This window comes from Ischnura elegans, chromosome 1 (genome assembly GCF_921293095.1).
Source record: "Ischnura elegans chromosome 1, ioIscEleg1.1, whole genome shotgun sequence".
NCBI classification, from domain to species: Eukaryota; Metazoa; Arthropoda; class Insecta; order Odonata; family Coenagrionidae; genus Ischnura; species Ischnura elegans.
The window spans coordinates 47,650,150-48,787,830 of NC_060246.1; the positions used below are offsets into that span (position 1 = coordinate 47,650,150).

At 39.5% G+C, this 1,137,681-nt stretch overlaps 2 protein-coding genes and 1 long non-coding RNA gene across 5 annotated transcripts; 1 reads left to right on the forward strand and 2 right to left on the reverse strand.

Moving 5' to 3' along the window:
* Positions 1-231: 231 nt before the first annotated feature.
* On the reverse strand, positions 232-562,432 carry LOC124159516 (discoidin domain-containing receptor 2-like). Of its 3 annotated transcripts, none has more exons than XM_046535396.1 (17): positions 562,365-562,432; positions 388,078-388,708; positions 302,394-302,499; positions 153,755-153,986; positions 133,834-133,981; positions 71,266-71,448; positions 69,175-69,308; positions 53,655-53,862; positions 44,559-44,678; positions 42,714-43,409; positions 38,296-38,576; positions 28,208-28,360; positions 10,977-11,083; positions 10,221-10,436; positions 7,819-7,911; positions 5,833-5,974; positions 232-4,764 (listed from the first exon to the last, which is right to left on the reverse strand). In XM_046535396.1, the coding sequence occupies exons 2-17, from the start codon at positions 388,211-388,213 to the stop codon at positions 4,462-4,464; spliced, it is 3,258 nt and encodes a 1,085-aa protein (XP_046391352.1). In that variant the 5' UTR covers positions 388,214-388,708; positions 562,365-562,432; the 3' UTR covers positions 232-4,461. The 3 variants fall into 3 exon arrangements, with proteins under 3 accessions (XP_046391352.1, XP_046391336.1, XP_046391343.1); XM_046535380.1 differs by having other exon boundaries at positions 42,564-43,409; XM_046535387.1 differs by lacking the exon at positions 562,365-562,432 and adding an exon at positions 450,467-450,535 and having other exon boundaries at positions 42,564-43,409.
* A 518,111-nt stretch (positions 562,433-1,080,543) lies between these two features.
* On the reverse strand, positions 1,080,544-1,085,239 carry LOC124159533. The gene is made up of 7 exons (XR_006864971.1): positions 1,085,001-1,085,239; positions 1,084,796-1,084,900; positions 1,082,668-1,083,023; positions 1,081,713-1,081,808; positions 1,081,372-1,081,426; positions 1,081,147-1,081,284; positions 1,080,544-1,081,017 (listed from the first exon to the last, which is right to left on the reverse strand). It is a non-coding gene; the product is annotated as an uncharacterized LOC124159533 (long non-coding RNA).
* A 96-nt stretch (positions 1,085,240-1,085,335) lies between these two features.
* On the forward strand, positions 1,085,336-1,098,840 carry LOC124159529 (ribosome-recycling factor, mitochondrial). Its single transcript, XM_046535410.1, has 5 exons — positions 1,085,336-1,085,726; positions 1,085,834-1,085,971; positions 1,094,710-1,094,920; positions 1,097,126-1,097,282; positions 1,098,471-1,098,840. The coding sequence occupies exons 1-5, from the start codon at positions 1,085,471-1,085,473 to the stop codon at positions 1,098,552-1,098,554; spliced, it is 846 nt and encodes a 281-aa protein (XP_046391366.1). The 5' UTR covers positions 1,085,336-1,085,470; the 3' UTR covers positions 1,098,555-1,098,840.
* Positions 1,098,841-1,137,681: the final 38,841 nt, after the last annotated feature.

The window sequence follows — 1,137,681 nt, forward strand, 5'->3', positions numbered from 1 at the left end:
AATAAAAAAAATCTCTCACCAAAATTTGTTTTGTCCCCAAAAGTCTCGGTAAATAAGAATATTGTAAAGTGAACCCCAAAGTGGCAATGTACCAAAGTATAAGTGTTGTAAGAGATGTTGACTATTCATGAGAAGATCCGGGATTATATTTGCCATGGAAAATAAAAAGGTTGAATTAGCCATTGAAATTATAATCATCATCCATAAAACCGTGAGAATAAAAGCCAAAACTCAGAAGCCAACACATTTATTATCGACATTAAGGAATACAAAAAGCATTCATTACTCAACTGTAGTATTTTTACAGTCTTATTACTGGGAGCTACCTAAATTAATAAATGTAAACTTGATATGTCTATAGGATAATTTTTCAAATCTATGTACCTTTTTAACTGTTAACATTCTCCCGAAAGTGCTGTCCATTTACTCCGGTATTATTCACCACACGATTGATATAAATAAGGAAAGACTGGAAACTGCCATTATCACTGTGTGAACACCTCTGCTTATGTGTAAACTAAGCATTTTGAAAACAACTTTCACACTTCCCTTGATTGGTGAATTGGATGACATAAAAGTGTGCACATATCAACGAAATATTCAGTAGAAGTACACGAATGAGCATGATTTCGGCTACTTGCGTAGCTTTTGTAGTGAGAATAGATTTACTCTCCATCCCATTTTCAGAATGTTCTTGCTTTTTACATAGACAATAGTTATTAACTCTTATTTACAGTAAAATACCTTTCGATTAAGATATTTATTTTTTTAATCGGACTTTTTATGAATTTTAGAAACTTTTCGCCATTTAAAAATCAGTTTATATCAAAGAAAGGAAAGAAAAATATAAGTTATACATCTATCTACACCAATTAGGTATGGAAAAAGTGTATTCGTCAAACAATTTTTTACTTTCCAACTCCAGTATTATATAGAGTTCTCGCGTTTGAAATAAAACGTTGATATATTTCAAACATATAGATATGAATAAACACTGCTCCCTCGTCAGACGTTATAAGTGATCTCTCTCAAAAAAGTTTAGTCGAAATGAAAGGACCTCCCTCGGTGGAATGCCATTCATGTAATTTTTACAGTGCCGACTTCACTATATTATGTGCTTTTAAGATCTCGTTTCACGTATACCAGCAAGATCTCCGAGTCCAAGTAGCGTTCTTTGCAGTCTATGGGTCGCGGATGCGCCGATAGGGAAAGAAAAATTCGCGCTAGCCCCATTCGTATGTTTGGCACCACTGATGAACAACAAAGATAGTTCTCAACATTTCCCATCTTCTGCGTCTCGGAGATACATCAGACTTTAGGAATGGAAGAGGAATTCATTACATGATTATTTATATGCATATATTTATGTTTAATATCATAAGGAATCAAAAAATTCACAACTGGATTTTCTCGCTCGAAATGGATATAGGTCGCACTTACTTCTGAAAGAATGCAACGACTATTCCCTCGGCCCGGAGACCGTTATTTTTCGAATTTTCACTGCTCTTGATTGTCTTACGGCAATGTGAGAGTCTAGCTTCCGACAGCGCTCTCTCTTATCTTCTACAACACTTAGCTACGTGAGTACAATAATTGTCATTAAAGAAAAATGTGAGACTCAACCAACAGTTTTGGATGCCTTCAACAAAGAAGCGATTGAAGATAAAATACTCCCTCGATCGCCTTTTTTTTAAATTTACCTCTGGGACTTCTGAAAGAAATTCTAATAAAGCAGACAGATTCATTAGCCTTCCCCCTATAAAACCTACAATCTTTTACAAAGCTTTCTCTGGGTGAAGATGAAAATTTTGCAAGGAAATGAAAATATTTTTTGATTTACACAGCTAAAGAAGAACTACTTGAAGTGATTCTCATAAATACTTTAATTCGAATTCACTCTCCTTTACTTAATACGCGCCATTGCTTCCAAAACCGATTATGCTTACACACAGATGAAAACAGAACGCATTTCAAAGGAAAAAACTTTGAGACGTTTGATTCATCAACGATTTACAACTCACTAACTACTACCCTTGTAATGTCCGAGCTTCTCAAGAAATAACGGGATATCATGGAATCGATCACCCTCAGTTTTCCACCCAATTTTTCCTAAACATCTTGCTTCGGTGGGTGCAATTCTTCCCGTGTAAATATGACAGATCATGGGAAGCGATTCGAAGTTTTCTCAATAATTTCATACAGATCAAGAGAATGCGAGCTCGTCATACACTCTACCTCGTATTGCTCCAGCTTCTTCACTTTCAATGACTTAATTATTTTTGAGAGGATTCATACCATTTTTTAGGAAGCCCAACAATGATAAAACACTATAAGGAAATAATAACAATTTCACAGAATTCCCTCATTACCAAGTACTAAAATGTTACATGTCTAACCCTGCGATCGATCTTTTTAATTTTTTTAATGCGGCTGAACATGATTTTTTATCCTTTATGTGGGTACATCCCAACCTTTAAAAATCTCTTCGCTGTACAATTCAAAAAAGCATTACCTTCTTTCGCATTCTAGTGAGCATTTTAGGTGTTTATCGCTCATCAACACTTCAAGTGGGTGCAAAGGTCTAGAGATCATGTAGTTCGTACTGGTTGAAATGTTCTCTCAAGAAAACACCGCGAATTTACGGTGGGAAAACGTCCGTGATACCGTGGCACACGCTCCTGATCAACAGAAGCCTCACGAGCGGTAACACTGAAATTCTAGTGATCCTCGCAGTTCACATGTTACAAGACATATTACCAAGAAATATATCTGTAAAAATCACCAAGATATGATGCAAGATCAATCCCTCGTACACTTAAATGTATCACCGGGGATCTCACAAAAAAAAACTCAATCACACGGTTTTTTTAGCCTCAGTTTCACAAAAAGAATATATATACGTACCAATGGCCAAACATCAACACGTGTTCAGAACTTCATTTTTGACTCGCGCCAATCACGCAGCAATAATATTTCAAAAACACAGATGCACGCAATCAGAATAGGCCTTTCACACACAAACACCACTCACTTTTTTATCACGTCATCGAAATTTCTCGAAGAACTGAGCGTATGAAAATAGGGAGAGAAGATAAAAAAGAGATTTTTTTAAAAGAATATAGACAGTTGAGACATACTTCGAGATTTTTTCTATCCACATGCCTTTTACATCTGAGCTTTTTTAATTGATTAATATTATTTTTAGATCTAGCATCATGAGCCAGCGATTCGTAGTTACCCATTCACACAAATATTCTTTGATGGACTCACTGGATTTATACTAGGTCTATCTCATAAGTTATCTTACACGAATCGCAGGCACCGAAGAGATAAAGAGAACCACACTTTTTTCCCTGACGACCATCGGAAGACACTAGAGTGAACGAAAGAAGTCAATACAATATGGCACGATCAGGAAATACTCGTTTTTACAGCAATTCAAAGAGATTCCGCACATAAACATCCCCATTTTTTTCAAGAAAAGAATCATATACTCTCGGAAGATCACTGCTTCGATTCACATTGAAATATATCAAGAGTTGGTTACCACGTGATGAAGACATGAATCAAAAATATTACATTTGGTAATGGAGTCACCTTTTTTTGGCTCCCAGTTATTCTTATCCTCTTCAGGTGAGCCATTAAATTTTGTTTAATACCTTAAAAACACATGGATAACTTCTATTTTAAGGTAACCGCTGGTTTTTCAATTCCGGCAAAATAAACTTCCATTTATCCAAAAGAATCCCACGAAAATCCTCTCGGAAATCTTTCACAGACGTTAGTATCAACTGCATTCTCGTTCCTTCACGAAAAAACATTCTTATCCGAGCTATCAGTCTTATTCCACCAGAACAACTTCTAACCATTATCTTCACCCAAACGAAAACAAAATCTTGTACCCCATTCTTAAAAATATATGTACAGTAAATGGTGAGCAATGTTGATCCGACACTCCTCCCTCCATAATCTCATCTTATCCTTATGATATATTGCTCCGAAATTAATTCCTTTCCTGGAAAAATATAAACCACCGTATGCCGGCAATTCGAGAACTGAAAAAGGGGCCTTTAGCACCTCGACGATCAGATGATCGAAATCGACAGTTTTCATTATTTCATCTCCCCAAATCAGTGTCGGGGAGAAGGAGAGGAAACGATCTTTTATTTGCAAACAGTTTTGTTTCCTTATTGTTTTATAAGCATATCTGACTCGCTTGACCCAGGGTCAAATACGGATCGCATATCCTCATTCCATCACAGCACTCGAATTGTTTTCTTCTGGCTCCTCAACATCCACTCTAGGAGATTTCTTCTCCTTCGGCTGAAGCTTCTCCACTGACGGGTCCCTCTCGACGCTGCCCGCCATGTTCTTCTTCGTGGAGTCGATCGTCGCGCCGCCACCGGCGTCCACGCGCTTCAGCCGCCTTCGCCTCGAGGTCTGCGATCCGTGGGGCCATTCTCACACGGTCGCTGGCACGTAGCCCAGGTTCTTCCTCTGAAGGAACAGGTGGATCTCGCCGAATCGCGGCCGGTCCACCTCATGCCTCTTCCAGCACTCGCCCATCAAATCGTAGATCTCGCGCGGGCATGCGGGTGGCTTCGTGAGGTAGCGCTGCATCCCGTCGTTCTGGTACCAGTGGTTCGAGTTCTCCACGACTTGCTCATTCGTCAGCTCGGAGAAGGGAGTCTGCGCGCAGAGCATCAGGATTTCCCATAGCGTCACCGCGAACGACCACACGTCGCTTTTGCTGCTGTGCAACCCCTGAAATGGAATGAAGATACGGTTATCACAAAAATTGGATTGCAAACTTCTGCCGCCCTCAGTGGCGGTGGGGTAAAGTCCTCGCATGCCAATCCGTAGGTCGCGGGTTCGAATCACGCCTAGGTAGGTGATCCCTAACCAGGGAATGGATTTTTGTGTTGTGCGTTGTTGATGTTGAAAAACCGGTTGTAAAGGCCGCAATGTGCTGTTTATGGGGAAATGGGAAATAAATATATAAATAAAATAAAATATAAACATGGGTGAAGTGGAGGTTCAAATATTTCGAAGTGTAACAAAATCAATACTTATTTTATTTTATTCTCAAACGCCCGGATACAGCTCTTCTAGGCCATTTTAAACCGGGGTGTTCAACAAATGTAACAAGCAAGCTTACACTAACGACCATGCCCTGGACCAGGGAAACCTACCCAGGCGGGACTCGAACCCGCGGCCTCTTGTTTGGCAGGCGAGAACGTTACCCCGCCGCCACCGAGGCCGACTACCTATACCACCTATGAATGAGTTTTTAGCATTTTCCGCATTATTTTCACAACAGCCTGGATTACATTCAGTAACCTCTACACACCAGAAATATGGTTAAAATGAACACATAGGTCAAAAACGAGGGATAACATAATTATGTACCTCGGAGGTAAAGGGCACTATGTCCGTTGTCTTATTTTTCAGGAGAGCTGTTTTAAGATTTAAAAAAATTAAACTAGCATTTGCTGGAAGGTTAGGTTTACAATGACATAGTTATATGTAAATGTTGTAAACTTGTTCCCTAACTTTCCAGTACTTACAGGTTAAATTAAAAAAAAAACTTAAAACTGCTCTTCTGCAAAATTAGGGCTAAATTAGGGAAAAATCTTCACACTAAACCATTCTTGAGTTAGAGAAAACTATTAATGTATTACAAGCTATAAAAATACTGAATTAGGGAGCCTCAATTCTGGTTAGCTAGTTACTCTTCAAATGAATTGCTAACATTCCTAATTTATTTTATGAGAGTGGCATTCGTGAAATGAGCACTATACACGAAAAATAAAGTTTCATTGCGATACTTACGAGTAACAGGCTTTCCCAGGCCATCCACCTGATTGGCAACCTTGCTTTGGTATCGCTTACGTAGTAATCATTCTCGAATCTACTCCAGTACATTGCATGGTCCGTTATTTTTAGAGAATACCCTTTCCCGACGACGCAATTTCTAGAAGAGAGAAAAAAATAATGGCATTAACATCATTATAGTATCAAAAGCTCTTATATACTATCTGTACAAAATATTCATTTGAAATTCATGGTAAGAAAATTACTTTTATCCGCTGTTTGGCTCAGCTGTCATACGAAGTAAAAGTAAATTAACCGTGAAGTGGAATATTCTAATAGTTAGAGGATTACATATTATTGAAAATTTATAACACTCAATTTTCTAAATTTCTACATATAACTCCTGATATTTCTCATGTATTTGGAAAATAAGGTACTTCATATTACATTAGGTATAGAGTTGAGAACTCACAATTAAAAGCCTCAATGGAGTCATCATAATTCCATACCAATATATACCTTTTTTGCCGTCTTGACAAAAGAATCAACGTGTTGATGAGCATTTTCAACCAACGTCACAGAGCTAAAACTAAATACTACTTTATTGAAAAAAGAACATGAAAACAGTTTCACTGACTTAGTGTTAAGGAAAGCTCTTGCAGCATATTGCACTGCCAAAAATCGGGACGAAATGTGTCCCATTTGCCAAAACTAGCAAGCAAATAATTATCATGCGATTTTATGAGTAACTGTCAGCCGTTATTTTTTTTCCCTTCACCGAGCATCAGGTGGCCTCTTAAAGCTGAGAAGGCAGTTTGGAAATTGGGCGGGGCCAAGACAAAAAAGGCCCATAAGCTGATGGCTACATAAAACAAGCCTATAAAAATTGCGGCTTGCAAAAAAGGTGATTTCATAAGTAAGCATACGGGCAAAAAATGACTGTGCGTATATCCCTCTCGCCAGATCCTACGGACCAAGGAAAAGCTCCGAGCCGTTGGTTGCTGGCGCGAGATTTATCGCTCTCCGCTACGCATCTGTTTTCCGTTTCGCTAAATATACACCCCCTCCATTTCTTCCACTCACATTTCACACCGTCTCTCCAGTAATTTAGCCCTTTTTCAATATTTCCCATCCCATTCCATCCCAGGGTACATTACTTTCCTGAAAAGGTTCCATCTCTTTCGGTGCTCGTATGTATTATACGGTTGAATTGATAACTTCATGTGGGAAATATATACATTATGGGATGTATTATACATTTAAACCATTCATCAATACGCCTACAGTTGAATTGGCAGATGTGTGAACTTGAAAACTTAATTTTACGGGATAGGTGGAACATATGATTCATAGAATACAAATGAGAATTATACACAGTAGAAAGGGGAGGTATACAGATTGGATAGTAAATACTAATAAAATCATTATAGTAATAAAAAAGGTTCCAGAATACATCTCTAGACCTGTTTATATACGCGAGAATTAAAAGGGGTAGGTGTAATTAATGTTTAAAAAATGGAGACTTCGTGAATCGTCTCTCTCTGATGAGTTCAAATAGTGCTTAAATAGTCTAAATAATTAATTGAGGATATTTAATGTGCAACAACTTTGTATGTATGGACTACGTGCTATCACAAAAGTAGCCTTTAAAATCTTTATTTACACTGAAACGTTAAAAGTGGTTCCCTGACATTCACTGGTTAGGGACGAATTGGAATCTACACAGATTTAACGCTGCCAGGCATTACGACCTTATTCCACCCTCTAATTCTTAAAAACCTAAGATTATAAAACGCTAGAATCTCAGACAAAGTTAAAATAAACAATGTTCTTCTACATCATTAAAATAACAAGTAATTTTCAGCCTAACTAAACCTAAATCAACATAAAATAAAATATACTGAAGTAAAGGAAGGTATATAGCTAATAGTTAATTATTAATTTGATAATTGGTGTCTCTGTTATTAATCAAAGTTTGATCTGAGGCCAAAAAAAATCTCTTACCGAGCTGCAAGATCCCGATGAACTAGATCTCTTGATTCCAGGTACTTCATTCCTGAAGCAATCTGTGTCGCCAAATAGATGAGAGAGCCGTAGCTGGAAAGGAGAGAATTTAGAAGATTAGTTACTAGCCTCGTCCTCACTTTAATTTTAGTTTCTTTGGATCTGATGGTGGGTCCTCAACGCTGTCTCATAAGCGCACCATAAATCCACCTATTGTCTCTATCATCATCAAACTATCTAATATTATTAATACACTCATAATTAATAGTAGTAGGCGTAACTTTGCGGAAATCCTTTATTGCAGGAATAGAAGAAATAAAAACTTGGCTATTTCCACATGGTGATTTATTGTGACTGACCATAGTTTCATTACAGCGTAACATTATCAAGGTGAGAAGTTATAGGTAAATTGACTTTTATATTTATCATAAAACGCTATTGCAAAAGAATATTTAATTTCATTCTCAAGCATGATGAAATCATATTGAAAATAACAAATAATTTTAAAAGTAAACAATTAAGTTCCTTACCCTTTCAAAAACCGGCAGGGAAATTTTTGAATATTTTAAACACTTATGGACACAATACTCGACAACACGTGACACAACAATGTTCCCACCCTCCTTATTACCCGCCTGAAGAATTCAAGCACCCAATCGACTCGTTTATCATAAAACGCTATTGCAAAAGAATATTTAATTTCATTCTCAAGCATGATCAGCATGATTATTCCAGACAAGGGGAAATGAGCTACGTATGTTTTTCATTCATAAGCAGAATTTTCCATTAAGTTTATATTTTTGCGAACATATTGAATGGATAATAACATTTTAACATACCAATATATTGAGTAAACTGCATAATCATTTCGTCAATATGACAATTTTAACGGATGTATCAATGATAAACTCTGCATTGGAATAGCTTTTGAGTGACAAATACACTCACCAAAGAATACCCAAATGATCTGAAATATATTCTAACCGAGTAAAATATGACGCTTAGCCAGAAAAATACGGGCTGCTAATCCAAATTGGTTGATCCGACGGAATAAAAACGGAGACGTAAATCGGGCGCGCTTGGTACAGGCAATTCGTTGAAAACCCACGCCAGTATGTTGGGAGGAAATTTCAGAATATGAGACAAAGGTAGACTGTAAACAAATGGCAGAGGGATCTTCAGGCTGAAATCAGCCTTCTGAAAGCCTCTGAAATTGCAAGAGGTGTTTGGAAAAGGGATTAATGATAATTGCCCTCGCTGTCGAAGGTACCTGCAGAGGCAGAATTTTAAGGGGAGGTTTCCACTAGGCTTAGCAAACATGAAAATAATTGCAAGAAATGCATTATGAAATCAACGTAGAGTTGAAATGAATACATTATTGGTGCCTGGATGCTATAGCAAAGGGTGTCAACATACAAGGTCAACGGAAATGGAAGATCTTCTGAATTAATTTGCAAGTAATAAAGTAGTTTATACCAAACTAGTAATTTTGCGTTGCTTTTACGAAATTAAAATTAAAATGGAGATTAAATTCTTTGCTGCAGGTCAAATCTGATATAATTGTATAGCATCAAAAACGTTAGTTAAATTAAAATAGGTTAGATTCGATTACTACCAGTGCATTTAATGCGATAAAAATCTATTCTCAATCTAAAATGTCGTAAGTGGGCTAGATCAGCTTATTTTCCAGGGTAGTAGGTATATTCCAAATGGGAAGCTCCATTTTCAACGCATAAAAAGCTGACTATATCAATTTTAGTTCGGTTGGTCCATGCTGCGTGCTTCTAAAGCCAGTTTTTCATAACAACATAAAAGTCACTCTAGAGCGACAAACTCTTCCGGATGGTCGAAGCGGAGCGACGAAATAAATGGCGGTGAGGAAATAGAAATATTGTAAGTTTCATCCGTTTTGTCGGAATATATCTTTAAATAATTTAATTTTGGCGACTAATTATTCCATAATATTTAATAAACTGGAAAATAGCCAACCGTAGTTGCATTATTTCATTATCATTGGTTTGAAACTAAATTCTCCTGTCAGCTAATATTTTCATACAGACGTATTTCTTAAATTTCACATCCTTTTATACATGCTCCATATATTTTACTCGAGGCCTTCCTATTCAGCTCTTGCTACCTACCTATCCCTCGACGATTTTTGTCCACTTAGCTTAATCAGCGTTACCGCACGCGATATTTTAATAACCATGCAAACATTCCGCGTTTAAAGTGGAGCTGCTTCAACCACGCAAACAGATCCAATCAAATGAATTCTCGTCTTCAATCGATTCGCACTCTTTTCTCTGGACTGTCAACACGTGCTATTCAAGTGAAATAGCTAAAAGTAGTCAACTTCTACATCAGTGCGGCGTGTGAAGCCAGCTGTAGTGGGTGCATCTCACCTCAGTGGTCCCGTGCCGTTGGTGATGGAGTTGGTGTCTGCGCCGCCCGCGGCCGCTAACCTCGCCTGCTGCTGAAGGAAACGCGGCAGGTCCCCGAATTCGGCGTGCTCCACGATGACGCAAAAGGGCTCGTCGGACGTGCACACGCCCAGCACCCGGGCCACGTTCACGTCCCTCACACTGGCGAGCCAGCTCGTCTCACGCAGGAACTCTTGCCTGCAGAAAATACAACCAGCAAGTCAAAAAGAGTTCTACAATACAGCTACACACTAATCTTTCTCATATCCGCCATATGCTAGTGATTAAGAATAAGAAGAGCTTTTCATATTAGTCTCTTTTCTCATTTAAGAATTACATGCCCAATAAATGCATGGCCACTAAAGTCTTACTTTTATTAATAAAAAATATCAGGGAATTGACCACATGAAATATTTTCTACGTGTAGGAACATGTCGCATGCGGATTCTGTGAATCATTGACAATTTAAGCTCATTTCACATCGTCTTCAGTACTCTTAAACGAAACTAAATTTTAAATTCTCATAGAAATCTTTTATCAATTGATTGCTCAGCATTAATGCTAAAATAACCGAGGACGAATTTTCCTTAAAATTTATTATTCTTTCGAAAATTTAAGCTAAAAGACAGATAAATGGTACTGAATTCCAAGAGAATTACATCAGAGTGAGATTAATGGCAGGTATTGACGATGCATGCAAGATAAACCTTAAAAATCACGATAACACATAAAACGTACTTGTTTGCGTCGTTACAGCCTCTCCAAAGAGATTTTACAATCACAAGTTTCTTGTGGAAAGTAGAGGTGCCGTAATCAGGAATAGCCTCAGCCTCACACAAATGTACCTGCAAACGAGGAAAGAAAATATTAATCCACAATTGTAAATATCAAATGACGTGATTGAAAATTGAAATACAATTTCTAATTTTACCCCTAAAAATATATTTCAATGGAGATGATTTTTATAGACAATTTTGAGTTCAAATCGACCAATCAGAGTAATTAATATATTGATTACAAAACCGGATAAATGTCTAAAATTGGTAAAATTTCATGCACTAATATTTTAGTACTACTATGACAAGATTTTATAAAAATATCTCTTCTCGATATATAAGGTACTTTTTTCCTAAAATGGGGCAATTACGTTACGTATTCTATTCTTAAAAGATGCGCACTTCCTAGATGAAGTACGGATGAAGGAGTACAAATTTGTGCAGTTTTTTCCTTGAGACCTAGTATTGATAATTATAGCTACCTATAGCAAGTCTTACTGTAAATTTTAAAAATTATTATGGTTTCATATTATGCAAGAATCTCCAAACAAAAAACTAGTACAACTACGGCTCAAGATTCATAACGTAGAATGTTCGTGACTGAATACAACGTATCTAAAATTAAGTGATAGGGGGCTACAATATGGGCTTTCATATCAATGTCTTATCTTTCATACGCATATCCCAATACGCACTCCGATGAGTTATATTGCAGGATGAGTTACGTTTCCTTCATAGGGCTAATGCAGACACTCCAAAAAAAGCTAAAACGCTCACTACAAGAAATGTGGATGAAGTTGCAAAGCGGTAAGAATATTAAAAAAAAATATCATCCTTAACTTTAGGAATAATATCGAATTATAAGTGCCCATTTCTACTCTAAGGCCGATAAAACAAGACAGAACTCGCAAAAAAATTACTTCAACTCAATGAAATGTCAGTGTTCAGGTCAAGCTTTAGGGAGTCCCTGCATTGATTATGCTATACTGAAAGACAGCTTAGGAATGGGAATCGTATAAAATAAAATGGCTTCATTTTGGATATTTCAACGGAAATCTTAGTTCAAATAGAGCATGGATAATGCAAAACTGGAGAAGTTATGAATTATGTTTTATCCACAAGGATTCTTACGTCATGTGGTCAAAAAATGGTATAAATAAATTATTATTACTTATTCGCCCCTCCTACCCTCTTGAAGTGTATCGAAAGATAAGGAGCCCAGCCCTGGCAAGGCCAATCAAAACAAGCCGACACTTGCGATAAAAAAAAGTTTTTCTCGCACTCCCCGGAATACGGATGATGTGGTAGTAAAGTTGGCAGAGGAGTCGAAAAAGCGAACGACACTGCGGGGTGAAATGTTGGCTAACCATAGAGACGTCAATATTGACGGTCTGGAAGGAAGTGCGGCGAAGAGATAGGGCGGGAGCCAAAGGGGGAATAGCGGGGCTTGAGGCGTGTGGCGGGGAGGGATCGAAGATGGGATCTCATGGTGTCGATGAGCGAGGAGGTGGGGTAGACACGATCCTGTTTGGTAAACGTTGCCGAGCGGTTGCAAAGATTACGGAAGCCGTCAGGGAGGAGAGGGGGGTGGGTGGGTTCGGGGTTCCGTTGCGCGAATATGTGTACGCGTTCCTTCGACCAGAGCTAATATGTTTTCGACACTGATTGGTCAGAGACGGATTTGAGCGCGGTTTTACGGCAAATTTCTGAAATTGGGCAACGATTCGGTCGACTTAGTTAACTGATTAAAAGGCAGGAGTTGCGAGAGCGCCGGTATCAAGAGCGCCGCTTCAAGTCAACCGGCCGGATGGTTGATCAAAGCCCAAATTTTATATCGCTCGGATAAAAAAAGCACGATTTTTTGGCGTGCTTTCACAAAAATGGGATATTAAATTTCTGGTTGGCAATCAACTCCGTCACGGATGATACCCAATTGTGGCTTTCATGATTTTCAACGGCGTAATACCCATTTGTTAGGATATTTATGCATCTATTAAAGTACTTTACCATTACTTTATTAATTATTATCAATTGAGAATACTTAGATAATTTTATGGTGCACACGTCACGAACACCTTGATATTTATAATTTGTCCCAATCGAGATGAAGAAGACTAGGCTAGTTGTTATGGTAACGTGGGTGTAGTAGCAATAAAGTTACCTACAAGTAATGTGTTCCGTGAGTCAATGGTAAAATGCAATTATAAAGCTGCTGAAAACCGCTAGGGTTATCTAATTTTTCTCGATATCTATTAACACTATGAAACTACCAGCCGGAGATCATAGTGACCCGCAAATGACTTGAGCAAATCCAAATCCTATGACGAGATTACTGACTGCCCATACATATCTTAAATGTACTTTCAAGACAAGTGAAACTGAGAGGAGGAAATCCTCTCAGACATATAACCCCTTGTCTATCCATTAACAAATATCATTATTAAAATGTTTTTTTTTAAGATCACCATGCTGAAACAAACATAGAAAAAGTTTTCAAAAAAGTTATCAATAAATTCAAATGCATTGAAAACGGCTAATCAAAAATATAAAGAATGAAACCATTATTTAAAATAATCCCATAAAACTCTTTTTGAAGCATAGTAAATATGTAGACCAAACCAAAATGGTAGAAGCAAAGAACGATCGAGTGAAGGCAAAAAATCAATGGACTGTACGGTGGAGGAGGTCTGGAGGAAAAGGTTATTTGGCGGATGCTGGGTGGAAGGCAGACAGTTGGAGGAGGAAGACGGATGGAGGAGGTGCGTTGACAGAGTGCAAGCAAGGCGACCGCTCCTTTGGCAAGGATTCCCCATCTTCGCCATGACATGTGTCTTGCACGTCCCGTAAGGCGTCGCGGAGGTAATAAATCCACACGACCGGGCGTTCGGTAATGGATTTGTACCCTACCCAACCGCCCACCAGACTCTCACCACCTCCCTTCAGCTACTGTGGCTTATTTTTCCCATTCCTTTCAATATACTCACCCACTTCCTCTGCCTCGACTCAAGATTTCCAAACGGAAAAAGAATGTAGGAGGCTTGGGGATAAATCAATTAGCCAAAAAGAATAGTAGGCAGAGTGAGGTAGGAGATAAGCGCAAGGGAATCAATCCGAAAATGACGCCAATGTATACATTTCATTTTCTAACTAGTCTCTCATGGGAGTAGTGGGTTGAGCGAGGGGCAAATGACAGAAATATTTTTTTGGCTTTAACCACCGATGAATCCTTTAAACTCCAACACAAAAATGTTCGTAATGAAAGGTGGTCCAGCGGAAAGAACTGGCCCCACCGATATGTGAAATTCAAACTCTTGTGGCTTTGCATGGGGATAACTATAATCCCCGCTATCGGAAGCAACCTTCGCCTTATAATACTGAGTGAGCACCACATCGCTCTCCATCCCCGTTTTTTACCCCACTAACCTTTTTTTAAGCAAGCGAATTGCTCATCTCTTTCGCACAAAGCGAATCGTCATGATGCAAAACCCAACCCACTCGGATAAAAGTGATTTGAACCTCGCTATGCTTATTATGATCCGGGGTATTCGCGTTTTTTTTTCAGTTTCTCAGCACGAGCCTGCATGTTCTTATATGCTTAAGTAACAGCTCTGCACCACTCAAAGAGAATTTCTCCGTAACCGCCGATATTAATCTTGTTCAGTGCCTGATACATCAATCAGGGTAACGTCATTTCGAGAATTATCGCCGAATTTTTTTTCAGTAACGGTTTTAAGTTAAGTTTCATACATACATTTATCATAATAGATCACTTAAAAGTAAAGTCAAACACGTAAAACGTAAAAATCAAGCGATGTGTACCACAAGAAGCAAATAAGTCTCAACCCCCGTAAAAGAAAATTATATTTATCACACTGAGGATTGAAAATCGAATAAAAAATGAGAAAATATCGAGGAATCTAATTCAAATAACATTGTAACAGTTACCACTGGACATTTATAACATTAGATAAATAAATAAAATTTAAGAGACATGATTATATACCTAATCAAATGCATTTATTTACTCTTTAAACCCTCTCTGTCTAATTACAGGCCTATATATTCAATTAAGGATGGATATAATCCCAGTATTTTCACACGATATGGCCCGAAATCGAGGTTGATCTTGATATATCTGAGTTAGACGATCGCATACGAATGAGACTTTTCATCCACTTAACAGTAGCAAACATTTGCTAATTACGCATTGAATCCACTCACAATAGGCAGGAGGGGAGGAATACGTGAGGGACCACGGAACGTGGGCTTCATTATTCACCGATCCCGAGTGTGCTCCCGCTACTAATTCCACGTGAAAGCAATCCATTTCTACTTAGCCAGATCGCGAACCTAACGCTGGTAGAAGGACGATTGAAACGATTATACGGGAGGGAAATGGCGCGAGGAAAATTTAAAACAAAAAAGTGGTTAATTAATTGGAGTTGATGTAGCACATAACTATAATGATGTTTATTATTTGATAACAACATGGATATGTATTGGCAACATAAAGTATTGAAAATTTGATATAGGGTCAACTCTGCCCTATAGCTAAAGCTTTGCCATCAAAAAAGCAAAAAAATAAATTTAATGCCAAATCTTATCATAGGATCATATGGCCGTTTAAAAGTCAGCCACTTGGTTAAAACCCGCATGCCGGTTGAATGAATTGGAGTGGAAGAATAAGGTACCTCTTCCGAAATAAAGGTGAATGCACATTTGGTGATTACGTGTTAAATTTCCAGCGATAATATTGAGAAAACGAGATTTTTTAAAATATATTTTTGCAAAATTCATGGAACAAAGAAAGGAGGATCACTCCGTGCTCTCATCTACCAAAGTAACATCTACAATGGTGTTTGTCGTTATTATATAGATTTGAACACACAAAACACATAATTTTGATGCTTACGATGCTTGATGTAACCAATACGACACATAACTCGAAAGAAAACGGGAACAGAATGGACAAAGTACTTCGTGGAGACGTTTATCGTGTGAAAAATTCCCGAGTAACATCTCAGACATAAATGTAGTTATTCCAACTGTTATCCTGACTCCCTTTTGTCATTCCTTATTCTCTTTATTAAATCTTTTCTTTACGAGTGTCACGCAAAGTGCCACTAACATACGCTTTTGCAGCGGCAGCAGTTTGTATGGTGGCTGTGGAATATAAATGCAGATACGACTGAAGCAGTTCGACGACCGGGAACGGCGGGGTAATTGAAAGACGGCGACGGAGAAGATAGGGGAAGAATGAGACGGTCTTCGGGAGGGAGATCGAGAGATGAAGCATGGATGCATTCACCCTCCTGCACCACTTTCATTCCAAACCCGAGTCTCGGAAATATCCGCCCCCTTCGTCAACCCCCGCCTCCCCCACAACTCTCCTTCCCCAACCCATTGCAGTCTGCCACCTCCTAGCCTTCGAACTCCTCCGTAAGGTACACAAGGCGGTTCGCCATGGGGTTGCAGAGGCGAGGTGGGGTCTCGGTGAAAAGGAGGCAAAATGCGTCTGCTTTTCTCTCTCTCTCTCTCGCTCTCTCTTGGATATAAACGTCAGTTGACGCCTCCGCGTCTCCCTGCAGGTGTGACTTTTATTGGAGTTCGTAATTCCCCGAAACCTCCGCGGCCCCCTCCCCATGAACTCACTCTGCCCTCTGCTCCTAGCCCAAACCAGTATTTAGTGCCCTCTCACTCCTTCCTCGGTGCCATTCCCTTCAAACGATACCCTGGCACCCTCCGCAATCCTAATACCCCTTCTCGTCTTTCTTGGTGCCTACCGCCAATATCCCCAACCCGCTCGCATTCCAGACTTCCCCACTTCCATTGAAACCGCGCCCAGAACATGCACACCTCTGTGACTGCTCTCCTCCGAACTTACCCTTCGGTTTCTCTGCTTTGGACGGATGTGCTAAAACATTATTGCTTCTCAACCGATAGGCCGCGAAAGGGCTGGTAGGGAGCAAAGAAAAGTGAACTGCCGAGCCTTGGATATGGCGCTAAATACTGAGAGAATTATAGGGTGAGAAATTTTGATCTTGTGCTTCTGTGTCATTATCATATTTTCATAAAAATAGGTGTTTATTGCACTTAGCTGTAGTTACATCGAGTCTTACCTAAAAATTTACCGCACGTATGCGACCTAAGATACCAAATTCCATTCATATGCATAACATTTGGAAATTTTATTTTGCAAGAGTCAACTTACAATCATTCCATTTGTCCTATTCATTAAGACTACGAAATTAAAATATTGTGAAACCGATCTGAAATATTTAATCATTAAAAAATATATTCATTACTTAGGCGATACTAAACTAGTTCTTAGGAAATATTTGCCACACATTGCCAGTGTAGTCTGCGTCAACTCAATACAAAAAAGAGTATTTTCAACTAATATGCTTTCGACTCTAGCCTATTATCTTCAAATTTGATACATTTTATGCCTCTAGTATATAGTGAAAAAAATTAAATTGGAGAGGTGTTACAACGGTAATTTAAAGAAGATTTTCATCACAAAAGTCGGGAATATTATAAAATTTGGGCGTGTCTTATTGTAAATAAACGGCTACTAAACTCTAAAAATAATACGGATATACCATTTGAACGCCTAAAATTTTAAAAATAAATAACTAGAACTAGAATATGGGCAGTATAGCTTTTTATGGCACATTTACAAACCAATGATTATTGCCTTTAAATTTTGCTGTTCAAGAGTCAGGATACCTTCGCAAATTTATGACAAAAACTAATCATCCAGTCAAATCCATAGCCCTAAGTAATACGTAAAAGTAAAATATATTACTAAAACCTCATAAAATATCCAAATTTTGGATTGATATAACTTGTTAATTGAAACTTGTTCTTGTGAAATTCTGCTAATAGTTATTTTTCCACTTCTTCCTTGAAGCTATAGATATTTAAAATTTTAAAGTAGCTGGGGTAGTAAATTTGAAAAAAAATTTCGTAATTAGTTAACGTGTTACACGTATGAGGTATACCATGATGTGACGCCTGAAATAACTACCGAAATATTCATTCCTCTATGGGTTTAGTAGAATTTCTCGCCAGCAGCGCAGCGGGCCCGGCGTGGAGCAGAACGCGCCGCACCACGAAATCCATTTCATACACGACCCATAGAAGGGCCTTTCATTGAGCATATCGGAAAGGGGCCGACAGAAATCTTACGCTAAAACCACATTTCCTAAATGACGACCCCGCCTCTTCGGTACAACCTACCATACCGTCTTCCATGACTGCAAGATCCTGCGAAACTGCCAGACGTCGTATCGCTTCATAATCCTCCTTCCTTCACCTTCCCGAGAACGGAAATTACCCTTTGAGTCTAAGGCATTCTCTTTCAAGGTGTCCTGGTTCGGTCGTTATTAGTCGGAATCCAGCAGCCGTCGGTGTCATAATATGGACGGGGAGAGAAGTCAGGCGACCTTTCGCAGGCGTTTGGAACATGCGGCACATGTTCACGTGCTATGCAGTGAGAATCTGTTCTAGGCTTCTTTAGCGTACATATGCGCTAAAGTTTAAGGGACACATGTGGATTGGATAAATAAAAATTTAGCTGTTTTTATGGTAACAAAATTTAAGCAAATACCTCCCTCCTGCGTTGTACTATGTTCAGGTCTCCTTAAGGGTAAGGGCTTCCATCCTTATCACCTTCCCCTACGCTTTGGAGTGCAAAGGTTTATTTTCATCTCTCAAGACAGGGAGAATTTTCTCGCACCTTGAACCCTATAATGCTTTGAATTAGACAGAAATATATCTCTGAATATGATCAATTTCACTTATTCCTATTCAAATGCTGTTACATTGGTCATACTCTGTGATAAAATAGAGTAAGTAATATAGTATTGTATAGTTATAATTTTGACAGATAATCCTGGCAAAATTCCGTGATCACGTATGTTAGGGTTTGAAAATTATCCAGAGTCATACATTCGCAACAAGTATTCGAATCGCAAAAAGCAACAAAAAAAGTTAAGACCAAAATTTTACGATTTTTTTTCAATAAATATCAAAATTTTACGACAAATATTCGATTATCACCCTAAAGTTGGATAAGCATAAAAGATAAATACGTCGTTTATGTGATCCAAGAGATATTCCGAGTCTGTATGCCCTTAAGCAGCTTAAAACGTTTGAGTATGCTTTCCTTTAGTAGAAACAAAGAGCAACTCATTACTCGTGCTAATTGGTTTTAGTACTTATTTAAAACCTTGGAAGTAGGTCACATGTATGGGCTTAATGAATATTTTGATGAATCAGAGCAGCATAGAGGAACAAAGAATCATGTTTGAAACTAGATAATGCCCCAGGATAACAGGATTAACAAAGCAATCAGCTCTGCAAATGAATGCATCATATGATTTGCTGCATCTTACAATGAAGATTAATGGGATAAAGGAATTTCCATAGGGGAGCAGCTAGTCAAAATAGATTAGCACGAGAATGAACGCGGTAGAAAAGGAGGGAGTGAACAAAGAAATAGCGGTAAGCGAGAGAATGAAGCAGGGGTGAAGCTTGGATGGGGTGAGGGCCTGAGTTTACGGGTTTTAATATCTACGACCCAGGGCAAGCTTTTACCCTTGCCGGTGGGAGGTAAAGAAAAGGGACAATATTAAAAGACGAAACGGAGTAAAGGGAAGAATAGCACCCAATCTGTGTATAAGGGATAGTCCACTGTGACGGTAGAAGAGGAACGAGGTTTGCAATCAAGCTATGACCCTCCACGGAATTGTAGAAAGAAGGAGTAATCATGATGGCCAGGTATATACCTATCAGATGGAAACCTATAAAATGGTTTCAGGCTTGACTTGGTGGAAGTTCGATACACCTATCCATGATAAAATCCATAATGGTAACGTCCACACTCAAACACAAAACTCAACTACCGACCATGGTTTCAGCATATTATGTCATTTTCAAGGTTATGTTATGCCCTTGTAAATGGCATAATATGTTTAAACCATGGTCGGTAGATGAGTTTCGAACTAAAGTGAGGAAATAACCATTTACAGTTTTTATCATGGATATATTAGACGGGACATCCACAATTGGGAGTTTACCTGAATCTTATCCATGGCCCGCGAAAATGCTTAACAAATGGTTTAAATTTTATTTAAGGTTCAACTAGTGCATTTATCGGGCTTAATAGGTTAGCCGAGTGCAGAATAGCAATGCAGCAAGGGTGGGCAGCTGGGAGTGTGTCGGTTCGCCAGCAATAGTGAGCTGGCGGCGGCGACTGAGGTGTGATTGTGTACCGGTGTCGGTGGAGAGAAGGACTGAAATTAAGCCACTGACTTCGTTCAAAACGTTTTTCCGACTATTTTAAAAAAAGATCCTTCATTCCTAATATCCTCCTCTCTGAAAATCCATAATTATCAATGCCTTCCAAAAGTTATTTCATCGCCGGAGTTTGTGCATTTAAAAAAATTATTTCACTACGGGTTCGAATTGGAAATCAAAATTTATCGAGTATTCATGAATTTAAGAAAATTACCCGTGTAACAACCTCGATATTTTAACATGAGTTCGGAAAGTATGTGACAAGGGTTTGGAAAGGGTGAGTACTGGAGAGAGGGTTGATTTTTTTCCGACCCCGAGTACAGCAAGGGAGGGCAGTCGGCAGTGGGTTGGTTCGCCAGCCAGAGGGGCTTGGCGTCGGCGAGTGAAATGTGGTTGTATACCGGTGGCAGGAGAAGGCAGGAGTTAGGAGAGGGTGATGGAGAGGGGCGACGGTGGCGGCGCGACGCGGGAGTAAAAGGGACCAGCAGCAGGTGAGCGTAAAATTAATCCCCATGTTGATTAAATCGGAAGCGGAAGAAATATAGATCTGGGGATATTTCGTGCGAGAGGGAGGGAAATAATTATATCGGGAAAGAAGATGGAGGAGAGAAAACCCCGTTCCGCGGGCAGGAATAAGGGGGAGCTAACTTCCCCCATAAAATAGAATCACGGTTTTCGGAAGGTGTGCTCTTGTCTGCAAGGAAGTGGCGGGGTGCCGTTTTTATTGCAGGGAAAGACGCCGGGGTGGGAGAAAGGGTAGGCAAAGGATAGATGCGGGATTGGGGACCCCTTCGGCAAGTACAGGGAAGGGGGCTTTGGGTGTGGTCGTAGCCAGGGGGGGTTATGGAGACAGGGACATAGTCTCCTCCTATGTGGGAGACGGCGAAGACGAAGTGGATAGATTTTATTAATGGCTCCCGTAGCTTGCCTTGCAGCTGGACCCTGTGCATTCAAGACCGACGGAATTATGTATCAAAAGAAGCAAGCAAGCGAGCGGGCGAGCAAGAGGGAGGTAGGGAGATGTAAAGGGGGGTTTTTAGGCCAAGAAAAAGTCGGGGATGAGCGACTTCAAAGTGCTGCTCAGAGGCTTACTTTGTGCCCCGGCTCACCTGAGAAGTTAATGCCCGTTCAAAGGGGCCACGGTTTATGCTCTTTATGGAGGAAGGAGGCGTTCTCCATTTGTTCCCCCATTCCGAGTAATATTTCATCTAGCTTAATAATTGGTCCTAATTGAAATTTGTTTCGTTCAATAATTCAAATTTACAAGTACGGCACTTTAGGAGGCCAAATATTAACGTAAGAGTTATTAAATATCGAGCTGTAAGGGTAATTACTAGCTTAAATTGTGAAAAGGCAAATTATTAATGCAAAGGGTATGTGTACATTACAATATAAAGACCTGCTACTAATAGCACTAAGGACGAAACAATCAGTCTGACTCAATGAATTTTCATCATGGAGTTACAAGCACAATCTGTCTGCCACAAAACTAGAAAAACCTGCAATACGAAGACAAGGCTGTTTATAACATAACTTTCACTCAAATATCATCCACCAATTTGATTTTCTCCCAAACTTCCGACAAACGGTGTAGTGACACGCGGTGGAGCAGAGTCCAAAAATTATTCTACGAACCTCACTTAAAAATCCAAATACTCTTCATTAGGCCGGCCCTTATTTTTCAGAATTGCGAAAAGTTATGTTTTCCTGGTCTCAAAATGATCCAAATGAGGTTTATTTTCACGTGTTAAAATTTGGTTACTTTAAAATAACGGCAACCCGTGCCCCAAGGGCCCTAAGTACTAAGGACCCTCAATTGAGTGTTTTGGGGTCGAAAAAGTTATACTCCTATGTAAAACGTAAAAGTAAAGCCCTTTAGGGCCAATTTTCTGTTTGTTTTTGACCTATCTCTAAGCGTTTAGGAGATATCGTCCGACGTAATGCAATCCCCCCCCAGGGCGCCACCCCGCACCGCGGCGCCGCTGAGGTACGGCCCGCACCACTTACAAGAACCTTCCCCTCCACCCCCTCTCCTCCCTCTACAAAGTCTTTGCTCCCACTGGCAAGATCTAGTCTCTGAAGAAATGTGCTTACGTTATAAAGAATTTAATTGCCATAACAATACTTCCAATCCAAGAGTTCAATTTATTTTCACTCTGTCCATGAATTTCGGTACATTAACCAAAATAAAATACATTTTCATTGTATTTCTAATTTTTCACTGACATCTCATATTTGGCAATTAAAGTGCTTTCCGTACGTAAGGGTTGTATTGCGATGAAAAGTCACACTTGGTAATAAATTTTGAAAGCCCTCTTCCTTCAACGCGACTGCCTAAAAATCTTGAATTTGTTTCACCCCTCCCTCTGCACTATCATTTCCCACTTGATGACCCCGAATAATTTGCAAATCGTTCTTGTATGTTCATCCCATTCAGGAATGTGGACATCAAAGAATGCAATGAATATTTACAATGCATTAAATAGCTTTTTCGAATTAGTAGTGACAAAATTTGGCATAGATACCTTAGTCATGTCTTTATGTATATAGAATGCCTTCTTCGATGGATCATATTTTCCTTCAAATGACCACATACGGCGTATCACGTTTTTCTTTTCACACCTAGAAATGAATCCTTCAAAGAATGACAGCCTACCAACTCCTCACTCATGTACCACAAGTGGTTTGAAAACCTCTTTTGTGCTGCTTTCGCTATGTCCAGGCTAACACTTTCGTAATTAACAAGTCTTTTTAGGAACTGCGGTTCACTGTTGGAAGCTAATGCAGCACAAGGAGTGGAGAACCACATCTTTTCCTTTCTTCTTGAATAAATTGAATCCTATTCCACCAATAACTGAATTTCGTTCTCCTCTTTATTTATGGAAGAACTTTATTTCTTCAGCCCAAGCACATTTATCCCAGAGATTACCTACACTTTCCTCCTCGTGCGTCAAAATTTCAATGGTACCGCTCCTCGCAATGTCAAACAAATCATCAAGTTTTGTTACAAAAGATTCTCTTCATCTCCACTGTAATTCGCGCTCTCTTTATGTCGCTGCACGTTCATCTATTCTTTGCGTCATTTTTCTAGCTTTTCAATCGCCTTATTTTCCGTAATAAGAGGAATTCTAGTTTTGTACCATGGATTAGACGCATTTCTCACGGTTTTTTTCGCACTAAGTCTTACAAATTTCGAACCTATTAGGTCATAGAGAAAACACACAGTACTTCTCTCACTGTAGGTAAATTTGAGCCGAGTATATTTTCACTTTCTTTTCCAACCAGTTCAACGCCTGGATTTAGTCTTGATTACATGCCTTTCCTTGTTGGTCTAGTCTTTAAATGAACTTCAAGTGCATGATAAAGTATTTATTTCACCACTTTTCTCCTTACATCCTACAAAAATTAGCACCATCTATCCTTTGCATGCTATGCACAAGAACTATCTCTCCACAGTGATCTACATCCGTGAACTGACTACCTCGTTTCTTCTTTCTTGATATATTTTGATCTACTGTTGGAGTCCTGGAAGCGCTGCTCATTCCCTTCATTCCTTTATAAGTCACAGTCACAATTGTATCACATGCTTATAACATATTGTACATAAAGAGCACTTTGGAACAAAGCCTGCTGGATTGATTCGCTGCCATATGGCGGCAAAAATTCAAGGTTTAAGGGGTCGGTACCAAGTACATAGGACGGCGTTGACATTATAGGCTTAAACAACATTAATCATGACACAAGAGGAACAATCTATTCAATACAGTACCACTAGCATGTAAATCTTGTCACCAGGAGCATAGTCTTTGCCGAGGGAGGGGAGGGGGTTGAGGGGAAGTCTGTAGTAAGTGGTACGGGCCATACCTCAGCGGTGCCGCGGTGCGGGGTGGCGCCCTGGGGGGGGGGGGGGGGATTGCATTACGACGGACGATATCTCCTAAACGCTTAGAGATAGGTCAAAAACAAACAGAAAATTGGACCTAAAGGGCTTTACTTTTACGTTTTACATAGAAGTATAACTTTTTTGACCCCAAAACACTCAATTGAGGGTCCTTAGTACTTAGGGCCCTTGGGGCACGGGTTGCCGTTATTTTAAGGCAACAAAATTTTAACACGTGAATATAAACCTCATTTGGATCATTTTGAGACCAGGAAAACATAACTTTTCGTAATTCTGAAAAATAAGGGCCGGCCTACTCTTCATGCACAGCAAAAATTAGAAGAAAAAATAGTTTTAAAATAGGGTAAAATAAAATAGGTCATTAATTTACCATATTCAATAAAAGACACTTTTTAATAATATTTTGTGCAGTAGTTGTGAGTCTGTCAGTGATAATTCACCGATTATTGAATATGACATGTTTCTAAATAATTTACGCATTACAATATATACGCTTGGTAATTATATTATCACTATTTACGAAACAGAAATGCAGCAAAAATTTAATTTGATAGAAAACTATAAATATTGACTGCCACAATACAGCCATTTATAATGTGCAAAATAAGGACTCGTAAGTTAATAATTGAACGCATCAAAATTTTATTTGTAAAACGCAAACCCTTTTAAATTAACATGATTTGAAGAGACGATTAATAATTTATGTAGGCTGAAAAATTATGCTAATTACTAATTCCGTTGAACCACATGAATAATGCATGACATCTTGCTTGCAAATGTAGGCCATTTATTCCATCATGGACACGTGAACGACAAAATATATCGCATTCGCAGGAATATCATCCCCTTTAAAAGCATGCAATACGCAGCTAACTCGCCTTTAACGAAATCAAATTTCAATAATCCTCTCATCTAATTTCACGTTAAACATAGGCTACTTTTTTTTCTTTTCTGGTGAATATTAAATTTTGTAACTGCACAGGTATCCTTTGAACATTATCCTTTCTCAAAAATTCACGCAAGAAACAATATGTTTTATTGAGAAGGGATGCGCAATTAAATTTTTCATTATATACCACCCGTGTAATTGTGATTGTTGACTGTAAACTTACCAAAGGAAGATATTTCAGAATTCTGTTGGTGAGATTCACTGGATATTTATACAGACATAATGAACGCTTTGACAAAGATTTCCATAGCTTACAAAATGAAAGGTTACGTATCTATCCACACTTGACTAACTAGCCAACTCATTGCTAAAAAAAGAGAGTTGTATTCCAGTCCTACAGTGTGAGCGGCGCGGCGGTCAAATTAACATCACTTGCCGTAGGAAGAAAACCCTGTATCGGAATAAATAGCATACAGCGAAGTATTTTGACTAAAAGATGAGATAGGAAATTTTTCTAAGCAATTTATAAAAATACGCTTTGAAAATTTCTAAAGAGTAGGATAAATTTCGACCAAGTTTGAAAAAAGACAAATTACGACCTAAAAATAATGCATAAGCTGCTTTGGACCAATCTTGACACATAGATGTTTATTGCCAAGAGGTACATTTATCCATATCTATTCAAATTTTTAAGGACACCTGCTCGGATTTGAAAATCAGGATAACGACCGTGAAAGGTACTTTTCACTGTACATGAGTTCACTTTCAGAAGTCGGTCCCCACGGCCAGCGCGAGCAACTACGTTTTCCGCTGAGCTCGAATTTTCCGTATTGCCTATGCCTTCTGTGCCTTGAAAGGGCCAGTTTGACTTACTCTCACCGTCCGCGGAAGTCTTACCGAAGCAGGGTTTTTTTTCTACGGCAGGGGATGTTAATTTGACCGCTGTTCACGTTGTAGGCCTGGAATACAACTCTCTTATTCTCTATTCCAAAATATTCCCCGTCTCCCCGTCTTCAGTGCCAGAAAAAGTTCTCAGTCACGCGCTTTTATCCCTGATTCTGAGATAGATAGTCTGAGTAGTCTGTCTTGTACTAAATAATACCGAAACGTATCTGCGTCGCAACCCACGTAAAAAGAAGAAAAGAAAATCCGAATTTACGTCTGAAAGTGTATTCAAAAATCTGCTTACAAAATAATTTTCATTTTCATCGAAAGTTCGAGTGCCTTAATAATTATCATAATTTTTTTAAATAATTAAAAAACCATCGGAAGAATTAATTGAACGATTTGTTTGCGTATTTATTACCATTTTAAGACACATTTAGTGTATATCTTATCTTTTCCCCTTTCATTGAGAGGTCAAACTAAGTCTCCCCAGTAGCGTTTCTTTTTTCTGCTAGAATCAGTCGTAATTGATACCTGGTGATATCATGCATGTAAATATGCTCCACATGATTATATAAAAGTGGTTTCACTGCAATAATAGAACTTACACTCACGTAACGAATATCTTGAGTCAGTCTTACCAGTGAGAAAATACTGATCATATTCCTACTAATATAAAATTACGCACGCATAATTTTCATCCGATAAAAATATACCGTTTTGGGTACGTGATGACTATTTCTGCGCAATTAATAAAAACTATATTCATTAGCTACCAAATATACTTCATGGTATGTAGTGCTTTACAGTGCGGAAACTTAGACGACGACGTAAGAAAGACAAGAAAATAATGAAGGCATCCGAGATGTAAGTATAAAAAATGGCGGAAAAGGTGACATGGACGGAGAGGAATAGAAATGAGGAAGTGCTACCAATACTGGAGAGATTTGATGTAAGGGGGTAGGAGAAGGATGAAAGTAAGGATACGGATGCAATAAAAGGGCATAATGCCAATGGGCGTTACCATGTATTAATGTGGTAAGTTCAAGTTGGGAGGGGCAGAGGCGCGGTGATTCGTAAAATATTTCACGTAATCCAACGCTATCATCACGCCTTAAATCATAGTCGAATATACTCCTTTTTTTCATTTCAGAAGGACAGGTAAATTATATTTTCCATGACCATCAAAAATGGTTGACTCACAATCATAATGCCACGCTGACGTCGCTTGCACTATTTTCATAAAAAAACACATTGAACAATACTAATGCACGAGTATTCCCCATAAAGAAATGGACGGAACTTCCTACGACGGATTGTGGTCTAAAAGCCTGCCATTTTACTCAATCCCCATAAATATCTCGCCACTTTTTTCAGTGAAAAATAATATTTATCTTCAAAGCAATTAAAGGCAATCCAATTGCTCGTATAAAAAATATAATGCATCTTTAACATTATCTTCTCTCATTAAAAAACAATTTCCTTACCGCTTATTTTGCCCGGTAAAAAATTAAAATACTTCTTATTTTCTATTTACAGGAGGGGAATAAGTTGCTGTATAAAAATCTAGACAAAACTTGTATACCGAATAAACTTAAACTGGGGGAGTAACTGCTGTTTCACTTTACACAATGAAAAATGACTGAATATCCTTCGCCGCCGACTCAGGTGAACACGATCTTTTTTTCACAGGGCGCTATGGAGAAAAAATATTGGAGTATTATGCTCCGAAAGTTTTATTTGAACTGTGTGTGCAGTATAAGTTTGTCTGATGTTCCTCGCGCGATGGGTTACTCGTTGGAAAAACCCTTAAATTTTTCTCCCTTTTCTTCGATGGTGGTATTGTTTGGCTGTGGGGGGAGGGGTTTTGTACCTCTGAAATAGTGCTTGAGGCTCTTGGCGAGGGTTTAAGATATTTAAGTTGCACCATTTGCACAACCCGATCAGGTCAAATCAATCCCCAGTAGACAAGAAACGCATAAGCAATACGTGAAGGTGGACTTAGGAGAATAACGGAGACGGCTGGGCAGGGTATGTGAACCGACTTTTGACAGTTACTGTACATAATCTTGCTACTAAAATCCTACCGTTAACAAGAAAAACACCGAAATTGAGGGATCATGGGGAACCCCTACTATCTACTTCCTCTGCGGAAGTGGAAGAATTTTCTTCCATTCGCATTTGCAATTGAAGTCTAAGTTTCTTGTGTACTCACCATGCCGAAACTTCCCTCGCCCAGCTTCTCGACCAGCCTGAGACGGTGTCTGGGGAATTCGAAGAGCGGGTTGTCTCCATCCAGAGGCTCGCCATCCGGCACTTTGAGAGGCGTGAACTTCCCCGGCGTGAAGTGCTGCTCTCGCCGTTCCGTCTGCGGGAGATAAGAAAAGTCACAGTTAGGTCCATGAAAATGGCGAATGAGGAAAATCTTAGCGTAGCAACACAGAAAATATAAATTTACTTTTTTTCCTTACAAGTTCGCCGATTTAACAAAATCCAAGGCTGAATGAATGAACGGTGTAAACGGAATAAAAATTTTCACTGAACTATCAACAAAAAAATCCTAGTAAATCATTCACAGCCCTGAGGACGATGACCGAGTCGGACATCGAAACGTTGGCAGATATGGAGTTCCTGACCCGGTGGCGATCCCGAGAACTCTTTACCAAGTCCATTCGCCGGGAAAGCACGAAATCTTTCTTCAAAAAAATCCTAATTATAAAAACGGCACTAGCTCGATTATTAACCGGTAGAACTCTTTTGCAAGAGAGTCATTCATTTCCCTGTTTAATTCTGTTATTGAAAAATGAATTAAAACATGGAAAATACGTGATAGCTAATCTATTGTTTTTACATCGGGCCTTCATAAAATTTCAAAATCATAACGCACAAGATTGTCCATACCCTGGATAGGGACAACTTACACCAGACGGGACTCAAACCCATGGCATTCGGATTCGCAGGCTAGGACTTTATCCCGCCGCCACCGAAGCCGGAAATAGTCAATAGTCTCATCCTAACCTATATATTTCAAAAGGAAGCCATGACAATTGAATAGGAAATCACTAATAAATATTTGATCTATTATCCCTATTTAGTTAGATTTTCTACATATTATGAAGCTATTCACTCAGTTGTTTCCCGCCGTTGATCACGAAGATTAAAATCATAATTATTTCCAATCAATTTGAGAGAATCTCAACAATTTTACAAAAATGAGCAAATTAAGACATGAATTAATTTAACACACATTTTTTTAAGAAGTAACTCGTAAAAAAGCTCTTGGGCTTTCTTTGAGTTGTCTCGGTGTTTAGCTATCATTATTTTTTTATGTGAAATTGTTAAAACAGGCAAAAAATAATTTAATTTTCAACCTATCTTTTTCCTTGTTACATTGACGCAGAAGGACCAAGACAAAACGGTATGCACACATTTTGCATGAAAATGAAAAGTGGCTGATATATATATGGTAATATTTGCACCAGAAACTGCCTTTGCATCACCAATCTTCAGCGTTTCCTGCATCACGCAGTAAATATTGGCTGAGAACAAATGAAAGCCTAAAATGGCACAAAAATAAAGGACGCGGCATGCAGCCACCGTCCTTTTTGCGTCCTACTTCATCATCCGAAGCCACCCAGCTATTCAATGCAACAGCTCGTGACGAAAAAATATGAAAAAAACTCTGATATAAACTCAGCCGGAAAATAGAGAGAGAGAGAAAAAAAAGCCAGCCCCAAAAGAGAGATATGTAGCTTCAAAACTACTAAATCCTGCTCCCTTATATTCCATTCACGGACCCGGTGGTTGATCTCACTTCTCGCCGAGCAACAAGTTGTCCTCTCCCGGGAGACCATCGGCGGCCGCCCGCAACCGAACCCGCTCCTCCCCCGCACCCTTCCACACACCGCATCCACCCCGCAGCTCATCCCGAGCCACTCGATATACTCTTCCGCACTCCAGTGGAAGATCGCGCTGCGCCCGACGGAGCGCCATATACCGTCACGGAGGCAGCTCGCCCGCGGGTCGGTGGACGGCTTCGTCGGCGCAGAAGGGCCGATCGGGGAAAGCACGGACGGGCGATCGGTACGAGGCTGTTATCACTGTAATCCATCCGGACAACGCTCTACCAAAGGGCGTCGAAAATACAAAAAAAATGAAAGGCTTAGTGGGGAACGATGCCGCAAAATCCCCATAGGTGGTACTACAGGTTAGATGTATGATCATGTGCGTACCTATCACTTCCTTTCTAGAAGGCCCTAAGGCTTGATAGAAGAGCAAACCACACAATGAATGCGCTGAGCCGAGGGTAAGCCATAAACACGATCTACCTCTCACACACAATTGCGCTCTAGGGCAATTTCGCGCATCATGGGGTAAATCTAGGGTACATATGCACAATTGATATTCGATGATATGCAGAGGGATTGTTGGAAAATGGCGTTTACCGTATAAACGTCAGAACTTCATGCATCTATTGAACTGGAGCGTAAAGTTAATAATCAAAATTAACCAAATTTTCAAACATTAAACAAGGAGTTTAATCCAAGATAGTAAGAAATCTGTCCCACATTTTGGCCGATTGATAAAAGTGAATTGAAAAAATTAAATTTTTACATGAAAAGTATATATGATACTGAATAGATATGAGCAGTGAAATGAGATGATGAGTTTACAAAGCGGAAGAGTGGATAAGATATAATGCTAAAATATGAAATATGATTTGAAAAAATATAAATCTGCATTGTAAAATATTTTTGGTTATCGATCAACGCGGAATGGTATAAAAGACTCTTTTTATCGCCATCCTTTACGACAGACTAAGCACGACGGAAAACGTCAATTAGAGAAGATTTTAAATACAGAGGTGTGGAGTAAAACTTACTCCACTAAATTATGATGACAAATCACTAGGTGATGAGACGCAGTCAGCCAAATTCATTTCCCATATATTTACTCTCAAAATATAATTTTACACATTCATGAGACAACAAAAACGTACCTATATTAAACATAAGTAAACTTAACGACATTAGAAACAAGCAGGATGAATATAAAAATTTCTCGGACAAACGGCTATAAGTAAATTACCGCATATAAAGAACATATTTTAAATTTCCTTGTCGTTACTATGCATGGATGAATTTCAGTCCTGTGCAGTTTTCATACGTCCTCGGGGTATCCGTATAGATATGAAGGAGAATACCATTCCTGTAGAGGATGTTTGCACAAAATTGGAGGTACGCTTTTCAAAATTACGAGGCGTGCACATTGCTAGCACCAGCATCTCGATAAAATGCGTTTTCTAGAAAGGACAAACGACATAGCAAACAAACAATACATTTTTCCGAAACGATCTGGAGAGAGGGAGTCCAAAACAAATCACTCTGGGAGGTTACAGCGATTGAAAAACAAAAGCGCTTCGGGAGAGGGAGAGAACCGTAAAAAATCTGGGATGGCATGAGAGAAAAGGGGAGGGGAGGTTAAAAAATAGAATATATGGCATAAGAGAAAGGGGTGGGGGACTAGGGAAAGGGTAGGGAAACTTGGGAAGGGGGAGAATATACATGTGGTGGGTAGAAGGAGGAATTATTTGAAAGAGGATGGGTCGAGGGAGGGTACAGAGGTAGGCTGGATGGGGAAGGCGGTGCTTAAGAGTTTGTTCTACCTTCTCCGGCTCCCTACTAAGCTTGTTTGTGTGCTCTACGCGAGCAAGGGAGCCGACGTCTTGGAGATGGATCTCCGATAGGAAGGGGTATGAGGGTGTTGGGAAAAGAACAACGCCGGTAGAGGGCCGCGTGTGAGGTGGGAGGGTGAACAGGTGGATGACGGGAAGAGTACGGAGTGGGATGAGGAGGTCTCCGTGCACGCAAGAGACAACGTACACAGGAACACAACTCTGGGGAAACTGCTAGAGTGAGACCGAGAGGGAGAGGGAAGAGATCGGGGTGAGGTGAGGGGAGGATAGGAAGAGGGTAGGTATCTCTCGCAGCTGCGCCCGCTGTCCTGAAAATGCAGCGCCGTAAGCCGACAGAGGATCACGGGCAAATCCTGGCTCCGGAGTATAGCACCTGCTGCTCCCGTAAGGGAGGCCGGCGCGGGGAGGGAGGAGGGAGCGGTACGCTAGGAGGCTTATACACACCCCTCCCCGTGTAAGGGGAGCGGGAAATGTTATGTTGCCGGTGTACGGGGGGTGGTGCGAGAAGGTCTACCGCCCGCACCCCCGCCTCACGATGTCGGAGGGTGATCGGTAAGCGGGTATGGGAGGTGCAGCGTGGTGTGGAGGAATGCCGGGAACGTTAGGCTAATAGGGGAGGGCGGGGAGGAAGAAAGTTGAAGGCGGGGGTTGGGTAGGTGTATGGATAGGGAATAGGTCGCGGAGATGGGGGAGTATACTTTCCCAGTAATGGGAAATGATTCCCATGAGACTCGAAGAAAACTCCCGCGTACGCACACACTGGCATTCATAAGAGGCGGAAATTTTAATGGCCCTACCTTATGGAAGGTATAGGAGAGTTGGATCGTTTCGGGGAAAAGCTATCTCTGTTAAAATATTCGTAGAGTACGTACGAGGAAAGCAATATTTCCGGTATTCGCATCACAATCGAGGAATGTCTATAAAAACCGAATAAATATTTTTTTCCTCCCCCTGCTTCAATCCACTTACTGCTCCGATGGGCAAAGGAAGTTTCTCCGTTGATTTTTTTTTGCGGGAAAGGAAGTTTATGCCCCGTCTTTAATGTACTAGTAACTATCTACTTATGTCAGCCGTTCAACCGTGGGCTATATTTCCTGTCTGGCGCTGTAAACTCCATACGACCCGGAAAATGACATATATTCCGGCTGTTTTCAAGCCACTGCATTAAGCTATTAAATTGAAGGGCTAATAGCAAAATGCCAAGTGTTGTTCATCATTGACAAAACGACACGCACTCTACGTTTAAGTACCGACGCAAGGGCTTTATTCACATACATTTCCTATAAGCTTAAAAAGGATGATTGAAAAACGTCCAGTGAATAATGAAAAGGATGAAAACGAAATGCTATAAATCTTTGGGATTTTGGTAGGTACTCTATTTTATGATTTATCAATAAAATTCAACAAACTATTAAACAGTACGATTAATGTGTAAAATATGAAATAAGGGTCGAGAAGAGGCATTTCTATTCATACATTCCAATGTGGGAGAATATCTGTGCTGAAAAAATCGCTTGATATTTACCTGCTGATTATGCAAAATACTACCAATATGCCTAAACAATAAAAACACACAATTTTTATTCTCAAATGCTTGAAGTATGCATATATACTGTCTTTGTATAAAATATTTTATTTGAATGAATACACATTTCACTTTCTCTATTATTTTCAGTCTGATATTTTTTTATTACTGGAAGGATTTCTATCTCCTTTTACCTCCTTACTATATAAAGAATTATTGTCGATACTCTATCTAAGCTTTGCTATCATTCGTTTTTGTTTCGAGAAGTTTTCTATAATTACATCTACCTTGCATGTTTTGTTACTGGGAAAAGTTTTCTGATTTTTAGGTCATCCTAAACTCCACGCCTCTAGTCAAGTTTCTTTCGATCAACAACAGTAACAATATTTCGTGGCATGACGTTCAGATTCAATTCTTTTATACTGGACTCCAAGTGAAATCTTTTCTTTCATACGAAGAATCAAAAACATCTTTGTCTCCAGGAGAAATGCATTAACTACTATGAAATCATGTATGTGACTTCTCGACAGAACTGGTAATTCGTTTTTACGCGAAGAGGTTTATGCGTCCTCGAATCTATGACTACAGCTCATATCGTAGGATTGAAATTTATACTAATGCTTTCACACACCCTCATTCTTTAGATAATAATCAACTTAAAAGCAATGCAATCCTTAAATGGACGAAATCAAAATTGTAATTACTCTTTTAATGATAAACCTTTGATTTATATTGATTTTTAATTATAGCTCATTCTGTTGGTAAAACCAGCCTGACACCATTGCAACCATTAATTGGATGAAATTTAAATTAAAATTACTCGGTGCATACTCAAAGCTTTAAAGCGTTTTAAAAAAGGTCTCGATCAAAGGAGGTAGATACAAATCCAAAGACGCGTCGGTTCAGAGACAGATCCAGGCACAAGTACACTTACGCCACGGACCCAGAGACCCAGACCACGGCCATCTACAGAGGAGACAAGAGTCGACGGACGCAACGAGGATAACGCACGGGAAGCCTCGACTGCAGGTCGTAGGGGGATAGAACGCGACGATTTTCCATTTCCTGCGCGACACCTATGGACTAAACCTTTAAGTTGGGCGCAACTCTCGCGGACACACACAAACATTCGCGGAGGCAAGGGAACTAACCTCCTCGGGGAAATAAAAAAAAAATACGGCGAAGAGATACACCTAGGATAGTGGATGCGCGGAAAAATGAACTTCCCTCGTATCCACTCCTCTCTCTCTCCATCCCCATCATCCAATCCGCGTCGAACCTTCCGCCCGCACCCACTCGGGCCCGTCTCTAAACCGCCCGAGTTGATCCATCTTCCTCACGAGGACTCCGAGGGGATATGGGGGAAAACAGATGGAGAGAGATGGGAAATGTATACATAGCGAGAGGGAAGTAGAATGGTAATAAAAAAAGAAGGAGAGGTAGGCGCACGCTCTCCCTCTCTCTTCAGTACTCGCACGCGGAAATCTCCCGTGGCCCTCTGGAGGCACGGCTCCGAAAACAGTTGGCGGAGGATTCGAGGCTGGGTGTGGAGGAAATAAGGCGGAGATATCGAGATTACTCCCTTATACACATGAAAGACGCTCGAAAAAGTATTGATATTTCATAGATTGATGTGAAAAACCGATTATTTTAAGATCTGGCTCGGCAGAACCAATGAAAACTTAAGAATTACCGTAATTGATAAAAAAATATTCACGACCGGGATTCCATAAAATTAAAGAAAGTACTTGCTCAACAAGGAGTACAGGATGTCATTTTCTGCATCATTTTCATTCCAATTCCATTGAAAATTATGTCCACGATACGGTAATGTTACCACTGCATAGCCTTCAAAGCTTTAACTTCGGATTAGAAAAATTATTTCACCAATAATTTTCGTTAAATTAACATTTAAGTGGAATTTTTTAGGGAGCTATTAGGCGGGGACATCAACAGAACTCCTCCATTTTCATGGGAGGAACTTAAATGTATCGATAGTATGTCATTATATACCTACCAAAAATCATTTTAATCATAATTTAGCATCAGTACAAGTACTCAGTATTTAATATTGGTACTGCAGTAAAAACGACAAAACGGCTGTATATCAGCGTTAGTGATTTTGAATATATACATACAATTTTTAAAACTTTATAAGAATAATTTGAAAGAAAAATTGGATCTTGAGTTACTGGATTTTCGAGCCAATGCGAAAAAAAACATGTCAATGTATTCGTACTCTATTAGAGTTCTTGTGCAAGGTGAGATAGTATTTAAAAAGTACATTCCTATAGGAAGGAAGAAATGGAGCGATACACTAGGGATATATTTTAATACAAAATAAATAAAACTAGTATGGACCATAGGAACAAGAGGAGAAGAAGTTATTACGGATCTAGGAAATAAATCAGATATTGCAAGAATGTACAGCTGCAGGACAGACACATAGGAAGTGTCAATGATACTAGCAGTGCAAAAGGCGGCTTGTTGAGGTATAATATGTATTTAAAACAACAAGCGGTAATGAAAATGTGAAGCTGAATAACAGGTGAAAAGTCTCATACATGAAATCCACCCACTTCCAAAGCAAGATTAGCGATGAATCTCAAAATAAATTTGACAATAAGGACGGCTTTGACAAGAATATTATCTTCCCGCATCGCCTCCATTTTTATACATATACTTAGTAATTTTCTAGCATATATAACTATAATCATTGTATCTGACAAAGTTTATAGATTATTCACGAATATTCAAGCCGATTAAAGGTGAAATTTTCTTTGGGGAAGAATGAAACATGCATAATTTATACAGACGAGAAGGATATAAACTTCCACATAAGGAATGCTGTGCGATAATTTGAAATGAATTAAACTTTTAAATATGACTCCAAAAATGTTGGCAAAGTAACTGATAGAAAACAGTGTTTTTATTCAAGAAATCTTAATCCCAATCTACCTTAAATTGTTAATTACCCATGCCGCTTAAGAATGAAAATGATAATCAACTCAAAATGAAAATCATAAAACGTCAAAATCAGATTTCTTATTTTCCTTTCAAAATAAGAAACCGGGTGAACACGTGGATAATGTCCCGAATCGGTCAAAAGCAACAAATACAAATGAAACCATTGACAGAAAAAATCCTCCCGGGAGATCTTTTTCATCCACCTTTAGTTTTTCTCGCCTCCTGTACCTTCAACAACAGCCGAGACATACACTCTCCCCTTAAATGCCAAGCGTTGGTACAAAATAAAAAATAACTATGGTTCCTAAAGGGAAAAATGGAAATGTTACGATCCAAGGGGGCAACACGCACATGAATAAAAGCACATTTATACATTTATGGATATGTATTTCTCCTTCGGGAGAATGCTTCCTCTTCCTTTTTTCCCCGACAGATGGCATTGGAGATGGCCTATCCGTCGCCTCCTTAAAGCCTTTCGCATATTTCTTTTACCTTCCGCGTCTTCCACTTCCATCCACCGTACCCCGAGCTCGACAATCCCAATGCTTGTATTTCTCTTCCTCTTAATGCTGAGATGTCTACCTCATTCGACGTCTCCCACAACCCCAGCCCTCCTTCCTGCGCGAGAACTCTTCAAACAGGTATTGAGATGTACTGTGGAGGATTCGGCACACGGGAATACCTCCCCGATCATAGATCACGGATCTTCCCACGCTGGGATTTGAAATTCGTTGAAGACTCTCTCCAGGGGAGGTGAGAATATGGATCCGTAAACAAAGGGACGGAACTATTGAACTCGGTGAGTTCATAGGCGGAGGACAGCGAAAGATATTTTTTCAAGGCGATCTAGATCCTTGGTGTATTTTAGGTTGCACCCGTGCGCGTGACTGCGTACAAAGTCACTTGTTTCATGCAGTGCAGTGATAAAACACGCAAACAAATGGAAATGGTTCGTAATACGAATAGAAAATAGAGGTGTGACATTAGATCTTTGAAATGCAGGAGGATGGACAAAAACCAGATTTTTGTTCGAATGTCTTCATTAATTATCCGTCCATTGAATGCCCGTCATATCTCAAATGTTACACATTTAATATTTTACAGAAGATGATTTTCCTTCAGAAATACCTCCGTGAACTTCATGAGAACGGAAAACATAGTCCTCTCCTTCTATTGCTAAGGTGTTTATAGAATGCTACAGAAGAATATTTGAAATTTTCACTTGATGCATTTTTAGAATATGAATGAGTGCTTCGCATTGAAAATTTGAGCTATTTTTCTTCAATACAGTTTATAAAAGCTCAATTTTATGTAAAGTATTCTAGATACTGTAATTCACTTAACAAACCAGTGCAGAAACATTGAACACGATTTTCAATAGAGCTACAGAAAGACTATTCACAAGCTTTAATATGACAACATCGCTCAGCCTTATTTCCACAAACTTTCATTTCGACTGAAGTAGGTTTCAGCAAATAATGACATTTTCAAGGTCACCTTCAAAATTTAATCATTTAGCACTTCATTCCATTTTCACCCTGAAAATGGCATTCTCCTGCATGGAAACTGTATACTTTGTCCATCCTTGACCGGCCCCAATGCATAGTCTAGTCAATTATTTTTCGCCGGCAGCACTATGAGACTATAGGTTCGGGGCTTAATTGGCAGCTCAATTTTTTTAGAACGCTTCAGATATTTTTTAAAAACTATATGCCTGCACAGAAACTGACAAATGGTTACACTTCTTACCTCAAATAAACGAAAAAACTAGTTTTCCTTCGATGAAATTAGATGGATTATGCACTTAAGGAGGGCATTACAAATTTATTTTATTTATAGATATTTCCAGTAGAATGACGCCATTTAAAGCACATGGAAACTCCAATTCGCTCACAAAATATCTTTAAAAGCGTCATTTATAGGTTCCTTCTGCATCAACGCCAGTCCTCTAGATTGCCTATGATTACATGACGCTACGACATTAGGCAAGGGCTGCCACAATCGGCTGTTGTCCAAGTACACAACACCATTACTCGCCGTGGCAGGGGTTTGCATAATGTTATGCAGATGCTTCTGTTGGTGATTAGGCTCTAGACAGGAGAAGAAAGGCACCCACCTTTACGATGTCAGTGGCGGCGTAGTAGTTTTCCAGGGGCCCGTTGGTGGTGCTGGCGTTGGATGCGGCGGGTGCGGTCGTAGCTGCGGTGGCGGGTGCCCCATTGGACACAACCGCGGGCGTGGACGGCGCCGCGCCCTTGCCCCCGGTAGTGGCCGTGTAGTTGGCCTGCACCTCGTATGGCGGGGGGCGGGAGGTTGGGGGCGGCGGGGGCGTCAGGTTGTAGAACGACGGAGAGGTGAACTTGACATCATCTTGAAAACTGTTAACGCTGGTGAAATCTGCCGGTTCGAAAACGATTGCTTTAGCCAAATACCAACGAGCACACACATGCTAGCTAGTTACACAATGAAAGCGGAGGGAGAAGCTTGCAAATAATTAAAGCTACACACAAAGACCCCAAATAAGCACATACACACAAATACTGAACAAAATTATGGCTTAAGTAGAAAAGTAATACATCCAATAGTCGACATGAAATGGTAACGAATATGAGCGTCAAAAGCATAACCCGGAACTTCATATCTTCCTTTCTTTTAACATAATGACTCGTATTTTGCACCAAATAGATAAACTAAGATCCAGAAGTCTATAGCAAACCAACAGCCGTTATATATATATATATATATAGGAAATCTTAATAAAGTCACTAAAAGGTAAATTCAATTGGGGTATCTTGTTTTTATCACAATATAAGCTATTAAAAATTTAACGCGTACACTTTAATTTTTTCATGTTTTTCATGTATGTATCTTTAAAAGATAAAGCTTTGGATTCGTGTTCCTCAAATATCTGTAAAAATTTTGAGCCATTAATAACTAATTTAGCGGTGAAAGACAGCATGCTAAACTTCCCCAATAAAAAATTAAGAGGGACGAGAGTTAAATATTTTTCTTTGACCGCGACGGGAGGAAAACCACTTAAATATTTCACACGCGTCGAAGAGAGAGGAAAAAGACTCAAAGAGGAAAGAGGAAGCCTTTACGCGACACGTATTAAATTAATTCATCGCCAAGGGACCCCAGAAAGGAGTAGTCTCGAGGAAACGGCCCCATCCTTCCGGAAGAGAAAAAAAAGCCTAACACAAACAAGAGAGCAATTTCACCCCCTTTTGCATCGAGGCCCGACGTTTTCGAGTTTGCACCGGAAAAATTCGAGCCAGGGGAGTCAACACCTGAGAAACAGTTGACCGTCGCAGAGCGCAAGAGGAAAGAGCAACAGCGACCAAGGTGGGAGAGGGTGGAACTAGAGTCGGGTCGGGGGGTCACAAGGGCAGGGGAATTGGGGAGAGGCTGGAGGAAAAAAGCAATATTTCAAAAGGGGCTTGCGAAGGGAATTCTCTCGCTCAAAAACGTGTACTCTGAGGCGTGAAGTAGATCTCGATTTTCCAGGACGCTTGTTAGCTAACACACACATACACTGCGATCCCCATCTCTTCGAGACCTCTTTCCAATCATCCCCCGTATCCAGTCAGCTAGCTCTTTCCTTACCCCCGCTGGAGCCATTCCTCAAGTCTCATCTCGCTCTTACTTCACCCGGAAAGTAGGAGAGAGCTCCTGTCCCCGTTCCAAACTACCTTCCCTTCCCCTGTTGCTACTACTACATACACTCTGTCGCAAATGTCGCGATTTTTACTGCCTCTCTCTCACTGCTTTCGCAAACAAAATCAAGAACACGCCCTCGTCAACCCCTTTCCCTGCCCTCGCGGCAAAGCATGCGAGCGAGCCCAGCCCCGCCCGCATCCACTGCGAAGTCCGGGGGCGGTGTAAACACCCTAACTCGCTGCCGTCTCCTCCGCCTCAGCCCCCGCCCTTGATTCCGACTTCAATTAGGCCCCTTCTGCTCCCACACCAGGTCACAAGCCCCACCCCACCCTCACCCCAAGCAGGTTCAAGCAGTTTTCTTATCTTCGGATCACGCTACTACAATCAAAGCTTCTGGAAATACGTGCTTGAACTATATTAGGTAATTTTTAAGCCTTCATATTCATGATTAATCATTGAGAGAATTAAAGTTTACTTTTAGTATTTACATAAAATACTACCAGTAACCAAATCGATTGTCTTACACATAATCAACTTCCTAGTCATTCCCGTCACACCTCCAAATCGCACCTCATTCTGCTAACTGCGTTAAACGGAACCGTCCATTTTCATTGCACCTCTATCAAGCGATTGGCTTCGATTATCTAAACCACCATCACAATGCAAGCTTCATGAAACCTAAGTAAATCCTCGACCTTTCGGCTGACTGTCCCCATATGTTCCTTGAACCCGAAGACGACTAATTCTGTTCAATGCCAGCAGTTGCATCTTAAATTAGGGTGGATTAAGATATAAAAATCGTTTTTATTTCCATTTATGGTGCTCTCCTTTTTCCTAACCTTAATTATATACAATTAGATATGATGAGATCAATAGAATACATCGTAAGCATATAAAAAGTTTAACATTCAACCAACTGTTAAAATTAAATCAAGTGAACATAAAGGGCACAATGAGCTGGTACAAACATGAAATACAAACGCCGCAAACTATAACACGCATGGATGAAGGCTTTATATGCTCACCACCGCTACAAACTCTTTCATATCCATTGTGTTATTTTAACTCAATGATTACTCCACGATGCTTAGCTCTTGATCCTCAGCGGTCTGAATCAATAATAGGTGGACCTTTTCACGAGGTAATTGATGGGCGAAAAACGTCTCGCTTGACCTATCGTCCACTAACAACGATTGATTCAGTTTCATTTGAGTGGCTCCATTTTTCTTTTTTTTCTCAAAATATTTTTTACACTTCTGATTCGTTTTAGACTCAATGCTCCAGTACACCCTTCAGCCACCGTGTTTTGTTTCCGTTCGAAATTTGTCGGTGGATGGAGGTAGCATCAGTAATGTGATTTGCAACTTTAAAGCTGTCGCATTGAGAGTTATTGGAGCGTCACTTCTACGGAGCCGTGGAGCTCTTTATCGGGTTAAAGATAAGCACTTCGCGGAAGCACGGAATGATTTCATTTCATGCTTCATGCTTAATCTCCGCCGTCAAAGGAGAAATACCACCGGAATCTAGAGTCAGATGAAGGATTTTGGCGTCATGCATTAAAACATTCTGTTGGACGAGAAATATGTAAATATTTCTACGCGGTAGCTCACATGGAAACCCAAATAAAATACTATGGAACAGCACACCAAGGCACTAAATGTATCCTAAGGTTCACACTAATTGGAAAAAATCTGCATTGTATACCACTATGAAATAAAAACTTACTGTCCTATAAAAGATCTTTTGTGACACGTGTGTTCATAATCAAAACACATATAATATTTTGAGTGCATATAAATTGTTTCATGTGAATATATTATATATTAGGCAGTGAATAAGATGAGACAAATGATTTCAAGGATAATATACTGCCCATATAAAACATAAAAATTAAATCAGTTGCGAAAAAGCTAATCAATGTTTACGATTTTTCTTTGTAAGAAATTTTTAAATATAATGGTAGTAATAGCAGTAACTAAGCTCCAAACAAGCTAACACGAAAGCGATAACGTATAGCAAAAGCAATGACAAACAGAGACTACATTTATTCACAACAAATAATCTAAGCCCTAGCATGCATTAGAAACCATCATGGTTGCTTAGGCTGACAAAAGAGCACATCGATCAGACTAAAGGCCAACCCATCAATGACGCCACAATGGCAATGAAGTGTACCGACATCCTTCGGTAGGCCTAAAATTCAATTTTTTATAAAAAGATCCTCTTTTGAAATATAGCTGTAACATGTCACACAATTCCTTACAAGTTTTTGTTACGTTTAGTTTAGAAGTCAATGAACTGTCAGAAAAATACCAACATTAAACCATTACAATGACATACGGAATGCTACAAAAAAAATCATTTTAATCATACATAAAAACTGAATTTATAATCATAATTAGTTATAAACAAAACTGATGTAGAATTTTAATCATAAAAGTTATATCAATAAATATTGGTATGTATCGTATATATATGGCTATGGGCGCTACACACAAATCATTTCCTCCAGCTGATCTCATTATATCGCTTCTTCCTTTCTTTCATTGGTATAGATATCTTTCCCTAGTCTCTGTGTCACACAGTGCTTTTTAAATTCTGTTACTGCTTGATGTATTCAGTTTTGACAGGAATTATAGCGAACCAAAATTTTCAGTCGTAAAAGCACAAATTCCCATAGTTAAAAATACGCTGTTAGTGAATGAGCAGTAGAATGACTTGTACCTTTACAAAATGGATCCCTGGAGTCTCGCCGGCCAAACCCGTCTCCCTTCTTTTTCCCCAGTCGCGCGACGTCATTTCTGGGCGAACCCCTAACAGGAAAGGACAACATCGAGACGAGGAATTTAAATTGAGACTCGCCAGGGATCTCACCCGTGTACTCTCCACTCTTGCTCGACGAGATGTCCTTCTTGAGCAAGCAGCCGTATTCCTGCTTCCCCGCCGGCACCTTGTACGGCTCGTGGTACACCGACGAGTTCTCGCTGTCCGACTCCTCACCAACGGCCACGTGGCCGTAAACACCTCCTCCGCCGCCCCCACCACCCCCGCCTCCACCCCCTTTGCCCCCGGCCCCCTTCCCTTTCGCCTTGATGGACCTCGTGAGCCCGTTCCCGATGGGCGTGCCCATAAGGTTCATGTTCATCTTGAGGTCCCTCATGTTGATCGTCACCCCTCCCACGCTGCCCGTGCGACCGATCGTACCGGGCGCAACGGTCGCGCCGCTCGGTGCCCGCCCCGACCGCTTGTTGGTGCCAGCGCCCGCGATGCCGCAGACGCCGCTGCCGCCGTAGGCGAAGCCGCCGATGACGCCGAGGCCGTCGCTGGTGAGGCCGGTGCCGGAGCCCAGGCCGACGCCTCCGCCGCCCACGCCGGTGCCCGAAGAAGTGGAGGAGCAGAGCGGGCCGTGGGCGCCCTTGAGCGCCGTGTGCTTGTGCAGTGCGTCGCCCTTCTTGCGGCTCCGGCGAACCATGAGCACGGCCGTGGAGACGAGCAGCAGCGCAACGACGGCAAGCACGCCCGTGATGAGGCCAATGTACGCCTGGTGGTTGCTGCTGCTTGCGCTCGTGGCTGCGGGGGGAAGAGAAAGTTTCATATAGAACAGGACATTAGTGCTCTGTAGCATGTTTCGTGCGCTACTGAGTGAACTAGATGGCTGGCGTAGCATTGAAGGCCTCAATTCTTTTAACTTACAGTAACAATTTCACCTTAATTTGTCACCTGAATTTCACCACAATTTTTACACCAAAGCTTCTAGTTCAAAATCCTTTGACATTACTGAAACTAATTTTAATGCCAAATATTTATGAACTACATTAATGGCCTTTGCCTAGGAATGGACCAGTCTCTCTTATTGTCAGGGAAATTACCACGAAACTTTGTTTGCAACTAAGCTGCTCCTGAACAAATTATCACTCCATGAGTGATGCAGCCATTGCCATTTGCCATTAATGACGACAACTATTCTCTTGCTTAATAATCACGAAATACAAACAAATAAATTAATTAATGATTGACTGAGCACATATTTAAAGGCAATATTATCTATCGCGTCATACTAGCATAAGAGCTTATTGAGAGCCCGAGTGGTGTAAAGGTTTCTCGACGAACATACACCACGCTCATATTTATTTTCCTAGTAAAAGATCACTTTGAGCTTCGTGACCCTAGCCAACGACAATAAAAATGGCCCTGACAGCAATCGTCATTCAGGATGATGAAATTACACTGACACCGGGCTCAGGCAGATTTTTCCCTCGTGGAAATTTACAATTCCCCTTTTATCACAGAAATCAAAATTAGGAGACATTTCTTAATGATTAATTATTTTAAAATTCAACAAAAATACCTACAGTAGTACATCACTATTTACAAAATATTAAAAGCATTCATATGCCATGAAATAAGAATTTAATTATATCCTAATCAAAGTTATTTTTAATAAGGATAAGGATCACATGAATCAAAATTAGGAGACATTTCTTAATGATTCATTATTTTAAAATTCAAGGAAAATACCTACAGTAGTACATTACTATTTACAAACTATTAAAAGCATTCAGATTGTGTGAAATAAGAATTTAATTTAAATGCGTACGCGTATAATGACATGCTAATGCGGATCATCTATTAAATCCTGCATGATACCTGGTTGATTTTTCTGAATTAATTATAGGAAACAAGAGGCGTGCATCAACTGAGCGAGAGGTTTCCACTCACCAGGTGTAATTTCCTTTCTGGCGTGAGTTGTTTCACCCCCAGTCCGTGGCTCTTCAGGGCTGTCTTGCTGCAAGTAATACTGCTTCAGCAAATCCTCAGATACGTTGCCTTGTATGGGCACTGAAAAGAAAGTTTTGAAATAATTTTACAATTCAGAAACAAGCCATTGAATTTTGACCCCCGTTATTTCATTACAAAAACTTTAATTAGAGTACACCTAATTTCAGTTTAAAAACTGACATTGAATAAGTATACGGACAAAAGTTATACGGGATGACTACACAAATATCGTACAATGTGGTGGTTGAAGACCGCCGCCGTCTGATGAAAAAATCTTCGACTGTTTGAATATTCAGGAAATTAATTCGAACAATCGTTTAATACGATATTGAAATTTAAAATATTACCGACTCATGATTTTGTTGGATTTCCTAGTCTTTTAATTCTTTCTGTAAATTCACAGTCATTTAATCCAGCCTTCTCGCTTATGTTTACGCTTACTGAATTTATTCATCAAAATATTATTCCCAGCAGCGATTAGCGATTAGCACATAGCTACATAATGAATGATACCATATATTTTGAAAGGAAATTTTATAGCTTCGAGGAAACTTCTATCAGGCAGGTAATGGAGGTAACGATTTTTCTTTATTGTTACCAGTATATTTTATGAATAATGTCCGTCAATTTTATATAACCCTTGAAATACTTTTGAAAATAATGGCATATAAAATTGTGAGATTATGAATATCATTTGTCAAATTTTAGCCATGTTATTATTTGATATGAAGACAGCATTTGCATAAAATAAATATATAAGCATATATCTCATGCAAACGAGGTTCTGACATTTTATTTAACACGGATAATAACACTTCTCATCCATTGCATTTTGAAAGGAATCTTGATTAACTGACGAACATGATTTGCCTGAAATTTACTAATTAAACATTTTTGAGGGAAGCTTTATCTCCAAAACACATTCCGAATATTACACAAATCAGTTTTTGCTTTAGATTGTGAAAATATAAACTACTGATATTTTGATTCTGTAGTTCCTGAAATATAAATTTCAAAGCTTTATGAAGGTATTCATTTGCTCGGACAGTGTACACTGAGATTTTCATCAGATAAATGTTTTAAATACAAAAAATATTCAACAAAAAAAACGATACAGGTAAGCATAGATTGCACTTATAAGCTATGTAAGGTGATTACCTCAAACTCATGAAACATTCAGATTCATTCGGACCTGATTGGATGTGAATATTTATTTTAGGGAAAATTAGCTCACACATATTAGCACTTGGAAAAATTAACTCATGTCCACATTATAAACGAGATACCAGAGGCACGGTGAAAGCCACTCTTGCTAATGAACTGATAATTGTAAAAATAAAATAAATCTTTATCTTTAAATTTGCAGAGAACAAAATATCATGCTTTCATTTCTCGAAAATATGAAAATATCATTGGAACTTTCAAAAATGCATGGACAGGTTTTTCAATCAGAAAGAGGGACATTAGCTCTTCAATGTATACAAAACGTCAAGAGCTACAATCATACTTACTCCTCTTTCATTTTGTGACTATTTGAAAATTAATTGCTTTAAATTTTGGCGACCATGAACGTCTGCTTCATCGGATAACATGAGTCGGATGTGATTGGATATTGATTGAAAATCCCCGTTGATGCGAAGGCATTCGGTCGATTCTCTCATTTCGTGGAAAACACGGGACGCAGCAGAATGGGAACAAGTGGTGGAGAGGATATGGGAAATGAAACGAATTCATCCTGCCACTAAATTGAGCGGTGATTGGTTGGTCGCGTGATGTTGAAAACAGACGGTTTCATAAAAAAGGCGATCCCGTAAAACAAACACACTCGATGAAAAAATTGCGTGCTCCCAATGAATCTGTGAGTTTTGCTTCCATTTTTGGACGCGTTGCTAGGAAGGAATAGGTTTTTCTTCACATTTGATAGAGATTTACTGATGGGAGGTAGCATGTATTAGGATAAATTTGATAGTAGATTCACATTTTGAGAGTAGATAGTAGAGGGTCATTGCATAAAAACGCTGTGAAATAGTAGCCGAGCTAGTAGTAAATATTTTCCATAAAGGCGTATAAAAAGTTTTCTTCCACCGAACCCCGAAATTATTACTTAATTGCCGACAAAAACTAAGGAATTTCTTTCTTTCCTCCAAATTGGGCTTTTATTTCAATTTCTCTCGCATTTCTCAATGAAGCCGAGGTAGCGTTACGACGTTTATATTCTGCTTCTAAGCCAGCCACTATCCACGGAAACTACGTCTGTCACGTCTCCTCTGGAAGTTTAATCTTGTTCGCTCGGATCACGAACGGTCTTTTTGGACTGCAAGAGACACTCTCAGAATTAGTCTTCCAAATGCGCTCTACCATCTCCAAACTTTATTTTTTGGGGAAGCCAGGTCGCTTTTCGGTTTCACCTCAAGAGATAAATGGATCTTGAAATCCAAGTGTCTGTTTTACCTACCTGGCCGACCACAGTGGCGCACTTGGAGAAATTGACCCGTCTGCCAGGTACTAAAATATTGAATTTGAATTTCAACTATTTAGCTCATTTTCGTCGGCCTGTATTAAGTAAAGTAAGATATACCTTTGTATGACCACGATAAAAAAGAGCATAAATATTTGTGCAAGAGGATTTATAAGGTTATTTATCAAAATGCCCAACTTCGTGTGCATATCTATTGTATTTGTACACATTTTTCTTCCATCTGACTAAAACTTTAACTCATTCGCGACCACTTTGTGAACAATTACGTTTCAATATTGAAAATAAATTTTAAAACATCTTTCCGCTCTGCTATAGCAGGAACAAACATGTCGTCCATTTATGGCATGAGGCATTTTTTTAAATTAAGCAGGGACGGACGCATTTAATTTTCAACGTTTAAGTGAACAAAGAACAGTGCTACAATGCTCTAAAGTAAGGACACATGCAACACAACGAAATACTCAGCCACGAAATTCTTCCACATTTGAGCTGTGCTAACTTTTTTAATCAAAGATGCCATTTATTATTTACAGTAAAATGTTACCAACAGAAAGACTTGCTGCCACAAATATATCGTATTTTTTGATTTTAATGGAGCCAAAAATATTAAATACAATTTCTATAGACTTATTACTGCAGATACTTATTAGACATTGCTGCCGGTATCATGAAGTCAACATATTGAAAACGTTGCGACTGATAAAATGAGGCATTAGCATTTCATGGACGTGATTTCAAAAATATTTGCATGCTCACTCGATGACCCACAATTACCGCACCTGTTATCTTCGAACAGCAAAAATCCCATCGCGTTACGTCAAAAATTAAGTGCGATGAAGCATAAACGAACACACCCTGAAACGTGCGCACGGGCGATCAAACCCTTTTGACGCCGGCGGTGTATTTTCCATTCCATCCCACACTGGGCTTTCCTTCCGACTGAGCTGCGAGCACCTCGTATCTCATTACACGGCTAATTAAAGGAGAGCAATTGAAAACAAAAGCAGCCTCAACAGAATTAAATCGGGTTAATCTCATCTCTTTGGCGGCGATGGGAGAGGGATCAGAGGGGGGTGGAGGAGGGTTGGGGGCATGAAACAACCTGGATTTGGAAGGAGTGGACGTACGTGGGGAGGGGGTGGGGTGAGAGAGGGGAGGCAGTGGGACCGAGCTGGCAGCGAGGGGAAGTGGGGAAGGGGGAGGATTTGAAGCCTAACGCACACATGCATATGCCCTCCTCATTCACCCCGTGACGTATTGATGGGTGCGGCTGCCGCCATAATGGAGGGAGAGACACGGAAGGGGTGGGGGAGATTATACAGAGAGGGCATGCGCGATTTGAACATCTATACATCCCCGCTTCACGAACGCTACTCATCCGAGTCAGGCCACTCATGGCGATCAGGCGTATGCACGCCGGTGAACTAGGCACCTCGGAGGCAAAGGGAAAGAGATACGGACACAGAGATAGAGCCCCACATAGACACATACACATATAGCGCTGTGAACATATATATTGACCATGGAGAGATGGAGAGGTTGAGATGGCGGTATTAGGGACACTGGCGGTGCAAGTCGCAGGATATGGAATGCCTAGTCGGCCGTTAATTACCCCGGCCGACACATATTGGGATTTCGCGAGAGAGGCAGGGGCCGAGGGGACGCCGGGCAAATCATTCTCGGATCACACCTGCGACCGGAGGCCGTAGGAGAGGGTGAGGGAGGGGGGTCCAGAGAGGCGGAGAGGGGCGGGAGGGGTGGTCGGCCCCGCTCAGGTAATGCCCCGAGCTTCAAAGCGCACGGGAGTTTGTTTCGCGGACGCCAATTAGCCGTGTGAGCCTAGAGACGAGACGCTCTCAAAAGGCCTAGTTTGCGAGCTGGTCGGTACATCGTTTTCATATCACTCCGTCAGTGCTCACTCAATTGCCCTATTTCACAGGGTATTTTGCCCCTACTCGTCCATTGAAGCAAGCATTTTTTTTCTGCGCTGAGTAATCCTAAAAATAGAAACCTCATTATCCTCAGCGTAGAAATAAAAGATGGCTATATTGTATAAAAGTACAAGCAGACTTGGCTGGAGCCATAATTGGGGTTTTCATTAGATGTGGGAACCATAAAAGGCTATTATTTGAAGGATGCACGATGATCCATGGAAAATTAAACTGCTAAAATTATTAACCTTCACTGATGAAAAAGATTTTTGTGCTGGATCAATACCATCCTAGTTATCAACTATGGAAATTTCAATTTTTTCGATTTACGTTTTAATAGTACTTAAAAACACAGATTTCCACATCACCATACCTACTAGCAAGGTTATTTTTAAGACGAAAGTACAGGCAAAGAAATACAGAATAGAAATTAAGAGCAATGCTAATATTCAGCCCACTCCTGGAGAAGAATACCAAAGTCAAATTCTTCTCAGTGACATGATTTTCATCACTAAACTCATTTTTAAATCCCAAAATCATTTAGAGGACCACAAAATGAATGATTTCATGGATAGCATTCATCTCTAGCAATGTCAATGGAATATAATTTTCTCTTAGGAGACAAGGGTTCGGGGATTCTTTCGTCATAGTTCAACCAATGGTACAGAATTTGGTCTGCAGATTGAATTGCAGAAATAAGAGTTTGAGGCAACACTAGCTGCAAGGCAAGCGTTAACAAGAACGTAAAATTAGCGAAATTCAAAGAAACGCGATTAATACAGATTTAGTCTACCATTCCATTGGCGATGCCGGATGGAGCCTTGATTTGAAACTGTAACAAAAACTCGTCATGCAATAAAAATTGAAATTTTGAATTGCCCAAAAAAGACCAAAACACACGTCCTGATTGGGAGTAACATTTTCGCAGATGTGGCTTGAACATTGAGCCATAAATTTCAAATATTGAATCAATCAATCAGCGAAATGGATATTTACCCAGATATTTGATTGCTCTTCGTAAGTTTCCATCGCTATTCCGATATTGGCTCCCTACTTTCCGGGGAAAGACGTTAAAAGTGCTCGAATAGGAATGACAGAGGCGAGTGGAGGAGAGGACTTTGGACCAGCACACCAACTGTGGCGCGCGTAGCATGGACGGAGAAAGAGAGAGAGAGAGGAGTTGAGGGCCCGCGTTCGCTATTGTACGAGAGAGGCGTGGGATAGGGGGAATAAGTGCGTGCCCTCGCTGTTTGATGTCCGATGCCCTCTCGTCCATGCATCCCATACCCCTCTTGCTCTCCGCGATATGGAAACCTATGCGATGGCCCTCTTGGGAGAAGCAGCGGAACATGGGCGAGGGTAGAGGGCGGTGCAAGAAAGAGAGACTGGGCAGGGCGGAGATGTTTCGGCATCTAACGCAAGAACCGCGGAATGTGGAAATGAAACCGTAGGATGGATGGATGGATGCGTATACATGTTCGCGTTATATGGTGCTGGGGGTGGAGGGTTGGCAGTACGCACTTCATGTGGGCGTGGAAAGTGCTCTGCCCCGGGCGAGGTGCAGAGTAAAATTTCTCGGAAACACGGCGGGTGGAGCCCCTACCCCCTCTTGCCCCTTCCTCTCCCCCCACCAACACAACCTCCCGCACCACTTTTGACCCCCCCCCCCTGACAACCTCGTGACGGACTTCGGTCCGCCGTTATTAAAAAGTTAGCCTCACTTCTGATGCACAACGCATGCGATCGCAAGTTGAGCTCTTGCGAAAGCCTCGCAACGCAGTAATAAACGTTCACAATGATGCCCAATTAAAATGGGGCGGATAAATGGGCAGCCAGGTGAAATCAAAGGCACTTTTCCTTTATTTTTTTATCTTCCGTACAATAGTCGGAAAAGGTTGAAATTAATAACTGGAAGAGGATGAAAAAAGAGGCTTCTACGCACTATTAGTATTTACAGCACGTACAAGTGGACCTGTTGTTAACTTATTAATTAAATGATAACAATGGTAATACCATTATTTAAATTAATTAAACCAAAATATCAGCTATTTTTATTCAAAATTTATTTAAATGAAGAGGTTTCTTACAAAAGAGAGAACGTATTTCCCAATGGATTCTCTTGCATACTGCATAGAGTCAAATTATTTCATATATGGCATGAATTGAAATTATTTTTTTTAATTCATGGCGAAGGTTAAAAAATATCAACTTTGACTACCAAGAAGTGATAGGTACACATAATGAAAAAGACTCCAAAATATACCCACAAAAAACAATAACCGCAGCTAAAATGTCCTACTTCATTTTTATACATTTTCTCCAAAAGAAGTAATCAATTGCCAGTCAGAGCCAAAATCATTGGCTTTATCGGTGTCTCACATGAACTGACATTCTTTTCGTTTTGGTCTGCCACTGCTCCATTGTAGGGTAAACCATTATTAAATGTCACAAAATTAATTCCCTATCTTTTTCATATGTGTAACCTGCCATTATTTATTTGTGAATATCAACGGAAAATAATTATTTTTCCGCTCAAAATCTTGCTTGCGTTAAAAAGAATTTAATTTCATAGAAATAATAACAAAAAATTGAGTTAGTTCTTGGAATAAAAAGATGAATGGAAATACCTATTGCTTATTCGACAAAGACAAACTATAATTAATAATAATGATTACGGAATAAATGAATGAGTATTCCATTCACAGTCTAAAACAAAGAGTTATAGACATTTGCTGGTGAAGCATCTTTAGAAAATATTGAGAAATAAAAAAATGAATTCTTATCGGGTTTCCCACGGTTAAGAAAAAGAACTGAAACCCAAATCAGGGAATGTTCGAGGTTGGAAGATATAACAATTTTAAATGTTAAGGTACATTATGCAACAGGAGTGGAGTGGAGAGCGAATAAATGTATGTGGACATAGGAATACGATAGGCACGTATTACACATTGTCTGATACATATATTTTAAAACTATGTATCTAGTGGTTAGTAGTGGATATAGAAAAAATTCAAGGGGGGGCCGAAAATTTTTCTTGAGCTACCTTTACTTTTATCGGAATGAAAGATAAGCCGATTGTAAATTTTGAGAAAGTTTCATTTAAATTGATTTTACACATATACAAGATAATGCTATCTTATGATGTAAAAAAGTTGCAATTGTAGTTCTGCAATGTTAGGTAAGACAGGTGGCTCCGCAAGGGTGGGGCGCCCCCTGTGACCTTCATATGTATCCGCCTAGTACATGTTAGCGGAAACTCACACGTCTCCAAATGGAATAGAGGTGAAATTTATATATGATCGTGGGCATATTAAATTGCATGAAAATGTTTTCTGAAGATTTTTTTCTACAAGTTTTCTGCAAGTTTTTTTCTAAAAATGCTTTCCTTGAAAAATGTCTAAATTGCGACGCTATTTCAATGAGTGCAATATTCCTCCAATGACAGAATAAAATGAAAAATGGGTGTTCATCCAAAGTGAAAAGAAGTAGAGTAAAGAATTTCATCCCTCGCAGACAAATTTCATTTCGTCTCGAACAAATATCTACGACCCTGTAAACGTTTTACTTCTTTCAACACATTTCGACTTCGTTTTACGCTCCGTCCGTCACCGTACTGTGGTGGCATACATACGACGTCTTTTTCCGCATCGAATCTTCGGCATTGGTAAACGCACTCACCCAGTACTCTCATATAAAAAAATCCTCCACGCGGAGGCCAACTGGAACCTTGCCCAGAGAATTGAAAAATGTCTATCCCTCACGTTCTATTTGCTTTCCCTCCTTCCAATCCTAGTGGAAGTTCCTTATGAAATATTCTCATTTGGTTTATTGAAAGAGTGAACTCTTACTATCTAAATGTACAATGTGCACAATTCATTACGGAAAGCTGCGCAGTTCCTCGTGTCTAGCGCTGCCTGAATTTCACAGAAAAATGCCTACTGCTACAATTTTTTTTCATGCATTGGTAACAATATTATGAAAAATACTCCCTTGGACTTATAAATATAAAGCAACCCCTTTCATGACACAAAGAACTAAAAACTTTCTTTAATTAAATTTATTCATGTACATAAAGGAAGTTTTCTACGAATCTACTGTTTAAAATGCCTACCTACCATATCCCTAGATCTTCAGTCAGACCAAGAAAAACCTTCACAAAAACCCTTCTAAGGATTTAATAGGTAAAAGACATCATTTGACCTCAATTCCATTCATTAACAGTTTTCAACTGTGTTCCGCAAAGCAGCATTAAGCAGCATGTTAAGTCATGAAATAAAATAAGAAAACTGTACTATTATCTTTCTTCGCCTATATGTAAAACATATCCCACGTGGTATTCTTCTTAACATCTTTCCTTACAACGAAGCCAGATCAGAGAGATAACTTTCTTACTCACATGATTAATTACCGTTAGAAAATGGTTCATCAGTAGCTGTACATATTTAAGCGAGTTCTGTAGAAATTTTGCCTTTTTCTTGCCGTTCGTGGAGAGGAAATGAAGCTACTAAGCAGATTTGGAAACAAGGAATTATCATAATTTTTGCGCAAATTTGGCCATTTAGCCAAGAAAAATTGTTTTGCGATACGTTTGAACTGTACTTAACTAAAAAAACGTTTGGCACTTACCAGAGTCAAACGTGACTTCGCTAAGGAGAATCCATCGGGCAGCGAAGAAAAGCTGAAGTCGGATGTGTTTGCCAACTCGGCCCCTCAGTGGGATGGAGATGTTACGAGCACTTTCAGAGCTTCGATCCTGCTGAGGCTCATATTTTAGAGGGCTTGGGTGGTAGCGGTCGCCCTCAAGGCTGAAGAACACGTGGGCCTGGGAAAACACCTGAAAAAAATAGAACGGAATCCTTAGAATATTTTACCCAGGAGTCAAATGAATTGAGACAATATTATCCGTAAAAAAAATACGTTGAGACATCGATACAAGATCGTCAATTTCATATGGGGAAAGCATCATTCAAATATTATTTTCGGATAATGGTATGCATCATAAGGCAAGGAAAGAGAATAATATTAATAAATTGATTGTAAAACAGTTCATAGCAACGATAAGAAGGAAAGATGGACTATTAGTGAAACGTAATTTTTTTAACGCTTTTACTCCTCCCCGAGGGAATACTTCCATTCTTCATCTTCCATTCAAACTTAAACTCTGCCATATGTATTTTACCGCAGCATTGTAATAAATCCTCATATCTTTAAAAACTATGCATTTATTATTATAAATGGTAGAATCACCTTTTCGTTTGCTATTTCACTTTTTATTTCATCGCACCGAACAAAATTCAATACCTGCATTTCATCCATTTATTTATTAGATCATAATTATTTTATTACAATTTATGACATTCGTTTTCACGTTGAATGATAACATCCTGGATCCTCTCAGATGTACGAGAAATGCTTCAGCAAAATAACTAAGCATTTCAAACTGAACAATCATAAAATCTACCTTCTTAAATTATTCTTTAACTGTAAAAGTATTTTTTTCAGTTTTGATAAAGATTTGGTTTATAAAAAATGTCATCTAATCCATCTCCTAAGGGCTGTTTAATGAAGGGTGCGGTTCTTACTCCGTCCTGAATGGTTAATTTCTTTTATTCTCTCGAGCATTTCCCCTTAGATCCTTGTTACTGCATCTCAGAGATTTTCTCAACTACCTTCCTCCCCAAAACGAATCCCGTCTGTCGGAATTCAATGCGTGAATCACTTCCCATTGGTAAAAACCGAAGTCCGAGTCTCCTCTCACCCGTTCGCTTCCATGTCACGAGCGCTCCGATCGGGGACACTCGACGAGATCTTGTCTTTCAACGGGCGAGCGGGGAGGACGGGGCCGCAAAATGGGTTTTCGGTGTGGATCGAAATGCGCGTCGACGGACGTGGATCTTGCTGCTGTTCCCTAGCCCCGCGGCAGTTGTAGCCTTAGGGATTCTAAGGAGGGAAGGGGAGTAAGAAACCGGCCCTAGGGCGATGGCATTTTTTTCTGCGGTGGACGCTGTGTGCTAGGGATGGAAAGAGATTAAGGAAGCGGAGAGAGAGATATAACGAGACGGGGCTTGAGGAGGAGCGAACAGCTTGGGAGATCCCTGGACTCTCCGCCGTGGATGTCTCCGTCCAGAGTGTGTGTGCGTGGATATGAGGATTACTGCTTTTCGGATCGACGTATCTATAAGTACAGCCTTAAGGCTCCCTTCCGAACCCATTCCCAGGGCTGCCTAGCATTTCCAGCCTCCGGGAGCTATCTACTCCCGGGGTTCCCACTCCTTCCAACAGCGGTTTACTCACTTCCCTGCATCCCCAGACTCTTGTCTCCTCCCCTTTCATCCCACCTCCCACCCCACTGGAGTTCCTCTTTGGATTGAAGGAAACACCTGCCATTAGGAAAGTGGCGCGGTAACTCCGTAAGACCTTTAGAAGGAAAGCCTTTTAATTCCCCTCTTTTCTGTCTTTTTCTTTCTCCCTCGGCCGCTTTCATTCGGCTGGACGTGAGAGTGGCACTGGCCACTGCCTGCCGGCGCGCCGCCAGGCGAGCCAGAGGTCTATTGCGGCCAGGGATCGGAGTGGAGAGCAAATGGGCTTTATTGCTTTGTTCCTCCTTTTTTTCCATTTTATCTTTTTTTATTTTCAAGCATTCCATTAGTTCCTTCCGAATATCATGTTGGAAGTTGCGTTTCTTTGGAATCAAAAACAGTTTTTCTTCTAAGGCCGGCCTCACAAGGAAACGCTTGCTTCATTACCGTGGAGTCAGGAGAAGTTTTTTTGTCTCTAAAGAGGAAATACTTGCTCTTATTTACAGCGTACCAGTGGAACTAAGGTCTAGCAAATGTTTTATTTCGTCAAGAGGCGTGATCATTAAAAGAGGTGCTATTCGGAGCCATTTCAGCAGGTTTCCGCACATTAGATGGAGTTATGGTTCAACTCGTTATCACTTGAGCATTTATGTTCTATTTTATTAAATTTGTATTTCAGGTACTAAAATATTTAATCACTATTTAATAAACCATTTGATAGAATTAATAAACAAATCTAATTTACCGTCTCTGAGGTCATTGATGGGTTCGGCTTCTTTTACTCGCACGGTTCTGTTCATAAAAATTTAAATTTAATTTTAATGAAATTAATGGTAGTGTGTCATCTTTTGATACCGGTAGTGGCTTTTTAACTGAGCGTTTTGAAGGCTATTAGGGTCTTGACAGGATTACTCTCTCTGATCTTGTTCACATATTATTACAGAAATAGTAGAGGTATCTGAGGATTGGAGAATGATCATAAATGGAGGCAGAATAGTCCATAAGGTTTACCATGCGAGAAATTTATCATTGTCCCAATAAGAACTAAAACTTAATGTTGAAAATTCATTACATTTTACTCTTTTGCAATTTCTGTCCGATATTTTTATAAATTATCGAGTTAAACCGATGACAAAAGTTGGTCAAATTTTGAAAATAAGAGTATTTGGAAGAGTGATGTCATGCTAGAGGTATTTAATAATATTGTTGAAAGGGAATGGAAATAATTTGGGCTTCTGCCATAGCCACAGTCTGCACTAATTTTCACAGAAAATTTAAATAATCGTTGGAATTGTGCACTATGTAATTCTACTAAAAAACACTATTCCTATAAAATTTTCCTCCACGACATGACAGTAATTCCTTCAATATAAATACGCCCATACAATAATATCTCTCAATTCGTGATTGAGCCCAGGAGTCCATATGTTTTTGTTTAATAGACTATGAACGTGGACAAACTTAAAGCTTACATGCCGTACCTTAAAAAACCGGGAAGGGAGAAATTTTACTTGAATTATATCAACAAATTACGACTGAAAATCCTCTTTATATATGATAAATCACTATCATAAGCCTCCGAGTGTCCCATTCAATGACTTATTGGTACTGTAAAGATATGAAAGTTACGGGATTCTTAAGGAGTGGTTTCTTTGCAGTTCATCGGAAAAGGAAGGGAATGAGTACAAAACGTCGTTGCTATCAACTTTAATCTTTCACTACGGCGAGACTGATTTTTGCAGCGTCTTCAGAGACTGTGTATAGCATAAGTAAATTTGGTTTTCTAAAGTGATTACTTTTTCTCGTGATATTTCAGTGCTTCCATCAAATTCATTTTCGACCTGCCTGATTCATTTCAGCAAATCGCTTGTGTCCCTTGCGAGGCACAGGGTCCTTCACCTTGAGTGGACATAGCTCGTGGGAGTGTCACTAATGGAATTGGAATGAAGAAAAAGGAAAAACTATAACGCTGTTTCAAAAGTTTCTTGTGGATTTTATTATCTGAATGGGGGGCACGTTGAGCAAATAAGGCGGTTCAAAAAATGCCTTAATTTCCAAGTGACGTTTATTTCAACAGGCAAATAACCTGGTAGCTAATAAATGTGGTATCTGGCAGCTAAATAAAAAAATCTTTCATTTCATCTATTATCCATCAAGCAAATGATATGAAGAAAATGTTTCCATCAGATAATCAACACATATTTGTAATTAGTTAAAAATCAAATACCTATAAACGCACTGCGAGTTCTTACACCTCTCTAGAATATTTCTTGGTCAAAAATAGGCAAGCTACGATATATTCCATAAAGGAGGACCTTAATGAATATTTATCAATATTTAATTATCATAAAAGTCAAAATGAAAGACCTCTAGCCATCCTTAATTAGCCCTAAAACCCTAATGGTGAATCGATACTTCCTCATACCATTTGTTGCTGCTTTCGCCATATTTTCCTTTTTCACGAACAATTTGTGAAAGAAAAATGTATTGGGCAATCTTACTTCACGATTAACCAAAGAAAAATAACAGCAAATATTTAAAAAATTAAAATATCAAGGGCGCCTAAGCTTAAAAAGGAGATAAGGGCATTATATTTATTTTTAAATGCCTTCGTAAATCCTTCTTCGACCGACTCCCATCAGAAATCTGGTCATTACCCGTTGGAGCAGTCGATTTTTAATGGAAGTGATTCCCAATGAATAAACGCGCGGGAACCAAGCGCGGCGCACGAAATGAAAAGATCGAAGAGGAGTTCAGAGGGACAAAGGGGAGTCCAAAGCGCCGGAAGACTTGCGGAGGAGGGGTGGAGGGAGGGAGGCGACAGCCTTTTGTCTCGCAGAGAAGGTTCCGCCAAGCTCGCTCCGGGTTTTTCATAGACTCCTGGAAATAATTGAAAGGGACCGAGTCACGCGAGGGAAATAAAGAGATTGAAAAAATCGCGATGGAGGAGAAATAAGAAGCTACAGAAGATGGAGTAAGAGGGGATGTGAGAGGAAATAAACAGGAGAAAATCGTGGGGTGGGTGATTTAAATGAAGAGAGGAGCGATAAAAATAAATATAAATATGAGAAAGAGATGGCTAAGAGCTGGAAGGATTCGACTCTCAAATATATTTATGGTTTAAATGGGCTGTTTCTTATATGGGTCCTCAATATAATGACAAAGAAGAACTATCCAACATATATTCGATGATGAGATAAGCTTTATGTGCTTTTCAAAGGATTTTCAGCATTTCATCATTCTCATTACTTGATATTTAGGCTATCGAGGATTTCCAGCTTGAGTTTCTTCGCAAGAAATCTATCTATATATATAAAAGAAAGTCGAAAATCGTGTTAGTTAGAACACTTATAACTCGAGAACGGCTGCACCGATTTCAATGAGATTTGGTTCTTTGGATTCGTCTCAGGTGGGGTTAACATATAGGCTATTAAAAAAAGGATAATTTCACAAAAAAAATTCATCTCTTTCCTATGGACATGCTTTTAGGAGTTATAGTAACACAACAATTGATAAGTCGGTCAAAACTACAAATTAAATAATTTGTTTTGTTTTTACCACTTTAATAACTGAATTTAGTAATAATATAACATTTTAATTACTAAATATATTTAAAATATTAATTAAATTGAAATTACATTTAAAAAATTTAATTCGAGCTAAGCCCAGCCGTGGCCCAGCTCGAGTTGACACTTCACTACCGTGTTTGTAAACAAATCTCCAAGCAATTGTTGACAAACGGTAATGTCCGTGTTCCTGTCGAGGAATTGAGTAGTTTTAACTCATTTCCTTGGAATGATTTCAAATTAGTTTCAGTGAGCTCATCAACAAAGAGTTCCAGAATATGATTGATCTCCAAGAGAATCAAAGATGGTTGATTTAGCGAGCAAGAACTAAGATGCGGATGACTAAAACGAGGTAAATTCAAATAGTTCGTACTCTGCATGAATTCGAATCTTTTAAATGTGTAACAAACGAAGAAGAAATCACCAACTATCTATCTGAATATATTAAGTCCTTGGACATACCTGGCTTACCAATGCACGATTTACAGAAAAATGTAGTTTCTGTGTTCATGATCTTTCGAAGCCTAAACCAACCATAACTATCCAACGGAACGTGTTTGGTGATTAAAATAATTGGTAATGAATGTGATTCACGCTCTTCACTTCTTCACTCAAAGGAAAATTCAAAGGTGAGGAAGTCCTCATTCCGTAGATTCCATCATCTCAACTCATATGCCCTTTTGAGCTTTAACTTATTCAATTTCCAATTCGTGTTGCATTCGTGATAACGATTAAAAAAATCGCATGGTCAGTCTTTCAGTTTTTGTGTTGTTTGTGCTCATGTGCCAATGAAAACCCATGATTTTCTCATGGTCAATTTAACGTGCTATGTTCACGAGTCGATAAACCATCCTCTGTATTTCTTCCTTCGCTTCAATTGCGTAGCTAGGATAGGGGGTTTTGGGCGCAGCTAATACCACGGGTCTGTAGGGTATAGAAAACTCGCTAAGGTAAGCGGGAAGTGTGGGGGCACTTCCCTCAGACATTTTACAAAATAGATAAACAGTTCAAAATAGTGGGTTTTGCGGCTGTGTGAATAGTTAAATATGTTTTGTTTGTTAGTCATCCGTCCCCCTAATATTAATAACAAAATCTTTCATAAAAAAATTCTCTAAGCTCTTGGGGGGGGGGGGGGTTATTCCCCAAAACCTCCCCTCGCTGCGTCACTGCTTTGCTTCGCTATATTTATTTAGCTTCATCTGCTTCATCTGCTTCATCTTGCGCCTGATAACAAAACAAAAACTGTTGTTTATCAGAAGGTGCTTGACACAAGACATTAAACCCGAATGTGTAGGGCTCACCGTGGTGCGTTTACGCATGCAGTACGTTTACGCAGTGCATTTTTACCAAACAGAGATACTAAAACTGGCGCGCCTTAAGTCATTTAACGCAAATGCTGCCTCATATGGGCTTTTCTTGCACGATTTTGAGCATCAGTCAAGCGTCGGTCTGGGGTTGTGTCAACCTCCCCCCTGAATGGGCCAAGTGTATGCAACGGACTTGGACCTAAAAAAATTTTTTTACAGCTAATAACGCAAATAGCCAACCACTGAATTCGTATAATTTTTATTTCATGAACTACTTTATTAAACCACAATGCCCAAAATTTCTTAAGCTAAAACGTAAGAAAATTTGTTGAAAAAAATCCGCGTAAACGTGCTCCGATCCAACCTATGTAGATTCAATAAAGAAAATGTCTTTCTGACAAGCAATTTTGGCACTCATTTACGTAGTTTTATTGAATTTGTATCCTTATTTCATTATAATAAATTAAAAATGATTAAAAACGATACAGCCGCTCTTGATTTATAAATGGTGTAAGTAAACTGTAAGTTCATTGATTGTTAGGCGATACGAAGTTCGCCGGGTTTGTGATGTTTGTTCTCATGTGTCAGTGAAAACCCATGATTTTCTCATGATAAATAATATGTGGTATGCTTACGAGTTGGTAAACCATCCGCTGTATTTCTTCCTTCGCTTCAAGGGCGCAGCTAGGAATTAAGGATAGGCGCAGCTAATACTGGCGGGTCTGTAGGGTATAGAAAACTCGCCAAGGTAAGCGAGAGGTGTGGTGGCCCTCCCCAGACATTTTTTAGGATAAAAGGTTCAAAATGGTAGGTTTTGCGGCTGTGTGAACAGTTAAATATTTTGTGACTCATCCGTCCCCCTAATATTAATAACCAAATGTTTTATAAAAAGATTCTCTGAGCTTTTGGTGGGGTTTTAATCCCCAAAAACCCCCCTCGCTGCGTCCCTGCTTCGCTTCGCTATTTTTATTTAGCTTCATTTGCTTTATCTTGCGCCTGATAACAAAACAAAAACTGTTGTTTATCAGAAGGCGCTTGACGCAAGACATGAAACCCGAATTTTTAGGGCACACCGCATGCAGCACGTTTACGCAGTGCATTTTTTCCAAACAGAGATACTGTAGCTGGCGCGCCTAAAGTCATTTGATACGAATAGTGCTTCATAGGGACTTTTCTTACACTATTTTGAGCATCAGTCAAGCGTCGGCCTAGCGTTGCGTTAACCTGCCCCGTGAACGAGCCAAGTTTACGCTACGGACTTAGACCTAAAACCATTTTTTTACGGTTAATAACACAAACAGCCAACAACTGAATGCGTATAATTTTTATTTCATCAATAATTTTTTTATTTTTATCTCTCATTTAATTTATAATAAATCACATATGATTAAAACGATACAGCCGCTCTTTATTTATAAATGGTGCAACTAAACTATATGCTCATTGAATGTTAGGCGGTACGAAGTTCGCCGGGTCAGCTAGTAGAATTATAAAAAAGGGTCTGAATACTGTGAATTTTATGACGTAGAATTAGGGAAAAAGATTCAACTACTTATATATTAAATACTATTTTCTTTAAACGATAAAATGCAACTTGATGCACCTCAAGCATTAAAGATCAGGAGTTCTGTCACTTATAGTGGCTCTATGGAAAACATTTTGCTCCTTGCTCCCTCATATGCCAAGTATTAAAGCCATGACGATGCAAAATATGACTCTTTTGGTGGTGATTTAGAATAGTTTCGATTATTCGATAGAATATCGACAACATCGGAATAGCTATGAAATAACGACAATCCCTTACATCTGTGGTAGTCGCATTTGGAATAACTCACCTACAGCCAAACACCCGAAAATTAGGTAGCGTCGAAAAATGAACCTATAAATTTGCTTTCAAGAGGATAAATACTCGCTTAGCCTGTGCCTCCCTTAAAATTTGGTAAACTGAACCACACTGAACTGAGTTGCTGAGTATATCTACGAGAACGTGGGCTTGAAAAACAAACATTAGGCTGTGCAGACTATGCATTTATTCAATTATTATTATTTTATCAATACGGGTCGTGTTAAGGTCAGTGAATCAATTAAGAAAGCTAGAGAACGCTCAAAGAGGAGGTTTCTGGGGTTTCTCTGCCTTTAGGTACATACATCAAGTAGACAACAGTTTCTCCACACTCGGTGCTAGCGTTTCCAGGTTCACGCTCTTCTGAGACGCTCAATACGTTTAAGGTTTACTGGTAAAAGTTTTGTCTCCTTATTACACCCGAACGCAAAGGAACTCTCAAAAAATATATATGCAATGAATAAAAGCTGGGAAAATCATTTTCTTGATATTAAGATTTGCAATATCAATTCCCGGCCTAGTATTATTACGGGGCTACACAAATAAATTCGACCTTCAATTCTGCGATAATTTCATGATCTACGCTACCTTTATATTCTACATCTTTGTACCCACTCAAAAATCTTCATTAAAATAATATAATTATTCCGGTATACGTTTAAACATTCATTATTCATTCTTTAATGACTCACGATTATTTAATATATATTTCTCGCAATGCGTACAAGTATGTGAGCACTGGGCTCAGTTCGATTCGCAACGAGGAGAATTTCTGAAGAAACATAAGTGGAGGTGAAGTAGATGATTTCCATGGACTGATCTGTATATACTGAGCAAATTAGTTCGGGAGAACCCTTCGGCGGCGACGAAAAGGTTTGGTGTTTCTGATGTGGAGTTTTGGTGAGAAAAATCGGAGCCAGAGGAGAGAGAGAGCAGGACTTCGGAGACCAAGTGAAAGGAGGGAGGAGGGAAAGGGTGCGAAGGTTGGAGGGGGACGGGTTCGGGGAAGTGGGGTGGGAGATTTACTTTGCTTTGCGCGTACGCCTGGTGCACTGCGGTGGATCGTTAACCCAACTTTACGATCCCGTAGGACTGTGCAACTTTATGAGAGAAGGAGGAGAGGAAGAAAAAACGGGGGAGGGAGAGACAGGAAAAAAATCTAATAGCGGAGAGATATAAGGGGGGACGAGGGACGGACTTATGGGAGGAAGGGAGGGATATTTGGAGGGAGGGTTGGAGGTCGCTAATGGCAGGAGAGGGGGGGGGGGGAATGAATGCGGGGGGCGGGGACGAGGAAAGAGGCGAGGGATATTAGCGAGAAAGGGGAGCGGGGTCCGCGGAAGAAAGCCGCAAAAGAAAAGGAGAAAGCGAGGCCTAAGTTGGGTGCCATCAATTTCACCAAGGGGCACGTGAGGAAAGAAAGAGAGTGAGAGAGAGAGAGGGAAGACTCGTGAGAGTAGTGTAATGGTTAGCAACCTTATGAAAGAGATGGGGAAAATAAGGAGAACATATTACAGTGCTGTTGATGAACTCACTCTACTTGGCATCAGTTGTGCACGCTACTTGCTAACTTCATTTGCCATGACAACCACCTGGCCGAAAGATAAATCACTTTCTCAGTGATTCAACTCAAATGCTGGTTTGTATACGTGAGGGTACAGCCCACCCAACATTATGCCACTCGCGCGTGACACCGGTAGGGTAGGGGGCTAGTATCCTCCCTGTGACACGTCGTACCTGAAAGGGAGATACATGAGGGGCGAGTGTATATAATATAAAGGAATTTTAACACGCGAGAATAGAAACATGAAAGTGTGAGGTTGATTAAATTTTTATATTACTGATGGGGGAAGAGTTTACGATCAAAGAAACACAATCGATGAGAAGTTTATTTGTTTTTAATGCGAGATTGAGAAAAGCATACTTAAATAACAGATAACTAGATTAAAACTATAATTTTATTCATTTAGTTCTATTTATAACCTGTGATTGGGTTCAATGTTGGGTTCTTTGGAGAATAAAAAATGAATAAAATAGTTGCTAGATATCATGATTTTCATTCAATTGGAGTTTCAAAATGAAAATGGCAAAAGTTTACCCCGTGTAGTTACAAATACCAGATTGTACTGCTGTGGAAAAGCGGATTCACAGTTCATACACTGGTATAAGTGCGCCTCAGAAAATAGTGTGCAAAACCCAAAAAAAGGGATACGCCATAATCTATGGCCACTCGGGAGATAGCGAGAGAAGCATTATAATCTTATGGTATAATATGTTATTGCATTTAGAAGAAGCGACCTAAAATTGAGGCTATTTACCCCATGAGGGAACTGCAAAGGCCGTTTTACACGGTACACGGAATTGCGCAATCTGACGTACGTGCGAAGGCGCAATCAAAATTGCGTCGTGTAAAGCGGTGAATTGCTAGAACACATGCGAGAATGCGTGGATGCGAGACGGCAGAATAGCCCCTGTTCTAATATCGTTCATGCATTCGCGCAATTCCACGCCATTTTAGAAATTAATGCAGCTCCAACCTGCGCAATTCCGTGCCCCGTGTAAAACGGCCTTAAGGAACGGTACAGAGAGACCTGGCGCAGGCATTAGCCTACCCTTCACGATAGGCACCAAGGGTGATACATCTTAACTTCCTATACGAAGGACGGAGTGCTATTTAATTGAAGTTCAAACCTTTAGCTAGGATTGAGCAATCTCTGAGAATTCTTTTCACTGACGGGATTTGAACTCGGAACCACTGGGCGAGAAGTCATCGCTCTAGCTACCCTACCAACCCGTTCCCTCAATACTCTTCTCTTCATGATGTGACTACAGAGCTGATTCTTCGATTCGATACTTTTATTCTGTTGGGACCTCGCTGTAATAGCTTTTTAGATGGAAAGTGTGAAAATACTATTAGCTAGCCCAGGTTGACCTGAAAAAAAGGGATCGTCGCATCGCAAAAAAAGAAAAAATAATAGGCTCAGAAAAGATGATCTTTGCGCCTCGAGCACTTTAAAAGGTCGCTTCAAGAGCGAGTCAGCAAATGTCCTCACTTTTTATGCCTTAATTATCGGAGAGACTACTTACTGCACGGTAGCTAATTAAGAGTTGAGGATAATTTTATAAAAGTTAAAAAAGCACTAGAGAAATGAAATTAATTTCTATGTAATTATTTAAGAGGTGGGAAAAGTACCCCACTGTTGTTCTTAACACTTAATATATAACGTTAGCTTAAAATAAAAAAAGTTATTCCATCAACATTGGCACATTTTTGACCGTTAAAAACTCATTCACTATCAGTCAGAAGAGAAATGACATTTATTAAGACATCATATTTAATCCACGAAATGTGCGAATATTGTTCAATTCGTTTGAAATGAAATTCAAGAGAGTGAAACTAGGTGAAGTTTTTTTTTCTAAGAACATTTTAATCTAACGGCTGCCAATAAGTTCTTAGGCAAAAAAAATCTTCATAATGACTTGGCAAGTGGTATAAAATAATGTCATACGTGCGTCAACCACAGCTGTTTAATTCAATTACATAAAGCGACTAGATAACGCTAAGTTTCTGGTGAGTCCTTTACCATTTTATTTCGAAAAATGTTGGAAAAACTATGTACATGCGTTTTCTTTTGTGTCATCAGAAAGTTTTCTGAATTCCATTCTGATTATTTGACTAAAAGGAATATATGAAAAAATATACGGAAATACTATACACCATGCAGTGGGACATATTAAAATATATAAAAATTAGCCTCATTACGTGCTCACGTACTATATGATATAAATACAAGCCTGAAAGATAAAAATACAGTTTTTCTTTAATTGAATGAAACCCATATTTTACCATTGACCTCTCAAATCCTCCTTCATTTGATTTCAGCAGTTGAAAGTGACAAATAAAATCCACAAAATGAGACTGAGATCTCATTTTTTTAGACCATCGTGTGATCTCATCTTCTTTAGAAAGAAGACGATGAAATCACCTTGACCCTGAGTTAAAGGTGAGCACTGAAAGATTCAACAAAAATCCGAACAAGAAGTAAAGCGAAGGTGGACCGAGTGGACTCATCAAATAATATTCCAATGAAGAATCAACTCGAATTCCAAGCTTGTAAACGTGCTTACTTATATGTGCATTAAAACCAAAAATTCTCCCTCCCCTTGTCAAACTCAAGCTCTTCCCTACTTTTCTCCCACGACCCATCGGGTCCACCCACTTCCCTCCGCCTCTCTCGTTCCGCTTTCCCTTTGCGCGTTCTGCTTCGCCGCAATCTTCTTCGGAAGAGTCCTCGAATGCCATGCGGGAAGGAAAGCTCTTTCCGCCCGCTTTTCTTGCGGTTCGGCCGAGGAGGAGAGCTCCCCGAGAGAAGTTGGAAAAACCCGAAAACATGCAGCCGAGAGATCAAAAGGGAGTGAGGTTAGAGGAGCTTGCGGCCTCAAGGGCGGCAAACGAAGGATTCCAGGTTTTAAGTGGGAGTGCGCGGCAGCCAGGGGGTCCAAGAGCCGCAAGGAGATGGAAATTCTTTCATATCCGAGGAATACTTTGAGCGCTCCATGCGGTGGATTAGAAAAAAATGTACACGGCGTTAGACTCGGTAAGAAGTCTGTAAGAGGATTTCTGGGTTTGCAATTCGGGGAGAAATCGTGAGAAAAATGCTCCTTGTACCTGTCGACGGAAGAATTGGAGGTGGAAATAGGATGGTGCTACGTAGAAGGTAAGAAATGAGACATAGCAAAAAATAATAATCTGTATTATGGAATGATTACAACTCTCTCTCCATCCGAGGAATGCTGCATAACGGCCATGACATCACTCAAGTTTATTTTTTGGATAGTATAAAATGAACGAAAAATATTTTAAGCACAGTCAGCAAAACTTTCAGATCCCTTCCATCACTGCATTTTATTCAGGATTTTCACGATAAGTGCTAAGTGCATCCAACAAAATGTTTGCGTGACCAAGGCTCAGTAACTGAGGTGTTGTGACCCCATGTTTATAGGACGAAAAATGCTTAAAATAGTCCTAATAAGTGCTTAAAATAATTGCTTAAAATAGTAAAACAAGTGCTTAAAAAAGTAGACTGATTCCTCCTTTAACACCTTGTATGTAACTTCAGCCAAAAAAATTCAATTTGACTGCGAATTTTAGCGATTTATCTGTCCAATGTACTCAATCATCATAAGTTTCCTCCATCGGGAGAATCCTACATGTCATTATTCACAATTTAATCACTGGCAAGGTGGTCTTCCACGTCATTCATTCACCGAAGGCTTTCAATGGGAAACAGTCGAACATTTACAACGTTACCTGATTTGAGGTTTTGCTGAAAGTAGAGTGTGAGCAATTTTCACCATTCCTGCGGCAAAGAAAACATCGTATCTTCTGAGAATTTAATATTACACTTAATGAAGCGTGAATGACAAATACGTTCCGTCATTAAAAATATTACTCACAAGTCATTGTTAAATAAAGTTTTCTAATCTAACATGCAAGGTCAATAACCTTTGGAATACAACAAGGCCAGAACTTTACTACACTGAAGGGATCGGCTGGAGGTAAGAGTAATAAAGGGATCAACAAAATTCACTGGCAAGCTTGCTGAAAGAAATACATGGGCGTAAGTGGCAGATCAATGAAAATGCGCTAAGAGGAACTTGTAAGAGCAATTTAACTGAGATAAACAATTAAACCTACTGCAGCTGAAGTAACAGATTTGGGTGATGAAATTTAATTTGAAAACACCATTGGTGATTGGGTAGAGGATGTTTATCAAATTTAGACTTTAGAAAATTGATACAAATTGAGGCGAAAATCAATTTAAAAAAGGACATTGGATACAAAAATGCGTGGCATGCACTAATTCGAAAAAACGGCCAACCGCACTAACCATTTCTAGTTAAGTACTCCTCTCCTCTTTTCCTGTCGCATTAAGTATTAAATGAGAATTATTGACACCATTTCAAGCCGTAATTTAAACGTCCAGCACCTACCGTAACACGTAATGACCATCAAAGCATGTTCACACGGTGATGAAGTATGCCCTTAAGTATATTTATAAAAATTTACGTCCTCGTGTGAAAATACTTATCTAACTTTAAAGAATGAGGGAAGGTGATATTGATAAGGCAAACTATTTACTTCTAGTCGCATATCAAAAAAATAATGCATCGAAAACGCTGTTACATATATTGAAGTAGAATAGAACCAACGGGGAAAAATACTGCAAGTTACCTGACAATGAGCGTTCAAATTCAATGTTTTTATAAATGAATTATTTTAAAACATTCCTACCATGTTTACCACAGTTAGAGGTTATTATTTAATACGACATAAAGGGTGTATATTAATCTTGCGATACAGTATTCCCTCGCAATGCCAGCGGTTCCTTTCCAGAGCCCTCAACAAAAATTTAGAACACCAATATAATGAGGAAATAACATTTATTTAGCTGAAATATAATGGAGCCTTCGAAAGAGCAGGAAACTGAAATTGAAAATATTTTCATGCTCATTTCATGTCAGTAGGCTTTAAACGCTTACGAAATTGTACCAGAAATTGGCCGATTACATGGGAGTAAAATGCAATCATGCGCAAATATAATCTTGAAAGCAAACTGACGAATTTATTAAATTAATTCAACGGAGTGAGACTATTCTGCTTTGGCTAATTCAGGTCTTAACAAATAAATGTCTTCCGGCATAATTAAATTATCCGATACTCAAATGATACAATGAACATAAACATTTACGCCGCTAAATCAGAATTATACATTTTCGGTAAAGGTATAAGAATTTTTTTAATCGCAAAAGCATCCAAATATCATGTTGCATACTAATAAAATCGTTTTGAAAGGTTCACACGAGGTCTATATGATGATCTCCAGTGTAATAAAATGATGCATAAAGGAATGAAGTTTGCCGATCTCATAAATGATTACATGGAGTGGACAACTACTATCTAAAATTAAGCCAGAGTGGAATTTCTGAGGTCAATACGGTGGGAGGAAACATTTGGGCTGAGAGCGACGATTCAGGAGGAATGAGTCACGAATCAGACATTCGTCGAAGAACGCGTTTTCCTGAGATGACACTGGCGATGCCGTCCTACGGCTACGCCGCGGCCCTTACCTGAACGCCTCTGGTGTACATGTTGTTGGCGTGCAGATGCAACGTGGAGAACTCTCGCGTCACGTCGAACTCGAATGTGACCTCAAGCGGCTGCCCCGGACGTGACTCGTTCAGCCAACCGACCCAGCGGTTTCCTGGAGATGAAGAAAACGGAAATTAGACGAGGAGAAACAAGGCGGAGTGGACAATTGTAATGTCAACAAACATGCCCAATAGGAAAGATAGTGAAGCGCACCATGAAAATATTAAGTCGACAAGATAAGGTTATAAATAGTAATTACCTTAAAAGCATCCATCCTGATCCTAAAAAAGCCTCAATCCATAGGCTGGGCAAAAACCCATTTTTATTTATTTTTTTATTTTATCAGCTTTATTACGAGAATGAATCCGAAATGTAAAATTTTTCCACAATTGCCATATAAGATTTACTTTTAAATTATATTTCAAAATATTTCTTCACACACTTAACAGTTTTAATTTGATGACGCGGATACTTCTACATAAAAATGATGCCAAATGGGCGAGTGGGTATTTGAAAATCAATCTTTTAACGTACATTAGTCGCTACCTCCAACGCATTACATATTCCGCAGTTAAATTGGAGTTAAGTTTATTCAATGACCGAAAATGGAATCAAAATGTTGTCTATGGAAATTATACCGTAGATTTTCAAGTCAACAAAAGTGAAGCTAAAAACTAAATTCTGGAATGTATATGCACGATTTGAGAATCCGCACGAGTGCTCGCAAAGCTTTAAGTCCTGATGTCATATTTCAGATGTAGAATGTAACAATAGCGCTTGCCTATTCGATCATATGTATCGAATATTTATAAAGAATGCTGTTAATGGAGTAAATTTCAATGATATTTAAATGTACATGTGTGTGGGCATTTAACACCAATAGTGTAATAGGGAAGAGAGAAGATGAAAGCACTAGGCAGTAATTTATCTTACCCATGAATATTACGCATTACGATTTTTATAATGGCAACACGGCTTAAAACGAGATACGCAGTTTTTAGGAAATACTATTGTAAAGGTTTTTCTCGTAGTGAGCTGCTTCGTGCGTATGCGTGAACGCGGGCGACCGTCGAAGACTTAAAAAACACCCGCTCATCTCACTCGGTGTCGGCGTCCTGCGCCTCTCGCGAAATGTCCAATTTTCCTAAGTGAGTAGGCAGTCTCACAAGATGGATGCCCTCCTCCCTCCGTTAGAAGAATGCCGACCGTACCGTGGAATTGGACAGGAGGAAAAGAGTGTTTGGACTTCGTGAGTCGCGGTGGTACGGAGAATCAAGTCGAGTGAGTCGAAAAAAAGTGACTCCATTGCTAATTAGATAGACTCCCTTAAATTTCCGTATTTTTTTTCTTTTTCTTAGCAGATGAAACGATTGTACAAAATATTTATTTTCTTAAGATGCTGAAACGGTGTTCCGTAGAAAGCGGCCTTTAATAAGCTTCGTTATTAATACTTTCAAAAAAGTATTCATAATACTGGCTTTGAATAGGATATTCATGACATCAGAAAGTATGCAGAACGATATTTTGAGAATTTCATTTAAAATATTTCTTTCTCCTTTCGTCTTTCTCATCTCTTAGATCAATGAAGACTACAACATTCTCTGTCCGTCATAACGACGACGCTGTGAGATATAATACAGCCCAAACAAAGGTTTACGCCCTAAGTATGACTATGTTTCGCCCAAAAATCAACAGTTAGACTAAAGGTTGATTGATAAGCTAGGGAACATCAGCAGTTAACAACAATCTGCACTCATTATTTGAAGTTATTTCGTAGGAATCACGAGAGTGTGTACGTTTAAACTTTTTCAGTGTTCGGAAGAAATTTCTTTTCAGATTGTAGTAACAGTATAACCCATTTTGCATTTGAAATGTGAGACTATATTAAGTGTTTGTTTTGGTGTGTGGGAGCGCAAAATATATTTTAAAATATCGTAGCCCGTGATATTATTAAATTCGCAATTAGGAGGCAAGAACTATTCTCAGCAAGAGTGACTTATCACTTAGCTATATAATTGAACTGCTGAATAAGTAGCGCTTTGAGGAAAGGTAATGTGAATTCAACTCACCTTGAGCCCCTTGGCCCTTGAGATCCGGCGTGAAGTGGTCGGCGCCGAATAGGCCGTCGGTCAACTGCCCCAGTCCTCCGGTCATCATCGCCTTGTCAACCACGCCATCGTAGCTCAAGTCCTCAAGACCAGCCTCTGGACTTCTGGCGTCTCCACGGGGCGCCGCGTACGAAATGATTCCCTCTGCAAAGAGACAGATACCTATGTTTAATTTTGAACAACAGACAGGGTTAGGAAGGAAATACTAAAAGTACTAATTCTCATTCAGAAGACACAATAATATAATTATTATGGAGAAAAAAATTCTCGTATTTTTCATAATGAGCCGCGCATATTTTAGAGAACCTCGAATATAAAATAAAACTTACACACAAAGGCATATATGAAGTAAAAATAAGTTTTCGCAATGATTTTATATCACAGTTATTGTGCATTTAAAGTGCAGAATTGCTATTGCTATTGTAAATATCAATACTTCAGACAAATATTATTAATCTCGCAACAAGTTTATAAGATAGATCTAGGTTTTTCAAATCATTGGCATAAACACTAAGAGGCAAGGTATTTAGAATGTCAGTGGAACTTTTATTATAACAAGAAAACTGGGGAATTGGGGGAAAGAGTTTTATTGGGGAAATTAAAAGTTGTTATTTGATAATGCTAGTAATACGCTTCCAACATCTATCGCCTGGTAGTTAAAAAATTGTAATTTTTAAAGACCTTGTAGCCTAATACGACTAGCAGAATACTGATTGCAGAAACATTTAGGAAGGCATGTCAATATCAATTTTCAGGAAAAGAGAGAAAGCATTTATTGGCTTAATTTGGTTAGAGAAATGGTGATTGTTAAACCTATGCGAATAAAACGTATTTACGGAAAAAGTAAAGGGCGCAAAAATATTCGGCTTAATTCTATGAATAACTTTCAATTCTCTCTCATTGTGCATCGTAAATTTACGCTTCGGGGAATAAACATGAAAAATTATCGCGGAAACCCGAGGAAAATGCCGAAGAGTAAAACATTCGGGCTGGATTATCAACCTGCGCCTATATAAGACCTAGGAAGATGACTTATAAATTATGCAAACCCCTACACCCCGGAGAGGATCTATGTCAGAGATACGACAAACACGGCGCCCAAATTTCTAGCCCTAGAGGAACTCCTCCTTTTCTTCTTAGCTCTGAATAAAATGGGCAGGGAAAGAAGATACCATTCACTGCGGAACGATACAAAAGAAGGGGATATAAAGCACCACCATCATCCTTTTCATCCCGGCTCCTGAATAGAAAATTAGTCTGAGGAAGCTTAAAGCGGAATAAAAATTCCTTCATCAAGCACCTAATAAGGGAACACGGACCGGAATTTACGCGGATTAAAATTTTTAACGGAAACATTCCCCCAGCCAGATACAACGACCGGGTCACGTCGACCTCGGCCATATTCATGTCGTCTTGGCTCGTGTAGGGCGGGCGAAATGATGGAGGGAGAAAGAGGAGGAGAAGGAGAATGGGGAGTCGAAGGGGAAAGAGAGAAGGAAAGTGGGAGTGATGAAGGAATGGAAGGGGAAAGGAAAATGAGTGGAAACGTTGAGCCGGAGGATAGAGCGAGGGGTGGAGCTCAAAGGCGTTATTGCGCCCGTTAAACTTTTGCACCAGAGCACTTCTCGGATGATCTGCGAAATTTCTCTACTCTAGACCCAGCTCAATTCCTATAGAGGATCATCCACAATTGGTACGGAGCTCATAACGCACGTTTCTATATTCATAATGCACCCACGAGCGGGGCAAGGAGCCCTCGGCGCGAGACTAGGTTATGAGATCGGGGAAGGAGGGTTGGAGCAGTCTTCTCTACAGAGGGAATATGCATGTTTTCAGACGAGTATTCTCTCTTCCGGACGTCGAGCGGCTCTCGGGGAGGGTGGCTACAAACCCTGGTCTATCTAGCAAGAGGAAGGGCGGGGGAGGGAAGGAAGAGAAATGGGATTTACAGAGGAAATGGAGTGATAGGAACGAGGCACAGTGTTGTGTGTGCAGGGTTTAGCGAGGGCGCGGTATACGTAACGTTGGACGGCAATTTTGAGATTCCGCACGCACTCAGATGGGTGAAGAGGGGAGAGGTAACGAGAGGAAAGAGAAGAGGGTGCGAATAGGGAGTGAAAGAGGAAAGCAATGTAATAATTCCAAGACCTCGCACGAAATCGCTCGTATTATCGAGTGGGGTGAGGCAACAACATGCAGTTTGAGCCTAGGAGAGGTTTACCGTTCCCCCAATAGATCGAAAATCTCGTCCTGCTTCACGGGAAAACGGCTTGGATGTACCTGTTAGGCTGTAGACTCATGGAAAACACTTGTGACACAATTCTCAAAAATATTAAAAGGGGATTTTTTTATTTTTTCAAGTTTCAAAATTAATTATTCAAATCCACTCCATCTTACAGACCAGAATGAATTCAATCCTAAATCCTTCTTCACCCCTCTATCGCCATGATCTTGGTAAATGATATTTAGCATTCAGTATTCATGGAACGGCTTCCACGGAACGATCTTAAAGAATGCTTAGCTTCGGTCATTCTATCGGGTTGATCGAATACCAGGCGACTGTGCCGCAATAAGTTACTTCAGTGACAATTAGAGCTCGACCTAGTAGTGGTCACAGAAAGGAGAGGGGCAGAGAGAAAGTTAGAGGGAAAAGAGAAGAGAAAGAGAAACAGGGAGATAGATAGAGAGAGAAAGGGAGAAATGGAGAAAGGAGGAGAGATAGAGAGAGCGAAACAGTCAGAGAGAGAGAGAGAGCACTTCGGAAAAGCGGTTATACTCAGCCTCCGCTGTTCCCTCCCGGGCAAAGCCGCTTGTTTCCCTCGCTCACATTCCCCACGGGAAATTAAGAACGGAGGCGGGAAGGGGATGGGGGTATTGGGGGTGGCGGAGTGGTGGGACGTAGTGTTGGCGATGGGGTGAGAGATGTATAAACGTATACTGTACCGTGAGAGGAGGAGGGAAGGACATTGTGTTCAGCCCGTAAGGGTGGGGGTGCACGGGAGGGAAGGGAGGGAGGGAGGAGAGGGGGTGGCTTGATAAAAGGGGTGAGGGGAGGCTATAGCGAGGGGAGGGGGAGGAGGTATGGAGGAATGGGGTAGTGGTGGGGGGAGGTTAGGACCACGAATTGGCGGAGGCGAGAGTTTGATCGTATGGCTATAAGGATAACAGGGTTAGTTTTGTTATCTTTCTCTCTCTCTCTCTGTTCCCGTCCTCCTCGAATGAGGGACTCCTCCTCCATTCCTCCCTCACAGGTGACCATCTTCACCGCCGTCGTTTGACACAATCGCCGCGACCCGACGGCGAGAAGCGGCCGCATAATTATTTTAGCCGTCAGTGAGGAGCATTGAGAGCAATTTGGGCGGTCTTTTGAATTTAGACTGGTCTATTCATTTGGGGAAAACTTAATTTCCCAGTCGCTAAGCCGTGAAATTAAAAGCGCACTTGAACTTTAATTTGGGTCAGCCATTTTTACTGTACTACTGCAATTACAAAAGGGACTACGATTCGGCAACAAAATGATTCAAATGATGAAGGTCAAAAATCAAATCTAAGACGAAAACGGGTCAGGATTATTTCCATTGCGAATCTTTCTCATTCTTTCGAGATTAATATTAAACGGAATTCAGACAATTTTATAAAAAAAGCTGAAGGGAGAAATACCTAAATATTGAAACTTTCAAAAAAAGCTATTTTAGAGTATTTATCTTATCAGAGAATTGAAATTACTTTTTAAAGTACTATGATTAATTTTTGCACTTACATATCAATACCTGATAATTATATTCGACATTTAATTGTCCTTTCATTGATAGTCCTCACTTTAATGATTCCACTCAATTTGAAATTGCAATACCCTCTGTGATTATACAAAACATACGAGCAATGTATTAAGATATTTACCGTCTTAGTCATTGCATCTTTCATTTTTTATTACGTTCATTATAACTTTTCTAGATACCTCGGACCAGGTGCCGTTTTTTGCAACTCTAAGGCAAGAAGGTACAATAATAGTGTCTGCCACTTCATAAGAGTACAGGATTCAAGGGTACTCGCCCGAATACTAGGTATCAAATAAAAATCATCTTGAAAATCAGCCAGAGCTACAGGTCCTTTGAACATGTAACAAAATTTGATTTCAAGATAAAACCTTCAGAATCTTTTTCACAAAGCGCATTTAATTACCTTTAAATTGTCAACAATTTCGTAAAAAATATCAATTCAATTGCAGGTTTCTTAGAAAGGACCCTAAATGGAAAAAGACTTTCCCCCTAAGAATCAAACTCGGCCAACTGAAGTAGTCCCACCTCTTCGGGAATTTCACGACCAGAAACGATTTTTTTAGAATGTTTAATCCTTTCTTCGTACACAATTTCTCATTTCCTAGCCCATTCCAACCATTTTAGGGGCGTCGACTTGTAGGCCCCACCGTGACGACATTGGCGTTGAGAAACCCAGACGATTACCCTTTTGCCGCCGCGAAACCTCAACCGTCCCCCGTGCCGGCCGACGCAACTCAGCACATCCCCACGCCACGGGTGGAAGACGAACGCGGCGGCCCAACACCCCCGAGCACCGTATTCCCACTGCCCAACCCTTATGCCAATCTACCCCCCCTCGCAACCCCTTCGCCATGCGACCGGAGTACTTTCAATGCATGTCCAGGGACCGGGGAGGGGGGGAAGGCACAGAGGGGGTTGGCGGAGGCGTGGAGAGAGAAGAGAGGGTAGTCCAGGCCGTTCGTTTCAATTAGAGGAGCAACGAGCCAAAGTCACAAGGGAGATGGAGGTGGGTGGGAGTGCTGGTCTTGGGGATGGAGGGTGGGGAGAGTAGGCCGTGGGGAGGCAAGGTAGGGGGGGGAAGAGTGTTATGTGGAGGGGTGATGGCCGAGAGGGAGTAGCCGTCCGACGCCTGAGTTACGGGGTGAGGAGTTCCTGAGAAGATGGGCGGAGGAGGATTGGTCGCACATGGGAGAAGTGTTTTGCCATTGGATCAAGAACACGAGAGTATCTAGAAAAAAAAGGGGTGAATAAAAGGACACATCACTCCTTCTTGACTGGTCGTATCAGGTCTTCATTTCCTGAAGTATTACTATCAAGGTTTTAAGGTTTCGAAATGTGACGGGAAAAAATTCCGTGAAAAGGAATGATGAAAGTAAAATGAAAAGGTGGGTTGAGCAATTCAGAAGTTCTAAGAAGAGTAGGAGAAAATAGAAGACTAATGAAATCCTTAGGTAGAAGACGGAACATTATAATCGAGTACATCATGGTATACGATGGTCAAATACAGATTGTATTAGAAGAATAGGTAAAAGGATAGGCATTGATGGGCCACGAATGAGATTCGTAGAGGTGATGATGGATGTAAAGCAGAATTATGTAAGTGTTAAAAAATTAGCCGATAGGAGGATTGAGCGGAGAGCTGCATCATTCTATTTACGATTGATTGCTGCTGATGATGCTGATTGTACTTTTAACACTAATTCTATCTTCTAGAAATTTTTAGAGCACTTAGCTGAACAAATACCTACCCCCATTTTCATAATAGCCGGGCTATCAACTGTGGAAATTGTGTACAAATACCTCAGTCACTCAATCACTGTCTCAACCTGAAGGTTGTTAGGCATCGTTGAGGGGAGAGGTTATTCAATACCAACTGTGAGACACAGAAGTGCAAATTATGCTCAGCATGTCTGGCTAATTCCTTACCTGAGGCTACTTTACGTGGCGATGAATAACTCTACACTTATTATGAGGTACAATATTCATATTTTACAAATTTCCAGAGCAAAGTACAGGTATTAACTATTATCCACCAAACCTGATAGGTCTGACTGAACGTAAAATTAGTCTAATATCCTCTCACAAATGACAGAGAAGCGGATGTTTAATGGCAAGAATATGCGTTTCTTGGCACCTTTTGAGTGAATATAATGTGTGCATGTTTGAGGTAATACTTGAAAACCCATAGCATCTTACTCTGGTGCAAAAGAAAATAAATTTACAGACAATAGAACGTAATCACTATTTGCGCGCAGGCTCAAAATATCCCAAGAAATACACACCAAAATATACGTGAGCCATATGCAATGCCTTTGAGTTGAACGATAAATCATCGATTCATATTTGAAAGCAGTGAAACGGACCCAAAAAACAACTACTATTCCACAAACTATTGCACGTCAAGCAAATATAAGCCGATTTAAAAAAATCCCAGAGCTGATAGAAGCATTAAAGTGATGAAAATTGGTAAAGCGGATTTCAAGCCTTCTGTGTTCGTTTCGAAAGGCAAAAAAATGAGCATCTCTCTGATAAATTCCGGAATGAATGTTCATTTGCAAAAAGTATTAAATTAAAGCAAAAACTGTTTATCCAAAAATCTGCCTGAGATGCTTGAATGCACGGGCGTATAAAAAAAATCGTTAAAATTGCATGATTAAAAGCAAACGTCAATAATGTTAATCTTTCTGCATGATGGCAATGATCGGATTTCGGCCGTTTGTCTTTCAACGCATTGTTTTGAATAATCAAAATGCTTGGTTATTCAACGTAAAATATATAAATACATAAATGTGACAAATGACAAAAACACATTCAGGGATTTTAAACATTTTTTGCTTTAGACAAGTGCCATAAATAGAGTCCTTTAATCTAGGATATGCACTGGAGGGCAGTCGTCTATTTAAAAACCCGAGTCATCCACTAAATGAGTGGACTATGGCGCTGGCTGTCCTCGGAAAGGGAGAGTCACGGCATAAGTTCCAGTTCCTTCAAAAAATGAAAAAGTAAACTCCACATTGCGACACGATATTCCGGGAGCTGAAACTTGCCGGGTGAAGTTTTAAATGGATGAGATATGAGTCCTTAATATCAAACAAGTGAGCGGAAACATGAAATCCCTTTCAGCTTATGATATGAAATATTTCCAACTAAAAGAAAAAAAATCAGTTGGTGGCTATTTCCGCCTAAAAAGTCAGCTAAAAGAAAACGGCGGGAACAAAGGTAAAATATTTTGCTCTGTGTTCAACTTCTATTTTTATGACATGGAAATGGAAATGTCAAGGCTTAAAAATGGATAAAAAAAGAAAGTTTTATTTGCTTTTTACGGCACTTTATAAGCTAACCTAAGCTAATTTTATTGCCTATAAAGCCTAATAATCGTGTAAACCGAGGATAAACTGAAAATAGCTGGTATATACCATTAGCATTAGTACAAAAAATAGCTGGTACAATAACCATTAAACCACAAAATGAATACAGTTTCTCCTATTTACACTACAAAACATAATAAACTATTTCATCACTGATTGTGATCATTCAGCCCGTAAAAACCCGTATAAACGATGCAGAAACTGGCAGTTGACATTGCTGATAAAATTTAAGAAATTTGAATGGGCATATTTGCAATCGCTATTCTAATAAGTTACCATAGTGTATTTACTTTATCATTAACGGAGTCAACAAACTCGATCTTCCTTCTTAAAAGATTTCCTGAAAAGACGATTTAATGATGAAATAGATTTTTAAAAAGCAAAAATTCCATTCGTATAATATATGCAGGCCACAATCATTTTTCTGTTAAATTTTAATCGATCAATGGAGTGATATCACAATTGTGCTTAAAATTTCACTTTGGGATATGTGGAAATATTGCTCAAATAACCAGAGTTAGAGCGAAAAGTTACACCATTCGTTTATTCGAAGTAATTTGTGAGGATTTCGCTCATTTTAAAAGCAAGGCAAAACTTTCGATACGCATCAGATTTTTCTTGTTTCTAAGATGCACAGATTAACATATTTTGGTCATTCTCCAATCAATAAGTTCTCTTTTCACTCCTTTACTTGCAGTGAACTCGACAGGTGAAAAGAATACACAAATGGAAAAGTAAGTAGGCTTCAGTAAAATACTTGTCTCGACCTTATCTCGTATCATTTCCATGCTTAACGGGCAAAATAATTTACGACAGTACCGCAATGAATCCGTTGGAATCCTCGAATTCAACCCTATCTATAGCGGATGCCGAGCCGTTAAATTTTCAGCGCCACCCGCGACCATAAACTCCTGTACTGCAGCCCAGTGGCTTTCTCAGACGAAAATATTTCTTTCCGCTCTCCTCAGGCACCACAAAACTCCCAGTATCTCTCTGCCCATCACCACAAAAACCAATGATTTCTGCCGCGAAACAGTCCAGAGCCACTGTTCATTCAATCCTACGGGAGCCCGCCTGTAACGGGAACAAAAATGAGGAAGATGGAACGGAATTTTTTTTTTGCGACGCACCCACGGCATTTATATACGTGATTCACAGTCCGTCATTCGCGGTTCCTCGCGGATGTCCTAATGGAGATTTACGACTCGCATGCCGAAGCGATGCATGGAGGGATGAGAGCGGTTCTACACCCCACAGACACACTCGTGCTGCCTCGTTACCACCGAAAACCCTCGCGTTCGCCTCGTGCAGCGTCCTCTCTCCCCCTCAAAGAGCTATCGTATGACCATTGCCAGCCCATCGTCGAGGAGTTAACCCGCGTGCGGCCATTGTCTCCTCGTTAGCGCCGGATAGAAAGAAGGGCCGTAAAGAATTGAGTGCCCCACACCGTCGTGTGCCCATGTCATCACACCGTTCCCAGACACGTAACAAGCCCGATCCTCCTTGAGTCCAAAGACTTTTATTGCTACAGCAAATTTTATTCATCTCAAAGGGGTAAGATAAAAATAGTCATTTGACGAGTAATAAATTGTGAATAAAATGATGCATTTCATTCTCATAGATCGGGCTGTTAGTATTTTTCATTATATCTTAACTGGGATCGTTTATTTTGATCTAATATTTAAATATATGCTATGACGTTGATACAAGTACGAGGAAAAGGATTCTGAAATAATTATAAAGAATATATCTCATTATTTTAGTACATCAATGCTATTTAAAATATGAAATAGCTATTAGCCTCAGTAATGATTGTTTTAGCATATTGATAAATTAAATATCGATGGTAGGCTTTAATAATTTCTGGTATGGGATGCTTGTTACTTGTTTCAAGTAAATGAATGCATTTCGTCGTAAGAATAAATCCGGTAACATATCTCTTTTGTACTTTTAGGATCAAATAATTGAAATAATCGTATCGAATACTTCACTGGGTATCGTTTTATCTCCATACATATTCGATCATTTAAAACTACATACTATCGCACAGACTATCGCAATAGAATCATTACATTCCAATGCAAGAGTACTGTTCAGAAATGCAGCCTGCTCTAAATAATCATATTTTCCATCAGTGCACACTAAATGGGTCAATTATTAACCAATAATTACAACGAACAGTGTGATACAGTGTAATGAACGATAATAACAGAATAATTATTTATACACTTTGGCATGTCATGGCGGGAATAAATATTTCAATACATTCCCTACATATAAAGGTTAGAAAGAAGAGGTATTTTAAAAGCCAGTTTCACACCAATAATAATTGAAAATCGAATCACTCACAATCCAAAAAAATCATGATCCGAATTAAACGCCACTTTATCCGAGAGAATTATAAGCCGCGGTCAATGGATACTATGAAAATACTTGGGAATGCAAACCACTCATCCAGACTAGACTGAGCTAGCGTCCCTTGTACGCTTCATTTATGAGCTATTAATGGCATCATATACCGCATTTTAACCGAAGCGTCCTTCTGTGATACGCTTAGTCCCACAATTTTGTAGTGCCATTGCAATGCGGTCGCCATATCATGTGTTTTATTGACTTGATGGAGATGAGTCTCCATGCTAAAGTTTGAATATACCGAAATAAAGGGAATTGAGCGGAACATCGAAACCGCCTTCGACGGTCATTCAGATAAAAACCGCTCTCTGAGGGTAGCAGATGTTCGAGGAAGCTCGGGTGGAGTAAAACGAAGCGATATGCTCGCGAGCAGTATAAATTTTTATGACCCCCACCTCACAGGATCCCATCCAAATTCTCAGTGCCCTTTATTTTGATTTCATGTATTGCCAATGGAAGTACTTCATACGAGCCCATTAATCGCATAGTGCTCGAATACAGTCACACCCGGAGAATATGTACCAATTTTTCTGATGCGTCTCGATTAAGACGCGTTTTACAACTCACTGAGTTACGCGTCTCCCACAAGCCTGTACTTTTAGCTTTACCGGTGGGTGTATAAAACCGATTCGCGTCACACACGGTACGACAGGGTTTGTTATTTATTCGAGCGTCGCCAGCAGTGAGGTCTATTTTGGTTCAAATTCTTTTAGGGCTTTTATGCGATCAAATTACGTGATTCTGAGTTGCGTGGTGTGCATGTCTCTAGATGACGTATTAGGGTGTGGTCAAGCCATAAGATTGGCCCTCAGGACAGTGAAAATATAATTGCGGATATGCATCTGCCAATGAAAAATACGTCTGAACACAATCATCCTTGGATGAATCATGACTAAAGACTAAACAAGTGCCAAATATCTCCAAGGATATTCTGATTTCTTTACCGTTGGAATATGTGCAATAAGCACCGGTAGAATATGACTTGCTGGCTCTGAGGTAATTATGACATCTACCATGGTATGAGAGGTATAGTAAAAGCTTGGACTTCAGCAAGTATAATGAGTAGTGTTACGTAGGCATGGATAGAGGCCTAAGAAAACCAACCAGGTCCCAGCACCAGATTTAACCTTCGAGGGCTGCAATTCAAAGAGTTTTATATCCACCAATAAAAAATAGGAGAAGAAAATAAACTTTTGAATTTCCCATTACGGATGAACACGTAACGTACGGTGCTATATCCTTCGAGGGCATAATGCAGTGAGCTGGGCGGCACGATCGTATAAATACGGGTTTTGTACTCTCCCATAATTCTCTCAGGAAGCGAGTAGGACATGGGTTACATATTCATGAAAATGCAGTTTACTTCGTAATATATAAACCAAATAATGACACTATCGCAGAGAAATTCATCACCAAAATATCATTCAGAATTGTATGATACAAAACTTGGATAGTCATTAATAAATTTGAAGATTATAGTAAATACAGTAGACGGTGAATACTAATTATTGAAAAAAATTAAAACTATATCGACTAAGTGCAAGCTGGAAGTTTATTAGCAGCATCTGAAAATAAAAAGGGATTCTGAGATAGAATCGAATATAAACTTCAGCATTATATTTTTCTTCTGCGAAACTAGTGTGTGCGAAATGAAAATGCAATTAGAATTTAAATTACTGAAGAGGGTAATTCCAGTTTGTTAAGGTTAATGAATGAAATAAATCCCAATATTTCGAACCAGGTTTGTGTAAATGATCCGGCTCAAATGTGACCTCGGTAAGTATCCGGCAGGCAAATAATCCATAAATTAATAACGCTATAAAAATAAGTTTATCGACACATTTAAGGGAACAAAAATATTTTTATCCTACTCTGCGATTTGAAATTTCTTTCCGACTCAAAAAGCTTGAAAGATATATGAATGCAGCGAGATTGTAACAAACATTCCATGGTAGAGAAACATAAAAATTATGGGCTCTTGATAAATAAAAACGAGTTATTTAAATGATATACTAAATTCGGTCAGAAAAATGCATGGCAAGAGAATATGCAGTCCTTTTTGTCAAGAGCTGCCTACAATAATCTAATTCGTTCGAATAGTTAGAGAAATGTTGAAAGTGGTGAATTACTAGATTCATTCGCGGGATTTAACCAAAATTTAATTTAATAGAAAAGTAATGACAAATACTCATCATTATTCCTCTTATGTACCTCTCCAATCATATTATGATGGGAGAGGTACATAATATTATGCTGAAAATTAAAGTTTGTAAAATATCCTGCTACAAAAATGTTCATAATAAACAGAAATTGAACTTCAAACTATGATTTACTTACATGAAGGATAATCTAAATGTGAATATCGAACGTTCATAGGTCAATTTACTCCATCAAAATTTCTCTCTCTACTGACGTCGAAATTCTGACTTGAGCCCATCTAGACTAAATAATCGATCTTTAATATGGAATTAAAGTCCAACGAGAGATTTGAACATGCGCTAAAGCATCTGTGGGAGGACTTAAAGAGTATTTTGGAGCGCTTATTCTGACATCCGTAAATCGCTTCTCATCTCCTTAGGCACGATAATGCCTAGCGTGGGGCGGCTAAGGATGATGGGTCGCAAGTGAAGACGCCAAAGTCGAGGAAAGGACAGGACACAAAAATAAGGATGGAGTGGGCGGACGGAAAGAAAGGGAGGCAAGTTCGCCGAAAAGGGTGATCCTAGCAAATTGGACCGAGCGGTAGTGATCTCTTAAACTCATTATGAACGCCTCAGATGACGTTGGGAGTAGGTAGGTGCTGCAATCACGTAATGGCACTGCCCATATTAGTCGTTTGGTTTCCACCGCCTTTAACTTTAGCTACCTCATCATCCTGCCCCCTCTCCTCCACCCCATCAAGTGGGGGTGTGGCGAGAAGGAGGGTGGAGAAGGTTGGGGGCGCGTTGCGAAGGTTTGCCCCCACTTCCACACCGCCCCCGACCGACCAGCTCCTCCTCGCCCTCTCCCTGGACATACCCCGCCGCTCCTCCAGCTCTCCCGACCGCCTAAAACCCCGCAGTCCGCCCCTGCCGCCCTCCCGAAGCCCCCCAAAGAGAACTTGCCTAATGAAAGGCGCGGAGTGCGGCAGGGCCGTGGGGTGGGCGATGGGAGAGGTGGTGGCACCAAAACTTCGTGGAGTTACAACTCGATGGGCGACTCATTCGTCGACATTACTAATACTCGCCCCCATCCTCCTAGCCCCGAAGTCGTCGGCCTTGCGCCCTCTTCATCCTTTCCAGCTCCTCACCCGCCTCTCCTCTGCCCCACTCCGCCCTTCTAGCTTGCTCCTGGCTTCACTGAGGGTGCGGGGGAAAAGGGGGGGGGGCAGAGGAGCCAAAGTCCCTCATCAGAGTCTCACATACCTTAATATATGAAATGGCTTCCGAAAAGTATACTTACGTTTTTGACGGTAGCAGACTTTTAAAGTTCATTTAATTCGGGTACAAATTGTTTTTTTTTTTTTACAAAAAGGCGAGCTGCGCCCATATTAAAGTTAATGGGGACTTTCATGATGTTTTATTACATCCTATATTATCATCCTATAGAGGGCCTTTGAAACCCTCATGTTTCGTAAACAACTCATTTGAGTCTCGAAGACCTGCCTGCCGAAGATGTGAAAGTCTAGAGTTAGGAGCTATATACAAATTAAGGCAAATCAAAAGACATGGCGAGCACTAATAGTTCACTATTTTGGCGACAATTTTCTTTCGTTTTGTCACTTACAGAGTAAATACAGCTTAATATAATATAATAATAATAATAATAATTTTATTACTCCACACACAAATTACATGACAATAACAAATTTGAGTAATTTTAGGTAGCCGCGAAGGATAACCTGTTTGAGGCTACCATCCAAAATAATAATATTTATGCTTTACATATAGTGTTCATTTTGTGCTACCTTGATAATCTATGCAACCAAAGTTTAAGTGCGTACATGAAAAAAAACAACTAAAGTACTATTTATAATTCATTTACAACAATATTTGTTCTACACTTTCTTTAGTGAGAAGCCAAGAATGTACATTTTGAAAAAACTTTTTTAAAGACTTTGAAATAAAACATGACTGTGGTAACAAATTAAAAACCTTTGGTCCTACGTACAAAAAACATCTTTTAAACAAAGTCAAATTTGGCTTACCTGGATTAATAGCAGCAACGAGTGGAATAGCAACACGATCAATGAGGGAGTTTTATATTTCAATAGATAAACGGTTACCTTCAAAGTATATATTACGGCCATTACACTGTGCAACCATAGCATTGGATAATTAATATCATAAACAATTTAAAAATATGTGGAAGTTCGTCATGTAGGGGTCGTTGCGATAATGAATAAAGTGACCTCAGGGAAAAAGAGAACGTATTTTGCAAGCGAGAAATTAATACATTATTAATTATTAACCATATTGGATAACTGGAGTTTAATTACAAACCTAATTGGCTCATTAGGCACAAAATATCTGTGTAAAATCAACTGAAGGCCTACTAATTAATCTAGCTGCGTAAACAGTAAATAAAATGTGGTAATATTTCTCTCCTCTCCCTTGAGAACTCCCCTCACCTAAGTAATATCTACTGGTAGGACCCTCCCCATAACTAATCTTTTACCAACTCTGCGTCTCTTCTTGACCTCCCTTAGCCTTCTCCTTGACAAGTTCCAGGAGCCAAGTCCCAGTGGAGAGGTGAGCAAGATTGGGAGTGCGGTGGAAAACTCTGGATGGCAAATGTGGCCGTGGACCTTCGCAACTCCCTCTCCCAACTGCTCCTCCTTCAAATCCCGCTCCTCCCCCTTTCCACTCCCGCACTTGTCCTTCCGCACACCCTCGACTTCTTCCTCCAAACTCCTTAGCTTTTGAGTCGGATCGGAGCGACGCCAGTAATGAAAGGATTAATCTTCGAATCAGTAACTTCCCTCGCGTGCCGCCAAAGTTGATGGCCTGCCTCACGCTCAACAGTATTCTCACGGTTCTCGGCGAGTTACGGACGAGAAACCGGCCTGGTTGGGTTATCTTTACATCCTTAATGCAATTATTTGACCTTGACTGAATTCGTCCCCTAAATTCCGGAGGACGGCTTGAGAGCTCCGGAGATTTTATCAAGGATTGTAAAAGATATTGTGAGATTGTTATATGAAATTTAGCCTAATTTGTAGAAATTCCTTTAAGAATTTAAATTTATTTAACGTTTTACACGACTTTTAAATATATATTTAAACCCACTGGCCCTTAGAAGATCTTTTTTTATTATCTACCAAAATTATCCCGCGCGGCGAGAGAAACATCCGTCACGAAATATATTTGGCAGCAAATTATAAAAAAAAATGTTCAGCCCACCCACTAGCACCGAGCATATTAACTCCATACATATCAAATAAATCAAATAAAAACGACGTTGGATCAATTTTCAACCCGAAGTGCAGTATTCAAGAATTAAATTCTTGAATTCAAGTTATTCAAGATTTTTGAATCTTAACTCAAAATGACTTTGTGGGCATGGGAAAATCATGCTATTACCACGTGCATACGTGACTGGATCTGGTTTATCTTTTATTGTCCATAAAAAAGAAATGAAATCAAATCAGTATGAATTTTGTTTTCCAGTGTGATTTAACCTACTCTTTGAAAATTATTTACTTTGCAACTGTCAAGAGAGAATTAGGCTTAGCTATTTCCACAATAATTTATTCACTTGCGACCGGTTTTAATACATTTGAATAAATTATTGTGGAACAACCTTAAGCCTTATTCTTTCTTGACAGTCATGAAGGAGTTCCATCAAGTAACGCCCTAAACCATTGCATTGATATACTTTGAAGGATAGTGAGGGATGTAATGATTTCCTCGAGTACGATGCTGATGAAATTCGGTTTCCAAGAGTTTCCAACCGTGTCATAGTTTTGCTAGGGAGCGTCAGCTGTAACAGGTTGGAAACCCGAATTTTAATGAGCAGGCAAACTTCCAAGTACTTTATTGACTTCAATATATTCAATATTGAATTTTCGGTAGTTAATTATTAATTCTGGAAACACCCACACTCTATTCATCACCTGTACCTACCGGAATTAACACGACACATATCATTATTTTAGGGTATCAGTATATCCAGAATAATGAACTCCTACACATTTCCATGCCTAAGCAAACGTGTTACTATACACTCTACAAAACTCACCCAACAATCTAACGCAGGTCCTTTTCTTTCATACATTATCATTTCTAATCTTCCGTTTTCACGCTGAACTTTGTTTACCGTCATGGTTTCTATTCGTAGTAATCCTAAATTTGTGCGTCAAATAGTAAAAATCATAACTTCTCTCGCTGTCTTCATTACGAGAGAATGTATTCCAAAAACTTTTAGCGTCGTAAATTATTGCGTCGCAGGGTATACTTTCACGCTAATTACTCTTTAATTTTCTACGGTACACGTTTAATTAATTAGTGAAATTAACATGTGATTATGGGCCATATAAAACGATACGAAACTGAGTTTGTTTTGTTTTTGATCCAACAGCATATTAAAAATAGCAGAGTGCCATAAAAAATGGTGCTACATTACCGTAATCCTGCATAAAGATTTTGAGAGTCCTCATTCATCTATCTTCTTTGGAAGAGTTGGGAAACAGATATTTCTTGTTTTAATTATTTTACACCACCTTGGCACTACCCCAAAAATAATGCACAGAGAAAATAAAACGACGGCGAGGCTCTCCATATGCAATTTCATAACTCCCTAAATGTGTAAAATTCAGTTTCTCCCTCGAAGTACATTTCTCGACAACCGATGTCGGCAAAAAAAAATACCGGGCCGGCATCAAAAGAATATTTTCACTCGAGGAACGATCCGAGCGAAAACGTGAGCTCGAGCATCGCCACTCAACCCGCTTATGAGCGGACTAACGTCACCAATCTGTACCGCCGAGGGACACAGAAACGCTACTCGTCATAAATGAGAAATGCTCATGGTTCAATCATCCCGTTTCGCGGACCGAACAAAAGGCGATTTGTATGGAAGAGCGGAATGAAAAGAGAGAGCGTGGGAGGGGTGAAATGGCTATGAAGCCGGACAGTGTCCGACCCAAAAATATGTCCGAGGCCTCGGGGTACGGAGAGGATGGGAACGAGAGAGAGAGAGGCTAGTTGTGCGACAAGGCGCAAGCGGCGCTAATGTCGCTCCGCTGAAAAACGCCAGCGCGTGGGCGAACAGCCGAAATATGCGAACGCACATCCGCGTTAGATGCAAACACTGTTACACAGCGTCCTGACATCCTTGTTGTCTCCGCGTTATCCAATCGCTCGGGCGTTCTCTGTGCGTGCACTTTGGTCCTACTAGCGCAGCCGACCGACGGGGCTCATCTACGTGTACTTATTAGCCCACTGAACAATGAAGGCCTTCGATCTACGATTGTTTTCCGGCAGAAAGACAGCCATAGGGTTTGACCTTCTGTAATGAAACGTATGGCCAGAATGGGTTTCGTGCCCGCGGGACATGAAACATTTTAACAGCAAAAAAATCACGCAGTTTGCGGGACGCAAATATGATCGTGAATTCAATAAAAGGACGATATTTCCTCTTTTTTCATTTTTCTCTTATTTTTCAATACTCGGTGGATTTAAGCGTTAGTATTGGCAAATTCTTCCGCAGGGATTGCATCGGTGGTCGGAAGCTAAAACTCATCATGGACGTGTTATTAAAAATCAATTAAAAACTGATTTCAATTCCAGATAAGATAATCTTGTATTTTATGGACTCTTTCAAACCCTAATTGAGAATGAAAAATCATATGAACAACGAAACAGCTATTATAAAAGGTAAACTGCTACTCACCTGAGAATAACATAGTGCAACAGAAATCTACCATACTTACTTCATGCGCTCACTCCATATAAGGGAGAAGATTATTATTATTACTGGTACTTTACTTATCACTCGTGCTTATTCCTCTTTTTATAGAGATCTATTAAAATGAATTAACACTAGGTAAGTAACGATAATTAAGATTATTATGATATATTTGAAGCGTATTAGAAAATTTTATAATATAATATTTCCTTTATTTTCACCATAACCGCTTATTAGTCATTATCCTTGTGATGGGTCCATATGTTTGGTGCCAATACTATGCATTGTAGGCAGATTCTAAAGAATGAAGTGAAAATTTAATATTTAGTGATACATTCTCGTTACATGCGAGAAATTAAGGCTATGTAGCAGTAATATCATACGGGTGCCAACTGGGCTGAGTCATATTTAGTTAATTTTTATCGAAGTGGTGCTACCTTTCGTTCGCCAATGGATAATTAATCATGCCGTAATATTGAAAAGTCTTTGATACTTTTTTTAATGCGCTGCAGTCATTGATGCTAAAAAATAGTGCCCGCATTCGGTAGGTAGGTAATTACACCCATTTTGATTCCTATGGATAAAAACATACAGGAAAACATTTCCCATTGTTCATTTTTGTGTTTCCCAGAATGGACTCGAATAAAACATTAACAGCTGGAATAGGAATAAATAAATGAATTTCCATGAGGCTCGTATTGGTAAAATGTTATGTTACACCATGAATAGACTTAAATTACGATGCCTCATGGAGTGAGTGCAATGATGTGCTGAGATTTTTCCACTGGTTTTTAAAACTGATTTTTATAGCACCAAAATTTCAATGCAGACGGTATTTTAGTTAGTCTAAAGCCGTCACAGGCATTCTTCATTATCATTCAAATAAACTACTTCCACAGGTTATCATGGAATATCATGATGTAAATAGTATACACGAAACAGCGTACTAAAATCAGGTTCCACGAAAATAATCCTTATGTTCCAGTAGTAATAATTTGATACATCATGTACCGAGTATATCTTGGACCAAAGTAAGAGCCATAAGAGAATATAAAACGATGGAAATATATGAAACTTCTCTAATACAGATGAGTTACAGTAATACCCAAATTTTAAAGCAAAAATCCATTGCTGCAATTTCTACGTATTCAAACCACTGATAAATTCAATCCTGTAAATATGGGCGGAGAAAAAGCATAAAGTGACGCTCAATTGGACGATTTTGGATCTAGTTAAATAAAACTTCTAAAATATCGTTGCTCTACGTTAATGGGTAGCACCGGTTTATGCGATTTTCGCTACCAACAATAAGTTTTGTCATCAATCTTAAATGAATTTGAAAGCCCCAGCTTTTGGCCGCGGTGAGTTATGGAAAGGACGTCGTCCCTTCATTGACATCATTGAGGATGGAGAGCATGGATGGATCGGCTATGCATTTTTCCAGTGGTGAGATGAATTTCCATTGGATCAGAATCAAATTTCTTCGCTACTTCGTTGGCAATTCTACCTGCTATTTATTCAATTTCCTCTCCATTCTTATCTTCTTGCTCACGTTTCTCATCCCCTGTTTCGCGCATCTAGAGAACGTAAGATTTGCGATGACTGTACGTACATAATGAACAGGGTAGTTTTTTTTCTTGTGATTTGCCAGGAAACAGAATTGTTCTACTAAAATGTTGACCTCTCTGCGAGTGACGTAGCTAGCTCACAACCTTACCAGGGACGGGGCAGAGGAAAGGGATGAGCAAGGTGAGGGTGGGAGTTAAAAGATCCAAGAGGAAGGGGAGAAGAGAGGATTGAGGTAAAAATAGCGAGACAAGGCAGCCATCTCCAGGCTACAGTTTCCACGAATCTCCCACGAACTGCTGCTGCAGACTTGCAGTCATTCTCCCTTAGGACTTTCTAGAAACCTCGCGGAAGCCCTCTTCGCTCTTGCTACCCTCATGGTTCGCTTTCCCTAATTCCTCCCTTAACCATCATGTCAAGTGCAACTACCCTTCATGTAAGGGAGATGGCGTTCATCCCGGGAATGGAGAGTGAAGACCCGGGGCTATTAGTTCCCATTTTCACTATTAAACAGTTAATATATCAGCTGAGAGTACGTGAGGAAAACCCTGGCGAGGTTTATTTACCATCCTACATTATGCATCTATGCATTAAAGTTGTCATCTGGCTAAGCCTAATAAAGGAGGGAAAGCAAATTTATTGACCACGAAATCGATTTTTATTCATTACAATCAGTTTGGCCGTCATGGCCCCGGTCTCGGTAAGAGCACAATTCAATAAACATCTCGTAGATCGTAGGGAAAGATAAGATAGGCGAAAAAAATTGTCTCATCCAGCCATTCTCTCGCATGTTTAAAATAAAAAATATTAAAGTATTCACCAAATACTCTTGAGTTAGTGTCGTCATTTGATCACCGGTTAATTAAATCATTAAGGAGATCCGCTCATACAGGAAAGTTGTCGCTTTCAGGAGTGAAAAAAACTGCGAACTCAGGGAAACCAACGTGCCAGCCCAAGGAGTAGCGGAGAAGCGGTGATCCGCTCTGAGGGATTTCGTGACGTAATCGACTCACCAGCGGAAGGGCATAGTCCATAATTTTTTCGCAACGAATAATTTAAAATTTAACCATAGGAATAAAAATAAAACAAAAAATACGATTATCTTAACTTATAAACCCCAAATAAATAGAGAATTTAAACTAAAATGGCGAACGAGCCCTTTACGAACTACGCCGAGGAATACTAGAAAATCAAGGTTCTTAAAGTAAAGGTTGCCTCATTCGCGACTCGGGCTCCCATTGGCTTGACGTCACGGTAGACCCAACTTCCAGCGCCATTTCAAATTCTAGCCTTTCCGCGGGCCTAACTGCTTACCGCGGCGAGTTCTTGAATTTACCCTCTATCGAACACTATAAGCCGAATTTTAAATTGAAGGCCGATTTATGAAAATAATGATGATAAGATTTAAAAAAAGATAAATTCGTGTATTCAGACGCCATAATTTCCTGATGAAGTGATGAAATGGGAAGGTGTGCGAGTTGATTCCGTGTCCACACTTCCTTCCTGTAACTCTCAAAACACTGTTTTCCTTGCTACTTCCGCAATATAATTTAAACTTAGATTAATATGGCTGGGAGGAAAATACGCAAAAACCAAATTAGTTGCTTCAAAAAATTACAGTTCTGCAACTTTTTAAATAGAAATTATGCTCGTTTTCATTCTTCGCCGGGCTTTGAAAATACAGACTGTCCCAAGGGTCGTGTGTCATTTTTGACCTGTAAATTTAGTAACTTTGCATGGAGCAATGTTCATTAAAATTAGCATATGTACTTATGGGAAAAGGTCCTAAGTTTTGTTGAGTGTAAAAATTTTTTTACAATTTTGACCTTTTGACCTCACAATGTGGGTCCAAACCAAAATTTGCCTTAATTTCAATGTTTAAAAAATCGAGATAGAAAAAAGTCTGAATTTCATTGACCAAGATGACTATTCTTAGGTTTTCGGACACGAGAAACCCGAAAATAATACTTTTATTCACGAAAATTCAACTGTTGACCCAGTAAGGTCACCGTCAAGGTCATAAAGGTGGCAAAAAGAATAGTATACCAACAAAGGTGTCGATCCATGGGTTTTATAGAGTGCCCAAGTCATTGGTAAAGTCCAAAAACCCTTATTATTCACTAATTGACCTCCGAGGGTCACAATGGGGGTCAAAGGTCATAGAGTTAAACGTCGGGCCATCATGACAACCAACGTGTCAAACCATGGGTTTTGAAGGGTGCCAAAGTCGGTTAGGCAGTTCATAGATCCGTAGTGTGGATTTTTTGACCTCTGAGGGTCAGAATGGGGGTCAAAGGTCATCGGGTTAAACGTCCGGAAATCATGATAACCAGCGTGTCAAACCATAGGTTTTGAAGGGTGCCAAAGTCGGTTAAGCAGTTCATAGATCCGTAGTGTTGATTTTTAGACCTCCGAGGGTCACAATGGGGGTCAAAGGTCATAGGGTTAAACCTCGGGCAATCATGACAACCAACGTGTCAAGCGATAGGTTTTGGAGGGTGCCAAAGTCGGTTAGGCAGTTCATAGATCCGTATTGTTGATTTTTGACCTCCGAAATTCATAATGGGGTCAAAGGTCATAGGGTTAAACCTCGGGCAATCATGACAACCAACGTGTCAAACGATAGGTTTTGGAGGGTGCCAAAGTCGGTTAGGCAGTTCATAGATCCGCTCATAGACTTTTGCTGTTGAGGTTCACAATGGGGGTCAAAGGTCATAGAGTTAAACCTCGGGCCAATATGACAGCAAAAGTGTGGAACCATGGGTTTTAAAGTGTGCCCAAGTCAGTTTTGCTGTTCGTAGATCCATATTGTCGATTTTTTTACCACCGAGGGTCATAATGGGGGTCAAAGGTCATATAGGTATGTTTTGAAGTAATAGGAAAACTAATGTCCCCAGCCAAAGGTTTAGAAGGGTGACCAAGTGAGTGCTAGTAGTACACATATCCACTGTCTTTTCCGACAAGCCTCCCCCGCCCTCTTAGTTTCGTGCCGTTGTTGATTATTTATTTCCCTAGACATCCTTTTTCCCGACTCTGTGTCCGCGCACTATTGTCCGCGCAGCGTGTACTAGAAAATTCCAGGTGTGCGTTATAACGAATTTAAAAATTCTAAACTGGAAGACCTAGAAAGTGTAATGTTGCAGGAGCTTCAAAAGAAGAAGAGCATGGCAATCGAAACCATATCTGCAATTGGATGGTTGACTAGCACAATGAAAACTCTATGTTCACATTTCAGTTTATTATCCTATTAATATTGTCGTTTTATGATATTTCTCTTAAATCGTCAAATTTTTATCACATTGCTTGATACAATCAAAATAAAAGCTGGATTCATCCATTGCTTTTATTTTTTACCTTAAGGTTTTGAACATAGCCAATATCTTTTTAAACGGAGTTTTGTCTTACACTTTGGGCGACAAATCAAAAGAATATTTAGAGAAATAAATAATCAACTGCGGCGTTAAAGTAAGAGAGCACGGGGGGCCTGTAGGAAAAGACTGCGAGGAAATGGAAAAATTTCGGAAGGAAGGGATGGTAAGCGCGTTGCATACTTTCTTACTCTATGGTTTAACTCTATGACCTTTGACCCCATTACGAATTTCGGAGGTCAAAAATCAACAATACGGATCTATGAACTGCCTAACCGACTTTGGCACCCTCCAAAACCTATCGCTTGACACGTTGGTTGTCATGATTGCCCGAGGTTTAACCCTATGACCTTTGACCCCATTATGAATTTCGGAGGTCAAAAATCAACAATACGGATCTATGAACTGCCTAACCGACTTTGGCACCCTCCAAAACCTATCGCTTGACACGTTGGTTGTCATGATTGCCCGAGGTTTAACCCTATGACCTTTGACCCCCATTGTGACCCTCGGAGGTCTAAAAATCAACACTACGGATCTATGAACTGCTTAACCGACTTTGGCACCCTTCAAAACCTATGGTTTGACACGCTGGTTATCATGATTTCCGGACGTTTAACCCGATGACCTTTGACCCCCATTCTGACCCTCAGAGGTCAAAAAATCCACACTACGGATCTATGAACTGCCTAACCGACTTTGGCACCCTTCAAAACCCATGGTTTGACACGTTGGTTGTCATGATGGCCCGACGTTTAACTCTATGACCTTTGACCCCCATTGTGACCCTCGGAGGTCAATTAGTGAATAATAAGGGTTTTTGGACTTTACCAATGACTTGGGCACTCTATAAAACCCATGGATCGACACCTTTGTTGGTATACTATTCTTTTTGCCACCTTTATGACCTTGACGGTGACCTTACTGGGTCAACAGTTGAATTTTCGTGAATAAAAGTATTATTTTCGGGTTTCTCGTGTCCGAAAACCTAAGAATAGTCATCTTGGTCAATGAAATTCAGACTTTTTTCTATCTCGATTTTTTAAACATTGAAATTAAGGCAAATTTTGGTTTGGACCCACATTGTGAGGTCAAAAGGTCAAAATTGTAAAAAAATTTTTACACTCAACAAAACTTAGGACCTTTTCCCATAAGTACATATGCTAATTTTAATGAACATTGCTCCATGCAAAGTTACTAAATTTACAGGTCAAAAATGACACACGACCCTTGGGACAGTCTGTATTTTCAAAGCCCGGCGAAGAATGAAAACGAGCATAATTTCTATTTAAAAAGTTGCAGAACTGTAATTTTTTGAAGCAACTAATTTGGTTTTTGCGTTTTTTCCTCCCAGCCATATTAATCTAAGTTTAAATTATATTGCGGAAGTAGCAAGGAAAACAGTGTTTTGAGAGTTACAGGAAGGAAGTGTGGACACGGAATCAACTCGCACACCTTCCCATTTCATCACTTCATCAGGAAATTATGGCGTCTGAATACACGAATTTATCTTTTTTTAAATCTTATCATCATTATTTTCATAAATCGGCCTTCAATTTAAAATTCGGCTTATAGTGTTCGATAGAGGGTAAATTCAAGAACTCGCCGCGGTAAGCAGTTAGGCCCGCGGAAAGGCTAGAATTTGAAATGGCGCTGGAAGTTGGGTCTACCGTGACGTAACGGGACTTCTGCTGGCGCATGCGCAGTTACGAATGAGGCAACCTTACCGTCTAAGAACCTTGCTAGAAAATGTCGATTCTTACATTAAAGGGTACAATTTTTTACAGGAAAAGGGTACATTATTTCGCAATGTTTTGTCTAGTAGTAAAAGAGTTATTCAAATTCCTGCCCCTGCTCTACAAATTTTATCAGCCATCTCCAGCCATCTCCATCGGCCATACCCGAAAAAAAAACCTTCCAAGTCGTCCCTGGGCGCATCCCACTAGGGCCAGTCCATTCGCTCGCCTACTTATTTCCCCTCACGGCCGCCGCAGAGGGCAGCAGCACTCACCACCTCATCGGACATGTCTCGACTAGGAGCGGACATCACGAGTGCAGAGCAAACCCTCTCGAGCATCGGAGCTGAAGACATCGGAAATGGAAGGAGGCGGCGGCCTGGCCTTCCTCCGTGCCGTGTTTACTCTTTTTTTAATTAGAAGCAAGGGAGGGGAGGGAACGGTTCCGCGTTACGGAGTAAAAAACGGAAGGGATGAAAAGGAAGCAGGCGAACGGAAGATAAATATGGAGGATGGGCTGCAAAATCAGAATGGATATTGACATGATGCTATAGAGAAACTTTTTTAGTCTTTCAGCTTTGATGAAAAAGATGCAGGAAGCAATTATTCTTATAATGACACATGGTTCCTTAATTTTTTGATACAACTAACTTTATGAATTATCCAATTTGAAATCTAAGATTACTTTTATTTTTCTTAAGGTTTGACTATTGATTTTGTCCAAAAGTTCAGTAAATATTTACGACCATTATCTTCAGATCTTATACCACAGTTAGGAATCTATAAAATAACGTATAAATCACGATTCATAGCTGAAGAAAGCGAAAAATTGTAATCGATATTTGAAGCAACTATGGCTCACGTTAGGTTTGCATGGCTGCTGGTGCATTTAACTACGCTATACTAAGGGGTTTTCATGTCACAGAAAAATAATGCATGCCATTACATGGTATGAAAGCATTCATTTAGCAAGCAATAAGAGCAAGAAGCAACTAGCATTACAATCATAATTTAATTAAATGAATTTTGTGACCCAATGCAATTTAAATAGGAGAGAATTCAGGAATTTAATCTGCCAGGAAAATATGGGTATAACCCAAGTCATAATAATGACAGAGATAATAAACGGGTGATACTGTAGGGGTCAAGTGAAGAGAGACAAAGGTCCTGCACTCTAGGTTTGACATTTAACGAGCAAATATTGATTTTTCCCATTGAAATCGACATAACCACAAGAAATACTGGATGATAAGAGTCAGCTTCAGTTTAAGTGCTCAAGTGGACTGCAAATTATACGCTCAGATTCCAGTCGTCAATCAATGAAATTGTCAAATCCATCAGTTATTCAGAAAGACATGTTTGGCGGCATATTTAACACATAAACGAAGGCGTCGGCAAAGTTTTCCATACAAGGTTGTAATGTGCAAACAGTTACAATAAATGTATCCAAAACCAATAAATGTATAATCTATTTCCTCAAAAATGTCTGATGCGGTCAACTACGTCAGTTTAAAAAATGATCAACCACTTACTTTCCTTAAAATTACCATACAAAACAAGACAATCTGGCATATAATAATAAAGCATTCATCAAAAGGGCTTAAAAGAAGAAATTCAATTGATTTAGGCGTTAAATATAGGAAGTTCGATATATTGAAATAAAAGGTAGTTGCACTTTCCCATGCAATTCTTTAATTTTTCCGAAACACGTCGTACGAATTTAACTATTGTGCAAAAGTGCAAATACCTTTAATTTCAATATTTGAAAGAAAAAACTAAAGGAACGAAAATTTCTAAATAAAATTACGCATACTTTTATGCGCTGGATAACTATACTTAAGATAAACTTTCATGAAAATAGTCTCAAATGTAAATACTTCTTGATAAACGGCATCACCACCACGTCATTTTGCATTGAATAAATCAAAATTTCAATTCCCCTCACCAACACAGAAATAATTTATAAAACTATTGGGATCACAGCAAACAATTCAGATCCACCGATAACTAACTCAGCAAAGTTACAATAATCCTTGTTTTGAGCCTAACTGGTTATTGGTTCACAATAACTCCGCCAAAGTATTCATCGAATCCAAGTTCCGGATGCAAAATTAAATTCCTTTTACAAGGCATTGCTTACAAAAAAAAAGGCGACCCATCCCTCAAATTTCCCGCCAAAGATTAGTCAAAAATGGGTGCATCCAGGGGGAGCTCCGCTCACTGAGCGGAAGGTGAGCGAACCACCGCTCTCCCCCTGGATGCGACCGCTCACCATCCGATCACTAGTGAGCGGCCGCCATGTTTGTGAGCGTACTCCCGGGTATGATCACTGATCACCGATCAGTGAGCGGCGGCGCGAGTTCAAAATGGTGCTGAAGAACTGTCGAGTCGAGCAGCCGTATTAATTATACATTGTAGCGTATCGAACGCTGGATGACTTATACGTAATGTAGGCATGTGAAATGCGATTGGCGGAAGCCCTTTTGTTAGGTATTTATTCACTAAATTAGGTAGCCAAAACATTATTCTGCGGTGGAATTTTATCGTAAGCCAGGTAAAGTTCAGATGTAGTCTTCGCTGAAAAATGGATTTTCGAGTTGATATGTGTTTTTAATTCTTTATAAATATTTCATATGCTTCAGATAAATTGAAATACATCTATATACGTAAATCGCGGGGTATTACTTGTACGGTTAGTCAAAAAATAAGGCGTGAGTATAATTTTTCTCCCGGGTTAACTATAAGTAATTGCTTCAACATTGCCTTCATGCCGTTTTACACGGGGGACGTCATTGCGCAATAGCTGAAGTATGTATGAAGTTAAAATCAAAATTGCGTCGTGTAAAGCGGTGAATTTCTATAACACACGCGAGATAATGATCGTACATAAGGTACATTTATAAATATTGGTCTTCTGGTAGAGAAACATATTACAGTGATATCATGCTTAAGAGTAAAACCTTTCATGTGACCTTTGACAAAGTGAGTGGCATACATAAAGTAGACAGAACTAGAAATATTGAAGGTTAGAGGCTAAATCTATTATGTCAATAAAAAGTTGGCATCAAGCAAGTTGTTCAGCGATTTTAAAAACCCTTAAAACTACTCGTTGGCGAACGACAAGAAGAGATAACAAAAATTTGTTAGTCATCAGCAGGAACATTAACATTAACCCGAGCACATTCAAAGTCCATTCCTCAATTAGAAGCTCATGTGGCACATAGCTCACTTCAAAAGTAATGTCAGATTTGGTTAGTACGATATCACCAGCATTTTTTTAATTTGACCTGTTTACCAGCACTTCCTCAAAACATCCGCAACACTACGTCCCGTAATGCTGAGATATAACTTAATCATTAGTCACCCAATTTTCACAGTTTATTGTGATAATAATAACGTCTACTGACGTCCTCGATCAATTATTAAATCTCATTCAAGTAACTATAAGACGAAGCGGATTTCACGGTATTAGCACATGTGAAAGTATTTCTTTCTAAACATGGAAAATACGTCCATTTTAGTTCAACGACTTCTTTATTCAAGACTTCAATGTCAGCCACCAGATTCCCAACGAAATGTTTGGACGATTGACACTAAAGGCATTTCCAATAAATATCACGCGACTCGTAAAGAACTGTTAGCGATACATCCTTAAGGCCCGTACATTAAGAGTGATATATATTCGGGACAGAGTCACAAGATATGAACTTATCACAGGAATTAAAGGATATTTCGCAGCCGCTACACGAAAGTAAACACAAGCGCTGGGCGCCATATTGAATGTTTTGCATTTCAAGCTCCCCACCAAAGCGCTCACTGAGCATTCACCATCCAGGGAGGGATGTGATCGCTCAGTGAGCGCTGACGTCACAGTCCGCTCACTGATCAAGGAGCGATCACTCCCCCTGAATGCACCCAATGGAACCGAAAATGGCGGGAATAAGAAGACAATGGAATGAGGCGCGGAAGGTGAAGAATACTGCATGAGGAGAAAGGAAAAACAGAGACGGAATCCGCGATGAGATATGCGGGTTGGGGGGGGAATTAAAGGAAGGGAAAGAGAGTAGTCGAGGTGGCGGAGAAGGACAGTTAAGCTGAGAGTGGGGAGGGGAATGGAGGGGTATTGTGACGTAAACGGGAGGAGTGTGGGTCAGACACGCGAGCGAGGTGACTTTACCGCGCTGACGTTGGGTGCAAAAGGGGACGGCCGAGTTTTCGGACCGAGTGATGGGAAGATGCGCCCCCTTTCAGGCAAATTAGGGAGCCACGTCCGTCCCAACGCCATCTCCAGCCCCGTCTCTGGTAGATTCTATGATCGCCCTGCCACCTGCTCCATCTCCTCTTAACCTCCCTAACCCTTTCATCATTTCCAGTCCAAACTGCCTATCCATCTATCTTTCTATTTATCTTTCATTTGGCAATAATAGTCCGGATCATCCTTCACTCCGTTGCTCGTTCGATTGCGAAATGGTCCTTAATTAGTGTTCGAGCGTGCTTTTGGAAAAGGCCATTGCCAGGAGGGGGTAGAAGTTCTATTCCGACAATTTTCTCATCTAAAAAATTTTTGTATTTTACATGCAAAAAATATACGGATATATATTCTACACTTCATAATGTTTGATACTATATTAAATATATACCCCCCGGAGACCACATAACCATATTAAATGACGTTTCATTCATAAAAATTATTAAAAACTGCTAATATCTTCTTTTGTACTTTATCGGCATTGTTAGGGTCTACATTTGAGAAAAAACATCGTCAATTCGTAGTAACGAAATGCTGAATTAACGAAATTATCAAAGGATAAAGTCCTAAGAGAATAATACTCACAGATTCACAAATCACCACAGGAAAGGTATTAGCAGCCTGGCATATGAATATTTTCCTGAAGGGTAAGTAAAAGTATACCGCTCTTGCCATTATGTATACATGCTTACTAAGAAGCAAATGGGTAGAATTTTTTAAATTGGAAATAAATACGATACAATTGTTTAGTTCTCACGACCGTTTCTTTAAGCTCTGCTCATATTAAAGGCAAATTATGCATTTATTTTTAAACGCGTACACTTATTTTGAAACGACAAACGCAGGCTTTAATAAAAGGCTAATTTCCTACAGTGGGAAATTTCAATTATCATTCTTTAAGTAAAGGAAGATAAATTGAAAAAAGCAAACAGAAAAATCCGGTAAATATTGAAGAGAAAATCTCAACGGTAAATTAAACTAATTTTTCTAAATATTATAGCCTGGTATAATTGAATTTATAATCAGTAAGCAGTCATTTCCTAGAAGATGTAAGTAATATTACCAGAGACTTCTCCACCAATTCCGATTAATTCCATTTCTATATCCGTATCTTTAAAAAGTTGAAAAAAAAGGAATGCAGTCATAATTGATTAAATCTCTGCATTAAGTTACATGCTTAAATTTTCTTCCGTATACATATACACTTATTCAAATCATGAAATGAAATACTCATTAATTACGAATGTTTGAACTAGTAAAAATATTGATATTTTCTCCCTGACCAAATGAAAATTTGCAGAAAGGAATAAAATCTACCTTACAATAATATTCCATCACCTGAAATTGGCTCTAATCCCATTTAAACATCCTCCGACAATCTAGCAAAATGTTATCTGACGTCCGTGCACTCGCAAAAGCTAATGAAAAAGGGCCACCTACCTGGTACCGAAAGCACTACTATCCTAATAAGAAAAACATACAATATCTCTTGCCGTAAGCTCGGCCTAATATTTGTAAAAAAAAAAGAAACGGGACGTGCCTTTGTGAATTCAAACTGAATCATCTCCCTTTATTGCACCCCCGGAGTTATTCCCCACTTAAGTTGATTAAGGCACTCAAATTTGAAGGAAGGATGGATTAAAAGCCCCGTTCCCGACCGAGTGCTTATGCAGTTAAAATGTTATTTTTCATGCCCAAACAAGCGTGAAACAAATGAGAGGGATTCGATGGAGGAAATGTTTGAGATCGAGCGAGGAGAAGGAGAGGGGTTATGGGGGGGAGAGAGAGAACCAGATGTAGGAGGGGGAAAGGGTAACTGAGGGCCGGACGGTTCTGCCGTACATTTCGGACGAGGGGTAACCAAACTTCAGAGAGATGGAGGGACTAAAAATTAATACGGTGTTCACCGAGACACGAAATTGAAATTCATTTAACAATTCGGTAGATGGAAGTGAATGATATGACGCGACGATCTCCCTCATTCAGCCACTCTTTCGTAACAGGTAATATAATCGTAGACAAACTAATATTGTATATTCGAAAAAAAATTTCAATGGTCTGACCATTCTTTTCATTCCATCAAATATGTTATTCTTATAGGACATAGTTTAAAGTGTCGAAGTCTGGTCCAATTAATTTAAATTTGTGGAACATACAATGGTATTGTATCTTTGATTTTGTTTCCTGTTGAACAGTTCCATGAAATATCGCCAACCACCCTTAAATTGGACTCATTGTATGTTAAAAATAAATAAATGCGAAAGTTATCGCTTACTTTTCTGGAGTTGGCAACGTTATTAGCGTAACGGTTCATTCAAACATGCTAGAATGACCACTCATTGAAAGGAGAAATGGCTGTCAACAGTGTAAACAACAACGAAGCGCGCGAAGCCAAAGGTCAGCTGGGACACGGGGACCTGCTCGGTAGAAAGGAGTGTCGCCACGACGCGACGCGCCGTGCCGTCGACTTACCAGTGAGAGGGATAAGGATTTATCGCCGCGATAAGCATGACAAGTAGGCGAGTGAGCAAAAAACGTCTCTCCACTTTTCGAACTCTACCACGATTGACGATGAAAGGAAATAGGTGAACAGGCCGATTCGAATCAAATTTTGCGCAGTTGGATACCTTGACCTTGTTCCGCTCTATTGATGGAAAATCTATGGAGATCTATTCGGGCAAAAGGATGCGTTTGCGAGGTGGGTACTCGCGCGTGGGCAAGGTGACCGTGGTAAAAACATTTCCTTCATCCTACTTCGTCCCACCCGGATCTTCCCAACCCATCTTGAAGCCATCTCATCTCTTTCAATTCACTCCCTCGCGAAATATCCTTTACCCACCCTTCTCATCCCTGACCGATCTGGAGCCGTTTTAAGTGCTTGAGGTCCCATGGAATCGATTCCATATTTTCCAGCAACGACGTTTCAATTCTCAGAAATAGAAAAATTAATAACCTACCCGACCACCCTCGTTGCGATTCTCGTATTTTTTTAGCCGCCTACCACCATCCCGACCGCGAATCCGCAGCCTCCTTCAACTCCCCCAACTCCCAGCATCATATTACCCACCCCTTTAAAACTACGGCCATCTCTCTCAACCAACTCGATGCTCTTGCGACCGTGTCGTAGTCCTCCACCCCAAACTAGTCATTATCCCTCCCCATTACTTTTCCCGCGAGCACAGGCGGAAGGTCGCTCTGCAAACGCTATTTCACTGATGAGTGTTTTCGACGGCAGGGGAGGATTTGGCCGTAGACTGCGAAACTGGAAGGGATGGGGATCTGTTGTCCTAGAGGAGAGTGGGAGGATCGAGAGGAGGATGAGGAGGAATATTGCTATTGCTTTATAGGTTTCGGGATTTTATCATGCTTATTATCGATTCCCGGAAAGAGAGAGAGGGAGAGAGATGAGCAGGACTGAGAGAGGAGGGCTCATTTTGATACGAAATAAAACGAACCTCGAGTACGTTATCGGATCATGGCTAAGTAATGGGATACGGGGTAGCAATCGTTCTGTCATCAAAGGATTTCCACAGAGGTCTCCGTTTTTTGTTGTTGAGCGATTCAGTCACGACAGTGACTTCCTCTTGTTTGATGACGGCTCGTCCAACTCAGTTATCGTGAAATGCTGGGATACAGGATCATCTTTGATACTCGGAGTCAATTAATGTAATTTTTCATGACTTTTTGTGATGTAGTCCATTCAGTGGGTCTCTCTTCGCGTTGTGGAAATCAAGAGCAATATCTATGACCCAAGTTATAGGATCACAAGGAGAATATGCAGGTAGTAATACGAAGAAAAAAATGTAAATTTTCGTGGTCATGTCTTTATTCTAGCTATAACATTCTAAATAATAAATGAGTAGATGCACATAGAATTTCTTGTTCTACACTTTTTCATGATATCCATGCACATACGAAGAGATATGCTGGTTGTTAGTTGGCTATTTTACCATGTTGTATGATAATAGTTTTCGCGAAATAAACCCATTTGTGCCTATCATTGCCATTGACTTTGGAATGGTAATCGTTGATTCATATATAAATATCTGAAGTTATAGTTGGATGAAAAATTTACTAGAATTTCATTTTTTTAAATTAAATTGGACTGCGACTGGATATATTCATCACAATACACCTAAAACATCAGGAGAAATTACCGAAATAAAAATCGATAAATCTTAGATGTTACTACTACCTGAAAGACTCCTTTCACCTCTCTTCCGATGAAAAAATATCATTTAAACAGTCGATTATATTGGTGCTATTCCAACATGAAGATATAAGCAATTATACGAAAATTTTAGACGCATGAAATAAAATGTGCTTGCCATGCGACCAGTGAGCGTTCAATTTCTTTCGTCACAATTAATTCCTTAATTTCCGATGTCCTTTCTTGACCTGTGTCGGCCCCTTCAGTTAGCACCTTATCCATCTCATTCTCCTCCCACCTCATGCCCTTTCCCTACAATTTTTCCCCTCCCCTCCTCAGCACCACATTACCCACCACCACGGAATTTCCTTCCTCCCATTCTTTTCTCCCACTCCCAGACTCGCAGTCGTTTCATTAACCTCCACATCACCCTCTTATGAATACCACCCTCCGCACTCCGTCTCCACTTCCTCCTTCGCGGCTAGCCTCTCCCAAATATCCCTCCTCTGCAGTCCACCCTCCGCTATGATGCCCCCACCACTCCAAAAACACTATAGACTTCACTTGTGCCTCTTTTCTCCCATTCTTCCTCTCCAACGATCCACCCCTTGAAGCCCCTCCATCAAAAATCTCTTCCCCACTTCCGCGACCACCTCCTCACCACTGACACCACCCACCTCTCATTTTCCCTCCCTCCAGGGTGCTCCCGAACCATTCTCCCACCTAACTCCCGCCCGGACACCAACTACCCTTTCCTACCTCATCCGAGGGGCAAAAAGCCTTAACCACACCCAGACCTGCACCCATCCAACCCTGGGCACACTCCTCACGACCCCCACTAGAGCGCGAGACGAGTTCTTCATAACCCACCCCACCCTGGTCTCCGTCGCGTTCCCCGGTCGCACTTTACCCGACAGAAGGCTTCCTCATGATGATGGTGGCTCTTCAGTGTGATTACACACTTCAAAAAGTCCCGGAGAGGAAGGTGGGAGACAGGGGTGGGTGGGGCGGAGGAATGGGGACAAGAGAAGGGCGGATGCTCGCGGTTGGTAACAAGTAAGTCAACGAGGAAGTGGTTCCTCCGTGGAATGGAATTGAAAGTGCCGACTGGGAAGTTTTTGAAGAAGTTGGGGGAGGGCAGGAGTGCGGGTAAACCTCGGGATGCACGGAAGGAAACCATATCCTTTATGGAGTTCAAACATAACCTCCGACGCGTACAAACTCCTTCCTAAGGATGAGATATTTGGAGGTCCAAATGTGAGCGACCCGTCCCTCATCGCTTCAGAGAGTTCCCGCCGCGACGCAAATAAACCGTTCCACCGATTTCAAAGACTGCTGAGTTCAAGGGAGGAAAAAACATTGGCCATTAAAATGTGCGTGAGTGCAGTGAGGGAAGTAATCATCTTAAAGCTTTCTCGCTACAGATCGTCGCATCTCTAACACACTGCTATCAATTGAAACGTACTTCATAATAATACGAATCCATTAATAGCGATCACTCTGAAAATTGATTTTCTGAAGTATTTTTCTTCTACTCTTCATCTAGAGTTTCAAAATTTCCCTTTTATTTCCACTGTCCTATTTGAATTCTTCTCCGCACTTATTTTTTTAATCGTAGTTTAAAGCAAAAATATCAGATTTTTGTATCAATACAATTTACATCAAGTGACATTGGCCCAACAATCCTTTTCACGTACGTGTTGCAGAAAAAAAATGTTTCACTAACTCGTAACACATGGTGAGCAAGTTGCTATCCACACTTTTATGCAACAGCAACATAGCTGCAATGCTTTGAGACCAGAACTAATGATGGCACAAAGCAAATATAAATATGGCCATTTTTTATCCAAATGCGTGGAAAACATACAAACTCCTATCGGAAGAAAGCTTATAAACTTTTATCAGGTGAAGAGAGAGGTTTTGGTTGAAATAATTATCATCTATATATGTGATGACGTCTTTAACTGGTGGAGAGCCCTTCCTTTTTTCCTGGAATTAAAGCGTAATACTTGAATTTATCCCTCTAGAATAGTCATTACAAAGAAATGTGAACGTATAAATCCGTCAAAAAATATTCCTCTCTAGATTATAAATTTGATCCTTTCTTCGAAAAGAGCCAATTTAAATTTTAGCAACGATGAGTTCAAGAGAGCTGACTTATCTTGTTAACAACGAAATATAGAAAAAACTAGGAAACATTCCTCACGCATACAAAATGGACACTTTTTCAGAGTTTCCCATGGTGTAACCGTTTTTTCATTCCAGACAAAGGGTTTACCCAAGGGTTTACGATAACTTGGCCTGAAAATACAAACAGAAGAAGACGGAAGACGGGCTCTGACGTGATTATCCACTCCTGCACCATCTCCCTTATGACCTCTTTTCCCATCGGACAAAGATCCCGACGTCAAAAGATTCCGAGAAGTAGACCACAAAATAAAATACTGACTCCCAGATGTCACTAGTGTCCGCTTTCGTGCTTACATATTATGTATTTATTTACCCTGAAACGACTCCCTCTTTTGATCCCTTCCTGGGTCCCTATTCTTTGTAATCCTTGTCCGACCGTTCACCTCCTCCTTGTCCACACACAAAAAACACCTCCCCCAAAACACTGCCAACATCTCTGCCGCCCACGGGGTCCCCTGTCTCCTCCTGGCAGCGGGTCCATCTGGAGTCGGCACTGGGACAAAGGGATGATGCGCCCGCTTGAAGAGCTGTCGTAGGAGGAGACGGTGCGACAAGAGGTTTGAGCAGAGGGTTGCGTTTGTTGGTTGGGGTGCGTGTGGATGCCGCGGGAGGGAGTGTGCCATCCCCTAAAACCCGCGTGGGAGTGGGACACGCGGGGATGTGATGGGAGGAAGGAATAGGGGTTAAGGCACTTGGCATGCCCATCATAAGGGTTACGTGGCGCGCAATGCTTCCGCTCTCCTCTAGTATGGAGGGAGGGGTCTTAGCGTTTGTTTGGGACGGCCAGGAGGAAAGAGAGTAAACTGTGGTGGAACTGTCGGCTGGATGCTGGAGACGAGGAAGACGCATTGTCACATTTTGACCGGAACGCTCACTTGGACGGGGAACAGCGGGGGAGGGCGGAAAGGGAGAAGGCTATGGGGGATGCGGTATAAACAGGATGGAAACGGTGTAAATCGACGCTGTCCCGGCCACGAATATTGGAAGCGCTGGTAATCGGCCCCAAAAGAAGGCCTGAATAGACAAAGAAATTTACGTGATGATGACGCAAAGCAATGAAAATATGACCATTTTTTATCCAAATTAGTGGAAAACATATGATCTCCTATTGGAAATGAGCTCATAAAATTGAATCAGGTGAAGTGAGAGGTTTTGATAGAAATAATTACCACCTAAATAGCTAATGACGTATTTAACTGGTAGAGAGCCCTGCGTTTTTCTCTTTAATGCGGTTTCAGCAACTTCAAATGAATTCTAGAAATGAGATTCATGAAAGTTGCAGTTAGAGCTGTTCAAAGAAACGTTGATTTCTAGTGTGATTTGTATCCACAATATGCCTATGATCTATCCCGTGTAACCATAAGATAAGTCTTACTTCACTGTTAAAATTACACTAAAAGTGCTCGTATTAAAGCTATAGAATATTGTATACCAACAACTTTGGCCACTTTTTAACGGATTCTAGCAATCAATGTCATTCAGAAATGCATTTTCTCTTATTCAAATGAGATCACGAAAAAGTTGTAAAATCAGAAAATTAAAATAAATCACTTTAAAATTATACACATTTACTAATTGAAAAATATTTTTTTTCTAGCATCGTTCATCACTGGTTCTAAAATTTACGAAACCAATAGAATTAGCCAAATATTAAAAACGATCTGAGTTTCCTATAAATGAAATAAAAAATAAATATTCTGGATGGCGAATATATTTCATTTTTTACGCAATGAAGTTATAGCATTTGTCAAATATGATAAATTTTACGTACGGTAACAAATTAGCCGTGAGTTGCGGTAACGTGAGTATCAGATGATCTGATCAGTATCAAAGCAGTTCAAGGCCAATATAGGTTTCAGCATACAACTCAGAATCCATAATTCTTGGCGATAATGGATAACAAATCTAAATATGCGATGAAAATTGGTGCAAGTTGCTAAAAGGTTTTTAATATTTCCGAAATTTATATTAAATTCTTTATTTTTTACAACTGTACCTCTTTACATATATTTTTCTTGCGTTAAGAGATAATTGACACGTACAGAAAATATCTAGAAACAGAAAAGAAAATGAGAGGCCTAAAGTGGCACTGAATCTTAAGTTCACAGATTGAGAAAACAGCTTTCACCATTAGGGTGACATAATGACATAAAGACAATTTTTTTTAGAAATATTGTGGAGCAGTTAGCAACCAACTAGAAAAAAGAAGAGTAATGACAAAAAAGGGACTAAATCACCATAACTCAAGAAAAATCTGAAAGAAAAATAGAAATAGAGGAAAACTAGAAATAACAGGTCATTCTAGCCTTGTATAATTAGTAAAATACTTAAGCATTACGCAATTGTCACAGATAAACATATCTTGGCAGGTTATTCATACGTGCATAATATAAATACATGAAAATATGTGCATAGAGCATTCAATTACACGCGTGAACTTAGGAAAGAATGGTAAAAGCTGAATTCGTCCACAGAATTACTAGGTCAATATGTGTGCTCATAACATAGAGGAGACGGAGCAGTTTTTTCTCTAGTTTCTAGCTATAGATTAGACTTATCACGGATGCATTTCCCTCCCGTTTACATAAAGTGATCGTCCCTTGGCGCAGGTTTCAGCTACAAATGTGAGTCGGAAAACCCATAGCAGAAAAAAATAAAATCCATCGACTTTTTATTGTGGACCATATCTGGATAAGCTTGCGCGGCTTTATTTGAGTTAATGTTTGCAAAAGTAAGCTAAGGCTTGGGAAAGCATCTTATGTCAATATAGTGACTCCGCCCGCGCTATGATCCTAAAACCACGCCACATGCTCCTCATTTCACGATGCCTGCGAAGCTAAAAAGGGAACTGCAAGAAAGCAAATGCAACTCTGCAGCGAGGAGGGGGAGCAAAACATCGCCAATCCCGGTCGGCATCTGCAGCATCTGCGGTCCTGGCGTATTCCCCTTCCTCCCGACCAATGCAACGTCGGCGCTGCTTGCGACTGTATCCCTAGGTCTAAACGGACGTTATCTAACGGGAGGCAACATTTGAGTCTTATCGATAGTTTCTGTTATTCCCGAGACTGAGATTGGCCCAAAATTCGTTACTGTCGCGAGATGACACCAAAGGGAGCAGGATGGAGGGAAGTTGATGGAGGAGGGATCTTGGACTGGCAAGAGGAAGGAAATGAGGACTTGGAGCTATACTACAAGGCATAGCCTTGATGGCACTGATTCGAAAGCAGCGACTGGGATTTAAAGGCGTAAGTATCGTGGCCCGAATGCTGAGTGCTTGAATTTCGTAGCAGCACCGCATTCTGAGGCAACAAGTGACGTATTCAGTTCACATAGGGAGTGGGTATGACCTTGGAAGGATGCACTGCAGGCATGAAGATGAGGCAATGACACAAAGATAAAAAGAGGGGTACATTCGTAGAAAGGGAAGCATTTTCGCTTCTTTCTCATACCTACGAAATAAAATATTGACAGTATCAACTATGAGGTTTCAGTCAAATTAGAAGTATAACTCCATATTACTCGTAATTGCTACCTTCCTCTCTAACAATTTAATCTGTAATTACATAATACTCCAAAGACAGCAAAGCTGCGAGAGTTAGCCATTTAAATTTACCAAAATGGCAATGAAACCGGTCAAGACGAAAAGAAAAAGTGTCGAAGAGTAAAGAGCCAATCTTCTCTGGAAGTAAAGAGCAATCCTTTTATGTGCTTCACAAGAAGTTAAATAGTTCACTAAGCTCGAAGGACCGAGAAGTAAGTGTTTTAGTAATGTTATGAACCAAGATTTAATTGATCCCCTGCACAAGCTAAGTTAAATCTCTGCTTCAATTTCATTGGCTGTTTATATGGGAAGATACCGACATCTATGATAAAAGCGTGGTCATATCAGCTATCGGACTTATTAAAACGTGGCTTTTTATTGGAGTGGATAACATGTAGAGAAATAGGTGGCGTAGGAATAAACATTTCAAGCCCCCATAAATAATGTTGCATTGGAATCTACTTTCTTAAGGAGAGAATAAAGCAGAGCATCGCTCAATTTTCCCAAATTCTCCTTAAAACAATTGTTTTCATAATAGACTGCCGGCGTACATTTTTGCACTTGTAGGCAACAATATTCAATTCATTCGTGTGATTTCAAGTTAGAAAAAATAATATTCCAATTTGATCAATAAATGCATGCTGTAATCCCCGGCATAGAACAATTTCGAAATGGACACATCTGGTGCTGCATTTTGAACATAATACCTAACTAATTCTGGGTAGAAATTGATACAGTTAGAGAGTTAAATACTCTAAAATATGACCTTCCAAAAAAGCGTACTTTGAGTATTTGAAAAATTGACCCCATAAAATCTTACATTATTCGATAAATGGGTTTCCCGCACCATCAACCTAAAGCACAACAACAAACAACAACATCCACAAGCAACAAGGCTCATAAGTATTTTTATTTTTCTGATTGCACCTACCCTACAGCTTCCGATCAAAAACATGATCAACAAGGCGAATTAATCTACTGACGACAAATCCAGCGCCAAAGTTAAAATGAGATAACGAACTCCACGAGGCCTCGATTTATGTGATACACATTCATTTAGATACCTCGAACGCGCGTTATTTCGCGACCACAAGCATGGAAAGAGAGAGAGAAAGATGCTCTCTCTCTCACACACGCGGTGGTCCTCAATTAGTCGATCGCACCACAATTAGCCGAACGAAACAAAGGAGTGTTTGATCCCCGCGAAGATAGTAATTATGAAAAGCACTTAACGTGGCTTGGGAGCAAATGCGGCGGAGATGGGGGCGGAGAAAGAAAGGGAAATGTGGAGACCACCACGGGCAGCCATCCTCGGAACTCGGCGCATCGTGAACGTCAGCGGGAATGATTAATATTAATTATGCACTTGAGCTTCTCGGTGCGCTAATAACAACACGGGAGGCGGCGTCGGCGGGAGGGGCACTGGTGGAGGGGGAGGGAGCACGCGGGCACGTGTGTGTGCTTGTGTTTGCAAGGGAGTGGAAATGGCGAAGAACGTCATGAAAAATTAGGCGGGAGGAGAACAAACAAAACGGTCGGGAATGGAAAGAAAAGGACTCCTGGAATGGGATGGAATGTGAGAGAGAGAGACACACACAAGAGTCCGGAAAATAGCGGGAGGGAAATGAAACAAGCCACGTATGGTGCGAGGGAAGGTATGAGAAAGGTCGTGCGGGCATTAGGAGTGCGATTGCAGGGAAAGAGAGAAAGAGGGAGAGAGAGAGAGAGAGGGAGAGAGAGAGAGAAAGGTGCAAAGTTGAAAGGAGTAGAGCAGGGGGAGATAACGCGAAAACAGGCCAAAATGGTTTAGCGGGCTACCGCGCGGGCAGTTCGGGAAATGTTGGGACGCGGAGAGCTGGGATCGTCCGAGGGGAGCCTTCGTGACAGGCGCTTAGCCTGGCTTACTGTGCCGACTAGCCGGGACCTCCCCTCCACCCTTTTATACACACATACACACGAGAGTGCCAACTATCGAGGATGGATAGGGATGGAGGGATAGAGTGGGTTTTGGACAGGGTTTTCAACACGATGGGGAGGCTTGGGTAGAATATTGGCGGGAGGTTAAGTTTTCGACCACATAGGTACTTAGGGAGAAAAGACACATATACACTCCGTAGCGCATGAGTGGATGATTGTGCGAGTGAGTAAATACGTGCATTTACTCCATTGTGCGGCTCGTGTCATCACCCGCCAATCACGGACTTTAACGGTCCTTTTCCCTCTCTCTCTCTCTCTCTCTCTCTCTCCTAAGAGCCGAGGACGGTGGTGCGGTGATCTGGCGTTGGTGCTGGGGCGCGGGAAACGCATGAGGTAGCGGAACGCGGATGGAGAGAACAAGCATCGACTGTGACGCAAGCGGCGTCGAGATCGGGCGAAGTTTAAGCAAAAAAATCACATGGGCATGCATGTACGTACATGAATAAATACATACGCGTGCAAGGTATAAAAAAAATTGCCTAGCAGAATTTTTTTCCTTTGCGCTTTTTCTGCCTCTCTATGGGCTACCGCGAAAATTGTTTTTTTTTTCCTTTCCCTTCCGTCACCCGCAAGAGAGAAAGGCCGCTTTTGCAAGCAATATTTTTATTCGTCCGCGTTGTAATTTTTTTTATTCCGTGCGGTCCTACCGAACGGAATGCAAATCACGCAAAGCTTACGCTGCGAGGGTATTTATGGGACGCGGTTAATTTGGGAGCGGAGAGCGAAGGGGAGGCTTCCGGTTTTATTGGCAAGGGCCGCGGGTGCAGGCGCGTATGTCGCGAGAATTTCAGCGAGCCTTCCGACTCGACCGCCCGCCCTCTTCCGCCGCTCCGACCGACCGACAGCACTAACGAGTGGCCAAGAGTTTCTTGTCAAACCGGCGCACGACGCGAATTTTCATTCCACGGGATCAATCCAGCAATTATGCGACGGCACCAACGGCTCTCCTCCCCGAGGTTTTTCCTTGAAGTGGGGCAAAATGAGCAACGCCTGCACGTTGCATGTGCATACGTTGCGATTCACACGTCGAGGTCGTCCTCGCCAGTAACGCCGCGGTGTGATTTTTTTATGGACGAGTAAAATTATTCATACGACACACTATTCAATCTCCAAAACCTTCTTTTCGTCCATGGAAAGGATTAAACTTGCCATCAAAACTCTACCAGCCTCATCATTTGGGTGGATTCGATCGAGACGGTAAGCGTAAGCCAAGCAACGCATTGCAGCAACATGAGTACCCAAGGACAATTCAGGTCATTTTTGAATCATATTATACTTGAAAATAAAATTATATCAGAAAAAATATCATTAAACACTGTTTTTAAATAATTTTTTGCAAGTTTCAGCAAACTTTATTAAAATTTTCTGTTGCATCAGGAGCAAAAAACTACGCTTTGCTCCAAAATATAACATGAGTACCTTAGACCAATTCAGGTGATTTTTGAACTATATTATAATACTATAGGAAATTGAAATTTTCTATTATAATTACCTTACATTACTTCTTACTTCGGCTATATATCTCCAACTAAAATTTTGATTTGCCTAAAAAATTGAGTCTTTAGTTTGAAGTGCATCATTTTGTTTAACTATCTACGAAAAGGACTCTTAAATCTAGAACTACATTTTTTCAGACACATGATAACCCGCATTGCATACACTTGAATAATCTTTTTTCATTAGATACACTCATCTGAAATTCAGGGTCAAGCAAATATAAATATCAGTCATTCTCAAGCAGTTGAGTTCAAAGGAATATTTTCCAATGGAGGTCTGAATCTTCTTTCCTGTTCAAATGTCCCATATCCTCTCATACAGAGACACGTTTTATTCAGTTTCGCCAAATATTAAATTGTTGCTTTCCATGGAATCCTTTTTTCCTGGACCTATGCTATGCATGACGTCTATCAAACATATTCTATGATATTATTCCCTTGTCTAAGATAACGGCTATTTCTGCAATTATGGAACATAAATATTAAGAGTACAAAGCTTTCTTTCACCGTAATCAACAAAATACTAAAGTTGTTGTAAATATTGGAACTTATGAGACACAATCAGCTGTTTTCAAATTTACTGAAAACAGAAATTTTCAAGAGTAAGTAAAATTTTCTCTCATACTCCGTCGATGATTTATTTTTCCGATTAGTACTTACACATAAGAATGCCATCAAATTTCCCTATGCATAAAATTTAGATTTCTAATCTAAATTCGGATTCTAAGATTTTTCTAAACGAAGGTAAGGAAGATATTCATGATAAGCATGGAGCAAGCACTTGAAGAATGGTTGCAAGCTTTCCCGGCGTACAGAATGATGGAAGGTTACTCGGGATTTCTACCGGGTCAGGTCCTTCATCAAGGCCGACGTTGCGATGCAAGAATTGTCCATCGTCATCAGTGGAACCGGTGGAAATTCCGAGTAATCATCCACAGCAAGCAGTTGATCTGATCTAAGCGTCATCTAAAGATTTGATCGTTGGATTATTCTTCCTCATAGGATAATCCTCCAAAATTGTTAGAATAGCAATGGCTGATGCCTGGTTTCGCTGATGGTAGGACCCGCCCGCCTTTGTGACGCAGCGGGATTCCTCGTCCCTTCCCTTCCTTCCCTATCCCGTCCCAGGAGGCGTCGTCGGGCTCCTATCGCGGCGGCGCCTCCTTCCTTTCTCCTTCCTGTCCTCCCCCTTCTGGGTGCATAGGTGAAAAGCTCACGCTTACAGACCCTGCCCCCGAGAGTGTATCCTCGCGAGCCCGCCCTAGGAGTCTCGTTCCAGCTGACCTAAGCGGTGCCGAGATTGGGCGTTGTCATATAAATAATTCGGGCATGTATGTATGTACATAAATTAATAATTGTGCTAAGTGCTAGTAGTATAGATAGATATAAGATGGAGTGTATAGTCTATGCAAATATAGGCTCACTTGATTCAAAAGTCACTTATATTGGCTTGGGTAAAATATACCCCTTTTATTTTTCAAACTCTAGCAAGGCAATTAATTAGTAAAGCGACCTAGAATATAATTTTTTTCAATTGTATGCCATTAAGAAAGAATTTCTCTGATGTCTTTAAGCTCTTATAATTTTCATTCCTTTAGCGCCTTTCCAGTCGTTAGCATTTACAGAATGATAACTTTTTAAAAAAAAAAATTACTTTAACTTTAGCCACTTTAACCCTGAATCAAAATACACCGGAATTCAATGACTATTGTATATATTCCGGTTGTCAGCATAAAAAGTCTCATTTTCATCAGAAAATCTGGATTATTGGTTACAGCAATAGCAATCATGTAATACTTTCCACACTGTTGATAATTTAAAATTTTTACACCTTAATTGAATTCAAACAGAAAATGTTTATCCTTATTTTTGACCTCGAAAATATTTTGAAACCATCGAATTCAACTTTGATGAATGTATTCCGTGCATCTATTGAATAGGTTAAAATTTAATTTATTCATTTTCTCACAAAATTACACTAGCTTTGAGCTTTCGTCAAAGGCGGGCTTCAGCGGCAATACGTTATATCTATTCCTAGCAATTATGACCTTTAGCCATAGATACCCTTTCCAATTTAATTGTAGCGTTGAGTGTTCTTATGCTCTTGGTATGGTAAAGAAAAAAACCAGAATATGGTATACTTCTTTTTACTCATATCGTCTTCTGGAAGCTTAAAATAGAGTGAAAAACGCGAATAATCTTTATTATCTAATAAACTCGCATTTAATAAAATAAAATTAAAATCGCAATTATTCCTAAAACTTGCATGCTAAAATAATAGTAATTTTAAAGTAAAAAAATAGTAATTTTAAAGTAAAAAAAAAGTAAAAAACCGGTACAATTTAAAATTTACATCGTATGTTCATGAGTTTTTTTTAATTCTTATTCAAAAGATAAAGATATTCATAAGCCTTGATTTTATTAATTTATTGTGAAACGTACCGAGTAAGTGCCATCAACGCTCTGATCATCATTACTGCTAATGACGATGACCGATAGTACGAAGATTTCGGAGAAAACACAAATAATATACCAACTGCACCCCATTCATTGTTAAGTGGTCCTCTCGTCCGATAGCTTGTCGTGAGTACATGTGAGGGGGATGAAGGCATGGCGGCTATTAGCCTGGATATCGGGCTTCACTGCCATCTGCTTCTCCGTTCTAATCCGGCTTAAAGCTGTGCATCCTTGAGCTCATTTCTTCCACTGTTGACGACGAAGCGCACCCTAATGAAAATCAATCCCCCTAGCGAAAATCCGGGCCAACCAACGATTGGGCGCTAGACTTTCTGAGATCACTATCTCATCCACAAAGAAGAGAAGGTTCCATTAGTACCCATATCAGTCACTCTAGCGTGAGTGGCGATGTAGAGATGTACACAAAATAACTACGTGGGAAGAGTAGAATTGGCAGTTCAACAAATGTAAGTGTGGTTGTGATTAATTCCATAGTTAACAAGTGCACATAATGCTATTTTTTTAAAGATGATTAGTGCTGTTGACTATAGTTCCTGTCTTGTTGCCGATACACGATTGCAGTCGAAAGATTTCTAAACAAACCTTGCATAAAAGACAGGTGGGTAAAAATGATTTCATTTTCATTGATCGTGATAGCGATAACGCTTTATTTTTTATTTTCTTTATTCCGTTAACATCCTTTTTAATGTGCAATGTTATCTTGTCATATTCTACTCACCAGAAGATTTCATTGCGCATTATATTGGATATTAAAGCTCTGTTTGGAGATGTTTGTGTATCCCGAGTCACTAAAACTTTAAAGAGAGGTATACCAGAAGTGGTATCATAAGCGATCATGATGATCATATTTCATAAAATAAAATAATTTAGCTGTACCTTTATTAAGATAAAACATCTATAGCCTAAATATTAATTTGAGAGATAAAGATGACATTTTCATGTAAATTCCCTAATATATAATTTAACCAACTGGAAAAAACGATTATCAAGTAATAAAATGGCAGACAAAAAGTATATGACCTTACATAGTGAACATAAGAGGCCATAGGCCTTTTTAGGGGGGATCTGTGGGGGCAGAGCCCCCCCTAGCAAAGGCGAGTCAATTAATATGCTCCTCGTGAGTGTTTGCAGTAGTGTAAAAGATAATTTATCGTAGAAATTTCAATCGAAAGATTTATTTACTGGTAGCTGCTTTCACAGAATTTGATAAAAAATTCTAAAGCGTCCCAGAGAAAAAAAGGCAAGCGAATAAAACACGCTCCTATACCAATCTACATGTTTAAAAATGAAATTCGCAGGAAATTTTGAACGCACATTACACTCAAAAATACTAACTATTATGCACCATGTTTGGCCGCAAACTTTGCAATTTAGAGATACATATGTAATTCTTACATAGCTTTAGAGCTCTATGTTCCATTTAGGCACATATTATGATGGGTTATGCATTCACGCAGATCATTAATATTAACGTAGAATTTGTGATCCCCATTTCCTAATTTTCAATACTTCAATACATCGTGAAGCTGCTCGGTCCAATATTATCTCTTTTCATCTTTCCTTGTCCCACTCTCATTGGTTCTGTCAGATAATGGCAATTTTCTCTCACCCTCGCCGGCAACGTCATCTTCCTGCCAACTCCCGCACTTCTCATCTTCTCCTCCACCGCACCAGGGCAGTGCGGTCTCTTTTGTGCCACATGACCACGTTTCTCGTCATTTCCTAAATGGCTCTCCTTAATCCTTTCAGTGCCTGCTTCTCTCTCTCTCTTGATCCCTAAGCAGACTGATACACACTCCGTCAAACAAATGAAGCGCTATCTGAGCAAAGGGATGAGAGGCACACACTTGAAACTAGGCAGCTCGGGCGATGCGAGTGGCTGGTGGAATAGGCGGCCGAGGGAGTGAGAAGGCGAGCGGTTGGGCCAAGTTCGCCAAGAAGACTCAAGAGAGGAGATGAGTGTGAGAGGAGGACGAAAATGATAGGGATTAAATTAATTGTCACTCGATGAGATTTGGCTTCAAGTTCGCCTAGGGCTAGGCATATATCAAAGTTACGTGCCTCCAGGTATATGGGGACCTCAGGCTCGTGCGAATATTTTTTCATCGTCTGTACATATATAACTGCTGCTTACACTCAAAGCAAATAGTTGACGGCCCTTAACCAACGCAAAGTTACAAAGGGGCGAAAGTTTTCCACAAGCAACAAAGAACCATAACTTTTCCTTACATGAAAAAAGTAGTTTACTGCGAGAAAGTATCGAAATATGCTATTTAACCCTTTTTAAATCGGGGCTGCTCCCGGAAGATATTAAATTTCAAGGCTTCTCATTTGAAAATGCAAACATTTTCTACTCAATTAAAATTATTGGTGCGGCTGCATATTTCACCATTAAACTTTAAAGCACAAAAGAACACAAGGTCTAAATTTTTCCTGAATAGAGCTGAAAATGTTTACATTTTTGATGTTACTTATAGGCAACATTGGGTTATGATGTGTTAATGTGATAAATGACCCAGGTTATCACTATGTGAGTATACTAAGGTACACTCAGGGTACATTCAAGGGTAACAGTACGTTGCAGTAGTAGCACACCGTGGTTGGAGTCCTAGGGCGGTGGACATTGACGTAGCTAACCATTTCAATTTCCGTAGGTGAGATGTGTCCGGACGGTGCCGAGCGGGTCAGTTAAATCTATTCATTAATCATATACTGAATCACGCTATAAACGATGTGTTGAAAGTGAAAACAATGCACGTAGAAGAACTTGACTTTATGACTTATTTGACTTTTTCAATCCATCGTATGAATTCAGGATCCCGGTTATTTAAACAAAGTTAATCTTAGAGGGTGTTATATTTATCAGACGGCCATAATTTTTTATATAGGTATATAAATGGAATCGAGATTGAATTATCACTATCACAACTTAGAGAAGTTGAAACTGAATTACCTGTATGAATGAATGAGACGCATAGCTGGCGCCTATATTAAAGGATTCAGGCGAAATTTCCATGGAAAAATTCTTAAGGAAGGAGAATCAGTGCGCACTGCAATATTTACCTGGTGGATTGCCAAATTTTTATAATCCGTAAGGAAATGAACGAAATTCTCAAGATAGGTTATGATATTTTCCCAAGGCGAGGTAATTCCGCTGATGTAAAATCCCAAAATCATGGAAGCTCCTGCTGCCATATGGCACTAACAAGTGAATTGAACATTGTAAATGGAGGCTATTTTCGGTTCACCGACCTTACTAGTATTATTCCTCACATCTCCCACACGGATTCAACGAAGTCCTCCTCCAACAACTCATTACTGGAAATTAATTAAGAGCCGAAAACCCGTCCGAATCCACGTGCTCAAATCGCACGTCGGGGTCAGAACCAATAATCTTATCTCAACACCTGGTCGAGGGCGCGGGACCTGATTGCTGCGAAGAGGTCCGAAAACAACGTAGAGTCTCTGCGAGAGCGTACGAACGCCACCTCATCAGCGGACGGGTTGAAAAGTTAAAGGTCGGCCGATGGGATGGAACATTGACTGACAGCGCTCGGTGGAGGCAAATGAAAACCAAACCATCCCCTCTCGTCCGTTGATCATCTACTCCGGCCTCGCTCCGTCCACCCCTCCGTACACCTCGTCCCGACTTCACTGGGCTTTGGCCTCTCCATCTCCCGGTAACCGCGTCCCGTCCATCGTGCGAAATCCTTTCCTTTCAGTCCCTCCAGCCTGCCTTCATTCCATCCATCAACATCCATTCACCACTGTCCTCCACCCTCTTCAGTCTCCTCTTCATCTTCTCTCTCACTTACATTGAGCCCTCATCCTCCTTCCCGCTCCAGTTACCTCAGTCCCCCACTCTCCTCTCTCCCTCCTCGCCAAATGAGGGAGGGAGTTCCCAACACACTTGTCATTAGCGTGGATGGATCGGCTAAACGGGGAACCGCAAAGAGAAACACAGAGTGAGGCGGGGAAGTGGGAGGTGAGGGGTATTGAAACCGACTACTACCTGCTCGAGAAAATAAACTATTTATTTTGGAGGAAGAGGATGATGAGGAGGTGGAATTGGGTGTGACGGAGAATGCCGAGGGCAACAACGGAAATTGGGGAGAAGGGCTCGAGTTTCAGCATTTAATCCTGCGAATGTTCAAAGATTTTTGTGGAGATGTAGCATAATTCTGTTAATATCTGTTTTAATATTCTTTTTCTGCGGCATAATTAAAAGTCTAAAAATGACCTTACAAAGTCGAAACACGTAGCAGAAAAATTGAAAACTGAGTAATTATTGAAATGTTATCAATAAGTCATGACAGCAAAAGAAATAACGGCCATTCAGTCCTCGCAAAAATTAACTAACGCCATCATTACAAAGTTTAATCATCCCAAGGGTAACTGCTGACAACATCAATTACCCTTAAGAATCACACTACAGACGTTACTTTTAATCAAAATGATCATTTAAAGCAACATTATACTCCAACAAACTTTATAGAAAATAATATTCTAACAAACTATTCCGACCCTTCATAAGGCCCTAATTAGTGACTTCGTTCATGCCGAGATATCGTATAGGATTAAATGTGCATTTGATTTTTTACATATAACCAATCAAACAGCTCTGCATAGAATAGCTTCTTTAAGTCGAATGTAGAGTGAGAGTGGATACAATAAAGGATATTGGAAGCAAAGCATGGTGTGCGAGATCACAGTGCAATGGCAGAAGAGGCAAATGGGTCATTTGCTTCGGGGGAAGAAGAATGGATAGGATTAGAGACAATCGCAGACTTTTCTGGGATGGTGGGCGAAATGCGGAGGAGGGAAGGCTCTAATCACCTCTTTCGTGCTCTTCATTTCAATCCACTCCATCCAGACCACGCCTCCGACTAATTTCTATAATCCTTCTCCTTTACGGCCTCCCTTATTTCCTCCTCCTCGCCAACCTCTTTCCTCCTATCTCAACGCCGCCTTCCATTCCATCTTACTCTTCACAGGGTCCGCCCACCAAATAAAAACTAAGTACCCCTCCAAGTATTCCTCTGTCTTCCACCCCTTCACCATTGCAGAATGATTCAGCAAGGCAGAGCATTATCCCAGTCTAAGTTTGGTATATACAAACACAACCATAAATACCTGGCGAGAGGAATCTTATGAACAAATTAGACCTTAACTTTTTGGAATCCTTTCCTTTTCCTTGTGAAAATATGATCCAAAAGTGAACTTCAGGACACCACTATTTTAGCATAAAAGCCTCATTTTTTCTCATCATTGGATGTATTTAGCTTCATAATTAAGCGAAAAACAAGTATCAAAATTTTTTGTCGCATTTTGAGGACAAGTGGGCAGCTGACCAGGAAAAATAGAGGATTTTGCGTGCTAGCATTTACTTTTCTTATCGACTATCATTAATAAACCACTGAAATAGACTTAGATGAGCTGCGAACTCAAACATTTAGTGACAGCTTAATTCCAATTGTCCAGAACATTTTTTTTACTCATTTTATTTAATTAGAGCGAGAAGATGAGATAGTTATCAGAATTTATGAGCGGAGAAGAAAGGTTAAAAAGTTTTACTTATATATAGTATATTGATACAGTTGTGCATAAGATATAATCATACAATATTTATCTTTCGCAAAAGATTAAAATATATATTATCAGTGCATTAATATTGATTTTTTGTAGGGGATCGGGTTGGTGTGGTAGCTAAAGTGTTGGCTTCCCACCTGGCGGGCTTGGGTTCAAATCCCGGCAGCGGCAGAGAATTTTCAGAGACTTCCCGATCCCTACTTCAGTGTTCTGTCGAGGACATTTCAAGCGCAACACTCGTCCGTCCGTCGGATGGGACGCTAGGCCGTGGCCCCCTTGGCGCCTTTCGTTAAGATCAGGATAATGCCGACGCCGGGTTTCTCTCCTCCCTTTCATCCACACCCTTCCCTCATTGCGCGAATGATCTCAGCTGTCGGTCGCCTCCTTCAAATATCATACCATACCACGGATTGTTTGTTGGTATTTGTTTTTAAACTCATGTTATACTCAAATTCCCGTCGTAAAATATTTATTCGAATAAATGGTGACCAATGTGTGCCAATAATCTTTATGATTAAGAATTCCTTACTAGATTAGGCAAAATAGAACCCCACACCGTACTCGACTGACAGAAAGAAATATATATTTCAGACGAATGCTCCATAACAAATGATAAAGTGTCTGTGACTTAATTTTTAACTCAAATTATAGGAATCTGCCAAAATGTTTCTCATCAGAAATTGATGAGGATCAGCCTCGGTGCAACGATAGCCATCAAAGAAGGAGAATCTTTCAGATGAAAAGTCGGAGAGATACTCAAACAGAAGGTTTTAAAGTGACTATCTTTCCCTTGATGAGATACTAAGATCCATGATCTCTCAACTTTAAGGTCCAATTTAGGAAGCGAGCTTTGACGAGTAAGACGGGTATTACGTCCCCCCCAATCTGAGCCTTTCATTCTCATCAAAATCACGCGACCTGCTACCGGCTTCTGCAGACACACGTTGACATACGGTCGCGGATGAATGAAATAGTTGCTAGGTTGCATCTGACGCTGGCTCGAGGGAGCATCACTAATTCGCGTGCGAGGGACCCCGTTATTCGTTCCCTCGGTGTAGGTAGGATTTTGCTACCCTCGACCGCTTCTATTGGACTTCTCCAAAGCGCTCCCTCCCACACGCGCCCATATAATACCGATCCCTCCTGATATAAGCTTTCTAATTTGGCTTTTGCCCCGCGAAACCGCCACTCGCTCCCACGTATACCACTCACCTGACTGTCAATCTCAATACTTTGCCCTATCCGATTGCCGGCCAGGTTGCTGGTGAAAGAGAAAAACCCCTCCTCCCCCCTGCGACGCAACTAGTAAACATAGTGCCTAAAAAGGCAGGGTGGCAAAAAGGGAAAGAGCAAAGGGTGCCGACAATATACGACGAAGGGAAATAGGGTTCAACCGACGTCTACCACAGACGCTATACATCTGATTCTTCCCCGCAGATACGAGTTCGGATTGAAGGGAACGGCCCCCAAGCAGAATAGTTGTGATTGATCCCAAATGGCTCGAATTAATCGCAAAAAGTACACAGAACTTTAATGTCTCAGTGATGTTTAAGTTAGGTGGAATATGCACTGATAACATATTTCTCATTTTCTGCGCGTTATGATTGCTTTCCATCCTAATAAGCTTTTATTCACTCTCATTACTTATGTTTTAAATTGAGAAATAATAAAAAATATTGACATGGATTAAAATTTTACGAATAAATTACTAGCTGAGGAAACTTCTTTTCGTGATAAAATTTTACAACTTCCAAATATTTTTTAACTACCAACACATGATGAATGACATTGCTTATAATGATGTTTTTAATGCATAACATGCATAATAAAAAAACCACCCTGACATTTTAGACCCATCTTTTATGTAATAAGATCAAATGGTCAACATCAATATCAATGGTCAATGGTCAACAAGATCAAATGAAGATATTAAATACTGTTAGGAAGGTAATTTGGACATTTACACGGTGGAATCGCAATATCGTGCAACTAGGCTATAGCGGCTGAATTCCAATAAAAGATGTGTGCGGTTAATAAAGTAATGACGGCGGTTAAAATGCCATTATTTTAGGTCGCGAGACTTATATAAAATAGATAAAAATAATATTGAGCCCCAATATATAATATTTCAAACCAAAGTTCGATAGCGCCACAGATTAGCTCGTATAAATATTACAAATATACAACAAAGCCTAGGTACACGCTTCTATTTGTGAAAATGTTTTATAGTGCATATGGTAACTTTTGCACAAAATGTAGATCAATAGCTAATCATATTTCCAGCTCAGGGCCACTTTTTATGTAATTACTCTTCTCTTCCAAAACCTCATCTTTATATTACAACAGGATAGTGAAAGAAAGGTCTGTGCAACTATCATAAATTTACCGGTTACATGTTTTTCATTGGGCATTGATGCACCCCTAATATTAACATTCATTTGCTTGTATATGGTATTGCATACGTGAAAGATGCAGGGAATGGCATCGTGTGATGTGGCATAGGGACCGCGGGGGTTGGGCGAGAGAGGTCATGATGGGGTCGGATGATTCGTGGAGTGAATGGTGAGGGTGGTGGGGGATGCTAGCGTCGGAGGCGGCGAACCGCCCGTGCATGCATGCACGCCTTGGCGAGGCGCTTTGGTTACGCCGAGCCTCATTAGTTTGGAGAGGCTCCCTCGACCGCCGATACACCCACGGCCGAATCCTCCTGCTATGCCTCACTCTGCCATCTTTGTCACTCGACATGCTCCTCCCGCAGTCACCTCATCCTAGAGCATCCACCGCCGTCGCCGGTAATAAATGCGCCGGGAGGACACGGCTACGGAGGGGAAGGGGTTATAAATGGTGCAAGTTTGAGGTTTCCTTGGAGGAAATGGGAGGAGAGAGGGAGAAAGGAGGAGGAGTAGGATGGAATAGCTGGCTGAATGAGCGTTATTGTAAACGCCGCTGGGCGGTTCACCCGAGGCCAGATGTTATCGCGTCGGTATTCCGGGGGTGGGGGAAAATGAACTGAAACCTGGCGCCGACATTAATTCACTCACGAGGAAGAACTCCGATACTTTTGAATGCCACGGGCAATTTGCGCAGGAGTAAGCCACGTTCAAAGCGTGCGGTACATCGGAAGACCAGAATGAATGCTTATTCAAGGCGGTATTGCCACGAAAATAGGGGCGCAAGGTTCAATTATGACTGCGAACTGTATGAAGGTGATGCCCTCTTTACGTTTATCTCTGGCTGAAATCCACGAGACGAGAATTTAAAAGGCCCAGTGCCATATTTTTTTCTGAGATCGTTTCGCGATTTCAAGGAGACGTTTTCTGGGAAGTTAATTGGACATGTCACATCTGAAACCTTGTTGCCTCAAATTATGTGACTTAATTGGCTGGATAATAATCGGCATCGCTCAAAGCTCTTTTTCTTCCGTCAGAGAAAACATTGTGAAGAAAACTACTTCAAGGGAGACAGATCTTGACACGAAATATTAAGTTTTCACAAAGCAATGTTTTGTCCTCCGGTAAATGCTCGAAGTCACTGAGTAAAAATCACTCCGTTACGTTAATGGTATTAGTGTTTTATCAATATAGTGGCAATTTATTTGTTTCCATCAAAGCTTAATTAAATTTTTATATGTAAAATTCAAGTCAACCTGTTCCCTGGGTGCATTAACAGAAACTTTCCCCGTTCTTATCCACACTCGAGAGTGAACTGTGGATCTATATGTACGAAATTACTAAACAAACATCAATTAATGCCTTATGTTATTGAAATCTTAGTTTAATCATGTAATTTTTAACGCAAATAAATGGGCAACAAAAGAACGTATATTTTTCTTACTTTCTAAAAGCATAAAAAAACACGAGATTATTCAGCAGCAACTTTCAAACAGGACCGTCAAACACTTCCTCTTCACTTATTACAGATGAGTAGTTTTATTTTTGTAGGTCCATTACTGGCTTAATGTAAACTGACGTGTACATTAAGTCTGGATCTACAGAAACCTGACATTAAAAGAGCTACGCGGATTATCAACCGAAAATGAAATTCGATCTTCTGGACCACCAACTATTAATACTTAAAGCCGTTTTATATGCATATTTTTGAGAATTGAAAATTAAATGGATATTCAATACAGATTCAACCAGAAAAGGTGCCTATGGAATATTTACGGCGGAAATGGGATGCATACAACAATGATGACAACTCTTAAATAATTTTCCAACCTAGTATCACAAAACTAATGGATGGTTACTTTATGTTGGAAATTCGCATTGCAATGAATATGGAGCAAAAAGAAAGGCTTGGATAGAACGAATTCGATTTTTGTACTCGATGTTTTCGAAATGATTCAAGTACCACATAATATCCTCAGCTCCGTTATATCCAAAATAGGCCGAACAGACACATCTTTTACCAATCGCAGCTTATTAATATGCTGATAAAGCTAAGCAAATGTGCGCATATAACATTCATTAGTAATAGGCATTGAAATAATTTATGCCATTCGTGGGACCAATGAGTTAAATTGTTAAGCTAAAGATCACATGGTCTTCGGTTTATATCCAGATAATTTTCGGTACATTGCCAGATAAAAATATTAGCTGATGAAATATTGTCTCTGACAAAAATCACTCTACACCAAAGGAATTATAAATATCCCATTCACGGACAATAAACAACGTATTAAAACGTAAGCGGCTAAGCTCGGGGTAAATAACGTCACTTCTACAAACTTTAAAATGAAGCATTGAATGGATATATTAGGATTTAAAACGGCTAATTAACCCTGAGTAAATTAAATGAGACTATGTTACGAATAAAAGAGTTACGTTAATGTTAAGTCTTAACCTCAAACTCAAAAGTCACGCCTAATCAAAAATGCAAAATACTATAAAATCAGAGTAAGAGCGGCTTCAGAAAACAGGATAACGTGAAAGCCTAAAATGTTGACTCTATTTATTTCAACGTTAAAACCCTGATAACTTTGTCACCACCCAATAAAAAATTAAATTTACGTCAAGAGTAAGCATTGTGATAACTCAAATTTTATGGATATTCCTCAGGCTCAACATAACCTATAAACTCCTGAAAAAGTTTAAACAAGCGGAATAAAAGAGAAGCGACCCACTGGCTCTTCCTAAAATATATTCTCAAACCAACCCTTTTCCTTAGAGTTACCGAAGATGTGTTATTTGTGTTATTACACCATGAGAGATATTACACCAATGTAACATATTTTTAAGAACCAGTCTGCATCATCAAAGGAAGCTTTCGCTATCCAATCATCTTTTCTAAAATATTTGCATTTTTACATCCCCACACATATACCACAGTGGAGCCTCGAGGAGTATAATGTAAATTCGTAAGGAGAAGGACGAGAGAGGCTTTCCTTCCTCACCATCCCCACAGAAAACCTCCCAACCTCTTCAAAAAAAAGAAAAGCAAGAGACGCGAAGATGAAGAGTAGGGATGAAGAGGGAAAGAGGTAGAATGTGGCACTCCACAAGGTGCGCGCAGGGCACACCAAGTGCCTTTAAGTCCGCGGCACGGACGAGGACATAATTAATGAGGCGTCACGACGACGGAGGTGCGGGGCCTCCCGATGCATAGAAACCATGGGGGTGCGGGGCGGAGGGAAGAGAAGGATGGAATCAGCGGTGGTGGTGATGGTGGAGCAGGAGAAGGCTTTTGGGTTGGGGTAGCGTGTCACCGCGAATGGCGGGGGAGAGGAGGAAATGTCTGAGGCCGCGGTGCACAGAATGGGGCGAGGGGGTTCCCGCTTCATCTCCCGCTCCCCGCCCGCCCGCCCTCCCGCTTCGCCCCCGCGGCAGGCGGTGATGCCGGAGCGCGACGGTCACAAGAAGGGAAAGGAACCAGAGTCGAGAGGGGAGCAAATTAGCGCCTTAAAAATAGGATGCCGTGTGGACTAACAAGGTCGCTCGCAGGGGATATGAGATTGCGGTGGGGCCCTTGTGACTTGCAACCTCACCACGACGGCGAATCCCCCACCCAACCCTCCTCTCTCAGCCACCACCGAGGGGTTTGAGGGGGTGATGGGGAGGCTTTCAGAGGAGAGAAGGAGAGGGAGAAACGAAGGGAGGTGGTGGAGGAAGATGGAAATGGAAGTGGCGGTGGCCAGAGATTGAGGATGAGGAGGGAAAATTGGGAGCATTCCGCGGGAAGGAGAGACGAGCCAACTACTTCATTAAGGCAAGTAAACATTAGATAAGGTGAAGATAATGATATTTTTTCATCAGAGCCAACGTATTACAGAGCGAGCCACGTCGGAGGTGACTGTGTGGGGTGTAGCAGAGGGTAGAAGTCTTCGTGGACGAAGATGAAGAGGGAATAGAAATTGTTCATGAAAGATGTACCACTGTGGTTTGCTATCATATCAATCGTTTTAGGATATTTAAAGATTTTTCTGTGGGAATCAATAAGATGAAACCCAAAATAGAAAGGAACCCAAGGGTGCTAAAAATATAATTTCGAATGAAAAGGAAAAATAGGAATTTTTCCAAAAGTGGATTGTATAATTGCCTTCCAATTTTCAAGAAATACTTAATTATTTGTAAGAAACGAAAGAAACGCATTATAACCATAGGCTGCTAAACTTAATAAATTTCAGGCAAAAATGTTAATTTCACCTGATCTTTACTACATTCTTCAAAACTACATTCAGAGTCACCTTCATCAATGGTAATATTTAAAGAGTATAAATAAAAAACAATGATCCCATTAGCATTTTTCACGGTAGAATTTCACAAAACAACGCCTGAGATTATGAGTTCTTTTCAGTATCGTAGAGAGAATCAAGAGAATAAAAACATGAGCTGGTGACCTAACCGAGTAGTTAGTGAAAAACTTTTTTCGTCACTAAGTACCATTGTTATGAATGGGAATAAAATTTGGTAAATTTATGCTCGGGTAACTTCACTGATGAAAGTCGCAGTTGCTAGTTACTACAAAAACGCGCTTTTATAATTTATTTTTGTAATATAACCGAAATAGAAGACTGAGCTACATTAAAATTTGAATGAAGAATTTTGAGCTGAAGCGATGAATAAATAATGTAACCATGGAAACGCAGTCAGGGATTTAGTCTACGAAGCGTGTGCGAGGCGAGCATAATGTACGAAGTGGGAAGTGACGGAGATGAAGAAGACGTAAGGGAACTTTAATGAGTTGCGGAGGAAATGAGAGTGGATTAGGTACCGGGAGCAGGAAGGTGGCTTTGGATGGCTGTGGATCCAGGGTTAAAGAGAAAAAATAGCCGTTATTTAGAGTTTTAATCACGATGCAAGAAAATTAGGATTAATAATTCAGGGGCGCAAGGAGAGAGAGAGTTAAGGATAAAAAGAGATTGAGGGAGGAAGCGAGCGAGAGGAAGGAATTTCCGGTCGTGCACATGAAGAATGCATGAGTAATCTTCGCATGGAGGATACTGAGGCGGCCAAAAGAGGGCAGCGGCGATGGCACGGCGGAATTCTCAAAATAAAAGCACAGGTGAGAGAGAAGCAGATTTTTTAAATTCAAAAATCTGGTGGCAAATTTAGGAATGCTTTTAGATAGAAAAATAAGCTTATTAGCTCAAAAAGTATTGGATTAAATTCACTCGATTGTAACTAAGGGCGAAATAGCCGTCAGTGACACTTAATCTGTATTTGAACGATTTGGTGGTCAATTTAGGAAGTATATATAAAGAAAAATAAGCTCAAGGTTTAATAAGAACTGGATAAGTTTATTCGTAAATCCCATGATTGTTTAAATAATTACGGAATCATAGACTCTGTGTAGAAATGTGCTTAAATATCATGGGCGTCCCCAGCGAGGGGCAGGGGGGAGCAGCTGCCCCCCCCTCTAGAATCAAAAATCGCTATAGTCTTTAAGCAAAATCAGCACTGAATTGAATAAAAAGTATTTTTTTTTAATTCTTTAAACCCACGAAAAACAATATATATCAGTATAAGATATGTAACTAAAATAAAACTATTTTTTTAAGGGAATATTCTCATAAATTCCATAGCTTGCCCCCCCCCCCCCCCCTAGACCATGGCTTGCCTCCCCCTAAACCATAGCTTGGCCTCACCTAGTTATAATCCTGGGTACGCCCTTGTTGAGCATAGGGATCGTTTAGAAGATAGACAATCCCATTTCACCTAATCTTGAATCAGAAGGCAACAATTATGCCATTGTCAGAAGATCCTGATTCGACTCCAAGAAATGAGTACTTTTTTAACATCTGTGAAATTAACTGATACATCGTTACCTTCAATTACTAGTCCTTATGCTATTTAATTCACCCTCATCCCCTCAACCATAAGCAGTACGAAATATCTTCAAGAGGACTATTCTTATGGCTGCAAGCTTTCAATATTTGATTAAAAAAAACAGCAATCAAAAGATAATGTACTCTTGACAGGTGTGACACTATTTAAATTCAGAAACATTACGTAGAAAAGGATGAAAAATAAAATAAAAAGATAACTATTTGGGTTATTGCTCTCTTAAATTCCTTTCCATCTCTCCCTTCCAAAATTACGTGAGGTTTCCAATTCCTTAGCACCCTTATAATGTGCATTCTTTCATCGACAAGCAGGGAAGACTCTCGATGAGACTACGAAGGATACACAAAGCAATCGATTCAGATTTAAAAGGCATATTCGCAGAAAACTCGTACAATTTCGAGGAAAAAAAGTTTGAATGAGTTCCGGGAATTCACGAGTTTGGTTTCCCATCATCAACAATAGCAAACAACGTCTCAGAAAGGAAAAAAAACATCCCGTATTTGAATAGACGGAAGAACTTCATGCGAGCAGAGTTCATGCGCGGGCAATAATGGTGAATAATCTTGCGTTAGCGTCTGTACTAATTGTGGAAAAAAGTAACCATGAAAGTCTCGGCGTTTTTTAGAGGAGACACGACACTGCATAAAGAAATTATGTGGACCATTTCCCCGGAGGTAAAAAAAAAACCTCTCGCGATTTGCTTTTTCTCAGGTGAACTTCCCGAGAGTTCGAGAAAGTAATTATGCCCCTCCACTCCAAAGCCACTATTTACGAATGCAACATCCTTGTCTCGGCCTGTTTTATTTCACCCCGCAATACCTACCATCGCATGTATCGCACCATTTTCTAGAAATTTCAATGCTATTTTTCAGCCTATGCGGACGAATAGATTTTCACCCCACCTGCTCAAAAAGTTTCCCCTCGACTCTATTTAGCAGACTTGCCATTAAAAGCAGCGGCTCCGTGGCTCACTTCAAGCTAGGCCTCGCTCATAGACCCGGCGCGGTTGAATGGTAGTCTATGCCACACACCCACATCTCAGAGGTAACGAATGCACGGGCGGAGGGGGGGGGGGCGAAAGAAAGGCGTCCTCCTTCTCTCTATTGGCAGCGTGCGGAGAAAGGGGGAGACTTTAGTCCCTTTGGCTCAAACAAGGGGGCGCATAATGAGACAGCAACGGTGCTGAATAAATGGCGCCTGGATGTGGCTGCGCGGAGAGCAAATAATTATGGTTATTCAGGCGTGGCCTCTTCTTCCCTCTGTCTAATTTCTTTCATTCCTCCCTCTACCTCCTCGATCCACCGGGGAAAAAATAAGGAAAAGTTCCTCAGAAGGAAAGAAGGCGTCGGGGGTGAAGGGAAAAATAAGGAATGAATATAAAATAAGAACTGGGTTAAAGCTGGGCTTTTAGAAGTGATATTTGCCTCATTATATAGCCATCTTAAGGAAGGAAAAGTAATAAAAACAGGTTTTGACTTGTTAACCCTTTTTCCTCGCCTGAAACTTTGAAGCCGATTTCCTTCTCAAAAGCAAGATTCGTCAACACACGCCGAAACGAAGTGAAATTCCATACACAAGAGGAATGCGAATGAACTGGTTTTTTCCCATCAATCTTTATAAATTAATCATACCTTCAAATGATAGAAACGGTGCTTTGCGTAATTAAAGAAAAATGAAGGAAGATACATAGTCATTTGTATTTTTTTAAATGTTCTATTTCTCCACCAAAATTTGCGTAATCACTGCATTAACTCGATATAAATTTTTAATTAGACTAGATAGCTCTAATTATAAATTCAACTACACACCTTGATAAAGCGAATTGAGTAATTATCTGTGATTATTCTAAGGCTATAACGCGTTGATCTGTTTATTTAGGTCACCATATGGCCTTCAACACTTCATGTTATCCAAGAACCTTATTTTACTCCCTTTTCTTCCCACACCAATGCTTGATTAGTCGCAAAGATCTTTGCAATATTAAGTCCAAAGATTTCCTATAGTTAAACTACGAAGCTATCTGAGCCCCTCAGAATTACCTGAGCCAAAACAAGCTAAAAATGGAATATAAGGAATTTTTTAAAGGAATCCGAATCAAAGGCGTCTCTCTAGAGTCTATCGATTTTATTCAGTATTTATTTTTTCAGTATTATTTCAAACTGACAATTAGCTCAGCTTTTTAGCCCTTTAAGCTCCTTTGCTGTTGCGAGCAGTAAATAAAACAATTTTCTACAGTGGATCCATGGGATTTCTCTTCAGAACCGGCTTTCAATCCCAGCCAATACAACTGTATTTTCCATTCTTTCCTCCCGTTTCATTTCCCATTCCACGATTTGGAGTGGGAAAAAACAAACTCAGAGCTGCAACGAAAAGCATCCAATACCGAAAAGGTTTCCTTTTTTTTGATTGCCACTTCTAAATGGCCAAGCCGTCCGAGATACAGACAGATGTGCGATGACGGGAGCTCGATGGAAAAAATATGAACAACGGGAAGGAGATTGCGATTAAAAGAGGCGAGTGGCGCAGCAGAGACGGAAAAGAAGACTAACTATTCATTGATAATGCAGTAGTGAGCAAACGGCTGACGGGGATGGGTCTTTCAAAATCATTGAGAGTATATTTGCTATGATGGCTTATTCACTGCCAAAAGAGAACAACTTTTCTTTAGATCTAATTATTTATTTTGAATTAATACAATTTAGCTAACTCAGAATTGAGAAATAAAGTGTTAAACATGGATAAATATTGCTAAGACGTAGAATTGAATATTTTGTGATTAATAGATACTTGAACGGATTCCGCCCCAGAGCTCTACCTATCGAGCATAAATTCAGTCAACTTTACCACTCTAATATACTAATATAATATACCACCGGGAAAGGATAGATCTTTGTGCATGTTTTTGTGGTAGTTTAAGAATACATGATTGACTTAAAAGTTATTTTTTCACTCAAATACTTTCAAGATTATTTTAACAGAATGGGGAGTGAGCTTCAGGTTTTAGTACTTGAGAGAGTACTTTTAGGACGTCAGAGTCCACTGTCCACAACGCCAAAATGACATCATAAACAAGAACCACCTTAAAATTTTTATTTTATAGAATATCTTATGCATGTAATTTTTATCAAAAGGCTAAAAACAACTTAGGAAAATAGTTTATAATTTATTACCATAGAAAAACGTTATCGCTATTAAAACCATGCAAAACCTCTTGAATTGGAAGGTCACAGGAGATAGATCACGAAACAGGAAATGTAGTACCTCCAAAAGCGAAAAAATGAGTACCTGCGGTGAATGGATTAAATTAATTTCAATTACTAATATATATACTGCAAAGCAATTAAATTCTATTTTTTAATTAAAAAGGTTGAGTCGGCTAATTTTTAATAAAAACGGAGTACATATTTCCTACCTTACTTCTAAAAACTATTCTTCATTTTCCTAATCCACTCACAGGTGTGATACCCATAACTTGGCCACCAGAGAAGGACATATACCTTAGAATACCTTTGGTAGATGATAGGGAACCAATTAGCACTCATATTCTGAGATCACGTGGCTACAGCTTTATGGACAACGACATAGGATACAAGCAGCGAGGGGCCCCCCGGAATAGGGACAATTCCGATATCCCAAAGGCGAGAGGCGCCGATGAACTATTTTCGCGTCCCGGAGTGGAATCGATCTGGCGCTATAGCCGGGGCAAGAGAGAGAAAAAGGAAGGGAGAGTTTCGTCCGCCTCTTTTATTTTCCTCGCTGCTGATGAGCAACGGGGACGGCCAATTTAAAGCGAAAAGATGTGTTGCGCTGCCAGCGTGACGACACCACTCCTCGGCGACGGACTTGGCTTAACGAGGTCCAAAAAATGATAAAGAGCCGAGTTCGACTCGAAAAGACTTAATAAACACGTGTAAATAAGTAGCCAAGGTCATTATTTTTCCAGCTCTCATTCTCGTCCCTCTGATTGTGGCTTAGAGCACACATATTCTGTCTGGCACAGACCCAAGGCGGGCAATCATAATTTTTCAGAGGATATAGGAATCAGACTGAGGATGAAGAATAGTATTTGAGCGAGCGGAATAATATATTTAGTGATCTTTGGAAATTATCGGAATATTATAATGTATTCGGAATATTTTAACGCAATAAATTTTAGATAATAATCAATATGTTGCGGTTTCATTTTTCATTTAGCAGAATTTAAAAATTCAGAATTTCTACCTACGTTGCAAAAAAGTATCCCCTCTTGATGTTCGAATTGAGAAATTTTTTAACAATATAATATTTTTTTAAATCATGCTGAGGCGGATTTTGAGAGAATTGTTTGCAGAGTTATGAGAAAGTTCGCCATTCCATTCAAAATCCTTGCGATGCAAATTTTCTTCTGAGATATGAAAAGGTGCCATAATTACGAACTGTCAAGAAAAATATCAACAACTACATCAGAAGAGTACTTACGGTCCCACATGCATCCGTAGATTTCCACCCTCATGCAAACGGTCCTTGGATGGACGCTGTAAGGTATAAACCGAACTCTGCTGGCAACAAACGGCAGCTCCAATTCCTGACGTACAACGAGGTATGTGTTACTATTTCCGGTCAGCTCCTGAAAGAAAGTTAATCTATTTATTGCTGCATAGGGGTATTTCACTGCGTCACACTAGTACTCAGTCAAAGTACTGTACTCAGTACTGAGTTACATCAGTAAATAGCACAAAACATTACACATTCGAAAAGTATTAAAACCAATGCAATCAATAGCTATGAGGTAAACTAGGTACAACATATCAATCCTAAATCCCATGGCCTGAAAAAATATATAGTGCCTTTTACTGTTATAGGAAAAAACTGCGAAAACGAATAGAAAATTCCAGAATCAATTCAATAATACATTTTTTCTCATATACTTACAATTTCATTTGATTAATTCGCTGATGTAGAATAATATAACTCTAATAATTAGAAAAATATCATCGGAAAAAAGTACCAAAAAATCACGGAATTTACTCAAAATTTAGGATAGGAATTCATAGATAAAGGTAATGCTAGTAAAAATACAAAAAGCTCATTGATTAACATTGGTTCACAAAATTGCCTAAAATATTAAGAAAGAAGTTAGTTCCTAATGTATTCGCGGATAATGAGTAGAGATGCTGTAATAGTTATCATTATAAAATTATAAATCTAAAAATAATTTGGTTGAAAAATTATGAAATATGAATGCAAATAAATTCTCGGCGTTCATTCAAATCACAATACCCCTAGTTGCTTTCACGCGATAAATATCCCATGCGAAGGTGTTTACTTAAATGAGGCATAAATGATAGATGTGGCTATGAAGGCTTTTAATGCCTCACATTCCAAATCCATCTAGGTTTTTTAAGCACTGAATTCAATTGAAAATTAGAGCCGGAAACTATTCATTTGAGAAGAGAAATCTAGGGTTTCACAGATTTCCTACACTGATTGATGAGTTTACCAGCATACTTGATGAGGCTATAAATCAAGAAGAAAAAGGATTACTGACGGGACTAAAAGCATTAAAAATGACTTGCCATTAGAAATGTCTAACAAGAGCTATGCTTAAGAGCTCTGGGGTAACGGATAACTTCCTAACAGAGGGAATTTGGCATGATATATCATTCACTCCACTCATGAACATAAATTCAACGCTCTGTATCTAAAAATAGCAATTTTCGATGGTTGTATACCTCCAACAATAGAATTGGAGTAGGTAAGAGGAATGGAATTATATTATAACCATTAGTACATCTCTGTAAGAGTAAGTCCCTTTAGCTTATTATGAAACATTATACCAACAAAATACATGTCTCAAAGGATATAGATTAAATTATTCATTTTATTCAAAACAATAATACGGTTGCATCTGACAGGAAGCAGATGATCATTTCGTTCGTTTTCATTAACATGACGTACTTAGCAGTACTCTTGACAGCTTTGCTGTATATTCCCCAAGTTCCATCCTTAGTTAAATTTTTAAAACACTCTGACATTCTTTTATGCAATGCAGAGTGCTGTAAAATGTCTTAAAATACCCTAAACTCTAAAATAGATTAACCAGTTGAATGCATTTTAGTTGACCATCGCCCTATAAAATGGTTTAAAAAATCAACCTCCACCAGAAAGGAAGACGAAGACAGCTAATACAGATAAGATTGTCTCCATCAACAGCAATTCCAGCAAAATAGGTGGCTTCTAATGGGCACTATCACGGTCAGGCAGGATGTAGGCACTTTGAAGTCACACCCAATACGTATACTGAGCTTTTATCACTGGCAATCACAAAAACGTCGACTTGCTACAATATGGCTTTCCATGTACACACCATTCCTCTTATTTCAAATAGATGGTTATAAATGAGTCAACGCCCGCACAACATCCAAGCCTACGTCAAGAGTACACGTTATCCTATCATCATCACTGAGTATATTTTCCTCCGCCTTATCCCAAGAACTGTTCCTCTTCCCTAAAAAAATCGTATTATGCTCTTTTTAACGCTTCCTTTTTATACTCAAGCATTCCCTCACAAGTGATACGGTCTTTTCATCTCTGCCGGTTTCTGACTCCACCCATACTCTTTCTCACTCGGGCTTATTCAATTTGAAGACGACGCACCAGACTACATACCACGACGAGTCCTTTAGAAGGTGACCAAAACGACCTCGTCCCAACACCTCAAAAGTTTCTCCTCGATTAGGTTAGAGGGCCTTAGACCGTGGCGAGGGATACGTAATCCAAGCTTTCGTCTCGTTTTATTTCTACTTCCGCCGTCCATTCTCGAAAATGGTGATAGATGAAACGGCAACTATCGTCCGTCGCCTCATCTCATGTCGTGAGTGGCCCATTCAGTTACATTTTATTTTATGACTTGGTTTGTATACTACCCATTTGAAAGAAAAGACAAACAGCTACGGACATATGCGTCAAGGAAAAGGGGAAAAGAAGGATGGAAAGGATGGTGTTGTCGTTAGCAAGAGACTGGAACAATCACTCCATCTCGATCGTTCGAGATTTTCTGACGTTTTGCTTTGCTTTGTTTAACCTGGCCCAGGTGAGGCCACAAACCGGCCCCCTTTTCCCTGGGCCACGGGAAATTTATGGAGGGAAAATATTTTGTAAAGTAATAGTGATATTAAAATTCACTAAAAATCAAAGAAATGCACGATTTTATGGACCATTTATTAGATAACTAACTCCTTGCCAATTTTTCCTGGAAGTATTTGTTTTTCTGCGAAAATTTAAGGCGATTGAAGCGGAAATTGCTTTTCTTTGAGAGTTGACATCCATGACTGCAGCAATAAAATACTCGGTTCATGCTACGCATACGGACAGATAAGTAGATTAAGAACTTGTTGACCTCATTGCAATAATTTCCACAATTTCCATAATTTAACTTCATTTTTTGAAAATGATTTAACCTACAATTAGTACTGGTCCGTTACGCAACAAAAAATTATTACCAAACATTTCATCAGTAAATTTAAACGGTGAGAAACTTTGTTTTTCCATAGGAACCTCTTTAATATAATTATAATTTGTAAAAACTTTGAGGTAACAATTTGTTACAAAATGATAACTTTAATTACAATAAAAACCTTAGAAGTAGATCTGTACGTTCACAATAGGGTAGTTTCCTTCATCAAAGAAACCGAAAGGCATTGATTGCGATTTGTTACCCACCATTACTGTATTCATAATATACAATTTTTTCGTTTTAGAAATACCGGTCTAGACGAATGGCAATGGTCCATTTTTATCCTCATTTGAAAAGGGCCAGATTGGCGCCCATGCGTTGCCACTCCACGTGACGTCACAGGGACCTAGTTTCTATAGGAGAAGATAGGAGTTATACATCGTCTGAGATTACCAATGCATGCATGAGGCGCAGAGCTCAGGGAAACATGTCTTAATAATCACCTATTAAAACTAGCTAAGGTCGGAAAGTTTTCTTCGTTTGATAAGGTATTAATAAACCTTTTTTAAGCCAAGCGCTACCAGACAGCAAGGTACTCAGCTAGCATCCTGCGTCCTATCAGCGCTAAGAGCCTCGATCAAGGTCACCTCATAAGGCGGGAGGGGGAACCAGAAATACGTCACACGGAGAGATTTCCTTACCCGTCGCGTTTTCGCGCGCTTGAAAATTTTCACTTTTCATTTAATCGCAAAAAATAGATATCGTCATTTAAAAATCTAAAAGCGTCAAATAGGCACTCCAGGAGTAATAATCTTTCGATTTAGGCAATAAAAAAATAATAGGAAACCACCCTATTGTTTTATATCACACTATGATGAAGACTATGAGACTTTATGTTGGAATTTTATTGAATATCTATTAAAATAACTCGGCAGAGTATGACTTTTACCCTTACAGAATTAAATTTCAGTGAATTAATCCCTTAGCAAGGTTTGAAACAAGTTTTTACATACTATATTACGAAAGGTCTTAGCCACCATGCATAGGGCAAAATTGTTTCATGCAGTGCTTCATGAACAGGGTCATTCAGTTAGTCCACAAATCGAGCAATCTAACGGTTGATCACGGAGCCCAGAATAAGCGGATGCTAAAGGCGGGCGTAAATACTGAGTACGGAGTAGGATGCGTGTGGGTGAAGTTGAATCGAGATGGGAACGGTAGCGGACAGCTTGGCCTGGAGCATCCACTGTCCACGGGAAAGTTACGACAACTAACATGCCAGAGACCTACTAAGCCTCTCCTGTGCACGAAGATAAGAAGGGTTCCCCACTGACAAGCAATGCTGTGGCGAGATCGAAATTTGTTCCACAAAATTTGTTGGTGAATTCTTATAGACAGAGATTCCGTATTATTGAAATAAAAAGCTGTTGAAACTCTTCATTCCATGTTGCTAAAATGAAAATTTGGAATGCAGCCATTTTGTGTAAATGAGGCTCACGCGTTTTCTTGGCGCACCCATTTATAAGCATATAAAATACAGATGCATGAACGAATGGACGAAAAGAGAGACAGATACGATTGCAATAAAAAATGACATGAAGACAGAAATTAAGTATCAACACAATAACCAGGCCATTGAAGACGAAAGAAATAAAAGTTACAGGTAAGTAACACGCACAAAGAATATTATCAGAATCAAAAAAGGATATTATAGACTGAATTTTAAGCAGAAATATAGGCTTATGAAAACTAAGGCAAAACCCAAGTTGAAAATCATGTCTTTTAACGAGTTAGACTAAAATTATAATGTACAATTAAAAGTAGACAAGATATAAGGAAAAGTAGACACGATATAAGAAAATCCTAAAATACGATATAATGAATCCCATGCAATGGAAATGATAGAATCATTCAATAAATATGAAATTGTTAATCATACAGAAAAGAAGGGATATTTTGGATGGAAAAGATATCAAACCGTATCATGAATTTTGAGGAGTATTAGGAGCGACGTTGAGGTAAAATTTCACTTTTTTGTGCGGTAATTAGAAACCTTTAAGTAAGCAAACACACTGGAAGGAGAAATGTGATAGCAAAAGAGGTTTGGGTTAATGGATCGATGACGGGAGCCTTGGAAAGCACTTAAGATAAACGACTGACAATGAGTTTCCATGAAGTTTGGCATTGTACGGAGAGGAATGAAAGATTAGAATAGGCTGCAGGTGTTCGAGTCGTCACCGTGGAGAACAACAAAGAGATACGGACGGAATAAAAACGGAATACGTCGTCTCATTGAGTGACGTGAAGGTTTTCCGAAGAAGATAAGCACAAAGAGCAGGTTATTGGTCCAGGTAATTAACAGATGATGAGGGCCACGACAAATGGAAGGTGAGTAAACAAGAAGATTTGAGGATAAAAAGATACTGTACGGATACAAATAAAGGATAAACATCTGAATTACGTTCTTGAAATGAGTCCTATATGGCACAAATCCTTCAGTCGAACACTGGTAATGCTACCGCTGAGATATATAAATATTGACTATCAAAAGCCATTATCAAAGATGAAACGCTGGGTTGAATACTAATAATTGATAACCAACTGATCATACCTCTAAAGAAACAGGTAGAGGCTTGAAATGTAAAAAACCTACTTTCAGTTTGAGTAAAAACCAGAGAATTTTTCAGGGTCATCCTTCATTCAAGAGGGTTTGACATGCATGCATAAAATAGTGTTGGTTGCCAAAATAAAAAAGTATAATGCGCTTGGTCCGGAAAATTTTTGTCTTACATTGTTAAAATTCAATTATCTAAAACTTATTATAATGGTAGTAATTAAATACAATAGACAAAATAGTAAAGAGCACTCCTTTAAGAGGCAATGAAAAAAATGAAATTAAAGAAGAAAAAAGAAAACTTTATGTCAGCTGCTCAGGTATAGGAAGAGACACTGAAAAGTCAAAACCCATTGTTGATGCGAATAAAAATTCTGGAAATACAGAGAAGGAAGTCGTTAACAATTCATCTTTCTTCGCAAAGAACTTTGGGGTCCCAATATAAACTTCTAGGTTCCCGGAATTACGAATGAGTGTTATCAAAAACTGCTTATATAAATGAAATTAATAATCAGCTTAGTTGTCCCAAATTGGAGCTCTTTAATAATTGGTATCACTAACAATGCAGGTGAAGGAAGTGACTCTCAAGTTTCTTTTCACGTCAAAACCTTTCATTGTCAGGAAAAACTAGCTACAAGTATGGACTAGACTAGAGGGGAAACGGAGAGAAAAGGTTGAATAAGCAAACTCCATGACAATAGGAGTAGCTGATAGACTTTCTTCTGAATAGAAGCCAACCGATTTCTTATTAAGCTTATTACGCCAGTAGAAAAAATCAGGCATTTCATCAAAAATGGAAAATTGGGACATAATGGTATTGAAATAGAGTAAAATGCATAAAAATAATTTTTTTTAGCATGCAATTAGCAATAATATCACGGCTAGACAGCTAAAATGCAGAATTTCTTCATTTCCACATAAGAGAAGTAAATTATAAGATGAAATAAAGTTTTATATGCGCATGTCATACGAATTTATCGATGTTGTAAAAATTATTTTGTATAGTATAAATAAATAATGCAATACTGCATACTGCTAATGCAGTGAGTAATGTTAACACTTTTGTGTAAGGAAGAAGCAAAACTATGATAAAGCTGCTTACATTAGTTGAAAATTACCGACCCAATAGCCTTCTCTGCCCTTCTCTTCATCTTTCGCTCTCCTATTTCAATTTTGAGAGGGTTATCGTTATTGGGGTTACTCAACCATCTAATATCGCCCTTATGCTCCTTTAAATGATCCAGCATGTCCGTCTCTGACAGAATTACCCACAAGATTGGGTGGGGAAACCCATGCGGTCGCTTTCCGGCGAACAACTGCTTATCTGCATAGAGGATAGTTAATTCGGTGTGAGCGTGGTCGAGTCTGACGTTCGGCTTCCTGAGGCACGGTAGGACTTCCCTTCGGCCACTCTCGGTTACCCTGTCCCTAACTTTCACTCCAGCATCTCTCCCCTTTCCCTCATCGCTTCGTTTTCCCTTCGAGTAGAGGCCATGATCACGTCGGCGACTGCTTCATGTCCACTCTAGCGCAGCGCCCCACGTCAAGGCGGAGAGATGAGGGTTTGGGGTATCTTGAGGGCTGGGGTTTCGGGTAGACCAGGAAAGTGGGAAAGGGCGTGTGATGATGCCGATGGCTAAGGGTGGTCGAAGACCCTTCACCGATGACCAAACGGCTTGGATGACCGGGAAGCAAGTTGGGGCCGGCAAAAGGGTTCGGAAAGTGCAGAGAGGATAGCGATATCGGGAAAACAGGGAAAGGACAGAAACTCAGCAAGGTCGCTATTGAATTACTCACCAACTAGCCTAAAAACCTGAGCTAAATAAAGGTAGTATCCGCCAGTGGATACCGTTGTGATCACATGGTATCCATTTATCCATTATTTTAGTATGAGGTATTATCCGCGTGTGATTATTATTATTAGCTATTATCATCATTAGTTCTACCGAAGGATTATTTTAAGGACGTAATTCTTTGACCTAGCTAAACTAGAAAATGTGGCATTACTGATGTTATTCAGTAATGAGATACCGTAAATACATTTTATTTATTTAATTGATGAGAAAAATTAGCCTCATCGTCAACGAAAATGCGAAAATTATATTTGATAGCATTCTCTTTGCATAGTTTTCCTGCCTTCGAGAGCTTAATAAATACTATAAAGTAGCACGCACATGCTTCCAGATATTTGCTATGCTGCTTATATTTTATTAAATTATTTCCATTTCCATGGTAATAACGAAGGCAGCAAGTATGATGCTGTAAATTTTTTTCAACGCGTATTTAAATATTAATTTAAATCCCAAGAACATAAAAATAGCCGAACATCTTTTTTACGTTATTGTTGATTACACACGATCACAAATGCTACACAAATAGGATAAAAATTAACTCGACACCAATGTTAGCCCACATAAATATCGACAATGGGTCATGATACGCCTACGATTCCCTGTATGAAGCCTGGTTGATGCCTCATCACCCCACATGACCTCAAAAGGAAGCGCTACCGGCATGGTGTTGTGACACTCAGAGGTGCTAACGGAGGCGTTTTTCCACAAACCGATGCATCGAGCGAGGATATACATTGCACTCTACCGGAGCGAACCTCACGCCAGATCACGAGAGCTCGTCCCCAATCCTTCTGGGAACCAGGAGTCAAATTAGCACGATCCCGACCTCCTCTTCCGCCTCCTTAGCGAAGTGCCGCCAGCCCTCATTCCCCTCCTGCCCGCCTCTATTACCACAGACGCGCGCCCCCGCACCGTCCCCACGCGATGTGCCGGTGACGAGTTGGAAGGAGCTTAACGCATCCCCGGTCCCATAAGATTTTCCCATCCCCGCGAAGGCCGATGCCTCCTCCTCTGGCCTGTCTGCACGCTTGCATCGACGATGGCGGGGAAGCAATCGTACAAGTGTGAGAAGGATCACGATGCTAATGCGTTCGACACGGTTCCCGTGGAACAGTTGACCTGGCAGAGACGGGGGAGATGCATACATTCAAATGCGTCGAAGTTGCGCTCACTGTTTCCGGCTTCCCGGCGAGCGTCATTGGGAGCCTCGAGGGAGGAAACTCGAGCTGATGCGCTGAACTCAATTCTTTCCCGTAGGGAAATGAGTGTGTTGGTGTAATTACGATATAGACTCCAATCTCTACAACGATCAGGCACGAGCAAAAACTGTGCAGAAACGCGGGTGTTTTTGAAACACCCACGTAAAACTACGATTTATAAAAGGAAAGAATACGGATGGACTTCAGCTAAATCATATAGCACTTTTTTATCGTGATAAAAATGTGATGAAGAGAATTGGAAACCATTTTCCTAAAAGGAAACACCAAAATGCAAAAATATGTAAGTAGGAAGCAAAAATATATAAATAGCCCTATTGATTAATTAAGCGGTACAACAAGAGATTTGTATAAATCTTGTGATAGTAAATCCCAAAATCGATGCAGTATTCAGAATTTTACTGAACCATGTATTCATCTCCTGTAACTAATGACACCAATCCAAGCAGTAATTTGAAAATCATTAGATTTTTGCCTTAACTCACTATTTGCATTGCGACTTGACGTTGCACAGACAAAAAAAAGGTGCCACATTGTGTACTATTTTTTCCAACTTTTTTACATTGTTCCGTCAAACTCTTACTGCTATAGAATTTCATCGCGATCGGCTCGATTACATAATCAGAATACCATGTATTCCAAATGGCTGCCGTGATCCTCCCCCAGCTAAAGAATGGTACTTTTAGAATGCACGTAATAAATGGATCCTGAGCGAAAAATGACGGGTGCCATTGACCGCAAAGGCATAGGTGCGTGTCGTTAACTATGTTTTCACAGTACATGTGGCATGTTCGCCAAAAAGAAAGAAAAAGTCAGTTTGATTTCTCCCTGGGTCCCTGAAGAGATATATGCCCCCCACGGATATGTTCTCCTTCCTGCCTACCTGATTGCCATGATGTATACATTTACTTCCGACGAGATGCAAACCTGCGATGCGTCCCCACGTATTACGTAGATAGAATTCCATTTCGGCTCCCTCACATTCAGAGAGCAAAAATTGTCTAAAAAATTGACTAAATACAATTTTTCATTTAGAAAACGCTCTTCTGCACATACTTTGGGATCCAATAAAATTTCATAGAGGCTCTGAACTTCACCTAATCCATCATTATCTCAAAAAACATAAAGCTTCTCACTTGAAACTCGACTTGGTATTCTTCTACACCTGCATGTTTTTTTCATATAAAATCTATATTCCATGCGATATTTAATGAATTGCGTGCATAACGAATCATGTAGTTATAAAAGCAATAACGATTAGAAATTTGGCAAATAAATTTGGATGCATAAAGAATTTCTTCTCGATCTTAAACAGCAAACTTTTCCACAAGGTTTTCTTCCGTTTTAAGAATTTCAGCTGTTAGATATTCTTTCCGTCATACAGCAAAATATACCCCCTAATTCAAAATCGTTCAGAACAAATCAATCAAATCATAGATGACTTCATTTGTTTTACAAAACGAAAGGCTTAAACGGATTGTAGCAATATTTATCTATAACAAATCATGAATAAATTTTTTCACTACATTTTCTCGTTTAAAAACCTGTGAATATTTCATTGGCATTTGCTTTTATTCTAGGAATATTATGGTCACAAATGTTGGCCAAAAGATTCATTCATTTTATCTTTTGTCAAACAAACCGGAAATAATATAGGAGAATGCTTGATTTTTACCACATGAGCAATGATAGGTACGGACGATGAATTAATGCACACTTTTAGCCATTCGAGGTCACGAATAATCAGGAAATATGGTCGAAGTAGAGCAGCTCATATAATAGAATACCTGAGCAAGGTAAAAAGCGGTTGCTTCGCGAGAGGTGGGAGGATAGTAATGGGGAGGGGGAAGTGGAAGGGAAAGGAAGGGTGGAAGAGAGTGCTGTGGGAGGATATTGCGAGGAGTATCTCCACCCAACCCCCCTCTCATCCCCTCCCACCCATCCTGAGGGAAATGCTGGAATTCAGAAATTCCATTCCATTGTCTGCTCCCACATTTTTTTATCTTCTGCTCCAACTTCACGGATATTCATCTCACTTTACGAATTGGCCCATGTCAACTTTCCGCTACTCCCCATTCCCCATTTCTTACCCCATCCCTCCCTCTCCTCCGTGGTACACCCTGCAGCCAGCCCAGGACGGGAATAATTGAAACACATATTGCGGTCTCCGAAGCTGAATTTCCACCTTAATTTTTCTCCGTTCCGTAAAACCCCTTCCAAAAACGTCCTTCCTATTTTATACATCCATATTTATCTTCTAGAAAAAAGGAAAATGAATTAATTCCCACCCTTTACAAGGCCATGCACCCGAAAATATATAAGTCTCAGCCCAGAGACTTTGTCGAGACACCGAGTAAAACGCATGTCCGAGGTGGCATGACGTGCTTCCGATATGGAGTGGGGCCTTCCGATCCAGCCACCATTCTCTCTTATTAAGAGAGAAAGAAATGTACCATACATGAATTACCATAATATGTACCCATTTTATGGTTCACTAACGCTTGGTGTTAAGTGTAAAGCGTTCCATTTCTTACATTGGAATGAATGTGTCCACTAAAATGTAAGATTGTGCTGCAGTTTAATACTTTACTCATAATTAAACCAATTGCGATACTAGAAGATAAAGAAAATGGTAAGGAAAAAAATACTAAAAAGGCAATTAATCGCCTTTTTAATTGGTAAAAAATTAAGTTGTGCATAAACAATCATAAAATACGTTGCATAATAATATATATTGTGATAATAGTCCATATTTACTACTCCGAGTCTTAAGTCAGCTGCATTTTATGCAAGATGCCTACTAAAATTAAATTGCTATAGTGGTTTCGTCCCAAAGGCAATGTTAGGCTGTTAATAACAGTTACAATCAAGTTTACTGACATCATAAAAAGCAAAAGGTTAATCGCAAGCATTTCAATGTCGTATATTAATATACATACAATACAGTCTACCTTTTTCTGAAATCCCACAAACTTAAAGTTAGCTATAATTATTAGAGACATGTATAAGATCTGTACGTTTCATATTCTGATTTCACATTCTGTTTCACATACATGGTAATACCTAGTAAAACTACAATTTAATACAGTTCTTTCAAATTAGATTTTAGGCATTTCAACTAACATTTCAAAAAGCCATGTCAATTACGTAGCCAATAGGATTTTCCTCAGAAATAATGAGGTGATAAATAATATCAACTCTACGGAATAAAAGGAAAAAAATAGGGATAGTTAATTCTCTCTTTTATTAAAATTGTTCTTATGAAAATTCAACAAAGCAAATTATTCGACATCTATGTTATGACATCAATTAAAGAATAAATAGTGGTACTATTAAGAACTTCAATGGAATTCCAGGCCGATAAAATGCGGAAAGAAAATGGCCATCAATACTTTTCATCCTTGAGCTGCCAAAATATAAGAGTCGATGAGGAAAGAAAAATGTTCAACTCAGACATGAAGCAGCTGAGACGATACGGCGAAACTGTATCATACGACCCGTAGTGTTGGAAGTTGAAGGCAGCGTGGTGATTAAATTTATGCGTAAAGAGATATAACCACTTTCCCGAGGTACACCTGCTCATTTCCCTTCCTCCCACGTCACAGGGAACAGCATCAAGCCACTGCCTCAAAACTACCGTATCTCCCCCATCTAATACCCCCCGCTCCCTTCCTTTGGCAGACCCGGCTCCTTACCAGAGCTGGTGGACGCGGCAGTGGCAGCCCTGCGCCGAGTTGGGCGAAATGGAAGAGAAGACGGAGGAGAAGGATGGGAGGAGGAGAGAAGGATGATGGGAGGATGAGGGGGATGGGAGGCGTGCCCACCAACAAGGCGCCCGCCCGCCACACGCTCCTGTCAACCTCCGCCTTTCACCCAGAAGAGACAGATGACTGGAGTCTCAGTGGCCAAGGAGGGAGCTTCTCTCTCTCTCCAGGGACTCCCTCATCTTGTTCAGTGAAAGGCAGGCCTCGCGAAACGGGCAGGAAACAGGAAGAGGACGAGAGAATACGGAAAGGAAACGAAAAGTTCCCTGTAAGTAGGGAAAGTGCTCAAATAAGGCTTCTTCAAAGTGTGCCGCAAAGAGGTGTGCTTCAAAAGCAGGCGCAGTCGTGTTATTAGGAACTCCATATTGAACTTGATTGACAACATTGACACAATCGAGAACGCGTCTGCTGAATGTTGCCCACAAGACGACTGATTTAAAAAGTAGTGAACAGAAGACTTATGGTCTACTCTGGATTTTTCCACTATAGGTGAAAAGCCATAAAGATTTTGCGTTTCTTTCCTATTTGTAGAGCAATACAGGGATAACGTTACACTGCGGCCATGATTGTGTACGTTTGACAACCACTGGTGTACAGATTTCACTCGCACAATACACATGTATTATATCGACTTGGCTTTAATTTTTTGAACTTCACTCTAACGCATGCATGCCCTTTCAAAACGCGGAATTGGTAGTGGTATTCATAAAAGGAATGGATAGAAAATCAAGGAAAAGCATTAGCCTGCTCTTAGAAGTAGACGCCAGTTGGGGTCCGGTCACTTTATGCGAAGTCATATGACTAAATTTGCTCTCCACAAAGCACCAGAATGGATCGGTAAAAGCTATTCAACCGCACTGTGAATGCCATGATCAAGTGTTTAAACTGATTTAAGTGTACCCTTCACCGGGGATGCAATCGGCGGAGCCGGGTTTAAACCGCACAATCAGTATTTTGACTTGTACTAATTATTGCCATTTACATTGTCTTGTTAACAATTTTTAATAAAAAATTGAAATTCACTATTAATATCAAGCTCATAAAATTATAATATTCAATATAATACGTCTGTTAAACGCCCTCGCGGATGTGTTTAGACTCCTCGCACTACTTGACATGAAAGACACATTCTGGTTCACCTACGACTAAACTTTGAGGCACAAAATGATATCGCTGTTGAAGTTACACTGATTACATAATTAACAAACGATATATCATGAGCTCGTACAGCAGACAAGGTAGCTCAAAAAGAGCGGTGCAAGCTACGTAATCGCGCCCGCTACATCGCCCCCATCGACCCATAAAGAAACGATGCTTGAAGAAGTGAAATGAGTGCAAGTGCGAACATTCAGCATGACAAGTATCCAAATTATTATCGCGGATAGGGACCCATATTCTCCCGCTCGCCTAATTCATCAGTCTTTGCATTCCACAAGATTTCAAATGGCGCATCACTCCTCCGCTCAAATTGCCGACGCGGACGATTCGGGAGGCAAGTGATGGCAAAACAAACGGATCCCGAGGGAGATAAATGCCATTCAGACGATGGGGAAAGGTTCTCCAAGCGAACAAGATGTCACGCCGCATGGTAGGGGCATGAATGAGATGAGAAAGGTCGGATGGAACACTTAAAAGATAGGCGCGACAAAGGAAGACGTGAGTGAGAGGGAAGAACGGTACGAAAAAAAATGCAAGGCACCGCGGGGTGGCAGAACTAAAGGGATGAGCTGGGTGTTGGGCGGAAAAAAATGGAAATAAAATAATAAGAGGGTGGTAAATGGAGGACGAGATATAAAGCGAGATGGGTTGATGGATCGGGAGATTAACGCTGACACGCTGCCCCTCCCCGCGCTTCGAAAAAAAGTGTTTTATCTCTCGTGTACAGAGGCGGCCGAAGGAAGGAGGACAAGAAAAGAGACAAGGGAAAGGCGGGAGGGAATAAGGAAAGGAGAATGCGAGGAGCAAAAGCAGAAACGAAGAGAGGGTGGGAGAAAAATGACTGAAACGAGAAAGGGATTAATGTTGCGCGGGGATAATACGCTGGGAACTACGCCAAAAAATTAAAGGTTTATGAATTCGTCGTTTCGGGCTTCATTGGAGCAGACAAGGGAGCTGTCAAGGAAGCTGGATGAGGAAAAACTGTGAGCCCCGCCGAGAGATCTCGCTCTGCATTTTTGTCAGTGCATGAGCAACAAGTGACACTTAATTGGATTAGAGTTATCGGAATTTTTTACGCTCAGCGTGTCTTTTTGTGCCCATCACACTTTCAAGGTGGAGATGAGGAGCACCGAAAATGGATGCGATGGGTAAATTCCAAACCATGGAACAGAAAACTACGGAAAACATTACCCTAAGAGCATTTTTCAACCTGAGATAAGCTAAGCAAATGATATCAGAACGAGCAAAGTGTCTTAAATGAGTTACTCCCTCGTATCATAAAAGTTACAGTTTATTTTCAGACACATGACATTTTTTCTGGGACTTTAACAATTCTCTACGAAGAAAACAGTTTTTTCCATCGTCTAACAGTTTAACGGCCCTAAGTGCTTAAAAAACATTCTTTAGATGACATTATAACATTCTGAACAAATCGAGTATCCTTTAGGCTGGGAAAATTTAGTTAAAAGGTTTAAAGAGCACGGAAATCGGAGCATTAATAAAATTAAAGATAACTGCATAGTGGTAAAGTTATTTTTTTGAAAAAAAGGAAAGCAATAGGCAGTATATTATTTTTAGTACATAAAACCTGAAAAATAAAATATTTATAAATCTTTAACGGCATTAAATCCCTGTGTGGGCCAAACGGAGCTTCGGAAGTAAAAGTAATTTCCAGACTTGAATATTTATTGTATTTAATTGATTTAGAAAACACGAAACTTATGAAGAGACCTACTGAACTATGTCTAAGTACCAGGAAAACTACTGTCAAAACTGAGTGCTTTTTATCTGTTATGATAGAACACCAGGAAACATAGCCTGGCAGACTTAACAGCAGGAAGTCTCTGAAATATACGGCGATGACTATCTCTGAATGGAAAAACTTATCGCTCACTTAACCCAACAAATAAGGATGATTTGGAGAAGGTGAACGCTCAAGATTTTTTGTAAAGGCAAGCAAGCATAAAAAGTTCAAAAAGGAAATGATAGATATGTCTAGGTAAAGAGGAAGGAGTTACGCTTGACGCTACGAGTAAGAAGGAAGATGTTTAACATTCATGACTGCAATAGAAGGAAACGCGCCGTACATCTAAATTTATAAGAAATGCTAAATCACTCTAAAAATCGGCACAAAGAATCAAAAAAGGGGAGCCTCAAAACATTTTTCCATGGAAAAGCAAATTAAACCGCCTAAAATTCCTTTTTTGAAGTGAAATCCAACTACTTTGGCTTCGAACTTAACACAAAACTCTATCTACAAATAAAAAAAAATTACACACCACTGAGAACGAGAATCTATTCACATTTTCACTTAAGCATTATGGGTAGCAGAGCGAAGACAAGAAAAAAGTGCTATAGTAGACATCATTCAATGACGGTCAAGCATTTCATGTATTCGATCATATATATTACAGACATAATAAACCCCTAAAAATGTTGCAAATTTCCTGAAAAAGTTGAAATCTTTCCTATTCAGCCAATACTTATCGAATTCGTCTAGGAATCATCGTATGAAGGAGTGCATCGTGAAGGGAGAATAGAGCAAAAGACATAGGGGGCTTTCCGAGAAAGAATAGGGACCGATAAGGTGGAAAAGGGACTTCCCAGGGCAAGAAGATAGATGGCGACACGCTAAGGACTTCCATAGATGTGGAACACCGCCGAAACAGTCGTACTCCGTCGCTGGGAGAGGGGGTGGGTGGGTTGGGAAGGATGTTGGATGGAGACGGAGAGCAAGGATTTCCTGATGCGAATGTAGTAAGAGGCTGTCGGAACAAGGGAGGAGGTTACCACCGTGGTAACGGTCACGAAACACAGGGAACATCGGCAGAAACCAAAGAGCCCCCACTAATCTTTCGGCGTCCCCGACCCGGACCGGCTCCAATACATGTCCTCGCTCACACACGCAGGCCACGACAACCCAGGACCCATCTCAAGCTTTCTTCTCCCCTCTCCGTCCCTCCTTTCCTTAATTCATCTTCACCAACTTCAGCGAGCTGCAGCCTGCTCGCCACCCTTTTGTTCTTCAAGGACTCTTATTTTTTTGCCTTCACGAGGGTACCGAATCATTCCAATCAGAGCCAATGTGATCGAGATACTATGCCTTTACCTATTTCTCGTGCTTCTGATTGCACTCCTACGTCACTACTTCACTCTATTTCGTTCCATGAGGAATGAAATGTATGAAATTGTGGATGAGGATTTTGAAAATGGCCATCGAAAGTATTTATTTCAATGAAGGAATGGATCTTGAAAGTAAATGAATGAATTGCATTAACTACATTTCAAGGATAATTTAATATATTAACGAATTTCCAACTATTGATTAAAATGCATAAACAACGGATTTTACGCAAGCATTTCTTGAAATGTACCAAGAGTAAAGAATGAAGACATTGAGGGGGTTGAGGAAAAATAGTGTTAATATAAATACACAATTTGAGCATATATTATTTGAGAATATAAGTTGAGGAAAAATAGAAATAATATCATTTTCATCAAATAAAACCGATGATGTTATGTTAGAGGAAAATGAGTAATGTTTCGTACCGTATATAAAATGGATTTAGTCCAAGTTTAAAAGATGCATATCTCTAGGTCTAAAATGAAAATTAGACACAATCTTCCCCAACTTTTTTAAACCCCAATAATATTGACCTCTACCTGTAATATTCACACACACAAGTTTCAAAAATAAAATTTTTTTTACATCTAATAGAGAACCATTCAGAACGTAATTAAGGTGACTACAAATTAACACAGGATAGGAAATTAAAACTCACTTTGAATATTTCACCATCAGGTTTTCAATAAATCTCTTTATTCTACTTAATATTATGAAAACATCAAGGCAATAGAGCCTTGACAATATCATGGTGTAGCCGAAACCAAGGTCTACATTAAATTTTCCAATGAAATGTAGAAAAAGTTAAGTTTAAGTTTCCTATTTTGTGGTTAAGAAAAGCAGCAACGTGAAAAATTATATTGGTATAATTACTCTAGACATTTATTACACCATAAGTACCGGTAATAATAGCTTTCATAGGGGAGAAGGAACCCTAACAGATCACTATCTCAGTGCTAGCCTCTGGAGCGTCCCCTATCCAGTCTTCTTATTCCTCGCTTCGTACCTTACCGTCACCTGCTGCGTCATACTTGTGACCCGCACTAACCAAGGCCGTCCCTTTCATCTTTTCTTTGCACTACTCTTCGATTCAGGATAGCTCGCTGTGGATGGATCCCCCTCAGTACACGAGGACATGGTCGTGTTCGGTCACTAGGTATAAAAAGTGCACCACCATCTCACTCCCTTATGTCCCCCACCAGTCACTCCGACCCCCCCACCTCTGGAAAAGACTGGGCCATGAGAGAGACAAATTACTCCCCGAACGAGAAGAGAAGAGGAAGAATAGACGAAAAAAATGTTTATGGGACCCCTACTATCTTTCCGAGACCTGTCTTTTTTTTCACCACCCCTATAAGATACTTGCAGGTTACGAAAGAAACCCCTCATAGGTGCGTGTAAAGGTCTGTTCTTTCTCATTTCCTCTCCAACGGGTGGGCAAAAACTACCAGCACTAGGTTGCATCGAGTGAACATTATTTCTCAATTTGGTTGAAACACCAGTCATTGAAATCGCGGCTGTCGGAAACAGGGGCAACCTACATAGGAAATACTTTGTTTTGAAGTCCCCCTTTACGTTTCATGTGTATACGATATAAAGAAAAGTTTTTGGGTGTTGATAATTTTTTATAATTCGCTGTCACTTTGTTATTACATTCCAAACATTAAACTGATTGTTACTTGGCCTTCGTCACTAAATAAAAGTCATGACAATAAAACGAGACCATAGTGACGCACTAGTAATCAGCTTCTAATAGCATTATCCTCCGACCTGCAGAGAAATACCTATGCTGATAAATTGTTTTAGAAATAACGGTGGTTTTTATAGAAATACCGGAACGCATGAATAGTACTATAATATAGTAGGTATATTAATCATATATAAGTGCAGTCTCATACTTTTTTCACAAAATACCAGCAAATATTGGGCACGCATTTAATATGCAGAATTATGACTGTTCTGGTGTAAGAGCAAAAACAAAATAAGTATTACAGATCTAACTGCTCACGTGTAAACATTAGGACACTCTAGAGAATTACACGCGTCTACTCTCTACCTTCTGCTGTTTTTTCAGTCGAATAATTAAGCCTTTGTTCTATTCTCTCTGTTTATGTCTTTTCGGACAGCGCTTCGGCATACTGGGAGAATTCAGATGAAAGACGAAGATAAGGAAGGAAGAGGTCGACCAAAGAGACGGAGCAGGCCGGAGGAAGAGAAGAAGTAGTGAGAGCCGGGGGTGGGCTCCCTGGAAAACGAGAAAAAAATCCACCCCCTTAATGAATGGAAGTGATTAATGCAGACCCGCGCACTCTTTTCACGAGACAAGGACTCTATCTAAAGTCGTATTTCATGTCCTCCATCGCAGAGCAGTGGGCATTTTCCACAGACGTTAGAGTTCCGTTATTTTACAATAAGACGTCACCTCAAACGCACAAGTTTTCGGAGACTTTAAAGTTGACATTCGCATTTAGAGATGGAGTAATCCTCCTAAAACTTTACGGCATAAATTTTTGCGGACTGAATAGAGCGGCAAAAGAAACGTTCTTTCGAATTCATGGTTTTTGCAGAAGAATAGGTGTTCATTAAAGGCGGATGATTTTTTTCCCCAAACAGTTCAATATTAATTGCATTCTAAAGGCATCAGTGAGTACATGGCACCTTCATTAAACTGAAATACTAACCATGCAAGTGATGTTAACAACCTTTTGTACGCTTATGCACCCACTAAATTTCAATTTATATACATCAGTAAGCAACACGCTATTTATGAAAATGGAATAATTTATTAAATACGAAAGCAATAATCATATTAAATAAAAGTAAAATATTTTACTACAGATCTCTCTTTAATAAAACAGAATTTTCAAAAATTTAGACTATAAAAGTATTTCTAAGCAAGAATGGAGAAGACAGCGATACGAAATTTAGTACCTGAAGCATCCACGCCTATATTCGTCAAAAATGACCTGCATTATCTAAAAACAAGTTGAGTGAACATTTTCATAAAAAATTAAACTTATAACACATTGTTACTTTAAAAGTTGTGAACAGGACCTAGGAAATGAACAGGAAAGGAAATGGTGCCTACCAAGGGATATTTTTAAATGGCATCACTTTTTTATAGTATTGAAATTTATAGGAGATGTTTTTAAAATATCTAACGCACTTCGGATGAGCGCTATCGGTATCATATGGTAATTAGCCGTTTTCTTACCTTTTCGCCCCTCGAGTCCTTGTAGACAACCCACTGATCAAGGGAGTCTCGCCAGTATTCAACCAAGAAAGCCTCTGCATACTCTTGACCTTGGCCATTGCCAAAGCGACCCTGTGTCTCGGTCCACGTGATCAAGTGGTCACCAGTCAGGTCAACCTCCAGATACTCCCGGACTTCGCTGCTGATAACGGCCCTTGGGCACCACGCACCACCGTTCTTCTCTTGCCGGATTCTGGAAATAAAGATTACAGAATTATGAGCTAGGGGAAAGCCTGCTTAGCCATAATGCACAGTAAGATGATAGCAAGTTAACCACAAGTAATATAGTGCTAGTGATAAGAGTATTGAGGAAAACAGGAATCCATATAAATGGTGAAGTAAAAAAAATCGGTATACTACGCTTTTATATGAATTCTCTGCATTAACGAAGATAACGGAGGAAGCAAGCGCTCTATTGTAGACAGTGCTGAACAAATCGCAAAGAGACCTTTAAAGTGTACCTCAAACGCATGATAAATTCACCGCAAACTTCATCTATGTAATTCATTTTCTTACTAAAAAGGGCTCTGCTATTCTATCCTGAAGCTAAACTTGATAATTATAACGAAGAAATTTGTGTCAAGGCAAAAATTATAATTTAAAAATCAAAGTGACTCCATTCCACACACAATAAGAAGTCTATGATGAGACTGAAAATTGGACACATCATCCTGAAATTCGTTTTTGGAAACGCTTTCTTGTTCAGGGAACAAACGCACTCAATCAAAAACTCCTCCATCAAATGGCAATGGGAAACCTCCAAAGTCATCTTCCATTGCGTCGCCAACGCTAAATGGAGGATGTTATTTGCCCTCTCTCTTCAGATGTAATAATTTAATTGTTCCAAAGAAACGATCGTTCCGTCAAACCAAGCGAGGATATAATGACTTTTCCGGAGGTCTTCTTTCCATTCTCCAGTTTATAATAACAAAAAAAGGACAATGGAGAAAGATAAGAATGGAGAACGCACAGGGAAGAGGTCGAGACAACGAGGAAGAAGAGAAACGCGTGAAACTCACTCGAGTACGGAATACGATGTTTCCGCGATGAAAGGACCGTTTAACTCTGAAACTAGAAAGAACGACTGGAAAGGGGTTCTTTTTGTCCCCGTAATCACAGCGACGGCTTCAGTGACCCAAGGAAATGGGGGAGGAGTGGTGGCTTGTCGTGACAATTGTGCCCCAAGGAGAAAAGTATGGAAAAGGGATTTTTTGAAAGGGTTAATTAGGAATGAATTTCCATCGACGATTCTTAACCGTTCTTTTTCTAACAGTTTTAACTCTCATATCTCTGAGATCAGTGCTGCAAGGATGAGTTCAACAATATTTTTTCGAGGTTTTGGGGACTATGGTGTCTCAAGAATATAAAAATCGGTCGCGAATAGAAGAGTCCAACCTATTGGGAATACGATGAAGCATGGGACATACTTTTGACAATCTTAGAGGGACACGTTGATGGAAAAAGGCCCAGAGGAAGACCATGCATCTAGATTATGGACCAAATAATGAAGGATGCGGGATGTAAAAGCCACGAGGAAATGCAGAGGAAGGCGGAGAGACGAAAATAATGGAGTGTGCCAACCATTCAAGCTGCTGCCAGCCAATCTAAGGATTGAATATCAGAGGAGGAGGAGGAGGTGTCTCAGAAAGAGAGCAAAATATAAAGTTCTGACCCGAATATGGCTTCTATTAAACCCAACAACCCAACTCTTGGTCATCTAACGTAACACGGTGGTATAGGACGGCTACCGTTGGGTGATTCGAAGTAATTTAGCTATTGAATACGGATACGTAGCCAAATTTACATTTTGGCAGGGACTAACGATAAGTCGACTATAGTTTCTTACACCTTGTGCCGTGGTGGATGTCAAAAATTACTATAGCAAACAAAAATAAAAAAAATTGGCATTAAGAGGGCGAATTTGAAAACATTTCCTATCCCTAGCAATTAGATGAATACTCGCACTCGATCTCATTAATTGTCTTATTGGATATGAAAAAAACTGTGAACACTTTTTTTTTTAATCAATTTTAAAAGATAAAAGATTTTTTCAACACGAGAGAGAAGCGGGAAAACTTTTGTACATCATTTTAGTTTCTAAAATTATTTCATTTTTTGTTTAGCTAAGTATTTAGAGGCATTAAAAATATGTTAGTTAAATCGCCTAAAATCGAAAATTTAAACGATTGTTTTCAGCTTTATAATTAGCCAACAATCCAAATATTGATTAATACAGCTCTCCACTCTTCTGTTATTATTTGCATCACTTTTTCTGAAGTTTTGGCAGCTTCTCGAGATCTAAATGAGTGCCGAATATCTGGTTTAAGGTTATGTTTGACCCAATTTAGTGCAGTAGTGCCAATTTTCTAACTATTTTATTTTTATTGAAAATCGTAATTGATGTCAGCTACGGGAATTCTCTATTACATGGATAGAATTTCTAAACTCCCACTGCGAGTAAATTCTTTAGGTCAAATAATATTTCCATCTACCAATGCAACGCATATCAGCACGGTTCTCCTCGATGGGAAAGTTGCTCCCTCCGACCTCATTTCCATTTTACAGGTACAATTGAATGTACATACTTCTCTATTAAAATGAAATTCTGCCTTCATAACTTCTCTAACTATACTTTAATGGCTTTGAGGGAGCGTAATAAAGCTTTTGGAAGGAGATGATAAGCTAACTAATCGAGAAAGCGAAGGGAGAATGTCATTGACGTCTAATTTGAGTAAGGATGGAGACAGTGTATTCGAGAGTTGACGATTTTGTCTCACAAAGGGGAGTTACTTGGATTCCTCGACAACAATAGAGAGTCCAATGAATTCATCCCCTCGTAATGGTACTTGATAACATGCTAAACTTATATCAGTTCGTAAATGCAAAATCTATGACCAAATATTAAAAAAATATGGCATTAGTCATAAATACGTAGGTCAGGTAGCCTGTATTAGGTATCATTGACATCGATATTCTCCTTGACGCATTCATCACCAAAATATCGGAGGAATAAGGATATGATAATGGTTACCAAAGATTAAGAACTAAGGTATCCTAATAAAAATAAAAACTGGCTTATTGTACACAACCCTTATAAGAGATGTACATCTCACATAAGGGTTGTGTACAATAAACCAGTTTTTATTTTTCTTAGGATATCTTAGTTCTTAATCTTTGGTAACCATTATCATATCCTTATTCCAAAAATTTTATTAAATATATTCCCTCTCCCTACTTTCCTCTCATCCCCCAAATTATTTTTGCTGATAAAGGGCTAATACCAAAGTAAAAAATACCTGCTCATCAGACCTGTATGTTCTCTTTGCCAATAACTCTTTATGTACAATGTGCGCGGTTAAGAAGTGAAGCTAATTAAAATATAATATTGTTCCGGCTACTCAGGGACGCCGACTTGCAAAAAAATATTGGGGGGGCCAAAACCGGGGATCTTGCCCAGAGAAATGTTATGAGTAGTGAGTTATAAGTTTTATAAGCATTTTAGAAGATTCATAAGATCAACATTAGAATCCTGATAACTGGAATCTCGATATCTGGACACTCCGCGGAAAATCGGCAAGCCTGACACAATTGTTCTTCACACCCATAACGAATTTTTGAGGGGGCTCGGGCCCACTCAGGCCCCATGGATTCGGCGCCACTGCGGCTACTAAAATCTTTCATTTTCGTGTTCTTTAATAAACATGGGTCCACAATTAATTCTCTATAAGGAATTATTTATCTAGCAGTGTTAAAGATAAGAGCCCCAGAATTTCCGTTGCATAAGTTTGGGAAAATAAATGTTGTAATAAAATATCAGACGCTGAACCTATTCCGCCAAGTATAGCATCGTCTTGGAGGGAGCACAGAAACCATTCAATACAAACCCTCCGGCAACACACGTCTTGGAAAATTTCTCATTCTGAGCTCGCTAACTAGGTGAAGTTGAAATCGTCTTAGCCGCCAAAGTAGCGAAATGATGCGCAAGACTGGCTGGATGGATGTATGAGATGGGAGATGAGAGGAAGCAGAAACGTAAGAGACGTCGTCATCAGTTTTCCCCGCCTGGCAAGGATGAGTTCGGCCTCGGGGCAAAGAGGCTCATTCTGCCGCGGCAATCTCCAGATTACGCCTTCCTCAAATTTCTGTGACAGCTATCTCACCTCGATCAAAGGAATGCTCCACATCACGACTGTCTCACATCAGGGCTGAGACTGACTGAGTGCGGGCCTAGTGCCGAGAAATGATGAGTCCTGAGATATTATGGGAGTGTCACAATAAGATAACGTAGGATAAGGGAAACAAATTGCAGTACATGGTGTTTTATGGTATGAAATATCTTAATGTCCTGTTGAAACAACAAACACTAAATGAGAGTCATCTATTTGCAGCGGCAGGCTGGGTACCCTAAATACCCGAAGACAGAAAAAAGTTTTACGACCGATAAACGAATGAATATTTGCCTTCACACAAATTATTAAATTTTAAAGATTTCTTTGCTCAAACTAGCCAGTTTTTTGAAGATATTACTACGCTAAAAATACTTTATGACTATCAAATACTATTCGCTCTAATTATAAAAAAAATCCCGATGGATTAATTCGAAAGAATAATCTGGTATGATGATGTTAAATGTACCACTATTTTATTGATTTATTACATTTTCAAGAAGCTCGACAATGATGCGAAGAAAAATAGAAAAAAAAAGCTTTACAAATAATTCTCACTTTAGTCCAGGATACATAGCTACCCACCATCTTGAGATATATATAACATGATTTCCTTTCTTTTGGTGAAGTGGTAAACTAATTAGTGCAGGATAAAAACATTCGTGGTAAACGTATCGATGAGAAGCAGTTAATAGGATAATTAACAGAAAAATTAGACTTTTTAGTATGAGCTATCAAAAATAATCTTTTGTTGTGCACTGTGAAATTTAGCGAGCAAAAAAAATGGTGAATCCATTAAATTACCATTAATGATGCCATAGTGCTTTAAATTTACACTTAGTAAATACAATAAAACTCAAAAATGAGAACAAATTTTTATATAAAACTCTTCCATTAACAAATTAGGCAGGAAATATTAAATTAAAAATAACTGGGATGTAAAGAGCTGAGAAATAAATCAAAAAAACAGACGATAAAAGTGTTTAATTGCTTCAATAATTACTGCTACGATGCCCTTCATGTCCTTAATATGCCGTCCAATTTTTACTGTTTTTCTTAGTAATGGTAGCATAGGGAGGTTTTCTCTTTCTCACAGGATCCACTCATAAATCAACAACCATTCCTCTCCCGAAAGAAAACAAATAAAAAAGATCTGTACAAATATTGATGAACCTCTCGTTAAACGGTATCGTAATCACTAAACCTCTTTTCACTCTATTTACTCTGTTCATCAATCTTCCTGTACCAGCCTGTAACTACTATCTATACATGATCGTTTGAGTTTTCAAGCATTCAAGAGAAATTTCAAGGCTTGTAGTTGAGTATTATAATAGCATGTAAAATCCACTGATTACGACTTTAAGAAAACTAAATTTTAATAATATAAGATAATTTTAGTTTCATTCCTTTTTACTTGAATAATTTAAAATCTCTAGAAAATAATATATATAAGCATTTAAAGTTTATCTCCTCTATGTGATCAGTTATTTATTCTCGTGTAAATTGAGTTAGAAACACTCATAGACTTGATCATTTAATTAATAAAAATTTAGTATAGGTCTGTAAGCACCAGATATGCTTTTAAAGTACATTGAAGAAATTAAAAGCGAATACCACAAGTTACTGTCTCCTGGCAAAAATAAATCATAAGTATTCAACTGAGTATGCCATTTTCTCTGCGAATTGATAAGGAAAATATTAATTTAATTATCGGAGCATGAGAGCATTAAATCTAAACACAATTGGATACACGCGAAATGAATCTGTAAATAATTCATTCAAAACAAAGGTGAACAAGTAATTACTTAGTGTAGCATTGTATCACAATCACACCCGCCACCATTGGAGATAAATGTTTCAAATGCGCAGAATATATCAACGTGAATTTATCAGGGATAACCAAATGACCTACGGTTATTCGGCAATCCGAGTAAAAACCCCTAAAATACGCACATTAATTCATGAAGATATATGCGTAATCACCTGGTTCTACTTGAAACTCTGAACACCTGAAAAATGCGACACCTTTATTTTCTATGTAGGTACGGGCATTGTTTTCGCTGATACAGCTCTAGCTCCGTAGCCGTTATAAGAGCAAAAACTCGAGCATCAAAAATGAAAACGGTTCCTTCTCTCTCAAATTGCATCCAAGAAGTTGATCAACACAAAATTTTCAACTAATTCTCTCCCATAAAGAAATTCATCACTTAATAAGCTAGATTACGGCAAGATTCTACTAATCACTTAAACCATTACAGCTACATTTTCTCTGACGCCTTTGCCTTATCTTCTACCCTGTGAATACAACAAGGAATGACTTATAATGAGCAAATGTTCCTCTTCCTCCGATATTCCTCACTTGCCTCCTTTTTACAGCCTTCCATACCAAAAAAGGACACATAGTCTCCTTGTGATGATGACCGCATTTGATTTAAAAAATTAAGATTTAAAAATGTTTTTCAGTAGAGCGCTCATACTCTACCCTACTATAGTTGCCTTCAAAATTTTCTAACCTACACACGATATTCAAAGCGCATTGATAAATGTAAGTCTATGCTTACACGAGGGTCGAATGCCCATTTCCTCCCAAGCAGCAGTGACTGGGCACGTGAATGGACAAAGAATTCCAATATTCAACTTAATGGCACAATTGAAAATAGAGTTCAAATAATGAATAGCAAAACTCTTGGGAGATAATTTAAAATTGTAAACATGAAGAACGAAAGTTTTGATCGCGTAGTTCATAGTTCAATCCAAGCCTCACGCTGGGCGAAACACGAGTTTCACTTACGGGAGGACCGTTTAATTTGTATAATAGTAACAACTTCTTTTTCACGGTTTTATTTATCTCGTTTTATGATACTTTAATATAGTACCAGAAAAATGAGGCCCATCATGAGGCTATTTCAAGTGTTATTCCTGCCTGGCCCCAACAAAGCTTAAGTTTAATTCTCTCCGAGGATTAATAATAAAACCAAGGTGTTAAAAATAGACTTGGGATGGCTCAAACGACTCGCACTCAATTCTCTTTGAGCTTAACTCCTACCCAGCACGATAGGAGAGAGCGCAGGACGGAAAAAAACGGAGTACAATCACTACTTTGCTCTTTTTATGATTTCTCAACTCTATTCCCTTCTTTGTCTATCTCACAACGCTAAGCAAAGAGACATCATCAAGTAATCCCATAGGGAGAGATAGAGTGAGAGAGACAGAGAGCCGATGACCGCCCTTTCGAGACCTTTTGTGAGCGCGGTGGAGTGCGCTTGAGGACGCAGCCAGTCAGCCGTCCTCTCCACGGAGGAATTCCACGGAGACCCCTTGAGTAACACACGGAATGCACAAAGGGGCGGCGAGGTGCGGCAAGGAGTGGGAGGCGCGGTTTCACGGCGCGCCCCTTTCCGCACCACACGCTTTGTCTTCTTTATCCACCTGCCTTTTGTCCTCGTCTCTCTCCGCACAAAGAAAAGTTGAAACGAATGACCGAGCACGGTCAACATATACACATTGATATGGACGGCTGGCGAGGGGAAAGATTTTCGAGAGGGAAGAATTTCCGCATTCAAAAGGAGTCACGGAACCTCCCAAGGTTCTTCTCCCGGTGGATCAATTAGGTACACAAATATTAAATCCTTTTCTACCTGTTGTCGTCAGATAGACAGGTTTATTTATATTCTTCGATACTTATCCTCAGCTAATGAGACAGGGAGTAGCCCCTTGCGAAGTCAGCATAGATTTATTGTGACCCATTAAATATGACTATTGAATTCTTGTATCGAATACTGACGATACAGCCATTCACGGAGCAGCAGCAAGGAATAAAGAATGACACAATGCAGTCTCTAAATTGGCAAATAAAAATCAAGCATGAGAGCTCCTATATGCAAAAAATGGGGAATTAGGAACATGTAATTGGTATGCAACGAGTTTATTTCTGATATGACTTATAATCATAATCACTGGCACAGAACCATCTCACTAATTATATACCCACGTCCATTTTTTAACACAACGCGGCAGAATAGTGGATGGCTGAAGTAAAATTCAGATGCTCGATTCAAGAGATGAAATTTGCGATGAGCTATCAAAAATACGAAAGACTCAATTCTTTCAAAACCACATTTGAAAAATCAGGAAACACTCGTTAATAAAATTTATTCTTATGAACTTTGGAAGCTGAGATAAAGTCTCTTCGCCATTGTTGCTATCATATATTTTAGTTTAAAAAGATGATGGGAAAAGTAAAACCTTGGGGCAACTGTTTACACTCAACTTATCCAATGAAAACAACAGCTCTCGAAGCATAAATTATCTAACTGCAAAAAAATTAAACTGAGAAAAATATAAGGGGACACAAGAGGAGACTAAAAGGCCCTAGAATTGCGTGACTACGGGACCGGGCTAAGTTTCTCAATCGCATCTCCGTTCAGCCCTTCACAACTATTCTCGCAATTCACAGCCTGGAAAAGGGCGAAGAATGGAGCGAAAGAGGAAACCAAAGCGTCTCCACTTTGGTTTTCGACCCCGCGAGGAAGGAGCGTGGGTGGTGGGGCGTCTCAAATCCCGTCTTCGGCATCCCACCCGCCAAGAAGAGCCGAAAAACTCACCCGCTCTGCCGCCCTTCTATTCTCCCAGCCCAACCGCCGCTAACCCTCTCACGCACGCCATCATCCCTCTACGCTCTCCTTCTCCATTTCCATCCCTCAATCCCCTCTCTAGCCGCACCACCCATGCATATAAACTCTTTCGCCATCTATACCCCTGCCATCCCTCGCTCTTCAGCAAAATTTCTCTGTCCTCCTCGCATCCTACCTTACCGCATCTTACAATAACTCTGTATGCATAAATGTTGGAATTTGTATAGCATAAAATTCTAAATCATTCCCGAGGTGATTTAACCCAAGGGTTGGCTTGGCTAGGTAAGGGTAGAGCTCAACACATGCTAGATTTTAATCAAGTTCAGGGTATGGGGACCCTGAGCCACCTTCCATTCAGAGGACTTTTGTTTCGGGGAGTCAAAAAGTTTTACTTGGGGTTCGAACCCGGAACTGTTGATGCGACGATCCAATATTATCCCATATCCATTGCAATAAAGCTAGCTTAATGCCTATGGATGCCTAAATGATACGTCTTCTTTATTTTGCATTCATTTTCTCATTAAAAAACATAATTTCATGGCAAAGCAGGATTATAATATTTTTTCAATCGACTGATAGATGTAACCTTATATTTTCAAAGAATACGACCAAAACATCTGAAAAAATCTGTCGTCAAAATTATTACTACTCCATTCAACGCCTGATGCAATGACGTTGGCAGACATTTTATTCCCAATGGGACAAACTAACGAACTCCCATTAACCTAAAGCGCACAGCATGACCCTTCTACAATATCTTTCAATCCCTCAATCCTCAGGCCGCATCACTCATGCATATAAACTCTACCATCTGCAAGCCCAAATAAATTCCACCCTTTCCCTACACACCTCTTTTTCCAACCCCTACCTTCCTCAAAATCCACCAAAACCACCACTGTTTATAACATCTAAAACCTTATTCATCTCAAATCCTATTCCATTTTCTTTAACCCATCATTCACACATAGGATCCGTTGAAACCTATATCTACTCTTTCTATACCATATAATTATATTTAATGCGCAGTAGGATCCGTTAATGCAATTATCCCCTCTTTCTATGTCATGTAATTATTTTTACAGGACAGCAGCAAGGATGGAAATCATATGCAAAATAATGAAAACTCTAGAAAATAATGCAACCAGGTTTGGCAACAATTGTCAGGCTTCCTTGTTTCATAGTAGGTAATATCGGTGCGGTGATAGATAACAGCTGGGGTTACAGAAGCCCATGAGGCAAGTGATGCACTTGTACACATTTTGGCATATTTATAGCATTAATGCGGCTGTCGTATTTAAAATATTCATAATTTAATCAAATTTATAAACGGGAAGACCACTCAACTGTCCATTTTTCTGGACTAAGTAGAGATAAAGAATCCCCTAACCGCATCACCCATGTATATATACTCAATACGAAACCATCTCCACTCTCGCTCACACCCCCAGCTCCATATCTCCTCCTCACAATCCGCCAAACCCGCCGAGACGCCAGCGAAAACACCACCACCGGCCGGGAACCGTATTCCATTTCCTTTAAATCCCCATTTGCACACGGAACCCTTCTTCCCCGCGAATACCCCGCACCCGCGCTGGCCTGCTCTCTTCTTTGATGGAGCGCGATTCGTGGAAGGCGCTTTCAAAGACTCGAAACACAATGGAGGATGTGACTGCGTTATGCTTCTCCAAACGTGAGAAGGGACACACGAAGACCGGGGAGATCGAAGAGGCGGCGGACAAAAGGAGGTTGAGGAGGAGATAGTGAAGAGGGTGGAGGGAGGGAGGGGGAGAAGAAAAGCAATAAAGGGGGAGGTAAGTGTGTAGGAGGGGAGGTTAGGAAGCCCTCAAGAAGGTGGAAGGGGTACGGGGAGAGGGAAGAGTGAGCAATATCGGAAGGAAGGATATTTGGACGGCGGGCGAGAAGGGTGATAATAGCACGTGGAGGACACACTCGAGGGAGGAAAATATTATCGTAAGGCAAAAGGCCATTAGACTGACGAACAACCAAAAATGGAACTTGTGTTTAGGCGTTTACTTAAAAATCCGTTAAGCAGAAATCACAAAGGATTATGGATGGAGCACTTTAAGGGGAAAAGTTATCATGAAAACAATCGCCGAGAGAAGAGAGACAATAGGGTAGTTTCCTTCATCAAAGAAAACGATAGGCATTGACTGCGATTCGTTACCCACCATTAGTGCATTCATAATATACACATTATTTGGTTTTAGAATTCCCAGTTTAGACGAATGGCAATGGCCAATTTTAACTGTATTTGAAAAAGGCCAGATTGGCGCCCATGCGATGTCGCTCCACGTGACGTCACATGGACCTAGTTTCCGACCAGGGACCGAGTAGATAGGAGTGTTACATCGTCTGAGATTATCAATGCATGCATGAGGCACACACTTCAGGGAAACATCTCTTAATAATCACCTATTAAAACTACCTAAAGTCGGAACGTTTCCTTCGTTTGATAAGGTATTAATAATCCTTATTTAAGTCAAGCGCTACCTGCTAACAGGGTACTCTGCTACCTGCTAGCAGCCAGCATCGCAGCGGCGTACAATATCCTCGCCCCAAGGTCACCTCACACGGCGCAAGCGGGAACCAGAATGACGTCACACGTGGTATTTCCAGCATTCATACTTAGCCGTCGCGTTTTCGCGTGATTGACAATTTTCACTTTTCATTTTATCGCGAAAAATAGATATCGTCATTTAAAAATCTAAAAGCGTGAAATGCGTACTCCAGGAATAATAATCTTTTGATCGAGGCAATAAAATATAAATGGAAACCACCCTGTTCTGATAAATATCAGAGATAAAATATATCGAACATTGAGATGAAAAATTAAACATTTGAGGGGAAAATTTATCCCTTCATCCTCAGAAAATTGAAACTATTTTGAAGAGCACTCAAATGATTTAATCAAATTCTTTCATTGAAGTTCATTGCGATGAGTGCGTGATATATTTTATATAATGCATTTGAACGTAATAGCATAACTTTCTTTTTTTTAATTTGTATCCAACTGAATGATCCTAAATAAAGGTTTTTTCAAGTTGATCTGAAAATCTAGATCCGCCTTTTAATCATTTGTCAGAAACTTACTCACCTAACAATAGCAGTTATAGCTATACTTACTGTCTAGTTTCCGAATACGTAATTTGTTAGCACTGGAGATCAAAGACGAACGAAGCAAAGGATGCATAAGTATAAATCAAAGACTTTATCAGAGGATTTAGTGTTATCAATAAGAAATTTTGTTATATGATTTCTAAGGATTTCAAATAAGGGTAAAATGTTCCGATAATTTGGTACATTCTCTCATGGAAATGGAGATAACAAAGAAAAATTGGCCAATATATCACATTATATTTTTCAATGAAAAACATTTAAACTACCATTATCAATACTAAGGGTTCAATACTATTTTTATAGTAAATTAATTAAAATAAGGCTCGCAAACCAAAAGTTTTAATATAATAAATATGAAAGGCCGGAGATGGGTTCCTAGTAGCCAAAAGAACTACGGGAGAGAATAAGGCAGAGGGAGGAGGATGTGGCTGGGTGGAAAGTAATTTCGGTGGAGCATCTATCACAGTGGATTGGGGTGGGGGTGAAAGGGGGAGGAGATGCTGGGGGAAGATGGCGAGAAGGAAAAGGGAAAAATAAATAAAAACACATCAACGCCCGGACGCGCGAAAGAAAGAGGGCGAGAAGGGAGAAAATACCACAAAGCGACGGAAGGAGAGGCGAAAAAAATAAAGGACGAAGTGGTAGAACGAGGATGTGGGAATGAGGAAGAACGGAACGAGAATGAGAATTAAAAAGAAATAAAACCGAAAGGTGAATGGAAAAAAGTGGAGAAGAGGACTCGAGGGAATAAAATGAGATAAAGAAAGAGCGGTGAAAGCAAAACAAAGAGAGAGAGCAAGAGAGTCGGGAAAACGGTGCATGGGAGGAACGGGGACTGGAAACGAGAAGAAAGAAAGAAAGAAATGGTGAGGTGGTGTGAGAGGTTAGGTCCGAGGGTGGTAAAAGTGGGGTGAGGGGAGGGTTCGGTCGCAGCGGCAGACAATGGAGGACCAATTTACGACAGAGGGCGCCTAGTGGATGAGAGGCTCCATCTCTCCCACTTTCCCCCTCTCCTCGACAACTCCCTCACCTCAACACTGCCGAAAGGAGAAGAGCGAAAAAAAAGCGGAAGGAATAGTGAGAGAGGTATTCGATGGCGAAGAACAAGACGTCATTTCTTTGTGCATGCAAGGAAACGGGGGATGGGACATAATGGAAAGAAATAAAAAAGAACTTAATATAGTGCTTGGCTGTGTTCGCTCCTTCGAGATGAAAGGCTAAAAAACCTCCTCCACCTTCTTTGAGAATACCTATACTCGTTGTTTATTCGCCGAGCAAGCCAGCCGATTCGACATTACGCCCGACAATTTATCGACGATTAAAAACCTCCCGAGAGGCAGGTTCGCTCAAAAGGAGGCACCCTTTTGTCTCGCCAATGAAAAGATTCGACGCTTTAGTTTTTCGTCGTCTTCGAGGAGAGATTAGAGGTACAGGTGGTTCGACATAATTTGCAAAATTAACCTTTTCAGTGGTATACTCCCGAGGACTATGGGATTAAAACGAGAAATCTTTCAAAACATGAGTGGCTTCCCATGTACTCCGGGGTAAACTATTGATAAGAACGTCAAATTGCAAAGTAATGAGTACATTTTTGTGAGATTTTTCATGCGTTTCTGCTAATTTTCTTGACGAATCCATTAGGGAGACTAAATTTTAGGCTCTAATTCAGTGACTTTATTCACTCTCACTAAATAAAAATTTGATTTTTATGGCTTGATTTGATATTTATGCTTTCAGAAATGTAATGTTTTTTTACTTAAGGTTATTCATTTTCTGTAAAATTTCAAAATTCTACAAAAATTGAAACTGAAGTCATAGATTTCCATTTCGTTACTACCGCTAATTATTGAAGACTGTGAGTGACTGAATCCCACGAATAAAAATATCCTTTTGCAGATAAAATAATCTATTTAAAACAGGTAATCAGCATATGAGTGTTGCCAAAACAATAACCCAGCAGTTAGCACGCCGTAAGTAATGCATTATACATGAAATGCTTCAAATGCATTAGCTTTTCCTTTGAATTCACCTCAATTTTCTTCGTTTCTACATTATCACAAAAGTGTTGTGCTCATACACGATTAGGATATTTTCTTGAAGAGTTGTACGGATTGAAAGAATAGGTGTCACTCTAATTACCTCCAAAATGTGAATTGATACAGATAATAAACTTCCTTGGGAACGCCGAATTTCATTGGTGTTGTGAATTACAGAAAGTATGGAGTCTTGCAAGTCACCATACATTAATATCTTATATACATATATATGGAATTATATCAATTCTTCAAATAGCTTCACCAAATGAATCTTGAATTCAAAAGAAAACGGTAAATTTTAACTTATAATGTGATTTACTTCAATAAAATTATTGCCTTGTCATGAATTGCCCAGGGTGCTTCAATGAAAAATAAATAAATACTCTCCGCAGGGTCTCTATTTTCAAAGGCATATAAATGCATAAAAACAATTAATATCAAGTCTAACTATCGTTTGAATCTACGTGCAAAAGCCATTCAGGTTATAAAATACAGAGCATAATTTCCCTTAAATCTATAAGCATTTTCATTTTCCAATAATTTCTGTTCTTACCAAGCACTACATAAATTATTGCAAATGAAGTCTCTTTCAAAATGATATAATTTTAATGGTCAGAATGAGGCTTTAATGGTTCCAAACCCTCAGAAATTTTTTAGGGACATACATTCATTTATGTACCCCCAAATAATGAATTCCTGTTCAAAAGTAAAGACTTTCAAAATGTATTTCTTCCAGCCGCAGAGAGAAAATTATGTTTTGCTCAACGCTAAACCTCTCGTTAAAAAATCAACGATGCGAAACTATTTGACTCATCACGGTCATTCATATAATTATGGGAGCTTAGGGGAAAAGAGTGCCAAGTTAACCTATTTCTAAAAAAAATATTTCAATAAGAATATGCATAAAATTTTCATTTGTATATACAACGGTCATTTCCTACTTCCCTAAAAAAGGATGACCATTTTGGGGATACAACTACCTTCATTAGTAAGAGAAGTGTAAGGAGTGAGGCAGGGAGGCAGATAAGAGGTAAGAAATCAGTATAGGAAAGGCAGGCAAATGGGAAAGAAAAATTAAATTATCCAAAAATAATAATGGCCCCGTAAACTAGTGGTTATTTGTGAATATTTCGTAAACTTAACTATATCCTTCAAACGATTAAATCAAACATTAAACGATTAAATATCAATATTTAAACAGCTAGCAAGAGTAATTTAATTAAAAATCTTAACCAGCTATTACTAATTTTTTCTCATGACCAGCTATTGGATAATTAATAAAACGGGACAATACAAGAGATGGTGTAAGTAAAATCCCATCATACGTATTTCGTCGCAACAACATTTTCAGCAACAAAATAATTAAAAATATATTTCAGAAATGGAATATTAAAAAAACAAAAATATTTTTAAAATAAAATGTGTAAAATAAATGGAATTTTTTAAATACCTTTTCCCCTTTTTTCTTTTTAAAGTATTTTTTTAATAAAACAACATTCAGCCCTGAGAATGAGCCCTGAGTTGGAGCTTGAAACGTTGGCAATTATGGAAAAAATAACCCGGTGGGAATCCCGAGAAGAGTTTAACCACATCATTCGCCGGGAAAGCATCAAATCATTTTTTAACATTTCCAGCTGCTTCAAATCACGAGCATGCAAGAAAGCACCTAAAGTGTAAATGTCCTTCATTTTTATCATTCACACCAACTGAATAGGTATGTTTTACTATCATTAAATTTCTATATAACTTCATTTGAGGCACCTATGACTTCTACAGTAGCAGCGACAACACTTTTCGTATCCATCTACACTACCGGTTCATTGATGTAATCCCAGACTCAGGAATGCATCCGTGAATCAAATTTTATTGATTCTACAGGCAATAAATCCTTGCGTCTAGAGAATCAAAATTCCTTTCATGAAGGACGCTGCTCGCAAACACGAAATTCTGCAATATTTCCTGGAACGTATTTATTCAAAGAAAACACCTTTTGATGCCTTGCTATTGGCTTTAATTTCATGTTATTGAATTTTCACCGGTGATTTCCAATTAATCTGCTGTGCAACAGCATTAAACATCACTACTATTGTATGAGAAATTGCAGGACTATTCAGTCAGTATGCTCAAAGGGAAAATATGCTAGTCAACTAGGCACTAGATAGCTCATTTGCGTAATAATTTCATCTCAGGAAACCATTTACGAGTGGTTATTTTTCGGAGGTATCAATTTCGGTTGATATAAATTCCTTCCAAAAATTTATACCTTTATTAATCATTTATAAAAATAAATAAAAAAACATTCCACAGTACACGTAGGTGAAATACTATAACAAGATTCTTACAAATCAAAACAAAAATATATCCATAAAAAGTACAAGGCTCATGACCAATTCCTCCGTATCACTCGGATATATGTCATTGGTTTAAAAATATTTCTGTTGCTAAGCGATGCTTTTACAGAAATACGACTAATAGTGCTGGTGCTGTGTTGAAGTTTTCTCAATAGATATGTATTGATACACAGCATATGTTTCCGCCTTGTTCGGAATACGTCCACATCAATTGCTGGGAAACTTTCCAATTACTGGTGAAAATAATATTACTTTGCCTCCACCGAAACTTTTGGACAACATAGATCGACATCAAGAAGTGGGAACTGAGAAATAGAAATATTTCATTTTATTAAAAAAAATACATAATTAAGAAAAATGCTTAATGGTCGCTTATCGACCAGTTAGTGATAAATACCGATGTTTGACCATTTCTCATTAAATATTCAGCGCCATGTGACCAATTTACTTAGCCGTTAAAGATTTTCTATTATCTATTAATATGGATCAAAATTTCATTGAATTTTGAAATGCAAAAATGCGTGAAAATTTTCTCCTGTGATAAATTTGAAAAATAACAAACCTATTTGGGGATACGTCAATATAAATACTCATAACATCATCAGCTTCTATAAGCCGTTTTTCTTGAAATACATTCGTTTCTCTTAGGCCCATCTACATCCACATCCATTCACTTCACACTCCTCTTTCCCTCTCTCCCTCGAACAGAATTTCACCTTTTTCTAAAAGCATCATAAGGATCTTCATCATTACTCTAATACTCCACACTAATCCAACTACCTCATTTCCTCTCTCGCTAATTAGTCCCATCCTCCTCCCCCCCCCCCCCACTCTCTTTTGTGCGCCCGCTGTCGACTCCTCCCATTTTCTTTCATCACTCTGCCTACATCCCCGCCACAAGCCTCCCCTCACTCCCTCGCCAAAGGCAAAGCCCTTCCATACACACACACGACCATTCCTCCCTGCCCGAGAATTGCACCCCCGCCCCCGCCGCCATAACTTCCTCGTACGATCCCCTTGCGTGCCGCCGCTGCCCCCCTCTTCCCATCATAGTTGCCATGGAGACACGGCAGGTGGAACTCCGCAGCCTCCCTCTCCGTGCCCTAAAACTTTTTCCTCCCTCTGCCACGAGAAGAAAAAAAGGGAACTCTCCCCTTTTCATCGCGTCTTCAACTCTCGAGGCCGCGATACACCCCCTCCCGCATTCTTCACTACATCTCGCTCGTCCACTCTCATTCACCGTCCTTCCTCAATTCTTCCGAGAAGGTAAAGGCTTAGGCGTCAATGCAGAGGCGGATAGGCCAAAGCTTCGGGATGTTTGTTGGCAGAGAGGCTAAAATAGGTTGAAGAGGTGAAAATGAAAAAGAATATTCGAGGATGCCCGTAAAAATTTATGAGGATAAAGCGTAAGTAATACCAAATTATGATGTTCAGTGCGTTGAAAATATTACATAAGATTCTCTATGTGACAATCTCTAGATGTTCATCACTCAAGGAAATCGAAATTGATCATCTCCCTAATACCAAAAAATAATTGAAAGAAGAGGAACAGACAAGTACGCTGCATATCCACTCGCCTCTTGGTTGAAGTATTAGAAACGATGACTTAAAAATCTTATGCACACCACGCTCTCATTACTGCACTCCCTTAACTAAATACTTGGTCTTTTTTGAGTTAAATCATTTAATACAACACTTCCGAATCACTAAGCCTTGGATGATTGAACTGCTGCTCAATCAGCTTTTCAAATAGTCCCCAGCCAATCACGGCCTACACCCGATAGGAATTCCTCATCAAAACAATTCCCCTTTTGAATTCCTTCCATCCATTTTATTGCCAATGTAGAAGTGCTTGCTAACTGTATTGAAAATTTATCCCCAGTAAATTCAACTAATTAAGTTCAAATCGGTAATTACGAGTTCGCGCGTTCATTTAAACTTGATTCACTTGCACAGTTTCATCTATCTACTCCCGACTGCCCATGCTGGGCTCTCATTCAACATCACCCTGGTCTCTTGCGCGGGATAAAAGAATAAGAACTCAGACGATCCTTTCCCCGTTCCCGTATTTCGCAAGCAGGGGTCCTCCGAGGGGGCCTCCAAATTGCTTGGGCAGCCCGAGTCGTGACGGAGAGCAATAGCCTGGGTAATTACGTGAGGGCCAGTCAACAATGGCGATGACAAAAGGGAGATTGTTTGCCAAGGGGAGGGAGGGATGTATAGGAGGAGAATGGTGGGAGTGAATCAAGGGAGTGGTCCATACGGCGAAGGAGGAGGTGTCTTAGGATGTGTAAGAGGGGAGAGAAACAGACTTATTATTAAAAAAAAGGAGAGGCAAGAAAAATACCACAAGAGCAATCCTCATTGTGAAATTTTACTTTCCTTTTTTTCCATTAAATTCAACTTGTTATCTCGAAAATCGTTTCTCGCTTTTTCTTTTCCGTCCAAATTCCTCCCCTGTCTTCAACAAGGGACTTTGAATTCGGAGTTTCTCTCAAGTGAGAACGTGCCCAGATGGTATAGGCGTTTTTCTGCGGAAATTTCAGTCCCCCTCTTGAAACGGAGAGGAGAAGGTAGGAAAAGAGGGGTTTTGAAGGAGAGAGAGAGATTTATTAGAGTGGTTGTGTCTGTGCGTGTGGGAGGGGAATGAGGGCGGGGAAGTGGTTAAGGGCGCGTGTTTAAGTGCGCGGACAAATATCGCTCAAAGCAGATGAAAGGGAATGAGGGAGGTATACGAATTATTGCGAGGCATCAGATGCCCAAATAGTGCACCTTGTGAGAAGGAATGGATTTTGCACGCATGATATCGTGGTAATATAAAAATAACTTTTGCATCCTATTGTACAATATGTCCATCAAGAATGTCATATGCTCATAAAAGAATGAGTGTAGCTATATAGCATATGCTAAATATTTAAATTTCGACGACGTTTTGGTGATATAATGGCACTAATTTATGCAGTGCAGTAGGATCCGCGAGTGAGCAGAATCTGACATAATACTAATTGTGCATGGACTGGTAAGTGTCTGGCAACCACTAAACTTCTAGAAAATGTTAAGATGAAGACCTTTTTCAAGAAAAAAATTCAAAGTACACACTTTTATTATAAATATTTTCCTTGAGGAATTTAGAAAAAATCCTTTCCGGAATGATTTTGCATCGTACAGGCTTTAAGATAATTTCTATAGTCTCTGGCTCAACTTTGTGAACGTTCGTTCTAACAAATGAAGAGAAAACTATTTACTTACCCACAAATTTCTCGCAGTACCACAAGCAATAATTTAGCAAAATAACAATAATTCCATGGTGTAACACTGTCTGAGAGAACTGTTCCTCAAAGTTAAAAGTCAGCCCAATGAATTGGAAGCAGCACCGGAAACACCGCAATCGCAGTATGCGCCCCTGTTTTGTTTGCGATGCGACCGATTTATTAGAATTCTTAAGTGGGGCTGCAATACTTAGACCTTTTCACGCGCAGTGGAGCAAACATGGACGTAAAATCTCCACCTGGTTTATTGTAAGGTATCGCGAGAATAAATTGGTGGATAAGTACATAGTTTTCTTTTCATCTGTTAGGCTTTAAGATAATTATGGCAGATGTTCTTAGGTATACAATAAAACAAGCGTAACGTACTTCTTGTATGCAAAAGCAGGAAACGGAGAACACTACGCAGGGCGGAATACAAACGATTAAACGGAAAAAGAAGAAAGAAAAAGTTCAAGTGGGGTCATTTTACTCTGAGTCAATGCCCCATACACTCCCAGAGGTCATTCTCTTTCTTCGAGCAACACAGTGCGAGTGGCAGGTAATTCAATTTTTTTATTATTTCCTTTACGCTCTTTTCCCCGAAACACCGAAGGTAATAAATATGGAAAGAAAACAGTCGGAAATTACGGGCTATCATACGAAAAAAATTCCATGTAACGCTGGTATTCGTGAGAGAATCACATGAAAAACGACCTTTATAGAGAGCCGAAGCGTCTCTCCGGGTAGGTGCATTAAAATCTCAGGCAATAAATTAAAATAAAGTCATTGTAATATTTTATAAGGGGATTGTTTGCCTACTCACTTCGGCACAAATGCCCTTCCTGAGGAATGCTTATGAAATACTATCCTTCTTTTTTCATGATGATATCAAATTTGTATTTAGTATATAACTATATTGGCGATGAAAAGTTTACAAAGGCTTTGAGAGAAAAAATATGCAACACAAAGGTTTGGGTGGTCTTCATAAGAGGTGGTTTATCATCACAAGGCTGATTATGAATAATATACAAAACAGTGAAATAAGCTGTTCTTGAGGCATTGCATATCTCAGAAACTCGTGCATCCATTTTTAGTTCGTGTAAAGAAATTTAATTGCGTGACAATTAAATGCACTGATTGATACATTGAATAGTATCAATTGTATACACGCTACTCTGGGCAGCAATTCTTCGTGTGTATTTTGCAAGAACATCTTTCTGCCATGATGTTTAAAATAGAATCTATTTTTGTACCACCCTCTAGTGGGTTAGCGTATTTTGCCATCACAAAAATTTGAAGTATTAAGCAATATATTTCCTACACATTACCTCATAAACTTCCTTGAAGAGTATTCTGTGAGCAAAATATACGCAGCACTGGTTGAAAAAATAGCTCACCTTTTTATCTTGGAAAAAATTTCATCTTCACCTATGAATCAACCACATTTTTCAAGAATCGGCTCTACTCGAAACACTGTGGGAACCACGAAATTATTCCATTGTGTGAAACCGTCTGAGTGAAACGTTCCTCAAAGTTAATCGTCAACCCAATGAATTGAAAGCAGCACCGGAAACACCGCAATCGCAGTATGCGCCCCTGTTTTGTTAGCGATTCAACCGATTTATTAGTAATCTTGAGTGAGGCTGCAATATTTCGGCCTTTACACCCGCAGCGGAGCAAACCTGAATCTAAAATCTCCACCTGGCTTATTGCACAATATGATTCATGCACAGGAATGGCCCTTCCACCACTGCTTCCCCAAATGCCATTTTGCCCAGTTCCGAAACCCAACCCTCTACTATTGTGACAGATCTCGTCCACCCCTAACGTGAATTCTGAGTGATAACACCACACAGCCCTCTTCCGTGATGCTATGGCAACTCTCCTCCAACGTAATATGCCATTCAACACAGTAAAACCAGTGTTTTTGAGGCTAATGCTCTAAATATTAAAATATATTACAGGATACAGAGTATTGAAAACTCAATTGTACGCATACTCTTTACATGTGTATAACCAGTACAAAAATTACTCGGGCATAAATCACTTAATCTTGGAAGAGAAATATGCAATGTGGAGCTGTGGTACTAGGAGATTTTCAGATACACGAGTTTCTTTTGCAATAACTTACGAAAAAATTCCTCAATAAGGCAGCCTTATCCTTTTTCAAGTCCGTTAGTAGCAAACGTATCGAAATATCCGAAAAAAATCTGCTTAGCCTTTTAGATCGAAAAGTTAAACAAATATTCTCATCATATGAATTATTTTCTCCTGTTCGATAAATACAAGGCAAAAACCCACTTTTGTCCATTTTCACAGTGTTTACTCATCCCGCATTGATACATGACCCTCTAAATTTTGATTCCTCAACCCACCTCCAGCCTGATTGGTTGTTCACCACGTCGATATCGGTCTTGTCGACACTGAAATGCATTACCCATACGCTTGCAAATAAATGTGCACGGCAGTACATGTGGAATCACACATAAACAGTTTCTCATGCAGACGCAAACGCACCTGTGGCCATTACTATATCATCAACAGTTTGCACAGCGGCATCCTCCTGGCCAGATTTCTAACTGCGCTTCCCTCGAACGAGAGATGGAAACAAACAATTCTAGTAACCATTGTAAACGATACATACGAATCGATTCATGCATACATTAAAACAATCCCATCTGCATTGAAAAAAGCGGGGCAAGGATTGTTTTTCCGTCCCTTAATTTTGCACTCAGGGCTTATTATCGAAATTCTTTGCTGTTCATGGCATAATGTGCAAGGAGCATTAGCATGTATACCAAAATAATCATCTATATGCTTCATTAAAAATGGACTCGAGCTGATACTAAGGCTGGCGAGGAAATGATTGATAAATTTTAGCAGACCGCGATTCAATAGATATCCTGCTTTTTAATGGCTCACCAAATAAATACGCACAAAATTGAGATAAATAAAATGCCTGGCAAACGGATTCAAGATCCTCAAAAAATATATGAACATCATTTATCAAAGACTCTCATATTTATCCTTTACTTTGCCAAAAAAAGCATTTCATCACTTAATATGCCGTTTGGTTACTGGGCGCATCTCAGAGTTTTGCATGAGGATATCGATTATTTATTTTTCCCATTTCCTTACCATCTATTTCAGACAGACGTATGAATCCAAGAAAAAATCGGATCTCTATATAAATTTAGTACTTTGCCTACTAAATGACTAATTGTATATAGCTTCTGTATCTATGAACAGCATACGAGCTTCCTTAAAAAGGTATTATAAAATAATTTGAGAATTTTCCGGTAGCAGCAAGGCTTACGTCTGAATCCAAGAGTGCGAAGAAAGTTTTGCAGGATTTACATAAATAGCAATAGAAGTTGAATGAATGGAAAATAATAGCATATTATGCATAAAATTCATAACTAATAGAAACACTATTTCCTAAATTGACGTATCCATATGTTTGGAGGTAGTCTTCGGAGAATATAACAATATTTGGCTCCAATGGAGAAGGGCACTTGTGCAAAATTTAAAAACAACTCTTAATCACATAGGTAACAACCTATAATATTAAAAATAAAGATAATGAGTGGAAGAGATCATTTCCCAAACTAACAGATCCGTATATCTTGGGGTTGACACGAGAGATGCACACGATTTTGTCGGTGGGGGGTCGGTCGGCGTGGGAAACATCTACGAGAGTTGGAGCGGAGGCCAACAAAATAAACAAGTGGGAGGAGGGGTCAGCAAGGGGTCAACGTATGGACCGAGGGGGGGGAGGACAGGTGCATCGTCCAGGGAGAGAGAGAGAGAGGGGCGAGGGCGACGGGACTGATCGGCTGAATTGGGAGCCTCGGCTTCAGGAGAAGACGAGGCTGGATAATAACAGAGGGCTGCGGGGAAAGAGAGTGAGCTAGCGCGGGGGCAGGGAAGAGAGGAGAGACGGGAGGGGGTGCAACGTGATTCTTGAGGGCTCAATCGGGTATTTGCCACCATGGCAACGCCCACAGCATCCGCGGAGGATGATTTACGGAGGAGTGCAACTGGGGAGGAGGTGGAGTAGGGTATCTAGGAGGGGTGGGATTGAGAGTGGGGGAAGTCACTCAGGAGCCGTGGTCTCCATGCACCTGTGGAGGGGGGTCAGAGGGGTAAGTTTTTGTGATTTCGGTGGGAGAGAATGGGAGGGAGATTGGTTTGCCTTGGTGACGATGTAAGGGAACAAGAAGCAAGTGAGGGTATTATGAGAGAAGGAAGGGATGGGAGGCGGGGAAGGGACTTGCATCGTACGGTGAAGGAGGATTGTATCGATAGGCAATTTTGTTTCCATCCGTGATCCTATGTGAAGTAAATGATGGACGCCGATATCTATTAAAAAATCAGATGCATAAACGATTCATATGTATACATTACAATCTATAACGAAATATGATTGGTGGCAATGATCAACAAGTTGATAAAACTGCATTTATGCTCCTTCATTAAAGAATTAAGGCAGTTAGTTACACGCATGAAACATTTAAGAAAAGTGAAACAGTTAAAGTAAAAAATTCAATTCTTTTAGACTTGCTCAAGGTGAAAAACAGGCTTAGTGTCTTGATAGGCAGGTAGTGTCTTGATAAAGATTATCTGATAATGCTATTTGCTTCCGATTTCCAATTAAAGGCAGCAAGGTTTTATCCATCAATTCATTCCAAGCGTTTTATCACCATTGACAATTGACAAAAGTATCGCAATGAACATCGAAAATTAAAGTCCTAAATGTCTAATAGTCGATACGAAGGTAGTCGCAGCTTAGATGGCGGGAACTATCGAGACTAGTATCGATTAATTGAACTGTAGTCGCCTAGGTGGGGTTAATAACCGTTGAGAGGGCAAAGGTTGAATATACAAACACTCACGCCCGCAGAGCTCTCAGGCACACGTGGGGATGGGGTGAGGGGAGCTTGGGAGATGGAGTATCGTGGCCTGAGTGGGGGCGCTTGGAATTGCCGGCAGTCGCGGGGTCCAAATGACGAGGGCTATCATTAATACGTCCCACCGACCCACGGTTTCGGTCGTAGGCGCATGATAAATGCAACCTCTCTATTCCACTCCCTCCCGTCCGTGGAATAGCCTAACTTTCAACCGCAGGGCGCAGCTCACCGCCACTCTCGCGTTCCACGTGGCCCTTGTATTTGCTGTAGTGACCGCACGTATCCCACACTCTTAGATTATACCGTTTTTTCATGACTTATCAATCAGTCACCGTGCCATTAGGCCAATGACTGCGAAAGTACTCTTTACGAGGTGAAGTACTTTTTTTACATTTTCGACGGATTAATACCACAGGTACCCCTCTCCCGTGAAAAATGCACCATCCACGAAAGGGTTTAAACGAATGATTACATTTCTGATATTTGTGGAAGTAAAGTTTTCTGCCAGGAATTACGGGGCTTTAACATAACATAGATTATAAATCGCAATTGGATATTTAAATCTGTTTTTGTTTATGCATTTTATCGTATGTTCTTGAACTTATAATTGACAAATTCTATATGGTATGAGCCTTTTTAAGCGAGCACATATATGATGTAGGCAAACCAAATTATCCAATTTTAGGCATGAAGCATAGGTAAAAATTGAACATTTACCAAATTTATCAACTTACAATCAAATCCAAAACTTATGCCACATTAAGAAGCATATATAAACCAAAGTAATTATAATTATTAGTTTGCGTAAAAATCATGGTAAAACTATACAAAATTCCTCATTCAGGTGGAGAATCTCAAAAATATATTAATAACGTCTTAAAATTGTTGTTCATAAGTGCGCGCGCGTTTTTGAGCAAAAAGACATTTTTCTTAAGGGTAGTTAGGTATGTATTTACCAGCATGATTTCTATGTCTTCTCAAAGGAATGCATTGCATTTACTAAGAGGGTGAATTTCTATGATAATTTCATAAAAATTGGCGTTATGTGATGCCCCGCAAACCTAACGTTACAGCTATCACCATGAAAGAAGACCATGCACCGTGAATACCGTGTTAATAAGCTACAAATCATACTGGTGCCCGATTCGTCAAAAACTGCTTCGGGCGAACATAGAGCGTTACCCAGATGTTAAGAATATTAGGCTGGGAGCCGCTAGAGACTCGAAGCCTGCGAGCTAGGCTTAGATTGCTTGAGCAACTGAGAATATGTATCTTTAGGAGTGACATGGAAAACATCATCTTAGAGCCTCACAATATTTCCAGGTCCAACATAAGTGATAATATACGAGAGATATTCTGCCGAACGGATAGATCTGCGAATTCGTTATTTCTCCGAACCATAAAGGACTTTAATGAATGGTAGTCGTGATTTTGTTTGAGCATTTCCTTTCTATCGGTAGACGGCTGTTGTCCTAACACCACCTGCCAAACGCCTTTTTAGGCGGCTTGCGGGGTAGTAGGTGGACGTACACCATTAAAATTTAAATATTCCACATAGTCATGGTGACGAAATGCTCTAGTGAGAGATTAGAGTGACCTCCCAGAAGGATAAATGGAGATATGGGAGAGGAAGGAGAAACGTTAGCGTGGAATTAAAAACGGATGAACGAAAGGCTGAGATATAGAGATGAAAGAGATTTGGGAGCCTAGAAAGGGGGATGGAATCCAGCGGACATAAATATGCAAACATAGCACTCAGGGAATTAAAGGCATGGCTCTTAAAAGCAAAACCTCTTTTCATAGCCAGCACAGCCGTCCGAACATCTATATTTGCTGTTTAGCAAAACTCGCAATGCATCACCATAGCATCAATGCCACTCGAAGAAGGAAGGTAAAAAAAATCGAGGGATGAAGAGTGGATGTATTTTACGAAATGTGAGGAGTAATATAAAACAACACAACAGATTTGATAGTAAAACGAATAGGTGAAGCCATGATCAAAAGTTGTACAGGAAAACGTTTCGCGGAGGTTCCAATGAGAGCAGTAACAACACTCACAGCTGAAAAAAATTCCAGAGATACCTTTCCAAACTTCCTGGGATGGTTTAATGGCTTTTGAACAGTCGTGGAATTCTTTGTTACGCTTTATTTGAATAAAATGAGGGAAGAATGAGCTTCATTACCATTATGGCAATGATTGCCCATCCGCAGCGGAAATGCGTCCTTGATCCAAAACTGCTGACATAGAGACCAATTATAAGGAGTTTTATTAAATGAAAATGAAGTAAGCAAAGGTACTTGATTTAGAATGATATTTGAAGCTACGTATGAAGTAGATAAACGGCTGATAAACATATGAAGTGGATAAATGGCATCTCGTGTAAATTGCTGCAGAAAGTATATTAAAACCGGGATGACGAATATCTTAATTTAATGTAAATTGCTAAATTCCACCATAAAAACTGTAATATTTGTATGCTGGATATGAGAAATGAAAGAGAAGTTTAATAAAAACATTTTGAAAAGAATTCACCAGCAAAAAAGGAAATTCAATCCTGTCACTCTAATCACACTGGTTACGGGGCTCAGTTAACGGAAAAGAATTCTAAACGTAGCTATTCAAGTTAATTTCAACTCCAAATATTTAACTTTCAGGCTTTGAAAAGAACCTATTTCGTAAAAAACATAGAAAATGGTCTCAAAAAATAAAATAAAATGTTCGCAATAAGCGTAAGATAACGAAACAAAAGTAGGTAGGTAACTCAAAAATATAGCAAACGATGAGTAGTTGAATCATTTTTTAATCTTAATGACAGATGTTTTCTTTTACAGACATAGAAAGTACGATATTCATCTCGACATAATCAACAAGGACACTGAAAACCTTGCAAGGTAGTGGGGAACCATTTAGGAATGTGTTGAAGCAAAGTTGTAAACAAACGCAACAAACTTTGAAATGTTTTTCCAATGGAACACCACAAAAGGAAATATATTTTAAGGAACTTTTTTCCGAGGTATCGTGGCAGATGACTTGATCGAATGGCTCAAGAAAATGAGCAGCGTAAGGTGAAAGAAGGGTATTAGGGGAGGAAGAAAAAAGGCAGAAGGAGAAAAAGAAAGCGCTTTTTTAGTTGCGCACGGCGTGAGAGGGTGCAAATCAAGACGAATTCAATTTGAATGTTAAACTGGGTAGTCCAAATTTCATTCCGTGCCAGCGACGGGGCGGAAGGCTGGGGCGTGGCCGAGGCGGGAGACGGAAAGGGTGAGGAAAGATGATTAGGAAGAGGACGGCTATGTACTTGGTGTAATATGGAAAGGGATAGGCACCTATGAAGGAACGGAGCTGAGCCGCGAGGAAGTTGGAGGCATGAGGAATGACAATGAAAAAAAAATGCTGTTGAATGAGACTCAAGTTAGAGGGATCGAAGCATTTGAAAGAGATGCTCAGTAAACGAAAATACATTGAATTTTAGCTTTGAAGGTAAGCAATTTTTAAGATATAGAAGGTAGTACCTCATTTTGTATAACTAAAATTAGTTATTTTAATATAATGATTCCAGAATTTCATTTTTTGCGCGGTATACAATTGCAATTTTTTATTTTTTATTTTTTTTTATTTTATTATCAAACCACCGGATACAGCTCTTATTGGCCATTTTACACCGGGGTGTTCAACAAATGTAACAAGTAAACGTACACAAACGACCATGTCCTGGACCGGGGAAACCTACCCAGGCGGGACTCGAACTCGCGACCTCTTGTTTGGCAGGCGGGAACGTTACCCCGCCGCCACTGTTGTTTTTGCATGGAATTTATTATAGCCAACCCATAAGGTTCTCATGCCACAGAGGTAAAGGTACCGCGGGTCCTCGCAAAGTCCAATGGGTCACTCATGTCTTTCTTAAAATTAAGTCTCGCCATATATACCCCAAATGACTCAGATTATTAATAAAATTTAATTCCCCCGAGTTTAAGAATAAATTTCATAACCTTTTTACGCAAGTTTTAGCGTTCAGTTCGTATTTTCCAGACAAAATAATTTATTGCCTTTACTTGTATCAAACAAAAAGTTAAGGAAAATCCCCAAATTCTTTCAAAACATGAAATATAGTGAGCAGTAAAACATTTTAGTGGGGTAATAGAATGTTTGAACCATTTATGACGAATTAAATATATTTAGTGAAAACTTGGCATAATTTTATTTCTTGGCACACCATAAATAAAATAAGAAAAAAAGAGTTTTCCGCGTGGACAGTATTTTCTAGCTCAGCAAGGATTCCCTCTGACTCATTCCTCTATGGAATAAGGCAATATGGCATAGAAGAGTACACAGAGGGAGAATCGCTTAACTTAGGGACAACATCATTTTCATCCCTCTCTTGTTTCCAACCTCTTTTGACCCTGACCCCCAGTCCTTCACCTCTTCCCCCGCCCACGTCCCATAAACCCCTTCCGTGCATCGCTACCTTTTCCCCTCGGCAGCCGGCCACCCACGCCCGAGGACCCTTGAATTTTCCAGCCGCCATACCTTCATCTGCATACTCGCTCAGTGGCCGATTATGAAATCAAGAGGCTTGATTCTCCAATTTCTAACGTGCTTAGCGCCTCTACCCCAGACCGGCCCCTCTCTTTCCAGTATACATTTCCATTTCAGTATACTGCAATCATTTTCACCTCGACCCTTATAAGGAGATACATGTTAAATTCAGTTCTCTACTAATTAATAATATTAAAAAATGAGTTACAAGTGGATTAATTAACCACTCATCAACATATAAAACTATAACTATGCACGCGATCGATTTAACAATAATACTCGGGAATACTTAAGACAAAAAGGTTATTTTTTTAATAAAAATGATTTTTACAATTCAAGTTGTCATGTCCCGCAAACTTGCGATGGTAAGTTACCCGCTATTCAATTAATAGCACTAAAGGAGCAACAAATTGAAAATGACTTCTCATGGTAAGTAATGCATGCTTTTCTCTCCAAATTTAAGTACCAAAAATGTAAAACGAAAACTTAAACAAGGTGCTAACGTTACGATTCGAAATAGTACCAATTTATTACACTTAACCAGAGTTAGTCAAAAGTAAAGGGAATTAAATTTAGTCCGATGAAACAGCTGCTAAAGTAATGAATCCGTATTATAGCATTAATTGAATTACTTTTCGTGATAATAAAAATATTAATAGAAGACAACTATGGGATGAGAAATTGAAGCCACATTTAAAAGAATAAATATACATAGGAATGTGATGAGCGGAAAAATTAGGAGGAAACCTGATAAACAGCTGAGTTTTCATGTTAAATAAATCCCCACTTCATTATCACTGACGCACATTGCTATAGCTAACATCAATTACTGAGGCTTTTAAAAAGAGCCAATGGCCATAAAATACAACTACAGCTTAAGGGCTTAAAATTACAGGATTACTTTCTTCATGTTGGCCATAAACTTACGTTTTAAGTATGCTCCATTATGAATCACGCGTGGCTCATGATTATTCACATGACCCAGGAAAATGAACATCGATCCGCGGACGTCAATAACGAAGTAATTATATGCGTACGAGCCTGAGCACTATCCAAACAATAAGATTAGTCATCTCATAACTCCTCCCGCCTCCATCCGGATTTTCATCACGTAAAGCGAAGACTTAATATCAGCGTACCTGTTGTCAATTCATTTCCATTATGGCCATAAAGATAACTATTTAATGCTCTGCCTCCATTTGGCCATCTCTTGAGGAACCGTTATATCTTTCCCTTCCTCATCCCAGTCCCTCCCTTCCCGCCAGCATACACATCTCCCCCTTCCCCTAAACATTTTCCCACTTCCACCTACGACTATGATTCCCAAATACAAAGCCCAAACTCCTATTTTCCTTCCCCTCTCCTACTCCCACCCACTCTCGCCTAATACTAGAGAATTTCTCGCCTCACTTCTTTCCAAGTTCACGTTACTCCCTTCCTGCTTCAACAATCCGTCCCCCTCCTCTCCTCTAGGCCTCTCCCCTCCATCTTCGGCCTCCGTCCCATGGGTCGGATTATGCAAAACCACGCTGATGGTGGCCATTAAGATTGTGGGAAATGTTTATGTGCACCTTGCACCAGATGGCACGCAACTGTTTTACCTAATCCATATTTACATGGACCTCCCACCACCTTCTTTCCCCTGGCCTTTTTCGTTGGACTGTCTTTCTCCATCCTCCATTTTTTGGACCTGTTTGACAGGGTCATCCAACAATTGTCCGACCGATTAATGCTTCAAACTTCACCTTCCAACTCTTACATTTTGTTCCAGATTATATTTTTACCCTCAAGGCAATAAAAAGGGATTTCACATGTCTATTTGCATTCATTAATAATTTGACCGTTTCCCAAAGAAATTGCATTTTCGATGAGTAAACACCATTCGCTAAGTGCTTGCTATTAGACGATGAGAATAAAACCGAAATAAATGGTCACCTAAACGAATCGTTGAGGATTTTGAAGGCGATTAATGAGCACAAAGGGAAATAAAGTGATCAATGACCAGCACAAAAAACCATGACAAACTGCGTTACTCATGCTAATCTACAACATCTTTGACGATCAGGAGATCTTTTTGCCATGTAATCATTCGAAGATTAGCAATTGTTTTTATTCCCCTGAAGCTCGCTGAATCAAAAAAATATGTTGACATAGAATCAGGATGTCAAACCGCCAATGGATGTAGTTCGTCTGCAAGGAAGAGAAATTTTCTCTTCCTGCGAACAATAGAAAACTATTACTCACAAACCATGAATGCTAGAACAGGAGGTCTTGGTAGTCTTGCCTGTGAAGCGTGAACTACCATTCACGGGCGTCTTTAGGAGGATGTTAAGGGTGGTCAAATCACGAGTGAAAACGCACTTCAAAGATCCTTGAAGTGAGACGTGACCCTGGGAGGAGAACTTACCCCCCGAATGTGCTGATTATCACAAGTCTATGAGAAGGTCCACTCACACCTTTCAAAACCGACATTGGAATAAAATAAAAGGCTGAGACGGATGAACACATATAACGAAGACCGTTCGCGAGGCACTGTGAATGGAAACACAATGCCATAATCGAATAAAACAAAAATATCTCATTTTTTAAGTTAACCAAGTGTTCTATTAGCCAAAAAATTTGTAAAAAAAAGCCTCACATTTCCAGCATCTCATTTTTCCCTAGAAATCTTCGACTGTGCCTCTGATTCTATTCCCGTTTGTGTACATCGATAGAGGTCCTCGAGGTGCTAATGGTTACAGTGAGTGATTGAAGATTTCCTTCTGCCAACGAATAAAATAGCAACAAATCGGATTACTTATTACTTAAATGTTACTTATTATGAGGGAGGAGATTGTAAGGCAGTGGGGGATAATACAAGGGGTGGTAAAGGGGGTTTGAGTTGAAGGGGTGACAACGAAGAGAGAAGGAGAGGGGAAGAATAGTGGGTGGGGGATGGGGAGGAGTGAAGGGTGGAGTGTAGTCCGAGGGGAGGGAGAGGGGTGGAGGAGCGAGCGAATCGGGGGAGAGACAAAGTTTGCACGTTAGGGAAATAAAGCCACCCGTTTTTACTGTCATCCCTTTCATCTCGAAGCGTAAAAACTTTTTGCATTTTGTGTTTCCGTTTTTAATATTGGTCCCTGCAGATGCTTTTGGGGGAAACCGCGTCTGGCCCCTTTTCCTACCCTCAGTTCCCATCACCTACCTAACTCCCGGCCCCCTTTCGCCATTACACCCTCTCCCTTGCCCTTCTAACCTCCGAGCACCAACGCACCCACACATCAGCAAACTTCCCCTCATTCCGTCTACCTCCTCTCAACCCGTTACCCACCTCCGTCCGTCCACCGCTCCCCGCAACTCCGCTGCCATTCTCCGCGACCCGCTCGACCCTCGCGGCGGCTCTCTCGAGGGGATATAAATTTCGGCGCCCGCTCCTATTGGGTCGGGCATCGATTTCGAGGAACAGTTATGTACAACCATACACACATCCACACATAACTACATACATACGCAATAGGGACGACACATAAAAGAGGAAGGCTTTAAGCTTTAAAGGTGCGCGGCGCGGGTCGGTTTAAGGGCATGGGGTTGAGGAGGGAGGTTTTATTGAAGGGAGGGAGAGGGGTGATTGAGAGTGATTGGGTGAGGTATGGAGCCCACAAAAAAGCCAAAGAAGTTCACGTGCGATATATTGGGAGAGTGCGAGAGGATATGAATTAACGCACCTACTCGCCATTCACATTTAGCGTCGGAATATAAGTTCAATGCTAAATAATTATACAATGGACAGCCGTGAGCGATAGTCTAACATCATCATCATCATTAGCCAACAATCCTAAGATTAGTTTGACGCAACTCTCCACTTCTCTCTCCTATCCGCTTACCTTTTACAGCGACGTATTTCTTCTCATTTAATTCCTTTAAAACCTTCCCTATCTAACTCATTAGGGGCCGCCCCGTGCCCTTCTTCCCTTCCGCCTGTCCTCCTACGATAGTCTTCATCAGGCCGTCATGCCTCAAAATGTGGCCAACTAAGTTGTCCCGTCTTCTGCTTAAGGTTTTTACGAGGCTTCTCTTTTCTCCCACTCTTCTCAGCACTTCCTCGTTACTTACACGGTCAATCCATTTTATCTTCATCATCCTTCGGTAGCACCACATATCGAATGCTTCCACTCTTGACTTCTCTGCTGCTGTCAACGTACAAGCCTCGCTTCCTTAGAGAGACATAATCCATATGTAGCATCTCATGAATTGTTTCCTTACTTCTATGCTTGTATTCTCAACTGTAAGAAGATTCTTCTTTTTATAGAACGCCCTTTTCGCCTGCGCTATTCTACTGACTATTTCTTTCTTGCTTCGTCCATCGCTGGTAATTCGACTTCCCAAGTAATAAAACTCTTTCACCTCTTCAAGCTTATGCTTTCCTACGTTAATCTTTGTCTTAGCCTCCTCTCTTTTGGTGCAAACTAATATCGTAGTCTTCTTGATTTTCAGCTGATGTCTGGCCATTGCCCTTTCCATATTTGTCAAAGTCTACTTCAAATCCTTCTCTGACTCTACTATGTCGTCAGCAAATCGCAGCATACTATTTTTTCTCCGTGGATGTTGACACCCGAAGCTTTCCCCCGACATTTCATTGATGGCTTTCTCTATATAAACATAAAAGATTAAGGGGGAAAGTGCACACCCTTGTCTCACCCCTTTTCTTATCCTTGCTTCTGTACCGTTGGGTCCACATTTGATCACAGCTACTTGGTTTTTATACAATCTATGAACAATTCTACGACCATTATAGAGCACTCCGATTTCTTTCAGAATTCTAAGCATTGAATTCCATTCCACGTTATCAAACGCTTTCTCTAAATTGACAAATACTATGAAAGTCAATTTGTTTATCTCCATTCTCTTCTTTATGAGCAGCTTAAAATCCAAAATTGCTTCTCTTGTGCCCTTGCTTTTCCTAAATCCGAATTGGCCCTCATCCAGGATTTCTTTTGCTCTTTGTTCTATTCTCCCGTAAAAGATTCTTCTCAAAATCTTCGACGCATGTGTCGTCAAGCTTATTATTTTTAAGCAAATGATTGTGAGAGAGACGAACAAATTTTTGAAAACTCCTTTTCACACTACTTTCCTGTAAGTTGGCCAAACATATTGAAGAACTCCTCATTTGAAGCCATCAAGTCTAAAATTCTAAACAGCAAAAATCATCTTTGTAGTTATAGCATACAGTGCATGAAGTATTATAAGTAATAAAAACTGGGCTTCAAATGAATTACGGACATTATAACTGGTCATCTACTCCTTAACTTTCCAGGCTAAAAGCATGTAAAAAATAAATTAATAAGAAATATAAATATTAGAGGAACATACATTAGATTTTATTAATGGATTATAAAATATATTTACTCAGTAAGACTGGACAATCATTCAGGATGAATTTTACTTGATTTTTACATTAAAATCCGATTACTACTGAGCAGGCATTTTTAAAGGCCCTCTAACGTCAATTTCACCGTAATTCACGATTATTGCTTCATTTCTCCATAATAAAAATTCCAGATTATTGCCCGATGACTTTTAGGTTCTAAAAGCTTCTGAGGGTCCTCTCGGTTTCACATCGAGACCCAAGCAATAAATCATTCGTGCCAACCATTGCATTCCAAAAGATCACGTAGCTGTTTTAATTAAACAATCTCCTTTTCAATTAAAAGTTGCCTACCTGCAGGGCATCAGCATTTCAAAAGCTTCACCCTCCACCATTTTTTTGCCCATTCATTTCCCGTGGTACCTGGTAAACTCCCCAACTTGCAGTCGCTGAGAGTATTTTTCTCCAGGGTAAAACCGAGAAACAAGGCGATCAAATTTAATCAAACCCGTGCGCAATCAACGGAGTAAAACTCATAACTGACCCTCACCTCTGAGAGGAGTGGTGCGTTGAGTTCCCAAGTTTCCAGCGAGGCAATTCGGCGTTCCAGGAGACGGGTGTTGAGAGAATTACGGCCGTGGGTTAGAGTAGGGGGTGGAAGTGTGGGAGGCTGGGTTGCTGCGAAAGATTGAAAGGAGTACAGGACAGGGTGCGGGAGGGAGAAAGCGGAGATGCATGGATTACTGGAGTGGAAGGAACATGCATTAAAAGCACTGCTACTCAGTGGACTAGAGGTGAACATGGTCGTTGCCTTAAGAGGAATATTTAATTAAATGCCCGACCCGTTGCTAACTGTTTGAAATACTATCCCTAAGCAAAAAAAATCACGATGAAAAACACGAAAAAGTAAAGAGAGAAAAATGAAACTCTTAGGGCAGACGGAAGTAAAATTATCTCATGATTAAAAAAGATAAACTGTAATATCTACCAAAAATATGTTTAAAAAGTTATGTTTTTTTGTTCTAAATACAAGCTCTATGCATATAGATTTTGCAGAGAAGATTCTAAGCATCGGAAAACATATTTAGCGTAATCATTAAAAACGGCGGACACTATTTAAAAAATAAATAAGTTCACAGAAAAAAGAAGTCAATAACAATGCATAGTTTTGAATAATATTTCAGGCGTTTCGAATTGTTTGGTTTACTTTTTATTTCCAGTTTGATTATTGAACAAAATAATTAAAGACTACAATACATTCGAGTAATTTCTTCTCTCACCACTAGTCTATGAAAAATCCAACTACACCAGCTGCCAGATCGAACACACCAAATCCATGTAAACGTTCCAATATCATCTAAAATGTATCCAGTAACAATGCATTTGCAGATTAATAGTTGTGTGATGCATTACCCATGCATTCCCTTAAAAATATTCGATATTCGCACAGTGTGGATAAAAATAAGCCCTTAGTATTAATTAATAGAGTGATGTAATCCCCATAGTGTTTTTCTACGAAATATCTTAGTTCTACTAAGAACAGAATAATCAAAGGAAATAAATACAGTTGTTAAGAACTATTGAAAAACATCAGCGTGCAATTCTCGATTACCAGAAATTGGATGGCAGTTGCCATAGAACATTCTAGCAGCTTGAATTTTTTTGAAAATTTCCGTTTCTTACCAGCTCGTGATGGTAGTTGAGTTTGCTCTATGAATTCCGCAAAAAATATACATATTAGAATTTGTCCATCCAATTTATGAGTACAATTGCGATTTTATGTCACAGTATATTATTCCGCGAGGGTAAAACAGGAAAGCCTTTTATGGCCAGGTGAACGTGAAAGGACGCTGTCTTGGCATTAAGCGGGGAAAGTGATTCTCTCAGAGGAAGGCGTTCAGAGTGGCCAAGGGATTAGGCGGGAGAATGGCGCGAAACAAGGGCGAGGCGGATCAGCAGAGGAGGAGGGTGGGACTAATTTTAAGCTTCTGTCCCGCTTTCACATATCGGCCGTCTCCGCTTTCCTCGTGGGAGGGTGAAAAGGAGGTGGCTGGACAGAACGCTCCCTTCCTCACCACTCCTCACCCACGCGCTCACCCTCCCAATTCGGTTCAACACACTACCCTCCCGCAGTACGACCGTGTTTTCGCGGAACCTAACATCCAAAGGTCAGACAGACGAGATCAAGGGAAGAGGATCCACAAGAGGAAAGAAGTAGGAAGAAAAAAAAGAGACAGGGTATCCGTGATTCAGCAAGATTTCTGTGTTAGCTTCCTTAAATTATAAAGAATCCATCAAATTAATCAGGAAAATTTACGGAAAATCTACAAGTACAACGCGAACGTGTATATAGGAGTGCCGACGGAAGAATGAGGGCACTAGCTGAGTGATTTCGTGTTTACAGGATGAATGTATCCACGCAGCTCAGCTAATGAACAAAAGATATTAGAAACAAGAGCGCCAGAAAAAGGGACAATATCTGAATACGTGCGCGTAAATCATCACCAATTAGGGAGTGGATGATGATTATGATTGAATTTCGATAACGTTCACGGGGATACCTATTGTGTTACGGCTGGTGTGAGGGAAGAGAATGAGAAGGGATTTAAGCATATTGGAGCATTATAGTGAATTTAAAATGTAACTATAGTATTTTAGCATTTTATCTATACTGTTATTGCACACACCAAATTACAACGCTATTATCAGACCAAGGGAGTGCGGTGTTAAAACTAAATTTTGTGCGTAAAATTGAAAAGTATCTGTAATGGATTGCTAAAATAATCTTAGTGTCTTTGATAGCCTATGAATCTTAACGTCTACTTATGCATACACTATTGATTCCGTGAAACATACAGGTTGCTCCAATAATTTTTCAATACGCGCAGATGAATCCGTGAAATTTATCTGTTATTAATTCAAAGATATCAACTCAAAATACATGGCACTTCATCATCGAAGTACACCTTACCTTGAATTAAAATGTTATACAAAAGTACGAAATGATCGCTCAAATAAATATTGAACAGGCAAAATAATATTGAGAAAACTCAGCTAAGGATATTAATGTCCATTCACTAAAATGATTACACCACGATTCACAAAGCCAATGTCAAAGTAAATCCTCACATGTTTTCCTACTGAGACATGCTTTCTTAAGAAATTTTATCCCTGAGGCCGGGATATCGAATTCTGAGGATGGTAAAGCTGAAGGTGTGCATTGAGGAGCCAGTATCCGTGGGATTGTATCACCGGCGGCGGCAGGCAAAGGGGAGGGGATGTGGGGGTCAGTCCACCCTGGCTCGTCCCGTTCTCATGTCATGGGTGCCCTTAGGTGGCGGAGGATTTCCGGATTAATTAGGTTCGCAGGTCGAAACGGCCGGACGGACACCGTCCCACCTCCCAAACCACCTCACTATACGGGACACGCCCTCTCTCCTCACCCACGCCATCACCTCTCGGGAGAGCCCAGAATTTGTCCCCGGACTCCCCCATATCCTACCTCCATAAACCCAGAGTCGAAGCCCTAGGCCCGTACAGCACCCCCCAAAATTCCCTCAGATTAGAAGAGAGCCCCTCTCCCGCGGCGGAATTTCGCACAGGTTCACACGTGGGTCCAATGCTCGGGTGGGCGAGTACGCTGAAACGTTTCGTGGGAGTGAACGCGGCCGTCACGCCAACACTCCGTTCGACCGTATTGGACTAGTTCCCTGTTCGTCCCGCAAGGGGCCAACGCAGGGGTACACTTATGCGTGGCGTCAAACTAGCTCTCAAAAGTTCCAATTCATACCGTTATCTTCCTGAGGTTTCCCTCTCAATCTTGTGTCTAGGCTGATCATCCTCCTTCCCCAGTCATCCTGCATAGGAAACATAATTCGGCCGTTCAATCACATTGAGTCAAAGTTTTCGATGGCGAGTGTAAGAATGGTATCGATTCCCCTTTTCTCATTCAAATTTCTATTCACATGGGAATTCATAACCTGCCTTAGAGAGAGCAGGCGCATATTCTTACTGCTTAAGGATATTTTAATTGACGACATGATTTAATAGAAGATGTCTGCACTATTACCGTGGGTCTGAATAAAATATCATACACTACACAAAAATTAAAGCCTCTTTTAAGTTCATGATTAGTAATGAAGCATAAAATTTTCGTTTACAGTAAAAAAAACGATTTTGAACGTTGAAACTATGATTGTATTAATCATTTGTTACTACAAATTCGTATTCTAAAAACCAAACAAAGACTGTGAAAAACATACGTTTTACACCCCTGTTAATTTCAAAATCCCTTTTCCAAACTTCGTTTTTTTATCAAAAATACCCAGAAATTTAGTACCAATACATTTTATGCTAATGCTTGTACATTTTAAATAACATACAATGAGTACTGCGAATTAATGGCCATGATTTTTCCAAATAGATGGAAATAAGTCCTTCATGAGGAGTAAATCTTCCCTCAGGTTAGTTTGGTGATACATAGTGACCTGCCCAAGTGCACTTACATTCCCACCCTTACCGTTGGTTCCTATTCCACCTCTAACTCAGACCTAAGGGCAGGAGAAAATCTCCTCGAGCGTATTTGCCTTCCCTTCGCCTGTAGCCCATTACCGTTCACGATCACCCCGCCGAGAATCGCACGCATTCCACGCCACAACACGGCGACAGGCTCACTCATTCGCAGGGAAAACTATCCTGCAGTATGTCCCCAGCCAGCGAAGACAGGAACATCCGAACCTAGGAGTGGGCGGTAGAGACACAGAGCCATTCGTTTATGACCGTGTGACACACCTCAATCCCCACATTTTACAGCCAAGTTCCCGGCGAACAGCCCGACCAGTCAACTTTCGTACTCCGGGTCGGACCACGTGAAAGCCCTCAAGACACTGGCTGTTATGACGACTGCAATGTGTCCCCGGCCTGGTCATTCCGCACCACAGTGCCATGCTGGTGGAACATCTATGCTCTCTATGATACCGATGCGAGATGAGACACCCACAGGACGATTTGACTCTGCAAAAAGAATACTTGCCTCCAAAAAGCAATTTTTTTTACTGTGCCAATGAAACCCTTTGCGAAAAAAACTTGCATTTCCTCACAAAAATAAAAAGTTCATAATTATATTTGTGACAACTGTAATACAAAATATTAGAAAAACGAATTAAAGAAAGAAGAAGCTCGCTGAAGGAAAATCGTGATATATACTACTCTTATACCGAATTTTATTTCACTATGTTGCTTATTTGAATCAAAATAAATTTTTTGACAAATATTTTGCTCTACAAACACATTTAAATCTTTATTGTTGTACGCTGATTAAGCAAATGAGATCACTGATTTTGACGCCATTTTAGTGGATGTGAAATTATAATTAACATAATGCGATTAAGTGGACAGAAAATAGGATTAAAAATACATATAGATAAAAATAAGTATGGTACATTGAAAACTTGGATGAAAATCACGAGGGATAAAATATATATATATATATAAAATAATTTCCCTCCCTCGGCGTTAATAATCGAAAAAATTCCTCAAATACAGCCCATTGAAATAACGAAGTTAAGCCTTTGATATGAGGGTTTTCGGCTCGCATTGACGTCATTTATGAGCGAACGAGCGAAAAATTAAAAATTGTCGCGTATGGTAATAAAACAATCGCTTCGATTCATAATGCGTTCGGGACAGATGTCTGATCGGGGAGGGAGACGGGAGGCAAGAGGGCATAATTATTTTCATCAGATTCATTCATTACTTGCGTTAGCTTTTAAGCTGATGTTCATTAATCCCCTTTAGATTAATGATTTCATCAGTCAATGCTCGGTACCCACAGTCGTCCCCTTCCCTTCCTCACCCCAACCCCCTTTCGCGAATATTCCTACATCTTCCCCCGTCCTCCTAACTAGGGTTTCCCACTCCACGCTTTACCGCAGCGTAATCCTTTAGTTAGTCCAATATAATCACTGCATCCCTACCCTCCGTTTAAACCAATCCGTTTTACTCCCATTGCGCTAATATCTTCCATATGGCTTTCACCTCTACCATCGGACCCTTCTGTCGTTTCTAATTCTCCCTTTCGCTGAGCATGCTCGGTGAAAATAATTGCTCTCATTATTTTCCGGGAAACCGCGCTAATCCCAACAAAAAAAGATAGACGACAGCGATGAATTCATACCTTAGATAACCTTGCAAGAAAATTTCAATTGTTCTATCTTAGTATAATGGAAATAACGGTTTTTTTGGGCGTATTATAATTGTTGCTTTGGAATGTATTTAGTCCAAGGGGGAGACACGGTATAAAATTTAGTGAGCCCGTACCTAAGCCCTTTCTTTTGAGATTTATTATGATCCAATCGCAGTAAAGGAGCCTACATATATTTCAAATGTATTTGCTCATTAAAGAGTTTGCTTGACTGGGAAATGAAAATAAAATGCCCTGAATAAGCATAACATAAATAAGAACGAAAAATAAACCTCAAAGTAGAAAGATGTACTTTACCCTGAGGATCTCTTCACAAAACTGCATTACAGAGTCCTTAGTCGTAATATTATTTTAATGGGAGATTCATTTTGGCTTCATTGAGATGTAAAATTAATAGAAGTGAATTGTTATCTAGAAAATGGCATCAGCGATATTACATGATTTAAAAAATACAGCTATCATCAGCATGTGGTTACAAATCAATTTCCACTCTTTCTATCTATGCTGCAGCTAAATTTGGTACCAAAAGGCAATAATTAGGTAAATCTACCGAGAAAACGATAATAAAATTCGGTTTAACTGTCTCATCGCATATGAAAAAATGCAACGCTATTCGTGACATATTACATTCATTCAGCAATCCTGTTCCGTTGAAAATTCACATTCTATCGTTTTTATAGGTACTTTTTTTTATAGGTAGGTACTAACCTTTGGAAAGAAATCAGCCAAAGTGTCAGAACAGAAAAATCGACTTTCGGAAAACTATGTTTCCCTAATCTTTAGATTTGTTTTTCTTAATGCAGAAACCATTCTTTATGCTAAAAATACTTGAAACTCCCTAATTAAAAAGAAAATTCGTTTTAAAATATCACAAAGCATACCATATATTAACCTCTCATCAGGGTTCATGCGTACACTAATGAGTCGGATGAAAACATCATGATTTAGGAGGAGTGAAATAGGAGATCTACGAGGCATATAAATTCCTATTTACGCCAGATTAAGCATTAACACTAATGTCTCTCCAGTTTTTGTTTCTTTCTTTTAGCTTGAGCAGAAGTTTGAAATGCGACCGGGGACATTATCCCCACGAAGGATTATCTGTTAATCTGCCCGCTCCGCAAAATTCCGTGCCATTTTCTTTATCCTGACCCGAACCCTGCTGGGCTGACCGTTGCCCCTTGTCCTATTCTGCAGACACCCAATTAATCATCTTTGTCCACCGCACCCATTAATCCCTTACCAACGCTTGGTTTTTGTCCTTCTGTTGCTGGTCAAGCATCCACGGTTCCACCACGTCAACATTGTTGGGAGAGGTAGCACGTACCTATTTGCGGACTCAACGGTGAATGGTTGTCAGAGAATACGATGGAAAGAACACGGGTTAGGAACTAATTAAAGATAATTTGAGACAAATTATTTTTTGCGTGGAAGAGCTGTAACCAGAAGAAACGAGTCCATAGCTGATTTCTTTGTAGCATAGGAGCATAAACAAAATTTATAAGTATTCCTTAGAGCTGCTAAATTTGGCTATCATGGTAATTTAACCAGTGAATGGAATTATTGGAATCATCATTCCACGGTATATTTTTGTATCTTTTCATACTGTGAGGCAGTAATTTTTATTACTTAAGGCACATGAGATCTAGGTAAATGTTTTGACCTCCAAGGGTACTCCCAGAGCATGAACAAATGTAGATTCTATTCTACTGACCAAAAGCCTCGCATTTACTCCCAATACAAAAAATAACGATTATTTGTCAGTGATTAATGGTCAATAACAACCATAAATACAATCATTTTTTCTCTCCGCCTACACTGAACAAAAAATATGAAATGAGATCTAATGGCAGACTTATAGGACTGTGGAATAATTTCCGAAGCATTGAGTCAGAACATTCTCCTCGGTGCTGTGTTTCCATGATAACAAAGACTGCCGTTCTCAATGCCTCATAGTTATTTTTTGTAGCCATATAAATCGCTGGGGCCAAGGCTATGACCAACAAGGCTATAGTTCGTGGCGATAAAAGTGTAGGATGGACTAAGTTTCAATAAAGCGGGTCAAGGAAGCACTGGTAAGTTCTAATTGCTCCATATGAAGTGGCTCTAGACATAATCACGCGTTTGGTGCAGAGGAAAGAGACAGAGAAGTATGGGGGCTGAGAAAATCTCAACGGACATAATCTCATCTGATCGCTCATACGTATCGGCAAACGTAAATACGTATACATGCATATAGGGTGACCTGCGTGGGGTTTTGTCGGTTTCTCTCACGTCTCGGAGAATGCAAAGCCACGAAGCTATCGCGAAGGAAAAGAGATCCCACATAATTAATATCTCCCAGCTACACACTCACTGGAAACATCATCAAAAAATTAAGAAAACTTCTGGGACGGAATACTTCCTGTTTCAAAGTAATTGCTGTGAAATTGAGTGATTCCCAATTGGTCTTAATTCGTATGTTCAGCCAAGAAAATGATGTTCCTTATAATTCCAATTAATTTTTATGGGACCGAAAATGTATTTTGGGCAATATTTATACGAATTCAGACCTGTTACCATTGATGTAATTGCATTCCAGTAAGTTTTTCGGAATGGGTTGGAAGATGTAACAAAATAGGTCAGACACAATCCTAAGATGATATAAAATAAATTGCCTTCGAGCAAACTTTCTACCTGTATAAAAGTAAAGCACAAACAAAACTCGCTTTAAAGCATTTGATTTCCCTTAACCTCTTCCCATGCCTTCGATCTATTTTCATTTCCCTCTTGTTTTCTTAACTGCTGTCTGACCATGCTTATCGGGCAGAGACGAAAAAACATTTTAAAATCATATAAATAAGTTTTTCGAGAAACAAATGGAAATGGCAAAATATAAATGAAAATGTAGGTTTCCTTTAATACAGTACATCTTGGAAAGCAAGGATACGGCCAAATTCATAGTTACCAGTGCAATCGAGACAGTGAATACATGTCACTAATTGCGAATATTTTCGTTTATGGTAGGTATTGATTATATTTCCTTTCACGATAATCTCTTTTCCTCACCATTTACACTATTACCCCAGAATTTTTATTCCTTTTGGTTATAACTATTTTTAGACCGTTTTTTAACATTATTCACGAGAAAAGAATTTCTCACTACTTCAGGCAGGCAAATCACGGCATGTTGTAACTACCTAATTTCAAAACCCTTCAGCCTTTCTTTGGAATCTAATCCTACCCAATTTCCCACTTAACTTCTCTTATTCACAACCTACTATTCCCTGCACTCTCCCTTATTTCGTGGTACCTCAAGTAATGACCACGCCCATAATTTTTACCATACGCCAACTCCCCTTCATGCTCAATCCTCGACACCTCATCCTACCCAGATATCAACCCCAAAGGAGCCGCACACACCCGCGGAGATGATTATGACTTCCTACTAATCCTCAGACGAACCCCTTGCACCGATTCACACACCACCCGCGCAGACTTGGCATCCATTAACGCGATTAAATCCGTGAGCAAGCCAAAACTCTTTGCACAGGTTCTTTCCCTCACTTAGAATGTCTAGAAAAAATAATGCCCCCGTCAGTGAGAGGCGAGGATGGCAACCTTCTGACGTATTCACCCACGCAGTTCTCTCACCCCGAACGGTTAGTTACCGGTACCCCCTTCCACACCTACACGTCCCTTCTTTTTCCCCTCCTCAACACTCTAGATGGACCCTGCCGCATCAGGCCAATTTAATTTTCACCCAGGCGTCGTAAAATGGGGAAGCTTCCGAGATGGCGAGAGATATTGGTTTTTTTAGGAAGTGAGGAGTCGAGATAGAGGTACGCCGATACTCTTGCATTTTCTCGCGGCCGCAATCTCCCCTTCTTTTTTTTCTCCTGCCCGCCGCATTTCCCGGGGGGCGCCTTATTTCGGTCGGTTCCCGCACCGGAACCACCTTTGGGCGCGAACCTCTCTAACACTCGCGTAAGTGGTGATCGAATAGATACGGGATCAATTCCATTCGCATCTTGATATCGGAAGTTTATTATGGTTTTTAGCGTAAAAGGCTCGCTGCTACGGAAGATAAAAGTTTTTTTTTCTTTATGCTGACGCTCGAGGCAACGGCCGACAACTCGCAGTAAGGCAGTGCCGTAAGAAACATCGTAAAAACCTTCAAGATCTCATTATTTTACATTGCAAATTGAATTCTGTTCCCGAAAAGACATTAATGCAGGCCTATTTATAGACCCTGCTGGAAAGTAAAAACATGAAGCCGTAATGAAAACGCGTAGAGTAAAAAAAATGGGTACCGTAATTTTTATCGCTCAGCAGTAGCTACTTACTGATATTAATGGCGATTGATTTGTCATGAATATACAATGCCAAATAATTTATGATAAAAATAATAATTTGGTTTGTTAAAACTTAAAATATATTTTGCCGAATAATCACCCATTAACATTAAGATATGGAGAGTGATAGACTTGGCTGACAAAAACCTTCCACGGGAGAATGGGAGAAACGCTTGGTCTAAAAAAATATGAAATACCTGTTTTCCATTTAATTAATTTAAGCTCTTTAACAGGTTTATAAGTTTAAGAAATTAACGGCCTTTTGTATTTGCCTGCTCTGTCTTTTTCCCTCCAAATTCGTAACTGCGGAGTGCCTTTTTTTTTGGTTAACTGCGTATCTCAAGCTATCTCAATATTCCTCTTTAGTGCCATTGTTAAAGAAACGGCCGGGAGAATTAAGCTATCAGTGATTTTTGGGGTATTTTATTATTTTTTGATCATATATTCTGGCAATTAAATCGAGAATCAAAGGTTTTGTACGAAAAAAAACTTCAAGGGATCATTGGGGGGAGTCAGCCACAGTATTATCGCAATAGGAGCACGTAAGTTGAAGTCTTGAAGGAGTGCTGGAGACATCTTGCAAAGGAAAGAACGTAAAGGATGAAATAGGACCTGTTGAATGTATGTTAAGTATGGTTACAATCATAGCTTAGCTAGTTATCTTAAAATATTTACTAAAAAAGTAACATTTCTTTCGTTCCAATTTTGCGATGCTAAATAACATAAAGGTATAAAAAGTGAAGTTTTTATAACGTTTTCTATGCTCGAATATTGTTTTCATATCTGCATTATTATGATTATCAGGCAAATTTTACGATTCATATAGATTAAAATAAAAATCGAAGAGCTTTTCCGGACTAATATTTTCAAAGAATTATTTGGAATAATTTGCCTATGATGCCTAATTTTTCCATCAGGAGAAACGTGGACATTCCTTCCGGCCACAAATGTTACGCGCGTCATGAGTAGCGCTTCGCATGCGCAACCTAATCCAACTAGCAGTAAACCATGTCATGATTGGGTTTCTAAGGTGAAAATTTAAACATAGCTACATCAAGAGATTGAGTTCCGGGGTAATGTTGGGACAAACTGCATCAACAGTAAAGTGTATCAATGGGCTTACCTTTCTACGTATTATCGATGGATATTGGACAGTGATGATTAGGCTGGGCAGAGTTGAAAACTAGGCAACTACTAATTTTTTTAATCAATTAAATCTTTTACATAAAAAAGTTCATAAATTTTCAACAAGTGGCCAATTTTCATGAAATAAATGGCACAGAGCTCTTGGTTCTTAAATAATTTATAATTGATAGACTTATTTTATTCGTTTTTATTTTTTTTCCGTGTCTCACAATTAGAACATGTCATTATTTTGAGACGCTTGACAGTAAGCCAAGGACATAAAAATACTGTAAAATATAAATTACGGCTTTAATAGGGAATAGCTATACTGCAAGTAATGATATATAAAAATCATACTCTCTGGAAAAATTATGTCTCCAAGCAAAGGCTCAGAATGTATAGGTTTTTTTTGTAATCTATATCATGCTGTTAAAGGACTACTGAGAGATATTAAATTACCTTTTTTGAGTCTAGTCTCATATGTTTCTCGTTCCCTTTCAGGCAAATTAAAAAAGTTCTAGGAGTGGAAGAGGATTACTCAGTCTCCTCAATTCTTATTCCATTTAAAATCCGCTCTCATAATGGTGGAGGCAACGACAGCGTATTACTTAGAATCGAAACACTATCGAGTCAGAGCAGCCGCATTTTAAATAAAAATCCATTCCATTCATCAACGTCCCAACCTGAAAATTAGAAAATGCCGAGGGCGTGTCATGATTTACTACCATTATTTTGGAATTTCATACGCGTAATTTTCCGAGATGGCCCTTACTCTCGGCAAAAACGGCTGAATCTACGATAAATAAGCACGAGCCTTTCCATCCCTCCCAACGAAGAATATTTACCCTTCTATCATACCAATTTGCCTCCGAAAAAAAAGGAACACTCCAAGCGCTTCAGAGGGAGAGCAAGGATAAGGCATTGAAGCCGGACAATACCTGGATACAAGGGGGGAACAAAAACTTGGGCACACAAAAAAAGAGGTCGGATGACGGATTTTGGCCGTTTTCCTGCAAAACGCTTCCCAATACCCGCCCCATGCAGCGACAACCACCCCGCAGAGCAGATCGGTAACCTTCGGGCAAACTTTTTGTTACCTCGCATCCATGGCCGCTGGCCCCTTGCGAACTGCCGCACACCCCATCCCAACCCTGTGCAGACCATGTCGCGGTGTTCCCCGACCAGCCTTCCCCCAAACCTCGAGGCTCCTTTCTCGTCTACGTAATGTGACAGCCCCAGGTGGTGGTCAAAGGGCCTGCCTTGACTGATGAGGGATGCAAAGGTAGAGGAGGGGTCGGTGTTGGTTGGGGGGATATTCTGGGGTAGGAGAGAGAATTGGGAGGGTGGTTTGGGTGGTTCCACATGGTTTGGACTGGACCCGGGGCTGAATTGATGCCAATAGCGGGAAATAGGTTCTCTCCTGGATGGAATGAAAGAGACTTCAGCGTGGAGAGGGATTTCGTGGGCAATGGAAGGGGATGTCTGGGAGGGGAAAGAAGTTGGGGTGTGGGTGGGTATAGGAGGTTAAGCGGACCACGTATTACGGTTGCGAGATGGAAAAATAAAGATATTACCGGTGATGGATCGATTGGTACTGGCCGGCAAATAAAAGGTTTCCCAACGAACGGCACCGGAAGCCATCATCAAGAGGGCGAAAGTTTTAATGACGAATAAAAAAGAAAATCGAAATTCTTTGTAGGTGGGAATGAGGAAGGAAATGAAAGAGACCCATTTTTCAATCGATCTATACTCGGCTACTGACCATGGCATTCACGTGAATGAGCTGGGTAAAGTAGCAATATACTGCGATAGCAATAAATGGAGCTGATAAATTCACAAATGGGGGACATTCCTTAATCACCTACTCGCATAGGTGACATATTGTAAAATTTAGGACTAACATGCTTTTTAACGGAAAATTAAATTTTGTTTGGGTGGAAGAACCCAAGAATATTTGTTCTCGAATGATTCATTTCCGTACACATGCAAGCATGAAAAACAGTGCAAATAATAATGTAAAAACTCACGTGACCATATGGAAATGAAATTTTTATAACTATTCACTCTTGAACTATAATTTTTCATGACTGCTACACTTGAAAACTTAGCTCAATGAAAGCTCGAAGAAAGAAATGAAGAGGACTTAAATGTAAATGTTGGGCAATGAAATTGAGAAGAGAGCAGGAGAATGGACACCATTCTAAGGTCATAAAAAATAGACTATACGATATATAGATTTAAAGGTGGTCATGGACAAGCAGTCGTATTTATTCGGAATAAGCAAGGGAATGAATTGGAAGTCTCCAAGCATTAAACCTTGACCGCACTATTTGGCATCTGGGCATTTAAACTTGCGATCAAGAACGACCCATAAAATGCTTGCATTTTTTCTTTGCTGGTGACCTACGTCTAGACGAGAATCTCAGTTTAGTATGGGTAATACTCATAGTGATTTTAATAAGTCATAATATTTTTCATCATACTTACCATTATAATACGCATTTAAGTCAAGCAAAATTAGGTACACGGGTAAGCTGCACGACGAAAAAGTTTCTGTTCTGGCTTGTTCTAAACGTAAATAAGTCACGCTCAAAATAAGATTCATGGCTAGTTTGATGGCAAGTTACTCCGGCAAATAATTTATAAGAAAATATAAATATAATCCAAGTGTTCGTAATAATTTAAAATTATATCCTCTGCGAAATTATGCATGCTTCGTTAAACATCTCTTTTATCACATATTTTAATCGTTCTTCAAGGCCAGCGTAAGCCGGATTGGTAGATAAAAATTTTAACAAGAATTTGCAAGAAGGGATTCAGCTTATTTATTTTAAATTAAAACCATTAATTTCGCAACTTAAGTGCGAAAAAATGGATACAGAAGACTAATTACTTAAATTATTACCATATAGCTGCCAATATGGTTCGTCCATACATTAATATTTGACTCAGTTACTAATCGTAAGTTTGCGTCAGTTTTTCATAGTGGGTTACTTTTAGCTCTCATGAGTAGCCTCATATTATTCATTTGAACTTAGGATTAAAGTGAATACCGCCAAGTTTCTTGTTTACACAAATTATTTAATGGTGCTTTTATGAACTCCGTAAGTAATGGAGGCTGTTTTTTTAAACTAATTCCTTCCTCTAGCTTCACACAGCCATTAACATTATTGCACGCTAAGGTGACATAAATACGGAAAGTTGCTTTTCAATACAGAAATAAAAAATTCCATATTTTACGGAACTTGATTGTTTATTTCAATCAAGTTAGCGAAACTATGTCGAAACCATCACCTAATGTAAAAAATATGCCATATTTGCTTCACGACGGTACCTCATCCAACCCCGCCCAACCGGCATCAAAATCTTTCATTTATTGGTTGACTGTTTAACGGCTAAGTGCCAAATAAGGACGGTCTTACTATAACAGGAGATGAAGTGGAACCGCTTCCGGATATCGATGTCATGGCAGAGAGAGAGAGAGAGAGGGAATCGAAAGAAGGAAGGACTGAACAAATAATAAATGCATACCAGATGTCCCCGCTCCTATTCACCACGCCAATCACTTATATCACTCCACATCACTCGTTCCAAGCAGAAAAAGATGGAGGCTTAACCCCACGGGAGTGGCCTGCAGCCCAGACACCCTTCACATTTTAGGGCTGCCCTATGCCAAAAATCCAGCCGGAGCAATAGCAAGCAAACTTCTACGGGACACTGAGAAGACAAAGGAATCGGATTGGAGCTGAAGAACGAGGGTTGGACCAAGCCACGAGCATAAAGTGACGGATAGAGGAACGAGCGGGGCTTGCAAGAATGAGGAGAACCCTCGCGGTGACGCATTTCCGCTACTGCAGCGTCACCGCCACCAATCCGTCAACGCCGAACCCCGCGGTCGCGTCGTCTCGCTTCGCCCACAAGGGCTGATCACTGGACCGGCAAACTGTTTGCACACTCGTGACCAGCCACTGCGATGAATTTTGCGTCCAACTGCTCTGTCCATTCCTTCCCCCTGTTCCAAGTTTGGCTCCCATCCTCTCCCAATCGTGTGCCGGCGATGATACCCGTCTCTTCAAAAAAAAAAACTCTTCTACAGCCACCGAGCCTTCTTCTCCATATCATACCTCGAAGTCTGACTTCATGGTCATATAGAAAGGTCGATCATCAACAACTAGCGATTCAAACGCTGCAACGTGGAATGAGGCGGAACCATATTTTTTATTTCAGCTATTTCTTTTCTTTATTCAAGCTCGAAACAATTCTGCTCTCTCGGTACATCCGAAGAAAAATGGAGGGGATAAATTTGATTATGAACTGAAAATTACAATCAATCAGTCATTTACTTCACCAGCAGAGCCAAATAGAGCTACTCAGTATTTTAAATAAATAAAACTGTACATTAATACGCTTGCTATAAATTATATCCTTAACCATAAAATTAACTTCTCCGGTATATAAAAATAGTGTACACGAATTTTACCTCTTGCCATATACGATAAGTGGCTCACAGGATACCATGTTTATTAGCAAAAATGTAGCATACCAACAAAAAGTTTCGACTAGAATAAGGCTTTTACATAAATGCTGTCGTCTCCCTTCTCATAGCAGCACGGGGTCGAAATTGCAACAGCGGTTTAAAGAAAAACGCTGCTAAGTATTGGGATCAGGTTTGGAACCCTTTACAACGGACTGACGACCCTCTTGTGCATAATACATACTCTAATGAGCAGGCAACTAACTACCTACTAACTTAAACCACTTGAGAGCACGGTTGCGAACTGAACTGAAGAGGAGTAGCCCAAAGACACAGGTATTCGCGATATCTCTTCCTATCTACTCCCCATCCTCTTAACAAAATTCCTACCGTGAGGCCGCGTCCACTTCGTATCCGAAAACCCTTTTGATGCCCGCCATTCTCCGACCCCCTTGACACGGCACTTCCTCCAAGCACGTGAATTGGTGGATGATGTAGACCAGACAATGGCCAATAGCGGGGATTCAGTTTCCTCCGCGTGGGTATCAATTTCCAACATCGACCGCTTAGTTTCCCTGACGCCCGAGCATGTGGCTTGAACGGCCAGAGGACGGTTTCAAGGGTCCTCAACGGCTATTGATGCTCATAGTGCACGCGAACGTTGTACGGTATAGGATGAGGGAGGCCCATCGACAGGTAAAGCACTCATCCCAGCCAATTGATATGGAGAATACATATATGCCTTTGGCTCGTATGTGACAATAGGGGAATAAAAACTTAACGCGATTTGAACGAAATTATGAAATAAAAGTGAAGCATAAACATGGATGATCAATCAAGTCGACGGGATAATTTTAGCACCAGTTCGTATCTATCACTGCTTATTTGCAACCGCGAAGAACGCAAAAAAAGCAAAACCATTTTTTTTACAGAAAAATTTCATCTCACATTTTTCCTACATTTAGAGTTACTGTTTGAATTTATTAAGATAGAGTAAGAGCATATTTGAAAAACGTTAATGAATAGATAATATTTCGATAAGGACGCAGAAAAATGAGAAATTTCAGTACCGTATAACCGCATAATTGTATAAATACCAGAATACTGAATTGTTATTCCATGCTGGCAAATGCATGATGCACAATCTGACTCAGTTTCGCCAATTTCACAAGATTTGTTCATTTGGCAATGGTAGATTAAAATTTTACGACCCTAGGCAAATTTCAATACTGAGTAGCTGTGGAGTACACTCAGACAGTTGGTTCATTACGGCTGAATGCGCAGGTGAGTATAAATCACCGAAAAGCAAGTACATTCCTATGAAGTTTGCTCCGTCATAGCCTGAGGGTAGGGTTTAACGATCGAAACAGGGGCGGTCGTAAATTCTATACGATCCACCGTCTGTTGCGGAATGGTTTCGCTGGATGGATGAAACGGCATTCACTTAGTTTATGCCCTCATGCATTCTAATATAACTTCATGATAAGAAAGTATCTCGAAATCAAGAGTGGCCAAAAACGTACACAGGAAAAGAATTCACTTTCATACTCCACTCGTCATTATTACGTTATTAATTTACGCGAAAAAACTTGAAAAAAAAAGCATAAATAAGTTTTTTGAAGTAAAAATGACACGGTAACACAGAATTTGAAGCCCATAAAGCCATTATATTTCATTATGGAAGTAAAAAAATGTAATCAAAGAGCATATCAGTAGCCACTTTTGCGGCACCACAATGTAAATGGTTATTAAAAATTTGATTTCGAATGATGAATGAAAAAAGTATTTCAAGCAGTGAGCATGACCACTTGCATATATAGTGAGTTGACCATTTCCATTTTCAAGTCCAAAATAAACTCGATAGCATGCGACTAAAAGATTTCTCTTCTTAGATGTTTTGCTAATTTTCCTTCCTAAAAACGAATACATAAATTTCCGTCAGTATGGAACTTACGTAAATAAATAGTGAAGTATTTAATTTCTGTATGGCTAATTATTTACAGGTAAAAATAAGTATTTTTTGACATGATTTTACAGTTTTCAAGCTGTGTCACCGTGTAGGTTAAAGGTTATAGTTCTTATGAGGTCGACGGTCCGGCAACGTAAAAAAATTGTGTTCGATCCACAAAACCTTGCAAAGGCATTAATGTTCCTACTTTACCATCATGTTTTAAATATAAAAAAAAATTTATACCGCAAGATACTCGTCAATATTTCTGTCAAAGCCTGAGTAACGTTCGTATGTTTGTAATATAAGCTTTTTCTAGAAGGGCATATTGGCTTAAGCGTAAAGTATGATATATCTTTTTCTTACCTCGGGATCGGATATTACACTTCAACCACGAATGGTTTGCACACACAAAAATATATTGAAAATTTTACTTTAGAATAATTCTTGAACTAGGAAGCCAAGCATATCAACATGTCAGTACGTGTAATAGAACGGGTCAGCAGTTAAACATCGGGAAATCTAATAGAATTCATTATTAGAGAGCAAATGGCATGAACTTTCAATGCCAATCGAAAAAATGCACCCCACAGGATCGCTAGGAATACGTCGTGTGAAATAAAACAAGATGCAACACATGTTAAATATAATTATTGCTATGCTCATTTAAAATCAAATTTGACTCACCTCAGGGAATATAACAAAATGTTGGAAATATGAAAGAAGTAATAAGAGAATGAAACCTAGTGATTTTTAAATCATATATGGCAGTCATTTATTATGAAAAAAATTGGGAATGAAGTTAAATAGATGGGTTTCATGTGTATGATGGGTACCCGACCCTTTAATGCAACAGGGAAATAAAATTAAGTAAATAGTGCGAATATTTCAACTGGATATGATTTAAGAAACCTCTATGAAAGTTGAGAACAACACTCATTGAACGAGGTACAATACAAAGATAACTTTTAGATTCTAAATGAAAGCAAAGGATATGATATAATGGAGCAAAGGATAATAAATCATGCGATAAAGAAATGCCGGCAATAGTTACTGGTGACGTTAACCCGATGAAAAGAGAAATAGAACATGAAGATTAAGAAGTTACGCATTCACTCGCAGAAAAATGAAGAGATTTCAACAGCTGAGAAATGTCACATTTATCACGGAATAGATACGATAGAAGTTAAAAGAAGCAACACGTGGTGTCTAGCCCTATCCAAGAATGCACCTTTAATGAAACGAAGATTCGACCGTTACTTCCTATACGCAAAACGTTATATGTTTTATTTAAAGATGCCGGATTTATAGTAAACTAGATATTCAACACGTAATTTGCAGTACTTGTTACGCCCTAATGTCCCACTCTGTCTAAAAAGCAACATTATAAATACGATGGACATTTATTTTTCTTATAAATATTTAGATATTTTCAACTTCAACACATTCTGTACTTGTCCCTAATACCCCATAGCAGTAGGTACGTAGGGATCATAGTGAAAGCAACGGTCACAGTTAGAACGTCTTGGCTTTTTATTCTTATGAAGAATTAGAAGAATTCCATGGAATTAAGGAAAGACCATTCATTGGTCCGGCATAAAAATGTAGTGGACACTGCACACATTAATGATAATTGTCAGGCCAATAATTCTCAGTGCACAGCTAATGGAAAGAAAAATTCTGAAAAAAATTAATCACATGTAGAAGAGGTGATGAGCGAAGATCACCATAGTTTCCAATTAGGCTTCCGCGGAGATTATGATGATATCTGGTGATTTTTCAGGGTAATCTTCCTGGTAATCTTCCGGGTATATAAAATGGATAAACGCGGAAGAATAACCGGAAAAATCACCAGATATCACGAAGATCACCATACTTTCCCCTTTGGCAGGAACACAGTGACACCTACAGTTTTTAGAAGTAATTTATGGAAATTAGTTCGGTAAATGATAATATAATAGCATCATTTCAAGACAAAAAACGATAGCGGCTCTGGACAGATATTTGGAAAATCATAGTGAACGTTTTTCTCGTATACGGCATAAACTGGATTAAACAACGTGTATAGCTAATAAAGACCGAGTAAAAACCAGCCTGGTGAATACCTAATAATTACCGAGTATTAAGCATGCTTATGCTTAGAAAACGTATTTCATACTTAACCACACTATTTCTGCTCATTTTTGTAGCCCATTTGCGATTACATATGCATCCTGCGCTTAAAAAAAAGCCACTTGCCTCAAATGACGCGAGGTCGCGCACAGTGCTTCCCTCCCCCCATCCCTCATTCACTGTATCCTTCTCTGACATGTCCATCGTCCGCTTCTCGTCTGACGCGCTGTCAGCCTCGTTCGCACCGCCCCCACCCGGCCTGATTGATTGACACCCTATGCGCCGTCAAATCCCCCGCGCTCAGCACAGCCTCAAACGCAGGCCCCCTCCCATCCCGCGTGCTTGCAAAAGCGCCGATGTTCCCGAGGGTGGAGGACGTGCGATCCCCGCGGGAAGGCGAGGCGGCGCGACGGTGGCGGTTGAATGCTTAAAAAGAAAAGCACTCAAGGTTACGTCTGCTTCTTTGTCCGAAATATCAGTCTCGCGTGCCATAAGTCTGCGAGGAACACGAGCACACACGCTCACTAAAGCGTCTTTGAAATTGTGTGAACATCATCTACGAATGATTTACTCCTTCTATAACAGCTTAAACTGGACAATAATTGCCTAATCGAATTTAGTAGGCCCGCGATTGTGTCTCTAGGTAGACAAAAACTATCCTCTTGATTCTCGTTTAATTCGAGATGACATTGACCAAGAAAACTGGATAAAAATGGCAGCAAGGTCCAGAAGAAACATTTGCCAGCATTTCTAAAATGGAACAACTGTGCGAATGTGATATGCACTCCGTCTAGTAATTGAATCAAACTCGTCATAATTCAGAGTCATTCAATATAAAATTATCAGTTCCAAATTTGAATTTCGTTTCAACACATTGAAAAAGGTAGAGTTGGGAGGGAAAGTTGTATTGATTTTTTTTAACCGATTCACTTAACATCAATATCAAATCAAATACTCAATTTTAAGAAAGCTTGCGTTTAAGGTGTATAAGGAGACCACGTCGTTTATAATTTGTAGATATATGTAACTCGGCATTGAAGGCGATTAGCAACTCTGGGTTCGGGGTTTTAGTCTCCTCTGGGTTTTGATGACACTAACAAGAATTCGTTTGCTTAAAAAAATGCTCCATTGCCATTTTTGAGCAGTGCTTATGAGAGATATGGACGAAGTACGGAGAGTTTTAAAAATTAATTTTCTCGATATAGAAGGTAGACCATTAGGCGTCTATAATCTTCCAACTCATCAGAGGATCACTAACTTAGGACTGATCAATGTCCCAACCACTCTTGTCTTCTAAGTACCGCACCCACAATAACAACTGAAGTGCAGCAGCTTTTCAAAAAGTTTAGCCGAATTTCGTCATGACAGCTTACATATCGTTTGAATGTGGGCCAAAAACCATGCCCACCATTCTAACATGGATTACGTCTCCACGAGGCAAAGAAATAACAAAGTGCATAAATTACTTCCCCGACAATAGGCAGACAAAGTACACGTTTTGACTTGAAGTCTGCCGTTATTGCATTTCTGAGAAAAATCTGACGTGAAAAGATCTCTGCCGATAAATGACAGGCAGCCGAGGCCCATGGAAGAGGAAAACAAACAACCGAGGCACGGGCATGCGTTCTGTGATCAATTTGCTCCTCCCGTCTGTCTTCCCCTGGTCCCTCCCCATCCGCGCTGCTGTTCCATGCTTTCTCTCCCAAATACACCGTGCCATTTGTTTGAGGGAACATAGGCCAAGAGTGTTTACTGATCTGTGAGCCATCACCCTTCCCCGCACAATTGTCTACGAAGACCTCTGCCGGCCTATTCATGGAGCCGTTCTGTTCACTCAGATTCGTTCCGCCAGCACAAGAGGTAAGCATAAGCCCCTTTACAGTGCACATTTTGCCTTTAAAAAATGGATAAATACCTTATGTTGCTGCAAATTGCGTATTTTTCATATCTCTGTTTCCCCTTTTTTTCATTTCATCCATTTTCCACTTCTCCACTGACAAGCACATTGAAAGACATGGATGAAAAATACACTCATAAGTCTTACTGTCAACTGAAAATACATATCAGGCAGCGTTTATTAAAATGAAGGAAATATTCACCAGAACAACAGACACACAATATTCCAACGTTTTTTGAAACCTTACAGATGACTCCCAGATACTCAATGCAACAACTAACTACATTTCAACAAGCTTACTTCGGATGTAAGTTCATAGGTAATAAATTCAATATCTTTGTAGTTCTTTTTTCAGATGTAAAAAGAACTAATTAAAACACTAGGTAAGTTGGTTTAAAATATGGAAATATCTACGTAGGTATGAGAAATTAAGTAATCATTTATCTGCACAGATAATTTTTTTCTACTTGCTCTGCATTCGTCACCATTAAACACGTCAATTTGATCGCAATTTTTAACCGCAAAGCACAAAACTAATCCTAGATTACAAATGCAATACAAATATTCTATTTGGCATTTGAAAGGACTGTCTACAAAAAAAGTTAAAAAATGAGAATTATACTGAGTTATCAGATATCACTACAAGGAAATAAATACAGGAGTCAGACAATGATTGCGAAAGGAAGGAATTAAGTAGAATTACACAGAAATTATCTATATAAACAGTCAATTTTATTTATAACAACAATAAATAATTCAATGTGGAGGCAATATCCGCTTAAATACAGTATAATATCGATTACACCATGTGAAATAAAATGATTCTGAGCCTATCAGGCGCTATCACGTACTCACAGGAGTGAGAAAATGCGAGATAATATATACATCTGTTTGCATGAAAAAAAAACCGTTGCTGGCGAGCTTTTATCAATTATCTTCTAAATTAAGAAGTTTTTTTATAGTAAAACGAGTGCTTTTCATCAAGCAAAGTTTTAGAAACAATATTTCCCAACAAATAAATGCCGATTCAGAGTGCAGAGAGAAACCGTCAGAGTTTAGCGTTCCATCAAAGGGTATCTATTATTTAATAAAAACATTAGTATTGTGGTCCCAACTCCCTCAGCGTTGGAAGGACGTCACTGCTATTTTATTGTCCCTTTACCATGCACCCGCCCACCTCTTTTAAATGCATTTCCCGTCAGGAAGTGAAGGCAAGAGAGAAACGGGAATTGAGTTTAGCACTCCAAACTGCGGAATAATGTCGGCGGAAAAAATTACCTACCCGGAGCGCAATAAAAACATTGCTTAAATCGTCTGAGGAAATGCAACCCGACTCCATTTTCCTCCTGGAAGACGCCTGCTCCTGTAACGAGGGCAGAGAGAATTAAATGAAGAAATAGAAAAAAAGAAAGAGGCTCGGAGAATTTGGCGAGCAAATTCATTGCTGCGGGTGCATCCCTCTTTCCCCGTGAATACAAACTGCGGAATTAAAAGTAAAATCCGGTGATAAGTTATGCGAGTGAAAAAGGAGAGAATAGAAAGTAGAGGAAAAATTCAGGGCTTTTTTTTTAGAGTGAAAGACATAGGAATAAAGAGAGAGAAAACAGGGGAAGTACGAAGTGGGAGGGAGAATGGATGACGAAGATGGATGCCTTAGCAAACGGGGATTAAATATGACGTCGGGAAACGACGGTAGAGGCACTCGCGTCGGTTCCGGCCACGGCAGAGGTGCACGTTACCTAACGTGATTTACTCCTCGGAGCCGCCGTCGCTAATGTATATGCAACAGGGAGAAGGATTCGTCTCCGCAGGCCAAGGACGCGCGGTGCGGAAGAGAGCATACTTTTTCGCGCGGAAATCAATCGTGTTCCTGTCGATCGTACCTATACGCACTCTTAATAGTATAAAATCACCTCACTTCGACCGGGGAAATATGGCGGAGCGGCGTGTTTGAATTCGCCAATTAAGTGTCTCTTTTTCTCCTCTTGAAAATAGGACGGCATCCTAGCGGCTCTTTGAATTCATGAGGCATCGGATTTACCATCTGTTTTAGTGATTCATTTAATCCAAAAGTTACTCAAGACGCTGAAAATTTAGGTCATTAACTGCGCAAGTCTTTCATGGTCGCAAGAAGTGAATAATAGGGGGAAAACATATGCTAACATCTAGGAAACGTTCTGGGTTTGTGATCGGGGAAAAGGTATTATGCCTCTCAGAATAAGTAAATGCGCTAGGTACAAATAAGTTGGGTAATTTGTATAAACTGTCAGCGTAATAAAAAAATCTAATCTACAGAAAAGGATCATTGATTTTACACCCGAATACGTCTCATTCAAGGAACATCCCGAAATGGAAATAAAACTCCTTTATATTGTACTTTCGTAAGGATTGACTAGATACCTCAAACACATCACTTTCTTCAGTACTGGCAATGGACAGTAAGCGACCGATGGAAATTAATATAGAAAGAGCTTACAGATCCAAATTGACATTCCTAGTGAAAGGAGCATGGATATACTCATGGACTGCAGAAGTGATAAAACAACGATACTTATGAAATCATTAGCTTTCAACCTAATACAAAATTTTCAATGTTGCAAAGATACCAAAAATTCTTAGGTAAAGGTTATAAATTTTCTTAAAAAGGAGCATTATTTCCACATTTTAAACATTATAATACACTCGCAATGGTATCCAACAAATCCCATCGATTCAAAGTGATTTTCTTATCTTCCGCCATCACAATAAAAAGGCTTGTCCATTCTAGGTCATGCTTACCGCGTAAGTCATGAATTCCCGAGTATTTATATATAAAGGTAGGTATTTGCTGTCGATGTTGGAGAGAAACTCAGCATCTGCGTTACCTGCTCCTAACGTAAGGCGCCATGGGAAACAAGGCTGAAGGTCTCATCCGACGTAAAAAGTGCTACACTCTCATACCCTTAACAGGGCACTCAAGCACGAATTGGGCAGCATGAATAAAACCTCAGCCACCAAAAGATTGGAACCTGGTCTGTGAAGTGGGAGGCAACACGCTAGCAGTACACCAAACCGAGTGTCCCGGGTACTTATGAATTTAGAATATGACTATCTCCATCCATATCTGGAATCGCATGATTTTTTGGAACCTTTTGTTCCTAAAACTTGACTCAATGAAAAAACATGGCGATCACAATTTATTCATAGAGTGAACTCTCGCGGCACAAATTTTTGTGGCTCGATAGTACTCGATACACGATCCGTTTAGCCGTACCTTTGGCACCCTTGTAAATTTAGGACATAAAATCCGTGAGAGTTTACCATAACTGTCAATCTTATTAACACTAGAAGGACGGCAGGGGTCATTTGACCCATTTTCAGAATTCAAATTTATTTTTCTCTTATTAAAATATTTTTTTAAATTTTGAAACTTTTTGACTTTGTTAATTTTGGTCTATATTTTGATAATTTAGTGAAAATTTAACAATAATGTTTTGTTTTAAATTTTTATGACGTGTTATACCTAGAAGGACGGCTAGGGGTCATTTGACCCACAACTGGTTTTCGCGCTATTTTCTTGCCCGTGTGCACTTTAGTGCCATGTATATCATATAATCAGCAAGAGGCTAGAGTGGTAGATGATTTGCTTCATTTTGAATCTGGAAGTACCCGGTTCAATGCCAGTTTCGTCCCAAGGGCCCCTATCTGTATTCAAAAACCTAGGCATAGCGACTTGTTGTGCACAATCTTTCGATATTTTTTGGGCAGCAAAGGGAAATAAAACCTTTTCAATCCTTGATTTGCGTAAATTCATGTAATTATGGTATTTTAATTTTGTTTTATTTATTGTTATATGATTATTGTATTACCCACGCCGGAAAATCGTCACGTATCCCCAGAATTGTTTTCCGTCGTCCAAGATTCAGAGCTCTTGGAGACATTATTTTCAATATCGACTCATCAGGTTTAGGAATAACTTTCATTTTTCTGGCCTTACGGCACTGTCACTTGACCTAGCCCCTTTGCCGTGTGTCCAGCATTAGTGCCGCCTTACCCCGTCGGGGTTTGGGGCGGGTTGACTGCACGCTGCGCCCTGTGGAAAAATCCTGTCTGTTTTTGGGAGAGCGGAGAAATTGGGTGGACTGTAAAATTCTGCTGTAAATCCTACCCTTGGAATCCGCACGTAGGTCGGAGAAGAAGCATTACTGCAAGTTCCTGGAAGATACAAATCAGGATACGGTTGGCGGTTGAGTCCCTGCCTTTCGAACGGCAATTAGCGTTACTTCTGAAAATTTTGTCCTTTTGTATGAATTTCTAATGCTCTCCAGCTCTCTATACCTTCAATGCAACTAGAGAAGATTCTACCATAATGCGCTTTCGTTTGTAGATTGTTTTGCACGCATATCAGTAGCGAGTTGAGGAAAAAAGTAAGAAGTCGAGAAATATATCAAGAGAAGAGAATCGTCGCAATTCAAATAGCTGCAGGGAATATTGAAGATCAGTCTGGAAGTAAATCGTAAACATCAGTTCAAGAACATTCTGACCAATTTATCAACACCTGCGTGTGATGGAAGCGACGAAGTCCAAGATAGTGAATCCGATGGCGACTTTGGCATGATAGCGAATGCACAGCTCTATCAAAAAAAATGCAGCTGTCCTTTTATGAGGTAAATTCCAAATAAACCAGACAAATTTGGAATCGAGTACTGGGTTTTGACAGATGTGAAATGAAAATACAGCCTAAATGAATATCCATATTGTGGCAAAGATGATGGTTGGCCATCAAATCAAGCGTTGGGGAAATAAATAGTTACTAAAGTGACCGTAGCATACAAGAATTCAGGAATAAATGTAACTTGTAACAATTATTTTCCATCCATCCAGCGGGCAGGAAGTCATAAACAATGGAAAACTTCTCTTGCATGGACGATCTGAAAAAACAGGCGTGATGCACAAATATCCATGACCCCTAAAATAGCCATGTAATCCATTCAACGGAGTGTTCAAAAATACCTTAGGCCATACTCTTACGTAGAATCAGGCGAACTAGAACAGTAATGTACTTTCACTCAGCAGCATGATCTCAGACGACACTATTTCCGAAACGAATAAAAGAATACCAGAGACCATCCTATTTCATAATAAAAACAAAGCGGGAGTAGATATGATGGATAGCATGTCTCAATTTATTTACACGTCTCCAAATCCAACAGCCATATCTCCACGGGCACAAAAAAGAAAAAGGTGCCAAATACCATCAAATTGAATCATTGCACCAATTTCCTTTCCATTTTCCAAATTCCTTTTCATGTACAAATGGCTGGTGTCCTAACACCCCTGCCACACGCTTTTAAGCGGCTTGCGGGTTAGTGTGTAGATTTAGATGAATAAATCGTCCAATGAACGCATTCAGCGCAAAAAAATATTTTGTGGAAACAGCGCTGAAAAAATACTGTCTGTCTGAGATTTACAACAAAGTAATAAGTTTTAAAAATTTTAATGCAAATTTTATAAACCCAGTACCCCTATTGTTTAAACATGTAACGCAACTTTTGTATTGAGTGTATGTATTCTCATTATTTGATTTGCAATCTACTACTACACACGGTTTAATTCATGATTCTTTAAAATAATTGTTATTAACTTTGGCGATGGAAATAATATTTAATAATGTTAAATAGTGTTTTTAATGAACTGATTCAACAATTAATACGATTAAATTGAATATTGGTTGAAAATTAGACGTTTTATTCCAAAATACATTTTAGGGGTCAAATGACCCCTAGCCGTCCTTCTAGGTAGTGCGAAACTCCCGTCCTCCTAGTGTTAATTCACATAGGCCCTTTACATTCCTCCGGCAAAGGAAATTTTTCTGACACCCCAGATAAAAACCACAGAGACCGAGAAACAAAAGAGAAATAAAATTCGCGTGATTGGGTGCGAGAGAGAGGGAAGAAAGGAATCGGCTGAAGGATGACATGGTAGCGTGCGCATGCAAGCGTGGGACACAAAAGGAGAAAGACACAAGAGATACCCGATTATCCTTGTAGTATGTGTTTGAGCGAACGGGTTGCGTGTGCGCAGGCGCGCGATCCCGCTCGCTACGGCAACAATAACAGGGATACTCTCCGGGACCGGGTCGGGCCGAGAGGCAGAGCCGAAACATGCCATGAATACCTAACGTCCGTTATCTCCTGGACTCCGCCTCTGCCTCCAACCCTTGCACCGTCTCTCCTTACTCCATTTCCATTATCGTCCCATCTCCCTTGGCCCTTCGCGTCCGTCGATTCCACCTGCACGGATTCCACGTCCCCTCCACGCTGCACCCACCAAACAACAACCTCCACTTCCCACGGCAAGCATCGCTACGGGGCGGGCGGGGGGCGAGGCCCGATTCCCCGGATCCCGTTCCGCCCCCGCGCGGCCCTTAACAAGGATTCGGCGATGGGGTACCCGAGGATATCCACCCGAACACCGATACCCTCGCCCCCCGACCCCGCTCCGCCCTCTCTCAAGCACATTCTTTGCGCACCACGTAATCTTGGATCTCGAGATGCCTCCGCATTAGCTTAGGCCCCTTGGTGCCTCGAGACACGATGTATCGACTGCAGCTTCTCAAACGAAGGGTGACGAGAGTTAGCCTATAATGTGTTAACTTTAAAATTGATTCCGCTCCCATAATTTAGCATTGAAAGTCAAATCTTTGAATCGACGAGGATATATCTCTATATTTCCCTTTGGATTTAGTAGAGGTCGAAGAGTAAATAATTATTTTATCTCGAACAACATCATACTATTACAAATAAATTCATATCAAGTTGAAGAATATCCACTAGAAAACTGTAAATTAACCATTCGTCAGGCGCAATATTGGAATTGCCGAGTTCAGGCGCAATACTTACATGATAACTTTCGTGCTATGCAAAGACCCTTTACATTCCGTCATATGACCCCGGACCGATTCAGCTAAGTGTGATTTATCGTGCTTTTTAGGCTATCAAGTATTATATAGGTATGTAATGTATTTTATGCATTTTTTAATCTACCTTATTCATCTAATAATGCTTTTATTTTGCATTATTATGCCAATATGTTAGTTATGTTGAATCCGCGGCATAAATCTAAAAAATGAAAAGCTGCATAGAGCGTGTCAAAACAAAAAGCTACCGTAAGCTCCAAGGGTCTATGCCACCTAGTGGCACTCAGAAATGAAAAAAAAAAACTTGCGCTGTGCCTGTCAGATCCATAGTGCCCGACGGAAGGTTAATACTTACAAATTGCTAGCAATATGTATTTTCATCAATGACGACTACGAACGAGGGGAATACTTGAGTGCTGCACCCCGCTTGGAAAAATGGACACTTGACAGTCTTCCTATTCTTCTATTGGTGTATATTAGCTAATTACTGTAGGTGGAGCCTCCGTTTTCGTCTATTTTACATTGCATTAATATATTTCATCATCGAGGAAATCAGCCTGAAAACCTAACGCATTCGTAAATAACTCCATTATCTCAGCTTTTGATAAAATCAAAGTTACCTCTATTCCTTATAAATTTACTTATTAATAGTAAATCAGTTACGCTTTGGTAATCCCTATACTGAATCGGAATCGACGACTGCATACCATGAAAACACAACAGCTGAACGAACTTTTATTAAAATAATATAGGTCAAATAATTAATATTTGTGGAAACTTTAACTAAATTGCATAATTTAACGGAAACATATCTCACAAAAATGAACTTTCCGAGAAACTTCAACATTTATTCATGAGAAATAGCCAGCTGCTTGGATAAAAAATGAATAAAACACTAAAATGTATATATATTTAAAACCAAATTTAGAGATTAATTTTGTCCTTTTGTGATAATTTGCGATGATTATCACTGATTCATCTTAAATATTCAAGCCATTATCATTCACCAGTAGTAGAAGCGACCATATGGGAATAGATGTTTTTCTTAAAGAGAAAGAATAAACAGACCATTACTGTAAAAAATATAAAAATCCTATCCATAAATTACATTTATTTAAAATCACTTGGCAATTCATCCTGCAAAGCTATTTGCAATTTTACTACATGATTCCTTTATAAGGTACGTAATTATATTTGAAGATGTAGAAAGCTGCTGATTCAACGTATTTGAATGCAATTATTCTAAAGAGCACGAAGACGGATCACCTTCCATTGCAACTTAAAAATTCAAACAACGCACGCGAAGAGCTTCCTACGATTAATCTCCATTCATTTAAAAGTGGTATTTTAAATTTTCCCTGCATTACATCTAAAAACTTCGGCGTAATTAAATTATGATTTTATGAAAAAATAATTCCCTTCATAAGCAAAACGGAATATTAAATTTTAAAAAACCTACTAGCAGAGTAGATGGGTATATAGAAAAATAAAATGAAAACAACATGGTTCGGGATCGATATTAAGCTCCAACCCCTCTCGATGATTCTCCTGGGAGAGGGGGGGGAGAGAGGGAGGTTGAAAAAGTGCTTCATTTGAGACACGATTTCTAGTGGAAAACAAACATCCTCGGTTTCGCAAATCCATTTTGTGGCAACGCAAGAGAGAAACAGAAGGCTGCGGGTGTGGGGGGAAGGGATGGAGCCGTGGGGAAGGATAGCGACTATGAGGCCCCTTTCCCTCTTTTCGGGAAGATACTCCGCCTCGATAAACAGGGATGACATGAAAGAGAGTTGACGGGTTAAGGGAAAGTTTCGAGAGCTTTGGCAGAGGAAGAGGAGGGTGTTACGCACGGTGGGAGCGAGCAGAAAGAGTGAGAGAGGGAAAGAGAAGAGAAGTGGGGTTGAAATGGGTTTGGAAAGACAGTAAGGGGTGAGAGGTGTAAATGTAATGGTCGAGGATTTAATGGGGGAAGGAAAATCTTGAGCGGGGAGAGGAATAGACGTTAGGGAGAGAGGATTGCCGCGATCATGAAGGAAAGGAAAAATTGGGAGAGGATGGAAGGGGGAAATGGATCGCTGCTCCCAAGGTAAAAGAAGGAGGAATCAGAAAGGAGAATGCAGCGGATGAGACAGCTGGAGTGGGAGAGCAAAATAAGATTTAGGAAGGGAAGGAAATGAAGAGCGGCAAAAATAAAGACGAAGTTGAAACATAAAAGGGTGAGAATTACTTAAGAGGGGAAGGCGTTGTGGCTAATTATAGTTAGAAAATAATTTCACAGAGCGAATGGAAATACCTGGAAATCGAATTAACAAAGAGAAATAACGGGAAGTGATACTTCGTGGTACGCAATGAAGTGGTACTAATTGGAAAACGGATGAACTTCCCAGAGGCAGAAAAGTCACAGTGATTCAAAATATTGAAGTAATAATAACCAATATGAGCACCACACTATTGTGTTATTGTTTTTATGAGCTAATGACGCAATAAAGGTGAATTGTTTGGATTTTTGAAAGTTGGAATTTTTGGCTACTCAGCACGCTAGTTAAAAATTGCCCAGACCGGATACTCTTAATAAATATATATGCTGAACGAACGCATGACGATGAAAACAGATTACCAAAGACTGAGTAAGCTGAAGTTTTATATTTAGGAAAGAATAAACTCACGGAATGACGGATTCTGGCGTACATAGGGATGGTTTAAAGAGGTTTTTATCTAAAATTGCAAATATCTCATGGAAACTTATATTCTGACGTTTCAATAGGAGGTAATTGTTGTGTGATTGCAAATATTTCGCTGCGTGGGGACGTGGTGATCTGTATACAGCGATCTCTGTGACGTTAGTTGGTCATAAAATATTTCACCTCAAGGTGACCAACAAGACAATTTTCAAGGTAGGACAAATTTAAGAAAACCGAGTTTAGTTGAGCCTAAGACTCCCAAAATGAAATATTTTGGGTATAACAAACATATATATATATTTATATCATTTTAAACTATCCAGCGTTGATAAAAACATATTTATAAATTAATGTTTTGTGCTATCTTTGATATCTACCATAAAAATATCTGTAACCTGATCGACTATCTCACAAGTTTCAGGAATATATTGCATTATAAAAAGTGATCTTCTCGAAGATGCCTGTTACGCACATGTGAAAATAAACCATAAAGGAGGTAAGAAGTGACAGCATGTGATAACACGTGACGTGCAATTTATTTCAACATGAGACCACCAGAGAGAGGTTTTCTAATTTCTCACAGATCCACGCGTTTTAAAACTGTTTTACCTTGCTTTTTCTACAATGCACCCCCGCGTCTTACTTTGGTGGGCTCTTATCTCTCACTACACCAAACCACCTTCCCATCAGACACGTAAAAGCGGCCCTTCCTCGTCCATCACAGTGTGAAGTATTTTTTTATTTTGTCAATTAAAGAAAAAAAGCCAATTTAAAAATTTAGGCAGATAAATCTCAATAATCAAGCCATCAAACCAGTTTGACAGATCATCAATAATTCTATTGATACTGACTGATAGAAGGGCGGCTGCAACAAGTGAGGATTAGCATAATCGATGGTTACTCCGAAATGTTTCCAAGCATAGAACACTTACAGGGAAGCTATTGTGGCAGTATGTTGGGAAATGAATAAAGATAAGATCGCCGAGTCATTGGAGGATGAGAGGCGAAGATAAACGTGGAGATGGGCGAGCGAGTGGAAGGAAAAGTGGACCAGAGGATAAAAGGAAGGCATGAGGGCAAGGAAGTTCTGCTTTATCGTCGCTGGTGGGAAGGTGGTCGGGCACAGTGAGTGATAAGGGCAGTCTCTCCCAACTAAAGTAAGAGGCGGGGGTGAGCTGCAGACAAAGGGATGAGAATAACTCAAACAAGCCAATTAAGAGGGGGCAATGCTTGCCGTACCACCGAAATACGGGTTAGCAGGAGAGGAAAGGAATGGGTAACGAGGGGAAGGGGGAAAGCTTTGCACTGGGGTAACGACACACGGGCGTGGAGGTATGGGTGAGACGGCAAGGTGGTTAGCGCGACCAGGGGGGAGGGGGCGAGTTTCCGAGCAGGTAGGTCAGGCCACGTATCAGTTAATTGCATCGTAGGCGAGGCGGATAATTGTCAGTTTATCTCGTTACCGCGGTTGTCAATGTCACGGGCTTGAAAGGAGTTTAAATGTGGGCGGGTTTAAACTGGAAAGCGTGGCGGAGGCGTATGGTGGTGGGGGGGGGGGGCGAACGTTTTGAATCGCAGTTCGGGGAATAGCGTGAGGGGTAAAGCCGGAAGGTAAAGGTTAGCTCGTTAAGGGAAGTAAAGAAAACTGCGACAAGTCTTCTTACCTTCATTTTTAAGGGATCCCACAACGCGCTCGAAGAGGGCATCGGAAAATCAGAAAGAGTAAAACATTTTTATAAAAATACCGTGCTACTCTCGTTATACTCAGATTTTACGATATTAGAATAAAAAACAACGGAGAATAGCGAAGGAGGCCAAAGGATAGCGAAAATACAACAAAGAAGCATTCAAAAGAGTAAACTTAATAAAATGATGAAAATGTGTTTTATTGTCGCTATCCTCGTTGCCTCCATTCGTTATTCTCTGTATACCTAGCAATGAAACTCATAGGAATGTAATGAATGGAGTACACAATAGAGTTCCTTTTGATGACGTGATGAAAATTTTATCATAGCTAGGTGGTAGTTTTACCATAGAAGACTTATCATAACTTTGTGGTGGAAAAACGAAATCAAGTGCTCGGACCCACGATAAAAAATCTTCTACAAGTCAAATTGAAAACGTCAAAACGAAAGAAGAAAAAATACTTGCGCAAGTTCATTTTGTATTCTTCAGAAAAATATTATATTGCAATGACCCAGCCAAATCCGGCTTAGCAGGAGAATCTCTCAACGCAAGCTAATGTTTTATATATTTTACGATGTCCAGCCTCTAAGTAATTTCGGTTGAATAATGATAGAATTTGTAAATTATCGTAATTGCACGTTTGAACATGAAAATGACTAAATTTGGTGCCTTAGTAGATAAGGTACTACAAACGACAGTTAGAACATAAACATGGATTGTGGACAGCAAAATCCTCCAAATGCGTACTTATTGTACACACTAATCATACCATTGATATAAGCACAATTAGCAAAAATTTGTTGAGTAACGAGAGAATGTAAACTGAATAATTATTTTCGTTTCTCATGCTGCAAAAGTACGCCCAGGAAACCGCACGTGGTGTAGATAGAAAAATAAAGAGAATTTTTTCCTCATACTGTTCTTTTGATGTAGAATAGGTAAACTATCCTCCATTCTATATGCCATTGCTTATCGTAGAAGATACGGGGAATCAGACGGTGTCTATTAAATTTTCAAACAGCTGGTCTGGGGAGCTGTTTTTTCCGGACAAAAGTCTACTGTCTCAAGACAAGTGTATACACCATACCGTATATGTGTTGTTTAACTACTTGACGGATTCTTGTTATATTTAACTTACGTATTTAATCAGACCAGCATATTTTAGTGTATTCCCGAATATTTAAACTTGAGAACGCTTCTTTAGAAAATAGGTCGACAGATCCACTTCTCATAGAATGAACGAGAGGAATAGCTTTCTCGAGGAATAACTTTTTCATCACTTCATTAAAAAGAACTCTTTTGAATAATCCTTTAGCTAAGAGATATTATATTATATTTTATAATAGAAGGCGAATTTTACTATTATTATTTTATTGAATAACTAAATTACTAATCAGTGATGTTACTAAATATCTGAGAGAAATAAATCACTTACTTACCCATTAAGTATTGCACTTCAACTTATAGTACTTGCACTAAATAAATTACAGAAACAAGCCGGTTATGAAATTTTGACTTCATATCATCTTCCACTACGTCACTCCATATGACCAACGTGTAACTTCTTCTCGCTGATTTTTTCAATCACACAATTACATGCTAGGTGAAGAAGGAATTTCTATCGTTGACTGCCCTCAAACTTCCACATCATGCCACTTCCAGTTCTATAAAGACAAGCGTATACACCATACAAGCATCATAATCATAAGTAAACTATCTCACAATCCATTCGTTATGTGACAAGTGCGCGTAGAATCAAAGCACCTCAGTTAACCCACTCATTGCAAACGCCTCTCAATCTTCCACCTCTGCCCATTCAAACACATTCACGCTCTCACTAAAACACACACTCCTCCGCCAAACCCTCCTCCCAAAACTTCTCCATCTTCATTGATTCTCTTACCAAATTCCAGCGACGCGCTAAGCCCTTCTTCCTTTCACCGCGACTCCTGCAACTCTCGCATCCTCCCCATTCGCTCCTCTTAAAACCGGAAGCCTTCCCACAGCCTCCACTCTCCACAAAATCCTCCTCGACCAACACTAACAGATTCCCCTAACTCCTCCCTATCTCCCGTCTCGAATAACTGCTCTCTCTTCCTCTTCCCTGTCATTGCCTTTTCCTACCTTCTTATAAGACCAGCTCTCTGCAGAGATGAGCTAAGTAAAAAGTTGGTGCTTGGTGTTCTTAATATTTCCTTTTTAAAATTTTCACTCATTTACGGTAACCAATTTCATTTGAATAAGAAACTATGCATAGATAATTTTGAAGTTAAAGTCTTATGTTTGTTTTTTTTTAATGACTTAAAGAGTTTGATTCATAAGAGAATTTATTACGTGTTGCTTCTTAGGCTAAGTTTTAACACTCTTCATGCATTAATAAACGATGAGAGGAATTCACCTAAAATTCTTCGGCATTGTAATATAATAAAAATATTATAATAAATACAAAATAAAATAAAATAATAGGAAAAAAACCATGGATAACCATGCGTGAATCTAAAATGACGTTCTTGACTTTGGAAAGATGGTTCAGTTTCATTAAGCAACCAACAATATCTTGCCAAAAACTATGCATAAATTACGGCTCATAGGTTCATCTTTGAAAATGCAACAATTGAAAGTAAAATCGCCAAAATTATAATTTTTAACTGAAACTCTGATACCTCTTTCCAGCTACACCAACGTCTCGGTACTAGTCCTTCCTCTCTTCACACCATTCGCAGTGTTGATTTTTAAAGTACACAACACTAATAGATCCCCCAAGCTACTCCCTATCTTCCTCTTTTGAATAACTCCTGATGGTATATGCATAAAATGAAGCAGCCCTCTCTTCTCCCCACTCTTCCTACTTCCCTCTCTCTTACTCCCCCGTGCTCCTCCTGCGGGGGATTTTCCCCCGTGACGGCCTTAGACGCTGCGAAGCAAACATGAGTTCTCCATCAAGGATTTATACAGAGGATGCAGAAGAAGAGGCTCGGCAAAAATCAACGACGACGGAGGCTGAGGTTTTGGCGTAAAAAGGAGCACCTCAGCAGCGGGGAGAGATTACAGCACTTCTGTCGGGGATGGGGAGTGCGCAGGCATTATCGTTCGTTTCGCCATGACTACAGCGTTGAATTACTGGACAAAACAAAGGCCTAAGGAGGACTATAAATTCATTTAAATAAATTAAAAATTGGCGATGAAAGAAAAAAATGTTTAATAATATACGATACGGAGAAAATAGATTAGTACACATCTCAGAGGGGAAATTGGTAACACAAGATAAAGAAGTACTTTGCAATTCTTGCTGAAATTTTTATCAAATCTTACTATCGCTGGCTAATGGTATCTCATCTATAGTGACGAAATAATCAGAATAAACACATTAAAGAGAGAGAGAGAGCAAAACATTTTTATATTCTCATATCCTTTTATATAAGTACGTGACCGCAAATACTTGAACGGAGACAAGGCTACTATTTCCTCATACATTATCGGCATCAAATGATCCTGATTCCTGATCAAAACGTCAAGCAGCTTCCATTGATTCATAAAAGTCGTTGGTGCTACATAATGCACTCGAAAAGATAAAATAACAGCTGAGCGAGAAAAAAAGCGTACTTAAATATTCTCATTCGGGAAACCAAGGAGTTTTTAATGTTGCTCCAATATTTCCCATCAGCGACAAATTATATCATAAGAATCATCTAGGGGAAATGAACTGTACATGAAAGAGGAAGTATAAGACCAACAACTAATCCCTATATGTCGATGCTTCCATCTCACATGAAGAATAACCCCATATAAAAAGTCAAACTGTAACGCACCACTAAATACCTTGCTTTAGATGCCGTAAAATTGTAGTATCGTGGTTTGAAAAATGGCCAAATGTCCCGTAAGTGCTCAGGGGGAAGAAGCCAGCGAGAACAGGAGAGAACGGTTATCCGAAAATAGGGGAGATGGCGCAAGTGAGCCGGAGGTTGGAGATGAGCTGGGTGATGGGGGAGGGGAGTCAAATACTGGAAGGGGAATCGTTCCATTAAGCTCCTATTTGCATTCAAAACCCGTGAAAGTGGAAAAGTAAGTGTGGTTGGAAATTAATGGCCAGAGTGGAATTTTAAGGAAGGCGAGTCCCGTTTAAAGGAACAGGCGGAATAAAAAAGGCGAGAGTAATGAATTAAGTCATGCTAGGAGTATGGTTTCCCATCGCATTCCAATTAAAATATAAGCACCTATTTCCTACGAAGAGTTTTTGCAGAATAATAAAAGCAGAAAATATAGAATACGTTTTGTCAAATTGGGGAAAAATGTGCACCCAAGCAATCCGGTTCAACAATGTTATAATAGGGGTAAATAACTTTCTTCTAAAGAAGCTGAAGAATTAAGCGATGAAAGTATCAAAACTTAAATGTATAATTATAAAAGAGAGTGGACTAATTAGTACATATTTTAATTAAAGTGAACCCAGGATATTCACGGCTCATGGATGGCGTTTTAATGCAGTTCAAAGAAACTTATTTTTCACGCAAGCTGGCAGTGTTGCGAGAAAATTCAATACGAGAGGAATTCCAGGAGTTTGTGTTCATTGGTCACTCATACAATGTAAACAAATGCTAGTTACGACCAGTACCTACCAGTGCTTTCCCAATCTGGAAAAAGAAGAACAGTATATTAAATGCGCTCAAACCTTTCTCAGCGTCAAAACTATTCTTCGTTGATGCCGTTTTCCATCAATCTCAAACTATTCATGAATGAAATTTTGAACATTAGTTCAACAATTAATTCCAATTTTTTTATTGCAGTGAAAATACCCCCCGCTTCAAATTTAGCAATATTCCTCTACAATTAAAAATAATAATAAAATCTATTGCTTTGAGAGACCAGTCTGGCCTCGGTGACATTGTCATGCATTTCGAGATGAATGAGTGTAACAACTACCACCAGACGACGCAATTCACGCTGCCTACCCATTATGCTTTCAAAACGAGTTATGTACGCATTTCATTGCAAATGTGTTCGATGTATGATGAATGGAAAGGCATATACTCTGAAACCCAACGTTCTCTCCCTCCAGGCGACGGATACTTTCTCCAGAGCGTTTACATGCATTTTTAAAAGCTCCTGATGGTGGTCGGTAAAGGTGCCCTTACCGAACCATTGATGCCCTCGGGGTCCAACTTGTTATCCGCTCCCTGCCACGTTCCCTTTTTATTTTCCACTGCCCCATGCTTCCTCTTAGCTCTCCTCCCCCACACCTAACACGAATGCTCGCATGTTCTTATCACTCCTCAGGCAACACTCGCCTGCCTCACGGCACGACCTTCCTCCCGATGGCCAATTCCTAGCAGGGGGCAGTCGCTTGCCTCAACGGGATGTGCGCAGGCGCAACAAAGAGTTCTTCCCCCCTTCCTATACATTCCCCCACCTACACCACACGTCCGCATTCCCACCCCTTCCCTCCTCATGGCGTAGATGGGAATTCCGAAATAGTGCCTGGATGAAGACTCGGTTGCATCAAGTGTAATCATTAGATACTCTCGGTTCATTAGGGAAAAGATAGGGACGGATTTCAATTAATTAAACGGGAGATCGCTATCTCGTACCATCTCCTAATTTAGATTGAGTATAATAATTGGGATCTTTTACGTTTCATTAGAGAAAATACCACGAAATGAGATCACTCCGGTCAGCAAAAATGAATCCTTAAGGTTCGAGGGATTAGTATCTGAGAAATGCATTTTTTTGCATGAGGTGTTATCTCATTAAAGAGGACACACTATTTTTCGATACAGATATATGATACAGTTTTGCTTAAGCATTACTTATACCACAAGTACTGTTCTAACATTAAATACTTGCTGGTTTACAGCTTGGGGACTAAAACGAAAGAGATTTAATTAATTAGTAACTCATTATATGCTACGTACACAATACCAATAAAGGCATGGGCTTTAATGGCTAGAAGGAAATAAAAAGTAAACTTTCAAAAATCTTTGAATTAACTATGCTTAGATCACAAACAACATTTGGTAAATAATGGATCATATGCATGAAAAATTCCATTGAAACTTTGCAGTTCATTGAGAGAAAAATGGAAAAGCATAGTTTACAAATTGAAATGAGAGTTAAGTGTGACGAAGTTTCCCAGGATCGAACTAATGAAACGAAATTTCTAAAATTCTACTTATCTATTCCTCTGGATTAATATGGGAAGAGTAAGCAGTCAAGGTAATGCTGAAGTATTAAAAAAGTTAGTGAAGCAATGACCAACATAAAATTTAAATCCCTAAACGCGGACAGTATATGACTCCTCGGAAACATTTGCGAATAAAAACTGGACCTTTCAGGTTGGGAACAGAAGATGGTGACACGGCAAGGAAATTTATTAACCCCAGAACCTCGGTAATCCAGACGTCCAGAGAGAGAGTATCACCATCTTAAGCACTGTCTTCGCGCGACTACTGCGGCGGACTAAATCACGGCACATTTGGACGGCGCGGGCGTGAGATACGAGCGGCCGAGGGGAGAGGAAAAGAAACGAGGTGGACGAGCGAGAAAAATCCTTCGCACATCAATAAAGGCGGCCATGCGGGAGGCATGGAGGAGACTAAAGCGGAGTTGAGAGAGGGCGTAAGACATATATAGATAGAGTGACTGGGAGGAAGGGATTTGGAAACCGGCGGAGAAAACCCGGTTTGACGAGGATGCGTGGCCGGATAGGATGAGGCGATAGGATTGTGGAATGAGGACGAGATATGGGGAGTAAGGATGGGAAGAAAGAGTGGAAGAGGAGGTGGAAATGGATGAGAGATATCTCCCGCTGAGAAAAGGGACCTGCGCCTCCCTCGCCTTTGTTGTTTGGGAGTGTGTCGACGTGGGAATCGGCCCCGAAATATGAGAGATGGAAAAGTTGGAGATTAGGAGGGTAAAGATTGGGGTTAAGGGAGAGAATGGAATAGGAGTGGAAAGGGGTTTTTCCGAGGCAATTCGGGAGATGAACGACAGTCCTCGAACGTAATAGGCGGAATTGCCCTTCGGAAGGGGCAAAATGGGAACGAATAACCATGGTGGGAAGCAGGTTGAGCGGGTGAGGAGGCAAAGAAAGGGAAACGATTGTGACAGGACGTGATAAATAGAAAAATTCAGAGAGAGGAGTTCACCACCTTTTCCCAAAATATATCCTCAAGCTATTGCTTATTCCGCACAAGGAATTTATTTGATAGACTCTTGATCCGTACTATAAGATACGGTTTTAAATGGAGAGGGTTTTAACGGCTACTTAATGTGGCTCACAGGAGACAAAATATTTCCCTTGCCGATAATTTTGCATTGGATTGAAAACATAATTCAGAGTAATTTGGAAATTTTTATACAGAAACTAATAATACTTACATGATTTAACGCTAGGCGAGGTTTTATTTGAAGATAAATGATTATTATTCGTATTGCTATAGAGAGATCCACGAAAGGTACTAACTCAATCACTCAGTTATCTATGTTTTGGCATTAATTGAGTATCGGCGCTGTTTTGATGTGAAGATTTCAACCTATACAGTGAAATTGCATTTTCAATTGTTTGCACTAAAGAGGCGTTAGCAAAATATAGTAAAGGGACCAATGTAACGTTCCCAGGGAACGAAACATAGACTTACTAATCGTTTAAAGCAAATTTAAATACGAATAACATAAACCTACTTTAATTTATTTTAAAATTAAAACTAATACTACATTGTAAAAAGAAAATTTGTTGGGAAAGGTATGTAAATAATTTTATCGCGTGAATAATTTGCTGAATTATTAATTTCAAGTTGAGAAAAATAATTTCGATGCTAGTTTTCCTAAAAATTATTAATATGAGTCATTTTCAATTGATAATAAATGCAAATCATAATAACTTTATCTCGGTACACTTGGAAGCAAGTAATCATTACTGCATGGCTAAAGAAAGAATATTTTCACAATCTGGAGTGAATATCAAATTCCTTCGGTCATGAAACGGATTTATTAGAAAGAATATGAAACATACTAATGCATAAAATGAGGTATACATTTCAAAATGCCAGATATGAGGTGTATGGTTGTCCAATATATATGTACATTCCTTGGCGTTAACATATTTGCTTCATCCCTTAAAATGCGGAAAACCCTCACGTTATATTTTATGATTCATGAAAATTTGACCTGAGAGCGCTTTAGTGAAGGCTTTGATTACTGGAGCAGCTTCCTAAGTTACCTCATTTTATCAAGATTTTTAAATTAAAAACCAAGCCCGAAAAAAAGGGTTATGGAGAGAATAAATAAATCCACAACTGTCAGACATATATAGCACAGGAGCATGGGGGCAACATCAAAACCAAAGAGTACGGATCGTTTAACGAGTTATCGCTCCATATTCATCTCTTTACACCGAACATTCCCACCACCCACGCTACCCCACCTCTCATACCGCATCACCCGTCAACCATATACAGCGCGCTCGCTGCTCCGAATCTCGGTCGTAAGCCCTCATTCTTTATTCGCAAAAACATAATGCCGAAACCTTTTTAGAAAAAAAATAACTCACATGTGGGAGAGCACCACACTCTGCCTGCGGGGGCGTAACCCACCCCTCACCTCCCCTTACAATGTCAATATACACACGGCGTACCCCGTGAACCTTTTCCCCTTATATTTCCAACGTTCTTCACCCGTCGAAACATTTTTTTTTTTTGAAGGGAGGACGAAAATGTGAGAATTAAAAACGAAAATAATAATGGTAAAAAAAATGGGAGATGTATTGGACTCTTTCCCTCTCACACCACCATGACAACGTAACACGTCCCGAATCCTTTCTCATCCACGAGTGCACGCCACACGCAACTTCCCTTCACAGCGCGCGCGACCCACAGACCCGACCGATTCGCCAAAGGAAATCGATCCCTGTGGACAACATTGTATGTGCAACACACGCGTCGGGTGGGGTGACACCCCCCTCCGGTTACCCCAACGGGAGCGAAAAGGGACACCACCACGGGGAGAAGGGGGTTTGCGCGAAATGGGGGTGTACAATAGCCAGTTGACCCCCCCCTCCCCTGGTCCCCATCTCCATTTTGCTGAAGGGAGAGAGATACTGTACCGAGGCGCCCTGTGCGCACTTTCACCGCTACATGCTATGACTCCTAATCACTAAATTCTTAGTTAGGATAGGTGAGGGCAGAGGTTTCCTCCTGCTGTGCCACAGGCGTAGGGCTTTCATCCTTCGGAGAAGAGGGCAGCAACCTTACCTGGAGAACCTTGTACACCGTGGATTTTAGGCTGGGGTGAGGAAAGATTTCACCCGGGATTTGATCCTGGGACCACTGTGTCAGAAGCTACGCTGTCTGCTATCAGACTCCCCCATTGTTACTCCGAAGACCATCTGCATCCTAGTCGATATTTGGTATTATTATCTAAGCTTCTCTATTAGGTTCGGCCCTATGTCCCCGCCTTCCTCAGCAAAAGGCACATTTTACGTTTCCTTCCCTCCTACCCTTGGAAAATATTCATCATCCATCATATTTTCCAGAATTCAGTTTCCCTTATCGTATACGAATGACAGGAAGGAGTGACAGTGTGAAAGGGTGGAGGGTTATGGCAACTGAAGTACAAAGATAGATAAATAAGTATTTCACAGCATCATTTTATTTAATCCACTGCTTCCGACGAATCCCATATTTTTTTATTTAAAAGGCATCTGAGCGCTGAACTACAGGAAGACGGAATGGTAATTCACAATGGATGATTGTAGAAATAAAAAACTGGAATTTGTTAGTTTTCGGTGTAATTGAATCCACGTTGATAAATTATGAAAACTTTTTGGTGCCACAAGGTTATGAGAGTATTTCAAAACATGAATTGTATCATAGGAGTTCAAGTCGTCTCCTGCTAAAACAAAGGTCGCGGGTATTAAATTAAACCAAAATTCCCATCTAAGTAGGTTGCTCCTATCCTAAGCATGGGCGTTTTTTATTGTTCTGCGTCTCTGTTCGTTAGATTCCCCCACCGTTAAGGCCTTAAATGAGTTGTTTTTGGGGTGGTGAAGGTAAAGAAAAATATATCTATCGGAGGAAACTGGAATATGGCATGACACAAGTCGAAACTGGTGGATTAAATAAATATTGTGTAAAATAGCAGACTTGTCTGTCATTTTATTAAGACGAATATCCAATAATTGAACTCGGTCACCATTTACCTGGTATGACCAATTCCCCTCCCCCCGCCTGACCTCCCATCCTGTTTGCTGACCGGCGAGAGAAGCTGTACCGGAGCATCCTCTCCGGAGCTGTAGCCGCTGCGCAGCGCTCCCAATATCCATAAACCCGGCAAACAGCGCACGGGACGGCGGATAAAAGGTTCCTCCCCCGGCCTAAACCCGGCATGGGATGGCGTCGCATACCACATATTTCCCTCGGACCCGCTCGACTCTCCGCCCATGCCGTTGTCACGGAGGGAAATTGAGGTGGGCGGCAAAGGGCTGGAGAGACAGACAGCCCGCCACAGTATACACATCCCCCGCCCGACCGAAGCTATCGCAAAAAAACCACCTACCCGAGAGCCCTTGCGGGTGATACTGGGTTGGGTTCGGTGAAGGGTATGTCGGTGGGGATGCAATGGGTTGAAATGGGAGGGGAACTGGGGGGTGGGGTGGCTTATTTCTTTTTGTTTTCGGGGCGCATTGTGATATCCAGTAAAACGTGCCAACCCGTATCGATAACACCGAAACAATTTGTCCCACCGATTCCCGCAAGTTTTTTTAAAAATTAAGAGTTTTTATTTTTTTCTTATTCCGAGTGACTATATTTTAGGTTAAGATATCATCAAAAACGAACGGTAATATTAAAATCTCATTATAGTAAATTTTTTTCAATTTCATATTGATTTGATCACTTAATTCAGTGTCGTCCTATGACGCATACAGCGGTGGAGGGAAATCCGCAAGAGAGTTGCTCTCCCTATTTCTGCAGCAATTTACCTGGTGCCATGGCATCGAATTTTCTAGATTAGTCCAAGAGGTGGGGATGACGTTAGAATATGCCAGAGCTGGCTTCAAAATTAATGAAAAAGAAGACTGTGAAAATTGGCAAATCACCACTTATGGCTTATCCTGTAGCTTCCCCCATAATAAACCTTTCTTGATATATTTACGCCATTATACGCACGGAATCGTCTGGAAATCACGTACATCTTGTTATTTACCGCAGACATATGGAGAGAGAAAAAAAGCGAATCGGTGTCGCGAGTTGCATACTACCTACATAGATTGGGGGATTTAAATCCATGGAAAATGAACGAATAGCTGGCATATGGAGGTTTTATCACCTATATCCGTTAAAATGCCACTGCACTGAGTAACACTAATACTTCGACAGAAAAAAACAGAAACGTTTGCTATTTTTTGTTAAAACTTCGAAACATTGACGCAAAAATTCTGGTGAGCCTGTTTGATTAAAATTGAGCACGTAATAATGGTATGTATTAATACCGTACCAGAAATAACAAATTGATCCAAGGAAAAAAAGAGGCAAACCGTGGCAACGAAGTGTAGATGGGTTGGATGGCGTGGCTGAAAATGAAAAGTAAGCGAGGGAGACGGCTGGAAGAGGGTACGGCAGGTTGCAGCGAGAAGAGGATTTAGGGTGTAAAACAAATGAATATGGATGCACGAAACGGATCGAGTGTGAAAAGGCCCGGGAGTGGATGGGTTTCGATTGAGATAAAAGAGATGATGGGGTGGAGAGAATACAAAAAAATAAAAAGAGGACGGCACCAGCATGAAAGCAAAGGTGCAAAGGGAATTAAATGTGACAAAAGGAAAACAAGTGAATGATGGAAGGAAACATCCGTAAATGCAAAAAAAAACATATTAAAGGAAAAGGGTCAGAAATACATCTCGCATTTATTGACGGGTTGGAAAAAAAATGGCGAGCAGCGGTGAGGGATACGACTGCACGATCCGGAAACTGGAAAGCGCTATAGCCGATAAGTTAAATTTGAAATTACTAAAGAGGACGAGATTAATAACTAAACCACATCGAAAAATAATAATAAAATAACTAACTACTCAATTCATAGGCAAAGCTTTTGAGGATGAAAAGGAAACACAAAAAAAACTACCTTTATTGATTTTGATGAAGCTTCGGGAACTCAAAATAAATACTGCAAGATCGGTTTTAAAAATACCAAAGCAGTGAAGAGACGGGTTTTAATAAATTTAATTAATCACCTAAAAAAGTCCAATTTTCATTAAAAAGGCACTCAAAGGATAGAGAGAGAGAGACATGAAGCGGATGATGAGGCCAATAACGAGAAGGGGGAGAGGACGATACCGGGGAACGAAAAGGGTTAACGGGGAACCACGTCCCCCGTCCCCCAGCCTCCACACCCCGGGGACGAAAAAAAAATCCCACAAGATTGCTCCCTCATCGAAGGCAGAGGGCCGATATTGGGCATCGTGGTGAGGTGAAGCCGGGATAGTTAAATAAATTGCACGGCGTCGTATGAGCGTACCCTATACACCTCTTACCGGTGGTCTCCAAATATCAATCGATAACGAGAGAGAGAGAGAGAGGGAGAGGGGGGAACTGGGTCGAAAAGGGATGCGCACGTGTAAAACATGGTCCATGCAATAAAGTGCCGGTCGATCTAAAAGGACGCCAAAGCCGGCTACCCGCTATATCAACTGCACGATATTGCATTAGGACTATTCCAAAATTCGAATGTGAGCGAAATGCCCCATTTCATTATTTATTTATTTCCAATTTCCCCGTAAACAGCACATTGTGGCCTTTACAACGGGTTTTCAACATTAACAAAGCACAACGCAAGCATCCATGCCCTAGTTAGGGATCACCTACCCAGGCGGGATGCGAACCCACGACCTACGGATTGGCAGGCGAGGACTTTACCCCACCGCCACCGAGGACGGCAATAAAGGGATGAAAATATTTTATATTATATTATATAAAATAATAAAATTAATGATTTTGAAAACTTTAGAGGTGTAGGTTGATTGCATACATTCCCATTCATTGAGGTAAATATTCCAGATCGAACCACAAGTTCATGATAGTATATGGGTTATCTCTTTTGAATCGCTTCTTTGTGCCCCAAAATGTATGCATGGTCACAAAGTCCAGTTTTAAAGGTAAAGTTTTCAGTAAAATTGATAAATAAATGAGAAGAATTGCACTTTACCTATAAAGCGACAGAAAGTAATATGCTCGTAATGGATCATGTATTATCAAGTTTACCCTACATAATAATATTTACTCACAGTTTATCTTGCAAAGTAGCAATTAGGAGACCGCAACAGTCCTCAATCAGGATCGCCTTACCTGAAAGTGGGAAAAAAATTGTGAAATTATTTTTCAAAAATTGAAGACAGTAACCTCGTAAATGCTTTGGATTTTTTGTAATCTTACGAATGAATACAGATGGATAGCGGACTACTAAATGATAGTTTCTTGAAGTGACTGAAAGTATCGAGGCAAGCGTCGTCACGATTTGGACTTCTGACCAAAATGTTATTTCAAATAATTTTTCACTAATGGGTAACGATTGCATTCCCTAATGGTAATTTTCAAACCTCAAAACGCAAATTCGGTAGGATTTATTCTAGTACTTCAACACCATTTTAACCATTCACTTTAATTTTTGGTCATTAAGCTATAATTACCTATTACAATACATTGAAAACCAAAACTGATAAATTGAAATTTCCCTGAAAGAATTTCTACCTTCTGATGATTATGAACACGCCTACACCGAGCAAAACGATTGAGATTCTATCTTGTAAAAACATTGTTGTCTCAAATAATCCAATTATAGCTAAAACCTTATCAAACTTACGGGGATGAAATACAGCATTAATTTAAATGAAATATAACATACCGGTTATTTTATTTAATAACAGGACTTTTTAATTTGAAAGTTTATCAAAAATAAATAAATATTTTTTACTGAATTTCACATGATTGCCATCCTCATTCAAAGCTGTAACTGAATTCTCAATTAAATTATATCAATGCGGGAAAATTTTATTCCACATTTTATGACAAATTCTGACTAACTGCGAGATAAACAGGTTCTAGATTCTCAAGCAAATGCGTGAAATATGAATCATTATCGCATCAATTAAAAACCTTTCCCATGCAAAAAATAAATCAATTACTTATACACGAAGATAATTATTTCCAGGTATGACCGATATATTTCCTGGGCACGAAGCCATTCAATCTATTTCATTGAGGGACATATTCAATCGCTTTACGCTCTAATTACTCGCGGCATGTTTGAAAGGTTTTCCCGGCAATATTTACTGGCATGTTATTCCATATTTATAAAGGACGTGCACCTGCCACAAAGCTGAGTATATTCATACAGCTGGAATAACCTCAGAGAATTTAAAGTGAACTACTTTGCGTCTGCTGAGCACAAATCAATTATCACAGAGAAGTCATGCAATTACATTAACCTCGATTTCAGCGATAAGAGAAGTGGAAGTAATCTTTATCGAAAATTGAGAAATATTTCAGCATGAAAAATATTTTTATATCATTTGATATGCAAATAAGTAGATAGAGATTCATTATATTTACATTGATAGGACGAAAAAGCGTAAATAGTTCGCCTTAAGCATATTTATAAACGTTGAATCTCCTTTTGAAATATAAAAGAGAAAATACAGACACATTCTCGTTGGTTCACGAGTTTCCTATACCTGCATATATATAGCTAGTTTACTAGAAAACCCGTTTTAATTTATTTGCAATTCTATTGATATGAAAGTCCAGCCGAGAAAAGTGTACTTGCGTACCTGAACTGTTGTATACTCATTGACTTGCCTATATACACTGAGGAACGTAGGCGTTAAAATTTAGAAAAAAGACGTAGTCATCGATATTTTCATAGTACTTGATCAGTAGAGAAAAACAAAAAGCAGGATTAAAGTACACCGCTGAATTGCAAAGTTTGAAAATAAATATTACTTTAGTAGATAAGATGTGTATGTAAGAAGCAGTTCTTTCTCCTAATCTCATTAATGTGTAATTTTTCCATCCTCCTGCGTTAAGGCATTCGACGCAAAGGTAAGTTTGGATGAGTGAGAATAAGGATGACTACGAAGTAAACCAAATGTGCGCTATGTTTTGTAAATCAGAAAGAAAACATACTCTCATTGTTTCAATATTTTTTTCGTCCTCCATCATATTCCAGTTATTCCACACATAAACTTGAGTTCCATGCAAAAGGCACAATGTTTTCTTTACCTTGAGTCACAATAACTCCTCGTATCATAGCCAAAACTTGCTCGCAAATGGAAGGGGGAAATTTTATTTTATCTTCTCGTTGGTTTCTCCGTGATTTGCCACACCGCAATCTTCCGCTTACTTTCACTAGAAATGTGAAGAGGCAAACTCCTGCCTGATTCTAATTTATATAAAGGGCCACCAGCATTTTCTGGAACCCATTGTTGACCATTGAGGTATACTCGGGAAAGGGATAATGAGATATTGGCTCGAATGGATAGAAACTTCTTCCTTTCATAGTATTTCGAGGGTCAAGTAACGAGGAAATTCAAACAACAAAAGGTGCGACTGAGGATTGGAGACATGACACGAAGGAGGAAGTTGTGTCCAGGGATTCTTAATACCTTCTTTCCTGAGGCAGCCAACTTGGAAAACCCGATGCGAACGGGAGATACGAAAGCTGATATGGTATTTACCGCTCAAGTTTTCCTTAACAAGCTGTATTAGAGAGTCGTTCATTATAAATGGTTAATTTCCTTATATCCTCATTAAGAGTAAATGAAAATATTTCCCGAATTTATTTTTTGCATCAATGTCAATCAATATTGAAATTAGTTGCCATATTGGCCGAAATGTGGATACATTATACTTATTTTGCAGCCTTAAAGACCGATTGAAAACTCATCCACGAGGCAAAAATGGATTATGAAATGAGAAAACCGTAAATAAGAAGTAATGCGAAAGGGTGCCAAAATTCTACTCTCCTGAGCATAAAAAAGCTAATACTCTCGAGAAAATTTTGTGGAAATGGGATGGAAAATGGATCGATCAATTTTGGCAGTTCTATCCAATTTCGAAAACCAAGGCGATGCCCTCATTCCTTGTCCCTCGCCCCTTCTGGGAAGCAGCAGATCGGTGACTTCGACCCACCAACCGCCCTTTCCCTCTTCCATCCCTCACCAAGATCCGAAGCACCTTCGCCTCCCGGGTCTTTCATTTGCGCTGGCATTGTGAAGAGACATCCCTCGCTCCTTCTTTTCACAACACGATTGAATACATTTATATTTTACGGACTCTCATTTTATATTCCCCACTCTTGCCATTTTTTTTATCCTCTTCTTCAGGAATCACTTAAACGAACATCCCTCTTCGACCTAAAAGGTCGACCTACCCCACGCTCACTATTACCTCCAAGGGAAAAAGAGAACATATTCCTCTGCACGACACAATAGCGGCTTAAAAAATAGGGGAGAATGGAGATGAGGGAGAGGAGTAGTGAAAGGTTGAGAAGAGAAGTGGAAAATGTGAAGGATGAATACGGGAAGAGGGAAGATGAGCGAATACTCGGAAAGCAAATAGAATTTTATACGTATTTCAACTCAAAAGGTAATTAGAAAGAATGAATAATAACATAAAATTAGGACTTTTTTTCCAAACCCAGCTTCGGGCGTTAACCATTGTGAGCGAAGTTTATGCTTTAAATGAATCAATCGAGAAAATTTACATTCAATGATCATTACTAATGTGAACTATAATTAAAAATTTCGTGACTATGATTTTGCACTTAAAAAATGGTCCGAGATTTATTCCTAGCATTACTGCTAGACCATAAGTCTGGTATTCCGAAATCATTGATAATTTTTTGCAGGTACTTATAAGATTAATGAACTAATTTAATAATTTTATTTAAGTAATTTTTCACACACAGCCGTGACACTAATTTACAGTGAATATTTTTAACAATAACATGAATTAGGCTCAATACGACAACAATATCAACAAAGAGTTAACCAGTAGGTAAAGGAAAAAATGTAATTGGCAGACAGATGGGACAGAGCTTGTGAGTGAATTTCTTTCATAACAGCTAAGAAGGATCGATGGAAGGAGGGAGTGAATTAAGAAGGGAGGAGAGGCGGGTATATGAAGGTGAGCGCTTGGTCAGGAGATTCTGGGAATAGGCAAATGGAGTAGGGAGAGCGAGCGGGTGGAACGATCGGTATTCTAAATTTCAACAGAATACCGACTCGTTCCACCCGCATGTTGATAATTGATTCAATTTTGTTCCTGATTGTAACATTTGAAGATGTTTAGTTAATCGTTAAGACATTAGATTCCTCTCCATTAGAAAAAAAATAACAAAGAAACGCGATTCGGTTCGATTCGAAATAAGAAACCCTTATTGAGGGTTCACTAGTAAAGAGCTTCTGGTAGAGAGAGGTTGCAGCGAGTAAAACTGGGAAGAGGAGACTGAAAATACGGGGACATGGCAGATGATGGTGGTTTGGACGGCTGGCATGGAGGGAGAGTGGCGAGCAGGGTGGAAAGGTGGTCCGGACTGAAAGAACACACTCTCCCACCCTTCTCATGGGGGAGGAAATAGGAATTCGACTTCCGCCGCGAAGAAGAGCCCTCGACGGGAAATTGAGGAGGGTGCGAGGCAGAGTAGGGCGATGGCCGGTGATGGTACCGTGCGGGAGGAATGGGGAGTGCTGTGAGGGAATATGCGGACATGGGAAGCACGGAGAGCGGATGGGATGGAAGCACATGTAGTATGGGCAAGTCCCAGTTTTACGTCCTTCATGCTTTCCCTCATCTCACCAATTTATCGGGTGTCATTTAACTCTTCAAATACATTTGGCGGCGCATTTTGTTAATGTAAAATCAAAGCTAAATAGGCATATTTACGTGTTTGAATGCGTTTAACCCATTTTCACCAACTGTTGCTTCTAAGTAGCATCAAAAACGTACACATTTCCAGCTCTATTCTGGAAATATTTAAACTATGTGTTCTTTTGTTCTGTAAAGTTTGATGGCTAAATGTGTGGCTACCGTAGTAATTATGAATGAGTACAAAATTTACGCATTTTTAAAATGAGAAGTCTTGAAATTTAATTTCCCCCAGAAGCACCTATGGTTTAGAGAAGGTTAAATAAGAATTAAACAATAACAAAAAAGAAAATACAAATAATTGCAGAAATAGCCCTCAACTTACTTGCTGAAGTATTGCACACATAGATACGCTTTTTTGAGCAACTCAACGCAAATAGCCCTCGAAATAGCGAATGCTACCGGTAAGAGATGGAAGAATCGGACATAAAAGGCAAAAGAGGAAAGGGATTTCGGGAGGATAGAATCGGGAACAGCTAACTACGACAAAATTCAAGTGAAGCGTAATGGCATGGAAAACAGGCTTTGGTGGGTATAGACAAGACAATCACATGTTTAGTTCATCTCGGAGAACCGTTAAAACTGTACTCCACACCCAAACATACTTTTCCATCAGATACGTTTACTTTGAATGATGGTGAAGAGCATGAGACAGTATGACTTTATTTATTATCGTTTTTACCATAAAGAGTAGAAAAATTTTGGCGATTGATTTGCACATGGAAAGAAATTCTATGGAAAATGTAATGATTAATCAAATAGTGTAAGGATGAATGAATCCAAATGAAATAAAATATTCAAGCAATTTCGCGAAATATTACGCAAACAAGAAAAATATTGAAAAACATTATCATAAAAATAAACTTTTTGCACTGTCCCTATTTCAAACATTTGAAAAATAAATAAAATCATTAGCAGTTCAAGAGGGGTTATAACGGCTGTCTTTAGAAAGAGAGTTCGATCATAAAAAGGTTGAAAAAAGGTAGATTTATACTACTCCGTCGAGAAGAATAGGGAAGAAAAATAAAAGGGACAGGCAAGGGACACAAGAGAGGGGGAAGTGAAGAGAGATTATATGTGAGGAAGAATATGAGGAGCAGACGGCAAGGAAGAGAGCGAGATGTGGGAAAGAGGTAAGAGTAATTGAAGAGGGAATATGAATGAGAGGGAGGAAGAGGAACGGGAGAAGACCCAATGGACATCACAAAGATATTACAACTCCTGCTTGGGGAAGATGACAAATTGGCCGGCAGCGTAATTTTTATGAGAATGAACGAGGAATTCGAGCAGATGAAGTAGTGATGGGGTGGATGCGAGTGGTAATGAACGAAAGTAGAAGCCTAAGTGCTGAGCCAACAGTTGACGTGGGGAGGACAGGTTTAGACTAGTATGTCTCATCATATTGGCAAGACTAAGGTAGGGAGATGAAACAGAACAGTTCAGTCATTATTGGAACGGGACCACGATGATGAAGGTAGACATTAGATGATGAGCACCTGGACACACCGAGTACACACAAGTATAAGAAACCATGAAATCGATTGATTCGACTTTTACTTTGTGAAAATTCATGCTGAATGAATAAAAACTACCTTTTTATATTTCTGTGAAAATGAATAAAAAATAAAATGAATGAATAAAACTCCCTATGTAGTTTTCGTAGAAATTTACAACGGTTGTTTTTAGTCATTCATGTGAACCCATTGGTAAATGGGAAAACATCTACTGATGAGTGGTATTTAGAAGCTTCAGTAGAGGAATATCTAAACAAGACAATGATTATAATTATAAGCCCACCGGTTAGATGTTATAATGTGACATTAAACTTAATCGTAGGCGTGGAGATACATTGAACATACACGAACTTGGTGTAATTCACATACATGACAATCGGAAAATAATTCTCCAACCGGAAATCGATCCATGGGCCTTGAGCTTTCGGGTCCACTGTACGTACCGAATGGCGAGCAAAGCTATAGGTCCAGCGGGTTATCTCCCATTGAAGTTAATGACGAATGTAACCCATTTCACGTGGTCGTAATGTTATTTATTGTAAGAACTTTTTTGAGGTTAGACTTTTCACTCCACAATCCTCATCTACCTCAATTCAGTTTCATAACTGGGCCAGCAGAACATAACTAACTCTTAAATGTAGAATGCAAACCCTTAGGAGGTATTGATAGTTAGCATAATTTGTCCACCATTCAGTTTAAGTAAAAGTCAATACAAATTGGAACTTTATTTTCCTGGCTAGTCCTATGAATATGATACAGTGTATCGAAACTAGTCAGGAAAATAAAGTTCCAAATTGTAGAAACAGCAAAGTTTTTCATTCATAAATCAGTAAGATGGATTTCTACAACGTGTAGGCCTCTACTATTTAGTGCATCAAAGTCACTTGAACGATATAAAACCTAAATTATTCTACCGCACATGATATAAGATAGTAAAACAATTTAGCAAGCGGATAGATAATTGCCTCCTTCGAAAAACTAAAGGGACAGAGAACAGGCCGGAGAAAAAGAAAGGGAGGAAATAGGATGGAAAGGAGGGAAATATATGAGAAGAATGCGAAAATAGGTAGGATGATGTGGCAAGGAAAGAACGTGGGAAAGTGAGGGGAAAGAAAGAGAGGGGATGCATTGTGGCAAAGTTGGCGTAGGAGAGAGGAAGAGCAGTTGGGGGACGGGGTGGGGGCGGAAGGGAGGCTTGATGAGACCGTGGAAGGACAATTCGGACGTCGTCAGCGTGAGGGGGAGGGGCCGGATGGCTGTTCCACGGGAGAGGGGTGCGCCAAGATGAGTTTCGGAGTGGATGTGGAGGGAAGTGGATTGGGGCTTGAGGACGTACGAGGCAGGGAAATACATTGCTGGCATAGGTGGAAGGATGGCTTGGGGATGACGTTGAGGGCCAATGCAGGCGATGCTGGGAGGCAATGGGGAAATGGACGACTCTAGGCAGAAAAGTGGGACTCGACTGGTAAAAGTGTGAGGTAATTGATTCCAGTATGGCTTTAAAAAAATTTTTTCTAAGGAGTAATGAGCACCGACTGAAATAGGTCAAGGCATCTAGTGCCGTCGTGTAGGCACACACTGCCACGTTTGCCTCCACCCGCTGAGAACGACAATTTTACATGGTATCATTAAAAAAAACATTGACAATGATGGACTACTAAAACATGAGCTACAACTTGAGCTTTGAGCAAAATAACTATGTGAGCTTTCTTCCTGCTCCATAATGTCATATAAACAAATAATGGATCATAAAAATGAACTCCCCTCCATGAAATACAAAAACTCAATGACAATCAATGTGGTGAGTATGAAGTTAAGTACAAGTACAATGGCCGTTTGTGGATGAAAAGAGGTCCAAAGCCATCGATTATCTCCATCAAAATGTTTCCCGTAATCGCATTTGCATCATACAGATAGCATAAAATTTTCAATTAAGATAATAAAACGCATAATAAATCCGCTTATGAGTTTAGATGAGTATGTAACAATAATAAAGGCCAAAGCAGCATCTTAAGTACAAAACTAATGCATAGAAAAATGTTTGATCCATGTCCATTCATTTTTGTACTGCAAATTCAGCCTAATCCCGAATTTTAATATACTTTCGTTAAATGTGAACAATATTGGTTGCCATGGATAAAAAATACTTACATATTAAACACTATTTCAGCCAGAGAAATATGTCATTCTTCGGACGCATTTGCAATCGAGCTATACAATTACAGAAATCGTTGCAAAAAAAGTTGGAAAATTGTGCATTTTCGTGCATTGTAACTTTAATATACACTTGAATTGTGCATAAAAATACGTGGCCTGCAAAAACTCTAAATCTTAAAGGCTGGTATTCATATCTTTTGTAACTAGCACAAAAATATTAAATCCAGGCGCAATAATCCTTACTTCAGCACGCTATTTTCAAGTTTTAAGGTTGATCTTGAATGGATAAAGTCCTTCTCGATATACTGCATGCCATATTTTCGCTTTCGAAGTAATTTCGCAATAGGTTTCTTCCAGAGACATTTCTACGTGACCCAATGGGGCCGTTTACGCGCTATGAATCCAAAATCGTAGCATAAGCAAAGATTTCTTCCCGTACGAGAATCGCATCGCAAAAATATACTGTCCCGACGCCAATGGAAATAATATTTTATTCGGCAAATGTTTTTTCTATCCATCGGAGTAGGGCAAGTACTGTGAAGGGAAACTACCCATTTGCTAAAAAATACTGGAATATTTAAGAGTGCTCGCAATAGACGAAATTAGAATATAAATGCTATGAAATGAAGTCGTTTCTTTTCCTTTATGTTTTGTTCCTTTATGGTTAGCAGGCAAATGAATCTCTTCTAGAGTAACGGGATTTATTTTTCTGCTTATCGTTCAAAATATAATAAGGTATACTGCATGTAAAACGTTTTAAATTCTTGTTTAGATAATTATTTACTGCAAGTAAATGAAGGAAAAGCAGGAAGTGGCTGTGTGTTTAGAAAAAAATTATGGACTAAAATATTTAAGTTTTATCTATTATACACGAGATATCTATTTATTTCATTTTCTTTTACTGGTGCTCAATCTCTGAAATGGTTAAATTTTGAAGGCATATATCAATTACTGAGCAGTATAGTAAATTTCGTTTCCCCTTATCATTTGCGTAGCTATCATTCGCTTAAGGACATTAATAAAACTTTCGAACTCCTCGCTGTGGAAGAGTGCCTAAATCTTTTAAGGTGGCATCATTCCTACCCTCGACCTGTCACCTTTTTGAGCTACAAATAGGTCATTGAAGTCATGTTGACCAAAATCCGAGTGCAAGTGACAATTTAAGCACAAAACCTCTCTTGAATTTTCCATCGCTGTGGTTCTCGTTACTTTTGGCCTTATTTAATGGTCATAATAATCTTTCTCTTTTCGCTAGACGCTAGCTTGGTCTGATTTTGTCAGAATCCTTCATAAAGAATCCTTCATTTTTTATCCTTCCCATGCAACTTGCAACCCTAATTCCAGGGGAAATAATGCCGAACTCTTCACTTTGTTCAAGGATTGCGTTCCATTGCATGACGAGATAATGTACATACACCCCCATTCCTAGGGTTACCATTTCTATCTGGCATCTTCAACATATACCGCACAGAAGTTGATATGGTACGTACACATGCGCAGGTGTGTACCACATCGCCAGACGCTGAGAACTTCTAGCCCCTCCATCCGAGAGAGGAATGCACTGCCGGGAGGGTGCCCACGCCCCCTCCTAGCGCCACCTCTTACCAGGCCCATTACGAAGACCGATGCTCTCCTGCGAGAGGGTAGGTACCATCTCCTTCGGAATGGGAGCATGAGATGCCTATTTTGCTTCTTGGCAGGCGGAAGATGGGATGTAAAGAGAGGGGGAGGTGTGATCGTGGAAGATTGGCGGGCTTCTCCATGAGTAGGGTCGGGGTAGGAGCATAGGGGGGAGGGGAGGGAGCATAGTGGTAGGTGGGATGGGAAGGGTAAGAGCCGTGCGCCGCTGGACCCCTGTTATCAAATGGCCATGCCACATTCCGCGGAATGGTTCAGGCTACGGGAAGGGTATGGGGTGGAGAATGAAATTCGCCACTCGACGACTGCTATGCTAAGCGAGGGAGCTATTCTCGCCGCTTGTCTATAGTAAATAGCTCGATGCTGGTTCACACCAGGCGTTGAGCTATGTACACAACGCGAACTTCCCGAGAGATACGTCAATTTCAGCAGCTTGACCGACAAATTTCTCTTCGTGCGAGCGTAATTACAATTTTTGCCGTCTCTAGGGAAAATGTGCGCAGTTCAAGAAGGCAGACGTCTAAATCTTTCGGTGTGATTCAAGGGCGTACTCAGAATCAAAACTATAGAGGGGCAAGCCGAGGCCGTTCAGGTTGTAACACAGAAAACGTTGTGGAACCCAACATTTCATTAAAAAAATATAACAGCGCTTTATTAGATTTTATAATTATTTGCTCAGAAAATTTATTTTTTTATTTTTATTACATATTTTATACTAATATCACTTTTCTTGGATTTAATGAAAAAAAATCAAAACTTTCTTTGGACTACATTTAATTTTGCTTCTAGGGGGCAGCTGCCGCCCATCCTGCCCCCCGCTGAGTACTCCCATGGTGTGATTCATTCTCCGCATACCAGTTCCCCATAAGATGTAGAAAAATAAAGGAATCTTTCATATACTCTGTGCTAAATTTATTTTTATATTTGCCTTCATCTAAAAAATGGATCGGTAAATACACTCGGACTCAAGCGAGTGAAGAATTTATTTTCGAAAATGTAAAGATTTCATCCCTCGCCAGGGAAAACTACTGGTCGCAGCAAAAAATAACATATCTCATGAGAAGCCTTCAAGAGTATACCATTTACCACTAGCGTCAAATGTGCTCCATTATTCGCGCTGAGGTCCAGAGAGGGCTCAGGTGGATACATAAACAGTGCAACGTCAGTGGTCCACGTTGATGTGACATAAAGGCGCATTTATGTTTACGCACAAAATGGAGAGAATTCATTCATCTCTACCCTAAGCATAGCTTCTGATGGTATCGCACGCGTAGCAGACCTCTGAGAAAGGGCAGACCTTATCTTCGCATCACATCGGAAGTGTGGCCACCTTGAAAGTGTGAGAGAAATAGGTGGCTGGAAGAGTTTTGGAGGGTTTTAAGGGAAGGGTATGAGGACGAGAGCTGTTGGTGGAGTAATGGGACCTTGAAGAGGAGGGTAAGAGGGGTTTGATGGCACAGAGACATGGCGAAGGACTGGAGGAAAGGCATTCATTCACCTCGGAGGCTGCCCCCTAAATAGTGTGCATTAGATGCGTCGACTTTCAGAGTATGAGTGAGGGGCCTGAGGAATGAAACAGGGGTGGAGAGGCGGTGGAGGAATTTCACGGCGAATGGCGCTGCGACGAGGGGTTATTCTCGGGTCAAATGGGGAGGGTGAGAGACATAGGGTCTTTTGAAGCGAGGGCCTGCTGGAATATGCAGGAAAATTGCGTGGGTCAGGTTATACCCCTGAAGGACCCGAATGTTAGTTGTGGGGCATAAAGACATGTGGCAGTAAAATCGGAAGGGAATAAAAATAATAGTGCTTGCTTCGGACAAACCGCCCCCAGGCTGATGGACTTCTGGAGACGAGCAACCTTTCGATAACCTGGCTGCGGAACACACACAATTCCCTTGAAATAAGTACAATTTGAACATTTATAGGTCTGAAAACACATAACTTACTTGTGAAAAGAAAAATCAATTTCCCGGGCACCGTAAAAACAAAATAAGTTCACCGTTTGGCGATTTTATGGCAGAAAGGAAAAAATGTTCATAAAAAGTTTCATATGGGCGTACATATTTCAAATTCAATATAAAAATGAACTAAATTACATCGCATTATCTAAATTGATATCGTGTTAAACTTAAGTAAAGAGCAAAAAGTGAATTCTAAAAAAAGGAAGGAAAAAATTTTTATAAGGAAGAGATAGACTAGAAGGAAGAGATTGTACTTGCAGAGAGGGCAACGAAAGGAATACAAAGAGTCAGTGAAAAATGAAACCTTTGAGCTTCCCAAAGGCTTACACTAAAGACTTACAAAAAGGACGTAAATAAAAAAATAAAAGATTCAGTATTTCACATGGAAAGAGGAATATTTCAAATTTTAGAAGGCAGTACTTCAAATTAGGTTGTAAAAGAACTAAGCAATTCTGTCATTTACAATATATGTTAAAATATGACGACTAACCCTCATCGGTAGTCGTTCAAAACAATGAATCAAACTGCTTTGCGTTGATAAAAACTTTATCAAATGTTCATACAATTACAAAACTAAGACTGGTACACTACGAGCCTCGATTTCTCCATTTCCCAAGCTATTTCCTTCCTCCAATTCTCTGGTACTCAATTTCCTTGTGCCATTCTTTATCTTTCCCAAGTTGCTGTCCTCAGGTCTCCCTATCGGGACTTTTACTTCAATTTTTCAAATGATTACATTCCTCACGTAACTGCTATATCAAAAGACTTGTCCCATAATAAATATATAATAAAGAGCCAAAATCTAATGATGATTTATAAACGCAAATTATTCTTTACATGATAAGTGATCTCTTTGTGCGTAACTTCAAGATATTCATACTCAGAAATAAAATTCCCATTTTTGTTTATGCAAAGCAAAATTTTCGTTTTATTAAAAGTGTGTACCCAGAATGTGACATATAATAGTAAAAATGGTGGGTACAATTCCGCGATGAAGTACGATTCCAACAGCACACAAACAACCACATGTTCCTTTTTGGAAACTTCAAAAGCGTCTAGCTTTCCATCGGCCTATTTTCCAACAGAAAAGATTCTTTTTATTTTACGCAAACTAGTCGGATAGACGCGTTAGTCGCCGCCGTCAGCGATGTTCTAAAAACCATGTCCCGTGCAGCATTCGTTTAAAATGTTTTCACCCGTCGGCGACCAACCCACCTTCCCCGACAGGTACGAAAACAGAGAAAACAATTCCAAAAACGAAAAACAGCGGGTCGCGCGTGAGGAAGTAGGGGATATTGTCATGTGCGCTTGTCATGGGCGACACACTGTTACGGGCCAGTTCAATCAACACGTCAAAACAATACCTGGGCAAGGAAACAAGGAAACATGGCTGTCGAACCGCGGTGAGTATTCACGCGGTGAGGGAAAACAGTTGAACCACGGGAATTCTAATTGAAAAAGAAGAGTGGAGTGCTGGCAAAGAGAACCGTCAAGGAAAAATGTTGCCGAAAAAAATGAAGCAGAGAAGGGAAAAACTCAATTCTTGTCGGTTAAAAAGCTGTTAATTCTTCTTTAATGTATGGAAGCAGTTAAAATAAAAATTATGTTTATCTATAAATGATTATAAATTATTAGTTGCTTGTGCTACGAACTTGTAGATAACCTATAATTTAACATTCTAACGGCTTTATTACATAATCGCTAATCAAGAACAATCACATGAATATCCTTAATTACTATACCGCTGTAACATTTATCATCTTAGCTGATCGTATTTTGATGATGTTTCATTGCAACTGTAAAATTATTGAAATTAAAGATACGAAACCGCGGTATTTTGACTACTTAGTAAATGAGAGAAGAAAAAGCACTTGGTCATAGGGTAAAATACCTTCAGGAATTCCATCGATACTTATTGGATTATCTAAGGTCATTCTGCAGCCATGCTCAGTGGAATGATGAAATGACCTATTATTACCGTGTTGCAATTTATAATACATGAGAGAATTTCATTTTATGTCCTACGAAAACAAAGAGAAATGCTAATTGGCTAAAATATAAAATTTTCAACCCAATGGAGATTATTCGCAAAACTTACTGATTTTTTTCTCGGTAAGAAAAGACGTATGACAGTATTGAATTACTTGCAGAGAACGGGATATGAAAGGTTGAAAAAATTATAGACAAAAAAGTCGATTACGATGACTTTATTTCAAATACGGCCGATAATTTTTATCTCAATTATCCAATATACATTCGTAATAAATACTTGATGATCCCCATTCGGCAAGGACTGCATGTGGGCCTTAATAATATAAGGTGTACCGTACTGCATACCATCCTTTTCATCCCAAGGAAATGCCTTCGAACACGGTTCTGAAAAGCCATCACCAGTAATGTGACAGCCAATATTCATGGAATACTCAAATGGGGATTCTCCATAAAATGTGGGATCTATTCTTTTTTCACAAAAATTCGATGCTCTAAACTTCCCCGGGCAAAAAATCCGCGGTCCCCTCACTAACTTACAAGGGGTTTTTAAGGGAAAGGAATTTGTAAATATTGATACAACTATTGCTTTCCATTGATCTCAACTGGAAGCCGTCGTATTTCAAATTTTGGGGTGGTAGGTGCCGCCAAATACCCACAATTTTGGCCCTAAAATGGTCGATATTACGATAAAGATAATGAAAAGAAGGTTTGGAAAAAGTTATGTGAGAAATAAGGTGGAAAAAATGGAAAAACTTGAATGTGCTGAGAGTGAAAAAACATGAAAACCATTGGTATCTGAAAATACATCAGCGCTATTACTTTCCGGCACAGAGGAAGACTAGAATGAATAAATAAAAGACATTTGTAAATTTTTGCAAGGAGAAAGTGGACAAGAAATGTCAGCAAAGTACTGATGAAGAGGAATAGGTAGTGAAAATGAAATATGTTCAATTAATAGTGCCATTTGGTTTATGAAGATTATGAGTAAACAAAAGCAGATCTGGAAAAACGTCTCTTCGTCTTTTACTTTCTGAGGACAAATGATTTATTACCAAACATAACATATTATTGATAATTTTAAGAATAAATATGAAGGTTATTTGTTAAATCATGTAAAATTGCCAAGCATGAAAAAATATTATTCACATATCAGTAATTTTTTCATTATAAAATCTGACTACTGCGAGGGCTAAATGGAGATTTCTCACGTACTCTTTGCAGTTATACATTAGGAAAAGGAGAAGCCAGTTGTTTGTAAGTTCTCTTTTTAAACAATAAAAGAACCACTATGAAAAATTATAGATAAAAATTTAATTACAGTCAATTTACGATAAATTCGGCCCCTATTTTATTTCAATACTTCAATGCACATCCGTGATAATATACTTTATTATCCCAATTGGTAAGGATTAGTATTAGTTATTGTTGACTATCTCACTACGGTACGCATTTGTAAGGAGCTTTCGGGGGTTAAACATGGAAAAAATGCTTTTATAACAAAAAATGGCATTTTATTTGTTAATAAACGTAGTAAATAGAATAAAATAACAACTGCAAAGCTAAAAACTATATCACCACAAATATAGAAAAGCTATACCAGAGCAATTACAAAACAATTGCTTCCGATTGATTTGAAAATTACTCGGAAATGCTTGATGTATCAGTACCATAAAGTTTCATGCCGCAAATGGAGATGTGTTTGCCAAAAAATACACCATACCCTATGATAAAATGATCACCTTACTGATTTCAGCAATGAAGAGCTAAGCATATAACAAAAACATATTGAAAAATACATACTTCAGAACCGATTTTCTGGTTCATTGCATAACGAGAGCAATCATGGACCAAGTAAGAACGCAGGGAGTAAAAAGAGACCAGGATGGCCAGACCAGCTTGTTCGCCAGCATTGAGGATTCTGGTAGCCTTACGCCTCGCTTCGTAAGGCACAATAGGGCGGTTTGAAAGGCTCGCAAGTAATTAGTCATGTTAGGAACTGAGATTAAGGATCCTGGGAGCAAGATTGAAGGCTTGAGAGCCAGAGGGTCGGGGGACTGGACGGATAGTATTGGCTACTGGGACTGCGGGGGCAGGAGAAAGAATTTTTTTAAGGAAAGCTGCAGGAAGGGTTGGTAGCGCGAGGAATCTCGCACAATGGACCCATGAGGCAATTGGCTTTTGACTGGAACAGGAAGCTGAACGGGGGAGGGTTCCTCTTCGAAAAGAAGAAGATTGCACGGATAAGAACGAGCGAGTCGGAGTGTAAGGGATAATGGAAGAGGCTCTTTAGGGGATGGAGAAGGCCTGAGTTAGTGAATGAAGGGTGGTCAGTTCGAGAAATGAGAACGACAAGGATCATGGTGTAGGGGATGATCCGAGGGTAGAAAATGAGGCCTCCATTATATATTTTTAGAAAAATTAGAGGCTATGACTGCAGGATCTTTATAGTCATCCAAACATGTCTATGTGAGCCTCAATTCAATGGTCAGCATGACCGTACGGTAATTATCCACTGCTCTCTCTCTCTCTCCCGTAACTTATATTTAGAATAGTAAGTACATAAAAATGATACGGCTAAAACGTAATTATAAAAGATATAACTCGAAATTGAAGTACGACGACAAAATTTTGTAGCCGAAGACTTGAGCTTGAGACACTTGAAGAGCACTAGCAAACAATTCGTTCACTAAGCGCATGCATATACAATCATCACAGTGTATAATCGCAATATAATTATTATATCGAACAAAACAATCAATAGGTACGGCAAATTAGATAGAAAACCAGAGTAAATGGCAAATAGCTAAGCTTCACATTTCGCTCCAAATACCAGCTTAGGAGGATAAAAACAAAGATATTATCATTTTCATCGTTCATCTCGGTTTAATTCCAAGGGTTGGTTACTCAAATTAGCCTTTGGTTATCTTTGTATCTCCCCAAGAGATAAACACATCCAACGGAACAAAGACATTGCCGATCGATTCACACCAAACTTATGGAATAAAAAACTAAAAAAGTAATTCACGGCTCAAAATATTTGATAATGAGATAAAAACTTCACTTCAAGTTAATCTATTGCGCTAAGGAAAAAATTCATTAGGGTAAATTTTTATTTAATTAGCCATAAAAATTTCATCAAAATGGCGATGAGTACACACGCTAAGAATATAGTGCCGTACCACAAGTCGGGTAACCTATTGCTAACACCCTGTCTAAAAATCAATGGGTGGTAACAAAAGCTTTTGATCTGTCAACCAACGCCCATGGGGTTAAACATAACACACGCTTTCAATGAATCAACAAACAGAAATGCGTGGGTTGGCGCAGCACAAGGTAAACGAATTTATTATCCTGTTTATCTGCGTGGTTATTTTGAGACCGCAAGAATTTCACGGCATTTTCATCGATCCTGGTTCGTATGACTGTTATCAAGTTATGGACGCAGGAAAAATGTGATACACTATGAATAATTAATTCTCATCTAAAATTCAAATCGAAATTTGTCACACATTATTAACGATTCACAATCAAACATTTAAGCCAACCACTTTCGTAACATAATTAATAAATACACGGTGTTTATTATATGCACATAATTATTTCCCTTTGTTAACTTACAGACGTATGATTCTTATCAAAATGTTATCACTGACGCAAGTTTTTTCCCACAATTCGCTTAATGACTATGCTATGATATTGTTCACTAAAAAAACTACACTTTCAATTTTTGAAAACTAAAACGATAAGATTAATAATGACAATGTTTTGAAAGAACTAAAAGGATTTGATGAAATCAAATTAACCGCATTTATCAACCGAATTAAAGTTAGGTGATGTCTGAAAAGATTCTAAGATCATGCGAAAAAATTAGATTTGCCATGAAAATATCTTCTGTCTTTTAAAGATTATCAACCTAGACTTCTCACTACTGATCCATGATCCAAGATCTAAATCCCCAAGTCATCACCTTCTCTGAAAATTGCAAAAGAAGTTTACCGGACAAGGGGTTTGATGACAGGTGATGGAATATTGTGGAATGTTTTACGGGGATTAGCGCCATTGAGTCACTGTCCAAAGGAATGGTCTAAATTTAGTAGTTCATCAATGTCAAGTATAATACATATTTTTAAAGACAGCATATCTCTAAATGAATCCTTAAGGAAAAAATATTAAGTCAACTGGAGTTTGCCATTGCCTAAGTTCCATCCGACGTAGTCAACAATTTTATTCCTTTCGCCGACCTTCGCACATAGTCTGGGTTATGCGGGAAAGAGTGAAAATAATTTATTAAATGCAATTCATAAGAAGTACTTAACGAATATCCAATAGATTCACAATAAAAGACATATGCTCAATTCCAGGTGGGAAGACAAAGTTTCTAAGTGGAGCCAAACTTCGCGACATATCATATCTGAGTGAGAAGTTGAATTAGTAGGCACTCCAGAGGGCAGCCACGCATGCAAAGGGCAAAAAGTTCCAGACCATTTCCTCTCTCATGGACCTAGAGAGACAAAGGCACGTCACCGGCGATATAGGAGGACGAACTCCAGGTTACTTTTGCGCGGACACGAGCGAGTTTGAAGGAGATAAGGGGGCCGGACAGAAGGAGAAATTTTGCGGAGCTTATATGGAGGGGGAGGAGGTTGAAAATCTTGCCCAGATCCGGAAAACTAATGTGAGCAGCGGAGGCATAATGGAGGCCTCGGATAAGAGTGTCGACGCGCGGGAGAGGTCAAAAGAGTTTTTAAGTAGTGCGGTGCTCGACCGACGCAGTGTCCCACCACACCCCGGCCAAAGGACCTCCCTCTTCCCGGCAGCCGAGTCGGGCTTATGAGGACAAGGGAAACGCATATCTCTGCGACAACCCCTGCGAGTTTAAATGGCATTAATTCATCGTTAGCGAACGTGACGGAGGTTTCCCCTACGCCACTAGCGCCCTCGGAAAAAAAAGAAACCTGCATGCAGGCCGGAAATTTTCCGCCGTCTGAGCACGGCTCGCTCGATGCTCACGCACGGTGGTGGCCACGTGACAGCGACCACATTTCACGCCAACTCAAGTCCTATTTTCACTCTCTCTCTCTTGCAGTGTCGCGAGCAGCAGCAATAGTAAGAGTAACCAAAACATTTGCAACAGGGACCATTTACAGTTACTACCCTAAATTTATAATATTGAAAATTATCAAATATATTCCAGTACCTAAATTTTATGAGGTAAAATGACTTTAGAGGGCAATTTTAAGTAGACAGCATACTTTCCTTACGTAAGTGACACTAGACTGAATTTTTGCTTTTTGAGAACAGGTGGTATTTTCCCGACGATGTACTCAAACCTGCAATTAAATTTTTCATGTAGTCAAGAGAAACAATTTGGCCTTACTCGGTGGAATTTTTCCATCATGGGGAAGGAGCAAATGATATTACAGATACAGATAATAATCATTGTAATACCATATCAATACAACTTTCGTTGTTTCATGTAATTCAATATTTAAAAAATTTATTTTAATATATGAACGTCGATCATCAAATTCATATAAATAGTTTTTATAAATAAATTTGGTAATTTTCTTCTAAAAGTGACATATTTAAGATGTATATGCTTATTTTACCGACTTTATTATAAAAATATGACCATAAATCAGCACTAAAAATAAAAGTCGAGTGATGGAAGCACAAGTTTTGAATAGATTTAGCAAAATAAGCATATTTATCTTCATTATCACGTCAAAAATCCACAGGAATTATGAAAGGTACCAAATTAACGTGCCCATGCTAATAGAAAACTATTCATACAATTTTTAGGTTTCTTTTGATGAAATATTAAAAATCTTCCACTTAGTTATGTGCAATATTATCATTCAATACTAAATTTGCGCATTCATGAAGACGGATAACACTTATTTTATTTGTGTGAACGGTTAAGCTTTTAAATGTGACAAGATAATTTTCATAAAGAAGGCCTCACATGGAAAGTTAGTGAACCACCCCGAAATTACAGTGTCATAATAAAATATTGCCTCTAATAGGTAATTGCAGTGGCATATTTTAACATCTAAATTTATAAAAAGGCACGTTATCTATAATGGTTTCAGATAAAGCTACCTTTAGAAATATAATACTATAAAAAATTCATATTAATGCAGCAAACATTATTTCAATCATTCATTCAAATACAGCAAAATATTCTTTTCTAAAGCATCCATAATAAAATGCAATAAATATGCAGCCCTTTGTTATCGTAAGAGTAGGAAGTTTAACTGCTGCTTCCTGGAACAATGTCATAAGCTTAGCGATGATCTATTTACTTATTTTAGCACGAATAAAAATTTGATCCAATCCAATAATAATTGCGCCATTCTGTATTTATTGCCAATGATTATCTTTTACTCATTTCTACACACCTAATTCTGGCCTAAATAATAATAAATTAGACTTTTAGGTAATCTTTTAAGAGCAGATGGCATTTTCATTAAATTAGATTTCCTCTGTCATAACTAGGAGGGTACTTAGACATTTATCCTTTGAGGAAAGACGAAAATATCTACATGCTGAGAGGTACGTAGCAAATCAGAAGATCGTCAATGCAACATATGACGTTAAAAATAATCTTTAGGATTGGGGAATAGCGGCTGAGGGTCCTGATAATCTGTTAAAAGGGTATAATAGATGGCAATATCGTTAAACTTAACGAATCTCTTCCATAAACTTTACTCAAAAGACACCCAGCCATCTCCCAGCGGAAATATTATCCCGCCTTTTCCATAATGTGATTCAACACTAGAGTGACAAAAAAAACACATTATATCCTCTTCCCATCAGGAAGTTTCCCCAAAAATATCGAAACTGAGGGCGCAGATGCGCCAATAGAGAAGGGAGCTCGGACCCTTGCCTTCCACGGCAAAAGGTCAGCCGTGATCTGGCTGCATGAGATCCGTGGTCAACAGATGCCGCATCGTGGACGCAACGGAGAAGTGGGGAGGCAGGGAAGGGATTTGGCTTCGCAACTGCCAAAGGGGGAGGGAAGCAAAATGCTACGTCATCGATGGCATTGGAGAAGTGAGTGATGGGGTGGGAAGGGAGCAACTGAGCGTAGAGGGGGACTTAGAACAGACAAATGAGCGCGGAATAGATCACAGAGATTTGTTCAGCAGAAAAAAAGGATGCAGAAATGAAAATGGGCCGGATCAAACAAGAAATGGATGGTATCAGAGGAATAAAAATTTCTGATCTCAGAGAACAGGAGATTTTGTGTAGTACCCTTTGACGGAGTCCATTTTCTTATTATTCTTATTCACGAGCAATCGAATGACAGCGTCATTGCTACATGGTCATAGCAACAGCAACATGCGTGAAGCCTTGATGAGAAATCTCTTTCTTTGAAAATAATTATTTTAAACGACAAAAAAGAATTAAATTAAGTCATAAAGCATAGATGAAGACGCTACGATCAAATTCTCGTTAAAAGTATAGCCATTGGACGATGGGTCTGATAGATTAACCAAACGAAACGAGTAAAAGGAAATAGATTGAAGGGTAAATGGTAGGGAAAACAAAAATTAATAATTTTATGAAAACGTATATATGCTCACTTATGCATCCCCATACTGCTTATCTGTATACCCCTTTAAAGTACGATATAGGTTTTATAAGAGTTTTAATTCACAAGAAAAAATATATTTTTCTACTCTTAAATCAGTTATTGTTCCCGCAAAAACATTTACTCTAGGCTATAATCGTTAAAGTAAACACGACAGCCTGCTTTGAAGGCGAGGAAAACTGTTTGATTCTCAACGGTCAAATTTGGTACCAGCCAGTCCTGCGATAAATGCGATACAGCTGTAACACTATATAAAAGGGCTGAAATATTCATACCGTGCAAAAAGAGCTTGGCTCTAAAGGATGTCGGGGTATAAATGGGTGAGAGAAAACGGCACAGATAGCGGGAAATCGGCCTCCAGCCTAAGCACCCTCTATCACACAATTGGCTCCTCCGCACTGTATCCATATTCAATTGGCTGAGCTGAAAAAAAGCGCCACGAGAAGTTGTCGTGGGTTGTTTGCAGAGAGCGGCGTCACGAGGACAAATGGGCGGGCATTCTGTCCGCTTTCGGTGCTCGTTCGCGATAAGCGTCGGGGCAAACAGGCAATTAATCAGGCTCACCATCGGCGAATCTGTCAGGGCCCGCGCAAAAAGCCAGGCTTAGCGTTCTCTATTTTTATCCACATGACCGGCCCTCATGACTCTAATGCCTAGGAGTTAATCCGATGAAAAACCTTTGGGCCGGATGCCCACTCTCCTCTCCGGTAATGTGGGGTTTGCTTAGCTGACATCATTGGGGACGATCTGGCTGACACACCGCGCGCACGCAGGAAACATGTACCGTGCAGCGTTTGCGGAATTGCAATAAGGGAGCGAGCGTGGGAGGGGGTGAAATATAAAATAGGAGCTGGATTGGAAATGCATGCGGATGGAGATCGAGAGATTTTACCGACTAACATCCCGTGAATTGGGATTTGACGAAAAATGGAGTACCAGAAGCGGACGTGGGTAACGGTCATTTGACTCAAATACATCGTCGATGTAGCACACCGTTTCGTCCACCATTTCCACTCGACCTTCGAGAGGAAATAAAATGGCATGGTTATAAAGTAAATGTAATTTTTACCAAGTTTTGTGACCCATTTTTATTGAGAAGGAATGAAAAATTTATCAAGCAACATGGCCGTAATGTATATTTTTTATTGTAACCAACAAAAAATCAGGAAACTTTGATCTATGTGCCTTAAATAAATCCTGATGCCTGATTCTGGGTATTAGTTTGTGAAATAATAGTCGTTTGCTCATAAATCCTATTTTGGGCACAGTTATTCAGCAATCGCCACACTATGCATTGGACATAATTTGGAATTGCATTTTAAGTTCATGACCACCGCATATATTACAATATAATTAAAGCAAAATATTTTAGTGAAGTGTTGCAAATATTCTGAATAGCTAAGGAATTTTAAACGCAGCTTTATGAATTTCCTAAAATAAGGAAGGAATGTGGCTAGTTAATTAACATTCGACACGGAAAATATTAATCACGACTGACCTTCCGGTCCCCCTTCCAATGGCATTAAAGCACGTGATCATACTCATTAACTGATTTCGAACGGAAATGAGTTTCCATCGGTCTCCATAATTAAAAATGACAAGCTAAAATAAAATGGACACGAGGAAAGTGGCCATAATTTAGAAAAAAAACACAATAATGATATTTCTCTCAGTTTCGGAGATGGCAAGCTGGTCAGATGATCTGACCTCCTAAAAATGCCCATTGATCAATGCAGCATTGGTTCATTTCGCGGATACTAAATTATTAAAATTTACCAATGGAAAAGGGTATGGAAAAAAGCTGCCTGAGGAAATTAGGGACGTGAAACAAAGTTAGCGAAGCAGGCGGTAAATTAGATGGAAATGGGTTCAGCCTGTGGGAGGAGATGGAGAGGAAGGGGTGAGGAGAGTAGGGGAAGGCAAAACGTGAATGATTGACTAAGGGATTGGTCACTGGAATACCTCGAAGAGGTGATATACGATTTAAAATGACAAGCTATCGGACTGTTTCAGTGAGTAGAAGTCTGATTCCACATGCAAAGAAGGAATGGATGAAAAACCCGACAATTACTAATATTTTTCACCCATACGTGCTGATTGATTTCATTTTGAATCGACCACGACAAAGCTGGTGGCGTTATTTTCAAATGATTATAGGAATATTTACCAAGCATCTATGGCTATTTTGAGGAAATTTCATCCTCTTTCAATTCAAAATTTCATGCATACTGCATGCAACTGGTATAAAAGATATGAGTTGAATTCTTAAAAAAATGTCATGAAGATAGAATTATTTCCAGCCTTTACCGTAGACCTCAGTTGGTGTAAACATTTTATATGTATCGCATAAGCCATGTCATCATGAATATTTTTCGTGACTCTGAGAAAACTTTCTAAGAATAGGAATTGCAATAAACTCATAACACCCAAATAATTCTTTTTTTGCTTTCATAACGGTATATTTCTGAACACCCTTTCCAAAAAATCCCCTCTGCATTCAAATTTTCATATGAACATCATGCGCGCGCGAAATTTGAGTTACTGCATATTTATACGAAAAAAATGTATTTGAAAAATTCGTATGAAAAATGGATACCTAAATTACTTAGGTACAGGTTTTATGTTCTTAATTCAGCGTTTTCAGAGGAGTTTTATTCGGATAAAAGAATAGACATACTTTATTTTAGCATTTTTCCACAAATAGTGAATAGAATTTAGCTTGAGTAGAATAAAAGGCCATTTACAGTGGGAGAAAAAGATTTTTCCCCGCAGCATCGAGGACATAATTTGCAAACCATGCAAACCAGAATTTTCCTGGGCCAGAATTTTACTGCGTGGAACATTCCACGACTAGGAAGGGACGCAGGCATGAAAATCTTTTGCACTCACGAACACGCGCGACACATGACTCAGTCGTTCAACTTGTGGCGCAGGTGGTGCTCTGGTACAGCTAGATGAAAAATTTAAGGCTGCTTGAAGGGCAAGAACGGGAAAAGACTGTTAACAGCTCATAAAAATTGCCGTGTAACAAATTTGTAGGAATGAAGTTAAGATGATAAATTCTATTGTGTTTAAAATTATGCAGGTCTAGATCAATATTAAATGGAATCGCCTATATTTGAACATAAAGGTGAATATTACTGAGTTAACCGCAGTCAATAGTTGTATTAAGAAAAATTAAGAATTCATGATGAATATTTTTGTTTAAAAAAGTCTGAAGAGGGGGCGAGAAAGTTATTCGTGATTTAAAAATGAAATCACTTGAAATGACTTCCATTACTTTTAGACTATCTCGTAAACCTATCATCAATGGATTAATTAATATATTAGTATAAAATATATGTGACTGTGAGATATTTATGCATAAATTAATGCGTAATGAACGGTATTACTAATTACCGATACGGTAACGAACGGTATTACTAACTACCGATAACAGTGAACATAGTGCGATTGCATAAAATACAGAGTACATATAAAAACCCGCCCGTACAACCTCCAACAGATAATCTTCTCGTTTCCACAAAGCATTTTAATACTTTTTCACATCAATCGATGAGCATGTTTTATATAGGTGCACATATATTCACCTTATCTCACAATTAAGAAATTTTCAATTCAAGTGAAACACCTTAAGTCTCCATTACTCGCGCGTCTATTAAACAAAAATAGTTGAGCTATGAAAAATTGACACCAAGAAAAACATGAAACTATGAGACAGATATAGGGAGTAGTATTATAGATAATAGCTGAATAGCACGTTCCTGCGGCTGCATTCTCGAGATGCAACTGCACCGCCTACTCCTCGGCAGATAAAGATAATCTCGGTTGAATTCCGGCACTTCACCGACCCGATTCTCTTCCCTGGGACATTCTTACGCTGTTGCTCCCCCGCAAACCTCTGCCACCCTTCCCCACTGAAAATACCCCTTCCCTCATGCTCCTTTGAGGACCAAACTCAGCCTCTTCTCCTCACTGAGCCTCTGTAACATCTGCAGTGGTTCAATATCTTTCCGAAGCGAGAGCATTTATGGAATCTGAGAGGAGATGACCGCTACCCCACAGGATTATTCTCCCATCTCCCTCTGCGCTCTCCCGGTCTCATCATTGGGTGAATCCTGTTCTCATCTTAAGCCACCGTGCTCCAGCCTCCACGCTGCTGTCGCGGTCGCCTTCCTCCTTGCTTCACCCCGAATCTCATCTTATGCTCCACCGTCTTCATTTACAGACGTAGACCCCGACCGGTGACCTCCTTTACCACTTTTCATCCCACTCCCCTTCCACTAGGAATTGACGATTTTCCTCCTCTCATTAGCCATGCTACTGATATCTCCAATGTTTTATATATTGCAAATATGCCTTTAGTAAATCTAAATCTAACCTAAAAATGCCTAGCATCAGGTATGATCCCGCTGTTTACGACTTAGACCCGGCAGCTTTTTTTTTCTACTTCCAGACAACAATTTTCCGCCAGAGGTTGTGGACTCAACACTCATGTTAAAGTTGGGCAATGCTCTCCCTAGCTCTGTATTAGACCCAAAAAGACTCAAGATTTTATCTCTCCGAGTGCCCGCAGTGCGCAAAAGCAAAGCACAAATAAGAGTGACTTGAGGGTGAAATAAATTCGAAAAATACTGAATATCACTGTGACTACGAAATCACTACGTAATTTATTTATACATTTTATTTTTGCTATAATTTCAACCTTCATTGCAAAATTAGCAGGATAAATATAATCCATTCAGTAAGATTTATGGCATCCTATATATATATGGAAGATAGACTCCTAGGATTTATGTGAAAATCTGGATTCATTGAAGTTACATTAAATATTGGCCTAAGAATTATGTAGACCAATATGTATAAAAAAGGTTGCTGTTTCCTCTTGCTCTGATATCACAGAATTTTGGATATTTTGAATTTATATAAAGATTGATATTGCGCATCATAAAAGTGGACATTAGCACTGATACAACAAAGCAATAACCTATTTTCTGATAGGATAATGGCAATTTACTGCACTCCTATACCCAAGCAAAATTCTCGTACATTTGAAGGAGCTTGATGAATAAATAGGGACGTAAAATGGTTTATGAGACTTATCTTTAAGCTTTTGCAGAGTTTCATTGATCATTACAGCCAATCAATCCAGATGTTTGAGTTCATTACCCTTTCTCCCTCTGAATCCCTCGGTCGGATGCCAATTAATTAACAAACGAAGCTAATTGCACTGCCCACAAGGGACTTGATCAATTTTGACAGTTGCTCAGTTAATTTTTGCGAAATCCGTCAATGAAAAATTCAATGTGTGCTCACGTGCGCATCACTCAATTATCACGGCAAAAACTAATTGCATAAAGCACATTGTAAGCCAATCATATTTGTGAAATAGGAATGCCTTCACCAATAGCATAATGATTAGAAATTCATCATCAACTAACAGCAATTACAGTAGGTACGCAATTATAATTAAAGCTAAAAGACGAGAAATGAACTTGTAGCTATTTTGAGCTATAAAAAGCAATTCAAGTGTTTCACTGTAAATCATACGAATCGTAGATATGAGACGCCGTAACTAATTCAAGTACTTCACCTATGTGACAGTTCAATTTTCTGCAATTATGAATTTTAAAATACAGAAATTTACATTCAGATTAGTTAATATGATTTGCATGCATAAGATTGGAATTCAAATTTCCCTTATTCAGCCAACACCGCAATCAAATTCCAACAATTTCGCACTGATTAACTTTTGTTGTTCTAAGATTTTGACAGATAATTCAATCGCTTCTGTGCAATAAAAATACAAAAACACCTGATCTGATATATCGCCACTTTTTTTACATTTCAAAGAGTGCTTAATGAAATACTACATCCAATCTCATTCAAATTAGCTAAGGCAGAGGGAATTGGGCAATGTGATCAAGTGAGAGAGTCAAAATGTTACTAAAACGGTTATATACAATCAAAGATGCACAATTTTAAACTATGAAAAACGTTATACATAGTTTTGGAAACTACAGCTAAGCCTGTGTATAGTCATCATTACAGTACAGAGTCATAAATTTGCCTATACGATGATATCATGAATAATTTGAGTGGTGAAAGTAAACATGACGTATGAATGCATAAAATAAAGAAGAGTTAAAAATAACCTCTGATTATTTCCTAAGTTTAGACGTAAAATAATTATATGCTCTTATTGAAAATGCACCTATTTTTTATAAGCGATATATTTGATGAATGTAAAGAGTAGGTAAGAATGTAGGAAGAGAGTTCAAATTTTTTTTTCGGGCAATATCTGAGTCAAATTCCCACTATGGCCACCTGATTAACTCTCAAATAGATACATTAGGGACTGTGAAAAAAATACGCAGCAAACGGCGAACACAATACCCAAATGGTAATTGTGATGTGAAAAAGAATAGTTAATAGTGAAGATCGTCAATATAAACTCATTAAATTTGTGTCAAATCGAAACTGAATTATATTACATTAAAATGGAAAAATGGACATAAACACTTGGAATTAAATATTCAAAGTCGGCAAAGGTGGATAAATGTATAACATACATATGAAGGTTTAAAATTAATTTTCCTACCCGCCTTATTCCATCAGAGCGTGTAATACGCTCCCTTCTCTTCCTTTCTCACTTCCCAGCATTCACCTCCACCACAGGATTCCTTCTGCCAGCCCCTAAACCAACATTTCTCACGCTGGGATCACTTGACAGCAAGAAGAGGGGAAACATATATAAAACGGGGGCGAAAAAAGTAACACTCGAGGAAGTTTTTCCTTTCTCATTTTCTCGCCTCCCTTTTCCGAATCATCCCGCCCTGACCACCCACTCCACAACGTGGACCACCCCCTGCCAGCCTCCCTCCGTCTCCCTGCATTTTTCATACACATAAATATCATCCCCCTCCAACCGTCACGCCTCCTCTCCCCTCCTTACTCACTTCCTTCGTCTCCCTACCTCCTGTGCGAGGCGCGAATCTTTAAAAATGGGGCCCCAAGAATACAGTAAGCATTAGAAGGGGTCACAGCATGGTTAGATCCTCATTTCCGACTATACAGCAACGTGGAAAATAGTCTGCTAAACGAAATTTTCGATTTTTCCCTGTTCATGCGACAACATTTTCTCATTTTTCCAGGTCATTCAGCGAAATTTTTCAGACAAACGATTACAAAAAATTTGACGCAATACTTTATGAGAAAATTCACAATACCAATCGCGGTATACAACCATGTCGAACATTTAGAAACGTCTGATTAACGACCGTTAACAACCATCTATATGCATGGAATTTTGACGTATTTAAAAATTAGCCAACATATATCCATGCGCCATCTGTTATTAAAAACATTATAGGGCTATTTATATCAGTTGACCTAAGAATTGATTAGATTACAATGATTTTATTACCCCGAGGTGGACACATTAACTTAATAAAACAGCATGTAAATCAAGAAATGTCCTTTTGAACGGCCGGCAGTACAGTTCCAGGAAGTCTCACATCGCATATAGCAAAACTTCAAGCTGGACCCGAACGAAATCAGAACTTCTGATAGCCCATTGATGGTATTTCTGAGCTTATGAAGGAATATGGACGGTAATCCCAAATTTTTCCAGTTCCCCCGAATCTATCGTAGTAAAGACCACCCTGCCATACTTTAGCAGAAAGAAAAGGCTCCTTATTAAGGATGTAGCCCCACTATTCAAGTGAGCGCAAGGTAGAATATCGCGTGCCATATTCTCAAGTGGCCACGCACATAGCTCATCACGGGGTTTGCACGAAGAGCGCGAGGGAAAGAGGGGTATAGCTCATTTTTTCACTGTTTTCCAGCTGAAAGAGCAGGGTAGGGAGAGGTAGCAAGAAAAAGAAGGACTAAGACGGACGGGTGGGAGGTAGGCAGGCGGGAGGCACCGGGGTACTCGCCGGCTGTGATGGCGCACGCGAGGCGCTAACCGGTTCTCATGGGGAGTGATGGGAGTCCGGTGAGAAACAAGCCCCTGGATCGCCACTTGCGCCCGCCAACTCCCTTATCAATTCCCTCTTCCCTCCAACCCTCAGTCTCCAGTTCCTTCAAACGCTTCCCACCTTCCATATTTTTCAAAGACCACATCATCCCCTCCGCGTTCGTCCCCTACATGATCTCTTCATCGCAGAACACGCAAAGTTGCTCCTTTGTCTAGCGAGTGCCTCAATTCCTTTCTCCCATTTTTCATTCTTCATCACACCTTCAAAACGAATGTTCCCTCCTTCGAGGCGTCAACTATCTCTATCTGCCGTCTTCCTTCTTTCCTCTCCTCATCAAAATTCTCCTCAAAATGTCGACTTACTACTCATCGCCGAGTACGCCAATCTCCTCCCTTGTTACACTATTTTGCCACTATAATCCTACTCCATCAACTTCTCTTTGATGACCGGTATGATCGGATGGTACTTCATTAAGATTATAATTAGATATTCCCAGCTTTTTACGGAGTATATCTTGCTATTTATAGAGTATCATCTACTTTCCTAATAGTATCTCAAACTCAATTACTTTTCTGTCCAGGAGACTAAGAGCTTTCAAAGATTGAATATTTGATCAAAAAATTAATCCGAAGTGCTGCATTACGTGGTGATTCATAAACTATAATGTACCTTTTCAAGTATAGGGAAACCTGTGAACAAAGTACATGATGCACTACGCAAGATTAAGAATTATTCCTTATAACTCAATACCATCATAGCTCGGACCGTAAATTTGACCCGTGTCAAAAATGAGAACTTAAATTTTACCGTAACTGCACTTATCTAAAAATGATATTCCCCAAACGGAATTTGAATTTATAAAAATAAATGTCCCAAAATTTCATGGAATAGGTATTGCTTAATCAAAAATACGATACTCGTAGGATACTATCAACGGTGTTGCCGTATTAAAGATTCGGAGGAATAGAATTGCTTGAACTCACTGGTGGTTGCGATTTTCCAAATTCCTTTGGAGGCTAATAACACAAACATAGGATCCAAAAATATGAAGAAGAGGTAATCTCATTAGATAAGAACTTAGAGACAAACTTAGTTTCCCTCAATGGGTAATAAGAATCATTCATTATCCATAATAGATAAGTATTTGCATTCCTGGCATTTAATACTGGCTCTCACATTTTCTAAAGAAGAGGAGTGATGAACTCCAGCGATCAATATTGTATTCAATTAATATTTATGCCTTTATCATTTCCTGAAAATATTTGTTGCCAGAAAGAACCGTAAAAACAAATTTCTGAAATATTGATTATCCACGGAATGGACGAAAAATATCCTCCTCTCTCGGTAGGCGAAATTTGATAAATAACGATTTTCACTTTTTTTAATCTATCTCTGACGAAATTCGTCAATACGGTAGCATTTAACATTTACATTTTAGTTACAGTATCGTTCAACTATAATCAAACTCATAATATATTTATCGCTAATATTCATTCATAATTCACCTCAGCCAAATTTCGCATTATGTATCATAAAATCGTAGAAGTGTCTTTAATATCACCCTTACCTCTGAGTTTCTCATTTAATCGAGGCCATTCCGCAAATACCTCTCTCTCTCTCTCTCTCTCGCTCACTCGGAGTAACTGCGAGCATCGTCCTTTTTGCTGGAAGGACTCCATTTTACTCCGTCTAGGGAACACTCCCAGTGACTCATTAATTCCCGATTTTAGCGTCCTTTCCCCATTGTCTCTCGCCAATTCTAATTCCGCGACCTTAATCCACACGCCTTCCGGCCTAATTTCACACCCTCACCAATCGAACCAATGCTCACGGCGAGGAATTTTGTTCTTTTCCCCACATTCCTGTCACATAACATTTCTCGAGTCCCAAACCCTTCCAATCTCACGCCTCCCTCTCTACCCCGCCCACTTTATCGCACCATAGCCTTTTCTACTGCTCGCTGTCCTCCCAGAGGTGGTCCAATTACTACCCAGGAGGACGGGCACTACCCTTATTTAACCCTCATTGTAGCGAAGAGAGAGAGAGAGACGGAGAGGGATGAAAGCTTCATTGAAATAAGGGTAAAGTGGCGGGTTGAAGGTTTATAATGTCCGCTATGAACGCGAGGAAACTGGCAACGAAGTGGGAGAGGTCACTCCTTCAAGACCCTAGTCGTAACTTCCTCTTTCATATGGCTCCACCCCAATCTGGCGAATTCCAAATTAATCTATGCTTTACATAAGACATAGGTTACTGCTGTCATGGATAGAATAATATTAAAAGTAAAAATTCAAGTACCTAACATTTACATACTTCAATGACTATTCATTTCAGGTAAACCAATTTTACGGAGCGAAATAGACTGCCTTGCTCATTAACCTATTATTTTTTTCATATATTTTTGCACAAAATGGTAAGTATGCTTAAAAGTAGCGCCATGAGGTAGCTACAAATCATTTTGTACTTAAAATTCTGCGTTTCGATTCCAATATGTCAATTTTAAGTTAAAAGGGCATTCTCATTATTACTGTGATCAATATTATTTCATTAGCAGATGCGTACCATAAAATAATTATTGGGACATTAATCGAGTAGGATCCCAAATATTGAAGCGTAGGCGCTCAATTTACGTTTCCACGAAAATTTCGTATTTTTGCAATTAATTGGAGGAATTCTCTTTCTTTATACTCCCTCTCCACCCATTCACATGCGATAGTCTCGTATTTCAGACATGGATATTCGTCCTTGATAATTTGGCAACAGACTTAGTCCCCTCGCCGTGGACCTCACGTTGGAGTTGAACATCTAAGCTGACCACGAGGCCAGCCAACACTTCCTCAGAACGTCCAGAGGTGGGAATACTGAGACGGAACGTACCGTCATAGTATATGCTTCCAAGGGGCAGGTGGAGTGGGGAAGAGAGCAAGTAAGGGAGGGCATAAAGAATGTCACAAGGAGAGATAATTGGATGCCCTAAAGGCAGGGATGACGACGTGGAAGAGTAAATTGACCCTTGTTGTTTAATGGGGCGAGAGGTGAAAAAAATAACAACGCAGGTAAATTTATTGGTAAGCGTGCACATAAATTTAATGACCGCCCGCCAAGCGAACCATATTTCGTGAGAAAAACTGAAAAATCTTTTATGTCAACATTAATAACTACCTCTATGCGCCTGAAAAGAAGCGGGTGGAAATTATTTCACCTCTTTTGAGCTGAGCAGTAGCACCACACGGGTGATGATTTTATCAGCCCTTGATTTATCAAAAATTATAACTGAAAAATATGCTCATGACAAATTATATAAAATAAAGTAGATGCCCGTTTTACCATCTTTTGGGTTTCGTCACCATGTATTTCAATGGAAATAAATCACTTCCTCTGTTTATTGATTAATAGATATCAATCTCGTTGTAAACGATTTTAAAACGTCGACTCCACCACCCACACCTGCTTTATTTTAATAATTTCGCTTTCGATTAAAAAACCCTTTGATTATAGCTAATAAGTATAGCCGGAGATGACAGATAAACAGAATAAATTAAGGCAATACTTCCCATTAAAGGAGAAATTTCGCAGATCCAACCAAGCCACCGTGACCACGAGAGAAAACTGGGGTAATTTTCTTAATGCTTCAGGTGCTCAGAATTCTAAGCCTAAGAGGGTTTTCATTGCCATTATTACAATACCATTCTAAGATAGACCGTTAAAATTTTCCTCGGCAAAAAATGGTGACAAATCTCTCTTACATCGCGTAAGGGAGAGGAAACTTAGGTTCTTGCGGAGACTGGAATAAAGAACTGGAGCAGAGACGCTTCACGTAAAAATATCACCCAGCTGGATTAACCATTATTTACTAGGAGTGTATTCCTTTTGTCCGACATGACCAAGGCGGCAGCGAGTAAGATCAGCGGTGCACACAAACCCAGCCCACCGCGCTGCTGAGGTGCCGGAATTACGGCCAGAACAATGTATCACTTAGCTCCGCCGCAGTGGAAGCTATTTTAACACCAAACACGTACTACATGCGGATGCACTAGTCGTGCTCCTCGTGCCCACCACGTCGCAAATGGGACGGAGCATTGCAATGGGCGAGGAGGGAGAAGCAGGAGAGGAAATATATGTTTACAGGTGAGTCCTTCACACCGAGGAGCTTTGAATGCAAACATCAAAAACAATTAAATCTCAGAATAACGGCAATATAGTTCATGCAACACTTTTCATTTGTGAAATATTTCAAAATAGAATAATTGGGTGTAAAAACAAGCCTGAAAGATTTTTATCCACTTTGAATTTACTGAAGCATTTTGCCATTAACGATAATAATGGATGCTAAATTGCATATGATCGCTTAAATATGTATTCATCATATGTATACATGCATATGACATACAATAAATGAGCTTGATTTTACCTGTATTTCTATGATGATACAAATTGCCATTCCCGAATGATAAGTTATTTTCTGGTAGACTCGCGGGCTGCAACATATTGAAATATTTTCTGTTTTGGAAAATTTTCAAAACTTTGATTAGAGTTAAGTTCCGCAGCTAATGAAAATAATCTGAAATATCAGATTTATAATGATAAACCATATAGTCGTGAATTCCTCAGTACCATATCGTCCCTGAAGATTGATATGAAATCGGCCGCCGAAACGTTGATAAAAATACAGTTCCTTACGGGTCAAAATACGCAAACAGCCTTTACTCCATAGCATGTAAACGTTCAGGCCAGTTACGTGAGGTAATAAGCAAGTGGACGGTGGTATAAATCCGCTGGGAGAACATTTTACTCGCCAAGCATGGCACTCACTGCTTGGCGGCCTCACAGCTCGATCCATTTGTCTCGTTTCTTTCCGAGAAATGGGACCGAGGTTTGGTGATATAGTGGAGAGTGAAGATCGTGCGGAGGGAAGAAGCACAGTCAGGAGGATGCGGCAGTGAGATAGTGACAAGTGGAGTGACCGGGGGCGGCGGGGGGGGGGGGGATGGCGGGCGACAAGGAGGCGTGAAAAAGAAGAGACAAGAGTGTGCGAGTATAAGGAGACGGTCTCCCGCAGATTGAGAGGCTGCGACGTGAAAGATGCGGGCGAGAGGCGAAATAGAAATCAGAGTGGAGAGTGGGTGGGAGTACCTAAAAGGGGGAGGGGTTGGCTGGCGAGAGAAAATGAGACAGGACGGGAGAGACATCTAGCGTGGAAGATTCGGAAACGGAGATGGGAAAAGTAGCCCGGAGAAAATAAACAACTCGGCGAGGAAAAGGAAATACAGGCACGTACCTCCCGACGATTTGGAGCACGTTGCGCCTTCAAGAAAAGAGGAGAATTTACCTTCAATCGTGGAAATAAATATAACGCTGCACGAGTTTTGCATTCGCTACGCTGTTGGGTACTTTAATTTCACTAAACGTCTCGCAGTTTATTGAGTAAGAGACTGTCCGAAACACGCTTTACGTCCAGACGTTTTTTTATAGCTTACTCATTGCAAGAGCTAGATAAGTGAAATAATTCGACATATATGCATTACGGTAAAGAAGTAATAAGCCTATTTTACATCATAATAAATATAAGTTTAATACAAACCAGTGACAAAATGGTTATACTTCAGCATGATAACAATATTTTCCTGTAGTGGTAAGATTGAAATAATGTTAACGAGGCTTTCTGAGCATATATTTCTTGGATTATGAGATCGAAAAAAAAGAATAAAATATTGTTTTCAAGGCCAAAATACTCGTAAAAATATGTTTACAAAACGAATGTTTTTTTAAATCACTAACAAGGTTTATTTAGATCAGGTTCTACAATATACATTATCACGGAACACTTACTATAAATCACGAAGTTCTAATATTTCATCCGAAATGACAACGGAACTCGTATGCGTAAATATCTTAACCGCGAAGTCGCATAAGGTTGAGTATAGCTATTTTAGCGAGGTAACGAGAAGGACAGATAGGTAAGCACCTACACAGATACTGGGGAAATGAGATAATAAGACGAAATATTAGAACGCTCGAGGGTTAACAAGAGAAGAAGCGAGAGAAGAGACTGGGAAGTGAGACAAGCAGGATTGGTTGAAGATAAACGGAGCCGAGGGCGCTGAAACCTTTTAACCCTCAGCAGAGGAAGGGTAGAGATGAAAAACTTGAGAAAAATAAAACGATGAAACGGCGGTTTTTGCCGCGTCACAGAGCGGCTTTGCGCGCCGGCGGCCGCGTCATGCACATGAAAAAAAACTGTTAAAAATTTGGATGGGATTGGGGAAAAAAGGAAAAAGCGCCGCATAGAGAGCGGAAAAAATAGGAATATACATTAAAACAAATGATGGATTTAATAAAATAAGACACGCAAAAAAAAATCTTGGCGCCAACGAGGATGCGGTTGGATTCGCGACTGCCAACCTGAAACGAAAGAAACAAGTCTCCCCTCCCTCTTTATGAGATTCTACTCTTTTTTCTCTCTCTCTGTCTTTCTCTCATCCTCCTCTTATCCTTTAGTTTCCTCCCTAACTTTCTCACTCCTCGCTTCCTTGAGCACCGTCTCGTCTCTTCATCCTTTATTCAGGCCCACCGTCACGGCTTAGTGCGCTCAAAGCAAATGCCATCTAGCACCTTACCGCGACCGCGGAAGAAAACCGCTGCAAAAGACTTCATTCGACTCTCCTCACATTTTCCACCTTCCCGATACCTTTCTCCCCAGCTACACCCGCTACTCATCTTCCCCTTTACTTCCTTGCCACCGGTACTAGAGAGGATCTTCATTTCTTTCCTCTCCACCGTGGCCATGAGTGAACGTCTTGCCCCCAACTATTAAGAACTCCTGTTGAGACTCCTGGCAGCATTACCCTACTCCGCTTGTTCACCTCTCCATTCCCGACCAATTATATCCTCCGCGACTCAAGAAATGTTATCCACCGCGATGAGCATAATGCCGTGGTGTCCTCTTACTTGAGGGTTCGCATCATTGAAATTGACGTGATCCGACGGAACGGCAAGAGGCCTTGGTTTCAATTCCCGGAAGTGGGAGTAATTACACTTGCCATCCTCGCCTCCTCTGTATCGGGTGACTGTCGCGATAGAGTGGGTTCTAAAGGAACGTTTGTCAGTTCCAGAGAATCGTGAATATTGTAGGTTTATTTTGCCGCTGATGGGGATAAGTTCTCAAGTTTCATTCGCCCCAGTTCCACGATAATAGAACACGAATGCGAGGAAATAGGATAGTGTAGTGCGCTATCAATTCCATACTAAAAGCTCATTTTTTTCCTGGAATAAAATACGTTTAGTTCCCCAAAATATGTCATTCAATTATTATAATGTTCAGATTGTTGTCAACGCACAGTTCACGCAAGACATACCAACCCTCTCTTGTAACATCAAAAGCTGCTATACACTTCAGAATACCACAAGCGATCAAAAAATCTGCTAAAAATTAATGATATTAGGTAATTTAAATTTAAGATATTTAAGTATCAACAAAAATTTGCCATGATATACGTTTTTGGCTGAATTTGGATTTTAAAAATTGCAATTGTGAGTAAAAATATGTCACGGTGAGCGTAAAATATACACATTTCATGGAATTTATTTGCAATCTTATGCACCGTATTGACGAAATCTCTTGCTTTAAATGCCGTCACAAATCGAGAACAGAGAAGGAAGTGCATAAAATAAATCTATTCTTTAACATTTCGGACGGCACTACGCTCGGTGAAATTGGGCTCCAAATGCAGACGTCGCTTCTGCTAACAATTCAAGCCCCCAGGGCCCTCCTCCTTCCTGCCCGTCTTCAATCCTTCCGAACAACTCAAGTCACTTGACTGCCCATTCCTACTCGGAACTAGACATTCAATTCACTCGCTTTCGGACGCGCTTGTGTAAGGGATTACCCACGCACCCCTTCCGTACCCGTCCCAGTGATTGAGTGAGTGAGAGATACAGGAGAATGGAAGGATCAGAGAGCAAAGCGGGTCCGAGAACTTGGTGGAAGAGGGTTTAAGAGAAGGTAGCAGCTGAACCCTAGGCACCCACATTTCCACTACTGTACAACGTGCGAAAGCTATTTCGTCAATCAGAAATTGAGTGGATTAAATTTCAGACTGCCCCCCAACGATTGCAAACGAATACACCAATGACTGCCATAGTCAATAACAAATTTTTTACCCTTACTTCACAAGTGATTTGATTCACATTCAATTAAACACTTCATACCTACCCTTCGAAAACCCGATACCTATTTCTAAAATTTGAGCCTCGAGTTTTCAACTCAGAGAATGTTTTAGAGAATGAATCAATTTTTACGCCACCCAGGTGATTTTTCCTTCTCGGATTACATTATTTAAGGATCCAATTAAGATATCACTTCGGCCGTTTACGAAATTATGAGAGACTACGAGACAGTTTTTCACAGAGATACCTCCGATAAATGCACTGTTTTCATTACTATCATCACCTTAATGACGCATATATCGGCGTCTTATATATACACCTAGAGCTTAAGTAGACAAATCACTGTTTTTTAAATGTTAAGGACAGGCAATTCAGGATTTATTTGCATATTTAACCGTGCTGATAGCTCTGGGTATTTCGAATAGCCTTATTGCTGCACGTGATAATGAAGTAGCGTCGCTGAAAACAAGTTGCTACGTTAGCAATCTCCATCAATCCTAAGTGACTGAACACGGACAATACAAATTTTTTAAAGTCGTAACTTACGTTGCCACCCATATGGTAGTTAATGTTGATATAGCCCACCACCATTGCTTTAGGTGTGAAAAGCGCCATCAAGGTCAATGATGTTCACTTCCTTTGAGCCATGCCTAATTTTCGATAATGCCCTCTGAAATTTTCTGGGACAAGTTTAACAATCCGGTTTTTTTATACTCCTATTTCCAAGACAAAAAATATTATCCATCTTTGATATTCATTTCGGGACCGAAAAAAGTGGGATATCAGTGTAGAAGCCAAAAGAGGAATTAGAACGACAGAGGATAAGAAGAAGCAAGTGATGGATGTAAGGGACTGAAAAAAGCTCCGAATGGTAAAATTGGAAAAATTAAAGGAGGAAGGGACTGAGGGAAAATATTTACGCCAACAGTCAGAAAAAGGGATCTATCCATCGACGTTCGATCAAGACCTCACGGAAGGAATATGGCGTGATCCAGATTCCAGGTTGTGAGGTGAATTAAATGAAACGCAAGGATTAGGGAATTCAAGTGCCGCAGTAAATAGCTATGCACTAATCCTAAGGAAACATCACAAATTAAAGAATTTGGTGTGGCCCAGATTCCAGGTTGTGAGGTGAATTAAAGGAAACGCAAGGGTTATGGAATTCAAGTGCTACTGCAAAGAGCTATGCACTAATCCTAAGGAAACATCACAAATTAAAGAATTTGGTGTGGGTTTACTTCAATAAAGTTTTATTTACACGTAAAAACTAATACTTTCACATCAAATTTTTACCAATTAGCGGTGTATCCTATTTACTGAAACATAATAACCCACCGAGAAATGATGTGAGCGAATTAATTTTTTTCAACAAATTTTACAGTATTCACAAAATCGCATTGAAAATGGCTAAAAAACATTTTGGAATACCGACGAAAAATATCTCACAGATCTGTTCAACTTAATTTTTTTACGTTGGCCTTTGGTCAAGCAATCAAAAAACAAGGCATTATGCAAGAGAGTAAACATCTCTTATTTAAAAGAGCTAACTTACGATGAATAGTTCTTCAAAGAATCATTTTTGGCGGAAATCATGAAAATCAAACTAATTTGTCTTCTGAGAAATCATTCATAACATGCATTTCCATACGACTCCAAACATTACAACCAAAGTTAGAAAGTAGGCGCATTTCATGCTCTTAAAGCCCGTTATGCTACTTCTGATTGCGTCCGACGCGTCCTTCACGTCGTTTTCTCATTACCGTTTGTTACTTCACGTCATACAACTTCTGTGGTTGGACATCCTGCCGCGTAGGAACACTTCTTGACACACGCAAAGAGAAAACATAACTCAGATGTTTCTATACTTAACTTTTGGCTCAAACTTTTTTCCTGTGGAACACGTTCACATGATGTTTTTGGTCTGCGCACGTACGGACAAATATAATGGTCAATGTTGTGGAACTGGATATAAGCCAATCCTATGCGAGACATACGGAAATCATTCTTTCCATTGTTTGCTGTTACAAATGTATACCATCATCACACCTTCTTTGTTCCTTTGCCTAAAATTTTTGCCATGTGATTATGAATTCCAAGTTTCAGTTTTCTCCCCAATAAATACCGCGTGGCCTGCTAGAAAAAGATAATCGCGCGACTTAAAATTAAGTCTATGTTGAAGTCTTTAAATTGCGTCGACATGTTGAAGCGATCGAGCTGTTTGATTTCACGTGTTGGATAGATGACAAGTTGTGGTTATATGAATGCAAAAACTAAACTGTCGTTCATGGAATAAAAGTTCCACGAATGAGCATGTGACAGCAGAAGGAAACAAAATGAGCAAAGTCGGCTGAGCGAGAGGGAGGAGATGCAATAAAGGAAACGGAAGGCTCAAGCGAGAGGGAACGAGAACGTCAGCCGAAGGAGTTCGCTATTGGAAATCCAGCGGAGCGGTCCCTTTAACCGCGTGACTGATCCGATGGGAAGAGCCCAGCGGATTCATAAACAAGCTACACGATTGGGAAGAATGGGGAAACGTTTGAAAAGTAGTCCCCGCTGACTGCATGGTAAGTTCTTTGATGTCTCTAGGGGATTATCCACCGTCTTCCCGAAGGACCACTTACCGCATTTTTTCCAAGGATTCCATCTCCCTTCCACGATGCTGTCCTCTTTCAAAATTGCGCCAAATTTTATGTTGGCATCCTACTAGCGGCATTAGATACTGCAGCATTACCTCCAAATATTGGATTTGATACCAACCATAGATGACGGTGAGTAGAATCCTCATGAAGGGAGGTCATTTGTAAAGACTTCTCTCCATGAATTTCGACAATTTTCAAGTTTTTTAACTTTCATTCTTACATTGATCTATAGAAAAAATGTAAATAGTTCATTGTAAGACAACGTACGGGGAAAGTAAAAAATACGAGCAATAACTTGCATAAAAATGACTCCTGTAAAATTAAATGCGGTAAAGAGGATGCAAGAACGATAACTACTACGTTTTTCACTTAAAGTACACTAGTCACATGAAATCTAATTACAGACTCATTGAAATCACCTATACACCCTTAATATTTATCAGTGACTGCAGCATTTGAGACCTTATTCCGTGTGGAAAAATTTTTGGAGAAAATCGTAGACCTAACGATAAATGTTAAAAAATATAGGGAGAATTTGGATCTGATTTCTCATGGCTTGTCAACCTCGGGAAGAAATGAATTTTTTTTGCCGATAACCATGTAATGTTAATTAATAAGAAATCCAATGTCTCATGAAATGACAAGCAAAGATAAATAATCCTGATATGGTGTAGGTCTCAATCTTGGTATAAAATTCTCAGATGGTGGAAATTCACTCCTGAAAACGTCTCAAGGAGAGATTGAAGACGAGATTTCGTCGTTCTCCCGAGAAATTATCTAGATTGCATCAATTTCCGCAGATCTGCGGTATGTGAACATCACCTTTTGCCTCATGCGGAGACCAAGCTCTGCTGACAAATTTTTTCACCTCACCGCAACGGTACCGGGCTCCTACCTCGACAATTCCAACAAACTTATTCCAGATCCTCAATAAAATGGTAACCCATTTACTCGTCTGGATTCCATAAACTCCTTACACAATCAGAGCTACCCTTTATGGAAGTTCCAAAGTTATAACTGGGTCTGCTGATTCACTGGGTTTCCCGGAGCTCCCGCAGGAATTGCAGGGAGATAGAGCGTGAGACTTGAGAGAATTCAATTCAGCTATCCTAGTTTTGATTAGGGTTTATGCAATTTCAGGGTGGCGTGTGCACGGAATCTTGAGGGTGATCGACTATTACGATCCAAATGCTGTGGCGTAGAAAAGTAAGGAAATGAGATGACTCCCATTTATGCTCGTCTTGCGAGAGAAATTTCTGGAACAATAATCCGGGTTCAACGTCCATGCGATGCGTGTTTACTCACTACCGTGGTGCACTGCAAAAAGCGATTTTCTCCGAAGTCCGCAGTGGTACGTACAAAAAATATTTATAATTTCGCACTCCTTACCCGTTCAATTAAAATCTTACATCCAAAACAAATTCAACAAATTATATAGTGATTTAAGCTTGATAGCTAAATTTTCACAGAAAACATAATGATCTATCTCTGAAGCTTATTCCAGACGTTCAAACTGCAACAACTACAATCGTAGATGTTTAGGCAAGAATAAAAATGAACTAGTTACATTTAGCCAACTCCGAGTACTCGGCTTTTTAAAGTCAATCCACTGCTGATACAAATGTGTATTCCCGTGACTCAATGTTTATTAGTGAGTAAAAATCTTATTCCTGAAGAAGTACTCAAGTTAATGTAAATATAGCATAATACGTTATAATTAATCAGTTTTTAGTTACTTAGTAGGAGTATTTTGTAAATTTATTTAATAGCGATTAAAATATTATAGAAAAATAATAAATAAGATAAAAAGTATTATGCAGAAGAAAAGTGCATATTTACAGTCCAAGGGTGGTTTTATTCAATGCCATATCCATGTATTTAAAAATAGAGCAAAAAACATGGAGAGAATGCTAGAGCCTGGCCAAAAATTATGAAGAATATGTCATAAGAAAGTGATAACGCATGCGACAAAGGATTTTGAAAACGTTTCTCAATATTATTCACCTTCGGGGATGATGATTGATAAAACAGACAATATATAACGATGCAATGTACCATCTAATTTTCAATGAAAAATATCAATCAGAATTCAAATCCGACCTATGAAAATAACACGTTACAAGTCTCAAGGTGTATCTCCCGTCTTGTACTTCGCTGCGCCGTCACTCGATAGACGCATCTTATCTCACACCAGCTCCGGTGCTTTCCCTACCTCTCAACTCTGCGGGGCGTTAATGATACACTAACCCGAGAGACGAAGGTGGTGAATGAGCGAAACTGAGGGTGCGGTGCCAGTAATTTCATTACGGCCGCGTTTAAGTTTATGGTGCGTCGATTGCGAGTTTGGCCCTTCAGCACGTAACTATTGCACGCGCGGCTTTCATAATGATCTCCGTTTCGAGGAAAGGTGAGGGAGTGAGACGGGAAAGCAGATAAGGCTCAACACTGGGGGAGATCGCAAACTTCAGCATTTTTACCATCGCCAGCGTTGGAAAGGAGGCACCACGTGGAAAAGGATATGGGGTCTCTTGATTTTTTAAAATTAACAATATTCGCCACTGTACGCGAAGATAAACGTGTTTATGAATAGTTGCAAAGGTTTCATCACTTAAAAGTTCAACGAATATGCTTTTAAGAATAGAATAATGTCAAATCAACACTTCATTACAAATATGGACATAAAAATTACCCTTCAAAAAGCAGTAACCATGCGTCTTATGATAGATTTAACTAGAAAACCTTGTCAGCAGCTTAATTAACTTGAATCATGACTTGGTCGCTTTTATGATGCTCTGATGTGTATTAAGCACCTGATGCTTTCTCGAATATTGACAGGTTTCGTATTTCTATTACCCTGGACCCAATTAAATCTATTTTAGGTATTCTTGATGACCTCTAATACTATCGTATCGGTGAATAAAATTCGAAAATATTCCAGGCCGCGCAGGAAAAGTTTTGCCGTAAGTTAGGAATAATAATTTATTATTTCCGAGTTCACTTCAGAAAAGTTGGCGAATTTTGGTAGGCGGGAAAAAAATGTTTTCATTAATTTTAGATAGCATTTTTAGGGCCTATTTCTTTCTGGTCAATCTTTTATGATTCGTTCATTTTTAGCTTCCGTTAAATTTCATTTCAATTTAGTTCATACGGGTGTATTGATAAAACTCAAGGAAGAGAAAAGGTTTCCTTCTCCAATCGCTAAACAAAAAAAGTTACCAATACGATGAAACCATGTGAGAATAAGTTTAAGAGTTTTTATAGGACTTGATTTTAAATAAACGCATGTTAAAATAATTATGCTGAAAAATGGAGATTAAGATCCTATTGGTTCCTACTTCCAAATCAAGCTAAAAAAACTAGAAATCGTCGATTCCCTAGATGCTCATGAATATAATAGTAATTTCCATATTGCTTTGACACAATGTGGGGAATAGTAATTGTTTGATATGGGTGAAGGACGCAATTCCCAGCAGCCTTAAGTGGGAGCCGCGGTAGAGAAAGAAAGAGTAGCTAAAGTCACATTGGGAAAGCGACATTCAGTGGCCTAATCTCTATACAGATTCGTTTAAAAGCACTCATTTCCACTCCAGAAGGTTTAATATCCATCTCGTATCCAAATAGTTAGACACACACTTCTATTCATGATTAACCGCTCGAAATTCATCGCATCTTAACACCGTGGACCACACACTGCAATGTGGTGATGATTGCAGTGACAACCAATAAATATTTCAATTGGAATGTAGGAAGCAATTCCACATATCTTTGAGTGAAAGACTGGGAGTCGGGGTCGAGAGAGCAGGCCGGGTAGAAGTCTTCGTGGGAAATGCGGTTGGCTGAGAATGAGACGGCGAACGACTTATTATAAAATAAATACATTCATTCATAAATTTTTTGCTTCCTTAAAACGGGAGTTTAACATTCAACTGCTTCCAGAATAATAACCTGTAAACACCTTCATCCACAACTAACCACTTGAATCTCAAACAAAAATGTATCCTCTAAGAAACCAATTACACACAAGGTGTAATTGTACTTGGAGTGATACGTAGTAAATTTTGATGAAGATTTTGGCAGCAAATCCACAAAGCTTTGAGTGGGAGTCAGAGTAGAGGGAGAAGGACGGGTGGAAGTCACGGGGGGACATGTGGTCCAATGCGTTGGGGTGGGAATGATACAGTGAAAGACTTATTCTCAAATAAACAAATTCATTCATAAAGTATTCGTTTTCTCACTGCGGGGGCTTAACATTTAACTGCTTCCAGGATAATAACCTATTAACACATTCATCCACGTTTAGCCAACCGAATCTCAAACATAAAATTATCATCTAACACCCATACCCACATCAAGTATACCCTTTACACACAATGTGTAACAATGCTTGGAGTGATACGTAGTAGATTTTGAATGCGGATTTCGGAAGCAAATCCATAGAGCTTAGTCTTAGAGTCAGCCTAGAGAGAGAGGAGAATGGGTGGAAGTCACCTGGGATATGCGGTCCAATGCGGTGGGGAGAGGAAGAGACGGGTAGAGACGCAGAGAGAGAGGGATAGAGAGAGTGAGAGGGAGAGTGGGGTCCTACCACATCCGGATTTGGCGTGAGTCGTGCGTTGACTCCCGAGGACCGCATTCCATACCACCTCGCCACTAGAACGCCACACACGGTGACGAGGAGAAGCACCGCTCCACTCCGCATCTCCACCCCCGCGCCAACCGACACTAACCCCAACCTCCTGCACCCCGACGACCCCCTTGCATCCAGCTTCCCGATCTCACGGACGTCGTAGACACACGAGCCTGCCGGAGGACACGGTCGGCGGGCGCGGAGCGGGAGGTGCAGGGCGGGTGCGGAAGGGTTGAGTGGTACGGTGCACGTGCCTCCTCACATCGCCGTCTCATTCCGGGGGGGCGTCTGAAATACCCCCCCCCACATCCTCCTCCCCAGCCAGAGCGCTTTAGGTAGGAACGGAGAGACTGCCTCGGCAAGCAGGAATCAGGGAGTTTTCCCTCATCGCACGCACACAAACTAACGCACGCACTGCACCTCAAGCTCTCGGGAGGCTATCCCATGTAGCAAGAATACCACCCTCAAACACCTCCTGCCCAGCACCTAACTACAACCACCTCAGCATTATTCTTCTCTCTTGGTTATCAAATCTAGGTGGGGCTCAACCATTGCGATAACATTGCGATAGCATTACAATACCTAAACCAAGTGAGAGCAAGGAATAATATTAATTTTATAACATACAATTCAAATAATACTTGATGTATGCACCAAAAGTTTTCAATCAGATAACCATTGAGACTTCCACTACGCTTCAGGGTAGCCGACTCACTAATTTACATATGAATTCTAAATTGATAATATTTACTTATTATATTGGCAATAAATGCAAGGTAATATTTCAATGGCGGAAATGTAAGTTGAAATAGCTTAGGTTCAAAGCGAGCAGAAACGTCAAACAGTTACAAAGCTAAAAATAAAATTAATATTATTGAAATGAAGAAAATTTACATATATAATGATTTGATGTTTTCCTAGCCTACGACTGTTTTTAACTTTTCCATGGCTTTATTATGCCAATGCATGTGTCCAAGGTGACTGATATATTTCTGAGAAAATATCCTTCGAAAAATCAGATGCAGTGAATAATATTGACTACCGCGCAGTGTAACAAAAATATTAATGTTTCCCTCCTGATAATATGCATTCATTTTCATTAACGCTGAAGAAGTTCTTGTAAATTTCCATAAAAAATGTCACCTCATCGTATGAAATACTAACAGCCGTTGGCGTCCTAGCCTTACACATGAACTGCTGTTCGAGCTATGACAATTGATTTCAATAAACGTTTGGAATGCATTCTAAGTGTTGTTTCACAGGGAAAGAAACAAGCCTATCTTGAATGTGTAAAACTAACGCCTGCTCAAGCTCAAGTCTGGGGTGAGCTATGCCCTCACCTTACAAGGAAACCTTCGGGTTGAGTTACTAAGTGAAGGGTGCAACTATTTTAATAATTAAGAATCTCCGTCAAGGTAGTACTCCGTATTGACCCAGTTAGGCAAAGATGTGCAGGCTCCCCTGAATGAATGCCTTTGCAAAGGAATTTTATCATCTTTTTGAAGCAGGGGCTCATTCGAAAAGGATTGGTATCGATGTCACACCCAAACGATTCCAAATACCACCGAGATAAAAAAAATCCGCTTCATGTTAGGTAACCAGTAACCTCACCAAAGCTTTACGAAGTATATTTCAACTCTTTTTACTTTGATCCTCGCTTGATGCCATCAGCCCTCACACTTCAATCTACCTTTTATATGAGGCTGATTGAGGCGGAAGGTGGAAAGGAAACAGCATTGATACGCAATAGTTTGTGAAGATGGGGTTGACTGAATTGAGAACTTCTCTGATCACTCTCCGTCAGCCTGATATTTGATGTTTTTATACGGATAAATATTCGGCAGAGCATTTTTAAATAACTCTTCGGGTAACGTATTTACAACTCATGGCCGAAGGCTCTCACTCATCACTTTCAAAGATAAAGAAAGAGTGTATTGAGGGAAATAGTAATTTATGAAGTGACTGTAGAATTTAAAATAATATCTATCACCATAATGACCTCTGAATTTACTGTTTCCAACAAAATGCAATATGTGGTAGCTACCTGAATGTTTTTATACATCGCATATTGTTATGCAGCGCAATATTTCCGGTTATAATGTATTTGCAGCAAAGATGAATATACGCCATAATTTAAACATTTGAAAACCAACTTTTACCTGGCAAGAGTTCTAAACAAATTAATATAGGTTCAATATTCATTGTAAAAGATACCACATAGTGTTAAAGCTCATTGAATCATTACCACCGACTCGTGAATCAAGTATTTATTCTCTTTGGCCATGGTAATCAACTGAATTATGGTGAATTTGATGAATAACCAAAAATGAATATTTTTCCGCCCACATCACTCGACCAATACTAAATTTGGCTAGTACATGCCTAAAAACTACGTGTTAAATTGATTGAGAGTTTTTTCAGCGGTCACAACCTTAAAAGTGGCTACTTGGCATCATATTCCTATTTTTAAGCGCATGATAATACTTTACAGCCTTAAATTTCACCTTTATACACTTTATAATATTCTGTACAGTTTAAGGAATTTAAAACATACCCAGAATACATTTATTATGTTCTTTCAATTGTGCAAATTCGAGAAATTTAAAATTGACATCTATTCCCTACTTAAAGCGAATGATTTTTCAAATACTAGTAACTTCTTGAAAGAGTTGGAAAAATGAAAATAAAAGAATAAAATAAATGGAAATTATAACCACACAGAATAATTTTGCATTGATTATTGGAGGTAACTCGAACTTTTGACTGGGCTGTACGTGATTTGATATGGATGGAGCCAGGTATGAATCGTGTCAATGACATATTCCACCACCTCAGACCTTACCATACTTCTTCCCTTCGTAACAGAGAAGAAAGAACCCCGCGGCGATTGCGAATATCTCCCCCTTGCACCTTCCTCTTCGTTCTTCCCGCTCCTCGAGTATCTCCACCCTCTCCTCCATCCGTTTCCCTCGCTGCGTGGCAACCAGCCACTTCGGAGACGACCCCCTCCCTCTCGTTTTGCTTCGTTAAGAAAGTTGCAAACCTTCTTCCCCCACCTAACGCACCTCCCGCTTGCCTGCATTCACTTTTTTTATCTCGCTGGCGAGGAGTGGCAACGTTTTTATTCATCACCTTATAAACTTTATTTTAACCTTAACCTTTTCCTCACTTTCGTGACCCTTTTCATAACCCTTTTCCTTAAACTACGTCCACACAAGGCGATAATCGCCGGGAACATGTTGCCAGGTGATATGCCGTGGAGTGTCTGGATAAAAGAAAAATTTCATGTTACCCGGCGATTAATTTCAACGGAGTGTTGATGTTGCCGCAGCCATGAATGCAAGTGATGCTATATGCTTTCAATTACACATGCTTTTTGATTATAATTTTTCCAACTTCCTTTTCTGTAGTTTCTAAGGTTAGACACATTAAAAGATGGACTCTTATGGAGATTATTTTTTCTAGTTATTCTCCAAGAGCCGTGTAATCCACTGCCACCACATCATTGAACGAAAAAATGTTTTCTATGACATAAATGCTAATCAATATTATAAAAAATATTTAAAATTTTCCTGAAATCAAAGCGACTCTTGATTTTATCTTCTTCACTCGATTTTCGGCAAACGGTTTTCTACCCTTGCTTGAAACTTACACAGAAAGTCTCTCAAATCCTGTTTTGCATTAAAAAGTACTTTAATAATAATATAAAAAATATAAATAATAAAATATTGCTATGCGTAAATGAATTACTTTATATTTAATGATCCCTGTTTCATTCAGTATATCAAAATTATTTTAAACTCCTCCGTATGCCTATGGCGTACAAACTATGGCAACCTCGTCGTAAAAAATTAAGTCACTAGGTATTTAGAATTCGATTGGAATATAGTTAATTTCTTAAGTGGGCACACGAAGCTACCATTATACCAATTCATATGAAGAAGGTAAAACGATTACACAAACAAAGAAATCGGATTTCGAAAAATTGCAAACATACTGACGGCTGTGTGGGCGCGCAAAATCGCAGGATACATATATGCAGATATAAAGCGGTGCATGCATAAGCGACACAGTCAATGCTGCTTAAATTGAAAATGGCGATGCGCGTCTTACGAGCTTTCTATCGCGCTTTCCCCCGCGAAAGAGTTCTCAGTTCTCTGTTAACGAAATATAATACAAAATAACTTCCGTTTTTTCTTTTCAACAAAAATATCAACGCAAACTAGAAAAAAGTTACTAGTTATCAGGTTTTACTGCCGAAATTTAAAAAATCACTAGTCGTAGAATTCATAATTTAGACTTGAAACTCCAATCTGATAAACATCGGCTAGCAAAAAAGTCTCTTTCCAACCAGAAAATTGAATTTAAAATCTTAGAGCGTAAGAACTCCTATAGTTCCTGAAAATACGAGAAAAAATAAGGGAGATATTTTATGGAATAGCTACGTTCAAATAATCGATAATTTAATCTCATAAACGGTAAATCAAGTACCCATTTAGGTACAACATATTCGAGGTGTCAGTGAAGAAGAAAAAAGTAAACAAGCAGTATTCAGGAAAGCATATAATTATATAACGTTTTATTATGGGAACAAGGGACTTCATCACTACAAGGACTAACTTAATAGTAATTTCAATGAGTACTTGGTCTCACTGCATGAAAAGTACTTCGGCACTTGATTAGACCATTTGAAAAGCAACAGATGTTTTTATTAATTTGGCAGTTAAATTTCAAGCATAACTTATTTACCTTCATCCAACGAAAATTTTAGAGGAGAAAATTTAAAACATGAGAGTCACATTTAAAGCGCAAGAGTTACACCGATTTTATAATTTAATGCACATGAATTTAAATTTGCATTTCAACATTTTCCATGGCAAGACAGATCATATTGGAACATAGTTTATCCATTTACCCTTCCAGAAAAAGCCAGTCAGAGATTTTGATGAATTAAAACTTAAATCTGAGGATATTTATGGTGACTTGATTTTTGATGGATACCTCACTATAGAGTAAAACGGTGATAACAATATGATTCCTAAGAGAAGGCTTACGTTCAATAAAAAATGTCATCCCTCATATTTTCGCCCATCAACCGTAGGGAAAAACGGAACTAAAAAATTATTTTGGATGAATATCCTTCATGCGAGAGAAATGGAGATGATGTTTTCACCAACTTATAGGTGATCTACACCTACACCATTTTGATTTTTATCTTAAGCAATGTTTTTTATTTCCCTTATCAAGAAATATTTAATGAATGTTCTTGCAGTTCAAAGAAATACCCTAAATATGGCGGATTTGTGGGATGCGCTCCAATAATTAGAACTTATTTGATTTTTGCTCTTAGTTGAATAATGATAATCAAAGGAAACATTTTCAGTCACATTCTATTTAAAACATGAGAAATTAAAAAAATAATTTCTTGTATTAAAAGGTACAAATCATGGAAAGAGTATATTGATAAACACGTCTTAAATCAAGGTTGAATCACAGAATGTGGTCGATAAATGCAACGATAGGGCTGAAAAAAGGATTTTACATGTATATAAAAATGAGATATCAGAGAATGAGTTAGTTCGTAAAGGATATAAGTCATTAAGCATGCAAACAATCAAATATACTGCTCAAGTTTCCAAAAAATGAAAAGAAATATATAAATATGTGAACCATTCAAAGGGATTACACCCTGAAATCAGTTCATCTCACTCGTAAAAACTCTAATTTACACGACGCTATCTGCTCAAAATTGGGATATTCCGTCTCAGTAACGCTTCCCTCTTTTAACTCGCCGGATAAAAAAAGTCTGACGAAAAGAACTCCACGAGCTCCAGCCGTTTCACTCCTTGCTCCACGCCGAATTGAGCCGGAGAGAGACCACCCCCGCGACACGGAGAAGCTCAAATCCTCCCCAAGACACCCCATGCAGGCCGACGCCATTCCTCTAAACCTTCTCTCCCGCCCCAAGACCCTCTTTCTCCCTCTGTACCACTAAACCGAGAGAACTCTGTCCGCGTCACCAGCCGCTCTGCTACATCCCTCACCTTCCCACGCCATTACCCAATGCCATTCGGACTTAACCCCTTTTCCTCATCCCACGCTATCCGGGGCCTTACTTCATTCCCATATACCACCTCTCTCCTCAACTCTCCAGGAGTTTCCTTCGCCCCACTGATCCTAAACCAACTCCACGTCCCTCTCCGCTTCTCTCCCACCCGTCCCCCTTCCTCAAACCGCCCCTCCTCCCTCTCTAGAGCCGACTTCGCCACGCTCCGAGCCTTTCATCTCTCGAGTCACCTCGATAATTACGCTGTCAGGTCGGAAATTCAAGGTAATATGTTCCATGTCCGCGACAAGGACTCGGTTGGATAATAGAATTTCAAGAGTGAGCGGGGGAGGGAAAAAAAATGGGGAGGCTGGTCCGAGTGTGTTTTTATTTCATCCCCTTGGCTGCTCTTTACTTTTCTTTCGACCCGTTCCTCTCCTTTCCATCGTTCTCTTTATTTCTGGGTAGAAATGACTGGGAGGGAATACAGCAGGGTGTGTAGGAGCAGAACGAGATTTGCTGTGTGTATGAAGAAGCATTTTAAAACAACAAAAATATTTAGACCTAATACGAGGACCAAATCATTTAAAATTATTGAAATTACACATCACGGCAGGCTTTCTTTAAGAGTATGGATCTTAGGATATAAATATTGTTTTGATTTCCTAAAATAATTAACAAGAAATTTCAAACCTCAAATGATTTACAAAAATATTTTAAGAAAGATCAACTATGAACCTTAATCTCAAATTCGAACCTGAATACGATACGCCAGTTCACGATACTCCAGCAACAACACAAGAGCTGTACTCCTTTCAGATTCCCTCCGAGTGCTTTTCTCACCAAAGGAGAAAGATTATAATTTTAATGTTCTTCAAACCCGACCTTTAAAATTCCTAAATCTTGGGAACATATCATTACGATATTAGATATACGAACTATAATTGACTAAAGATTTTTTAAAAATTATTATAATTGAGCAAATGATAATTCAACATCAACTAAAAGGATATAAATAATATTAATAAGATATGAGAAACGAATGTCCAAACATAATCGATTTACACAATCGATCCACCAGGATTCAGTATAGTCATTGCGGGTGAACGATCAAAACATTTTTTTTTAATTCAATTTGTAAGTAATAGATGAATTTCGGGCATTTGATGATTCGTAATTCTTAAATATGGAAAATATTGAGGATATAAAAAAAATATTTTTCAAGGAATTAAGGAAGTCAATTAATTTCTGCGTGGTGACTCATAAAAATGTGAAATTAACTTCAACCACTCCCCACCGTAATTCGAATTTCTTATAAGGCCAACCCGAAACATATTGCTTCTCTAATTAAATAATAATATTGTACGTTGGGAACCTGGCGGAATATCTTGGAGAATTAAAAATGTGCTTCAAAACTCACGTAACTCTCCATAATATACATTTAAATTCCATGCTATCCATATAAGCAATTAAAAAAGATAAAATTACAGATTTTATCTGAATTAAATACCTAATACGAAAAAAACTTTGGCATTGGCTCCACTTTGCAATAAATTAGATATAAATTTTATGTGTCACAAGTGATTCTTAGACTCATTTTGAATTTCCGCAGGCAATTCAATTTAAATAGCCCTGCATATTGGAAGCGAACGCTGGGTAATTTCAAATTCAGGGTTAGAGAGATAGATGCGTTTTTATTCATAATACGAAGTGTCTTTTTTTTACTAACGAGAGAGGTTTGTAGCAAGTTATACAAAACACACATTCTCATCAATGAAAAAGAATTTATTAATTTTTAAAGTCTTCCAGCTTGTTTAAGTTCGTGCCGGCCAATCTTATACAAACAATTTTTTGTTGACAAAAATCAAGGAGAGTACTTCAGGCACACTCACGGGTGGGTAGAAAAATTGAGGTCACCGATTGTAAACTTTGTCCCAGGCGATAAAAACCTAAATGAAGCAGAGACATAAGGAAGTTAAAAATACACCTTTAGAAATACGGCCGGATAGAATCGTAGCACGTTTCAATCCAACAATTTTTCCTCCCTGAATCCTAATCGAAAAAAATTTTTTCAGTCTCCCCGCCGGCGTTGAATGTTTATTTTATTTCTACATCCCATCTACTCGAATAAAAAAGCTTTTCCACCATACCCATTTTATTAATCTTTTCCGCAGGTAAAGGTTCGAAAATTTCATCAGAACAAAATTGACTGCACAAAAAAACAAGCTGGCAGGCTGAAGTGGAAGAGAAAAGCAAAAGAAAATCCGCAGAGGGCAAGGTACGGGAAAGAGAGGGTGAAATGATCAAAAAGCAAGTGCTTGAAGCTATAGCGCAGTGGTAACGCACTAGTTTTTTTAGATGAAAATGGTTTGAATTGGTACTATGACGAGAAAAATCAAAAAACCAGAGCGTGAAGTAGTCACATTTAAAAGTTAGGTCAAAAGAACCAAGTCAATATGCCCAGTGGAGCGAGGCTGTATGGGCAAGGAAATACGAATTCATCCCAAAACTAGGGTAGAGTTGTAATAACTCAACTTTCATTGAATTATAAGTCTGGATTTCTCGGATTTAATTCATTAGTAATTTAAAAATTGAAACGATAAATGATTTCAACACGCAGTCTCTACGGAACTTTAGTTTGACCGAGGAAAAGCATTCCTACCTGAATGACCTACCTACCTAGTCTGACTTTGGCTTTTCAAAGGGCAGGTAATATCATAAATTGGCAAAAAAGCATAATTTATATTCCTCCATATGTCAATGCAGGTCAATCACTATGTTGAGTAGTGGTAAAAAATAAAATGTTTTCCATTCTAATAGGCATTAAAATAGGCCCAATATACCTCGATTGGTTTGACGTAGCTCTCCACTCAATTCTTGTAACAGCAAATTATTTTTTTAATACTTTGGCCAGCTTTTTTTTTGGCCATATTTTCAATCATTTACGAGAAACTGGCTGTTCTTATATTTCAGCCTTTCATTGCCATTCCTACCATTCTCCTGTTATTACTCAACCGTTTTCCAGAAATTATTTACAACCACCCCATTGAAAATCTAACGTGCATCCTGCCAGATGTACTTCAGAATGGCCATCAACAAAAATTATTTCAGCATACCTTATTACAATCACACTGTCATCAATAAATCCTGCTCATGATCGTAGTTCATTAAAACTCCATGAAAATGAATTTTTGAATTCATAAGTATGAACACCAATTTAAGGGTTAGTACATTATGTACTGAATTCAGCTCCTCGACATTTACACTGTCGAATTCATTCATTTTTTTATCCAGTGTATTTATTTGGCCGTAGAGATCATTATTACTCATAAACTTCCGAAAAATATTCTCATGTTTCATAGACTGAGTGAGACCAAAGAAAATCATTTCTTTCCTTGAGCATAAAGAGAGAAAATTCCTTGGGAGCGAGGCAAGAGATAGAGAAACAGCAAGAACTTCCTTTACAGGATTCGAGAGAGAGAGAGAGAGAGAAATAAAGCGTGCCAACCTTTTTTTTCTCTCTCTCCACCACTTATTCACTTCTCTCGTTCCCTCTCTCTCTCTCTCTCTCTCCACTTCCACTCACTCCTTCCAAGCTTTATTCCACAACGACGGCCTCCACCTTCCTCCCTCCCCCTTTCAGCCCACAAAGTACCCTTGCACCCTCTCCCCCTCGAGGCCTAAAAGAAATAAGGCTCTCGACGACCTCCAACGATGTTCTCCACTCTCGTCTCCCCCCCTCCTCTCCACCGCCCCTCCCTCCATCCCCGCACACAATCTCCTTCAAAGGCCCATCTTCCATCCATTCGCTCCCTCCCTCCACTTCACACTATCCTCCTTCACGATTCTCTCCAGCCATTTCTTCATCTTCACTCAAACTCTCGCGTCGCCTCCTTCCCGCGTTTCCCCTTACGCGTATTCACTCCCCCGAGGCTTTGCCATTCTAAAGTTTACCCTTAAAAATCTCTTCACCAACGAAGTATCACGAATATCCTGTGAAATAGGCTCATTTAAGTTCATGAACGCACGTTGGTCCTACAATTTGTTAATTCTAATAACGGGTATCATAGTGCAGGGACGCAGGTAGGAATTAAGGCTAGGAGGGGTTTTGGGCGCAGCTAATACTGGGGTGTCTGGGGTATGGAACACCCGCCAGGGTAAGCGGGCGGTGTGGGGGCCCTCCCCAGAAAATAATTTAGGTTAAACAGTGAGTTTTACGGCTTTCTGAGGGATATTTTATAAATCCTTACACTATACTATAAGTAATATTAATGAAATTGAGCAAAATGGACTTAACTTAAAAATTTCTCTGAGCTCCGTGTGGGGTTTATGCCCTAAAACCCCCCTCGCTGCGCCACAGTCATAGCGAAACTATAGATGGCTAATAAATGATAGGAAACATAACTAAATAGAGAATTATCATAATTATTCAACTTTGTACAATTTTTTTAGCAAAATGGCGAGAAACATAAGGTGAGAATATAGCGCTCACTCTTCGTGGGTACGTGACCCTATGTTATCATGTGAATCATCAAACCGTTCATGTTCCTCTCTTTCTACTCCAAAGTTTAGGCACTAAAAATTTTAAAGAGCGGGTTTCTCTCGGTTAGAAACACGCGTGATAATTCCTTTGCTCACTCTTTTCCTTCACACCCGACTACACCATCGGCTTCTTCAGATCTTTCTGTGTTTACGCGTCCCTCTCAACCGCCTTCTCGTTTCTCGGTAACAACTTTCCTTTTCCCACGTTTTCCCTGAGCCGCCTACTTCTCCGCGTGCAGCCTCCTCTCTTTCAGTCCTTGAGACAGTGCTCCTTCCTCGGAGACGAAATTCTAAATCCTATATGTGCTCAGCCATGAACAGCCATTTCGCTCTTTCCTCAAGAACTCTGTGAGCATGAAGTTTTTTGCACGGCTCTTTGGAAAAAAGCTCATTTAATTTACGGAATTCTTTGTTCCTTTGACTCAAAGTCATTCTTAATAAATTACCTTTAATTAGGCTTGCATTACCACAACTTCGAAAATTCTTCCATCGTGCTTGCTCAAAACAATACATGTACGCGGTTTTTAACACACTAAAAACGCTGGAATAAATATACATTGAAATTTATATACAGTCAAAGAAGCTTTCATTTTCCACTTCAAATATCAAAGCTATGATCTCATTACACCGTGTGTTTTAAACCAGCAAGGATGCTGCAAGATTTAATTTGGTAATAAAAGAAACAAGTTTTACATATAAAGCATGTTTAGTACGTACAGAAAACAGGAGTAAAGGTCTTCCTTCAATTACTTATATCAGAGGAGATGTCTATTTATCCTACCGCCTCTCACTCCGAAACTTAATTTTAGAATGCGATATAGCTCATGAGTGTGGGTATAAATGATGCATTATTGTTTTACCCACCCATCCATTTTTTCACCTCCATTTTCATTGCAAGAAGCATGTAATATATATTTTACTGACCCATTATGCAAAGAATTAGCTCCCAAAATTTCATCCCTGCTTACACTATTGGCGTTAAGATTACGAGATGAATTAGAGAACCGCATTCTTGCACAATAAACTCTCATCAAACAAGTAAAATGGAAACACTGCAGGAACAAGTGACTTTGTATGCAGTCACACGCACGGGTGCAGAGTTAAATACAACAACGGATGAAGTTCGCCATGAAAAAATATATTTGACTTAGCCGGAATTCGAACCCGGATCTCCCGATTGCCGATCAGGTGTGTTAGCCAGTAACCACCAAGCCAACCCCGACAGTAGCTTAGTAAGCACGACCCTCGCCGCATGTGCCACATGGGGACTTGTGACGTCAACATCTTGTTCGGTAAAACCCATCACGAAGTTCGCTATGAGAAAATGGCTGGGTGGAGTAACCGGCTAACACCCCTGACCGGCAATCGGGATATCAGAGTTCGAATACCTCCAAAGTCAAATCTTTTTTCATATTGAACTTCATCCGCTGGTGTATGTAAGTAAAATGGAGCAATCAGGCTAAAAGCAAAAAAATAAGCATTGCTACAATAGGACGAGATGTAACATGAGAAGGAGTGCGACAAAACTAAGTTCATCCCCTTAAATACAATGTTTCTACTGAACTTCAGTCTGCGGATGCCACATGCGATCCTCATCAACCTAAAATTGGATTACTCAGAGAACAAGCGGAGACACGAAGAAAAGAAGAGGATTCTACAAGAACGTGCTACAGATAGCAAGGTTAAGCATTGTTCGGCATTATTTCCTCCGTTGGGAAAATTTAGCAGAAAGTAACAATAAAAGAAATTTAGTAATTAAAGCATCTTATAACAAGAAAATTTTAAAAAAATTACAGTTAGTCACTTACGTTGAGGGTGACCATTATTAACCATAGCGTAGGAATTTCAGTAAAATAAATTATGACTGTACTGCGGCAGGTATCCTATGCATTTGAAATTGGTGGAAGTATTACACACCACAAATGGAATAACAATGAATCGCTCGAGAAAGCTACAATGAATAAATAACATATAAACCAGCGTAATAACGTATTTTTCGGTTAGTATATAATTTCGCCGCCTGAAATTCCGCCTTACCTTTGTTTGGTAAAATAGATGCGAGTAATGGTACCTCTGCGATAATGCGCACGAAGGAATGAATAATTTGCGAACTCACCAAGTTCCGTGGCATTTAGGCCACAAAAGAGCACCTTTACGACTTCACACGCCGCGGCAGCAGCTGAGATGAGAGTGAGCAACGGAAGGAAGAAAGCCCGTAAAAATGCAAGGGAAAGTAAGACGTCTGCCGGCCGGCCATTCTACAGCGCTGTGAAGTAGAAGACTCAAGTGGTGCGGCGGAGAGAGGAGGTCTCCAGGAAAAAAAAGAAGACGGACGGGATGCGTTCGCTAAGGCTCCTCTTTCTCACTCGAGGGCTCTTTTGAGACGGCAGAGGAAGGGATCATGCGCTCACGTCGAGCGAGTTGCATCGGCAAGGAGACGAGTGCGAAGCGATGCATAGATGCCAGGATATAGACCACTTTAAAGCTCGCCGCGCAGCAAGGGCTGCCAGTCCCGCGTGAATTTAGCATATATATGGACAGGGTTCCCGGATTCTCTCCTCCACTCTCTTTTGAGGTATTCGTCGCCGCTGCCGGCGAGGTGAATTCTAAGGCTTGAGGACAATTCTTCCTCACATCCTCACATAATTAACCTCCTTGCCTCATTCACCTGAAGAACATCTAATGCAGGAATTATTGAGCCAAATGGGCGATTAAAAATGGAAATAGCTTAAAAAATACATAAAAATAATAGTAATATTACAATAACGTCAAAACTACGCCAAAAATATAAAATCCACAATTAGTAGCAAGGAGTAAGTGAATTATTGCAAACCATTGATCGTCATAAATAAAATATGAGCATTTATATTTATTTCTTTCAATATTGTTTAATCCTTCAATAACTTATTCATTTTTTTAGAGATATAAAATAACCGTGGTTACAAGTTAGTACTTTAATAGGACAAGTCAATACTTGGTACTGTTATTCAACTGGATTTACGTGCCATAACGATTTCAACGCGAAGAGGACCATGACAAGAGACGAAGCGCATTTTTTTCAAACGAGTTGGGAAAATAAATCTATTTCTTTAATATTACAATTTTTTATTCGCAAGACATGGAATCCCACCAAGTATCTATTGATTAAATAAATTCGCTACGATCCGATGCATGTAAGTGTGATTTAATTAAAAATAGAATGCGTGACAATAAAGCTCAATGTACCTATCTGTTTTGTTATGCTTGGCACAGGCTTTGCACAAAGGACAGTTATCGATTTCAGGCAATGATTATCGGACGAATGAAATAAATATTCCACTAAAGCTCCATGCGCAATTTTATGGCGTTTAATTAATAACCTCAATGAAAAAAATACTAATTAAATATTGGAAAAGTAGATGGAGTTTATCGGTTTAACCGGACTTCGTCATGGCATATGACTTGTTTCAAATATTAATTTGGAAGCGTTCTGTTATGGTGGTCGTACCAATGCTTTATTACCGGTAGTATTTGTATGAAACAAATAAAATGTTAGCATTAAACAGGGTAATTATTCATATTTTTTGGAGAAATAAAAATATTTATGTCATCAAATACGATGTAGGCGATATCTAATTTTTCCACTTTTCATGAATATTAACGAATTAAGGTAATATTTTCCCGAGAATTACAGCCAAAGAAATGGTTGAACATTTAATAAATATTATTATATAGTTAGTTTTCAAAATTGTCAACAGTTGTAACATAGCAATTCGTTTACCTGTCTTTCTTGGCTCAGAAGATGGCACGAGAATGGGCAAAGCTTTTCTTTAGCAGTCAGTTACATCTACAATTATTGTTTGTAAAGCTTATTTCCTCCAGCTAATTTGACCAACCTACTGCCATCTTTATTTGCATTTCTTCCCGGCACAAAAGTATCGTTCAGTCTTAAGCCCTTTCTTAACACCTCAGACGGCAGCCTTCTTTCTCAGTCGTATTTCCTTCCAGACCCACAACTTCTTCATCACCATAGCATTTAGAAGCTGCACTTTACGCTCCAGGAACGCCTCTAAAAACCTCCGACAATGACTGCTGATTCCCACAAGACAAGATTCTCCACCGTATCTGACGCTCCGAGCAGGAATTTTATAATACGAGATTTAACGGCGAAAGGGGTTGGAGGCTTAAAGTTGTTGCGGTGTAAATTCGTCCGCTATCGCTGTTAATAATCACATCTTCGCTCAGAGGCAGTTGAGATGATTCTGAGCGGGATTTCTAAAGGGTGTATACCTTTGGAGCGAAAAACGAACACAAAACTGGGACGTCAGCGAAAGGATTTAAGAGAGCGAGAGGAATATATCTCATTCCGAGTCAAATGAGGCATCGTTTTCGAATGAGTGAGCACAAAATTTAAAGGAATCAGATTGACAAGAAGGTAGAAGGCATTAGACATATATCCACAGGTATATAAACACAAGTTAGGACCAACGTAAATAGAAATAGGAAGGAGTCACAGCAATAATTTCATGGATTGTACCATGCATAAAGGGTCGATGCATATTAGCATGCCACGAATTAAATTCGAAATAAAATTGATTGAGTATAGGAAATATTAGAAAAAACATGAGGTGCAGTCAAAACCTAGAAATCGAGAACATAATTATGATAGGAGCTTATATGAAAATTGCACATATTTTCTGCTGTAAGTCCACTCAAAGCAACAAGTTCTCCGATTTTAAAGCCACACCTACAGCTTAACCATTGCATTTTTACAAGCATCACGAATCAAAGAGTTTGTAATTTTATATCTTGGTGTAGAAAATCCCAATTATACTGAAATGACGACACCAATACTCTTACATTCCACAGCCCTTCACCCCTTAGTTTTATCATACCAAGAGTAAATCTCGAGGCTGAAGAAATCAGCAATTTTTTGTTTCTCCAATTCCGTTACCTCGCGGCGGTAACTTCAACCCTCATTGCCTACAACCTTGTTATACCTCCCGCCACCCTCTTTGCCAAGTTTCTTTCTCCCCGAGTCCCACAAGACGCGGAACACGTTTTCATCTCCCCCATGCGCTACGCTCTCGTCCCTCTTTGCCCAGCCTCCCATTACTCCTGCACAATCCCCTCTAGAGTTTCATTTTCCCCTCGCTCAGTCTTATTTTTTCACTTCTACCAAGATAATTGACACTAATGCCCCGTTTCTACTCTCCCTAGAAACAAAACAACCCCTGATTCACCCTAAAACAAAACTGGCATCCCAGATTTAATCTGATATTTTTCATTACCTCGCAATCACTTTTGCTTGTGAGTTATATCTCCTAGGATTTCGAATACTTTTAGAGGTTATAGATGGCTCCAAGCATGTACCAAAAGGTGGCAATGTCACGATTGCCATATTTTAACAGTTATATCGTCAAAAAAGAGTTCAAAGGGGGCTAAAAGCAGCTAATTGTAGTCTTTATTATTATCTATCTCAACATTATGAAATACAAATAACATCGCTGGGAATCAAGTCAAAAGTTCGAAGTCACGCAAACGTGACAAGAATTTTAAGAAGCACATCAATGGATAATACAAACGCATTGTAGCCCATATTACGCAATAATCTTAGAAAAGTGTTACAGTGCCATTGGGAGAAAACTGTATGACACAGTATATGTGAACTTCTTTCAAATTGAAAATGCTCGCTAGCTCAAAGGAATTGAAAAGATATGCCATAAATATCTAAGGTGAAACATAAATTCAACCGACTGACGGAAGTAAAACGTCAAAATCAGATTGATATAGGTAACTTTGATGTATGTGTATTTATGACTGAAATCACTTTTGTATATGATTAGTTTGTTTTCTTTTCTTGAGTTCATTTGTTCTTTGTTTTATTTGCCTGTGAGCATTTTTGTTTTTATTTTGATTTCTTTTTGCTGATTTGATGGTGGTGGTGTCTATGGTGATGAGAGATAAATAAGGGATGGTTAGTCAGAAAGCCATCTTGAAGTGAATGTATATTAAGATTAAGATGAAAATACAGTGTGTCAAGTGATATTTTCCTTGTGTTAAATCACTTTGATACGTTAACTTAATACGATAAAGAGTAAGTTATCAAAATACGAAATATATAGAAAGAGTTTCATTTGTACAGCAGTAAAATACACTAAGAAAGAATGAAAATAGGGGTGAGTTATATTTTACTTAAAGATATAAATAGTAAAATTAATAATCTCGAAACGATGCAACTTTAAACCACGAACCACAAACTCACGATAAGTAGGGTCCAAATTATCACGAAGGAAAGAAGAGGACTGGATGTATTTCTTCACAGCAAAGCAGCCAATAACTATCTCCCTAGTTCGTAATATTGATCTAACCGGGGACTTTATTGAAGCCTTCGACATGTTTTCTTGGAGCGTGTGCTCTCTCTCAAGCAGGATTTCTTTTCTTCCGCGGCACAACAAGGGTATCATCTTCCATCCTCCAGACGCACACACGCATATGCATAAATATACATAACTCCATCATACTTCTCCCCCTCAAGAAAATTCCCCCATTCTTCTCCCTCGCGGTTTATCACTCCCGCCCCTTACCATTGTGTACCCCACCGCATAAGCCCGCCTCCCCCATCCCCACCGCCCGAGGTTCTTCCCGACCCTCGGCCTCCGCCTGGCAGCCAGAAAACCACTCCCCGCACCTCGGAGGAAAATATCCTCATCCTCGTTCTGGTCTCCCGTGCCGCATCACACGCCTTCTTCCTATCGTTCAAAAAATCCACCCCCTCGCCCCGCAGCAGGAAACGATTTGCGGCGTCAGCTGCGGCCCCCGGCTGTGGGAGGCGAGGGTCAGGAGGGAAAGGCAGTGGGGAGTAAGAGGAGTCGGTGCCGCATCCAGATCCTGACACCAACCACACTTTAAGGAAAGGAAGCCTCAGTATGAAGAAGCATTTGTTTGTCACATATAGTTTCATTATGCATCAAAATTACCAGGTATTTTCGATAAAATGATGAAATCTTTAAAAACTATTTATTGAAGAAGTAAAAGGTCACAATCATATTCTTGTCTCCCATTTTTTCCCACAGTCAAATTTTATAATACTTTCATCAACTTCTTGACAGTAAAATTCACGTGTGATAAACAATTGCCACATAAATCTTGAGAAATATAACATTATCATACGTATTCTCTGTAAAAATGTCCAAAATCTATCACCAAAGGCATTAAATCAATATTTTTAATCAAAACCAGATCATTCGTTGCAGATGGTTATTGAAAAAATGTATTCCCAATGATAATTTTAGCTGGAATTTGAACCATACATTGCAAATACGACAGGATGTAAGCAAAAAGAAAATAATGTTAGATGGCGGAATTTATTGAGGACAAATTGTAGGAATCAAGTAAAAGATATCACCATTAGCACTAGATAATCTCTGATAAAAAGGACCAAAAGATGCAAAAATTTATTTTCCACAAAGTCATATGTTAGATACCATGCTTTGCAAAAAGTTTTTATATAAATTCTAAGTTAAATTGGTACGTCAATGGTTAGCAAATAACCCTGATCATCAATTTTTCGTAAATGAGAAACTTTGCCCACTTTTTTCTTCAAGTGGTGCAAATTCGTTCCATTCCTCACGCCTCTACGCGGCAAGAATCCGTCGCGTCTTGCGGAGAAAGCGCCTCCTCCTGCCGAGGTGGCAAAGGGGCGGCGAGGGAGAGTCGTGAGGCGACGATGGCTGGTCGCACCGAGTGAAATACGAGTTTTAAAGGGGACGGCGGAGAGCGGATAATGCACGTGGGCAGATATGACCGCTTCCCCCGATAAGGTAGACGCATGGCGGAGGCGCTGCTTCAAGCGACAGAAAGACACCACCGTGGGCTCGGAAGAATTTCATTTTCAACGGTGTTTTTCTAGGAAGAAATTCAAAAAGTCAGAAGAATTTTCCAAAAGCAAACTTTCCTGCTGATTCTTGACGCCATCATTCGAATAAGGAACTACCTATATGATTACTGATTTCTTGCTCCATAGATGGCTGTCCGAATGGCTGTCTACACGAATATAAGTCCCTCATACATTAAATACTAGAAATGTTAACAATTCCAAGACATTTTTGCGATGACTTTCGGAAATGTGAGCTATCATATTAGGTTAAAGGTAAAGTTTTAAACATCGGGAAAGATAAATACTTCAGGGTCACAAATGACACTAATTTGTTACTTGAAGTTCTCAGCCCCATTTGCAATATTATTTGGGTAGAAATACAAATAGAAGATTTAACCATTCAAAGTGGCTCTTCAGAATAATATTCCAAGAAAACCGATACTTCACTAAACCAATTCCTTAAAATGATAAATGCCATCAACATCAGTGTTCATGAATTTTCGTCGGAGAAATACGATTCTCCAAACTTACTCTAGTGTGAATCAAAGGAGAAGTAATACATATTGAATAACTCATAGTTCTAAAAATACTGGCTTCAATTTATTTTTCCAGATAATTTAACCATATAAAATTAATAACTAACAAAATCAATCCATATGAATCACTTAAGAAAATAGGAGATTTTTTGGAATTTTCGAAAATGTAAGCAAGATAAGATGAATTACTTAAAAATGACAAGAAATATTATGCATTTCTACATTGTAATGCCACGTGAAACGAACTAAAATAGGTATATTTCGGGAGAAGGCAGCCTCGAGTGGTAATCAAAATGCATTTACGATTGCAAAAAGTAATTTTCACCCTCGTGATTTTACATTATGTCATAGGTGTTTTCAAATAATTCCACTGCCTGCATGGAATTAGGTTGGATAAAATATTCAAGCCCATTGAAGCACACTGAGTGAGAAATATAGCAAATAGACATGGAAAAAAGCATGTAGATTCGCGCACGAATCAACGGGAGTAATTGGGGAAAATAATGCGGGCCGAGAGCGTGAAAGGCGACACTTGTTCCCTCCGTGCGATAAACGAGTGCGCGCAATTAAACGAAGTGCACCCTCCGAGTGTGTTCCTGCCTAAGTGCATGGGAATGCAAAAGTTCGCGCAGCTGCAGAATTGGACGTAATGCTCGAGAATAAAATAGAGAGAGGGAGAGAGAGAAAAATCAACCGCGAGCCATACACCGGGGGGAAGGCGGGAGAATTTTTAAGGAGCCCGAACGAGGCGAGTGACAAACGAGACGCGTAAGCCTAACCGTGCCCCGCGCGACTAATGCACAAGTCGCTCCCATCTTTTATTCCCACTTCCTTGAAGCTTTGAAAGCCACCTTGCAGAAAACATACGAGCGCGCACAAGGACAGAGACACTGAGCTTCTTGCCCACCCTTTCCCGCTACACGCCTTCTACCAGCATCTCTCTCCTCTCTCCTGCGTACCCCTTTCTTCCCCTCCTGTCCCCAAATGCGGAATTTTCCTCGTTCCTGGCTGGTTTTTGAGACCGCGTGAGGAAAGAAAAGCTCCTCGTTTTACTCTCACGGAGTTCTCCTCTTAACGACGGAGCACGACTCCTACCTCTTAGCCCTTATACATATATAAAACATTTTTGAAGATGCGGGGAGTACACGCATGTTTATTCTGTGTTTCTATCCATTCATTTTCGAAAAAACGTCGCATTTAGCAATGAAGGACTTTCTTTTAGCACCCCCGATTCCAGTTACGTTTTAGAGCTAGCTTTTTATGTAACACGGTAAACGGGTTCTATGAGAGGACTATAATTTGAAACGAATATTCACTCACAGTTAGTCTGAGCCTTGACCAACTGTGAGTGATACTATTGGTTTTCTAATATTTATAATTATAGAAAATAAGTCATTAAGAAATTTAATAACCAACCAAGAACTAACCCATAGTAAAATTATAATTATTATAGATACCTGATATGACTTTAATGACGTCATAACATGGATATGGTCATTACAATTATTATTACCAACTCATATAACAGAATTTTAACGAAGCATCTCTACTATGTTTCGCTTGTTTCTAGCCTCGATTAAACTTGAGATGATTGAACATTGGAATTTAATAGATATCTTTGGTTATCTACTTTCTTAGATATTAAAATAGTTTTTCGTAGACGGAGTTATCTCAGATAAAAAGAAAAAGTAAATAGAAGGATACAGCATTAATAGAATGATTAGGATCGAGGTTGCCCACGAGTACAGTCAGAATAAATAGCAAATAGGTCGTGACGATTCATTATAAGGGGCAACATTTGTACATTTTGGCTTATTTATCAAAGAATATATTTTTGTTTACGTTTGCGAGATTTGTAAAGCTGAAACAGTAAGAAAATTCTAAATAAAATTATAACAAGAAAGACTGGAAAACAATGAAGAATGAAAAGCTTGAAGAAATTATAATGAGCGTGTGACCGGGTGAGAGAACCGTGGGAACGAATACGCGCGTTGCCCTAAAGAGTTAAATAAGAGAGACTCTCTCTTTTATTCTCCCAAACATTCTCCCTCTCTACCGCAGCCACCCTTCAATTTCTTTTATATTTTCCCTTCGTCATTTACTCTCCTTTCCTCCTCCTTTGTAATATATTCCATACAGTCACTTCTATCCAAAGTTGCCCTTGAAAAAAGGTTACATGTATGAACTCAGGCGAATAAAAATAAGTCAACCTTGTTCTCCATCACAGAGCCGGCCTTCGTGCGTATCTTTCTTCAATTAATCTTTAGAATTCATTAGCGTTGGCGAATATCAAAAGAGATAACACTTTGCTTTACTTCCTTACCTTTCCGACTCGTTCTCTGTTTTCATTAAAGTCCATGCTTGTGCTTGTCGTTCCACAAACGCACGTATCATGTAGGAGGTAATCGGCATCATCATATATTTTTGTTAAGAGATAACTTCCTATTTCTATCCTAAAACATAACCATGTTGCTAAATGAGAAAAGTCAATTGCCTCAAATAGATGCATTTGAGGACTCAAATTTCGCTAAATAATTTTTTTTGGGCATATTAAGTTGGCTACTGTGTGTATAATATGCTACCTCCCGTGAGAGTTTGGCGATACGTTACAGTAGATGTATTTACCACCGCATCAATTTTTCCATATTAATAGTTAAGAACGAATAGTAATTAGCTAAAACTGCAAGAAATTATTTTAATCAGGTTATTTCCCAAGAAATAGAGCGGAAAATGTTCCTGCGACGATCTGATTAAACCAGCGAAATTCACATAACCATGGCCCAACTGTACTCTAAGCAATAAATTATGAGGAGTGATATAACAAGTTAACTTGCAGCTGAAGATATTCTGATCCCTCCAAAAGCTATTTCCAAAATAAATGCCGTATAGATGATGTTTTTTCTGTAATGTTACGTTTACTTATGCGTTTCTTTTTCCCTTCAGAAGGAAATATTTTTAGTTGCTCCATTCAGGGTGTGTTATTTTTTTTTATTCCAAAATAAAATCACTGATGCATTTTGTTTGATTAAGATGCGGAAGCGGTTCAATACCTATTGAATAACGTCGGTGAAAGATGTATATTCTCAGTACTTGATAAAAAGCCTCCAAAATGATAGAATTATTCACTTAACTTGAAATTTAAAGGAAGACTTAACTTGAAAGGAAGGTGTGTTTAAAAGTCACATTGATATTTTAATGGGACGAATCATTCCCGATCAATTTGTTTTTCTTTGTGTTTTTTTGGCATATTCTTTGTTTAGCACTGATACCATTAACGTAAAATTATCAGTGTTAATTGAGCACACCGATGCCAAAATTTTCTTGCATGTGAATAATAAAAAGCTTGCTTATGTAGAATACTGAGATAAAATTTTATTATTTAAGATAAGAGCAAACTTCGAAAGGAGTCTAACCTCGCCTCGGTAATTTTAAGATGGTTACGTAAGTTATAAGCAAATCAAACTTCATGAAAAACAACCAGCCTTGCGTTCCGCGATCAAAGTGGACAGCTTTTATCTCGAAATACAGGAGACGATTTTGGTGATAAATTAATTTAGCCTGAATGAACAAGAACCATCCTGAGGGATAAGAGACAAAGTTACCGATAGGAAACAGAAAAATGTTAGAAAGGAAAAGGATTGGACTGGAAAAGGAATGGAGACGGAAAGGTAGAACAACGCGGGCAATTTTACCCAATCTTGAGTTTGTTTACCTTGCATTCTGCGGGCCCACCGATTTGGCGTCAAAGGAGGAACTCGCCGTGATGGCCTCGTCCGGGATTCGCCCTTCCTCCATGCCTAGCGCCGCCCTGCATTCCCCTGTTGAAGAGAAAGGCCAAAGGTCAGTCGACAGTTTTCCCCGAGTGTGCTGCTCTCCGCCGCCGCGCCACGCCCAGCCGGCAAACGGCGGAGGGGAAGGGAAACAGACATGGGGGCAACGAACATACCACAGAAACACAAGGGCCGTTGGTGGGGAGGAAAAATTGTCGTTCGGCCGTGTGTGCACTCCTAGCGGCGGAGGTCACGGCACTTTAACGCCCAAAAAATAAACCCGGGGCCGCGGTCACTCTTGATCTAACGGCCGATCCGGTTCCATCCCCCAATATACATAGCACGCCGTGGTGGGCTTACGCTCACTGGATAGGAACACAAAAGTGTTATGCTTATAAACACAAGCAAGAACCTTTTGCGGGACCCAGTAACCAATTTTTTTTCCACCTTCCAACGATTTAATCTCACATTTATTTAGTTTACTGAAGGTGTGGTGCTTAACATATATTTCCACCGATTTAGTTTTCAATCTCTGCCTTCTGCTCGCCATGAATGACATGCTTTGAAAGAAAGCATCGATACCTTGGCCAATTTTGGGCGACCAATATCTGTATAATTAATCTGGTCAAATCAACATTGTTTTGAGGATCATATTCCACCACTGTCTCGAAGATTAATTCTTGCATGCATATTTTACATGCGATTAAAAAATATTTTCAGTGCCATGCATTCCATTATTTATTTCATTTTAGGTGTCAATATCGTTGATTGATATGTATCCCAATGGATAAATAAACAACTTTGCTCGAGCAAAACACACCTTTTCAGTGTTCTTGAGGTTCTTTTGAGATAGAGATGGAAAAAGGCAAATTATTATTAAATCACACGAGCGAGAATAAATCAAATGAGAGCAAACATGATAATAAGGTTAAGATGTGTTTTTCCCTCAATTGACCTCGGAAAGCAGCCGCGTTTCTTAAAGTCCATTAAACACACTAAATGGGCATTCAGCTAACCCTGAATGTAAAACATTAACTCATGTGAACAACTCTTTTGGGAATAAACTCAGATAACTTTGATTTAACAATAAAACTTGATAAAGAGACGATTACTTGATACATCGAAAACGATACCCGAGCAATGGATTAATTTTTAACACCAAAACACCTGAAAACTACGCTTTCATGCATGACCAATCGAAATAAGTATAAATGTAGTTTTCGTCATGGTTTGTTAAATTATGATTGCTTGAATTCTTTAAATATTTAATCAAGCATTCAATGATCATGAATGTGCGGCAATAAAATATTGAAAATAAAAACCATTGCGAACATCTTCTTTAGTTTTTCGTATTCACTATCAAATTTGCAGTGTCTCTAAGAGGAATAAAGAGGAATAGTGAAGGGCCTTCTTCCCTTCGTTGAAAACCTGAACACTAAATAAACTAAAAATCATAAAAAAACGTATCGCTGAGAACATAAAAATTAAAAATCAGATATCATTTAAATAATTGTTATTTTTCGAAGAAACATCAATTTTTCCTACCAAATCACTATTAAAAATAGAAAATATTTTGATTGATACATTTATTATACCCGGCACTTGCTTCCCCCAGAGTTACCCATTTCCAAAAAGGGGAAGCAGAGTATAATTTCACTCATATTTATTTATTCATCCGAGAGCGTAGTCTCACATATATTCATTTTACTCAAAAAAAGTGGTAATAACATGTTTGGATACGATTTATTCCGTTCCTCCACTTTATTCTTGTCTTTGATTGGATAACACACGGAAGGTTTCATAGGTAAGTCTCATGCACATCATTTCATCACTAATTTCGTTGGCGGAAGAAAAGCCCATGTACTCATAGGCAAATAATTTGAAATGGTAAAAAATAATTAAATCCCTGCCTCTAAAAACTCATTTTAAGCATGAATATACAATGGAAATTACCTTTTTGCTGTACAACCAATATTTCGAACGAGAAAGAGTCCACAAAGGTAATATGGTAATACTTCAACTACTTCATTGAAAAGCCAATCTATTGTAAGTATGCAAAGGGCACACTCATATCGACGGCATGACCATATTTTGGCATTTAGGTGTCGCAACAAATATAGATTTTGGTGGCGTGTTAGAAATGAATTTAATAATTGAGTTCGATGTAGATGCGGATAGTGCTCTTTCGGAGGCAATTACAATTTATCAATATAATTCCTCTTTTATGATTAATGAGTAAAATTCTTGGAATTTAGGATTAAAGGCACATCTGAGATATTTCCACAGCATCGATTTCAAATAGGGATGTATGCAGATAATCGTACCGGTAACAGAAGAGATTATCAGAAGTTGACCAAAGGTTTTGCAGCAATGCCGATACGATCAAAGAGAGCGTAAGAGAGTCTGCTTGGTTTAATGAAATTTCCTCGAATTAACAAGCATCCCCGTGACATGCGATAATCCAATTAATTTTGCACACCAATATGCAATCGATGGGTCCATTTCAATTAATTCATAAATGCATCCGGAATAATAAACTGAATTGGTTTCCAGTTCATGAATCTTTAATGATCAAAATGAGAGCAGACTTGCAATAATTAACGATATTGAATAACGAATTAGTGTTAAAAGATACTTTTACACGAACTCAAAGAGGCATTTCTTTTCGTCCGTTTCATCAAGATCTAATTTTTTGGTTCAATTTCATGGATGAAAAACGAAGTGCATGAGCAGTTTTCATTTTTTCATATTTAAAGTGCGACTACTTGACGAAAAGATAGCGCAATAGGCAAATAAGTATTCTTGCATGTCAATATAATGTCTTGAGATCTCTACTGCACGTTCGGCTATATTTTTATCTTTCATTAGTCGATCAGTGCTCCAAAATAGAGGATTAAGGGTATAAACCCATATCTTACAGAGGTAAATCATCTGAATTGCCCATAATACAGACACAGAAATTGGCAAACTTTATTAGCAAGGCATCATAGGACTTTGATTTCGCACCATAAAGTATATTATGGAAAATTAAAAATAGGAATAGCGTTATTTCCTTAAAAAAAAACTTAAAATATTGCGATATATGATTAGTTGAAAATAAATGGACTAGAGTATATAAAGTAGTGCGTTACCGCATGAGATTTGGTTTGAATTTAGTGAACAAAGCGTAGTAGGTTCGCTGGTATTTATTACCTCAATCGACTTAAAATAATGTTACATAATACCGTTATGGGATTCTATGACTAGTTTCCCTCATATTGAACATTGTATAACATCAAATAATTTGTGAAAATATCAGCATTATTGGACTACGCATTTGAGTTACTTGCAGTACCTTCTGCGAAAACTGTTACTCCAGTAATAACCTTGATTCTGAATCTGAACTAAATCGGTCAAAAGAATCAAATCACAAATACCTGCGGATCAGTCGTAACGTAGGCGCCTTGGGCCTTAACTTGATTTGAGGGTTTCCAGGATCTCAGGAGGTGGCTTCGTCTCCGATTCAATGGGTACCAACCCCCTCGGCGGCGTCCCTTTTCCTCTCGCCTAAGCACCAGTTTCCGTCCCACCCACACTCGCGTGTACACGCTACCGCTCTCGAGCGAACACATCGGCTCAGTCGCCTCGAAAATCCCAGCCGTCAAAAGGGATGTCTCTCTCTCTCTCTCTGTCTTAGCCGTCTCCTCCTCCAATACCGACGACGCACGGAACAGGCGTCTGAGGTGAAGTGTGAGACGACGACCAAGGGCACGTCACGAGGGAGAGTGGGCTTCAAGTTCGCGGGCGGTGCTCGTGGTACCTCGCATGGGAAGCACAGTCGAACCTCAGATTTCCCACAAAAGAGTGGTTGTCAAAAAGCAATGGTTCTACTCTACAGGTGAATACGAGTTATAGCGATACTCAAGATGAAAATCATCTATTCTAATGGTAATGGGAAGACACCAAGGAGATGCAAAAAAAAGAGTAAATTCAATGTGCAACTGGCCACTGTTTAGCTATTTGAAGCCGCAGACGTAGCTTGAGAAAATATATTTTAAAGAGCGACAATGAACGTTTCAAGAATAATTTCAATAATTTACGTAATGGGATGCAAGAAACGCTAAATTGGGTATTTTCAAACCATACTGCGTGGTTCTCATTGATTAAGGATAGAAAATTACGAGAATTAATTTTAACCAAATATGAACACAAATAAGTTTGAAAGTGATAAGTAGGGTAAAAATTCCGGAAAAATCCGAGAGGCGAAGGCTTTAAAGAGTAACAAATGCCAGTTTTGATGCTGACTAAAATAACATTCATAAAATTATTAAGTATCATGACAATGGTTCGGTGAATTTGAAGTTTTCCTTTGAAGCAACTTATGTTTACCAATAAAACTTCAAACAGGTCAAGTGAAAAATAGTAAAAATACTAAACAATGTATATATAAAATAAAATTCCCTCCGTAGATAAATAAACTGCGGTAATGTGTTAATAGCATGCTCGTTAAGGGCAAAGTGTAATCCCATCGAGACGGCATAGAATACTTTCTTGGAAGAAAATACTTAGCTTGTGGATATTATAGATGGATGGTCGATAGCGCAAGTATCATAAAGCGAATGCATAAAATAACCAATTCCAAAGGCCTAAGTAAGTGAAGACTTAGGTTGACTATCAATAAGTTCGCAATTCTTATTTATTTATTTCTGAATATTCTTCATGTTCCCGTGGTTATTAAAATACCATCTCTCCTAATTTCACAAGAAAATTAATTCGGAAATGGAAACACATCTATTCATCTGATGTTTTAATGAATGACTATTTCCTATTTTCAATAAAAGTTAGAGCAACAGTTTTCACTATGATAATACGAGCACAAAAATCTCGTCAGGAGATGGTAGAAATTAGATAATGAAACTCTTCTTCCGAAATCAGTTAATTTGAAACGCTATTTAATCTCTCCTATGGTGAACCTATCTCTGACGACCTCGAGAGATTCAGCAAATAGGAAAGGGAGGGGGAGGACTAAGCGGGGACGAGCCGCAGTTGAGGGGAGCTGGGAATTATAAAACAAACTGAATAAGGACCCATCCTCTGTCGTCCATGAAATTCGAGCACAAAGATTTTCAAATCATTTTAATTCCGGCAGAGGGACAGAGGGAAGTGGAAAAGGAGGGAGCAGAGACGAAGCTTAATTTCACACTTCTCCCTCCTCGAGTCTCCCCACCACTCTTCCTTCCCTTATTTTAACGAAAATTGTCTTATCAAAAAGGGAAGGCATTCCTCATAATCTATATTTATCTCATAAAGAGAAGGAATCTCACGGAATAAAAGCAAGTTGCCAAATCGTTTCGAGAGGCAATCACTTTAATGAACGCAAGATGAAGACGACAGTAATCTCAGCATTCCCCTTCCACCCCCCTCCTTTCCTTCATCTTTCCCCCTCCCCCACTTCCTCCCTGCATAAAGCTCTCGCAGACCAACCGTCGCCCTCCTCCCCCTCCCGTCTCAATTAATCTCCGCCACGCCCACAGCGCTGCCTACCAGCGCAATGAGGAAGGAGGTTTTCCAGAAACAATCAGCTGCTAGAGACTGCCGCTATCGTGCCATATGCAAAGATATTAGACTCGACCGTAAAATTATGCGACGTAGTGCTCTTCTTGAGAGCAACAAGTACGATTTCATTTGTTTTTCTATTTTTGGCAAAGAGTTAATGACAGTTAGCTTGCATTTCTACAGTAACTTCCCACTTCTTCTTTCCTTTTTTTCAAACATGTCTTTTCGTAAAAACAATTACCGAGAACAACAGTAAACAAATATATTAAAGTCACTAATTCAACAGATTTATTTTAAAATGTTTGCCTTAGTGTTTAAACGAATAGGCTGAGTTGAAAAATATAACATGCAACCCAACTTAAATACCATAAATATAAGGATCCTTTCAGGTTTCAGTAATCATTGCGTTGTCTCCGATTCTCGTTGATGAAATATTTATTTTCAAGCGCCGGGTAAGATATCTGCTGGATTGTTATTGAGTCGCTGCATGCTCTATTGAAGATTGAAGCTCATCGCTCTATAAATTTCTCAAGGATGAAGGACGATTAAAATTGGACCTATTCTTATTTCCAGCCGTCTATGGGCTTTGTATATAGGGATTTTTTTTATTTTACCCACTATCCATATCATATCATGCACAATTTTTAATACGTACATGCCTAGGTTTAAAATATATACAGGCATAATGGGAATACATTTTTTGGACCAATAACAGCCGTGAGCATCACCTCTGTCCTCGCTATGCGAATCTATGCTTAAGCTTTCAGTGCTACACCCTTAGGATTTTATGTTCAGTTGAAGCATTTATTCATATAAAGAAAATCTATTATCCGAAATAAAGGAAAATTTCCAACAGGATAGGAGTATGACTTAATATTATAGCACAATCCAAAATAATTTCCGTGAAATTAGTCTCCAAATCTCGAATTCTTGCAAAAAATAATCAATAAATGTGTCTCAGAACTCATATGCGAAAATCTCAGTCGTAAATTTGAAAGAGAATGCATTCTTTTGAAGGAAGCCGTGCCCTAGGGATAGCATCAATCCTTCATCCCCCCTCTCATCTTGAAGAATGGAACAAGCTCTAAAATACAATTTTCGCTTCGGTTACCCCATGGTCCCCCTCTCGGCAAACCTCGAGCCCAAAACGCCCCCGTACACATCTCCTGCCCTGATACCCTGTCCCTCCCCTCATCCCCAAAAACGCACACCCTCATCGTCCCGTCTTATTTCTCTTTATTAGGACGAGTAAGTTTTTCCCTCCTTTATGGGGGAGCTTTCTCAACGCTGGCGGAGGGGGGAAAGAGGAAACAGAATTGGATAATGAGAAAGCTGGAAGGAGAGGAGAGAACACAGTTGGTGCCGCAGCTGTCGGAGGAGGGATGGGCAGGCGTGGTTTTCCCGGCGAGGTCGTGAGAGGTCCCCGATACCTATCCCCAATCCAACGCAGCCTTCCGCCTCCTACAACGCGCTAAAGTGGATACATTTCTATCACTCATTCTGCTCCAATACGGAGGGAAAGCTGGGTATATGTTGGTGCGTGTGTGTGAGGGAAAAAAAGGGATATCTATATTGATTGATTGATCGATTGAGCGAGAGGTGGAAAGGTGAAGAAATTGATGAATGGCCATACGATGGACACATGGTGATTTTTGTCGGTGCCGAGCGCGATTGCGAAAATCCGAGAGAAGGGAAATAAATGACAAAAGTAAACAAGGAGGAACGGAAAGATTTGTGCTCTGAAGTAAGACGGAGAGGGAGCTCCAGCGCGGAGGACAAGTTGAGTCAAGGGGAGGCGAGGCAGAAGTAAGGGAAGGTGGAATCCGTAGTAGCGTGGAAATTGCTCCTTGGGAAATTGTCTTATTGGATTTTAGATTAGAGAAGCTGGCAGAAAAGGAGAGGGATTGGAGGCGAGGGAAAGCAACGGAGAGACGCAGACCGGATTGTGAGGAATAAGGGGTAAAGTAGAAGAGGCATGAAAATAGAAGAGCGGCGACGAATTAAGAGTCGAAAAATATATATTTATGACAAACGGGGTAAGGATAAAAATCATGACTTTTGTTCTCGTAGCAAACCTTTTACTTGCATCATAACATAAATTATATTGAATGAAACACAAAAAATATTAACATTAAGTAAATGAAGTTTATATTTGTAGAGCTGGATTAAAGAAGTAGGCAAAAATTGAAAAAGAAATATGGCACCAGCGTGTTTCAAATACTCGTAGTTCCATATAAATCGATTCCGAAAGTTATTTTACCTGGCATCGAGAATTGAGCGGAGACAAACATGAATAGCTCATTGTCAAAAACAAAAAAATGGCTTCCTTCTTGAACCTTTCTTTTTCTTAAATTGGGAGCTTAAAACACTACAATTTACGCACCAGGGTTAGAAAGAGAAGAAAAAAGACTTTTATAATCTTAGAAGATTAACGAATGAGGAACAAAAACTTTTAGATGAAGCATTACAATAGAATAATATCCTTTGAGAACAACATAATAATTAAGCTTCACTTAATAAAAAAAGATTCCACATGCATAATTATCCCAGGAGAAAGAGAAAGGTAAAGGCGGAAAGGTAAGAAGGAGAAAGGTAAAAGTCAAGGGCGGAGAAAAGTGCTTAAGAGTTTTGCGAAACCGCCTTGAGAGCAGACGGCGTGAGTCGAGATAGAGGAGGAGAATGACTGAGGAGTAGTTTGAGAAGCAGAGGGAAGAGAGTACGTGTGTGGTTGAGGCTGATCAGACGTGAATGCCGGTGAAAGAGGAGGCGATGAAAGGGAGGGAAGCAGAGTGGAGAGGTTATGCTCTTTCTCTCCCTTGAGAGAGGAAGCCGGCAGGCGAACCTTCGAGGCAACGCCGTGAGACAGGAATTCAGAGAAAGAGTATGTGCTAAGGGACGGATTAGTGGTGGGAAGAAAAAGGATATGAGAAGTTTTTCCCCCGATCCCACACCTACTCAACTCCCACACAGTTCCAGAAGATGTTTCCCGGGAGGGTGAGCGAACGGTATCGGATAAGAAATGGAACGAGGGCGGGTATATCTATATGGTGAATGACCGATCGGCGTAAAGGGTCCCTATAGAGGTTGCTCTCATTGGCTCCTAATTAATTGACGGGCCGATAGGCAAGTCTCTCCCAGTGATGGAGAGAAGTGAAAGGATCTTTTTATATCGGAGAGAAATGGATTGGGATGGAGTGGGAGAGCAACACTGATTTCGTTGAAGAACAGCGTGGGGAACTATACGTTGTTCCTCACTTTATTTCGTAAAAGTCGCATTAAAGTTATTATTCCCCATACCCCCTCTAATTTATTCGTGTTCCATAACTTTTTGTGGTAATCTTCCATCCAGGCTGATTATATGGCATCATGACGTGGTTAGTGTGAACAGCATAAAAGAATAATCGAAATGGTAATACAATTTTGAAATAAAAGTTATCATGTAGGATATTCCTTCAATTTTAGATAGTTTCAGTTCATTATAAACAATGGAAGTAAATGTTACAATTCATTCTTCAATTCTGAGAGTGAGACTACAATTAATTAAATATATACTCCGGCTAATTTTACCATTTAACTTAGAAACTCTCCCGATTTAATTCTTCGGTAAATCCATAACTCCTGCCTTCCTTCATACAAATAAGACTTTTTCTTTCATTCTACATTCATTCCATGCCAGGTCATTTCATTATATTATTTCAGCTACCATTCTTCTTATTCCTAGTGCAAGTTTTCTCTACTCTCCAAACATTTTCAAGACCTATTATTTTGGGTATCTCTCTTTAAAATTCCCCTTTTTTTGTCCTCCACCCTTGCATATTCTTTCCTTTAATACTAATACTTATTAATACTAATTCCCGATTCCGTCAATGCTATTAGCCCATTATGTTTCTAAAAAGTTATCTCCATGCGCATATTTATGCGTTAAATTCAGAATCACTTTTTGACCATCAACTAGTAATATACCAGCATGAAGGCACTATAACATAATCCATATTTCAGGCAATATCTGAAATTACTTGGTGATACTAAGGTTACCACGATTCTATAAGTCATATTTTCAAAGATATTTTCACTAACGGACTTGCGGGTTTTGGTCATCTCGTTCCTGCTTACCTATGTTGGCATAACTTGCCTCCACTCAGTCCATTTTCGCGTTTACCAGAGGACCGCAAGGATCGAGATGGACAGGAGATAGAGCACGCAGGTCTACCTTTCACTGTAGCTTCCCTTGTTTACCTGGCACGAACGGAAGAAGCACTCGACGATTCTCTGTTTCCCTCTGCAAACGTGACGAGGATTGAGCCCCATCGGTGAACTTGATCCTCGATGGTAAGTTCTTACGAGACGGAAATGTGAGGTAACTGCTTTTGGGGTAGAGGGAGGGCGTGATTTCAGTCTGGCGCAGCCTTTTACCTCGTCCTTTCTCCGGAGCACAACTTTTATCTCGATCACAGAATGTCAAAACAGCAAAACCGTCCTCCTGCCATTGCTGAAATCAGCAAACACTAGTGTACAGTTCCTAAGCTTGGATGGCTATCGAAGGGCCTAAAAGTACATTTTCAATACATTAAAGAACTATTATTTCTAACATGGAGAAGGAAAAGTTAAAGAATAAATAAGAAAAAGTGAAGTTTTGAAAATAATGAAATGAAAAAAAGAGCTAGAATGTAACTTATATGTGTATAAAAATCGCCATTAAACAATTATGAACTTGCTTTAAACTGAAATCAATTCAGTACAAGGACTTCATTATAAAATGGCATGATATTGTAAATATATGAAAAATAAAATGCCTCAGGCTTCCATACTTTTGAGAGTCAGGATATGGTCACATTCCAATGCCATTCTAATGATAAAGCGGGTAATGCCAAACGCAAAACAAGCATAAATAATTTATTGGGTCACAAGAGCTTTTGCACGCCATAAGTATAATATTATAATCTGCTCCCATCAAAAGGCTTCCAATAGTCATTTCTATACAGTGAAATTATTTTGAAAATTAATAAAATAATACAGGAACGCCACTTTTTCTGATTTAAATCCTAATAACTGAAAGGCTGTCGTCAGTTTACCTCAGTCATATGGTGAAAATGCCCTTCACTTTGATTTTCTAAAAAATCTATTCGCAAACCGGACATGATAGTTTTTTAAAGCTCATGATATCTAGCTTGTATAAATTGATCACAATTAAAAATTTCAGCTAAAATTTTAAGATACCGGTTTTTTAGAAAATAAATATTTAAAAAATAAGCAAACTGATGGGACCTAAAAATGTCGTAAGAACCTTCCAGCCGGCAAGTTAAACCGAGGATTTCACACCAGCAAGAATAAAAGAACCCTTTTGAACGAATGAGTATAAAAAAAGTTAATCCATGAATTTATCAATAAAATTATATTTAAATCATGATAACAGCAAACATTTTGTAACTGCTTTCCCACGAAAGGTTTGGTTCACTACAGCGGGCCGTGGATGAGATGATCTGAATGATTGCAAATAAATTAAGCCGGTGATATTTGAGCAAAACACATGAAGCCACGCTTGAATGAGTGTATAGCTCTAGGGGAGACGAGGTGAAATTATTGGCTGCGACAGAGGAAAGCGATTTTCAAAACGCGTGAACAGGGAGAATGGGGAAGGGGGGAGGAAGGCGAGCAATGATGGATGGGAACAAACATACGCGGAGACGCATATTCGCGTTCAAATGCCGTGTGTTTGCCTACAGGGGATCAACATCGAGTAATGAGTTTGTCCTCCCCGTGGTCGCTGGGGAGAGGGGAGGAAGGTGGGACGCTGTAGGTGCGTTCATCGGAGGTGAGAAGGATGGTGCAAGTAGCAACCAGGGCGGGGCTGGTAGCGAGGTGAATAAACACTTATGAGGGTGGCAGCTAAATTTAGGGATTGACTCATGTCGTGGATAGGTCTCCAGACGGCCCCGACAAAGATTCTATCTCGAATTGAGCAAGAATACGCAAGCAGGGGGGCAAAAAATTATAATCAATGGTAGGCGTGTTAAAGTGAAGGAATCCCAACATCCAACGTATAAAACACTTTTTTATTATTCAGCGTAAAAATGATCATATGTATATTATAGCGCATAAGGTTTTACTTTGCTACATCCAAGCCAAGTAAAACCATGCGCACTATATTTGAGAAAAATCAAAACGCCCACTTCTCGACTTAAACGGAACGCATTAGTTGGAAATTCTGACCTTAAAACTTCTTGTCCCAAAATCTATCTTTGATGGCTTTATTCAGTCTTTAAAAATTTAATATTTGTCACTAAATCTGACCAGCTTAAAATATTCCTAACTCTTTGATTTACGGAAAAAGAATTTCTTGACGTCTAAAAATCTAGCAACCAGATATCTACATCTACATAATACCCCGCAAGCCGCCTAAAAGGCGTGTGGTAGGGGGTGTTAGGACACCAGCCGTTTACAGCTATTTAAAAAAAAAAAAGAAGTTCTCTAACGACGTTGGGACAAGCGTTCATTAAAGTCCTTTATTGTTCGGGGGAATAACGAATTCTGATATCTATCCGTTCGGCAAAAAATCTCTCTTAATTTATCGCTTCTGTCGGACCTGGAAATATAGTGTGGCTCTAAGATTATGTTCTCTGTGTTCCTCTTAAAGATATCCATTCTTAATTGTTCAAGCAATCTAAGCCTAGCGCGCAGCCTCCGAGTCTCCAACGGCTCCCAGCCTAATTCGCTTAACATCTGGGTAACACTGTCTGTACGCCCGTAGCGGTTTTTGACGAAACGCGCAGCCTTCCTTTGTATCTTATTCAGCTCGCGGATTAAGTCTTTCTGCACTGGATCCCATACACTCGCTGCATATTCAAGGTGCGGTCGGACGAGAGCGAAATAGCACCTTTCTTTTACTTTCTCATCCGAAAATCTTCCCACAATACGCTTGACGAATCCTAATTTCTTCAGGGCTATGCCGCAAATATTCTTTACATGTGTTCCCCACGTGAGGTTCGAGGTTATCGTAACTCCCAGGTACTTCACTTCGTCTGTTGCCTTTATGTTAATGCCATCCACTGCATAAACATTGTTAGTGTTGGACGAATTCCGCAAAAAATGTACCGCCATGCATTTGCTCAGATTAAGTTCGAGTCCCCACTCTTGACTCCACAAATGAACGTTGTTTAAGTCCGATGATAGATTTCCATAGTCAGAGTGGTCACTAATTTCGCGATAGATGACAGCGTCGTCAGCAAATAAACGCATTTTACTGCTAATGCGGGAGCAGAGATCGTTAATGTATATAATGAACAACAGGGGGCCGATTACGCTTCCTTGTGGAACACCTGATGTAACTTTTACAACATCAGAGCTAATTCCGTCAAGAACTACTTTTTGTTTACGATCTCTGAGGAAGTCGCGTATCCAGTTTACAACTGTTTCGTTTAATCCGCATGACTGTAATTTGTATAAAAGTTTGTTGTGAGGTACAGTGTCGAAAGCTTTCTCAAAATCTAGAAATAGTGCGTCAACTTGTCTTTTCGATTCACCAGATTTTATAACGTCGTGAAGAAAGAGCGCGAGCTGTGTTTCGCAGGATCTATTTTTTCGGAATCCGCACATGGAGCACAGCAAACCAGTATACGCCTTAGAAGATGCAACTCGTAGTACTTTTCAATTCTACGATCAATAATATAGCTTGCCTTTTTCCAAAAAGCAGTCGATTCGTAAGCTATGCTTGAATTCATTTTTTACGACATCGACGCGTATTACACCCGGGAAATGGATAAAAGTATAGAGCTTCGATCGGAAGGAATGACGGCATATCAAATATCTGATAGCTCAATGAAAATATATGGACGTCGTAATGCGGGAAGTCGGTAATGAGGAAGTGGAGAGGTGACGAGGGCATCCCGCCGATAATTCAGGGGTGGAAAAGGAGGAGGGGGGCGGGGGTCCCTCGAAGGGTCGAATGGTGCGGGCTCTCGAGTTTTCAATGAAGAGATCAAGGGAGAGTGCGCACTACGGATTTAAAAAGGAAAAACAAGTACAGCATAAGTGCAAGGAACTTAATCCAGTTGGAAAGAGACGGAATCAATTACTATGAAAATGCAGCTGCATTAAATGCAATGGAAATTATATCGTTGGCAGGAAGTAGTTGGAGGAATTCCAAATGCCAATAGGTGATTGCTGACGTGACAACTTGGCAATATTAAATATATGAATTTTGAATTCTAATGCATCCCGAAAGGTATACGAGGATTGACCAATTTGAGCACTACATATGGACTAAATATGGAGATATTACCAACGTTTCACAGGTAGTGGAACATGACTCGAATTCAAAAGGTAAAGTCGGTACCGAAGTAACTTGGATCCAGAAAAAGTGAAATATTTCTTCAAAGTAGAATTATGAGTGGCCATGACGTATTAAAAAGAAACATCAAAGATATAACGACTGATTGTGAATAAGTCAATGGAAATGTAACGGAGTCTTTTCTAAAGAATCATACTTACACTCATTATATGGTATTAGTTCGAGGTAATAGGGCAATTTGTAGTTCCTCCTAATATATGGATAAGTGGTAATAGTTTAAAGGAAAGGGAAAAAAGACTACTCACAGCATCACACTTTAAATGATTTTTTAGCGTACTCAATAACTATATTTAGGTAGCCATACGAATCTAGTACTTTACTCAATATCGCTAAAAAGAATACGTAGTTTACCAAACTTTATATAAATAAGCCTTTTAAACTTTTATGTGCTATACTTAGAGAAATATTTGCCCGCATGAATCAAGTTAATTAGTTTGAATTCCGCAAAAACGAATCCAGATGTGGTCAGCGCTGAGCTCCGATGACAATAAAGAGACATTTCATTCACAAAGATAATATGCAAGCGGTAAATGGTAAGTCATACATGGCATCAGTCAAAGAGGTTGCCTCTCAATATTTCTCCTGTTTATCGCATGCGGTCTTCCGACTTGGCAGCTTCCCCACCTTGCCTTCAGCTCCCAAACGTCACAGTGAAGGGGACGCAGAGCAGGCGCTTCACGTTCCTTCCTTCACCACGCACGTAACACACGTTTTGAGGTTCGTCCTCTTGGAAAATTCCCAATTCAGCAAAACGCGCCCACACCATCGAAGGAGAGGAGGACTAGATAAAGAAAGAGAGCGAGGTAAACGAGCGCTTTTGCATGGCTTGCATTTGAGGGACTGAAGGGCCGTATATTTTCCTCGTGCGGCAGTTTACATCAAAACTCGCCTCTAGTTTCTCAAGTGAATTTATGACAGAACATTCCCGCAGGGCATATACTTCAGGAATTCTGGCACTCTACGGTGATGAAGTTTACAAGCGCGGGGCATGATAGCCATAAACATCGTCCAATATCACTTGCATGCCACCACCCGCTGAGAGACACATTATTGCCACAAAAAAAGAAAATTTCAACGCGTACACGCCATGCAATGAATTTAACTAATAATGTAAGACTGATATATAAGCACTTAGCTTCATTGATAATTTGTGACACAAATTGTACGCTTTCAAGTGGAAATGGTGTTAGTAATCGATTGGATTCTTTGGCGCACATCGATGACCACTGGGTACATGATAATGGCCTTTTCAAAAACTATTATTTCCCTTTCCATTATTATATTTATCATACGATGCACCTGATGTAATTCGTAAATTGGTCTGATCTTACAGCTGCAATGATGTAAGCAGGCATGAGGTCAAACTGATATTCACAATCAACTGGATTTCCACACAAAATATAATACAAGTAATCTAATAATTTTTTGAGCTAAGGTACGCAAAAAAGGGAGATTCCCTCACCTGCCATCAATGAAAATATCGGCAGAAGCTACTGCATCCATCCCTTATTTAATATAAAAATGAATAAATACTTGAAACAATAGTAGAGTAGATAACAGTAATTGATCAAATTATTTTATATTTTACAAATCCGTTTTCCATTGGTTTATAACAAGGTATTTATAGCTAGGTAGGTATTTATAGTTATATCTAACATGTAAAGTAAACTATCGCTTTATGGCGAATAAAAATGACATTGTGAAAGGAGGTTTTCCGAAACTACCGCATCTTGGAAAAAATCTGGGCAATATAGTTGGACGGTCAAAAAAGAAAATCGTAGTGTGGTCCATCGAACAACCGTTAAGAGGAAGATTAAAATTAGTTAAACAGTAATCAATCTCTAAGAACAGTTGCAACTATAAAGAACCCAACATTACAGTCCGTAAAGAAAAGAGTGAGAAGGAGCTAAGGAACAATTACTTTTAGTATTTATCACTTTTCATATCACTTTTATGTTGGCTAAAGTGGAATTTGGTTTTAAAGATTAAAAAAACCTTTACAGGGCATAAAAGATTTTTGGTAAAATAAAAATGATTTTTTTAGCAATCAAAATTTCACGTTTTTCTGTTCGCATGTAAAGCTTTATCAAGTTTATAATGTAAAATTAAATTAAATACATGATTTAGCCAGTTGGGAGATTAAGAGAAAATCGCAGATCGTTCGTTCAAACGCGGTTTACTGACTAGTTAAAAGATATAACGGATATGAACTATTTATACAGTAAACAAGAACCAGGACCGTTGAAAATAGTATCCACTTGGATACCGTAAGAAAGGACAGCCAGAGGGAAAAAACCAATGATTCATTTTCACATTTCATATTATACGTGTCTCTTTTTTACTGGCTAGTGCTAAGGAATTTGGCTTTAAATATGAAGATCAGCCTTTGCAAAAATTAATTACATGCCGTTAAATATAACTGCATTTTCGAAAACAATAAAGTTTTTCCTCTTGTATACCAAGATTAATTATGAACACTTCATAAAGACATGATTGACACAGTTGGAAGATCAGAGAAGCAAAGCACAGCGTGCTCTGTTGCGGGTGGATTAATGACTGCTTAAAAGATTGAAAGGGACAATAATACATTTCACGGTGATCAAGTACCAGGAACTGTTCCAACTACGGAGCACCCTAGGGTATTGTTGGTGAAAAAAAATTCAGAAGGTGCAGAGCGGATACCCTTCACGCGGAGCCAGTCAGGCATTCCCTCTTCTAACTTTATCGCGCGATAGACACCTGTACTGCGGCATGCACAGCACCACTTTAGCGGTACTACTAACTGAATGTATGCACCACCTCCCATTCATGGGAGACTCCCCCACTGATCACGGGAGAGGAAAGTTTTTTTTTTAATTCTTCGAGCCTCATCTAGGCTCCCATGCGGACGACACTGCTGTCTATCTTTTCTCCCTATTCCTCACCTCCCGTTTACGCTGAAAACTCGTCCGTTCCCCAAATCAACCCTTTTTCCTCCGCTTCTAGAGCCAATTCACTCGAGCAACCCTTCCGCGCTCGGACGCTATAAAGCGCGAAGCCGACGAAAGGTTATATTGCGAGCGCGCTCCCCAGTGCCCGCCGCGCCGCACCGCGATACCGGTGGGGTTAAGGTCGGGCGGCGGGCGCGGTGTTGGCTCAGGGGAAACGAACGGACGATAGGAGGGGGGAGGAGGAAGGAGAAGGGGGCGTCGGTGACCTAACCCTGGGAATCGAGGTCATTAATTAGTGCAGCTTCCAGCGGAAGAGAGAGAGAGAGAGAGAGAGAGGAATAGGGATGATGAGAGAGAGGAAACAGTGAGGGAAATCGAGGGAACGCAAAGCGTGGAGGAATATAACGCAGGCTGGGGGAGGTGGGGGGTTGGGGGTGGGTAAAGCGAAGGGAGGTGGGGGTTAAATTGCGGTGTCAAAAGCGAGGGAAAAATCGTAGCTTTGTTTGCTGTGACATCTGTCAAAAGCGTCATTGAATTGTGATTATCATTTAAGTCCCATCACGTCGCAATTAGTCCTCGGGCCGTTCCGATCGGGTGAAATATGGCCACGTTATTTATATTTCACGGATGAAAAATGAAACAATTCAAAGTTAATCTGGAACGTTTTCGCGTTTTATACAATTCTCTTTGGAATTGTATGACTAATGAAGAGTGAACTGCACGCTCGCATAGAAGAAACTTCATTTTGATTCACGCAGAGCAGACACTCGGCTAGCACAAACCACTATATTATGTAGGAATGCCCCTGAAACCATGGAGAACGGAGGAATTTTTCGATGAGTTCAGCGAAATATTGTAATAATTTATTCTACCATTATTAGCATCTATATTTTGATATTGACCTCATTATTCTCGAAAAATATACGTGGTTGTATCATGATATTAGAAACTCTTGATGATGCAAATAAAGCTAAATTAATTTTAGTAACATCCTTATTCAAAAGCAACTTCAGCAGGAGCATTTAATCGAATAACAACGGCCTTGGCTCACTCAAAATCAAATATTTTCGTCGTATTATCATTAGATTTGTAAAATGCTTAGAAGTGTCATGCTTTGAGTAATAAAACCAAACCAATTGTAATGTTGATGGTTTAACTTAATTATGCACATTGTACAATTACCGTAAGATAGGACGATTAATGGACATTTAGGCAAAATTAGCTTCGTATAATTTTAAAACAAAACCTAAATACGAAGATAATTAAAGAGAAAAATACGATGGCAGCGAAAAGATGAATGGTCCTCATAACTGAAAGATTATAAAGGAGAAAAAATGGATATGTAGTAATTGGAATATCAATGAGTATAGCAAGTAATTGAGGCCTTGATGACACAATATTGTGATTATGTTTTCCGTAATCTATCGCTTACACCGGAAAAATACGCTTAATGAATTTCTCTAAGTTTAATTGTACGAATTGAATTAGGAAAACATCAAAAGATTTTATTGAGGCTATGAGAGAGATATTTGTTAGAGGTTTATTCACAAATACATGGAGGCAGAATTTAATTAACAGGGTAAAGGTAACATTGAACCTCCATTAAATCTAATTCCAATTGATAGGCATTCTGAAATTGCAACTGCATAACTAAAATAATGTTATTTATAGTCTCACTCGATTTATTTGCTAGGTACCACTTCCTTTGATCATACTTTTTTGCACAGTGCGAAATAGAGACTTTTAAAAAATTATAAATTTCATTTTGTACCTGAAATATGAGATATATTTAGGCCCAACAGTTTATGCAGTAATTTTTACTCGTTCCGCCGGCCTCGGCGGCGTTGGGGTAAAGTCCTCGCCTGCCAAACCGTAGGTCGCGGGTTCGAATCCGCCAGGGTAGGTGGTCCCTATCCAGGGCATGGATGTTTATGCTGTGCTTCGTCAATCCTTCGTAGTGAAGGCCTCTATGTGCTGTTTACGGGGAAGTTGATGAATAAATAAATAAAATAGTCAGAATTGATCAAAGATAACTTAATTCCACGTTCTCGAAGTTTTCCATCAATGTAAGCATTTTCCATTTCATGTTAATAAAATAGATGTACGCCCCTTACGGACTAAATTATTTCAAATTTAATCATGCCGAGTAAAATTCTATGAAATCAACATGACCGAAGATGGAGAGCTCTAGGGATTTCATTGATGGAAGTAGCAATAAAATTAAATATCAAAATAAAACCCAACTTAATACTTACCCTGACGGGTTCAACAGTACTAAGTAAATCATTAATAGTATTTTAAAATGCGAATAAACAAATGAAAAGCACATAAGGGTGACGGCAAGTAAATTGCATATGTTTTTTTCCAGGAAAAAGGACTTCCTGCCTGTGCAAAACTGTCTTCTCAAAGGGATGATTTGGCGACAAGAAACATGATAGACAAAGGAAATGGGACAATCCTCGGGAAACAGGGCCTAATGATAGAGCTGGGTCGAGCAGGAGTCCGCTGTCCGACAGTGGAGTTAAAATAGAAGTCTGGAAAGAGAGACAAGTGAGGGGGGGGGGGGAGAGCTGAAAGAGGCAAAAAAAAGAAAACCAAGCCGGCAATCTTCGTCTTTGCACTCCCTCAAATTTACTATTTGCGAACGAAAAAAAGAAGCACTGTGTATGGAAGAGAGGGAGAGAGGTTGGAGGGAAATGCTGAAGAAAGAGTAGAGTCCGAAACGGAGGGCTTTCAACCACACGAAGCTCCACCTTCGCCTCTCATCCACGCAGAAAAGCCCCCGGTAACGCATTAAGTCTCTACTAATTAAGTCTTTTGTTGGATCACCGGCGTCCGGGTATGCGGGATACCTTGCAGGAATGAATGCTCGAAGAAAAGTAAGATGAAAAAGCCCATGAGGGATTGAAGCGTGCGCATAAAACAAGCTGGATAAAGAAAATGAGAAATGTTTTTCGTTCCACCTATAAAGTAGATAGAAGAGAAATAAAAAAAGAGACGGAGCCTCATTATTTAAGTACCCTCTTGTTCAAAAGATAAAAGCATTTGAGGGAATGCAAACAAAAAAATTCTGATTGGCCTAATGAAAGATTTTTCGATGAGGATTTGCTCGAAACTTGATCCGGTACCTGTTTCCTGTTGGCAAGTGCTTAGAAACTAGCAGCCCATTAGCTCTTTAAATTTTAAATACATAAAACTATGGGATAATGACGGCATCTCTACCAAATTCTGAATAAAATGCTCGTTTCTTCCCAATGAGTATACATTTTTTAACTTAAGGATTGGAGAAAGGCAATTTTCAGTTGCATCTTTTTGTTTTACCCAAATGGGCCTTATTATTTTAGCCCAAATTGATTTGTATCGAAATTTTATATCGAAATACATTTTTAAATATCAAAGTGAACAAATATTGACATATGTTTCAGCTAATTAACGCTCAAGCGAAAAAATATTTTGGATTGTATAAAGAAATTTTGAAATCGGGAAAATAAAAATAGAATGATTACTTCAAATAAACATTTCGAAATTATTTTTTAGCTATAAAGTTCTCAGTAGCAGGCCCAGTATCAATGTAACTGAAACGTAAACCTTTAGAAACGTATTAGAGTACAGATGTGATATAATCAAGCTGTAATATCTCAATTATCCGTTTAAAATACATTGAAAAGAAATACACCATTTCTATTCGATGACAGACTGCTATGAATTCCACGTTTTGAGGATTTACATTAATTAATTTATATTAAATATTACATATGGTATCAAAACTAATATGCTTATTAACTACACAACCTACTATTAAGGTTTTTCTAATTGGTAATGACCGTAATCACAACCCACGATCCGCGCTGTTGCTCGAGTGTTATCCTTTCCTTTTCCTACAGCCTCCAACTTTTAACTTAAAGGAGCTTTGCGTGGGAATCGCAGACAAGGAAGAAGCCTAATCCTTAAAAACAATTTTCTTTGCCCTTTCGAAGCTTCAAGTAACCCTCAACGGTCTAGTGGCAGGGTGGGGCTGCTATTATCCCGCTAAGAGGGAAGAACGACGGCATAGAGAGAGAGAAAGAAAACCCAATGATAAGCCAATTATGATAGTGACACACACGAGGACGACGTGCTGAAGGGGATAAACAGGCAGTGAACTGGGATTAGGGGAAGAATAAGATCCTGAAACGGGATAATAAGGCCCGGTGAAATTCGAAGCCGACCCGGACAAATCCCCTCAGACATATTCTTAACCGAGGCTGAGGGGGCGGCCTACTCCAAGCTTTCTAACATGCCTTCCTTCCCATCCTTCCTTGGGCCCGAAGCTCACCTTCCCAGCCGCCCCTCTGCGACACGACACCGGGTAGCACGGAAACGTTCAAACCACCCACTGCTATCTGCGAATCTTTGTAACTGTGGTTTGAAAGAGTCGGGTAGCCCCCAAAATTGGCGCGGCCACACCTGAGTTGAATACGGAGATATTTTGGATACTACCTATATATAAAAACCTAATCGATTGTTCGTTTCTAACGATTAAAATAATAAGAATGCAGGAGCTCATGACATACACTTATCTGAAAACGGGATAAGATTGACCTCTCAGAATATTTTAGCGTCACTTCACACTTGAATTATGACAAAAACAATCTAGAACCTATATTCATCTTATCTCAATCCAAAAATTAGAAGCCAATGAAATGACGAAAGCTCTATCCTTTCCAGAACTAGCAATGGTGAAAGCTCAGTTCTTGCCCAGAAGGAATGGACTCTCAAACAACTATAGCATTAAATCTTGTTAAGTATTTGGTAAACAGTTGATATTTTAAAAATACATAACTATATGAGTGATAATTTATTTTCGTTGATACCACTATGATCAGTTGATAATCAGTCTACCAAAAATTCCTTTTTTCACACTTAGGTATTGAAGCTAGAACGTTTTCCAATAGAGTAGAATCAATGAATTAAAATGAAGTCAACGTTTTAAAATGAACTCCTAAAAAGCAACTTACATTTTTTCTTTCGAAAAACGTGATTATCAGGCCAAAGAGTGTTCAATATAGCATCATTTTTGAGCGTGTCACCAAAGGAACAAAATCCCTCCCTTCTATGGTGATTTTACTTTTTGCATAAATTTTAGAGCCAAGAGAAGATTGTATAAAGAAATATACAATTTGAACACTGAATGACCATTCAATGTGAGTTTCAAGGGCTGGGGGAGAAAAATCTCCGAAAATTGACTAATGAAAAACCAAAGGAATCCGCTTATCAGTCACAAACACAAACTTCTCCGTAATCCCTGCATATATTTCGTGGATTAGCACCCAGAGATTTAAGGCTAACTTTCTCAAAGAATTCCCATCCAAGAATCAGTCGTCACCCCTTACTCTATCGATCGGTCTCGGCAACCTTGGGTAGGCGGAGCACTTATTTTCTTTCCCGTTTCACGAATGCAATTCGGGAAGAAATCTGCATAGCGAATAGAAGCAGGGGATTCGTAGGTTGGTGGTGGTGCAGGAGGCGTGGGAGCGGATGCGGCCCGAGTGCAGGATAGACGACCGAAGAGGAGCCGAGTGCGGTTGGAGGGAACGGGTCGCGGGAAGCGGGGAGGGATGGGGATTCAAATTTCTGCATTTGCATCGCCGCAGATGATACCCTTAATCAGACCTAAATCTCGCCAGTATCTTCCCCATCTTACTCCCTTTTTAACTCTTTTCGGCGCCCCCTCCCCCAAACTCCTTCAGCCTCTTAAAGGCTGCTGACTCTCCCTTCCTTTTTACCCTGCAGTCCATTTCTTCCGCCCGAAACCCGGAATACATTACTAAATCCCGAGCATCAGCGATGCTAATTTTTTCGCCCGTCTTTCTCTCTCTCGGCGGCGGTGGGAGATTTGTGGGTAACGAGATTTCTATCTCACTCTTGCGATTATATCCCCTCTCCTCTCTTCTTCTCTCTCTCTCTCTCTCTCTCCCCTTGAAGCTTCTTTACTTTTGTCGTCAGATCGTTTGCCCTCTCTTAGAATTTCTCCCGCTAAGTTCGCTTCTTCCCTCTTCCGCGGCCGCAAGCTCGTGGACCTCACCGAAAGAAACCCAGAACGCTATTTATGCCCTCGTCTCCTTAGCCCTCTGCTAATCCAGGTCTTTTAAATAAAACTTAACTTTTCACTCGGTCTTCCCCCGATGATCGCCTACAGAACTTGCTCTTGTGGTGGTCTCAGAAAATCAAACTCATAAAAAGCACATAAATTCTGGGATGGCGACTTTTAAAAGGAAAAAATAGGATTAAGGACACGAAAAAGAGAGAATCCAAAATATTTCAAACTTAAAAAAAACTGAGCTTGGATTAACAGCACCCTACTCTCTCACAATAACCATCTCGTAGATATACCAAAATGCATAAATGATAGTTAATAATAATATCCATTTTCCGGTGTTTCATAAGCATTTTAACTTGATTCTTCTTAAATAGAGCATACATCAGCAAGATATTAAGCAGATTCCCTTCGCTACATCAGAAAAATATTTGAGCAACATAAATAATTAAAATATACAAGTTATAAACCTTATGGATGTAAAATTCCAGATTTAATTTGCATAAAAAATAAATTGCACCCTAATAATAACGCTCACCGTAAGAATCGAAACGATGCCTATGTTTTTTACCTACACATTATTGCTTTATTGATCAAGTATAAACACATTATTTACAAAACATGGCAAGTTATTGCTGGGAGAGTCATTAACTACTATGGTTCGTCATCATTCAGCCAGAATGCGGAGTCACAGCAGTTTTGCCGTCACACCCCATTTGCATGGCCAAATCTGAGCAAGAAGGCGTGCGTTGCGGCATGTCTCCATTCAGTTTACGATGGCCTTCTTAGTTCGTCGATCCGCATCTTTCCCTGCAACCCTAATTACAGCTAACGGGCTTCTTCCTCTTCACTCCTTCCGCTTCACTTAAAACTTTGCGCATTCATTCCAACAACCCCTCCCGCACTCCGATACACCCGCTCGCCACTGTCATAAAACTCAACGACGCCCCGTCGTATCGTTCCATACTACTTCACCATCCCTCTCCACCCAACCCCAATGCTCACTACAAGCTCAGCCTTCGCTCCGTTACGACGCTTGTCTTTACTCATCCATTCCATGCCGCTGCCCTTCTCAGTGTCGCCCTCTCTGCTATCTTTTCCGATAGCCACGTGGGCCAGCCTTCAAGTGACTTGAGTTTGTATCTTTGTTTCTCGGGCCTTCCACTGCCTCACGACAGGGAAGAAACAAGGTTTTCGCAAAAATCCTGTTCCCACGCTTTTTCTCGAAACCAGACCGAGAATAGGAAGGATACGCTGGCATAGAATAAGCCAAGGTCAAAATCAAGAAGCCAAGTCCCTTAAAGACTCGGACAAAATTCCCGAATGAAAAATAAATCAACACAAACCATGCATTGTGAGATATCGATGATCTCGAAAAATAAACGCAAAAGCAAAACCAATAAAATTTTTCAAGCGATGCTATAGGTGAATTTACCAATATACGTGATTCATAGCGTAGTGATTAAAGACGATAAATAACATTTTTTGAGTATTGAGGGGAGAAATTTTTGTAAAGATATGTCAAAAAAATATGTATGCGTTTCGAAGTACATAAACAAGCATATTTTCGAACATACAAATAGCTTAGACTCTAATACAGCAAATTTGAATTTGACATTTATCAGGGAGACATGACGATTTCATGGTGCCATGCTAGAAAATGTTTTCGATGGGATGATAAAAATGCTTCCTACAGAGTAAGTACTTGAAGTGCTACTACTCTCAGCCTGCATGGGATAGTAAGATTTAAAATAATATATACGAAAATTGCTTTGGAAAACGCCTGTTTTACATTTAATCCTACCTTTCAATTTAATACTTCCTTTTACTGGATTTGTACCTTAAAAACTACATTTGAACTATTAGCAAAGACCTTAGGTAAAGAATAAAGCGTCCTGAATATTGGCTGTCAGCAGAAAATGTGGTGTTCGTATCGGAAGTTCCGCAGATATCACGGTGAGGGAATGGATGAGAGATCATTAGCAGCCTTAAGGGACGGATCCAGGATTTCTTTCCGAGGGGGGAGCACAAGCAAGGCTGTAGAAAGGATTTTGTACTGGCGGGCACAAGGATACCCCGTAATACAAAACGAACGCAGTGATAACGGGACCGTATTAAAAATCTTGCATATTTTTAAGGGTCTGGGGCATATGCCCCCGTTCCCCCCTCTTGATCAGCCTACGGCAGCCTTGTTGGCAGCCTTTGTGACGGGTTCTTAGGTATGAGGGAAAGGATGGACTGTGAGAAGAATAGTTGAGAATAGATCTTCCCACTGAGAGCGGAAGTACCTATGCATGAGGAGACGATAAAAAGAGGACAGTGGGAGAAATGGAAACGAGACGGAAACTTTGGCAAAGAGTGACGACAGAATAGTCTGCAAGCCAGGAGTGTCACACAGGTGGAGCGTTTTCGCCGCCGTGAATCACGTTACACTTAGTATAGGCTCCCAAAAAATACATATTAATAAAAAATACCAAAATATAGGAAATAATACTGAAAAATCTTTCAACGAAATATTCTTAACTGAAATTGAGACAGAAAATAAATTTAATTAACTTATTTCTAAATTCACTCTCGTGTGAGTAGAACTAAAAAGGAACTTGAGGCAAAAAGCTGGACATGAGAAACGATTTTGGAGAAGCTGATAACCGTAGACGGGTGGAAAATTAAAACAAGGAATAAATGCATGTTAAAAGAATGGGAGGACATTTCTGAAGATATAAACAAGTAAAGGAAGAAATTTGGAAGGGGATTCCAATAGGCAGACGATTAAAAGGGATGTCGCTGGTCTTCAAGAATAATGAGAGCGTTGGTTCAAAGGGGTCGGTGGGGTACGAATGCGTGGCATTCCGTGATATACGGGCGCAAATGCCCCACATAGCCAGCTAAGGAAGATATGGGGGGTCACGATGGTGGCGCAGCGGGGAATTAAAGAACCTCGCCGCGCGCACTTGGAAATGTTAATTTTTTCCGGAAACTACGCTTTTTTTTTACATCCTCCACTTTGTATATGCACGTATGTATCTGCGGGAGCTGTATTTTCTCCTTAATTCATTATCTATTCGTTTCTACGACGATCACGCTAGAAGAGAGGAATCCTTCCGCAGTCACGGAGAGCCAATAAAAAGTAAATTATAAAATGCGTTCCACTTGGAACTCGTCCAGAGTCACTGAAGCGGAGGGCTGAACATTTAATGGAGCGGTCAACAGACGCATCTCGCAAAGCGCCACAATGCTTGGGCAAAATGAAGAAAATTAACCAAAATGTTTCCCGTGACATGCATGCATGATATTAACGTTTCTTGAGAGTGAATTTTTGGGCAAAATGATGAGCCAGAAAAGAAAAACAAACTGCGATCTCCAAAAATAATTTCAAGAGACATATCTTTTCATGAGCCCCCTGCCGCGGCCACTGACCAACAGATTGGAATGCTAAAGCACCTCATTACCTCCTACATTCAGTACGCTGGTTTTTACCAGCATTATTTTAAGTTTCATGAGTGGTGCAAATTATTCTTTCATTTCTCTTTCGGAGTAGCTTCGAAATATCTCTAAACCGTGCGTTCCACTTTCATGGACGACTTACATTATACATTTTCGTCTTTAAAGGCATCTAGTGTGTAATTTCTAGCACGCCTACGGGACTACAGCACGGTTGCATCTCCATTAACAATTACCAGAGAGAAATAAAGGCTTTTATCGGCCACAAATTCACCCTAGAAAACCACTCGTGCACACGGAGGAGAGCGCATTTAAGGAATTAGCAACGAGCAATAAGAAGGAGCTTATCTACGACACGGAGGCATGATTTGATATCCCACCTTGAGCGCTCTCCACAATTTAAGGAGACCCTTGTCCACCTCCGCGGCAACCCCTTGAGGGCATCCGTGCGTGGAGCAAAACATCCCTCCTTTCGCGCGGGGGCATTTATTTCCATTAGCAGACGCAAACTGAGACGGGGATCGCTTCCGAATGAGCAACCTCACACGGATGGTCAGTCTAATCTTGTCCGACTTAGCCTGCACCCACACATACAAGCAGAGAGGCGGCCGAAGCATGCATACGATTCTCATCTCACGCATTTCCCGAGATGCCGGGCAGCGTCTTAATTAGAACGCTTGTCTCAGGATGGGCAAGGAAAGGGTGGAAGGGTGGACCGGGGCTGTGTGGGAGTCGGCGTCGGAATGAAATTGAAAGGGATGGAGAGGGAGGAATGAAAACAGGCAGCTGGGGCGGAGTCGGGGGGTGCCGGGGAGAATATCGTTGGGTGGCGGGGGCGGGTCCCCCGGGGAGAATCGTGCCTTTAGGCCCAGCGTAGGTCTCCCCACGGCGGCGGCGCGGACCTTTATTTTTCGATGAAAACACTCGCAATGTGGAAGGGAGGCTAATTAGAGATTGGAGGTGGAGAGTCGACGATCCAATGCACACCGCCGAGTCCGAGAGCCGCGTAGGTGAAATTATTCAGTGGTCCTAAAAACGTCTGCTCGAAATACCTGAGTTAAACATCGAAAGAGCCGGGAGGGAATAAAAACAGTCACGGTGCCATACCGCTTGCGATATCCGGTTAATTAAGTGCAGACGTCTTTGGAAACGCCGTTCTGGTACATTTACTTAATTGCCACAATGTGCCCACTCGTTGAGAGTGCATGAGCTTTCTTCTGCCTGCTCTAAATTCAGCAAATAACAATGGATTACGACGATAATTCATGCGGATTAGCTTTTTTATTCGTTGATAATTAATCACAAAACAAAAAAGTAAGTGTGAAAAAGAAAATGCCCTAACTTCCAAAACTATTTATAGTTTCTTTTTTTGTGGACTGAGTGGACCAAAAATCACACTGCAGCGTAGCGGAGTAAAAAGTATTTCTTATTGCCAAAAATATAAGCTAAGGGAACTGTTGAATAAATTTTTATGCTACTTTTTTAAATAATTTTTTGATTAAATTTATGACTCATTACTTAATATGTATTATACATTTTGGAAACGGTTTTGGGGAACCTAAAGTAAATAACCTGCTAAGAACTAGACAGTGTTTTAGATCACAACTAATTTAATGAGCAAGGTAACTTATACCCGATTTCTACTGCAGTTTTACCGTGGGGTTATTCTGGGGGAGCTTGTCAATTAAAAATATTTTTTTTCACAAACACTTCTCATTTGATGAAGCTAATATAATCATAGTTATTGGAGAAGAACTGCTAGGGCCATTGCCTATTCAGGTAAGTTGCAGTTAGGAAAAGAAAGGAAAATAAAGGAAATGAGAAATGCATATCGAAATATTTTATGATTTTAATATAGTCAGTAACTGAGTTTCTTATAGCACCGATCGTGATAAAAACTTTCATTTGATTGATTACGCATCCAGCAACTATATCTTGTACTTAATTTTACTTTTAAACCCTATAGCGGCCATAAATAGCACACGTGTTATAGCGCAATAACACAAATTCTGTCATGGTATGTGTACATTTTTACAACTAAAATGAGACAAGCTTGAAAGTAGGTTTTAATGTGAGTGACAGATAATATAGTGACAAATACAGAAAAAAAAAATCCATGGCAAGAGATTACTCTATTAAAATTTTCTAAACTTTTTCTACTGCGAGATACTTCGTTCAATTTTAGAATGAAATTTCCGGAAAAATCGTTTTCCTTCCCTTACCAACTTCCGGATTCGTGCTTTTTATCTCCAACCTATATTTTCTTTATATATATACATTTCTATATATATATACACTTTATTCTCAAAATCCGACAAAATATTCACAAAAGGAGATACCTTTGGATTTCAACTGGTTCGAAAATTAGGTCCAAATTAGAAAACTTTTCTCCAAACCCTGATTAAGGCGAGTCATTTTTCAAGGGCCTTTGGACTTCTCTTATTGACCCTTAATTATCCCGCGGTATTTGACTCAAACTTGTGCTTTTGATGCTATTAGACTATACAGCTAGTTACAATTTCTTACTCCTTCCTGCCCTGAGAGGTGTTAACCGTCACGAAAATTAAAATTTAATGCGCTAATTTACATCAATTCATAATTATCTAAAATAAATAAATATTATTCTTACAGAAGGTTTTACGACGAAACAGCGGAAAGAACTGTAATCGTATGAATGCCAATTATGGAAATGGATTATACATAGCAACACTATACGGAGTATAAAATGATGAATAAGGATTATCCAGGAAAAATAATTATAAATATGCGGAATTGTCTTAAAGTTATTGGAGAAGCTTATACTTTGATGTGTTTAATGAAGGTTCAAGCCTTACATATTTGGGTACATTTTTTCATAAGTTAGATGCCACAACTGCCATTAATCTTTGTTTTGTAGAGAATAAGATAAGAGGTTCATGGATATATTATGGGTTAATACTGAAAGAAAAAACATATTTTGAAAACAAGAAACACATAGAGTGTTGGAAGGAGAGAGGGAAGCGAAAGAGTGAGGATGTGGAGGGTGGGGGGAACATTAAGAGGTGTTGGTACGCTTGGTGCGTAATAGTCCGGTCGGTGCGATTTCGATGAGCAGACCAGGCACGCAGTGAGGGAGTGGAGGGGGAGATCGGGTTGCGTGCCGAAGGAAGGATCGAATGCGGGGGGATGGAGAAAGGGAGCGGGGTTGACCGTGGGCGGCACGTCCCGGGTTGCGCGTGATGGGAATGCATTGCTGGGCTTTGCCGCCGCGCCGCTTGTGCCTGGCAGACCGGCAAACAGTGCGATTCCAGCTACCATCTCCCCAGCGGCGACCAAGGGGAGCGATTCCCACTAGCCTCATGTACGGACGCCGAATCCGCAGTCGACTCTTGGCGATGAGAGAAGTTGGGGTTCTCGAGAATATCGTGGCTGGCGATCGGCGTGAGGCGGCGGAGAAAAGATTGGTTCCAGCAGCCATGTATCTGGATGTGCCAGCAGTATTTACAAACCGGGAGGATAGATTTTTAATGTGGCTGCAGTGGACGCTAGAGGATTGCGCGAAAATTTTACGCATGACTGCCAACTCAGGCATCACCATGTCGTTACGCCGTGCCGACAATGTGGTGCTATAAAGTTTTTTTTCCGTCACGTATTACTTGTTCAACGATTTGGCTATCATCTCCAAGGTTTCACGGTAAAGAATCTAAACTATCATCAATATCAGCCAGTAATATATGGATGAAAATGTTACCATTCTATTCTTAAATAGGTTAATATTTTGTGTTTCATATATTTCAAATGCCAAGAAGGGTTCACTTTAAATACGCTGAAATATTTTCGATGAAAGTGCGAGTTATAAATGTATAATACATCTCGTAAAAGGCAAAAATGTCCGGTAGAGTGGAAGCTGGAGTGAATTCGTAACGAATGGCAGTGATTTATTCGAAGCAGGCACCTTACAGTCGTTTACCTTAGTTTTAGGGAATAGGTTCCCAATCCTAAATTTCTGCAGAGGGTTCCACCATCACTTTGAATTCGATCGTATGATTTCGCATTATTTAGGCCACATTCACGTTGCCCGCATTAATTTTCGCTCTAAATAGTTCCCTAGTTTTACCATTTAGAAGAGCAGATTTATCATTTTTGCCACCATGAAGGACAATTCTCAATATTTATAAAAAATCGGAGGAGAAAAGGTTTCAATTACGAAGTAAGAGCCCAAATATCCAAAGGATCCAAATATCTTGGATTTCAATATAGTTTTTAAACAAGTTTATAGTTGTGCTACAATGCCCATCACTAGCATTGAATAAAAGGGTCGGAATTGATCGGCCAAAATTTTCAAGGTTCCGTAAACCGAGGAGTATCCATAGATCCCTACTTACCCTGGAAACATGTAATCATGTAATTAGCATAATCCGCAACTAAGTAAAAAAACTAATGATTGCGTCGCAAAATAAAGTTATTCTCAAAAATGAGCGGGTAAATTGGAAGTTGAAACACGTCCTTCTCTCGGGTAGCGTTCAATAAACTGGAATTAAATGTTGGGCACTACCAAGGTTAAAAAAACCACTGGAAGTACCTACCTCTGATATCGATTGCAAAAATAAACCTACTTAGACCTCCATTTTACCTGCATGATCTATCTATTCCAAATAGATAAAATAAAGAAAGTAAAAGCTAAAAGAAAGTACTTTCCATCCTTAAACATGAAGCACCAGACGTGAATATTTTAAATTGTATTCAAAGGATCGTTTTTATGCCTCCCGAAGCGATCATATTTAAGAGGCCCAGGTAATAAAAAACAATGAACATCCAAGCCGATGCTCGAGTCCATTTACTCAACTTCCATCACTGCATTGGAACCACTACAACCCCCTCATTCGGTCCATTCCCTTTCAAAAACACATAAACCTCCCCAAGCCTGCAATTCGACCACCACAAATCCAAACGATATAGATCCCAATAAAAAGAAAGGTGTCCTTAAGGGAGTCTCTTTCTCCCGTTTCCTTTCTTTAAGGTTGGACTCTTAAAAATGGACCCCGGGTGGAAGAGGAAGAATACGAGGGCGAACTGGGAGCTGGACGGTTGACAGGAGAAGAGAGGTAGTCGATGACTACTTGGAGATAATGCTTTCGGTTTTTCCATCGTCCGGCCTCTCACAACGTCCCTCCCCTTTGCATTTCACCGAACCCTGTCCACCCTGAAAACCCCTCAACATCCCCTGGCTCCCGGGACGTTGCCTCAGAGGGATTTCATGGAACTGCCTTATAATGGGGAGGAAAATAAGCATTTGAGCTGGAGAGTAAGGCCACGGGGGACTGAAAAGAAGGGGCTTATCAAGGAAAGGGGCCACAAAATGGCTCCGATGGGCGGTTCAAAGTGCGGGCCAGTGTCGAGGGGATTAAAAGTAATGACGTAACGACATGAAAATACTGGTAGTTTTCCCACAGTCCGCATAAATATGACCGTGACGACGATGGTCATTTTTTATTATAACCGCAAGGATAAAAGGGGTCTAGCATCAACTTTTTTGTTCGTTAAAAAAATAAAAAAAATTGATAACAAACGGTAAGCCTTGGGATTAGTTTTACCACAGTGGAGAAGGGCTAGTTCATTAACGATGCTTATTGGAGGCCCTCAAAGCTTTTCAATCGTGGCATAGAAGTGACTACATGCTGCTTGTTGACCTTTGACCTTTAATATTCTGAGAAATAGCAACAAGTAGGGATTACCAGGGGTGAGCCTACAAGTGGCTAGAAATTTTGCTATCAGATAAACTGAAAAATTGTGGATATGTACATAGAGGCAGAATAGCATGGCATAGTTTACGCTGAAGTTAAGTAAAAATTATTTTACGGTTTTTACTTAATACAAGAATCATGTGTCTAGAAATTATTTTATTTAGTTTTCCAGCGTTCAGATAACTTGTTGTCAGATTCAAATTGCAATGGAAGTAATAACACGCGAGGTTAATTAGCTTTGAGATGATTTTAAAGGTGACAGGGAAGGCTTCCGAAGATTATCTCCCAGGAATTATCAGAGCCACAGAATGTCAATCTGAGATGACAGAAATAATTGTGTAACTCGTAACACAAAACTCAGTCGCTTTTTATATGTTTTTTTAGGGTATTAAGTCAGTGCATTTTAAGGTAATTCGGAATCCTACTTGGAATTTAATATTTCACTCAGCACACTATATTTTAGATGATAAAAGCATACACGCCCCTCCTGGCCAAATAAACGGAACCTAATGTGGACATAATAACGATTTCTGTGATAGTACACTGAATAAATGAATCCTCACGAAAACTTGTGGCCGTGCAAGGTAATCAATTAAGGAATTAAAGAGTGCTGATTTAAAATTTATATTTTTCTGCAGAAAGAAATGTATGTATACTAGATGAGGAGGAGATGCATATGCAAACTACGATTATTAACTAAATTTCCATTTCGCGTCTATCGTCCGGGATGGCAGTGCGAGATACCGAGCGACCCTTCTCCTATTGGTCCGCCACCAAACCTAAGAAGGGAAGGGGACCGTTGCTTATCCTGAAGAACGCTTTGGCTTAACGTTCGCCGTCACGGACTTAGCTTTGGGTGGTAACCAAGCGGGTACTTAGAACTCAGGGTAAATATCATAGTCATTCCCCTCGGAAATAATAGGAAATTTAATATATCTGGTGCTGAGATCGCAGTTTATGCTTTAACTGTTTATACAAATAGAATTTTCATTGGTGTTGTTTTGGCCTCGGAGTTACTTGACTAAATAAAATGGAAAGCTCAACACTTGAATCGGTTGAAAGTTCTTTGTGATCCGGAAATCCACAAAATCTACATCTAGGTAGGGATGATGGTCAAAATAACCGTAGCGGTTAAAGCTCGCAAATATTGCGGAAATAAGACAAACATTGCCGGTTGTAATATTGAGATTTTTGGGAAAGGTATCATTAATTTTTTTTACTTTTAGACTGGTAAAAATATTTTCGAATGCACTCTTTCCACTGTATTGAGAGCGTTATTGATAACTAAGGGGAACGTGGAGACCCAATGAATAGAGTAGAGATTGTCCAATAGAAAGGATATTCATCTAAAGGTCCTGGGTTTATGACTTGGATGAAGCCTTCGGACACCTCCTAAGAAAACCCTTCTTATTGGGTGGCCACGGAAAGAGACTTGCCACCCCTCACCCTCATTTTAGGAATTTCCCACGCATGTGTCTCAGTTCCTTGACCCTCAGCGACCCAAACCAACCTCAGAATTGAATCATTAAATGAATCATTTATGCCTATATCGCGTACTACTTGGTTAAAAAGCTCAAAAACACACATAGTAGCCAAAAATGGGGCATTTTCACAAAATACGTGGATTCAATATCTGAATGTATCTGAGAAAAATATCCCCTTTACAATGTCTAATTATAACGTCAATTCTTTGCGAGTTAGCTCTTTGTAACCTGCTCTTAGATGAATAGGTATAACAATAATTTTGCCCATTCAACACAAGGCATCCTTGACCTACTAGGTATTTTCTCTCGATAATGACACGGGGGTGTTAAAACCGGTCGAGGCTGTACGGAATAAAGCTGAGTGGAATGGAGAAAGTCACCATTCATTATGTTCATTTAGCTATTCCTACTCGCAGGGTACTATGCTCCTGATTCGAATTGCGTTCATGTAACTTTTCCACGATGACCACTCAAGACAGTAGTAACGCGGAGGACAGCGGAAGCACTGGAACTCATTGATGCGGGACTGACCATAACCGCGGCTAATGGGGACCGGAGCACTTTGGCGTCGGGGAAAGAGGAGTGGATGGGTGGTGTAACATTAGAAGAATGGGAGGAGAGTATTTGGGAAGGGAGGGCGGGGGATGATCGGAGGAAAAAGGGAAAGATTATTGGATTACCATTAGCGATCGAATGAGACTGGGGGCCGTTGAGAATGGCTGCTTCCGCCGAATTGACGGAGGAGGGAGAGAAGAAGTTGGGGAAGGGGGGGGGAGAGCGTTTTGATAGCCTCACTCCCGACCCATTTGAGAGCACTTTTACGAACGCTACCTGCTCGCTCCCCCCTCTCCCACGTGTCCTCCTTCCCTAATGATAGTAAAAAAAAACATGTAAACAAACATTCTCCAACTGCCGCGAACGTATTAAAAAATTCCGGTTAAGGGTTTCCTTTAATCCGTTGATTTTCATGAATGTATTTTTAAAATTTAAAAGCATTATTGGTCCTTATGCTTTAAGGTAGATTTAATTGGCGATAAAATCGCTTTATAATAAAGCTAAATCACTTGTTGTCCTTATTTTCTTCTAAACCCTCTCTTCCCTAATTACATGTTACCGATTCAAATAGTATACACTAATACACCTGAGTAGCACTAACGGAGTACACACAAAAGTAGAGCTCTGGGTCACGTACAAGTTTCTGGGAAAAAATATTGAGACAACTAATGGAAAGGTATTGTGTCAGTGAAAATATGATGATAAATAATATATCCTAACTTACCAAGAGGTAATTTAACATCAATGGACCTTAGGAATATTCTCCGAAGGTAAATTATTGTACGCGTATATTTTGAACTTCACATTCTTTGATTATTTTCATTACTTATCCATTTGAAGAAACTCCCATGCTCAGTCAAGGATAATTTCCGGATACCATTAGTTTAATGAGAACCTTAAAATATTTATTTTAGAGTCAGGTTTTAAATAATTGATGCCCTCGTATGTAACGGAAAAGCTAACTTTCTTTTCACGCGTAGAAAGAACCAAATAATCTTTAAGTAACCCCATTAGTCGAATGAATAGTAGACGTAAAATTTATTCCGGCAACGACGCGTGATCACGATAAAAATAAGGAAAATTTCCTCGAAACGCCCCCTCTATCGTTCCCGAATGGTTTTCTAACGGCATTCCCTATCCTCACACACGACCCGACTACACTCGGTATTACACGACCCATTAAGCAACCCTCCTTCTCTTTCTTTCTTTTCCTCTCTTTTTATTCCTTTTCAATCACATAATGTTTTTAATTCCACTTCCCCCATTTTCCCTCGCGAGAACACACCCACACCGTCACACGCTCCCCGCCAACGCCACTCCCTTTTTCTCGCCTTTCCTTTTACACGAGCCTTCCTCTCCTTCTTTTTTCTATTACACGGGAATCCTCCCACAAATGTCTTTCTTCCTCTCTTTTCCATCCCTTTTTCCTCTTTCCTCCCTCCTTCTTTTCTGCCGATTCCGACGTTTCCCTCCCCACGCGAAAGGCCTTTTTCTCTTCTCCTAACGATCCAGGGCCTGCTAATTACGGGAGGGCGCGCCCCGGGTGGAGGAGGAGTTGGAGCCGCGGCGAAGCGGACCTATTGCCCGAGGGTCTCGCTCTGCCTTTCACGACCCTCCTCCCTCGATGGCCGCCAGCACATGCCGAAAGTGCGGGACGAACCCCTTCCGCAGCGGCGGCATCAAACCTCGCTCACCCACAGCGACCTCTACCCCCTGCGCCACGCTTCCTCCCACGATTTTATATTCCTTCTGTTCTCCCGCCCGACTCCCGAATGGGTGAAGACGTGCCATAGACATGGGTGACAAAAAGTAGTCGCGATCGGTGTTTAAATGAGTAGGCACCAATATATTTCGAATAATGTCAAGGATTATTGAGTGGCTTGTCCACAGATAGGAGGATCAAGAGATCCCGAGTGAAGTCTTTGAATAACTCCAAAAATAATTCTATGAACTGCCTCGAGGTGGCCCAAGAAAAAGAACTGGCTCCTTTCCTCCAAAGAGTGAACTCCATCCATCTGTGCATTTGCGTTATACGAGAACTACTCTCACCTATCCAAACCTACGTTCGTGTTGAATAATTGAGTGGCACCAATGATTTTGCGACTTCTTCTAAACATATGGGATACTAAATAATTACCTACCGGTCATAAGGGAATGATTGTTGAATAGCACCAACAGTACCGAGTCCAATACTACCTGTACCTTCTGCTCTTGAAAGAGTCAGTGCTAAAAATGCATTGGACTTATAGCAATAAAATTAAAACAGAATATTGAATTAACTGTTTAGTATCACCGGGTGGTCATAGATGGTGCTTAAATAATACCGAATATTGTATCAATTAGTGACGATTGGAAATTAAAAAGTACAACCGGCTCGGTAACACTGTCAAAGCCAGGGGTCAAAACAAGGGAGCTGTGATTCGCTGATGTGTCATATCAGTCAATAAGAGCCTGGTTACGGAAATATTTATGAAATTGAGGCAATTGCTAGTCGAGCAATTTAATGATTTTTTATCGCACTCATCACAATTGGCTTCATGAATATCAAGTACTTCTTTAAATTCTCACCATAATTGTGGTATTAACTAAAATTAAATGATTTTATTAGCTAAATAAACTAAATTAATAATAACTAAATTAAATGATTTTATTATTATTATTTATTTATGCTAGGAACATAGATAAATAGTATCATTTAATAGCATTTAGAATGATCATAACTTATACGTATGATATATGTATATATAAGACAAAACAACTGTAAGATGCCAATTCAGTTTGATATAATTCTGTATATAAATAATTATTTAAGTTTTTTTACGATAACAAACTACGATATCAACTGTCGAAAGTGTGATAATATATCCATTACTTATAGGGCTTTCAACTAATAGTTCATCACAATAGCATGTACTCCAACCAAGTCTTTTAAATGCATTACGGTATGCTCGAACCGAAAGAATAACTGCATAGTGGCAAAAGAAACACAGTATTTCTAGCGATGGTAATTTTTGTCTCTTCCAGTTTTCATGACTGCCTAGTAAAATCATACTAAAAACAACACAGTACGGGGTACTTCTATTACCAGGAGCATTTTCCCCCCTCACACCATTCACTACTCTGTACCCGTACTCGCTAGTTCTTCTCCATCTCCCATTACGCTCAATGCAACACGCCGAAATGGATTTTCTCTTTCAGAATAAAAAGAGAGACCGCGAAACTCCTCTCACCGTGCTTGCATTTTTCACCCTTTTCAACGCACTTTCCTTTTTATAGCGCGCGCCGCCTCTGCTTCTCGCATTTCCCACTCTGTCCTTCTCTTCCTCTCAGTCCGCATCGTTGGCGAACTTTTTTTCTTCAATACGTATAGCACGAATGGCTATATACATAACTCCCTACGCGACCATAATAATATAATCTTTTTCAGTGCATCCCAAAACTTTCGTGGGTCGTTCAGCAGCAGAAAATAGCTCATAAAAAGTCACTAAAGCAATTGAATTTTCTTGATAATATACTATTACATTTCTACAATTTTAAATACGTTTAAATGGGGAAAGTTTTATTTTGAGTGACATTAATGAAATAGTCATTCATACCAATCAAGGTTTTGAGAGAATTCAACCTGCTTTTCGCAAATAAATATCAAAGATGTTTCACATTCGATATATAAATACCAATGAGTAAGCACACCCTTTATCTTAACCATATTCAACCCATATTCCAACCCAATGAACTCTTTTATAGCTAAAATCATAGTCTTTCCCCTTTTCTTCTTACTATTTAATAGGTTCTCTCATTTTCAATGGATTTAGAGCTCTACTAATAACCTACGACCGGGATCGGACTGACACGTGTCGTGGGACTGGAGGAAGCGTCGAGGGTGCAGATGCTAGATGAGGAAGGCATTTCAATTATTCCCTAGTAAGGAAAAGAGAAAAGAAAGCTATTTGAGAGGGTCACAAGCTCCAAATTGAAGCGTTACTGTATCCAATGCTAAGCTATTTAGTACTTTCTGATATTCCAGAAGCTACTTTTATATAAATACGCAATGCATGGGAATAACTCTCACTGAAAAAGAAAGCACCGTTCCCAAGTCAGTTTTCAAATATAACCACATAATCAAAATAAATAAACTAAAATCCAATGGTAAAAGCTAAGCAATCAAAGTAAAAAATGGAAATGTTGCAGACCAAAAAACATCAAACACACATTTTTGGCCAACAATATATTATTACGCTCATTTTGTACTTAATTCTGCGGACTTCTTCCGAAGAAAGAACACGAGAACTTTCTTGGGCTAGATCAATTTTAAACGAAATAACTTCCAAAATTTTGATTCACCACAAAATAAAAGTGTCGGGAAATAAATACTTTGTAGAACATTATGATATTCACACCTACGTAGTGAGTATTTAGACCACATGACAAATTAAGCACGAAAAATCGTGGGTCTGTTCATTAGCGGATTAGAACACCTTGGCGCTTAGCAGCAGGAAATATGATATTTATCTCCATAACCGAGAGCAAAATGAGATGTTAGCACGAGGAAGCTTCTATGTCTTCCACCCTCCGTCCACCAATCTCATTTTCCATCTCCATCATCATTCCTAGCTGGTCTTCTTTCCTCCATTTGGGCAAGGAAAGTATATGGAGACACAGGACCCTCTCCAAGACTCTGGCGAAGAGAGCAGTGACACAGCAAAGCCTCTTTTTCATAATAAAATTTCCATCGAGCTGAGAGTACTGGGAAACGGTTTGAAGACGGAAATAAATCACGACGACTTCACGATTTCTATAGCATGATGTAAACCGTAGGAGACGCCAGGGCCGAGATGATGATAATATCGAGAAAAAAATGGAAGAGAAGAGGAGGAGGAGGAAACAGGAGGAGATGGGCTTCCCCCACAGAAAGGGGGAGGAGAGGGCGCTGTGAAAAGACCGGCGGCCGGACCTCCATTTCATCCCCCGTCACCGAAGCCACCTCACCCACGGGCCCAACTCAAGGCTTCCTTCCCAATGCCCCACAACGTTCGTCATCCCCCTATAACGCCCGCTGCCCCGAGTCCTCCCTTCCTTCCCCACCCCGAACCTCCTCTCTCTTTCGCGTTCTTTCAGCCAAACTCCCGGCGAAATGATTTAGTTCATCGACCGAGGTATTTAATTAAGGTCTGCTCTTTGACTGAGGGAAAAGAGTGCGTAGGTAGGGAGAGCGGGGAAGGGAGTGGGGCGTGTTTTTTTCTTCGGGGATGGCGGGAGCGCTGTGGAATGGCTTTAAGGGTTGAGGGCGGATCGAGGAAGAACGAAGAGGAAAGGGAGAAGAAAAGGGAAGTTGGAAAAATATGAGAGGACGGTGGGGTATGGAGCTCGCGAGAGTATGATTAGTGCTTCCGGGTAGCCGGAGGGGTGTGGAGAGGTGAGGGGAAGGGTCTCTTATTGCGTGTTAAGATGTAGGAGAATGGGGGAGGACATAGTGCGAGGGGCACCCAAAAGGGAGGATATTTTGGAGGAAGAACAACGTCTTTATCGGGTGAGGGTGAGGGAGGTGTTCGGAAGATGTACGGTTTTGAAAGGAAGGGGCCGATTGAAAACCATGAGGGGTTGCGCAAACATGGCTAGAGCAATGAATTTGGGGGTAGGTATCGACATTCCTGCTAACCGCATTGAGAGCATAGAAGAGTGGAAGCCTTAGTACGAAGAGATTTTTTTAATACTAAGTCATTAGAGCTGAATGTATAATTTAAATTCACCTTAACACATACGCTTCCCACTGTTTATTTTATTTCCATCTATTACTCGTAAGAAGAATACTAACCATTCAAGTTTTGATGCAAATCATCTCTCTTCATTCATATAACTAACAATAAGTTATACCATTTCATAAAATGCTGTGCATTTTATAGAATGGTATAACTTATTTTGTTTAATTTTGATTTAAAATAAACCCTAATCAGAGCGATCTACTTGGCATAAGAAATGAACATCGAGCGTGGTATGAATTAGTTTTAAGCGCTTGTGAGAGTATTCCTTCAAGTGGTTGGTCACTTAGCTCACGCCAGGTGGAGTTTCATCGGCTCCGAGAAAAACCTTGAACCTTAGAAAAGAACTTCACTAAACGGGGTTATAGGAACTAAGGCGGTAGGTGTGGAGAGGGCATAAGGTTTTGAAAGCATAGGATGAGAATGCAGACATGCCGGCTTCGCTGGCGTCGGTGTAATTTCTTCGCCTACCAAAATTGAGATCGCGGGTTCAAGTTCCACCTAGGTAGGATGCCCCTACGTAGGGCATGGGTGTTAGTGTACGTTCAATCGTTATATTGTTGAAAAACCCCGATTTACAAGGACAAAACAGTGCTGTTTTCGGTGGTATGGCAAAAAAAAAACAGACCTCAAAAGTGTGCCTACTAAGGCTTTCACAGTGTACATCGGCATGAATACTTATAAATACCCTGGAATTATTATTATTATTAAAGTATTCTACCGATTAAGGTAGGTTTGCATGGAGTACTAAAGAAGTGATCTGGGAGCCTTCCTTTCCTTCCATTACCGCCTACTTCAATTCACTATAAGGCCTACTCCCCTTCAATCTATCCAAAAATCCTACTCTTTTCCTTCCTTTCCCTCGTTTCCCTAACATTCTACCCTCTAAAGGCCGTTTTACACGGTACACGGAATTGCGCAGGTTAGAGCTGCATTAATTTCTAAAATGGCGTGGAATTGCGCGAATGCATGAACGAAATTAGAACAGGGGCTATTTTGCCGTCTCGCATCCACGCATTCTCGCATGTGTTCTAGCAATTCACCGCTTTACACGACGCAATTTTGATTGCGCCTTCACACGTACGTCAGACTGCGCAATTCCGTGTGCCGTGTAAAACGGCCTTAACACCTTTTTCAACATCCCCTCCCCACTGAGTACTCCCTCCATCCATACCTTCTGTCTCCTCCGTATCTCATCCAAAAGCTGCCTCTCCTCACCCACCATATCCAGCACTTCGTCGTTCCTTTTCCTCTCCGTCCATTTTACCCTCTCCAATCTTCTCCATACCCACATCTCGAATGCCTCCAATCTTCTCTCACCTTCTTTCCTCGGTGTCCATGTTTCGGCACCATAGAGAGCTACACTCCAAATCAAACTCTTCACTAACCTTTTCTTTAAACTCTTACATAACGATCCTCTAAGAAGCTCCTTCCTGTTCATGAACGCCTCCTTTGCTAATGCAATTCGCTTCCTGATGTCTTTGCTACTGTGTCCGTTTGCCTCTAATGTGCTGCCCAAATAGTTAAACTGCTCTACCTGTTCAAGTTTTTCCCCACCTACTTTGATCTTGAGTCTCACATTCCTCGCCCGCGATACTTTACAAAACCGCATTACCTTAGTCTTCTTGTGATTAATCCTCATCCCATACTCCTCGCACCGCTCGTATAACGCATCCACTAGAGCCTGTAATCCCCTCGCTGACTGGCTAATCAGCGCCTGATCATCCGCGAACCTTACCGATTTCAACATCATTCCCTGGAATAGCGACAAAATTACGAAATAGGAATAGGTGTTTAAATAGACTCTACAGAAGGAAAAGAAGAGAAAATTTGAACTTTTTCGCAGGTAACTCTGACGAACAGAGAAAGTGACAAATCTCTTATAAGGACAAAATGGAGAAGACCTTGGAGGCTATATTCTCAAAAGCTTGACATTCTACATCTATTTCAAGTGAAGTAATTTAATGCACGATCAAATCAAAGATTACAGCTTGGAATATTCCATGCTCTCCAGGTGTTTAAGTGTCTTTTCTCTTTTGTTTTTTCATTCGACAGAGGAGAAGATACCTAATATAACTTACTCCCAATCAATGAATTCTTTAAAAAAATCATTTAATATCTCTCAGTAAGTAACGAGTTTCTTAAAACTCTGTCCTTTGGTTACTCCAAAATTTAAAATATCTTACTTATCGTCAAGATAATTAATTCCTAGTCCCTTGTTCCTATCCAATTAGACCTTCCAAGAATTCAACCAACCTCTCACCCATTAATTTTTGAGAATCATATTTTGAAACTAGACTCTTGGCTTTCATTTTTTTGCATTTCTTGTTTTATTTTTCAGAATTCAGATGCTCTCTCTTGATGATATAGAACTAGACTTTCTTCAGCTAAAGAAGCGAATGAATGGGTTGGTAGGCGGAAGGGATAGAACTAGAGGCACCCTGGGATGAAGCAGCTTAATGCGATGAGAAGAGTGAAGAATCCAGGGTGTAGAGGAAAATTTTGTATGAGCCCGTACTGCGAGGGGGAATTAAAAAGAGTCCATTCATTTTTTTATATCTCCCAACCCCATGATGAGATATAATCTTCTGGCGGGCGAGGAAGCGAGTGAGTTGGGAAGACTGAATGTAAGCGAGGAATGGACGATGTAATGAATCAGGGAGAGGGAGGAATGAAAATGAGGTTTTATAGAAAATGAATTTGAAAAGATTGGATATCTTGTTATGAGAAATTTCGAGTACGCCGAGATAATTACATGATTTTTTCCCCTTCACTCTATCTCATTCATATGATGTATCATAATCCCTTTTTTGGACATTCCTCTCCCATGCTTCACAGTGGAAGGTGATACCAAAAGATTAAATCAATTAGAGGCATGAATGAGATTCTACCCTGACGCGGCGTTGGGGTGCGCCAGATTCTCATATCATCATCTCACACTGACAATGATGATTCATGGAAGGGAAATGGATCTAAATGATCAACGCTGATCTCAGAAACGATGATGGGGCATATGATTATAGCTATATCGATTATTACAAGCATCATATCCCCTAATCAGTATATTATATTTTATGGAAAGACACTTTAGCTATCACGGCTAATTTCTTTATTTTAACATGTTAGATTCAGAGAATGGGCTTGAATTATTTCAAAAATTAAAATGATTAAAGACAATATTTCTTATTCTATAGTTAAAGCGACTCAGATTCAGAACTGCCGTTACCACAACATATATACAAGAAAATATTTTTTTTTAAGTAATATTAATTATTCCTCGAACCATGTGCTTCCGCATAAGCTGGAATTCAATGTTTTAATGCACAATTTATTATTTTCAATTTTTTGTTCATATTAATAACATTTTAGAAAACATTTTAGAACAATCTGTTAACACTACATTTCTTTTGAGGAAATTCCTCACAGCAAATCAGAATTATTCAAATAAAACTTCTCCTAAGTGATTGGAAGCCAGCTCATTAACAGTAATCAATGCTAAACATGGAAAGCCTTTCATAAATCAAATTTAAAAATAAACTGCTTGTTCTCGGACGCCCTGATTCATCATTTCTTTGATGAGCAAAATCTGGCCATCGTGAAAAAGAACATACACCTGGTCATGGCCCACTGCATAGTTATCCGTGATGTAAGGAACCGCTTCGGTACGAGATAGGATTTTGCTTCGATTAAAGCTTCCATAATTAGATGGGATACGCGAGAAAGGACTGAAGAATTTTTTTTTTTTAACCTGGCGTTTTAAACTTTCTCTTTCATCCATGAAAACGTGCCTGCACCTCCTTCATCCTTTCCCTTAATCGTCCAATCTAGGAACCCTTTCATCTCGCACGCCCACCCCTCACCACCTATAGCTTCCTTACCTTCCTCACCACCTTTCTTTTCCTCTCCACCCACCAACCACGCATACTCTTCGAATCTCCTTCGCCCTTTAAAATTTCTCCTTACGTCCTAATCCCCGGCTCACACCCCGCCTTTACTCTTAATCTTTCATTTCAGCCTCCTTCGCTTCCTTCCTCCACGCCACTACCGGCCGCCACTGCCTATCTTATCTCCTTCACGTTCATTTTAAAAACGTCTCACAAAGTCTCGCTGGCATCTTTAAACCCCTTCGCGTCCTGGCTCACTCATAGCCCTCCGTTTACCAAAATCCCTATCTCCTTGCATGTCCGCTTGCTTGCCTTATTATTCACTACGCCTCCATTTCCATCCCTCTCTCAAAGTCTTATCCTCACCTCAATCTCGTGAAAAGACCGGCCTTGTTCATCTTCATCCCTCAGTTTATACATAGGTGGGTTCTGCTTTAAGATGTTCCATTCTTACCACTGCCTTATATTCCTTATTTTTTAATGGGTAATTCCTAGTTTTTAATAGCACTTTATCCTAAAATGATGCGGTTCTCATCATGATTTTTATTTTCGCATTTAATTTGAACACTGGATAAGGTTTTTAATATGACATATAATTGCTTTCATCGCCATTTCCATTGAATTTTTAAATTATTAGTGGCTAATATTAACACCTTCTTATTTGATATCATCATAGCGTTACATGCTTTAAGACCATTCGTTAATAAAATAGATGCAATTTTAATCACAGTTGAAGACTAAATTTTCTTATAGCTCCTAGAGCTTTACAGAGGACAAAGGTCTATTCACAACGCCAGTGTAATTCACATTCTATTTATATAATACATAAAGTCTAATATTCATTTACTTGAGCTAAAACCAGAGACGCATAAGATACAGAAAAATAGACGACTAAGAGCGTCATTAAATGCAACTAAATTCCGAAGTTCAACTATGACAACCATGACGCCTTGGAATCAAAAACTGAGTAAACTTAATTTCTTCTCCTACTTATTTACTTATCAACTCTAAAAAATTGCTCTTTATCATAAATTGATTGAACTAGGGGTGAATATCAAAGATAATATGTCCACTTATTTGTGATTTAAATAAATCAAAGCAATCTTGGAAAAAGGCAAGGCAGTCGGGTAAATACAAGGAAGCAAAAAGATATGCACCTGCGGAGTTCTCAATTTTTAAGATAATTTTGTACAGGATAACTTAGAAATGTAACATCGGTAACCATAAATTAAATTACAAAACGGAGATTTATTTACATGCTTCATATGAAAATAATGCTGCGGAAAATAACGTGGCCGTCATCTAAATACAAAAGATATTTTCAATTTATTTCGCAGAAATAAAGGTAATTCATGCAATGTAGATAACAGGTATGCAATACAGACTAATATTATTGACAAAATATTAATAGTATAAGAATAAGTACTAAGACGAATCATATCATGTAGCCACGCTAGGTTAAAAAATAGTGATGGATATACAGATGGGAACATAGGTCAAATATTTTAAATAATCTCAGTAATGAGCTATCATTTTAATAAATACTAAAATTTTAAAAAATTACGCTGAAAAGTATGCCGAGGCGATCGGATCTTCTGAAAAAATCAAAATATACCGATACTCATTGTACAGAGGATCAGTGGAAATTATGATGTGAAGTAACCAAGTGAAAGCGGATCCACCTCATAGACCAAAATTGTAATGTGTCCACTCCACAAAAAAGAAACTACGAGAGGAAAACCTAGACCATCTAGGCGAAGGAAAACGACCTCCAACTCAATAATATCGAATCTTCATCTCGCTCCTTTTCCAGCCTCTCTATTTCTCATTCCCACGCGGATTTACACCGCCCCTCCACCCCGGCCCATTCCCATTTCAACCCTTCCCTCCATCCAAGCCTTTCCACACTACGCGCGTAATTCTGTGAGAAGATTACGGAGTCGAGTTAACGGCCGAAAGGTGTCGTAGTTAACTCTTCACTCCCATTCCCCTCTCTCTCCGTGAGAGCCCCCTAACGAAGAACCGTCCAACTACCCAGCCCAACGCGAATGTGAAAGAGTTAGAGACTAGGCTAGTTGGAGACTATACACAGGAATAGGAGAAGGTTAAAGAGGAACAGAAGAGGAAAGAGACAATAGCTGAAGAATCAAGGGGAAGGAAATGAGATCATGGTTAGAGGGGAAATTAGGAAGACAGGCAAAGTAGACGAACGAGGGTGAAAATGGGAGATCTAAAAGAGAGGGATGAAGAAACCTTTGCTTCCTCGAGCTCTTCTTACGAGAGCAGATTAATCTCGGATAAGTGGGGGCTTAAACCTTTTAAAGGTATTCTAATCGCCCCCGATTTGGAAGTGGAAATGTTGTAATAACTCGTTCACAATGCCTGGCTTGGATTAGGAGCAGTCCGTCTCTCAAGAATCCAGGATTCTATGTCACTTAGTTTTTAATTGCACTCACTAGTTGCTACTGACAGCGGAATATCTTATAAATGATATGGCAATGCTGAAAATTAAAAATAAAAAAATCATCGGCCCACGATTCTTTAATTTAGTGGCCGATTTGAGCATTAAAAGTAGCTACTCTTAATCATGAAGTGATGAAAACAACATGCGCTTAAATTGATAGATATGAAGAGATTTATGTCTTGTTAACGGTGAGTTTGATTAATGACTACATTCATACTGTATATGAGTTAGTATCGACACTGGTTTTTTAAATAAAAATAATTAAAATCTTAAACTATTTTTGCCTTAAAGTTCACCAAAAAATTTTTATGAGCTTAAGACGCAATATTAAACAGAAAAGAGTCTTTCTAAATCGTTTAAGTAAAAAATACTGCTTTTTATGTAACGAAGAGAACAATACAACAATACAATATTCGGGAAGAAAAACTGTCAGAAATTGTTTTGATATTTAACTATAGCACTATACCAAAACGTGGTTGATAATAATATTTAGCTTGTATTTACGGAGGCTGTTTTCCACGAGCTATTTAATTGATGCGACCCAGCCACTGGGACTGTCATGGATCAATCACTACAAATGATAGTTTAAATGATAATTGGAGATTAAATTCGATGGGGTTGAAACAACTTTACATGAGAGGAATACAACATTTTAAGATAGATTTAGGATGTCATTTTTCCACGATCGATAAGAGACAGCATGGTTAGGACTTATTTATAGGTTAATTGACTTGCAGTATAACCTACTATGTTATGCATTCCTTAATGCAAGTTTCTGAATTTTCCTGATATTTATAACAGCATGTTTTGCATGTTCCAGCTTCATAGGCAGATTGGCTATTATGATTAGTGGCAAGCTTTTCGCCATGAATGTGGAAGAATAAATTTTGAGTATTAGTAACAGTTTTATGACCGTGCGGTCTGCATGTGGGAATCCTCTTGCATGCTGCAAGATAGTGATTGATCATCCCCTGCCAAACACCCTAGTGGTGGCTCGCAGGGTATTATGTAGATACAGATGTAGAATTTAGATAAACAGCAATGAGATTTTTATCAGATATTACCCTTATGAACAATGAACGAATCCGCTGAAATTGACACCAATAGCGAAAGGCTCGACATCCCCTTTAGAATACGTCCTTGAGACGATATCAGCTTTAGGGCGAAACATCATGCCCGCGGCACTCTCCGCGCCTCGGCACTCATTCTCTAGCTTCTTAATTATCACCGCGTTCTCGCATTCGAAACCCTCTTCTCCTACTTCTGCCTCCCATCCAACTGCATCCGACAAAACAGCGCCCTACATGTATCGACCTTTTCCGCTTCCAAGGACCATGGGCTTCGTTCCTCGCGCGACCTCACTTCCGGAAACTCAAAACACCACTCCGCCAGATGGCGAGGCGGAACGATCGGCTCCTCTATCCCCCTATCCGCCAACCTATCAACTCCGCTGTTTCAATTTTCCCATTTCGCACATATGCATATTCACAAAACTTTCTCCCTTGAGTTGAAGCTAAACATGCTTCCGGGTGGGTCCCCATTGTTCCCTGACTGGTGCATTCCACAGCACCCCGTCTCTAATGCTCTCCTTATCCTTTTTCCGGCCATTCTGTATTTCAGCTACGTTACCGCAAGAGTCGTAAGGGGAAACTCTAAGCAGTCAAAAGGTCTGCATACCCGCTTCAGTCTCTCATCTACGCCCGAAATCTTTCGAAATGCCACCCGGGGACGGGTTGTTCCACTGCCTCCATTCCATCCATGAAAGGATGGGATAGAATTGTACGTAATGCAGTTCATGTAGCGAAATAATAGGAAAATAACGACATTGTACAGTTTATTCTTAGTTCAGAAGATAAGCATTCCCCGCAATTTGATTGATTTAAAAGCAATTCCAGTCACTAAATCGAAATCAAGAAACTGGGTACAAAATATTGGTTGATAACGTTAGCACATGGTTGTCTATAAACGCTATTGTAAAGGGAAAGATAGTTCATTCTATAGGAATTCGAAAGTGAAGTGTATTTAGCATTTTTTTAAATACCTACCATCTACATTAGCTGTGGCAACTTCCAATAAGTTTTTCAGCAAAGAAAAGTCATTATAACAATAAACAGGGGCCTTGAAAACCAATAAACAAGGAGGTCACTCACTCTATTAGATTATAAGCTTTTAAAGCATAAATCTAGCAAAAACTCGACGCCATGAGCTTCAAACCAATATGAACAGGAGATCCAGGACTCCAAATAACTCTCAGTGATGGATAAAGTTGAGGGATAAGGGTAACAAAGTTTGCACTTTCACTTGAACTTCTATTTTAAGACCCGGGTTATAGCAAATCTTAAAATTGGCAAAGCTGTGGAAGCCCGAGTCATGAAATAAAACCCACTGAGTGTGGAAAGTTTCCTTTCTTTAGAGATGAAGTTTTCAGGCAGTGATTCTTCTTTGTCTTCTCTACTACAGATAAATGTATCAGTGAGCTGTTACGAAGAAAATACTGTGGAAAAATAAGAGAGACATAAAAAAAACTTCTCGTCGATTCACTTTAATCGCAAGATATCTGATAATGGATGCAAGTTTCCGTATAAATCACTGCGACAAATAAATAAAACTATGAATTAAAATATTGAAAGGTAACTGAGGAGGCTGATGGATCTAAGCACGAACACAAAAGATTGTTGAAACTATCAGAGGCGTTAACAGAAAGTGGAGATGCGAGCCTTTGGCACGGCGATTAAACTGAGGAAGGGATATAAGGAAGTTCAGAAGGTGGTGAGAGGAAAGAGATAAGGGCCTTTCCTCTTCCGAAGAAAAGGTATGCGAGAGGGAAGGGCGAGGGACGTGAAACGCCGGCTTTGCTCTAAGGAGGAGAAGGGCGAGAGATAATGCTGTCCAAATGGCTGCGACAATGGTGCCTTGAGATGGAAAAGGAGAGAGTTGAAGCGATCGAGAAATCTTCGGGAGAGAGAGAACTTCTCCTCGGATGGGCCAGTCGTCTCTCATCCATACTAACAAACCCCACTCGCCCATTCCAAACAACCCCCTTTTATCGCCCGCCTTACCCCCTAAAACCGTATCCTCCGCCACTTTACCCCATTATGACATTCCTCGCCACTCCTGACCCTTTGACCTCCCACACCACCGCGCGCCACCTCACCCCTTAAGAACGTTCAACCTCAAAAACCCTCCCTATCTTCCTCTCTTCCCCCGCTTCGCTTCTTACCCATTACCCCGGCATGGCATAAGGACCGTGCCTTCTCACTTCCACACACGGAGCTCTCGCACTTCCCAAGGCGAATAAGTCTCCCTCTCCTCCTTGGCGTGGGGCATATTCTGGGCCCTTTCCTTCTCTCCCTCCCCCCTTTCGGGTCCTTCCGTCGGAAGTTGGCCGGGTGAGGGCACGGCGGATACGGAAAGGGGTGGGAGAGAGAGAGGACACAAAGGAGGAGAGATAGGGCTTGGAAGGGCGGGAGACGGAAGATGGTGCGGGAGGAAGGGGCGACTTTATGTCGAGCAACTCGGGATCCTGTTTCAAGGGGCTTCCCAAGAGTGGAGGGACTTAACGGGATAGGGTTAGGGGAAGGGGTGGCGGAGTGGCGAGATGCAAAGGAAGGAATGGTGATGAAGAGCGGGCCACGTGGACGAGAAGAAACAAAGGAGGATTTTCAGTGATATAATGAATTAGTTCCGGTGATGTGTATTGGAAGACATAAACATTCCGCCACGGAAACTTGGTGAGTCTTCCACTCAAGTACGTGGACTCGTGATAAATTCACTTGGGTCAAGAAAAAGGTGATAATGTAGGGTAAAGGTAATTTTTCATGGGGATCAACTATTGATTCATAAAAATAAAATTCAAATATAGTGCTTCATAGAAATATTGAACGAAATAGATAGAAGTGAAATTAAATCAACCTAAGTAAAAAATATATGCCATAAAATCCAAAAATATGTCGATTAGCTGAATAAATAGCTTGAATAGCTTGAATAATATGCTTAGGCTCATCAACAATTAAATGGTATTTTAAAGCATGGAAAATAATGTGTAAATAATACAAGTTGCTATCAGCATTGAATACACTGGAGATAGAAAGCAAATTAACTGGGCATCGACCACAGATTGTAATATCTGCTATTGTAAAATACGTTCATTTATTTTGAAAAAAATACTGCTCAAATTTGAAGTATAGTAATTTTTCCTAATATGTATAAAAATAATAATTATGGTGACATATATAAAAAGAGAAACCATGCTAATCGAGATCAGGGCGTAAATTATTAGATAACTCATAGGTAATAATTCCATCAACCTCCCAACGAATTAGTTACTACCAATTCAAAAAGAAAGTGGAAAAATATTTTTTTCTGTAAGCTTTAAAAATAATTCTGGAAAGCCTTCAGTATTTATTGCGTAATATTACAGGAGCAGAATAGGTGATTTATTTCAGAATAGGTGGAAAACATATATTGAGCACTGAATGACGGTAAATAGACGCGCAGAGAAAATACAAGAGAAAAATAAATATCTATAATGGCCGCAACGTAGTTAGCCTTATCAATCGGGTGGAAAATGGAAAAATCCAGATACCGTGGGAGAGAGGGGAAAAGTTTCCATTTTATGAAAGTCATACTTAAAGAAAATATCTCGATAATACCGTTTAGCTGAAAAAATGGCTGATGAGCATTTAGAGGTTCCCATAAGGACTGAAGTTAATTTTCTGTGGCAATATTGGCTCTCGGGCACAATATCGTTAATGAAGCATCATCGATTGATTGGAATGGAAAAGGTATCTTAATAAAATACCACCCTAAAGCAAACGGGCCTTTAATGATTAAATATACCAAATGCCCACAGGCTCCTGGGTAATTGGTTTACACCTTTATCTCCAGCAAACAAAAGTTTTTGCTGCCATGGACAGATATTTAGCGGTAGCCCCTACTACAGCTCCAAAAGCTCCGTCAGGTGCAGGAAGTTCCCAAAACTGCCAGCAAAAAATAAGCATACAAGCCTTTGACCTCATGGTTTTTGGGAGCGACAAAGATTAAAGGAACATCCAACAAATAAATTCCAAGTGTTATTTTATAGTGCTCAAGTAAGCTTCTTATCTGTAAAAGAAAACTCTCGTGGCATCTCACGACCGAAGAATTTTTATCCAACAAATATATTAAAAACTTTCCTAACTAAGGCTAATTTATTGCATAAATAAAAGTCATTCTCCTTTTATACCGCATCTTGAAGGTTGCAAAATTCTTTTACTGAATTAATCAAAAAAATTAGTCCAAATGGAGTGAATTTACAAAATGCCGCAGTGAAGTGTCCATGAAGTACATTTGAACGCCAAAAGTATACCCGCTTTTTACTTTCCATCAAGCCTTGCTTTGTCTGTAAATAGGACCTTGGCATCCATAAAATACGCGACTACACACATATAACATAAAATTATAACCATTTGTGTTACGCAACAAATATAGATTCTCTGACATATCTCAGTTGCAGCAAAGCAATAGAAAAAATAGGTTTCAAATCGAGGGAAAAGATGATTGGTAATGAGTTACCCTTTGTTTGTGATGAGATCCGTGTAAATACAAGTGGTGGGTAAAGAAAATGAATGGCTATCTGGTGGTGTTTTCGCTTCAGAATGTTGAGGTGGGAGTTTCAAAAATAGATTTTCCAGTTTTTTCAGTAAAAAAGGATCATTAATAACCACTACTCTCAAATTTCCCACGTAGTAGCCTGTAATGCATTAATGCATTACCTCTCGCAGCCACTTTCGCGGGGTACATGTTTCCAATATGGTAAGTGCATTACGGGTATCGTGAATTTCCTAAATACTTCGGCATGAATTCGGCAGTTATATAGTTATAGTTAATCAAGGCAGGAACATCTATGCATGTAAGATAAAATTCGGGAAAAATGAAAAAAAAAATCATACATGTGGAATTAAAGCCACATCGAAATAGAACACTGAACGTTTCCTAGGCTACGATCATGTTAAAAATCTTCACCAACGTTTCGTTAAGTACGTTTCTCAACATCTTCAGGGTATTCTGATGTAGGAATCATAAAGCCGGGCCGGGCTTATGTACGATTTTCCATGGCCTTTTTGAGGCTGGTTGTTTCATACCAGCATAAAACTGCCCTTAGGGCGCTAAGCAACGCGCTCTTTGGAAAGTTAGTGAGATGGAGTTTTTAACCCGAACGGAGCCCTGAAAACATTCAGTGCTCCCATGTGCTGAGGAAGAGTCTTCGCATGCATCAAACTAAAAATTGCACCCTGTAGTGGACCAATTTTGAAAAATAATAGAAACATTGTGATACGAGAAACATTACATCCACTCAAGGTCGTTCGTTATGTCTGAGTCGAAAAAATTTACAAAATTCTGATCGACCCGTCCCAGAGTTTTAGTGGAGGGGAAAGGGTAGCACTTACTTCCTCGATTAGTGCATGAAAAATGGGTCTGGCGAAAAATGGGTGGGGAGGGTGGCGGGAGGTCATACACACACCCTCCCTCGGCCTATTGTGCGTCTTGGGCGGTTGTGTGGCGGGGGTGCGCGCGTCTCTCTCGCCGTCGGGGTCAGGGTCCTCGAGTCTGGAATCCTTGTCGCGAAGCTCGGCGGTACATCGCACGGCGATCACCTTCCCCCCTTCTTCATCCCAAGTCCCACTCACCCAAGTATAACTTATAAATATCCTCACTATTTCACAGTGCTATAGCTCTTATACTCTACCACCATTCTATACCCCACCGAACCGACTCCGCTAATACATTCACAGTTATTAAGTTGGCAGCATCTGAATAGCTAGCAGTATTTTCAAATCCATTCCCTTTGGTTCAAAAAATCGTCAAAGCCATACCAGAAAAAACTGGGGGTTGGAGAGACAGGCAACGTTCATTACTACTGAAATATAATGTTTTCTCACGATCACTGCAGACAAATGGAACTCAATTCAAAGCTCTGTTAAATGTTTAATATGAATCAGAGATCAATACCCACAGATAGGACGTCCACTTTTTTTTCGAAAAACTAGTTTTAAACACAGTTTGGCTTTCGATGAGGGAGATGGAACAACCAAAACCTGCAATGGCTAAGTTACAGTTAAAGGAAATTATAATTCAAGAATACAGTATAAAATGTATGAAGAAAAACAAAATCTCGTAATGTTCTCTTTTGAACCATATTTTTAAATGTTTCCATCCTTTTCCATATTGTCCCGTTTGTCTCGTTGGCTCCATTCCAGATGCGGATGAATGTTTTGAGTTAGTTCATAGAATGCCCAAAATTTGTATTTCATCCTCCAAAATGCTTATGTTTCGTCCAGCAATCCATATCAAAAGGAGATGGAAGGAGGAGGTGATTACATCTTCCATGCTACATGAACTACGCAGTCACCAAAGAAGCAAATTGCGAACTTGGTCTCAATGTATGTTAGGTTGAAATCGTATGAAGGGCAAAGGCGATAAATTAAAGAAATAATCAATGGTGGTTAGACAGAGATGGAAGTAAAAATTAGGAATAGAATCCTTGGTTAAAAAAAATTATCCCACAAAAACGAATTCAATGATTGCAAGTTATCCCGGCAAAATTTTTTTCCACGAGGACATTCAAAGATTCGCACGTTCGGGATATTGGCCGGGTGTTATAGTGCCAGAAATGATCTCCTATATTTAAACCAGCTATACAATGCCGATAAATACTAAACGACGCAATTAAAAGAGTGCCTACAACAGGTATCATAAACATTATCAATAACTTGTTCGAGAAGTGAGATGTACATTAAAAATGAAATAGTTTATTCTCAAAAGCAAAGATCTTTCCACAGTGATCTATTGCCGATAAATATTGGGTGCCCGAAGGAAAGAATAGGATTTATAGAGATAATTGGAGTCGGCACAAATGTGAATTGGAGAGAGAAGTTCAGTGTGGGAACCGCGAAAGGCCGGGGTAACACATAGAATGCTCGGTGGATCGAAATCTAAATTAAAAATTATAATGCATTAATGATTACAAGTGATACTCTGAAGAAATATAATTAAATAACTCACTCCCGTCATACAGCTTGCTAAAATATATATTTAGTGGTGTAAATGCATCAACTGAACATAAAACTGTCTCCGTGAAAGATTTTTTAATAACTCTTCCATGAGCCACAGAAATAATTTATACTCTTATGCACGCATAAAAAAACAAGTGTGTAATCTGGTGTAGCAAAACTTAGTATCGAGCTGTAGATACACAGTCAACAGCTTGTATTGAGCATTTAAACGACACGCTTGTCTTCTATGTGAATTTTCAAGGACTCCACAACTGTTCTTTTTCGTTATAAAGAGAACAAGAGCACTTACTAAGGAATGCTGAGGAAAGGGCAAATAGATGAACATGCAACTTTGGCCTTGCTATCTCGCTCCCAGCAGGGAATTCTTCCTCCTCCAATGGGAAGCTTCCTGCTCGTTCCCTTTGGCTAATTAACGACGTGGCTGACTTTAAGCGTTATCCGATTTGCCCATTGCACCTCTTGTGTTATTTTGGTGCCCATTCTCCTATTAATGTTCTTCGTATCCAGACACCGTTTGCCTTTCCTTACTGAATCAGTCTCCGTAGAAAGGACATCTCGAAAACAGAAGACTTTGAAAGATATAATCGTCAGCAATCATGTCAGAAGTATCCTCTGCTCTCAAAATAAAAGAGCAACGGTTACACGGTTGTTCAAAGAGAACTCAAATTTTTAATGAAGTCCGTCGTGCAGTCAAAATTCACTCAAATTCCATTTAGGTCAAAAATCGTTCATTGAAGTCAAAATGGAAGATTATATCACAAGAAAATAAAGGAGATCAAGGATGCAAGAGCAGAAACGGATAAAAATGTTTATAAGTAAATATCTAAGCAAATAAACATTAATATACACTATTTTTGGGGGATTATTTAAGAAAATAGATGTTTCGCCCGCATAACGCTGGTTTCCTAAGGTTTCTTCTTCAAGAAATCGTCACCTTATAAATACGAAATTACAGTTTTTTGGAGAAAGAATGGCAATGGAAAATAGTAACTCATTTTCCTGCACCCTTCCAATGAAGGAATAGGGAGCAAATGAAGAATAATTTCGCCGAAGAAATCGTTCCGGGAAGTCATGGAGTATTCAGGTACAAATTGATATTATCTCTAGATTCAAGCGCAAGAGACGAATCATAAATCCATGGCTCGGTAATTCCTAAAATATGATGATTTCTAACTAATTACCAATATGGCCATCGTAATGTCTATGTACAACGATAAAATCTCAGTTTATTTCTTCTTTTAATAATATCCTTTGTCTGAGCTTCTGCCTCCATGCTGCTTCGAAAGTTCTCCCCTTGTACAAATCCTCTTGCCCTTCCGCTGCTCGCCTTTGGGTGAACGGAGCGGACCAAAAATATACGTCACTGGCAGGCGCAGGTATATAAGGGCGCCCGCCACCCATCCACTCAGCCCCTAACCCCAATTCCCTTCTATTTTTCCTTGATGGTCGTTTGCGCTTCGGCGCACCCGTCCGACTCCTTCGCCATTCCTCTCTCCTCTCCCGCCATGTAACCACCTCCCGAGGCCCATCCCCAACGTCCAATTTTCCTTCACCCGATTCCTACCCTCTTCAACCCGCCCACATCGCATCTTCGGCCCATGAACCTTCTTGTGTCACTCTGTCAATGACCTCGCTTGCTCCCCAACACCACATCTACCCATCATCTCACCCTTTCTTGTTTCCCCTTCACTCATTTCCAAATCTTGACTGACGCCCTTCTCTCCTTATCAAACCTTCCCGATAACCTTCGAACCTCGGCTTCGTTAATAACGAGATCACTTCCACATCTTGAATCAAAGTGTTTGTTTCGTTTCCACTCGAGATGTTGCTAAGCCTTTCAGGACGGCTCATTATTATGAAATTGATTGAGAGCATAAATGTCTCTTCCAGACGATTGGCGGATCGATGTTAACAGTTTTTCATTAAGCCATCATTAGCTGCGGTTTATATATAATCCGGCAGCCACAAGTGTTGAAACCATCAAAGTGAGAGAAGGATTATCTCAACTCAGATCACCCCTGATGAACCATGAAAAATTTAATAAAAAATGATAATTTATGCGTACAACATTCTGTTCTATGGGTAGGAAGCATCATGCAAGAAAATTTTTGAATTTATTTTTTATTTTTTTATTTTGTCAATTTTAAGTAAGGTAAGGTGGGGTAAGTGCGACCCCTAAATAGCATACATCAACTTTAACTAGCTTAGGAAAATTTTCTAGGCTAGCTAAAAACAGGAGATTCAATGTCTAATATGTATATGAATCACTGAAAATAATAATTAGATTAAAAATCCTCTCTCTGTAAAGTGGTAATTTTTATAAATTTTTACTTACAATCTTGTAGAGGGATCGCACTTACCCCGTACATGGGGCAAGTGCGTCCCACGGCTGAAGTGCAATATATTTATACATTACGCGGCACATGGGGTAAGTGCGATTTGCCCAGAAATTCAGCTGTACATTGCTTTTTAAAGTACCAAATTATGTTTAACCATTCTTGAGAAATCAACTTTTATCTTAGGTAATGTAAGTAGATTTTTTTTTCGCGTTTTTTGGTTAATTATGGCACAGTAAGGAATTGTTGTTCAATGTGTTTTTTTAATGATAGTAACAGTATTCAACTGTTAAACATTAATTCAAAAGTGTATTTAAAATATCTAGTGTGCATAAAAGCTGAATATAATAAAAAATAAAAAAATTAGAAATCTTGCACATGACAACAAATCTGAATCCAAACTAGATTGTAATGAACAAACAATTTCTTCTCTAATGTAATTTACGTTATTAATATAAAAAAGCAAAATGAAGAAAAACTCATGGTCTTCAACCAATTGAACATTGAATATTTATTTGTTTATTTTAAGTTTTACCCCGAGAAAGATAGGCAAAACGTTAACTTTCCTCGACGGCCGACAGAGGGCTTCGGTAATATTTTCACAACATCTTCCCTGTGTCTGTGCCCATCTGGAAGGGTAAAGGCGACGTCGCAGAATGCTTCAACTACCGCCCGATCCGGCTTTTATGCCACGCCATGAAAATATTCGAAAGAGTGATTGATGCTAGGCTCAGACACATTGTTCACATCATACCCAACCAGTGTGGATTTGTATAGGAGAGTGGCTCAACAGACGCAATACACGCAGCTAGGCTGATCTTGGAGAGGCACCGAGAGAAGAACAAGCCATTGCATATGTCTTTCCTTGATCTGGAGAAGGCCTTCGATCGCGTGCCACACGACCTTATCTGGCATGCCCTCAGATCTCACGACGTCCCTGAAGTCTCTGTGTCATGGGTGAAGCTTCTCTACACCAACGTCACCAGCTCCGTCCGTTGCCCATCAGGAATATCACCGCCTTTCCCAATCACTGTTGGCGTCCACCAAGGATCGGCCCTCTCTCCGCTCCTTTTCATCCTGTGCATGGACTTACTTACGGCCTGTCTCCAAGAATCATATCCTTGGTCACTACTGTTCGCCGATGATGTCTTCCTTGCCAGCACCACCAGACCCGAATTACAGCAGCGAACTCAACTATGGAAGGTACGACTCGACAACTATGGGTTGCGATTAAACACCAAGAAGACTGAGTACATGGAGTGTGGACCTCAAACCGATGGCACGATAAGCATCGACGGCGACGACATTGAAAAGGTCGAGAAGTTTAAATATTTGGGCTCTGTCATCAGCAACGATGGAAGCACAACTGCCAACACACGAGCTCGAATTAATGCAACATGGCTGAAATGGCGCCAAGTGACTGGCGTATTGTGCGACCGTCGAATGCCATAACGATTCAGGGCCAAAGTATACAAGACCGTTGTCCGCCCAGTGGCCCTATATGGAGCAGAATGTAGGCCAGCCAAAGCAAATCAAGAACAGGCCATGCATGTCATGGAAATGAGGATGCTGCGATGGATCCTAGGCATCTCCTGCCTGGATCACATCAGGAATGAAGACATTCGGAAAAGAATGGGAGTTGCACCGATCACAGACAAGATGCGGGAGGCTCGATTACGGTGGTGTGGGCATGTGGTGCGTAGTGATGAGAACCCCGTGGCCAAAACAGCAATGTGGCTGAGTACTGAAGGACGCCGACCACGAGGACGACCAAAGATGCGCTGGCTCGACAAAATTAAGGCGGACATGAAGACCATCAACGCCACGCCAGTAGAAGCCCTGGATCGAGCCAAGTGGAGAAGACTTTGCAGAACAGCGGACCCTGCAATAGCGCGGGACAAACACTAGGAAGAAGAATAAAAAGATATCTTCCCTAGGTATTTCGCTGGAATCCTCATTCCGTGGACAGGTGAAACTTAATTCAGTTCCAAAAAATATCCTCAAAAAGAAAACCACGGCATCACCTTATTCATTAATCTCCAGAATTTTCCCTACATAGTGAGCAACTGACTTTTTGCTGCTGAATCTAGCCAGAATCCAATCTTCACTGTGAATGTTAGTCACCGAATTTGTTGAGCTTTTTCGACTCATGCTATCTTGTTTCAGGCATTAATACCATGTCGTCTACATCCTCCTCGTCAGAAGACATGATATCCAATGCCCTATCATAATAAATCAACAAACTGAAGTAAGCTATCTTTATCAGATAAACCTTCAAAATAAGAGTTAATGAGAGGACTAATTATAAAAGACCTAGTTTTATAAACTTCGATGTTTTGCAACATTTATTTAAGAAAGTTTAACGCAAGAACTGTTAGTCAGAAACTAAAAATTCAATCCATACTTCAACCTCGTAGCCTGGGGTAAGTGCGACAGGGGGTCGCACTTACCCCAGGCAACGGGGTCGCACTTGCCCCGGAAGGTAGGAATGGATGGTTACGACGGGGAAAGTGCGACCCCCCATCTAAACTAAATATAATGACCCGAGTTCCAAAATTTAAAGTAAAGCAAGGAAAACCAATCCATGAAGAAGAGAAAACAAGATATAGTTCTTACCTAACACCTCCGATGCATTGATTCAGAGGGAACTACGGTATAGCGTCCCCTCACCACCAACTAAGACTACGAGATGAACGGACGGGTATATTTCCTAAGCATGTGGAACGAGAAATTAAGGGATAAGTATCACAAAGTCGTTGGCTCTGGTTTCATTACTATGTGTAGAATATGTTGCACGACCGCCACCTGCTTCGAGAACGGAAATACGATTTTCCTGAAGGGGGGTCGCACTTACCCCGCAGTCGCACTTACCCCACCTCACCTTACACAAATATGTGACACAATGCGGAAAAAAATTCTAAGACATAACTAAATTAACCTCTATTCCACTGACTGTATTTTCATGAGGATGACCAGGAAAATTATAGTCCTTCAAGTAGCATTGCGTTACTCTGCCCCAGCTCGTGTTTTTTTTATCTCCACGTCCATAGTGCCTATGCGAACGCGAATCAATTTACATAACCAACCACGGGTACTGAAAGCACCACGTAATAGCCACGCAGATTGCGGCGGTAAATTCAGGAAAAAATGTGGAGGACACGGAATCGGAGAGAAGGGTTCGGCGGATTCATAGCTAATCGTGGAAAAGGGTGAGCGGCGCGGAGTGACGCTCGTCGCCTGCACAGCCGGCTCGCAGGTAAATTTGCAGGCCTAAGTGAGAGGCCAGGCGTGTTTCATTACGAGATTGGAGGGGCATCCTTGCATTCTTTACTAGGTACTCGGGCGGGACGCGCTAGTTTGCGGAATAAAGGTTGCCCAGGGTGAGTAAGGTATGAAACGGGATGAGTGGTTATTTACCCCTTGCAACGTTTTCATACTGCTATCATATGAAAATTGCCAGTTTTCCATCACGTACTTACACACTACGCCGCCATTACCTTTCAGCAAACTCCCATTAACGAGCAAAATATGTTTCAGAATTTTATTTACCACCCCCTTCTTCCTATTGTAAACATTTTTCCCCTGGTTGGAGAAAAAATATTTCATACTAAATTAGAAAATTTTTATTGCACCTATACTTACAATCTTAATTACAGAATCTAGATCAAGATACATACATAGCTCATCGTATCAGTTCCAGCAAACCATGTTTCGAATTTTTTTTATCTCCCACTTGGAAAAAAGCCTTTATATTTTCGGCATAATTTCATATTTTGAGGTACTCAGCTAAAAATATTTTGGCACAATTCATTAAAGAATTACTTATTTCTACCGTTATTGAAGGAGACTTTCGATATATCCCGTGGCGAGTGCTGTAACACCTTTGTTAAGTGACCACAGAACGAGTTGAAGGAAATTGCCCAATCGAGGAGTTGAACGCTGTTTAAGGGTAAGAGAAGTTAGGTTTTCAGGAGTGAGTCGTAATTAAAAGGGTCATTACTTAATTTATCTACCTAAATTGGAGCACTAATCCGCTTACAGTTTTAAAATAAAAGCTTTGTCATTATAAATGAAAGAATATTAGTTGTTGCCACGGAGAGCTGCTGGTTTTCTTTTTGAATTTGAGCTCTTCAGTACGATCCTTAGAACATAATTTCTAAACTGTAGAGATCAATTCCCGAACAATATCCCAAAGTAATTTATGGAAGTAAAGACCGAAAAATAAATGGAAGTTGGCCATTGAAAGAATTGTCAGCCCGAAAAGTATGAAATTTAGATTGCTACGCGGAGAACACGTTAAGATGTCGGAAATAGCGACCGCTCATTGTTGTGATTATAGATTAAGGACGGTCATTTGTAAAAATTCTTCACCAATTCTTCACAAATTTTGCACCACGCATCCAAAAAAATATGCCTCATGAATTGTTTGTTTCGCTATGTCGACCTTTTGCCGTAATCGTAATCAATCTAAATTTTTCGAATTGGAGGTTATGTTCCATCCAAAATTCACCACCGATTCTACCCCCCTGGATCATTTTCAATTCAGAACCAGTGATCAGTAAGAGTCAAAGGAATACGCGAGACAGACGAGAGAGTTCGGAAGGCAGTGAGAAATAGAGAGAACGAGGGTGAAAGAGAGGAGTAGAGCCCTGTTCAAATTCTGAGCCTTTGCGTCCTAAATTTGTAACGCCCTCCACACTCTAAATATTCCCAAAAGACTCGTCCTCTCATTATGCCTCTCCCGCTTGGCCTCTCAGTCGAGTGAGAGGGGACGCTGCGAGCAGGGAGGGGCCCATGGGATGTGGGTGAATGCCTTCGGACGTTGTCGTCCCCGCCAACGCTTTCGGCCTGCCCTTCTCCCAGGAGTCCAAATCCCACGCGCCTCTCCCTGAGTCACCCGCCTGGCATCGTTAAAGTAACGAAAGGCTCACGTCCCAGCTACATTTGAACGGGCATTTGCTAAGATATCTTTTATTAGAATAAAATGTAGCGGAACTCACAGCCACTATCTCAATGCCAAATATGAACTCTTTTTGCTCATAAAATAATGTTAGAGCTATATGAAATAAATGGAAGCGAGAGGAATCATGGAAATATCAATAGTCTACTTAAAATCTGATATCTCTTCTACTTCCACGTGACATGGGACTCAATGTTCTCGAAGTGGTAGCTAACATTAAATAGCACAGAAGTGGTGGAGGATTATTTATATTTAATGACTCATTCATTGGGTCATTACAAGCATTTATTCATATTTTGCTCCATAACGGTGGAAACGGCATTAATTGATGACTCGCCATAGACTGTTTACTGCCGACATTTCTTCGTCATAGTTTTATGTCTTTCTAAATTTCCTAGAAAATTTTTTTAGCGCGGCTTCCAAGGTCAATAACTTCTAAATTGACTGCTTATATATATTTGCCATCCTTAGAATCAAAACCATTTGAGCTTAAAATCCACTTTTCGATAAAATATTTAAATTATCGTGTCATAAATCCTCGAGATATCCTCTGTGTCATACATTTCATTGAAAGAGTATTTATATTTGATAGCCATAATGTAATACTTCGCTTGAATCAAAATAATAACTCAATTTTACTCTGAAGAGAAACAAAAAATGGATCCTTTGATTGCTTTAATAGTGTGAATAAGCTGTCTTAACAATTTCATATACTACTCTAAATTTACGGGCGGGAGGATTTTCTTGCTAAATTTTTATACCTATGTTAAGAATGGTTATTCCTTATTTTCAATATTTTTAATGCACGTATCTTGGGTAACACGCTCAAAAGCCTACAAAATCATATGATTTCGGTTCAATAAACGACACCTCTATGGTGAATCAATATTACAAAATAAAAGGAATTCCCAAAAAAATAAGCATTCCTTAGATGCAAAAGATATTTGGAGAAAAAATCTCTGGTTGCTACGGCTTATCATAAAAAGAATCTTTTCCAATAGGGAACAGGTAAATATAGTAAGCAAGCTCCTCTATAGCTCAGAGCGGAATTCACGTATTTCAATGCATAAACTCCCTATCTCCAAGTATGCCATAAGAATAAGACAGCTGAGTGGACAGACAACCAACGACGAAAAAGGTTTAGTAGAGGAAAAAATCATGAAGTCATTGGATAGTTAAGTTATTAATAGCAGAGTCGAGCACCTATTGTAAACATTTTCGCAAAAAATAATGAAAAAACGCGCTAATGAATGGTAATAAGTCTTTTCTCATTTTTGAGAGTACTTTCAAATAGTAAAAATATAAGTTCCTTTATAAAGGCGGAGATAGAAAGCTAAGCAGCATATAACTCGGTGAGCTGCTACGGAAAATTAATTTGAGATTTTCGCCGTGGTTTTCATTTTATAAAATACACGATTAAAGGACCAGCTCCACGATGGCCTCTTCGAGAGATGGTCCAGCATTGTTTTGCTATGGATTTGAGAGGAGAAGGGTAGGGAAGGGCGGGGAGAAAAGGATTTAGAGAGAAAGAAAATAAAATGAAGCGTTTTTATCAATAAAGAGATTTGGGGAGAAAAGAGGGTTGAGGAGACAGATCGCCCTACTTTGACCCACCGATGCCCATTTTTAATCATTTTGCTTCATAAATCAAACTTTTAGGCTCCTAAATATGCATGGTATTACCTGCGTCCTTGCCCTCCCGAATTTATTTGCCACCCTCTCAAGTCTATATGAGGCATGTCGTCATTTACTGGCCTCTCGCTTACTCAGTGCATCAACACGAGGCTTGTTTTCATAGGAACGCTAAGGCTACGACTGAGCACACTTCTAACATTCAGCGCTCTTTGTTTCTTCTCTGGGCTTCGTTGCTCTGCAAGGATTCTTTTGAAGTGTCACAAGCTCATTATTATCCTAATGAACATTACATTCCATACAGAGTCATTCAAATTATCTATAAGCTCATATTTTGTGAAGGGTATGCTAAAAATTTCATCTTAATTAACGGAAAATTATTTTTTTATCTCTCATATTCTCAAAGTAAGGTTGGCGCGGAAAGCGAGGCAATCCCACAAAATTGAAAACATATATAGGAATAACTCCATTTAGAAGTTCTCAGAATAGGAAAGAATAAACTCTACGATTCTCTCTTCATCGGATACCGTTACGTATAACCTTAATACCTCAGGCTTGATTTGTCATCCGCCAGCCAAGTCACCTGATTCCTTACAGAAGAGTCACACACATAAACCACTACCTATCGTCCCACTACCTGCTCAAGCTTCTTAAAAGCACTCCTGGCTGTGCGTCCTCGCACGCAGAGCCATTTATGGCTTCTGCAAGTTCCTACCAATTTTGTAATGAGTATGGAAAAATGCGCTGTCATTTCCGTGGCTAAGGATTAAATTCTCCCTTAAATGTTTGCTAAAATATAGGGTTATTAAAACAAAGATCGACTTATGCTTTCCCAAATTATTTCAAATGTTATTCGTATAGGTACGTATGCATGTAATAATTTAATAATAATGTGAGACAAGACAACTCCTGGCTTATGTACTCACCACTGGACATTAGTAGTTTCTTATTCACCCAAAGAGAAATCATTCCATTTTTAAGTATTTACATAATTAGTTAAAAATTTAGGCAGCGTTGATAATTTACTTTTGGCTTTCAATATTTATCCACCTCCGAGTGCATATCGTTGGTGACTTTATTTATTCAATAGCTCACGAAGCTTTCGCTCACACTTTCCAGGGATCGTCCCGCAATCATAGATGTGCATACTATACGACTACATCGGCTGTTTACTTGCCCCACTCACTTAAACCTTACGTTTCAACAAGAATATGTAATCGCAGCCACAGTTTTTGCCTTAAAACTCCAATATGATGGAAGATTTGGTCCCGGAGGGGCCGCCACTGCATGCCGGGGCTAGAAATTCCCCCCCTCCCCACAAACCTTCGCGGCCACCCCTTCGTGAAGGAAATGTCCCCGGCAACGAAAGTCTCCGCCGCTCCTGAGAAAAAGTGAAACCCTGGGAGGGAAGGAGAGGCAGTGGCCGGTCATGGCTGAAGGCCCGTCCACGGCCCTGCGGGTGTTTTTTCCTCATTTAAGCGCATGTGTCTTTGGGAGGCTGGGGTTTTTTTCCCTTGGTTCTCCGCTCCACCTGCTCCCCACTACCACCCGACCGAACTCACCCCGAACCGCACCCAACCTCCTCACTCCAATATTTCTTGTCCTCACACCCTCCAAAGTCTTTCGTACCTCCATCCACCCAACTCCTTCAAACTTAAGTCGTTTTTTACGTGAGCCTAACCCTTTTCCCGTCTCCCGAAAAAGAGTTTTTTTAAAGGGGGATCGCGTACGAGAAGTCCGCTGAGTGTTTTCCTCCACTTCTCCTGGGAGCTCAACTTTTGGTCGCGCGAAAGGGAGAACCACTCCAGCGTTGTTCCGCGAAAACTTGTAATATCACGCGACTGCGTATATTTTATTTTACAAACTGAAGTGGTTTTCGTAATGGGGGAACGTTATTTCACTCAAGGACAGGGGAGTCAAAATAAAGGAAAGAGCGTTCAGCACAAGAGATCTAGTGGTGCGTTTCAGAAAAGAGTTCTGAGGTAAAATTCGTGGAATTAATGACGGCTCTTGTACCGACGAGGTGACTAAAAATAGTTTTTGAAAACTTTGCTTGGAGGCAAAATTTATACATTTTCATCAAAAGGACAAGTATCACATTCTTTTAAAATTAACTCAACATCCTTAAACCTGCGATAGTTATTTAGGTACACCATTCTCAACAAGCTAATTTAATTTTTTTAATCTCTCCATAAAACTTGCATCATGGTGATTGCATGACGAAATGTTCGAAAGATAAACAGAGAAATATTAATTCCTAACAGTAGCATGAAGTTAGCGTCGTAACATTATTAAAGAAATACTTGATCTTACATTAGTTAATCAAAGTTTTAAGGAATTTGGAAACAAATTGGATTCAGAGAATTGAATTTGATTTTTCAAAAAGCATCAACATAAAACAATAAAGAATTACGCTGATATCAATAAATAAAGTTACTACGCTGTTAGCAATAAATAAAATCTGAGATCATAGAAGGCTCTAGTTAAAACCTCTGCTTAGTTCAAACTCCATTAAAAGGGTGACCACGGTCTTTTCCGTTTAAGATACCCCTGTGCCGTCTAGTGCGTAATCATGCGACAAGAGCTAATATTCCAATGAACTTGAAAATAAGAGCGACAGGCAAAATTTAGTCCCAACATTGGGGGGGCAAAACGATTACTAAAAAGCTGCAAAAATTTTACCATTACCATTTCCCAAAAGTATTCAAGTAAATATATAAAGAGTGCAGTATTGATTATATTTGATATGGCGATGCTTAAATTCAATAAATCACAAATTTTTCTATTTTCAATAGTAAGATTATTTAAATGCAGGCCATTAAAAACTTTTTATTGAAAAACTTTTTTAAGTTCCCTTCTACATGAAGAGATTTTGTAAGAATGTTTTTGACAGTGCAGAGTATGTATATATTTACTAACCATTATTTTTAATAATTCAATCAAAAATCTTCTATCAGATGAACAAATAAGTTCACCATGTAACGCTTCCTCTTTAAACCGTGGGTGGTACTGGGTAATTCAACTATACCGCAAAATAGCCTAAAAACCTTCTCCTATATATAAAAAAAATTTAAATATGCTAATAGTCATCGCATTCTTACGCTACATTTTTCCTTTACGATTGATGCTTAATTAGATTTTTTTAAACCGTTTCAACAAAGGCATATTTGAGACCGAAAAAAATTGCAGCGTAAAAAGTTAAAAATACATAAGAAGAGGAACTTATAAATACAAAAAGAGTTCTTTCCTGGCGGTAATGCGTAAACCTCTACCAGTAGCAATGAACAGTTGCGAAGAAAATAATTGCGTATTCTGTTTACCATGAATATATCCACATATCGCAGAGTCACGGCAAGACCACAAAATGACCAACACGAGAGATAAGAGCGGCGACTGAAGAGCGTTAATCTAACAGCGAAGAGAAGGAAGCTCAAAGCCATGCGGCGCGACGAAACTGTTAGTCAAGGAGCAAGGGAAGACCGGGTGGTCTGGGGATGGGCAGAAATGTTGCCGAGGTTAAGACAATGGGCGAAGGGGTGTGCAAAGGAGGGGAGGCGGTGGATGGGGAAGATGAAGAAAGGATGCGGAGGCCAATGGTCGAGTAAAACGGCCAGTTGCGGTTTCGAGCGGAGGGAGTGAGTGAAGGCGAGGACTGAAGCAGAGGTCACTAAAGGAGCCCTGTGAAATAGGTTTGCTCAGATAAGTGATCGCCGGGAATGCATTAGATCTCTCGCTTGGTGGAGTAATTCCAACTATGCCACAGTGGGGGCATTCACGGAGCTGGTAGGGATGTGTGAGGGGGAACAAGGAGCAGGAAGAAGCTTTAACCCATCCCGTTTGATGGCTACCAAAACTCAACACTCTGCCGGCCACTATCGCTGCTTGACCGACGACACGCCCGCCCCCGGAACCAGAAGAATATCCTCCCCCACCCTTCTCCCCCAGGTCTTCCTCCGCTGTATCTTTGGCCACAAGTTAAGGGACGCCGCAAGGAGCAAAGGGAATGGGTCCCGGGCGCCAAAACTCCGAAACAGTCCACGTCTTCGACCCCCCTCCTTCCTTCCCACAATTCTTCTTCGCCTTCCTCCCAGCGCAGCATCCGTCTCCTCCCTTCGCCCTCCATCCAGTGTTTCTCTCGGGCACATTTTTTGAACGCCTCGACCCTCCCCCACCCTGTTCCCTCCTAATATCCCGTCCAACGGTCCAGCATCGCAACAAAATTGGCCTCGAAAATTCTTCATTCTTCCCTAACCTGTCTTTTTCACTCCTGAGATCACAAAAGAGAAAAAACCAGTCCACAAAATCGTATTAAACCTCACAATTTTTAGGCTTCATACCGATTCAAAACATTCGTGGTGATTCATGCGTGAAAGAAAGTCCTGAAAATTGTCAAAATTCTTCTGCAAAAAAGGCAGTGGTTCAACGGCGAGAAAATTTGTGAATAATCTTTTAAGGTTAAATTAGAAAAAAGGAAAAATAGGCAATTATGGTAACCTTAGGATTAATAACTACCAGAAATATAAATGTGTAACATATAGTATCAGATCGAATAATAATAGTATGTAATATCCTGTAGAATTGTAGAGTTATTTTTTATTTAGCTAAATGTATGCTAAAAAGGAAAATATAAGCGTAAGAAAGTTTAATTGCTTATACCGCAGAATTGACGGAAGTTAGGATTACCAGGATATATTTTGTATAGTTGTACTCGAGGGAATATATAATGAATATCAGTTCCATGAAGTAATCTTCACTGCAAATATCGATCACCCAAATAAAAACCTAAGAAATTCCATCAGGGAAGTGTCAATGTTTTCTTTCCCCGCACTGTAAACCTCACCTATCTTCCCTCAAACTCATCTAAGCCTCCTGTCTCGCTCCACTCAACATCAGCTACTCTTTCTCGTCCCACAAAACCCCTATAACCCTCGACCACACCCCACTCCCGCTTAATCCTTTACCCAGCCCCTCTCTCCGTAACACCCTCTTCGCCCCTCAACTTAAAACTTTCACTCCACTTTCACGATGCTCCTCCAACCCGGAGAGGAGGCAACATATGCCATCCACAAACCATTCCGACCGTTTCCCCCCATCTCTTCCGCGTGAGCTCAACCTCCCACGGAGACAACTCTTACCCATACTCCGGGATACATGCAAACCCATGTTCCCGCCTCCACTTCCCCCATCATGTACCTACTCCCTGGCCCTTTCCTCGCACCATTCCCGGCCTCTTGAAGTGCCCTCCCGCCTCTCCTCTCCATCTGCTCTCCCATATACACACTCCTCTTCGCCCTACAACGCCTCCAGGAAAAAAAGGCAACCTTTCGCCCATGCCCAGCCGCAAAACCCCCTTCCAAATTCAGTGCATGTTTCAGTGCCGCTCTCACCCGAGCTGAGAGGAAGGAGAGAGATGGAGGAGGGATAGGGAAGAAGGAGGATGGCTAGGAATTCCGGGCGTTCCTTCCCAGACCGACACCTCTTTCTGCTCATCTCCTCACTCTCTCCTTGTCTCAGACGGAAGTACATTCCGGTTGAGGAGAGTTGGAGGAGCGGCCGCGGTACAACCATCTACAACGTCGACACCCGCTCCATGACCCACCTCTCCACCACCGCCTACTCCACTCTCTTTAGTGCTTAAAGAATCCGAATGCGACATTCTCTTTCCTCGAGTCACTATTTTATTACCCTCTTTCCGCACCCAATACATCTTGAATCCTCGTGTGCCTTCTAACTCCCCACGGTCCCGGGCTAAACTTGAGAATTCTGTAGAGATCCCAACGTGTCCTCCAAAACTAACCGAACTTAAACGAGATACTGCAAGAAATCCGAGGTAACAGCAACACGCAAACAAAAAGATCAATATCTGTTACTCGAGAAGCCTTCGATAATAAGTCTAATCGAATAAAAACTCTTTAAAGGAATCTAAAGCAATATTCATCGATTAAGTGATTCATATGACCAACGCTTTTGACTCTGCCTGTTTCCACAAAGTAAGTTAGGCTTATTTAGAGAAGGCTTTTTGAAACACAGCAATGCAAAAAATATCCAAATGGGATTTTTGAAAAAATAATGACTGATTGCGTAAAAACCCATGCTTTTTATATTTGTTTAATTCGTTTTGCGGCAAAATAAAATCTCAGTCCATTTTGAAAAAAATTATTCAAAAATTTAAAGACATATTTTCAAGAAATATCCACCGCCAGCAGCTCTACTTTTTTACATACTTTTAACTCCGATTTGATAATACGACCCCACGAATACGACATTCCCTTTCACCGGGTCACTACTTTTTAACCCTGTTCTGTTAATTGCAACGAGAGAGATCATCCGAATATTGGCCTCCGAGTAAATACTTAAAAGTGCCGTGCAAATTCTGTACCCATTAAGAATCAAATTAATTAACGCGGAACGATTAAAGAAAGAAATAGTAAAAACAACTCTTGGAAGATACTCCAACCAATTTAATTTTTTCTCCCAGTTTAAAGTCGCCCACTCCATTAGGCGCAAAGTCTTTCAGAAAGGGGCGCATGAGAGCAGGGGGGTGCAACAGGGGGGGGGGGGGGCATAAACTGTGCAATCAAATCGCTCGACGCGGAAAGTACGTACATCCCTTCACGCGGTACTTCCCAACCTCTCCCCCGCCGACTCCCTCCCGACCCCTTTAGGGCGCGATAGAACAGATATTTCCAGGAATTTTCCCCCGTCGCCTGATGGAGTGTTTCACTCCGGCAGCTCAGCTGAGCTATTCACGTAAAGGACGATCCGCGCGGAGCGGAAATCATCAACCCATCCCTTGTCCCCCGCTCACCCACAGTCCCCTCTCCCCCCCTCCCACGATCAGCGACCCCTCCGGCCACCCCCCAACCGTCGAGTCGACGGATTTCATTCCACCGTGAGTTGCTCCATCGTCCCACCCACCCAAGGCTCCACTTCATTCCCATTGAAAGGTCGCAAACCCCTGCTCCCTTCTCCTCCTGCCACTTCCGCACCCGGCCTCACCTCGTCCCGACACCCTTAAAAACCCTCTCTCTCTCTCCTCCCCGCGCTTCACACCCCTAAGCGCGCTACAACCCTGTTAGATCTCGCCGTGGTCTGTGGAGTGTAGCGAAATGGGAAGTTGCAGCGAGCAAACGCAAGCTCTTTCCTTCACACCCAAGACACTATCTCTACTTCTCTCTTCCTCTACCTATCTCTCTTCGTATCTCTGTTTATCTCCCCATTTTCTTCTCCCTCCGTTCCCGTAGTCTCTTTCTACATAGTTTCGTCGTCATTGTATCTCTCTTCCACATTCTTCCATCCCCCCCGTTCCTCCATTACTGTATTCCAATTTGTCTCCGCGCCATATCTTTCTTCGATTATCATTTTCTCTGCCTCCGACTTCCTTTTCTTCCCTTTCGATTTTCAAATTGCATTCGCAGCCTTAGTAATCAATTCCAACATTTATTTTATTATTCATATGTACTTATGTATCATCATCATTAGTCAACTATCCTAAGATTGGTTTGACGCAGCTCTCCATTTCTCTCTCCTATCCGCTAATCTCTTCATAGCTACATATTTATTCTCTTTTACATCCTTTATAACCTGTCCGATATGACTCATTCGGGGCCGTCCCTTGCCCTTTTTCCCTTCCACTTGTCCTTCAACGATTGTCTTCATCAGACCATCGTGCCTCCAAATATGGCCAACTAAGCTGTCCCTTCTTCTGCTTAATGTTTTTAGGAGGCTTCTCTTTTCTCCTACTCTCCTTAGCACTTCATGGTTACTCACACGGTCAATCCATTTTATAACATTTCTTAATCTTTCCCCTTGCCTTTCCTCTCAGTCCGTTTTCACTTGGTCCCTTGTCAATCTTCAATCTTATTTATACATGCCTCTCACTTTTCTTTTTTTCCTTTTCTATCCTTGCTTCCAACCACACCAACCCAATCTACTCTCTCTTTCTCAAGATTTTTAAAAATCCCCTCTGTGGATCATTCCTATCACTTTAGTTTAACACTTCATTGGCACGCTTGATTATGGTATGTATCAACTCAATTCCAAAAAAGCAATTCCTGTCCAATAATAATTCCATGTAATTTGGTATAAAGAGTAGGTGATTGAATTTAAGTTAACGCATGAGCAACGTGAAATAGAATAGCTATGGAAGGAAAACATTTTTAGCTGATCACAATTCCAGTTCGAAAACGCCGTATTTATGTATATTAAATGCTCTATGGGCAATTCTTAATGGCATAGCAAAACAATGCTCTGCATGGAAAATTTGAGGTTTTTCTTCTTTCGAGTATAAAATAATTCTAATTCCACGAAAGTAACAGAACGCAACCAATTTAGTGAATATTACCATATTGCTTCGTAACATAAAAATGTTTTCGGTGCCATGGAACTATATCAATTGAAATTACATATAAATATACAAATCCATCTTTGCAAATACACCACAAAATGGATCTTCACTGCGTGAAAAACCAGAATCTAAGATTAATTTAATGCATCAACTACCATCAATAGCTCGCCAATGATCAATGCTCAACCATCATGTTTTATTTGCAAAGAAAGAAATCGCTCGGGTAAATTTAGTTGAAGGTCATGCGCTATACGTGTTGACTCAGAATAATTCGATTATTTAGGCACAAATATCAATTTTATCAAATGTACGGAAAAATATTTAGTTAGTTATTTCTACTTCCTCAACGCTTCACCACTGCAACCCAGCGAAAAAATATTTTAAAAACAAAGATGAATGCTTAAAGAAAACAATGTATTTTGAATAGAGTTGATAATGACGATGATAAAAAATAGATGTGAAATAAATATAGCGAAGTGAAAAAAGAAAAAAATTCTGAATAAATTCGGACTGTTTCACCGTAATTCAATTAGCCACATTACTGAATCGCGAGGTATTTTATTCCCAAAAATAGAGACCACTAACAAGAATCACCAGACATGCATTCCAGCTGATAGAATTTGCCACATGAGTAGTTGACATTAACCAGAGTAAACACTATTTGAAATGCTACACTGGTTTATTTATGTAGCATAACCGTATTGCAGTACACGCATCACATTTCAACCAATTAATTAAGCCTAGCTGTATTGGGAGATCTGTACTTCTAGCTTTATAACTTACAGTATTCTACGATGGAGATGATTTTTTTTAACTATTTGTGGGGTTTCATAAAAATGAAAACTTACATTCTCTTTTGATTTCATTTTTTCAACTACACTATTACAGTGAGAACGTTATGACTATAAAATAGGGAATTTTCTACCCAACCCCAGGTACTATAGCGGTGGCCGATCTAAAAGTAGTTTTATATTCTATCTAATATCATCGTACAAATAAATAGGCATTTGAAATAAAATAATTAATTTCATATTGCAATAAAGGTGTGGACAGTAATTAAGACAAGCATGCATAAAGGTGCAGCAAAGAATGTCACGAAGCAAAATTTCAATGTTTCATAAAGAGATTAGATACAATGAAGGAAGTGTTGAACGGAAATGAAATGAGCAACACGAAAAATTGCCCAAGGAGGTGAATGCGTAAGTGTTTTGTTAAAAAATGGATGGCCTTCGACATCTCTCGAGCACTGCTTCACCATTTTTAAAGATATGTCTGACTCCCAGAGACAGCATTCAGAGGTGCTGCGTCGACGGAGATGTGATGCGCAGAAGTAGTTAAAGATAAGGCTGAAGTTAGGGAGAGAGCGAAAGAGAACTTTTCAGAGGGATAAGAAGTAATGATAGACGTGGCAGAATTGGATAGCCCCCTGAGGGAGGCGATGGTTCATGGCAAATGAGGAGCGAGCAGATATTAAGGCGCTAGAATGAATGCCAAGATATAAAAGAGGAAATAGAGGTAACATTGGCGGAGGTATATGGCTCGCGGATCCTTGATAAATTATTGATAATACCAAAAAAAATGTAGAGGAAATTACAATGCCCCGATCAATTAAAAAGCTTGAAGTAAGGTTAATGCTTACATTTAAACGGTTAATAGAAAAAACTTCTATAAGTCGACGGAGAATAGTTTAAAATTAAATGGATATTTTCATTTTTGAATGGACATTTAAAATTTTTCATTTAACTTTTTAAAATTTAATAATATTAAGTTGAGGCTCTTAAATTATGAAGACCTAATTTTTTTCCATTTCTACGATCATAGGCTATGGATTCTGTTAATATTTGATGGGTTTTCAATGGTATTAATCTGAATTGGCATATATTTCATGGACACAAATAGGATAAAAGCTATAATTCAGGTACTTATAACATGTAGTATGAAAATTGTCTGCTTAGAGAGACTAATCTTGGGTTGGTACACGACCAAATTTTTCCGAAAAATAAGGCTTATTTCCTCAACGGGTCAATGAAAGTAGCATGGCGTAAGTGCTGGTATATTATTGGATCATGTATGAGGTAGCCAGCAGGGTCATCCCAATTTTCAGAGACTGGAATTGCCATTCTCACAGGTGACAGAGAGCGTTGGACATGGTGACTGTGAAGAGTGCGTGAGAAAGTGAAAGGAGGAAGTGGCGAAAGTGGAGGGTAGAAGTGAGTGAGATGAAAAAGTGAAAGCGACTCGCCGAGTGAATGCAGTCCATTGAAATGGGACGAAGAGATCGAAAGGGGAAAGGAATACGACGCCGGCAGAGAGATGTGTGTACACACAATCGAAGAGGTGAGACCTGGATTCTATTTGTTAGATTTGCATATGAAAGGCCTTTCGAGGGTATAGTGGGGTCGGCCCGAATGAGTGGTGGTAGTAGAATGGAGGTTTATAGGTGTGGAGTCTAATAACATGCCTCCGGGTCGGGAGGCAAAACAAACTAGCCAAAATAATGCCTGCTGTGAAGTTTGAAGCAGATTTTTTTGATACTTTTCGCATAATTTTTATAATTACTAGAGAATTATGAATGCTTAAATATGTGTTGATAATTGTGTAAATTGTAATTTCAATTTAATAGAATAAAAGGAAGATTTTGAAAACTTTTCTTTGAAAAAAAAGGCTTTGATTGGAATATATTTAGGATGCTTTCCAAGCTCTTTTAGTGAAATTAACAATAATGTATAATGATTTGAATGGGTAATGAGATCTATCATAGCCACAAGATGCCGGTTAGCCTTTCAATGTGGTTGAATGAACTAAAAATGTTTGGGCAGTAAAAAAAAAAAATCGACCTGTTCGACAAAAGAGAATAAATTTACCAAAAATATTAACTGCGTTAATTGATATAGCTTCTGAGCATCGACATATTGGCTACTCAACAACGTAAATAAAATTCGAAATCTTTTTACAGGTTTATCGAATATACCATGAATTATTATTTTTATGGATATTTTACAAATAATCCTACCAAATCACATTATTATGAATCAAGCTGCACATGAAAACACTACGAAAAATAGAATGCACTATCACCAAAGGGGAAAAATAAAGGTTGTACACGAGTCTCCTGCATCCCCAGGATTTTCCTCTTGGTGTCGATGTTACAGGTGTTATAACATTTTCCCCCTACTAGAAACCGGGAGCCTATGTAGAAGATATTCGTTTTCCAAAACAAAAAAATGAAATCGGCATCAACTGTGAACAACGTTCTACGGGAGACCTGCAGAAAAACTCGTTAGATCATTTAGGAGGTATCTTATTTCGCGAGTCAACTGCAAAGCTTCTATCGGTACCCTCCACCTACCTCCGTTACAAGCTCATCCACGCGAGACAGGTTTATTTTTTTGTTTGGTATCGAATCATTCCTCTCTCTTCTAAAAAAAGACTTCTTCCCTACTGTTTTTCCCTTATCCCCTAAGCTCATTGAAAGGAAATAAGCCTCCCTTTCATCACCCTTCCGAACCCTCGCAAATACGGCCCGACGAGTGACGGCTGCCAAATGCATTTAGAGTCTCCCAACGTCTCTTACCCGGATGGAAGCCATGGACCGGGAGAATATAAGTCAGAAGAGGATGGGGACGTGTACGTTGCTGTCGAGCGGCAGTGGGCGGTGCGCGCTCTGGTGGGAGCGAAACAACAAACGTGGGGATGCGGCAGGTATGAGTCGGATCAAAATCCTCGGGGAGGATTCCCAGACACGCGAATTCAGGGTGACTTTCATTTCGATCTCATCGAAGCGAAGAAATAAGAAAGGAAAAGTTAAACCCCCGACACGCGAAGTGTGACAGGGAAGGGAAATGAGGACGAAGGGGGATGGAGGGGAAGAGAGTCCGGAAATAACAAGTGCGTGCCGCGGGAATCCAATGAGGGCAACAGAGACAAGAAGGATGGGAGTGAGAAAAATCAGGCCGATGTACAGCTGGAATGAAAATGGGAAGAGTAGAGAGAATGGCTAAGTCGACGGGAAAATCAACTTCAGTAATAAACTGCAATAATAAAGTAGTCTACAAAACATCTTGAGGAAAAATGCACCTAATTGTTTCCTTCTGGTCAAATTTCCCTATCTAGAGTCATCGCATTTTACTTGTGACGCTTCCAGCAGTAAAATTAAAGTGTGGTAAAATTTAATACACACACAATATCGATTTATGGTGGTAAGCGATTAGGTAAAGGAAGCCGATGGTAAAACTAGCAGTTTATACTTAACGCTATAATAGCATAAAGAAAGTATCAGAGTTTTGAATTTCATTTACTATGTCTTAACATTAAATGTGACACCTCAAGGTAATGCCACCCTTGCAATGACGATAAGATTGAACAAAATATTCAAATTCTTCGAAATATGATATGGAAGAAAGCAGTTGATTAAATTAAAAAGGCGATTACTATGATAATATTTCAAGCTGTGATTGAGGTTATTGATCAAAATAATACTTGAAGAGTCAGTTGCTTGCAGGTAGATGGAAAATCAGATATTCCCGATATATGTTGACTTTATTTGATTCCCTTGTCACGAATTTGTTCAAAGAATTTGATCATCTTAAGTGATTAAGATTTTTTTAAATGCACGAATGAATTCGTCATTCTCTATCCTCCTATAAGGAGCTTACCCTGGATTACCGAACAAATTCAAAATATCTTAATTTTCGGGTAAATTTCATTGACTTAAAATTATGAAATATCTAATATTAATGATCATTTTGGTATTCTTTCGAGGATATTTAAATAGAGCTAAGACGCATAGGTTTTAGAAAAAAAAGCGTGGTAATCAGAGAGCATGGATGGAGTCCCAAAGTTTTTTCTAGAAGACAATATCCAGAATGGAATTTATAAAGCATATAAGGTAATTTAGGAGTGAATATTAGTATATTTTGCATGAATTAGTCTGAAAAACTACTGTGCAGGTTCTATATAAATATTGTACCAAAAACAATGAAGAATATCGAGAGGACAGATGATAGGTACAGCACTAATTGACACCATAAAGACAAGGCTTGGAAGAAAAGTAGATAGAGGGAGAAAAAGATATATACGAGGAATGATGTAGCCAAGATGGAATATCGCGATCCTACCTGCAAAGAATTGGTAGATTTCGAAAGTTGCGCGGAAAAGATAAATGTGAGGGTTTCTAAGTGGAGAATATCATAAGTATTCCTCTAGGGATGGAGGCAGCAACGCTCGCCTGGGGTAGATCTCGTCGATTTATCAATAAGTTAGAATATACCCAGGGTACTTATGCATACACCACCTCAAAACGCATACATACCCATCAATATAGTATTCATACTCATAATTGGTAAAAACTAATCAAGTATTCATAAGAACTTAAAACATAATAAATTAAAATGGTGGCAAGTATTGCACGTTGAGTTTAATCGGCAAGTTTATAAAAGCGGATGCGATTCTGGAATGGTTTCCGTAATTAATTCACAATTTCAACCAAATTGAAAAACATAATCTATGGTGGATTTTAAGGCCGAATGCGATTAAAATAACACTTAAGCATTCAACATATCATTGCGTTAGGGCTCATAAAAATCACAAAATTATCATTTTTAGCTATTTACCTACGCAATGGGTATAGATTTTACAATTTCATACCTGAAGGGATTTTACCCGGTCCATATCGCAGGCCCCAGGGAATGGAACGAGAGTTGGAGCGTGAGACGAAGGCGCTGACGTGAGGTCGTTCGATCAACGGGAGGGAAAGGGGGAGGGGCGGAGAAGAGGAGAAGTGAGTGGAGGCAAGTTTTGATGAATTGAAAGCCCTGTCAAATGTAATGCTGTGGAGCAAAAGACGGCGCTCCGAGAAGACAGATGGATCCAGGGCGGAGGAAATATCTCCGAAAGAGAGGACGGGTGGTGGAATAGGAAAAACGGATAAGATGTCAATGACTCGAGAGGGCGAGAATGGGAGCATAAGAGTTCAGGCCCCGCGGGAGAATCCTTGTCTCTGGAAAGGAAAAAAAACACAGAGGCATTTGCGATCACCGGGAGTTATGCTGCGAGAAGCCAAAGGGATGGAAGAGTGGAGAGGCCGAGAGAAAGAGAAGGAAGGAGAGAAGTCGGATGGTAGTTATATGTTCGTGCGCTTGACGGAGAGATGGGAATGGGGCGAGAAGTTTTGGGGATCGTCACTTAAGGAAGTCACAACCTTGCCTCGTGTTTTTCTAAACTTTTCCATCCGATGCTCCATCTTTTCAACTTGCACCCTCGAAGGGTGACATGATACCCGGTTTGACGTCCCTTTAGGGTCTCAAATGAACGCAGAGTTAAATGAAATGTGGAAGGAAGTAGAAGTCGGAAACAATTTTTACTCCATGCGGAAGTGCGGATCTGACGGCGAGTGTCTGCCAGAGGGAACTCGTTTCTTTAGGCACCCTTCAACATGTATCATCATCGTTCTACTTTATTCGCTCAAACTTTTGACCTACCGAGAAATCAACGTTAATTACACTGATTTTCAATTATTCTTGAAGTTAATAAGAATGTAAAAGAAAAACTTAAATGAATTATAATAATTATATATCTATGTATATAATTATCTAATTGTTACACTTGAATTAAATTTGACATGATAAAATTTATTTTTCACAAAACATTTTTCAAAACATTCTAAATTAGTTCAAAAAATGCCTCTCGCTTAGAGTTAATGACAAACATTATAGAATGATGAATTTTAGCAATCCATGAGTAACCTCAGCCATGGCGTGCGTGATAAAATAGTAATCGAAAACATTGAAGACCATTAATCGCTCACCACACACTCACCTTGTCCATAAAATTATTAAAGGTAACTCGTTTTTTAACCAATTTTACCATATTCAAAGAGATTTCCTAGATTTTTAGAATATTTTCCCCCATTTCTACAAAGTAAATTTTGATTTTTCCCCAGTGATGAAATATAAAAGTAATGAATTAGTCGCATTTTGGCTGCAGATTTGATGTTAGAAATATATTGATTCCAATATAAAATGCATATGATTTAGAATTACTATCGTCCGTTTTGGCTTACATCTGGACAAAAATAAACATTTTAAGCATTGAGAACAACATATTACATATAGAAACCTAATGCTCTAACTTATCGAGAATATTTTACTCCATACTAGCCAAGTTTTGCCCGAAATTATATCCCAACAAGTTCTTATCTATTTCAACAAAAACTGTGTTATCCACGATTTCCACCTTTAAAATTCAAAATCTTACTCCCCAAATCTTTTAAAAATTCAAATTTTACACCCACTCATCCCCTTTAAAATCAGCGTTTCACCCTCATCTCCCTCCAGCGCAGTGGATAAGAAAATCCTCCCCTATGTTCTCCACCTTACCCCTTTGTCGAGTCCACTACCTTTGGGAACTCTAGGTCCTAAAACGTACCCTCGAACTCCTCCTTTTAACCCTTAGTCCCTCTAATCTCTCCCCTGCCTCTCACATTTCCCTCCACCTCCCCCCTTCCTACCCTCTGGCGCGAACATCCTCCAAAGAAATCGTTTAGTCATTCGAATTAGCAGCTCGTGAATATTCATGAGTACGCTCTTCCCTAAGGACTGCGTACTCTTTATGCTCATTCCGCTTTCCTTCCTTTATGCCTACTTCACTCACTTCCATCCATTGACGCCGTCCCGTCTCTCTCTTTCCGATGCTTCCCTTCACCGTCATTGTCTTTCTTCAACTGTGCCAATTGCTACCATCTTCATTCATCGATTCTCCTTCAGTCGAAGGAATGTGTATGAAAAAAATCATTTTTCTCTTTACAGCAAATTTTTAACTAGATGCGTGAGTAGTATTCAGTAGAAATCAAACAACATAATTACAGATTGATAATTACCATAGTACCTCAGCCATTAGCACACAGTCAAAATTTTTAATCCACCAGAACACTGTTTCCTTAGAACAGAACAATACGTATTCATTTCATGGTTACACTAAATATGATACACCAGTACCTCATAAGAACCAGTACTTAATAAAATTATATTCTCACCATTTTCAATGAAAACTAATTTTTAACTTCATAACCTATTAGACTTTTGTGCCATGTTTGCTTCCAAATTATATTTTTGGTTTCGTCACATTTAACTCCAGAGAAAATCTTTTGAACAGCTCTGCTAAAAATGAAATAGCTTCATCCCTCTCGTTGGTTTATCGATTAATAAAAAATACCAACCTAAATTTTGAATTCTACACAAAGTCATTCATCGGGCAATAGCCATGATGATATGCCACCGTAGATTATTTTGGCTGATTTAGCGTTAAACGAAATTTTTTAATCCGATCGTCAAGCTCTATGGGCATTTCAAGATGCCTCCATCAACGTCGTTACTTGAATAGTTTATCAAGCTTCTAAAATAAAGAGGGCGTATTGTAATACTCGACAAAAACTTCAATTTAACTTCCGTCAATAGCTTTACAATTTTTTAATTTGATTAAATTCTTCAATCATACATAAATTTTTCTACAATCCAGACATGTAGCTGGATTGTTTTACAAGATTACTGACCATGTTTAAGCTGAGGATTCGACTTCATGTAATCAAATTCTGAACGACAACTACAATTGTGATGTATATTCATTTTTCTCACGTACCTAACCTAATAGTGACACCATTACTTTATCTATGAGACGCTCCTGAGCATTAAAATATTGAAGATAGAGCACGAGAGAGTGGCAATGAAGAAGAATGGAACAAGAAGAATTACTCTGCCAATATTTTTACATACCTTTCAAAAATCCTACACATATTTTTGAAAATCTATGGGCCATCTAGAAATCGAGTGTGAGAAAACGCATTTAGAAAAAAATTATCTAGACTGACAATTTTCTTCTAATTTATTAATTTCCATTTCTGTGGACGCAGAGAAACGAAACTTCCAATGCTTACATTATATTTCTTGATGTGACAAACTCGGTTTTTCCCTCCCCTGGCTGCCATCTGTACCTTACCCCTTTTGTCCCCCAACTCAAACCCCGATCTCTTACTGCTGGCATATCGAAACAGTCTGGAAGCAATCCAAGTGGGTTCCTTCAACTCCTTGGGAACCGAGGCCTCTTTTCTTCCTCTTCCTGCTCATCCTCTAAAACCCCCTACCGCCTTAGAGAACCATTGAAATACCCACACCACCCTTTGTCTGTACTCCCCGCAAATTCTATTTCCCTCCCCCTCCTTTCAGCCTTAATCCATCCCTTTCCCAAACTCCTTCCTCCCTTTGCACACACACGAACGAACAAACCTAAACCGATTCTTCTTCTGAGTCCCGTGACCCTTCGACCTCCTCGATTACGGCCAAAAGCTCATATTGTTTCCATTATCCACTCGATGTAACCCATTCCAACATATATTATCCTAATTTAATATCCCTGTGATTTTTTAAACCTGTATTTTATCCTCCTCAACCGCCTCAACTCCACTAGAATACATATAAAATAAGAAAGAGGGAATTCAGAGAAGGGTCGATTGACTTAATTTCCCCGATTAGATGATTTATTAAATTTGGAGAATAATTCAATTTGCGCTGCAAACAAATACCGGAAAATGCCTCTTTTACTGAACAGTTCAAGTTGCGTCATTTGGGAAAATTCAATTCAATTTGTTCCTCAAACCTTTTTCCGGAGGGTACACATTTTTCATCTACCTCATATGTCTCAATTCCCATGATGTGAGCTTGATGAGAAATTCTACGGAGTACCATCATAATTTAATGAGCTTTCATTTCCATTAGTAATGGAATAAAAGAAAATATAACGAGACCTAACAGAAGCATTGCTACTAACTAAATTAAAATGCAACTACTGAAAACAGATTAAAATATTGCGTTCATCACTCCAATTTTTTACGACGTGACATATCCAGCCTATTTTACTAGTGTAAAAAGTTAAGGAAATGAAGATATAGACAATATATTCGTCTTTTTTTCACAACACAATGTTCGAAATTATTGGGAAATTGACCATACGGCACATTTCAAAAGGCTGACTTTTATTCATTTTTAGCGTATCAGATACTAAATAAGAATAAAATTAATTATTTTTTACATCAAAGACATATCGTATAATATTATTATTATAACTCATTGAACAGAGAGACAATATCATCTATTATTTAAGCATGGGAATCTAAATCTGATAAAGGAATTTTCAAACATTCAGCATCACCGAGATAAGGGAGATGTTAAAAGGACTGAGGGAATGAGGGACAAGAATTTCATTCTTAAAAGCAAAGTTTTTGGAGCTATAAGTCGAGAAGAAATGTTGAGCTGATGTAATCATAATCCAATGTTATTTACTGCATCTCAACGATCAACAGCAAGATATAATTCACTAACGTACTGAAATTAACTTGGGCCAATTATGCTATTTTATTATTGGCATTATAAACTCAGCCATTTTAAACAAAAAACTTTTGTATTTTTGTTTTTGTGTATTCCGCGTTATAATCGAATATATTTCTCGACGCTTTGGTGACCATAGCTGTTCACTTTTTATGTGGCAGTGAACTCAGAAAAGGAACAAATGGACCACCAACGGCCACGAAACATTTTATTTTTTTACTTTTATTATATTTGTACTTTATTGGTATTTATACCTATAAAGTAAATGGTGTATCCTGAAATTATGAAAACTACAACCGTAATGATCCGCGGAATCTTAAACAGGGAAAAAAATATTTCGGATATATTTAATACCCAGTATTTGTAACTTCGATCTCTATAAAAAACTTTTTTCTTTTACGTGGGTATCAAACACTCAATCCATTAGCTTGTGGAATTTTATGTGTACCAACAATTGTGTTGTCAGTTTCGTACTATGAAGAGTGCGTATTATCCATATTCTCGTGTAGCCCATGAAATGTGTGCATACTGCCTTAGCATATACTAATATTGTCGCGTCAACAGCCTACTTCACAATTTTTAATCGAGCCTTAGAATTTCTATGGGGAGAGTTCTTCCACCAAAAAATAAAACACACCTCATATCGATTCACTGATTTGAGCATGACGCCATGTGAGGCGCCTTTTTCCAATCGAATCGAATACGGGGACAAGATACATCACGCGCAGAAGAGGAAAAGTTCCGACTCAAAGAAGGGCTTCAATTATGGGAGAATGAAGGGCAGTGAAAGGTCGGCGGAGCATATCATAAGTGTAATTCATTTCTTAAACGCCACTTACAAAAAGATATCACTTGAAACGAGCGATTTGGAGGATTCTCAAAAGCATTTTGGAGAGAGATGCTCGGAGCACAACGCAACCTGTTGCACTGTTCGGTACGAACCATTTGCCTACTTATCAGGATATTACTCCCGCTCGCTCCACGCTACGCCTATTATATAAGATTCCACTCTGAACTTGCGATCTCGCACGAAAACCATACCGAAAACAGACAAAAAGGATAATTTCATTGTAAAAATTCCCATTAAATAATTACAGTTATTTGGTTTTACTTCGATGATACACCATGGTTTATCAAACTAGCAAGGGCACATAAATTAATTTCATTTAATAGCATATAAAATATGGTTATTGTTCCTTTATTACTTCAATATCTAAGGATTTGAAATTTAAGGTTGAGATACAACAACTACAACCGAGTGAGATTGACTCAAACATTTTTTAGATTGTGTATTGCTATTGTATATTTGAGATTTAAACACGCTGACAATGTATTGGTAAAAGTAGTATAAGAAAGCTGCAAATGATTCCATTGCAAGGTTTAGTGAAAATTCACCAAATATTTCCTTTGAAAAATATTAGTCCAGGTTTATTGTATTTGAGACTACTGTGCGCCGCCTTCTAAGCTGGCTGCAACAAAATTGTAAACCCGCCTAACCCTTGTAGGTGAGGATACCATCTCAACAACCACTGCCATGTGTATTATGCCAACGTACGATCTATCACTCGGTTTTCACCAGGAAGACAGTAACACAATCGATCCAACTAAATATCTCTCTGGAATTCCACCATGTGTGTCCATGTTCATCGACAAGAGTTTCTTTGACATTACAACCGGAGATGTCTCCAGGTCGCCTAAGAATTTGAAAGCCGAGATTTTCTCGTAAAATAAGTATTAAGTTCCTCTACACTTGAACTCTCAAGAGTAGAGGAGGAGATTCTAAAGTGTAATTGGCCAGTCTTTTCCCGTGTTTGCCCGCTTTTACAACTAAAAAATTAATAAAGCCGTTTGATTCTCCACAAGATGCTGCAAAATGTCCACCATATTCATCAAAGTACCTCACCTAACATAAAATTTATCTTACATTTTGGTATTAACATCAGATTACTGCTTTTAATTTCGGGTATTCAAAAAGTTCATCCACTGTGTTTAATGATCATTTCAATGAGATCAACTCGTTTATAATGCTCAATTATTAATTATTAGACATAAAGACTAATACTCGCACTGCCATTGCAATAGTTACACGCATAATTTGCTTGGTATGCTATAATAACAATTATAATAATTTCAAGCCTCCGAAAATACATTTTAGGAAATTTCAAGTGTGAATCTGAGTCGAAAAGTTAGCAGACGATTCCAGAAGCATTTAGTGGTTTCACATTCTTTGTAATATATAATACTTCACTATAATCAGATATCGTTCGGAGGTCCTATTGGCATATCTTATTGGTTGAATGTGAGTGCTGTAATTTAAAGTAAATATGAAATTATAGCCAAAGTAAGTTATAAACTCGTATATAAATATGAATCTAGGAAACTTTTTGTGAGTAAAATCGGTAGAAGGTAATTTTCATGTGTCTTTCTCTGAAAATCTGAATTTGAATCCTTTATGAATCCCCTTTTGTCTATGTAAAAGGGATGGGTGGTAATTTTAACACGGAAGTGATTCCACTAAATTAGCAGCACCGAACGAGAGGGCTAACTTTAACTAGCATATAATAAAATACTTGATCAAGTAAGTCTACTAAATAATATTGGCAATCCTCACCTAAAATTAAGACAAAGCTACGGATAATGGCAAAATAATTTTTCACCCTGAAAACTTTAATACAACATCATTTTTGAGCAACGGTTAAATAGTACAAAAAGAGAACGACAAAAGTTATTTCCTGCAGAGACGAAAAAGTTTAGGCCCGGCGTCGGTTTATTTAGAAGCGAGAAATGAGGCGTGGTGGTCCACGGTGGCAAATTGTGCGCTGGCTTTCCCCGGAATAATATCTCCGTTGCTTCGGTGCAAAAGCCGAATCAACGGTGAGCGGAAATGGGAGGGAATAAATCAGGTCATAATTACGAGCGCCCGGCCGTACTTATCTCTGAGGCTCAGGGCGCTAAGAGCCGCCTCACCCCAGGCAAGCACACACATAATGGCGAATATCTCTCAACGCAAGCGCTTTTTTCCCTCATTTCAACGCTGCGTGTGCATAAGGGAAACTTATTTTCTGTGTTTTCCTCGGGTTTACACACACACGCCAAGTCATTATACCGCAATGTCAGATGTATTCTCCCTCATAACTCTGCTCCAAAAATTCCACAACACTGCCCGAAAGCCACAGCGCAATGAGTTCATGCCGTAGAGAACGCCGATTATAGAGCAGCTTTTGCTCGTTGCTTTCGATTATTAAAGTGTATTAATGGCGTTTTAGGTCTTTGAGAGCCTTATTCAGTAGCCTAGTTAATTTATCAGTCAGAGCATATGACACAATATTGTGTAATAATATGATGTCATATGAACGTTTTCTATACTAACTAGTTTAATAATATCATAGATTCACACAAATATGTCAAAATCTCTAGATTAACAGTTAAAGAGGTCATAAATCAATTAAATTATCATCTGGATAAATTTTCACGGTTCTAAAATAAAAATGTACGAGAATGCCATTTGGGCGAAAATGTTTTACCGAGTTATCTTACTTTACGACGACAACCAACTGTGTCTAAGATGTGATACATTCTATAAAATGCGGACCCCAACAGACTTGTATTATTTATTTATCAGATTAGCATTTTACCTTAAACGTGCGCAGCACGAAAATCAAACAATTAAAATATACGTAATAAAGAAGAGGGGATTGCTAGTAAGAGGGTTAACAAATCACTCACCTGCATTCGCTGAGTAGGTCACCGGGACAGCGGCTGATGCTAGAAGGAAGATGAGCAAAAATATTGCGGGCGCCTTTGAACTGAGGCTTCGATTTGTAGAAGCCATAATCCGATGCATCACTGTCACTTCCATCATAGACACAGATCACACGGAATAGACGAAGCCACAGCAAGTAGATGCTGTTGAGGATTTAAATGGAGACTGCTGTGAGGAACAAACCCGGTTATTCCACACGCCAAACAGATCACGCGCGGCAACACATAAAATTGGTTGATCTAAAAAATTCAATATTTCAAGTACGCATTCTTTGCAACTGTAATTTGACTGGAGATGATATCATGCGTTTCTCACGTCCCTTAGCAATTGTGAAGTTCTCTCTTTATGGCTTGAAGGTGCCTTGATCTTCAGCGTATGAACTGGTTTACTGGCTTCCTTCCAAGTCTCAAATGCTTCCCTATTCGACATCCCATCGTGTTGTGGTAGAAGTCCCACGCGTACAAGTTTGCTTGTATTAAGTGCAACAAGCAGTCCCATTCACTTGAGTTCATATCTCACTTCTGTCGCTGACCTTTGCGGAAACGTTCACATCCTCCCTTTCTCTCTGAGTGTCGTGATGCCATCCATAAGGACCTGAAAAGAATAAGATTAGATAAATGACAGTTATATAAGGTTTTTTTAGCATAATTTTTTTACATAAAACCAGAAATTTACTCATCATGGAGATGGATTTATTAGAAGCAAGATTTTTCATTCAGTTATTAATACGCTTTATAAATAATAATAATAACTTATGACAAAAACTTCAATGCAAATACCAATAAGACTCTATTTAGGACATTAATATGCAATATAAAAGTAGAATAGAAGGAATTATAAAGACTACAGCTAATGATCTCAATGCCGTAAACCTGTCAGTCTATATCAAAAACATACTTTACACAGTTTTAGCACTGTAGAGTGTAGTCCACCATCGAAACTGTCGATAAACGGAAGATAGTATTTGCATACTTGCCTAGTGTCTTGAAAAATATAAAATGCTGAAATGAATGCCTAAATAGACGTAAATTGCAATTAGTGACGAGGTCAAAATGATTTGACATTTGTTAAAATACAACAATTTTTACGAGAATTATTCATGAATTTCCCTCTGGCATGTCCTACTGCTGCAAATGATGCTATAAATTACCTTAACGATAATTTACTATTTTTAAAATGATAGTTAGCTCGAATAAAGAAAGAAAATGTCACAAATTCCCCTCAGGGAATTGTGAAATTGGATAATTCAAAACTATGATGAGTGAGGGAAAAGAACCATAGGGTTAGCACCGGAAACTGACACTGGAGTAATTTCATCCGGAAATATCATTTTTTTATAGTTCCTTTCGTAGGCACGTAATATAAAACATCCTTTCAACATTTAAACATTCAAAGACTTTTGAAAAAGATTCCTTCTTTTGAACAGCGACGGAGTAATTTCATCGTTTTCAGGTTAATTAAATTAAAAAATGAGATAAAAGTATTTCATAACGGCAATACGATCAATGAAAAACTAGACAGGACGGAAGTCGTAGCTGAATATTAGTTTTTAGAGTTTCACAAAAAAATAGTAACATCAATTGCGTACAATCCTCATGATAATTACCCTAGACTGGCTGCAAATTCCTGTATCCATATGAGTACAAATTATTTTTTAATGAAATATTACGTAAAATAAAAAAAACAGTATTGCCCCTGGAATAATGTGAATGATAATTAATGGAGACTTGGATCAATTTGTAGAGAAGGAGAAAAACGTAAAGAGTATGTGACAGACCTATAGCGAAGGTAACATTAGTGCACTTTTCATCCCTTCCTGAATGGGGGAAGCTTGGGAGAATAGGAAAAAGGTAAGTTTTTGTGAGCTATGGATACGCATCTAATAATCTAGGCAGCAACATCATCATCGATCTCTTCATTATTTTTCCTTTGATCAATCGATATTTTCCATACTGATATAAATAATCTTCATGAATAGATGCATTTGCTTAAATTATTTTACACGTTATTTTTTTGTAAAAAACTTCTTCCGAATCTTAAGGTTAATTTCAAAAGAAAATGGTCGAAGGCAAAGGACCAATACAAATTTGATGATTGACTGATACCTTAAAAGGGAGATGGAGAATTATGAAATAAGTAGTTACCGTATTCGGGCATCAAACTAATGCTAAGTACGTGTGGCTTCAAATTCCTGCATCTATGAGTAAAAATAGTTATTTTTAAACATCAAAGATGTGTAATCAAAGAACATCTCCAGAGAAATGATTCAGCCTCCTGACGACGTGTCCAGCAAGGCGAACAAAACGTTGAGTATTAAAAGTTAATTCCATGCAACAGTACATCCAACAAAAGCTTACAAAGTCATTTAATTGCTAAAAAAATAAAAACAAAAGACTACAAAAGCAATGTGGAGCATGAAAATATTGGAAATAATAACCAACCTCGGCAGGTTGAGTCAGTGCTTTTTATAAGTCTTATTATCATTTATAAATTGATTTCTCCATCATTTAAACATTTTAGTCCACATATTTTTCACTAAACTCCAAAAACGAGGGCATACATAAATTTCAGTCAAGCATGATTGAAAAGGGCGGTAGACTAGGGTGCATATCTTACGAAAAACGAGTAGTAAGAAGGTTCACGGTGTAAATACAGTAAATGAATGACTTACATGTAAGTATTGAACTTAATTGTTGGCTTACGCCCCCCCTCTTTCTCACGGAACATTAATATCTACTCCTGTATGTAACTGTGAAGATACCTTTAGCAGAAATAAGCATCAATAATGCTTTATTTGGGGATACTGACAGCAGCGGCATAGCCAGGATTTTGAAATGAGGGGGTTCACCGGAGATTTCGGGGTGTATAGAAAAACCCCTAGGGCAGATGGGGGGTCCTTCTCCGGAAAATTTTGGGATTTTTGATGCTGAATACGTAATTTTTATTGCTCAAAAACAATATTTTTGTATGAGTATTTATTAAAAGTTATTTATTGAGGCCATCTGATTCGCTTTTGTCGCCTCTTTTTAAAGGCCCAAGGCGGAAATTCTCCCCGTGGCTACGCCACTGACACACAGAATAGTTTACACTAAAAAAAAAAGACATCACAGTGGCTTTCCTTCTAATGCGTCATTCATTTCTAGGATTTTTTAAAGAATTTTTAATACCCGCAATTTGGCTCCACAGGCATAGCCCAAGGTACATTATAGTGTATTTAATGTTTTTTAGCTTAAAAAATGAAGTAGGATGAGATAAATAGTTCCCTACATTGTTTACATAACCTTTTTATGCTTAATAAATGAGCATAGTTCTATATGAGAAAAAGCTAATAACGAAAGAATCAATTTGTAGCAAGTATTTCAGCTATTTCTCCATGCACTGCACTGATTCTTTGTCTATGGCTTGAGCTTAAACTGAAATCACTAATATACTGAAAGGATTACGAAAATGTCATATCTATTTCTCATTTCTACGATACAATGTAATCAGAACAAAAACTCATAAGCACAATATCATACGATGAATAGACGAGATCGCAGCCAATTCCTTTTAGATGCCTTTTCCGCGTTGTCTTAATAGAGAGGACCGTAATCAAAACTTGTTTACCTGAACGCAAAAAAATGGTAGAAATCATCTTCAACCAAGTTTTGATGACAACTGCGTATGGAAAATTGAAACTAGAATTGTTTTCTGAAACCTTCGTTGGCTGCACGGAAATCAATTCCGCAAAGTCATTTCCCAATTGAGAACGAGCAGGTAATCGAAAAATGACAAAGTGGAGGTCTTCACAGCAAAATAGATTTTAAAGCGATTTCATACCGCTCTCAAAAGGCTATAATGCAATCTGCATCAAAAATAACAGAACAATTGGAAAATGCAACGAAATAACGACTAGTATATGCCGTGCATTCGAGCGCAAAAATTTGATGACCCAATTGTTTGCTCGCTATGAACGAGAATAACAGCTTCCGAGCGAATTCCCACTGTTTTAAACTCTCAACCTTCCTCTCTCTCTCTCCCACACAAATACGTGCATGAAGTCCCGTCGCAGGCCACCGACCGGAAGAACATTCCGAAAAGGATGAACGAGAACGAAGAAAAGATACAACAGTGAGTCCACGTACCCAATATATAGAGATGTACCGGAAGAAAAAAAAATGCATCGAGACCACCGAAATCCGCCACGGCACAAAAAGCAATCACGGAGAGGCTGACGAGATCCCAAAGGGGGATATGAATTTACCGTTCCGCTGATATGTGAGATAAATGCCCGGGAAATCTCATTTAAAACTGAGTTTTATCCGAATCTGTTCTGTATATGATGCGGTAAATAGGACGGAAAATGTGGTCGGAGAGAGAGGCTTCCTTTTCCCCTTTCAATTTGTATCTCCACACCAAAGTGACTCGGGGCAAACGAGGCTACCGAAGTGGTGGTGGGGGTGAAACATGGCCCCTGAATGCAGCGTGGAGTGGGTGGGATGACACAAGGATGGGAAGACCGGTAGGATGAGGCGAGGGCCCCAGAGCAGGGTGGAAGAAGCCTTTGAGGGATCCAGCTACGGGACGAGGCCGGGGTAATGTGAATGGGTCAGTCGAATGAGAAGGAGCAAAATGCTGATACAGTGATCACCTTCGAGCAGCCATATTTGCGGATGAGGGCTGTGCATGAACGTGCGCTGGAAGTGAAAGAAAACAATACGAAAAAGGATGGGGTGCTGAAATACAATTTGACCGATGAGAGGAGAAAATTTTTATCCAACCGGACGGGTGGAAGTAATTTGAAAACGGGCATAGCTTTCGGCGGTTTCAAAAAAATGAAGGAAGACTAGTTGTGGGAAAGTCAATCCACACGAATTAAGAATACTGAAAAATTCCGATAGCTTTTCCAAAAAATATGTACGAAAACATCATTGATGAAAGAAAAAAATTCGCCATTGGGGAAATTAGTCAAACCACGTGTCATTCCATAAATTCCGTGAATCTTATTTCATCGTCCATAAAAAAGAATACTATAATGAATAATAAAAAACGAGTAAAAGAATGAGATATGTAATAGATGGTAATATAAAGAGATAGTGAGATATTAGTTTTATAACCACAGAGTATTTTTATTAAATATTATCTGTACGGAATGCGACAATGATTATTTCAATACCGGAATTAGTAAATTACACAGGCTAAAGAAAAGACCGAACGTACTGAACCAATCCGCAAAAAAATGGTACTGCCTTAAAAAAACTTACTTATTCAAATTGTTCGTAAGAATATTTTAAATCTCCGTAACGCACGCATGAGAAGCAGTTGGTGAAAAATGAGTTCGATCGATTAGCAATCTTATATTTCACTAATATATTGAATTCACTATATCGAATACTGGTACCTACATAAATGGGGCATATTAGAGTATATTTCCATTGTAAAAAGTGTGATGAAAAATATCCTTTTCTTGCTATAAATAATTTAATTTCCCTAAACTCATACCCCCATACTGAATTTTATTGTCTCTTCATTTCAAACTTATCTCTTCCTTTGCATCCCTTAAAAAAACCTTCTGGATCCAATTACGGCCAAAAGAGCCCTGATTATCCATGTGGGGGATATACGTAGCGGATACACCCTCTTCTATGGAGGTACCCCGAACCTGGGTTTAATTCATCCACGATATCCATCCATGAAGAAAAACAAAGGAGAGAGAAGGAATGGGCAGAGGTGGTAAAGGTGAACGAGTGGCTCAGCATCCCCAAACAAGGGGCGAGACGAGGCTTACATATGCTGAGGCCCTAATAAATTGAGGGGAGGACGTGAAATACAAACGGTCAGTATCGCTGGGACATGATCTCCATTCCCCATCTCTTCCCTCCTCTTGCACTCTCGACTCCCTTCCTCCACTCTTGCACATCCATAATCTTCCCTCCTACCACTTCACAACGGGTCGCTCTCACTCCTGCAACCATTTAATTTCATAAGCCATATTTTCCTTTTACTTTTATGCCTTTAATCTTCGGCAGTTTAAAATTATTTATAAGAATATTCCTACCACGGTTCAGTGTTGTAAACTCCTAACTAACCTCATAACCCTAGCTAAACAGATACAGGAGCGGACAACTATTCGTTTTAAATTACTATTTCTCGCGGTCACGCATTTCCATAGCGGCCAATAGCAATGAACTTATCATTATCGGTAAACTGTAATCCATATGATCTATTTTCATTATGGCAATTTAACTTTTAATACAATATTAATAAAGTCATCAACGAACCCCCTGCGCTACAATATTTTTACACTGAAAATGGATCATCATCGAAGGAAAGAAGCAATTTTTTTGTGGACAGGAAACTTATTTCGCGGATTATTGGCAATGTAGCTTGATTAATAGCGAATTAAACAATACACAGAAAAATAATCCGATATATTTTCATTTAATGTGATTGAAAGGAGTAAATCTCATGAATAACCGTCTTGAAGTGAAGAGTAAAGATGGAGAAACTCACCGTTAAACTAACATAAAATAATATTATTCCAGTGAGTCGTTTTCTTAACTAAAGAGCTTATTACGATGAAACATTACCCCTCACATAAAGCAAAATTCATCCTTTCTTCCAAAAAGGAATACAGCTATTTTAAGTTACGGTTACTATTTAGAATAGCTAAACATGATTTATACCCAGAGATTTGGAATTTATTCTGCGAATCCAAATACTCATAATTTCGTTAGACCCAAAAAACTCAGGTGGACGCAAGTCATTCCCACTAAGTTTCGTGAGGCAACGGATAAATCAACCAAAAAATACTGAACTGATAAAGGGGCTTTCACTAATATAAATCTATACAAATGTGTAAACAGGTAATACAATGGAGACTCTCTAGGGCATCCAATTTCACCCCAAATCAGAAAAATGGTGAACAAATAAAGAGAGGTAGTCTGAACTAGTTAAATGAATTATGAGCGAGGGCATTAGCGCAAAATACAATTCTACTCGGCCACATATAATTTTAATATCAAATATACTTTATACATAATATCATCTGTTGTCTTAATTAATAATGACTTAACCAAAAATTAATCTCATTTCCCCAATAATCTATATTCGCCACTGCGCAGGTATCATAATCTTCAATAGGAATTAAATTATGAGGACAAGTCACTTCCGATGTTTACCGAGTATTTTAATATTTAATTTTAAAAAGTGAATGCTGAGAAAATTAAAAGAAAAGGTCATGGTGATCATGAAAACACACAAAATAAGGTTTTATTGTAAATTACACTACAGAATGTTGTCCAAATTTTCCCTCGCTAGAGGTTTTGAGTGTTTATGTCAGAACCTGCGACCCATTTTCATCGACTGATACACTCCAAAATAGTTGGTTCTTCACTGGTTTACCCTCAGACCGCAAAGATATTCCTGTCCCCCTTCTGCTTGACTTTGAGTTCATCTCTCCAGATGACTCTCCTGAGAATATAACTGCACTATCTTGACCGAGTCTTTGCAAAGCTTTTTCCCTCCCACAACTGTCGCGTGGCTCCCGGGAGCCTCTGCGCTACAGTTCATTCCACCAAGGGCAAAAGCAAATATCCCCGTCACCGCATAACCATTGCACTCACTGTCCACGGAGCAATTCAATTCTCTCCCTCCCTCTAACCCACTCACCACTCTTCCTTCTTGGCCTCAGGCTGACCTCCTTCCACTCAATGCGACACACTCAACTTCGCGACAAGCGCCGGACCAAACCAACTTCAACCTCCATCGCTCTCTGCAAAACTCTCCTCCAAAACTTTGCGCCCCCAAACATTTCATGCATACCCAAAATTCAAAGGACGTGTTTACTCATGGAGCATAAGTTACGACGCACCTCCGGGCCTTGTTTCGCGCTTTTCTCCCGACCATAAGTGCTACCGTACATAATTGGGAAAATTACTGCACTAGGAAATTTGCAAAAAAAGTTTTCTGGTTGACCAATCCTGAGTAACCTTTAACGAAGATATGTTTTTCATAATTAAGGCAGATGTGTCAGGTGCATAAAATGTTGAAAACAGTATTCATGAGAAAATTAAATACCAAGAGCGCTTGAGTATCTAATAAAAATAAATTTTGAAAAAAAAATTAATGGTTAAATATTTCATTAGTGGTAATCTTTCAAGGAAGATAACGATTTCTATAAGGATGCAAATAAATAAATTTTAGAACTTGAATTTATTGGGCACACAAGTGGTAGTAAGAGTCACAATTAATAGCCATATCTTCACCCTCGAACAACACAACAACAAACAATCCCACAAACTTCCTAAATGCATACCATAATGAGACCGTTTTACCATAATGATGCTATTTTTTATTATTCCTTTGCAAGAGTAGCAAATGATATACTGATCATTTATTAATAATAAAGAAATTAGAATGAAAATATATAACATAATATTTTTGTTGAATACTACCATTTAGTCATCTAGTAGAGATAAACATGAGTAATAAAGAAGCAGGAGCAATTTCCAAATGTACTTATGTACCTGATGATGCTATAAGCGAAACCGGTCGCACAATAAATATAAAATTGTGGACATTTCTCCTGCTTTTTTATGATGTTCCGTTTCCACTCCATCTCGCCTGAAACCTCAGATTATATAAACATGAGTATTGCATTATAACGATAATTGCTACCGACCATCTTAGAGCCAAACGCCTACTCAAATATCATCACCTTCATTCCAGGTAATTCTCGGGATGGCTAAGATAGCCTATAAGTCTCTTCCGTCGTAGCTAAATGCAAATTTGACCCGTATTCACGCTAGTAGAGGATGGAGATCATAGCGACATATTTATGATTTCTGAATACTCACAGCAGGGACATATGCTTCCTGCTTGCGCGTAATACTTTAATGAATTTCTCACGCCCTATACGGAGCAGTACCTTAACATTAACGACCAATTAGAAGGACCAATGAAGAAAAATTTTAGGTTTATGACATATAAAGCAATTAATTTACCTAATTAGTCTAATCTTAGAAAAAAATAGTTAGGTACTACATGCGAGAAATAAATTCAAAATGAAGATGAGCGGAATGGCCTAGGTAAATTTTAGATACAGTACTTGTTATATCAATCCTCAAACCTAATTAACCTGAAAGAATAGATGAGGAAGCGGATATTTTTAACTAAATCACTGACACAATACTCCCACTCTCATCAACCTAATCTGTCCTCACGTGATTTCAGCACCCAAGAAGAATGAAAGAGTGATTAATGCTAATTGAATTGAAGTTTAATCGACGGGTTACGAAATTCCACCAATTAGTTTCGCCTCGTGCAGGAGGAAAAAAGACCTTCACCACCACCAGCCATTTTGCTACGTTTTCGCGGCAATAGTTATCAATCTCTCATTTTTTTCCCCATCCAAACGGAGGACTCTCATCAATCATTATAGCGTACGTAACTGTTTCCAAAAGAGAGAGAGAGAGAGCGAATGAGGGGAACGGTAAAGAAGGGAAATGCGTGAGGGTGGGGCAAATGTGGAGGAGGGGGTGAGGAGGTGAGAGGGAGCTAATCCGTCACGCAAGAGGGGACACTTCAAAACAAACAATGGGAGGCGACGATATCACACGCGTTTCCCTCCTCATTCAGCCAACACGACACCATCCCCGGCTTCTCCCCCGACAGCACCCGCCACAAAACCTTCCTCCACCCACTTCGACTTCACCCTACTCGCTGCGCCCTTCCAATATCTACCCATATCCCCTTTGAGGCATCTCTCGCTCCCATCAAAAGCCTAAGCGTCTCGTTTTCACTAAGAGGTTGCGTCCAATTGATTCAGAGTTATTCTGAGAAAAGACCATGGACTTTGAATGCGTAGTAGAGACGAGCTGGTTGCGCAGCAACGAGAAGTACTTATCAGAATAGGATCGCATGCCTAAATGTTTCCCTAAAAATTTGAACATAATGATAAAAATATAAATGGCCGGAGAAAAGTGTTTGGAAAGTAAGAGAAATCAAGAAGAAGAAATAACATACTAGGATAAAAAATACTAATAAATACATTAATTCTACTTTCTAGTATCAACAATAAAATTTAAAGCTATTTTTTATTATGTAGTCATAGCCAATTGTAGATTTTATCACGATTATATATGCTTAAGGAAATACACAAAAGGATAAAATTCCTCTACTTATCAAATCAAAAGAATAGATCAAGAATTTTAAGCAAACTAATATGGATATGAAGGTGATATTTTTGAAGTAGGTATAAAATAAAGATGACTATTTCTTCACCAATCATATTTATCGTACATTTGGTGCCCCGTATTATCCAGTATAACAGCTTCACCACATGATTTTTATTCAGTTACAATGTATGTGGTACCGTATTCCTGAGAATAGCATAGGGATAAGAGTAATACAAATTCTAGCCCGTATAAGTTAGAAATAGTAAACGTTTTATTGTTCAGTAAAGTAAATATTCTTCGGATGTGCAAAGCCATGTCACTGGCGTAAAAGTTTCAATATATTCACATAATTTCACCCTATTGGTAGTGATTGTTCATTCAAACTCTCTATTAATGCCTTTTGGTTTGCATACGGGGCAGAGGAACACATTCTGAGATAAATATTTAACTGTATTTAAAGCAATTTTAACGGCATCGGGTCCCCTTATCCTCGGTACTGGTTGGCTCTATTAGAAACTGCACGCCGTTGGCATGCGTATAAGGAAAGCTTTAAAGATCCCAATAATATTTATCAGTATTAGTAACGAAGGGAGAGATATTCATTTTCATCCACCAAGTCCTTTAAACAGAAACGGAAAATCTGAACCACAGGCATCAGTTATGATTGATGGTCGAGATGGTAGTCACGATAATTATGCGAAGCAGCAAGATTTCGAAGTCTCAGAGGGAGCAAGCAGTGCTGATTGTTGCAAAGATAGCACGTAGCCCGTCGCTGAATAACCTCCGACTCCTTGGTGTTGGCATTCAAAGCGCCAGAAACTTCCCTCACGTCAAAACTGGGAGTCGGATTTGCAAATTCGGCCGCAACCTTGACGCATTTCTCGCAGTCCTCCTCCGCGCCACCGCGACTATCTGCGCCCGCACAACAGCCTTTTGCTGCCTGCCACCTCAGGATGAATGGAGCAGGGGGAGGGGAGAGGAAAGGCTCTCAGAATAAACCGCATTCACGAGATTTCCTCCCTCTGCCTCTCCTTGTCCGCGGTTTTGCCATCTCCTCCTCCTTCGGTTAATGTCGCTCTCGTGGGGACCACCGACGGTCAGCCGCGCTAATGAGGGTCCAACCTCGACTTCGAGCCTAATCCGACCCTTTTCGGGGACTCGAGCTCGCGAGGGATGGACCCAAAACACCGGGAGGGCCCCCACCCATCTGAACCACGTGTAGTACATTTTGCATTTTACAATTATTTTAGTGCTATCTACAATTTATTGGCTTTATCGTCTTCTTGATCGCACCAGGAATACGGGCGTTTTTTGATCGTCTTTCTACGATGATTTTTAAGAATTTTATCCAATCAGCGATAAAAGTCCCCTTCTGACTTGGCAACGCTGCATCCAGCAACTTGGGGGTGGGGTAGGAAAGGCCTCTCGCTCCACGCTGAACAATGGCATTCTCAATTCTGGGAAGTTCTGCGAGCCATTTCTAGGGTGTTTGGCAGGGGTGATCAATAACCAGCATGCATTTGGACTCCAACATGCAACAAATTATACTACTATATGCTGTTAGAAATAATCCGTAGTATGTTGGCGACCGTAAGATATGGTTAACTTCGTCAGAAAAGACACTGCTTTTGAATTTGTCTAAAAGATTTAGCCTATTTTCCAATCATGAGGGTCCCAAACACTGGCAGCGTATTCCAAATGTGGTCTAACGAGGGAAAAGTAGCTAATTTCTCTCACTTTGTCGTCGCACTGTCCTAATATTCCTTTAATAAAACCCATTTTACGATTACCTTGACCGGTTATTTCTCGAATATGTTTATTCCACGATAGATCATTATTGAGTCTAACTGCTAGATATTTCAGGGATTCAACAGTCTCTACTTGGCTCCCCCAATAATATAGCTGCGTTGTAGGACGTTATTCTTCTTCAAGAAATTCATTACGACGCATTTTTTCCAAATTTAATTCTACATCTACATTTACATTATACCCTGCGAGCCACCTCTAGGGTGTTTGGCAGGGGGTGATCAATCACCAGCATGCAGCATGCATTTGGACTCCCACATGCACACCACACCGTCCAAAAAACGTCCCGTATGATAACAAGCTATACTACTATATGCTGTTAGAAATAGAATATAGAATAGAAATTCAGAAACATGCATTAAGATTTACATAGGTTAGTAGGCTACACTACAAGTCATGCAATCTATTTACGAGTTCTATTGCTGCCGTTATAATCTCTTATTGATCGTGGAAAAAATGACATTCGGAATCTGTCTGTTCTACAATCTATCTCTCTTATTTCATTTATATGATCTGATTTTCCGTAGTACGTTGGCGTCCGCAAGATATGGTTAACTTCGTCAGAAAAGACACTGCTCTTGAATTTATCTAAAAGGTTTATTCTATTTTTCAATCTACGGTCCGACAGGGATTCCCATCCGAGTTTATCTAAGAGGTCAGTTACACTAACAAGACTATCGTAACGACCTTTCACATACCTAACTTACACCATACTTCTAACTGCCAAGCATCGCACCACGCTTGGATAGCAGCAAGGTCATTCGTTAGTTCATCTATATATATATATCTCTGCTGGGACGGATGATTTGTTACACGTCGTCTGAGGAAACATTTCCTCCAAATTTACTAATAAATTTATGCATATACTTCGATCTTCGCTCCCGTAAAGAATGAGTAACCCTGTTAAGCCTTGAGATTTTGCAGCTATAGGCAGCGATGAAGCACGGAGGAATTGCACTTCATTGCATGAAAAACAAAAGCATTCCATAGAACCTTCACCCTCATACGACGAAAAAATGCACAGAATAACACTTTCTAAGGGGTGCTAATATTACCCTAATGAGAGAAAAACCAGGAATAGTAAAGGACACAAATTAATGGGAAAAGGAATTAGAAAACATTGATTCATCACCAGCGCTGGATTGGCCATAACTTTGTGGAATTCCGTATTTTTTCCAATCTACATCTACATTGACATAATACCCTACGAGCCACCTCTAGGGTGTTTGGCAGGGGGTCATCAATCACCAGCATGAAGCATGCATTTGTACTCCCACATGCACACCACACCGTCCAAAAAACGTCCCGTATAATAACAAACTATACAACTATATGCTGTTAGAAATAATAATTGAATTAAGAAACATGCATTAAGTTTTACATAGGTTAGTAGGCTACACTACAAGTCATGCAATCTATTTACGAGTTCTATTACTGCCGTTATAATCTCTTATTGATCGTGGAAAAAAAGACATTCGGAATCTGTCTGTTCTGCAATCTATCTCTCTTATCTTATTTATATGATCTGATCTTCCGTAGTATGTTGGCGTCCGTTAGATATGGTTAACTTCGTCAGAAAAGACACTGCTTTTGAATTTGTCTAAAAGATTTAGCCTATTTTCCAATCATGAGGGTCCCAAACACTGGCAGCGTATTCCAAATGTGGTCTAACGAGGGAAAGTAGCTAATTTCTCTCACTTTGTCGTCGCACTTCCCTAGTATTCTTTTAACAAATGCCTGTGAATAGCCTATTCGACAAAAGCAAATCAGAATCAACACAGCTAGTAACTATAAGCATAAAACGTCAGTTGAATCATAATTTCAAAAGAAGTCAAGCGTCTGTGATTAGATGGCTGTTCCTTGCCTCCAATTTTACTATTTGCCTTACATAAGCAATTTTCCCTCCCTCCACTTTATCCCTCCCACTAGTAGGCTGCGCGCTAGGCTTAGATTGCTTGAGAAATTGAGAATGGATGTCTTTAAGAGCGACACAGAGAACATAATATTGGAGCCACACTATATTTCCAGGTCCGACAGAAGCGATAAATTAAGAGAGATGTTTTGCCGAACGGATAGATATGGGAATTCGTTTTTCACCCAAACCATTAAGGACTTTAATGAACGCTAGTCCACACTTCGTTAGAGCACTTATTTTTTTTAAAGCTGATGATGAATCAATGTTTTCTAATTCCTTTTCCCATTAATTTGTGTCCTTTACTATTCCTGATTTTTCTCTCATTAGAGTAATATTAGCACTCCTTAGAAAGTGTTATACTGTTCATTTTTTCGTCGTATGAGGGTTAAGGTTCTATGGAATGATCTTGTTTTTCATTCAAGGAAGTACAATTCCTCCGTGCTTCATCGCTGCCTATAGCTGCAAAATCTCAAGGCTTAACAGGGTTGCTCATTCTTTACGGGAGCGTAGATCGAAGTATATGCATAATTTTATTAGTAAATTTGGAGGAAATGTTTCCTCAGACGACGTGTAACAAATCATCCGTTCCAGCAGAGATATAGATGAACTAACGAATGACCTTGCTGCTATCCAAGCGTTGTGCGATGCTTGGCAGTTAGAATTACATTTGAAAAAAATGCGTCGTACCGTAAACAGGGACAGCTTTGCCAAGTGGGGCAACTTTGCCAGGTTTTGAAAAATATTATGTTTGGTGCCCTACTAAGTTTCCTAATTATCCGAGAGAGGGCCTATGTTTTCATCACTCAGACAAGATATTGAGTGATAGCCTTTCCACACACTTGTAGTCTTACAAGTTGTTTTCAGGTCTTTATTAGTGTTTTGTTTTTGTAGGGCCAAACTGAATATTTTTGGTAGTCTATTTAAGTGTCTCGCCCTTCCCATTTACTCAAATGTAAGTAAAAACTTCTGGTATCGTTCAATAGAGCATATAATTTACTTTCAGAATCGCTTTAAATGGTAAAATATTTGTTGTATTTAGATTTAATAATTTAACTTGGCAATGTTGCACCAGGAAACTTGGTGGAAATGGGACAACTTTGCCAACCGACAATATTGTTATTTCTCCACTACCAGTACACTTTTTCCTAAGGGTGCGTTTTTCATATTCGTTTTATAGGCCTTTCAAATGCCAAGACGCTTTAATACCAAGTTGGAAGGCCGAAGGTATCGAAATTATGATGACAGTACGCTGCCACTTGCTGTCTCCGCAGTGATTTGTAATGAATTGAGCAGTGGAAAAGCAGCCCAAAAGTACAATATTCCGCATAGGACAATTGAAAGTAAGGTGAAGTGTCACCATACAAAGAATCCAGGGCGCCATACGGCATTGAGCAAGGGTAAGGAAGAAGAGATACTCGAACATGTGCTAGTTTGTGCTGACTGGGGAATGCCTTTTAATGCCATTGGTTGACGATTGATTCGTTTTGTGTTCTTACGCCATCGTCCAATCATTTATGTCAAACCCTTTGATTTTTCGGTCTTCGCTCCTTGTAAAAAACAAATGGAGAGCCATACTGACAGACCATAATTGTGGAACTTTAATAGTTATAAAACCATCGAAAAGAATGTATTTCCAACACTTTTGGCAAAAATTCTCAGTGCTTTGGTTGAAGAAAGTAAAATGAACTCAAACATGATATCAGGGTTCGAGAAATGTGACATCGTGCCACACAATCCCGGAGAAGTTTGGTCTTGAATTCCGGATGCATAGAAAACTGATCGTAATGACACTCCTACAAGAGTAAGTGATTCATTTTTGAACTGTCTTCAATCCTGTCGTCACAATCAAACAAAAGTTCGCCATAGAGAAGAAGACGGAAAATTAATGTGGCCCCTGGAGAAACCATGGACAAATCACACCTGGTCACTTCCAAGCACCTCCACACAAAATCTTGTTGGAGGGACTTGCCAAAAGGAGAAAAATTAGGGGAATGACAATAGCATTCCACGTTCAATGCATTGGGTATCTTGGAGTACCATTCTATATTTAAGAGTTTTCTAAATAAACATTATTTTTCCGTTGTTTTATTGAGGTTTCCGCTGGATATAACTCCGTTGGCAAAGTTGCCCCAGATCCATAGAATCTTTGCTAACTACATTTTCAATTTTTTTAACATATAAACTTTTACTTAAGTTGTCATTTTTGCACAAATTTTGAAAGTAGAGACCAAGAATAATGGCTTAAAATGGTTTTAAACCATTTCCGTACATGAACTTACAAGAATGCGGTTGAAAAAGAAAAAAAAAGTGGCAAAGTTGTCCCGGTTTACGGTAATGAATTTCTGGAAGAAGAATAACTTCCTACAACGTAGCTATATAATTCGGGGTACCCAATTAAAGGCAGTTGAATCCGTGAAATATCTAGGGGTTAGACTCAATAATGATCTATCGAGGAATAAACATATTCGAGAAATAACCGGTCAAGGTAACCGTAAAATGGGTTACGTTAAAGGAATATTAGGAAAGTGCGACGACAAAGTGAGAGAAATTAGCTACTTTCCCTCGTTAGACCACATTTGGAATACGCTGCCAGTGTTTGGGACCCTCATGATTGGAAAATAGGCTAAATCTTTTAGACAAATTCAAAAGCAGTGTCTTTTCTGACGAAGTTAACCATATCTAACGGACGCCAACATACTACGGAAGATCAGATCATATAAATAAGATAAGAGAGATAGATTGCAGAACAGACAGATTCCGAATGTCTTTTTTTCCACGATCAATAAGAGATTATAACGGCAGTAATAGAACTCGTAAATAGATTGCATGACTTGTAGTGTAGCCTACTAACCTATGTAAAACTTAATGCATGTTTCTTAATTCAATTATTATTTCTAACAGCATATAGTTGTATAGTTTGTTATTATACGGGACGTTTTTTGGACGGTGTGGTGTGCATGTGGGAGTACAAATGCATGCTTCATGCTGGTGATTGATGACCCCCTGCCAAACACCCTAGAGGTGGCTCGTAGGGTATTATGTCAATGTAGATGTAGATTGGAAAAAATACGGAATTCCACAAAGTTATGGCCAATCCAGCGCTGGTGATGAATCAATGTTTTCTAATTCCTTTTCCCATTAATTTGTGTCCTTTACTATTCCTGGTTTTTCTCTCATTAGGGTAATATTAGCACCCCTTAGAAAGTGTTATTCTGTGCATTTTTTCGTCGTATGAGGGTGAAGGTTCTATGGAATGCTTTTGTTTTTCATGCAATGAAGTGCAATTCCTCCGTGCTTCATCGCTGCCTATAGCTGCAAAATCTCAAGGCTTAACAGGGTTACTCATTCTTTACGGGAGCGAAGATCGAAGTATATGCATAAATTTATTAGTAAATTTGGAGGAAATGTTTCCTCAGACGACGTGTAACAAATCATCCGTCCCAGCAGAGATATATATATATAGATGAACTAACGAATGACCTTGCTGCTATCCAAGCGTGGTGCGATGCTTGGCAGTTAGAAGTATGGTGTAAGTTAGGTATGTGAAAGGTCGTTACGATAGTCTTGTTAGTGTAACTGACCTCTTAGATAAACTCGGATGGGAATCCCTGTCGGACCGTAGATTGAAAAATAGAATAAACCTTTTAGATAAATTCAAGAGCAGTGTCTTTTCTGACGAAGTTAACCATATCTTGCGGACGCCAACGTACTACGGAAAATCAGATCATATAAATGAAATAAGAGAGATAGATTGTAGAACAGACAGATTCCGAATGTCATTTTTTCCACGATCAATAAGAGATTATAACGGCAGCAATAGAACTCGTAAATAGATTGCATGACTTGTAGTGTAGCCTACTAACCTATGTAAATCTTAATGCATGTTTCTGAATTTCTATTCTATATTCTATTTCTAACAGCATATAGTAGTATAGCTTGTTATCATACGGGACGTTTTTTGGACGGTGTGGTGTGCATGTGGGAGTCCAAATGCATGCTGCATGCTGGTGATTGATCACCCCCTGCCAAACACCCTAGAGGTGGCTCGCAGGGTATAATGTAAATGTAGATGTAGAATTAAATTTGGAAAAAATGCGTCGTAATGAATTTCTTGAAGAAGAATAACGTCCTACAACGCAGCTATATTATTGGGGGAGCCAAGTAGAGACTGTTGAATCCCTGAAATATCTAGCAGTTAGACTCAATAATGATCTATCGTGGAATAAACATATTCGAGAAATAACCGGTCAAGGTAATCGTAAAATGGGTTTTATTAAAGGAATATTAGGACAGTGCGACGACAAAGTGAGAGAAATTAGCTACTTTTCCCTCGTTAGACCACATTTGGAATACGCTGCCAGTGTTTGGGACCCTCATGATTGGAAAATAGGCTAAATCTTTTAGACAAATTCAAAAGCAGTGTCTTTTCTGACGAAGTTAACCATATCTTACGGTCGCCAACATACTACGGATTATTTCTAACAGCATATAGTAGTATAATTTGTTGCATGTTGGAGTCCAAATGCATGCTGGTTATTGATCACCCCTGCCAAACACCCTAGAAATGGCTCGCAGAACTTCCCAGAATTGAGAATGCCATTGTTCAGCGTGGAGCGAGAGGCCTTTCCTACCCCACCCCCAAGTTGCTGGATGCAGCGTTGCCAAGTCAGAAGGGGACTTTTATCGCTGATTGGATAAAATTCTTAAAAATCATCGTAGAAAGACGATCAAAAAACGCCCGTATTCCTGGTGCGATCAAGAAGACGATAAAGCCAATAAATTGTAGATAGCACTAAAAGAATTGTAAAATGCAAAATGTACTACACGTGGTTCAGATGGGTGGGGGCCCTCCCGGTGTTTTGGGTCCATCCCTCGCGAGCTCGGGTCCCCGAAAAGGGTCGGATTAGGCTCGAAGTCGAGGTTGGACCCTCATTAGCGCGGCTGACCGTCGGTGGTCCCCACGAGAGCGACATTAACCCCTCCTTCTCCTCCCATTTCTCGACTTCCTTACGTTTTCCGCGATTTCCGTAGGGTGATGTTGACTCTTCTATCTACAGTGCTAAAACTTACTTTGTTTAACCCAGTAAAAATTAAATCAATCTAAATTTTTCCTTGTTTATTATAATATCCACGTGATTGATCATTCCATTCTCCTTCGCTCATATTTTTGCAGTTTTCTTTTCTCTTCAGCCCTAGAAAATTCTTTGGTAAGATACCTACTAACAAAGCGCAACTTTTATCTTACCCATGCTGTCTGATTATCTTTCCTTCTCCTAGATAAAAGTAAATGCTTCAATTTAATTTCGTTTTTAGTGAATTTCCTGCCAAAATATCTAACATGCCCCCTAGTGTCGCAATTGGTTTCTCCAAGGTTATTATGATTTGAGTGGATGGTTCTACTAAATAGGATCGAGTTAAATGTAAATTCAGCTCAAGATTACGCTCAGTGAATATATACCACTTTGAGTTGTTGTGAACTACAATACGATCTTCCGAAGTTCTCAACATCAATGCTATGATCATTCAGTCATTCTGAGTAAAGCTATGCTGAACTAATAGATACACGTCAATCCCAGCGGCTGAACAAGAACCTGGTATCCATCCGAAATTGCATGAGATGGAAAGGAAATTTCCTCGGGCAGCATAAGAGCTTAAAAATAACATTTTATTCGAAATCACTTTCATACAGTTTATACGATCTGCACGTAATATAATTATAAATCTTAGGTATAAATGATTATATTAAAATAAATAACGAACAATGGGACCCAGATTTTTTAACCTCTCCCACTTTCTTACTCGAATCAGCTTTTTTTTGTGACTTATGCCATAGTGGCTGCCAGAGCTTAGGTTTCCTCTATGATATCGTACGAATTCGGAAATTTTTCTCCGTTTTTTTAATCTACCTTCACTCAGTCACCATCCCTCCGTAGAACTTCTACAGAGCTGTGGCAATGATCCACGAGCCCCGCTACGAATTTCCCGGAAGAGAGCGCGGAGGGCTATTCGTTTTTCTTTTGATCCGGGGGGCGGGCGAGTGGCCTGATCTGCCTCCGGCTCACCTAGATCCCACGCTCGGAGCAGTGAGTGACGTTTCACCGCGTGATCGGTAACCAAGAGACTGCACCCGGGTTCTTACCTCTACGTGGGTCATAAATATTTTTCACTTCTCCCTTCGAGCCTCTCACGCACCTAAATTTACACTACTTTTTGGATGAGGAATTTTGTGAGGATTCGCCTTTGAAAAAGGGGGGATTTTGACGTTTGGTAAAAATTGATAATGCATTAGACCTCTCCAAATGCTTGGAGGAGGAGCACTGATATACCACTGATCTCTGGGTGTTCCACGAAGGGGATAGACTTAGTGAGGGAGGATAAAGTGGTGTTACATCATTTGCCCGTCTAATCTCAGTATGTCATTATTTCTTTGCATTAGCAATGAATGCAAAATTATTCCCGTCGAGGAAAATTCCTTAACAAGAGTCAGTTGAGATAACACGAAATCAAATCGTATTAAGCGATTGCCTTAAAGCTAACTATGTTTTGAAGTGGTGGGGAAGCGTAGAAATTTCAACCGGTGATAGAACCCAGAAACATACACTCTCATTTTTCATATCATCATATTATAAGTATACCATTTTTTGAGAGATTCAAAAGGGATATAGTCACAAAAATAGAGGAATAAATAGCCGGGAAAACGAACACTCACATCTAGTTACTTCTGCAACCTACAACTTTACCGCAATTTTCAAATCTGTAGAGCATATTTACATTCAATAGCAGAAATATTGCAAAAAAAGCAGCACGACAGAAGGAAATGCTATATTTCATATCCTTCAGCGCCCTCACCACTTCAAATCTCATTATATGTATTTCTTCCAACAAAACCATTACAAACTACATAAAGGTCCTGCTGATAGATAAAAAATGTGTTTTAGTTTAGAAAGGAAAACCCGAGGATAAATGAGAGTCGAATAACAGATAGGGATGAATATTAGGAGGAAAGCTGAACTGAACACAGAGAGCACGACAGAAAGGGAAGAAAGATACGATTGCGGGAAAGAAAATTTGATGAGATATTGGAAGCATCTTCAAACAAGAAGCAACCCTTTTCTGCGGGGATTGGAAATGTACCCACAAAGACTGAGACGGAAAATACTGAGAAAGGATGGAAGGAAAATAATAAGGAACGACAGAAGAATACTACAACAAGAAACACAGTAAAGTTAGTTAGTTAGCAATCTTGGTATCAAGGATATGTCTAAGAGTATATACGAGATATACAGTTATACATTTGAGTAATTAAAAATGAAATAGTGGTGAATAGCATATTTGAATTATGCAATAGAGATGGGGGCAACGTCAAACTTGTGCAATGGAATAGTTTCAATAGACCGATTCAATGAAGGAAAGGACTTCATTAAGAATTTTTTTCCATAACCTTTATTATGACTAATCTTGAAAATATTAAAAGGAGATAATATCGTAAGACGTAAGAAAAAAAAACTAAAAATAAAATAAAATGAAGAGGGTGGTAAAAAGGCTAAATATTCCTTACATTGTAAAATAATGCCGATTAGTTTCGCAATAATAACTTCGTAGGATAATAGGTATCACAAATAATACCACGACTTCCTGACGAATGCATGATTATCTCTGTGCTTCACAGGATACTTAATTGTGATTTTAATATTTAATGAAAAAATGAGATTCCACACTAGGAGAAATAAAAGAGAGAAAAACTCACAATAATAAATAATCATGATGAAAATAATTGCATTTTGAATATTCCATTGATTATTATTTCTACTTCTACGGATTTGACGTAATAGCGTTATGGATATGTTAAAAAAACGCATGGTTTGGTTGCCCTTAATCCTACGCGTGAATCGTATGACAATGAGCCTTTGACATATAATAAGTATATAATAGCCTTATGAAGGCAATCGTGGAGGGACAAGTAAATGACAAGACTGACAAAGGAAGGGGTCGAGTAAATTATGTAAAGCACGAAAAGGAGAATTTGCAAGAGAAAAAATACTTAGTCCTGAAAAGATTTGATACTAGGAAAACAGAGAGGAGAGGTGCATCAAACCAATATTCGGATTGTTAACCAGTGATAATGATGATGATGACCATTGTTTAGATCTCTGGTGAAGTATATTCACTAAGTGACACCTAATGCGGTCCTCTTAGCTAGTGGACTATGTGTACGCAACCAATATGTTGCCTTCATGCATTTAATACGATGCTGGAGGAAAACAAAAGCAGCAAACCGAGAAAGAGAAAAAGAGAGAGATATGTATGGAGGTAGATATGGAGGGAATCGAGAGAAATGAAAAGAGAAGAGAACAGAGGGAGGAGGAAAGGAGGAGAGAAACGAGCATCTTCCTGCTCTGTCCTCCCAATTCCATCATCCCTCTCTCTATCTCTCTCATTTTTCCCTCCCATTCTTCCCCCCCCCCCTCCACACACTCGTGGGTGCGTGAGTGCGTGCGAGGGGAGGGGAAGGAGGGGAGGTGGTGGAGAGAGAGAGAGAGAGGGGAGGGAGAGGCGAAGGATCGATCCGTTTGGCGGGGACCCGTGCGATGGCGCGCCCCGAACACTGGGGCGAGAACAAACGCGGAGGCATAATCGTCCTCCCCCGAAGTGTGCAGGTAAAAATCAACATAAAGGGGGTGTAAGGGACGGGGAGGTCTCGAAGGTGAGTTAAAGTGTGGGCCGGGGGATGAAAGGATGGGAATCGAAGGGTCGTAGTGAAGGACAGAATATGTAGGAAGGTGATGAACTCTAGAAAAAAGGCCATTCACGAACCACAATCGTCAAATTAGGCAAAAAAAGTGTCTCAATATAGCGAAAAAAAATTACTCTTGTTCGCGTAGTGATTCATCACCCATTCACTGACCGTTTCGTTATTACGGGAGAACTGGAGAAGTAAGGGTGGAACTCGTCTTGAAGTTAGCCACGCGTGTCAGAGCTCAAAATACTCACGGCGATGGGCAAGCTAGTTATTTTTGTTTCCCAAAACCTATGGCAATTTGCTATTAATTGTAAGTAATGGACACGATTTCCCGATTGCAGAAACAAAATTTTTTCTCGACATTTAAAATTTTTTTGGGACAAATGAGGAGGATAATAGGATGATTTCACCAGTAACCGTTTAAGTTTACGTAGGACCTCCACGTTAGGAATCCCCTATCGTGCCATAGCGTAGACATGTGGTTAAATTAAATTCTTCAATCAACTTTGCCGCCAATTAATGGAGTTGTTCGTAAATATAAACGTAGTTACACAATTTTTGACGTCTATGCAATGGGAGAAAAAGAATTATATCGATGGCATGTTTGCATTCTCATCCATTTAGCATGCAAGTACATAACGTCACCACCAAAGAGCAATAAAAACGTACATTATGTATCAACATTATGTATTTGGACCATAACTATAAGCATAGAAAATCAACGCTTTTTTATATGCATCCTCACGAGATTAACCTAAATAATAAATTCAATTCGCACAAAAAAAACAGAAGAAAACACGCATTTTATGGCAACGGCTACAGAAATTCTAACAGGTATTATGGGGGAAAACTGCGGTTTAATCCAATATTGGGGGTCACTAATATCATTGGAAAGGCAACATATTGCTGGTGGTAAGTTCTAAAAGAAATGAATAACTGAGTTGCACCAACTGATGCAGCATGAAAGCAAGCTTCTTCCGCCAAATTCCTGAATAATTATCGAATGAACGGGAAACGTTTTATTGCGTACATATGAATGATAGCACTCATGTGATACCGATTGAATACAATTTGCTCTGCTTCTCTCATTCATGATAAATGCATACTTAAAATTGACATTTTTATCCATCAGGTACTTAAAGAATAATATTTTATTAGTGCAACAGAAAATTTTCCGATAATATGTATTAGGGATATAAAGTAGATTAATTAACTACCAGCAGCGGTAATTAAGTAGAAACGTGATTATTACTCAAAGTCATCGATTGCGAAGACGATTAGAGATAGAAAATGCCTCTGCGTTAGAATAAAACGCTATATGCTAAAAAATACTCGAGTGAATTTAACGAAATATTCTCAGAGAGAATAAAAACAAAACCCGAAGGGTGTCGATCTAAATTGAATACACAGCTTATCGCCATGGTCTCGGTAGTGTCTTAGGTCCGACCAGCCAGCCTAAGTGATTCGCTCGTAAAAATTTACACGCCCATATCCCCGCCAGCCCGCCTTTCCCTCGGCCACTTCTTGCCGACCGCAGCGAGGCGATAAAGACTCACCCAGTTCCAACTCACCTCTACACCGGCCAACATTACCACCTCCGCCGTCCTCACAGGAAGAGCCACAACCGCCTCCATAAGTCTTGCAACGCATTCACTGCGCAAACAACTTATTCCTCCTATATGCTGGCTGGGCCATTTCTAACTAATAGTGGCAATTATTTTCTTTTGAAAAATAAGAAAGTCACATGGCTGCCAAAGATTTGAATTACTTAGAATCGCTTAAAAAAAATTTAGCTAAAACTATTTACCCCCACATATGCTTGACCTTTTATACTATGAACGTATTCAATTCGATATAATGAATTCTAACTAGCGCAACTAAAAACCGAAATTTGAGGATTCAATATCTATTTAGAATAAAGTTTATACATTAAATTGATTAAGACTAATGAATTTTCACATCGATCGAAATTTCCGATTATAAAACCAAACTCGCGGCACATTACGCAAATCTGTTTTAAAATGCTGCATATGACATTTAGGTGCCACAATAAAGCAATCGCATGAAGGCACAAGAAATTTTAATCATTGAAACACAAGTATGTGGTACTGAATTCCCTACTACAGAAATTCTAAATTATTAATGTAATAAAATTATACATGAGGTACAACTTTGGGGCACAAACCGAAATCAGATATTATAGAGCATAGAAAAGCAAAAAAAAAAAACTATCAAGAAGTTTTCCACATCACCTCGATTAATAACCAACGTGAACTGAAAAAATAAGAACCTTAGAGCACGTGATGTCATTAATTTACCTTATCTTCTGCACTGAAATGTTCATTGTTCAGTACCCCTGGCAATGGAGGAAAGAATTCACTCTTTTTTAAAACCTCAGCTGTTTCCACGGAGTGGTAATCTATGAAAGTTCCAAAGCTTAATGGAGCAATGTGTCACGTGCAACGTGAGCAATAAGAATTTTATCTTGATAAATGACAAGGCTTTTCTCTCCACCCAAAACAGTGATAGCGTGTGGAAACTACCGCAATGTAGCTGCGAGGTTGGTAGATTTACCGAGGGAGACCATATGTTCTAATCTTTTTGCACAGTGGCCATTTGTGAAAAAGAGCCTCTAAATAAAAGCTCTTACTTTTCAAAGGGGTGATAAATACCTCCATCGTCATTCCACTGCATAATAGAATATATATCTGCCAGAATTTGTTTTCAAAGAGAACTTCTAAAATAATTCACCTGGTAGATACAAACTATTTTTCATCTTCAACCACGGAAAATGGTGAAAGAGTGAATTATAAGCAAGCCAAGGCTAGTTAATATTGAAAGGGTTGAAAGAATTTTTTCCCCTGTCGTCGTTAAGTTAATATTCTTGGAGTGAACACTAAATGCATTAAAAAAGAATCAGGCCTAATCATGGTCATTAATATGGTCCTATTTTCCCATGGGAATAAATAAGACAAGAATATGCGCCACAGACCTCATTTAAGTATTCACCACCGAAATTTATAGCTCTGAAATAAACGCAAATGCACCTCGACCTTGATATTTTCTCCACATGTCGACACGAAACTCCTCAGTCCCTCAACCACTCCAGTCCCACCCAACCTCTAAACACGTGCGCGAAAAAGAGAATCGCCTATTTTCATCCACCCCGAAGAAATTCCCCCAAATTATTAGGGTTATGAGCATGCACGCTCATAGGTACCTAGGGCGCACGATTCATGGGCTAGAATGGAGCGGGCAACAATTTTTTTCTCCCGCGTCCACACTATTCCCGGGCGATTTCATTTTTTCCCTCCACGTTATACCAGTGGAAGGGGCCCCAAACCCCCTCCCCACGCCCCCGCGCAGAGAGGAAACTCCCCCCCTACACCTATCCACCACATACCCACCTGCTTCTCACAGCATCCCACCCGAAGCACCGTCTTTAGTTAATGCCCCGCGCCTTCCCGCGCGACCATTTTTCTGCATTACAGAGAGACAGCGGAGGCGGCGCGGTCGCGGAAAAGGGGGTGCGGCGGCGCGAGGAGGAGAGCGCGGGTGCGGCGAGGAGGAGGAGCGGGGCAATGAGGGCTGGTAGGAGGAGGAGAAGTTGCGGGAAGGAAAGGAGTCGCAGGGAAAACGGAGGGAGGGATGAAACGAAAAAGGTGCGGGAGCATGCGGAAATCCATCGGGAGGAGGACTTGAGGGTGAGATAGGAAGCAGTGTTGGGTGTGGGGAAGGTGTGCGAGGGAGGCGTAAAGGTGGTGTGGGTGCGGGAAGGATTCCTGAGTGAGTTTCTGGGGGGGAAGGGAGGAGGCGTGCGGGGGAGACTGCAGGTGTACTCCTTCAACGTCACTCCCGTTTACTCTCCCCATTTGCGCGCGAGAACCGACTCCGAAAACCCCGAAGAAAAAACAACTCGGCCTTCTTCTCCTTCCTACCACAACCTCCCATCTACCCTCAATATTCTTCCTGTCCTCCCGTTTACCTCATTCTCCTCGTTTACCATCTCTCCTACTTTTCGCATCCTCTGTGTCCTTCGTCGCAGCGATACAAGGGTTGGAGTCCCAAGGACAGACCTCAGACACGCCGAAATATTCCTTGTTCTGCTCTTCGCCCAAGAAAAAACACTGAACAAATCTGATTGCATTCCCCTCCACACTCTCCTGTTAACCGATCTGATATAAGTATATGAAGTCTGAAAACGAACCAAACTAGTTTTTTTTTCGTTCAATATGCAACTACGATAAAGCCCGATTTTGTCCAATTTAATTAACAGTCAAACTACAATATTTAAGCTGCAACATCGGAAAGATACTATCCAATAGTATTTTTCATCAATTATGTGTCCCTTCATTATTATACCACAACATTGATTATCTTTGTCGAATAGAGTAAATATGCTCAACTATAGGTGCAGTCTGCCGCACTGGGCGCTCACTACTGTTCATTGAGCAAGTGTTATATTACCGAGCATCCGCCATTTTAGTTAGAGTAGAAACACCATGCTCATTTCCGCTCACTGCGGAACAGAATGGAGGGAAAAAAGTGACAGCAATGCATAGTACTGCTTCATTCGGTACCCTCTCATCATGACGCCATCATCAAATGATCACTTAGATATGAGCGGCTGAATGCACCCAATAATAAGAGCAACCAAGGTCAAAACGTGATACTGTGAGGAATACCGCACGTGCCGTCTTTACTGCCCTCCAATATCCAATCGTTCTTCAAGTGGTTTTATAAGCTATTTCTTCTACAGTCCCTCTGAAAATAAAACATTTTTACGAAGTCCACAGCCAAAGTATTCAATACAGCCACTCGTGCTTATTACATTACCCTCCTCTTTTTATGCGGCGATACACATTCTGGAGACCCAAGAACAGACCTCAGACACACCAAGTACTCTATGAGCTGCTCTCTCAACCATGAATAAATTTTCTAAGATTCTAGCAGTACTCTCAAGACCTTGAAATATGTATTTTTTCCAACTTGATTTTTCGAATGGTAGAACGAGCCCAACGAGATATTCAATGTTCATTTTGAAAGGACGCTGAATACCCCCTAGAACTACTGAATGCATTGTCTTGGTTAAACTCAAAAATTTAGTCCATAATGACCCATGGAGAAGCCTCACAAGTTTTCTTTCATTAAAATTACATGACCTCTTATACCCATTTACATTTCAACATCACATGTGACCCTGGAAGTATGATGGTGCTCATTTTAATTTTTTTAACACAATGCCACGAGAAAAAATTCTCGATTGTAGACTTTAATTCCACTGGTATTGCATTATCTCTCATGTGGCTCCATATTCTCTTCCGCCCGTGTTTCAGTTAGTTACACAGGGTTAATAGGCAGCCATTCAACTATCCCTAACATCACGCATACTTCTTCTTGCTGAAGGGGCAGGTTATTAAAGTTTATTGCCCTTTAATGTTTGCAACGTCATTCGTGAGAAGGCCACGTGCTGTAAAAAAATAAGCTAATAGTACCTAAAATATTTATTATAAAACTTCCATCCTCTCTTTTTCCCATCCTTTAATGTTTCCATCCTTCACCCATGGAAAATATCTCCATCCGGATTCCGTCGGCCTATTTTTTCCGAGTTATGCTCGCGGAAGTTGCACATTACTGTTGGAATGATTTTTTCCCGACGCGCCTTTCCTTCGCCGTGACAGCTTGATGTACGCTCTCTGGTACAACACTCCGAACGCCACTAATCTCACCGCACGGAATGATAGTCACTCCGTTAATGCGCAATGTGTATCACCCTGGGAAATGCACGAGCACGAACGGTGATGGTGACAAAAAGGGCAAAATATAGCTAAGGGGAGCTTTGAAAAATTGAACTCTTGTTTCCTTCCTAGTGTATTTATTTTATATCGTTTGCTTTTTTGCCAGCTACTCGTTCGCGAAAAAGCTAGGTTTGTGAGAATGATCGTCGTTTTTCTGAGTCCTATGAATAAGTCATCAATAAATGTCAGCCTGAGCTGGAGTTTAAGTAGACTAAGCGCAAATTTGGTTTATAAATGCAATGTATAACAATAGACAATAGGAGTACTCGAGAGAAATAAATAACGCGTATACTTGTTGCCAAACACTAAAAATCCGTTATTGGTCCGAGTCGACCAATGGAATGAAGAATTACTTAAAGTCTAAATGGCCTAGCATTGATCGATGAGCAAATATGATCCAAAATATGACGCAATAAATATTGAAGTGTTGCTCATTGTTCAATGCCTTAAGAGGCTTTAATAAAACTACGGGTGCAAATTCAGTGATATTTTTTCAGCTGCAGCATAATTTTATTATTAAAAAAACAGTTTGGTTTGCCAAAATTTCGTCTTTCTACTAACTTCAATATGGCTGCATCATAATTCTTGCTCATAAAAACATTGCATAGGCTGCCCAAAATAACCTGCTTCCCAAATTATTGGCAAGATATATCAATTAGATATAAATTCCATTAAAAACAAGGTAACTACTAATTCTGAAAATTTCTATCTCATTTAATTTTTCTGAGCCCACAGCTCAATTTCTATCACGTTGGTTGTGCTGGAACAGCAAAATATGCCTCATATTTCATGAAACTGACCCATTTCCTTCATTATCTCGCCGACTACTTAACGTTTAAAACACATAATATGAAATAGAGAAAAGTATAAATGAGCAATTAGGTAATTAACTTGAAAAAGTACGTATCATATTTTTATTATGACACTTTTTAACCAAAATCATATTGCCAATAATTTCACTTGAATTTTTCAATGCAACAATTTCTTCAAATAGTAGCTTTGTTGCGTAACATATGTCAAATAAGATGTTGCAAAAGCTAAAAAACATATATCCCTGAATTGAGCCTTACCCGACCTCTAAGAGCATAGAGTTAGTAAACAGACTCCCGCTATAATACAAAAGGCCTTCTTGGCACATGAGGGGACATTGAAATTCAAGATGGAGGTCTGTTCATCGTAAAAAAATAAGTACCCACAAACTATCAGAAACATTACTGGAAGAGAGGAATGGTATTTATAAATAAAGCCAAATAATAGTAAACGGCAGATGGGAATAGAACGGTCTGCATGACAGGATATTCGTAGAAACGGCTGAAGTTTTGAAAATAATGAGAAAAAATATAAGCGATGCTTTTGACCGAGCCTTTCCACCGGAAATGTGTGCATAAATATTTTTTACGACCGGATATTGATCGCATGGACATCAACAGAGGACATGCCCGGTTCTCATATTAGTATTTCGAATTATAAGTTATGGTGACGGGTCTAAATAAAATTACGATTGAGTTCGTTTCGTCAACCGTGAAATTTGAAAAACCACGACATGCTCAGTCGGAACTACGGCAGAAAATAAAACGACCCCGTTTTCGGTCGGAGCCGCGTCGACGCCTGGCTTCGATCTTGTCTCCGGGCGATTTTCAACCAGGCCACCCCATCTCCACATGACCACCTGACCACCGCCATCCCTCTAAACCTCTCCCCCACACTCGACTCTCCTTCCCAGCTTCTGCACCACCACTAGGAAAAAAAGGCAAAGAATAATAATAATAAAAGATGGGAATACGCGTGGACTCTCCCCTCACAGAGGGTGACTTTTACGTACCTGGAGCGCGTGGGGAGCCATCAAAACCATCATCTCTTCCCACCCTCCTCCCTCTTTCTCCACTCCACGTGGACATCTTTCTCCCATCCCATTCAGGCTCCCCGCCGTCCCCCTATATAACTCCCTTATTCTTTGACCACCCCAACCAACTCCGTAACTGTGGAAGGATTTCTCTCTCTCACCCACTGAGGGAACCCACACCGTGTCAAAACGAAACCGCGCGGACAAGCATGTGAAACGCATAACTGAGCGATTTTTTGAGAGGCAGAGAGGGGTGCATGAAAGTTGGAAGACGACATAAGAAGATGGGAAGAAGAGGGTGAGCTAGTGTAAAAGAGAGAGTCCAAAGATCGAGATGATAATGCGATTCAAAAACCATGAAATAATGTCAAAAATCTGTCGTTGCATAATAAAATCGTTACACAATGTCACGAAAGAAAACGAGAATATACTGTAATACTAAACCTTCCGGTAGTCTGCCAACTTACTTAACAAAATATTATAATTCATTCAATTAAACCATAACGTGACAACGAATAATGAAACCATACCATACACATAGAAGAAATATTTATACTTGAATAAGACTTTATCCCCAATAGCTATATAAAGGGGACTTCTCAGGGTGAATTCCACACTTTCTTTTTTCCGAAAATGGAACCAATGTGTCATTATTTAATGCCTTCGTGTGACATTAAGCGACAAAGTTTTAAGTACGCCAAGCGTAATGGTAGGAATTGTTTTAGCCTAAATATCTAACATTTTGATAGTTGAATGATAAAAAAAGTCGGAATGTTCCTACTAAAGATGGGATCAAGCCTTCAGTAATTTTGGAAGTATTAAAATTCTTCATTGGGCATTTTATTATGACCCCTTAAGGTATTTATGATTAAAGTAAAACGCTTCGTCCCTCAAACGGGAAGTTTAACAGTAGTTCAGTCGGCGTCTAATGATAATAGTAGGTCAACAAAGACGCCAACTCACACTCTATCCTTTCTCCTCTAAAATGGCCTAGGAAGTGTAATAATATCTTAGTTTATTAACCTGCCTCCCTAAAGTCTACATCATACCAAGGAAAGGGGAAGTATTGAAAGGAGGACGACATAAGGAAAGGAGACAGGAGTGTAGGAGACAGGACGTGTAAGGGGAGAGTTGATCATAAAAATAAAATATTTCAGGTCCAAAAATATCTTTCGATTCCCCTCTCCACCCATTTATGAGCCAACCTGAATGGTTTTCCAGGGTCACCCCTTGGTCCAGGCCTTCCCCACCCACATCCATACAGACGACCGTGCCCTGGGTCCCGCCAATGACCACGCCTCCACTGAATAGCACGCCGAACGATTTTGCATAAAAAAATAAAGAGGCTACGAAGCACCCACCACCCATTTTAGCCCATCGGCCCCCGTCACTTATTTTTCACGTCCTACGTCAACGCAAAAGACGTGCTTGGGGTGGAAGGGGGCGTATCCAAGGGAAACATCACCATCCCCAAGCAAAACAACGCCCACGGCCGACGCAGAAACTGCCAGGGCCCTGTTTTTTACTCGGCGAAGGGGATTTGCAGAGCAAAAGCGTTTCTTTCCACGTGAGCTCAGTGGCGAGGCCATCCATGGTGGGAATGCCTTTAAGGTAGGTGAGTCAATGCAGCTGTGTGGATGCTCGGTGGAGAGGAACTCCGATATAAAGGGTGAACAGGAAAACGCTGACTTCCAAAGTAAGGGCGGCGTTTATAGGGAAAGACTGGCTTCACGCTGTACAACATCACCTTGCTTCGAAAACAAATCGATATAAATGACGCTCTTAGCTGCGCGTGAATAGTGTAAATCGATAATGCAATGGCGACATACATTACTTAAACTATACACTACTAACTAACTATACACTAAACATAACTACTTTACATCGCATTGCTGCATAGGACAAGGGAGGAATCCGATAGAATAAAGGCACCATTCTCCATTGAGTATACCTGTGCATTAACTAGCATTGACCCAAGACCGCCAAAGTACCAAGGGTTTTTGAACTGGTTCGAGTGCTTTTAAATGTGATTATGAAAAATAAATATTTTGGCGAATTTAATGTTTCGCAAGCAAGCAGAGACCATAATGAGTACGACACAAAATGTATTTACCTCTGCATCACAGGAACTCGCAAAACTTGCAATTAAAGATGCCCGAGAGCACACTTGGAAATGTTTCAACAAGTCCACGCAAGAATTATTTCTGTTTATGGCTCCGATAGCCTACCGGCGAAAAAACACATTCCCCTATGCAAACGATCCTCTGGAGCTAAAACTTGTCGAGTATCATTGGTTCTACTATTACCCTTGACTGCAGAGATCATGGATAAACAAGTCTTCAAAACTTCTGAATATATACTCTTCTAACATCGGCATCCACAGACTGCAGAAAAATATATGGCGCTCGCCAAAAAATAAAAAAAACAAAAGGAGCTGATAAGTCAAAAAGAAATAGGCAGAACCAATTCAAATTCTTTTAGAGATGTAGCGATGTCTTGCGAATCGATTCAGAATAAACGTCAATCAATAAAGTTGCGATTGATAAAAAATGTAAAGCTAGGATATTTATCAAGGAAAGCTGTGATGAAGTAGCCCTCATAGAAAACATAACTTGCATAACAACAGGTAGATACCTAATATGTAGTTTGAGCAGAAGTAAATCGTCACAATTAATTTTAACCAATGCCATCTGTTCAACCACTATCTTTTACCTCGAAATTAGGGCACAGCAATGGAATAGAGACATTTTTATCAGATCCACCAGCAATTATTCACTCTAAATCAGCAAAATCCCCTCATTTTCACTCTGAATCGGCCATTTAATGCGACGCAAGGCCGGAAATAACCGCTTGTCGCTTTATCCGAATCGAGTTTCGAGCACGCATCCAATTTCCTGATATTTTTAGCCCGCGCTCTAAACATGCAACATGTGTCGTGTCGGAGCAAAACCCCTTTTCCTCGCTGCTCCCACTATCCTTCCCTCTCTTTCGCGTTCGCTAGACCCAGGAAACAAGTTTCCGCATCTCCCCGGCGATGAATGAAATAATACGTGCCATAGCCATCCATGCCAAAGGACGAGCACACCTTGCGGAGGGAAGGCGAGGCAGGTGAGGTGGAGAGGAGGGTGGGGAAAGAGGGGAGATGGGCTTATGTGTAGGGGAGGGGATGCGAGGGAGGAGTGTGAGGTTCAGGCAGGTAGACAGGGAGAGAGGGGAAGGGGGAGACGGGAAAGTGTGGCGAAAAAAACTGACTCCCCCTTCCGGCATATATCCCCTCGCCCTCCTGGACCCACAGCCTCTCCCCCTCGCGCTCGCTGCTCCATCCCCTTCCTTCCCACCACGCCGAGCAACGCCCACTCCTCCCCCTTTATACATATAGAGCCAATCGATAGGCGTGTGCGCGCAGGATGAAGCAACCGGTTGGCACGACGGCGGTGGAAGAGAAAAGGTCATCCAGACCGAAAGCAGGAGGAAGGAGGAGGGAAACAAGCGAATGATGATGAATGCGAGGAAGAGAGGGATGTAAGTATGTCATGTGAGTAATTCATTTATTAATCAGAGTGCATACTCTTGAGAGCAAACAATATTCATCTGCAAATATACGTGCGCTATCTACGCACTCAACCAATTATATTACTTAGGTTATGAACCCTCAACAACAAAATACTTATGTCCAATCATATATACGCTATGCATGCACTCATAAGTGGTGATAACTAATAAGATACTCCAGTTATATGCTCCTAAGACCACAAGGATTGATTATTCAAGCATGCACACGTTGTTTGCTGACTAATTAATGGCAATAATTAATTTATCATCCAGCTTACCTGTCATCAAAAGCACATACATGTTCGCAAACATATAACTACGCTATTTATAACCCAAAATGAGATAATGATTTATGAATTTATTAATATTTATTGCAAGCCATTGATAATTCAAATGTAATGAATTCTTTAAAACTGCAAACGCACGCAATTTCAATACACATAGTTGGAAGAAAAGATAACGTAATGGAAAAAGTGGATTCAAAAGGGGTGAAAATGAAAGATAAATGAGAAAACGAGGTGGAAAGGAATTTGAATGAGGCAACGCTTCAGGAAAAGGAGTAGTTTACGAAATATGGGCAAACAATGGCAAGCGGGAACGGTTTTTCCCTCGACACACCTCCCTATTTATAGACGCGTGACTCAGGATGAGCGGAAAGAACAGATATGTTAAAAAGTGAAAATCTGCAAAAGACGTGGAAGGAACGATTTGAGAAAGAGGATCATCGGTAAGAAAGAGAAATTGATGAACTAGAAATGCAAAGGGAGGCATGTAAATAAAGCCAGCTCAGAATTAATACATTACATCATCTCCAGGTTCGTTGTTGTCCACTCCCCAAAAATGACACGAAAGTGGTACAGTAAGAGACAAATAAATGAGGAAGTGAAAGAAAGTATAAAAAATAGAGGGATGGGCACATTGCAGAGTGAATAATATACTATCATGTGATCTTCATGCCAAGAGTACATACAGCAGTTGACTGAGTTGTTGACATTATAGATAGGTAGAGGATTTATAATCCTTTATGAATAATGTAGACTTTGGCGGCAAAAAATACTCCACGAAAAGGTGTTTTCATAGATAAAGGAGCTCAAGAGAGTGGCTATTCCATATTTAAATCGAAATTTTAAAATAAATAGATCAGTTAACTTTAGAATTCCTCAAGAAAAGCAAACTAATTTGTCAAAACTCATCAATCACTTCAATGAAATACCCGAAAAAGGAAGGTGTAACTATTTATAAAAAAATGCCATTAAAATGGAAATTTCATTTCATGCAAAAGACGGGAAGATATGAGGGGGAGTTTCTAATATTGTATTTTTTCATTTTTTGCCCACACGTGAAGAGTCAACCGAGATGCTTTCAAAAGCGCATTTATCAAAGTCGTCAAGTGATTGAGCACTTCAGAACATAAATCTATTAGAAAAATAAAAATGGTAGCCTGATAATATAAAATTCACGCCCCAGTATGAAGTAGGTAATTTTAATTCCTGCAAGCATGTCATTATCAAAGTTTGAAAAATCATTGTTATCCTACATATTCCATGCCATTAATAATTTCAAGCTTCTTAAACACATTGAGATGGGAGAAGTACTGCTTCGTTTAAGGACTAAATATGAAATCAGAACGGAGGGAAGGCAATTTATATGTGATTTGAAAAATATCGATATGCAAACGATAATTAGAAATGTTTTCTCGATTTCTGAGTCATACAGGCCTATATAATAAATAACCTTTTCCCTAAAAATGATTGTATGGGAACTATGCTCAAAGATTTGATACTAAAAATTAGTTCAATCATTTTAGCCTCAAACCCAAGAACGCCATGTTCAAAACTCGTCCGAAAGTGTAATCTGGTGGCCAGCTATGAAATTACTTGGCTTTACTGGCTCGAACTTAAATATTTATGTTGGTGTCTCTTCCAAGATGGTCATAGTGGTCAAATCAATGAGTAAAAAATTTGCGAAAACATATGCCTTGTGGTAGAATGTAAATTACAATGTTCAATTTAAGAGAGCATATGTGTAATAAAAATAAAAGACATTACCAGATACATGAAAAATAGTCTAGGCGAAAACAGCAGGTATTTAACACTGTCAATATTTCCTGATTTTTTTCTGAAAACTTGCACTCTACGCCTTGGGCATATTTCCCGACACATAAATAGGCGTACGGAGTACGAGCAAAGCAGAACCAGAGGAACTAAGAAAATTCAAACAAATGGCCATAATATTTTAAACGGGTAAATTTAGTTGACAGTAATGATGATCTTAATGTATCGGCTTTAGTATAAAATATGTTTAAGCCACACTATCCACTCTCTCGAAAAAATACCGTTGGGATAGTGGCTTCATCTCCTATGTCACATTGTTACCAGTGGGTGAAATATAAGATATCACTCTGCATAGACCTCCCCACTAAGGCGTTTTAAATTGAGGATTTCCGTTGGAAAATGGAGGCACAAACGTTCCGAAAGATGACGGGAAACGGGAAGAAGAGATAGCCTCCGAAAGTGAGTCTCAAATGGAGCGAGCTAGGGAATCGGAAAGAGTGGATAAAGGGAGGAAAAATAACGAATTTAATGAGGAAACGTATACGATACCCGGGGTCATTTCTTCCTTGCACTGCGGAGCGGGGGGGAGGGTTAGTTTGGGTGAGGGGAGGAGGAAATGATACTAAGCGATGGGGGAAGGGTGGTGTCTTCGGAGTCTGAAAGGAGTCTCGTTCGGACTGTTGAGGGGCAGATAGGGAGGGGGTGAGGCGGGGTTATGTACGCATCGGAAGTGCTGCATAAAAAGTGAGTAAATCAAATCTTCAATTCCACTCCGACCATCACCCTCTTGTCCCCTCCCCCCCCCCTCCCGCCAACACCACTTACACACCCCCTTGAAGTCACCCCTCCCACATCTCGAAGATCCACCCTATTCAGGAACCTCACACTCCCCCACCCACACTGAAAGGAGAACTACCCCGTCCGTGGGGCTTCTCACACTCACCCTTTTTCAGGGGGAGAAAATAAAAAAAATAAAGATTCACCCAAACCCACTTTACTCTTCCCTTTCACTTCCAGTCTCCCGCTCAACTCCATTCTCCTCCTCCCTTATAAGAGTGTGCCCTTATCTCTCTCCTCCACCTCTTCCTTCCTGCCCGGCACCCCTCGAGCCTCTACTTCCTACCCCTTCCTTTCAACCAGAAAAAAAGTAAACGTATAATAATAATAACAACATAATAAAACGGAATACCCTGGCCCCCTTCCCACACAGTAGGTACCCTCACCCCACCCGTTCGCTTATTCAGCCACACTCTTTTATGCCCGCTTCAGAAGGAAATAAAAACTGATGATATTAAATAAAAAAATATATATATACATTCCCGTGATGAGAGGAAGAGGAGTCGCCACCTCCTTCTCCCGCGGCTCTTGAGCCATTCATTCCGGCGGCATCATGGATTCCACTTCATCGGAGAGTCATGCCAGCTAAACAAAACACACGCATACATCCACCGCTTGCTTGCTTGCTTGGTGTGAGACGCTCGCTTTATGCTGGGACTGGTAAGGATGGGTGGAGAGACATAATACGGGAGAAGTGGGAGGATGTGTACGTTTGCATGTGTGTAGGAGGGAGGAAAGAGGAAGGGTATAGTGGGTTCTCACACTCTCTCTCTCCTCTGCGGCCCATTCATCTGCCTCAACACACACATACGTACACAACACATCCACTCAACCACACACGCTTTACACGAGTGTATTCTATTCAACGCGTTGCCGCCATCGCTCCGCCAACTTCTGTGTGAAGAAAAGGCCCTTGCCTCTCTCCCTCTCTCTCACCACCAAAAGGGTTCTTCCACCAATCCACAGCATCTTGCACAGCCCACCGCCAGATGATAGGTATTCGGCGCCGCGTTTCATAGGGTGGCGAGGGGGTTGGGGGGACGTGTTGGAGTTTCTCTGTGTAGCCAGACAAGTGTTACATTGGTTTTGTTTGCGGCCGTTGAAAAGTCCTCGCTGCCCTCATATAACACTTGATTCAAGAGAGTGAGGGAAACAAATGCCACCGCCCGAAGGAGTGTCGCGGCAGCACATATAAAAAAATATGGAAATGGTGATTCGACTTCCCAGGGGAGGAAAATATGGAAAGGGAGAATAACAGTTTCGTTTTAATGGCGTACTTCTTCACGATAGACGGGAGATGTCTCAAGTATTAATGCAGTCAGTCCGAAAAATAACGATTTAAATAGTCTTACGTTGATATCGGCTCGTAGCAATGCTTAAATATCGATTAATTAAACTTTTATTCATGAAAACAAGTATACAAAACTACAAAACTCACTGTGGAGCGTAGAGTGAATGAAAAACCATGCAGAATTCATGCATGTTGTGCAACAATTGGCAGATCCGATATGACCCAAAACAAATACACAAATGCTTTAATGTGAGTGAATTCAGTATGTGTCGTGAGTGATTTTGGGTATTCATCTTTCATGCATTTAACACATTCATCTAGATCTCCATTTGGAAATGAAAATTTTCAATTAGCGAAACAATTGAAATACATATATTTTCTCACTATTTTGAGAATACAAGAAATGAAAACTTGAACTGCAAGAATAAAAAAAACATTCATATTTTTCTAAGTAAGTTAACAAGTTTAAAATATTCCTATAAAATCAGTTAATTAGCGGTTTCCGAAAAATGAAAACAGAAATCCCTGAAATCAACACAAAATATTTTCTAACGAAAAAAGCTCGCCCGCTAAATAATTTTCAACTACATATTGGCACCATTCACAAGAACAATCAATCATTAAAGACCTCAATCGATTATATAGGAGAAATATAATAGAAAATAATGGAATCTCCCTTAAAAGTGGCACAACATAATTATCTCCTATAAATCATAAGATCAATAGAAAACATTTAGATGGAACTTTATTAAGCATATGCAGTTCTTACTACGAGAAATTCAATATCGGAACGAAGCAAGCCTCAAAAAGAGTCCTAAATGGAGGAAATTCACCAGTGTACAAGGATTTTCGAGCAGATAAAAGCAGTGAACTGCAAATTCCTCCCAATTGGAGACACGATTGCTGATCAAACGCTCACTACAAAGGACTGTGAGCTTTGACGCAAAGTAAAAATCTTTAAAAAAAAACGGTATAGCCCTTGGATACAAAGGGATTTAGCTTTCACGGACCTTAGGCCTGCAGTGGAGATCTGCTGCAATCGATATGAACACTTACAATGAGCAAGTGAGATATAAAGCCAAGTAAATAAAAGAATATTAAATGTGGAAACCACTTGTTGGCTCGCCCACTCCAGTTGTTTGAAAAATATCTTGGAACTATTTTGTTCATCATATTTGAATCATTCTAAAAATGATATTTCGTTGAAATACCAATGGAGGGTGTGATAAAAATTTCATAAAAATGCTGCAAATGTGTTTTTTTATATTTGAAGTATTTTCTTCAAAGTGCATTAAACTATATTCTGATATGCGTCTAAGGTTTTCCGATTTAATGATAGAGTCAAAGATTATTGCTACTAGTCATAAATTCAATAAAACATTCATTGAATATTCATAGTATTTCCTTTTTATATAATCTTCTATTAATAAGGATAATGGTAGAGAAAATTTATATAATAAATTCTCCATTTAAATTCAATTACCCTAAAATATAATATTTCAAATAATTGCTTTAACTTCACAGGAAGTATAAATAACAATGAATTTCCTCATGATTAATGTTAACTTTATTCGATAGATACATTGATTGCTCTACCTTAACGATAAAATGCGTGTTATTTGGGGTGCTTAAAAGAATTAGTAGCATAAAAGCGTCAAAAAACGCATATATTTTCTTTATTTATTTTAGTATTTAGTACAATAGTTATCGATGCCCGGCAAATTAAATATTCCAATAATCATATATGCTCATTTAAGATCTCCATTCAACTTCCATACGAGTGATGCAACATGCCAAGTAAGACAAAGTAAGATCTGTAGACACCACAGATAAGAGGTAATTAGAAGGCATAAGAAATTAGTCTTCTGAAACCTTCATGCTAACCTATAAGCAGTCAAATTGCAATTGGACAAAATCATTAGCACAGCACATGTGGAAAAGCATGAAATATATAAAAATGGTTTCATTTGCACTCTGAATTATTCATTGTCATTTTAAACCCGTAAATGTTAAGACCTTTTGCAGTGGTAATATAGGTCGGCTTATCAGCTTAAGGCCACGTGCACTAAGGTAATTTACTTAAAATAGATATTGCATCCGCTGTTAAGCGGTATTCCCTATACCATTACAACTTCATCAAAACGACCAAAAAATATTTTTACTCGCGAGCACATAGAGTAGGAAATCCAATCCACTCGGCATGGCAGTGATTTCAATGCATCTAGGTTTTGGGGAAATATTTTACACATTTGGCTGACAGTAACGTAACGGCGATATTACGAAATCATCAATTTTCTCCAGGAACGATGTTTGAAAAAAATGTCACGCGACACACAAAAAAGTCACATTGAGCAGTTTCGGCATGGAAGGATTAAAGCTCCACCGCGAGCACAATGATTAGCAGCAAAGAGATTTTTCTTTCGCGGAAACGGAACGAGCAGCGGCCGTGGCCATCTCTCAATGCAGAATTAGAGAGAGATTATCAAAAATCAATAAATCCCACGTATGGATGCGGAATGAAGGCTCTTCTGCGGCGTGAACGCGGCCAAATACAGAGGGAGGCAAAGGGAAAGAGAGAGAGAGAGGCAGGCATTCGCACTCCAACGCTTCGCTTGCCGCCCGCTCGCTTTATTTTTTCATACCATTCCCAACCGGCGCGGCTCACCCACACTCTACGCGGTGCATAAATAACGCAGCAATTCCAACGCTTTCCGCTGGATATTATTATAATTTTTTTCCCTCACTTCGGAAAGCTTTTTATTTATGAATTACGAGCGCTCCATCTTTTGAGATATTTTTTAATCAGTGTTTTCTTTCGGGTGGCGCGGCGCGCGCGTGGGTCCGTGGACGGTCCGCAGTGGAAGGGAGGGGAGGGGAAGAGAGGGAGGGGAAGTGGATGGGAAAGAGGGGAGGGTGGATGGAGAGAGCGTAGGTATATACGGAAGGAAGCTGTGCCATCGATCTGGGCGAGTGCGCGTGCGAAGCCTCGGCGCTCTGGGCAAAGGTGCGCTCACGTAGTTAGTTAGCCAACGCATATATTGATTAGCGAACCTTGAATTATTAATTCAATGTCGTTGTGCCCGAACACTTTCATTCCATCAACACGTTTGCCGCTGCTTCCGCGATCGATTGAATTAATACGAGGAACGGCAATGGGCTAGGGACTTCAATCTACCCAACGCTCGCTGTATACCATAACGTGTGACAACGACCTCGAGGAAAGAGCAACACCATATCGTCGATGAACATAACTTTTTCGAGGCTGATTAATAATGTATCGAGGAAAGGTTGTGATAATCTGCATAATCAATGGAAAGTTTTTATTTCTAATTTTTCGATCTAAAAGTAAGGTCCGGCGATTTGGTACGCGAAAAAAAAACGTGCTGAATAAAATGTATGAAGTTTACAGGCCGAACTTTGAGCTTCGCAAATTAGTATGTCGAAAAAAATACTTAATTTTCAGTACCAGCTAAAATAAACAACCTGCTCTTTCGCGATCGAGTTCGCTCTCCAATATAATGCTTCAATATTATTTCTGCATGGAAAAAATTTAGTCCAACGAGTTTTATGTACCCGCTATCCACGTTTCCAGAGCACAGCTACCCGCTTTATTGAAAATCGTAATAATAATAAGTAATAAAAAAACATCGGGTCAATATTTATTCTGCATATTCGATGTCATCGACTGATGTCAAGCTTCATAAATATGTTTGAAAAAAGGGTGAAAAATGTAGCTTAGTCTAACCGTTAAATGTGAAAGCAAAAACGGAAGGAAAACAATGTATGTATAGATAAAAAATATCGATTTTTATAGCACAATTCAAACATTTTTCTCATTACATCTGAGTTATAGAGACAGTTTCAACAAAGACCATTCCCAAAAGCGATAATTATGAAAAATGAAAAAGCTTTTTCATTTTTCATTATGTCACGTATCCACTCCATCTCGCCTGAAACCTCAGATTATAAGCGATAATTATGGCTGCATACAGACAAGTCTCATGATTTTAAAATTATTTCTGCCTCGAGTTCAAGGTGTTCATGTTCACAACCCATTTCAAAGTGTAATATGTCGTCCATTCAAGAAGTTCTTCCCCTTTAATTACTTCGTCCTTGATCATTGATAATCTAAATCTCTTGTACAGGAACATCTGTGCTCTTAGGAGGCATTAGTTTCATCACACATTTTCGTCATTCAAAGCTACCACTGGGTAAGTTATCTCATAACTGCCAACTTTTCGAGTTTGAGTCGTTATTCATCTCCAGAGTTAATAATACAATTTAATTTTGCACCACTTATATTTTATATATGCACACTGGCACATTCATCTTAGAGCCAAGAATCAATACATACCATATCAGCTCATTTAGTACATATTTCAGCAGAATTTTGTTCCATTTTTCATTATTTTAACAATTTTCCACCATTAGGTCAACAAAAATCGAAATTTTTATTAAATATTGGGGAAGAAGCTTTGTGTTATGAGGGGTATATTTGCATTCCCCCAAGTGACTCTTCATTAGCCATGTTATAGACTCATAAGAAACGGCGATTACTAAGCAGGTAAGGAGAAGGTATAAGAAGTATATTCCATTGAGTTGAATTATGAAGGCTAAGACATGCTCTAAACCGGGATAACGTGCACAGTTAGGCTCGGGGGTTTCGCAAAATGTCTCACGTAAAACTTCCTCAAATAATATCAATAAAATCAAAAATTCTCTTCCCTTGGGGCCCGCGTGAGCCTGGGTGAAAACTCCAAGAAAACTTTCATTACAACAAAAATCCGGTTTCATTCACATTTAAATAGTGAAAAATCTCCATATTTTTATATTTACCTTTGTCTATTTCAATATCCAAAAAGCGTACATTCACACATCGAGATAGAAATCCTGAGGTCTCAACTTCGCTTGAAAACGAAACTTCTTTTTCTCAGCGGAGAAAGCAATAAATCATTCCCTAGGGAAGGAAATGATGTCTCTCGAACCCCTCTCTCTTCCAATGGCAAAACCTTACTTAAAATCGACCTTCACCGCCGCGCGGCTTCGCTTCGATGATCCTGGGTCGTTAAACTCGGATGCCACCGTAATCGCCAGTCGAAGCATGCCACACGTAAGGGGATGAATGTCGCCGCGGGAGAAGACTCCTCGAAGATCGAGCTGAAGGACTCGAAAAATGGAAGGGTGACTCCTTTGGGATTATTATTTTCCTTTAATAAAAAAAATGTGTACATAACTCGGTGAGCACGAGGGAATGGGATCGCCGAATTGAAGGACTGATTCAAAAGAGGTATGGGGTGATTGGAAGGGTGGAATTCACGTTGATATAACGGTGAGCAGAGAGAGACTGAGAGAGAGAAAAATGGGGGGAGTTTATAGGGGAAGCACTTCATATCGGAAATGCCGAAAAGAGGGGAAAAAACGTAAATATCACTGAACTCCATCCGACCAAAAATATAATAAAATCACGAAGGCTAAGGGGAAGTTTCCTCTTTTTTTTGCTTCCCTACCCCAGGGCGAAGTAGATTTGTGGAGGTGGATGGAATCGGATAGGTTCGTCCAAGCATGCATGCATACGCGCACCCTCTCTGAGGCAAACTCACCAGAGGGAACACACCTACGCAAAACAACGCTCTTCCCTCCACGGTACGAACTTTTCTCTCCTTTGAACCCTCGAGCAGGTGCGCCTATTCGTTTCCCTTTACTCTTTTAAGTGGTGGTGTAATGGGCACCCAACATATATTTTAACTTTGACCAGTTAAATGGCTTTTTAATAAATAAATAATGGTGAAGGCAGGGTAATGTTAGGGTGTTGAAACCCTCTATGAGCAAAAAATAGATTTTTACAATCTCCTTAACTTGAGGTTCGGTAGAGGACATCGATGCCAACGATAAAAATTAATGAAATAACTTTAACCTTCTTAACAACAACACACATTTCTGCCATTTATTGAAGTATTTTAGATAACTTCCTCAGGAATTCATTGAATAATAGCAGGAATTTTTCAAATACCAACATATGTTGGATGCATTATTAGAAGCAAACACGAGGTTCCATTCGCTTGATGATGGATTTTTTTCTGCGAAACAAGTAGTCAGACAATAATTAAGGAAAGTTTATTTTTCTTAATACATTTTTTAACTAATAAAAGATTAAAGGGTTTACAGGAACTACATACAACGGTTATTCGTAGTGATTCTTGCATAATCTGTCGCGCATAATCCTAGATCTTCCTTTTCTTTTTAATTTTTTTGCCCTCTGCTACTTTTACTACCGTAACTCTCCCTAAAATGTTGTCCCAAACTTATTCTAATTCATTTTCTTCAAATTAAAAGGAAGAGATTTTCAATTTAAGACCTTCAAAATCTCTTTCCTTTGATCCATTTAGTCAAGAAAACCACACTATTGCTGTTTCTAGTGGCTCGATTATTCGTTTTACAATTAAATCAATAGCCTTGGAGCAAGGTGACCCCTACGAATTCTACTACTGATTCGTACGTTTGCATACTGATTATGCATGTTTTTCCGGCAACGGAATTATGCTCATTTATAATTTTTGGTCAAAACACCAAGAACATCAATGCACTACGATTTTAAAACGCTGTCATCAACATGGCTATCATACCCACCCGATCACTCCCATCAAGTGATCCCCCGCCCTCCCTCAAAAAAGACCTCTCCCCTTTATGCCCCGCGGGTTCAACGTGTGAGCGTGGGTGGGCTCGTATGTGAAGGGGTTCAGAAAAGAGTCGAATCCTGTGGGAGGGAGGCAGCCGACCGGAAGAGGCAGTGGATTGGGGCACCACGGTAGAGAGCGGCTTACTTTGTCGGGCACCCTTCACAAAAGGATTGCGAGTCTGAGATAGGGAGCGGCAAGGCGGAGGGGAGGGCAATGCAGGGGGGGGAAGAAGCAATACTTGGACGGGGGCAATGGAACTAAGGGCAAGTACTTCCAAGTACTGCAGTGAGGTTATCGTAGAAAACGGGTGGGAGGGGGGATGATTGTTGGTTAGCACATTCCTATAAATATTATAGAAGACTTGAAACTAAATTTTTCAATTGTATTGAAATGCCAATAACTACAATTGTTGAGTAGCCTCAATCACTTTTGTCGATTAAAAAAAGACAAAATTTGGTTATGGTAAAATACTAGGCACTTGAGTTATGAAAAAGCTTATCAGTAAAAAGCATTTAGCCAATAATTAACATTTTTCTCCAAGCATCGGAAAAATTTTACTGGTGCTTTTATTTTCTCTTCTCTATTGAAATTGGTGTGTTTTTTTTTCGAAAAAAATATAGATTAAATGAACTTTAATTTTATATTTTTTTATATATATATTTTCGAAATTTTCGAAATGTTATATTTTTTCGAAATAACAATATTTTGCTATTAAAAACCTTAGCAGGTCACGAAATATTCGCAGAAAAATTTTTTATGCTGCATTTTACTATTTATGAAATTATTTCATGCAAGCAAGGTACAAATATAGTTTAGCTATCATGCAAGGTACAAATATAGTTTAGCAAGTCAGAGTCTTCTTCAGTCCTATGAATTTCAAAGAAAATTATTTGTTTTAAAATTTTTCTGCGAATATTTCGTGACCTTTTAAGGTTTTTAATAGCAAAATATTGTTATTCTGTAATGCATATCTAAAATAAAATTGTAAAAGAGCCATTATTTCACATGTATTTCTTTAAAATAGATTAAAAATAGAAGTGCAACAAAACAGGAATCGGAATGTGTTCAAAATATTTATATATAGCCTAACTGCAGAATGACGACCATGAAATAGATTTCCCCAAAAAAAGTATTTTAAAAATTCCTTCTTAAGTGTTTTCTTTCCTTCGCTACAATTATTTAGTGGAATGGCAAACAAGGCTAAACGGGAACTCAAAGCATAATAACATATCACTTGAAACATACGATAGTTACTAACGTTTATAGGCAGCCGAGGAATACTTAGAATATTCTTGCAAACTAAGTTTCAGTTAACACAACCCAATACCTGCACATATTCCTTTTCTTTATCATTATGACCACCATCCATGCATGGCCCTGCATGAGCAAGGAAAGTGTTAAAGGAAGTAGTGGGGAGAGGGCAAGGAATTCCATGCAGATGTCGCGTCGTCACCTGCGTCATCAGAGCATCCTGGATGCGGGGGAGTGAGGGGAATCCGATAGTCAAAGAAGGAACTTCGCCCTCGTAAAGAAGCAAGGGGCTTAAGGAGAATGGGTCTCGGAAGGTGGCAGGGGTTAAGAAGGTAGAGAGGAAGTTGCGAGCGATGGAGAAGTGTATCTCTGGAGAAAAACCTTCAAAAATAAATGCGCGGAACCATATATATTTTCTTACTGGGGTGCAGAGGTGGGGGATATAGAATAAGGGAGTGGTGGAGGGTGTGGTGGAAAGGGAGGAGGCCAGACAACGTCTCTCGAGGGTGAAAGTGTCCATTGTGGTCGCATTGTGAGGAGGGATGGGGGAGGAGAGAGGCCTTAACATACACCCGCATCCGGGTAAGAAACACACACATATAGAGGCACGCCCCCTCCGGGCAGCAGCCTCGGTCCAAGAGGGTAGGAATGGAGTGCTCGCATCCAGAGCGGGGTAGGGCAGCGGGGGTATCTGAGGGGGTTGAAGGAGAGGTGAGTGAGAGAAACATCCGCGGTAGAGAAGGAAATGCTTATTCGCTGAGGGGGGATACGGTAAAGAAAAAAACATGATGAAGGAAGGATTGTAACAACGAAAATGATGCAGGAGATTAAAACACGGCGTAAAAAAACACAAAAATAGGGGAATAGTAAAAACCCATGACTATAAATGTATCATAATTTACTTCACAATAAACTAAAACACAGCATTTAAATTATTTGATTTAAATACGACACACCGAAATATGTTGTCAAAACCTTATCTGATGATTAGGATTGCACATGTAAAATGCAAATCGAAATTTAACATGTTGGCGCTGAGTTTTGTTTCCTTTGGAGAAAATCAAGAAGTTTACCATACTTTATGATAAATAACTATGCTTTCAAGATTTTAAGACCATAGAAATTCGATCAAAGTGTTTTCAAATAATATGAGGTATCCCGATATTTAACTTCGGTCAATAAATCATCAAAGTATGGATAATATACTAAAGCAGCCAAATTAATGATAAACTTGGAAATGTCAGTGGGGAGGAGTTTTAAATTAGGTATTATCAAAAAATTTCGAAGAAGAATTAATTCCAAGACATTGACATCATTAATCTACATCAATGTCATTAACTTAAATTCGTCAAAATTACGTTCAAGTTTCTTTATTTTCATTATATTACGGACTACTGAAGAGAAGCATAATGCGGCGTAATGAAATGCTATTTTTGTGCTTTTACGACACCGATGTCTAAGTCCCATGAAGCTTACCCTATCAGAGTGCCCGGCATCGGTGTTTTAACTGATAGAGTTAACAGAAGAGGGGAAAACAGTGGCATTAAGGTAGTTTACATTGCAAATCGAACAGAGTTGGGGAGATATAGTACCCTGGAAGGGCAGGAAAGAGTGAAATAAAGCATATGGGAGATGATAGCACTGGTCTCATACCCAGTAGGCCGTTGCTGTATGATATAAGCACTTTCATACTAAGTTAATTCTGCTCTCAGTGGGCAAAATGCGATTTAGAACTAAAGAAGTCGCCTAAATTATTAAATAAACCAGGCATCTTATATCATCTTGAAAAATTCTATCACTCAAAAATTTAAATTCTCAAATTCATCCATGGCTCCGAATTACCCAGGGTATATTCACGTGTGAACCAAATTTACTGTATCTAAATGCAGTTACTTGTAATTGAAAAGTAATTTTACTCGTTGCAATATCAGTGAAATAGAACGCTGAAGTATGCACATGAGTATTATACACATTTGACAGATGTAAACGGTAAAATCAGAGCATCCGATAGAAGGGTTTGGGTAGAGTCAATTGACGTGAGAGGGCAAAAGGGTGACATTAAGGACGATTCGAGTGCGGACCGAGCAAAATTAGGGAGGCATAGCACTCGAGTCAGGCGTGATAAATAAAAAAAGCAACGACAGCAACTGCGAAGAAGGAGGGAGGAATAGTCAAAGTTAGTTCGCTTTCGGAAAGACGAATCAAGGGGGAGTGGGGTGGATGGGTGGTGGTGAGGGAAGAGCGAGGAGGAGAGAGGGGGGAAGAGGGGTTTCGCGCGAGTTAAGTGACTGAGTTTTCGAGGTTTGCGGCCCGGGGAGGAGGAGACGGATGAAAGACGCGCGCGGGTCATGAGGCAGAGAAAGTGGAGGGAAAATTGGGAAAGTGGGGGTGAAATCGGAGGAAATGGGAGGTTGAAGGGGTATGGGGGGGAGGAGAGGGGTGAAGGGAGAGGAAATGGTGCAGCTGAGATGCGGAGGGGGGGGTGGGATATCTCGCCCTCGCACACCCGCCAACCTCCTCACCCCAATCAGCCGTGCCTACCGCACCCGCCCTCCCCACCTCCTGCGCCGTCTCCCTAGGGTCCCCGCAAGGCAGCATCCAGCGAGGTGGAGGCCCTGGTGTCAAAGGCCCACTCGGTCGCACAAATTGGATCTCGTGCTTCCTGGAGACGCAATTACCGACCCGAGTGGTACTGTAACAAGGAGAGGAGGGTGCCCTACCTTGCTACTCTCTCTCTCTCTCTCCTACTCACTACTCCAACGAAGCTCCGATCCACTTTCTCTATCCTCCATCCTTCTCCTACGCCACCACCTCCACCGAGACCGTCCTCCACCACGAGTGAGCTCAGGGGAAGATGCGAAGTCTCCACTCCTTTAAAGCAACTAACTCTGTCTATCCCAACCCACACAAATCTAGGAGACACCCCCGCAGCAGAACCACGACTACCTTCTCGCGGGGTGGGGGAAAAAGAACCCTTACGAACCCCTTGCCTTCGCAACCCTATCTCCCGAGGGTCACACTCTCTTCCTACTTGGCTCAAGGAGAGAGCACCCGAGACGAGACTAACGGCAGCCCTCAAAACCCTTAGTTGTCGCTCACCTCCATCGCCTCGTCCTCCCCTCAGAGCGGCATCTCAGAGTTAGGTTAGGAGAAGTTGCGCATACGACTGGGAAAAAAATTCCCGAAATCATTGATGATAACCCTTTCCGGCCCTTTTGTGATAAGGATGGCCAGTGAGGTATCTTATCAGCAAATTTCGAAGATGAGTCGGAGGCTGGTTTACTTGACGGAGGATGCTAATATCAAAATTCATTCAAGGATTCTCCTCAAAAAATTACAAGTGAAAATTATTTTCTCCTTTAACTTTTGAACTTTACAAGTACTATCGGATATAAATCATGCGGTTAGCCAGTCCATAGATATGAATAAAAGGTTTCGTAGTAAAAATAATTCTTCCATGAAATGTTTGCACTCTTTCCACGTTTCCTCGATTTATAATGACTTACTCTGTCTGCTATATACTTATTCTACTGTCTACCAATCTGGTCCGTATTTATTTCATCAACCTGTCGATAGCATGCTTAAATGAAGGAGGTAAGTATCCTTCGAACGAGCATTTTTATTTTCATCACATTTAGGGCTCACTAAGGAGAGGAGATTCCAGAATTTTCACACAATCACTAAAATTAACAATTTTTCTGACTTCCTGTGGTAATTTTTTTGGCCTCTAAAAGTCACCCTCAGCGCTCTAGTTACCTATACTTGCTCTGAAAGAGGCACCCACCTCTAAACCATCCATGACAAACGACTCCACTTCCTTGAGCCTAATCCGTCACCCAACCCACCTCCGCCAAGCCTCTTCGACATCCATCAACACCATTCTCCGTACCGCTTCCCGGAAACTCGTCTTCTTCTCCTCCATTCCATCTTCAGTTCAGACGTGTGTACAAATCTCCCCTCCTACCCTCGCACCACCTCCAACCGCTTCGCCTGCTATTTTTTCATTCGATTCGTTCGCATCTCCAGCGATTCACACTCACGGCTCCGACTTGCCTCACTCCGCTTAGTCGCATTCGCCAGAGGAGACGGGTCTCCACTCAAGCTTGAAATTATGGGTTGCGCCAGAGGACTCAGTTTCACGACTCATGACTCCTATTGTCGGGGGGAGGGCGGATGCCTCCTGTTTTACCTTCCTCTTTGTGGAAGGAATTTGCTGGAAATATTCATTTCCACCCATCGCATTTTCATCCCGACTTTACCATTGCAATTTGCAGGAAAATACCTTCTAACAACTGTAAATTGAATTAGCATTTTAAAACATCATGCTCCGCGGAGACCTTTCATCTCAAGGACACAGTTTATACCACTATAAATAATATAGGTAGGTGTCACATTGAATAGCATTGAAACTCGTTGTGAATATTTCATCATGCGCATCAGAGAAAGAAATTGAAAAAATGTTCCTCGCAATACCTTCACATTAGTTCATTGCAATAATTGTCATATGAAAAATTGTCCGCAGAAAGTTATATAATAAGCTACACATTAGGCAGAGGACTTCAGTAGTCCGTGTACCCTCACTACGAAATGAATTCCATGTATTTGAGTTCAAAATCTCCATATCTCAATCAGATAAGCTCGGTACCCAGCCAAAGTTCCTAATATTTTTTCGACGTAGTAATGTAGAAAAATATAAATTATATTAAAATTTGTATCTTCTCTCAATTATTCGTCAAAGTTGTGTAACTAATTTAGAGAATACCGAGTACAGGGCTGGTGAATAACGCCCATAAAAATATGTCCACACTTAAACGTTCAAAAGTAATGGATACCCATTTTTTCTCTCCGGAGAAAATCAAAATTCCTCATTTAATCAATATTTAGAACGTTAAAACTTACTTAATAATGCTCACTTTGGATCTTTATGAGCTTAATTATTATATTTCAATATTGAGTTTTCGAAATTTTGCCTATCATAAATGAGATACGCGGTAAAAGTGAATCTCCCTCACAGGAAGGAAGGTGCCCTCTTTTTCGGATAGGTATCCCAGAGGTCTATTCTTCCAAAACGATCGCCTTTCACTATATATTCTTGGATCTCTTTCCCGCATTTGATAGCCCCTTATAACTTCCATCTCTACTGCGATCACTTATCTACTCATTTAATCATCATTGCATTCCCCAGCTGATCCTTGCAGAAAGGATACCACGAAAGCCCTTTTAATAGCTAAATCATGAAATCGACATATACTTTTTTCTAAATGTAATTTGTACAGCCTTCCTTCAATTTTTTATGGCATCTTTTCCAACGAAAAGAATTTCTACCCCATATTTTTCGATTGAGTTCCCTCATTGATCATGATAGCTTTATGAAATTTGGTTAATAATGAGACAAAATTCACTATGCCAACACAATAAACTTTTGAATGTTAACAATGACGCTATAATTGTGATTCGTTTAATATGAATTACTCGAATATATAACATTAGTACAAAAATAGACTATTCATAATCCCAAATATTACCAAGGACACATTGATCTCCGAACATGGCTGTTTGCTAGATGGAAGATGTAAATCTTTGTAAAATTACTAATTAAATAATATAAATGCATTCTTAAGCATAATAATCGGTTTCTATTCAGAATTATGCTTCCACTTATAATTGTAAAAGTAATTTTCAACGAAGCGTCAAATTGCCTCCACGAGAAAGCGAAAAGTTTTTGAGAAGAATATCAGCTAAGTTGAAAATCATTGATGCAAAGTGAATTTCTAGAATCTAGAATTAAGGTTTTACGGTGGTAAACAGGTTTCATCATGAAAAAATGAAGGCTTCCACGAAATGAGGCAGTTTAAATTATTCTGGCAAGATTAAAACGCTAAGCTTCAACTGAAGGACGTAGGAGGTGATGCCTGCCATTTACGGCAAAGAAGGGAATATTTTTTGACGGGAGTTAAGCTGCATTTTAAAAGCAAAGGTAAGTTTGCTCAAGCTCGGTAGCGGTTGAAAGTTTCGGAAATAGAAGCAAAACTGTACGGAATGAAACTTCCTAAAGCTCCATTTACAGGATCCATAAAGTCCCAAAATGAGTGGTTGAAAAGACTTTCCTGCAAAGGGAAGAGAAGTAACAATGGAAAAGAAGAGCAAACACTACCTCCGATTAAAAAAGTTTGCCAAATGCGAAAAAATAAAAGCTGCCGGATCTTTTTCAGCCTTCTTTTTTATGCCCCTCAGCCGGCGACGGTCTTTCTTCTCTGCTTCTGTCACATCATTTATCCCACAGCGGAATGACGTCCCTATCATATTTATTTCCCGTTTTAGCAAAGCAAATCAGAGTTCTTAATGACATATTTCTTCCGCGTATTTATTTATCTCATGACATTTTCTTCGTAGCAGAATCTCCTTCATCATATTCAGTTTTGCAAGAAATTAATCCTTAAAATTCTAAGAATTCTTATCTCCTCCACCTGAGTGCAATTCAAGTATTACACTCATACCAAGAACCCGTTTTTTTTACTACTATTTTTTGAATAATGGATGACGAAAAATTGATTTCATAATATATTAATTTTTTGTTTATAGTAAAAATAAATATTAAACCTCAAGTGGCCCCTCACAAAAGAAAAAAACTAAAACTTTAACGTCTTCAAAGTTCATTAACTTTTATTCGGACACCAGGTGGAAATCTTTTCTGAGTGTACCTACTCGTTAGAGCTTTATAACTGTGCCCAATTTATAATAATTATGTCCACGGACTACACACAGAGAGCCAATAAAGCATATTGTTTCATATAAAATTCTTCCTGCAAATATTCACTGTTTAGTACTAGCGGTTAAATCGTCATTGACAGGCACTATTATTTGTTCAGCATTTATAGCTTTTTCGACTTAATTATGCGGATAAATTATGACTAAAAACTAATTATAATTATCATAAATTGGATATACTAAGATAAACTTTGATTAATGAATTTTAAAGCCTAAAATTTACCTGACTTGTGAGAGATTTAATGTTTTAAACACTTAATCTCTCACAAAGCCCGTGCTAACCAAAAAGGTGGGAACCGCTTCAGTATTTATCATGCCGTCTTTTTATATTTACTCGCTAAAGATGTCATGGGAACACACTTAATTCTAATGTACTTACAAAATCAAGGATGTGACTAAGTGCAGCACTTAACTGCTTTTAAAATACCATATAAATGTAGCTCAGTTGATATCAGAATGGGTTGAGGTCCGAGGAACTACGCCTTACCTAAAAACAAAATATTAGCACAATTAACTCACATGTAAAGATAAAAAGCTAACGTAATCTAACATGAATACCATATTTATTGATTCAGAGCACAAAAATTTTATGTAACAACCATGCAGGGGTTCTCAAACGTTGCTGGGAGAATAAAAATCAGTTGAACGAAGCTTATTTATATAGGTGAATAAATTATAACTAAAAATTATCATGCTTAGAGAAGAGAGCATTCCGGCAAAGAAACTAAAATACTTTGTGTACAATATTAAACACCAAGTAAAAAATCCAATTTCCCGACCAAGAAATCAATCGCTCTTCCCGCGGACTCATTTTGGTCCATTCGCCACTGCTTTACCGCTTTACCCTATCCACGGCATGCGAGCAGAGTAAACAGCTTTCAATCTGTCGCCCCGCGGTTTTTTCCTTCGAAATTGTTTACGCTTTCCACCGCATCGTCCAGTATCGTAAATAAAATTCCGGCACAAAGGAGCCGATAGCGAGTTTATTTTCCTTCCATCCCCTCGGCATCGCCCGAAAAGGGAGTTGCTCCGTGCATACTCACACAGACTAGGGCACAACACGCCATACGTTAAAGTCCCTTTGCTTCAGACGTTTTTTTTTTTTATCCTCCGGTCTATTGGACTTCTCTTTTTTACACTCATCTAGTTGGCACTTCTCCACAACTTAAAATGATGGTACAAAAGAGATGACGCGGAGTAAAATCAATTCCAGTGTTACGAGAGTAACTGAATCAATACTATAACATCTGCGATAAAACGCGGTTAAGTATTGAAAGAACCGGGCGATATATAACTTAACCAATAATTGAAAGAAGTGAATTCAATGTATTGCGTTAAAATTTTACTGAAATGAAATTTTAAAAATCGTAGACATACTTTTTTATATCTTGTAATCCATGTGCCTATGTACTGCCTCAATTTTTTAACCAAGAAGCCAACATAAGCACCTCAGGTAGTCCTATCATTATTGAGGAAGATCGAGAAGGTAGCGTGGAAATTAAAACAGATATATTCTACTGACATGAGCCTTTCTGGCACTGAAAAGGCAAATTAGATAATCAACAATGCGCAGTATCATTACTAAACACACACACAATCCCCGTGATCTTGAGCATCAAGCCCTTTCCAAATCACGACGCATGAATAAATCAATTATTAAACTAAAAAATAAAATACAAATGGTAGTTGTCTTTGATTTTTACACTTCTTTAACAACAAGTTTACGTAAAAAGGCATGGTTAAACCAAACGAGGTAACACCTCGCTAAAGGCTTCAAATAGTTCACAACGTGGTCGAGGTGTAAGTCAACTTAGCATAGCCGTGAGATAACGATCAACATTATTTTCATCAACGCTAATATCACGGACAATTGGTATTTTGGAAGTGATCAATAAACTTGTGCAATCGATTAATCCTCCTTGAAATGCCACCTTACTGGAAAGTATCTATACTTAAGTTGTTCTTGCATTGGCTGTTTTAGCTTGTAGAGAAATGATGGATGTAGAAAATGATGAATTTTTACTAGAAAAATATTGATACCGATTTTGAATAATATGGCGAGAAAATGCGAAAATGTCAGAGGGTGAAATTACAGCCCTTGAGGTCTGAAGGTGCAAACGCATGAATATGAGATAATTTAATATCCTCTTCCCAACGGTTTCCTCAGACATGCTTCACTGGTCGTATCGAGATACGCTAGTGAGTTCATGCTTCGTAATTTCACAATCAACAACATTAAACCGACTTCCACCGAGTTAGGTTATTCTAAACGAGGCTTAGGCTACCATTAGTCTTCGGTTCGTGTTTTCTAAAATGCGAGCACATCAGAAGATCACTGCAGACAGGTCATATTAGGCCAAAGCCACCTTTTTATTTCGCTCTCTCAGCCGCATGGGTGCCTTCCTATTCTCGACCACTCCCTTCCATGATCGTATACACCAGTCACCCCCAAAAGCCCGGCTCCAGTCACTCCGCCCTCCATTGGCAATTTATGAAATCATGATTTCATGGCGGAGGCAAAAATCCAATCAAACGGGGTTTGAGGGCGATATCGGAGCGAGGGCAAGAGTGGCGAATGATGAAAGGGGATAGGGTGGGCGTGGATGGGAAGGCAGGCGGTGGACTCCAGAGGGAAGATATGAAAAAGCGAGGGGCTAGCTGGAGAGGAGGTGTGCGGAAAATGAGGCGAGTTTGAGGAAAGAAATGGGTGTATGGGTCCAGGGGAAGCGGCGAGTGAAAGAGGAAAAATAGAACGGAACAGCGAGAGGGAAAGTAGCAAACGATGTCGACTTCATCGCGCGTTTAAATTCGCCTCAAGTTCCCATTTGAAGATAATAGCTAGAGAGAGTAAATAGTATCAAATTTTGTCGGTATTCAGGATATCTGGTTTCAAATCCTATTCAAATCCAATGTTTTTCCACTTAAAATTTTGCAGGCGGGTTTACAAATTATTGAGAATATTTAAGAATCATTGTCCTTTCACATACATAAAATCTCTCGACATAGATAATAAAAGCTGACACATGGTTAACAGTAACTTGATAAAAGCAGAAATAAAGATTTAGCTCGGTCAAATGGCGCTGCTTTCAATGTTCCGCTGTCGTATCATTTCTCGCATTCCTTTAAAATCTTAACCATTTTCAAGCTCCTCCCCCTTCCAGGCTAGAGCTTTTATAATTGAAAACCCGTAACAAAGGGTCATTGAAATACATATTCCCAGTTGAGTTTGACTAGCTGTAAAGAAAACATCCAATGTCACAATATACTTATTCCACGCTCACCTACATTATTGCCTGGAAGAGGGAAAAACTGCCCTTGAGGTATTCGAACCCGTGTTCTTTGGATGGGTAGATGAGATGTCACACTCCAGATATCACAAGTAACAATATTCTTCAATCAGAATTTCAGCCAGCTGGTTTGCAAACCTATGATTTTACGAAGAGTTTCTCTCCTTCAGCACACCGCTTACAGAGTGAGTATTTCATTTGCATTAAATCTTTGGCTTTGACGGCCCTAACGGCTGAACGGCTACCCTATGGGTATGGCTGGTGTGGCGCCAGTCCTTCACTAACAATTTCAAATAATCAATCAAGATCTTCCCCTTCTACTCTACATACTACTACTTCTACTAATACTACTAGTATAACCTTCTGCAATAGCTACTAACAATATCTTCATCACATCTTCATCTGCCAATCTTTCATTTATTTACCAATAAACCTCTCCGATCGCAATGTTATCTTTCTAAATTTTCTTGAGTACCCTTCGGTATGACCAGCGTTCAAAAGATCCATGCCTCCTATTCTCTTCTTTCATAGTTTCTCACCCATTCAGGGCAACGCCCCATGCTTACGTATCCTAGTAAAATCCTATTCCTCAAGCACAAACAGTTATTTTTTGCTGAAAAGGGGCTTTTGATCTTTGCAAAAAGCTTAATTTTCTTGCCTTACTCCATATTTTACGGTTGCTTCTCCCATCTTTCGCTATAATTTGAATTTTGAGTTCTTGTGCTTCCCGGAGAGATGAATGCATTAACATGCGACGTTTCCTTATTCACTGCAGTACCTGCGTTCTTTGCTCGAGCTAATTCTCATTGAACGTTATTAAGTTCTATTTCTCTTTATATGGTATTTCTTCCCCATAACATCCTCCATCATTCAAATCAACAAGCCAAGGAAAAAAGGGAGAAGGATGATTAAGATATGGAAGTAGAAGGAACACGAGGAAGAAAGAGGAGTAGAGGCTGATTTCAGTGTTTGACATCAGTGATACCGGCCGACTAGAGCAGATAGGTGTATCGGAGATAGATGGCCGGCGAGATATTGAACCACTAGAATGACAAGCACTCGCACGAATGAGATGAGATATAGGCAGGAGAACTTCGAATATCCGAGACGCCTAATATGATCGGAAACGCTCAGCTAGCTGAGTGAATTCGACGGAGACGTTTGAAAGGACAATGTGCTCATAAGCCTCTATTATGCAGGTACTTACTCTTCATTTGTCCTGAATAAAGGAACAGAAAAGTCCAGTGCTTTCATATATAATACTACCCAGATTAAGAACGCATTTTTTATTTAAGGCACAGCATATAAGAAAAAAGGGAAGCATGCACACAATACTTAACCTATCCGCAACAGTGGGACTCACACAGGTAAATGGAATAAAAATACAATGAGAGAAGAATGCTTGATTTCATTTCATTAGACGACCATATTAACTGAGGACACGTTTGCAATTATTGAAACATTATGTATTCGTTGCGCAAAGTTTTCAATGAAATTCCAATTTTTTGCTGTTGAAGGTTGTTTACTTGCAATACTCACTGAATACGTTCCTCAGTCCAATTAAAATACGACTCAAATATTTTATTCAGCAGCAATTGCTATAAACCTCTATCTTCAATTTTGTACGCCGTCATTTTCACCGGTACAATCAATAATTGGAGGCATTTCCTAATATTAAAAATATTTTTTTAATACATTCCAAAAATATTTCATCAAACCCTTCCATATTCACAGCACAAAAGTGAAATCAATCCTTGGTATTGGCATTGTAGGAAATTCCCACGGTTGATTAGATGTTGGAACCGCCCGAAATAAAAAAACGCTAAATGCAATATAGTAATTTTTTTCAACTTTAAAATCATGTTTCATATATCTCATGACTCTTTTTTATGACGGACATCAGGTACAGGAGACAGACATGACGGAGACGAGATTTGACGGAATTTTACATCAGACTTTAAGTGAAGATTTTCGATTTCAATTCTTAATTACCATGAATACACGCATCAAATTCTATGGTACACATTTACGACCATAACAATACAAATCCGAATAAAAATTTAGATTATGTAACGAAACCACTTTTTGAGTCAAGACGGTAACTTTTAAGAAAATATTTTCCCTCTCGCGCGCCACATTACTTCCGAATCCCTATCACTATCGTCACATTGGGATTCAAATCACAGCAAAGAGTTTCCGTTTAAAGCAATCCATACGGCCGGAGAACCTGTTTTATTTTTCCAAAATGTGAGCGCAGGACCTTTTGTTATTCAAATCGCACCGCGCGCACGCGATACAGGCCTCGATTGCTCAAACCATGAATGGCAAAGCGAGCCTTGCGGCCGTGGCTACGGAAGGAGACATCCGTGGAATAGAAAAAAAACAGAAGAATGATCAATTCCCATCAGGTGCACTGCGAAACCAATGCGACGCAAATGAAGTATTATCCAGACCTCCCCAACCGTTTCCCCGTACCCCCCTTTCTTCTCTTTATTTCCGCGCTCGTATCGCACCGCAAGGAGTAAATAGAAATACAAAAACAGGAAAACAATGCGCCCTCATCATGTGACCACGGAATGCATGAATGAGAGTGAGGCGGTGGGCTTAGGAGAGGGGTGGCACGTCGAGCCCTTCTCGAGGTCTGGCCAGAAATTGAAGCGGATACATGTTTAAATCGCAGACGTGCACAGTGAAAGAATCGAGTTAGGATGAGAAGGAAAAGAGAGCCACGGAGGTAAAATATGCGAGTGACGAAAAAGGTGTGGGTGATGTGAAGAAAGACCTCTCCATCGGTGAGTGTTAGTCCAGTATCATAGACAGAGTTTGTCAGATACAGCACCCGTGCCCCGAGGCAAAATTGGTTTCGATAAGTCTTGCTCGGAACTAATATTTATTATCAATATTTCCAATAGATGAATTTGTTTCGATATGGTCTTGATACCGATTTAGATATGATTGTTTATAATTACATAAAAACTATGAATTTAATTTCGTTATTTTTATTAAAAGCTGTTTTTAAATACATTAACTCCCTCTCAGATGTTCAAGATGCAAAAATGATATCAATTAATCATAATTGTACGCTCCGTATTCTTACACTAATATGATCACTTCACTGTACCTACTTCTTTTAATTAGGAGACATTTATGAACATTGTACATGTACATCATCCGTGGCGCCTATCTTCCTTTCCACTTGCCCTTCAACGATACTTTTCACCAGGCCATCGTGTATCATGATGTGGTCAATGAAATTGTCCCGTCTTCAACGAAAGGTTTTCCCTATTTTCTTAGTTATTTTGCTTAATTTACGCAATCTACCCATTTTATCTCAATAATTTTCTGTGACCCCATATTTGGAAATCTTCCAACCTTAGTTTCTCCGTTGCTGTTAATGTCCATTCTTCTCTACTATAAAGATGCATTCTTTTGATGTAGGTTATAGTAAATTGCTTTATAACTTATAAGCGCTTATACTTTCAGCTGCAAAAAAATCTCTTTGAGGACTCTCCTCTTCACTTGGGGTATTCTAATAACTATTTCCTTCCTGCTTCTTTCATCGTTGGTCACCCGGCTATCCCAGCAACAGAACTACTTCACCACTTAAAGGTTATGGTTTCTTAGTTTCACATTGGTCTTCGAATCTTCTCGTCTAGTACAGATTAATTGCAATATTTACATTGATTTTCTGCTCATATCTATTATTTATGTTTTATTTAGTAAATATAATTTTCTTCCGATCTCTCACTGCCTCTGCTGTGACTTCTGCGTCATCGCAAAATTGCATTATGATTATTTATTACCGTGAATTTTTACTCCTGAAGCTATCTCTTTCATTTCTTTGACGCCTATCTCAATGATCAAATTAAAAAATTAGGGAAACTTATTTGACGCGACAGTGACTGTATAATAATTTCAATAAAAATTCTTTAATTTCGGACAATATGTTTTCGCTATATAGTATCTGAGTAAAAGTTATTTTCCTAATAGCTCAAAAAGAAACTGACCCTTACACTTAGAGTCAGCACAAGCGACGCTGTCACCACAGATAAAATATCCGTATTTCACCATGGCGACGATGAGACTACAACGAAGGTTTCCGCAAAAAGAAGAGGAAACAAAACAGAAAAATGGTGGAGAGAGGGGATAGATGCTTCGGCCACATGTGCGGGAGCCGTTGTTTGCACATAGAGTTGGCATTCGGAGAGGGATAGAGGGGAAGGGGTAGACGAGGGTGGAAGTCACTTGCGGGAGAAAAGGGGGTTGGAGGACACTTCGTTTTCCCATCGGGCCATTCGTTCCCACCCGCAACCTCCCCCAACACGCAACCCCCACCACAACCCAGTCCATTTGGCTGCCATCCCCACACCCCTTCCACCACCAACCCTCCCGATCACACACTCACTCACACACACTCACGCGTCCCCTTTCCCTGGTAATTGAAGCAATCTCCTTTGTTTCGCCGTTCCTCGTGGAAATAAATAACAGGGCGAGAGGTGGGGACCGAACCGCTCACAGGAAACACACAAAAACACACGTCGAGGGATCCTCTTCTTTTTATTTGTCATTCTCCGCTCCTCACTCTTTGCTCCCTTTTGACACCTTCTCATTCCTCTCACTTTCTCCCGCACATTTTTCCTTCATTTCCCTCGTTCCAGCTCATCAACACATTCCACCATCTCCATGCATTAACAGTAACTTCCCTTTGATTCCTATGAAACGTATTGTAAGTTGCACTATGAGCGAAGAGAAAATATCGGAATATGCGCTTCATTAACACTCAAGATTATGCACAGGAAAACCTAGGATAATTTATCAAGAGAAACGATATAAATCCTACAAATACATAATTATAGGTAAAGTTAATGTTTAACTTTATATTTAATTACGAATTATTTATTTATGAAGGTGTGATCAAGAACGTGGTCTGACAGCAGAGCACCAAAGTGAAGAGTTAGGAGTAGCTTCAATCTACAAAATCTTGATTTGACTACTAATTTAAGTCCTTTAATTTTCCCTTCAAAAATATAGCTTTCACAGGCTACTTATTCGTCATACCCACATTTCCCCTCTCTTGGATTCTCCAATACTAACCCCAGAATTTAATTTATCCTTCTTTAACCCCACTTCGGCTCTCATAATACTTTTATCGAAAGCGTTAATTCCGATCGATTTCCGCATCGACTTCCTATTTTTTCACCCGGACTAGAATCTCTGCAAACGGGAAAGGCCGTTATTAAATCGGTGACCCGGTCGTCGCAATTACAATCGAAATAGATTTCAACTACCTCTCATTTCTATGCATAGGAGTACGGTGCGTATCAACCGAACGGTACTGTAATAGCCAGCGCTGGGATAGGGGCCGGCATCTTCTTCACGAGAGCGATAACGAGAACAGATAAATGGACATTCCAAAGGACAATACATAGCTCTGACATGGGAAGTCAGAGAAATGAAAATTTTGAGTTATATGCTTTGTAATGATAAGATCCGGCAATATTAACAAATTAAGTAAAATTAAAAAACTTACCATTTGATGCACATAATCAAATTCACTATATAGTTTGACATTTCGCTCGCGAGATACAACTGAATTCAAATCCAATGCTTACATGCACCTTTATACAATCGCTATTACAATTTAAATATTAATAATGAATTTACTCCGATTATGAGGGTGAAAAATCTAAGATGATATTGAATATCAATAAACAAAAATCAAAATTTCTGAATAAAAATTTGATGATGACTGATTTGGCAATAAATTATAAAACAACTATTCAAATTTTGCAGAAAGAGAACAATATTACTAAATACTAGGGATCAGTTATTAATTTTCATGAAACTTTCTCGGAAGATAAGTTATAAATGTTACTTCAATCACAGAAAGAAAGAGGCATAATAAGAACGAAGGTGCAGCACGAGTTAATTCCTAGTAATGAAAAAATCTAGTAAACAGTTCAGAAAATATGGGAATGTTAAGACCATTGACATTGGCGAGAGGTTTCTTTAATATATATTTATAAGTACTCTACACATTGACAGCGAATGCTTCTAAAGCGTATTTGCAAGAGAGAAGAATCTGAAATTACAAAAATGAGAAAACTGTGAGTTCAGTTTATAATATGATCAATTACAACCCCCACAAGCTTAATAGCATTTTCATCTCAAGATATCGTGAAAATATTAAGATAATTCAAACTTAATTTTAAAGATTGAAGGTTAAACAATCGGCGCAAGCAATTCAAGTAAACCTCTCCGACACAAAAATTATCGAGGGGAAAGTGAGTTATAAAATGCGTTCACATTAGCACTTTGTTCCCTGATTGTTAAGTGAAAATTGAAAAGCATTCGTGCGAGTGGAATCTCAGCTTACCAGTTTGATCCGCTGACTTACGCGCGGTCCTCCCGATCCCTCCGACTGCAGACGAATAAATCGCCCGGCTACTGCTGATACTTCTGTCTGCCTCGTAAAGGCCCTCGAGGGCGCGAGTTGGGAGAGAAGTCTCACAGAGACGCCAATGCGACTGGACCGAGGGAGGCAGATTAAATGAGAACAAGTCGCAATGAAAGGGGGAAAGGCCACTCGCACTCACATTGGTACTCTGGACAAAAGTATTCCATTAAAAATGAAATAGCTCGTGTACAGGGACGGGCGGACGTATTAGTGGCTAGAGTACCTTTAATAAACGCCACTCTTCAGTTTAATTGTTTAAGACGGCTGGCAAAGAGCTTATTGAAGTACACTCCCCTAAATGGTAATCAAGCGACGAATTCACCACCCGCTGGCGCTTAAAAAGTCTCCTTCCTCCTCAGTCTGCGAAATTGAACGGTGACGGCTGGGCTTAATGCGGATAGTCGTCTCTTTAAAGACAGGTCATCTTAATATGTTTCACAATTTCGACCGGCTCGTTTTCTATTTTGGTTCTCAATATATATACGATAAAAAAACAAAGATAGCTGGGAAAGCTGCGATTAGCTTTTCACGTTGATAAAGATGCTTTAGAATATTTAGCTCGAAATTCGTGGAATGGTTTTAAGGAACGCTTTCATTTGAAAAAAAATGAGCATGAACATGCGCGATAAAAGTAGAGTTCCATATAAAATCTACGTCATGATACACTACAACACGGTGAGGATAGAGTTTAGAGATTTAATTGTTGAATTTAATGTAATGTAATGAATGTCTAAATTCATTAAAATGTTTATTTTGTTTTTGAAAACATTAAATTCATTAATCATCTTTTTTAGCATATTTTTATGGAACAAGTAACAGATAAATTTACAAACCCATTTGTATTATCGTAAACTTTTGAATGTCAAAGAAAATGTTTCATCTGCCAACAGCTGAAATGAATAAATATGCTCATTCCGCGTAAAATGTTGGACCGCATACTATATTCAAATGCAATAATTGACTCAGTGAGTTATAGCAGCAAGTTATGGTTTTCGAGGAGCTCATTAAAAATTAATTTCAAATGATACTAAGCTACTCAGGTTAATCCGTATTAAATAGTGTCATGTAATTTCATTCATAAGAACAGCAGTATAATGGAATAATAATTATGCCCAGCCGTTTCGAACATTTCAATTTACCTGTGCTGAAAAATGACGCAGCTAATTTGAATGAAATTACTCCCGCAAGCTTGTTATTCTGGTGCGCTTAAAAGCTGCACTTATTATGAATAAAATTTTCTATTGCTGTTACAGATTTATGGGTCCAAATATACGTGAATATATTAGAGTAAATTAAGTATTTATTACAAGACTATTTCATCCAGTATTTTTTTCTTTTTTTTTTTTTGAATCACAAAATAATGTTCCGTGAAATTTATAAAGCTAAATAAATATCGATATTTTTTTCTGTTTGCAGTAATATTTTCAAAATTAAATCGGTCCCATTATTTGACTAAAACATGGATTAACTATGGTAGGCAATTAATACATGGAAAATGAAAGAACATATTCGAATATTTTTGTGCCTCATTGAGTAGATAAATTCACATTCCCAAAAGAGTTAAATATAATTATCCCATATTCCAAACCTACTAGTTATTAATGTAATAGATGAAAAATATTACCTAAAAGCCAGCAATAAAGGATGGAAACACCACAACCTGATGCCATGCCATTTGCAACCCGCTGAAATCCTTTTCGAGAAACTAGTAATAGGATCTAGTCTTCTAAACTCACAAACACATCCTCTCCCTTGAACATCCTGTAATTTTTGACAAAGGTGGATGGAAGGTCTTAGCGTATAAAAGAAGAACGATTCATGAACATTTAGCTGCAAAAAGGAATAGGTTTACTTAGTTTTTCACAAAAAAATTTATTGCTAGATGTTTATAATTAATTTCGATTAAAAATATCGTATATAACAGCTTATACCAACTCCTAATGGTGAAACGGAAAAATCAAAAGGCACACTTTTTAACTTTGTCGCAATAAAAAATGAAAAAAATGCCCCATGAAAATGCCTCTCAATAGCAGCAGGGTGACCCTAAACTCAGCGATGAAAAATTCAGCGTAACCCTAACGCGGAGGTTTTCCGTCAATGAGTTATGCATGATTAGGCACGGGAAAGTTTTGACAACACGCTATCGATTTGGCACGCCCACGCAGTACCGTAACAGGACTCAGCATCCATGAAATTCGGTTGGAAGGGTAAATAAAGCAGAAACTTGACAGGGGGCCAGGGAGGAATCCTGATGACGCAGCTAATCAACACTGAGAGGAACGTGATATAAAATTCGCTTACACACCTCCGAAGCACATTTTCGGTATGGCAAAAGGGGGAAAAAACGGAAAGGCACTTTTTTTACGGGTCAATTTAATTTCCCCGGTAGGTAAAGGGAAAATTTATAAGCGAGGTATTTCTTTTATCAAAAGATGAGCAAAGCTTTCCAAAAATGAACTGAAATGAAAATTGTATGCTTACATAAATAATCTTCATTGCATTCCCATGGCAGTAGAATCGCGAACCTTGTTTATCCACCGATGATGAAGGTAGAAAATTTCTCAAATAGATATGAAATTTGGACTATCTTAATATCCTTTTTCTTGACGCTAATTTACTTTCGCTACTTTACGCAGTATTACGTAAGTATTCAGGCTCTAACGAAAAATTTTATGATAAGTCTAAGTTGAATATAGAAGAGTATTATATCTATCGCAAGTAGAAGTGGAGCTAAAAGAACACTTTAGCATAATAAATTCTACCAAGCATCTATGTGGATCGTTTGCTATAATAGTCGTTGAATTCATTCATTTGGACTCATAACTATGCAGCAATAATAATTCGAGACTTCACACGATAGGAACATACGTAAAAATATCCATAGAAAAGGGTCAAACAACTGGCTATCTAAATAGCCACCATTTGTTTACTGATCACAGCATATTTTTGAGACTTCAGAGGATATTACTAAAGAGATATAAAAACAAATTTCGCTGGGAAGAATGGGAATTAAGTTCGATAAACTTTAAGCTAACGTTCAGGATAAGAAAGGGAAAAAAAGAAACGTAGACGGAGTATATCCAAAGGAGCCGTACAAGGAGACTTCTGAGGACTCGGCGATAAAATATTCATAGCCATCATCACGTCTCCTCAATAGAGTACACTTTCGCACACTGTAGTCCCGTAGCGAGAGCAATCCAGCCCCGGCGGATCCGCGTACAGCCCCCCACCAAAGAATCCACCCCATTCCTGTGATATGGCCTCCGCAGAATGTTAACCCCTCGACCACCCTCTATAAAGGAAGAAAGGGAGCCCCACCCTTTATATAACCTTATTTTATATACGCTTCAAACTCATACCCCTTCCTAGAGCCTCTCCTCTTTAAGACTGGGCCTCCCCCTACCCACGATGCAAGGGCTGCATTCTATCCTCATTCTTCGTCAGGACAAGGTGGTTGGAAGCACTTCCTTTCGTCAAAGTCTTTCTTCAGATCTTGGCGGGGAGAGAGAACGGATCTGCTCCTTCAGATAACAAACTAAAACAACAAGCATTTGATTCAGTACACCACGTAAAAATGTTTATACAGCATTATTATGTTTTCATTGGTAAATATTCAGGGATGTCGCATCACTAGATTTAAATAAGACCTAATACACTAGCTCGACCATTGCATCCAAATCCTTGCATGAAGGCTTAAATTTAATTTCATTTTAGGTATCTACCTACCGTGAAAAAGGCTAAAATATGCACTCCATAAATTATCGTTTCCACTGAAGTTCTATCATGGAGAGGTAATCAAGGGAAATTGGGACAGAAAGTAAGGCATATGTACTAATTATACGTATCTATAGCAGCCGTGTGAAAACTGAGGGTACGAAAATGGAAATACAGAGACATCTTTGGCATTCACTGATACCACTTCAGGAGTATACGAGAATTCAGAATTAATAAATATCCAGGGGGAAGCCATTAGACTGAAACTGAATAAGTCATCAGCCCGTGGGATAGGAATGCCTTTTAAATAGTTGCCAAAGAATTGAAAAAATATGCATTTCACCACCTTTAAGTATGCTCGTCTCCTACCAAAAGCCAATCTTTATTCGCGCCTCCAATCCTCTCCCCCCAGTCATTCACCCGCCTCCCCCAGAGCCGAACCAACCTCCCACAACACTCTGCCTTACACCTGCCCATCCTTCAGGTAAGGAGGTGCAAACGGCCCCTCACTTCAAATGACGCCGCTTCACATGACTCGAGTGCTTTCAACCTTTAACCCTTCCTCTCCCATCGTCTTCCCCGCGCTCTCCCCGCCGACGGCGTCGGAAGAGGAAGAAGGTGCTCCGGCCCGGTGCGTCTTCGCGGAGTCGAAAAAAGGAGAAGGAAGGCTAAGGCATAGAGAGAGGATGGAAAAATAGACGAAAATATGGGCACTGGGGCGCGAAAATAAGAGAGGTCGGGGAGGGAGAAATGGGAGCATACAAATGGTCCCAGATTGGAAATCTCGGAGGGATAAAAGAGAAAGGACGCACGAGTAGAGCAGAGGCCCGCCAGGAGAGGGAGCATTACGACGGGAAATACACGGAGAGACTTAGATAGGAGCAAAGAGAGAGAGAGGTTTGCTCTCCGTGCATCGTTCTCGTTGAGCATCCAGTCGTAAGGGAGCACCTCGCGCACCAGCCGGGGAAATAAAAATAACCATCCGGCGTTAATGTACTGGCGAACGTTTTCTTATTTTTTTGCAAAGCGTAGAGTTTTGATGACTTCCTGCGGAGCAATCGGAGTGAAACGCGTTCTGTTCGATGTCTTTAAGTCAGCGTAAATCGTAGTCGAGGTTCAGCTTCAGTGCTAGCCATGAGGTTGAGCTCTCCATAGACGACGTGCAAACGAGGGCATACGGTAGTCTAGAATGACGGCATTGCTATCTAATGCATCACGACACTTCATGCATTTCAATGCATTACGATAAAATGCTCTTTTTTTTAACCATATACGAGAAATATTTGTAAAAATTTCAGAACACTTATTACATTATTTACATGTAATACCTTTTAATGTATTCATCCGATTTTCTTCAAATGATTGAAGAATGACATAAATAAACGCATATATATATAAAATATATTACGGTGTTGCGGTTGTTACAATACAATATAACATAAGTTTCTAATTTCGTAATCCAAGATCGTGACATTATGGGTTGAAAAACGTGAAAAACTATGAGCTGAAATTTGTTTAGAAAAATGATAGTGCGTTTAAACATTTTTAAATTTTTATTTCATTGTACAAAAAATCAATTCCATTAAACTCGTTGTAATCTGAAAATAATTTAACTGAGCTGAAAAATCTCGAACTGAGTGGTGCTAACAATTGCGAATCCTTTTTACATAATATAATTTACATGATGAATAATGGGTGCCACGAGAATATTTAATATGCAAGATGCTCGATCGTGAATCAAGAGACACACAAATAATACATGTGTACCCCTATTTTAAGTCCAACAAACAGCTCTCAGTGAGAAGTTGAATAAAAAGTGAAAACTTTACAATCGTGTATTAATACTGCAACGTCACTCGATGCAATGGATGACAATAAGTCATATGTCACTAAAAGAAGACTAGAAGTTCTGGAAAACAGAGGAGAAGGTTGAGCGAATAGCACTCAAGATTCCTTATCTCCTCTAAGAGAATATATCACCATCACAAGGCATCGATCAGTTTGGATAGACTGAAACGTCATCCTCCACTAAAGAGGAATGGCTTGATGATGAAGAAGTGTTGAACATACCAGCTCGAAAGGAAGAGAAGTTGAGCTCACATGAATGAAGCGTGGGAAAGAGAAAGAAGCATGTATTATTTTCTCCTTTAGTATAGACGGGTGAGGAAAAGAAGTGGAAAGCAAGGGGGGAAGGAGTCTCTTTGTTGACGATGACGGGATAGAGGACACTGGAGAAGGAAGGCAGGCGGAGGGAATGTTGTGTGGAGACTCACCGCCTCCGCACTTTTGTGAAAACTTCCCGCGGAAAAGAGTCGGAAGAGATTATGTGAGTGAAGATGATTATAACTTGCCATCATCAGGGGCCGCTTTTATTCGGAGCCCTTGTTCTCTTCCCACGTCCCTCCTCGTCACTTCAAAGTGACTGGCCGCCCCAACGCTGGGTCCTATACAGCCCATCGTTCTGGTTGCCAGTGTCTTACGCGTAGCAATCCTTCGAAGCTTGACAAAATTTCTCCACCTCCTATCATTCCACTCTCCCATTTCATCGTCCGTTGCAGTATTTCGGCACTCCCTGAACACCGCATTTCACCCTATATTCCCCTCCTCTCGAACATGGTCTGATGGCGTAACTCAAAGAAGCGACCAAGAGATTTACACACTGAAAATATTTTCAATGGAATTTTCTCAAAACCCATTTTTTCACAAACCGAATAAAATTGGGCAAGCTTTTAGCTTCGATTTTTTCTACGCTATAACATCAAGCTTATACCTCTAAAAGAGGAACTTTGGCCTTATTTCTACATTGTGTGCAAAATATGTGGACTTCAAACTCTGAATTCAATGAATAAAATAAATTTTAAAAACGTAAATATTCATGCACGCTTCCTCAATTCAAGCAACTACGGCTGGACGTCCCATTTGAAGAACGAAAGATTTCGATTAGAAAACCTAAACAGGAATCCAACATCATCACCACCACCATTGCAAGGATTTCAACCCGGACCTTCAGGATTTGGAACCGACGTTGAGGAGAACACATCAACATGGTCCCTCAATTCACAACTATCCCTAAAACATTCCTACACTCCTCTCACAAGCAGGCCTCTTCCTCTCTCTATGGGAAAATCTTCGATGTTTACAGGCGGGATAAAACGCAGTCGAGAATGGTGGAGGCATGGGAGGTTGAGGATGAGGAGGACGAGGCTTGACGCTAGGGCTGAAGAGGGGTAGGGGTAAATTGAGAGGTTGGGGGATGGTACAATGGTTTTAAGGGGGATGAAAGGGAGAAAGACCTGGAGGGAGGTTGTACGCGTGAGAGTGGGAGGAATACGATGAGAGAGAGAGAGAGGAAGAGAGGTGGGGTGGAGTGGGAGGTACAATGAGAGGGTGGAGGGGGAAAGCGCGCGTCTCCAGGAAACGGTTGGATGAAAGGAAAGAGAAAATGAGTGAGGGTTTTAATTCGAGAGGGAAATGCTGAAAGCATGGAAATAATAAACAAGCGCTCTCGAGGGAAGAGAAGCGGCCGGGAGAGAGGAGAAAGAGAGATGAGATTGGAAAGAGGGAGGGAGGAAGAAGAGAGAGATGAGGGGATGTGGAAGAATGGTGACACCAAATTTAAATCCGCTCTCGCTTCCTCCGCTCTTTCCATCTCACCGCTCTTCCTCCTCTCTCTCCATCTCTCTCTCTCTCTCTCGCCTCGGCCCTGTTCTTCATTTCCCGCTTTTTTTTGCACCATCCCTTTCACGCCGTGATTGAATCCATTTTCCACTTTAAGTGCGGAAATACGATAATTAATAAAGTAAAATCTCGCATAATGTAGCTCCTTGCGCAAAAGTGTGGCCAATGAACCGCTTATCTCGTCTGAGAATGTGTAAATAACACAGTTTATTTAAAAAATATTTGGCACAGAATCTGATACGTTTATTAAATACATTTATTGAGCATAAAAATATTGGAGAAAAACATAGACTATGATATCAATGACCCAATAGATAACTGTACAACAGTAAATTATACAATTTCACCTAATGATAACGATAACGCAGGCCTGTGAGCCATATCATTTTTCAGTAAGTAGTGATATGAAGCACAGTAAAAAGGAACAAGTATAAATAACAAAACAACCCATTACTCATTGAAAAAGGGAAGAATAATCATTCATCATTATTCTTAATGGATGGAGAATAAGTTATTTCTCAATTCAATGGCAAAATGGCGTATAATCAAATGTAGTTCCTATGTACCTGCGCAGACTAAACTTTCACTCAGGTATGTCATATTGCCATATCAAAGGCGCTTAATGACCTGGATTTAGCAAAATGCAATATTCATTATGGGTTTGAAACGAATACTGAGTATTCCCAATAAATTATTGTACTCCTGAAGTTCTGAAGAATTATCTCTCAAAATCATTCGTCCCACGGCACATACGTAATTAATTGAAGACTATTTTAATGAAAAATAACAAAATAATTTAATACACTCCCCTTGTACAGTTTAAAAAGAAATAAATGCCTGTATTTCATCAGCGTCTTGATGACTTTAACACTTGAGGTTCATATCGCCTTGGACATGTTAAATAGACCATTAGAGTTCAAGTGCCTTAAAAAGGTACACAGCGCATACACCAAGTGTATATATAATTGGTATTCATTGAAATCAAGTTTCACCACCTCTAGCAAGCCAAGCTTCTAAAATGCAACGAACCCTTTTTCCCAGGTGGGAAAATGTATTTCGGGAACACACCATTTAAGCATGCACAATAAACACAGGGGGCACGATGGTGGTAATTAATGATTCCGATAAGAGAATGGGCTATATATTCAATTTTTATGGAATTAGCATTTTTGTGGACGTTTTTACTCGCTATTTGCTACCTCGCCCTACCTTTTTGCATCCCTTAACTGCATTCTGCCCTGATTTGGTAGAAATATAGCCGTAATGTGTTTACCTTCACCGTTTGAAAATTATTTTCACGACACCCAAGCGAATCTTCAGTCAGCAGATTACACCCATCATAAAGTTTACACACAAATACTGGCGTGAACAGTAATTGATTTTCCGTCCTAGAGCACATCAAAGGCTAATATGCAGATCGAATCAGATTACTGCTCTTTTTTCGATGGATAAAAAAAAATCCCTCACTCATATTATTAATATACTTACCAACAAAGGAACATAATTATTATGTATTGGTTTCTTTTTACAAAATATTAAATATTTTTGTCCTACATTTTTCCGCTAAATGTTATTCTTACTTTCCAATCCAAAGAATTATCTTTCCCCTTTGCTGCTCACCAACCTACAATTTAGTTACAAGAGCTGATCCACAGTTACATTTCCACAGGGTAAATGAGAACCATTAGAATGTCAAACCTTTCAAAATACACTAAATCAAACTGTCTTGCATGGTAATAGTTCATTATCTATTCTGAGCAAATGAGTGAGCATTTCTCCCTGCGTGGGAAGCTTTAAAATTGCAGTCATGAGCTCACTATGATGAGAAAAAAGTAATGATAACTTGGTTCCTTTCAGAAACATAAAAAGTAAAATACGATCATATTGATAAAAGCACTTCTTTGAATTTTCCGCACAAATAAATCCCTCCTAAGAGTCTATTCTGCTCAAGCATTCTTCAGTCAAGCGTAATCCATGTTTAATGCCCCGCTGTACACGGCCCTCTAGCAAGAAGTCAAGTGAGAATCGCTCATGACTTCGCGTAAAAGCGCCTTGCCCTTCACTTAATGCGGCGTTCACATTGAATATCTCTGTCGTTGGAATTTCACCCGCACTAGGCATCATCAACTACAACATGCTGGAAGATGCATTAAATATTAAATGAGAAATCAGACTGAGTAAAAGACTGATTCCGTAATTTATACTTCGACTCCGTCTTATTTTCACCCTGAATTCCCAAATAACATCCGTAACCTACGTGGAAAAAGCTACATACACTCTTTTAAAGTTGAAAAATATCGTTATCAAACCGTGAAAGAATAAAAGTATGAAGACATTAAAGATCTTATTAATATTTAAATAGCTAGATCGAAGATAAGATACAAGCCTTTTCATTTGATAAGCTGCAGTTCATGCTTTAAATGATATGTACAAAGATTTTAAAAATAGCATATAGGAGCGGGGCATGCACTTCTGACCATGTTGTGAAGTTTCAGTATATCCAAACTTTTTATCGAAATGACGCTAGTTTTTGTAGTCTACTCAGGGGATATATTCTACGTTCTATAACGAAATTCGTATTTGGCTTTTAAATGTTACACTCCATCACAAAAAAGCAAGAAAGAAAAGAAAGCAAGATCGAGAGAAAGCCGTATTATTCAAAAACATGCCAACATGTCTTGCTGAAAAACTCATTAATCAAGAATGCACACACTCAGAAATTGCTCATTGGGCTACTCCGCAACTTCCTGCACGATGTTTTTTTCTTAAAAATATAAAATTGGGAGATTTTCAGGCTCCATAGCTCCACCCAGATGAAAGAGTGACAAGTTTTGAAAGGTGTTATAAACGATTGTGAGGAACTCGAGAGTTTCTAATGATAGAGTCGGTTCAGTTGAAGTAATCCTTCCCTAATACTATGTATACTTGTTCCGAGGCTACGAGCAGGAAGATGAGTGGTTATTTTGAAGGGAGAGGAGTTGGTTTAAGGAGTTGTCCATGCCCCCCCTCTTCTTCTTCGTACTTCCTCTCCTCTCACATATAATCCCTCCCTCCTCGGAGTATGCTGAGTGGGCCCCGCGGGGACTCCACTACACACTCCGGTCGAATGCTTAGTCGACGAGCCCTCACCACCACCGCTTACCCCTACCACACCACCCTGGACCCTCATCTGAACGCCCCACCCATCCTCCCTCCAGAAACTACCCCTTAGACATTCGAGCTCATACTTGCGCTAGGCAAGACCTCCTGCTAAGGAAGGGTCCGAGATCCCAAACGACCACCTAAGGCCCTCTTTCCTGAGCGGAATGAGATGGAAGGAGTTGGCGCCAGGAGTGGCCTGAAGTGTGGAAGAAAGCACAGAGAGAAATCAGCAGTGAAATCTGCGGCGGAGAGCCCAGAGAGCACCAAAGCACCATGCGATGGGATTCAATGATTGAATTGATTGAATTCATGGAAATATTAGGCACACTGCAGGAAAAAAATTTTAGATTCCGTAGATAAAATTGCGATATGAGGCGACATATACGAGTAAATTCGTTCATTCAGTTTCATCTTTCTATAATTGTATAAAAATAATTGTATTAATACTTGATAATTGCGAAATACAAGTCGGAAAATATTGAGGCTAAGAGTTAATTCGAGTAAAACACAAAGTTGGGAGCGTTTTGTTACCATGTCAGATTTTAATAAGTTACCAGTCTGAAATAAACACCTATTAATAGGCGATAAATAATTAATTAACTCCTCTTGACAAAAAAGACGCGTAGGCATCAATTCCAGGCAAAACAACACACTCGCTTTCCGTTTTATTATGATAAAATTAGAAAACAATGTCCCAACTGTATCTCAAATCTAGATTTTCAGCTATCTTCCTCTGATGTGGCTATGCATAATCCTCTTCAAGTCAAATAAAATTATTTCTGCTTTTATCACCATCTCATGCAAATCAGAGACTTATCGCTTAGCGGAAAATGAAGAACAACATGCCCAATAAATGCCTCTGCGTATCATAATATTTACAACAATTTAAAACTGCTGTGAGGTGCAAACAATTCTTCAAAATATCCTATCAAAAATTATCTCGTTATAATTTTTCCTACTCTATTACTCTTTGTTATGCAATATACGTTACATATATTTCATTACAATGAGTAATACGTTACGTATATTAAAAATACTTTTATGAGATGAAAAATCACTACTCTCACTTTAGTAATTCTGACAGGATACCATTGCATTGGTACTGAAATTAAATCAAGATTGGTAAAAATTTCCTAGTGAAAAAAATGATTTTTTATTATCTCTATCACCCAAAAAAGTCACAAAAAGGAAAATAGTCCTATTATGAAAGTGAAGTGCTCTCTGATAGTGTGCATACAATATTATGATTAAGAAAATTCAAGCAAAATATCATTTATGGTCATCAAAGTTAATTAATTTAACATTTAATTCAGATGATAAAGCTGCCAAGGATTTTCATCAGTAGGGCATACAACCCGGCATACTAAAAAAATAATTCATTCGTCATACTCCACAAATCGTTAACTTTACGGTAAACAACACATTAAACAATTCACATCTCGTAATTTTCCAGCTGATAATACTGTAGCACCCGCCGTATCAGCTAACAACTCGGAAACCAGTTAATCGACTGGGAACTAGCTGTTTATCCAAAGGTTAATTCAGCATAGTTTGAAGGAAATTTCGGAGCACAAGTATCACTGAGAGGGTAATTAGGGGATAACGCAATTAAGGAAGCGCTCTCGCCTTTAATTAACTAAATTTCCTTTCTTAATAGCCCTGATTGAGGGCATCCATCGAACAAAAGGGGAAATAACTCCTAAAGATCGCAAACGGTTCTTCCTTTTCGACGGAAATCGCGCGGCAACGAACGCTTTAAAATCACGGCGACGGCACATTCTGGCACAGAAATCCGTTATAGCCGAGTCATCAAAGCTCAAACGCTCCAAAGCATTCTCTCACACGTACAATGACTTCGAGAATCCACGCTAAGAACTAATCCTTGATGTCTGCTAAACAGAGATTTCGCCTCCTCACCCACTCCGTCCCTGTATCCTCGCCCGTTTCCCCATCTCCCAACCTTCGCGAGAATCTTTCGCTTCTGATTTTCGCATTTCTCGATCCATTTTCCATGGCTCTTCGTTTTGTCTCAGGCCACACCTCACGTAGCCATTATCCACGTACACGGGCAAGGACCGCATGCTCCCTCGAATTTCCTTTCCTCCCAACAACCCGTCTCAGCACTCGTGCCTTTAATGCTTTATTTATCACCGGTAATTGAACACTTACCGCTCTCAAGATCAGACAGGAGAGTCTGCTTCTCCTCTTTGATAACGCTCGTCGGATGGATAGGGAGGCGTAGCCGGAGGAGGTGGATATTTAGAAAGACAGCGGCGGAGATAATGGAAAGCGGAAGGGATGGGGGACAGGAAGGGGAGTTGTGGGCTGGGGGCGGACGCATTTCGGATGGGTAGCAGGGGACCGACTCCGCTGCGGCGGTGAATTCGCTGTGTAATGCAGAAACGGCTATTTTGGCAGCCAGGTACATATCGCATTTCTCGTGCATTTCGACAAATAATGCAACGTATTTTAAATGAAATTCTAATGACTTGGATCATTCAAATTTTAGCATTAGGAAAGACATACTGGAAATAAAGAAGTAAAACTTTGTCAGGTTCACCATTACATTAATGTGGGCACGACCCGGGTTTCTAAACGTAGCAACATCTGACAAAGTTTTACTTCTTTATTTCCAATGTGGAGAGGTTTCGCAAAGTCAAGCGTGAAGTTATCAGCTAAAGACATTATATTTCACTCTAAATACGGGAATTAAATGAAATTTGGAGTAAGCTATTGCATTCGAATGTTTTAATAAACGATTTACATTCTATTCTTTACATTCATAGTATAAAAAACTGTATAGTCTCCCATTAGTCAGAATTACCAAAAGAATGAAATAGTTATCATTAATATCTTTAAGCACGCGAAGGTAGTTTTTTAAAAATTAATATGTTTAACTTTTAATCGTCAATTTTCACTCAATATTAGTCAACTTAAATAAGTTTAAGTTGTAATTAATTACTTCATGTGCAGCTTTATGTGACTATTATTAAAATCTAAAGAAAGCTACAATCTTTCAACCTCTTGTTAAAGAGAACATTCATTTTAACCGAGGATTCTAATCATCAGGTAAGGTTATATGGATGCCTACTAAGGACGTGGTGTTAGTTGAAAGTCAGAGTTTTCCTCCATTGATCATGATTTAACGAATTTGTAACCTTTAAATAAAATACCTCTCGTACATTCAGCAAAGATAGTACAGAAAAGGAATAAAAACACATAGAAATAGGAAAAACAGAACTATTTTTACCATTGAGGACCGATAGCAAGATGATTTAGCTTTAAATGCAAAGGGAAAAACAAAACCAAGAGTCCTAAAAAATGTATATTCATGCGATAAAATAAATTATTTTAAATCAAATTATCTTTTTTAAAGCAGATTCTCCAATATGCGCTAAAATATTGTAGAGTATTATCAATATAGAATGGAAACATTTGTTTTTAACATTGGAAATACCCTTAACTGTTCTTGCATTACTCTAAGCTTTGAAGGAACCGTCAACGCATCCGAAAAGCACCAGTGAGGAGCGGCAGGGAAACGGAGAATTGAGAAACAAGAGGGAACAAGCGGAAATGGCGATTTATCCGGAGCGAAGCGAGCGACCGAAATCATAAACAGAATTCTTTTTGACGGATTCAGTTCCCGACTTCCCTTTGGCCGCTGACCTGTGAAATTTTCTCCGGAATTGAAAGCTCCGCCTGACTGGCTCGAAGCTCCTCTAGGAGCACGCTAAGGATATTTTAAGGAATCAAATCCGGGGAATCACAGGGAAAAATAATAAAAACCCCGTTTCCATGGAGAATTTCAGAAGAGATGGGAAAAAATGCCCGAGGAAACAAAAGAGATGATTTGCTTCCCGCGGATGTCGACAGACTTCATCTGCGAAAGTGAGGGCTTCCTTTAACTTAATGATTGAAGACGGATCAATCAGTTTCTTCCGTTTATTCTTAAATAATTCAGACCGAGAAGCAATCTTATTGACGAATGCCTGAATGAATTTGCAATTTATCCTTGAATATTCACTCTACAAATGCATGAAAAACTAATAAGCTGATCCACTTTCGGCCAGTTTTTTTTCAATTTTTGGGAAGCAAGTATAATAAAAACCTAAATTGCGAAATATTCTTGCAGCAATTATTAACCATTTGCCACACTCATTGATAATTTGCATATTATTAATTTAAAACTGACTTTTATCCGAAACATATAGGCTACCAGCCGGTTAGTAGTTTCTTCATGATTACTAAAATTTAAAACAATTTTTTCACACTTTTGTGTTCTTTATAATATTCTTTCACATGGCATTCATTATTATTATAAATACTATTCTCTTTCTTTTGTCACAGCGATTTTTCACGGTCCTCGCTCATTTTTTTCTTATTCCATAGTCCTCGTGAGTTTGCTCATTTCATTTAACAACAGAAGTAGAAGTGTCTCAAATTAATATTTATATAGGAGTTTGAAGGTATGCATGCCACTTGTAAACACATACTACGGCTACACGAAAATTATTTTTTCTTGAGGGCAGTTATGCAATCGCTGTGGTGACTTGCCTCTTTAACGCCACTCAAAATATTTTAACGGATTGAAATAAGCCAGTTTGATTCCTCTGAGGGACTGTATAGAGTCTGAAAAAAACTGAAATAACACCCGTACGTTCAATTGACGAGCGAATAATGGAACAAGGTGATGTTGGGAAATGATTGACACTTGAGACGACTACATCTATATATCGACCGTCATTGAGAAATGGGCGACACAAATACAGAGAGCTTCGAGAATACAAGACGATAAGGTTGATCTGTGAGGTGAGAATCTAAAAAGAAGGAAAAGGGGATGGGAGACGAGATTTAACTAGGATATAAGCAATCAAAAGGAACGGTTACGCTGTATTTTACAAGGTGGGGACGAAGACGAAGCACGGGAGTGGTGGGAGCCGTGGAGATGGGGTTTGAAGTTGCAGATAAACCCCGCTGTGTCCAAAGTCGTCAATCCCACCACCATCCCCCTCCCCTCACGCCCTCAAATTAATCCCATCCTCCCTGGTTCTATTCCTTGCGAGGGAGAACTCCCTCTGCTCCTCCGCAAACCCCTTGGCAAGTACACACCCCATCAAGCAACGCGCTAACTCCATATCCCCGCCAACGCCTAACACGCACCCTCGGATTTCCCACGCATCTCGGCCATGTTGTGAGAGTCCCTCTCCTTATCCCATCTCCCTCCCCGTCGCAAGGGTCCTCCCTTTATACCTAGTACCTACCCAACCCTTAGGAAACCCTTTCCAGCAACAACCCCAGCCACCACCCCTCTAACCCGTCTCCCTATTCTCCTCTACCCGCCACCCACCCCCGCGACCCCTTCATATAAACTGTTCCAGGGACTAATTTTATGCTCCGATGACTGGGAGACCTCCCGAAGGAAAGGAAAGAATCCTGAGAAATGAGTGAAAGGAATCCGTGGTGCCCTTTTCAGGGAGGCGACGCGGAGACTCCCGGCGGTGATCCACCCTCGCCTCTCTCTCCCAATGCAGGAAATTTCATCTTGAGTTACAGTCCATTCCAAGTACCCGCCTCTATGAGTTTTGATTAAATGGTCTGAATTTAGGCCCATGGCACATAAAGAGGAAATGGCAATGATTAAAAATAATGGAGATTACTCCTCCAGTCGCAATCAAAGGGATGTTTCAGATTTCAAACTACGAAGAAAAGATTATTAATAGGAGCAATGATAACAAATGACAGTATATCCAATTTAAATGGCTCAAAAATATTGTTGGCCGATTAAGGTAACTTTCTACATTTGATACGAAAAAATGTCAACGCTCACAGCATACGAAACACTTATTATTAAATTGGATTGCCGCACAACTAAATCCAAATGATGTCTGCGCAAAAGAGAATATTCAGAGCCTTAGAAGACCATTAAATACTATAGATATTGATAGAATTAACTCTGACGAAAAAAACGATGAAAAGTAACATACAAGCATGTTTCAAATGTAAATGTTGATATAAACCCTACAAATGCCTCTAAATATTGCTCACTATTTCCTTAATTAGATGCTAGCATGACAAATCAATGAAATATAAAAATATTTTATGTGCTGCAAAAATTGAGGTTTGGACAAACACGTTTTGCAAATTCAAGACAGGACACTTAGTACTCATGCGTCTCATACACCTAACCACTTATCAATAATACAGTTCCATCACGACTTCCCCATGTCCCACGCCCTCTTAGACTTCCGTTGCAGTTTCCATATGGACACGTAATACGCTTCATCCGGTTTGACTCATAAATCAAAGCGGCCGTGGAGGGAATTTCGCCCGCAGAGGGGGGTCATAAGACACCAGCAGAGCACAAACTGCGTAGCAGACCAGCCCAAGGCTCCCGCGACGCCACTAAACAACCGCTAAGACCACGGCCCGGCCCCGGGAGCGGATGACCTCGGAGACACATTCAAGGAGAAGGAGGACGGACACTTGAAAAATCCCTACCGACCAATGCCCCCTTTGCGGAGCTCCGCCCTCTGGAGATATCAGTCTGAGACCCGGATTCATTGAGAACGGAGAAACGCAACAGGAGACGGCCGCAAGGCAAGTGAAGGGAAAGAGTAAGAAACCCGTAAAACGGTGGGACCAGAGTGACCGGAGGCAATACTCTCCAACGCAGACACACGCACACACATGGATTTATTTTTTTCCATAAGTCATTTCCTTTGGGACAGCATAAGCGATCTTGGGAGGACAACCACCGTGACGAGGGGAAATATATCATGAGGGGTCGAGATAGAGGAGTTTTTTTTGTGGGAGAGGGGAGGAGGCATAAGAGGGAGAGAATTCAAGTGGGAAGGAAAAGGGGATGAATGATATAAGGGGGTTGAACTTAAACCAGCGCCAATCCCTTACCCTTGCCTGAAACCCTTCCCCACACGCGCACCCCAGGCGTTCCGCCAAGGTGACTCCACCCGCATCTTTTCCCCGACTCCACCCCTCCACCCCATGCATATCAGCCCTCGAGTGGGTACATATGTATTCTTCTTGCACAAACACACTTGCACGCTCCGTCCCTTATCAACCCCTCCCCCCCTTTCCCACATTACCATTCAGCCATCGCCTCCACCTCCAGCCTTTAGCCCGCTGCCCTCCGAGTCCTTCATCATGAACTGCGCCTCGCCCGCTTGTCCAGCTCAGTGACCATTCGGAGCAATTACGGCGAGAAAAATCTTTTGTTTCCGCACTGGAGTAGTTAAGGACACCCCACATCCCACACCCGCCGCGCCCCTTTCCAGATGGAATTTAATGCTCCAGAAATGAAGGGCTGGTTATGTTGAGGGTAAGTGTGCAGCGTATTGAGCGACATTCTTAAAGGTAGATGAACCGCGATAATGTAGACATGGGGGACCAAGTTGTGAGAGTATTATCATCACGACTGCTTGGAATAAGATTTAGATCATTTAAACAGTTTTGTGTAAAGGTGAAGCTGTGTATTACTAAAGGTGTATTCATCATGTAAATAACACAGGGGCATCTAGAGTTGTTGATATTTAATTACCGAGAGAAGCATAGCGACCCATAGCTCTGGGCTATAGAGTAAAGTGGCTCTAGTATTCATTGAGGTGACGATTTACTTCAACTGTTAGATACGAGTAGAACCAAATAAAACTCTGTGGATCAAAACGTAGTTATTTTTATCTTTATTTAACAATGGCATCTTACAAGGTGACGCATGAAAATATTAAATCCATGAAGTAGATACTTTTCAACATTTTATTGTTCCTCAAATTCGAAAATTACGTCACAGTACCTCGTCAGTGGTAAAATTCTTACACTTAGTCACGGAATATGTTGATACAGGTTTACCCTAAACATCCTGAATATTACAACAGGATAAAATAAGTTGAGTTAAAAAAAAATACCAAATAAGGCCGGTCAAAGGGGAGTGATGCATCCACTCCAATTGAAATCATGAAAAAATGAAGGGTAGTATCATTTACTACCTCTCACTACTCAATATAATCGCACGGTAACAGGGATAATAATAGAGTGAGTTTTGAGCTCACAATGAAGTTAATGGGCAGAGGGTGTTCTGAGAAGAATGAGAGAGTGCATAAATGATAGTGGAAAGAACGGAAAGGCAAGCAGTATAATGTGGCAGCATGAGGAGTTGACCTCTTCGTCTGGAGGGCGAATGTATGCATATGTGTGCGTGAGAGAGGGAGGGATAGAGAAATGAGGAGGAAATTGGAGTGGTTGGAACTGGAATTGACTGCCCGGATGCCAAGGCAGAAGCTACCATTTGAGGAAAGGATTATGAAAGGTGAAAGGATGTTAGAAGTGGAGAAATAATAGCAAAATATAGGCAATGGGATTGCAAAGGAAGGACATATTTTGTTTATACCAAAACCATATCAGAAGAATATTTATTTAAATGAAGAAATATGGCCATCAATGAAGAATAACATGCTGCATTTTATTTAATAAGCATTGTTTTCGGAAAAATGCAGGTTAAAAACGAATCAGCGATAAATATTCTTTGATTTTATCCACACTCATAGCCCCGTTCCACAAAAAGGTCATGCTTGCTATATTTATAATCAAAATAATAATAAATTGTGTTTAAATGAATTAAAATAATAAAATATACAAAAAATCATTTGGCAAAGCAAAAACAGTACTTCGTTACATGATTTGAGCAAAAAGATAAATTGAAAGTGCTTCTTAGTGGTGACAACAATTTCACGATACTTTTCTTCCAAATTGAGATGAACGCAAAAAAATATACGAACTTCATGTTTAAAAATAAATGGAAACGAATTCAATATAAAGTACCCAAATAAATAAAAGCGTAGTTACAGATTAAGCTGGTATGAGTTTCGGCGGATAAATACCTCCAATATGTTCTATTCTTTATATTAAAAGGACTTCAATATTTAATGGCTATGATTTACATGGTGACAATAACAATTTAAATGAATTAAATTTAAATTGCAGTTATTAGAATCCAAAACCTATGATTTGAAAATCACATGGGAAAAGGGAAATTAACTTTTACATTTAAATCCTGGGAAAATTTTTAAACTGATTATAACGGACTTATTGCAATCTGCACAACTCAATATCTTACTCGTACAAGAAATACCCGAATAAAGTTAAACTATGACCATATTGTTTGTATTTGGAAATCCAAGCTCAATACTTTGGAATGATTGCTTTGAACATACAATGGCGTGCTTAATTACGTTAACGACGTCAATGATAAACGATAATTACGTTATGCTTTTCAATAAAAGGTAATTCTCATAGAAAACAAGTGTTTTCAGTACAATTTACAAATACCTTCCGCCTTTCAACCAACTTTACCCCGAAACTGCGACCTCGGCTTTTGAATTTCGACGCAACTCTCAGGAGACCGCGGCCTCAAAACATTCCACCACTTACCCGAACACCCGAGGAAAACCCCAACGTTCTACACCACTTCCAGCCTACACCTTCCATCCTTCCGCCTATCCCACTAACAGCATAATGCAGCGGAAGCAACCTCTAGAGGGATACAAGGAGCTTGAAAGAGAGAGAGAGATTCAGAGCAGACCGCAAAAACGCGTTTCGGTCGTAAATTTATTAGCAAGGCAACGGGAGAATGGCGCAACTAATAACGGAAATTGAATTACCACCCGAGATTTAAACAGCGGACGAAAACGCGAGAAGAAAAAAAGTACGCACTTTCTCCATTATTTTTTTTATTCACGGAGTTGGATTGGCTGGTTTCGGTAGACGATATACAAGGGAGAGAGTATAAGAGAAACAGGAAAGGTTGGCGTTCGGTGGGTTATGTGGAGTTTACGGCTTGCAATGCGCTTGAGAGAAGAAGGCTCAGGGAAGAGGAGAGAGTGGAGTGAAAAGGAATGATTACAGGGGTGGGATATAGGCGCGAGGGAATAATTCACGCACATTTATTTCACCACCGCTATGCTAAGGGGAGGGCGGAGGAAAGGGAAAGTCATTAAAACTTTCTTCGCTGCAAAATCCTAATGGTATTTCTTGTCTCGGGATGCGGCCCTACTCCTCGACGGCCGCACCCCGCACACACATATATACGTACCCTTCTAAAATCTCCTTCCACTCCCTAGTACACACTCATCTTCTTTTCATGAAGAATTTCCCTCCTCGCTACATCCCGTTCATCCTCTTTCGCTGCCGTGGGCGGGGTCGTGAAAATAGTTCCCGGAGAAGAAGCAGTCCCCTCCCCGACTCTCATCCTCATAAATTAACTTATGAAGTTCCCTGTTTACGGAATATGAAGGCGCAGGAGAAGGGTCCGTGGGTCGGCCATTGGGCGCGAGTCGAGCGGGAAGCGAGCATTTCCCAAACTTCCGATGTCATGTAGACGTCGGATTTCGTCCCATTCCCCCTTTTTTGTCCTATTCTTCCTCCGCTGCGAAAGCCAATCGTCACCGGGAAAGTTTGCCGACACAATTCCGCGGATCCAATTTTCCGAAAGTCAGAGTGCATTTAATGGGACTATCCGTCCGTATAATACCACTTAACGAGAGAAATACCGAACAGTGCTTAATATTGATTAGGTTAGTGAATAGCAATACGTATGAATTATAAATTAAGGCTGAAAATCTGAAAAATCAAGTAGGATATGGACCTCACTCAAATAAGTATCTAGATTACATCCCATGCTAGTCATCAATGCTTTAGAATGATGTTTGCTACTTTTATGGACTCAAATATTAAACTAGAAAAACTCTGAAGTGTTTCTACATACAGCCAATGAGATCTATTTGGTGGGACTTGCGAACAAAAAAATTGGATTAAAAAACGTGTCCGAGCATTGTAATACACTGATGATCACAATAAATAAATTCAAAGATATTGCTAGCATCTTATCCAATTCTGTGAATTGTTACATTTATTTTTTTAAATATTTCCTTGATGTATTTCTTAAAAAATAACAAAACATCTCCAAATAAATTTGACTGCTTGTATTTTTCGGAATAATTAAACTTGATGCCGACTTCACAGGGAAATAAGAAAATTTCTGACAGCAATTATAAAATACTGTGCTGAAACGAGAAATTCAAAAACTTATTCCATGACGATTTCAAATTAATGCCAGGGAGATTTTTCTAATCAAAGGCAGGATGGGCGAAGACATACTTTGATCAAAATCCCAAGGACAAAAAACGATATGAAAAAAGAAAATGTTGAGTGCACAGAATTACGAAACGAGTGAAAAAATAATCACAGCAAAGAAAACCAGAATTCAACACCATTGACTACTGACCTAAATACTCCACGCTCATGAAGAGGACAAAATGCCGTCCATAGCAGTCTGAGCCAGATCCATTTCCTGCTTAATTAGAACTACTTTGAGCCTCTCTCGGAATCCCTCGCCTTAAGACGCTCTAGTCGGAGAAAGAAAAAAAAACAAATGCCGCGGACGCTAACGAATCCATCACTTACACGAACGCCTTACCTAAGCTCTTAAATAAACTTCTTACTCCTTTCCTTTCTCTCTCCCTCTCCTCCCTCTTCTGCTCTCACTGCATACCCGAGTAAACTTCAGGCCCTGGCTTCCACATCACACCTTCGAGTCGGCATCAACACGGAGAATAACTCCCACCTAAGAATCTCCTTTTCTCCCTGCTTTTCTCATATCTGCATCCAGGCAATACCTTTCTTACTTTCGCTCACCCTTGCAGGCTTCCAAGGCAGTTGAATCTCGGGGGCCGCCGGTTCTTTAACCACAGACGGTCACTAGTACCAACAAATTCTCATATGAGTGGAGAAGGGATGGCTCATGTCTACAGCGTTGGGCGATGAAGGAAAGGAAAGTAAAGACAGGTATTTACAGGGGAGACCTATGCTCATGAAGGCACATGGAGGAGCTAAAATAAATTGGATAAGGTAATAAATGATAGTAGCCCATGAACTATTGCTTACCATCAGGTTTTCTGTTGGTGATTGGTCAATTAATGTACAATATAATACGTAAAATGTGCATCTCATTTTTAAAAATTCGTAACCTTCTTGTTAGAGCATACTAAGGAGCTTCAGAATATCATCAGAACGAGGAAGCATTATAATTCATCTGCTTCTCACAGAGCATAACCGCTCTTCTACTTGATTTGTTTCACAGATTTTGTAAATATTCCTTGAAAAAATATTGCATCATAAATAATAAATATTCTGGATATACCTTTTCTGCATTAGAAAAAAATAATATTATTATCTCATTCAGGCAAACTAATTGTCAGCCGTTAGTATAATTTTTCTCAATGTTTTCGAATGTCAGTAATGAAAATTTTCCGGATACAGATGACTTGGAGAAATGTAATAATGTTCAGATCGGCAATACCAACCGCGCGCAGTCAAGTGAAAAAAAACAAACCACCTGCAGATCAAAAGAGGCTCACGTAAATTCCCGATACTTAACTGATATATTATGAGTCAAAATTCGCTTTATTTAATTTTCCTCGATTTAAATTCCCAATGAAAGTTTCAAAAACATTTTTTCATTATCAATGACGCCGTATGCATCACTTAAGATGGGTATGCAAACAAGAGCGAAGACTGTGAAATGAGTACAGATTCTAGAGCGTCACACTACGTGCCAAGTGCCGAAAATTCGTTAATTACAGTCAAACACTGGTTATAAAAATTATACATTACATAAATTACAATATTTTTGCAAACTGGGTCATGGAAATAATCGCTGTCAACAGCTTTTGTTAACCTTTCCCGTTTAATTTAACCGTTCCATCAATTTTGTGAGGTGATCAACCAGCTGGGTGAGTTGTATAGCACTCAATATTTCAATCATAAATTCACACTAAATACGTACATGCCGTAATTTCTTATGGGAGAAAAAAGGAACAAGGAAAATGTCTACTTTAAAATAGAGCGTGAGAGAAAATTAATATTCTTAAACTTGTGTCTCCTCACTACTTACGAGCACCAATTATATTAGAGAGTGGGTACGTGTTGAAAGCTTGAGGTTACGAAATGAAATTAATACTATAGTCAAGGGATTAGCTTACTTGGACCGCCGATAAAAAAATATTTGCATGGCAAGGCCGCAAAAACTTAATTACCTCCGTATACTTACGGTAACCTATTCTGCATCAAAACTATTGTTTTAGGGGAAGACTCAAGATGGAGACACGAACGGAAATGGGAAATATAGGCAGTAAGGAGAGAGACAGCCGAGTCATTGGATTCTGTTTGAATAGACGTAAAAGACAGGGAGTGAACAAAGAGCAAAAAAAAAGAAAGGTCCATCTGAAAAGGTCATAAAATGCTGAGTCATGACCAGGTGTATCCTAAGTATCAAAGGAAAATTTCATCTTTGCTGAAATACACAAAATCTCTCCAGTCAGTCAACGTTTCTATACTGATCCCTTCCACAAGTAGTCGGCCACCTCCAGATGCTTTTAAGAGGCTGAAAATAAAAATATAAGACACCTGCAGAACTGCGGTCTCGACCAATAATAATGACTACTTAATGAATATATGCTGCATTTTAATCGTTTCTCATGCCAGAGATTATAAGTATCTTGCTGAGAATATGTTATCTCCAATCCTTTATGATATTTGAAAATTGAAATGTAATTTGAGGTTCCCTTTTGAAGAGATGGCTTCCATCATACCTTTGTCTTTTATTTAATAGCCATGCACATAGTAGAAAATACAGAACTATGCAAATTATTTCAATAGATGTGGAAATGTGAAAATGAATTTTTGCAAACTTCTTACCAAAATTCCGTCTGGATAAAAATACATGACTAAAAAAATCTTGAATATTTTTACAGGTTCTGTGTATGGTTCACCTGGGTTTAATGCCTGACCCAGTGTAGAGCACATGAAGATTTTACCAGTACGTTTAATACGAAGAGTGAAAATCAAATCCTTCAGAGAATTTTTTTGATAGATTAGTGAAAACTATAGGTGCAATCTTCCAAAAGTAATACTTATCTACATACGCATTCAAATGCTAGATAGAATTTAACCTATGCATTCCAAATTTCTAGGCCTATCTCTATGGCATAGGACAAGAACGTCCCATTAAATCAGCCCTTTAATTGGCGTAGAGTGGGTTTTCACGTTTTAATTCCAGTCTAAAAGGTGGCGATAACTTGATTGCTCCTAAATGATTGCTCTACTAATGAAAAGAAACTAAATTACTTTCCACATCTCTGCAAAGAAAATTGCTCACGCTTTCGGTCATTAAATATAAATCGAACTCATCAACCTCGTTCCGAAACGACATGTTTCAAAATAGAAAGTAAATATTCAAGGCCGCTTCAAATGACTGGAGATTGCTCGGAATGGTGGATACAATTTAAAGGAGGCGAGAGAGGGAGAGGAGAGAAACCAATGGGTCCAAAGACAAGAGGAAGAGAAGAGGATGGGATATTGAAAATCTTTGAAATGACGCCAAGGGGGAGAGAAACACGTAACGAGGGATGAGAAAAATAGGCGCTAAAGCACCAAAGGCAGGAAAGCGGGGGGAAGTAAAGGGCTAGCGGAAGATGTAACAAAAGATGCCAGAAGGACTGGCGTGGGAACGAGATGGAGGACTAGGGAGGGAATCGAAGACGTTGAGGCACGGTCGGTGCGGAAGAATGCGAATCGGGCGATTTGGGAAGGGGTTCGAGAGATGAGGGGGAGAGACAGAAGATGAGTGGGGAGAGACAAATAAAAAGAGAAGGCATGGCATGGAAGAAGGAAAAGAGAAAGAGAGAGAGTATATTGAGGAATAGTAAGAATGAGGGTGGAGAATGAGAGAAGAAATTTTTGGAGGAGGCCGAAAAAAAGGGGAAAATTTTCGAGAAGGAAAGAGAAGAGGGGGAGAGAGAAGCAGATTTCGAACCGTCCATTAACTCCTATTCAAAGTTAAGTGAGAAGAGTGTCAAGGGGAGGGAAGTGATGGGAGGAGGAGAGCGATGTGGAGGAGGGGTGGGTGAAATATCTGTTAAGATAGTTCGCTCGATGCTTTCGAGTGGGTGTTCGGTTGGGCTGGTGCGTTGAACGGAGAGAAAGATGAGTGAAGATGGTGGAATGAGGGGAAAATAATACAAAAATGAAGCAAAAGGGTGCCGAAGGGTAGCGAGCATTCGACAGCAGGGAGCAGCAGGGCTATTCAGTAACTCTTTACGCGGTCGCGAAGACGAAAGATTCCGTTTACGTGGTTACGCCGCGTAAACATTCGAAGACGCGTAATTTGCTATTCAGTAGGCTTCACGAAAACATTTTCGTGCCTTCCCCTCCGCGGTAGTGGGGAAGTCGAAGATACCCGAAGTTTTCCTGCAATACGTCACTGCGAGCCAATCAGAGAAAATCGGCATGCAATTGTCCTCGACAAACAAAAATAGAGCGAGATTCAGCTGGTAAGTGCAATGCTATTATGAATTATAACGTTGATTAATGAAAAGTATGTTGTACACTTTTAAATACAAGTGAGAGCTCAACGTGTATATTAATATTGAAGGTGAGTGCGTTGGAAATATGCAAGCGATTAGCCACCTAAGATTACAGTGAGTAATTGGGATAAAAACTTGCAAATGAGAGGAATTTGGCGTTATTATGCATTTGCTTATGCCAGATTTGGTTATGCCTTTGCTTTGATGGACCCATTTTAATGATAATACAAGTATTTGAATTGAAGTAGCCAGTTTCGTCATATCGTTTATCGCAGAATTGGCCGGATAATTAGTTATATGCAATGAAAATAGTAATGTAAACAGTCCTCATGAGTGTGGTAAAATGTTTTTAAATATATTATCAACCGCAAGCGATGTCCTAAGAATAGTTTGCTTAATTATTGGAAGACTGTAGATAAGAAAGGATAATTTTATGGAATAAGAGCTGGTAACAGGGTGCTAAGAAGACTGAAAATAAGGTGAACTAAACCCCTCAAAATAGATAAAAATAAGAATCTATTTACAACGGACTGCCTTTCATTACGTTGCAACCCTGACTTCAATGTTCACAATTTGTATCCTGGCATTAATATTTAAGAGTTATGGTACTGACGAAATGCGCCTCAACATTTGTTGCTAACGTATATAAGTACACCTAACTTTTTAGAATAGAAGTGACATTAAGTTCATATTTTTATTGAATAAATTCAAATCTTCTTCATTTTGTAGTAGTTTCAATTTAAGAGATACCTTGGGAATTTTTAAATTATGTACAAAGTCAAATGAAGGAGTTTCTACCTCATAATTTTGGATTCTTAAAAATCAATCACGCTATAATATTATATAGGTAGCAAATTTGCAGCATCTAAAGTCATCAGCACACCTAAAAATATCACTGTCTTACTACTGTTCCTAAGAAAAAGGAAGCACAGCCTGAATGGGTGGCAATTGATATAAACTGAGCTATAGTTCTGTTCTACTTTTATCCTGAAGTACCTCACAATCAAGAAGGTTAAGAGACCCAAGCAGAGATAATTGTTAAGGGAAATTTCTACCTAGTGAAAGAAATTATATGTCTTATGCAAGTAACAGAAAAATGCATGAAAAAATAATGGATGAAACATGACCCATTCGTAATATTTCTTTTCTCATTTTAGACCATTCTGATGAGGTTGGTGGCAACTACAGGGTATCCCTTCTACGAGGGATCCCATGATTAATTTAAGGTGGAAAACCGTAGTTTGACCACCAACAAAAGCAATGGTAGTGTATAAATTGGTAATTTACCAATGCATTAGGTAACCTGTTAATAATCGCTTGTCTAATAGTTCTGGACTTGTTTAATATGCCTCTTCCAATTAGGGACTCTGCAAGAGCTGGGATCTCCATAATAATAAGCCTCGTCTGGGAAGGGAAAACCAGCCCCTACACACATATTATGAAGTACAACACAAGAATTAACTATCAATCCTGATTTTATTGGTGCACACTCCAGCACTCAATGTCTCAGCAATCATCTGAACCTAGAGTTAAGAACCCCCATGCACCTCTCAATAGACTTCATAACCCGCACATTGGCTTCAGTTTCAGGGGTACTTGGCCTGCCACATAGTATTCCAGTCTGGGGCCAGTGGTGGTGTGGGTTACCTCAGCCACCTATCATTCATTACACTGTTTTTAATATATTCGGTGCTCAAGGATACAGATATGATATAAAAATTATTCTTTCTTTTCGATGCAAGGAGTTTACTTTTAAAAAATCAAGGTCATTACTTCCAATATATTATTAATATCATATAATGTATGCTAAATTATGTACCAGATGATTATTTTTCCAAATTTATACCAAACAACGAACACTGATATCCACTCTCCCAAGTACATTTCATTTCCCTATGCATGGCTGATTGATTCCATATATGTATCGACATAACTGATAATCTGGAAAAATTGATGCTTGCAAATTACTGTTAAATAAAATAGGAATGACTTAGAAATGATACTCTCTTACTTTATTTCCTTTGAGCTTATCTGTAATTATTTAGTAACTTCAGGTATAAAGAATAACGAAATGCAACCATTGTTCTGGAGGTGGTATCAGTTACCATCATGTTTCAAATTGTTTAAGAGCTTGTTTCACAAGCATGTTATTAATATGCTTCTGAGTGGGTTTTCATAGCATATGGAATGAGAGTAGTTACAAGAGACTTAAGCTGTGGATGTAGAATGGGTTTCATGATATAGCGAATATGAATCATTAAATTACAGGGGGTGGGGAGCTGTAATTTGGTAAAAGTTTGTAATATGAATAGAAGAGTGGCATTATCACCAAATTCTTTTCAATGCTACGTTTCTGATCCCATACTAATGGAAACAGCCTAGGTAAAGTTGATGAACAACCAGAGCAACATCTCCAAACTTACATCGTGCCATATTATAATGCAGGAAATTTAACGAAAGGAACTGGATCCTTTATTGTGAATGCATAAATACCTATTAGCTGTGTTAGGCCTATTTGTAGGAATACCTCGACCATCACCAATTAATTTGAGAAGGACTGGCATGTAAGGTAATGATGATTTAGAAACACTCAAGAGAATAATTTTCAGAGTCAAGGTCTAATCCATGATAAATTATTAAAATAAATTACAATGTTGGTTTGATTATTCTCCAACAGTATAAATTTGTTGGAAAATGCTATGTAGACAGTAATGGGCTCATCACAATTTGTTTCAAAAATTCATGGGCATCTACATCAGCATCAATTAATGCTTAATTTTATATGACTCTACTCTGCTCATTTTCTATTGATGGGAATTATATATCTTTGGTCAATATGGGAGGAGAATTCTATGCTTCTGTAACCTCCTCAACTTCTCTGCTGACAGAGGGATGGCCAAGTCCCAAATTATTGTCACTACCAGTAGCTGCCATGCCCATAAAATTGCAGTGCGTAATATTCTAGATTTAGGTAGGTATTTCATGTACAATTTTCACTAACTTACATAGGGATAGTGGTTGATCTGGTTTAGTAATATACCTTCAAACGCATTCGTACTACAAGAGCTCTTTGAGCTGGAATCATGTGGGGACATAAAATATTTATTAGCTTCCAAGCTAAATCTTTATCCAATATTTTCCCTGAAATACTTCTTATGTTAATACAAAAGGGTCATATACATTCATTAGTTCCCTCACACAAGACTGACTCTTTCATCTCTCTCCTCCTCCTAAGTATTTCTAGGGCTCTCACACATATAATTTTCAATGAGATTCGATCGTTACATAAATTAACGATACACATTCAAATGAAAATAGGTTAGCCTCACCTCACCTTATGAGAACATTAAAATTGTAATCTCAGAAACAATAAATGGTCTCAAAATGTTAAATGGAACAATATATATCTATAGCACATTAAGAAGTAATTGGCTGTCTTATTTCATAGATTTACAATGAGTCATTTCACATAAAAGCATAAATCCCTTAGCTAGGGTTCTGAGTGGCTAGAATGTGGGAGTCAATTCCTTTATACAATCATGATACTGCAGCAGGCACAAACAGGTATCTGGCTCTCAGACAATATCCTCTCACCACTATCCACAATCAATACAAATAAGATAATTGACTTGCCTCAATTCTTTAATAGGGACCATCACACTAATGGCCATTGAATAAATACTCTCGCTCTCTCTTCCATAATAATCATAGTCATGCGATGGACTCATAGGCTTAATCGAAAGGAAACATCCTGTATGATAGATATCACAGAAACGACACTTGTCCCCAATGTATATACTAACCATTTTGAACAAAACAAATCTCTTATGCCAAGAAATACTTACAGTCATCTTTTGTCGCAAGACAGATGACACTGAAAACAGTAGTATACTCAATAATGACTATTTGGTAAAATAATTTAAGTTGTACCCACTATGCTAAGTACATAAATAACATGCCTACAAACGTCTATCTGTCATACAAGCATCTACCTATCCACAGTTTAGACATGGATCCAGCCACAACAGCTGCACATTTCATTTGCGAAAAGGACCTAATATAAACACACAAAGTCGATTCACCTATCAGTTATATCCTTTCAGTGCCAATATCTTGTATTTGATTAGTTAAAACAATAGCCATCACAACGTAGAGAAAAAAATATACATCCACTATTCGGCAATAATTGTGAATATTTATACATCGCCAGCCTGAGTAAAAATATTGATCAGCAGAGGAGCTGTCTTTCTGCTAGTTATGTCCCTCCAACTTCATCATCCAAAAATATCTTATACAACTATATACAGACTGTAGAGCGCAGTATTCATTCATGTTATTTTAGCATTGATGTTTAACATGAGCCCTTTCAAACCAGAAGAAACAAAATAATCTTATGATCATACTACGAGTTGTTTACCTTCTTAGTGGATATTAAAAGTAGCATTTGTACTTTATCCTAAGTTCTTGAATCCCGCTACATACTCCTTTTGCATACACACTAGTATTCATAGAGTAACACTGCATTCCGAAGTGGGAAAGCACTGACTAACGCCACAAAGATGACTCACAGCAGCAAATTCATGAATGGAACACATACGTTTCCTCTTAACCAACAAATATCTTCCTAACTTTGTAACCGTCCCGGGGAGAAGTAGAACAAAGCATTTAAAATATCTACGCTCATACATCATCTACACTCACAGTGAAACAGACGACGGGAAAATGTCTTGTAAACACGGCTTAAAAACAAGATGCGACGACACATTTTCAACTTAAGTATTCACTTTGATAAACGCTTGAAAATAAATAGAGTACTATTGAGATATGCAATTAAGCGGGCGATAAATATGAAAAATATAAAACATTTCCTCAATCACAGATAACAACACCTCCAACTCCAATAGGTATGTATTCCGAAAAGAGAATATGAGAAGCATATACAAGACAAGAATAATTTAAAATTCATGAAATTAACAGTTAAATATGCAAAAATATTACTTGCACGAAATGAAATTACGTCCACAACTACAATGAACACCGCTGTTTACATGGCAAAGCAAATACATGACATATATTAACAGCATGTGGCCCCGTCGTCTACCGCGGTCTGCTGTTTACGCGGCGGAAACTGAGTTTTCGTTGACAACTCTCGTCGCGTAAACTGAAGCACGAAACTTACGCGGCGGAATGTTCGAAATGGCTTACAGAATAGCAACAATGTGATTTTCGCGATCCCGTCACGAAATCTTTCGTCTTCGCGACCGCGTAAACAGTTACTGAATAGCCCTGCAGGAAGCACTGCGGAGAGGTGCGAAGAGAAATAGCTACCATGGCAGACAAAGGACGGCCGTTAGTGAAATATCAAATTTGAAAACTTTTATAGAGACAACTACAAAATATAATGGGTAAAATATTTACGTAAAAAACTGAAAATATGATCGTAATCTTCGTTATTTCAGCAGCATACACATAGTTTACAACGAGGAGATGACAATGCAATCAATCTGGTGCGAATAATAAACTGCAAGGAAAAATTTATTCTCTTTACGAATGTCAAGGAAAATGTTTAAAACTTTATGAAAAGTTATGTCTGCCAAGATAAGTTATTTCAATACCAGAAATAGAACTAGAAGTTTGAGCAAATAAAATTATAAACACTTGCTTACTACAATAATTTCTGTTGCCTAAATAACTTAAACCAACATTTTTGTCAACGATATTGTTTTATAAAATGAGTCTAAATATCCAGTCAGCATGTAATTAATTCATATGATTAAAAATTTAAGGCATGAAATGGAAATAGTATAATTTGAGAGAGCGGTAAATGTTTTGCGTTTGGAATAAGTGATTAGTGGACTGATTAAACTCAACCTTTCCAACGTTTATTTGACCACTAAGAATTAGCACATACAAAAAGTAAGCAAGTAATCGGACCATCGAATAAATTCTTAATCTATATATATAAAAGAAAGTCGAAAATCGTGTTAGTTAGAACACTTATAACTCGAGAACGGCTGCACCGATTTCAATGAGATTTGGTTCTTTGGATTCGTCTCAGGCGGGGTTAACATATAGGCCATTAAAAAAAGGATAATTTCACAAAAAAAATTCATCTCTTTCTAACAATATGTTTTTAGGAGTTAGCAACGCAACAGCAATTGATAAGTCGGTCAAAACTACCAATTAAATTATTTGTTTTGTTTTTACCCATTTAATAACTGAACTTCGTAACAATATAATATTTTAATTACTAAATATATTCAAAATATTGAAATTGCATTTAAAATATTTAATTCTAGCTAATTTTAAGCCCAGCTCGAGTTGACTCTTCACTACCGTGTTTGTAAACAAATCTCCAAGCAATTGTTGACAAAAGGTAATGTCCGTGTTCCTGTCGAGGAATTGAGCAGTTTGATTACACTTTCTCCGAATATTTGCAATTTTTTTTGGAAGGTGAGCTCATCAACAAAGAGTTCCAGAATATGATTGATCACCACAAAAATCAAAAATGGTTGATTGAGTGAGCAATTTCGACGGCCTAGAACGAAGATGTGGATCACTCAAACTAGGTAAATCAGGATCAAATAATTGGTACTCTGCATGAATTCAAATCTTTTAACTGAGTAATAAACGAAGACGAAGTCACCAACCATCTAACTGAATATATAAAGTCCTTGGACGTACCTTGCTTACCACGGCACGATTAACAGCTAAAGGAAGGCTCTGTGTTCATGATATTTCGAAACCTAAACTCACCATAGCTATCCAACGGAACGCGTTTGGTTATTTAAAAAATTGATAATGAATGTGACTCACGCGACTTTACTCAAAGGAAAACTCAAAGATGAGGAAGTTCTCATTCCTCATCTTTCCATGATCCCAACATATATGCCCTTTTGAGCTTAAATGTATTCAATTTCCAAGTAGTGTTGCATTCGTGATAACGATTAACAAATCGCATGGTCAGTTTTTCAGTTTTAGTGATGTTTGTGCTCATGTGCTAATGAAAACCCATGATTTTCTCATGGTAAATTAAACCTGCTATGTTTACGAGTCGGTAAACCATCCGCTGTATTTCTTCCTTCGCTTCAAGGGCGCAGCTAATACTACGGGTCTTTAGGGTATGGAAAACTCGCTAAGGTAAGCGAGAGGTGTGGTGGCCCTCCCCCAGACATTTTTCAAGATAAATGGTTCATAATAGCGGATTTTGCGGCTGTGTGAATAGTTAAATATGTTTTGTTTGTTACCTATCCGTCCCCCTAATATTAGTAACAAATTTTTTTATAAATAAGTTCTCTGAGCTCTTGGGGAGGTTTTAACCCCCCAAAACCCCCCTCGCTGCGTCACTGCTTCGCTTCGCCATATTTATTTAGCGTCATCTGTTTTATATTGCGCCTGATAAAAGAAAAACTGTTGTTTATCATAAGGTGCTTGACGCACTACATTAAACCCGAATGTGTAGGACATACCGAGGTGCGTTTACGCAGTGCATTTTTTCCAAACAGAGATACTGTAACTGGCGCGCCTAAAGTCATTTGATACGAATGCTGCTGCTTCATAGGGGCTTTTCTTACACGATTTTGAGCATCAGTCAAGCGTCGGTCTGGCGTTGTGTTAACCTGCCCCGTGAACGGGCTAAGTTTACGCAACAGACTTGGACTTAAAAACTTTTTTTTACGGTTAAAAGCCAGCATCAAATAGCCAGAAAGTGAATGCGTATAATTTTTATTTCATTAACTGCTTTATAAAACTACAATGCCCAAAATTTCTTAAGCTATTTTCATGCTTATTTACGTAGTTTTATTGAATTAGTATCTTATTCTATTATAATAAACATGATTATAAACGATACAGCCGCTCTTGATTTATAAATGTGTAACTAAACTGTTAGTTCATTGATTGTTAGGGGGTACGAAGTCCGCCGGGTCAGCTAGTACAATTATATTATGATTACATTGTTAGCTTTAAAGCTAAGTTAACCATCAAACAGTCAATGGGAATAACGTTGGGAAAATAGAGTGTGTAGAAGGTGCCTGTAGCAATGGTTTAGTTCACGTAAGATAGATAACTTTTTCCAGAAGGATAATAAATAAATTATATTTAATGTTTAAAATGAGGTAGTAAATTGTATTGCAAATATTAAGATCTAGTGCCTGGCTAAATACACACGATTCTAATTTATTGAAAACTAAATTAATTTTCGAAACGTTTTCACTATTCAAAATTTGCCGTACTAGTGCATTAGTGTAACCTGCCGGAACATACTTTGTTTCCCTGTAAATAAAAAAAAATCATAAATATGAATGACTCAAAGGTGAAGAGAGAGAGAGAGAATTTAAGATAAATTGAGCGAGAAGTGAAGAAACAAAAAATAAAATGCGAGTAAGGAGAGAGATCATCACCACGAATCGTACCAGAGTCAGATGCTCGCGAACAAAGGCAACTCCTTCAAGAAACAAAAGAAAAAAGAAAGCTCAAGACAGGGAGGAAAGTGAAAAAGTGGGAGGAGGGTGGGGTAGGAGCACGAACGGTGCTTGCGAACCGAAGGGATGCCTCGGTGGGGGCGATGCGGTCGGGGAGAACACGGCCAGAAGACAGTAAAGGCTTTGGAAAATGGCGCGATGAGAGACGAAGAGAGAGCGGTTAGGGTGGCGAGAGATGGTTATATTGAAAGTGCACGCTGGCGCGTGGGCGGGCGCAAAAGATTTTGCTTTATTCCTCACATTTTTTCACTTCCCTCCCCTACTTAACGGGTGACGGGAGCGGAGGAGAGGATAAGTGACGCATTGTGTAACGAAGGATAGATGGAGAAGATGCCGGGTGCGGAATGAGGGTGCGGAGGGAAAAGTGTTGAGTAAGAGAGTGCGCAAAGGAGTGGAGGGGAGCAAGAAGGCAAATTTCGACGGGAAGTGCTATTATGCCCTCCCCCTCTGTGCGTCCTCGCCTCCCTGGGCGTTCTTCACGACGATTCCTCGCGTCGGAGGGGGCAAAATGGTGAAAGAATTGTGGGGTACTCGAGTGACACATTTTCTTCCAGATGACGATTCGCTCAAAGCGGGGACGGGTGGATGGAGTAGCCCCCGAGGCGGTCAATAAATCAATTTTTGCACCACGAAAGCTACTTAGTAGTAGCAGCGTTTCGAGAATATTAAACTCTGAATAATATGTGGCAATGAGGTGAAAAATATACTCGGATTCTATAAAAAATTATCCCCTTGGCACGATGAACAATAAAAGTCATTGAGCCATTGTTTAGGAAAAGACAGCAATAATTACGCCCATGTTTAGGTGAATATGTCAACCAGGTTTTCCACCATCTAAATACAAGTGAGATGAGGGTCTTTAATAGCAAGCATATATATTCGCGCGAGTACGGAGATTTATATTCTATTCCTCCCGCGAGTTACAAGCCACTCTACAATAACTATAGAGGTGATATAGAATTCGTGTTCCATTTAGCTCATAGGTCGAGTGCAAGTTTCCTCTCGATAGAGATGTTAGACCTCTTTTACTCATTATTGTGGACTTAAAATAGATGTATAAGTATATAAAAATAAATGTATTCCAAAGAAAATATTTTGTCACCAATAACTGAATATCTGGAAATGTAATTTGCATTAATAAAAACTGGAATTATTATCTAATCTTGTTCTGAAACCGGACAGGGAATATAAAATGCAGTGGATAGGTGGTTACAACTGCTACAGCATCGAGAAATCAGCGAAACGTACCGATGTGACTAAATTCAAAGATGAATATGCTGTGATCCTGTTAGCCATAACTCAACAAAATAACCAGTAACGCATATAAAATGGATTCAATGCAAAAATATGCGCAAATATTAACTCATGCACCATAAACTCCAGAGAGGTAAAGAATAATTATATCCCATTGCAATTTTACATTTTTAAACAGGAAATAAGAGCTGAATAAATTCCTCATGATACTGAAGCTGGCGATGTCCAAAAGAAATAAAAAACACTATTTAGGGACCCTGTATCGCATTAATGCCCGTGAAAAAGCGTTACCTGGGACGATAAACAACGTGAGCGCATGAGCGTGCATAGCAATTAAAATTCCTGCGCGCACGATAATGACGCATGTAGGCACCGCATTTCAGTTGATGAGACGCGACGGCCATCGACAAAGTGAGGAATGACGCCGTCCTACATGACCGACGCGGAGTTATTGACAGATCCATTAAAATATTCAAAACACCTGTCGCGCCCATAAATACCTACGAGGGCGCCACCAACTTCTTCTGTCCCCTCCACTCCGCTTGACAATCGGGGGATGAACCGTGTCACGATTCATTTAGCCCCGTTTTAAACACCTCGATGGCAGGACCGCGCGCGGTAGTCCGAGCGATTCGGGGCGCTATTTAGCGTGGACACAACTGTAAATGGGGATTACCAACGGTTACCTGTTAGTGAAGCGGGAGGGGTAGGAGGAGATGGCGAAGGGACATTGGGAAATGAGAGAGGAAGAAATAGCGGACAGAGAGAGAGATAGTGAGAGAGAGAAAAAGGCATCTCATTGGTATGCATGGACACGTGAGTAAACTCCCTTGGAAATGCTGAGCCCGGTCCTTGGCGCAAGAGTTGGCCCGCGGAAATATCAAAGCGATAAGTATTTCCTCACACAACGATCCAATTTCCGGAGCATTCAACTCAGCTTTTCTCTCCAACTCCATTCCCAACTAGGCACGAATATGAAGCGGGAATTAAACATGTCTCTACCATGCTCAACGCGCGAGGATAGCTGATACTCATGGCTAGTTTATCATTGAATCATTGACCTCTGAGACTTATGCAACACACTTGCTCTTTAAGCATTCATCAAAAAAACGGAACGTAATAGGACCTGGAATTTCTTTAAATATTCAGAGCAGTAGAATAAAATTTAAATGATTATCGCGCGGTGGCGTAAATAAAAGTTATACTCTAAGACGATATTCATCATTAAATTATTGAAAATAAATGATTTATATATAAAAATATAACGGCCGCACCTTTTTTTACATCAATTACGTACCTTGTACACATGATCTCGTGGGCACAATCATAAAAGAATATGTTTTGGATGTTATAATTAAAAACAACATTCATTTTTTTCTGGCAAATCAAAAAAAGACTATGCAATAAACCTTCAATCTTCTTTTTCTCTTTCAGCAAATTCATTTCTCACCCACGCTAAATGAACAAGTAGCATATCATTAGAATAAATTACCAAATTTTAAAATCTCGGCGAAAAACTTCCGCTTGAAAACTCAAACGCGAGCAAAAATGAATATAAAAACGAATGCGGTGAGGCACACAACAAAACTAAGCACCAGCAACGCTCTAGAACAATAAAAAAGGGAAAGGTAAACAGAAAAAACCGCACACCTAATGATAATTACGCATGCCGGTATGTCACGCAGTTTTGCTATCTTGCGCTCCTCTCCGCCGGACCTCGCGTGCATTAAATCACCCAGGATCCTGGTCAAGCATTTTTACAATGTTTGGTTTCGGCCCGCATTTACCGCTCTTTTCCATTCCCACGCATTTTTTTTGCCAACTACCACAGAGCAATGCGGGCGCGGAGCTCGGACAGAGGTGGCGGGAGCGACAACCATGTCCTCCGGGGAGTATTTTTACGTCGTTCTCCCGCGCTTTCCCCATCGTCATCAGGCCATTTCATCGGTCGCAAACATGCGCGTGCTTCTACACGACTCCCGGAGACAGCCTGCGTGCGCAGTTCCGCCGACGCCGAAGCGACTCACGCGTCCGGGGACAGTCCATCTTGATGATGGACGTTCTGAAAGGGGGCAAATAGCAAACAGGCTTGCTGTGCATGCATGTACGTGCGAGCTCGCAGCCATAAGTCTAGGTCGACCCAGAGTACGCAGCGGTAAAAGCGACACATTTTTTCCATTCCTGTCACCCAGTTCACCCTCTGGCTCATTTCCGACGAGTCAAGCGAGATGGACATGCTATTTGTTGTACGTATATGTACGTGGAAAGGGAGAAATGAGGTTGCCGGATGACGGGAGGGTTTTAGCATTATGGAACGCGACAGGGTAATGTGTTGGATATCTAGGGATGAGCTCTTTTCCGTTCACCTATGCGGATGTGTTGTACAGGGGTGAAATGGAAGGGATATTGTTACTCCTCGCGGGAAAGGGGTGAACTGGTGGAACGAGACATCTTATGGGGTTTATGGAACGCCCTTGATCCCACATTGTCGCTCACTTCCGCGCCCCCACCAACAGAACGCCCGCGCCTCCCCCTCCCACGCCCCACTCCGAAGGCCTTTGTATCCCGAGAACACGACTGTCGTGAGCCGGTGGGATTACTCCTTGATGACATTTAATCTGGCACTATTTGAAGTACGTCTAACAGCCCCACGCTAACAGGCGACGTGTCCGAGACCGACAATCATGGCAAGGACGAGCGAAAATAACACCTAGATCCCCATCCGGCACAAGAGGTGTCAAGCGATGGAGGAAATTCGAAGCGATCGCTGTTATACTAGCATAGAGAGCCAGCAATTATTCCCCCGCTGAGAATAGCACCCTTTTTTCTAAACCGAAACATTGAATAAAATAATATGTGGCATAGGGTTTTGTGATGCACTCGCATAAAATTCTTAAGGTTCATCTGCTGTTAATTCCCTTCAGCTACATTATTGAAAAAACATTTTCTAACCTGAACTGGAAGTCTGTAATGGAATTTAATTGACTCACTTTCATGTAAAATACGTAGAATATGTCATCAGACTCAGAAACTGTATAAGAAAAGCAAGGGGAAATTATTGAAGGAAAATTTCCCTGGGGAAGACTAAGAGATAAGTACGTGAGGCAGATGAAGAAGTATAAAAGGAAGAAAAATATCAGGAAACTGAAGGTACAAGTGGGGCAAAGGGATACCTGCAGTATATCAATTTTAAAACTACAGGAGCTAATATATAAATGAATGAATTTGTGCAAAGAAGCAGTCTATTTCTGAGGGAATATCTATTTTTTCGTAACTATCCATCTCTTATTGTGCGACAAAGCTTGTCAAAAACCTACGAATTACCTGAGCACCCATGGTTTTACAATCCAGCGCAATGTCCATATGGAGCGGAATCACCATGATATAAATTAATTCTACTCGGGAATTGACGAGTGATAACTTTGAAGATTAAATTTTCGACTGCTTGTTCTACTATGGATATCGTTGAAGGCACAGCATAGAAAATTAGACCTTCGAATTTCTCACTCGGAATTTTTGCCGTGAATAAGTCATCTTTTCCATTCGCATAAAAATACCACAGACTTGAACTCTAATATATCATAAATAAGTATATACCTGCAATAAGTATATACCTGCATTATAGATGTCTGCACAGTGAAAAGGGACACGGTGTCATCCACATCAATATCGAGAGTAGAAGGATTTACCTGGAATATCCACCATATGTAGAATACTTTATAAGAGATAAGAGATTACTTTTCAAGAGATGATAAACTTTTGCAACAAATTCTACCTATCAGGCTTTTAAAAAATAAAAATATGTGATGAAATGCTGACGCAGCGGGAGAGAACATAATGACGCATTAATGTTGCATGAGCAAGCTGAAGCGCAGATAAAATGGACGCGATACTAGCTAGCAAATAACTGAAATATAGTCCCATTACCATCCCGTAATTAAAAGAAACACAGATTAATGTAGTAAGATGTTGTCATTTTTTTATTTTCTCGCCAACAAATTTTGTCATCAAGCATTACAAAAATAGCAAGAAATTGCATGGCATATTTTGAAATATAGTGAGATTTTACTTGGTCACTAATGAATATAAAATTTGAGATATTTGATGAAATTAAAGAACATAAGTCCAAAGTATAGCTGTTAGTGAAGAAATGCAAAGTACTCCGTGCTGATTTAATTCCAACTACCGAGAGATGCTTCGTCCAACAGAGTTTATGACCTTTTGCACAAAAGCATTGAAAAAATTACGAATTATATTTCGGGAGCTGATACCATTCTCACACCAAAACGTTTCGATGAATAGAAATGAATGAATGACACAAGATTGCTGCAGCTATGTGAGAGATTCCTGTACACAGGAGAGATTCCTGTATCCTTCCAGTTAGACTACCGTCTACATTTTCTTGTTGAGCGGGATACAAACATACCTGACTCTCTATAAGACCGAAAGGTACCTATACTTGTATTATATCTTCCTCGCTCTCATTCATCCAACCATCTATGCTGATTCAGAGAACGGAAATCGAGGGAATAATATTTCAGTTCACCATATTTTCATCATAGATACATTAAGAGTATGCAACAGAATATACAAGCTAAAAATTTCTTAAGTCATAATTGTTTGTCCCCCATAAACCTTCACCAAATTCTTCGCTTCGTCGTACTATTTAGGCAAATTCATACAACTTATTACAATTCTTTGAGACGGCTTCTTACAAATATTGATTTGATTAGGCTGAGCTTAATTATAAACCATATTTTACTAATTACAAAGCCCTCCGATTATCTTTTGGACATACCATTTCAAATCGTAATATTTTTCCACATAATATACCGTTACCAAATGCCAAAGTAAACTTACAATTGAGGTCGTAAGACAGTAAAAAGGAAAAAAATAACAACTTCCGTTCCAATCGTATCGATTGCGTACTTACTCTGAAGTGCATGTTATTCATACATATGTCGATATCATTACTATCATCGAATGAAAGGATAAGCCATTACAATTCTGAGATTTCGTGCTGAGAAAACTACAATCTGGCGAATGGTCAACAACACAATTTCAAGAATTCAAAAAAAAAACATTGAACTATTACTATAAATCATAAAATTTTTATCTAAAATACATTTGCACGTCCTCCAGCAGAGAATACTTAAACTCCATTATTCATTGAGAGACTTTATCTTAATGCATTGTGATCATTAGAAATGAGTTACTCGGAATTAGAGTAGAAACCTTATTGAGATCATAAAATAAATTTTAAAAATGAGTTCAAATAGAGAATACTACAAATCGCATATAATAATACTTGTTTGATTAATATATTTGAATAACGACAACGCCGTATTTCCCTGTCATTATCTCACTACAGAATACTGGGTCAATACTTATACGAGCAAGCTGATATTTCGATGTCCAACCTTCACCTCCAGGACATTTGCTGGTGAAAGCTATACTATAAAATTTACCCCTACAGTCATGCGCACGGGTGCAAATCTATGTACCTACACCAAGGATGACAATTTTCCATGAAGAAATATTTGCCTTCCGGTTGATCCAAATATTTTTTCATAACGGACTTCTTCCTTGGTGTAACCTCTAATAGTTAAGCATGAAGGAAAGAAAAAGATCGTGAGAATAAAAATACTTGATTTAACGACCGTATAAATAAACACAGAAGAGACATAATTAATAGTGTCGGGCGTAATTTTGAGGAAATCCTTTACCGTAGGAATTGAAGAAATAATAACTTGGCTTTTTTTCACATGGTGACCTATTATGAACGACCATGGTTTTGTTACTGCGTAACATTATCAAGGTCATAATCACCTTGTCACTCAAGTCAATTATCGTCAGTCAAGGTCACCTTGATAATGTTACGTCATAACGAAACCATGGTCGGTCAAAATAATCACCATGTGGAAAAATACAAGTTACTTTTTCTTCAATTCCTTGCAGGAAGAGACCTTGGAGCGAAATTTTCACTTAAATCCAAGAACGGATTTTGAAAGACTTGGGCGATTAAAACACCCTGCCCTGACTTGAGCCACCGAATGGCCCAAATGCAGAGCCTCGTGAAAGAATACTAGAGGGAGGGAGAGTGTGATATTCATGGCGGAGAGAGGGTAGAGACGAAGGAGAGAGAGAGGCTGGTGCAGACAAAGCAGAGGAGGCAGGGAGCCTAACAGGCTGGGTGGCTGCAAACCTACATCCAAACTCGCTCAACTCCTTGCGGGGTTGCGGAGAAGACGGGGAGCGCTTGGCGAAGGGAGCTGCGACGAAGTAGGGATGGAAGGCGGCCGGGAAACAAATGGCTCCTCCGAAGCGTGAAAGTGGAAGTCTGGAAGCTCCACGGAGCGTGTATATTCCACACTAATGAGCTGTGCTTTCTGCGGAAGTGGGAGGTTATCGAGTGCGGAAGGAAGGGGAGGGGAGGAGAAAGGGTTGGCAGGCAAAACAGGAAGAAGACTCGACGAGATGACGGGGTATCCAGGTGAGGACGGAAAAAAGTAGATACATCGATGGAGATTGAAGACAGAGGATGATGAGGATAGGAGCAAACAGAACACCTATCTACTCCGTATGCAGTGGCATAACTTCGAATTACTTGGAATTTTATAAAATACACAACATAAAGTGAAATTCATAATTTGAACAACAAAACATAATCGCAAACTCTGCACTTAACCGGTGCTCACCGATCCGGTTTCAACAGCTCCGTGCCATTTTCTATGTCCTATACAATTGAACAGAGCTGAGAGAATTAGGGTTGGTTAACACCAAGGTAATTGTGAAGTCAAAAACTGTGTTTTATAATGGTGATTACCAACTTCCACAAATTATTGCCAGGAACTTCTTCTTACAAAAAGTAATTTGTTCCAACAGCCACAGCTGATGCGAGTAATAATGTGATAATTTCATTTTTTTGGGAATTTTAGAAAGCGTTTGATACTAAAAGTAGAGATTGATTTCTTCCTTGCTATTGATTAGAAATAAGTAAACGTTGAACTTTTGCCAGCTAATGGGTATATTACGTCAAATAACGCTGATTTGTGAACCATCAGAGCCAACCCTCACCTAGTATTTTTCTCGAATAGGCTATGACTTCATACTCATACAGGTGGGACGATAAGATCAAATTTTTACTTCCAAATTGCTAATAAATTAAAAAAATTAAATTAAAAATAAAAATTGAATTCGCGTAATATTATCCGTTTTATTATTAACGGATTATATTACAAACGGATTTCCTAAAAGTTTCTAAGTTTTAGTTCCATCTTGTTATAATACTATAGAATGAAAATGATATATCTTTCACTGCTTAATTAGAAATACAAAAATTTTCCCTGATAAAATATTATCTTATGGTGCCGCAAAGCCCTCAAATCTACGAAATATTTGGAGATTTTTCGTACTTTTGAAAAACGAATTTTTGCCCGTTTTAACATTTCAGTATGGACGTAGATGGAATTAAAAAAATCCAAACATGTATTACTGCTTAAAACAAGGCGTCATCAGATCCATTTCATAGTACGAGTTTTATATTTCTATTACTATATATGTCATGACGAGTTGATTTTATTTGTTGTGACGGAAGATCTAAAGCCCGAGAAACTATTACACGACCTGGAAAATAATTCTCCGGAAAAAAACGAAGGGGAAGCATTTAGTGGATGGTTAGGTGAGAACTGATATGGCGTACCCAAGTTATGAAATATTGAAAGAGCGCTGAAAAAAATCAAAAAGCAAAGTGGGGAGGGCGTTGAAGAACATTTAGGCTTATTTACATCGGCGTCATGGAGTGAGAGGGCAAACTTTTGAGCAGAAAGGGTTCAGAATTGGCTTCCTAAAATCGGCAGTCTCGCACCAAGGGGATGGTTGGAAATATCGAAAAGAACTGAAAGGGGTAGGGAAAGGGGATTGAAGTGGAAAAAATCCGATTGGAAGTTAACGGGGAGAAACTCATTATGCGATCCTTTTCCTCTCCATCGACTTCACTGCTCCATGATGAGGGTGCTAATAATTTCCCGCGTATTAAATGAAAGAAATGTCTCAAAAGCCTTTCAATTTTTCAACTTCAATTAAAATAGGAAATTAAGGTGTATATTAAATAGCACTACAGAAATATATGGAATGCCATTTGATCACTTTCTTTTTCCAAATATCATTAAAAACCATTGTTCGATTATGTGATATTTTGCTTCATTTTCATGCTTTGTCGACTTTATCCCCAGCGAAATATGAAAATATAAGCCATATTGACACTCAAGAGGATTTCATCTAAACATTTCAATCGAAGCAACAAGTTCCTTTTACGATTTCGATACTTTTACGATAAAATTACCCTGACCAATATTTAATTAGATATTTAGCGAGATGCATTTATTAACGGATATAATATACAAACTGCAAAGTTGACGGAATAGAGGTATGAAGCTACGCATCAACGTTGGCTAAAGAGAATGGAAATTTACAACATAAATTTACACTCAATTAACGTTTCAAAAAGATGCAACAATTCAATATTTAAAAATGTAAAATAAATAATACAATACCATAGTAACAAGGCTGAAATTCAATTTTAAGATAAATGTTTCTTGAACCTTCCTCCTTCAACTAAACGCCCTTCTTTTACGATGGTCCAGTCCACGGGATTATATTGTGTGGCATATGCCCTGGCAAATACATCTCATCCACGTAAGACTATTTCATTGGGTAAAAAATAAATGCATCATTTGAAGAGCAAATCAGGCTTGAATTTTGAATTTAACGCGAATCACATGCATACAAATTATTTTTTGTGTAAATTTCTCTCTGCATTAGAATGGAGACGAGTTCTAAAAGGCAATTAATCTCATTGCGCTTGGAATTTACTGGCCTTAAAACGGAGAGGGATCACGCAAGGTGGGTACGTGAACAGTGAGTGCACTGTCGCTATTCAGCTCAGGCATCGCTGGCTGGTACATTAGAGAGAAGGAATGCCAGGGTGCGGCCCCTTTGAGTTAATAGCAGCTCCCGTGATGCATTGTAATCCTCATCCACTTCATTGTCACCGTAGGGTGCAGCTTCTGCATCCTTCTCTCTCGCGCGGCACGGCGTAAGGCGGTGTCTATTACTTCCGGGGAAACAAACTAAGGGGATTTGCTCGGCTGCTTACATCAGAGCGGAGGCGGTGCGAAGTAGCTAGCGCCGAACCCAAACGTGACACGTCACTTCGACTCCACCACATCGGAGGTCAGGGAGTGCATCCCTGACCGGCATGTGAAATATTCCGCGTGCACGTATCCCGGCAAAGGGAGAGCGGCTGGCTATAGGACTGCATACGGATCACGCCAATGCAGAAGGGAACCACAAATGCAGAGGTTCTGAGGGGATTCCTGATCCTACTCACTTTGCTTATTCCTTCATCCGAGCGGATAAAGGATTCTAATAAGTGCGCACATATGTGTAGAAAAACTCAACTCTTCGGGGTCTTTACGTGACAGTGTGATAGGAAATTAGGAACGAACCACTCCGAGGATATAAACGTGTTGGTCATCTATTTATTAGTATCCAACAATTTTAATTCGGCTTGGCATGGAAAGTATAGTACATGAAGGTACAGCGAGGTAATTGCAAAAAGTGAATTTCTAACCCAATGGGGAAAGAATTACTCGACGACAGAAATCCTGGTATTGTATGGTATTTGGAGGAGGCGACCGACAGCTGAGGTCGTTTTCGCCATGAGGAAAGGGTATGGAAGGAAGGGTGGAGAGAAACCCGGCGTCGGCATCAGCGTGCTCTTGACGAAAGGCGCCAAGGGGACCATGGCTTAACGTCCCATCCGACGGACGGAGTGTTGTGCTTGAAATGTCCTCCACACAACACTCAAGCAGGGATCGGGCAGTCTTTGAAAATTCTCTGCCATTGTCGGGATTTGAACAGGAGCCCACCGGGTGGGGACGGAAATCCTCATAGAAAAGCATTGACTTCGGTGAATATAACAGCATATTAATAGTAATTACGGACAATAAAATGGAATTAATAATTAAAAATTGTTATTTTTGCATGAAACAAACGATAGCCAACGGCACCCCTAACAACAGACTAATTTTTAAAAACATTTTTCTTTCAGAGTTGCGAATGAGTGAAATGAATAAAGTAGCAAATGAAAAAAGAGGAAACTAGCATAGGTACTTACAAATACTCCATACAAGAAATTGTAGAGGCCAAAGACGCTTACCTGCGAAAAACAAAGAGAATATGAATGAATTTATCAGAGAAGCTCCAAGTTATTATAATAGTATAAGCAGTACTAAAATGTAAACGCTGCTATAAAATGAAACAAAAATATCATAGAATAACTAAAAAAACTGCTACAAGCACATTTTCAGATTAAACAGAGCGATAAGCAAAGAAAAATTATGACGAAACCATTGCAGAGAATTTAAAGTAGACCTTTTAAATGTTAACTTAAAATTTGAAATAAAGAAAAGTCATTAGCATTTTTTGATTGAAGTAAGCATTGATGAAAATAGTCATTTTTTTATTAAAACACACTTACTCAGAGAATAATAGCATAATTTCTTTAATACTTGATGGATGAAACAGAGAACCAGGAATTTTACCAACTTAGGAATGAAATATACAACATCCGAATCAATGCGATAACGTACACCTTTACGTACGCATGCGTTTCATTTTTCCCATAAGAGCTGAAGAGAACGTTTTAGGTGAAATGACGATATTGGAGTCGGTCAGTTATCTCATAGCATTGCCACCTCATAAACACCTCAAACAGGAAGATTACTGATGTGAAAAGATGCGAAGAAGTCTGGCAAAACCAACAATATGAAACATCATGAATAACAACAAAAACTGGAAAAAATCGCTTAGAGGTTAGGAGACAGTCCACTGCACTGAAGTCAATAAGGCACCTAAATAGGTAATGCTGAGGCTTTACACTTCACATTCAAGGAGGTGACAATCTGTGCCTACACTTATATCGTAAAGCATAGTCATATGAGAATGGTTACTGTTTTCTGCAAATGAGGAAATTTCCTACGAAAAAAACATGTTATAGGTAAGCCTCCAAAATTATCCATCAGACATGTTAGTTACAAGCCACACTTAGCAGCTGCATTCACTCTAAATATTTTACAGTATTGGTGGCATAACTCGAATTTGGGCTGCGGTCGAGCTAATTATTTATTTTGCAAATAATCTCTTTCTTTAATCTCTAATCTGTTTAGCTTTTCGTGTAAATACCTATAACGTCACTTTAATATGCAGTACAAAGCATTTTATTTGAATATCTCGAATTAAAACTACTAAGTATTACCTCCACAATATTCAACCTTTTCGGAGCAATATTTTTGTTTACCATAAGCTTTTCATGTGTCAAAAGATACAAGCTTCAATGCTAACACCTAAGGCCATGAACGCTATAAATACCAAATGAGATGAGACTCATTTTATAATGCATTAAATCCAGCAAAAGCTTAACTTTGTGCCACACTAATACTACCCTGATCAAGCCCTGCTCATCTACGTTACAGAATATTTTATGCTATGTGTCTTAAGGGAAGATATTACCAGATGATTCGTGTTTATGCCTCGTTCATTAAAAACTTCAATATTATAATACGAAATTTTCATTCCTTTTCTCAAAGAATGTACGCATATACTTAGATAGAAACATAGTGGCGTAAGAAACCCTGACAAATCAACTTGTGCCACGATGATGCGAGGCAATAAACTGCAACGCAGCAGCTATGCCGAAAGAAACACTAGAGCCAGGATTAACACCCTAGTTAGCGAGGGAGATATGGAGGTCCCGGCATTAGACCGACGCTGTACATTCACGCTGTCGAAGCATCATGCGCCCACCAAATTCTTCTGAGGATAACGGAGGCGATAGCAACGGGCTTTTACGGCGGACCTAAATAGCGGAGCGCCGGTAGATAGGCGAGATGGGGGCTCGGCAATAGAGGGGGTGTGTATAGGAGTTAGGAGGAGGGTGGGAGGGGAAAGAGAAAGGGGAAGGGGGAGAGATCAAAAGGGAATGCATCGTGGAGGGGTGTGGGGGACGAGGAAGGCAAATCCACTTTTATGACGCCCATCTCCACCGCGCGGTGATTATCAAGACGCGCTGAGGAACAAAAGAATACACAAGAATCCTCTCTGTATGCGAGTCTTTCTCTTTCCGCGACCATATATCCCTCGGTTATTGCCCGCGCGAGAGTATACGTCGAGGAGGCCACGGGGAGAGGAGAAAAAAAGGAAGACGAGGAGGACGTAATGGAAGTTGCTCTGGTACCAAACACGGGACTTCCTCGGGCTAGTAATATACCTACGTAGAGGCGTTCATGACCAAGCGATACTACGGATTTTCCGATAGTCATAAAACCCCATGATCCTGCTACTCCTCCCATACCCTTAAAACTTCCTCTTCAACCTATCCCGCCTCCTTCAAATGCTACTATCTTCCCTCTTACTCTCGAGTTTCTTCATTCGAAAGAAGTTGAGGAATAAGTGCGAAAGGGAATCATCCATCATCAAAAGGGAGAATAATAAAAGATGGGAAGCAGGATCCATGTGGGGGTCTCCTTCCAAACCTGAAAACGACGGAGAAGAAATAAGCAGACTCCATTGTATTGCATTTTATGGGCGATAAAAATTCGATGTATTTGATGAGACAGGAGTAGAGAGTTTCTCACGAGGGATGTAAAGAATTTGAATGCAGTCAGAAGAAAAGAAAACCTGCGACCGCCACAGGTGCAGAGGGAAAATAAAGAATGAAGATGGGCTTGTTTTTGTCCGCGCAATAACTTGGTCACGTCCAACCAGATTCCACCATTTAGAAAATCCGTTATTACCACACATCCACTTTGAATATTCACTCATTTATCGTCCACCTTTCGGCCCGTTTAGTGACGAATCTCTAAAAAAATTTCGATTATATTTCACATAAGAAATTGATAAGGATTCAATTTATACGGAAAGTACGTCAAAAATATATATAAATAATCCAAAGCTTTTTTAACTGAGCTGTTTCCCAAAAATTATGTAGAAAAAACTTCTAGGGTGGCTTATGCGTCATTAAATTTTCGTCAAATTGTTAAAAATCGTTTAAGTTTATTTACTTTGAATGAAAAGCTGAAGTCTTGGAGGTTCACCTCGAAATATTTTCCCATCATGATTGAAATCTGGCTAGATCCCCCACAGTGATGGATGGTATTGTAGACGTTTGCGTCGGTAAATATTTTTTTTCGGTTTTTGTTATAGCGATTCGGCCTCAATGGGTTATAAATACTGAACTGACTTCCCCCACAAAGGAAGGGATTCAAACAAATCCAAAAAAAATTTTTCTAAGAATACTGCGTGATTCTTGGCGATGAGACTTCTATCACATTATAATAAAAAAATGTCTAAAGCTATAAAATAATTGTAATCGATAGATCTAGTTCAAAAAAAAGAATTAGACAGAAAAAGAAAAATGTATTGTGTTAACATTATACCCCATCAGGTTGAAATCATTCACAATTACAGAGGAAATAAGCCATGTATCCCCTACTGCAAAGAGCTTGCGGAATGAGTTTAGGGACCAAACCATAAAATGCTGTAAAACTCGGAAGTAGTTCGAAAGAGCCGATATAAAACGAGCAAGAGAGAATTTCGGAAAATTTTACCGGGGAGGATCGATAAAAAGTTCCTGCGGCGCCGTGGTTATCAGAGCCGCTCAAAAGAAGATATATGATGCTCCATTCATTCATCATTTGCCTTTTTTATTTTTTTTAGCCCATCTCTCGATGTCCATATCCCACCCCGTTTACTCCCGCCCCCCTCCTCTTCCCTCATCGTATCTGCAATTCAAGCCCGTTATCTAGATCGGATGCGACTTTGTGGGGAATGTGACGTAACAATCCTTCAGGAAACAAAAGCACTGGCAAGGCATTTCATTATCAGATACTCCGTCTTCGAGACGAAGAAGAGGGAGCAGATGGGAAAAATTGGTGGAAAGGATGGGCATGGAGTTCGGAATAGCTCTCCTCTCTCCTTTCCACTCAGTCTGCCTTTTTCAAACCCACATTCTCCTCCCATTTTCTCCCACTTGCAGGGTTTCATCTTCAACAGTAAAATGAACCTGATTCCTATTTTATAAAGTACAGAGCCTCTACAATAGGAGAAAAGAAATAAAGGAGAAGGACAGTGGGAAATGCTGTAAACATTTCGTTAAGACTTAAACTTATTCTAAGGAGAATTTTCTACCGACCTTTACGAGGGAGGGAGGAATTTTCTAGTGAATGATAAATAAATTCGCGTAACGCAAGTGATCCGAGGCAAAATGCCTTTCGAAGTATAAAAATGTTACAAAATAAGGAGCTCCGCGAGACTAATGTGTATAAAACAGGGATAATGTAGCTATAACAGCATTTTATCAGCTCTATTCCATCAAAAACTTGGAAAAAATGCTTCTTGCTGCCAAGCTGATTTGTAGGCATTAGCCCTCAAAATGACCTAAAATAGTTTTGTTATCGAAATTAACAGAAAAAAATATAATATTCTGTATCTTATGGAATTGAAAATTAAAATAATTAATTTTTATATGTGATAGGGTGAAATTTTAACATACGTGATATTTATATACATTCTCATTTTAATTCGTATTATTAAGCTCATTTACTTTACCTGTCCTACCAATACCTACGTTCATGCTACAGAATCGGTTCTTAAAAACCATTAGTTTCACCTTTGGGAATATCAATATTTGCTCTCTATTAAAGTTTGATGCCGTTCTGCCATAGATGAAGTGGAGAAACTGCGATAGGATAGATGAAGCAAAGACGAGGAGAATGAGTGGAATTAATACATAAAATATAGTAGTTTATCAACGAGTTGAAAATGGGAATAATTGATTTTGATAGATGAGACAGCATACATTATACATATATGATACATACATTCTAACTTAAATTTGTAGAATTTAAAATAACTCAGTTACTTTACCCTTCCAACAATACGTCCCTGCTACAAAATCTGTTCCATATTAGCTCTTAGTTTCAGATTGAGACTTATCAATATTTGCCCTCTACCTAAGTTCGCCTTTCCGCAAATGAAGGATTGAGTGGAGAAAAGGCAGTAGAAAGGATGAAGAAAAGACAAGGAGAATGAGTGGACTTTTTTTAACCAGGGACGAGACGAATGGAGGGGAATGCGGATGGAGGCATGGGCGGCAGATTAGGAAGAAGAGGAGGGAGCAATTGTAACTGTCATTCCACAGAAGTGATGTCTCCGTCTGTCTGCCCATCACTACACCACCCAACGAACCACCCCCCTCCCCATCTGCCCACGCCCCCTTTCCTCCTACACCCCGCACTCACCACTACCATACAGACATCTTCCTATCTTCCTTCTCGCCATTTTCTCACTGTCTTTGCCTCCTATCCTTCGCCTCAATTCCATCACTCTCTGCTCGCCGCCAATAAGATATCCCGCGCCAAAATCTCTCCATCTACCGCCCTCTCCGCATCAAGTTTTGATCACTTTTATCTCTTTATTTGGAAACGTCAAGGGGAGACGAAATTACACCCTTTGCTCAATTTGCGAGTGTCTCAATCGGGCGAAGGTGACGTGGGTTGGCTTGGATGGAGGGGAGGGGGAAAGCGGAATTTCGTGGAAGGAAGGGTTCGTGGAAGGGGATGCAGAGATTACCGGAAAAAAATTCCGAACAGTCTTCCTTTATTCGTTGCAAAAAAAAGGGAGGTGGGCCCACAGCTGGAGAAAGGAGGGAGTATTTCTTGAATTAAACATTTGTCCCTTCCCTCATTAGTTTTTTGTCCACAAATTAAGAATGCCTTTGTAATTACTTCGTGATTTTACCTTCGGAAAATAGGCAAAAATTTTGCAGATAATTGAAAGTCGATAAACCAAAATACCAGTCTGTACTGATATATTCGTCGGTAATCGGTTAGTGTTTATCTACTTTTTACAAGAGAAGTCAACAATCACTTTTTTTGACGGCTTATGGGAAGAACATGGTTATAGAAACGATGATTAGCCATTATAGTATCAAAATAATTAGCGGTCTTTGTATGCCGATACAAAAACTTCATCTTTCGACACAAAAAAACTATCAGTGGACTGATTGCTATACCCTTAACTGCCCTTAAATACTTCAATATTGTATTTTTGATAATACACAACCGTACTAAGCAAACCTCACGATTGCTCACAACACATGCGAAATTTATTTAAATTCTTCATTGTTGGAGATAATTACCCGTAGTTTTGCTTATTATTATAATAAGAAACCTCATATATAGCAGCTACGTTAATAAACTAAGTTTTCAATGATGTTTTCACCTCAGAATATTTAGATATAAAAGTGGAATGCAACGTTAGATCGGTAGTAAGTCAAATGATTTCACAAAAATTATCTCCCAATAACAAATACTTCTAATTCATAGCACTGACACAGGCTAATGACGGTACTAATATTTTAAAACGTTTATGCAAGTGGGAATAGCACGCTAAAAATATATACGAAATTATCACTGAGAAAATTAAGTTCAGCCAGTAATTTCTCATCTTTTTCCAGTATCTTCGTAAACAAAGAAAAATGTTGTCTATATTCAAGAAAAACTTCCGTTTCGCTTTCTTCGAACCTGGCCTGTCCAGGAAACTCCAGACATTTTAATCGTCCCTAAACAGACAAACAGAATAAATGAAACTGAACCGAAATGTATCTTCTGGTAATTCCGCCACATCATCAAGAGCTTGAAATTGGAAAACTTTTTCCGCATCGATTATATTGTTTCCTATCTCGTGTTTATCCCCACGCCCGATTCTGGATACTCATTCATGAGCCTGCGGACACAATCGATATTCTCGTATATTTTCCTTCCCTCTTTTATCATCTGGTCCCATTCGCATTTGTGGGGTGAAGCGGGGAGCATTCTCAATCCATCCGAATTCGTTCTCCGCTCCAGATTTTCCTTTCCACCTCCTCCACCGACCTTAATTATGCCATCTTTCCTCTTCTCCTCAAAATCCCATCCTTCCCCTCACTCTACCCTCACCGTCCGCTTAACTCTGGAAGCGGGATCTCATGTGTCATTGCCTGTCATTGACTTCGTCCGTTCGACCGAGACCGGCCGTCTACAGGCGGGCCCGGGGGGACGCAAGCCCGTTCACTCAGTGGCCGTCCCTAGCAGTTCAATCTGCTCTCCGTTTTGAAGCCACCCCACCACCACCCTCAAATGCTTTTCCCAACTCCTCCTATTACGCCGGTCCACCCTATTCCTCCCCCTATTCCTCCGTCCTTACCCCCTCTTTGCCCTTCCTCATGCACATCCCGCCGAACGGACCTTTTCTCATTTTGCCCGCGAGGATCCGAGAGAGCGCGGCTGCGGCTTCAACTTTGTTTCCATGAGCGTAGGCGACTCCAATTGATTGCTCACGTCCATTCGAGTTACTGCTCCCCATTTGCCCACCCCCTCTCCCTCCCACCTCATTCGCCATTCTATTTCCTACCCTTGTCCCCTCCCCCTTCACCCCTCAAGCTAGCATGCCCCGGTCGCCACAATCCCAGGGCACAAAAATTAAAAAAATAAATCCTTTCGCCCATTTCCTCGTTTTTGCCGCTCTCTGCGATCCCCTCTGTCCCGTCCTGGATGCATCAAATACCGAAAATGTGCATCCATAGTCCCATTTACCTGCGAGGTAATCGAAGCAATGGTGAAGCAAATCGTTGTCCTCTTATTTGTTGACACGTAATTGAACTCTCTCTCCCTGAAGAAGAGAGACTGGTAATCACAGATACTCGAATCGATTCGAACTGAATTTTAGTGAACGGGAAAAGATGAATGTCATGTTGGAAAGCAGAGAACTGCGACCATCCCGTAATGGGAGCAAATTTCCATGATTGTGATGAAAAAGGAAATACGTTTCCTCAGAGAGAATTTTGCCTGAAAGGATACTATTACGTACATGAGTGACGCAAACTATGTTATTTTGATTATGAAAATTAAATTTAAAAATAAATTGGGTCAACTTAACGGTTGAAATTCATGCACGTATTTAAATTCAATACACATTTTTCTCACAACCCACGTCTTTATGAGCATCAGGCTTGAAAGAGCGAAAATAAAACCAAATAGATAGTTCTGCATATGAAAAAAATCAATTACAAGCAATAAAAACTAACTTCTTTAATTGATCAATCCAAAATTCGGTCTACAAAAATTTCTACTGAGAACAATACTTATGATTTTTTTCACTACCATTTCATTAAATGCTGTGAGCTAAAATTATGGAAATATTAGAGTACCGCTTCCTTGTAGACTATTTCAGTCCATACAATGAAAAAATAGAACCATTTTAAATCCAACTATATTTTTTAGACATATTTGAGAATTTATTCTAATTTCGACCAAAGATTGGATAAACTGCACCATAGTCGTCACTATCACTATCACAGTTCGTAGATAACCGAGTTGAAATTAAGATAATTACATTAGGTGGCATAAATAGTCCTCATATTGCAATTTCACCATAATACTTTTCATTCGTCGTAATTTTCACTCTTACCATGAGTGTCTATTTTCAATAAAAATCAATGTTGGTGGTTGCTTTCGGGAAATGCTGCGTAAGTAACATTATCTTCTCGACGTTTCACTCCTCCTACTGGGAGCGTTTTCAAGAGAATGGGGATTGAAATTTTAAAAAATCATTCAAAAATTCATTTACCCATTCTCTTGAAATCGCTCCCAGTAGGAGGAGTGAAACGTCGAGGTGATAATGTTACCTGCGCAGCATTTCCCGAAAGCAATCACCAACATTGATAAGAGAAGCTGTGAAAATCTTTATACAAAAAAGTCATTTCCCGTGAACAAAGAAAACCTAGCATGAAAGTATCTCTTCAAAACTTCTGAGCGAAAGTATCTCAACCTAGCAAAAGTATCAAATCCATGCTGAGCAAAATTTAATAACGTCCTCAGATATACTGACATCTTTCTCAATCCTTAGAGTCAAGCAATGCAAATTTAAAATCAATAAAAAAATATTTATTCTCGAGTTGAATATACAGTTAGTTTTTAATTTCCTAACTGTACTGTGCAAATTATTGAATAGCCACTCTCGCCCTTCATTCTAGTTCTACTTACAAGTAATAGCCAGCTGGCTATTCAATCTACCACATTTTATTTATAACATTTAAATTTAAAAAAGTTAAATGCTTTATCTATTAACAATACACCCCATATCGGATATTGTATTTAACCAAAATCTTTCATAAAATGAGAAGAATTTTAAAGATATGTTTCCAACTAATTCATGATAAAAACATCGTTTCCAGCGAATTTTTTAAAAGAATATCAAATGCAAATATAAAAACGCTTGCCCACGAAACGTAGAATATATATTCATTTGATGTCCGCTGTATTTCGAGCAATAAACTCACACGCATGCTAATTCAATGAAAACGTCAGTGCGAGCTCTTCAGACCCTCCAAGGGCGAGAGACAGCGACTGACTTCGAGTGGAAGAAATCGCAATGGCAGAGGTCGAGTGAAGGAGAGATGTATATCCACGCGCGGAAGGTTGGAGAGAAGAGGGGGACAAGAGTGGCTTAGCGCGACGGAAAATATGAATACTGTAGGGACACGGGATTGGAAGTTTTAAATATTCATGTCCATAAGGCGGCCGATGAAGCAAGGCTGCCCTTTGATGCCGGGAAAAAGATTTTTTTATGCGAAACATGAAAAATAGAGGCAGGAAGCGAACATTGCCACCGAATTGCCATGAAGGGAAGGAAAGCCGGCCCTCACTCGTTCGCTTCTTCACACACAATCGCTCTCATACCCACCCTCTCCCCCACTCCCGCCCTATAAGTCCCGACTTCAGTCCTCCTCCAATAGCGCGCGGCCCCTTCCCTGCCCTTTCGACCTGTCGATCTCTTCCTCTACCCACTTGCTATTTCGAATTTCCTACCTTTACCTCCCGATATCAGTTTTCCGCGAGCTCAAAGGAACCTTTTGATCTTCCCTTCACCTCAAAAGGTTTGGCGAATTGGAGACGCTCGTCGCCGGGGCAAAGTATAGACGACGCCCATACCCGACGGGTGATATCTTTATTTGCGAGACTCATCTCTGTAACCGGGGTCCCCTCGTCTCTCATTGGAATAAGATATGTATCTTGAGAGGCTGAGCCCTCTATAAATTCGAGCAAAATCATTTGTGGAAGAGGGGAAAGAATATTTTTGTATCCTTCGGAGTGAAATTTCTTCCTGTAAAAAATATGAAAGAAGGATAATTTATTTTTTACCATCGATTACATATTTTACGTAGATATTTGAGCAAAGGTGCAATATATTACTGATATAAACTACATGATATTAATTTTTAAAAGCAGCACCACGCCTTACACGATTAAGGAAATGAATCGTTTTAAAGTTTAAGTCAAGAATAAAATTTGATCCCTCGCCGATTAAAATAGGTGCGCGGTCTATAAAGTGGTAATTCTTTTTATGACAATTAGTCCAATGCAAAGTTTGGAGAGTCAAAGAAAATCGCTCAGAGGAATAAGAGTAAGAACGCATTACATAGAAAGGAATTTTTACAGGTATAATTCTTAGTAAACTAGTATTGCCATCTTTGAAATAAAGGAAGCATAAAATAGTCTACAAAAATTTCGTCAGCATTAGATATGATCAATTTGATTACATTAATGGTTCCCCAAGCCGGAACAGTTAATTGAAATACTATAATGCCGTCAAAGGTATATAAGTCTTATGCCATCATCTATCATTATCGAAAACTATGGAAACTGAATTACCTCAAGTTAATTTCTAACTCAAAATAAACATTTTTTTTCCATTTGCATTAGCTTTAATATGATTAATTGAAAGAGAAAAACATGTTTATAGGAGATTAAAGTGTCTCTATGGAGGATATCATGCAAATGGGGTTGAAATTTGTTAAAATCTTACACCTACTCTCCGTTTCTTTCCATTTCCTTTCATTCACTTTCCCCATCTTCCCCCGTCATCACCTCTCTCTCCATTATTAATGAAGCGCCTTCAAATTGTATCATGGGACACTTTTCACTTCCAAAAGAAGCATCTCCTCCACCAATGGGAAGATAGCGGAGATAAGATATTTAGGCACTCTGACGCCTTGAAAAGGCAACGGAGTGAGTGCATGACTAATTCAAGGGAGGTGTTTTTTTTTGTTCTCCTTGCCGAAATTCCTTCTCCATATCCATTTTTGCGCCTCTGTTTCCAATTTTTCCACCTTTATACTCCATATTTCTCCGTCTTTTTCATACTTTGGGGAGACGAATTGAAACTGGGAGCTCAAGAATGGGTTGAAGAGGAAGCCATGAATCTTGAGGGCCCACTAAATTATGCCCTCCAATCCAAAATTTTCCTAGTTCGCTCCTTTCTCCGAAACGGCATGAATGGTGGGTAAAGCAGTGCTCCCAGTGAAACTGGGGTGGATTTGTACATGTCAAGCAATACGTTTATCACTCTTTTTCAAATGGAAGACACTTATTTCTGGTTTCTCAAGGAAATCCAACAGCATGGAATCATATTACTTTCATAATAATACTAGTAATAAATACTTTAGCTGGTTAAATTCATCCTAAGTGCATTTAAAAAGATAAGACTCTACTTGAAATTAAGATCCATGACCAATAACTATGAAAGGGTAAACGGTTTAGGGTCCAAAATATGTTTTATACTGTATAGCTCACTCGATTTACCCAGCCTTATTGTCCACAAATCATATCATTTTTTCCAGTATAAACTTTCAAAATCAACCAACTATCACACTAATCTTCAACCATACCGTTTTCACGTCTCTGCAGAGACTGCTGCGGCTTTGCACATTTTGTGATTAGAAGACTTATGCATGAAGATATTAGCTGACGATGAGATCCAAAAATATGAGTATCAGCATCTACATATTCTTTGCAAAGGAATTTAATTAAGTTACTAAAGCCTTACAGTAGGGGAGGATTAGAAAAACTTATAAGTGAGGCGATACGGAAAAGCTATTGGCACTGAAATGTATCAGATTTTAAAATTAGAACTACTGCCCTTTTTTAAATAATGATTTTCAGGGCCTGTATGTTCCCTACCCGTACCATAGTTGTCTCATCATTATTTTGCCACTACTTGGTCTTCACCGAGTAATATGCATACCAAGAAAACGGAAAGAGTTTTTTGCTAGTGGTGGTAAGATAAATGTATTTTTTTACAGGCACAGCAGATCGGTAGATGTTTCTATTAATTCATATTATCATTCAAGCGATAAATGTACGAAAGTTGCTTCATATGAAGCATAAGAAGAAAAAAACATTCCCATCACTTTCGAGTGCACTTCCAAAATTAATGATACGTCCTGCACGATAACTCCGACTGTGAAATGAGGTATTAAAAAATTTAAAATACAGATTACTGATTCAATTCAGATCGCATAAACTTTATGCAACATTGAAAACAGGAGTGGCGTTTGCATTTCAAAAGAAATGCCACTTTTCGCTAAAAAGTCGAAGCCTACCTCAATGTTTATCTCTGCTACCTTTTGGCAGACGTATTTAGAAGTTACAAGAAGGCATCCAATTATTAGATTAACTTCCTCCCTTACCACGCAACATCGTTTTAACGCTTAATGTAGTACAGCTTTGAAATTGGTTTACAATCGAGGCATATGCAGAAACATTAACGGCACGTCTCGACGATACTGCCTCGAGGGATTAGAAAACCACAAAACGGAACGAATTCCGCCCACACAACTCATATGAAATAACTTGGACCAGAAAATCCGAGGGAACCTCGCAACCGAGGAAATGCCAGGTGACTCGAGGAAAAATTCCGATGCGTTGCCTTCTGCGAGGGCATTCCCAAGGGGCAGCGTTGGGTGCAAATCGGCGGTGCAAGGCGAGCGAGGGGGGATAAGACGAGGGCTTCCAGGGATGTACTAAGCTCCGGGCACGAAAGCGGGAGCGTTTGGGGATCCACGGATTCCAGAGCCTTGTGGTCAGATATTCGAATATTTTTGCGCTTATGGTGATTCCAAATCGGTGAAAATAAGATTACAGCGAGCAATGGAACGGAAGAGTTATCCATGGAATGCAGTTTTTAGATTCCAAAAATATATATCCCTGCAAAGCAGGGAGGCGTACTGAGGGAAAGGCTTTCCCATAGATATATACCCTTTCACATGAGCAGGGAGTATTGGAGGGAAGATTTGTCGAAAATAAATATGGCCATAGAGTCTCGGGTATACGGGAATTGCTACAAGCGATTTGACTAGTGGCAGAGTGGATAGCCAGCTTATATAACCTAATTAAATTATTAACAATATCACAACAGATAATATCACTCAAGTTAGGTTTCATCTGTAGTTGAATTTATGAAAATATTCGAGAAAAACTGTTTCAAAGCATAAAAAGAAAAGTTTTTCAATGAGTACTGGACATTTTTCCTTGGAGATTTTTCTTACAGCTGTTCTGTCGAAGTAGCCGTCCCTCTAAAGCATTTCTTAACAATTACATTGGAAAGTCATGTATGCGGAAAAATTCCTAGTTGCGTAGAAGCATCACTTTTTTATAAACAACTTTGTAAATGTGATGTAAGCTGAAACTCCTCGACATCATACGGAAGTGATACCACGAGCATGTATACAGATTAATAATCTTTTTTAGCCACCACAAATTAAGACCTAGAATCTGTTCAAGAATTAAGACCCTTTCACTGCAAATTCAAATATAAAATAAATATCCCCTAATGCTATTTTACCAGGTATTAGCATAAATAATATAGAGAAAAAACGCATACAGGGCATTAAACGCATACATATATTTTCGTTCACGAGTCGTTATTGGTGACGAAAATAATATACTATAGAAGATGCCAGAGCTCAAAATAACAAGAAAAATCAAGAAAATTATTGCATACTTAGCTAGAACTATGTACATCTAAGTTATAGTAAGGTAGTGGAGGTAAGGACGACGATAAGTGGAAGTGGAATACCAACTGTCAATTTATAATCCTACTTTTTACTCTCAGAGTTATTTTTTCCCACACATAGTGAAGTGAATATTGGATATAGAAAATAATCGGTGGATAGAGGATATCCACGGTGTAACATATAAGAATGAATTATGTTTAATACCAGTTAATATTGTGAAAGAAAAGGTTTTCCATCGAGATTCAAATTTATTGTGAGTGGAATGTATAGCCCCTGAGGCCATTCGCCTCATAATTATTAAGTTAAGCATCACTGGGAGGGGGAAAACATGGATAGGTAGGAAAAGAGGGGTCTTTCTGTTCCCTTACATCGCAACGCCCGCATTATATGGATATATTCGCGTCCATAAGAGGGAGGAAGGAGAAGTAGCCATGGGCATGTCAGAGGACTGGAGTGGTAAGGGAAGCGCGGAGGAGGAGGCGCAGGTGGCCGCTGAGATCTATCCACTGGACCACCAAACATCACTTTTCCATTCCGCGCGCAGTCCCTCATCCCTCCCTTCCCCTACTACTTCCACCCCCGCTCACACGCCCCTCTCCTCCCCGTCCTCCATCCCCATCTCATTTTTTTCTCTCCTCCATCTTCCCATCTTTGCTCGCTAACTTTTATCCTCTCCCATCTCATGAATCAAATGTTCTTCCCCGAACGAGGCTAAAAACTAAAAAAAGTCTTTCCCCAAACAGAAGCTTTTCTTTCACCATTTGGGTATGATGTACTTATGGATCTCTTCAGATCTAGCTGAAGAAAATTCCAATAAAATGCATATTTATCGAGAACCCATACTTAAAAAATTAGCTTGCGGCTGCGGCAAGCAAGTATAGATTGGCACTTGCTATATGTACTTCTCTATGGATGACAGAGAAATAAGAATGCTGAAATAGAATAAACACATCAGAAAGGAAAAAGCAGAATGGCGAGAAGATGAGAAAATAGAAATAAGGGAAAGTGAAACAGAAAGTATATGGGCATAAAAAAGAGCCACCGGGTGAGACTAGGCTGAGAAACATTGACTCGCAGAAAACGGTTGCGAATGCCTAAACATAAAAACATCAGGTAGCTATTAGTTATGTTACCACCAAATCCCATTTTGGTAGAGTGAGGTGAGAAATCCATCCAAATGAATGCGATATATCAGGGAAAATTTCAGTACTTCGTATAAAAAGACATTCTGGCAATATTTAAACGTCTCTTACTGTCAAACGGAGTGCTTTGCCTAAAGTGAAACTAATCATGCGTTTTCTGGCCGTAAACATCGTGTATAAGCCTATAACTTTTTAATGTGAACCTCACGTTCGGTTCTAATTACTTCCCCTGCTAACAGTAATCATATATTTATTGCACTCTTCTCCCAGAAAAAAACTGCCCTCTTACCCCAACTATAGAATGCATACACTATAACTGACAATCTTGGCATCCAATTCTGTATGAAATGAAGAAAAAACTAAACCACACTGTACATTTTAGTATTCTTTCCGTAGGCTCAACCATAAGACTATTTTTCCCCACACCTCTTTCTTTGAGGCAGTTTCATGAAGCAGGCCACGTATGAATCGGATTCCAAACTCTCGCCGACCCGTTTAGCGCGGAAAAGCGACAAAAATTCCAATTGAATTTTTATTCTTTCCTCTCACGAGAGCGTGTGTAAATTTGTCTCACGACCGTGGTGAGGAATGCTGCCATTTTTTTCCGCCCATAATATTTTTTGTCCACGCGCACTGGCACGGTGACCGGAAATAATATCCATACGAACTGCCGATGAAATCGTGCCTCGCTGGGCGGAATGTCCGCAATGCTAATGCAATGGAGTCATGGAGCAGAATGAAAAAAATGCTCCTCAAAAGTTCAGCAGGGCGTTTTACTGAAAAGACCATGAATTCAGAATCCATGAAAACAAAATAAAACGTACCTATATTTTCATTTACATTCCGTAAATTTCTATATTGAAAGAAATTTGACACAAGCTCACCAATAATTGAGTGAATATCGCCTGCATCTTAGAATAAATCATTTGGTCCTTAAAAAGTATGTTGAAAAGTATTTTAAAACTACTTTAAATAACTAAAATTACGTTCAACGCAAAATTATGTGGAACTTTTCCATAAAAACTAAGAAACAGATTTTATAAACGTGAAATACATAATCGGTTGTTTGTTATAAAAAGTTACAATACTTAATAAACAGTTTAAACTGAAACTTTAAGGTATGGTATTTGGAGGAGGCGACCGACAGCTGAGGTCATTCGCGCCATGAGGAAAGGAGGTATGGAAGGTAGGGTGGAGAGAAACCCGGCGTCGGCATAAGCCTACTCTTAACGAAAGGCGCCAAGGGGACCACGGCTTAACTTCCCATCCGACAGACGGAGTGTTGCGCTTGAAATGTCCTCCACACAACATTCAAGCAGGGATCGTGCAGTCTCTGAAAATTCTCTGCCACTGCCGGGATTTGAACCCGAGCCCGCCGGGTGTGAAGCCAACACTCTAGCCACCAAACCAACCCGATCCCCCTGAAAATTTAAAGATAATTAATAGTTGTTCAGAGGATCTGATTTTATCACACTTGAATTCCTTCAGACTGGACTTTAATTTGGCTTAAACTTCATTGAAAATTTACTACCCGTTTCTCAAAAGTACGTGTGAATTTAGAAAAAAGTCAATTTGTCCCAGCGTGCACAACAGCGCACCTAATTAAAGGATAGACGAGAAATCGTGGGAAATCCAGTAGGACCTAGGAGTAGTCATAAAATATATAGGTACGCATAAACGACCAACTAATGGATTGAAGACCTAAAGCAAAAGTAATGAGAGAGTAATGATGCTTTTCTACTAATAATGTGAAAAGAATGCTCAAGGTGAATGAATACAGAAGCATCAATGGGAAAAGGTTTTATTCATTTCCCTCACTAGGGATGAATCCTCACGAAGTAAGGTTGTGGTTTATTTCAAATTTTCTGCGTAAACGTCGGTGAAATTACCATACTTCCTTGCGTTACCATCCTTGATGGACCGCATGGGCCTAACATCTCGCACCGTTTTACCTTGGGAACATTACCATAGGAATTGAAAAACCTGAGAGTCGTAGTGGCGTGCACAGTGGCCTGAAGAGCCAAAGGTCCGTGGTTCAATTCCCAGTACTAGGGAATTTAATCCCATAGAAATTAACAGTGTTGTATTGTTTCTAGTTCTACGAGATGCGAACATATTCTTCTTCCACTGACTGCCTCGCTTTCATTTAGCATTATTTCCCATTTTGACGCCCATTACACGCGAAAAAAATGTTTCCGTATTCTAGGCATGACCCGCGATTCCACGCATTAACAGAGGACGTCTTTAAAGGAGGAAGATGATTTATAAGTCAAAGGTAGACTGCATTTTCTTGCGGTGGCGGCCCAACGTCCTTGAAATACAAACGAAGCGGTTGAGGAGTTAAGCGGAAAAAGGAATTGCTGGTGCAGTAAGGGCTGGTGTAAACTGCTTCGAGACATACATTATTCATTGGAGCGTCCCCCGGTGGCGGCGCCAGGGAGGCAGATGGCGACTCTCTGGGGGCTGTGATGGGTTTAGATTGACATCGTTATAGTACGAAATAATACAGGCGTATCCCAAAAAGCAGTCTGGTGTCGTTCCATTTATATTCCACGATCATGCGACGTCAGTTGAAGTTTCATTCACTGCAGGCACACCATTCATCAAAACATGACAAATTATTGTCGGAAAAATCAACTCTGATAAGATCATTTGATGAAAATTTCTGATAGAACTGACCTCTCATCTCACGTATCTTTTGATCGAAAAAAAAATCATAACACATTGATAGCCAGAAACTATTCCTGAATGGAAACATCAACTAAACCTTGCTGGAGAGAACATATCTTCTACGCAGCCGCATTTGTTCAAGATATTTCACTATGTATTCAAACATGACTCCCATAATGCTGGGGGAAATACTACTATCACGGGTGAATCGGTTTGCGTGTTACTTCAGTTACAGAGAAAGTTTAAGCAGCGCATAAAATAAGCAATAAAAAAAGGTTTTGATGGACTAGCAATCGGAAGCATTAATCAATACATGGATGGAAATTTAAGGCTACAGACTAAGGCCAAACGAGCAATAATGTAAATACAATTTCTAATTGGAAAAAAACTTATGTTTGAATCAACATGGGAATACCGAAAGAAATAATCACGAAATAATTCCTCGGCAACGCGTTAAGATTCATGTTCAAGCAATGAAGGCGATTAAATAAGAGAGACGTAAAATAATCAAAGATTAATCTTAGATAGGTAAAGTAGAGCAACACCACTCTAGATTAAGTGAGAGGCTATTACACAATTTCGTCTCTTAGACCCTTAAAAGAGACTGCTCCCCAGAGACAGGTGAATCAGCAAACACAGTGATGGGATTCATACTCAATATCCTAGTGATGACATGATTCATAGCATTATATCCCAAGAGAAACTTTCATACCAGAAGAGATAAATAACGTCCGTAGCACCATCTTTCATTAACACTTACTCCGATCCGTAAATTTTCTATAGTAGCTCATTGATAAATATTTTAAGTAAAAAATTATTAATCACGAAGAATTTATGATTATACCTTATTAAACTTAAAAATAGTAAAAGTAAATGTTTATCGTTAATCAAGATTCACAACTGGATATAGGACTCTATGGCCTTGAATAGGAAATGAAAGATGAAATTCTACAACAGCCGTGACGTAATTACGTTACAGCTGATGGAGAATTTCATCTTACATTTCATAAATCACAACGTTCATTTGAATTTTGATTGAATAATAATTGCATCGCAGTTATAAAGGAGTTCCTAAATATATTTCATATATCTCAATTAGTAAATATGACGTTTATTATATGTAGCACAAATTTCACAGCGAAGGTACTAATGGTACCTATACATGCAGTGAAATAAATTTTATCAATTACATAGCATTATTTTTTTCATTACTCCTCATAAATAATTAAAGGACTTCGTTCGAACATATTTACCAAAAAGCACTACCACCATATAATTTTTCCTTTGACAGGTTGGCAGGCAACGACCAAATTCCGGAATGCGAGTATAAGAGCAGGAAAAACAGGTGAAAGCAAGAGGGAAGTGCTTTTGAGGAGTTGTACGTGGAGTGAGTGAGGAGAGACCCTCGAGAATGGATGAGGAAAGGATTTGAGTGGGGGCCATTTGGAGGGCAGCTTGAGGATGTGAGCAAGATGAAGAGACACTGGGGAGGTGAGTGATAAGGGAAGGGAGATATGAGGCCGCTTTATCTCCGCAGCTCTCCACACCCTCCAACACCTCCTCTCTGCACCTCCACAGCCTTATTCCCAACCCCATTACGCCACCTCCGCAGACTCGGCCACCGTCTCCCAAAAACCTCGCCGCTGCTACCTCCCCCCTCCTGGTGATAGATCACCGCGGAGGCTAAGGGAGTTCGGATGCCCGGCACGACGCCCCCTAACCCACTCCAAAACCCCACACATGCCGACTCCCGGACTGTGGGGAGGTGGCACTCCCGAGGATACGTTCGCCGTGCCGTGTGAACACACTCGGGGTAAGAAGCGCGGGAGTGTTTGGACACCGCCTTCTTCCCACCACGCCACCCTCCGACTGATGGATCGGACTCCAGAGGACATTCTCACACTTCCCCCTCGCCCTAGCCCTCCTCGCTTTTCCTCCCCCTCTCCCCGAGGCCTTAAGACGTGCGCTAGTGGATGTACCTACTCCCCAGAGATGGCTGGTCTTCATGCAGCAACCCGCATGCCCAGGATTTCGCTACCAAACAGCGGAACCCCAACCCTCTCTACTCCATTTCTACCCCAGTTTCCCTCGCAGTTGAGATATAGGAGAGTTCCTTATACACTAACTCACCCCAAAACACTCGCACCCCATACCGACTACAATTCTCGGCACTTATCTCCTCTTTCCCTCCCCATTTTCCCTTCAACTCCTCGTTATTACTTCCCACCTCCCTCTAGCCAGCACCTCTGCACCGCACCAACCCGGCGTTAACTACCTTTTTTTCTCTCCGGCCTCAATTTCCCTTGGTTCCATCTATTATCGTTGAAGTCCGACCACCTACGATGCCTCGCCACGCCGAGTTCTTATGAAGATATAACAAGTGCATTACAAAGTTGCTCCACATACATTCTCGTGAAGTTGAGAGAGAGAAAAGGCGTTTTTTCTCCACGTGCTGGAGTGGGTTCGCGGGAGAGAACATTCTAAAGGCCGGGTTTTCTCATTTTTACTTCCTTCTCCTCTTGCTGTCATACAAAGTTGGATTTTGTGGCTGGTAGTGCTTACCACTCAACCTTGCTGCCTCCTTGTACTCGAGATCCTTGAAGAGGAAGGATTTTTCATTCGTTTCCACGAATCGCACTTCGAATAAATTACTCGGCCGTGATGCCTGGAGATAAATAATTAAAGCAAACATTATAGCCATACAACGCTGTTTGAATCGTAATCATCGTGTGAATTTACGTACTAAAAGCTCATGATAGTTATTGATAATCCTAAAATAATTTGTCGAAATTAAGTTTGTAAAGGGAATATTAAATACACGGTCGAGAAATAAAATATCGGAAATGATATAATACAGATTTTTACCCCGCCATGTTACTGCCATGTCTAAGCGAAAACTAAATAATGTATGCTGCCATAAGTAATGATGAAGTATGTTGAAGTAAAGTTAATTATTTTCACTAGCATTATACTTGGAATAATATGCTATAGATAATAACATGGCGTGTCAGTAATTTACGACAAGCATGAGTATGAAAAATATGTCGGATTTAACCCTTTTAAAAATTGTAGGTACTCATAAACAACCAAAGTTAATTGAATATTTGATACTTAGTGCACCATTTTTTGAATTTTCAGCGTTTATTTTCTCGTAACTGAGCCATTTTCAAGATGACATGCAAGAAGTTTTTCATTTTTTATTTTCAGCATTTTTTGCCTCTTCTCTGGATGCAATGCTAAAAATATTCCTAATCTTTCCTTAGCAATAATTTAATATTTATATGTCGCATTTTTAATTCATTAACTATATTTTTCTCCTGACTAGGCATTACCAACAAGACGTATGCGCAGTTATGTCAATATAATTATAAATATTTTGATACTATAACATGATAATTTCAGGGTTCAGGATAAATTATTCAGGGTTTATGCGCGTATGTTTAAGTTTCCAAGAGATTCAGAGACATTTTTATGAAACCGCCACAAATTCATTAATCAAAAATTTTCGAAAGGGTATTCTCACTCAATATTTCTTAACCATAAGATAACTTTTCCACAGCTCTAAATTAATCCCAAGAAAGCTTTCAAATTGCTAATAGCAATTTGTAATGGTATCACCAATCAATCGCCAAAGTAAAAAGTGCCCAATTTATTTTCCCCTACAATATCGGGTTAACGTAGAGAGCTTTGTATTTCTGCCAATTAACGCAATCCCTATCCATAATTTCATTAATTAGTAGCTTACACTCATTAGAATAGATGACTCATCTGCATTTTTTCGACAGAATAAAAATCAGCAGCGACAATAGTCACGGTCTTTACAATCTTCCCAGGCCGTTGCTTGAATCTCCAACATATTCGCCCCTTCCTCTCTTCCCTTGATCCCAAATCCAATAGAATACGAAGAAACTTTTCGATTAACAGGGACTCTTTTAGCAATTCATTAAATTCAGAGCTGGGGTGGCAGTATAAAAAAATAAGGACAGACAAAAAGAGAGTAGGGGTAGTGGGGGGTGAGATGGAGTAGGTTGTTCGGATGATGAGAAAAGGTCTCGAAATACCCTCTTCTTCTTCTTATTCTTTTCAGTTGTTTCTTTGGAATCCAAATGCGGACTTTTCTCTTCCCTCATTTTCCTACGCCTTAATCCTCAAACCTCCTTTTTTATTCCCTGTTTTTTCAAACTTACTACCTACTTTTATTCCCGCCTGCCCCTTCGCTCACTGGCTTTTTCCTCGGCATTCCCGTCTTTTTCAACTCACCCGAAATCCTGCAAGATGCCCTCTCACCCTCGACTAATTTCTTTCCCCTTTAATTCCAGGTCTTTATTTTTTACAAAAGCGATAACGAAGTAGGTTTCCTTGAGCGCCCAGTGAGCAATGATCTAAATACGCAAGAAAAAGATCTCTTGTCTCGAGGAAGGCTGCATTTCCACCCCATGCATATCCCTTTACCAAACTATGTCATTTCCTCCCAGACAGACATCCTCCCTCCCTTACTATGAGACGTTATCACAATCCATCACGTGATGAGGCAAAATCTACCGTATGAAATAGTTTAATAACAATTCACTTGTACACAAGGTTGATAAGACTCATAAGTAACATTTAAGTTGCAGTTTATCAAAGATGAACACTTATGATGTAAAAACATATGTTGAAGACAGGAGTTAAGTACGGTATAAAATTTGGTATCCTAAAATTTAATAGAATAGAATAAATTTGGTGACTCAGGGCGATGCTTTGAGAAAATTTGCTGAGTATATTGCAGGAATAAATTTAAACTTTCTTTTTCCACAAAGTGTTCATATTTTTATACGATAAAAGAAAGTAGACACAGTAAAGGAATAGATGTAACAGCAAAGTAAGTTTAATTTTGCTCTGCCTTGAGTGGATGTATAATTCATTTTGGAATGCATGAATGGAGCCCTTCTGTTGAAAGTCTTAAGGGAGAGAATTCCAAAATTTAGACGCCATAAAGGGAAATGATTGTTGGTCGGCGCTTGTACGCAAAATTGGATAACGCAAAAAATAGTCCTTTGTGTGCGATGTCATCTGAGTGGTTTCTGACCTATTCTTAAACATTTCTCAGGGGTGATAAGGAATTCTCCCCCTGAAAATCTTAAAGAGAAAGGTTCCAGATAAATATTTCCTTCAGCCACAAGGATTTAACCATCCTAATCAGATTCTTCACTGTGATTCATGAACAACCCGTCTCAAAATAAACGCATAAATTAAGTAGCCTTAGGGATGTTTCATTTAGCCTTGAGCCATTTCATTATAAAAATACTAGAATAATAAAAGGAAAGGATTACCAAGGTAGAGATGAACATTTTTTTGCTGGGAATAGGAAGTAGATGTTTCAAGTGATGAAGTTTCAATTGATAAAGTGCAGTATTAGTTTTATTCCAAATGTCATTGAAATGTTGTTTCCAAGACATCTTTCTTGTGAGGGTGAGTTGAAGAGTGAGAACTGAGTCGCTGAACGGTATTTGATAAAATATGAAGAGATAATAGTTTGCACTTTTCCACTTAATACTTTATTTCACCTGAGTCAACATGTTTCACTGCCCTGCAGCATTATCAAGACTAATGAGAAAGTTAACCATGCCAGAATAAATAGTCTCGCACAAATTTTCACACTCACAATAAAATGAGAAGGTGGGGGTGGAAGGAGAAAATTATCCTATTCTTTGGTTTTTAAGGGTGGGGAAGAGAGTTGACGGCAAGAGTGTGGGGAGGGTTGGGAATTTTGAACTGACTGTTGGTCTGAGGTGAGGTTGGGGAGGGAGGGATGGTGATCGTCTTCAAGTGCTCGGAGGGTTTATTCCCGATTAACTGAGGGAGGTCAAGGAGCGGGGAATGGAAGGGAAAAACATGGTCATTGGTGATAATTTCTTTCCTACTAACGGCCGAAAGAATGCACAATTTTTCCCAAATTTCTATTTCTGTCCCCTTCTTTACCCAGTACAGCATTTCTGGGGTGAAATCAGCCGACCAAATATTTGATAAACACCGACTACATTTGGAGAAAGGTGGTTTTTATGTATTTCGTCGATAATCCTTGAGTTCCCGATGATGATAGCTTTCGTATGTAAACACTTTAGTATAAAGGAATTTTTTCCTACCAAATTTGAAGGTCCATTGCGTAAATCAGGTATTAGATTTTTAATTTCGATAGCAATGATGATGACAAAACCAGAAAATAGTATGGAAATAATATTAAAATATGTGAATTTCTCTCGAGAAAAACAAGTTACCAGAGGGAAAAACTTCATCAAAAATGGAATGTCTATCAATATCTAGCTACTCATACAAGAAAAGATTGCAAAAAGAACGAATGAAAACGGTCTCATTTTCAGGCCACCAAGTACTACATTGTCATTCAAGTGACGTCATGAAAGAATTTATAACATAATGGGGCATGCTGAATACCAACATAATTTTTAGTCTTAGTTACCATGAGAGAAATCTTACAAAACAGTTATTACCATAGTTGCAATCTATATGTGAACAAGGTTGACAAAATCATTAATAACACCTTTTAAATTATACTTTATCAAACAATAGCACTTTTTATATAGTCAGTGAGCCAAATCCTCAATGAGTTAATTCACTTTTCAACCACATTCAGGGTTTTTTCTTAATTTTGCACAAATTAATATTTCCATAACTTACATATGTTCATCTACGCAGAAAAGTCAGGATGATAATGCCACCATGGCGTACATAAATGTCAAACAAAAGAGTTATATTAGGTGGCTCACGATCTCAATAGATCTCTTACTTAGGGGGTTGATAACAGTGCTTGCGGTGGATAATTAAGCCGAGAAATATTCGGCTCGTGTCCTTGGAAAAGAGAGTCGACGGCGCACCTGAAGAGAGAGTAAGAGGAGATGGGGAAGGCGGGTGGATAAGTAAGACTGCTTCCTGCGAAGACGATGATGCGTGGGAAGACCCTTAACACAGGAATGGAAGGAAATTGGAGGGCGAGTGGGAGGCGAGTGAGGGCAACGATGAAAAGAGCGAGCCGCGAAGGAAGAAGGCGCATAAGGCGAGGAAGGGAGGCTAATTCGGGCAAGGGCACTTGGCGGAAATAAATGCGATATCAAAAGGACACGGTGGGAAGGTCAAAAGTATAAGTAATTCAAATGATGGAATCCAAAGCCAGCCTCAATGCTCAATTATACGGTCAAGAACAGAAAAATTTTCACCACAAGAAGTCTCAAAATAGCTCTACCTAAATGCAGCTGATTACGGATCGATTGGGTATACCTAAAAACGAGCAATAAACATTTACCACTTAATAATAAAGCTGTAATTTTAAGTTTAAAATCATGATCAGAGCAATACATCCCTCTTTAAATTTTCTTCCATATTCCACTTCACGCAATATATCAATTGGACTGCAAAGATGAAAAACTAGCTATGCGTTGGTATCTATACGACCTGCCTTGCTTCGATCTTAAAGACTACTGTACCGTTATTATTTGCCTGAATCAATTACTGATGATAATTTTCTTAAAAAAGCAAGGAGAAAAAAATTTATAATTCAAACTTCCATATATTTAAATCAGATACCAGTTTATTACTTGCACAGAAACTATTGCACATTGAGACAAATCTAAAAATATTTTTGCGCACGATTTAGCTCTGCTTTGCGTCTAGTAAGACAATATTACGTTTCGATATTTAATAACTCCAACTTTTCAGAAAGCCGAGACAAGAGAGCGAAAGGGAAGAAAAGAAAATAATTTTTGGAGGGTAGATAGGCATAAGGGACACACGGAGGACGTGAGGAAGTGAATTTGCATTTCTGGAATCCCGTGTAATGGGGAGGAGGGATGGGATGAAAGGAAGGAAGTAAGGGTGGGTTGGGGGATTTAAGGGGGGTGGGGGAAGTATTTAGGAGGGGAGGGGATGCGACGACAAAGGACCGGAGTAGCGAGGAAGGCGACAAGATGGGAGGGAAGGGATTAGCCGAAATGGTGTTTCCGGTCCACACGCCCCTCCCTCCACCCCCTTCTCCCCCCCCCCCCCCACGCACACTGCGAAAGACCACACGGCTTTCGCACACACGGAATGTGTTCGCCAAGAGGTAGGAGAGAGGAGGGGAGGCAGACATAGTGTTGAAGGAGGAGGAGGAGGGACTAGTTTCCAAGATTACGGCAGCAAGTTTACCTTTCAGCCGGATGAGTAGATCGACTTGGTCGTCAGGAATGATGAGATTGTTTCGGTTTGCTCAAGGAATGGGAGTTCTTCCCGGGGACGCATCAGAGATATTGTCTGTGAGACGTAACTGAGATTTTCGTCGAACGGCTTGTCTGGGGGGGTTAAGAGAAAGCGAGTTCACAGAATGGAGAGGTAAATGCGTTAAAATTTGATTTGGGGTCTGCGGTAGTTGGTTGGATAAATATAATCTTCCATTCAAAGTCTCTTCCCCACCAGTAACTAAAATTATATGGAACTGTGTCTCTTGATGGCTGCAAGATTTATAAGAGACGAAATTGGCTAATTCTGGGTACAAGGTTGCATAGATATTTTTCAATAAAATGATTTTATACAATCAGGGATCATATTCTATATGATAGGTGCTTCCTAAAACGCCCATGCTTTTCATAACGATACCAAAAAGCATGGAAAATGCCTCCACATTCATAAGGCAACTTGTCTTGGAATAAGGATTACATAAAATAGTAGGGTATCATGAAGTGGATTGCTGTTGAACATTCTCCAAATTAGATCAAGGCAATCTCTAATCACCAGTGATATTGTTTTAATATTAAATTGCACAATTTAAATGTAACGTCCAGATTTAAAGAATTATATTTGGTTTTGAAGATTTAGACTTCCTTGATGATTTCCTCAACTCAACGGTAACCATTGGCATAAATTTAAGTCAAAAATTATTTTTTTCATAATAAGAGAAAGACTTGCCTGAGATAGCGCTGAAAAAAGAAGAACGTGTTCATTGAGGGCGAGCTAATGAAATAAATTGCTCCCACTGTGTGTAGATGCTTGCTCTCTGAATGCTTGGTCATGCATGCCATCTCTCGCGTGAACTATGCCGACTAACTACGAATACAAACGCCTACAATATTTGGCACAGCCATCATCACGCAGGCATGTGACATGACAAAGGTAAACATGAGAAATTAATTGCGACTTTAGGATAACAATTCTCAATTCAGAGCGAGGAAAGGACTTCCGTACCCCTATCAGCGGCCGCACCGCGACTAACTGAACCGAAACACACATCGTCTCCGCCCACGCCCCGTCATGCATCACACCAACTCCCAGTTAAGTGCGCCTAATATAGGCAGACTTAATAAAATGGGGTGTGCCCATTTCGCGCCGCCGCACAAACCATGTTATTGTAGCCTCTCTCTCTCTCTCCCATTGCCTGCCTGCACCCATGCGCTTCGCTTTGAATGCCGAGAAGAGCAGAGGCGCTAAAGGCGAACCCACAGGGAAACCGGAGTGGGTTCGTATAGGGCTTACATGTATGTGTTAGGCGTTGGGACCAAGCGAGCAAAAAGGAAACGGAGTAAAAGTGGGGGAGGATGGGACTCGCCGCCTCGTACAAGACTCCATCGCGCGACGGTGGTCGGTTTAAAATTTTAACGCGACCACATTAAAGGGTGTACGACGCTATTCATTGGCGACGGTGCGGAAATGTTTTCCGGCGTGGGTGGGTCGGTTTTGTAGGGAGCATCCCGACAGAGGGCAGCAGCGTCAAAGCCCACCCCCGCAGGCGGCGGGAAGGGAGGGAGTAGGTATGTATGGGTGCGTTATATGTGCGGAGAATTTGTGTGTATGTGCGAGAGCCCACGCACGTATGTGCATCTGTATGGATTGCATCAGGACCCCAAACACAGGGCGCAAAAACCACCTGACGTGCTCGCTCCAAAGCAACCGATCCCCAGACTATAACCCCTTGTCCGCCCATCCTCAGCATCAGGGGAGGTTCGAGGGTGGTTGAAACCTTTCCTTACGGTCCAAGTGATAAAAATGCAAGTAAAAGAGTTATCACCTGAACATGAATCCTTCATTATTCCATTACTACATACTTTTTTAAATGCGTAGGAAAGATATCATACCATAACATTTCGGAGGCTTTATTGGTGCCATTTGATTTAAAGAAATGTGCTGGGGGCATATCTCCACGGATGTCTATATAACAGACAAACAACAGTCTCTCCGAAGAATTTAACTCCCAAACTAGAGGTCACCGACGTAGTTCACTCAAATATTATCATCCGTAGAGAGATGCACTCTGTACGACGTTTCCAACATACGTTTTATAAAATAATATATAATTGAAACACATGAACCTAGTATCTTAATTTGAATGAAAAAATTAATAATAATTTCTTCTAAGTGTCAGGAAAAAACAGAAAAATGAAAAGATTTTCATTCCAATATGAATATAAATATAAGTACATATAGCAGGTGTTCGGACTTCAATTGGTGGAACCATAGATTTATAGTGCGAAATGACTCTTAATAAATTATAAATTTGTTATGTTCCACAAAACTATATTATTCCGACCCTGAGTCTCAACAGCAAGATACCTTTATGATGACTGACGAAGTGAGTTATTTCGTACTATAGATAATTTTTGGCTTAGAAGTAAAACCGGAATTAATAAGGTGACTAAAAATGATTGATAAGGTTGAAGGTTTAATATTCACACTCTCCACTCCTTCAAGAGAAAATATCTCTGCTCCTGCTCGGTGGGGATGAGGACGGGAGAAGTGCGGGGAAGGGTTGTAAGCCCCCCCCCGCCACGGGCGTGGCACACGGACCCTGTTAACATACTGCCGCCGCACCGCTCACCACCGCATCCCTCCCTTCCCGAAACCAGTTCGCGCCCGTGTCGCCACAACCCTCTCCGCCCAACACGCATCCCAACCATTACACGGATATACCTCTCTCTATCCCTCTCTCTCTCTGCGACATCGATTCTCCTGCCTGCCCTCCTCTCTCTCTCACTCTCTCTCTCTCTCTCTCCCAGTACCATTTCGACGCTATCGCACGCCACCCAATTCGCGCAATATACCACGCAGGGTTGCGGGGATGGCGGTGGAGAGTACAGGGGCCCTGTCCGTTCTCCACGGAGTATCGCAGTGCCGCCTAAGCCCCTCGAGGGATGGCATCGGGGGTTTTGCCCGAGGAGACAGGGTGGTCGATAGGCAATCGGCAAAACTCCAGCCTATGTCAATTGTGTGTGCACTACTCATCAATTCCCGAGACGACTGTTGACAACGGGTCGGTTGATCGAGGCATAGGGAGGAGGCGGGGCGGGGGCGGAGGGGGGAGAGGGCGGGGGTAGAGCAAGCGAGCTTAGTTAGCCATGTGAGCGTGTAACGTGGGAGGGGAGGTGCCGAAGGCGAGGCATATAAGCACGGAGGCGGGAGTCTGGATTCTAGATACATCGACAGAAAAACATGGGTCTAGGAAATGGCAAATGCAGTCCTATGAATAAGGTTGTTTCACATCATGCCGCCTTTCAGAGAACCCTGAATAAAATTAAACATTCCTTTACAAAAATCTTGTATGATGTTGGGCACGATATGGTGGAATTTATTATTATTAGTAAAATAAGACATTGCAATATTTCCGCTGAGTTTTATTATGCCACTACGCGTTTCGTCGTTACAAACAACACCTGATAATGTTGTTTGTAACGACGAAACGTGTAGTGTTATAATAAAACACAGTGGAAATATTGCAATATCTTATATTACTAACTCCTTTACAACCCACAACGCAACTGATAAGAGTTACAGAAGAACAAAGTATACAAATTGAAATAGAAAAAGGAGTATAAAATGTAATTGCAATTCAATAGGATGAAATGTATGTACCTAAAAATTTAAATGATAAATCAGGGAACTTGGAAAACCTCTCACATTTGAAGTAGTGGAAGCATGCACAACGTTCTTGGAAGAGGACTTAAAGACTGCTGATTTCATATTACAGCAACAGTCAATAATGTTCCAATCCAAGGTAACTAGCTTATACCCTTAAAAAACTCCCAGTGAATCTTAACAACTTCAGTTAACACATTGAGGTATTTATTAGAAATCCGAAGATAGTAAATGCATGCTCAATTTTAACAGCCTTGAGTAAAGTGAATTAATGATAATAATGCTAAATAATTAATATTTTACAATGATTTTCTCAGGGCTTCTACGCTGTAGACACTCAAGTAACGCATTCGTCGAACATTGGAATTAGGCTTGAATTTGTTTCAGACAGGGCGTTTAGCATTTAACGGCATTCATTGATGACTCTGGACACAAGCTCATTGGGTTTGCTCATGCGATAGTATCTCCGGGCAAAGAGTAACCGGGTAGGGTTGCAGGTTGAAAGAGGAAACTGGAGAGGGCTTGGACGGAAGTTATCTGGAAAGCGTGGAGGGCTGAGGATGGAGAGCAAAAAAGTTGCAAGACCATTAGAATTGCAAATGAGCCATTAAAAGGACCATATAATGTTAATGCCTATAGTAAATAATTTAGTGTCTCAGTTGACATCTAATGGTTTCGGCACTCGGCCATGTTTTATGCATATGGGAAGCCATGATTTAAAATAGCAAAGACTAAATAGCGTACATGAAGGCTACAGAACTATGAAAACAATAAAACTAGCAAAAACGATCAGCGCATTTTCGAAAGGAAATTTTTTGCATGAATTATTATAGACAGCAGAAGATCATGAATTTGTAGTTGATCAAACATCTAAAATTATGAGTAACGGCTAAAGTTTCTAAAGCCACATTTACCAATAAATTTAAAAGAAAGTAGGAATTACATGAACCTATGTATAAATTATGCGCTTTAATGAGGGCTGAATTTATGCATCAACTGGTCAGTAAATATTCAATATTGCTCTCTTAGCATCAATCTTACCCTTTCTAGGTCTTAATCGTAAGTTTTACTCGATATAATTTTTGTGCAAAGCCGTACCAAAACTTGTAAACAAAATATAGATACTTGATAAAAGCAATGCATTATAAAGAGTTATTAACGATGCTAGGATTCTACCCAGCACTAACTATCGAAGATATCACAAAAGCCTTCCATGCATTATCAAGAGTAATTTACTTTTTTATGACAAATCAATGGCAGTGAGTTTCAAATTCTTTAATGATTTTAACAATACAACTTTTCTGGAAAATTTTATTCACTTTAAAATAACAAAAACATTTTCCATTTAATTTCATTAAAATTTCGAGGAAATTTCAGGAAAAAATACTTACCGAGTCAAAGCAGAGCAAAATACTGATATCATATTTCAGGGGCTGAAATATTGCTTTAATTGTGCCTTTTTTATACCAGCCGTAAATTCTAGGAATTCCGTAATTCTACATGTTAGTTTCGCGGCTGAAGTAATTACGAATAAATGTATACGAATTTAAAAAAAATATTATGCCCATACAGAAAGGGCCATTTTAACACGAAATCGGTCTTTATAAATTAAACAATCATAATGAATTGGCAAATAATTCGGTATCACGAGAACCGGAGCAAAAAAAAAACAATCTATCATCCGAAGCGTGCACGTGTTCCGAAGATGAGATCGAAGATGAGAGCAAAAAAAATTGAGACACCACTCAAAGAGGGCGACTCCTCCGCAGAAACATTAAAAGAAAGAAAGTAAATTACTTTCAGGGAGGATGGAGGTTGTCATCCGGCGACCGTGACAGAATACGAAGCAGGCAGAGGACGGGAGGTGAGGGGGCTGGGACGGTGAGATGAGACGGCAGTGGCATCCTCCTATATCGGAAGGAGGAAAGGGAGGGCATCGGGGCACGTGTCACGCAAGTATATGGTCGCGAATCTTTTAGTCCCTTCCACAAGGTCACTTTCCTGGATTGATGGATACGCAGAGATAGGGAGTCTGTGCTAAAGGAAGAGGAAGCGAGGGACGGAAGGAAAAAGAGAAAACCGAGGTTTGCTGTCCATCCCATAAAGACTTATCCTATGCCGCCGCAGTGTCCCTTTCATCCTTAAACCCCGTCCCTCCGAGCCCCCTAATCGGCATCCGAGAGGGACCCCCCAACGACACAAAATGCCACCTGACGGGGACATGGTCGCCGAAAAGTGGAGGAGGATGCGGTATAGGCGGAGGGCAAACGGAAGGAGCGATAGCGGCTGCAGCTTCCAAAACGACTTCTACCAGCCGCATGAAAACATTCTCTCCCCCTCTAAAAAAAATGGGTAGCCCAACCCTCTCAAAACTGGGGGGGGGAAAGTTTAAAAAAATGTTTTTGCATAATAAAGGAAATGGGCACACACGACCTATACGATCACAGCCTACTAATGACCGAGACAGTTTATTTATCATTTTCTTCCCGAGACACACAAACGGAAATGAAAGCATAATAGACGATATCCCCAATTCTACTGCCTCCGTTTCTGACAGAGTGACGACTATAAACGTGTCGCTAATACACATATCTCAGATGTATTGACCTTCAATAGTGAACTTTAAGAAGAGATTAATAGTTTGATAGTGTAAGGTAGGCATATGCTAGTATTCACTTATGTGATTTTTCAACCCCGCATGGTCCATCTTTTATTAAATTAATTTATTCCTCCACGGCATTTACCGAAAAACATTTTATAGTTATATTTTATAGCTTAATTGAACAAGTAATTATAAAGTGCGCCAGTTCTACTACAACACATTCTTTGATTCAGTAGTGTAAAACATTTAAAACATAATGAATTAGACATCAATAAACCTATTTACAAAGAAATAATCTCTAAATAAGACATGAGTCCGGAAAAATACGTATTATTGAAGGTGAGATGAATAGCTGATTGGGGTATTTACCACTTGAGAATTAGTTTCGATAGACAGATGAAATTTTAATGTGTTATATAATTTCCAGTTTTAAGTAAATTTTTTCTTATTAGAGGCTGGAACTTATTGATTGACGTGAAAAATAGCGTTGCATTTGTAAATTACGGCTAAGATTTCAGTATGTTTTGACGAACTGCATAGCATAGGCTTCACCTAAAAATATCACTGAGATTTTAGACATAGTAGCTTTGAAATCATTACCTGAAAAATAGTACTTAAATAAGAGGAATTGTATGTATTTCCATTATCAGAGACCAATAATTAACTTCTAATTATAATAAATAGTCGGTGATACAATAACAACTTTCTCGATCACTTGGCTGGATACTTATGCAGTAGATACGGAAAGTGGGAATTTCATAGGTAAAAACCGCTTATCATGTACATAACCTTTACAGACCACATTTTTGAAAGGAATGATCAACCTCCTCTCACCTGCAATCTAGCTTCTACGGGAACAGGGATGGAGACAATTTGTAGCGGTATATCCACAAATGAAGCAACACTTGTGCGTAGATACAACGCGGGGAAAACTCAAATCGAGCTCATTTTCTTAATCTATATTCTTACATTCCGGCAGTTTTCGGAGGCCCTGAAGCCATTTTCGGCACGAGTATCCATACCATTCTGCCCCTGTGGTGGGCACCTTAATCGGCAGAATACTATAATAAATAAAAAGGGGTGTTATGGAGGGCCAGAGTATCGAGCCAAATGGCCAAAATCGCATATATTTAATCGCATTTTTCGCGATGTTCCACCACCTAAAAGTTATGTTTTCAATACGCCAGCCGAAAGGTATTAAAAAGCACCTCCAGAAAACGTTTTTTCTTTTTGGCCCTCTCAAACATATTTTATGAAAACGTGCATTAGAAATTTTCAAATCGACGCCATATCTTCTTGTCCCGTTCTTGAAAACAATTGGAAATCTGCTCCATTAAATAAGGTTTCAAATGCCGCAAACCGCATTACAAAATATGCATTCTTGACCGAGATATTTAAAAAGGAGTGAAAATCGTATTTTCGATCTAGCCGGCCCTGGTGGGCATCTAGCGGTCTGGAAATGTAGGGAGGTTTGTCCTATTTGATCCCAAATTGCATACCCTAAGTACGGGACAAATCCAGGAGGGGGGACTTTTCACCTTCTTATCCGGCTATGCCCTTTGTGCCACATTTTGGTACACATGCCTATGCAACCGATTACAGAGCAAATTATTTTTCTCTGCTGGAGGGCTGTGTCATAACTTAGGAATTAAGAGAAGCAGATAACTAAGTAATGACCTTAATAATCTCTACATTGGGCAACCCTTCACCACTATTCTCAATACTCACCGTTTTCAAAAGATGAATTGAAGGAAAGCTATCGATGTTTATGCTGATTTTGAAGCACCTTCCAGTCCAGCCAATTCCAGAAATAAAACCTTCACATAAAATTTCTGGAACCCGAAATTTACTGTGACGTGAGCAAAAGTAAAACATCAATAAAAGGATTACTCAAATATTCCCGGGGGAGCCTCCGTGTCTTTCAAAAGGTGAAACAATATGGGAAGAAACGGGAGAGATAGAGAGGATTCGGCAAAAAGCTCCGGCGCAAAAACACATAAAATACGAGATAATCCTTGACTGCTAATTGCGCATGACGTGGCCTTCTCTCCCGGGTGGAATAGAGGCAAGACCCTTCGCACCGTAAATTTCCCTCCGGTGTGTGCGAGCCGAGCGAGCAGGGTTCGGCGGGAAAAGGCACGGATAGTGGGGGAGGGGGAAGGGCCGCGAGAGGAGGAGGAGGAAGGGAGATTGCAACATAAGACTAACGAATGGCCGCCCAAATCCTCTTTGCTGTAACGACCTCGACGTCGATATTTACCTTCTGCGTCAACGCCTGCTTGGGTAAAGGTACGTTATCTCCATCAGCGGAATAGAAAGAAATAAATGCGACCAAGAATAAACGCGCACACCAACGAACGCGAAAACTGGAAACAATTTTGGGTTTTCTTTTCTCCGTAGGTTGCTCCAATGGCATATTTTCTCTCCCAGTTCCGCGTGAGATATCTTCACTGAACGAATAGAGAGAAATAGGGTGAGAATCGTTAAAGCGATAGTGGAGCTAACCCCTCGGTCAAGAGAGGTAACAGGTCAAATTTCACTGGTATTAGACCGGTGGGGAGTGTAACTAGCTCTCAGAATTAGTAAAAATTTCCAAAGGAAGGATCATCCAGTTACCGGGAATATCAAGAAATACACAAAAAATGGTGGCGCTCGATCATTTTTATATGCCATTTCCTCTAAGCTACGGAAAATAATTTAGCAAATTTTCGGAGGGGAAATCAAAAATGAAGAATAGGACATGATATGCATCGTAAACTGCATCACATGTGAAAAGGAAGGCAATAAACTACGAAAACCTGACATTTAAATATACTCTCGTATGTAGGTATGTAAAATACAGCGTAATGAAGAGGAGATATGAGGTAGTATTTCCTGTGGATACAAGTCTAATTTATATCTATCAAATTCTCGGAAAATATCCAAATAATAATGAGAGTGAAAAAAATTTGCATTAAAAGGTATCCCAGAACCTGTGGATAAAAAATCGATACGGCAAAATCACATAGAGCATTCATAAATGATTTGACAACAACATAGGGAGCTTTAGATTCTAGAGTGTAATTCTAACAGACAGTTTATAAGAGACTGTAATTATGTCGTTAAAAAGTACACCAACTTTGTGGAATATTTTCATAAATCCGTCAATTTTAATTGATCTCAGTTAATGGTATATAATTACATTTTACTCTCCTTCAACTGAACTGTGCTAAAACAAAGCTCATTAATAGAAGACCTACACGAGTCCTCGTGAGATAGAAGAAATTTGCTCGTGAAATACGTATTGTAGCACTCCATCGAGAAGTATTATCTCACATTTTTTCATCTAAAAAGACTGAAATCCCTATCACATATGCTTTAAATTGAATGATCCTAGCTCCTTGTCATGAAGTCAACTTGTAGCGTCATGCTAACGCAGTCCTTTGTCAATGCACTGAAAATTACCATCAGCTCTGCTGTTATAACTTCTAAGTTCGAGGCGGAAAAGAAAGATGAAAATACGTCTTATACTACTCAGAAGAAAAGAAAGAGGCTCGCTAGGATATGTCTATTGTTCGCAAGTTTCCAGCGGGTACTTCTTCCTACGTCCTCAGTTAATTTTTGCTGGCTTACCATTTGCAAGGACAGCCCAAGTTATGCAGTGAGACAGTTTAAAGAGACGTTTTAGGTGATTAGGTAAGCTCGTTCAGCCGTCGGCCGTGAATGATGCGGCATAAGAGCTCCATGGGGAAATTGATGTAGGTCACACGCTGACCGTGAGGTAGAGGAGAATGTCCCTTAATGGAAAAATTGTAGTGAGAGCAGTTCTCAGAATTCAGCGAACGCGAAAAACTTAGTAGCACCTAAGCTTAACGTCCACTGGAAGACTTTGGGATCGAAAAGCCACACAGAATTAGACTTGTCACTAAATAAGTGTAATCTAGGGACTCACAAAACCTTCAAGGTAAATTTAAACGGAAGTATAAATTAACTATCTTGAAATTATCCAGGCCATTGCTATGCATGGAAACAGCGGAAATCAGTAAGCTTGGAAAAATAAAATACTCACAAAGATCTTTTACGTCATTAGAAAACCTACGATATTTATATCACCATGGTATCATTTTATATCACAATTGATTGCATCGAAGGAATTCTGATTTGAGCCCAGTGTAAATAGCTATTTTAACATTCAGCAACTTAAGGCGAACTACAAATTAAAATAGACGGATGGAATAATTTATTCTTGGACTAATAATTTAATTAAAATTTTAAAAATATTTTATGATATTAAATTTTAAAATATTTTAACTTTCAGTAAACTGGGGAGAACTACAAAAGAAAATACACAGCTGGAATAATTAATTTTTTGACTAATGATTTGTTTAGAATTTTAAAAAGTTAAGCTTATATTAGAGTATAAATAACTCCATTTGAATATCAATCAGTACAAAATTAGGTATAATGGGCAATGAAATATTTATATCCATCATTTAAAGGTCATCCGTGGTGTTAGACACCTGTCAATTTAGAAACTAAATACTTGCTATTCACCACTCAGGAACATAGAGATTTCTATTCAGGTGGAAATATAAAAAATGATGCAGAATTTAACTTTATTCTGATCATAAAAAATTATTACCACTGTCTCTATTCTCCAATGGAGAACAAATCCTCATCACATATTTCTTTCTGCACATCAACAGCCAGAAAATAAACATTTATTTTGGAAAACATAAATTTTGACTTCGGATAGCTGTTTGCAATACGTTCCCTTGCCACTCGTAAATCAATACACTTCCCTCTCCATGGCAGTCACCCTTCCATTCCGCCACCTCAAACAGAAGTTGCTTCCCCATGGTCCCACTCCCCAACATCATCTCCATCATATTTCCTCACCTCCTCTTATACGTGCGTTAGTACGCATAGAACCACTCCCTTTACCGCAGAGTACACAGGTAAAATATATTAACCTCCATTTCTGAGGAGGCAGTCAAAATACCGCTAAAAATCTTCGAACATTTGCTACGGCATAACAACTTTTTGAGTATTGACGACGAGGATAAAATGCTTCCCATGAATAATCTGAAAATTTAAAAACAGCGAAATCCTCATGTGGTCAAAAAGTACAACGAATGTTCCAGTAAAATACGATTACAATTTACCAAAAAATTTTGCATGGTCTCCACTACTAATGATCTATTTCCTTCTTTCATCTTTCAACGAGGCTTCTAAACTAATCCTGTTGGCTCATTAATTTCCATGATACCATCAGTAAAATCACATATTGAGAATCTTCGGACTCAATCAGAAAAAATTACCTGAAAAAAGGTTTTACTTAAGATTAACTGCTATCTATTCTAAAATTTGCGCTTGTGTGTTATACTCCTTAGTTAAATTTTTATACGTATTTATTTTTATTAATTATATATATTTATTATATATTATTTATTCTTTATTCATTTTTTAGCCGTTAAAAGAGCGCTAAAAATCTTTCCGTTGCTTACGATTTATTCAACCGAAAATTACGGCTAAAATCTCTTTGAAAGCAATAGTTATTCCTATTAGCATTTGAGCACTATCATAATATCATCTACGTATCTTAAATAGGGAGGTAGCTTTTAATTTCATGATGCTTCATTTATTATACTTTTATAGCGAATGAACACTTAAAGTATGTATTATAATTTTTATGACTGTTGATAGCATCTGTCAGTTCGCATAAAAAGTTGAGATTAATCTCTTTTCAGACACAGTTCACATTCATCCGTAATTCGTGGGCACAGGTCCATAGCTCACCCCTAGCCACTTCATCCGGGGATTGCATTAGATTGCGCTCTCTCACGCTAGCCTTTCCTCTCTTCTCATCGTGCTATACATCAAGTTTCTTCCCGAGCATTACCTCCCAATCCTCACGTCTTTGCACATCGCTGTAAGACACGCAATTCCCACCGTAACAGTTTACCCCAACCGTTCTCGTGTCCAATGGCGAGAAAAATACCAAGTAAAACACGCGAGTAGGCTCCAAGGAATAGCATCTTACTGAGGCTTCACACTCTGACTCCGCTTTGCATCCGCGGTTGCGAAAAGTGATGTTATCACTCATTTCCACTAAATCTTTTCCATTTTCTGCGTCTTTATTATGGTAATTCGTTTCCTCATGGTATGAAATCAAATTCTATAAATAAAAAGAAGATACCGCTACCAAACTTGAACCAAGAAACAGCACACCTTAAGTCCACCATTATAAACAACGGATACAGCTAACGTGACATCCTAGAGGCATTAAAAAGTTTATTTTGAATAGTGATGCAATACAAGTAAAAGAAAAACTGATAGCCAGAGCCATTTTCCCGTACATTTCCAGCGCCAGCAACAAGATAGCCCGGATATTCCGAAAACAAAATACAGAAACAATCCACATACCTGCCACCAAGATGAAAGCCTGCATTGAGATACCGAAAGATGACTTGAGCCTCAAAACTTCTGGAGTGTACTGTGTCCCATGTGAGTGCGGTCACGTTTACATTGAGGAAACTGGCCGCACAATCGAAAAACATCTGACGGATCAGGAAAAATGCATTCGCCTGTTTCATCGGCGTCGGCGGAGTCGGCGGTAGCGGAGCATTGCTTGGACCTCGGTCATAGGATGGACTTCATAAGTACGAAGGTTTTGTGCCGCACTGTGACTAGTGACTTATCTACCGATTCGATCGATAGATTTTTCTTCCTCATAGGAAAATCTACTAGAATTGGTAGAAAATTAATTGCGTATGCTTGGCTCCGCTATTTAGTGGGCCCTTTTCGCTCTGTAGCGTTAAGGTGTTTCTCCCCGTCCCTCCCTTCCGCTCCTATCCTTTCCCAGAGGCGTCGGCGGGCTCCCATCGCGGCGGCGCCTCTATCCTTTTTCCTTCCTCTCCAGCCCCTCCCCGGGTGATCGGGCGTATAAGCCTCGGACTTGGGTCCCGGCCCCGGTGTGTTGTACCCTCAAGAGGGTTCGCCTTGAACCCTCATGATTCTTGTGACTAGTGACTATTGGGATCTAAAGGCATAGGAGGCGATTGAAATTAGCCTGGAGGAGATGAGCATAAGCAGAGATAAAGGCTTCCGATTAAGCAGTGCCTGGAATGCCATAATTAACCGCTACATCTGCACACAACAATAAGGACAACCAAGGATATGAATAAATAAATAAGTACCGTAAAAATTACCATAAAGAGTAAACCCCTGAAGACGGTGGCAGACTCAGCCGTTGTAACGTTGGAAGAATTAACCCAATGCTACACCCGATAGGAAACCCGAGAAATTTTTAATCAATCTATACGCCGGGCAAACCTAAAATTTTACAAAAACAAGATAATTTTCATGAATGTCAATTCGCACCGCTCTGGCATACGGAAAAGACCCTGAGAGCAACTTACCAGCCGTTCCGCCTGCCGAGTAAGGTTGCGTAGTGTGATATGGCTTGCTGTATATCCCTAGGCGCCTAGTTGCCTTTTGTTGAAGGATGCTCCAGCTCTGACACAGAACTTCGCCCAGCCTGAGTCCCGAGCCTTCAGAGAGCGTCCCTTGCGAACCTGTTCGTCACCCTTACAGGCATAAATGGGATTCAATGGCTTTTGTCCCATCAATCCTCAAAGCAACCAACTAGTCTCCCACACTGTAAAGGGAGGTCTTGCTATTGCGCTCGCCTTCCCTCCTGATTTTCGTGGAAACACTTAAGCTCAAACATTTCAGCCGCTTACTACACACGAGTAATATCCATTTCATCTCCCCTTCTAAGCTCCAACGTTATTTTTTCAAGCATACCTCAGCGACTATCGTAACTTTCAAACACCGCTTACTACAAACGAGTAATATCCATTTCATCTCCCCTTCTAAGCTCCAACGTTATTTTTTCAAGCATACCTCAGCGACTATCGTAACTTTCAAACACCGTTTTAATGCCACCAATGAAAATGCAAAGAGTAAACGCAATACGGTATAGATAGACTGACTTGATAGGTAATATGAGGCAGTCTTAGTTAACAATTTACAGCAAGACAAAGCAGCCGAATAAATCACACATTTGTGATGCATCAACAGCAAAAGGAAGCACAAGGGAGAATATGTTATAAAACACCAACAGACAGTATGGCAGTACCATACATTTTAGCCATACGATTCGGCCATCATTCGGCTTCCACAGCCGAATTGACAGCAAAAAATAGCAAGACCAGTAAATAATTTTTCAATATTGTTTTTTTAAGCATTTTAAACTGAGCTAATTCAACTGAATTATACTTAAATTCTTCACACTCTTTATTCACATTTCAGTCTATTTCCAATCCTATTAAGAGATATGATATTATTAAGAGTAAGATTTATGATAAAATTTAAGATGAGAATGGGCACGGGAGGTACATGAAGCAGCAGAAATAGCACCTTCACGCGCAGAAATAGGAATCCAAAAGCCTATACGGGGAACTATTATGGTCATTTAAGGAGAAAAGGTTGAGGAGTAAAAAGTCAACGTATATTCAAACGCCATTTAGCGTACCCCCAACTTAGTGGCTAACTCAGAATTGCTTAGGAATAAAATGTAATAACTGGTTAGGGATTAATTTTTGCTAGTATGTCTCTAATGGTATCTAAAAAAAATTACCTTCTGAATTCCATATAATGAAAATAAAACCAATATTTATCTAATATGACAATGGAAACACGTGTGCAATTTCTCATCGCGCACTTTACTAATTGTAATTCAAGGGGATTTCGGTTTTAATCGTGACATAGGTACAATTATGATAGAATGCAGCCAAAGAAAGCTATGCACTGTGAAGAAGTACCATTCTTTCAATCTGTAGCTTACGGATTGTATGGGAATAGAGGAGACAGCTTATGAATCTTGGAGCAACAAGACTTGAAGGTAACAAACATCCCTAATCCTGGGAGCGCGGTGCCACCTGCTGGCCATCCCCCGCATCACAGAAAAACAGGAAATCAACGAAGTACATCGGAAGAGCAGTGCAGGAAGCAAGGGATGGGCGGAAGCAAGGGAGGACAGATACAGGTGGGGGAGGGGGGTTGGGTGGTACAAATTATCTCGAGTCCATTTATTTTTCAATTTTCTTCCCCCTTCCGTGACGGTAGCATTCGCCCAGCACCCCACTCCTCCCTTTCACGGGAGGCATTTTTTATGGCAGAAGGGAGCGCTGATGGGAAAGGGGCTGGGACTGCACCTCTCGGCACATGGCGACGGAGGGAAAGTTACGCTGCAAACCCCCACGGTTGTTTTCGTTCAAATGCACGCTCTTATGAAATCTGAGATATGCATCAAGGCTCAAAGATAACCGCACGCACAGGAAAATCTTTTTGCACCCGTACGTCGTGCTTTGACTGCACGTTTCTATTAGTTGGCATTTGCCTACATTGTGTCAACTTGTGTATACTGAATCCTAAATTGTGTGCACTCAATACCATGAAGAAATATAAGATATGATAAATGTTATTTATTAACATATGATACTGAATCTCTGCTAGGGTGTCGTTTAAGATTTTAAAAATCAGTCGTTCGTGCGACGGATTCATATCAGTTCGTTACTAGTTCCTTGGTGCGAGCACTCTAAACACCTATACGCAAAACGTCATTTTGAGTAATCAAACCTAAAGACTAAGCAAAATTTGAATCTGTCAAAACAGAATTCAGCCTCGATTTGTGTTTACCATCATAAATTTGATGTTAATTCGCGAGAACTCCACCATACGAGTATAATCCAGTTCCCCCGTTTTTAAGTCAAGGTAAAGTTAGGTACTGAAAACATTAAAACACTGCTATTTTTCACCAATTAGTTGAATTTTGTCAAATCTTCAGATATTAATATTTTTTTCTTCTCCTGTTGGCCAGTTATTCGCTTCCCTATTTCAGTTCGAAAGCAAACTTTCCAATAAGAATAAAAGTTTGAAAATAACAACACCCCTTGCTCACCCACTTTTCTTAATTCCCACCATAGCTCCCTACTTCCGTTAAGTCTCCTCACTCCCTCACAATGCCGCTCGGAACACGGGCCTTTTTTTATTTCCTCCGCTATTTACCCTCAGCGCTCCTTTCCACTACGCTCTTATTTATTTTTCCCTTTACTCTTCATTCCCCAATGCTATCCCATCCCCATCCACCCACAAATTCGCAACCGGTCCACCCAGACAAATCAGCACCCGTTCCACAGCAACACAAACCCCCACCTCCACCTCTCTCACCCCTCTGCAAGCTCCCCCCGCTCCCTAAACAACAATCCTCCTCATCCGCGTGTCACACCCCTCTAAATTTCCTACCCCCTATTCCTCCCTCCATCCCTTTCAATACCATGAAACGCACCTACACCTTCCCCCTTAAGGTTTCCTCTCCTCCGCATCCCTCTCTGCTCGTTGTTGCACGGATACGCACCGCTTGCAAAAGGCTCAACGAGTACACCTCGCTCTTTATCTCTCTACCTCGAACTGGAGCTATTGTAGTTTTAATCCTTTTTCGAGTGCAGGAGTGCGGATGGGTGGGAGGCATTTAAATTCTTTTTTTTCATCCGCCGGTCCGCCACTACTTGTTCGGGCGAGCTCCTGCTGTTTGTTTATCACGTTTATATCGCCTGTTTGCCTACGTTAGCATGTGCTGTGTTTTATTTGGCGTGGACAGGGGTCCGGGGAGCAAAGCGCATGTTCCAATGCCTCTAAATTGATTCAGGCGACTGAAACATTTTGAAGCAGAAAGCTAATTTACACAATGCAGCGGGAAGTAGTAAGTTTAATGGATTACACTCACTGAAGTAACGAACAATGATGCGAGTGACAAATGGTAATTGGAAGGTCAATATTACCAGTTCAGCCGCCAAGTACACAAAATGGCTAGCGATGTTCAAATGAGCTGTTTTATTGATTCCTTTATGGTAAAATAGTACGCAATAGGAAATTAGGGAATGCCCATGAGAATCAGAACCCATACGAAGGGGTTAAAATCGTGAATCGATAACGTCAGCAAGGTACTATTAGGACGAACAATAGTTTTAATTATGGCCAATTTACTGCCGGTATAACTAATTGTTATAAACACCCTACTTTCCAGGAGCTAAAACCAGTTTTTCTTTACGTAATAAACGAAATAATATCAAATTATTCAGCTTAGACATATTTATATGAGTTTCATTGGTTTAAATTAAAGTAATGTCAATTTATACACATATCTTAAAAGGCATAACTATTTTTTAATCGTCTTTTGCATCTGAAATCAAATTAAATTTCTCCTAGGACTCATTTAAATCGAAAAAAAGAAGAATTTCATAAACGGCGAGAAGGGATAGATTCCTACAGGCTTGTACTTTAAGTTTGAGGGTTTCCATCATTAACTGGAGCAAAATTGTTTAGTGGAAAAACGAAAAAAGGCGAGGTATAATGTTGGCCTGCGTAAAAAAGAATTTAAACGTGAAACAACAAAGAAGCATAGAGTTTCATTAAGACAATTAAAATCCGAGTCAAGCTGACAACAAATTATAACAGGAAAATTAAATTTTAATTTTCAATAAATAACACTCCCAGGCTTTTAAATTTAGAAAGCATGTCAAATATTTCACCACAAAATTTTTCCATTATTTTTTATGATAACGTAAATACACTGAAACGTTCACCCTACCTATTCATTTGTCTTCCGCAATTTAAGCACAGCCCAGTGAAAACCGAAACAAAGAGTTAACTTGTTTCCCCAACCTTTATGAACAAGTATTACCTTAGCAAAAGTTTGAACAACACGGCCATGACACCTTCCACGACAATTCATAAACCGCGTACCTTATTGATGCAAGTACTCGGTGAGCTGAGCAAACACTACGACGCGAAAGAATGGATGGGAATGGACGCGAGGTATGTTTTCCTCATTGATAAAAATAAAGTAGCGGTATGACCTGCGACGTTGGCCGTGGAAATAAGTGAGCGAACAAAGGAAATATAAAAAAGGCCACCGTGGAGAGTGTGGAGGCGCGTGGATGGGAGAATATAAAAGAAAAAAACGAAACGACTTCTTTCATGGAGCGAGGCGAAAGGCGAGCACAAAGAAGAGAATAGTCCGAAGCTCTCTCTCTCTCTCCCTCTCTCTCTCTCTCAGGTTTGCGGGAGCGGAATACGCGTACAAATGATATAGCTAGAGGGAGGGTGGTCGAAAATGAGAAAGAGAGATTGGCCCGTAAAACAACTTGGGGCTGGAAGTGACCAACCCCCATTGCACTTAAGACACTGCAGGGGGACCGGAAGGAAAGAAGGGAAAAAAATATGCCATGGAGACACCGAGGGCTGGCAATGGAGGGACATGGATGACGAAATGAGGGGGAGGAATAAGATTGAAGGGGGAAGCGAAAATGCGACTCGGATGAGTAGACAGGGAGACGACTGATACACTGCGTGCTGTGGCAAGCATGGAGCCAGGAGAGACGGCACGCGGGCTGAAGATAAGGTGGAATAACGATAGCCCTCCTTCCTCCCCATATTCCTTTGATGCATCAGATCTACGTGAAATCCGCTATGTGACAAACTGTAGGATGAAAAAAGGCAGTAAAATATTGGACTATAATAATTAATTAAAGCACATATGATTCTAAAATTTTCAAATTCAACACACTTCAATTTATAATTTCGCTGCAAAATAGACCTTGTAAACAGCTTAACTAGATGTTAAGGTGTTGCAATGAGCTCTATTGAGCTGAAAGGGCGTAAGTTGTTTCTACTCTCCGTGTAATAATCCGAGATTTGAGCAATTAAAAATCTTTCTTTCCTTTTCATCACTGTCCTTCGACTAATACGCAATAAGTTCTATTTTGCACATCATAGTTTTCCATAGCACTTGATATTTTATTATCCACCATGCATAACTACAAACAGACTGAAAAATTATGCGACCAGATAAAAGGTTTATTGGAGTCACATAACGAAAACAAAAATCACTATAAAATAATAGTAATGCATGGATTTATATTCAGAAGAGAGCAAGAATATGCTATCAATCCATGCACTTATCTAATATATCACATATTAAGTTCTTGAATAATCACCTGATAATAATAGGCAGAGCAGATATCTTGACCGCCCCATATTCGTGATAGTTAAAACAATTCTAGCATAAATTTGTAATTATCAAAACAGAATCGGCTAAAATAGGCACAGTTTTATGGCATGATTTTTAGGTACTTTGCGCAATCTAACTGGTCCATAAGTAGCATTAATATAATCCCCCAGTAAATGACCTTAGGACTTAAATATTTTAACTGATAAATGACTCCAGTCCACATTCATTCGTCAATTCACTGTTATATAAGATGAATAAAGAGTGGATTGATAGGGCAAGAAGGGAAATAAATGAAGGCATTACAAATCCCTGAAGAGAGCAAAGGAGGAATTACCGAGTTACACAGAGAATGGAAAAAAGAACCGTAACCAGGACCTCAGCGTAAAATGAACGAAAACAATTAGGTGAAGAAATTCAGGTAACACGCGGGGGAAAATTATGGCATTTATAGAGAGAGAAGGAGGCAAAAGCGGTCAGGGAAGTAAGAGGGCGTGGAGGACGTGGAGGCGGAAGAAACCACGTTAAGAGGGAAGTTTAAGGGGGATGCTGGAAAAGAGGTGGGTGGTTGTAGAGAATTGATTGGAGTCGTGGGAGGGGGAGAAAAAACGGGGGAGGGGAGGCACTCCAACACGGCGGAGGAGAGAGAGGGGGTGGGGGGGTTCAATTTATTCATGCGTTTGCTCCTTTGTCTGAGGACGAGGGTTGCACACGTTTCTTGCTGACAGATGCTTACTTTACCTACTCGCCCATTTTTTTCACTCCTCCCCACCTTTTCTCTCCTTCCCTCACCTGACCCTTTCGCACGCAGGAATTCATTCGGTCCTTTTCCCACCCTCTTTCTCCTTCCTTCCTTCTTGCTTTAGCCAACCACTGAGTGAAAAAGCATTATTATTTCTTTTTCGCTCGCCTCCACGAGAGCATTCATTTTTGTTTCTCTTTTCGGCGGTAGTAATGAGTGTTGCCGCCTTTATCCGGTTTCGACAGCGGGTGACTTGCCTTTTGTTTTAACGAAGTGCGGCGGATGAATTAAATTGAAACACAGGCATAAATGGTACATGGCCGTTGAAATGCCGATCTGAACTTTCCGCCGTAGTGGAAAAGTCGACAACGAGCATTTTTCCGCAATTCTTTCAGTGAGTTTTACCGCTGCTTAACCAAAGCTGAGGGCTAAAGTCCCTAAGAAATCAAAAGTGTTACCACATTCCGTATTTCGTTATCAATGGTATTAAATGGTAGGAAATTAAAGATATAACATTCCACTCTTATTGAACAATTTATCATTATCTATTCGGATTCAATATATATTTGCATGCTCGATGTGCTGGATACCGTGAAAATAAATTTAAATATTATTTTCTTATTTCAAGAATTCACAGCCTATCTTAAGGGCTCGTTGAAGTTAACTGGTTTTTCAATTAATTCAAATGCTTTAATCAATTCACATACGAATGGCTCGGCAATAATCAATGTTCTATGCCATGGAAGCTAATTCCTCACTCTAAGTGGCTTTGTTGGTGGGCGACGGGTTTATTTTTTTAGTGATTGCCAAATTTAAATTCGTCGTATTACGTTATCAATTTCGCAATAAATGGTAATTTAAAACCTAAGTGAATTGATGACAGTTTCATTAGCAAGGGGCAAACTGCGATAGAAAGTCAAAATTTATTCCCAGAAAAAAATCTATTTTTTTTAGCATTGACTCACTCCAGAATCCCCCGAGTTCTTTAGAAGTGGTTTCAACACTCATGTCAACTCACCTATGTGTTTTTTAAGATGTTGATATTTCATAGTGCATGCAATAACTGAAACCCTCAGGCGAATAATCGCATCGTACCTCATCATAGTGCTTTTTGTTGGACGCAATTGTTTTACCAATATTTGATTTTCACTTCCCTTCCTCTATCCAGATTAATAACCTTATACTTAAAATTCCAAATTATAAACATTCGATAGTTTCCTCGGGGTTTATCAAATACTATAATTGGTTAATGATCCTGGGCTCTGGGATTTCGCCAAGCTTTACACAATTCCTACCAATGTACCTACTGTTTCAGTTTCACTACAAAAGAAATCACGTCTATCAAAGAAATCTCCAACGTTTGTCATTTAGGAATATTAAAAACAGTTTCTTGTACCGCCTGTACTAAAACTTTGTGTAACAATATAATAGACTGAATTTGAAACCTATAATGATTCATGCAGATTTCACCTCCAAGCTCAAACATACACAAATAAGGTAGACAGTGGAAATAAATAGCTCATCAAGCATGCAGGTTTCACCTTCAAGTTCAAACATCAACAAATAAGGTAGAAAGTAGAAATAAAGTGCTTATCAAATTTTTACAAACAATTAGGCAAATTAATTTGTGATGTAAAAGGGTGAGATTATGATAATCCTGCATTAAGCTAGAACTCACTTTAGTTACAGTGAAAAATTCCAATTTAGAATGACAATATAAAATTATCAGCCATAAGTCTCGCAATTGCTATCACCGAAATCGGATCTAGATTCGATATTTCCCCGAAAACCAAGAGGGCGAACTGCTACTATCCAATCTCAAATTCAAACAGCAGCGTTACCCATTCATTTTGAGCCCACCTCAGCTCAGGGTCTTAAGTGCCTCGCGGGACAATGGCTTGAAAGTTATTAACCGCCCATCCTCCACAAAGCATACGAAAACCCCTAGAATCGATTTTCAGCGTTGCAAGGGTTGCTGTATTGACATGTGTTATAACAAAGTGAAGACTAGCTTGTAAATTTTCATCTTTATGACAATGATCAGGATGTACTGATAATAATATTGCACGATTGCATGATGCTTCGTCACATATTCATCAGAACGTCTACCTTACATGGGCTAATCCCTAACAATATCAACGATACACACCAACAAGTATATCAGCAAGTCAATAAATATAGAGGCTACCATAAATTGCAAGAACATCCCTACCGAAAGCCAGATGTAAAACCCGCCAGTCCAGAAAACCGAAAATTTTAATAAAATAAGTAAATAGAAAAGCTTTAAACTCTGATGATACGAGTACAGTGTATCGTAATTGTAAATTATCTGCTGAGTTCATGCCACGGTCAGCAAATTCCAAATTTAAATATTTTTCTCAAAGAAATGAGAAAAAATTACTTGATTTCATATCCTGAAAGAAAGGAAACTTTTAACCGATTGTGGAATTTATAGAAATTGTGCTTCTGAAAAAAATAACTAGGATAGCGAAAATCAGTATAATTTCATCACACGAAAACTGAAAAATAAGGATGATGTAGTGGAGAATATCAGATATAAGCGAAAAAAAAATTCTACGTTTTTAGAAAATGAAAACGGCCCCGGAAGCCTAGGGTTGAAGAGAGACTTCAAAATGGGTGCACGGGTGAGGTATATTTTCTCCTCCGTTCCACTTTAAGGGCTGAGATGAGGTGAACAGTCACGACGGCCAAGAGGCGCATTCCGAATGAGATATGAAGCATTTTTTGGCGGGGGAACTAAGTCATAAGTTTACGGAAAGGGGTCAAGTGGAACCGCTGAGAAGATTGGAAACAGACTGCGCAAGGATTCCATTAGAACACGGAGGCAAGGGGGCGGAAGGGCGGTCCTCGGTGTGCGCTAGCGAGCGGTACGTCTCTGAATGAGCGGCTCCAGAAGACGCACTCGAGTGGCGAGCCGGCGTCAGGAGAGGCTGCGATTGGCATCCCCTTGCTCGACTACGCCGCTTCACTTGAAATGGAAAATCGTGCTCCGATGGAATGGCTGCAGGCAGTTTTAATGTCCAGTAAATGAGGCAAGAGTAAATGCATCGAGCGAAAGCATATACAGCTGTTAAAGGAGGCAAGGCACTGGAATTATCAAGTAGGAGAAATGGTCGGTAGTGAGTGCGCCAAACTGGATTTAAAATATTTTTAAAAGAAACTACTTCAAAATAGAATCGGCAGAATGCAATCGATTAAAAATAAATTCGGGAATACAGTTCTAGATGGATTATGATTTATCTAAAATGGGATGTAATGAAATTAGGGTGAAAGCTAAAACATTTTTCTCCTCATTTTTACATGATTTTACGATAAAGATACGCACTTAGGCAATTAATGCGGAGATGGATTGTATCAATTTACCACATCAAATATTCAAAGGGATAAAGGAAGAGGACAATTAGTAATGGAAAGGAGGAAGGCGCTAGTCAAGGACAAAAGGGATCAATAACAATTTATTAAAAACAAACAATTGCCCTGAAATTGGCAAAAATAGGAATCACTATGGGATATTTTTAGACTATAAATTGATTATGATAATGTAAAAAAGGAAGCATATTTTCGCGAAGATAAAATTCCATATGCATAAATTCGCGCAGAACGTTAGAATAATTGGATGAGCAATAGGAAAACAGGTTTATATTTTGGCTAGGCACTTCCAGCAAAGGCTATGACCATTTTCATCTCGACAAAACATTAAATGATGATCAAAAACGTATAGCATTGGTTTCAAATATATCATGCACTTAATGCTGGAACAGTAGAAAAAGCATAGCCATTTCGTCTATGTCAGTATGCAAAACCAAAGAAGAGCGCACTATCTGATTATTCTTCAGCAGAGTCATATAATTTTAACAACAGGAAGGGCTGCTTGTGGGAAATCTTATTTTATGAAAAATACATAGAGAAGGATATTCTGTCAGGGAGAAGAGGGCTTCTACTATTTATTCCGAGGATAAAAAGCGCAAACAAGATGAAAAACAGGAACTTCAACAAAAAATGATGCCTTTGTGCCTCGCAAAAACGTATAATACCCAAAAGATAAAATGATATCAGAGAGGATTAAAAGGGGGAGATGGGGAGGGAATAAATATTAAGCCTGAATTTTCGGGAAAGAAGGGTCGAGAAGCGTTAGACGAAGGAGGAATTGAGAGAATGCGAAATTAAGGGACAGAGACAGCGAGGAGGCGAAGGACAGGAAACGAAGGTTAAAGGCTATTCATCGCAAGTAAATGGAGGGTGCAAGGGGTACAGAGAATGAACAAATCGATAAAGAATATATTCGAGGGGCTAAACGAAAAAAAAGAAACGCAGAGGAAGGAATGGAACAAGAGTGTGAGACGGGAAAAATGGAGGAAAGGTAAAAAAATGTAGGAATGGGAGAGTAAAGGTGGATAGCGTAGTGACACCCCGGGCTCAACGACCTCTCACGCTACCTTACCAGCGGCAGAGGCAGTGGATACCATCAATTTTTAACGCACCTTTCCCTCCCATACGCACTCCCTCCTCTCTTGGATATTTCATGCTCTCCGTGGTCCTCTGGCCTCCCCCACAATCCCCCTCCCATCTAAGGCCTTCCGGGTACAAACTGCCACTCTCCCGGATTCAGTTCCACTCGTATAAATATTCTCCAGGATACCTACCCTCCACTCACCCTTCTCCACAGAGCCCAATTCCCCTTCCCCACTCTCGAACCGTCCTACTCCGCCACTCCGCCATTTTCCCTCAAAAGGCTCACGTGAAGTACTCCACAGCGGCATACTTTACTCAGACACTTTTTTCGACTCACACCTCCCTCTATACGTCCAAGCCACCACTCCGACACCGGCCTATTCACGGGCTCCCTATCCACTCTTTCCTATCCATATCTATTTCTCGTTCCCTCTCCTCTCCTGCCACTTCCCTCACACATTCATACCTTCCATTCCCCGGGAAAGCACAAGCGCGGGCGATAGGGAATCTTGCACTCCATCACCTTTCTGTATCCATCTCTCGACCTATTCTCAAGGCAAGTGGTAGGGAGGAAACCCACCACTCCATCTTTCAAATATTCGATATGTAGGCATAAGCGGAATATTTTTGTGCAAAAGGAAACTCGACTTCAGCCAATTTCCTGCTCATCTTTCCCCCTAAACGATCCCTCATTCCATCTCTTAACACCAACTAGTGTTTGTCATGTCATTGAATCGATATTTGAAGGCCTTCCAGTACCTAAAATTGCCACAAATATTCCTAGTATGGGCGATAGAGGGCTTTGTTGTATCCTACATCCATCACAGTTGTTTTTTATGCCCGTCATGATGCAATCAAAAACTGATCCTTGCTTCAGCAGCGATTTGTTTTTTTAATAACTTACTAAAACTTCAGCACTTACTACAGCCAATCCTAGTTTAACAAAACATCTTATTAATTTAAGTATGCCGGGACTAGCCGCGGTGACAACTTTACGCAGCCACCCGCAAGGCACAAATTGTACGAAAAATCCACAGAGAAAAAAATCATTGGCCTTGACTGGGATTCGAGCCTGAATTTCCCAATCTCAATTTTATGTGAGTACATCTGCTTTTGCATGAGTCACTGGGAAATGCACTTATCGGTAAGAAAATAGTTTTGTATCGTGTACAAGGTCCAAATGTATTTCTAAATGACCTAAATAGAAGAACTTCCTAAATAAACCGAGGTAATGTACGCATACACAATGTTCATAAAGAATAATCTAGCTACACCTGACTCTGACCGTGAAATCCATTGGATTACCAGTTCTTATGTTGGTCACCGCTTGCGAGCAATAGAAAGCTGTTAAACATATGTACATATTGTTGATAGCTCTTTAGATCTATTTCTGTAGCGTGATCTCTTTAACAAGGCTTCAAGAGATCGCACTACACTTTCCATTCCGATGTCAATTTTCTTCGCTTTTCTCCATTCCAAAAGAGTATCTTTCTTTTCTTCCCTCTCCCTTTCATCCTCTCTCAAGGCCACTCATTAAAGTCTCCCTCCTCTCTCTGCATGATTTTCCGCTTTCATTTTCGACCACTTCTGCCCATCCGTCTTCCTTCAGTTCGACGAAAGTCAAAGGTGACCTCTCTACTCCCATTCGGATCCATCGTTGCGTCAAATCATTCAAAATTAGCTTCCAAAGTACTCTCATTCACTCTCTCCTCCACTCGAAGGGCCCTGCCTCTAGCTAAAAGGCAACACACTTTAAGGAGCTAAAGCAATGCTTCGCTTTCAAACTGCAAATATTCCAGACACTATTTCGTCAAAAAATTTCACGATAACTTATCTGTACCGAGTTTCATTCAATTCAACGAAAGCGACTCTACTGCAGAATTATATATAAAAAAACCTAATTGCTCATGACAGCCTTATCAAGCGATTTGCTTCAAAGTGAAGGTGGCCCACCTGAGAAGTAACTCCATACGCTCACATATGCGCAGCATCAGAATCTGATTCAAAACCCGACATACTGAAATGCCATCTTCTCACAGAATTCATTCAAATGGTGAAATTAATTAACGAAACACTAAAAAAGGGTAGATTGAACTACTTATTTGCTAAGAAAATTCGTACAGATGCATAAGAATAGAGAAAATAATGGAAACCATTACAAATAATTTCACTTGACCGGAATTGAACTCACATTAACCCATTATTCCCCACACTGCACATAGGGCTTTTAAGTCCGGTTATTTCGTATTTTACGGTTAATTATGGCCTAATTAAGACTAATTTTTGAAAAAAATTATTATATTTAGCATAATATATGATTTGCATAATGTTGCGTTTACGCAACGATGGGAAAACCCCGGAAAATAAAAGCAAAAAAAAATTTCAAAGCTTAGGTTGCATATTTTATTTTTCATCGTCTGTTCTGATGTAATGTTCAATAATATGCTGCGTGGAATTAAACGTAGCACTTTTAACAACATAATTATCCTTGATTTGCAAATTTGACATCTTCGCGGGGAATTATATGTAGCCTACCGATGAAATGCCCTATTCTCCCTTGACGGGCATGCTGCGGTTTACCCCACATACATGTTATTTTTTCTAAGGTGTCCCGCATGTGAACAGCGATTTTTATGCCACATGTCATCAGCCATTGTATTGGAAACGATTTCTTGTCTAAGTAAAGTTTTACGATCTCTGACCGAAATTCTAACTGAGGAATTGCTTTGCCCGTGGCTTAGGCGTAAATCACCACGGATTCACCACTGCACTGTCAACCCCTTTTCGGAATAGAGGCCACCTCCATTTTTTGCTCATAATCTGGATACGGTAACATGCAACATAATTATCGAGAAAATCTACCCTTCTATTCCCTGATTGTAACCGTTGATGATATTTCGATTTTCTACGGGAATCTCCGGGAATATATTTTCGTCCTCTCTATGGGTTCCATATTCCCATAATTTAAAGCAACAGCGATGACAGAGTTATCATGCCATCGCACTAAGAGAATATATTTTGACCTGTCAAACGAATAGTAGAAATCCTTGTTAGGTTTTTTCGTCAAATCTCTCGAAGACATGAGTGCGCAGTTTTCCGTTCGATTTCCTCTTGCTTTTCCCGTTGAAAAATAACAATTATCACTTAAGAGTTGCTAATACATTGTAACTGATGGAGAAATTATCAAAATACTTGGCAAGAATTTTCGGAGACTAACAAAAAAATTCAGTTAATTTATTACAACCGTTTCTTCTAGTGAACTTACAAATCCTAGGCATATCACTTTCAAGTTCCACCTCCCTATATGGAAAAAATTCATATAGATAGCCTGTAGATGAGGCCAGGCACCACAATGTATAACCTACTCTAAATTGTTCCCCACGAATGAACATTTTAGCTGCGTGCCACCTGAAATATGGAACCATTTGTTAGGAAAATTCCTAACTAAATGGAATTTTGGTTTTGTCTATTGAGAAAAAGTCCAACTTTCAAAAATGTATCACTTTGTGTAGTTGATAATTATCGGAGTGCTGTTGATATTTATTTAATTCATCAAACCAAGTCCTCGTCATAAATTGCCTCACAATTGCGACAGACATCTCCTCTTGGCTTGTCCAGTACAACTTAGTGCGTGGTAATATATGATACCCCGACAACACTACGATTCCAATTATAATTTTTATAGCTGCCTCACTCTGAGTAAATGTATGGTTATTTATCTTCTCAGCGTAATTATTGAGTAGTTCAAAATTAATTCAATTAATTTTCCGCTGAGAAATAAGTGACGGAGCTCAATTGGTGAGTGGCCTCCATACTGAGTAATAAGTGTTTCTATTGCCTTTTTTACACAGAAATTCGGGACTCCTATGGAGGTAGATTCTATTTTTTCACATTAAGATGAACCGCTGTTTGTTCTCTGCATCTTTTACCTGGGCGTGCGCGTTTACTGGACGATTTTTCTTTTGATACTGCTTGAGTAAAATGTGATTTACCTGCAGCACCTCCTGCAATATTTGAAATACTGAGAAGATGTAATTCCCATTGTAGTTCCAAAGTTAAGAAAATATTATACATCGCCTCTCGTGTCAATTTATATTCTTCAGCTACCTTCTTGACGCTTCTTATAAAGTATACGTCTGTGGCGTAGAAATAACGGATAAAATTCTTCAATTTTAAATCTGAAGGAAACCCCTGAACAAATTATTTAGCAAAAAGCCGAGCAAAAACTACTGTGGTATGATTGATATAATTACTGGATGAGAATTAAAGATGCATTTCAGAGGACATTTTCACTGATACGAACCCAACTGAAGCTAGAATATTAGCCTCACATCACCTAAGCGATAGAAGAAAAAATAGGTAACTCAGGATTGCACGGAGAAAATTCCAATGAGCGACTAGAGGAACGCTCCACCTTCCATCACAATCCTGCTTCAACTAATAGGTTTCTCACCCTCTCATTCTACCATCTTTGAAAATGAATGCATCTGAAGCTGAATTTAACGTCTAAGAAGTAATCCTTTCACTCAACGACATGGGAATGACATTGCTCTGTATCGGTTCCACGTGTGCGCGCAACAGCTTGACTCCACCAAGTACCAGAGTGTTCGATGTAAAATTCGTACCGATGGCCATGTTGGAATTCAAGATGCCAATCACCCTTTCCTATGTTAACTCTCAACCTGTGAGTGCCAAAAATGTATCTAAACTGCCTCCAAAAGACTACGTTGTCGATTAAAAGCCATATTGACGATTTTCGTTATGCTTTGAGACAAGCCCTCTGGTCTACCAGAGAATTCCCATCGTTGCGTAAACGCAACATTATTTACAACAACCATATTTATACCAGTAACGACGAAATTTCGTGACAAAAATAAACATGATGAATGAAGAAGCTTAGAACTAAGAGAAAACATTACCTCTAGTAAGATCACGCAATAAATCTTTGTAAAAAAATATTTACAGTTTTTAGTACTTCAACACTTCGAAATAGGCAAATTTCGAAGTAAAATAAAAATTATTGTTTTAATGAATATTTTTCCAAAAATAACTGAATAAGTGCGAATGGTATTTCAGGAATTCAGAAACCCTGAGAAAAAATTATCCTGAAGCAAAGGTTTTTTATAATAATTTCAATTCAATAATGTTGCGTTTACGCAACGCTGGGGATTAATGGGTTAACCAATTGCCGGACAGGCATTATACTAGTTGTATACGCCACCATGCTGTTTTCTCCCTGATGATAATTTGATCTATAGATGATTTGATGATTTGTAGGAAAATAGCTTTTTGGTGCAATTGGTGGGACATGTGACCGGCAATCATCAGACCTAGAATTCAGTCCCGGCTTTTGGAATAATTTATTCACGAAGATCATCTCCTGTTGGTTCAATTTCTCTGCCTCCATTTTTTTCGCGATTTAAATTCTGCATTTCTGTTCTCTCCAAAACCAAAACCATTCTGGATCCAGTCCAATATCCATTACAAAACTTTTCCTTTTGGCTTTTCTCTCCTCTTCCCATCCTCTCCTGCCCCTCAGCATTTCCTTCTAAATTTACCAAACTGCCACCCTTTCCTCGCTCCCACTTTCGCGAGCCTCGCGTCAGATGATTAATGCAAGGGAGTATTACTCACTCACTCTCTCACTAGGGAGGCAGGAATTTCTGCGACTTCCACTCCGGAAGGTGACGGACCCTGGGGTACAAAGCCGACGGACGGAAAGTTAATATTTCTAGTTCGTCAAATTTCCGATGCGCGACAACGTCGTAAATTACAAGCCATCCCCGAGAGGAGGAAATTGGACCGGTGGCGATTTCTTCAGCGACGAGTTTACTGCTGCATTTTTACGATTCCCTTGGTGACGAGAACAAATACGCGGGTCTGAACGCCTCGCAAAGGCATTTATATTTGTTTTACACCTAAACACGATCTTTGAACGCTGATATATAAGTTTCTGAACTTATTCAAAGCGATATCAATACAAATTGAAAATTTCTTCAGCTAATGAATGATTCTGAGAGATACAACAAGCAGCAATAAACCGTAACAAAATAAGCGAATGAAACTCAAAACTAAGAAAAATACCATCACGTGCATTAAATAGGATTGTGTAATTAAAGGAACTCAACGAAAAATGGATAAGAATTCAGGCCTTCGTAGCAATAGCCGTAATGGATATAAAACAAAACTTGCAAATTTTTCATGTGAACTTTAACTATCACACGACCCGGGCTTTGATACATTATATCATCTTCAGGTGATATTACAGCGTTTAAATACAATATATACTCAAAAGATGTGGGCAGAGGAGGCGGCAATGGAGGGGGCAGAGGGGAAGTATTTAATTAATTTATTGGCGAATGAAATAAGTTCATAAATAAAAAGAATAAATTCATTAGTGAAATTTCCAAGTATCGTTTTATTTCCATGATGGAAAAAATACAAAATTATCGTGGAAGCATTTCAATTTGTTAATCGCCAAAAAATATTGGGAAATATAAAAATTACGGAAAAATATTTAAACAAATAGGAACTCATTAATTAAAAATTATCATTGCAACTAGAGGACAAAAGCTTAAGACTATCTGAATGGCAAGCAAATTTCATTGAATGATGTCAATTTCTAAATTTAAAGCTAATTTTTATAATGTTTGAGAAGGTCAATGTAATTAATCCATTTCAAGGAAACTATATCTAACCTTAGTTGCACACAAATTTCATTTGCATCATTTTCAAGGCAATAAAGCCCTGTGAACATCTAAGCTACGGAAAATGCGACAATATTGTAAAACTCATCTCTCATTCGACTGTTCATCCTAAGTTTGGCCCGTGCCGGATTTTAACCCCATCTCCATTCGCTCCCTGATTAAATGAGGAGGTTTTCAATACGATAAATCAAGCAATTACGCGACTACTCGGCATGCAGATGTTGAGAAAAGGAGGAACAAGGATGAGCGTGAGGAGACGAGGAGCTTTCCCCCGATATCTTATCTGGAACCAACTCCCTCTAAGCCGAGCGGGGAATATGGCCAGGTTATCCGTTGCTCCCATTTAATCTCGTTTCCCCGAGAGAGAGCTTTCCTGCATAATTCCCATTAATTAAAGAATATCCGATATTCAAATATGGTCGTCGTAAAGACGCTTTCATCCAATGGCAGAGGAGAAGTATAATGATCGCTAAGCCAGGCGTGAATCCAGTGACTGAGGAACGCCGTTTTTTTTTTCGAGGGATTGGGAACGATGGGAGGATAGAAGGAAAATAACAACGCCACGTTATCATGCTCAGATAGTTCCTTCATTCGAACAGGAAAAGAAATACGCCACTGGAGCATGAACGGGGAAATAAGGAAGGAGTGTTTGAAGGTGGCGTGAGATCTGACGGAGTAAAATATCGGAAGGAGTGTGAGATGGGAGGAAATAGGGTTTTGATAAATTAAGTTGGCTTAATCCGTGCCTAATCACATCACATTCTCTCTCTCTCACTCTTCATAACGGAGAGCGGAGCACAAGCTTTATTCAATAATGCCCAACACTGTGAAATCCTTCCCTCATCCAGCCCTCCACACCAAACTCCCCCTCTTATTCCTTTCCGTCGCCTGATCCACTACGTTCACTTCCCGACCATATTAGAAGCCCTCCAGAGTGTGCACCCAATTCATCCGAGAAAAAAGTGATCCTTGGCTAGGGGAAGAATAGAGAATTTAGGATGCTGGAGGAGAGGAGGGGGTGAGCAGATGGAGTAGGGATGAAAAGGTGGGTAGGGGGAAAAGGTACAGGGGCTTGGGGGCGAACTAAAAATTTGAAGCAAAAGGGAGCAGGGGCCCTTGGCCTTTAATTCGCCCTTTTTAGAGGTCTTACCACCGCCACCCCCTTTCCTGCCTGACAATACACTTTCCAACCCCCTAGCAGCTCTCTGCCGCGTGGAGCCAATCCGAAACGAACAACAATGGGCACCCTTTTACCCTTTGATGCCGCTTCCCGTGCAACGGGGAATACATGTCAATTTACGTCGTGCCTGCATACATATGTATGCTCGCGTGCGCTTAAAGTGGGGGGGAGGTATGGGGAGGAGAGATCGGGCGGGAGGTTCTCGGGAAGAGCTCAGTCACTCATGAACGAATCTTTCTTTTTCATTCACTCATGAACGAATCTTTCCTTTACATTCAATCATGAAAGAATCCGAATTACATAACTTCCATCCGAATCCAAATACATACTTCAAAATGAACGATTTTTGGGTCACTAACAGGGATAATTGAGGTTTGAACAAGTTATTTGATGAAATTATGAACAAGTTATTTGATGAAACTATGAACAATAATATTCTGAACCAGTTGTAGTGAAATAAATTCCCAGTAATCAATACATGAATATATAAGTCAGTTCCCTTACTTGGGCCACATCGTACTTCGAGATTTTATTTTAGGGTGTCCGAAGGCTATATCAGGCATTGGATCCCGGGAACCATTTTTATTAGCAGCCAAGTGCTCTATCCACTAGGCTACCACCCTACTCGATGAATAATTAACAGTTTTAAATTTAAAACTGCGGTGAAAAGTACGGATAAAAATGGCTTGAGGAATAACAATTTTCCACTGGGAGTGTAGAGAATTTTTATTTTTATTTTTTTTTCAATTTCATGATGATCAGAATCCAAACCATCAAGCCTGAAACTTCAGCATTTAGAAAATGTATAGTAAATCAAATATTCATTAGTGTTCCAGAATTTGCAAAAATCAATTTTTGGATCATGGGTTTGCGAATTTATTTCACATAACCGCGATTTGCCATGTTTTTATACATTAGGAACGATTTGTAGAACCAAATCAAACCAAGAACCCAATCACCTGAACGGAATCGTCAAAATGCACCGAAATTTCCACCCCTGGTTCCGGGAGAGAGAGGTCCGGGCAGGGGCCGTCTAACCCCCACCGACGCATCGCCGTAAATTGGAGTGGAAAGGTCCCCGCGCTCGGGGAGACCCAGTGCTCTCGAGGCGGAAGAAGTCGCGGGAGGGCGCGCGAGCGGGGAAGCCACGGGAGTCCTTTGTATGCACAGACCTCCCCCACGCGATGCTCTCCCCCGAATATCAGCCGCCGTTTAAAAAGCCCTCGTGCGCCCATAAAAGCCCCCAAGGAGAGCGACGGCGCAATGAGCTAAGTGATGCACGAGCTTAATCGCGTGTGCGGCCACCGCTTGAATGGCAAGTGCTCCGAAGAGAACGTTCGAGGGACCTGGGAAGAGCGCCACTGCATTACTGGGGAGTCAATGCCGGGTCTCCTGATAAGCGGTAACTAACCTTGCGTACCTAGCTAAAACATTAGCCACTGCCGCTATGAATTAGATTATGATTCCGCTCCGGTTATTTCTGTAGGGCTACTGGTCGCTAAGCAAGCGTCTATCATAAAATACCGTTGTGATCCACAATTTTTTACCACTGTTCTCAGCCAAGTTCTCACTAACGTATCGCCGAAAATATCACTTATTCTCCGAAATTAAAAAAAAATTAAAATTTCATGCATGTAATCCAATGCTTTTAAGAGCGGAAGAATAAGAGATTAAGCTGGCTAACTTTCACTTCTAATGAAAATTAATCGATAAATTGGGCACCATGTAAAGAGCGGTTAAGGGTTCTAAGCACGTCTCTCAAAAATATTACATGAAACTGGAGACCAACCGTAAAGCTTTTTTTAGATTCAGTCCCAGGCAACACTAGGTTTCACTCTATCCTTCTTCAATTTGCTATATTTAACAAATTGTTAAGCCTCTTACACGTGAAGCATAAGTATCGATTATTACGCGACCTCAATATCCTACGAGATGTCACTGTTTAAACACCATAAATTGCAAAAAGCGCAATCTAATTCACATATACGCCCCGGTTCTACCTCAATGCGATCGGTATACAAGTCATCCATTCATCCACCCGGGGGTGTATTCGTCATGTGACTACAATTAACTTTTCATTAATACATCGGGAATAACTTCAGCCATTATTATCCGGCCCAAGGACAAATTAACTGACAACCAGCTATTACATGTTTGCCTAAGAAATGAATACAGCACTTGTATTGCTAACTAACACAAGTATTGACCATGGACGATGCGTCGCCTTCACCTCTTCAAGCAGTCCGACTGATGCAAAAATGTTTTCCTGGAGTAAACGATTCATGCGAACGACGATCGAAAGTACTTTACGTCTTTGCAAAGAGGTGATCGATGAAAGACATTGAGGAAAACGCCGTGGAGGAGGTGACTCGGAAGGCGATGGAGGTGCAAGACGCACGTAATGCGCATAAATGAGAGGTGAGGAAATGCGCGGGATGACAGGGCTCGCGAATGGAAGAGCGAGAAGAGAAGAGGAAATGGAACGGAATATATCGAGAAAGAGAAAACGCTCCTCAGGAAGACGGGGGTGGGAAGAGGAAGATCAAAAGGAGAGAAGGAGCTAGAATATAGAGAAGCGAGAGCAAAATGAGAGGAAAAGAGTTGAATGACTACGAAGGGAGAAGAAGAAACTCCTCCCTTGCTTCCCTCTCTTTCTCGCACAAGACATTTTTTTCGCTTCGCCAGGCCTCGCGGGAGCGTATCAAAATTTTAGAAGCAATTTGAAGCGGAAAAACGGATGGAGGAGTGGTTTCTTTTCCTTTTTTTATTTTTCGGGGCCGCTCCGTAGGGTAGGTAGCGAGGGGTTCGGGGAGAGGAGGAAAAGATCCGAGCGGGAAACGGGGCTTGCGAAGTGGGGGCACGCGAGGAAGGAGCTCCGTAAAGGGACCGGGTTGGAAGTTTCGAGGGCTCAAAAGGTAGAGTGTATGAAGGGCATGGGGATGGGTGCGGCTTTGGCATCGCGAAGGAGGAGGAAGAAACGGATCGAGTGTGCAGATGAAGAAGGTGATGTTCTTGCAGTAAAACTCAGAAGACTCGAGAAAGGGAGGAGAAAGGTAAGTCGGCAAATAAAAGAAGGTAGTCGAGAAAGTTAGAGTAAGTAAGTGGTAAACCAGAGCCATAATGTGAAGGATTTGAAGCAACTAAATTTGAAGGATTCAGACGATAATCAGTATGATATCGCTGAAAACCCGCAAAAAAGGAAAATCGAGAATAATCTGTAAATACGCATTATACACATTGCCCGAGGAAGCTGTACGGTAAATAATACTGCGGAATAGATCAATTTCTTGTGTACAATTGGAAGGTATACCTGAAACTCACGCAACCGCGACAAAAATATGAGTGAAGTTATTTCATCTTCTTTCGTATAAACATTCAATTTTTCTTCTAAAACAATAAGCTATTTGTATGCTCTTAATGTTGAAAACCCCAGCCATGTGGTCATTGAGCCAAAGCCATTAGGTTAACAAGCGCAGATTTGACTCTCGCCACCGAGTGACGGCACGGCAAAAGACTGTCTATTATAGCCTAGTCATTGATACCCATAACCCTCACTCGAATAAATACTTCCGGAGAGGAGATGATTCTTGCGAGAGCTATGATTCATCTTCATTGGACCTCTTTGGTACTTGTCAATACAGAAAATGTTTATTCATAAATGTACATAGGATATTTAACAATAGTATATTATGACGTATAGGAGTTTATTTCGTATTTTTACTCGTAATTAGAATACATGTGTATATTTGCGTTCATAATTTTACCCAAGTGTCTTGTACGCCAGCTAAACTGCTAATTACGTGGATAAATTCGGAGCAACTATCGAGTCGACGGTTTCACAGGAGCGTCAATTAGTTCATCACTTCTTAAACCAGCGTAATTAGACTTTGTGTACCTAAGCTTGAGTAAAACCACGATCCACGTGTTCTAAATTGCATCGACGAAAAACACGATGGCAACAATGAATTTTTACACTTCTGACAGCAATGATCTGGAAACGAGTTTTTTGTAAAATTGTAGTAGACACATTGATTGAGAAATTAATAACAAATGTGAGAACATAAAAGGAAAACACATTCGTCTTGTACTTCTTCAAAGATAGTTATCCTATTTCATGCATGTTCCCAGCTGGGCGGAAAACTGGATGGTGAAGGGATAAAGTAAAAGAAGAGCTACTGATTCACGTTTCTGTTCAAGTGTGAGCTACGAAGACCAAGCAATGTAGGTGAGAATCACGCTCCGAGGTAACTAAAAGTTTTTTTAGCGGGTGTAGGCAGGGAATAAATTTAAAACGCTGAAAAACGACTCGGGGATGCATGATAAGCGATGTCATCCGGCGGGAAGACGGTATAGAATAGGAAACTCAATATCAGAACAACAGCTAGTCTGCAAGAGAACTATTCGAGAAGAGCAACTTGAAGGAGGCGAGTTGGGCGAGGGAGATCCTCGTACAGACACCAGTACGAGGTGTTTGTATTTAAGTGGCCGCGGCGTAGCTAACCAGGGTGCTCAAGAATGGCGCAGGAGATCGAGTGGTTTGGCGAAGACAGAGAGTTTTCCGCCCAGGAAATGGGGCCGTACTCACGGGCGGACGGAGGGAGCAAGCGGGTACTCCGGGATCGAGAGAGCGAGGGAATGTATGCATGTATGTGGGAGTTGGTGGGCAAACAGAGGGCGAGTTGCAAGCCAGGATAGGCAAGGACATAAAATGAACCCTACACACAATATTCGGGAATGCAAGACTACGACGAAATTCAATATACGTGGGGAACATTACCAACTCTTAGCATTTATCCAATGGATGATTGCCAAAATTTCTACTTTATTTGCAACCTTAACGAATATTATAGAAGGATTATCTATCAATTAACTATCTAAGGTAAAGTAATAAAATATTTTGCCCATGATCATTCCAGCAAAGGCATCCATTCGTAGCTGGCATGAGCAGTAACCGAAACTTTACTGCTCCGTGCACCACGAGTGATAAGAGATATACCATGGAGTGATAAAAGCGAGTGATGATGGACCTAGTTATGAAAAGGAAGATGTAGTGCTCGTAACTATAATTAATGGCATTTCTTTTTTCACTGTGTGTGAGCAAAAACAAGAATACCCATAAACATTCTAACAAATACACCGTGCAGGTGATAGGCTTGATATGTGTAATTTGCAGACTGAGAAATTTTCCTGAAATTTAAAAAAATACATATCAGGCTCCAAAAGAGATTATTTGTATTACGTAATAGATGCGTTACACTTAGTATTATTAAAAGTGGATTTCTCCCCTCTGTACTAGGAAATGAAAACCAATGAGTTTGGCGTAAATTTTTTAAAAAGCTTATTAACAAAGCTGCTTAGCAATTTATGATAAATACTATACGAAAAACAATATTGCACGGTATAATTTTTACCCCAAATTTATTTTAAATTCAAAGAGTTCCATTTTCCAACTAAAAAGTAAATGATCATGAATTACAGCACCCTCTGAGGCGTTGCTAATCTAGAGATTCTTCATAAAAAAGGCCAGGCAATAAGGTATGCGCGGCAATATATTTGTTTATGTGTGGATATTGGAACATCGGATGCAATATACAGCGTAAAAGGATGGTCTAAGTTAGGGCTGTATATATGGTAGTGAAAACAAGTTTATGACACGACTCCTCTAGCAAACAATGCTAACTACCATGCAACTGTGTTATAATGCCATAATTGATGTTTTTTATTCGTACATTGTTGCTCTTTGCAATGGCGAAAGTGATATGGAAACGTAGGCTAAATTTATGGCCATATTTGAAACGAATTGTCTCATTTACGACGTGAGGGTCGCACTTGCGCCAAAATTTGAGACCTTAGTTCACGCCGCATAGCGCGATTTTTCAGTTTACAGGGAAATGGCAGGAGGTGATATGGGCTACTTATTTTTTTTGTGTGTGCGAAAAAATAAGCACAAAGTGATTGCTAAAGATTAATAGAAAAAACCATTATCAAAAACGATGACGGAAAATTAATTCGAAAGGATGGATAGATAAAAACAGATGCAGGATTATGAAATAGGACGGACCAATTAAAGCCACGGGATGGTAAAATGAGGAGGAAAATTTTCCTCCAAAACGTAAACATCTCAGAGAAAAGGTCGCCCAAAGGGAAGAATGGAGAAAAAAAGAGAATGAAATTTTTCAAGAGAAATGAAAATCCTTAGCATTGGAGGGAATCGGTTGAGGACACGCCTACGTGAAAGGTTAGTTGAGGGCATGAGGATGAGTAGCTCGGGGTTCGAAGGGGGTGGAGTAGAGAGAAGTAAAAAGACGAGGAAAGAAGGAAGTGGGCAAGGAAAAGAAAGAGGACCGCGTTAAAAGGAGGGCAGGGCACCATTAAACTAAAAAAAATATAATAAGATGAAAGACAAATTTTGGGATGGAGGGAATTTGGTGAGAAGGGGAAAGATGGGAGGAGATGAAAATATGGACTACGATGAGAGAGGTAGGAGGGTCGGATGTATTCGAAGTGGGGGGGGGGGAAAGACGGCGGAAAACGATACGGAGTGATCTTTGCTTACTCCTGAGGGAGCAATAAGGGAGGGGGAGGAGGAGCGGTGTGAGGGAGCATCGAAAAAAGTAGCTGATGCGAGGAGATCCGAGGGAAACATCATGTGGGGTTGGAAATTCTGGGGTTTGGATGGGCATCCGATGAGAGAACGTTGTTTGGACCAAACAAAGCAAGACTAAACAGGAACAGAGTCAGGTAACTAGCCCTTTCTTTTGACTACCTTAGCACAAATACGGTTGGATGACTCTCAACGACGATAAAAGGGCTTGCAACAATATGGTACGGCGAAAGGATCGATCCCTTTAAAGTCTACGACAGAGAATGGAAAAATAACTCAAAGAGACTAAGGATTGAAATCAATATTAAGTAAATGGCATAAATACATGGACCTATAAGGAGGAAAAAATGACTGAAAATATAACTTAAAATCAAAGTCACAATAAAATTGGAGATTAGACAAAAATTTTTGCCAGGCGTTTAAGATGAAAATTCATCGAAACGAGAGGATGAGGAGTCATAAGGTCAATGCGGCACCTAAGGGCGATGCGGATGAGTTCATGTCCGTGAGAAGGATGAGGGATAACATATTAAAATGGTAATCCTACTTTTAACTTAATTTTTAATTTAACATGAAACTGACCCTCTGACACTTGCGAGAATCCGAGTTCTCAATCCCTTGAATACCGATACAAGTTTCTCATTTCATTCTTTTTGAATCCAATCACATCGATTACAACCGTAAACCATACTGAAAAAGATATCAAGCAAAATAAATAGCCAAAAAATGTTGATGAACCGAAAATTAAAATGGTGGTGAGCTTGGAAAAGTAATTCTAACAAAAAAAGCAAAATGCGAAAGATAATTTTAGTCAAATACTACCGATTAAAACAGTCAAAAGGAAATTTCAAAATTACTACTTCACAAAGAAAACGTTACTTGTAAAATGTAGATTTTTGCTTAATTTACTCCCATTTGACTTCAAAATTCTAAAAGAAAGATATAGCTACAGTAACCTAAAACTTTTATGTTACCCATGAAATAAATTACTTTCCCAAGTAGTGGCTGTAAGTTTGGAAACTAAAGAGGCTAAGATGAACTAACTTAATTTTATAAGGAAAGGGAATAAAAATGAAAGTATAGAAAGAAGGATTCTTTCTTATTATTTTACTCACCATTTTCATGAAGATAAATATGAAGCAGGTAAGCTACGACTTCAAAAGATGTGTTTCTCGATCTGGAAGGAAGAAAGGAATGCGTTATAATTTGGTTATTGAATTGGAAATTAAAGTTTATATAATGCATAGCTGATTACCTTACATTTTCTTCGGCAGTTCTAATTAACCAACCTTAAATTCCAATTTAAACTCTTTTTAAGGCAAATGACAAAAGAGAAATATTATCCTTATAACGATTAAAATCAATACCCTAAAAAAATCGAGAAAGAGACCATTAGCAAAACTAAGAAAATTAATGTAATGAAGTGCTACAGCAAAAAATAACATGGAGAAATTTATATCGCTATCCCAAATTAAATAATTTGATATTTAATCCTAAGTATTGAATCATCTAGCCACAAATATAATTCCGTAGTTAAACAAACAAACTACACCTATTCACTAAAGTGATTTAAACAAATTAGTGTCCAAACTATTCACAAATTTAGCATAATTAAGCAAAATTTAAACTCTTTACTAGCATTCACTTACTGGTAGTATTTTATACCTTTCGAATATAAAGTGGAATTCTCCTATACTACTTGGTATGGTGGTAATACTGCTTGGCATATCGTTCACTTATTGGATAATAGATTACATCGACTGAACCATGATTTAATGCATGAGGGGTAAAAGAATAGAAATGATCGGAGTACATGGAAGTTAGTTGAGTTGCTTTTGCATCCTAGTGTCGAATAACATGAACCACGCGTGGGTCTGAATACGCCTTATTGCTCAGGTACCACGTTTTTCCTCCCCCTACCATTCAACCTCCTCCATCCTTACTACTGCTCGAAGACTCATTTCCTCGTTCCAAATCGACGGGTGTGTGCATGAGATAAAGGTGGGGGAGGAAAGTGTAGTAAGAATAGGATAGGAAGGGACGTTCCACGGCTGGAAATAAGAAGTAGAGGGAGATTGGGGGAGGTAGAAGAGAAATACTGACGCAGTGGGGGTGGATGTATGAACGACGGCGGTTCGTTTGGAGAGAGGGAAGCGAAAGAGTCCAAGGAGGCATTGGGGGAGTGAAGAGAGATTGTTCCAGGACCTTTTCCTGCGGAGAAACCACCCAAGCGGAGAGCCAGATGAGAAGGGGACAAAAGTAAGTGAAGTAGCGGAGAAGCTAAGTAAGGGTGGGGAGGAGAGGGGGTGGTGTGACGGAGTGGTAAGAAAGCAAGTGGGAAAACGTGGGGGAGGCGAAAGATTGAAATGCAGTTGGGGCGGGAGAGAGCGGAGGAAGGAGAAGAGAAAGGTGAAATCGAGAGAAAGGGAGCAAGGACGAGGACCGTACAAGGAAAATGAACGGAGAAAGGTGGAATGAGGAGGAAAAGATGAGAGTCTCGCGCTTTTCTTCGAAGAGCAAAAAAAAAACACATTTGGAAGGGGACCACTTCGATTAGAGAGGATATTTTTCGCTTGCCAAAACAATGGGGCGTAATTAGATTGAAAGGCTCGGGATAAATAATCGCACCTAATTGAAGGTCGTTGAAGCCATTTTTCGAGGAAGGTCTTTAATTTATTAAGCCCCTAAAAAAAGCATTAAAAACAGCGGCAGAGTATATTGTGGATAAAAGAGTATGTAAATTGAGTACTATATGTTTTCACATTTATTTTCCATTAAAAAATTAATTAGATACCGTAATTACAAAAGTATTCTATGTATTCGGAGCCAATATTTTGAGATAAAAGCATTCTGCAACACCTAACGTCTTACTTTACAGCTGTTATGGATTAAGCCCTTTCTGTAATAAAATATTTTGAGAAAACGCTACAGACATAAAAAAACTATAAATGTCTAAAATTCATTGAAGATAATATTTCATGGAATTTAAAAGGAATACAAAGGTAATTGCTAACACATATTTGTCTTTTCTACAAATTGTATAGGCTTTAGAGTTGCAGAAAAAAACTTTTTGGTGGAATATTTAATCGTCATATGAAACACTACCATTTAAATAGCTGGAATAAATAACTCCCTAACCAGTAAACTCGTAAGGGGGAGACAACAAAAATCTCTTTCAATGCTCATGGGAAAACGGATCATCGAGAAAATCAGAAAATTACTTTAAGCGGCGTTTTGACGATATCGCAACACAAGAAAGGTGCTAACTTTGAGGGGACTTGAGAATGGTCAAAGGAAATAGTCCATTTACTCTTGGAATATAAATTATAAAATAATACTTAATATAAAGGTATTTAACGCAAGATTCGGCGAAAAAAGTGATTCAATTAGGATGCTTTCATCAAGCCCAGAAACTATGCAAAAAAATAATTTTTTCAATCACCATTTCTCGGATAATGGCTTAACTCTCAAGATGATATGCCAGAATGGAAGCCGAAATATAACCTGATCTCCGCAGAATAGACTACGATAACAAATGAGGGAAAGCAAAAATGCAGGAAAACGCAAGGCTGTGGCGAAGGGTTGGAATTGTAAACGGGAATAAAGAGCGAGAGGAGGATGTTGACGAGACTTGGACGACGAATTGCGGCGGAGGGAAGAAGCGGAATGGATCGGAACAGATGCCCCGAATTGTGGTGGCTGAGTGGGAAAGGTCGGAGACGGAGAGGGAGATAGAAAATTGTTACGGGAGCGAATGAGACATAAAACCACCATAAGGAAACGTCAAATAAACGACACGGACGCCAAGAGGGAAAGAGGCTAGCTCCCTTTCCTCTCGCTCCACGAATCCCAAAAGGGACTTTTTCCTCCCTTTTCCACGGCCTCCTTCATTCTTACCACCCTCCTCCTCTCCTCCAGATACCCCTCACTTCGCCCGCCACTCAAATTGCCCTCGATATCGTTACCCCTATCCAACTTCCTACCCGATACTCCCCTTCTACCATCTTATCCCCACATTCCACCACCCCTTTATCCATGTACCCACCCTCCCACGAAAAACTCACCTCAACCATTCCCTCGTTCTCCATCTCGTCCCTGTGCCCTCGAAACAATCGACCGACACCACGGCCGAGGAGAGAAGAAGAGAAAGAGTTGGTCCAACCCTAAGTTTTCCACCCCCGAGGGCATCTTACGGGAATTGTTTCCAGGCAACACCACTCGGAACGGGAAAGAGCGGGGGAGATTCGCAGGAGAACAAGAGAAGGATGACGAGGAGATGGGAGCAGGTGGAAGGCTGTGTTGGGGAGGAGGTGAGGTAAGCAAAAAAGAGAAAAGTAAATCCGTGGAAGAGGAATTATAATACGGGCCGAGGGAGTGGGGCAGTGGCAGAACGGACAGCATGGAGATTGGAGGGAGCGGAGAGATATAAAGCGGGGCAGCGGATTGAAGGGAAACTAGGGAATGGAAGAGGCCATACGTGGACTCATGTGTGGGTGAGGGGGAGAGAGAGTGTATACGTAACTGCGGGACTGAGGGCGGTTTCCGCGTTCTCTCCCCGCTAGCAGTAGTGCGGGGAAACATTTGAGCGTGCGTACGCGGGCGTGTATTCTCGTCTGCCGGGGAACGGACAAATATCGCAGCTGTCTCGGGACGGAAAATTTGTGGCTAGGCACACACTAGCGTGTGGGGGAAAGTTTCGTGCGGGGAAGAAGAGAGGAGAATGGGGAGAGAGACAAGGTGGAGAAGAGGGCAGTTTTCTGCGAGGTCCGACAACGGAGAGAGAGAGGGCTACAACGGCTTCATCGTATCGGGTAAGGGCCCTGGATATAACCCCCGGAACACCTATATGGCAACCGCGTTTACTGGGGAAGGGGGTAAAGAGGGCGATTTTCGTGCCCCACCGCCTACCTCAACCTCACCCCTCCTTTGGCTTGTCCGCCATCCCGTCCTCATGTCCACCTTTCTCTTCACTGCCTCCTCCTCTGCCTCCGAATCACTTTGCCTCACTCCCAACGTTTCTACTACTCTTGTTCCATCAACTCCTCCCACCAATAAACTCCGCCCACCCCTTCCTCCCCGGCAAACCACGCTCCTAGCACGTCCCGGCAAACAATATTTCTGCGTTTATGGAGCAATTACGTGTGATTCCCCGGGCTCACAGAATCCTTTTATTACGACTTGCAACTGTTTTGCCGCATGGCGGGAGACTTTTGGGAAAGGGGAGGGAGGGAGGGGAAAGAAAAAATCATTTCGGGACGAACTCCCATTTTTTTTTTTTTTTGAAATATTACTTACCGTGCAAATATCTTTTTCAGAATGATGTTTGCTCTGTTTCGCCAGTGGGCTTTTCCTGTTTTCCTGTTGTCTCTATTGTTTAGACAAGCGTTATGCAACGTCGTTGGTAATTTTCTACCTCGTCATACACAAATGAAAAGAATAAATTGAATTTCCGCGCGTGAGTACGGATTCGCGACTTGGCAAACGTCTGAATGAATTCAAATGTTTTCGTCCAAAATGAATTCCACTCTTCCTCTCTGTGCTTTTTTCATGACGAGAAGCAAAACATTGCCGCTGCAGTGATATGATACTCTGCGGAATCAAATCTCTATAAAATATTTCAAGTACTTGAACAAAGGTTTTTTTACAAATGGATATAAACGGTTTATATTTTCTATATGCAATGAAAAAATAAACACTCATCTGGCGATATCGGTAACTGTGAACGAAATTTTGAATATATTTGAAAAGCAAAGATAAATCATGCTTGGGAATAGCTTTAACCTCGCTAGGATGTCTCCGAGCTGCAAGAGATATGATGAATATTTTCTACTCCAAAAATTTATCATTTAGAAGTTTACTTTTCATTCATCGAAAAGTATATGAATTTAGTAGGTGATGCAAAAATGATCTATAGTTATAGAAAATTTCATCATTAATTATTAATCCTGGTTATATTGTTTCACATAACGATATGTAATCGAATAGTTCAAATCATATTTCATCATAATTTAGCATGAAGTTTTTTTCTAACTTTGCTAATTAAGGTACAAGTTTAGTGCATTCTAAATAAACGAACTCACCGATTTTCGTCTCATTCATAAAATGCCATACGCCTTTGGTAACTGCCATTCCGGGAATCCTCCCAATTATCTACTGATCCCAAAGCAAGAGATCTAAAAGCGTTTTCTGCTTTAAATAATGCAAATACTTCAAATATTCAAAAACTCTGCCCTCTTCAATAATTATCTCTTTTTCCAACCATATATCTTATTTCCCGAAAAATATTAGAGTACCTGTTTCCTCCTTTGACTCTTTTTTTCCTAAATCAGATTCCATACGTATTAAAGGCGTTATGGTATTGTGGCCGATAAGGTAACCTGAAAAAATACATTGTATTCGTTGATTATTTGATTGCAATGTAGTTTTTTTTTTTTTTAGTTAGCCTTTATGGGGAAGATCTTTGGAAATAAAATGTAGAAATGAGGCAAGACTACGTTCCGCCATTACAGCAATGTAATTTGAAACTGAATATCTCGATTTTCAAATCCAGTTATCAGCGCTAACCGGCCGATGACCCCCAATTATTTTTTCACAGATCGACTAAGGCATCATTTCCCTTCAATGTATGAAAATATCAAGGCATTTTTGCGAAATTCCTTGTAGTAGAGGTTCTACCTTAAAACAGGTAGGACGCAGTTCCAAATTCTTATGCCACCAAATTTTAGAATTTTAGGTTAAAAATTTCTAAATGTTTTAAGAGCCAATGACTAGCTACTTCCGCTACCCAACCCCGCTGGTGGGAGGTAACAGAATCACTAGGAGTCATTGATGGCTAATATTTAAAGCATTGTTCCGGCATTAACTGCTAGGTATGCTCATTAAGATTACCTTACATGTATGATATGGTGAAATCTTTCCCAGTAAATTATTCCCGAAACTATCTTAGACAGAAAATTACTGAAAAGTTTATCCCAGTAAAAGATGCCGGTATGATGCTCTGTTTGAAAGGCGATCCTTCTCTAAGCATTGGTCACAATAATTATATTTAAAATTAGTGTCCCCCACGGAAGTAATGCTGTAACATTTCTGAAACCTTATTTATAAATGTGTTCCTTAAAATTCAATTTCAACCTTCGAGTTAATTCACGTAATAAGTGAAACATTAAATGCCTCACGCTTTTCTACCACCTCAACACATTAAATTTAGAATCAAAAAGATGGCCTTTTCACATAAATTTCCATAGGAAATAAATAGAGGTAGTCCACATGCTCGGTAGTATGTAAATAATCATAATTTGGTCGCATTTCAATTCACGGGTAAAATTGAAGTCGTAGCAGGGAAAAACATAAGGTGCATAACGTAAGAAGTGAAGAGAAAAATATTCCATTTCGATAAGCAAGAGAGGTAAACTAAACGTGCTTAAACTCGGTCTGATGGGAATAGTGCAATGGAAAAGGTCACGAAACGCGATATTATCAAATAGAGCACTCATTTTTTTCTTCTGCTGGAATAGGTACATTATATTCAAAGATCATTAACGAAATAGGAAAACAGGAAAGACTCATCCGAGATTCATACAAAGACCTCAGACAATTATACAATGCAAAACATATCTGAAAATAATTAATCATCAGATTTAACTCATACAAGAACGAGGGTGCCTTGAAATCAGAGCCTAGTACTTCCCACCTGCATCTTACATAAATCACTATTTCACAATACTACGTTTAGCATAACTTAACGTAACTAACGTAACGTAGAGTACATTTATAAATTTTATTTGTTTCCAATTGATTTCAATGATTAAAAAACCATATTAAGGCAATACCGTCACATTGATTGGTTGAATAAATATTTTTTTGAATAAAGATAATTATACCTCGATTCTAAAACTCTCATGAAATGAAAATTCAAGGAAAACGCAATTGCTAGACAGGCAACAAAACAGATTGATTATTCATTAAATCTTTTCAACTTTCTTCTAAATTATGTGAGCAGTCGTTAATTACTTCTCTTTCGGAAAATGCTTTTGTTATTCATGATTCTGACTGATATTTTCAGTACACAAGACGTTTTCTGCCACTATGAATGCTTGAGAAGGAGAGGGAGCGTAAAAAATGGACCGAAGGCCAACTCATCAACAAAACAAAACGTTTTATTCTAAAAGTGCAGGGACATTTTCATCACAATCGTTCTCGGCTTAGCTGGTATTATATTTAATCCAATAAAGACATATGAGGAACGTAAGTGCACGACAGGGATTTTTTTTCGCTTGGTTCAGTATTCATTGCTATAACATCGTTATATTCCCGTTGTGAAGATCTTTGCAAGCTGCATCCCAATCATATCAACTTTCACGCCGGCTCCACTCAGTCCAAATGTTCAATCATATCTCCTTACAGCCTTTAAGTCCTAACCTCCCGTCGCTCCCAATCTGCGTCTTCAATTTTAACCATTCATGAAACACGAACACCACCGAAATCCGATCCCATCCGCTCCTCCGTCCATCTCAACCGCTCACTTTAAAAGCCTTCCCTCAACTGCGATGAGGAACCAAAGTGCGCAGACCCAAACAAGACCACCAGACAAGGGATTAGGCGATTAACGCAACCACGAAAACATGAGACGAGGGTCCACCCGCCGCCCAAGACAATTTAGCGGGCCAAAAGGGAAGAAGAAAAGTGGGAGTGAAAGAGGAGTAAAAGAAAAGCCTTGTTCGAGCCTTGTGTCTGAGTTGTTGAAATGAACTGTCGCCTCGAGAGATCTTCCGGACAATAAGGGCGGTGAGAAGAGGAGCCATGACGACCGCTTTTCCACACCCTTAACCACTCTCCAGTCCTTACATCCATCCCCCCAGTCCCCTCTCAACCCAAACTCTTCCCGGAAAACCGCCACGTTCCCCAACTTACCTACACGCCCAGATTGTCCCCCTAACGTCGCCTGCTCAAACGCAGAACTCTGCCCTGTCCTTTCCTACCCTTAAACGTCCACTAAAAGCCCGCATTGAGTTGCGTGAGGCAAGGCTAGATGTGGGTTACCAGGGATTTAGGCTCGTCCAGGACCACCTCCTATTCACCAGGTAGAATGCCCAAATCTTCCTCCCATTTATATGAGAGCTGTATTGGAAGAGGGAGAATGCTTTGGAGGAGAATGAAGACGCTAGGGCGACGACGGCCGAGCCGAAGAGAGGGGAGGAAGTGGTCGGGGTGAACATGCATGAGCAGTGCCCCAAAGGGTGGGGGGAGGAGAGGATAGGGGTTGGGCACAGGTGAAGTGAGGCTGTTGTCAGGTGCAATGGAGAAGAAAAGACCCAGGGGTAGATATCCTATTCCCGAAGAGAGCTTTCAAGTGGCCCCCATGAATATTATTTTCTTTCCTTATTTTCTGAACGTGAAATCCATTGCATCGCATCTTGTGCAAGTCCTCCAGACCCACAAAGTCCTCTCCTTCCTTTCTTATTAAAGGCACTCGAGTACACCTTTCGTCGTGGGCAGCCATGCGGAAAACGGGAAGCTCGCCAACATCTCCACGAGATCCTTACTTCACAGAGACCCGAGAGGAAATCAAGCTCTCTCCCACTCATGCATTTATTTTTACGGTCACATCGATTTCCGCACTCGCCAATCCCCCCGTATAAACTCCGCGGGGCGGGTATTTTTTTTCACACCACCACTCCTGCCGTCTCTCCATCTGAAAATGCTTACGTCCCCTCGACCAAATCCTCCGACGCCCCCCGCCCTCCCCCCCCCCCCCGTTCCGAGACATCCGGAAGAAGGCCATTGATGCAAGTACCACCCCTCGCTACACCCACTCTCTCACGGAGAGACCTTTTCACGACCCTCCACCCAATGGCCCCACTCAAAATCACAATGCAAGGCTAAGCATAAGAGATTATGGTTATGAAAGGATCGCGGAGAGGGGGGGGGGGGTGAAATACCAAGGAGTAGACGGATGAGAATTCGGACGAACAAGATGGGGAGGGGCTCCTTAGTAAAGTAAGAATAGGGCACCCTTTTTTCGTAGTTCTCATTCTTCTTCAATGGGAGAAAAAGGGGCAGACACTCCTCTTTACAGCTTCGCTGTTCCCTTGAGCCACTCGATGCCACAGAGCGCGCAGCGAGACAAGGAGGTGCAACCCTTGATGCCATCCGCCAGACCGTGACATCCGCGGAAGAAATATGACGAGGGCGCTCGAACGCAGAAAGGTAGAAGAAGGCAGAAAGGATGAAGAAGGGTGGTCCGACAAAGGCGCGATGATGCCTAATAAGAGAGCGCCGTTTATGCGAGGGCAGAGGGGAATTATGTCGAGCCGTCTTCGCCGCGAAAGAGGCCATATGCAGGGGGTGGGTGGAGGTGAAGTGTGGTGCCAGGAAGCCAGGATGGATCAAGTAACCAGGACGCGCACAAGTGGGCCAAGTGAGAATGTATAGCAGAAGGGAGGAAAAAGTAAAGCAACATATTGCACGGGAGAGTAGAATGCCAGATAATTAAGGCCAAAGAAGTAGAAGAAAAGAGAGTATTTTGGGAAATTATGTTCAAGGTAGTAAGAGGTATCGCTTTTCATTGTGCAGCTATGGATTTGGGTTTCACGTTGGAGACGTTGGAACATTCTTGAATCTGATTGGTACCTAATCCAAGTGTGGAATAATTGTAGTTGTAAAATAAATGTAAAATAACTACGGAGAGGAGACGTTTACCCGTGAAGGATATTGATATATTCACTTAAAGGTTAGATTCTGATAAACATTGCAATCATCTACACTGTTACCCTAAATGACTTATTGAATTTAAAAAATGAGAACATAAATTGGGTCAGTTTTCACGGGATAGCGTATGAAGAACGAGTAAAATTCCATTTTTACCAGCAATACTTATGACTGGAAATTTGGGATTACTGGCCAGATTATGAGCGACCTCAAAGAAAACCCCATTGCTTTGCGTTAACCATTTTGGTAAGCAAGTACAGCGGAATTGGAAAGGTATCAATTGAAGGAAAACAAGGAATGCAGGAGATATGAAATCGAAAATAAAATTATACGGAAGTACATATTGATTTCCATGTGGATAAAGGCATATTTTCTCCTTCCCTGTTCAGAATATATTTTTGGTGGCGCAAGTGAGAGTAGAATGGAAATGAGGACAACAAGCATGAAGAGAGCTAAGTCATGCCTCACTTTTGGATCTGCTGTGCGAGATGTAACGACAACTATGAAGACATAAACAAATTGTCCATTATTCCATTTTCCTCATTTGGTGGCATCAATGACCTTTTTTACGTGTCTCCTTTAAATCTAGTCAAAAGAGATGAAAAAAATAAAAATAGAGGGAGTTAGCTGGTGACACGATCTAAATGAAAGGATTCCTGCATCAGCCGACCATTTGAACGACCACGCTGCAACTTCAATAGGGTGTGGTGCGACACGACAATTTCAACGGCTGGGCTTCAGTCGCTCCGATCAAAATCATACGATATATTTCTTAAAGTATAATGAGTGAAAAATAATAGAAGATGAAATTTAGTTTTATTTTTCATAAAAAAGTCTTCCTTAGCAACCAATTGGCTCAGCGTTGAGTATTAATACAATTTTTAGAACCAGGAAATATTTCAAGAAAACTGATGGTGGAGAAAACGGTTAGTTTACACTGGTTTATGCTAATATTCACTCATTTCAATTCACAGGTAAACACCCTCGTATTTCCTCGCAAAATTAAATCATTATGCCAATTACACTTTTCACTTCGAGTCATTCAAGCCTTGCTTCGATGTTCTTAGATTATTTAATAACAAGGACACTACATTGACCTTGTTTTGGTCTCCTTTTCTCAAAATAGCACATTTTTTTATTGAACCTATGGATTATTTGCAGATTTTTTTTACCACTTCTAACAATAGTGTCAACGTCTAACAATGGCTGAAGGTATAACCGCGGCTGTGACATAGCCGACGTGACCCTTGCTAGCCAAGGAAAAGCAGAATACAATATTGTCTCTATAACTTCGATTAACGGTACGATGTATTCCCTATAGTTCCTTATCTTTGGTGAATTGTTAAACTAATTTAGAAAATGATATCAACTTCAGCAAAAAAATAAAATCAACATGCAAATGCAGAGAAATATTCATATATAAGCAAAAAGAAAGACCTGCACAAGTTTGAACGTTGGTTTGCATAATGTTCAGCAGAAAAAATATTTCAGAAATTTCATTTACAGAAATTAATTCTTTAAAGCATGCGTTTCACCCATATAAAGGTTTGAAGATGGGAAATAGAGGACAGATTCATGAACTCATGCAAATACGGATTTCTGAATCGAGGATGCAACAGATGTGTGCAATTGATACGCTAAGACTTAGCGTGTGTCGAACAGACAGGTTTTTAATGTTCACATTGCTCGATCGATCTTCGCTCAGCTGGGGAGAGAACCAAGAAATCAATTCGACAGATATCGAAGCCACAATTAACGATGCTCGGAAATGGTTTCTGAGGCATGTGATACACGGAATGGATAACATCCTCACTCATGAACGGAAGAAATATCTAAGGATATCCAAAGCTGAGACAACGAGGGAAGAAGTCCTTCCCGCCCTCAAGCTCATTCCTCCTCATTGAAATATCGGCAGAAATTCCGAAAAAATAACACTCGTGAGAGAATGAAGATAGGAGGGAAAGAAGTCTCAAGTACGAAATATAATGGAGGGTGGCAAAAGTGCGAGTCCCCATCCAAATATTCAAGATGCTCTTGAGACATTGAAGTCAGCACAAAGTCTCCCCTGGATTCATTGCCGATGCAAAACGGTTCTATTTGATTTTTTACAAAGGAACACAACCTAAAATGACGAGAATATTGAGTCAATATAGCATAACTTTGTGTAAGTAAACCAACCATCACACAAGGCCTAAGTTTAACTTTTCTAACCAAAAACAGTTACCTTATCTTATCTTACATCTGTAAGACGTTGGTATTTACCCAAAGGCACAATTAGGTAAAAAGTAAAAATATTTTTATGCCTAACAAAAGTTAAGGGTACCTGTAAAAGGAATGAAATGGTACGTAATCACATGAAAACGTTTTTGCATTTTAAAGAAAAAAGCCATCAATCGAGCATATTTTCATCAAGTTAACTTTTTATCGTATTTCGACTCAAAAGGCTGAAAAGGATGAGTGATGTTAAAAAAAGTTAACTAAATATATACCACCACCGTAAGTGTACAATGCTAAAATTCTAAAGCCTACATAAAAACTCAATACGGCATTAGAGCACATTTGATCATTTAACTATCTTTAATCCACAAAATATGATAATAATCCCTAATAAAACATTTACATAAGGGTAAATTAACAAGTTAGACTAGTTTTTCGTTAGCTTCCTTTCAAAAGGCAATTGTCTTTATTTAGTAACAAAAGAATTCACACCTACATTTGGTGTCACCGTAAATGAAAAATGACCCACAACACATGATTTCAACTCTTAGCTTTCATATCATAAAATGGTGGAATACAAATATAATTTTAATTATTCTGGGAAACATTCTTTGAGAATATCAAATTAATGAAATGCCATAATTTATAATTGAACAAAAAATATTATAAACGTTGAAATTGTGGATAGCAAACCCCTAACAAAAAATGAAGAAAAAACTTTCTAAGCTGGGTATAGTAGTTGCAGGCCGATTCGTAGCAAATAGGACTATGTATACTTTCTTTCCTATTGCTGAGCGATTAACCGTAGCGTATGTTTCATTTCCAATTTCAGAGGGAATTTCACTAAAATGTTCAGCTAATGATTTTTTCCCTCCCTTTTTTCATTTTCGATTACTTATTATTTTTTACTCAATTATTTTCATGGTGTTTCTTTTTAATTCCAAAGAAAAATAGATTAATGTGGAGTCAAAACTCAGCCTTGTCCACAAAATTGCAGTTTGGTTATACCTCATTCACGCCACCAGAGAGCAAACTGATACGACCGCATACCTTCTCGCCACGGACTCATTAAGAGCAGCACCACTTTAAACTCGAGTCACAACCTCGCGAGAGAGCACCACCTTTAAGGTTTTTATCATCGGGCGAGGCCATTAATTAAATTTCCGCGGTAATAAGCCTGCCATCGACAGACAATAGGAACTAGCAGGGATGATACGACCGAATGGGCATAAAATGCACGAGGGTCCCTCACGTGGGGAAGTCGCCACCCCCGAGGGTGCCAAAGTCATCAGGTGGGGGCGGAGGCGGCGGCGGTGGTGGTTGAGGCATTTGCCCCCGGGCACGCCTTCGCCAACTGCGTGGGACGGCTACTAATTGCACGCATTCTCCTCTCCAGCCAGCCCACTTCCCGTCCGCCACCACGGCCGCACCTCGACACAGGACCACCCGACCACTGCCGTACCACGAAGGGGTCAGGGGACGACCCTGGGTGAGGAGGACGGCAGGGGGAGGTGCCGAGAGATATGCCACAGGGAGCAGTGCCGCTTTTCCCTCCTCCGCCGTGGGGTTAGCCCACAGCCCGCAACACAACCAGAGCAGACTCCCTTTAGAGCCATTCAAATTGGACCAAATGGCTTGCATGATCCTTGAAAATATCAAATAAAAATTCTCTAAATGAAACGGAAAAGTAATTGACACCTAGAGAAAAAAATTGAAATATCTCTATTTTCTTTTCCGTCATCAGTCCTGCACAGCACCTTCCGTAGGTTTTCTCCAAAAAGTGAAGAATTCAAAAAATTCACAGAAATTCGACAAGAAAATGTCATATTGTCATTTCCAAAAGGAAATACAAAAAAAAGAAGAGGCTGTCCAGAAAAGCAACAAGATTTTAAGTATTTCTGGTAAAAAGTAAATGCTTCAATATTTAATGAAAATCTACCGTTAAACGCAAACGATTATTTTCAGGGACTGCAATCTAATACTGATATCGTTTGAATTTTATTCATGTGGAGAGCAATTAATCACTAAATCTTATGAATACCATTGTCAGCCAACATGTACAGTCTGAACTTTCAGTCAGTCAGTACTTTCTAAACCCTGTTTAGAACATTGGTATCCCATACCTCTATCAATAATAGCAACTCTATAGATAGCAACTCATGGGTGCCATCTTCCTAACGTCCTCCCTCTCACGCCCCACGAAGCTCACGAAACGAAGCCACGATTCAACAAGGGCGGAATTCCCCTCTTCCCCCACATCCCTATATTTCATTTTTCGAAAGAAACCCTCACCACACCCCTCCAACCCTCTCCATCCCCCCACTTACTCTCCCTCATCCGCCGTATCTTTTGACTGCTCCATGTCCCGTACCTATCAACCCGTCACAAAACCCTTGCGCCGCCCCTAGCGCCACGTCGACCCTCCCCCTAATCACCTGCTCCCCGACGTCATTCTTAAGCTCCAGTCACCTCCGAAAACAAGTGAGCCCGCCACCATTGTGTGCTACCCCTTTCACTACATCCCCCTGAGGCTCTACCTACCCTCACTACCTCAACCATTCCCTCAAAAAACTCACCCCCCAAGGCGAAAAAAACTAACCAACCAACCCTCCTACAGCCACCCACATCCCTCAACGCTTCGAGAGGAGAGAAAAAAAATATGAACAGGGAGCACACGCCATAATCTCATCACACATTCACGCAACCGCGTCACGGCCTCAAGAGCTTCCAGCCGTATGCCTACGCATCCCCACGTTTGTTTACCTTTTTTTGACCTTTCTCAGCCTCTCTTGCGTAGTCTCACCCTGTGCTACACCTCACCCTCCTTCGCTTCACCGAGCCAACCGCCATGCACATACATACGCGCCGAGTATCCTTCCCCTCTTTCCTCCGACCTTTCGCAGACTCACGACCTACCCACCCCATTCCACCTCTCCTTCCCTCTCATCCTTTTCCACTCCTTTCGTTGAATGAAAAAAGGACGAGCGCGTCACGTCATTCTCTTCTTTTTTGTAAACGGCACGTTCATCCTCCTGTGAAGCTGTGTGACATATTCGGTGAAACGAAAAGAAACCAATTTCAAGAATTATCTCCTCAGTTTTGATATGTTTGCTCATTACTGGACGAGTTATATTAGTAATATATCATGATTTTTGACGGGTATGATAATGAAATAAATCAACTGCCTACGTTGACATGGAGGAAAAAGGACGACAGAGCAAAAGTACCCCAGGGACGTGTTATCCGGCCAGTTTTTATTTCTCAGACACTGCTAACTACGAGAAGATGAATAAAATACGATCGCCAAGATGAGTTTTTATACGACTACATTGTCATTTCAAACGTTGCTAAAATTTAAATTCCACGTCACCATTCACTCGAATATCCCAAGAGATACCTTACGAAACGAAAAGCTATTTTTTTTCAATTAAAAAATACATAAAAACAAAGAACAAGTGATACAAATGAGATAAGTTACAACTGAGCGAAAATAAAATAATCATTTATCATTTTTTTATTCTTTTCATAACTAAACAGTATAGACCATTTTTATAAAATATTTTGACGCCTTTATCATGTAAAATGTTTAATGATCACTGCGTTCAAATAATTATCCAAGCAAAGGCAACTTCTTCCACTAAAACGGATATCAATAAGAGTGCACCTCGTTTCGTGCTGGGCTATCCAATAAAAATAAATTGATTTAAGCAACAACAGCTGAAAGCAAACCGTTTTAAAAGATCTAAATCAGTTCCATTGGAATTTTAAACTCACAGATAATAACATCGAGGTTATGAAATGGTGCAATGTGAGGAAATATCACGCCATCAACGCAAAAGTAATGCCCATAAAGAATAGTCCACCCGCCTACCGGCGGAATTCGGACGGATTATCACCCGGGATTCCGGCTGTTTCGACGTTCCTTAAAATAAAACAACGCCTTTGCACCCGCCACACCATTTTTTTATCCCTCATTTTTTCCAGGAAATAGGAAGAAGGGGGAGATTAGGTGCTTTTGAAAATCCCACCGGCTACCCCCGTCAACCTTCCCCACCCTTCAACCTCTGTGAACCCTCATCCAGCCCACCTCTTCAACAGCCCAGCTTCAAGGCACACACTCATACACGTACGTCAACCAACCACCCCTTCCCGAGACCCGCCTCTCCCACCCATAGCAACCAACTCTTTCACCCGCTCCCTCTTTCCTCTGAGTGAGAGGACAAACGATATATCCAAGGTCTGCGTGCGGAATTCGCTCTTGCGCCCCCTTAACTGGCTCGCATTCATTCTTTCTCCCCTCCCCCAGGGCCTTTCCTTCTCCCCTCCCCCACCGTATGCAGCCTCCACCACCTTCTCCATTTTCAACGTTCCTCCGCGCTCATCCGAAATCAACCCAACCCACTCCCAGCCACGCAACATGGTACCGCAACCTCCCTTAGAAGCAAAGTGTTGAGTCCCCGGCGGGAGAGAAAAAAGCATATATATACTTGAGCGTTCACGGAGCAGAGGGGGATATGTTGGGGAGATATAATACCAGGTAAGAGAGAGATAAAAAATAGAGGGACATTTTGTTATTCCAGGTGACTGTCAGCTTAGGCCATTTGCCACGCTAGGGACAGAGTTAAAGATAGTTTGGGGAACAAAGGAACAGGAGAGTTACATGGGTGAAAATTTCACGCACCAATGTGATTTAAATTTCATTAAGAAGGTGCGAAGGTCACTTATATACTAATTACTGTGAATAGATAAATACTTAAAGAGAGATATTGTTTTTAGCTATGCCATGCAATAATTCCGGTTACGATTCGGACCGGCTGGAAATCAGTTTCTAACATAATTTTCCGGAGAAAGCATCCGGGTACTGAACGAAATTCAAGTACCTGGGTCTGTTTTATTGAAACGAAGAAATACTACGCGATTATGGCTAATTGGTTAGATGTGATATTTAGTTAGAATTCCGAATGCGAGTCCTCAAATCAATACTTAGCAGCATTTTTCCTGTTCATTTTTTCCCTATCATGGGCATACACTTCACTGCAAACATTTCTTGCCAATTAAGAGAGTTACCGGTATAACTTTGAGCAATGAATGAATCTCGAAAGGTGTTCTCATATTGGGATCATATAGTCTTATGAAAGAGAAAAGAAGAATCGTGTCATCTCGATTGGAACCGAAGTAAAGGAGGGGTAAGTACTGGAAAGAAAATACAGTTTCAGTGGGGGATCCCATTAAGGTGACATTCGGTATAAAAACGGAAAGAAACTGCTATGTTTTTCGCCGAATGATGACGGAAAGAACATCACGTGAAAGTAGTCGCGTCAGCAAATAATTCATAGATTGGATTCATGGACCACTGGAAACGTTAAGTTCAAGATGGAGGAACCTTTCAAAATCTGGTGCCATGGGTATAGCTGCTGAAAAAATAAGGGACGGAGAAACGAGGAAGTACACACGAAAAGAAGAATTTACGCTATGAAGAATATGCACCATGCAAAAATATATTACGCCAAATTACGAAACAAAGCAAATACGGGGAAAAAATTATGATCTAAGGAAAAACCGAAGGTGAAGTCCTCCAAACAATGTAATCAGGTAATGACTAAGGGCAACTTATAAAGGGCAAAATTAAGGAAGAGAAAAAATGACTGATGAGGAGAAAGTAATAGCCATTTCATTGAGAGAAGGCTGCAGGATATAAATCATAATATTGAACATGTGACTGAGAAAACTCCTCTTATAATCCAAATTACTAGCATCACAAATAGACTTCCTAGTTCTCCTTACGATCACAAATGCAAGAACTTTCCCCGCAGAGTGACAATCTAACGGCTGCTAGTGAAAGTTAATGAGGAGCTGATCTTGAGATCATAAAATTTTGGCTTACTTTTATTTGAAAATTGAGGCTAAAAGTAAAACTTTTCATGCAATGCTATTTTTTTTAAATAGGTTACACTTTCATTTTCATTCTCCCTATCCTCCTACTCCTATATTCAAACCACAAATTTCCAGCTCCCTGCTAAGATTGAGAGAGCAAGAGAAAAAAAGCACGGTTTTAGGTAACGCGAGAAAAGTAAAGAAGGGTTGTTAAACCAGGCATACAAACAGGAAAAGAGGGTTAGAAATAGGAGCCGTTGCACTCTTCTGAAGAGATCACAGGAGTAAGATGAAGTATGTGTAAGGAAAGATGGCATAAGGAGAGGCGGGAGCAGGCAAGGAAAGGTGTGGAATGAATGTGCGAGCGAGGGAGACGATAGGGGGAGGAGATAAGACGGAGGGATAAATGAGGTCGCAACGAGAGGGCGGAAGGAGGGCGAGGAAGTTGGGATAACAGAATGATTGTCGCCTGGAGGAGTAAAAGGGGGTGAGGCAGACGGAAGGAGAGATGAATGGGGAAGGTGCCCCAGGAAGCATGGCGCACGGTGACTAACGAAAGAAGCCGGAGGAGACGGAGAGAAGTTTCCCCGGAAGGGAATGGAATGGAAGACAGCGGTTCTAATAACTTTAAAGGGCGGAAAAACCAAATGAAGTCGAATCAAGGCACCCTATTAATCAAATTAAATTTCACTTGAAAATTTTACAAGTTGGGAGCGACATGCATTGTTACACGGTGCTCAGCTAGCAAAAGATTAGTTATACTTATTTTTACAACGTGTATATTCGCACCACGCGTCCCTTTAGCGTCCCCACCGCTTAACCATCGGCCATGCGAGCCAGTTTCTTCCAGCTGCTCGTTCATACTTGAAGACGACTGCAATGTCGTCAGTGAAACTGTGGCTTCAACAACAAAATACTTTTGCTTAAGGAGCAACAAAGAAGAAGTACTAGAATATAGAATGTGTTTTGAAATTTCACTTTATATCCTTTTAATTTTGCTTGCAGAAGTCGTCGAAAACTGTGACAATATCATAATGGCATAAAGGGCACGAAATAATTGGGATTAATTTCTTAAGTTAGAAGTAATCGGAACTATAAAAGGGCTGAAAATCTTTCCCGGCCCTCAGAGTAATTTATGAGTTTTAAAATTAGCTATTTTCATGAGCGGAAAATAAAGCAATATCTATCTCAATATCACACGTAACCAATTATTTCTATAATTTTTTTATGAACTACTAGAGGTTATTTGACAAAAACTACTGTGAAACCTGTGTGAAAATTTTATGCTGCATTGCTTGTTTGCAAACTTATGTTTGAATAACTACTTTCTGGCCTGAGGAAATGGGCTTGAAGTACTTAAGCACATACGTTGACAGCATTTGAATTTTAGCTCAGTAGCAAGAAGTAAGACATCTCTGATGGAGAAGATGGAGCTTTTAATTTCACTTAAAGACGTATATCTCACATTCCTAAAGGGCCCCTTTAAGGAACAGTCGGCAAGGACGCGATGCAAATTTGGGAACCATGCAAAAACATTGCCTTTTCGTGAAGCTTAAAAGGATTTAAACGAAGAAATATCACACACAGTTGAGACTGTGATAGCAGTGGAGAATTCCTACATCACATTACACAACTTTGGCTTACTGGGCTTATCCAAGATATTTGTCCACTTTCGGTCAGAAAAAAGCGGCCACAACGACCTACACAGAAAAATCATTAATTTTCTAATAAATAGAATAAAAAATGTGCTGTTTGTAAAATCCGAATAATACACAATCTGGTGAGTGACACGCAGAGCATCATATTTGAGACCTCATTATGTTTCCAGGTCCTACAGGAACGATAAATTAAGAGAGAAAGATTGCCGAAAGAATAAGTATGGAAATTTGTTTATCCCCCGAACAGTATTGGACTTTAATAATTGCTACGCTGTTCTCCGTTATAGAATTTCCTTTTCAATTGTTGACGGCTGGTTTGCATATCTAAATATAGTAAATAATAAATAATCATATATAAAATTTAAATATCCGTATTTCATTAACAGGGAGCATTAAATCGAGAAATAGAATCGTTTCATGCTCCCCACGAACCAAATACTAATTTCAGATGTAAAGGTACCAGCTTGAAAACCTTGCCGAAAACACACAAGCGTTTATGAGCTTGGCCGTCAAAAAATCCCTCTGGCGACTAATTCCCATTGTCTGTGAACGCATATGCACCGGAGACAGAACGGTGGGATTGGAAGGAAGGTCATATCAAACAAACCAATTTTTCTTTAGCCAGACGAAGGCCAACGAGCGAATTTTGCCGCATAGCCAGAATTTAAGCACTGCGGAGAGGAAGCAGAACCGTTGAGTCTGGAATTGAGTGGAACATGGAAGGAAGGAAAAAGAGATAAGAACCGAAAAATCGAAGAGACCGCATTCAAACTCGCACATCAACCTCTCACATCTACCCACAGGTTTCGGAGACGGCAAAGCTCGTAATTAGGTAATTTTAATCATGAAATTCGCGCTACCTATTTTACAACTAGACTAGCTCACCTCTATTCCGCTATTTCCTTGGTTATAATGCATTGACAGCGCAAATTCTCAACCTTATAAGCAGTCCAAAGTTGCCGCGCAGTATGGCTAAGTTTTATGTTGAGTAAATATTTTTCCTGCCTAGACCGAAATAAATACTGAAAAAATGTCTTATTTCCAGCCTATACCGTAACTGTTTGCCAGTCTACCCATCGAACGTTGATGATGAATCATTGTCCCTGGATATAAATAATCCGTCTCTAGAAGTGCTCCCAAAATACTTTGTTTGCCAAGCTAGGCCCGATGCGGAAGGAAAATTCAGAACTCAAACGGTTTTATTTGTAATACTCTGCAAGTGTGGCTCCAAATCAATTCTTCCACATACAATTTTGATGGAGCACTCGCATAATGGTCAATGTAATTCAAAGAAATATTACATAAAAAGCGATGGAACATCAAGGTGAAAATAAAAGATAAAAAACAAAAATTTATGACATAATTTATTTGGAAAATTCAGTATCAAAGCTCGAACAAAAGCTATTTTTTCTTAGAGGAAAAGGTTTCATATTCAATTCATTCCCTTCGAGGCTACGTTCTTGGTAGGAAGGACGTATCAAGTGTAATTAACCTGCATAACGGCATGGTATATATTGAACGCCGCACAAGCATTTTTAGCAATTTCCATGAAATGTCCATTCAGTTTTAATAAGCCATTGTAGGTATTTTAAAATGAAAACGGAAAGAACATGGGTAACTATTATCACGTATCATGTTGTTTACTCTAATAATTGGAAATTGAAATTGAATGAAGAAAAAGTCACTCTAGATTAGGAAAAGTGATAGTTAAGAGTATTCTTTAAATAAGCCCACGCTCCGGCGACCGGCTCAGAATAATGCTCCACGCGTCTGTTGTTGCCACACAGAGATCGAAAATGCAGTGAAGCCGGAAAAGAACTCCTAAGCCCGCATTTTCCGCATTTTAAAAATAAGGTTTGGTACTCTTGGGTTTTAACACTCGCTGAATTCGAATATAACCTCAGATTGAACCAGTGGCATATGTTATTTTTAGAATTTTGGCCCATAATAGTTTGAAATTTATCAAAGGACCCCAAGTGAATAAGTAAACTTGTGTTAAGTTTAACTAGATTTAATTAATACCTCAGTCAATAAACCAGTGTCAAGCGTATTTAAAGTATTTGACAAGCAAATTTTCAAAAAAGCGAAGAACTCCCGGGATGCATATGGTTTAGGAATTGGCCCTCGGGTTGGCGATCCCGAATCTACTAGCACTCTGATAATACTCAAAATGACAATATGTAGACGCTCAGCTGCAAAACACTGCCGTGCGTCGGTCGCCAGTCAGTTGACTATCCAAGCGGATGCGTAAATTTCTGGATAAATTTTTCATGTGCGCTGTGGCCGGGATGGCTGCTTAACTTTTTATCGTTGAAGTTCTGCCGTTGGGCTATTATTTTCACGTAACCAATTCACAAGATCTCGCAAATATTTTAATGTGGCGCTGTAAGAAAAACCTAAAATCATCGCGAAGCGACACATGAATTTTTCATTTAAGAGACAATCCACGTAAATTTTACGAGCATAGTATGAATGAAATAGGAAATGAAGCTTGTGAGAAATCATGATTCGAAATTTGAGATAGATATCTCAAATAAATTTAAGATAAATTTGAGATACCCTCACGAAGAAATAGCCAATGCAAAGCTTGTAATCAAAAGACAAATATTTTCATCCTACTTTTGAGGTGGGAATCTTACTTATAGACAAGTTACAGAGACACGCTTTGGGAATCCGGTAGGTTACCTTTTTGAACCGCTATGTTAGAACTCCAATGCATTAAAATGAAAAAAATTTAGTTTCATTCAGACTTCCTGCCATTTTCAACCACCGTGTGCCGCTTGTGTACAGGGTGAAGTAGATCGATACGGATCCTTGGAGTGGGGAAGCTTTGCAGTTGAGACGCAGTGATGGGGTGAGTTCGTATTTTGTTGAGGGGCTGAAAGGGGACAGGGGAAGTAAGCGCAAGGTGGGACTCAAAGAGGGATGCTACCAAAGCTTCGTTTCGCACGCACGCATACAGCCCCCCACAGCACGCACGAACGCGTTGGCAAGGAAAAGCCGTCGTTGGGCCACTAGAAGACGGACATAAATGGGACTCACGTTTCATCTTGGTATTCTTCCGAACAATTTTGCTAATAGATATCATTATACAGGTTTTCTTTAATTTTAATAATCTTCATATTTTATAATTCTTGAAAATTATTTTCTTAAAAATATGATATATGCTATGCGGCACTCATTGGAGTACGCAGTAGTTTGAAGGGCGTTCGTTGTTAAATAATATGAATACCTCAAATGAGGATAACTCGAAGGAGAATTCTGTAGCAACGAAAATAACTGGAGAAATTCGGCGTCAAATCGTGACAATACAAAACGGTTTGTTTTCTTAACGCATCCTCGAGGCTACCAACTGTCAGGTTGATTGTTATCGTGAGTAATTGACTATATCCAATCCTGACGGGCGGCGGCCAGCACACGTATGAGTCTACATTAAAATCAAATTGCGTAATATTGACGCCATTCACAGCTGAATAGTTTTGTTTAAATCCCTACAGGAATCCTTACTTAACAATTTTTCAGCATTTTTACTTTGATAAAGTAGAAAATTTATAGAAATACACTCAAAGTTCACTTGGGACACAAGAACCCGCAAAATATCCAGCGAAATACCGCCTAAAATATGAAAAGACGCAAAAGATACTTACTATTGCTTCAGTTACGTTAGTAATATTTTTTTATTTGCAGAAATTCTTGAAAGCTTGTCACTTTTATTTAGACACTACTGCGCTCTATTTATTCATAAATATAAATATGTTTTTTGTCACACAGATAAATTCCCTGCTTATTCATTTCCTGGGCATCGGCGCCGATGAAAATTATTTAGCTACTTTTCAATGTTATTTCAGATTAGAGAGACAGAAAGAAACGGTGAAAAAGGATGCTGGTAGAGAAGAAGAAAAAAGATGGAGGAGAATAGTTAACAGGAAGACGGGCTGGGAGCGAGGCTTGCGAAAGGACGGAAACGTGTGGGATGGTGTGGGAGGAGATTAATGAGCATTATCGGAATTGTTTATCTCGAGGGGAGGGGGTAATGGTGTCGCTTTGGGAGGGGGGATGATTGTGCGGAAGAGGGAAAAAATATGACGGGCCCGGCGAGGGTTTTTCCCCCACCCATTAAAGCCTTTGACAAATAGAAAGCAATTAACCCAAGTCGCAGGAGAGACGGGATCTCGGTGACGCGAATATTTCCAAATTCGTCCAAAGTCCTTGTGCCCAGCCCTAATTGAGATTTATACGCGAAGATTAAAAACGACGCGGTCTTTAATGTCCGAGATCAAACATTCTTTTCCATTCCCGAACTTTTTTTATTCCTAATTAGGTATTAATCAACGTTTGGTCGGGTATTACGTCTCCTAGTCTTCTTCACTTAGAATGAAATGAATCTAAAATATAAAAGATACCTTTATTGACTATTTGGCTTGTAGAAGGGCTCATGTAGTGTAGTGGGAGACTAAAAAAAGCAGTGTAATGTGATGCAAGAAGTAGAACGAAAAAATTCATTTCAATAAAAAGGTATTGCACTGAGGCATTTATAATAATTCATAGGAAACATTCCGGCGAAAATAATGTTCACAGATTTTTATGTTAGTTTTACATTCTCTAATAAGTTCAACGTAAATTAAATAGACGATAATAAGCAAAATAAAAAACGCATATCAGATATTTTTTCCAGTGATTAGGACAAGTAATAGCAATACGTTAATTACAAGGTACAGTAACACATTACAAACAACGTGCAATGCTTAGTGTGAATTCCAGAGGGATTGCATTTGAATCGCTCGAGATTTATTCCAGAACAGAATTATACGAGACGCTATTACTCCATTACCGGGGAAGTCCTTGATTACGTTTCGAAATAAATCTATAACGATTCCAGATAGAATACACCAGATATATATTATGGTTAATGATAGCGATCACTAACTATATTAAGCGAATAAATTAGCGACTCTCGCTAGGGTTATTGCATTAACTTATTACGGGTAGCTAATGGGGTAGCTAGGTATGTTCACTGTGGCTAATTCTAAGCGAGGAAGGAATTAAAATTTAAACCAAGGTATACTCACATTGATATATGTACTAATATTTTTTTAATGTCACAAAGCCATTCTATACGTAAGGTGCGCGACAGCTAGTCGGTCGATACTACGGCATACCCGAGAGAAACTTGAAGGTGGAAAAATACATTCGGTTAAAGTTTCCATCGGAGCACTACTCCTCGAGCAGATTGCTTGAGTTCGAAACGTGGTGGTTATCACTCCTTCCCGTTAGCGGTCCCTTGCCCGATATAATACCCAACACAAAACCCGCGAACTAGGGCTCCGTACGTAGATATATCCTTATGATGGTAGCGGTGGAATTTTGCGCGAGCATCACACAATAACGTACGCCCTTGGTTGAAAACCACGACCCTCGTCCTCCACCCTTTTTCTCACATGTTTGACCCAGAATCTCACTGAGTTTAACGCGAAAGGGGAACAGTTTTATTTTAATCCGGACCTTTTTAACAATGGCGAACGTACAATCTCGCGCGTATATATACATCTGAGTTTACCTTCCCACTGGAACACAAATATAAATGCTGCATGTTCCTCTCGGCCACATGCTCAAAACACACATACTTTCTAAATGTTTCCATTTTTTCTCTCCTATCCCTCCACCACTCCATTTATATGGCAACCACGCTGGCTCGGTGAAAAAATATGAGCGGTTGCTAGGCCGCATTAAAATTGTTTTATGCACGAGGGCATGGATGTATATATTTTACCAAACCGCTCCCCCGTACTCCTAACACCCCCGCACTTCCCACATCCCCTGCACCACGGCTCACACCCCATTATCCCGCACGGGCATTTCCTACATACCTGCTTCCTACCGCCCTCTGTTCCCACGACAAAGCACACGCCATGAACGACTCTCCGTGTACCACTATACCCTCCTCCCCCTTGAACCCTGTCCCTCCCTCGGGGTTAATTGCTGGGAACGTTTGCTGCAAGATCGTAAACACACTAGCAGCCTTCAGAGCCATAACGTCTTGCCTATAGCTCCTCGGTTATCCAATGCTCTCGACTTTCCTCTATCTCCTCGTTTTTCTGTATCTCGCTTCAAAACCCGTGAGAAATAATATCGAGCCATTTCGACAGAAATGCATCAGAAACAATCCCCGTACTGCCCTTACCAACAGTACGATTAATCAATAAAAGTAGAATATAGGCACTGTTTTAAACATATTATGCTAGGAGAATGACCAGCATTAACCGAGTAAATACAATATTTTTATCACCGAAACAGGCTTTGCAAAATTCCACTCAATGATAATAATTTATAACAGTCAACATGATTCGCTGGACTGCAGTATCATCGAGACGGAAAACTTATTTACCGTTGTTATGGTTTGTTTTGGCATACTCGTGTTAGGTCATGCAGGGGGGAACTGACAAATGTGGTCATCAGTGGGGAGTACATTAGTTTTAACTGCCGAAGCAACGTATATTTGTTCTAAAATATCCATCCTAGTCCCTTTCTCCTTCTTGTGTGCCATATTACTTTCTCATTTGATTACATAGGCTATCAGCCTTTTATGCATTATCTTATAAAATCTAAAATTTTAACTGGCCAAAAATTCTTAAATATGACTCTTCATAACATAATTTTAATTATTCACTTCGATACTTTTCTGCACCCTTTCTATCAAATTACCCACCTATAAAAAATATAGTATTCAAGAAAGTACAACTAATATCGTCGGAATTTGTGATCTTCAGGGCTGGACTGTTATATTACTGACTTCCCTTTCCAGATTATCGTAAAAAAATCCGTAATTTCATTTAAAAAATCTCACCAAGAAAGATATATAAATTTTCAGGGCGAGAGTAAAAGATTTTTTTGGGGTACATAGCAAAAAATACTTCTTAGATGACTTCCTGTAATAATGTTAAGCATATAATAATTTTTTCCATAAGATTACAGTCAAGATAAAATAAAATACATGACTTTATCACAACGGCGACTTCAAATGGTGTTTAAACTGCTTAGAAATCTTTAGTGAGTTACAGGACGGAGTTTACTGACTTTAGAAAATAAAGTGACTATGCAGGAATTATTCCGTCTTACTGCAAAATTCCAAAGAAAACTAAACACGACGGAAATTTTAAGATTTCTACCAGTACATAGACTGGCTGCTAATGTTTTAGTTCTACGAGCCAATATCAAGCCGCACAATACGTTGAAGCATACCGATGAAACTTAAAATATGGTATTTCCTGGAGTATAGGTCATTTATACAAAAGTTAGCAGCCAACGTTTCGATTTATTTTCTTTAATCATCTTCAGGGCTATGTTAGAAAAAGTGTGAAACAATATAAAATACAGAGAATAAGACGATACACAATATTTATACATAAAGAAGGAACAATTGGTTTTTTTAATACAATATAATTTAAAGAAATATGTATATATAAACATATTTGTAAGAGCAGAATGGAATATACAAAAAATTTTGACATACCTCTAAACTTTGAACATATTTATTGATGTTTTGTTTCTAAGGTATTGCCACAACCTAGGTTACCATTAATTTTGATGTATTACATAAAAATAAATTTTGCTGATGTTATCGATGTCTGTTTTTTTATTACAACAATTTTTTGTTTTTGAAATATAAACCATTTCCTTGAAAAGTCTTTTTTTTAATATTAGCTATTATTAATTGGGAAATCTAAGAATGGAGCAAAAGGGTTAAGGGAGGGTACAGCATAAAAGAGACAAATTTCAATATCTGCATATATATACCAAACGTGCACCTTTCACTCAGATTTACGTAAAGGACCAAACCAATTGTCTTATCGTCGGCATTATCTGCAAAAAAGGTAGCAAATAAATTCTTCAAAAGTAAGAAGAAGAAGAAAATGAATAAAATTTCCGTTGAAGTCAAAATGATTTCAGAAACAGAGCTTGGAGATAAAATAGAGGAAGATTCAGGGAGCGCAAGAACCTCAAAAAGAAAATGACCTTGCAATTAAAACGTTTCATCGCGACCGTCTCAGTTAAAGGACGAGAGGAGGGGTTACGCAAATCTCATGCAGAGAGGAAAAATGTAGGTCAGACTCAGCACAGACGCACTCATTAACCTCGCGAAAAAAGTTTTAATCAACGCTGAATAAAAATAACCCTAGTCCAAAAATGAAGAAAATCATATTGTCTTCACCCTCAGATTACGTCACTTTTGCTCTTTAACTTTAACATTCAGCCGAAATCCACCATATTAGCAAAATCCAATAAAACTATCACTATCCAATCAATGATGCGCTTTTCCAATGGCATTTTATCATCATTTTTCAATAGATACATGCTAAAATTGTCCAATAAAAGATAAAACTTGAGGAAGGCGGTATCGTTGAATTTAGAAAACTAAATCTTGTTTCGAATACGAAATTTTTTTAATTCAGCGTTAAAAATACAAATCTTACTGTGATAAAAAGGAGCAAGGAGCCTGAAGAACTGAGATAATGAGTAGCTATCTGTTCTATATACAGGCATTAATCAAAATAAGATGGGAGCATTTAAAGAGGGAGACATCTTTAAGAGTGAATGAAAAGAAAATTTTGGATAAGATAAATAAGATTGGCGGGGGCTGGATGAAATTGAATGGTTAAATTCAGTCGTAAACAATTTCATTAAGTAGATTTTTCTAAATGAATTTCTGTTTTAAATTACATATTTTATGATTCCTAACACTCAACAATTCTTAAAATGTAACGTAAACTTGTAGCATCTTAAAATATCTATTATTTTTTGTTACGCACCCACACACACTTGGGCGATAGGATTCTGCATTGTTGGTAGAGAGACTGAAGAGACAGGTACTTTTACAAAATTTTGACGATGTCATATACGTATGTATGTCATATACGTATGTACGCGGAGGAAAATAAAACCAGCAGTGTGAATGATAAATACTTAATTAGTCTGTATTCTGAAAACTAGGTACTTCCCTGAAGTTAATAAAGGAGCTGCCATAAAAGCAGAGTATAGAGCCAGTTTCATTCAGATAAAATATAAAACCAGCAAGCTACACTGGAAAGGATATCACGATTTAATGGGTGAAGAGCAGATTCGAAATTGGCATAACTTATTAAACCTAGTAATGAAAGCTAGAGAGGCTCAGAGGTTTACTAGCACACAACTGGGGAGGTTCATTGGAAATGGCATGAAAACGGGACACAAAAATAGAAGAGGCATCTCCATGATACCGCCACGGATTCTAGTAACCCAACCATATAATAATAATAATTTCATTATTTTTTCATGCCTGCGCCACAAACCGCATCATCCCAGCAAACTTAATGTGAGCACCAGCCAACGCCGCTCGCCTGTGAACCGTACACATACATTTCCCATCATGAAAGTACGTTTGCCGATGTGTGACAGGATGGCGTGTTTCGGAAACAAAAAAGAATTAACGTACTCCAGATAAAAATAAGAGACGCTGGCAGTAAACACATATTTGATGCAAGAGCGAGCGGCCCCACTCATATAATGTGCAGAACAAAAGTCACACGGCTGCCAAAACGCGTGTGGCTACAATAACACACAGGTAACGGGAAACAAAATGGCACACGGAGATGATGTCGGCCGTGGAGGCGATGTCACCAGCCGACCCAGTTGTGTTAGGTATTCGAGGGAGGAGGAAGGGCCTCGTCATTTAACCTCTCCCGCGAGGACAGAGAGGCAGGGAAACAGAGGACGGGGACAAAAGAGGGAATGTAGGTTGGCCTCTGAGGGTTCACGCCTCGCATGCTTTCATTTACTTGTGAGGGCGAGTGAATTTCAACCTGCGAAGGGAATAAATTGCGGTAGAATCAACGTGGTCACGATGGCCGGAGTTGGAGGTGCCCCGTGAGGAAAAGAAAGACAATGGCTGAAAATGCAGAAAATTTCGGCACGGTCACCTCACCTGGAGCGTTTGCATCGTTTATTCGTCAATTCGAGGCATTTCGTCACGCCAGAGAAATGTCACGCTGTTATAGACAAGTTCGCTTAACAATGGATTTATGATAAGTATCTGCATGAATTTTCACAATTTTTGGTATTATAAATGGAAGATGAAGTAGTTTATTTTTTTTAGAGTGTGTCATTAAAAATCTCCAGAAGAATGGAGATTAAAATATTGTAAATTATACTATCTGCTACCAGTCCTAATGCATGCAACAATTCCATTTTTTGTTTTATTCGATGTATGTCTCCCCGAATGAATTTCTGCCTAGTAAAAGAATATTGTGTTAGAACAAAATTTAGGATGTAACCTGGTCTATGGTTGGTTGGTAATATTTTAAGGATTAACATAATTTCGATTGTTTTATATAAAATTTAATGGAGAATTCAAAGTGAGATAGAGGATGGAGCAGTGATTCGTACCACGTACGACCGAAAAAAGACGACGACGAAAAAAGAAAAGAGAAAAAAATTTTTGTCCCTATATGCCTTGTCTAAATCGACGGCAGTGTTGCGAATCCATTTCAACTGTTTTATGAGAAAATGCCGTGAGCAAATTATGATGGAGAGAAGATAGGAGTAACATAAAATCAGTTCGGATAATATAATAAATCTCTACGACCTATGAACCACGACATTCAGCCGTATGAACAAGTTCCTCATAAATCTCTTGAATTCCTCAATAGCTTATTTTTACCTATCGAAAGCGATGGATAATGTATAACCAAATAATAGTATATTGTGCACAAACAAAATTGGATTTGATAAAAAATATGGCAGTAAATGAATTCTTTAGATGTAATTCGATCATGAAACAATCGAGTTCATATAATTTATGCCTGACAAATCAAGCTCTCTCATGGAAATTATTTTATGAAACTGAGGATTCAATGTATTTTCAACATAAGCACCGACTAATGCCATTTCTATGAAATATTTTCATAAAATTATTCTGAAAATATATTATCATGGTATTGCAAATAGAAATTGGGACACGAAACGCCTTCTATAGCATGGATATCATATTTACTCCCAGTTAGCAAATTTTTCTCTTTTACAGGAGATTTTAAGAATGACATGCAGAGATATAACTACCTCATTGATCATTGCTATTAAACTCTATACACTTTGAGATCTAGAATAAAAATGCCAAACGACTCGACCGCAATCAGAAAACTCCTGCACTTTTTTCTCAATATGTCCTCTTATCCTCCATGGAATAGACGATTAAGTGCTGCGGGATGGGAGCAGAAAGAGAAAATAGGGGTTGAACAAAATAAAAGCCGGGACGGGGGAAAAAATGAGAAGGCGAGGTTCATGGCTCAGACGAGGAGAGAGAGTTGGAGGCGCAGGGAGAAATGTAGTCGGAAAACACAGTGAGGGGGTGAGAGAGAGAAGAATAATTGAAAAGGGGGAAATTAAAAGGAGATGGGGCGAAACACAGAGGAGAGATGATGTACCGAATGAGAAGTGAGAGTGTTTCGAGGATAATAGGAAATTGAAAAATAAAAACCTCGAGGCTAAGGTCGAGGTTGGAGTGTTTCCTCGCCGAAGGTGGGGTTAGAGTCGGAGAGGGGGGGAGGATGAGGAAGTTAAAAGACAAAGGAATAGTGGGGACCGATGGAAATTATGAGAGCGGGGGAGGAAAGGAAATCTACCTGTTTCGCCCAAATTCATTCATCCGCCATTTTTCCTTAGAACAAATGCTGCTTTAAGAGTTCCTAATGCCACAAAAATTCAACGAGAGGGTTTCCCCTTCCGTATTCGTCCGCTATTCAGCCGGTAAAGGTGCTTCATATAACCCTGTTGCGGGCCCCACGGCAATCCCAAGTAATACGTAACGGAAGTATCGCATTCCATCGAGGGAGCTGGGTCATTGTTTGAAGTTCATGATTCAAAAAAGAGTGCACGTTACCAGTAAAGGGACGAATGACATTAAGTGTACGCAAATCGTATCGTATTTCCACCGCACTATTTTGCCCAAATTTGCTGCATTAACAGGATGGAGCGAGAGAGAGAAAGTGGCTAAAGAAATGTAGAAAAGTACTTTATTTTAAATGAAGTTATATATAAATATAATTAGGTTATCGCTCAGTAATATCTTTTAAAATAAAAAAAACACTTCTTTCACATTCCAGTAAAAATAGCACAGTAAAAATATTATTATCTCCAACACCTAAGCCGAGGATCTCACCTTTATGCTGAAGACATTTTTTCCCTTACGAATATAATAAAATTGATATTATCCATAAAAATAGCATAAAATAAATGAGTAAAATTCAATTTTTGGAAAAAATTATGACGTATTGCTTACAGATAAACTTATAGCATTCATAGAAGCACTATATTATGAAGGTACAGTATATATTTTTCTTCATTCGTTCCTTGATTAGATCCCAAATTAGGACAGTAAAATTCTAGAAAACAGTAAATGAAGTTAGAGGCGAATAAATTTGCGAAAGACTTCTAGTGCACACACATGAGATGTAAACAGTCAAAGTTCACGTTAAGAAACATCTAAAGTAAGTATCTCTAAGCTAAATTTGTGCGCCATCAATTAAAGAGACATAACTCAAATAAGTGGCATGAAACTCTGATAAGCTTATAAAAGAGAGTTTTCAATATAAAGACCACTATAACCATTGAAAAGTATGATTTTTATTTTATTTCAATACGATATGTTATGCAATAGAAAACGTGGTTGTTCAATTTCTCATGAGAGCCTATTTTTACTTGCAGTTCTAACAAAATAAAATATCATATTTATTCGTGGTAGTACAAAACACAGTTCAAAACAATACCAGTCCGATTCCAGCTATAATTAACACGCATGGAAAAAGACGATATCGGCTAGATTTTTAATCCACCATTCACTTAACGACGACGTTCATTCTTTTCCAAAAGAATGGTGAAATTCAAGCATCCATTAAAAGGCCCGTGATATTCAATTTCTCTCCCGGTATATTAAGCTCTGGGAATACTCACGATAGAAATTTGCATCTACAAATGGAACATGTGTATTGCGGCGAAATAGAAAAAATCCTCTCGGTTGATGGCTGCAAGATACATCGCCAACAACGGCCCAACATCTCATTTTTCTCCTCGACGGCGACGCTCGCGCGGGGCCCTCAACTCAAGGAGCAGGAAGAATTGAACAAAGCTCCCAGAGGATGCACTGCATTACAACGCCTCACTCTTTAACCGTCCTTTTCCTCAAACCGTACTACGTCAGCGAAGGGAACCACCCACGGCACTCAATTTCACCCCCTTTCCGTAACCCACTCCCCCCTCTCCCTTTCATGCCCACTTATATCGAGAATAGGCATTCAGGCTCATCTCCATACGGAAATTAAAACCACCAACGGTTTCTTTGTCTTCTCTTCCGGCGTGCCCATTTCCTAACCCATTCCCTTCCTCCCTCTCCCCCTCACAACCGTGGGCCAAAACTTCATTCCCTTTTCCCCCCTCCATTCATCTCACTGCCTACTCCGGTCTCGCAGCACCCCCTCCTCTTTTCAGGCGCGGGGAAGGGGATGTTGAAAGGGGTAGTATCCCATCCCCAAATCGTTCGGTAGGTTTCTGATGCTATACATATATTGAACCACCAATTACGTAAAACTGAAGAGGGAGCAAAGAACACAAATATTACTGATGAACACATGCTTTGAGTTCAATCACCTGAAAATGGCGGAGAAGCAGCGAAATCCTGGTCCTTAGGTCATTAATTATATTATTAATGTGTAGCAATAATTGAGCTTCATCTTATTTAAAATGGACGTAAATATACTTCACGAAGCCAAGTCCAAGTTATTACTGTGGAGGAAAACAGGGTGCTATTTTGGTGCTTAAACAGTAATATATTAAAATATTTTAAAATGTATACTCTTTGTCTCAAAGACATACCCTCAAAATGTATCTATGTTCTGTTCCTTTGTGTTATAATAATATATTTTTCTTGATGTGTGATATTATTATTATTATTCAATACTACTGCCATAATGAACATTGATGAATGTTTTCAATTTAGAGGAACTTACCGGAGAGAGGGGAGTACTTCTTTTTTAGAAGTGGTATAACTAAAAGTTATCCAACCGAGAAGCCTTATAATGGAATACCACACAGTTAAAAATGAGTTGGCGAATTTTGGGAATGGGAGGACTTAGTGAACGTCCCAAATCGCCCCAAACTAACGTCTGCACCCGCTCCTAAACCTGCGCAAACCCTCACAAAACCCTTCCTCCCTCGCTTCCTTCACTCCCTGCTCCCGCTGGGGTCCCTCCAGTTTCCCGCCTTCCGCCCTGAGATTCCCGACCCAACCACTTCCAAGCCCTCGTCCCGACTCCACACACCCCTCCTCCTCCTCTTCCTTTCAGCCATTCCATTACGCGAGCGGAGCCGCCAAATTTTTATTTTATTCCTTTCGGATTCCTTCCCTCCAATCATATCTCGCTCTCTCCATCACGCACACATCCTCGCCCCCAGACGCCCCGATCCCATTTCTATTCCGTTTCTCGCAGCAATTTCCCCATTCCGAATGAGAGAGAGAGAGATCCCTTCAACTGCCTTTTTCGCATCTCATCGATAATGTAACGCGCGAAAAAGAGCCGGCGCGTGCGGGTGCACATCCGGGAGACATGAGGGACCGCTCCTCAACCACTTGCGTCACGTGCCGAGGCCAGAAGGGGTGCAAAAGAAGTGTCACGCGCGAATACGGCAGTCGTTAACACCAGAGAAAATGACCCATTACCGAGCTCTATCACCGCACCATCTTCGTTTTCTTCCGCGCCCAATGGGCACACAGTGCTGTTGCTCTGTTACTTTTCCCAGCGAAAACGAGGACAGCACCAGTTTGTAGTCAACTTGGAATTCCGAAGTACTAATATCTTGTGAACGGACTGCTTCATCGTATTTTCACTGTTTCACGAAGTAAGCATTGATATTCATTAAATGTTCATAAGAGGTTTTATAGTTCTTCAAACAAAATTCTAGGATGTTTGTTTTCCAAAATACATCTGTATTCAATGCCTTTCATATTAATGGTAACAGACAAATTGCATAGAATTAAAATAATTTTTTTTTCAATATGTGTTTTCAAAATGCAGCTTAATTGCACGCAATACCTTTCATTGTTATGGATTCAGACAAATTGCACAAGGTTCAAATAAAGTCATTACCGATATGTAAGTACTTCTACTTAAGATGGTAACAAGGCCGAAAGAGGCTAACAAAACTAAGCTAACAACATTTTCATGAAGTTCTTAAGTACATATATTATGCAATTCAAGACTCCATAAAGGCAATGGTCAGTGGCTCAATTTCTGGCACGCGAGGAACTTTAGAGATAGCTTAAGGTGAAGTCCATTTTGGTTGAAATGGTTAATGATTTACTACTACCTGCAATAGCTTTTCTGTCTTGACATTTGTGACGTTGTTTCATGAATCTCTCAAGAATGTGGCAAGTGACAAGAAGTGGAGAAGTACCTCTTGCTATAAGCAGTTAAGTGTTATTTGAGGGATAACGGTTACAGCATTCCCATAATTTTTATGTCGGTACAACCCCTGAAGTTAATTACATTTGAAAATGTCATTAAAAGCGCGTACCAAAGTAAGATGTGGAGTCCAGATTGGTGGTGACAGGAGCAGTTGCTAACTTAACTGCTCGTTAATGCGAGGCAAGAATGGTGAATAGGAGAAGAAAAATGTTTTTCTTCCACTCTCAAATATTGATCACTTCGGAGCTTCATGAGTGATGATTGAAAATGTTTAAATTAGATCTTCTATTAGATTTTAAAATTTTATCTCGCATTAAATAAAACAAAAATTAATCATTTCGTGGCTCTATGACTTTTTGAATAACATACAACCGCTATTTGCAGTAATACATCGCAACCAATGTAGAAAAATTTTAATTGCGAAAAAACAATAAAATATAAGTAAATAATCCCGGAATGAGTACAAGATAACGTCAATTTATATTGAAGAAGAAATTTTTCTTAAAATAGATAAAGTGTAATCAACAACAGAATCGTAAAAATAAGTACATATGCATCAACGAATTATAGATCAAGGTCCCCATAGTCATTTCCCGACATAGCGCACGCTACGAAAATTATTCAAATTGAAAAACGTGGCCTCACCAAGTCCTTCACTTTGTGAAACATAACGTTCACACTAAAATGAGGCAATATTACATACTGAATAGGTCAATTCAGGAGTATTTTGAACGGCATTGGTCCAAAAGGAATAACTCGATGCAATAACATCACTAAATTCTTTACTACTAAGCCAATTTGAAAATGTCTAGTCCATACCAACTAAAACAGACTCCTCATACTGTGGTAGCCAATTTCAACCTGAGATCCATCTTACGAAGGAGCCGGCTGATAATTACAGGTTTCTGTAAGTGATGAGTGGGCAAACAGTTAAGTATAGAGTGCGCGGTATAAATACATAATGATCAGCTTACGAACACATATCCACCGCTAGGTTTGTAAACCTGGTCCCATCTGTAAAACTTTGCGTGATGTATCTCTTCATTATCGAGAATAACAAGCCATTTATACACTCGTTGAAAGACTCAATAACAGCATATTTATATTTTTTTAGAGCCCTGTGAGTTTAAATAGTCTGGTCGGGCTACAATCGTAGCTTTCATGCAAACAAAGGCTGGCATTTCGAAACTTAAGGGCCAAGACTTTCATCCCGGAAAGCAAGCGCATTCATCAAACCTCCACGGCATTCCGCCTAGCATCCTATTTTTAATACCAGAGGAACAAGAAGAAGAAAAATGATCCCAACTTATCGCGAGACACAAGGTAGTATCCCTCAATTATCACGTCGCAGACACAGGCGAACGCTGCGCCGGAGCATAAAAGTAAAACAACGGCGAGAAAGAGAACAAGTGAAATAAATGAAACCCTCAATTCTTCTCGGGGAGCATAAAGGGCACAACAGCCAAAGCCAAGGCGGGGATAAAAAGAAACGCAGTTTATTAACGTGATCAAACTTTCTGGAATCTTCCTATTTCTCTCCCTTGCTTTTTCCTGTTCCTCACGGATGGAGCAGCATCCCATTCCCTTTAGCTCCCTTGAAAACGCAGAAAACCATAACACGGTCCAGCCCTTAAACAATACCAATCCAGTTGCACTGGTGTAATAATGCTTCACCGTAAAAACCACTCTTTCCCACACCACCTCCTTAAAGGTCTCTCTCTGCCTTAAAACCCTTCAACGCAACCCCTAGCTCTTCTCCCGCCCGCAAAGTGTAATGGGTGCCGACATCTCGTATCGCTCAAGGAAATTAAAAATGAAATAGGAGCGAATAACGGCAGCAATAAAACCCGAGAGTCGGCCTAATATATATATCTTTCTCTCTCTTTCCCTTCTCTCCCATCCCTCTCAACCTCTTCTCCCACCTCCAAACAACTCTCAACCCCACCCCCTAACAATATCTTCCCTCTTTGAGAAAGGGCTCCGCCCCCTTCCTTTCGCTGCGACCCAAAACACACCCTTTCTCGAAGCCACCTCAATATGAGGAGGAAGAGGGTGAAAGGGTTGGTTGGGAGGAGGTTTGTTGGGAGTGCGGCGCGGAGTGGGTTGGCCGAAGGAGGATGAATGCCGCTCCTTGCCGAACCCGCCCCGCACCCCGCCTCGTGGGAATGGGATGAAGAGCCGCAGAAACGCACGGGAACACAAAACGTGAGCTCATGACGGCGTGGTCGTAAAACTTCTGACGCCCGACCGGGTCCAGCGGCTTCGAGGAGCATTCTCTCTTTTAACCTTCCTCTTCGATTCCACGACTGCAACAACTCTTTCAGCTTCATGTCCTCACTATTTCACGCACACTATTGCGGTCAAAAGACCTCACCTGTGCACCCATCGCTGAAACTTATTACTCTACAGTCCTGTTTCCGTCAACTCGATTTTTTCACTCAATGAGCGACACAGAACAATTTTTTAGGAGGACATATAATCCACCATCATCGTTATGAGTCAACAATCCGAAGATTCAATTGGCGCATATCATTCCCACGCTCTCATTTCAACAAACCTATTCATATTTCAGAATTTATTTCCCTAATACATCCTTCATAGCTTGCCCTATTCATAGCTTAAGGAATGTGATAAGCGTGATAATCGTCATCAAACAAGTATTATTATGATATTGCTACATCGGAGCTTTACAGAAACATTTTCCTAATTGCCAATACCAAGACTCTACAAGATATTAATGCATCTAACCCTAATCAATAGGTTATCTCCTCTTAGTGTGTTAGTAAATATGAACGTTGAATAGGTAGCACGAAGGCAACTGGGATGAGATCTGGCATTAGGTGCAGTTCTATCTGTCACTGTGGTTGTTGTCAAATTATATGAATAAGTTAGTAATATACATATTTCGATAGAATCCTAATCAACTCAGTCTATGGAAAAACATCGTCCGGACGAGAAAACATCGAAGCATCGCACGGCGGCCTTTCCACTCCAACGACCGCAAAACGCGGACCTCACGTACGAGCAATTCGGTAAAAACCTCCCTCACCCTGCCCATTATTTCCTCGTTCCCTTCCCTAACTCCGGTCAGTCCCATCTCCACCCGACCCCTGAGTATGTACTGCGCACCCGAAGGAACCTCCGTTACTCTCTTGGAAACGCCTCCCGCGATCACCCTCTGTCCTCCCCTCGCTCCATTTCTTCATCGTGGGGGACGCCCGTAACTGCTCCGGCGGGAGAGGCCGTAAGAGCCGGTGCGTGAAGCACAAGAGGAAAAACACATGTGCCGATGGTCAAGATCTCCAATTAGAAATGAGATAACTTCATCGAGGGCAGCGCAGAGAGGGACTGTTCCCCAGGAGAGGGATATCTTTCCTTCGCTCTCGGCACGAACACACGGGCGCAGCGAACGATAACTCGTTCAAAAAGACGCGAGGAGGCCGTGAACCGCAGAGGAGAAAAAAAAGGACGGACGAAGAAAATTTATAGACCGGAGCGGTGGGATAATTGATCCGTCTCTCTTAAATAAAGGGAAAAGAATGACTCGAGTTTCCCCCTTGATTATCTTTCTTTATATTTAGTTAAAGTCCAATTCATCGCCGTAGGTATCCTTATCCTCTTCCTTCCCCGCGTTATTTTTGCTCTAAATCATCCCGAATATTCGGCCGATGAGCACTTCCCAGGAAGGATTCTGTTTGATCAAAGGTTATTTTCTTCTTTTGTAGGGACTGGCCATCGAATTTCATTCCGCCGAGGATTTTGATATCTTGCTACAAGGGGTTAGGGGAGGCCGCACAATTAGTTTTTCCGTTTCCCGGCTGTCACAGGCTTCACAGGTCGCTCTCAGTCGAATTTCCTCACACAGATTTGCTTACTTTCTTTGTGACCCGGCAAAAGAGATGAAATTGTACTGAGAACGAGTCTCTTCTCGTTCTCTAAACAAAGGGAATATAATTCCATTGTGCCCAAGCTCATCTTAAAAATATATCTAATACAACGGGAATTAATTTAGAGAACAAGGTTTCCTTGAAACGTTTCAGTGCATGAAAAGCATTTTTACGCTCATAAAATTGTTCATCAAAGAGTAAGATGGCGAAAAAAAACAGGCAAATGAGAGCAATTACTATTTGCATAATTTGAAAGGAGGTTCGTCTCCATTCTTTACAGAATAATAGCAGAAATTTCAGAAAGAAATACGAATGCAAAGATTGACTCTAAGGAAGTATTCTATCCCTTCAAAAAAGTTTTAAATTAATTTTGCCATTAATTTAAAAAATAGCGTCGGAAGATATTTTTATTTATGCAATGCTAACTTTTATATTTACGAAATCAAAAAACTTAGTCACTCCCACGACCACGGCTGACAGCTATCTCTCTTAATTTTGATTTTTTTGCAAGGAAATAATGAATTCATAATCGGAAAAAATTTGGATCGTACGCAAGTGAAGCTTCGCGATAAAATGGAAATATTTATTTATTTTATTAGTTGATCACATAAAGCATTTCTACCGATTTACGGAGAAACATTGACATGATAAAATGGATATAAGTGGGACGTGTAACATATAAACAAGAAAATGACGAAAGAAACAAGATTACAAAATACAAATTAAAACAATTCCTCGAAAATGTTAATGGGGAAGGATTAGCTTAGATTTTTTACAGGTATATGGGACAAGTTAAGGTTGATAAAAAAGTCAAATGAGATCAGGAAAGGATCGACATTATCTGGTAAAGTATTAAGGAATGAGGAGAGGCGGTGTTACAGGGAACGTTTGATAAGAGAAAGTCTGGGGATAGGCAAGTGGAGAAAAGAATTTGAACAAGTGAATCGGCAAGGGTCTCGAAAATTAACGAAGGAAGGAAATTCAGGAGAATCAATATTCAAATTGAGAAATTTGTAAATTAATTTTAAATTGTATTTTGCTCACTGATCGGAGAGATTCGGGACGCCAAGGAAAGAAAATATGGAATCAGACGGCATGTGGTGGAAATGAGGAACTACACTCTGCAACTCTGGAAAAGAAATTACTTAGACTATTTAGGGTTGCAAAGAAAACGAATATAATTATTAACGTCATAAGCTGCTAAAAAATAATTATTGCAGAAATTGATACACCAGAAGAATAAAATAAGCCCAAGTTAAACATGGCAATAGAAACAAATTCGTACCTTCTAATAGTTTTAAAGTCAGCTCGATCGATTTCAGTGATTTATGTTAAACGTGAGACAACCAAGCAAGGGGAGTCAAGTTAAGAGTTGGCTCCCCACGCCATTGAAAATGAAACTGTCACTGTGATCGATCGGGATGATTATAAATATGTGTAAAACGTACAAAGTAGTTTCATTTACCATATTTAACGTATTGAAAAGTATCGCCTCCATTAATTAATATAATACGCTCAAGCGTTTCCCGCGATGGATTCGCGTGAAATACAATAACTGAAAAAGTGTACGGATAAATTTGACCAATACCATCCATCAACATCCTCGAAAGCACTTTGAGAGAGAAGACGTAAAAAAGGACATTTCGATGTGCACGGATAGAGCCATGAAGATGAAGTTACCGCAAAACAAATAACGCACCCCAAAATACACAGTCAGATGAAGTCAAGCGTGAAGCATGTCTGTTTATACGCAGGACCTTATTAAAAGACGGTAGGTACCCAACTTGAATATCTCCGCGCAAGAAGACTCGGGGTGGATCGCGGCATTCCACGCGACGAAATAGCATCCTCCGCCTCACACACCCCTATCCCCCACCCCTCTCATCCTCCCGATCTCGCGGCAGCGTAAAGAATTCATCCGAGTCCACCCCACGTGCCTCCAATTCATATCCCGCCGCCTATAAAAAACATCGACTGCTCTCGAATCCAAGCGTGGGCCGGAAACCGCAAAACTGGGATCGCAAAGAAGGAGAGACGCGGCTTCTGGCCTTCTCCAAGAAATAGCTATGGACTTCCTCGGTTACAGACTCGCCCTCCTCCCCACCCTTAGACCTTAGATCCAAGGGAAAGAGGAAGAGAGCCGACCATCTGATAAGTATCCAAGCGAGTATGACCGCCCAGACGAGGAACAAATCGATTTTATCCCCACCACACACGCTGTCTTCCCTCCTAGCGGCCAAAGCTCGAGTCAAGTTGCGTTCAAAACAAAATTAACTTGGCGTAACTTGTAAATCCCCTATCGCCAACATTTCCTTTGTCTCTCAAACTTGAAATATTACCTCATTATTTTCTTTGGTGTTAAACGTTCATATTTTAGGCAAAGAAAAATTTTAAAAAGGGCCTTCTCTCAATATCCATTTCATTTCTAGATAAGGGCGTAAGTTTAATTTAATGAATTGTGCAAGTGAAACATGGAGATATAAATAATAACAGTGAAACTACACGTGTACGTAAAAAAATAATGCATCACAGCTGACGTTGTTACTCCCTGGCGACTCTATGGGATGAGCATTAAAAACTGTATAACGTGGAATTGCTGTGATTTGATTTCTATCCCCCTGATTGATTTAACAAAGATGAGTTTGAAACTTACGTTTCTTAAGTTATAAGTCACGAAAAAATGTAAAATATGACAGGTAAAGATGAAGTGACATTTTTCGAACCGAAAGATGCTCGTAAATAAGTACGTATAGGTACTAAAACGGCTACGCAAAATTAAGTTAAGTCGTCGTTTCGGACGTAGCTTTAAGGTGAAAAGCAGCCGCGGGAGTGAGGGAGGGGAGGTATGAGGGAATTCGGAGCACGTGCGTCACGTCCTAAGGAGCCACTTGGCTCCGTCATCGGGACGAGGCGAGAGCAGACAAATGAAGAAGACACCGCGCGACGGAGGAGAGCCGCGGGGTTGTGGTGGTGGTGGGGGGGAGAAATGGGATGAGATATCACGAAGGAAAAGGACGTAACAGCGGAAAAACACACTCCGTCTGTCTCCGCACATCCCTCACTCCATCCTGTCTCTTCCTAGCCCCATTTCCCCGTAAATGACATTTTCCCCTTACTTACGATTGCGAATACCGATTCCGGCAGAGTTTGTCAAATCCAATCGCATGGTATATTCGTATTAGATCACCTCACTCCTTGAAAAACTAGATTAAAAATGCAAATATACTCAGATTACTACACCGCAAACTCGAGGAATTTATCGATTTCCGATTCAATTCGTGCTGGTCATGCGTCGTGAATGATGGACAATACTTGCGTCTCTAGGGATGATGATTTATATGATGATTAAATGATAAAAATTGGAATTATTGCCAATAAATTATTCAAATCTGCACAATAATTTTAAAATAACCATCGTAAACACCACGTTAATTCAATTATTTCCTCTATCCAAATTCTAAGTTGAATATAACCTTAAACATGAAAATTTCAAGTAATACACTCGATCCAAATGAGTGCCCAAAGATTTTTGGAGAAAATTTCATCCTAAGGAAATCTTCAATGCCTGTAAAAAAATATGTTCCCGCTCTAATCAGAAATTTCATTCCAGTAATTGACAATTCATTTCGATAGGCATATCTATGGATAATATAAAAAGCAGCTCCATAGTTGTTCACTAATTAATAAAAATGTGGAAAATACTCAACTGATGGATCGGAGTAGCAAATATTTCAGCAAAAAAATTTAGAAAGAACGTAGATGTAAATACTCCTCGGGTGCCAGACGCTGAGCAATGAGGCGTAGGTATCTACTTTTCTTTTCCCACCTGCACGTGCACATGCAGATACCTAATTCCTAGTTATCTATTCCTTCGCTCTCCCAATCCCTCCTACTGAAATGCGACCTCCAACTTCACCAGCACCATGGAAAGGGAACCCTCCCCTCACCTCTCCACCGCTCCCCGCCTTATCACCCACTTTTATCTCTTCGAAACTTTTGTCTTTCATTTTCTCCCCCGGTATTCTTTCCATCTCCATTTTTCTCTGCTATGTGGGCGGTCGTTTTCTTTTTTTTCCTCCTACCTCCCGGTCCCAAAAGCTTTATCATAACGCCAGGATTAGAGTTTTTCAACCCTTTATATCCTTCCACCAACTTCTCTTTTTTCCCTAGTCGGCTGTTCTAAAAACTTCCCTCCCTGCTGACGACTGCGTGACGTATGGGAGCGTTTATATGGGAGAAAGGTGAGAGAGGGGTACTATGGCAGTAGAAATGTGTGGGGGAATGGGATAAGGAGGGAGGAAATGGCTTGGCAGGGTGGAGGAACAGAGTGTAGGTATCAGCTACGTGAAGGGCGCCAAAGGGGTAGAGAGAGAGAGCAGGTGAAGAATTGGGTGAAGGAAGTGCGGTGCGGGGAAGGGGACGCGGAGTAAGAGGCGATGAGGAGGAAGGAAAAGGGTTCGAAAAATGAAGGAAGAAAGGATGCGAAACAGGGGAAAACTCATCCATCGCTCGGGAGAGAGAGGGGGGGGGAGGCGGGAGTAAATTTTGCGTGCGAAGACGACGCACCGCCTCGCTTCCGCTGTTGCCTCTAAACTTATTTGGCGGTTCCCTCCGCCTCCGTTCCCCAAAGGCATTCCCCTTATCGCACTTCCCTCCCTCAATAACGACTCAAGGACATCCCCTGGCGTCGAGAACCTGGATCACGTCACTCAAGGCTGAGTTTCTGCTCCCCTTTCCTTCCAAGAAGATGGAAAAGGACTGCTTCTCGCTCCCCTCACGCCCTCCATCCCCAGCACCACTGCGCCTTCCGCACAGTCACCGTCGGCAGCGCTTCATCTTCCGCCCGCTCGAACGCATTCTGATGGTTCTCAATCCCGTCAGATAATCCCGCCACCCTCTTAACCACTTCACTTCATTCCATTCTCACCTTCTGCATCGGTTCAACCGAGTTATCCATTTTACCTGTCATCATAGGAAAAATAATACTCTTTCCGCCCTGCTTCACCTTATGACTGTCTTTTGCGGGGTTTTCTATTCTTCCCAAGACTTTATGTTTAAACTTTCGAGGCGTTTTATTACTTATCGGTGCACAAGACAAACAAAAATGCAGTGATAACTCCGGAAACAGCAAATATAAGTACGGGTTATATCCAAGAGGATTCGATGAGAAATTATTACACAGAAGCACTAAAATGTAAATATATATATTTTATGCATTGCAGTGACTCACCCGTTCAATTTTTCCAATATATTGACCCATTTTTATAATCTCTCTTTAATGTTAACCATAATATGATTCAGAGTTTATATTTACCCAGAGATTAGTTGAAACTTATAGTTAGCTTCCGTATAAAATAAGATAGCCACAATTTTCAGCCACCGCCATGTGAAGTGGAAGGCTGTATCATCTTGTGGTTAGGGTTAACTAGACATAAAACCCGCTATTAGTTGCTAATGCTTTTTAAAAACAAAGCAACAATTTTGTAATTTTGTTTCAAAGTACTCAGAAAAGTAAAATAAATGTCAAAAATGAAACAATTTCTTTTCTATTTCTCAAAATAATATTTTAATAATAATTTACTGGTACCCAAGTTCCAGTTCGACTTCTCTGCTTCCGTTTCCTTGCTATGATGAGCATTGCTGGGTGATGGAGCCGAGTGAACATGAGCGCACATTCTGAAGCTCTCCAGTACACGGTGACTATTTTTTTCGTTGATTCACGGCTTAACCAAATCTGTTAAGCTGTTTTGCGCGTTATTTGCCTTTGTACGACCTCAAGGTTGCACGGGCGTCGATCGAAAGGTGTAAAAGCGATTCTCACCCACACTCTGCAAAACGCTTTCCGAATGGTTCCCTCAATCCTCGCATCGACGAGCAAAAAAGGGAAAAAATCGCGAGCGTGACCCAAATGCGACGTTTTGCAGGAAATCACGGAATTCGGGCCATTTAAAGAGTACATCAACCGAATTCAAGTCATTCCCTTGAATCAAGGCGGGAGAGAAATCCAACGCTATAAAATTACTCATGCCTTTTTCGAGGTAAAACATTTAAAAAGGAACACGAATTGAACTAAATATCATTTTAATGGGTTCGGTTTTTTCCTTTAGTATTATTTGATGCCAAGGTTTTCATCGCCTCGTTCAGCCCTAAGAGACACTATTCTAGGGAAATCCGTAAAAAGGCATGGAATTTAAGAATAAAGATTGAAAAATTGAGACATAAATTTATTCAAATTGTGAATACATATCCGTGAAACGAAAACCATGTAAAAAACGCATGACATAACTCAGGAGAAATTGTCAGCCTTATTAGTAAAGGGTGAGTTCGCGAGGTTAATCGCAAACTTTAAAAGCACAGTGAAAATCCTTAAGTCCAGATAACGGAATATATTACTTCATTTTAGCCTGATAATGCACTATTTTTCTCACATTGGTCTCGAAAATGAAACAGTAAAGAGGTTTATTACGGTATGTCCATTTACTTCCACGATTTAAACTCATTGTATTGATTAAATAAAATTATTTTTAAAAGCCTGACAAACATATGATTTTCCAAGGTATTCCTTATAATTTTTTAATTAAATAGCAATTTTTGTCTAAAGTTTTAGAATTCCATCATCTTTCCAACAACTTTAATCCGTTCATGCCTTCATCTGTCCCACATTTCCACATTCTTTGAAACCTATGCTATGCTCCATTCCAATTTTAGAAAATCGCTTCGTGGTTGGATTAGAAACCGCAAGCCAAAATGGGCAGAGGTAAATGAATTTCAATTGAGTCGAAAAAGGACTTCGCCTCGCGGAGAAAAATTGTTCCTTCACACTATGTAACCAAGAGATTCGTCGGTTTTATGCCTGACTCAGCCTCGTGCGGGAACGTGCAATCTGAACAGTCCCATTCACTGCACATGGGTGAAAAGCTTCGCGCGGCAGGTGAGACTGAAATTCATGGCATTTGGAGAGGGCGTAATTCAGGGACGACCTCCATAATGGTACTCCAGACTTGCATTCCGAGGTCGAGCACCCAGTTAATGCTGCAATATTAAGCTTAACAGTAGAAAAAAATCATCTGAGAAATTAATTAACGTCTCTAATCGTAAGTCGTCAAAGTACCAGCCAAGGTAACATTAATTGCAAGCTATCTCCCAAATTACATGCTATTTATAGCAAAAGTAAATTGGTCCCCTTAAAAAAATTGCTGAGAAGTCAATGATATAATTTTTTTAGTCAAAGGTTCCAACTGTTTTTATGGAAACCCACAATTTTTCAATTTTATTTTGCGCTTTCCTTTAGATAACACTGGACAACATGAAAATCGTCCCGGACCCCATTCTTGCCAACTCTTTTGTAAAATGACCTTTGTGAAAAGGGTTTTGAGGTACGACAAATTCTAAAACATGAATAATTAAGGTAAGGATTTAGGGGGCATAAGTCCCCGTAAATTGTACAAAAACGCAATAAAATGATCGATCAAAAGTTCATTCCCTTCATTCACACCTGGACCTTTGCCTAGAAAATATTGGACCAATTTCAGGTTAACACGGGGAGCGGTTCCATCAATATATCAGCCAATTTAAGGGGAAATTTTCAGGAAATTGGGAAGCGGGCATGATGTTGCCAGAATTAGCACTGCTATTTTTATGTACGTGATTATTACTATTTCAATATTTATTGATGCGAGCGTGTTATTGAGAGCGCCAGCATACTGGAGTACCTTTTGAACAATTGGCACATATTTTCATTATTTTTGCTATACAGTATTCTTAAACATTATTATTTTTGCATACATAAGCTGCTGACAAATATTTCCATTACTCTGGGACATATGAGGTAGGGGAAGATGGAATGGGAGCTGAAACATTCAGAAAATAAGTGAAAAAATGGCAAAAAAAGGAAAAGTTGATAATTTTTTTGTATTTGCCATTTATGGAAAAAAAATCTCCCAAATATACCTCCTTGCCATAAATTTTCATATTTCAGTACTATTTGCCTCTCAAAAATCTGATAATAAATATAAATGCTTAAATAATCCTTTTCATTCCTCCAAATAATCGCTAAGTGAGAAAAATAAGAGTGGGGCTTCCGCTCGAATATGGTGGGTGATGAATTGAAACGGATATCACATCCGGATTCATTTAACATGAGAATCAGAAGGAATGGTATCAATCCTTGAAAAAATTATTTTTTGCCGTCTTGTGGAATTATTCACAAAAATACAGTAACCACAGATTCATCGGCCCACCCAACTCAACCACAATACTAGCAAGTGATCATCATTCAAAGCCCATTATCCTCTCAGAAAATTCTTATTTCTTCCAAATTCTCGCTGAACAGGAAAATTATTATGGTCGGAAATCACGCAGGGGTACTCGAAATATCTTCCTTAAGATTCGCAGCACGAGTGAGTAGTGTCCTCGAAAGGAAGGAATGTAGAGGGCCACGTTGCTCACGTATGGTCGCCGTGTGAGGCCACTGCATGGGCCATTCTTTCGTCCGGCAATCCATCGCCTGTGCTGCCTCTAGGCACGAAGGCGACGGGTGATATATCCCTGTGTCCTCGGGGCGCCGCTCACCGCCAACCGCCAACGCTGTCGCTGTGCTTCACACGCTATCGCTGTCCACTCACGGATGAGGGTCTGACACCGCGCAAGGAAGGACGAGGAACCAGGTGGACATTAGAAAATCTCAAACAGACATGTACCCGGTAGATACCGCTGTGAGTAGACGATATCTCAGAGCGTCCCAAAGAACGTCTCATGGAACTTACCAGCGAATGCGTCGAACCTTGTCGGTCATTTTCCTTTCCAGGCTGAGCTCCCACGTTCTTCTCGAGGCTCTTTATGATCCAACACATGAGCTATCAATCGTCAATATGATTTCGAGCAAGATTTCAGGATCTGCAATGAAAAAATACAAAATAAAGGAATAAATTCCCAGAAGTATAACGAGAATAGAGAGTACATAAAACAAGTACATATTTTTCAAGAGAATAAACCTAATTACTTCTCATCACAATAAAACGAGAGACAGAACTATTAATGTAATATTTCTTTCAATTCTCAACTTTATAGGTAACACACCAGTTTAGGCAGGCATGCAAGACGACGATATTAGGTATATAAGACGATCATGGAAAATTCATGAAGTGTTTGAAGAGCTGCAAGAACAGTTTCAAACTTTTAGCGCAGCATGAGGGATAGCATTAGCGACACATAAAGATGAGCTCAAATCCCTATATGTCACTATGATTACTTTATCTCGGGAAAAATATTTAGATATCAGCACTTAACAAAATGTGATTCAGAATCAAAGCTTAAAAAACCCTCAAGATGTAAAAATTGTTGGTTTACAGGTATCATCCAAATAATGTATTAGTAACATAAAGTCATGCATACTTTTCCTACTAAATAACGATTCATATCCCATCTACGCCAAAGGAAGAAATGTTTTATAGAAATTATTAACTGAGAACAAGTTTATTTGTTATTGAATCCTCATGTGATAGTATAGCAATAGTAGATTAAGCGTAGCTAATTCCCCCTATATATGGTGTGGAAGAGATTAAATGATTAAATAAAATTCATCATTACAGAATATACTGGTTCCACTTCCAGGGTTATACAAACTACGGAGACCTGAGTGCATCCTTTTCGCACCTCGACCTACGGGAACTTAGCTTCACTTAAAAAAAATACAGGCATCCTTCCCTCTTTTGATGCAAGCCAGAAAACTCCAGCGTATACTAGCCCCCTTCTTTATCTCTTGAAACATATTTCCCTGATCCAGGCTTAAGAAACGCACCCCCACCGCACTCGGCCGTCTCCTGCAGCCGCGCCGTCCTGTCCGCAGCCTTCATCCACACAGCCGCACCTCTCCCGCACCCCCGAAAAACTCTCCCGGCACCACTCGACCCCTCGCCCTCTCTCTCTCTCTCTGAAAACAAACACGAAACGAAGAGGAAAAAGAGAAACGTTGAACCACCCCGCTGCACGCTGTGTTCTTCAACCCCTCCTCCCACGCAGCCCATCACACCACCCTCCTCCCCCGCATCCGCGCCCGCAACTGCTCCAGAGCCTGACAAATTGAATCTCAGGTGACGGAGGCCTCTCTCCCCCGAGCGAAGAGAGAAGGAGAAGACGACGAACGGGGTAGGCGAGACGGAAGTGAAATCCCGCCGAGAAATGTTTTCCTTTAAGCTTCAACTCTCTTGCAAAGGCCTTGTGTTCCCTCTCCTCGGCAAAACATTAGGCTCAGCCCACACAAAACATTAAACGTTGGCGTGAGCTAAATTTTTGCGCCAGATTTAAGCATAATTTAGATGGAAATGCGCATATTAATATCGGCTGCGGCGGGGCAAAGTCATCGCCTGCCAAACCGAAGATCGCGGGTTTGAGTCCCGTCTGGGCAAGTTGCCACTCTTCAGGGCATGGATGTTCGTGCACGTAAAATTTTTAAAATCTTTGAACCCTCCTATGTGAAAGGTAAAATAGCGCTGTTTTCGATGGTGTGGCAATAAATAAATATTCAAATCCTCAAAGTGCGAGATGGCACAGGGGAAGGAACTGAACTCCGCTACAAGCCTTTTGAGACGCCTGAGGGGTAGTATGTAGATGTATCCTGCATGCGTGAATTGCATGCCTTCCAACTGATTATTCTGGGATGAGCTTTAACCTATCCCTACCTTTCCACACCAATCTACGGGCTGAAGCATAGCGTGAAGGGTCGCAATTGTTACCTCCTCTTCAAAAATCAGTCCGGAATGAATACAAATAAAACTAAGAATACACAGAGCTCCCTTCTCTTCCTGGTCTAAGCCATACTTTTCCACTTTTGACGTACTTAGATACGCGTAATTTCTATCTCATTAATCAGTCTGCACACGTAATCACTGTCTTAAGGAAGACGTTTCTAGAAACCTCGTTACAGAAAAAAATCTACAGAAAACGCATTGGATTACTTAAAGTATTTTTCTCATCCTTTATATATTCATCCTAGCTTTTCTTTCCTCTTTGAAATGTTCAAAGATAAGTCCTTTTGCTTTCTCCTTTCTATTCCCGAAAAAATCCTCATCAATGCGTTATTTTGCGTACATCCTGTCTTCTGCAACACTTTGCCTTTCACTTCGCTCAGCCCTTTGTTTATCACTGTCGCAAACAACCGCGGGCCAAAATAGACCCATGGCCCATGCAGGCATTGTCTAGATTGGCCCACGATGTTTTGATCCTTCGGCAGACACCCAATGCCGCATCTCATATTTTTGTTTGTCTACGCCAAGTTATCTTTGAAACGAGATACAAGCTAACTAATTCTCTTTAGCTGCCTAAGTACGAATACCCCCTCTAGTTTCAAATCGTTCTCAAACAAGCAGTCGATTCGTCATTTTTTATATTTCATCTAATTATTTACGTTCATAAGGCTCTGCCTAGCTTCATTAACAGGATGCTTAGCTTAAATACAGTGAAAAAAATCAGGCGCAGATCAAAAAGTAATGAATGGAGCCATTAAGACAGTCAATTACTTTAAAAAAAAACTAAAAATAATAAGAAAAGTGAGAAAAATATCCAATGACGCTCTCACTTAAATGTACCTTAGCGTAAGTACTGGAAGTCTACAAGCTATGATTTGCAGGCAAACGGTTAGTAAAAAGTAACCATTGACACTTGGTCTTCACATCGTGTATGAAAATCAAGAAAAAAAAGTCGATAAAGTAAAATGAAATATTAATTTGTGGTCATATTTTCTGTTTTTGAATTCACTTCCATTGAAATAGTTGAAAAAACATTTTAAATTTAGAATCCAAAGCTAAAGAGCGATATTCCAAATTGCACCTGAGCTACACAATAAGTCAAATTTATCAAACAGAACATGTTAACCACATGGAAATAATATTCAACTGGAATTTTATACTTGTCCATGCCATTGATAAGGTTAAATTTGCAATTTTATCTTGATCTTTTGCTTTGATAACTACCAGCATCCCCAGTTTAAAAAGGTTTTGAATGATGGTCAGCAAAATAAAATGTTATCTCCAGAACCTTGAATCAATGATGATATGAAAGACAATCAATGAAAAATCATGCATTCTACATAGAAAAAATTTGAAAGTCATAATTACGCTAAGAATACAAAAAAAAATCCTCAGGCATATTCCATTGCTGACGTAAACACTGGACCCGCGTAACTTTCCAGCTAGGAATTTGCGCGAAGAAGAAAAAAACACGATCTCCCCTCATTAGAGTGGAAACATCAGATGATTCTTTTTTGCCTACATTCATATTCTTCATTAGTCACCCCGAGTGGAACCGGAAAAAACTGATACGGTTGAAATGCGGTAAAAACGCACGAATTCCTCGTTTTTTTTAACCACCCAACTGCTCGACGGAGCTGAGTTTCGAGTTTCTTTCCCTGCCGCCAACTCGGCAGCGGCGGCCTCTCGGGGGACCCCGGGCGGAGAGTGGCGCCTTCAAGTACCCTCCTCCGTTCTCTGGAATTCCACCCTCTCTCTCAAAGTAATTCTCCTCTTTCACTTCCTCCACCATAGTCTCCCTCAACCCACCTCTCCAAAACGACGTCCTTTTTAACCCTGGAGTGTGACACGGATGGACCGGCGCCAAATTGAACTTCTCCCGTACACTATTTAGTTTTCTTCCTCCGCAACTGCCCTATCAATCTCTATTTCCCTTTCTTCCACGTCCCGAAAGCACTCCTTTTTCCCGTTCCTACCCCTGCTTCGCCTCCTTCACAGTCCCGACACTGCAAAGCCCTGAATCAGACTAATCCCTTAAGCCGAGCCCGTGCGTCTCCATGGATAGAAACACTTTGTTTGGAGTCTCTCCCTCCCACCGCATTACCACTGACACGCGATTAACAACGGGTTTGCCTCCTGAAATATCCACGAGCAATTACCGTGAAGTATTATTTCAAGAGCCGATCCAGGGTATTTTAGCTGAACAAAAACAGGTTATTTTTATGAATCGCGAGAAGACAGGAATTATTGGGATCGAGAAACTTTTTCTTCTCAAACAAATAAATAATCAAATATGAGATTGATATTTTCTTTTGATATCTTCTGAAAAAGTTTTTCCCGCTCATAATTTTGGGAATATGTTTCCGCATTAAAATATAATTCCCGAATAAAGCCATCGTACCACCAAGGAATACCACCAGCATTTTCGAACATTTTACTATTGCTTGATTAAAATTGGGCATCAAAAAGTGCTGTATATAATTCTCTGCATTCAACCCGGCGGCTTAATGGACACCTTTATTTAAAAAATAATTGCCCCCATCAACTTCAATGGTGTACCTGGTATATATTGCTCTGGTAAGTTAACCTAAAATACAGCGCATAAACGCTCAAATTCAGACATATTCTTCCACAGGATTATAATAGGAACGCACTCTCTCAAGTTTCAAATATACGCTCCACTTTATTTTACACCACTTTTGCATTAAAAATAACTTCGCTAAAACTTTCAAATGCTCTCTTTGGGAACTACAAAGGAACTGGTGGCACAACAGAAGGCAGCCATCCGTCAGCATCACATCAAAAGACATCACATCTAACACGGTTCAACGGGCAAAGGAAATTCCCTGACATCTTCACTCACTCCAGAGCCGCGAACGGCTAACCTGACGCTCGCTTCCGATTAACGTCAACCAAATTAGAAAAAAAGAGGTTGGAATGGACGAAGTCACGAGACGAGAAGAAGCGCCCGAGGTTAGGATTCTCTCCTTCGCTCTTGCTCCATGACAAGCATTTCTAGGTGAGTGATCCGCGGTTTACATGGAACAGGGCTTCCATCCTCCGATGCGGAAAACTTCTTCTCATGAGACAATTTCCACCTTGAGGAAAATATTCAAGAGAGGTTTCTGTGCATGAGGGAATGATTGATATGATAAAAAAGCTACATTGCGGGATACATCTGATATGTCGGATTGATTAACTACGTTTGTTTTCATGTTGTTGGCTCGTATAAGGAAAGAAGATATCATGCCATGATAATAAGGGAGTCAATTGAGATCACCAAAACGCCAAGAAACTTCAACGGAAATAAAAAAACCATCTGACTAACGCTTGGAAGAGAGTTTTCCAGAGGCCGGCCATACATAGAGCAGCAGTCAGAGAACGATAGCTATAGAAACGCAACCTTAATGCCGATATCGGCACTTCGACCTAAAGAGGTCTGGTGGAATCCCGGCTAAATTGTCGCCGCCCTCTGTTAACAAAGACGGCAAAAATCCGGAATATAGGGAGATCCGCATTGTTTTCATGATTCTCATATCTATTGGAAAGTCATTATCCACTACAATGAATACCCATGGAGAAGTAAAACTATCAACATTTTTATACAATCTATTTTAATCTATCCATGGTGCTGTTTCCATTTGCCACAATAACACAGTATTTTTCGGCCCAGGCTTTTGGCTACATTGCATTCAGCATGCGCGCTCTTGTTTCTATATCCTCTGAGATTCACAAGATTCCCACAGTCCGAAGTACCGAGCGCTATCACCGACAATTCCCCTTAACCCCAAGGCACTACAAGCCAGCCACCTGACTCTGGAAGCATCTCCACATAGCGGCGGCGATGTACAAGGGTGCGGACACTCAGAGGCGATCAGCAAACCTCCTATCCCACCGCCTTTCCCCCCCATCCACCCTCTGGCAGCCTCTGTCTTCACTCCTCCACCCCACTAAGAAAGCTTCCTCCGTCTTCTGCTGCCTCCACCTTACGCCACCCTTGTGAGCTCACCTCACACTCGAGACCTCACAGGAAAGGCCTTTGAACGCCCACGCGACACCTCAGCGACATTCCAGGCCCATTTACTGGGTCTCACTAGATTAATCACTGGGCTTCATTCTCTTTACTGTTCTTGAAAGCAAAAATGTAGCCAAATTATTCACTTCGTTTTACCCCGGGTCAGTTTCAATTTCCTGAGTAAAGCGACCTCAGGAATCGTTCTCATCTTGTTTAACCGCTTGATTCTCCATTAATTTTGTCCTAATTTTAGGAATAGGTGGCCATTTTCCGTCCTAATTCTGCTTGTTTCTTATTTTTGAGACAAGTTACTTATTTCTGCACGAATAATTCCACCATAGTATTTTGGCAAACTCATTTTGTTAACATTTCTCTCTAAAGTACTCTAATTTCATTAAAGCAGGCTTACATTCAATTTACTATTGTTCCCTTTCCAAATTCACATATTTCATGCCAGTTCCTATCCATATACCTATGCTAATTATCTTAAAGTTGACGTCATTTTTCCCTCATTAAAATCAGTTTTCATTTTCAACTAATGCCAAGTCATACGCTAGTTTTTCATGCTCGTAATAGGCATCAATTCTTGCTTAAACTTCCTGGGACTTTATTTTATTGAAAATGATAACGAAGTCAGATTATGTTTGTTCTCTTGAGGAAAAGCTTCAGCAAAATAACAAAAAAATTCTCCTCAAACGCATCATTCATCCTCTCTCCTTCTTATTCGTATAGTTGGACGAGCAATAATTAGAGTCGGAGTAACAGCGAGAACGACAATGAATCTACAACGTGCTGATTGACGCGACCGCAGACAACGTTGTGCCGAGGTGAGAAGAAAGTGCGAACAGAAAAGCCGATGATGGGTCCGTGACAGATCGCGGAGCAAGGGAGTAATGGAAACCAGGGAGGTGGGTATTCTTAAATTGCTTGAAAATCACCTAAGCGCTTTCCGGGTCGCTAGTGCGACGTCTTTTGAAGCGCTTTTCATCCGCGAGTGGTGCGAGCGGTAATAAGGCGGAGCAAGTCAAAGGAGCGCGTCCACCCACGCGCTCTCTCCCGCTAGGATGATGAAAGAGACCAAACTCAGCTGGCAGCCATGCGTCAGATGAGAAAATTCGTCTTCTCCGCGAACTCCTCCGTTAATAAATTTGGAGGCGTTTAAATGCTTTGTTGTTGTCTTTATTTAATGTATAGGGAAACATACCACTCCCTCTCGATCGATCGCATTTTGTTTCTTTTGGTGAGGCATTGCTCACGGAAAACGTGCGTCAAAACATTGAAATTTTCTGGTTACTTTGAGTAGACTTAAGGCAATACTTACATCAATCAATTAGAATATGAAAAAAAATTCATCACGGAAAAAAGAGACGTCAAATTTTCCAATTTGAGATGAAGTCAAATGTGTAGAAGTGTCCACTTCATGTACCCTGAAAATTTCATGTAGATAAAATTAATTTTACGAGAGCAACATGTACGTTGCGAAGAAAGACTGGTCGGGCGGAAGGGATGCGACCTCACAAGGGGAGAGATTTCACACGAAAATAAAATCGTGGGGTAGGTATATCGAGGAAGCGATTTACAGTACTGGTCATTAAGGTGTAGATTAACCTGGCGTTGGCATTAGTCTGCTCTTTACGAAAGACGCCAAGGAGCCATAGCTAAAATCCCTTTCTGAAGGTTGGAGTGCTTAACTGGCAGTGGTGCGCTTCATACAGCACCGCAGCAAGGATCGGGCGACCTGAGATATTTCAATGACCCTGGGATTTAGAACATGGAAATATGGAATGAGTAGCAAAAACTCCAGCCAATACACCACCCGACCCACTAAATATTTTTGTTGCAAAGTAAAACAGCTGAGACGGATTAATTACGTCTTTAGTGCCCTGCACGACGCTAAAGCATTTACGTACCATAGAAAGTCTGATGTTAGTATTTTAGATAAATGGTTGTAACATTCATTGAACACCAATTCTTGATATTACTTTTTTATCACGAGCACGGGCAATCTAATTCGCTTGTTCGAAATTCCATATTAAGTTATTACTTTAGAGCAAAATCTATGTTTAAGCAGAAAACATAAATGTTCAAAGCTAACGTTGAATGATAAGGAGAATACATTTAAATTTTATCCAAAATCAAATGAAATCGCCGGAGGTCAGCAAAATAATTTACATTTGTCATGTATTTAGCATTCGATTAATGTCGGAGGATATTATTTCCTTATTAGTTTTCCTGCGTTTTTGATTGAATAAAGAACTAATAACGTAAAGGAAATATCAACCGTGGAAATCATTCAGGAATATTTTTAAAATATCCTCGAGTAAAAATCCCAGGAAAATATCATATTTATGTTTACGAGTGATTACGAGTCGCAGAAACACTGACAACACACAACCTATGATATCATAGTGTCGCACCAAAGTGAGAAATACACACCCTAAGTATTTCCAACCCACATAGCTCACATTCAAAGCGGAATGCGTTATCCCTTTCAAAACTTCTCGCGCACAGACGCTATCTCAAATATCGTGCATGGGCGCTCGTTTCCGTCACAAGTCTCGGAAAGAAACATTCGAACGCTTTTATCAAAACCACACACACACACGGCTGGGCGGTGTCCAATCCGTGCACGTGCCTAGTTTTTCCCACAGCTGGCCAAAGGCAGCCTAAACATTCCTCTTCCCACTCATCCCGCTCGTGAGCGAGAAAGGGAGATCCACATTTTGAGATCATGATACCTCTTCCACTCAGTTTTATTCAGGTGGTGGTTATTCCGAAGTTCACTCGGCCGACTGCGGAATCGGCGCTGCTTTTTTAAGCAAAGGAAAATATCTACTCACATTTACGGCGTTAAAAATATATTTCGGCTTTGAGTACGGACGGGATTTTCCTGCTCGCCATTATAGGAGTTATAATTAAACACAGAAATGCGAGTTTCATCAGAGAATTTCTGTGAAATCCCAAAGCCACACTTTAATGGAAGAGAAAATATGACAGTCTTTCCAGAGTTTCGATACAGCGATGATTCGAGGTAATATTTTAAATATAGCATGAACATTGTTCTTTTCTGCTGTCAATTCAATCAAAACCCATATTCAATTATCTACCGGGATAAATCCAAGCCAAGGAAACATTTTTTTTGGGAAATATAAATTACATCCTCGTTTCAGGCTAAAAATACTCAAGTACCTAATTAGGAGAGATGCATCTGTAATATGAAAACATTGTTCTCAGCGTAGTTTCCCTAACAATTAATATGGACTTTCTCTCGTAAAAAGCACGATCGTTCTGAAAAAGCTATTATTTTTAAGCTATTTGAAGAGTTGAACAGGAAAGTACAAAATAAAACTGACAAATTGTCTTTCAAAACGATTTTTATGATAAAAAAATACTCATTCAATGCACAAAAATATGAATAAAATACTACGGTAGATTTAATAAAATAATGTGATTCATTTACTATACGAATTCAAAACTCTCACAAAAGTCTAGAAAAAATTTTTTTATCATAAAATAATACTGTCATGACCCCCATGGTAAACGTAAGCAAGCGTGAACATGAAAATTAAACGAATAAATATGGAAGCAGATGTGTATGTTCCTACTACTATAAATGACTCAGCACAGGGTTGACATTGCACCTACCACAGACCCACATCGGTCGATAAGAAGCGCGTCCTTACAAGGCTATCCGTCCATTACTCACGAACGCGCACCGCTGCAGCGTTGTTTCTATCTCAACCATGGCGTAATCAGAGAAGTGGAGGACAGCATTCCACTTACCAAGCACAATGATGAATCTCCGCAAGAGCACTTTAACACCGTTGTGGAGACAACTTCCATGGACGGAACATTTTGAGGACAAAATGGACGAACGGATAACGGAGTGTATCATAATATCCCTGTGGAGGCTTTTTTATCAATGTTTGTGTCCATTTACGTCTTTCTGTGACTCGTCTAGCTATTCTTCCAAGCATACCATCGAAGAAGTTGCTAGCAAACAAATCCACGCAATTTTCCTAACGTGTACACCTTTCAGTGGGGCTTCACGACAATGGTTATCTTATAACCCGAGAAGGTACAGTATTGTTTCTGAGTGCCGCATTTGAAAGCACCTGAACTAATTATCAAATTTAAAAAAGCACGCACCGTTAAAATGAAGTTGCTTGAACAATTTTTGATTCAGCGTCAACTATTAAATCGACAGCAATAAAACTATATTCCAGTTCATCTGAAAAAAATCCGCACAGAAAAAAAATAAAAGGCAGGTTAAAGCGACATGTGCGAACAGCTCAATAAAAGCTAGTTGTTGCCGACGTAACGTCTTGTTGCTCGTTACCTCTGATTACACCTAGTATGCTCATAAAATGCCTACTGCACATACAATACACGCCAACCCAACATTTTTAAAAGGAAATTCCATCATTTAGGTATACATGGGCCGGCCAAACGTATACAGGACCTGTATGAATACGTATACCTGTATGAATATGGAAACTCCTTTCCTGCAATAAAGTTTACGAGGACACCAAACACTAAGAATTCCTTATTGTGAGTCAACTCAATGGCATACGTTCTAGTTCGACCTAAAGAAGTTAGAATAGATACTACAAAACTCCCCAGTTCTACTGAATTGTGGCATAGTAAGTAAGTTTAGTACGATAAGTATTGTGGAGTCACCATGGTGAATGAAATGTCATTGAGATAAATAGATCACTGGATCCATTGAAAATTGATTAAAAAATAAATCAACGTGAAGTTTACTTAAATTCGCCAATTCTCTACCTGCTTGAGGATTTAATTACTTTTCATCCCCCAACACTCATTTAAGGATAAGAGGAGGAGCTCGGGGCACGCATGGACAACTTCACTCTACTAACAATCATTTTATCCTATCATAAAGAAAAACTGAAAGATCGCATTAGTACATTTTCTGAAATTCGGGTTCTACCGATGCCAGTAATTTTATAAATGTGTGTCAAGACACTGCGTCCATTCAATTCTTCGGAGGAAAAAGTAAACTTCTGAGGAGTAACCCACAAGTTTACTTTTCGCACATCCAGCTATCAAATACCCATGCAACTACACTTGAATCACACCTCTCCATACCACTGTTAGGGTGAAGTATTTTCCACTTTTCACAGCCAATCCATTTCATCGTTTCTATATGTAAAGAAGGAGATGAGGAGGGAGGAAAATATTACTTTCCTTTTCTAGGGTTCGCAAATATTGAACAAAAAATATGTTTACTCAATTTCAGAGTAAAACAAAATGATCCACAAAAGTAAGATATGAATAAAACAACCAGCGAGGGAAAAGTATTGATTAAGCACGTAAAGGAAAAAGAGAGAGGACGAGCAATGCATCACTGCTGTTCTTTTTTACATGTATTCGCCGTCCTTGAAGCTCAGTCATTTGGAAGAAGAAAGAAAGGATGAGAGAATTGGGATGCAAAGTCAGCGAGACGGGAATGGTGGACGGGACAGAAAGAATGAATGAATGACATTAGTCTCACAGGAAAAAAAGAACGCCAGAGGAACGAGTTGCGAGATTCCGATTGATAGCAAAATTACACGAGGCTGAAATGGGGCCAGAGAACCAGGGGCCCGAAACCAAGTTCCCACCGCTGAGATGAATGGAAAAGGACCACCAAAGGCATACAAAAATGCGGACTGAAATCCACGTGGACACAAAGTCCATCTGGGCAAAGGAAGGGTCAAACGGGGTGTAAAAACGCACGGGTGCATCATTTAAAATGCAGTGCCATCAACGCACCTCCGTTAGGTCACACTTGCAAAAGGAATGGACGCTAGTTTTTACTAAAATCATGTGACACTACGTGGCCCATGATTCCGGGTCATCGTGAGACTTTTCCATCTGATTTCATTTATAAATCTCAAAAAGAATATGCGATGCTTGTTTAAACTGCTACCTGACCTTCCTCTACAATTTCCCGTGGCACATCAAATGGTTTATTACTCATTTTTTAATATTTGACCTGCCAACCATACCGTTCATTTTCCAGGATCACCTGAAGTCTAAACTCCCTGCTCACTAAAACTCTACATCTCGACATCCGATTTAATTTCCATAAAGCTATCACTCATGACAATTGTAACATTGAATTTCCTCTGGATATTTTGCTACCCATTGCGTAATTAAATGGGTTTCCTCGAGTCTCCACTCGCGTCGCTGACGGGGAGAGCGATCCGAATTTCTCGAAAAATATAAGCCATAGATAAATAGAGCTGTGTACCGAAATTTTTAATTTTGTTGATATAATCAGATAAATTCATAGCTTTTCAAGGCTATTACTGCAAGCATTATTTCGTAAAAATTAAGAATGAATGAATAGCTCGGCTCCCATTGCCGTGCTGCGGACATTTATCAAAGCCGGTTAAAATGCGCTCAAAGTAGCAACGTAAGTTGAGTTTCTTCGAGACAGACTGGCACCCCTTCTACGAGGTCCCCTTTGCATCACCAATAAAAATCATCCTCGATATTGGAAAACTGCTTCAAATTCGATAAAAGAGATAGAAAGGATGTGTTCTATGGCAAGAAACATTTAAATTTTGAAAAATGATTTCATCGAGTCAAATCCTTACTAATGTAATCCTAAATTGCAAATGTAATTTTAGGCGTGTTCCATTATATAGTGGGTATGCCACAAACGAGTAAGGTATTATCCAAAGATCATTATAAGACGCCAGAAGGATACGTAATATTTGCAAGTGGTGATTATATCTACTATGGAAACATAAATCATTCAATTAGCCAATATATTCCGCGAGTATAACCCAAAGGAGGCAAAAAATATCTATTTGGTTAATTAATAAGTAAATTCGCCTCGCTGATATGACTCAGTACAGTCGATTTGAATGACATTCAAGAACCCATTCGAACAGGAAATATGCTTGTTTTATTTTTCTATCGTGTAAGAGACGAATCCTAGCTCTTGCGAATGATTCGCAGGAATAATTGACGAATTGGTGAAAAACTAAACGGCCAGAAAGCTTCTTCCACGCGAACATCAAAGGGAAACCAAGTGACAGGAAAAAGTTACTGATCCTTTCACACGCATCCTGGCTTGCGCGATACTCAACGATGTATTAACCGTGAAACAACAGGAGGGAAAAAACAAGAAAATAAGCGTTCGGATGCATAACCATCACGCCGCATGAAAGCAACTCGGTTGCGAGGAAAAAAAATCGAGAGATTTTCGAAATTGAAATAAAAAATTAAAAACACGCGACTAGAGACCAAAAAAAATGAGCCAAACGGAATCGATGGCAATCGTTTTGTTCCCCCCAGAGCGCTCGCTTTTCAAATATGGCCCGGTAACGGAGAAGATTGATCGAAATCGACAGGGCAAAACCGACGGAGCTTAATCCCCTCCAAGGCACGAGGGCAAAATGGAAAGAGACATTGTTTGACTGATGACGAAAAGGCAACCCGAATACAATGCTGGCCGTTTCTCTTTTTTTTTAATTTTCCATTCGTATTTTCGCGTGCGAAACGAACGGGCCCTGCTCCCGCGCATGCGCCTTGATTCCCTCCCTCCCATTCCCCTCCCCCGACGACCACGAATTTTATCCCGTAACCCTTGAAAAAATCGTAACATTTGACCTCTCCCCACGCGCCGATCTCCTGGACCAAACCGACCGTGGTTTATCGTATGCATGGCGGCCATAGTGCGCCGTGAGTAGAAGCAACTTTCCTCTGGGAATTTTTTTTTTGCGGATCAGCAGAATCAAGAGAGAAGGTGAGGGAAAGGTGGGATGGGGGTGGGAGCAGGATAAGGGTGGAGGAGAAACAAAAGCAATGTCGTATATAAATCGTCCGCGGGGGACAATTGGTTCGATGAATTATATTCGCTGGGAGAATATACAGCTCCGCGGAGGGCCTCTAATTTGCGTTAACGGTTTTTTTTGGGACGGCGGCAATAAATACTCCTATAGGTCATCAATTATGACACGCATTTTGATGCCGTTAATAAAAAAAACTTGCTTTCCTTGCGTGATTCACTGCTTTTTCCTTGATTTTCCCGGGGTTAGCTTTTGTTAAAAAATACATTGATTTTTCCAATAAAATGGTACCACCGCTTAGCTAAACAATGCTTTGCCGTGTTGTTCCGCGCTGTCTTTCAATCCCTGGGAAAGATGCAAGTATCGAGAAAGACTATAATTCGTATACTGTATAGAAGCGAGATAGACTGTACAATGAGCAAAATGAACTGGCTGGCAAAATGAAGCAGCTGTAGGCATGACTTAATTTAAATCATATTTGTAAGACATATTTTGCTTGCACGTTATAATTTAAGCTTTAATCGATTCGGAAATTCATCGCAGAGCAGTTTCTAAGATAAAAATTCATAGAATAATTAAAGAACTTAAAATAAGTGAAGCAATGATTCACATTTGTCAGAACGAGGGAGATGATCAAACAAAACGCCTGATTTTAAAAACTAGTGATTCTATAATTTTAAAATTTTCCGGTGAAATACTACGGTCATTCATTATACAACGGTGAGAAATAACTAAGTGACATTTTGGTGCCACCTTAAAATAAGATACAAAATTCAAGATAGGATAAGTGGTGGCTCAATTCACTAAGTTACAAGAACTGTTTGCAGTATTTGATTATTATTTTATGATTATCAAGAGATATAAATTAACGCCACTATCAGTGGTGTTAATTTATATCTTTTGATACCGAAACGCGGATACGCGGTACCGGAACGCGCCGGAATGACGTTCCGGCACTCGCAAACAAAAGACTTAATAGCCCAATAACACTTAAATCAATATTGGTGCCTAAAAATTTCTAATAGATACATCGATAACCAAAATTTTAAAAAATTATTAAAATACGAATAATAACAAGTGATGTAAAAAAAACCGACACACTCATAAAAACATTTTAGGTAAATACGTTCCGGCACTGCTAATTTTGCCGTGACGTCATTGACCACTATGCTATTAAAATGGAATACCTCCGAATCTCCTATTATTAAACCACAATCGTAGGAAAAATATATAGATCAACATCATTTAGAGTGCCTTATGTATATAATATCACTATGGTAAAACAACGCGTTTTGGTATGAAACAGCTCCTAAAGATGCGCGCAGAATATAATAAGAGCAGCGATCCCACGAGTGAATATTTTCAGCGTGAAAGGAAGCCAAAGGAACAGAACGTGAAAAACGATTAGATGCTGGCAAGTAGGGCAGAAAGTAGGAGTGGTAGGGGGTGAGGGACAAGTATCGGAAAATAGTGGGAATCGATGGGAGGATATTTTTGAGGGTGAAAGTCGGGGGAACAGTTAAAATGAGGGATCGAAGAGAGGACTCGGTTGAAGCAAGGGGATGGCGGGGATGAAAACGAGGCGGAGTACGGGACGAGGATTTTAAAGAGTTCAGGGGGGTTATTATGTACTAACGAATGAAAATATGCCACATTTCGAGAGCGGTCAGGTCTACAAATGAATCGTTAGATGAGTCTCATTTCTTGAGGCAGCAGCATTTAAGCAATTGAAATGAACCGTCCTCGAGGAAAGAAGCCCTCATGTGAGGCGTAACTCGTCTCCTGTATACTGTCACTAAGTAAACTTCCAAACAATACCGGTATTTGGATAAACTTGAGATGCCATCCAGCTCATGTTCGGAAATAAAGAATAGCCGCTCAGAACAGGAATCTTCCATCTTACTCTCCCTCCAGTCTCAATCCTCCCACTATCCAAATATTGTGTGGAACATGGCTTTGTTGTGCATAGGTAAAACTCCTATGACGAGAAATTCACTAACTTCCCTTGGAAACCAAAACAAAATTCAAAATGCACGCTCCAATCCACTCATAAAAATAACACGGGTGCGTCAATGCACTAGAAGCAAATCTGGAGAATCTCAAGTGGTCTCTTTTTGCTTATTTGCCGGATTTAGTAGGTATGAACCACGTTTTGACATTTTTGTACAAGAATCAAATTCTAGCCTCAAAATGTGCATTTTTCTCATCTAACGGGTTTTTTAAGACTTCAAAGAGTTCTCTCAGATAATGGCTATTCAGCTCACCACGTCCTTCCCCCGCGAGTTGGGATTCAGAGCATAGGAAGTTTAATTGATCAATGAAGAGTCAGTATCATGGAATGCCATGTGTTGGCCCATTTTTCTTGCTTTAACAGACCTACATTACCGATTCACTTATTCTACTAATTCTATTCTACCGATTTGCCAATTTTTTCGACCACCCTCTGAATTTTCAAAGCCCAGTCATTTGTTCCGGAAAGCTATTTTCCTCACGTTATTATGTGTTCGTAATCTGTTGAAATTTTATGCGATAAGGATTAATTGCGGAAAGAGGTCTAAAAGGGGAAGGGAGATTACGAGGGTTCAACTGGAACTATGGACTGATAGAAATAATTCGATGGCGGACGTATTTATCGCAGCGTTCGATACGCGCTATCGTCCACGCCTACAGCGTGAACTGGTCACGAAAAATACAAAATTGAATTCCGAAAATAATGAGAGATGGAAAACTAAGATAAAAAATGGAGCATGAATCCTAGTTCTGAGTATATTCTGGGAGAATAACTATCTTATTTACATCTTAAGCACGATGCGGACTAGTTTTTGGTGTCGGCTGCGCAGCGGCGCCCACCTCTAGGACCAACGCAAAACGTGAAAACAACAGAAGAGGATATAAAGCGAAATAAAAGCAAAAAAGGCAGGACAGGGGTGAGATAGAGTGAGAAGAAGTCGAAACAAAACAGCGTCGAATTGATAATGACGCCGGCTCGGCACCCATTGAGGTCGAGGTAACGCCGCCGCCGCGAGGGAGGGAGGTTGCAGATGGGTCTGGAGGGCACAAGGTTGCACGAGGAATGGGAAGCTTGACGCTGGCGAGAAATAAATAAAACAACCCCGGGTTAACGGCGGGTGAGACCACGATTTGGTGAGAGAGGGCAAGAGTGGCGTTACACGGCGACATAAAGCAGTCGACGGAGAGAGTTTTTCGGTGGGGACGTGGGCGTATGGTCGAGAATGCAAGGGGAATTCCACAGGATTGAATGGCCAAAGAGCAAAGAAGTAAGCTTTGGGGTAGGAAATGCTAGTTAGCTGACACAACGACATGAACGAGGCCCCCGAGGGGACTGGAAAATATTTACCAAATCATTACCTTCTGCAAAATCCTAATTTCGCCTCATTGTCTCCACTCACTGTCCTTGTGGTGAAATCCACTTCACCTCAATCCAATCCACAAAGTCCGTAATAAATAAAACTTCACAAATATTGTCAAGTAGGACAACCAGTGATGGATCTATGGGAGGGTGTAAGGGGGCTTTAGCTTGGATATCCAATTTACACAGGAGAGAATGGTAATTTTATTCGGACCCCCACTACTTATGGGAGAACACCTACTTAGCTTCCCCTTGACCCTATCCTGGATCCGCTACTGAGGACAACATATCAATTTCTTACTGTTATGCGACTTCTATACTATGTCTGACATCAATATTAGTTTAAATGTAACTTGTGGAAAATATTCTCATTTGGTGAAGCAAACCGTTTCCACTAATGGCATAATGAACAGTGGGAAGAATTGCGGAGGGTCCAGAATTGTCACCCGGAGAATATTGAGAGATACACATGAACTTATAAAAATGTCTTGGTTACAAGGTGTTCTCAGGTACAACCGAAAATCTCTTGCATCAAAATCATGGAAATTTATCACTTTTAAGGTAACGAATATAGATTACGAAATAACTACCCTTTTAATACCGCCTTTACTTAACTTTGCGTGAAATAGAGGGTAGAAAATAGCTATGTGTATAGTGATACACCTAACCAATCAGGAAGTACGAATGTTTACATCGAGGGAAAGCTACATCTTAAAATAATCCACTTCATCTGCTAAAAGTTAGTGATTGAAATTTAGGTCATTCATGCCAGGACAGCTTGCTGACGCAACGACGATAATAGACGATTGCTGACGAACAACTTAAGAACTATGCTGCTAAGGCTGAGTCTAGCATGCAGAGTTGGAGGTGCAGGCGGCGGGGAAAGAGCGGCCAGGGTAAATGGAATCAAGGCAAGGGTGTTGTTTCTCTCTCTCCTACTCCTCCTATTTCTCTCTATCTCCTACTGACTCCACCATTCTTTCCCACAAACACGTCCCTTCATCTAACCTTCCACACATATCCGCCTCGAACTCCCTCCCCAAAGCGTTAAAACTAAAACCTCTAGGATATTAATTGCATCATTTCCAGTCACAATGACGAGATATAGCGCGGGTTTTTTTATGTACAACGTGTACAGGGATGAACAATGCAAGAGAGACAAGAGGAGAGCAGGCAGGTATGGATTGGAGGATGGGGTGCGGTACACCCTTCGTGGAGAAAAGGGGGAAAGAAAAGTGGGGGAGGAAGAGGGGAGAAAATGGTGGGAGAGGATAGGGCGGGAGGGGGTGGTAGAAAACAAAAGGCGGTCAGAATGCGGAGGGGGTTCAGCGGAATGGGAAGGATGAATACGGTGGCGCATGGTTCACGGGTTTGAAATAAAATTTTCCCGGTCGACGCGAAGTCCACGCCGTCTCCCACATCGTTTAAGCGTCTTTTATGTCGCGTCGTGTTACGGCGGTCGGAAGGGAGGACGCGGTGAAGCGGAGGGTGCACAAAGCAGAGTGAGGGAGGACGTAAACGGCACGAAAGAAGTAAAGCCGAATGAAAAAGTGAGAAAAGAATCACGGACGGAGAGAAGAGAGGGACTTAGAAAAATAAGCCGAGGTCCAATTTGGTGGAAAATCCAAGGGTTTTGAACTTGGCAATTTTTCAACATCATTCAATGAGGCACATTTCAAGTGACCTCTATCAAATGATTGATGCACCTGAACCTTAAAACAGATCATGGTTACGAGATTTTACTATGATTCACACTACTTTCAATGAGCTATTTAGTGTTTCATTCTAAAGGCCGCTGGTTTACATATGGATCATTTAAGTAAGTCACAATCATATAAAAAGAAAATATTAATGCATCTGAGCATCAAAAGAAGATACAAACAGCTTCAAGTACTTTCAGTCAATTCGCTGAAAGATATTGCTCAAAAAATTATGCTACGCCATTATATTGCAATCCTTCTTAGAAATATCAATAATCCCTACCCAATTTATTTCTCACCATCAACATTCTCCCAGCAGAATTCATTCGATTTTTATTCTAAGAGTAAATTATATTCATTAGTGGTTCACTAAAATGCCAAAAGGTGTAAAAATACTACAATTCCCTATTCCCTACTGCGAAACCTTAAATGAATGTAAGAGCAAAATGAGAGGACAAGGCGAGTAGCTAAATTTGCTTCATAATTGCAGGCTATTCTGGGCGTAATTGGAAGCTTTTATCAGCTTATGAAAAAATTTAATTACCGAGGGTAATGGAATACCTCAAGGGTAGCATGGACCAAAATAAAGTTTTGAAGTTAAATTGAACTGAATGATTTAAAAGTTATTATAGATCACTATATTTTTCGACTAAATACGGATTCTCGCATCAATGATAAATAGCTATTCTTGAAAAATTGAATGTGATGGCAACTAACGTCGACCTTCCCTCCCTCACGCTTGTGAACGCAATATTAGAAGTGTGAAATTAATGGAAAACTCAGCAACATGTAAACGAATAGTTTTCGAATTGCCTCCTCCCAAAATTAGAGAGGTGAAAGAGTTTTGGTACCAAGGAAGCGGAATATCTAACAATGGAGGAGGCTAGAAAGAAATAGGCAGTGGAAGTGCAAAGGTGAAGGGGTCTTTCTAAAAGAAGAAGCATGTACTTACAGCAAGAAATACGAATATGGAAGTGAGGAAATAATTAATTAGCTGCTACAAATGGAGCACAGCATCTATGGAAGCAAGGTTAGGACATTGAAAGCTGCAGATAAATCAAGAGTAAAAGCATTCGAAATGTAGTGATACCGAATAATTTCGAAAATAAAATGTAAGTAATGAGAAAGTCCTAAGAAGAGTGGGAGGAAAGGAAAGTCTTAACCCTGGGAGAGAAAAGAAAAATCTTCTTATAACCTTAGAAGTGATAAAAGGAGAAGACGAGACAACTTAGTTGGCCACATTATGAGACATGATGTCCTGATGTAAACAATACAATCGTATAAGGGCAGGTAGAAGGGAAGAAGGGTAAGGGACGGTCCGGTTTGAATAACATAGGATAGGTTATAAAGGGTGTAAAACAGAAGAAGTACGTCATTTTGAAAAGGTTAGCGGATCGGAGAGCGGAAAGGAGAGCTGCGTCAAACGAATGTTAAGATTTCTGACTTATGATGATGATGTCCTCGGCTCATTCAAATAATTTGGCAACGATGCCTAAGCAAACAATACGAGAAAATAATAGATGATACACTGAATAAATACAAAAGCATGCCCTATTTTTGTTATTTTCAACGAAATGAATAAAAATATGAACGCTTCACCAACGCAAATGTGTGACAGAGCTGAGTCACCGCGAGAGCTGAAAAATATGACAGCAAGGTTCCAGTAAAAATACCTCCACCGAGGTATCCATGCGTGGTAAATCGTACCGTGCATTCATTTCTACATTATATTCCCTCCTTTTTTCTTTTAGCTTCTGGTCGCTTACACATAAAACACACCCTCGCTTAAAAAAAAGCACAATACGCATACTGAGCCGCTCAGTTCCCCAGACCACTTGAAGGCCATGCACGTGCTCCCATGACTGACCACCGCTTTTTATTCCCTGATGACCTCTTTCTCCTCCTGGGCTTTAAGCCGCGCTCCACACCCTATCTCACTGCCTCCGGGCGAAAAATTTACATGCAACTCCGTGCTGCTTCACAGTGCTGCGATCAACAACAATGCGAGACATAATAATCGCCGTGGCCATTGAGTGAAAGAGGGTAAGGCCTCTGTGGTTTTTAAGCGAGGAGGGGAGAGCACAGGGTATTGAGACCAAGGGATGGGGGCGGTGTGGAATGGTGATGGAGCTGAAGGCAGGTGACTCGCAGGGGCGGGCATCGGAGAAAAAGAGTAGGAGCGATAGAGGAAGGAAACGAGGTAGGGGCGTCCTGTACATACGGGGTGAGAAGGCAAGGGTTGGACGTGAAGAGAGGGTCAAGCCGCTAGCGTTCCTACACTAAAAAGCGTGGTGGCATAAATGTTTAGTGCGACGAGAAGGCAGGAGCCGGTAGGTCGGAAGTGCACGTCGCTCGCCAGTAGTCCGAATCACTAACCCCGCAGTTTTTCACGAGGTGAAAAAAGAGAATATCGACCGCGATCCCTGAAACATGTGACTCTCAACTGCCTCCAGTAAGCGCCCACTACTGATCAGCATGGAAATTGCACAGAAGGCCTTGACGCTCGCCAGAGGAAATTTTCTGTAATTTTTACGCCTTCCAAGGATATTACTCCACCTCGGAGAAGGAGGAATTGTATGAAAAAACGCGGAAAACTTGGGTCAAGTAAGGGCTTCTCTCGGTAAACGATTACTTTCAGTTTGATGAAAAGAAGCAATTCTCATTACTGGATCAGTTTGTGGTGCAATAATTATCTTCCATTTTATAATTATCAGGTAAAATTTCCATTGGTAAAATTAAGGTTTTACTTAAAATAAGCGCATAGCCTTGAAAGAAGGGAACCGTAGTTATCCAGAGAATTCATAGAAAGCGGGAATTTGACATTTTCATGTAGAGAAAAATCACAATAGGTTACTAGATTTCAAGAAGAGGCTTACTGAACTTTTGATTGGTGTGATGTAATCATAATATTAGAAAATGTAACCGAATATGTCAACGCGAAAATGGTGGATAGCAAGATATGATTCAAAATAGATAGAACTAAAACGCTTAAAATTTATACTAACCTCTCTCACACAAAACAACGATACAACGCCCATTCATAAACAACTGGGGTAAGTAAGCAAAGGTGGGCATACGAAATCAAAAATGAGGCGTTTTATGAAGAGAGTCGAAAAACTCACGCAAGAACAAAGAGACCGAAAAAGTGAATCAGAATTCGCAGTTTGGCTGAAATGACAATGGAGACCCAAAAGAGAGGAAAAAGAAGTCTCTTCACGGGTTAGAGGGGGCGCACGAGAGGGAAAATTGGATATAGATAAAAAGTGTTTAAAAAAGAGACTGAGACGGAATAGAAAGGGGGAGGGAGGTCCTTTCAAAGCGGAGCAGGAGGATTTCGGGACGAACCGAGTGGAAGTCAAGAGGATGAGAAGAAGAAGAGAGGATTGAAGGGGACAAAAGGAGAGATGCAAGTGCACGCATGCGCAGATAAAAGGCAGGGAGTGTTAGAGTGTGAGAAGGATGAGGCAAGAGAACGAGGTGGAAGAAAGAAGGAAGTGGACACGCGAAGGGAGATAAGGCGGAGCGGAGGGAACACACGGAGAAAGAAACGGAAGGAAAAGAAGGTGGGCGGTGAATTTCGCGTCTGATAGGAAGAAAGAAAAGTCCAACCGTCCCTTTTCTCTCAGAGAGAAGAATAAGCGGGAGAAAAGAATAAAATACAGGGGAAGGAAGAGGAGGATCTGGGGGGAGCGGGTTAGATTCGTCCTGTCTGCGCGGGAAGAGATTTCTGAGGGAAAGAAGGAAAGACACGAGATTTGGGAGGCTGAGGGAGGATTTTTGAGTAGGACAAGAGGCGAAGGAGGGGAAATACTGCAGAGGGGTGGGAAAGACGTGGGGATGGTCCAGGGCGGACTGAATGGGATGCTGGAGTGCAAGGTCGGATTTTCGAGGGGCTAGAGACCTAAGGACAGAGATGAGTACGGAATAAGGAGCGGCCAAAGGAATCGGAAGGTTTGTGGAGGCGAGGGCGGTGAAAGTACGGCGAGGAGAGGTGGAGAAAGTGAGTATTCCTGAGGGACAATGGTGGGAAGAATTTCCGAGAGGGGTCGAAGCTTAGCAGGCACAAGAAGGACGATGCCGATAACTCACATGCGGGAGTCCCTTGCATGGGGTTGTGATAAATTCGGCTGAATAGACCCCCTAAAGTATACGCTTGGTATCTATAAATTCTTTCAAGCCTGATTATTCAAACAAGCGTAGTATCGACAAGGCAGCGGCAAACAGTGCTCCTAACTTGCTCAAGGAAATAAGCCGAAACCATGGCTGATATTTTTGAGTTGTTGAATGAAAAAGACGTGAATTTTCTAATCATTTTCTTCTACACATACGTTCACAACTAATTTTACGTTTACCTCGGCAGTGTTTATTTTTTTATAAAATTAAGAGTTTTCAAATAGTTGCATCAAGTTTTATTGTAATTTCTTCAATCAGTTAATTATAAAAGCACAACTTTCATTGAAAATTTTCTTAAATTGGGACATAAAACAGATGTGTCGCTATTATTTCAACCGCATCTGTCCGTCTATCTTTAAAAAAAGCAAAATATTCATTAGATGAGGAAAAAACGTTAGCCTTAGTAATTATTCATGTGGCCCATCCTATATGTATATTTGGTGCATTTTAATAAGAATGTTGGCAAAATAATAGCAATCAATTGAAATAAAACTCTTTTAATATCACCTTGCCACGTCTAACCGTCTGAGAAAGATAAATTCTGGCCCTTGAATTTTGAACCAAATTTTTCGTGATCTTTCTTTTACTTGTTCTCCATGATACAAAGTTATCATTTTTGTTTCTCTCACGACGCTTCACACTTCAGAGAATTCACACTTTAACGGAAACTATTAATATCGAATACAAGAAATGGTTAAATAGCCATGAAGAGCCTTTCAGAAAGGCAGATACGCTGGCAATTTCGGATTGAGGTGCATCCAGATGAAATATGAAAAGGACAAAAAAACGATGGAATGGGACTGGTAACGAAGGATGGCAAAAGGAGTGAAGCGCTGAATGGAATGAAGTCAGTCGTCTGAGCGACGGAGCGAGCAGAGGGAGGGAGAGAGAGGGAAAGAGTGAAGGAAAGAGGGTGGAGGGAAAGTGGAGATGAATGGTGGGGTGAGAGTGGGGCGCGGAGGGGGGGAATGGTTGGGAGGAGGGGACGGATTGACGGCAGAATGGCAGACTTGATAAGGGAAGCTGGAGAACGAGATTAGAGTTGAGACGGATGGTGGAACACGGAGAAGGGTAACCGATGCGCAAGTAAAAGATTTCGTGAAATGGATGACTCATGGGAGATGGAAGGGGGGAGGAAGAGTGGTTGAGAAATAATTCTGAAGGTGGCGGGTGTGCGCTGGTAAAAAGGAATCGCTTTCAAATCCGGTGTCGGGCGAGAAAGAGAGTGAGAAAAAGAGAGAGGGGGGAAGATAGGATTGACTTTAAAAGGGAATCTTTAAAGGATGAGAGTTAAGTAGGTAATGATTTGAAATAAAAGAATCGAATGAAACGGATAGCTAATTACAAATTAATGTTCGATCATGCAGAATTCCCACATGAAAGATAGGGGAGAATTTTTTTGTTCGAGATAAGGATGAAAGCCATTGTCTGGCGGTGAGAAAAATGTTTCCATCAGCGTGGCGCAAGATTCCCTTTACATTAAGACTTATTACGATTCTTTAACAGACACTAAAGAGGATATTGTAATTACGTTTTTGCGATAGGTATTGGCAGAATTAAATGTCATTCAAAACTTCTAAATTTAAAGGAACTACAACGACAATTAAGTACTTCAATGATCATATCACATTTATATCGAATAATTGAAAAGATCAAGCAGTACCTATCCAAAAATAAAGGGGCCAAAGAACTAATGGTCCAAAATTATTTTCACACGTATTCCTTTAGCTAAAAATATTGCAATATATTTTTAAAATATTAAGTATTCTATCTCCGTCCCCTTTCGTTTACAATAGCCGTTTGAAACCGATGAAACAATTTTCCTGTTGCCCTACAATCTCAGCATATTGAAGTATTGTTTGAGTAATGAATACTGAAATCCACAATTCCCAGGGGGAAGGGAATTCAAAATGAACATATCAGGTTCTGCTTTTCTTGCTTTTTATCGAATTTCAATTTGCGGCTTCCCACTCAGAGATCATATATGGAACAAAGGAGGGATGAAATAACTCTTGAGTAAAGAAAGTGGGAAGAAAAAATATCGAAAAAAATGCTTCGGATGCCTAATTTATTCCTTCACATCATAATTACTCGCAGCAATTAAATACGGATAATTGTGCTGCACATTTTGCAGTTGAAGTTTGGTATTCAAAAGTAAGGTAACAAGCGTTGAGAGAACTATTAACATAAATTGCCCTTTTAAAGGAGTCTACGATACCAGAACAATGCAATTACATTTAAAAGCCATCTTATGGCCTGGCAGTGGGCCAATGCTAGTGATCAATGAGGTGGATCACATTCCAAGAGAGTAGAACGAGAGAAGTGAACAAAAGAATAAGACCAATGTAGAAACGTGCCCCTAAATCCTTATTCCTTATGACGATGACCAAGCTATAATGTGGTTTGCCATGCAATAGTCCTTTTGACTTCACACTTGGATCGAGTAACTATGGTAAACTATCAACCTCCAATTTGATGTGAGGGTCAAGCTCGGAGAGTCATAGGTCTAATTTATGCACAATATGACAACAACGTATCGAGTTCCATGATGCATATGAGCATTCATATGAGGAAAATTTTAATGCTACGTATAAATCTAAACGTTTACTTCTCAGACCAAAATTCTAAAACCCTATCATCTTGTCTTAAAATCGACATTATGATTGAGCAATAAAGGCATTGTTTTCTCTTATTCCAGGTTCTTAAAAACGTATGTAGTTTGTACATTAGTTTCACAGAAATGAAAATTCAAAAGGATATTTAAGAGTTCAATTGAGCTTATGATTGAGTATATGCGACGAAGAGAGACGTAACATGTTTAGGTAGTTGAAAAATCCATTAAAATTCATTAACAGAATTTTCAGGCGGAGTATAACGGTCTTTCAAAGCAAGTCTTCCGTAAAATGTTGCGATTTCACTCAATGCGACGGGAAATGTATCCTAATACCGGCAAAACTCCTTTCCTCACTATAAGGAGTCAAAGCAGTAGCAACCAGCTAGCAGGCACCCTTTCTCCCTCCTTCATTCCCTTATCGAATTCTTCCTCCCTCAACTCAGCTTTCCCTCACTGTCCCCGAAAATCCTCTTGCGAAAGACCGGCAGACCGCAGCCTCTTAAAGACGCAAGGATGGAGGGCCAAAGACGAGGAAACTGGGTAAGGGACTCCTCGCCTCCGCACAGCCTCTCCTTATCCTTTTATCCCCCCTTGACTTCTCTCCCCCTCTTTATTACCGCCCCCACCTCCAACTCTATCCCATTCTAAGGCCCACCCTTCTCCTTCCGGCCTCCTCACATTCCCACTCACTGCAACCCATTCAAAACCACCGACGAGCTCCGGCCATCCCTTTTCCCTCTGCCCACCAACCTCCTTCCTCTTCCACCCTCAATTTTTCCACCAAACATTTCTCCCAATACACCCTCCGCCATACGCCCCACGCCAACTCTTTCGCCTCTCAGTAGTTCATTGTAGTATGGTGCAACTTTAAAGAAACCGAATGGAATCTACTCAATTCACAGATCAAACGATTTGATTGAACACTGGATCGGAAAGTTTCATAAGAAAAGAAGATCCAAAGCGTTCGAATCTGTGGGATTTGCTTTTGAATCGCGACAGCAGGATTTTGGAGACTTAAACAAAAGAGTATTCAAAGGCGACTAGTGGAGAGAAGTGCTTCTGAATCCTTTAACATTAAAGCAATGACCAAGCATGACAATTATGTTGTTCCCAATGCAAATTTATTCCGAGTTACACGCTATAAATGGTTCAAATATGACAAAGAATTCGTAAGTCGTAGTCGTAAAGCCTAAAGCCTAAAGTCGTAGTTCAAAAACAAGGCTGATACATATCCTAATTTGTTTCTAATTTATGCATTTATTATAGAAAAATTGTGACAGTTCTTCGTATGAGCAATTTTCTGTGCCAAGAGAAGTAATTTTGCCTCTTCAATACTAAATCCAATTAACAACGAGCATATATTCTATCTCGTAACATCAATTCGAATAAGAGCAATTGGTAAGAGTTTCATTTCAGCGATAATAAAAGTTAAATGAGATTCATTACCGTCAATTAAAGATTTTATGAATAAATCCGTTTCAATTCAATTTGGAAGATCATTCATCCTAGATTTAAAAAAAAACTACCCTAGCCGCCTGAATTAGCCTAATAACTTAGTGTGTTCCCGGTTCACACCGCTACCGTCTAAACTCCTCATGTAGCCTCAACACACGCTCAACGTCTGCCGCACCTCGTCGCCAACACATCCACCTCTCCTTAGTTACCCCACCCTTTCACTTCGGAAAAGATTCCTCATCCCACACCCTCTCCTTCCCGGCATCCCTTGCGAGACCAGACTCCGTTCCAAAACTACTCCTCAACTTCCAGCCCCCGTCGCCTCAACCTCTCAACCCCCCAACGATCGAACACTTTCCTCCTCCCTATCCCTCACTTTCCCCGCGATTGGTCCCTTTTTCCAACCCCACCCCCCCCCCCTCCCGCACACCGTCAACAACTTACCCCTTTTCGCAGCCACCCCCTTTGGGCAGCCATCACCTGCTTGCCCCCGCACCACGCCGCGCCTCCTCCTTCCCCGCTCCCTCATCTCCCTGGCGAGAGGGACCTCCCAACTTCAAATAATCCAATTACTTTCATAGGCCATTAGGCACTCAAAAGCCTATGTAAAACGCGGGAGGGGACGCTCGGATATATGGGAGGGAGGGCACAGGAGGAAAGAGTGCGAAAAAATGGAAAGGAGAAGAGAACGACGATCGGAGGAAGAAGAATATGGCGAGGATAGTGATGAAAAATAGCCGTGTATTTATCACTTTCGGCAACGGAGAAAGGCGAGGTGAAATAAATTGCTCAATATCGGAATTTTTTAAAGGAACAGATGCCACTCCTTTCAAACTAATGCTCTTACTACTAATTTAAAAGAAATCATGTCCGACAAGTGTATCGTACCTTAGGCTACTAACTCAAGGTTACGGGATCAAATCCGGGGGAAGGCTTCGATTAACTCAAAACAATCATCGCGGTGTGAAGTAGTCTAGAAAAAGGAACTGCCCCGTATGCTCATAATGGGTGAAATGCGCACACGTTAGGCATAGTCTGGGATGATTTCAACTCTTTCATCACCTTTTCAAACCAAATTTGCGTTTAAGCACTGTGCGTTTGATTTGCCTACAAAACGGAAGGTGTTCATAGGAAAAAAAGCCACGGTCTACTTAAAGGTCTTTTGTCATAAAGGTATCATCAACACCTTTATAAATAAAAATTTATCTTAATTATGAAATTTTAATAAACCAAAAGCACCCAAACTTCAGCTACTTACTAAAGGAATATCTAAAAACATGGTATAATTCTCATTTAAAAATATCCTTTGCACAAGATTTACCCATTTTACCAAGATCATTTACAAAAACCTCACAACTGAGCATATTCTCCGTACGTATTACTAAGCAGAATTCGAGGTGAATTGGGACAATAGCGGAAAGCCACATTCTCAATCTACTGAATGAGAGATGTGGTGAGGTTGGAGGAGGGGGGCGGGTGCTTTGCCGTGGGGTGGGCGGAGAGGATGAAGCGAAGCATATGCCTCTCTGCCTTCGGTGCGCAGGGGAGCAGAGGCAAGAATTTTTGGTGGAAGGATGATCACCAGGATTAGGGGAGGTTTCTCTCTTTTTTATTCGGCGTTCACAGCTTGTCGGTCCCACCCAAGTCTCGGCAAGGACTGAAGGGTCGCCATCGCAGCGTGGTAAAGGAAGCAGCGAGGAACGGGGGTGAAATATGAAAATCAGAAAGTGATGGCGAGGATCAGGCAATGGGGGTTGGGTTTCCTGAACCCCCGTTATTAATCCTTAGATTATTCGATACTTGCAAAGAGAATAAAAAGCAAAAAACGTTATCGTTTGCGTAAATAACTGCGTGATGAATGATATTTACATAAAACCTTTGCGATCAAGATTTATATACAATCGCCAATTGGTTTGTAGGTGCGATCGATGTATAAATTTAAACTCAATGTATATGTAAATCGGCAATCTGTAACTTCTTTCAGAATTGGTCTCAATTCTAGACTACATATTATTATTTGCATACCCCGTTGGTAGGGAAAATAGGAAGAAAAGTTTGGAAATATGGGAAAGAATTAGAAAATGGAAGGATTTTGGTGGGTGGCAGAGGATGTGAAGTCTATTGAGGACTTTTTTTCAGATTTTATAAGAACCATGGTATATGAATCGAATGGGTAGTTGAGGAGACTCAAAGTTATCGCACAAGTTATCACAATATTAACTGATTCCAATAAAATAACCAGTTTTGAATAACTTAATAGTAAAAAATTCATGATACAAGGTTTTCCAATTCTTCATTCCATTTTTTATGCATTCTCAAGGTACCATACGAAATATTAGTTTTCAAATTATTGCATAGAAATAAAACGAACGGCAAACATTTGAGGACTTTGCAGTATGATGAACTTCGTCGAATGGCGTACACTCACCCATTTTGTAGGGGCTGAGGTGGCATTACGCAGGAAAAGTGCGTATTATGGAGATAGAGGTAGGAATTGGTGGGTGGAAGAGGGTCCCATGAGGAGACATGTGGATTTTTTCCTGATTTTATCATTTTTTCGGGGAGCGAGGATCGAAAGGGAGGAGGGTCGGTTTGGTGGGGGATGTTTGTCGGAGGCTTGGAGGCGAAGGGGAAGACTCTTAACGCACGAGGCATCGAGGGAAAAAAAGGTATCAAGTTAAGAAAGGGAGTTTTCCCCCATCTCCTTTTCCTCAAAATCCCTCTCTGCTTGCCCACCTCCTCGGAGCCAACTTTCTTCTCCCCGCATAACCTTCCCTTCTCCATCACTTTCCTTCATTCCCTCCACGCGCAAACTTCCTTGCCGACTTCTCGGAGCAATAAAGGAAGTGGTCTCCTTTGCGCCTCCTCCGTCGGGGTTCTCCTATCGAAATGAATGCACGAAGTGAGTTGGGAGACGTGTGTGTTTGTCGGCCTCGTGGCGGATGATGGGAAGAGGTAGGAGGGGGGGAGAAAACCCTAAGAGTTTGGTTACTAGGTTAGAAGAAAAACGACAAGAGAAGGGATTTGGTTCGCATTCATTCCGGGAAATGATTCCTCTTGCTGCATAAATGTGTCGGCAAGATGGAAGGTGGGAAAACATGGGAAGAGAATGGAAGCGCGAGTAATTCCATGAGACACTCTTGGAGTGAAGGGATTTGGTTGGCGAGGGAATAAATTCAGTCTACTGTGAGGGATTCGTCGGACAAGAAATGGCTTAAAGAAGAATATTAAGTTTCTGCAAAATTTCAGAGGTCCCTTAGCCTCTATATCCCGTTCAAATATCGATTTCCCTTGCTGTGCATCCAATTTTCCCAATAGATACGCAAAAAACTCAACCTGGTATCTTTAATAACTCAAATTGAGCAATAATACATACTAAAAGTTTTAGGCAGAGATGATGGTTTATAAATTACCATAATGACAACAATTGAAAAACTTCCCTTTAAATAGTGGTAAATTTAAAGGGTGTCAAATAAAGATATTTAAAGTACATCACAGCTATTCCTTTCCGAAGCATTAATATTCGATACAAATAATTTGTGGTCTGTGAAAAAAATTAATGAAATACTGAAAAAATATATGTTGCAACCTTCTTTGTTGCCATACAAATTTCAATTGTGAGAAACTGTTGAGTGATAGTACTCCATGAATGATCGGGAAATATGAGCTTGAGTTAATTCAATGAGTTAGTCATCGATTGTCAACATAACAGAACAATTAATTCCATCCAATATTCTCATCCAACGACTACCTATAAAACGAAAGTTAATAAGAATTTTTTCTATTTATTAACACAATTTTCAGCAACAAAATTTTATCTGTGGGTAATGACCCACTGCATACATAACTGAAAATACCCACTATATTGATTGCTCCAAAACGTTCCATAAATGATATTATGAGAATCATATTCATAGAGAACATACCTCATTGTGCACCAAAGCCCAACCAATGTAAATGCAAGCAACGGAAGGCAACAGGTCCATATTGAGAAGGTTATAAGATTCTTCTGAAGAAAAAAAGTGGTTATGTGACAAAAAAAATGGAATTAAATCGGGAAGGTTGCCCTTACAGAAGGAAAAAAATTAATCATACAGCAGGGGTTGGAAGGGAATCTTTCCCACCATATCCCTTCTTCGCGCTCTCAACAGGGGTCGCGAAGGTCTTGGCAATGGAGCCAAGTGAACCAACTCATCGCTTCCTGCCGCCCGGGGGAATGGGGGGAGGGGGTCGTCAGTCGTTAGGCACGCTACGGAATAACCTCCCCCGAAGCCAAAGGACACACCGCGAATCAGTAGCTGAGGAAGTGGGCCGTCCGTCTCCTTTGACTCGCCAACTCCTAGTCTTTGATTCAACTCAACCGATACGTCAACCCCACCCACTCTAGCCCTCTCTCTTTTTCATTCTATCCAATCCCTCCTGCGTGCCCTGGAGGAGGTGAGAGTAGGTAGGAGGAGAGAGGTCAAAGTTCAAAGGTATCCGTGCAAAAGTTAAGGACAAGAGGAAATGGAGAGATCCCCGCGGGCAGGGATGAGGTATGGTAGAGATAAAAATGAATGCTCTCGGCCGGGGAGAAGGAGATCTTTATGCGCCTGGGCACGGGCCGAAGATCGATGACAAATTAATGAATAACGGCAACATGAGAAGTCATAAAGTGGAAAAAGCATGGTCAAAAGAAAAGAGAGTGAAAAAGGGTGGGTGATGGCAAAGGGAAAGTGGAAAGGCAACGCTTCTGGGGGAAAGAGATGGAAATTTTCGGCTGTTTTCGCTCGGAATCGAGGTCAACTGAGAGAGTCTTGGTAAAAGAGAGAGAGAGAGAGAGAGAGAGATAGAGACTCGATTCGTAAATAATCAGATGAGGGCCAGAAGAGGGCTGAAGGAAAGGAGCAATAAGAAGGGATGAAACGAAAGGGAAAGTAGAAGTCCTTCCCCAAAAGAGAGATGTATCAGAGACTTATTACACATAGATGTCTTCAACCAAAAAGAGTGGAAATATTGTAAAATGAGCGTCTAAAAGCCATTTTTAAAATAAGAAATGCGAAAGCTGGTTATAAAATTACAAAAAAATAACAACTGTAAATTATTAGGCACATCTAAAAGTTTACGAGGGGGGTATTTAAAATGATATACATGGAGTTAGTGGCCTATGATTGGAATGGCACTCCCCAATAAGCTGGAAACTATTTTCTTATCCCTACCAATAATGTGCTCCAATTGTATGTTCTTCAGTTAAAATTATAACTGCTACAATACCATGGCTAAAAATTATAACTAACAAGAAAACCTCTATCTTAGGTATATTTTTTGGTAAATAACTGACGGAGGTTGCGACAACTAAGGCTGAGCTCTATTTGAAGCATCATCTTCCGTCCAATGTAGCCTTTTTTCGTGTATCGTGATGAAGAAGGTAATATTATAACTTTAAACGTTACATAAAGTAAATATTGATATCTGAATTCCAAATTGACCCATAAAGAAAGAAAATTTACGCAGAAAACTTCTAAGGTCTACAAAACTAGGGTCTACAAAAACTGATAACTGCGTTACTTCGGTACGAGCAAGACAAGATGGAGGATGATAAAAAGAGGGCGAAAAACGTCTGCAGCATGATCGGAATACGCGCATAACCATGGACAAAGAGCTACTCGTAAGATCAGAAAGAACACAAATATTCTTTGGCTCCATGACGGAATTTTAAATTGAAGTCACGGACAGGAAATGAAGAGCTAAGCAAAGGGCAAGAGGGTGAGGGAGGTTATGATAAATGATGAAATGGAAGGGGAAGTAGGAAGGGTAGCGAGAAAGTTGGAGACTGAGATACGAAATTATGATTATTTTCTCCGCTGGACTAAATCTCTCAGGGAATGAAATAAAACGGGAAATAATGCAAACTAATTAAGAGGAACGTATTTCAAGAATGGAACTAAATGAGGACAAGATTCTTAGCCCCACCCCCGCTCGCTTGCTTGCTTGCTCCGCCATATTTTGAAGGGGAACTCAAAGGGATACATCAAGAGACACGAATGGCAGGGAGGGTTACGGCGCAGAATAGAAGTGTGTATAATGCAGAGATGAGGCCAGGGAATGTGGGTGAAACTAAGAGAAATCTCTACATCTTTCATTTTGGGAAAGGTAAACTGTATGCCATAAATTCATTACAAGGGCTCCACTTTATCAGATGAGAAATTATTTCACGCAATACTCATAGGTAAGGAGGCTATGTGTACCTTACTAAAAGAAGGATACAAGTTTTCTGATTACCAATGCCTACTAAATATTAAAATGCATGCGGGAATGCTAAAAATATTAGCTAACAGAATAAACATATGAGAGGAGAAATAATTAATCGAAGTGAATGAGGCAAATCAAAAAGATGGTCCATCAAAGGAAATCCATCTATGTATATGAAAGAGGATCTCTGTTTGTCTGTCCGCTATACGTTTCCATACGGCTGCTCGGAATACGACAAAAGTTAGTAAATAGATGGATTTTATGCTCCCATACCCCGTAGTGCTACTTACGGTTGTGTCCGACGCGTCCTTTGCGTTATTTTCTCATTACCGTTTGATACGTCACATCATACAACTTCTGCGGTTGGACATCCTACCGGTAGGCAAAACTCTCGACTGGCTCAAAAGTAAAACATAACTCTAATAATACTACACTTCGCCATTACTCTTCTCGGTCTTTTTGCTGAGGTATGCGTTCACACGTTTTTGGTATAAGCAATTACGGACGCATATAACGATCAATGTTGTGGAGTATAAGCTGATTCTGTGCGCGGTATAAGGAAAAAGATTTTTCTTTTGTTTCCCGTTCAGCGTCTTCCACTCACCGTCTTACTTCAGTACTTCAATTTTCAGTCAACAGAGGATTATACTGATATATTGAAAGGGGGGGTTCCAAGTTTCCCACTTCTCTGGGTATTACCCATCACGAGCAGCGCCGGGTGGCATGTTAGTTTCACTAATAAATCCCACCGTCCCACCGAGTGATTCCTATGTAATGCACTATTAGGGAGGGAGAGAAGTATTTCATCTAACCATTCCCCATCTTTCATTCCATGCACCGTGAAACACTGCAACCTGGGACCTAACAAACTCCGTCAAGAAGTCCAAGGGAAGAGAGACGAGCAAATCATTCTCTCTACAGCTTGGAGGGCAGCCGCAGGAAGGGAATATCGAACGACGTCGAAGCTGAGCTAGTGGAAGCGTATTTGAGGGAAGAAGACCAGAAATTGAGGGAGTTGTAGCTGGCAAGGAAAGATGTGGGGCGCGGGAGAGGAGGTGATGGATTCCACAACACATCCGCAGACACAATTGTATAAGCGGTGAGGTTATAAGTGGGTAACCGTCTTGGGTAGTATTCAGTTAGAGACAGCACAATACTTAGAGATACCTTGATATTAAGGAGACTAAAGAATTGGATGAATGAGGCAGATACTTTTTGGAGATCCATTACGAGATGAAGTGAAACACTTTGCACTTTCCACACAAAAATTTATTAAACTACAGTCGACATGTTTCGCTGCACTGCAACATTATCAAGACTAAACCAAGAAATTAATCATACCAGTACAAATGCAAATTTACACACTCACATTTGAGAAGGTGGGGGTGGAAGGTGGGGTGGAAGAAGGGAGGGTTGGGAATTTTAAACTGACCCTGTCTGGGGTGAGGTAGGGGTGGGAGGGATGGTGATCGTCTTCAAGTGCTCGGAGGGTGTTTTTCCCCATTAGCTAAGGGAGGTCAAGGAGCGGAGAATGGAAGGGGAAAACATGGTCATTAGTAATAACATCTTTCCTACTAATGGCGGAAACGATGTACAATAGTTCCCAAATGTCCATTTTTTCCCTTTTTTAAACCGTTGTAGCATTTCTGGGATGAAATCAGCCTGGTGTCCATCTTCTAGCAGATGAGCCGCGAACTGGGATTTCCCTTCCCTGTTATCAAAATCCTTCTTATGCTCTTCTGCTCTGACCTTCAGGCATCTCCCCGTCCGTTCAATGTAAGACGCCATACATTCTCCGAGACCAAAGAAGGTACAACTAAGAAATGTATGAAAACGTTTCAATTTACAATAAATATTCATTTTACGCCTCTTTTTTCTTACTCAACACACCATTTTACTTTACGGCTATTAAGACATCTATTACTTTTCTAAAAAATTATTTTGATCAATATTTATAACGATAATTTTTATAAAATATGAAACATTTATTTTGAAATTTTTAGTTTGATATAATATTATTTAGCTGAAAATTCGTTGCAACGTCGGAATTGCCAACCGTTTCTTTGCTAAGGTGACTCATAATGATATATTTTCAGGCTTAATCCTGTTTTGACACAATTATTTTATTAATATTGAAACTAAAAATATTGTAATTAATGTCTCTTTTTAAGACAATAACTTTTAGATTAGATTCTCCCTATCTTAGTAATTGTGTGACCCTGAGCAATTTTAACCGTACGTAAACAATACCGCTCTGAGTTATGTGGACAAGTAGTATAAATCGCATCAGCTCCGTGAGGCAGGACGTTACGCTAAGTCACAGGAAAGTGGTTCCCCATCAATGTTGGGGTTTGAGAAAGAGAGGAGAAAAAGAGAGGAGAATCAGGAGAAAGGACAGATGAAAGGATCGAGGAGTTGAGAAATTGTGGAGGAGTTGAAGTGAAAAAATAATTTGCCACAGGAGAGGATGTATCGACGATGGAATGAGAGGAGATAATTAGGAGAGAGAGGACGTCAAAAGATGCGATGCACAATGTGGCAGGTAGCGGACGACGACGAAGATGGCATACATGGATTTGATGACGGCGCAGGACAAACGAGCAGGAGATGCAGACTGTCGCGACGGGGAATGAGCATTCACCAAGGAAAAAGGCAGGAAGTCAGACAGAGAAAGAGTAAAAAGGAAAGGTTTACGATGGTGCCATTCTCATACGAAACCGTTTGGAGACTTCCAAGAAAAGGTTGCTAGTACACCTCACACAAGTCTTCGATTACACAATATCTTTAAGTAAATTAACATTCTAAAATAACAAAAGAGGAAGCGTAACATTCACAAGATTAACATTTTTCTACTGCATTTCTTCAAGATGGGACTAAGGGGAGATAATGATACAACCACTTTCATAAAAGCGTATCAGAGCGCCTTTCTTTTATGTGGCCTAAACACCCGCATACTGTGATATAACAATGAAGATTGATTTTCAACTGGCATCTCACCGGCACTTAAACCCTTCATCAAACCATATGTTCCCTCCATTTGATCAGTTACATGATCGCCAGCAATCTAATCATGAGAAACTAATGCCTTGAGTTACAAAAGAAGAAATAAATTTCAAAAATAGCAAAAAAGACTATTAAACACCAGAATTAGAATTCATTGAGTAGCTAAACTATATTTTTATAGTAGCGTTGAATATATTTTCACACATAGTGAAGAGTCAAAAAAATACCGATAAATTTGAAGAAAAATTTAAATAGAGACTGAAAAAAGAAGTGATGATATTGATTGCACTCGAATGTTAAAGGTAGGTGGAAATTAATAACATTTAGGAGAAATTTTTCGTTATGGTCACGCTAATATTCCCATAAACTCGTTTTACAGAAGCAATAGGGAAGTACACATAAGTTTGTTGCATGATAAGAAATATATTACACCGACGATGGCAAGCGTTTACTTGATTCCATTGTGGGATCTCAGCGATGAAGTACAAAAAACAGCTATGAAAAAAGGAAACGTTATAGCCGAGGTGCGTTATTACGGAAGGAGATTCATAGCTCGTAACGTTGACGTAGGACGTAAAAATCGTGACGTACATGAGGAGGACGAAAAAGACGACGAGAGAGAAAGGGGCTCGTCAAAGGCGCAGGATAGGAGATGAGGTGAGGCTTTGGTTGGGCAAACTAACCGGGGAAAACACAAACTCAAGGAACAAGAATAACAAAAGAGATATGCACACGATCTGAGGAAACAAAGAGGGTGGATGGAAGGATAGAGGACACAAAGGATGCGTAAAGCGAGTGCCGAGATGGAATTAAGATGAGGCGGGAGCTATGATGGCTTTTTTCCTCGTTTTATCCATTCCCCTTCCTGATACCCTCACAAGCCTCCATTCATCTTGTACATATATAGTTCTTTCCCCTTTGAAAATAAAGCAGCAGTCATTCCTCTTCATTTTTGCCTAAAAAAAGGTAATGCCTGCATACGGGTGGGCGGGTGCATGATGCAAGGAAGGGGAAGGCTGGAGCAGCATCAGGGGTCTGGGGAGGAAGAGGGATTTTCTAAGAGGCAAGGGTAGAGGGAGGGGAAAGAGCGGGAGGATAAAAGCCCTTTAATGAACGAGGACCATTAATGAATGAAATGAAGTAGAAGGATAAAATTCGACACTCTATAAAGTCCCACCGCATGGAATTTCTCGATTTCGATTCAAACGTACGCCGAGGGAGACTAAGAGAGCCAACAGAATTTTTATTTTTCGTTTTTGTTTCGCTTCGCACGTCTTGTTTTCGGCAAGGAACGCAAAAGGTGTGCGAGGAACAATGCCTCCGCTCGAATTCCCCACTTTTTTCCAGAACAAAAAAAATGCTTGTTTTTTTTATTCGTCTCACTTTAAGAGAGGAACGAAGGATGAGCCAAAGGAGAGGAGGATTACAAACGTTCGTCACCCCTTGCGCAACACCGCCATGTTTCTCCATCCTCGTTTCCACCATGTTGATGCGACGCGGCGCCGGCAATGTGTCTTTGCCCACTCTTTCGCTCAACTTGCACAATGGGCCGCCGCGCGAGACTCGAGCGTTTAAAGCAATCTGCTCCCGTGGCCAGGATTTGAGCGACAAGAGCGAACTTGCATACATTCTCAGTGAGCAATTCACCAATTACATTTCCTAATGTTTCCGTCCAAATTTTCAATCAAATGTAGTTCTGAAGTTGTCTTGCATATCGTGAAAAGTAGTTAAAGGTTACCGCCACATGAAACTGTCACTCCCAATGGATCAGGCACGTAATTTAAGGACCATAACTTTTTTAATTTATCCTATCTATTATAAACTGCAACAGATGATGAAAAGGATAATATCAATGTATATTGGACAGTTTATAGAAAACTAATTTTATTCAGGAAAATTTATCCATTCATTGATATTAAAACTTTTAGCTAAAATATAATTCCGTAATCAATCTGTCTATGATAATGAAGTACTACCATAGAAATATTAAGCACTAATCGTTAGGCAAATAAAAAAGAGAACATGATAGTATATGATATAAATATAGCAAAAAAATACCCGAACTGTTGTCACTGGGAAATAAACCGCCCCACAGTATAATTACTCACATAAATTTATTTCGCATAAAGAAATCTATTAATTAGTTTAATACTTAGGGCATCCGTATTATCATGTTCAACTCTGAGTGAAATAAAAAATTAAGTAATTCATCTTTTAGAGTAGATCCATTTTTCATTCTCACGGGATAAACAATTTGTAATTAATTCATACGCTCGTTGTCTTAAAATTTTATGCTAAAATCGTACGCATTTAATCCGCAATCTGTTATTGGGTGTTTTAAAGCATTCTTTCAAAACAGGGAAAGACTATAATTCTTTCAGAAGACATCAAAATCAACTTATATACGAGGAGAATGAAATTTGCCATGAAAAAAATCAATTTGCTTAGCTGGGATTCAAACCCGGATCTCCCGATTGCCAGTAAGGTATGCTACCGGTTACACCATCAATTCATCTCTTCCTAAGGCGGCTCTCAGGTGAATCCAAGCCAAATGATTTTTTCATCGCGATTTTATATGGTAATTTTATATGGTACCCATGCGCTCCATTGTGTACAAAGTTACTTGCTTTATGCAGAGCTTTGGTTAACCGACCAACAAAAAAGTAATTTGAGATGTATTTAGAGTACTAAATCGTAAAAATCTACTATAATGATATCATATTGTTGCTTTGGTGGAAAAGTATTTCAGGACTAATTATTATCCTTTATACTCATGCGTTAAAAATCTTCATGGGTGGAAAGCCATAATCGGAAACGTAAGGACATGGACAGTAAATGATAACTAAGGGATTCTCCCTATTGTGCGTTAAAAAGAAGGTATGTACACGGTTGGAAATAATGAACAAGAAATGGTGAAGACCATATCAGATGCAAAAAAATATTCTCGTAAGCAATACAGAGATATCAATCCAGGCTATCAAAATGGTAATTGTCATAAAAAAGAAACAGAGAGGCGAATAATTTTGGCTACCGTGCTGCAACTCTAGTGTCGATATATCTGGGTTGACAGCTGACGAAGTGATTCGGATGTCGTGCGAAAATTGGAACAGGCTGGAGAAGCAAGATTAAAATGCAACGCTGGCGGAAATACTGTAACACAAGCCACTCTCCGCGAGGATGAGAGGGACAACGCGTGGTAAATAAATGCAAACGAGAAAAATGAGGCAGCCCCGCCCCCTACCTCCCCAATACCGTTCCGAATCGCTTCGATCCTTGTGTGTGCGCGCTCATATATTTGGAGCGATGGAAAGGAAAAAAAATTCGTTTAATTGAAAAGTGGGTAAACAAGCACAGGCTACATATGCAAATAATTGAGTGCTTAATTGAATCTCTCACTGTGGTGGAATAACATGTAACCATCTGCCCGGGACTTCGGGAAACACGATGGATGACGCGGGATAAAGGATGTGTGCGTTTGGGCGGAGTTGACGCTTGGCGATGAATATATACTATAGGTACGTATTCTCTCTCGTAACGAAAACCGATCACCCCGGATTAAACTTGCCCTCGTTCTCCATCCGTACAGCCGTCACAAATTGGAGGGACGTCCGAGAGCAGAGCTCACTTGTACCTACTCAGAAAAAGTGCGACGGAGATTTAGAGACGGCAGAACGGAGGAAATCACGCAAGAATTTAATGTCGTGAAAATTTCCAAATTTCTCTTTTTAAAATCAAATAAAATATTCTGGAGTGTCAGTTGAAAAAATATTGGTCCAATAATTCTTTTCAGAACATCAGTTACGAGTAAAAAGAAATTTTTTTCATTAACACTTCCAAATGTTCTCTTGAAGATGGCTTTGACAGTAACTTCTATGATAGAGCATCGGCTATTTCAAACTAGTCACCAATCGAATTGGAAGAACCATCAGAAAAACGCACATTTATCTCAGCCAAAAGCATTAATTAACACTGATTGAATTGATAAGAATGATAAATAGCATGCAGTATTCTGGAAAGTTTTTCGTATTTATAGTTTTGTTTTCGTACAATTGTGATGATTTTCCATTCTAATTTTTATCATAGCGCTAGACACAAACCAGCACGTTGCAGAAGGGGAAAAGAGAATTTCTACGCAAAAGTTTTGCAAAAAGAGCGAAAGTATAAATTCATATTTGTAGTACTGCTTTTACTTATTTATATAATACATGTTGCGTACATTGTATCAGAAAATATAATTTTTATACACTTTAAGAAAAGATATATATCTATAGTGGAAGTTTATACTGGAGATATATTTTTTTGTACATACAGATTTGAACTCCATAAGGTAGCTTCATAGCAAGGTAAAGTCTTAAATATAAAAAAACATCTTTCATCAAAGTAAATGTCGTACAGAGTAGCTCTAAGTATGCGTAAATTCACACTTTTTATGGTAAACGCGACCGGTGTAACACTTTCATGCAACGTTTTGGGATAAACTGACTGAAGCAATATCGATCTGTTAGAGTGCTTACATATCCAGTGATGCAATACATACTCTCTTGTATCACTGGCATATCAATGCATACTCCATTTTCTTTCTGCAAATAATAATTTAAAAAAAAGGAGAATTTCTTTCTGAATCTGGAATTATTTCTTTTGTGAAAGAATAACCGAAGAGGATTCTTCATAGAAAAGTACATCTGAAATGGAAAGGAAAGTAGGATCCGCGAAATCCAATGAAAATAAAATAAATACAGAGAGTAAAAGGAGTTGGGATTACATCAAAGAAGTTTGCAATTTAGAAAGTTGGAAACAAAGTTATTGCGAAGTATGAGGAACTTCCCTCGATTTCGCCAAGTGTCCACTTCTTTCGCGGCCTTCCCAATTTCCCAAACGCTTTACCCTTTCGTAAAAGCTCCCAGCGCCGGCAGCAGTTGAAAAACATCCCTGCTTCGCAAAATATATATATATATACGCACTAGTCGGAGGGAATCCAACTAATAAAGTAGAAAGGGTTTGTAAATTCGATGTAAGCAAGAAGAAAGGAATGGAAAAAGAACGGAGAAACAAGTCCAGCGTATTAATTCACAAAATGTTGTCCCTCCGCCAAGTAAGAATCGACAAAACTTCCGAATATAAAACTAAATACAAGAAGAAATGGAAAAAGTTGGAAATAAGAAATGAACGTACCAGAAAAAAAACTACTTCCAGAGTTGTTCCTTTGGCCACCTCAAGGGGACACCCTTGAGGCAACATAAGATTTTTTTACTTCTTATTTAAAATGATAAAACAAGCACACCTGGGTATTCTAATCCAAAATGCTTACGTGACCCTAGAATTGCTTGATTAGAGTCAACTTTCTGACTCCTCTATTCGTTTTTAAGGTTCAAACTCAACTCTTGTATGATTTATTCACCTACCGCTGCCGGATATACCACATCCTTTGGTTTTAAACAGGAATATTTTGTAGGTTTTTGCCCATGAGACTCCATACTCGCTTGACTGGTGGTGGTATTTCCCAACCTGGTACTTCCTTCTGGAACTACCTTCTGGAAAAGTAAATGACAAGCCATGACGGTGTAACTGCAACCCAATGTCATTGTATCCGATGACTTGTACATTTGCTAATTTTGATCAGAATTTAACTAACCTTCATATCAGGTTGAAATGAAATGAGGATATGCAATGAAATTTATTTTCACATGGCAACAGATACAAAATATATTCACACAAAGAGAATGTCTTCTCATTCCGATAATTCCAAAAATAAAAAATTAAGAAATTTAAATTATTTTTCCATCACACTAATTTTAAATTCTTGGATACCCTAAATTGTGAAGCATATAATTTAATATATTATTTATATTGATGACATATTTAAAGTATTTTAAATTACTGATTATTTCGAATGCAAATCTGCCAAAATTTCAGAACACAAATGAGTCAAAATTCTGATAAAATAACCAAGAGTCGATTGCTTACGGTTAATTCAGATTTCTCACCTACGATGACCCACTGAAAGACGCTAGGGAGTAAAATATTAGACAAATAGTACAGCGTGAAATAGAAGATAAAAATAATGAAGTGGAAGAATGACAACTCGAGAGAAGCGACACGAAAAAAGGTGAGCGCTAAGAATAGAAAATTCGATGGCCTTTGACATGGAAAAACGATGCGGAAATTTTGTATCGCGAGTAAGAGGACCAAAAATATAAGCAATATGTGGAGTGGGAATCGGGAGAGAAAAGAGGAGGGAAGTAAGCGGATGCTCTATGGATCGAGGGCGCGAATGAGAGGAAAATAAAAAAGCCGCGGGATGTCTAGGTCGACGGGGTGGAGAAATAAGGGGGTGTGAGGGGGATGATGGTGCTGCGGCAATAGCGAAAGGGCGTTGAATCGTGGAATGGGATGAAAGAAAACGGGCGAGGGGGGGGGGGGTTGGCTTTTTGGGATGAGTGCGTGGCGAGGGAGCAGGGGTGGTGGGAATTTTCACCGAGTGAGAGAAAGAGAGAGAGAAACCATAAAGGAAAATAGGAAGGAGTGTTAGGAGGAGTTAAAAGGAGGGAAATGGAGTGAAAGGGATTGCTAAAGGGGGAGAGGGGTGGTTCGGTCTCTCAAAAGGGGTGGTGATGGGAGTTGGGACAGATGACGTTAAAGGGGGCAAGTCGGTGGGGTGGGTGGGAGAGCGTGTGGAAGTCAATGGGAAAGGGTGCAGATAGGGAGAGGGCTTTGGAAGCATTGGTGGTAAGAGATGTGTATAAATGGGAGGATGGGGTTCGGATGGTCAGATGTAGCGAGGGGGGCGGGAGGAGAGGAGAGGGAGTGGCAGAGATTAGTCGGAATGGGGTGGGGGAGGTGTGCAAAGTGGGGGTTGGGGGTGGGTGGGGAAAGAGGCAAATGAGTCCGCCGCCGCAAGGCCTCCATTCGATCCAATGTGCACTCTAGTGTGTGCGTGTGGCCGCCGGCGGACTGTGCGTTCTTGTACGAGTGCGTGTATCCATGTGAGGGCGGCCGACAGAGAGGGGAAGGCTTTGCAGAAAAAGAAGAAATAAGCCAGCGCCTCCTATGGGTGGCTAAGGGGTGGGCAGCTGAAGAGTGGAAGGAGATAGTGGCGAATTTAAGTCTAAGAGAGGTGGAGATACAAATGCGGGAAAGAGAGAGAGGAGGTAGTGGGGGGAAAAATAAACCAGAAACAAATGAGGGAGAAAATAAACGGATGAAAAAATACGGAAATACGCATAATGAAAGGTCGTGAATTCTGGAATGCCGGAGAAAAGGGGCGGAAGAAAGTATTATGGCTAGAGGAGGAGAAAGGGTTCGGTAAACAAGAAAGATCAAATAGTTTCCAAAAATCTTATTACTCCCTTGCTCCATAGTTGTGGTCTCTGTAGTGCCACCTAGTAGAAATGGATAAGGAAAAAAGAAGGCGGAGGAATTTGGTTGCACGGAAAAATGTAAAGACAGAAGGGAAAAAATTAAGAATGATAAAATAGTGGAACAGCTATGTCAAGGAGGAGGATGAGAGATGATGGGTAGGAAAAGAGAGAGAGAGAGAGCGACAAAATTCTGAGAATAAACGATTGGGCAAAAAAAAGAGAAGTTGTACATTAAAAAAAAAGAAACCGAAAAAGTGAGAAACGGACATTTTCGGTTTTTGTGTTCCCACGCAGTCCAAAACCCTTCGTTCTCTTAAAAAATGTAATCCAGAGATATGGTTCCGCTCTGGATATTTCGAGGGGGAAAACAGATGGAAAGATTATCGGAAATGCGGAGCAGCAAGGAAAAATCCAATTATTGCTCCCTCCTTCCAGCACTGGAGCTTCGGGATAAAGGTTTTTGCGAATTTATTTGTTTGGTCAAACAACGGTAACCACTAACATTCCATTGTAATTTTGCATAACACGCTCATTTCTCCCTCACGGGATGCGGTAACAATATGCGTTAAAGTTTTCAGTTTTTTAGTTCCCTACTCAGTAAAATATGCCTTTATTTCGAGAAATAAAAAATTTAATCATTTTTCAGTCTTTTTTCTCTTCCTTTATGGCCGTAGATGCAGCTGGAAAACTCTCGCTAAACGATACAAGTTTAAACATTTTCCGTTTTGCAAAAGTTATAGCTTAAAAAAATTGTTATTCGGTAAGATGCTTTTCCACTAAATTAAATGAATATTTTTCCACAAAAATGCTTAACTTTTCATACATTCTAAAAATATAAATTTGCCTCTACTCACAAACTGATAAAATTTTATTTTTATGTAATCATCCTGACAACAAAGGAATAAATTCGTCAAAAATGTATTAACATTTTATTATATGTATTTATTCATTAGAAATTCACGACATCGACTGCTACCGCGACGGAACATAAAGAATTACGATAAACACATGGGAGGAAGGATATATGACCACAATAGAAGAACCCAGATTATTCCAAAAATATTCAATGTAGGCGAATAATTATGCCAAACAAGTATAAATAGTCACAACTCATTGCACCATCGAAACATGGTTGATGCCTAAAATCCGAAAAATCCGAATCCGAAAACATAAATCCGAATGGTCTTCTCAATCGTATGGGAATTGATTAATTTATTTACCACCTAATTTAGACTAGCAACCATGTGGACCAGTGCTGCAAGAATTTGATGCCAATATGAGCGGGAAACGATTAGCTAAAATGGAGAGCATTCGAACGACTTGCTTTGTTGATCATTTCCCCCCTGCGATTTGCCACCGCATACGTTATCCCTCCTTCAAATCCTATATAATTTGTGGGAGATCGGCTGGACATTTGTTTTAATGCCCAGGGTAATGAGATACTTTTATCCATCATGCGAATTTTAAACTTGATATCCGTTTTGCGAAAATATCTCAAACAACGCTCGGAGTTCTCACCCAAAACACTGATGGTGCTTAGAAACGTAGGTCAGACCGTAAGCGTCTGCTTATTCACCCGCAACTTTGAGGACAGTAGTTATCATGCATGCTCTATGCAATGGTAGGAAATTATTACGGGAGTAAGACACTCATTAACACTCTGAAGGTGATACGAATTGAGCATATCGGCAAAAATGAGAAGGATATGTAGTGAATGGTTTTGATGATAAATGTCTCTCCCCAATATCCTCCACCCTAAGGATTCGCGGGAAGATATGAGATCCTGCATAATGAAAGGAGTAGAAAAAATGAGTTCCTAACATATTACAGAAGGAGACCAAAAGGTTTTCCGCTAATGAGACAAGTGGCATGTTAACCGAAAGGAACCTTGGTTGAAGTCAATTATTCCATCGGAATAGGTGTACTTCATCGTACACTAAGCCCATTATTGTAGGATATTCACTAATTCCTTACCTTTTTACCTATATTAGATAAAAATAGAGTGAATAAATATGAAATAATTTTCAGCAATAATAGCAAGTTAACATGGTAAGTAGCTTCACAGTTCTACAACTCTTTTATTTTCCTTCCATTTTACGCACCTAAACATACTATTGAAAACTCGAAAGTGTCACGGTAAGGTTTAATAGAAACTGCAAACCGATCTGTGAGAAAAAAGTGAGGGGTTTCATATGACGGCGCAGGCGTCAGAAAAGCGTCGGAAAATAATATAACACGTCGTGCTCATGGCTTGGAGCGAATAAGAGGCGGGTTTACTCGTGTTTGGTTGGCCGGAAGGATATTGGTGAAAGGAAAGAGAGGGAGAACCATGGGCGTTAAACTGAGTTCGAAGTTGTGGTGCGGCCATCTTCCGCCGGTCAGCTTTCAACCCTTCGGCACTTTCACCGCACCCAGCCCACCTAAGAGAAATCTCCCCGTTCCGCACCCGCCTTCCTCTGCTCTTCTTCCTACCTTTTCTCTCTCCATGGCCTTATCTTTTCCTCCACACCCTCCCACACCTCGCTCCCTCAGCACATCCACTCTTTAAGCCTTTCCGGATCCGAAACTCAGAGGATCACTTCAAAAGTCCCCTTTTCGGATGGGAAACCAATACCCAAGCCTCCCTGCCCTCCACTCACACACTTCCTCAGGGAGGCCCGCCCCGCGCCGCCGCGCCGCCGGCAGCCACCAAACAAACGATGCAAACCGCTCCCAGCCGCCTAGATACTAAACCCATTCCAACCCCATCTCCTCACACCCTTTCATCCCCTTCCCATTCGCAAACTCCGAAATCTTCCTCCTTCAATCCATCCCATCCCAACGCAGCACTTTACCCGGACCACCTTGCCGTGTTACCTTCGCAGCGTCGCCCGCACGAACACCGCAAGCGAAAAACCAGAAGGCTAAACGGCGGTTTGCACACACAACTAACAATAAACCGACCCTGAGGATCACTTAGTCTGTGACTTGCCACCTCGGTGCATGGTGGTGTTCATGGATAAAATTAGCGTGAAAACTGGTTAGATTAACGGAAAAATAGCAAGGTGTTTCGCCCATTTTGAATTATCGTCAAAATATTCAAGCGTGAACTGACTTTGCCATTTGATTCATGCGCTTTTTACACATATTTTGCCATTTCAAACAATGAATCCCGGGGTTACATACAGGAGGCACTAGTTCGCTACGTTGAAGGTCGATATTTGTTGACAATATGAGCGCATTTCTATCGGTTTTCAAAAATGTGCATAGCGTGGCGATGGGTGTACAATGATCAACTTATTCTAAATATTTACTTCATAATAATTACATTCGTGAGGAAGGTCAATAAAGAGTTATGAATTTGATAGATAACATCATCATAAATCGTCTGGGGATAAAAAAAAAAAACATTTTAAGAGCGATTTTAAAATTCTCTATTTCAATATTCTTGCGGTAAATTTTGGAATATGAAATTTCGGGATACAAAAACAAAACAGACATAAATATGGAATGAATAAATAACCTTCGGGAAAGGGATGAAGGCACCTGAAGAGTGACGAGGCTCAATTTTTATTAATAAGGCGAATTACTGTTATCTCATAAAATAGTGAAAGGGGACGTCCAGTGTGCGTATTTTTTTAGTAAAGCTCCATTATGCCTCAAATCTAATTTATCTTTGAGTCTTTCGTTAGAATTTTGCTATTTTTTCGATAAACCATTACTCGCCGGACCAGCCACATACCTCGTCTCACCTATTTTCACCGGGAGAAGTCACCTCATGTGATGCGCCCACTTTAACGCTCATGTATTGCGATCCACACGCGGGTATCGCTTTTACCTCCAACCACACAGGTAAGTGGAGCGCGGTGCCTGGGTGCGGTAGGACGGGGAAAGAAGAGCGATCGTTCCCCGCACCTCCCACATCCCCCCAACACCCCAGTCCTCCTTTGCTTCACCATGAACGCTGACCTCTGCCAAAGGCGGAGCATGTTGAACAACCTACCACCTAGTTGCTACGGAAATTCTCTTCGCTTTTCCGAGAAACTATTCTCCCTCTATCTCCCTCTTATATTGGGGGTGGGCCCAAACTAGCAACTAGAGCGGAGGGACTCCGCGCGGTATGAGATAACCAACGAGGTTAGCGTTTTCGGTGGCGGGCTAGGGTGAAGGGGATTGTTACGGTGAGGGAGGATGTTTTTTCGTGGAGGTTGAATCGCCGAATCGGAGTTTCGGAAGAGAGAAAGGAGGAGGAAGTGTGGAAGGATCAGTTAAGGGGACGAAAGGCGAGGGTTAGGCGATCGGGGGGGGGGGAAAGGGGTGAGTGAGTAGCATCGACCCTGCGCGACCATTCGAAAAGTTTGCTCGAGCCTAACGCGATAAGAGGTTAAACCATCATCAATCGGTTTTGCCTACGAAACGGGAAATGAATGAATTACGGCTCCCGCGGACCCGTGAACATGTGCTTGTTTGTGTTGGGGGCGTGTGTTTGTGTTCGCGCTGCTGCTCTTCCTCCTACCCACCCACCACTCTCCTCACGACCAATGGGAAGAGAGGAGCACAACCTCCCGCTTTCGCAGGAGCCCCGCCCGCTCTGCTCCTCACTCAGTGTCCAAATGGCGTGTTTGCGAGCTGTCGTGAGCGGACTTGATAATTGTGCAATTGCTCACTTGGGCATGAGTAGCTTAGCTGCGGTGCGGCGTAGTTTGCCAGAGTCGACTTCTTCTTTTTTTCGGTCGATAAAGGGTGCAAGTGGGTATAGGGGAAGTGAGATAAAAAAATACGTGGTACGTTGAATATTTCGAAGGTGTAGTTGTGTTAAAAAAATATTTAAGCTTCTTTTTTGCGAGTCTATCAGTCCTAAAAAAAACTGCCTGGCCCAAATGAGAGGCCCTCGAATAATTTGTATCGTCAACGTTTTCCTTTAAACCTTATTTATAAATTTATTTATCTAAATTAAATCCATTTATAAGTGGAAAAAGTCATCATATTACAATATATGTTTAAATTACTTATAAAAAACGTTATTTTTTCAGAAAAGGGGATAAACTTTGCCGTTTGGACTCAATTTAATAAGGAAGACATTACCAGCAAATACAAATAACGCCTGACATAGCTTAAATACAGATTAAATCATTTATGATCTCTTCTTCTGATGAAATTAGGTCATTAACACATCATTAATATTTTAATATGCTCCCTTTTGCGTTTAAAATTCAATTCTTAGATTACTTTTACGACGGTGATTTCAAAACAATTGAATTGGGGTTGATCCAAATTTTTTAGTTCGAGAGATGATAATCTGTGTCTAAATCCTTTCATGTTCATAGAAAAAATGTGATTAAAAAATACACAAAGATGTCGACTATCACAGTGGGGTAACTAAACCTACTTGTATTCCATTGAATAAAAGCGCAGGACTGATATAACAGGAAAACTAAGGAATTATGAACGAATTGCAAGCAGAGACAACAGTACCCCATTTACTGCTAAAATTCGCACTTCTGCCGAAAGGGTACAACACCGATACCCGTTTGCACGCTTGGCAAGCCACGATGGATTTTGGAACATATTTGTAAATCAAAATCACGAAAGAAGGAGAGTGAAAGGGAAAAAGGAACGCCACAACGCAAAAAGTAAGGTCTAATATTTTGATGTCCGTATAAAAAGTTTCCATTCACCTAAAACGAGGTGAATGGCTCTTTATTTATAAAATTCATGTAGACTAAGCATTCATCTGCACTAAGATTTCTAACTAGTATCAGCTACCTTCTCGTGATGATAAAGCTGTATTGCTATAAAGAAGTCGCTAGTTGCAGGACAAAAATTGACTCTAACAACATTATGATAGAAGGATAAAAGGGAGAGCGAAAATGTAAGAAAGCATTTTTCTTCTCTTTTCATTTTCAACACTTTAAAATCCCCAAATCTGACTCCCAGCCCCACAGAAAGAAAAAATGGGGCGGGAATTATGAAAATGCTAAATTAATAAGGTATAGTAATTTGGAACGCATAGTAGGGAAACGTAAAGTTGAAGCTTAAGAAAAAACAATGGAAGGTAAAGAGCAATACGTGTGGAAGCAAAAGGTATAAAGTCTTGCTCAACTTAATATTTCATCTTTTATCAGGACCTCCCTTCCTCTGTCGTTTTAGAAGAAAGAAAATAGGATACATGAAAAAGATAAATAAACAACCCGAGGTAATTTTGGAAAACAAGGCACAGCAGTGGGGACAGAGACGTAGGGAAAGGGCTTAGGAAAAACCGAAGACCGAACGAATAAGCACTCGGAATCGGGATGGAGGAAAGCAAGGAGAAAGCTCAAGAACTTAACGAGGAAATTAAGAGGGGTTGAAGGATGCTGCATGCGTGAAGGACTTGAAAGAAGAACTATGGACGGGGAGAAATGGGTTGGGGGGGGGGGAGATTAAAAAGAGGATGGTGAAGGATGCGGAATCATAAAACAAGAGGAGGAGAGTGCCGAACGAAAAAAAGGCCATCAAGTGAGTGAGCATGGTAGTCGGCAACTCACTCAGCTCTCTTCACCGAGACCCCCTTATCTTGGCATCTATCGCCCTCCTGGCTCTTGCTCATACTCGGGCCCTCCTCTCCTCCCTTTCATTCTCGGCCGCTTTGCTTTGTTGCTTTAATTATGCATTCCCTCTCCAGCGGGGGCCAGAGGGGCGGCCGCCCGCAAGAGACAGACGCAACTGGCGATGGGCGGAGGAGTTGGAAGGGGTAGAAAACGGGGGTGGGGGGCGGTTTATGGGAGATGGGGGGCTGAAGTTGGAGGCCTCTTTCGCCACCCGATGCAAGAGAAGAAGAGAGTGGGGAGGCAGATATATATAAGTGCATGTGAAGAGGAGGAGGTGGGCAATTAAGTGAGCTGAGCGGATAAAAAACACGACCAAAGGAGACTGCGGAGTTTTTTTAAGGGCCCTGGCCATTCGTTTCCGCAAAGCATTGTTTCCCTGGGCCGCCGAAAGGGGCGCATTAGGGTGCTTGAGCTCGAGTGCATGCCTTTGCTTGCCGGCGTCTTCCCTTCCCTGGCGCAAGGCAAAGTTTTCCTTGTATGGTGCTCGATTGGTCCTAATGGGGGATGAAAAATAAATGCTTGGCAATAAATGCAAGGGTTACGTATTTACTACCGGACTACTATTCGAATCCATGCTGATCAAATGCAAAATTCATATAAACACGGTATAAGAGCACCTCTTTATAATATGCTTCCATCATTAGATCGCAAAATATTAATTTTGACCAACTTGACCAAGGTCTCTACAGTTAACCAATGAACTGACCTTCCGCTTTGAGAACTGATAGTCTGTACAAGCAATTAAAATTACGTATGCTTACTCCTTGAGGACGAAAACACGACGTTTAAAAATATTTCAACGGCATAAGGCATTTGACATAATGTTTACAACTTTGATTGACCTCAAATGCAAGAAAGCAGGCAAGTTGGATTATGTCAAGTTGCTATATTGCCCTAAGAAGCCTCTAGACGAAGTTAAAAATCTAAAGCAGTACTTAAGAGATTTTTACTACTACCTTTTCGCAACCTTTTTGAAAATCTCTTAGATTTTTCCTGTACCTACTACGGGATTTCACGGACCGATAAATAGTTACGGAGTTTAAAAATACATATTCATGGTGAAACACAATATGTAAAGCTAATAAAAAACGCATTAACAGTTAAAATATATCTAATGGGAATACCTTGTAATAAGGCGACATTCCTCGTAGAATGGTGTAAGTAAAGACATGATTGTCATACATTGGACGTTCACATACAAAAATTAACACTTTATTGCTGTGTTCGTTTTTAAGGACATTCCATGAAGTTAATACGTCTCTCTGTTCCTACTTCATCCGATCTAAATCCAGAAATCCGGTCGCAGTATTTGAGACGATGTGAAAAGAAGAACATGTCAAACTCACTCATGCATATGGCAGTGGGTGTGGGGGAGGAGGGCGAGCGGGCGGGGAAGTCGGGTTAACTCCTTTGGGTGGTGTCGGATAACCCGAGCAAAGAGCGGGAATCGGATGGTAAGGATTAAAGGCAAAAAGAAAAGGGCCGCAGTGCAAACATCGAGTGCAAAGTTTCCCACTGCCCTGGGCACAGCGCCTCCCCACCACCACGATCATCTACACCTCTCCTCCCAAACCGCCTCCCCCCCCCCCCCCCAGGGATACTGGCCTCTCGTCAAAAGCTCAAGCATGAGTAAGCTTATTAATTTCTATGGGATTTGCACAGGCCTGAGGGCGTTCGGCCGTGTATGTATAGCAAAAGGGGTTGGGAAGAAAAAGGAGGAAACGAGAGACCTTTTTTTTTCAGAGTCCAGGAGCTGGGTCCGTTGGAGGGAGGAATTAAAAGGGATGAGAAATGCCCGCGGGGAGATGGAAATGAGAAAAATATAAGAGTAACGGCGGAGTTGACCTGGACTTTTCTTTCAGTGGACAAAAATGAGCAAGGAGAGTATTAGTAGGAGATGAGTGATGGGCAACTATAGTGTAAGGGTTATTTTCACATCTCATAGCTCCAGAAAACAAGAGGATAGCATCAAACGTTGCCCACGATGCGCTGGAATTTTTCCTTTGGTTTGAAGAGTCTTAAGAGAGAGAGGCCTTTAAGAGCAAAAAGGTGAGGTGTTTTTAAACAATTAAGCAGGGCTTTTAAAGAATTCGAAAGAGAAGAGGCGTCGCAGAGATTCAGATAGGAAGGTAAGGAGAGGAAAAAGGGTGGAGGAACAGCCCACCGCAGTATAGGGAAGTTGGATGCACCGGAATTTCTTGGTTAATGGAGGGGTTGAGGCAAAATAGATAGAGGAGATGGAGGTGGAAGTGTTTTGAAGCAATTAAGAGGAAATTTTTTTTTAATTTGGGAAAAAGTAGAGGTTTCGAAAATAGGAAAGTTGAGAAAGAGAGAGAAAAATGATCGCATTAGTGTGGTTCCTGAAGTACCTCCTTAATTGATTCCCAGATTTAGGAACCTTTCCCAGTTCCGAAAAGAATAGAAAAAATTCTACTCTAAATCGAATCTATAACGGTGAGAATTTTTCGGAGTACCTAACGTGAAAATGAGAAGCGTCCATTCGATAGGAGTCCTCTAAGTACTAATTGTCATCTTATCCAAAGATGAAGTAAGGTTTGGTATTTTTGGGGGAAGCGGGTAAAACGCTGGGTAAATCTCATGTTACCGTAACTTGGCTAGGTGATAACCGGTGGCTTAGGAAAAGGGATTGTTTCCATGAATGATGTGATAGCTCACGAAAAGACCTTGGTAATGGATGAACACTTACAATCATATCATATCTGAAACACAGAACGAATAAGGAAAATTCGTGATATTGACTGCCCTTTCCAAACGCTCCTTAGGGAACTTCATCCACTCGAATCAAACCACACTTTGGTTTGCAACGTGAGTGAGTTGCAGAAGCAATTAGCTCGCCTACCAACTTTATTTATTTCTAAATTTTATTTTCCATTAATATGCAGTTTGAAAAATAAAGATGCCAGTATTTCTCCGTTTTTTGATACTTCGTCTACTAACATCTAGCTCAATCAAAGGCACAAAATAACCGGCCTCAACCCAGTCGCAAATGAGTTGAATGCAATACGAATCGCGCCGAATGGATTACCGCTTTCGAGATATTCTTCTGTCTTGTGAATGGGCCGCGTGTGATTCGTTGTCGGAAACAATCTTGTGAGCAATCCCTCTTCTCCATGAAAGATTATCCCTGAATGAGTACATGAACCGGAATTCTAAGAAGTCACCAGTTCATGAAGAGTCTGTGGAAACTCTAAAGTTTTCTTATTTTACACTTATGGGCGAATGACTGAACGGGAAAGATTTAATTTTCGCGCAACTTACGAAATATTTCTATTCCATTTCACCAAATTCTTTCAATGATCAGATTTGACAATGAGTGAACGACCCCATTCCCAGCCTCTGTTTTATCTCCCACCACTCCAAATTATTCACCATTCCTCACGATTTCTTATACCCTCGAAAACCTTAATGGCACCAAAGACCCCAGCTATCGGCCACATCCAAATATCACTAGTTGAAAGAGGAAGGAGACCGTTTTGTCGGGAAACTGGCCGCTCAAGCAGCTTGGATCCAGACGCGTGCTCGCCTCCCTCCGCTCCGTGCGGTCGCATCAATGGTTGAACGAGGAGCCCCAGCCATTCGCTTGATTCCGCATCGGGCACGCGCTACTCTGAGCACGTCTCCGTCCCACTGCAAACAGCGACACGTGCTGGAGATGCTCCAGCCGTTGTTTGTGCGCCCTCTTCAAGGGTTCCCCGCGCAGCCGTCTGTGGCGCACTTAAAGCGGAGGACCACCTCACGGCCGGGGACAGGTAGGTACACCCAGCACCCGCTCTGACACATGCATGCATACACGTCCGGGGGTCGTAGGGCGCTCACACACATTTATGCACCGCGCTAACCTATCAGTGGGTACACACACACGTCCTCGCCTGTGTGCCGGGGCGCGCATTCGTTTGCCCACGGATAAGTGCATGCCGATCGGTCGAGAGTTGTAGCGCGATGAGAGACATTCAAAGCGCCACCAAACTCCCGACCCCTTCTCTCAGTCGAGGACACGGCGGCCGGCATAAAAGCCGACCGCAGCGCCGCCAGTGGCAGGCACCACTAATAGTGCGAGCACACATAGTGATGGTGGTGGGTTCGCTACAGTTGAGTTTTGCCTCTCCTCTCACTCCCCCTCTTCAACGGACAGACGAGGCCGGAGGAATTTGGAGTTGAGGTTTGCGTTTCGGGATTTCGCGGGACAGGATAAAGAGAGGGCTGCAGTGGCAGGGACGTGGGTGGGGAAGGAGGAAGCGATTTGTATTTGAAGTGGCGCTTTCGATGACTGAAAGATTGAAGCGACTCTGCTAGTTTGTTGCGCTCCGCGCCGACGTGCGGTGCATGTTTCCGACCGCGGGAATGAAGTGGGGCTGGCGAGGTGAAAGGCCTGCGAGAGTTAGCAGATCAATGGACGGTCCACTTATGCACGCATGTGTATGTTCAAACGCAGAAAGGCGTGGATGCATTTTTCGAGTGACATATTAACCCTCCCTTAAGTAAGAAGGATAATTTTACTCTACAATCTTTCACAACAATGTGGAATAGAAGTATCGCATGAATTTTATTGATGCATTCAAATAAACGTGCAATAATTGACTGAGAATTATCGTATAATAAAAGTTTCGAATGCAATGAGTATTAACATACTTTCTGATACCGACTGATATCGTTATTTCGTCGTAATGTTAGTGACTGGCATGGTGGGTTCAAGCACCGCAAGAGGAGCTCATAAAGAAATCAGCTCATCTCACGACTCTGAGAATCACAATACAATGAGAAGATTCAAGTCAGTGACCCATTTTTTAGGCCATCTATGGGGAAAAAGGAGAAGTTACGATTTTCACCGGCCTCGTCTTAGTAGATAGAGAACCTAAACAAATATGACTCGCAATAGTTGATATATGAAGTTAGGATTCTTACATAGATGACGAGATAATAGAGGAAAAAGAGTACCTATTTCAGGTGCCTGTGGTTACCTATAATCAAAAAACTAAGCCACACTGTCAATCTTCATGTGAGTTTCTTGATTGAAGCGGGGCAGAATATGATTTCTTTAAATTATAGGGAAATTATGGCTGAAACTAAAGTTTTCGCTCTCAATAGACGTAGCACATAATAAACACTCAGTAATTCGACGTTTGATTTGATATAGAGGGTAGAGCTCCCCAAGATGAAGGACGATGTAGGGCGAATTCCACACATACAAGGTTATGGGAGCGGGTTCATTTCCCTGCACCAGGACGCCGGCCAAATGCGACGAAAGCAATACAGCATCATGCTAATGTATTCGTAAAATAGCAACTAATAGCATTGAAATCAAATGATCCTGTCGATTTATTCTCCCTATTAATGTAATGGGACGAGAAAATTGTGCAGAATCAACTCGCTGATTATACCCATTTGAGTCACATTCAATGGCTATCGGCAATAAAATCGCGATTGATAATTTCCCCTGAGAAATCCCACCTCCCCACTCTCCTCCCATCACTCTACAGCCTTGAGGCCAAAAGGTATATTATTATTCCAATCGACTACATAACTTCGAGTTATTTTGAAATCATTCAAACAATTAAGTGCTATTAATACGTTTTTTTTATGGTCACAAGGCTGGATGGGTCCAGAGAATCGGATAAAAAACCGGCTTTTTGGATTGGGAGATAGCCAAAGACGCAATCAATGAATAGTTAATTGAATATTTCTTGAATTTCTTTCGTGACGGATGTCGAATAGCTTTAAAAACATGTCATGTTTGTTTGTTATAAATCATCCAATTGTCTCTTCTCCTCTTTGATCTCCTCTGGTATAATCATATTGAATTAACCCGAGGATTTTGATTTAATGAAAGAATTTCACCGCTGTATATGAAGAGGATATTCTAAATTTTTGTTAAAGGAAATAGTTCGGATTCCATCCACTAGATATTTAATGTGGTTACATGCGAAATACTTTACTCATTTCATAGTGAATAGTAAACGCACCTTTGAATAGTGATTCAGCTCATTTGCAATGTAAATAAACATTAGCCTTTAACTTGTACCACGAGGTTAACAAAAAACATATTAAAATAGATTCGAAATCAACAAATATTCAGCATTTCAGTTACTTTCGGAGGTAAATGGATAGGATTACCTCACAGAACAATTACCGCCCCAAGTATCGCAAAAAATATATGATAATGCCAATGAAATTTTAATTTAAAGATATAATTTGGTACATAGTTCAACAACCAGGTGTGTATAATTATATGACCTAAATTAGAATAACATTGATATTTGAATTATTTAAACACTATTTTATCAGTAATTTCCATCGATATGAATAGCACACCATCAATAATTTTACACATTTATCTTAGAATGATAGAGATTCATTGAAAAATAAAAAAAACATATAATATTGGTATTATACCCCATTTACTCCCCAAAAATAAATAGTTACGTACCAAATATAGGTCATGCATTTATGTATAGTGTGATTCCAGTTCAAGTAGTATTTCAACGACAGGAAAAAATGATAATGAACCGATAATAGAGTGCTGTAAGGATTTACAAGATAACGTGGCGGAAGTGTTCAGCACCGAATAGGGTAGTTTCCTTCATCAAAGAAAACGAAAATCATTGATTGCGATTCGTTACCCACCATTACTGTATTCATAACATACAAATTATTTCGTTTTAGAAATACCGGTTTAGACGAATGGCTATGGTCCATTTTTATCCTCATTTGAAAAGGGCCAGATTGGCGCCCATGCGATGCCACTCCACGTGACGTCACAGGGACCTAGTTTCTATACGAGAGGATAGGAGTTATACATCGTCTGAGGTTACCAATGCATGCATGAGGCGCAGAGCTCAGGGAAACATGTCTTAATAATCACTTATTAAAACTGGCTAAGGTCGGAAAGTTTTCTTCATTTGATAAGGTATTAATAATCCTTATTTAAGCCAAGCGCTACCGGCCAGCAGGGTACTCAGCTACCCGCTAGCAGCCTGCGTCGTATCAGCGCTCAACTCGCCTCAAGGTCACCTCGCAGGGCGGCTGCGGGAACCAGAAATACGTCACACGGAGAGATTTCCCGGCATTCATACTTACGCGTCGCGTTTTCGCGGGCTTGAAAATGTTCACTTTTCATTTGATCGCGAAAAATAGATATCGTCATTTAAAAACCTAAATGCGTGAAATACGTACTCCAGGAGTAATAATCTTTCGATTTAGGCAATAAAAAATAATAGGAAACCACTCTATTACCTTTAAAGATTTTATTTGCTTCGATACACACATTTTATCGCCAAGTGTTCAAACTATGCACCACAAGTAAGCAAACTAGTGCAAGGAAGATTTTATGGTGAACTCTCACGGCTCTTCTCTATAAATCATAGCTCGCTACGTGATAAGGTGACACGTTTCGTGTTAGCACAGTTTATCTTTCACCTTGTCTAGGAAATGTGGTAAATATTAGGAACGAAGATTTATTTGCTTTCCTAGGCTTAAACGGCAAACTTTTTTCATCAAGCCACTTTTATAACAATCATGAGCCCCATATATATTTTTTTATTTTAATGGATTTTTCGAGGTTTTAGATACTTGGTATGCATCACATTAGTTTTTGACGGAAATATAAATCTCCCGTACGAGGATCAGAGAAAGATTTATTCATGAGGCCTTCCTCCCTCTTTCCCTTAAGGGAATTTATTAGAATAACCACAATTTTCGACTTAAAACTCGAGTTCGTGTGTCAAAAAATCAATAAACTCCGAGAGTGGCAATTAAGAAATCAATCTCTTGGGAAATTGATAAATATCTCTCGAACAAGGCTCCCATAAATAATGGAATTAGGGCTCTCATCAGGTTTCAACCGATTGCTGAGACTTTGACTCCATTTTGGGAGGAACGAATATGGAAATAACCACGTGGCGGCAGCGAGAGTGGTTTGACAACGGCGGCGGAAGCAATTTGGGTGGCAAGCAGCATAAAAGCCCCCGGGGCCTGAGCATTCACGCACTCAACCCACACTCACACACATACCGCAGTTCTCACCAATGTACACAAAGTCTGGATTGATGGTAAAGATGAGGAGTGGGCTGGAAGGAGATGAACAGCTACTTCCTTACATGAGTATAGGGGAACCATAGGCATTGTAGGTTTAAGTAGGTAGGTAGATATTTAGCTGAGAATGACGTACGATTTAAAGCTACAAAATAGGCAGCTACTTCAAATAAAAGCATTTAATAACGACCCTAGTTGTGCTGTTTACTCTGAAGTTAAAATCTTTCCTCATCTGAATTTATAAAATTAAACGTTTCTTTACAGCGTTGGTCAACTCAAATACTTAAATCATTTTGCTGCGCCTCCTTCAGCCTCTTGAAAGACGCCAGGTAAGTTTCGATTACGTAGAAGAGCTTCCGATTAACGTTTATCAAAGACCTCACACAAGTATTGCCTGAACGCCACAATGAACCCTCAGTGAGGTATGGCATTGATATCCTTCCAAGTGTCTTCTGAAACCTCTTCTTTGGTAATTGAAATGCTTCGTAAAGACGCAACATCTCTTCAAGGCCTTGGCAACTCCAATTAGATGACAAAGGCATCTTTGACTTCATCTGAGTTCCACATATACAAAAACAACGCAGAAATTGTGAGAAAGCTCGATTGATATAGATTTACCGCGATGTGCTGGTCAAAGGTTTTTCGCTGCTACTATTTTCAAGTGCATTAACGACATGATTAACCTACGTTTTATTTTAGTATCATAGAAAATTTTATAAAACACACAGAGAGGATTTTAACGTAAACGAGACGCGTTTCTTGAAAAAATATTCTTTTAAGTCCTATTTCATAGCCATGAAAATAACGAAATTAAACGTATAACACCTTACGTCTCCTGACGTCTATATTTCCTAACATCGCATACCTTCTCCGCATCTCACTCCTGTCATCAACCTAATTTTTTTAATGTATCGATACTTATCAATCAATATCCAAAGTTTATCCATCGGCATTCGTGATTCTTAAAATTATTATAAACAATACGGATACAAAGGCCATACATGCTCTTTCAACTCAGAAGCAGCATACAGCAGCTTGAATTCTTCCAAGAAACGAGGATTAATGTTTCTGTTTCACCCCTGCCACGCGTTTTAATCATGACTAACAATTTAGCACCATCTCACCGGAAGACCCGAGCGTAGCCATATGGGTCTTTATCTGTTGAAAATCGTAAATAGTGTGGAAATCCTAGGTTATTGAAAATATAAACTGCTTTCAGAAACCTTCCCTTCAATGGTGCACCACTGAAATGAGAGTGAACTGAGGGAGGGAACGGGCGACGAAGAGATAGATACAACTTGCACGCTTCATTTTACCACCAAAGACCCCTTAGCAGCGATTGTATCAGTAAGCTCGACTCCACCCTTTCACGGTGAAAGGACATTCAATTCCATCTGTACACGGAATCATGGATACGAGCGTAAGAGCTCGCATTCAAAAGCGGCACTGGGGACGCGAGACTGGAGGCGGCCGGGTCTAGTAGCAGGAGGAGAGAAGACTCGGGCAAAGCGCGCCGGATGGGTTCAACAACTGGCTAACAGACGTAAGACTGGCGACATTCAAAGGAGTGGCAAACTAAAGGGCCTTCTTGATAGAGGGTGGGGTAAATGCACGAATAAAGGAGGGGGAGACTGGAGTGGCCGGCATACTGTGCGGGCCAGTCGGTGGGAGGGGGATGAAATGCATATTGCGGAAAGGAGTGGACAGCTTCAGACTGCCATAAATCTTGGACGGGAGGAAGAGGTGGCCGCGATGGGTTGGATGGGATCGGGACGGGGGAGTTTTCGAGTGAGCGCGGTGGGTGGCAGGGTTGAGGCGATCGGGCTGGCCACTTGCGGGTGGGCGAAGAACGGTAGCAGCGGCCAACACACCTAACTGTCGCCGCCGACCCCAACTTCCCTCCCTCCCACCCATTCCCCGAACTCATCCTTTATCTTCCTTCATCCCAGGCCTTTTCGCCACCTTATAACATATGTAGGAGTCCCAGGAATTATTTCATTGGAGTTATAAATCTCTCAAGACTAATGGAAACTCTTGATCAATCTTCAGGCACCATACTGGTAGATATCTTTCCAAAGCTAGCTAAAACAATGATGCCATTTCTTATAAAGAACGGCCGGCTGGATGAAAAGCAATCATACGGGATTAAAATTAAGAATAAATTGATTTTAAACGTTAACAATATCATAACCTGAATATATATTACCACAGGCGAGCATTCTCTGTTTAAAAAGAGCAAATGTACATGGCAATAAATAAGCTTCCTAAGAAGGTTCATTGCCATTAAAATATCGCTCACGTAAAATCATTTGCTTCCGATTGGAAAGAGGTCAACATGACCAGTATTTTTAGTACATATTTGACCAAATAAGCTACCGAGGTTTGAAGCACTTGGCGAGAATTTGGGTCTTGTTCAAATCAAGGACAAATTGAATATATTCATTATCTTCTGCGAGCCACGTTCTTTGAGGAACTTCAGGTGTTCCCGATAAAGGTTCATCGTAGCTAAGCCCGCTGTCTATTCATAAGATGTGACCTCACCCTTCCCATTCCACTTTCGCATTATCAAATACCATCATTTCCACATTATCATGCCCATTCAGCGCCCATAATTCTAATATTGCCAAAAAGCAATTACTTAAAAATTCAAGACTTTGATGCACTTTGATTCGATTCCCAAGAAAATCGCCGATGCATGCTCACGAAGAAGGTGACAGTGGAGACAACAACGGAGATCTCCTGGGGCACCCTCACGATCCTTGCCAGCCCCATTTTAAAAAACCCTCCCACTCTCTTCTCCCAGACCAGATTATTCCCAGACGATGCCGCAGCATTTTAGGAAGGGGACAGGGGTGGGTGTAGAGGGGGGGTCTGACGACTACAACGGCAACTCTGGGGGTGGGAAAGGGGTAGCGAGAGATAAAAAAAGGAAAATTGTGTGAGAGGGAGGGGGCATGGGGAATAAAAAACGGGGAAGGGAAGGAGCCCTTTACGATTCATGCGGCAAAGGTCGGCTCCGGGCACGGGCACCCATTGTGTTGCCACAACAGAGATCAGAGTGAGTGGAGGGGGGTGGGGAGAGGGTAGGACGGAAGAGGAGGGAAAATAAGGGCCGGTTATTGAAAGGATTCGCAGAATGTGTGTAGGAGAAGGAGCAGGGACGTTCAAGATATAGTGGAATAAAAAAGAATAGGAAGGCAAGGAGAAGAGAAATTGTGCTGTGTTAAGCCTCAAGAATTTTATTTTCTTGTATACTTACATTACTGAAGGCAATAATGATGGCAAACGTCAAATATAATAAGTGATATATATTAATTCACCATTTTCAAGAAACCTATTATAATGTGAAATTGGCGTCGTAGGGTGTATAGGAAAAGAACCGAGCGAAGTTTTCAATTCCTTATCATGTTATCGCAAAATTTGTGAATAGCTGATATAATTGCTAAGTTATGTTTCAAAGTGTTGTAAATGATTTTGTTTTTTCGGCAACAAAATTTAAAATAATTGCGAACATCAAAAGCTAATAATCTATACCTACGACAATTTAGTACGTCGGTGAGCATAGGATTTCAACTCAAAATATCTTGCTTATGACTTAAAATGTTTTTCGAAGGAAGATCAATTGATGTAAATGGAATTCGGTCTAGTTTGTTTTGGAAATCTGAAATAAATATTTTTACAGGTATTTTCAACACATCACCAAAAAGCATAAAATGAATCTTGACACAAAACAGCTATATTAAATTCAAAACCACTACTATAGCAGAATATTGAATATATCAAACATGCCATATAGTTGTGTGTTCTGTTACTGTGAACAATTTATAACGGTTACTACTTAAATAAAATTGAATCAACTCTAATGCATTTCCATATCATAAAGCACAGCTAATTTCATACGGTCCATAAAATCGAATTTTCATACGATTTTTAGTCTTGTAGCTCCTGTTTGAAGATAGCTCATTGTCGGTTGCATTTAAAATTTAAAATTCTTCTTTTTTTTAAACTGAAGAACACAATCCAAAAAGTAAGCCGGGAGTAAGAAATAATACATTTGCTCGTAAAAGGTGCATCTTAAAAACACAGGTTAACGTAGAATACTGTGTTCAACTGTATTTGGCCTGCTTCCTAGCTATACTCCGAATTTTAAATTATGTAACAGATCGGACGCGAACACGGACCGCAGCAAAAGCTTACAACTGAAAAATATTCTATCGTTTAAAGTCTGGTTTTAAAAACACAAAGAAGAAACAGTTTCATAAAACTCGATTAAAATTTTTTTACAACAGAATAAAGTAAAATTTTGATTATTCTACGTTTGCTTCCCGAATAATCTCCCATATTACATTCCGTACGGCCAGAAAAATGCCATGAAAGGAGGTCAAAATCATCGAACAGGTGCAAAAGTATAAAGATTACGGCTATAATACAGTGAGGGCAGATGGAGAGGAGAAAAAGGGTGGTGGGGGAGAGGCATAGAGAAGGGAGAGAGGAAAAACTTCGTAGGAGAGAGAGAGGAAAACAGGGGGATTGAAAGCTCATAGGGCGAGGATAACAACGTAAGCTGGGGGAGCGCTCCTTTATACTCATCCCCGTCGACCTCTTCCCGACCACTCCCCTGTCACCACTATCCCGCCGAAACCCGTCGCAATCAATTTGTATCCCTCTCCAGCGGCAAGGGGCACGCACACCATAATAAGCACCCTGAACTTTTGCCTCCTCCATCGACGCTTCCCGAGTTTTACTGCGGAGCAATAGGTGGGATGGGCGATGGGAGATAAAGATTTGGCTGAGTTATTGTGGCCTGCGATCCGGGGATGAGGAGGTCACGCGGTGGGGGAAGGAAAGGGATACGCAGACACCCTGACAGATGTTTCCCTTCTGTCCCACACGCACCCTGTAAATGCGCGCGCCAGGAAAAGAAAGAAGCTAAGGAACCGTGGCGTATGGGGAGGATGGCCTGCTTGACGGAAGCTGTGTGGGCCAAAGTGGCTAATTTAAAATTGAAGCTTTTTGCATCATGGAGAGATGTCTGGGCAACATTAGTTGACCGTATAGTATGTAAAGAAGTAGGGGTACGATCGTTGATATGGGTTTCATATGGGAAAAAGGAGAGGTACGGAGAATTTTTCAGGAGATAGAATGGTCAAATACTCGTGTGTTTTTTTAAGGTGACAGGCAGCTAAGATAATTAGCGCCTTAGAAGAAAGGGGAGAAATGGTACACAAAAACAGAGAGTTGGCATCGGACTGCTCTTAAGAGGACAATCACCCGTCCTCTAATTCAATTGATGTGTCATACCGCGAGGGGTAGTCACAAAACAATCAAGAAGGGATAAAATTTCCTCGCAGAAATTTTCGTCATTGACAGACTAGCCATAAATGTGACTGCATAACAAAGACATCAGAACGTAAAGAAAAATCGTAGGAAACTTTTTTAACGATCAATGGGAAACAAAGAAAGGACGTTTTTAAAATCGAGTATCCACTTCAAAAAAAAATAACTGAAGAAAAAGAATGAAATGCCAAAGAAAAGATTGGCAAAAGTCATGCATGACTTGAGTTAGATTAATGGTCAGAGAGTATGAGATGTTGAAATACATCTCAACAAATTGATTTTTTCTCAATCGGTGTCAACGCTTTTCAGTTTTTTTTCACCAGCCATCTCACCTAAGACTTACATTAGCCCCAGTCTCTCGTAAAAGATCTTAAAAATGTAATGAAGTGCTTTGAAACCGTTTAGAAAAAATATAAAAAATACAAAATTACAAATCTGTCGCTATTTTTGTAATGATTACATTGAGAGCTGCACTAACCAATCCTGGATTATCCTACAGTCATTATTGACAGTCGTATTAAAATTTTTAAGGGAAGGAAAAAGATGAGGCGATGATGTTGTCCTTTTAGCCGAAGCACAGAGGAAGAGAAAGTGCGGAGGGTCGGAAATTGTACGGGTGAACGAAGCGAGGGTTGGCGGGCCGCAGATCTCAAAACTCGATCCCCTCTCCATCACCAAAAGGTCAGCGGAAGGGAGAGAGAGGGCTGCCGAAGGGGAAGAGGGAAAGAGGGGCAGGGGGAGCAATGAGTTGACTGCTCTCCCAGCTTATCAAGGATGTCAACTCACGGATCGCGTCATTGGGATTGGGACACGACGCGCTGACAGCTTTGAAATTCGCCCATTTTAAAGTCGAGTCATTGTTGCTCGTCTGGGGCACTCTCGCCCCATGTGTCACCGCGATCGTTAGGGTCGAACACTGCTGCAGGGCTTCGAAGGCCGTCCTTCTTTCCCGTGGACGTTGATTTTCGCCGATGCGTGCATGGCCGCGTGGTGGACGATTAAACGTCCCTGTCGCGCTGGATGGCGGCGACTCGATGGATTTCGCCACCGCCGAGATATCCGAGTGATTTAATAGCGAATCAGGGTGGGGAAAATCTAGATAAACGGTGACGGTGGAAAAGGGTGATCGGTTCACCATTCGTGTCCGCCTCTAAATTACTGTCCCTATAAATCACGCGCCTATTGGAGGATTAGTAAGGTGTGAGAATTTGTATTGACTCCAACTAATTGAAAAAATATTGCTGATACATTTGGTTGAATTAAAAATCACAGAGGTACATTCAAATTACTATAAATTACATTTTTCTTTGATTTAAAATTATACTATGATAAGACCACACATTTGCCCGTAAATGAGACGGATTAAATTTACATTGGATATACCTACGAATAAATATACTTTCAACACCGCCAGCCTTAATCCAGACACAGTTACGCATCAGCTTTAGTACACTATGGCTAACTATTAAAGATTATTTTTTAACATACGGATATATCATTCAGCATATGAACTCTAAAATGTAATTTTGAACTGTAAATGTAAATTTGAGCTATAATAAGTACTTTGCGCTGGCAAAAGAGAAGTCTCCCCAAAAATATTATGTTGAGGCAAGTGAGGCTCCTTTTATTTGTGAGTTTCCTATTCGATGAAAAGAAGACTAAAAATCCCAGCCTTTGTTGGACGGCCCGAGAAAAACGAGGCGTTTATCTCAATTAAATCTATCATCGCACGTAATGATTCAAAAGCTTTTAACAGCTATATAAATAATCCACTACACCCAATATGGACTTGTATTTCACGCTAATTAACTTAAATAATGTTATAAATCTGCGCCAGTGTTCAGAGCTCCAGCCTTAAATGGAGTTTTGTGCGTTTTTGTGCGCCATTTTTTATTTTCGGAATAATTAACCTGGAGAAGGGGTCATAAAATTAAATTTTATAACATGCACGGAAGGATTCCGCCAGAAAATCGCTAAATATAAAATAATGAATTAATAAAAGAATCTGTATCAGAAATTATTTTAGATCCTCAACCAATTAAGCAATCATAACGTAACTGCCAACCCATATGAAAAAAAAACTATGGTAAAACTATGCCTTTACATGGAGCGAAAATATTTTTTTTTGTTGCTGGCTCTCCGTGGGATGCCGGACACCAATACTATATGCGTATATATTATTTGAGAGCCTACGATACAATTATTTCATTTAGAATAATAAGAATTCTGGTCGATTTCAGTAAAATATGTGCAAGTAATACGCCGATATGAACCAACAATACTTTGCATAATATCATTTCATCGCAAAAAAAACGCCTAAAACATACTCCACACTATAATTTTAAATTATTTGTTACGTATTCGAAAAATTAAGACAATTTACTTTTATCCGAGATGTACATATAAAATATATTAAGTGTACACCCTAAGAAAAATATGGAAACTCCCGAAAAAGAAAGTAAATATTTCGAGTGTAGATATATTTCCACAGACTCACGCCGATTAATATGAAGGAATGAAATGGACTTGGATGCTTTGGTTACTGAGAATGAGAGGATAGAGCGTTGAACCTCGCCTAGTGGAACCTTTCACCGTTGCAAGTCGAAACATTTGAAAGCGAGCGCAGAGGCCGGGAGATCGACCTAATCTCCTGGCGTGGAAGAGAGCGCGGAAGAAACGACAAAGAGTCAGATGACGCTCAAGGCGGAAAAAAAGGGAGCGGATCTGGCCTCGCAAAGGAAAAGGTGGGGAGAGAAGAAGAAGAAGACCTCATCAACGTCTGAACAACATCTCCACGACCTCTGAATGGAACTCGAGAGTTGAGTCACCCCGGCTATAGCACGTCCCTATCAGGGCAACACATGCCTGCCCCACGCAAATCTCTACCCCAGCACGACTAACCCCTCGCTAGAAAAAAAATAATTCAAATTTAAAGGGGAAATCTCTTTGGCAATCACAAAAGTCGGAGGCGTTGCGAATAAAAATGAGGTCGAGAAGGAACGTGAAGTGTAATGCCTGAGTAGTCATAAAGAACGGGGTTCAGTTCCCGCTAAAGTTTACGGCGTTGCACATTAGACGATTACGGGCAGTTGCATGTATTTCCCTGAAAAGCAGTTTTAGCTTCAGAGTAACACATGCAAGAGCGAATTTGAGCGTCTGCGTATGATACTTAACCTATGATGGTAAAATCCGAGATAACGTAATAGATCTGATGGGCTGAATACGACGATAGTGTTTGCTTGCATTATGCTTGTATCGATTGGAAATGTATTTCCATTAAATGTAACTATCACAAATAAGAAGTATAATTCTGTTAAGAAGCATATATATTTGAATTTTAATCTATATTAAGTACTATATTCGCTAACTTGTCATTTTCAATTATAATAATTAAATTACTGACATTGGTGACCACAATATTGATCTCTCCATTTGGTACTGCCAAGGTACATTTATTGATCACGTGCGCATTTACTCTGAGGTTGTAGCGGGTGGAACGGTAGTACTAGTGGTTCATAATGATAAATATTGTAACAAATTTCATAAGATTTATATGTATTCAACGGAAATTAAACCTCCTGGCTAATCGCCGCAGCGGATATAGTAAGGGGCATTTTCACTTCCCAGACGGAGTTGGCAGAGGGACGAAGGGTTAGACTCTCATTTCAACGCCATCTACTCCAAGTTCCAAAATGAGTCGGATTGTCCAATACGACTTGGAATTCCATTTTTCCGCTGAAACGCTATTCTGGCCATTCTGCTGGCCATAGGATCAATTCGCACTCCGGCATTTCCCTTAATCCTACCACACATCTCCCCTTTTCAGTGAACTTGAACGTATTAGCTTCTGCAAGGACTTCATGAGACCCCATAGACCAAAAAATATAATTGGAATTATGGAAATAAATACAATAACTTATGAATCAAATATCCATTACAATGAGGAAGTCACCCAATTTTCTTATTATAATTTTCTATTTGTATGCTCTATAAAACATCAAAGGATGGACATACCAACAAAATGCTAGCAGAAATAGTAAATAAAACTTACCATGAACTTGGGATGAATGATCCTTTCCCCTCATCTACCCTCCGAATATAAACTAAATAGACTTGAGCACCTTTTCATAGGCCAAATAGTACATGTCATAGGATTAAGGATTCCAAGCCTGGAAAAATCACTGAACCGCAGATAATTTAACATCATTGCTTTCCTACTAGATACTCTTTCGATTGTCTATTCTTGTTCAGAAACTGCATTATAAGGCATTTCTCACTTCCTCCAGAAATCGTTCCCCTGGCCTTTCCCGTTCCGAATTGAACTCAGGGTGTCCGTAAATAAGAAAGATAAAACAATCACATTCGAATTTTTCTTCCACACATGACATGTTGAGAATTGAAAACAGTAGATAATGGACACACCAATACTCGAGCGAATGACACAGTTATTGTCAGACAAGTGGCTCCAGTTAAATTAAATAAAAATAATTGGGATGGCTAGCTTAGGTAGAGCCTTCGCATATTGAGATAGAGTGAATATTGAGGTAGAGAAATCCATAAGTGGTAGTAGATTTTAGAGGAATAGAAAAAACTACAGATGGAAAAATATACTGAATATGGGAAACCCTTTTAAGTCGATTGGTTCACTTGGTGAGTGCTTATTGATTCTCGAACATAAAGGCTTATGAGAAAATCTACTCTCTTGAACATAGCTCCAAACCAATGTAATTCCCTTGCTGTAAACTACACTAATATCGGTTTCATATACGTAACACGTTCTCTGGTAATGAATCGTATTATTTAATCTCAAACAAATAATAAGGAATGCTGTTTTTTGTGTATTTGTGTCGTATACTTCCTATTTATGCTCGTTAATAAATCCTTACAGGCTCATTTGTGATAAAAGAAAATAAACGTCTAAAGTGCAATGCCGTTGCACCCACAGATAAGCTTGGAACGAAAGGTCTGATGCTGCGTCTAACGCCTCCTTGCACACAAGAGAAAGATTAGAATTTTTGGAACACTAGTTGAGCCACACACCTCTTTGCTTCCATTCCTCCTCTTAAAATTCCTCATATCCTTTCTCCCCTCCACCACCGCCGAGCGGGGCGTGAAGAAAAAGCGAGCGACACGCGAAAGTAAAAAAAAAGAGGGGACCGTCGAGAGTAGTGAGCGGATGAAAAAATAAAATTCTCATACGACTGGGGTGCTCATGTAAAAGGGAGGAAAGCAGCGCCATTAAGGACCTAGCCTCCGTGAGAGGAATACCGAATCAGCAGGGTTCCGGGCGAAAGTGGAGATGGGGGTTTGGGGGAGGGTTAGTCATGAGAGGGGGGTGCAGTTGGGAGGGGGGTTGCAGAGGGAGTGTATCTCGCCGTGCAGAACGCGCACACATATCCCTGATCCGAACCCCAACCTCGCCACCCACATCGCTTCTCTACACTCTCACTCTTCCCAAAACCTTCGCAGCCTCCCTATCCGGTGCGCCAAAAACTTCCAAAAAACTTTCTTCTCCACCCCCTCTTACCCACGTCGCATCCTTGAGGCGCAAGGAGAGCAACCCCACCTCCCACTCCGCAAACAGCCCACCTATGTGACGTATACGCACCCACCCACCCCGACTCCCCGTACCCCGTATCAAACTGCCAGTAGAGTGGATTCCCACTGTTTCCCTCTCATTCCACCCATTGTTGTCACATCCAAGAGTACATTCGTAAAAACTCAAATTCGCACACAGTGGTAGTGGCTAAAGATGACTATAACATGCTTTTCGCCTCCAAAGGAAATATTTTTGGATTAATATTTATATTTTTAATTGTTCATTACAAATATATCATTTTATTGATAATATTATTAAAAATTCATATCCTCCGAACTCGAATAATATTGTATCCTAAAACCCACCAACAACTCTACAATCCGGAAATTTCCTCTATTTATGACGACATATTTTTACTATATAACATGTTCTTGTTGACTTTGTTGTACTAGGTATAATGTGTTTACAGTATTCTTGAGTTATAAAAGAAAAACCTATTGACCAGAGGCTAATAAAATATATCGGATTTCGTCGGAGAGATGAATGCAATAAAAGGCAATATACATCATAAAAAATTAAAGTTTGACGCTCATTCAAGTCCACAAGTAAATCCTATTAATTGCATGCCTAGTAGCTCTAATATCTCTACCTTAAAATCGTTTTGGTATTATTATTATTACTTTAATAATCATTATTAAGAAACCGGTACTTTTCTTATCACTGCCTATGCACCAGTATTTTATCCCCCAGGACTGCTCTACCGGCATCTCAAAACGCCAGACCCAGGACGCCTCCAGGACGAGGGCGGCAAGAGGCGGAGAAGGGTTGATTTTTGGCGGCACGGGGGGAGATGGCGGGGGGAGATGGCGGGGGAGGGGTGGGTGGCGACAAAGAGCATTTCATTCCCCGCACATCTCACTCCCTCCCACTGCCGATACACACCCACTCGAAGGCACAAGGACTAGGGAAGGAGGTGGGTTAGATGGGGCCGGGTAGAGGGAGGCGGGTTAGGCGGGGCCGGGCGTAGGGAGGGAGGTGGGTTAGTAAACGATACCTCGCAAACAATCGGTAAAATGCGCAGCGCGCGGACGGAATCGCTGATGGATTGGCAGCCGCCTCTCTCTCTCCCCATTCCTCCGCCTTTCCCTCTCGTCCCGTTCAATCCATTCCACGTCCCCGTGTCTGTGTGCGAATAGGATTTTGTGATCCTAGGCCCGTCGCCGACTGTGAAAATAGACGATAGACCGTTCGGGAAACGCCGTGGAATTTCGCGTGTGTGTGAGTATGTGGAGCTCCCGCGAAAATTCAGTAGTACAAACAAGGGCCACGAGGGAGTTTTAAGTCTTTTTGCACGGTGGGATCATCATGCATGCATCCCACTACATGCACGATGAAGATAGGAAAATTTATCCCCCACAGCAATAATCCCATCATAGACGTAGCCTCGTTTTTCATCTATACGTATAGGATTAAGAGTACCCGAGTACCATGCGCAGCTATTAAATATTTATATGAATAAAAAGATTTACATATTAGAATGACGGAGGATATATATCATTTTACGGTTTACGTTCCCCAAGACGTAATCTTGAAATGTTTTATATCTAGTTACAAAATGGTTCAAATAAAATCTTGCGTTAAACACTGGCCAAATGTGAGCAAGTAGTAAAACATTGAAACAGAAATGAAACATATTATCTACCATTACCGGTGAATAAAACCACATTCAGCACTGCCATACATTAATTTAGCTCCAAGACATCACCGCTTAGGCTCGGCAATGTTATAAACCATGATGTTGACAATTATCAACTAGAGGAGTTTTGAGGAAAAACATAATTGGATGGCCATGAAATAATTATGCAAGATGAAAAACAAATCTACAAAAAAACAGGAAAACATTCAGAGAACAATATCACACTTCCCTGTTGCTCAGCGGTGGTAACCCAACCTCGTTGAGACGCATGGAGGAAGGTGTATGCACACAAACTAAATGAAGAGATAGCTCCAAGAACACAATGGAGGAAGGGTCGCTAATGAGCAACGCTGGGAAAATTGCGCGTTAATTTGAATCCTGAGCAAGAGAAAGATTCGGGGAGGGTGGAAGAGAGAAGGAAAGAGCATGAGACGAAGAGAGAAATTCAAGCCAAAACTCCGTTTGAGTCGTCCGTCTAATGAACGCAGTGGAAGGCCCCTGAACATTCTATATAAGACCTACGTGTGGATGGCCTGAGGAGTTGGCTGAGGAAGAGAAAAGGAGAGTTCTCGGCCCTTAGACAAGGATTGTGGGGTAGGGGATATTCCCATCACGGACGTTGATAATGGGGTGTCTGGGTGCCTGGAATCCCTTCAAGCCACGAGATATGGATGAAAGTAAGGAAATATATAAATCTTCCTATTTAAACCTTTGTCTCACCAGATTCTCATTAGCTACTCTACATTTTGTCAATGCTATAAATCATTCTAATGAGTTAACAAACCATGATATTCAAACAACTGCAGAAGATAATTGGAAAATTTCCCGTAGCAATTCATGACCAACGAGATGTAATTGTTCCACGGTGAAGGACCAGAAAAATAAACGCGTATTTTATTAAAAATCTGCGGGGCACTACCCGATCACTATTATCAACAACGGGATGAATGTCAAAGTGAATTTACATTGGCAAAGTTTTTTAAACTAAGCATCAACTACGCAACGTCGCGATGGAAAATATCACTATTATCGACTGATCTAATCATTCATTCTAGCAATAAAAGGTAATTTTAATCATCACCTTTGGTCGAACTCTCTTCCCAGCCAGCATAAAAAATCATCTCCATGCCCCAGATTTCCTCTGCGGAGAGGAGCTACGGTCACAGGGTTAGCAGGGTTGCGTGGAGCGTGCCCGAAAATAGTGAGAAAAGAGTCAAAGGTTGGCTCCGAATCGCCTAACCCCTGATATAGCAAAGTCACCCCACTCCCAACCCCTTCGGCCGATCGCTATCCCTTGGCCGTTTCTTTAACCGATACTTTCAACCCTACCTTCCCGCCCCCTATCTTCTCCTCTCTATCTTTTCCTCAAAACTCCCGTTACCTCCACTTCCTCTTCCATCTTCACTCCTTCCTCCATCCCTCCGTTTCCAAAGGGCCTCTCATTTGCTCCGGAATGCAATAGAGATAAGTGAATTCTTGCGGTGAGGTTAAAAGGAAATTGTGTCTCTCCGAGACGGCGTGTAATAGATTTCCCGAAATGGTTTGCGCCCTTTGCTGCCTTTTTGGCCACCCTGGGGGTGGACTGGGGTGGCGAGTGGGAACCTACGGGAAAAGGTTGACGGAGGTTGAGTGCGAAACTCCCGCAGTGCTTCCAACCCCACTCCCTTGAATGGCTGATCCTGCGAACTTTTCCTCCGCGCCCCTCATGCCTCCACCCCCCCTAGCAGTACCCTTCGAACCTTTCTCGCAGGACCACTCCTCCCAGACTGACTCCTACTCCCCGGTTCGCTCTCTCGGCGCAAAAACACAATCACCCGCGTACGCATATGTCCTTGCCTCCCTCTTTCTCCCGGCCAATTCAATTACGCTATGAATTCAAAGTGGTGTTCACTTGAGTCGAGATCAACAGCTGAGGAGAAACATGAATGTGTTGAATGCACCGTAGAAACATCAAGCAGTAGTTCGCGGACATTTCAAATATGCCGGCTGAACGAAGATGGAATTTATATTAACTACCACGGGGCAAAATGTCAGGACATCGCCTGCTCCACGAATCGAGGCATTCCACTTTGACTTTTTTTAGCCACTATTTAACTTTTTCGGCTTGGTAATAACATAATATTGTCTAAACCGTCGAAGAGAATTATTTTTAGCGTGGAATGTGCGTAAAAAGACAGATTTCATTGACTATAGTTTGCCCAAAATTTACTACTACTATAGCTACGTTACTTGTCCATTCAATTTATTGAAGTACGGTTTCATGGACGTTCTGAGTTCAGGTACCAAATAAACCTCAAGGATTGAACTCCTATCACCATACAGGTGTTTCGTGGTAGATTTGTGAGTGATTTAACGCTAATGATTTTTCCTATGTTAATTGATGGGAAGAAAGAGAGTTTGGCAAAATACACGATCCTCAACCTCTCGGGAAATATTTTCATTGAAGAAAATTCACATTTTAGCACAACGAATTTACAGGGAATATGCTAAAAAATACGGGGGAGGTAAGTGGAGCCGGAGAAAATAATTTTATTCAGAAGCAGAATAAAGTTGGAAGCCATATTCACCAACATCTACTTTGATAAACTTGAACAGCCTGGGAACTAGGTGGAATTTCAATAATATGCCCTCAGCAAAACAAAACTATTTTCATTTCACAGGTCCATTATAAAATTAGCTCCAACTTTTTTACGGAACCGTTTTCATGTCGAGAAAAACGAATTTGGACCTCTTCATTCCCTAAGAAAGAGATTGGGAACCGAGGTGAGAAATCGAATGGATAGTAATTCGAGAGAAATGTGAATAGGCTTGTGTTTGAATTGATAAGTGTGCTGCTGAAGATTGGATCCTGCAAACTCAGGGATATTAGAAGATTTTTATCACAGGATTGATTACGGTTACAAATAATGAAACCTAAAATTTTCACACTAGCATTTGTGGAAACACCAATCCCAACAATCTGAAAACTAAATATATTACTTTCGTTCCTCCCGCCCTACCGAGGAACGAAAAGGAGAGATAAAGAAGCAAAAACGCCCATAGCAGGAAATAATTCCACTGAAATAAACAAGATATTATTTAGAAAAAAAAAACAATTTCGCGGATTCAAATAGCCGATACACAACCCATCAATTTAGATGATAGTAATGAATTGTAATATATTGTTCACAGACTTTGAGATATCACATCAACCTGGAACTAAAATTTCATTATGTAACCTTTACGTATCTGTTAGTCATTTACCTAGGGTATATAGCTAATATCAGTGACGTCGTAAACTTTTGGTCGAACTCGTGTAAAATAAATAAATGAAGCCGATATATTGCAAATAATTCTCACAAAATAAAGTTATCCTTCGGAAACGCCTTAAAGGTAAAATATCGCGACAAAAACGATTTGTTTTTCTTGATTTCTTAAGCAACGAAAGCGAATAACCGTACATACGGAAAAGGGAATCTAACTTATATAAGTGAACCAAAAATAAAAATCAACTACTGTAAGAAAATAATTAGAGAAATACGTCATTAGCATGATTCATGCAAAAGTTCACCATTGTATAGGAGTAAAAAAACGCTCTCCAACTTCATAGTTTTCCTCTACGAAAGCAGAGGAGCAAAAGGAAAGACAAGAGGTATTTTTCATGAGATATTCAAAGGGAATTATAAAAGACATAAGTTGATTATAATTGCTTCCTATTAGTCATCAAAGCTGCCCTATTTTCGCCCCCCGGGGAAACTGCATTCACCATAGTCGCAGCAATCCCGGCAGTATATGCGCAAAGTGGGAAAATTTCAGGTGCCCGTGGCAAAGAGACAGCAGCAGCAATAGGCTTACACAGCAAGGAAATAAATCATCAATTTAGAGGGATGGAGCGGTGCAGTTCTCCGCGCATAAACGTAGCAATTACGGTCGGAGACATAACAAAGGGATTCAATGGAGCCGAAGTTTTCATCGCTTCATCTACCCCTCACCCTCTTTCCCGATTCCATCCAAATCCCTCCGCTGTTCACGGGGCAACGCGCGGCGAGTTCACCGAACTCCATCGCCGTGCACCATCCCCCATCGAGAAGAAGATGGAGGGAGCGAGTGGAGAAAGCGGAGGAAGGGAGTGACGAAGGGCATTGCAGGGAGGAGGAAGGACGGGAAACTTCCGAAGTGGGAAATGGAAGATAAGTGGGACAGATGGAAATGGAAGACGGTGGCGAAGATGAGGGAAACTGTCTCATTGGACTGATGAAAAGGACCGGAGGAGACCGGTGCCAGGGTTTCCAACTCAAATTCTTGCTTCTTCAAGAACCTAAAACTGCCTCATTTTCCACACAAACCGTCCGATTTTAACATTGCCGGGCGATATTCAAGAATCCGCATAGATAAATCTCTCTGAAAGCTTGCTTACTCAGAAGATGACGTGGTAGCATGAAACAGTGTTACGCACACAATAATCAATATAATACGGTAACAATGATAATGCGTCTGCGTCATTGCGTTAATATTAATATCCTTTACCTTTATGACTGCAGAATAGGATGACTACCCCATACTGACGTTTTACCAGGGTAAATTGTCACATACGACGTAATAATTTTTTTTCGATATTGTGAACATTACATAACGTAATATCTACAACAATTTTAATGTAGAATAAAAGAAACAGCCACTGTAAGGATGCAGTAAAATGCTTCGTTGCATGTCGCTTCATCATCGTTTTAATATCATGGTGATAACGTTTCAATACGTCACTCTAATAAAGGAGTGCTTTCAATGGCTTTAGCGCACAGTACGTCGATGATCCTCCGATGTTACGTCGTCGAACCTGGAAAATCAAAAAAAAGAAAGCTTGGAAAATTACGAAACGAATTATTTTCCCAATACCACACAATTTCACGGAATCGATACAGTACCTACATACAAGTGCATCCGATAATGGCAGGGGTATTGCCCCACTTCTATTAACGCGAGGAAGGAGAAATCGGGTATTTCTGGGGATGAGACAGAGGATCAAGACGAGGGGGTGATAAAGAAAGTGGCCGGGGAAGGGATGAGCAGAGCGCAATTCAGGTGAGTGGAGAGAAAGGGTAAATTGTGGAGGGAGATATGGAGGCCAGGTAGAGAGGCGAGGAGGATCGAAACCGCAATCCAGAGAATAATGAACCCCACTCGCCGTGCTTCATGAAGAGAGCCTTCTTAAAGTTTTCGCGAGGATTTCTTGGATGGGGAGAGAATAAGGTGGATGTGCCACTGTAGTGGCGGCTGAGGGACGTAAGAGAGTGTCGGGATCCCTGGGAGAGGGAAAGGAAGGATAATCCGGAAGAAGGGGTTGACTACTCAATCGGAGGATGGATTCAGGTGTTCTCGGAGCAGAATGGAGGGGAGAGGTTACACCGCCGAGCAGGAAGGGCGGAGAAAGCATGGCAGAGGGGGAGAGGATGGGATTCGAGAGAGGGGAAAGATAACCGGGTGACGCTTCTTTTACTATTCAGGGGGACTTAGCATCCAAAAAGCGTAGCGAATATCCTCCCACAACCATCCACCCCAACTTGCTCTCCGCCTCGGAACCTGGATTCTCAGATGCAGCGGTACATCGTTATCCTCTCCCCGAGAACGGAGGAAAAGATGGAGAAGGGTGGGAAAAGCGGTGAATTCTGAGTGGAAGGAGGTGGAGACGTGGAATGTGAATGTATCTATAGGGAGAACATAAAAAGATGAACGCTGTAGTCATCTCATTGCGTCTTCATCATTTTCTGAACAAGTGAGGTATGCTTCCTGAACTATAAATAAATATTGCAATTCAAGGTCAGAGTGATCAAAACGACAAGTCGTTAGGCTGAATATAATATAAAAGCTGAGAACAGCATTACTAACATACATATAAATAATATTAATGATAGTATACCGGCCACAGGGGAATTTAAGAAATCATTGCTAAAAAATGAGGGATAATTCAAAGGCCGACTCCTTTTCCCCACGTTAAATCAAGTTCCACGAAAAATATAACTTAACAATAAACGGAACAATATCGTGCTCTAAAATTACAATCAAAAGATTCGGCAAGCCAGCGATCTTTCGAATAATGGAAACGTCAAAAGTGCTTTTTACGATTTGACCCCATGGGTGAACGCCAATGATTCCAATTCCCGGCGCTTTATACTGACTCTTAAGTCACAGGATATTTTTCAACATTAACAGCTGTTTCTTGAACACTAGATATTCTGCGTTAATGAGGTTGGAAAGGATAAAAAATAAATATAAAAAACCCTTGAAGTACACAGAGGGATTGTATATATTACCACGAGCTGGCTGGTTGTTTCATTCCATCACCAGCAAAGAATACCTGTTGGATCGAAATTCATATGTTGGCAAATCAGTTCACTATTCCGCGGACTTTACTAGCAGTCATACATTGAATATAAAGAGGAAGCAAGTTTACCCGCCAAACGTTAACCCGCATTACCTTCGTATTTCTCCTTTCACGGCGTTATTTTACTTACATTTGAAGAGAAGAATGGTCAAAAATATTATTTTCTTCTCAATTAATACTACGAATGTAGCAGTAATGTGGGCTAGTAAACTACTAAACGTCCATAGAATTCATAAATGGGGATCGATGATAGATTAAATTCATTGCCTGATTCATTATTAGCGATTGTGTTTTATTTTGTTATTTGTAAGCTTCACCACGTGGCGCATTTTAAAGTTTTGGCAGGAAAATTAATTACAAAAACGTTCCAGAGAGGACTAATTTTATCTTAAAAATAACGGACCATAGTTATTTTACCAATAGTTAATTTGATGAAAGGCATTAGGCACCTTAGTAATCTAACTTAACTAGCAATCCAATACGTCCCGCGTAGTCGTAATTAAAACTTATTAATATTAAGTGTTAACATAAGTAGGCACCCAAAAATTCGGCTATTTTACATCGTTTCTGTGGGGTAAAACTCTAAAAAGATGGAGAGGTCGGAGAGTTGTGAGTAAGAAGGAAGAGGGTTTGGGGAGGAAACTTGAATCTTCGTGGCGCTGGGGGATGAAATCTACCCACCTCACCCCCGCTTCCCTCCCCCCCTCCCTCAGCATCCACCCACCCTCCAAACGATGCCAATCGGGTAGGAAACAAGGAGAGCTGGGATCTCACCCTCTCGCCCCGGGGCGGTGGGGAAGAAGGTAACTGAATAGATTGGGTGGTACCTGGGGAGACGCGGGGAGGAAGGGTAGGCGCACGCATGAGGTGGAGGTAGAGCGGGGGAGCATTTTTTTGACGGAAAGGAGAAAAGAGGATGAAAGATACGAACAACGGAGATGGAAAGGAATTCCTCTTTTCGACCCCCATTCCTTTTACTCTACTCTCTTTAATATATTCGTTTCTTCCACACACGTACATGCGCGTAACACGAGAAACCTTCCTTCTCCAAGACTCTCCTTTTTCCGTGAATTTAACATAACGAGACTTTTTTTCGTTCAAAATCTTCCGAATTTCTACCTCTTTGAATGGATGTTTATAGAGAACGCGCAAAGTGGAAGGTGGGGAACACAAAAGAATTGTTTCGGGGCACACTAGTGGGCTAACAGTGGGTGTTGTTTTTTGTGACTTGGATGTTGCTTCACTCCATTTTCGGCGACAGCGGGTGGTGCCGCAGGGTCAGACTGCTGGTTAGTCGTTTTCTCTTTCGATGAAAGACCTTCCCCGACCCCACCTGCCCGGGATAACAGGAGTAGCAAGAGTTAAATCTTTCTTTTTAACGATTTTTCTACGTGGTGCCTCTTCTTGTTTCAACGGGGTCACGAGGTTGGCCAGGAGAAGATTAGCGGGGAGGAAGCACAGGTTTTTCTCATCAATCCTGCCCTCTTTCCCCTAATTGGATGCTCTGAGGAGGGCTTAGGGAGAAGAGAGAGAAGAAGGTTTCCCTGCTACACGGTGGTTATTTCCGCTTACATAAGTATTATCTCAGAGCGTCATCTTTTCCTCACTTAAATCCATGATAACAAAGTTGACAAGCTGCAAACGCTGCTGAGGTAAGTAAACTACAGTATGAGTTGGACTAGGAAAGCATTCTATGAATGAATGGACATTTATGAAAGATTATCGAGCCTTTACCAGTGAATTTTATGGCTAAAGAGGAAAATTAATAGAAATGGAGCAATAGGGCTTTCAAGGTGCAAATTAACTACGAGTATCTAATTAGTACCATATCATAGGTGTGAGGTAAAACAGGCCTTATTCTCTCGAAAACAGCACCATTTGGAGTCTTTCTGGCGTAGTACGTTACTTAAAGTCATTCGGGATTCCCACCGATTCTCAAACCTCCTTGTGATTCCCAAGCATGATTTCACGTGTTGTTCCCCAGCCGCTAGCACTGAGACTGGATATAGAATAATACTCTTGCGTCAGTGGCATAGAGAGGCATGACTCAGAGCTTTAATAACTGCAGCTACCCAAGTATTAGCATAGGATAAGAAATTAAGTAATTCAGAAAGTAAACAAATACATTTATGTGATTCAAATACAGCCAATCTCAATAGTTAAATCACTCTAATTTATCAATACTAAAGTTGGTGGTGGTCTGGTGGATAGAGTGCTGGGCTGCTAACAAAGGGGCTCGGGGTTCACATCTTCATTGAATTTTCACTGGAAGAAAACATCCCAATCAAATTTTTTTAAGTGCGAGGTGGCTCGGAGAAAGGAACTTATCTCCTATCCTGAATTTTTGAGATTCACACGCCTGTGGCTCTACCCTCAGCAAATAAAACCAACCTTCGGGACGTATTGCAGAGTGAGTTATTTATACAGTAATTCAATGCAAAAAAAGATGCTTTTTACGCCAATATCTCGGCCAAACATTTAATTCAAGCTTAAAAAAATTTATCATCGAAATATTTTTACTACCTTAAAATATCACGCCAAGTAAATGACGCAATATTTTCACCACACTGGGTCCATAAATGTAAAACTTCAATAATTAAAAAGGCTGAATTATGTCATATTTCTTTATGTCACCTGGTATTGCATCCATTGTGGAAAGAGTAGTCACAAAGACTTTACGAGGTATCACTGCTTATCTACTAATACTTGTTCATAGCCCGACGAGTTCTAAAGATCCTTGCATTTATGTGCATCGTGAAGCCTGAGCGATACAATGAACTCATCAACTTCATTTTGATGGCCAATAAAGCGTACCTGATTTCCTCGCTACATAATTAAGCATTTGATTTTCTCCGAAATTTCCGTTCCAGCGGGAAAACGACTCATGAAAATTCCAGTTACGGAAGCCACTGTAATGCTTACGCTCGGCGATGAATGCTTCAAACCAATAATTCGTCATGCCACTGGGAATTTTAAATGCATTCAAAATTACTGCATGACATACATACGTAAGCGGGTATCAATTTGGCTCTCGCATCGGTTCACACATACATACTGTTTTCTCTCTCCTCATCTCTCCATCATTAATTCCCAGTGGAAAAGCAAATCGAACAGCGGCAGATAGTCGGATTTCGTAGGATAATTCGATTTCCAGTGGAAAAGACCGGGAAAACTTAACTCTAATCGATTCTTGATACGTTTAAAACGGTATAATACGCTTTCAAGGTATTTAAGTCACGATAAAGTCACAGTATTTGATCCAAAGCAGCTTTTCTTGATTTTACATTGAAGCTCGACTACAGATAGTAAAATGACCGTTGAAGGGCTAATATCACGAAACATTGACTTGAAGTGGTAATCAAATCAATATCCACGCAATTAAAGGTGAGTTCCAAATGAAGATATTATCGACCGTGAGTGTTCTTCCAACTTATGAAATATAGAAGTCCTGGCAGTCAGAAGGTAAAATGTAGCTGTTAAGTACATCTCCACAAGTAATGAAAATAATTTCTAATTTCAAAATATACCTTGCACCTGATAATTGTGCGCAATGGCATAGTTTATGAATATCGTAGATATTGGATAAAAAATACGATTTTTTTGTCACTGACAGATAATAGCGTCCTACAAAAATAAAGCAATGTTTTTTTATCACCGACTTTTTAGGTGGACGAGTTGGGTCTAGTAATCGACCAGAATACTGCGAGTGAGATATAATACTGAAAATAAAATTTATTTCTATGGCAAGCTTGCCACCATTCATCCAAGCAAAATGAACACTATTTTGACAATTGATGTCTGGTATATAATGATCTCACGGAGCTAAATTCAAAACTTTGACGATCGTCAAACATATGAGAAAATTTCAGCCTGACATAAAAAAATTATGATCATATATCCCCTTACTTTACTCCGTCTTCATGGCTGATGATCAAATCAAGAAGAAAATGCCTGATTGATTCGTTTGTGTGTGGTATTTATAAAAACCTTCAGCCTACACTGACGTTTTTGCTCCCTATTAGTATTATTTCTCTCCCGATTAGTACAAAAAAGTCAATTTTACGACCAGAATAAGTCACAGGTATGTTATCTCTCCGCCCCCGACTTAAGTCAAACAAAAGTCTTTGGCGTAGCTGGGATAAGGTTACGAAACCGTATTCCCCATGAAATCAGAGATTCATTTCTCTTCAAAAAAAAGGTAATTTCGATACCTCTTGCTAAGTAAGGTAAACAGCTATGTTTTATTTCCTAATTATCCACCTATTTCATACATACTCATTTTGAGACCTAACCATAAGGTATTTATTGTTGTTTTCTTAGTGGACACTATAATTCCAAGAACAAATATTTTTTCTATTCTTCCTTCATATCAGAATGAACTCCACATAATATGAAGCTATGGTACAAAGAAGTCAATAAATTATTCAATTCACCTATTAGAACAGTATTGCAGGGCTACCATTAATTTGCCAAGATAATTTCAAGAAATGTATTAAAATCTTAATAAACAAAATCGGCAATGAATATTCAACTGAGTCAGGCGTTATATATCAAAAGTTCGACACATTTAAATAAAATTAATTTGAAATTAACCAAATAAATTTAATTCGTAGGACGCGTTTCGGCTCGCGGAGTCACCCTCTGGTATTAAGGTATCTTGTATCGGAGGACGGCTCCGTTAGCCGAAACACGTCGTACGAATTAAATTACTGTGGTAATAAATGTGCCTAGTTGGAAATGCGCTTTTAGCTATCTTTGCATGTGTTCACTTAATCGTTCATTACGATCTCATATTACAGTGTCAGCAATTTCCATTGAGTCTGAATCTGAATAAGGTACCAAATACCTACTATTACTTTATTATCCAACAGTATAAATGCACTAAAAGCGTGATATGTGATAGAAACCAACAAATTTGGTTCACAGAAATCTACATAGCAAAAAATTGCAGTTAACGGTGAATTTATCAAAATCAATTAGGAAATCGTAAGAAAAAGAATTTACTTTTTGGATTTCGAACGAAAAAAAAATGAATCTATAAGCAATTGAAGCAACGCTCTTAAGCTTGTACAAGAAAACTATCTCTACGATAAATAGTCAGACAAACGATATATCTGTGGTGATATTGTACCTGCTGATTTTGAGACTTTTTAGCATGATTCCTACGGTAACTTTTATTGCTATGAAGCAAAAAATAATAATAAAAACTTAGTAGTTAGAAAGCAATGCCTACAGGTGACGAAAAATATATTTCCATTTTTTTCATTTTGTTCAGCCCCTTGGAGTGAAAATATCGCTAATTTCTGCATATTCCCTGTGCCGTTAAGTAACTAAGAGAGTAAAGCGTGTCTGAGCTTTCGTACAGCTGAGGTTTAGAGCCGACCATTTTTTCTTGCAATTGTGTAAAAACCAAGACTTATGCACAGAATTCAACACAAAAAAATTAAATCACGGATGGATTGGATGAATCATTAGCTTACAATCGAAATATTAGAATACGCGAAAAGATTCAAAGTTCAGCCTCTTCAAAATTCCCATAAATTCTATCAAGATCGGGAGTGAAGAATTCGAAAATTTTCATTACACATGAAACGGTTCTGTAGGACGTAGTCGTATATAGTAGGACGTATTGCGTGCTGAAAGAAAGCGAGAGTGTTTGACGGGTAATGGAATAAGGCTTCGTGGTCGACGCGGAATGAGTAAAGGAACAATGGTACCGTGTGCTCGAAGCCACCTCTACCTTCATTCAATCGGCGCTGTGGCGCTCATCACCGTCCCTCCTCCTTTCCCGTCCCCGGCGAGACCTTAAAAGGTTGCCGCCGGGAGCAAAATCTACGCCTCGCGCCCTCTTCCCGCTATCCATCCAGCATTAGACAACCCCTTCTGTTTTCTCCAGACGCACCATCTTCCGGACCCACCCTCTACGGCACACAGCGTATCCTAATCCAATTCCCTCGGCGATATAATCAACTCCTTACGGGGTGGGAAAATGCGAGAGGGGCGGACGCCGAAGGATGTGGCGGAGGGATTCCTCCCGAGACGGTCCCGCCTCCGGCCGGGAGTCAGTGCCACTTTCTTCCCGGAGAGGACCGCCTCCCTTGCCCACCACCAAGGCAGTCCGCACCCGCACTCTCTTCGCCACCCTGCACTAAATCCTCGCCGACTAGCCCACAGCTCTTCCAGCTCCTCCCATTCCAACCCTCTCAATACTAATCCATTCTTGCAGGAAAACCGTATGCTCGACCAAATCTCGTGGAAAAGACACGGGGAGTGGGTTAAAAGGACAGGGAGTGGGAAACGGACAGGTAAAGAGCCAAAGGGATTGAGGCCACTAGTACTGTGGAGCGAATTCCGATAACAGCAGCGCGTCGAAGCTACGAATTGGGATGGAGTCTTTGAGGGTGCGAGGAAAAGAAGAGATGGAGAAATAAGAGGCAAAGAGGACGGCGGGGAAAAGGTTTTATTGGGAAGAGAGCGGGAGGAACATACGGAGCATTGGATGGAGGAAGCGGGAGGCAGAGGCGAACGGAAGGATGCTTCGGGAAGGGAGGCAGAGGTCCGTGGCGATGGCGCCGCATCATGAAATGCATCGTATAGTTCATTGAATATCGAAGTATTTAGATAGAAATCTCAGAAAAATACTTTCCTTTCTCGAGAAACAGTAAATTTGGTTTCGCGAGAGGTGGCGCGCGTCTCGTTAATTACGGCACGGAATACTTCCATGCCGAATACTATCAAACCTATCCCAATCCTGGATTTCGTCGTGGCTAATACGACAGCGCTTCTTCCCTTCTTGCTCCCAAAATCCAAGCACTTCTGAGGACGCAGGGTGAAGAATTCCACTGACTTATACCCGGTATCTGATGAGAGACCCACGAAATTGGAAGACCTTCATGTAAAAAGAGGTTCCAAACAAATTCTTACTAAATACAGATCCATACAAAAAATCTTTTCCATCATCGACGACATCTAGCAAGTTAAATAAGCAAAACAATGTATCAAGAATGTAAATAATTCAATCCATATATTTTCAAGTTGACTGTTTCCCAGAAATTTTGGGCGATTTAAACGCCATATTAATGTAACTATCATCATTTGACTTTAATTTCAACATCCATTTCCTATTTGTTGAAAAGTACGTCAATGACGACTCAAAATTTTCTTTTTCAACTGATTCTAAAAATATTACGAACCAATTATCAGCTTTTTTCGAAACGACATGTAAATTGTAGCATCAATCAACATTTTTCGAATTATCAGACAAAAATCGCCATAATAACCTTTAAAATATCTATCTTTTAAAGTAATTTCCCAAACTAATCGCTCGGAAAGCCTATTGTTGTGGCCGTGTGTCAACGAGGAGTGAGTATAAGAATATATTATGAACATTTCTTGAAAATGACAAACTTCCTTCCTCCTACCGACGCCTTTAAAGGTGGCTGCCGGAGATGTTGCATTGATTCATTCATCATCAATTCCCTGCGGAGACGTGACATTCGATAAGAGAAGCGGGCGCAAGGTTGACGGAGGGAAACCGGAGTGCAAATGACTCATCGATCTGAATCCCGGTCCAAATCCTCTCCATTCGCTAATTGGCTGCAGACTAGACGGGGCACTGACATCAATTGATCCTGGAGTCGCCATTGCATCTCATTAGAGATTACGACAAACAAGATAATAGAGTACTAAATCGCTCAATACAGATGCCATATACCACTTGGGAGCATTTATGCAGAGAAAACTTATTTCCGACATATCATTAAGAAAAGCTTATGAGAAGAGGATTGCATTCTTGAAAGCTAAAAAAATCCCGCATTATTACAACTGGCTGTTGAACTTTTCGATACATTCTTGAATGCTGGGTAAACTAAGCCGAAAATACTCGACCGTCTAGGGTATGCCCGGTAACATTGAGTTCATCAACTTGATAAAGGTAATCTTTACAAATACGTCCATTAACTCAAAAATTTGCGCAGTGTATCGTTATTAGCCAAAATGAGGAGAGGCTTGCTATACTGAGAACGGTCTGCAGTGAATTTAAATGCAAGGTTCAAAGTCCTTATCAAAAATTTTATGCGAGGGTTAATTAACTCTGGACGTGATTCCCAGTGCTCATTTGCGGAATGCACGAACAGGCGCGACGCGAAACAAAAACTTTTGTGAAAAACGATCCACATTCATTTCAAATTAATGGGCGGACCCACAGGCTGTAAGCAAAAAAGTGGCAATAAAACCTAGTCCCCAGAGCTATCTCTCCCTTGCCTGGCAGCGGCCTTCTGCTTAAATTTTCATTCCCGCGCATACCCCCAGGAAAGAGAGAGACAGCCGCGATTATATTTTTTGACGGCATTTTGAGGGACAGGGAAAGACCTCAGGATGATAATGCGCCATTGTCATTAATCTCCTTTGCCATGAAATCGTTTAAAAAAATAATGAGCGGGCAGGAAGGGACGCCACCGAATAAAATGCGGTAATCTCTTCAAAAGGACAAAAGGCATCTCGCAAAACTAGAAAGGAGTCCCTCCACATTTATTTAAAGAGGTAAGTTTTCCTTAGAAGAATAAGCCAAAGAGCTCAATCAAAAGACAAGCGCGATTCTACCCTCCCCCCCCCCCCCTATTCACTCAGGTGTACTCAGGTAACGGTGCGGGGGTAAGAGGAAACTGCGAGCAAGGAGGGCAACGGCGGCGGCGGCGTAGCACGGGTAGCCCTCCGGGGGCGGAGGGGCGGGCAAGAGCGTGGGGCGAACAGACAGAGTGCGGGGACCTCGGGGCTTCCTTAGCGCGAACAAGGGCCCACCGCTGAAACCCCTCCCCACAAGAAACAACACGGGGCACACGGTGCGTAAATGAGGAAAATGGGTTTTACGCGAACCACGGTAACCCGGAAGGGTTGCGCTTGAATGAGGAGTGCATCTGGAGTGAGAAATACGGACCCTCCTGAGATGTGGGGGTTGATCTGAGGGATGCGAAATGCCTCCCGCTTCTCCCCAACCAATGCTCTCGGGTACGATAATAATATTAATCCACTCCGGGCCCAGAGAGTGATGGTCAGCCGTTATTGTGTTGTTGTGAGGAGTCGCAAATGGGTGCCATTGTTTTTCAGCAGGCAAGGGAGTTAATTTCTCGGGAAGCAAGGGTTGATGCAAACAGTGGAATCAAAACGTGCGTTCGGGCAGGGTTTCTGGGCGGAGGAGAGCAAGGACTCCCGTACACTTGTTAAGGATTCGGCCGATGTAAAGATGGGCTTTAAGATGTAGGATTCATTTAATAGCCTGGTGTTAGGAGGTAATGGACCACCTATATGACAGAGAACCAAAGAGCTGATCCATTCAAAATTTAAAAAAATCTCTTTGAACCCATAAAAATCTTTTCAGCGTTACCTTGAGCCAAGAATTAAGGGTAAAACTTAAAACAATAGGTGCACAAAATTAGCCATCCGCGACAATAAATGAGGCAGTATAAGTTGATCGCTACACAAATAATCTTGGCGTTCAGAATAATATGTCAGATTCTGAATACTTAACGGAAATACCTCTCATGAGGTATAACCTCCGCACAAAAGGGCCACGAAATAATCGCATTAAAGTTCAACGAGAATTACAAAAAAGCATTAGTAAACGGAATTTTTAGCAATAAGCTAATCCTATAACAAAAGTAGAAAAAACGATTAGCGGTATCTTCAGACACTCACATCCCTTTATACGCCGAGAACTCCTCATGAAGGCGATAAAACTGAAATCAAATGCTCAGTTGGAGCTATTTACTGAGGTTTTTGGTGGTGAAATGATAAGAAAAGTGAAGACTCCCTCATAACAGTGACCAATCCGCGTATAATTATTAAAATAAAAAAATATACATAATTGCAAATATAAATTGTAATTGAGAAAGATGAGGATACGTGGCCCGAAATTTCATCGATATCGGTAATATGGAATAAGCAATATAACTGAAGTTTTCAGGCTTAACTTTGTGAAACCTTTACATTATGGAAAATAAAAGAGTAAACTTTGCAAGGTTCACTAATATATTCAAATACTTTAGAATATATTTGTCGGGTGGCGATTTTTAAATATATTATTTACCCTTTCAAAGCTTATTCTGGAATAAGTAAGTTCCTCGGGGGTTTAAATAAAAATTTACATTTAAGCGTATTTTGAATGATAACAGCAAATTTTTTAAACTTTTGGAAACAACGTAGAATTGCTGGCATCGCACTACAGTTGAAGTGTCGATATGATGGGGATAGCTGAGATGCGAGCGGGGAAGAAACCTGTAGCTATTCTGCCACCAGACTCGTAGCTTTGGAAGCTCCAGCGGTTTCAACACGCGGTCTTCTGTTTTTGCAAGCAAGCAATTAAAGCTCTTAGCCCGTAAAAGAGCTCAAGAAGTAAAACTCAATCTAAAAAAAACGGACCTCGGAAGTATAATAAAATCCTAACTTCTAATTCTGCAGATGATAATTGTATCATATAAAAAAGCGTGAATGAATTTATTCATCAAATTCTAGATATTCTAAGAGAAATTCTGGAGATTGAGGGGAGTGATCAAAATTTCATTTCTACATCTCAAAACCCCATCATGGCATTTCCAAGTCTCAACTTGTTCGGTGAAAACATTCTCATAAGTTCACGTCCCGAATGTCGTGTTTAAGGTGTAAATCGAGAGGAAACCAGCTGACTTTTTTCAGGAATTCACGCAGAATGTGAAGGGCTCAGCTCCGGCATCAAATACGAATTTCAGACCGCGTTCCTACCCAGGAGTTGGCCAATTTGATGATCTCGAGGAGAAGTGGACGGACCAGCTGGATTGGGTTCGCAAAACGTGGCGGGCGGCGAACAGACAACAGCAGGGGATAGGATCTGCGAGGGATTGGAACAAAAATCAAATGCTTTCTTCTTACCTTTATCAGGAGGGGAGCGTCCCAAAAACCACACCGTAGTTTTGTCCTCTGCACCACCTCAAGTAATATTCACCACGGCAAAGGAGTCTGACGTGTGAACGCTACCTCACTTCACAGCAGAACAAGGAGGTTCTTCCTCTTTTACGATGGAAAGAAGGGAACTGGCTCACACAAAAATGCATTCCATTATGGTCACTCACTTTTTTACGCCCCCTACACGTTGCCGTTGGGGGAGGGTTGGACTTAACGGCGTTGGGTAGCGGGGGTTTCTGGACCTATCACCGAAACAACATCCCGATCCTTGCGGTACACCACCGAGGGGATACGGTACGAGGGGGGTATCACCATCCGAAAATCCAGGGGCAGCTACCGATGGCAGTAGCGTTGCCTTCGGCACTATGTCGGGAGAATATGCGGAAGCAGTCTCCACTGGCGTGAACGTAGCGTGAGGGTAAGGATGGTCACTGGGGCGAAAATCAACAATCACGGAGCACGGTGGAAAATCCTTTTGCCGATGGAGACGCTGGACCACGCGGAGTCACAGCCTCCGCCGCCGACAAATCGACACCATCAGGTGGGCGAGTGAGATATCACTGGGTCCTCCGTCATCTTCACTATTGAGATCGCGGACAACACTCGGCGGGTGACTCCTCGGGAGCACGGTTGTAGAAAGAGGCGTGCCGGATCAAGTTGCTTCGGCGATCACCGGCCGCCGAGTGGTGGGTTGGGCCGCCGGCGGTTGTAGACGCTGCAGCGGCCGAACACCTCAGTTTCAATGTCCCAAGTCAAATGCGGCACGTCACGAGGGAGGAAATCCGGCGGAGCACACAATCAAGGAAATTGCACGGGATTGGAGAGGATTAATTAAAAAACAGCGGCGGCGACTGTGGATGACGCACGGGGGATTGTAAAAATGATTGGAGCAATTGCAGGAGGACGATTCACTTTTGGGAAGATTACTTATTTTTTTTTTGTTTTGATTAATTACCCGAGCACGCCAGCCTCGAAGAGGTCACGCACACGCCACTATTTCACGTGAGTATGTGGAAGAAGGGGTTGGCAAATAAAAAAAAAATTGCGTGAGAGAGGAAGTTGGGTATTGTGTATGCGATGAATTAGCGGAAGGGGTAACCGGTAAATTGGGAATTATTGAGTCAAAAAGTAATAAGTGAAGTTTCTGATGCACCGTGTAATGTTTTTAGGAGAGGATATCAGAAGAACTCCCTCCAAAGAACTCTCACCCACTGGAGCATGTGTGTTTGTGTGTAAGTACACTAGCGGAAGCAAGGCGAGGCGTTTAAGCGACCGATCCCGGCGCCGCGCCACAGAACACTGAAGTACAAGAGGGAGGCGGCGGCAGGAGAGAGATGTAGGAGGGGAACGGGAGCTGGATGGACCGAGAGTGCGAGAGGAGAGGGGCGGCCGCGGCGGGAGGAGGCGGGGGGAACGAGCGCGAGAATGGAAAGGGCACGGGCGGTCGGTCGGTATGAGTGAACACTGAACTGTAGGCGCACTCGTGTGCGTGCTGCTTTGGTGGAAGGGGGTTGCGGACGGGGTTTTTGGCAGTGGCGGAGGGGGCGGCCGTGCACCTCGCATATACACACGGGCGAGGGAGGGGAAGGAGCGGGGGATGGGAGTGTGGGGGAATGGGATAGCGGAGCGGAGTTGGGTAAGGCTGTACGGGGGGGATGGAACCGGCGTGCGCTCCGGTCGGGAGCGAGGGAGGGGATTGCGAGATCGTGGAAGGGGAGGGAGGGGTGGGAGTGGAGGGGGGTGATGCTGGCCGGCACGCCCTGAAAAGAGGGCGAGTATGCCGCTCGTGGCGACATCTGCCAGCCGAACCATACACCTCGTGCTAAAGGACGCGAGCGGTACAATGCCGCCGTATCGTGAGGTGAGTTGGATGACGTGATGGGTTTTAAGGGTGGCGGGGGTGGATATACCTTGGGGGCGGTGAAGAGGAAGTTGTGAGGTTTTTGCGAGGAGAGGAGAGAGGGAGAAAAAACCGGGAATGTTATAAGGAGAGCGGCGGCACGGAACGTGAGTTGTGGGTGTTGGAGGGGTGATTGTGTTTCCCGCGGGGCGGCCGTGTTCGAGGTCGAGGGCAATTTCTAAAACGATGTGCCACCGCGCAAGAGAGAGTTAAATGGTGTGTGCCCCGCCAAACTCATCCGCACTTTTTTTCCGCTGCCTAAGAGGAATAGCTGCGCGAAGTATCAGGTTTTTTTTAGTAAATAGGCGTAATTCTAGCATCCAAGACATAGTGATCTAATTCCTCTCTTAACGTCCTATCTAAATGAAAACTGACGTAAAAAAAGACGCATCACACCCTCTGAACCGGTCGCATTTTTTCCCTTTGTGTAAAATAATACTCTTCGGAGAGCTTGGTACCCTTGTAGGAAGAAAGAGGGTAATAATCTTATTAGTAGCTTATAATATCGAGCTTCATCTCCACTTCATCACATGCTGCGGCGAAAACCAGAAAGAAGGATTACAGGCTTATCTTTTTAGTCGCATATGACAGTAAGGTGATGATGAAAAACCAAATATCTGTTTTTCGTCTGCATGAACGAAATAGGAATACTTCCCTTTTGTTTTGCCGCAAGAGTAACGATGATAAAGTTATGATTTTTCAGTATTGTGTTCGCCAAAGGAATGCATGTGAAGCAATTAACAACAGTTATTTTACGCCTTGTCCCCGACATTTTCAAGTACGTACTCGGCCGGCTGATTTCTCATATCAACTCTAAATGCACATCGCCCTCTGAAGCTTTGCAGCACTCCATCAATTTCTGCATACTGACATGGTGTAAAATGATTTTTTTGCAAGCAAAGACAAAATATATTAACACTTTCCGATCTGTAGCCAACCTGACAAGCCTTTTTGACTCGATCTCTTACATCCTCAAATCTAAGACAGCGTAACGAGGAGCGCAACTTATGGTTGAACATAGTGGAAGGAAATATGTCAACATTAGTTCCTCCTGAGATGAAAAAATAATCGGGATTCCGATGAGAATTTCTCAAGCCCCCCGCATAATTAAACCAATAATTTCACGAACCTCATTTAGTATGGTATCCCTGACTTTTCAGTCCCTGACATATTTACTCCTAACAATTTAATTTATAAATTCGTGTAATTTTTCATATTTTCGAAAATTTTACAAAAAAATGTAATGACTAACAATACAAACATTTTCGCGTTTTTACCGGAGCACAAACACCAGGCAAATGAATAGCAATGTAGTGAGTTGGAGTTCTTGTACTAGTAGGGTCTTTCTTAAATCATTTGGTCATCTTGTCTTAACCTAGGTAAGAGAGAGTCTCGTCTATCCAGGGGCGCGAGTCCTTCACCAATTTGCTCCGTGTCAGCCGTCATCATCCGCGTCTTAGTCTGCCCCTTCCTTACCGGGAATGAAATGAAAAATTCCAAAATTTTGGCCTAATTTTCCTCGGATGGATTCATTTAGGATCAAATTTTGCTGAAGAAGTTAATAATGCTAGTTTATTACACCCAACAGTGTTTTATTTACACGTAAATTTGTAGCTGAAATAACTCGCACTCCACGATGAAACTTATAATCTTCTGCGCGGTTAATTCCGTAATATACGTCTTGGTATTTCTATGAAACTCAAACTCATCATCATCATCATCATCACTGGGAAACAATCCTAGGATTGGTTTGACGTAGTTCTCCACTCAGTTCTCCTTTCAGCTAATATTTTCACACCTACGTATTTCTTCTCTTTCACATCCTTCTTTACTTGTTCCATAGAAACTCAAACTATAATGGAAAATTTTGCTAGTAAACATCTAATAGTAACAGCACAAATTATACCACTGATACCTCAATAAGTGCATCCAAGGGTCAAAAACAGTTAATAGTGCCGGAAAAAAATGCTACTTACAGTTAAAAATATATTTCTTGTCATATTTTCACTAACGCCGTTGCTCGCACCCTTGTCAAGTCGATTGGCGATGTACCGTGAGTACCTACTAGCGTTATGTTCTAAATGTCCGAGATAAATGCAGAAGTGTCTCACTCGCCACGTTACATGGGTATGTGGGCCGTGTTAGTAATGATACAAAGTGTAAAACGTGTAAGGAAAACGTGGAGAAGCGACTCGATTCGCGAAATCGTTGTAGGATACCATACATTATTATGCAGAGTACGGTGAAAAGACCACAGACGATCACCTCCAGGTTAAAAGACGCTAAAATTTTTGTTTGATTATCCGTAAGATATGCGTAACAAAATTTACACAATGAGATATCGCCGGTAAGAAATCCCTAGGATATGTACACCAGGAAAAATCAGTCATCTCATAGCACCAATGAACGCAAAACTTTACCGTATTCACAATGCTGCTTCCTTCGATTTGGCCTAACAAGTGATTGATCACATCGTTGTAAAAATTCTTGATTATTAAAATCCTAGGAAAACCACAGAGACAGCGTAATACAAGGAAAAACGAAGTATCGTAAAAGAATACCTGTAGCTTATCGGCCAGTGTGGAATCAGAATGGATGACCATGCAAAAATGGAGGTCGTGCAGCTATTAAAGAAAGCCTATTCTTGTATAAAGTATTTTTTTCATCGATAGATCGTTGATGGAAGTAGCGTAGTTCCGGTTAAAATACTCAAGGTTTCGTTTGGCTATATTACTTCATTTTATTTTTCTATGTAGACTTACCTTACTTAATCCATCATCACAGAGATTCTGATTATTATCAAATGTTAAATCAAATAATTTTTTTAGACACTAGCGTCAACCAGTCTTTTTCTTTGGGCCAGCTTCGTGAGCATATATTCGTGCCTGCAACAATATCAGTATCTTTTTTTGGGGAGTTTTTCATAAATGAATTATCTTTCACTGGTTTCATGCCAGTAGTAAACTGAGAGAAAAGTTGAGACTTTTTAATTATTTGTTCAAATGCTGTGTGATCAAATGTGAAAGCAGGACAGTAGACGGTCTTTAACTCCCACTTGTACATGGATAATACCCCTGCTGCTGCTGCTTACTCTGGACTATCGCCAAGAATGAGGTTCTAATTATTCAGGAGGAGATAGCTTATCTTCCCACTGCGGTGCAGCAAGATGAGCTAACTGAGTGCAAATGCCCACTCAAATTGTTTCCTGAACGAAGAAATCGACCAAGAAATGATATTTAATGGGAGATGACGGTGCAAACGCATTTTACAAGCGTGATGTCGATTAGCATAAATAGGGACGGGATGAAGTGGTCGGGACGAGGTTTCGCTAAAACCACCAACGTCCGTTCGAAATCTGCTGATCACGACTCGCACATTGTACCCAAGCCAAAAAGAACACCTGAGCGTAATTCAGAAGGTATCCAATAAGACTTGCACAGATAACATTAATGATTCAAGTGACTGGTGGCAAAAAACGGCTAATGAGGCCAAATATGCATCAAAGTAAGACAAACATACCCAAATTATCCGTAAAGCCACCTTATTTACAATGATAATCGGCCAATAAGAAAGGCATTCAAAGCTATGTATTTTCATCAGTATTCTCTTCAACCAATAAACATCGTCTCCTAAACTTATTACTTGCGAAACCGCTAATATACCATCACTATGGAAAGCAAAGTAAAACCTACACTCAGAATAGTTAGGATTATCGCAATTCTTTCAAAAATGTCTCAAAAATTGAAATGAAGACTGTGGAACAAGTAGCATTAACCAAATTCAAAACGAAAGAAAGTATACCTAGGTTAGTTATTTGCGTCAATACTAGACGCGGATATTCAGGGTAGATAAAGACAATGAATTTAATAGACTGCATATTTTACACACGGTTTTATTTTACAAAGAGACAGTTCGAGAAAGATAATAGCAGAAAAAAAATCGAATTTATGCGATGTGATTCTCGGAAAATCAGCTTGGGGAAGTAAAATTGCATACTCTTAGCTTTCTACGTCGCTGTAATGCAAAGTTACTGCCAATGAAATTGACGAAAACTCTAGCCAATATCAAGTTTACATTCTAGGAAAGAAACTTATTTTCCAATCAATCAATCACTTCCGCAAAAAAAACTGCGTAAAAGTACTTGGTCCACCTCCACAATGGTCTTCAAGCTCACTATTCTCTTTTCTCTGTCGGATTATAAATACACAATTCCTATAATTTGGCAGAAAACTTAAATTAAATACGGTATTATAAAACAACCGTATCCATAAATCACTAAATCTGTTGTGTGAAATAAATTAAGATAAAAAGAGAGGGAATACTTATCACATTCCTAATTTACGAGAGCGAAGGGACGGATTACTGAAGTAGCTACCTTTGACTTCCCACCTCTACGGTCGCCCTTATAACACATACCTCACCGTGGTTCATGCGCAAATAAACATTTAATTAATTTTACAGCAAGGTGCAACACTCGAAATTAGAAATATTTCAATTTCTTCCCCATGTATTTCATTTTATAAGTGCATCCCATATAATTAGTTTAAAAAATCCCTTATGACTTTATCCTAGTTCAAACCAATTAAAATTAACTTCAATAAGACAGGGCTGTCTTTAAGAGCTGAGTATTGCATGCATACCTTATAGAATGATGATATGATTCACTGGATAAGTCATAAATTTTTAAATAATGATTTAATGACTTTTTTCCGGGGAAAAAAATGAGTAATATATTAAAGCGATGGTGATCTATACATATATTTTGATGACAAAATGGAAGCTCTCAACCCCAATGTGCATGCACATCAAGAAAAGAATAAATAAAATATGTGTTTTATCTAAAACGGCATTTTATAACCTCGCTCAAACAAAAAAAATCAAATTTAAAAAAAGCTTGAAAAATAGTTTCTCACCCGCGAGCGAGAATGAAGCTGAGGACTATGAATACTCGCAAAAATGTATACCGATCAGAGGAATGTATGAGGCCTTTGATACGAATTCCCTGAGAATCTTTGAAGAAAGTTCTTTCGAGGAAGTGGATTCGGGAAAAAGAACAAAACAGACTTTTGTTCGGTAACACATATAAACATTTTAAATGCCCTCTCGATGATAGTTTCCTTTTGCGCACGCGGGTAACAAAAAAAATATCACAAGAATAAAAGAGACTGAGAGAGCGAGGAAGAGAATTGAATAGCCAACTTCGCTTCGCAACACTTAGCCATTTACTTTACAGCCGTAGCACACGAATAGTGTCCTAATTCAATTAAAGTTTTCCGTGGCTGCGACACTCGTTTCAGGGCACGCCCTCCCACTCTTCCGCCTCACTCCACCCTTTCCCCACCCTTACCCCTCCTCCCGAAACCCTTATTCACATCCTTCACCCATGCCTCATGCCCCCCTACTCCTCCTCCGCGTCTCACTTCCTCCCTCCCTTGGCCGGAACTGAAAAAAAAAGTTCATGTCGGGCGACGCGGACGAAGTCACCGCAGCCTCCGGCGGATTTTATTCTCTTTCCCCGTGTTTATTTCTTTCTCCTTGGTCGGCCTTTCTCTACCGGACGCCACTTCCCGCCGCAAGAGGGCGACTGAGCGCGGGAATAAAGAAGGCATCTGTCCACCTACCGGGTACAAACACCAATACTATTAGATCAAGCGATACAGTCCCCACCCTTCCCACCAAACTCCCGCCGGTTCCTCCACGTTCACCTCGACTTTACACAACCTTCAACTCCCTCCTCCTCCTTACCTTCTGAAAGACTCTCTCGGCCTCCAGGTCCATTTGATCCGTTTAATTTTCTAAGGAAATGCTCATGTACTCTACGTAGCCTCTCTTTACAATGAGCCGCGGTGAAAAGAAAATTGAAATGTTTGATGTTGAAAACTCGCCGATCTTTCAATGAGGATTGTATTTACAAGTCTGAGTGGGAAATAATGGTTAAAATTTCACTTCACTATATTCATTTTTTAACTAAGTGTTTCCTGATGGTTCAAAGCAGAATGTTAATTCAGAGCATAAAGCATTGAAGTATGACGAATGATTCTATTCTAATATAATTTTCATTAAACGTATTCATCTTTTACCCACCACGCTTGTTTTACCTTGTATTACTAACACCTTCCATTTCATAGGCCTAATAAATATAATCTTACGGTGAATTACTACTTAATTCCATTCCAAGACCATTCATATAGAGTATTTTTATCAAATATGATCTGTTCTTTGTATAAGCCTCAAAGTTCCAAATAATATTTAACCAAACATGTCTAAGGTCGAGTAAAAGAGAAGAAATACGCCAGTATTAAAGGTCTAGCGGATGGGAGAGGTCTACAAAGAGTAAACAGAGAATACTCCGCATGACATTATTTATAGAATGTAGAATAAAACAATGGAAACTTCAATTACATCATAATTTTGTTCCAGATCTATTGGAAGCTTTAACGGCAATTCAAGTCCAATTTTCCCTCAAAACTATGACTAAATTGAGGCTTTAGAATCTTATACGTGGATAGAAAATTACATTTTCAGAAGGACGCATAAAAAGTAAATTTTTATCAAGTAAGGGGATAAAATAAGCACGCGGTTGAGTCCAGCCCTACGCGGACTGATAATAGGCGTAGGTGGAGGGTAGTAAACAATTGTAGTAGTAGTTGTAGTCCAAGTAGTTGAGCTACTAAATTTGTTTATTAAAGGTAAATTAACCAATATCGATAATCATAAAATGCGCAAACTTCACATACGTGCAAATAAGCTATCAAGCATTGCAGAACAACAGAGAAAACCGAGAAGAGTGCGTAGTAATCGAAGAATTCTAGCAAATAATTAAAAGCAGAATTTATCTAAACAGAATAATAAGCTTCTAATAATAGAACGAAATGACTTATTGCGCCAGTCTAAGAACTGTTTACACCAACACCGATTTCATATCCGCCTTTTACTACCAGCTAACCCTTTTACCGAATCCTTTGCCCTTAAATGTAGCCATTAAAAAGGATAAGACAAACCGTGCCCTATTCCTACATTTTATACAACTCTTTACCGTTAGACGAAGTATATAAAGCTGTTGCAGCGAATGATTTGAAACCTTCAAGAAATACAAAACGAGAAAATGAGCCGAAACAAACTTGTGACCTAAGTTTTCCGCTACTGGGACTCGATCTATCAACCATCACTGTCTCAGCAGCACGTTTATTCCAACAGGCCACCGCAACTGCATGAGATTCAAGTCTTAAAATACGTAAAATACAAACCAACAGTGAAAACCGGGGTAAGTTCGCAGTAAATACACACGAAATAATAATTAAATCTAACAAAAAGCGAAACTCAATGATAAATTTGATTGTAATTTCTTTCTCTGAGTGCATGTACCCTCACGCGCAAATGAAATATTTGCGGTGCATAGCCAATGACAGCAGAAGTGGTAAGGGTAACTAAATTTCCTCGAGTATCGTAAGTGATGCCACAAACTTCGTCCTAAAACTTTTGAAAGTGCCTGTACATATTATATTTTAGAAGACATACACGCTCCTGATCAAATGTCTTTCTCATGTGCTCGGTGCTATAATAGTAGCGCGTTGAGGATATGGCTAGATAGAGGGTAACGAAGGTACCAAGGGATTATGACGACGGCTTATACTTTTTGTGAATTGAAGCTTATTTTGATGCAATTCACTGTTCTTACTAAGGTCTTTTTACTTTAAATGCTGAATTAAGTATGCACTCAAAATCAAGGAGCACTTAGATTAGAATTACACTACCGATATTTTTACGTTTTGAACAAAATTTAATATGTTGCTTTATTTTTTATAATGGAAACGAATCAATCCCATTCCCCCTGGTCCGGTGAACACGCTTTTAAGGTATCACGAAACGATCACGACAATTAGATGCACTCTTTTCCGTTGGTTGCATGCACTATGCACCCCACGAAAACTGGTTTTCTATTCGTCGGTGACTGATCGCCTCGCAATGGTGAATTTTTAGTACCATAATGTGATAAAACAGTACAATAAGTGTCTCATTCAACAAATATTGGAAAAACGAATTCTTAGAAATTATAATCAGTGACAAACTGTAATTGTGGGAAAGTGTACTCAGAACATCTAAAAAAAATACATGGAATACCACGTTGGACTTTAATTAGAACTTAATCTTTGATGTTTCTGATCGAGCAAGATTTTCGAAAAACTTATTGCCCGATGTATTCGCAGTAACCGGTGGTTCAAGATACCACTGCTAAGTAATTGTCATGCCAGGAGTGAGTGGGAAGAGGAGAAAGAAATAACTGGTCGTTCCCAGTAGCATACACAGGCGAATACCGTTGCAGAGTAGGGAAAGGGTTAAGGAGGGGGGGGTGGGATAAAAGGGAATGAGAAGGTTAAGGGAAGCACTGCCAACTGCGTCAGGGCCCATGCCCTTGGTGAGGGGCCGGGGGCCATGGAGCAGGCGGTGCACATTAAATATTAACTGCATCGATAAACGCAACAATTTCTCCTTAAAATATGTATCCCGGACCCCAGAATTCCTCGAGGCAATAGAAAAGGAGCACCAACCGCCTGCGTGGTCTGTTTGAGTTTCCTAAACTGACCCTAAGGTTTGAAACTTTAAAAAGGGCAGGGATCTATTCCCAAGCAATTGATTCTCCCTCCCGAAAAGGTCCGGACTTCATCTATTACTTCTGGAATTTATGATTTAGAACTTCACAGTCTTTTTCTCATCTTTATGCCATGACACGGCCATGGAAGTGAAGTTCATCCTTGAAATTTAAATAGTGACCTGTTAGCGTAAATTGGTTTAATTACGAAAGGAGAGAAAAGGTGAAAGTTCATACGAAGTTTATCACGTTATATTTATCATGTGCTCACAGATGCTCAAAATAACAGCTTCTATGCATTTAAGAATTGGGCTCTAAATTGTATGCGGTGTTTATTTTTCTACTATCCTACACATAAAAAATAATGGCGTCGGCAGAATTCATATGACCGGTGAAAATTATAAACTTCAACATATTATGAGGCATAATGTGCTACAATTTAATACTAAAGCGGTATACATTTTCCCACGAAAATCTTTCATTAAAAAACTATTGCGTAGATTGATCATCAAAATATCAAATTACATTTTATTAACACTTTATTTTACAAAATGGTCGGTATAATTAACATTAGTTCTCCTTGCAGGAATATGTTGATTATATTGAAACGTTGAGTTAAGTGCTAAACCTCTAGTGTTCGTCAATCCCATGGAGTCATTGTATTCTAAAGCTTTTACACTGGTTGAAAAGAGGCCATAAAATAATAAAATACCAGAATTATGGATTAAGCCATTAAGGAAGCCAAAAAAAGGGTCATTAAAACTACATATCTGGAAGTAATAAAATAAATCAAGAGAATGAGACCGAATTTCGCTCAATACCTACATGGTTAAGAAATAAAAGCCCATACGAATGAAAAGAAAAAAATAATAATAAAAAAAAACGTGCATAAAAATATAATGCATGAGCAATGAGATTTGACCATCCTAAAGAATAGCCATTAAGGCGGAGATGAAGAGAAAATATTGAAACTTGATGCGACGAATAACCAAACAAAAGTTAGGGAATGCAGCGATGGGAATTCTACCGAAGAAAAACTTCACGTTGAGAACCCGCAGCACCCAATTGATGAACGCGCGGAAAGTAAGTCGACGGTGATAAGATAAAGAGACCGCTGCAGGGACGGGTGAATTGTTTGCGGCGAACAACGCTTCCAAGTACAACGGATTTATCCAAGGAAGCGCGAAAGTACCGGATGCTGCACATAATGCTGCATATGACGCCGAGCGCACGCCTGGAAGGCTGACATCCAAATGGAGGAAACTTCTATCTGCATTCCCATCTTCTACTTCTTCTTCTAGCTCGCTCCACTCAATACACGAACTGCTGCACAACAAACTTTTCCCGAGGAGCGAGAACTTTGGCAGGGATTTACCGGGCACGGGCGCGTTAAGGGATCTTCCTCACGGATCCCATCTGGAGGCCTGAATGCTTTCGTTCCGTCTTTGGAAGATAAATTTGTTCAGCATTGAGAAGCAGTTTCTCATATCTTAGTAAATACGGTGGTGAATGCCAGGTAAACAAGTTATCTCCGTGAAATGACCCATAAATTCCGTTTCTGCGCGAAAAGTACCATCCACCTGCAGTCATGCGATCACAACCAGTTACGCTGAAAATGCTTCCTCGCTATTGAATCTGCTTTGCCCAAACCGACGTGGTAACCACGTATCACCACCTCAAAACGATCGTTCATGCTTTGCTCTTTTCTTTATCTTTAGAAAAGGCAAACAAATTAACAGCACACTGTTTTCCCAGAAAAAATGCTGAAATAATGTCATTCTTAACTGTCTGCAGCAAGGCAAAGTTTATCTTCTGTGAGTGAATTAATTTTTAATAGAGATCCAAAAAAAATGCAGGGTAAATTTGTTTTTTCGTAAGGAAACGTAAGAGTATGCACACATTGAGATGAATAAATGTTTACAAGGTATTACTCATCCATCCAAAACAAAAATCCCCACTTGGTTGAGAGGAAGTACTTCATTAATGTATATGTAAGCATGCATATTTTACACACCAAATAAGAACATTTAGGTTGCAAATAATGATTCGCCATACATGACGTATGCCTCTGTTTGGATTTATATGCATTACAGTATATTACCGAAGCATGAATGAAAAAATAAACTAAGGATTTAGCAAATCTGGAACACTTATTTCGAAAGATGTCTTCCAATGGCAAAACTCTTTTTCACGATCCGCAATTTCTCGCAAATTCAATAACGATTCTAAATTAACCCACTAAATTTAGTATCAATGTCACCGCTAAAGGAAAATTAATGGATTCCATGAGTTGTTGAATTTAGGGGCCGTATGACCAATTTACCAATATGGCAATACACGTGATTACCGATACTAATGGGGGAAACTGAAAATCGATAGAGAGGATGCAACAATCGAGACTGGTTTAAAAGCCCGTTAACTGTTGAAAGGTATTTAAAAAAATAAAACCTAAAGAAAAAACTTCGATTCAATCCAATTAATTCTCTTCCAACTGCCCCCTACCCCACACCATCGCAATTCTTCCCCCGTCCCTCGCGGAGACACAAAGAGAGATCCAAAGCTGATAAAGGACGAGGGCTGGAGGAGGGGGAATGGTTTCGCATACCCGAAAACAAAAGCTCCCGTCCGCTGCAGTCGAATGACGCTTCATGCCCTCCACCTAGCCACCGCCTCCATTCAACCCACCCGCTGACTAACGGCCGAAACGGTCGCCATTCCAATGACAACGTTTGGAAAGCCAATCACTCGGCCAATGAACCTTTATTTAAACGCCCGCTGGTTCATTCGAGGGTGCACCGGCGCCGGCTTCACAGAGAACGGAAGGACTTGACTTTACTCGCGAGAGAAAGTTCAACCCCCATTTTAGTAACAGTGATATCAACTATGAGTAACCTGCAATTAGGCAAGATTCGTGAAACGTGCTGTTCTTTTTAAAATCAACTCTAATCAAGTTTAGATCCAAACAAATTAGTCGAATCCAATCACCAATATTAATTGTAAAAAATACACATTGTGCATCCCAATCACTTCTTTCATTATTGTGTTCCGGACAAAACACGTTGCATTCTTTAAAGTCAAAATGTTGCTTTTAAGGGAAGATAGTTAATAGCAATTTTTTTCAGTACAAATGGTTAAAAATGCTTTTTCATTGACATTTTTATTTCGGAGAAGCACTTGTTTATTCCTGCTTTGCTAAGTTTTTAATGGAGAGGAAATTCAGTGTCCGCAATGAAATCTCCGAGTTAAACGATGCTTTTCCAAGCACCTCATTCATTCCGTGCTAAAAGAACTTGAACGCCACATTGGATCGAAACTATTTAAATGGAGGTGAGAAGGGTGGGGCTAAAGGGGTGGGGTGGGACTACTTCGTTATCTTGCCCCGCTGGCCACGCAAATCGGATGACGGACTGTGAGTAACCAAGCTCGAGTCCGATCATTATCCAATATCCAGGCTATATAATCGGGCCGAACGAGGACAAGTACATGGCCCTTTATGCGCTAACTTTTAGGAGATAAGGTGGACCTATAGCGCAGCTGGAAATGTACTCGTTGAATATTCGGCATGAAAGTGCTGATGTTTCTTTTTTTCGCCGTTCCCACATTAACGAAAAAAGTTTTATCCTCGTCATCCTGAAAGAATGAAACATGACTATTTTTCTTTAAGCTCATAGCTCCTTCTACACATGCATACTCTGCCATTATTAAACTATCGTAGTGTACCGACTCAATTCTAGGTACCTAAACAACACCGATTAGTAACATCCATATGCTGATGGGGAATTGACTCCAACTGAAAATTGGCTTAAAGTTTTGTTTGTAACCAGACTAGCTAATATTAGCTGCTTTAACGAATTATTGACTAGATTGCCCTTGATTTCAAGATTTCGCTTGACGCACTAATGCCGAGTCTAGCGCAATTTTGATGCAGAGAAAATAAATAAGGTCCTCCTTTCAGAATCATTTTTGAAAATTTTTCTCAAATTGATTACAATTAAATAATACCGTAAATTATTCACCTGAACTTGAACAGAGTTACTGGAGAAGTTCAAAGTGGAAATAAAGTAATAGTACGTAATAAGCTGCGCAATGCGTACCGGGGGATTAGCCAGAAGAGCCTTAAATGGAGAAGATGGATGGGATTTTGAATGGTCAGGTCATGGCAAAAGAAAGACTTCTGAATGTATGGAGTGGGAGGAATGAAAGAAGGAAATTGATGAGAAAGGGGTACAGTTGAAAAGAAAAGCAGTTTGGGCGTGCGGAGGAGGCCAATAGAAGTCGTAGAGCGATGACTAAGTGAGAGGGATTGAAAAGAGGAAGGGATTTGGAAAAGAAACATAGAAGGAAATGTGGAAGGAAAAGTGTGTTCCTATCGGTAACCACTTGATTCATAGCTCAAAGCCTATCATAACTGATTCTCAGATATCACATGCTGCCATAATTTATACCTTTGGGTAACGTGGTATGCAACTAATGCGATAGCAATATGGTATTAGCATTAATGGAGATATTTCTTCAGTATAACTATGAATTACTCTAAAACTCAGAGCGAGGCAAAAGAATATTGCTTTTGAAAGATAAAATAATTTGATTTTGAATAATTTTACTACCCTCAGTGGAGCTTACAAAAATTCGCCACGCCTACAAAATATTTTAACTGTGACTTCTTGAATTCGAATCTATTGGACCAATGAAAGTGTGTTTTTTTACGGAAATATTTATGGGTGATAAAACATATGAGTAAAATTTTTATTTTTACATGAAAAAAGAAAGCTCGTGAGAGAAGAATTAGCAGCGTTACAAAATGGTTTTTATTCAGTAATTTTGGACTTTTATAAACTAAAAAGATATCTTTGTCTCCTCTAAAGAGATAGTCACTCATCCACTTAAAAAAGAGAAAAAAACTATCGAGGTACTAGAGGGGTACCATACACGGTGTAAATAATTTATCACTAGCGACAATTTATATAACGAGGTGCTTTATATAAAGGACTCAAAGCTATCTTGACACTCAGCTATGAATATGAAAATGATTTTCATTCATGATATTTCATTCATGCTTATTTCATTTTACATGCTCAATAATTTTCACCTGACTTTCACTATGCCCATTGGCATGTTCAAAATGATTGCAAAAATTGCATTGCGATGGAGAGAAAATAATTTTTCACATAAATCACGAAATACATTGATGCATGAGATTCACAGAAGTCAAAGATGTTCAATCACACTCCTACTTAAATCTATCACCCAACTTTAATTCTATAATTTTATTTGTAGACATCCGCATGGCTCCATCATTTTCCCTTAAGAACTCTAAGGAGGGGGCACAAAAATCGAACCCGGAAGAAGGATAAGAAAGAATACTACGAGGCGGAATAAGAGGTCGGGAGGCTAAAGCAACGAAGAGAAAGAGAAAGAAGAGTACGAGGATGTGTGTGCACGCTGCGTTGCTGGTAGGATGATGGAGGGAAGAAAAAGGGACGGGAAGGGGAGAGATAGAGCGAGCGGGGAAGCACTGGGAAAGTCGGGCATTACTCTTGGCTTTTATCGCGCAAATCCCAGCATTGTTTGGCTTCTCTTTGAGCAAACACTTGGCGCTTTCTGAAAAATATATCCAGGTGAGGGAGGCTGGGTAGCCGGGACGTGGAATGAAGGAGTGGGGTGGGAGAGGCAAATGAGAGGAGGGGTCGGAGTTGGGGGTGGAAGGATTTTGGGGGGGAGGGAGTTTTGGGACGGCGGCTATGGGGAGTGAGGGAAGGGGAGGGGGCGAATGGTTTCAGTGTCAGCGACAGCCGACGAGAAAAGCCGATAGTTGCGTGCTTTATCTGCGAGCCTAAGGTGAAGGATAATGGATCATGTTAACGTTAGTCCGTGGTCCTGTCTGCAAGCGTTTTTAAAGATTTTGTTTTATAGTGTTGATTGGATCGGCTGGAAAAAAGCGCTCGGGACAAGAACGATGGCACGAATTGGCTAGCAGCGTCTTTTTTGTTTCCTTCGGTGAAAATGATGCAGGGATAAGCAATCTATTCCAGCTACTTCTTTCGGATTTAGGGCACCGCGCAAGGGAGAGCTACGATTCTGTTTGGGAATGATATAAAGTATGGTGAACATATACAATAATCCTTATATTGATAAGCGCACAGGTGCCGATCACTGAGTTCCAATGCTACTTGGATGATAACGCGAGGATTCGGCATGCTAGGAGCATTCGGCAGCTTAGTTGAATTATTTCTGTTACCCCGCATTACATCAGGAATATCAAAAGTTATTCTCATCGTGGATGCGTAGTTATCATTTTTGCGAAACATGATCATTAAACGCGACGTATGAATTCTATAAAGTAAACAGACATCCTCCATCCATAAATGAAGAGTCTGTGGTGATTTATGAAGCAAACTTGAAATCAGAATTACGGTCGCAGTAAATAATTTCAAAAATGCCAAATGGCACCAAACTGATACACATTAGCAGAAACATATTATAGGAGATTTAAATCAACTAATGGTCTCTTTACTTCGCCGGGTAATTTCATAAAATAAAACAATTATCGTAGCATGACATCGGAGGAACATCTATTCGAGTCATAATTAATAATATGTTGTGGATTATTACTTGCAGACATGACATTTCTGAACAATTATAAAATACAGCATCATTTGAATTGGCCACTTATGTCAGATGCACTCAGACACAAATATACGTTATGCTAGCGTAATATAATTATAAACGTCTCTCTCACTGCTTAATATAAATCACCATATGAAATATCTATTCTCAACATTTTATTACCTTTGTTTGTAGATGCATTAGGTAGATAAAGTACCTTAAATTAAATTACACGTTCTCTCGGATGTATATTTCCCTCTTATCATGAAAACACAAAATAATTACTCAAGCTCCATGCGAGAAATCAAGTTTTAGCTAATTTTCTCCTCATTTCTCTCTTTTCATGGGTGACCTACATTCTTAATATTCACTTCAATCCCAGAATTAGTCCATTCTGAAATCCCTACCGCATGAAAGTTGTAAACAGCCTAAATCAATTCTTTGACTAATGCATAAGGGAATTGAATTTGTTATGAAAATAAGTACTTAAATGTTAACGGAATTACTTAAATGTTTTGGTACGTTTTTTTATTATATGACATACTTTTGATCAAAATCATACTCAAATACATATGCAAAGCTACCTGGAAAGCTTCCTGATGATGATATGAATAAAATTATATTTTAGAGATTTAAATCATAATTTAAGCCAAATACCGATATTTCCTAAAATAAAACTCAATTAACTATATTACACCAGTTGTAAAGTCATCCAGAACAAAAGCTGACTCTTTTGGTAGCCTACTATAATGGTTGGGTTCCAAGGGGCGGGATTCACCGTTTACACCACTCATGCAGTAGAAACAATAAAATCCCATATTGCCGATCCATGCTTGTTGTATGGCCTTTGGCTAAAAAATACCACTCGCTCTATAGTGGAGATTTATGTATACAGAATCTATGCCATTTAAATCTTCAACCAAATATACCAGCAGAGGAATATCCGGTAGCAATTTGTAAAGGAATTTAACAAAGAACAATTTATGTATATTTGAAAGGCTATTATCACGCGAAAATAAAAAAGGGTACAATGAAAGAACGAAGTATTGAAAGCAAATATATGCACCAATTTAAAATTCGAGAATTAATGATGAGTGTAAGATTTTATACATAAGATAATAAAATATCGGTAAAAACGGAGTATTGAACGAGAATGGCATCAAACTCTTCCTCTTTGAACACAAATCATTCAAGGAGATCTGATAGAAATGGCACATAAACGCTGATGGATCAGGGAAAAATAAAAGTTTCAATTTCCAAATTGAACATCTATTGAATTAATGGTTAGCTTTACATCATCATGCAGCAAGCTCTCCTTGTTACACCCCAAATTAATAGACAGGGAATATTTGTATTAGAGAAATGACAATTGAAGTGACGCAGTATCGTGCAACATATGCATATCGATGGCTCCTTACAACATGAAATACTTCGCAGAAGCGTTTCCACAGTGTTTTATGTTGACTAAATCCACATCAGTTGAAATCACGTCAGGTCATAGGTTTTCCTCACCGTGAAACAAAAAGCAACCTTAACATAGTCCCCTAGTTAGGATGTGCTAGCCACAATCAGATATACAAAATAACTGCTAATTGACCAAAAGCACTTGCAAAGCGCGAATACTCAATGCTATCAATGCTCATCCGAGTGCATCTGAGCATTGTTTCAGCTAAGAGCGTTTCCGGCATACGCGGGGCTTCACCGTTTCCATCCCTTCAGATGCCTTTGCCGCCGTGAAGCATAATGGAACGGCGATCCTAAATACTTCCACTGCCACGGACTTCCACGGCCACAGCAACATCCCATCGCCGCATTATCCAACTTTAGACCTCGGAGAACAGAGCGCAGGTCAATTAAACTGGGGATGTTATGGAAGGGAGTGGGAATTCGTCCCGTTAACGGATCAAGATGGCATAGTCGGCGGAATGGCGAGTAGCAACCACGCTTGCTCCTGTCCCTGGAGCCACGAAGATCGCCATTGACCCTTCCCATCAATCCCTTCTCGCCCGTCCCTTCTGATCCCCACTCCATAGAACAGTGCTTCCTAACCAGAGTGCTGTGGTGCACCAGTTTACACGGAAAGGACTGATTGTAATCGTGAAAGATTTTGTTTCTAAGCTTTAAAATCGAGGCTACTATACTCAAGGATAGCAAGTAATTAATTTCACGTATGGATTTTTGCATTATATTACTGAAGTATGCTATGAGCTTTTAATTGCGCGATCATTTGGTCAAATCTTACAATTTATTCCACAGCAATAATAAAAAAACCTACGCTAAATGCCATTTACTGAGAATGAACGAATTAGTTTTCATATCTTTATTCTCTTGGTGTCAAATTTAATGACATAAATGGATGTATAAACAATCTTAGGTGTAAATTTGTGGACGTCTGTATTCATTATTCAATTAAAATGAGTCAAAAAAATCAAAAGAAATTTTTTTTTGTATAATCGTTTTAACTCATTAGGATTCCTTCAGGTAGATACCTTAAGGACTGGTCGTTACAGTGGAAATTGTTCTGATTTTACAAAGTTTTTCTTACTACGAATATTATAAGTATTTTTCCCTCTCTGAAGGGTTCATGAATTTAAAGAAATACTTTCAAACGAAACATATTACCATTAGAACACATAGCGTGAAATTGAAAATATTAATCATGTTTGCATAAATTATGCCCCTTCGGAAGGTGCTGCGAAATAGGTAACGCCAGAGGGGAGTGTCTTGAAATAAAAAAGGTTACGTAGAAGTGCTATAGAACACCACACACACTTTGCAGTACATTGGGGCCCCTGACCTTACGACGTCACCTCCCACTCCTCTCCTGCCCCGTAAACCCTTTTCCCCCTCCTAACCCACACCTGTCCCACCCCATCCGTCCTCCGCGTTAATAGAATTCCAAATCATTTTACTCCCACTTCGCCAGACCTCGCACACCGCCACAGGAACAGAAGAGGAGATGGAAGGACCCTGGTAGGTAGTAGGGAGAATACCAATCGATCTTTCATGCTCATTAAATAGCCCATGAATCCGGAGAAGTTCTCGCCATAAACTCTGATTTTGCCGGAGAATGGAGGGGCGGTACGGGGGAGGAGGGGGCTCGCTATAGCCTTTCTCTTCGTCTCATCCTGCTCCACCGCCTTTTCCTCCCTCACACACTCTTACCCCACTCCTCTCTCTACACACTCTCTTGCGTGTCTAATACCTCCTACCCCACTGTCTACCACCCCTTCCCAACCTCCGGCCAAACCCGCCTCCCCCCGCTCTTAAGGATGGGATACAAAATTGATGGCGGGGGCTCCGGAATTCGCGGTTTCAGAAGAGATGTGGTCCACACCCACCCGACCCTTCCGTGTGGCCGCGCGATACACATGTAAGGGATTTCTCGAAGCCCATTTCAATGTTTCATAATCAGGAATGAACGAGATGAGATCGCGGGCCAATATCGGGGAAAAGACCGAATATGGGAAAATTTTGGAATCAAGGGGGAAGGTGGAAGAATTTGCTTCGACAGGAGGGATTTCCAAATTGAAGAATGGGTACTATTCCTACGCAGAAGATTGAGGGAAAAGCTCATGCTGTCATGCTCTAAATGTCTTAAGAAAATAACGTCGACTGAACATTAATAAAAAATTATTTTAACCACATCAAGTGCTGTTTTCAATCAGCACATGATCATGTGCATGGATAAGGTTAAAATAATTTTTATTAATTTTTATTTAGCTCGATGCAATATTGTTATCCATTTACTCTGTGTCCGTAATTTTCACACGTAAAAATCGTGAAAACGAGCAAACGAATAACGAAAAAATTTCAGTTTGAAGTAAAGCATGATTAATAGCAAAATAATCATAGAATAGAAATATCACTGAATAGAAACTAGCAAAAAAGATGTACCCGACAAAATTAAACAGAATTCTCCCATTGAACATCTTCATGTATCTATTAGCGAAGTACCGATCAAAATATAAAATTATAGATACTAGAATGCCAACAAAATAAAGAATTCAAAATGAAAATAAAGAGGAAAACATTTATGAAATAACTTCCTAGAACTTTAAAAGGCCTTCACGCAAGTTTAATAAACTCTCTTTACAAGTGGAAAAAATTATGAATTATCGAACTTTATTTCCAACAGCATGACAGGAGAAGGTAAAGAGGTATTAAAAGAGTAAATTGAATTCGGGAAAATAGAAGAAAATTAAATAAATAATAACAGCCACTGAATAAAATGGAGAAAAAGAAACATCGTTTTTCTCGTTACGTCGGAGAGGTAAATAAAGAGAGGCTTAAGATGAGGCTCAGTTGGTAGTATTTTCATTTCATGGCTTGAGTTTATATTAGAATAAAATACAATTTTAAAAAGAGCACAGTAGTTTGGATCATGGATAAACTAGCGTACCTAAAATTTCAAACTTGCGCCTTTCTGTAGCCAGGTTATCAAATTTTCCCTTTGTTGGAGAGAGAAACGATGTTCAAAAGCTAAACTCCTTTTATAACCGTCAAGATAAACACAAATTTTGCGTTCATCTCGTCGTGAGCATGAATGAAAAACGGAGGAGCAAAAAAAGAGCTTAGAGAATTAAAAAATCAATAGAGCATATCAAATCAAACTTTTGACAAGCACACGATACAGAGTATTTTACTAATACCTACTTCTACTATCAGTTTCCCGTATTATTAAATTGAGCTTTGTTTCATGGATTGTATAATAGCCTCGCTAGTTAATTATTCCTCCAGCCAATTGCTATTATCCTTCCCATTTCCATTCTTACTAACCAACTATTCCTTGTCGTCATCCTTTGTCATCACTTCTGTTATTCGCGCCTTTTCCATTTAGGGCCTATGTTTCTAATGGTAATACATCAAGATTTCTCATAGATAACTCCCAGTCTTCTCTTCCTTATAGTATCTTCAATAGTCTTTTACTATCTAAAATAAGGTTCGTATAATGAATTTTAACCCCGTATAAAACACCTCCTTGGATAGCTTGATCATACAAAATTTGTATACCACTGCACGGAGCCCATATCTTCCTTTAGAACATTATGGACGTGATTAATTCGTACACAAGTATACCAAACACTAGTGATTTGAATATACCGTGTATAGTTGTCTTAATTAAATATTAGCTGAGGCACCTGAAGCCTAATATCATGTTTGCGAATAGGGTCATTATGATTTGCTCTGAGTCCTCCAGCCAGACGATCTCTATGTAGATCATTCCAACAGCTTCCTCAAATGCATCGATTTCGTGCATTAACCCGAGGTATAATTCACACTGAAAAATCGTAATTTCTCGTTTTGATGCGATAAAAACCATATTTTAGCATCAAAGTTCATCAAAGGTGCAATTCATCTTTCATGAGGTCGCGTTTCTTATCTCTGAGTAAATGGCCCATTTACTCGGTCACACAATTTTTATTACAAATATCTTTCCACTATTCTTGATTCAATCCCGTTCGAAAGCCATCTTACCTATTTCATCGTTTGTTTTTTATATTATTTACCAGAAATTCCCGCGCAATAAATATTTACCAAACCTTTACTTCCTTTTTGTATTGTCAATTTATTTCGTGGCTCAGTTGTTGCCACAAAGTTTCAAGTTCCCTATACAGTTCTTCAAATTTTTCTCCATTTAATTAAAAAAATAGTCTAAATGTAATTCCTTGATCGTTTAAAAGAGCTCAAAATGCCGCAAGGATAGTAATAATTTTCCTAATTTCCTCACAGCTGTAAATATTTCAAGATTTTAGCTCGTCCTGCCAATTAATGCTTTGGTATAAAACGTGAATTTAATCGCTAATAAGAGAACACTGCTGGATATTCGAAATCATCGGCGAGTTTTCCAGTGTTTGGAGGTGTTATATTGAAAAATAAGAGATATTTGAGCCCAGAGGCTATGCACTCCAACACGGGAATAAAATAGATTTAAGGTTCAATGGCTAAGAGAAGGCTCACAATTGTGTGTTCAGGAATGTTATCCAGAGATTGAGAAGGTGCCGGACCTGGCATTAAAAGGAGACCAATGCGTGCCTAAAAACTTGCCACAATTCAGTGAGTAGTGATTAAGTATATAACGAAGTAGGAATTCAAAAATATGAGATAAAATGATAAAATATGACATAATCAGTTCTTCCTGAGCGAAAAATAAACTCATAAAATGTAACATCCAAAGAATAATTAATAAAAGTACCTATGCAAAAGATTGATTATAGAAAATAAGTCAAATAACTGTAAATTATAGGCTATAAGGTTATTAAATTAATTGAAATCATTTAAAAATTAATTACCACTTGCAGTCATGGAAAAATTAAAGTGATTTATCCGCACGCTTGATTGGTGCGTCTGGGCATGAAAAGGGAAACGGCTGCGCTTTTAGGAAGACAAAATATTGGTTACTCTCCTTTTCCAAAAATATGTATCACGTATCACTGACTTTGTACGAGAACAACGGGTTGATCGTAAAATTATATTCGTTTATAAAATAACTTCATGGCTACATTTAATGGCCCATAAAACATGAATGATAGCTATATGAAAAAGACAGCTAATGCCGAGGTAAGGGAATGAGATAACGGGACTGTTTCTGGTAAATAAGAAGTCTAGCGGGTGACAATCTAAAACATAACAGAGTATCATTCATGATTAGTGCAATGCTGAAGTGAAGCATCTCTCACCTTTAAAGCAATCAGGCTAGCTAGTATTCAACTATTAAAAAGGTGTAAAACGCAGCAAAGCATATGCAACAAATACGTTCTTCCTTACCATAAGAGAGATCATTCTGCGATAGATTAATACATTTTCATTTCGGTATATTTCAGCAAATAATTTGCACGTGGAGTAAAAATATCATACACCCTAGAGAATGCACGCATAAGTCGTCATATTCTAGTTCAAAAAGGCTCAGGAAAACATTAATCGGCCAATTATTAAAGCAATGCCCCAAAGTAAAGTTTAACGCATCTGGCGCAAACCAATGAAGGTTGCCTATTTACAGGGAAAATGTTTCATCACATTATTAAGGGTACCAAAACAGCACGGGTTCGCAGTGAAAGTTGGTTTGCATTGAGCTCAACAAATTATTTGAGGCTAGAGAGATGAAATGAACTAAATTCCCAGCGCGAAAATTGTTTGCACGAGCAGTTTAATTCATCTAGAGCTCTATCGACACGCCCTGATTACCTACCAAGCATCGAGCACGCTGCACTCTCATGCCTTCAAAATGATAACGAGGTCGTGGTTGAGGGCAATTATTCGGGGCTTAATTGCCCCTCGAAATTCCTCGAAACTATGAAGTATATCTCAATCGCCAATTACGATTCCGCAATCTCGCCCGACAAGCACTGGTATCACAGGATTAGGAGGCACAATGAGCAGAAGAGGCACGGAGAAGCGTTTTGGGATGGATCTAAAAACGATTAACTGGTGATTAGTGGGGGAATATTAGAGAGATTACCCAACGAAATATAAAATATAAATAACATAAAAGACAGAGAGATAGTAGGAGAAGGCTGTTGAAGGGGGACTTGCTTGATCATTTGATCAAGGTTTATCAATGAGAGATAATGCACACTAATGTAGATTACAAGTCTCTGCGATATAATTTCATTCGCTTTCCGATTATCAATGATAACACGGAACTGCATAATTTATATAGTTACAAAAATTAACCAATTTTTGAAGTCTCACGTCAATTTTCAATTTTCATCCGATGTTCGATTGTTATCAGAAGCACTAACAGTGACCGTTAAAAGTTAACAACCACTGTGAATCGATAGTAATGATTGACTCTTAACTATTATTGACCATTACTCTGTGCTCATCGTTGGCATCCTCTATTGATTATTTTCCACTATTGACACTGCTTATCTAAAGTTATCCATAGAATAACAATCGCTGTTCGACATCGAAGGAGGATTTCTGTGAGTTTAAAAATTAATAAAACCAAGAAAAGGTGAGATATTGTAGTGAGGGTTGCGACGTCGACTGAATGAGATAGTGGGAGGGAAGAAGGTGGGGAAGAGGGCAAGGGGCTGAGGTGGAAGAGAACCACGGTGCGCGTGGTTTAGCCGATCGAGACTTCACACCCAATCACCTGCCACGACCAAGCCTCGTTCGATACTCCATCAAGGAAGGGGATGGGACTGGGAGTGGGGAGGTGTGGAAGGCGGGTTTTGAGGACAGAGTAAATACCGCGGGGAAGAGGGCCCGGGCTCCGGGAATTGGGGAGCAAAGAGAGCGGCAATGAGATTGGCGGCGAAGACTTATATTAAGGACGAGGAGGAAGGCGGGGAGATGTGGAGAGGGAAGTTCCGGAGATTCGCCGGGTAGACGGCGCAAAATCAGATTGGAGTCAACGGGCGAGAAGGGGGAGGTGCAAATGAGTTTAATGATCGACAAATAGAAGTGCAGTTTTTCCCACGAAGGACGATTTAACAAATCCGAGTCCTTTGCATTCCCGCCCTGAGAATTTTAGCCTCCCAGGAGTGGAAGTTCGACACCTGAGTTAATTAGCAGCATTGATTACTCCCAAGGGTCCTGAGAGGGGGCAACCCGGAGCGCTTTTTGCTGTGTGACGGAAAGTAAAATACTGCTGCGCTCCTTGAAATTCAGCCATGCAAACCGCTGCCAGTGTACCCACTAATCAATTACAAACTTCAATATATTCCTGCAAGCTTTCATTGCAAACTCCCATTGCTTATAAATTTCTATTCGTGTCATGGTGTAAATTTTTTTCAAACTGAAGTCTTGGACTTAACTCGTCAGTCATCAATTCAATCTTTCGTATATTCATAAAGTTAATTTTTAGATCTTGCAGAAGTATTCGTTGTGTGAAAATATATTTTATCGTCTCCTTGAATAACACATGCACTTGAATTTTCTACACCATCCATAGGTCCTAGATACTTTTCTTAATCTGTCCCCTTTACGCATACACCATCCATATAAATGTTGTGAAATTCATGTTGTTAAGTTGTCCAGTCACGGTAAATGTACTAACCGGGCCCTAACATTAAGACCACGTCGCCGGGTGAGAAGAGAATATTGAAAATATTTCTATTCTTAGTGTACGGCTAGCTATTCTAATTTTGTTTGCTAACAACGATTTCTAGAGTAGTTTTCTTATGGTCTTCACACAGACGCATGAGCTATATTTCGTATGATATCTGCAAAAAATAAAAAGGACATTAAATCTATTTATACCGATAGTTAGGGATGAACCAACAGGGCCCGATCAGCAAGACAACTTCCATATACGGGGTTAAAAAATCAATATCTATATTCCATTATTAATTCACGGCTAGCTGTTCTACTTTTGTGTTTTAGGAGTGTAAAATGCAGCTAAATTCGAAGATTTATATTGAACTGGTTATTTCAGTGATTTTTCAGTTTGATCGCATAAAATTATTTTTACCAATTTGCACCAATATTGGAATTCTTAAACATATTCTCTCGTTTTAAATAAGCAATCTGATAGGATCCTTGATTGGACATCAATATTTTTTGTTCATCCATGGAAAATAATCTTAACCAGATCCATCAAAGCCTGTATATACCTCTTTGCAGTTAATCGATCTGAGATACCAATTCCGATAAAAATAGTGGCAACGCTTGGCGAAATAATCTACCCACGTTCTAAATTTAAAATCCTGAGTGTGTATTTTCGTCCTGATTAAAAAGCCAAGAAGTCACAAAATCCTGTAGTCTTTCATTAAATAGATCGATTTCTTTACGGAACGCCCACGCACTGCCCACGCACAATATTTGAAGATGATAAGTTTATTTTGTCAGCTGTTGCAAGGTAGCAATTACCTGAAAAGAAATTAAAATTCTCAGCCAATCAACACTTCAGAGCGTTAAATTCAATTTTTTTTTCAGAAACACAATTATTAGTTAAAACATAGTAGAATATTAATATAGTAAAATTAGTAGAAACATAATTATAACCACCCGTTACGTGTTTCATTCGCTACTCAAAACTGCTTTTTCTTGTCAGTGTAGACATCCGTTTTATCACCTTTATTCATTAATAATATGCCCGTAAGCAATATCACGCAAGAAAGAATGACTAGTTTGGATATACTAATATATAAATAATTATTTTTCTCAGTTGCTTCATTATCTTCCGTGTACCACTTCCCCCTGACATTCTCTCATCTTAGTTCCGCAAAGAGCTTCCACGTGTCCGTTATTGTATCTTTTTAGGCCTTCTGAATAAAACCACAGTTTTCATAGGTATAATATAGAGAATAGACGGCTGTTTTCATTTACCCTCGCATCAATATCAAATATGACTAATACTTCTGTTCAACAGTCATGAAGTAGAATAAAAAGTACTTCTTCGAAATATCAGCCAATGATTACTCCCTGAGACAATTGAGCAATTAGTGTGAAAACGTTATTCGCCCTTGTGTCGGAAGGCGGGAGTATATTATCCCGAAGCCTAATATTCTAGATCAGCAGAAAACCCATAGCCGACGAATGCTCGGAGACAAACGGATTAAAAAGTACTTTTGATATTGAAATTCACAGATGTTTCTACGATCATCCTAAAGTTGATTCTACTGCAGCCAGACAAACATTTAAAATTTTATGCAGTCTATATTCCTTCGACTAAATGCAACAATAATCCAGGAGAATTCTAACAAAACACGCAACTATTTTCCTCTATACGTAAAGCTTACGCCGACGCAGCTCGGTATTTGAATTTCCGTGAAATGTTTATAAGTTTGTTTTTCATTAACTGAGACCAAGTCCTATCAAAGTTATCCGAGCCTCGCATGAGACTAAAATGCTTGGTGGAAATAATTGCAAAAAATGTAAAAGAAGTTCTATCTGTGTCTCTCTTCCTGATTTATTTTTTATTTTTTTTAATATCCAAGAGAAAAACTTCTATTTTTCGAGCTGCAACAATGTTTTTTGCCACCAAATTTCGCACCCACCTTTAATAGACTCACGCTCCTAATCAGAACACAAATAAAAGTTAAACCAAAAAGGGTGCAGAGAATAGAAACTACTACACGTGCAGATCGCAAAATAAGGTGAGGGCAGAATTCTCTGTGCTCTTGCTCGGGTGTTTTTAAAAGTAAACACGGAGGAAGGAAGATCCGCGGAATAAAACTACATTTTCAGGGACGACGCTGCACCGGTAGGAATTTTGAACAAGAAAATTCGGGTACACCGCAACAACGCGCGGATGCCTACAATTCTCCCTCCGCCTCTATCTCACCTAGAGTGCATGCGATAACCTTAACACCTCTTCCTCCCTTATTACTAAAGAGGAATCTTTGCTTTTGCATCACTGCTCATATTAAGTTTTGAAACTTTAAGCAGCCATTGAAGCTGGCTTATACAAAAATGGAATAAATTTATACATATCCATCCTCAATTTTTTCCATAAATTGTTTGTTGTAAAAAAACCAGTTCCTCTGAGATGAGTCTGTAAATTGAAAAAGCACTTGTCTTCATACATATAAGGGACTCAAGGAATTATCGTGAGCCTTGGAAACGCCAAGCGTAACTTGTCTGATTGAAAGGAACTGTTTTCCCCTAAAATATTCCACCATCTATTTAAAATCTATTTGTGATATATTCATCCTTACAATCCTTACATCATACTTACAATCCTTACTAAATCCTGCACAATCCTTAATAAATTCCTGAAGTGCGCAAAAGTTCATAAAGTCAAAAATACCCTTACATCTGGCACATCTCCAGGCCATTTGTGAGTGCCAATTTATGATTACGTCTCCCTCGGGATTGGATAGTCAACATCTCTTCCAGCAGATGCCTTCCTTCCACCGAGGCTGGGTCAAGGATTCCTGAAAACCTCTCCTCCTACTCTGGGGGACACACTGTATCCGCGTGTGCAGAGAATAAAGGGCCATGCCAATTGCCGCGACCTCCGCTGCGCCGAACACGCGCCTCCATCGCGAGGCGGACATCGCCATTCCATCGGAAGTTTTGCCGGTTCACGAAGCTGGCGGGGGAATGCGGGAGGAGAAGCACTCCACAATTCAACCGGCAATTCTCCTTCCCTTCTCTGCAAAGCGCGTTGCTCTCGGACGGACAAACATTCAATTCATTTGCGGGTCAGTGTGGGGAGGGGTGAATTCGCCGCGCTTGTGTTTAGAGGGTGGGTTGGAGGAGGAGGGATTGTGGAAGGGAGAGGGGATGGACTGAGGATAGAGAATGGGGACGGAAACAAAACGAGTGGTGGCGTCGGCGGCGGGACACCTGTGAAGTTGGAAAAAAAAGAGAAGAGAATAGAGCGCAATTTCGTTACAACCGCCGCCGCGTCGCGACTCGCGAGGGAGATCGCTGGAAGAGTATCTTTGCACCCAGGGAGAGATGCCGGAGAGGACAAACATGGAGGAAAAACTGCGGTATTCAGGAGTGAAACTTCTTTTTTCATTAAAATTTCGAATTAATGACTATAAGCTTGATTAATCCACGGAATTTCATTTCCAGAACATTGCATATAACATATAATTGGAAGTCCAAGGAAGCAGACATATTCGCACGAAAGGGTAGGAATTTATCATGAAAATTGCATAACTTGATTGAAATTTTAACTAACAACTCTTGAGCATTTTAAAGTGGTAGCGAGGTGGTAGTACACCTGACCGACACTTGGAAGAAGAACAAAAGAGGAATTCAAATCTCGGTCGGTGAAACGATTTTTTCCATCAATATTTAATACAATAGTGAAGCATATATTTTAAGGGTGCTGCCAATTTTTATCAGATTGATCTTCTGATCAGTCAACGGTGACCATTTCCGAGTCACTTGCAAGTGTAAAAAGAGTGAAAATATTCCACGCAGGAAAATCATACGCCTTGACTTCAACATGAAGCGGAATCTCGAGGCAGTAAGGCCAGGAAAAATGTGAAACTAATTCGTCTTATACCATAAATACCAGGCAGAATTACAGCATTCCAAAAATATTATAATATAAAATTCAAATTTTTTATGACTCGATGAATTATCATAACCTTTCACTAATTGAACAACACAAAAACATATTGTAGCAAATAGCTCAGGGAATGAAACACTTTGGCTTGCATTTTTTCCAAACTGAATGGATTGACTTGAAATTTTGACAGTAGGAAGGGAATAGACTAAGTATCAAGATCTATATCATGCCGACGGGTGCTTTTACCTTGGGGGTGTTTTTCACCCGATCTCGTAAGTGGAATTTTTTTTATTAAATTTCAACCATAGAAATCGATGGGAAAACTGAATTATAAGCAGAAAATTTTCTGCGCATATTTTTCGTAAAATTAATATTTTTCGAGTTATTCGAAATTGAAAGTTAAAGTTTTTCATCGAAAATATCAACGTTTTACATTGGTTTTTCGTTAATAACTTGAAAAATATGCATTTATCATAAAAACTATTATCATAAAAGTGTAGCTTATAAAACAACAAAGAAAGTTTTTTATGTTCCTTTGGCAATAATTACGAATCGAGATAGGGCTTGTTAATGACTACCATTTGTTTGTTAAACACTATATTTTAGGTATTCAATGTCAAATAGCCGGAAAACAATGAAATTTTTGGGATTTTTTTTTTGTTTTAATTTCATTTAAAACCTTTCTTTAGAAACATTAGAGAATTCTTTAGCATGAAATTTGAGTGAGTCAAGGTAAAAATAAAGTCAGTCTTTACTTTTTTACAAGAAAATATCAGTGAAAACAGCAACCGAATTAACACCATAATAAGAATATATCGTATTCCTATTACAGTTCTCTTTATTTAGATGCTATCAATAAGTCATAAAATTTTATCAATTTAAAATCATTGAGTTAGAAAAAATGGGATCTAATAGTGAAAAACGATTTTACAATTTCGTAAACATGTTTCTTTTTTTTTAATAACTCCAGAGATAATGGAGATACGAAAAATTTTTCTTGGATAACAAATTGTAGCTACTATAATTTCATGCATTTTTTTTCGTTTAAATTTCCTGCATAATAAATATTTTGTGAAATATGGCCATTTAAAGTCTCTATTTACAAGCAAGCATCACCTTGTTTTAAGCTCTTTAAACTCGCTCCCTCTCAAAACTAAGGCTTTAAAAGGAATTAATTTTACATAGTCACTAAGCCCTTAAAAAACCTAAAAAATAATTTTCAATAAACTTTTTATCATAACAAACCAAGGAAAATTTTTTAAAAACTAATCAACTTCTTTTGGAGAATTTCGAAAAGCACAATTCAGAGCATCATAATCTAAATTACCGGTAAATACTTTGTGTGCTACACGTTAGGCACTTACGTAAACGATCAAATATACACCAAAATAAACACACATACGCATAATATGTCGATAAACACGTATGCATGTGTGTATGCGTGCACTCGCACGCGTGTAGCTTATCCATTAAGCTGTTTACCACTGGACCCCATTAAAATGAACAAACCCTCTGCTCCTGAAGAAATTCTCAAAGTACTTAATTGTTTTATGACCACAAAAAGGGTGCGCCGCTTCATTTGGCTGAAGAAAAGTGGAATAATATTGAAATTCTATTTCTTCTGGGTGCCCTGGTGGAGGATTTTCCTATATTTGAAGAAGACGAGGATGACGACGACAATGACTACATAAATAAAGATGATAAAAAATTTATTTTTATCTCTGCTCGTATAAGTTTTACTTTTGTAAATGTACATAAGTATTTATTGTATGTTTGCGTAAATTAACTGTTGTGTGAAATTTTAGTTTTTTCCCCATTTATACCTATAAAAGTAGTTATAAAAGCATCGCAATGTTACATGGGGTGGTTAGTAAGGGTTGAAAAGTTGCAAAATAAAATTCGTACACATCTGAAGCAACAAAATTCTCAAATTAAAGCGCTGCGACGAAAAATTTTATTTTTTAGGGGAAACAATTTCTTTACATTAACCGCCATTAAGGATTCATTTTTAAGGGTTGAAATATTCCTAAATTTTGTTCCAAGGCATAAAACTATAATTATTCAACTAATCCATACTAAATTTTACCCATATTAAACTTTCAAATGTAGTTTTTTGACTTTTGGCATTTAGGGGTAATTTTCACCCCTAAAAAATAAAAAGTGCCCATCTACATAGTATAGATTTTAAAGTATGGGGTAGGATTAGTCTACTCCAAAAGTTTTATGCAAATCGATTCAGTTTGAAAAAAATGCAAGGTTTCCCACTTTTATGAGCTTCATTTCCTGGACTAAAAGCGCTATACATGGTTTTTTTTTCAAAGAAATATTAGGCAAAGAGAACGAATATACTCATTGGATATCAATGGTTGTTCTCAACACGCAAAGGTTTTTAAATATCGCACCAGGGATAAAAGCGATGAATCCTTTCGACATCTTTCAGAAATTCGCCATTCCGCCGCACAAATAAATAACTTGCCGACAAAGAATTTGTACACAGCAGCTTGAAAACATAGAAGAGGGGTGAGTTTTTGAAGTTCTACCAAAGATATGGGGGGCTGTGATGCATAAGGTTTGTTTTTGGAAAATTTTCAATTCCAGAGAGAGGGAGGAATGGAAGCTTTAGGGCCCAATGTGTTAGGGGGAGGGCAAACAGCAGGTAACACGATCAAAAGGGGAAGAGATGTCGATATTTATTGCTATTCTCCAAACTGCTATTGGTCCGCTCTAATTAACGGAATGTCATTTGCTCCCCATGTCTTCTCGAGGAACAAATAAATAACGGAAGGTGTACGATAAAAAAATAAGAAACTGACGAGGACCCCGGGGGGGAAAAGGCAAATGTCGCATAAATATTATTTTCGTAAAATTTAAAAAACATACGCTTTACTTTTTAAGCAAAAGCAAATATCTCGCATAAAAGTATTTGCATATTTGATTGTTTACAGCTTAATCCCCATTGGGTGAAATATTGAGTTATATTCCGACTTCTTCTGTTTTTCTGCTCAATGCTAGCAAAATATAAGCGTGTCTCCGTCCACAAAAATAATAAAATGGTGGTAAAGCACATATTCAAAAGCATCATAAACATTTAAAAAAAAAGCGAAATGGGATGCATCTTTTGCTTTCAAATTACGAGCTATTAAAAGAACTGACCGTATGATTTGAAGTTAGAATTATAAAGATAAATAAATACGAATGCCATTACTCACGCTTCTGAACCATCAAAGTATGAATCTTCCCAAATACAGCTAATAAAACGATGTATAAATGGCTTGTAAAATAAACAGCCGAGTATATCTACTGCATTACAAATATCGAGTATGGAAAGAATTATGAATGATTAAATTATTCGCCAGTAAATGAGATTTTTAGGAATATATATTCATATACCTTCTCACATTTTCTACTTAATTTTCGCAAAAAAAATCTAGTAGAAGGCACTTTGAACAAATATTTTATATAAAGAATACTTGAGGGTGTATTTCAATAAAAAAAATAGGTGCCACTCGAAAAAATATGAGAGAAAAAGGCATTTTGAAAACATTGGCATCCATAAAACCCTAAAGGACTTCAGTTCTGACTTGGACAACGTCTCACAATGAAGCAAATTATAGCTCTAAACACCCTTAAAATTAACAGTAATTTATTTTTTTTAACAGATAAAATTGAGTGTGCAGGCAAACCAAACTTACTATTACAGATTTCATTTTTTTCATGCGAAAATTTAATTTTATTTCCGAAAAGCATCTGCATATTCGCTTTCAACTTCAAAATTACATTTCTATGGCAATGAGTAGAAATTTGTACATTTTGTTGTTTTGCATGAATAATTTCAGTAATTTCTAGATTGAGAGATCCCTCCTGTGATTTACTCCAGTGCTGCATCTACATTTCAGTGTATTTAACCTGTCGAAAATAGCTTTCCCGATCCTATCTTACTTGAACGTGGCGTGAACGTTAATAAAACTAAAACAACTCTCAGTACTTCCCCTGTAGGACACCATGCCGAATCCAACAAATTATACTGTCTGCTATTCGATAACGATATCTCTTTTTTTCTGCAAGGCAGCCCACTGAGCCATATATATTTAATTTTTCCTAACATTCTCTCCGAGTTTAAACCCTCTATTCCTTTATTCTACCTCCCCCCAGGACACCATATCCACAACCTTACTTGCATCCTTGTATAGAAAGCCAAGGCCCCGGGAACCCGGCTCTTTAAGTCCGGACACGTACGCGGGGTATCTGGTCTAAAATCCTCGCCCGCACGCCGCCTCTAATCCTCCCCCGGACCCCGCCCACTCCCCCTCCGCCATAATCTCTTTCAACCCTGCGGGCACAGCCGACCACGAAGCAGAGAGATGGCACATACACACGCGGCCGCGTCTCCCCGGCGCTGCCTCCCGCAGTTCCCGGTCGACGCCGCCGCGCGGTGGCCCTCCACCGTTTCCATAGCATTGATTTAATGGCACTATCTCGGGAGTCACCGCGAATACGTGCTCCGCCGACTTACCCCCGTCCAGCCGGCCTCTTCTTTCTTCCTCCCACGCCATCCACCTAGCTCCAACACGGTCCATTTTATGCGTTTCGATCCAGTTTTAAGAGGGGTTCTCACGCCCTCCCGAGAGTTTGAATGCAGATCTGTGGACGTTTTTCTTTCCATGGGCAACAGCTGTAGGGTTCGACCCTAGAAAAATATAGCATTAGAGAGTGAGAAATCATCGGCAGAAAATTAGGAGAATCATGTCTAATTTCCATGATGAGGTAGTAAAATTGTCAGATCAGTTAATGTTCGAGTGATTTTTACTTGCTAATTTTGAGAATAACTGTGCCACTCAATCGCTATTTTTCAGGGAACATGAATATGACCCTGAGCCCGCATAATATCAGGGTTATAGATCAAAAGAAACTTTAAGTGTTTTCACAATATTTTGAGCCAATTAATTAGAATCAACAAGATGGACCAATGACGTAGTTTTCTGTAAAATAAGTTCTTTTCAATGGAGCCCCAGGTCCAAATGAGCGTTTTTTCCTCAATAGATTTTTCTCGCTCCAGCAAACTAATAATTTCGTGGCGGGTATGTATGCTAAAATCTTTTCTCATCTTCCCACTGTCAGGCATTAATGAAAGATATGTTTATGCTCACTTCAAATGAAAGCATGCGGATAAAGAATAAATTGGGCACAATAATCCCCGTAAAATAATGCTTCCTAGGAAAATGTGAATATGAAACAGCACCTTTAAGAATACCCAGTTCAAATCGTCAACTTTAGCATCGAATACTGCTTTGAATGTCATTCTGCTATTTATATTGCCTCAGACGTCAGAGAGGATCTAAAAACTGCGGAAATATGGAACTTCTGTCGCTTCGCGTTGATTCACGGCATGCGATTCGGTGTTTCGGCGCTTCAACGCGCATTTTTAAAGAAACACACGTCTGACATTCAGTGATTACGACACGTTCCTCGCAGGAAAATTTATTCGGAGCTTTGGAAAATAAAAACCGAGGCCGAGACAAAACTATAATTGTTATGGCTCAAAAGCGTCTTTGTCGTCGAGGAAAAGGAAATTTCTCAGGAAAATTATTCCCGCATGAGTGCCCGTAATTCAAGATTTAGTGCTCGCAGTGATTTCTCGCTAACAGACTCCGCAGGAGCGTAGGAGCCATAAAGGTGTGCGATGGCATTGAGGGCTGGGTGCGGAGGAGCGGGAAGCCGTTGACGGGTGCGGGAGGAGCACTCTCGGCAAGTGGTGAGAGCGCGTTCAGCACTGTCGGGATGCGGGGAGCGGGGGCCAGGTACCGCTCCACCGTTTGAGAGGCATTCCAGGTCAACGATTCCGACTTCCGACCACGCCTCGCTGCCGATCTCATAGTCAGTTGCTTTATTTTCAGCGGCGATCAAGTGAGTAAAAGGAAAGGGGACTCTGGTACTGAGAAGCAATTTCCGTGCGTGGTCAAAAGACTCGTATCTAGGGATTTTGCGAAACGATGTGAACCTTTTCCCTCATCGTCAAATCATTCGGTGAGAAGAGATCTGGCAGCTAGAAGTGTGGCAAATAATACGAAGCTGTTATTTTCACAGAGGTGCAAATATAGATAACGGGTTTCCGATGAAAAAGGACGCTTCTGATTTCAAGAACTGCCACCTTCTGCAGATGTGTCAAAGATTAGTCTAAAATTTACTTCTATTGTACAAAATGTTTAAACTAAATGATGTTGGAGTTTATACAGCCAAGGAATGTATTTTGAGTGAGTTCTGAAAAAGTTCTGAAAGTTCTGAAAAATGAAATTAATTTTCAGCCACTCCAATTTCAGGAAATTGAATTTGAAAAACGATTTCTCCAATCCAAACACGTGTTTGCGCTCAGGTGCCAGCATCTTTCAATAAAACTTTAGACAATACAAACGATAAAAATAGTGTCAGAAAGAATTAGTTTCGGGTTTGGAAGTCAACTGCTATCGTCCAGAGAAGCATGGTAAGTCACAACCTAAATATTAGGCACCAAATAGACGTCGGCGGCGCTAATGCCGTGATATCAACTTAGGAATTTTAGTGAGGAAAGTTTTATAATCAGCCTTAAACCGTCCTTGACACCCATTGCCTTCATTAATTGGCAAATCAATGATAACCAGTGTGAGTTTCGGCTGGAGTGTGCAATTATACGACAAGCGGTGCTCCTGAGGACTGGAAAAACGAATTATTACCCCTATAACAGCACAGTTTTTACTCAAAAGTTAATGGAAATTTTTTACTAAAATAAAGAATATTTCTTTTTTATTTTATCACTATTTACCGTGAAATTATCGTTCTTAATCTTAGTCCGGTTTACCTCTTGAAACTTTTAATTTGCACTAGACAAAGACCGTTTAAGTCACGCGGTCCAAGAATGACTTTTTCATGCCCCTTTTTAGGAAAATATCCCATTCTGCTGAAAATACATCAGTACCATGATTTTATATGGCAGTGAGGCTCGAGTGATAAAATTAGCATAGTAGTTAGAAGTTAAATTTAAATTGCGAATTTGAAATGTGGCGTTACAGAGGGGGGATAAAAGTACGATTGTGTTTGTAATATCGAAGTCCTAAAGAGACCAGCAGAAAAATTAACACAGGACAACTCAATCAGCCAAATTATAAGACATGATAGTGTCATGAAAGCGATCGTTAACGGAGAAGTTAACAATTGGTGAGTAGATATGAAAAACAACGACGAGCATAAGAAAAAGGTTTTGCTTTTCAATATTTGTACTAGATTATAGTAAGTAATTTTTATTTATTTCTCAAATACTTGTGAAGATGGACTTACCACCATTATAGCTTTTTCAAACGGAAAATATGAAATCACGAAGGACATAATAAGGAATCTTCTTGCTTGATGTAAAAATCCAGCACATCACGTATCTTCACCAAAGAAAATCAAAAAGAAGCGCATTTTCCAGGATTAACCAAAAAAACTGAGAAAGTAAATTTATGCGACTCAGTCAAGTAGTACATTTTCTCACAAAATAATATTAAATAGCCGGATTAATACAATAAAAACCATACCAGTCATATGTTCGTCAATATTTATTCGCGCCGCATTCGTTATTCAAAGCTACCATAAAATATATTATTACACACCCATTAGCTTCATCTCTCCGGATAAATATATTGTTTTGCTGGTCACGCATCTGCTGCTACGCCATAAAAATCTTAATAAAGTGAAAACATTAGCCAGGACAATGGATTTGTGGCAATTGACCGGGAGTAAAACCCCCCACACACACGGAAGATGACTTTAGAGCTGGAGGAGAAAATTGAATCGAGGGAATATGATACGCGAGTTGGTAACAAAAAAACGGGAAAGAGAGATCCGAATCCAGCACGAAGCCGCCGCGGTCAAGTAACGATCACACGTGCGGAATATGCACCCAGAGCAATGAGGAGTGGACTAATCCACCCACCACCGATTTCGCCTCACACCCTGCGACGCAGAAACCGCATAAACCCAAAAACCCACCGAGCACGGGGTCCCACTCTGTGGGAATATCGGTTCGCCATGATACCCACCGCTCCTCTGGTGATTCCGCACTCTGCCAATGTTCACGCACCCGTGCCATTCCCCGACCCCTTTAATCGCTTCCCACCGTCCACCCCCACCACCACCCACAGTCCAGCGCCAACCTCCCAACGGACCCCTCCTCCGTGTGGCCGATTATCCTGTCGTTCCCTCCGCCTCCGTTTGCACTCACTCCATGCGAGTCATCCGGTGGTAATCCTTTCGATTCGACGGATCTCTTCATTTCTGCGGGCGTTGATCGTCCCACAAATTCATCAGCTGCAGCAGCGACTTACTACTTTCCGAGAAACGATTGGTTTTTCGGGGAAATCGACTCAATTCAATATTTAGCATCAAGTTTTGGTACGTGCTGAGTGTATTGATTGCTGGTTAAGGATAATCCCATACTGGTATCTAGAAAAATTGAATCGATTCCCTTAACCCCATTCTATCAAGTTTGTCGAAGCCGCCAGCAAAACAGGAAATTGCCCTCATCAAAAATTCGTTACAAATTTACATTTTGCGCATATATTTGCTCATCAAAGATATTTTGACAGGAACTAATGGAAGTTTCTGCTAAAACTACTGACAAAATCATTCCAAAAAATTAAGACATGAAAATTCAAAGGCACTCCAAAGGCGTGGGGCGCAAATGAACTGTTTTGTTACTATTAATCTCGAAACTCACAAGTCACGTACTTCCTTTAAAATTATCCAGCTTCAACTCTTTATAAAAAGTAAAAAATGACGAATAACTTGCTGACAAAACAAAAAATTGCATTGGAAAATAATCAATTTATGCTAATTTCTGTAATAAAAATGCTAGCACTGTGACTGAGTGATTCTTGCAAAGTGATTCATGCTCGCCCTAGGCAATTCATTTTTTCAAATCCACTCCCCTCCCCTCCTTCTTAAAGGGTATTGCATCCTAATTTTCTTGAAAACTCGACTATAACGGGGTCGATAATTAGAAATCAGTGGAACGAAACCACTCCCCTAAGATCTTTAGTAATTAATTCTGTGTTAATTCCTCGCTTCCATATTATTTTACTACTTGGGATTAAGTAAAGGATTAGCGACTCTGAGGAAGTCGATCCGTTAGGGTATGATCGCTTCCAAGGTATTCACAGTTCAATCTTTCATGTTTTTGTTTCTTACGCTTAAAAACTGTATTACAAATTTTTTTTTTATCTCTCTCGGTTTAAAATGGTGCAGAAATAGAAAAAGAAGTAAATTATAAAGAACATGTCAAAATTCAAATGTTCAAAAAACAAAACACAATGGGTAAAAAAGGATGATAATATATTATAGAGAAGAAAACCAAAAACTAAGGTCATTTTAGCCATACGTTTAGAACACGGATTGATGAAAGTATAGAAACTCGGTGTCCACGTACTCCTAAGCTGCATTTCACGACAGATATCGAAGGAAATACTCCAATTCGAAGGACGGTGTGTCGTAGTGCTAGGAATGCCCTTGATTCTGCACCCAAAGAGGTATCACTGTTCCTTTAAAAAAATTCCGACCACCGGGATTCGAACTCAGGGAATCAGAATGACAGGCAAGAATTCAAACCAGCACGCCAACCTGATTCCCAAAATAGAATCGAATACTAAATTTTCATTCGCATTAATAACACCATTTTTCAAATACTCAGAAAAGCAAAATGTTTCCTCATTCAGAAAATTTTATATGAGATTCCTCAAGGCCCAATTTAGCGGGAAACTGAATATTTCCAAATTCATTGGGAATCATATTGTTACCTATTTATTTACATAAACCATTGGTTGGAAAAATTATATTAAAATAAAAAACATTGAAAAAATAATAAGTTCCGCAAATAAGTATTCTAAGGGGACTCCATAAATCAAAATGTACAATATTTATATAAATTCTAATACCGGTTTTTAAGTAGCCAATATTTAAATAAAGATACATATAAGGCTTTCAATCCATGAACAGAGGTAATTAAAAGGCATTAAAATCAATGTTTAAGCCACGTAAAATGATATAATTTCATTTTATTTATTAGAAGATTGAAAAAGAAAATGCATCTAATATGGCTCTAAATGAAATATTTGTTTACAAAAAATCCCATCCGTTTAAAATAATTAACTAATACTTTAGGTTTGAAACATAACTTTTAATAAAAAAATATCATCTTATTTATTGAATGGAAATTTATCGAATGACATTGGTTTTTTTAAGTTTTCCAGCAATAAATATTGTCAGAAGGGCGAGTAGCGACTTAATAAGTAAATTAATAAATTTACTTAATGAACAACAAAAAATGCATTGATATTTATATATATCCCGAAAATAGTGATGGTCGATGGTTTGGGTTAGAAATGATAATGAATAATTGAAATTTGTTATCTATAACGTTCAAAATTGCCGCGGTGTATTGGCCTACGCTAAGTATTCCCTCCTTGGTTCTAGCCATTATGTCAGCAAAACAGGCAAGGGAATAGAGAGACACTATTGACCGAATAGAGGTCTTGTGCTAATTCCCTGAGTAAGCACGAGAGGGTAAGGCGCGGTCTTGCTTCTACCTGCGGTGATTTCGTGCCAAGGGCTTTCCCCCACGACAAACCCTCTTGCCGCATAAGGCTGTTGTTCACCTCCCGCTGCCTCAAACCCCAACTTCAAGCCCTATCACACTCCAAGCATCTCCCATGGTATTATCTCCACCTTTGTCTTCTACCAAAGAACCTTACACGTCAATGCAACAACAAGCCTACACAATCGCTAAAGAAAAAATAATCCTTCACACCTTTTACACCATCCACATTTTTTGTTCTTTCCATAATGATGAAAGAAAACACGGAAAATGTTCGCTCCCGTCAACCCTAGCACCCTCAAAACCTTACTTCTATCACCTCTTGACCTCCGTTCCTAAAATCTTTACCGTACCCTTTTCTCTTCGAAATGGAGGATGTCGGCTTTCGTTATTCGCTCACGAAGTGCAAGGGCGACGGGGTCCCTGTTTGCATAGGCCTTGGCCTCTTTCGGTTACCCTTCGGGACTAATGAATCGCGTAACCATCGGAAAAACTACCCAGCTCAAACTAACAGCGGTGGATTAGATGGCAAATGGTAGGTGTTATCGCTTAGAGCTAGTCTACTTCACACTTTGCTTCTCGCATTCGCTTGTTTGTATCCGCTCCACTAGGCCGAAGTAAACCATGCAGCAAGCCGCACTTTTGTTTTCTGTTTGGAAGCGCGGTCACAATGGTAAGGAATCGTGATAAAGGAACCTCAAAACTGGATATGCATGCCTAGCCAAAGGAAAGAGTCAGTTTATAACACGTGCACTAAAAAAACTCCGGGTTTTCTACGAATAAAAGAATGCACCACTCTGAGCAAACATAAAATTCACTGGTCCAATGAAAAATTGCCTCAAATAGTCAAAATTCAGTCCTTCTAAATGGCCTATTCAACTTCATTTGCGACATGTTTTGATGAGTTTTCGTTTCGTCGGGCACATCATAAAAACTAAGTCTATGAAATTAGAAATGTGTCACAGTTCTGCCTTTTGCATCATGATGATGCACTAACTCATTGAAACTCGTAAGAGAAATTTAAACCAATATAATAGAAATTTTTGGTAATATCATAATGATCTTCCATAAAATTAAGTCTAAGCTAGATAAAAATATAATTATACCATGAGAAATAGTGAGACAAATTCATCTATTTGCGACCATACTCTTTAGGTTCAACGCAACTTATGAGAGGAAATTGAAGTCTTTGAAATTAAGGACCTCATTTAACAATTTATCTTTTGAATCGTTGGTATTTTAGAAAACCAACTAATATGAATATTTAAAAGACTAATTTCTTTATATCTATTATGAAATAAAAAATTAAAAAAGATGAAAACTTTCACCTTCCCTTGTAGTGCTACTATTCCCAATTAAGCCAAAAAATACTGCATTTTGGTCTCAATATTATGTTCATTTGGTATTAGTAAAACTAAAAAGAGGAACTTCCGTAGGAAAACTCGTAATAGAAAACCGAAGAACTAATTCATTAAAATTAAATAAAAATAATTTTGATTGTATCAAACAGAAAACTCTTGGACCGAATGCATATCGCCCATTCCTTCATGTTCAATACATTTTATAATGCAGCCGCATTTTTTGTTAGTTAAAAAAATGAAGGAGAATATGTGCTTGGAAAATAATTTTCGATAAAACGAAGGTAGGAAAAATAATACATCAATGTACTTTTTTCACCCACAGTTTAAATATCTCAAGAAACCATAACTATTTGGCAATATACAAAATACTGATACGCGAAGTATGAGTAAATTATTTTATAAACAAGCCACGTTAAAATCATGATAAATATTTCAAATATATATTACAGACTGGAACCGTAATGGAATATCGAACACAGGTGTGCGCATCGTTTTCTGCTGTCAGATGAAGAGTGAACCCCTTAATAATGCATTATGTAACTAGGATAGCTGCGATCAAAGCCAAAAGGATTGACCAGTTTAGAAGAGGTTATGGTGCAGAAAAAAACTCCATTCCTATGGCACTGGACAAAATTCCACTTTGAATATAAGACTGACCTCTGAAATGAAAATATTTTTTCATTCAAAATATCCACAAAAAATCCTTAACATGCATGTCCAATTGATTCTTTGATGCCTTAACTACATCACTCAAGCATGTCCCAATCCCTTTTGATTAGGCTATTTGACAAGAGAGATACACGAAATATTCCCGGTCGTACCTCGGTTGAGGGCACAAATGGCGAGGCCTAATCTCTTTGAGAGGATCTTTCCGCCCCAAATGAAATGTCATCGATCATACCTTCGTCTCCAGATCAATTAAAAGGGAAACATAACACGGGAAAAATGTCACATTCGGCTGAAAGCTGAGCATCGCACGAGACAACTCGAGTGGAGGAGATTGGGAGTCTCCTTTTTCGGAGATATGGATCGGATCTCATAAGACAACTCCATCTAGAGTCTCCGAAAGGGAACGGACGCCCATTGTTAGGGATCTCCTTCACCACCGACCGCAATGCCCCCTTGGCTCTCCTTAGTTATGCCGCGATCATTAATGGATGACTAAAAGGAGGAAGACTCCTTGATTCCAATTCGATTCCACCCACTTCAGCCTCCTACGGAGAGAGACGATGCCTCGAGAGAGACAAAGGGATGGTCGCCGCCCTGCTCATTGTAGTCGGGAAAGCAAGAAAGAAAGCGAGGAGTGGATAGAACGAATGCCTAAAGATGAAACCCTCTTTTTTTTATCAATCCAATTCCTTCAACCGCATCAACATCTCAATCAACCTCCGATGGACTGCTAGAAATGCATCCTGCATTCTAAACTCCAAGATCGAATAGTCTTTACACGAGCCAGCAGACGCTTGAGCGGAAGGAAAACCAGAGAGCAATTACAAACCGCGCCTTCGTTCGTCGACGCAACCAACGATAACTCATAGCGTGTTACCACTTCGTGTCTGTGCTCCTGTCTTTTTTTTTCTTTTAGGCACTTGTTTATTTTCTTTTCGTACGAGAGTGAAAATATTTAGGAGGAATTGACCGGTTTTCCAGAGCATGTTATGCCCATAATCTTTTCCAGCGATACAAGCACTTCGGAAGAGAAGAAAGAGACACCTTACACACGATAAACTCCTGTCAGTATAATTTATAGGCTCAAGTCACACGCCTTTACATCATTTAACAGAACAGGAGTCCATTTTATTTCTAGAATGAAATACAAACATCACACTTGACTGCTCGTCGAGAAAACCTCGAGGTTAATCAATGTCCTCTAAATTTTAGATTTGAAATAGCCAGTCACATGAACACAATACGATATTTTTCGTGCTCATAATAATTGACTATTGACAAATAACTTTAAAAATAAGGAAATAGCAGCTTGAAATAGTTATTTCGCCAGAACATAGCATAAATATTCAATACAACCATTCACAGTGCTATTCGAGAATCCAGACAAAAGAGGCGGTAACTGTCGGCTGAGTTCGGAAGTAAAGCTCCGAGGATACCTAGTAATACCTTAGGAAACCATGTTGGCAAATAATTAGCATTTTTTGTTTTTTTTTCTGATTCTCTTGACATTTTGTTGATATGAGGCCATCATCACGTCGTAAGTAATAAATTTTATACATTCATATTTCCAAATAATACCTTTCGGTTGTCATTCATTTCTACAATTCATCATTTACTGCGACGGTGGTTTGTAGGTTCAAGGCGTTAAAGGTTACCAATGTATTGCAATTTTTCTTTTTACCCTGATAATGATAGTTTTTTTATCGGAGCCACGCATAAATAGTCATTACTGGAACCCTTTGAGTAATCGCCGTGAGCTAGTAGCGGATGATTCAGCTGAAATTTATTACTTCCTGAATCTTTATACTTTATTTTTCGAATTGGCTTGATAATTTCCCCTAAGTATGACACTATCGTTATTACCGTAACACTATCCTCGATGCATTGGCCATATTGACACATTTTGCGCCTTCAGCACTGCAATTGGCGATTTGAGTCTCAAATAGGTGCACCAAAGGAGACTACTTAGCTTATACGATCGGTACATTTAGTTACCATAAACAAACAGATTTATATTAGATGTGTTTCTGTCATGTAATGGATAGAATTACGTTTAAAACATAGTCCATTGGCACTTAATAAAACTTCATCAATTAAAATCAATTTCCGAGAAGTAATTCACTGACCTCAAATAAATGTGATGACATAGCCAGATACCGGAGAAGCATTGAGAAATTCCTGGCACAGCATTAAAGCCTAAAATAAATCCACAATATGTTTTACGCAAGAATATTTGTAATAGAATACAAAATTTTCCCCATACCACGCTCCAAAGTATTACGCTGGCTATTACGTGTTAAATAGATAATGGATCTTGCACAAAAATATGAGAATTATACTCCGTAGGTGAATTCAAAAATAATCTTTCATACTACCATACATTTACTACGATAAGAGCCTAAGCTAGTTTTTCATGTCTCGATAATATGAAATTTTACTCAAAGGGTTCTCTTTCACCTTGGTTATACAAGTTATACCGACATAGAAACAGTTATCTAAAATCAAAGTTACGAGTGTGATGTGCCTTTGAAAAAAAGTCCATAAATCCCTATTTATCAAATTCTAGCCATTCGACATTCCGGGAAAACCTCCCTCATATGATGAGTCAATAAATCCATCCAGTACATTAATGTTTGCTGTGGACCTTATCTTAAGGATCAACTCCAAAAACGTTAGGAAGAATGAATTTACCATTCTCTTCATGCTCACCCCTCTCCCGATTCGAAACAATAACCAGCCGAAGATGTCGACGGGGACGATATAATAAATGGATATGGCCCCATAAACTCTCTTTCTTTGCCTCGTACACACAACACACGCACGAATCCCCAAAACACCACCGCAGTCCTCGCATTCCCTCAAGGGTACTCACACTCCCCTTCAAACCTGCCATTCCCACATCCTCATCCCTTCGACACGCCGGCATCTTTCAATAAAGGAAAAAGAGCGGGAGGGACGCCCGGGCAGGTAATGAAAGACGAAACGTCACCGGACAACGACATGGTTCGAGGGGGTGGGCCGCTGAAGTCCAAGGATGTTGGCGGGGAAGCGATGGATGGAGAAGAGGAGAGGAAGATACCGGAGGGTTGGATGTGAAGTTTGGGACGATGAAAAGGAGAGACGTGTCTTGGGCCTGATGCGGGGGCGGAAGGGAGAAGCGGAGACGGCGAGGGCCTTCGGGGTGTCGGGGGTGGGGATGGCTGGGACAACCATTTTCCACGTCCTTTCCTCACCAACGCAACCACCCACACCACCGACTGGTCCTGAGAATTAAGAATTAGGACGTCACGAGTCAGAAAAAATCTTATTTTTTTAATCCATTTACTTTTTTCTCCACTCCACCCCCTCCTCTCCATCTATCACACCCTATCCAAGCGTGCTTCTTCCTTTTATCAACCGCCCTCCATCCCCCTTTACAAAGTCTCCCAGCCACCATCACCCCGTGATTCTTTTCCCCTCTCCTCCAACTCCCCTCACCCCATACGACGACAGGTACCGCTCTCCCCGCCACGTACCGTGCATCCCCGAGATTCCCTTCCGTCTACTACTTGTGCCGGCGAACGAAGAACAATCGACGCGGGACCGGCTCTGGGTTTTAGTTTATGGATGAGGCCCTACGTCGCTGGAACAATACGGCAGAATAGCAGAGAGAGAGAGAGAGAGGGGACCCGTCGCAAAGCAAAGAGTTGGGACGCGGGAGGAGGGGGTGTGGATGGAGAGATGGCAGGTAGTACATACACAATAAGACAAGGGAGAGAGAAGAGAAGGGGGACGCGGCGGTTTTGTTGGTAACAGCGGGAGGATTGAAGGGAGAAGGGGTGGTAGCGAAAGAGATGAGGGGGTCGGTGTCGGTGCCGCTGAGGCATAGACGAGCTTTCGAAGGAGGACACAGAATTGGGAGACAAGTGAGAGGGAAGAGGAGAGGAGCGGGGGATGGTCCGCTGGCAGAGACCGGCGATGGACGTCCCATCTCCGGGGAGAAAGAAAGAGGGGAGCGGTTGATGAGAGGGGAGCAGACAGGAAGAGAAAAGGGTGCCTTGATATGTCTCTATCGGTGCAAAGGGACGAGACGGCGCGGAACGAGGCCATGGCGCGACGTAAAATAATCAGAAAGAGAGCAATAACCAGACGCGGACTCGGGTGCAACGACCCTGGGATGGTCTAATCACTCCGCGCCTATCCATTCATTCTCATTTCTCTGTTCTTCCACCGAGTTCATCGTGATTTATCATGTCGCAGAGCCTATTGCCACAACGGCGACAGAGGTCATGAAAAATCACCAGTGGAGAATTGCTACGCGGAAAATGATTGCCTCTACGGATTTTCGACGTACCAATGGAGGAACATCGCCTAAGCTAGGGTTATACTACGCTCCTAGGCATATATTTGGGAATTTACGGCTTCAAAAACCATACTTTAAGGATCTTCATTGTTATTTTATGCTAAGAAGCGTAGATATCAGCAGTATATGAATGATATATATTATGAAAATGGCAATAATATATCTGTGACTACAAGATACGATTGATTGAAATATAAATTCAGCGAGAATATTTTTTTTGCACCAAGGATGAGATTTTTCAGGAAAATAAACTGTTATATGTACGCCAGAAGTACGTCATTTAAGGCTTCATGCTGTGACCGGTGACTTACAAGAGATCCGGGTTCAAATACCATCTCAGCCAAATGATTATTAGTGACGAATGTTGTCCGCGGCTTATACAACTTTGAACCGCCGACTGCGGATACAATTACGTATTGCATAAAGTGCTCAGTAAATAGATTCCATTTAATCTTATATTAAGAGACTATTTTTCTTTAAATTTGGAGGTAACAAAAATATGATTACATCAATTTAGCTTACTTCGTAGGTAATGAAACCCATTTCAGTCATTCCACATTAAGTTTCAAATATTTCTCTTATACAATGGAATCATAAAACCCTATTCTCTTCCTACAATTTGCTTGCACGAGCCTTGCTCCATCCGTTCCCTCTTGGCTTCCATTAATGCTCCGTTTTCTCCCACCTACCGTTGCATAAAAACTCACTTTGCCCCACCTCTCCCCTTCGGGATTAAAACCTATATATCACTAACTGTCTCCGTGTCATCCATCGTATCCTCCCCCGTCTCGACTGGATATGTGATGGTCGGCCATTTTCCCGAAGTGTGATGGACTTTTGGAATTCCAATTATGACGAGCGCAGGAAAAAATAACTTTGGTTAAGGGGAAAAGGAAAGTTTGTTATTTATTTGTCCTGTGGAGTGTTTTTTTTTGTTTTGCCATGCATCTCGTCGCGTCTGGACTGGCGGTCATAAATAAAGTTTCTTCGAATCAATCGGACATGTTTCGAATTTCAACATTTGGAGCACAAAGCTTTTCCATCATCGGCATGTACATACAATCAACCGATGATTCTATTGGAATGAAAAATAAGCCGACTAGAACCAATTTAAAAATAAACCACCATACCATCTAACTAACTTCTTTTTCCTTAATCGAACAACATATCAGTATGAGGAACCACTATATAAACAGATTAATACATTTTTCAATATTTAAATTTTACTACAGAGCTTAACTCCATGTGAATCCATCCAACTAATTTTAAATCAATTATTACTGTATGTCATTTTAATGGCCTAGATGAGGTCTCTTACATACGCTCAAAAGTTTTTACAGCACAACTCATTAAATTGAATTGAATTAAAATGAAAATTAATACGAAGCACAAAACACTGAATAAAATTTGCGATCAAAAAACGCTAAATCATATTTGCGATAAATGGAAAATTCTTCCATCGGATAACATAATAATTATTGGTTCGGTAATTCGAAAATAATTAAAGCCGCTATCCTGCTGAGATTAAGAGTGAGAGCGGAAAAGAGGATTATTTTCTCATATAATAACACATTGGCGAGGAGAGGCAGCTTTTGGATGAGGTACGGAGGAGGCAGAATGTATGGGTGGGAGGAGTGCTTAGCGGGGAGGGGGTGTTGAAAATGGTGTTAGAGGGTAGAAAGTTAGGAAAACGAGGGAGGGGAAGGAAGAGAATAGGATGTTCATATAGATTGAAAGGGAGTAGGCCTTACATTGAATTGAAGAATTCAAAGCTGGAAGGAAAGGGAGGCTCCCTGATCACTTCTTTAGTACTCCATTGGAAACCTATCTTAATCGGTAGAATACCATAATAATAATATTAACACATATTCATACTTAGCAGCAATTAAATTAATTTTATGATAATAGATATGTGTAAATAAAAATCACAGAATTAATTTGTATGCGTTTTCAAATTTAGAATAGAATATAACTGGAACACTTGCCGTGACAAAAATGGAGTACTTCCGAGATATTTCAGATTTTAAGATATACAATTGAAATGAAATTACTTACTAGTATAGAATGCATACATATTTAGATATGGATAAAGATGAATCGATACCAAAAAATTCTATTAGTTGATTAATGGCCGATTGAATATTTCGGTGAGCGCCATCTCAATCACTCTCCGCACAAAATAATACCTAAGAATTTCTTCAGCTACCGGGCACGCGCACTATCTTCCCATCTTTACTGTTATCACCAAGAACACACCAGTAAACGTGGCCTTGAATCCGATTCCTCATTTTATAAGAGGAACTCAATAAATTTTGATTCTTGAATTACTATAATAAAACTTTTAATAAAAATGTACTACTTTTTAATTTATTCAGAGAAATCTCTCCGAATGCATTTGCGTTGGGATAACACAAAAATGTATTTTGAAGACTATCGCCTTCCACTCCGCACAATGGAAAAACTCTGTACGTTTTTTTTCAATTTAACAACAAAAAAAATGACTGAGACAGTAAACCAACAGAATTTTAAGCAATGACTTCACACGGCATTACGTTTCGACTGGCTGTAATTCCCTACTTCAAACCCACAGAATTAACTCATTGAGCTTTAATTGTGTGCATAAGTTTCACTTAAGAGTTACCTTCACCGAAGTAGTGAACACTTAACAACAAAGTAGTAGTTTTCTGCGTCACTTAATATTTTTAATCCGTGAACTGTTTTAAGGAATGATAAACTTGATGAAGACGCGATTCGAAGAAACTACAAAGAAATATTGCAAAAATTAAACATCCCCGAAGACTGATTTGAATAGCTATACCTTGCTTTCACTTCACATTGGATTCTCGTTTTCAGAATATTCAATTGCTTGCCATTAAAAATTGCAAATTTTCTCACTCTAATATTAATAACATTTTCGATAAACCAAAGAGACACCAGTAAATGCAGCCATGAAGGATTATATGGAAAAACCCTGTAGGTTAAAATAAATAAATGCTTCTCATTTATAGTTTTTTTAAGCAATTAAGCACGAGGTGAATTTTTTCCCATTTCGTTTCGGTGAACATCAGCTGGTACAAGCGGAAGCGGATTAAAACTCATGACGACACAATCCGGGAACATGACTGCGGCTCATGACAGTCTTCGCGCCCACGTCTGTAACCATGACCATCCCCACCTCGAACCCTCGAACATGTCTGGCTTACAAGAGATAGATAATCCATCGAGACGGAGAACAATGGACATCACAAAACGCGGACTCCCAGCGGACGCCACGGACGGTGGAAGTCAGGGAAGCCCCCGAAGACTCAACGTCCCGCCGCCGCCACCGCCCGGCCGGCCGGCCGTCTAGGAGCTCCCGCGGAGAGCCGCCACGAGGAAAACAAAACAACAAGAATGGCAGTGGGGGGGGGGGGGGGGAAGAGGGCAGAAAAGAACAAAAACGTCACCAAGTGTCTGGTCCCGGCGCATTCCCGCTCTCACGCACCACCGCCGTGAGTTTCAGAGGATGAAAAAAGATTGAGAGCAACAGTGTCGGCGAAGGTATACTTGGAGAACGAAAGACAGTGGGAGAGAAGTGTTTTAGGCACGAGAGATGGAGTAGAGGAGAACGCAGTAAAGGAGGAAATGAAAAAAAAAACTCAACAAGGCAGCGACCACTATCGAAGGCTGACCAACGCATTGTCGGTGAAGATCTCACGGAAAGGCATTACTCCGATAAACGACTCCTTCGTTAGTGTCTTTATTTATGTGCACGGAGGCACACGGGGTGAAGGTAGCCTCTCCCTCTCAAAGACCTCCAGGGCTTCTCGCGATGATAAAACGATGGAAGGCCTTTCGAGGGCCCACACGAGCAGATGGCATGACTCGGAGATGGAAGGAGACTCTGCGAGGGTAGGAGTGGAAAGAAAAGGGATGTAACATGAGGGAACGAGAGTTAAGGGCTCCGAGGAGCCAATTGATTGGAGTTAAGATTGCTGTATTGCAGACGGACTCGTCGAAAAAATACCTAGGCCGGTGAAATGTGTACAGCCAGGAGTCCCAGCGTAATTGAAACGTCTGCTTTGACTTGAAAGTAAAAAAAAACAATGGACACAGCAGACCGACATGGCTAATGGATGAAGCAAACGTGAAAGCAAACAAGAAACGCTGAAACATTCTTGGAAATTTAAGAGCTGCATCGCGAATTTTGTGTACTTGGGTTAAACAAATGATTTCAACTTTGCTCCAGCTTTTCGCAAAACATTTTGCCTCAATCAAATAATTACTACCGAGAAAAACATCATGCGGCTTCTGCTTGGAATTCAAACTGAAGCAATGATATGGCTAAAAATCAATAATTAATATGCCCTAAACATAAATTTAAAGCATGAAAGCGGTAATATTTATCAATTTTCGATTGTGGAAAACGTATGAATGGGGGAAAAAATGTAAATAAATGCTTTAAATATTATAACTTAAAGATAGCTTTCAACTTAATCAAATTACCCTCACTATTTCCTTAGTCCTAATTTGACCTAAATCCTACTCCCAGGTAGTAATTAGTATTTGTTTCGATTTCCATTGGCTTACAAAGAATTTATGCCGCACAAAAATTTTATATTCAATAAATAATTCAACACAATGCACTCCTGAAAAGAGAGTACCATGCACCGTCCCTTATAAGAGCATCATAATTATATTTGACGTAATGGTCAGTTTTTCATGCATCAAAAATGCATTCATAATTTAACAAATCACAAGGTGTATAAATCAAAAATGTAGAACTTTGGTTGGAATTTCACATTACAAAGTCAAATATTTGTTGCTTTACATTGACTATAAGTTCTTCAAGATAATTACTGTGGGCACAGCCACGAGTCTTCACAGCGAAAATCAAGCAAGCTAAGTACTCAGCCATCGATGGATAAATGAAACCCTACACTGGCTGAGTATTAGCGGATAGAGTAAAGTATGAGAGAAATTATTCTGTACCATTTTTATGAACTGAGACACTTATTTTGCTTTAGCAAGAAGCTGGATAAATAACTATTTAACAGCAGTTAGGTGTTGCATTGCCTTCCACTCTACTTTCATGTCTCTAACCTCATACGCAAAATGAGAAAAAATACACAGATAATTCCCATTCAGTCAGCAGGGAAGGTTAAAATGCATGCATGAGCATGAAGATACCATATTAAAGCTGTTATTTATAACCGAAAATAATAAGGTAAATTAACCTATTTCAAAGATTGATAGATAAAGGAAACGCATTGTTACCCCGCCATTAGCAATAAAAGATCACTTACGCCACTCGGTAAAATAGTACGTGATAAATGTCCCTAAAGAAAATAGCCTTTTAAGCAAATGTATTTATCAGTATAATTCTACTACTAATCCCGATAGGTCAAAGATAGGACATAGAATAGATCGCAATTGTACAAAGTTTACTATAAGATTATTTATAGAATTTCCAAAGAATATTTGTAAGATCTCTTACGTTCAGTGAAGGAAGAAATCTGTTTAATTCTGATAACATATCCCGTCTTTGCCAGGTATTCTTCTGTCCTTAATTTTTCAGTTTATTTCACTTGTAATTGCAACAACACAGACCCAACTTTCAAGGTCAAGGAACAGAGATTCATGCGAAACTTTGCAATTAAAATAGGCAGGTGGTTAAAACGCGAGCAGTAATGATTAAGACGATTTAGGCCACATCGTGTTCTAGAAATTTTCGAAATATTTAACGGACGCCTTTGAAGAACGGCTACCTGAAATTTGGCTTCCTTGCTCGAGATAAATGACAGCAATAAATATAATTTTTACTTCCATGCTCAGGGGCACTGAAACCCATTTTACATTGTCCGTTAAATGGAACTTCCTGGAAATTTCTTAGTCCAACCTACACGAAGATTTATGCTCTATTCGGTTTACACTCATAAATTACACCTAGGAGCATGGAGCAGAGATCGCTTCCAGCGTAAAAATAGCCTAAGGGTAGACATCGGTCATCTTCAACACCGAATCGAGCCTCCGAGTTAAACACATCAATATTGCCCGGTTGTATTTGTACCTTGATAAAGAGTGAACACCTAAAAAAGAGCCGAAAACGCTTTGTTGAAAATTTATTTCATCCAATTTTTTGCCTTTGCTTGAAATATTCTGAGTAGTAAAAACGGTAACCTATACCAAAAGTACATGAAAAATTAAAAATATTCAGCCTAGGCATGCTACTCCCTAATAGTATGCTACTTCAGGATTATGAAAGAAACGATAAAATCACGATCTGAAGCAGGGAAAAATGCTTCACCAATCAACAGAAATATTTTATGGGAGAACTTAATCAAATTCGAAGGAAAGCATGACTCAAAATCGACTGTTATTCGCTGAACCAGCTGGTCAGCACGTTCGACATCGATATTCCAATATTTAAAAGCACATACAATGTCACCATTGCCTAAGAAAAGTTAAGCTATCGAATAAAACTACAACGAAAAGTCGTTTTTAATCCCTAGACGGGATAAAAACAGTGCCATTCTTATCGTAGACACAGGGGAACCATTTTTACCATACGATTAGACTGTTATTCTTGTGAAATTATTCAGCAGGTGATAAGTGTAATGTTTTAGCGATTGTGTTCGAAATAATTAACTCAAACCTAAAAATCCATTCAATAGGAAAATAATGCATTCGATCCCGTACAATATTTTTGGTTACTAAATCTCCCAATAAATTAGGCTGCTATCATATAAATTGATCTGCTTTTTATCGTGCAAGGTGATCAAACTCGGCGCGTAAAAAATAAAGAGAGGAAATTGCATCACATTGCAGTCGAGCAGCAAAACGTCATGCATCCATTTTCTGGGGTTAGATACTTCGTTCAACATTTTCAATCGAAGATAAGAAAGTTAAGCAAGTCAACAGAGTACATTTGATGGCAGACGGGATTAATTTCACCGAAATGTAACTATAAAGATAAGTTATAGTGATACGTCCAATGGAGTCGTTCACTCAGGCTATCCCGGTCAAGTAATGAAGCATAAAAGGCAAGGTGAAAGCCAGTGGGATAATTTATCTGATTTATGATAAGAACGCCCCCAGCAATGATTAGGAAGGCGGTGTCAAAGCCAGTTGGCCTTCATTACGCACGGTGTATCACCATCCGATGCTCTCCTTTCAGTCTCAATCTCCAATACACCTACGACCCCATTTAAGGTATCAGTAAAACTGGTGATTCTACGGTCGCATACCTATGAAATAAAATAATCTCCCTGGAATCCATAAAATGCCATCTTCACACCCAATTCTAGCGGCTACTGCGTCATATTATTATAAAAAACTGAGTGACATTGACATAAAATTAGCTTAGAAAACGTTAAATAAATCTATTAAGTAGTGCTAGCATCAAGAAGGAGCATATACATTAATAAAATGAGGAATTGCAAATCAAGTGTGCTTCAAAAGCACCAAACGTGAGTACTTACGCCGTTTCCCTACAATAAAAATAGTTCAAGGGGATCTTAAGCAAAGAAAGAATAGCATAAAAAATGTCATTAAGTTAAATATTCCCAAAAATTAGCACTATATTACATATCTTCACCAATAGCATCCACTGGTGAATGAGTCACTCAGCGTATTCTGCACGTATATACATAAATACAGCTACTTCACTTAGATAGAAAGAGTACAATTTCCTTAACAATCTTGGAAATGACACCATTCCCGATAAGTAGGAATTTCATTTTTTATATCCAGTCGAAGAGTAATACCCGCATTTTTATGCGTCGAAGCACGTTTTTCGTTCGTGTTTTGGCTAACACGATCTATTACCACCGAAAATGAAGTGCTAACCATTTTAGGCAATTAGACAGCTCTATTTTGCCCAAAACAAAAATTATCTACATGTTAATTATCCCAAGAAGCAAACGTGGTTTAAATTATTGGATCGACGTTGAATTTTGAAAAAAAATGCACTTCTGAAAAAAATAGCAGAATTTCTTTTTGTACATTTTTTCCACAAAATTAAAGTCCATAACTTCATCAATCATGGTTGCAAATTATGATACTCGAAATATTAATTTACGTGAGAATATTGAATACATTCACACTACTTTTTCACGGTATGTGAATTAGAGTGCATTAAATAAAATATGAAGACTGCTAAAGGCACATACTTAGAATAAATGTACGCATTTACCCAAATTTTGCTATCGCAGCAACATTTAAACTCTTGAAAGCCCATCAGTGGCTGTAGAAAGATGAGCATAATTGCATAAGAAATGCATGACTTTGAAATCGTAAATTTGGATGAGAAGAAATTTTTGCTATTCCGATTGGTTTATTTACTTTCATTGATAAGAATGCTAGTTGAAAAAAATGGAAGCATGTATTGGAGCTCCAAATTGTATCTTCCAAGGCCTTCCCTCATCGTTTTAAGGAATTTCGTCTGAAAACTAACGTTTACCAAAACATCGGAGGGTTATTTAATATCTTAACGATTTATACGTGTTATCAGGTTAATAAATGATCATTATTAAATATAATGAAAATAATAAAAACACAATTACAATAATCAAATTACTCACGCAATGAGAAAAGAAATATCCGCTTCAATAATTTTTTAAATATTTTCATCTAAAAAGGGAACTAAACATTATTAAATATGAAAAATATGTAGAAACCAATCCAGGTGAAATAATTAAGAAAATGGAAAAAACATACTGGACAAATATACAGCGACGAGACGTTATGGAAAGAATCAGTTGGGGCAATGAGTGGTGACGTGTAACGCGATGCAAGTGAAGGCAATGGTGGCGCGTGAGAGTGCGGAGAAGAATGTCTGGGGAAAGCGGCTCGGGCATGAAGAAGCAGATGGGAGATAAGGGAGGCGTGAATTTGAGGGCGAACACGCGTGGGGCGACGAGGCAATTGAGACGGGGGGAGTGGACCGAATCCAGCGATTTCGCGGTCAGCCGAGTTTTTTGAGTGGCGCCCAGTCGGGAGAAGAAGAAACTACGGCCCTCGATTTTGAAGAGGCGATGCTCACTCTCCAAGTGTAGATAATCTGAGGGATCTCGCTCGTTTTATGTCGGCAGTTCCGAGATGAGAGATCGCGCCAGCTTATTTATTTTTTGTGGCCGAGAGAGCCTTTTTTCCATTTCATGTTTAATTCATGGGAATTACGGGATAGACATATGCTTTTGATTTGGTGCATTAAAGTCATCGAGATGAAGACGTAAAAGATTTTAATGTGAAACACAGGGACAACAGATGGCTTAAAGTCAACTGCTCGTGGCTGATTGGAACCGTATATGGAGTAAAGAACCAACATATATTAGTGACACAGGCATGCAAATAGTCAGAGTATATTCGAAAAGGTATTAGTACATTATCATATTATATTGCTGTATATTAAATACAATATAACTGTTTTCTCCTCTTCAGGCCATTTTCAGTAGTAAGCAGATTTTTTACTGCCATAACGTAATCACGATCTATCAGGTATATTCACTGGCATAGTTTTATATATTAGAGTACCTTCCTTGAATCGATAGGTAATGATCCACCAAAAATTACTCAGTATAGTATTTATAATAGGTACGCGACAAGAAATGACGCAGGCATCACCAAAGTTATGGAAATTATGCATTTACTTTTCACCGTATTTCATGAGAAATTTAAACAGACCTTTCAGAGAAAAATCCAATGAGAGCGAAAGAAACTGAACTCGAAAATATTTGCTTCCCCTCGGCAACTTTTGACTCGATGTAGTAAGTCATCCATATTCTGAGCCTACAAGTGAGTTAAATGAGCAAGTAAGATATACTTTGAAATGAAAGGTATTTGAACTTTTCCACAGTAATTTATTATTGTGAAAAAAAAAACAACTACTCCTCATTCCAATATGTAGAAATTCCACAATTTCATGCCTGAATCAGTTGAACTTATAACATAAATATTGTTAAAATATTATCACTTCATTCGTAAAAAAAATTATAAGCGAGTAGATTTTTCTACAGAGGCACTAAGTAACAATTTTTTTTAAAGGAAACTAATCTTTAAATATGAAAGTCTTATGCCTTTAATGCTAAGGGAAATTGCCGTCACACCGGAAACAGTTCAGTACGATACACGCGCGTTTTTTACGGCTAAATTACCGGAGAAGGCCTTTTTTCGAGAAGATCTTATCTCAGGCAAGCAGGGAAGCGCAAGTCGAAGAGGATTCTTGGTAGACCGGTCATGTGATCCTTGAGGAGAACGCTTTTGAGATGACAACGTGTGATAGGCGTGCCTCATCTTCTGCTTCCGTCTCTTATATTTTATTTCTACTCCATGTCCTGGATGTGCTGAGCGTCATTTTAAAAAGCGAGCGAGAAGAGTGACGAGAAAAGAAACGAAAGTAAAGATGGAGTACATTAGATGAATGGAAAACACGGCAATGGGAGATCCACAAGTAAATAATTAAATATTCACCAAAAACAATTAGAATGGATGTAAAAGAATGATGCTTCAGAATTAATTTGCAGGAAAATAGCAATTAGTTCGTGACTTCAATATGTAAAGTAGAATTTTACCTGATGGTAAAGACGCGTTTTTAGCCAAAGGTAAAGCCTATTTTACACGAAAAAGCGCACCGTCAAGCTGCATATTCAACTATGTGCAAGCAATGTTCAACTATCAAAGGTGAAATAATTTTAAAATTTAATCTTGGCATATCTTTCCAATTTTTATTGCGTTCATTACCGTGGTATCCCTTCATTCATAGTATCTTATAGCTCCATTCGGTCTGTTCCTAGTCTCTTTCAGTTAAATTAATCGAAAAATGCTGACAAATTAACCGTCTTTTATCAATAGCCACTTACATCGTCTAGGATATGCGCTATATCTTCAGGTCCAAAGGAAACTGTAAAATAGAAGATAATTTATTTACTAAGGGATAGGTGAGAGAATTTTTTTCTCTCGAACAATAAATGGTGCAATTAAATGTCAATTGCATTAATTAAATCTTACTAACTCACACCTTGATTTATAGTATAGTGCATACGTAGGTATGTATGGTGTCACGAAACATCCAGCTACACGGCTATTTATGTATACTAATGTAAATCTTTGGCATTCATGTGGATTTGGTGAGCTCTTTTGGAACTGTCTATTCTGAAGGACTCACCAAATGATGGCATAATTTAGAAAATTCATGGAGGTTCTTCCCTGGGAGAAAAAAATGTGACCGAAAGTAGAGTCTGGTAATCTCAGTACAACTCATATTGAAATATAAAATCTTGCATATAAAATTAAAATCACTAAATTAAAACAATGAGTAGCAATTAGAAAAGATATTAACACTTGGTAAGTCCTTTAATACAATTATAATAGGTGATATAAATATAAACATTAAAGATAGGCTCAACATAATATCAAATAGATATCTCAACATGTTATCAAGCTGCGGCTTCACCCCCATAATTAACAGTTTCACAAGAGAGGAGACAAAAAATGGTATTTTTCACCAATCTTGTATTGACCACATATTCTTTAATGGAAATACTGATTTTATTGAGGGGATACTCATAAAAGCAAAAATAGCTGACCACCATATGGTGGGATGTTCACTCAAAGTACAGGAAAAGATGAATGTGGGATCGAGGAACAATATCTCCTTGGCATATGGGATTGATGAAAAAAAAGTGAACTCAGCACTGAAAAGACAAAAGTGGTGTGAACTATTAGAAGAATCCAGTGCAAATAAATTATACGAAAACATATGTGGAGTCTTTGATAAGATATATGATGCATCCAGAAGGGTTAAAGGACAGAGGGTTTACTTAGGTAGGAAACCAGATAATAATTGGATAACAGATAACATAATTAAGAAAATGCAGGAAGGAGATAAAGCATATAGAAGGTGGAAGAGTAATAGGACAAACAATGGCTACCACCAAGAATACAAAAGACTTAGAAATAAGTGTGTTAATGAAATTTGTCATGCCAAAAAAATGTACAACCATAACCTAATTAGTAATGCCAAAGATGGAAGGCAACTTTGGAAGAATATTAGCATTATCAGGGGTAAACAAGTCAATAAAAATAATGATGACATGATAATAAAACACCTTTGTAAGGATAAAGACATTACTAGTGTATGTAATGAATTTGTATCTAATTATACACATGGCATAAATAATTTAAAAAGTAAATGTTCAAATAAGCTATGGAAGTCATATCCAGAGTCAATGATAAATAGTATGCATCTACCAGAACCTACCAATTCTGATATTGCTAATATTATTACAAAGTTAAAAAACAAGGCCTGTGGAGAAGATAAAATTAGAATTAAGGATATCAAAAGTCAAAAGGCTTTAATACCAGTCTTGACCGCTCTTGTAAAAAATAGTGTTAATGAAGGTATTGTTCCACAAGGTATGAAATTAGCCTTAATTAGACCAATATATAAGGATGGCACTTTTACTGACATGAATAATTATAGACCTATATCAATCTTGTCATCTCTCAGCAAAGTCCTTGAAAAATATGTAGCTGCTCATTTAACTAACTATGTATCTAAATACAGACTTATAAATAAAAATCAATATGGTTTTCAGAAATGTAAGGGTACAAGAGAAGCTCTTGAAACTTTTGCTGACATTGTGAACTCTTGTCTGAACAAGAACAAGCATGTAATTGTTTCTTTCATAGACTACAAAAAAGCATTTGATACTGTAAACCATGAGATACTATTACAGGATCTCCAACAATTTGGAATAAGAGGAAATGTCTTAGATTGGTTTAAGAGTTATCTGTCAAATAGAAAAGTAGCAGTCAGGTTTAATAATGTTCAGAGTAATTTTATGATTACTCGGTATGGAGTACCTCAGGGAACAGTACTGGGACCTATATTGTTTAACATTTATGTGAATGGAATATTTAAAGCAATTAAGTACGGCAAAATTCTACTTTATGCAGATGATGCGGTTATAATTACAAACCATAAAGATTACACTCAAGCAGTAAATTACATGCAAGAAGATCTGCAAAACATAGCTGCATGGTCTCACGATCACGACCTAACAATAAATCCTAACAAAACAAAAGTTATGCAAATTACTAATGTAGGATTTAAGATTACTCCCATTATACTCTATATGCATGACCACAAATGTCTACATAAAAAGGGCCTTTCTAGCACTTGTAACTGCACTCCTCTGGAACAGGTTACACATTACAAATACTTAGGTATAACCATTGATCAGTATTTGAAATTTGATAGACACATAGTTAAAATGAACAGTAAACTAAGGAAAATTAATTATCAGATGTATCAAATTAATACCCTAGTTCCAAAGAAAACAAAGATTATGATATATCACGCACTGGTTGAATCAATACTACGCTACGGAATTACCATTTGGGGAAGTACTGCACAATACTATCAGGACACTCTGTTAAAAACTCAAAAAAAAAATACTCAAATTAATTCACGCAGGGATTGAATCAACAACAAACCATAAAAATGCAGGTATTTCCCTCAAGGGTTCTCCTGATCATAATAAATCTTTGTATGAAGAACTCGGTATACTAAAGGTTACTGACCTGTACATTTATGTGTTAGTAATTAATAATTATTTCAACAATACATTAAAGATTCACAAAGATTACAAACACTCCATGGAAATGAGAAATCTTACTCATTACTATGTACCGAAATATAATGACAACTATGGTAAAGGTGTAATGAATATTAAAATCCCAATGGCAATAAACGAGTTACCAGATAACTTGAAGAGAATAAAAACTATTAGGGAATTAAAAAGTAAACTAAAAAAGCACCTACTGGAGAGATCGTAAAACGGTTGTCTTATTATTTCTTAGATATGTTTTTGAGTGTCATAATGTAATACTACTTTGTGGCTAGGGAATTTATGAATACGTTAATGCTCATATGTATGTTGGGGTATATGTATATTGTCTGTGTGTTAACACTTAATAAATGTTTTGTAAAAGTAAAGATAATAATTGGAACCTGCTGATGAGCTTAATGCATAGCGGGACCATTAAAATGCAAAAATAATGTAGCTTTCATTCAAATGTAAATATTTAAAGAACTTGAATGTTTTATTGGAATATATACTTAACTGAATTGAATTATATAATGACAATATCTTTTTTAGATAATATTTTATATATTGTAACTTTTTTTAAATTTTGTAATATGCTAAGCAATATGACTACTTATTTGAATGGCTGTTAACGAATGGTTAATATTTAATAGGTATGGAACTATTGTAAAAAAAAATTTTAACTATCAAATGTATTATTGTAAACAATTTTTTTATCCTGTAACAATTTTATCCTGTAACAATAAATTATAATTATATATTTAAAAAATATAAATAAATAAACATGGAGAAAGCCATGAAGTAAGTTACGAGCGCAAATCACCTCAATCAGCATTAATTATTTTGATAGAATGCACAGACAACCGCCCGCATTCAGGATAGGTAAGGGTTTTAAATCCTTCAATTAGTTCACAACGGTTTCCCGGCCGTTCAAAGGTAAAAGGCGCACGAGAATAAAAGGAAAATATTTCACGGTGATACAGTAACATCCCACGAGTGGATATTCTATTAAAGAAGAGCAATAAAGATCAATATTGTATGAAGGAATTAATAGTTAGATGATATGAAACCATTCCTGGAAGAAGAGATAGTTACATTTAAATGTGAACATTTCGTGCCTTCAGTTTTAAGCATGACAGTCGCCTTATCCAACAAATTTCAGTACGACACAGTTTCTTCACAAAAAATAATACACCTCACGGTTATCATATTTTTCGAATATCTACAGGGAATAAACATTTGCAGATATAAATCCCATTCAGAATAACTTCATCAACTGTGAAGCTAAATCGGTTAAGACAAAAAACATACGAATTACATGGCTCAGCAAGAGAAAAATCAAGATAAATAACTGCACTACGCTTGAGTATTCTCCTTCATTGATTGCCCATACCAAGATGTGCATAACCACCTCGACTCTTTCCTATCTTTGTTCTCTTGCGTGTAGCCGTAACAAGGTCTTTGTCTCGTACTAACTCGGGATCTGCCGAGATGAGAAATGGTGTTTACGCTGGAATTCATGGGTGCTCTGCCATTTAAGGAGAAAAATGAGTCGATAACGACAGGTGCGAATGATATATATGAGCGAGAGCAGTTCCGAAGCGGATTAGAAAACTGAACGCCTCAGCAAGGGATTCCAGATGGAGGGCAGAGGCAGATGTAAGAGCTATTTGCCTCCTCCAAGACAAGAAAACAAATAAAACATGCGCAAATGATCCTAAAGACATTTATAAATGCAAGCGTACGGCATGCAATTTGTTTCTATGCTAAGAACAAGGTTGATATACTGTATTACTTTCGAAAAGGCGAGAGTTTAAACAAAAAAATGAATCTCTTTTAGTATCAGGACAGGTTTTCACCGATCTTTGATTTTATATCGAAAGGAATGATCTTGCGCAGGAGTAGGAGGAAGAAACGAAACCAACCTCGTTCGAGCCGCTAAAATATTTCGCTACCCCAGTAAATGTAAGAGAGTTCAAATCCAGAGAAATCATTCTCTGACCACATAACTAGGATTTTTAAACGTTTCTCCCGAAAAAAAAGTTTGGACAACCTACAAATAAAACTTTCATACAATTCCAATTTATAATTTCAACACTTCTTTTTACTGATGGATCATAAATATGTCTATATATCTATATATCCTATATTAAAATTGACCCAATGCTATTTACTTTAACAAATAAACTTATAAATGCACAAACAGGTTTTCCTATAACTTTTTGGCTTGAGGGTTTTCCAGAGAGCACGGAAGCCTTTCTTCCGGGAGTACAAAACATTGCATGACATTTGCTAGGACACGAAAAATAAGAGAAGTTCAGCTGGGTGACACTCGAACACGAAGGAAGTGGAGCGTTCCCTTCGCCACTAGGTTCGGAAGCTAGTGACTCACGACATGGCAGATTCTCTTATAAGCTGAGGCAGGGAATGGCACTTAACCTTAGACCGTGGAGCATTTCACGAAGAAGCGTACTTTCAGAAGCCATTCGAATTTCAGAAACAATTAAAAAAACACAATACAAACATAACCACCGTCTTAATACGATGGTACTCTATTCTTTTTTGAGCTCTAGACTTATTTGAAAATTTTACTATCACAGGGATAAATGAGTGAAAACTTAAACCATGGATGAATCATTCCCTTAAAAATCAATTAGGATATTATAATTAAACATATATTTATGTCCATTGAGAGAGAAATTAACTATCGATTAGAATCACCAATTTTTTGTTTCAAAAAAATTAGGCTTCACTTGGCTGGGTTTGGAAAAACACCCGCTGAATCAAGTATCTCGGTAGCCAAGTTTTAGCTACAATAAAATAGATATTTCTCTCAAAGCAAAAAAAATATTTGTTTATAAAGCACGTGATATTTACATTTATTCGGCTCAACCACAACGAACAAATGAAGGTATCTGTCTCATTGACATGTTTACCTCTTTTAACCAACCTTTTAGCGCAAAAAAGCGCAGCTAGGAAGTGTAGTACATTCCACTACTGTACCAACACATATTCCATCAGGTTCAAGGAATGAAACCATTTGAGAAATCGTAAGGGATGTAAGTGTTTGTGAGGCTTCGGAGCAGGTGACAAATTTTCCCGAGCAAATGGCCGAAGTATGCACGTGAAATAAGATTCCAAGGAATGACGGATAGCCCCTGAAGGGAAGCAGCAGCGAGGATATCAGAGAGATAACAAGCATCAAGGTATCTTGACTGACACATCCCTCAAGGGGGAGTCGGGGTGTAAAGGGGTGTAAAGTTATGGATGAGGGAGAGGAGTGGGGGATCGCAATGGGCCGAAACGGAGATGGGAATGGGGCAGGAGAAGTGACGTTCCATCGCTGCGACCCGAAGGCTTTCCCATCCGAGATATCCAACTCCCTTTTCGCTCGGAATTTTCGAAGAAATTTCGAAACAGGTAAAAGGAAATACACGATAAGGGATGAGCATCGATAGAAGGGTGACATGCGAAGGGTAAGCTGTCGTTTGATATCACGTCAACCTGTTAAGATGCGATGTTTTATTTAGGAAGGAAAGCAAATCAATAGGCGGAAAGGAAAGATATGTCTTCCTGAAAACAGTCCAATTCCTTCGCGTTTTCGTACGGCTATGAAATTATAACTTCAGTTCTCGATATGGAGATAGTTTCTTCAACTTCAGAAAAGAAATAATACCACCATGGGCTATTGTTTTCAAATAAGCCCTTTAACAGATACTCTTTTCCAGTACAACAACGATGATTCTGATGAATTTGAAACTTCAAGGCAGAAGACCAGCCTAAAGTTAAAACTTACAGCAGCCACTATTCATAATATTATATTAGAAACGATATAATGTAGATGGCACATTATATTCCCGTATCAAGTTACAATTCTCGGGATTTCGGCTTTTTGAAAGCTGAAAGATGATTATTAATGAACTGATAGTGTGCAATGCTAGGAATTTCAGCAACAAAATAGAACTCAGGTTTCACGACCTACCTGAGTGATATATTTTGTCAACCTTAATCCGTTCTCTCCCTATCATCAAGTCTTCAAATATTTCGGACATTGTATAAGCTAAATGTGGCTCACCAGGGTTATTGTTAATAGTGACATGGAGTATAAAGGAGACGTCCGACAGGTTAGGTCATTTGCATTATTGGGAAGGGTATGGTAGAGCGGTAGGATAAAAGCCCCGAGTCTCCTCTGGCTGCGCCAATCCCGAAATTTTCCCACAAGCATTATTAACACGGGCTTCAGGCTTCGTCTTGAAGATCCCCTTTTACTCCACAATATTTACTTCTGACCGGCAAATATGATAGTAGCAATGATAAGTAGTTACTAGTACTCTACGGCAGAGCAACCTAAGATAAATTAGCTAGGCAGGGAATTTGTTACTATCGCAGTTAAAACACAAAGAATTGAACAAATATACTGATAGCCGAAAAATCGAAATAAGATAAAACTATAAAAATTGAAATGCAAATAAATAACTGTTGATGACTACTGATTATAAAACGTGGCTGCTGATCAAATCACATGGTATGCGTATTTCAAAAATACGTTCTATTTATATGGATTGTCAAAGCTCCCTCCATAGGAAACTATGTTTCTTCCAAACTATTATGTTAAACATGGAAACGTTTTAATAAGAGTATGCGCAATGGATGATCAGATAACAACATCCAACACGTCAACCCAGACAAAACTTCGAATGTGGGGTTGAATTTCAATGGGATGGATCTGGGGGGCGTGGCACGGTGGCGGGCGGCGATGGGCAATCGCGAAAGGCTGTGTTGAGAGCTTGGCGCTCTTCCTCTTATTGCCGGCGATTAACTTCTTCCATCCCCCTTGGACAGTGATTCAGGAAGAAATCACAGGATCATAAGAGGTAGGAGAGGCGACAACGGGCAGGGAGAGAAAGAGCGCAAAGCTCTCAACGCGGCGAGCACAGCCTTTTGCGATTGCTGATCACCGCCTCCGGAGGCAGCCGCCCGCCACCGTGCCACCACGCCTCCACGCTTCAACCCCATTGAAATTCATCCCCCTCCCCCTCCGATCATTCACGCACGCTATCTTACGAGGGCCAAGAATCAAAGGAGGAAGGAAAACACTGGCAAGGGAGATGGGTAATTTCGCCACTTCTTTGCATAAGTTGTGGCCTGAGGGCAGTGGACCGTCTAAAACTATCGCAGTTAAGCCATCTTCTACCTCTTATTTCTTGTTGCTATATCTAAGATCGCTCAAGCTCACCCACTTCACGCGTTCAACAAATTTGATTGATCAAAACAGTTTTGTTCTCCCACGCCAATAAGTTGGATGGCCTTTCATCTTTTGATTTCTTCTCGTCTTTCCTCATCCTATCAGCAGATGTGGACGATGCTATCAGCGGCCAGAAGGAGATTAAGTATCAGAAATTTTAGTTATTTTTGGATGCGTAGATGCATGCGCGGATTTTTTACTCGGCCATTCCTGCGGAAAATTAAACTCCGAATCCACTGAAATTTCACGCTAAAAATCCAAGATTTCCATTTTTGGCGGCATCTAAACGGCATCACCATAAAATACCACTTATCACACCAACAAACGATAACAGCTTTTTCGCTTTATGCACCAGTTACTTAAAAGGGACAGCTATCCAAAAGGTACATCATGCCAACGCGCATGCACTTAGCGTGTTTTTAAATTAGAAGGGGGTCGTTGATTAGGTTTCTCTTTATTATTTTGTAGTATATTTATTTTATTTTATCTACCTCAACCATATTATTCACCTTTATAAAGAAAAATGTCACTTATACTCCACAGGTTAGACTAAGGATTTCCTTTAAATTATCAATGGTGAACGTAATAAACTTTAAAAAAGGAAACGCATATTCATATAGTGAAACCGTAGCCAATGAGTCATAGATAGAATGCCGAGGTTCAGAAACTTAACACGAAAGGAAATAATGGAAGTTGCTTGTGTCACTCACCGCTTCATTTAAACTGCAATAGGTGATAAGCAAGATTCCCCTTCTCTGGTTTTTCTTCGGGTGGATTTTATTATGGCCTCCTCTGATGACTTCGTACATTCTTCAGGGTAGAACAATTCACCAAATTCTAAGAATTTTTTCTTGGCTATCAAATAAGCGTCTGGCTCCATAAGAAACCTCCATTGCCAAAAACTAAATTTCACACCTAGCACGTGAATAAGATTAGTAATGTGAATTACAATAAACGGCACAATAAAATTCTAGCATACACGGTAGCATAACTGATTGGTCTAAATAATCATATAGCTTTTTCTGACGTTTGTCTCACTGCTTGCTCCATCTTTTCCATACATTTTGTATGGACATTGTAACTAGCTAAACCTCCAACAAAATTACCAATTTGTTCTGCTAATAAAGACGAAATGAAAGAAACAGCGAGCGAAAATAGAGAACTGAAAGTGTGAGATAGATGGCATGTAGGTAATGGAAAGGAGTTGAACGGAAAGAGAACGAAATAGAACTGGATGGCACGCTATATTTTTCTCTCGTCCCTTTTCGCCAGTGTGCTGGGCGATAATGGCACGGCTCCCATGGCCCGGGGTCATCGCCGCGAACAAAAAAATTAAACGAAACATCTCCTCATCTACCTCCCTCCCTGTCCCCAGTCTCCTTTATTTTCGTCCGCTCTCTATTCCCTCCGCCTTCATTCACCTCCTTTCCCCGCTCCATGCTTCGCTGCGGATGCGTCACTGCAGGCATTGAAGTGTTAAAGGAAGAAGAGAGGTGGACCAAGGTGGTCGGAAAAAAATTGTTCTTATACCATGGGAGATGAGGAACGAGGGAGAGGAATGGGAGACGCGAAAGAAAACCATGAGAAAAAGTAGGATTGATGGTAACTTGTTAAAGGAGAGGAAGTGAAAAAAGAGTGCATTCATGATGTTAACCAGAGTAAAGAAAACATGGCCCTGGTGATATATCTTTCAACGATTCCTATCTTACTCTTAGGGCTCATACATTTCTACCTTTTGACTTATATTACAAAAAGCAAATGCTTTTGTACAAAAATGGCCATCCCAGTCATGCCGACAAGTTTTCAATTGAGAAAAATTGAGTGGGAAGACGAGGCAATACGATGAACAACATTTGATTCGAAAAGGTTAATTAGTCTTAAAAAAATAGCTAAAGGTAATATGATGAAATGATCAATAAGGAACAAGACTTTTATGTTCAATTTTAAGGCAATAGAAAATAAAAATAAATTAGAAGCACAAACAAGCAATATACTAATGAGGCTAATAAGGGACAAATGGAAGAATGAAACCCTGGCAAATACTCAGAATACACATACTGGAAGAAGAATAATTAAGTATGCCAGGCATAAAATTAATAAGTGATCCTGACGTATTAGCCATAGTAAAAAAGAACCTTAATCTCATATTGAGGTTAATAAATGCTTTTTCCATTAAGATTTAGTCGGAAATAATGACAGAATTCCTGAAAATATAAATAGATAGCTTCCGATGAAGAGTGACCAGCGGCATTTTGTTTCATCAAAACAAATGACTTTATTAACCATGCAATTTACAATAGTATGGGTAGATATGAAACAACTACGTTAATTTCGTAGGTCATTACAAAAAAGAACGTGTATTTTCACAACACGTCCCAAATTTTCACCTTTACCGCTCATTCCTAAATTAAAATCACGCAACTAAACTTAGAGAAAATAAACTTAACGAAGTATAACATAATAATCAAGTGTATTGATCCACCCAAATGTCATTGACTTCATAAGCAAAACTTATTTCACGATCATGCTCTGCACACAACATGACAGTATCATCAACTAGCAGAAATCGAGAGAAGAATATCTTGAATAACGTCAAGGAACTCCCAAATGAAATGCCTCCTAATTGGATTTGGGAAGCTGGCATCCAACGCTTAGGAAATGCAAAGCTACCTGAGCCGATTTTTGAAAGATTTAAGTTTACCCCTAGATAGCAACACCAGCTAATAAAAGTTCCAAAATAAGTATCAATTTTCTTGATTCACATAGCACATGTAACCGCGCCCAATAAAAACATACATTAACAGTAAAATCAGAATATTAGCAATAAATTCAGGCAAAATGAATAAAATCTGAAATCATGAAGCTAAATCTTGTCATCGACTATAGAAGCATCTCAAACATCAATTCACAAAGAAAACGTCAATATAGAAAAATCAACCTGATTTCAATAGGTTACTGAGGGGACTTAAAAATTCTGAAGGTGCATTTCTTGACAATCACTAACGGAGTCTTACTTAAAAGAGGTGCTTTCACACCTCATACTCGGGTTTAATAATACATTCCCTCCACATTTTGAAGATGATGCGCTAGATACCATGATGAAAAGGCGAAGGCATCATTTAAACGGCAAAGTATACTGAATCATTGCGATAACCGTCATAAGAATTCTTGAAGGATATAAAGTCTCCCAAGTTACTTCGTGGATGATGGCATAGAATGCGTTAAAATTTTTGAGAAAAAAATTCGTATACACAAGCTCCACACACACGCACCACTCTTTACGCGAAGGAAGAGCCAGAGAGATAAAGCTAAAGGGTAACTACTAAGATAAGACAAATGCAAATTTGAATTTTATGTAATGTAATAAATGCAAGTGTCAAGAGTTTAAAGTAAACGTTTTCAAAAGACAAATTTAAATTTCTAAGTACATATGTCGGTAATCAATGCAATTACTAGGCGAAGAGAAAGTTCTTTAACTTATCAATTTAAAGTAGAAGACCCAAGCTGTGGAGGAATATTTCTTCCCTGATATAAAAAGGAAAAAATTAAGTTTAATTACAAAAATATTAACTGATAGTACCCGCGCCAAACGCATAGTTCGACCAGCGTGAAAAAATTGCTATGTAACAATAATTTAAGCTGATCATAGAAATTAGATGCACGCAGATAAATCTTGACATATCGACCTTGTGTGATAAACTACGACGCGGTTATCATTCAAATTATGAGATAAATCAATAATGGCGATAAGATGGAATTCCATCTTATACCAAAGGTTTCCAAGTAGGCCGGGTTTCCTTCCGCGTTTATCAATTTTACTGGACAATAGATAAGGTAGATATAGTAAGAAGTATCTACGTGCCACAAATGTCTATGGTCACCTTAAAAAATTGGCATACAGCAATATTCCCACGCTTGTAGAACTAGGCGTTCGACGCGAATACCCTCACTTGATATTTTGTGATTAAACTTCATTTTTTGTCCACTGAAACGGATAAGCGTAGAAGAAAACCCGGAAGAATCGCTGTCTACCAATGGAATTATAAACCTACTTCACACTTTCAATTCATACTATTCTAGAGTCTTAAATTTAATATCTAATATTAGAAAACATGATAGAAGGATTATTTACTTAAGCAGAGTTTCGTAAATTGTTTATTAGCAAGCTGCTTGCTAGCAAGGAAATCAAAAAAACGTATTAACAATAGCATAAAAACAATAGAAAAACAGAGCAGAAATAATGTGCTGCGATTCTCTCCAAGATTTCCGATTACAATGGGGGTATTTTATGGGCCTAGGTAGGTCTAATAGTAGGTGAATTAACTATTCAAATCTCAAGCAGACAAAGGATGATTATACTAAGAATGGTATAGAATTAAATCACAATGTAAATTCCGATTAAGTAGATCTACAACACTTATAAAGGAATAACAATATATGATTTACCTAGAATGAAATAATGAATTTTCTATAATAGAAGCAGAAAATATATTACAGAACATTATCATTGCTTTTCACTTATACGGCTTCTGTATCAGAGCGCGCTAAAAGCTAGATAAGTATGGTTAATTCGGATTGAAAGTGCCAAGCGGCCCTTCAGTTGATTAATTTTAAAATCGAGAAAACCGAATAATGCCGAACACTAAGATCCTGCTCGTTCTCTATATAGCCTTATAATCGACATTACACTGCAAATTAAGGCAGCAAAAAACCCACACACCGTTGAGTTGCACGAAGAAAATTACTGTTCCTGCGGGATCAAATATGAGCACATGAGGAAGCTTCATTTCATGTTCATCTCAGGAGAACCTGAGATGCAAAAGAAAGAAAAATTAAAGAAGAGGAAGAAAATTGTTGAACAAAAGGAAGAACAAGAACGAAGGAGACGGAGACGGCTGGAGGGGGCATGGTAAGGTGTAAAAAGCGAGACATTAGGCTCGAGAGGATCTTAAATATCTCGCTGTCTCGTTTGGGAGTGTGAACCGGTGGTTAGGGAGGTGTTATGCAAGATGGTTCGAAATTGGGGGCGGGGCTGAGATGGGGAAGAGAAATGGGAGCGGGCGAGGTTATGGGGAGAGGAGTTTGGAAAAAAAGGAAAGACCAGAAAACAAAGAGGCTCTGGATATGGATGAGGCAAGTGGAGGGAGCCCTGTGGAGGAGGCGCGTGGAAAAAGGAAATGAGTTGATGACGGCAGTATATTGAAACAAAAACCGAAGAAAAATGACTAGCGCCATGCCGTCGCTCCAGTTTTTTTTTACGAGTTGTGCATCCTGCCTCTATTTTGTCATTTCCGTCCCGCAACTGATGCAGCGTGCCTAAGTCATTCTACTCTCTTGAGTGTATGCACCTTTTCATATGCTTATTCCACCCAAAGTAGGCTTTCATCACCTACTCAAATAACCTGCCCAAAGATTTATTGGTTGCATAGTGTTTCGCAGACATTTTTCACAATTTTTATTTTTCCTGGATGGTACTTATTTCTTAACGCCCATCAAAAATAGAGCTAGCTTAAAGGCTCATTTAAATACTTGAACTTCTAAGCTATCACCGAGAAAAGCAAGTTTTATTGAAAATTTTCAGTACTTACTCAAAAAACTGCACAATAGATGAAGCGCACTACAAATGCTTTTGTGTGCTTTGTAGTAGTTTTCTTTTAAATGAAATAGGCCTACAATGGAAATATTAATTGGGTGAATGAAGGATAGAAAACGTGAAATGTTATTTTTGGAAGAATTGTAACATTTTTGAAGCTATAACTAGCATTAACATGATAAGGTGCTTTTTTGTTGAAGCCTGCATTAAAGAATGGTTACCAACTAGCGTTTATCACATTGATTACTTAGAATTTAAAATAATCAACATAGAGGTTCAATTACATAAATTTCTCTTTGATGTATCATCGAATCTACGTAGAAAATGATTAGAAAACTGTGCGGAAATACAGTTATATTGTGTACACAATTTCGGGCAGAAAATGTTTCACCAGCCAGAGTTGCACCTGAGGAAAGAAAACGGATACAGAAAAATTGATACTAATAAAGAACCACTAACGACATTTAATCAACGAAACTTGCCTGAGAGCCTGGTTTGAGTAACCTGACATTTAATAATGGATGATATTCTTAATTATAAATAAAAGCAGCCCGATTAGGTATGTTTACGCGAAACATTTCGTGAAGTGATCCGTTCAATCGTAAGTATTATTCTCGACATATAACCATCCTTTATGCATTACGATAACAATAAATAAGTAAAATGGATCTCTTTTGTATATTAAGAGACACTTGGCTAGATAATTGAGAGTGAAGAAGTAGGTATTCAGTTTATAGAATTCTAAGTGACATGCCTCATAGGAACTCCAAGTCGTGTAGGAATATTGGCCCAAAAATAATTAAAAACCTGAATAAAAATTATTTCAAACAGATCTCGGAAAAACATCAACAGCGGTGGCCATAGGAAGAGTGAATATTCAACGAGAGACTTGCACCTCTGAGAAATTCCCATCCCAATTTTGTCGGCGAATATTTCTTCCGCGTGTTTTAGACCTTTCAAGGATCATTTACAATATGATGACCCAATCAATTCTTTCCCTCGTGTCTTTTCACACCCAAGGAATGGGTGCTATCACTTGGGAGATTCCTCAAATAATAACGGTCAATCTCGAATTTATGCAAATCACCAATCCCCCTCACAAACCCTTCAGCACTCCACTCCTCCCAGCAACATTTTTCCATTGATGACCTCAGATGACGTTAGCGAGAAATGGAATGTCCTACTCACCCCACTCATACAGCTGTATGTAATAATCGTCATCCGCTTTTCTCCCACTATGGCCGCTGAAAGGGGAGAGTGTTAGATGGTTTCTTCTCGCGGGAGGGACAAGTACTTGTCTTTATTGCTTAAAATGGACCGGGGCTTGTGGCTGTCACGCTCGTGAAAGAGAATTGTTTCCCGCCCACGTAAGTAAACAAAAAATCAATTTATATGAACAACCTTCTCGGTCTATGTCCGGCGAGGTAACTGATGCCCTCAAATTTGTTAAATGTGTTTTCTAAAACCTCGCCCCATTCATCTAGAATTAAGCATGCATTGTATCTATGGTATAGGAATACAAATGGTGATGCTCGATTCTTGGGCTAATCTCACGGTGTCTGGATGGGAAATTGTTTCCGCTGGAGTATTGTTATCTTCAAAATTGCACGCGTGCGTATGCATGCTCATATTTCATCAGTGCCGCGGATCCAACGTTATATGTCAGCTCGCTCACATAAGCCTAAATATTTCAATGCCATTGTCTCCACATCCACTGCACAGCTTTGAGGTGAATACAATCGTAGCAAAGGCAAAGAGAATACCAGACTAAGTATTCTGAAATGCTGGATACCCATGATTAGTGCTATCAAAAATTAAAGTGACAACATTCATACGATGATCAATAAGAGGACAACACTGCACCTCAAGGGCAAAATAACAACCAACGAGATATACTGTATTATTTTTCGATGCTTATGAAGAATAATCAACATATTTATTGGTATCTCACAACGAAGCATGTAATTTTAATGGAATTTTTACGAACGCAATTGAGCAATTAAGCAATCATAGTATTGCGGGTCAATCAGGAATTTAGGCAGTGTGGTGTTCTGCAAATTGTTCCAGAAGACTAGTGCTCAATTGTTTAATTTTCGAAATATTAAGTACCTACTCAAAGTAAGGTTACAAAATTTGTCGATGAAATTTATTAAAATACGGGCTAAAAAAGTTGGCTTATTGTAATCACATTGCAAAATACTTGATAACGTTTATTCGTTTTTTTCGAAATGTGTGGGTTCGCACTATAAAATTTGAACACGCATTCACCTTATGGTACACCTCAATTTGGTGCGTCATTTTTCTCTCTTCCTAAAGCTCATAACTCGAAATACGAACTTCTTTTTCTTCCAAAGAACACATCCTCGTTCGACTCTCAACTCGAGGTATTGAGAAAGGGTGGGTATATAAGACTTGGGAGGCCACCGATACCTTTGGCGTCGTTCGCCGGTCGCCCCGCCGGCCAAAGATCTCTCCCGCCCTCCTCAACCGAACCCGGTCTCGAGGCGAGCCCCCTGTAATTACGTCGGTGGTGGGGCTATAAGAGGAAGGGAAGAAGCCTCGTTATGTCGTGACACTTAATCCCGCATTGTAATTACGAAGAGGGTGCGCAGCGCGTCCCGAGCCATGCTTTCGTCCCCCACCCTTCGTCCTCCACAACTAAACGCCCCTCCCCCCACACTCCTCCTCCCCTCCACCCACCTGAAAATAGGATAAATAGATTGCGGGGAGAGGGGGGGAAGGTGTGAAAAAAGTTAGGAAAGGGTTAAGAGAGGGCGTCACTTAAGAAGGAAGGGGAGGATGTATCCCGAAACAAGTTCTCCTCTTAAATAGTCGGGTCAGAACGCGTGAAAAAACTGCGGATGAAATGGAAAGGGAGGATCGTAAAAAGATTAGGGAAAGAAAAGGATGAGCATGAGAGAAATAGGAGGGAAAGGTGTCTAAAAAGTGGAAGCACGGGGAAATAAATAATAAACTACGATAAATACATTTTAATTTCATACATTATAAAAATCTTCGAATGAATTTGCGATGATTTCAACACTTCAGAAGATATTGCAGAAAGGCCGGTGACGGCGCATTCTTAGAACATATGCCGCATTCTATAGAGATTTGGAGGAAATGAAATGCTCTCTTATAATTAGCCTTAGTAGGTCATTCAATCCGTAGTATGATTTGGGCGGGTGTGAATGTAGATCACCGCGGCCCAGGCAACAACCATATAGGTTTCACTCTTTCAACGTAGGGAGGACATCCTTTGGCTGGAAATTCATCTAGTCTATCTTATATTTTCGGACTTGTCCAAAGTCTTCTCCCATATAAACCGCTAACAGCAGAAAGGCATCTTATACAATTTGGCTAAATTTACGGGATACAAAAAAATGGTAAACCCATATGCACCACAAATATATTTTTTCATGTTTTTGTTTTTTGACTGGGCATTTGGAACTTGTATATACACTAGTAAAGTAAGTAAAATATTTAAATTAGTCGGCTAGAGATTCTCGTCCAACCGTCCAAAAATCTTCCAGCTTGGACATGATATCTTTCTGCAATTAGCGATTCATATATGAATCGAGAACTGTTCAATCAGTATCGTGCCTTTCCACTCACAAAGGTCCTTGAATATAAATTACTTATTTCGTGAAAAGAATGTACGAAATTGTAGCCGTCGCTGTTAGGAAGTTCTACTTTTAGCTAAAATTAGCCTTGAAAATAGAAACTGAATAACGAAGTTTATTGAGATTCCTTATTGGATAAAGGCGTCAATGTGGGATGGCTAATTTTTAATTCCAAAATAAAATTTCAAACCTTACATATCATTAACTATTTAGGGTTCAATGGTGGGTGAACCAGAATGAATGATGTAAAATAGTGTGTAATGTAAAAACATTGGAAGGTCGCACATTTATTCAAAGTTTTATTTAATGTTGGTTATTATTATAGGCTCTATTATTTTCAATTACAAAATAGAAATGCAACCTAATTATTTCCAGAACATACGGATACGGAAGTAAAAACGCCAGAAAAGGGCTGAGAGAGAGCGCCTCTTAATAAGAAAGAAAAAAGTATCCAAAAATTAATTCTCGTTTTAAAAAGTCGGGTCGGGTCAAAAGACGTGAAGAAAGCTTCGAAAGAGAGGGAAAGAGAGGAAACGTAAAAATATTGGAGAGAGGAGGGTATATAGAAGAAGGGCGAAGAGGTGCCTAAAAAAAGAGAGACGGGGAAAGGAAAAAGGGGGGCCAAGAAGGTGTAAACATTCCAAGAGGGTTTTCCCCTAATTTCGCATCGCGGAATCCACGCCGGGAGAAAGAAGAGATCAAACGGGGCGAGGTACAGCTCGCAATTGATGAATAATAAATATGCCACAGCCGTCGTGGAAAGGTATTTCAACCCAAACGAGCCACTATGTTCTGTCTAAGGCGTTGTGTTCCTTGTTCTTCTCTCTCCATCGCCGATAGCTCCAATTACGATAAAAGCGATGTCTGAGAATGAGGATGGCGCTTTGGAAGGGAAAATAATAATCAAAATTGTAGCCGTCTCTCTCAGAAGACTTTAAAATTCAAAGCTTGGATTAAATTAGCTTTTGGATATGGAAAATAAAAATGAAGTTTAGTCATAACTTTTTTAATATATACTTCAAAATGGGATTGCTAATTTTTATTTCAAATAAAAATATGACCTAGCCTAGCATTATGTTACCTTTTTAAGGGCAATTATGAAGGATGAAACGAGTTATAAAATTATGTAAAAAGAATCAGTGTGAACGGTATTTTTTTCTTCTCACATGCTTTTCGTGTTAGGATAAGTCTTCAACTAAGAGAATAGCAAATGATGTTGCGGTACAATGGTAGAATCAATATCAGGTTCAAGAGAAACAAACGCAATTTTCAGGTTATTCCTCATTCCATGACAGCTAATTTTGCGGCAATATTATAACCAAGACACCCAGGGAACTTATAACAATAATATTTCTCTAAAGATGGCACCAGCTTTTAAATAATATAATAACATATTTCGCAATTACCTGCTACATTATAGAATAGAATTTTTCATAGAATTACTTACTACTACATTAAGTAGCAGGTAATTCTATATTATATTAGTATTAGTATTTTATAAAAATAGCAGTAATGGTTTATATTTTTCATATAGACGCCTTGAATATTTTTTCTTCATGTAGTTTGCGTATTTTAGCTCAATCTTTGGGTATCATATGTGAGGGACAGCCATGCCAGTTATCCACTAAAATTTGTAATTAAAATGTTAGATTCATGAAAAATAATTAACTATCCATTGAAATTTCGATAAATCGGGAAAAAAGCATGAAGTAAAATAACGGCATGTTCCACCAGAAAGAGGTAAAATTTACAATGAATTTTTATGACTGATTACTTACAAACGATATTTCGTCGTGAACCTTAAAATCGTCCATTAAAAAAAGAAAATCTTAGGGGCACTGTATCTGCAACCGAGAAGTTATGGAAAGGCTTATGATATAGAGGAAGGGTAAAAGACGAGGCGAGTCTCTGGGGCAAACGGGGAGGATGAGGAGTAAATGGTGCATGAGCTTAACGACTGGATTCTTAGCAAGCGGAAAATGATATATTTCACCTGAGACTAGGTTAACCGCACCATCGTCCGATTTCGTGCAAGCTTAAATATGCATGATATAAAAATAAACAGAATCAATCTAAACGTATGAGGAATATTGATGGCCCTCATTTATGGGGTCGTGAATCATTAAGGCGAGATCATTTTGCTGGCGTGTGATTGATCGATCATGGGCGCGTTATCCTCTTGTTATACTAGTGTTACTTAATATTTTTACCTCATTTCCTCATTAAACCCATTTATCTTAAAGGGTAACTATCAAATGACCAATATGTGTGTTTCATAAATAGAGTACACGATCCCGGTAATGGTTTTTCTTTCATGAAGTCATCGCACAAAGAGTCCGTAATTTTTAAAAAGTCAAATCCAGAATTTATCACCAATCATGAGATAAGCCGGTCGTGACGAATGAACTTAAACGCATAATAGACTGAGTTTAAATGTATTGCCTATCTATAAAGCAATTTCAAATCATTTAATGGCTCTCTATCCTAAAATAAGATATCATTATCGATCAATGCGTGCCATAAATCTCTCGCTCATTTGCAAGATGAATTGAGAATCATTTATTCCTGCAAATTAGTCTTTGATCTTAGTACCATTTTATTATTCTTTAAATGTATTTTGAATTCATTCAAAACCAATTTTTATGATTTCAATGAAATAAAGATGACTCCCCGCTGAAGGGAGAACCAAATTACCACGCTATACATCAAAAAGGAATAAATCGAGTTAGAATAAATTGCAACGCCAATTTACAGATAAATTGATTTAATGTAGAATATTTGTTACTTAAAGTAGAAAGTTCGATTTATACGTAATTATCAATCCAGAAGAGACCATATGAAACAGCGTCTTTTCAATAAATTGAGCGCAATGAAGGAAATAAATAAATTATTATAAACAAGATACCTAAGTTTCATTGAGTTTATCATAGATCGCATTGACCATGAATCGCGGATATCACATAGCAAAAGATTACACTCTGACAACATCATCCTAACCGTAGATGTAACGATTTTACTTAAGAGGTCACTTGCATAAGATACATAAATCAGGAAATATCAATCCACATCTCAAAGTCAGAAATATTGCAAAAAAATATTGAAATCTATGCACGTGTTCATTATGTAATTGCTCATCAATGAAACCCAATGGATGTTATTAACCAAAGGCATGGACACACGAATTAGAGTAACAATCTAAAGGTTTCAGCAAAGAGCGTTAAACACAATTTGTCTCGGTAGGTACCTTTTAAGAGATTTGGAACGAAAAGTGAATCTGTTGAAGCATGCATATTCAAATCAACTCGAATTCACTGGGCGAGGAGCAAAACCACAAGATTTTTTTTCTATTTTTCTATCTCGGGGAACAAATAAAGAAGGCATCTGCTGCCTCCGAGTGGAAAACCTCCAAAACTCAGTTATTGAATCACGACATGGGCTGAATAAGCATCGGAAATCCAGAGGCAACGCAAGCGGAGCGTCTCCTCCACTACTCCTCTTTCGTTTTCCCCCTCCTTCGGATCCGAAAAGGCAAACCGCCTCCTCGCCCACTGAACTCGCTCTATCATATCTCCACCCTGCATAATCTTCAACAAATTCTTAAACTAGATTCAATCGAATAGTATCCAGGCCTTGCAATCCTTCAGATTTTTATCTTTCTCTGTCGAGAAATCTAAAAAAATCTGAGTTTTTCTAAGACTTTCCTTAGATTGCTAAAATGTTTGCTTCCCGTCTTAATCGACCAGGTTCGAACCTTGGTAGCAGAGTTTTGTCAGCCGGTAGTTGCTTTGCTGTGCTGAGTAATTGGAATTTTAAGTCCACAATTTTACCCGACGAGTATGATATTAATCCTCAATCCCTTCGGCGAGTTTCCCAAAGAGCTGGCTAATTCTAACTCCATTTTCCTCAACACCCTTTCTATATTTCATTAAATTAGATGGATGAACATAGCGCTATTTACCACACAAATATGACTGAATTTGTTTTAAAAAATGGCAATTGCTCACTACGCAAGGAGATGAAAAAATGTACTTCCAATGATTATTATTATTCTATATTAAAATTATTATCATTGTTATCATTCCAACTATGACGTGAGGACAAAATAGGTGGGCAATATTCTGTTCACCTCTACTATTCTGCACGCACCTTAGACTTTTTTGATGGATCATCAGTTTCATAAATTTTCCCTGACACCGCGTTACGCGTAGATAGAGAGAATTACGCGCTTTCGCCAACCTGAACATCGTATTTCTTACCGTGGGCGGACGGGAATTGGGGTGATGAAGAATGATCTAGGCCATCTCGTCTGACTGTAAATGAGTGCTCTACGGAGCCTTATCTCCCGCAGGTAATGTGAGGCATCCAAACAGTTTTCACACCATAATCCCACTTTACTCATGTCTCAACACAGGAGCCTATGTATCTATTTAGAATCACCTTAATACGCTGTTACAATATTAGTATTACTTTGCATGTGATTGCGATAGCTGAAAGTCATAAATTCTGTAATTCAATACATTTTCAATTATAGCAAATGTATGTTTTATCTACAAATTTCCTTCGATTGTATGCATGCAATTAAGCGATTTTCCAATAATCAACATAAAAGATTATCAAAATAAAAGCTAAGCAACATATATTTTCACAATGAGGCCGCATCAATACGTACTAAATTATATTCACACGCAATTATGAAAAAATTGGTGACAAAAATCGGAGTTTCTACCAACGTGAAGGGTGGTAAATCTCAGGGTTTATAAGAAAAGTGAACTATGTAGTGAGGACAAGATAGACGGGTAATATTCTGTTCACCTCTACGATTAAGCACGCAACTAAAACTTTTTTAATGGATCAATTGGATGGAACTATTTGAACTAAAAATCAACTCCTGCACGTAGCAATTCAACTCACTAGTATATCTGCGATAGCCGTAACGGATTGATCTCAAAACAAGGCATTACTGATTCTACCCAACGGACACATTGGTATCCCTATCTTCCTTGTCTGTTCCTTATACTTCATGCCATCAACATCCTTCTCTTTTATCCAATTCCTCCATCTGCCTCTTATTCCCCTCTCCGCCAATCCCAGTCCCTTTTCTCACGAGCTGACACCGGGGTTGCTTTTCCTTCAGAAATCCCTCCCCATCCCCTCACCCGCCCGATTCCAGCTCTCTTAATTTCGCGACTGACAAAAATCCCTCGACCCGCGTGCCTTCTGCAGACGTTATTACGGTATCTCATGGACCGGAATCTGCGGCAGAAGGGAAAGAAGCGCTTGGTGAGGAAGGGGGGGAGAGGTAGGTAAGGAAGTATGAGAAGAAGAAGAAGATACGAAACGGTTGAAACGTGCAAAGAGGCATTCTTTCCCTCCATTTTGAACGGAGAAGGGGAAATGGAGAAAAATCCGCGTGCTATTCGGCGGGAAACAATAAAAGAAAGAAAAAAAAGACAATAAAACAAATAATTTCCACTCCGAGTCTTTTTGGCGGCGTACGAGGAGAACAGGATTGCCTTCCCTTATTCCTCCTTTTAGTACTACCGTCCTCTCCCTCTCTCTCTCTCTCTCTCTTCCGAATTGTTTTCTTCTCCGTCTTCCCTTCAATCCCGCCTTCTGTTGTAACTCGGAGAACGCTATTATTCTGGTTTCCTTCCGCAAAAATGGAAAGAGGGTACGTGGGGAGGGTGGGGCGGCTGCACCGCAGGAGGTGGGTGGAACGCCGCGACGTTCGAAGGAAGAATAGGGCCCACGCATACAGTAGTATGTGGGGGAGGAGGTATCTTTGAAGGTGTTCCCTGGGCTTTCTTCCTCTGGCCCGAGAAGGTTTATTCTTCGGATCTGCACGCCGCTTACGCCACCCTTATTAAATTCCATGATCCGCGTTCGCCCACCCTTCACCTCACGTCTTAACCCTCCCCTTCCCCTATCCTTCCGCACACCCGATACCTAAAAATCCTCCTGGAACCACCCCCTCCTCCATCATAATCCCTCACCCTTCCCTCCCTTCCTCCCTCCGCCCTCGCAGTGAGTGTGAGTAGCATTTTTTTTCGCCCGCCACGGGCGCAACAATTCCATCAATTTTCCCATCACCCGCAACACGCATAAGCGGGGGAATTACGCATTTTTCGTCGGCTCTCAGCATCTTATTTTGCGACGGCTTCGAGGGCGGGAGGAAAGGTATGATCTGGGTCACCTCGTCATCGCGAAAATAAAGAGGTTACCTTGGTCGCTCCTCCGCATTCCCAGAGATGATACACATTTTTGAAGGTCCCACAGTCATCCCATTTCACCCTGGGTTGGAATTAGGAGTCATTTCAAGCCTTCGTACGAAATATAATCCTCCAGCTCGAAAAATATTACACTATTTCGGGAGCATCAAAGGGGAACGAAAATGATGATTCATTTGCCTTAGGGGGATGGTGGTGGTCCAGTGGGTAGAAAATAGGGATACAGACAGGAGGGTCCCAGGTTCAAATACGGACAGCTTGGAATGTAGGCTTTCGCAGCGAGATGCATTGTTGTTAACGGCTTTCGGGAGCAGCTGCGTATTGCGCTTTGTCAAGCGAGCTTTCGCGGCCATTGCAGATTGCATCATCAGGCGATGAAATCAAATGCGGACACACAAAGCAAAAATCCTCAAATCTCGATGTGCCTCAGGGAAAGGAACTGGCTCCTTTTTCCTTGAATGTGAGGAACTCACGAACCTGTGGTTAGTGAGGAGTCCGCTCTATATTTTTACTTTCACCTACTCAAGCTTGAGGTTGAATCAATGAGTGATTGATTGGGAATTTGGTTGGTGTAGTAGCTCGGCTGGCTACTGAACCCGAAGGGTCAGGTTCGAATCTAGTGGTGGCTGAGATTGTTTTGACGGAACCCGATCGATAAGAGCATTAAATAATTTAGCACAATAGAGCCAAGAGACAGCGTCCAACAGCAAAGGCGTTTTTTTCACCACAGGGGTAGATTCATAAAAACTGAAGAACGTACTTTTAACTAGGTACAAAAACATGTAATGGGAAATCTCGTGGCTTTTTCGTCAACCAAATAATCAGAAATTGCGATAAGTGATGCGGCTAACAGTAATGAAAATTCTGTTTCAGTATTTAATTTTAAACAGGAAATATGACCCGCAGTCTCCTCCATCTACATCTCATCTACATCTATATAATACCCTGCGAGCCACCTCTAGAGTGTTTGGCAGGGGGTGATCAATTACCAGCATGCAGCATGCATTTGGACTCCCACATGCACACCACACCGTCCAAAGAACGTCCCGTATAATAACAAACTATACTACTATATGCTGTTAGAAATAGAATATAGAATAGAAATTCAGAAACATGCATTAAGTTTTACATAGGTTAATAAGCTAAAATATCGACAACTAACTCATACGATATTCTGTTATTGGAAAGTTAATTTTATTTTCCTGCGTGGTAAAAGTTTCAAAATCAGTAGCTTCAACAAATAAGCCAATTATTACTATTCCAATTCCGTTTCAAATACCATATTTTATCTATTTCGTATAATTCAGTTAAAGATTACCTCCTCACTTTAATTAACTTAAAATTAGACAAAAGCTAAAAACCAAATTCAGATTACGGCTAAAAATGTTTATGATCAAAGCCAATAATAATAAGTGCGTTGAATCCCTCTGGATATTTTCCAAATACAGGATTTAATTACTCGACGTAATATATTTTTTTATCGACAGGCTCCAGTAATTAATTTTCCCATGAGATTATTCAACGAGCCTCGTCTGCACTTGCTTTTGTTTACCTCACCTAGTGAGGCTAGCAAAAATTGATTAGCTTTAATCAGAAACATTAATGCAAAAAGTCCTCATTGCACACGCGTTTCTCAACAAATTTGCTATCATAAAAAACCGGACTAGGATATGTTTCTGCGTGGAGCAGACTATCTAAACTGGTTAAAAATGAATGAAAATAATAAATAATTGAACTCGGTCAAAATGTCGTTCGTCATATAAATTGATATTGTTTTCAAACAGTCTAACCGAGCATGGCGTTTCTCAGTGAAATAAATACAAACAAACGCAATTGTTAATCAATAATTATGAAAAAGCAATCATTTCACCCTGGCATGAGGCAGTGAGGCATGATTGCAAAATTTTACTTAATGTTTACCTTTAATTTTCATAATTCTGTGTGAAGAAAAACTCATGTTCACCGGAGAGCTAAGAGAGAGAGCACTAAGAATGAGTAAAGATACGCTAGTATAAAAGACTAAAATTAGCTAAATCGTGCTATAAAATTGTCAACCGCCCACTGATTTCAGCCCAAATATACAAGTTACATTTTTACGTCTGATTACGGCTTTTTTCTATCTTTATTTTAAACGGCCTCCTCAATTACCTTTATATTAAACACCATAAATATGCGTGGAAATAGATTGAAATTTTATTTAAAGGAATCGAGGATAGCCCGCTCAATAACGTCTTAGATTTGAATTAGCGAAATTCATTTTAAAAAGCTAATGTCTATGTTACACATACCACAAAATACAAATTTCTGAGCCCCACCTTGCTGATCCACCAATTTCTTCCTACAGCAATCCTACAGTTAGACTTTAAATCTATTTCCAAGAAAATTTATGCTGGTTAATGTATAATTTAGAAAGAGGTCGGTAATAAGACAAATAGAAAGATTAGAATTTTTACGAATTATCACTAACATTTTCCTTGGGGATAGAAAGAATATAAGTTTTCAATAATCTAGAATAGCCCAGTCATTATGTAAGTACTAATATTTTAATACTTAGGAGAAATTCATTTCACAAAGCTAATGCCTATTGTACACGTGCCATACAATACAAATTTATGAGCCTCTCCTTGCTCTTCCACCAATTCTTTCCTACAGCAATCCTACAGTTAGACTTAGAAAGATTCCCTCATGTTCGCCTCCCAGTCAAACTCCACCTCCCTCACTCATCTCATATCCCCCGCCACCTCCTAGGGGTCGCGGGTGACTCAGGCATCTCGCGCCACCATCCGACACCCGACACCCGTCCCTCACCCACCACCCACCTCTGCCTGCAGGCAACAATAACACCCGAGGAATGAGACCGGAGAGGTCGGCAAAGTTGAGGGCGGCGAACAGGGATTTGTGCGGAAGCTGCGGGGTGTCTGCAAGAAAAGGGGTGGAGGGTGGGTGAGGCTCCCAGGCGTCGAATTCTTTCAAGAATGAATCCGAGAAGGTTTCCCCAATTTTAATAAAGTCGCCTCGGAGTAAAAACGTCTTTTCCTCCCGCCGCCCCACCCACCCGATCCGCCCACGGAAAAAGCCTTAGTCTACTGCTACCTCTTCACCCTGCTCCAAAGGGAACCTTCCCCGTAAGTGTGTGAGCACACACATAGATAAAGTTGAGGGGGATGGAGCGAGAGACGCTCTGAAAAGCCAAGGATTATTTTTTTAAAAGGGATCGAGGAATTTCCTATCGAATGCGCACGGTTTATATTCTTTCCTCATATGTCGAGTCTCTGTCAGCGAAGGAACAAGTGTAGAGGTGAGAATTATCGATTAGGGAAAAAATCAGAGAATCTCCTGATGGAAGAACATACCGTCGACGCCACAATGCAATTTTCCTCTAAGACGAGAATATCAAAAGGGAATGAAGAAACCAGTTACATGCGACAAATGGGATAGAAAGCAATGTTTTGAAAAAATATAATATCATCAAATATCAAAACCCATCATAATCTACATACAACTAAGAAAAAAATGTTATTAAAGATAATTATGATGGGAGAATTTTTCAAATCAGACAAATTAATGCAGACAGACATTCCAAACACATTTAGGCTATTCTTCTACCTACTTGAATGATATAATTGCATTTGAAATAGATGATCCTGTAGAATAGCATAGAGCTTTACATTTTCATACAAGAAATTTTGCTTTATGTTCTATGAATATAGCGTGAAGTGAAACGTACTGATAATAATTCATTTTTCAATAACTGCGACTCTTAAACATGATCTGATGAGGGGTTACCGACTATGAAATGTTTCTCCTCATGGCCCTCTATGAGAATCGATATCATTTCGATCCACACGTAAACCTAGATCATCACTTCCTAAAAACATTCACACACCTGCGTAATAGCACTAGACTAAATTGGGTGGTCTTGGGGAAAGCCTAGAGTAGTCATAAAATGCATCGGCAGGTCCAAAATCAGTGACGTAGCGAGGGGGGAGGTCTGGGGGGTCCGGACCCTCCCTCCCCGAAAATGAAAACTCGATTACTTTTCTTCATAAATGGGAACAAAATATTTCTTTAAACAATTCACAAAATATTTCTTTAAAAAATGAAATTTTTTCGATCATGAAAAGTGTTAAAATTAGTTTAAAACTCTCTTCTCTACTTGGTACCCTGTTTTTTTTTAATGTTCCCCTCTGGTTTTGGACCCTCTCCGAACGAAATTCCTGGCTACCCCACCGTTCAAAATAATTCAGGTTTGACTGCGGATGAATATAATTTGATGAGTGTGAGAAAAAAATCGAAAGCCGTACAGCTAATACACATTGTGAAATAATAATAACTACCCAGTCCTCAAAGTAGAAAACTAACGTGAACCATGATTTCTCGAGAACTTAGTTTTTTGCAGTTACGTTTTGTCAATGATAAACCTTCTGTAGACATTACTATATATAAGACCACTTTAGACAAGACGACTATCCTCAAATGTCATTTCGAGAGTCAGATATTGTTCGATGGGAGCGTTGAGAGTTAATCAAATGTTGGTGGGTGAAAATTGAACCGAGAAAAAGCACCATGGTCGCGTTTAATTGATTTATAGCCGCACCAAGTTTTTCTGGGTTCCGATTGGTCTATTTGGCTGCTTCCATCTATTACGTAGTAATTCCTCCTGTTTCAAGATACGACCTCTACCGTGATAAGAATATGACTGAATATTCTACATTACGAACTTCTAATAAATTTAACTATGCGTTGATGTGATACTTTTTCATGAGAATAACAAATCACTTTTCTATTAAGCACAGTGAGTTTTTGATTGAGCATAAAAAGTCTACAGGGGTTTATTTCGACGCGAATAATCACATTAGTAAAAATCCATTTCACATATTTTTAAAGAAAAAACAATGTTTCTATCTTTGATTTAAATTATGCCATCGATTACTCAAACATATGCCGAACATAAATTGAAGCGACACACATCATAACAATGAATCTTCTAAGCTTGAAAGGGTTCAGCGAAAGGCAGCCAGGTACACTCTAGGGAAACATGGAAGGGGGGAAAGTTGAGCTATGCTAGGGAGCTTAGGATGGAAACCTCTAAAAGTGAGAAGAACCATAAATAGGCTATGCGGGGTGCACAAAGCCTTTACCAATGAGCAGGGTTGGAAAGAAATAGGTCTGAAGCTGGACTCACCCTGCTACATAGGAAGGAAAGACCATAAATTTAAAATCAAGTTAAAAAAACAGAAAACAGACATTTTGAGAAAATCCTTCCTACATAGAGGAATAAAGGAGTGGAATGACCTACCTGAAGTTATTTTCAAGATCTTCCCTGCAAATGCGAAAATTTTTAGGAAGAAGTGTGCATCACTAAGTGACTAATTACATAATGGTTTAAAAGGGAGAGTGTGAAATTGGGTCAATGTTCATTTTTTAGCTGTATTATATTAGAATTTATGTATTTAATAAATTGTTTGAAATTGGTTTATTGGGACAATGTTAAATTCTTACTTGTATGAGATTAGAATTAGTGTATTATTTTTACCATGATATCTTTTCTATTTGTATGTATTGTTCAGAATTTGTTATTCATGTATATCTAATGCTGCCACCAGGCAATAGCCTACTTGCAGCAATGTGTAATAATAATAATTGATGATTTTCAAGAAAATATTTCAAAAAAATCATCAGAAAGATGAGCATCATTTCGTCGATCGATACCCTTTCATTTTTAATATCTTGGCTCTGGACTGAAGGCATTAAAAATCCTATAATATAATTGCAATACTGAAACACTTTTCCGCAGGCATTGGGATAAATTATGATATACATTTGCGAAAGGTCACATGATAACTAAGGCAATAAGTATTTCATCAAATTACAATCACTAAGCTAAGCTAATATTTGAGAACTTACAGAATAAAAATATCCCTTTCTTTATATTCTAAATTCACTTAGCAGAATGGTATTCTGCGATAAAATTACGGTTTCTCTCATGTAATTTAAACTACGGAAATCTTATATCCACATTAAACACTTCGAGGATATATATTGCACACATTTTTCACTAATTCCCTTAAGTATGCGAGGAAACCCTCCTCAGCTGTGCGCACATTAACATTTTAAATCAAGCAAACCCTTGGCACATAAATGGGAGCCACCACCCCTCGAGAGGGTGCAAAACTCACTACCCAACCCCTCGATACTGTTCCCTTAAGTCTTAAGGAAGTCGGAAAAAAGGTTCGAATGTAGTAGGGGGGGAAGGACCGCTGCTGAGGAGGCGGGGGGAAGTGTGGAGGAGTGGGAAGCGGCGCAGAAGGGATGCCGAGCGAGTTAGGAGGGGGAGAAGTCCTTTGGACCAAGACAGAGGACCGACTTATAAATCATCCCCCTCCCGAATCTGCAAATTTCACGAAAAACCATTTTCCAAACCTCATTCCATTTCTTCCCCACTTCTTCCCAATTTCCAGATGTATCCCCCAGCCGCTTGGCCACAACCAAGCTTCAAACCTCCCTCTCCCCTTCTGTCCCCAAGTAACAACCCTCTACTCCTCCCTCTCCAGTATCCACACAAGCAGTTGCCTCTCTCTTGCTCTCCCAACCAAACTCTTACACCTTCTGACCGACCGCTGCCCTGGAGAAAACCTCAAGATCAGCCTTCTGCCCGCTCCCCCCCCCCCCTTCCACCTCCGCTTCATTTTCTCCTCCACCTCTTCCCTCTCACCTCACTTCTCTTCTTCACTCCTCCCTTTCTTTCAATTCCTCTCTTCTCCTTCCACTTCCTTTTTCCCCCCCTCCCATTCATTTCCCCACCGAGGACGGCCACCCCCTGGATTCCCTTACCTCTCTTTTTTACGCCTCAAAAAACTACCCAATTCCTTCTCCATTTTTACGAGGCTGCGGACTTTCCCCACCTTCCACAGTCGTTCCCCGCGTCCTTAAACCGCGACCTTTCTCTTTCTTTCTCTCTCTACACCAGCCTCACCTTCAGTTGTCCTCCACAACCGATTCTTTCTTTCCTAATCATCTTAGTTCAACCTCAGCTCCAGCTATTGTTTGATTACACCCATGCGAATTTTGCATTATTACGTGTGGAGTAAACACGCTGCTCGATCATTATCAGTGAAGAATATTATAAAAATGGGCTTTTACCGACGCTTCCACCTGGATCGAAAAGGAGGGCATATATCTGCATATGAGTCATTCAACCACAACGGTGACACTGCTTCAAGCATAAAATTTAGACAAAAAATATAGTGGAAGCATGCATAGAAACGTTATGTGAATGGTTTAGTAAAATTCAATTTGATTCCAACCAATTATTCGTCAACCACAATGAAAAACCACGAAATGAGTTTCGCCTGAAAATTACAGTGTCTGGATTGGATCATTCACCCACTCAATTTGCATAGGGACTGTTAAATATATTATTCGAGCATATTCATATGATGAAACATTCATACACACTAGAATATTCCACATAAACTTGAATTGGTTGAACTAGATGTTTTTCTTAGTCCAGTTTAATTTCAATTTCGTTTCACTGCAAATAATAAGTGATATTTTTTTCGGAAAACAAACTTTTGATAATTTCTTAGCTAGTGGGGATGGAAAGCAGAATAAAATCCATATTAAAATATGAATTACTACAATTAGTCTGAATTTCATGCTCTTACACTAAATTTGCCGTTTTCAAGGAATGTAATTTATCTCCTCCAAAAATGATTCCAATCAACATGAAATATAATTATTGATCTTCGTGAAAAATATATACCAGAATATTTGTTCAATCCAAGGTAAGGACTTGGGTGTACACAGCATAAAAATTCTTCGGCGCGTCTAAAACCAGGGCGGTACTCTTCGATCCGGAAAAGCAAATCAAAAATTCCATTTTTCCAACACACAATGTCACGGCCCTTCAAAGTTGACTCCACTCACTACTTTCACCAACTAGAATAATTCCGTTCTGACTTGGACCGTCTCCCACCGACAGTGACTGTACTAAGTTTCCCCTTGCGCCAACTACCACTGCTATTCCTTCCCATGCCTTACCTCCTCCCTACGTCTCTTCTCTCGAGTACGACCCCCTCTTCTCTCGCATCCCATCCCACTTTCCTGACTTTACCTCTTTTCCGCGTTCATATTCCGCGATTATTTCCCAGAGTTTGGGGTAGTTTTAATGGATATTATTCCGGGTATAGACCCCTGGGCTAGTCAAATACCCTAACTCGTGATTGTTTATACTTATGCAATATGAAACTTTTTGCTAATGACAAAGACTTTACATACGTCTGCCATGAAAATAGTTCACACAGACTAAGACTGGCTTTAAAAGGACTTATTTTCAATTCATAAAATGGAAAATGTCATTCATGGCTAGCATATGACGCTTTAAAAATCTTTTATTACGCAGTCCGAATAGCTTTCCTACTATATTTAAGGAGCTTCTTCATTACTGGTATTGATCATCAAGAAAGTTATTCACATTTTAATATGAAAGATGTTTTCGCTACTAGAGCCATTAGTCAAGGTATTCATCCTGACTCATTAACAGCTGGGGACTTAACATCATTAGCTTGGGAAGAGCTTGATGTCAAACGCCCTCCGATCCCTCAAACTCCTTCCAGCCAAACGCCAATTCTCCAAACCCTTCTTTCCCGCATCACCGCCATTCCGTTTACAAGTCAAAAGCTCACTCTCTTCCTCCCCATCCCTCAAAGGCTTATGCCATGCGATCACCCCTCGCCCAACCCCTCCTAACCTCCGCCAACGCCCGAGCATGATTGATGCTGCCCTCGGACATTAGCGTCTCCGCTCGCAACAATCCCGTCCAAACACTAGTCGTTCTCTACCTCTCCGCCGTGAAGCCATCCATCGCCTCGAACGCCGAAGCGTTCACCTTCCAAATTCTTCTTCCTTCCTTGGGCTAAAGGCCGATATACATTGTAGAAAGAGCAATAAATTAACCGTAGGGAACTCTTAGCGTGATATTGCGTTACCCATGTGTCAATGGCGGCGTTCATAGAAAACGTTCACGTGGAATCTAGCTAAATTAACAGGAAACTAAGCATGGAGTTTAGTTGATTTTGAATTGACGAGAAAATTAGCGTGTATTTTCGGAATGGAGTCATTTGTTTCATGCAATTTTCATCCGTGTTTTGTTAGCTCTAACCATGAGTAATGATGAAGGCTTCTTACTTACTTTACGCGATCAAGCCCAGAGGACAGCGCGACGATACAACTAAGGCTTTCCATTCTCTTCTGTCATCTGCTATGTTCCACCAGTTCGGCAGTTGCCGGTGTCCTCTTACTCCATCTATCCATCTCTTACGAGGTCTCCCCACTGGACTCATTCCTTCTATTGTCATATTCATAGCCATCTTAAGAAATCTTTCCTCACTGATTCTAATCACATGTATAGCTCCATTCCAACCCCCTACTCCTTAACACTCCTATTATGTTCGGTCCTTGATACGGATTGTATAATTCTTCATTATGTCGTCGTCTCCGCTCTCCCGTTTCTAAATCAAGGGCTGGGCCAAAAACCTTCCTTTCTTCTTTTAAATATCGCTCGTTCAGAGGAAGACTTCGTAGGATGAAAAATAGCAAAGATTAAGAATGGAAATGAGAACTCCAAAATAGATATCGATGCGGCTAAGAAGCAATACAACTCAATTTCCATGACAAGTGAGCGGTACATTAGTATTAGCTCTAAAGAAGAATGTTTCATTGCTTTCATGAAAATTTTATAAACGCTCCGTAGATATTGTGCTGGTGTTTCGTTAAGTGTTCAGTTCAATCTTTCGTAATATGTTTTCTGAAAACCGGCCTTGGCACTTGCGATTTCCACCACGGTGTTACATTCTCTCCGGATCAACTACCAGTCTCGTTGGTAGATTAGACATGAATGAATGCAGAGATGGTTATTAGGTAGTAGGGCTATAGCTACCTCAATTGAGTCACAATAGGCTCCAGAAAATATTGCGTTTTAGGATGATTCATTGTTTACTACTCATATTAGCAGTTTCCATTACGTCTTGTGCCTTAATACAGAGTCTGAACCGTATATTTATTGGAGAATTTATTTACTAGTCCCTCCCTTTCCCAACGCTTAATGTCCTCTTGGTAGTCTCTGATGCTTCCCTGACCTATACATTTTCCTAGATCCACGCCCTTGTGAATGGCTTTTGAATTTTTTCTCTATCCATAGAAAATTAAATTTCCGAAAGAGCTGTGTTAAGTAGGCCAGGGAGCGAAAATCTTGAGATCATGCTGTTTTGATCAGAGTTTGTGGTCACAAAAAATGCTTTACCACCAATAGCAGTGAAATGCTCGCCCAAATTGAAAGTGAAAAAATTAGTGAAAAAATAGGCAAATAAAATTATTAAAGTCTTCTCCGAATACACTTTTTTAATTTTTGTTCTAATATTAAAGACGTGATGCCATTTTAACGATGACAGCACAATTTTTGGCTCCCATTATATCTATTTTCTTAGTCCAGAGCAGCTCAAGGCGCGAAGTTGCCTCACTAAAATCAGATTCCGTTCTCTTATTTCCCCAGCATCTATATCTGGAAAGTCTAAATGGCTTTTGACACTCATCCCTTCACCATTTTCGAAGTGAGAGTCAAACTTTATTTTCCATACAGATTTTAGCAACGCCCTAGTGTAAACTTTTTAACAGTAGATATCTCGCTAACTCGATAAATAACGTCTCCCATAGTTTTGGACAACTGTCGGTTAGCTCGAGGATTTAAAGTTGACACCCCTCCTTTTCACCCCACCTCCATGTTTATTTCTCATCCATCTCTTTCAAGATTTTGACGCTTCTCCTAATCGATATACACCCCCGTATTTGGAACCATAAATTAAGGGATATAACCGCTCGATTGGAGATGAATGATGAAATTCAAGTCAAAAGCACACGCTACCTCCAGCGAAAGGGAAACCACGACCCTGCTGACGCCATTTAGGGCTTCACCCTAATAGTCACACTATGCCTAGGAAGACGGTACACATTCAAAAAGCTATATCTTAATTCATATCATCTAGAGCAATTCTAGCTCCAATGCAACCTATCATAGGTCAGAGGTACATTATGGTTCCTTTTATTTCCTACCCGAGTTTTGGCTTGGCGATGGCATAAGCCAACTCTTAACGAGAGGCTTCAAGGGGACCACGGCTTTAAGTCCAATCCATCAGAAAGCACTAAAATAGGAAAAGAACAGTCTCTGAAAAATCTCTGCTACTGCCGGAATTTGAAGCCGGGACCAATGGGTGGGAAGCCAGAACTAGCCACCACACCAAACCGATTTCGCAGTCGACTTTTCGTAGGCCATAATCGTCATTTTATAGTTGCGCAGAAAACAGCGCCGTTACATTTTTTGTGAGAACCACTGTGTGGTTATTAAAAATATGAAAATCACGATTAATGAAGCTATCGTTCTTCGGCGTAATTGTGCCCAGTAAATTCATCATAGAGATTGGAAATGAATACTATGGGCTTCATCACAATGAGGTAGTATGAAAGGGTGACGTATTTAAAAAACAGAGTCGCATGATGTGTGAACTTATTTTGTAGCGAAAATTAGTGCTCCACATTTTTTATCTTGTTGGTGTAGCCTCTTAGACTATAGTCTAGGTAGTGACCATACACGAGTTTGGATAAAAAATTACGCGCATAGGTAAACATCAATACATCATAAGCTGAAATAAAGGTCTCTCTAATAACCATAACGAAGTTGCACACATTCTTTATTTCTCCACATGCATACAAAGTTTAAAAGCATATTCTTCCGAGGGTGAACCTGATTTTCACCTTCGTAACGCTACTTGCAATAGGCTCGGGTATGATGCGATGGGGCAAGGTTAGCGGGTACTAGAATTCGAGGGTTAGTAGACAGTGTGAAGGGATTTACTCTCTTTCAACGGGCCTTCATTCCATCCATTCCTCCACAAACATTTAATCATACCCAGCACAGAAATGTGTTCATTTTTTTCGAATCCCGCCAAATGAATGCTCTCACTGCACGCCGTTTCCTCCCTACCCATCATCACCTTATTCCATCTGCCTCTCTGCATCCGTCTCGTACCCAATCTCCGTCTTAAACTCGAGCGTATTACTTTCTTCGAACCTCCCTTTTTATGTCCCCTCCATCTCCCGTCCCCGGATCGGCACTAGCACCATCGCGGCCCGCACCATCCATCCCCCTTCCCCGGGTCATCCAGCCGCGAGAGCACCTTCCTCCCCCCGCGGCCATTACCCGCCTCATCAACTCGCGACTCTTAACAACTCCGCCACGTACGACGGCAACGGGCCTATCTCGCGTAATTTGGCAGCCCTCCCCCTCACTCATCTCCTCTTTCATCCACGTTTTTCGCCCTCAGTTCTTCTTTGTGAATCCATCCTCGTACTTTTCCTCGCCACTTCCATCTCTCCGTCACTTCTATAATCTTCATATCTAGCTTAAAAATATCCTCTTTCGAACGGTAATTAACGATACTGTGTTATTTAAAACTTAGGTTAAATACTACAGATTCATCCTCGTCTAATTATTGTAAATCCTGCTTCGTCATAATATGATAGGTACTTGCGCGCTTAAAAAACGAGTATCATAGACTCATTTTCATGCGAAATCGACTAATCTTTCAAATTTGGCGATGAAGAGAAATGACTAACGCCAGGATTTTCAGGGAAGAGGATTTTATTCGTGAATTGTGCTTTTTTCGTTTAAAAAGTAACGTAGAAGCCATCGGGGGGAATATCCATCTTTTAGAGTCCTTTTTGAGAAATATTAATCCAAGTGCCAAAAAAATACTGCTCAATACTAGTCCTGATGCAACCACAAGAACTATATTATTAGGAAACTACAAAGGCCATGGATAAATACTCAGGAGAGATCAATTCTTAATACCCTATCAACTCGGTATTAACACCTCGCACTGCACCACTCAATGGCGAATTTATTTGATAACACTGTATTTATAGTCAATCCTCACTATCCAATGCCCAGCTTATTAAATGAACACATTTCATCATCTACGTTTGAAAAATCGATTGTGTGACTGAGGGCTGTCGATTGCAAATAGCATTCGCTCATAGTTTTCAATCGAATGCTATGTTTACAGTCAATTTGTGGCCAAACGAAAATTTGAAAGTTGACTAGATAATAGGCCTTTGGCTGGAGTATTACCAATGATTTCAATTTATTTGATCAGTTAATAAATTATACCAGCAGACTATCAGTATCAAATTTCCCTATAAAATTTTTGATCATCGACAATTGCCAAAATGTTGACCATTGAAATAAAGTCGATGTATACAAAATAACACACTGATATGCAGAAAATATTCATCTCAATAAACAAACCATTAACAATGAGCTCAATGAATAGATTCATCAAATAACCGTAATCTCGTGTGTTCAATAGAGAACTCAGTATAAATTCATCACCTCACCTGCTCACTGAGCATGTGCACTTTCAAATCGTCGTTCAATCTCTAATACATTTATAATAGTGTAGTTATGGAACATCTCGTATGAAGGTTTTTGCAGCTTCTTTTATAAATGTTGGTGGTTGCTTTCGGGAAATGCTGCGTAAGAGTGAAACGTCGAGAAGATAATGTTACCCACGCAGCATTTCCCGAAAACAACCACCAACATAGGTATAGAACACTTCGTATAATCTTTAGGAATTCGTTATGAAGAAACATTTGGCATTTTTCCAGTAAACATGCTTATCACCATGCATATCATTTTATCTAAATAGTTTATACATACTTTCCTAGGCCATTTTATTCAATACGATTTGAATACAAAGGAGAACCGTTCAACTTTAATGAAAAGAAATTTTAACTTTATATGTTTAAGTACCTACGAAGTACTTACTCTCACTCCTGAGCCTTTAGATGCTCATGTGAATACTTTAAAACAGAACCCATCTAAGGACCGAGCATCAGGTGCGAATGTATTGAACCAAAAAAAACGGCAGAAAATACCTTTTTGCAGGAAAAAAACAGGGGATGAATACAATTCATAGAGTCATAAAAAACATGAATAAAATTTGCATGTATATATAAACTGGCAAGTGCTTTTCAGTAATTTGGAAAAATCACATTACGATACTGTGAAAGTTAACGATTAAATGATGCCTCAGTAAGGAAACATACGCTATGAGGAGGGACATTTCTACAATTAGATTCCATATTTTTTTCAATCCATCAGGAATAATATTATCATCCCATTACAGCCACAAATTTGGAAGTAATCACATAAAAATTCGAGTGGTTAAGGGAAAAATATAATTAATTCACATAAAATAATAACATGCTAATACAAATAAAATGAACGCCATGGAGAAATGGTAGTCGCCGGTTAAAAAATGAGCTCATGGAGGGAGGCTTTTTTCGATATAGTGCTGTTTTTGTATTAAGCGGTATTAGCACTAGTATTTTCCGTAACGGCTTTTTTTTCTCTTCACGTTATCTAGCAGAAACTAGGGATATGATAGTTTGCTTGCTAGTGTAAGTTTTTGCATCGCACATAAAATCTTTCTTCTCCAGATTGTCCATTGTCTCATTCCATTGCCTTTAATAATAATTTAAAGAAGTACCTCCATCCTTATTCCACTATTATTCTTCTTCCAAAATAAGCAAAACTTCGCATTCCCTTCCAAGAGTGATGCACCATTCATAAATATTAGTCATGGTAAACTCCATATATTCTGACTTGGTTTTAGACTCAAATATCATAAATAGTGCCGTACTTGTTAACACAATCAGAATGCACAGAAGTTAACGATTCAAATGAAGAGACAACACTTGAATCATAGCTGATTGTACAGTTTGCTAGCTTTAGTGGGATATATTTCTTATATGTTGACAATTTTATATTCTAAAAAGAAAGAAATTTAAATTCAACATTCAGCTTGTCTACGTGTTTGACAATATGTATTACCTTAATGTACAATATATCCTGGATGGTAATAAGGTTTGTATTATCATCATTAAAATTTTCCTGTTTTCACAATAATCATGCTTGTTACATGTATTATCTTCCCCATTATTGATTATTTGCACATTAGTTTATAGATACATACCTAGTGTACTTAAAAAGTGTTTGCAACGGCTAATTAACTCCTGAGTAAGATTTATTTTTGACTTATGTAGAGATGAACGTTTGTCCAAATTCTACATTGATCTGAATTGGTTACCCCTCTATTGCCGAAGGAATTACATCTTTGGATCGTTTATTTTTTCCATACTCCAATACCAGACCCCTTAATACATATGCGAACTATTCCTTCCCCGCAAGAGAGTAACTGCGATGTCCACCCGTTATAATTCTGGCCTTCAAATTCCTCAAGCCCGCGCCAATATACATTTTAAATCTTTTCCAATAACCGTATCTAGATTCTGGAACTCTCTACCGCTAGATATAAAAACAACATAATAATTTCAATCATTTAAAGAAAGACTGTACTCCTCTTGAAGAACAGAGCTTAAGTTAGTTTATCATCTTTATTTTGTGATGTTACCAAAACTTTCTATTAACATGTGTGTTCATTACGAACTTTGTTAAAACCTATATTTTTGTATTGTTGATATTGAATTTTTTATTGTATTTGCCGAAATATTCATTACTTGTTAAGCCTTTCAATTATTTCTTCGAAGAAATTTACTCTTTGTATCGCTGACATGTTATAATTTTTTCAAAATTATATTTTTCAGAGCGGAACATTCATAGGCGGATCCAGGGGGGGGGGCACGGGGGCACGTTCCCCCCCTCCCCCCCCCCCGGACCCTCAAAAATATGCAAGATTTTTAAAACGGTCCCTTTATCATTGCGTTCGTTTTGTAATACGAGGTACCCTTGCCCCTCAGAACAAAATCCTTGGCCTTGCTTGGATACGACCTTGCTTTTGCCCCCCCCAAGAAAGAAATCCTGAATCCGCCCCTGGGAACATTACATATATTTTCTATTCTATTGTCCTTTAGGTTTTTCCTAGAGCATAATAAATATTCATTCATTCATTCATCATAAATATAATGCATTTTGGAAATGTGACCAGGGCATGAGTGAAAGCCCATTTGAACATTTCACGACCCCTCGACCAACATCAATATTGCAACCCTACTCCGTCCTCGGTTCCACCTTCCCTCAATTTACCCTCCTCTCATTTTCTCCATCCCTTCCACGGCGCCCGCACTCTTCCACTCTCACCACTTCTGAAGGAAGTCATTGCCACCATCTTTCACCTTTCCAAACTCATTGCCCTAAATGTCTCTTCACCTCTCTTCTTGCGCTTTAATCATATACTCCCTCATCTTTTTCTCATGGAAAGTTTCTCTCTCCTTCGTCAACCTCTTTCATCCTCTTATCGCCGGATTTTACTCTCTTGATTCTCACTTAAAATCGCATTGACGTTTTTCATATCCAATTAAGTTAATTTTCTTAAATTCTTCGCATCTCCTTGAGGTTTGTCACTCTTGATAACTTAAAGAGCCAAGGAAAATCCACTTTTACCCAAATATTATTTCGCATATTTTAGGATATTAGTCTAACTACATCACTGTTAAAGAGGTCTGATAGAAATTAAAATTACCCCACTTCTTGTTCTTGGATGAACCGAGTATTTCCATTTAAGCTCAAGTTTTCATAAGCATTTCTCAACTTTCAAATAATCTCTCTAATTCCCACATAATGTATTGCGCCTAATCTCCGTATCTCAGAGAGGCGACAATCCAGCGAGTTCTTCTTCTTCGCATTGTACTCGACTTTATTCCTAGTTTTCATTTTATTCTATGAATCTCCTCACTTTATCCATTCATGTGACATTCAGAGTACTTTGAGAAACAATAATTTAAGATGAGGCTATAGCCGTAAGACCTCAAAGTAAATATACAGAGATGGGCGCACAGATACCGATAGCTGAAGCATATATTTGAGCCACGTGACTTCAGAATAATGCCGGTATAATTATTGAAATTTTCAATCAAAGCCTTTGACACAAATTAAGTTGAAATATTAATCCTTCTTCTTTTTCTTCTTAATGGAGCCCTGAATTTAACCGGAATAAAAATTTCCTCGCAATAAAAGAATTCTCCACTGCAAGTTAAACGATACTGTTGATGGATTTACTGAAGCGGGTACCCTGTCACGGAAAGCTTGAGATGAGGGTAGATCACCCGCTTTTACTGAGACACTCATTCTCGATTATATCAGCAAAAGCTGATTTTTAATCTCATTATTCGTACCCAGAGGAAGCGTAGCGAAGTATTTGGGATAAAGAAAAGGCATAGCTATAATAAAGTCTACTTCATTTTTGCCTGAAAATTGGACGGTAAAGTTTCTCCCTACGGCGGATGAGGACCCTGGGTGGGGCTTTAGTAGGATACAACGTACAAAGGCCAGGTACCAAGTACTAGAAATTACACGCCTGGTCATCCTCGGGAGGGATGTGGAGAGGAAGGAACGAAAGAAAATAAGCGCGGCCGCGATTAGGAGCCCAACGACGCCTCCGGGGTGAGGATAGGGATGGGATAGGGAAATCCCACGCCTTCATCAGGGTGACATGGGCCATAACTAGCGAAGCCAAACCTTAATGTCTTTACGGAAAGGAAAAGTTTTCCTTCGCAGAAGAAAAACCCCACGATTTTCCGTAAATAGTTTCTTCTTGCATTAAAATATAACAATCAAAGGTCCAAGCACTTGTAGGTATGACACAGACAGGGTTTGAACCCGGAAACTTCGGTCCAGCAAATACTTTACACTGCCGCCACCGAGGCCTACAATGAGTGAGATGAAGATGGCGGACAACGGGAGGACTCCGTGGTTAACGCAGTGGCAAGGTGCTGGGTAGTGGTTTGGGCTTCGAGGAGGGTTGGAAGTTTTTTTTGAGAAGTTTTGAGCGCAGAAAGGAGTGGTTTGAAGCGGTGGAGGGTGCGTTTTTTACTCCCCCCGAAGTGAAGGAATCGGATGGAAAAGAGAGGGAGAAAAGAGGTTTTGGGAATTGGTGGAGGGAAGGAGAGGGAGGCGTAAGGGAGTGCAAAGGGTGGAAAGGCTGGAGAGGAAATTAAGTATGAGGACAGGGTGTTAGTGATGGAATAGGGGACACCGGGGAACGGAGAGCGAAGGGGCGCCATCGGAAGAGGATGCGGACGGCTGTGGAAATTGAATTCACTCAGCAAGGATACACACGAGAGAACAAAACGAGAATCGAGCAAGCCTAGATTCTAGATAAATTACCTAATTATTACATTTGGCATATGAAAATATATATGGCTTTATTAAAATACATCATCGATGAAAATTAGCAAACTATGCTTTTACAGGTCTCCTAGATGTCGAGAATTTATTTCCCATTTCCATTCACCCAGAAATTTCATTAAATGACTGATGACCGACTGATAAAATTGCTGATATTCTCCAGGTAACTAGCTCAGTGCATTCCTACCTCCGAATCATAATCTTCTCATGATTATTCGGGCAAGCTTTGATGATTTCTTAAAAAAATTAGAACTTCTTCCCCCCTTCGAGAACTTCTTTAATCTTTTTTGTGTTCGACATCCCCAAAGCATTAGCCTATTAAGGGCCCCAAGCCTATTAAAGGCCTTTACAGCGAAGGAATTTAACGAACATAAAACCTAGAATGATTGACGAACCCATGCCTTGGATAGAGATATCTATCCAGGCGGAACTCAAGCCTTCGGTGAGGCAGGCAAGGACTTTATCCCGCGACCACTTAGGCCAGCAAAAATATGGTGGAAAAAGCGAATACACGAGAGCCTCGATCCCAGCACCTTCGCTCAGGAGTCATCCAGCAAAACTGGCGAATATTAAGAACCATATAGATCCCTTACATATCTCTTAAATCATTTAGACGCATTCCCGTAATATGACCGGTGGTTCAAGATAAGAGAAGTAATTATCTAAAATGTAAGGAAATTTCTTTCATCTAATTGGCTCAACTGAGGCAACTTCCCTGCCAATCAAACCTTAGAAATTGATTCGGTTTATTATAAAAATGGCAGATATGCTCGCAACAGATTTCAGCCACGATTTTAACACTGAATTTCCAGGAAAAATAAGTAGTCCAGAACCTCTTAACGGCAAACCTGTACTCCATTGCGATCGCTTAGTACGCGAGAAAATAAAGATTTTGCCTGTAGTTCATTTTATAATTTGTCTTTTTTAGTAGACAGCCATTAATTTAAGGGCCCCTAAGGCTACTTATTCTTCATATTTACGACATTAATTATTCTCTTTAGCAACTATACATAGTTTATTTTAATAATGACAGTAAACGCGCAATGACCGGAAGCAGCCGCGACATTCGATCTGAAATTTTTGGTGATTCCTTTAACAATGTAGAGATATATAAGACTACATGAGACCGTTCCCGAGACCACTACATGAATTTAAAGGCTTCTATAAAGAATCAGCCGCTCAGATACAGCGCCCTTATTTGAATGAAAATCGAGTATTTATAACCTTGTCTGCAACTTTTACTGTTCCGTAGGCTACAGCAGCATATTCTTAATGTATTTCTGAAGAAAGACAGCGAGACAGAGACGAAGAAGAGGAAGGAACCAGGAGAGTGAGAAGAGATACGAAGGAAAGGGAGGGATAAAATGCTGGAAATGGGAGAGAAGGCAAGTGGAAAGGGAAAATTGAAAATCTGATATTCCGACGCGGACTCGCACGAATTACAACGCTTCAGTTATCCCGAAATACTTGTGAGCTGGCGGATCTGTATGCTGGCAGAAGGAGTGGAGGAAGGGAGTGGTTGAAGAGAATCCGTGGATTTCGACTAAAAGGAATGAAGGCGTTGAGAGGGCGCTGAGGAATGAGGAGGAAGTAGCGATCGCAAGAGGACGGGTGTTGCTCCGCTTTTATTTTTTTTTATTTTTCCTGGTTTGCATAAGCACACACCTGACACCCGAAGCCGGGACCAATCGGCTAAGTCAAATTGAGTGGCACATGCGAGCGGAGTGGGGGACGAGGGCGCTTCTCTGAGCCTTTTCAAGGGGCTTAGGAGTCGCAGTCTCCACCCGTTGACACTCTAAACGCTCGTTCGCCACAGTGAAATGAATTTAGTATCCTTCGGAAAGGTAAACGATAATCGATAAAGAAAGCGACTTTTATGCCTTCAGGGTGAATAAAAACTATAGTTTCGTACGACAGGCTACATGTGATATTTATTACATATTCATATACCGATAGAACCAAGAAGCCAAGCAATACGGATCAATTGAGAGCCAATAAAACAATGTACAACCTGAAAATAGATGGCTTAAGAATACATTCTACCCGAAAAGAGGCCTCATGCATTAAAAAAAGAATTGTAAGGGTGTTCACGTATTAATTCCTCGGCAATCTCCTTAAGTGACATCTTTTCAGCAGAAACTATGATATCACTGTAAAAATGCTTAATATCAGACTTTGGAAAGTAAAATAAAAACTGGCTTCTTGTGCGCCATCTCTTCAGCCAGATTTTTCTTGTCTTTTGTACATCCTATTTCTGCTACACTATATTTCTCACACACTGATCTCATTGAGAAGGATAAATGTAACTATGTAACCTCACGCTGACAAGTAACATTCCGTAAACTAGTATTAGTCATTGAAACAATTATATGCAAAAAATTTTAAACTCCAACAGGTATACTGCTTGTCCTTTATCATGACTCTGAAAGAAGATTTTAAGAATATCGAATCGGTAGAATTTCATTGATTCGTTAGTTTTTTACAAAGAATTAATAATCACCAATTTATCCATTTACTATCTCTTGAATAAAACACGTGGATGTAGAGGGTTAATATTAGCAAGCCTTTAGTGCAAAAAAAGTATAGGAATTCTTTGGTGAGAGAGAAGAGCTCCTAAACTGCAGCAGACACTAAAAGCGGACGCATGACAAGGAAAACTAAAAGTCATTCACTTTCTCATCGGCTATTTTAGTTGACAGCGCAGTGTACGAATAGTTCTGACAAGCGATCTTCCAACAGCTGAGAGTGCGTGAGCTATGGGAAAAACAAACATTGCAGAGAGCAGGTGATCATACGCTTTTTTATTCGCCAACTGAACCCAAATGGGCAATTTAATTTAAGAGGAATTTCTCTAAGAAGAAAAACGGTAGGGGACTGAAAGAGCCAGTAAAGAAATAGTAGTTTCAGCATCACCTCGACTCGTAATTGCAATTTAAAGTTAAGATCAATCATATGGATGATATTGATAACATTTTCTTCCTTTATTTTGTCATTATTTCTTCAAGCGGGTATTTAATCATTTTCTTTTTCTTGAACACTAAAATTGCTGGGAACAAGAAATAAATCATGTTCTTCCAGCAGCCTCCGGGAAACTATTCTAGATATCCTAATTCTAGAGAGTAAGTAGTCCCAATAAAATAGGAAGCTGAATTTAATCTCTGCTGTGAAACGAATTAACTCGATAAAATTTCTCAATGAAGCCGCCAACCGAACATGTTTGGGAGGAGCATTTCAAGATAACAGATGGGTTTATTAGGCTATTTCGTCTCGTTTTTAGTCATGCAAGTTAATATGCCATCACGCTAAGTCAATCAATCACAAAGCTGATAGATTTTTCATCCATAGATCTCATGGAGATGCAAGAGCACCAGGCATTAATTGAAAAAGACCAGCAATCTGAAGCTCAGTGTTGTATGATTTGAGAAATAAAATACATCGATCAAGAGTAAAGTTTGTTAATATGATAGAGGAGCGACACTGATGCAAATTCGTAACAACCCTGAGATGCTGAAAATTGTCGAAAAGGAGGAGCTGGGCGATGCAGGAAGTTAAGACGTCGGTGGAAAATTAAAATAGAGCGACACGCGAGCAAGGGAACAACAGTAGGAGGAAACAAGACAAGTGGGGAAGGAGGGGAGTGGATCCAAGGGGGTAGATGTGAAAAGGCAATGGGCAGGGGGTGAGAAAGAGGAGAGGACGGGTGTGTAAGGGAGAGGAGGAATGGGAATATTAAGCACCCAAGCTGCCCTTATCAGTATTCTGACTACGTCTACCGCCCCGAAGCTTCCCGATCTCTTCCCTTATACCATCCACCGCTTTCTCTGGGCCCCACCCACCCCCTCAGCGCGACTCCCAAACGCCGGATTCCCTTAAAACTGCCTCAACCTCCCCGTGAGCCACCCTTCAGGCCCACCACGTCCGACCGTTCCTCTCCTTACACCCCTTCCTCAGGGGTAGGGCCTCGTAATTGCTGTGACTGGATGTTTGAGACGAAGGAATTCAAACTGGGGCGGGGGTAGGCGGATGAGCAGACGTAAGAGGGAGCGATGGAAGTGGAGAGGAAGAGAAAAAGTGAAGGATAGGGTTGAGAAAACGTTAGGGGATGAAAGGGAGCTATGAGGATGGGTAAGAAGGGTTCAAAGCGGAAGGGAGTCGCGGATTTAAATCCATGAGGAGGAGGAGTGGGGCACGAGGGATGGGTTTTATGGAGGATGACTCCGTTCCAGTGCCCGTTTATCGAGGTCCTAAATGAGCCATGAGCATGATCGCGGGACTGGAGCGGACTCCAGAGGATTTTCAAGGGAGAGAGACTGTGAGAGATGGATCTCACGATTTTTTTTATTCTCGAGCGATTGATGAGGAGAGGATACGCAGAGCGGCTGTGAGATGAGGGAACGTCCCCCTGCCCCGAGATAGATGGAAAAGGTTTTTATTTTATTAAGAGGGTCTTTAGTCATTTCCTAGGATCCCGGAGTCGTCGTTTTGGGTTTCCTTTCGATTGGATGCCATTCAAAAATGTGTTCATGGAGTTATTATTAGATCTGCAGAATTTTCAAAATCCGGTAATGAATTCCAATCCGGGGGATTTTCTCAAAAGGGTTCAATCACCGATATAAGACCATTAAACTGTGAATAGCTCCCATAATGAACGACGCCGCGATTATGATAACTTCCTTCGAGCGTTCTGCGTAATTTAATCATAACTCTACTCGGCCTATATTCGTACCGGGGAAAAGAATTCCTCAGCCAGACGGAAACTTAAACGAAGAATCCAATTACCAAAAACAGATGACCTATTTGTCTTGGTAGCCATAGAACTCATGTATCCCAGAGACACAATTTCGATATAAAATATTTTTACAACACACAAAACCTTCACCATCAACTAAAAGATAAAATAAAGATACCTTTGGATAATCGTCTTCAAAAATATAACACCATATTTCAAATTAACTGGGTAAAATTAGCTAGATAATGACATTTTGTCCTCAATGATGGCTTGAAATGCATTAGGGATTAGTTTTTAAGTGTATGGGGAGATACGGAAATTTGTCTAAAAATATAAAAACAATTTTACAATTCAAATATATTCCATAAATGACATATTACGTCTGTTTAACTATTCATTACAGCCTTGTTATATTATTTGTAGGTAAAGGTCCGATGCAAATTATATATAAAGGGTGTTGCAAAATGAATATGAACATTACAAAGTACTATTTAGTCCAAAATATCGATCGTTGCGCTTCTGTTGTTTCCGAGGCTGCACGAAGACAATTTCATTTTTCGCACTTTCGCTGGTGTCGCCAAATGATCGAAAATCTGAATGCAAATCTCCCAAACCGTTGGATTGGTCGTCAAGCAGCTGGTGACTTAGTATGTATCAGCTGGGCTCCACGGTCGCCGGATTTGACACCCTGTGACATCTTCCTATGGGGATTCGTTAAAAAACAACGTTTATTTACCACTAATCCAACAAAACCTGGAATGAAGTGAAGAACCGAATCCGTACTCCCATAACGTCATTGGCAAAGGACATGCTTGTCCAAGCAAGGAAGGAATTTGAGTATCGATGTGATATTATTCGTGTCGCTGATGGAGGACATATTGAACATCAGTAATCTAAATTTAAGAGGTTCGTAAATTTGTGTGTAAATTTTCATGTTCTTGTTCTACATATTATTGTTTGTTATGCCTGTATTATTTGATTAAACTGCTGAATATCCCAAAACAAAAGAGGGAAGAAGAGTATCCCTGTAGTGAGAAACCAATCTCTCTTTTACCTCGCGATAGAGCTCTTGCAAGAATCCCGTAGGGCCCTACATGCATAGTCACTTATTTTTGTTCTCCCTCTTTTACCTACAGAGCAGAGAGTCAATCATGAAAGGCAAAAAAGGCAACGTAAGCTTTTCTCAAACCCCTTTAATATTTCCGCACTCTAGCTTTGTATCCTCAATTTTTTCACATCGCCCCATCCAGACGCCGGCTAAGGCCTGCGGCAAAAGACGGCGAATACGCCGTCAACAGCTAACTTCATGCCAATCACCTGAACTCATCTCCACTTCATTTTTTGTGGCCGACAACTCCTCCGGACAAGGCATAGGTGTCTTCTATTGGCAAGTAACAAGCGAGATGTAAGGCTTCCGATGCCAATTAGAGGCGGGGAGGCTCGGCGAGAAGAGGAAATGGGGAGATAGGTAAATGAACGAGGTTTGAATCCTCGCACAGTCTGAGATCGGCGTGCATTGCAAAGTCTGTGATAAAACCAAGCATGGAAAAGAAGAAGTTAAAGTTAAGAAGAAAATAAAGGGATGTGGTTGAAGACATCAAGGGAAAATGGCATGAATTATGAGCGGTTATAGCTTATATTGGGGGACGATCTTTATTTAATAAATAAATTTTAAATATAGCCAAACTCCCTCAAGCATACTACATGCCCCAAGCGTACTACATACATGTCTTAACTTAGGATAGAAAGCAAATTGGTTTATCTTTCAATAAATAAAGCACGGCTAATTAAATGATAAACGATAAATGAAATGGATTTAAATGCAAAAAGCATCGGGAGATTTAAAAAAAATCAAATTTCAAATGTAACATTTGGATTGAGTGGATGCCAAAGTCTAAACTACTCAACATCGCCAATGAGGAAAATAATCGGTATCGTAAAAACAAGTCAAGACAGCGCAGGGAGCGAAATAAATCTGAGAGGAAAGAAAGGAAAATTACTTAGTAAGCCAAAGGGACACGTTAGCGACCAGTTTTTTAATACTCTCTCACCTAAGGTTTTTCCATTTTTTTCTGTATTTCTGAAATAGGAGAAGAAATGTTAACGTTATTAATGAATATCAGAAAAACTTAATATATTTAATTTTGATTGGCGAAATAAATTCGAACGATAATCACCGTAGAAGACTGAAAACTGAGATTTATGACAAACGACGCTGCTAGAAGAATACACAACAGAAAATAGTTAATTTTATTGATATAATTAGGAATGGATTGGATATTTGGCTATAAAATAGAGTAAATCACGATAATTTGGTCAAAGTCTGTACAAAAATATTTGAGCCTTTAAAATTGGATTGCCTATGTACACTTTTTCTGCGGGGAGATGGACCAAAAGGGTGAAAAGTGATATGCATGCATAGGAGAATAAATAGTAAATGAGATAGATAATAATAGATATACAAAAACAGATTAAAAGATAGCTATAGCAGATAGCTATATAGAACTCAATATTTAAACAAATATGAGTAGTTGGCAGTCAAAAAGTAAATAAAGGCAGATTAAATTCTACTTTAATTTCAATTCATCTTTAACAAATTCTAGCAATAATGATGATTCTCGTACAACTTCTTGAAACAAAACAACTCCTCCTCCCCAAAACGATACTTCTTGAAGAAAAGCATTTTTTTAAACTTTTAATGGTATGTTTACATGGGCATGCCAAGTCAAAGAGTCCCAGAAAAATATGATTCAGTTATAATTTATCATTAGTCGCGTTTGCCTTTCGTCAACTCTTTAAAGTTATATTAATGTAGTTGGCCGTTATTCTATTCCATGGATGCTTAACTATAGGCCTAGAGGTGTAAAACGCGTGAAAATCCTCATATTATTAGGTATGTAGCATCAAACAACTTGGTGTAAGCTGATAAGATTTTTTGATAAATCAAGCAGCTCGCTATTACAACTTCTCTATTTTCAACTGAAATACTTTTTCGGCTGTTTTTGGCCTAGTACTGGCTTACAATTGGCAGCGAACAAATTTGGAATAAGTGCTACACAACCCTTTAATAAAATCACTACTGCTCCCACTTAGGGTATTTCCCCGGAAAATAATATCTCGCGGTTCGTGAACACATTCCCTAGCCGTACTGAATAAAAAATGTGTTTCTTCCATTCAGCCTTGCAAATCTTAATCTTAGCGTCAAAAATTTGTACTGGCGTTGGCATGGTAACAGAATATTTTGATACAGCATTTCTTTTCCAAATGTAAAAAAAAATTAATTCATCGTCCAACGCCTGTGACCTCTCTTCTTGGCTGCACGATTCTGGACGTCCCCTTCCAAATCTTCTCCCGTCGCGAATCTTAGCTACCTCACCGTTCTGCTTATTCCCGCGTCGCAACTCCCGACAGCTCTTTCCTTTCTCTCCAACTGGCCGACCCAACAGCCCTCCCCTTCGTTCTCCTCCACACAACCCGTCCAAATAACCTCCCAGACATCATTTACCCATTCCACAACTCCCATCCTCCCTTTCTCCCAACCAGTTCCATTTCTCCACCTCCTTCCCTCTCATTACTCTTCTACCTTCACCCCTTTCCTCAGACATTGCCCCCTCCCCCTGTCTCATCCTCTGCTCAAGCCCAACCCCCGCATTTCTCACCTTGATGCGAATGAGCGGGAGCGATGTCTCGAGCACGGAACTTTAAACGCACCGGATCGACAGCCCAAGCGATCTGCAAGAATGTTCTCTCTCTCTCGTTCAATCACTCATTTATTTTTTTTGCGAACAACCTTTCTACAGACGAAGAAAGGTGATAAAGCCATTCCATCATTTCGTGTGTCAAAATGAATTTAACTTCACTCCTAACCGCAGGCCAAGCATAAATCATTTTCTTGTAAGCGGTTTATGATTTATTTCATCGAAAACGTTTAAAATAATACCTTAGGAAGAGCGATAAAATGGAGATGATCAAGAATTTTGTGGTGATTTTTGAACTCAGTTACGAGACTACGCGTCTAATAACGAATAGTTGTGATTGTAATTCTTTAAATAGTTAATTTTATAACGAGACCACGGCGTATGTGTTTTTAACACCTACGTATGTTTTTGCAGAACAATTATCATGTTCATCCCAAAATAATTACATTCATATCACGCATTAGCAATTAAACTACAATATGAAGCACCTTAGTAAGGTGAGATAAAACACGAAATAAAAGTAAACTGAGACCGCAATCTACGACAGCCGAGTTTCGACAGCTAAGGAAGAATTTGAGTAAACTATTTTGATTTGGGTTGATAGATTCAGGCAGTTTTCAGCTGTAACAATTCCCTACAAAATTATTTTATAATTATTAAGTTTACATGATTCTCAACAATTGATTGTAACTGCCCTGATATTTATTCATTCATTTAAATTCAACGCCCCGAAAACAGTACATTTAATGCCAATCCGGCGGGGGAATGTAACAAACAAAAAGGTAAGCCAATCGCAAACACCCATTCTCTGGACAGGGGCAACTTTCCAAGGCGGGACTCGAACATGCACTTTCTTTTACTTTCGGTTTGGAGGATGAAGACTTCACCCCACCCCCGTACCGAGAATCAAAAACGATCAAGAAATAAGCTCAATTATGAACGCCAGAAATTGTTTAAATAACCATATTAAACATAATAAATTTTTTACATGAATTTAAAATAAATGCGCTATTTTAGTCTATCGTAATGCATGCTAGATCTATGATGGATCACAGAAAATTGAGTGCCCTTCTTATGCTTGAGAGTTGAACATCTCTATTATTTCTTTTTCTCAACTCCTCCGCAATATATCCTGAAACTGTTACATTAGCAATTTAATTAATGCACGAGCAAATTTAAGAAATAATATTTAGTAAAAGTAGATCATAAACTTCTCGTCATTCACTGTGTCTATATCTCCAAAATTTGTGATTTCAACCCTTAGATACTTGCACCGTCATTCAAGCGGCAACACCAAAGGGAAGTGGTAAACCTCACCTGTCAGTGTACAAAAAGTTTAAACATCGCTTCCTCGCAGCTTCGGACTACAAACACATCCGCTCTCCCCACCAGCACAACTGCTGTGCTGTTTACGCTGCGTATCTCTCGCCACTCCCGAACACACTTGCCCCGCTCCGTTCCCTGGTCTCATCCATCCCCAAAACCTATTTTCCTTCGTTGGTGCACGCCCCAATTAACTTCATTTAAAGTAAACCTTCCAAGAATTTCACGTAATAACCCCGCGATGATTATATTTTGGTTCTGTGGCCATTCCTAAACTATGCTTAACTCTGAGCTCTTATGAACCGACAAGCACGCTGACCACATGTCAAGACACCGAGCCATATGTTTAGAAAACAGATCCTCTCTTTTTTGCTTCCGCTCCACTTCTCTATTTCTAAAAAAGTTCCACCTCCAACTTCCCAACCATTCTGAGCCATCCCTCTTCTTGTGAAACAAAAGCGAAATACACCTACCTCCACAGGTTTTTGCTGTCCCCATCTTTAATGCTCAACGTTTCTGTATTTATTGAAAAGGGAAACTCCTCATTATATTCCATGGCAGAGCATAAAAAAGGGTGGTGGAGTGATCTCTGCCTTTGGGGCTTGATTCTCCTTCGTAGAGAGGTCGTGGTCGTTTCTTAGAGGGCCGATTTTTTTTCCTTCCTCATGCGCTCCAAGGTATAAGCCACCCCACATAATTCCAGCATCCTCCCACAACTCCTAAAGCCTTAAATTCTTCCAAAACCTACCCAACCTCCGTAACCACAGCGAGTCCCTCGCAACCGTTGAGCGCGCCCCAGTTTTTCCAACTTGTTCACCATTCGTGCCCTTCTAGCGGATTTCTCCGAGTTTCTTGTTCTGCAGTCGTCTCTTTCATTTTGGCCGGTGGTATTTTCTTTTAGTAAAACGCCCAACCGTACACTTAAAACCCACCACAGCATAAACACATGGTTAGGAGCAGAACATAGCACAGCGTAGTGCGAGATGTAAAATAGAGCCTTGTTTCCTGCTTGTTTCCCTCGTTCTGAATCCTTACTGCGATATGATCTGCCATATTGACGTACAGAGGTAGCCTAAGCTCGAGCAGAAGTAGCTTTGTCAATTTATGGAATTGTATTTTCCTTCACTATGATAATTGGGGAAACCCTTTGCCGTATGCCATTCCCTCACAGCCATAAATAAAGTATTTTACAATTACTGAATTTAAAACTGCCCTTGGTTTTCTTTATAAAACGAACGATGCTTAGTTATTGATATGCTTTCCTCTACATTGCTCTCGTTGTTGGTTTTAAATTAATATCCAAACTTGAATGCTTCCTTTAAAACTCCATCTCCTTAGACTGGCTTTGATGATCTCCAGTACCACTTGTACTTATTCTTCTGATTTATCTAGTTTTGCAGGTTTATCTTTTTGTTAATTCTTTAATGATTAAAAACTGAAAAGTCATCTATTTAAATGACATTATTGACTATCAATCACAATATGTAGCTCTGTCAACGCCCCTCTCATCATTACTTGAGTAGAAACGCTGAAATGCAGCGCTGAATATAAGAATGTGCCTAATCTAAATCGCGGCCATATTCGTCACATCATCCCCGAGTCTTCATAAGTCAACATTACTAAGCGTGATCTAAGTCACCCGCAACTATGAAATATATTCGCTATTTATCTGATATACTACTGTTGTATTGAGCAAACTAAGCAGTTTTTCTTATTTATTTGCCCAAGAGTTCCTATAAAATAGTGAAGTTAGCAAAAATATTTTCAACGGCTATTTTAAAAATCTTTTCGCAATTTTTCCATTTTCCCTTGGAGGAAAGTTCTTTTCTCAACCTCATCTGAAGGTTACTCATAAACTTTTTGTACCTCAATTGAAGTCTTTTCTGACTTAATTTCAATAAAACCTCGAACTCGTCTATAACTGCACAAATAATGTGATAGTTATTGCATTCGATCGAATTCTCCTTCAGCGACGCTGAGATCAAAATTGCAATTAAACGTATTTCTATTATAATATATTCTATATTCTATTTATATAGTCCTCAAGAAAAACTCTCCTCTTTTCATTCCATGGAATCAGGAATTTTCCCCTCATATTTTTTGTATCCACGAGGCGTTCTTGTTATTTCCTTTGCCTAGCTGTGAGGCATAGTTATTCAAAGCATTCTTTCATGGTATTCGGAATCTCTCTCTGATAAATTATCATTTCCCGTCTCATCTATAATTATTACGATATTTCGGCCACTTTACACCCGACCACGAGAAACTTTATTTCCCTCAGTTACGGTTTCAACTCCAAGCATCCACTCACTCATCTTTTTGCAGCGTCTCCAACTAATGGCACTGTCCTTTCCTAGATTTTTCCGTCACTCCATAGCAATTTTTAGCATTAGGCTATTTTATATTCGTCGGCCAATGGTTTCTTAGTCATTTTAGCTTGGCCATTACAATTCTTTTATAAAAACTATATTCATCTTAACCTTTACATTGTCATTACTTCTACCCCTATGAGTGTATTTGACATTAATAGCCCTGTTTGCAAGTGGCTCATCTAACCTGTTGGTGGTCTTGCTATCTTCGGCCTCTATTCTAATTAACTTTGTATGAGATATCATGAAATGACAATGGCGAAGAACTTATCCTATTCTCTAACGGGAACATTAATTGCCCAAATCTTATTTCTATCAAGTTATTCAATTTAAAGTAAGGATAGGTTAGCAAATATATCACTTTTATTTCACGCTAAGAACCAACAAAGAGCGATTAGGTGAGCAATGGTCTATTTACTAAAGCAATAGTAAATTTATAAAAAAGCGACATTAATTACCCTTAATGAATGCAGAAAGAATGTCTGCATAACAGAAAAATAAATAAAAAAATACGGGTGCTATGCAGAGAAATTCAGTATTACAGAGCTATCTTGCCTGAATATAAGTTTCAATTTTGCTAAAAATATCTGTTCCTTCCGTCACTTTCCTTCCATCCTCGCTTCAATTTTATTTCGAGATATTGGAATTTGTTGCATGTTGCCGCAAGATTTAATTTTGGAATGCTTTTTACTTCGAACTTATTCCGTTGCAGTTACGGTACAAAAAGAAGCGAAAGTTTCAGAGTTGAAAAGAGGCGCGTCCATCAATTTCAGCACGAGGAAACCAGCAAGGAGTTTGTCGGAGAGAAAAAAAAATATGACCACAAAATCCTGCACTTTGAGCAATGCTTACCACCTGCCATCACCACGACCTCCCAGTTCTACAAAATGAATCAGTGGACTGTGTAGGAGCGGAGGGAAAAAATTAGTGACCCAGGAAAGAATAAATTAGGCATTTCGTTTTAGAGGAGGGAGGTGATAGTTGTACCTTTGCTGCGGGGATCTTTACCGAAGAGAGACAGCGGGAGACGTGAAAGAGTGGGTGGAAACTCTTGAGCCCGATATGCCGAGATTTGAGAGAGAGAAAAAAAAGATGAGCGACAACCCCCGGCGGGCATAATACGTGCATACTTACACACTCGGGCACGCAAATAGGGCAGCCGTGGCACATCTTCCATAAAAAAAAGGAAGCGTTACCGTCGAGGGTGGTTGTTTGGATTGACGAGAGCAAGGAAGGGTGAGTCAATTGGGGTGAGTCTGGGGGTGGGATGAGGCTTCGAGATCGGATGATGCAAACAACGAGCTGTGGCGGGAAGACGGTGGCGGCGCTGTTATGTGTGCGCCTGAACTAGAGGGCTCACTGAACGGCTCCTCCCCGACCGCGACACCATAACACCACCCAACCTTACACGCGCCCCGGCGGAAATATCACATCGTAGAAAAGCTATATCAGACGAAATGCATTGAAAGGTCTATTTTTAGCTATTTATAAAAGTATTCATCACTCATTTACAATCATTCGGAAAATACATCGATGCCTCGATGCATTGAATGTTTAATGTGCAGTACCTCCATGTCCGAGGCGCATTGCGTATAAAAAAATTGCAATTTTAAAAATTCCGATGATATTGACTTTTGTTTTGGGATTTTTGATTGATAATTCACGATTGTTTTTCGAGTGAATTAAATATTACTGAAATAAATCATAAGAAATGTATGGCTTTACCTGCAAACGATGGATCAAATTAGTGCGGGAGGCTTATTTTCGTTCCATAAAAGATATGCAAAACCCTAAAATGGCGAAATTATTGCTCACAAAAGTAATAATTACTCCACGCTCCTATTTCAAAGCATCTGAGCAATGCTGAGTATTACAAAAAACTTGTTAACTTCGAATGGGTGTCCCATCGGTATTTCTTGGACTCGATGTTTTTAATCTATCCACAGAAATACCGAGAGTAGCCCAATACATCGATGCTGAGGTGGCATCCCAAACATATCGGTGGAAGAAGACTCCGCGCGCACGGAGCCTCAGGAGATGGTTGAGGAGGAAAATTTAAGGTGATGAGCAGGATACGTGAGTTAGGCTTCACCGACTCCACCCAAACTCTCTCACCTACTCGAAAATTATACCTTTCAGCGAGGGTGTGAAGGAGAGATTCTAGCAGGGAAGCGTAAGGAGCAACAGAGGAGGAGTCGTTGGAAATACAAAGAGTAAGATAAGGATGGAGAGTTCGCCCAAAGTAAGAAAAAGTGGTGAGCATATTACGCTGGTGAAGGGGAGGATGTTTTGATGGGTAATAGGACGTAAAGGAGAGGAATGAATAAAATGTTTTTTTGAGGGGTGTGAGAAAGGGGTTGGGGGAAGTTATTCGGCTCGGTATACGCGTACATCCTCAAGGCAAAAGAGCGATATATAAACGGGCCGGATGACTGCCGAGATAAGTTCCTCCGGTAATCGATTAAGTTTCTTCCGGGACGGTCGTAAAAAAATGGAGAACCCTCCGTTCCTCGGAGAATTATTTCATTTAAAAAAGAACCATCGGTAACCCTTGAAAATTCATTCCTGTTATCTTTTTCCTTTAACAGTTATTCACCATGAAGATGGGAAAATTATTATCATCACTGAGTTTATTTTCTTATTCTTCATGGGTTCTTCATCTACATAATAAGTCGCAAGACATCTCATGGACTCGCGTGCAGATAGGTAAAGACTCGTGGCAATCAAGGTTAGGGGGGTTGAGGTTTCGATCTATAGCTGATTTAGAAGAAGAAATAGCGCTAAAGGGGTACTTATGAAACTGAATTCCAATCTGTAGAGCCTGAGCTCGAATAACGAAGGGACTGTTGTCGTGCTGTAACAAAAATTCTCTCCCTTATACCTCATCCCTTATCTCATTTTTCCTTTCCCAATTTACTATCTAACCTTAAATAATTTAAATAGAATTTGCTATCAGATTTTTGCAAATAAACTTCTTCAGATTACAGATGAGTTATTATTTTTAAGGAGGAAAGTTAAACACTTGCCCATACCGAAGTAGTTATAGTAAAGGTAATCACCTAAAATTCAAATCAAAAGACCTATCCTCTCAACAAATTGATCCTTCTGATGGTTTAAGTCTAACTGGTTTTCTTACTTGATTTCCACTAAATGACAAATGATTCAAAATTTCTAACGAGATTATCGCCCCATATAATGCTTAAAAATGGAATGGTTATAAAAAGTTTTTTACTGATTATGATAAGTATGGAAAATTTTCTTAGTTACTGAACCAAACTCTGTCTCCTCCGTGACTCATCATCTCATCTATAAATTTCCTCTCCTTGTTCGCCATGCCTATCACTGTTTCGCTACTCTTTCCCTTAGTCCATTCCACCGCCATTCTATTCCCTACCCACTTATAAAAAGCTTCCACTCTTATTTTGTTCTCTCCTCTGCATCCAGTTTCCTTCTCCATAATGACTCTACAATAGCCTTCTCTTCAAACTCTTACATAATGATCCACTTATCAGCTCTTTTCTACTCATGAAAACCTCCTCTACTTAACCAGTTCTCTTCATGATGTTCTCACTGCTGTGTTCGTTTTCCTCTAAAGGGTAACGCTAGTAATTATACTGCTCAACCGGCTCCCAAAAATCCCTTTAACGCTTATATTAATTCGAATCCAATGAAAACAAAAAAAAGTAATAAGCAAGATACCAATAAATACTGCGAATAAAAATCCGAAAGCAACGCCGTTTATTAGTTCTCGATCACCAATCCGACATATATCCTTCTCTAACATTAGCGTCTCGAAGTAATGATGAAACCGGAGGAAGGGAAAGATGTAAGAGAAGATTTGATGAAAGGATGTGAAAACTGGAGGCTTGGAAGCGAAGGCTGATTCAAACTTCAGATAGAAATCGGCCGCTGAACCTCGAACAGACTGATACGCCCGGTTTAATGGGTGTAAGGAAGAGGTGACATGAGAGATAGCTATATATAAAAAAAGGTTAAAGACATTAATGGAAAATTTGAAGGGGACTAGGGGTTCATAGATCCATTTCTGCGCTGCAGGAGCAACAGCAGCGTGAAAAGAAGGGGTGCAAGATGCTCAACACCCCCCACAGCTTCTACCAACCCCCTCGACAAAACTTCTGCCATGCCACATCAGCCCATCGCGCCAACTAAATTGGAGGCGGGAGGGTGGGTGCATGACATGTGAGGAGGGAGATCCGGAAGAAGGGAGGCAAGCAGGGGATGGGGTGCAAGGAAGGAGAAAGATGGCTGCAGGGGTTAAGGATAAATGAGGGTGGGCTAAGGAATAGGGTTGTGGTGTGGAGGGTGGATAAGGAGGAGGAGAGATTGGGAGGGGAAGACAGTGTTGCAGCTGAGAAAAGAGGTGTGAGCCACACACACACAAACAGTGTGCGTGCGTGTGTGCGATGCGAGGAAAATGAAGGGATTTATATAGCGGGAGGCTGGGGTGAGGAAATGGAGGGAAAAGACCCGGGAAGGAAGAATATTAGCGGGTAATAAGGGTTGTATGTTGAAAGGAGGGATGGGCTCCTCGGCTATCTATCCCTCGTGGCCATCTCTTGCCCCCTCGGATCTTCAATCTATGAAGCCAGACGGCCACCTCACAATCTTCCATGCCCAGAGAAAAAATGGTCGTTGAGAAAGAAGAAGAGTGGACGTGAGAGACCTTGCGGCGCATGGTTTACTTGAAATAAGATAGTTATGGAACCAGTTTTGCTGAGGAAATAGGAGCTCAACGGAGAAATTTAATGTTTTGGGCGACGAAAATGATTTGAAAGATAACACCGATGCCATAACCCCATTCTCTAGAAAGCTTTAATTGAAGCTCTGCACATTTAAGGCTTAGTGTATTGAATCAAAATTTTCATTCAGGCTTCAATTAAATTTTCGGCATAATTTTGTCACGTAACAGAGTAATTAAAACATGCAAAACTTAATAGTCCACCAAAAACTGATCCGGTGCCAATATCTCATGAACTAACACCTCTGGTTAATTACTACCGCAATGCCATAACGCTCACATAAGGTGCTCATTTTCTCAAAGATTTTTTTCCGGCGTATAAAATTGAATAAGTCTTCTTAGGTGAGGTCGAACTGGGATATTTGGTAGGTTTCAGAGACATACCCGTCCTCCATTTTATAAGCAAGTGATAAGTTAAAGCAAAAATTAGATTAGAATAACGAAATAACGTTTAGTTAAACTCATGATCTCCAATGGAAGGGTACACTCACTCCAGTTTTAATAAACCGAAAAAATTTAACAAGACATTGCTGAACCGATTCAAAGTATGAAATTTCTTTTATATCATAACTCTAGTAGATAAAATCGTTTTTTGCCAAATTGATAGTATGAAATAAAAATATGAATTCGAGGTAAACGGCATGAATAAGATTAGGAAAAATACAGAATTCTTATATAGGGATGTGTTTTTCGTAATATTTTTCATTTTTGTAGAGGAGCCATTCGGAACGCAATACCACGAATTAGATTAAACAAAATGGAGGCTAAGGCTATGTTTAGTTCCTAAATATTTACAACTCATCGCCAAGAATTTCATGCTGATATACCTACCATAATGATGGTTCAGATAGTGACAGGGAAAATTAGGGCAGAGGTCTGCATTCAATACATTTGCAACTCTAAAATGATGGAGATTTTTTTCATATTCTTGAAGATTTCTCTGAAGTATTAAAAATGATATTTTTTGATAGCTTGTCGTATTCAGCCTCTGCATGATGATTGTGAGATGAGCCCAAAAAAGTAAAAATCGCGAAAGGTGAGTGTATACGGCATTAGACGGCGTTACTAATTTCTTCTGTCAAAACCATAAGTCAAATTCTAGTTACATAAAATATAAAAAATGGCTTGATGCACAAAAATCGTTCCCCTAGAAAACGAGCAATAATGAATATATTCGTCACCAAACGAACACAATAGCATTATTGACCACAAAAAATTGTAGGAATCAATATTTGTATAAATTTTACTACATAAAAAACATTTATTTGAGTTGAAGATTTCATAGTACTTCACCAATTCCACATCACTACTGCCAGGATTTGGATAAATGCTCTTTTTCCGAAATATAAGTAGTTTTAAAACTATTATTTCTGAAAATATGACGTACCCTACTGGTCAATAACACACATTTATTCTCAGTTCCGCAATTACGTAAAACAGTCTTTTTGGGACATTTGTCCGATTATTGTACAAAAGTAAATATGTTTAATTAAAAAACTAAATTATGAATAAAAATATTATCGCCATCTTTGCTCAAAATTTATATTAAGTCTATCTGCTAGAATATTGAAAATGATAAAATCAGAATTATCGATATTTGCTAAGCCTTGTGTAAATCCTATACACAAAATATTTATGGGCCAATTCAATAACAAATTAGCGAAAACGTCACGGTAACTTAGAGCAACGATACCCATAACTCCGATGCTATTCGTGACAGTATATATCAACAATTAATTGGCTTTACCACGCACTATTATTAGGTTCAAGTTTATGTAGCATGGCTGAGTGGAAGATAAGCATAGAGTTGTCAGACAGCGCCAGGAACACAGAAAATTTAATTGAGTGAGGGACAAATTGCAATTTGGCAGGCTGAAAGCATTTTCTTTGATTAGTTACGAGTGAGTTGTATTAACCCTAAAATTGGCTGAAGTACAACACCTCACTAAAATTGGAAGCGTTCCCATTACATTCAATTTTAAGGCACCTCCAATTTCCGATTCGTAGGATAAACCAAAAGAAGACACATCAAGATACTAATTACAGGTAAATATAGAATTAGGAGATCTAATTGCTAAAATCATGCAGTAGCGAATTCCTAAATTCGTTAGACCAAAAGTCTATTCGACATTTTTTTGAGCACGGGAAAATACCTATGCTTATCAATATTTTTACATGCAAGCGATCCAAAAAGTTTTCATATAAATCAAGAGAAAAATTGAAAAAGTTTATAGATTTTATTTATTTTTTTAAATAGCTTATATAAGGCTTTACTGAACAATAAATCAGAGCAAACTATCACAAAGTAAAGTCTTCTCAATCAAGGTAAGCCTCTCCCAGGAGAGATATTCGAATCATTTCTTTTTACCGCAGGAATAAAACTAAATAGGGAGAGGTCGTAACGATAATGAAGGAGTTTTGAGGGGAAAGGAATCGCCGATGAGTTTAAAAGAGAAGCCAAGAAGCAGAGAGGGTTAACAGGGCCAGTGGGACGGATAAAGGGGCTGAGGAGAGTGGAAAGTTAAAAGATTGAGCGAGCCAAAGGATAAAAGCAGGAGAGAGCACAAAGAGAGGCTGCCGGGAAACTTTTTTTTTAAGAAACCTGAAGATAGTGCGCACTATGGAGGAGAAAGGAAATAATATATAACGAGATTTCGCAAGAAGTTAGGTGATAATACAGTGAAGAGGCCTGTTTAGCGGTATCTTCTTCTGTGAAAAGGAAAATAAAAACTTCAGGGCAAAGGCGGTTAATGAAAGATGAAGAAGAGTCGAAAGAGCAGTGGAGCGACGGAGCACATGGAGCCCACAAGTGAGTAAGACAATGAAAGCAGGGGAAAATTTGATGGGAGAAAGATAAAGTAAAATCGAAAGGTGAAAACTTTCTAAGAGGAAAATAAGTTGGATTAAAGGATTGGTATGGAAAGGAAAAGGCTCAAAAATGTCAACTACATTTAACCACAAAAGCAGTTGAGTTACCAAAAGCCAGAAGGAAAGATACGGATTATGATATGCTCCAAAGGAGAGAGGAAGACACAGAAAATTGCATAGAGAGGGCAGCGTACTTTGGTCACCGCCGCAACAATACTGGCGGAGAAATAGGGGTGAAAGTGTAAAGACAAAAACGAGGCTGGAGGACAATAACCAAGGATAATAAAAGGGCATGACTAGCTCGTAGGGAAATAATGGAGACCGAAGAAAGGGATTCGGTGCTGAAAGAAGAGAGGAGCGAGGACGCGGAAGAAGGGAGGAGAATAATAACGAGATTTTGAGAAGACTGGAGGTAAAACCGACCCGAAAGTGATGCCTCAAGTTTTCAAGCTAAGGAGAGCGAAGTAGACTTCAGGGAGGATAGTACTGGAGCCTCGGAAATGCAAGAGACTGAGGTATTTACTAGCGTAAGTATACGTATTCAAATTTTATAATACACGAGAACTAAATAAATAATTACCTTTGGTAATTTATGGATTTCACGAAAACCATAATCAACAACAGAAATTACCCGAAAAAGTATTTGCAAGAGGTAGAGAGTTTTTTCAGCGTGGAATTTACACAGGAGGTTGTCATTCAGGAATGGAATTACATGTTTGTGTAAAAATAAGTCGAAAAAAAATATTTTTAGCTCAACTCATATTTTATTCAAAGTTCCATTTGGAATTAATTTGGTATTTTGACCTTATAAAAGACGTGTCACAGTTTAGGCTCGTAGAATCATAAAAACCTTGTTTCCGGGTATGAAAAGGTTCATATGGTAATACCAACAAGTAAATATCGGTCGCAATCACTATTTAACAGTCGCGCATCACCATACTGCCCCAGTTAATTAACTACCAAAAACCACGAGGCTTCATATAATTTTAAGCTCATACCATCATTTATTTAATTTTGATCTATTTTCGCTTTCCCATGAACCACCCATCAGCGAGGATGTGACAGGTATTGTGGAATATTTTTCCGACGGTCGGCCACGGCTATTTGAGCGCCTCTGCTACCTAAAAAAATAAAGAGCACAGCAGAATAGGGGGCAAAGGTGGGAAAGGAGAGGCGAAGGTGGAGTGAGTTAAATTGACGAACGTTTCCCGCCGGAGGGATCTTCGGAGGTACCCTAAAATGGGTGGGCGCCTTCCCGCCTCCCACCTCACCTTCGCCACCTTGGGGCGAGGCTCGTAATCGCATTCATTCTCCCCTTTTAAGACGTGAGCCATTCTTCACCAGACGCGAGCGCGCATGAGCCACGGGAAGTTTTGAGTAGTCAAAGGGCGAAAAATGGAAGGGTACAAAGTGACAAGTTTTGAGACGACACCGGATGACTCGGTCGACGGAAAGGTTGGGAGGCAAAATGAGTCTCGCTGCACGTCTTCAAAACGACTCGAGTTCATATTTTCGGGAAGGATGGAAGTTTATCACGCAAATTTAATATGCAACTCTCGTCACCGTCTTCTCTCCTTTCCTCTTTGTGGTACCCAAACCCCCATTTGAGATTTTTTTCTTCCTTCCCTCCACTTCCTTAAACCGAAAGCAAAATGAAGCGTTGTGCAACTCCACCTGCCAACCCAGAGGCTTAATTACCCACGCTTCATAGCTCCTGAATTTCTTTTCGAGGGACGTGTATATTTCACGTCAATCAGTCGGTCTCTCCTCTCCGGAGATCTTCCTCCCTCCGCTTTAATTCGCTCGCCGGAGCCAGGTGATCAAATTACTCGCGTGTGCCGCACGAGCTGAATGTACGCCGCCGCGCATGTAATTGATATTAATGAAGGAATCCCATGATAGCAATGTGCCGTAACAAGAGCGTGTACTTTTTTTCTCCCTCTTCCTATTATGCATTGGAGAATTTCCGTTTTCATTGAATTCATTTATCGGGATGTTACGCTCTGCTCGATGTCCGTTTATGTACAATTCCGGTCAAAGACTAATACCAACGGGCGTCATTCGTGTTCAATCTTGCTTTCAATGATATTACTCCCCTTCGTTTCTTCGAATTTAATGGTTGATGAGTGAAATATAAAAATATAAAATTTCAGGCATTATTTCCAATATTGTCTTCGTTAATTGATGCATAATTTAGCGGATGATATCCCGATGGAACACACGCTTATTAACAATGCTCGTGAGAGGGCGTTTTTACAAATTAATTGATCGATATGAGAAGATAAATAATGCCATAAATTACAAAGAACTACATCCACTAAAATATTGAATTGCGATTGGAAAGATAATCCGAATGAAAAACTAAAGAAGCAAACAATTGGTTGGCGATGCATAAAAAGGCTTTGGTGATTTCTCCTGTGATAATAAATAATTTGAAAATGAAATGTTATAATTAATTTGAAAAACTAGCTGAGGTGACCTCATGAAAAATTACTACTCTTTGTAATCTATTTAATGAATAACTGAATAGTGTCATCCTTGGAAATAAACACAGATTAATGAAATTTACAAAGGTGGGAAGTAAGTGTGGCCATATTTGTTGCACACTTCATTTCACCAAATTTATTTCTCGATAATAGTATAGGTATGACCTTAAAAATAAAGAATACAAAACTCTAAAAGCGAATTTTTACACTGGGCCTATATTTAAAATGATCACATGCTGTAAGCTTCTCGTCTCTAAATGAACTCAGTGACATGACATAAAAGAAATCCAATAATGGAGTGAGTGCAATAAAATTAAACTGAATGGACAGTTTGCGAAGTTAGAGCATGATGTACTTCACGGCTAATACTTCTTCTAACCCTGGCCCTCGCAGTATTTCTCACCATCCGTTAACTCATGTAGGACCTACAGAAATATTTCCAATGCCTTAGATGTGTCGGCAGACGGGAAATAACATTTCAAGGGAAAATAGATGGAATGACGAGAAATAGAGGCGGAAGATAGCAATTGAATTAGTATGAGATAGTAATAGATTGCCTAAAGTAGTACAAGGATGATGACGGCAATAATGACTCGAATAAAATAGAGAAAATGGGTAAATATTTAAAAACAAAGCACAAAGCGTGATGCGCAACAACGCCAACGTAATATCAACGAGTCTAGAGCGCGAAGGAGTGTAAATCATAGTCACTGATAGTCAAGGGGAAGCAGAAAATAGAGAGATAAACAAAAAAACAATGCAATATAATAAATAAAGTTACGGTTCACTCCAGGATTGAATATGTAATACATTGTATATTGCATTGGAACCACTGAAAAAATAAACCTGATTTGCGTAATAATAGTTAATTCAAAGAAAGATAAAAATGTACACGCCCCCCAAACTTGTAATGTATGAAAAAAAATTCCGATAATCGGAGAATGCGGGTTCAAAACAAGTCAACAGCATGTAGTCAACACCATGTCTATCGAGGTAAAAAAACAGAAATTTAACCAGGAAAATTGCATACTCTTGAAATTAAGTACTAGCGTGTATATGGTTCAATTTGACGAGAAACATTTTAGAAACATAGTAGGCAATTAATTCTGACGTTTTGAGGCCAATGTAAGGAAAGATTTCAGGTTTTCAGAATTAAAGAGGACCTATGATAAATCTTTGAGTCTACAAATTGATCTACGCTTGAGCATAGAAAAAAGTTGTTATTACCTTTATCGAATACCAGGCAATTGGGTTTGGAGGAAGCAGAAAGAAAACAGGGATGAATTAGGCCTGATAATGTAAATCAGTACTCACCAAAAATTAAGTATAAACGAGATTACGAGTGTGACAATCCAAGAAAAAATTAATCGGTGAAAAATCTCTAAGTGAAAATTAAATCTTATTAAAAAGTATAATAGCTATAAAAAAAACCAAAATGCATCAAAAAGGGAAAAGAAATTTTCTTTCCGATTCCTATAATAACAAGAAAATTTTTAATACTTTGTATATTGCATTGAAACCACTGAAAAAATAAATGTTATTTGCGCAGTAATAGTTAATTCAAAGAAAGATAAAAATGTACACAAGCAGGTATTGAAAACAGAAAAGATAGTTATATGAACAAAATATCCGGCGTTGCTATCAAGAACGATTCTCACAGATTAAGGCATTCCGAAACTTTCGCATAGAGGCTTGGATCGAATTATACCTGCATCCTGCCAACTTGATTCGATTTCCGAGCATTTTCCCAGCTCCAATGGTAAGTGACTAGGAAGTGGAGATAACAGACCGGTGAGAACGGGAGAGAAATTGAGAGAGTATAGAATGAGAGAATGGAGGAGAGATTGAAGTACCATGGGATGGAAGTATCAAGAGAGAGATAGTGGGTGAGAAAGAGAAATAAGGGAGAATGGAGGAAACGAGATTATGACGAGGAAGAGAACGGAATTGAAGAGAGAGAGAGAGAAAATCGAGGAGATGGAAGCGGAAAACCGTACCCGTGACCGCGACAATGGACTAGCCCCCACAGCAATCCGCCACGCAGATGCTTTGGGATGGAGTTTTGATGTGGAGAGGAGGCTGCGAATTGGAGGAGTAGCACCGAGGGGGGAGGCGGAGAGATGAAGGGGTAGGGGTAGGTTGGAGAGTGATAGGCGGAAGAGGTGGGGAGAGGAGGGGAGGTCGGAGTGACGTAGAGCGAGAGACGCATCATACGACGAGGGGGTGCTTAACTGTGGACAGTACAGAACCCCCTCTCCTCCTTCCCCATCCACATGCATACACAAAGCTAACCTCAGCCCCTTTCCATTCTCCGTGGTGTGGAAGAGGGAAAGACGGAAAAAAATCTCTCATACATGTATATACACATACACCCCCAACATTTTCCCAAAAAGGGTCACCTCGCTACCCCCACTACGGCCCTATCCTCTCACCCCACGATCCCCCACTCCCATTCCCCGCCCTACTCCCTCCCTTCGTACGCATAACAGACCCTGCCACACTCCCCGCGGTCTCGTCCTCTCGTCCTCCCGTAAAGTCACATCAACCCCTCGGACCTCCCGTCCCCCCCCCCCCCCTCATATCCACGCGCGCCCTCCTTCACCGCACTACATACATTACTAACGACGCGAGCGGTTAATTTTCCGTAAATTAAACTCATTACCAATTACGAGAGCACAATGCATTTCTAAACTTCTGCTCTTTCCAGCACTCCCTCAGGGCACAACCCTCTTTCTCTTCCATATTCTTCCCCCTACCTCCGCGATGTGCTTGTCTCCACTCCGCCCTCAATCCTCCTGCACCACCGCAGCTATTCCACCCCACTCTTCCCTCCATCTACTTAACTCTTATGGCAGACCTTTCCCTCAAAGGCAACGGTGCCAAACAGTGATCATGTATTTTATATGGCGGCGAGTAATTACTGTGGGAATAAAATTAATTAATTGGATGTGAATTCAGAAAATAATTCCTCAAGTATAAAAGAATATATTTATTCCAATGAATATTGCCATTTTGACTGATTTCCTGCGTTTTCATTATTTTCCATTGCTTACCACTCACAAAAAAGTGTCTTTTTTTAGAATTTTGAAATTAATGACTCTCACATGGAATGTTCATTTTTAATTAATAGTAATCAGGATTCATTTGCATATTTTTCTGTTTCATTTCACCATATTATTTTTATTCTTATGCTTCGTCTCGCTCTGATTAATTAATTTTACCCCAAGAGCTATTTAAAAAAATAGCCACCTCTTCATGGATATATCACATTTAATCTTAGGACAATCATTGGCGGTAAAAGAAAATATAAAATTACCATATTCTGAAAATTATATCTTATAGTAAATTCCTGAATAATTATCTAGTCTCTCGATATGTATTTAAAACGTATTCCATCCTATGCATACAAATTACATGTTATGGTAATTTTGAACCACTTGTAACCCATAAAAAGTCATGCCAAATCACTTCAATTTAATATTATTATTCTTCATTGTATTCCTAAATTATTATCCAGTCCGTTAAGTGACTAAAATTGAGATTTATTCCTCAAACAGCTTATTAGCGACTGTATTTTCGAACTATTTCCCAGCCAATGTTATCGTCCTCCTCTCCTCCTTCACTGCCGTGCTATAGTTTCTCTCTCACTCCCGTCCACCTGCAGCCAGCCAACCACACCCTCTTAACCCTCGCCCTCCCCTCTTCAACCCTTCCCCACCGCATCAGCCCGCACTCAAAACCTCCTGTACCTCCCCAATTCCGCTTACCCAGCTCTCCGACCAACCCAACACTCTAAACCGCCATTAGAGGGAACAATGTTTCTCTCGCTCTGAATTATTGACTTTCTTATCCTCCACCCACGCACTCAGAGAGTCTGCACATACACACTCCGTAGCCCTCAAACCTCCCCCTTCCCTTGCCTCCCGAATAGGACTGTGCGGCGACCCCCTCCATGCGTTAAAGGGGTCCCCGCGGGTCCCACTCAGCAGGGTTACCCTTCCCGAAACTACGGCAAAAGCCCCTTATCCGTGGCATTACCCTCCTCTCCCCTCACGGCCAGGGTACAGAGTCACCACTCTATTCCTACCGCGCCATCCCTTTCCATCTTGCAATAACCAACTCGCCCCACTTCTCTTCCTAGAATTTTCTTTGTCGTTCCGAGTTTGCGACGGCCTATAGCCTCGTGGGGAACTTCCTGCGGGATATTTCGCTTCCCCACCATTCCATTTCCGTAAACTCGCCAACAGGAAGCCCCCGGACCTCAGGGTTGCTTTACCCGTTCTCCTCGCTCTATTTCTATTTCCAAGTTTGCCTTTCCCCCTCCATTTCTGCGTTATTCCTCCCGCGGAGGGAGTCTTGGCCTTCCCATTTCCCGTCTTTCCACGACGGTCACCCTCTTCCGCGCGGTCGTTACAGTTCTTGACCATTTGCGGGGAGTGGGGGTGGTCGCGTCGCAAGAGGAACTCGGGATCTCCTCAGGAAGGGAACCTTCTGGTTTATGCATCACCTCTTCTCGCCTCATCCACACCAATTTTCCACTCATTTCACTCCCTCCTTTTTTTTGCTTTGACCCATGACCCTTTAGAGCACGGTCTTCCCCAAATGGGTACACCTACCGGCGTTTGCATTTCGAGAAAAGACATGCATACATGCAAATAATTCAAGAAAATCACAAAATGGAGTAGGACAGAGGTACGCGAAGACAGAAATAACATGCGTACAATAAATTCATTTGACTCAAGATTTGCGATAAATATATTCTTCAGGTATAGCTGAAAGGTTTATCTCTAGTGAATCTCTTCATATTCGACAATTTCCAAAAGTACGAAAATTAATTTTACTAAATCTATCTAAATTTATTAAATAAAATTTTTATTCGACGAATATTAACTTCAGAAAATGCATTTGGACTTGATTATCTCTGATTTAAGTTACACTCCTGCATGTGCTGCGAATGAAACAGGCAGTAACACAGAAGCCGAAGTGTTTTTAGCTCCTTCTATTTCCCTATTTCTACGCCCATTTAAAGTCTCAATTCTATCCAAGTGGGGGGGGGCCTTCGTAGAGGGGCAATACAATAAAAATGGGCGATGAGAAGCCTAACGCCCTACAAATTGTTCCACGAAACACCCCTTGTACTCATTATAGCTGTTACAACACATAAATGGTTACAAAATCACATTCATTTCCATATCTATTGGAAAGAGATTCATAAAAACCATAATTCCTGGCTCATAATAAGACTCGTTTATAATGTCCTAGTCATTTTCCAATGATAGGTTCCTTTTATGACACGTTCACTGGTTTGTGTCTTGGGTTCACATGAAGATCTGACATTTTATTCACAACCAAGATTGTGCACTATTATTTTTTTATATCTCAATTTAGTTTCCAATTCAATATGAAGAACGGAAAATACCTTCATCATAAAACGTCTATACATATCAAGCTGAGGCATAGCTTCTGTAGAAAAGACATGAAGTCTCATAATGAAAGGGGGAAATTCTGGGACAATTTGAGGCTTTGCAACTCTTTCTTCTCTAAATTCAGTCATGGTCATCACTAAGTATTCGCCTGGTACTTGCTGCTTTTTAAACCTGATAGCTCACACTGTCTCGCCACCGAATCACACAGCTTCTTTAGTACTAACCTTGGACTGAGCAGGGCATAAAAACTTTCCACCACTGTACGTTTCGTGGCAATGAAATTGTCTAGAAGCAAAGGTATTTAAAAAAATCCCCAGAATTGAGCAATCGCAAATAGGCATTGTGGATAAAACTTGTCTTCATCAAAATAGTAAAATTATTTCCCAAATCGAGAATGAGAGTGCCAATATGTTAAGCATTAACATTACGCCCATATATAATGTCAGATAGCGTCATTATCTCAGGATAATGATGCTAGAAAATATAATTCTATAATATTTGCATCGGGTCCCCAAAGTAAAAGGGGCATAATACCGATAGTTTGTTTTCAATTGATAGACAAGATGTTTTAGGTATATTGCAGTTAAATGGTTGCATTAGTTATCAATGAAACGGAGAACGAGCACACAATTTGTTCAGTACAGTGCAGTGGAGGGAAGCAGATAGAATGGAATAAATACTTTTTGCCCACGGACTCGCTAAGTCAGTATTGGGCAAGTGGCATCAAGTTTTGCTTGGGAGCCTTTGGGTAGTTAAAAAGACAATAGATATACAAAAATAATTCAATTCGTAGTTTTATAAGGCAATGAATAGATAAAAATGGGAATTTTGAGCAACATAGAGTCACATAAGTTCGTCTGCTTTGGCAAAAGAAAAGTTTTTTTTGTTTCATTTGTGGCATGTAAAGACGAGAATAAACTGTGCGTTCTGAAAGCTTTAAGATCATAGTAAAAATTTTCCAAGTGAATTATTTCACATATTTCCTTCTAGTTACAGTCGCAACATGCTCAACACTATTTTACAATCAGAAAGTTTATATTCAAATTAAGCTATAAATAAATTGAATGAAGTTAAGAATTTATCGCCCTCTGGTCAATGAAGCATTGTGACAGGCTATTTGACAAATCGATAAAAATATCATCTCCTCTTTTTATCCGAAATTTCGCGATCCAATATCCAAATATCCAATCACGAAATGTGGTACACATACATCGCCGAGAAAAATGAACATTTGCTCCGTTAAATCAAGCCATTTTCGTGTGCAGATAATCGCACCTAAAAGGGACAAAGTGACACAAGATGTACCGTAATCATCAATCACAAAAACGAGATAATTTCCGTCCGCCCCGAGGGCCTCAAAAGAGGATAAAAATGATAAAAAATAAAGAGACGTAAATCCTCTTCACTCCGAGCATTCCCCTTGCACGTAAATGAATAGGAAATGACCCAACGTCCCTCTTTATCCTTCGCCTCCCTCTTCAATCAACTCTATTTGTACGATTAAATCAAAATTACAAAATATTCATCAACTGACATATCCATTCAAGCGCGACCTCCGAACAATTCAAGGCAGATATAATATAAGGGAAAGAATAATTGGAAAAAGGGAGAAAATAGGTCAATTGGAGGTAAAAAAAAAAGGGTGAGAGATTTTACAAAAGACATCGCATGCTATGAAAGGACGGAATAGACGCTAAGATATTGATGTTTCAGTAGGTAGACAAAAATGTTGGGTTTATAACCTGTAGAAACACCGATCATCCTGAAGTTGGCTGTTTTCCAATCTCCAATTTTAAAATGAGTTTTTTCCTCCTTCTATTACATTACCTTTCTAAATGAATTAACAAGGATGAAACCTTTCCCAGTTTCTCTTCCTAACGTTCGCCCAATTGAGCATGTGTGCGTTACCAACAGGTTTTCTCTCTATCAAAACCACCTTTTCCAAGATGTTCAAAAATACCTCCTTCCCTCACTAACTTGAGCCTTTTCTTGACCAACGACAAAATGGACGAATCAAGAAGAGGAAATGAATGTTTATAGGTTGGCAAGGAAAAGGATAGGCGCATTAACCACAAGCACACTCCACAGATAATGATATCATTTTGTAAACAATATAATATTTTTCTTCTTCCGTAATCAGTTAAATATTTTAATCTCACTTCATAAAATAAACGCTTCTTACAGCATGAAGAACAAATAAATATGGAAAATTAAAAAAATTCGCGCAGGGTTTGCCTAAAAAAATTAAAAAACAGGAGTTACTTATCAGATAAGATTTGAAAAGTTATTCCACAGTTGGCTACGTGCATAAGAAAACGGAGCTTCATGGATTTTGATGAATTTCGATGAGCCGTCGACTTGCACCATATTTTTTTCTTCTAACACGTTGGTGAATAGAAATTGATATTACCCCCTATTCAGAAATTTATATCTAGCAGTTGACAATTCCCCGAAGTAATGACCCCAACAGAGCTATTAAGAACCTCATTTGTAGCCCCCTCCTCAACCCTTATCTATGCTACGCTCAGTGCCGTAGGCAGAAAACACGAATGGGGATTTTCGGGGAAGATTTCTGTTACCTTACCGCATTCCAGATGAAAAATATAATAATTCCATAAATGTGTAAATCAACAACTTATTAATATAGGTGTAACATTATTTTATAAGATCAAAGATGAGAACCTAAATTTCTTCCGCAATAGGGCCCAAGCTCCCATGTTACATCTATTTGATTTAGAGTTTTTAAGCCCCCCAACAACGCCAAAACTATCCCATTATACCATCTCGTCCACCATCTACTTTCGAGCACCAGACATCTACGAAGGAATGCAGTATTCCAACGGCATGTACTTCATTTATATGGCCAATTCCATTTCTACTTCAAACTACCATCGAGAGACGAAAGGAGGAATAACCAGAAATATTTTCCCACATCGGAGGAGAAATCGATCGGTTCGACGTACATTTCAAAGCGTGGAGAAGGAAAAAAAATATCACTCGTCCGTTCCGATAATTGATTGGCAGTCGCTTTAAATTTCCGGCCCATTCCGACGCCATCAAAGCTCCAGCTCTCATCCTCCGCCTCGCTCTCCCGCTCTTTCGATCAGACCATTCTTTTTTTTCACATGGGGCCCAGCGCCATCTCCCTGCCCCTCTCGCCAGCCCCACAATGCAATGCAATTCCCCACCTCTCCAAAACTCATCACGCCCCGAGACTTCAATCCCTCTCTCTTCCTCCTTTGCAATAGACTCCCGAGGCCTGGGTGGTGGAGGGAGGAATAAAAAAAAGACGGACAAAGAAAATTTTTAATGTATTACCTTTTCCCCCCATCAGCGAGGCAACAGATTCGAGAAATTTCAAGAAAAAGAGGAGGGGGTACGAAAATAGTCCCCAGAACCCCTTACCCACCCCACGCTCTTCAAAACGCGCCTTTTTCCATTCCTATCCTCATCAGCATCCCCAAAACTTCCACTCACCCCCCTCAAGATTGCTCATCCGCTAAAGGATTCCGTTAATTTCGCCCACAAAACGCGTTATCCAACCCTACGGATATGTCGCCCGTATCAACTCCCAAAGTGGAATTTATTCGATCCAGATGGGGGAATCGATGTGTCGGAAATTGGCGATGAGAAGGCGGAAAGTACTAAAAGAGCATGTTTCCAAATGAGGGAAGTTATAAGAAACAGGGGAAGACTAAAAAAGGGATACCAACTTAAACCCATATTCGCTTCAAAGGCGGACTCGCTAGAGAAATAAATCTTCAAGTCCAGTAATATTCCTTGCACAAGAGAAGTAGGAGGTTATAACTCAAAGAAATTTTTCTGCTTTAAGATGGACGTTTGAAATAAACCAAAAATGCATAATCTTAATTATTTTTTATTTTAATGCGGTTTATTCTTTAAAATTTAATATGCACGGCGCATGGATGTTTGATATTCTTTCTAATTGATAAGGAGTCAGCATTCGAAAGACAAATGATTGATGACAAAACAGCTCATTTTTATGCATAAAAAGAATGCCATATATAATGGTACGTATTTTCTAATTTCTTCTTAGCCAAAAAATTTTTCAACATCTACGAAAACGCGCTTATTTAATATTGAAGATCATAAAACTTTCTTAAAAATTTGCAAAAAAAACAGAAAGACTCTTATTAAAATTTTTAAAGAGATGAATTTTTACACATGAATTACTGTGCTTTAAGCCAGCTATGTTTCATTGCTAAATACTAAAAGGGCAATTCAAGGAGAGGGGGAATACGAAGCATACACAATAAGCTGCTCAAAATCTTCAATAGATTAATTTAGTGTAAAACTCGGAAAGGGAGACGAGTGATACAACGGCTGGAAAAGATGGAAAATATCAAGTCTTCTGGGATGATGTTCATATTCTCAAGGCGAGAAAGATGACAAGGGGAGAGGGGGGGCAGGCGAGACGGTCGGAGGAACGGGGCCCTTACGGATGCAGCGGGAAAGAAGAACGTCTGTGCCGCTAAGGATACGGAAGGCGGAGAGGAGAGAAAGAAAGAGAGGAAGGAATAGAAAAATATTTGCATGAAAATAAGTTTGTGAGACGGGGCGTAACCGTCCTCCGCTGCATCCATTATTCATTTTTGGCGCGTGAGGGGAAAACAGTTAAAAATCAAAAGAGCCTTACCAAAAGCATCTCTTTCCACCCATTTTTATCTCCCCCTCCCTTTTCCATACAGCGCGAATCCCCCTCAACCGCCCGCTTCTTTTTCTCTCATTCCCTCTCACTCACCCAACCAACTCCCTCGCTCCATTTATCAATTTCCCTCACCCCAATACACCGCCAACTCCCTCCCCTTTATTCCACCACTCTCCAAGAATCCACCCGAATTGTTTCCACCTCCGCACCGCCACAACTGCACAATCCCTCTCTGTTGCACCCCCTCATACCCCCCCCGCACCCGATCTCTGCTCACTCACGTCTCCGCCATAACCCTCCCACTTCTCCCCCCCCCCCAGAAGAAACTCTTCTTCCTGTCGCCAGCCATAACTGGCCTCTTTCCACGCCTCCTCCGCCTTGATCGAATTCAACTCGAATGAAGGAGCGATGATATTACTTCTCTCCTCACTTTGTGACTGGCACGGTTGTGACTGCGAGTTTGTCAAGCGCGGTTCTTGAGCGTTGAACTTATTTGGGACGGTATGCGTGGTCGATTTCACTCATGGGTGAACACGTGGTGCTCAAAGAATCCCCTGCAGACATTGCAATGGGTGTCGCGATTCGGATTTTGTGATTCCTTTCAGTGATTTTCGAAAAATAAGGTGCCGTGATAGCCAGGACGCGTTTATAGAGAGAAAATTCTTTTCTTGAAGAATGAAGTGTTCGTCACTGTGGAGAAAGGCCATCATAATGAAATAAAATACTATTTTTAAGAATAAGTAGCCAAGCATGAAACCTAAAAGAAACGTCAAGACTACCTTTAAACACAATTAATTTATAGAAGGACGAATGCATTAAATAAAAAAGGGGAAACAATCTGTGCAATAGACGAACAATTTTTAAAGTAAGCCAATACACAACTGAAAGTTGATTTTACATAAAATAAATGTTTTTTTTACTCGATAGTCAATTTTTGATTTTGAGACCATATGGACCCAACATAAACTAAAACGACTAATTCCTTGCAAACCAGAATTGATATCATAAATTGATATTCCAGCAATATAGCTGAACATTTCAGAAAAATTAAGGAGCTAGCTGATACATAATGAAATTTAATATAAATCGGTGTTAAAAATCCACCTACGAAATAATTTTTCACTATCGGCGGATTTCAATGATAACCATATATTCAAAGTTTTGGATTACTATGGCTTGCATTGTAATAGCTAACTTCAAACATATCACTAATCCAGACATCTTTGAATTTCAATCAATTTTAAGATCATATTTCTCTTTTTTTATCAGTTTCATTCCATCAGAATATTTTTACCGAAATGAGGATATGAAAACGCACACCAAAGAAAAATCAAGTAAGGTATAGCACAAAACATACGGTAATAACTGAAGGAAAGTATCCATAGGTGGTCAAAATATGGTTACCTATGCCATTAGAGAAGTTATCATTAAGTCACACTAATTCTCCCATGCATCAAACCATCTAGTTATAACTATGCTCTTTTTTTTAATTTTCAGGGAGAAATTTGGCACTCCAACAGTTTGCTATGGAATTCCGTACTCACCGGAATAACTGTTCATATCGTCATAGCTTCACCGCATTCACCGGCTCTCCTTCTGTGAATATTTCTAAGCCCCCGACTAAGCCTAATAAAAATGAAATTATGCCATGAATTAATACATTATAATGAATAATAAATGTTTATTTATTAGCTAATTAATAGCCCGTATATATTTTAAAGACAGAATCACCGTCAAAGCAAATAAAAAGATCTATGTGTTCAAATGAAAACAAAAAAGGGCATATTCGTGATATTTTCTGAAACATATTTTCATTCACCGGAATATCTAAAAGGTAAAGCTGCACCCCATCGTAGGCCATGTTAACATTCTTGCTTTTTATTATCACTAATATTTAGCTTGAGTTAAAAGGACATTGTTTTCTTCATATCGCAGTAGGCGAATAGCCTTCACGAGTATCATGACCTTTGTAAGCCGCGTCTCTTTGGGCCTCGGTCAAGTTCACCCATCTCCCCGAAGCCGACGTAACCAAGATAGTTGCAGGGTTCACTGACTCTTTTTCTCAGTTATATTCCGTATCGACATATATTTGATAATTAATATTAAGTTAGGAATTCTAATGCCTATCAGGCATTAAATTAGCTTAATTTTATTTCCTTCTTGCTAAGCCTTGAACTTGGCATAAAAAAGCGGTAACAGCGCCTTATGATGCAAATATTACATAGATGCTCGTTAGAAAATTAAAAAAGCTTTTAAGAAAACATTCGAAAGCCACTTGAATTTAAAAATGTATGCTAACCATAACTTTTTTCTTCCCAGAAGGCAAATAGAAAAGCGAGGACGGAGGCAGAAACAACTTCGAAATGAAATTCAAATAGCCGATTTAACCTTTGCCGAAAATTTCGCTTTTATAATTAAATTTATTACTCTTACACACTTAATGCTTGGAATCTCATGAAAACTATATAATTTTTATATTAAATAATTATTCATCCTAATATTGACGCAATTTGGTACAATTTTATAATATATTTAATAGTCTTTGATTAAATAAGTGATATTAATGATTCTTAAAATTTTCCATGAGTAATATCCACCTCATGGCAGTATATTAAAATCACAGCTAGACATGATGCAAAACAGACTTTGTCTCCTGTAGCAGTTACCTAGCGTGTTTTGGGCGAAGGAAAATTTTTTCGAGAGCGCGTCGAAATCCTCTCTCTCATTCCGAGGAACACTTCAAGTCCATCGGGAAAAAGTGGGACGCTGTGAAATTATTCTCCCTCCCCAGCCTCCCTCCTGTTCCCCTTACCCCACCCCCCTAAACCTACCCACCTGCCTCCGCCCCTCAAAAGCAACGCCCGCTCCTCCGGCAGCCGAGCCTTAATGAATACACGCGGATGTCCATCTTTGGCGATCTTAGGGTCGAAGCATCGCCCGAGGAGAGGTGTGCGTTGGCGCGGGGGCATCAACATTTTACAGCCCATAATGAGATTTCCTCGCGACGGCTGTTTAAATGGCTCCGAAATGCGAGGTGTTATAGCCCGGAATAATAGTGAAAGATGATTATGGGGGCTGAGGCAGTAGACTTCGCCCTGGGTGTGAGAGGGTGAGGGCAGCACACAGAACGTGGGTGGGCGTTGGGATATTGCCCCGGGGACCAGGGCGGGGTAGGGGCTGGCTTTTAACGGGCATAGCAGCATGTGTGAGATCCTTACTTTTATCCTCATACCAATCTTCCTGAGATTTTTAATCTCATGCAGAAGTAGAGGAGATCTCCTCGCTCACCCCTTTTAGTCACTTAAAAAAAAAAGATGCTTTTCGAAAATCAAATTAATTTGTAAAAATTTTTAGACACTTCGACCTCCACAAAGGTCACACGGATCCTTTTTCTTTCAGCAATGCTCCAACAATCTTAGAACCAAATAAAACAACAACAACAACAAGAACTATTCCGATTAATAATGCATGAGCTTCTCCACCTCACAGTGTGAACTTTTAAACGACCAAATGATGTCTAGAACTCACTAACTTGACAAATAAAATTTAAATTAAATTTTCTAAGAATTTAAATTTGAGAGTTTTCACTTGATAATATCCAACAACATTGCAATGGAAGGGCTAGCAAATAAGGTGAGGGTAGAGCTCACCCAAGGAGTAAAGGCTTAACAGGCAAAAAAAGTTACATTATAGGTACTTCATGCGTGTGAGTCCGTAACATGCAACTAGCGATGAAAACTTTAAAATAGGCAAAAAAATTAATATTAAAAAAAAATATTTTGCAGCTTATAGACATTATTAAAGTCATTTTACCAACATGATGGCAATAATATTAATGAGGGAACGCATAGTCAGAACGTATAGATTCCAGTTAATGAGCAAGAGTAAGCTTAATTCCTATATTTTTTCAACTTCATAATCGCAAGCTGGAAGTACCTATAACTCAAAAATCAAACTCAATATAAAATTCCAAAATGCTTTCAATGAAAAATATAAATTTACTATTAATAAAAATTTTTCTTACAATTTGACCTCAGTAATATAATTTCGGCCAAATATGCTGAAAAAATAAAATCAACGACTCTTTCGACATTGGGAAAGAAGATTTCTGTAGCCATAAGGATTTCAGAAACGTTCTCACTTTGAGAATTAAACTCAAGTGTCCTCGTAAAGCTGCTGAATTCATGAAAACGTAAAATTTTATGCCTTTTCCCTCACAGTTTTTTAAAGAGAAAGTGAAATGATTACGGAGATCTAAACAGGACCTGATAATATGGGAAGCAAGGCTAGGTTTCCCGCTGACGGTCTTCTCACACATGGGTGTGGTTAGTAGTAAAAAACATGGTGAGACCTTGATGAGAAGCATTTAAATGGGATCAGATAAGGCCTAATTGTGGATACTCAAAATGTAGCTGATGCGCTATCTCAAATAGCGCTACATACGCAGTTTGGTGCAAGTGAAATGGAATTGCATCACAAGAACATGAAAATGATGGGATGGGAAAAACATCAAGCAAAATTCATACCAAATAAAATAATTATTAATCTGATACAATGACGGATATGTCGTTTTCAGACTTAATATTCCATGTATTTTACACAACTGTAAACGACAGTAGATCGATAGATGAGATAAGGGGTGAAATAATCGCAGAATAATCCCTCACTTATCTGAAGCATTCTTCTCACATTGTAAATTTGGATGTCTTTTAGAAAACGCTATAAAAAGTTGGGAGAATTTTCCTGTATTTAGCTCCTGGTTGTAGTGTACTTATGTGATTTATGAGTGATACTAGCCACCAGTTTTATAAGGTTATGATAATTTCAATTACATTGCAATATTTCCGCTGAAGTTGTTATTGCAACGTGATATTTAACTAATATTAATAACTTCCACCGCATAGTGCCACATAACATACCAGATGATTTAAAAATGATATTCCGCATGTACTATTCGATTTCCAAGAGTGATTATTTTTCTATGGAACAAATAATCAAAAGACAAGCATGACGAGAAATAATAGACAGTTTTGTCACAATCAAGGCGTAGTGAATATATTTTCGGTACGGAAACGTGTGTAATAAACTTATATTTAAATTTAGAGCATTGGTTTGTCAATTGAAAATCCAGGCACGTTTCACAAAATGTTACCAGATGTGAGAAAATTTATGTCTACCATAAATTTTTCAATTCAAGTGGCTTTTCTTAAGATCTGCTTACATTTGCACTAGAATTTAAGCAATGTCTACATTCAATGTAATCGTATAAATAACAGAACTTTTCTACCAGTTAATGAATTGCGTAATTCAATTCGAGCGCCATTTTAGATTTGTCAAATAAATACCCTCATTGAAATTAGCCAATTTACTACTCAAAAGGAAATGCCTCAATCAGAATTCAAAATAGGTTACATTAAAAACTTCATTTCCGCTTATTTTAGACGCTATGGGTAGGGTAATGGGTAGATATCAACTGAAAATAAGCACGAAGAAAACCAAGATCTTAGTATGCAGCAGAAGAGATGAGGTCAAGACTAACATTAAAAAAAGGGAAGCAAAAACTGATAGAGGTGGATGAATTATGTTATTTGGGAAGCAAGATAACTAGCGACGGGAGAATTAAGAAATAAATTATCAGCAGAATAGCCCAGGCGAAGAAGAGTAGGAGAGAAGAGAAGCCTCATGAAAACCTTAATAAGAGGACGGAACAACCTTATAGGCCACATCCTGAGACATGATGGCCTGATGAAGACAATCGTCGAAGGACAAGTGAAAGGCAATAATGGAAATGGTAGATCTCGAACAAAATATATGGAACAAGTAAAGAGAGATGTGAAAGAGAAGAAATACGTAGGTGTGAAAAGATTAGCTGAAAGGAGAATAGAGTGGAGAGCTGCGTAAAACCAATCCTAGGATTGTTGACCAGTGATGATGAATTTGCTCCGTTATCTATAAGAGAGAAATGCCTCTGAATATTACCACTTTAAACAACGATATATGTACCACTTTACTTTACCAATATGTACCACTTTAAACAACGATAAATAAAATTTCCTCAAAAACCTTCATTTTTGGTACATAAAAAGCTTACGGAGACCGTGCACCATTATGATGTAGAATGAGATAATCGCCGTTAAGAATTTTCCCATAAAGCTATATGCGATGCGTCAGTGGCGATATGTGGTAAACAAAGCTAAAATAAGGAAAGATAATGAGTAACATTTTACAACCCCGAAACCCCGGTCTTAAAACCGCATTAACCCGTAAAACACCATGGCGTGAAAATTAAATAATGCAGAGTCAGGAATACGAGGTGGAAAAAGCAATTTTTCGGGCAGAAATAAATAACCCGAAATCTCCCAATCTTCATGACGAAGAATGAAGTATACCAGGACATTTTTCAATTTTAAAAGCACCATCATCAAGTTTACCTGAATAACATACCCCAAACCTTTTTTTTAATAGCTTCTGTCCCTTAATCCAGGCTTCGCGATTCTCTGATGCTGCCGCCGTACGAAGAGGAGGCGATGGCTACAACCTGATTAGACACGTTTGCAACGAAAGGGATGGGCGATTATGGAAGAGCATCGTTATGCGGCAAGCTGGGACGAGGAAAGGCAAGAGGAGATATGGGACGAGAGAGATCCCACAAGCTATTGGATCCACCAGAGGTTGAGAATGGGAGAGAGAGGAGCGGAGTAATTACGGAAAACCAAATATGAAGCCATCGTAGGACCTCTCTTCAACGATTCCAATATTCCACTTCTCGGTTCGCACTCAGAAGCCCTTGGTCTACTTTCAAACCCTTCACACTGGCGCTCCCTGCCCCGCAGTCTTTCCACTCCTGCCCTCTCCGCTCGTTCAACATTTCCCGATACCCACTAGTGTTAATTCAAATGGCATGGCAGAATGTAGAGGCACTCGAGCTTGGTGAGGAGCTCAAGGCCAGGCACGCTACGCGTAAAATGTGATGAGAAGGCAGAGGAATACTCGGAACTCACGCGTGGATCCCAGGTGGGATACCTTAGCCTTTCCTCTCACCCTTGCGGCCTGTTAATCTCTTTGTGAAATCGTGTCGTTGAACTCTGTACGAACTAATGCATCCATCCTCAGAAATAACTTTCATAGCGTCATCTACATGCTACACGTAAACCCTAGGCTCTCCTAAATGGGCTCGAAGTGGGCAATATTGGTCAAGTATATATACCCCGAGGCTTGGAGGAAACGGCTTTGGATTCCGGAAGCCCTGATGCGAGTTATTCATCTAAACGTTGGAAGGAGATATGGAGGACCAGACCCAGTGCGAAACCCGAGAAAACTTTACTGAAATATTGGACAAATTAGGTGTAATAACAATATTCATTACGCATTGTGATTGCCATCATTTTAGCTCCATATTTATCATTTACTTTTATTTCCCGAGGATATTATTTATTCCCATGCCGACTCGTTCAAAAGTGCATCCATATCGTATCGTTTCTGTCGGACTCTGATATTATTGCGGCTGCAAGATGAAATTCAGTGCGTCTCTCTCGAAAGCGTCTGTCATCAATTGCTTTGAGATATTAAGTGTGGCCTCCTAATCTCGAGCAGGCTACACTTTCCAGATCTGTACGATCCGCCGAGATGAATTTATCACTCTTACAAATAATACTCATATCCCTTGCTCCAGATCAATCATCACGTTTTAAACATATTTTAATCAAAATTAAATGAAATATTTTAAAACAATTTTTTTCCAGGTCATAAAATATACATGCTACCATGCGCGAAAATATTTGCTCCATTAGTGTTACGTTACTGTATATCTAACCATTTAGATAAGCTATTGGAAAAAATAGATACCTCAAACAATATTGTTTTGATGAATATTGTGATCGTGCTATCACACAAGGAGACTCACTAACAATTTTCATCGCTAGCCCTTTCAGAGCATCTCTTCTATCTTGTTACCTGACGAGATACTCAGCACGGTATACAAAAATAAGAGTACCGCAAAGTATCTCACGAGAATCAAAATATGTATCTATCTAAATGTAGTTCAGCTCTAAATAAGAACGCGATACTGTCGCGAAAAATTTATCTCCATTCCGTCAGCAAGTCATGCTATGATATGAAGAATTTCTTGTCAAAATGCAGGGAGAATTAGATCCCGATTTACTCCAGTGCTACATTGAAACGTCACAGAACGGCACAACCTACCCATTTGACACAACAAAGTGTATTCTAAAACACAATATTTATCACATCTAAGGGCCGTTTCCCTCAATTTTAGGCTTTAACATAAATTTTACTGTCTCCTACCTAAAAATTGCGTAGTTTTTTTTGCATGGTCAAAGAATGAAAAGTATTTAAGCATGCATTCCGCGAAAGAATATAATTACTTTATTGGATCATAGGCGAGGGTATCACGATGGTATTCCGCGGTAATCCTTTGTAATGGCCATGTTTAGAATACAAGATGTCATAAAATATCCTTATCTAAAATTAATGATTCAAATCCGACATGGGTTTTGGTTCCTCACCACAAAGATATAATATGTATCACCCACTGTGAAAAGCAGTTTTGGGAAATTAAATTATAAAATAAAATTGCTCTAACTGCCTACCAACATTTTTGTTATTCCATCATGACAATACATTTTTATGCATTTTAATACACATATTTACAGTTGGAAAAACATAATAAAAAGTTTTGCGTGCACTAAGCCCTTACTTAAAAAAAACTTTAAATGTTATTTTTGTTTATTTTTCCCTCCTAAGTTCTGTCTCTATAGTTTAATTCTAATCCGCAAAGCACGCTAAAATGTAGAAGATATTTCGTTCATTCCATCTTCTTCTTCCTGGAAGGTACAAAAACTAGCGTCATCTCTTCTAAAACCTATTATATATCTCCTTCAAATAAATACGTTTAGACCTACTGAATCATTATTTCCGAGTCAAACTGCTTCGAATTAATTTATTCTATTTTATTCTACCTAAATTTATTTTTCTTCGCCAGGAGATAAATTTGAAAAATTGCTATAGTCTCCAGCCGAGACAAATTTTAAAAAATTATTTCATTGGGGAAAGTAGCTTTCCTTTTTATTTTTCTCGCAAACCTACACTATGAACTAACTCACAACCTTTATAAGAGAAGCTGTGTTATCTGAGTATGTTTTCCTCATGTTTCTCCAAATGCCTTTCTGTTCCAATTCTTTTTCCCTCAACTACGAGCTTAGCAGTTTCGTTCTAAATGCAATTCAAATCAACATGAATGCTGAATATAATCCCTAGTGTATGATATGGTCTCATAATCTTATTAACGCCATCATTGAGTGCAACAATATTATCTCACACGAGGATCTGAAACTTAATGTGACTTTGGGAACTGTTTTAACGTTTCATGGACCTTTCTACTTCGTGAGTAATGCGCTTAGTATGAATACGAAGGTATACAATGCGTATGAATTCATTAAACTAAAGCAATGTACGCAGAAATTCACATTTTCAAATTGACAAAAATGTATTTCTCCGGCAGACCACATACTGATGACCCAAGCTCTACTCAGTAATTTAATTACTTTCTTCATCTCCTGGAACAAAACTACAGTCAAATGCAGCCAGTAACCACTCATATTTTGGACGAGCACATAACGTGCTCCATCCGTGGAGACGGCAGAAGCTGCTGCGTCTGTCCGCCTGGGGCAATTTGCATGTGAATACCTGTCTCCCGCTCGTCTTACCTCCAAGCTTGAACTCTGCCAGAAAACAGTTTGCAACTAAAGGCTGCATCAAAGGAACGTCACGAAAATAACTTGAGCTGCTCTCCGAAGCGTATTTTTGAGCAAATAAAAAGTGGAGTAGACGTCTAGCGGAAGCAACGTACGGAAGAGAGGGTTTTGGAACGAGGTGAGCTCAAAAGCGCTCACTCCCACTCTTCCAATCGGCAAAGGAGCCAACGGTGAAGGGCGGAGTAAGTGCTTCCATTACGAAGTAACAATCCACGCTACTTCTCCTCCATCCATTCGCGATCTTTGCTCTTTGAATTGTGATCCCCACTCCTTTCCCATACCTTTGATTTTGTCTGACACGAGACTACTAGCACCGATGTGCTAGCACCGACCGACGGCTGTGTGATGATAACAAAAAGCAGGCTATGTTTTCAAACGGCATAGAAGAGGGAAAAAACGCCTACAGGTCATGAATGACACCGATCAGAGAAACTAAACAATTAACGGTTTCGGCCGTCCTCATTTTTTACAGAGGTCGCACCTAGTGGCATTTAAATCGGCAGCACTGCGCATACACTATACATTTATGCATAAGACATGCAATATCAGGTTGCGCTGTCATCATAGGTTGTAAATAAAAACGGAGTTATAAAGAACTGAATAATGGAGAACTGAATTTTAAAAGTAATTTAACAGTAGTAACAACATGAGCATTGATACCATAAGTGAAATTTCTACGTATTCCAAACATAGTTATGCATTGCAACAAATAATATTTAATTATGTAACTTTGGGGAAATAAGCTAAAAATTAACAAAATCATAGAATTCTAAGCTCAATAAATAATTTAAATTCATTAAAATATAACACAATTACAGGCAAGAGACATTGAGCAATAATCCACATTCACTCAATATACAGAAGTTACTCCTGATGAATTCCCACTGAAAAAACACGGGATATAAATTATTTGGTAAATATTCAAGACATACCAATAAAGTATACATATCATAAATAATATTAATCACATAGGAAAACGGCAACCGCGGGAAAAGGAGGCCTCGCAAACTGACGACATCACAATCACGAAAAAAGCCATTCTTCCATCTGTAACAGGCACGAGTGACAAGATGAGGAATATTTTTAAAACATTCAACTTAAAGGCCATCTTCAAACATCACCTAAGGGTTAAATCGTAGCTAAGAAACGCCAGGACCCCCCTTGCAAGTAGAATGAGTCTATGAGATTCCATGTGCAACGTGCGGAAAGAGTACATTGCGAAACCAGAATGGAGCATTAAAACGAGGCCAGAAGACCATCAGTAGACCACTCAATACGGACAGCCTTCAAAGTCAGCGGTGACAGAGCACGCGGCCCTTAGAAATCGAATAGACTTCGAAAAAACTTAAGTTCTCACCCGGGTCAGAAATTCAAGCCGCGGCTTTATCGAGAGGAGAGGCAATCGAGATGAAAAAAAGCAGAAAGGCAAATTCGATAGACATGGTCGCCTCTAAATAAACCACATATGGACATCCCAAATCAAGAAATTTTCGACTTTGACCTCTCCCCCCTTTCTTCTTCCCTTACCACACTCAACCCACCGACCTGAAGATATATACCAGCTCACACCTGAAGAAGCGACCAGTAAGGGTCGCGAAACGTCAGGCAAACCTGATCATGCGGTTAAGGCCCGAAAAAGTTTTCTTTATTATAACATTTACAAAAATTTTCAACTAGTTATACGTTAACCAAATGATACAAAAGTGTTCGTATTTTTATCCTGCTTTACACGGTTAGTACAACAATTGAAATTTTAGGCTTGAAGGTAAAATAAAGGTATTTAATTTATCACGGCAAATATCCATGGAAAAAATGTGTCTAAATATCACTGATCGTGAGAAAGAGAATTATTTGAGTATATATCAACTAAATATAAGAACTTCCCTGTGTACCGCTCACGCCTAGAGCCTATCGTGGGAAAGAGAGAAAACGTGGATATGGTTTCATCATCGGTTAAAAGTGCAGGGGTTCCGAAATAGGGCATTACTTGTAATATTTTACCCCATTTACTGTCTCAAGTGACACGTACCTTCTTTCAACTTGACGAACGTCTGAAAACCTCCCCTACCCTCCGCCAACCTCCGGTGGAGGCCTGCAGATCAAGCCACATCAAGGTTGCGAGCGCGAAGCTGGGTTGATTTATTGTCCCGAAGATAAACGAGCGAACGACTTGACGACGCGCCTAGGGTTGATACTTATAAAGGGGGTGGCTGGGAGTGCGGCTGGGGAGGGATGGGGATAGATACCCGAGAGTTGGGCGGTGGAACACGGGGGATAAGGCTGAAGAATGAGTGCTCTAATGGAATTAGCAGCGTGGAAACACTTGGGTCCGACTCTCCGGCGAGAAGTGTACACACGGCGTGTGAATGTATGGAGGAGCTTCGAGTTAGTCGATAGAATACGCATGGCCCTCTTCGAGTGGAGAGCCGAAAACGCGGCGATCCTGGAAGACACCTGTGAGAGAGAAAAGTTGTCGCCTTAGGAGACACTAAGGAAGGGGGGTGGGAGACTTTCATGGAGACGAAGATTGATAATTCTTTCGAGGGCTGATGGCATTGAGGATCCAAGAAACCTGGGGAATGTATACACAGCATATCTCTCACTTAGCGTAGCACAGATGATAGTGCTATCCAAATGTTATGGCAAATCTATGAGGAAGGAAGATGAGCTGCCTCCTTAGACGCAAAACATACTACACCTAATGGAATTATGGAGGCCATTCGTGATTAATGGTATCACTGAGACCTGATTTACCTTGAAAATTTTCTTTACAAAACCCATTGTATACGAGCATTAACTAACGATAGGATAAATTTACTACTATCCGCTAAGGTATCCAATTTCTATAATGCTAGCAGATAAAATATTTTAACGTAAAAACTAACCACCAGCGAAAGTAATTCTAATCACATATGATACAGATCACCTACGTCTTAGATCAATATATTTAGAAAACCATGATGACGCTCGCTATCATACAATACCAAAGTCAAATAGGAATATTTGATTCATATGTGTAAATTAAATATACTTACCTAGCAGTTTTCTTTAGCTTCTAAAAGTCAAAAAACGCTGGGGAATGCTATGTAGAATACCACTCAGAATAACAATAACCCTCGAGCTAAACTATAAAATTTGTATCGTACTCATGAGCAAGGAAAATAAATAACAAATAATAATAATAATATTATTAATCTGTTTTTAAAGCAGGATCAATAGGAATGGCTCGACGCTTAACACCCTGAGGGCCTAAGCGTTCAAGCCCTGCAGCAGGAAGGCCGATCTTTGATAACTAACCTTAACAGGACGCACAAGTCTTGCGTGGCCAGTCATGACGAAGCACTCGTCTGAAAATCATCATATCAACTTTAAATTTGCGGGGTTTTTAAATTAAAACTTTTCAAAGTTGGTTAATATCTAAAAATTAGAAAATTTAATCTAATTTTTTTCTCTAATGTAAAATTATTATACTTAAGTTATAGGCAAATCTTTTCAAAGACCTACTTAACTGTTCAAGGTGATAGCGTACTTCTACTACGAGAACCTTGTTTCGGATAAAAATCATCCAACCAGTCAAGAGGAGTGATGTTACAAGCTCTTCCCTTATCGCAAAAATTACCAATATTATTAGTTGACCCTTCCGAATACAATGCCCACCGTACCATTCATATCATAAGACCACATATTAATGACGGCGGGCGTTATTTTAAAATCTACAAGCTTCGAATACATATTTATTTCTGACTATACTGATACATTCATCAACAATGCAATGAAAATGTCAGTCTATTAGGATTGATGCAGGAAGTAAACTTATTTCCTGAGGTAAAACGCTACTACCTCAATGTGTTATAATGATTCCAGCTATGGAATAACGGATTGATGGGAACTGAATTCCTTCGAGAAAGAACACTAAAACTGAACGCATAACGTGATGATATCGCTAATCATCACTTAGCGCTCACAATGATGGCTCACTAAAGAGATAATGTCGCAACTTGGGGCGTTGCAAAACGCTGAACGAGACAGGGTAAATGAACGGACGGAAACTTCTTGACTTCTGGTGCTGTAAACAAGCTGGTATCCATCTCCTCGCATGCACGTTAATTATCCCGTCATTAGGTTGAAACGGAGTACGTGTACGGGAAGGTTGGGAGGGCAGGAGGAAATTAGAAAGCAGGAAGCGTGCGATTGATTGCGGCAGAGGAGATAGCGGAGAGGATTATGATCAAGAGGAGGAGAGAAATGTGCGGATAGAGTCAATATCGTACCTATAAAGTGGCATAAATGAAACATTTCAGCAGCAAAATAAGTTGATAAAGGAAAACTGGTTCACTAATCAAGAAACTAAGCTTATGAGGGGTGACTCAAGAAAAGCGATGGTGATCTCAAATAATTTAAAAATAATGCAACTAAACCGTCATAAAATATCGTCGAAATTCCTACGTGAAAAATTATTGATTGAATATTTTTTCCACAAAATTAATTACAGGCATCGGGTGTTACACTAAATTAACACCTCTTACAAAATAACAAACTATGTATACAACCCAAAAATACTAAATGAGTGCCGAGGTTATGACCAATTCCCATTTAACTTCTTGATATATTTATAAAATCCCTCATGATAACTCCATTTCAAAAGTTGAAAACGAGGTAAAAAAACAGTTAACATTTAACGCACGTGAGGAAACTCATCCATTAGTGGGTAATTTTAGGTTATATTTAGCTAATGCAAGTATCACAATATGGTCAATTAACAAATTTTAACAGCTTATAAAGTTAAAGTACATAAACAATGTTCAATAAATAAGGGTAAAGAAGGAAACAAAAACTGTACAATAAAAAAAACAAAAGATGATACATCGCACCGTGCATCGCATTTCAACTGAAGGGACTTACAAAAGGCAAGAAATAATATCTTGAAAGCAACCTGAGATAAACTGGTGAGAAATATTAAGGGCATGCATTGATGGAGAATTATCCACATGGATATCGAAAATTCTTGCGATCTATCGTAGCATGAAAATTGCGCCAAAGTATAAAAAATTCATACGCTCACTAGACTCCAAAGTCATGGATAACGGCAAAGCAAGCAGCAAGCTCAGCGCACCGTCTCAATTATATTGGAATAGATGTTCCTGAATAATTTCATTCAATTTTGAGCGTTTGGATAATACGTTATTCAATGAAGACATTGCATGTCTCCATAGTTCAGTTATATTATGGATACATTTTAATTGCTTATTGAGAAATTTCGATTAATGATGAAAATACAATTTATTCTCTCTTTCTGCCCTCAATATCTCAATCTTCAAGAAGCAAACTTGTCTTACAGTAGCACTTGGTTAAAAATAATTTCTTTCATTCTACAAGCGATATCATAAATAGTTATCTCAAAGCATTTTTACAAATAAAACTAGATTATTATCATTCCCAAAATCAAATTTTAAAGTTTGTACTCCAGGGAGATACTAATTTTACATTAATTTATCAGATCTAAATCAAAGGAATAGATTACACTACATTTATGATTTTTACTACAATTAAGATGGAAAAATAGAAAAGGTAGGAGAAATACACATAGTGGCATACTTCACTGATAATAAAGTTCCTGGTCTTCTTGCATTATGCGATGGAAGGAAAAAAACTCCTGTAGCACACTGTTATGGAATTATATCTCTTTATTTACGTTGGTATACACATTTTACAAAACTATTACGATAACATTTCACTCTTCCTTCCATATAAATCACAATTTTTTACTAAAAGCGTGATTTTGATTTACAGCTCAGCACCAACTCCTATCATGGAGTCATCCATTTCATTGGCCATCCCAATATTTACTAAGTAGTCAAAACAGAGTACTTGAATTCACCCCACCAAAATCTATGTCTATTAAATCTCAACAGAGACACCTTAAGTGTTTCGTAAAGGGTGTTATTTCTGCATAAGACTACGTGATACTATATAGTTTCAGAAGCACCATGATATGCATAAATGGAGCCCTAATTTCCATTGTACCCGATAGATTTTTTTAAATCCCGAAATTATACTTTTACTGAGAAAATTAGCTGTTTATTACTCAATTCGATAAAAATGATTGACTTGTAGGGTCACTGGGTGAACTATGTTCAGTAAGAAAGTAATCAATATGAGTTAATTTCACTCTCGAGAAAGGGACGGAGTAAGATTACGGGATGAAGCGCCTCATGAGGTCGAGGTGACGAGACGCGAGCTCGGAGCCCCGCGTTCCGCAGACGTGGCGTGATTCATAGCTTAGGCATCAGCTGGCCCCGAAGCATTAGTCGACGTCTACCCCTCCCTACCGTCCTTAAAACCTCGCTTTTCTCTCCCGCTTGTACCGTACCCCTCCCCGCTGCGCGCCCCTTAAAGACTAAAACCGCCGTCTCTAACCATTCTCCCGCCCTTAACCTCCCCGAAAATGAGAAACACTCGGCAATTTCCAATACGGAGCCCCTACACCTCATCCCACCGAACCGTCTTTTCCCCGGCCCGGCGGGCGCCACCCCTTTTTGCACTTCCACAGCATCCATCTCCATTATCCATAATCGTCGATCTCTTCCTCCATTCCTCACGCCCTTTCGATTTCTACGCTTCTCCTCCATCGCCTCTTCAGCGAACTTGCCTCAGAAGCTCTTTACCCTCTTGCGTGCTCCAGTAAGCTTACGACTATTCGTTCTGATGGTACGATGTCTTCCCTTCTGATGGTGATGTGTACGGTTTTGCCCTATTGCGTTTCAGAAGGGGACGGAAGCAATTACCCCCTAAACCGATCACCTCTTTGCCCTCCTAATGGTTTTGGACACGCGTAACAAGCGCCGACTTGAACCGAAACGGCGTGCGTCAAAACAGGGTCGCACTAGGTAATAATACTGTCGCGGAAAATTGAATGGTAAAGGAAAAAAACTGAAAGAGTATTCGGCTGAAACGAAGTTGAACGGTGCCCATTCTGGTATCGAAAAGCAGTAAACCTGTGTAGGCAGTAGATAAACATCCTGTCGGATAACCAGAGACGCGACTGGTCAAGGACGAAGATGATCCGACAGCTGGCAAAAAAATACTAGCTACATTTTAATATAAATTATCTTCCATCATATTAGTTTTTTTGCTGATGCCTGTATTCCTTCATTTACGTATTTATAACCTTGTAAAGAGAGTCCTGGTCTAGAGGAAGAGGGGGCCGGATTGTGGCATCATCTGGGCCAGGTAAAAGAAATAAATCAAATCAAACAAATGGCTCCATTATAGCAATATCATAACTGTAATGGGAAGTCATTATATAAGCGAGCAATAAAATATGTTATTGTGAATCATAACTATGGGCTTTTCACACAGACTTTTTACATCGAGACATGATTTTTTAAATTTTACTGAAAGCAATAAAAAACTAAGAAGTCTCGTCATGATTGCGGTAAAATTTATGTCAGGTGCATCTGCCACCATTTTCAACCCTTCGCGTCACTATGAAGGGAATGAGTAGTTACCCTTACAAAAAAGTTTGAACACAGCATTTCTCACCGTTGAAGTCGATCAAAGACGGGAAAACAACACGGTGAAACCCAATAAATTAATAAAAATATATTAAAATATTTCGAGTTATGTCAATATCGGTCAGAGTAATACATAAACATCTAGCACACACTCAGAACTGTAGGTAAATTACAAACTTCTGCGCAAAGTTTAAATTAAACATTTCAATGATTATTAATAGTTTCATCGTTAGGGGGCAAAAATATATGATTTTCGAGTAAAAAGATGGAAAACATAGGTTTCAATTTCAATTTGCACTGCGTTAACTTCCCAAACCAATAAGTATAAATGGGTAACTATTACCTACCAAGCTACGTTACCTATTAAGTAAATAGATATATATTAACTCGAGTATCATAATATTATTGTTTTTCACCAAAGCATGCCTTATCAAATCCAGAAATTTTATTGAGCCATCATGAGATAATTACACAGAACATTATTGCAAATGGTGTAAACATGAAGAAAAAATAGGAAGACTTCTTCCACACTCAATAAAAATCCAGTTCAATCTATTAATACTATTAATCTATTAATACTATAATTTATAATCCCGTTTATGCAGTAGGTACAAGGTTTTTTCACATCCAGCCCTACGAAACAACTTCCATATGTTGTACTCAATTTCATTCTGATTCTCCCACTAGAACCCCCATTCTGATAAAGCTTGGACCAAAGGAAAAATATTTAGTTTTATTCTATAAATTCTCCCGCTAGATGCAATTTTTTTATTTAGCATTCGGGGATACTATTGAGACCGGGTGGATGTGTTTGTTTGTTTGTTTGCTTGTTTGTTCAACCAGTTTCATATGGAGCTACAGAAACTTTTCTAATGTGATTGCTACATTCAATGGTTTAAATTACAAATACAATGGTTCTTTATAAATATTTTAAATCAATCACTTCTACTTCCTAAACCGATCTCATCAACCAAAGGATGCAATGCCGACGTTGTTTTTACAATAGAAAAGTTTCTATAGCTCCATATGTAACTGGTTGAACAAACAAACAAACAAACACATCCACCAGTTCTATCCACCAGTATCCACCAGTTCTCCTCAATCACTCAGTTCTATTATCAAACGGTTGGTGTGTGACGTGAATGTACAGCTCACGATGGACTAAGTTATAAGTTTTTGCATTTTTAACTTCCGGTGCGTGGGGATTAATTTCTTTCCGTGTACCACCTAGAAATTCAACCACCTATTCTATCACGCAGAAATTCAAACACTTCTGGTTTGATTTGCTAGTTTTTATTATTATTATATTTTCTATCTCGATAGTAACAAAAGGAAGGGGATATCTTCCGGATTGATTAATCTTACGGAACAGATAAGCTATATATATCACCTAACATATATGTATCGCATGATTAGGGTAATTCATCTCTCCAATATAATTATTGAAATCGTTACAGTCATCTGCCCATTTAGAGCAAAATTATTGCACCCATAACGTATGCAATATAAATTATCAGTTTTTCAAAATTCTATAAAGTAATCTGAACACGAGTGACCTTTGATAAACAAAAAAAATTACCAAAAGAAGGACAAAGCAATACATTGAAATGAGATTATTTTATATATTCTTAAAATTATACCGTTAGGGACAAATCTCTTGACAATTATAAGAAATGTGTGAAAGATGTCATCAAAATCTGACCAGTTTGAACCATCGTGCGTCATTTTATGCAATGAACATTTCTGGAAAAGAAAAAAAAATATGATCGTAGCTAATTTATAATCTACCAATACTTGAGCTTCTGTCGTCGAATACACACACTGAAGCCATTGTGTAGCCCAAAAACCTTTTTGCGAAGCTCAAACTGTCACCTGGGATTCGAAAAAGGAAACGTTTTTCTGAATGAAACGCCGCATTGAACAGCCATCACTTGGCTCGGTGCTTTCGTTGACAACTTTGAAAGGTTTGGGAAAAAATATTTCCTCATAAAAAGGAGAAAATATGTCGCTGGAAGAGTTTGAGTTTTACAGAAGTAAAGATGCCGGAAATACCTTTCGCCTCGAGCAGACATAAAACCGAGGTGAAAGAGTAGAAGGTGAAAATAGATAAGTTGATGTATGATTCAATGTTCTTAAATTTGACTCCTCCTAGTAAGCATGATATTTATACCACGCACTATAAAAGACTCCTCACTTACCGTGCATTGTCAAATATGGCAATCATTTTCTCACTGCAAAGAGTCGAGCTCCGATAGATCTACGGAAGCAATGTGAAAATATTTTAGGCTGTTATTTATTACCAAATGCTGCGAATGGCTAGTTTAAATATGCTAAGCTATTTATTCTAATAATATATCTTCTATGTCTATAAAAGTAAGCCAGAGAATATGTTTGGTAATGCATAATTGTGAATACGGCATCGTACTTTACGGCCCATGCTATCGGTGAGGACGTTAGTTCTTCGAATGGAGGTCGATGGACGAGTCCTACATTGCATAGGGTGAAATTCAATCACGTTTGAATATTTCCTTTGCATACTAAATAAGTGTAACCACGACATGAACCCCTTAATTTTTAAACAAAAACACAAATATATATGATATTGAGGTAATTTTGAGCAGATTATATCCCATAAGGTCTTTTTTAGGCAACCCCCAACCGACTGTTCACCTGTTTGATGAAAAAACAACGCTAAATTTATATTAAAATAATAAAAAAGTGCTTTTTGCCATCCTACCCGACACCAGATGTATGTGTTCAGAGTTAGAGCCTTGAAAACGATAGGGTATTAGGTTTTTGCACATGTGCCTTGATGTCCCATGACGAATTGGAAACAAAAAATATTGAAAACCTACAAGGTTCTTACGCCTAAAAGACGAAAGTAAAACAACTTTCTTTGCCATAGAGTTGGAATATATAATGCAGCTGGACTCGTAGTATAGGGATACGCCAGCTGGCATTCGTCCAATACATCAAGGAAGACATTCCACAGCAATTAATACACCGTAGGTAAGCTACAATCGTTTGGAAAAAGCAATTAATATTAAAATAATGGTGTAAACAAGGAAAGAAAAATATTACTGTGAAAGTAGTTTTCAGGGAAAAATAGGTTTTCTCTAGGTCTATACCAACCTACTCAGGAGTGCTAATGCTAGTTGATACACGCTTTTCAGCAACAAAAGAAACGCCCTTTACTTCATGGGTGCACGTAATTTATGAAAGTGAAATATGAAGCGCGATATTCTATGGGAATAAATGATTCAGGGAAATGAAGATGATGGCGTTAATGGAAAGAGACCGAGGGAAAGACAGGAAAATATTGAGACTTCAGGTTAGTCGCCTCGAAATATGATGTGGCACATGCTGAAAGCAAACGCGAAAGAGGGAGGGAGGGGAGTTAGTGCGAATAGATGCGTTAGCCGAAATGGGAAGGATGGTACAGAAGGAGTTTGCTCCACGGGCACGGCGGGAGGGCAGAGATGAGAGGAAAATAACTTCCTGAGACGATCATGGGGGGTCGACAGATAGCGAAGAGAGAGTACTCTCGGCGGCTGCCGAATGAAGCTCACTTCGTTGAATAGACTTCTCACAGAACTTAGCCTCCTGAATTGCATTGAAATGCGTGGGAAATGGAAAAGACCACAAGAGTTCACCCATGAATGGACCGAATTATTTTCTCACAGCACTCGGGATATTGCGGTCGAATCAAGGTTACCATTTTGTTGCGCGAAATTCTGGCATAACCAATAAACTACGTTGAATGTAACAAGCATTCAACACATGAAAATTCTCTAGAGTTTGGCGAATCATGCTTTTTTCAATAAATGTTTGATATGAATATTTTAAGGCAGATACTTTTTACAAAGCATCACGGAAAAAGCAATATATTAGCCTTCACAACTTAGTCCAGAAAGATAAATAACTTCCCATGCCTTGACTTGCGTTTCCTCGACATGAAAACGCGGGAACTGTCGAATATATAATATACGATATTACCGTATTATTTGAAAGTTGTTAATTAGTTTCAGCAAGTTACAAAGGGATATTTTTTTAGGCGACACACTAACGTAACTTTTTACAAGACCCGAATTAGCACAAAACGTCATGATGAATGATGATCATAAAATCTTTGTCTGAAGATTTTCGCAGCTTGTTTTATATATCTCGTTACTTCCTTTCTAAAAATGCTGCGTTGATAACATTTTTCTGCTCGACTTTTCACTCCTATTACTTGGGAGAGTTTTCATGAGAAAGATTCCCTTGAATGTAGAGCTCGAATTCAACCTAGTCATTGTATAATATGGTATTTTAACATGCATCATAGTGGTTTTACAACAAGGTGCCAATGGGATCACCAATTATCATTCCAACCTACAGACAGTGCGCCGTACTTGATTTTCCCTCCACACATCATCCAAGCAGGGATGTAAAATACTCGGAAAACTCTCCTCGACCACCAGGATTCGTACCAGATCCTGCGCTAGGAGATCGACTGTGATTCCAAAGCGTAATAATATGTGCGTGTTCATTTTATAAGCAAATGTCGTGCCTTATCACCCCTATCGTAAAAATTTTCAGCTGATAAAAGTAGCCGGTCTATAGGGAGCAGTTCTGAATGACGTAGCCGATGACTTTCGTTTCCACCGCGAGGGGTCGTGGTCCGGTTAGCAATGAGTACGAGGGAAAAGGGGAGATTGGAGAAGAGTCAGCGCATGTGCTTGATTGTACCAACCTAACGTTTGTCTAGTTCACTTGCGAGGGCCCCCCTCCCCGCCGCATCGCGGCCCCGCTGACTAAGACGCACCCTCTTGAGGCATTACCCGCTCCACGCCTCGGGGACTGGTGTGAGGTTTTTGAAGGGGAGTCAGGTATTAGCAGAAAGGAGGAGTTTGGGGTTTTCCGAGATTGATGCGAGGCTTTAGGAAGGGGATTGTGGGGGGGGGGCAGAGCAGACAAAGTTTCGGCAGGGGAGATTATAGAGGGTGGAGAAAATGAAAAGTGGGTAGGCAGTGTACCTACTTGAGGGGAGAGGGACGAGTTTGAGCTTGGGGAAAAAGAGTTTAGAAGACAAACTTGATGGGAGGGAAAGTAGTGCTGAGTAATGTTGGTACTGTCTAAGATATTCGACAATGTTATATTAAATTTATTTGCGAAAGTTCAGTTTCCATGTTCACACAGTATGATGAGGAAAAGAATGAGTTTTTCCACTTTCGCTTGCTTACTATTGTGCTGGAAGTAATAAGGGATTCGGGGTATTCGGGGATTCTAATGGAGTACTCAGTCATGCTCTTAGAATAGATATAGAGCGCTTCGAAAATTACTTCTTACCAGCCAATCCGAAAAACCAAAAACCTGAAGAACCTTTAATAGGGCCTTAATATTCTTAATCTTTTGGAACATACCGAATATTTTCTGTCATTATAACAGACAGCAATTACGTGTGTCATTAAACCCTGACCCAGGTATCATTTACAAATCACGTAACAATATACATACTTTGCGCTTCAGCTACGTGGATGAGTATTATTTCAATCCTGCCGTATAAACGGCGGTGTTCACATGAATTTTCATCAGAAAATTATCCACTGGACCAGCAAAGGAACTACGGACCTTTGATTTTCACTGTGCATACCTCTACGCTATCCATGTCCTCGATTTCCTATGGCAATTTTACCCAGACGCTTGGTATTAACTACAACAATTTATACACATATTACAATTTCTTTTCATTTCTCCACAACACAAACCAATAATATTAATGAAGTTTACAAGACATCATTTACGTGTGATAGTACACTCAAATTATATTCTGAGAGCCTAAAACAGGGGATGCTTACCATTTAACGTGACGCACAATAACACCATGTGCCGCCCAGCAGCCAGCAATGAGAGTGATAGAATGCGATGGGGAGTACATTCATGACAAAAATATTCCGATTGATTGTCCCAGTGGGAAGAGGCGGGCATTTTAAGGGAAGAAGTCCAGAGGAGAGGGGTAGGAAGAGGGTATGAAGCACTGCCTCTTCCAAAGGTTGATTGAGTAGGGTTTGCGAGAGTTAAAAATTTTTGCCCAAGGGTTCTCTTGGAAGATAAAAAACGGAAGAAAATAATGGGCACGGGGAGGATACAAAAAATAAAAAGAGGAGATTGTAATTTTTTCAGAATTTTAATAAGGCGAGGGGCTAGCTAAGTGAAAAAAACAGAAGAGTTCCTTCAAAGAAAAGCGCAACATATGCGGCATCTTTTCACGCTTAATAATATTGTTCGCTCCTCCAGTAAGTTTTTTTCCGAAATTTTCTCACGCTATATTTCGTATGATAATTTCTTCGAGTAGTTTTTTTCCAGGCACCTTTTTCAATCGAGTGAAATTTAGATGTGATAATAATTACCAACCAAAGCACAGACGTTTTTTCAATCCAAATTGTCTGAATAAATTTGGTCAATAATTTTCTCATCAAAATAAAACTAATAAATACATGGAGTTTTATTGAAAATGCAGCAAAATTTTCATTTTTTAAGGTAATATGTAGCATTCCCATTCCTTATTCTCGTTACCGCGAGCAAACCTTCAACGAGACGTAAGAAGTTTAGGTAAATCCTTGGTGCGATGGTGAAATTAATTAATGTCGCCATTATATTAGTTAATTTATGGAGTGTAAAACTTTTGCTAATTCGTTCTATTGCATCGACGAAACAAAATTATTCAACGAGTGATTACGTATTAATTTTAGCTTATCACAAAATACGCTCCGGAAAATAAGGGAAAATTCCTTTCTATGCCAGAAACTTTGTGCTATGATATTAACTGACTAAAATAACTAGGATTATCATAATAAGAACTTCTCAGATGCGTAAAAGATTAATATACTTTAAGTACTTAGATAAAATCCAAAAGAAAAAGTTGAAATCCAGAAAGAGATCACACTGGAATTCTTGTATATAAACCGACAGACTTAGACACTTTCTGTGGATCAAATTATTAGATGCAAAATAGACAGAATTAAGGCCTTTGGCATGAATTCAAAGTGCATATTCAATGTTCTAGCCAAATCCCCGAAAATTAGAAAGCTGCATGACAAAAGGCCCATGTTTTTTTTGTCTTTTCGCCAAGTAACTTCGTTTGGGTGCATAGGAGTTCACTAATCGTTATCTTATTCATAGTGCAGATGATACACAAATTCTTAACACTGAATATTACTTTGACTAAAGAAGAAAAGCAAGGAGATCCTCCAAGAGCAATCAACCACTTTTTTCAAACGCACAAGTGAAGAAAGAAGTTTTTAAGTGGCCAAAAATTAATGACGGAGCCAGTTATTTCAACTTTTATTTTCTAACGCATCATAATTTTCTGTAAATAAGAAAATTATGTGAAGGATATATCTAGAACATACTTGTAGCAAAAAGCTCTGTATTAGAAAACAAAGTCATTCCTGATACACACAAGAGAAACTTACTTTGTTTACGCATGAGCCAGCCAAAAAGTAGCCCTTAATGTAATATCCCTCTTTATACACACACTCACTAGCAGTAATTTTTTATGGTGCAGGAAAAATATTTTTTTTATAAATTATCGCTTCTTTTTTTCTGAATCCTCCTATCGTTATGATTCCCAAATTCATTTTTAAGAAAAAAGTAAGGTTATAAAATAAAATTCGACAAAAACAATTCCGAAAATGAGCGTCGGTAAAAATTTAATTCAATACAGAAGCCCTGAAATAAGAATATGAATTCCTTTCCTCAAGCCATGAAATAGTGTAATATTTTTGTGGGCTTTAAAAACTATAGCAGCACAGTGTGATGGGATTCATATCATTAACAATATATACACTAGAATAAAATACATAATGATTTCTCCATGGGAAAATGGTTGTATAACTGAGTGCGAAGATGAGAGGCAATATTTGTCCGGTTGCTGAGATAGAGATTTATTCCAGCTCATACATTAATTTCTCTATAAACTAGTCTGTTGGAAGCCGTGCCAGCATGCGACATTAGCGAAGTTCTATTAGAAATTCAACTGTGAATTTCTGGCAGGTGGTTAGATTGCGATCTATTATTGCCACTAGTGGGTAAAAGAGGGTAATAGTACGCGCCTAGTGGATTTCGGGTTATATCGTAGCATTTATAAAAGATACAAACCTCAAATTTTAAATCAATGTTATTTATTAAGTGCAAAACTAATTATACAAGGTATGGTAGTACTTCATAAACATCCCAGCAAATGAGAATTGTTTTAGAAAAAAATTTCATTAGCGTACTCTTGGCCTACTTGGAGGTTAAGAGTACGCACATGGGTGGCTAAGAAGAAGCACTAGCAGAGGTCGCAAGCAAAAGACCCACTGCCTTAATAAGCAGTGCAGTTCCCGTGCCACCACTCCTTACACATGCCGCACTGTATCCAGTCCACATCTGCTCATGTTTCTCCACATCCTGGGCAGGTAAAACTTTCATCATCTTCAACGGGAAGTGTTTGAGCTGCACTTGTGCTCGGTTGGGTGAGATTTACGTTTTCTAAACTCGCCTTTGTATTTTTATTTTATTTTTATTTTTTGCTGCTTGTTTCTACCGTTTTCTTTAGTTTTCCTTTTAAAATCTCTCACCACCATCCTCTTTGCTTTTGCCATCTCCATTTACTTTTTCTCTCTCTTGCAACATATTTTTGAATGGGGAAGAGGTTATTACTTCGGACTTCTGTGATGGTTTTTTGCCCTTTTTCTGGCCTGTTACAATTTAAGGTAAAGATAGAATCGATGTCATACCTACTTTGGGATTTACGATAGGCCTATCTGAGTTTTTTGTTTTTATAGCTGTCAAGTTTATCCGTGGCGAATCAAAATTTTTGTCAACATCCGTCATTAAGCATACAGATCTTTGAAAATCTTCTTTTGATTTCTGTGCTGCTGCTAAATCAGTCAATTGGTCCGGATGTTGAGTTGAAACTTCAATTTAATGTTCCTTCGATTGAAGTGGAAAAACATCCGGCTGGTCTACTCATAAATTATTACTAAGAGGCTAAGAGTACGCAGGGAGGCTAAGAGTACACAACCCTGCGTACTCTTAGCCCTCCTTGTGATGATTTACGGAATTGCCACTTGGTGCCAGCACAATGTAGAAACTTAGCTCGGACTTTTATCATGTGTAGCTACTACTGTGTACTTTTCTTTAATACTAAGCAAAACTATTAGAAAAAATGTTATGCTTATTAAAACTCTTACGTTTGAAGTAATAAATATTACATAGAAAAGTACTAAAAGTATGTTTTACCTCTTAAAATCCAGGCAAATTGAGGACAGTCGATGACATTGTGGCTTGATCTCCATGTGTGGTAGACGAACTAAAACGCCAAAACTAAATTTCCCTGCAGCGTTGCCAACAGTCTAAAATTCCCATGTGCACTTCCCGTCTGCGTACTCTTACCCACCTATACCCTACATAAAACTATTTCCGATAACAACCGCAGCATTTAGCAATAATCCCAGCATCACTCGCAAAGGCCCCCAGGGTACATATTTTCTTCACACGAATTAAATATGACCTGCAAATAGATAGTCAAATGCCTGAAACTAATTGAACAACTCACCTTGTTGATGGGCGTGTAAAATAACCAAAATACCAACAGTGGAGTTTCTATAATTACCAAAAACTTGAAGTTACATCAATTAATATTCCCTCATTCAATCTCCATGGGAAAATGGTTGTATACATGAGTGCGAAGATGAGAGGCAATATTTCTCCGGTTGCTGAGATAGAGATTGATTGAACCAGCAAAACCCTCATAATTTACCAATGTACTTTACCAACTCCATTATCATAAAATCATTTACAAATAGATTTGAGCGATATTTTTAACAGCAAAGAACGAAATTCAACTGCTAACTATACCCACCGCTACATCAGTGATCACAGCTTACACGGCGATGCTGCACTGCAAGAATAAATTTATATGATAAAATGAGCACATTAGTATATATGTACTAAAGAATAAGCTTCAAAATAAATGGAGTTATTTAATCCGCTTCAGACTGCTACATTGCTCACATGTGTTTCGTTTTTTTTATAGCAATATATAGTGCATCTGTCGGAGAAGCATATGGAGGTAGTGACTTTTACGAATTCTAAAATGACGGTGAATTTGAAGAAAAAAATCGAAGCTTCCCTTCGATGTAGGTCTTACCGAAAAACGCACAAAAACCTATTGCATTCCTAAAGCGGAAAAACAGCACAAGAATGAATAAATAAAAGCCGGAAAACTAGAATCCAGCGAGGGTCTTGACTTCGAAATAACTTTCCCTCCATTTACCCAAGGCTTAGGTGGGAACAAAAACGCGAGATAACCGCCGCTCCGCCGTCTATGCCAGGCGAAGAAGGTAGGTTCGGAGTAAAAAATGTAAGCGGGATCCGCCTATGAGAACAAGGGCGCCCGCCGTCTTCCGCCATTTTCCCCGCTTCCCACATGCCTCCACCACCACCCTGCACTACTCCGGCACATCACTCCACAAGGCCCAGCACCAGCCCTCCCAATCCCACGCCATGTATTCGCAATGAGGACGGAGAGATGGTCCCCGGCGCACTTGAGGGATACGACCGACGCGGGAGAGGGAGGGAATTTGGCGAGGGGGAGGGAGGGAAGGGGTTGGTGTGCTTTGGATGGATACCTAAGGGAGACGCACGGGGGAGGAAAGGTTTACACCTAGAGAGAGCTTTGCGAGTTGAGTAAGGGGGATCGTCTGGGAGGTGGTGATGTCGTCATCATGACTTACGGAAATGAAGCAAAAGCTGACACCACCGGAACTAAGAACGATCTCTGATCCATTCAAATGAAGACTATTAGTCGGGTAAATTAGTTAAGTAGACCACTAAAGTACATAATAGGGAATAAAGATACTCGTAATGTTGAACGATGAAAGAATGAAGAAGATTTATTCAGGGTAGAAAATAATCATTCCTCAATTCCATACAGAATTCATGGAGTGATCCATGGCTCCCAAAATCATACCTCGCGGAAGTTGCAAATGGTCGCTAGATGCTAAGCCGGAATCATTCCTATCGTGGAGAAGACGTATGAGATATATTTGTGGCAGAGCCCTGTAAAAGCTTACATTCGTTCTAGCGTGTCATGTGAAGGATTAAAAAAGGTAAAAACATCCCTAAGTGTCTTTCATTATTAATATGGAGCCCTTCCACCATGTACGTGCTTCAATTTTCGATTTAAAAACACCCTATTTAAGTCAGGTAAAAAATAATCGTTACATTTATTGAGCAATTACGTACATATAATTTCACAGGGAGACGAATAACATTATCTTGGAACCACACTTTAATTCCAGATCATACAGAAACTAAAAAATAAAACAAATATTTTTCCAAACGGATAAGTAAAGGTATTAGTTTTCCCCCATATAAAATGAAAGACGTCAATAAATAGTGAGTCTCATTCAGGTAGACAAATCGTTCTCAAAAACTAAAATATTACGTATTCTCGTGCAGGTTGACGCCTGGTGTCCCAACACCCTCCGCAACACACTTTTTTCGGCGTCTAACGGTCGAATATGTGATCGTAGATGTACTAAAAAGACTGACTGCAAAGTTTACACATTGTAGGATCTCTTAACTCCAGGGCCAGGCATAAATGAGGTCTTCTGAGGAAACAGGTCTAATTATAAGATATCTCGAAAGGAGGAAGATGTCTCCAGAATGGGGGACATAATAATCTATCAGAGATTTTATAGTGAAGACGGAAGCTTAGGTAAAGATATCGGTGGAGAGGAGATCAGTCAGGAGAGTGGTTTAGTATAACGGTGAGACGAGGGACTCAACTCGCGACGCGTTAAACCGACTGCCCCGCCTGTGTGCTCGTAACTCTTATCCCGGCGATCGTCCCCTAACCCAAGCATAAAACCGCCTTACACCCATCCCCAATCCTGAACTCCCGCAAACCCACCCACCGTGCGCGGTCCCTTGCTTAATAAAATATTTGGAGACGCCTCGCCATGCTGGTTTCGCTACGGGGATGACGATTTTACGTTTATCCACGCCGGAAGACTATTTTATTTTTTTCCCTGCTGTCCCCACGCAGTTTCGGCGTTCTTTAACGCACCGGCAGGAGTAATCTCCACTTTTTTAACTGGGTGCATTAGCTGCGTAAGAGGCCAATAAAGTAAGCTAGCCATGTTTTTTTAACTCGCTCTCTCTCTTTCTCTCCCCATCCGACTATGAGCCACCGCAGTTCGGGGGATTTGAAAACTCTCTCTCCCCCGCGAGGCTCTTTTTCCTTCCTGGCTCGCGCGGTATGTGCCGCTCGCAAAAGGTCAAAGCGAAATGCGTTCGGGTGGAAGGAGGATGTGGCCATGCTTTTGTGGCAGGGTGGATCTTGTGCTTTCGCCCCTGGTTCCGTGTCGACAGCTCTCTTTCTCACTTTACTCTCGCCAAGTATCCTTTCTCTCGCCGTATGCGCCTACTTAGCTTTAACCCAATCCCTAGGACACGAATATTACAAAAGGGGAATAAGGTTTAATTAGGAGTGTCACCGAAATTATACACTTATTATGATGTGATTCATCAAATTCATAAGTCTTCAATGCAATTCCTTGCATTTCAAAAGACCATTCTTCAAAATATTGGATAAATGTAGATCGCACTGCACTCATCACCGCGCCTCGAATATTTTTAAAAGTCGATTAAAATGCTATCAAAGAGGCAACAGAAATCAGCCTTCCATCGGATTGAATTGGGCCTCCTTTATGCAGTCCCTTGCTCCAGGACGTGAACTCGGCGATTTGAAATAGTACTTCTCGGATGAAAGTCGCAAATAGGTAGCTCGATTGAACGATTGAATTTTAATATAAATAATTATGTACCAGAAAGTTTTGTTATGGTATTTGGAGGAGGCGACCGACAGCTGAGATCATTTGCCCCATGAGCGATGATTAAAGAGTGAAAAGTGGAGAGATACCCGGTGTCGGTATTAGCCTGCTCTTGACGAAAGGCTCCAATGGGACCACGGCTTAATGTCCCATCCGACGGACGGAGTGTTGCACTTGAAGTGCCCTCCACGAGGAACTCTAGCAGGGATCGGGCTGCCCTAGAAAATTCTCTATCACCGCCGGGATTTGAACCAGGTTTGACTGGGTGGAAAGCAAGAACTCTACCCACCACACCAACCTGATCCCCAACCTTAAAGGAATCGCCATGAGGACACAGCACTAACTACAGCACAGTGGGAAATCTAAAATTAGAAATACCACGGCCTGGATGTAGGCCGATGAGTGCCGTGGTGTATCTGGAAGCAGCAGCGTAGGGAAGTAGTAACACTGAGGTCTCAGAGTGCAAAAGGAAAATTAAAGAATAATTTTTCGGCTATGCATCATTTCCCTATAAGAGGCACCACCATCTGTGGCACACTTGTGCCCCATACCTGGGCACAGAGGCCTTCAAAGGTCCCTAGCAGGGGGTGAGGCAAACAATGCTTTGCAAGCCCACTTTCTTACTGGTGTTGTGTGGCTCAGATATCTCTCTTTAAAATTCATATCGTGGCTATGGAGGCCCCTTTGGAACGATATGATATTTCCCTAAGGAGCCATTCAGTACGGCAAGGTATAGGGAGTGAACGACCGACTGCTTGAGTCGTTTTTGCCATTGTGACAAGCGAAGGGTGGAGAGAAACCCAGCGTGGAAGTTGTCCTATTTTTAAAGAAAGACATTAAGACGACCAGTGGTAAAAGTCGAAACACGGACGGTGTAGCACATATGAAGTTTCCTTCTCGCAAAGTGGGTAAATACAGAGCGCAGAATTCTTCTTAAAAATCTATATCCCGACAATGGTATGCAATGCCGAAACCTGGGAGTGATTCAAATTAAATGTGAACTAACATCTTTGCCATTTACATTTTGTACACCAATTCTTTTAATGTTTAGCACCGTTAGAATTTGAATCAGGCCGCTCTCATTAAAAAAATTTAAATTATCCAAAACACCTGCACTCAAGAAAATCGATATAGAGGCTTACTTGAAGCAATATTATTAAAAACAGCCAAATAAACCCATTTTAATCGGTGGATTCATTTAAGAATAATCCTATTTTACTGCAACTCATATGGAATAGTCAATTCCAAAATCCTCAAAATTTGCCCTAAGTTAATTGTAGGGAACGACCGAATCGTTTTTGCCAGTCTGAGTAACGAGAACAATTCCAGCTCCGTGAAATTCACCCCTTCGCATGATTCCCGTTCCATCACAAATGAGTGAAATTTCACATGAATAACGAAGAACTTGAAAATGGGGGTCCCCATGAATCATCGAGCAATAGTATCTTTGCGCTGAGCTTCAAAACGTTGGATGAGGATCCGAAGTGATACTTTCCAGTCTGGCCGCATCCCATGGACTAAGCTCAGAGTAGCTGCACCAAACCTGCAGATGAAATGAGAATATTTGATACGATAATTTATTAATCGTGCTCCGGAAACCCCAAGGGTAAACGTAAATTTTACAATTTAAAGTCTGTAGTAACTATCCCTAGGCTTCTCCTTAAATGATTTCTACTTATGTTCCATTCATGATTTGTTTCATATTTAGCCGAGAGTTTTGTATGGGAGATTACTATTCAGCTCCCGATCAATGGATCCTGGGTTCAAAGACGATTGAAGGCCTTGGAGATTCTGAAGCAAATTCTTTGAAGCGCGAAGTGGCCTAAGGAAAGGAACTGGCCCGTTTACAGTAAATCGTTATTCTTGCGTCTTTAATCGGGGTGATCTCCATCATCAGTCACCCATATCTTCTTTCGCGTTGAAGAACTGAGTGAGTTAACCATTGATATTGAAAAATACTGAGAAGCTTAAATAGAAATTTATTCATCCAAATTTGACGCTTAAATAATATGCAGAATACATATCAAAAGAATGCAGTCATAAATGCGCGTGAGAGATTTTTCACTAATTAGTTCAAAGTTATTTTCCACTGTACGCCTGTTAATTAGTTTAAAGATAAAATTATATCTTTTCACCACTTCTGCAGGAATACATTCTAAATTACATCCCAAAAATTATCTAGTAAACCCACAGTTTCAGCTCCTCTACTACACTCCATAAAGTACCAACCTACGTGAGCAGTTAGTTGATTTAATTGTGATTACGTACCCAAACGTTGAGCATATATGCGCGCTTCACTATTTCCGTCGTAATTACACCGAACCTAATAATTACCCATTTCTAGAATAACTAAACTCTTCTTCTGTGAAATCAGCCTAATTAAAAGTCGGTCATAAGCGTCCTAGGCAACGATAATTTGTGTCCACCAGCAACGTGGCGTTGCGAATGCAAAGTCATTTCAATGAAATTCAGAGGAGACATACCTCTCCGCACGACTTCCGTTCCTTCGCAAATATGTGAAATTGCACATGAATAACGAAGACCTTGACAATGGGGAACCCCATGAATCATTGAGCGATCCCAGAGCCACAGTTTTTGAAACGGAGAACAACACCCTGTTTTGAGCAAACTGGGAAGCATCCCGGATGCAAGGGTTGCGTGGAGCACAGGGTGTTGAAGGGAATAGGGGCATCCTAAGCCATTAGACTGTCTCTTTTATTCACCTTTCCACCTCCTACTTATTCTCCATCCCCATAGCTCTCCGTGCCTGCCGCCTTTTCTAGTTTTCCATCTCTCTCAAGTTTCATTTTTCCTCAAACCTCGTAATTTTTACTACGCGCCAAATTAAAATTCAAAAGTCTTGGAAAATGCATTTAGCAATAAATAATTACGCATTTTATGGTATGTTAAATATTTTTCCCAAGCACCTAACACCAAAATTTTTGCTAATAATCATAGTTAAAATAATCATTAAAAAAGAGTTTTCAATGTAAGACATAAGACTTAAAATTTAAAATATACATTGAAAATAATAAAACTTAAAGTTAATTGGAATTTATCACAAGAAGGTAAAACAATTGCGTCGTCAAAATGATGAAGGTTTAGTGGGCACGTGACTCCGAGCCAGATTTGATAATCTTGGGTTAAATGAGGTAAAAAAGTACCAAGCCTTGATTTTTTCCACTTTTTACGCTCAGGCGTCATTTTTCACTCATAACTGTAAATTTCTTGCTGTTTCATTTCCAGTAAATAATTCGAAACACACAAGATATTACTTTAGGCGTGACTGCATCATTTTAAGAAATGTTACCCATATAAATGAAAAATAATGCAATGAATTAACGAATAAAATCTGGTCAAAAAGCTTATGTCTGTATTAGGTAAGAGTTGATACTTGAATAGGATGGAAATATATATCCGGTCTTTCCCTTAAATCTGCCCCATGACGTTTCACAATTTAAAATCGATGAATATAGTGGAATAGAAGAAAGAAAATTTCATGTTCAGATTTAAAATCTGTTAGGAATTAGGCTTATGGCATGGGAATTAGGAATTGAGTAAAAGTTAATCGTTGAATTTGAAGGAAACATCTAAGCGACCTTCTTTCTCATATCCGGCCATTGATATTTCACGTTAAAATGATAAATACAGAGAAAAAAATAACTTGTTCACATATTGATTTTCAATATTAGCAATATAATAAAATAGGCTTCTTGGAATATTAACAACAACCGCTCACCGCTATTTACGAGGCCCTTACGGTAATTCCATCCCCAAATAATATAAGTTTATTTAAGTTGAAACCACTAACTAATTATTTTATACATTGAATCGTCAAATGGAACACTTCGTAATGATTAGCAACCTAAAATAATTTTCTGATGGGGCTGATTTTCCCACTTATTTCTCAAAAGGCCTTTTAAAGATGACAAAAATATTAAGTAAATTATAAACTGCTTCCTACGCAACAACTTAAAGCATAAGAATTCAGAGAAATTAGTAAGATTTTATTTGTCTTCACTGATTTGAAAACAAAAACATTGAATAGCAAATTTTTATTTGACAAGTTTTAAGAATGAAATTAAAAAATATAAAAATTTAAAAAAAAATTTGGGTAAGAGATATATTTTCTTCAAGCATGCCTGCCTCGCGACATTATCTCTCATATTATCATACATCTACTTGTCTATAAAATCTACTCGTTTTTCTCTTTTATTCCCGGGTACTTTATAAGGCCCGTGTGATAGATTACCAACCAGCAACAACAGTCTAAATCAACAATAGCACTATCTCAAAAACTTACTTTGAGATACAGAGTTAGAGCCTGCAACATAACAGGGGAACAATGCTTTCAAGCTTCAAGGCTCATGGCTTTTCATACTTAAAATTAAATGGCAAGCAAACTCACCCAAACATTCGGTTCAGGGAAACACTCAGCGTATGCAATCTCTTGCTTGCATTGCGTCATTCATGCCTCCTTGTTCTGGAGGGCGGCTATCGCCCCTGAGTCAACAATGGCGCCTATAATTTTCTCGGAACCGCGTGAATCGGAGATCGAGACAGCATTTCTGTAAGAGAAAGAATTATAATTGTCTGCTCACCTATTCAAGAATGTAAACATGAGTAGCTGGGACGAGTAGATTGTTATTTACTGGCGTCGAGAATTCGAGCTACTAATTACTCGAGCAGGGCTATATATGATATTGCCTAGGGCTATATAACCCACTCGCTACTCCAATGCATCAAAGAAAATCGATGGAACACAAAAATTACCCAATATAATAAAGGCTAATTGATCTAGTGAAAATCGTACTTCAAAATACTTTGAACCAATAAAACATTTATAGGAAACTATTCTAACCCCAATTCAATGTAGCGCTGATTATTTTTTTCTAATTATGGGTCCTATTTATAATTTTAATTGATGAAGCATAAGTTATCAACCTAAATTTCGTGTGTTTACACGCTCTGTGTTTGTATAAAAATATCTTGTGGCAAAATATTGCCTAAGTTAATTCACATTTTTCGATAATGTGAAATTATAAGAAGGTCATATCCGAGTTCCCAAAATACCGACTAAGAAACAAACAATGAATAAATTTATGAACAATTTATGAACTTTCTCTTAGCCACCTTCTAGGATCAGGTCACTCTCTAAGCTTCATAATTAAAAGGTTGAAATACTGGTAGTCAAAATCATATTCGTATTATTGAAAATAACTTTTGACAACGCTTTTTCAAAACACAAAGGGATGAATAACTTCATGGGCTTAACTTAATGGATAAGTTCTCCAAGTAATCCAAATAAAAACGCTACTAGTCGACAAAAGAATAAAAATACTGAACATTAAACTGAACTGAACGGAAAAATACTGAACACATAAATATTTCTAGAAAGGATTCTCGGGTTTTCCACCGGGTAATTGGCTAAATGTCTCCCGACATTTTGAAAAGCTACTTCCTATCCAAACTCAGGGGACTTTCTGAATGAAAATTCTTCTTATTCAGAAGATCTCCTAAGGATAAAGAGCAAGTTGTTCTTCGAAACGTCGAGAGACATGCAGCCAATCACCCGGTGGAAAACCCAAGAATCCTTTCTGTACTTGATTCGCCGGGAAAATCTAAGACCCCACGGCTCAAATGCTTCTATTCTCTCATAGAAACATTTTTTTCATTCAAAGAAAGCTCGTAATGGGGAGTGGAGATGAAAGCGTAAGGTCATGCACCTTGCGCGAGGAATGGAGACGATTTAGATCGGCGGCCGGGGCAGGCTGCAAACGAGCAATGAATTCCGGGGATAAGAGAATATAAGTGCCCAATGGGCTCACAGCAAAGGTGTGAAGATGGATGAATGATGAGCTCGGGACGGGGAAAACCCGCCCTTAGATAATGAATGCTCGAGAAAGTAAAGGTGAGGGGATGTACGTGTAGTGGGAAAAATTGCAGGTTGCTGAGGACCGAGAGCAAAAAGAATTGCGAAGGGCGGCCAGAGAAAAAACTAAAGAGTGTGAAAACACGCGATAATTAAGCAATGAGAAAGCATTCTGGACCCGGAAAAAATAATAAAGGGAACGAACGTGCCTGAGAGAGGGGCTGAAAAACCTTTAATTAAGAAACGGACGATGGAGGAATATCCTAAATATGATTAATATCTGGAACGAGGATCAAAAAAGGCTTTTAAAGGAATGGGGAAAGTATGCAATGGTGGAAAGGAGAAAAAATGAAGCTACGATTATCTAGTGGTAATATAAAACTTTTAAAAAAGAAGAGTGGGCACATTTCAACCTAAAAATATCCTGTTTTCATTTTTTATGTGTTATATACATTTGGAAAGTATTATTGCAAGCTTTATATTAAATGTCCTATATTAATAGAAAGCTTTTGGATAATTTTATTCATGTACCTCATTTTTTAAATACTCTTTTCGCTACACCCGAAGATATTAACCTTGAATGCAAGCTACAATATATCATCTTCAACGTTGACGCTGGAAAGAGTTGGTACAAAAAGTAAATTGCATGAGCCACTAAAACATCTCAGGCCTGAATGGGTGTCTACAAAAATATGGAGACCAATACCTACACATCTGATGAAGAGTAAACGACCACTATTTCTCGGGATGAATACTTGATGCAATGAGTTTCAATTTTCTACTGTAACATATTAATTAAATCGTAATAATTACTCAGTAGGAATTCATCAGCTGCTTTAATATTTGAAAAATACTCGAATTTTCTCTTCGGGTGTCCACTGATCTTCAGTATGCATTTATGTCACGGTTAATAAAGTATCTCGAATATGAATAAAGTAAAATGAAATTATATATAACACGTCTCAATATTCTCATAAGATATTCACGGAAAGAAATGGATGAATATTCCATATTGAGCTCATATATTGATAATCGGAGAGGTGTCGTTCTCATCACCTGTACATGACACGGTATATGAAATCTTTTCGATCTAAATACATGCACATAATCATGAATAGCCATATTTTTCCCGCCTAAATTAAACTTTTAAAAGATAAAAGCCAAAAAATAGATAGTTATAGATATTATCTGAATCATCAGACGATGCACCAAACTTTTACTTTGAAATAGAAATTAATTTGCACGAAATACGACTCTTCTCTCTCTAATTATCCGGTCCTCACTAAAAACGAAGAAAATATTTAAATAAGAGAAAAAAACCTATGCATAAAACAGCGAACCACACGTAAGGACGGACCGACGACGTTTGCCGACAGGGTAGATTAGGAAATGAGGTGAGGAAGCGGGCAGTGCGGCGCGTCTAATACGGCTGGGGCGTCAGTCGGTGGCCGCTCCCCACGTCTTTGTCTTTCTCTCTCTCTCTCTCGCTTTGCGGGGAGGAAAAGGAGCGGGCGAAAAGGACAAAGTGGTCGCGGGGCGACGACACGTCTGCGGCAGCTGTGTGCAGCGAAGCCCGCGCCGGGAGGTCAGGGAAGAGAGGTGCGGCAGGGAAGCCGTGAGTCTGTATGTGTGCATGCGAATATGTGATGATGACGGCGGCTGTGGCGTAGAACAACCGTTTTGGTTGGCTTGAGGAAGGAGGAGAAAAGGTGAAAATGCATAATATGTATGTGCAATGCCAAAATGCGAGAGAGGGAGAGACGTGGACAAAGAGACAAATATGGCGACGACGCGACGGGGTGCAAGCCCCGCAAAAACGGGAAGATTGGAAAAACCGCCGCTATTGTGGATATACCCACCGCTTACCATGTGATGAGAATGGAGGACTTTCCGCGCCCCTTTCTCTCTTCCTCACTCTCTTTCTCTCTCCATTCCACTCTCTCCCTCTCCATTATAAATCACGAAAAAAATTATTCTCTGAAGGGCCACGGCACTCACGGAGTGAAATGGGAAATTTCGCGCGCGCGGGAACCCGTTTCCTCCGTGCGATATTCTACTGTCATATCATTCCCCCGGATTCGTTCGGACTTTTTGATGAATCTCATTAATTCCAATCATTATTATAAGACGGAGGCGCATGAAACGGCCCCTTAGGGGACGATGAAATTTTCGTCGCCGCGCCACGCTGCATCGTAAAAGAGTTCACAGCCCTTAAAATGAATCAAACGTGGAATGTTTTCAAAGTGAGACGAGCAATGTTCCAGAACTATTCATATTTGAAAGCTCAGTGAGTTCCTGCTTTTCATTTGTCGTTCTCTGACTATAAATCAAAAGCATTGCTTCGTCCGGAGAGTATTTTTCAGGGCTGGGATTTTTCATTACGAATAAAAGTAGGTAAATAGGAATTTCAGATTTTTAGATGTCGCTAGGAGGAAAAAGATAATGTTTTTTACGGCAATCGACTTATCACGATAAGAAAATTTTCGTAGAGACAAAATCTAGAAAAAAAAATATTTGCAAATCATCGGTAGAAATAAAAGATCACTTCATAATCACTACAACTGCATCCCTTGAGTACAAATTTACACGTTATTGCAGGAAAAAAATTAAAAAAATAAATATTCAACCAGGTAAATGACTGTTAATTACACATTACACAATCCGACCAAGTCATACATCAATAAGAAAGTAATAGACCAATACTTATATTCATTCTCACGATTTAAACAATAAAAAATTTTCTGTAAAATTTTAATTTTTGACTACACTTATCCATGATGAAAAGTAAAGAAAACTTTTTAAATCCACATTAATATTTAATGTACGGCCTAGGTTTCGACGTTTCATCACACCAGACGGTCGTCGTTACTAAGTCTAAATTAAATATTTATCTGGAATTACAAAGTTTTCTTTACTTTTAATCATGTTAAGTACATTCCATAAAGTCACGTCTGAAACAACTAATTATACTTAAATATAATTTTTTAGTAGTTCAGCGCAAGACAACGGCAAAATAGTGTAAAAGAATACACTCGCAGGCAAACTGTAACCAATTAGAAAATTTCCTTACCGTTCCGAACTACCGCAGAACATGCATCTTGGAAATTCTTCCCACATCTTTTTAAAATCCTCTCCGTCCCTTGTTTCGAAATATCCTGCCCGACAACATATTCTGTACCGTATACGGTATTCAACCTGTCATTCCTAGCGGTCATCATCGCGATAGTCTCATACTGCAACCGGACAAAACATTGTCCACACACATTTCTCCTGATGAGGGCACGGTTCGCTTGCGGAGTCAAAAAGCCTTGGCCACGTAAAATAATGAGAGGGAACACGAGGAAAGCCTGTGCATGAAGAGAAATGATGTGGGGTGGGGGTGGAGGCACAAAAGAGAGGGATGAGGGGAAAGGGGCGGAGGAGGAGAGGGGAAAAGGTCGAAGGGCACGGGGCAGACTGAAGGGTGAGCCTGGGCTGTCCCGCTGGCAGATTATGTGGGGTGGGTACACACCTTGCTGTGGGATGGCGCGGGAGGAAGCGGAGGACGGGGGCGCGTGGAAGGAACAGCCCGGCAAAGGGAGAACTGCCCTTGCTCGCCCTCTCTTAGCACGGCGACTGAGGTGCAGCGATGCGTTATGGTTTGCAAGAGGCAGTCGGGAAAAGAAGTAAGCAGGGTAGGGTGGGGAGACGTGGAGGAGGAGGGGGTGAACAGTCCGAACGAATCCTCTGCCACGGACAATGCGAGCGCTTTCCGTGGCCTCCGAAGAGAGTGGAGGAGGAAGAGGAGGAGCGGTTGAGATGCGTGAGTTTCGGGATGGGGGAGGGTGGAGGACGACTCGAGGTGACCTGGTAGGGGCGGAGAGGGGAGGGGATTTTGAGGGGAGCACGCGTGTTTGGAGGGGTCGAAGTTAACAGTCGTGTGTACGGGAACTTATCGATCGGCGATCCATTTAGCGTGCTGAGAATCTCACGCGAGAGACGCCCCGAAGAGCCTCATTACCCTTCCCCGCCGCCGACGCCGGTGGGCATACGATAATGCCCATGAACTTTATGCCGTGAGAAAGGGAGCCACCTTCGAGTGCCATTTAAAGCGTCTCCACCGTCAATAGTATTCGAGTATTCAGTACTTTCTAGACTCGAGTTGGAGCTTCCATAAACACTTGCCTTTTCGATTATCGTTGGAGCACTTTTAGATCCCAAGATACAGAGAGGACCCAGTGTATACCCAGTGAAAAGGACTCATTTATTGCTTTTACTGTGTTTTATCTAAAGTCTGGTGTAAACACTGTTGCATTGCAGGAAGATGAGAGCGGTGTTGTTCTAAATATAATATTAAACATCACCACAGGAAATTTTCTGCGAAAATATCTTTTGGCTAGGCCAGGATAACAATCCGAATCTACTAATTTTGGGTCAGCTTTGCTACTAGTTACGCTACTGCTATTGGTCGTGAATTTACAAGGGTTTTTTTCACAGCAAATTTCCATCTTTGATCCTTACAATTTTGCACAGATGCACGTTACGTGCGAAGTCTATTGCATATGTAGTTCCATATAGTATACCGATCTAACACTAAAAATAAAGGGTAAATACTTTGATTTTTATGTTCGTCGATTTATAATTTTCTCCCTACCTTGTATTTCAAGTATTTACGAATGCTTCCATTTTCACTTTTGTGTTAGTTTATTTTCAAAAGCTGTTTTTACTTATAACTAATTCAGCTGTATACTCAAACACAAATTTTATATCAGTCATCAAAAGAATTCATTTAGCATAAAACAAGGATTAACTTACATAATATATGTTCACGATTTGAATCAGAGATAAATAAAGCCATTCTTTTTAGTTGAAATGCTTTCAGTGACGACAAATATGAGCAAATAGGGTTGTACAACGTTCAAATATGATGAAAAATACCGTTTACTAGGGAACCATTAAATATAAGAACCCAATTTCTCCTTTTTTTATTTTAGTTAGCCTTAGTTTACCTTATAAATTTCTCATTTTCAGTACAATAGGTCTCACTGAATACGTACAGATAAAATTAAACCTAATTTAACAAAGGACTAGAACTCATATGGCGAAGTCAATTCTAATCACGCCCAAATCATAAAGCCAAATCATGTGGCACCTGAAACCAAGCCCTTGCAAAAGTAATTTATCCTTAGTAATAAAAAGAATCTTATGATTGAATGTTCATGAACGAATAGGTAAGGAAGAAAAAAAATATTCAGACGTATAATAAAAGATTATGTGGCATAAGGTATTTTTGCCAGTTTAAGAACCAAGTAAAACAGGGATGTAATGAAGAGAAACTAAATGTACCTATGCAATAAGAAAATTCTAAAGGGATTTAAAATGGATTTTTTTTACCGAAGAGGACATCCTGCTCGGTGTAATATGTCATCCTATAGTAAGATGAATTAAGCCTCGTCTTTACACTTAATTTTAAGTGGAGCGCGTGACCTTAAACGGAACGGAATTCTCATATATGAAATATTGGTGCGCAAACGCTCCGATCCGTTGTCTACTAAGCATGGCTAACCTGATGCACAGTCTTCGGCTTCTGGAATATTTCCCGGGTAAGCGCCGCCGCTTAAACGACCTACGTAATCTAGCCATCAAATATTCTCCCCTGATAATTCGCACCCAGAATTTCAGTGCCGGTAGTACAGGGCCTCGGGTGAATATAGGAGACTGAAATCCATTAAATACTCGCTGGAAATGAACGACACGGGCATTAATAATAGATAGAGTGGAGTTTAAGGAGGTAGATCATTTATGGGGGTCATTTCAGATTTAACCACTCCTGTAGGCTAGTCTGATAAATGATTACCCAGGGTTGCTGAGAAATAACGCCCATGTTGGGATAAAGGGAAGAAGAGAGTGAAAATCGGACGTTATTTATCGACGCCGCCGATCGTTTCATTGGTATCACTTCGTAATGAACCACGCTAATCATTATTGATGGGTCTGCGAGGAAGTTTCAAACAGTATGTGCAGTTAAATTACATTATTAAGTAGAGATATTTTACAAATTATTGAGTAACCTGAGAGTATAGCTAATAGAAAATATATATCTACATATATCTGACAATTTTCCGTTAAAGAACCAAGATCGGACAAGAACAATATGATATATCTTTGATAGAGAAAAGTCCAGCATATTCATGGAGTACGAGGAGGCAGTTTGTAATTTCTTCCAGCAAAATTACCAGAGTCAAATCGATTTCATACGTAAGAACTCCAGCTATATACCTGTACGCTCTCACCTGCATTGAATATTCTGGCTAATGCAATGCAATACAATAGCCAGAATATACCTGCTGATAATCGAGCGGTTAACTATCATAAATATTTAATAGATAAACGAGTTTATAATTAATATTAATAGACAATGGAGTTATAATTTGTCCGTTGACATTATTGCATTAAAATCGTAAATTTTAGGCCTTCTCAAGGTTTTACATGGAATTATAACAATAAATGTGTGAAGCCAGAAAGTATTGAATAAAAAATAACTACGCCAAACATTTCAAAGAGACGATAAAAAATCAATAATTTGGCGATTCTAATGGCACTTTCCTAGGAAAGATAAGATTATTCTACACCTACGACTACCATCAGAACTTATTGGTCATCTTCAGGGATCATCACTGAACTTGGATCAAATTAAAATGGTCTCCATGTGCGGTGACTTCCAAATATATCCATCCCCTAACAGCATAATAAATACTTCCACGAGGCGTAGACGGAGGTAACAATAGATACTGGATCATTCATCATTTGGAAAAATGGTTCTTAAGTCACTTTAGCCAGGTTGTCGTCCAATGCCTTTAAGATGAATTTAAATCTAACCAAGCAAAAAGATTGATTGTTGCCAAACTGATGCACATGGGCACAGCAGCATGTGCAAAGCCAGCACCACTTGTAACCATGTTTGCACATTGTCCCTCACGACACTTATGTAAATGTGGGTAGATTTTCCTTCATTCCTCCTCCCACGAGAATTCCGAGCCCGCCGAAAACCCCAATATTCAACCGCCTCCTGGATGAATGCATTCTGTTTTAATTTCTCAGGGGCCGCTCCGACGGAATTGGGAAGGAATAATGGTGAGAGGAATGGAAAGAGGGGCCTTCTATGAGAGAAAGATTGGTCCCCGGTGGTTCGGGCCGAGGTGAGAGTCATTCATAATCCAGAGGGCGTCTTTCTCCCTTCGACGCTGCTGCCAGCCACAACACATCCACCCACCCACCATCTGCAAAAAAAAAAAGAAAAATAATTCTCGATTCCTATTGCCCCTCTCGTTGGTCTGGACCAAAACCTTTCACGAATCCCTTCAACTAATGTACAAGGGACAGCCTTCTAGCTTTCCCTAGTCGGACAGACTTCCTATTCCGGGGGAGCACCTAAAAACCCACGGACAGGGCTATTTCTTTTCTCCCCACACACGTCCAACTGCTCTCTCCTGCTCCGTCACTTTCCGCTCGCTCCATGCACTCAATTCCATTCTGAAAAAGGCACTTCACTAACAGAGGGCCTCGGACGTGATTGGCACGTCTCGTTAGCCCCTCCGGACCCTCCACTTCTTCCGGCACAGCCCTCCTCTCCTACCGCGTCTTTCCAAACCAACCTTCTCCACCCCATCATCTTAAGCACCGTTCACAACAACTTAACTTCGCGTAAATTGACTTCATACGAACCAAAACAATAAACGGTATGTGTTCAATCATAGCACAATCCGCACATTAATTGTAAATTCATTTAAGGGAATTTAAATCTAACCAAGCGACAAGACTGATAGTTACCATATGGGCACAGCAGCTTGTGCAAAGCCGGACAAACTTGTAACCATGTTTGCGCATCGACTGATTCGTCACTCGACTGATAATTTTCAGCCGAGTAACGACATGAAGTAAGTCACAGACGCTCTTTTTGAGTTTTCAACTCTATAGTTACGCCAAGTTGAGTCATGTTAAGTTTTTGTGAACCAGGCTTCAAGCTCCCTCTCGGCGTTGCTTTTGGGGTCGCAGGCTGAGGGAGGGAAGGGGAGAAATAATGGTCAGTCTCGGTTCGCAGCCTTCCTCTTTCCAGTAGAGGCCATAATATTGCACCCCACTCAACCTCTCTATCCTCCATCACGTTTTCCTCCTTACTGACGTCTACCTACACGTTCGGCTACGCAGACTCCCACATGCTTACACAAAACAACGGGGATTTACTCCAAAACCACCCCATATCAATTTACGCCTCCCCCTATAACCCTCCAAACAGTTCTCTCGGTCGAGGTATCCCGTTGTGATGGTCCTCATCTCCACCCCTCGCAGACCCCCCTCCCTTCTTCCCTCTTACTGGATCTCGACATATCCTCCCCAAAATTCCGTGCCTCCTATCCCAGTATTCTTCTCCACCTGGACCCAAGGACCCACAAGATTTCTCGGACGTAGGTAGAAGACGGAATGACAAGGCCGTTAAGCCACCGTTCCCCTGCCTTGAACACGTACCAATATTTCCGAATCTCGGTCCCCCTTCGGAGTTTCATAATCCAGGTTGAAATATGTACCGAGGATAGATGCATGGAAGGTCCCCTCTCCTCTTTCCCACACCCCAACAAGGCCATACATGGCGCTCAACGCCATGGAGTCCTTCCACACAGGGAGAGTTTCTTTTATCGTATCTCGAGCGGAATGGAAAATAAAATGAAACGACTGCAGCGTATAGATTTTTCACGTCCTGTCTCTTCCATACCACTTCACGTTTCAGTTTTCTTATTCAATTCACTCCCCGGGCTTTCGGAGGCGAATGCGGCTCGGTACGTTTTTAAAATCCGCGAATGTTGTGTTCTCTCTCTGGAAACACCAGGGCCACCTAAAAGGGAAATATTTTTATCAAAGGTACGAGCCAAAGCCAGAGTGTATCGGTGGAAATTTAAACGGCCTTTGCTGAAATGCTGGCTGCAGGAACGCAAGGTTAATAGCTCATAAAATGGGTATTTTATAAAGTCAAAATGAAAATCTCTCGCTCGCTCCCCATCAAAGTTGTGCCAAAGAAAACAAGTCAAGCGGAATATTTATTGAATCAGAGCAATAACAAAGAGTATAATCATGAACATGAGGAATAACAAGAACTTTGACTCCTGAATATTTTTAATAATTATTTGCACAAAGGAGATTTTTCTTTTACGTAAATGGGAGTAAAAACGCGCATATTGGTGTTTTTAGAGATTGCATAGCTATTGAAGCGTAACGGCGATAAATTGGATTTAATATCAATTAATTTCAACTTAATTTTAGCCAATACCAAAATTTTAGCAAATACTCTACAGTAGCATATGCATCTCATTAAAAAATCAGCCCGAGTTTTTTAATATTTACGTGGGAACTACAACTACAAGTGATAAAAATTTTTTGCTCACCACGTTGCAGAATAATATTTTTTAACGCAATTGAGGTAATCCTAACGCAATTTTTGAAGTAAAATCTTTAAAAACTACATTATTTTCGTACGATGTTTTTTAAAATTCCAATATGTACCCGAGTACGTACAGAGGGCATCGTGAGGTTCACATTGCTTCCACTTCAAATAGCGAAATCGATGGTCACTCTCAATAAACCTAAGTATTGGAGCATTTCAACGTGAGTGCAATTTCAATAAATGAAATTTGCAATGAAATTAATGAATTATCTTCTAATTTATGCACTTCTCATGCTATGCAAACGAGTGCGTAGTGCTCAGCAGGCGAAGAAAAACTTGACCCCACCCCTATGAAAAAAATACTTGCTTGTTCCCGAAAGCAAAATTAATGTCAGAATGTCGTCAAAAATTTCTCTTAACAAGTGCATTATTTTCTGAGAGCACTATATTTTCCTAGGAGCCTTCCCATTTTTTAGGATTCGTAGAAAATAGCACGTTCAGCGATAAAAAAATTAATCGAAATCACACATTCCGTGATCTTATATTTAATATACATACTTAATACACATATTCATATCAAATAAGATGCTATTTCAATGCTCGTCACTCATTGACAACGATGTTATCACAACCACTTGATAAAATAAATACGTTCTGGGCAAAAATGATGCGTTAAAAGATAAACTTTTAGAAATCATCAGGGCTAACATTAAGAGGGCTCCGTAAAGGTGGCACCTTTACCATTTTTTATTCCCTTTCAACAATAAGCTACTGAACTCAATCGCCTGGATTTACTACAATTTCTAAAATATTAATGATCTACCACTTTTCCGATTAATGCGTTTTGGAGCACAATGCCCTATGGTTTTTTTATGATAGCAATGCAGACATATGCTTTCCAGAGATTACAGGAAAGCTGACATGACAAGGTATGAACTCACCATTCGTAGAAGTCACATCAGCTTAAATCTATTTTCAAAGATTGTGTTTTTTCATCGAGCTACAAGAACAAATTCTAAGAAAAATATTGACTCATGGTGTGAAAAACCTGTTATATGTCAAATTTAAATCTCGTTTAAGGATCGGGCTAAGTAAAAGGATCTCAATATTTTCGTTAATTTTCTTCCCTCGCATATTTAAGATACTACAAATGATTCTTACGTTCCCACTCAGTAAAAAATCGCAAAAATGAGATGAACCTATTACCCCAGTATTACGTTTTATTTCAGACGTCCAGATAAATTGCATTAATTACATAAGATAAGTCCCATAAACTTAACAAGTATTTCTTCAAAATATGCTATTTTCTTTTCGTTAATTCTTTGTTTATATCAAAAACGTGGAAAAGAGTGAAACTCACAGAGAAATCGATAATAGAGTAATTATTTTCAATATACTGTGTCACTCCAGCAAGGCGTTACAAAAACTTCTGAACTTTATTCTCAGAATGAAAGCAGTTGTAACAACAGGTCATCCTTTGTACCAACAGGAAATAACACCGCTCGTTTAGAATGACTTTAATGATAACCGAATTAATATTTATCATAGACACTCCTCATAAGCCAAATTCTTCGCAGAAACATCACGGTAAACGAGATAGTCTCACTCCATAAAAACGGTAAGGAAAACACTACATGGTAGCACTCATAACCTTTGCTGTCAACTCAGTAGCGAAAGTCAATCGAACCTCACGTTTCACTCATTCCGTTCTACTGACTGAAATTTGGTTTAACTGGAGAGAGTATATCTTATTTCAGGCGAAATCAATGGCGCCATTTCAACATCATATGTTGATGGATTTTTCATAATAGTTCATGGAACATACTAATAAAAACATTATCATAAGGTATGTTCTTAAAACATATTTTCAATCCTCTATTAATTTATTCACAGCAGGAAAAATGACTCTCAAATCCTCAATACGTTAAAAAGTGAAACATCTCTTTTGACAAATAATTAGCGGAATAATTATTCGTACCCAATTAATACCGAATAAACCTCCCTTGCCTTTGAGTTTTCACCCCTTAATTAATCAATTCCTTCCCTGGAGCCTGTTTTCATTTCGTTAATTTTGCGAAATTACCTCTTAAATACTTTCGATGCGAAAGAAGAGACTGAAAATTCGGTCGTGAACAAAGTTGAAATCTTTTAATGGAGTATTCTACAATTATATTTCTAAAGTAAGCTATGCCTTAAATAATACCACTAAGAACATAATATCCGTCTAAAACAGTGTAATTTTAGAAAATCGGAGCAGCAAACTCTTATTTAGATTGAATTGTACAGTATTTACTTCTATAATTTCGCATTCAGGAGTTAATATAAAAAATATAATAATTAATAATAGTTCAATATAAAAGTTAACGCAAAACATATAATCTGAGCATTCAGGAGTTTTAGGGTTAGTAGAATAAAATTGTTAGCAACATTCAGGATTTAAAAAACAAATAAATATCTATGTACAGTAAAAAAGCAATTTTACGACAAGTCTGGGCTAACTACATAGTTCAAGCCGGAATTCTGGGTTCACGCATCACATATTACATTTGCATGCGCATGTCTATACGGTGATTAACTACATTACGGACAATTAATTGCGGAAAAAATATATATATGACTTCACTGAGGGCTGGCCGTAGAAACCAGAGTCAAAAAGCAAGTATCTCAGTGAAATGCAAAATTTTGACGTTAAGTTCAAGTGAATATTACTTATGTCTATTTTACTCAGAATATTTCGTGCTTTCCTAAATCCATTCCATATCGGACTCCGTATCATCGTACATATGATAATCTGGGGATCATATTACGATAGTGTTCCATACTTCTTTAGTAGACCAATCATTATTGGTTATATTCCGTCTCAGTTCAAACAATTGGTTATCATTCTAGCGACTAATTAACCTACCGATTTCAAAATTAATGAATTGTTGAGACTTTTAAGTAACTTAGCCAAATAAATGTATTCACACTTTTTCATTTTATAATCTGGTGACTTAAAGCTTCAATTCAATGCCCAATTTCAAGAGATCTTTCATGACATTAATGGCTTAAGGCGTTATCCCATTTCCCTCTGAACTGTGAAAGACATCCATTTCCATTAGAGAGCATTTTCAGAGATCTCATGGCAAGATTTCCTTTTTCAATTTCTTTGGAGGCTTCACGCGCTTCTCACACAAGAAATTGGCTACCTTCACGTAAGCCAAAATACACAACTGGAGATAAAATAGCTGCGGGTGGAGCGATTCCGAAAACAGAGACCAATGAGGTAAAAGAAGGGGCAAACACTGTCTTAAAATCGCTGCAGATAGGAAAATCCCGAGGGCGCACCTTGAACCTGCATTAAGGCCGAGTCAACAGGAAAATCCCTTCGCATTTCAACACCCTGGACAACGTACCTTTTCTGTGTGCTAAAGTAAACAGAGAAGTTCAGGCTACGCTGCTGTCTTCCTCAAGGGAACTTTCTAGGCCGCAAGAAAGAGTGGCTAAAGTATGCCGAGTTAAGAGAAAAAGAAAGCTCATCTTGAAATCCCGCATGATTACAGTACATTATGAGATGTTTCCTATATATATGTATATTAATTATTTTAAAATTATCCTTCTGCTATTTTTGATAAAAAGAGTAGAAAATCTTGCTTAAAAATCATGGAACAAAATTTCTTTGATGATAAATGGGGTTAGGAATACATTATGCAAACAACTTCTGCTCGCAGTTTTATTCCTCATTTCCGTAATCCATTCATACACAGGGATTTTTCATTCCGCAAAAAAAATTTAAAAATAAACATCCAATGCGCAGTGAGCCCAATCTTTTCCACGGGGGATACGCATGCTGGGTTAAGCTTTTTTAAATACAAGCACTGCATTCTCCTTGTATAACGATAGTGAATGGCAAACATGAAAGTGGCCAATGCTATTGCAAGTTCTTTCAATTTCAACGAAGGGACAAAACTTTCGATTTACGAGTAAAAAAGAAGCATCCACAAAGAATTAGAATCCAAGATTAAAACATTATCAGCATAATTAATCGCTGCTGTGCCGGGCATTGAATTTTCAACTTAGCTTTCGATTCAAAGACCAATTAACAGGACCAGCGCACTACTGCCGAAAGCCTTGCATTAATACTGATTATTTAAAAATATGTGCAATATAATTAATTACACTGATTGTAGCACCGTTAACAACAAAGAAATCGAAATTTATAAGAGGCTAAATCCTCTTCAAGTACGAATTTGATAGGTATACAGCCCTGTACTACTTATTAATGAAGTAAAAACCTAATGGTACAACAATTAGTTATTTTCATTATTTCGAGCTAAAGTACTTTCCCTAGTTTAATGACGACAGATATGACCACATGATAAGGAGTAAATTTAGATGTCCAAAATTTAAACTTAAAATCCAATTATCACTTATATTTTCAAGTTTTTAAATAATTTTGATACAAATCTATAGTCAACACAGCAGGTTGGGCGATATTAAATTCAGTTTAGCGAGGTTGAAATAAATTCCAAAGTCAAAATCTTAAGGAAAAACCTTCGAGCTATGTGGAAAAAAGAAGCATATACAAATTAGTAATATTTTTCAAATATATAAAGTATAGAAAAAGAATAAATATAAACAACTCAATTTAAATCACAGTATCAAATTAAACTTAATCTGATAATGCAACGTAGTGAAAGCCTTTCACGCATCCAAATGACTTCCTGGAATTAATTCCGATTTGTACGCGAATATATATTCGCCAAAGTGGCTTTATTACTGACTACTGGGTATAAAACAATATCAAGCTGTACCAGAACCAGCATTGTTAGTGAAAGTATCTGTAGAGAATCATCATATCTCATTTGTCTTTTGCCACAACAACATTCCTTAGATACTTACTAAATACAACGCTGCCTGATAAAATCTCTGTCAGTCTGTCTTACAATATCAAGTTGTTTTGCAGTGCAATGAATCCGTATTCGTGATACATGCTTGCCCCTATTGGTGGATCGCAACGTGAACAATAAGAGATAAATCAACGAATTTTCGTTTTGGACTGATTGATTGCTATACCTTTACCTCTGTAAAACTCCATTCCAGGCATGCTCTGGGTGCCTGAAATACATGTGTTGGATCTATACTTGAACTTTGATTTCACTTGCAAGAAATGTGGGAGGATTACAAATTTGGCATGCCAATAGTACGGATATAGCTATGCAGTTGTTCGTTCAAATAAGGCCGTATTTCAAAAGGTTTAGCTGACATCACAAGTTCAGTGCATTCCAACTAAATGAGGATATATGGCTTGGAGGTTAAAAGGTTGAGAGCGGCGTCGTTGAAACCAGTAATATTCGTCGCGTAATATTCTCGGCTGGCAAGGATACAACATGGAAATACGAGCCAGGTCGGAAATCAGGGGAAAACGTTGGCATCAAAGCTCTGATGGAATTCGTTCCGTGACGTGTTGACACTCGGGGGCGCAAAGATGAAAGGGATATAGGGGTGGGGAGAGCAGGGACGCACTCAGTGGCGTTAATCATTGCACCATATACAAACAAAGTGCCTACGTTTATCAGCGTCACTGATTTGGAGAAGTAGCAATCCCCAAACAAGGTCTACCGTGGAATCGCAGGTCATTCCTCTAGATGTATCCCCAAGTTTCCCTAATACCTTCCTTGAAAATCATATTTTAATATAGAATTCACATTATAAAGAATACTTCTATTCTGTTACATGCCAGGTGTGAATCAAACTCCTTGGTATTAAACGAATTTACCTCTTTTTCCATTCATAATATCTTATGCAGCGAAGGTAGCAACGAAAGCTGCATTTTTTCAAAAATTCTTTTTTACGCTGACACTAAAAGTTCACAGACCAGTCCATCTTAGGAGGAAGCTTCACTCCGATTCAATCATTTCTATATTACCTTTTGAGTGACGTATTTCACGTTAAAAACTCACACTATCATCTAAAGATTTTCAGGATATTTGTATTTTATTCTTGTTAACTATTGCCTCCATATCATATATTTTTAAAAATGTTATATGAGATAATACCATGGTATCATTTTAAATTTGAGATTTTAGCAGCTTTTGATAACAGTCCGTTTAATATGCCATTACAAAATGGTAGCATTATTATCAAAACATTAATATATAAAGAAATAAGACTGCTCGAGTGGCAAGTCCTCTTTCCCATTTGTCATACCATACATCTTTCACCAAATTTTCGAAACAATAAACGCACCGTCACAAGTTCAACCAACGTCGACGATATTCACCCGTCATGCCATGCCTCTAATTAGAAGACACGGAGGTCGTAGGGCACGTCATACTAGGATCCCCCTGGCCCATTCCACTGGAGAGTGGGGAGAAGTGATAGGAAATGAAAAATTAGGCCCATCCGATCTTTTATCTTTCATTCGGGGGTGACAGGCGTTGATGGTCCCCCCTCATACTCGTGTCTGTGTCCCGGAGAAAACGATGCATCACCCCTTGTCGGTCGCATCCCATGCGATCCTCACAGCCGTCGCACATTGCCGCCTTCTCGTTCGGGGTCTTTGCGGGCAGAGGTGAGGCGAACATCGTCGCCGTGAGAATCGGGAGAGGAGGTTGTGGGGCGGAGGAGTAGGGAACGGAGATGTCGCGAGGGCGTTGGCGCAGAGCCGATGAAGGCATGCGGGCACAGCCCATTACTTATTCACCCCTCACTTCCATCCGGTCGGCCTTCCTATGGATACCTCGCCGCATCCTGCCCCCCACCCCCTTCCCATGTCCTGTCCTAGGGTCTGCGACCACCATCTCCTCCCCGGCCTTTTTCGGTATCCTTAAACCCATGTCATATAAAAACCCCACCAACACCCTCTCTTCAGCCATTCCTGTGAGGGGGTGGAAAAATAAAATTCGGTGGCAACGCCTCCCGCTTACCCTTCTTCTAAGTCCCTTTTCCCGCCAACCCTTCAAATCAACCGTCCCTCAAGTCAGCGCGTCAACCCATCCGAATCTCCCGAAGCCCTCCCTCGCCCGCTCCACCTTTCAATACAATCCTCACGCGCATCTCAAAGCGCTCCACGCTTCACGTAGGATGTCGTGCAGTTTCCCATCTGGCACACTCGCCCTCCCGATTCATCACATAAAACTGGTCCTTCTCCCCCCCCCCCTCCATCCACGTAAAAGTTTTGCCACCAACTACTAGTCCACCTTCTCTCCAGCTATTGCTTTTCCTGAAAAAGTACTACCCTGGAAAATTCAGACCTCCCTACGAATTCTCTACATAGAAGACTTCAATATTCACATCATACACCACACGAGAGGAATTCCTCGTGCGATGTGCCTTGGGTTCTGAATTTCCAAAACAACATGAAATATTATGAATATGAAATATTATAAAAATGAAAACAACATGAAACATGGCAGTTATGCACTTCCTGACCCGGTGGCGATCCCGAGAAATCTTCCCTAACATGAAATATTTACTATGGGAAGAAAAAACTGTGTCTCCTTACTTAGGTAAATATCTTCACATATAAGTATCATATATAAACATATTTTTAATCAATATAATCACATTGTATGGAAAGGGACCAAATATTCGAAATTATGAGCGAGATGTAAAATGTAACTCTAGTGGACATTTTAGCTTACATATGTTGTGAATACATTTCACCGAGACTATTCTCGCTATCATATTAAAATCGGAGAAAAAATGGAGTCAGTCATTTGTAATTCAACTGTAATAACAAGAAGTATAAAACTTGCATTAATATTTATGATAGAGACAATTCTACCAAATAAAGAAAGACTTGATCCTTACGAATGAAAAATATCATTTGTTTCTATTAATAAGTATAATGTTTCTATCTATGCATCAAATAATTAAGGTAAAGTATTATAATCTATTATATGATCCCTATTCGTTCACTAGTACCGCCACTAGAAATGATGTCTTGGGAACCCTCCATTGCATATATCATCTATGCGCATATTTGTGTTAACTATGAGCTGAACATAATAGATCATCAAAATAGTTAATAATTCTGGAGATGGTGCACTAGTTTTAATTTTTTGATTTAATATTAACCGAAAACATCTTAATATTTTATTATTTTTAATTAATAACTGGATATTTATGGATTATTTAATGATATGCAAGTAGGATTAAATCGGGACAATCATTATAAAGAATAAACTGAGGCCAAGTTTCTATTTACTTCGAAAACGAAAAATTCATATTGCTGAATAATTTTCATTCAATACGCATATCACTACATAAAGCCAATTCATATTAAAAATGATTTCGTATACTTAGCATGGTAATGATGGAATCTTACAAAGCCTAAGAATGTTTTTCACCATGGATAAGTAGAACTTATAGTGAAAACTTAGCCATAAGTATTTAAGTCCAAAGCATGAAACATTGAAAGGATGAACTTAAATACCTATGACTAACATCATCATTTGAAAGCTCATCATTCCCTATGGAATTGTAATTTCGCAATGTTCTCGATGAGGCAATCCTAGTATTTCTATATTACAACGATTAAAGAAGGTTAATACTTGGAAACAGAGAACAAACCTTAAACGGACTCAGAAGATAATAGCAACATGAGGATTTGTCCTGATTTTTGGCTCATTTGCATACTTGGATTCCTATTTCTAGCGGGGAAACGGCGGATAAGCGCGAATCTGTTTTTATTTCCGGATTATTGAGGAAAACAGTTGAATATCATAATAAGGAAATCCACTCAGAGAATGCGGAACATTGAATGAGTTTCCAAAGAATTTCGTGTTGATCATTCCCACGGACAATTCCCTCCCAAGACACGTTTCAAAGAGGAAAAAACGCATTTTCCTTCGAGTCCTTCCTTGCCATAAAAACTGACTCAGACGTCCTCATCGTCCAGCGATCAGTTTGAATAAATTCATTCCCACTCAGGCACACAGAGACAAGGCGAGAATCATTTTGTGTCTCTCCTCTGCCGCGTGTGCCTCTCGAACTCCTCTGGCGCCAAGCCGCCTCTGCAAGGGAGAGGCTATTTAGGGGCTTTTCGCTAGGGGCACTGAGCTCACATTCATACGAGCGTACGCACACATACATAGCGAAGCAGAGGAGGTGCTTCGGTCGTCTCCCCGGGGGTATGACCCCCTCTAACCCCCCTCCCCGTGCCAACGTCAATCCTATCTCTCCCCCTTGGACCGAATAGCCACCTCCGCCAAGCTCCTCCTCTCATTTCCGCTTTGCCTTATTGATGATAGCTGCGAGTGGAGTCGGTGAGACACACCGTGAAGGATACATCGATCACAGGACATAAATGAGAGAGATATTGAAGGAGGGGCGAGGCGAGAGAGGGAATTGAACGCGTGTGTATGTGATACAGAGCAAGAGGTAGAGAGAAGAGCAGTATGGCGGCGCAGATGAGGAGGTGGTGGATGGAGTTGTTCAAATGACGGTTACCTCTCGACCGAAACTAACTCCTATTCCTTCTCATATCTACCATCATCGAACAGCGATGTGAGCAGGATAAATGGCCAGTGGGTAGAAGTGTTTGCATTTTTTACTTCCCAGGAATTATCTCTTTGACTGAGAAACTAAAATTTTTATGTTGTTTAGCACTATAAAATATTTATATGGATGTTAACGAGTTTCATTGGTATCAAATGGACTCCAAATAGGCCATAAATTATCTTCAAGAAGACTGTCATCCGACTAGTTGGTGGATGGAGTAGTTCAAATGACGAATATCTCTCGTCTGAAACTAAATTCCAACACTTCTCCAAATCACCGGACCCGTAGAGCGATGTGAGCCAAGTAAATGCCGAGGGGGGTAGACATTTTTAAAAGTCAATCTACCTAGGAGTTTACTTTTGGCCTAAGAAACTAAAAGGCGGGTGTTGACTAATTTTAATATGCTTAGCACAAGAAAATATATTTTTATGAAGGCTAACGAGATACGATTTCACCTAATTTAAATCACAACTTCTCCTTAGATAATATTCACAGTCTTTTTTCCAACTTGGTCGATAGAGCTATGTCATCTTTCTACTGAAATCAAAATCCAGCCCTTTTCCAAAATACATCCTCGAATAGTGATATGAACCGGATAAATACCCAGAGGGTAGAACCTTGTAAAAATGAATCCAACGACGGATTAACTACTGGCCTTAAAACCATAACATGAGTGCTGATAACTTCATGAAGTTAATCACTCATAAGTAAAAGAGTTATTTAGATTGCAAAAATAACTAAAAATATAATGGTGATATACTCATGAACAATCTTTCCAATTACTCTTTAATACTAAATTACTTAAAAAGGATAAACATTTTTTTCATAAATAATGGTTGTATCCCTAAAATTCCTCCGGTATGCAACTCGATTACCATTCCTTCTAGCACCGACATATGATTGGTTTGTTCATAATGGTTAATTATTAACTCACATGAGTAACAATTAACCTGATATTTAAGATTAGATATTTTAAAGCAATAAACATTACATAAAATTTAAAAATTTGCATAAAAAATTAATATTAGGCATTGTAAACATAACGCCGGTATATTTTACATCAATAGTCTAAGCAAAATATGTGGATGAGCAAGGTGAAATTAGACAGATACACGAAGGAAGGCTACGGAAATAATGAGTTGGAGGATAGAGACCAATTCAAACGGAGGCTGTATCCTGATCAAAATTCAACCCCACCCTACTTTCCATCGAAACTGATCCACACATGCCCTCTTCCATACTCAAAAGCGCATTAGGCTGAGTTACGGCACCATATTTCAATACCACTCCTTCATTTAAGAATTTGCTTCATTCCACAGGGAAGGCCTAATAACTAATGAGTTTAGAGCTGACGATGAATTTTTAATTACATTGATAAGAATCACCAGAATATGTCAAATTTTCGTAACTCTATAGGGCATGACCTATATAGATGAAAAAATATTTTATTTTTTTGCTACATTATCTTCATGGCAACCTTTTTAAACTTTATTCCTAAAAAGTTTACACTTGGAAAACGAGTCATAAGCTAGGCATAAACATGACAAAAATAGTATAATACAATACTTTGTAGAATACAAATTATACATATTCAGATTTATTTACTTTGGAACCGAACTACGAGCTTTCAAGGAGAATTGACCGTATTGATGACATGAAACAATTTCCACGGGCCTATTATTTCCCCTGCGAAACACCCTAGAAGTGGCTCGCAAGGTATTATGTAGATGCAGATGAATAAATGAAGATATAATTGAAAATCAACATTATAAGAGGCGGTTCGTAACCAGTCACGATTTCCCAACACTCCAAAAGCCTTCCCGAAGCATGGACGTTGTATTTATTTTTAATTAGGTGTGCTGTGTCAAAGTGTTAAAAACATTTGCATTAGGACCCCCTTAAGGGAATGATATTCAAGCTTACAAATTATGATTTTACATTATACGAGGATCCATACATTGTAGAATAACCGTCACTACAGTATTAAACTAACTGAATAGAAATTACAGTTTGCAAACTATCGCCGGCTAACAACTAATTAATTGTTAACACGAACAGCCGAGAGTAGTGTTCTAGACAAAAACCTCTCTGATACACAGTAGCAGTCACACCTTATTGACTTTGAATTGAAATATCACACGTAGTGATACAGCGTTTGTGAAAGGATTCCCTGGGGGCAGCTACATGCAAACTTATTTCGCACGATTTGATGCAAAAAATGATCCATGTATTTTAGAACGACCATCATTGCACAGAACCGATAGTACTCAATATAAAATACAGTTCGCCAAACCATCACCGGCTAACAACTAATGATTTTCTAACGACTGATAGGCAAGGCCTAGTGTGAGTACCCAGTTAAAGCCTTTCAGAGTAACATATTATTTATCTTGAATTGAGGCTAAAATTACGCAAAGAGATATCAGATTTGAAATACCAATGGGGAATGATATTCTTACAACGAACGAATCAAAATCAGGGACGGTCCACGCGATTTAGAACAGCCACGACTATACAATATTAGGTAAAAGTAATCAATGTTTGCTAAAATATCATTATGATTATAACGGTAAAATTAACATAAATCATATTCAAACTCTATGAGCACGTATCCGTATCAACAAAAAATTAAAAATAATTGAAACGACCATCAATTTCCAGATCGTACATATTTAGGATACTTGGTGGTAATCTCGTTTTCTTAACTGTCATCGCAATTAAAATAATGGAAGTAATTTAAATTATGCACCAACCTTGCGTGTGCAGGTTCGTACGTTTTGGAACGATCATCCATATTAAGTAGCTACACATACATGTATATATTAATGGCCCTGAGTTATCATCACCGTTTGGCCGGCTTGCGTCCAATAATAATTTGCCAACATGGATGGCCTAGTGCACACTAACATGGCGCCAACTATCGACGGGTTTCTTTTGGCCCGCGCCTCCATACATCCCCTCAATCCCCAATCGACTCCTCCACTCCCGCCCACCTGCCCTCAACTCGCCCAGCCCTTTGACCCCGCGCCCTCCCCACCACCTACCCTCTTCACCCCCCACCCCATTTCGGCTTAACGGCGGAGACCGAGGCATACAGACGCGCACACGGGCGGCGTGTTTGTGTTGGTTAGGCACGCCCGTGAAATTCGTGCTCTCACGCACGCATCAGGAGTGTCCGTAGGGGATTGGAAACGGAAGGGTGGGGGGAGGCGGTGGGCTGAAGGGGTTTATGTGACGAATGACGTCCGAGGGTGGGTGGGTGGGGTCCAGGGGGTGGGGGGACCAGTGTATCCGAGTAGGCACACACGCCAGTGCATCAAATGCCAATCGCATCGCCCCGATGTTTAAGTGTCAAAGGGATATACACTCGCAGCACAACCGGCTTCATTTACAGCGACGATAAAAATGTATGGGCGGGATGTTCATCCATAATAAATATTTTTTCCGGGATGGAGAGCGGGATTTGGGAGAGTGGGAAAAAATATGAAAAGAGGACATCCCGGGTCAATAAGATAAATATTAATCCTGGTCGTCATACACTTTTTTTCACGGTACCACCCGACGACGTATTTTCATATCGAGAAAGGAGAAGGATCAGCAAAGGATCTCTTTGGTTCGGCGAAGTCATCACACGGTGCCCATGCTTGAGACGAAAAGATACGTACACCCCATGGTGGTCTGGTAGGATTTCATTTCGGTTGGAATCGGACGCGTTTTTCCGGGTGCACGGTATTTTCAAGCATATCCTTTTCACGGTGATCATCAATCAAAATTCATGCTTCATTTCATTGCCGTTCAAAGGTACCTTTTACGACATGTGTAACGAGGAACGTGATATTTTAAGATTAAGTGAAATATCACTCTACAAGGTCGTTCAAAGAAAATTCAAGCTCCTGAGCATCACAAAATCTATGATTTTCAGGCGGCTAATTATGTTATTAGCTCTCATTATTAGAAATGCATTTATCCGTAAGTCACCAATCGTAGTATATATGCATATTTTTCAAAAACTCAAGTTTAAACGTTGGACAAAGAAAGAGACAAATCAAGAACACAAAAGCAAAACAAGTGAGCTCTAAAAAGTCAACCAGAAAGTCAAATTAGGCTACAATATATTATGAAAATAAATTCAAGTAGAGAATTTTCACGATATTAAAGAAACATTGAACAAACATTTGAAGATTACAGAGACACTTTCACAGCATTGGTATCACACCATGTTGCGAAAATATTAATTGCAGGATGCATATAAATATGTAAAAGAGTGAAAGAAAAATTTTCATTGGGGCTATGTCCAGTAAAATATATGTTTCACTTTACGAATTCCATCCTCAACTAAGTACACCACATAAAATTAGCCATTCATACTTTTCTCCACTTTGCTTATTCCTTAGACGAACGTACTATGCCTTCAGTACGTATCTAATAAGACCTATTTATAACATAAATTAGTAATTTACTTAGAAAAATATCAATATAATGTGTGAAAAGTAACAAACTTTTAGTTTTTTACATCGAATAGTTAAAAATTACTAATGATTAACGAGTTCATTCTACGATCGCAAAATATTCGTACATTGTAACGCATATATGAAACAAAAAAGGGATTCCTTTCCGGTGAAAAATATCGAGCTTTAAGTGCGGTTTGGTAAAAAAAATATTATTTCCTTAAGGATAGCTACTGTATACTTTACTGTGGGAACGAAACCCTTAGGACGGGCTCGCGGGATACACTCCTGGAGCAGGGACTATAAGCGATCAGCTTTTTTCCTCTGCCACCAGAAGGGGAAGGACGGGAAGGAACAAGGAAAGGAGGCGCCGCCGCGATGAGAGCCCGACGACGCCTCCAGGGGAAGGACGGGGAAGGAAGGGAGGGGACGAGGAATCCTGCACCGTCACAAGGCGGGCAGGTCCTACCATCAGCGAAACCAAGCTTACGCAATTAATATGCTACCAATTTTAGTAGATTTTCCTATGAGGAAGAAAAATTTATCGATCAAATCGGTTGATTGTATACTTTACTATATTAACGAAATATTCTCTTCCACTGGATGTCATTTCTCAATCTAAAAGGTAGGAGAAGACGTGAAAAGGGTAAATATGCCATGGCCCATAGACATGTGATCGTACAATGGCTTGATTTAACATATTATATCTTCCAGATCTCATGAAAGCCAATAAGTGTTAGAATATAATGGACACTCTCACTTCTGAATTAATTAATAAATATGAATTCTATCAATCGAAAAAAGCTGTTACAGAATTGTAAACTATTAAAATGATAATAATAAATTTCCATATTACGATTAAGATGATATAAATAAATGAATTGCGAATGGCAGACGTAATTGCGGTGAACTTAAGTAGGACCAAGAGATAACATCACATAATAAAATTTCATTTTATATTCATGATGAATAGAAAGTCGTGATGATGAACACCTGGCAATAATATGAGTAACTCCTCGGCGGTCTGGCTCAAGCTATGTTGAATTTTCGGACACCTTTATGATAATTTTCTTCCTATAAAATTAGGTACAGGTTCAGCACGGACAGGAGCATCCCGGATTTGCCCTCATTTTCTCTCTTCCTCCAACAAAGAACGAGTCAATTTCATTGCCTAATATTTAGATAATCATTAACTATAATAAAATTCGTGCTTAGGTTTCCGCGGCGTTGTTCACGATGACTGCTAATTTCCGGGTTCTCCAGCCGCGTCCGTCGTTTATGGTTGACTACAGTTTCGGAAGCCATCCTGCTTCCGTCCTCAGGTCGAAGGTGACATTTTTTGCCGTCTTATATAGCACTGGCCGATCTCCTCCTGTTCGCTGATTGGTCAGAACTCTCTTCCAAACGTTGCTGATTGGGTAACCGTTGTCCCTGTTAATATTTTGTGTTTTGTGAATTTCAATTGCTTCCCTGATTTGCCTTGAGTAGTAGCGACTCTCTTTTGCCACTATCTTCGCTTTTTCGAATTCAATGTTATGGCCGGCCTCACTCCAAACATGCTCTGCAATGGCTGACAAGTGCAGTTGTTTTTTATTGGTAGCTCTCACATGCTCCTTCATCCATGTCGGCATTCCTCGGCATGGCCGGTTTAGAGACCGATAGCTTAATCCGACCTCTGCCGCAGCTCTCTAGCGTTTACGCCACCGATAACGACTCTGCCCGTCTGGACCTTCGCCACCTGCTTGACCTTGCCTTCTTGGACACGATTTTTGGACTACACGCCACAGCACTCCGCTTCCATCGGGAGCAGAGACAACACGTCTGATTCCCGTCGCTAAAGGGGCGCCCGGGGGGCCGCAGCTGACTGGGCTCGTACCTACCTTTCGAACCCGGTCACTGCGGTTATCACCTCCGGGTGGTGCCTTTGCCCAAAGCGACACTCCCAGGTTGTCTCGGCCGTTACCTCAGGCACTAGAGTCTAACTCATTGCACGCCTGAGGGACACGGCCGGGTCCCCTCGCTAGGGTGATAGGCCCCAAACAGCCCTCCCTGCCCTCCCCAACGAATCATCTGGCCGCCATGGATTCCATGGCGGCCACTGCATCCACCGGCGCACCAACAGCAGCATCTCGGTCCACGGACTGTGGTACTGAGGCACCGTTTTCCGGCCATCCGACTCTCTATAGCTGTCGAATGGCATCCACGAACCTGCGCCAAGATCACGTCAACCAGTTGCCACCATTGCCGGAATCCCCGGACTCACCATGCTCCGACTATTCGGAAGAATCCTCAACGGCCCCCTTAAGGGCCTCACCATCGGCCCTCTTTAGGGCCTCAGCTTCATGTTCCTCTGTCCAGGACGTCAATTATGCCACCAATAGCCCTACTGCGTCCACGCAGCATCAATCCGCTGCCTCCGGAGGCCCTCAAGAGGGCCAAAATGGTCATGCTCAGGACCACATGGAAATTTCCGATGCCATCTTTCCTTCCGATGCTTACGTTCCATCCGGTGCTTTTATACCGGTGAAAACCAACAAGAGGAAGAGAGGCCCCGCCTCGCCGCCAACGCTGCAACCTGCTAAACAGCAAATTGTGATGTCAAATAAGTTCAATGCCCTCTCCAACTTGGAAGACTCGGTTTCCAACGCAAAACAAGCACCAACCGAACAAACTCCGGACTCAGCCATTCTGGCCCCGGCACCCACTGCTCCGAAGCGTCCTCCACGGCGCCAACGCCCGCCTCCGTTCCTGATTTACGGAATCTCTGATTATAGGAAGTCCATCGAGCTAATAAAATCAGTAGTAAAAGGGGAATTTCACCTCGATATACGGCGTGACTTCACGAGGGTCCACCTCGACACCATTGAAGACCATAAAGCACTCAAAGAACTGCTGGCAAAAGAGCAGGCACAGGCCTCATCTTACGCCTTGCCAACTGAACGTACTGCTTCCTTCCTTGTGAGAGGTCTAGATGCTGATTTTGATCTGCAATATCTCACGGAGTTATTTGAAGGAGAAGGCATTCCTGTAGTCTCCGTACGGCCCCTCCTCAACAGGGATAAAGAAAAGAAGGATCTGCATCACCTCACTGTACGGCCCACCGCCGAGTGGACACTGAAGCAGATAGGAGCGCTACGGAAAGTTGGGCCAGTCCATCTTCGGCTCACTCCATTTAAATATGATCGGCCTCAAATGTGCTACCGGTGTAATAGATTCGGCCACTCAAGTGTGCACTGCACTGCCTCACCACGCTGCTGGTCCTGTGCAGGTGCGCACCATGGCTCACAATGTCCGGTACCTAAAACCACACCAGCAACATGCTGTAATTGTGAGGGAGAACATCCCGCTATGTCGAGGAAATGTCCGGTGTATAAGAAACACCTTGAGAAGCTGAGAGCTTCGCAAAAGAAGCCACAGGAACCAGCTGCACCCAAGCCTATTCCAACTCTAGGGCGACAAAACCCCTGGGGAACTGGACTCCCTGCACCGTCTCAGAAGCCTTCATCTGCTCCACGCCTGCGCCTGGATGCTGAATTTCCTGCCTTTCCAGACTCTCAACGTCCCGCGCGAACACCCACTACTACCACCAACGCAACCGCTGCTGATACGCCAGACCTGGCAGCAGCTATACAATCCTTGGTTGCAGTAACCTCGGCAATCCAAACACAATTAATGCAGCAACAGACACTAATGTCTAGGGTACTCGCCGCTCTCAACATAAGCGTTCCCTAGATACGTCAAGCTACCACCTCGCCTCATACTTGCAACGTGGAATGCAAATGGAGGTCTATTTTGGAAGACCCCTGAACTGCTCTCCTTCCTTGGTGAATACAAGGTTGACGCTGCTTTAATCAGCGAAACAAAACTGCTCCCCACAACTAAATGGACTGTTCCTGGATACACAGTCTTCCGCACCGATAGAGCTGGTCCAACTCCAAGCGGCGGAACAGCAATTCTCCTCCGAGAAGGCTTACGCGGCTTCCAACTGCCTGACCCTCCAAACTCGTCCGTTGAATCAACTTCACTTCAATTAATCACTGATTCAGGCGACCTAACCTTAGTCGCAGCATATCAGAAACCAGGCCGTGACTTCTGCGCTGAAGACTACGCAGCATTATTACAGAGAGGACCGCCGACTATACTTGGCGGTGACTTAAATGCCAAAGACCCTTCCTGGCACTCCACAACGCCTAATTCCAGAGGGAATAAACTCCGAAATTGGCTGAATGACACCGCCATAAGAGCACTGGGACCAGACCAACCTACCCATTACCACTTTAATGGATCGAGCGATGTCCTGGACATCTTCTTGATGGCGAAACTGCAACTATCTGTCTTCTGCCGCACCATACAGGCTCTCGAGAGTGACCACTACCCGGTCCTCTGCTACGCAGGGATTAAACCTACTCGCTTACCACAACCGACCCATCACAATCTCGCCAAGGCTGATTGGCAACTCTACCGAAGTACGCTGGCATCCAAGCTCCCGGAAGCAGCGACTGTCGAAACCCCAGAGCAAATCGACGATCTTGTCTCGAATCTGACAAAGCAGATGAAGGAAGCTGCCGAATCGGCAATCCCGGTAGCAGCACGTAGTCCTCCGGATTACCTAGATCTCCCAGCAGGGATCAAGGACCTACTGCGAAGAAAAAATAAGGCAAGAAATACTTTCCAGCGCACGCACACTCCCAGCGACAAACGCAAATACCAGGCTCTAAAAAGGAAGGCACACGAGGCGGTTGTCGACTTCCGACGCAGCTCCTGGGAGAAAAAACTCTCCTCCCTGAATACGGATGACGGCAGCATCTGGCGGATGGCAAGACTTATGCGATCACCATTCGTCAAGATACCACCCATTCGCACGCCAACGGCGACAGCATGCAGTAACGAGGAAAAGGCTACTTGCTTCGCTGACTACTTGGAAGAATGCTTTCAACCAAACGCGCCAAACCCACTAGCAGCTGACATCGATCAATTAGAAAAGGAAGAGCCACCTCTACCTCCCGCTGATATGGAACCTCCGCAAGTCACTCTAGAAATGATCGCTGAGGGATTAAAACGACTTCCATTAAGAAAAGCTCCGGGACCGGACGGATTCCGGAATGAAATTCTGCGGCAATTGCCGAGAGCTGCTGGAATTTTAATTGCCCTCATCTTCACGGCCTGCCTTAAACTGCAGTATTTTCCTACCACCTGGAAAAAGGCGAAGGTTATTGGACTCCAAAAGCAGGGAAAATCACCTTCAAAAATATCCAGCTACAGACCAATTTCCCTTCTCGACGGACTTGGCAAGATGTTGGAAAGAATTATTCAAGTCCACTTACAGCAGCACACTGAAACAGGAAAAATTCTACCATCCTTTCAATTCGGATTCCGCCGCCACCACTCAACTTCTCATGCTCTCTTAAAAGTTACCAACTTTATTACCGGATCCTTCAATAACAAAAGCTGCTGTGCCGCCGCCTTCTTAGACGTGAGTAAAGCATTTGATCGGGTCTGGCATCAAGGCCTAATTTGGAAACTGCGTTCATTCCGTTACCCGACGTGGATCACCGGCATAATAGCGAATTACCTACAAGGAAGATCCTTCAACGTCACCTGGGATGGCGCATCCTCAACCGACCGACACATCCTTGCAGGCGTCCCACAAGGATCAGTCCTTGGACCCCAACTATACTCCATATACACAGCTGACTTCCCACAGGATTTCGGCTGGAATACCACAGCTAGCCTGTTTGCAGACGACGCGGCACTCCTCTGCCGATCAACGCGGCCTAAATTCGCTGCAATGTACCTACAATCTGCCCTCAACCGAACTTCCAACTGGTACGCCAAATGGAGAATTGATTTAAACCCTACCAAAACAACGGCGGTCATGTTTGAACGCAGGAAGAGGAAGGCTCACCAACCTGCGGCAGCAACATCCCTAAGAGGCCAAACAATAGAGTGGAGCTCCTCCGCCACTTACCTCGGTATCAAGCTGGATAAAAAGCTACAATTCAAGGAACACCTCCTGGGACTTCGTCAAAAACTCAGAAGAAACGCCGCAAACCTCAGACCATTACTGAACTCCAACGCCATTCCTCAGCACCTAAAACTGAGAATCTTCAAAGCTATTCTGATGCCCATAGTAACATATGCCTCCCCAATTTGGTCTGGACTGGCATTGAAAGGTCCAAAAACTACATTAGACAAGACCATCAGGAACATCCTGCGCCTAATAACAAGAATGCCGAGATGGACTGGCAACGAAGCGCTCTACCTAGCAACGGGGGAAACAACTGTGGATCAACGCATGCAGGAGGAGGCGAAGCGTTTCTTCGAGAAGACGCGAACATCACAAATAAATTACATCGCATCCATGGCGGTAGCAAATCTCAACTCTTGGGACTGCTACCGTCGACCAGTGTCGTCTACAGGAGACACTGAACACCTACCCCAAACCAGGAATTAAATATTCCCAGTCCTGGAAGACAGGACAGTAAACTTGCACCATCTTCAAAGTGCCCGGATGGGCGGAATGAAGAAACAACAAATGAATCAGCTCGTCTCCTCGGCATGTTTCGCCAACATATGATTTTCCGCAGAAGCATGGCACTGTGTACACGCCTTCGCATAGTGCCTGCGGGATACGATCTTTTGGTCCAGGAACAATGTTTTGTATCTTGGTCACGCAATTGAACCTTGTGACCACGTCATGCTTCCTTAGTATCTTAGCAATACATTCTGACACTCCTGCTATGAATGGAATTGTAAGCCTGCCGCAGGTTTGGTCAATTCCTCCTCCTCTGTGGCCTGGCGTTCTTCAGATGGTCGTGAGTGCATCTTTTTGACCTTAGCGGGCCTTTTGAGGACCATTTTCCGGTCGTAGCCATTCCTGATTAATGCTTTGGTCAGGTGCTTCTTCTCTGAATCTAATGATTCGGCGTCGGAAATGGTGAAGGCTCAGTGGAGTAGAGAGGTTACCACCGAGGCCTTCTGGGCGGGATGGTGGTGTAATGCTGCGTTCAGGTATCGGTCCGTGTGCGTTTCCTTTCTATATACCGCATGTCCAAGACTGCCATCGTCTTTCCTCTTAATCATCACGTCCAAGAAGGGCAACTTGCCTTCGCATTCCTTTTCCATTGTGAAGCGGATCCTTCGGTGTTGTTTGTTGAGATATATCAAAAATTTGTCCAATTCCTCTGCACCGTGTGGCCATACGATGAACGTGTCATCAACATACCGACGCCAAAGCTTTGGTTGCTTGTGGTAGGTATTCACGGCCTCCTCCTCAAACTTCTCAAGCAAAATGAAAACTTCTCACCTTCGACCTGAAGACGGAAGCAGGATGGCTTCCGAAACTGTAGTCAACCATAAACGACAGACGCGGCTGGAGAACCCGGAAATTAGCAGTCATCACTAACTACAATAAAGTACGGCTATTTCTTGGCTGTTGATCTATTTATGAATTATATTTAATTTCCATAATATGGGTAATTCATGCACTCTGTCATCAAAGTGTTATACGATAATCGAATGCAGCCCGAACTCAACGAATGTTTCCTCTAATTCATAAGTGGCTAAGTATAATTGGACTAATTAAAGTGCAATAAAATCGATTCATTGCTACGAGGGTTGCCCAGGAAGTAATGCACCACAATTTTTTCTCGGCCGACAACAATGGTGCGAATTCGAAACGTTACGTATGGATAATATGAAGTTTCATGAATGCGCATGGAAAATTTCTGGCTCTTCCGATAGATAGTGTAGCTGCAGAACCATTTCAAAATGGCGTCTGTAAGTGATGTACGTAACAAGCAATGTGCCGTCATTTAATTTCTCACTGCAGAGAAATAAACTGTGGGAAATATTCGCAAACGTTTGCGCAAAGTCTGTGGAGCATCTGCTGCCAACAGTGGTACAATTAGTCGCTCAGAGGACGATGGCATCAGAAGGCGATCCGGCGATTCCCAAGGATTTGCAGCGCTCGGGGAGTCCATCCATGGCTGTCACTCCTAACATGTGCAGCGAGCTGATATTGCCATTTTCGAATAAAGACGCATTACGACTCAGCAGTCGGCGCTACATCTGTTAATCAGCAGAGGAAATTGATGCTTCCAGCGACTTCGGCGCCATACCATCCCAGGAGATGTTTTGATTCGACACGATGACGCCCGGCACCACACAAATTTGAGGACTGCTGCACACATACACATGGCAAAACAGGGTTGGACAATGTTACCCTATCCACCCTACAGCCCTGACCTGGCAGTCGTGGACTTCCACTTGTTTGGGCCATTAAAGGATGCCATTCGTGGAAGACATTTTGAGGACGACGAGGGGGTGATTCTCTCAGTGAAGAAATGGCTCCGTAGTCAGAATAAGGATTGGTATCAAGAGGGCATATACGCCCTTGCTTCACGTTGGGTGAAGGCCATAGAAAGGGACGGAGTTTTACTGTAAAAATAGTGTGCACGTAAAGCATCATTCTTTCGTGTGTGTGATTCTTATTATGTGCAATATATAAATACCGAAAAAAATATGGTGCATTACACTCTGAGTAACCATCATAGATTCAAGTTTCCCGGACATGTATAAATAGCACAAGCTGAGGGAGACAGGCGTAAATGCAAAGGAGTGGGCCGCATTAACCGTATCAATTAAAGCCAGCAAATTTTCCAAAATTACATCCAAGGATAAAATTGAATGGAATGCTTAAGATGCCGAATTTAATACTGATATTTACATGGAGTTACTTAATTTATATTTTAAATATAAAAAATATTAAATTTATTATTCACGCTTGAATTCAAGAATAACTACAGCAAGCTTGAAACATGTTTGCGTATTGTCTGCCACGACACCCTTGAAATACCATTGTCTTCTCCAGAATAGTGAATTTGATTTATTTTCTCCAACAAGATTACGATGATAAGCTCAAACTTAACACAGTTTCGTGGGATGCCTCCTGCGCCCGAAAAGGTTGCATTAGGTCGGCAAAAATATTCGGCCTCCGCCCGCATTCCATAGGGCAGTACATTTCGGCAGCCCCACTCTGCGTATATTCCCGTGCCCACTGTCACTGCCACCGGCTGGAGAGGGAGCGGCTCGCGATCACGAAAGAATAAAGCACTCAAGGCTTACAAGCACAGAGGTCCGTATGCGTACATTTCGGAGAGTGGCGGTGGCAGAAGGGGAAAGATGGAGGTACCCACTCCCAAAAACACAAGGTTAACCGCGACACTGGGCGAAGGCGGGCTAGGAGGGAACATGACAACGCCTTCTCCAGGAAACATCCGCTAAGCACCGCGGGCGCCAGCTACTCCATCGTGGCGAATATTTCTCCATTCCCTTACACTCTCACCCTCTGCCCTAGCCGAATCTCACCAAAATATACCCAATTTCTATCTATCGTCAAACCAATTATGGTTCAAGCTTCACCGGTCTCCAAAAGAAGAGGTTGTCTCGGGGTTTCCTTCTCGTTTTTTTATATCTGTGGACGATACTTCGCTGGCTATGCTACAATATCCTTCAATTTTGTTGGTAGGACGTTGGAAAGAAACGCCATAAACGAATTAAATCGAAACAAATGGCCCTGAGGGTGCCTGCCACTTTACCGTAATGAATACATTTCCACTCCTTACTCACTCATCCTCTTCCTTAGCCGTGTCCTATCCATATCTAACCGATTCCTATCTACTGCCAAAAACTTGTGATTCAAGTTTCGTGGAGTTCCAAGCATAAAGGGAATTCTCGGGGTTTCCTCCTCGTTTTTAACTTTGTAGACGACATTTAGTTAAATATCCCACAGATGTATTCAGGTCTGCTGGTTAGACGTTTGAACCAACACTATCTAAGAATGAAACTAAAAAGAAAAGAACTTGGAATGCAGCAGAGTTAAGCAAGCATAATCCTCTCTAACATCATCTCGAATATGCCATCCCATCACACGTCTTTAGCATATCTGCAAATATAAATTCTACAAGAAAGCAGAATTTATCCACCTGCTCCTTTGATATACCTAGTTCAGATATTATATATTTTTTAATCAGCCATTCAAGCCCATTAACCCATGAAAATGGGCAATTATGATATTTTCCTGGGCTAACTACATCTTGTGATTAAAAGGGAAGTTTGAAATGAAATCATTAGCTTCATAACTTACTGATTCTTTGATCTATGATACGCTTTAAAGCATTAATTAATTATTAGTATCATTGCTAAGTATTAATTTTCTATTACAATTGACTGAATAAATGATACGAAATTTTAGCCATGCCAAGCCTAGGAATTTTGGTCGCTTTCACAAAGTGCTCATCAACGCTAAAACACAATTAATTTTAACTGACATTGTTACCACACCGTTTTCCGCGGTGTGGTGACGATGTTTTCTGCCTCATTTTTTCGGGTATTCACCGCGCTGATATTTCTGGCGAAAACCGTTTCGCAGACGTTCCACTATTCGTCTTTAATTCGATATCACTTTATATCCAACGTATGCGGAAGTGTTGTCGCCAGCAATATCAATGTGGTGAATTCCCGGATGAATGGAGCATAATTTATAAATTTCTACACTAAGAAACAGGTAATAAGCTCGAACTATTACATGAAGCTGAAAAAATCTTATTCTAGTGTTCAAAACCGAAAATTTATAAATATATGACTTCATTGAAGCAGTATCATTCTGACAGATATTTGCTTCAAGACGGTTTGAGGCTACTGGACGTTGGGATAAATCCACCTATCCTTTGAGTCATCAGTGTATGGTCACTTAGCCATTGTCTCCACCTTATTTGACAAAATTTGCATGCATAAATACAAAAATTTTATAGAAAAAATTACACGAGTGAACTCACGTTGTTTACACTCACAATCAGTAAAATTATAATTGCCCGCAATACTGATTTTGGAAAATTTGAAAAATTGCATGGGTACTTAAGCCTTTCTAATAAGCTTTCACCCCGGCCTAGATGAGTTACAAGAGAGTTACAAGAGAGTCGGTAGTAGAGAAAAAATGATGAAATGGAATTGAAACAATTTTCACGCTCCTTATAATAGAAATTGGCCGCTACGGGTGAAAATTTGGCAATTAAGTACATTTTCCCATCTGGTAAGCCACATTGCTAGAATATCGTTTCCAGCTAGATGATTCTCGGAAATGGCTCTGCCCCTCCAGGACGACACGTTGCGAAGGCGTAGATGGCAATACGGCCCTATGTCTGCTAATCTAGAGATTGAATAATGGAAGAAAATTCGATAGCCTAGGTATGCTACCGTTCCCGCCCCTCCACCACAAATCCAAAACGATGGTCTCCTCCGTATCCACTATCCCGCTAACCATTCCGATCTACCACTTGTCTTCTCCAGCGAAGAGCACCTAAGCATCCTAAGGGATCCTGGAGAGGAGAAAGGAAAAATGGGTTGGGGAGGGCATGTGAGAGAAAGAGCACCGCGCCGTATATACCGCACACTCACACACTCCAACATCCCAACACTCCACTTTCTTTCCTGCTTTTCCCCGCAGGGAAAACTCTCTCTCTCTCTCCCACGAGAAAAACTCCGACATCCCCCACAATTTTTCTATTTTCTTCCCCCCCATACGGCAGTGTACCTCTCCCAAGCCCATCTCCCTGGCGGCCGCGGGCGAATCTCCTTACGGCGCCCAAGAGTGACGTCACAAAACGGAGAAGAGGAGAGCGGCGGGGGAAAAGAATGGCCGCGATGGAGACTAGGAGTGGAGGAGGGGAAGGGATGGGCCTTCTTTTTCTCTGCGGAGATCGCGGTGTAGGGAAAGATACAGAGCAGGTGTTAGAAGCTACCTCCGAGAATGGTAAACTGAATGGGATATCACGGTGGACATAGGAAGCATCACATCAACTCACCTATTTTAAATAAGAAATATAACGCTTTAATTTCGTCCAAAATTAAGAATTTTCAATTTTGCACCAGTGATCATAAAATAATTTTAATAAGTCAAAACTATTAACTAAACCAAGTATGTTTTATCGTTTCTCTAGTCATAGCAGCAGAGTCCCACTATACATTTCTCCCCATGCCATAATGAATACTTCACTTACCGAACTTTATTTTTCTCCCACAATCTCCTTGATTCTCCAGTTACTTATGTATTGGTCTTTCTCTGGGACTACACTTTTTTCCCTCCACTATGTTTCACACGGAATTCCCGTGTCTCATGATAAGGCCAGTCCTATGAATCCTTTGGTGATAATGATCCGCAGTTTCCTATGGTCTCCTATTCTTACACTCCTGGTTCAGCTTTAAAATGGCGTAACACTCCCGGACCTAGGGCCGTAAAAAGACGACTAAGGAATGTTAAAATTTCGTTTTTTCGTGATAACGTTTTCCATAACAAATTTATATAAAATATCACTTAATTTTCCAACACCTTTTAAGGCCATTTTTAGAATAGCAATTAAATAATAATAGTGCACATTTACCAAGTGGACTACATGAAACAACATATGCTTCAACAGCGACAATCGATAACAAATGCGCATGAAATAGAGACGACTAAATAGGCACTGCTCTAATTTTTTTGTTTGGTACGTAGGGCTTGGTAAGTAGCTAATACAGATGAATGTTTATGGAAGAATCTCAGATAAAATGCACTCTGAAAAAAGTTAAAGGAAGAGAGTAGCGTCAAAACAGGTAGATATAAATGGGTTCAGATGCAAAATAGAAAAATAGGGAAATGGGGAATAGGGAAAGAGTCCCTCGAAATGGCTGCCGAGGGAGACGGTGGCAGTGAGAGAAACAGAAGAGGGAGGAGAGAAGTAACAGGAGAAAGGAAATGCAAAAGAATTGGGTGGACGAATGGAAAGTGAAGGGAGAGTGGGATAGAGGGCCCCAGGCAATGGAAGTACCAACAGGGAGAGCCGGTAACGGATGCGGAGATGCGTGTGGCATGGGGTGGGGTCGGAGGGCAAGCAAGCTAAGAAGAAGTGAAGAGGCAAAGTTAGAATCGATAGGAAAGAAGATAGGAAAATAGGGAAAATACGGGATGTGTCGTTCTATTTAGAACAGAGAGAGAAGTGCAATCTAAGACAGGGAAATTGGAATAAAAATGGTAAAAAGAGGGCGGATAATTGTAAGGGTGTAAAGGGCTTATAAGAAATTAGGTCTTATAAGAGAAGTAAGTAAGCCTTACTGTGCATGAAAGGAGGAAAAATAAAAAGAATGCGGATGGCTAACGTTAGAGGAAGAAGGAGGAAGTGATTTAGGCATCAGGCAGAATGACGAGAGCCTAGGGGAGTTCAAGAAAAACGGACGAGAGGAGTTAAGGAGAAGCGATGGAGAAACAAAGGAGTATAAAGTGAAAAAGATGATAGGGCGAGGCAGGCTTGGACGAAGTTAGTAATGGAGTAAGTGGCACGCAGGCCAGAGGGCGAGGGTGGGGATGGGCAAGAATGAAATGTAAGAGAACGGAGAAGAAAGAGAGGATAAATAAAAGCGAGAGGAAAATGGTGTGGAGCAAAGCGGAGAGAATCGAGGGATGGGATGAGAGGAAGGAATTGGGCGAGGTGGGGGATAAACTATACGGGCGAGGTGTGGTGCGAGCGTAAAAGGGATACAAACAGAATTACAGAGCAAGAGAAGGCGTAAAAACAATGCGGGATGGAAACAGAGAATAGTGGAAAGGCAGGTGGAGGAAGGGGAAGGCAGTCTGGGATTCACTCTTTATTTTTCCCCGCCTGAACTACGATTCACCCGTATATTAGACGAGGCGCTGGGGGTATTCGGCAAGATAAATGATACATACGAGTGGTGTGAGCTTCCCAATGACCTATGAACATTTCAGGTTTCGTTAAAAAATTTGCAGCGTTCCTTTTCTTTCCTTAGCCAAAGGATGGAAATTCCACCGCAGTCCGTGATTTAATTCAGGCTTTTTTTTTAATGCTCAACGCCACGGCCCGAAATGTGAGTTTGAATAACACACGCTAAAAAGGAGTAATACCTTAACGGGGTGGTATCGCAAAACCCTGCGAACTCCGCCGCCGCCGCGTGATAATCACCCTTTCCAGATGCACGGATGCCCTCCTTTCGGCCGACGGCAGTTGCGGTCAATGCCCTTCCACGGCATAACACAACTCGACTATTTTTTCCGATGTCATCCGCAAATTTCCTGTAATCCAATCGTTGTTGCTCTGCATACAAGTGCGGAGGGAATGAACCGGTGAATGGGCTACGGGAAACGGATGAAGGCCATAATTTTCGGACAGAGATGGATGGATAGATCATACTATTGGAAAGAACAGGAGATAAACCAAAACGACAGGAATTGTGAAGGAGGAAACACATCTGTTGTAAATGAAACTTCAAATTACGGTATTAATCATGGATATGAGGATAGAGTTTAATGACGGGTGCTCCACTAATTGTAGATTTCAATTAAGAACCCGATGTAAAATTGACGTCCCGAATCTTTCATATTTTCGTCGTTATATTTAGAAAACTGAACCTAGTCAGGGGAAGTGAACGATGAATTTGGAATGGACAAGCGTAATATCAAAATATCGGAAAAAATTATGTTATTTAAAAAATAACTTCTTACATTTCCTCCAAACCTAATCACGTAATGAACTACCAGTAAAACCGCAAACGAAAATGGAATATCGGAGAGGAAACAGTTTTCCGATAATTTTCCTGAGTTTTGAAAAGCTAAAACATGTGAGCGGGCTTAAATTTAACCATGAGCCAATTAACCGATAAACAACTCCCGTTGATCGAGAAAACGCAAAACTTTTCACCGTTATGGGAGTTAAAATTCCTAAGGCCCATGTCGGGCCTTGCTATTTTGAAAACAATTACCAATATTCACACTAGCATACGATTGGAAACGATCGCTGAATGAGCCAAAAAAAAAGTTTTCCAACAAAGAGGATCGGGATGCTAAAATAAGATAGAGTTTAGGTACGAGAGAAGAAAGCGCAGAGGCGGAGCAGGAGCAAGTTTTGATGGCCGGAAGGAGGAAGAGAGGAGGAAGAGAGGAGGAAAGAGTAGGGTGAGAGAAAGGGTGTTGGAGGTGAGGGTAGGGGGTGGGAGAGGCTGAGGTAGTGCCTTCGGAGGTCGCGGAGGCGTTGGGCGTGTACGCGTGCATTATAGAAGTGGGTAAATGGCCAACTCTGCCATTGGCTCTCGCCCGGCTGAAGCTGTTTCCGGTAGTTCCCTTCGTTAATATTTAAACGAGGATGGAAAGGGTTCCCTTCCTCCCTTGTTTATTTATAATATTCACTCCTTCATTTATTTCCCAGGCAGTTTTATTTCCTGCATGCCAGGTGGCTCTGATGTCCGCCATTTACTCAGCCCCTTAAATCTCTCGTCTCATCCACACTAACTCTCCTTCCTCCTCCCCCCTCTTCCCCTCTCTCAATTGTTGTGGAATCACTAAAGAGGTAGTGGCTTCGTCGATAAGGATACCAGAGGGTTCACTTGTGTAATCTCTTTCTCTGTGGACATGTCTACTCGATTGACTAATCCGGTTTGGTAGGTCAATAAAAGGCTACAAACACCAAAATTACGAGATCTATACTTTCTATTATCGAAATAATAATAGTTACTTCTCTATTAATAGATAAATAAAAATTACATGCATATTATGAACACTTTTTGGGGAACCATAAAAAAGAAGACAATAGGTATAATCCTAATTTATTCAAAGTAGCAATATCAAAGAGTCATTTCAAATATCATTGATAAAATCAATTGTTTTCCGCAAAAAGATATGCGATGAAGCTGTCACTATATTCTCGGTTACTGCCCAGTAGGAATTTATTCTGAAAAATGAAATAACGTTTTTGTTTTTCTGTCCACAAACATTACTTAATGATAATTACAGGTAGTGTTAAAACATTAGTAATATTCCAGTACTTATTTACTGAAATAATGTCAAAAGGTTTTACCATTTTAGTTATACTACAGGTTTCCGCAATGTCAAACTCAAAATGTCAAAGTCAAGTGTCAAAATTCCATCTTCCCTGTCGCGTCGGTTGGCATTGAAAGGCAACAGTTTCGTCCCCATTGTTTTATAGCCAAGGTCTGTCGACTCATCCTCAGGAATTCATCGAGGTAAGAGACGATTATCCCTCAAAATCGACAGACCGATTGCTTACTATACTGCTTCATCAAGTTTTGCCTCACACGGAAACTCCCCCGCCCCCCATTCCCCCATACATCACTCCTCAGCTTAATTTACACTGAGTGTCCACCTTCTTTGATCTAATTACGACGAAGTCTCGAAATGCTGATTGACTAATTCTAACCTGCTTCTATCTTAATCTATCTTAATCTTACTCTTCTTTAGACAAATTCAACACTTAAATCCCTCGTCCCTCCTCCATTAGGCTTAAAGTGTAAAGACATCCGCTAAACCTTTTCAGTATTTAACATAAAATAAAACATTCGTACGTTATCGAAGTAAATCAAAAGAGCGGGTACACTTATAGCTCTCCTCATTTTCCAAAAGCTGCATCACCACACAAGCCAAATGTAAATCGATTGATTAGTATGCCCAATTCATTTTTCTGCCCATTGCTTAGTAGTTATGGCAAGCCCGTCGCGTCGTTGAAGTTAAAATAGCCTGTCGCCAATGACGTCATGGCAAAATTAGCAGCCCCAGAACGCACTTCCCCTTACTTTTTTACAAGTGAAATATTACTCCGTGTGATTTTTCTTTTTTACAACTTACGTCTGCATATTTCAAAATCATTTTTTTAACGAATGAATATATATTGGCAATTTTGAGGCACCAAAGTTGATAAAAAGTGTTATTTGACCATTAAGTCTTTCCTCATCCAGAACGGCGTTCCGGCGCGTTCCAGCACCATGGCACCACTGCCTGTAGCGCATAATCAACCGCGTATGAGATTTTCCATGCATGAAATGTTTGCCTATTCATAGCGATAAATATTTCATAATCCCCATTTGTTCTAAGTGGTTTGAATCTAAACGTGAATAACAATATGAGACCATTTCACGGGATCTATGTATTCCATTTTGATGCACAACCTTGTAGTCATGCAGGTGAATCACTCCACCCGAGAATTCTTGAGCACGGAAACGCTGACGTGCAAGGGGCGCTGAAATATTCATGAGCCGCTAAGGTTTTCCCAATGAGCCGTCCGAATCTGGATTATCTCTCGCCAATGCCGTGTACGCTGCGGGGTCACATGGGTACAAATATTTATCTGCTTATTCAGCTTTATGATGCGATACGGTAAAATCTGTGTGGGAAACGAAAATTCATAATATTATTTCTAGGCACTTCCCTCGCAAGCACTAGTTCAGCTTACGACGAAACACGAAGAGAAAAGTTTTGTGTACTTTATCCGAATACTCGGACTTTACGCTCAACTTCCCTTGGATGAGTTCTCAATTCAAAGCAGAAGGTAATTTTCAAGTACTCCAAGTCCTCTTCCTTCCTTTTCCCTTCTCTATCTCTTTCTCCGTTTTGGCAAACTTTAAGGCCTACCTCCTCCCTGAGAAACGTTCCTAATCTCCTTCTTTTCCCTTGAGAGGAAAGAAAAAAATCTTCCTCCAAAGCTTTCTCCGTTCCCCTCTCCTACCGTGTAAATACCCGTTTCTCCCGCCATTTCCTCACCTTTCCCTGTTCCACACTGAAATCCCCCCCATCATTCACAACTGCCCATTTCCTGCTAAGCACACTGCGCGGACGACCGACTAAAAAATAAGATGACCTCACATGCCCCTTTTCTCATTTTCTCCTGAATACACCGTCATCCCCTTTTATTATTGCGATATTTTATTTCATCACATCTCAGTACAAAGGCGAGATTCGATCCTTATTTTTACTCCGAATTCCCTCGTCCCTCCTTTATTTATGGCCGATAATCCGCGAGTGCTATTCAGGGCTCGGTCGGAGGCCTTTCACCATGCCCTCCTTACCCGCCCGCCAATCCGTCCAAAGCTTCCCTCCTGTGCTAATATTTACGCCCATGTTTCGCCTCCTCCTGCTCAAGAGAATTTCCTACGGCTCAGAGCTCTGGGAGGGGGATGCGCCACCCACCAATCTGCCCCTCCTCAATCATGGATCTGAGTTTTCCCACCGGACCACTCTAATGGAAGTTTTTTTTATTTCTCCCAATTACCCGTCCGCGACGTAATCATGTACTTTCTCATCATTTAAGCCTCACAGTTTCGGTCTGAGTCCCACATCTGCGATAAAACGATTTATTGGGCACTTCGCAGGTATTTTAGAAAAAAAAATAAAAGATGCATTTTCCGCATCAGCGATTTTTTTCTGCGTTCTTTTCATATTAATGGTTCTTATCAAGCCTATGCAACACATTGCCGAGGACTAATTGTCTATTTTATAAAATTCTAATATATGGAATAGGAAAACGAAGGAATCTGAAAACTCTCTAAGGAGGGTATATCTTTGAAGACGATCAAAAATGTGCAACCGTCCCACATTGATGTTTTCAATACCCAATCCGATAATTAAAAGGAAACTACAAAAGAAAATGATATGCATCAGAAGCATTTATTTGGGTTCCACAGGTATCATAATCAGCTAAAGATGGATCTCCAAAATTCATCCAGGATCGCTAGGACATGTCATACAATAACGATAATATACAAAAAAAACAATTTTTAATAATTTCTATTTGAACTTTCGATAAGGAAACAGGGAATGCCTCAAAATCTGAATGGAAATGAATTTGCAACTGAAACATTTATAAATTTTCTCCAGCTGCAGGCGTATATTTAATAAAAGGAACTTTTATAATTTACATCCATAACAATGTTAACGAAGAAACTGTTTAAAGCACTTATTGCGCATTATTCGAGTTCTTAATACTATTGTATCAACTGCAAGATACTTCAAAGACAATATGTATAGAGTGAAGATAAAATTCAAACGTAGCATCAAATGACTCAACCAAAACTTTACAGTTTTCTGGACCATGATAAATCGAAGACAGAAATTGCTCACTTTACAAAAAACTCTAATTTTATACCTCAATATCCAATTGTTCCCAGAAAGTTGAACAATTTACACCATAAATGGTTTTAGGCTACATTTTCGAAGAGTCTCGAGCATCAATATTGAAATATAAATCGCAGTTCTCCAAAGATGATTAATGTCTATGCCGCAAGGAATTTAAAACAAGTCCCACGCATCCACTCTGTTGAAGAGGACAAAGTGCATTTCCTAAAACTTCACTTTCGCGCTCCCATAGGTTAACGGTCCAATTATCCACACCCAGTTACTCAAGTTTGCTCAGCACTTCCCCGCAGTGCCCTTCCGTCAGCTCAGAGGGAAAGGAATGAGAGCGAGGGCCGCTTCCTAATACTGCGGTCCCTACAAATCGCTTCCGATAAAGAAATGGCCGTCCATTACCAACACCCGATGTCTCTCTCACCGATTCCCTTATCTGTTTCCCTTCATCTTCGGCTCCCTCCCCATCACTCCCTCCCTTCAAACTCTCCTCCCACAATCATCTGTTCTCTACTCCAAACGGAAACCTGGGGAATACATGCGGTCGCATTATCAATGCACGATTCAATACAAATACTTTTCTCGTACATAGCGGATAAAAAATTGCCATCATAGACGACATTCATCAAGGTCAACAATAGAGGCGGTGCAGCGGTGATTGGGACCCCTTGGCTAGGGTTCATGATGGGGCCGTCCTTACTGAGCGATTCGGGGGTCCTAACAGGGATCAGTTAACCCGTCAACTCCCACGGGTACCATATGGCACCCAGTGCAGTGCTGAGCCAATACTCCGGCAACGTATATAATACGTGAATTTTAGCAAACACGTCGGTGCACATACTTAGTAGAAGGTTTCCTCCATTATTCAGTCAGTTTGAATTGTGTTCTTTGTGTTAAGTTCATATGTATCATATTTTTTAAAAGTGGAATATGTGTGAATTTAAAAAAACTTTGGGCGCTGACGGCGGAAATCGCATACCCGAAAATGAATTTTGATGCTATCCTGGCTCTTAAAAACTGGATATATGTTAATATAAAAATAGCACTTTCGCAAGAAAAAAGTACTATAAAAAGTGAGAATTTCAGAGATTATAAGGTTTAACAATGTATTATAGTTCTATTTTTCATTTTCTGAGTTAATTTTTCATAAAGTTACAGCCTTAAAAAATACCGAAAATAAGCACATGGGCGTGCAAGAAGAAAACAGTCAACATTCAAATGCCTGTTGTTTAGACAATAACATTGAAATTTTCTTTATCTCAGAGTAATTATTTTCTTCACTCATTATTAGTAAAACATTTTTAAGCCGGATGGTAAGCGAAATACAAAATCCACGATAGATAAAAACAACAAAATTGCATCAACTTTGATATTTTTTAAATCCATGGAAAGTGTCATTGGGAAAAAATTATGTTGATATGTAGTATTTACACATGCCAACGGCAACGTTTTCTTGAATACCTGCAATATTTTTCACACTTCGGTTCATTTACCAGCCTCGTTAAGTTCCATGTTTTTCCCTTCTCCCATCCGCCTACAGCCTTCCCCAAAGCTCTTTCATTTTCCCTCGCACGGTTTTGCTCCAACATCATACCGTAGCGTGGGTACTTGCTCAAAAACAATAGGTAATTAATTTGAATTCATCAGAATAATTTATGCATGCAGCTTGCTCTCTTTCCTGGGTGGGTAGCAAGATGAAGTAGAAAATAATAGGCAATACAACGCCCGGGAGACGGTAAGACCGTGGGATTTGGTTGTCTGCCCAGCTAATGGGGCTCTCAAAGGAATGCAATACATCAATTTTTATTGAAGCAGACTCGCTCCAGACCAGACTTACCCCGCCTTTTCAATCCAGTCAAGCCCATCCCCCGCCTAATTCGTTCGCGGATTACATTGTTTGAGATTCCATTCCTCTTCACTTTGATGCTAGTCTTCCTCGTCTCTACCTATCAGTCCATCTTGCCTTCCTCCATGAGTTACGGGGATTGATCCAACAGGCAATTTTTTCTCCCCTTCCCTTTTTCCCCGATATCCTCTTTTCCCAGAAATCTTACTTCCTCCCCATACCTCGCATAGTATCCATCACGCCCGCACCGGTTGATTCAGCGCTGCACCTGGTTCTCTCCAGGTTGGGAATCTCACCGTAACAATTCGTAGTCTTTACAGATACAGTAATGTATGTTTTCATAAGAGAATGATGGAAAATTTTACATCTTAAGTGAAAACTATCCCTTCCCCTCTTAGACCCAATGAGATAAAAAAAACATCAGAACAACGTTTAGTATAATATCTCATACTTTTCGGTATTTATATGGCATAGCGTTTTGTCTTTCAACCCTTATTCATTTATCTTCATATATTTGCAAGAGTCATGACAGAATGTGTATTTTTTAATGACACGGAAAGATATCTTCATTTGGTAAGGACGATGTACAAAGTCAATGGATGAATAATTGGATAACCTCAGAGATCATCAAAAGCCAACCCTATAATAGTTATGGCTTTATATGATGCAAACACGCAAATACAAAACAAAAATTGACTACCTACACCATACTTTTGAATATACACATGCATGAATTCCAATGCTTCGTAAAAATATCTATCGCCAATACCCTAAGCATGTAAACCGTGAATTCAAAGTAGTGATGCATCGAAACGTGAAATATGGATATCAAAAAAGAATATCTGCTAAATAGTCATGACCATCAGCTATTCAAAAAAAAACTTATTTGAAAGAATATTTTTCAAAGTGACAGTGACACACTGTAGTAAAATTGAATACATACTATAATATAATTTTATCATATTTCCTTTTCACGACCACACACAAGAAATATTAAAATGGGATATATTTTTAGAGTGTTATATTTCATGAATAATTGGTATAATATCTCTTTTTATTGCGACATCATAGGAAAAACCTAATGAAGAAAACCGAAAAAGAAACGGAGGAACAATGAAAAAGAACTTCCATTCACCAGGGGCCTTTCTGAAAATCATCATACGACCATAAAATTAATCTCAAAAACAAACAAACACTGCGTATTTTTATTCATACTCGAGGATGATCTTAAAAAATAAGTAATTGTACAAGCCCGTCAACCTTCCCGAAATAAAAATTTGGCAACGCAATAAAATGTAAATGAGGCGGCTTTTCTATTAAGTGACGGAATCACTGGAGTAATCCATTGATAAATCATCCGTAAATATAAACACATGAAAATGGACCTGCAGGAAAAGATTGAAATTGGCCATATATATTAAATTCAATGAAAAATACGGAATACAACCTCCGCCATTGAAAAGGCGGCGTTTTTCCGGAAGATTTATGGCGCATCGCATTTTTCGTTGCCTTGAGAGCCAGCAAGAGGGAGAAAGATGGCGAGATGGAAGATGGGGAGGGTCTTCTGGGAAGGCGAGCAGGTGAAAGGGGGAGGATGGAAAAGGGTTCTTTAAAAGGCTTAAGATATTAAGGCCGACCATAGAGAGCAGAGCTGCCTATCTCCCGGAGAAAAACGGCTCGTCTATCGCTATTTTTTAGTTGATTGTCGACTCTCTTACAGTTCAAAAAGTGATGTGAGCACAATTTTGTTTTCCTTTTGATCTCCTGCCTAGGTAACAATTTACTGAAGATAAAACAATGGAAGCACATCTAAAGTTTTTTTTGTCGCAGTAGGAAGGTTTTGTAACCTTTGCAGCAACGATCAAAAAACGAAAAAGAAGTGCCCACCATCACAACTATAGATTACACCTTGATATAATTAGTGCCAATGGCTTTTTAAATAACAATATTAATTTTTTAACTAAAACAATCGTAAGAGCACAGATGGACGGGAAGAAGGGCAAAGGATGGCCCCAAACGAATTACAAAGGAAAGGTTTTAAAGGATGTAAAAGAGAATAAATATGTTACTATGAAAAGACTAGCAGATAAGAGAGCGGGATGAAGCGTTGAGTGAAACCAATCTTGGGATTTTGGACTTATGTGATGAAATTGTTTGAATAAATTAAAGCTGAAGAGAAGGTTTGTTCTTTTATTCCAGGCTTGCGCTGAAATCGGCACCATTAATCTTTAATCCACCTGGTTCGATCATAAAAATAGCGGTTTTATTCATGAGGTAATCATTAAATATGAACAAGGCCGCGTATTATAATGGAACCAAAATAATCACTATGCTTAAGAGTCCAGGAGGTAATTTGAAAAATAACATTTTTGTCAAATTTTTCAATGCCGTAATTGGTTCTATATATTCTGTGCTTTCAAGTGAATTTTGGTCAGATCATGGTAACTTAATGACTCAATACTGGATACCGGGTATCATATATCGCAAGAGCTCTATTATGAGAATGATTTGTACAGAAATCGTGGACTCTTGTGCGTAGTAGTGAGCGTTATAATATGAGAAAGTGTATCAAAACTCTTTGATTGATCGATAAATGAACTACTAAATAGGCAGGGAAAACTAAGGTGGCCAGTTTGATTAATTTACAATGGTTGATCTAATGCCACCCTGCTGCCGTAGACAACAGAGTGAAAACCCTCAATAATGTCTCAAGACCGCAATAAATAGGATTAATAGAGAAAAAGCAGTGGCTAATGGGCTTATCTTTTTTTGAACCAAAGTATCCACATCCATAAATTCAGGCTTTCTCATATCTGCTGCCAAATACATTTACGGAAGGCAAAGCTTTTCTCTTCTCTTTCCGTATTTATGTCTCTCTATGTCATTCCTTCCTTTCAGACGCATAGATTGATTCACCGGCATAATCCTTCCACCTCTATCATTCATCATTCAGCCAAAAATCACTGAACCATACCATTCCATGAAAAATAACCCTATGAAGATAAGATAAGAAATCCCCCCTTCCCAGTCAGCTACGCTGATATGTCCCCTTTTTCTCAGCATTCGGTTGATGCATATTAAACCTGTTTTTATTAAGATCATTTTTGTTGAGATTTTTGCTGATATTATCAATTTATTTCATTATTACACCCTTTTGTGCTATTTATTGGTTGTTCCAAATAAATATAATAAAATACATAAGCTGTACTGGAAATTTTCCAAGCAACCTCGTTCTATAAATCCTTATTACATATCTCACACTGAAGATGCTGCTGAAAAATATGTAATACAAGTATCATTGTAAAACGAATCCTAATCTCTTGGCTAGTTTTTGTGACAAGCTTTGCTATTCAACCAATTTCGCTGATTATCATCAGAATGTGGCACCTACAGGTCACCTCAGAAGACATTTTATTTTAAGCAAGATGGCAGTCATCATAGTACATCGAAAAAATCTTGCATGCATATTATTACGCATACTTAAATTCGCAGAAATTAAATCTCCCGACATCCATCATAGCAGTACCACAGCACTCGCTATGGCACCACGATCTTTATTTTGATGCATATATGTTCCCACCCACTACAGTGAGTACATTCTCATCATCTTCCTCCCTCAATTTTTTGCTGACGCTGAATAGGGCCTACGCCGCAAAATCTTCAGGAAAACGTTTTGAAGTACGTCCACTCTCATCTTCAGCAATTGTTACCAAAACGGAGTTGATGAAAACTCACCGAGACTTGTTCATCAAATATTTGGCGGAAATGGAGAGATAGTTACTGAGGATGAGGGGAGGAAGCATGAGAGTGTTTCAGTAAAAACGAAGAAGAAAGAGATTCCAAAATTCTTGAGAGAAGGATGCGTGAATGGAGGTGCCTGTGTTCACTTATGTACTCACAGCACGGTGAGGACGCCCCGGAACTGTCTGCTGGCTACCTGAATTGGTGCACGACTCCGAGGGAAAGAGGATGAAAGGTGATTTAACAGAAGATGAGGCAAGGAGGAGGAGGGTGTCCTTTGCTCCCAGAAGGGGGCGATAGTAGTGGCTGGAGGTATATAAGAGGAGGCCGGAAGGTAAGACATGTTTGTGCGACGCTTCGATCTATCGAAAAAACATCCCACGTCCCGAGACTTAGGAAGACGGAAGAGGAAGGCCTACCCTCATCTCACCTATCGGGTAGTAAGTATGTACGTCTCGAGTCCTTCCTCCGCGAAGCAATCCCGGCCCACCTCCTCTCTCACGGGGCCAGGCGAGAATCGGACCAACAACAGCAGTATCTCGCTTCCACACTCCCCCACTTGCCGCTCCTTCCTCTCTTCCCGCTACCACATACACACTCAAATACGCCCTCCCACCCACACTCCCAAAGCAATCACGAGATTGCGAGAAAAAGAGCGTCTGCCTCGGACCCTTTCTGCCGCTCGCCCCATAAGTCCTCTCTCTCTTTCCTTCCCTTCATCCGCCACCACACCCACCTGCCTCAACCCCCCTCTTCTCTTATGTACTTCCCTCAACTAAACGCCTCCTCCAGATACCTCCACTGCCAGCAAACTCCGTGTTTAATCCCAGCTCGGCTTCTCTCTATATCTCCTCCCCTTCGCTAGAAACGACCCATTACACAAGGTTTCATTCTTCCACTCCTCTATAACCTTTTCTAATCTTTGCAATCGTTAGTGACGGCGGGAAAAAGGTTTGCATCCATCACTCGCAGGACCGCGTATTCGTACTCCGGAAGGAGGTGGAATTTAATCCTTCGATCAGCCATGATTTCCTCTGAATTTTTAAGCAATTCATAGTGATGAAGTACGACTGAGTCCAGAGGCGTAGCCAGGAATTTCGTTTGGGGGGGTCCAAAACCAGGGGGGATAACTTTTCAAAAACGGGATATTAAGTATTGGGTTTTAAACTAATGTTAACACTTTCCATAATCGAAAAAACTTCATTTGTTAAAGTTAAACTTCATTAATATTTTGAAAATTCATGATTTTTCAATATTTTGTTTTCTTTTATGAGGAAAAATTATCGAGTTTTTATATTTCGGAGGGTCTGGGCCCCCTGGAACACTCCCCTGGCTACGCCACTTTCAGAGTCCTGATTTAGATCAATAAAAATTCTTTCAGTACTCAATTTCAGCAGAGTCCACTCGCCTAATCCGTTCAGCCTTAGTTATCGTTAGTCAAATCTACGAAAAAATATATTCCTCGCACTAAGAAGGCAATACATGGCTTGAGACAAGGTACTCATTTCTCCAATTTCATTCTTTGCGTTTTTATTCCTTTACGGTCTTTTGCATTGGAATCTTCTATCTTTTCGATTTATTCTTCCCCATTATATCTGCTCAACATGCTATCCACCACCCACCAGCCGCTTTATGGGTTAGTGATTAAAAGAGACAGGAGTTAAGTAGAGTAAGCGGGGAGTGAAAAGGCAGGCTTTACTTTGAGGTCTAGCGATAAGTTTTTTTTACAAAGGTTAGTCCTTGTGCGCGAAATTTTTCATAATCTATCCGCTCAGCAATGTTACTCCCTTTAATATCGTCACTGCCGGATGTAGAAATGTAATATCTGAGGCATTTATACTTTCTGAACCAAGCGTTTTGAATTTTGAAATCCTCATCCGTTGCCTTTCAGAATTAACGTGAAGGGCCAAGCGTGACCCCCCCTATTCAAACCTTATCCTTGCTTCCATAGAGATCCCAGTCACAATGCATTAAATAACTATATATCAAGTTTAAAATCATCAATCTTGGTGCGGTAAAATTATAACTACATGAGTGCTAACTATAACTGGCCATTAAATATTTGAATTTGCCTTCACAAGAAAATAACGTAAGTGGAAGTGCCATTACAAAAGGACTACGCTGAATTTCTCAAATCGTGCATAATTTCGCCTAACAATGTCTCAAAACGTTCATTGGTAGGCTTAAGCTACTCAAGACTCAATTATATTTGGCCACCAATCCGCAGAGTATAAATGCTTAATTCTCATTAGTAAAGATCCGCTCCGTTGAATTATCGAATGATTGGGTCACGAAGTCGACAGCATCATCCACCGAGGACCCGTACAAGACTGAACGTGAAGCACCGGATTTCCTTCCTCACTCACAAAACCAAGTCTACATTTTTGCTTCTCTTGCCTCACCACCTCATGATTTTGCCTTTGTGACGAGATAGATAGGCGACATATCAATAAAGGCAGAAAGAAAATTCAACAGAGAAAAAAATACACCCCTGAGATATGAGTAATAATATAACCTTTTAACGCTTTTGAGATCCTCCGAGCGATTTCGGGACATCCTGATTCGAGCCCAGGAAAATAATTTTCTCTTCAATAATGTTTTCAATTCGTGTCCGCTTTCAGGAGAAAGCATAAAGTCTCATTCACATAAACTTAGCTAGAATTAACTTGGCGTAACTAAAGAATCAAAACCATGAGAGGAGCATCAACTCAAACATAAAAAGGCATCAATAGATTGGTTACGGTCATTATCAGAATAAAGCGTTTTGCGAAAAGATTAGCTGGTAGCAAGTATATTAGCAATGCCCATCGACTGTCATTTGAACCATCTTCGCCATATATCCCTCTTGAATCGGTTTCACTATTGATGCAAGTGCTGAACACTGATTGGTCTTATATATCATTCACAGGTCAGGATGTAAATAAGTCAAGTTGTCATGAACGGTGCTTAAATATTCACCATTGGTGTTCACCTTGGCTTACGGAAATTTGAACTGTGGACAATTATTTCACTTAATTTTTATGCGTCCTCCATCCATTTACTTCTCCTCTTATAGTCTAGCAATAGATACTAGAATATCTCTCCGTGTATTCCTTGTTCCCATTCATCTTTCCGTACTCTCGCATACTTATCTCCCTCTACATCACATGTTCTCCTTCTACTGTTCCCGGCCTTGCATGTCGCACATTTGTCGCAGTCCCCCTTCTCATCCCCTCCTTTCCCAACCTCTGCACTGAACTTCCACCCATAATTCGCTCTCTACATTCACTCTCCCGACTAAGATTGTCTCTTTCTCCCTATCCCACAAGTCTCTATCCGAAATAAACACGAGTGTTTGTCCCTCCCACGCCGACTGCCCCTGCCAAATTCCTCGCTTTTTTGTTGCCGAATCCAACCACTCCCCACCGACCAGTGCCTCCGTAATTACCTCAAATTCATTTCCAAAAAGGCTGCTAGTCGAAGAAAGCAATGGACAGCCAGGGTCATCTGGATCTTCCATACCAAGAGGGTGATTAATAAAATGGGGCCATAAGGGAGGAAGTATTTGTTTTGTATCCAACTTATAGCTCAACGTCTCACAAAGTTTGGTTTCCTAACTCTAACTGTCCAGTGTTCCACGATACTTAGACGAAAATTGGCCACCATAGATATATAAATAAAGCAAGATAGAATGTAATGAATAAGAAATAGAGAGATTGGTTAAAAATAAAGGAATGTACAAAAGCTTAACATTCACAAAACATTCCTTCACTCAAAATTTGAATCCATTCCTGCAGGGGATACTTTTTATTTTAAATGGTATCTTTGGCCATTAGTTAATTCCAAAAGTGCGGACGCAATAAAATACATTTATATCAATTTTCCGATAATGTTTATTCCAACATTTGTTTGGAATAAACATTATCGGAACACATGTTGTTTATTCCAAAATGATGATACTAAAGAATTATCCATATTTTTTATTGAATGGTTATTTCATATTATTAATAATTCTCGGCTTTAAATAAAATTCTTTATTTTGTGCATAATTTAAACAGAGGGTAAAATTCATTTTTTGCCAAAAACACTTTAAGCCAATTATAAATTTTTCATCGTATTTCTTCGCCCTGGAAATTTTAATCAAGGCAAATTTCTGACGCAATGTTTGCAGGTCTATGCTTTTCATTTCTCTTTCCTTTTCCTAATGATATTATGCTCGTATATAATTAGCAATAATTAAAATATCAGGAAGTAACTAATGGAAACCAATAACGTGAATAAATATTTGATAAACCTTGATTGATACTTGACTCAATTATAATTATTTGAATATACTTTAAATATGTAACGTAAATATCGTAATATTTGTATCTAATTATAATTTTGAATTGAAAAACCTGTATTCTGAATTTTTTTTTATTTATTTATAGTGATTTGAGCTAATGAGTGGCACATTCATTTGGTACGATTTTAAACTATATAAATATGTCATTCTTGAAAAGTCATCGCAATTCGCAATTGGCGTTGAAAAATAACTATACTTAAAAAAGCATTTACATTCTTAGTTACTGTATCTTGACGTTTTCCTTCCCTAAACAAAACTTACCGGAGAATATTTGACCAAGCACTGTCCTAATACCATTTTTCACCAGATGCATGTCACAGACTGAGGAAGGCTATACACCCTTCGTTACTAAGAAGATATCTTAATAGCGTTAATACAAGCAATTATTGTATTGTCAAAATGCCTTAGAATGTTATCATAATCTTTATTTTCATATCTCGATGACAAGAAAAGAAATATGAAATCTTCCCTCTCCGAGTCCTCTGAGATGTGCGCGTCGAAACAGCTATTAGCGGTTTAACGTCAATCTGAATAAGGTCACTATTTTCTTAATAAGTTACCAGTTAAGACTCCAGGGCTAAATTTAATATGGTTTTCAAGGTAAGCAAGTTTTTTTCCTAACCGAATGACATCGGCTTGATTGCGAACTAAGCAAAAAGCCGTCTCTTATTAAGAGAACGAGAGACTTTGGAACACGTTAGTGCTAAAGCCAATTATTTTTGTCACAGCAATGTTGGAACCAGTTTCAATAAAATTTGGAGAGAGAAAAAAGCAGTTCATTTGAAGGCCATGATGCGTACTAAATTCACAAGCATCGACAGAAAGCGTAATTGATATTTTAATCGAGTCTCAAAATTTACCATGTTATACCCCAATAAGCGTTTTCTCCATCCTGTTTGCTACATTCACATATCTTCACGTACCCCTTTCAAAAACAGATATTTGTAAGTTCTGACACCAAAGGCATCTTCAATAATCTCAGCAATCCACAACTCAAGGAAAAGCAGTAGAGTCTGCGAAAGAAACTTAGAGTATTATTGCCTTTGAACTGAACTGAACTTTGGCAAAGAACCATAAGTTACCATTGAAAAAAAAACGAAAATAAATTGCTAACGAACATAAAAAATCCACTTGAGGCTAAAGTTATTCAAGATGTATTTTTTCCGGTAACTGTCTTCCATCTTTGTCAATTCAGTCGGAGGGTAACTTTTATTTTTCCGAAAGCTTGGTTCTGTGTTCCATGGAAACGCTTCTCATGCCACACCTAAGTGTAGGTTTTCGTGTTAGGTTCGATTTAACTTCAAATAACTAATATTATCATTGAATATATGTCTATAAAGGGAAAAATCAATTTCAGGCAGTTTCATATAATAATAAATGCCAGCAATTGCTATGTTTCTATGTTCATAATCTTTCCATTATCCCAGAAATAGTAATATTGTCTATATTCGGGGAAGCACTTCTGTTACTGATGATATTACTAGAACCCACAACTTATTGGTTTCCACTTTCATTCACGGCTTTGTATTTGAATTATTCCATTGAAATCCTTGATAGCGAAACTGTTGCAGTTAAAAAAAGCATATACCAATAGATATTACATAGTCGTAAAGAAATTAATTATGTTTGCAACTACACACTCTTCTTTTATAATGTTTGATATCATGATGCTATAAAACTCATTAAGGGAATAGCTTCTCATAAGAAATTTGAAATATTGGAGAGAGAGCGATTTGCGAATAATTTGGTAGGCGGTGAAAAGCATTAAAACCATACTTAGCATAAAACTATTGAAGGAGTGTCTGGATCACCAAAACTTTGACGTAAGTATTGCTACTGCAATTGTAAGTTTTTTTTTATTCAATTACATTATTACATAATTCACATTAAAAAATGAAAAGAAGCAAAAATTTGGGAATGAACAATATTTAGTAAAGTATTCAACACGATTTAATTATCAACAGTACATTTTGCTAACGCTAAAGTATTCTAATGCAGTATGATAAACATAATGAAGTGGCATTCGTAAAATCATATGATTATAATGAGGATAGCGTGAATACTTATCTTTGCTGATGCAGACAACTTAAAAATAAGTGAAAATTTAGAAAAAATATTTTCTAATAGATGAAATATCTCGGTCAGACTATAAAAATATTTATTTTGTTATATCACCATCAGATTAAGGCTGAATTACACACCTACCACGCGATATAATTAAGGAGGAGAACATTTCTTTCATACTATTTTGTGTCAGTTTTCCATTGACTCAGTGTTTTATACCACCTCGGATACCTTTTCAGAGTTATTAAGGACTCTCATTAAAATGGTGTTGCTTTGAATATAGTATAAAGATTTTAGATGCAAATAAAGATTGAATTTTTAAGTTTATAATTGTAATCAAACTAAAGCTAAGATAATTGGCAATATTTAAGCATTTATATTTCAATACGCAGTAAATACGCCGCAATTTTGAACCTAGACATTAAGCCACCCTCCGAGTCATTCCATTCACAAATTATCCATCGTTTCTTAGAGTATACAATGAATCACAAACCGTGCCCGTTTATCGATCTGTTTTCATAAGGCAAATACGGAGAGTAAATAAAAGAAGGAAACATCCTGGTGACAGCTAATTGTGTAACCAGCTGAATTCATGCGGTGCGTTTCACGAGGCAATCAACAAGAGAGTAGAGCACAAGACGACGCAACCTGTTCATTAAATATCCTCGTATTACGCTCGTGTAAACCAAACATCCTCCTGTCACTCCGCGTCAGTAACTAATGTAACATTTCGTTCATTACTGAAAAAAGCGGACAGACAGGAACCACCTTAGCAAACGAGGTGAGCGGAGAGAACGTGACGCCAAAATAAAATTAAAACACTGACTGTGATGGACGAATATTCGATGGAACACTTAAAATGATCTAAAACCCAAGCAAGTTACATAATTATAGGTGAGTACTTTTCCTTGCAATTTTTCCATGGCTTAGTTCATCAGAGAGACCTATTTTTTACAGAGTTAAACCACGGAAGTTCATTAATCACCAAATGGAATTGGATACCCTGTCGTTCAAGAACTCTCAAAAAGATTCTGAAAAATGCAATAATCCCAAGTATAAGATTTAGTTATTACCACCGTGAGCATTGGAGGGAATTTTTAATAGATATTTTGGCATCGTTATTGAGAGAAATACTGTCATCTAATCTGATTGTAAGAGGCTAATGGAAGCCCGATGGAGAGGCCAATCAAATGGATTGCAATTTGCTTAAGAGGGGGATTAAAACTTTATCGTAGTCCCTCAATTCCACATACCCAAATTGCATTTTTTTTGTCGACGCATAAACCATGGAATTTTACCTGAAATGACATCACGATATTGCTGCCAGTGGAAACTTTAATTTCCTGCTGCACGAATTGAAATTATGACTAATCAATTTCTACTTTTAGAATCAGTATAAAACATCTGTATTCAGATTAATCTTTCCAAATCACCGTAATTTGTATGACTCGGTCTCATTGGTCGGCATGTTATTTTAAAATTTCAATTTGCCGAGACGTTTTATTCTGGAAATGAAAACATATGAGCTTTTACCATAATTGATGGTTTTTAACGAATATTCAAGACCATTCCTTAAATTTTTCTCCATACACAATACCAAAGTAACACAAAATAAAGTTTTGCAATCTATTGCTCCGCCTGTCATTAGATTTTAAGATTTTATCTCATCAAGAAGCAAAATAACGGAAAATCAGTATTTTTAATCAGCAAATTCCCGATTCAATTGAAAGCTCGCAGTGCCTGAGACCAAAACAATTGCAGTACACCAAAATATAAAGAGATCCAATCCTTTATTCATTTAAGTATTAATTTTCACAACCTATCGTTCTTGAGTTCCAGTATTAACTGTATCATTGTGCAAAAGGCACGTATTGCCACAAAAAACATTTAACCCTCTACTTACGGAGCAATTGCGTCAGCATTAACAATATCAAGCTCACAAGACAACGAGTCAATCAATATAAGCACCTAGAGGCGTCTCCACTGAATCTTTTACATTTATTTACTCTATTTAATAATAATTGCATTAAGTCGGTCACAAGAATCTCATGCCCACACGCTTTCGGCCAGCTTGAGAGGCCTTATGTATATAAAAGAGGAGGTTTTATTATTTTTATTTGAAAAGTTTAATACGTATTGTAATTTGCCTTTTTTTTACTGACATCCAGCATTAAGCTCAGGTCTCACGTGAAAGAAGAGAGCAAAGACCGCCGTAATAATAACAATACAGGAACTGTAACCTTCTTTTCAAATTATTACTTTTCTCAATGATAAATATAAGATAAAGAATCGTTCTATTTTCACCATTGTTGCAGGCCAAATGAAATTCACTCGAACCAATTAGCAGCTATAAAAATAAATAGACAAATTTTCAGACACTTCGTGCAGTAAGTTTCAACACATTACATCTCCTAAAAGTTGAGGCTTGGAAATAACCTCAAAATATTATTATGCGCAAATATCACGTTGAAAGTACCATAATAACATTACGTATACCCGATTTCTATTTTTATGAACGAGATACAGGTTGAGAAAAAGCTTCACTCGTTGCTACCTAACAATACCTCGGGTGAAATCCCTTTTTGATCCGCGTTATTCCTTATGGATGCCAAGGAAAGGAAAATGAATTTTTTCTCGGACTCCTCCATCAACATAATGCAGGAATGAGGAAGAGGGATGGGGTCGTTTAGAAATTTGATGAGGATTGGGGATTTATATAAATTTTATATTACGACGTCACGAGGGATTTCGGGGCGAAGCGGCCCGAGGAGAAAAAAAATGAAGAACTTAAACTCCCATATATATTTTTCATGCCGAGGAGCACCATTATGAGAGCAACCGCCACCGACCACACATTTTGAATTCGGAATTGAAAATTCCGGAGTCTTGCGAGGATAAAAAGATGAGCAGATTAATGGAGGGCGAGGGTAAAGGGGGCGAAGGGTGGACTCCCAGCGGTGAGCGGCGGACGAAAAGAGTGAGGTGGAAGGACGGAGAAGCATAAAAGACTACACGGATTGGCTGAATAATGAAAAACTGTTTGTGCGTTTTGAGCCAAGGCTGGAGCCTTACCAGGTAAAAAGGGATGGGGCCTCCGCTTCCTGAAAAGTTTATCTTAACCATTGTGCTACTGGTTGGGCCATTTTCATTTCTGCAACATCAGTATAGACAGTTATTATTTCGCCTTCATAAAAAATTAGCGAATAATTGATATATATAAAATCGGTGTAATTGAATTGAGAGATGTAAATAAAATAAAGAAAAAGAAGAGAGCTTCGTTGTCAATCATTTCACATGACTTGAAATGCCGTGACTTAGGAGTCCAAGCATTGATAAGAGCGTCTACTTGTCCAAACCAGCTTAAAAAATAAGTTTAACTGAACTTAGCGTGACAATTGACTGTGAAACACTCTACTATCTCTAAATAATAGGATAATATCAACTAATAAAGTAAGCATTGATTAGAGGTGCTTCTGGAAAACTCTAAGTGCAATGAAATCAAATTCATGATTGATGCAGTCTGATCAGTGATCCATGATATAAATCTTTTATTCGCACTAATCGTAAAATCCATTTTAGAGCTCTTACGATAGTTTTATGTCTCTCGTTATAGAAAACTATCCCCTTGCAATTGGTTATTTTAAAGAGAATTTTAGCATTAATCAACTAATGACTAACCATTTAATTTTGCTGTGAACCAACAGACGCTATTTTTGAGCCTTCAAAGATTTTATTGCGTTAAGTTCAGTTAATAATTTCAAGACTTACGAGTAATGGTTAAGTCTCTACTACCTTTGAGTTCAACTACTGCTCATACTGTGCTACTAGCCTAGTCACTCTACGCATTACAATCCAATAATCATAAGGTAAAGTGATTCACTGACGTCAAGATGAAAGGAGACAAAGTGACAGGGTATGGGGAGAGAGAGATAGGGAGGGAGAAATGGTTCACGAGCTAAGTGGCTGAAGGGATAAGCGCTAATCCTCGCCACCACTCACCGAAGGGATGAGCAAGCCCCTCTCCCTCCGTAGGCGAAACATCGGCCATTGGAGGAGGAACAGCTATCGAGCAGGGTGCCGCCGCTGGAGACGGAGAGCAAAGGTGGAATACCGACACGTGAACTCCATCTTAATCTACATGCTGCCATGCGAGCCGTTGAAAGGCCGCTTTGTAACGTGATGTAACACCATCAGCATGGCTACGTGACGGAAGGGAATGAATATATGAGTGGATTAAAAGATGGCGGCAAAAAGCACCCTTCTATTAGTCTGGAAAATCGAGTAATCGTAGTTATACCTAACACTTTACTTTTATAAATCTTTAGGGGAAAAATCTTCCAAAAAACATATAATATTGTAACCACATACTGCTAATATGGCTAAACAGTAAATTCAGCTTATATTTATTGAGCCAATTGCACATTTGGTGGTGCAAACCAGGATGGGGTGGCAGTGAATGTTACCGATGTGTTTTTAAAAAGAAAAATAGAATATTGTCCAAACGTGGTGATATAAAAACATAATTATCTGACAATCCGTGACACTGGCATTTATGTGTTGGGTTAAGAATAATTAGATAGTGAAAGCAAGTGAAGTAGTTTATTAATGAATGCCACTTCTCTATCTGATGACAAAATATCGTCAGCACTTATTTAGTCGTCAGCCTCGAGGTCATTAAAAGGAGCAAATACTAGTTATTTGTCATGATTGCTCAAATTCTGGAATAACGGTACCTTATGGACGATCGGTTAGTTGAGGTCGGTCGATTCTACCGAATTAATATGCAAATAGTACTCCGCACCATCAACCCTGTAACATATTGCTTTTCCCTAGCTATAAAAGCCGAACTAATATCCTGTCTGAGGATTATTTGGAAATCATTATTTAATAATGAGTAGGAAAATACCTAAAATGATTATGTCCATCGTTTCCTAATCTTCATCAACAAGTAGCGTTTTAGGAGATTAGGAAACGGTATATCAAGAAATAATGTTCTACAAATGCCAGATTTTTAATATAACGGTCTTTTCTAATTTTTGTAGCAAATATCATTAGGTACATCTCTCAAAAATCCCCAATTAAATTAATTCGCGACGCCTTTCACTTCTTAAATATCTTTTCTAAGTATTTAAGGGGTGAGGCCATCACGGGTCATTATTATTGAGTCAGCCATTAATACCTGTCTTTTATGAATGTTTTTGTGTTTAAATGATTAAATATCCAGTGAATTCACCCTGGCTTACAGGTACACATGCATTTTACGAACGATTCCTCGTGCACACCCCAAGGGAGTGAGGCACAGCAATCTTTCGTGGGAAGAAAACGAGAGAAAGGACTGCGAGGAGGAGGAGGAGGAGGGAATGGCATTTACACGGAAGGGCGTGTGAGGTACCTTGAGGAATAATCACCCAATTACAAGGATTCCTTGGTTCTCCCTCGAGAGAGGGGGCCTCACGCTTCTTTCTCTCGGCACGAGCAAGCTGGCAATAAATATGGGTCCGTCGGAGGAAAATAGTGCACGGCGGTGGTGAGCGGAATCTAAACAAGACAGTTCAAGGAGGGCGATAAAGGAGTTCGAATGCCTTGCGAGGGTCGCGGGGAAGATGAGAGCGCAGAGGAGAAATGATCAAAAACGTGAAAATGAAAATTTCGACCTTTCTTTTAATCTCTTGATGGCATAAACATAGTCAGCCCAAACTTATTTTCATTACATGGGGTGGCGATTAAGGGCCATTCCCTTACGCAGGAGTAGACAAATGCAAATTGAATCTTTAATACTCCAAATGAGAACCAGTTCTAATTTACTTAATGACTAAAATATAATAATGAAAACTAATAAAATAAAATTTTAAAGGATGTCTCAAGGATCTAATTTCACTTAAAAGAGGAGGATGGAAAAGTTGTTAGCGCTTCATTTTATTTTCAGAATCTAATCAGCAGAACTCCAAACTATTTCAAATAACAACATATTTGGAATAACTATGTAACCATTGAAATTCTTGGAAATATAGGTTAGATTTCCGCAAGTAAAACCACTAAATGACCCATCGCAATTGTGTTACGAATTTTATTACAGTTAAAATACGGCAATAAAAAGTAGTAAGAAATCTCGGTCTAATTTAACTAGATTGATTCTCCTCCAATTTCGGAAATAAACCTCAATCTCATACATTTCTATAAACAAAATAGTCGCCCGCATTTTCAAAGCTGCATTGCCTCAGGAATCGAGGATATGGAGAATGGATAATTATGAATGCCTTGTGACCATGCCTTGGATGTGCAAGGAAAATTGTCAAATTTAAAATTCAATACAAATCTAGAGGGAAGATTGAATCAGACAAGGAAAAGTATCTCTGGGACGCAGAAGGAAAATACCAGAGCATTACGAATTTAAGCATAAGGATGCCAGATCTTGAAAGGAAGAAACAAGGCCTGTGTAAGGGAGACAGTTAAGAAAAACGCAGTGAATAAAACGCAATAAAAGTAGAAAAGAATACGAGCAGAGACACCTCCAGACTCGAAGAGATGTGTGATGGGAATGAGGATACAGAGAAAACAAACTACCTTTATCAACGGGCGACGGGAGGTAAACTGGGCGAAGCATTTGTAAGCTTGCGCAAGACCTTTTACAAACAATTGAGCGATAAATTTCGCCGGATCGTGTAGGAGGGAATGGGGATGAATAAAAATGGGCTTCGCCAAGTAAGGGAGTGGCACAGACAGTTAACAAGCTATCCAGACTGGGCAAGAGCAAAGTTGCTTAGCCCCATGCCAACATTCACTGGTTGAAATCACGCCAACATAAATATAAGGTTGTAAACTTTTAGCATTTCCAACACCGCTAGGTCGATGCTTCCATTAAGGTAACTTCAAATTTATTTTTAAAAAAATTAATAAATGTCCTCGTTAAGGCAGAAGGATTTTATTCGGATGAAATTCCCATAATTGAGGACATAGCACTATATTTTGGCACAGTTAACAGCCATTAATTTCATTCCTATTCACTCAGGTATTCTATCCACTGAGATACGTAGAATTTCGTAAATTTCTAAGGGGAAACATAATTATCAACAAAACTATAGCAACAGGGTACCATAGCTATTTCAAATTAAATTAACAAGCATATGAGGTACAAGTAATTCTATTTTTATTCATATAAAAACTTTCACTATCAGGTGTCTACCCAAATTTCTACGCCTAGCATGCTTTTAGAAACGTTATGAAAACTTTACAGTTTTGCAGTTTGTTCCTTACCAACCTTCTAATTGGCCCAGGAGTGACGATAGGTATGAATAATAATATTGTGTCATGGACCAACAACCTCTCATTATAAAGGTAAATGAAGTTTGTGCGAGAAACTGAATTTTAAAGATTTTTCTAAGGTATAATTTGATGTTCATTTATTCTTTTTCCTCGATAAAAGTGAATTTTAATTGCGTTTTTCCAACGGAAAATATATGTAACATAAATTCCTTTCTTGTAAAATTTAATTTTTCCGTTCATAATACACAACTATTCTGCTGTCTACTATCACACTAAAAATATTACCTAAATTGGTATCCCTATTAAAAATACCCTTTCCTAGTTAAAATAACTCAATACATTATTCCCTAGCAGAGAGAGATATTCACTAGGAAATAAAAGACATTACATTGGACTCTACTACTTCAGACCTGAGAAATACGTTTTACGAAATAAGTTTTCCTCTCGTACGCAGGTAAACCGATGAAAACATTTTCAATTAATTGCTGCCTATGAATCATATGCAGTCAGTTGGATAACGTTTCTACAGTAAAGACTCAATGCACTAATGTTAGACTACCGATGCATAAGGCCATTGAGTACAATTTGGAATTCTCTCAATGCATCTTTCCTTCATCACAAGCATAAAAATAAACTGTTTATCGTTATCCTTGAAGCCATATACCTATAGCATTCCTTGCGTTGTTGTTATAACACAATACAATGGAAATAAATATTCTTCTAATCCCATCACGCTTATTGAAAACAATACCTAACTTAGTTAACTACTACTTACAAATATATATGACTAGATCCAAGATACAATAAATTTTCAATTTTCAATTCAATACATCTATATCGTTACAACTTATCAGGCTGCTGATCCATTGTGTCTTTTGCGAAATTTATAACCTTTCAAAACAAAAGTATTTTGTAAAACAGCAAAAGTACAGTGGACATTAGATACATTTAACTCTAGTTTTTGTTATTACATCCAAGCCAATTACTTTTATTTTCAGCGGTAATAAGGAAGAAATGACAATTAAATTTTTCTTCCACCTTGGTTACATGCAGCCTAGATACATGATCATTGTAACTTCTCCAGAATCACTACGTGTGGCTGATAGAAATTTTACGGCTGAAAAATACGCCATTCGCCAAGAATGAAGTAATATGTACATTTAAATGTTATTCACTAAAATTTCTAGTAACTATTATGCCCAATGAGGCGGGATTACCATTCACTAAAAATATTACCTAAATTGATATCCCTATTAAAAATACCCTTAAGACTGATAAGCCTGTACTTAAGAAAAGTACCTACATGATTCAAAATAAAATGAAAAGAAGGTAATCGGAGGTTTTATAAATGATTACCGATCAATAAAAAGCCTCCTTTATTTTTGTGGTCTAATCCATGAGCATTTTAGAATTTACATTCCACCAAAATAATTTTGAGCAACTTTTTTAGCATTTTCATTTCAGAAACTATCAATTACTTACTAAAAAATCAGCACCAAACCTGACATAAAATCCATCGCTACCATTTTCCGATAGTGAAATGGATCACTGCATTAAAATTTTATACTTTCGGCTTTTACGGAGTAATTCAATTTTTCCAGCACATCCGTATCATGACTTCAAGCACATCTCAACCCTAAATCTTCCATTTGAGTCATGGAAATATCAAGGCTAGGTAAAAAAAAATCAGACGTGAGTAAAAGGCAAGTGAGCATGAATCTTACGTCAATTCCTCCTTCTCGCCCCCCGACTTCCAACCCCTCCCCACTCGCGTCATTCACATCTTTCACAAGTGATTGTTTCTGCCCGGATCTCCCTCTTCCCTCATAATCCTTCACCTTTTTTTCAATGTCAACCAGGAGAGATAATTACTCTCCATTAACGCTGCTTTGTGGCGGCAAGGTCAAGGATCGAGCGAGCGTCTGAGAGGGCCGCAGGGCAGAGGGTGGAGAAAAAAGAGGAGGCGGAGAAGACTGCTGTAACGCGTGGCGGATGGGTGTCAGAATCCTCCCATTCCTCGAAAGACGGCTGAGCTAGGGGCGGAAGGCGTGGGGAGGGTGAGGGAAGCTCTGGGTCCCTGGGAACTCAAGAGAATAAGACGGCGAGGTTGGAGATACAGAGAAAGAAAAAAAAGGTAGCAGAGAAGATAAAAAGAATAAACGAGAGAGGAGGGTATTCCTCGGGGAACTTCCCCCAGCCGCCGTATCTAATCCCTTCTGCTGCCCCTCACTCTGCTTGAAATATCCTCCACCCACGGTCCCACCCTCTCATTCCTCCAGCGAGACGAGGTAAGTTCTGCACCTTCCCCAGCGAGGAGCGGATACGAGTGACGTAGGAGCATGGAGACGGGGAGGGTTGCATCACTACCCACGGGCGAGAAGAGATATCCCGCTAGACTTATCCTTCAGCATCCACAACCTCTCTCCCTCCCTTCCTAACTCAACCTTCCTTGTTCCCACCAACAAAAGTAAAAGATGAGACGGGAGAAAACAAGGAGAAAAAAAATCTATTCCTTCCCCAAAACACTTTTCTTTGCCCGACAATCTAGCAGTCGGTCTCTTCAAACGGAAGAAGAAGAGAAGAGGATGAGCGTTGCAAGAGCCGCAAGTTTCCCCTCCGCCCTCATCTTCTCCTTATTCCCTTATCATCTCCGCAGGCTATTGGCTCCCCATATTCCTTATTAGCCACACGAGTGCACTCTAATTCATCGTGAAGATGGGGAAGGTCCGCTTCCTTTGTGACTCTCGGAGCTCCTTGGGGCGAAAGGCGGTAGAACAATGCCACTGGAGATGATGGGATGAGAATGGAGCGGAGGGCGGGGGAGGGAAGAAGGAAGGAAGGGCAAGATCGCAGGCCGAGATTCCGGTTGCGGCGGTGGCGATTAAGGAGCGCAGGCCGAGTGTGCAGATGATGGTGGATTCACAGGGCCAGCAACGCGCTCAAAAGACATCAATATCAGTGATGCAACGCATTATGTTTCCGCAGTGCTCTCGAGGTTAATGAATTATACCGTAGGTCGTATCATTGAAGGCCAGTTCGCGTGAATTGGGCTGTCTCTACATTGCAATTTGAATCTCTCTCATATCCTTCCATTGAACTCACGAAAACGGAATTGAAATGAAAAAAATCCCGAGCCGTTAATCCATAGCTCAAAAAACGTCCCCAATATCATTTAAAGTACTTTCCAATATAAGGAAACATCGACTATAATCACTGATTAATAGGTGAGCGAATATGATGTTCCGTATTAACCTAAAACATAAAAATAATGCATGCTCGAATTCCGTTTCGAGTCATTTAAATTGCAAAATTGAACGTGACAAGATGGATAAAAAATGAAAATAATTATCTTGAGTCACTTGAAGAATCGTGATCGTAGCTTTATTTTGTGAGTGAAAGCCACAACGAATCAGTGAAATAGACCCCAATTCTGAAAAACTTCATTTTATTGGGAAATCACCTTTCGCCTTCCGTTTAAAGCAATATTGGATTCTTGTGGTTTTATCACTAAATCTATAGAATGGTACTTCACTTTCAGAGCTAGCAACTTTAAATTTTAACGCAGATCTATGTATAATTATAACTGTGCAAACGATCAACTTCTCCCTGAGCCAATATTTCTTTACCTTTTTGTCAGTTTCCTAATAACTGGTAGAACTTCACATATAAATGCAGACATATAGTCTGATTGCTTCAACCCTTGTATCATTCATCCATCACATAGGGTACATATGGGGATATTTCGGTCATTTAAATATCATTTTATTGGGTAGATCGTAATAATAATTTATAGAACTGATTTGCACCTTATTTCAGCTTGAAAACTGCCCGGAGTGGCATCAAAACAATGTAAATTTTATTAACCTTAGCCGTTGGGCGAAAAATGATGGCATATAAAATTCTGAAGTGTCACAATAACAGACAGTTTTGAATACCTAGCACACTTCTCTGATAATATTATTTTGAGTTCAAATAATTTCTTTGATTAGGGTGAGTGGCCCCCGTAGCACCATTAAATATTTTTATGGTATTTTTCTGCTTTTCATTTGTAACTTTCGTCCTTATCTGTACGGTTGAGAACTTTTTACAAAATGAGAAATAAACTTACAAACATAAAATGACGTAGAACGGTACACTGAACTATGATCAATAGATCTGAATAGGCCCGTAACATTTGATCCAAATATATACATATAACCCCTAAATAAAACATGAGTAGGACATCATAAGAAAATTTAATTATTTACTTACTCACTACAGTAGAGCGTTGTAACTCTCCAATTTATCAGTACCGGACCTTAGAGTCGTCAATATGTTTTCAGGAATAGACAGGGGTGGTTTGGGGTGATTGAGGGTCCTCATATGAAATGGATTTTGACGCCATGCTGCTTTTTTGAGCCACTAAAAATGGTTCAAATAAAAATAGCAATTTAGTAAGAAAAAATACTATTAAAAGTGAGAACTTCAGAGCTTATGTAATTTAACTATCATTATGGCTCTAACATCTATTTTGTGAATTTCTTCTTTAAAACTGCTCTGAAATCTAAAATAAGCTTTTCGATTAACACTTTCAAAAAATCATCAGTTCCTCTTTAATCTTTTTACACGTTTATGTTATTTATTTTATATACTATTTTTACACTGAGTACATTGTAAATAAAGCAACTAATGAAAACGTAGAATTTTATAATTGCAAAATTAACTTTGGCTCAAGTAATCTCAATCTTTTTTTATTAAAAGTAAAGGTGTAAAATTTTCAAAAGAAACTTTCGGGCTAGATGGAGGCATTGGGCTGTAACCAATTAACTGTCTAATTAATTTTTGTATGGCTTATAGATAACATCAAAAGCACGTAGCTTTTATCCAGAATCGTTGGTTGTTGTTTTAGTGTGGATAAAACTTGTGCGAAAAATTAAGGTACTAATTTTATAGAGAAATTTAAGTCTGAATTAACTAAGATATCTCAAAGTATTTTTTAAGGATCGTGTTTAACAATTTGTTTGGTTCAAATAATTTATCAGTTGACTAATTATAACTGTCCCATTAAACCAAGCCTTTGATTCGACCCTTTGCATCTGGTGATGACGCCGCTGAGCAAAACTAAGAATACGTTTAAATAAATTGTGGAATAAAACGAAGTTTCTTCATTTTATTATTGAAATTCTATCATCGGATTTAAACATCGTTGATATGTTTAGCCAAGAGTGTGGACTCGAACTTAATCATGAAAAATGCACGGGCGCGCTTTTCTTGCGGAGGTCGTCCAACTATCCCGATACGTTACGATGACTTCGAACCTGTCATGGGTCACAAATAACAAATATTTGTGGCAGAGCCCTGAAGAAGCTAGTTTTCGTCAAGCGTATTGTGGGAAGATTATCTGACGAGAAAGTAAAAGAGAGGTGCTATTTCACCCCCCTTGAATACGCAGCGAGCATTTGGGATCCGGTGAAGAATGATTTAATCCGTGAACTTAATAAAATACTAAAGAAATCTGCGCGATCCGTTAAAAAACTGCTACGGGCGTACAGAAATAGTTACACAGATGTTAAAAGCATTGGGTTGGGACCCGATAGAGACTCGGAGGCTGCGCGCTAGGCTTAGACTGCTTGAGCGATTGACAATAGATATTTTTAAGAGTGACAAGGAGGATATCATATCAGAACCCCACTACATTTCTAAGTCCGACAGAAACTATAAATTAAGAGAGATATTTTACCGAACAGACAGGTGTGGAAATTCGTTTTACCCCCGCACGATCAAGGACTACAACAAATGCCAAGCGTAGTTTCCTTATATTTATTGCATAAATAACAGGGAATCTACAAGTTAAGAAAGTCTTAGTCATCCATTAAATACGTTCAGGGGGGTAGAGGGTTATGCCGATTCTCATCCAATCTTACGCGGAGGAGAGGGGCGTCATGGCAAGTATCACGTAATTTTTTTCCCGCAAAAACAGTGTAGTGGTCAATCTTGAGACCGTACATGAACCTCTGTGGACTGAATTAGAAAGAATATTCTGTAACCAATGTTAGTAGTTATCATTTAAGCATTTCTTAGTTCAATTTTTTATGTAATTCTAGACTACGATAAATAATCTTAAATACTTACTAGTCTTAATTACTTTTAAATATAAGTAACCAAATTATTTTTTTATAATTCCAACGCAATGAAGCCTAGATTAACGTATTAACACTGAAAATAAGCATTATGAAGAATCTCTCGTGAGATTAGAGGGAGGGGGACGAGCCTAATCTCACGATATCTCACTAAGGGGGGTCCAAAAATCGCCAAAATCACCTCACGTAATTAATGGACGCCCTCATTACAGAATCCTCAATGGATAACAGTGAGTTCATCACTATGGAGGCATTGAATGCATTGCTATCACGATCTCAAAACCTGTACGTGCATTTAAACTTCACACGCTGAATATGTGACATTAATTACTAAATTAAAATATCCATATGGCCACTTCTTTTGGCACAGGCTTACCCACAGTATAGAATGATAAATAATAATGTAGGTAATAATGAAATGATAATGATAAAGTATTATGTGCGCGAAAACGTTAGCGCTGCCATCGGACGTTTCACTTGGTGAGAATCACCAAGGTGATCGCATGGGTCGGTCTTTACAATAATGATTTACCGGGGTAATTGTTTGAGGGCAGCGTGGCCAAGGTCAGCGTCCCGTGGAGCACGGAGGGATTAACGATAGCGGAATAGCACCGCCGCCTCTTGCGAGAGGCAAGTCAGCTTGAATAACTGCCAAACTACAATTGGACGCACTCTGGGTTTACACACGATGTCCTCAGTTTGGATTTTTCTCCATTTTTTATCATTTGATAAAATGTAGAAGTCCTTGATATTCGATAAAATTAAGGTCACCGGTTCGAATCCTGATGACGACTGGAAATTTTTTTCTTGCTTTTCTTTTTTTGAATATTATTTGAAAAAGGAATTTACTACGTGTTTTCTTTAACATTTTCGATGTAACCTTTATTTTCGTGGACAATTGGTCTTGGATTTCAGTATGGGTATTTTTATACACTCTTCAAATGAAAATATAGAAATTCCAACGTATCAGAATCTGTATCTAAACTGTCATTGTGCAGTGATGTCAATCGCGTATCTGTACTGGAACCACTGTTCTTGCTCAGCCGAGCAATACAAATTTTTTTAGAAATTCTTAACATCTAAAAGTTTTTTCTTCTTCTCACTTCTTTTATACGCACCGCTTTTGAATACACGATTCATATTAACACTTTAAATAACATGAAACTCTCTTTTTAACCAAACTAGCAATCATTGAACTTAGCAGGATTTTGCGATCTATGTGGGGAAAAATGCAGAGTAGTGACTATACCCCCATGCGCGACTATACCCCCTCAAGAATCGTATCCTTCCCTACTTCATGTACAGAGCGCTGAGTTTCTTGATTCATGATGCCCCTTTGTCAAAGACTCAGACAAGTGTGATGCGTAATGGTACCCGTGCATTGTAATTTGATATTTTTCCGGTTGCCTAATTGGGGTCTCAACTATCAAGAAATCCAGCTGCGGGGATATCGGGTTTCGCTAGGAAACTGGAGACTTTGGGAAGAGCTTAGGAGGGAGAAAATAGCTAAATGAGGAACACGGGAGAGAGAGATGAGACGCGACCAGCGCCCCAGCACATGCTGGCCGCTTCACGATAAAGCTTTGTGGGGCCCTATGCAAGCTCGGGGCGCCCGGCGATAATTCCCTTACCTTTAATTCCTGTAAAATACCAATGGTTCTTAAACACAAATTCTTAGGGTTACACTTTGATACTAAATTACTCTGGTCCGCACACGTAAGGAAAGCCATTTAAACTGCTACCGCCACTAGGGTAGCGCTCAGCTGTATGCTGAACACGCGATCTGCTATCGCAAGAAAGGACAAGGTGACGCTGTACAAGTCCTACATCAGACCAAGGCTGCTTTACGGGTGTGAAGTGTTCGGCAGCATTTCCCTTGCGAATATCAAACGCTTAGAAACATTCCAGAATCGTACTCTGCACTACATCACAAACCAACGCAAACTCATTCCCATTGCAGAAATAAGACGCGCTCACAAAATACCCAAAATACACGAGTTCATTAAGTCACAAGCTGTGAGACTTCAGAACTCCCTTTCACGTAACCCGCTTGCAAAGGCGCTATGGGATTACCCTGTACAGTTTAAACGCTTTTAAAGCTACATACTTCCAAAAGAAATATAAATTCGCTAATAACGAATTCTTTCCTATTTTATTATTTATTAATAACGAATTATTTCCTATGCCTTTTCTTAAACTCATTATTATTGTTATTGTCATATTTGTTTCTTGTGCTTGAAAAAAAATGAAAATACTTAAAACAAAAAATATAAAAATTGTTCAAACCCAAAAAAAATTATAAAATTGACAAAATATGTACAAAAAAATAATAAAAATGAACAAAATGCAAAATTATGCAAAAAAAATTGAAATAACTGTGAAAATCAAAGAAAAAATGCTAAAATTGGAATGTTATGTTTTGGGCCAATCAGGGCCGTTCCCGGCTTCCGACGCCGTTTAGATTTACTCTTCATAATTTTAGAGTGCTTTTGCACGCGCTCACTAGAAGCCTGTCTTTCTAATTCTCCTTCACTAACACTGGAAAGGTTATACCGGTCCTGTATACTTGTATCGCCATTTTGCCCTGATTACGCACTTCGCGTAAATTCATTGCCGCTGAAGAGGTGGTATATGTACTCACCGGCAGCTGAACCATTCGCGGGTATATAAGCCCGTCGATTTTGAGGTGGAGGAGGATTGCCGACCAGCCGACTTGGCCAGACCGCCCCTGGGAATAGATGTGCTTCAAGGTGAGAATGCATAGCAGAAAGTTACAGTGGTACCAGACATTTGATTTGAACGCCTTTTAGCAATTTTTATGGGGATTTTTCCGAAATCAATGTAACATTCGGCTTGCCCTCAACGCAACAGCTATCTAGTCATTGACCAAAACTAGCACTTGCATTAGCTCTAGATTTTCACCGCGGGGTTATTTTTTAAATTGATTAAAACACTCCCGTGATCGAAATGGCCCTGCTTAGTCCTTCTCAACGATGTTTAAGAAAAAATTCGCCCCCTTCTAAATTTTTTCTGGCCAAGCTCTCATTATCACACGCAGAGATTCAAAATTGAAATTGCATCTCAGTCAGGGTAACGTAATATATAAAGAAATTTATGCTTTCAGCGCAATGTTTTCTACGTAGTTACTGATTTTTCCTCATATATAACCGGGAAATAGCATAAGCACCTACGTGTAAAACTTTTGTCATAAACCCACGGCTATAATATTGGAAGAAATATACTCACCTTTGCTCACTTTTCTCATTACATATGGGGTATATTGTAGCATGACCTTAATCAAGGTTTAAATCGAATTTTGAGAGCCTATTTATCCCTTACCGGATCATACTATAGCAACGCCTTTTAATATTTTTGAGGATAATCTCCTCCTTTGAAGTCAAAAAAATAAATTCGCTCAGCGTTCACAGTTGAATAAGTTCTGACAATGAATAAAACCAACTCATATATCGTAAATTTCTGGAGAAAAGCCTTACGATTATTCAAATACGTAATGCGTATAAGATTATTATAATTATTCCTGTGTTTCAACACTGGCTGAAACTTTACCTCAACACACAAATATTTTTAGCTTTTCATTAATTAATCTGCACCAGTTTTCATTTCTTTGCCCTTCTGATCGAGGGACATAACTCACATTAAATACATGTAAAGAAATTATGTTTTCGTATTCATTCTTCCGCCTCTAAAATGAGCCCCTCTGCTCTTCGAGTGCTAATTTTTTCAATTATATCACAATTATATGGCCAATGTTAAATTGGGTATCCATTGGCTTTTGGGTATCAGTCTTTTCCAAGAGGTAAAATTTTTCCATCGAGCTGCAACAATATGCGATGACATAATAAGAGGAATGAAGGCACATCACGTCACTGCAGCCCTCATGAAGATCGGCAACTCGAAGGGCCCTTTCCAGGGCCACAATGAAGAAAGTTAAGGAAGAAAAGATGGCGGTTACTTCAAAACCAAGGGAGCTTGCATCTCCCCTTTTATCGGCGGCAGCATGGAAAATACCGCGATAATTCTAAAAAGACACGGCGTTACACCAAAATATTGTTAAATTACTTCCCTCGCAACATCCGAGAGGCTATGGAAATTGAAAAAGTAGCAGATAATTTCAATAGAGATGATAGGCATATACTACCCCTTAGAAAAGACTGATATGCCAAAGAGCGACAAAATCGGGGCCCTCGTTACTGATGGCCAGCGCCATGGGTAGGTCACCTGAGGATGGTGTATCTAGAGGGTCATTTCCATCTGTCAGCACTCAGACCTGATCTGAATATGTAGCCAGAATAGTCCACAAAACGTTATTTTGAGATCAACTTGGCTCGGCTAACCCGGAAAGCACTGATAGAAATCTATAAACTTATATAATATAGACTAATTATAAAAGAATCTAAATGTAAAAGATGTTGCGGTAAAGATACTCACAAACTAACTCTCAGGTTATCATTTCCCACTGAAATTGAAAAGCTGCAAGGGTATTTACCGCGTAAACGGCGGTGAAATTCACATAATTTTCAAGGAGTTTTTTCTCATGGTGATTAGGCCCGCAATCAGAGTCTATCCTACATATCCGACCCTTATTGACAAGCGGCCCCTACAAGCGTTTCTAAGTCGACCCTACATTAGTGGTGGGGGTGATTCCATCCCCTAGTCCTCCGAGATGACGTAGACGATGGCAGAGCGCCGATTTTCCACTCCGGGTGCGTAATGGGACCGAACTAAGAAACTGACTTAAGACGTCCGATAATTTTTGGGCAGATTGTTAGGTCAACGCCTCAAAGTTAATAAAGGAATAAAAGAGCGACATTAAATTCATTAATTTTTATGCCAGGTCACTACGGTAATTTTATATTGTTGAAAAAGGGATAAATATATAATTTTGGATCTAAAAACAAAAATTTCAGAAGAAAAAAATTGCATGAGAAAATTCAAGGAAATAATTAAATACTGCATTCATTTCGCCAATTATTGATATAAATTTCGAAGCAATATCTCATGTGAAAGTGAGTTAAAAGAGAAAAAGAAAAAAGGTTCCCATCGTTTTAAATGCCTCTCATATGGGGCTAATATTTATGGGGTGAAAGCTAAGTAGTACTAACCGAAAAATTTATTTTGCGCAAATAATATTTCTTAACGCTCCTAGACAGCCCGAAACGATGTTTTTGAACAAAGTTCACGCCTTTAAGTCCAGCAGTTTTGAATTATGCCGATAGTATTTTGGATTTTGTCATTTTAGTATTATTTATCATATTTAGTCAATTTGGATTTTATAAACAGGGTTACCATAAAACAATGGTGCAGAATCAGTTATTCATAGAAAGATAGTAAGGATAGGGACCGGAGACTTTTCAGAGGCAGCCCGATTACTGTTTGGGTGCCTTGAGCGGTGCACTTCAAGTGAATTAAAGCGTTAAATCGAAACATCAGACTTGTTTCTTCTTCCCCGCACCCACTTTTTATTTAAGCTAATCGTTTACATCACCAATAAATCCATACCATCGACCTCACTGCTGAACAAGCGTCTTTATATTATCTACCTTACGATTTCCAAATAACACCGTAATTACTCTAATTATGTTTATTCTAATTTCTCCACTGTATATATACCTTTGTAATTCACCATTAAATTAGGGAGCTACTACAAAAAATTTATTAATCTACCTCTCTGCTGAGATGTTAATAAGCATGACGGTTAACTCCCTCTTCAACGAATACGCTTTAAAGTTTTGACTGGTGTTTTCAGATCTGCTTCGACCTCACAAAAATTTCCAGAAGAACGCTGAAGCATCTGGTCATCCATAAATCCCCATAACCTCACATGGCCAATGCCTATCTATCTAATAAGTTATTTTATACTTCTGTTCTCATTTCTATGAGTAAGGATTTAGCTTCGAAATCGGTCTCACAATCAGTAAGATGGTATGTAGGCATTTATGCATTTCATCAGCATATTATTTTGCGCTCACTTCTCAGTATTTGCCTGAAATTAGTGGCAATAAAGCACAAGTAACTCCCGCATTAGGAGAACTGAGTGGAGAGCTGCGTCAAACCAATCCTAGGATTGTTGACCAGTGATGATGATGATGATGAACTCCCGCATAACTGTATAACAGCAAGGCATTTTTCGGATAGTCCTAAGCAGAACCTTAAATCCGCCATGAGCTATCGTATCCTCCCAAATACTCTGCTATCATTCTCAAAGTATTTTTGTTCAATCGAAAATATTGAATATTATTCACGGGACAGAGTTATTTATTTTCTTCCTGTTCAGGTAAAAAAGTATCATCAATTCTCCATGCACTGGGACATGCAGTAGGACACTGACAATTCATGAAATTTGCCAATTTTCTCAGAAGTTCTAAGCTTATAATGAATATCGGATAACGGATATGAGGATAATGACAATGGGTAGTATCAAATCTTACTAATGCCCCAAGGTTCAGGAGTTTTTGATCTATGCCGATGGTAAGTGAGTGAGTAGTATTCTGCCTTTAAGTATTTATGCGTTGAGGATTTGTGGGAAAACTTGAATTACATTTTCATTTAGTTTAAGTCTTTTTCATAGAGATATTGGCATCGTGTATTGATTCATTCCTTGTATGATCCATCTATTCATCAAATATTACATTTATGTATAACCTGCCATCACCGATTTCGGAAAGGTCGCCTTCTATAAATTTTAGGCACGCTCTTTGTTAATGCGCGCAGGTATTTGACCTCGAAATTCTGAATGTGCTGGAATTCTACATTTCAACATCACGTTTTTCTGTGTAATCAGCTGCGTTTGCCAAAAATCACCTTCTAGCAACGCAAGTAACCCCCGTATAACTCATTGGCAGCAAAGCGTGTCTTGGCGGGCAATATTCGAAACTATCTAGTCGCTATGAGCCTTCGTTTTGTCACTAATTCTCAGCTATCATTTTTGAGGAACTTGGCTTAGCTTTCACCATTTTGAAACGTTGCACATTGGATGATTGACGTAAATAAGAACACGCGTATATATAAACGCGTGTTCTTATTTAAGTCTAGAATTTACACAAATTTTAATGCCCAGTTATCCCTTACTACTATTCCAAACGATGCGGCAGCGGTGGCTTCTTACTATTCCGTAAATATTCCCCATTTGTCGATCCCATTACGGAATATTATTTATTGGAATGCAAGCAAGTTATTACTTTTAATAATCGTTCATACGAAAGCGTACGGTTCAAGAAAGGCAGATTTATGAAACGAAGTTGTACGGGGATAGCCAAATTTGGAGAGGATGTGTTAAGTAGAACATGTAAAACCATAAAGTTAGTTTTACAAATGGGATATACCTGTATCAAGATGACTAAAGAGCGTAATAAACTATATGGTCCTAAGCAGAAAAAACGCGGAGCCGATGAAGCCGACTCCAGATAAGTAAATGGGTATAATGAATAATGAGGATTATGTCCTACGTTAACAATATCAAGAACTTATTTCACCGAAAACCTATGCTATTGAAGCCACGTTTCAAAGATTAATTTATCAAGAAGGCATCAGCAAGGTCTAAAAGTTAAATCCTTTAAATCCCTTAGATGAAATGTCACATGGTCCGCGCAGAATACCTGGCGTTCATTTGACAATTCTCTAATTTGAAATTCTACAATTTAACAATTTTATGAGCAGAAATTTATTGACAACAAGGTAAAACAAGTATATTTGACCACGCATTCGTAGACAATGTGATCAAACCTTTAATAACTGAAACAAGTGTCCGTCCTGCCACACAAGTTTAATCGATAGTTCATAATTAAGTTTCATTTCCTAAGGTTTTTGCTTAAAAAAATATATGGCATTGCATACTTAGTCATGATGGCAACTGATAGTAATGGTAATGAAGTTCCTTTACAAAGAATCGTAAAAACACGATAACTAGTAAATTATCTAAATGGTAGTGAATGAAGAGTAAGAAAAAGTGTTGACACTAGTGAGTGATTCAAGGAAATAACTTTCGCATGGAAATTACGGACAGAGCATGCTATACCTGAATAAAGTAAGTAATTATATTTTAATATCTTTTGGCACATTAAATAATTTTAACAACAATTTATATGATTTTCGGCAATAATTATTAGCGATACCGAGAAGATGGTACGCCAATATTGCTCAGCATATGATCTGGAAAATATGAAGTCAAAAACTCAATTTAAGACCCGCACATGCAGCCAACCCATAAACCTCGAAAGGAATAAGATATTCATCAGCCACCTTCTTCAAATTTAGAGGTAGTTTCGGTGTCATGAAACTGACTGGTATAGTAACTGAGCTGAAATGACGCTCATAAGGCTCAACGAGATATCCACCACTTCCTCACAGGTTACAATTTATGACACCTTTTATGTATTTTATCCTCTCCGGGAGTTGAAGAGGATGATAAAATGGCAAGCGCCTCCTGGGCATGAACATATTCATCTTAAAGGTTAGTTTTAAGGAATTTGCACATATCACACAATTTCACAAGAACATCTACAGTGATCCATTATCAATATTGGTGTTTAAAAAAAATTTCCATTGGTTTCGTGGAAAGTAATCAGAGTTATTCTGAATAGTTGTGCCGAGGTTATAATTTAATTTAACAAGGTTTAATACGAATTTTGATAGAATAGTGCTTACATAAATCGTTTGTTTGGAGTAATATTTTATACCAATAAGAAACATGGACTTCTGAAGTCTAATTTGGAAAATTGAAGTCCACTGAAATCGAGATACAGAGGAGGCTACTGAAAAAAGGAGGATTGAGATAGGCGTATGAGTATATTAGCTTTGATAAGACGGAGGAAAGAAATATTAAATTTAGCAGGCATGTTCCACGGGTAACAAATTAATTTACGGTATAGAAGTGAGAAAACTACTTCATAAATAAGTAACAAGTTGCACGATGTAATTGGTAGAACAATGGGTGTTTAAACAAGTATCATTAAGTAGAGAGAAAAGTAAAGGGAAGAAAAGTACGCAGTAGCAAATCTTTGGCAGGTGATGAATTTAATTTACTAACTAAAAAAGAAGTGCTCTTGTATATATGGCCATGCTTGCATAAAAATATTGATTGGTTGACAATTAAAATTAAATGAAATAATCTCAAAATTTTGACCTCTTCATCAAAATCTTTCGTTCCTGTAGTTCTGAATAGCAATTATTAAGACTTACTAGCAGGAAAAGATTTAAAATCAAGAGATTATATATGTTATTGACTTGATAGAAGTTATGGTGCAGTGTAAAACAAAATAATACTTTTTGTGAGACAAAAATGAAGAGTAATATTGTTGAAATATCGGTTTGACGTAAATAGCTCCACGAAGATGATATGCATGGATTCTAAATCCATTCAAAGAAATGGCCGAGCAGAGCATAAGAGGCAAACAAATCCCCTATCTCCTCAAATACAGCGTCCTTTTGGCTATCAACGATCATTTGTAAGCAATGGTTTTGCCGATAACTCGGAAGCAAATATGAAACGGTGTTATGTAAAGAGACGTCCAGACATCGCGGAGATCAAATAATGGCTCAAACTCCGTCGTCCGATCCGACAATACAATAACATGCCGAAAGCAAAGAGAGCTTAGGGTGAAGCTTCCGGAAACATGCCACATTACCAGACGATATTGGGATAAAAGGTCGTCAGGAAATCCACACAATCTAAAAACATAGAATCAATACCGAAGTTGAATGCCTGGATGGGTAAAGTTTAAATTATTCTCATCTTAAAATTACTAAAAGCAGTACTATCGAGTGGCACTAAGCGTATTATTTTCAACTTCCTAATACTGTTGTGTGGCTTTAATTACTGTGGTGGCCACAAACAGAATGCTTACGCTAGCTAAATTGTCAATCTTCATTTTCTGAAGGCGTAATTAATTGATAATAAACGCAATGACTGATGAGGTACACACCTCGCTATAAGAATATTCCAATATACAGTAATGGGTAGAGTTTAAGGTCATGGAATTAAGTCTAAAACATCCTTAATGATGTATGGTTTGGGTTATTGTTAACATAAATTTTGCGTTTGCATATACCTGTGAGCCACATCTTAAACACATATTTTTTGTCTTATTTTTTTATAAATCCTATCTTACAACAAAGCTATTCAATTTCAACACTAAAATGGTTCATTAAAATTATCTAAAAAATGCTCTCAAAATCAAGAAAAAAATAAAACCTTAACGTAAAAAAAAAAACAAATTTCAATGGCCAGTTTCACAATGTGGAAGAATGATATTATTCGGCGTTGCAAGATTGAGAGGAATATAATGCACCATGCCCCTACACCTGTCAAGGATGAGTCATTTTTCTATTCTGGAAATTTCGATCTGGATGCATTACTTTCATTATATTTCACTAACAATTATCATCTAAAGAGCTGCGGAAAAAATACAGCCATCTCTGTTTATTTGAATGGGACTAGCAGCGAAGTTGCCATTAGGGGGGAATTCTGTAATTATCCAACTCGTCAACAAACACTTGATCTACTTAACTTGAGTAAACTCATTTAATTGCCAAGTGAGGATATTTAAGATATCTTGATCTTCGCCCTACACCCTTAAGCCTCTTTCACAGCCCCTTTGCCCAAACTTCCCCACCCGGAACGCCCCGAATATCCAGGGACTTATCAAAAGGTCGGCAGCGCCTTGTAACCACGCACAATAAGTGAACGCATCCATACCCGTATCCATACAAACTTGAAACTTTGCTTCTTTGTTTCGCTTGTTTGCCAGAGAGATAGCAGCAGTCTGGCAGATAGGCCCTTGGGAGGGAGCCAGAGGCAAACACGAATGCTCTGAAAGCTTCTGGAACTTCATCGCCACCTCTCTCTCTATCTCCCAACTCCTGCTACACCACTCCTCCTCTTGCCTTGCTTCATTTCGTCTCCTTTTTACATAGACCTTCGCTATCCCTATACCTCGTCCATTCTTTTCTTCATTGTCCCTAACTGTCACTGTATTCCTATGGCCATGCTAATTCATTCATAATATTGCAGTCTTGGAATTAGTATACAGCAGACCTCAACTTTTCCATTTTCTAAATGGTTTCTTCAGTTCCTAGATATTCTCCCTCCATGTGTACTTCTCGACGATAAACGCCCAAAAACTTATGTCTTGGCCCATTAAAAATAGCGTTATATCTTCCTCATCCTAATGCAATTAAAACTTGATAATCCATTGGACGAATGAGGCTTCCCATTCACTTCATTCTATTTGATTTGTTAAATAGCTGGTTATTACTCATTAAAGTCCTTTAAAGCTCTTTCCTAAAATTGCTCAGTTCTTTCCATTAAAAACTAATCCACATACCTCCAAAAATGTTCGAAAACAAACCAAAGCGGCATAAATAAAATCTTTTGTAAACCCACCACTAGTATGGCCACGAATAAGTTGCTAAGAAAATCGGCACACATCGCAGTCATACAGCAAAAGTACCCGAAATTAACGTGCCAAAAATCCCTATGAATAAAGAACGAAAGACGAGAAGAGACGATGTAAACAGAATTAGGTTGAGAGAAAAAAGTTGAAGGGAATAAGGGAGAGAGAGAGAAAGAGGAGAGAGGAGAGATATGGTCACAGCCTCAAGCAACAAAAAGGTCCGGCCATCCATCCCTTCGACCCAAACTGCCCATTCCTCTCCCGCCCCTATAAACATACCCCATACCTCCTCCTAACACATATGCTTCTCCGTTTCCCTCACTCCCCGTTGTCGCTACCGAACATCTCTCATCCTCAACAGGAGGCTTGTGAGGGGTTGCAGAAGGAGTTGGAGAAAGGAGGAGTGGGCAAGAGAGAAGAGGCTAAAGTTCACATTTGGAAATCCAGACGGCCCGGCCAATCGGCACGAATTAAACCGCAGTTCCACCCCCGTACTCACCCACCCAACCCCTCTCCCATCCTCCTCATTTTCACCCCTTTACCCCGCCCACCATTAACATTACAGGATATTAGCACAGCCCCTTATCTCGGCAGTTTGAAGGGCGCGGGAGTGGGGATTAAAGGGATGAGAAAATGGATGGGGAAGGTGGGAGCGGCTCAATATCAATTAGCGTATTTGACGAGGGTCTGCCGCGGTTTTCGGCCTCTGCTTCTATCTTGGGGGTATCGACGGGGGGGGGGGACGACCAACGGGCGGGTGGGTCGAAATGGAAGGCCCGGCCAGACGAAGAGGAGGACCGCCTAGGGCTCCATTAGAAAAGCGGCAACTCCCACCTCACACGGCCCTCTCATGCCGCCCTTGTCCTCGCAATCTCGTCCTAATGCGACTATCTACACGCCTGTTATGTCCCCCACCTCCCGCTGTCTCTCTCTCTCTCTCTTCCTCCTCTACCAAGCCACTCACCCCAACCTCGCCCTGCCCTTTCAACTCTACACGAATATAAAATTAAAATTTCTCCGTCCTGATTCTCTTAAAAATGATGCTACCCGGCGAATTCCTCACCCAAATTTCGCTCTCCAAGGTTTGATGGTAAATAGAAAATTCAACTTCCGACTCTCGCACTGGATTAAAGCTTCTCGTTTTCAATCAGAAGTAACTTCATTCTTCTTTCAGCTCTTTATTGTCTCTCTGAATTTCTACATTTCCTCACCACTCCAATATGATATTGTAATATCAGCAGAGTCTACGTGGATCATTATATGTAAATATGAACAATTCGTTAATTGACAGAGAGATCCTTAAGAGACTTATTATAATTATTCATGCAATTACCTTCACAATTACTGAATTAAAAATGTATAAAATATAAAAAAATGTGAGGAAAAATATTACTATGGTCTACTTATTTCTTAAGTAGGTGTATTTGAAAAAAAAATTACCGCTACATTGTAGAACTTCAAAAAAATTCCCCAAATTTGCGGACAAAATATTGATATTTTGCGCATCAGACGTTCTCTCATGGCAAAATTACTCCCTAATTTAAAACTTTTTATTCTTTTTATTTAAGGCATTTTATTCTTCCTTTATCTTTAGTTAAATTAAAGGAGAGTTTAGTCTGTATTAAAATATTCTATTGAAAATGGGAATACTTAAAGCAACTCAGAGATCAAAGTCTGTCATAGAAAGGTATTACATTATATTTTCAATGCAAAACCATGTAGGCAGTGATTCCCATAATAAAGCTGGTGTTAAAAAAAAACTTTATCTTTAAATTTTTGTAATGACATTCATCCTCTCGACTCTCCAGGGAGATAAACGAAGGACTAAAATCCCTGGTAATGGGCTACGCATCCCCATACCCACCAAAGTTCTTTTCTCCTCCAGTCATTGTTCGTGTACCAAGCTCCTCTTCCATGCCCTTCAACCTTAGGCTTCCCTTTCTACCCCACATTCTTTTCCCAGAATTCTCTTTGACCTCGTTTTCCCTAGATGCCTCTTTGATCAAATCCAGCGCCATTATTTCTTTTTGGGTACGAAACACCTTGGACATTGCATACGCCTTCCCTCTTATTTCCAACCTTCGCATCCAACTCTCTATCCCTCCTTTTTCCTCTATCGCGCAGGCAACAAAACGCGCAGGAAATTCCCTCAGCCTCTCTATTAAGAGGGAGGAGTAAACTGCTCCAGATGTGTTCATACAGCAGGCATTAACACTACTCTTCCTTTTTACGCTTCCTTTCCACGTTGTGGATTCTAATGGGAGCATCATCTTCCCCTAATAACCCTAGTCCTTTCCCGCCACGAATATTGTCAGCCCTCCAGAGATTTTACCGGGCACACGTAGAACGAAGCAATCCTTTCTCCCTTTTTTGTCTTCATCATGGCCGCAGAAAAAAAATCAAGAATTGCATTATCAAAGGTTTCTCGTTTTCTAACTCCCTGCCTGACACGCTTTACTTGCGCTCGAAAGATGATGACGACGCGAAGCTTCCCTCCATACAATTCCGGAAATGATCCCTTATTTCGAGGCAAATGCAAACTTAAAAGCTTTCTGTTTTTTCTCCTGCCATTATCAAAACTGAGAACAGAATAAATGGGATGCCATTATGATGCATTTAAGTTTTCCTTATTCAATTCCTTCCTTAATTTTCAGGATACTTATGCAGAGCTGACAACCATATCCATAAACCAGAGTTAAAGTTTTCTGCAATTATAAATGCATACCAATGGTTGTATACAGCATGTCAATGTAATCAACAAAATTTGTCAGGCATAAAATGCGAACATCATGCAATCAACTGGAGTCAATGTACTCTATTGTCAAAAATGAGTCAATTAAGGGCAAAATCGCGAAATCATTACACATGAGAAATTAATTTGTATGAAAATTGAAGGAGTTAAGCTAAATGTTACACTAATAGTTAATTTGCAGAGCAATAGACATGTCGAGGCAAATGAAGGTCAGCACTTAATTGGTCATCCCAATCGAACATCAGGAAGAAAGATAGAAAATACTGGTGCCTATTTCATCAATTTATGTTCAAATCGGTCTCTCTACACCAATCATGAGTTGAATTTTTAAGGGAATAATGCAAAAATATCAAATGTGAATTGACTCAAAAGAGAAACCAAGAAAAACTCTCCCATTCATTGCTATGGCTAACACAACATAACATCATACATTGCTAGTGCCTATCACCGGAAAATTTATCCCAAATGGAAAACTCGACGAGAAAGTTTATCATTCAGAAAATAACTTGCAAGAGATCCTTAGTAACGTATTTTATTGGATTTCTCATTATTATTTTTATGACTTCAAAGTTTGGAACTGAGTTGATCAACTTCAGTTTTAGTTACAGGATCACATTTCAAACGTAATAAGTAATCGCAAAATGCAATCACTGCAAAAATAGATACGATCCACCAAAATATTCGATTCGAAATAGAATGCATGTTTGCAGATAAGTGTGATTCTATCCCTGATATACGATTTTGGTAGGACATTTTTAATTAATTAACTAATTTAAGTTAATAATATTTATGGGTAAAGTTTGGCTACACCCCTGGCATATTAGCTCAAATACTTCAGAGGCCGAATTTCACCTTGAATCCATTATATGGAAAGCCGGAAAAAACAACAGCATCACGATACACCGCTCTACAAGTGAGTTAACAGGCAAGGAACTTAGATATTTCCGCTTGGCAAGTGCGTGCATCAAATTCCCAGAATTTCATGACGGCAAAAAAACGGAAACAATCTATGCATAGTGAAATGTACCCATTCTTATTCCTTACCTTATGACTTAACAATAAAATCGTAACCCGACATGGATACGGTCACTAAACATTGCCATGCACCTTCTCCATCTGAAAAGGAAATAAATGTCATTAGATAAGGAATGTAACTATCGACGAAAACATCACCTAATAGCAACAACTTATATCAACGGTAGCAGTTAATAGAGCACGTAATAAAGATATGCGAAGGTCAGTCACGCAAATCACAAAATATAATTTAAGATTTTCCACATCAAAAAAATATCATACAGGTAAGACTAATTTTAAGTTAAATATGACCCTCTAAGTAGCCTCCTAATATCCTCCCAGTTAGTTTAATGTTGTTATCCCAGAAGAAAGATCTGAGGTTTTCCCGGCGTATGTTGAAGTTATTTTGGGTTTCCCACCGGATGAGGTTCTCCATCTCTCCCGACGTTTCGATGGTCGTGTCGTCCATCGTCATCAGGGCTTGACAAATGACATTTATTACAAATGGATAGGAGATCATTGGCAATTATAAGGAAACATAAAAACAAATTGTGGCTCCTACATCAATTCATCAACCACTAGGCTCCTCTAATCAAACGGATTAGATAATATTTTGAGTGACCGTTGCCATCATGTAATCAATCTGGCCGTTCCTACCTCAAAATACAGATATTAACTTCATTTATTAAAAAATGGATTCAGATTTTTTGACTTCGCGATGCCTCAGTACCTATCACATTCACCGGATGAGGAAGACGTGATATACTTCTCGACTGCATAGATCTTTAGACTTTTACTCCTTCCTCCCCTTTTCTCTTCCATTCTGGACATTGCACCGTCGATAGTGATGACGCCAATCACACGGCGGTTAAGCCACGTAGAATGGACCTTTCACAACGTTTAAGTGAATGTACCGAAGTTTGAAGACAAAATTGAGGGGAAAGAATATTTATTCAGTTATCACATTCGCCCTCGCCAGCCGCGCGTGAGTGGCGATGATCTCATGAGCACGCACGGCCGTGTGCAGTCACTCACGCGGGAACAGCCACCACCACCACCCGCCGTCACTATCACCACAGCCTCAGCAGCCATACCACTCCAGCGGCCACCTCGATAATCCCTCTACCCCTAACTAAAGCCGGCAATGGCAGGGATCTAATATTGATGTCAATGTATCGAACTACTCGATGTTTTCCTTCTTGCATCGAAAATACCCCAGTAGAAAAGAACATATACAATGTCGACCTGTTTATAAAAATTCGATAACATACTTATGTGTTTTAGCAGATACTCGTTTTTATTAACTTTAATTTTTTCTATTTAATTAAGGTCTTCACATTATGTCCTAACTTCTCAGCGTCTTTCTTGTGTAAATTTATTTCAGAGAAAAAAATGCACGTGTTGCCTTCCATGCGTGGAACTCATTTTACAGAATTACATTACATTTTTGTCAAATATTTGATTTCCATATGAATTTTTTGAAAATTCACAGGATGACCAGAAAACTGATGAAACATCGCACCATCAACGCCTTAAATATGTAATACAGATCAATGGGAGTAGGATACCATTGCTACACATCTAGCGTGGAATAACTGCATCTCGAAAGCAAGGGATTATTTATAACCTAAGTGTTGCTTAATAATTTGATCTTATTCAGAACAAATATTTAAATATTTTGGACAAAAAAACACTGTCATATATTTCATTTTAATATTTCACGTTATAAAGCAAGAGGACACAATTATTTGCCGGAAAAAGTTATGATTATTTTTAATGAATTTAATGAAGATTATTTTTAGTGAATCATTAGGAACTGAGGTCTGCTGCATTTACTGCATTTTTATTGAGTTTTTAGAGAATACAACATACTAATGTCCCCTCTAATATACCCAACATAAAATATGCAATCGTCAACATATGATGCATCATAGCATAAATTTTTCACGAGTGATTACCACGATCTTGGGAAGGCATCGAAACATCGACATTTCGATGTTTTAAGGTCGACGTGGCATTCCTGACGCAGCAGGGGGCTCTTGGTGGGGGTGAGGGGGGCACTCTCCGCGACCCACGTCACGTGCCCCACCCCTTCAACAGGCCCTTTCACTGACTCCCTCCCCCCCTCACTCACCACACCCTCCGCCCTCGCCCCCCAGCCAATCCTCCTCCGCTGCCGACGTGCTCCAACCAATCCATACCATCATCCACTGACTGTTTGCTCTCCGTCGTGACCCCCAGAGCGGCAAACTAAACTCGATTCTGTTTTAGTTTGCCTAACCCTTTCTCCTGCACAGTGTTGCCGCCGTCGATCCCACCCACAAGGGCACGCCCTCCACAACCTGCCTGTCTTGGCCGCAACAGCCCTCTCCTCGTGCATTTTGCGATAAGTGAATGGGTACATGGTGAGGTCGATGGGCTTTGCTTGCCCCATAGCAAGCGAACTCCCTTCTCGTACTCGAGGCACAGACTTGGTCGCATAGATAGACGTTATGTACCCAGTGAGTGATTCGATGGTCTTTTCTTACACGACGCGAAGTATTCATGAAAAGAACCGAAGGAGATGTTAAACTTACAAAATCGTCCCTACGTACTCAGGCATTCAGGCACTGAGGAAAAAGAATAACACCATTCATCGCCACAGGCGAGTACCGACCACGTCTTGGACGGACGTCTTATTTGGTTTATTATGCATTTCCAGCCGGCAGCATGCCGAAGTCAGGCAAAGTACGTCTCAGATACAATGACGGCGGAAATGTGAGGATGCATAAATCAAACCCTACCTCCCACAAGCGTGGCCTGTTTGAAATGGTTTCCGCCTGCACGAGGCGGAACAATTCCTATTCAGAGACTATTTCATGTTTCAGTAACGCGTGGTATATCGAGAAAAATACCTACAGCTAATGGCAGATTTCAAAATTGATAAAACTGCATTATTATACCGACGATTACATGAAAAAATAGAGCTATATTTAATGGTATGTTTTTCTGCATAATTTCTCAGAAGTAAGATCACAATATGAATAATGGATGCCAGCAACTGTTGTGAAAATATACAAACAAATTGATAATAAAAAATGCTTTTAGCCGATAAATAATGAAACCCAGAACTAATTATCAATAAAAAACTAACAATAATTTCATGATCAAAAAAGAGTTTCCTAAGAATTCGTTCGGAGAACTAAGGATTTTATGGAAATTTCTCATGTCTTTCAATATTTGGCAGCATCGAATGTCAACTTAAAAAGCTGCAAGTTAAAGAAGCTTATCATCAATTTAATGGAAAAGGAATATATCTTCCAGAATCTGCATTCAAGGAACACAGCTGCGGGCAGAAAATATATTTGCTTAAGGTAGCAATATTAATGAAAATTGGCATGAAAGTGGATTTCTTCGTAAACATACTACAAAAATATATGTCATCTAAAACTGAAAATTTAACACGGCTTTTCACGTATACACTGATCACAGCATAGCATGAATTTCTACTCAAATCCAAATTCCTGAGTTATTTGTAAGTCAAAAGTTAGCAATGAAATTAAAGTCTATCTATTGCATGCACATAGGAATGAACTCCACGTTGCATGATTCAACTTTCAATGCATGTATAAAGAAAAAGATCAAAATTTTTATGTAAAAATAACACTTGGGATGAGTGTGCAATCTATACGTCGACGGAAAGACCGTGTAATCATACTTGCTCAGTTTATTCGCACTGTCAGTGAACTACAGATAAAGTCTCAGTGAAGTAAGTTGAAAGGGTTATCATCATTAAATATTCAAAACGAATAAGAAGAGCTTAATAGGCCCTTACTATCAGCCAAGACACTAAGCCTTCATCATGAAATAAATTTAAAACTGTAAAAATAGGTCATTCACCCAGAGGGATTAGCCACAATTTACCGATACTATTAGAGACTTAAGACCTACCGCACAGTTTTGCTGCTACGTGGCCGTATGAAAGTGACGCATCGTATGAATGTGGTAACAAATCTTTTTCCAGAAACTTCCAGAGAAAATATGCAGCTCAATTAAATCATCGATTTTTTAGGGTTCGCGGTTGATTATACTCGTAAGATATCTAAATGAGGGGGCAATGAGCACTGATGGAGCAAGGATCTTAAAATTCAATTGAACCTCAAATCCTCAGATTTCACGGTTTACCTTCCATTTCAAAGAATATAATAGATTATGAGAACAGCGAGTGGCATATTCTTGTTGCGGAGAAGTAAAATTGAATTGAACACGCACAATTTAACATCAACTGGATTGAAATAGAGCCTAAAGAAGGAAGTGCTTGGCATTTAAACAATTCTAACACGGTGACTTAAATTTCGCAAAAATGAGTATGATGATCAGGATTGGCCATTGCGATCCGACGAATACAAGGATTTGGATTTAAATTCAGGAAATACTCTTGCACTTGCTTTACTTGCAATTCGCATCGTTGTAGGAGTTGGCTCATTCTACTCAATGGCTTCGTGTGAAGATATTCCATAAAAACTGAAATTATGATTAAAACATTATTGGGCTGAAGGTTAAAATAATGAACAAATAATACTTTTGCCCTCTTGAACATAACAAAAAGTCTAGGTGCGCGGACAATGCGTTCGCAAGTAAGTACGATACGAAAATTTATTCGTAATAAAAATTTATTATTTAGACCCATGAATATAACTTTTAAAATATTTTATAACGTAAATAACATAATAAAATATCCGTTCAGCGAAATAGTTTTTAAATATTAGCCAATAGACTTAAATACTCCTGTCCTCCCTGATTAAAAAAATATTCTGGAATAAAAACTGCTGAGATAACATGAGTATCCTCATCATCTTCCAAAAATTTAGGTGCCAGTAGCGCTAGATAGAATTTTTTATGGCTACTCAAAATACCTTTGCGATAGAAAAATGTTATCCTATAATCTTTTTCTCACAAAATTGGGACCCAATGAAATGTGATCCTAAATTTCCGCGACATAGACAAAGCAGCAATTACGCCACTGTCAGGTCTTATTTGCTTGAATATTTATCAAGCGCGCACGTTTAAATCAATTTACAAGAGATCAAAATTGTTATTACTTCTCTAATTGCAATTCTGGAGGAATTTCACAAAGGGAATCATAAACTCATTCAAATTCTGGGGTCCTGTGCTCAAAATTAATATGTGACTAATAGTTTCTCATTCTCAAAATGAATTTTGCCGCAAAAAGCATCTCAAAACAAAAGAAAGTACTCTGTGAAAATTATAAGCTGGAATAAGAAATAGAAGCATTCAACAATGCCAGGGAAATATTAGAATTTAACCAAATATGAAAATTTGTATAATAATTCCCCACTAATAGGTATTTGTTTCCTTACTTAAAGATTTTTTAATATCATAGTTTGTGGTATTTTAGGGCTAATAGAATACTTTACCTTATACTTTTATATCACACATAGCCGCATAAGATGTAATGATGTTAGCAATTAGGAATTGCGGTATATATTCACTCACCGAATTCCTTGTCATATTTTGATACATTTTGATTTAAACGCCAAGGTTTGTATTGCTATTTTACATGAAATAGAATTCTGTTTAAAAATCAGGACCAAGTGAAGTACAGTCATCCAATGAATCAAATTAATTCACCAGATCGTTATGAATAAATTAAATAGAAGAGGTATTATCTTGAATGCCGGTCCTAAGAATGAGCTTCCAATACAGTCCCAACCTAATAATAACGGAATGCATAAATCTCACAGAGCAATTCCGTGAGAGAAAAGCTCATAATGGGCACGGCCAAGTAGTTATTAACCTCCACCAAGCCCTAAGAATGGTGGTGGACGCAGAGGGGAGGGAAAGATCCCATAAGACAAAAATGTCTTGAAGACAGATAAGATAGCTTCTCTCTCCTCCCCGCCAACTCCCACGGACCTTCCGCCACCCTTGTCCTCACCCTTCATGCCCACACTGGCTTCAAAGACGGCGGCGTAAGTTTCTCGGCGACAAAGAAAACTTGGGGGTCCACGATAAAGTTAGAATGACTTTTCAGACCCAGAAGTTTTCTGACCGTTGCACTATGAAATCACTCGGATGAAGTTGGACAGAAAATAAAACTGATGAAATCTTTTCCAAGCATATTCTCACGTCAAAGAAGGAAGAGGGAAGTTCTTTATGCGAATAATTAAGTGATTTCTAATCCTCTGAATGCATTGAGTTGGGTCCCACCGAATGTTAAACATTCCATTTAGTAGAGAGTACGAATAAAAGCAGGGATAAGAGATGAATGAAGCCTAATGAAAGGCGTTCAAGGGTTTGATGAAAAAATATTCCGCAGTCATTAAGCAGACAAGATGGCCGAAAGAAAAATCAGACCATGCCTTAATAATCTGTAGTCGGTGAAATGTATATTAATGAATTTGTAAAAAAAAAGGGTCCAATTGTATAGCACTAAATGGATCACAGAAAAGGGTATCAATTTATAAAATAACATTAATATTCACGGAATACCTAACAAATTTTCGCTATAGTTTAAGTACAATCCAAACGTTCTCGATGATTAATAATTAGTTTGAGCACCTGCTTTTCCACCCTATTGTATTATTCTATGATTTACCTAGTATATATTTAATCATTTATTGCAATAATTCCCAATCATAATAAGAGGAATACCGACAATCAATCATTTAAGGAGTAATCATTTCAAGAAATACACTTTCCTTTCCTTAGTTACAACAATGACTAATTTCCTTCTAGTTTTTTACTTAAATTCGTTTTTATCCGTGAATAAAATATATTTGAAACTTAATGAAAGCCTTAATTAGAGGAGAAATTGGAAACTATTTGTAAAATAAATTTAAGATTCCCAGAAAAATTTGCAAATATGTTTTTCCATTTACGTCTAGGCAATCATAAAAATCATGAAACAATTGTTTTCGTGAAAAACGCTTATTTCTTAAAAACAATATTTTCACCTCTTTTCATTCCCATGCTATCAGGTTCGGTTCTCCTACAATATGAGGTAAAATATACTTAATAATTGAAAATATTAAAATTTAAAATATAAGTAATTTTATGCGAAAGAAAACCATCAAAGTGTTAAAAAGTATTTTTAGACATTTATTTCGGCTTATTGGCATAATCCGCGGAGATATTTCACGATGAAAAGAGGAAAAAATGAGACAAAAAATCTCTCCATATGCATCGCGAAAGAAAACCATTTTCATTTCCTTTAAATGAATAACTTCCATTACACTTCGAAATAAAAGATGACAGATATCCTTAACAATGGAGTTTGGCAATATGAAACGCTCATTCCGATTTTTTTCCGGTCGCCCATGTTTTCCGCTCTTTCACTGCGTTGTCTAAGGACGATGCCACAGTTTCGCTGCCAATCTTCATGTTCAGATTCTTCAATTGCCAACAAAACTCTCGTTCTCAGACAACATGAAACGCAATAGTAGCATGAAAAATGTTATTTTAGTAATCATTTACAGCAGAAAACTTTTCATATACTAATTACTAATACATGAGCGCCATTTTCTTAACTCCACAACTCTTTAATGTGGGGTAAAATTCAACGTCCATAACTTACCTACCGTTTGCTCGATAAATTTACTTATGGCATAAAAAGAGGAGGTACATAAAATATTTCAAATAAAGCTCTAAATATTACAAAAACGTGTACCATATTTCATTGGAAATTAAGTAGTTCATCACATATGCCTTGATAATTCACATGAAGTAATTTACTTCATATTTTGTGAAATAAAACTGGACTCACGAGGAAAATCGTACCAGGCTGATAAAGCACGGCGCAAGCGTCAGCAGAAAGCGAAACTTTTTGTCGGCGAGGATATATGCAGATCATAAATAAAGCATGTTAAAACTGGGATAAAATTTTTAGCCCTTTCCTCCCTTTACATACTTCACGTCCTTCTTTGAGCTTAGCCTTGTTTGTGCGTGTGTGTTTATGATCGGACTGTCCAACACTCTGAAGTCGCACTTAAATCTTTAATGGGAATGTGTATGGAGGGGGCAAAAAGGAGTGAATATATACGGCCAGTTCTCCCTCCCGTCCTCTCTAACACCCTTTCTGTTACAATACGCAGAGCCCATTCTCCACCGCCTCGGGTGATACATTTTTAACTGATATTGCCGATGTCCTTGCTCCCGGTTGACCCCGGGAATAGCATTTTTCGGCGAGGTCGGCCCACCCGGGGTCCTCTCCTTTTAAAACTCGATTCCGGATCGTATCGATCCATTTGCAGTCCGTGACGCATGCGGCGATCGCGTTAATAAATGAGGGGGCGTCCCGTGGATCAATCATCTTGGCCTCCCCCTCTTTGCCTCCCCAAGCACAAACGACACCACACTCGCGAAATTTCTTTTCTTTTATGCCTTTTTACTCGGGTCGAGTATACGCAAACCTTTCACCTTTCTTTTCTATGGTAATCGCCCGAGTAATTAATTCCCTGCCCAATAAATTCAACGTCAACAGCAATCACTTCTTTCCAATGACTACTTACACATTTGTATAAACATTGCGACAGAAAAAGGATTCTTAAATCGTATAACTAATTGTAGTACATAATGAGACACTAATTCAATTCTTCACATTTGTGAAAGGTAATACTATTAGTTTCATGCAATTTTTCCAAGAAGCGGATACCCTTAATTAAGGTCTTTACCGATTCATTAAAATATTTTTCAACTTTTGATTTATTAAAGATACCATTTTTGACATTACCATACATTTTTCATCATATTTTAAGTATACGTTACATATTTTAGAGTACCTATATTTTGAGCATACATATTCTTCAAAAGCATGAAAATCACTCCATTATCATTTTAGGTCTAAGGGATGGGGAAATGTTTCATCGTTCTGCATGGGGTAGAGAGCGCTTAATCACGATGTGTATCACTAATTTCAACGTTAGCTCGGTATGTATATGAATAGATAAATAATCATTGCGATATTAATTCTCATTACAACAACCCGAAATCAGATTAAGCCGGTCGTTTTTCCCATCCGACAGAAATTATGAACCTTTTTTTCCCGAAATGCTCCAAAATATAGGGCACCAAACCTAATCAAAATCCATAGTAATCAATGAAAATATGGTCCTTTCCTTGATTAAACCTTAACGTGATTGATTATAATTTATATTTTTTAATACTGACGGAATATGTGAAGTAAATTACTTAGCATTAATGTTGATTAGAGCGACATATATCCCATATGATTCGATGAAATTTTTGGTGAAGTCTTCACCGGCTACTTCCGATTCTTCTGATAAATCGATGAACTCACCCTGAAAAACTATTATGGAAGATTTTGCCGTTTTTATTCGTTTCTTTTATAACATTTATTCACCATGAAAATTGCCATTTCAAAGACAATTATCCAACAAATATTTAATTTTTACCAATATTTGCGCATAACACTTATCATTGAGTGATATTTCGCATTTGGTTCATCTCAGCTTAAAACACAATTCTTTATAGATATTCTTGTTCTAATGATGTGTGTCAATGAAAACAATAGTACATTTTTTTGATTATTGAACTGTATTTAAATTATGAGAAAAGATGTGGAGAATAACGTCAGGGTCCGGTAAAACACTGAAAAATAATGAGGCATCACGTAATGGTGTGTACCACGGCTTCCATTACGATTAGAGAAAGACAAGGCAAATATGGGATGCAAAAATCCAACATTAACACAAATAATTTTTTTGAACTACATGGAGATGATAAATTTGACATTTTTATTGACACGAGAATGCGATATTAAATTTCCTCCAATTAATCAGAGGCGGGAAAAGCTGCAAAATCGATCTTCTTTAACGAGAAATTCTCATTAAAAAAATTACTTAATATTATTTCATAAGTAATATGAATAGATATGCTGCAATCAGGTTATACAGTTAATTTTCAGGACAAATAGTCTAATTCGTATAATAGTAGCCTTTAAAAAAATTCCAGCCTATGCTGAAACGTCATCCTCCCGAATCGTCATTTCATTCATCTTTGCTATCCCTCCAGACGATCTATCCCTGTCCTCGCCAACGCGATGAGAAAAAAATATATATCAGCAATCACCAAGCCATTGTGTATAGCAGTGGTTCCCAAAGTGGGCGCTACCGCCCCCTGGGGGGCGTTGCTGTAGTTTATGGGGGCGAAAGTGCCAAGGGGGCGGCAGGGGGGCGCCGGAGGGTCCTTACAATGCGACAAATGCGAAGGTTCCGTAACCTTCCTTTTGTCTTTATAGGTGATAAATCCGTTTGTAGATATTGAGGAAGTTGGGGTATTTGAGGATGAATTAATTGGACTACAAAATGACATTGAATTGAAACCAAAGTTTAAGATAAATTATCAAGAGTTTTGGCTACAGAAGGAGATTTCCAATCGTTATCCTGCAATATGGATGATGGTTAAAAAAAACTCATTCTTGCATTTCCGACTTCATATTTGGTTGAACTTGGTTTTGGTGCAGTCATTCAGCTTATTTCCAAGCAGAGAAACAGACTTCAGGTTTGCGAACGCGGTGATTTAAGACTTCTGCCAAGTGAAATTAAACCGGACATTGGAAAACTTGTATCATGTCATCAAGCTCATCCTTCTCATTAAAATTTAATTTGATTGAAATATGTAATTAACTTTAGCAATAGAATCTTCTTAGAGGACTTCTAGACCATGAACAACTATAATAAAAAGTCATTTAATAGTCAAAATAATTTTAACAAAACATGATTGGTCACGACTATAAATTGAAAATTTTCATGCTATATAATTGCTTATTTTAAGTAAAGAAAGGATATGTAACATTCTAAAAAAAATTTCTTAAAATTGTTTATTTTTATGTCAAAAGTATATTCTCAGTTAAGTTCCTTTTATTGTGTATTAGTTCATTTGCAAAAATGATTTAAAAAACTATACATGCATTGTATTCTAAACAAACGTTTAATTAGTCCTTATTTTTAATTTAATTATTACAATGTCCTCATTTAGTTAATTAATATATGATTCTGATTATTATGTTGAAGACACAGATTAGGAGCGTTGAGTATAGGTTTATGGATCCAAGGGGGCGATGGCTCGAAAAAGTTTGGGAAACACTGGTGTATTGGTTACGGTTCAAACCAAACACCATATTCAATGTCTACGGAATTCATGCAACACGCAGGAATTATTTCGGCAATCTCTTTCATAGTGGGACACTAAACGATGGCATAATTTCCAAAATCACAAAAATTGAACCAAATGATTTATATTAAATACTTCAAGGAAGACAAGAAATGCTGCCATTTTGCCAAATATTGCTAACAATAGCTTCAGGAGTTTATGTCTCAACCTAGAATCATTAAGAGAAACAATGTCATTGTATCTACAAATATGTATGCTTAGTTATTACGTGTTAAATTCTTTTACTATAAATTGAATTCATATTTGCCTGGTAAATACTGAAGCAAAGGTTGCAAAGGATATTATTCTTAAGCCACGCAGTAAAGTACCACGAGGTGGTACAAACTTTTACGGAAAGAAACGAAACAAAAAAATAATCCGAACTCTCAATTAAAACTATATTTCACCTAATAAAAAGGAGTGATTTCTTTTGCTACCGCTTGAATAGCGCGCTCACCGCGCGATTTTTGTTTTCATCGCTTAAAAAGAAATCACAATGGAAGGGAGGGGCACATTGCTAACGGCACCACATCGAAGAATATTCTGACCTTTATTTTTGGTTGGGGCGACCTCTATTACCACCATAATGGAAAGTATGATGGGTTAAAACAACGTTTCAGAGGGTTTCAGCACATCTATGCGTGGAAAAAGGTGACTTGTGAGGGACAGAGAACGAGAGATAGAAATACTAGGAAGGGAGGGAGGGAGTACGTATTGTGGCCACAAGGGAGAAGGGCAAGCGATAGGAAGGTGCTCAGCATGGCGGCTGACGCACAACGCTATTCAACCGTTTGTTACCGGGGGTCATTTTCGCATGGATAAAAGCGGGCATCTCTCCGAAACATGCACTGCATATATCACAATTTTATTTTTGCTGAGCACTAAAACGTGGTGAGGTTGAATGGAGCGTGCAAGCCGAGAGACGGCATCGCGAGTGAACGAATTGGATTTGGAAAAAAGAACAAATGACCGTGAGTAGCCTCTCTCTTTTTTTCGTGAGCCATTCGAGCGTCAGCAACAGTCAACCCCGTGGCTCTTGCATCTATGATTTTTATCCCACTAAAATACCGATCATTTTTATTTCCTCCCACAAAAGGAAGGTGCCCCTGAGGACTCTATTAGTCCTCTTTGTGACCAGACTTTCCGCACTGAAATGAGTAAATAGAAATTTAAATCAATGCTTACTGAGAGGATCGCAAGTTTTTCCTTTCATCTAGTGTGAGGGTTCGTTGCAGTCCATTAATTACGTGCCACGAAAAGTAAAGTTTTTTTACTCTTTTGGAATTACACAATTTTCGGTCATAAATATGGTAGTACAATTATTTAGTCTGAGTCAGCACTATCCATGCATCAAAAGTTACCTAATATTTGTCTAGTATTCTCACTCGTTTGCTCACTGACCTTTGTTGTCCTATAAATAGATTCGAAGAGATCAACTACGAAAGCAAAAGCCGAGGATAAACTAATACCCAACAGAGCGATACCGACAAGAATGGGCAAGAGTGCTTTGAACAGTATTCGTGAGTCATTGTCTCTTCGACAGTTTACTGATATTAATTCGTGCACGAACGTATTTACCCTATAAAATACGTTATCTCTTTGGTAGAATCAAAATAAGCATGACCATCATCACTTTCACGAAATGAGATAGGGATAAAAATATTCTTCTACATCTTGTCACCACTCCCATGTAATACCTGATGACATTATTTCTAATGTACAGCCACAGTAAAAAATAATTCCACAGCATATAATATGATGACACAATCTGGCTCACGCTGCTGAGATGAGTGTACGACTCACAGGGATGTAAGAGGGTATAACCACCTACACTAATTATTATTACTCAAAAATAAATTTCTCTTTTTCCACTCTAAGTAACTATCCATGATCGAAACAAACGATAAAACAAAAAAATAGTTCAAGAAGCGCTCTTAATTTTTATACGTACTTGACGTCCTTGGTGATTCAGAGAAAGAGATCGCCGATTTTGCTGTTCATACTAGAGGCCAAAGATCAAATTTTCACGCCAGTTCATTTATTTCCTCTCCCGCATCAATACACTACATTCCAATCCAATTGGCTATGTTTTACGCTTCCTATTTTCGGTCAGCGATTTCAGCATTCTCCACGACTATTAAAAACGCCCCAATACGCAGAGATTTCATACCGAGTGATCGATCGGAAGAGCACGCACTCATTGAAGTCCAAAAAGACAAACAAATCCTCCATCACTAATCCCCACAGTGACATAACTTCGTGGCGTGGACGACTGCCTCACTCGCTCTCTTTTTATTCCCAAATGTCAACGGTTCAAATACGATATCAAGCAGCTTTGACAATGAGAAAAAAATATTAATACGTGATCTCCAAAAAACGTTCAAATTTAATTTATGCGAGAAACAACGAAAAATTACGTAATTTTTCATAGACGGCGGTCTTGCAGGAGATAAAAACAAATCATCATGGGTCGGTAACATGTCAACGTTTAATAATTCATTTTTATTTAAAAAATATCAATACTGCTCGCGAGAGTGTAAATTTTGCATACGCTTTCAGAGACGTGTTGAATGTTTTAGTACGTTCGTATACAAGCGTGGTATTTATATTGGCTGCTGAGCTTCTCTTTTGAAATAAGATTATTTTTGTGTCTAGCCATTGATATGTTCGAATGTATTTCAATGATGAACTAGAATGAAATCTATAATTTTTCACTTCCGTAACTCTATTTAGACCGTTTTCCACCGCTTCCAGGCTACATTGTACTTTTTTCATCCAGGATACGCGTTAATGGAAATATTCGGTAAACTTATAAATTTTGCATTTCGCGGAGTGGAGCGAATATATGACAAATCTGCAAATAAGTGAGGCTTATACATTTCACTGTTCTTGTAAAATCAAAAAACCATTTTCACCCAGCAAAATAGTTCGTACCTGAAAATAAAAAACTGATTTTTTTGCCATATTCTGTGGCTATGGCTATTCTATATTCATAGGCTATTCAATGATATACAATATTAAATATTTAAATATCTCAACATATTCGCAACTGTTTTCCTTGTATTTTTGGATTCCAAACGACTGCAATTGATGAAAATAGACGAGTTACTTAATTTTTACCATTTTAAGTCGGTTATCAGACCCTAACTTATTCTCAACGACTTTGCCTACCCTCGCTCTTATTTTCCCAAACTTACAATAGTAACTGCACCGACCCCGGATACTTGTTCTATAACTATCAAGGCGACATCAAATGATGAGAGATAATGCTGAGATGTAATCGCATGAAAAACACGGTTGTAACAGAGATGGATATCCCTACTACGAACGCATAATGCTTCCAAGAAATACAAAATTTGGCAAAAATGGTATCTATTTTAGTAGCACGTAAGGCTTAGTGGTTGTCATCAAACGAAATCCTTCGTCAAAAATGCAACATTTTGGGTGATATTAAGGAGAGAATGGCAAATGGTAAAGAGAAAATAGCTGTCCGAATAAGGCTACTTTATCTCAGGGTGCAAGGCTCAAATCAGGGCGAAGCCAAATGAGCGTCCCTGAACTAAAACCGCCGCGCGGCTAGGAGGTCCAGCGAAGTGGACTGATCTCCAAACCAGGAACCAGGCACATAACCAGAAATTTTCCTCGGTGGAGTTTGGGTGGTAGGCAGGATGCCTATGCTGACAATTTCTGTCAATTCTCACTCATCAGAAAACCATGCATTCCAATTAATCAGCAATAAATGTCGTTTACATAGTGCCGAAAGTAAAATTGATCATTGGTCTCTGGCAAATATTATGAGAAATGACAATATCGAAAAATGGTGTGTAAGAGTATAGGTGCCCCTGGGTTAGCAATCTCCTCAGCAGATGTATCGCGGGTAGTCGTCACAAGGGAAAGATTTTCAGGGGGAAACATCATTCCACCCTACACATACTCAACCACGTTTGCAACGCTGACTGGTTTAATGAGAGGTTAAGTGGGTCCACGCAAAGGTTAAACTGCCACCGAGAGATAAGGGAAGAAAAGAAGTACAAAGTCACCTTAAATGAAAAGGAAATTATCATCTTTGACGTAAGTAATTTCGAAAATCCTAGAGATGGAAACCCTTATGGAAGGGGACTGCAAAGAGGAGGCCCATAGAAGGCCGATTCATGTTGCCACTTCAGTCGCATTTTAATCGGATTTCAAAAATGTCCGCGGTGCGGTGATGACTGTAATACCATTTTTTTAAACATGTTATATACTGTATAATGTTTTAACAGTATAATGTTTGTCATGACGAAGAATAACATTGAAAAGTAATGAATTGTATAGATCATATCATCATGTGTATAAATTTCAGTAAATACCCATAGTTATACTTTTTTCCTCGTGAAACTCGGATCACTTTGCTCGTCAGCGACACGAGTGCCGACTTTTGTAAACCCATTTAAATGCGCGGTGGGTGACAAACACATTTAGAGGCCGACTTGAGGATCCTCTTTTGCAATATTCGTGGATTTGACATTCGTTTCTTCCTCGTCCCATTTCATTTCACATTATTTTCACACCTTCACCTTAATTGTATTATACTCGCTCTTAACGAATATTCTACTAATATTCTAAGAGGACCGTTGGATAGACGAGTGAAGAGTACATTTGAGTGCGAAGAATAATGATATTGGCATACGGATAGTATTTGTACGACAGTGACATGGAATGAGTGAGGAACAAAGTGGAAGATACAAGCAAGAAAATTATGAAACTCATAGTACTTGGATATATGTCAGATATGATGGAGGAACCGGAAAAATCGTAAAAATAAAAAAAGATAATTTTCGATGAAGATTGACTCTCCTTAATTTTAATCATCATTTAGGGTTTTCATGTTTTTTTTAAATCAACTTAAGTAATTAGGCTTCTTTAAATGCGTTCAATCTTGTAGGTTTTTTTATGTAAAACCCTAAGAAATTATAGACTTGGCGGCTCAAACGATTCCCTAAATTCCACTAATAGAATTCCTCTGCAAGATCAATCAAATGAAATGAAGTTGTTTCTTAGAAATAGACATGATGACTGTCTTAATATTTCAAGACAATCGAAGGAAAACTTGACCTTGTACCAGACAATAAAATAATCATGTTCATCAAAATATTTTGCTGGATTACAAAAAATACATCTACCCTCTATATCTACCCTTTATAGTAGAAAAGACTACTTCAGCCATAAAGTGCATGAAACAACCAGGCACTCATTTATCACCTGCCAATATATAAGCCCCGATAACAAAGAAAAAGCAACGTTTTCAAGCCTGTCAATATTTTAAGCCTCACGCACAGAGGTTGAGGGTAATAATTCGCGAGGTCTCAGTGAGATTAAACGTGTAATAGCAGCGCAGCCGTTCTTTTCGCTCCATATCTCTAGCCGCATGCCGTACCAAATATTTTAATACCCACGCACGGAGCGGATGACTCAAATGGATCGGCATTCATATATATAAACGTGCTCATGCGCTCAAAGCTGCCACTGTTGATTCCTTAACAAAGCCTGCGTCACCCAATATGACGATGGGGAAGGGAGTGCCAAATCCTCTTCTATATATACATATATATAAATGCCTATATCCCTTTTGGCCATTGTTATCCCCATCCGGCCGACCCCCTACCCCCTTGGGAACTTAATACTTGCACCCCTTGTGTGGGAGGGGATCACCGAAAGGGTCTTCCGCGGGATCCGGTAAATCTCTCCTCGCCGCTAAAACCCCCTCCTTCGAATTTCCACAAACCCTGTGCCTTCCTTCATTTCCGTGCTCTAATCTCGTATTGGCATCTCCCTCTCGCAGGCAGTGAAGCAGCAGCGCTCATACTCTTAGCTAACTCGGCACTCGCTTGGCCCATTTTGCCGCTTCAGTCAAAAGAATCGGTCATTTTTGTTCCCTTTTTTGTGAGACCTATTTGAAATGAAACCTAATCAGAGAGGTGCCAATGTTTCTACCTTTAACAAAATGAAAAAATAAACTAATACTTTTCATGATGTGGGACGGATATTATTTATCCTGAAAAAAAAAGTTTGGCCTGCACTAAATCACCTTTTATCCTTGTAGAAAATATAGAAAAAGACTCTTAGCCCTGGCAATTTTTTCGCTCATGCTATACAAAATTCATAATCCAATGCTACCATGCATGAACTATACCCATGGAAAATGTGGCCAACATAAAGGCATGCGAAACTAGTTGTTTCCATACCGTATTATGCGCATAAATAAGCATATTTCAAATATTTGAATGTTTTCTCACCTTAATAACCGGCGTCTATTAATTAGCCCAAAACTTCTTCCATCCCTCCTCACCGAAGCTCAGCGCTTGTCATATCGATAGGCACTCCTTCCTTCGTCCCATCCTCCTTCCTATCCTAAGTATCTTAAATGACGCTTATATCGCGGAGACTCTGAGAGCAATGGACAACAAGAAGAGAAATGGCTCGTTGAACGACAGCAGCTGGATAGATGATGCTTACGGGCAGACAGAGTGCCGGAGCGTCGCTGCTCTATTCAATACTCATTAACGGATAAACCAACCGGCATTGTTCGCGTAGTTGAATGCACTCGCGGAGATCCGAGAATCGTCTTATTGGCATCTTATTCTCATCGAATTTATCTAACAAAATTTGGAAAAATGATTGGGATCACAACTTAAATAAGTCGAGACTTGATTCCGAGGACTCAAGGATAAGGAAACCAAACAACGGAGGGGAATCAAGATCCTAACGTAAAGTATGTGAAAGAGCAGTTAATTATCAATTTCTCCGTGCACCGCCTGTTGATTTATTCAGAGCCATGCTCTGAGGCAAAAAGCAACTTCATAGCTCGTTATGACAGCAATATTATACTCAACGCATTTGAACGCTAAATTATTTGTCGAAATTTTTGACCCAATTAAATAAACGTTTTTTGATAGTAGGTGCTACATACTCCGTTATATTTATAGGAATGGCCTTGCTCCTAACAGTGACAGCTAAATTACTTTAAGTATTCAAGCACTAAGGTGTTCACCGAAGAACAGCCCCTTACAACTAAATATGTACCATGCAAATAAGTTGAATGATACATTTCACCAATTCGTCTTTTATTATTGGCAGACTTAATACTAATACAACGATAATTATTCCAATTATGCTGGTATGGAAAGAGTCCTAGTCAGATTGCCATTACTGTAAGGACACATTTAAAAGGAAATCAGAGGTATTGATGAAAAATTCATTTTAAAAATATATGAAGTAATGTCATGTGAGAAAAACAAAATAATTTAAAAAAGCATTACTGACATACATGCTATAACTTTATTTTTCACAAGTGGGTAAATGCATACTTTTAAATACATATTATAAATATGTTACTCGCGTGAGTACGCTTTCTAGACCTGCAAAGCTTTCAGATCGCAGAAATAGAATATCATTGCTCTGTCAACAAGATGCATACATTCAAGACAGTAAAAAAGGCAATATTAGTATTTGTCGATTACTAATACGAAAGCATCCCGCACTAGTGAAATTAAGGGATCCGATTCTTCCAAGTCCAAGTTAAGCTTACATTGTCCTTTTTAGGAAAGCGATGCAGGAAAAAAGGAAGCAGCACACTATTTATCCTGCAATTCGGAGAAGAGAACTTCCCTGTCGAGGAAATAAAGCAATCGTTTTTCTGGAACTGGGAGGAAGGTTCTGCTGCCGCTAGCACAAAGTGCCAGGCAACCACGGACAAAGAATCTCTCAAACATACGTGTAGTCGGAGAAAGGGAGTTTTAATTGATTGCTCACCCTGCTCTACTTACACAATGACTAGCGGAGCACTTTCGGAGGCCTGTCGAATCAATTCCGTGAAAATACTGTAAACCGCTCATTGCTTTTTTCTTGATTATCTGACGTTAATTGGACTTCGCGAACGCACGAGCAGCACAATGGAAGAACCGCAGAAACGTAAATGATCACGGGAGTAACATCTTTCCCTGTTTTTGGCCGACTGTAAAAGCCTTGATCGCGCAGATGGAACGTTTTTGTAAGCCGACGAGGATTAAAGGAACTAAGTCTTCTCTTCGAAAAGATTCTTTACAGAAGAAAGAAAAAATTTCATGATGTTTATTTTACCTTCACCTGGTTTTTGCGACGTATGTATTCCACCCTTTCCGCATTTACCGACTTGAATTCGCTGCATTCGTCGTCTGTTTTTTGTACAAGAATTTGGGAGTAACAACCGATGAACACTTGAATAAGTTCGTTTTAAATTGAAGGACTGTATCGATAGTTTTATGGGTAGTATTTATATATCTCATTAGTTCTTCCGCCTGGTTTAACAATGCGCATTGAGTTGAAATGCAGATGTAGTTGTACTTGAATATCAACTTAGAATCCACATTCTCAACGGCATACTTGAAAACATTTTTATGAGCCGACACGTCTTCTTCTATATATTGCCAAAAACATGTTTACCCATTAAAACAGAGTCGTGGAAAAATATCTAAATAATTTCCAGAGGCTACATCCTCGGAAAATATCTTTCAACTAAGCAGTGAAATATATAAGGGTAAATTAAAACCTGCATCTTACTAACCCGGTTGTGTTTCTTCCGCAAAAATTCTTCAATGGAAGTGAAATAAAAATATTACTTTTTGGCCATAGGTCTCTGACCCAAAAAATATTAGACCCAAGTAATAAGACGTTCTTCTTTGAAAAAGTTCATTTTAAATTTATGGAAGGTAATTTTATGGGTAGTATTTATATATCTCATTAGTTCACCCGCCTGGTTTGATCGCAAAATTCGCATTGAGTTAATTTCCCTAGCCTATTAACTTCCCAAGCCTGAATTTAACATTAAGAACAAGATTTCTATTCAAAACCAAAACTTATTGAACTTTCTCAGCAAATTTTTAAACCTGTTACCTTAGAATAGCCTTAGAGTAACATAAGCCTTGAAATTGATGAGTGAATAAACCGCAGGAAAATTGTTAATATTAATGGAGCACCAGTTGGAAAATTCTCTGCATCGACCGCTAAACGGATCATATTAGGTAAGCGAGCCATGGTCTACATCACAAGTAGTACTGTTAAAATGACACAATCATTTTAAATGGACGCAAAAATTGACTGATCCTGGTGACAGAAAGTAGATGATAAAAAGTGTGATCTGACAGAGGACAATACACAAAGCAGACATGATATTTAAAAAAAACATCCGCAGATATTTTCATTCAATTTGGGGGCAACGTGGTTGTGTACGAAAGCCACCAACGTCATTTAACACCCGTACACACACGCTCACGAACGCAAGGGATGCACATTTAAAAACACACCCCTCATATACCAGGGAGGCACACGACCCCATCCACATGTATAATCCCGGAATCCCGGGGAGCGACCACAGTGTAGCGGCGGCTACAGCGAGGACGATGACGGGGGAATGCGTCACAAACTACGCTCCCCCCCCCCTCCCCCTTGCCATGGCATTATATACCCTCCCCCTTTAACCCTCCTTCCATCCCTCCACATACGCAAACCGGCATGGCTATTCCCATTTCTCTTTCTCTCTTTTCTCCCGTTTGATTCTTCCCCCCCCCCCCCCTCCTCACCCTATACCCGCATCCAAATGTATACATATATTCCTCTCCTCTTGAACCCCATCCCCAAATAATATTTCCCTCCACATACTCCCTCTCCTCCCTCACTCTCATCCAAACCAGTCAACCCGTCCGCCTTTGGCATTAGAGATGTCAACCTCCCACTCCAACTCGCCCCATACCTTCCATTCAGTGACCCTCGCCGCATCCCCATAGTCGAGTAAAATATGCCCCGAATATGTCATGGTGAATCCCCGAACAATGCATTCCTGGCGAACAGGGAGTGGGGCGGTGCATATATGGGCGGTGGAAGGCGAAAGTGAAGGACGAGAGAGAGAGAGGACTAGTATGTTTTGGTGGAGAAGGGAATCTGCACGGGTTCGACTGCAGTGTGGGCTTCGGGAGATATATACTGGAGATGCGGCGGGTGGCCGCGTAAAGAGGACCAGCTCAGCTGCCGGTTAAATTCTGAGGGATATCTCATGGCAAAAACCTTCAACAGGCCCCGGGAAGAACAATAATTGATAAAACTTAAACCAATCACATAATAAATTGATGCCGAATAGAATAATGTCAATGGATAATAGGGTGTGCGATTTCCAAATAACCTTTTTGTATGATAAAATTCCTCGTAATTAAAATTAGTCTAATAATTTTTCTTTTTAAATCCATTGCAATCCATTTTGTAGTCCATGCATAAAACATTGGCACAAGGTAATTTATCATGCATTTCATTTTTGCATCCAAAAAAATGTTGTAGTAAAGTGATATAATTGCATGGAAAAAAGTTCACTCAATTACAAAAGCACCCAGAGTTGCTTACCGGCTACGCCAGAGGATAATAAACCTAAGAATTGATGAGTGTATAAAATATTATCGATTTTTACATTCTAAATTCGACAGAGAAATGGCACTTACAGTTGGAATAAAGTATGGATTATGCATCCAATACTACAAAAATAGCCTTGCGCTAGTTCATAACTGAACAAAATAAATTTCAACCTACCACGTAATAATTATACATAATTCAAACATTGATTCCAAGGTAATATTGGTGAAAATCTAATGTACTTATTTATTACGAACCGCTATTGAAGATAAAATGACATTAAAGCAGATTTATCATATTTTAACTGAATTCTAACAGATAATAGATTTTCGGGAAATCAAATAAGATCAACTCAAATAAGAAAATAAAATGTTTTTGGCCGATGAGCTTCAAAGAGCGATATAACAAAATAAACTAATTATGAAGGTTTATTACAGAAAAAGCTCTGTTTTAATCGACATGAATCCAATTGGACACGATATTGGACACAACAGTTAATCTGTAGTTACAAGCTATAATTTAAAGTAATGATAATTGAATAACTCGATATTTCACGGATGTTTTATTCTTTATATAAATTCAATTACAGTACCTGTCAACGACGATATTAGACTCCAAGCAATAATCGTATAAATTTAATTACATTACGATCGACAATGCAATTATTCTCATTCACCTCAAGTTAGGAATTTCATATTTCCAATCAGATACCAAAATTAGCCAGCAACATAACGAGCCTAAATCATTATAGCCTCCCACAGAGGTAAATCCATGTAAAAACTTGAATATTTCTTCGGAAAATACATAACGATATGAGGATTTACTATGTCAATAGAGAGCATGTGAAGGAACATAAACTGTGAAACCAAAAGGTTTTCCAGACAAAAAAGGATCATTAGATGCCGTACTAATGCGCTTTAACCATCTATTCGAAATTTCGAACTTCTGCAGTGGTTGGAGGGAATGCTACAAAAGCACACAGAGTTGCTTACCGGCTACGCCAGAGGATAATAAACCTAAGAATTGATGAGTGTATAAAATATTATCGATTTTTACATTCTAAATTCGACAGAGAAATGGCACTTACAGGTGGAATAAAGTATGGATTATGCATCCAATACTACAAAAATAGCCTTGCGTTTGACGGTAACATTACCAGTATCAAATTGACGATAATTTGCAAATAAAGCGAAAATTACGCATAGGGCATGAAGGTACGCTGAAAGAAAAAATAAATTAACGGACACCTACGCTGGCTACAAACTCCCTTAAACCGGGCAAAAATATTTATTTCAATAAAAAAAACAATTTTTTCCCAAAAGGCTGACGAGCCCGATAGAAAAGGTTAGTGAACATTTTTCGATCAGGCGAATAAAAATCAGTAGCCAGATGACGTATACAAAAATTAAGTAAATAACTTCATTCGTTTAAATGAGCAATCATTCACAGCGTAAAATTTGTCTTTCTGCTGAAAATTTCTCAAAACAAAAATTAACCACGCAATGAGCTAGAGTAAGAAATTGGGCACAAAAGGGATGATTATGACTTAAGAATATTATTGCATTATTTTCTTAAGCTTTAGGTTCTCTTTCTAGAAGTAAACACGTTTTTTTACCAAGTGCCTATGGTCCACCTAGAAATGATCGTGAGTAGACGGGTCATTACGAATCTCGGTTCAAACCTGGCGCTTTAGCGAAAATGCTAGATTAAATGCCAACTGGGTTGGATTGAGAGTTACTCGTGTAAGAATGTCAAATATTATCATTCCAGTGGAATTAGTTCAGGAATGGCTTCATCGACCAGTACCCTCCTTTGTACTCAAATGGCCTAGTTTACGCTGCGTGCGCGATGTTCCGGAGGCAGTTGCATCAGCAGGAGGGAGGCTGAATGATTAAATTTTGAAAACCTCTTAGGCGGTTTGCGCGTGGGATAGGCTGGAGCAACGGATTCGGTGGCGGGGACGACGATCACTGAACCTGCTAGGCGGGCGAGTGGCGGCGATTAGAAGGGAGGGAGAAAAGCCGGGGAACACTCGCGGTACATCCGAAGAGGGCGGTTGGGGGTACAGACGCTCCCGCACTTATGTAAGAGAATAAATAGGGAGAGACGGATTTTGGAGCGCCGCCGAGGGTGATTTTTTTCCATATGGAGAGCAGAGTGGCATTAGGGGACAGGGAAGCGAAGGGAACAATGCACCACATCCGGGGAGACCTGAAATGAAGGTGAGGGATTGCTCGTGGGAAGGTACGTTTGTTAGGGTTTTGTAGTGATGGAGAAAAATACCTGTACCGCACACGTGCCTAGTGGCAAGAGATTACAACTACATACGACCCTCGCATTAGCCGCTCACAAAAAAAACTCTCGACCACAAGCGAAGGTATGGGGTAAAAAACAAACTAAAGCCTGCCGTGCCCTACGATGACGAGAACTAAGCGGCGGTCACGTCAAAAGCATCAAAAAAGAGCTTTAAAAAAATGAGCTTGCACGTATGTATCTGCGAGATTCAGTAGGTGAAAACTAGCGCAGGGGAGGCTTGAGGATATTTTGAAATTCTTCGTGATGACGATTACTGAAAGCGGAAGCGAGCGGCGAGCATCGAATAAGAGGTTCAAGTGGGAAGCGGGGGTGGATTTGCGAGGCTTCCCCCGCGGAAAAGATGAGGAGCGTGTGGCCCCCTCCACACAGCTCAAAAGCCTCTTTCGAAAATAACAATAACAACAGACGGAAAGCTTGAGGTGTGCCGCGTAGATTAAAAAGCGGATCCCTGCCGACTACCGAATAGTATACCACCATCAACGTCCGTTACCCTCCTATTCTCCTACCCTAAAAACCTCGCGACTTCGCATAGATTCGCTGGATTATTTAACTTAATCCCTGCCATGCATGCACTGTGGTTTCGAGGGGGAAAGAACCATGTCCCAGAATCCAGTGCTATCCTTTCTGCACCCCCACCCAGCCTCGTCTGCACCCGCCCCTGCATCACAATATGCAGGGCGACGCATATGCGAGGGAGCCCTCAGACAGAGACCGTCACGGTACCCCCTCCCTATTTTCCCCATTCTCCAACACACCACCCCCACTCCAAACCACCACCCCTCTTCTCCTCTCCCCCTCCCTGCGCTGAACCGGAGACTAGTATGATTCCTTCCTGGAGCGAAACCCTATTCCCTTCCCTCTTGTCTCTCTATCCCATGCAAACCCACAGAATCCCACTCAGCCAACCGTCCTCCCCATCCCAAGCCACCGATTCTGTCCCGTAGCAAACCCCCTACCTCCCTCTCTCTTCTCCTCCCACCCCTAAAAACCCATCAAAAACCCCGACCACCCGACACCTCGCACCCACGCGGACACAAAACGCATAAAACCGACCCTAAAAGCGAAACTCCACTGCCCTGACGACTTTCCCCCATCCCTACGCGCACAAAAACCATTCCCGAAACCACCCCCCCCCCCCACTCCCTTTACTTTTACCGAACCAATAAATTGCATTCCTATTCTCCCTGACTCATGCCGTGGTATTTACATTCACGGTAGCGATTCGTGTTAGTATGTGTGTGCGTGCGGGGGGGATGTCGTCATGAAAGGGGAGGGAGTGGAAAGGGAGGTATTGGCGGAGGGGAGGGGATTTCGTGCGTGCTTTCGCTGAGAGGGCAAGGCGGTACGGGAGAGAGAGAGAGGGATGGGCGATGATTAACGACATCTGTAGCGACGACAACGCATTTCGGTGTTCTCAGGAGTCTTCCCCATCCATCCCCACGCCCGACCTATTATTCTCCCGAAGGAAGCCGTGGACCGCCAGCCCTCCCAGCGCGCCATCTCCATCACGTCTGCATTTCGTCTATCCAGCTCTCTACTCCTATCTTGACTAAGGCCTTCATTGTAACTGAGATCGCTTGTCTTTCTATAAATGAAACTGTTCCGAAAAGTATCGTTTGCTATGAAAAGTGACGGCCGACACCACAAGATGATATAATAATGTGAAATCGAGGTGATTTGTAACTACTTCGAATATAAACACATGGTGGTTTTTGAAATAACTTGGGCTCGTTCACTATTTATTTTGCATTCGATTGCGAAAAAGTTTGAAAAATATAGAGACTCGCATTTTTCCGTTTTTCTATATGTCGCGTCGCTCACACATCGAAATATTTGCGGTGTAAAATAAAACCCTTTTGCAGCTATCTTCATGACGTCACGGCCTTCCACTGATTATGAGCGGATTGCCGCTTCCCATTTACACCCCGGCCTCCTAAAGCCGGCCTCGCCTGATTCGCTGTTGCTGACGACTTCGCACGCTATTCCTTCCCTCAATGAGTGGTTCATATAGTTGATGAACAAGAACTCTCATGACGTCACTGCCTCAGTGGGCGGCAACATCAGCGTTTTTTTCTATTGAGGAGATGGATGAATGAGGATGATTTACTTTCTCGTTCATTTTTTTTCTTTCCCTTTAATCTACTCAATTCCACTAGCGAGCTGCGATTTCAGTTCTGCATGAACGACCCGATTCCGTACAGTCCGTTTAAATCTTGTTGGCCTATGCGCAGACGGGCGGTTTGGGGCTATGGGAGGTCTATTTTGAAATACCGTCACGCGGGGGTCTTGGTTGAAATTTCCATTTTTGCTTGGCATTTGAATCCATTCAAGGTCAATGTTTGACTTCATCCACAATGCTTTGCCTCCCTCCAAAGTTCCCTCACCACCATCACATTCCCCTCCACTTGCTGGAGTTCTACCATTCAGGCCCAGCAAGTTTTGACCGGGCCATACATAGCCACAGCCCACGCCCTGCTGCTCTTTCCAACACTTTTGAATTTTACTATATCTGCTACAAGATCAGAAACAATGTATAAACAATTACAACATGTAACATGCCTTGGAGAAGAATTGTTTTCCTACCACGGGGACCTTACTATAAATAGCTATGATTCTACCTCACCACGTAAACATGTTCATGTACACTGCAGTATAGTAATAAACCTTTTTTGAACTTGAACTTTAACCTGCTGCTATTTAATTTATATTCAATGCCCCTTCATTTCCCCAATCCGCTTGCGTCTAACATTATATATCCTACTATGTATTTAAACTTTTCCTAAAGTTCCAACCATTGTCTCCTGCCTCCCTAACGTTTCTTGCCCTGGTGAGGCCTTGAGCACAGTCACATTTGATTTTTAAGCCTTATATTGCAGTGACTCAATTCTAAGACACATATGACAAACGAATGAATGCCGCATAAATATCGTATACATAAACTCTTGTAAAACGCGTGGGGCTGAGGGTCGTCGGTAGAAACGTAGCCCAGAAATAACTAAAAAGGCACCAGTTTTATTTAAAACAATAAAAGGCAAAAAATTACGCGGGAGATTGAAACCAAAGAAGGGAATACTTATGGGAAACTTACGCGAATGCATACGCGCAAGCAATACATACGCGAATGATCTGCTGCACGCGGCATCGCGTCGCGTCGGCTCGTCTCCGCTAAACGGACTCCAATACAAGTCGTCCTTGCACGAAGAGTATGTCCCAGAAACAGCCCTGGGCCGCTGTCGCACGCCCCTTTTATATCTAGTCTTACGAGGCTAAATATTGGTACCTCCTTTTGACAGCCAAGGCATATATGCAGCAAGTTCTATTTCGTGTTTCAAGCGATGCCGCGCCGGTGGAATCGTCCCGCATTCCGCAATTCTTCTCTTTCCTTGTCGAGAGAGAGAAGGCCACGAATATTGAAAAAGAGGATCCTCAAGTCGGCTTCTAAATGTGTTGTAACCCACCGCGCATTTAAATGGTTTACAAAAGTCGCTTTTCGTGTCGCTACGGAAGAATTCATCCGACTTTCACGGGGAAATAAAGTATAATTAGGATCATCAACCAAAATTTGCATTCACAATGTTGTCCTACATCAAATACATGACCTTTCAATGCTATTCCTCGAATTACAAACATTATACTGCCAAACATTGGAAAATGAAATGGATCGCATTGCACTCATCGCCGCGCCTCGGACAGTTTTGAAAACCGGTTAAAATGCGACCGAAGTGGCAACACCAATCAGCCTTAAATGGCATGGAATTATGGAATTGGGCTCCTCTATTCAGTCCCCATGACGAGGGCTCTGAATTAATGGACAGCTCAACTTTCGTAGGTACAAAATTCTACTGACTACAATCAAAAATCACTACCTGAGATAAGCCTTCTCACTGTGTCAGTGTTAAAAGTTGCCTGTGTTTTGCGCCCTCTGCTAACCCAGCTCTTCCCCCCTCATAATATCATGTGTCAATTTATTAAATATCAAATGCCGATTTTCCAAATGTTCCTGCTCGTATCACCTTTATCCAAGAAAATGCGTGAGGGTTCTTCATACAGAATTAAAAACTCTCAATTCAGATACTAATAAAAAGTATTCTCCTCTAATATCATTAGTTTTGCAGCATTAAAACATATTCGCAGTAGCTCCCACCAAAGCCTCCCAAGAACATTAATTGCATAAAAATTGGTTAACACCGAGTGATGCCCAATGATTTTCAGCATAAAGCGCTTAGCGTCAGCAATAATGATAAAATCCTACTTATTCCACAACAATATTTTTCATTTATTTCCTAAAGACACTGATCTAAACTTTACCGTACGTCTTGTCAATGACAAAAGGTATTGACCGTATTTCCTTCACAAGTTGTTCACCAATTTCCGAAAACCATATTATCGGTTCCTCAATCGCATGAGGTTGATTATTAATCTTACTTTGATCATTGAGCATGAACTTCAACCTTATAGCTATTTCTAAATAATTTTCTCACGTAGGTTTAAAATAGCAAAGGCAACAACGGATAACCCTTGTCCATGCATCATCCTGAAACGGAAGAAAAAAAACGACAAGGAGAATAGGTGAATTGCCCATGGGTTATGTATTGAAAGTAATTTACTTCCATAAAAAATAATGGGCAATAATGAAAACTTGCACATTGAGGCAACAACGGAAACTTTCCCAGCGAAATAAGGGTAACTTATCATGAAAAATATTATTGTATATACTTCTCTAAGTAAGATAAAAATTCGAACGATAACACAAAGTAGGTATTACCCCAAACATGTTTTTTTACGGTTAGGCAGTCTTTGCAACAACTATCCAGAAGATATCTCCCGGGGTTGGTGTACTACAATATTTCGTGAAATTGTGAATTTTTTATTCGGGCCTGAACGAATTTGTTTTATGATACAAAAGTTCTTTCCTTCAGTTTGACAGCTGGTTTCTAAACACTAACATCACTTTAACGTACTTTGTGGCGTAGTATGCACAAACTGCCCACTTTGATATCGATTTAATGAGAGCCAAAATATTTACTGGAGAACGTCAAAAAAGCATACATGAATATGCATAAGAACCTACAGTAAGAATCGCAGTATGACGCAAACGATAAATACTATAAGCAATTCAGAAAGACGTAACAAAAAGCTCAAGGATTTAAGCAACGCCAGATTCGACTTATCCCTCAAATAAAAATGTTTACGTCGAAAAAGTGCAGAACACTTTGATTTGTTTGAGAGGGCAAGAAATGGGGCATTAGAACAACTACGGAAACTAAGGATGGGAAGATAGCAGATAAAGAAATAGAAGGATATAAACGGAAAAGAAGTACCCATAAAGATCATCGTTGAATGCAATACTAATAATCTTTGCTTATGTGTGATTAATGTGGTACTTATTCAGCCACCATCAAAATATGAAATACCAATCCATGGATAAATAAAAAGGTAGCATACACAGTGGAAGACAACGAGATGAAGAAAGATACTCTTGTCGATGATATGGAATAGGCGAACAAATGAATGGTATTGATGCAAACCAAAAAACGGAAACGGAAACATTGTCAAAAACATATCTAGAAAAAATTAAAAAGACAAAAAGAAAAAAATCGACATAAATGTAGTCCACGACGGAATGAACAAATAAAAAAGTCAATCATTTGGAGAACATGCTGCAGTCTTGAGTCGATGAGGATGCTCCTGTCTAGTGAAGATAGTGATATGGCCCGCATCCTACCACGGCGTGGAGGAAACGCTCGCTTCACGTTAATTTCTTTCTCCTCTCTTGGGATAGCGAGTCTGGGGTGGATCGGTAAGGGGAGCGGAATATTCTCGGGAACACGCGTCATCATATAACTACAATGCTCGCATCCACATACCTCAAATCCATCCCTTGGCAGGGAAAAGTCCCAGGCGACGTGTCTCTCTCTACAACCCACACCTCCCGATTCTGAAGGTACAGGCATGACGTTGGAAGGGAATAAAAATAATTAAAAGTAAAATTTCCATCCTAACCCAACCCCATTCCCTCGCTACCCACCCGGCCCAAAACCCTCCCAACATCACGAAGGAAAATTAGGGCACGCTAAACGATAAATCCCGTCGGAGCTGTCGAGCCGGAAATAATCCCGCAGACAGGCACTGTGAGGAAGAAGGCGCGGGGAAGGGATAGGTTTGGGTGGTGGAAACGGGGAAATAAAAATTGCCCGCGGAAGTTGGATATGAGACGGTGCAAATGCACAGTCCCAATTGAGGATCTGGGAGGAAGGAGGGGAAAGGAAGGAGGTAAGATTTGGCCGTGTGGGGGTGGGGAAATAGGGGGGAGGTAGGTGGGGAGAGGCGACGAGAATAATCAAAGGTGACGTCAAGTCGGATCTCAGAGAAGTGCCGGAGCTCCGCCCGCTATGTCTTAATTACCGATCCGTTTCTCCGTCCGCGAAACGCGTTCATTAATGTCCAAATCATTCTCGCGACTCCTCACAGTAATCCGTGCACTTACTTGAGGGAATGAAGAGGAATCCAATCAGTAATTCTAGATAGTGTAACTTTCATGCTGCAGATGAAAGGTGACACTCGACTATAAATGCATTAAAGTGCGACGAACGTCAGCGGTGATTGAGTACATTTAGATTATTCTGCTACCTGAGGATGAAAAAAGGAAGCACGGTTGGAGCATTTCCTTAACGTCATGAATTTAATTTTGCACACATCTATTTTATTGAAAATAGAGTTTAACGATAAAAATAACACATTTCTTATACATACGTTTCTAGCTTAAAAATTACTTTCCGTGAGCCGTTTGTGAAATAATCATTTCTGGACTGGGGACATAATGCAATCAATATTTCCTATGCGTTAGAGTGTGTATTCGAATTATATCATTAGCATTCTAAACTTGCGAATGAAAATCTTATCTTACTTGAAAATAAGAAAGAAGGGTTGCTTTCTCATCGCTTTCGACAGGTAACCATGTCAACTGACAGAAGGGCACTCCTATTTCTCGATAATTCATATGCATATACCAACCAACTTAATCACGTACCACATGTTTAGCACAGTGAGCTTGCATTTACTTTCAGCACCAACTGACACTTCCGCTGCACTGGGCAGTGGGCATCATATTCCTTCCCATCGCCAACAATCCTGTCGTCTTCGATGCGTATAAGTAACTATAGGCAACATTGATAATTACGGTAAGCAACGCGTACAGGATGCAGAACTGGTAAGTGACAACATAAGCTGACATTGCTGCAGGAATGAAATTGATAAATATAACCGATCGAGTTCTGAAACTGGAAACATAGCACCTTTATCAAGAGTTCTTCGGGACTCGAGCCACTATTGAGAGAAGAGGTAATACGCCTAGCTTTGAGAAACTTTTTAACAAATTGAATTCGATTAAAAATAGAAATACTTACGAGTAACTGAGAAAAAAGTTTGCCAAATCGACATATTTAAGCGACAAAGCCACCGTTTGGAAAAAAACATAGGCAAAGCTAAAATAGCAGCCAAAATAATCTGCTGCTAATTGGCACGGACGAACTGACCAGATGGGTCGCTGCCGAGTTATTTCAGCATTAACTATCTTGTTGGGAATTGTAGTAATAACATAAATCACATTCATCCATTCGGCGCTACCTAACTATATTCTTTTATGATGTATACCTGAATTATCAAAGCCTACGCTGCGGACGCCTCCCAAAGATGTAGGAGACCTACTTAATCTGAGTTCTTTCTAATATACGGTAATATGCATTGTAAAATTCCTACTCACTTACTGCATATCTTAACTACAGCTGAAAGAAAGGGCATTAAGAAAAAATAAGAAGGCCCTTTACAATATTATCAACAAAAAATTCATAAAATAAATTAACTATCTTAAGGCTCCCGGATACCTTGCCCAAAAACTACGCTGCAGACGTCTGGGCAGATTCGTCTGAGGCCTCTGTTATTCTATGCACATAACATTTGAATGCTTACTTACGAAGAAGAAACATCGATATTTGAAAAGATCGTCGTAATTTTTCATTTCTCGTTTTTCACGCTGCGATATTGACCACGGAAAAACACTAAATTCGGCTAAATTGGCTGCCTGCTACGGCGTGTAAGATGACGGAACCCAAAATTTTTTACAGTCTTTTTAAACGATAATCCTTTATCTTCATATTAATCCATGCCATTATAATATACTCCTCATAATAGCGACACTAAGTCAATCTATTCGAACCTCTGCACGCTATTTTTGCGTTCTCATCGGCAGCAACATTCTCCCGTTCAAATCGCCCTCAACCACTGAGCGAGTCTCAGCGTGTGGGAGAAGGGGAAATGGAGGGGGACAACGGGGACAACGCTTGCACGGAGTCCAGTTCGCCGGCAGCCGCCCAGCCGCCGAGTAGAATGTTATGATATTGCTCTTGCTGCGTGAGGGTTGCTTTTGTACGTGTGATACGCGCTTCGGAGCCGAATTTTAATCTAGTTCAACAACACGCTCTGGGACAGGAATTGATTCACGGTAGACGCGCAGAACGCCACATAATATTTAACAATGCATGATCTTTTTACCAAAATACTGCCATACCATGATGATTTTTTCCGTGAATCTTTTGTTCCGATGTTATTACAAAAAGACATATGAATACAGCTAAGACGCATTTCCCACATAACATGCGTGGAGATGTACTTCGTACATTTACTATCGGTAATGCAGGTTTATTCACAGCGGGGAGGATTGCTACAAATGACGCTGGTCAGTTTATATCCGCTTCAGTACTGTATTGTACCCTGATACATCAGTACATTTCAAGGGTAAAATTTTCCTCTCTTCGGTGCAATCTCCCTTGCCATAATTTTATACGAAAAATAAGATAAATTATATTAATTCTGCTTAAAATAAAAGATTAGCTTTAGATTTGTGAGTCTCGAATGTTTATTTTTAAGAAATTCATTAGTTTAAATGCCTAAAACTATGTAACTAATATAATTCTTGATAGTTCGTGTCACGTCATAGATTACGCATCGTGTACCAGCGTGCATATTTACATCCGTGTGTTCTATTACCGAAATTTTCAATTTTCTGTTATTGAAGTTTTTTCTAACGTGCAAGTCAAGAACTCATGGACAACTTGTACTATGCATGATGCATTGCAGTAGGTTTGCTTAACTCATAAAAAAAACTTATGCTAATTCTACGGTGCTTATCAATTGCCAGGAAAATATTTAGGAAATCGGTCTCTTTCAACCCACTCTTGCACTCTACGGTCTCTAAAATAGATTTTTCTACATCTGACGTCTTTTTTGGCTATTTGAACAATTGAGACGGAAACTTAGATAGGTAAGTTATAATGCATAAGATATAGCAGCATTATCGAATTCGTGGTTCCTACATACAAGGTAATGGTCTAATTTTTCAGTGGAATGAGTGTCGCTTTTTGGATACTTAGAGATAGATAAAATATTATAGGACTAGTTTAGTGTCTTTCATTATTTTAAACTTAAACAGAATATCATATCGCACACTATATCATTGATTCAGGGATCCATAATTTTTGAAAGAGGCAACAGGATGCACGAATGAGAAAAGGATTCCGTCATCTCAATCTACGCAACACCGCATATTTTGATATTTTGCTGCATAAAAATGCGATAATTTGATACTCATCTACCCACTGTCTTATTCGTCTCTCGTCAATCCTTAGACCCTTGGTTTTTACTACAATTTCGCTCGCAATTCCATCATTATCAACTTAGCCTTACAAACCGAAAGAATGGGCATCAGTTTCAAATAATGTTACATTTTCACGGGTATCGAATGAAGGACTTCTGGTTAAATTTGAATAAAATCGCTATGACAAATGCTTATTTCTTTTATCGCAATAATCTTATATTTCCCTTGCATTGGAACTGCCCGAAGAATTTTTTAATCTGGGATAGAAGTCATTGGAATATATGCTTGCACTGGACGCTTCCTCAGAGACAATATAAGTTCAAATCACGCAAGTGCTAAAACAGGGTAGCTAATATGAGCGTATCTTGAACCGCTCGTTCATATCTTAGAGTATAATAACTCTATGGTTCACATCACAGGGCCTTAGGTCGTAGGCGGCGGAAGACTGACTTGATGTTCGTGTGTCCATTGATGTTGTCACTTGGTCTTCCACCTCTGGCAGCCCTTCCTTACTCTAGAATTTTATTTATAATCTCTTATTATTAATAAAACATGTGCACCTTCTCGTACACAATTTCGTCGATTTACCTGCGAAGCCAAAATTTGCAGTAAATACGCCGCAAAAAGCATCTTTTTTAACGCTATATTTTTTTTACTCACGTCTCGAACTGAAAGCTTTGGTAGAATAAGTAATCGTCTCCAGAAGAGCAAAGGAACATATGCACCAATAAAAATAACTTTTTAACAATTTTAACAACAAACTTTTTATGCGCACATAGATTATGTGAACATTCACGCCCATTCTAACATTGGCAACAACGTCCAATAACGATATACGGCCTGAAAATAGCCAAAATGATTGAGTCCGTCGTGCATCGATATTTATTAATTAATTTTTCTGTAGCATTTTATAAAAGTAAAATAGTAAAAAGAATTATAAAATTGATTTTTGCGATAGATATGCTTCGTTAGTTTTCACATGAAAGACTTCTGTCGGGAATTGCATTTGAAAAGGGATTTAAAAATTTTCTTTACAGAGTACCGCCATGCCTATTGCATTAACAGATGAAAAAATAAAATATGTAAGTAAAAAGCAAAGAAGAGAAAGCATATTTTTTTCATGAAGAAAGCATTGGTGAAGTGGTATTGCACCCTTGTTCGAAACTTATTTTATTGCTGGCACTGATAACTCAATATTTTTATCCATCTTATAGCGGGCATCATTGTAATACATGGTAATGAACAAATTGATAATATTTATGGTGACTCCGGAGATGCTACAAATACAGATCTAGAAGATACTCTGCAGACCAACAAAACAAAATCTGACGCAGAAACTGCACATATAATGCTGGTAGAATTTATTCCACCTCTCCCATCTCACATGTATATGGTGGCTATATGTTATGGTAGAGAGGAAAGTTAACTTCAAAAGTAGCTTCAGTATTAATTGGGAAGCTGAGTAAGACAACGGTATTAATAAATCCGGTAAGCGATGTGGATTCTGGCTATAGAGCTTGCGGCACGACTTACCAACCTAGTAGCAGCTCAAGTCTCCAAGTCCGCTAACATTCATATGGAGAAAAAAGTAGACGAGGTAATAGTAACAATAAGTGAAATCCCTGGTTTAAAAAAAATCAAGTAATGATGGGGAACTATAACGCCTCAGTTGGGGAGGGAGGAAGGGCTACGAAATAGGAGATTTTGGATTAGGGAACGCGAAACGATCGGGGAGAGAAATCAATAAAATATTGCAGGAGAAACAAGTTATTTATCACAAAGGCCTGGTCCAATTATCCTAAAGCGCGAAAGTCCACCAGGAAGAGTTCAAGGGATACGGAGATACACCAGAAAGACCACATAATAGTAAAACAGGCGTTTAGGAATGGCGAAAAATCTAGCGCATTCTCCCTAAGGTGAACGAAACGAAACGTAATATTCAAAAGACTTGTGAAAAAATAGAGGTGAGGAAATAGAACGTTGAAACATTAATGGGAATATCAGGAGAGATTACTAGAAACTTCTGGAGATTCGTATGGCAAAGAAAACTTGGATAACGAAGGAAACTAAAAAGAAATTGCGGTGATAAGGGAGTGGAAGAATGTAGACACAGTGCAGGGAAAATTCTAAGTAAAATTAATCATGTATTACGGTGAGAAACCAAGAAGAGAGAAAGAATTGGCGGAAAACAAGGAGAGACACTGCGAGGAAATGGAAAAGATTCAGAAGTAACGAGAGGTAGACGAGTTGTACGTCAAGGTGAAGTTGCTATCTGGCGGCCATGTCAAAAATTAATGATAAAAATGGAAGGATGCTAACTGAGCAAATCGAGGTTCAGAGTAGATGGATGGGGAAAGAGGAGGATCTGCATGACAGCGTAAACAGGCAGGAAATATTTAACATGTAGAAGGGGCAGTGGTGTAGCATAATCTTGAGCCAAGGAAGAGGCCGCTTCTAAGACATGGAAATCGAGGGAGCTCTCCCTGATATGAAACCTAGGAAAGGTGTGGGTGGATAATATCCCATGTGAGCTGCAGAATAATCTAGGTTATAATGGTAAGAGAAGGTTATTCGAACTAGTACGCAAGATATATGAGGAAGGGTCTTGGCGGGAGGATTTCGCGGCAGTGGACAATAAGGATAAAGTGGTACTGAGGATGTTAGAGAGAAGAATAGAGAAAGGGACTATCAATTACTTGGGCGAAGATCAGTTTGGATTCAGAAAAGGTAAGTGAAGATGCAGTTGCGGTAATGAGGTCGCTGGTGAAGAGGAACCTAGACTATAATCAGGTTGTGTTTGTCTTCTTCGTGGATTTTGAAAAAGTATTTCATAGGGTGGACTGGACAAAATTATGGATATTCTCAAGAAAATAGGCGTCAATTGGAGGGATAGGCGACTCATTTGTAATCTTCATATGGCCCAGACTGCGCAAGTGAAGGTGGCGGACGTAGAAACTGGAAGGGAAGCTTTGGCCGAGTAGTAAGGCAAGACTGTTCACTATCTCCATTGCTTTCTAGAGTATATGCTGAGGTGATGGCAAGAGAAGCGTGGGATGAGTTGGGAACTGGAGTAGAAGTGGGAGGGATGATGTAAAATCAGTAAGGTTCACGGACGATCAGGCGTTGATTAGCCAGTCAGCGAGAGGGCTGAAGGCTATAGTGGATGCATTAGACAAGAGATGCGATGGATATGGAATGAGGATTACTCACAAGAAGACTAAAGTCATAATTAAGTTAACCAAATTTCTAGGAAATTTAAGTGTATCCACGCGACGTTTTACTCCCTTCGCAATAAATGTTACCCACAATTTATTAAAACTATTAATAATGTGTTAGTGCAATCATAATTAAACTACTTGATAATCTGCTGGTGAGGGGTATTAAAATTCGAGCAGTTGGATGCTGATTCTCCAAAAAGCAATAGACTGATTGCTACAAAATATAATTTGAGCCGTTCTTCCCTATAAATTTATAGATTTACAGTTCTCCCTTTACGTCACCATTACCTTTTCAAAGTATCCAAAATTTTCTACCCCATAAGTGGATATAAACCTTAAGAAGAACCTGAAACCAGTGTGTTAAATTTAAGACCAATAAAACTTTATATTTTGCCGACGCCAAATTCTACCGTTCAAACACTCATTTGTCTATGTAAGACAAAATTATTTTCTTGATGATCAGAAAGTATATGAGAATCAAATAGTTTAACATTCTTTTTTTTAAGATTAAATAAATGGTAACTTAATGAAGAAAATCCAAATAAAATCATTTGTCAATGGTGCGTTTAATGCTCAATATATTTTTTTTGCACGACAGGTTGAAATTTAATAAAAAATTGTTATATTTTCAAGCATTAATTATGTTTCGTATCTGGTCTCTTACTAATTTCTTCAATTCGTATTGTCATTTGTCTTGAGGTATCCTACAGGCAAGGCCTAAATGGGATTCCTACTTCATCCTTATTTATTTGAAATGTAAAATGTGCTTTTAATGATGATTCCACGGATAAATAAAAATAAATTGGTTAATTATTTATGCGGTTCGTAAAGATTCACGAGCTACGATTGTGACACAAGATAAAAGTAAGTGGACAAGAACGGAGAAAGTGAAGCGGACGGAGACGAGGAGGAACGACGAAGTGTAGGACATAGTACGAGAGGAGAGAAATTTTTGTTGCAGGAGGGAATGTTTGGTAGACGAGAGATAGGAAGGAAATAAAAGATTCGATGGAAAGGAATTTCATAGTGAATTGAAGAGGAAATCCAAGAAAGGAGAAAGTACAGCCAGAATGTTTCGTAAATACTCATTACAAACCTACCTTAATCGGTAGGTTACTTTAGTAATAATACATAAATTTTGACACATATTTTTGTACGAATTATTTTTATGAAAATTGTAAAAGTGTCTAAAATAACATAACACGCGTCTTCGTCATCCCTATCGTCCAGTTGCAGCCTTCACGTAGAAGAAATATCCTCCCGAGATTCTCCACTTGATGATTACTGTGAAATTCGGGAAGGGATATTTATCTGAAGCGAAGATCACAAGTTTTTTATGAGATCCAGGGGAAACAGAATATTTCACGAAAGGGGTATTGTATATTTTTCTTTTGTACTCCACGTCGATTTATTTAAGAAAAAAATTAGAGGGACAAGGCTTTATGGGAAAACCTCATGGCGGAGAAGTTAAAAACATTTTACCTTCTTCCAGAAGTATTTAAATTGGAAAAAGTGGGAAATTAATTTTTTTATGCATCGAGAGTAACGTTTTTCATTGAAAACGAAATCTCTACGATATTTTGACGGGTTGAAACACCATGAAGAACAAACGATATTTTCAAAAATGTCAAGGAATAAATTGTACCTTTCAATTCTTACTTGCCGGATTATATCGCTACTACAGGAGATTACTCTAATTAGTAACCAAATCAATTTTCTTTTAATATTTGAATACTTCCGGGTTTTTGGAGACGAAATCTCACTAATCTCTGTGCTCTACACTTCCGTAAATAATATCCATTTCCCAATCTCGAAGACCGCCGTGTTTCCTTGAGATACGTCTACTTCCATGCGGCGAAGAGATTATGCGCGGTGACACTCTCAACAGTCACAAACCCAAGTCCCAAGTTGGCGAGAGGGTTCCCAAAATTTCAGTCATCTAAACCCCATCCCCTCCACATCGCCTCCCCTTCCTTCCCTAAACACTGCCCCCTACGTGCCCTCCCTCGAGTCCAAGGCCACTTACTAGTCAGCTAGGCTCGCTAGCCACTAGGCCGAGTTTTTGAGGGGTGGGGGAAAGGATCCAAATCTCGGAAGTGCCCGATGTACCCGGCAGCCTTAAGGCTTGATGTCTTCTCTCTCCCTATCTTTTGTCTTCTATTCTTCATAAAAATTCGCCGTTTCTTTTCCTTCTTTTCTCGAGGCTTCACTCTCCTCGAACCTGCGTTCAGTTAAATTCTAATAATGCTTCCGACACGATGCCCGAATTCCCGACGCCCAAGTTGTCTTACCCATGAGCTTAGAATAGCAAACGCTATTGTTGTCCACAAGCTTGACCAACGATAAATAGAGAAAAAATCCTCGCAATCCAAAAAAGGAGCTACACTGAGAGTTACCGCATAGCTCAGAAGATACCAATGAGAGGAAGATTTTCAGAAAATATTTATAGTTGAAATGTATTAAAATTTCGAAAACTGAGATATCAAAAGGAGTAATTTAACTAATTTCACGTCATTCTACGCTAATCTCATCGGTGATATAGAAATTAATTATTTTTATTCTTTAAATATTAGAAATAATATTGGGCTTCATTGAAAATGTTACCAGAAAATGTTAATGTAAGCTTAGTGACGTTTTGGATCAGCGCTTTTTATGATATTCCTGGCCTTCATTGATATAACTAAAAATATCTAGCAAATTTTATTCTGGGTATACAAATACATTTAGCATTTAGAATTTTATTTATACATACATATCTATCTATTTTATTATACATTCATATCTATATACACATCTATCCACGTCCATTTTCTTGCAAGTGCGTAGCGTGGTCTACTACCAGCACTATCGATTGCTATCATGGAGGTGTTTGCCCGCATATCGAGGAAGCACTAGCAAGGGACTTTTATCACTACCTCTATCGCAGTCACTTCGCCAATATCGCAGTCACTCTGTCCCTCAGTTGGTGGGGGGCCATTTGGAAAAGGATCGGGAGGAGAATTCTAGGTCATTTTACTCGCTCTACCCCTACGGGCAGAAAGTAGGCTCTGGCCATTTTGGCAAATTTTCCCGCTCAGAGTTGAAGGCTTGCGATCTAGCCACCGCAGCTGAAGGTTTTAAACCTAAGTATCAGCGCATCAAGTCATGCACAAAATAAAACAGTAATTCCTTTGTTTTCACTAGTATTATGGCATTCGTGAACAGAATTAATATTCATAGTTTCATTATGAACAGATAACTCCAATCATAATATATTAAATCCAACAGAAACCATCCCATGAAAACGAAGAAAAAAGAAGTGCATAAAGTCTGAGCCAAAGAAACAGCTTCACTTTGTCCTGATAAAATCATCATGGGTACTTACAGCTCGTAAATTATTCAAGTTAAGACAGCTTATTTCTTTTTCTCATTACATCAACCCAAGGAATAATGAGCAGTCTCTGTTTACCAATAACAAAATAAGTGAGCGCATTCAAAAGAAAATGGGAAGAAATGTGATGAATCTTCTCTTTCATGACGTCATTTATACGAATCTATGCTTTGATACGAATTCTTGGCTTTCATAATAAAAAGAATTTGAATAAAAAAAATACAATTCAAGTAAGCATTATTAGAATTTAAATTGCTATCATCATATGTTTCACGATTGCCAAAAGCCGCCATGCTTCTGGAAGAAACATTCATGGAAATTAACATTTCCCGAAGAGCACGCGAAGCTTTCTCTTTTACACACTACCTGCAACACCATTCTAATTTTGGACCTAAGTAAATATTTACCCGGAGCTCCACTCGCTCAGGCTGAGATATTTCAATGAAAACTATCATTCTGCAATTTCCTCGTTAAAACTACCAAACATCTGGGCTTTTGTTGTCCCACACTCAATTTGCATAACTTCCTTTGTATGCTTATGCGCCGTGAATGATACACATATTCACCGTAATCAGGTGGCTTCGGAATAACAGTCAGCCACATATTCAAGTCTGATTAACCCGGGCTCGAGTTCGCTTCAAAGCATCCAGATTAATCTGTAGCAACTTCATCGAAATAGCAAAATATCTTCACAATTGATGCGTTTCGCTCAGTACGGAAAATTAAGTTTACATAGCGCTTGAGGAGACGACCGGAAATTTGATAATGAGCCGAAGCAATTACGACAATTTTCAGTGTACCCAGTGGAATTTGCTCCAAGCAAATCGTTCCGTATGCCTCCTTTAATAAATGCCTTGCAAAGGCCTCCGTCGAATGAGACATCGACCCTATTTCATGAAGTCCACTATCGCATTTAAATCAGTAACAGGACAAATTAGTTTCCTCATATTTCATGCATTGCGTAGAATTTAAAATGCTAATACACAGAGTATGTAATTTACCAAATACCATTCTAATTTCACTTACCTTTCCACGATTAATTAATTCATTTTCTGACAACAGCAACTTCCCCCGCCAGCTTTTACTATTATTCTCGAAAATCTCAACTGCTTAGATTACAACATTTTTTATTGCTGAAATATCTTATTAATTTGTTTACTGAAGGCTTAAAATTCCACAACATATTCCAACCATTTGCATTAGACAATCTTCAACTTATATTTTCTTTTTATGTCTTTCTTCAAAGGTTTATAGTAACTTTTCATGTACACCTAGAAATTTAAATCGCATCAAGTTAATTATTCTTATAGCATAGATCAAATAAGGTCATTATTGGAGCACATATTTTGGTGGATATAATTAATACATATCAAAAATGTAGTCGCACACGATAATCATGCGCAAACTGTCAAGTAACTTAAAAATCAGAGTTAATTTCAGGAATTTCCAAGGATTCCTTTAATTTTCTTATACATACGTGAATTGTATTCTTGAATAGCATTGCTTTATCGTGTCATGCAGTAAAACAACCAAAATACAAAAAATCATTATATACGATCACTTTGTACTTGCAATGAATACCTAATGAAAATTTGACAACTGAAATTTTTTAATCTATCTGCATTACGATTATTTATAATTTCTAACCCATGATTTCATTCCATAAAATATAATCATAATACACTAATCGGTGACTTATTCATCCACAACAAACATTAAAAATAACAAAATTAACTAAAACTTAATCACGGATTACTTTCTAAAAATCTGCAACTTAGGTAAATAATCTTTTTCGCCGCTACGAAGGTAAAAATTAGTTAGTCGTTAAAATTTCTAAATATTTTTCGCTAATAACCACTAAAGTACTCAATTTTTAAATCATATTCCAGTTACGCTTATTTGGGTGAATTTGGCCAAAAATAGGCAACGAATAAAACCATTTATGAATTCCAAAAATAACCTAAAGGAAATGGTTAAGGGAATAACAGAAAATGGTTAATTATTAGTCTGTTTGCTAGCAGTTTAATATGGCTATTGAAAGTCTTCGATATTTGATCGACTGTTTCATTTATGAACTGCCTTTCTCTAAGAGCTGACCAGAACATGGACAAAACAAGCAATTCGGTTTAGATTACGGCTGCTACAAATGACATCGGGATCATATTTTCCTATTGCAAGTTCCTTTCATTGATAACCTCTGATCCGTGTGTTCCCTCCACATTTTGTCGGGCAAAAAGCGGAAACTCAATAACGGCAACCAGCAGATTGGTTTCTGTGGGGTTGGTACTACTGCTTCTTATATCGGTCATTATTTCTTACGGCGAATCACAGTAACCGATTTCCGATGATGTGCCACGGTAATCTACCGCCAATTTATCCGAGATTTCCATTCCTGTACGCGTAGTTACGATGAACAATAGCTATCGGTAGTAGATACTCGTACCTACTCGACGGTCATTTTTTGGTAAAATGTTGACCATTTATAGACCACCGATCATGGGTTGACCTATGAAATAAAGTAGTAGGTGCCGGTTATGGATATCGTCGGCCACAATCGATTTTTTGACCATTGATGACGGTTTGCGCTCACCTAACCATCGAGAATCCCTTACTCTTTTACTTCTAGTTCACCCGAATAACACAGTAACATCAGAGAAACCTAACTAGAATAAATCTGAATAAATGAGAAATTTCATTGTAGTTTTCGAAAGTGTAAGTGCAAACTATTTCATGCCAAGTGCTTCAATAAATTTCTTTACCATTCCCACAACGCTTACAGGGAATGCGTATTTCGGCGTATCAAATATCTCAAAAAGCCTCCTTCCAAACAAGCGTCCCTTTTTTACTCTCTCAAACGCTTGTTCATTCTATCACGTCTATGTTTCTACTTCTTTCCATTTCTTTGCCATTCTAAAGCATTAAAGTCTTCACTAAATCATAAATATATATACTTCTTCACACTAGACTTCATACTTCCGCAGATCAGTTCTGATTATCTCTCCGAGCTCTTGAAGAATATCTTCATTGTCTTTAGGTGTCCTATAACAAGCGTGGTGAAATATGAGGAGCAAATAAATAGATAATACACAGCATATAATATCATAAAATATATATGATAAAAAGCGACGATCTTGTATCCTTTCTACTCAATAACGTTCAAGCTTAATGAAAACTAAATGTGAAGGAAAAAGTGACAAATAGCAATGATAAAAATTGCAAAAAATAATATTTTGGAATTTCGTGCGTGGAGCAAGAATACCCTAGAGCAACGCATAATTTTCTAACAACCTAATAAGTTATCTACTTATACATTAAAATAATAGTCGCTCGAGTGCATTAAGAGATTATGCATTTTAATTAATTACTATATTATGTATGCATAATAATATAACTAACAATAAGTATAAAATGATGATAGAAGAAGTCATGAAATAGAATTGAAATAAACTTCGTAGAAAAGTAAGCATCGCGTTCACTTTTAATGCCTGTTGAGAACGGGTGAGTGAAAATGGTAGACCACAAGAAAATCGAAAGCATTACCTCCTAACATTTATTGAATGGTGTGGCTTTCCATACCTATATGACATTTTGCAGAAAGGTATTTACGGACAACGTCTTTGAAGAAAGCAAATGACGCAATAAGTAGTTCACCAGGCCAAGTAGAATGTGGAAGCGATAAGCGCAACACCGCGAAAAAACAAAAAAGTACTAGAGTCTCTTGGAGGTCAATTACTAGGATGGTAAAGAAGAGTTAACTATTGACACGAGACTTAACAATCTAAAAAAACGTAGAGTAAGTGCAAAATGGATCCCAATTTGGTGTATGAACATTTTAAAAATATATACCACATCAATAACATAAAAAATGATCAGAGATATGGATAGAGTGAAAGAAATGGACATAGTGGAAATGTTAAAGAATAACTGCCGAGAAACAAAGTAAGTGCATTGCTAGGGAAAATGTCAAAGTATAACGTGTTACATATGCGTCATAGAGTTTAAAAAATAGATACCATTTTACAGCGGAACTTTTTGCCGATAGCATTCTATCCCTTAGAAGAGATAAAGGTGGACAGAGTGAAAGCTGCTGTATGGAAAAAATAAGAAACCTAGATCCTCTAGTTTGCAAATCACTACTGCATAGCCTTCGATAAGCGTCTTATCATGTGAAGAGTTTTCCCCGATAGGAAACCCATATCGGAAAGGATTGAAGGTAAGAGCCTCTCACTGGAAAGCCATAGACTTCCGCGCTTCACTTTCGCTCGTCCCATGGGAGAGAGGAACAGGAAAGGGGGGCATAATAAAAAGTTTCCGAAGATAAAGGAGGACGGAAGAATATGGGAGAGGACCGTGAGAAAAACAAAGAGAATAAACTAAAAGAAGGATAGCGGAGGAGTTGAGGAGTGCTTGAGGTAAAAGGAGGTGAGCAGCACTACGAAAGAAATTGTGAGGGATGTGATATACCAGAAGAGAGACAATTGCTAGAAAATGAGGAGACTAGGAAGTCCTCCACGAACCCATATTTCTCAAGTAAAGTTATATGCGCAGAACACACAAAATTATATCAAAGAATGGCGTGAAAACCTGATATAACACCGCCAACACATGCGGCTTAAAATCCTTGTATTATTTTGACCAGAGTAGTACCCTAATCACCGCAGTTTCCTTTTCATTATTTTAAAAATTAAAGCAATCTCTCTGGAAGCCTATCTCTCACACAACCACTATACAGGTATGTTAGCGTGTCAGAGACTGAATAAGGTTTTCTTCTTACCGAAAGGAAAAAACTCTCGGGAAGAGGTGAGTGAGAGATCGGGTTTGCCTTCTGCGGGACGGAAACTTCAGTTGTTTACGCTTTCATTGGAGTGTAACCCTCTCATCAACGTTTCAGCCGTAAAAGCTTACTAACTTCCCCAGTTAATACGTTAACCTGCTTGGTGTAGATGTAATCTACATAGCCATTAAAATATGTTTTCTCTATAATCAGTTGATATCTACGCAAACGGAATCAATATCTAACATTGGATGAATTTCTAATTTGATGGAAAATCGATAGAAATATAAGGCGTGATGATGAATTATGATAATACCAAAAACCTCAAAATAAGGAGTTGAAAAATCAATGGCTAATTTCAGATTCAGTGTTATAAGATGAACAATTTGATGTTGTTCCAATTATAATAATATTTAGGTCTCCCACAATATCCGCACATCTACAACTCCATCTCAAATAAACCAAGCTTGATATTGTATGATATAATCGTATCGTATGCTAATGCCAAGCTTTATATCGTATATTGTATCCGTACAGTAGTAAATGCATTTTTTTTAGTAAAAATATCAAAACTGGTCATTCTGACAGGTAAAAGAGGATACCCGTGCTAGCTAAGATCGACGCCCTTTTGTGAAAAGAAATTTAGTAACCTAACGCCTACACTCGAGACGAAAAAATGACGCCAATCATGACATTCTTTGTTGCTATCATGACAGAGTCAAAAACCCTTTACACTTCGCTGAAAAATTAGAGATTCATGACGTCATTTTATGATAATCTTCATGATGTCATACCTATCACAATTAAAATCCCTATACATATTTTGAATCACAGCACAGAACAGGATATTCGAGAATCTAGGAGCATAATTGAAAGAAAATCAAGGTAAATTTATTCGAAAAGTCAATAAAATTGGGCTCTGAAAATATTAGTTACCACAAGATTGGAAATGCAACCGGGGCAAAGATAATATTTAATCTGAAGGTAACATACTACGGTGCGAATGAAATGAAACCAGTAATCTTGACTTCCTACGCAAACAAATACATTTAAGACACGTTTGTGGCACCTTTAAAAAACGTGTCGTGTGTTTTTTTTAATAAGCCCTTTCACGAATTAAAGTAATGGGAAAGTAAACATAAAGCAGCAATAAATAAATTCAGGGGAAAATTTTACTTGTCGATGCAAAAAAATCAATTTTATTTTCTCCTTCGCATGCCATTCCGCAAAAACAGACACTGCTCTATCCATCCCTTTCCCAGAGAATATAAAATGTGTACTCACAAAAAAAAGGAAGAGGAGGGAGAAAAAGGAAGAAGGCGTGGACGGGAGGAGAGGAAAAATGGAAGTAAAATAGGAGAGAGAGGGAGACGCGGGGAAGAGAAGTTTTCATCGGGCTAGAAGGGGAGGGGTTGCGGGGGGAAGGAGAGGAGGAGGAGGGGGTAAGAGGGATGGATGGCCGAGGATGGGAAAGTGGGCGGGGGAGGGAGGGGAGGTGAGATCCCTCAAGTGAAGGGGGGGGGGGAGGGGACGGCGCCGCTCGTGTCATGCATCCAGAATTCTGAAGAGTTTGCCCTCCCCCCGCCCCCTCGTCCGACCCTCGGCCAATCTCACACTCCCGACCGCCACCTGCGAAAATCTCCAGCAATGATTTCACTCTCCGTGGGAAAAAAGAATACGTCCATTTTTTTCACCAGCCATGGAGTAGTAATTCTTTTCCTACCCTCGCTCCCCTCCATCCCTCCGGTCCCTTCCTATCCAAGAAATGGGGGCTGATTCGCGGAGGAAAATCAGGGGAAACTTTACCCACTAAATTTTCTGCTGTGATAAGCAATCCATTTCTCGCATAACATTCAGTCGCATTTTAAAATCATTATGGTGGATGGCTGGGGCGATAGCCTTCATAATTTTAGCTTTCACCTCTATGTATGAAATAGGCACAAAATGATAAAAGACAAAAACGAGTGAATTGGAGGCAGTCTATGTTGATAATCATTAATAGCGAAACATTTATTGTATGTACGGTTTGTCTTCTCTCATTGTTTATTTATATCTTCTACAAATTAAAATAATTTTTCCTCCAAAATCTTGTTATGGAATATTTACCGCAGTAAACCTTAAAAAACCCTTACGATGACATTAAGTATAACTTCACGAAGACTAAAAATCATTTAAGTGAAGAATGAAAGGAATTAAGTATCCCAAGAAAAAAAGATGATTCGGTGAACCTTTTGTCGATTCAAACCAAAGGTTGTTGGAGGATGTATTTCTGTTCGAGACTTTCCATGGTTCGAGTTGGCTGTAAAATGATGAGAAATGCATGCTGCAATGTAGCAGGTACACGGGAAACACGGGAACACTCACAAGAAAAAAGAGTGATTTGTTACATCGACGACGGAAGGAATAAATGAGAGGCGATGAACGAAAGAGATTAATGGAAGAGAGAAAGATGAAGGGGAAGAATACGCTGAAAAAATCATGAGTAGAAGGAAGTCCATAAGATATTGAGGACGTTCACTATAGCGTTTAGCTAGTCAACTATCTATTTAAAAAGCACAGGTACCGGAGTTTGAAACAGCGTGGTTAAGTCGGCTTGCCCGATCACAAAGTTTTTACTGTATTGTGCCTTGGTTAGTTTTCAGGAAGGCATTACTTTAAATAGAGAAAATAAAAAGAACCAGTAGGTGAGTAATAGTAAGCACTTTCCGCGTCATTGGGAAGTTTACTCCCTTCAAAAAACGTAATAAAATGTTTCATACACTTAATATTTTTCTTTCTTAAACTTTTATTAACAATTTGCCATAATTACCATATCAACCTTTATTTTACACACATTATTGTACATTCGGTGAAGTAACTTTAAATCTCGTAAATGAAAAGTCGGAGAAACTTGTGCTTTGCGCCCTAGCCTTTTCCTCAACATTGTCATTTTCCCGATGAATTGAGATTAGGATGGAAATTATTCTGATATCTATAATATTGAAATTGACAAATACGAAATACGGAGTACGAAACATTTCATGCTGGTTTTAGTGTACTAATCTGGTTAATCAGATTTCGGAAAAATATTGAATGCAAAAAAATATGGTCTGTGTCACCGAAATTATTTATTTCATGACCAGTTGGTATATCAGCATTAACGTGGAACTACGATTTAGAGATACTTACGTTACCAAAACACCCATAAATCAGAAAAAGATTAAATTTTAACATACGCTTAGACACATTTTCGACGATTTATATATAGACGATATTTCGACGACGCCTCCTTTTCTTGGATGAAAATATTTTGGTCACAATTATAAAGGCTTATACTTATTTAAAAAATTGGCATACGCTTAGTGCAAAAAATATTTATAGCATGCATTTGCAGAAATGCTTTGAGTGTACCCTCTGAAAAAAAGGTTCTCAGAATCCTTTTCTCGGAACTTACAGAGAAACGAAATAAAAAGTGTTCAAACTTTCCATCCTTAAAGCGGAAATATAGAGCTTTAATCCCTCCTCTACCATTCCCAGGACACTCATTTGCTCCCTTCCACTTCACTTCCCTCGCCACCGCCGTTCGTTTATCCAGCGCTAACCGCCTCCCACCCTTCCGCCCCTCTTCGCACCCTCATCCCCGCTCGACACTCCTTATCTCACCGATGTTTGGTCAAACGGCGGGCCTATGTCATCCTCCCTCAAGTGGACTTTCAACCTCTTCGAGAATCAATATTTCTCTCTCTCCCTCTCTCTTTCCTTTCGGCTCATCCATCGCCACGTTTTCTTTGTCCCACTCTTGCGCCTTTCCCGGCACTTCCTTCTACTCCATAGAGCTATACTTGGTAGAAATACTTTCGGCTTCTGCACCTGTCCTCCTGTGTTGGAATACCGATGTGAAGGCAAAAAAAAATATTGCCTAAAGGGGAACACACTCTAATTCATAAGGTTGTAATAAAAAGTGGAAAAATATTATAAATTCGAAAAAATATTGATCATTTTGTGTTCCGTATTTAACATTTTTAAAACGCCGATCATTTTAGGCTAGACATGGTGCCAAAAGAAAATCTTGGGAAAAGCATCACAACTGTTTCATGAGGAGCTCTGTCGTACCGAAGACCTTAAACCATGCTCCTGTAGTGACATAAACTTCGATAAATAGATTTTAAGTATACGTAGACTGTTTTGGATTAGAATTTATAGGGAAAAACCTTGTGCAAGTATTTTCTGCATTTCAATATGGTACGAATTGAATTTAGTCACGACCCGTAATGCAAGCAAAATAAATGAAATCAGTTATAATATTAACCCCACCTCTCCGTACAAGAAATAAGCTTAAGCTGGCAATATGGGCCACTAATGAAAAGAATAATTATTATCGTAACTGAGATGCTAACGAACGAAGGTGTTTATAATACAAATGAATGTAGGGGAACCCGAGGCGGAACGGGGTAAGCGATTTTTTTAAGTGCGAAAAAAGGTGCTGCGCATGCTGCAATAACTATGTGTATTCCAGATTGGTATTGCTTATAAGTTAAGCAACACCAACCTGGACTAGTTATAGTTATTGCCGCTTTTTTCACGCTTAAAAATTGCTTATCCAGTTCCGCCCCGGGTTTCTGACTATCTCGGGCGTGTTCATCGTTTACAAACTTTTCGTTGATAAATCGCAGGGATCGCATAAGTCAAGTGGTCCTATGGTGGCAGGAATATTACTCATCATGACTTCCAAACCATGGTCTCACCGCTAATCTTCATTCTCTATGTTCCAACCCTCCGCCACCCAGGCTTCCTCGCTCAGTATGAATAAACTCGACGCTCGACTTGATTGTGCTGTAATCAAAAGATTGAAGAAGAATAGAAAGCACGCGACTTTGTATCTAAGCCGATATTTGATGGAAAAATGAAAAAAAATTACAATAATGAATAAAACCTCAAAAAAGTTTCAAATATTAGCCTGATACTTCTCCGCTAACGTGAGTTCTTAATGGAAATTCAAAAGAAATGATAAATTTTCGAAACAAACTAAGTTCACGATCCAAACTAAGATACCTATGGAAAAAGTTTATCAGTTCCCTAGCTCGGTGAGTTGGAGAGATTGAGTATACTTTAGAGGCCACTAGATCAATCATTCAGCTAGGATATTGGTTTGGATAGATGAGTGTAGAGTTCACCCCAGACTAAGTCACGAGCTTATGTAGACTATGATGACACAGGGTGAGAAAACCAAATTCTCTCTCTAGGCCACATGGCCATATCGCGCTCCGAGGATTTTTTCTGGTAGTTTACCAAGGCTTCATCCGGGATTTGAATTCGAGATTCGTAGGTCAGGGGCCACTGTCTACCAACTACATAACCAAACTCTTCGCCGCCGACACTGATAGATAGATAGTTTAAAAAGTACTAAAATAAACGCTTAAAAACAGCCCTCAAATAGCCTTTTTTCCTCTAAATTGAGTTCTGAATTCAATGGAAATACAATGTTCGACAGCATACTTCACCGCCACGTATCAAGTAATGCCACCTATTTAATAAGACAATAATTAGTCTACCCTGACACAAAAAGGTGGAGGGATGGGGTAGGGTCACGTGGGTGAGGATTTTCAATCTTGTCTGCAAACATCCCTCTTTCCCATCCTTACTCCCAGCTTCCTCCATCCGCCCCCAGTCAAACGTCTTTCCGCTCACTTCATTCGCACCTCCCCCCACTCTTCTTGTACTTCGGATACACCCGGAGTGGCTCTAATTCTCCCGTTTCAATCTCAAGCATTCCCATCATTCCCTCCTGCGACCCGTTTGACCCCCCCTACACCCTTCTCCCTGCCCTCTTCACGCCTCCCACACCAAGGCTTTATCTGCCTTTGTGACCTTTTTTCCCCCTACTGCCGCACCCCGGTCCATTTTTGTTTTACACTCTATTTCCTCGCTTACATTCTTCCACCCACTGCTTTCGCTCCAGTCTTCTTCCTCTCAATTGCTCTTCCAAATCAACCTTAAGCGGATGATTCCCCGCCACGCATGCCGTGGAGTTCTATGATTCTATGTCAAAGTCTTGTGTAATCTTCATAGAACAGCAATAGAACTGCATTTTATTTTTACACATGACGAATTTACGTTCGTTTAAGATTGGTTTCTCTATTATTTGATAAGTTTCTGTGGTTCCCATCGTAAAACTTTTGTCCAAATTTAAGGGAAATATAACAATTTCTACACGACTCACGCTTACAGAATGAGAATAAAATAGAATGCGGGACCAATAATTTAACTCAGCCATTTTATTTCACATCTCACACATATTTGCTATAAGAGTATCTTATCTTTTAAATTCTGTCTGATGATAAAGATGAAATATTAATAATAAGAAAGCTTGATACCACTCTCCTAAATTCCCCTCATTTAAACAAAAGTAAGATTGTGCTCAGTTTTTCTAACTTACGAGCATGTTAAAATTTTATTGCTTCTCTTACTGAATTTGTGATATAATAACAACCTGGAAGTATCATCAGTAAGGTAACAATATTAACAAGTTGTTAGTGATCCATGTTCCCCGCTGGGACTTGCAGGAGGTTGTCATCAGTTGACTGTAAAAATATAAGATTAATCACTAAAAATAAGTAAAATCAGAAGTTAAATGATTTTTCTGTACTCTACTAAATATACTACTTCATTATCCTTCCGGAAGAAAGGTTTGAGCTTCGATTAGTTGATTACACTAACTGGCGAATCTATTTTTTAAGTTCAGAGCCAAATGCTCTTTCACTATTTTCATTCGGCCTATACTATTTTCACTTCTCCAAACAAATCCATTCCCTTGACTGAATAAAACTCAATCTTTTTAATCAATTTCATCACACCTTCTTTCCAAAAATGTCAGTATTTTCATCCACTGAATCTCTAGTCCCTCGCAAAAATATCTATGCAACAAAAATAAAACTAAGTAAAGATGTACTAAATTCAAATGCATGAAAACGAATGCATCATCTGAAATATAAAATTAGTGGATTGGTTAAATTAATATAATCACAATTCCTCGTATTGCGAGTGCATCGTCTGGACTAGAAAATAAGTGGAGTAGTTAAAATAATGATATTGACATATCCTCTTAATCCGAGTACTCATCTTATAATCACACTTTCCACATTTGAGTGCTCCCTTCACAAGTATCTCTTTCACTTTCCGTTCCGAAATGAACTTAATAGGATGCTCAACTCGAGGGAACCATTCTCGGATGTCCGTATACCGCCTCCTCGAATCGTTAATAGCCGCCGTTTCTTCGGAACATCGTACCACTTCCTCCTCCACCACCACCACCCGATGAGACAGCACCTCCTACCGTTCGGCTCCCCATCCGCCACCACCGCCAAGCGAACAGAAATGGCCCTCCTCCCGTATTCTCTCTCTCCCTCTCTCCCTTCCCTCCGTTTTCACACCCTGCACCTCTGGGAAATCAAGGGAGGGGTCATTTAAATGCCACTCTTCACCCCGCACTGCCCCACATTTCCTTTTTCCGCACCCCCGCTAACATTTCCTTTTTTTGGCCCGATGCCTAGCCCTACCACCCATCTCTCCCCCTTGGGCTCCTCCGCATTAGAGAGGGGCCCCACCCGTACCATTGTAGCGCCGCGCGCCGGTCCCCTTTGCCTCAGCTACTCGAGGAGGGGAGTGAGTGGGATAATATTCGCCAATATCATAGATCAGCGGAAACTTCAGTCAATTAGCGATTTTTATTCCACGTCCATCAGTGAAGGTTTAATGAGAAAACGCGTGTTTTGGAGGTATGAAATTTTGCTAGAGTGTACATGCCCAAAGGAGAATAATATCAATCATCAAAAATAAATTTCATTGTATTAGAGAGGTATTTGTCATTTCACGTCCACCATGGAAGGACTATTGAGTTAACGGGTATTTTCTGAAGTATGGAAGAATTTAACTGGAATTTTATTGCATAAAAAAGTTAATGTCAATGGCACACAGTAATCGTAAACAAAAGCATTCCTCGTTGAGAAAAAAATGCAGTTACTTTCCGAGTACCTTTTTCTGAATTACTTACGCATCATATTTACGCAAAGGCTTGAACTCGATACATTGCATTGACTCATTTCTGCGTCTTTTACTGATCTAATATTTTTTCACAGCAATCAATTGCAGCCATCACACGCTCGCTTAAATCAACTACAACCCCATCCCTACGTCTCTCTAGAGGCATCCCACCACCTCCTGCACCTTTACTAAACTCGTTCTACTTCAAGGAACTAGTCCTACGTCGATGGTAGCTCCTAAAATAAAAATAGCGAATGAAAGGATAAAAGAGTATAGAGATTATGGAGGGAAAAAAGCCTAACAAAAAAATCCCTCCAAAGGATCGTAGCCGGAAAATCGACAATTTAACACTGCAAATTACTCCGACTATTCTCCCTCCTCCTTTTTTTCCAATTCTTATTTGGCTTCATTCCTCCACCTCGGCTTCTCCTTCACTCCCTTGATCCCCGCATTCCCTTCAATCCTGTATCCCACTCTCTTCATCTCATTAATGCTGTCCTCTCCGATCTGTCCCCACCCCGAATTCCTCCTCAGTCGTCGCATAATCTTTTTATGCGTTTTCTTTTTCCACCCGAAACTCTCGAATCCACAGGCTTAAGATTGTTTTCCGATGCCGTAGTATAATCAGATTCGATGAGATTCTTTTGTTTGTCGGGATTGGGAGCGGAAGAGAAATTCGAAGTTGAGTTGGAAGGAGGAAAAAAATGCTGGCTTCCTGCTCAAAGAGTTCTCCAGACCAAACTTTCCTCCTCGCAGTTTTTTTCCCTTCTTAAAATTCTTCATTGTTTTTTTTTATGAGATGGCTATTTGATATCCAATCAATGGAAAAACGATTAACTGATTATGTACATTTTGTAAAGTGGAATGACTTCCAAATTCGTGTTGAGGAGTTGCCTTGGGTTTACGTGAGATTAATCAGGTAATTGACCATCTCGCACGAATTTCAATATATAAAATTGTCCCAAAAACATTTCTGAACAGAACATTATTGGATGCTGTTTTAATTATACAGGAGTAGACTCCTTCGGAAACAAAAAAAAGATAATTTCTACGCATGAATTTCTTCGGCTATTTTTCAAAGCTACTTTCATTATGAACACTTGGTCCGATTTTAACTAGTGGAAAAATTAGATATGAATTAGATTAATTCCATTCATTTTCTTTTTTTTACCTTGTTTCTGAGATGATACGAGAATTACGCTTTATCTCTAAAACGAATGACATTCCCTTTCCTCCAATCAAATCGGAGTCAGATCACTCAAAAAGCATCAGAAGTGAGAGTTCTAGAAGAAATAACTGGCACACGACTCTTTACCGACTAAATAGATTCCGTTGATACTAAAAATAAATAAATGCAGCTGGGTCTTCATTAACTAGAAATAATAATGAAGAATAACCTCTCAATGAAAAAATAAGCAAGGTTTCTTTGGCTGGAAATCACAACTGTTTTAGGGAAACGCGGTTACGTCATCGACTGGATGTTGGAGATAACGATAATGAGTGAAAGAATAATGACTACTTATGACCTGCCATGTAATTCCTCGGAGAATGGTGTGGGCTTAGAGAATTAAACAGAGAATACGCTCGAATAAGTCTAGGGTCAGTAGAATAATAGGTAATATTTGTGAATGAGAAAAAGGAAATATAAAGCAGTTGAAACGCCTTGCATATGGACAATATGCTTGAAAAAGATACTTAACTGGTAGATTAAATAGCTAATTTTTGAATGAAGAGGGATTACAAAAATACTTTTTACAGGGCTGGTACTGTTATTAAGCATTAGCAGTGCTTGGCTGGGGTAAGGGAAGAATAAGAGGAAGATAAATAAGCAGATGAACAGGCAGGATATTTTCCTTGATATATACTAAAGACAAAGAGAGTCTGGGTAAATGATTTAGACATATTATTGGTGGTGGAAACATGCTTTTATCTCCATCAACTGTAAACATTTATCCACCGCTTCAGACCATTTTAAAGCCATATATTTTTTATTTTTACAACCGTTGAAATTTAAATGCTAGTTTAAAAGAAAAAGAATTTGGAGACCCTCAAATAAATTCTCATTCTGCGAGGCACCCTTAAACAAAGCATAAGCCTCTTTTAGCTTAGTAAGATATTCATGAGGTAAATGATTTATATATGGATGCGATTATACCTAAAAGAGGTCAATTTTGTTGCTTGATACCAATGTACCACAAAACTTTATCCTATACTAAAGGAACTTATTTTCAGTGAGGTATTTACGACACGTACATTGCTCTTTCTAATTTTGTGACATATATGTGTCAAATATTTCATTAATAAAATTACATTTCAAATATAAATTCATTCCACAAGTGCACAACAGTCAAATGACAAAAAACATTAAATGGACAGCTGAGAAAGAGCGTTTGTTGCATATCAATAATGAATAATGGCAAAAACTAAAATTTGTTATGCTCATCAAGTATAACGTCACCGAATCTGAGCAAAATCATCCAAGAAATTTGGCCTTGCTTTAAAATCTCAAAATTACCATAATAGGCATTATACTCATCGCTGCTTAAACAAAGAACATACTCGTGATGCTGTGATTATTAGGTTTCCGTACGGATTAAAAAATACGTAATCTGTCGATGTTAAGTAGTTCATCGTCCAAGCTTTTTGATCAGCTAAAGCCATGGTAATTTCTAGTGGGACCGACTTTTCGAGAAAATGGAGCGTCCAGAAGTGAGGAAAACTGGAGCGCCAAACCGTCTGAAGGCCGACAAGGAGGCGCGCACGTGTATAACCCATAAAAGGGAACGCAAGCAAGCTCGAATCGCATGATTTCGCCGCGTCGCGCGCCTTGCCAAACTCAGACCGTCATCAACAAGATTCGGGAGCTTCCGAGAAAGAGCAACGCGGGAGATGATAAAAAATGGATGGGGCAATACATGGAGCTATGGCACAGGCGAGAGGGTGCAATGGGGCCGGCGAGGGCCAAAGGGTTTTCCTCTTTTTTGTTCCCTCATTTTTCTCTCTCCCTCTCAGTTGTGAATGGAGGAGCGAAACTGGTGGGTGGTGGAGGGAAGGGAGGCGGGAAGGAAGATAAAAGTGCTCGGCAGTCGGAAGTGGAACGAAACACGTTGGCAATCAGGTAAAAAGCAGGACCCACGTATGTTGTAGGTGCAGGGAGGCGGCGGCGGGGCTTGAAGAGGAAATGTAGTACTGCCGGCCGCCACGGTGACTAAGAGAGGGCCTGCAAGGGGGAAAGGAGAGAGAGAAAGGACTTGAGGGGAAGAGTGGCACATACAGAGCGTGGAAAGGGGTCCGTGGACTGGAGAGAAAGAGAGGTGGTGGCCGGGAGTGGGCCTTTCCCTTTGCGGAGTGAGGCAAGTGAGCAGCGGCCAAGGGTGGATTGGGGAAATGAGGAACACTGAATGCCACGGGTGTGTGTGGAGAACAGAGAGGATTGCGAAGGAGGGAGAGTGTGGAGGTCTTCACCCATGGCCACCGAAAGGAGAGGGCGGCATGAGGGAAGGGTGGGATGGAAAATTTTAAAAATTGCACTGAGCTAGATGAACGAGAGGAGAGGAAAATACTATGGCTAGCTCATCCGAGTACGTAGTGGAAACTGGGAAATGGATGCAGAGGATAAATTATAGGACAAACATGTAGAGAATTAACAATTAGAAGAGAAAAAATACACATGAGACAACTGAGAAAAATACATTATGGTACATTGGCACAAGAATAGGATAGTATAATTATGATGTATGGTTATACGGTGTAGTTCAAGGAATTCACCCACTTCGAGGGAGAGTGGGACGTGCAGAGGGTAAAAAAAAACAGATGAGAGGAGGAAGAACATGGGAGGGATGGAGACACGAAAGAAGAGGGAGGGATAGAGAAAAGTAGGAAAATATTCCAAAATGTAGACGAATGCGGGAGTAGAGAGTACAGGGAAGCATATTGGAGACGTACACAAGGTATAGCTCGGCATCCTAAATTGAGGAAACTGGGATTTAGAGACAGGGATAAATTAAGAGATATACAAAGATAGAAAAGTTAGCGAAAAGATTAAATGAGGAAGAACAAATGAGAAATGACACAACCAGATCTCTTACCAACTCTATGAATGGGGGAGGAGAGTATTCACGGGGTGATAGTGGAGTTGTAATTGGAATAGGTAGACACGGCAATTGATTGCAAACGGTGAAATGGTTAAAGGAATCAGAAAAAGGGAGATGAATATATAAGAAAAGGAAAAATAAATATAGAGGTGTACATAAGATATTAATATTATACAAATAATTGATTTTTGTAGATAGAATTCTATTTTTTATTCATAGTTATCTAATATTCATATATATAAATAAATAACAGAACTAAAAATTAAGCAAAGAATTTGAAAAAATGGATTTATAACGGCCAACTGTGAGGAGAAGACGAGGATTTCACAGGGAGAAGGTAAATTACGTGACGGGCAAAAGTTAAATGGAGAGGGATGGAAAGTAAGCAGGAAGAAATACCGGAGGCACAATTTTGGCCCAAGAAGCTCGGCCAACTCTAATTAAGAGATTGAAGGGCATAGAGGGTGTGGGATCGCGGGAGAAAGAGAGGCGAAATGGGAGAGGGTGAATGAAGGGTTTAGAAAGGAGGAAAAGGAAGGAATGCGTACAACAGGATGGGGAAAACAGAGGAGTGTCCACTGAGAGGCAGATTGAAGTATAGGTGTACCTCAGCCTAAAGCAAAGAGATGAGAGGGGAGTGGCGGAAAGAAAGCAAGTGGGCGTAATTGCGATCAAATTCGTGAATACTGTTGATGTGAGATAAAACAGATGCTCGAATAAAAATTTGCGCAAGTTGCCACTCAATCGAAAAGTCCGTGAGATCACAGATACCGTACCTGTTCCGTACCCTATTCGATCAATTGAAAGCAAGGGAAGAGTGCGTAGCCACCGCGGTGAATGAATGGAAGGAATGACGTCAAAATCCCCTTTATAAAAAGAGCTTGCCATCTCTAAATTTTCACCGCAAAGTACTCATAGATTAGATGTATAAAAAACAGAGTACCACGGGTTTCACATTCGAACTCTTCAGATATTTGGCAATAAAAATTATGCTAGAGCAAATAGAGCTAGAACTTCGTTCACCAATTTATTTGGTGTCGGTTTGGATAGAGCTTGAAAAATAAAGTGGCCGCCGCCTTTCTATCCGTCAATGATTCTGGTTATGATGTGGTTCAGACTTTTTCATTCAATCGGAAACTTATTGAGGTTAAAGCTTCGATCTTTTCTGTGAAAAAAATTAGCATTATCACTTTACAAAATCCAACATATAGTGCAAGGCTGGTTAGGAATTGCAAAATAATGTGTTTTATATTCTTCTACGCCTTAAATTACGCCATGAAAAAATCTTTCCTTTTAAATTGCAAAACATGGTTTTGCCCTTGTATTCCGTCTTCTTAATAGTGAAGGACTGTGAAGATAACGTTTTCTATTTCCTTTTAACAGAATAATCAATATAACTATTCTCGCCAGCACCTTTCCTTTCCCAAGGCCTTCCCGTGGGGATCGGCCTGGCCAGCGCACCAGCCGTCCCCTCAAGCTCTCACCGGCAGCCGCCTTGCTACGAGTTCGCTAGCATGGCTAGAAGCCCTTCGGCGGAAAATAGGTGATGTGTGCTAAAGAGGCTAATATCTCCGCTCAACTGGCATCACGGAATGGGAAATGAAACATTAAGACTTATATTATCAAACGCTACCCTCCCACCAGGTTTGATCTAACTTTGCGGAGTACCTACACCTCATGAGTGTCCCCTGCAAGAGTCGAAGAAAACAGGTGATTTCCATTTGGGAAACATCACAGGGTTCAAAATTTATTCTTCTATGTGAAGGATGCCAGCTTTATTACTTTATCTAATGAAATATTTACTGGTTGGAAAGGTGTAAACATGTTGTTGATATTCTCGTAAGTACAGTAGTTCCTAATGCCAATTAGCCATTAGTCTAGTCGATAAACATTTAAATCAGCCAAAATTAATTTATGAGAGCATATTTCTTGGAAGCCACCTCATAAAATATTAATGTCATTTACTGAAATCTTCCCGGGCATTGGCAAGAAAACACGAAAACAACATTGGACTCATGCAGCTTTAATCACCCTTCCAAATCTTCAATTTTTGGCCGCCAGGTGTCAGATATTTTGCTTTAATAAGCAGTTCTCCGTTAAAGAGTTAATGACCGGGAACTCTAATGACGTCACCAACTCATGAAAATTGGTTTGTAACTTTCACGTGTTTCTACTTTAAAATTATGCGAGCATGGCTGAATAAGGAAGACTATTTTTTGTCGTAACTTATCTTCCCCTTCCATCCAACGAATTCCTTTAATGATTGCGTAATCGCGCTAGTTTAACAACTCCTTTATGAGATAGGCTAAGGATAACGAGAGATTCGAAAGAAGAAGAGTGGAGAATGGATGGAGAAATAAGCAGGAAGGAGAAAGAGGGAGACGGGAAAAGGTCGAGGAAGCGTGGAATGGGACGGCATTAGAGGAGATGAGGGATAAAGAGAGATGTGCCAGGGTTTTAAGCGGTTCTGATTGAATAAATATAGATAGATGTAAGGCCTGCGGTGGATAAAGATATGAGAGACAGCCTCTCTTTCTCCTAAGCGTCTTTCGTCATGGAATGAGATTAATAATGACAGAATCTCTGCCATGTATTTGTAAAAGGCCCGACATGGAAGCCCGGCAAGTCCGGCATAAATATAAGTGAAAACCTATTACAGGGGAGAGAGTCCAATTTATCCACGGAAGTAGACGTTAAACGAAGTGCCATGAATACAATGCTAGAAGGGCTGATAAATTGTAAATGGCGAACTGGTAATTATGACCAGGTGTACAACTCACCTTCTCATTGGCAGTAAAAGAGAAATTTAGTTAGTTTTAGGTGCATAGGATAAATTACGACAAAATACGGAAGAGGCACTGAGAATATACGTTTGCATGCATTCAAATAATTTTATGCATCAATAGCTCATTCAATACGAGACCTAAGTGCATTATTCTTACCCCAAATTTCTATAACTACTGATAATGAACAATTAATATACACAAAATAATGATTTCAAGATCATACCAATTAAAATATAATTTATTTTCACAGCTTTGTCAGAATGTGTAAACAAAACATCATGCCAATATAAAAATGTTGAAAGAAAATCTACATAAAAAATGAAATAAAACAAATCTCTTTTTATTACAGTCTATATGTGATCATGAGTAAAAATTAAAAGTAAAATAAATGTATTTAAGGTTTCCATTTATAAATAATTTTCGTGGCAATTAGAAAATATTTGAAAATAGAGTATAGCAACGAGTTTACGATACCGCAGAAGTCATTTTAATCCTTTAATGGGAAAAGATCATGCCGGAAAACTTTCGCACTTGAAAAAAGCATAAGATATTTGGATGATATTTCTAAAGTAACCTGAGGCCAATGGCATCCAAATTTTACAATAAATAAACAAATTATATGGCTTGATAATAGCTAATAAGTGAAAATTCTGATGAACTTAGAACTAAAACAAACGAATTGATGTTCGAAAAAGATGGGAAATAATAATGAATAAAGCGTAGTAACAGATTTTATGCGGATCGTGTTTTATACACAGGAATGGAGCTCTTAAATGAAGCGAACGCATTTCAACCAGGGACATCAAAGGTATGAAAAAGCTATTCTTCACTGAATCCACTGATATATGGCGTATACGCCGTATACATTTTGTATTCAATAAAAATAAAACTATCTAATAGAATAATATGCCTGAAACTTAATGTTACGTATAACCATACGGAGACAAAAGCTTGGCCAAATCCTCAAAATAACGAATTGAATCCTTCTTAATGAGCAAAATACTCTTGAGTTAACAGGTCATAACATAACCTGTTACCGGAGTAATTTCCTGCGACGTTCCTGTTGAGCGAAATCTCACTTTTATTCCAAATCCTCAGTCTACGTCAAAAAGTTATCAGATGGACTAATCACCTCTCACGCACACTTATAATCCCAGAATGCTTCAGAAGGTACCTTTACCCTCATTCGGCTTGAATAAGCTGAACACGAAAATACATTTTATAAGAAGGACGGATTGTATGAAAAGAAAAAATGTAATGAAATGAGGCTGCATGAAGCAGATGGAAGGCAAGTCTGCCAAAAAAAAAAAAGGCGAAGAGTCTTCAATTTTGCGGAAGACGCAAGCAATCTTCTTAGCCGGAAGATGCGGGAGCCAAGGAGTCACGTGCAGCGAATGAATGAAATGTCCGCAAATGGTTCTTTGGTTGATCTAGGTCATGTGAGAGGCAGACGGAGTGAAACAGGAAATTGGTTTCTTATGAGGCAGGTAAGTCTGTTTGTATCCCAAACTGCGGACATTCAACATTTAAACGTGAAAAACAACGCGAACTGTAAAAAGGAAATTGTGCTCAACATCAATGCAATGCGGTCACTGTATTTCCTGCGGTCATCAGTAGTGAAGGAAATTACATGTGATATCTAAAGTGCTCTAAAATGTATCAGCATATCATTCTGGTGGATTACACTTTTGATTACTAACCATCAGTTTTTTTTCAAATTCTTCTCCTGAGTTTCTAACATGTGATGGAAAAAGAAAAGGTTTATTTTTGCATCTTTGAATTTCCTCAAGAAGTTGCCAAGATAGGCATACAGAGAATTAAAGGAATACAGGTCGAGAACTCTGACAAATAATTATTAATATGTTTATATAGGTTTGATTCTCTTAGACATAATTATTTAAACGAAAAACTCTGAAATATTATAAATAATAATTATTATAATATAAAAAATAATTATAAAAATATAAAAAAGCAAAAGATATTAGTCTTATAGTAAATAAAAATATGATGAATTGCCGATATTCTGAGCGACAGAATCCGAAGTTTCCAGAAAAACCTAAGGTAATAGACAAAAGAGGTATTCTACAAAATCTACTCCAAGTTCACCACTCAGGAATATTTTTAAGATTACTTCAGGAGTTTGCTACTTTCCGTATCAATTTATGAATATTACTAACAGCATTATTGGCTTTACATGAGAATAAATCATATACATGTTCCATAGATAATCTATTATGCCCATAAGGGCCTTCAAAAATAGGCTAGGATCCACGATAGCCCTTAAAAATCAACTATGCAACGACAAATTTAATTTTTGGGACACAGTCCTTGTCTTTTAGTTTATTTTTATTTTTTATATGTTGCCAAAAAATTTCATAAATACCATTTCAATGCGTAAAAATTGTAAGGAAGCAAGCAATGAATTGTATCCATGTAAACCCGACGATACTTACGGGAGTAGGTATATTGAATTGTTTTATGGTGTCAGTCAAGGATTTTCCAGAAATTTCATGAATTCATGAAGTGGCTTGTAAAGAAAATGGATGCTGAGCAAACATGAATTTCCCAATTATTTTTACACATAAAGCTGACGGCTCCATGCTCATACAATACGCTCTTGTAGAGCTCGGTAGAAGGCGGCACCTGATAGCTGAAACGTAAGCATTGTTTGCATCTACAATACCGAGAAACTGATGTTTGTGTTTGCCGAAATTCTGAATTAAATCCTTGGTCCTTGTGCTATTTTGGTGTTCCTTGGTGTATGAAGTTCTCTTGTTCATTGGTCCATGTGTGTCTTTCCCCGAGGAAATCGCTGCCAATTACATTTTTTCCTTCTCATTTTACGCCAAGCAATCGCATATCCTCTAGCTTGTAATCCTACTTCACTACATGAATTCAGATGAATTCTACCTCACCGCTTAGTAACCAATATATCCACAGTGATATCCATGTGAATGAGTTAGTATAAACAGAGAAGCCCTTTTCGCTTAATAAATTCAGAAATAAGTTAAGCTAGGCTTACATCGCAAACCATTGATATAGCAATGAACTTCAATTTTGAGAAATACTCCACATTCTGCGAAAACGAAACCGTACTGGTTTTAAAACAATCTATAAATTGGGGAAGCAAGGATAAATCAAGATTCTTCCGATGAATTTCCTCCGATTATAAAATATTGTGTGACCTTCCCTTGTCTCTAACCTTTGACTATAAGTGACGTTTTAATAAAATTTTGCCTTATATAAAACGAAGCTTAGTTTTAAGATATTTCAGAATAGTAGGTTACCTCTGCTGATATTTGAAGCATGCACTTCAGTGGGGTAGAACGCCGAGATTATGACACGCATTCACCCCACTTTACTTCCTTTCCAAGAAACCTTTCCATTCTAAGCAGATGGTGGAGATTAATGAGCAGGCCCGTGAGGTATTATCTCCAATCTATGAAGTTTTATTCGCATCTCATCGCTTAAATCTTGAAATGAAATCCCTGAGATTAAGAGTAAGGAATGTCCTTTAAATTCTGTTAAGTCAAGCGCTAAAGGCTTCCGCATCACGATTTCTTCAGTTGTTTACCACATCCTGACACCTCCTGAGATGCCTCAAGGACATTTCAAGCATAGAAATTCACAGTATTCAAATTTCAAGTATAGAGGAAAAATACGGGAGAGCAGCTAAACTACGAAGAAAGATTTGAAAAGAATGTTTCCACTGAGGGGCTAAAATGATGCCGATTTCTTGGGTTTCCCCACAGCTACTTTTTCATCGAAAGGATTGTTTCAAAAATTCAGTTTTCTTCACCAAGTTGTAGTGAGCAATTCGAACTGAAGAATCAAATATAAGAGGAAGCATCAGTCCATCTCGGCCGATCATTTTTTTTCGTATTCCTTGCTTAAATGTTACATTATCATCTTGATATTTTCAGGACATATAGTAGAGGCCCTCATCTACACTTGCCTAAAGCTCAAATTTGAAAACTATCAACAAACAGTCCATCTCAGTATTTTCTCAGACATAAAATTTTCATTTTTGATACACAAAAGCTGACTAGAGTCTATTCGATATACCCTAAATATGACTAATTGATACCGTGCGTCACGTCGTCTTGACTGAATACCCAGTCCCGAAGAAGAAAATTAAGCAAAGACCTCGACCAGGAGGAGAACATTGAGAATTTTGGAAACACACCGCCTTCTACGACAAATCAACGTGGCAGAGAACCCTAAAAACCAGCTGCAACTCTTAGATTCATGAGGGAGAGTGAGCAGAAGAGGAAAAATAAAATTACTCGAGCACCGATGAAGGCGAATCTTTTATGGGATTGCACTAGCGTACTCTTTCACAGAGAGACTCTTTCTGGGCAATCCATCTCCCTCTTTTGTTTCCTCTTCTCCTCCATATTTCGCCCATATTTTCCCTGCGACGCGACCCTCCGCCCAGCCTCACCCTCCCCCCACCCCCACAGTAACCGCCCACTCCCTTTAGGGCCGAGCACTTGACATTCAAGCTTCGACGACTCCTTCGCAGGAGGCCGCACAGAAGAACAGTGGTACTAATTAAGTGTGGGAGGCGGGGGAGGCAAAAGACGAAGGGAGACGGTGAGAAATTAATTAAGCGGGCTCGGCTGAGTTCTTTTTCCCCGTCCCTCCCCCAAAATAAAACATTTATTCTTTTCAAATCCACCCTTTCCCACCCTCTATAGTATCGCATGAGAAGACGCCAAACTTTTATCCTTTCTCTCCGACTGTTTCCTCCCATTCCGCCCGCCGATCTCTGGACATTGACTATTGATTTCCATTGATGGTATCCTCAGTATCAAACATCGCAGCGCACCCTACATCAAAATCGAATTTAATGACTTTCAACTCAAATTTTATTTAAGTATCCTCCAGCACTGAAAAGTAGGCTCAATTAACGGAATACAGACTTGACGAACATATATTACCTAAAATATTATTCTGTACATAGTGCGTGTTATGATTTGAAATGAAATGAAAAATGTTAAAGTATATTTACAGTATCCAAAGCTTTAACCTGGATTGGAGCTCAGAACCCAGCGATTAGTAGAGATCATCTCTACTCTACACTGCAGAGTATGAGGTCTGTGAGTACACGAGGCCTGTAAATCGTTTTTTCACTAATATCTCCCCCATTCATTTCCCCAATCATTTTTGAGCTAATCAATCCAATTTTTATTCTCATTCACGCCCAAATTCAAATCTTAAATGCATCTTTCAATCTTTCATGGATGATATTTCAAATGAACTGGAAGCAACAATGTTTTCCCCACGTCTTTACAATTTTCTATGCTGCGCGAGTACCCTCCAATAAAACAGAGACCCTAATCTCAAAGTATTCACGTCCACTACACGGCCTCACGTTAGAAATAATACTGCAATTACAATATTCGACAAAAATTATCAACTTCAAATTTTAAAAAACTGGAAGTAAGATTTCTTAACCTCTAAATCTCTACCTTAGCTTCGAATCAATTTTCCCATGGCTATCTTATAGAAATCTAGACTATTTAAACGTGCACATGCTGCTGCTGACTGTAACTATTCAATCACAAGGTTTTCCAGCCATTTTCCCGGAAAAACTGTTAAGTGAAATTGGTTTTCCGGCTAAGAAGTCTTTTTTCAGCCTGTCCTCACCCGACATCCCTGTACGCTCTTTCTCCTTCCTTTCGACCGACCCTTCCTCCTATTCTACCCTGCAAGCCCTGATACTTCTTCATCCTAAAATTCCATCAAAAAGTACCCTATTCGTTCTTTCTTTCCCTCGAAAATGCTATCCACGGGCGACCGTCCGCTTATATTCCCAACCAGTTGAATAGATATCTCACATTTCCTTCGCGTTTTTTGGACTTGGGAAACAATGATTCCTTTTCATTGAGAGTGAAAGGGACCCGACTTTGAATTTCCAAATGGCGAAGCGATGGTCCTCGCAAGAGTATTGTCATTCAGCCATCCGTATGAAGATAAGGAAGAAGTTTCAAACTGTGCTATTGTTTGAGGGAGTTGAAATAATGGAAGACAAAATGCTTCGTTGGAAATAAAATGGAGAGGTAAAGAAGGAATGAGAGACGGAGTTCTTTCAAAGGATGCTTAAATATGAGAAGACGATTTTGCAACTTCAAAGGATTGAAGAAGTATTATCAGAGCAATACAAAGTAGCCAGTGATGGTAAATACTTATTTTTAAAAAATAAGTTGGTCCTGTATAGAGGTTGATCACCACCGTCCTCTAAGTCAGAAGTTTCATCTTACCACTTGAAAGCTCATTCTCTATGTTAATATGTTATTCCACTAATTACAAAATTTAAACCGCATACTAGAAAAAAATTATGTCCGTTCATGATAAACAATATTTTCCAATGCAATAGCACCTACTTACAATGGAAATCTACTTTCTATACTCCTCACTACAGATGCTTGGATGCCGATTATTGATAATCAACTGGCGACTGACAACTTTAGCATCCTTGGCACCCAACAGTAAATGTATAACGTGGATAATTTGTGATTCTAACGTTTTTCTGGGCAATGTGAAAATCCGAATTAGGTTAAAAATTCTTTTTGAGAATAAATTATGATGCACCCCATTATATAAGAATCTTGATAAAAATAAAAAAGCAGGTACTTCACTAACGTACTCTTCGACTCATTAGCAAACCAATGATGTAATTGTAGTCAAAACACATTAGTTAATAGATGATGCTACATTCGGAAAAATTCAGCGAGAAAATCGCCAATTTATCACCACTACATTAAATTGTCCACATGCTGTACCAAAGGTTTTCATTTCATTATAAAAGAATGCCAATTATGAAAACATAACTTTTTAAACAACGTAGTTGTAGAGTTCAAGTTACCATTACGGTGAACCTTGCTTGAAGTTATATTATTCACAAACTTCCCTTCCACAATAATGTAAATAAAAATAAATAATATCGGCGTGCTTATTTACCAATAGTAACCTACGTCACCTGAATGTAGAAAGGTGTGACCCCGTGGAGAAGCAAACTCTATTATTTAAAAAATGCCAGCCATAAGTTCAACGCATCATTCAAAATTAAGTTTGAGGAAGAAGGAAACATTTGTGCCTAAAGAAGTTCTCATTTACAAAACAGCTTATTTTCAGTTGGCAAATACAAATACAAATTTCACTCCATTTAAGAGATACATAACCCTTGTTATAAAATTGGCATTAATTTAAACAGAATAAGTTTTCTTCTATTGCAAACTCTACTCCCTATTCCCTGATTTCACGTGGTTTTCAAAGACTTTCAACTGGTCTCGCTTTATATATTAGCCTTCCCCGACAAAATAATTTTTCTGTAAAAAAAATACTTACCAGGGATCATGAATCACTTTAGCCAATTCTTTAAAACCTAAGTTGCTCCAATGATTCGTATCCCTTTGACTCAGCATTCCACTCTTTTCATTTATTACTCATCCTTCTTCGTTTAAGGTTTCCTTACCCTTCTCCCTCTCGCGCCCCTCTTACCAAGCTTTCGGTGGCCTCCATCGTAATTCAAAAAGCTAAGACGAACAATTCCACTACTTTTATTGTATTAAACATAGCTTGCCCCGTCTCATTCTCCAACATGCGTTCTTTTCCCGTACCCCTCATTCTTTTCTCCCTTCACCTCTTTCTTCTATTTCCCTCCCGCCCATTTTTTTCTCCTTACCCTCTCCTTTCAACTCTTGAAAAACCACCCCATCAACGGCCCTGTCGCGTCTTTTGTCCAACGGACCCTTCTCCGCATTCTTAAGGCGTACCGCCTTGTCCATCTCTGTCCGACCCGTGGAGCCTACCTCCCACATCCCTCCCTCCTCCATCCTCTACCATCCACTCTCCATTGCTCCTCCTTCAGCGCAACCACTGCCACACGCCCCTTCTCGTCTCGATTCCACCCGAAACCTTTTTCTTCGTCGCACACACGCACGGAAAAAAGGAGATCCGTCCCTTGTCATCTCACCCTTTCGTCGGACACCGCCTTACCATTCCATCCTACCTACCTCCTACAACTCCTTCCCTCTTCTCCAAACCCGAATCATTCTTTACCAATCTTGATCATCTCAATTTCTCCCTTTCAGTGAGGACCAAAAGTAGAAAATGATGTCTAATATCCTTTGTTATTGCATCATGCCTAATCCTTTCTTGAAGTCGTCTTTCACGATGCATGTTTCAGTACAAAACTACGAATTGATCTCTTGATGCTTCAACTTCCCGTGCAAAGGGTAAAATCTAATTCGATTTCGTTAAAATTACCATCGGTATAGAAAAATAAGTACGGCAAAAATAATATTCTCCGCTACATTCTGGATCCCAAAACTATCATTGGAAATCAAGTTTTTTTATATTATGTACCGGCCGGCGGCTGCGCGAAAATATTTATATTCGTCTGTATAGCAAAAACTAAATAATTCTCATCCAATCAATCATAAATATACAAGCAATAATCCCGAAATACCATGACATCACTTGAATAGGCCACAATGTGGCAAAGTTTACTTAAGATTCGTACTTTAGGGAATAATCAGGAAGCGACAGATGAGCCGCCATGCTGTCCTATGATCTTGAAATAAGATAAAATAGATAATATAAAAAGGAGCTTTGGAGGATCGGATTCGATTGAAGTCCGTACTTTGGTCCACGATTTTCTGCACCGGTTAAATTTTGAATTCTATGCTGACCAGACAAGTACAGAGTGAAAGAGCCTCCGGGCGTTTGATTCTCGATTATTTCGGTTCGCACCAATAATTTCTCGCTGTGCATCGCTAAAACTAACTAATTGCGGCTGCACAAGTTCAAAGCTCCTGCCTACTCGCGCAGAAATAGGTACACGCCGATAGAGAATGAGCCCACAGCGTTTGTTTTCCCTAATGCGTCATGTTGTTGTTTTGAGGAAGTTGAAGGTGGATGGAAGCGATGGGTGAGATGAGCTGCGTGATGTCCACAGAGAATGGCAAGTGTATTTGCATGAGAACACTTAATAATAAAAGGAGTTTCTCATCTATACCCTTCCCTACTCACTGCTTTCAACCCAAATAGACACACGGTCATTGCTACCAATAAAACTGAAAAAATAGGCACGAAATCGTCACTTCTAGAGTTCATTCCTCCAAAAGCACAAAATATAACGCCTCATTTAAAATTCAGTGTTCTTGATAAAAGACAATACCATAAATGATGGGTAAGTTTGCATTTGGCACGCGAGATATCCGTATTCTGACATCAGATCACTTCCGTAATAAAAATATGACCGATTATATACTATTCAACATGCAGCCAAGCATTGAGCTACGCATGAATATGTAATAATATATGTAATAAGTCATACAAATGCTAAAAAAAAAGCGTAAAATACAAAATAAATGGGTACATATTAGCCTACGTATTGAAGTAGAACGCTAAGCATCTAATGAATGGACAAAACATAGAGAAGCTTGCGAAATTAAAAAAGATCTGTAAAGTAGTACCCGAGTAAAACAAAGCACGCATGAATTGGTTACACCTCAAGGCAAAAAGCAAGGGGACTGCATAGAGGAGTCTCAATTCCATCCCATTCAAGGCTGATTTCTGTTGCCACTTCGGTTTCACTTTAATCGGTTTTCAAAAACGTCCGCCGCGCGGCGATGACTGCCATGCGATCCACTTTCTTCCAATATTTTGCAGTATAATGTCTGTAATTGCAAGTAATAGTATTGAAAAGTTATGCATTCGATTGATCACATCATCATGAATGTAATTTTCGGTTGACAACCCTAATTATACCTTATGAAAAATGCCTTGTGAAAAATCGGATCATTTTGCCCGTCAGCGATGCGAGTGGCGACTTTTGTAAACCCATTTTAATGCGCGCTGGGTTACAACGCTTATAGAGGCCGACTTGAGGATCCTCTTTTGCAATATTTGTGGAAAAAAGATATTACTGTCAAGCTAAGGTAAGAAGCGGGGAGGCTAACTACTTACAGCGATTTATTATCTGACCTGGTCCAGGATTCGTACCCGGAAGAAGGATTGAAATATCCACATCAGGTAACTTCTCGCAGTGGGATTTTATGACTGTTAGAAAAAAAACGCCACTGGCTCAAGAAAAGTGGTTATGAAATAACTTAATTCCCCAGCCATGACTTCCACTTTCCATATAAATAGTCTCTGTGGATTTTTCGCACAATTTGTGCAATTTGCGGGTGACTCCGTAAAGTTATCACCGTGGCTGGTCCCGGTATACTTAAATTCGTCTAGAGCGAACACCTCTTTGTGCTCAAAGTTCGGGCTTTGCTCTCCAGCTGTGGCGCCGTGCGCATAATTTGGAGTGCTAGTCGCATAATATGCTCAGCAATCCATACCATGTCCGGTATAGTCCACAAACCACAGGGGAGAAAATTATTAAAAAATGAAAACAAAAAGAAAAAAATTAATATCAAATAAAATACGAAAAAGCAAGTAATTTATAAAGAAGAAAGAAAATTTGAGGGAATTTGAAGCTAAACCTTATAGTATTTAGTAAAACTCAAATTAAAGAAATAAAATGGACTACGTAATGAATTATGGGTGGATTAGGAAAAATCTAAACGCTTAAAGTCACAAATTGCAGTTCTATTTTCCTAAATAAGTTTATATTCCCAATAGATCATCCCTAGCATCTCCCATTTTAAGACAATACTTTAGTTTACCAAGCAAATCTCACGTTAAAATGAACGCAGGTTAAAGACGAATGAACTATATCTATATAAATAATATTTTCATCCATTAAAACAATAAAAAAATAAATCTTTACGCTACACAGTAGCAGTCCTGGGCATTTTAAGGACAACATAAAGCAATTCGTTCTGTTGAGAGAACATTCAGATTTAGATGACGGTTCAAAGCAACACAATCTCACAGTGATTGTAAAAAAAAGTCAAATAAATCCCCGTGATTGTCTTTTGTTGACCGCATTTTGAGAATTTTTCCACCGCAGGTTTTATTGGCAAAAGAACGTGGCGGAAGGGATCTCACTTGAACTCAATTTTTCAGAAAAATATAAATTAAGTTAAAACCGTAATCAAATGAATTATATTTCCAATCTTTCATTGCGTAAATCCATTCCATATAGAAAGCCAGAGACATTTCATTCATTCAAAAGTGTGTGTAATCAGCACGTAGCTTCCTTACTTCGCCCGCTTTATTCATGAAAGCTTACGAAAGTCAATTCCGTGCGTTCACGATACCGGCCGCGCCACATTCGAGCGGATGTGTATGCATAAAGCCTTTTTCTCCGGCCTTTGCAATTTCACCTCCGCCCCCGGATCACCCGGCAGACGGTGGAGCGTTTATGTACCCCCATGAATCACCCCGCCCATGACCCGAGTCCTGGAATTGTTTTTAAATATTCACCCTTCCTTTCTATTCATTCCTGTCGATCTTTTAACATCGCTCCCTTGTTTTCTCATCCAATTTCCCGCCGGGGGCAGATTTTCAATACGTATCCTCCTCTTTCCCACCCAGCGGCACCCTTTCAAACCACGTTTCGTCTCTTTGCTCTCGTTCCCTTTCCTCCTTCAACCCTTTTTTTCATGCGATCAACCTCTCTTCGGAGCACTTTCTCCTTTTTCCCTCGTAACCTTTCTCACAGAGCGACAACCCGTCCACCGTGAATACTAACTAGACCGATACGTCTCTTTGTTCCCTCCCCTCCGTCCCCGCCTCGCTGTTTCTCCGTCGTGGGACGTCAGTGGCCAACCAAAAACGCCCCTCTCCTGCGTCTCGAATCGCCGCCAGGGAGGGTACGCGATAAAAATAACCTCATCAGCCGCACGTTCCCACAGGATTCTGCGAGAGATGTCATCCGCGATATACTGCTAAAAACGAAAATAATTTATTTAAAGAACTATAGAAAATTCCACGAATCATTCTTGTTTCAATTTCAATTACATTGAAACAAGAATGAAATCAATGAAATTGAAACAAGAATGATTCCTGGAATTGATGAATCGCGGCAACTTTAAACTAATAATTACATCTGTTTTTCTTTTATCTGACTGTGAAATCGACCTGAGGACCTGTTAACCGGACAGTGGATGATTTAAGATTGCTTTCCCTTTTTTGAACTGAATTTATCAAAATACCTTATGACAAAAATCATACTAGTATTTAAGTATAAATAAAACTATAAGTATGCATAAAATTTCTTAACAGTCTAAACTGGTTTCATCTAGGATGCAGTGAAAACTACATATAAAATATATAGGTACTCTCCTTTAGATATTCAGATTGTCAGGCATCACACAGCAGTAATGATGCATAAAATAATGAAATGATTGGCTGTTACCACATCTAAGATTAGGTAAAGAATAGGAAAAAAACGGGAAAACATGTTAAGTTTTTGACCGACTAGCGTAATTGTAATTCCTGATAGTTCATTATAAATGATAACAGAATGATGAATACCGTTTTTTTACCTTGGTCAAATTATCAGACAACTTGCCTTTCATTTATGAAAAAGTTTCGTAATTTTTTACCTTTATGGAAAAAATTCAAATTAAGATAGCTAGCCTAAGGATAAAATGCTAACACTCGAGCTAGGTAACATTCAGTAAATAACACCGAGTTGCGGATGCATTCGACAAAAACTGCAAGCTACATATTGACTCAAAACTCATTTTAAATCTATGTTTTATCTTGTATATACAGAGCGGAAATTATGCTCATCTTAGAAAAGAACTTGCAACGTGGAAATTATGCACAGTAACATCTTTAGTCTTCCTAAAACAGGTAACATTCTCTGAATATGAATCTCTTCTCACACAATTAATTCCTTTGCAAAGGGCAAATATATCAACATAAGGCACAGTAATGGATTGGCAACATTACCTATGTATTAACTGCTACTGCGTTTCAATTTAATGCGTACATTGATATTATGCCATTAAAGCATGGTTTCCTAAGGCAGGTAGGATATATATCCTATTTAAATTGATTGCAAGGTCTATTAGAATGTTAACTGAGAATTTCTGCATTGCTGCTGACATTCCATAGTGGTCTCCAGGCATTGCGTTCCTGATATGATTCAGTGAGCGGAGCCAAACTCCATTTCCTGGTTAGCATTGAGTCCGTGACCGTTCATGAAAGCACTCCGCCTACGGTAATAGGCCTCTCCGCGGCAAACACAGCTATTCGTCGCTTAAATTGCGTCCAGGCTGGGTGTTTGTGAGCGTTACTAGGGTTGAGAGATTTCAGGCTTTTTGGCAGAGTTCGTAACTTTCGACTTGCAGGACTCAGGAAGAGCGAACAACAGGGGGAGTGGGATAGAAAGGAAAATTGAGTTACACAAACCCTAGAAAATGGAAATTAAGTGTCACCTGCACGAGAGTAAAAGCTACAGAAAAGTCTACATCAGTTCCCCTAGTTCCGCCGATGGAAATAAATACTTAAATACGGCTGGATTTCGTATTGAATGGCGTAAAGCTATCCTAATTTCATTTCACCATGCATAATTTCGTAAAAATAGTGGACATATTTGTAAAAACTGAGTTGACCATTTGATACATTTTATTATAGCGGTGTAAAAATAAAAAAGCGGTGCTAGTAATAGTAATCTTTCAAATTTAATGATACAAAGAATATTATACACTTAAAGCGATGTTAGCTCAAGGTGCTGAAACAATGAGTTGAAACCAGATTTGAGTGGGAACAAGTACCTATCGATATATGCGTGATTCTTGAATACTTTATTATTGAAATTTTCAAGTTTTTTCATACAATAAACGAAATTAAAATTCATCATCACTGGTCAATAATCCTAAGATTGGTTTGACGCAGCTCTCCACTCAATCCTATTATCAACTAATCTTTTCACGCCCACGTATTTCTTCTCATTCACATCCTTCTTTACCTGCTCCGTATATTTTGTGGCCATCAAAATTAACATGAAAATATGAATATCATAATCCAAAAGTATAAAATAAAATATCATAAACGACCAAAAAAGACATTGAAAAATGATCAACTTAAGAATTTTTCTAGCAAATGACACAATAGGAGTCTTTCCAAAGTCACTTTCCACATTCTTTCTGCTTCAAATTAAAATGTGTAGATCAAATCGGAATCCGCAAGTATGAATCAATGAAAAAAATAAGTTAGGTAGTGATTGAATTTACGTAAAATACTTCCTGAACTTAAAATGCATATCAATCGTTACATGCAAAGGACTTGGTGCGGGATGGGTTCCAACTTCACCCATAACAACAGGTAAATATTAAAGGAGGTCAATCAAAGAGGATACGGAGATAAATGAAGGATATATTAGAGACCACCATGTTTTGACTGGTGTAAATTGTTAACATATTATCTATTAGTTTGCATTGATCAAACATAATTGGAGATCATAATATGAATTTCCATTAGTTTAAATTCTCATTAAGGGATTTGCGGGAATCCCAAAAATTTCCTTTGAAAAAGGCAACTGTTTTCCGAGATCTATGGAATTATTCCATTTAAAACACCAAATATTACTATTAAATATTAAATTAAAGTAGATTTTTCAACTTAAACCCTTACATTTGAAAAAGTAGCCTATTCTATTTTGTTCGTGAGTGATATAAAACGCCATTTACAATGCTAAAGACGACTTTTGAGGTGCAAGAAGAAAAATCAGTCAATGTACCACCACTTCGTTTTCTTTAACTGTATGAAAATATGTATTTTGAACGAAGCACGTGAATTCGCATGAACTAGTTCGTTAGTTGAGTTCTGACAATGAATACACAAATTATACCTGATTGGAGCAGATTCTTAAGTCGCATTCGATTTTATAAAATTTCGATTTTTTTGCTTAAGTCGATTGATGTTATAAAAACTACAATATGTACTATTATGTGGACGGAAAATTATTTGCTTGGGAAACGATATTCAAAGCAGTTTTAATCAATAACTAACTTGAAAATACATTCTGGATGTTTATTTAAAAATTTTTCACTGCCATATGGGAACAAAATTTGTTCAGGGAATGAGTGCTCGATTCACGGAATTGATAATGAACCAAGGAACGGAAGGCCATCGGAACTCACGCAAAATATACGCAGGAGAAAGAAGAGGAGGGAGAAAAATGATGGGGTGGGTACGAATTCAAGGGAAGCGCGAGCCGCGCATACACACAAAATGCTCGTAACTCATCAGGAACCGCTCTTTCCCGACGCCATTAGCCAAATTACCATCCCCCAATACACCACCGCCCACATGACCACTTCCGTATTTCCTTCCCCCACCCCCTTCCTCCCACCCAGCACCACGTCCCCCCTTCCCACTCCCCTCATGGCAGTACAACCCCGCAGCATCGCTTCCAACCCAATTGCGGCCCATGAATCCCTCTATTTTCATTTAGGGTCGTTATTAATGCATTCCTTTTTAACGACATGAATTCGCTGTACGTTTAACCGCTGGCAACATTTACAACTAGCGTCATACTATTTTAGCGTAAGCAGGAAGTTGAATTGCAATATAATTCCACCCTAATTCCATCTCCACACTTGTTACAAACAAACATCTAGTACACAAAGTAAATCAGTAACATGCAAGAGTGAGTAAGCACCTCAATGAACACACTCAAATAGCTAAAGTACAGATGTTTTTCGCGTGGGAAAATGTTTTCATCGAGTCATAAATTTGAGAAACATGCTCTATGAGTCCTATGTTTCAAATTTAAATACTCGTGTGAATTTTGGTTGGTAGGTATTTTTTGGAAAGTTAAAAAATATTTGGTATTTTATTGACTTTATAAACTAATTTTCAATGCATTTAAGCCCTTTCGATGCGGGTATGAGATTATTAGATCAACTGATTAATAAAGGATTATATTGCCAGCGGCATACTGCGACTTCATGGACAAAGACCTGTACCTTATAGTTTCTTTTTCTATTTAATTTGGTCTGCCAACATCATAATAAAGACAAAATAAAAATAAAATTTAGCCATTTATTTTACCTTCTTTTAAGAGTACATACAACATATCAATACCTGAATGTATCTGTGATTCATTGTATCACCTTCAAGTGAATAGTCATCTACCGGAAAAGCTACTACAATAATTTTACATAGTTTTAGAAAGATGTAACCAACGAAGTTTTCTCCAAAGTTTTCTCCAAAAATACAAACCATATGCTCTAATAAATCAATCTATTACCCTTCATAGATTTTCGCCTCAAATCGAAATTTCATCTATCTCACTGAATCGGCAATGACATATCTAGGCATAAGTAGCAAGAAAATACCGTAAAATGGCATAAAAAATTCTCTAGACGCATAAGTCTGTGGAGCCCCAAGCTTTTAAGTTCCTTCGGCGGAATTCATAGCTTTAACTCGCATGTCTGTCTGAGCGCACAGGTGTGAGCATACAAACGCAGACAGGGGAGAAAGAAATTCTCCACGCCATAGTGAATGGAGGCAATTATGCGCAGAAAGCCCTCTTTATCCTTCCCACCCCACCACCCGCTCCTTACTCATTTCAGCTGAAGTAGCGCTTACCAATCCCACTCCGGAGTTGGAGAATAATTTTCCTTCGCAACTCCATTCTGAGGACCGCCTCCTGTGGCTTGGCACCGGCAGATTTTAATTAGACAGGCTAATGGAGAGCAGTACTAATGCTGTAAATCCAGAGAAGTACAATTCGAAAAATCTGATTCATTAAGGCCGGCCCAAAATGCTGTTACATTTACAAAAATATGGGTAATCCTTTTTAATTTTTTCCGTATTTACCAATTTCTGATTAGTTATCACCAAGAAATTTTGAGTCCACCTCCAACTAATGTATAAAACTTATTCTACCGAAATAACGTTTCAAAGAAATAGTAACATAAAATAAATCATAGCTTTGGAAATATTAATGTCGTTTAGTTCTTGCATTACATAACAAAATACATTTTGTTGAGATTGATTAAGAATGAGACGAATACAAATTAAACCGAGTGTTTTTTTCATTACTTGCATATAAATCCTATCAGCTTCAGGCACCCCCGTCCAATTCATAACCTTTTCTGCTCTATAATTCAGAATTCTCCGTTACTCGGAATTTCTCTTCCTAGCCATAAGTCATGCACAAGCTTCCTCTACTTCATCTCATTGAACGAACATGAGTTCACTTGTCTGTGCTGAGGAACATGAATAATCAGCTCGGCAACCTAAATTATGACGCCTTTCAATCTTAGTCTCGACATGTCACAGCATTACAGTGAAATGAGATTGCTTAGGTATTACCCAAGTAAAACTGTCTAGTTTTTGCAAGGTAATGGATGCCAGACAGGAGATGGACTTTTCTAAAAATGAATCTTTCATCTTTCACACTTTCGGAAAATATATGTCAGGGTATTAAAATTAACTGATCCTTGCCAAACTGTGAATTTTATAACACGATAAGTACTGAGTTATTAAAATGGGTCAGTTACCGCAGCCTTACAGGTAATAACAGGTAACAGGTTTTATAATACTGCAGACTACAATTTTATTTTATTTCAATTTTTACAGGATAAATATCATTATCTCCATGTACCTTTATGTTGGATTCGATTAAAAAAATCAAGTAATTCCGCAACCGTTACACCCTTTCGGCTACGTGAATTAAGAAATTTTTAATTTCTAATTAATGCTTGATATTCACCAAATATGAATTAATTAAAAGATTCAGTTAAAACATCTAAACACCTGCTACAAAATTACCGTTGGCTTCAGGGAACCTTCTCCCAGAAAATCCCGCACATCAAGCAGAACGACGCAAAACCATTGCAGAACTTTTCCCTTGCAGAGCAAGAGAAGATGAATACGTTAAGGGGTCGTAAATATTTCCAGCAGAGCATTTCAGAAGGCTGAAGTTTGCAAAATTTTGGGGGCAACCTCATAACTCACCCAAGAACATCTTCATGCAGCACAATCTGGGAAACGGAGGACCAGCGGTATTAATTGATTCGTCCCTGAGTAACCCATTAGTATTATTAATAATTCCACTCGTCTTTCTAGATATTTTTTCCCTATCTGCCTTCTCATACTTCCAAATATCCATACATCACTTTTATTTCATTCCTTTTCGCATGATATTCCTTCTATTTCTCTTCACTATTTTGGCTTTTAATACATCCATTCTTGCATTACTGATCTTAAAAATCCCATATCTCAGTTCTGCTATTCACTCACCCAACTGTACTTAATGTTTTTTTTTTCAAAGCCAACCACAGAAGCCTTTACATACCAATACGAAGATATATGTATACTATGGTTTTATCAAATCGAAAAAAAATGTAAACAAAAAACTCTGATTGGGAAATTCTTTAAGATGAAAAGTGAAAGTGAGACAATTTTAACCATTTAGTCTGCGAAAAGTTTGATAAAATATGTCGCCTGAATATCTTCAAGGATAAACATCATCAAAAACAGACACTAAGAAGGGAAATATGTTTAGGTTTTAAGAAATTAGGACATAAAAGTTGTGTATACTTTCACAGCACAGGAGAGCAAGGCGGACAATATTCCGAAAAAATAGGTAATTTATGACAGGAAAATAACATATTCAGTATCATTTCACCGCAATAATGTTACAAAAGCAGAAATTTTACCAGCAGAGAAACGAAAAATGCTATTTTACAGATAAAATATTACTTTTTTATTTCACTAACGGTAAACTATGCAGCACTCCTTAATGCCGGAAAACAAGATTCCGTACGGGTCTGACATTCTTTCTTCATTTTTAATGGAAATATTTCTTTAAAATGTGACACCACTATACGTATGAGGTGAAAAAGTCCTCACCTTATGTCACTACATTGAAATAAAAGTAATCAGTAAAACTTATTAAGTATACTCATATTGTACGAGAGTAACCGCGAGATAAACTACAATAATCAATCCGTTGCAAGACGTTTTCAGCAGCTATCAGAACCCGTAACGCTCCAATATTGATAAAATATTATTATGATTAAAAACTTTTGGGCTATGTCGCCGCGTCAATGCTTTGGGTGGCCCCAACGTTTCCCGACCGATGCTGGTCGCTTTTTCAAGGGATTATGGAGAGATGGGAATTTAAGATTTTTTTTTTATATAGGTGCCTGTGTCAGGAGGTGGAGGGAGGGGAGCCGGAGGTTGGAGGAGTGGGTTGCTGCTTGTTTCTTCTTACGGGTTGCCAAGTACGGCTAATTTTAATGCCGGTGTCTCTGTTGAAATTATTCTTATCTTCTTTGGATATTTCAATGGCTTCTCTGATGAGTCTCTGTTTAAAACCTTTAACTTTGGCGAGGTTTTTAACTTCCATGAGGTCGATGATGTGGCCAAGCGCTGCGTGTTCGGCTACCGCGGACTTTGTTGATTGCCCCAGTCGAATCGCTCTCTCGTGCTCTTCTAGGCGTGTTTTGACCGACCTACCTGTTTCGCCGATTTAGTTCTTCCCGCAGGTCTGGCAAGGAATTTGGTAAACCCCTTCCACTTGGAGTGGAGTTCTATCCTTGACGGTGTTTAGGAGATGTTTTATCGGTATGGGAGGCGAGAAGATTGTCCTTATCTGGAATTTTCGAAGGATATTTCCTATTACGTCTGTCGTCCCCTTAATGTATGGCAGGAAGGCTTTCTTCTGGTCGCTGAGGTCGTTCAATGATGAGTTCGCGGCTTCTGCGGCGTTGTTTTTCATTTCATTCTTTTTGATGACTTTATTAAAAGTTCGAGAGATAACTCTGTCGTCGAATCCATTTCTCCGTAGAATGGCCTCTAGCTTTCGTCTCTCTTCGGCAAAGATTTCGGTGGTGATGGTTTTTAACAAAGAATTGATAAAATATGTTTAATTTTGACTTGGTAAGAAGGCGAATGGAAATGTTAGTTTTAAACAGTTCCTGCAGGCCCATCTAACAAAATATCAATTCAGTATTCAAGGAGAAAACCAAAATTTTCGATTCTCTTACATTTAAAAGAACAACTCTAAACCAGTGGTAATCCTTTTGGAATATTCAGAGTAGATAGTTTGGGCCCTTTTTAAAATTCGGCTCTGTCATAATTGTAAAAACTTAACCTCAAAGAAATTGCCAAATTTAATATTGGGAAGCATCTATCCTACCAATCCTGGAAATGGAAATTTCAATACGACAGTTTACGTTGGAAACGAGTTAAACGACAGGAAATCAGACGGGTCGAGCAGATTTAATGTGTTATAAAAAAATACCTTTTCAAAGAATATGTTCCCATTATAACACGCGAAAAAAAGGTAAAAAAATTCCTAATCTGAAAAAATATTTTAAGGATGGCTTTGAATCACACATTTGCGATGGAAATCTGGGAGCATTTAACATATCATCACAAAAAATCCTACGGCAAAAATACTCGGCGCGCATAAAATCACCAATTATTTCGGTACAACAATAGAAATATTTCCAAATCTTATCGACAGGCTCAATCCACGGTCTAATTTAGTCGAAATCATTCAACTAGGAGTAAATTTATCCGTTAGGCCTCGTGGCTCTTTAAAAGATCCCTAAAGAGAACTGGCGGATACCAACTTTTTCCCATCTCTCATAATAGGGAGCAGGAGGAATAATCAGGCCGTAGAAGAATAATCACGTGCCTTACACTCCTTCCTTATCCGGGAAGGCCAGGCTTCGTCATTCTTTCCGGACACGCTCCTGCCGAGACGCGTGGGCCTTTCCCTCCCTCGCTCACGCAGCCCTTCCGCCGGCCAGTCGTGCCCATTCATTCGTCGCCGGACCACGTGCTACGAGTCCCGCCGCCCGCCAGCATGCACCGGGCGATGCACAATTCATCCCTCGCTATCTGAACATCTCTCTCGCTCCGTCCACACGACCCACGAACAAATCATTATTGAGGGCAATATCTAGAGCGATGGGCGACTTGCTAACTCGCATTAGAACCTCTGCTGCCCCAGTGCTGCAGATTTCAAGAGTAGATACTTGCAACAATAGGTAAATGTACAAGGTATTTCCCCCGATAATCATATGGGGAACCCCAATTAATATAAGGAACAGGTGAGGTAGGATATGAAAGTAAAGACATAGGTACATAGATCTGAGAAGAAACTGACGGGAGAATTGAGAGGAGAGTTTCATCAAATTTATGTCAGTATTGTGGTGATGGCGACCCGGGTATTCATGATTTACACTGTAATATTAACCCAGAATTCATGAACCCCTTAAATGTATAACTGCTAACTCCAGGCTTGACTATGTGAAACCTCTCCATTTTGGAAATAAAGGAGCAAAACTTTGTAAGGTTCACTTGTGTCTTTAAATGCAGCTACGTACACCTCAGTGGCGTAACTATGGAGGGATGAGGGGATAGAGCCCCCCAAAAATCCTCAGAGAAATAAAAAAAAACTATTGAAAAGTTTTGTTTAGTTTTGATACATAATAACTCCATCTGCTTAGAGTTAAATTTTGAATGCCAAAATGATGCAAAATGTATTTCAAGACGTCATTTTTCAAACATTTTCCCGGACCCACCGTTGCCTAAGGGTGGGTCATCCCCTCTCCTCATCTCCCCACTGTATATTCCTAGTTACGCCACTGGTACACTGAAAAGTGTTGCTTAAGTGACCATTCCATTCAGAAATAGCGACTTTATCTTGAAGAAGGCATAATGACAACAAATAATGTCCTGTCAAAAGTCCTTTTGTGATCAATGCATCGTGCAAATCTTTGAAACAAAATATCTGCTTGCCATTAAAGCAATAAAATCATAAATACCCTCCTCGTTTCGTTTTTTCACCCATGCAAATTGCAATGTCCATATATACCCACAACACTGAATTTTCGGCCGACCCATATTACTAGCGCGACGATCGAAACAATGATCGATACCCAAAGAGAGCAGCGTGGATACATGTCAGTTGATTACGTTGGTACGTTCCGAGGTAGTGTGAACAGAAATTTCCATTCCTCTCCCATGTAGTAAGGCCTTTCGAGCCCGCGTGTTTCGGGCGACGGCAAACTCAGGTTCGCGGGGAGCGAGATTACGTAGCAGCAGCGCAGCGGGGGAAGGGACAGTGCTCGGGGGGCTTGCAAGAGGGCGAACCTAGCGCGAGGAGAGAGATACATGGATAGGGAGCGCAGTCGATAGCGAGAGGGAGGGAAGTAGCGACGTTATTACCCCAAAGTGATTTATGTCCACCGGAAGAGTTTCGTTACCGCATCCATCGTCACGGCCCTTGGGAGAAATCGTGTGGGGGTGGGGACGAGGATGGGATCGGGAGAGGGAGCGAGGAGAGGGGGGTTGCAGCGTGCGACAGGGTGGCTAGGAAGTTCGGAGAGGAAGAAAGGCGGAAGGGGGTTTGAGGGCCATGCTTAATAGAGGCGAGGGAGGGAAAGAAAGGGGTCGTGTGAAGAAGGGGTGAATATTACGAGAGAACGGGTACGGAAATCGAAGTACAATGAAGTTCAAAGAGCGCTACTATTGGGATCTAAACGGTGTTTACTTACGTGGACATTTTGATTTAACTATAATAGAATTTTTTTAGGTAAACGAGGGAGAGGAAGGAAGGGAATGGGATTTTTTAGATAGAATAAAAGGAAATTGGCCCTAAAGTGACTTGAAGAGGGAAGTGCTTGAAGGAAAGGGAGGTTCCCTGTGTGCTTCCTAACTGCTCCAAGGAAACCTACCTCAATCGGTATGATACTTTAATAAAATAATAATAATTGAATTCCCAATGATGTCATACTTGCAGTTCGAATAGTACAACCAATTTTTAAAGTCCGCCAGCAAAGTTTCCTTTCAAGATGATGGGCGATGAAGGGAGTGATTGAATCGAGACAGTCGAAAAGGATATCGGAGGGAGTCTCAATGATATTTGGCCGAAGAAATTGAAACTCCTAGGTGTTCTGAGCTATTAAAAATTGGTTATTTTTAGATTCCCTCTCTCCTAGAACAGTATATTTATTTTACTGGTAATGCCTTAAATTACTTACCCCAAATAAATACCGAAAATGCACACCTTTATTGCTTTACAAATCGCATAGCCATTTTATTCTCTAAGCAGGTTATCGTTCCTGCTCACGTTGCGTCGTGTGTTTCTAATCTTATTTCCCTATTGCTATTGGTTGATCGCAAAAAAATCATTTTTTCGCCTTCAAACATCAAAAATAAATCGACAGCGATGAAAAATATGGTTAACTTATGGGTTTCCATGCAAACCCATAACCTAAAACACCGCATAAGACAGCTGCGGTCATTGAGTTGTTGACAACCCATTCTCTCGAAGTGAATTGAAATGCAAATTTTATAAATTTAATCTTAAATATTTTATTTGATATATTTAGAATTATATATATTGTCATATAAATAGGATTAATCACTCGTATTGATAAAGGAATATTAGATTCCACAATACTCAGCTCTTAAAACCTACGTATTAAACATTGAATAATCTTCAAAGCATACCATATTCATAATCAATTCATTCATTCATTATCAATATTTTCTACACATAAGTGACGATAAATTAAAAAAAGAACTCGAACTGATTACCGGAAATAATGCAGAGAACATTTCCCTCCATGTCATCAAACTTCCTATTAATGATAGAAAACAATGAATTCAAGAGAGATGAATTCTTGATAAAATAACGATACTTCATCAGAAGTGGGACATTTCAATAAATGTTCACGTCAATTCATATTAATGATTTGCTGAATTTTCATTCATCTTCAATGGAGAGTCTTAAATTCTAGCTCTTCCCGAACTCAACCATTTTTTAAATGGGGAACAATATATAAAACCACCTTTGTGGGAATTCAGAAAAACCATCATCAAATGCGCTGCAGATTGTCCATGACCTTGGATTTTTCTAGTAAGTAATGGGTAGTTTGTGCGTATGAGAAAGCAGTGAAGAAAAATAAAATCGAAAAAAGAATTGAATGATGCTACATTTTAAGTGTGCATTATTATATACGTGATTTTTGTATGGATTGTAGACATTCCAGAGTAAGTGCCACCATGACTCTCATTTAGGAGGCCACAACCGCATTATAGGTCTTAAGAGATATGTCGCAGATTAGTCTTGAATTTGAAGTTCAACAATTGTGAATATTATGTTCCTCTGCATGCCTAGCACACTTATAGTGAGCCGCTATAGTCCTCTATCTCAGCCACCTTAGTTTTCTAATCAAGATTTTTTTGTGAGGGTTTACGCGGGGGCACCAAGAAAACCTAACCTATATTTGCACCTGGAACCTCCAATAAATACCCCCTTGTAATTCACCTACCTTTGTCTAGCCAAAAACATATGCCACCCCTAAGATTCCATAGCACATCAATTTGATTAATTATGGACATTAAGTAACATTGGTAGTTAAAAACCTTTTGGGCTATGTCTCCGCGCCAAGGGCCACCCAAAATTGACGCGGCGACATTGTCCAAAAAGATTTTAACTACTATGACGAGCACTGGCGACAGTTTTAACGAGGCATTAAATAATATTGCTTCAAAAGAACCATAAAGGATTTGAAATTCAAATTTCTTATCATACCACGGAGAGAATGTCTTATACTAAATAATACGGATGAATCAGAAAATGGTAGTAAATTGATCTTTAATTATTTTACCTAAGCCATCCTGAATAGGAAGGGATGTACAGAAACAGTGGATACAATGTTGTAGAATTAGTGAAAGATTCCACGGCACTGGTTAGTAAATTAAGCAAGTGATTTCAAAGGGACTATTAGGAAAACGAACCGGGATTATGTAACTATAAGCGTTTTTCTCTTCCCGGGGGAAAACGAAGCAACTACGCTCATCGAAATATCTCAGGAACACCAACGCCAATAGCGTGGCTATATGAAGTCATCACATAAGAAATCGAGGGTAAAATGGACTCCGACAAACAATCAACGTAAGAGGAGTTCTCAGCTTTGGAAGAAAAGAGCTAAAGAGGCAAGTAGCTGTTTTAGAGAAAGCTGAGATCACTTAAGGAGTTCCAGTGGTACCCGGTAAACAAGGTCGAAAAAAACAGGCAAGCAAGGACAAGAGGTCCGTTGGCATCGCTGGTCGTTAAGGTCACAGTCAACTTCTTCGGAAAAGACAATTCACCAGGGCTATCAGGACTATGTGTAGGTACTGTGAATATGTTGAATGAGTGATTCAGTGATTCTTAAAATGATATAATTAAAGGAGCAATAACTTAATAATAACTCATGGTTGCTACTTGATTTACACGGTAAATTCATTTGCCATTTACAATAATAATGCGGGTAAAAGCATAATAGAAATGCATAAATTTATTGATGTAAAATATGACTTTGAACTATCTAATATTTCATTGAATATTGACCAGGGCTTAAAGTAATCTTATTTTTTTATTATCTGAGTAAACCTTGGAGAAAAAAGACTGGTGAGGTTGAAAATAGAGTGTGAGTTTTTTTGTTTGCACTTTTGAAGAAAAAAAGGATTTGAGTAGCTCCCTCGTAGGAAGTGAGGGCGCGTGGAGTGTGCATGTGTGCGAAAGTTCGGGGTGAAATGGAAAGTAGATGAGTTACATGGGCCACGAGTGGAAGGGTAGGGTGTGTGGATAGATGGATGGACTGAAGGGGAAGAGCGAAAGATACGACTGCAGCGGCTGATATGCAAATAGGCCAAGATTCGTGTACGGCAGCAGGAAGCGCGCGGGGGAGTGTGAGTGAGGGCAGACGACATAACTGGCAGTTAATTTTCCCGGCGTATTTGCCATGGGGACGTGCACAATACCTATTCGGGGAGGCTCGGGTTATAGCAAGTCATAGTCACCCCACCAGACGCCTCCGGTCGTTTGTCTACTAGTTGTGATAGGTTCAGTATGCACGTAGCCTTGGCATTCGTGGTAGCCTTAGGAAAGTAATGTGCACAGGATATAAACATCCACTCATGGCATTATTAAAAGCCACTAAATATTCATGCAAATGCCCGGAGGAATATTGGAAGAGATGTGGCATGCCTGGGCGCGAAAGGGAAATTCTAATCCTAAATGGCGTCATGAACGCTCTAATTGAGATGCAAAAGCAGTGCAAATGAGGACGCAAGAACTGCGCGCTCTCATTCGACATTAATATGGCTTATGCAGGATTTTTGGGTCCCAATTAAATATATAATTGATGATAGTGGAGGAGTAAAGCAGAAAGCATTAATTACAGAAATGAATGGTGGACTCTTGAGTGGTAGGTAAGATTGATCATTATAGAAATGATAAATGAACGACATCATACCACAATAATCGCTTGACTTTCTCAGGCAATTTATTTAATATTACGCTATGCAATTATATCGTGATGTACAGGCACATTACATTATAATACATAACACAATCGCTAGATTCATACCATATATATGTGCCCATTTGACAAAATCTATAGCACTGAAATAATTCCTATTCTGTATCATGTGCTTATCATTGATCTTTCGATTTAGCACCTGATTTTTTTCTAAGTCAAATAAATACGTTCAATAACATTTTTTTAAACTAAAAATTAAAGCAAATTATTAGACATAGGTATATCCTGTACGACGGGTACCATTTAGACTATAGATAGTAAGGAATTTATTCATGTTGCACCAATCGATTCCTCTTAAAAGCTACTCGTATCCTAAACTTTTGACAAAAGGTCGATTACTTATACCTAAAATTTCCGAAAAACCCCTTGATTAAACCGGCCAGTTTATCCAGCTATCTATCGTTGATGTCAACAAATTACAAACAGGTTGGTATGAAAAAGATTCTGAGAAAAAATACTACCGCAATAATGTACAAAAGTTCGTAAACATAAGCAATGAAAATGAAAAATAGCCACTGATGGAGGAGACAATAAGAGCTCTTGGGAATATTTTTTTCATCCATGCGAGTGATTCTTCGAAAATCGATGACCACGGAGCGAATCAAGAATTACTCGACATAATTTCTATCACATCCGTACACTGCGGATCCAAAGGCGCAGCGGCAAGAGTGAGAAACAGCCTATGAATCTTGGCCGCCTCCGCAGCCTCGTACCGGAGGACCTATGGAGAACCAGGCGATGAACACAGAATGATGGAGACACAGGGAAGTTCAAAGTCACAAATCACGTTGTCGCATCCTCGTATTGTCCCGACCTCGCAGTAATTGTGGGCGTTGTTCCAACCGGCCGTGGCGCATGGGCTGCGACAATGGCCTTGGTTTGTCGTCGCGGGCAATCGGAGGAAAAAAGGTGAAGAAGTACAAAATGGATAACATCCTCGAATGGCGAGAGGTAGGAGGGAAACGGCATCACCCGCTGTTTTCAACGGCATTTCATTGAATCCACCGCAGCTACCAAATATTTCGAATTTCCGGGGACAAATGGACGCATTCCGCGAAACCTAAAGCATTTTCATGCTTAACGCACGAAAATGCGATCGGGACGGGCCAGGACTAATACGCGAAATTTTCCATGCTTCCCAAGAGACCGCATCATCACAAGATTAGAAATAGGGATAATCGTATAACAGAAAACGACGCGGACTAGTGAAGTCTCCAAAATCCAAGAGCGAGATAATTGCAGCATTTAATGGTAAAAATGTCTTACAAGAACTATTCGTATCATTTTTACAATTATTAACTAATTCTCTTTCATTTTGTTGTTTTTTATTATAAACCTGCAATCGTTTCGAGATTTTGCTTATTATAAATATCTTGCATTAAATATGAGGCATTAAATAAGAGAATATTCACCATTTTATTAGTAACTGGCCTCGTTATACATACGATTTATCTCATTAGCAGACGAATATCAAAAATAATATTACACTTTGGACTTTTCTCTTGAATTGGATTCCGCTAAATAGAATTTTACAGTTTCCCAAAGAATGACTGACGAGTTTTTGTCATCTACTAAAAAGCTCAACTTCTCTTGTTAATTTTTTATCCATTATTCGCGAGCAAATATTTGATAATAGTTTCAGAAAATTTTTTTTCGAAGAAACTGGCACCAGATCACCCTAACCTCTACATTTTTCGTAAGTTCAAAGATAATCACGAACAGCACTCGCAAAAAAATAAATTTTAAATTTTAAAATAGCAAAATGGAACAGGAGTCCGCGGCAAAAATGAAAAGAATCCATTCGTTTTACTCTAAAAAAAATCTATTATGATTACACGATGAACTTTTGAACGCTACAAAATAATTATGGAGAGTAAACGCTATAAATAAACACAATATCTCGTACGAAGCATGGAGTTCAGAAATCGGCAATGAAGTTTGACGCACTGTAGCACCTTAGGGTGCAATATTTCAAAACCTAAATACGATGCGCAAAGAGGAAATGCAATGTTCGAATATCTTATACCGATATAAAAACTGAAATATCATGCTTTTCTAGGAGAACCTTGTGGTCCATTAACTTGGTAACCAATTGGTCCAATATTTTTTGGGGGTAGAAATTGCATAATTACTTTTTCGCCTAATAATTTCACCAAAACACATGATACTCATGATTGATAAACAATAAATTTAAAATTATATTAAAATTAACAAAAGAAGTAGCAATGAAATTTTTCTCGAAATGTCACACGCTTGATTATCGAGATGATGATTAGACCCAAAAATCAACCAGCCTATAGGCCTTCAAATGTTCATTATCACTTAAACAAGTTACTAGTTATCTTCATGTGTTAAAAAAAATACGTTGGAATGTGATCTAGTATGTATACATTGTATCTGTATTTTTGGCACAAAGTATGATTCCATTAAAGTAAAATTAATCTATTATAATGAAGTTTCAAATAGGTAACGTAATAATTCATCAAAATCATGCAAAAATGATCACTGGACCGATAGTGTATTATTAAAGGAATAGTTAGTTAATATCAAAACATTTACGTAAGATGTTACATTGATAATGCACATAATCGAATAAATCGCCATTTTTGTCTTGTTTTGACAAATATGCGAGCAAAGTTAATGAATGCTGCGAGGATATAGGTCGGTACCTTGCATTGATGATCATTCCAATTCAATCAGCAAATATGATTACGCTTCATTAATGAGAGTAAGCAGCATTGGTAAACAAATCCGGCCCACATGAGCTCAAAAATAGAGGTAGAGAGAATACCTGCAACGCATTAAACCATCGCATTGTCCATGCATTTCTGTTCCCTGGAAAAAAAGGTATAGATACTCGTGATACCTTTAGTGCGTATTTAATAACAATAAAAATGCAGGGATAATCAATTACAAGAATTAATTTCCATGAAATTTCCAAGTAATAATTTATTGCAGCCTCATCATGTCTATTTTCAATAAATCTAACAACCTACATCACCTCCAACATCACCTTATTAATTAATCTCGATGCTTCCATGATTAAGGGCAACATGGTGCAGCATTGCGTAAAAATCCACATCTACATTTGACAAGAAGTAAAACACGATTTTCAATTTATCCAAATTATATTCAGCTTATTAAAATCACTTGTCTGTTTCCACACACTTTTATTTACACCAACCAAGGTTTCGGCAACTTGTGCCATTATCAAGGCACAAGTTGCCGAATACTTGATAATGGCACAAGTTGCCGAAAGAATGGTCGGTGTATGTGTAAAAGTGTGTGGAGAGAGACAAGTGGTTTTGCTAAGCTGAATATCAAAGATTTCCACCGTATCACGCCGGACACTGTATCTTTTAATCCAAATGAATGATAAAGTTAAAGGAATAAAAGAACCTAGTTCAAATTTGCGTTCTATTGAGCTCCTATACTCTCTTTCAAAATCAACATGGTAATCCATTTGGAGAATCAACAGGAAAAATGGTGCAGAAATTCATTCGCTTCTCGTTCAATTTCGCACAGATTTTCTTTTTCTGCCGGCTTCTGGATATGGGAAAACGCATAGGGCGACTTTCCCGATGACAGATTATCCCCGAGGGTGCAATCACGACGCCTTTGCCCGTTCCATCACAACCAACTCGGCGCGCCCGTCAACGTAGGCCGACCACCGCACTCCTCTCTCGCGCTCTCCTCCACATTTGCCTCAATTCCCATCGGCCACCATCCCTCACGCAACCTTCTCCGTCCCACAACCATCGCTGTTCATTCTATCATTCCCAACAACCAATCAGCGAAAAATGCGACCAATGTCGAAGGCCATTTTTCTCAAGACGCGCGAATCAAACTCCAGTCTTTGAATCCAACTGAGTACACATGTGAAAAGGAAGCATGTATATCGATGCAGGGAATAATTTCACTAATTATTAGCCTTCGAAGTGCAGGTTTAAAACCCAAGAAACGCAATACTTTTTCAGTTTAATAATTCTTATTTATCCGACTACCTTCAGTAACGGCATTTACTTTTCTCGTTATTCTCGTTTAAGACTACACCTTAAAATTCTCATCGACGTACTCTTTTTAATCAAAATTGAAGCTTATCATTAAAGCTGGTAAGAGTGAAATCCATTAACTAATTAATCACGGAAAAGATGAATCCATCGACTCTGAAGTAGGAAAATTTGCGTCCAAAGCCATTTACAAAATGACTATCGTTTCTATTTATGCTATTTAAAAATAACTCTTGATATATATCGCACTGTTCAGTGCTTATATGGGAAGAAGATTAAAGAACTTGTGCCCTTGAATTTCCACCTCCAGTAATGACATTTTCCAGGGTACTATAATCAATGAAGACACAATGACCTAAATTCACCCATATGTATCCATGTGAATGGATAGTTCCATTCGTGAGGGCGAGAATGATACAGGAGGGTAAAGCAGCAAGTATCCACTGAGGCTGGACTGTGTGAGAGTTGGGAGACGACTAAGGAGATAGCAGACGATAGCAGGGGGGAATGGCGTAGCTCGAAGCGCTCCACAAGTGGAAATCCCTGTCAACCGACGCCGAATTGGGGTTCTGAACGCAGGCTGCCTGAGTGTGTCCATGTGTTTCCGTGAAATTCGGAAAAGAGGTATGGGGATGGAGCAATCGAAATGCGAGGGTGGAGGGGGGTGGAAGTCCAGAGATGGGGAGAAAGAAAGAGGTGGGGGAATAGCCCGATATGAGCGCGTAAGAAGTAGAATGTTTTTATCCAGACATTCGAGAGGTTTTGCCATGGCATTACGATTCATAATAAGCACAGCATACTCCAAATATTTTTATGAGATGCTTAAAAAAATGCTTCTTCCCAGATGATATCTTTCAATGCTGAGAATCAAAATTAGAGAACATGGCATGCATATTAACCAAGGAATACAACGGCATATAGGCACTGAAAAAATGTTTTGACGAATGAAAATGCAAGGACACAATTCGACTTCCGGCAAATATATGCCCAGCTAAAATGTTTTACTGCCGTTTGAGCTCCACTTCGACGCCATTTTCCTTAAACTGACGTAATTTATAACAGTCTTTCCATGAATAAATCACTATTTCCTTTCCATTATTCGTGGAATCGAGCAGCACACTTACATCACTAATGACAATTAATAACCCTTTGAGACAGTAGCATTTCTAGATGAAAACTCTACCAACTTAACCTTACTTAATAGTAATTTCAGCTATGAACCATTGACAAGTTGACTATACATTCCCAAATGACTGAATTCCCTATGGAAAAGACTAACTCACTGTATCAAAGCTTGGAAAATTTGTGTCCAAATACATTTGAGCCCACACGGTGAAAACGGAGAAGGCTGTGACTTCCGTTCCTAGGTGGAACCTTGTTTAAAGACGAATATAGGGCTCTGATTTTATTGAATTTGGCGTATAAATTCAAGTTTAAAAAGAACTCGAAATTCATATGGCCTATCCCCAACCAGTCATTTTAAGAGAAAGGAGTGATCTTCTGATTTCCTTCAATTTGCAGCTGATTTTCTATCGAGAGTAAATTTTATTTCCTTGGAAAATAAGACAAACAACGGCAAGTTTCATCAGACTTAGAACTAGATAAATCATTTCAAAAACTATTTTTTACAAAATTCTTTCCATTGTGAATGAAATTGTCGACATATCCTCGTAATTTCTATCCTGGCTTCACATTCCGTCTAATGAGCAAAAAAATTCCTAATTAAAAAAAAACACGGAAAGCTCCACATTTCTGTATAGTAAACTACACCACATGGAGGAAATAGCGAAAATTGGCTACTGAGTTGTCAGTAATAATACACTGACGATTGAGAAGTCAGTCATTTGGGAATGTATCGCCAACTTGTCAGCTGGCAGTAATTTCCTAATGTGAACATCTGGATTTGCACAATCGACGACTTAGCGCGTAGTAGCTTAATGGCGTCCCAAATCTAATTTATTGGCGTCACAGTAATTTTTTAGTTATGTCAGGAGATTTTTGAACTGAAGGGTTCAGAGTCTTCTCATATTCATCCTTAGAGTGAAACCTCGATTAATAAATTCCTACCCCCTACTGAAATATAGAGATATGAGACCACCAAACACACTCCAAACTACTCCATTCCTCCTCTCCCCGCAATCCCAAAACATACTCAATCTGCAAATCCCTTACAAACGCACAAATACGCCTAGGTCAAATCTCATTCCCGCCTCACTCCCCTCCTCTAATGCCATAGCACGGTGAGAGAAACATCCCCACACCCGAGGGCCTGCCCTCGCCGCCGTCCTTGCATTTCCATATTCAAATCCGATCCGCCGGCAGATCGGGAGGGAGGGAAGTGGGCTAGAACGGGAAGGACTCCGGAGCCAGTGTCTGGGCGGTGGTGGCGGCGCGGCGTGTCGGATTTGCTCCAAGCGCTTGACGCGCAGTGAGCAAAACATTTGAGTCCTCGTGCCCGTATTCATTAGCAACTTCTCGATGAAGAATTTTAATCGTGCAAATCTCACGACTCTCATCTTCCCTCTCGAACAGCTTGCTCATCCGCGATGACGACTTGTTAAGAGAGAAAGAGAGAGAGGGAGGAAGAGGAGCGTGCGCAGGTAATTCTTCATCTTTTTCGTTGCTCGGAATGGGCTGGGGACACGCCAAAATACACACACTCATTCGCTTCGGTCTCGTGCCGGAGATTGAACGAGCTGCCTAAGAATTTAGTCGGCGAAAGCAATGGCGGAAATTAAGGGGATTTTTTTCATCCTCTTTCATTTCCCGGCGTAGCGTGCGGCTGAAAGTGCTGCGGACATTCACTTGAATCGAAGAGTACTGCATCATTCAGGTCTTTTTAATGCCTTTTTTGCCTTACGATTTCCAAAGCATACACCTCCGCTTGGGTTTCCACGCTCATAGCCACGTCCACGTGCCAGATTGAATTAAAAAATTATTGTTGTTTCTCAGATCCCTTTATGATAATGAGACATGATAAACTTGCGAGTTTGAATGTCAACACATGAATATCACTCAAAATATCTTCCATTTGGGTGTGTCCGCTGCAACACACGTCCTCTAGAAGAATTTGCATATTCATGGCAAGAATGGAGGAAAGATATTTGCATAAAAAGCGTATATTATTACACAAATTCAAAGGAAATTCACTCAACGCTTAAGCATACGTCAGGCATTACCGTACATCAAGTTCATCAAAAGAAACGGGGCCTTAATGCCGAATGAGATTAAAATTAAACGAGACAGGTGAACAAAAATTACACGTTTATTAAGATCTGACAGCAGTTACATTAATTTGTGTGAAAACTTATTTTCAAGGTCACATCGCTCAATTGAAAACATAGCTGATGAATCTCGAAAACAGCATTTAAATGACCCACGGTTAAGTCTTTGACAAAATTTATAGGGCAGAACCAGAAAAGACTTAACTCGTGGCATCGGTTAATAACACGCCGATGGATGTTTATATGAACATAAATTTATAAATTTAAATATATTTTTCTTTAAAATTGTCCATACGTTTTAGCGATGACACACACACGGCCGTTAAATTCAATTGTCCTCCAAATAAAAAATAAATGCGAATATTAAAAACTCCCAAGTTAAAGGTTTCCACAAGATATTTATTTTAAACAAAACATTTTGGCTATTCGCCAATACAGAGACTTTCTTACTCCACAAATTAATTCGTCCTCTTAAGTTGCTTTTAGATAAAAATAATGTATATAAATAACATTAAGGCACGTGACTCCTTAAAACAAAAAGTAGCACAAAAATATATTCAAATTACGACCTCAAATTTTGAAAAAGTCTCCAAAATATACGCCGCATAATCCAAGACCAGTAATTTACATCCTCAGAAAAGAGCCTTCAAGCTCACACTAACGCTGCCACCAAACGAAAAATACTTATTAAACAAAACGTGGAGATTGAATTTAAATTCTTACCCGCAGACACGTAATCCCCGCCGCGCGCCGTGCTCCCGCTCCTTATAGTCGTTCATCAAAATATGATGCATGGCCTCTCTTCACCGCCCACCCCTCCTCCTCTTTTAGGCGTTAACACTCCTCCTGATTTATCTCTTCATTCCTCCCTCATCTCTTTCCCCTTACATCACAGCCACTCGAATGCATTTATATACACGCATATATATGTACAGCTCCCTCCTCCCACCTTCCCTCCAACCAATCCCTCATATCTATTGCCTCCCTTTCTCTTTTCCTCTCACTCCCAACCAATCTTGCCCATCCCTCTTCTGTTCATTCAAGCGAATCCAGTCGTTTCCCTAATTTTTTCTCATTTCCCCTGCGGGTGGAAGAATGAAGTTACGTTCATGCAAACGCGTATCACATCCCAGGGGTGGAGAAATTTTGGGTTCCGGTGGATCTTATTCCAATCTCATCTCAGGGAAAAAATTAACGAGTCCAATTTGGAAAGTATACTTAGTTGCTCCTACCGGCTGATTTTAGACACATGCTGATTTCTGATGAAGACAATACTTTTTGCCGAGTCAAATTTGTTGGTGGATAAATTACCCTTAAGCACACATTTTTCTCAACATTGATGAAGCTTATCTTGAGTTTTAGTAGAGCAGATTACCAAAATAAATATAACCAATTATGGAATCTTATCTCAGTAGCTACTTTTAAACCCATATACGAAAAAAACTTCAATAACTATGAATTAAAATCCTAGCCAAATAATCGAAGATACTATTGCTTTCTCACATTCCAGTGATCATAACTTTAAATTTTCATTTATAATCGACAGTTAAGATTTAGGAAAACTCATTTCAATGTCCCTTTCAGTTCAAAATAATTAAAAGTTATTTAAAACGCAACATATCCCGGCTACTTACCCTACGTACAGCTATATCTTCCATAAAAAATAAAGAATATAAATAAAATATTCAAAATTATTACTGTAAAAATGTGATAATAATCAACCTTAAGTGCTTCTTTTGATGATAATATCAGAAGAAAAATTAAAAAAATCAAATAGGATCATATAGCAGACATTATAATTTGTAGGGTGAAAAATAAATAAAAGTCATTTTACATTTACATTCTACAACTGTATAATGTGAGTGTCCTGAGGCCATGATAATATAAAAAAAGAAATGAGGCATAAGATAGCGCTAATTAAGTACACATGCAGAACGTACATCGTTACAACATTTGACGAAACTCTCACGTAATATGAGGGTAAATAGTGACTAAATACGATTCGATTAGCTCATTTAGTCATCCGATAGGTCATTGCATTACTCATGTAAATTCCCATTCTCCCTCCCGCCCTCGGTCACTCACCCCTTAACCTTTCCGCGTCCCTCCCTGAGCTTTCATTCTCGGTCGCAAGTCCGTGGGCCGCACTCTTCCGTCCCCTCCCCACCCAATCCCTCCACACTCAATCGCATGGCATTCCCATTAACCTTTGCCACCCTTTCCTTTCGATCGCTGAACCCCCCTTCATCTTTCCCTTCGTCACACTATACTCTTTTTTGTCTAGCACTACCCAACCTCTCAGCACCTTTAATTCTCCCAAACCCCCCCACTCCACCATATTCTCCTCTAAATCGCCAAACCGAGGGGAAAGACAGAAGGAGTGAGAGAGAGAGAGAGAGAGAGAGTATTGCCCGCCTTTCTAAACCCCCCACCCATTAAACTTCATCAGAGACAGGAAACAAGGGCTCGCTTTTCATATCCATCCCATTCCCAGCGTCTCCTCTTTCCTCTCTTAACCCACAATCTGGCCCGAACCCCACCCATCTCAGGAGTCGTTCCCATGTGCATCCCCTTCCCTTACGATCTGCGTCTCTCTTCTCCTTCCATAACTCTCCTCAACCCCTTTCACCCGCCTTCTCCGTCTTACCCCCTCCCCGCTTCGCCCTTATGCAAATTCAGCCCGCGCGCCGCCGGCCTCACTCGATCGCAGACTCGAAAATCTGCCTCGCCTTTTGTCTCCGTCTCTCACGGCCCCACCACCACGTCTCCTTGGCGACGCTTTCGCGCGCACACACACCCACTCCAAAACACATTCGCGTCTTCCCACGCGAGGCGACGGAGCCGAGTCCTGTAGTCTGTTCCCTTTTTTTCTCCCTCTCCCATGACCACCCCCCACAACTTCTTCCACTCCTCCCTCTCGCTCCTCGACGGAAAGAAAAGAAATGATTTATCCGATCGCGCACTCTACTATCCGCACATTTTTCATACATTCCAGCGCCTTTCCAGATATATCCCTGCCTTGAAACAGTGGTCTGTGACTTACATGCCCACTATGCGGTGCCAAGCGAGGTGTTTATGACTGTGTGTGTATGGTCCAGTGGCATTAGTAATGTCGAAACTTAAAATTTTTTCCAACATCATTTCGAGGAAAGGCTTCTCTTCATCTTCCCTCGACCAAGAGTCAACCCAAGACACTTCTGAAATCTATTCGATCTAAAACACGACGCGAAAAAATCATAAAATTCGGCAGGTGATACCCTTGGCCGATTCGAAGCACGATTTTGATATTTACCGATCGTCGCCTCTAGCCTAATAAGACACATCCGAACCACTGGTTTACTCCCGTAAAATTGACGCTAACAGCCTGGACCAGTCACAGTAAGATATTGGAAAAAGTCGGTACATATATAAGGAAGTCGAGTCATTTTCAATATGAGAACACCCAGCTTCCATGGCTAGATACAGACAAGAATATTTTTTAAAGGAAATCAATGTAATCAATCGTTTTCCAACCGGAAAAATTCCATCCATAGGTCCATCCATATTCCATCCTTAAAGCACTTAAATTTCATGCTTGCATCAGAGCATATATAACTCCGGGAATTTTGATGCTTTAAAAAGGAACGGATGAATGTAACCTTCCACAACTGATTTAAATAACAGTACGAACCTCTGGGTGTTCAATTCTCGCATCTTCCTCGGACTGATTGTGTTTCGAATCAGGAAATTCAGTTCTCTTATTAGTGACTGATTTCTAAAGACGTTTCTTGATTCGATGACCATAACTTCAGATCAGATGCACATGCGATGAACAAATTATTATTTTTATCACGACAGAAGATACTCTTCGAATACAAAACACGATACAAAAACTGCAACATTTTCAATATGCGAGCATTTTAATTTAAGACACCATATGCAATCATACAGCGCAAGAATGTTACTGAAACTCACAAGACTTAATGACACAGAATGCCATTCAGCCTATATCATATTCATTCTTGTATTCTCTCAGAATTGTTTCTCGGAACATGTGGACTCTAGGTTAACGTAAAAAATATGCGTTCTTGACATGGGAATTTTTAAATTTAAGAAATGCAGTCGTCCTCAATTCAGACACACGTTTATCTGTATCCCATTAATTTAAACGATAAGTGGCTTCAAATAATTTTAAAGGGTTAAAACCTTAATCAAAGTTAAAAATATGCATGACTCAAAATTCGTGCATTTAATCCAGTAATAGTAGTAGTACGAGTAGCCTAAGCGAAAAATTTGTAAATTGCCGCTCTAAAAAGCTTACACTTTTCGAAATTGAGCATGCTATTCCAGAAATTCACACCTGGCATAGCTGAATAACAATCCCGTGCAATCGAAGGAAGAAGGAAAAGAGAAGGATATACCAATCACTGAGCAATAGTACTCCATCTTGTGATGAGACAAGGCACCCTTATTTATTTTTTCCCTATATTGTATCTATCATCGTCGATGGAGAATTTTCATCCCACTTCTCAACTCCCTGTTTTTCTTATGGCACCTCCACAGATCCTGGTAACTCAAAATATTCTCCTCGATAAAAGGGTGGTTAATGTAGTTTTAAGAGGGGAACTGCCCGACTCATGATGCCTGCATAAAAATAAGCAAACGAAAAACACCTGTAAGAGGAAAATAGAAGATGGAAGGAAAGCATGTGCCGGAATAAGCCTTCATTACGAGAGACTACAAACATCATTTTGCCACACAATGAACGGAATTCAAATACTATGAGTGATTCCCACATTTATTTCAGTTGGAATTATGAATTCTCGTAAAAGTCTGAAGAAATGGCGTGATTAAAATCTAGGCTCTCCATACACCACATGTAATTGACTCCATAAGGCTCTATTAAAAAATTATAACTCTCCAAAATTTTATATCAATTAGGAGCCACCTTCTTCGTCAATCTGAAAGTTATCTAAAGCATTACTGAAAATTCCCTACCAATGTGAATGCGGGCTGAAATTAAAAAAATGCGAAGAACATGAACATACATGCATATTCCTCAAGACTAAGTTCAAATTTGAAAAATTTTCTTATCACGTAATATTTAATCAATTCCCTCAAATTTTGTTTTGAAACTACACATATGGAATTCAAAATTTTGGAATTTAAAAAATGTGAAATATCATAAATACTAACTCACATACATTGAAAATACATACCACTGAAGCGCAGGTTTTCAAGAACCATGAAGTCACGGATGACTAGTTCTTGGAGAGCAGGTCATCAATTAGGATTTGAAACATACCATGCTTAGGTACACTTCCAACTACCTCAACATCTCAATGTAATTTAAGCTTTTCCGTTCCAGTTCTTTGATCTTAAGGAAAGCTTCTTCCACGAATAACTCCGAAAAAGTCGAACATTGCAAAAATGCAAAAATTGCATTCTGTTAAAATTTAGGAGTTTTGGAAACTGCAATCTACTAGCTTTGTTTAGGAAAATTATAATAGATGAATTAAATGATAGAAATTAGCTATTCACGTCTACATATACATTAAGGAGTAGAAAAATAAATCCCTGCATAAGTTTTTCGGGAAATGCTGAAGTTACCATTACAACAGCGCTGCGTAAGACAAAATCTAGTTACACTAAAAGATCTTTATTTTCACATTGATTGCAAAGATATAGCCCTTATCCCATGACCTTTTATCGTTTACAGCACGCTTGATCGAACTCAGCTAAAGAAGAAATGTATTCTTCAGTACGCAAACAAAATCCAAAACCTGTAGTATGTCTAAAATTAACGCTCATAGTAAAAAAAGCTCAGTAAAATCGTTTAAATATTTTAACACATTATCTTATTAAAAAAAGAAATCTTTAAAAAGTCAAGTCAACCCTGGATATAAGGTAATCTCATTGCGCTAGGAATCACACAACACAAAAACAATGAATACATATTTGAGACTTAAAAGGTTTCACGAGAAACGAAGGTTGAATCTTTTACCAGCGGATCGCGATATTGATAAAAGGAAAATATTACCTGAATAAAATTGAATTTCAACCTTGAAAACAATGAATAAATTGAGATTTTTCCTAGGAACCTCTTCACTGTCCGCAACGGCAAATTCTCCTTCTCAATCCTTTCGCCTCCATCCACGCCCCATTCCTCTCCATCCGCCTAGATGACGCGCACCCTACTCCCTCCGAAGGAACCCTCTTAATATCCGTCACACTTCCGTGGTCGGGGGAGTAGGAGGGGATCTGCAAGATGGGGATTGACGGCGGCTGCAGAAAAGGGAGGGGGACACCCTGACGGCGCGCGTTGGAAGTCCGAGGTAGTGTTGGTGGGCGGGCGGGCGGCTTGCGGCGAGCTGACGGCGCACAGGAAATCGAATACGGTAGCGCACGCCTTGCCGTGGCGTCGACGCCTTGCATCTGTTACTGCGGTTGGAAACTGGAGCGATGGAAGCAAGTAGTCCCTGACGCCGAGCCGAGCTAATGCCTTTTTTTTGTTCTAGCTTCTACGTATACGTGCGCCGCCGTGCGCCCTACTACTTTTTTTCTCTTAGTTCGCATTCATTTGCATTCATGGGAGATTAGACCTATGCTAAAAGGAAGATTTAATAGAGATAAACTTGCTGAGGATGCTAGGGTAGATAAACTACTTTATGAATGAATTACTGTGCATGATGAACTAAGTTTCCCCAAACAGCGATAAAAGTATTGCACAGATTGTTCTATACATGAATACATATTATGGTGTCAAGAAATGGTGGGAAAATCAGTAATTTAAATGTACGAGAAATTTTAATGAGGGGAAGATAATCTATTGAAAATACATATGAAAGTAGAGAAACTAGAAAAAAAATACTTATACACGGAGATTAAAATTATCTGGAGGAAAACATTTATCACAAATATCGAGAAGAAATTTTGGAGATTAATCAAGCCTTGATAAAATTGCGGAAATAAAACCGACCAAATGTTACGATTAGAAGTAATATTTTTGTGGGAAATTCAAGAAAAATGCAGGATAAAGTGTTTATCGATAACAGCTAAATTTGCGAGGAAAACTACAGGAATAGAAAAGCAAATATTATTTTAATCCAATGATAATGGGTGGAAAACTAATAAGACTGAGTTTTTAGCCATAAATTCATGGAAATCATATATTTGGCATAAGAGCCTTGATCCAAGGTAAAAAAATGCAGCTCCTTAAGTCTGGACCTAGCCATTCAGCTGATCAATGCCTACAAATACGCCAAAATAGCAATTAAAATTACAAGTAGAAAGAATTTTCTAAAAAAATAATGAAGCATGGATTTCAAGGACGACATATTATGACAGGGCAAAGTGAGTGGCGTGTGAGAAATGTGAAAAGCAAAGACCAGACGCTGCTCTTCCTAGAACGACAGTTCCCACAATGCATTGAGACGAAGGAGAGTGGTGCGAATAACGCCTCCCATTGTCAGGCAAAGAGATAAACAAGGGCGGCAGGCTCACGCTGGAAATGAGCTGTATAACAAATGATCCACGTCACTTAACGCAGCCGTTGATATGTTGAGTGATCTCAGTTGGACTCTCAACTCCACGGTTTAACACGCCTGTCCTCCCTATACTCGCAGAAGGATCTCTTTCAGTCATGATGAGAAGGAATCAGCAAAGCATTTAGAACTACGAATATGATATTCATTGCTGTATGGTGCAAATTCTTGAAACGAAATTAGAACTTAGCAGCTTCCGTGATAATACACAAAGCACAATATTAAGTTTAGTCGATGGCGAATTTTATGAAAAATGGGAGATAAAATAGGTATGGTAAGAAATTATTAGCTAGAAGAATAATGATAAAGAAAACTCTATTAATTTGAATATCTCCCATTTTTACCTAATCACAGACGGATAAATTTAAAAACTACGGCTTCTTTGTTTTTATGAAGGAAGATATCTAACATTAATCAAGCGAAGTACTTTTCAATAGTTATTCTAGCTGCAACAGGGGCGGATCCAGGATTTCTTTCTGGGAGGGGCACAAGCAAGGCCGTATCCAGGATTTTGTTCAGGGGGGGGCACAAGGATACCTCGTCATACAAAACGAACGAAATGATAATGGGACCGTATTAAAAATCTAGCATATTTTTAAGGGTATAGGCACGTGCCCTCGTGCCCCCCCCCCTGTATCCGCCTATGAGCTGCAATATGAATGTAACCATTGACCAAAATTCCAATTCCATATGTGATTTACTTATCAAGGCAAAAATAAATTCAAAGGAGCCGAAGGTAAGCATTTCTCTCTTAATGTGTGATTAATTACATTGTTAAAGTTGAAATGATTCATTATGCAATACCTTAGAGAAAGCAAATATTTACTCTATGGTTATATGCACGATTTCAAGTAAATTCAAAATTCAAATCGGTGAAGTGATGGGTGAAAGGTAATTTTATCCATCAAAAATTAAATTAAATTCAAAGGAGCAAAAAGAGTACTCAAAATATGCATTATGGAATTATTCGTTTCGTCTGTGGAAGAAATAAATTTATCGACAACTTACAAGATGAAGAGAAGATTCCTGTGGGAATATCATCAAAAATACTATGAGAATAGAAAACGAAAACACTGGATGTTGTGAAATAGGTTTAACTCCGAACAACTCGGTAGTAATCTACGATTATACGAGAATGTGACGCAATGAAATCACATTATTCAAACCACATTGTGGAATTAGATCCATGATAAAACATTCCCAATAAAATAATGTAAGTCCAACAAAGTAGTCAACTATCAATCTAGTTCCATCTTTTCATCTTGATTCTCACAATCTGTGTGGATCGGGACCCGATTTCATAACGTTTCCCAAACGAAAAACTTTTATTGTGCAAGATGGGACGGAATTATTATCCCTCTTAACGTTGGAATCTAGAAATAAATCTAGATAGAAGATTTAATTGAGCACTCGAAGCGAAATAATAGGAAATAGGTTCTAACTTTGGACCACCCGGAAGATTTTTAGGTATCAAAACGTATCACATTAATGCAGCCTGAAACACAACCTAAAGCCATTTCATAGTTTTCTTCCTATTTTTTACGTAAACGCCTTTCTTTATTTGTAAGCTTAAGTTATCCTCGCAGAAGACGACTCAATGCCAACGCTCAGGATTGCCTGTGATGCTATGATAATGCACGGTAGTCAACTTTACGTCAAGTTCATGTTAACCCTTAAGTCAAAAGTAGAACAGGGAAAATTTGATGTTACTTTCCTAGGGTAGCAGTATTAATCCGTAGCTATTTTGCAGTTTTCTTAAAAAGGGATAAAATTTTCAGAGTAGTTTCAGCTAATACGAAAAATTGAGCAATTTAGTATGCATGTTGAGAAATCGTCTATGGTAAAAATTTTGAATGAAAATTTTGGTGCGATATGCTTGGAATAAACGCTGTAAATATAGAAGACAAGAGCTGTGGCAAAAACCAAGGGTCACATCCAGCGAACGAACACAGAAGTTCCATCGATATTCAATCCCAGACATCACGCTAATCCATTGAGACCTATAGCAAGAACTCCTCCCTAATTTTTAGCTTCACATTCACACGAGACGAAATCATTTTACTGTTTCTTTAACATATCTGACCTTGTAAAGACTACACCAATACTAATAATGATGATAAATTATTATAAAATTACTTACCACCATAACTGTCACCTAGACACGGTATAGAAACTCAAGCCTACGGTTTTATAGGCCAAGATCGTAACAAAAGTGACACAAGTCATTTAGAAAGATAGAATGCAAAGAATATTTTTAACCTAGTGAGATAAATCTGATAAGATCGAGAATTGTATCTCCAATATGTTTTTAAAGCTTGCAAGTAAAAAATTAAAATTTATTCAAGTTAGAATAACAATTGCAACCACTGTCTCGGCAGTTTTCTGGGTGAAATTTAATATTTCAAGTCGTTGACCGAATAAAATTTCTACTGCTAAATGTTCAACGAATTTTTAACTTCATTTTTTTATAAAAAGGTGTTGTATTTCACTTCCTGATACCTTTATCGAATACTCAATCTTCACAATTCCAACTTCCACACGTACAAGTATTCATTAGTTTAAACCATTCAAGGTAAGTTTATGGAATGCATTGACCCAATTTTATAAATAATGGAGACAGTACCTTTTCTCAGCAATGTCTACTCAGTTATTGCGTAATCAATATCGGTTATGATGCCGTTAGCTATTTATGGATGTCTAATATTTTACTTCAAAATAAAGGCTAATTGAAGGAAATAGTGATCGTTAATGAGTCTTTGCTTTAAAACGTTAAACTATCTAAATCCTCAAACTAATGATGAAGGCATCGACTATTGCGCTAGAGGTTCAACAGATAACGCCCGTATGATGCAGTGTACATTGATATTATTAAAAGATGCTCGCAGTTCATGGTTGACTGGCTTCTAACGCGCTCCACAATATTGGGTCACTTTAGACGATACGTTGGCGCGAATGCCGATGGTATCTGATGCGGGCTGTGAATTCGGAGGGCAACCGCAGAAATAGCTGAAGGGAAGCAAAACGATCAAGAGAGATAGAGTTATTCGTGCAATGCGCAATCAGAATAAGATACGCCGCGAATGACGTCATGGAATCGGCAATCCTAGTATTTGGAGCATTTGCCAGAGAGGCGAAAGAGAGGTAGACCCCGGAAAATGGATGCGGGCCGCTTGAAAAGCAATTTTACTCATGGATATTTCAGAATCGTATTTCAAGTTACTAAACAGAAGGTAGAATCAGGTAGTGCCCCGTAACAGTCACCAGTGATCACGAATTTGAACAGCCTTTGCGAATTTGGAATAATCAGGCCACTGGAGATTATCTGATTTATCGTATTCGACTCTGAAAAAAGGCATTGAAGTATTGATATATTTCTATAAAATCTTTTGTAGGATACTTCATTAAATGTAATAAAATATAAATCAGATGATATTTTAATTGAACTGAAGAACTGTGTAAAAATAAATATACTTTTAACTCGTTCAGGTTTATTTCATGTGCCCTTCTAACCATGTACCTAACTATTCATGGAAATAATTGGAATCATTTGTTTTCCATTTCCTTGAAGAGTTCAACAGACAATATTCGGCCAGAGCGCAATGAACTGCAAGTACTAATAGGTTATTTGATATCATATTCCGCTCAGTTCCTAACTATGCCAAGATGATATTCACTACATAACCCGCTCTGAAATTGCAGGGAGCAATTCAATGACGATAATAAGGAGCAAAAATGAAGACAAATCAATTTTTTAACCTGCTCGACCAATACTTAGCCAAATTTAGAGTGTAATTCCTACTTCCAATGAAAAATTAGCAGCCCCATTCCCAATACTACTTTAAAAAACACAAAATTGTTGTATGAGTGTATATTTAACGTGAAATACGTACATAATTTATACTTCGGGGTTTAATCTAAGAGGTACTAATTGTTACAGAAGTTTGAACTCATATCTAGGGTAATTTCTTGTGAATTCCTAAATGTTAGTGGAATTTGTGAGAAAAATGTTTGTCTTTATTCAATTGTTACGATGAAAATAACAAAACTATTAACATTCCTACCTTTTAGTATTAGATCTTGAATACCACAGATTACATGCAGTTATTCTCCATTAAGTTTGGAACTATTAGTATTCAAGGTATAATGGAGATTAATTCATCGATTAGGTGCATACAGAGATAACTTTCAGACTAATTATGTTATCAATTTAAAGTCTCAAAGTTACCTCTGTAGTTTGAAAAGAAAATAAAGCAAGCCCATTAGACATATCTACCGTTAGTTATAATTGTAAAATGTTTCACAATATTGTGGGAAAAGTCAGATCCGAATTCGCTCAACAAGTTCAGACTGTATTTTGCTCTCCTCTCAAGTAAAAATTCCCGGCCTAGGTCATTGCACGATTAATTAACTCATGACGGTACCACTAAACCAACAGAGTTACGTTAACGTGCTCCAGTGAATAAATGAAAGAGCCAATTAAAATGATTACAACAGGGAAATAATTCAAAAATTAATGTTGAGAAGAAAAGAATAGATATAGGTTAAGAAAAGCAAAGTTACACTCAATAGATTACGCCAAAGCGAAGCTAAAATAATTTTGCATATTGCAGAACTGTACAACCGCGACTAGCAAAAGGCATATAAAAGATATTTAAACAAATTGACACAAGCTTGATTTTTATCATTCAAAACCATACTCGAACACCCAGTAATCCGTAGGAGATAAGACCCATCCATAGCTGCATTCAGAAATTGACCGACGCAAACGCAAAAGTTCGATCAGGACAAATAAAGAATAATCAAAGCGCTACCGCATTTAGATTCAACAGACACATTTTCCAAAGTAAAAAAAAAGAAGTCCCTCAATCCGGTGTCGCGAATCACATAATTGGTTCAAGCCACTAAATCACTCCCAAAAATCTCATTTGGTTGAGAGCCACAGATACTCATAGAAAAACAAAGCTTTGTAACACGATGCATCAATCGGCAGGCCTAAATAGTGCTTCAAGTGCTCCCGGTACAACAATGAGCTTTCAGTCATTCCTTGCACACAACTGCCATTCACTTCAATCGCCCAGCGTTGCCAAATTCAACCACCACTCCTATCTTTACTTGTTCTTAGCCAGGTAAATAGCAAAAAAAATATGACCCACCCACGCTTACACTTAAAGTTGGCAGAAAACTCGGAACCCCGCTAGATGAACGTGCTTAACATGCTGCCCGTGGCGACGTGAAGCAATGAAAAGCCGAGAAACCCCCATTTATACGAGAGAAAATGTAGAGTATTAAATCAAGTAGAGAGTAAATAATAAAAAATATTGTTTACTTAAGTATTTCACTAAATAAATGAGAGCAATCATGGGGAATTTGGCACTATTCAGTATACCGTAAACAATTCAGCTTAGACTGAGAAAGTGTTTATCCCCAAAACCACCCTCGCTGCGCCACTGATCCAGAAGACAGCTCTATTTCTGCCAACCGTGTAAACAGCACGCAATATTTCTCACGCTTGTTATTTAGAGTTTAATCCCCAATATGCTAATATAAATTATATTTACCACCATTAAGTTTTATAATCAGAAAAGAAAGCCTTTTTTAGAGAACCATATCGAGCAGATGGAAAGGTTTTTCGAAATATCACATCTTCGTGCCATAAATGAATTATAATTATGAAATATTCATGAAAAAATGTACGCGAGGTATGTAAATGAAGGATTCGAAGAGGCGGAAGTGGCGAACCGTCGAAATATTTCGCGGAGTAGTTCACAGCTAGAGAAAGGACAAATAGGCTATGAACAAATTTTAATAGAAAATATTAAATGAGTATTGAAGATATAAAGACCAAAGACATACAATAACATATCAAGGAAAAGGGAAACCTCTGACAGTTTAAAAATTTATCACAGAAAACTAGGAATAAACGAATGCAGCCGAGTGCTGTAATTTTTTGCGAGATTAATCCAAAATGTTGGACTAAATTTGGTTTCTTCATTCTTTTGGAGCACCAAACCGTGTTTCTTCACTGAATTTAAATTTTACTGATTTTTTTAATTTATGCTTCCCATTTTCCCACATTTCCCACTTCCCATTTTGTTATTGGGTCAGTGTTCGATCAAACAAGAACGCCCCTTCAGTTCAACATCTCCTAAAAGTTCGGTTTCTCCGGCATAATCTTGTGTGTGAGTTTCTGGCAGCACGACGCGCGAGGAAAAACCTATCCGCGAAAGACCTTGGCTGCGATGACAATCGCACTATTTACATCGACGAAGCCCTTAGTACCTTCAACCGTCGACTATACTCTGCTGCCAGAGAATTGAAAAAGCAGGGAAAATTGAAATATTTGTGGATTCGCAATGGGTCTATCTTTGTTAGGAAAGAGGACGGTGGACGACGTATCACTATACGCTGTGAAGCCGACCTCGAGACCTTATGATATGAGGTTGGCAACGAAGCCGATAATTTCAACGGTGATCGGTCATTGCTTGCTCACAAGAAGATCTCAAGAGATTTAACTCTGTGCCATGTTAATTGTCAATCCCTATTTGGCCATTTTGATGAATTCTGCCTCTTCTTTCAAGAATCAAACTACGACATAATTTGCATGTCCGAAACTTGGCTAAAAGAACGCATACCAGATGAGATGGTTACAATGAATGGTTATAATATATTTAGACATGATAGAATTGGTAAAGGTGGTGGGGGTGTTGGCGTATATGTACGAAAGAATTTGAATGTAAATGTTCTTGCCACTTCCCCCGGCACCTACTCCCATACTTCTGAATTTATTATATCAGAAATACATAGTGAAATTTCCTCGAAATTACTGCTATGTGTTGTGTATCGTCCTCCTAAAACGGCACTCCCCATAGACTTTGAAAATGTATTTTTGCAATATGCCCCTACCTTTAAAAATATTGTTATATTTGGTGATTTCAATGCTGACCTCATACGAAATAATTATGATGGTAAATACATGCATAACTTTGTGCATTGCAACAATCTCCATCTTGTACCATATGCTGCAACGCATCACACAGAAAAAAGTCTTACCCTGTTAGATCTCTGTATCGTCGACGATCTGGAAAAAGTTTCAAAATACTCTCAGACTTCTGTCCCCTTCCTGTCGACTCATGACTTGATTGAAATTACCTACAATTTCAGTCTATCTATGTCTGTCACACCCACCTCTTTCAGATTCCGTGACTTTCAAAACATTGATTCCCGGTGCCTTCATGATGCGCTTCTAGCGATGGATTGGAATGGTGTTTTTAACTCTAGTTCTATCGATGCAAAACTTGGTTGTTTCACGTCAAACATAGCTAGTTGCTCTGACACTTTTTTTCCCTTACGGGTATGTCGGCCTAAACGCCGAATACCTCCTTGGCTGAATGAGACGATAAAACTCATGATTAAAGAACGCAACCAAGCGCGATGTGCCTTTCGACGCAATGGTTGTTCCACTCTGCGACAAAAATACAAGGAACTTAGAAATCGCGTTAAATCAGCCATCAATGACAGTAAACGCCAGTTTTATTCCTCGAAGCTTTCCTCGCAGAGAGACCCGAAATTGATTTGGCGTGAGCTTCGAAATCTTGGGCTGGTTCGAAGACGGGACTCTTCTCTTCCCCCAAATATAACTCTCGATCAGCTAAACTCCTACTTTTTGTCAACTACGATTAGTCATAATGATGCCCCAGCTAACTCCAGACTTGAGCGAGTTATACCATTCAGTGATAACAACTTTTACTTTAAGCATGTAACTCCTGAGACTCTGATCGAAGTATTGGCGTTCTCCAAGTCAAATGCCACTGGAGTTGACGACATTCCAGTAAAGATTATTCAACTTGCCAAATATGCCCTATTACCTTACATCCTTGAAATTTTCAACCATTCTCTCGATAATTCAGTATTTCCATCGGAGTGGAAAAAAGCACTTATTCGTCCGATAAAGAAGACAAAAAATGCAAAATTACCTTCTGACTTCCGGCCAATCTCTATTCTGTGCTCCCTGTCGAAAATGTTGGAGAGAATCGTTTTCAAGCAAGTCACAGAGTACTTAAATAACAATAACAAACTTGACGCTATGCAATCAGGCTTTCGGCATGGATACAGTACGCAGACGGCACTACTAAAGATTATCGATGACATTCGACTTCATATTGATAAGCGTATGGTTACAATACTAGTTCTTTTTGATTTCAGTAAAGCATTCGATCGAGTTGATCATAATCTACTAATCCATAAGATGGTGAAGCTTGGTTTCTCTTGTTCAGCTTTAAACTGGTTTTGCTCCTACCTAGGCAATAGATTTCAAGCAGTCTTAGGACCTGAAAATAACTTATCCGCATGGGCTCCAGTATCTACCGGAGTTCCTCAAGGATCTGTCCTGGGCCCTCTGCTATTTTCTATATTTGTCAATGACATTTCAATTGCGATTAAAAATTGTAAATATATGATATATGCAGATGACCTTCAAATATACATCCACACTTCGATTGAAAACATAGCTGATAGTATTAATCTAGTGAATCATGACGTGAGAGAAATCACAAAATGGGTGGGCAAAAACCACCTCATACTGAACTGTTTGAAGACGAAAGCAATAATCATTGGTAGCTCAAGGATCCTAAACAAAATAAATTATAATCACCTTCCTCCAGTTGTAGTTGGTGACCATCAAATACCGTTCAGCGACTCTGTTCGCACTCTTGGACTAACCCTCACAAAAAATTTGTCTTGGAACCAACATGTGAACGAAATCTGTAATAAAGTCAATATCACTCTGTATCAACTAAAACTGCACAAGCACTTACTTCCTATATCCACCCGAAAAATGTTAATTTCTACCCTGGTTTTCCCTTCCTTTGACTATTGTAGTCTTGTTTATAATGACATGCCTAAAGAGCTTGATAAAAAGTTACAAAGGCTACTTAATTCATGTGTAAGATATGTATTCAATTTAAGAAAGGATGTTCATGTATCACAGTACAGAATCAGCCTTGGTTGGCTAAATCTTTGTAATCGAAGGAAATATCTACTCGGTGCTCTTCTTTTTAAGATTTTCAGAGAGAGAATCCCCAATTATCTCCGGGAAATCTTTATGAACAGATCAGTTACCACCCATATGTCTTCCCGCAAAAAGGACTATTTATGTTATCCTACTCCACGTACTAATATCTACCAGAAATCATTTCTGATAACGGGATCAAAATTCTGGAATTCTCTCCCTGAGGATCTTAGACAGAGGGGCTCCATCCATGCTTTTAAAATTAAATTGTACATGGATTTACTCAGTGGAGAGCTAAAATAAACTCCCACGAAAATACAGCCTATTATGTATCATTATTATGTATTATGTACTATTGCTCAATATTCCGTCTGCCTATGATGTCAAATTTCAATCCTTGTTACGTGTTATTTCTTTTTTTTATAGATGCGTATCAAACAACTTTACTTGACATTTTTCATGAACTTTTGCTTTTATGAGCCATTTTTTGTAAATTGTGTTTTTTGCTCCAAGGGTTTTTTCCCAGAGCATAATAAATATCTATTCTATTCTATTCTATTCTATTCTATTTTCTGACATGATAGTGTTTCCAGCTGAACTAGTTTTCATAATTTTCCAATCCAAAAATAATATCTTTAGTAATCATGATGCCGATTCTTGTTCTTGATATTAGCACAAACGTGAGCCACCGTTTTCCATCGCCCCTACCGATCGATCGATCACCATTTTAAAAGTTAACTCTCAAACCTCAAAACATTTTTCTCATCTATCAGTATGTCTCGCCATAAATGATGGAGACCTGTACGGCAGAACGCAGGCCAGCCTTACTCCCTTCCGCAAAAACCTCGCAGTCACCAACCTCATTCGCACACCCTGAGCAGGCATCTTTCCTACGTGTTGAGCCCTTTAACTCGCAGCACCCTCATCAGCGCTAACCTCTTTACGCCTCCCCGGCCTACCGCTGGCCGAAAGAGCATTCGGAACCTATGACGGAAGGAAGGGGAGAGGCGTAAGACGAGTGGGAGGGTTAAAAATGGTTATGGGGAGGATTGGGGAAGGGCAAGGGCCAAGACGAAGAGGAAATGCGAGGGGGGGAGGAGGGGTTCGAATTTACGGCCGGAAATTCGCCCACTTCCACTCAATCCCTCTCCATTCTGCACCTCACCCTCCAGGCTGATCTCCGCCTCGGTGAGAGGGTGAGGAGGAATATAATTAAGTACATTTCGGACGTAAGTATCGAGTGTTAAAATAAGTTTTCATTGAAAAAATCATGGACGTATCTTAATTTTTATTTGAAAAAAATCATTATCGTAATAGTTAGGTGATAATGAATAAAAAATAAAAGCATTCGTGGAAATCTTAATTTAGGTTCTATTTCTGTGCTTTAAATTCAACTTGTTAAGAAGTAAAAGTTAAAGCCATCATAACAAGAAATTTAAGCTTCCAAAAATTAGTTCCATATATATATGTTTGTATTCAATTATCGATTTTATCGTAAAATTCCAAATGGAAAGGTAACTTACACATCATCCATGAATATACTTTCAATTAACAAATAAACAGCGATACGAACAAACTTGAACTTTCATAAAAAATCGTACTTTTGATTGAAATATAAATACTATTTTAGATTTATCTTCGATAAAATCCTGTTTTTTTATATAATAGGTAATTTTTTTCTAATTCGCTCAAATATTAATTCACAGTGTGACCTTTTAAAGGAAGCATTTTCGCAAAAAAAAACAATCGCCTGGATCCAAAGGTATGGGTCAGGCATTCATTGGACATGCAGAGTGTAGAACCCTCAAGAGTTGATCAGTGGGAGATAGAGGCTCTCTTGCAACGTAGGTATGTCAAGGGGGGAGAAAAATTTTCATTTGCTTGGACGAAGGAAGAGCCGTAATGGAAGGTACATAATATTGGAAAAAGATACTATCATAATGGCCAAGAAATATGCTTGCAAAATTCGGACCGCACATGGACATTTTTTAAAGGAAGAAAAAGAACCACTAAATAGTAGGTAATAATATCAAAATGAAGAAAGCCAACTGCAATAACTAAGGATAAAAATACATCATCATATGGATTACGTATCCATATAAGCGGCGCGCCGCGATTACGATTTCGATTACGCCGAGGCGTAATCGAAATCCTCTGACTCGGCGAGGTTAATCTTCAGAGCCCGTATCTCACAAAAAATGAGTAAATACCATCTACCAGTAAATGAACTTCTTCAGCCTGAGATTTCGAGAAAGATACAAAGACGGGTCTTCGCCGTAATGGTCACAGCGACCTCCCGGGGTTAGGTTAGGTTTAGAAGGTTTGGGATAGAACATTGCTGGGGGAAGAACATTGTTGGGGGAGAACATGCCTGTGAGGTTATCTCTCCCTCCGTTCGGAACGACTCGAGAACATTGTTCCGTCATTCGGGCGACGCAAGCTACCACCAGCGAAACCTGATATTTAATGCTCCTTAAGAAAAGGAAGGTCATCCTATAAAGGTGGTAGTTCAGAAATTTTCTCTAAATATTCATACAAGCAGCAAGCAGTGAACAGCAAAGAACGATAGGTATATTACTGAAAATAGTTGGGGAGAGAAGAAACGCAGAAGAGGGTGTAACTAACGCAATGGCTGAGTGAGTGATAGACGGGAAGGAGGGTGAGGGGTAAACCCACTCAAACAACTTGCAAATACAAATGCGAGGGACTTCAACGCTGATCACGTGTAATAAGCTCAGAAAGGCTACTATCGGGTGATGCAAACAGCCAGGAGGGGTTGAGCGATTCGCATGCGTGTTTGCATTCAAATGAGATAGAATTTGATTGGTCATTCCCAAATGGGGATGGAAATGACCGGTGGCAGATTCAGATAAGATTCAGGCACGACAGAGTGTAGCTCTCAAGTAGCAACAGGACTTGTGTGACAACTTCAGTAAGGAGGCAGCTCGGTAATGAAGAATGCTCCATATGTTAATGATTTTTGAGAGACGCAACATAAATCATTCAGCTTTTCGGGAGATAAACTTTCGTAGGATAACAATGCTTGCAGTTCCCCGAGCAGTCGTGTAACAAATATTATTACGAAACAGGGCCTATCTCTTACTACGGTAGCGAAAAACTTGTGTTGCTGCCAGTAACGTACATAGGAGGGGCGCCAAAATCGAACATTAAAACTCATTGAACCTTGAACGTTTTAGTGATATGGGGCGGCTACCATCTAGTAATCCCCAAGCACCAAGTAGCTTTGCTACGCCACTGGATACTGCGATAATCGATCAAGAACACGATGGTTCCTTTTAAGTTGTTGTTGTAAATTTAAAAGCTTAATCTCTCAAACAAGGACGTTCGATTTTAATTACAATGTGGTAGTAGCTTAAAGTGGGCTTTAAAATCATTCCAAATATTCCAGCCGAATGGGATCGAATCTCCATCGTGTCTCCTTTTTTTTAACTAATATTTTTCATTTTTCTTTAAGCCTGCCATTCAACAATATTTTAATGACTTTCTCCTTAAATTTAATTCTTATGCGAGGAATTTTTTATGCGCATGCATGATAATTAAAATTACGTTATTTCCGTGTCGCAACACGAAGCATTTTTACGATACATGAGCTAATGGAAGCAATCGGATTCCTAAAATAAGATTGAAATCTTAAAATATGAGTCCTTAATATGATGTTGCAGCATGAAAGGAAACCAAGTGCATGTACAGTGGCATATTCAGGAATTTCGTCCCGGGGGAGGGTGGGTTAAGGGGGACACTTTTGGAAAAACAGGGTGCTAAGTAATGGGTTATAAACTGATTTTAACACTTTTCTTTATCGAAAAAAACTTCGTTTATTTTGTAAATTCATGATTTTTTTAAACATTCTGTTTCCTTTTATGAAGGAAGATAATTGTGTTTATACATTTCGGGGGGGGGTCTGGACCCTCCCCCTGGCTATGCCATTGTGCATGTGTATCGTAAAAATGCTCCATATTGCGACACAGAAATAACATAATTTTAAGTATAATGCATGTGCATAAAAATAAAATTTACGGGGAAAGTCGTTAAAATAATGTTGAATGGCAGGCTTTTGTTAAAGAAACTTTAAATATAATAGTTGAGAAAAAGGAGTCGCGATGGTGATTCAATCCTGACAAAGTTTGATTGCAATTTGAGACATTTTGTGACACTCCTCTTTTCAGAACAACCACCTCTTTTCCGTATACATAAATGAATGTATTTTGATGGGCATAGGGTCCTCCCACCAAAATTTTGGGTTTTTTTGATGTTGAAAATGTGTTTTTTAGGACTCAAAAACAGTAATTTTGTACAAGCATTTATGAAAGTATATAAATTGGATGGAGTAATAGGTTTCGAGGTTCAAGAAGGGGAGGGTTGTAACCCGTAAACCCTCTCTGTGACTACGCCACTGGGTATAGATATACAAGCCCACTGAATAAGGTAAGTTCCAATGATTTATACTTCTAGTATCAGACATTAAAAAATTATTTTGCATTACACAAGAAACTTCCAAGGGGCATGATATCCCAGTAGGTACTGGTAGAGAGAGGAGGAGAGAGCGAGCTCGAGGGGATCAGAGGAAAGGGGGTGACAAACTGGTCTCTGCCCCCCTAACAAACCTTCTCGTTCCAGCCCTGGGGCACCCATATCTTATGTTAAGACATGGAAGCCAAGCATAAAGTGCTTTATGTAATGGTGTGAAGTTCCATTCTATTATTTTGTACTACAATGGATGCTAAGAACCCCACAAACTTAATTTATTTCCATTAAGTTATGGAATCCGGAAGATGAAAAAAATCCTAGTGGCTGTTGAACCAAGATCTTAAGATGAGTGTCATACCAACCAATAAAAGTAAGGACAAGGCTTCAATATCTGTCAGCAAACAAAATCACTGGGCAGAAGTATAATTGCATTTAGTTGAAGTTGAAAGACAAAGGTTATGGTGAGGAAGGATTAGAAAAAATATATCTATATGAGCAAGGATGTTAGGATAATGATAAGGTCAGCTAGACTACGAAGTATCAAACGTGAGATGGATAGGTACAGGAAGGATAGAGAGCCTAGCGTGAAATCAAAAGAAAGTGTAGTGAAGTGCTGCTGTTCCGTCACTCATCATGACAGTGACAAGAAAGTCAATAAAGGGAAGCAGAGTTAGTCTAAAATTAGAAAGAGGTCTATTGACATTAATTATGAAAACAGGAGATATTGAGAGAGGAAAAAGAAGCAGACCTGGGTTATTTGGGGGCCCTTGTAAGCATTTCACAAAAAATCATGGGTAAGAGAAATAAGATAGGGTGTATAAGAGCTATAAGAGAAAAGAATTGACATTAATAAAACACTTTTAACAATGGAATTTGATAGTATGGGGAGGAGGGAATGAGATCAGAAAGCAATGGTTTAGAGCAAGTATCTCCAAACTATGCCAGCAAGTCTGATATGGTCAAAGAAGCCCTCTCTTCTGTTGATAGCTTGCAAGCATTGGTGACTAAGATGCTGGCTGAGAAAGAAACTTCGAGGAGTACTCTATAAATATAATTTCTTTAGTAAGAAGATTTCAAAGTACAACAGCTGGTGGAATATAATGCTGAGAAGCAACTGAAACCGCCTAGCTCACGTCTGCAAAAGATTACACATTTTTTAAACAACAGCATTACGTATATATACAGCATTACGTATATATACAGCATTACGTATATATACAGCATTACGTATATCATGAATTGTTATTGGCATAATTATTTCACCTTGCTTCAATTTGTATTTCTTTTTTCCAAAATTACTAATTAATGATGATGTAAAAGATGAAGACAAAAACATCTCACCATACATATTTTCATCTCAAATATGTTCATCAGTATTCTTTCAAGAATTTTAGGTTATCAAAATTATTTTGTTGATAACATTGAAAGCTACATATATAGGCTAAGTGAATCACTGTTCAGTAAAAGAAAATACAATAAAAGTTAAGATAAGAGCTCCAGAGTTGGTATATTGGTGAAGAAAGGTCTTAAAGTGTAACTACATATGAGCGAGAGACAGCAAGACAGTCAATTCTCTGAAGATTCACAATCATCAACAACCCCTTGTCCTACAGTGGATCTCCTTTTTATTCTAAAAGGGCCTAAATTAGAAGAAGAGGGTTTCTGTTTGGCGTCCACCCCTCTTAGATTAGGATTACAATAAAAAAATGGAATGGCACATTATAAGTGAAGGTAACAGAAGTTTTGAGATGGTTCCAAGCTAATGTATATCCAATAGGACAGCAGGGGAAAGGCAAATTGGAAATAGCTTTCATCGGAAATAGGGTATTGAGGTTAAGTTTGCTATGGTGTGAAATAGGCATCATTTGATACTATTGGCCTCTCTCTTTATTTCTGGCAAACATATTTCTGATATACCATCCCTTATGCTCACAACACTGACCCCCTACCATGAATGAGAGAAACTTCATATGTATACATGTCCTAGTCTAGAAGGAACTCTACCCTTAACTATCCAAACCAACCAACGTGTTGAATCAGTGTGTGAAATATATCAGGATAAAAATACTCTTTTCTAAGGAGGCATTTCCTAGTAGCAAAAATTCAATCACAGGTGAAAATAAAATGCTGATAAGACCATGATGTGGAGGATAGCATTGTATGGTACAAAAGAAACAGATTGGCAATTGGCTGAAAGTCCTCAAGATTCAGGTTAGGAGGGGGACAAGGACTGTCATAAATGTAGTTGGAAAGGAAGAACAAATGATTGAAATGGTAGGTAAGCAGAAGCAGTTGCTGGATAAATAAGAATAAATTGGCAGAAATAGTAGATGGACTATGTACTGGAGGGTGAGGGAATGCAGAAGAATGGTACACATACTCTAATTTATCTCTGGTATTGGTGTGTATATGCTTCACTGCTAACAACAGTTCTCTTAAGTTACTAATATGAAAACAGCCGTAAATGTGTGCATCTCAGAATTGTCTGTTCTGTGACATATAAGGACTTTATGAAAATGGGTTATCTGAGCATCAGAGTGGGTTTTGGTATCTGACACCTGTGCCACTTCTAATGCTATGCATGCCACAATCTTAGTAAAGGATCATTTTTACTCTGCATTTTGTTACTTTCAATCCCTTTAATTGAAAAAGACATTTTTTCATCTCCGCTTCTTTCATGAAGACTAAGTAGACATTCAACAGTGAGATTTCTGTAAATCCCCATGCTTTGTGAGAGTAGGTATCTACCATTAGAGCTGCCCTGTCAACTGTATTATTGAATTGGTCCATCATTTTTCAAGTATTTTGAATGAATACTCAATCACGTTTATTGATGGATTCATGAAAGAAGGGAAAATGGGGGCAGTGTTTACAGCCAATCACCCCTTAGATTTATCCCCCTAGGAAAATATGCAGCAGTGTTCCAGGCTGAAATCTTTGCCATCCTAACCTATGTGCATGTCATTGAAGAGACACTCCTGTATAACAGGCAAACCCATGCATGAACCTATTGTCAGGCTACTCTAAGGGCCCTCGCGCACTGGCAATTTTTACAAAGCAACTATTTAGTTGCTTTGTGGAAGTTCAAATGAAACACACGGAATTGACTGTGGCCCTGCGCATGGGCGACTTTTTAGTTGCTGCAACTAACGTGTGTTTCATAGGGACTTCCTCAAAGCAACCAAATAGTTGCTTTCTAAAAGTTGCCAGTGCACGGGGGGCCTAAAAGCCCTGAACTCTTTTTGGTGCAGGTCTAGGTTATTAGCTGAATGTTACAAGGCACTCAATAAATTGGGTAGCCGATGGAAATTAAAACTTTTCTGGGTAGCAGGACGTTCAGGTATTACTGGAAACGATAAAGCAGATGAACTGGCTAAGACCATCACTGCACAGATTCCAACTGGCCCAGAACCATTCATGCCAGTTGCATCCTCAACAGGGAAGGCCACGAGCAAATTATAGGAATTACCCAACACTTAAAGAGCTGGCAAAAAACACTGGAACTATGCCAAGCTAAATTCCTTATTGGAGAACTTGTCCTAGACACAGGAGAAGACTTCTCCTTATGAACAGAAGCCAACTTCGACTGATAGTAGGCCTGCTTACTGGCCATAATCATATGATATACAGGTGTCTCATTACATATGTAATGAGACACCTGGTACACCAGGTACAGGTGTCTCATTACCAATCATACAGGTGATATCCAAGTAGGTACAGGTGTCTCATTACATATGTAATGAGACACCTGTACCTACTTGGATAACAGACTCAGATAAGTGCAGATGGCGCAAGATGGGAGAAGATAACCATCTAATCTGCAAGGGCAATGGGTCAGCAATCATAAGGACTAATTAAAGACACTTAAACTCACCCTTTGTAGAACCCAGGGAGGTAAGATATCTTCCCATTGGGTACCTCTTGGCCTTCACAAAGGACATATGTATAGGCTTCTATGGGTGATCAATCATCAGTGGTTAGCACAATAGACTTGTAGGTCTGTGCCCTGGTAACTCCCCCACTGATTTTCAATATAACCTAATCTATCTCAATTGATGAACTTCCATTTTTCCTCTAGGCACCTTTCTTTCTAAATTATGTGCAGTGGCTAGAAATAAAATTTTTATTTACACTTGTGATGGATTGCACCTGCAGTGAGTAGACTTCTGACTTACATATCTTATAATGATGCCTCCTCAATCATTCTCCTTCTCTGTGCGTGAACTGTTATTGAATGGATATACCACAAAGAATGAGAGGTTTAAAACTTTCACCACGTATTTTTTTGTTTTGTTCTTCTGCATCACATTCACGGGCACCAAGAATGCTCTTTTATGGGCTTTTCTGCAGGATTCCTTCAACCTTTACCTTTCTCATTGCTCCTATTATTTGCAATCACAATAATTGATTCCCCTTGACACTAACTTAACTTCGATAATGCACTTTTACCATCCTGGATCATGAAAAATGTTGGTAAATTATTGAACTGACTACTTTTATAATTTGAACAAGGGTAGCTTATTTAGAAAAGGAAGACATTACAAATAAGAACAACAAAAGGTCCTTAACAAAACTATTTTTGTTTAATTGTTCAACTCTTTACAGGCAACATAGCACTACAGGGGTGACACTAAATACACCCCTCTTAATATTTTTCAACTGGCACCAAGATCACCTGAAATTATCTATCAATTGTTTTCACTGAAAATTGGCTTGTTTAAAATATAACTTCATTTCTGAAGACATACTCCAGGTATTTATCAAGTCAGTTCTTGTATAAGCTTTTCCGCAGGGTTCCTTCAACTTCACCTTTCTCATTGCTCCTACTATTTGCAATCACAATATTTGTTTCCCCTTGACACTAACATTCATCTTTGAAAACAATTACCCTCTCATACTGAGGCAGCTATTTCTTGTAAGCATGCTGAAGTGCTGCGTCATATTAAATACTTGAAAATAGGACACAAAGGCTATTTTCTGAATACAATTGAAGTGATTTTTTTGTATTGATCTGTACCAAGTCTTTAGATTTCCCCTCCACACAAGAGATAGGATACTGCATGTGATGGCGTAGGCTGGCCAGTTCATAGCCTGCAAGAATTAGCATGCAATCCAGCAGAAAATACAGTTTCCCACAGGCCAGCACTATCTCAACTGTGTGCTGTGCATCAAACAGCACTACCCCTTGTGCTACAGGCGTTTCTCTTCACTCTAGCAGATTACGATATAACTACCAAAAAAAATGTCACAGGAATGTCTGAGTGCACTGGCAATCTCCTTTGTGTTGAAAAGGGTCTCCAAAACACAATGCCAGGGTGATTGATAAATTCTGAAGCAGGAATGAGTGGTGTATGGACTTCATTTTTTACCAAGAGAGAGTAAAGTTTACATTTTCCCACATTTCATTGTGGGGGTGGGTGTGAGGAGACGAGGGCAGACAGTGACAGTGGAGGAAGGTGACGAGAAGGGAATGCCTGCTGCAATACTAGGCCTGCTTGGATATACATATATTTGTTGGTGAGCAGGAATGGCTAACGCAACCAGGGATGAGTGGAGGGAAAGTTTCTTGCCAGGTGACTTTCTGCTAGCCAGTAAGAAAACAGCAGCCACTGCCTAGCACTTAGTAAATTCAGTTGCTCTCAGTAAGGCTAACATCATGAATCAGCTGGCAGGGTCACAAAATCTGGTAGCTGACCATTTTCCGGGCCTCTGCGAAAGGATTATCCTCAATCCCTACTGAATGAGTAGGTTGATTGCCTCAGCCCTGAGCTCAAAATACCTATGGATATCCATAGCTCACACTTTTTTCTTTGAGAAGTAAGGCAGCAACATATATTTGACAATGTTAAGTTCATTACGACTCCCTCTTCCAGTGTTCCTCCTCCCATTAGCAAAGCTCACCAATAGAGTCTGGAACAGTGGCGGATACAGAAAAAACTCAAGGGGGGGGCGCAACATATCTTGAGTTGTCTTTACTTATGTCGTAATAAAAGATGATCAAGTCACAGGCAAAGTATATGAAAATTTATTTAAAGTGATTATAAACATGTAAAAGACAATGCCATCTTATGATATAAAAAAGTTATAATTGTGGTTTTGCAATGTTCGGCAATATAGGCGGACCCGCAAGGGGGGGGCGCGCGCCCCCTGCGCCCCCCATCTGTATCCGCCACTGGTCTGGAATCTCAAGAAAGACACCCTACCCTACTTCCTTTAGCCACAACCGGTCAGCCTCATAGGTATAAATACTTAAGAAGCATATTGAACACCATCCCCTTCCTTCATGTACTTCCCTCTTCAATTCACCGTAAGACCTGCTCCCTTTCATTCTCTCTAAAAATTCTATTTTCTTCTTTTCTCTTCCATGTTTACCCATCATCTCCCTGCCATCTTATCGCCCTCTTTTGCCACTCAACTTCACTTTAGCGTAGAACGTGCCTACCTCTTCTTCCTCCTGAAACATTCCCATTTCCTTTCACTCTCTTCCCCACAAGCCACCCTTGCCCTCTCAGTTTCACACCATGATTGATTATTTATGTACCTATACATTCTTTAGCCCTGATGTGTCCATATTCTTCCACTTCCTTTTTTCTTCCATTTCTTTTACCATTTCCTTGGTTATCCACAGCTTCTTTATCCTTCTACTACCAACGTAGCCAAATGACTTCTCCACCACTTTGACTGTTCCAGTTTTAATATTATTCCATCCTTCCTCTACAGTTTCTGTATTTTAAATCTCCCAATTACTATTTTCCACTAGTCCTGATATTCTCTCCTCATAGTTGCCACTAGAGTTCTACATTTCATTTCCTTGCTTTTCTAATTTCCATAAGTATTTTGAGTCTTACATTGCATTTCTTAAGCACTTGGTTGTGATCTTACTACGCATCCACTGCAGGAAAGCTGCATGATTTTTTCACACCATCCCCAAACCTCAGTCCTACCATGATGTAGTCTATTTGATATCTCCCCATATTCCCCGGACTTATTCATGTGTACCTCACCCATTATGATGATTGAACCATAGGTTTGTAATAAGTAAGTTGTTTCTCCTGCAAAATTCTGCTGCTTTTTCACTTCTGTCGTTCTGAATTCCTAATCCAAATTCTCCTACTTCATTTCCATCCCTCCCTTGCCCGACTGAAGCGTTAGAGTCCCCCATCACTCCTAGCTTTTTCTGACCCGGGATTTCCCTAATTTTTTTGAGCCGTTAATACACCTCCTCTACTTCTTCCTCCTTATGTATGTTAGTGGGCATGTATACTTGAACCACTAAGAGGTTAGAGGATTGTGGCTCAATTTCTACCAACAGAACCCTATCGCTTACCTGGGTTACCAACCAAACCACTCGACCCAACCACCTTACCAAATATTCCTCAGTACACAATGTGATCTCGTGTAGTGAAGTTGGTTCTGGCTTGTGTTGGCAATGGCTCCGCATTTTTCCAAAAATCAAAAACTGGGTTTGGCTTTAGCCAATTTGGCCCTCATCAAGGACGTAAAAAAGAGAAGAGCATGGGCGAAGAAGTGGCTGGTTAAGAGACGAAGTTTCACACACATGAATTTACTTAAAGAATTGGATGGAAATGATTTCCGAAACTATTTGAGGATGGACGAAGTGTGTTTCATGGAGTTGCTAAGCAAGATCAAACCTCAAATTGATAGAAAAAATACAGTTATGAGGGAATGTGTAAGTCCTTAAGAGAGGCTTATGGTGGCAGCCACTGGAAGGTCGTTGGAAGACTTGAAGTATAGTGCTGCCATATCTCCACAACTGTTATCAAGAATAATACCAGAAACTTGTGAAGCTATTTACAACAGTCTGAAGGAATACAGAAAGGTAAGTACAATAAATGTAGAGTAAAATATTATTTACTACCATTAAAAAATTCCAAATTTAAATAAAATGATCTCTTAAATTAATAATTAAAATAAATAGCATACACAGGTATACCATTGTTTAAAAAATCAGAAATTAGAACCTTTAAGAATATTAAAAATTACACATTTGGAAACTGGAGAGCAGAGTTTTGTTGAATTTCTTCAGTTAACAATATTTGCTGAGGATTTTGATATGGGGTTTGGAGTGGAATGTGCAGAGGAATATTAATTTGTGGTGTTTGTGGCCTTTGAGTGGAACTTGTAGAAGGGGAAGGAGTTCTGGGGTCTGAGAAATATTGGGTAAAGGTAGGGGAAACCGAAGGTGAATGTTGAGGGTGCATAGGGTACTGAAAATGTAATTGCTGGGATGGATATAAATTAATGGAGGAGAAAGCGGTTAGCTTATTCATTTTCCCGTAAAAAATTACTTCAGCGAATAATTTTTCCGTAATAGCTCGTTGAGTTGCCTCTAGTTTCTGCAGTTGGACTCTCAACGACCGACCGAAGATTTCGCATTCGCTTTCCTGGGTTGATAGCAGAGCTTGGACTGCGTCGATCATTTCCTCTTTTTTTTATCGAGACTTTTCCTAAATTTTTTTTGGTGGTCCTTCAACAGCTGGTGGTAATATAGTTGAGTCTGTTGAGGTTGAAGGAGGTTCTTCGCCTGGTTCACAATCGTCCTGAAAATAATCACACGATTTTTTCATATTTCAGTTGCCAACATGTGAAGAAGAAGGGAAAGAAGTGGAAAAAGATTTTCGCCAAAGATGGAACTTCAATCATGCGGTGGGGGCTGTAGATGGGAAGCATATCGCAGGTCAAAAACCGCCTGGGAGCGGATCCTTGTACTACAATTATAAGAAATTTTTCAGTAAAATATGTTAATGCTGGTACTAATGGATGCTTTTCAGACGCCACTATCCTCAATAACTCTCGCTTTTACAAGAAGTTGTCAAATAATTCACTTCATTTACCACCTCCCTCACTATTACCAGGCACAAATAACTCTGCACCTTATGTATTTCTTGGCGATAGCGCACTTGGGCTGAACAAACACTTCATTAAACCTTACCCACTTAGAAATATATCTCAAGATGAAAGTATCTTCAACTACCGACTTTCTCGTGCAAGGAGGGTGGTTGAAAATGCCTTCGGCATTTTAGTATCTAGATTTAGGGTGTTTCATCAAGCAATTTCTTTGAGTGTTGAAAAGGTAGACATAGTTATTTTAGCCTGCTGTGTTTTATTACCTAAATCAATCAAAGACGAAATCAGACCTGGCCTTTTCAAAGCAAAATTAAAAAAATATCTTTTAGATCATTGCTACTATTCAATTGATGAATTCTTTGAGGATGCCTCGCAACTAATGTAACATATGTATATATATATATATTGTGAGTTACTTTGTATTTTTGATTTGATTTTTATGTTTTCCTGACGGGTCCTATATATGTATATTCATATCTTTTCTGTGACCAATAAAATATTATTATTATTATTTACACAATTTCTTATTGAACAGAAACCACCAATACGTAAATGAATCATTATTTTATGGAGAGGATGTTGATAGCATCTCGTTTTAGCAAGGTGAATGGAGACAATTACCTTCACTGGTACCACTTCGTCAATCTACTGCGAGGGAACGATATGAAGACGGGAATAGAGTACGACAAATTTTTACACATTATTTTAATAACGAAGGGAGAGTGACCTTCCAAGAACAGATGATTAGAGTCGGTCTCTAAGTTTTGCATTTATAATATAAAATAAGTACTTGAGATAAGTGGAGTGTTGATTGTTTTGCCTTCTTCCTCCAACATTTCTGTACCACTTGATATCTGTGGTTTTTCTGTGAGAAAAGTCAAGTTTTGGTAGTACCATAGCTTAGCCACATATACTTGGTCGCTAGCAGCCCTGGTAGTTTCACTTGCTGATTGTAACGATTAAGCAATAAATGTCATTGTTTCATTATATTTCACATTATATTGTGTTCTATTCATTTAATATTGCAGTAATAATTATAACTACTGTGTTAACCTCAAAATTCATAGAATATTTACTAATAAAACGAACGAATGAAAAGATTTTTTATCATTTCTTACCTTTTTTTCTTCTCTTTTATATGCCGTTTGCATATTCTACAGCTTCTTCAAGGTTGATAGCGTTGCATTGGAATTTGAAGTTTTATAAATGCCAAGAAGGGCATTATAGGCCTCGTTCCTCCTATCCCTGTTAGCATAATGCTCATCCTGCATATCCCACAAACACCAGTATTGTCTCCAGCACTCCAACAATGCCACTGTCATTACTCTCTCTTCATTAGACACTTGAGCTATTGCAACGCAAAACACAACCTCAAACGACCAAATCCAGGGGTAGACTGAGTCGGGTCGGGTCGGGTCGAGTCGGCCGATAACGGTACACATGTTGCGATGCCACAGAAATCGGGGTAGGGCGGTCGGCGGTTGGATGGTCTTGCAGGACCAACCGCCCGACCGTCGGGTCCGACTGTTTTCGTCGAGTGACAGGCCTACACACCCTCCAACCGTCGGCGCCAACGTAGTTGGTCCCGACAGTTGGGTGATCTGGTCGGAACGTGTAGCATCTTTTAGAGGTATTAGAAGAGTTACTTATGCCCTTTATTGCCTAGCTCCCAAGCTAATAAAGTGGCTGAAAAATGAAAAACCCCTTACCATCAACCAAAATTTTGAGAGAAAATATCGGTTTCCGGGAGCTATAGGCGCTATTGATGGGACTAGCATCCAAATAGATGCACCCAGGGTGGATTCCCAATCTTAACACATTCCATGCAGGTGGCATCATAAGATGTCACGAATGTCTTCCATAGGTGGCGGGTGACATCATAAGATGTCATCAGTAGTACATCGTTTCATTATTTTTTTTCGCACCCGGTTTTGATCCAGAATGTCATTTTTCGACGCAATTTAGTACATTAAAATTTCTTCTTTTCAATGGTATCATCCGTTTCTGAAATCTTTTATATCCTCCACCTCTTATCTTTGTTTTTTTTTTGCAATTTTTTCAATATTTTGGAACATGCTCTTCGTCACCTCATGTATTTTTTTCTTATTTCTTTGTTATCGTTGCGTGAAATTTGTGTATTGATATAACGACGGGCAGGGAGGAACTCATAGGTGTTTCACCTGATCAATATAAGTTTCATGGTGAGTTTTTTTCCTCGCTCCTCCGCTTCAATGCAGCACACAATTACCGATCCGGTGTTTATAAAACGTTAGCAGCACATGATAATTTGAGCTTCCTCCGCAGGAGATCTTACATTGTTTCTTATACCTCGCTCACCTTACCCCTTCCGTCCATTCGAATGAAGAGTCCATTTTACAAATTGTCTGGAAAATTCTCTGTTCCGGGGCTTACTCCCAGAGGTTGAAATATTGTTTCGTTACTACCCTCACTCCACACATACATACTTCCTTCAAATGTTAGTCGCGAAAGGTGCTCTGTCCTACCACACGGCATTCTGATTCTGCACCTCAGCTCAAGAGTTCAGCTTACATACGTGCTGCTGTGAGATATTGTGTTTTCGACTGTAGGCGTTCAAAATGCACAGGAAGAAATATATCTCCCATTCAGAAGATACCACCACAACCGTGCTCAATTCTGGTAAGTGTTCAGCACTCATTCTTTCATGTTCAGTAGGATAAATATCTTAATAATGTATTTATATTCGTATAATAAGGATCAGGAAATAAGAGAAAGAGAAAGTTGGAAGAAGATGAAAATGGCAAGAAAACTGAAGCAGAAACAGGACCATCTGTCTCCAGTGAGTTTCAATATCTGCGAGTGCAGTTTGGAAAATTTATTCAATTTTAAACATCTTATTATTTTTTGCAATAATTAAATAATTTTTTTAATCAATAACTAGGATGTTCAAAGAATGATCCTTTGCGAGCCCTAACACAGAGATTGACCGAAGACGACTTGAGGAGGCTACTATCTGAGACAGATTCTTCGGGAGAAGATGAGGATTTATGGGAGGAAAGCGCGGAAGACTTCCATTCTGAAATCAGCGACAGCAAAGATGAGAGCGAGGACGAGGACCTTGGAGATTCTGAGCGTAACAGGACCAATATTTCTGCAACTGATTCCATCATTGAAACCATGGCACCAAACCCCTTAGGTACCGATAGATTTTGTGAAATGTGGAAAAATGAGCAGCCTGCTATCACACGGATGCCATTTACTACTGGTTGTCCCGGGTTGAAGCATTCCCGGGTTGAAGGCTGGCAATCACCCACGCGATTATTTTGACCTCATAGCCAATGAGGCATTTTACGACCTCTTAGTTTCAGAAACCAACAGGCAGGCTGAGACCCTTCAATCGGCAAATGTATCGCCACATGCCAGAATAGCCGACTGGAAACATGTCGAGAGACGAAATTCAAAAGTTCCTTGGTTTATTGTTCCACATGGGAACAATTAGGCTTAATAGAATCCAGGATTATTGGAAAAAGGATGATTTATTCAATTTAACGTGCTTTTCACGGTACATGCCTCGGGATAGGTTTCTTGGCATTTTGCAAATGCTTCATTTCGCTGCAAATCCTACGGAAAATGAGCCTCTACCAGAGGACAAATTGTTCAAAATCAGGCCATTGATTAATCATTTTCAAGGTAGAATGCATGGCATTTATTCACCCGCTAAAGATTTATTGTTGGATGAATCAATGGTTTTATGGAGAGGCCGTCTGATTTTTCGACAGTACATGAAAGGAAAACGTCATAAATATGGCATTAAAATTTATTTGTTAACAGAATAATCCGGAATAGTAATTTGAATGCTGGTATACACTGGGTCTGCAGATAAGGAAGTAGGAGTGCAGGGGAACGTAAGAAATGTAGTACATAAATTACTTCAGGGCCGAGAGGGTTTTGGCCATTCTGTTTATTTAGATAATTACTACAGCAGTGTGCTATTGTCTAGAGAACTTCTGGGAAAGGAAATATATTGCACAGGCACATAGCAGGTAAACAGAGCAGGGAATCCCAAGGAAATTGTGTCCCAAAAAATTAAGAAGGGTGAAATAGTAAAGCAGTGGAGTCATGATGGTATCTGCATCTTGAAATGGAGGGACAAACGGGACGTTTTGGTCATCACCTCCGAGTATGGGAGCCAGTTGCTTGAGGTCCCGAACAGAAAAGGAATAATGAAATTAAAACCGGAGGCGATAGTTATGTATAACAAATTTATGAGAGGCATTGATCACGGCGACCAAATGCTAGCATATTACCCCTGTGAACATAAATCTGTCAAGTGGTATAAGAAATTAGGAATACACATCTTTCAGTTGATCATTATAAATAGTTACTTATTGTATCAAAAATACAGTGGACACAAAAAAACAATGTACGAGTTCCGCAAAGAGCTGATACGATCCCTGGTAGGAGCACAAACAGGCCCTACCTCACGTCCATCCACACCGAAGCCCCCCAAATTTCATTTTCCCGCTTTCTTTCCTGCCGACGGGGGAATAGACGGAAACAAAAGCGATGCCGCGTTTGTCACACCAAAGGAGTCAGGAAGACCGTCACCACTTTCTGCCCAGATTGTCTGCATGAGCCCGGATTATGTCTTCGTCCCTGCTTCATTGAATATCATGGGAAGATGCCAGAGAAATAATGAATATGTATTTTTAAGTGTAATGAAAAAGTTACTCTTTATTTTGTATGCTATTCTTTGATAAGTGCTATATTTATTTTTACAACAATGTATTTTACTTTAAACTAAAATAAAACATTAAAAATGTATAATAGTAATGGTTTACTTTCAAAAAAGCATTGTATTGGTCATGCAGAGAAAGCTTACAGCAAATTGTTGGAATCAAAAAATTGAAGGAAAATGCGTATTTTTCTTCATCGGCTTATATTGCTTCCTAGCTAAGGCTTCCTCGGAGTATTACTTTGGAAGGACCTAGCCAATCGGGTTCTCTACTGTGTATTGCCAAATGTGCCAGAAAAAATGTAAGTTTGCTGTAGAGAGCCCAATAGACCACTGCCCGGACCATTGCAGTGTATATCCAGTACTTATTATTATTTAATGTTAGCAACTAAAATTGAAATGAACTTTAGAATAAGAAGGGGTTTGTTGCAATTTGAAAAATAGAATTTGCGGGTATTGGTGTATTGCCGGTTGCATACGTACATTGTTTCGCCATGGCGGACGACATCTTAAGATGTCACGAAAAAAAAGAACTTTAGATATCAAGGTAATCATTATAAACCGAAATCTATTGGAAATTAAAATAAAAAAATTCCGTCACCCGGAACACCCAAGATTTTGTCAGCCGCATGGAATGTGTTAAGTAAGCCGCAATGATGTTCACGCAGTACATCTTCAGATACGCTACATGAAATGACGGAAAATGATAACAACCAGCAGCATAGAATAAAACAGTCAAAACTGTATCCTATGGAATTTAAAATAGTCAAGAAATTTTCTTCTAGTTTTGGAAATTGTTTCAATACAGGATGACCACTAATATAAACAATTTTGCAAATTTGATTTCAATTAAATTTGGAAATTATGAACCACATATGCTTTTTATAACAAATAATAATGCTGAACTTTATTCTTTCATAGGCTGTTTGAGCCATATTCACACATTGCATGGCTGGAAATCCTGCCTCCCTGAATGATGCTGGAACACAAAAACACTCTCGAATAAACATTATTTGAGCAATCCCAATTTATGCTTCTCACATAATTGCCGATTCTGCCTATGGAATTCATGAACACCTAATGACACCCTTCTGAGATAATGGCCACGTGACAATTAGAAAAAAAATACAACAAAAAAATTGTCTGCAGCAAGGCAAGTGATAGAATGTGCATTTGAGCTTCTCAAAGGTCAATTTTGGATTCTTATTAATAAGAAATAATTTGCCTTTAGTAAACATGGATAAAATACCAGTCTTCATCTGGCATGGTGAATACAACATAATATCTGCATGGAAAAAAGAGATGAACTGCCAGAGGAGGATATTGCTGGCTCAGATCCAGAAAGAGTGCCCATTAGGGTGGTGTGAAAAAACTCAAGTTACAAATTTCATGTCGCTATAGGACGGAAAAGTTGCGATACGTCAGTACAAGAATAACAAAAAAAGAATTATTAAAATTGGACGTCATCTTCTGATCCCGCATAGCACCTGAATAAAATGACAAAAGTATTTTTTTTGTAAAAAAATTAAAATCTTTTAACGCTATAGCAAAAAATGATTACAAATAGTAAAGGTTATTATCAATATACACATATTCATGTTTTTAAATAGTATTTCCAATCGTACAATATCATTAAAAATGTATAAATTTTGCAATTTACCTAATTTTCAGAGTTGTGTATAATTACATAAGATAATATTTTGGTCTAAAATAAATGTTTGATTATGCATCTCTTCCTTTTTTTAGATATGATTTACATAATAATATTTAAACAATTCGGAACTCACCCCGGAGAGGTAGCTGCACTTTGAGTTCCACCTACACCCTCCATCCATCCAACCAGGGAGAGTTAATGCTATTTACAATATTTACATGTTTTATCCTTCTTTTAAATTTTAGTTTTTGAACATTACTTTGTGCAGCGATTTGGTGGTGAAATCTGGCATAATGGACCTTAATTTGAATATAGTCCTAATAAAGCCACCTCTGAATTGATAAACACAACGCTTAAGGGATGCCTCCATTACCAATTTCACACACAGCTCCACTGCTTGTGTATGATATGGGAAGTTTTTCCCAATCTTGTTTATCACCTGATTCAATGAAGGATGCTATTTCTTCATTGGTAATTCTCTGAAGAAGAGGTGGAGTAGATAGTTTGACAACATTCCAGTCAATCAATTCTATACATGTAGTCAGTTACTTCGAAGTTCATGGTAGGAGTAATAAAGTTTACAATAGGTTTGCTTTTTGGTTAAGTCTGTCTGGCCTTTAATACTCTTTTTAGCCCTAGCTCTCTAATGTGCCTTCTGTAATCAAAAACCATTGCATTGATATGTTCTCTGGGTGATCAAAGCTAAAGTTCCGTTCAATAACAGGGAAAATTACTTTCTTTTAATATTCAGTCAAGTATCGAGAGGTTACTATTGCTCTGTTCACACGAACAGGCCCCAGTGATACATTTTATTTCAAACCAAACAAGAATGTAAGATTTAAAATAAAAGTAACCATGTCTTCAAAAGCATCTGAGGGGTTTTCGGTACTTACGTAAAGTTGGAGAATTCGATTAGCATAGTTAAGCCATCTAGATGTGAAATTGGTCCAGGATCATGGTTTGCTAAGTCATTTGGAAAGTCACCGCTGGTTACTGCTTGACTAATGCCTATAAGGTATCTTTGGTCCTTGCTCAAAATTTATCTATACACTTAATTCACATTCAATTGTTTGGAAATGCAGTGTTGGAAGCTTTCAAATACCAATCAGATAAGTCCGATTGGCCCACTACATGATTTTTGGCCTCTTGTTTCACCATCTAAATATGTACTGAAATAGATGACAGGAAAGGAATTCAATGAAATGAAGTAAACAAACTGCCTACTGCAGCGGACGTCCAATGTGTTCTTCAAGCTTTCTAACAGTGCCACCTTTCCATCCAATTGGTGTTGGTGCCATCACAGCAAACTAACTCTAAGTACTCTAATGATACTCCTTGATCAGAGAAATAAGATAATATGGAGGCCACAATGTCTTTAACAGACCCTTAGCTTAGGGAAACATGACTCACATACACAAAAGCCAGTTCTTTTATTAGAGAATAGTGTTCCTCTTTAACCGTCCAACAGTACTCCTTCGATTCAATCATTTATATTACTATGGTATTGTCTATCCTTCCGTAAAAGTATAACCAGTGTAGTTCACCTAAATCTAGATGTATTTGCTGTAAATCACTTATAGTAATTCTCTTTTCCCTTCTAATTTTACAATGGTCAATGGACTTAGAAGTATATCAGTTATAACACCAATGTCTACAAGTACACTTTATGCTATAGCAGAAGCTGGACGGTCACAATTGCCACCCCGTATTGATCACAATGCAAAGCTGTAGTTTGTAATTTTACCCTCATTTGCCATGTTGATTATTTTTATGTATTAGGCATGTAATCTTCCTAGTCAACAAATTGCTCCTTGATTGTTGAACTTTGCGCTGCGTCATTTAAAACCTCAACATATTCACTTTCGGTTTCAACAGGGTCAACATGCTGCCTCTTTAAAGTCCAATTTTGCCTTTCAAGCCTAGTGATCAGTTTTATTGCCATTTTTTATCTACAGGGCTAATTAATACTTCACTAAAATTTGCCGTAAGTAATTATATCACAACTCTGAAAAATTGGCTAAATTGCAAAATTTATACATTTTTAATGATCATGTGCAATCGGAAATAACAGATTAAAACCATGAATTTGTATGTATTAATAATAACCCATATTATTTGCAATCATTTTTGCTATAGCATTAAAAGATTTTCATTTTATTTTTTTACAAAGAAAAAATTTTTTTTTCCATTTCTGTCATTTTTTTTTCAGGTACTTTGCGGCATTGGAAGATGAAGTCCAATTTTAATAATTCTTTTTTTGTTTTTCTTGTACAAACATATCTCAACTTTTCCGTGCTGTTGCGACTTGGAATTTGTAACTTGAGTTTTTTTCTCACCACTCTAGTGCCCATCAATATCAACGATGACCTGATTAGGGAGCAAGGAAAAATCAAAAGAGAAAGACTAAAGAATGAACTTGCATAATTTCAATAATTTGGAATGCTGTTAAAAAAAAACTCAATGCTTAGAAAAATAGAGATTCAATTATTTCCCTCCAAAATTTTTTTCAACAACTCTATAGACTCCCTCTGTAATTATAATTTTTCTTCATTACTTCTTCTCCTCATCCCATCTGATTTCCCTCTCTTTCTTAGTCTTCCTCATTTTCTCTCTCTTTATGTTCTTCTTTATCACTTTCTCTTTCTTTCTTAATATCTTTTATTAAGTTTTCGAAACTACTCTCCACCCTCCTCCTCTTTGGAACCGCTAGAGAAGAAGAAATAACCGGTTTACCATAGGGGAAAATAGTTTCAAAGCGTTTACTTCAAAATCCATTACACAACAGAGGTTAAAGTTCGCATATTTTTATTGTTGTAATTAAAATGCATTACTTACATAAAGTTTGAAATAGAAACTTAGGCGTAGCAGATGTTGATGGTTCCAGAGTTTTTGGTCGCTCAGGGCCGTTGCTTGTTGCAAATGCTGGTGGATTAACTCAGGTTTTCTTTGAAAAAATTTCATCCATTAACTACACTGAAAAAATGAAAATTGATGGATTAGCCTAATTCACCAATTGGTCACAATATCACTGAAACCAACCGTGAAACAATAAAAACCTACCTCATAGTAGAGCCATGCAATAGCACAGTTGCCTGTTTTCCCTTTTTCCTGCTTCCTTTAAATAGTAAAGTAGGTTTTTTTCACGCCACTTATTTTACTCTGGCACTGTTTACCAGAGGGTGATATCAATTCTTTTTCGGCGATACCTTTTGCTATTTCCTCCCAAATTTTTTAATGCTACAGATTATATTTAATAAATGTTATGTAGACCTCCATCACCAATTATTTCACCAGAGATTAAGCTTTATAACGCCTTGCATTTCTGTAATATCTTTTTTGATTAATGAACCAATAATGTTCATCTGTGATATTAACAAAGACATTTTTTTGAGGAGCATTACCTTCTTCCTCTTCACTTTCAGCAATTTCTTCATCCACAACTTGTGTAGTTCTCTTGTTAAGTTAGCCATCAACAAGACCTCTTAAGTAATTGGAACCTGACGAGAGAATTATTTTATGTTCACACTTTACTTAATTGACCCATAAGAAAAATATTTTGGATTTTTTATAGATGCTAAGTATTTTGAAAGACTTAAACCCTTTCACTGCAGCCCAATCTCCAAAAACCTACCCCTCACGTGCGACGAATGTTCTGAGCGCATGACAGGGAGGAAGAAAAGGTACGTTCACAGCAGTGTGAGGGTTAATAGTCTTAATTACATATTTTAGAATACTCACCATTTAAGGCCCAGTTGTATTTCTGTGGGTTCAATCGAAACGTGAAATCTTCATTTAAACAGTCGGCGTGTACATACATGTAAATCCATATTGTTACCCATGACTTCCTAACTTTCCTTCGCAAATGATTAGTTTATGTTTATTTATTGGAATGCTCAGCTAGCAACACATGAAATTTGCACTAATATATCGAACAATTTATCAACTCCAAAAAAAGCTCTTGCTCCAAACCCTTCACCTTCAGCAAGGAGCGTATGAAGTGGTCTTCATAGGAATATTACGCTAACTTAGGGGCGCCACTTCCAGTGCTTCAAAGTGGTTTGAAGCTTGAAACAAACCGAGCTGAAGAAATTTAGAGCACTTGAAGCGTGAAACGAACCACAGTCCTAGTCTATACCTGCCACATACTTATCCATCTTCCCTTTTAATACTAAAGCTACCCCTTCTTGACTTTCCTCCCCACCACAATATACACCCAATATGTATAACCCTATTCCCATCCAATTGTCCCCACCATCCGTCCACTGCATTTCCCATGATCCTAAGATATCTATCCTCCCTTTTGATATTTTCTAGTTTCCCCACCCTCAACATCATCCTCACATTCCACATGCTTACATTTATTGCTGCCTTCTTCCCATCCATCTCCTTAGTCTTCTTCTCTTCTTTCCTGATTGCCACTGCTGATGATAATATGTCTCTGCAAGGATTTTGCATGTTAACCACCCCAAGGACCTTGATGACCTTGCTGCCGTGAACAACACCCGCCATATGCAGATGGGTCCTGTTTGATGCATTTCCAAGGCTCATTTGGTTGTACTCCATGTTTTAAGGGAAGAGATAGTTGGTAGGTCTTCCCACTTCATTCCAACGGTGCTTTTCGCATTCTTCATTTTAGACTTCCTTTCATCTGGCACCTAACCCTTCCACCTATCTGGCATGGGCAGTGGCGTAGGGAGGTCTGGACCCCCCCACTGAAACATAAAAACACAATTTCCTTCATGAAAGAAAACAAAATATTGAAAAATCATGAATCTACAGAATATTTAATTAATATATGATGTTTTTTCAATTATGAAAAGTGTTTTCGTACCCTGTTTTTCAAACATGTTCTACCCTTGTTTTGGACCCCTCTGGATGAAATTCCTGGCTACCCTACTGGGCATGGGTGACCCTATCAGGAATAATTTAGAATTAATCCCGCCAGCGCAGGCCTAGGGGTCTTAGGAATCTTCAAACCTTTCCACCATGGCAAGGTTGTAGCCCAAGGGAATGGAGTATAGCACGCAATTATTTGCAATGGTTGTTATATAGCTATTCATTTAGAGCAGACAACAATCAACATCCGCACTATTATCTCTTTCCAATTCATAACCGGGAAATATCAACTTGTAATTTTTCCATTTTGTATGCTACTCACGTACAATAAAGATAGCCATTCAAGCATGTTCAGCGCATGAGTAATAGGGAAGTTTCCTTCATCAAAGAAAACGATAGGCATTGTTTGCGATTCGTTGCCCACCATTAGTGTATTCATAATACACAAATTATTTGGTTTTTGAAATACCGGTTTAGACGAATGGCAAGGGTCAAATTTTATCCTCATTTGAAAAAGGCCAGATTGGCGCCCATGCGATTCCGCTCCGCGTGACGTCACAGGGACCTAGTTTCTACACGAGAGGATAGGAGTTATACATCGTCTGAGGTTACCAATGCATGCATGAGGCACAGAGCTCAGGGAAACATGTCTTAATAATCACCTATTAAAACTGGCTAAGGTCGGAAAGTTTTCTTCGCTTGATAAGGTATTAATAAACCTTTTTTAAGCCATGCGCTACCAGACAGGAAGGTACTCAGCTATCCGCTAGCATCCTGCGTCCTATCAGCGCTCAGAGCCTCGATCAAGGTCACTTCACAAGGAGAGAGGGGGAACCAGAAATGCGGCGCACGGACTTTCCTACTTACGCGTCGCGTTTTTGCGCGCTTGAAATTTTTCACTTTTCATTTAATCGCGAAAAATAGATATCGTCATTTAAAAATCTAAAAGCGCGAAATACGTACTCCAGGAGTAATAATCTTTCGATTTAGGCAATAAAAAAATAATAGGAAACCACCCTATTGTACCATCCATGGTGATAAACACTTTTTGATACCAGAATGAAAACTACCTCAGAAGTTTTCCATGAAGATAATGATCCATAAAATACAACCGTTACTCCCATAACATGACCTATTAGCCTACTCCTCTAATAAACCAACCTTCCATACATCTCAAATAACCACAGTTAAACTAATATCAACATCTTGTACAAAACCAAACTTTCCTTCCTCAGTTCAAAATCCAAAGTCATCAAGTTGCGTTTTAGCTTAGGAATGGAGGAAAGGCATATCTGCTACTTTAAGGGCATAGTCCTCAGAATAAATAAAGTAACATCTATTGCTCACATAAATGCGTTATTTGTCCTGCTATGCACTGTTCCTGTAAAACCCAGGAACATTATGAGATACAAAATGAATGCTCTTAAGGCAGCTTCTGCATAGTATTTCTGAAGCTGATGGCTAAAACAAATAATATGTTCTATTTCTAATTCAGGCAACAGAAAAACGTAATGAAGCACAGTTCCCGAACAGGTAGAGAAATTGGCTACCATAAACCAAAGAGTCCCATGGGTTAAAATCTTGAATGCAGTTTTTAAAAATCCTTGTAATGAATGCCGATTGAATTCGAATAAATAGTCATGCTTACCTTCTATGCAAGAATTCGCATGCCCGTGATAGGCAGAGTGGCAAATGTTCAAGTTTGTCACATTTGGTCCTATTCCGCAAAACATAGATAAATGGAGTGTAGATACTGTACAAGAACCCATGAAATGGATGGACAATAGAAAACAATAATTACGATCTTATGAAAATATAATTAAACTATCTAACAAATTTCTACGTATACAGACCTATTTTGATGAAAAAAATATGTCTGTTGACGAAAGTACGCATATATTCCATGGCACACAGCACAATTACTGACTAACCGAATTCAGATGAAACCCGGAGTTTGAAACCAATATAACAGGAATAAGAAAGCGATTACTAATCGCATTCAATCTTATACTGACTCCTACAGTAAACGGTTCGCAATAGATCAGGGAAATATCATCGAATTTCCACCTTGATGTCTACAAATTTGACTTCACCGCGGGATATGCCTGCGTCAGAGCGGATGCTAACCACCTGGTGGCGACTATTGGAGCTACTTTAACATCAAGTGAGAAACGAAATGCAAATGGTATTTAATCGTTGATAAATGACAACAACCGGTGAAACGCGGTGAAGAAAAACGAAAAGTTGATGGTCCAAGACTTAAGTATACATTCGGTCGCATTGAATCGAAATAATAGCTACAACAAGGATCAATTAAATCACGATGAGTTCAAGAAACAAATTTCTCAGGCTTGCAAATATAGGTCTTCATCATTTGGAGTACTTGCAGGCCATTGAGAGGGTCCGATTATCAACCTATGCTCCTTTAAAATGTCTGTCTTCTCAGAAGAAGCCTTCTACGTCAATAATTTCTCCTGGTTTGCCGCTGAACAATGGTGATCGATTTGTTACTACTGGGCCGTGGAAAATATTCTTTCGAAGTTACGCTAAGGGCAAAGATAGGAAAAAGAGTGAAAAAGGTAACTTCCTTTGTGTGTATGGCATTAGTTACTAATGCTATAACCACAGAAAGTTCAATATTGGTCATCATTCTTATGTACCTTATGAAATATGCGATTGTTGGCAGGAAAGAAGGATGTACCCGTGAACGAAGCTGCCCTGAGTGAGCTAATAAATTTAGAAGGCTTAAAAAATCAAATGCAAAAATCTGTGGACACAATGAAAGATGAATACGTAAAAAACCTTTCATTAAGATCTACTACAGGTAAGTCTATTGTTATCCGTGTACAAACGCTGCCCCTTTAATTACAGACAGTGTGGTCTCAGTGCTACCGTGTATTATTATATTCTCCCCTTATCATTTGTTAGTTCAACTTTACCAATATGCCCTAATCCAGCGGTTCCCAAACTTTTTCTTTCTGCGACCCATTTTAGCCCATACGTTTTAGCCGCGACCCCTAAAAATGGTTGTCTAAGTTTAAGTACATAGTTCACTTTATTATTCGTATACATCTCGCGACCCCTCTCCGAACGGCCCGCGACCCCCAGTTTGGGAACCGCTGCCCTAATCTAATAAATATTTACCATCTCACTTTTTTCGTTACAATCCCAATGTCCCTATACTCCCAAAATGCTTCCACTACTTTAACCTTCGGCACTGCATGACTTTTCCAGTTATGTTTTAAATTTTTATGAGAAATTTAAACTGTGATTAAATGTATTGTTTTTACTTTCCTATTCCAGTTATTCATAACTCAGCGTTTGTGCCAACCTAAAATCTCTGAATGACTGTCTTTTAAACCACTTATTAGAAATTTCAATTCACTCATGTTCATCCTCTCTACTTGCATATTCAATATACTTTAAAATCTACCTCGAGGCTAAACTTAAAGCCACCAAGTGTATCCACCTGGTTGGGAATAGTGGGTTGACACGTAGGTATAGAGGTTTAGACGTGATTTAAGAGAATTATTTCATCAAATTAGTAGTCTTCGACAAAAAGAGAGGCATTCCATGGAGGTATGAGTCCATCCCTTGGTAAGGTAGGCCATCGATACTCAAAGCCTGTGAAATGCTATTATGTGGCACTAGGGATGAAGAAGTTGAAGATGTCAACTTAAGTATTACAGATGTAATCAAATGAGAGGGGAAGATCTTATTCTTTTAAGTGATGGAAATGCTGTCATGGGAGAAGGCTAAGATGGAAGAAAACTGGAGAATTTAGATCCCAACATCAAATTGAAAGGGATGATAAGTTCCTGGAATCCTGCATCAAATACAAATTAATGGTTACCAACATTCTGTTTAAGAATCGGATGTGAAGAAGATATACATGGAATGTGCCAGGTGAATAAAATGATTTCTACTAGACCATATTTTATTGAAGCAGAAGTCTAGGAACCAGGCAAAGGACTGCAAAAGCTACCTGGGGGCTGATATCAACAGCAATCATTATCTTGTGATGATGTAATGCCATCATAAATAAAAGAAAACAAGTAAGAGCATTTGGTAAGTAGGAAAACTATAGAAGCCAATCATCTGCATGAATATCAAGAAGCATTTGAGAGCAAAATAGGAGTAGAAAATAGTTAAAAAATGTAGGGCAGGCTTTCTACATGAGTATAAGAAACAAGATTTTATGCCAAGTAAGAAAAGCTAAAGAAAACTGGTTTAAGAATTATTGCAAAAATGTGCAAAATAACTTCACACTGGAGAAAGTGTTAGCTGCTTGTAGAATAGTGAGGAACCATTTAAAGAGAATTTAGATCCAATACCATTTGGTAGTAGGATGATATCTTCTGATTGAAAACATTGACCAAGTGAAGAGTTGAAAGATGAAATGTTTCCAAAAGTATGTAGACACCCATGAGCCCTACTTAATTGATGTGGTAGGGTCGGTAAAAACTTGGAGGGTTGGCACACGAGGTAGCCTGCATCTCTAACCAGTACACCCGCAATAGCCGACAAGGATGGATGCGGGGACAACCGGGCTAGCGAGACAGGAGTCAAACTACAGGCTCTAGCGGATAGAATGCACTGAGGAAACTCACGTCCACGCACAGGTTGGGCCGTCGGAGTGTTCTCTTGCGAGCTCCGTGGTGAGGATTTCCTCTTCAGATTCATATTTCGACTCACTGTGAACACGTAATGTGTAAGTAGCTGAGTAGGATTACTTCACAAGCATTTGTTGTACTGAAGTTATGGGGGAGATTCGAATCTGAGCAAATTGATTTTTTTTCATTTTGTGAAAGATTAATTGATTACATCAACATAATAGATACAGTTTACTCAAGAAAAAAATTAACACCAAATTTTTTTAGCCACTAATTTTTTTTAAATTAATGACTCAATCTTCGTTAACGCATTTATTCCTAAGCAGATTTATTTAAAGAGTGGAAATAAGCAGGGGAAGTGGCAGAGGTTGTATTTTATCCATGCGACTGTCAAATCTCCATTGAAAAAATGGATGATATCCATTCGGTCATAAATTTATAATTATTTATTGTTGTCCTATCAGGGTGGTCTGATCAGGTTCGTTGGTCAGCAATCTCCAAGGCTCCCGAGGTCCCCGAGGTTATAGGGTCCCCACAATGCTCGCATCAATCTTGAAGTGTATGTGAAAGGTGTAATAAAAAAACTTAGATTACTTGAACCAAAGTATTTTTAACAATTAGAAAAATTTAAGCTTTGTTTATTTGCTTTATTTACAGCATAATCAGCATAAAAAGTTTGTAAAAAAAATAAATTAAATAAAGGTTTTAGAGATAAAAGATAAAATGATGCTTTTTGAAAGGGTTATTCGAAAGTTATTACGGACTGTTTTTAGATTTCAGTGCGGTTTTAAGGGACAAATATACTAAACGAGCATGATGCGCCCGCTCTTTTCAATGCAGGTCCACTGAGGGATAGGCGCGTTTCTAATTTTAAAATATAGAAAAAAAAGGCAGGGTCTTATGTACAAATTTAATTGGAATGTTCATGTACAAATTGAGGTCAGAGGGCCTCTTTAACCCATTATTCCCCAGACTGCACATAGGGCTTTCACCTTCGGTTATTTCGTATTTTACGGTTTATTTTGGCCTGATTAAGATTAATTTTCAGAAAAAATTATTATATTCACCATAATATATGATTTACATAATGTTGCGTTTACGCAACGCTGGGAAAACTCCAGTAAATAAACACAAAAAAGAACTTTTCAAAACTTAAGTTGCATATTTTATTTTTCATTGTATTTTCTGTAATGTTGATGTAATTTTCAATAATATTCTGCTTGGAATTAAACGTAGCACTTTTAACAATATAAACTTATCTTTGATTTGCACACTCTAATTCTTCGCCGGGAATTATAAGTATGCCTGCGGGTGAAATGCATTATTCTCCCTTGACGGGCATGCTGGGGTATGCCATTTTTCCTAGGGTGTCCTGCATGTGGGCACCGATTTTTATGCCCAATGTCATCAGCAATTGTATTGGAAACGATTTCTTGCCTCAGTAAAATTTTATGATCTCGGATCGAAATTCTAACAATGGAATTGCTTTGCCCGTGACTTTGGTGTAAAATCACCACGGATTCACCACTGCACTATCAATCCCTTTTCGGATAGAGGTTTTTTGCCGTTAATTTGGGTACGGTAACATGCAACATAATTATCGAGTAAATCTACCCCTCCCATTCCCTGATTGTAATCGTTGATGGTATTTCTATTTTCATCGGAAACCTTCGTGCCATTTTGTCCTTACTATGGGTTCCATATTCCCGTAATTTGGAGCAACAGCGATGAGAGTTATCATGCCATCGCACTAAGAGAATATGCTTTGACCCGTCAGACGAACAGAAGAAATCCCCGTTAGGTTGTTTTTGTCAAATCTCTCGAAGACATGAGTGCGCAATTTTCCGTTCGATTTTCTCTTGCTGTTTGCATTGAAAAATAACAATTATCACTTAGAAGTTGCAAACAGATTGTAACTGGTGAAGAAATTATCAAAATACGCGGTATGAAATTTTGTAGACTAAAAAATTCAGCAAATTTAGAACAACCCTTTCTCCTAGTGAACTTAGAGATCCTAGAAATATCACTTTCAAGTTCCCCCTCTCCATATGGCAAAAATTGATAGAGCTGGAATTTTGGTATAATCTTTTGAGAAAAGGTCCGACTTTCAAAAATGTATCACTTTGTGTAGTTGAGAATTATTGGAGAGCTGTCGATATTTTTTTAAATTCATCAAACCGAATCCACGTCCACATTGCCTCACAATGCTACATTCATCTCCTCTTGGCTTGTCCAGTACAACTTAGTGCGCGGTAATATATGATACCCCGAAAACATTATGATTCCAAATATTTTTTTTAAATCTGCCTTACTCTGAGTAAATGAATGGTTATTTATCTCCTCAGCGTAGTTATTGGAGTAGCTCAAAATTAATTCAAGTAGTTTTCCACTGAGAAATAAGCGACAGATCTCAACTGGTGAGTGGCTTCCATACTGAGTAATAAGTGTTTCTATTACTTTTTTCACGCAGAAATTCGGGACTACTATGGAGGTAGATTCCAGTTTTTCACATTTAGATGAACCTGTTTGTTCTCTGCATCTTTTACCTGGGCGTGCGCGTTTACTGGACAGTTTTTCTTTAGATACTACTTGAGTAAACTGTGATTTGCCTTGCAGCACCGTCTGCAATCATTCATATTTGAAATACTAAGAAGATGCAATCCCCATTGCAGTTCCAAAATTTATAAAATATTACAAATCGCCTCTCCTGTTAATTTGTATTCTTAAGTTACCTTCTTGACGCTTCTTCTAAAGTATACGTCTGAGGCGTAGAAATAACGGGTAAAACTTTCTTCACTTTTATATCTGAATGAAACCCCTGGGTGAATTATTTTGCAAAACGCTGAGAAAAAGCTACTGCGGTATTATTGATATAATTACTGGATGAGAGATAAGATGCATTTCAGAGGACTATCACACTGATACGAACCCAACTGAAGCTAGATTATTAGCCATAAATCACCTAAGTGATAGAATAAAAAATAGGTAAGTCAGGATTACACGGAGAAAATTCCAAAGAGCGACTAGAGGAGCACTCCACCTTCCATCTCTGTAACTGATTGCATCTAAAGCTGAATTTAACGTCTACTATGTAATACTTCCAATGAACGACATGGGAATGACATTGCCCTGTATCGGTTCCACGTGTGCTCGCAACAGTTCGACTCAAGGAAGTACCAGAGTGTTCGATGTAAAATTCGTACAGATGGCCGTCCTGGAATTTTAAAAAGCCATTCACCCTTTACTTTGTAAACTCACAACCTGTGAGTCCCAAAAATGCAGCTAAACTGCCTCCAAAAGACTACGTTGTCGATTAAAAGCTATACCTACAAGTTTCGTTATGCTTTGAGAAAAGCCCTTTGGTTTACCAGAGAATTCCCATCGTTGCGTAAACGCAACATTATTTACAACAACCATATTTATACCAGTAACGACGAAATTCCGTAACAAAAATAAACATGTTGAATAAAGAAACTTAGAACTAAGATAAAACATTACCTCTAGTAAGATTACTCAATAAATCTCTCAATTTGTAGTACTTCAACGCATCGAAATAGACAAATTTCGAAGTAAAATAAAAGCTATTATTTTAATGAAAATTTTTACAAAATTAACTTAATAAGAACAAAAAGTTCTTTAGATATTCAAAAAAACCAAGAAAACATTATCCTGACGCAAAGGTTTTTTCTAATAATTACGATTCAATAATCTTGCGTTTACGCACCGCTGGGGATTAATGGGTTAAACACAGCATTGGAAGTAATTACACTACCCTCTGTAAAACGCACATGATGACTCATACTTGCGTATCAACAGGAGACTTGAATGTGGAATCAGCCGCATTTTGATAAAAGTTATTTAAAGAGTGCGAGATATTGTTGCAAATGAACAAATGTATCAGTTTGTGCACTGTTAACATCAGGAATATTTACCGGTTTTTGTTTTTTTTGTTTTTTTTTTATTATTTAAAAACCAATTTTAGGAAACAATAGCAATATTTAGGAAGTAAGATATGCCGTCGCATGTTCTCTGATAAATTCTGTGCATTTTGGTACCTCATTTCTAGAGTTGGGTTGCGTATAAGTTGAGAAAAAGGTATCTATACAGTAGAAATAATATAGAAGATAGATAATAGAACCATTGTGCCTAATTAAATTTTTAAGCTTTGAAATTCTCATTATTCTTAGTATTTTTATTTACCTAATTGCTATCTTTTATTAACTTTTATCTAAATTTTAAGAGCCAGATTAGCGTCAAAATCCATTTCTGAGCATGCGATTTCCCAAAATCTTCTGGGGGAGGATCCCTGAATCCCCCAATAAGGAGGGCCCAATCATGAGCCCCTGCCGAGGTCACACAATCACCCTGGGCTGCCCCATTGTCTGATTATTTAGGGTGAAAGATTTCATGTACCAATTTACTTCCACTTAATCCTTGGAGATATTTGTAGTTTGCACTCCCATTGGAAGGAAAGAGATGGTTCTTTTAATCACATACCTTCCCGCATTGGTGAACAAAGATTTTGTCGTGGAGACGTCCTTGGATGATCTCAGACATATTTTTCATGCTGATTCGGCTTAGATTCTTTCCATCACGTCTAGTTTCATTAGAACAGCTGAATGTATGTTTTTGCTTATACGAAAGTAGTCATTTATTTCATTTATAAATCATAATAGTATGCATTGGTAAAAATAAAAATTTCCTGTTATAACATGTTTCCTATGATGGCATGCCTTCCTATCCTGACAAAACATATAATTAAACTTGCAATAACCTATCGTTTTGTTTGATGCAATGCAATGCCACTCCAAATAAGTGTGTGACTGTCGGTGCATGAAGACGTATGTTTTTCATCTGAAGACGATTTGAGAATTTTGGTGCTTGCAGGAAATGTCAGCTTATTACATTGCAACCATTGTGAAGTCTCTTAGCCTAAACAGTGCATGAACTACCACAATGATTTTTGTTATGTGGGCAGTGTAATTATTTTCAAGGCTCAAAGGCGGAATATTACCTTTTTGAGACAGTGTTTTAGACTTTATTTTGACTGTCCGTTGGGTGACGTGGATAAAGGATCGGAGCCTTATGTGATATGTAGCAAGTGTGTAAGGCTTCTCAGTGGTTGGACTGATGGAACACGTCATATGAATTTTGCCGTCCTCATGATTCAGCAGGATCGTATTTCTGACTACTATTTTTGTTAAACAGAAATTTAAGGGAAACACCAAAGTCAAAACACATAGTATAAGATCCAAACAACCTAGAATCAGCCCCACATTTAAAAAATTTACCAGTGCTGGAACCACACAAAATGTTAATCTTAGCAAATATTCAGAAAGTATGTGGGAATGAAGGGTTTGAAAAGTTGAAAGACCCAATTTTCAGACCAATCATATCTGATAAACCTCATTTTATGATGCAAGAGGATTGAAGTGATCTATTGCGCAATTTAAATTTGTCTAAAAAGAAGAGTGAAATCTTAGGATCACAATTAAAGGGTTGGAATTTGCGAGATCCAAGTACAAAAATTTCTATGTATTGATCTCGCAATGACGAATTTAAATCTTTTTTTCTCATGAAAACAATCTTAAGTTTTGCAATGATGTTCTCTGTTATGGGTACTCTTAGTTTTGAATACAATACATCTGATTAGGATTTGTTCATTGATTCCTCTAACGTCAATTTAAAGGCTGTTTTCTAGCATAATGGAATTGAACTCCCCTCAAAATCATTAGCTCATGGAACTGACATGAAAGAATCTTACCAGAATACGCAGTAAATTTTTCACTAACAATAAGTAAAATTTATGGCAAAATTTAAAAGTAACTGCATTTTTACTAAGCTTACAGCTTGACTACACAAAATGTTGTTGCTTCTTCTGCAATTGGGATAGCAGAGATGGAAAAAATCATTACTTGAAAAAAGATTGGCTATAACGTAAAGCACTCGTTCCTGGATTTTTTCAAATTTTTCAATCAAAAATTTCCTTTTTCAACTTTTTTACGATCCTAAAAATATTACTTTGCCACCTCTATGTATTAAATTAGGACTTTTAAAAAATGATGTAAAAAATATGTGCAAAAATGGTGCAGATTTTACTTATTTGAAACAAATGTCCATAAAATCAGTGAGGATAAAAGAAGGATTTTTTAATGGGCCACACATTTTTTTCAAGAAGCCCAGAAGGATTCGGAATTTTGACAGCAAGGGTTAAACAAAAAATCTCGTGGAAGGCATTCAAAAATGCAGTTCAATGCAAATGATTTTCTAGGAAATATAATGGCTAAATATTATCACGATCTGGTGGTTAATATAATTAAATTGCACAAAAAATGGGCTGCTCTACGTATTCAAAACAAATCACTTAATCGGCTCACTCCTGAACTTTTTTCCTACAAAACTTGATGCCGTTAGTGATCAACACAATAAGTGTTGCCACCAGAATATTTTACAAATGCACGAAGGGCACCAAGAAAATTCAGCAACAAGTTATCAGATTACTGCGGGACACTGAAAAGAGATTCGTCAGAAGCAATATATGTGAGAAAATTCCAAGTAAGTACCCATATTTTCATTCACAATTTATTTACTAAAACTCCCTTGAATCCCCGTTGAATCCGATTGTCCTAAAAAAAATTTATGTGATAGAACATTCGGAATCAGCCCGAAAAATACCAGAGGATCACCCAAAAACATGACCAGAACAGAAAAAAATTATTTTTTGGTTGATCATTGTTATCGATTGAGTTGGGAACATTTCTCATGATCTAGGGCTATAATTCTGATTTCAACGACGAGTGTATCTGGCTATTTATTGAGCACTGTCCATATTATGAGTAGAGATTTTTATCAACGGAGATTTGACTGTCGCAAGGATAAAATACAACCTCTGCCACATCCCCTGCCTATTTCCACTCTTTGAATAAATCTGCTTTTTATATTTTTTCAGGTTCTTTTGAGACGTTAAGGGTAAAATTTGAAGGAACAGAGCACACACTGCAGGACTTGGCGCAAATAATTAGGAAAAACCCGAAAACGATTGTTGTCAATATGTCAGCATTTCCACAAGCAATTCCCTCTGTACTGGAAGCCATTTCAAAGTCTGGTATGAACCTTAACCCACAGCAAGATGGAACTACCCTCTATATCCCTGTGCCAAAGTAAGTATCTTCTGCTCTTTCTTTACTGTCAGATAAAATCATATATGCATGTGTCTATTATTGAATGGGAGTAAGGTAGCCTAGAGAACAAGAACATTGGGATGTTGATCTAAAGACCCTTAATTCTGGGTTTCAAATGTGGGTTTAGCGTTAGAAAACCCTCAAAAGAAAACTTCTCACTACGGAAGGTAGCATAAGGAAAGGAAGAAGCCCATTCATCCTAAATATATGAAATTTGCATGTGGCTTTATCTAGGGCAGGTTCTATCCTTTTATTTCCTTTAAACTTTCTCAGTGGCTATTTGAAATGTTCTGCTATCAATTAAAAAATATAAAAGGTAGTTTTTTCATACTTTTTCTTTTAAGGCATGTCAAAATTAGGGATATTTTCTACCAAATGCACTCCTCTTGTACACCATGATTGAATATCTCTGAGGGGAAAAATGAAGATTCATTCTACTTAGCATGCATAGTGGGTAATGGATGAAAATTTCATACCTGAATCATTGGTTACATCCACTGACTGAATTCAAGTTCAATCTTATGTACTTCCATGGTGTCAAATGTGTGCAAATGCCCAATGCTACAATGCTAGGAAACGGTGGATAAGGTAATTTGCGAATTGCATAGTATTTTTCAGTGGCACTTCATATAGATTAATTCTAATTCGGGCATCCTGGAACCATTCAATGGACGGTGTGGATACATAAATGAGACACTAATGTTATTCTCTTCTAAACACACGGCAGTGATTTTAGCAATCCACCAGGTTTTTTTTCCAAAACACAACCAATGAAGCCATTCATAATGAGATCACAATACTGTATGTTTTTATACCTGAATTTGCTATTGTCACTGCCTGTATGCATATGTGGTTTGCATAGCGAGCAATATGTATCCCATGTTTGTTAACAATCTATACATGACAGCTTTTGCTGGTTGTTCCCAGGGTCGGCTTAAGGCAAAATCCTTACCTGAACAAACTGCTGTTGTTTGGCCCCCCTACCAAACCTGTTGGTATGGAAAACCCTAATTAAACTGGGGGTTTGGGTGTAGGTGATTAAACAATCTACGGCCATTTAACAGTTGAAAGAAAATGAATTCCCCGAGGCGGTACTCTTTGCTGGGCAAAAAGGTGGGGGGAGGGGTGGAAAGTTGGAAGGATGACAGTGGGGTGTTGCACAAAATTAAGCTGAAACACAATGTTTCATATTTTTGTCTATTTCTTTGGTGTGAGTGGGTCACTGGCATAAGCGAAAGCTTCACAAACCTGAGTGTGTGTGTGATTGAGACCTACGCGGAAATTTGTTCATTAGAGCGAATCAACTAGGTGAGTGAGTGAGCTTGCACGATTGTTTGCTTCATGGTGTTTCAGCTAAATTTTTGTGTATCACCCCACTGTCATTCTTCCAACTTTCCACCCCCCCCCCCCCCCCCCCCCCCCACCTTTTTGCCCAGCAAAGAGTACGGCCTTGGGGAATTCATTTTCTTTCAACTGGGGGTTTGGGTGTTTGGTCACCCCAGGCAGTCACCTGGGTTATCCAGCCCTTTAGCCGGTCCTAGATATTCCATCTGAATGCTCTGCTCTAACAAAGAAAAAGCTGGTAAAAAATAAATTAACCTCATTTTTCCAGCAAAGTAATTCTTTGGGTACAGCTGAAATTGTGAACCTGTGATATCTCTCTCGTGACTGCTGTTATGTGCGAGAATGGCGACTTATATTTTTAAGATGCCTGTTATATACCTATCAAATGTTAATGAGCACCTTGGTGGACGTTAAGGTAGTTAGAATTGATTGTGTCTCTTAATTCATTTATTTTGAAGCGTTTAATTTCTCAGACATGAGACTTCTTTGCAATCCTCAAATTTTGAGTGGAAGGGGATTAGGTTAGTGTGGTGGCTAAGATGTTGGCTTCCCACCCAGTTAGTCCAGTTTTAAATCCTGGTGGTAGCAGAGATTTTTTTCTGACTGCCTGATCCTTACTTGTGTGCTTGGTGGAGGGCAATTCAACAGTGATACAATTTTTGTCGTTGGGGACATTAAGCTGTGGTCTCTTAGGCACATTCTCTAATAGCAGGCTAATGCCAATGTTCGATTCCTATCCACTATTCCCTTCTAACTCTTCAAAATGATCTCAGCTGTTGGTCACCTCCCCCCAAATACCTTATCATCATGTGATGAATAAAATTACTGTTTCCCTTCCAGGGTTACGAAGGAACACCGAGAAAATCTGTCTAAGAATGCTAAGTCCCTCTTCATCAAATGTAGAGATTCAATCAAGGATGTTCAGAATAAGTTCATGAAGAATTTGAAAAACAAAGATCATGTTTCTTCTGATGATGTATTTTCAGCTCAGCAACAGGTAAAGCTAAATGTACCATGACTCACTCCTCATATTTTATTTTTATCGACTTTCATGAAGTCGATCTATGAAGGAAAAATCATTTTTCAACCATTTCTAATCGGGATTGAATTGAAAAAATTGCATGATATTGTCCTGTTGCAGATTTCCAATTTTTCAGGCGATCAAAAATTGAAGGCAGTGATTTGAATTCCATTTTGTAATTTATACTGGTTATTGCTATTTCCCTTAGGCAGCAGAATATTGAAGTTAATTTTGTTTCAAATAACTTTCCTTGAAAATTGGCTTGAAAGTGTTCTCCACAAGCTTTTTACATTTGGACGAGCTTACAGATGGGAATGAGAGAATTAATTTCCTTCTCTATTTTAAGGCTATAAGGAATATAGACTTAGTGAAGTATGAATGATAACAAAATATTTGTGAGTGAAATTTTCTATAGATCCTCAACTCACACTTTTGCTTACAATATCAAAGAACCGATTTTTACCGCTGTGTATTCTGAAGTTCTTCAATCAAGCAATGAAAATAGAAAGATAACCTCACCAATACCGATTAAAGTCATAATCTTGATTAGGTTCCACAATTTTGTAATATTTAACTGCACATAATTACTACATACTTTGAACCAACATTTGCTCATAAGCATAAACAACCGCTTGTTGCTCATGTCAAAAAGAAAAAAACAAACCGAAATCACAAAGATAGTAAACAATCACCCAATTAGCTTTTTCACATGGAAGGGGGCAGTGGGTGGGAGATCACATAATCTGAGACATCTTGGTCTCATGTGCAGAAGCTCATGTGTTCCCCCCCCCCCTTTGTTTATATTTCCTCTTAGGATTATAATGTCCGTTGTCGGTGCATGTGTAATGTATATGGGGTAAGAGATTCTGAAAGTTGTACTACCAGGCTTATTTGAACCTTGGAATTTCCAACTACTGCCATAGTTGCGCATTGGCGGCTGTAGCAATGCTGGGCTACATATCTCTGTACAGATAAAAAAATCAGAATAACGCTTTGTTTGGTCCATAAAGAAGTCCTTAAGGAACATTTTAAATTGCTGGATTTATTGTATCCAATAAATATCAGACCCTATATTAGTTATCATTATTGTCAAGTATCGATATTAAAAAACCCTGTGAGCCTTGTCTCCCTTTACTAATATTATGTACAAACTCTTTTTTTCAGATATTAAGTCTCTCAAAGACTTATGTGTCTCAAGCAGAAAGCATAATGGAAGCTAAACAAAAAGAGCTACTTGGAAAAGACTGATTTTCATTTATGTTTCTATAGTTTTGCTTATCTTTTAAAAAAGCTGATGTTGTGCCCAGACTATCAGATCTTATAGTGTCTTCGCCTTAGTGTTAACAATCCAATTTTTTATACAATAAATAATGGATGATTAGCTCAAAACAGCAAGGCATCCAATTGAAGAAAATAAGGAAAAACTGGAGATAGCAAGGTGCTCTAGACCCAAGTGAGATGTGTTTTATGATCTCATCAAACAAGGATATTTTGAGGTGCAAAGAAGATTGAAATAAATTTAAATGCATGTTAATTTAAAATAACTTCCTATCACCATTTATCCCTATTCCTATGAAAATTTGCAAGCAACTCTTCTATTCCAAATCAGTGCTTGCAATTTCATAAGCATATAGACAACATTCCTTTCCCTTGGGCTACAACCTTGTTGCGGTGGAAAGGCTTGCACGTTCCTATGACCCCTAGAGCTGCACTGGCGGAATTAATTCTAAATTATTCTCGGTAGGGTCACCCATGCCAGATAGGTCGAAGGGTAGGAGCCAGACGAAAGGTAGTCCATGTGATGGTGTCACGTGAAAAACACTGTTGGAATGGAAGTGGGAAACCCTACCAACTATCTTTTCCCTGAAAACATGGAGTACAACCAAATGAGCCTCGGAATCTCATCGCCCGGGACCCGTCCGCAAAGGGCGGGTGTCAGGCACAGCAGCGAGGTCGGCAAGGTCCTTGGGGTCGTCAACATGCGAAATCCTTGCAGAGACTTATCATCATCAGCAGCAGCAGCAGCATCAATAAAGAGAGAAGAAAAGAAGACCAAGAAGATGGAGAAGAAGAAGTCGGCTATAAATGTAGGGATGTGGAATGTGAGGACTTTGATGAGGGCGGGGAAGTTAGAAAATATCAAAAGGGAAATGGATAAAGGGAGGATAGATATCTTAGGATTATGCGAGGTGAGGTGGCGGGATGGGGGAGACTATTGGAGTGATGGGTATAGGGTTATATATAGTGGTGGGGAGGAGAGCCAGCGAGGGGTAGCTTTAGTATTAAACGGGAAGATGGGTAACCATGTGGTAGGTATAGACCAGGTGAGCGATAGGATTCTGGTGGTAGAATTTGAGGCGCGGCCCACCAACCTTATGGTGGTTCAAGTTTACATGACCACTAGCAATCATAGGGAGGAAGAAGTTGATGAGGTGTATGAATAGCTCGAGGAAATAATTAGAGACACACCGGGTAAAAAAATCTGGTAGTGATGGGGGACTGGAACGCGTCAGTTGGGGAAGGGAGGGATGGAAACGAAATAGGAGAATTTGGATTAGGAATTCAGAACGACAGGGGTGAGAAAGCAGCAGAATTTTGCAAGAGAAACAAGTTATTCATCTCAAATACGTTGTTCAATCATCATAAAGGGCGAAGGTACACATGGAAAAGTCCAGGGGATGTAGGGAGATATCAAATAGACTACATGATGGTAAGACAGAGGTTTAGGAATAGTGTGAAAAACTCTCGCAGCTTCCCAGCAGCAGATGCGGATTCAGACCACAACCTAGTATGTACTTATGAAATGCAACGTAAGATTCAAAAGACTCATGAAAGGCAGGAGGGTGAGGAAATGGAATGTAGAAGCACTGAAGGGGAGTGCGAGGAGAGAATATCAGGAACTAGTGGACATTAGTATACGGGAGATTGAAGGTACGAATACTGTTGAGGAAAAATGGGATAATATTAAAACTGGAATAGCCAATGTGGCGGAGAAGTCAATTGGCTGACAGCAGGAGGATAAAGAAGCCTTGGGTTACGGAGGCAATGGTAAAAGAAATGGAGGAGAGAAGGAAGTGGAAGAACGTGGACACAGAGCAGGGAAAAAGAATGTATAGGGAAGTAATTAATCGATCACAAAGTGAAACTAAGAGGGCAAGGGAGGCTTGGTGCGAAAGACAGTGTGAGGAAATGGAAAAGTTCTAGAAGGATGGAGATGTAGGTGCGTTGTATGCCAAAGTTAAGTCGCTATCGGGCGGCAAGAGAGGACAAGCCATGTCTAAAATTAAGGCTAAAGGTGGGAGGATGCAAACCGAACGGGAAGAGGTACAGAGGAGATGGAAGGAATACGTGGAGGATCTGTATGACGGAAGAAACAGGCCGGAGAGATTGAGTTTAGAGGAGGAAAGTCTTGAGGAGGAGGAGGATATTCTTGGGCCGGGGATATTAGATTCGGAAATAGGGAGAGCACTTCGTGATATGAAGGCTAGGAAAGCAGTAGGCGTGGACAATATCCCGTGTGAGCTTCTAAAGAATCTAGGGAAGGATAGTAAGAGAAGGTTTTTCGAACTAGTTCGCAGCATCTATGAGGAGGGGTGTTGGCCGGAAGATTTCGTGAAGACGCTTCTAATTCCGCTTCCGAAAAAGAAGAAAGCTGTGGAATGCGGAGATTATAAAACTATCAGCCTAATATCGCATGTGGCGAAAGTGGCATCACATGGGTGCCAATCTGGCCTTTTTCAAATGCAGTTAAAATTGACCATTGCCATTTGTCTAAACTGGGATTTCTAAAACCAAATAATTTGTATATTATGGTTACACTAATGGTGGGTAGCGAATCGCAATCAATGCCTTTCATTTTCTTTGATGAAGGAAACTACACTATTGGTAGTGCATTCTTACCTTAGTGCTCGGGGGAATTGCTTTCATTAATTAATTAGTATAAATTAATTATAAACCTGCAGTGATTAGGATGTATCTCTAATATAATTTCTTAGTCATGAAGAGTATAATTTCTTAGTTATGAAGGAAACTACCCTATTGGTACTGCATCCTTTGTGTTCAGGTGAATTGCTTTCATTAATTAATAAGTATAAATTAATTATAAACCTGCAGTCTTTGGGATGTATCTCTTATATATGTAACTTCTTAGTCATTAATTTAACAAAGATTCCAGGAGCTAAATGTTCTTCTTTCGACTCTGCTGACAGAGTCGAACAGGATCACAGAAACTTGACAGTTTCTATTCCAGGTTATTTTCCATTTTGTTGCATAAATTTTAAGGCTTTTAAGTATGTGAAAGAAAATAGTGTAAGGATAGTAGTTGTGTTATGTCTGGAGGAAAGAAAAAAGTCACATAGGAGAGAGAGAGAGAGAGGATAAAGCTTCGGTTGTAAAATGGGCCAAATATTTTTAATTGCAGAAGGGTGCACATTAATCTTACTCAGAAAGATTTCAATGAAAAAATTCTCAGTAAGAAGAGGAAATAATACTAATTCATACTGTATTGCTTCTTTGACTCTGCTATGGCACTTTGTGGCTCCACATGTGATCACCACTTCGTGACATGTTCATATTTGATATTAATGGTTACTTTGGCTTCCTTTTACATTTTTTATGGTGGTATAGTGTTGACTGAACCAGACCACCAAGCTCCTGTCATAAGATCTGCTTCAAACAAGAAAACTTGCTTTAGATCCATCTTTATAGCAAAGTGCCAGGTCTTGATAAATCCCTAAGGCACCCTGTAGCTGGGCACAATCCACTCAAGTTTGATTACCTTTGTAGGAGTAATGTTGGTTATTCTTGTTTTTGGGATGCCCTTGGAGAATAGGCTCAAGTGGAAAGGTGTTTAAATAATGGTGTGAACAAAATTACCACTCTATATAGTGTAAATTGGATACCTTCTCTGGATCTGCGACTGGATTGTAATACACCTAAGGTGTGTAAAATAGGCCATAAGTTTACAGCCAATTTGTACTTCAATTCATTAGAGTTGGTAAATGTATCTGAAAATATAACTAAATACTCTTGTGCAAAGTGGCATCCTCAAAAACTGTGATTTTATCTATTGTGTACACAATGTGTTTCAACCCAAAAGGGGGGGGGCATTATTATTTATTTTTTAAAATTAAGAGTTGTAGGTGTATTATATGATCCTTTTTGTTTCGTATGTGATAATTTCATTCTAGGCATAAAATCAGCATGCATGAAAAAAAGCCTAATGCAGCTCTAGCCTAAGAGTCATATGTCCCCCACTATTTCCTCACCGTACCTCTATCGACACAGGTTACTCCGAGATGTGAATCCATGAACAAAATCAAACTAGTTTTGTTTGGCAAGGGGAAGCTGAATCTCACCTAAGGGCCCCCATGCATTGGCAACTTTTTCAAAGTAACTACATATTTAGTTTTATTTTATTTAGACACGTGGTCTATTTTTGCCTGCAACAGTTAAATCACCCTTGGTATAGATCCGGATGTAATTATTTAGTTGCGGCAACAAAAAAGTTGCCCATGCGAGATGCCATAGTCAATGCTGTGTGTTTCATTGGAACTTCCTCAAAGCAACTAAATGGTTGCTTTGTAAAAGTTGCCAGTGTGCAGAAGCCCTAAGGGTAAGAGTAAATTATGGGTCTGGCTGTTGTTTTCTTGGTTACTGGCATTATACTAAGAGTACCAGCATACAGAAAAATCCTAAATTTTTGAAGTGCTTTGAAGAACAGTAAATTCGTGCACATCGACATGCATTCTGATAGTATAATCACTAATATAATTTAGACGGCCTCAAAAAAATGACTGCATATGTTTACTATTTCCACATGAGAATTTTGGAGTCATGTTTACATAGAGTAATTTTGTCAATTTCATTATCGATACTAGGAGCGATCTTTGAAAGCGTCAGCGCCCCACCGGCGTTCGATAATTCTAGAGATATGCGCGTTTTCAATCCGGGTGAGAGGTTGAACGGCGCGCGCCTAACGTTACCATAAAATTCCTACATCACTCACCGAGACCTGCCCCTATCTGGCGGGATAGTCGAGCTTGAATTCGCCCCTTAAGCATCAGCGCTATTCCGTTCGAGGTGCCCAATACAAGAACTTTTTCACCGTCGTCAACCTTACCGCGCTATTTGAGTTGAATATTTCTTAAGGTCTGTTATAACCCTCATTACCTATCTAAAAGGATAACACTTACTGGTTACATTTTTTATTTAAAATAGTAGGATAATATTTTTTCATATTGGAATGCATACAAAATACAGAAAGAAACATATATTTCATTTAATTCTCAAGTTTGGGTACCGAAGAGTAACAATGAAGCCCTGGAACAAAATAAGAAAGACAATGTAGAGATGAAAAATGACCAAAATGCTTATATAGCTAAACATTAATGATGGGAATGATTAAGAGCCTGTAGTTTTTGATGCGTAATTTATTTACGTCAATTTTCGAATTGGTTTCGAAGTTACCGAGGTTTACATTCTTTACAAAAACTTTTTTATTTAGGAACGAATATAGTTTTATCCTGGCAAAATTAACAGTCATCGGAAAAAAAACTTACGGAAACACAAAGTAAGGCATTATGATTTTACGCACAAAAACGGGAACGTGTGAAAACTTACTCGGTAAACGTGTGCTGGTTAACCAAAACTGTGCGATAGTATCCCCAAAAGAAGCAACAGGAAGGCAGGAACCTGGAGGTGCGTTTAACCCTAGAGCTTTGGATGCATTTCATCAACCATTAGAAGAAAAGAAACCCTAGGAGTTTCCCGGAATATATGTAACGTCCCACAAGCTCGAAATAACCATGAAAGTGGTATCTTTTTTGATCCATCCTTTTGCGGAGAACGCAAAAAATCGAAAGGCAGGGGTTTGGAGAATCATCTTGAGACAATCTTGATCCTTGGAGCGCTATTTCTTTTGCGAGATATGGTAATCAAAATGAAATAAATGTCTTTAGAAACGAGCGAAACAAAAATATGAGCGCTATGTAAAGGGTCTCGCAAAAAATGTAAAAACCTAAATTAGGTCCTCGGGTTCGTGGTGAAACCAAGGGCTGCAGGGAAAGATCTGCCACCACCGCTACCGTCACCAACGCTAGTGGCCTTCCTGGCACTTCGCTCGACTTGATTTCTTCATCTGAAAACAGGTGAACATGGCCCTTACAATTAGTTGCTAGTCTTGTGGTAGCATTGCAAAGTAATACCTTAGTGGAGCACATACCGGTAAATTAGACGGGTTCGTAGATATGACTCTTTGAGAATGTGCAAGCATCGGGAACACATCAATGGTAGAAGTGAATTGAGGCAAATTTAAACCCAGGCTATTCCACATGTTTAATAGGGCATTGGTAGGGCTGGATGGAGGTGTCCCAAAAGTAATCGCCCGTTCTTACTTGAGTAATCGAATATCACCTGTTCCAATGAATACATAATGACCGAAAGATTTTGGAAAACCGCAACACATACATATTTACACGAGTAATAAAACAATTGTGTTGAATTTCTCAACCTCTTCATGCCTCGGTACTTTTAGGTACATCACTAATCCAGGGTATCCCATAGGAACGAGGTTCGCACAGAAACCTGAACTGGGTAGCTAAAGCTTTGGAATGGTTAGGTATTCATTGAAATCATTTGACTACTTAGTGATTTGAGAGGGTATTAAAATTATTATTATTATTTAAGTAGCCATTTAAGAACTCGAGGAATCACTGCAGAATTCAAGGAATCATTGCAGCACTCGAGCGACGACGAGAGATTACTTTTGACACATCTATTGCGCAGAATACCAAATATTTCACGGGTTACCCCTCACCAAGCCTCCCCCAGATCCCTGTTGACGTATGACACACACTACTCCCCTGTCCCAACGCAGCGGGCCCACCCGTGGCCCACCCCACTAGCTGAGCAACAATCCCGCATCCAGCGCTGAACACTCAATACATATGTGTTTCTAGTGGGCAAACCAATATTTCTGTAATGGAATAATTAAGTTGAGCTGATAATTGGCTAATGCTAATAAGCCCGATGTCGGGAAGACACATAATCGATGTTGATGGAAATCGGCATTTGAATTTTATATCTTATGATTCATTCATTTCTTAAATGAATAACCTCATTATCAAGCGTAGCTACAACATATTTTCGTAAGTATATTTAGTGTAACTTAATAGATTCACCTTAATTGGCTTACGTAGATATGTATCACACATGATAACTCAAAATTAACTTTTCTATTCAGAAACCAAGGTAAAAAAATCATACAGATAGATACATTCATCTTTCTTTGGTAAATATAGAGAGACTCGCATCAATCGGAGTCTGATTTAGGAGGACACTGGTATTATGCGAATAAATCTGGTGCCGGCGACCACTTGTTAACAAAAACTACCAAACGCCTTAATTGAAAGATATACAGCGATGCGGCTCTTCGTTTTGCGCAATTCTAAGAAGCTATTTCATACCCAAATTCTATCTTAAAGGATAAAACTGGAAAATATTTTTTTAACATTAGAATATTTTAACAATATTTTAGTTTATATCCTCCGATGGAATACCAGTCCTTCAATGAGGACCTTTCGTTGCTGTGATTCCTGTCATCCAAAAAGAAATAATGAGAGAAGCTGTGTGCTATAATTCCCAAATTTAAGAGTTATTAGCATTTAGGGAAGGATTTGGAACGAGGCTCCTCATTTACTCACCTTGGGTTCATTAGGCTATTAACGGAGAAGAAGAATTATGATTTAAAAAAGGTATACATTCAGTGAAGATTATTTCGATGATCATCATACGGTTCTCCGACTTCGCATATGTCTTGCCCGCCTTCATCCCAACCAAATATCCCATTCACTTCTTTTCATAGTCTGCTCAATATCCTCCCTTTCTAATCCTGTATTAAGCATCTAAGCATCCCATAGCCCCTCGTTTATTTACGTGGTCTAATTTTCTCTTTTTCCCGACATTTTTTAATCACCACTAAAATCGTTTCAAGCACTTCCTCATTTTACATCTTTCTGTACATCACACCTCATCCATTTTCTTCCAAACTCATATCTTCCAAACTAATCTATGTACTGAACTTCCCACCATACTAAGCAACAAGAAACAGCATTTTATGCTCTTAGAAAATCTTTTCGCACTCTTTTACGCAAGGTATTCATCATCTCCCCTACCTATGAACAATAACCTTTAGGCAAGCACTGTTTTCTTTTCTATTCCTCGTCTAGCCTATACCTTTTCATTCATCAGTATATAGTCCTGAATTTCACGTTTAAGAGTTTCGTAATCATTTCAATTCAATGTCTTCTTCTTGGAGTAGGAAATAGGACTAAGGACTAGGCGGCAACGAAAATTATGATGTAGCCCGATTTTAGGTGGTAAATTTTAACCTTTAGGATTAAAAAAGTCTTCACGTAGCGGCTGGACCATAGTCCTTCATCGTAGTTTTTGGGAAATTTTCAAACTATTTTCTTGTCTCTCCCTATCGTCAATTTCGTTCACAATATTTCATTATACCAGTCACTTGAGGGCGTAATACAAGGCCATGAAGTCCAGTCGTCCGGGTATTTTTGACATGTTGTAATTATAAAAAGATAGTATCCCCTTGCACATAGTTTTTGGTGTGAAAAATCAATTTTAATATAACGTAGACTTCTCCGTTCTCCAGACATTAAACAAATTAAGGATAATGAAATACCTGGTATAGGGTATTAAAGACGATAATACGTAGATTATTTTGGTAGCAGGTCTCGTAAAAGTCTAATATCGCAGAAAAGAATACTCAGCCAGTCGGAGGCTTGGAGGAGAAATAAAAACTTAATCCCGTTTCCATCATCCTTCTAAAATACCAGCCTGTCCTCCTAGTCAACGGTCCTAATTCTCTATTTCATTTCGCTTTATTTTGAACTCTTATCCGATTTCCAAGTGATCAGGTTGGTATAATAGAAATGCCTCCTATGATCAGAGATTCAGCTTCAAATTCTTGACCTAGATTTTTTTTGGGAAGCCTCATTCTTATTTGAGTACAATGTGGAGGTCAGAAATCCGAGGTAGAGCCGGGAAAAGTTGGGCACAAAGTACTAACAGTAACTGTAAAAAAATTCTTGCTGGACTATGAATTAAAAATAATACTTCATCTATTATTATTGATTGGATTATACTATAGCTCTTGGATACTTTCCATGACTAATGTGTAATTTATACAGTACTAGTAGTCCTTCCGGTGTTGCTCGGGAAGGATATTACCCAGAGCAGGGGCGCAACTAGGAATTAAGGCTAGGGGGGTTTCAGGCGCAACTAATACTGGTATGATTGGGGTATTGCATACCCGCCAGGGTTAGCGGGAGGTGAGGAGGCCTTCCGCCGGGAAAAAATTAAAATAAATGGTTCAAAATGGTGATTTTTACGGCCTTCTGAGGGATATTTTACTAAACCTCACACTATTCTATAAGCAATATTAATCCAGTTAGGTAAAATAAATTTAACTTAAAAATTTCTGTGAGCTCTGGGGGGGGTTTTATCCCCCAAAACCCCCCCTCGCTGCGCCACTGACCCAGAGAAATGGGAAACTTGGAAATTGGATTTCATGGTCACATAGAAATTTTTGTTTTATCTTTGAGCGTGTAAAGAGGTGTATCTACTCTTCAGGATGTCAAATAGTAGAAGTTGTATGACGTGACGTAACAAATGGTAATGAGAAAACGACGCATCAAACGCAACCGAAAGTAGCACTACGAGGTTAGGGAGTAGAAAATGCACCTTTTTACTAACTTCGGTAGCAATCCGTGAAGCCGTAAGGAAATTTATAGTGAACAGACAAACAGAAAACCTCTTTTAATAAAGACAATATGTACTAACCTTTTAACTATGTTCCCAAGAGGCCCAACTATCTCCAGAAAATATTCTGGTCAAAATTGAAAGCGGCTGTTTTATAGGCCACCGGGTCATAGCCAAGGCATTTTTGCGTGTTAATCTTGAAAAAGCTTTGTATACCAAAGGATCAAATTAAGGTAAGGAAATACACTAAATTATAACTTACAATTAGTACGAATGTTTAAAATGGAATGTTCGCTAAGTTTTCGTATTTCCCAAATATAAAGCAAATTTCATTCTCAAATTTCAATTACATGAAAGAATCCCGGTTATATCGACCGAGATATTTACACGCTACACGAGTAGCTAGCTGCTACAAAATCTTAAGTTAATCCTTTTTTTTGCATAGTTAAATTTTTGATGAGTACTCGTTAATTTAGTATCATATTGGAGGGGCTATACTTATCGCTGTCAGCATGGATTTGTCTCTGGATTAGTCCCAGGCAAAGTCTAAGTTTTAAGATAGAAAGGTACACTGAGGATGTTAGAAAATTCAGCGGAAATTTTATCCGGAAGAGAAAGTACGAATAGTGGTTTTTTTTCTTTATTAAGTACTACAAGATACAAGGGTAAAAGAAGACTAAATCATTTTTCGACACATTGACAGGATATACCATATTTTTAAAATTAAGTTGTAGGAAGAAACGATTAAGGAGAGAATGAACTGTTATTGAATGTTATGAATGAGAATCAGTTCTGCCGTAAAGATAGCACCAAGGTTTATATAACCTTCATTGACTTCCAAGACTAACAAAAAATCGTCAGACGTGGATACGGAAAGTCACTGTGGATCTTCAAATTTTTTATGGTTAGTTGTTACAGGGATACTTTTATTGATTGTACTTAAGTATTTACAGGAGATTTCAATGGGTGAGTTTCTTTAGAATGCCGATGATGGTTCCCCGAAGCAACAGAAATAATAGCAACGAGCAGAACAGCTGAATCAAAGATGCAAAATTCGAGAGCTATTCTGAAGATTCCTAATTTGAAATGGTGCCGCCTGAATGGAGAGAGCAGGCATTTACGTATTTATCTCACGATGAGGAGCCGGAATCACGAACACGAATGTTCAAGTGAAATAGAATGGTGCGCAACGTGGGTATTGATTGACTGGACCGTGGAGGAGGTTATATAATGGTATATTGACATTTCACAAAAGAAATAAAAATAATTTCAAGAGAATTTTCCGCTTATGAAAAATTCTGGTGGATAAATGATCGCCTAAGAAAAGATAGTGTAAATGTAATATTTTCTAATGTGCTGTAAAAATCCTTCCGTTCGTTGCCTATGAATAAATTTCATTCATATTCAGTCCCTGCAACTCCCTTCTTTTAAGGTATCCAATTTCTGCGCCTGGGAAATATACGGACCTCATTTAGTATTTACTAAGATCTTCGTCAAGCCCCAACATCCTTAGGAACATCAACACCTACTTTTATCACCTAGAACTCCTTCTTCATATCCTCTTCGTCAACTTCCTATCTTTATCTTCCACGCCCTACTGTTCTTCTCTAGTATCTACTCACGTCTTTCAAACCATCTCTACCCTCTTCTCCGCTCCGATATCGCATACACCAGTAGCCATATCTATCTTCCTACAAACCTTTATCATCATCACAAAAACATTGTTCATTTTAAACGTCCATGTATCTAATCATACCTCAGGTATGTACTTCACGTCAAGAGTTCCTAGTAAATTCTTAGGGTAGACCAGCTAGACCATGTGAGAAAAGTAAATATCAGAAGCGTGCAAGATTGGATTTAATGTCAATGCAGCGAGTAAAAAAAACGAATGGGATGACTAGGATGACTAGGAAAATCGTAAAGATAGCTTTAGAAAACAAATTATTGAGTGCAGACATACCCTGAAAACGATAAAAGGACTATGCAGGCATTGAAAATGAAGTAAACTTCGCTGATGTAATGCCGAAAAATAGAGAAGATGAAGATATCAGGATATTACCGCACTTTGGTGAATGCTACCTCAATAATTATTCATTCAATATCACCAAAGTTGTCCAATGTCCTGTCAAATTAACACATCTGCTATTATGAATCAGGATCAATCCGCTTAAAAACTTGGTTTTCCTTTTTCCAATGGAAATATCTTATTGGGGCCTTCAATCCAAGACTTTCGCAAATACTTGAAAATGGACGCACAACTATCTATTGGTTAACATTACATCTCAATCATGGGCAACTATAGACAGTTACCTTCATCCTCACAAATTTGCATTCTTTGGCTCTATCTAAATAATTTTTATGTGTGCTTTTAAATCTTCCCCAAGTTAGTAATTAGATTCCCTATTCAAAACCACTAAATATAAAAATACGCTATCTACCACGCATCGCGTCCTTAGATACAAAATTATCAACGCTTTCAGATCTCGAATATCCTTTTCCCGTCCATAGCCCCAAAACGATAATCAGTTGCTTATCTTTTCCTTTCACTCGTTTCCCATAAGTAATCTAGCACCCGTTGTTTCAAAATCACAGGCATTTTCATGTATCCGTCGCTCACCTTTGACACATCTTACACCCCTCGCCCCAAATTTCCCGCCCATTAGGGTACTAAAGGTGCTGCCCATTTTTAGTACCCTAATGATAACATGCAAAAGCTTCGCCATTTCATTCAATTCCGATATATTCATAGAACATCTTTTTCGTTTAATTTTGACCATCCTTCATTTCCCATTCAATAATTTTGAAGTATCGGAAGTCTACCTCCTGAAAGTTATAGCTGCTTTCTTCTCGTCCATTTTTTGTTCGCAGGTTATATTCACAAACACTTCCATCCCTTTCGTCTGCCGCTCCTGTACTCTCAATACCCATCAAAACAACTAGCACAAAGGGGCGTAGTATTTTTTTCCACCGAGATTGTCAAGACCAGTTAAGGAACCCTCACGTAAAACAAAATCAGAATGAGCTACACCGAACAATGCTGTTTACCGGAGGTGGACGTTATCGTGGGAGAAACATGACGATTTACTGACAGACCAAATGTTGAAGTTTTTAAGCAATCAAAGGAGGATTTCTTTTCGTGATTCATGTGGTGAGACCATTCATATTAGCTAATAGACAGGATTAACTCGTTAATGATTTCCGGTGGCAATTACATTCATACGGAGCTCTACTGCAATGGAACGTGGCTTATCTAGTGTAGGTATTTTACAAATTCAAAAAGAAAGTATGGATTAACTTTATCCTTAGTTTATTTGTTCGTACTTCTTAACAGAAACTGCAATGCAATGATTAAAATTTTAAGAAGAAAAGGTACTTCTCTATCGGAAAATCTTTGGGTAAAATTATTGAATCACGACAGTTTTTAATGAGACTATTGAAATCTCGAATGCTAAATTGATATGATGCACAAAGAAAAAAATGAATTGGCGAAACTGAAAGATAAAGGTTCCAAAGATGTGAAACGGATGTAAATTACTTTTATTTGGTTAAATGAAATAAACTATCTCTCTTCAGGGTCCTTGTATGATACAACATTATTTTGAATAGAATATTACAGGGAGAGCGTCGCAAATCACATGAGGCACATATATAGAGGAAAGTTATTAATTTTCGTTACTAATTTTCCTCCGTTCAAAACTCACGGAAAAGTCCGTCGATGTTTTCAGAAGAGAAAATCAACTTGAATAGTCTTCAAGTGTGCTACACCCGTTACTCGAACGTATTCTATGCGCGAAGAACGAAAATAAATGCGTGCCAGTGTTCTCGAGGCAAGTCATCCACGTCGTGGCCTTATTTCTAGCACCCCAATAAAGAATTATGATCGTTATTCCCTCATGTCCACGGGTTTTAGAATATTCATCCAGAGGATATAAAAGCACCAGCGTACGAAGTGAGCCGTAATAAAATAATCATCCACCGCTCCGAACAAAGGTTTCTTTATTTGCCAACCTCGCAAATTGGTGCTAACACATGAGTAATTTTCATTTGGATGACAACCACGAATTCTCTCTTTCTAGGACAACCATTTCAAACTCCTACTACCAGTATTGCAGTGAACACCTTTCGCGGCTGCTATAATGAGAATGGACCCCTTCGGAATTCCCAACTAACTAAACCACCCCGACATTATCGTCCCGACGAGCGAAGATTATTATGTGTAAGCGAAATGACACCCCCACTCAGTCGGGACAATATTCCCACACGGAAACATCGCGGGCCTTCCCTCGCGCGTCGCACACTCCGAAAGGTCGCGGGGGAGTGGGCTTCTGAAGTCGCAGGAATGCCGAATGTCCCTTTCAAACGATTCCCCGGCAGCATCTCCGCCCCCGAGGGAATGGAGTGGAGTAAATTGTCCCCACCGCCACCTCCTCAAGAAGAGAGCAAGCAATTCGTGCGAATCCACCGCGGGACACTCCGCTCCAGTGCTCCTTCCTTGCTTTTTTCTTCCCGTGCCGTCGCTGCAACATCACCTTGCCATATGACCTCCTCTCTCTCTACCTCCGACCCCACGTTCTTCCAATATAACGCATGGCACCGCTTCTCATTCGGGTGGCGTCTGCCTCTCCGCAGCTCTACATCCCCTCTTACGAGAGCGCGCCGTTTTTCGCCTCTCTCCCATTGGCTACGACAGCTCGTTCCCCTCTGATCCTCCCCCACGAGAGAAGATCTTAAAAAGAAAAGGGCATGAAGGCGGTTTTTCCACCGACGGAGCCATAGGATGCGGGGGAGGAGGGAATGATAGGGGGTGGGTTTTATTCGTCCTCGCAGCGGGGATGTGATCGAAGAGGGGAACTGAGGGCTTTTACGGGGAGGAGGGAGAGGATTTTCAAGCCCCGCCCCCCTCGGAGGGAGGACCCCGCCCCCCGCGCGCGCGGAGGAATACAGGCGAGACGGCGCGTAGGAATTCGCTGAGGCCGTGAGCGCCTTCGCGAGAAGGGGGAATAAGGATATACCACTGCTTCTGGAGGAAGACGACCTCCTCCCCCGATCCTCACCCTCTCCACTCGCCAGACCTTTACTCCTTGGGGGGAGTGCAGTGAAGAAGACGGGAGGGGAGAGGGGGCTGAAGGGAAGACGAAGGGAAAGGGGTTGGGAGCGAGTGAGGGGGAGGTTGGGGAGGTGGGGGGTTTGGATGAGCGAAGGCGAGGGATATCATCTTAGAGGGGAAGGGAACGGCGTAGAAGGTGGGGAGAAAAGAGGATCGAAGGGGCAGGGGGAGGGGAGAATGGGAGTGGGCGGGGGAGGGGGAGGGTTACGGAGGAGAGAAGAAGACGGGGGATGATGGCAACGCGAGAGCAGAAGCGCCGAGGAAGAAGTCTGGCGGATAATGCACGGAGTATAATACGCATCAAACTATAGCATCTTTGCCGCGCGATGGACGGCTGAGCGGCCGTCCTTCCGAGACACGCTCGTCTCACTGGCGGTCGCCAGCCCTTAGGACAGTTTCTCTTCTCCTCCTCTTCGCGGAGGGCCAGGCCCGCCGACAAGGCAGCGAGGAGTGAAGAAAGGCGTAGAGGACGAAGTCGCGAAAACGTGTCACGCCCGCCCCGGAGTCCTACCTTCTCTCCCTTTTCACTCACCCCGGGTGCCGTGCCGCTGCGTTGTCAGGAGCGTCGGATTTGCGGGGAGGGATCCCAGCAGGCCGGCGGTCCGCGTGCAGTCGCGCGGGAGTGGGGTTGGCCGTGCAGGGCGGCAGCGGCATCGGCCGCCGGCGGCAGATTAGTCTCCTTCGGGGGCGGCGGAGGCGGCCGCTCTCGCCACCGGCTGATCTGGCTGCACTCGCCGGTGAGAGGAGCAGCGCCACGCCCGGACGGAGGCAGGAGGCAGGCTGTATCCGCGGAAACATTGGGGCCGAGGTGAGTGAAAAAATTTCCTTCCATGGGATTAAAAAATTACAATCGCGCTATTTCCTTCAATTTTCATTGACTTTTATTAGTAGTTCTGTGGCGTAGAACTCGTAGCAACAAAGTGGGAAATCAGTTACTCCATGAATTTTCTATAGAGTTTTACTCTAGCGTTTCGCTAGGTTTTATTCAGCTATATTTACCGCCTACGCATTACTTGGTAAAACAAATAGAATAATCTTATTAAATTCTACATATGTTGCTTTTAATACACGCCAATCGTTTCCAATGGTATCGCGCCATTACCGACGGAATACGTGAGTTTTCTTTGATAAATTTATTCCGTTTATTTGACAATGAATTCCACGAAGACCATTCGCAAATAATACCTTTGATTATAAGGTTAGGGTCTGTACGGGAGGACAATGGGATTCGCATGCCACCCAATTCATGTCACGGTGAAATTCAAAAGTTTCAGATCATAACTCGAGGAAAAGGGTGACTAACAGTATTTTTTTAAACTCGTAAATTTAGGCTTAATTCACCAACTTAGGTTTCAGCATATTATTGCTATTTTAAATGGCAATAATTCGCTGCCATGATAGTCATGTCACGATGATGTGGTAGACGTGAAGCAGGAAAAGTTTCATTGCTCAAGAGATTTCACAATCGGAAACTTCTGCAAACCTCACGGAAAAAATCATATATATTTCTTTTATGCCTTTCAATTCACTCGATGAATGCTTGCGCTCCCAATAAAATGTTCCCATCGGCAACTTTTGCTTGATATTTATTGCTTTACATGAAAGATTTAACCTGTTACCAAGTGAGTTCTTGTTAACCACCTACTTACGATAACTTCCTGACTATTATTCAATATTAGCTTATAAAACTAATATAAACCTATTAAAATTTGCAGCTGTTGTAATTGATTATTCCTTCTTCTATTGATCCACTTAATAACTGACGATCATAATAATAGAGACAAAGGCTTTGAGTGTAATTGACAGAATCAAAAGAAAAGTTACTAGTTCGCGCGTGAAGTAATTTAATTGCTAGTATTTTTCACTCTAAGAACTATTTCATTATTTTCTGCGTACTAAGAATTTCTTGCAAACCTTCCAGAGAACCACTTATGAATTGCCTCTTCCCATTAATAGGAGGAAATTTCTATTAGATTAGAGCTAGATTTATAACTCAAAACATTTGAGCTCTATCGTCTTAAACATTACCACCCTCATCAGTTGTGCCTAATTCTGGCTCTCAAGGCAAAGGATAGCCATGGTTGAATACGTGAGGGACGAATATTGAGCTACTAAATCTAAGTAACATTTGGGAGTGTATTTTCCTTTTATACACTCGGTGAACTTAAGTAAATGAATTTCATAAAAAAATATTAAATATAAGACACACCCATTGGAAATATGATGAGCATTGGACGCATTTGTGAGACATATTGTTTAAACGTTAGTATTTTTTAAAGAGATAAATACGGGAAATTCAAATTATTCCACGCCCATATCATTCACCAAATGCGGTGTCGGAAATGAATAATAAAGATGTCGCTCGCGATAAATGGAAAAAATTCATGTAATCTTTTCACAGTATGTAGCTTCAAAAAGCAAAATTTTAGCCCTATTTATTTTAACCTGATTACAAGGATGTTTATAAATAAACTATATACATAAGTATTGAGGTTCGACGGAGCGGATCAGAGGTCAAAAATCGTAACTTTCTTAATTATTATCCCTGAACTTCAGTTAAAAACGAGGTTAAAATTCTCGGCGTTAGCCTATGTCTAGGATAAGATAAATGTTTGATAAGTTTCCCGGTAAAATGAAAACAGTAACATCAATTGTTGACGACAAATAATTTAAAGTTCAATTCTTAGTTTATAAAAAGAGACCTTATGAATTGTAATAGAAATTTACGTAAGACCAATCTCTTTTTTATGTATTTGATATTCTTCGGACGAAATGTTATGTAGCATCAATAAAAACTATAGTAGAATGGAAACAAGCTACCAATTGCAAATAATTTAAATCGATAAACATAAATTTTGGAAACTACCTGGAAGTCTATGCCGCATCAAAGAATTAGCCGATATTTCAGCCAGCCACTCAAAGTCAAGGGCCGAGTTGAATGGATTCCAATCAAGATGAAATGAAAACATTCTCCAAATTCAACAAAAAATTAGCCATCAAAATCGAAATTAAGTATGATTTTTTCCTGGAAAATGATACAGCATGAACACCGCAATATCATTTCATAGGCACTCGTAATAAATTAAAAATCAAATTGGAATTCAAAGCAATGGATATTTTTCATCATACTGTATGCAAAAGAATATTTCTTCGTAATTTGACTTGAAAATATGACGTTCAAAAATCTACCTTCCCATATTATATTTATAATTACTAGTTAACAAAGTAATTTGAATTTAGTATTCTGGCTGGCTGGCTCTATTGGAATCATAATTTTTTTGCAAATTAGTATTTCAAAATAAGAAAGGCATAACATATGATATCATTTATGAGAGCAGATCAAAATGTAGTTAAATTTTATTATATTGCTCCTTAACTATATGTATAAATAAATGTTACATTTTTAACAGCAATACTGGAAACATTCCCCTCCGTTATAGTTACAGTTTCTATAATTCATTCTCCACTCGAAAAGAATCACCACCAACATAAGTGGATCCAGTAAAAAATGATATACATAATGAAAATAATATATATTTTGTAAGTCTGCATGGAAGCACTTAAACCGAAAAAAAACACTTTCCCGGTAGAAATTAAATTGCTAATTTCATTAGGCTGAAAATGGCTAGATGAGGATTTTCATTATCAACTTCAGAACATTGTCTGAAACACAGAAAATCGTAAAAATGTTAGGTTTGTGTTCCTAAGGGATTAAAATTACTCAATATTTCAAAAAGGCGATACTAAGACGTGGAATTCTATATTCTTTTGCGGTTTCATGTCCTATTGATTTGGAGCATAGACGAAGCGATCGTTATACAAGGGGTAACCATAGTTAGAGATGAGCCCTGACAGATGTAAGTATTGTGTCACAATATTATTCGCCAATTTTCAGCACGATCAACATCAGCTTTGAAATCTGAATTATTTTCCCTCCCACTCGAGAGAAAAACTGAAAGCGGCATTTTATGAAAAATGGCCTTTTTCACGCTGCCATTCGAACTCAATCCTCAAATATTTCCCGCATCCGTCGAGGTTTTCTATTAAACGCTTTCCAGTCTGACGGAATAAGGCCCAACAGCGAGAGCAGGCGCGCGTATTCCTTCTACCTCCTACTCCTCCCGCTCCACTGCCTCCCAGTATCTCCCCCGCCCCCTCATCCTTTTGAAATTCTCCCCACAGCCCTCCTATCCACAATTCCAACTACCGCGATCGACAGTCTTTTTGAAAAATCACCAGAAAAAGACCGCAGCCGATATTTTACGCTCTCCACACGAAACAGCGCGCCCGCCACCAAAAACCTTTCCTCCCTTCCGCACCCTCGAAAAAAAAAACGTTTCCCCCGCACCTCCACCCACGCACCCCCACTCCCGCGGCATAACCAACCTCCTCCCCCCGCGAATATTTCCACCTCACGGCCACCGCTCCTATCCTTCCTTTTCAGTGTCCCCGCCTTCTCCTATCATTTTTTTGTCTCGCAGGTCTCCCGTATTTTGTTTTTTCAACAAAAACCTTGATGGAAATTTGATGAAACCCACGCGGCGGATATTTTTCCGTGCCTTAACACCCTCCAACCACCACGCTCCTTCCAACCTCATACCACCTCTCCACTCCTCTTCCTCCCATCCATCCGTTTTGATTCCTCACCGATCCATTTTCTCCCGTGCGGACCATTTCTCTCTTCCCCTTCACCCGCGGTTCGCGGCGGAAATATACATATAAAAAAGACACTATAACGGAGGGAAAAGAAGGGGATGGCGCGGCCGCACTTGACGTCTCCTTTTATCCGAATCCTAATCTGAGAAGAATACCCTTAGATGGGGTGCGGTAAGGGAGGGTGTGCCGTAAAAATAAAAGGGTGCGCGGGGGATGGGTGCGGGAGCATTTGGGGGTGGTGAAAGGGGGAAGGATGTCGGGAGCAGTAAAATGTGTGTACGTGTGTGGAGGTTTAAGGGAGCGGAAAAGTTGTGGGACCGTTGCGGGGAGGGTCATATATCATATCAAAAGGTTGTGAACACCGCAGTGCTCAATATCGGCGGGATGAGGAGGGGTGGGATGGATATATATTTTTTTTATCCTCGGCGCGGTCGAGATTTGAGGTGGCGGGGAAGTTAGGAGCCGAAAGGGTGGATAGGAGATAGATAAAGAGACTGGGTTTCGGACGGAAGAAAAAAATATTCCACGAGTTTCCGTAGGTGGGGGAGGGGTTGATTCTGAAAGAGGAGTTGTGGGGAACGGGAGGGCAACCTAATCGGGGATGGAGGTCGCTGAGCGAAAGGGTTCGGCGGGCGACGAGATATGAGATATGCGTTTGGTTGGGGATGAAGACATAGTGTTGGCGACAGGTTAGGGAGGGAAGCGGGCTGGGGGAGTTAAAGGGATGAGTGAGGTGTGCGTGTGTGCGTGGCGAGTGAGGAGTGCGCCTATCGGTGTCCGGTCATAGAAAAGTTTCGCGGTTGTGGGTTAGGAGAGGAGAGAGGGGAAGGCGTTGGCGGTCTTGGGTGCTCGATTGGGCGCACATATTACTGGCCGAGGGTTGATGTTAGGGAGTGCGGCGAAGGGAGGATGCGGAGGGATACTGAGCAAGGGCGACCAAAGAGGTGAAAATTAGTCGGAAATAATATCCCCCGGTATTAATTTACCAAAACACCCAAAAGGAGGAAAGAGGGTTGAAGATAAGTCCGTGGCTGAGTAAATCGAAAATGCATCCAGGGACAAATTCTCCAATGAACCACATCTCGTAAGAGCAAAGCAAAATGGTTGTGATTATCTGCAAACACATTGCATGTTCTCTATGCATCAGCAGGAAGAAAAAGTTTGCAAGGGGATCGATTTAAGCTAAATAATAAATTTTAACAAGAAAGTGGCCAATAGATGGTTTTATCCGTCGGGAAGAAGTGACAGCATAATGCATTCAGAGACAACGTCTCCAATGAACAACATCTAGGAAGCAAAGGAAAAATGGTTGTGATTATCTGCAAACTTAATTATTGTTAGAGGCCCTCTATGCATCAGTACGAAGAAAAAGTTTCCTAGGGGATTTATTTAAGCTAAAAACGAAATAACTAACTCTCACAGGCAAGAGACCAATTGATGGTTCGTCAAACCAATATAAGGATTATTGACCGGTTATGATGGCGATGATTATTATTACACTATAATATTATCATTCAGCACTCCGAGTCTGCTTTTATCTTTGCTAAAGTCAAATATCACACATCAGTATTTTTGTTGATGGGATAAATATGCTTACCTGTATAAGTATACTCCTTACATTTGGATCTTACATATTTAATGTAAGTAATACAAACTAGGCAAAACAGTTTGTTACATTAACTTTGTTCATCGAAAGAAAAAGTGTTTTAAATTTAGTGCGACAAATATTCACTCCAAATGTTTTACTTTATGTTTCATTTTACCATCTTTTAGTGCTTCCGATAACAGTAAAATACTCTCGACAAGGATCCAACTCAATGTCACCGAAAGGAAATTATCAAGTATCACAGATGTCTGGACGTTATATTTATCGACGCCATTTATTCACAATTCAAAGACTGTTGAGTGCGACAAGATATGAACAAAAAACTTGTTTTCCGAGGTTGAAAAACTCGGAACATTACAAAAATAGTATCAAATGTGTTTCATGCAATTCCTTCTTTTAACTATCTGGATATTTGCTGGCAAAGCTAACAACAAAAATGAATTTCAATCTAATCTAAGTGTTGGAATTAATTTTTCTTTGGGCACAGCTAAACTTACGATTATTAGTCTCTGGAGGAAAAAATACAATTTTTGGAAGGAAGCCCTTTGCTCTTTTCATGGGCATTATGAAACCTTTTATATCACCAACATATATATACAGGCAAATAAGCGAAAAAAATGTTAGAACTGGAATTTAAAGTGGCAGATAGCTTAGTTTAAAGATAAAAAAATGTATGATAAATATTTTTTGCTGGTAATCTCCTAGTTCTTTACCACCCGCTATAATGATACTATACCTGATAGTATTCTACCATGTAAATTGAGCTAAAATACAGTAATTGAAACGGATTATAGGGCTTTGATACGCCATAGAGAGGCGAATAAACATATTAACTTGTAAAATAAAAATCAACTGATTTGGGCCTTACTTGGTGGAACGATGAAATATTCATGGTGAAACAAAAACACAGTACTATTCCACAAAATTTATTTAAGCTGTCTACTAGTTTCAACGTTTACACCGTCATTATCAAGACTAACTTAACTCGAAAGTTAGTCTTGATAATGACGGTGTAAACGTTGAAACTAGTAGACAGCTTAAATAAATTTTGTGGAATAGTAATGTGTTTTTGTTTCACCATGAACATTAACTTGTGTTTATACCTGCTATTCAGTTTCCGGAACAAGGTCTTGCACGTACTTGCGTGACCTCATTGATCATCCTAACATTTCCCTACCGGGTCACATATCTGAATAGCTAACCACAACAATCGTCACATTTAATTGATAACGATTTATGGCTCATGGGGAGTTAATGACACAAATGTCCGTAATAATATTAAGGCATCAGAAGAAACAAGTTTTGGGCAAAAAGCAGCCGAACGCAAAAATGCCTAAGTAGTTTTGATACTTCTAATGAGGAATATTATTCGTGTAGGCCCTCCCCTTTTACTCGTAATTTAAACATGATAATTTGATGAAGTTTTATGATGTGATTTAGAATTTTGTTGACTATAGAAATATGATGTGATTTTTGGTATTATAATTAAACAAATTAAGGCCCAAAAAGTTATTCACACGAATTCTAATGAAGTAGAAAGTTTTCTTTTCAGAATTGAGTTCACCAAAGAGACCACACAGTAGATATGCTGGCTAAATAATCATATAGGTCGAGAGAAATAGTTTTGATATGCGCCACATGCTCTCCTCAACTTATGCTCAGAATATCGAAATTAACTACAATTGATTAATATTTGAAATTTCATGTAAATATCCATATGCATAATGGATATTACGACAGGTGGCAGGATGGATCGGCAATTGGTAAATTTATGGCCAAGGTAAATTGTCGATTTTTATTGTGAACTCATGATAATAAGAATTACAGCTATCGTGCTCATGTCTTATCATACATCACCTCTCATATCAATAATAGATTGACTAAAATATATTCGAAAATTAATAGCATACGCAAATATTCACAGCAAATACGAATACAGCTCTACAAAAACGAATGATTTCTGAACATGGTGCTAACAATTTTCAGGTCACAAGTCCATTTAAAAATGCTAGAAACGTGTTAAGATTAAATCGCCATCCGTGCATATGTACACAATTTGTAAATAAGAACAATTTCAGCAAAATTATTCCTCTCCTTGATGTTAAGAGTGTAGGTATCTCATTTGAGAGTACAACTCTATTCTCTAACTCTCTTTCTTTACTAAATTCTAAGCCGATCGAACAGAAACTGGGAACCCAAAAATCTGAAGACAGTAGCAATTTCCATTGAAATATCATGTTCGATCATGTTGACACATCGTACAATAATACAGGAAATAATGGAACCTATGTAAACTGTATAAAATATCTCAAAATGAATTGTTATCCCATCACTTGGTAAATGTATCTTTCAAGAATGACCACTTTTTTATAGTCAATGTTTAAAATTAAAATAACACTCGCGTGTTTGCCACCTATTCCATAAGTAATTAATTAATATGAGGGATTGAGAACAATATTCATCCCCGTGCCTTACAGTAAATTGAGATTGTTGGAAGATAAAGATGACCCTTGGTGAAGGCAATTAATATCTACCATCAACATTGCGGCCGAAACGGTTAGGGAAAAGATGGTATATACTGTCATGTCGTGCCCAAGTTAAATAAAATAAACGATTTTTGAATATTATTACGAGAAATGGACCCGTTCATTCTTTTTTCTTTAACGATTCAAAGTGTGCTATATATTCTCATTGCTTTCAAAACCGATCATAAAAGTGGCCTAACTTTTCCCTTTCTCCGTCCTTCCACTGATGACCTTTGTGATACGAAATCATGCAGTTTTTGAGATAGAATGCCTTTTGGCCTCCTTATATGCTACAATACACATAAGAATTGTTTTGTTGAATAACCTCCCATTTCCAGGGTATTAGGCAAGACCCAATCATTAGGTAGACTATGATATTCCCTTTCCTTGACGGCCAGATCTTTATGGACGACCTCAAAACCTGAGAGCGACGTAAAGAAAAGGACTCAGTGGCCTCCTTGCACCGTCATCTGGAGAAATTATTGATTTCTTGACTTGCGTTCGGAGATAAATTGAAGGGAGGGATGTGTCTGGAATAGAAAGGGACATGGGGAGGCTTCGGAATTCTACGAGAGCTGTTTAGTGGGAGCGGAGAGGAGCGACCAACCAACAGAAGGGGACACTGCGCGAGGTAGGTCTACAAATCCACTGGATCACCGCCACGATGTAGTGCCTTGTCCCCAATACGTCCATAGTAAGCTCTACAATCGTTAGAGAATGATGAGTTACCCTTACATATTTCCACGAGATGCGATAACAAATATTACAATATACCGTATTTTAGATTTTCATTGTATTTTACGCGTACTTAGAATAGATTGCGTGTTTAAATTTATAAATGCAGAAATTGGAATTGATTTAATTATAATGAATTACGTGTTTAAAATTATTGAGCCAACAAAGGAAACCGTAAGTGATCATTTTCACTGACACAGTAAAATCTAGACCGATCCCCTTGCACTTTATATTCTGTTTTCCACTTCATGCTAATTCACGTTCAATCCCGCTGGAGAGGTATATTTACTTACACAGTAGCAGCGACATCCATTCAGGGCCGGAAGGTCTATTGGACATTCGGTGGTTGGTCGGTCATTACCTACTAAACACTTCAGTAGCCGCATTATATAATTAGAATTTCTACTACGATTTTCAACTCGCTTTATCTGACTGTGAATAGCATTCTAACCGTGGTTGATCCTAAAAACAGTATACACACCGAAGAGTAGCCATGATCGGTTGTAAGATGAGCAAGGTGGAAACGAGGCAATGGTTATCAAAACTTCCATAAGGGTCGGCGCAGTCACTGGCGGACTGCTGGCGCGTGGTCACCTCAGAGGGAGAGGGACTGGAGAGGAACAGAAGGGAGAGAAAGGGAATGGGATGTCATGTGGAAAGAGCAGAGGCATGGAAAAGGGTTAGCTTTGATCTCCGAGAAAAAAAAGTCAACGCCATATCCGCCACAAGGTTGGAAATCAACAATTTCTGCACAGCTTATTGGAGAATTTTCGGTTATAATTTCTTTATTTTTCATCGGACCAAAAGGTAGCTCCTAGCACTAAGCTATACGCGCCCTTTGAGCCGTAACAATAAGCTAAAATGGATTCCCACTGTGATGGTTTATCCTCGGGTTTTGTCAGAGTTGTGTAAGGGGGATTGCGTTTTATTTTAACCGAGCTCGTTCGGATATCTCGAAATTAATTTATATTTTCCTATAAGACCCATCCTTATTTATGAAATTCCGTTGGATGAAATAGGAATATTCATTCCAAAAACCGAGCAATATCAACCATCAGTTTTTACACCCGTACCAGCTTTCCTGGTTAGAAAGGAGTTGACTCACAGCTCAAAGGAATGATACGGATCAAGGGTGTTCCAAGGGACATTTCAGTACCTAATTTAGAAGTGAGTAAGAATGGTATTTGTTAATACCTATCCTCTGTGAAGACATGTTAAAAATTTTAAGTTACTGATCTATGGCTACAAAGAGCATTCGCCATTTTATAGACACCATGAAAAAAGGATGAACAGTACGTCCACCACTGAGACTGAAAACTTATAATGACACACAAGAAACACACATATGATATTAACATTGAGATAAAATTAAGCTATGACTAAAAATTCAATATGCATACATAAGTTTTCACTGAGCATCGATCAAAATCCACCAAAGACGATGCCGTATTCTCGCGATCAAACATTCAGCATTATTTTACTTCGGAATAAACTTTGATTCTACTCTGCAAAATCTTAACGAATTCAAAATTATGGAAATTTGCCTCACAGTGTTGAAGATATAGCTGACATATCGTTTTCACCAGCACCGAGTTGTAGTCAGACCAAATCATCCGCGATTTACGTTAATTTTCCGTGCAATTACTTGAGACAAATCAGAGTATTAAGAAGGAAATAAGTGGACCTTAGAGCGAATAAACGATTAAAATTCTATCCCAGTCCAAATTTGACAGATCTTTGCCTTATTTATTATCTACTTAAATTCCCGTTCGAATGCATAGTTTGCATGCAAGTTTCAAATCTTTCGGCAACACACAAGTCACGACTTCAAAGTAATATCTTTGATCATCATATTAACATACTTAATTAATAAATATAATTTGATAATAATAACACTTGACATCAACCAACCAATTCACGATAACATAGTAATACAGAGCTGGGTCATGTCCCTCCGGATTTATGTAAGCCGAAAGCAACAACTTTTAATTTGGGTGATCACGCGACAGGCGGGTCTCTGGTAGTTTTTCAGATTGAAATCCCTAACGTATTCCCCTCCAAATACATTTATGCAACATGTCTCCTTGCTTTGAGCAATCATCAAGTACATTTTTGCACATAGGAGTAAGCATACACTGGGATGGGGAGCAATATACGCTGGGATTTTGTGTGGGTGAAGAAAGAATAAGTCCTTCTCACAATTTTCAACCCTTCCATGTTTCCCCCACTCCCAATTTCGTCACAAACAGCTGAGTTTCTTAAACCCGTACAACTTAACTTAAAGGCAAAAAGCGTTGAAAGAACTAAAAAGTAATTTGGTTGCATCGTACTATCGACACCAATTTCATCATCATGCCACTCAAAACACGACTTTCCCACATTATCAACCGCATAATCTTCGACGAAGTTGACACTTCAGGATCATCGATCTAAAAAAGTATATTAGCGACACTCAGTAAAATCAAAAGTCATTGCACAATTTTCTTCCATCAACGTAGTCTCATTAGTCTTAATTTAGAGGTGTTTTATACTATCTATATCAGTGGCGTAACTAGGAATATGCTTTAATGGTTGTGGGGGGGAGGTCCGAGGGTTAGTCACCGGTCGGTATTCGTCTCACAGCCATTATATTCATAAATGATCTTTAACTTTAAGCAGAGGCAGTAATTATATATCAAAATTAGACAATAGTTATAAATGATTCTACTATTTCTCTGAGGCTTTGGGGGGTGATCCATCCCCTCATCTCCTCCCCCCATATTTAGGCCACTGATCCATATTATACCATGAATTGGCTATACAAGAAAAATTATGAATGACAGAACACTGACATTAGGCTACTTTATTTCCGAATTTATGACTATAAGTTCCAAACAGAGGAACTATAATTTGATGTTTACAAGCATTTTATGGACCAAAAAATACAGAACTAGATTATGATATACAACGTTTATCATTTCAAGGAAAATGTTTAGCTAGTAAGTCAAAGCCATATAATGATGTTTTAAGACATATAAGTATCCGGTTCATTAAAAGGGAAATGACCATGATCATAAGAATTAATTCGAAATCACCAGATACACGGCCGGCCTTAGGGCGGGGCGACCGCCCCGGGCCCCGCGCTTTGGGGGGCCCCGCGTTCGTGAAAAAAAATAAAATATACGATAGTTTTGAATCAAGGTATCGTAACGGCGTAATTACGAAATCTGAATTTGGGAGGGGAACACATACTTAGCCAGAGAGTGGTAGGGATTCAAAATGCTCGAGTTTGTAGATGGGGTATAGAGTTTAATATTTTAAGTGAAGGGCCCCGCACTGAAGGTTCGCCCCTAGCCCCGCACCTGCTAGGGCCGGCCCTAACCAGATAGTCACTTAAAAGAAGCATTTTACGTATTAAATATTTGTAAACGCAATGCTCGTGACCAATGCAGGATTGCAGCATCAATCCTCAGTATCTCATCCCTCACGCGTTGCGGCAATGTTGATGTTTTCTGTATGTGTCGGAGGCTTAATCCGCGGTCCGTCAATTATTCACACCATCTGCTAATCAGCTGGTACGCTTTGTGAACACTTAATAGTAAGGTTAAAATATTTTTTCGGGTGGAAAGACCTTTTGTTCTCATAACCTCATTTTTTACAGTACAAATCACAGCCATTAACTACGAAGAGAATGTGTCAGTTGTAGTATTTAAACACTAACGTTCATAAGTTCATCCTACTCTGAAAAGGGTAAATTATCCTGCAGAATTTATATGCCTCAGAAAAAATCATATGAGAGTCTACAAGATTACTTCCATCAAAAATCGAATTGAGCATATTAATCGTTCATTTCCTTTCCCAAAATGTATCTTTCGCGCGGGGACTGCAATAACATGATGTAACTGCGATCGACGTTTTACGTTTTTTTGTGTACTGACGTCAAATTTAATTGGAAGAGGGAGTTAACCGTCGGTTAATCTGCGCCGAGGCCTAATAGCCGCCGATGAACGGGGTCGTTTCAATGGGGAGGTGGAGGGTGGGGACCCCTGAAGCCGCCACGCACTCTTCTCCAGGGCCTGTGTTGCCCCCCCCCCCCATTCCCTTGTTGTCCTCCTCCGTGACCCAAGTATCGTGCCCATGACGGCATAGGTCATATTGCGAGCGAGCTAACAGTCAGCAATAAATTCACCTCGACGACGACGTCCACGCCGGCAGCGGCGCCCGATGCTTAGGGCAGCAGCGCGAGATTAAATCTTCGCGCGGTCGAGAGCTGCTCCGATGACGACGTAAATTGGATCCCGCACATACACACTTTTGCACAATGCAATAACCAAGTAGGAACCAAATAGGACTTGGTGTACCGCGTCATTATATTCACTCCAACATATTTTCTTATCATTGAAGATGATTTTGAAAAAAATCAAGATTAGGCATGCATGTATTTGAAATAAGACATTTCCGATGATATTTAAAGGATGAATGAGTTGGGTACACGGGATAAGTTGCAGTTCTGGTAAATAGAACCTAGAATTAGTTCATTACGCCCACCCTAACTTTGAAAATATCCGAAGTCTATATTTTCATCACATTCAAACTCTCAAATATATAATAGTTAGTGTTTCAGTCAGATTACGAATTACACTTTTGTGCAATTGGTCTGCTGCGATAATCATCTTCGAAGAAAGATCATCACGTGAAATACCTCATATTTCACCAACTTCTCTCTTCCAGTGATCATTCTAACGAAGACCGTAAAGTACAGAAATAGATATTTTCCTTGAGTAATAATGCAGTAAATTGGTTATTTGATCCGCCGCATTCCTAATGGGGCAATCGCAGTGTAATGCCCCACAGCCTGAAGCCAGTCAGTCAGTTTAGTTTAAAAACCTTCCACATTTCATGTAAGTAAGGATTATGCAGTGTCTACAACCATTAATGTTACTAAAATTGATGGGTTTAAATAAAAATTATCCAAGTGGTATAAGGATATGCGCTAAAATTAATGATTCCTTTGGGTGATTTGGTTTTTGAGAGACATATTCAAATGGATAAGTGACTGCAGGGTTTCGAGATTTTATATAATTGTGGGGTTATCTTATTTTATGTGATTTAAAATTCAAGTGATGATTAATTCATAGTTAGTAATCGGTAAAGACCATCAAACTTTCTAGCTGACTAGGAGTAAATGGCAATCCACCGGGACACATAGTCGCGACAATACTGATTCAGGACTGAATATAACATACTTTCGGCAAAAAAATTGAGGTAAAAATAAGCAACCTGAAGAGGAGAGTCATAATAAAGAAAATTAATATAATGCGTTTCCAGAAAAAAAATCAGTCAATAATCAAGTATTGAATGGAACAAGTAACTTTGTACGCAGTTACTCGCACGGGTGCAACGTTATAGACACCAGGGGTGAAATTCGCCATGAAAAAATCATTTGTCTTAGCCGGGACTCGAACCCAATCTGCCGGTCAGGCTTGGTGGTGTATCTAGTATCATTACTGACCGGCAATCGGGAGATTCGGGGTGGAATCCCTGCTAACTAAAATGATTTTTTCTTGCAGTTTTCATTCTTTGTGTACATAAAAATCTGCAGTAGAGAAATAAACTCATTTAATTCAATTTAACGCACTTTTCGGTACCATAAACTTTAACTTATATACGAAACTCGAGAAAATTCTTAATCAACCTTTGTAATGAAGGAGAGATGAATAGTTTCAGGGAACGATCAATACAATATATTTGGCATACTACCCAGTAGGGCCTGCACATTCTCAGTGACTTTGTTGTGACTTATTCAGGCACAGATATTCCACAGCAAAGTAGGGTGCCGACGTCCCTTTCTTTCTTCCCCCTCCGCGATTATCCCCTCCGCCCTCAGAAACTCGGCAGCAGCCGCCTTTTGTTCAGAAGTGTTGTCTCACGATCAAGATCATATGGAAACGTCAGCTGTTAGTCATTTGTCACCGAAGATATTCGACATCCTTCCCATTACTTCCATGACTGGAGCAGCAACATATATTTATGTAACAGTAAGTTTTTCTTGAAACGCAATGCCTTCAGTCGTCGAGAGAGAAGCATTTAGAAGGAACAAGATAGCAATAACCATTTTTCGAATATACCTTTTCAATTTGACAGAGATTTACTCACCGAAATGTCACTCAACATTTTTGAAACTGCTCAAAACTTGCGGATATAAGTTACAATTTTCGCATATTCACACCATACAGCCATTTTAAAATTCTTTCTTGTATTCACAATTTCCATTTTGGTTTAGGGGTTTTACATGCCGTTTTATGAATATGCATCAATCCGAAAGTCATAAATGTACATTTTATGCATCTAGGGGATGTGTTCCTTCACCATCTCATACTCTCAGCTACAATTGACAAGTTATTTTACATAAAAAACCAGTCACTTTCAATATCTCATCTAGTCAAGGAAATAATATTATGCATATTCATATGCATATTATAGATAGTTTCAAAATTGAAAGTATTATTCTCAGTATACATATAAATTTTTACATTTCATAATACAAATCATCAAAATTATGGTTTCTAATCCATTAAGATTTCCATAATTACGGAATTTGATTTACTGCTGAACGAAATGTCTCGATAAAATCAGCGGACTTCGATTAATATGTAATTCTTTTTCTTTGTATTAAAGAGAAGCTTAAAATATTACGACTGGTCGGCTGGTTGTTACAGTGTCCATTAATAGAATACTGAGACAAAAGCAAGAATTATTTTCTCAATAGAGCCTCTTAGTTACTTTCCTACCTCAATAATATGATCTTAATATATCTCTACGTACGCATTTCTTATAAATTTTAAGTGACTATTCCACGATCAATTTTGTGCATGAATAAATGAATCCATTTTTTTCTTAGCAGGAAGCAAAGTTGGGGTTGAGGTGATGAATTGGCTGTTTAACCCAACATATTCCTATGCTGGGCCCAATCAACATGTCAGCAGTGAATTTGATTAGGTGAGATACCCCGAAGTTTCTTGATTGCTTTGAATGCAATTTAATCGTATGGTAGTATAATTTATGCATTTAAAATATTGTAATGATATTTTCCAAGTTTCAATCAATAGCTCCAAAAATTCTTATTTCTATCCTTAATTAGGTTATACTAACGGTGTTGTTAGCTAAGCAATCAAGATACCCAAGCATTTTGATATGCATTTTAACTACTTAGGAGTGTATCTCTCCGGGATTGAGTATTTCATAGCATATATTTCATAAATGTTCATTAAAAATGAGGGTACACATTGACTGAAAGCAGGGAGCCAGTTTAGAGTCGAATAGGGATGGCCATCTAAGGGGAGAATTCACTTCAGGGGCAAAATTTTAAGTGAACTCCTCCTTTGATCTGAAAACCTTAAGGGCGTGGTGCTCCACACTGATTCCCTTCGGACGCGTTCGCGTTGAACTGCCTGTGGGATAACGCTTAACAAGTGTAAGGAAGTAGAAGAATAATAGTTTTTGAACGAATGGAGTTTGAGAGCGTGATAAATATGCAAGAAATAAATTTTTCGTAAAAAGGTAAAAATAAAATAACCTTGAAGCTTGCTTAAACCCAATTCGAAGGTGTGCAACTGGACTTAAATATGTTTGAAGGATGAATAATGTTCGCCAATTGGGTCAAAACGATATTCTATTTAGGCTCACTCAGAGGTACTAGGAAGCCAGGGTCAATGTTCTCTTCGGAACCCTTTTTCCAACTCCTCTTTCCAACGAAAAAACAGAATGTTTTGCAAGGTCTCCTATGGGGAAAAGAGGGCCTGATGAAAAGTGTCCCATGAAGTTGACCTAGATTTGTGTCACATCTTCCGACAGTGATAAATAGGCGGCTATGCTCTAATAACGATACAAAGATATTAACAATTATTTCGACAATGATTAAGATTTTCAGCGTCTCAACGATTGATAAATGTAGAGAAGTATGATAGAGACTCTTTTTCCTTCTCTAAAACTATATGTTTGAGTTAGAGAAGCGATTACTATTACTCCTCTAGCAAAGCGCTTATAAATGAGTACTTCAGCCACGAAACAAGTCTTCAGTTTCATTCCCTACAGAGACACCGGGTGTTCATGGGTTATCACCTCGTTCATGCACGTGCGAAGATTCCTTGGTTCATAAAACAATATGAATTGGATTCTATAACCTATTTACATAATATGGTTTTCTCACGGAAAACTTGATTTTTTGAGTTTTTCAATAAATGTCTTTGTTATAAAATCATTGAAAAACAAAAACAACCAACCAATCAGATATGATGATTGATATAATAGTAAAGCATGTACCATACAACTGACTGCCTCCCTCGCTGAATCGGCCTTCCACGGACACTTTAACTATGAGTAATTTCGATAAATCAAGGTTTTATAGCTACAATAATTATGAAAAAGAAAATATTAGACGTATTTAACCATTTACATAGGATTTGACTGGCACCAAAAGATTATCGATTGATTAAATGCGTTCAGGACGTGAATCCCGATGATTCTAAAAAAAAAAGATTAAATTTGGTGCTTTTGTACATGATTAGGCAAGCAAAATATCAGCATTCTACAATGCTAAATGTTAAGTGCCCACAAAATCACTAAAGAGTAAAATCACAAAATCTATGAACTATTGACGGATTACAGTAATTTACTGGAAGTTCATCTGTGAATTTTGACCATGTGTAGTTACTTGCGACGAACATGTATTTCTCCCTAGGAAAGAAGATTTAGAAGCTTATCTTTGGGGTTATTTTGGAAGACAACCCTAAGGGTGAATGGGCCACGTGCCCCGAGATGAGCCGACAATTATGAGGGCAACGAAAGGTCGAGGGCGGTATTTCAAGCGTCTGGGGACGTCGTCTACAGGGGAGGAAAAACACTGAGGTAGAGGTCCACACTCCCGCTGTTGAGTGACCAATAAGTCTCTTCCTCATAGGGGGCTCTTCAGAAGTCCTAAAAGTCACATGCCACAAGGGCAGGCACGTCAACACTTGTGATTCCGAAGGGCAGGAAACAAAATAAGGATACGACCCCAAAAGGCAACCCTGAAATGAAGGGGTTGGCATTGAAACTTTTCCCCAGCCATAGCCCTAATTATATCATGAAAATATTTGATAACTTTAGTCACATTTCATCTGAACGCTAACCATCCGTCAGTTTCATTTCTTAAAGTATGCTGTAAAAATGTCAATTAGTATGAGTTTCGCAATTATTAGGCATTAAAACAATTCCTCAAGGTTTAAGACCGACTTTTTGCGTGCACATAATTCCTTTTCTCCATTTTTTTATTTTGCCACTTGATATCATCTGAGATAACTTCTAAGACTAGAAGTTTTGCAAATATTAATTTTTTCATGCACAATTATTAGAATTGAAAATCTTACAGATTTCCAAGTACATCCTTAAGATATACATTTTAACACTCGCAGAAACTTTCTGTGAGAAAATCAAACTGGTGCATAACTCGAGTTATTAAGGATATGATGAAATGCAAAATAGTTTCCTGGAAAAAAAATAACTTGAGGAGAGTCAGGACATCATCATCATAGATATTTCTTGAGACGTTTCGCGATCAAATCAACAAGATTTTTTTTAAAGAGGGCGCCGGTAAAGATTCTTCGCGGAAAAAACTCCGTCGCGGATGACGCCGCTTTACAGCGGAGGTATATGCCGCATTAAATCCTCGTGGGCCCATAATATAATGGAATTTTTTTACCAGACGAAAACTTCAGGTTCGTTCAATATTAAACTCGTAAAAATTTATTACTTTTTATAAGAAGCACGAGCTGCTTTATAGTCCCGCTCCCATTCATTCCCCTCAACCGCCGTCCTTGATCCACTCCTACGCACCATGGATGGGGAAAAACTACATAAACTTGTGCCAGCGGCATTCTTCCTCGAAAGAGCATCGTACATCTCCCGAGTAAGAAGGCTGCCTGGCGCACGAAAAATCCTCACCCTCGGGCAGGGTTTTTTAAATGGCCGGCTCGCCGTCACTTAACCAAGGAAGCGAGTCTGTGCAGCATCCCTCATGACTGGAGCGCAGCCGAGCGGGCATAAACCGCAAGTGGACATTAAAAAGGGCAGTCACGAAAAACATGAGAGGTCATAAGGACAGCTTTTTCATGTGGGTTGGGGGATGAAGTGCGCGGTACACGTATATGGATGGTTTTTTTGGATTGGGGAGGGGGTTGGTTTGGGGATGAGGAGGGTAGGTGACGCTCCGCATGAAAACAGCTGCCGCCGACGCGCTCCCTTACCCCCCGTTACACCAACCTTGCCCACGTCCCCCGCCCCACTTCGCTTTTCACGGTCGCTTATGCGGATGGACTAGTGCAGCACCGGCCAGCTCAGGAGTCCTTGCCATCCCCGTCAGCTCAGTCCCGTTTACGGTCTCCTCGGGGAAGGAAGATAGGGATGGCTCTCCTCCCCTCTCTCTCCCCCCCCCTCATACATATTACTTCCCCTCTGCACGTCACTACTGCGCCACACCCTCTGGGTCTCCTATTGAGGCCCACGCAGGGGACCTAGTAATCGGATAGCAGCGAGGGCAAGGACGAGGGGCCCGGGACAGTCCTGGACAAAAGGAGCGGAGACGGATGGGAGGGTAAGGAGGCGAATGATTGGGATTACTCGGGCGTGATTAATTGATTTGCAACGATCCTAGCAGGCTACTGAGACTTGAATTCTACCACAGGTGTCAGCCCTATCCCCTTCCGAGCTCCCCCGTCCCATTTATTGGGGTCTTACGCACCCCCGCATACACCCCTATCCCTGCACCATGCAAGAGGGGCATTTTTCCGATCGAATGCGGCCCACCGGGCCTTCCTCCCTCGCAACCCATCCCCTGCATTTGACCGAGGGAAGGCATTCCTCATCCTCCAATTCAGCCTTCGCCCACTGCACACCGTGCTATGATTCAATAAACCTCCCTCCCCGCCAAACTGAGAGCTCAAAGGCCATAAACGGCATCGCCTTTCCTAATTCTTTCGTCCCACTCCGGGTCGAATTATGCAAGGTGAGGCTACCACGTGACGGTATCGAATCGCAAGCATGCTAATATTTTCACCACCCCACCTCCTTTGTCTCCGACACGAGGGAATATTTTACCCGAGCCATAACCTGAGACACTCAGATGATGGAGTTAAAATTTTAAAAGTATTTGCAGTCGATGTTAAAAGGATTGGCGGAGGGGAAGAATAACATTGTTGCGTCTCTTTGAAAGAGGCAGGGTTTTCTATCGGCGTGGGGTTTTATTGAGAGATTATTTTGTATTGTGACCAGGGAGTGGTTTTCCTTTATCGGATTTAAAGATTAAAATGGAGCACAAAGAGTCCATAATCCATTGGTAATAGCATAACGTTTAAAATATACAAGTCGATTTTAACCACTCGCGCATGAAACTGAGCATGTTTATCTCTCTACTTAAGAGAGAGAGATATATATACTGTAATTTTAAATGTTTCTTATTCACCTCCAAACCCATTAAAGTTATCCGATTTAAACGATTTAGCCAAAACAAAAAAAATCAGGGTTATCACTTTAAGGAAGCTTCGAACTACTCACTTATAAATGGTAGTTTTGCTCGGGTTAAGTATGCTTTCAATAATAATAATATTTATAATAAATTACATTTATTAATAAATATTTTTCTAAAACCATTTCCCCCAATAGGTTACAATTTTAAACATTTTGTGTATAGTTTCCAATTAAAACGCTGACTTCTGGAATGAAATAACAGCTTTTTGCTTATAAATTTATATTTCGGCGTTATGATAATTCTTGAAGAACAAATTATCGAAAAAAATAATGAAATTATGTTGAAATCCGAATCTATTTATTCCGTTTTCTACGTTGTATGACAAAAATATAGTTTAATCTAATTTCATGTTATAAGAAATATTAATTGAGTCTATAATCTTCACAATTTTAGGTTAAAGTGTAACCTGGGTTGCAAGCCTAAACCCTTGTTAAAAGGCTAAAAATTGTGGTCAATTTCCAGGAATATATATTCTAGCGATTTATAGGCATTCAAGTGATAGGGATAAGATACATAGCTATAAATGTACCTGAATCAACATCCACCACAATATATTTAAATCTGATACCGACTGGGGCGGGGATAATCTGCTAATAAGCTAACTGAAATAATCGAAATAACGGAATCCTTTTTTATGCGAGATAAGACGCATGAAAATTATCCAGCAGCATCTTCAGATTGTCAAAATACACATGTAAGAACAGAATTGAATCAAATGAATTTTTTTTAGCATTGGGTGGATATCAAATTCCTAAAGAGTAAAGAATTTTACTTGAAAAGAAACCGAATCTTTAGTTGATAGCACCGGGGTGTAATAATTTTTAGAGAAGGAAAAAGTAATAGGTTGGCGAAATCCATGACGGAAGCCTTGATTTTTCATTCTTTTGTCAACTGAGTTTCTCCCGTAAGAGAATATCGAAACCAAAAATACATCAAGGACATGCTCTTAAAGCGCACAAAATCTTTTAATGTAGCAAGCGAAATTTTGGCGTTGCGATACGACTCTGATAGCTTTAACGTTATCCAGATATCAAGATTGCCTAATCAAATGACGCATTTGAAATTCCAATGTAACAGAGCACTTATTTTGCTTGGAGTGACAGAAAAAAAGCCTGGTCCGTGATAGGTTTGTTTGATAAATGCGATGATAAAGAGCGAGATGGAGGAAAGAACAAGAGAAAAGAACAAGAGAAAAGAATACACAAGCGCAAATGCGATTTCGAAAGTAAATTGCTGAATACTAGCCCATATCGCTGCAAGGATAAGCAGATATTTGCAAAATTAAGATGAGAAAATTTCAATTTTTCATCCATTTGAAATGAGGATGAAGAAATTATTGTTGTTCAGCAGAAATAAGGACATTAATCATAATTTCTAATTCGATGTATTAACATGAATCAGAAGCCATAACTGGCTTGGTTTGCCGGAAAAAATGAAGGAAAAAGCATCCGTTTAAAATGTAGCATATAATCTCTAGAAATGCAAAAAAAATTTCTTGTCGTCCCCAATACAGGAGTTTTTACGAGAAAAAATACGTCGCATGCGAGAAAATGAGACGTCGCATACAAGTAACTAAAAAGGTGAAATTGAGAAAAAATAAACTTCTCATAAATAAAATTCTCAGATGAACATTTACATATCTATTGTTATTTGTTTCTTATAGAACAGTGCACCTAACAAAATATATCTGCCAGAAAGCAGCAATGGAAATCAAATTTGAGAATAAAAATAAAAACCACGCTATCCAGGATATTAGTAATGGTTATTCTAAATTTCTCAAAAAATTATTTTACATTTCTGATATCAGCTACAATTAATTTACTAATTGTTATGATTCCTCATCAGCAAATGAAAAAATCCTCAAATTCTACATGAAACAGAGAACTTAAAAAGCTGATCCTCAGGAACATGTCCCTTAAGTGAAAACTTAAGAATGAAATTTAAGAGGAAAAAACTCCCTGTATTAATTCCAAGTATCCTGTCACTCAGAAAATTAAACTAATTGAAATTGATACATCTCCAAAGATTTGGATATAAATTTAAATGTTTCTATAATAAAAATTGCATGCTCTTTTCGTGGCTAAAAATCACACAAATCGCAATTTCTAAAAATATATTGATATTTTTTATCTAATGCTATAAAAGTATGTCATTTTGGAAAATGGTTATGATATTTTTTCTGTAAACGAACATAACTCTTTCAATGATAGCTATATTTATACGTATTATTGTCATATTTGATACAAATAAATCACATTGTCAGATAAAAGGTAAATGTTTCAGTATGTTACTTTACAATATAATTTTGGCAAGCGAAATTTTCACAGCAACAAAAGCCAAAGAAATTACCTGGAATTCTCATGAAGACTAAAAAACAAAAGGACATTCATATTTCCCTGCCGAATCACACAATTCGTTCAGGTTACATTCACATGAAAAACGAGGGACTTTTCCCAAGAGTACCATCCACCCTAACCATTATGGAAGACGAAACAATTCCATCCTGCAGTATTGTCATGCAAATGAACAAATACAGCAAGCAGCTAAATTAAAAATGATGACAAAACCAGACTAAAGAGAGAGTTCATATTGGAGTTCCCTGGGGAAAGGGTGTTCTCACTGGAAAAGTCCTGGAGAATGACGAGGTGGAGAAAGGGACTGAGAAGGGTTGGCTGTGAATTGCGAAGAAACACGACTTTGACTCGAAACAATTTCTTCAAGGGGAAGAATATCAGATGAACTGTTGAAAACTTCGAATGCGGCCGGTGGAGAAAAAAATTAAAGCAAGTCTCGGAAAAGGATTCCTAGTCCCCTCCTAAGAATCGTGCAGGGAACGGGTGGAGAGACAGAAGTTTTAACCAACCAAGGTACTTCCGAAAACCTACACCCGCCAGCAGCACACTGGTATTTCTTCCGTCAGTCCAACATCTATCGCACACTTACCAAATTCCTTACGGAGGCGGCTCATTAAATAACTCGGCCGCGCTGTCGGTCGCCGGCTGAAAGTTTTGTCCCCTTATCTGCGGTCTCGGGCGAGCTCCCTCACCTCGCACACAAGCACACATCAGAAGCCACCGCTTCGTATCTCCCAACATGCTGATCCTCACTCCTTTCCCCCTCCCTTACCCACCCCTACGCCATCGTTCATCCCGAATGCGTGCATCGCTCCGAAGATTCAGCAAAACCCATAGCTGACTACGTCTACACCACTGCTTTGATGTGAATTGAACTCTTATTACATCCATACGACCATAAAAATATTTTTAAAACATTAAAAAAAGGTTGTAGCAATATTTGCCACAGGATAAATTAGTTTGATATTAAAAACTAGCAAAGCATTACGTAAACCTAACATGCAATGATTTTGTAATGTAAATTATGTGAGTGGAATATGTATCCCGTACTTGGTTTTTGGGCATTTATTTATT

Coding starts and splice junctions, on each gene's coding strand:
- LOC124159516 (XM_046535380.1), bottom strand. CDS start 388,213: ATGATGGAAGTGACAGTGATGCATCGGATTATGGCTTCTACAAATCGA. Junction 302,500..388,077: donor GACCTACTCAGCGAATGCAG/GTGAGTGATTTG, acceptor TCTCTTCAACAG/GGGAATGCAGGGCGGCGCTA. Junction 7,912..10,220: donor AACGGCACGGGACCACTGAG/GTGAGATGCACC, acceptor TCTCCTTTCCAG/CTACGGCTCTCTCATCTATT.
- LOC124159529 (XM_046535410.1), top strand. CDS start 1,085,471: ATGAGTTCAAGAAACAAATTTCTCAGGCTTGCAAATATAGGTCTTCAT. Junction 1,085,727..1,085,833: donor TAGGAAAAAGAGTGAAAAAG/GTAACTTCCTTT, acceptor GATTGTTGGCAG/GAAAGAAGGATGTACCCGTG. Junction 1,097,283..1,098,470: donor TATTTTCAGCTCAGCAACAG/GTAAAGCTAAAT, acceptor TCTTTTTTTCAG/ATATTAAGTCTCTCAAAGAC.